The sequence below is a fragment of the Lepidochelys kempii genome, chromosome 3, assembly GCF_965140265.1.
Source record: "Lepidochelys kempii isolate rLepKem1 chromosome 3, rLepKem1.hap2, whole genome shotgun sequence".
NCBI lineage: Eukaryota > Metazoa > Chordata > Testudines > Cheloniidae > Lepidochelys > Lepidochelys kempii.
In genome coordinates this window covers 7,975,948-9,129,380 of record NC_133258.1, presented here as the reverse complement: position 1 = coordinate 9,129,380, position 1,153,433 = coordinate 7,975,948, and the positions used below count along the sequence as shown (strand labels likewise).

At 43.9% G+C, this 1,153,433-nt stretch overlaps 6 protein-coding genes across 23 annotated transcripts; 3 read left to right on the top strand and 3 right to left on the bottom strand.

The window, feature by feature from the left end:
- The first annotated feature begins 21,035 nt into the window (after positions 1-21,035).
- PINX1 (PIN2 (TERF1) interacting telomerase inhibitor 1) lies at positions 21,036-104,769 on the top strand. Of its 4 annotated transcripts, XM_073335670.1 has the most exons (8): positions 21,097-21,113; positions 23,463-23,515; positions 28,036-28,145; positions 31,040-31,132; positions 31,896-31,974; positions 35,986-36,075; positions 37,604-37,677; positions 102,201-104,769. In XM_073335670.1, the coding sequence occupies exons 3-8, from the start codon at positions 28,113-28,115 to the stop codon at positions 102,810-102,812; spliced, it is 981 nt and encodes a 326-aa protein (XP_073191771.1). In that variant the 5' UTR covers positions 21,097-21,113; positions 23,463-23,515; positions 28,036-28,112; the 3' UTR covers positions 102,813-104,769. The 4 variants fall into 4 exon arrangements, with proteins under 4 accessions (XP_073191768.1, XP_073191767.1, XP_073191771.1 ...); XM_073335667.1 differs by lacking the exon at positions 23,463-23,515 and having other exon boundaries at positions 21,036-21,113; positions 31,896-31,965; XM_073335666.1 differs by lacking the exon at positions 23,463-23,515 and having other exon boundaries at positions 21,036-21,113.
- A 6,897-nt stretch (positions 104,770-111,666) lies between these two features.
- On the top strand, positions 111,667-115,771 carry SOX7 (SRY-box transcription factor 7). The gene is made up of 2 exons (XM_073335665.1): positions 111,667-111,927; positions 113,162-115,771. Exons 1-2 carry the CDS (start codon positions 111,705-111,707, stop codon positions 114,058-114,060), a joined length of 1,122 nt encoding a protein of 373 aa, XP_073191766.1. The 5' UTR covers positions 111,667-111,704; the 3' UTR covers positions 114,061-115,771.
- A 14,921-nt stretch (positions 115,772-130,692) lies between these two features.
- On the bottom strand, positions 130,693-165,247 carry C3H8orf74 (chromosome 3 C8orf74 homolog). Its single transcript, XM_073335345.1, has 4 exons — positions 165,200-165,247; positions 163,078-163,270; positions 142,748-143,148; positions 130,693-130,914 (listed from the first exon to the last, which is right to left on the bottom strand). The coding sequence occupies exons 1-4, from the start codon at positions 165,245-165,247 to the stop codon at positions 130,693-130,695; spliced, it is 864 nt and encodes a 287-aa protein (XP_073191446.1).
- A 67,387-nt stretch (positions 165,248-232,634) lies between these two features.
- On the bottom strand, positions 232,635-328,090 carry PRSS55 (serine protease 55). Of its 3 annotated transcripts, none has more exons than XM_073335653.1 (4): positions 326,334-328,090; positions 319,394-319,536; positions 277,622-277,738; positions 232,635-234,433 (listed from the first exon to the last, which is right to left on the bottom strand). In XM_073335653.1, exons 1-3 carry the CDS (start codon positions 326,707-326,709, stop codon positions 277,643-277,645), a joined length of 615 nt encoding a protein of 204 aa, XP_073191754.1. In that variant the 5' UTR covers positions 326,710-328,090; the 3' UTR covers positions 232,635-234,433; positions 277,622-277,642. The 3 variants fall into 3 exon arrangements, with proteins under 3 accessions (XP_073191754.1, XP_073191755.1, XP_073191753.1); XM_073335654.1 differs by lacking the exon at positions 232,635-234,433 and adding an exon at positions 275,378-275,547; XM_073335652.1 differs by lacking the exons at positions 232,635-234,433; positions 277,622-277,738 and adding an exon at positions 308,836-309,628.
- A 4,292-nt stretch (positions 328,091-332,382) lies between these two features.
- On the bottom strand, positions 332,383-781,550 carry MSRA (methionine sulfoxide reductase A). Of its 9 annotated transcripts, XM_073335659.1 has the most exons (7): positions 670,905-671,057; positions 669,428-669,528; positions 586,661-586,729; positions 547,474-547,593; positions 504,393-504,497; positions 470,118-470,224; positions 332,383-335,671 (listed from the first exon to the last, which is right to left on the bottom strand). In XM_073335659.1, the coding sequence occupies exons 3-7, from the start codon at positions 586,671-586,673 to the stop codon at positions 335,507-335,509; spliced, it is 510 nt and encodes a 169-aa protein (XP_073191760.1). In that variant the 5' UTR covers positions 586,674-586,729; positions 669,428-669,528; positions 670,905-671,057; the 3' UTR covers positions 332,383-335,506. The 9 variants fall into 9 exon arrangements, with proteins under 9 accessions (XP_073191760.1, XP_073191757.1, XP_073191761.1 ...); XM_073335656.1 differs by lacking the exons at positions 669,428-669,528; positions 670,905-671,057 and adding an exon at positions 781,334-781,550; XM_073335660.1 differs by lacking the exons at positions 669,428-669,528; positions 670,905-671,057 and adding an exon at positions 742,323-743,372.
- Positions 781,551-944,388: 162,838 nt separating this feature from the next.
- Positions 944,389-1,151,526, top strand: KIF13B (kinesin family member 13B). Of its 5 annotated transcripts, none has more exons than XM_073335648.1 (40): positions 944,389-944,512; positions 953,182-953,275; positions 1,016,030-1,016,042; positions 1,016,739-1,016,799; positions 1,021,948-1,022,040; positions 1,022,738-1,022,918; positions 1,023,410-1,023,497; positions 1,025,032-1,025,166; positions 1,029,732-1,029,844; positions 1,040,928-1,041,039; positions 1,051,267-1,051,479; positions 1,054,740-1,054,850; positions 1,059,839-1,059,973; positions 1,062,519-1,062,649; positions 1,063,950-1,064,036; positions 1,066,051-1,066,241; positions 1,067,011-1,067,221; positions 1,069,299-1,069,461; positions 1,073,672-1,073,818; positions 1,077,096-1,077,245; positions 1,077,844-1,077,972; positions 1,082,370-1,082,540; positions 1,085,909-1,086,066; positions 1,087,815-1,087,947; positions 1,089,337-1,089,483; positions 1,092,218-1,092,247; positions 1,093,781-1,093,880; positions 1,094,266-1,094,392; positions 1,096,019-1,096,074; positions 1,098,192-1,098,316; positions 1,104,943-1,105,119; positions 1,107,334-1,107,426; positions 1,109,508-1,109,660; positions 1,110,733-1,110,810; positions 1,111,515-1,111,568; positions 1,121,304-1,121,418; positions 1,122,543-1,122,676; positions 1,140,928-1,140,990; positions 1,144,247-1,145,297; positions 1,149,052-1,151,525. In XM_073335648.1, the coding sequence occupies exons 1-40, from the start codon at positions 944,458-944,460 to the stop codon at positions 1,149,339-1,149,341; spliced, it is 5,868 nt and encodes a 1,955-aa protein (XP_073191749.1). In that variant the 5' UTR covers positions 944,389-944,457; the 3' UTR covers positions 1,149,342-1,151,525. The 5 variants fall into 5 exon arrangements, with proteins under 5 accessions (XP_073191749.1, XP_073191748.1, XP_073191751.1 ...); XM_073335647.1 differs by having other exon boundaries at positions 1,121,304-1,121,436; XM_073335650.1 differs by lacking the exon at positions 1,110,733-1,110,810 and having other exon boundaries at positions 1,121,304-1,121,436.
- Positions 1,151,527-1,153,433: the final 1,907 nt, after the last annotated feature.

Sequence of the window (1,153,433 nt, the reverse complement as noted above, 5' to 3'; positions counted from 1 at the left end):
GTGATCCTTCACCAAGGAGATAAACGAATGCTGTGTTTGTGTCATGAAAAGAGGGTCGCAGCCAGCAAGGCTGAAAAGCTCCACAACAATTTTCGGTGTGCAATGCTCTACAAGACATGAGAGTACCTGGTTAATTAAGTCAAGGCTCTACAATACATGTTATTATTTTGTTTTACATGTAATCTTTTGTTTCCAGTACTTCTACCTGGTATTACCTGAAGGATCTCTACACTTTGTTAAATAACCTTATACTTGATTTAACTATAAGCCTGTCTCGGTGCTGTGTGTTAAGCAGAGTGGTGATCTGAGGTGGAACTGGTAACTGGAGTGCACTGTTTCTTTGGAAGCAGCAAACTGTAAATGCTCTGAGTGTCCAGAGGACATGGGGCTGGACGCTCCACGAATACACTCGGGAGGCTCGAGGGTTGTGGTGTGCCAATCGCTAACCTGTAGAGTAACAGCAGAGCCTGCGAGCCCTAAAGGGCAGTGCTTATGTTGCCCATGGCTGGTGGAGTTGGGGACCCTGACCCATGGCAGGCACTAACCAGGCTTCCTCATGCTAAGGGCAGGTGGATACCCTCACGTAGCATAACCCTGGGACCCCCAGAGAGCATCATCCCTATTCATGCTGGAGATCTTTAGCAGATGTTCTTGAATCCTGACTTGCACTTTGGCTACTAGGTTCCATCTTTCTCCCAGCTGCTTAGAGAACAGCAGCAAAGTCCAATTAACAAGCTCCATGGCTGTTTCTTAACACTACCGACTTTTGCAGCTCCAGTGTTGACAGCAACAGTAGCAGCTCTAGTGCAGACAGGTGCCAGCATTTTTACCACTGGGTAATCGTGCCCTGCTCAGAGAAAGACTAAATGACATGGCAGAAAATACACCAGCAGTCCCGAGCACCTCATCTACACAAGAGCTCCCACTGGTGTTACACCAGAGTAGACAAGGCCACTGCAATGGTCTGCTGACTTGCAGTACATTATACAGCTACAAGATGTTTGTGTGTGCTGTACAGAGTTTAAAACAGGGTGTGGTCCCTGGTAAACAACACAGACAAAGCTGGAACCTGAGTTATAGGGAAGCCTGTAGTGTCAACCCCCGCGGCTGAAAGGTGGACCGTGCATTCAGCCCCCTCCACTAAAAATCTTAAACTAAAATTATTATTCAAACGGCAGCCCACCGGGAAGGCAAAAAAATAAATAAAAAAGTATATTTTATTCCCCCTCTTGGCCCTGTGCCTAACCGGTACTGCTGTTTCAGGCACTGTACTCATGAATACCTGGCTGGCACTGGCCCAAAGTGCAGTAAACGCAATGTCGTTCTCAAAAAACCTTATTCTCAGAGGCTGAGGCAGCAGCTCTGGCCTTTTCCTTAGTTAGTATTCCTGGGCTTGTGGCGCATAATTATCACGCAATAAAGCACCTTGCCTGCACAGTAGCAAAAGCCATTAATTTAACCTCAACCGTCCTGGCCCAACTCTCACATAAGTTAAAAAAAGTATGTCAAAGTATGCTACAAAACAAGCTGGCTGTAAATTATTTGCTTCTACGCCATGGTCACCTATGCCAAAAGTTCGCAGGCATGTGTTGCTTTAATATAACAAATGCAGGGCCATTCGTAAAAACTAATTTACAACGCCTACAGCAGCTGGCAAAAAGCATTCATCAGCAATCTAAAAAAAATTGGCTAGGCTCTTTATTTTCTGGTTGGGGCCTTTCCCCGTGGCTAAGTGGGTTGTTTAGCCTATTATTTAAGTTTTTTTCCCTGTATTAATCATGTTATATTTACTGTGTTATATGTAGTCCTGTATAAAAATGCTTATTTTGCATAGCTTTAAAAATTTTAATTTTATGCATAGCCCGCTAATAAATAAATAAAAATAAAAAAACGCAAGCAACAAAAATAAATATTCTCAGAAAAAAAGAATTGTTGGAGACCCCAGGGCATGGCCACTAGTTAAGTCAAGGGGATGGAAGGCCATAAGGGTCGAGGAAGTCTCCCTGCTGAAGGCCTAAGGGCTTCTTATCAACCCCCCTTAATAGAACTCAGGCCTGGCTGGTTTGAGTAAGCTCTTTTGCTCTTAAAACAATGTTGCAGTTGTAGATAATGCCTCATAGTATAAGGTTTGCTGACGCCAAGTTAAAAATAACAAAAAAAAAATACAGCTACAAGGCCAAACAAAAATGTGCTAGTTATTTAAGTTGCTAAAAATGCTTATTAAAAGTTGCAAAAAATAAACATTGTTATAACCCATATAAAAAAAGCAAAATATTTGTACAAAGCTTTAATTAGCTAATATATAGTGCAATAACATTAAAAAATATAAAAGTGTGTGTAATAACCTGCTCTGGTGTGCAAAATTTAAAATGTCTCTCCCTGCACCTTTCTTTAAAATTCCAAATAAACTTTTCTGCTTCTCCACCCCATTGTGTTTATTGGGTAACGCATACCTGGCAACAAACCCCTGCTGTTGTTTTGCCTCTGGGCACTGGGTGCCAGCAACACTGTAGTAATGGCTGTTTCTTTAATAAATGTCTCCTGTTTAAAGGACTAGGATTCCATATATCAGGACAGCCAGGCATTGAGCACTTCAGAGTCTGTTAATGTCACTTCCCTCCCTGCTCTCTCTGCACTGCTCTTTTCCCCGCTGCCTAGCTTGGAGTGTGCTTTGGAGGGTGCAAAAATGTCAGGTTGTTACTCAGATCTGCTGTGGAGTGGAGGAGCTGAAGATGGATTAGCACCTACACAGCAGTGTTGGTAAGTTGTATTGACGTGCACTGGGCTCAGCCAGCCCCTGGCACTCACTAACCAATGTAACTAGCGAGATACATGGGACAAAGTGACATTTGGTTATGAGAGAAAGAAAGAGCAGTTAGCAATTAAAGAGCTAATGAGTCTGTGCTGATTATTTTTAGCGCTCTTTTATTAGCTCAAACATTCCCAAGATGACAGTATTGGGTCAGTCATTTTTACAGCTTAAAGGGCAGCTATACTCTGAAAAGTGGGTTCCCCTATTTCTGCCCTTTCAAAGGCCTCTGAATCTAATTTGCTTTGCTTACAAAGCCGAAGTCAAGCTCTGCGTAGGATGTGAAATTCCAGCTCTTCCTCTATCAGCCTCACAAGTAACACAGATTCTGCAAAGGGAACTTAGCAGACTTTCATGGAGGTGGGGGAGGGGGAATAAAACAGACCGTAATTGAGCACATTCAAATGTGCAGACCCATTTGCTTTTTGATAAACAATCTCTCGTTTATTGCTGTTGGGTTTTGACTAGTGCTGTGCAAGTAATTTGTAATGAATAATTTATCCAACATATTTCAAACCTTTTCCTCCTCATAGAATATATGGGAACAGAGCATGATTTGCACAGACACCTTTGGGATTCAAAATGATTTGATTTTTTTGGGATGAACTCTCGTTTGTCTCTGAGGATGGATCATGAACGATTCTTTGCAAGCATGTGATATTCTTTTTGTGTTGAGTAGTTGTGCTTGATGAGGTATTGGTCATCTGGTATTGTCTCTGTTCCCTGATTGGATAAGCAGGCCAGCACTTGTGAAAACTCTGGCATGTGCAAATGCAACATTTGGTTTTGTTAAATGCTTGCGTACGTGACTTTGGATTGAACACTATTCTCTCACTTCTAATTTGACTGAAGTGAGTGAGTGTTTAAGAGAGTTAAATAGGATTCATAAAACAGAAAATAGCACAAAGGTGCTCTGTGGATAAGACACTGGACTGGACCTAAGAGATCTGGGTTCAGCTCCAGCTCTGCTCGAAGCTTCCTGCCTGGCTTTGGGTAAATCACTACATCTGCATGTCTTGGTTTCCCCATCTGTAAAATAATGATACTCACTTCTTCTACATCCTTCATCTGCTTTATCTATTTAGATTATAAACCCTTCAGAGCAGGGACTGTTCTTACAATGTACAGCGCCTGTTGTGCTAATAAGAACATAAGAGCTGCCATACTAGGTCAGACCAATGGTCCATCTATCTCAGTATCCTGTCTCTGGGCGTGGCCAGTACCAGAGCTGCAGGGGGAGGGTACAGAAAAAGGCAATTTTGAAGAGATCCATCCCTCTTCCTCTCCCAGCTTCCAGCAGTTAGAGATTTAAGGTCACCCTGAGCATGGGGTTACATCCTGACCATCTTGGCTAATAGCCATTGATGGACCTATCCTCCATTAACTTATCTGATTCTTTTTTGAATCCGGTTACACTTTTGGCCTTCACAGCATCCGATGGCAGTGAGTTCCATAGGTTAATTGTATGTCGTATGAAAAAGTATTTTGTCATGTTTGTATTATACCTGCTGCCTTTTAATTTCATTGGGTGAGCCCTGGTTTTTCTATTGTGAGAAAGAGTAAATAAACAAAAGGGTAAATCAGGTAATACAAATACTACCTTGTTTTAGTCCTGCCTTCTCTGCTGTCTTTTTTGCCCAAGTTCCCTCTAGTGTCCTCAGTAACCTATTGCATTTACTCAGTCGTTAGTTGGCAGCAAATGCACCAAATTCTCATTGCTTTGAATGTGTCACTTTGCCTCATCTGCCCCCCGTAGCTGTTCTTTGGAGCCTTTTGTCTCCTCACTGTGGGTAGCTCAGTTTGACATTTTTGCTCCACAGATCAGATATTGTTAATCTTGCTCCATGCCTAGTGGTTGATTCTATGCCTCTTCCATAGCTGCTGTACTAACTCTCCTTTATACCAGAGCTCACCTTTAATCTTCTTGTTCTGTCTAATCATTGTTCTAAATCAAACCTGTCTTTTCATTTTAAAGTCTGGAGGCAACTTGTGTCCTCAGTGCTTCCGTCACACCTCTCCCGGGTTTCACTTGATAAGCACTTTCTGACTGGCCTCAGGCGATCACTCCGCACAGAAACTGAATTGGCTCATGAACGCCCTGTTACTTAGCCAGGATTCAGATCCTATTTCCTCTCTGGTTCTCTCCAATTTGGCTAAGCCTATGGCCTTTTCATTTTTGAACTTCCAGAACTAAATCCCCGTAAGAGTTTACCTCCTGTGTTTGAGGGGGATCACAGGAATCCCAGGAGGTGTAGTCACACATTGTAGTCTGCAGAGAGAGAGAGAGAGAGAGAGAGAGAGAGAGCGGCATGGGCTAGAGGTCTGAGCATAGGCCAGGGAGCCAGGAACTTGAGGTCCTAATTGTATTACTGTGGTGATTCTTTAGCATCTTTGCCCTATTTTTCTCACCTGTAAAAGGCAGATGATAAAACTTATTTGCAGGGATATTGTAGGGAGCTTTGAGAATGAAAAGTGCTATACAGTATATCAGTCACCTGGTACAAGCGTGAGGTTAAAGTGGGCTTTCATTATACTGCCTTATTTGAGTGAGTCATCAACTTTTTGAAGAACTCTTCTCCAGACTGGAAACTCTCCAGAGTTCTCAGCTCAGTGGTGATTTTTGTTGTTTGAAAGTTTGAGGAAAATGCCTCAACCATTTGCGTATGTGTGTGTGCCTGTATGTGTTGAGAGGAGGAGATGTAATTTTCCAGCATTTTTAAAAAAAAAAAATTATTTTGCTCCACAGTAACCTAATATCAACTGAGCCTATAATTAATGTTTATAAAATTATAAACTTTTTACAGGTTTCAGAGTAGCAGCCGTATTAGTCTGTATTCGCAAAAAGAAAAGGAGGACTTGTGGCACCTTAGAGACTAACGAATTTATTTGAGCATAAGCTTTCGTGAGCTACAGCTCACTTCATCGGATGCATGCAGTGGAAAATACAGTGGGGAGATTTATATTCATAGAGAACGTGAAACGATGGGTGTTACCATACACACTGTAAGGAGAGTGATCACTTAAGGTGAGCTATTACCAGCAGGAGAGTGGGGGGGGGGCATTTTGTAGTGATAATCAAGGTGGGCCATTTCCAGCAGTTGACAAGAACGTCTGAAGAACAGTGGGGGGGTGGGGCGGGAAATAAACATGGGGAAATAGTTTTACTTTGTGTAATGACCCATCCACTCCCAGTCTCTATTCAAGCCTAAGTTAATTGTATACAGTTTGCAAATTAATTCCAATCAGCAGTCTCTTGTTGGAGTCTGTTTTTGAAGTTTTTTTGTTGAAGAATTGCAACTTTTAGGTCTGTAATCAAGTGACCAAAGAGATTGAAGTGTTCTCCAACTAGTTTTTGAATGTTATAATTCTTAGAATCATAGAATATCAGGGTTGGAAGGGACCTCAGGAGGTCATCTAGTCCAACCCCCTGCTCAAAGCAGGACCAATCCCCAATTAAATCATCCCAGCCAGGGCTTTGTCAAGCCTGACCTTAAAAACCTCTAAGGAAGGAGATTCTACCACCTCCCTAGGTAACGCATTCCAGTGTTTCACCACCCTCCTAGTGAAAAAGTTTTTCCTTATATCCAACCTAAACCTCCCTCACTGCAACTTGAGACAATTACTCCTTGTCCTGTCATCTTCTACCACTGAGAATAGTCTAGAACCATCCTCTTTGGAACCACCTCTCAGGTAGTTGAAAGCAGCTATCAAATCCCCCCTCATTCTTCTCTTCTGCAGACTAAACAATCCCAGTTCCCTCAGCCTCTCCTCATAAGTCATGTGTTCCAGCCCCCTAATCATTTTTGTTGCCCTTCGCTGGACTCTCTCCAGTTTTTCCACATCCTTCTGGTAGTGTGGGGCCCAAAACTGGACACAGTACTCCAGATGAGGTCTCACCAATGTTGAATAGAGGGGAACGATCACGTCCCTCGATCTGCTGGCTATGCCCCTACTTATACATCCCAAAATGTCATTGGCCTTCTTGGCAACAAGGGCACACTGTTGACTCATATCCAGCTTCTCGTCCACTGTCACCCCTAGGTCCTTTTCCGCAGAACTGCTGCCGAGCCATTCAGTCCCTAGTCTGTAGCGGTGCATGAGGTTCTTCCGTCCTAAGTGCAGGACTCTGCACTTGTCCTTGTTCAACCTCATCAGATTTCTTTTGGCCCAATCCTCCAATTTGTCTAGGTCCCTCTGTATCCTATCCCTACCTGCCACCTAATCTACCACTCCTCCTAGTTTAGTATCATCTGCAAATTTGCTGAGAGTGCAATCCACACCATCCTCCAGATCATTTATGAAGATATTGAACAAAACTGGCCCCAGGACCGACCCTTGGGGCGCTACACTTGATGCTGGCTGCCATCTAGACATGGAGCCATTGATCACTACCCGTTGAGCCCGACAATCTAGCCAACTTTCTACCCACCTTATAGTCCATTCATCCAGCCCATACTTTTTTAACTTGCTGACAAGAATACTGTGGGAGACCGTGTCAAAAGCTTTGCTAAAGTCAAGAAACAATACATCCACTGCTTTCCCTTCATCCACAGAACCAGTAATCTCATCATAGAAGACGATTAGATTAGTCAGGCATGACCTTCCCTTGGTGAATCCATGCTGACTGTTCCTGATCACTTTCCTCTCGTGTAAGTGCTTCAGGATTGATTCCTTGAGGACCTGCTCCATGATTTTTCCGGGGACTGAGGTGAGGCTGACTGGCCTGTAGTTCCCAGGATCCTCCTTCTTCCCTTTTTTAAAGATGGGCACTACATTAGCCTTTTTCCAGTTGTCCAGGACTTCCCCCGATTGCCATGAGTTTTCAAAGATAATGGCCAATGGCTGTGCAATCACAGCCGCCAACTCCTTTAGCACTCTCGGATGCAACGCATCCGGCCCCATAGACTTGTGCACGTCCAACTTTTCTAAATAGTCCGAACCACTTCTTTCTCCACAGAGGGCTGGCCACTTACTCCCCATGCTGTGTTGTCCAGCGCAGCAGTCTGGGAGCTGACCAGAGGCAAAAAAAGCATTGAGTACATTAGCTTTTTTCACATCCTCTGTCATTAGGTTGCCTCCCTCATTCAGTAAGGGGCCCACAATTTCCTTGGCTTTCTTCTTGTTGCCAACATACCTTCTTGTTACTCTTGACATCTCTTGCTAGCTGCAGCTCCAGGTGCGATTTGGCCCTCCTGATTTCATTCCTACATGCCCGAGCAACATTTTTATACTCTGCCCTCGTTATCTGTCCAATCTTCCACTTCTTGTAAGCTTCTTTTTTATGTTTAAGATCCGCAAGGATTTCACTGTTAAGCCAAGCTGGTCGCCTGCCATATTTACTATTCTTTCTACACATCGGGATGGTTTGTCCCTGTAACCTCAATAGGGATTCTTTGAAATACAGCCAGCTCTCCTGGACTCCTTTCCCCCTCATGTTATTCTCCCAGGGGATCCTACCCATCAGTTCCCCGAGGGAGTCGAAGTCTGCTTTCCTGAAGTCCAGGGTCCGTATTCTGCTGCTTACCTTTCTTCCCTGTGTCAGGATCCTGAACTCGACCAACTCATGGTCACTGCCTCCCAGGTTCCCATCCACTTTTGCTTCCCCTACTAATTCTTCCCGGTCTTCTTGACGTCTGATTTGTGTCCATTTATTCTTTTACGTAGAGACTGTCCAGTTTGACCAATGTACATGGCAGAGGGGCATTGCTGGCACATGATGGCATATATCACATTGGTGGATGTGCAGGTGAACGAGCCTCTGATAGTGTGGCTGATGTGATTAGGTCCTATGTTGGTGTCCCCTGAATAGATATGTGGACACAGTTGGCAACGGGCTTTGTTGCAAGGATAGGTTCCTGGATTAGTGGTTCTGTTGTGTGGTGTGTGGTTGCTGGTGAGTATTTGCTTCAGGTTGGGGGGCTGTCTGTAAGCAAGGACTGGCCTGTCTCCCAAGATCTGTGAGAGTGATGGGTCGTCCTTCAGGATAGGTTGTAGATCCTTGATGATGCGTTGGAGGGGTTTTAGTTGGGGGCTGAAGGTGATGGCTAGTGGCATTCTGTTATTTTCTTTGTTGGGCCTGTCCTGTAGTAGGTGACTTCTGGGTACTCTTCTGGTTCTGTCAGTCTGTTTCTTCACTTCAGCAGGTGGGTATTGTAGTTGTAAGAATGCTTGATAGAGATCTTGTAGGTGTTTGTCTCTGTCTGAGGGGTTGAAGAAAATGCGGTTGTATCGTAGAGCTTGGCTGTCGACAATGGATCGTGTGGTGTGGTCTGGATGAAAGCAGGAGGCATGTAGGTAGGAATAGTGGTCAGTAGGTTTCCAGTATAGGGTGGTGTTTATGTGACCATCGCTTATTAGCACCATAGTGTCCAGGAAGTGGATCTCTTGTGTGGACTGGTCCAGGCTGAGATTGACGGTGGGATGGAAATTGTTGAAATCATGGTGGAATTCCTCAAGGGCTTCTTTGCCATGGGTCCAGATGATGAAGATGTCATCAGTGTAGCGCAAGTAAAGTAGGGGCATTAGGGGACGAGAGCTGAGGAAGCATTGTTCTAAGTCAGCCATAAAAATGTTGGCATACTGTGGGGCCATGCGGGTACCCATAGCAGTGCCGCTGATTTGAAGTTATACATTGTCCCCAAATGTGAAATAGTTATGGGTAAGGACAAAGTCACAAAGTTCAGCCACCAGGTTTGCCGTGACATTATCAGGGATACTGTTCCTGACAGCTTGTAGCTCATCTTTGTGTGGAATGTTGGTGTAGAGGGCTTCTACATCCATAGTGGCCAGGATGGTGTTTTCAGGAAGATCACTGATGGATTGTAGTTTCCTCAGGAAGTCAGTGGTGTCTCGAAGATAGGTGGGAGTGCTGGTAACATAGGGCCTGAGGAGGGAGTCTACATAGCCAGACAATCCTGCTGTCAGGGTGCCAATGCCTGAGATGATGGGGTGCCCAGGATTTCCAGGTTTCTGGGTCTTGGGTAGCAGATAGAATATCCCAGGTCGGGGTTCCAGGGGTGTGTCTGTGCAGATTTGTTCTTGTGCTTTTTCAGGGAGTTTCTTGAGCAAATGGTGTAGTTTCTTTTGGTAACCCTCAGTGGGATCACAGGGTAATGGCTTGTAGAAAGTGGTGTTGGAGAGCTGCCTAGCAGCCTCTTGTTCATATTCCGACCTATTCATGATGATGACAGCACCTCCTTTGTCAGCCTTTTTGATTATGATGTCAGAGTTGTTTCTGAGGCTGTGGATGGCATTGTGTTCTGCACAGCTGAGGTTATGGGGCAAGTGATGCTGCTTTTCCACAATTTCAGCCCGTGCACGTCAGCGGAAGCACTCTATGTAGAAGTCCAGTCTGTTGTTTCGACCTTCAGGAGGAGTCCACCCAGAATCCTTCTTTTTGTAGTCTTGGTAGGAAGGTCTCTGTGGGTTAGTATGTTGTTCAGAGGTGTGTTGGAAATATTCCTTGCATCGGAGACGTCAAAAATAGGATTCTAGGTCACCACAGAACTGTATCATGTTTGTGGGGGTGGAGGGGCAGAAGGAGAGGCCCTGAGATAGGACAGATTCTTCTGCTGGGCTAAGAGTATAGTTGGCTAGATTAATAATATTGCTGGGTGGGTTAAGGGAACTACTGTTGTGGCCCCTTGTGGCATGTAGTAGTTTAGATAGTTTAGTGTCCTTTTTCTTTTGTAGAGAAGCAAAGTGTGTGTTGTAAATGGCTTGTCTAGTTTTTGTAAAGTCCGGCCGCAAGGAAGTTACACAAATCAGACGTCAAGAATTGTAACATTCAAAAACAAGTTGGAGAACACTTCAATCTCTTTGGTCACTTGATTACAGACCTAAAAGTTGCAACTCTTCAACAAAAAAACTTCAAAAACAGACTCCAACGAGAGACTGCTGAATTGGAATTAATTTGGAAACTGGATACAATTAACTTAGGCTTGAATAGAGACTGGGAGTGAATGGGTCACTACACAAAGTAAAACTATTTCCCCACATTTATTCCCCCCCCGTTCCTCAGACGTCCCCGCCTTCCCGACTCTCCTGCTGGTAATAGCTCACCTTTAGTGATCACCCTTCTTACAGTGTGTACGGTAACACCCATTGTTTCATGTTCTCTATGTATATAAATCTCCCCACTGTATTTTCCACTGAACGCATCCGATGAAGTGAGCTGTAGCTCACGAAAGCTCATGCTCAAATAAATTGGTTAGTCTCTAAGGTACCACAAGTACTCCTTTTCTTTTTGCGAAGATAGACTAACACGGCTGTTACTCTGAAACCTTTCTTAGGGTTGTGTAATACCACCACCTACAGATTTTATCTGATATTACATTGACCCTCTAAAGAGAAGAGACATTAATGTCAGGCCTCTCCCAATACAGAAATGAAAACTAAATTTGACTGGAGTTAAATGGCTCACGTAAGAAATGAACAATTAGAATAGGAGGGTGAAAAAACTGTCTGTATTAAAAAGACACTTTGGTTAAAAACATAAAGAAAACTGTTCTGTATTAAAAAGACGACTTTGGTTAAACACATAAAGATTTAGGAGCATATTCTTAGCACATTAACAGAACTCGTGTTCTGGCATCCTCTAAAGAAACAAGGGGTTTAAGTGCCATGAATGCAGAGGAATTATTTAGGGAGTGTAATGGGGACAATAGCTAGGATGAATTGGATGAAATTTAGAAAGAGAAGACTTCCCAGCAGTGCTACCTACTAGGCTGTTGAACAGTCTCACAGGGAAAGGGATAGAAGCTGTATTGCTTAAGACTTTTAAAATGAGATTGGACAAAGTACTAGGAAGCAGATCCTCAGAGGTTTTCAGGCATCTAACTCCCACTGAAATCAGTGAGAGTTAGACATCTAAACATCTGTGAGGATGTGGGCCTATTTATTAAAAAAAACAAGCCTGTATTGGCTCCTAGAAGATGGACTGTCTACACTGCATTTTCGTCAGTAAAACTTTTGTCGCTCGGGGTGTGAAAAAACACGGCCCTGACCAACAAAAGTTTTACTGATGAATAGCGCCGGTGTGGACAGCGCTTTGTCGGAGAAGATGCTCTCCCGCCAACAAAGCCACCGCCCCTTACTGGGGTGGTTTTATTTTGTTGGCAGCAGCTCTCCTGCCCGCCAAGAGTGGTGACACTCCCTGCCTTATAGCTGCAAGACCTGCTGTAAACTGTGCAGTGTAGACAGAGCCTAAGTCTTCTTAACCTTGTACATCATCACTCACTAGTCTCCCCCATGATCCCTTATAGCCCAGACTATGTTGTGCCCTGCCCCAAGGCTGCTCTGTGATTGCAAACGGGCGGGGATGAGAGATGGGTCCGGGAGAAAATCTCTCCTCTAAGATGTGCCCCACGTTGTGGGAAGATCCCAGCCCCACCCCGCAGGGCGGTCAAGCCCCACCGGGGTGCAACGTGCTAATATAGTGCTGCCAGGCCACCCTGGGACACTGATGCAGGCGGACATTCACGCGTGGGGCAAGGTCCCTGTGGGGCACCCCCACGCGAGCGCACTTGGATACAGAAGATGGCGCCGGACATCACGCGGCGCGGATTCTCCGCCAGCGGCTCTGGCTCCAGCGTCACCTAGTGTCATAAATATAAAGGGAAGGTAAACACCTTTAAATCCCTCCTGGCCAGAGGAAAAACCCTTTCACCTGTAAAGGGCTAAGAAGCTAAAGGTAACCTCGCTGGCCCCTGACCAAAATGACCAATGGGGAGACAAGATACTTTCAAAGCTGGAGCTGGGGGAGAAACAAAGGTTCTCTCTGTCTGGGTGATGCTTTTGCTGGAAACAGAGCAGGAATGGAGTCTTAGATCTTAGTAAGTAATCTAGCTAGAGATGCGTTAGAGTCTGTTTTGTTTAAATGGCTGATAAAATAGCTGTGCTGAATGGAACGTATATTCCTGTTTTTGTGTCTTTTTGTAACTTAACGTTTTGCCTAGAGGGATTCTCTATGTTTTGAATCTGATTACCCTGCAAGGTATTTACCATCCTGATTTTACAGAGGTGATTCTTTTACTTTTTCTTCAATTAAAATTCTTCTTTTAAGAACCTGATTGCTTTTTCATTGTTCTTAAGATCCAAGGGTTTGGGTCTGTGTTCACCTCTGCAAATTGCTGAGGATTTCTATCAAGCCTTCCCCAGGAAAGGGGGTGTAGGGTTTGGGGAGGATTTTGGGGGGGAAAGACGTTTCCAAGCAGGCTCTTTCCTGGTTATATATCTGTTAGACACTTGGTGGTGGCAGCAATAAAGTCCAAGGGAAAAAGGAAAATAGTTTGTATCTTGGGGAAGTTTTAACCTAAGCTGGTAAAAATAAGCTTAGGGGGTTTTCATGCAGGTCCCCACATCTGTACGCTAGAGTTCAGAGTGGGAAAGGAACCTTGACATGGTGGCAGAACGGTGGGATTAACTTGAAATCATTTTGAGATCAATTTGAGATTTTTTTAACCATAAGCACAGATTTTAAAAGGAAATATTTTTTTTCCTTTGGGCTGCTGGAAAGTAGGTTTTAAGCTGAAAGCAATTAGAGTTTTTTTTTTCTTTGTCTCTGCTTGGGGGCCAGAGCAGAGACAAAAGGGAATTGTCTTTTGTGAGCTGGAGTTTTCTCTACCTAAAGGCAGTGTAGTTAACCTGCAGGGAAATTCACAAGTCTTCACAGACCTGAAGAAGTTTTTTTTACCTAAGAGCAACTAGAGGGGTTTTCTGTCTATTTGCCTGGAGACAAAGGTGTTAGGTTTTTTTTTTTAAGGATTTTTCTGTAGGCTGACCATCACTATCAGAGAACATAGGTATCCGGACAGCACAGCAAAATTTTACAAGCCAAGTTTTTTTGTTTGTTTTATTTCTAACTCTCAGGTGTAAAGTTAGTTAAAAACAGAGAGGCAAACATGACAGAGCCCAAAACAGAAACAGCCAAAGAGGCTGCCCACGGGTGAGCTATGGAGGCAAAGGAAAAAGAAATGGAGGAACAGGAAAAAGCCCAAGAGGCTGCCCACATGAGAGCTATGGAGGCAAGGGACAAAGAACTGGAGGAGAAGGAAAAAGAGAGGAAGCATGCACTGGAGATGGAGAAGGCAAAGGCTCAGTAGAATATACCAACAAACCCTAGCAATCCTTCTCCAGGTACCACTTACCATCCCAGAAAGTTCCCCACCTACAAGGCAGGCGATGATACCGAGGCCTTCTTAGAAAACTTCGAAAGGGCCTGCCTTGAGTGCAGCATCTCTACAGACCAATACATGGTAGAGCTGAGGCCGCAGCTCAGTGGACCCTTAGCTGAGGTGGGGGCTGAAATGCCTAAGGAACACATGAACCAGTATGAACTGTTTAAAACCAAGGCGAGAGTCACAATGGGGCTAACACCTGAGCATTCCCATCGGCAGTTCAGAGCCCTAAGGTGGAAACCAGTGTCATTTACCCGACATGCCTACCACATTGTGAAACATTGGGATGCCTGGATATCAGGAGCAAGTGTTAAATCTCCAGAAGAGTTGCCCTTCCTAATGCAAATGGAGCAGTTCTTAGAGGGTGTTCCTGAGGAAATAGAAAGATACATCCTAGATGGGAAGCCCAAAACTGTAAACGAGGCGGGGGAGATTGGAGCAAAATGGTAGGAGGTGGCAGAGAAGAAAAAAACTGGTCGCGGTTGGAGCGGATACCAGAAGGGACAACCTCAGACCACACCCTACTACCAGGGGCAGCCCAAAACCCCAACTACCCCCCAAGGAACCCTCCAGAAACCTTACCGTCCCGCCACACTGTTCTCCAGCAACCCACCTCACCCCAGTGACCTGTCAGCTGGACGATGTTTTAAATGTAACGAGCTGGGGCATGTAAAGGCCAACTGCCCCAAGAACCCCAACAGATTACAGTTCATTACAGTGGAATCACACCAGAGGTCCTCAGGCCCAGATACCTCCCAGATACCCTCGGAGCGGAGGGAAACTGTGAGTGTGGGCGGGAAGAAGGTCACCGTGTGGAGGGACACCGGAGCACAAGTGTCGGCTATCCATGCTTCCTTAGTGGACCCCAATTTAATCGACCCAGACATCCAAGTGACGATTCAATCCTTCAAGTCCAACACTTTCAATTTGCCTACAGCCAAGTTGCCTGTCCAGTACAAGGGCTGGTCAGGAACGTGGACTTTTGCAGTCTATGATGATTATCCCATCCCCATGCTGTTGGGGGAAGACTTGGCCAATCATGTGAAGCTAGCCAAGAGGGTGGGAATGGTCACCCGCAGCCGGGCTAAGCAAGCCGTCATGCCTACCTCTGTTCCGGAAACTTCTACCAGGACCCGGTCAGAGGTGATGGACCTTGACCCCAGGCCAATGTCTGCAACAGCAGTAGTGGATCCGGTCCCAGAGACCCAGACAGAGCCAGTCCCAGAACAGGAACCAGCGGAACAACCAGCACCAGACCCATTGCCGACACTGAATCCAGTACTTGCAACCCCAACACCAGAGTGTCCCACCAAACCTGAACTGGCAGCAGCCGATAACCCTACCCCAGAGGCTTAGCCGGAGCCTGAACCCCAACATAGTGCACCATCGGAGAGTGGTGCACAGTCAACGGAAACAGCCCCATCCCCTACATCACTTCCAGAGGGACCAACCCAAGGTCCACAATCCAATGAGGAACTGATGTCTCCAGCATCAAGGGAACAATTTGAGACCAAACAGGAAGCAGATGAAAGCCTCCAGAGAGCTTGGACGGCGGCACGGAGCAACCCACCACCTCTCAGCTCTTCTAATCGATCCAGGTTTGTTGTAGAAACAGGACTTTTATACAAGGAAACTCTTTCTGGTGGACACCAGGAAGACTGGCATCCTCAGAGACAGTTGGTAGTTCCAACTAAGTACCAGGTCAAGCTCTTGAGCTTAGCCCACGATCATCTTAGTGGCCCTGCTGGGGTGAACAGGACCAAAGACCGTTTGGGGGGGTCATTCCACTGGGAGGGAATGGGCAAGGATGTTTCTACCTATGTCCGGTCTTGTTAGGTATGCCAAAAAGTGGGAAAACCCCAAGACCAGGTCAAAGCCCCTCTCCAGCCACTCCCCATCATTGAAGTTCCATTTCAGTGAGTAGCTATGGATATTCTGGGTCCTTTTCCGAAAAAGACACCCAGAGGAAAGCAGTGCATACTGACTTTCATGGATTTTGCCACCCGATGGCCAGAAGCAGTAGCTCTAAGCAACTCTAGGGCTAAAAGGGTGTGCCAGGCACTAGCAGACATTTTGGCCAGGGTAGGTTGGCGCTCCGACATCCTCACAGATGCAGGAACTAATTTCCTGGCAGGAACTATGGAAAGCCTTTGGGAAGCTCATGGGGTAAATCACTTGGTTGCCACTCCTTACCACCATCAAACAAATGGCATCGTGGAGAAGTTTAATGGAACTTTGGGGGCCATGATACGTAAATTCGTAAATGAGCACTCCAATGATTGGGACCTAGCGTTGCAGCAGTTGCTCTTTGCCTACAGAGCTGTACCATATCCCAGTTTAGGGTTTTCACCATTTGAACTTGTATATGGCCACAAGGTTAAGGGGCCATTACAGTTGGTGAAGCAGCAATGGGAGGGGTTTACACCTTCTCCAGGAACTAACATTCTGGACTTTGTAACCAACCTACAAAACACCCTCTGAACCTCTTTAGCCCTTGCTAAAAAAAACCTACAGGATGCTCAAAAAGAGCAAAAAGCCTGGTATGATAAACATGCCAGAGAGCGTTCCTTCAAAGTAGGGGACCAAGTCATGGTCTTAAAGGCGCTCCAGGCCCATAAAATAGAAGCATCGTGGGAAGGGCCATTCATGGTCAGGAGCATCTGGGAGCTGTTAATTATCTCATAGCATTCCCCACCTCAAACCGAAAGCCTAAGGTGTACCATATTAATTCTCTAAAGCCCTTTTATTCCAGAGAATTAAAGGTTTGTCAGTTTACAGCCCAGGGAGGAGAGGACGCTGAGTGGCCTGAAGGTGTCCACTATGAAGGGAAAAGTGCTGGTGGCGTGGAAGAGGTGAACCTCTCCATGACCCTTGGGAGTATGCAGCGACAGCAGATCAAGGGGCTGTGTACTAGCTACTCACCGATGTTCTCAGCCACTCCAGGACTAACTGAACGGGCATACCACTCCATTGACACAGGTAATGCTCACCCAATTAAAGTCCAACCTTACCGGGTGTCTCCTCAAGCTAATACTGCTATAGAACGGGAGATCCAGGATATGTTACAGATGGGTGTAATCCGCCCCTCTGGAAGTGCATGGGCATCTCCAGTGGTTCTAGTTCCCAAACCAGATGGGGAGATACGATTTTGCGTGGACTACTGTAAGCTAAATGCTGTAACTCGCCTAGAGAACTATCCAATGCCACGCACAGATGAACTATTAGAGAAACTGGGATGGGCCCAGTTCATCTCTATCTTGGACTTAACCAAGGGGTACTGGCAGGTACTGCTAGATGAATCCGCCAAGGAAAGGTCAGCCTTCACCACCCATGTCGGGCTGTATGAATTTAATGTACTCCCTTTCGGCCTCGGAATGCACCCGCCACCTTCCAAAGACCTGTAGATGGTCTCCTAGCGGGATTAGGAGAATATGCAGTCGCCTACCTTGACGATGTGGCCATATTTTCAGATTCCTGGGCAGAACACCTGGAACATCTACAAAAAGTCTTTGAGCGCATAAGGGAGGCAGGACTAACTATTAAGGCTAAGAAGTGTCAAATAGGCCTAAACAGAGTGACTTACCTTGGACACCAAGCGGGTCAAGGAGCTATCAACCCCCTACAGGCCAAAGTGGATGCTATACAAAAGTGGCCTGTCCCAAAGTCAAAGAAACAGGTCCAATCCTTCTTAGGCTTGGCCGGATATTGCAGGCGATTTGTACCACAATACAGCCAAATCGCCGCCCCACTGACAGACCTAACCAAAAAGAAACAGCCAAATGCCATTCAGTGGACCGAAGAGTGTCCGAAGGCCTTTAACCAGTTTAAAGCGACACTCATGTCTGATCCTGTACTAAGGGCCCCAGACTTTGACAAACCATTCCTAGTAATCACAGATGCTTCTGAGCGTGGTGTGGGAGCAGTTTTAATGCAGGAAGGATCGGATCAAGAATTCCACCCTGTAGTGTTTCTCAGCAAGAAGCTGTCTGAGAGGGAAAGCAACTGGTCAGTCAGTGGAAAAGAATGTTACGCCATTGTCTACGCTCTGGAAAAGCTATGCCCATATGTCTGGGGACGGCGTTTCCACCTGCAAACAGACCATGCTGCACTAGAGAGGCTTCATACTGCCACGGAAATAACAAAAAATTTATTTGGTGGAGTTTAGCTCTCCAAGATTTTGATTTCGACATCCAACACATCTCAGGATCTTCTAACAAAGTGGCTGATGCACTCTCCCGTGAAAGTTTCCCGGAATCAACTGGTTAAAATCGTCCTTGAGATGTGGAAAATATTGTTGGTAGTATATTTAGAGGTACATGTGTCTTATTAACTCTGTTTTCCCCTAGAGCTCCAGGAAGAAATCACAGCCAGCGTTTCACCCTATCTGTAATTTGGGTGGCGTGTCATAAATATAAAGGGAAAGGTAAACATCTTTAAATCCCTCCTGGCCGGAGGAAAAACCCTTTCACCTGTAAAGGGTCAAGAAGCTAGGATAACCTCGCTGGCACCTGACCAAAATGACCAATGAGGAGACAAGATACTTTCAAAGCTGGAGCTGTGGGAGGGAGAAACAAAGGTTCTCTCTGTCTGTGTGATGTTTTTGCCGGGAACAGAAAAGGAATGGAGTCTTAGACCTTAGTAAGTAATCTAGCTAGAGATGCGTTAGAGTCTGTTTTGTTTAAATGGCTGATAAAATAAGGTGTGCTAAATGGAATGTAGATTCCTGTTTTTATGTCTTTTTGTAACTTAAGGTTTTGCCTAGAGGGATTCTCTGTTTTAAATCTGATTACCCTGTAAGGTATTTACCATCCTGATTTTACAGAGGTGATTCTTTTACTTTTTCTTCAATTAAAATTCTTCTTATAAGAACCTGATTGCTTTTTCATTATTCTTAAAAAAAGAAAAGGAGTACTTGTGGCACATTAGAGACTAACCAATTTATTTGAGCATAAGCTTTCGTGAGCTACAGCTCACTTCATCAGATGCATACTGTGGAAAGTGTAGAAGATCTTTTTATACACACAAAGCATGAAAAAATACCTCCCCCCACCCCACTCTCCTGCTGGTAATAGCTTATCTAAAGTGATCACTCTCCTTAAGTTGGGCCATTTCCAGCACAAATCCAGGTCCCCCCCCGCCCCTTTGGTAATAGCTTATCTAAAGTGACCACTCTCCTTACAATGTGTATGATAATCAAGGTGGGCCATTTCCAGCACAAATCCAGGGTTTAACAAGAACATCTGGGGGGGGGGGTAGGAAAAAACAAGGGGAAATAGGTTACCTTGCATAATGACTTAGCCACTCCCAGTCTCTATTCAAGCCTAAGTTAATTGTATCCAATTTCCAAATGAATTCCAATTCAGCAGTCTCTCGCTGGAGTCTGGATTTGAAGCTTTTTTGTTGTAATATAGCAACTTTCATGTCTGTAATCGCGTGACCAGAGAGATTGAAGTGTTCTCCAACTGGTTTATGAATGTTATAATTCTTGACATCTGATTTGTGTCCATTTATTCTTTTATGTAGAGACTGTCCAGCTTGACCAATGTACATGGCAGGGGGCATTGCTGGCACATGATGACATATATCACATTGGTGGATGTGCAGGTGAACGAGCCTCTGATAGTGTGGCTGATGTTATTAGGCCCTGTGATGGTGTCCCCTGAATAGATATGTGGGCACAGTTGGCAACGGGCTTTGTTGCAAGGATAGGTTCCTGGGTTAGTGGTTCTGTTGTGTGGTATGTGGTTGCTGGTGAGTATTTGCTTCAGGTTGGGGGGCTGTCTGTAGGCAAGGACTGGCCTGTCTCCCAAGATTTGTGAGAGTGTTGGGTCATCCTTCAGGATAGGTTGTAGATCCTTGATGATGCGTTGGAGGGGTTTTAGTTGGGGGCTGAAGGTGACAGCTAGTGGCGTTCTGTTATTTTCTTTGTTAGGCCTGTCCTGTAGTAGGTGACTTCTGGGAACTTTTCTGGCTCTATCAATCTGTTTCTTCACTTCCGCAGGTGGGTATTGTAGTTGTAAGAATGCTTGATAGAGATCTTGTAGGTGTTTGTCTCTGTCTGAGGGGTTGGAGCAGAGAGAAAACCTGGATTTGTGCTGGAAATGGCCCAACTTGATTATCATACACATTGTAAGGAGAGTGATCACTTTAGATAAGCTATTACCAGCAGGAGAGTGGGGTGGGGGGAGGTATTTTTTCATGCTTTGTGTGTATAAAAAGATCTTCTACACTTTCCACAGTATGCATCCGATGAAGTGAGCTGTAGCTACTGTTACTCTGAAACTTTTCATTATTCTTAAGATCGAAGGGTTTCGGTCTGTGTTCACCTATGCAAATTGGTGAGGATTTTTATCAAGCCTTCCCCAGGAAAGGGGGTGTAGGTTTGGGGAGGATTCTGGGGGGAAAGATGTTTCCAAGTGGGCTCTTTCCTGGTTATATATCTGTTAGACGCTTGGTGTTGGCAGCAATAAAGTCCAAGGGGAAAAAGGAAACTAGTTTGTACCTTGGGGAAGTTTTAACCTAAGCTGGTAAAAATAAACTTAGGGGTTTTTTTTTTCATGCAGGTCCCCACATCTGTACCCTAGAGTTCGGAGTGGGGAAGGAACCTTGACCTAGCAACCAGCGGAGGTGGCCTGAGGACAGCGAGTCACGGGGCCGGGCGAGCGCGCATCACGGCGGCCCGCCACGCGCCCCACACGGCACTGGGCCCAGTGGGCTCCTCCCTCGTCCGCGCGAGGCGCTGTGGGTGTGAGGGCGGGGTAGCCCCCCTCAGAAGCCCCCTAGATCCAGGCAGGATCCATTTGAGAGCCCCACCCGGGCAGCCCCATTCACAGCGCCAGGGCTGCCCGGCAGTTGCCCGTGTAGCTTCCACGCAGAACCGGGGGTGGGTGAGCGTTTTAATCGCATTGGGTTTCTCCTACGTCCCTAACACGCCCCGCTTCCCCCTTGGAAAAGCGCCTTGTTTTGACTCGCCTTCCCTTTTAAGTCAGGCACATCTTCGGGCGCCCTATTCTGCGCCCAAGAGAAAGAGGGCCCCATTCTCCCCAGATGGCGGCGCCGGCCGGGGAACGTAGGGCTCTGCGCGCCGGTAGCTTAGAAGGCCCCAAAGATGGCGATGCTGGCGGAGCGTGAGTAGCGGGGCTGTGGAGGGGGTTAGAGCCGGCAAGTCGGGTGAAGGGAGAAACCATTATGTGTCTGGGAAGGGGGAGCTACCACGGTCTACGCAGGAGGGGTGCGGGGGGACACCAAAAGCGATGAGGCGGTGGAAGACACCACCAGGGATGTTGGGGGGGGGGAAGGGGAGCGTGTCCCTGATGAAAGGGTGGACTCGATGGAAGGAGCTATTCTGAGGGGTAGGGAGATACCACTGTTCGGGGGGTGGGGGCGCCCCGCCAGGCTGCGTTATGTCTCCTCTGGAACCCTGGCTCCTTGCCCCGCCCAGGGCGCTTGGGGGCCCTGGCACAGCGGTGGGGAGGCTGGGAGGGGCCCCTGGGTGCTACCAAAGCGGTGGGTCGGGGGGGGGGAGGAACGAACCTGCCTAGTTCCAGGCATTGGGGGAGCGAGTGGGGAGGTGCCTGGACCTCGTGGGGCCCCTATGGGGGTCCTGCCTGCTGGGCCCCTCTGTGGGCCTTTGGGCAGGGTGAGCACTGGCCCCCAGCCCCTCTGTGGGCAGGGGCGCTGGGCGGGGCCCCAAGCTGTGTTGTTGGGCCCCCATGAGGTTGATTCCCACACCAGCGTCCCTTCTCTCCCCCTCTACTGCCCTCACTAAAAGAGCCACCTGTCAGAGGGGAAAACGCTTCTCATCATGGCCTGTGGTGCGTGCTCCGACACTGCTCTATGGTGTGAGCACGCACATGGACGCAGTGGTGAAACACAGCCGTCTCTGGCGAGGAAGGGTGGCAACTGTGTAACGGTTCACAGCAATTTAGGACAGGAAATGAATGCTGCCTTATACCCAGTGATGGCGAGAGGGATTTTCTGTAGTTGGAACAAAACTTCATAGTATCTAAGTGAGAGAGTACCCTGACTGTATGAAGATTTATACATATGTATAAAGACAAGAACATACTTGAAATAACCCTGCTGAACTCAACGAGATTTGTGCTTAATGTTAAACATTAGTATTATAGCACTTTTGCATAAGGAGGGCATTCGTTCTTGTGTGAGAGGCTTTTTTTAATTGAGTGTGAGGTAAACTGTTACCACAAATTGATTATTTAATGCCGCTGGGTGATGGAATCAAGTTCAAGGTCTCAGTACTTATCTTCAAAGCACTCAAGGGCATGGGCCCAGGATACGGAGAAGATCAACTAAAGTTCCAAGATGAAGACTGTGATCAGCAACTTTGGTCTTCTGCTGCAATGGAAATCTCAAAGGCTATGTCTATATGTGTCTTTCAGAGGTATTCCCCTCTACCCTCCCCCCCCCCCAAGAAAAAAACAAAAGTTTTGCCGCAACAAGTGCCAGTCCTGCTGACGATACGAACGCCAGTCATTGGAGGTAGAAGTATTTTGTTGGCAGGAGAGCCGACAAACAGCGTCTATACTGCATAACTTTTAGCAGCATGGGTGTGGCGATACAGACATGTCACTAAAAGCTGTGTAGTGTAGACATCGCCTAAGAGAGAGGCTCATCTCTGCAGGAGACAGAACTTTCTTGAGGGCTGGTCCAAGACAGGAATGAACTCCCCCAGGAACAAAGGATCATCACAGTCCTTTCTACCTTCCTCTTCCAAGGAGCGATGGTCTAAAGCTGCAGTGGGGGAGGTCTAGGTTGGATATTAGGAAAAATCATTTCACTAGGAGGATGGTGAAGCACTGGAATGGGTTACCTAGGGAGGTGGTGGAATCTCCATCTTCGAGGTTTTTAAGGCCCAGCTTGACAAAGCCTGTCTGGGATGATTTAGTTGGGGTTGGCCCTGCTTTGAGCAGGGGATTGGACTAGATGACCTCCTAATGTCTCTTCCAACCCTGATCTTCTATGATTCCAAGTGCAAAATGTATTTCTCTGAATCTCCCTTCTCTAACATATATAGCAGTGTGTGTATCAGAAATATATAACACCTAAAACTAAACATTTCATTGTATACTCTCATCCCCTGGGGAGAGGATGAAAGAACAAACACATGACAGATGTTAGTCACATTGCATAATGTGCCATTCAGAAGTGCTTAGATACTAAGTTGATGAGGATACTGTAAGAAACTGTTGATAAATTGTATAGCCATTTGCTTGACCACGCTTCAGTTGGTTATGAAGTATATTCAAGAGACTAGCCAGCATGTATTGGTTAACAGAATATATAAAATAGTTTTTAATGCCGTTAGATGGTTATTGAAAGTTTAATTATTTATTGGGACACTCAAAGCTTTTGAATTCTTTTTTTCTTTTAATGTCAAATATAAATAATATGTTTCTGCAGGACTGGGGCCAGAATATGTAATGAAACTTAAGATTTTTTTTTTTTTAATTTGAGAGACATACCTCTGAGTTGATTTGAAGAAAGCTGTACACAGAGAGCACAATTACATGTAAGTCCCCATCAGCATGGTTATTCAGAATTGTGCAGTATCCAATGTACAATAATTAAAAATTTAGTGCTGTGTTAACGTTTATCCTTGCATGTGCAGGGAAGCACTGAAATACTTCTTTAAAGGATAAATCTAATTACGTAGGGTTTGCCAGAACTCTGTATGTGTGACTAGCTTGTGGTAATTGTGAAGGCAGATTATGCACATGCATTTTTGTGTGTGCAGTTCTGGACAACTTCAATCACTGTATTATCAATATTTAGTCCAAAAGAGAGGAGGAGAACTATTTCTTATCCATGCACATAGCTAAAACTCTTGTCCAAGCTCTCATTCTCTTGGTTCTCAATTACTGCAACGTCCTTCTCTCTGGACTTGACAAAAGCAATCTTGCCATGCTTTTATCTATTCAAAATGCTGCTGTAAAGATCATTTTCCTAGCCTGTTGTTTTAAGCATGGCACACCTCTCTTTGCATCCCTCCACTGGCTCCCCCTCCTCCTACCTGTCATCTCTCATATCAAGATGTCAGCTCTTGCATCCTGTCAGCTCATGATGCTCTCCTCCCTCACCCACTTATTACATTTTCAAACTAAGATCGTTTGCTTTCTCACAGGATGCCCCTCACGCTCGGCAGGTGCTTCCCATAACAATTGAAAAGCCATCTCGTTCTCCTTTTGCAAAACCCTCCTCAAAACTCTCCTGTACCATGATGCGTAAAAAAAAAAAATTGACAATGGTCAGGGTGCTGATGTGCAGAGTATACCACCTATCATACGGTACAATATTGTCTTGTTGTTTCCTTGTACTGCCCTGTCAGTCTGTAGCCATCTGTTGTCTCCTGTCTACTTAGATTGTAAGCTCTTTGTGGCAGGGACTGTTTTGGCTTGTACAGCACCTAACACAACAAGGTCTGGTCCATGATTGGAGCTCCTAGCTATTACGGTAATTCAAAAAGAATAATCTAAAACAAGAGACTATAGATGGGAGGGCAAGGAAAGGATGCCTAGAACATCTGTAGATGGTTTTTAGCCATCTCCTAGTGCAGTTTAGCAGCTGGAGACAAGGAAAAGAGCCAGTAGCACATCACCAACCAGCTCTCTGCCCATAATTATTGAGTGCTCCATGGACCACAGTTTCAGAACTTCTAGTTCAGCTTCACGTCCAGGGCTGCAGTTGGGCAAAAAGTGTGCAGGAACTGATCCATTGCAAACTGCATGGAGCGGGAGTTAGTGGAATAGCAAAAGGTGTCTGAGTGAATGAAGTTTTTCTCCACTGGATGGTGCTGCTTACCCAGGATATCAGTAGTACCTCTATAATGTAATTCTCCAGGGGCAGTTTGGTACAGCGGACTAGTGTTGGAACTGAATCACTTTTAGCTTGCAGGATGATAGGTAGTTTACTTCTTCATTTTGGAAAGATTACAGTGAACAGACATCTCTAACAAAGAGAATTGTTCTTTCCAAATCTCATTTGGAGGAGAAGGGATGGCTGCAGCACAGAGGTTGGAGTTCTGGCTTTGCCACACGTTTCTTGTTGATTTTAACTAAGTCACTTCACTTCTCTGTTCTTGAGTTTCCTGATCTGCAAAATAGGACTAACACATCTGTCTGTCTTAGGGAAATGTGAAGATTAATACCCTGTCTGGAAAGTGATTTGAGATCCTGCAATTGAAGGTGCTAGGAAAGGAAAAAGTATTACCAATTTCAACTTTGAGAAATTACTCTACTAAGTCTTGTAACCAGGGGTCTCTGGGGAGGATGAACTGAAAAGCATCTTAGATATATGTGGCAGCTTTACAGCTGGGTGAGATGTATCAAATTTAATTCTCCTGGTTTTGTTAAGCCACTATCCTGAGTAATAGTTACAATAGACAGAAAATGAGGGTTCTTCAGATGTTATAGCTGGTAGGAAGTGCTGAACAAGTGGGATTATAGTGATTTAAGGAAGGTGAAAGGAGAGCAATGAAGAAGAGACTTCAGGCTAAAGGGGTAGAGGAAAAGGCACCGTGTAAGGCATGGAATTGGAAAGGAGACATTAGTGTACTTGAAACCTTCCGTATGTGTGTGACTGTGTCCTCTTGAATTGATCCTCGTGTGCTGCACTGGTTGACTCTGAAATGAACAACCTTCTGTGGCTTAAAGGGACAGTGGCCAAGATTTTCAAATGTTGTGAGATTCAGTGTTTGGTTGCTCAGTTTGATTTTCAGTGGACTGGTGATCATTATTTTTTGAAATCAGTTTTCTTTGAGGTGTGTTGAGTTGGTTGCCCAAAATCACTAGTCAGCTTTGTAAATCTTGGCCAACATCCACATAACTCCTTTTGGCTGAGATTTTCAAATTAGCCTAAGGAGGTTAAGTGCCCAGTTCCCGTTGAAGATTTGTGGGAGTGTTGGGCACTTGGCATATTTTAGGCCCTTTTGATCATCGCGACCACTTTGTGTTTATATATAAACACAAACAATCCCTATGTTATTGGTATGACTATAGATTATCAGCACTAACAGAGCTCTAGACTTTTCTCCCTGTATGCTCTATTCACTTCTTGAATTTTTACTCAGCTTGGATAATGAAAACAGGCTGGTCAGTTTCACTTATGAAAAAGCATACCGAAAGTCATATAGAGATCTCTCTGGAAACTGTACAGTTTTCCAGAGAATGAGATCCTTTCTACTGGTATTTAACCATCTGATGGAATTTGGGGGTATTCCATCAGCAGGGTATAATTTCCTCTTAAATCCAATAGGACTTTTCTTGAGGGTGGTTTTTCTGTACAGCGCAGTTACTAGTGCTTCTAATGCTGCTGGGGAACGTTAAAGCTAATGTTAAACACAATTTTGTAACTTTTTTCATCACTGTGTTTTGTGATTTTTTTTTTTTTGAAGTCAGAGTGGGTTTTTATTAAAAGAAACAGAACAGGGGCTGAAACCAAATTGTGTTCCTGTAATCTTGTTCCAATTTTCCAAAGGTGCATTTAGAGGACTGATGGTCTTGTAGTTAAAGCATGGAATTGTGACTCAGGGGAATTGGGTTCAATTCCTGGCTCAGCCATAGAATTTTTATGATCTTGAGCAAGCCATTTATCTCTCTATGCCTCCATATGTAAAATGAGGGTAGTAATACTTCCTTTTTCTGTTTAGGCCAGGGGTGGGCACACTTTTTGGCCCAAGGGCCACATCTGGGTATGGCAATTGTATGGTGGGCCATGAATGCTCACAAAATTGGGGGTTGGGGTATGGGAGGGGGTGAGAGCTCTGGGGTGGGGCTGGGGATGAGGGTGCAGCAGGGAGCTCCGGACTGGGACCAAGGGGTTTGGAGGGCAGGAGCGGGATCAGGGCTGGGGCAGGGGGTTGGCATGTGGGAGGGGGTCAGAGGTGCAGGCTCTGGGTGGCGCTTACCTCAAGCACCTCCCAGAAGCAGCAGCAGCATGTCCTGCCTCTGGCTCCTACGCGGAGGCGCAGCCAGGCAGCTCTGCGCGCTGCCCCGCCTTCAGGCGCCATTCCTGCCAGTGGGGGCTGTGGAGGCAGTGTGCAGAGCCCCTTGGCTGCCCCTATGTGTAGGAGCCAGAGGTGGGAGGACATGCCGCTGCTTCCAGGAGCCACACGGAGCGGGGCAAGCCCCCGACCCCACTCCCCGGCTGGAGCGCCAGAGTGAGGCAAGCCCTGGACCCTGGTCCCCGGCGGGAGCTCGAGGACTGGATTAAAATGTCTGACAGGCCGGATGCAGCCCCCAAGCCGTAGTTTGCCCACCCCTGGTTTAGGCCCTGATCCTGCAAACAGTTATGCACATGTTTAACTTTGTTATGCTAACTTTACTTTACTTCGTTGATTTCAATGGAACTACTAACAGTAGTAAAGTTAAGGATATGCATAATTGTTTGTAGGATTGTAAGCTCTTCAAAGCAGAGGATCTTTCTTACTGTGTCTGATCACAAAGTGGCCTTGATCCTCATTTTGAGACTCTAGATGGTGTAACTGTAATACAAATAATAATGTCATCTGAGGTCTCAGATAAATTAGCCATTCTCTGTGTAGACCTTGAAAGCTTTCATCACATTGGTGCTTGTTCTGTACTCGTTTGAATAAGTAGACATCTGTGACTGGTTATATTTAATTTTTTTTAATTAAAGCAGTGGTTAGATCCACTATAACCTGACATTCAGGGAGGAAAGATGGTCCAGTGGTTAGGGCACCACCCTAGAACTTGGGAGACCTGCATTCGAGTCCCTGCTCTGCCATAGACTTCCTGTGTGACCTTGGGCAAGTCTCTTAGTCTCTATGTGCTTCAATTCCCTGTTACAATGGGGCTAATAGCACTTCCCTACTTCAATGTATTTCTCTTCATAACACTTCTGTGAAGATTGAGATGCTGAGATACTGTGGTATTAGGACTGTATAAATACCATAATAGTCTGTTATAGATTCTGTTTGGAGGGAAAATAATGTCTTGACTTTTTTTTAATTGCATTATCAGCTTCTGTAATATTAAATAGAGCATAATTTATTCCCCTCCCCCCCCACTGTAGCCCGTAAAAAGCAGAAGTGGTCTGTGGATCCTAGAAACAGCGCCTGGAGTAAAGATGAATCCAAATTTGGCCAGAAGATGTTGGAAAAAATGGGATGGTCCAAAGGAAAGGTATGGTCTGAAGGGAAGTAAGTGGTCTTGCAGAAAAGCAAACTCTCAGCTATTCCAGAATTTGAAATACTGAGAGAGATCTGGATACAGGAATTACAGGCAGCTCTTAGGCCTAGAGCAGGGGTCGGCAACCTGCGGCACACATGCCAAAGGCGGCACGCAAGCTGATTTTTAGTGGCACTCTCCTGCCAGCCAGGGTCCCGGCAGCTGGCCCCGCTCAGCCCGCTGCCGGCCTGGATGGATGGAACCCTGGGCCGGCAGCGGGCTGAGCGGGGCCGGCGACGGGGACCCCAGGCCGGCAGCAGAATGAGCGAGGCCGGCGGCCAGGACCCCAGACCGGCAGTGCGTGCAGCAGACAGAACCCCAGACTGGCAGCGCGATGAGCCGCTCAGCCCACTGCCAGTCTGGGGTTTCGTCCGTCAGCCCCTGACAGCTGGGGTCCTGGCTGCCGGCACCACTCAGCCCGCTGCCAGTCTGAGGTTCCATCGGGGGGCTCTGTAAATGTAAAATTTATTACTGGCACGCGAAACCTTAAATTAATGAAGACTTGGCACAGTACTTCTCAAAGGTTGCCGACCCCCTGGTCTAGAGTTTATAGGGCTATATCCTTTTTAGTAGGTACTTTACTGTTACTCCCCTTCTTGCTGACTTCTGGATCTCTCCTGCTGTCCTGTTTCCTTTTTTCCTTTTCTGCTCTCTTTGATAAGGAGATGGGTGACCCCAATTCAGAACTGCAGGAGCTACAGATGTGCCTCCCAAATTCTGACAGCTGCCTGGGGTGTAAGATAGAGCAGCTTCAGGAGCTGCTTTAACTTTTGGCAACTTTTAATGGCCCCTTATGATCTGCTCTTCCACCCAGAATAGCCAGAGTGTAGCATCAAGCCACATCTCTTCCCACCCCAGCATGCTCCTATGGTGGAGAGCTGTGGATGGAGGCCTGTGATCTTAGGATGACAGATATATTCCCTGTTGGCCAATAAAGACATCTCTGCTGCCTCTTTAGAGTGGCTCAGCTTCTATAGAAACTCCACAGAGCCCAGAATTGAGGCCTGTGTCTCTTCAGCATTTCCAGGTGATAGTTACCTGACTAAACGCAAAAGAGAATGGTCTTCATTGTTTTTTAAAGGCATCTTTCATCTCTGGTATTTCTCTTCAACCATTTAATAAAGAATAATAGTTGTGGCTTTCTTGAGTTTAGGAGACTCCCAGAACTTATGGTGAAAGAGAAGAGGTACTCCTGAGTGTCTCACAATAACTGTGTTGACTTGGGAAAGTTGCTTAAAGAAAAGGTAGCCTAAATAGGTTTTTAACTGGCTCTAATTTTGCATTTAGTTGCTGGAGCAGAATTTCATATACAAACAGTGAAAGGTAGGGCCTGATCCCAAACCCATGGACATCAATGAGTCCATTGGCTTCGATAGGTTTTCTAACTGTGATTGATTAACTTCTTGATTTGTAAGCACAAATACGTATTTATTAGTGCTTTTAATGTACTGTGAAAATAAGTATGAAAGCCATGGGATTTTAAAACTGAGATTGAAAGGATGCTGTCAAACATTCTGCTCACACTGGATAAAATCATGCTGGCAACAACCAAACACAACTGTTGCCTTAACTAAAGTGGACAGAGATTTTTTCCTAAGTGTCCTAAAACCATGCTATAGGCCCTGCCTACACTGGAATTACAGCTGAAGTCAGGAGGATCTGTTACAACACAGTCCCAATAGATGGGGCAATAGACCTGGTATGTGATAGTGAGAGGAATCTGGCTAGCATCATTTTTAAAACAAAATTCACTGTCTGCTGGGCCCATGCTAGCAACAGTCATGTTTAAATATGGGTTATTGCTGCATAAAACAGGTTTTCAACCATAGGCCTCATCTACACTATTCCCAAATACTGTGATGTGGCCCACCAGTGTTCTTATGTGACTTCTCCTTATTTGTGTGGCTAGGAAAAAATAAATAGGGTAGAGAATGAGGTCTTGTCTTTGATAGGTACCTTGGCTAAAACATGGTAACCTAGTATGGGCTTAGCATGTTTGGTTTTCCTGCCACTTGGGCAAGAAAAATACATATTGGGCCCCAAACATATTTTCTTACTGAATTTAAATACTGTTAGTTTGTAGTAGGGACAAAGCCAAGATCTGAAGTCCAAACTTGCCCCAACACTCTTCATGAACAAGCAAAGAAAATGGGTCCTGCTGAGTTCCAGTTTGGGTCAATTACATTTTTATTTGCCTCAATCTAACCTCTCTCTGCAAGTTCAGTTGGGTGTGTTATTCTTTGTTTCCTGCTGGCAGTTTTTTAAGTACAACAATTACATCTTCCACCCCTGAGGTGGATGTATTTCCGTGGTGAGAGAAGCATTCCCAATGTGTGCTCTCTCTTTCTATGTGCAAAGTTTTAAAGCACTGCAGGATCACCTGGAAATGTAAGGTGCTGTCCGGATTAATCATGAACAACTCAGTGATATTATTTGTTTCAGAGTAGCAGCTGTGTTAGTCTGTATTCGCAAAAAGAAAAGGAGTACTTGTGGCACCTTAAAGACTAACCAATTTATTTGAGCATAAGCTTTCGATGAAGTGAGCTGTAGCTCACAAAAGCTTATGCTCAGGTAAATTGGTTAGTGTCTAAGGTGCCATAAGTACTCCTTTTCAGTGATATTACTGCTTTGGTGTTTTGAGGGGCACATAAACAGTAAGTTAAAAATACACAAATTCTCTGTGTTGCTTATAGCATTTGACTGAATTAAATTGTAGACAAGAAAATAAATAATAATATAAGTTGTCTTGTTTGTATTTCAAAAACAAATGGACTTTCTATATGATACCTATATTTATCTTTAATGTCACTCCTGAAAAACGCTTACAATTTGCCTTATGTTCTCATTAGGGTCTTGGGGTTCAGGAACAAGGGAGCACAGAGCACATCAAGGTTCAAGTGAAAAACAACACACTTGGTTTAGGAGCAGCCATAAACTATGAGGTGAGTACTAGTTAGCGTTACTGCCAACACAGGTAAGAATGTGTTGATTGTTGACAGCCCCTTTATGTAATGGGAAGTGAGTGAAATCTATCATCAAGTTTGTATGGTGTCAGGATAATGATGAACATCTCACAGAAGAGAGAAACCAGCTTAAATGCAGCATTGGTACAGTTATGTCCTGTTGGGGTTTTTTGGGAGGATGTTGGAGTGGGGAGGCTGTGGTGAATAATGGGGAGTAGGCGGCTCAGAGATGCCACTTCCCACAGACAACTGAAATGTTTGTTTACTGGTAGATATCCCTTTGTCTCCATTTACTAGACCTGGTTTCATGCCTTCCTGTCATTCTGCTCCCTATTCCTGGAACAGTCCCTATTTCCCGTTGGCAGTCATGGGTTTGCACAGAATGTGGGATCGAGCCCTAAAGGCGCTGTCTGAGTCAACATCTGAACTGACTTTGTGTGTTCTCATCTTTTGTGCTGCAGGAAAATTATGTTAGCATTTCCTGCCTGTAGCTGAAAACAACTTGCCCAGACTGGGGCATGACAGAGCCAACAACAACTCAGTATTGTTTGAAGACTTTTTCAAACGCAACTCGTAGGCACTTGGAGCGAACTTAACAAGCTGTAGTTAGTGTTTCTACCCATGAAACTTTAGGGATTGCTAGTTACTCTTTGGTGTGTAGAACCAGAGGATGTACAGTGGGACTCTGATAGACCTTTTGATGGGATCTTTTGCCTCTTATTTGCTTGGGTGCTATTTACAGGACAACTGGATTGCTCATCAAGATGACTTCAACCAACTTCTGGCTGAACTGAATAATTGCCATGGGCAAGGTGAGTCAGGTATGTTAATACTTTGCTATATTGGAAGTTTCACTGAGAATTTCCTTTATTTTTCATTTCTTAAAAGGCAAATTAAGGCCCGGTCCTGTGGGCTGGTAATACTTCTTGCATGATGCTCATCCCCCTTCAACTCTCATTAAAATGAATGGGAACAGAGGGCTCACTGCCACGCAGAACCAAGATGTTAAGTTTGATGAGGATGTGTATGAATTACATTTAAATTCCATAGATGGTAATGGGCTTTGAATCAGGCCCTTGTTAGGGCTCTTCAAAAGAAAAGGCAGACGGCTGTGTTCCCTTTATCCAGTGAGATATGCAGAAGCAGCAGCTGTCCACTGAAAAACAGCCTGAGGCAGTTCAAAGGCGTGTGACACAAACATCCTCCAAAAAAAGAAAAGGAGGACTTGTGGCACCTTAGAGACTAAGAAATTTATTTGAGCATAAGCTTTCATGAGCTACAGCTCACTTCATTGATGAAGTGAACTGTAGCTCATGAAAGCTTATGCTCAAATAGATTTGTTAGTCTCTAAGGTGCCACAAGTCCTCCTGTTCTTTTTGCGGATACGGACTAACACGGCTGCTACTCTGAAATATTCTCCATTGCCACATTTTACCTCCTCAGCCTCATTGATGAAGAATTGTGTCTGGGTTTTTACCTAGTGGCAGTTTCTTCAGCGCTTCACTTTTCCTGCCCTTGAGAAACTACTGTTTGCATGAGCTGGGGTCAAAACCTACCTCCTCTTTAAATACTGTGATTTAGTTGGGCAAAAGGGCAGGACATGCAGAAGCAGGAAACTTGTCAAAAATTTCCAAAAGAGCTAAATCTCTCAGTCTCAGAAAGTACTTGGGCCTGGTCTATGCACATGCTGGTTTAAATAATAGGAACAAACTAAACTGATATAAGTGAGGTGTAAAACCGTGCAAGCATCCACATAGTGCTGCATAAGTTTAACTAACTCCATCTAACATCATGCCTTTACTTAAACTGGGTCAATTTTTATGTGCCGACAGGCCCTTGGGCTGCAGGTCTGCAACCGTTAGCTCCCTGGTGGAGCCCCATTAGAGTCAGCGGGGTTCTGCCTGGGTGCAACATCTGGCCACAAATTATCAGTGGCAGTATGTTGGCCTTAGTGAGTTTATTCAGAATATTCAGAGCAAACTGTAGTTGCTAATGAGTTAATCCTAAAAATGACAGCAAGAGTGTGGAGTTATTTTTGGAGTTACGAGGAAGATTAAAATCAGTTTTTACAGTGGAGAAACTACAACCTCCCCTTAATAAGCCGCACACCTACAGGGCTGCAACTGAAATCCTGGTCCTTAAGCTCTAAGGGACAGATTTTTAAAGGTACACCTCTACCCCGATGTAACGCGAGCCGATATAACACAAATTCAGATATAACACGGTAAAGCAGCGCTCCGGGGTGGGCGGGGCTGCACGCTTCAGTGGATCAAAGCAAGTTCGATATAACACGGTTTCACCTATAACACAGTAAGATTTTTTGGCTCCCGAGGACAGCGTTATAGAATCCTAGAATATCAGGGTTGGAAGGGACCTCAGGAGATCATCTAGTCCAACCCCCTGCTCAAAGCAGGACCAATCCCCAATTTTTGCCCCAGGTCCCTAAATGGCCCCCTTAAGGATTGAACTCACAACCCTGGGTTATATCGGCATAGAGGTGTATGTAGGTGTCTAAAGATCTAGAGAGGTGCCCTGGTCATTTTCAAAGTGCCTAGTTCCTAACTCCCATTGGATTTTGGTGCCTTTGAAGATCCCACTGGGCACCTATCTGCATTTTCAGGAATCTAAATACAATTAAAAATCTGATCCTAAAATCCTGCTGAGCTAAAGGAAGATCAGTTAGCTGTAACTCGTGGGAAGACCCTGATGGTCTTTGTAAGTTGATTCCATCCATTACGTGCTTTCAAAGGTGGGCAAATGTCACTAACCCCATTTTTACACATATGAAAACTGAGGATCAGAGAGGCTTAAATGACTTGTCCAAGGACACACAGTGAGTCAGTGGCAGAGCCAGATTCATTGAAGGAAGCTGTCCTGGTTCCCGGTCCTGTGCTGTATCCCCTAGGTAGACCATTGTGACCTCTCCAAAGTCCTATGCTGTATTAAGTTTGAAGACCCTTGATCTTGAAAGATATTTATACTTGGCTCACCCCCATGGTATCTGAGCACCCATTTCATTGCTCAGTAGTCACAAAAAGTGAATAGGATATGGACATAAATACAGCCAAAGCAAATTGTTTTTAAAATTGGGGTGAATATTTCTGCAGCATCTGCCCAGCCCAAATACTAAGTCTCAGTAGTCAGCAGAGGAGATGATGATGCATCTTTCCAGTGAAAGCTCCATAGATAAAATTTCTGATGTTGGATACTGAAGTTCCACCTTACAGCCACAAGAGGGTGCTGGTGTCACTCTTGCTGGAAGTGTGAGATTGCGATTGACGCTCCACTGAGAATTTGTACTGTTTTATGTTCCCTCTGGATTAGACAGCAGTGGAATCACAAGTGCCTGATCCTTGGTTGGGATGCTACTATTGTGATGCTCAGTTTCCACACAAAATGTGTCTTTAAGGGCTTTCAACTCTGTTTGCAGCAAATTCTTTCTAACCTCAGATTTGCTAGATGTAGGAGTAACCAGTTCCCCTCGTTACAGATTTTCAGTTTAAATGCAGTAGGGACCGGATGGATCGGAGTGATCATGGGCTATTAGCTTTTCCCCCCTAGGTTGATGGTTTAACTCCAGCTTAGTCATTCTGAGTTCCAGACAGTTCCACTGTACTAGTCCATGGAGGGTAATGGGTTTGCACAGGTTCACTGAGGATCTAATTTTGTCTGCAGATCCTTGATTACAGGTGAGGGTGCATGAGAATGAAGGAGCCCAGCTTGGCTATTGGTACCCAGGTTGAGTCTGCAGGCCTAGCAGTTAGAAAATACATCTTAACTTGGAAACTGATGATGATTATTTGTATTGTGGTAGCACATAGGAGCCCTAGTCGAGGACCAGGACCACACTATTAGGTGCTGTGCGAACACAGGACACAAAGCTGTGAAGAGCTTACAATCTAAGCGTAAGATGAGATAACAGATGGGTACAGACAGATGGGGGAGCACCAGGAAGCAATGAGATGATATTGATCAGCATGATAGGCAGTGGTCTCTGCACATCTGCAGCCTAACTGTTATCAGGGCTTTTTTTTTTAAGAATCCCAGCATAGGAGTTGGGGGTGGACAACGAGGTAGCTTGTGGATGTTTATGGGGAATTCCTCTGAAGCCTGTGGGGCAGCATGGGAGAAGGCATGACGCTGCTTGTTTGAAAATTGAATAAGTGGACGATGAAGGCTGGCACGATGGGCCGATCGGAGGTGAGCATCAGCATCTTGATGCTGAATGAGAGATGGTGGGTAGCATGGGGATTGACCATGAAGAGCCTTGTAAGGGAAGAGAAGCAGCCTATGAGTGATTGCGTTAGAAAAGTGAGAGTCGCTGAGAGATGATCACAGAACCTCACAATGCTGTTTCCAGCCACTTTTCATGGTTGTACCCTAACTTAGTCACTCCTGTATATCAGTGTGTTTGTCATCAAGAATTCCTTTTAGGTTAATTGGTATGGTGGGCAACAAATGATGATAATAGACTCTATCTAAGGGTTGTACATACGGACAGTGTAGAGGACTTAGAACAATGGCCCGCCAACCTGATTGTTTGTAGGCACTGTTGCAATATAAATGTTTAGTAACAAGACACTGTCCCTGCTCTGAAGAACTTGCATCTTTTTACAAATTACATTTATAACGAGTAGGGGTAAAATAATAGCTGGGAAGTGGGGTAATAAGATCGTATGGTAACGTATCTTGAACAACACTTACCATGCTCCTTCGATGTTGTGGTGTGACTGGTTGTTGGGACACGGTCCTAAATTGAGGCGTTAAATGTACTGACATTTGAGTTTAGTGGTTAACATTTGTTTAATGGAAATGTAACCTTTGTGTTTTAGAGCCCTCTAGCGAACAGAAGAAGACATTCAGTCTTGAAGAGAAATCCAGATCCTCCAGGAAACGTGTTCATTATATGAAGTTTGCAAAAGGTAAGGGGCACTTCGTTGTTCTTTCTTGAACTTCAGGGTTATAAATATCTATGTACCAGGATGACACATGCCCTCTGACTTACATTTGTCATTAGAAACATCCATGTGGCAACCAGCTTTCAATTATAATACAGCCTTCCTGCTTTATTTGGCAGGTTTTGTTGGCTTTAGGCTAGTATTCTTGAATAATTCAATCATTGTCTATAGGAAGCTGCTATTAATAAGGAAGGGTGACTATTTTGAATGGTATAAAATTAAAAACACAATGGTCCATGTGTTGAAAGAACTCACAAGAAGTTGTTGCATGGACATCTGCACAGCTATATCCTGTGCAATCTTGATAGCCCCTCTTAGTGGTCATGTGGATAAGATCAGTGATAAGCTTAAACTTGATTGCAATAAGAGGAAAGCCCTGTTACCAGGTCTTCTCTCTATCATTGATCATTGGCCTAGGTCACCCAAATAATTAAATTTAACTCCTGAAGTTTTGATTTTTTTTTTTTCTTCTTAATAACTGAATGCGTCAGCCATCCTCTGCTTCTGGCTTTTCTTTAATCCTATTTGCCTCTCAGTTCTCTATGTGTATGTAAGTAAATAAAAATGTCATTGGAATGGATTCTACCCATACATACTATTTTCCACTAATGGGTACTTTGTTAAAATATAATCCCCAATACAATGTTGTGTTACGCTAGTGAATGCATCACATAAAATAGCGGCAGTTGACTTCTTAATGGGGGCCAAATTGTAGTACTAGGGCTCCACCAAAGGCTGCAGCTAACTTTTGGTGGCATCTCAAGATGTCACATCACTCCTCCTTTCTTTCCCTTCCTCTGCTTTGTCTACCACTCCTGTATTCAGACAGCGTAGTATTCAGATAGGGATAAAGCTTATTGCAGGGTCTGAAGCATCACTCCCCTGCCCTTGAAAACATTTTAGAGACCCGCGGGCTGGGGCAATCTGGTACTTTCCAGAGGTAGAAGTTTAGCTCTTCATAAGCCAGGGTTAAACCCTCCCCGGCAGAGTGGGCTACACTGTATCCAGAGAAGACGACTTAATGCTGTTAGAGGCAAGGATATCCACCCAGAGTTCGAGGAGACATGCTTGTTCACTGAACTCGCTCTGTGTGTAAGGGGACACAGACCAGGTCTCCCTCTAGCATGGTGCAGCCTTCTCCACCCTGCTGCATTCTGTCAGCAGCATGACAATCGAGACAGAGGGAGGGGGGCGGGGCCATGACCCTACCCCTTCCCTGGCCCCTTTGCGATGGCGTGAAGGAGTGCAGAGAGACCTTTTTTATGTTTGTCTGAGGACAGGCACTACAGCGGGCTTCTTGTGCCCACTTGCTGCCTCATCCCTACCCATTCCTCCCCCTGCAAAAGGGCCAAGGACAATCAACGTTTAGGGCCAGCTTAACATGTTGTCCCTGTCTCCCCACCCCCTAAGGCTTCTGGAATCCCACTGTTCACTTTTGATACTGTCCAAATGAATAATGGCTGCATTTCTTTGCTTCTCCCCCACCCTCCAGGAAAGGATCTCTCTTCCCGCAGCGAAGATGACCTGTCCTGCATTTTTGGGAAACGACAGAGTACAAAAACTGAGGTAAGTCATATGAATGTAGGACGGGAAGGGATCTCCTGGGTCATCAAGTCCAATCCCCTGCTATCACAGACAAACCTGTCATACAGTCTTGTTCATAAACTTACCAAGTTCCATCTCAAAACTAGTTAGGGCAGTAGTGAGCAACCTGCGGACCATCAGGGTAGTCCATTGGCGGGCCGCCAGACAGTTTGTTTACATTTGCATGGCCGCTCCCAGCTCCCAGTGGCTGCGGTTCGCTGTTCCCGGCCAATGGGAGCTGCAGGAAGTGCCGTCCGGAGCGTCTTTCTTGATTCTGGGTTCAATAGTGTAAACTATTCCTCTTCTTTTAACATTTTTCCCTTTAAAGAAACCTATGCACATATCCAAATGCCTTGATGCAAGTGAGATTATTACGTACTCTTCGAGAGCAATGGCCTTTCCGGTCCTTAAAGCCCCCATTCTGTCCCCAATAAAGCTCTGAATGGAAGGGCAAGCTTTTAACTGTTGGTGAAAAGAATGAGTTTAGTCGATGTTTTAATGATTTACTGCGGACATGGCGTAACTTCTCTAAAAATCAGTCAGTATTAAGAATTTTGTTTTTCCTTTTACACTCTTATTTGCAGTGTAGAATGCATAGTAGCTATCTTTTGTTGTTTGAGTTGCAGATTACATACATATTGTAAATATAAAGTACAATATTTAGCAAAAACTGACCAAACTCAGCAAAACAGTAAATTGTTCCTATGTTTCCACAAGAGAGCTGAATATTTACAAATCCTAAACCCAAGGAGCTGTTTTAATGTCACCTGAAATATGGTGACTTGTTTTCCACTTTCGTTGTTCAGTATGCACAGGCACAAATCTGCTATTGCGTATCTCCCAGGGACTCTTCGTTCCTTCAGGAAGGTAAAATATGATGTCCAAATTGACACTTATAGACTCACCGATGTGAGTTCTGTAGGTCACAGCTAGGTTTGCACTTAACACTTCAGTAGCGTTTTGCTGTTAGGAGGAGGGTGTCTGTCTTATGAATATGCAGAGTGATTCCCTTGTGCAGGAACGTGACTAGTGCAACCAGGCAAGTGTTTTGGCAATACTGGTGATCACTAGTGTGCACACAGAGAAGGGACAAAAGAACATGCCACAGGAATTATAGTGCTAACCCTGTGGGCACTCTGAAGTCGGTTGTGGTTAGAGGGAAGGCTGGAGCCTGTGTTTGAACTGAGAGGATTTCTTGAATATCATATGTGATGGAGCTAGAATATGCAGAGCCTTGTGCCAGCTCCAATCAAAAATATTTTAAAGCTGTTTTACAGCTTCATGAGAAGCCAGTGACAGGGGGCTTGGCAATAGTGTGCCAGGAGATCCTGTCTCGGGTGAGTGTTGTAACAGTAAAGATCTGTAGGCTGTCAAAACTACAGCACCTCCATGAGATTGCAGGGTGTAACCCAAGCTACGATACACTGCCTTGCTGTTCTCCTAGGTAGCTTTACAATTTTTTTTGTTTTTAAATAAATGAAACTTTGGCAGGGAGAGAAAATGGGTATCCGCTCTGCTTCTTATGATAAGAATTCCCCAAACTGCAAGAATAGAGCTACCATTAACTGGAATAACTGAGGCTAGAAGAGACTTAAAACCAAGAACCTTGTCTTGTCTGCAACTATGAGTCATAATCCAGACCTTCATTTTACAAGCCACATCATTTTCACTTGACGGACAACAGTTTGGGGAGACTCCATCAGCCACAATACAGCTGGTCTTAATTTACAGCAGTTTTGAAATTAGCTTTTGGACTTCAAGTCCATAGCAGCCACCAGCAGCCTACGATATCATATGCTTTCAGTAGCTGAGCCCCCTTGATTAACTTCTCCTATTAGCTGTATGGTCATGGGCCCTGTTGCTGAGGTGGTGCCTCCTGATAGCTCAAGGTGTAGCACAACTTGTGGGGACTTATAGTCTTTTTATAGGTTTCAGAAAAAAGAAAAGGAGTACTTGTGGCACCTTAGAGACTAACCAATTTATTTGACATGAGCTTTCGTGAGCTACAGCTCACTTCATCGGACGCATCATAGTTTTTATAGTCTTCATCTCATCATTAAATGTAAGGAACTCAGGGATCACATTTTGCCCAAACAGAGTTATCCAAACAGTGATCTCACTGTAGAATCGTAGAGCTGGAAGGGACGCTGGGAAGTCATCAAGTCCAGCCCCTTGTGCTGTGGTGGGACCAAGTAAGCCTAGACCATCCCTGACAGGTGTTTGTCCAACCTGTTCTTAGAACCTCCAGTGATGGGAATGCCACAACCTCCTTTGGAAGTGTATTCCAGAGTTTAACTACCCTCATCGTTAGAAAGTTTTTCCTAATAACCTAAATCTCCCTTACTGCAGAATAAGCCCATTACTTCTTGTTCTACCTTCAGTAGACATGGAAAGCAATTGATCACAGTCCTTTTTGTAACCTATTTGAAGATAATCACGTTCCCCCTCAGTCGTCTTTTTTCAAGACTTCATGTGCTTAGTTTTTTGTTTTTTTTTGTTTTTTAAGCCATTCCTCATAGGTCAGGTTTTCTAAACCTTTTATTTTTGTTGCTCTCCTCTGGACTCTCTCCAATTTGTCCTAAAGTGCGACACCCAGAATGAGACACAGTAGTGTAGCTGAGGCCTCACCAGTGCTGAGTCAAGTGGGACCTCCCATGTCTTATTCACAACACTGCTGTTAATACACCCCACAATGATATTAGCCTTTTTCACAGCTGCATCCGATTGACTCATATTCAATGTCTGATCCACTACAAGCCCCAGATCCTTTTAGTCAGTTCTGCCATCTAGCCAGTTATCCCCCATTTTGTAGTTGTGCATTTGATTTTTCCTGCCTAAATGAAGTACTTTGCACTAGTCTTTATTGAATTTCATCTTGTTGAATCCAGACTACTTCTCCAATTTGTCAAGGTTGTTTTGAATTCTAATCTTGTCCTCCAAAATGTTTGCAGCCACTTCCAGTTTTGTATTATCTGAAGATTTTATAACATATTCTCCACTTCATTATCCAAGTCATTAATGAAAATATTGAGTAGTACCAAACCTAAGACTGATCCCTGCAGGACCCACTAGATATGTCCTCCCAATTTGACAGTGAACCATTGATAACTATTCTTTGAGTACAGTCTTTCAACCAATTGTGCCACCCACCTTATAGTAATTTCATCTAAACCACATTTCCCTAGTTTGGTTATGAGAATGTCATGTGGGACTGTGTCAAAAGCCTTACTAAAATCAAGATATATCACATCTGTTGCTTCCCCCCTATCCATTAGGTGAGTAACCCTGTCAGAGAAGGAAATTAGGTTGCTTTGGCATTATATGTTCTTGACAAATACCATGCTGGCTATACCTTATAACCCTATTATCCTCTAAGTGCCTACAAACTGATTTAATAATTTGTTAGTGTCTTTCCAAGTATTGAAGTTAGGCTGGCAAGTCTATAATTCCCCAGGTCCTCTTTGTTCTCCTTTTTAAAGAGTAGGTACTATGTTTGCCTGTTTCCGGTCTTCTGGGACCTCACCTGTGCTCCAGGAGTTCTCAAAGATAATTGCTAATGGTTCCAAGACTCCTTCAGCGAGTTCGTTAAGTATCCTAGGATGAATTTCATCAGGCCCTGTCAACTTAGATACATCTAGCTTACCTAAATATACTTTTCCTATTTTAACTTGCATTCCTTTCACCTTGTTGTTAATATTTTGTATCTGGTCACCATTAACTTTTTCAGTGAAAACTGAGGCAAAACGGGCATTATTAAATACCTCAGCTTTCTTGATGTCCTCATTTATTGGATATGCTTCCCCACTAAGTAGAAGACTATGCTTTCCTTCGTCTTTCTCTTGCTCCTAATGTATTTAAAAAAATTCTTATTGCCATTTATTTTGTGCCTTAACCTTTCTGATTTTGTCCCTACATGCCTATGCAATTCTTTTGTACTTCTCCTTAGCAATTTGTCCATGTTTCCACTTTTTGTAGGCTTCCTTTTTGATTTCTCAGGTCATTAAAGAGCTCCTGGTGGAGTCACATTGGCCTTTTACTATATTTCTATCTTTCCTTCACATCGCAATAGTTTGCAGTGAAGTCTTTGGCAGTTTCTCAAGGAGACAATATTAATTACCTGGTGACACTAAATGGCACCCGAACCAAAAGCCCAGTTACCGCAGGGCAGGGGGAGACACTGGGTCATTAACCCGCACCAGCACCTGCTCAGCTGGGGCCGCCTGCTACCTGCAGGCAGCCTCCTTGAGATGAGCCAGCAAGTGACGGGAGCATGGGGGGAGATGAGCGACCGACGGGAGCGAGGCCTTGCGGGGAAGAGGTGGAGCACGTGCAGGGTCTCAGAAATCTACCAGCAATTAGAAAGGTAGCAACCCTAGGAGTGGAAGCACTATAGAAATGCATTCAGACATAGGCATGTTTTTATTCTTATAAAAACGTGATGGCTAATGGCTTTGATGTGGCACTGAACTGTGGGGTGCAGGTATTCCTGGCTAGATTTCTATGCTGAAATAGTGGCAGAGGTAGGGCAACTTGGCATGGTGGTATCGCCCCCTGTATCCCCTCTGAAGCTGCTGGTCCGCCACAGGTAGACCCAGCCAATAGTAGCGCAGCTGCTTCTTAAGCCATTCTAGCCACAGTGCAAAAGCCCTCCCTTCTCTCTGGATCCCAGACATCTGTGTTGTTTAGAGGGCGAACAGTATAAAAACTGCCCTGCTCAGCCCCTCAAGTAAAGGGGGACTTGTAGCATGGAACTTCACAGACTTTTCCTACTCCTCTTTTGTCTCCTACATTGGATTTTCCATAGAAGGGGGGAATCTGGCTTGATATTAAATTAATTGATCAGTTGACCCTTTTAAATGGTATTTGTTACGTTTATTTGTGGTCTGTGCTGCAATTCCTGGACACTGGGCTTTTCCCTGACGTGGCAAAGAGAGAGCACTGCATATGCTGTAATTCTCTTGGACAGTAGTTTATATCACTTCCTGTTCAGAGAGAGTGTAGGAAGAGTCCTGGTGTCCATCAGAACCCTGGGATGCGCTTTCAGACAGTGGTAGTCTGTGGTCCCTTGCCTTTTCATTACAGTTTCAACCTTCAGCAGTTACATGCTGTCATCCCTGCTCGGGACAAGTCAGGACAGGTGGATTTAGGTGCTAGAACTATTGCTACCAAGGAGTCGTATTGGCTTCTAAAGTCTTATTGTAACCACACTTTTTGTATAGTGGTAATGCGCCTTGTATTGTTCCTGCATTCTCAAACCACGTGTACTTGAGAGAGATCCCTTTCAAGGATCTGGTAATAGAATGTCTAATATTTTGCCTCTAGTTCATAGAATCCAACTCAGGTCACTGAGTCACCAAAACTCCTTCTCTACGTGTAATAGCTGTTTGGTGGTCTGTGTGAGGTGGTTTCAGTCCATTTCCTGCTGGACAATTGTCCATATCACACAACCTCGAAAGAAAGCAGGGACTGTGTTAACCAGGACACTAAATTCCCTTCTTATTCCGAGAGATGGTCCCACCAGCCCAGAGTCAAGAGACGCAGAGGCGCTTACGTTGCAGCTGCCTGTTATGTACCTGTCCTTGGATAAATCTTCAGTCTTTTTCTCTCTCGGAGATCGCAACGAGTAGTTGTGGGCAAATTGCTTTTTCCTGAAAAGTTCTCAGGTATGGGTGCCATGGGGTGCTAGTCTGTAACCTTTCCCACTGTACCTGAGTCTGGGCCATTAGGAGGATTAGGTTATTAAGGAGGTGTGGGGGGTGTCATCAGTATGTTGATACATACCAGCTGTGTATCTCTTGTCCTGCTCTCCTGATGCAGTTCAGCACCTCAGCCAGTAAGATTGAGTTATGGGTCAGAGCGACCTGGCTGAAGCTCAGCGTAGCCAAGACTGAGATATGGTGGGCGGTGGGAAGCAGCTAGAGGAGATGGTGGAGATAATATTCGTCCCACTGAGGAAGTACATCCACCATTAGTCACTAGTGTTTGCAGTTTAGGGGTGGTTTCAGCTCCCAGCTGCTGCTTGATGATCACATTACAGCACTAAGGCAGTCAGCTTTTTACCACCTGCAACTGGCTAGGAGGCTGTGACCTTTCCTTTCAAATGTCGTCCGTCTGTGACACTGTTATCAGAGCTTTTGTCACCTGAAGATTAGACTATTGTAGCACATTCTGCTTGGAACTGCACCTTAAAACCATTCAGAGACTGAAGCTGACCCACAATGACGTGGCTCACTTACTGAGCAGGACATATCACTGGAAGCGTGTGACCACTGAGCTCTGGGATTTGTATTGGCTGCCAATTAGGCTGCGCGTGCAGTTTAGGATGTTGGTTATACCCTATAAAGCCCTGAATGGTCTGAGGCTACCTGCCTGAGGGACCACCTCTCTCCCTACCTCATTCTGCCTCATCTGCAGTCAGCAGAGATGCACAAGCTGGATTCCCCTCTTCATGAAAGAGATGGGTGGCTGGTAGTGCGTTCTCTGTGAAGGCTCTTGCTCCCCAGTCCCAAGTAGCCTGAACCTAGCCACTTTTCAGGCAAGCTGAAAAAGACCACATCAGGTTGGATAGGGTTTTTAGAGAGGGCTATGGGTTTGTTCCCCATACCCATGAAGGGGTGGAAAGGAGTTTTGGTAGGTGTCTGGCCAGCTGAGATCTTGTTAAAGTGATTACGTCAATGCTGCTGAGATTTCATTGTATGTATTGATGATGCAAGGGTACCCAAAGTCTTTGATAGGCGTCTTTTTAAAATAATTTTAAATCTAAAATAAATGTTTCCTTCATGATAGATCGTGTGGCCAAACAAAGCCTTTTTAATAAACTACAGAGGGACCTCTGGAACCGTCTCCCTTAAAGTGAAAACAATGGCTGAGCTTTGGAGCTCACCTAAATTGGAAACGTCTGCAGTTTTCTCAGGGAGACAATGAGTGATCGAAAATATTGAATTGTAATTATGGCGCTCTCCCGAGACCCACGGTGGGGACCTGCTTGCAGGGCAGTGCCTGCCAGGCTTCACCCCCAACCCCCTTTAATTTTCTCACTCGCTTAGGAGCTGGGGAGACAGAAAAACAAATTCCATTAGTTCCTATCTGGTTGAACTTCCTGGAACCCCCACTGTTTTTTTTTTTTTTCTTCTCAGAATTTCCTTCCTCCATCCAGCTGTGTTTCCTGATGGAGCCTTATCACAGGAGAAAATACTCCTGAGTGAGACTGAGGATTTGGGAATGAGTTAGACGGTCCCAGCTCATTAGCTGAACAACATGATTCTGGCACTGACTAATTTTGGGGTTTGCGGGAGAAGCCCTGATTTGCTGGGATGCTTCTAAGAAGTCAGATTCCTGCACAGAAAACTTGAGTGTTTTAAGCCTATCTCCTCTGAGGCCATCTGATCAGTAAACAGCTTCCTTAAATTTATAGTAACATGGATGTTGTCATGCATGAGTTCCCCTAAATGGCCAAAGACTAGTTGCCCATTTACCTCCAGGTTTGGTGTGATCACTTTCCGGTTCATCATCCGGAATTTCAGTCTTCCTCCCCATTGCTGTCTCACTTTTTATCAGGAAATAGGGTTCTGACACATTCTCCAGAGTTTCCTCAATTGATTTGCATTTCCCAGCAGTTATCAAAGATCTCATTGCCTAGTGGTTAGAATCCAGAACTTGAAAATTTGCCTAATGCTGGCTCTGCCATTGTCGCACTGTGAGGCTGTAGGCAAACCACTTCCTCCCTCTGTGCCCTGGTTTTCCCCTTTGTGAAATGTGAATGCTGATACTTACCTGACATAGGGTATGTGAGGCTTAACTAATGTGTTCTTAGACTAGTCACAACTTCTCTCTGCATCTGTTTTTCCATCTGTAAAATGGAGCTAATATGTATGTCACGGGGTGGTATCAGGATTCATTAGCTATGTTTTTCAAAGCTTTGTCTGTGGACATTAAGTGTTGCATAAGACAGAAGTTGGTTATGAGATAAGAATTACTGATAGTTTATTTGAGCTTGGCAAGATCACAGCTGGCACAGGGTGTTCAGAATGGGAATGCGCAATACAAAAAGGACATTGAAAAACTGGAGAGAGTCCAAAATGAGCTTAGTAAAATGGCTAAAGGGTTAGAAGGCATGTCCTAGAAGGAGGGAGTGGAGGAATTGGATATGCTCATCTTAGAAAAGAGGTAGAAGGAGACTGCCACAATGTCTATAAATATCTGGGTGTGGGGGAGTAATAAAGGAAAAGGAAAGGCTTCTTCTATTCAGGGTGGTCAAAATCTGGGAATAGAACAGGGAGCAGGCGCTTACAGTTAGGAAAAGGAAGACACATGCCAGATCTTCTGCAAGCTTCCTAATGGCAATGTCAGTGGAATAATCTTCTAAGGGAAATCCAAGCCCCTATAGTAAATATAGTCAAGAAAAACTGGATTTAACATGTCAGGGGTGGGGAATTATAAATTGGTTTATTTGAAATACCTCACAAAAATGTGATGGCTTCTACAGCATTGTCTTCCTCCTTAACTCTCTGGTGGTCTCTAATATGTATTGCATTTATTCTCTCCTGCTGTATTTATTTGATATTAGATGTATAATATCCCCATTTTCGAGGGTGAGGAGCTGTGACCCAGAGGTTGTGACTTGGCCCACAGAGGGAATTGATCAGAAGTGGGATTAAAATTTAGGACTTCATGGCTCTCGGACCTATGCTCAGAGTCTGTTTGTCTCATATACACGTCAGCCCTTCATGTTTACAGTTAAAGAACGTTTAATGCATTCTACATTGTTGACGGGTAAATATTATTAAACATTGCATTAAAAGCAATGAATCTCTCAGTAAGGGAAGTAAATGAGAATAAATAGTCCTGTAATGAAGAGTTAGATATTGGAATGGATGGTTAAATACTGAACTATTTCTATTGTAAACCCTGACCAAACACTCCAGTAACAACATAGTCACCGTTCAGCCTCCGCTCACAGCTTCTGTTTTTTGTGATGGCTGCTCCTTGCAATTTGTACATCAGTGATGGTTATTCATTTGTACCGTATCTTCAAAAATCAATAGTTTTGTAGGTGGGGGGAAAGAAAATGCTTGATCACTTATGGTAAACTCTGGTAAGTGATTGAAATTCACTCTATCAGTAGCCGTGGGAAATTGCATTGTGCTGTTATATAAGAGATCCAAACTTTGAAGATGGTGATTTGTAGGAACCCCTTCCTGGGAGCTGTTAATTTTTGTCTGCCTTGACCATCATGGTTTACTCAGTACAGATGATTGGTGTGTGTGCCTATCTGTATAATTTGAGAAATTGAATGTTGTGTAATTGGGCTAAGGGGCAGCTCTAACTCCCATTAAAAGGCAATGTAACTCTCATTGACTTCAGTGGGAGCGGGCCATGTTTCCAGAGGCATAGGCATAAAGGGAAAGAGTGAATATTGTACAATCAGTCTTAAGTTCTGCATTTCCTGCCTTTTGACCATTTGAATGAATTACCTTAATGTTTCTTCTGAAAGAGAAGAGTTTTTGTGAATGTATTGTATTAAATCTGTGGACTCAGGCTACACTGCAAACTATGGCCTGTGAAACTTCAGAGACAAAAGCCCCTTCATCAGCTGTTCGTGTAGGGCTTTGACCCACACTTGAGCACTTTGCCACTTGAGCAATTCTGCTTCCACCCAGTAGAGGGCAAGTGGTACATACAACTACTAGCTAACTCATTAAAATATAAATAAAGCGCCCAGTTCATCACAGCCTTGCACCTTGTGTACTCATTACACCAGTACAAAGCACTACTGGTAGCATTTTGCACCCATTTTGTGCTGGCGTATCTGATGGCCAGCTGCAGAGCTCATTACACCATCAGGCCCCGTGATGTTAATCGGGGTTCTGTTTGGTGCTTCTCAGTACCGGGCACGTTATTTCTGCAGCAATGGTAAACATTCCTTTATCTGGAATGGTATCTTAGCTCCTCTTTCCTTTTATCAAGAGAACTGCTATGTATTGATGTTCCGTTGCCTATTCTGTAAGCACCCTGTTAATCAACTGAGGATAAATTATTGCTGTTCGGAAATCAGCAGATAAAGACATCTCCCAGTCTCAAGGAACCAGTGCTTTTTCTTTTCTCTTCATTGGTGAAGAGTCTTGCCTCTATCTGTTCATTCCTTGGGGGTTTAGTTAGGGACTGGAGTGAAACTGGGGGGAGCTCTTTTGATTTATCTTCTCTCCTTCCCTTTTGGTCACTTCGATAGGCTAAAAGAGCCGAGTTGGCTTTAATGTGTCGCTGTTAGAGACCAAGCATTAGCAGGAATAAACCATCATGCCTCACAGTGAAAAATGTCCTCTGATTGGCTAATTAATCAGTCAAAGGGGAATGACATGGCTCTTGGCTTGAGGGACTCTGCTGCAGAAGTAAACAGGCCTGTTGATAAATGGTTTGCCCACAAATTCATATATCAAGAAAACTTAGTCATTTTTTAACTATACTCTGTGAAAACTACACTGCATTTTTTTGGGAGGTAAGTTTTTTGCTGGTGCTGCTTTTTGAAGAGTGCTTTTTAGGTTTGGGTGGTGAAACATTTTAAAGGGAGAGTCCCAGATGTAACCATCTGCTGCACTTATCACTCATATCTGCTTTCTAAAGTGCAAAAGCCTCCCGCCCGTTAAGCAATCTCAAGAACATAAATCCTTGCCATGGATTGGTAGTGAAGCTAGGTAGTATATCAGGTTGGAAAGGTTTGTGGCTTTCACGTTTATGTACATTTCAAGAGTTTAACAGGCGATATCATCACTGAATGAACAATACTTTACTCCATGATCAGGCCCAGTGGCATCAGTGGAAGAACCCATGGGGTAAAGTGCCCAAAATAATTAAGGCTTGACTCTGCCACCCATACACTACATAGGCTCTTCCTACGCAAATAGTCTCATTGATTTCCCAGCGGGACTGTTTCCAGAGTGAGGTACTACCCGCTGTGCGAAAAGGTGACAGAACTGGACCCTTAGCATTTGCAAGTTGATGCGATATGGTGTAAAAATAATGTGATTCAGATCACTCCACACAGGAGGAAAGGGTAAATCCAGGTTGGAGCAGTGCAGCCATGTAAAGAGCCATAAAAACAAGCACATTAGAAAAGATTTAATTGTTGAATTTGTCACGTAAACCAAGAGATGTCAATTCCTAGTTGGCAGTTGTAGAGTTTTTAAACTATGAGAGAGCTGTAGCCTTCATATAGGAATTTTGGATTGGAGCATGGAGAACTTAATTAGCCTTGACTTTGTCTTGTGAAACCCATTTCTGACACAGCCCTTATTACGGCCATTACAATTTTGTCACAAAATTGTGTTTTTCTAACTAGTCTTTTAAAAAACATTTGGCCGATTTCAGACATTCTTTTTAGAAAATTGGTCTGCTGGACGGGAAGTAAAGTGATGAGAAAAGTTCGTTGAAATTTTAATCTACTCCTCACAGAATTTGGATATCATACTAGGATATAATTACACCTTTTGCTATAAGTATAGAGTCCTAGGTCCCTTTTGATGTACAGCCAGAATAGCAGGCTCCTTCATTCCCCCACCTGCTGACTGCCCCTGGATTGATAGAGTACACTGCACTCTGCTATCCGCACGTGACATAGTACAGAGCATTGGTTTTCAAACTGGGGTGCACCCACGTGTGGGGAGATGAGGAGGTTATCAGGGAGGCACAAGTAGGGCTGCAGCTGGCTGGGGCAGGGCAGCAGGGAGAGAAATTATGTGGATGGTGGAGTGTTTTGGTTTGGCAGGTTTTTTTAATATGTGCGCATAGTGTATTTGTGTTAGAGAAGGCTGGTTGCAGTGTGCTTTGTCCTTGGAGCAGAAGGTGCTGAGATTTGTGGTAGCTAGTTCCTGCAGGAGTTCATTCCACACTCTCAGACAGGCCCCGAAGAAAGCACTCTCTCCTGCACAGGGGAGCTTTACTGTTATGGTAGAAAGTTCTGTGGTGCCTGAGGAGCAGAGGTGTTAGTCACAGTCTTCTTCTGGAGTTTTTGGCTCTTTTAGATACCCTCAGAGGCCTGGACTTACGTCTACACTGCAATTAAAAACCCATGGCTGGCCTGTGTCATCTGTCTCGGGTTCATGGGACTCGGGCTGTGGGGCTGTTTAATTGTAGTGTAGACACTTGCCCAGGCTCTCGGACCCAACCAGGTGGGAAGGTCCCAGAGCTCAGGCTCCAGCCCAAGCCTGGAAGTCTACACAGCAATCAAACAACCCCGCAGTCCGAGCCTGCAAGACAAAGTCGGCTGGCCCGGGCCAGCCGCGGGTGTCTAGTTGCTGTTTAGACATACCCATAATAGGAAAATGACAGAAGCCTTGAACTTGACTCAATATATTCGTTGGATAGCCACTGTAGAGAGCAGAGCACAGGTGTGATATGCTCATGGTAGCCCATCTTGCTGTGGAGATATTCTGCAGTGTCCTAGACTAGTTGGAGTTTCCAAACAGCTGACGGTTAAATGTCTAGGTATATCACATTGGTGTGGGCCAGCCAGGAGATGACAGAGACCTGTATAACAGAGGCTGGGTCATAGTCCACCGGTGTGGGATGGAATCTCCTAGCCATCTGGTGATGATAGAAAGTGTTATACCAGCATTCTGGAGTGTTAGAACTTAGTGTCAGTGAACACTCATAACCTACGTGTTGAAATGACCCATGTTGGGTGTGCACAACCCTTTTGTTCTCTGGGCTTGAATTTCCTCCCTTTCAGCTATTTTACGCTTCAGTGGAGTTACCGTGATTTACACCTATAAAAGAGAGAGAGCAAAACATGGGGACAGCTACATGAACTGTAATGATGGGGCATGCTTAAAATGGTTCCTGGAACTGAAATGCCCAGGACCAACAACAGGGCAAGTCTCAGTTCAGGTCCTTGAATTGTGGAACCTGGGCACTTTGGTAGTCTGCCAGAGGTGGCAAGTTGCAGATTATGGTACAAGGCTCACTTGCTCAGCAACCAGTCCATGCTCTTTATTTTCTGTTAGGCATTTCTAACAACATTCATAGTATCTGCCTCCAGCACGTTAATAAATTATTCATCCCAACAGCCATATATTATACCCATTCTGAAGGTGTGGAAACTGAGGCAGAGAGCTGTTAAGACCAACACTTTGAAAAGTATGTACAGGGAATCCCTGGTATGTGTCGGGGTTGCATCCGTGAGAAGGGAGATGGATACTGGGGAATTTTTCCCCATAAGAAATAATAGCCCACCCCGCCTCTTCCTGCCCCCCCACTCCCTTCCCACCCAGTTCTGCCCCCATCTTTGCGCGCACCCCATCCCTGCTCCTCCCTCCACCCCACCCTCAGGGCCTCCTGCACACCAGGGAACAGCTGTTTCGCGACGTGCAGGAGGCACTGGGAGGGAAGGGGGCGGAGTTGATTAGTGGGGTCGGCAGCCCCAGACATGATTGCACCCCATCCCAGCGCCTCCCCACAGAAAGCACACACAGAAGTAAGCACTCACAGAAAAGCCATGCACAAGGTGAAGCAACAGATATGTCGGTCCCGATCCGCATGAATCGGAACACATTCCCCTATTGATGAGCGCTGACTACATTAAATGACAGATAAGGGGGAGACCTATACCGGGGACCCCCTATACTAATTTTGGGTGCCCAACTTGAGATATTTAGGGCCTGAATTTTCAGTGGTGTTTGGTCCCTGCAGCTTCCATTGACTTATCTGAGTTATGGGTGTCCAGCACCCTGAAAACCAACCCTAAGTGTTTCAGGTTGCACAGCCAAAATCAGTGGACAAATGGTTAGGTACCTCACCTGAGCTCTGACTCAATATGTAGTAGACCCAAGAACAAAACCCATATTTCCTGACTCCCAGTTGTGTGCTGTAACCAGCTTATACTGAAGGGGATTGTACGGAGACCTGGTCAGAAAATGCTTTTTGTTCCCAGGAAAAAAAATTACCAAACTGAGTTTTCATTTGAAATTTTTCTGAAAGCTGAAAATTTGTTACTGTTCAGTACAAGTTTGTCACCCAAAACTTGAAGCTATTTCAGTTTTCTGATGAAAACACCCATTTTTTGTTGAAAACAGAAGTTTCCATTTTGATGAGTCAGCTTTTCTTTGGAGAGAAAAGTTGGAACAAATCTTTTTGATTAGCTCTGGCTTGTAATTTGAAGCACCCATTGGCATGACTCATATATTTGTTTGAATTCGTTTATTTTAAACCTGATGCACAGATGCCAGGGAAACGGGCACAGGATAAGTAATAAGTGGAAGAAGCGTTTCCTTGGCTTTGAATTCCCCCACTTCCACATTTGTGCAGCAGCCTGTTATTTTTAAGTACTAATTGGCTTTACAAGGCTGTCTTACACTGCATACCACTGCACAAAAGCAACTGGAACATTCGTTGCACCTTACCCATGTTACCCAGTGTGCTAGATATTTTGCTGAACAGCAATGGATGCAAAAATTCTCCCAAAAGTTATGCCAATGTAATTAAACACTCAGTGAAGAGGGAAGTAGGAAGTGCAGGAGAAAACAGCAAAGGGTGAATTCCACATTGACACACAGGCCAGAATAAGCGCAGGTTAGTTTTTATTCTATTATTATAGCGTTAAAGTGGAAGCTATTTCATTCAACTACAGTAGAACCTCAGAGTTATGAACACCTTGGGAATGGAGAATGTTTGTAACTCTAAAATGTTCATGTTCCGTTGTAAACTTTTGAAAGAACAACCATAATGAAATATTCATTATGATTGTTCTTTCAAAAGTTTACAGCTGAACATTGACTTTAATACAGCTTTCCAACTTTACTACGCAGAAGGAAAATGCTGCTTTTAACTATCTTAATTTAAATGAAACAAGCACAGAAACAGTTTCTTTACCTTGTCAAATCCTTTTTTAAACTTTCCCTTTATATTTTTAGTAGTTTACATTTAACACTTTACTGTATTTGTGGTGTGTGTGTGTGAGCTGTCTGATTGCATATTTCCATTTCCAAATGAGGTATGTGATTGACTGGTCAGTTCATAACTCTGAGGTTCTACTGTAATGAAATAATTCTCAAGCTAAGATCCTGCGATGCTTGAACATAAGAACAGCCATACTGGATCAGACCAAAGGTCCATCTAGCCCAGTATCCTGTCTTCTGACAGTGGCCAATGCCAGGTGCTTCGGAGGGAATGAACAGAACAGGTAATCATCAAGTGATCCATCCTTTGTCGCTCAGCTCCTGGAAAACAGAAGCTGGGGCACCTTGGCTTGGCTAATAGCCATTGAGGGACCTATCCTGCATGAATTGATCTAGTTCTTTTTTTGAACCCTGTTATAGTCATGGCCTTCACAACATCATCTGGTGCAAAGAGTTCCACAGGTTGACTGTGTTGTGTGAAGAAATATGGCCTTTTGTTTGTTTTTAAACCTGCTGCCTGTTAATGTTGTTTGGTGACCCCTAATTCTTGTGTTTATGAGAAGGCGTAAATAATACTTCCTTATTTACTTTCTCCACACCAGTCATGATTTTGTAGACCTCTTATCATATTCCCCCTTAGTCGTTTTTTTTTCCTTCTAAGATGAAAAGTCCCAGTCTTATTAATCTCTCCTCATATGGAAGCTGTTCCATCGCCCTTTACAGTCTCGGCACTTCTCAGGATCAAGTCCTTAATTTAAAAAAAAAAAGAAAAAAAATTAGCTGTTCCCTATCACGAATCTCATTCTGTCCTATTACTGTAGTAGTACAAACCAAATGCTGTTCTTAGAAGACCATCACATCATAGCATTTTTGTATAAATCCTGCTTTTGTTGCTACATGATTGAAATCTGGGGCACCAATAAAATAAAATACTCGGCTGTTGGGTTGTGGAGCTCTGACATTTGCTTGTATCTAAAAATGCCTTTTCTGTTGTACTGCTTTCTGAACGTTCTGTAGGGAGCAATCCTACGCTTGCACAGGAAAGGACTAGGTGACAAAATTTCCATCTGTAATATTTGTGATTGTACTAATGATTAAAATTGTAGGTTAGTTATTGATTTACATTGGATACTTAAAGCTGTAGGATCATAAGTGTAGAGCCAATTGTAGAGGTGGTGACATACAGTGGTGTAAGCTCACATGTCAACAAGTGACCATAAGGAAGTGGATAGTTCTCTGAAGACGTCCACGCAGTGCGCAGCGGCAGTCAAAAAAGCAAATGGGATGTTAGGAATCATTTAAAAAAAAGGGATAGAGAATAAGATGGAGAATATCTTATTGCCCTTATATAAATCCATGGTATGCCCACATCTTGAACACTGTGTACAGATGTGGTCTCAAAAAAGATATACTGGCATTAGAAAAGGTTCAGAGAAGGGCAACTAAAATGATTAGGGGTTTGGAACGGGTCCCATATGAGGAGAGATTAAAGAGGCTAGGATTTTTCAGCTTGGAAAAGAGGGGATTAAGGGGGGATATGATAGAGGTCTATAAAATCATGAGTGGTGTAGAGAAAGTGAATAAGGAAAAGTTATTTACTTGTTCCCATAATATAAGAACTACGGGCCACCAAATGAAATTAATGGGCAGCAGGTTTAAAACAAATAAAAGGAAGTTCTTCTTCACACAGCGCACAGTCAACCTGTGGAACTCCTTGCCTGAGGAGGTTGCGAAGGCTAGGACTATAACAGGGTTTAAAAGGATAAATGGATAAACTGGATAAATTCATGGAGGTTAAGTCCATTAATGGCTATTAGCCAGGATGGGTAAGGAATGGTGTCCCTAGCCTCTGTTTGTCAGAGGGTGGAGATGGATGGCAGGAGAGAGATCACTGATCATTACCTGTTAAGTTCACTCCCTCTGGGGTACCTAGCATTGGCCACTGTCAGTAGACAGGATACTGGGCTGGATGGACCTTTGGTCTGATCCAGTATGGCCATTCTTATGTTCTTATGTATGCCAAGAAGCGAGAAAAAGCCAAGATGCCCCTACTTTAACTTACTCCTTCTTACACCTTCTGTTAGTTGCTGCTCTTTCTATGCCTGTCTTCTTGTCCTATCCTGTCTGCATCCATCTGTTGCCTCAAGTCTTAGGCTTAGATTGAAAGCTCCTTGGGCCAGGGACTCTCTTCTTGTTCCGTGTTTGTACAGCACCTAGCACCGTGGGGTTGTGGGGCAAGATTATGTCTCCAAGGCGCTACAATAATATAATGTGCATGTTTATTTACTAACAGCGGCTGGTGCTGGAGAACTAAAAAGCTGTCTGAAGTATGCTTTATGTATGTGCATATTTATCTTCTGAATTTTATAGCCATAGTGCCTGTAAACTCAATGCAGTGGGTTTAGGATATCCTGACTTAATTAGACTTTCTGAAATTCCTGAAGCATGACTGTCTCCAACTTGCCTGAAATACTTGCCGAAGCAAAGCTGTTTACATATTATTAGGATGGGGAGGGACAAGAGGAGGGAATGTGCTCCAGAGCATTAAATTGCACATATGGGGTGGGGAGGGGAAGGGGAGGCGGGGAGAGGATTGGGGCGAGGAATGGGGTGTTACTCTAATTAGATCTTTGAGCCTCAGAAAGCTGAGGTCAAATAACAAGTGAAGAGGTATCTACCTGCTGGAGTGTTTGTATAATCGGTTGCTTCTGGTTAAGTGAAGTAGCAGCCCTTGTTTTGACAGTTAGTACTTAATGCATCATTTGGGCTGCTGATTCCCTGACATCTGTTCATTACAGCAGACCTCCTCCAAGCAGGTCTTGCAGACCGAAATACCTCTTTTTTTCCCGCTCCCCCCTTTAATAAGCCTCGTGTTTCTAAGTTACCAAATGGCGAAAGAATGTTGCATGTAGTAATTGTAGTGGATCTTATCCAAAGGCTCAGAATATACTCCATGGGTTTTTTGAAGGGGTTGGTTTATATTTTTCTCCCTTGTTTTAGGATGTCCATCAATAGCCATCATTTGTTGGCCAGCGTCTCCCCTCCAAAAAAAACACACTCCACAAACCAACCCTGAGGCTTCTGACTTTAACATTTGCCACTAGGAAAAACACAGTTTGTCACACTTGGCAACTAGCCTTGCAAAAACACTCATACAATAAAGGGCTTTATGCCGAGCCCTAGCCTGTGCTTGCTTTCTGGGGATGCTCCAGGATAGTGGTGACCGTCACCTTCCATGAATGACCCTGCTCCCCTTCTTTATTAACTTAACGGATCTGGCTCTGGATGTGGGGAGCTCATGATATGCTCTGTGAAAAGGTGACCCAGCGGCCATGTTCCCCCTCTGCTCCCAGATGCAATGTGCCTGTGTCAAGTACATTGCTTCCCAGAGCTCCATCTCAAACAGTGTGCCATCCCCTCATCTAGGGTCTGGTTTTTAATAGGCCATCAAGCCTAAAACATACTGTAGACGCACCATGAGCTTTTGCAGACATTGCTCAAGCCACTGAATAGAACTAAAGTCTTTATCTGTCATCTGTCTCTGTCATAGAATATCAGGGTTGGAAGGGACCCCAGAAGGTCATCTAGTCCAACCCCCTGCTCAAAGCAGGACCAATTCCCAGTTAAATCATCCCAGCCAGGGCTTTGTCAAGCCTGACCTTAAAAACCTCTAAGGAAGGAGATTCTACCACCTCCCTAGGTAACGCATTCCAGTATTTCACCACCCTCTTAGTGAAAAAGTTTTTCCTAATATCCAATCTAAACCTCCCCCACTGCAACTTGAGACCATTACTCCTCGTTCTGTCATCTACTACCGTTGAGAACAGTCTAGAGCCATCCTCTTTGGAACCCCCTTTCAGGTAGTTGAAAGCAGCTATCAAATCCCCCCTCATTCTTCTCTTCCGTAGACTAAACAATCCCAGCTCCCTCAGCCTCTCCTCATAACTCATGTGTTCCAGTCCCCTAATCATTTTTATTGCCCTTCGCTGGACTCTCTCCAATTTATCTGTCTCTCACCTCTATCTAAAATATGTGCTACTGGGGCACCTGGCACTGGCCACTGTTGGAAGACAGGATACTGGGCTAGATGGGCCTCTGATCTGACCCACTATGGCTGTTCTTATGTTCTCTTGGATCTTCATCAACCCATTCTTCAATGAGAGTTAGCAGCCATTAGTAATACAATGGCATAAACTGTTCTTCATTTGTATCTTAGGAGTTTTCTTGTCTGTTGGTTTGAGCCAAACTGCTGCGCTGGAGAGTATGGCCCAGCATAGGTGTGCTAGGCAAAGAGAGTGAACAGGGGAGTGTCACTAAGGTTATATCTTGGCCTGTGGAACCCTTATTACTGGTGCTGGTGGCTGAGGCTATGTCTACATTTAAAATGCTACAGCAGCCCAGCAGGAGCACTTCTGTGTAGCCACTTGCTGCAGCAACGGGAAGGGTTCTCCCATCGCTCTAGGTATTCCACCTCCCCTAGAGAATTCTTCTGTTGACCTAGCGCTGTCTGCACCAGGAAGTAGGTTGGCTTAACTACATATGAGGGATGTGGTTTTTTCATACCCCTAGGAGATATAGGTGTGTCAGTGTAATCTAGGTGAGCCTTGAGAGGGGAAAGCATCCAGCTTGACTGTCAGATCCCAGGGTGAGTTTGCAGGGCTGGCAGCTAGGAAAAATCATCTTTTAAACTGAGCGTACCTCCTCTGGATATGGAGATATGGAGTTATGAACTTGTGATATGGAGTTTGAACTTGTGAACTGGAAAAACACTTTTTGCCAATTAATATACAGTCCGGTGGAAATTTGCTAGTAGCCAGAAGAGCAAAAGAATGCTGCTTCTGTCTGTCCCCAACATTGAACTCACTGAGGATGGGCACTGAGGTATTCTTTTAGGGGAACCTTTCCCTTTGGAATTTGATCCCTGTTAAATTCCCTAATGCCAGAGCACCTTTAGGACGGATGTTGTGCCAGATCCATCCATTCAACTTTCCATTTTATCCTTCTGGGAGAATTTCTTGTTGTGTTGCTGATGGTTGAATAAAGATGGTTGCTCTGTTAATTGGATGAGTATTATCAGTGGGAGTGGTCTGGTTTTATCTTGTGATATTTTTCTTCCATTCTATACTGGTGCTTAGATGTGCTGTATGGTGGTGATAGGTTTATTACACAATTGCTAATACACAAATGATCACTCTACTTAAAATGGACAGGTGTTGAGAATGGACATAGACCAACATGACTCTTTGAAAAGGTCCATCTGGAAACAAATTGTTCTGTAAAGTAGCTTCACTTTCTGACTTTATCTGGTGAAAGATGATCCTTTCCCATCCAATTGTAATGCTGACTATTTCCACAATTGTATCTAATAAAATTGCCTGTGTGTAGGAGATCCAGGTAGTAGCCTTGCTTAAGACTGTGGTTTTATAATGTCCAGTAATTTATGAGTATTGTAGCCTAGTGTGTTTTCTCAGAATTGGTGCCCGGTGGTTGTTTAGGAGGGCATATTATTCACTTTTGTCTAAAGCCTTGGAAAAGCATGACATATTCATTTGAAAATCGTACCAGCTCCTTTATCACTGCCAGTCATCTTCAGCAGCGCTACATTCCTTGGTTTGACATGAAGGAGGGGGCTTGCCCTGAATAAATACAGTAGATAAATGGTCTTTCTGTTCCTCAGAAGAATTGGGCCACTTCTCAAAGCTGGTGCCAGAAATATGGTAGCAGAGCGGCATGCTTAAAGTTAATTGCACCAACTTTTTAGTTAAAAGTGTAACTGGCTTGTCAGTTTTGAATTTATATTTTCACAGTTCAGTAGGGAGTGATAATAGGGAGGCTTTGATGTAGTTTGCTGCTGTTTGCTTTGTGCCTTAAGCTCCAAAGATTAGTTGTTAGTCTCTAAGGTGCCACAAGTACTCCCTTTCTTTTTAAAGAATGTTTGAAGCATTTAAAAAAAAAAAAAAGACTTTTAAAACTCACTGGCCAAAAGTGCGTGGTGTACTTGTTTGTGGTGTTTAAACAATCCGTGGTTACCTAGGGCTTCACAGTAGGCCCTGTGCTGCACGCCATGGCCACTCCGAATGTCACAAGACAGCAGAGAGAGAATATTGATCCTCATGCTCCTCGAGCTCAAAGCCCTGCCACGTAAATTAAAGGAGCCTCTTAAGTGTAGTGCCTCTGATAGACAACGGAGCGGTTCTGATTCCATCCAGCAGAGGGCAATAGAGTGTGCGCATGCACACCTTTCTACACAAACACTTGCAGACATGTGCAATATCAAAAGTATGTAGCGTTCTGAAAATAGGACTGTAAAGTAATTATACAGTAGTTAGATAATTAGTAACTGCTAATGAAAATGAGATTTTTAGTCTTACTTAAAATATCTGATTATATAGTAATACTTGGCACATAATTGGTACTTTCAATCAATGTTTCAGATATATTCAGACCCTAAGGCCTGGTGTAGCTACAGTTTTTGTACTGGTGTAACTATTTCAGTTAGGGGGCTGATATTTTTTAAACCAAAATAATTATACTGGTATAACCCCCTAATCTACCCACCCCACTTCCACCCTTATGTGGAGAGAGTTATACTGACATAAAAGTGCCTTATACCAATACAGTTTATTCCCTTCCCGTATAATAAGAAGCTCTGTGGTATAAACACCTTTATACTGGTTCAGCTGCATCCACAGTAGGCAGTTGTACTACATAAGTATACCAGCATAGTTAAATGGTACAACGTTTGTGTGTAGACAACACCTAACTAAGCCTCACAACTCTCCTGTGAGATAGGTTGTAATCTCGTTGTAAATGGAAACTTTTAAATAGAAATAACTGTAACCCTTCCTTCCTAGAAGTAATAGCTTTGATTCCTTCTTTTGTAGGAGAAATAGCTTGATTATTTTGTTTGCATAGTTATCTGGGGTGTGTGAATAAATTACTGGGGGGAAGTCAAAGGAATAAGTGTTGTGTGTAGTTCTGAACCGATTAGTTCCGTGCTTGTTCTTCCATCCTGCAGCAGTCAGTTCCATAGGGCTCCTCTATTGTGGAGGAAGGGGGTCTCTAAAGAAGCCAGGGCTAATCCCATGGCAGCTGTTGAAAATCAAGACAGAGACCTGGAACTGGATTGTGTATTCAGTGGGGAGCCAGTGCGTAAAGAGCAATTCACTGGGCTGATGTTTTCATCATGGCCTGTCTTGCCATGCATTAATTCTAGGAGTTCTTCACGGATTATGTGGCTGTATATCTAAATATGAGTTGTAAATAATCGAGCCTGGTGGTCACAAACGTGAATTGCCATGGCCATATCTGTATCCAACAGGAAAGTTTGTGTTGGCCAATTGCAGTGCAAATAGGCACTTCTTATTGCTGTAGCTATTTGAGCATCCAGTAGCTTTGAAGAGTCTGAAAGGAATGAGGCTACAGGCTGATTTTAACATTTGAGTGGGGAGTGACTTTCTTTTTTGCAATCGCTACTGATGTAGATTTCAGCAGCTAGCCCATGTGATATGTCCTGGGTAATAACTGCTCTCCTTAGAAAAGTAATTGGTTTTGTTTTAAAATGTTTTGGGTTTTATCCATTCTAAGCCTGATGCTGGAGGATTTAAAAGGTGGTTGTCCTTTTCAGTAGAAGAGTTTGTTTTCACATTGAGTCTCCTAACAAGAAAGGATCACTTACTCCAAAAGAGATGCAGTGTCTACCTGTAAGAATCATTTCTGCTCTAATTGGAAGAACGTATATAGGAAGATGCCCAAAATTTCAACACAATCGGCATTTATGTGTTTTGATATTTGAATACTGTGCATGCTGTCTTCATAGCTCTGTTATTCTGGCAGCATAACACTAATTCAAAATTTGCAGTTGAAAAGAAGTCACAGGCTGGTATACATTTTTCATGTTATGTTTATTAAAGTATACATGACCCTCAAGAGTGTGCAGGGTTCTAAAGTGTATTTCATAAGTCCTGCCTCACAAGAACGGCATTTAAATTTTTTTTAAGCAGAAGTGATGGAAAGATTGTGAATTAAACATTTGTGGTGTTTTGCACGAGTATATTATGTACAGTAGCACTTCAGCCACATAAGACTTTCCTTAGGCCCACTTTGTTCTGCTGACATTCTCAATATTTGTAGACACTTATCCAGAGACATTATTACTGGGGAGGGTATCCTGCAAGTGACATTTAGATATGCTCTTAATTGAGTTACACATTTACACTTGCATAAGTTCGGGATCACATACCCCAGTAAGTAAAGATTGGGATCAAATGATTGATGTGTAAGTAGACTATACACTAAAACACTATGGGCTTAAGTGGAGCAGCCTGTATTGCTAGAGAACATCCACTCTTCCAGACAATGTCAAAGTGCATGTAACACATAGAAAGCAGTCTTAGAATCATAGACTTTAAGGGCAGAAGGGACCATTATGATCGTCTAGTCTGACCTCCTGCACAACGCAGGCCACAGAATCTCTCACACCCACTCCTGTAACAAACCCTAACCTATGTCTGAGCTACTGAAGTCCTCTGTCATAAATAAAGGGAAGGGTAAACCCCTTTGAAATCCCTCCTGGCCAGGGGAAAGCTCCTCTCACCTGTAAAGGGTTAAGAAGCTAAAGGTAACCTCGCTGGCACCTGACCAAAATGACCAATGAGGAGACAAGATACTTTCAAAAGCTGGGAGGAGGGAGAGAAACAAAGGGTCTGTGTGTCTGTCTATATGCTGGTTTCTGCCGGGCATAGACCAGGAATGGAGTCTTAGAACTTTTAGTAAGTAATCTAGCTAGGTATGTGTTAGATTATGATTTCTTTAAATGGCTGAGAAAGAATTGTGCTGAATAGAATAACTATTTCTGTCTGTGTATCTTTTTTGTAACTTAAGGTTTTGCCTAGAGGGGTTCTCTATGTTTTTTTTAATCTAATTACCCTGTAAGATATCTACCATCCTGATTTTACAGGGGGGATTTCTTTATTTCTATTTACTTCTATTTTTATTAAAAGTCTTCTTGTAAGAAACTGAATGCTTTTTCATTGTTCTCGGATCCAAGGGTTTGGGTCTGTGGTCACCTATGCAAATTGGTGAGGCTTTTTATCCAACATTTCCCAGGAAAGGGGGGGTGCAAGTGTTGGGAGGATTGTTCATTGTTCTTAAGATCCAAGGGTCTGGGTCTGTAGTCACCCAGGCAAATTGGTGAGGCTTTTTACCAAACCTTGTCCAGGAAGTGGGGTGCAAGGTTTTGGGAAGTATTTTGGGGGGAAAGACGCATCCAAACAGCTCTTCCCCAGTAACCAGTATTAGTTTGGTGGTGGTAGCGGCCAATCCAAGGACAACGGGTGGAATATTTTGTACCTTGGGGAAGTTTTGACCTAAGCTGGTAAAGATAAGCTTAGGAGGTTTTTCATGCAGGTCTCCAACATCTGTACCCTAGAGTTCAGAGTGGGGGGAGGAACCTTGACATCCTCAAATTGTGGTTTAAAGACTTGAAGGTTCAGAGAATCCTCCAGCAAGTGACCCGTGCCCCACGCTGTAGAGAAATGCGAAAAACCACCAGGGCCTCTGCCAATCAGCCCTGAAAGAAAATTCCTTCTCGACCCCAAATATGGCGATCAGTTAAACCTTGAGCATGTGGGCAAGACTCACCAGCCAGACACCCAGGAAAGAATTCTGTCGTAACTCGGATCCCATCCCATCACAGGCCACTGGGCATCTACCGCTAATAGTCGAAGATCAATTAATTGCCAAAATTAGGCTATCCCATCATATCTTCCCCTCCATAAATTTATCAAGCTTAGTCTTGAAGCCAGATATGTCTTCTGCCCCCACTGCTGCCCTTGGAAGGCTGTTCTTGAACTTCACTCCTCTGATGGTTAGAAACCTTCATCTAATTTCACGTCTAAACTTCCTGATGGCCAGTTTATATCCATTTGTTCTTGTGTTCACATTGGTACTGAGCTTAAATAATTCCTCTCCCTCCGTAGTATTTATCCCTCTGATATATTTCTATAGAGCAATCCTATCTCCTTTCAGCCTTTTTTTGGTTAGGCTAAACAAGCCAAGCTCTTTGAGTCTCCTTTCATAAGGAGGTTTTCCATTCCTTGGATCATCCTAGTAGCCCTTCTCTGTACCTGTTCCAGTTTGAATTCATCCTTCTTAAACATGGAAGACCAGAACTGCACACAATATTGCAGATGAGGTCTCACCAGTGCCTTATATAACAGGACTAACACCTCCTTATCTCTGCTGGAAATACCTCACCTGGTGTATCCCAAGACTGCATTAGCTTTTTTCACGGCCATATCACATTGGCGGCTCATAGTCATCCTGTGATCAACCAATGCTCTGAGGTCCTTCTCCTCTGTTACTTCCGAGTAATTAGTCCCCAGTTGATAACAAAAATTCTTGTTGTTAATCCCTAAATGTATGACCTTTGCACTTTTCATTATTAAATTTCATTTTAGTACTATTACTCCAGTTTACAAGGTCATCCAGATCTTCCTGTATGATATCCCAGTCCTTCTCTGAATTGGCAATACCTCCCAGCTTTGTGTCATCCGCAAACTTTATTAGCACATTCCCGCTTCTTGTGCCAAGGTCAGTAATAAAAAGATTGGCCACAAAACCGATCCCTGAGGAACTCCACTAGTAACCTCCCTCCAGCCTGACAGTTCACCTTTCAGTGTGACCTGTTGTAGTCTCCCCTTTAACCAGTTCCTTATCCACCTTTCAGTTTTCATATTGATCCCCATCTTTTCCAATTTAGCTAATAATTCTCCATGTGGAACCATATCAAACGCCTTACTGAAATCCAAGGTAATTTAGATAGACTGCATTTCCTTTGTCTAGAAAATCTGATACCTTCTCAAAGAAGGAGATCAGGTTGGTTTGGCACGATCTACCTTTTGTAAAACCATGTTGTATTTTGTCCCAATTACCATTGACCTCAATGTCCTTAACTACTTTCTCCTTCAGATTTTTTCCAAGACTTTGCATATTACAGATGACAAACTAACAGGCCTGTAGTTACCTGGATCACTTTTTTTTCCCTTTCTTAAAAATAGGAACTGTTAGCAATTTTCTAGTCATACGGTACAACCCCTGAGATTACAGATTCATTAAAAATTTTTGTTAATGGGTTTACAATTTCATGTGCCAGTTCCTTTAATATTCTCAGATGAAGATTATCTGGGCCCCCAGATTTAGTCCCATTAAACTGTTCCAGTTTGGTTTCTGTCTCGGATGTGGTAATATCTACCTCCTTATCGTCATTCCCATTTCTCATCCTACCATTATCCCTAAGCTCCTTATTAGCCTCATTAAAGACTGAGGCACAGTATTTGTTTAGATATTGGGCCATGCCTAGATTATCCTTAACCTCCACTCCATCCTCAGTGTTTAGTGCACCCACTTCTTTCTTTGTTTTCTTCTGATTTATATGGCTCTAGAACCTTTTACTATTGGTTTTAATTCCCTTTGCAAGTCCAACTCTACATGGCTTTTGGCCTTTCTCACTTTATCCCTACATGTTCTAACCTCAATAAGGTAGCTCTCCTTGCTAATCCCTCCCATCTTCCACCCCTTGTAGGCTTTCTCCTTTTTCTTAATCACCTCTCTGAGATGCTTGCTCATCCAGCTTGGTCTACAGCGCCTGCCTATGAATTTTTTCCCCTTCCTTGGGATGCAGGCTTCTGGTAGTTTCTGCAACTTTGACTTGAAGTAATTCCAGACCTCCTCCGCCTTTAGATCCACAAGTCCTTCAGTCCAATCCACTTCCCTAACTAATTTCCTTAATTTTTGAAAGTTAGCCTTTTTGAAATAAAAAACCCTAGTCACAGATATATTTTTGTTTACCCTTCCGTTTAGTTTGAACTGAATTAGCTCATGATCACTCAAACCAAGGTTGTCCCCTACACCATTTCTTCTAAGAGGTCCTCACTATTCACCAAAACCAAATCTAAAATGGCATCCCCTCCTGTTGGTTCAGCAACTACTTGGTGAAGGAATCCATCAGCTATCGCATCCAGGAAAATCTGAGCCCTATTATTATTACTAGCACTTGTCCTCCAATCTATATCTGGGAAGTTAGTCTCCCATGATCACACAATACTAATGGGAATTTACTTCATTAAAAACATTAAAGAGGTCTCTATCCATATCCAAATCGGATCCCAGCGGTCTATAGCACACCCCAAGCACTATCCCAGGGGAGGCTCTAGTAGCTTTCTTTCCCAATGTGATTTTTGTCCAGACAGACTCTTATCCATTTTTTCTTTCTGAGGCTGTTGTGATCTGATGGAGAGTTAGATGCCTTTATATAAAACAGTTCTGGTTTACCCTTTTAGTTAATTTGGTGCTGTTTCTATATTGCAAAGTATCCTTTATCCCAGTTCCCCTGTCCTCCCAAATTTGTAATCCCAATTTCCTTCTACCACCCCCCTCACATAACCCACTAGTCTTCCATCTAAGTCTCCCTTTTCCCTCCCTCCCCCCCCCCCCCCCCCCCCCCGCCAGTCCAGCTCTGGTCCCCTCTGCATCTGAATCAGGCAGCTGCCTCCTCCGGAGGGGTACTGAGGAGACAGGAGAGGTGGTTTACCTGGCTCTCAATTCCACTGCCTTTTCCCAGCACAGCCTGCAGCACCCAGTGCTACAATTGCACAGAAAGTTCTGCTCTGGCCTGGAATGGAGCATGAGCCGTGCAGATGGAATCTTCAGGGAATTTAGTTGGGAGGCTCCAGCAAGTCTCTACTGAGCATGTGCAGACAATGATTTTTTCCAGAGGCATATGACTTGACCAAATTCAGCTGGACTTTCACAGGGATGACAGAAGTCACGTACTGACACAAAGGCTACCCCTTGCCAAATTTCAAGTTCTTGCTCCAAAGCTTGCGGGCACTAGAGCTGCTTAAAGAAAACGTCACCAGTATTTGTTGACTTGAGCAAAATAATGTATTTTTTCCTAGCCTGCTCCTTGTAAATGGCTGAAATTTTCTAAAAATATTCAGCCTAAGGTGTGTACCAAGCAAGGAAACTTCAGCCCAAATGGTTAAAGCTTGGCAAAGTTATAAGCAACTGAAGTCAGGGTCTTATAATGGGAAATGTCAGGCAAATTTAATAATGGGCAGTGCTACCAGCCCTGCCTATTATCTGAGAGGCAGCTTTATCCAGAGGAGTGAGCTATGGGCTAGGAGTCAGAAATTCCTGAATTCTTATTTAGTCCAGTGCATAGGACAGAGGACTGGGAATCAGAACCCAGGTCCCCTATTTCCAGCTCTGCCCTGACTCAATGTGATTGTAACCAAGATGCTTTGACTGCTTGTCTCACTTTCTCAGCGCAGGAATAACAGCACTTAAGTACCTGTTTCACAGGGGCATTGCCAGACTGATATTCTAAGCATTATACAAACATTAAATTATATGTAAAGTACATCTTTGTTCTGTTTGCACTGCACTTAGCACAGTGGCATCCAGCTCCATGGCTAGGGCTCTCCACGGTTTTGGAATCATATAAATAATTATACAGATGCAAAGCACGTGGGCTAAGTGTTAAATTAGTACCCAATATCTGTGTTGTAACATATGTCTTTTGCTATAGAACAGTATTATAACTGTAGAGCATTAAAGCCAATTTCAAATGCTCTGAGCCCCTACAGCTCCCCCTGACTTTAATGGGAGCTCTGGTTGCTCAGCTCTTCTGAAAATCAGAACACTTCTATTTAGGTGCCTAAATCTGGATTTAGGCCCTCAGGTTTGACAGTGTTGGCCTTAACTATTAGGTTAAAGAAATGTCCGTTGCAATTATGCGTATTGTTCCTGGTTGGTCGTGTGTGTACAGTTCTTGCCCTATCAGAGAGGGGAATTGTGACTCTTGCAGGGAAATATTTGAGTCATTTCATCTAACATTTACAAGGGTAATTAGTGCTCAGCATGTAGCCGTGCAAAGGAAGTGCACCATCACAGGAATTTTTCTATTCCTGTTTGACTCACTTTATGATGCACTTACATTTTTGCCTTTTTTGGGTTAGTTTCCTATACAAGTACAGTCAGCTCACTGGGAGACTCAATCACAGTGAGAGATGATATAAATACCTAGGCAGAATTTCATCCTCTGAAGCTACTCTATTAATCCCTGCCATCAGGGAAGCTTCTTGTATGTGTCACCTCATGAATGATACAGGTGAGAAAGTTGAGAATAAAAGCTTTTCAACAAAGACTTTGTTTTCTGTAAAATTACAGACCTTGGGGCTAAATTTTCAGCAAGGCCTCAGTCTGGCCTCCATTTATACGTGCACTACTTTACCCACGTAACTACTGCCATGTGCCATTTTTTGTCCACTCTCATTAGCAAATGCATATAAATTATTCACACACCAACCATTATTTGTGGGCTGGTGCAGTAGTACTGCAAGGACAATTACGCATGGAAATGACTGAGCACAAGTCACACATACAAATAAGAGCCCATCTCTTGCAAGTCTGGCTTCTTAATTAAGGCAGCAATAATCTAATACTTTGCATGTGCAGTGCCTTCCCTCTGAGCCTCTCAAAGCATTTCATGGAGAGGTTTCTCTATTGCTATATGACTTCTATGAGTTAAGTATCTTTGTGTGGTTAGACGTCATCTTGAAACTGCAACGATACTTCATTTTCAATGGAGGATAAAACTAAAGGCACAAAAGAGATCTTAGACCTTGGTACTTGGCTGCCAACTGCACTAATTGCTGTAGTGTATTGGGTAAGGCATAGAATAGCATTTCCCAAACTGTGGGTACCAGGTGGGGGAGGGTGGTTATGAGATGTTGAGCCAGCAGGGAGGGGAGAAGTAAGGAGCAGGATGAGAACATTGAGGGGAGGGAGGCAGGGGCTCTGGAAGGAGCGCAGCTGGCACCTGGGTCCCACTCTGCCTACTGGGCCCTCCTATCAGAGCTTGTGATGGCTCCTCTCTGCGTCTCTGGGAACCTCGAGCCAGCAGGGAGGGATAAGGGGCCAGGGGTACTGTCATAACTATAAAGGGAAGGGTAAACACCTTTTAAAGGAAAAACCCTTTCACCTGTAAAGGGTTAAGAAGCTAAGATAACCTCGCTGGCACCTGACCAAAATGACCAATGAGGAGACAAGATACTTTCAAAGCTGGAGTGGGGGGAAACAAAGGGTTCTCTCTGTCTGTGTTTGTCTTTTGCCAGGACCAGAGCAGGAATGCAGGTCAGAACTCATGTAAAAAGTCAGTAAGTAATCTAGTTAGATATGCGTTAGATTCTGTTTTGTTTAAATGGCTGATAAAATAAGTTGTGCTGAATGGAATGGATATTCCTGTTTTTGTGTCTTTTTGTAACTTAAGGTTTAGCCTAGAGGGATTCTCTGTTTTTAATCTGATTACCCTTTAAGGTATTTATCATCCTGATTTTACAGAGGTGATTCTTTTACTTTTTCTTCAATTAAAATTCTTCTTTTAAGAACCTGATTGCATTTTCCTTGTTCTTAAGATCCAAAGGTCTGGGTCTGTGTTCACCTATGCAATTTGGCGAGGATTTTTATCAAGCCTTCCCCAGGAAAGGGGGTGTAGGGCTTGGAGGGATTTTTGGGGGAAAGACGTTTCCAAGTGGGCTCTTTCCCTGTTATATTTGTTAGACGCTTGGTGGTGGCAGCAATAAAGTCCAGGGACAAAAGGTAAAATAGTCTGTACCTTGGGGAAGTTTTAACTTAAACTGGTAAAAATAAGCTTAGGGCATTTTTCATGCAGGTCCCCACATCTGTACCCTAGAGTTCAGAGTGGAGAAGGAACCTTGACAGGTGCCATTTAGAAGGGTAGAGGAAGGCAGGGAGGCTGTTCATGATCCCATCCCAGGGGAGGGAGCAGAAGTGCACAGAGCTGGCTACTGAGAGGCTAGTTCCTGCCCCTGGCAGCAGAGTCTAAGGGCTGGCAGTGCTGAAATGACCCCCCAATCCTGGCAGGGAGCTGTGGTGCCTGGGGGAGGGATGGGGAAAGGTGAGCTGCTGCCACCACAGCTGGGGCAGAAATGCCCCATCCGGGCGCTCCTGCCCACTTTGGTTAGAGATGGCAGTTCCCTCCTAGGAACCTGGGGGTGTGAGGAGAAGGGCTGGATGTGGGACTTGGGGGAAGTGTGTGTGTGGGGGGGTCAGCAAGGCCAAAAAATCCCCCCCCCCAACATATATGAATTTCCACCACTGCCCCAGAGGGTTTTGTTAACGCATGTGAGTGCAGAGGGGGTCGCAGCATGAAACGCTGGCATAGTGGATTCAGAAGTCTATCTTATCATCTGAGTCAGTCCTCACTTTCCAAAGGTTGCTTTTTTAACTGCCACTGCACATGGAGTGGACGTTTTCAGAGAACTATCCACAATGACTCCAAGATCTCTCTTGAGTGGTAACAGCTAATTTAGAACCCATCATTTTATACGTATAGTTGGGATTATGTTTTCCAATGTGCATTACTTTGCATTTATCCACAATGAATTTCATCTGCCATTTTGTTGCCCAGTCTCAGTTTTGTGAGATCCAATTTTAACGCTTCGCAGTCTGCTTTGGACTTCACTATTTTGAGTAGTTTTTTATCGTCTGCAAATTTTGCCACCTCACTGTTTACCCCTTTTTCCAGATCATTTATGACTATGTTGAATAGGACTGGTTGGGACACCACTATTTACCTCTCTCCATTCTGAAAACTGACCATTTTTGCCTACCCTTTGTTTCCTATCATTTGAGTTACCGATCCATGAGAGGGTCTTACCTCATGTCAGCTTACTTTGCTTAAGAGTCTTTGGTTGAGGGACCTTGTCAAAGGCTTTCTGAAAATCTAAGTACACTATATCTACTGGATCCCCCTTGTCCACATGCGTGTTGACCCCCTTCAAACTACTAGAATTCTTTGATGAGGCATGATTTCCCTTTACAAACACTATGTTGACTCTCCTCCAACAAATTATGTTAATCTGTGTCTGACTATTCTGTTCTTTACTATAGTTTCAACCAGTTTGCCTGGTACTGAAGTCGGGCTTACTGGCCTATAATTATCAGGATCACCTCTGGAGCCTTTTTTAAAAATTAATATCACATTAGCTATCATCCAGTCATCTGATACAGAAGTTGATTTAAATGATAGGTTGCAAACTACAGTTAGCAGTTCTGTAATTTCAAATTAGAGTTCCTTCAGAACTCTTGGGTGGATACCATCTGGTCCTGGTGACTTATTACTGTTTAGTTTATCAATTTGTTCCGAAACCTCCTCTAATGACACCTCAAACTGGGACAGTTCCTGAGATCTGTCACCTAAAAAGAATGGCTCAGGTTTAGGAATCTCTCTCATATCCTCAGCCGTGAAGACCAAAGCAAAGAATTCATTTAGTTTCTCCGTAATGGCCTTATCGTCCTTGAGTGCTCCTTTAGGACATCAATCATCTAGTGGTCCCACTGGTTGTTTAGCAGCTTCCTGCTTTGGATGTACTTTAAAAAAAAAAAATGTCGCTATTACTTTTTGAGTCTTTGGCTAGCTGCTCTTCAGATTCTTTTTTGGCCTTCCTAATTATATATTTACCTTCACGTGCCAGAGTTTATGCTCCTTTCTGTTTTCCTCACTAGGATTTAACTTCCACTTTTGAAAGGATGCCTTTTTGTCTCTCACTGCTTCTTTTACTTTTTACTTTTGCAGCACTTTTTTGGTTCTCTTACTACGTTTTTCAATTTGGGGTATATATTTAAGTTGAGCCTCTATTATGGAGTCTTTAAAAAGTTTCCATGCAGCTTGCAGGGATTTCACTTTTGGCACTGTACCTTTTAATTTCTGTTTAACTAACTTCCTCATTTTTGTGTAGTCCCCCTTTCTGAAACTAAATGCTACAGTGTTGGGCTGCTGTGGTGTTTTCCCCACCATAGGGATGTTAAATTTAATTATATTATGGTCACTGTTACCAAGCGGTCCAGCTATATTCACCCCTTGGACCAAATCCTGTGTTCCACTTAAGACTAAATCAAGAATTGCCTCTCCTCTTCTGGGTTCCAGGACTAGCTGCTCCAAGAAGCAGTCATTTAAAATGTCAAGAAACTTTATCTCTGCATCCCGTACTGAAGTGACATGTACCCAGTCCATATGGGGATAATTGAAATCCCTCATTATAATTAAGTTTTTTATTTTTGTGGCTTCTGTAATCCCGCTGAGCATTTTGCACTCACTATCACCATCCTGGTCAGGCAGTCGGTAATATCCCTACTGCTATATTCTTATTATCCGAGCATGGAATTGCTATCCATAGAGATTCTGTGGTACAGTTTGGTTCATTTAAGATTTTTACTTGATTTGATACTACGCTTTCTTTCACATATAGTGCCCGTCCCCAACCAGAACGACTTGGTCTGTCCTTCCGATATATTTTGTACCCTGGTATTACTGTGTCCCATTGATTATCCTCATTGCACCAAGTTTCTGTGGTGTCTATTATATCAATATCCTCATTTAATACGAGGCACTCTAGTTCATCCATCTTATTATTTAGACTTCTAGCGTTTGTGTATAAACACTTTTTAGCTGTCTGCCATTACATGATGTAATTGAATGGGTCTCTTTCATTTGACTGTTTCTCCCATCCTTGCTTGAAGATTTCACAGTAGATAAGTATTTTCATGAAGAGTTAACACGGAAAGAGAAGGATTTGTGTCTTGGAGAGCTGTTTAAGGTGGACCTGATGAGCCTACATCTGATTAGGCAGTCTTCCCATGAGACTGTCTTTAGGAAGGTGCAGAGTTGCATGTTGGCATGCATTGACATATCTTGATTAATTCCACAAAAGATATGCAAGCTGTTCCATCCAGTTCTTGAGAGAATGAGAGGCACATGTTAGCTTGCCATCACCCTGTTTTGGTGTCAGAACGTCTGCCTGTTGGCATTGTTATTTGTAGCCAAGGGAAATCACCTGATATCACTTGGAAATGTCTGAAAATCTGGACTGCTTGAGTTGGGCACTCGGTGGGTGAATTTGCCAGATGTGAGGTTTTGCCCATTGGCAGCATCGTCCAGATAGACAAAAATGACTTGATTTTTAGTTTTAGTGCTGTGGTCTGAGGGGGGAGCAGCAGAAAGAAACCAGCCAGAGGCTCCAGCTGATAGGAGCAGCTGCAGCAACAGCCAAAGCAGGGACTGCTGCACTGGAGGGAGGGAGGAAGTAATGTGGATGGGGCCCAGATAGGACAACCCTTTCCCTCAGACCTGTGCAGGGGAGACACCCCTCCCAACGTGCACACACAGGCACCAGGACCTACATGGTTTGGTGTCTGTCTCTCTCCTCTGTCCCCCCTCCCCCGGTGTTGGGGGCAGAAAGGAGCCAAGTGGTAGAAGCAGCCAAAGTGGGGATCTTTGGACATTTTAAAGCGCTTTCTACAGTTTTAACTGGACTTTCTCCGCCCTGTGCAGATTGACTGTTTGTGCCACTCACCCTCCCACTCACCCTCCCTCAGTCTGTTTACCTCAGCTTCACACCTGCACCACTTACTTTCTTCTCCCATGCCTGTCCCCCTCTCCTTCCCTTCACTCTTCTTTCCGTTGAACTTATTGCCTCTGGACTAAACCCACCAAAAGTAAATACCTTAAATAAATCCTGGCACTAACACAGTGTTTGCCACCATCACACTGTTTGCTCTGCTCGGGTGTTCTCTCCCTTTCCCCACCCTGTGTCTGTCTTGTCTTGTCTAATGAGCTCTTGGAACAAGGAATGTCTGCTTCCGTGTTTGTACAGCATCTGACACAATGGAGCCTCGTTCTTGGTTGGTTCTAGGCACTACCATAATAAACATGATGAATACTAATGTGATTTAGTAAATCCTTGAAATGCACTTCTACAGATGAAGCAGAGACAATTCCAAGTGCTACTGACCAAGTTAAACATCTGTTTCTTTTTCTGATGTAAGTTTGCAATTGCCAGTCGTATCTGAAGGCAGAGCAAAAAGAAGAGTCTCTTATGACATGGCTTCTGTAAGAGAAGAGATCTTGGTGTTTTAGAGTCCAAGTTATTCACTGTATGTTCTGTGAATCATAAGCAATAAAGTAAGAATATCTTCAGTCCTTCTCATAGAAGAGGATTACAGAAGGTCATACCGTTTTAAATGGAGGCTTTTGCACACTGGTGTCTAGATAAATCCACATCCTTTATCTGTATCAGGCACACTTTATACAATCTCTGATGGTTTTATTTTGGTGGGCAGTATATTTTACCTCCCCTATGTAGGAGAGAGTACAGTACAGTTTTCTGAGAGATTTATCCTGGCCATGATGATCCTAGTTAAAATTTTTTTAGTTATTTAGACCATTTTCATTTTTGCATATCTCCTTATATGGACATTTTTCTGGTAATAGAACCAATGAGATTCTAGCACTGAGCATTGCTCTGTACTCATTGTAGAATCCTTCTCCCGCTGATTTTTGGCTTTCTCCATAGTTAAGAAACCAAAGTGCCGCTCAGACAAGTTAATTTTCCAGAGGTCCTGTAGTCCTTATCTGAAGTAGACAAAACCTTGTAGGAAGTTGATTCAGAGTTTTGTTTCTTCAGACACCACCACAGAAAATGGGGCTTTGCCAAACAGAACCCCACTGAAATGGTAGTTCTTTCATTTTTCATTGTTGTTGTTCTTTGTCAAGACTATCTCGCTGTTATCAAACGAGAGCTCACTTAACCAAAACAGCAGCAGTAACAATATCCAGTCTCGGATCAGTTTTTGCCTCCTGAGATTTTCATGAGTTTATTTTGCCGCTCTTGAGAGGCAAATGCTTTTACAACCAATCCTGCCTTTGATTATTGCAGCTATGTGGAGGTACTAAATTTGGCCTTGCTTTATTTTTTGAGGACTTCCTGAGCTAGTCAAATCTTCCTTTCTTTCCTGTTCTCTCTGATATCTAGGGATACACACACACATACAGACACATTGTCTGTTCTATAAAATCAGTAACTTTTGTAAAAAAAAAAAATCTAATTTCAATTAATTGAGATTTTGTTCTGGAGGAACAGTGGAGACTTCATCATCTGTGTGTTTATATTGGTGCCCTTCTCCATAGTATCTGTGTATCATGCAGAAAGAGGGCTTATATTTTAGTAATTGACAAGATTGTGAGATGGTGATGGATGTTTATCTCGCCACAAGAAGCTTATCTTTAGACCTGTGCTGCTTTGCAAGTCTGGTATCTGAGACATGTATTTCTGCCTCTAAAGAGTCTGTGTGCACTCTTCCTGAAGTGAATTTAAAATACAAAAAAAAAATTCTATGGAACATTGGTGAAAATCTACCTATTCTCTAAACAGGACTTTTAAATTTTCAAACTCTTGTAAGGGGTTGGATTTGTTGTTTTAAAATTTGGCAACACTGAAAATTTACCTGTCGGATATGGCAAAGTGATTTAATAGTAATAGTAATTTAGCCTTTTTCTAAAATCTTAACATGCTTTACGAATATCAATGAATTAAGCCTGCACATATCACAGAGATAGGGAAGTTTTATCCCCGTTTTTTAGATGAGGAAACCGAGATTAAGGGTAAAATTCTCAAAAGTGCCTAAATGCACTTTTCTAAAATGACTTAGGAGCTTTACGGGCTTGTTTACATGAGAGAGTTTTACCAGTTATAATTACAGTTTGTGGTTTTGGAAGGGGATTACTTCTAAGCCAGAAAAGATACTCGTGCTGAAATGTGTGTGTCCACATAGGGAGTTATATCCGTATGGGCTTGTCTACACTTGAAAGGCTACTGTGACACACCTGCAGCTGTACTGCTATCACATTTCAGTGTAGACACTCACTACAGTGATAGGAGGGGTTTTCCTGTTGCCATAGTTAATCCACCTGCCCGAGAGGCAGTATCTAGGTTGACAAAAGAATTCTGTATACACTGGGGATTAGGTCATTTTAGCTATGTCACTCTGGGGTGTGGATTTTTCACACCCCTGAGTGATGTAGCTGGACTGACTTTTTTTGATTGGAGACTTGACCTAAAATTATTATTTTACACTGGTTTAACTTTCCCATGTAGACAAGCCCTTAGTCTGGTTGCCTTTCAGTGAGATATATAGGGCTTGTCTACATGGAGACATCCGGGAAAATTAATCTGAATTAACTAAAGGTGTGAAATGAAAGTGGATTAGTTAAACTGCATTAAACCCCTTTGTGAACACCTTTTTCAGAGTTAAAGTGGCCTTAATTTGATTTAGCTCAATTAAGTTCCAAAGTGAATTAAACTAAACTGAATTAAAGCCCTTTAATTCTCATTAACAGTGTCCATACAGGGATTTAATGAGGTTTAATTAATACACTTCATATTCACCCCTTAAATTAATCCAAGTTAACCATGCTGGCTGTCCCCATGTAGACAAGCCCTTAGTCTCCCAAATCCCATTTTCAAAAGTAACTAAGGGTTTGTCTACATGGAGATGCTCAGAAAAATTAATCCAAATTAACCAAACGTGTGACTTGAAAATGGGTTAGTTAAACCTCATTTAAATTCTTGTGTGGCCTCAATTTTGTTTGTTGTAAAAACTAAGTTGAATTAAGGCTACTGAATGAGAGTGACCACACAGTGCTTTAATGCAGTTTAACTAATCCACTTTCATTTTACAACTTTAGTTACTTTGAATTAATTTTCCTGAGCGTCCCCATGTAGACAAACTCTCAGGCCCTTCGGATAAAATTTTCAAAAGCACCAAAGTGACTTGTCAGTGGTCACACAGGAAGTCTGTGGCAGAACTGGGACTAGAATCCAAGTATCCTGAATCATAAAGCCATCCATCCATCTCCTTAGGTTCAAACTTCCTTTGCTGTTGTGGTCACTTGCATGATTTGGCAACCCTTACAATACTGAGATCATCCACAGTGTCTAGTGATATTCCGTGGGTTGTATTGTTTCCATTTGACAGCTTTTATGATGAACTACCTAATGTTTGTACAACACTTTAAACACGTAAAGCACTATATAGCCACTAAATTGTTATGAAGTTGTAATGCTCCCTTTTGACTAAATAGGGCTGGACTTGGGTGTCTGCCAAAGGGACTTGTTAGACAGTTGGCAGCTATCACAGTGATGTATCCAAGGGGCAGGGATGTGATGTAGGAGCAGTGGCTGGCTTTCTAAAATATGTTTTGTGGCAATGCGTGAGTACCTGCGTGGATACTACATAGGGAGTGGAGCCATGATAGTGTTAATTATTAGTAGGAATGTTTTTTTTGTATACATTGTATAATAGTGTGTGTGGCACTTCCCAGAGACATTGAAGATGTGGTCCCTTTCTTGAGGCATTTAGAATCTAAATCTTATCATAGACAAGCCACTTCCGAAGGATGATGAGCCGTAGTCCATCCTATGGAGTTGGTACTCTAGTTAAAAATGACACATCAGGTCAGCCTTGTGCTAAGAATCAGTGCAATGTCCTGCCACATGGGGCATGTCACCCTCCAAAAATATGACCGTAATATTGTAAAATCCTGCTGTAATTTTAATATAAACTTTTTTTGAAGATTTAGAACCATTCAGTTTATTTTGTACAAATTAGGTATGGGGGTGAATTTATTTTCCCAGAGTTTGAACCTATTCTAACCGTGGTTCAAAACTCCGATATTATTGAGATTGCATTCCACTTTATAAGAGCCAGGTATCATTATTATTATTAATTTATTTGTTTACATTTCATCTGTAGATCTCAGAATGCTTGACAAGGAATAATGCTAGCTCAGTTTTACAGGTGGGGAAATTTAGGCACACAGAGATTAAATGACTTGCCCCCACTCACCCAGCATATCAGTGGTACTTCTGGAGTAGAACCCAAGTCTCCTGATTTGCAGCCCGATGCCCTGCCCACTGGACCATTGTGAAACACTTAGGAGACACAGAGAAGAAAGGGACAGCTGTAATATAATGTGAGAAAGGCAGCAGCAAAAGAAGAGAATAAAAAGGAAGCAGAGAGGTGTGTGTGAGAGAGAAGTTCTAATTAAAAAATATCAATACCATATATAGGGCATTCGAGTGTGCACTGGAGGTGGGAGGGGGCACTTCTTTCTTTAATATAATACAGACTGCCATTTAGCTACTAAGAATTTTTTTTAATGCTGACTCATCCTTGGAGTGGGAGGGGTTGAGATGGGCTTAAATTGGGGGAAGGGGAGGTTCAAACTCCAACTAATTTTTGCCAACCTCAAAACATATTTTGAGAGATTCATGAAACTTCCACCTGCAATAGGTTCAGCCAGGCTTTGTACAAACTGTTATGAGAAATGTTAGTCTCTTTATTTTTCTTTTCTTGTCTTACTTGAGCTAGTTGCGTTTTACTGCCAGTCTTGGTGGTGTCTGTGCTGGAGAGTAGCAGGAAAAGCTGATAAGGCCATAGGACAGAAATCTTTGTGCTTATCTCACTGCAGCACATGGAGTTGAGAGTGCATCCTTTTCCTGTCCTAGGACAGGAGACATAAACTGACCATCTCCTGACAGCAGTGACTTCAAACGGAGCTGTAACATCTACAGGGTATGAATCTTCTCTCGACTTCAGAGGCCAGCTAGGTGAAAGTGGGTCACCGCTTGTTTAGAAAGCGGTTTTTGTGCCAGCGAAAAGTTCTGATAACTGCTGGGTCAGTAGACAACTTTGTATATATTATTTGAAAAGTATAAATTCAGCACAACTCTTGATTGTTTGTTTAGACTTTTACCAGGAGATGAATTAAGCAGAAAGGAGTTGACTTTTTTTTTTCAGCCAGGCAATTCTGCTAAAATAACAATTGAACTACAAAGTTTGGATCCAAGTTCAGATCAGAACTTTCCCCAAGTTATGGGGAATATTTGGACAGGGAGTTTTTGTCCCCATCTCTGAATAAAAGGACATGTGGCTGATTTAACCACTGTCTTTACTAGAAATATAAATATAATAGAATATATATTATATAAATATAATAGAAATATAAATGAATTGATGGATCCAGTTAAAAGTTGTAATGTAAATGGGACTGTGTCCCTGAAATCAGGACTGTCCAGGGTTTTAACTTGGTTACAGGGACTTAGATACAGAGCCCATGGTACTTAACTATTAGCCAGGCTGTAACCAGGATCTCTTATGGTTGTAGTATACTAATTGACTCGGGAATGATGTGTGTACAGTTATGAATGGTAGAGAACCTATAAGTATATGAGCAGAGCTCACCCTGGTTATTCCCTGTACATTTTGGTTACACTTCTTTTCCCCTTCTCATCCTCCCCACCCCACAAACCATCACCAACACTGCAACACATACATACTGGGCACAAGGGCTGAACATGCAGCTTTCCTTAAGACCAACTTGAAAGAGAGGGTGCAGGCCAATGCTTGAAGCACTGAACTGGGAATCAGAACTTCTGGGTTCTGCTCCCAACTCTACCACTGATTTTGGGCAAATCCTTTTATCACTTCCTGTGCCTCAATTTTCTCATCTGTAAAATAGCCTTAATATCTATTTCTCCATAGTGGTGTGGAGCTTACTGCATGAGATCAAAGTATTTCTGTTCTAATTAACTGGCTGGCAGGTGGGCACCCATACAGTGGCTGCAGTCTGAAGTCTACCATGTAGATCAAGCATGTCAGGTGAGCATGGCGCCTGTTTTCCAATTACGCAAAGATCTCAATTCTAATGGTTGCTATGCAGGCTACCTATGTTTGACAGCTGTGTAGTGTGTTGCCACCTCAACCATGGGTGCAGCCTTATTTATAGTATTATTTGAACTTTAATTTATTGCTATGTTATTGGCTGGCATACCTTGCAGAAAAGTGAGTCTCATAATACGTTTCACACACTGGCAGTGAGATCTCACCAATGCCGAAGCAGTAGCATATGATCTCATCATTCCCCTTTGTTTCAGTACCCGATGCAGAACGGTGCCCTCTAATTTTTCTTTATAGAATCATAGAATCATAGAATATCAGGGTTGGAAGGGACCCCAGAAGGTCATCTAGTCCAACCCCCTGCTCAAAGCAGGACCAATTCCCAGTTAAATCATCCCAGCCAGGGCTTTGTCAAGCCTGACCTTAAAAACCTCTAAGGAAGGAGATTCTACCACCTCCCTAGGTAACGCATTCCAGTGTTTCACCACCCTCTTAGTGAAAAAGTTTTTTCTAATATCCAATCTAAACCTCCCCCACTGCAACTTGAGACCATTACTCCTCGTTCTGTCATCTGCTACCATTGAGAACAGTCTAGAGCCATCCTCTTTGGAACCCCCTTTCAGGTAGTTGAAAGCAGCTATCAAATCCCCCCTCATTCTTCTCTTCTGCAGACTAAACAATCCCAGCTCCCTCAGCCTCTCCTCATAACTCATGTGTTCCAGTCCCCTAATCATTTTTGTTGCCCTTCGCTGGACTCTCTCCAATTTATCCACATCCTTCTTGAAGTGTGGGGCCCAAAACTGGACACAGTACTCCAGATGAGGCCTCACCAATGTCGAATAGAGGGGAACGATCACGTCCCTCGATCTGCTCGCTATGCCCCTACTTATACATCCCAAAATGCCATTGGCCTTCTTGGCAACAAGGGCACACTGCTGACTCATATCCAGCTTCTCGTCCACTGTCACCCCTAGGTCCTTTTCTGCAGAACTGCTGCCTAGCCATTCGGTCCCTAGTCTGTAGCTGTGCATTGGGTTCTTCCGTCCTAAGTGCAGGACCCTGCACTTATCCTTATTGAACCTCATCAGATTCCTTTTGGCCCAATCTTCCAATTGGTCTAGGTCCTTCTGTATCCTATCCCTCCCCTCCAGCTTATCTACCACTCCTCCCAGTTTAGTATCATCCGCAAATTTGCTGAGAGTGCAATCCACACCATCCTCCAGATCATTTATGAAGATATTGAATAAAACCGGCCCCAGGACCGACCCTTGGGGCACTCCACTTGATACCGGCTGCCAACTAGACATGGAGCCATTGATCACTACCCGTTGAGCCCGACAATTTAGCCAGCTTTCTACCTACCTTATAGTGCATTCATCCAGCCCATACTTCCTTAACTTGCTGACAAGAATACTATGGGAGACCGTGTCAAAAGCTTTGCTAAAGTCAAGAAACAATACATCCACTGCTTTCCCTTCATCCACAGAACCAGTAATCTCATCATAAAAGGCGATTAGATTAGTCAGGCATGACCTTCCCTTGGTGAATCCATGCTGGCTGTTCCTGATCACTTTCCTCTCATGCAAGTGCTTCAGGATTGATTCTTTGAGGACCTGCTCCATGATTTTTCCAGGGACTGAGGTGAGGCTGACTGGCCTGTAGTTCCCAGGATCTTCCTTCTTCCCTTTTTTAAAGATTGGCACTACATTAGCCTTTTTCCAGTCATCCGGGACTTCCCCGGTTCGCCACGAGTTTTCAAAGATAATGGCCAGTGGCTCTGCAATCACAGCCGCCAATTCCTTCAGCACTCTCGGATGCAACTCGTCCGGCCCCATGGACTTGTGCACGTCCAGCTTTTCTAAATAGTCCCTAACCGCCTCTATCTCCACAGAGGGCTGGCCATCTCTTCCGCATCTTTCTTTCGTTCGTTCTTTTTTTTTTTACCATGACTCCTAATAATGTGTGTGAGCAGTATGAATTATTAGCAGAGTCTCCAAGCCACTCAGACTCAGCCTGGAGTTTGAGGTTTGCTGCATTCCTGAATCTCGACCTATGCTCAAAAAATTTGTCAGAGACTGACTTTGACTGAAAAGCCAGCAAACTTTATTCCCCACTTCATCAGCTACCCCCTCACTTCTAGGAAACCCCGAGATGCTCTCCTGAGTGTATCTAAGTTCAGGAGTGTTCCCAAGGCCTTTAAATAATGAGGAGTGGAGATGGGCTCCCCTTTGAATTCTGAGTTGATCAAATTGTAGTTTGAATCTTCTGGTTCATTTCCAATCCCCATGAACCAGACACGAACTGCACTCTGCAGGGCTGGCTCATCTGTCTCCTCCTGTCTCTGGTGAATAGCAGATTGTGTCATCTGCTCATCCAGCTTCATTAACAATGCAAAACCTTTCGTTTTAGTATTTAATGATCATCTTGGAGATTTGTTTATGGAACGCTTTCCTTTCCCACTTTTATATTGAATCTCAGGGATGCAGAATATTACTGAATTAGTTTTAGCTCTGATTTAAGATGCAGGACTAGTAGATGCCAGAAATAACAGTCTGCTTCCAAAGATGTTGTAGACTTGAGACTAGAGTAGACTAAACTTGCTGTGATGACCACGTTCCTTCTATCTTTCCCCACCTCCTCTCTTTTCTGTTTAATTTAGGGATGGGCCCAAACCAAAACCCAGCATCTGAAAATTCCTGAAGGCAAGGCTTCATAATTGAGCTCCAAGTATCAACGTACACAAATATAGCAATGTTCACGTTCATCCCCTTCGAGAGCTTTGAGTTGTGAATTCAGATCCTGACTCAGTGTTGGGTGGGGGAGTTGGAGATTGGGTTACGGCCAAAATGGGTTATTTAAGGGAGGAGAGTTTTAACATCACTCAATTTGATGTAGATACAGAGGCAACCATAATGTACAAAGCATGGACTAGTAATTAGAGCACAAGACTGGGAACCAGAAACTCTGGGGGCTAGTCTCCATTCCTGCCACTGAGGGTATGTCTACACTGCAGTTAAACACCTGTACCTGGCCCATGCCAGCTGACTTGAACTGACTTGGGCTGAGGGGCTGTTTAATTGCTGTCTAAACATTCAGGCTCCAGCTACAACCTGAGCTCTGGGATGCTACCATCTCACGGGGTCCTAGAGCCCAGGCTTCCTCCTGAGCCCAAATGTCTACATTGCAATTAAACAGCCCCTTAATCTGAGCCCCATGAGTCCATGTCAGCTAGCATGGGCCAGCTGTGGGTTTTTAATTGCAGTTTAGACATACCCAGTGTGGCTGACCTTGGGCATGTTCATCAGTTTCTTCATCTGTAAAATGCGATCACATTTTCCTACTGCACAACAATGTTGTGAGACTTATTAATGCTTGTAAAGTGCCTTGCGGTCCTCTGATAAAAGGTGATACATAAGAGGCAAATTAGTTACTTGTTTGTTAATTTTATTTAGATGTTCATAATTTTTGTGTGCAAGATGTTAAAGAAAACTTGGCATTCTCTTTCTAGTCTTAGCTAAGAATCCCGTGGCCATTATTCAGCAGTTGAAAGTACATATGTCCTCTCACGGGGAGACAGCTTGACCCAGAATTATAATTTATAGACAGTTTGATTTGATTTGGCTTCCATCCCAAAGGACATAGTGCCTTAGTTTCGATAATTTCTGAAGTATGTTCCTCAGCTTGGGGAGATTGTCATTTATCTTTCAAACAACTTGGGCACCAGCAGTATGTTATGAACCATTGTTACATGAGTCACGGCAGCTTTTCCGTGCCTCTGGACATTTTAGAAAAGCGGGAAGTCAACTCCTCTGTCTCCCACCCCCTCTTAGAGACTGAGTGTTGTTGGGAAATTCCTTGGTTAGTTCAGGAGTCATTGCTATAGAAAATGGCCTTTTAAACGTGTTTGTATTGGCTTTTCTAACTGGCTGGCAATACAAGCATCTGACTAGGCATAAAAACAGTATCTGCCATCTGATGTTAACATTGGCAGCTTGTAACTATTGCAGTAAAATTAACTCTGGTGGAGGAGTTTTTCAAAGGTGCAGATGTACCAAATCTGAATATTTTTTTTAAACTCTTTAATTAGATTTCAAAATCCCTCCCTCTCCATTTCCAAGATGCCACTCACCCTGGCATCTGGGTACCAGGATGTAAGGTGGCATAGAACAATTATTTAAAAGCACCATTATGTTGGTTTCTTTAATCAATTAGTAAGTAGCTTTTAACACTTGGTAGCTCCAAAAAGACCTAAAACCGTGTTTTAAGAACTGGGCATGCAGCAAATTTTGTGGTCATTAATGGAGGACTCAGGCAATTGAGAGCAGGATTTCTGTTTGTTGGGGGAATGTGGTGGGAGGTTTCAGTTGTATTGATCTCATGATTGGTGATTAAATGAGTGGTAGGGTGGGAAGAATAGCCCTGCTGCTTTGGGTACTTACTCCTCCTTCGACATTATTATCGTTCTAAATGTGCATCAGGGACTCCCAGAGCTGTGGGTGGGCATCACGGTGCAGAGTTCATTCTAACTGAAATTTAAATGATAAAAGTGTTTTGAACAGTTAAAACAATTAAATGCTGCAGATGTGCACAACGGATACAGCCAGTTAGACAGAACAAGGTTTGAATCTGTATAATTTACAGTCTGTTCTAGAGAGACCAGACACAGCAAGCCATAGAAATTGTTTGGTTTTGCCATCTTTGTTGTTGATTTATTTGTAGTGTACCAAAGCTACTACTAGGTCTGAAGTTAAAGGTGTCTACCATGAAGAGCTCATAATCTAAAAACGCTACAGTGTAGCTCTTGGAAGATGCGCAGTCAAATTTTCTTCCTGTTGAATCAGTTTCTTCAATAAAATCTCTGCAATCTAGTCACTCCCATCTTTCTAGGACTCACTTTTTTCCCCCTTATCCTTCAGCGTTAAATTCCAGGGTGAGTTTTCATTCTGCTCGGAACGTGTTACAGTGTAACCTCTTGAAAGGGAGCGAATCCCTTCTCGCACTGGAAGTAATTCAGGTTGCCTTGGTGTTGCAGTAGCAGCATTGTTGTATGACTAAAGCTGTGACATGGGAAGACCCTGGTCTGGAAGGAAATTTTGAGAATGGATTTTAGGTGGTGTAATGTCAGTTTTAATGTGACCCATTTGCTGCATTTGTAACATGGATGGAAGCATCTGTAGGTACAGCATTTTTATTCGGAATAAAACCTAACAATTGCCCCGATTTACAGTGAGACATTGACCTTGTAGTAGTTAGTACTGCTTAAGGTTCAGTACTATAAACTTCACTTGAACACCAAGCAAATACCTGCCTTTTAGCAAAGACCTTCTTCACAGGGAAGAGATGGAATATCCCTGGGAAGCCAGTACAATGGTGATACAAATCTACATTACTAGTAAGCAGGGACAGTGTGACTAATTTTGCCAGCTGATAAATTTGGACTCCTTTTATCTACACTACAGAAATAAGTTTGTTTTGTACCTGTGTCCATGTCAATACAAGGGCCCTAATTGGAGTCCTGTTAATACTGTGTATCCCATTTTAGATTGCAAAGACATCTCTGTTATTTCAGGGCCAGGTGAGCTACCTGTGAGGGATGACGGGCCTTAAACCCAGGTCCTCAGGTCACCAGGCAGTTCTCAGACTGTGGCTGCCACCAGGCAGCTCACCCGAACCACTGGAGAAGGGGGCTAGCAAAGCTCTAGCTCACAAAGGGCCCCGCCCACAAAACTCCTGACTGGAGGGAGGAGTTCAGCTTCTCTGATTGGCTGGGACACACTACTTAAGCCAGAAAGAAACCCAGGAAGTTGTCCAAGCAACTAGGTAAATCCCTGGCTGGCAGCTGCTACAGATCCTGCCTACTTGACTGACTCCTGAACCCTGCCTTCCTGCCTGTTCTTCCTAATCCCAGGCCCCCATTTGTTCCTGGTTCTTGCTTTCCTGCCTCACTTCATCTCCCTGCTCCTATGCCCTACCCCAGAACTGACTCCGGCTTCGACTCCTGACTGTCTCCAGCTCTGACCTTTGGCTTGGCACCGGACTCTGACCCCTGGCTCCAGACTCTAACCATTAGGCTTGACCGCCCTTGCCCCAGTCCATACAGTGCCTGATTATGTTCTGAAATCTTACAATTCTAATTCTAAAATTATTTTTTCTGTACATTTCCAAAAGGGCTTTTAAAAAAATGGGTTACCATCCACATTATCATTTTTCAGATAAGAAATTCTGAGATGCAGAGAGAAGATATGACTTGGCCAAGGTCACACAGCTTGAAGAAGCTTATGTTTCTTGGTGTGAGCACTTATATTGCATAGAGCAATGTATCTGGTTTCTTTTTTCTTCTTTTTTAAGTCAGAGGTGCCGTTTGGCTTTCAAAGTATCCAGGACCTTAAATTCCATGCAAAATGATTTCTTTGAAAGGTCAGGAGCCCCACCCTGCAGCTTTTCTTGTGGCATTAAGTATGGGGTAATTGAAGGAGGAAATAAAAATGAGCTGGCACTGCTGAATCACTGCAGAGATCTAAATCTAAATGAATTGTCAGGTGTGTGGGCAAAGCACAACTCAGGAGATTTACACTGTCGTAGCTGACAGGGTGGGGCAAGGATGGCATGAGAGAGCTTCTACTATAAAGGAGGAGGGAGAGTAGGAAAGTTGACTGAAAGGATGGTAAAATGAAAGTAAAAATAGCTTTTAGTGGTGGTCTGGCTAATGAATCTAGACCTGGAAGGATATTGATAAATTGGAGAAGGTTCAGGGAAGAGCCTCAAGAATGATTAAAGAATTTGAAAATATGTCTTAGAGTGAAAGAACTTAGTCTATTTAGCTTAACAAAGAAAAAGTTAAGGGGTGACTTGATTACAGGCTGTAAGTGTCTATGTGGGGAACAGGTATTTGATAATGAGCTCTTCAGCGTAGCAGAGAAAGGTATAAGAGGATCCAATGACTGGAAGCTGAATCTAGACACATTCAGACTGGAAAGAAGGTGTAAATCTTTCGTGGTGAGAGTAACCATTAGAACAATTTACCAAGGGTTGTGGTGGATTCTCTATCCCTGATAATTTTAAAATCAAGATTGGATGTCTTTCTGAAAGACCTGCTCTAGGAATTATTTTGGGGGAAGTTCTATGGCCTGGTGTTAGACAGGAGGGTCAAACTAGATGATTACAGTGTTCCATTCTGGCCCTGGAATCTACAAATCTATGGTAAAAACTAGAGTAGTCAAGTGATTAAAAAAATTAATTGCGTGGTTAATTGCACTGTTAATAATAGAATACTATTTATTTAAATATTTGTAGATGTTTTCTACGTTTTCAAATATATCGATTTCAATTATAATACAGAATACAAAGTGTCCAGTGATCACTTTATATTATTTTTGATTATCATTATTTATACTGTAAAAAACAAAATAAATAGTATTTTCAATTCACCTCATACAGGTACTGTAGTGCAATTTCTTTATCATGAAAGCTGAATTTACAAATTTAGAATTATGTCCAAAAAAACCCTGCATTCAAAAATAAAACAATCTAAAATTTTAGAGCCTACAGGCCCACACAGTCCCATTTCTTGTTCAGCCAATCGCTCAGACAAACAAGTTTGTTTAAATTTGCAGGAGATAATGCTGCCCACTTCTTGTTCACAGTGTCACCTGAAAGCGAGAACCGGTGTTCTCATGGCACTGTTGTAGCCGGCGTCGCAAGGTATTTACATGCCAGATATGCTAAACATTCATATGCCCCTTCATGCTTCGGCCACCATTCCAGGGGACATGTTTCCATGCTGATGACATTCATTTTAAAAAAAATGCATTAATTAAATTTGTGACTGAACTTCTTGGGGAAGAATTATATGTCTCTGGCTCTGTTTTACCCGCATTCTGCCATATATTTCATGTTATAGTAGTCTCAGATGATGACTGAGCACATCTTGTTCGTTTTAAGAACACTTTCGCTGCAGATTTGACAATATGTGATTGCAGAGCCATTGGCCATTATCTTTGAAAACTCGTGGCGAACCGGGGAAGTCCCGGATGACTGGAAAAAGGCTAATGTAGTGCCAATCTTTTAAAAAGGGAAGGAGGAGGATCCAGGGAACTACAGGCCAGTCAGCCTCACCTCAGTCCCTGGAAAAATCATGGAGCAGGTCCTCAAAGAATCAATCCTGAAGCACTTGCATGAGAGGAAAGTGATCAGGAACAGCCAGCATGGATTCACCAAGGGAAGGTCATGCCTGACTAATCTAATCGCCTTCTATGATGAGATTACTGGTTCTGTGGATGAAGGGAAAGCAGTGGATGTATTGTTTCTTGACTTTAGCAAAGCTTTTGACACGGTCTCCCACAGTATTCTTGTCAGCAAGTTAAGGAGGTATGGGCTGGATGAATGCACTATAAGGTGGGTAGAAAGCTGGCTAGATTGTCGGGCTCAATGGGTAGTGATCAACGGCTCCATGTCTAGTTGGCAGCCGGTATCAAGTGGAGTGCCCCAAGGGTTGGTCCTGGGGCCGGTTTTGTTCAATATCTTCATAAATGATCTGGAGGATGGTGTGGATTGCACTCTCAGCAAATTTGCGGATGATACTAAACTGGGAGGAGTGGTAGATACGCTGGAGGGGAGGGATAGGATACAGAAGGACCTAGACAAATTGGAGGATTGGGCCAAAAGAAATCTGATGAGGTTCAATAAGGATAAGTGCAGGGTCCTGCACTTAGGATGGAAGAATCCAATGCACCGCTACAGACTAGGGACCGAATGGCTAGGCAGCAGTTCTGCGGAAAAGGACCTAGGGGTGACAGCGGACGAGAAGCTGGATATGAGTCAGCAGTGTGCCCTTGTTACCAAGAAGGCCAATGGCATTTTGGGATGTATAAGTAGGGGCATAGCGAGCAGATCGAGGGACGTGATCGTTCCCCTCTATTCAACATTGGTGAGGCCTCATCTGGAGTACTGTGTCCAGTTTTGGGCCCCACACTACAAGAAGGATGTGGATAAATTGGAGAGAGTCCAGCGAAGGGCAACAAAAATGATTAGGGGTCTAGAACACATGAGTTATGAGGAGAGGCTGAGGGAGCTGGGATTGTTTAGCCTACAGAAGAGAAGAATGAGGGGGGATTTGATAGCTGCTTTCAACTACCTGAAAGGGGGTTCCAAAGAGGATGGCTCTAGACTGTTCTCAATGGTAGCAGATGACAGAACGAGGAGTAATGGTCTCAAGTTGCAGTGGGGGAGGTTTAGATTGGATATTAGGAAAAACTTTTTCACTAAAAGGGTGGTGAAACACTGGAATGCGTTACCTAGGGAGGTGGTAGAATCTCCTTCCTTAGAGGTTTTTAAGGTCAGGCTTGACAAAGCCCTGGCTGGGATGATTTAACTGGGAATTGGTCCTGCTTCGAGCAGGGGGTTGGACTAGATGACCTTCTGGGGTCCCTTCCAACCCTGATATTCTATGATTCTGTGATATGCAAAGAAGGTACCAATGTGAGATTTCTAAAGCACTCGACCCAAGGTTTAAGAATCTGAATTGCCTTCCAAAATCTGAGAGGGATGAGGTGTCTTACAGAAGTCTTAAAAGAGCAACACTCCGAAGTAGAAACTACAGTACCAAACCACCAAAAAAGAAAATCAGCCTTCTGCTAGTGGCATCTGAGTCAGATGATGAAAATGAACATTCATCAGTCCGCACTGCTTTGGATTGTTATCGAGCAGAACTCATCAGCATGGACGCGTGTCCTCTGGAATGGTGGTTGAAGCATGAAGGGACATATGAATCTTTAGCATATCTGGCATATAAATACCTTGCGCCGCCGGCTACAACAATGTCATGAGAACACCGGTTCTCACTTTGTAAACAAGAAGTGGGCAGCATTATCTCCTGTAAATGTAAACAAACTTGTTTGTCTGAGCGATTGGCTGAACAAGGAGTAGGACTGAGTGGACTTGTAGGCTCTAAAGTTTTGCATTGTTTTTGAGTGCAGTTATGTAACAAAAAATCTATACATTTGTAAGTTGCACTGTCACAATAGAGATTGCACTACAGTACTTGTATGAGGTGAATTGAAAAATACTGTTTCTTTTGTTTATCATTTTTACAGTGCAAGTATTTGTAATAAAAAATAATATAAAGTGAGCAGTGTGCACTTTCTATTCTGTGTTGTAATTGAAATCTATATATTTGCAAATGTAGAAAACATCCAAAAATATTTAATTTCATTTGGTATTCTGTTTAACATTGTGATTAAAACTGCGATTAATCACGATTAATTTTTTAAATCACAATTGATTTTTTTTGAGTTAATCGTGTGAGTTAACTGTGATTAATCAACAGCCCTAATAAAAGCCCTTAATGTTGAGACTGGTAAGCTCCTCAGGGCAGGGTCAGTTTCCTTTTGCAGTGTTGCCAACCCCAACTGTTCAAAAATCATGAGATTGGCTTTAAAAGAATGAGATTATGTAAAAATAATAGATTTGTATCTGTCTTCTGCCTTTTGAGCCTTTAGCGCACATGGGGCCACATTTTGAAGCTTTCTCCACAGTCACAAGGGCTAGAAACTTACTTTTTCTTTAAGAATGAAGGCTGAAATCACATATCCACTCGACTCTAGGAGCTGGGACTTTAAGAAAAACCACAATTATGAGACTCATGATAAAATCATGAGAGTTGGCAACACTGCTTCTGTGAGTTCTCCACAATGCTAGCCACCCTGCTAGTGCTCAACATACAATAAAAAATGGTAGCTGTTTCTCACTAGCATCTGCTCTTCGGTCAGATCCTGCTTCTCTGTGAACTAGCTGGCTAGGCCGAATTACAGGGAGTCAAGTAAATTACTCAGTCTCTTATTGGAGAGTTAGCACCTTGACATATCCTGGCTCCCGTGTTTTTGCTCTAACTTGAGAACAAAGCTTCACCGATTCTTGACAGCTTCTACAGTTACATTGTTTCTTAACCACAGACGATAAAGCACTTGTGACAGATGAGATATTGGTTTTTCCTCCTGTTTCATCATGTCCTCACTCATAGAATCATAGAATATCAGGGTTGGAAGGGACCTCAGGAGGTCATCTAGTCCAACCCCCCTGCTCAAAGCAGGACCAATCCCCAACTAAATTACTCCTGACGTCTCCCTTCAAATCTTCACATCTTCCCTCGTGCTGCTGCTTATTCCTGAAACCGTTTAAGGACCTTACCAAGAGACATTGGATCATCCATACTGGTGTGCTTACATGGCACTTCTGCGTGTTGTAACTTGTATTGTTCTGTACCCACTCGTGGCTTTAGCTTGTGAGCTCTGTGCGGCAGGGATTACACTCTTTGTGAGGCACATTGGCTAGCTGTGCTCATGTGCATCTTAGTGCACTATATAAATTATAGTAATAAAATCCCAGTAGATCAATAAATCTATTTGGATTTATAGGCATTGGCATTTCCTCATCCTCTTCTGATCACTGTTACTAAATATATCTGCATTGCCATATGCCTTTGCAGACTTTAAAAAAAATGTAGAGTTTATCATTTTGAATTAGGTGAACTCTGGGAATGACAGTACCAAAGGGAAGTGAGGACTGGGGTAACTGCGAAGAAGGTACTAACCAAAACTTGTGTGAAGTGTTGCAGTTTTGAGAATAAGGCATGAGGAAGTGGAGCAGTTGTCAGCTGTCAAAAGTGAGCCCCTAGAAATGAATTTTGAAGTGGGTATTGAAGGCAGAAAGTGAGGACGCTTCGCCTTCTGGAAGAAGAAGGCTACCCTTGGCCTAAGGGCAGCCTGAAAAAAATTTTGAGGACTGCAAATAGGAGAGACCAAATGGATGAAATTCTGTGGTCTGTGCTATGTGGGAGATCAGATTTAAATGACTGTAATTGTCTCTTCTGTCTTTAAAATCTATGAGGATTGGACACAAGGGTGGAGGTTGGTAGAGACAGAGGTAGAAAAACAGGTAGGGGAAGAGTACAGGTATTTGATGCTGAAATAGCGAGCTGGTGAAGGGACTGAAGGTGTGATTTGCCAAATGGTGGGTGAGGCTGTTGCACAGATTGAAGTAGAAGGAAGTAAGAGCTGAGGAGGCTAGAAAGGAGAAGGGTACAATAATCTAGGTGAGAGAGAAGCAAGGAGAGAGCCAGGTTTTCAGCAATGGTGAGGGAAAAGGAGACTTTATGCTCTAATGAAGGACAGTGGAAGGCAACAAAAATGCTTAGGGGGCTGGGGCACATGACTTACGAGGAGAGGCTGAGGGAACTGGGGTTATTTAGTCTGCAGAAGAGGAAAGTGAGGGGGCACTTGATAGCAGCCTTCAACTACCTGAAGGCCAGCGTTCTGCCTGTGGGACAGATGTCAACCCTTATCCATGAATCCCATCATCTTTCCTATCGGGGAATGACCCATGGAAACTATAGGTCTCAGCGTGCCAAGCTCCATCTTGCTCAGAGTGGGAAGGCTGCTCAGATCAAACTGGAGCATGGTTCATTAAGAGCTGTGATCTCTAAAGACCATCCCACCTCCCTCCTTGCTAATGTCCATAGCTGTAACCTCCTCTTGGCAAGTTGGCCATGCAGTTGACGGCTGGGAAAAGTCTGACATTGACCCTGGTTCAGGCTGTCACTAGAGAGCACTAGAAGCTGTTATTTCGAGGCAAGAACTACTGTCACCAGATCTGTAATCAGTACTGCAGTTTGCATTCCATTCCATCCCCCCACTGTCCCACTTTCTCTGAAACACCCAGCCCCTGAAATAATCTTCCTCCTAGTGTAATCCCTGAACAGACTGCCTCTTCCTTCCACTGCTCGCCCTAGGCACGCTCACCCTGGGCACACACTTTTTCTCCCTTACTCCGCTCTCTGCACCCTTCTCTCTACCTCCTCAATTCCCAGTTTCATGCCTTACTTCCCCTTCCTCTCCCCCCTGGCAGGGTCTAAACTCCTCTTTCTCAGCCTGACTGGGATTAAGTGGAAACACCGCACGGCTGCTTTGGGTCATGACTCCCAATCTCTCTCCTTTCAATACCATGGAGAGAGGCAGCACTAGAGGGAGTGGGAGCCATGCTCGGGAGCAACCAAGGAACCAGTGAGGCGGCTTCACTTTATCCCTAAAAGGCTGAAGAACTGGGAGGAGATATTCTATGGTAAGAGGGCTGGGAAGGGTTTTTTCCCTCCTCCCAGAGCGGGAGGTTTGGAGTCCTTTCTTTCAGGTCCAACAGCAGTTAGTTTGGCAGCCATTCACTAATGCCAAGTGTTCAGCATGGGCAGGACCTAGACCCTTGTGCACAGAGGTACTGGCCAGGTAGAGTTATTCCACACTACGAAGTATGTGGTCTCTGCAGAAAAGGTGTGACAATACTGTGCATTTCTGCCCCACATCTGTTGTTGTTTGTTGATTGATAATTTATAGTGCCCATACGTGTGCTGATTGCTTCAGAGAAAACAGATCCGTCCCTCAGAGAGCTTACAATCCAAGGGATTGTCATGACATGTGAGGGTATAACGTACACAAGGGACGGAGTAAGGTAGGACACTGGTTAAGTGGTGGTTCAGCTGTGCATACATAAGTCTTGTTTTGTTTTGTTTTTTTAAAGTTTAAAGTGGTCACGTTTTGTAGGTGCTGGTGTGGAAACGTGTCTTTTGGAGGGATCAGAATCCTGTGAGGCCCGTGATTTGGTTGTCATTTTGGAAGGGTGCCCCAGGTATAAGGGGAAGCTTGCAGAAGGCGTGGAAACATTTATGAAAGAAGGCAAGAGGTGTCCCAGCTGATCTCTCTGGCAGAGTGCTTGGGATGGTCACCAGGAGACCGGGTCAGAAATGTAGACAGAGGATGTGTGATCTAAGTCCTTGAAAGCAAGAACAAGAAGATCACGTACAAAATGAATTCCAGCTCACAAGTGAATTTCCCAGGCCACACAGCATGTCTTTGTCAGAGCTGGGCCTGGAACCCTTTCTGCACTCGAACCCTTTCTGAAGACTCACTTCATCCAGGAGGCCCCCAACTGCGCCAAAAAAAAAAAAAAAAGTAAGAATGCGTATGATTGTTTGGTATATACACTCAGTTCTCTGCACTCCCAGCACATCTTGTCTTTCTGTACCTCCTAGACTACAAACTCTCCTGGGTGGGGAGTACTTTGTGTTTCTGTTGCTTGCCCTGTCTGAGCACCTTGCTGCTCTCCTGATTGGCAGTCCTGTGCTGTAACCACAAGGATAGCCTTCTTGGCACCGTGCAAAGGAGAGGAACTAGTTAGCGATGATGGCTTGTTAAGCAGATATGTGACTAAAAGGTGACACAGACTTTCTTAACAGCTCCTCTGCTACCACTCACTGAAAAACAGGAAATGTCTGTATCCCCAGTGCAAGGGCTCTGACTTGATTCTAGTTATATGGATCAGCTCTGAAGCTAATTACCCCCTTACGGAGTAATTTCAACTGTGTATTTTCCTTCATAGAAAGACATTTTAAGGAAAAACCACTAGAGAATCAGGCAATACTGTTTTTATAATCCTCCAAGGAACTTTAATTCCTGATTTTACGTGACCAAAGAGGTACAAGTAAAGGTTCCCATAGGTCCATATTATTTTCAGATTTCAAAATACATGTGTTTTCCTCATCCTTTAGAAACCAAGCCCTGCTGCTGACACGGCTTCCTCTGCTAATCTTGGCCAGAAATCTTTTCCGTCTTTTGGGTATTTTCAAGTGCATTACGGCATCATTCCTCCCAACTGCTTATCTCAACAGAATCTCCCCATGCCCCCATCCTCTGATATCCTTGCTTGTGATTTGGCTACCCGAGTGCACTGCCGTGTGTCCCATCCAGTCCATGTAACTGGTGCCGTATCTGACCGTAGGGAGCAGACAGAAATCCTTCTCTTCAACCAACAGTTGAAGAGGGTTTGGTGTTCTAGAGTCTGACTAAAAGGATTAACAGTTATGTTGAAAACAGACACATTCCAGGTGCAGCTGAACAGTATCTGCAGAATCACATGCAGGTAACACAATTGCCCCTAGAAGCAGGGTCTGTTCTCAGTGCATCTTTAATTCCATGGGGGGATAAAGCGACATTATTGCAAACTTAAACATCAGGAAATGAAAAAGCTGAGGCTGCCTTATAATTCTGCCACTGTGGTATGGTCATCTTTAATTGTATAGTCACATATTTCCTAAATAATATATCCTCTGGTTTATCTGCAACACAAATTTGTGTGAACCTGCAGTACTATGTGTGCCAGTTAAACAGTTCCTGTAAGTCATTTATATGATAAGGACACAGACTTGGAGAAAACTCTACAGGTGAAATATTACAGCATAGTGAAAATGTATGCTTGGACTGTATAAGATAATTGTATGCTGTTCAAGGCAGGGGCCATGTCTTTCTATGCCTTTGTACAGCACATGTAACAATGAGATCTTTCATTCTGATTGGAGTCTCTGCATGCTACTGCAATACGAGTAATAAAGAATTCAGGGCTGTCTAGCCCTGACTAGAAGGCTATACTGTAGCATTGAAAATTAGCATTGTAGCATTGAAGCATTGAAAATTGAGCTTACTGAGCTAAGGCTGCATGCTCATCCTTAACCCGGATATCTTTGGAACACTCAACCTTGCCAACTTAAGGCTGCATAAATGTAAGGTCTTGGTATTTACATAATACTTTCTACTTCTTCCCTTGGAGGATCTCAAAGCACTTTGCAAACATTTAATTAATGAAAAACTTACAACTCCCTTGTGAGTCAGTTAAGGATTTTTAGACCCGTTTTACAGCTGGATAGCCTGAAGCACAGATTGAGTAAGTGACTTCTTGTTCAAGACTGCACTGTGAGTCGATAGCAGAGCTAGGAATGGCGCATGGGAGACCTCGCCCTCCCTGTCCTGTGCTCTGATTACCAGACCATATTTCCTCTATTGTTATGCAAGGCGAGAACACACTGATTAGGACTTCTAAATAAGTCCCTTGGAAGAGGGAAGATGAGGTCACTGTTTGGATCTCTGTATTGTACGAGTAGAGGAATCCAAAGGGAAATATCTTCCTTAGCCTTGTTTATTAAATCTAACACACAGCTGTAATTTACAAGGAAATGAATAGGAAGAGGAATTTTGTGACCTCAGCTGTGAAGGTACAGTGGATTGGGATGTCACCAGAATGTGTAGGTGTCTTGCTTTCCTTTTCATAGCTTGGTTATTACTGTATGCAGTGCATTAATTTACCCTCTTTTTCTCTCTCCTTATACCCCAAACATTTTCCCCGTCATGTTATGTTACATGTTATCTCCTCCCACTGTGTTCACCTTTGGGTTTACATATCCTGCCCTGCTAGGCCACGATTTGCCTGCTACCAGTGTTCGTTTACACTGCAATACGTGCAGTTCTACTCTGAAAAGTGGTTCTATAAGAACAGCACTATGAGGTTCCATAAGAACTTTCTATGACACCATATCACGTTTGCTAAGTAAATATTCAAAAAATGTTTGTCCTAACTGCCAGTGCTGTTGGCCCAGCCTGAAAGTAAAGCGTGTCCTTTGTGGCTCTTATATCACCAGTAATTAAAATCTTTCTGGCCAAATTTTTATCTGGTGCACCTGTGCAACTCTGGAATCTTCAAATTCTCCCATGAGTTACGTCTGTGTTCAGTGGTGTTGAACAGGTGTAACTGAAGGCAAAATTTGGCTGTGCACTTGGAGTTTACTTACATTTCTATTATGAAGCATGAGCCAGATTAGAATCCAGCTCAGTCTCTGAGAGCTGTGTATGCTTTTTAGGACTGAGAAGAGTGATCAGCAATAAAAATGTATTATTTCTAAAATAAGAAAATAGAATTCTGGATACATAGGATTCACATTGTTGAGTAAGATGGCATCTTCCTGGTTTTAACTGAAACCCCATTTGAATTTAAAGAGAAATAAAAGCTGAAATTGTCTGTTTTCTGAGATCTTTGGCACAAGCTCTTGGCAGAAAGTTTAACACCCTTTTAACTGAAGTGCCTCATTTCTGAATTCAGGAGGAAAAAAGACTTAATAAATACAACAGCATATATACGATAAACGTGCAGGAGAGTGTCTAATGTCTTGGAATCCACATTTTGGACTGTTACTTAAAAACAAAGTAATTTTAGATTTATACAGTGAGACTTTTTATAATGAAGTGCTCTTTTGTTTTCTTGTCTAAAAACTGCTGTATAAGCAGGGAGTCGCTATAATAGGCAAAGACCTCTCTGGAAAAGATCCCTCGCCTTGTACACCGTAGCAGTCGTGGCAGCACCTCTTGTCACCCTCTCCATTTGCAGAGCTGAAGCAATTCTAGCAAAACTGGTTCCTCTCACTCCTGGCAGGAAACAGCTGCATCAAGGCTGGAAGTCTCAGATTCCTCCTTTCCCCTTCTTCTATAGGTTACTCCCGAACCCCTGTCCTTGTCTGCTTAGTCAGAACAGAGGGGTGGGAGAAGGAGATGATGCCTGTGGAATACAACATTTAGCATCTAACTGGTGGATAACACATTTTCTAAGGTGTCTAGCACAGTAGAATCTGCTTATAGTAAAGCTATAGTGGTTACAGTAACCAGAATGAACGTCCTTTTCAGACATGCTGCCACCATTCAGGATTCTAATTCTGCTTCACAATAAATGGAATTTTCACGCTTGAAGTTTACTTGTAAGTGGGTTCTACAGTTTAGGATTAATGTACATATGCCATTACATCCTGCTTTGATTAATGTACATATGCCATTACATCCTGCTTCGGTCCTGCTTTGAGCAGGGGGTTGGACTAGATGACCTTCTGAGGTCCCTTCCAACCCTGATATTCTATGATTCTATGATCCTTGTAATGTAACATGAGGGTCCAAGAGGAAGTGAAGGAGAACAATGAATAGCAGAAAAGGAACAAAATATTAGGGAAAGAAAACACTGAAAGTTTGAGATCTTTCTTCTGGATAATAGGGTCTGTGGTATTCATGTGGATGGAATATATGGACCAAAGATGTTAGCATAACCCAGTTACTGTCTAACAGTAAATAGTGTTAAACATGGGAGAACTGGCTACAGAACTATGGGAACAGTTTTTAAAAAATATTGTGCTTAAACTAAAAACACCACTGTGCATTACTTGCTGTGTTGTCTGATTGGTCCCAATCCTGCAAACAATTATGCACATGCCTAGCTCAAGTGTCTGCAGTCTAAACCCCTGATCCTACAAGCCGCTCAGAGCAGAGACCTTGTCATCTTTAAGGTCTATAAAGTGCCATGCACATCTGTTTATTTGCTGTGCTTCTTTACATCAGCGTTGGACCTGGGGTCGAAAGACACTAGGCAGCCATGAGCTTTTTCTTGCCTGCCAAGTTTTACTCCCTCTAGGGGAGGGGTACAAACTCATCTCTGCAATGAGGACCTAAAGTAGCAGTCATGAAACCAGATTCTATAAATCTGATTGGTACAGTTCCTCAAGAAGGAAATCACTTCTCCACTCTGACAGAGCAAAGATTCAGGAGGTAGGATTCATAGGTTTTTAAGGCCAGAAGGAATCATGTAATCTGACGTCCTGTAACACAGACCACAGATATACTCAGTAATTTCTGCACCAATCCCAATTTCTGTTATTTAGGAGATCATCTATTAAAAATAGGGCTGCCAAGCAATTAAAAAAATTAATTGCAATTAATTGCGTGATTAAAAAATTAACCATGCTCTTAAACAATAATAGAATATCATTTATTTAAATATTTGTGGATCCCAACAAGTGCGGACTGATGCGTGTTCATTTTCATCATCTGAGTCAGATGCCACCAGCATAAGGTTGATTTTCTTTTTTGGTGGTTTGGGTTCTGTAGTTTCCCCATCAGTGCTGCTCTTTTAAGACTTCTGAAAGCATGCTCCACACCTCGTCCCTCTCAGATTTTTAACGGTACTTCAGATTCTTAAATCTTGGGTTGGGTGCTGTAAGTATCTTTTGAAATTTCACATTGGTACCTTCTTTGCATTCTGTCAAATCTGCAATGAAAATGTTCTTTAAAAGAACAATGTGATGGGTCATCATCTGAGATTACTTTAACACGAAATGTATTACAGAATGCAGATAAAACAGAGCAGGAGACGTACAATTCTCCCCCAAGGAGTTCAGTCACATTTAATTAACACATTATTTTTTTTAATGAGCGTCATCAGCATGGAAGCATGTCCTCTGCAATGGTGGCCGAAGCATGAAGGGGAATACGAATGTTTAGCATATCTGGCATGTAAATACCTTCCAATGCCTGCTATGAAAGTGCCATGCGAACGCTTGTTCTCACTTTCAGGTGACGTAAATAAGAAGCGGGCAACAATTCTCTCCTGTAAATGTAAACAAACATGTTTCTTCTAGTGATTGGCTGAACAAGAAGTAGGACTGAGTGGACTTGTAGGCACTAAAATTTTATGCTGTTTTGTGTTTGAGTGCAGTTATGTAACCAAAAAAAAAATCTACATTTGTAAGTTGCATTTTTATGATAGAGATCACAGTCTAGTACTTGTATGAGGTGAATTGAAAAATACTGTTTGTTTTGTTTATCATTTTTACAGTGCAAATATTTGTAATAAAAAAATATAAAGTGAGCATTGTCCACTTTGTATTGTGTGTTGTAATTGAAATCAATATATTTGATGTAGAAGAACATCCAAAAATATTTAATAAATGCCAATTGGTATTCTATTGTTTAACAGTGTGATTAAAACTGAGATTAATCATGATTAATTTTTTTGTTAATTGCATGTTAACTTCAATTAATCGACAGCCCTAAATAAAAATATGTTCAACCTTATTCTACTGTGCCATCCTCAGTGCCACTATACTTTTTATTCCATGCCATTCTGATAGTCATGGAAGTGACAACTCCTGTTAAGTCACATAACAGGGAAGCTGAGATGTGGGGAGATAAAGTGACTCGACCAAGGTGTCATAGTGAGTCAGTGGCAGAGGCTGAACTAGAATCCGGATTTTTCTGACTCCCGATCTTGTCTTTGAAGCATTAAGAACAGCTGTCTCTCCTGTTCAGAGTTCATGAATCTATTTGAACTCTCACAAGATCCACTGTTGCTTACATAGTAACCACTAGTTATTTTGTAGATGATTGATTTTGTTACTACCTCACTTTTCCTCCTAGAAACATGTGGGACCCAGTTTTTCTGTCTGGACTTCTGTGCTACTAACTCAGCTCTTACTCTCCTCTGCTGTTGTCAAGTTTCTGTGTCTCTTTTAACAACTGTCCCGTTCCCTACCAAAGGTGGCTGCATTTCAGCGGTGGGTGAAATATTTCCTATAAATAGTTAACTCACTTTGGGCTGAAAGGTGCTAGGTAAGTATAAGGTGACTTATGGGAAATCCTGACCCCACTGAAGTCAATTGACCTTTTGCCACTGACTTCAGGGGATCCAGGATTTCACACTATAAGGTTGTTATTCTGCTAACCTATTACTGAAATCAGCTTTGTGGTTTTTTTTAAAAAAAGTAAAAAATTTGAATATCAGTAAATGCTTAGCGCTTCAAAGTATGTTTCTTAGGATGCAAAATATTAAGTAATTCTGCATCTCACCTTTCTAGAGGTTGCAGAGAAGCCATGTGTATAGTTCTAGGATGTTTCCATGGTTTCTTAATCAGGTAAAACATAGAAGGGGAGGAGGAACATTTCTGGCACTTAACAGCCCTTCCAGATGATTTACGATTTTACATAAGCTTTCCCTAAACTGAAGGGGGCTTTTTAGGGTTGGCACCTTCTTCCCTGTCTCCATGCCCTGCTAGTTTTGTGTTCAGTGGCCCATGGTTATTAAAATTCTTATCAATACAGGAATTTCTGTGGAGTGTGCTTGTTTTCTGGGATCACAAATACCTTCTGAAGTTAACGGCTTAGCCAAAGAACAAGTTTGTGCCATATTTTTAAAAATAAATGGATACAGTTCAATTAATATTCACATTCAATTACAGTAATTAAATTGTCAGAATCAGAACTTGCCAAGGGAATTAACAAACCCTTTCCTGGTTTGCCCCAGGGTTATTGGCGCTCTGTCCCTGAGGACATTTTGTATATCAGCGAGGGCCAGTTTTGGCTAGTGTCCATTGCTGAGAACACTGGGAGACCGTTTGTCATTTTGTAGAGCAAGGTGTCAAAATCATCTTGCAGATAGATGGAAAAAGAAAGTGACCTGGTTAAATTTGCCTTACCAGGGCAGCTATTTTTGATCTGCACCAGTATTGCTTGGTAGGACTCAAATTGGAAGGTACCTTGTTAAAAAGACTGAGCTGTGCTAACAATCTAACAATTTATTTTGTGGATTCTGCCTTGTCAAACTTTTCCTGCCTCTTCCCCCATCAAATGTAGAAAAATTGTGAGGAGGTGGGGGGGGAGGAGCTTTAAATAACATTTCTTAATGACAGAGTCCTACTGTTGCATTAACTGTGCTCAAATTCCCCCTTTAAAACAAGGTGTATTCCTAGAGGAAAAAGTACCTAATTTTTTTAAGTGCCCACACAAACATTACTGGAATCTCAAGTGTAACGTTATTTTAGTTCCACTAGAATAACTCTCTTGAAAGCAGATATGAGGAAGTAGCCACTCTTGGTGCATCGCTAATGACACAAACCTGCAAATTCTTGCTCACACGGGTAAAGATTATGGACATGAGTAAAGACCTGTACCTGGAAATCCTCACTTAAAAACTTAGAAAACCCCACTCCAGCTAGCCAGTTAAATATCATACCCTAAAGAGGACTGAGACCACTCATGTATGCCACCAAACAATAACTACAATAGTTGAGATCAGTGGTTTTATATTCTCCCCATTCACTGCTGCCCTACACCCTGTGCAGCAGTTTAAATCGATGTGGCTATAAAATGCTAGCTACCATTCTGATTTGATTGCATTTTACACCCACTTTGCTCTGGTACAAGATAAGAACAGCCATACTGGGTCAGACCAACGGTCCAGCTAGCCTAGTATCCCTTCTTCTGACAATGGCCAATGCCAAGTGCTTCAGAGGGAATGAACAGAACAGGCAGTCATCCAGTGATCTATCCCCTACTGTCCACTCACAACTTCTGGCAGTCAGAGGCTATGGACACCCAGAGCATGGGGTTGCATCCATGACCATTTTGGCTAATAGCCATTGATGGACCTCTCCTCCAGGAACTTACTTAATTCTTTTTCTGAACCCCGTTATACTTTTGGCCTTCACAGCATCATCTGGCAATGAGTTCCACATGTTGACTGTGTGTTGTGTGAAGAAATACTTCAGTTTGTTTTAAATGGCTGCCTATTAATTTCTTTGGGTGGCCCCTGGTTCTCGTGTTATGTGAAGAAGTAAATAATACTTCCTTATTTACTTTGTCCACACCAGTTGTCATTTTATAGATCTATATTATATCGCCCCTTAGTTGTATCCTTTCCAAGATGAAAAATCCCAGTCTTTTTAATCTCTCCTCAGATGGAAGCTGTTCCATACCCTTAATCATATTTGTTGTCCTTCCCTGTATCTTTTCCAATTATAATATATCTTTTTTGAGATGGGGTGACCAGAACTGCCTGAAATATTCAATGTGTAGGTATGCTGTAGATTTATATAGTGGCATTATGATATTTACTGTCTTATTATCTCTCTCTTTCCTAATAATTCCCAATGTTAGGTTAGCTTTCTTGACTGCCACTGCACATTGAGTGGATGTTTTCAGAGAATTATCAACAATGACTCCAAGATCTCTTTCTTGTTTGTTTGTAAATAATGGACACCTTAACAAACTTTTTATTTTCAACCTAGTTTATTTCTATCGCTTTATGAAAAAGTTAATCCTTTTCTTAATCCCGTATGTCCATTACTCAACTCAGCGATTATTTGCTTCTTATTTTATATATATAGTCTAGACACAGTATCGCTTCTCAAACAATGCACGTGCAGAACTTCTGAGTTCAGCAGTGGTTCTTGGTGTGAAAGCCTTGCTAAATCTGGCCTATAATGGAGTTTGTTCTTTCTGATAGTTTTTCTGTGTGTATAATATATATTCTATTAAGGGAACCTTAAGGTTGCAAAGTCAAGCACTCAGAAGTTAAGAAATGCCAGAATTAAGGTTGCTTGAGCATTATTGAAAAATGTATTATTTTCCTTCAGCCTCGTTCTCAGAAACAGTGAGCCATTTTTGCTGAAATCTCCCCAGAATGTTCAGCCTGAGGCGGGCACATGGCATGGAAAATGTTAGCCTGGCAAAGTTAGAAAAAACAGAAAATGGTCCTTATAATGAGAAGTGTCAGGCAACCTTAATGAAATATCTTTAGTATGGTACTATGGTCAAATGGGAACACCTAGAGTGAAATGATATGAAACAGTTATGAAAGAACTTTTCAAATGATCACAGGTGTTAGATGAGATTTATTACCTCAATCTCCTCCTGCCAGTGCTGGAGTGCTCCCTACAACATATGTTCTAGTGCTTTAAGTATCTTCTGGGGATGTGGTTTCCACCTTTTCCCTTGGGAGACTATGCCACAGATTAATAGAGCTCACTCTATATTTTTTTCCTCACCATTTTGCATCTTGTGGAGACATATGTACCTGTGCAAAGTGGGTGTCATACACTCCTCTGATTTGGGAGCATTTAAAACATGCTTTGCATTTACATTGAGTAGGTGTAGATGACGGCATATGGAGCAAACCAATAAAGAATAACCAATAAAGGCCCCCCAAGTCTAAATTTTCCTTGCCTTAATTTTATCTTCTTATTCCTCAGTATACCCCCTTGTGTGATACCAGAATATTGGCAATGTTCACAAAAACTGTAGTATGTTCTCTCCTTTCTCTTGCCAGTTTAAGAGGGTTGGTTGGTTGGTTCCCTCTTCCCTTCACACTGCACTAATTGCTAGATCCTATTCCCACTGAAATCCATGAGACTTCTGCCATGACTTTCAGAGTAGGGTTTAGGGTTTGACCCTAGATACTTTTTCTTGTTTTCTCTCTTCAGATGTTGAAATGCAAAAAACCTTTAAATCCATATGCTGAAAATCTTTTCCCTGATCACCTTTAAATTATTTCCCCCAGGAGGACAACACCTGTGTGGATTCTCCAGAAGAGGATAGAAAAGAAGACCTTGGGATGCCCAATCCAGTGGACCATAGTAATACAGTGACCAGCACCATGACGGTGCAAGAGTATTTTGCCAAGCGCATGGCAAAACTGAAGAAATTCCAGAATGAACCAGAGAGTGAGTTAGCGGATCCTGGCACGACCACAGCTGAAGACTTAGAATCTTCACAAGGACTGAAAACCAAATCCAAAAAGAAAAAGAGTCAGAAAAATGCTGAGGCAGCAAACATGGACAGTTACGAAGAACCAAAGGTGAAACGCTCCAGAACAGCTGGCGCGTGGGAAGAAGAACTGGAGACCACAAACACTGAATACCAACCAGGGAAAAAGAAAAAGAAAGCTAAAGATCAACGCAAAGGTGAAGATGTCAGTTGTGATGGAAATTCTTATGTTTTCCCAGGGAGTGGAGAAATTTACCCTGGAACAGCTGATGGGGAAAATCTTGGTGAAGACGCCTCCGAGACAAAGCAAAAGAAACCATATAAGAAAAAACACAAAAAGCAGAAAAAAGAGGCAGCGGAGTATGTCGACGGGATGCAGAGGAAAAAGAAGAAACGTTTGCGTTAACTTAGCAGTGTCTTGGACTTCGGAACGAGTTAGACGTTGACATGTTGAATATGAAGCCTTCTGTGAATGCTAGCCAGACATCAAAATGTAGTTCATCCAATGTGTACGCTCTGTCTCTGTCAGTACTGAAACCTCAGACTCTTTAAACACAGCTCTCGTTAGCAGGGCGGGAATACATTGCCCCATCATAGGTGGGGGATGAAGCATGCTATTAACTGTTGTAGATAACAGTGCTGTGGGCTAGGCTTTCCCCAAGTCTACACAGCATGGCTTTGTGACAACAGTGCATAAATGGAGTTAGGCTCTGCTCACATAATCATCAGTTAGCCCTCCCGCACCCCTCCCACGGCCAGCAAGATCTATACTTTAGCACAATGGACCTGAATCTACTCTCACTTACACTGGTATCGTTTCACTGGTATCATTTCACACAGTTGCTAGCGTGAGAAAAGAACAGGACTGTGTTCTAGTAGTAAATGCCGACAGATCACTGCCCACTACCCCGTCCACTGACCTCTTCCCAGCCTTGCAAAAATTTAATTGTTGCAATTTTTTTATCATCCCCGTTTTCTTCTGTGCCAGTGCAGTTGCCTTCTGTGAGTCTGAGCAAGTACCACGTAGCCGTGTAAACCTTCTCATTGATTTCCTTTCGTAGCTAAAATGAATTTTGCTTCCTCTTAAAATGCCTGCTCTAATTAAAGGATTATGCCCATGTGTCAGTGCAGGAGAATGGAACGAAACAGTTCCTTTTGTTCCCTAGCCGGTAGTTAACTATTGCGGGGTAGGTATTCTGTTGTTACGGAGCTACACAGGAATTCTTTTTGGTAGCCTCGTCCGTGTAGCCTAACTTTGACTTTCAGGCCAGAACTCTGGTCTTTATGTTGACCCATTCGGTGTTCAGAATGTCACACTTGAGGAGCTTTGCATGCGGCATACCTGTGAGCAAAACAATTTAAACAAATGTAGCTGTTCGTGTGCATTGAGGGAAGGAGTTGCCATTTGTACAAGGAAAACCTAATTGAGGAGTACAATTTAGCAATTTAAATGTATTTTTAAAAATCGGCTGTACATTTTAAAATGGAGGACCGCGTGTGCTGGGACGCATGGCTCCCGCGGAGGAGTTTTGTATACAAGCGTAGATGTGGAGGACCAGATTCTGGCGCACTTACTCAGTGGTAGCATCACCACGAGATACTGGAGTAAGTGTGGCAGAATCAGGGCCTAAAGAAGCATTTGCCCTTGGACCCTTTTACAAACCCTGAGCCTGATTCTGATTTCATTTACACCAGGGAGGAACTCCATTGAAGTCAGGAGAGTTACTCTGGATTTAAATCAGTGTAACCATATAGAGCTTGGCTTTTAATATTGTTTTATTACAGCTGTGCATTTGACTCTGGGCCAGAGTCTCTTTATTTCACCACTGTAATTTGTAGCAACTCCACTGGCCTTGTCCTGACAGATAAAAAGGGAGGGTTTGTGTTTTTTTTAATGTGTTAGCGTAATGTGATTGAAAACCCCACTAAGATGCAGGCTAACAAGTATGAACCTGCATTAGCTGGCCGTGCTGTAGCCTGAGAGAAGCCTACGCTACAACACGGCCCATTAACATTGCTTCAGACCTGTTAACCTTCATCTCAATGGGCCTTTGCAATTGTATCAAGTTAACACCAATGAAAAATGCAGCCTCTTTGCCCATCCGGATGCAGCCATTTCCTGCTGAGGGATTACTCCAGATTTACATCAGTGTAACAGCAGATTTTGGACTAATCTACATTCAACGGTGTACTGTTTGGCTTTTAATCCCTGTAACATTTACTTTTCAATGCAGTGCAAATAATGGCCATCATGATGCTGCTTTGGCTGGTGCTGCTACATGGCTTTTTTTAAGCAACATGTCACTTACAGTGTGTGTGTCTACTACAGAACTCGAAATAAACTGCAGACCTGAGGCAGAAAAGTGTCGTTTTTCTTCAGTGAAAGGGGCCAGCTAAACACGCAGTGGTTTGCAGTGTGAATGTTGTAAGTGGTGTGGGTCTGCTTCTGAGCAGCAAAGCAGAGTGGCACAGGCAATTTATTGCTCCCACTAGGAGTGCTGCCTATTGAGGGCCAAAATCTGACCTTTGACCTTGATTTTTAACCCTGCATTGGCTGAGTGTTGTTGCCTTCATTGGGGATGAATTAAAACTCAGATGCTATTAAATGAATAGATTTTTTTTCCCCAATTAACTTTGATCTTTTGTTTGTTCTCTCTATTGGACTTCACTGAGTTTCTAAATGCTAACTTTTCTGGAGGCACAAAAGGCCAGATTCCAGTCTCAGTCAAAACAAGTGTAAAATCAGGAGTAGCTTCTTTTTAAGGCAATGAATTTGCAGCAGTTAAATATAATGTAACTGAGATTAAAATGAAAAGGAGTACTTGTGACACCTTAAAGACTAACCAATTTATTTGAGCATAAGCTTTCGTGAGCTACAGCTCACTTCATTGGATGCATACTGTGGAAACTGCAGCTCACTTCATCAGATGCATACTGTGGAAACTGCAGAAGACATTATATACACAGAGATATATAATGTCTTCTGCAGTTTCCACAGTATGCATCCGATGAAATGAGCTGTAGCTCACGAAAGCTTATGCTCAAATAAATTGGTTAGTCTCTAAGGTGCCACAAGTACTCCTTTTCTTTTTGCGAATACAGACTAACACGGCTGTTACTCTGAAACCTGAGATTAAAATCTGGCCCAAAGAATTTCTACTTGTTCAGGAAGAAGTGTAAATTATACACTAAATTGCGCACTAACCCAGGAAGAGTGCTTTGAGCAGGGGATTGGACAAGATGACCTCCTGAGGTCTCTTCCAACCCAGATCTTCCATGATCTATGATTCTATGAGTGTGCAATTTTACATACTAGAAAGTCCTTCAATAGCTGAAGTAAATCTGAGCTGTCACAAAGAGGAATATTTCTTTCACAATGATCCAAAAGTGAAGAAAGCCTTATGAAAAAGGCCTCCTCTCAATGGCCTCCATTTTTGCAAGTGTAGTTTTGTATTTTGCAGTTTGTTTTATAATTAACTGCTGGTGCAAATGCTCACACTTACGCCCCAATCTACCTGATCATCTGGTGCAGTTAGGTAGCTAGTAACATAGATGCGGTGTAGTGTCCCGTTGAAGTCAGCGGGGCACCATGTGGCTGCAGGATTCTGCTCCCATAGAGCTCAATGCCAGAATCAAGGAGGTAAGTATTAAAATGTGGTGATGGCTTTCCAGTCTGCTACTGATTGAACTGACATGGTCACAATGAAAAGTGCCATTTTCACATGGCCATAGTTGCCTTGATGTAACTCAGAAAGTTAAATGTTCCTACGGGGCAGGTTTAACCAATGTTTAAACAGGATGCGGGATGGAACTGATCTTACAAAGGCAATCAAAATGACAGACCAAATCAGATGCAATGTTTTCTTTCTTATGTATGCTTGAGAAGCCCCTAAAATGTGGTAGAGACACAGAGGAAGATTGCGGAAGTAATTCCAAAGCTTAGTAATATTTATTCCTTTGCATTATCGTAGCACTTAGGAGTTGCTGTCATGGACCAGGACCCCATTGTGCTAGGCACTGTACAAACCTAGATCTATGTACTTATATGACTATGGCCCTACCAATTTCATGGACATGTAAAAGATGTCGTGGACCATGAAATCCAATCTCCCAATGCTGCTGTGAGTGCTCCAGCTGGGGCTCCCAACTGCTAGTCCATGCCAGGCTGGGGTGGGACAGGACTTGTCCTTCCCTTGTACGGCCACTCTCAAGGGGGAAATCGGACCCACCTCCAGAGGTAGTGCAGAAGTGAGGGTGGTACACCCTCACTTCTGTGCTGCAGAAGCCCCGGAGCTGGTCTTAGAGCTTCCACCCCTATGGCTTCTGTCAGGATCTGAGCTCAAGGCTTCAGCCTCCCTTCCCCCCCCCCCCATGGCTTTCTGCCAGGGCTCGGGCCACCTGGGCTTGAGGCTTCAGCCCCCCACAGCTGGTGCTCAGGGCGCCCAGGCTCGGGGTGCCTGCTCCTTGCAGCTCCTGCCAGGGCTCAGGGCAACCTAGCTCGGGGCTTCCACCCCCTGTGGCTCAACTCAGGGTGCTTGGGCTCAGGGCTTTGCCCCCTGTGGTTCCTGCCTCGGCTTGGGGCGTCCATTTTTCTGGGGGCCCCCAAATTGGCTGGGGTTCCTGGGCACAATTAATCTGCCACTGGCCATGACTAGTGGCTAGGAGCCCCTGGGTGGGGCGTTCCTAGCAGCAAGGAGGAGATTGGATCCACCTCTGGGAGCTGCCTCTTGAAACTGCCTGTTGGAGCTGCCTCCGCAGCTGCTGCCTTTTGAACCCAGCTCTGAAGGCAGCACAGAAATAAGGGTGGCAATCCTGCAACCCTCCCTCTCCCCCCCCCCCCCCCACACACACACCAGCTTTGGGACCACCCACAACCCTTTTTGGGTCAGGACCCCTATAGTTACAACACCCTGAAATTTCAGGTGTAAACATCTGCAAGTATGAAATTGACCAATTTTCAAATCCCATGGATGTGAAATTGACCAGAATGGCCGGTGAATTTGGTAATAAAGTACGTTTACAGTAGTTTCTCTGGCTTAAGTCTTTAGACTTAGCGAAAATGCTCCTGCCTTTTTTACAATGTTTGGGGCAGAGGGCAGGCAGGTGTCCAAGGTCCTGCACTTGGTTTCATCCAGAAAAGGATCCGTCAATCATGCCACTCCTAAGAGGTGAGTCCCTGCAGATAAGAGCAGAGGCATTTTGGGTGCACCCTTCTAGGTCCCTGTGCATGGAGAAGTGTGAGGGCATCTCAAGTGAACTGTGCCCAACTGCACCCCACATCTATAACACCCTGCTCAAGGTTGCAGGCTCTGAGGCTTATCTGTTTGAAAGGCAGGCCAGTGGCAGGCAGTCTCTGAAATGGACTTGGAACCCTTTTGGCTACAATTCACTATCCTCTTCTGGGTGTCAAAACTGCTGGCTTAAAGTTAGAACATAAGCATGGAATACTGTCTCAAATCAATAGTCCATCTAGCCCAGTCTCCTGTCTTCTGGGAGTGGCCAGTGCAAGATGTTATAGAGGGAATGAACAGTACAGGGAAATTATCCAGTGAGCCCATCGCCTGTCATCGAGTCCCAGCTTCTAGCAGTTGGAAGTTTAGGGACACCAGAGCATGGGTTGTATCCCTGCCCATCCTGGCTAATAGCCATTGATGGGCCTATCCTCCAGGAACTTCTCTAGTTCTGATTTGAACCCAGTTATAATTTTGGCCTTCACAACATCCCCTGGCAATAAGTTCCACAGGTTGGCTGCATTGTGTGATGAAAGATTTCCTTATGTTTGCTTTAAACCTGCTACCTATTAATTTCACTGGGTGAGCCCTGGTTCTTGTGTTATGTGAAGGGACAAATAATACAATTTTGCCATACCATTTTTGATTTATACATCTCTGTCATACCCCTCCCAGTCATCACTTTTTAAAACTGAATATTCATCCTAGTCTTTTTAATCTCCCCTCATATGGAAATCGTTCTATCCCCTAATCATTTTTGTTGCCTATCATGTACGTTTTCTAATTCTAATATCTCTTTTTTAAGATGGAGTGACCAGAACTGCATGATGTATTCAAGGTGTGGGAGTACAGTGGATTTATATAGTAGCATTACGATATTTTTGTCTCATTATCTCTTTCCTAATGGTTACTGATGGCCACATATCAAAACTGAAGCATCTCAGATCAAGACCGCTGGAGCAACTGCAGTGAGCAAACTGCATCAGTGAGACCTGTGCATGTTCCCTGTCAGATTACTATTGAGGGACTAACTGCACACTCGCAATGTATGCTGTAGCCCAGGGGTTGGCAACCTTTCAGAAGTGGTGGGCCGAGAGTCTTCATTTATTCACTCTAATTGAAAGTTTTGCGTGCCATGTCATACATTTGAACGTTTTTAGAAGGTCTCTTTCTATGAGTCTTTAATATATAACTAAACTATTGTTGTATGCAAAGTAAATAAGGTTTTTTAAATGTTTAAGAAGCTTCCTTTAAAATTAAATTAAAATGCAGAGGCCCCCGGACTGGTGGCCTGGACCCGGGCAGTTGTGAGTGCCACTGAAAATCAGCTCAAACGTGCCAGAGGTTGCCTACCCCTGTTGTAGGCTGACAGTCGGGCAAATGAGTCCAAGACATATTTGAATTGAGAGTGCAATGGCTACCTGGAGTTACAGGCTGCACATGTAGGATTCCTCCACTGAAGTTTGCTGCTGCTGTCTTTCTAGACCAGGCCTCCAACACGCAGCTTAGGGGAATAACTACCTCCTTGATTATTTTTGAAAGGAATTTAAAAATCTGTCTTGACATCCAGGAAATCTCCTGTGCCTTTTAGATTGGAGAGAAGTTGCCTTCCTGTTGTGTTCTCAGATAACAGAGGCTGAGATCAAACCCACTTGTAAATAACTAGATTTAATCAGTTTCCCTTGGAAAATGTTGATGTTTCTGCGCAGTTTTAAAAGTATTTTGGTTACCGAGAGAGCCTCATCAGGGCAGTTGCTTTTGTAGGGTGTTGGAGCAACTTCCCGCAACGTTTCTCTAGCAACTCTGCCCCCAGAGTCGTCCTAATAAATTCTTCTTTTAAGAGCTCGAAATAATGTCAGATTATGTACAGAGGAGTGTTCTAGGGATCAGGAAACTGAGCCGGATCTTGGTCCCGCACAACACGTTTACATACCAGGCTTTAGATCACCGTTAATCTGGCGCGTGTCAACAGAACCGGAGACACGTGTTGGAAGTCGCTGTCAGCGGCCCACCTGTCCAAACACCCGGGTCTCGCTGGGACTCTCCGCGCAGAGCAGCCAAAGGCTCCAAGTGCCTGATTCCCTGATACTTTTACACGCCTCTATCACCCAGCTGAAGGAAATGCCTCCCCAGCTCGGGTCCTGTCCAGCTCGCTGTCTGGCAGCACAAATAGGAAATCCACCATCATTCAAACGGGAGCGGCTGAAGTGCTGTAAGTCGTGTCAGGGGGTCAGAATCATAAAGGAACCCAGGGCCTAACTAGAACCGTTTCAGTGAGGCCAGAGGTGCTGGCTTTTATTTCTTCTGACCCTGGCTAGCCCGAGAGGAGGCGAGGCTTTCAGATTCCTTTGCGGGCCGGGGGTTGGCTGCACCTCGGTCTCTAGTGCCTTTGGGGGTGGGGGGGATATTTAGACCCCCACCGTTTCTGGCTGAAACTTTCCGAACAATTCTTAAAACTCATCCCTAGTTCTCTTCTGGACAAGCAGCACCTGCTGTTGGCTCTTGGGTTATTTATTTTTTTAAGCAACACCTTTGGAGTGATGCTATTTTGACTTGACACATCCTGGATTTCCAAGCAGGCGATGTGCCAGGGTGCACATTACCAGGGGGTTTGTCAAGGAGACAAAACCTTACACCTTTAGCTTCTCTTTGGGGGGCAGCGGCTGGATTGTAGAGGGCAAATCCATGCTTCTGGAGAGAGAAGGGGGAATCTGTAGTGGGGTGTTGGGGGACCAGGGTGTGTCTTGGTTTCTTTTAGGCTTGTTGGCTTTTCCTGCCTCCCTCAGAGGCCCTTCTTTTGACGTGCTCCAAGTGTCTCGGGAAAGCAGGAGGCTGGGCTTTGCTTGGGCCATCGTGTGCCTTGGTGAGCAACAAAACCCAGGTCGCCTTCAGGGCCCCTTTGGGGGGCGTTGGCCCCTCATTCATTGTTTGCATGGTGAATCTGAGGCTCATGCAAAGTGCATAAACATCTCGGGGTAGGTCGCCCAGCAGCTTGCAAGGGCTGTTGGGCTCCGTCTAGTTAAAGGTCCCTGTAAGGCTGTCAGGTGCCTTCAGCTGGTTTCTGTTGGGCTGCGGCCCGTAGGCGTCCACACTGCAGCTCTGCGGAGATTTCCTCAGGTCTGGGGCCCACCTGACCAGTCAGAAATCAGCACTGTAAGACAAACCGCCCGCGCGGTCTAGTGGCGGGGGCTAGGGCGTGAGTGGTTTTGCATCTGATTTGCAACTGGACCTTGGTCAAGTCACGTCGCTTATTTGCGCCTCAGTTTCCCTACATTGCCAGTAAAGGGTAATGTGATTTCTCCGCTTTGCAGAGGGCCCTGAGATGCTGGAATCAGACAGAACGTGTGTGTGTTTGTTAAAACCAGGCCTTCTTTGTTTTATTCTGAATTTGCAATCAGACTAAGGCGGGAGAATTTTCGAAAGCTCAGAGTCTTCTTGTCTTCCCTCTTTCGACCAAAGCTGGCCAGCGGGGCCCAAATCGCAGCTTTCATACCCTTGCTCTCCCCTCCGTTACTTTCTTGCTGGCTGGAACAGCCAGCTGGCTGTTGAACCTGGACGCTTGTCCCCCGTCCCCAGCACCAGACTTGCCCTGTGGCTGACCCGGGGGAGCTGGATCCTTGCCCGCTTGGTTGCCGTTGTCCCCTTGGGGCAGGAGAAGGGAGCCCCGGGGCGGGCGCCCCAGCAATCCGAGGTGGGAGGAGAAGAAGAACCTGGCGGAGGGATGGGGGAGAACTGGAAGGCCGGGGGCGGGCTCCCCCTTGGGGCTGAGCCAGCCCCTCTGCGGGGGGCAGGTTGCAGGGAGAAGTTTCTCACAGGCCTCCTGGCTGGGGCGCCGGAGTTTGAAAACGAGGAGGAGCCGCAGGCACCTTCGGTGTCATTGGAGGAAGCTCCTGCGAGGAGCTCATAAATACAGAGCCCGGGCTGCAGGGTGCAGCTCGGCCGGGGGCCCCCTGGATTACGGTGCCAGAGGGGGAGGGGGGCGGCAGCCGGGGAGCCCCGGGCGCTGCAGGGGGACTCGGAGCCGGGCGGCGGGGAGCGCTAGGGGGCCAGGGGCGAAGCGGGGGGTCATGGCTTCCCTGCTGGGCTCCTACCCGTGGTCCGAGAGCCTGGATGGGGAGCTCCCGGAGGGGCTCTCCCCGCCGGCCGCGCACCGCTCCCCGGGGGAGAAGGGCTCGGAGACCCGCATCAGGAGACCCATGAACGCCTTCATGGTGTGGGCGAAGGACGAGAGGAAGCGGCTGGCGGTGCAGAACCCGGACCTGCACAACGCGGAGCTCAGCAAGATGCTCGGTGAGCCGGGGCCCCCAGGCTGCCCGCGGGGCTGGCGGCCGGGATCCGTCCCCCGATGCCCCCCGGAGAGACCGGGGTCGGAGCTGCGGGGTGGTGGGGGGGGGGGAAAGCCTCCCGCTCCTGCCCCCGGGCTCGACCCTAACCCCAGCCGCCGCTGTGACCTCCCCTGCCGGTCTGGACTCGGGGATCCAAAACAAAAGCAGGTGTTCGCCCGGCACGACACCCCGGGCAGCGCGGCGGAGCTGCCCCGCTTCTGGGCTGTGTCTCTCCGCTGTCCCTGGCTGGGGTTGGGGAACCCGGCGGGGACTCCGCTCCGCCTCTGGGGCCGGAGCAAAGCGGGTTAGAAGTCCCTGACCCGGGTTATTTTCCGGGTCGAAGTTGTCACGTTGCATTAGTTTTGCTCGCTCGTCAATCCGCCCCGTTCGTCAGACCCCGGGGAAACCGATCTTCAGGGCGATGATTGTTTGTTCCTCAAAACAAAACCAGTGATTTCTTTGGTCTTTTGCTTTTCTCCACTTTTGTGATTAGAGGGGAGGCGGGGGTGGGGGGGGATTACCCTGCCCAAATCTGGCCAAACTGACGACAGCCATTTATCGTCCCGGGTTGTTTCCAAAAGTGTAATGAACTTTTGTGAATTTGTTTTAAAAACGTCGCATCTCTACATGTGTCCAGCCCCCCCGTCTCTGTGGGGAACGGGCCGATTATTTCCATCTTTCCCCTTGGAAACTGCCACCCGGCACCTGGGCTTGTTTCCTTTTATTTCCCGTTCAGACTCTGGCACGAAATGAGTTGCCCCCCCCCCCCTCCCCAGGTGCAGGAACTTGGCTTGGTCTAATTACAAAACCAAGGGGCTTTCTCCGCAGCTTGGGCAGGGCTGCAATTTAGTTGAAGCAGGCGAGTCAGTGAGCATCTGATTAAAGAGGAAAGGGAATGCACGCCACACGTGGGGGTATCCCTCCCACTCCAACCTCTTAATATTTTGCTCTCCTGGGGAGGTCCCACTCACTAGATCTGTAGGATTCATACACTCCCCTCGACCCAGTATTTTGTGTAGGGTCGTATCCCTGTATTGAGGATTCAGTGGGTGTCTGACCACTGGTTTCTACAGGACGAGGCTCTGTTCCTGGGTCCCAGCCAGCGCTCTCTGGGTGCTTAGGGGAACAGCCCCTCCTTGCCCAGCACAGATGCCTCAGCTGTGGATTCTAAGGGGATTTTTGTTCCTTCCTGGTTGCAGGCAAGTCCTGGAAATCTCTGAGCCCTTCCCAGAAGAGACCTTACGTGGAGGAGGCGGAAAGACTGAGGGTTCAGCACATGCAAGATTACCCCAACTACAAATACCGGCCCAGGAGGAAGAAACAGGTCAAGCGGATCTGCAAGCGGGTGGATCCAGGCTTTCTGCTGGGGAACCTCTCCAGGGATCAGAACTCGGGGCCAGAGAAGCGGGCCTGCGGCAGGACAATGGGGGAAAAGGAGGGGCAGGGTGAGTACTCACCTGGCCCAGTATTGCAGAGCATCAGGGGCTACAGGGAAGCCCAGGCCAGCGGCGGCAGCACCAACATGGACACCTACCCCTACGGGTTGCCCACCCCGCCTGAGATGTCCCCTTTGGATGTGATAGACCCTGAGCAGAGCTTCTTCTCCTCCCCCTGCCCAGAGGAGCATCACCACCCCCATATGACTGGGGCCCCTTACTCTCCAGAGTACTCCACCAGCCCTCTCCAGTGTAACCACCATCCTCTTGGCCCCATGTCCATCCCTCAGCCCAGCACCTCCATGATCCCCCCAATCCCCAGCTGCCCCCCTCCTCCTCCCACCTACTACACGCCAGCCTTCCACCCCATCCACCCCCACAGCCTCCATGCCCATCTTGGTCAGCTCTCCCCACCCCCTGAACACCATGGCTTTGACAGCCTGGACCAGCTGAGCCAAGCAGAACTTCTGGGGGAGATGGACCGCAATGAGTTTGACCAGTATCTCAGCGCTCCCGGCCACTCAGACCGCAGCGGGGTGATAACCAATGGAGACGCCCAGGTGTCTCAGGTTGCAGGTGGCTCACCCTCCACAGAGACTAGCCTCATCTCCGTCCTAGCAGATGCCACTGCTACCTACTACAACAACTACCGCGTCTCCTAGGCCAGAAGGAGCAGGGCCTGAGGACTGGCCACGGACAGACCCTACAGTATTATTGGCCGTGGCTCCAGGGCCGCAACAGCTGGTGGGCACCTTGCTCCTCACCTCAGGGTTGCCAAGTCAGAACTGAAACAGCTTTGGAGCCTCCTCTCTGTCCTAGGTAATGGATTTTGCTTCTCAGACATCCACTGGCATCAATATTAAGTATCCTGCTTTAAAAGGTATTTGATATCCTGCTTCAGAAAAGGTCTGTGGTCAAGTCCCTTTTCCAAGCCAGCTGGTCACTGGCTACAGTCCTCCTACCGATTTATTTGATAAGCGTGGCGAGTCTTTGGACGATGGGTCTGATTTTTCAGTGGCACTGAGGCCCAGCTCCATAAAGGTATTTAGACTCCTAACTTCCTGGATCTGGGCCAGAGCTCCCTCAACGCCAGCTGGATCCCCTGGGGGCTGCAGAGTCTCGGCTCCTCTGAAAAGTCAACCCCTGTGTCTTGTTCTATGTAGCTCTTTGCCGTTGTGGTAGGGATGGGGGGAAAAGCAAAGATGTGGCAAATGAGTTAATGTAACCCTCTGGTCAGCGTGTGCCGCCTTCTGGGCCTGCTGGTGTGACTCTGTGACTGCCCCCTACCTACAGAACCTGGCTTGTCAAGCTGTAGTCACTCCAGTGTTCGGTAATGCAGGTTTCCAATTCCAGTCGCAGCATTGGCTAAGATGGTGGCTGTCACAACCAGCTGTTGCTGTACAGAGAGAATATGATCAGGGGATCATAAATGTCCTGTTCTCCCGTAATTACGCTATGTGAAGAGCTTTAACCAGAGAGAGCTCTGTGGCTTTCATGCATAGCTGTGTGTGTTTTCTGTTGGCCTGGTCTTGCATTCCCTGTGTACTCAACAGTTTCACGGAAGTGGCTGGGAGTTTTTGAGAGTGCACTAGCATAAGGAATGCAACTCCAGTGAAGTCACTGGACTTGCAGTCCCTAGTGCCAGCTGTGTATTTGGTCCTGTGTCTGCAAAGGCATCTAATCTAATCTGTTGCACCCACATAACCCCGCTCTGTGTCCCTTTGGCTCCTGGAACGTTTTGTGGATTTCAGTGGGAACCCTGGGAGTGTAAGGAAGGAAAGATCTGGCCCAGGGTGGAATCCTGATGTCATTTCCACACACACACACACCCGCGCCCCACCGCCCCAACCCTGAACAACTTGAGTGGGAGGTTCACAATAACTGGAACTGCAGTGCCGTGACACAGTGTGGTCTTGTGATAATGGACTGACTGCTAGCTGCTCCAGTGCGAAGGTTGCGGCTGAGCTTCTGTTTGAAGCTGAAATTTGCGCACTCCATAAAATTCAGCTTGACTTCTCTTTAAACAGAGTTTCACTGGGCTCTGATCCTGCTTTCTCTGAGTTAAATGGAACCAAGATTGGTCCCTGCCTGAGTCACTACAAGTAATTTCCCATGTACGTAGCCAGGCTAGTGGCCTTCGTAACAGCTACTCTGAAGGCCACGAACCTGAGTAATATCCCATCATGTCCCCTCGACCTGCAGCCACAGCTGGAAAGAATTTATTGTGATGAGCACTTTGGAAAAGAGGTGATACATAGCAGACACACATTTGTATCAAGCATCATTTGAAGGCAAATACTTAATGTTTAGAAATGAAATGCCCGTTCCTCTTTCCATCAGTATATTATTGCTTGTAATAAAGCTGTACATTGATTTGTATGTTCCATTATTTCCCCGTCATATTTTGTATTGCTCTTTTTTCATAAAGATGACATTTTATTTTAAATCAGTTATGTATCATGATTAATCTTAGCATTACAGTATGACATGTGGTTATGATTAGTTAGTAGCGTGGTTATGATTTTTTGGTTTCAATCCTGAGTGCGTAATTAATTGCAAATGATAATATAATTGCAAATAATTCTTTAAAAAAACCACAACTTTTAAGCTAACACTTCCCATCTCTTTTTGTGTGTGACTCTTATGCATTTTGAATGCGTGTAGATATGAGTTCGCATAAAATATTTAATTTAAATAAATATGTTTTTATACAATGACTATTTTATCATTTAGATTGCTGTAATTCTGGACAAAACTGTTCAAAGGGGAAGCATTTATTGTGCTCGATGGTGCATTGGGGTTTTTTTAATTTTCAGCCAAACTTTTCTACATCAGTTTCTTTTTTGAAATAAAAAAGGCCTGTGGCTATCTTTAAAAATTGTGTAATACTTTATCCGGGACTAATTTATGTCACAATTTGAAGTATTTTTTCCCGTCCCAATGTATCAGTGGAAATCTCTTTAAGGGACCTGATTGCGCATTCCCGCTTATCCAAAGCGCCCTTTGATATCAGAGTTTTCATAGAATCATAGAATCTCAGAGTTGGAAGGGACCTCACGAGGTCATCTAGACCAACCCCCTGCTCAAAGCAGGACCAATCCCCAGTTTTTGCCCCAGATCCCTAAATGGCCCCCTCAAGGATTGAACTCACAACCCTGGGTTTAGCAGCCCAATACTCAAAGCACTGAGCTATCCCTCCCCCCTTTGTGTAGGCAAGGATTGCAGGACCCAAGTCAGGCACAATTTGGGGGGCCCACTGAAGTTAATGGGGAGTTTACTATTGACGTGGCATAGGAGTGGACCTCAAAATATGTGGACTGTTTTGCTGAGTATAATATGAGTCTGTAGGGCATGGTTCTTATTTGCACTAAGGATACTAAACATTTACACCCCTTATGAGCCCTTCTTTACATTGCCAGAGTGAAGTAAAGGGGCCTTGGTGTAACTGAGAATCAGGATGAATAGTCTCCAAAGGTGAAGTTCTGGGTGAAATGTAACAAGTGTGGAAGAGGGAAGGTAAGAAACGCAGTGGGGTATGATAGATAGGTTTTAAATTGTAACTCTGAAACATAGTGGGTGAAGAGCTCTCCAGACAAAGCCAGGTTCCTCTCTACTCAACTGGTGTAACTGATGAGAGTTTAGCCCTTATCATGGACCTGATCCTGCAGGCCAAACCTATAGCCCATTCATGCAAAACTTTACTTGAAGCTTTGCTTTGTACGGACTTTGAAATAGGGTCCATGGACTCATATACCTCTGTAAGGCCTCTTTCTTGCCCTCAGATCCATGGGGCAGGAGCCAGTTTTCCGAGACATCTTGTAATGGGTGACTATGAATTCTGAGAGGAGTGAGTCTTAGGGGAGTCCAAACTAATCAATTTCACCAGCTTTATATGCTCCCGACCAAGCCCGAATATCTATACAACGAGGCCAGAAGGGTGACCGACACGAAGGAAAGCTACATAGAAAGCCATCGCTCACTGACACAGCCTTTTCTTTTGTTTCTGCTCCTCAGCATACACACTTCTGTGGCCATGATGCATCTGTATTGTTCAAGTGAGTTTTGATGGGTATTAGGGACACAATATACTACGCTCAAATTCTGTGCACATGGTATAGAGGGAACTATGCCAGAAGGAGCACTTTGCACATTCAAGATGTTTTGCGACCATGAGTGAATTAACCCTCACAACACTCCAGCATAGCTGATATTCCTAACCCCATTTTACGAGTTGGGAAACTGAGGCATAGAGGAATTAAGTAATTGGCCCAAGGTCAGGAGCAGAGTCAGTACTAGGTCCTACATCTCCAGACTCCTATTTCCACGCTCCAACTACAATACCAGGCTGCCTCCCAGATGACAGGGATGACTTCAACACACGAGAGCAGAAGAGCCATAAGAGGAAGTCTCCATTTATCAAATGTAGGATAGATTCCGAATTCATAGGGTAGCTTGGAAGTGAACTCAAGCTGCAAAATCCCGTTTGGATTTAGTTTTCAAATACCCCAACATTTGGGGCTTCTTTGATTCAGGAGTTCTATTCAGCTCCTGGGAAAGAGAAGGGGGTGCATGCAAAATTCAAACTGTAGAGCGAGATTTTCAAAAACAAAAGTTCCATTGACTTGCAAGGTGGCTTCTATTCCTAGGTCAGATTGGTGCTTCTGCAAATCCCACCCCACTAGCCCCATTGAAAGTCAGTGGGGTTTGTACTTCTAAGTCACCTAAATGCTTTTGAAACTCCCCCATGTAGTCTTTCAGCTGAAGTAGTGAGGGCTCATGCAATTAGATCTGGAGATTGCAGGTTTAAACATTGCGAACGGATCAAGCAGGGTTGGTTATAGTAGTACCCATACTCCAGTCAGTATTGGGCCTCACTGAGCTAGGGACAGACACAAAGCACAGAGACAGACGTGTTTCTGTCCCAAACACCTTGCAATCTGATTTGATAGTAAAGAAGCAGCCTGTTTTCTCCTCCCATCTCATAGACAGAGTCTTGTTTCCTGAACAGAGATTGTGTAATGACCACCGAGGAGCACATCACCATAGGCCTAGTTAGGAGTAGACTTGTCTAAGGAGGTAAGGCTAGCAGCGCCCCCTAAAGGCAGTCTGGATCCCTAGTAGGTGCAAGGATGCAAACTGCTCTTTTATCAAAACGAATCGGTCTCACAGCCCAGCGACGGTACAAACAACAAACGTACCAAAGCCTTGCAAGGAAATTAGAGTTTGGGGCTTGTAACAAGCCAACGAAGCTCCTATTATTCTGGCTAATCATAAGTCTCTGGGTAAGTTACAACCATTTATTACATTATTTGTATTTAATGCAGATATTGGGTCTAATTCTCTGGGCCACCCGGTTCCCATTGACATCACCTGGAGCAGTGGGTGCTCAGCATCTCAGAAAAATCACGTCCGGTGCATATTACCTATTGTTCTGAAGATGTAATGTGTTTTTTAAGCCCTCTAATCCATTTTGCAGGGCAGAAGTTCAATTAATCCTTGATTTAACTCGGCTGACTTCCGTGGTGTTATAGAAGGGATGACTTTGTCCCCACTTGTTTAAAGCAGAATCGCATGAGGAAAAGCAGCGTGAGTCACCCACACACCTTACCTGTAGCAGAGCTGGGCTGAATCAAAAACCTTGCTGCTGGGGGAACTTGGATCTGAATTCGAACAATGGGTCTGGCTCTAGAATAGACAAAACTAGCCCATTAGGCACACCCATACTTTGGGAAAATCTGCTTCTGGATCAGAACCTGGTCACTTGGGTGGTTTCAGTAGTGGAGAAATTCGTGATCAGTGCCATCAGCCTATCTCCTGACAACGTCTTAATAGCCACAGCAAAACTGAGTTCTCTGTTTTCATCCTATGTAGCTAACTCTGCAAAATCAGCTCTCTTGGGAATTTATTTTTAGATCCAGGGCTTTCATGGTGCCAGAATGGCACCCCTGAGGGCACAGTCCCCTATTTACTTGCCAAACAGGGCATGAGCAAGTGGTAGCCTCCCATTCAGTCCTCCAACAACGTTTCTCAAATCAGACCTGCAGGAACCATTTCCCCTCTTTGGGGCAGGGACTCTCGATCGCTCACTATGTGTACGTTCAGCACGTGGCAGAGTAGGGCTCCAATCTCAGATGGGGGTGACTGGAAAATAAATAAATAGCCATCGCAAGTGGTAAGGAACATACTGCCATCACTAGGTCCACTCAGTCATTGGCCTATCTGCTGCAAATACCAACAAGACCCCAGTACGAGCCTATTGTGGTGGTGGCTTTTGTGACATGGCCATCTCAGAAAGCAGCTTGTTCCACGTCGATACCCTAAGCAGGTCTGTCCTTCCCCTGCAGCAGTTGGCCACTCTCCCCAGAACGACCCAGAGTGAGGTCTCGTCTTTGCACCAGGCTGGCGACGATTCTCCATCTCCTTCTCCTAAGATGCGTCGGTCGTCTCCTCCAGGTAAGACAGGGCGGGGAGTGAAAATGAAAATGTGCCCGGGGTAATTCAAACCCAATCTCTACTGGTGTTTTTGACATAGATCCAAGGCAGGGATGGGAGGGCGGAGGCGGAGAATTGAAAAAGTCACCTATCGCCTTAGGCCGAATCCACGGGTCTCAAAGCCCACGCACAGTTTGAACCAGCAGGGCAGCAGTTTTCCATATGACATTCAAGCTGCAGTCAATATTTTTGTTGTGCAAGTTGCAATGTGAGTAATTGTGAGCAATCATGACCTCACCCTTCCCGGATAGCCCTGGAATTCAGTCCGTCTGGGAGTTAGCGTGTGTCATGTGCCTGGCCTCCCAGGAGAACCGATTTCCTTTAAATCCACAGAACAGGTGGTGATTCTTCTCAGTCACTGAGGCCAGAATTGCTGAAGCTGAATCTGTCCTAACTCAGCTACTATGGGCAAGGAGGGGCCGCCAACCCTTTTCAGTGCCTCTTTGATTGACATCTGTCCAGATCTCATTCTGCCCGAGATGTCAGAGGAGAAAAGGTTGAGTGAGAGTCAACCTAGCTATGTTACTGTCATTTATTGACTGCTGCCAGTGGGCCCAGCAGGTATGGAATGACCTCGCTCTCTTGCATCCTGTGTGTTTACTGCTGGACATGGCACAGTCCCTCCCCAAGGAGACGAGATCCTAAAGGGGGCCCCACAGTTCGGAAGCACCATATGTGGGGTTGCCTGTTGCTCGCCTGTTGCTCGTCACAGGAGGAGAAGGATTTGTAAGAGGCAACAGCAGCGTGGATAGCAAAATCAGTCAAGCCTAGGCAATGTCCCCAAGGGTGGGAGAGGCTCTCATCGGAGCAGTTCTAGGATTTGGAAAGGAAGGGTGGTCTCGTGGTCAAGGAGACCTGGGTACATATCCCAGTGCTGCCACGAACTCTCTGGGTGACCCCGGGCAAGTTACTTCACCTCTCTGTGCCTCAGTTTCCCCCGTCTATAAAATGGGGATAAGAATGATCCCTTTGTCTGTGTTATCTATTGAAGCCTGGTCTACACTGAACAAGTTTGTTGGTCAGGGGTACGAAAAAAACCCAACCCCCTGACTGGCACAGCTATGCTGACACCCCCCTCCCGCCACGTAGATGCAACTAGGTTGATAGGAGACTGCTTCTGTCAACAGGGCTAACTTCATTTGGGGTAGCGGTGCTCCCCGTCTGTTGGTGCAGGCTGCGTCTACACTGCGGGGCTGCAGCGACATAGCTGTTCCAGTACAATCTCCGTAGTGTAGACATACCCTTACACTAAGCTCTTTGGGTCAGGGATTGTCTTTTACTATGGGCACGTCTACACGGGAGTTGGAGGTGCAATTCCCAGCTGAAGTAGACTTACCTGTGCTAAAAATAGCAGTTTAGCTGCAGCTGCATGGTTGGCGGACTGGGTTAGCTGCCCCGCGTACAATCCCGCCCAGGGTCCTTAGATCTCCGAGTGCTTTGCAAGAGAGTGGGGGATATCATTGTCCCTATATTACAGGTGTGGAAACAGAGGCATAGAGAGATGAAGGGATTTGCCTAAGGCTGCACCGTGAGTCAGTGGTGGAGACCCCTGATCTTCTGATTCCCAGCCAAGGGCCCTGCTTTATTGGACTGGGTGAATGCTGTGAATACAATGAAGTGGGATTGTTTTCTCCTTTCACTCAGAGCGGAATTTTGTAGGGGGAATAAGGCGTGTAACATGAAGATCTTCTCTTGCTCCTGTTTGTGGGGCCACATCTCCCTGTCCCATACCAGCCCAGCAAGCCCTTGCTCCAGGAGCTCTCCCATTCTGGTCAATAAGAGTTTTCCCCCTGAGTTAGGACAGCAGGCTCAGGCCCTCCCTTGATTAAGAGGAGGGAATGAGACAAGCTGCTGAGTCTTTTCCTGCTAAGCGCTGCCAATGAGAGCTGCAGGGAGTGCGGGGAGGATGTGTCCAGAGCTGAGTGTTTCCTGCCTGATAACGCCGGCCCCTCCTGCCGGATGTTATGAGTCCGGGTCCTACTTCACGATTCAAGTAAAGGGCCGAGGGAAAGCCTGGCTGTTTATGTCAAGAAAAAAATAACTTCTCCCTCCATACAATTCTGCAGCTCCCAAGTTTTCCCTCGCTAGCTCCCTTTCACCTCCCCCGGTCAAAACGCTGGGAAAATGAAAACAGGCCCAAAGACACAAAGCAGGAGCTGGCTGCCAATGGGGGAAAGGCCTTAGAGCAAAGGACAGAGGCGCTCCTTGAAACGTGCAAACGGTGGGCCCCCTCCCTCATGTCTGTTATGAAGCAGAGGTCGGGCAGAACAGGAGTCTGGATCTGAATGCAATGGGCTGGACTCTGCACTCAGTTACTCTGGTATAAAACTGGAGTAACTTCACTGAAATCAGTTGAGTTACTCTGGATTGACCCCATGTTAACGGAGAGTGTGAAACAAACACCCCAATCTGATCACTCCTGAACTCACGGGTGTGAAACCCAGATGCCAATGGGAACTTTCCCAGCTACTGCAGCGTTTGCATTTGGAGTTCAGATTCTGTCGCAGAGAGAGGCTTAGGCTGCGAACGCTGATCCCAACCCACATCCAGGGCTGGAAATTGTCTTCAGGCCCATCTCTGAGATAAAGGATCTCCCTAACTAATAAGTGAGATGAGAGTGAGTGACAGAAGCATTGTGGAGGGATTGTGAGTGGGGAACATCTTTCTGGGAGGTATTAAGCAGGGGAAGCCAGCTGGTGGGTGGAAAAGGAATGGCACCCAACACAGTAGGCAAATGCCACAATTTCTCTAGAAATCTGTAAACACGAGCCCACGCTGGGACCTCTTTTTTATTTGTAATTGAGCCTTTTGTGCCGCCTCTCTCTCTCTTTGACGCTTGAGGGCTGGGCTCCAGAACAAGACAGTGCTGTGAAAAGCAGAATGACACTTCCGCCCTTCCCAGAGGGACGGTAAATGACTTTCTTCCCAGTAGGTAGCGTATACGCGGTGAAGGGCCACAGTGTCGTCGATAAAGCAGCACGTGTGGCAAAGTCCTTTATGGTGACAGTCCTTCAGGCTTCCAATCCGGATCTTGGCGTGCTTGGCAGAGGCGAGCAGTCTCCTTAACCCTACCTCACAGGCGGCGTAGCCAAGGTCACGTAACCAAGTCATTGCAGAGCTGAGGGTGGAACCCAGGCTCCTGCGTTGGCCCATGCCGCGAGCGCCGATAGGGTGAAATCCGGGCCCCGCTGGAGTCAGTGGGAGCATTGCCGTGGACTTGAGCGGAGCCTGGATTTCACCCTAAGCATTTTCAGTTGCGTAGCGCTGCACCTGGAAGCTGTAAGATCAGAACAATGATCCGGGAAGCCTGTCTTTGGTGGAGAGGTGGAACATTTCAACACACCTAAAGATAGTTCAGACCCGGACAGACTGCGAAGAGCTACAAAAGGATCTCGCAAAACTCGGTGACTGGGCAACAACATGGCCGATGAAATTTAATGTTGATAAATGCAAAGTAATGCACATTGGAAAGAATAATCCCAACTCTACATATAAAATGATGGGGTCTAAATTAGCTGTGACCACTCAAGAAAGAGATCTTGGAGTCATTGTGGAGAGTTCTCTGAAATCATCCACTCAGTGTGCAGCGGCAGTCAAAAAAGCCAACAGAATGCCGGGAATAATTAAGAAAGAGATAGATAATAGGATAGAAAATATCATGTTGCCTCTATATAAATCCATGGTGGGCCCATATCTTGAATACTGTATGAAGAGATGTGGTCGCCTCATTTCAAAAAAGATATATTGGAATTGGAAAAGGTTCAGAAAAGGGCAACAAAAATGATTAGCGGTATGGAACGACTTCCGTATGAGGAGAGATTAATAAGCCTGGGACTTTTCAGCTTGGAAAAGAAACAGCTAAGGGGGGATATGATTGAGGTCTATAAAATCATAACTGGTGTAGAGAAAGTAGATAAGGAAGTGTTGTTTACTACTTCTCATAACACAAGAACTAGGGGTCAGCAAATGAAATTAATAGGCAGCAGGTTTAAAACAAATAAAAGGATGTATTTCTTCACACAACACACAGTCAATCTGTGGAACTCCTTGCCAGAGGATGTTGTGAAGGCCAAGATCATAACGAGGTTCAAAAAAGAACTAGATAAATTCATGGAGGATAGGGTCCATCAATGGCATGGGCAGGGATGGTGTCCCTAGCCTCTGTTTGCCAGAAGCTGGGAATGAGTGACAGAAGATGGATCACTGGATGATAACCTGTTCTGTTCACTCCCTCTGGGGTATCTGGTGCTGGCCACTGTCGGAAGACAGGACACTGGGCTAGATGGACCTTTGGTCTGACCCAGTATGGCCGTTCTTATGTTCTTATCCTTACCTGGGGGGCCAGAGGTCCCCCGCCCTTGTGGGGCACAGAGAGGAGCTGGAAGAAAGGAGATGAAATGGCCTTGAAATAAGGGAGAGGGAAAGGGGCAGCTCCACAGCATTCTCCATCCTCCTTCACAGCTTGGGGGGATCTCCATGGACACCATCCCGGGCGTGGGGGAGTTCTGTGGATTTGGGAGGCCTGTGTGGCAGGCGACATGCAGCCGAACCACAGTCAAGCTGCTGGACACAGTGTTGCGGTGAAGGATCGGGGTTCTAAAAGCATCCGGACGGAGCTTTGAACTGCCTGCAGCCCATTCACCCACGCATGCCACACGCTCTTCCGCCAGCACGGCCCAGCCGCCACCTCGGAGAGACGCTCCCGGGCCCAGCGCAGCCCTGACCCGTTGTTGTTTGCTCTCGTTCGCAGGCGCCCGTGCGCCTGCCATGTCACTCAGCCCCAAGAGCTTCAGAGCTAACAAAACATCAGAAGCATTCTGTGCGCTCAGGAAGGAAACCTGCTCACGTGACAGGGTTAGTCAGATTTCTGTCCGCTCCTTCCCTAGGATCCCAGGCAGCGGGGGAGGCTGCTGACCAGAAACGTGTCTGAGACCAAACAGCAACGGGGATGGCAGATTCTGGCTTGTCTGGCTGCCTAGCTGGCTGTTGAGAGAACCCATCCAGGGCTGGCAAGGCCCCCTGGAGAGCAGCTTGGCAACGCCTCCCTTCTTAACGGGCCTGGCCCTAAAATCTGTTTTTCGCTCCCATCTTCCTGCTCTGAGATCTTAAAAAATGTGGTTACTGTTTTCCTGTGAATTTCCTGCAAATGAAAAGCGCTAGATTTACAGTCCTGCGGAGGGAAGTCCTCGTGCTAGCCACAGCTCAGGTACAATTTGGGCAGTAGCAAGACAAGCTTCCCCTTACATCCTGATCCAAAACCCATTGAGACCAATGCAGAGAGTCTCACTGACTGCAGCAGGCTTTGGATCGGGCCCCTAATGTCCCGAAGCCCATATCTGGAGGGACCAGCTCTTGGGAAGAAGAGACATTTGATCTCCATAGCCTGCTAGATCCTTCTTTTCTTGGCTGTCGTACAGTGCCAGCTGAACAGTGGCTGTTACAATGCAGATGGCTTGTCTGCCGAGAAGCGCCATGAAATCATAGAAATCATAGAATATCAGGGTTGGAAGGGACCTCAGGAGGTCATCTAGTCCAACCCCTGCTCAAAGCAGGACCGATCCCCAATTAAGTCATCCCAGCCAGGGCTTTGTCAAGCCTGACCTTAAAAACCTCCAAGGATGGAGATTCCACCACCTCCCTAGGTAACCCATTCCAGGGCTTCACCACCCTCCTAGTGAAAAAGTTTTTCCTAATATCCATCCTAAACCTCCCCCACTGCAACTTGAGACCATTACTCCTCGTTCCGTCATCTGCTACCACTGAGAACAGTCTAGAGCCATCCTTTTTGGAACCCCCTTTCAGGTAGTTGAAAGCAGCTATCAAATCCCCCCTCATTCTTCTCTTCCGTAGACTAAACATCCCCAGTTCCCTCAACCTCTCCTCATAACTCATGTGTTCCAGTCCCCTAATCATTTTTGTTGCCCTCCGCTGGACTCTTTCCAATTTTTCCACATCCTTCTTGTAGTGTGGGGCCCAAAACTGGACACAGTACTCCAGATGAGGCCTCTCCAGTGTTGAATAGAGGGGAACGATCACATCCCTCGATCTGCTGGCAATGCCCCTACTTATACATCCCAAAATGCCATTGGCCTTCTTGGCAACAAGGGCACACTGTTGACTCATATCCACCTTCTCATACACTGTAACCGCTAGGTCCTTTTCTGCAGAACTGCTGCCGAGCCATTCGGTCCCTAGTCTGTAGCGGTTCATTGGATTCTTCCGTCCTAAGTGCACTTGTCCTTGTTGAACCTCATCAGATTTCTTTTGGCCCAATCCTCCAATTTGTCTAGGTCCCTCTGTATCCTATCCCTACCCACCAGCGTATCTACCTCTCCTCCCAGTTTAGTGTCATCTGCAAACTTGCTGAGGGTGCAATCCACCCCATCCTCCAGATCATTTATGAAGATATTGAACAAAACCGGCCCCAGGACTGACCCTTGGGGCACTCCACTTGATACCGGCTGCCAACTAGACATGGAGCCATTGATCACTACCCGTTGAGCCCGACAATCTAGCCAACTTTCTATCCTCCATTCATCCAGCCCATACTTCTTTAACTTGCTGGCAAGAATACTGTGGGAGACCATGTCAAAAGCTTTGCTAAAGTCAAGGAACAACACGTCTACTGCTTTCCCTTCATCCACAGAACCAGTTATCTCGTCATAGAAGGCAATTAGATTAGTCAGGCATGACTTGGCCTTGGTGAATCCATGCTGACTGTTCCTGATCACTTTCCTCTCCTCTAAGTGCTTTAGAATTGATTCCTTGAGGAAACTGCTCCATGATTTTTCCAGGGACTGAGGTGAGGCTGACTGGCGTGTTGTTCCCAGGATCCTCCTTCTTCCCTTTTTTAAAGATGGGCACTACGTTAGCCTTTTTGCAGTCGTCCAGGACTTCCCCTGATCACCATGAGTTTTCAAAGATAATGGCCAATCCCTTCCACTGTGTGGAGTTCAGATTTGTTTCTGGTACTGATTGACAGTAGAACATTTTATCCAAATGAACAATGGAAGACGTTTGGCCTACAGCTTACAGCAAGAGTCAGGAATCCCAGCTCCGCCACTTACTGCCTGGGTGACAAAGGGCGTGTCTCCATGCCTCGGTTCACCCCACGTATGCGGCGTAGCATGATGTCTGCCTCACTGAGATCCTGGGAGGTTTGATTCGTTCATTCGTTTAAGTAATATTCTTAAAGCACTTAGAGATTCTTGGATGAAAGGTGCTGTCAAAGGGGGAAGTATTATTGTTATTCAGTGACAACAAAGCATTAAGCTAATACTTAGGGGCTATAAATACGTATCAATAACTAAGCTGGGTGGTGTGGGGTGCAGAGGGATTAAAAACATCAGAAAGCCAGGAAACAAGTCCAGGCAAAACTTAAAGAACTAAACATAAAATGTGGGAAAATAGGAAATTATAACATTATACTCAGAGATATAATTATAGGTGGCACTGGTAGCGCCACCCACAGGTGCCGACTTTCTCATTTCCCCGGGGGTGCTCAATCCCCACACGGCCCCAGGCCCTGCCCCCACTCTGCCCCTTCCCCCAAGGCCCCGCCGCCTCTTCCTGCCTGCGCTCCGCCTCCACCTCACCTCTTTCCACCCCGCTCCACTCTTCCCGCCCCGTTCCACCCCCTCCCCTGAGCATGTCCCACCTTCGCTCCGCCTCTTCCTGCCCTTGCTCCTCCCCCTCATCCCCCAGCGCCTCCTGCCTGCCTGGACAGACAGCTGATCAGCGGTGGGTGGGAGGCATGGGGGAGGGGGAGGAGCTGATTCGCAGGGCCTGCCAGCGGGTGCCAAGTTCCCACTATTTTTTTCCCGTGGGTCCTCCAGCCCCAGAGCACGCATGGAGTCAGCGCCTATGACACCACCTATTATGAAGGTTACCTGACATTTTCCATTATAAGACCCTATTTTCAATTGCTGATAATTTTGCAAAACTTTAACCATTTGGCCTGAACTTTCCCATACTGGGTATCTGCCACAGTCTGAATTTTTTGGAATGTTTCAGCCAAAGCTTGAATGGCACTCGCGCGAGTCTGTCCAGTGAGGCTGAGAGGCTCACTCCCAGCTGCAGTGTAGACATACCCTCTGTGACTCACCTCCCCGTCTATAAAATGGAGCCCGGGCTCTGAGACCCTCCCCAAGGGGTCTCAGAGCCTGGCCCTCAGCCTGAGCCTGAAATCTGCACTGCAGTTTTATAGCCCTGCAGATCAAACCCCATAAGACTGAGTCAGCTAACCCAGGCCAGTCACTGTGGGTCTTTTATTGCAGTGTAGAGACATACCCACAGGCACCGTGAAAGACAGCGATAAGGCTGCTTCCTGGGTCCTGCCTTGCAAGGGCAGGAGTAGGGGACAGGCCGGGATGTGACCTGGGGGTGTGCTGGGGCTGCAGCATGCATCACTACGCAGGTTCTGGGCAGTGCTTCAGTCCAGGACGGCTGCTGTAATGTAGACAGGCCCCCAGAGGTTTCTAAGTCACACCAGAGGCCTCTCCAGCGGCCCAGACTCAGGGAGGCACAAAGGTGTCTCGCAGCTACCAGAGTCCACATGTCCCCGTGGCTGAGTTCTGTGCTCTTTGTATGTCTGTAGCACCTCCGGGTCCCAGTCATAAGTATTGCCAACCGCGTGAGAGCAAAAAATCCCGAGTCAGCCCCTCCAACATCATGAGATTGACCCTCAAATCACGAGATTTTTCTTAAAAAGTCAAACCATGGTTTTTAATCTGTCTGTTGACTCCCCTCTGTTCCTCTGCCAAAGTCTCTGTGATCGTTGCAAAGGCAGGCCTGGTCTGCACTAGAAAATTCGGTCAGTTTAAGTATGTTGGTCGGGGTGTGAAAACTTCACACGCACCCCGAGTGGCCTAGTTAAACCAACCCAGGTCCCCATGCAGACAGCGCTAGGTCGCCAGAAGAATTCTTCCGTCAACCTGGCTGCCACTGCTTGTGGAGGTGGGTTACCTACAGCGACAGGAGCACCCCGCCCCTGGGTGTCCGCACCGACTCACTGCAGTGCCACAGTGGCAGCATTTTAAGTGAAAACTGAGGGGATGTTTAATGGCACTCAAAAATCCTCACCTCTCCCTGGCTGCTCAGATGGAGTCTCCACTTACCCTCGCCTCACCCCTGAGAATGGGAACTGCCATGCGTTTCTTATTCCTGTCTTGAGCCTGCAACAACACGTCTCTCCCTCCTGCTGCCCCAGAACGTCTCTGCTTGGGACCCAGTAGCCCCAACTTCCCCCTCGTCCCCTGCCTCCCGCAGCCCCAGGACCCTCCCTCTGCTCTAGGGACATACATGAAGGCAGGGCTCAGCGGCAGGGCAGGTCTGTGTCCTCAGCCCTGAGGCTGTTGCAGTCGCACAGAGCTCTGGCCACGTGCCCAGCCCCTCTGGTGTCATCACGACAGCTCCTCCTGTAGGCGCCAAAATCCTGTGACCTGCGATCAGTTCAGGAGAGTTGTCAATGCTGCCTTCCCCTGGCTGCTTGGAGGGGACTCTCCTTCCCCACCACAACCCCCAGGCTGCGGGAGCGGCCATTCCATCCCCTCTTCTCCCAGCCCATCACTGTCTTCTGCAAGCCCTCAGCCTCCCACATTCCCCTGCACCCCTCAGCCTCCCTCCTGCCCCCCATCCCTCTGTAGGTGCCTCCACCTCCCTCCTTCCCTCCCACATTCTCCTGCCCCCCCTCAGCCTCCCTCCTGCCCCCCCATCCTCCTGTAGATGCCTCCACCTCCCTCCTTCCCTCCCACATCTTCCTGCACCCCTCAGACTCCCTGCTGTCCCCACATCCTCCTGCAGCCTCTAAATCTGCCTCCTGCTCCCCCTCACTGTCTCATCCCCCTTTCACAGCATCTCTACTGTTTCTCACACTCCCTGTGTCCTGTCCAGGCCCCTGAACCAGAGTGTGGCAGCCATCTTCTCCGGGCCTGGCTTCAATCTCACTGAAAACAGTGGGAGATGGCAGCCAGCTCTATTAAGGGCTGCCTGCGTGTGCAGATAGGCTGTAGGTAAACAGTGCCCTTTTGCTGGCTTTAGTCCCGTTGACAGTAATTGGGGACAGTGGCCGTTTTGAATATAGGAGTATTCATACACCGGGGCCTTTCATCAGGTTTCATGAAATGGACAAAAACACCCATACTGAGTCATGGACAAGGACCCGTCATGCACCCCTAGAGGGCAGAGTTTAACAGCCCTGAGGCTTCTAGAGATTAAACAATTGACGGGAGTGAGGAATACTAATACTTTGCTCACCTTTCGTGTGAGGGTCTCAGAGTTCCTGCACTAGGTCTCATGTCACCCCTAGCGAGTGGGTATTATTATGATCCTTATCAACCCTCTTTTACAAATGGGTAAGGTGAGGCATAGCAATAGTGAGTGACTCATGCAAGGTCATGCAGCCAGGCCCAACCAGAGGCACTAGATGACCCCCAGATTGCCCGATTCCCATGCCTCAGGGAAGTCAGCGGAATAATGTCAAGGAGAGTCAGGCCATACAGTTGTTAGACGGGTCTCTTGGTCTTTATTGCCAAATTCAGAGGGCCAACGTTGCACCAGGAAGCTGTTAAGAGGACAATAAAGTTGTAGCTCCCAAAGCTATGCTCATTCCATATTAATAGCTCATCAGTCCCACTGACCCATTCCAGCCAGGGAAAGGTGAACTAACAGACCAGCATCAAGCTATGGATCGAGCGTTTAAAACCCAGGGCAGGTGATATGGTCTTCAGGACTGAAAAGCACAATCCACGGTTATTACAGGTCAGTCAGGGATTTCTGCCAAGTGCTACACCAACCTGCATCCCTCACTTCTTCTTTGTTTTCTGCTGCTGAGCTTTGGGTGACTTCTTTGCTCGTTCTTCAAGAGAGGGAGGTGGGGGATAGGGGCTAGGAGGGCTCAGGATCAGGGCCCTCTTCTGGAGTCTCAGCTCCAGGATCTCGAAGGTGGTCTGGATCTCAGTCTGCAGGATCTCATGGAGAGCTTGGATCTGGATCCCGATCACTTCTTTCACTAGGGTCTCCAAAATCTGAAGAGCAAACGGAAGAGGAGGAGGGCAGTGGTTCATTTCATCTCTCTTTTTACTACCTGTATTACATTACAAAGGGGCCATTCCCTTTGAACTGATCCTGGGCCAAGCTGGCAATGAATGAAGGAGGGGGCAGGGGGAGCAGAAAAGGTGGTGAGGTGCCTCCTGTGTAGCAGCATTACCCTTTCCCCAGCCTGGTGGAAAGCTCTTCTAGGCAGCTCGGTGAGGCTTTGGATCTGCTGCTGGAGAAGGTGCGGGCCTGGGCATGCCTGGGAGGTGGCCATTCTCCAGAGCAGCACCCTCCACTTACCACTGCAGAAATTCTCTGCATGTGTCACAGATGACTCTGAAGGCAGGTTTCCCTCTACACTCTGAAACCCCAGGGTGGGGAGGGGAGGGCAAACACATGGGCATACTGCTTCATCGAAGCCACGCTGCCAAGAAGGTTGGGGAGGGGCTCGGAGACAGCACAGAAGGACAGGGTGTTGCATTTATTGTCAGTATGACAGAGGCCTCCATGCAGATGACCCAGACCACCAGATCTCCTGAGATCTAATCAGATCTGTGGACCAACTCCCCCTCACCCCGGCTGATTCCTCAGAGAGGAGGAGCAAGACCCCCACCCCACTGAGAGCCATGAGGAAAATGTGGAGGGAGTTTCCAGTCCTATATTTGGACTGACCCATGTAAGGGACTTGCGGTGCTTAAAGAAGCAGTTAGACCTGCCTTGTTGCTTTTTTCTGGTGTTTGCATGAGTTCAAAAGGTGATTTGGGAAGCTCATTTCTGCTTTACTTGAACTTGCCAACGGAGCAGTTAGCCACCTGCACATTATTGTACATTAATTCCACGAGACAGATGGCCCAATAATAAAAGTGCCTCGTTAGAGTTTAATTAAATTTCCAAAATGATTTGCTCCTGGGCTGAGAACCTGAAGTGCAAGCTGAGGTGGGTTAATGTGCTTTCCCCCCTAAGTGTTACAAACTCTTCACAGCTGGTTATGGAATGAGACGAGAAGTGGCAGCCCAGTACATACCCTAGCCATAAAGAACCTAATTCTGCATTTTTTTGCACACCCAAGACTCCCATTGACATCAGCAGGAGTTCAGTGCTTGGGTGGGAACTGAATGCTCTTGCACCAAAAGACGTGAATGTGATGAATACAGGGTGGGATCAAGAATTAAAGTTGTGGACAAAGCCTCAGGACCATCGCCTCTATTAAAGGGTCACTCTCACGTAGTTTAGTACCCACCAGTTAAGCTTGGTTAAAAAGTGGGGTTGGGACATTCTAACACAGGGGCATTGTGTGAGGGCAGGAAAACAGGGGAGTTGACTCTGATCTCTCCAGATTCACTGTCCAAGCTCAGTAAAACGCGAACAAGCAGCATCAGTGGTGAAATGTACTTTTCTTTTAGCTTTTTCCAAATGGATTTAGTTTAGTGAGGGGTTATCGTTAATGCAGGAGAAGAGGATCTGCTTGTTTAAATACAATGAGCCCAATTCTGCAGCCTTTACTCAAGCAAAACTCCCACTGGGTACGGATCACAGACTTTGGTCCAAGGCTTTTCTCCCTTCCGTGAATACACAGGTCACTGAGGTAGGGAGCTGAGGGCAGCCTGACATAGACCCGGGAGATGCACCACTCCATGCTGAGATGACAAAGTCACTGGAAGATAAACAAACCCAAGTTCCATCACCTCAAGTGCAGACCTCATTCACTCAGCAGTGCCTGGAAAACAATCTGCATGAATATGAGTCAGTGCCACCAGAGCAAGTGGTATCTCAATCTTTTGCATCAGAGCGGATCAGGGTAATATACGTTTTGTTACCTTTGCGTTTCTTTGCTGTGTGCTTTATTTAAAAAAAGAAAACCCTACCATTGCCCCAACGTGTAGAATGCCCTCCCGAGCTCACTGGACCAGTCCCGCTTGTTACTTCTTCAGAGCACTGCACTGGAAGTCAGGTGCCCTGGTTTCTATTCCCTGCTCTGCCACTGTCCTGCTGGGTGACCTCACTTTCCCCATCTGTAAACTGGGGATAATGACCCTGCCCTCCTTTGTAAAGTGCTCTGACTGCCACTGAGGCGAAGTGCTATACAAGAGCGAGGTGAGATTATTCCCATCCTTATTAAAGCCTCTTTTCTCCTGCCAAGACATACATGGTGTTGTCAGCTGAGTAACTGTGTCATCACATCCGTAACTCACGTCCTTCTTTGCCACGTCCCGTCATCGCGCATGTTATACCCTCGCTGGGCTGTCACGTCCGTCCTTTGGGGCTGCATTCTCAAACCCTCACTCACGTTATTATCTTACTCTGTGAGCACTCCCACTGACAGTTGCAAAGGAGCTCATGCAGTGACATATTAGTCAGCAGTGGGAAAGGTGGCTTGTAGAGTTTAAGATTTCCGGGACAGGGACCTGCTCTTTGTGTGTTTTGTATGAAATGACTAACATGCTGTGGATGCCACAAAATAATAACGAGTGGGTCAATAGCATGGCTGCCCCTTTTGGACCCAAGCTGCTGGACAAAGTTTGGAGTGCAGGGGGTGTTCCAGTTGGGAGTAGAAATTGATGATCATCAGGTGTTTCTCTGAGATAGTCTTGTTGATCTACAAAGAATGCAAAGAGTCCTGTGGCTCTGAATGCAGAATGAATCAAATAAAAGGAAACAGCTTCTTTTGTTCACAGCACCAAGCTTTTCAGTCTGCACCCCGACCCGCAAACCCAAAAGGTTTCTTCCAAAGTCATCCAGACACTTACAGCTGCTCCTTCAGGCTCTCTCTCTCTCTCTCTCTCTGTTCTTGCCTGCCTCAGTGTCTTGTGTGATCTCTCTCTCCACACACACACTAGGGTGACCAGATGTCCTGATTTTATAGGCACTGTCCCGATATTTGGGGCTTTGTTTTATACAGGTGCCTATTACCCCCACCCCGTGTCCCAATTTTTCATACTTGCTGTCTGGTCACTCTAACACAGTACCCAAAACAATACTCAGCCAAAAGCTCCTGCATGAGTTGGCATACACCTTTTGCCATAGGTGGGGCTTATATTTATAGTTATGTTAATTGAAAGGTGAGCTCACATCTACAAATCTCCATACAAAACTCAGCCCATAACAAGGTTTCACCCAGCTCATAACAGTACTAACAATAAAAAGGCTGGGAGAAAGTCCCCTGTACCATGCTCTGGTCTTCCATGAGTCCTGGCTTCTCGATGTCTCTGTTTTTGGAGCAGGGAATCTAAGAACATAAGAATGGCCATACTGGGTCAGACCAAAGGTCCATCTAGCTCAGTATCCTGTCTTCTGATGGTGGCCAATGCCGGGTGCCCCAAAGGGAATGAACAGAACAGGTAAGCCTGGGGACTGATGGGAGCCAGCAGCAGGCGCCGAGTGAAGCCAGCAAATTGATTCTGTTGCTGAAACTGGTCTCAGAGGAGGCTTTTCTGCAGGAGCAGCAGTTGCACATCCTGGGGCTGTACTCAGAGGGGCTTTCTAATGTCCCTCCCCCCGAGGAACAGCCCACCGGGGAACCGGCAGTAGACACAGAAGCTGCCCCAGAGCCAAGTAAGCTTCTGGCTCCATTTTTAAGTTTATTAATATAGGAATGGGAGGGATTTCCGTTCTATGAACCAATGCGAAAGTTATTAGATGCTCCGGCTAGCAGCGTGTATCCTCTAATGTCGGATTGTATGCCGGCACCTTGGAATCCCCCTCACGTCTCACCCCACATGGAGTTCAAAATGGTGACAGAAAATGCAAACAATAAAAACGCCTTGAGAGTGAATTTTTACTGGAAAGGCACAGACTTTTGCTCAGGCATTCTTGTTTCTTAAAAATAATAACCTTATGTTTCTAAGCCTGTAAGTACACTCCTCTATAACCACTCTATGGTGTAACAAACTGCCTGGAAACAGTGAACTGTGGGTTGTGGAAATGGGTCTCATTTACAAGTCCAGTTAATTTCAGTTAAAGGTAGTCCATGCAGTCCATAGGTGACAGAATCATTTGTCCCAAATATGACTGGGTGGGGTGGGGTTGGGGGGGTGGAGCTCTGCGTGTTTGCAAGCAGTCATAACAAGATAAGCCAGGTGGAAGCTAACACAGTGTCCTGTTGAGTCCCCCATGAATTCTGACCCAATCACCAGTGCTGAAAGCTGCATACTTTTCCTATAGCAGGAACTCCGGATAGGTAGCCAATTTCAGGGAAGGGTGTATTTTCCAAGGCCACCTCAGTAGCTTACCAGCCCACTCCACTCATAGATGTGCTGTTCAGTCACTACAGATTTGAATACTTCAGTTGCATACGCTGCTGGTTTCCCACCGCAACTTGGAATAACATCTCCCTTTGTCAATCAGGCACCACAAGAACTGTTATGGCCTCCAAAATGTGGAAGGCCTGAAATGATAGAAAAGCCATTGGCAGCATAGCCTCTGACAGCACCCCCAAAACCCAAGTTGATCTGCAATTTTTTTTTAAAAGCAGATTGTATTTTTTAATTCACTATTGTCTCTGCACTTCTTCACTTTGATGTCCAGGGCTCTTCTGTGGTCTGCCGCATCCTTCTCAAAATATACTGAAGTTCAGTTTGGAACAGCAACATTTTATGCCGTTGAAATTCCACAAGGGTTTTTTTCTGTGCTCCTGTGCTGAACTATTTGAGAAAATAACCGGCTATGCCTTGTCCTATTCTAGGTCCCTCGACCTCTACAGGCTGTTGGGTCTCCACAGCTCACCCTCGCTTCATCAAAAGCCTGTGTCAATGTACCTTCATGGACCATTCCAAGGAGAAGCGTTTCTGTGTTGAACTGATGGTCACAGTTCTGGACAGGGCCTTATGGCAAGAGGAAATGCTGAGGTTGGCTGCACAAGCTTGAGGACAGGGTTTCAATATTTGGTGATATTGAACTTTTGAGAGGAGGTCCAGTACAAATAACCTTAAGAGACAATGCGGAACCATATAGGGTATATATACCTCTGAGGATTCCTATCCCATTACTTCATACAGTGGAAAGGGAGTCTAAGAGAATGGAAAGGATTAGCATAATCAAGAAAATCTCTGAACCAACAGCATGGTGTGCCCCAATGGTAAGAGTTAAAAAGAAAACATCAACCTGTGTGGATCTTAATGAAGCACAACGGTGAGAGAAAAATCTAGACTCCCAACACTGGATGATTCCCTCCCCAAAGTGAAAAGAGCTACAGTATTCTCCAACCTAGATACCTGGAGTGGATTCTGGCCAATTCCTTTAGCCAAAGAAAGTGCTAAACCGACTTCACTTATCACATCCTTTGGGAGATTCTGCTTTTGAAGATTACCTTTTGGGATTACCAGTGCTCCTGACATTTTCCAAAGAAAGATTCCAGAACTGTTAACAAACACAAATGGAGCTGTAGTTTTCATGGACGATATTCTGATATATGGCTCTTCAGTGGAAGAACACACCAAAACCCTCAGTGAAGTCCTAAGCCTAATCAGTCAGTCTGGTCTGCAGCTCAACAAGGGAAAATGTGTTTTCTGCCTACCCAAAATCAAGTTTTTGTGACAGACAATAAACAAAGAGGGAATCACTCCTAGCCATGAGAAAGTAAAAGCAATTTGAGAATTGAAAGCACCAACTACTGTACAAGAATTGAAACATATACTGCGGATGGTAAATTACCTTGGTCAATACCGACAAGACCTTTCTACAGTGACGAAACCATGGAACAAACTGGTAAAGTCCAACACATCTTGGCTATGGGAGTCAAATCAACAAATTGCTTTCAAAAAAGGTAAAATAAATTATCTCAACAGCTCCAGTTCTCAAGCACTATGATGTGAACAAGCCCACCACCGGTCAGTGCAGATACAAGCAGCAATGACCTAGGTGGTGTATTGTTCCAGCAGCATGACTCTGTGTGGAAGCCAGATGCATTTTGCTCTCGAACAGTCACAGAAGCAGAAAAACGATATGCACAGATTGAAAAGGAGTGCCTGGCAAGTGTAGGGGCAGGTGGAAAGTTTAACAGATATCTGTGTGGACTGGATTTGTTTACACTGATAACAGACCATAAACTGCTTGCAACCCTCATTATCAGAAAAGACTTGGATCAAGCACTGCTGAGATGCCAGTGTCTGTTGCTATAAGGTTAAGGCAACTTAAACCAAATTGCTAAATACATTTCTGGGAAAAATCTGGTAGTAGCAGACTCTCTGTCATGGAGCCCAGCGTCACAGTCAATTACCCATGAGCTTGAAGGTGATGTAAAGGTGTATGTGGACACATACAGACCAGTGTCAGAAAAGAGATGACTCCAGCCACAAAAAGCAACCTCAATGGACATGCAGCTTCAGGAAGTTCTAAGTTACATCGGGGCTGGCTGGCCCAAGTATCTAAAGGACACTAAGAAAGTGACAATAGACTACTTTGCAGTGCATGGACAATTAAGTGAGTCAAATGATTCATGATTAAAGGCAATTTCATTGTAATTCCAAATGATATGAGAGGAGAAATCCTAAACCTCATCCATGAAGGACATCAAGGGTTATCTAAATGCCATGAACAGGCCAACTAGTGAGTGTGGTGGCTGGGTATCAGTCCAATGAATGCATCCGAAGAAGTGAGCTGTAGCTCACGAAAGCTTATGCTCAAATAAATTTGTTAGTCTCTAAGATGCCACAAGTCCTCCTTTTCTTTTTGCAAATACAGACTAACACGGCTGCTACTCATAAAGAATAAGGTACCTGCATGTGAACATTGCAGAACTAATAGATCAACTACAACACAAAGTACCTTTAATAACAACACCTCTACCAGACAGACCTTTGAAGATACAAGCTGCAGATCTATACAAATTCAGAGGGCAACATTACCTGGTTGTTGTGAACTATTTTTGCTCACTTTGGTATTCCAGAACAACAAGTGAAGGACAATGGATCATAATTCACTGCAGCAGAATTTGTCATTCCAAATAAATGATTTTGATCATATTACTAGCATCCCACATTATCCACAAGCAAATGGAGAAGCTAGAGGTTGTACAAACAGTCAAGAAATCCTACAGCAGGAAGATCCATTCCTTGTTCTTCTAAGTTACAAATCAACACAAATAGTGGCTACTGGATATAGTCCAGCACAATTCCTGATGGGATGACAACTCAGAACTACTGCTCCAACTTTGGAAAAGAACCTATCTCCAAAGTGGCCAGACACGAGAAGAATAGCCAAAGCAGATAAAATGGCTAAAATACCTTATGAACATTTTTACAACAGATGTCACTCAGAGGACTGCCAGTCTAGAACCATGTTCATGTCAAACTGGATGGAGAAAAAAGATGGACAACTCCAGCTGTCATAAAGAAAAATAATTTAGCTCCCAGATCATATGTGATAGAGACTGACAGTGGAAAGTTCAGCATAAACAATTGAAATCTACAGTTTGTTCCTCAGGAAGAATAATCAACAGAGCAAACTCTAGAGATGGCAGATGCAGAACAAGAAGACTCAAGGATTCCAAAGCAACAACATCCAGTTGTTGCACCTAATGGACAGCCCGATGACCAAGTTATGTGTTTGGGTCATGTACTTAGAAAACCAGTACAATTCAGAGACACTTAACAATCTGATATGTACTGAATTTCAGTGATAGTGTAAAAAGAAAAGGAGGACTTGTGGCACCTTAGAGACTAACCAATTGATTTGAGCATGAGCTTTCGTGAGCTACAGCTCACTTCATCGGATGCATGCCGTGGAAACATGAGTATGGAAACACGGCATGCATCCGATGAAGTGAGCTGTAGCTCACGAAAGCTCATGCTCAAATCAATTGGTTAGTCTCTAAGGTGCCACAAGTACTCCTTTTCTTTTTGCAAAGACAGACTAACACGGCTGCTACTCTGAAACCAGTGATAGTGTAAATATCGTAAATGGTAGGAAAGTAGAACTTAAAGGGGGAGATGTAATCAAATGCCTACTGTATTAGGCTGTTCTACCATTAGGTGGCTTTGTGTGTAACATTACCTTATTTAAAGCTAACTTTAGCCATACCTGGCAGAGCATTAAAAGATCTTATGATGAATACATCTGCTGTGTATAAACAAGCTCTGCAGTACAGAAGTAAATGACACACACCATGGTCTAAGTGTCCACCACGGAGCCCTGTGCTGTAGTCCAGACACAGCTTGGATAACTCCATGGCTGCGTGGCTCATGCAATCGGGCCCTATGAGTGGCTGGGCAGAGCAACTTTGCCCCCTGCAGTTCTCCATATCGACTCCCCTCTTATGTGGATGCTTCCACCCCATTTTCCTGGCGCCAAGGGTGCAGCAAATATGGAAGGAAGGCAAAGGACAAGGGCGGGAGGGGGAGAGGAGAGACATGAAGCAGTAAGTGGTTTCTATCTTATATATGGTTTCACTGTTTGCACTTGTTCATGCACATTTTAAAAAAAGGTTTGTTGTAACACTGTGTTGGCAATGGATTAATGTACTCTTCTAATATGTGTGTCATAAATATAAAGGGAAGGGTAAACCCCTTCAAAATCCCTCCTGGCCAGAGGAAAAATCCTCTCACCTGTAAAGGGTTAAGAAGCTAAAAGTAACCTTGCCGGCACCTGACCAAAATGACCAATGAGGAGACAAGATACTTTCAAAAGCTGGGAGGAGGGAGAGAAACAAAGGGTCTGTGTCTGTCGGTATGCTGCTTTGCCGGGGATAGACCAGGAATGGAGTCTTAGAACTTTTAGTAAGTAATCTAGCTAGGTATGCGTTAGATTATGATTTCTTTAAATGGCTGAGAAAAGAATTGTGCTGAATAGAATGACTATTTCTGTCTGTGTGTCTTTTTTGTAACTTAAGGTTTTGCCTAGAGGGATTCTCTATGTTTTGAATCTAATTACTCTGTAAGGTATCTACCATCCTGATTTTACAGGGGTGATTCCTTTACTCCTATTTACTTCTATTTCTATTAAAAGTCTTCTTGTAAGAAAACTGAATGCTTTTTTCATTGTTCTCAGATCCAAGGGTTTGGGTCTGTGGTCACCTATGCAAATTGGTGAGGATTTTTACCAAACCTTTCCCAGGAAGTGGGGTGCAAGGGTTGGGAGGATTTTGGGGGGAAAGATGTGTCCAAACTAAGTTTCCCAGTAAACCCAGTTGGAGTTTGGTGGTGGCAGTGGTTATTCCAAGGACAAAAGATAAAATTAATTTGTACCTTGGGGAAGTTTTAACCTAAGCTGGTAAAAGTAAGCTTAGGAGGTTTTCATGCAGGTCCCCACATCTGTACCCTAGAATTCAGAGTGGGGGAGGAACCTTGACAATGTGTTTATAAATAAAGCCTTTTCTTTCATCAAGAAGTCGTACGGCTATCACTGCGTCACATCAGACAATGTATATTTCAAATAATAAAGGTAAACACATGGCTCATCTCTGCCTTCACAAAGATTGCGAAGAGCACAGCAAGCCACAGTAATGCACACAGCATTGATGACACTGGCATTCAAATGGGTCTGGAGACCTCTCCAATGAGATTTCAGTCTGCCAAATGCACAGACAACAACCATTCTACACCAGCTGAGCATATAATTAAATCTTCTTTTGCCAGAGCCTCTGATACCAGGATAAGTTTCATAAGCCAATGCAAAACGGAGTATGCAAGATCCCCCAGAACAAGGATGGGAATGTTGTTTTTGACAATGCCATTTGGCGGGAATAGCATCCCAGCTTGTCCGTGAATGTTGACTCCCTATTGGCAAGAAATCCTGGTATCATGAACTTTTCTAGTGCAGTCCACGTTAGCATTCATAAATCAAGTGCTGTCATCTATGAGGACCTGCTTACTAATGGAGTAGTACCCTTTGAGGTTTATGTATTCCTGTGCTCCTTGATGAGGGCAAACGATGGGCACGTGTCCCATCAGTGGTCCTGGTTTGGACACCCTATTCTCTCAAAGCCAGCAGTTGCTGCAGGAATATCTTTTATGCCGGCCACCTTGGGGTAAACCACACCCCTGGTTGCCTCAGAAACTTCCACCACTGCTTTACCTACAGTCGACTTTCCAATACCAAACTGGTTGGCCACAGACCGGTAGCAGTCAGGGGTAGCCAGCTTCCAGATGGTTATAGCGACCCACTTCTGAACTGGCAAGGCTGCCCTCATGCGGGTATCTTTATGCTGGGGGTTGGGGCAAACCACTCATAAAGCTCCAAAAAGATAGCTTTCTTCATGCAAAAGTTCTGGACCCACCACTGGTCATCCCAGGTCTGCCAGAGAATACAGTCCCACCAGTCTCTGCTTGTGGCCCTGCTCCAGAAGTGCCAGTCTATGTAGGAAGCATGAGCGTCTCTACCGAGTGTGGTGAGCAACATCACCAGTGCAAGTCAGCCATGTCTGTGTTCTCCTTCTCCTCCTGCTCCATCAGAAGGTCCGTTAGGTGCCTTCGGTAGGTCAGAAAACTCTGCCAAAACGTCCACCAGCATCTCATGGAAGCCCTGCCTGTTTCCTGAGCCAGGAGTAAAGCGCAAGCGAGACGACTTCTTCACATTGCCGGCTCTGGTGGGTGGGAGCACACAGACCAAAATGCCTGCTTGGCAGTATGTGTTGGCAGGCTGTTCAAGCTCTCTGTAAAGTGCAGGGTGGACTGCCAATTTTTATCACGTGGCACCATGGTCAAAGAGCTAGAGCGGCTAAATTTTGGGAGGATGCTAGGGAGTCTGGGATATGGATGGTTTGACTCAGGGCTGCATGCTGCAGTGTAGACACCAGAGCCCCAGGTTCAGTGTGAGTTAGAAAATTCTTAACCTAGGGTTGACAATCAGTGGAGACACTCAAGCATTGATTTCTCTAACCCAGGATCCACTGACTCAAGTCCCGCTAACCCTGGGCTTGCATTGCAGTTTAGACATACTCTAAGTGAAGCCTGACCTTGTACTGGGATAGGCAGGGTTACTTTGCAGGAGCAAGTCACGTGCCCAGCACCTCTTGCGCAGGAGTCAACTACTCAGAGGAGTAGAGGTAACTCCACTTCCCATAGTGCATTACTCAACTCTTGCTCAATCCCAACAGCTCCTGCTACGCGTCAGGTTGCAGGGGAAAGGCATGCAATGTGGGTAGACAGTAGGTGTATCAAGGCCCAACAGGAATACTCTACATGACATAGTCCCAAACCATCCGCTCTGTAACCGTTTGGGATTCCAGCTCTTACCTCACCTCCAGGCCAGGGGGAACTGTTACTATTCTTTGTTAAGATCCAGTAACATACTTGTGATAGGACCAGGGAGAGGTTGACAGGAACACGAGAAGAGACTGCCAAGAATAAGGGGCATCGTGCACTAAAGCATGAAGAGGATAACATCTATGCAGGGTTTTATAAGGTTGCCCATCAGTGTGGTATCTGGATGCCTTCCACTAATCATCCTTTATAACGGATACATTGAATCCACATGCCAAATCCGAACTCCCCCAAATTAGAGGTCTGGATTATAAAACCCCCATGCTCAGGAGGGTTTGGAGATGGGGTTTTGGTTTGCGCCCATCTCTGTCACTTGCAAAGTGCTAGAAATAAAACTTCCCAACTCATGTCAAAATACCTAAGAATCATCATAAATAGGAAGAACCTCCATGCATGTGCCACGGATTCCTGGCCACCCCAGACATGTCTCTGGGGAACACTGTCCCCGGGGCAGGTGACAATTGAGGCCACAGAAGAGGAAGTGACATGCCCAAGGTCACAAAGTGAATCAGTGGCAGAGCCAGAAGCCGAACCCAGGCCTCCTGACTTGTAGTATCCTCGCGTGTGGAGCACACTGCATCCCTTTCAGTATGAAGTGCCCATTTCTCTACAGCTACTACAGAGTTACCTGTCTGTCTAGGATCCCTGCTCGCGATTTCAGATCATCATCCGCTCTTTGCAACATGTGCTCCCTCTCCAGGTGTAGCATCTCTCGGAGGAGCAGCACGTTGGTACGGTTTTGGACCTCAGCGGCTGAGAGGGCAGCCAGCTGCTGCTGATAGCGCCAGACTTCAGCATCAACGCCTGCCACCAGCGGCGGAGGCTGCGGTGGCACACAGATTTCTAGGTGGGCAGACGCCTGTTCAACGTCTCTCCCCCGACACAGCACAAACTGGTACAGCTCGTAGTGCCTGATGAGCGTGTTATAGAAGTATTCAAACAAGACATACGGTTTGAAAGGGCTCAGCTTTGGCTCACACGCCACGAGTTTATCCTTTAGGAGACAGATGGCCTGAGAAACGGGCAAACCTGGAAAGAAACAAAATGAAAATATTTCCTAAGTAACCCCTACCAGGTTCTTGTAGCAATCAGAATGCCATTTTGGTACCATGCTGTTTAAAGGATGAGGTGATTAGCACCAACCCTTGTTTGTTTGGGGGGAAAATAAACTGATATTATCCCACACTGTTCATCTTTAACCTTGTCACGGGGGAAAGATGGGAAGCCACTGTTTCTTGAGGGCTGTTGTTTAGAAAGATGTGTTAGATCCACGTGGCTGCATTTTACAGGACATAACAGCTAGGGTTGAAGGATTATACTGAGTTTTACAAGAAGGGCTGCCACTCAGCCCGGAAGCTTACAACAAATGAAACTGTTTGACAAATGTTTTTAGCAGACAACGATCCTATTGGGATAACCCCACTCCGGTATTTTACACTGTGATGGTGTTGATATGCACTTGAATCAGCTACATGAGGGAAGGGGAATTTTTGTGACAGACGCATATAACGGCTCAAGGGCTGGTTCTGCACCTACTGATTCTGCAGTGCACACTCACACCTCTTGTTGAATTGCCTTTGTGGTCACACTGAGTGCTGCTGCTGTTGTTATTTATTACATGTGTTACCATAGTGCCTAGGAGCCCAGCCAGGGACCAGGGCCCCATTGTGCCAGGCGCTGTACAAACGCAGAACAAAAAGATGATCCCTGTGTGACGTTATTGACCTGAACTGTAACCTTATAGATCATTGTTGCAACCGAGGTCCTCTAGTTGCACAAAATCTTTTACAAAGTAGGTCAAGTAAGGTGTCTACGAGAAGGTTATGATTTGCTGTTTATGATTATGCTATCTGTATGCAGGTATAATTTTGTATTTAAAGTTATAAGTATTGGCTCTATACTGTCTGTAGTTCAAACTTGTGCTATGCTTCTGGCTGACACCCCAGACAGTTTGGCAGCAGCACTGCCTAGCCTGCTTGATGGCCCATTAAGGACCATCAGCTATACAATTGACCCATTGAGAGAAGGCAGATACACCTTGTGACTCAGCAAGGCATGAAGGGACATGCCTACTGAGAGGACTCTAAGGCTTTCAGGCAATGTGCTGGGCAGCTTATTTTTGGAACAAAGGAAGCACAGGCCACATGTCAAGAGACTATAAAAGGCAGCTGCATCTCCTCCATCTTGTCTTCAGTCCTGCTTCTTACCTTTGGAGGAACTTTGCTACATTGAAGCTCTGAACAAAGGACTGAATGACCCATCCCAGCTGTGAATGTGCTCCAGAGACTTGATTTGAACCTGCAGCTTATTCTATCACCGCTACAAGCCTGAACCAAGAACTTTGCCATTACTGTATGTAATTGATTCCATTTAACCAGTTTTAGCTCTCATCTATATTTCTTTCTTTTTATGAATAAACCTTTAGATTTTGGATTGTAAAGGATTGGCAACAGCGGGATTTGTGGGTAAGATCTGACTTGTATATTGACCTGGGTCTGGGGCTAGGTCCTTTGGGATCAGGAGAACCTTTTGTCTTTTACTGGGGTATTGGTTTTCATAACCATTCGTCCCCATAAGGAGCAGTGCCGGTGGTGATACTGGGAAACTGGAAAAAAGAAAAGGAGGACTTGTGGCACCTTAGAGACTAACCAATTTATTTGAGCATAAGCTTTCGTGAGCTACAGCTGAGCTCACGAAAGCTTATGCTCAAATAAATTGGTTAGTCTCTAAGGTGCCACAAGTACTCCTTTTCTTTTTTGCGAATACAGACTAACACGGCTGTTACTCTGAAACCTGGGAAACTGGGGTATCTGAGGGAATTGCTTGTATGATTTATGGTTAGCCAGTGGGGTAAAACTGAAGTCCTCTCTGTTTGTCTGGTTTGGCATGCCTTAATAGTAAAGGAACTCCAGCTTTAGGCTTTAACTGCCCTGCTCTAAGCAATTTGTCCTGAATTGATACTCTCAGTTGTGTCCTGCCAGAGGCCGCTTCGTTACACCCTGCCCTAGAGAGTTTACAATCTAAGTATAAGACAAGAGACAACAGAAGGAGACAGAGATATCGAGGAGGGAGAAAAAGGAAATTATGACACAATATTGGTCAGCAACATACACAGTGGTCTCTGCACACCAGTGGCCTAACTGTATAGGCCTAATATTCGTGCCAGACTGCTAATATTATATAAGATGACTACAGACTTATCTGGAGGGATCTATTTCTGTGTTTACTTGTCACAATGCTTTGGAAGTGACAATCTCTTTGAAGACTTTTTAGTTCCTCTTAGACCATTTAGACCCTGAGCCTGCTCACACCAAAATCAAAGACAAAACTCCCATCATCCTCCACTGGAGTAGGACTGGGCCCATAATACTCTTGTGACTGGATACAGAGGCTCTACCTATTTCCTGCAAGCGGTAGGGTTGCCACCCATCTGGTTTTTGGCTACTGGGTCTGGGTGCCATTTAGGGTTGACAGGTGCCCAGTTTTTGACTGGAAAGTCCAGTCGAAAAGTGGAGCTGGCAACCCTAAATGGCACCTGCACCTAAAGTCTGGTTACCATGGGGCGGGGGGAGGAGCCGAGTCATTAACCCATGCCAGCCTCTGCTCAGCCGGGGCTGTCTCCTACCTTCAGGCAGGCACCTTGAGATGATCCAGCAAATGATGGGGGATGGGGGAGAGAGGAGTGAGTGATGGGGCGGGGCCTTTGAAGGAAGAGGCAGAGAAGGGGCGGGGCCTCAGGGATCCAGTTACCAGCAATTAGAAAGGTGGCAACCCTACCAAGCAGGTAGTTAACTGCCTGATCATACCCCCTATTGGGCAGAGTAGTCAAGGCTGGAGACTAAAGGCCCAATCATCGTCTCAGAAGGAATTCAGGAAACTCTGGTAAAACCTTAAAAAAGGCAACAGTGAAACCTATAATAAGTGACCCTCTCCAGGGGCCCACTCAAATGAGATGGTTGACTGAGATTAGGCAGAATTTTTCTCACCCTGTTGAGCAATATTTTGGGCGCAGTCTCACTGGCTTAAAAGGGTGGTCTCTTCTACAGTTTCAGTTATTTGTGTTCAGAATGGGGAAAAGTCTCTGAGAAGGCTGTACCCCACAGCTAAGAACATAACAATGGCCATACTGGGTCAGACCAAAGGTCCACCCAGCCCAGTATCCTATCTACCGACAGTGGCCAATGCCAGGTACCCCAGAGGGAGTGAACCTAACAGGTAATGAATGATCAGATCATCTCTCTCCTGCCATCCATCTCCACCCTCTGACAAACAGAGGCTAGGGACACCATTCCTTTCCCATCCTGGCTAATAGCCATTAATGGACATAACCTCCATGAATTTATCCAGTTCTCTTTTAAATCCTGTTATAGTCTTCGCCTTCACAACCTGCTCAGGCAAGGAGTTCCACAGGTTGCATGTGCACTGTGTGAAGAAGAACTTCCTTTTATTTGTTTTAAACCTGCTGCCCATTAATTTCATTTGGTGGCCCCTAGTTCTTATATTATGGGAACAAGTAAATAACTTTTCCTTATTCACTTTCTCCACACCACTCATGATTTTATAGACCTCTATCATATCCCCCCTTAGTCTCCTCTTTTCCAAGCTGAAAAGTTCTAGCCTCTTTAATCTCTCCTCATATGGGACCCGTTCCAAACCCCTCATCATTTTAGTTGCTTTTTTGAAGCTTTTCTAATGCCAGCTGTTGGTGAAGGGCTGAGCTGTAACCCAGGCTGTCTGTTTCTCTTATTGTAGCCTTTGAACTCTATAAACCTTAAGAAGGGAACTTGCTGACCAAAAAAAAATCATTCATTGTTTGCAGAGCCAGATGACTCTGATCCGGCACAGCCGGGACAATGATGGTAGGTGGTTATTGAGAGGCACTGTAAAGTTAAACCCCAGCAAAATTATTAAAAAGGGAGAGATTCCACTAAACTCCTTCACTCTTCAATGAATATTATTAATGTCTTTTTTGTGGGGGTAGAGGGAATTGGCAGCAAACAAAGACAAATATTGAAATACACAATCATACAGAAGTAAATATTAAATAAAAATGCAATCCCCCAAATTACTAGAGAATTTGGGAAAAGCCATGCATTGGATGTGGTTATAAACAGAAGAGCAGAGCTGGTCAAAAAATGTCCATTGACTCTTTTCCCCAAAGAAAATGTCTTTTTGACTAAAGCTAAAGTTATCCTTTTAGTAAAAATATGTTAGGGGTTTTCATGAAACTTTTCTAGACAAATATTTTTGTTTAATTGCATCAGGAAAATCCCCACTTTCTGGCACTTTTTAACTTTTCTCCCCTTTTTCCAAGGAATAAACACAAAAAAGAGAGAGCGAGAAGGGGGAGTGTAATTTGCACACTAAAATGAAAGTTTGGGGAATTCTTAAAAATTTTTTTCAAAGTTCAAAAATTTCATATTTCACTGAAAACCCTCACACTTTCACAAACAAATATAAAATACAATTTCTTTTGATTTTTGTGTGTGTAAAATATGCTTCCCTTTTTTCAATCAGCTCTAGCGAAGGGTTTCTTAACCAAATGCTAATGCTAATAATGTGGTTCCCTCATTTTGGGGGACAGTTTATTTATAGTGTGTAAAGGAGAAATTCCACAAAAAATATAGTGTCCAATTATCAAGCTTTCTTGTCTGACAAACACCCGCCAGCCCTCAGCAGTAACATAAAAACAAATGGACTTTAGCGTTAATAGCCTGTGCTAATTCTTTATGGATCCGTTCGTACATGTGATGAAGAATATTTTTGTTATTATTACATTACCATTATGCAGAATCCCACAACACTGGCCACAGACTCAGGGGAGACTGAGTTCAATTCCTAGCTGTGCCATAGACTTGGTGTGTGACCTTGGGAAGTCACAAAATTTCTCTGTGTCTCAATTTTCAGTGTGTAAAATGGGGATGCTTCCCTGCATGAGAGATAATGAGCATACATTGAAATAATGTTGGTGAGGTGCTCGGATACTATTGTGATTAAGACCTAGCTAGCTAGTTCGTTTCTGCCAAGCTGCACTATGCATGAATCCTGGGAAGCAGTGACTGTGAAAGAAATTGGGGGGGTCATGGTGAATAATCAGCTGAACATGAGTTTACAGTGCAAAACTGTGGCCAAAATGGCTAACGCAATCCTTGGATGCATAAGCAAGGGAATCTCAATTAGGAGTAGAGAGGTTATTTTATCTCTTGTATTTAGCACCGTTCTGATTGCTACTGTAATATTGTATCCAATTCTGGTGTCCACAACTCTAGAAGGATATTGAAAAGGGTTCAGGATAGGATTCAGAGAAGAGCCACAAGAATGATTAAAGGATTGGAAAACATGCCTTATAGTGATAGACTCAAAGAGCTCAATCTATTTAGCTTAACAAAGAGAAAGTTAAGGGGTGACTTGATCACAGTTTATAAGCACCTATATGGAGAACAAATATTTGATAATGGACTCTTCAATCTAGCAGACAAAGTTATAAAAAGATCCAATGGCTGGAAGGTGAAGCTAGATAAATTCAGACTGGAAATAAAGTGAGGGCAATTAACTAATGGAACAATTTGCAAAAGGTTGGGATTGGTTCTCCAAGACAGGCAATTTTTAAATCAAGATTGGAATTTTATTATTTTTAAAGAGATGCTGTAGTTCAAACAGGAATTATTGTGGGGAAGTTCTCTGGCCTGTGTTGCACAGGAGCTCAGACTGGCTGCTCACAGTGGTCCCTTCCAGCCTTAGAATCTAAGAATAACACAAAGAGCCTGAATTTTAAGTGCTGTAACCTGGCCTTCAATTTTGTCAGTAGAATTTTGCACTCCCAAGTAACTCTTCCCACAATTTTGCACCACAAAAATATTTGTGGGTTCAAATGATTCCACCGTCAAGTCACTAAACTACCTGACTAGAGCTCCTAAATCAGTTTAATGAAAAATGTTGAAAATTCAACCTTGTCTTCCTTTTGAAGATTTTCAAACAGAATCTTTTTGTTTGTTTGTTTTACCATGTTTTTTTTTTAAAAAGGAGGACTTGTGCCACTTTAGAGAGTAACAAATTTATTTGAGCGTAAGCTTTCGTGAGCTACAGCTCACTTCATCGGGTTTTTTTGTGATTCCGCCCCCCATTTTAAAAAAAGTATTGAAAACACTATCAAAATGGTTACAGAATTTTTAGTTCTGATTTATGTTTACCAAAAAAAAGGTTTTCAGGAAAATAAAAAATTTAGTTAAGCTTTCCAAGCATGTTTTTGATCAGGGGAAAAAAGATATCAGAAAAGGTACAATATTTCACAAAAATGAAAACATTCAAGGGTTGACAATTTTTATAAACATTTTTTTTAAACGGCTTTCTTTTTAAGAAAAATTCTTTAGTTAAAAGTATTGCCAACCCTTCACCCTATACCTGACTGAGCATGCAAATCAGGTAGTTAATGGTGTAATACTGTCATTTGCACCTGTATTTAATTGTGGGAATAAATTATGCCTCAAAATTGGAGTCTGTTTCTGAAAATCAGGTCCAAAAGAAAAATTTCTGGAGAAAAAGCCCTCTAATAAATTTACAGTCTGTGCAAAGTTAACTGAAGACAATAACTACCATCAGACTAGAAGTTTGAGCCATCCTAGGCAGAAGTCATTATGGTCTGAGCAGGGGACTGGGAGTCAAGACTTCCGGGATCTATTCCTAGCTCTGCCACTAACGGTATGCCTACACTTAAAATACTACAGCAGTAACACTATAGTCCTTCAGTGCAGGCAATACCCACGCTGACGGAAGGGCTTTTCCCATCGGTGTAGGTCATCCACCTCCATGAGAGGCAGTAGCTAGGTTGACAGAAGAATTCTTCCATTGACCTAGCATAGCCTACATTGGTATGCTGCACCACTGCATCATTTTAAGGGAAGACCTGCCCTCAGTTAGCCTATCTGCAATACAAGGATGGTAATTCCTACTTTAGGGTGCTGTGAGGCTTACTTAATTAGTGCTTGTTACACTCTCTGAGATCTGGAGGGGGATGAATGCATGGCCTTATTATTTATTGGTACTTCTGTAACACCGAAAGACCCCGGTCGTCGGCGGGCAGGATAAAACCGGGGACCTTTGGAGCTTAGTGCATGAGCCTCTACCGCATGAGCTAAAAGCCAACTGCCTGTTAGCTAAGGCTGTAGAGCCGACTCATTTAACTCTCTCTCTTGAAGGGGTCTTGGTGCCACTAGATGGGACAGACCACCACACCCAGGATGTGTGTGGGATACACTTCCTCAAAGTCAACAATGACAAGTCTGAGAGTGAATGACACCATCTGAGGTAAAAGTAGGTGGAGCCCAGGGAAGTAAAGTCCTTGGGGTGAAGAGATCTGGCTCATGAGATTCACAGCCTCGCCAGCTGACTCAGGCACTGCACAGCAAGACTGTAGCCAAGCGCTTCAGGAACCTGAGGTGAGTCTGTGCTGAACTGGGGGATAGGGAGATTAAATACACCATTGGCCCAGCACTTAGAATGAGGAGTGACTGCGCGTTATTCCTTGACAAAGGTTTGAATTGCAGTGGCGATAATACCAGCAAGGGCTTTGACTGCCCAGATGCCTCATGCACCCATGAATGGGGCCATGTGCAAAATTGGCTCTCTTGATAAAATGGCCCTAATGGGAGTGTATCGACCTAGATCATTTGTGATAGTGATTATATCTGTCAAGGGAGAAGCCAAATAATGAAGAACACATCAAACACAGAAGCCCTCGGCATAGATTTCATTCCACCGCAAGCAGGGAGTGGGCAAAATGTGTATTAATATGACAGTAGCAACTAGAGAGTCCAGCGGTAACGTTAGGGGCTGCATGCATGTTGAGGCCTGCGCTATAAAACGTAGGTTGACCTAGGTATGTCGCTCAGGGGGGTAAAAAAAATCACATGCCTAAGGCTATGGCTACACAAGAGAGTTTACAGCAGCACCCACGGTGCCGTTATAAGCTCTCTAATGTAGCCGCTCTAAGCTGACGGCAGGGAGCTGTCCCATCAGCTTAACTACTATAGCCCCTGCGAGCAGCACTCGCTATGCAGCCGGAGAAGCTCTCCCGCCGGCACGGCACTGTTCACACCGGCGCTTATGTTGGTGTAGTTTTTGTCACTCAGAGGGGTGATTTATTCACTCGCCTGAGCGACATAAATTATGCCGACATAAACTGCAGGGTAGACATAGCCTAAGGCCTAGTTAGGCCAACCTAAACCCAGAATAGCAGTCTTCCATTGACCTAGCTACTCCCCTAAGGAGGTGGATTTACTACAGCTACTATGGCATGGCGGCATTCTAGCTGTGTCGCTGTAGTGCTTGTAGACAGATCCCTAATCAGTGCCATAAAGCACTCAGAATTTAAATAGACAAGACAGACAACAGGTGAGAGAAAGGAAGCATTGTTGTTATGCCCATGTTATACAGGCATAGAGGGCCTAGTTCTCATTTACACTCAGACCCCTTTACCCAGTTCTGGCAGGCAGCTGGTAACGTGACTTAAAAACCACTTTCCACTACCAAAGTGGTGTTAAATGCTCCCAGTCTAAATGAGAACCAGGCTCTGTTGGAGAGGTGTGGTCACTTGCCCAGCATCACACAGGGAGCCTGTGACAAGGTCTGGAACTTGAACCCAGATCGTTGATGCCCCGATCAGCACTTTTACCACAAGATGATCCTTCCTCTCAGAGTGACCATTATTATGACAATTATTATTATTTGTATTGCAGCAGAGTCTAGCACCACAGTCATGGGCCAGGACCCCACTGTGCAAGGTGCTGTACAAACACAGAACAAAGAGACGATCCCTGCTCCAGAGAGCTTACAATCTATGTATTCATGAAGTTGAAATAACATGTAAATCAGGCCTGTGATCTTCTTTTGGTTTCATACCAGTATAACTCCATTAACTTCAGTGGAGTTACTCCTCACTTACTTACACTGGTGTAAATGAGTTCCGAATTAGGTCCATCAACTTCAGTTAAAGAGTGGATTTAGGGTTATTTCACAAGCACATAGGGGGCTCAGTTACACCGCTGTAAATCTGGAGTAGCTAGTGGAGTTACTCTGGATTTACATGAGTGTAACTGAGAATAGACTCTGATCACATCGTTTCTGGATCAAGACCTTCAAGAAAACAGCAGGAGTGGAGAGGCCAAAGTTTTACTGTAAGGGAAGTCTATATTTAGGGCCAGGGATTAATAGCACCAAGATGCTACCGGAAAAGGAAAGCTGGATTGCAAAGAGAACGGGAGTCAGCACTGACCCTCCCAATCATCCCCCCTGCCACATCTGCCTGGGCAGTCCTGCTGCTACCAAAGTTCTCTCATTTGGACTCTCAGAATCTGGGGGAACTAGCAAGTTGTGGAGTATCAGCACCTCTCCATAGAGGATCTGGGCTATTCCAGCTGGGATATGCAAGAGTGGCAGCTCCCTACGGACACAGAGGAGAGAGCACAGCATGTCTGTCTATGAGGGGCCAAATTCGGCTGTATGTTAGGTCTGCGTTGTTCTTCTCATTAGGGCATAGACAGCTCGTGTTTAACCATGCTCTGATTTCTATTTAAATGTTCCATCACTCCAGCACAATAGCAATTACAGCCAGGCGCTGACTGCAGCCTGCTGCTACCTTAAGTCCGGTGCCCCCCCATGCACGATGGAGTCTGCCCACTGGTCTCTGCAGCCCCATCCAGCACCCGTACACCACATTAGCAACCTCTCCACACAGCACCCAGGCACATTAGTGGGTATCGGGCACCCGGGACCGGATTCTGATGTCACTTACATGGGTGTAAATCTAGAGCCACTCCAGTGAAGCCAATGGAGTTACACTGGAGTAAAACTGGAGCGAGAGGAAACCACCACCACCTCTGCCACCATCTCTTCCTCCTCCTGCGAGTAACTACTTAGGAACCTGAGTCCAGAAGATGGGCTCCTCTTCATGGATTGCAAACAGAGATAGGCACTTCCTTGCAGCCTGGACTTAGGTGCCTATCTTGGTGAGAGGGGAGCAGCTTAGGACACACCTCTGGTGTTGGCATCTCTCATCGGCTAGCAAGGTGGCTCTCTGTCTAGCATGCTGGCTTTTGTGGATCGCATTCTCAGGCTCCTCACTCTGGCCATTCATTATACAGGGAGCCTAGGTCGGTGCCTAACTCAGGCTTTGTGGATTGCATTGTTGTTCCTGTGATTAGCAAGGTGCCGTGGTGGTCAGTGCTGCAATGCCGAAGTCCCCTTGTATGTCTGGGCCCTAGTTCTAGCCATGTCCACCTGGAGAAATACATCCTTGTACAGGGAGCAACCACTGCCTGCGCAGGAGGTGTGATCTGGAGGAGAGAGGGAGCCATGCAATGCACGGCAGGCCTGGGGGCAGAGGGAGAGCTGCAGGTAAGTGGAGAGCTACGGAAAGTGTGGGGCTCTCCTGGAGAGCTGCAGGGGAGCAAGCTGCAGCCATGGTAGAAACTGGGAAGGGTAGAGGATCCTTAGAAGTTCTGAGCTCAGAACATACCACCTGATCCAAAGCCCATTGAAGTTGATGGGATTCTTTCCATGGACTTCAGTGGGCTCTGGCTCAGGCCCATACTGGGGTGGGGGATTGTAGGGGAGAGATGGTCACTGTGAAGTGGCAGCAAAGTGACACTTACAAGGTGCCAGGTGGCCAGGAGTCTGCCCTGAGGAAGCCTAGCCTGCCTTTGCAAACTGTGCCTTGGTGTAGGATGGTGTCTCTGCCCTTCTCTCTCCTGCAAACCTTCTCTCCTCGGGTTTGTGTGCACAGCCCTAACCTTTGTATATACAAGAAAACAAATAAGCCTTTGTGTTTTTCATTTCAGAGGTTAATGGGGATTTGGCTGGGATCTCAAAAGAAGGCAGCCGACATTCCCTTTCCCCTAGCTACCGCAATTGCCTCCTCTCTTGCCACCCCAGCTCTCCCCTTTTCAAAGATTCATCGATTCCCAGGCCAGAAAGGGACCATTGTGATCATCCAGTCTGACTCCCGTCTAACACAGGCCAGAGAACTGCACCAGAGTGATTCCCAAAGTATATAGTTAATAAAACATCCAATCTTGATTTATAAATGGCCAGTGATGGAGAATCCACGACGACCCTTGGTAAGTTGTTCCAGTGGTTAATTACTCTGACTGTTGAAAATGTATGCCTTATTTCCAGGCTGAATTTGGAATTTCCAGTCTAGCTCCAGCTTCCAGCCATTGGATTGTGTTACACCTTTCTCTGCTAGACCGAAGAACATATTATCAAATATTTGTTCCCCAGGTACATACTGATAGACTGTAATCAAGCCAACCCTTTGCCTTCTCTTTGTTACGCTAAATAGATTGACTTATTTGAATCTATCACTATACAGCAGGTTTTCTAACCTGTAGCGGGATGGTCACCCCGCTCCAGCCCCGAGGGGGTTAAAAACAGCTCTGGGGAAGGGCTGCCCTGGGGAGCCAGTCATGGGTGGGCTTGAGGCAGCCAATCAGGGCCCGGCTGGGCCAGTATAAGAAGGGCTCCTGGGGAGAAGGCAGAGAGTCTCACTCTAGCCTTGGAGGTGGGAAGGACCTAGCTGCCTGGGAGACAGGATACCTTAGACAGAGCAGTGCTGGGGAAGGGCAAGAGGAGCTGGGGAGCTCCAGCCTGGCAACTCCCCGAGCTGAGGCCTTGTTAAAGGCCCAAGGAGGTACTGGGGCCACAGAGGTGCAGCCCAGGGATAGGCAGAGGCAGCTGGTCCAACCCCTTTGCCAATGATGAGTGGCCATTATAGACTGCAGTTTGCCCCAGAGAAAGGGGGCTAGATGATGACTGGCAGTAGCCACTGAGGCAAGGTGAAAAGAAAAGGGTGACTTGTGTCACCTTAGAGGGCATAGGGGGTGGGGATTCCCATGGGAGGGGAGACCCAGAGTATGGGGACTACTGTGGGGCAGAATCCCAAGATAAGAGGGCACTGGGGCCTGCGGCAGACAAGACACCAGCCAACAGGGGGTGCTCCGAGGCTGGAAAAGAACTAATTCCTGGATGAACAGCAGGAGGCGCTGTGCTGGTGAGTGCTTGATCTGCTACATAACCCTTTAATAATTTTTATGGCTCTTCTCTGAACCCTCTCAAATTTATCAACACCCTTTTGGGGGATTCTCCCAATCCATCTTGTATGCTGTCTCCACAGTCTTTCCTCTTGCCAAGCACATCACATCCCATCCCTCTTCAGATCTCTCTGTTACCTTCCCAACCTTCCACTCCAAAGGTATGATCCAAAGTCCAGTGAAGGAAAGACTCCCATTGACTTCTGTGGGCTTTGGACTGGGTCTCTAGTCCTTGCCTTATGGCCATGCACAATGTAACACCTCCCTACCTCTCTGCTCTTCTCTCTTTTCACTACCCCTTAACCACTCCACTCTGCCTAAGGCTGCGTGAGGAACCAACCCTTCACTTTCTTCTCCCACTCCCATCTGCGTGCCTGAGTCCAAGAGGCCTGCTCTGCCTCTGACCCTGTTCACCGTACCTCTATCTTTTCCTTCATCCGACCCCATCCACCACACCTCCACCTTCAAATCCCCCCCAACCCTTCTTCCAGGTAGCCCATAATCCTGAATCCCCCTTGAAAGAAAAGTTAAAAAGACAATAGAAAACAGGAACAAAACATATGCAACTAACCAAACAGGCATGAAACATCATTGCTTTGCTTTTTAATGTACCATCCTTGGCCAGTAAGCTGGCTATTTAGATCAGGGCAGAGGACCCTGGGCCTGCTTCTCCACTGCCTTGCACCTTGAGCAGTCGTTTACACCTGTGCAAACTCGGCAACACTCCCATCTCAGAATTCTCCACTCACACCAGCATTTTACACCCATGTTGCCCGGCATTGGTGACCTCACAAAGGAGCAAGGCAGTGCGGAATCTTCTTGCTGTCATGCACATTGCACAATATTGGCACTGTACAAATAACAACAAATATAGTTAAGCTTTTGCAGCTAACATACTGATGGAAATGGTTTGAACAATATTTCTCAGTCACTAACACAGTCTGAGTTTATAAAAGCAGCATTTTCCATCAGTGTCAAAGTTTGGCTCCTCACTCTGAAATGAGTTGTTTGGGTTTTTTTCCACAAAGATTTAGTTCTGGAGATTAACTCCTGGTGCACTCTGGCTCTTTTGAAAGATTTCAATCTATCATTAGCTCCCCATCCATCATGCAGCAGGGCTGATTGTAAACTACACAGCATAGCTCCTTCCCCTGTGAATTGGCAGGGCAAACTGAGAATGGGTTGCTACTTTATTATAATATTCCCCACCCTGCAAAGGAAAATTTAATTTCTTTGTGATGTTTTAATTAAACTTTAAACTAATTGCTAAGAAGCAATGGATGTCTCAAATAGATTCTGTCTCATAAGGCTCGCTTGAGAATCAATATGATCCTGGGTGTTGTGTGGCAATAACTAGGACACCATTGAAAGGCAGCGAATTCTGAATGAATTACTCAAACTGGAAACTCCTTGGGGCAGGGACCATCTTTGTATGGCCTCTAGCACAATGAGGTCCTGGTCCATAACGGGGACTCGCAGGTGCTGCAGTAATACAAATAATAAAATTCACTCATGCACAGAGGAATCAGAAATGGTCTATGTAGTTCTTAAGTCCTCAGCATATGTGGGTTGCAAGCCATGCATAGGCCTGGAGCTGGTCCCTGCTCGAGGTGAATTTCACCTTCTGTGTGAAATGGTTTTGCTAGGCTGTCATTCACACTATGCTACCCCAAAAGTCCAAACCCGGGTGGCTTGCAGAACTTTCTTCAAGCCCAGAGCAAATGTGCAGAATAAACCTGTAGTGCAAACAAGTTGGCTACTATGACAATAACGGCGAGGCCTTCAAAACCAGCATTATACAAACATGACTGACCTCAAATGATGTGAACCAGTTTGATTAGCTCATAAGTAAACAGCTAGCAAACTCTGGTTGTCCCCATACTCCCTGTCACATGGGGATGTGCAGCGCACCCAGAGCTCCCACCTGCTCATTGGCGAAGGAGGCTGCTCAGCTACTTACTATGCTCCTTGGAGGTGGTATTCAGCACCCCGTGGGCCCTAAATGCCATACACCCAGAGGCATCAGCTTTACAGTCAGTCGTACAAACAGGCAATTATTTAGTGAGTTCATTAAAAACATAAACATTCTAACGCCCAACATTGCAAAGCAGGGAACGCAACGGCCATGCTTTGTAGCTGGTAAGGGGAGGAAGGGTTGTATCCTATCCAGGCATCCCCAAGGGAGCTCTGTTCTCTCTTTCATCCCAAGGCATCTGGGTGGGCTCTGATCACCTTGAACGGAGGGGAGAGGGACTATAACTGACTGGAAGGTGAGGTGAAACACCCAGGTGCCCCCTCCCCAGACCCTTACCGCTGCACTTCCCAGAATGGAAGGTAGGAAAATTGTCCCTTTGTCTGACTGTCATGTAATGACATCCTCTCGAACTATGTCACTGTGGCTTTACCACCCAGGAACACTGGAAGCTCCCTAAAAGTGCGGGGGGGCAGGGTAATGGTGCCCAGACTGTGGCCCCACCCCTATGTTGCCCTTCCCGCCAAAGTCTCGCCACTGCACCATCCCTTCCCCTGAGGGCCTGCCTCCATGCTGCCTCTTCCCTTCCCCCCTGCAAGACCCTGCCCTGCACTCGCTCCTCTCTGCCCCCCCATCACCCTTACAGCTGGTAAAAAGTGGGGGGCATGGCCCCCAGCCCCCCATTCTGGCACCCCTGTTACCATCCTTTCCTTCCTTCATCTGCTGCTCTTCATTACAGGGGCATGAAGGAGGAAGGGATCTGACACCTGCCCCTCTCAGCTTATCTTAGATCTGATTCCCCTTCTTACGTATGCTGATGTGAATCAGAAGCAACTCGACTGAAGTCAGGAGAGTAAGACTGGTATAAAATCAACATGTGAGGAGAATCTGGCCCTTTACAGCCTCCAGAGTGGGAAGTGGGGGATCACTCATCGTTTACGTGGATGAGTGTAGGACAAGCCCTAGAACTAAAAGGGATGGAATTCAACCCTGAAACCCCAGAGATAGAGAGGATTTGAGAAAGTTCAAATGAGATCCGGATCCAAACTTTGTGGCCCGAGTCCATCTCTGTTTAAATCTTGTGCTAAATAAATATGACGACACGCCTAAATGGCGTGAGCTGAATGTATTATCTTATAAGCAAACAAGGACAGTATTAGCTCTAATTTGTTTCTTGGCAGCAAAGTGGGGGCAAAAAAAAAAAAATGATGTCACCAAAATAATGCGTGTAGCAAGAGGCACCGTGCACCTTTCAGGGCAAGGTAGCTTGGCTGAAAAGCTCTGCCTGAAAGACATGCATTTGCATGTTAAAAGCAAGGTGGGCAATGGATGGGACTGACAGATGACAACAGGGCTTGATCCTGCGAAGAGCTGAATGCCCTCGGAGCACACGGACGTCCATGGCAGTTGAGGGTGCCTTTTAGGCTCAGGTTCTAGAGGTCCAAGCCGAAACCCGTTGTAACACCTCATTGTCTTGGGTGGAAGATGCATCAAGCCCTAACATGGTATTTTACATGCACTGGGGTAAATTCTCCCCTCAGCTACACCAGTGCAATGCTGGTGATCCTAGAGGGGACCCCCAGTGGGATTACACCCGTGTAAATGATGGGACCAAATGGACCATTAGCTGATTGATCTTCACTCTTCTTGTTCGGTCAATATCCCTGTTTTCCAGATGAGGACTCAGACAGGGTGACTTGCCAAAGGCCACCAGAGGGGGCCAGCACCAAATCTAGACACTTGTGTGGGAAGAAAAATAGTCAGGCAATGTTTACACTAGGGGTTTGTGCCTGTGAGGCAGGAGTAAAGACCCGCAGCGAGCTCGCTAATCAGAGGCAGTCTAACGAGTTCAGCAGGGCCCCACCTGAGCTGCTTGATTGGCTAAACCCCCGCTTGGCTGAAGGGGATCGGCAGACCTGCTCTTCAGCTCAGCAGGGCACTGGCTGCACAAAGCATTCGCCCACGGCTGCAGTAAGCCTTGCGTCTGCTTGTTCCTGGCCTCATTCTAGCCTTGGACCCTGCCTCACTCCGGTTCTGGCCCTCAGCTCTGATTCCTGGCCTCTGACTTGAGTTCTGCCTGGGGGCTCTGATTCCTGATGTCTACCTCCTGCTCTAAGTACTAGGCATGACCGTCCACGTCCCAGTCCCTGACGCAGTGCAGCGTTGGTGTAGCTAGGCATGAACAGCCCCTTTTCCAAAGTGCAGGCAAGCCCCTAAACACAGGGGTTCCTGGCTCCAACTGCTCAGCAACACCTTATTTCTGAGGGGTAGGGGGCAGATTACGGTTTCAGTATCGCTGGTGTAAAACAACGGCGACTCCAAGAGCTTTTATGGGAGTTAGACTGGTGTAAATCCGCAGTAACAGAATCTGGACCGAGATCACTTGACTAGTTTTATCTCCGCATGTGGGCCCCCTTAACCAACTCCTTCCCTGTGCCTTTTATTCTCAGAAACTAATCTCAGTGGGAGGAAAATTACAATACCTGGGAGAAGGGGCTACTGGCGATCAATGTGGCTTTGAGGAGTAGCACCATTTCTTAGAAGGAGCCCAATTCCTGTTCCAAATCCTGATGGGCCACAAAAACCTGGAGTATCTATGGGTAACTAGATGCCTTAACCAACTTCAACTTTGTGATAACTTATCACCCAGGGACAAGAAACAGGAAGCTGGATGCCCTATCCCACAAAGGTGAATATCTCAAACCTGATAGAGATGCACATGCTCAAGGTGCCCAACTTTATCCATGAGACGATCAGCAGTGGTCTGGCATCCTCCATCCACTCCCTGATGATCCGTACACAATCCAGATCTGCCAGACTCTGAATGATGTGGGTAGCCAACCTGACTCTGAGTTCCAATTACAGAATGGCCTTCTCTATCACAAGGGTTGTATTTATGTTCTGGAGGGACAACCTGGGCTTCAGGTATTGAAAATATGCTGCAATTTGCTGTTTGTGGGCCCTTTTGGTCAATTCAAGATCTGGAACGTGGTCTTGAGGAGATTTGGGTGGCTAGGCCTATAAGAGTATATACATCAAGGAGTATATACGATTCTGGAACCTCACCAATCATACCAAGAACCCACGATCAAACCCTTAGGTCTCCTCCAGCCTCTGCCCACATCCCCACAGCCTTGGTCTACTATATCAGTGGATTTCATCGTAGAACTGCCCCGCTTGTAGGGACACTCAGTAATCCTGGTTGCCATTGATGTCCTAACAAAGGTGGCACACTTCATCCCACACTGTACTTTTCCTAACACATGTGTGACGGCTCGGCTCTTCTTGGAAAATATCTATCACTGCCATAGGTTACCGCCAGACATTGTATCGGACTGGGGACACCCATTCACCTCTCAATCATAGCAGGACATTCTCAGACTCCTTGGCATCAAGTCTAGCCTAGCACCCACAGACAAATGAGAAAACAGAGAGAGACAATCAAATCTTGGAGCAGTATCTTCACTGCTTTCTAAATTTACCACTAGCACAGCTGGCTCCCCCTGCTGTGCTACGCTGAGTTCACATATAACAATGCAATCCATGCCTCAACCCAACAGAGCCCATTCTTTGCAAACTATGGATTTCACCCTCACTTCCACCCAGACCTAACTGTAAGGTCTCCAGTACTAGTTACCACGGATTTAGTGTCCCACCTACTCTGGGAGCTCAAGGAACACTTGCAGTCTGCCAGAGAAGCCTATAAACACCACGTGGACCAAGACCATGAGGCTGCCCCCAATCTGTCTGTAGGGGACCAGGTATGGCTTTCTGCTCAGAACCTTAAATGGAGTCAGCCATCTGCCAAACTAGACCACCAATTCCTGGGCCCCTTCAAGATTAAAGAATGGGTAAATCCAATTGCCTTCAGGTTATGGCTACCCTTGAAGATCCACCCTGTCTTTCACATCTCACTTTTAAAGCCCTACAAAGAAAACCCATACCCAGACCATTCCAACTTGCCACTGCCACCCAGTCTACGGACAGGAGGAGTGCTTTGTCCACCTAATCCTCAACTCTTGGAGAATTAGGGGAAAGCTCTAATACCTGGTGGACTGGGAAGGCTGTAATCTGGTTGAGCAGTCTTGGGAACCGGTAGAGAAAGTCCAGGCCCTGGCCATATTGCAAAACTTCCATCAGAAGTACCCAGAGAAACTGGGCCTTGAGGTCCCCAGGAGATGCCCTCAGGGTGTGGGGGTTAGTGTCAGGAATCGGGGCCTGCAGAGGAGCCAGTCTCCAGGCAACCTAACAAGTGCAGCTGGGCTGTAGTAGGCTGCCTGATTTGGTGGGAAGAGTCAGCAGACCGGCTCTTAAGCCCAGCAGTAGCAGTTCAGCATCTGCTCAAAACATTCACCCATGGCCGCAATAGATCCTGCACCTGCCTTATTCTAGCCCTGCTCCTGCCTCAAACCCAGCTTTGTCCCTGGCCTTGCCTCACTCCAGGTAACCTGACTCTGATCCTCAGCTCCTGTTCCTGACTTCGGACTCTGGCATCTGGCCTTTGATTCCAGCTTGACCCTGAGCTGCTATTTCTGGCTACTGGCGCTTGCTCTAGCCACTAGGCCTGACTCCTTGCTCGAACCATGAGGCAAGATCACCCATGTCCTGATCTCCAACAGTCACACAGGAGACCTGAGGTAGAGTCCTTGACTGCTAGTGGGGAATGCTCAGAAAAGTATGTATATAAAGCTGGTATGAATTCACAGCTGGGTTTGAACTTGAGCCCATAGCAGAGATCTATCCCACTTGAGCTAAAGGAGTAACTCCATTATCTTGTAGAAGCAGTAGGTTATTATCCTCCAGGCTGACCACCCACTAGAGGGAGCTGTGACAAACTGTGGGCTGCATGTGTTGAACCTTAAATGGGTGTTGCAAGAACAAAGTGTTACTTACACTTGCACACCTAGGTGTTAGAAAGTTTAAAGTGGGCGTGCTGGTGTTTTCACCAACAAATCATAGGCACACCTACATCACATGGGAAGTTTACAGGGACAGTCCTGATATTTGGGGCTTTTTCTTATATAGATGCCTATTACCCCTCACCCCCACCCCAGCCCCATTTTTAATACCTGATGTCTGGTCACCCTACATGGGAGCCTAGTTTTACCTGTAAGGCCCAGTAATGTTTGTTTGGGGGCTGTTGTGAGGGGAAGCTCATAAGTGTTTATCCAGTGCTCTCAGATCCTTGCATGGAAGGTGCTCTATACATGTGGCTGCTGTTATGACACCAAGATTCAAGTGTTCGCTTCTCACAGTCTCTAATAGAGGTAGGGCAAGGGCCTGATTTCAGCTCTTGCAAACGTGATACATATGCAGACCTCAGAGTAACAGCCGTGTTAGTCTGTATTCGCAAAAAGAAAAGGAGTACTTGTGGCACCTTAGAGACTAACCAATTTATTTGAGCATAAGCTTCCGTGAGCTACTGAGCTGTAGCTCACAAAAGCTTATGCTCAGATAAATTGGTTAGTCTCTAAGGTGCCACAAGTACTCCTTTTCTGTTTGCAGACCTGTGTCACTTGGTCTGCGGGGCTGCACTCAGACAGGTCAGCCCACAGTTAAGTGGAGCGCATCTCCTGTGTGCGTCCCCACTCACTACAAGAGCAGGGCTCTTTGCATGCCTGGACAGATCTTGAAATAATGGGCCTGATTCTGCTCTCCCTTACACTGGTGTAACTCATGCACCCTCTCCTGGAACGCTGTGTTCATGCCTCGTCATGAGGGGGCTGCATGGGGACAACTGACCCACTGACTATTAACATCCCTTCCCCCGAACAGTTAGGACTTGATTCTCTTTGCACCAGTTTTACCGCAGTGTAACACCATTGCCTTCCATGCTTCTGATTTACACTGAGGGGAGAGAGAGAGGAGAAGCTGGAGGCAGTTCCCATTGCTAGGACGCACCTTTGGTTTCGTTCAGCAGCTCTTCCGCAAGCTTTCCCGCTTCCACGACTGCAGGCCAGGAGAGCCCTTTCTCCACGGCGAACACAATGCTGCTGTAAAGACTGTCGAGCTCTATGCTGCGCCTGAGATCCCTCACGTCATCAAACTCCTCCCATCGCAGGAGCGCTCTCAGACACTGGCGCCCTTCTTCCCTCTGGCAGAGACATAAACACGAGTGACATGGGAGTGGCGGGGGATGCAGGCACTTCGCTTGCAGATGCAGCATCTTCTCCTGAACAAGAATGGGCCAGATCCTCACCTGGCTGAAGTCTGAGTAATTCCCTGGAAGCCAATGGAGTAATTCTGATTTATGCCAGCTGAGAATCTGGGCCAGCAAGTGTCTCAAAATATAGGAACCTCGGGCCAGATTCTGATCTCATGGTTGTTTTACTCCATATGGTTCGTAGCGCCTGGTTTTCCCAGGCGTGAGAGAGAGCGGAATCAGGCCCTTAAGCGTTTCCACTGGGTCCATCTCATGCAGTGTCCTGCTTGGTCTGTCATGTCTGATATCCCGCATCAGAGGGGAGCAAGCAGCTCTCAAAAAGTGACTGTGGGCTTTACTGGGCCAAGTGGGGGAGTCACAGCCACCCACCCCCATGTCTCCTCCAGACCCTTGCTTGGCCTAGCTGGGTTTTAGGTCTCAGTCTGATGCAGCTCACAGCCTCTGCTCTGTGGAGGGGTTGGAAGTGAGTAGAGCCTTGGCTCCAACCCGCATCCCTCCTGTAATAGGTCGGCTTAGCCAGCCTGGTACAGGTTTCAGAGTAACAGCCGTGTTAGTCTGTATTCGCAAAAAGAAAAGGAGGACTTGTGGCACCTTAGAGACTAACCAATTTATTAGAGCATAAGCTTTCGTGAGCTACAGCTCGTAGCTCATGAAAGCTTATGCTCTAATAAATTGGTTAGTCTCTAAGGTGCCACAAGTACTCCTTTTCTTCCAGCCTGGTACAAGCACTCTTTCAAATCTCTGTGAGGTACTTTCTCCCTGGAGTGGGGTAGTAATTGTGCCTCAGGGCGATCCCTGGGTTGGTGCAGCTTCCACCCCACTCCTTGCTCAGGAATATGTCTAAAGGTGCAATCATGGAGGCGGCAAAGTTCCTTCCTGACCTTTATAGGGTTGGCCCTGCATCATAAGAGATTTGCCTCATCACTGCAACCACCCAGCAACAGGCTGCATCCCAGTGACTTTGTGGAGTCAAATCCATGGGACCTAATTCTGCAGGGTGCTAAGTGCCCAGTGGGAGTGAAGGGCAGGATCAGTGTATTTCCTCTTGTCATCTCAGTTCTACCTGCCATAAACTGCCCTGTGGTTTGGGGCCAGGTGTACAATGGCCAGTCATAAACTGCCAACAGCTGATATAGGCCATTTCAGCAACCCTTCTAATTCCCAAATGCTTAGGAGGAGGTGCGGGCATTGTAAAGGTGTGGCAGGCAGGGATCTAACCTATTGTTCCCCTGACCCATGCCATGTGGCTGGGGTCAGTACGTGCTTACTCACTATTGCAGTGGGAACGGGGTATAAACCCTCATCTGATTCTGAAGGTGAAAAGAAGAGAAAGAGAGCAGGCCTGGGGGCCAGAAAGAGGCAGAGGGAAGGGACTGTCAGCATCACAGAGATGCCTGCTGGGTCCTATGCTGAGGTTCAGAGCTAACTCCGCCGAGCCCCAGCTATGCTGTGGCGTTAAAGACCCAGCTCCTGAGCTCAGAGAGGTAAATCTGGAGTTGCTCATCTAGTGTCAATGAGGTTATCTGGAATTTCCACCAGTCTCGGGTCAGGTGATGCACTATTCACCAAGATCTTAAAAATCTGTCTCTTTGGAGTCCTATGTTTTAGTGGGGGGGAGGGATAGCTCAGTGATTTGAGCATTGGCCTGCTAAACCCAGGGTTGTGAGTTCAATCCTTGAGAAGGGCCATTTGGGGACTGGGGCAAAAATTGGGGATTGGTCATGCTTTGAGCAGGGAGTTGGACTAGATGACCTCCTGAGGTCCCTTCCAACCCTGATATTCTATGATTGCCTAGAGTAGGATTTGACCTAATGGCTCTGACCTCTCCCTATTTCATGAATGAATGATAGCTATCTTTACCTGAAGCTGACAGACTCTCCTTACCCCCTCTGCTGATAAGGCCGCCATCCTTATCAGAACCCGTTACTAGGGGGCACAGCTTGTCTTATACAATCACAAAGGTGGCAAAGTTCCATTGCGTGGTAATGTTCTAGGAGCCAATCCAAGCCCTCCCAGCCCAGGCGGGACTCTCCCCGACAGCAGATTCCCTAGAGTTGTATCATTTGCTGTTAAATGTCCCAACTGATGGGGCTGCTATCCCCGCCCCATTGCACAGTCTAATAGATCTCACTGCCAGGAAGCTTTTCCAGTTATTGGATGCAGCCACTGAGGTTGCTAGAAAAGCAGCTTGACTGTAGTGTGGGCAGAAGTGGGCCCCTTTCTGCATAAATGGTCCTTCCCTTTGTTTCGTTCCAGGCCTCTTCCTTACAATACCCATTTGTATTTCACGGTTGTGACCGATACCTCTGCTGCCTAGCAGCTGTGCACTCCCAACCCATGGGCTCTGTTTAGCCAGAATGTACAGAGTCAGGGCCAGATTGTGATCAGTCCTCATGCAGAGCCTGAGGTGCAAGAAACCTGCCCTCCCTGCCTGGACCACTAACGGGGCTGATTGCAATAGCAGCCCTTAGGAGCAGGGGCTGCTCAGTCCCTCCTCCCACCACCAAGAAAATTGCTCGAAGGGTCAGGGCAATGGGGACATGAGGCCATAGCCCTGCCAGCCCTCTGCACTGGCTCCTGGGGCAGGGCCAGTGCACTAAGGGGAGCATCCACACACGGGAGCTCCAGGAGGGCACAATGTGCCAGGGCTTTCCCGTGAGCCAAGAGGCTCTGCACCATCCTGCACACAGGGATGGGGACAAACTGCACAGTCTAGCACTTAGCCATGTCTGTCGATTTTTCTCTTAACTGCCTCCCATTTTTTAGCCTACATCTTTCTCCTACTGAGAACTGGGCCTGGTGTTCCAGGTAGAGCATCACTGAAGGGCTAACCGCCTTCCTGACCTCTGACAGCATGACATGGCTTCCTCAACCAGCAGGGCATGTACACAAACTCCTCCTGGTGGGTGAGTCACGTTCTGCCATTGCAGCTGCACCTACTCCTCTCCCAAAATAGTAAATGCAAATGTTTGTGAGAGCAACTCAGGGATTGGTAACCACCAATCAACCAAAGAGTCAGTGGCTGGTTTATGGCCTGAAGCATGAGGGAATAATCCTGTCTCTCTCGCCCACTCATACACACGCTCCACTGTGTAGAGCTGCAGCGGGGGTTGAAAACGCATGGTCCTGGGTCATATACAGTATACTCCTGATTTTCGGAAACCCTATTGTCTGACCAGCCGCATTATCCAAATCGCTTCCTTGTCCCGCAGCATGCTGTTAATTTTGTTGATGCAGAAGCCAGACTATGATAAAACATAGTTCACTCCCCCATAGCATTATCGGCTCTGCAGAGCCAACAGGACAAATTAGTAACTTTGTCTTTACTCAGATCCTGGACCGTAAACCACCCAGGAAGACTATTATCTTCAGAAGCATGTGACGGTCACTTTACAGAGCAGAGGCCCATTAAGGATTTTTGCAGACCCCCTTCATTTGTCCAACATTTCCTCAATGGAAATGTAATGCTGACGTAGGCCATCAATGTTGTTCCCAGGGGCAGAATCTCAACAGCCCCAGGAGGGCTGGAACAATTTTTATAGTGGGGGTGCTGAAGATGGAAACCGTGTGTTTGGTGTGTGTGATTACTACCTCAAGCCAGTGGGGGCGGAAGCACCCCTCCTTCCAGCACCACTGAACAGCCCCACATCATTTAGGGTACACACATTTTTACAATCTAAATGTATTTCGAAGATTCGGCTGAGGCAAAAAGACCAGGAGTCGCTAGACTTTATGTGTAGAAAACTAGTGCAGGGAAGGGTCTGAGGCTTCTACACAAGGGAGATAAGCTGGCACACTGAGGGTTTCTGTCTGTGATAAGGGTAGATAAGAAAATCAGAACAATGCAACTCAGCAGCTGCAGTGGTGAAAAATGTCTAGAGGCAGAGACACGTGTTTTCATTTGGGGAAGAACAACATTCGTACCATTCCGGGACTGCAGCCTACCTCAGCCCCGCAGAAGGACTGAGGTTAGAGTGAGAGGGTGAGAATCTGCAGTCAAGAGGCCACACAGCAGAGTCAGAGCCAAGTGGAGCTGCTGCTTGCTTTTCGCTCCCATCTGATAAGCAAGGCAGATTGCACACCCAGACAGGTCTGAGGGAACTTGGGCAGCTGTATGAGACAAGGAATGCATTGGGATAATGCAGAGGTTCGGATAATAGAGCAGAGACCTCCTGGCTGTGGGGGAGGCCACCCCGCTGCGCCCTTCCCTGCTCTTTGCCCCTGCAGGAGTAGGGTTTTACCTGCCGTGGGCAGCACAGGGAGCCCTCTGCATCCCCGCTGTCACGGGAGGGAGGGAGCGGGGCTGTGACAGCCCAGCTGCAGAGGGCTCCTGGCTGGGGTCTCTGCTCTGCCCCATCTGCACCATACCCTTCCCCTGCACCTTGCCCCTGCAATAATGGGGAGGAGTCCCTGCACTGCCATTCCTGCCCTGGCAATTCTCTAAACTCCCTATTATTTGAATAAAACCAGAGTCCTCATCGCTAGCTGGATACTCGGGGGTACGCTGTGTGTGTTAAATTCTCCGCATGCTGGTCATTTGCTGCCACGAGTGTCCGTGTGTGTGTAAAACGGTGCCTGGTGCTTTAGGTGTTCAGGCCCTAGGTCTTCCGGCTAATCGGGATTTCCGCAGAGGTGAGCTGGGTCGCTTGGTAAACTGAGCACAGCACACCCACTGCGTTGGATACAGCTAAACGTAAATGGGTACACCTGGGAGCAAAGAACGTGGGCGGTACTTACACGAGGGGGGACTCTATCGTGGGAAGCAGCTGACCTTGAGGTCCCAGTGCGACGCTGTGGCCAAAAGAGCTAACGTAATCCTGGGATACGTAAACCGGAGCATCTTGAGTAGAAAGAGAGAGGTTATTTTCCCTCTGTATTTGGCTCTGGTGGAATCCCGGGTCCAGTTCGGGTGCCCACAATTGAAGAAGGATGTTGATAAATTGGAGAGAGTTCAGCGAAGAACCACAAAATTTACAAAAGGATTAGAAAACCTGCCTTGCAGGGATAGGCTCAAGACGCTCACTCTAGTTAGCTTAACAAAGAGAAGGTTAAGGGGTTCTTCATCACAGCTCCCTAAGTATCTACATGGCGAAAAATAACGTTTAATAATGGGCTCTTCAGTCTTGCAGAAAAAAGTGTAGCACGATGCACTCGCCGGAAGTTAGATTCAGTCTGGAAAGAAGGGGCGAATGTCTGAAAGTGAGAGTACTTAACCACTGGAACAATTTTCCATGGGTTGTGGCGGATTCTTCATCACACACAGTTTTAAAATCACGATTGGGTGTTTGTCTAAAAGGTCGCGAAAAGAAAAGGAGTACTTGTGGCACCTTACAGACTAACCAATTTATTTGAGCATAAGCTTTCGTGAGCTTAAAAGATCTACTCTAGATCTTATTGCGGGGAAGTTCTCTGACCTGTGTTAGACCGGAGTTCAGACTAGGTGATCTGAATGGTTCATTCCGGCCTTGGAATCTATGATGCATGATTGTGAGGGAGAAATTCCAAGCCTGGCAGCAGGGGCATACATTAATGCATTCAAAGCACCTGACAGGGCTTTCACACAGCCTGGGGATAGCAGTGACTCTGACATCAGATTCAGCAATAGCCCCAGCCACAGGGACGATGCTCTCTGCAAGCACTTTGCCATAGGAGAAGGCTGCTTTGCTGCTTGAAGAGTGACTTTTGTGTTGCGTGTCTCACCCTGTGCTGCTCTGGCTGGGGCCAGGTCCTGAGCTCCTAACTCAGGGACAGGTGGATTGTTCCTCAGATTGCAGGGGCCTTCTGCGCTCAATTCCTCCCCCGCACTCCACTCCCGTTCTGTGAATGCTCTGTGTGTGACTGTGTGCAGGAGAATGGATCAAAGCAGGGGGTAGCCTCCCAGCAACCCCTGCATTCTCTCACCGTTAGGACTGCATTCACTTTTCCACAAAGCCTCCCTGCTCTGCAGAATCCACGTGACAATGGCTGAGCTGGTGCACATTGCCACCAAAGCAGTGTTATTGCGTGGCCACAAGAACTGGCAACGTCTGTTTCCAGAGCCCCCTGGTTCCAGGCCAGAGCATCCCTGCTAGGAGCATGAATAATCGAGGTGGGAGTGAGGACATAGCCCCGGCTCAGCAATGAGAACTGTGTACACACTACCCCGCTGCACAGGTGTCCCTGGCCCTCCTGTGTCACCCTGCCCCAAACCTCTGTGACTCGTGTCTCACGGGGTCTGTAGAGCAGCCTTTCAGCCAGGTGCCAGGGGAAGCTATTACCAGGGGAGGACATTACTGCCCCATGCTCCCCCTCGGCCCACAGGGTTTCTGGCTTGAACTCGGAGCTGCAGAGGCAAATGTGCAGGTGGTGGTCTGCCTCGCTCCGCCTGGCCCCGGCTCGTGTGCTCTGTTCTGAGAGGGGAGATGGAACGCAAGTATAAGTAAGGAGACCTGGTGCCTGATTTTGAAACCTGTCAGCCTCACGCCGCTGAAGTCAAACCTGCTGCGGAGGTTGGAGGCAGGAGAATGAGGCCTTCAGGGTTGCTGTGCATTAGCTGCCTTCCAATAAAGGGCCAGATTCTAATCTCAGAAGCTGATCCTAGCTCCACGGTGCAGACAGCAGGGTAGCGGATTTTTTTCAAGCTGTGCAGCGATACCCTGCTGTGCATCTGCAGTCACGCTCTGGCTCTGGGTGTTGAACTGCTGAGATGAACCTGTCAAGATATGCAAGAGGGCAGCTTCCAGCAGAGATCAGATAAGCTCAGCACAGCTCCCGAGGCTGCAGTTCGCCTTTGGGCTCACCTGGGGAGCTGCTGTTCATGGAAGGGTTCCGGTCAGATTCTCAGCTGTGGTAAACGAGCTACCCTCTGCTCATCATCAGAGAGGCAAAACTTTGGCTGGGGAAGGTGTTTCAAAATCTGGCTCACGATTTCACAGCCGGCTCTTATCTCTATAACAGCCCAACCAAGACACACCTCCCCCCATCCCTGCCACTAGTCAAACCCGGCTGAGCTCTGGGTGGTTTGAAATTCAGACCTCGATCTGAGTCTTGTGGTTAGAGCGCCCCTCCATTAATGCTGGGGAAAGGTTGGCAGAACTGGGCCTGTGTAATCAAGAGAAGAGAAGGCTGAGGGGGAACACGAAAGCAGATTTCAAATATGTAAAAGATTGTTATAAAGAGGACAGCAATCAATTGTTCCATGTCCACTGACAGCAAGAATCATCTTACTCTGCAGCAATGAAGATTGAGGTTAGATATCAGGAAAATATTTCTAACTGAAGGCTAGTTAAGCACTAGCCCGGGTTACCTAGGAATGCTGTGGAATCTCCATTATTGAAGGTTTAAGAACAGGTTAGACTAACACCTGTCAGGGGTGGTCTGGGTTTACTTGGTCAGTGCGGAGGAATAGATTAGACGACCTCTTGACGTCCCTTCCAGCCCTACATTTCTATGGTTTCCATGTTTTATTTTTCCATTTATGGCACAGTTTTCAAGCGTTCCTTTTTTATTATAATCAATTATTTATTTTACAATTTACAGACTCGTAGGTCACCTTCACGCAAGACCTTCCCCCAGAAAACAAAGTCAAGATATATTCATCTACCTCTATCTGTAATAGAGGGCCCCATCGCTGTAGTATCTCAGACCTTCCCAACTATTCACAGATTTATCCTGTGTGGCAGGGCAGTGCTATTATCCCCATTTCACGGAAGGGGAACTGAGGTACAGAGAAGCGAAGCTCCTGCTTCAGCAAAGCGTGACCTGAATGGGATTGAAGCATGTGTCAAAAGTTAAGCATGTGCTTATGGGCTTTGCTGAATGGAGGCTTAAGGGACTTGCCCAAGCTCACATAAGCCTTGAACTCTGATCTCCTTGTCATTGTTAGATCTATCAAGCTGGGCAGTTTCGGTTTTAAAATAAAAATGGGTTAGAAAAAGTTGACAATCAATAATCCTTAGGGAGAGATAATGGGAGCTAGATCTCTAATTGCCCTTTGTGCCTCAGAAAATCTGGCCCTTAGCTCTTATAGAGCACTTATAGCCAATAGAATGATTACTTTAGACTAAGGGACAGTGTGTTGTCTAGGAGTTAGAGACGGGGACTGTGAGTCTGGACTTGTGGGTTCTGTACCTGGCTTTGCAAATGGTGGAATGTTGAGCCCCTCTTTCCATATATATAAAATGGGGATAATGATACCTCCTTATGGCACCAGGGGGTCGTGTGTCAACTTCCGTTAATATCTTGAAGTGCTTTGAGATCTCCAGATAGATGGGCTCCAGAGAACAGCAAAGTGCCATTAATAATAGTAATACCTAAACTATTAAAAGGTCTCTGAAGAAGGCTAGAGAAAAGGACTGGAAATCTCCACTCCAAGCAACTTGGCGTGTCATCTCCTTTTGGAAAAAAACACCAACCAAAAACAGATACTTCTGCAGCGTAAGGTAAAGCTGATTTTGTACAGCTTTAACTGACACAGCCCTCACTTCGTACAGGCTAAAACTTGAGGGATTCCCTTCTTTTCCTCATGCGGATCAGCAAGCAATCCCTCAAGAGACTTAAAGCAACACCTGCTTACAATCACACATGCCATTATCCTGAATATCATTGTACACCTGCTTCAGATTCCATGGAGTGCAGAGGGGAGAGGGATGCTGGGGAGAGAGAGAGATTCCATATAATATAGGGCAATTCAGTTTGGCCAGGAGAAAAGCAAGAGGAAATAAGACAGAGGTAGATAAAATCACAAGGGATGGAAAAGGTCATTGAGATGTTCCTGAGTATCCCAGACCATCAAACAAGAACAATGAAAAGGCAACACATAAAAGGAAAACCTCTTTTCACACAATTATCCTCATGGTCCAGGGTATCAAAGAAATGGCGGGTTGGAAGGAACCTCGAGAGGTCGTCAAGTCCAACCCCCTGCACTCAGGCAGGACCAAGTAAACCTAGACCATCCCTGGCAGGTGTTTGTCCAACCTCTTTTTATAAACCTCCAATGACGGGGATTCCACAACCTCCCTTGGAAGCTTATTCCAGAGCTTAACTGCCCTTAGAGTTAGAAAGTTTTTTCCTAATATCTACCCTAAATCTCTAAGTTAGACAAATCACTTTGGATTGATATAGTTATGCACACTGAGTAGTACCTTACTCCATGAGTAGTCCCATTGAAACCAATGGGACTACTCGCATAGGCTACAATTTCCCCTGGAGCAAAGGATTGCTCAATGTGAGTGAGGGTGAGAGAACTGGGCTTTTAGCGAACACTTTTTAATAGGACACATCTGAAAATAGTAGCATCTGCAGACACCCTAGCTAGGAAAATAACTAAAGAACCGATACTGCTCCCTGTTACAGCACTGTAAATCTAGGGTAACTCCGCTGAAGTCAGTGCAGTCACTCAAAATCACTACTGTAACTTAGAATGGACTCGGTCTTTAAGAATTATCAACTCATGCTTCAGGGCATAAACTGATCAGCTGTAGGGCAAGAAGGCATTTGCCCTTAGTATGGTATTATACATTGCACTTGGATTGTAAGCTCCTTGCAGCTAGGACTGTCTTTTTGTTCTGTGTCTGTACAGCCCCTAGCACAATGGGGTCCCGGTCCATAACTGTGGACCTAGACTCTAGTGCATTACAAATAAAAATGATTGTACGTGCCTAGCAGCTTTCCCTCGAGCATATCAACATGCTTTAAAAATTTGTTACATATTATGACTCCCATTTTATGGATGGGGAATTGGAGGTACAGTGACTTGTGTGATGTCACATGCTGAGTCAATAGCAGAGCTAGAAATAGAAACCTAATCTCCAAACTCCATCCCCCTGGGTCGCGTCCTCATTTTAATGGGGTCATCAGGGCTGGCTTAAGATTTGCTGGGGCCTAGGGCCAAAGCCGAAGCCTGAGCCCCACCGCCCGGGCCCGAAGCTGAAGCCTGAGGGCTTCAGCCCCAGCTGGTAGAGCTCAGGTTACAGGCCCCCTGTCAGGGGCAGTGGGGCTCAGGCTTTTGCTCTGGCCTCCTCACCCGGGGCGGCAGGGCTAGGGCACCTCAGGCTTCATCCCCCCTTCCTAGGGTCATGTGGTAATTTTTGTTGTCAGAAGGGAGCTATAGTGCAATGACATAGTCTGACCTCCAGCCTAACACAGGCCATAGCATAAAACATATGGCTTATTTTCATCTAGCCTACGGAAGTTTTTTCCACTGCTCATTTAATAGGAAGGAGCCAACTCTTCCTCTGGATTCAGGCTTCTGGCTCCGGCTGAGGTGAATGAGATCTGTGCATCCACGACCCAGGGAGAATGCGACTCTCAGTCTGCATCTCTTTGCAGGGTGCCATGGCGGGGGAGACCAGGTAAATGCATTCTTTCCAGGCCTTCAGTGCAACATTGCCCCAGTAAAATGCATCCATGTGAACAGCAAGACAAACAGTCTTCACAACCTCATTATCTGTGCTGCAGATGGTGCCCAGTCCTAAGCCTCTTTGTGCTCATCCTAATCCAATTCACAGTGGCCACACAGGTGACCATAGCCCATTTATTCTGTGTCTGCAGAGAAGCGGTTCCCAGGGTGAGATGAGAAGGCTGCCCAAGGGAAGAGATGTAAAGATTTAGGAACCAATGCCAGGGCCTTTTTCCGGCTCTCTGGACATCCACCAGTTGATGGGAAAGTGCTTCATTAGCACACAAAAGAAGAGGGAAGGATCTTTATCTTGACCTTCGATTTTCTATGCCAGGGCTCAGGAGGGACGGGCACTTCTCTGGATTATTGGCCTGAGCAAAGCGATGTTCCTGGATTGCTTTCGGCGGGGTAAGTTGAGGAAGATATAGATATATATATATATATATATATCTTTTTTTACTCTTAAGGCATATGCCTTTCCAACTGTGGAGGCCCAAATGTAAGGCTGAGTGTGGGACATGGAGCCAAAAGGGGAGACACATTCGAAAGGCAATAATGCAGGAAGCTGGAATGGATGCAAGATCAATGTCAGTCTCGGTCCTGTTTTTCAGTAGCTTGATTGTCCTCCCTTTGGACGCCCATCATTTACAGTAATAAAAGCGAGGCGATGATGGGGTCGCATGGGGCAAGCACGAACTTGCTTTTCAAATGAGGGCCGTGCCTCTGAGGGGAAGACGCTTGAGACGAATGATAGATTGGGCCAGAAGTATTACTGATGAATGTCTTTTGAGCTGTTTAGGGTCTTCAAGTGGGAAGATTTCCAAAGATTTGATCCAAAGCCCATTGAAATCAGTGGGCATCTTTGCCATTGAAATCCATGTGCTTTGGGCCACAATGCCCTAGTGAGGCATTTCAGATGCAAAGAGTTTTCCTGTTCACCTGCCACTGGGTTGAACTTTCCTGATCTAACCTGTCACAGCTGGTTGAAATCACAGGTGACATTCAGGGACAGAAGCAGATTAAGAGCAGATCAACCAGATAAGCTGATATGGGCTCCCATGCACTGAGGGAGGTGCCCAGTGCTCCCAACTGGTCCTATCTGTTTTTAATAGCATTCCCCTCCTTGATTAGATTGGCTGATCTTGGGATCCCTGCTGTCAAGTCAGTGTCTGATGGCCCACGGAGCATGTGCCTTTTTCACCAGCACCCCTTACATTACCTACAGAGGCTGAACCGGGCCTTCTGCTTGAAAGGGGTCTCTGTGTGATCTGACCAGACCTCAGAACCTTTTTCAGTCGCGACCCTCAACTCCCATCCCTGCCTCTAACTGGAAGCAAGTCTGTAGATTTTTGGCCTGTCCAAGCCACAGGTCATTAATTCGTCCCTGCACCTGGGTGACTTATCATGGAAAATGGATTAATTATTTGGACTGAACATAGACTCAGAGAATAACCAAATGTAAAGCCAGAAGGGGCCATGATCCACATTTCAGAGTTATGAACAACCTCCATTCCCAAGGTGTTTTGTAACTCTGAGGTTCCACCGTACTTATTTATTATTAGCATTTATCATCATCATCATCATTCTTTATATAGTGCCCAAAATGCATTAGGTGCTTTTCAGGGCAAAGAAAAGGTCATGATATGGTCCTTCCTCCACCTCCTGGTTTTCCTTGTTGTATTGGGCTGCCCTTTGATCCATTGTATCCGTGGGAACTCTTTATTGTTTTTTAATTATGTTTTATTCTGTTGTGAAGAGCCCTGAGATGCTTGGCCAAGTGGATGCACTTTATAAATACCATAATTAGTAGTATTTGTGCCTACAAAATGTGTTCACACCCCCTTTGCCCACACGCATGTTGAAAATGGGAAAACTGCACGTGTGAATTAGCAATTCTGTGCGGGTCTGTTCTGAGGGCACAGATGTTCATACACGCAGGTGCAATTTAGGCATTTATATTTGAAAAGGTGGCCCACTCCATTCCCCTGTTAATGCAAAAGTGTTCCCTCTGCTCTTGCATCCAGTCTATTCTCCACTCTTGCATCCAGTTTAATTGTATATGACCCACTTCATTTGGTGGATTATCCCAGTCCAAATGGCCTCAATTTCCCTTCACTCACCAATACATCATTGTTCCCTATCGTGCATTTAGCAGTTTTCTATCCAATCTAATTTTAAATGTGCCAAGTGATGCGTCTTCCATCTTTTTCCATCGAGCCGCCACTGGCACTTTTTAATACTTGCAGACTATTTTAGTTTCTCTTACACACTGGTAGGCCACGTAATGTATATTTAGTTCTTTTACTCTTTCTCATATGTACAACACCTTCATCTCCAATATGTCTCTCAAAGTCTTTCTGGCTTGCAGATAGCCTCCACTGTATGCAATATTCTAAGGCCTTGACCTTGCAAAGCACCTAAGTACACGCATCAGTTTACTCACATGAACATTTCCATTGCTGCCCGTGAGCAAAGCTACATGCATACTTCAGTGGCCTAAGTATACAGATGGAGCATAGCAAATAACTCTGTGCAAAATAGTCGGGGGAGGAGGGTTCAGAAAAAAACCCATTTGAAACCATGCGTGTATGTAGAAAATTGGCGATTTTGTGTGAGGCCATATTGCCAAGTGAAGAAGACACTGGGTTGAGACCTGGGAGACAGGAGCACTGGCTTGCGGGGTGGCCTTGGACAAATCACTTCACCCTCCTACTTTTATCAGTCCTGTCTATTTAGACTGCAAACTCTTTGGGGTCGGGACTGTCACTCATTATGGCAAATGCAGCACCTAGCACAATGGGCCCCCAATCTCAGCGGGAACCCCTAAGCAGCACTGTCATACAAATAAGTAAATAATAACGCTATATAAAAGGGCATCTTGCTCAACAGCGGTACTACATGGCTTTGTATTTTTGCCTTATGTCTCAGCAAACAAATTGTCAGCTAACTTCCCACAGCAGAATCTCCACTGGGGTGATCATGTAAGTGGCAGAGAGATTGTGGCTTGTGTTTCAGATCCCAGGCTGAGTGATAGAAAAAGAATCTCCTGGTGTATAAACTGAGAAAAAATTGATCTAGAAGTCTTTGGAAAAAATTAATACCTAATTTTACAGTCACCTTTTGGACTACAGTTGCACTTCAAAATTGCAAAATATCATGACTATAACAGATAGCAGCTGGTAGAGCTGAATCAATATTTTGTAACAAATAATTTAGTTGGTTAATTTGCCTTTCACCCCCCCACCCCCCATGGAACCTTCACGAACACATCACAATTGTCTGGAATTTGTTATTTGAAATGACGTGATTGAAAACATTTGCAAATTTCATTTATTCCGTGGCCAGACCTGAAATCTAAAAATCATGCTGGGCTGGTTAGTTGCGATCGGTCACAGGCCTCCTGTGATAGCGTTCCTGCTCCCTGACAGCACGAACGTAACTCATACCACCAGGATTTTGGTGTGAAATCCTGTGGAAAATGAATTCCGAATTGCTTTTTACGAGTACCTGTGCAATCTTGACATTCACATTCTGCAACGATTCATGCTAGTAGAAATGAGCGTTCATGCAAAGTGAATACAAATGGTTTGCAAATGCAGCTTGAAGCCAATTCATTTAAAAATTTGAACAAATGTTCCTCCATATTTTTGCTGTATTCTTCCAGCTGCATTAGTCACTGCAAGCTTGTGTGTTTACTTCCTAGACTCATAGACAGTATATTATTTTAAGCCTTTCCAATTGCACCCAAAGCCTCTTAATAACTAATCTCAATTTTTTTTTTGCCCATCTGCCTTTGAAGTGGGTATAGGGAAAAGGGGGCAGTGGTCAAACCTGAATTCAGGTCAGGATCAAGTATCGGCTGGGGATTGGGGCCGAGGAAGATCCCTGAGATGAGCTCAGTGTTATTCAAGCTTCATGCTGGCTTCTATGTATGTTTTTTGGAAGAAGTGGGTTTTGAGGACAGGTTTACGGCAGAGAGAGGCTGCATGGTGCACTGGGTTATGGAGGACTATCTATCCACTTAAGTTTTTACAAGGTTACCCACAAACATGATATCTGAGCACCTTCCATTAACAATTCAGGCACATGAGAGGAGGTGTGGAATCAGCTAGTGTACATTAAAGAGTGCTGGCCAAGTACAGAACACATACAGGGAAGCAAGGGGCAACTAGAGATGAGGTGGAAGCCTGGACAGAGCTGTACATGGTGCTGGATGTGAACATGACATGGAAAGAGATCAGACTCAAGGAAGAGGGGTGCCTCTGATCTGGTGGCAGGCAGGGGATATAATTTTAGTGGCAGAATTTTCAATAGGAGTGAGGGGAGTACTATGGAAACTTGGGGGAACACAGAAAAAGTTTGCAGTAGTTGAGTCAAGATCCTCAAACACTGATCAGGATTTTATCAATAACAGATGGAGAGAGGAAGGAATAGATCTTGGAAAGATTATAGCGGAGGAACCAGTAGGAGCAATGACCCACATGTGTGAGTTCGGGGAGAAGGACAGAGAGGAGATGAATATGACACCAGGATAATGAACTTGGGTTGAATACAAGGAGGGTGGGCTGATTATTCACAATGGAAGAGGGTAAGTTTGTGGCGGGAAGATGTCCAAGCAATCTTCTCTGAGATCCTTCTGTCCTGTGAATGAAGGAAGACAGAAGGCAGAAGATTCTGGAAGTGAACCTCTGGCTAGGTAAGTGGTGTAGAGTAGAGGGTTTGGGTGTTGCAGAACACAGGTCCATTCTCTATTGAGAGAGGGGGCTGTATAGTTTAAATGGCCTCTGTAGGAGGGGAACCACTCTCCTTGGGGACAGGCTGGTTAGAGTAGTCAGGGGGGCAATAACTAATAACAAAAAGGAAAGGTAAAAAGAGGAAGGATATGAGTATTCAGCACAGAATCAAGATGTTAAGAACAAAATTAATCAAGGAACCAAAGGATATGAAGAGAAGAAATTCTTGAATTGCCTATACACCAATGCTAGGAGTCTGGGTAACAAACAAGAGGAATTGGAATTGCTCGTTCATGAGCATACATGTAATACAGTACTGAAATATGGTGGAATGGTTCACACAATTGGAATGTTAACATCAACGGTTATAACCTATTTAAGAAGGATCAACTGGCCAAAGGGGAGGAGGATTAGCACTCTGTCAAAAATGGCATTACCTGCTTCAGAGTCACCAATAACTAGGAGAAAATGATCTGGAATGTGTATGGATCAATGTCCTAATAGATAAAGCATAAGATAAGGTATTAGTTGGTGTCTGCAACAGAGCACAAAATCACACTAGGGAACAGAATGACCACTGCCATACACACATACTATAGTGTGTAGGAAAAAAAGCTGTGTGAGTGACATATGCTGGATGTCTCATGCTGCTAGAATTACATCATCCTTGGAATTTCTAAATATTATAGATGACAATTCCCTAACTAATGAAGTGTTGAAACCAACACGGGGGAATTCTATGTTAGATCTTGACAGCTAAAGAGGAACAGATCAATGGTAGATTAGGTACAAGTGCTCATGACTTGATCACATTTATAATGTGCAAAGAGAACAATATTCAAACCGGTAATACATATGCAAGGAATTGTAGAAAACTGATTAGGGAAGCAAAGGGATATGAGGAGAAATCTATGGCCAGCAGAGTTAAGGCTAATAGCAGTTTTTAAAGTATATTAGGAACAAAAATAATCCTAATAATTATATTGGTCCATTACTAGATGAAAAGGGTAAAATTATCAATTATAACGCATAAAAGGAAAAGGGTGATAGTGAATAATCAGCTGAACATGAGCTCCCAGTGCAATGCTGTGGTCAAAAGGGCTAATGAGGTCCTTGGATGTTGATAAATTGGAGAGGGTTCAGAGAAGAGCCAGGAGAATGATTAAAGGATTAGAAAACATGCTTTATAGTGAGCTCAATCTAAGCTGACTATCTAATCAGTCAGCTTAACAAAGAGAAGGTTAAGTGTTGACTTGATCACAGGCTATAAGTAACTACATGGGAAACAAATATTTAATAATGAGCTCTTCAGTCTAGCAGAGATAGATATAATATGACCCAATGGTTGGAAGTTGAAACTAGTTAAATTCAGACTGGAAATAAGGAGTAAATTTTTAACAATGAGGGTAATTAATCATTAATCAATGGAACCATTTACGAAGACTCATGATGGATTCTCCATCACTGACAATTTTAAAATCAAGATTGGATGTTTCTTTAAAAGATCTGCTCTCGGAGTCATAGGAGGTCAGACTAAATGATCACAGGTTCCTTTTTGTCTTGGAATCTATTAAAATACAAAAACTATTTTTTCAGTCACATATGTATAATTTACTTATGAAATACAAACCTGAGAGAAACTGGAGAGCGATTTGGTGGTTGCTGTGACATTCTCTAGGGCATTAGAGTGAGCCACGTCCAGAGGTAGACATCGTATACATCAATTTGAGGGAAACACTTTATCTGGTCTCAGGCGAAATGTGGACTGTGATTGCCAGAGCCACAGCTCAGGATGAGAGTCTGTGGAAAGTGAAAAGAAAAGGAGGACTTGTGGCACCTTAGAGACTAACCAATTTATTTGAGCATAAGCTTTCGTGAGCTACAGCTCACTTCATCGGATGCATACTGTGGAAACTGCAGAAGACATTTTATACACAGAGATATATAATGTCTTCTGCAGTTTCCACAGTATGCATCCAGTGAAGTGAGCTGTAGCTCATGAAAGCTTATGCTCAAATAAATTGGTTAGTCTCTAAGGTGCCACAAGTACTCCTTTTCTTTTTGCGAATACAGACTAACACGGCTGTTACTCTGAAACCTGTGGAAAGTGAGTAAGGTTTCAGGACATCATGTTCTCAGCCCCTATCACTAATTCAGGAAGAAGCTCAGAGCCCTAGATGGGATTTTGTTTAAAGACACCAGCATGGTGATCCTTAAAAGTATTACAGAAAAACATGTTAAAAAGGACATGTGAAGGCCATTTAGGGATTGAAAAGTCTACAGGAAGGGCTAGAGATGTATTATACTGGCCTCAAATGAACAGCAACATTGAGGCAGCTGTCAAGGTTTGTTGCATTTGCCATACATACAGGCCAGGTCAAACAAAAGAACCCATGCTGTTGGCACAGGAAAAGTAGGCATAGATTTGTTTACAGGGAAAAAAATGTACTCAGTCTAGACTATTATTCTCACTTCCCTGAGATAGCTTTACTGGCAGATACTACCACTAAACGGGTGATTGTATATGACAAGTCTATTTTTGCTATACATGGTATATCTGACATAGCAATGTTTGACAATAAGCCGCAATTTAGTAGACAAGCAGTTTGCAATGAAGCTTTGGTTTAGACATGTAACCACTAGTCCCCATTATCCCCAGTCCTGCAGGCGGGTGGGAAATGATGTTAAAATAATAAAGCACCTGCTTAAAAAGGTTACAGAGTCCAACTCTGATCCATATTTACTGTTGCTAAATTACAGGTTGGCACCAATGCAATATGGTTTGTCACCTGCAGACAATCTGTTTAACAGAAAACTGAGAACTAATGTACCTGTAATGGTGGGAGCTGATGTCAGAGGAACTGGGGATGTGCAAATGCATAAAGAGAGAAATATAGCTAAACAAAAAAGCAATATGATTTGGGAGTCCCAGGAGATGCCACCACTTCATGACCATGATGCAGCATGCACCTATGACGGAAATCAGTGGTGGCAAAGAGCGCTGATGTCATGTGAGTTTGCCCACAGTTTACTAGGTGGCCATCCCAGACAGATACAAGCTGAGGAAGAATAGGGGACCCCTTCTCCAACTTCCAGAAGGGAGGGAGATAAGGGGCACCGAGTCTGCCATTTTGCTTGAGAAGGTCTCAGTTAGGCAACAACTGCAACAGGTCAAGACAACCAAGCCCCAGGACACAACACTGCCAGAACAAATGGACTTGCAGTCTCCTAACAGTAGTATTCATATTTCAAGGGAAATCTGCAAGTCCAAGTGACAGCAGAGGGCACCTCAGGGATTAATTGAACACTGCTAATGAGCTTAGTTAGTAGTTTGGCTATAAATTGGCCATAAGTTTTTGGAAGGTGTGTTATATCAGAGTTATATCATTGTTCTTTAAGCGTTATTAAGTTATGGCTGGGAAAGGAAGATGTGGGAAGTGATCGAGCAGATCGAGGGAAGTGATTATTCCCCTCTATTTGGCACTGGTGAGACCACACCTGGAGTACTGCGTCCAGTTTTGGTCCCTCCACTACAGAAGGGATGTGGACAAATTGGAGACAGTCCAGTGGAGGGCAATGAAAATGATTAGGGGGCTGGGGCACATGACTTACAAGGAGAAGCTGAGGGAACTGAGGTTATTTAGTCTGCAGAAGAGAAGAGTGAGGGGGGATTTGATAGCAGCCTTCAACTACCTGAAGGGGGATTCCAAAGAGGATAGAGCTCGGCTGTTCTCAGTGGTGGCAGATGACAGAACAAGAAGCAATGGTCTCAAGTTGCAGTGGGGGAGGTCTAGGTTGGATATTAGGAAAAACCTTTTCACTAGGAGGGCGGTGAAGCACTGGAATGGGTTCCCTAGGCAGGTAGTAGAATCTCCATCCTTAGAGGTTTTTAAGGCCCAGCTTGACAAAGCCTGGCTGGGTTGATTTAGTTGGTGTTGATCCTACTTTGAGCAGGGGATTGGACTAGACGACCTCCTGAGGTCCCTTCCAACCCTGCTATTCTATGATTTGATGTGGCATTGGGAACTGGACCTTTAAGTCCGGGGGAGGATCACTGCAAAAGCCTATGTGCTGTTACACAGAGGCAGTTGGAATTTCATCACTGGGTACAGAGAATCTCTGTCAAGCACCCAGGTCCCAGAGTGGTCAGTGGACACCACACCAATTCTCAAAACACAAAAGGAGTCTACATACTATACTTTGTAAAGTAATGGAACAAAAAGTTCACTGAACAGCTGTAGGGTAATGGAATTATGAGCATTAAGCAATACTGCTTTAATAAGCAATAAATCTTTCCAGACACACTTGCTCGCGTCTTTTGTTTTTGAATTAAAAGATCAGCAAACAAGGGGAGCTCAAAAGATGTAATTTTTGTGGATTTTAAAGCATTTTGACTGTGTTTTATGAAATCTGGATTGAAAAATTAATTCAAAAGTCTTGGATAGGAATGCTGTCATGTGGATTCAAAACAGCCCAAAAGGCCACGAACAAAGGACATTGAGATAGTCGAGAGAGCCCTGAGCTGCAAAGCTTAGATTCAGATTTGGGTCCAAACATCTTCAGAGTTCAGGTTGTTTATTTCCAGTGGCTTGGTCCAGGCTCATCTTCCAACAGCTGGTCCATGAATATTCCCTTTAAAACACTGCCCCAAGCCCAGAGGTCAAATATATACCTTTCACACAGATGTCTCCTGATAGAGACCATTGTAAAATTGCCTAAATTTCCTCATGTGCATAGGCGCTGACTCTGTGGGTGCTCCAGGGCTTAAGTACCCAAGGAAAAGAATTAGCAGGTGCTTAGCACCCACCAGCAGCCAGCTTCCCCCTACCTCCAGCGCCTCCCACCCGCCATGGATCAGCTGTTCCATGGTGTACAGGAGGCACTAGGAGGGAGGGGAAGGAGCAAGCCTGGGGCTGGGGGCAGAAAGAGGCGGGGTGGGAAGAGGCGGGGCGGGGGTGCGGCCTTAGGGAAAAAGGATGAAGTAGGGGCAGGGGCCAAGTGAAGGTGGGAAGAGGTGGGGTAGGGTGGGGGTTTTGGGGAAGGGGTGAAGTGTGGGCTGGGCCTGGGGCAGAGGCAGGGAGTCGAGCACCCACGGGTAGAGAGGAAGTCGGTGCATATGATCATGTGGCTTAATCCCCACCACCTGCAAGACTAGGGGATGCACCCAATTAGATGTAAGAACATAAAAACGGCCATACTGGGTCAGACCAATGGTCCATCTAGCCCAGTATCCTGTATTCCATCAGCGGCCAGTGCCAGATGCTTCAGAGTGAATGAACAGAACAAGGCAATTATCAGGTGATCTATTTCCTGTTGTCCAGTCCCAACTCCTCTCAGTTAGCAGGTTAGAGACACCCAGAGGATATGGTTATGTCCCTGACCATCTAGGCTGATAGCCATTGATGGACCTATCCTCCATGAACTTATCTAATTCCTTTTTGAATCCCATTATAGTTTTGGTCTTCACAACATCCTCTGGCAAGGAGTTCCACAGGTTGACTGTTCATTGTGTGAAGATGTACTGCCTTCTGTTTTTTTTTAAACCTGCTGCCTATTAATTTCATTGGGTGACCCCTGATTCTTTGTCATGCTTTGCACTTGAGGAGGTGAGTAGCTAATTGGCTCCTGGCCACAGGAGGTAGAGCTAAGCCGTAATAAATAGATTGAAGGAGCTTAGTTGAGGGGGAGATGACAGAGGAGACAGGTCTCTCTGGCTGAGAAAAGTCCAGGATTAGGATACACAGCTAGTGACAATGGAGGCAGTGCAGACTCCTGCAAGCGAAGCCTTGAGATAGGGTTTGCAAGTGGAGAAGAAAAGACTTCAGTTAGCCCAAGAGGGCAGAAGAACTATGCAGTTTTATCTGGACTTTTGTTTGGACTTGTTTATGATACCCCAGAAGGGGTCTGAACTCAGGTGACTTGGCCAGATTGCTGTGCCCCAGAACACCTGGGGCCAGAGGCTGGCAGCCGGCAGGTGGTGCTGGAGCTGAAGATAGCAGCAACACCCCACACTGACACACGGGGGGTGTTCCGAGGGAGCGTGAGCCTGGCCACACTACTGTTAATGTTCTGTTTTCCCAGTGTGTACCTGTCTATACTTCATCTCAGTTAAACACGTGAACAGCTCAGCCAGGTCAGACGAAAGCATGTAATATCCCAGCTCCTGTCCCTTATCTAAGCATTGCGAAGAAACGTTTGTGACTGTGTGACAAGTAACCTCCCAGGGCTATGGCTACCCCAGATATGCTCCTTTACAGCAATAGGGAATGATTTCTGTGTGCAGAGTTTCAGGAGTTTCTTTTCCTGCTCTGGCCCTAGGGCACCAGAGAGGAAGTGCAGCAAACTGTGCGGTTTCAGGGGTGATTTGAGGAGGGGATGGGAAGTCGGCCTTGCCTGAGTACTGGGGCTGCCCATCAAATTCTGCGGTGTGTGTTGCCTTCTGGAGTAACAGTGAACCAAAGAGAAGGGAGATGGGAGGCTACTGGGGGAGGGAGGGAACACAGAAAGAGAGTAGGTGAGGGGAGTATCCAGGGGAAGCCAGTGTGGAGGGAGTGTGGGGTTCAGGCAGAGAGGGGGCAGTCAGCAGTGAGGGAATCAGAGTCAAGTGGAGAGGGAATGGTCAGCGGCGAGGGAATTGGGGTCAGGTGGAGAGGGGGTGGCTAGAGGTGCAGGAATTGGAGTCTAGTGGAGAAGAAGTGAGGGACTCGGGGTTGGGCAGAGACGGGGTGGTCAGCGGTGAGGGAATCGGAGTCAAGTGAAGAACGTGTGGAGGAAGTTTGGGGTTCAGGCAGAGAGGGGGTGGATCGTGATGAGGGAATAGGGATCAGTTGGAGAGGGAATGGTTAGAGGTGAGGGACTTGGGGTCAGGCAGAGAGGGGGCAGTGAGTGATGAAGGTATCGGGGTAGGGCAGACGGTGAATGAGGAAAGTGCCAGGGGAAGCCAGAGGGGAAAGACATCAAGAATCAGTGCAGGTTGAAGGAGGATCAATATGGGTGTCGAGAGCCAACAAGGAAGGAGGAGCCGGAACTGTTGGTGTTCCTCTGCCACTAGGTGCTCCGGTGGGAGCATGCCCAATCTGAGTTAGACAAACCCAGAACATGATGGTAAGAGGTGAAGGAATCCAGAGGTTGGGGAAGAGGGATGGGGGTTAAAACACATGCAAGTAACATGAGTTGTATTACACAATGAGTGAACCTGATAAGTTCTCCAGCAGGGGACAGGGTGAGGGCAGCTGTGGAAAGCCAGAGGGAAGAATTTGGGGAGAGATATGAAGGAGGACGAATGGGACACACAGAGGGGAATGGGACTGTGGGACATGTGGGAGGAGAATGATGGAGCTGATGAGTGAGAGGAGATTAGAGGTGAGAGGTTGGCACAGCTTAGGGCCCTTTGTAGTGAGGCCGAGCACTTTTAACTGGGTCTGGAGAGAAATAGGGAACCAGAGACTCCATGTGGCCAGAGGGCTGGGAGAGGAGGGTTGTTGTAGTTGCCATGTGTTGCCTAGATAGAAGAAGTGAGAGGCAGGGAGGTCAGAGAGGAGGAGGATGTGGTTACCCAGGGCAGACTGAACCGTGAGGCTCCTATTAATGCTAATGGGATAGGAGCCGTTGGCTGACTTCTGTGTGCAAATTCCTTTGGCCCGATGAGGGTTGTTTGCACACTGTCCACTTTGATTGGTCTAGGTTCTGCACTCACTTGCCCAGCTGTGGGATTGGTCAGCTAAGATGCGCACTATTGTTCAACCCCCTCATTGGGTTACCTGGCCTTTACAGACAGGAGTTCGGACCAGCAGAGCTGTTCAGAGAAAGGTGATTCCATGTCCCAGAGGATTTCAATATTCAGGTTCAATATTCTCTGCGAAAGGCAATGGGGCCTCAAGGCTCTGGAGCACTAGATTCTGGAAGCCCTGGGACTCCGATCCTGGAGCAGTCCACTGGACTTGCTGCCCAGTATCAATCGACCTTTGAAGTCTGGGCCCCGCAGCAGTCTGCCAGGTTGGCTACTGGGGTTCCCGATGGGTGAGTTGGCAGGAAACCGGGCAGGGTTCTGAAGGAAACCTGCCTGGCTGGCAGGGTTCTGGTTGTATTTTTGTGAAATTGCCCCATCTCTGTGAAACATTCCGATTTTGCTGAGTAGGCAAATTCAGATGAAACAATGTTTGCTCTGAATTTTTCAGCTGAACGTCTTAGTGAAGCTTTGATTCTCTCCAGGAGAGGCTGATAGCACATCTTCAGAGGAGAGCAAGATCCAGGAGATAGCAAGCCTAGGGAATCTAGCTAGGATATTTAAAATCTTTTCATCTGAGCCAGGGTTTCTGTATTGTCCTAGTGATGCGGATACATTCACGTACCCTTGTTTGTCCCATGTGATTAGTACCAGGTCTCTGGCCTGGGGTTTTGGGAATAACACAGTCCCTGCCATGCTGTATAGTGTCCCTGCCAATATATAGCAATATTTTATATATCTCCCATACCCGCCTTACACAAATATGCATGAGCCCGTAGAAGAAAAGAGCAGTGCAAAATCGCTTGCACAAATATTCACAGAAAAGTGAATAAGAAGAGGTGGGAATGTGGCTGTATAGAACTGTGAACTCGCAAAGCGTTGATGGATAATTGCAGCACTTGGCAAAGGTCCAGCCCTCACAATGCTGTCATTAAAAGAAGCAGCAGCAGTTGTGGTCCAAAGTCAATAGTGCTTTTCATTCAAGGCTTCCAAAGCACTTCATAAAATGTACACGCCAATTTATTTACAAACAACTAGAGATGGGTCTGAACCAACACTGAATCTAAACACTCCTGAACTTTGGGAGTTCAAAAGCCAGATGTATATGTTGCTGTTTCAGCCCATTACAAACAAGTGTATAATAAGGGACGCTTCATATATTGCGGAAATGCAGTCACCTCTTGGGTGGTACACAGTATCTGGTTAGCAGTACACAACAGCCTTTACCCTACACTATAATTTAAGCCCATGATTTATTATCAAGGGTCAACACTGTGATTGTCGATCTAAATTGGAGCCCATGGTCTGTATTAGGGGTACATGAACCCCTGTTCCTCACAACACACACATGCCTCACTGGCATGGTGGATGCTCTATTTACAGTATATAACATATTTTTATTATTATATTTCTCTCCCCCCACCGCTTTTCCTCTCCTCACAGTCTCTGCTAAGCAGAAAGTAAACCCCACAACTATGGATTCTGAATCAAAGTCTAGAACCCAGGATATCTTCGTGGGTTTAGATTTAGGCAAAATGAGCTGACCCACTCTGAGGCTCCGGACCTGTAACCAGACCTGTGTGGGTGAATGGTTGCACCCTGGAAAACCAGTGACGTCAATAGGACTCAACATGGGCACAGGGCTTCACCCACATAGATCCGATTTCAGCATCAGGGCTTGAGTTTGCAAAAATCATGATTCCTGGGCGGTGTGCTGTGTTTATTTTAAAACAAGGTTCCAGTTTATGGTTTAAGTTGATAAACAGGTCATACAACTAACCCAGTGCCACTTTCGACAGACCTAGTGTTTTAAAAACAGTAAGCATTGAAAAATAACCAATTTCAGCTCTTTTGTCATTTCAGGCGGGCGGGTTTCTGTTCTGCGGGATTATGCCCTCAGATTTATTGCTGAGGAGTTAGATAATACATCTAGAGCTGGAGGGAGGAGATTTGCAGTCTACAGCGAGGTCTTCAGCAACTGTAAAGCCATGAGACTCTGCTGATTTACATGAGCAGAGGATCTGGCTCTCTAGCTTTTGTGTGTTTAAGTGCAAGAGAATTCTTTGAGAACTTGCAGCTGGGCGGAAAATCTGGACTAACATGATTGAAGATGAATTTGTTTTAAATGAATGGATAAAATCCAAAATATCTGAGAAGCAAATATAAAGAAAACTTAGTATGAAAGAATTCTGAAAGAATACGGTCTTATCATCTAGCACCTATCTGACTTTTATAAATGAATCCGTAACTTTTGGGGGAATTAATTCAGTGATCAATAACGTGAGGACCTAACAGAATGATAGTGGTTAGCAATGGAAACGTCCAATTTGATCACAGAATCTGTTCCCCACTCCATAAGGGGAGGATTTAGTTTCCCAATAAGGGACATATCATATTAAACTGATACCACACTAGCTCTTAGCCACAAGACTGATCTGAACCAGGCATAGTACAGGCAGGCATTGCGTAAGCTTCCCTCACACAACACTGCTAAGACATCTCACTACCCCTTAAAGCGTTAAATTCTGCCAAGTAGAGATTGTCTGTTGTACTGACATGCTCATGCTCAAATAAATTGGTTAGTCTCTAAGGTGCCACAAGTACTCCTTTTCTTTTTGTTGTACTGTGGTTTTACAGTGAGAAAGCACACCTACACAATGGTGGTGGGTACCAATATAAGAATCTGGGTGGATGGGTAGATAGGAATGTCCACAGAGGATGATGTATGAGCAAACTCCATGCCTACTTGTGCATGTGACCTAGTCTCGGATGTAACCCAGAGCTGGCCTCAACTGTAAGGAAAGGATGGGGGATGGGGCATAACCAAGGCATGCATTGCCTCCCCACTCTGCCCCAGTGCTGTAGGGGTGGGGAAGGTCTAATGATGAGATAATTCCTTCCTCTTAGGTCCCACTACCAGAGAGGGACATAGTTGATCTTTGAATTTAATAGGCTGTGGCGTATTGTAATGTGTGTGTGTGTAGCTTGTTACTTTCTATGGGTGGTACATGGACATTATATAAACCCTGCTTCGAGTGCCATCTAATTTATAGATTCATAGATTCCAAGGCCAGAAGGGACCACTGTGATAATCTAGTCTGACCTCCTGTATAACCAAGGCCAAAGAAGTTCCCCAAATAATTCCTAGAGCAGAGCTGTTAGAAAAACATCCAGTCTTGATTTTAAAATTGTCAGCGATGGAGAATCCACCACATTGAGAATCCCTTGGCACATTGTTCCAAAGGTTAATTACTTTCATTGTTAAAAATTTTCACCTAATGCAGATTCTTGTTTAGCTCAAGTGGTAGAATGTTTTCAAAGCGGAAGGTCTTGAGGTATATCCCCAGTGCATGTGTGTGGTCAGCTGATGACCAAGATGACCAGCTGTGTCCATTATAATATTCCTATTTGATTCCAAGTCTCTGAGAATTTTAACTTCACATGCCTGGCACTCGTGTCATAGAATCATAGAATCATAGAATCATAGAATATAAGGGTTGGAAGGGACCCCTGAAGGTCATCTAGTCCAACCCCCTGCTCAAAGCAGGACCAATTCCCAGTTAAATCATCCCAGCCAGGGCTTTGCCAAGCCTGACCTTAAAAACCTCTAAGGAAGGAGATTCTACCACCTCCCTAGGTAACGCATTCCAGTGTTTCACCACCCTCTTAGTGAAAAAGTTTTTCCTAATATCCAATCTAAACCTCCCCCACTGCAACTTGAGACCATTACTCCTCGTTCTGTCATCTGCTACCATTGAGAACAGTCTAGAGCCATCCTCTTTGGAACCCCCTTTCAGGTAGTTGAAAGCAGCTATCAAATCCCCCCTCATTCTTCTCTTCTGCAGGCTAAACAATCCCAGCTCCCTCAGCCTCTCCTCATAACTCATGTGTTCCAGTCCCCTAATCATTTTTGTTGCCCTTCGCTGGACTCTCTCCAATTTATCCACATCCTTCTTGAAGTGTGGGGCCCAAAACTGGACACAGTACTCCAGATGAGGCCTCACCAATGTCGAATAGAGGGGAACGATCACGTCCCTCGATCTGCTCGCTATGCCCCTACTTATACATCCCAAAATGCCATTGGCCTTCTTGGCAACAAGGGCACACTGCTGACTCATATCCAGCTTCTCGTCCACTGTCACCCCTAGGTCCTTTTCCGCAGAACTGCTGCCTAGCCATTCGGTCCCTAGTCTGTAGCTGTGCATTGGGTTCTTCCGTCCTAAGTGCAGGACCCTGCACTTATCCTTATTGAACCTCATCAGATTCCTTTTGGCCCAATCTTCCAATTGGTCCAGGTCCTTCTGTATCCTATCCCTCCCCTCCAGCGTATCTACCACTCCTCCCAGTTTAGTATCATCCGCAAATTTGCTGAGAGTGCAATCCACACCATCCTCCAGATCATTTATGAAGATATTGAATAAAACCGGCCCCAGGACCGACCCTTGGGGCACTCCACTTGATACCGGCTGCCAACTAGACATGGAGCCATTGATCACTACCCGTTGAGCCCGACAATCTAGCCAGCTTTCTACCCACCTTATAGTGCATTCATCCAGCCCATACTTCCTTAACTTGGTGACAAGAATACTATGGGAGACCGTGTCAAAAGCTTTGCTAAAGTCAAGAAACAATACATCCACTGCTTTCCCTTCATCCACAGAACCAGTAATCTCATCATAAAAGGTGATTAGATTAGTCAGGCATGACCTTCCCTTGGTGAATCCATGCTGGCTGTTCCTGATCACTTTCCTCTCATGCAAGTGCTTCAGGATTGATTCTTTGAGGACCTGCTCCATGATTTTTCCAGGAACTGAGGTGAGGCTGACTGGCCTGTAGTTCCCAGGATCTTCCTTCTTCCCTTTTTTAAAGATTGGCACTACATTAGCCTTTTTCCAGTCATCCGGGACTTCCCCGGTTCGCCACGAGTTTTCAAAGATAATGGCCAGTGGCTCTGCAATCACAGCCGCCAATTCCTTCAGCACTCTCGGATGCAACTCGTCCGGCCCCATGGACTTGTGCATGTCCAGCTTTTCTAAATAGTCCCTAACCGCCTCTATCTCCACAGAGGGCTGGCCATCTCTTCCGCATTTTGTGATGCCCAGCGCAGCAGTCTGAGAGCTGACCTTGTTAGTGAAAACAGAGGCAAAAAAAGCATTGAGTACATTAGCTTTTTCCACATCCTCTGTCACTAGGTTGCCTCCCTCATTCAGTAAGGGGCCCACACATTCCTTGGCTTTCTTCTTGTTGCCAACATACCTGAAGAAACCCTTCTTGTTACTCTTGACATCTCTGGCTAGCTGCAGCTCCAGGTGCGATTTGGCCCTCCTGATAACATTCCTACATGCCCGAGCAATATTTTTATACTCTTCCCTGGTCATATGTCCAACCTTCCACTTCTTGTAAGCTTCTTTTTTATGTTTAAGATCCGCTAGGATTTCACCATTAAGCCAAGTTGGTCGCCTGCCATATTTACTATTCTTTCGACTCATCGGGATGGTTTGTCAGCTGTGCTTCCATATTCACCCAGTCAGAGAACACAATCTATACCATGTGACTTATCTGCAAATCACTACAAACCCATCTTAGACAACAAATGTTGAATATTTCGAGAGAGCATTCAAACAAAGTTTGTCAAACAATATTAAATAATGAATAGACTGGAAAATTTGTGATTTTCCTGTTTATATGCTGGGGTAGAAAAGGATGACACATTTGTCATTGTTATTAATGAAAAATTATAATCCAACACTTGTAAATTGTAGTAAATCAAATGTTGTACTTACAAAGTAGAGCTGGTCAAAATTTTTCAAGTTAAATTTTTTTTTTCACCCAAAAATCCAGTTTTGTCTCTATCTAAATGTTTCACATAAACAGTTCAAGTTTGGCAATTTTTCAATGAAAAAATTGTGAAATAAAATGAAATAGACATTTTACTTTGGTATCATTTCAAATTCTACATTTTGTTTTGCTTTGTTTTTCAAAAACCAAAGCAAAACAACAATTTGAAATCAAAGTAAAACGACAAAAAATTAATTTCCAACTTTTTTGTCCAAAAAAAGCCCAAAATCTTCCGTGAAAATTTTCAAATGAAATCCATTTTTTTTTGCAAAAATAAAATTGGATTAGTCAATCGGCTTTGTTTGAAACGTTGACAGAAATCATAAAACTGTGATTCTATGTGAAAAAAAATGACTATGTAACAATGGCACCTCCTAGTACCTAGGTGGAAAAGAGATATTGGATAGTAGATGATTCTTTAATCTAACAGAAAAAAGTGTAAGAAGATTTAAAGTTTGGAAGCTGAAGCTAGACAAATTCAAACTGGAAATAAGGCATAACGTTTACCCGTGAAGGTAATTAATCCTTGGAACACCTTATCTAGGAAGGTGATGGTTTCTCGCTTGCTTAAAGTGTTGAAATCATGAGCGGATGCCTTTCGATAGGATATACTGTAGCTCAAACAGAAGTACAGGCTTTATGCAGAAATTGCTGAGTGAGGTTCTATGACCTGTGTTATGCAGGAGGTCAGAATAGCTGCTCATAACAGTCCCTTCTGAATTTAAAATCTGTTAATAAATTCAACAGATCTGCTCCCTGTGTGTCTTCAGAGACATACTTACTCTAGTCACAGTAAAAGGGGTTTTTACTCCTGTAGCCTGATAGAGCCAATGCAGCTACTGGACATTGAGCTGGATTCTATTCTTCCTTGTGCAACACCAACAGAGGAGATGCTAAAGAAGCAGGGAAACTTTAGAGTCAGTCAGAGATGGGGTGAAGGAGCAGAGGTGGAACTCACATGGTGGAGGCAAGGACAGAAAAGAGAGAGTGTCTGCCCAGAGGGTGTCAACTTTAATTTTGAAAAAAATTGGTGAGATCCTTGGATAAGAAGAACAGGAGGACGCGTGGAACCTTAGGGACTAACAAATTTATTTGAGCATGAGCTTTCATGAGCTACAGCTCACTTCTCCTTTTCTTTTTGCAGATACAGACTAACACGGCTGCTACTCTGAAACTTGGATAAGAAGGAGGCTGCAGGGGAGGAGGAGGGGCTAGGGACAGCTGGAGGAAGAGCAAGACTTGACAGGGCTTAGAAGCACAAGACTTCCCCTGGAGAGAGTTCTGCCTTCACAACTGGAACATGAACAGGGGCAGGCTAGTCCCACAAGAGTGAAATGCAGCATTAAGGACAGGAAGGGTGTACAGAAAGGCAGGGTAGTCTAGTGGTTAGGACACTAACCTGGCACTTGGGAGATCCAAATTCAAGGCCTTGCATTGCCACAGACTTCTTATAGAACGTTGGTCTCTCTGTGGCTTAGTACCCCATCTCTAAGACAGGGATTCTAGCTCAGTCCTAACTCACAGCAGCGTTGTCAGGGTAAATACCTGAAAGACTTGGGGGTGTCCAGATGCTGTGGTGACTGGGGGCCACATAAGTACCCAAGATAGTTAGACTGCTCTCCATGCTGGGTGAGACATACAACAAGTCAGTGCCCTGGAGAGTTTACAGTCTAAAGGCATGAACAGGTATACTAGAGAACACACAGTGATGTATGGTCAGTGTGTGATGTATGGTTCTTACTATTATTTTCTTTGTATTGTAGTAACACCCATAGGCACCAGTCCGAGATTGGGACCTTGTTGTGCTAGATGCTGTATACACACATGCTACAAAAAAGTCCCTGACCCAGTCTAATGCCCTGGACTTACAACTGACTGACTGCATGTAGGAGTAGCATCCACCTCCAGGCAGCCGACTGCAGGATCAGAGCCGATGTGCATGATGAGAGACAACAGCTAGATCCCACAAACAGACAGGAGAGCACAAGTACCAGTGAGACGGCCATGGTTACTGTAACACATGGTAGTCACGGCAGCTCAGCTCCTCCCTATTGCAGATGGAATGATTCACAGCACTGGTAGGGTGTATAAGAAGAGAGGGAAGAGAGAATACACCCTACAATCCTTGGGAGGCTCTGCCTGCCCCAGGGGGTTGTATGGGAAAAGGCACAGAGTGGGGTATGGCGGAATGGGAAGAGGGAAGCTGGGGCACAGTGTAGGGATGGGGGGATGCAACTTGCAGGGGTGGAGGTTCTGGGGGGATTGTTAGTTGTTCTAGGGTTTTGCAAAACTCACTTGAATTCAGACATTCAAACTCCAGTTTTATTACCAAGGTGATTCCACCGAAAAACGTAACTGTCGAACAACAAAGCAGGCACCAGAGGGAGAGGAAAGAGGAAGACAGTGAAGAGAAGAACCAGAGAGAGATGTTTGCAGGAGCTTTTATGTTTATTAACAGGGACCCAATTTCGAACCTGCTTGCACATTGTGGGGCTGAAAGTCTAATTCTAACATTACTGGGTCCATATAAGACTGAGGATAATCTGTGGGGGAAAAGGAGGATGAGGAGGAATATAGAGCAGAGAGTGAACCAATGGGGTGAGGGGGAGAAATGCTGAGAGATTATTTGTGGGGTGGGGGGAAGGATCAAAGAAAAGTCTAATGGACAAATACATCTAGTTTTTATACAGTACCATATAAAAGACACTCGTGCCAGTCTAGCATTTGGGGGCTGGTTCACCTGTCCATAACATATAGCACAGGTGTTACAACAGGGACAAACTTGGCTCTAAATCATTAAGTATGCCTACTGTTATATGATTCAGGAAAGTTAGATTGAGCGCCACGTGTCTTTATGCAATAGGAAAGCATTGCTTCTTCGGGCCTGATTCTGCTCTCTTTTACTCTGGTGCAAATCAAGAGTAACTCCATTGAAATCAATAGGATGTCCTGCAGTGTAACCGGGTGTAAGTGAAAGAAGAATCAGAAAATGTGTGTCTAAAGCCCTGTTGGATTTGAGAACCTTCTCTAAGAGATTAGGTAGCTTTGCTTTCTATCCTTAGCAACACAGTCCTGATTAACCCTCAGAGCTGTGGTCAGTCATTTTGAGGACACTTTGATTGACAGCCTATACCTGCTATTGCTTTTCACTGCGTTGAGCAGTGGTTCAGGTGTCAGATTTTTTAAAATCTCTTGGATGTTTTGTAAAGGAAAAGTCATCTCGATCAAGAACCATGTGGCAGTTTGGTGTAAGTACAGACACATGCATTGACGGTGCTTTGTGTTATTTTTCTACAACATTTTGTAACTGGGCTAGGATGCCATTATGTTGTCTAGCTCACACGTTTGATACAACCCAAGTCTAACCCTGGACCTTGAAACAAATGTTTCCACCATTCTCCCTTTGGGACCTAGTTAAAATTTAAACCAAACTGAGACTTTCCTGGGTTTTGTGGAAGGGTTTTTCATAGTGTGGGCCATTTCTCTATAGACAGACTTTCTTATGTACCACCTGCAGGTGTGTGGACCACCTATGGTCCCATTCGCCACTGTATGGACCATTTCTTGTTCCATTTGCAATCACTTAACATCCCTGTACAATTGCTTACATGGAGAAGTAATATAAGGAAAATATTTCATGTAACTTTAGCTCTTATTTAATATGATTTAGCAGCTAGAAACAAGGCAAGCCAGCCATATCTAACCAAACAAATTTCCATGAACCACCTACAAATTCTTTGTGGTCTCCTGGTGGCCCATAGATCTCAGTCTGGGAAGCTCTGGGTTACAAGATTATCTGCAAAGTATGCCAGCCAGTATCTGAAAGCTATGAGAAGGGATTTATGGGCAGAAGGAGAGGGACATACTTTTGAATGCCACTGAAACACATAGGAATGGGACAGCTTTATGAAGGGATAGAGTGGTGGATAGATCTTCATTGAACAAGAAAAGAAATGAACTGAAAAGAAAAGAAAAATCACCTGTCCTTCTCTAGCAAGGAGAGGTGATACATAAGTGAAAAAGCTGGAACTCTTGCAATCCGAGTCAATGTGAAGAGCATCAAAGAGCGGATTAAAAAATGTATCAAAATAATAATCTTTCAAATGGTGCCAAAGTTCATTTTTCACTTATTTTAGGCCAAACCATCATTTACAGAAATGGTAGATCTAATGTACTATCAGTGTGCAGATATTTAATTACAGCAGTAAAAAGAAAAAAATACTTGGGATCCAAAAAGATGTAAAATGGAGCAAATCACATTATTTATTGAGGCCCAAATGTTACACCCATTGAAGGCGATGACAAAATCCCCACTGGCTTTACTGGTAGCAGAATTGGGTGACCACTAAATTTTGAGTTGAATAATTATTTTCTTGAAATTAGAAGTAGCTGTGAAATACTACAAATAATTGTATAATCATGTGTATGAACTGAAGTAGACATGTACTTAGAGAGATGGTTATTACCTTCCTAGGGAATTTATGGCAAGTAAAAGCAGTTCTTTTTTTTTAAGAGTAATTCAGACAGAGTTCCCGTCTTCTGAGAATGTAATGTGGAAGATCAAATGGGTGCTAGTCCTGGACACCATGCCTTACCTGGAAGCAACCAGAGTCTCTTTCTTTGCTGATCACTTTCACATTGTGATCTCTGGTAATTTACAGTGCCTCCACCCATGCAATCATACTTAAAGCCTCCATAGACTTTGCATGTAGTTTTAGTGCTTTGTTGAGCATGTATGAACAGTACTATGGAGATTATTAGGCTGGCAAAGTATCATTTTTGGAGTCTTGATTCCTGTTTAATTGAAGGGGCTTTTGTAGTTTAAGCTCTTACTCAAATGACAATGTGGGATTTCCTGTCTGTCTATCTGTCTGTTTGTCTAGGCATTCATCTCACATTCATCACCACAGTATTTGAGCAGGTATAAATGACATTGAGATAAATCTTTTCAGTTCACAAGTCAAAAAGGATAGTTTTTCTAATGGCCGAGGTAATTCCATGTGGGACTTGAATATTTTCGGTAAACAGAAAGTAGCTGACAATTTAATGTAAGAAGCACAAGAAAGAATAAGAACCCAGCTTGCAGTCTTCTAGGTCTGTGCCTCCACAAATTGACAGCAGTAAAAATGGAGGCCTAGATTCTCAAGGTTGGGTACCTAAAGTTAGGCTCCTTACTCCATATCTAGGCATCTAAATAGGGAGCTGAGCACCCAGAAGCTCCTATACAAGTCGGACATACTTTTCTGATGACAACTATATTTTTAGAGCCACATTCTAATTTCACCACTGTACAGAGTTGCCAGCTATCACACTTCTATTGCAAGTCTCACTATATTTTTAAAGCCCCAGCTCATGGAGACGTGGGATCACATGAGAATCTCAGCTTCCTTTTTAAAAAAATGTAAATTTTTAGCTTGCTCAGTTTTGGAGAAAAGCTTGAAAACATGAATGGGAAAGGGTCAAAAACCAAAAGGCAAATAAAATGTAAGCCAGTCTCATGATTCTGGGGGGGGCTCACGCATAATTTTTGAATGGTTGGGTTTGGCACCACTGACTCCACTCCCAGTGTCTTCAGTGCAGTTGCTCTAGTGTAATTGTGACCGGAATTTGTTCACCAGTTATTAAAGGCTTGTAGTTACATTTGCAGCTACCTAATCTCATGTTTATTTGAGCCAGTTAGTTTGCAATGGTATGATACCAGGGTCCAAATTCTGCTCTCTTTTACACCCATATGGAAAGTATGGTTGCCCATGTGCAACAGAGAGCAAAATGTGGGCCTATGACTTGTCAGCTGTCGATTCTGTGTGACACAGTCCAAACTGTGCTGTGTTTGTGCTTCTGTTGCAGGTACCTTTAAGTGTGGGGAATGACTCAGGCACCTGCGGATTACCTGACCACCTCCAGTCCCTACAACTATGACCAGCCCCTTCCTGCCGTGGGTCGGACAAATTCCATCACGCAGGTTCCTCCGACCAAGAAAATAACCTTCTTCAAAAGCGGAGACCCTCAGTTCGGGGGAGTCAAGATGGCCATTAACCCGCGCAGCTTCAAGAGCTTCAATGCCCTCATGGATGACCTCTCCCACAGGGTCCCTCTGCCGTTCGGGGTGAGGACCATCACCACTCCACGGGGGATACACTGCATCAGCACCCTGGACCAGCTAGAGGACGGAGGGTGCTACCTCTGCTCTGACAAGAAATATGTCAAGCCCTTTAGCATCGGCACAGGCCAGAGGGTAGGCCCTCAGTGGAATGGCCGCCCGGTGAGTGCCCTGAAGAGAGGAGGGCAGGAAGGTAGGCGTGAAGACCATTCCAGGCCTTTCTCCCAGCAAGGCCCCAAAATACTCAAGAAAATCACTCTGGTTAAGAACGGGGACACTGGTGTCCGGCGCTCGATTATCCTGAATCACAGGAACGCCCGGAGCTTCAAAACTCTCCTGGATGAGATTTCCGAGCTCTTGCAATTCACGGTGAAGAAGCTCTACACTGTTGATGGGAAGAAGGTGAGTCTGTGTGATACATGGTGCTTGCCATTTGTTCCTAATGAGTATTAACTCCTCGCTCCCCTTTATGCCCTACAAGGCAAATCCTCTGGCCCGAGAGAAGACTCAGAATGCAGCAAAGCCAGTTCTGCTGCCTGGGAGATGGTCAGGACCCCCTGTGGGCGGTGGAGCTCAGTCAGCCTCCATGTAGAAGGGGTTTTGTGGGGATGAGGTTGAGGTGGGCCTGGAGGGAAGTGGCCTATGCGTACTTCCCATGAAGCACTTGGTGTGGGGGAAGGATTCCAGACAGTCAGACCCGGAGCAGCTCACCTGCGTAAACTCCATTGTTTTGGGCGTTGCACTGGGGAGAGGATTTGGTCCAGGGACAGCAGTACTAGTCCAATCTCTGACTACAGAAACAAGGGGTTCTTCAGCGGGCGCCCTGGGCCAAACTAATCCTCCACTGGAATCGGGGGCCTGCCTTCAGCTGTTAGAGAGCTTCAAGTTCCCTTTCTCAGGAATGGCCATGCAAGGGTTCCTATTTGAGTCAATAGTTCTGCACGTCCAGACAGGCTGGTGCAAAAGAGAAACGCTGGTAAGAGATTGGCGCTGGCTGGCTTTTAGAGTTTCCTGCCATAGAAGATTATTGACTTGGACCACTTCTGACACGGTGTAAAATTATAGGCAGTAAGGGCTCAGTTGTACCAGATAGGCACAGTCCTGGAGAAGGGGTGGTGTGGAGCTGCAGCACCCCTGTGGGAACACCAGGAGGCATTGTGATTCAGGGAGGTCTAGTGGTTCCCCAAGCTCCCCGAAGTGCAATGGGAGCAGTTTCCCGACACCACCTACTATGAGAGCGCAGCATGCTTCCCGTTGTGCATAGGGACAGCTCTGCTGGCCAGTGCAGCATCAAGGCAGGGCCATGGCGTGGGGGTGGGCAGGGACTATGACTGTGCCTAGTTACTGTATTAGGGGCACAGGAGGGGAAGCTTCTTATGTCTTCCCATCCTTGTGCGCCCACACTGTACCCTGGCCTTAAGCTTGTGCCATGGGCGTGACTGGGACTTCAGCAGAACAAGATGGGCTTTAGATAACACGGTGGTGGGAGTAACAGAAAACTTTAAGGTAGAGAGAGAGAAATCTGTGCTGGGGATGTGATGAAAGGCCTGTCGTGTGTGATCTCCAGAACTCTTTACATGTACAACTCCTTCCTTTTTTCTTCCCCAGAATGATTCCTCAGCTGCCCTGAGGATCCTCTTATTTTCTCTCTTCTCCCCGATTTTGGCTTGAACTCCCCTTCCCCTTTGCAAGCCCCCACATGTCAGTCACCCCTCTCCCCCGCCCAGGACTAAATCGAACTTCCCCTTGAGTTCATGGGTGCAGATCCCTAATATCAGCTGGACACCCTGCATCTGTGGCACATGAAGAATTTATCCCCTCAGGAGGCAAACTTCCTTCTGCTACAGACCTCCCAGCCCTGCTGATCTAGGGAATAAGAGAACAGCGGGCTGAAACCCTAGCCTCGGTCTCGCACCGTCTAGAGGACTGACACTCAGCCACCAGGCAAATCCAAGTAACGTTTCAGACTCCCATCAGTGTCTGCATGAACAGCTGGGTAGCAATATCTTTAAGAACCTGACAGTCCCACAGAAACGAGATCATTCAGTCGCTATGGATGGAGTCATCTTCCATTGGGCAGCTCATGAGCCAGTGTGGGATCCCAGATACACAGAGCACGAGCTGTGGGCAGGACTATGCAGACTGTGCACAGTGTAATCAGAAACCATGCAAAACTCAACCCCTTTCATGTTTCATTACAAACTCTGAGCTGCCGCACCAATGGAAGATTCTCCAAGGTTCATGGATCAGCCTGGGCCAGTCTGTGTTTTAGGGTCACAGCTCGATCAGCCGACTTGTGCTTGGAGGATTTTTGTGCTGAACCTCACAATGGAGCTGACTGGGGCGGGGTGGGAACTGAAAGTGAAGATATTTGCACAGCTCCCTGCAGCAACAGTGGCTGAATTTCAGGTAGTTCCAGCTGCAGCACTCGCTTACAAAGAGACTGATTTTGCATCAAAGCCCATGGCAAACATCCAATAGATTTCAGTGGTATCGGTTCAGGCTCACAGTGGGATAAGCTAAAGACAGAGTAAGCGTACCCCCTCTCTACAGGTCTTTCCCACTCACTTGATAATTTGATCTACTCAGTTACAACAGAATTTGACCCAGAAGTTTTCACTGAATCTTCTCAGTCTCTGATTCAGTTTTGTTTGCTTTATTGGCATGACAAAGACCAGAAAGGTTGGAAAGTTAACAGCGCACACAGAAATCTGGACTGTGTTCCCTCTTCAGCTGGCTGGCTGGCTGAGTAGTGCATGCCTGTCTGAAAGCAGAATCTGGCTCCTTTCTAGGACAGGTTTCCAAGTGGGAAGGAGGTTTTATATTGTCATTTCCAACATGATGACACCATCTGGTGAGGCTGTTTCTGACATTGCTTTCCTTTCTCCCACAGATAGCCTTTTTCTTCCTTGCTATTTCATCACCAGTCCTGCACATGCTGATGGCAAAGTGCAACAGTCGACACCATGAGCAAGCCAGCAGTGGCTTTCCTATGCTCACTGGGGTTCTCTTTCTGAGGCAGCCAAGAGGCAAAGTGCCCCAATGCAATCTCAGAGCTTGAATAGTCATAGAGATGGGGGCAGAGATAGGAGTGGCAGTGTTATCCGTTTGGAGACAGAGCTAAATTACTAAAGTTACAGCCAGCTTCTGATCCCAGTTACACCAGTGTGATTCATTGCAGTTACTTGGGATTGACACTGGTGTAACTGGGATCAGAAGCTGGTCCTATGTATTAATTATTATTATTATAGTGATTGCTGGAAATGACTACTATTATTAAAGTTGCACATGTTTGCATTAACACCTCCTGTTTGAATTTATTCATAACTAGCCTGAGGAATTCACCTTTTGGACTGATATTCTGCTTGGTTGGATTTTGCCCAGCAGTGACTTTTCTTTTCTCAAAAAACTCTTGCTCTAGGCTGGTTTGTTTTAATAACCCTTGTTTTCTCTTCACTTGCATTGACTCGGCTTTGCCCTGAGTTTTCACCCCAAAGAGGGAGAAGTGCCAGAGATTCCATGAAGTCCACTAAGGACATAGACATTGCTATGTCTTTTACATAGAAGGCGCTCAGACACTGTGGCGAGGAACAGCAGTATAAGATTCTAAGACAGGTAGAATTGGCTGTAGGGCCTGATCCGTTTGTGATAACAACTGTGTCTATTGAAACCACGGTGGCTGCTAATTTTTACAGCTGCACTTGCTTTTATTGTTCTCTTGTCTTCCATTCCTACACCCCCCACCCCTTTGTCTGTGTACTCCCTGTTGCATATCGTCAAATATCCTTCTTCCTGAGCTATCTGGCCCAGGGACTGTCTTTGTGTTGTTTGTACAGTGTCTAGTACAATGAGGCCCTGATCTCTTTGGGAGTCCTTAGGTCCTACCGTACTACAAATAATTGAGCATAATGATGCAAAGCTCATTGCAGTTGATGGAAATTTTAGCTGGGAGGTCCTGATTCTGATCTCACTCATACCACTGTTACTCAGGAGCAACCCCAATGGAATCAGTACACCTGATTTTAAACCAAGGTAACGAGAATGATTCCAGTAGAGTTACTCCTGATTTTACACCAGTGTGAGAGCAAAGGTGATCATAAGACCCTGTACCCTTCTGGCCATTGGAGTCAGGAGCAGACCTGTAATCTGTGCAGCAATCAGATTGGACAGTGGGTGGGGAAAAAACACAGGTGAAAGCTTAGCCCCACTGAAGCCTGGATTTCACCTCCTGACACGAACAGTGATTTGGTTTTATTTTGTCAGTTTCTAAATCACAAGTCAGTTCCATGAACTGATTTAACCAGAGATGGCTTTTGAGGTTGATTTGTTTGTTTTTAGCTTTAAAACAGCAGCCAGGTTCTCAGTGGGTATCTAGCTCTTTCCACAGCAACATCACTACCCCGTTTGGCACCAGCCGGTGATCTGGACCAACACCTTTTCCCTGCATCCAGTGGGAGAGCTACTCACTGGATAAATGGATTGCCAAAGAAACTTCTATTTGTGCCTCTGTGTGCAATGAATTGACACCAGGCATGGTTGGTTGGTTGGTTTGTTTGTTTAAAGTGTCACAGGCGTTTACAGGTTTGCCACCGTTGAACATATCATGCCGACTCGAGGTCTGGGGATGCCTGAGGTTAGGACATTGGGATGCTTTGTTATAATCCGGATCTCTCCTAGCTCTCATTGGGGACTTCAGGTCTGGATTTAAAAAGAGCTCTGTATGCTGCTGCAGAAGGGAGTCACGGAAACTAGAGGTGGGAAAAGAACTAATAGGTCATCGTCTCCCTCCCTGTCCAGTGGATCTAAATGACTGAAGCTAAGAGGCTTTCATCTCTGTGGGAGGCTATTCTACATTATAAGAGATCTCACTGGCCCACATCTTTTCTCTCTCTCTCCTGCTTTGAATCTACACACAGAAGACTCTCTACATGCTTAGATCTCCATTGCATATACATGCAGGATACGGGTAATGCGCTGACAGGCACTGTTCCAGCAGCTAGAGCCCACTGAAATACAGAAGACCCCCCCTCCCCCGCCACACCACACCCCCTTCTTCTCAGCCACACCCCATGCACAGCAGACCTGGAGGGAGGGTGGCATTGGAGCAAGCCGCCACAGCTGAACAGCAAAGGAGGATTACTCTAATGAGGAGCAATCCTCCAGGGTCCAGCTCAGCTGGCTTTAGGGCTGTTTTGCGCCACAGCAGAAGTGGAAAGCCGCGGCCGCATGGCTGTGGCTCTGACCTCAAAGCTCCTGATTCTAAAGCTTGTGTTGTAATCCCAGGGCCGGGATTTCCCAAAATCTCTTCCTTGGAATCGAATACCCTTGTATAATTGTATTCTATGAGCTCGTTACCTGCTCTAGTGAAGAATTCAAGTAGCTTATGGGCACTGGTACCAAGCTCCCCTATTACTTATCAGCTTCTCAAGCAAGAGTAATAACCGATACCAAGAACCAGTAACCTTGGAACAATTTACCCAGGGACACGGAAAAGTCTCCTGCATTTGGAGTCTGTAAATCAAGACTGGGTGTCTTTCTACAAGAAACACTCAAGTTCAACCACAACTTATTGCGCTGGATGCAGGAATCCCTGGGTGATGTCCCATATGGCCTGTGCTATGCTGGAGATTCGGCTAGATGATAGCCCCTTTTGGCCTTAAAATCCATTGGAATTGGAACTGAATACAGATTTTAAAACTCATGAGGCCAAATTCAGAATATTTCTATTTAACTTTCAGCTTTGCTTTTGGCGAATGTTCTCCTGCAAGGGTTATGTCAAGTTCTTCTCTCATCCCTCTCTGTTCCTCCCGTCTCTTCTGCAAGGAAAGCCAGAGAAAAAGAGAAATAATTGGTCCATCACTTGCACTGCTAGTTGAATCTTTAAGACAAGTTTTTAGCTTACTTGCTGGGTAAATTTCACAGTCTTCCCATTCAAAAAGGCTCTAAGAGTCACAATCCGTTCTTAGCTGCTAGATTGAGATAAACCCACAAAGCAGATGTCCTGGTTTTGTTGCCTCTTGCTGTTCAGCTAGAACATCTTTTTATGGGTCCTCTGCACCTCAGTTTATCTATTTGTAAAATGGGCATAATATTTCCTACATGTCTTGCAGAGATGCTGTGAGGATTAATTCTTTAATGTTTGTAAAACTAGCAGAGCTCATTGGATGAACGGCTCAACAGAAGAAGATCTTAGATACCAAAGTGAAAGGCACCTTATAAAGTCCTAAGGACCAGATTTTGTTATGGTTACTTACATTGAGTAGTGCCTTACTAAATGAGTAATCCTACTCATTTCACTGGGGCTATCATACAACCACATACAACTCAGCATGTGGCCCTTACATCAGGAGTGTAAAGAATTACCTAGATTATACACTCTTTAGGCCAGAGGCTGTTACTTTGTTGTCTGTTCTTACAGTGCCTGGTACAATGGGGCACTGGTCCGTGACTGGAGCTCCTAGAGGCTACCCAAATACAATTATTAATAAATAATAATGAAAATATCAGAGCTATGCCAAAGGTGTAGGATTTCAGTCCTTGTGCCAGTATTCTCTTTGGTTTCATTCGGAATGGGTTTGCAGTCTCCCCACCCTACTTTGTTTCACATTGACCAGGTATGAATGATTCCCAATTGGGCCAGATCCTCAGCTGGTGTAAACTGGCACTGCGCTATTGACATGCAGTGAGCTCTGCCATTTTACACTCGTGCATCTGGGTCATAATCTCAACACAAATCATCACACTGACGCAGAATTTTATCTGATTTCATGACAAATTTCTGATGAATCCAAACGGTCACACAAAAGGATTGTAAACACCAGTGAAACTTTCCATGAACCTGATCTATACAGAAACCCAAATCCAGGTGTGTTTCATGCCATCTGGGGATTCCCTGTGAGCATTTTGCCCAGGGTCTCTTCAAGCTGTAGTTTAAGTGACACAAACTGGACTTCTAGGCCCAGATCTACAAACTTCCATTGATTGCAGTGGCTGTCAGGAGCCTAAATACCTTTGTGGATCTGGCCCTTCCTGCTTTCTGATTTAACATGCAGTTTCTTAGCTGCTCTTAATTGTCATAAATTGAAATCAATGCAGCTATGACAATTTATACCAGCTGAGAATCTGCCCAACAGTGAGCAGGGCTCATTCTCAGGCCAGCGAATTCTCACAACTCAGTAGTTCACAAGTAATCCTATTGGACCAAGGGAAACCACTAGGTTTTGCTGTGTGAACATTCATGTGCCAAAACAATATTTTTCCTGAATATTTATTAATTTAATCCATATCTTAAAAATAACTTTAGACTGGCAAACATGGTGCTTTTCATTTATTTTTTTTTATGATGCAAAGAATGGCAAAATTCTACCCCCTGATGGAAAAGCTGTGAATTTACAGGAAAAAGAAATTCTACATTTCTGCAGGGATACTGTACTGGATTTGTCTGAGGGTTTTTTGGCAGACAAGGCTGCTTTTTTATGGAGACATAAGAGCTTTCCAAGTGTTGAAAACTGCCTTTCATTTTTATGAAAAAAAATTGGAAACGAAAAGAGAGAACGTTTGGCTTTTTCATCAAGTCACATATTCACTCACTAGTGAAATATATATACACACCCACTGATAAGTATAAGTAGGGGCATAGCGAGCAGATCGAGGGACGTGATCGTTCCCCTCTATTCGACATTGGTGAGGCCTCATCTGGAGTACTGTGTCCAGTTTTGGGCCCCACACTTCAAGAAGGATGTGGATAAATTGGAGAGAGTCCAGCGAAGGGCAACAAAAATGATTAGGGGACTGGAACACATGAGTTATGAGGAGAGGCTGAGGGAGCTGGGATTGTTTAGTCTGCAGAAGAGAAGAATGAGGGGGGATTTGATAGCTGCTTTCAACTACCTGAAAGGGGGTTCCAAAGAGGATGGCTCTAGACTGTTCTCAATGGTAGCAGATGACAGAACGAGGAGTAATGGTCTCAAGTTGCAGTGGGGGAGGTTTAGATTGGATATTAGGAAAAACTTTTTCACTAAGAGGGTGGTGAAACACTGGAATGCGTTACCTAGGGAGGTGGTAGAATCTCCTTCCTTAGAGGTTTTTAAGGTCAGGCTTGACAAAGCCCTGGCTGGGATTATTTAACTGGGAATTGGTCCTGCTTTGAGCAGGGGGTTGGACTAGATGACCTTCTGGGGTCCCTTCCAACCCTGATATTCTATGATTCTATGATTCTATGATCTGATACCATGGGATTTTGCTGCAGTTTAGTTAGAGGTAGGGTCTGATTTTCCTCTGACTTACATCTTTTTACACCAGTATAACTCAGCTGACTTCAGCTCCTGTACTGCTGCCAACTCTTAGGATTTTATTGCAAATCTTGCAGTGGTTGGGGTCAAATCCTGTCCTCACCGAAGTGAAAGGCAAAACTCCCATTTACTTCAGTGGAGACAGGATGTCACCCTTGGGGTTTTTCTTAGAGTCCCAGTTCTTAGAATCAGATGATTGTGTGAGAATCTCAGCTTCCTTTATTTTAATGGCGTTTGTAGGCATTGTGGTTGCAGAGAAACGCCTGAAAACATGAACCAAGTGCCACCTAAAGGCTCAGAAACCAGAAGGCAAATAAAAAGAACTAAAAATGTATTTGAAAAATGCATGTGATTTTTTTTTAAGCTAATCTCATGATATTTTTTTATGGGTGAGAGGAGCTGATTCATGATTTTTGAATGCTCAGTGTTGGAAATACTCCTGATTTACCCCAATGTGAGAGACGCTGAGCCGACTTGGGCCCTGAATTCTCACTGCAGAATCTTTACTCTTGGCAGTTAACAGCTGGTTAGAAAGTGGAGAACATTTTTCACAAAAGAAGTCTCCTTTTGCTGTCAAAATCTCCACATTTTTAAATAAAACTTCCGACCGTTTCTCTTGTGGATTCATGATTCCAGGGGCAGCTGGTAGGGCTGGCAGGCAAAAAGAAAGATCTTTTTACTTTTAAATGTAGCAGACTTGATCTGGAGCCACTAAGGGCCCAATCCAACTTCCATTGTTTTCAGTGGAAAATGAATGGTCCCCTTGAGAGACAAGGAACATGGAGCCCTATGATGCCATTCCAATAGTCTCCTCAGAGTAGAACCACACTTTCACCCTTTGCTTCCCTCCTCCTCCCTCACTTTATCCTGTTCACCTGTTTCTCAAGAACTGACCTGTTTTTCCTGTATTCCTCTCGCCAGCTCTTTCCTTTAGGTCCTTCTGTCCTGCTCAGAAGCTCAGCTTCTCCTGTTCTTCTTGCGGATACAGACTAACACGGCTGCTACTCTGAATCCTGTGTCCCAGGTGTTGTTTCTCAACAGTCACAGAACCCCAGGGCCGCAATGTTCCTTCTGGAGTCTTTGAAAGGGGCATCGCCCTAAACAATCTTTGGGGCCCAATTCACAGGGGTGAGTAGGTGTAATTTACACAGGGGACAAGAGGGTGAGGTTATAGCGGGAAAAGCAGCCAACAGCCTAGATAGGTGGGAAGTTAAGATCTCTGCTCCTGATTGGCTAGGAAATGCAAATATCCAATTGTTTTCCATTGCCCCCTCTCATCCATTCACTTGTCTGTCACATGCCTTGTCTTTTAGCTTGTAAGTTAGTTGGGGCAGGGACTGTCATTTTCTATATGTCTGCACAGCGCTGAGCATGACTGGGCTCAACCTGGTTGGCTAGCACAATATAAATATTAAATGAGAGTAATAGCCGTGTAGGATAAAGCAGCCCCCTGTTCTGTTCTACGTAGGCTTACAATGCCCGCATCACATTAAGCAAGATGACTAACATCTTGCCTGTGTGGTTTATTCTGCCTCTTAACCTCCCTGCAGGGGGGAAATCGTGTAGGCAGTGGAGTTGGGTATTTTTAGTAGGGCTTTTGTCTCTTAAAATGTACACACTGCTACGTGTTTATGTTAGAGAAGGCAAGGTCCAGAAATGTACCTTATCATCTTGTTATTTCACCTTCTGATCCACCCCTGTTGGCTGCATTCCCTGCTACAACCCCATCCTTTTATCCCTCTATATGTGAGCCCAGGACCCATTTTTGCATCGCTTCTCAATGTAGCCCTCTCTCTTCCAACACTCTTTAGCTGTCTTTTGCCAAGCAGGCGAAAAGCAACTAATGTTACTTATATTGTACCCCTCGGCCGAAATAGACATCATTTTGTTTTCTGGTGGCTTCTGAATACACTTTCTGCATCATCCCTCTGAACCCAGCCACGTCTCTGTGCCCATTGGACTCCACTTTTCAAATTGGTTAGGTTTTGTCCTTCTGCTCACTAATCGATGGCAAGTATATTATTAATTCTATTATAGTAACACGTAGAGGCCCTAGCTGAGATCAGGGCCCCATTGTGCTAGGCGCTGTACAGACACATAGTAAGAGACAGTCCATGCCCCAATCTAAGTCAACAAGGCAGGTATAGAGTGGGGGAAAGGAAGTGTTGTTATCCTCGTTTTGCTGATGGGGAGCCAAGTGAATTGCCTCAGGTCACAAAGAGAGTCTGACGCAGTCAATAACTGAAACTAGATCTCTGAGTCTCAGTCCAGAGCCTTACTCACAAGGCCATCCTTCTCTATAAACCTGATCCAAAGCCTTTTGAAGTCAATGGGAATCTTTTCACTGATTTCAGGGGGATTCGGATCACGTCCTCGATTGAGATTTCCACACCTTGCTTCATTGTTCAGTGTTGTTTGATGTGTTTTTTTTTTATGTGAACATATTTCAGCCCATAGGTTACTCTGCAAACTGCTCCCTGTAAGTATTGCTTCCTGCATTTACTCTTTGAAATTCAAGCTGTTCGTGTTGGAAACATGCCTGCCAGTGAACGCATTAGGGTCTCCGAATTATCGCTTCCGCCAAGAAAAATGTGAAGGTTTTCACCATCACTTTCCTCCCAAGTTGTTCATTTCCCTCCCATTCCTTTCATTTTACTCCCAATTGCCCATGTACATGGGATTAGCACAGTTTAGTGCTTACCAGCTAGGACTGGGATTGGAGAGTCAGCCAGTCTGGATTCCACTCCTGATTGGGCCACTGACTCATGCTGTGACTCTCCGCAAGTTGCTTAACCAATCAGACGGGAATAATATGGGGACTGTGAGGTCTAACTCATTCAGATTTGTAAAGCCTCTCTGAGATCCTGGAATGGAAGGCTCTATGGAAGTGCAATCTGGGCTCTCTTCCAAGACACTTTTGCAGCTGTGAGGAACGTGGTCTAGTGTGACAGGTAATCGTTTCCATGGGAGGTGAGATGGTCACCTAAATGGTACTCCTGACTCCTGTTGAGCAGTTTCCTTTCATGCTCAGAGCCAGAAATGATCACAGCATCTCACAGATGGTTAAAGAAGAAAACCGCAGGGTGGGGAACGTTGTGCTGACCAATAAATACCAATCATTTTATTTCATATATAGCATCTTCTGAAAAAGTGAGGCTTTCATGTAGGGTGGGTGGGATAGAGGGCAAGGTAGTGGCTGTGAAATCCCTTTCCTCTCTTTGCTGATGAAGCATAAAGCACCCTTCACAATAGCTGATGTCTCCAGGAAAATAACAGCCCCTCTTACAACAAAGTGACAATCCAATGAAATAATATCAACCTCTGCTGTAAAGTCCCAGGGCTTCACTGGCTGCATAAAAGCTTTGAAGTGGCATGAAGAGAAGATTTCTATTTTGCTGTAATGATGCCCACTCAGTGAAACTACTCACGTGAGTAAGAGTTCCAGGATCAGCCTGCTATGTTATGTTTCTGGCTTATGTCATACCAATGTTCTGTTATATCTGATATTATACAGCTGCGGGTGATAATTAATACTGTATAATCATAAAATGTCAGAAATGGAAAAAATTTGCAGTTTAAATTCATCTAGTCAGTGTGGCCTAATGGACAAAGTGCTGCCCTGAGATTCAGAAGCTCTAAGTTCTATTCCGAGCTCTGCCACTGGCCTGCTGGGTGACCTTGGATAAGTCACTTCGCCTCCCTGTGCCTCAGTTTTCCCTTCTGTAAAATGGAGCTAAAGATACTAACCCTTTGTAAAGCACTTTGAGATCAGCTGATGAAAATACTACTTAGTCCATGTCATGGAAGTTGAGTAGGATTGTGGTCTATAGACAATTTTTCAGTTCTTTGTGAAACCTAGGTTTAAATGTTTCAAGGATCAGAGCTTTCTCCATGGCGTATGGGAGACTGTTCCCCAACCTCACTGTTTGCCTCCTGATATTCAGCCTAATGCTACCTTTCCTTAATTTGATTCCACCAGTCCTAGTTGTATCACCCTGAACCATTCCTTTCTTTCTTTGGTGTTTTCATCCTTTAGAAATGTTTATACAGTAGTTACTGTGCCTCCTTTTAGCCAATTTAGTTTTGTTTTATATAAAAGTCTTTCCTTATAAACCAGTTCCTCAAGCACTTTAATCAATTCCGATGTTTACCCCCCTAAAATTTGCCTATGAAAACTATATGGTAGATGTCATCTCACAAGAGCCATGTACAGAGGGTCTATCACCTGACTGATGTCTCATATCAAGTCAATGGGACTGCTCATGTAAATAAAGATTACAGAACCAGGCCCATAATTTTAATGTGGAAGTTTTAGTTACAGACAGTGGGGTTGATGTCAGTGGGGCCAGGATATCACCCATAGAGTTCAGTGCAGTCAGTGGACACTTGCATGAGTGAGGGTTGCCAGAGTGGGCCTGCCATTTTAATTTTTCATCCCTGTGAAACAAAAAGGAAAGCATAAGAAGCAATGTATGGGTTTCATTCTGCAACATGCTGAGTGTGTTCAGAAGGTGCTGAGTGCAGGATTAGGTCCTCTATTTTGAAGCTAATTTAGTACTGGTGAAAGAGGCCATATTGATGGCCCTGGGGAATGGCGTCCTGTTTTCCTGAGTAGCAATATTGTATGCCACATTATTAATAGGATGGGTTATTTGCAAAGAAGTGGGGGAAATATTTTGCTGCGGCTGATGGAGCTGAGTTGTTGGTTTAGTCCTGGAGATCTGTGTTCTGCAGATGGAATGGGAGAGTTTGGGACAATATAAATGTGATCAAATGACTTTTGAAAACCCTTTCGTGCAGCAGCTGTCTCTGCAAATACGTGCAACACTTAAAGGAACATCAGGTGAATTTACTAGTGATCAATGAAAAGAGATGGTGCTTATATAGAAATACAGAGCTAAAAAGCTGCTGATGCTTTATATGCTATGTTATAGACATTTTATTTTAAATAACAAAGTGGCCATAAGCATATTCTTTAAGAAAGAATTCTGATCATGCAGCATGAGCCAGGTCCTCAGCTAATATAAATTGGTTTAGCTCCATTGATTACTAAAGCTATGCATATTTACGCCAATAGAGAAGATAGCTCCATATATTTTCTGCATTCAGTATGCCACAGTGATGCATGTGGTATAAATGCTTAGATAAATATATAATTACAGCTGAGAGAAAAATCCTGAATAAAACTAAAGGAGTACTTGTGGCACCTTAGAGACTAACCAATTTATTTGAGCATAAGCTTTTGTGAGCTACAGCTCACTTCATTGGATGCATACTGTGGAAAGTGTAGAAGATCTTTTTATATACACACAAAGCATGAAAAAATACCTCCTCCCACCCCACTCTCCTGCTGCTAATAGCTTATCTAAAGTGATCACTCTCCTTACAATGTGTATGATAATCAACTTGGGCCATTTCCAGCACAAATCCAGGTTTTCTCACTCCTCCCCCCCCACACACAAACCCAAATTTGTGAGAGTGATGGGTCGTCCTTCAGGATAGGTTGTAGATCCTTAATAATGCGTTGGAGGGGTTTTAGTTGGGGGCTGAAGGTGACGGCTAGTGGCGTTCTGTTATTTTCTTTGTTAGGCCTGTCCTGTAGCAGGTGACTTCTGGGAACTCTTCTGGCTCTATCAATCTGTTTCTTCACTTCCGCAGGTGGGTATTGTAGTTGTAAGAATGCTTGATAGAGATCTTGTAGGTGTTTGTCTCTGTCTGAGGGGTTGGAGCAAATGTGGTTGTATCGCAGAGCTTGGCTGTAGACGATGGATCGTGTGGTGTGGTCAGGGTGAAAGCTGGAGGCATGTAGGTAGGAATAGCGGTCAGTAGGTTTTCGGTATAGGGTGGTGTTTATGTGACCATCGTTTATTAGCACTGTAGTGTCCAGGAAGTGGATCTCTTGTGTAGACTGGACCAGGCTGAGGTTGATGGTGGGATGGAAATTGTTGAAATCATGGTGGAATTCCTCAAGGGCTTCTTTTCCATGGGTCCAGATGATGAAGATGTCATCAATGTAGCGCAAGTAGAGTAGGGGCATTAGGGGACGAGAGCTGAGGAAGCGTTCTTCTAAGTCAGCCATAAAAATGTTGGCATACTGTGGGGCCATGTGAGTACCCATAGCAGTGCCGCTGATTTGAAGGTATACATTGTCCCCAAATGTAAAATAGTTATGGTTAAGGACAAAGTCACAAAAGCAAATACTCACCAGCAACCACACACCACACAACAGAACCACTAACCCAGGAACCTATCCTTGCAACAAAGCCCGTTGCCAACTGTGCCCACATATCTATTCAGGGGACACCATCACAGGGCCTAATAACATCAGCCACACTATCAGAGGCTTGTTCACCTGCACATCCACCAATGTGATATATGCCATCATGTGCCAGCAATGCCCCTCTGCCATGTACATTGGTCAAACTGGACAGTCTCTACGTAAAAGAATAAATGGACACAAATCAGATGTCAAGAATTATAACATCCATAAACCAGTCGGAGAACACTTCAATCTCTCTGGTCACGCGATTACAGACATAAAAGTTGCGATATTACAACAAAAAAACTTCAAATCCAGACTCCAGCAAGAAACTGTTGAATTGGAATTCATTTGCAAATTGGATACAATTAACTTAGGCTTGAATAGAGACTGGGAGTGGCTAAGTCATTATGCAAGGTAACCTATTTCCCCTTGTTTTTTCCTACCCCCCCCTCAGACATTCTTGTTAAATCCTGTATTTGTGCTGGAAATGGCCCATCTTGATTATCATACACATTGTAAGGAGAGTGATCACTTTAGATAAGCTATTAGCAGCAGGAGAGTGGGGTGGGAGGAGGTATTTTTTCATGCTTTGTGTGTATATAAAAAGATCTTCTACACTTTCCACAGTATGCATCCAATGAAGTGAGCTGTAGCTCACAAAAGCTTATGCTCAAATAAATTGGTTAGTCTCTAAGGTGCCACAAGTACTCCTGTTCTTTTTGCGAATACAGACTAACACGGCTGTTACTCTGAAACCTGAATAAAACTATTTTTCATCCCCCCAAAATGGCCTTTTTTTAAAAAAATGAAAATTACCACAAAAAATAATTTTCCAAATTTTCTGGTTTTGTTGTTGCTAATGAAATCTGAAAAAAAAATGTCTGTGAGGGGGTTTGGTTTTGGTTTATAGTTTATTGATTTTTCCCTCTCTTTCCTCACTTTCTTTCCTTTCCAGTGGCAAAATGTGGGGAGGGGGAAGAGAAAGAAAGAGCAGTAATCTATGAAAAAGAGATCATTTTTTAAACTGAAATTTTTTGATAAAAATGTTGCTCCCTCCTAAAAATTGCTCCTTTTTGAAAATTGGGGATTGAAAATGGCTAGGACTTTTTGAAATTATGCACAAAAGTACCTTTATCGTTATTGATAGCCTAGAAAGACAGAAATACAAACCAGATAGGGCGATATATAGATAGATTGATCTTTCTGGGTTGGTTCCTTCTTGTATTTTCTCTTAATGAAAAAAAATTGCACAGAAGCAAGATCTTTCTTGTTTTGTACTTAGCCAAAGTGCTGCTTAGATTGTAAACGTTATAGGCCAGATTCTCTCTCTCTCTCTCTCTCTGTTATATGTTTGTAAAACACCTGGTACAGTGGGGCTGGGGCCTCTAGGTGCTACAGCACTACATATGATAATTAATAATAATAATTAGTAGATCATCAACTTCTATTGCTTATTCTCCATCCGCCCCGCTATATGTCTGTCTAATCTGTCTAGCTAGTACTTATACGGTGCCAGCACCCCAGGGCTTGAGCTCCTCACGATCTTTAATGTATTTAGCCACACAACCCTCCAGGATACTGCCTAATGAGGACAGTGATGTCAAGGGGGCAGGATGTACCAGTCTTCACTTAGGCAAAATTCACACTGAGCCAAATCCTAAAATCTTGCTCTATGCTGCCAGGCCCTGAGTGTTGCCAATTCTTGTCACAAGCCTTGAGATATCTGGTGGTTTTCTTCAAGCTTCAGCTCCTGGCCAGAGGACCAGCAGCTGCCTGGTGAACATGTGAAATCCCAGCTGGGCTGCACAGGTTCCTGACAGCACTACTGACATAGCAGGGTCATAAGAGATGTTGGCCACTTGGCACTAGCAGCCCTTAACCCAGGCAGCGTCCCCCTGGAAATTACTGAGCATTTTACCTCAGGGCCTGGTTCTACAGCCCTTGCTCTTTGAGTAGCATTTACTCATGCAAGCAGTCCCATGAGTATGGGGCTGCAGAATCAGGATCTGAACAAGGATTCAGGATTTGTCAGGGAGCAGCAGCAGACTGAATTCTTACAAAGGCCCCTGTTCCATCAAGCCCTGCACACAGTAGGGGCCAGATTCTTTCACCCTTTACTCCACTGATTTCACTGGGGCCATTTGCAGAGTAGGGTGCACCCAACAGTGAGCAAGGGTGGCAGAACCTGGCCCTAGGAAAATTGTCAGTCACTGTTGGTGCAGCTCAATCGATGGGAAATATAATGCAGCCTGGACTTGGGATTTCTTTTAGTGCTATGTCATCTCCATCATTTGAAATCCTTAAATCAAGATTGAATGTCTTTCTGAAAGATATGCTCTAGCTTAACCAGAAGATATTTGCTTGATGCATGTTATATTCATGGCACACAGACAGAAAAGCGAGACGTACAAAATACTCTTTCTGTACAGTTGCAATGTAAGAGAGCTTTATTTCTCAAAATCTAGAACCTTAACTCACAAGAACCAAAAACACACATTCAGAGAAAGCAGGCTGTTTACCAACTCACCCAACTTTGCTCTAGGCTGGCTTTTTGCAGACAGGCTGCTGAAAGACCCACCAGATCACACAATTTCCCTACAGGAAGCAGGACCAGGAAAATTTAAAGGCGTAGTGTATAATTTTTACGCAGTTTTCAATACACCACAATGCAGGATTCACTGGGTGAAATTCTCTGGCCTGTAATATGCAGAAGGTCAGACTAGATCATGGACTAGATCAAGCCAAAAAAGGGGATGGCGGGGAAACAGGTTAATAAATATTTAGTTTAGTTAAATGCATCCAAGTCAGCAGGGCCTGATGAAATTCATCCCAGGGTACTTGAGGAACCAGCTGAAGCAATCCTGGAGCTATTGGTGATTATCTTTGAAAGCCCATAGAGGAAGTCTTTGGTCCCAGAGGGCTGGAGAAGGGCTAACACAGTATCTATCTTTAAAAGGAGGAACAAAGAGGACCCAGGGAATTATAGACCAGTCAGACTAACTATGATACCTGGAAAGATACTGGAACAAATTATTAAACAATAGATTTGTAAGGACCTACAGGATAATAGGGGTATCTGGTATCACCAGCATGCATTTATCAAGAAGAAATCATGCCAGATCAACCTAATTTCATAGAATCATAGAATCATAGAATATCAGGGTTGGAAGGGACCCCAGAAGGTCATCTAGTCCAACCCCCTGCTCGAAGCAGGACCAATTCCCAGTTAAATCATCCCAGCCAAGGCTTTGTCAAGCCTGACCTTAAAAACCTCTAAGGAAGGAGATTCTACCACCTCCCTAGGTAACACATTACAGTGTTTCACCACCCTCATAGTGAAAAAGTTTTTCCTAATATCCAATCTAAACCTCCCCCACTGCAACTTGAGACCATTACTCCTCGTTCTGTCATCTGCTACCATTGAGAACAGTCTAGAGCCATCCTCTTTGGAACCCCCTTTCAGGTAGTTGAAAGCAGCTATCAAATCCCCCCTCATTCTTCTCTTCTGCAGACTAAACAATCCCAGCTCCCTCAGCCTCTCCTCATAAGTCATGTGTTCCAGTCCCCTAATCATTTTTATTGCCCTCCGCTGGACTCTTTCCAATTTTTCCACATCCTTCTTGTAGTGTGGGGCCCAAAACTGGACACAGTACTCCAGATGAGGCCTCACCAATGTCGAATAGAGGGGAACGATCACGTCCCTCGATCTGCTCGCTATGCCTCTACTTATACATCCCAAAATGCCATTGGCCTTCTTGGCAACAAGGGCACACTGCTGACTCATATCCAGCTTCTCGTCCACTGTCACCCCTAGGTCCTTCTCTGCAGAACTGCTGCCTAGCCATTCGGTCCCTAGTCTGTAGCGGTGCATTGGATTCTTCCGTCCTAAGTGCAGGACTCTCTGCACTTGTCCTTGTTGAACCTCAGATTTCTTTTGGCCCAATCCTCCAATTTGTCTAGGTCCCTCTGTATCCTATCCCTACCCTCCAGCGTATCTACCACTTCTCCCAGTTTAGTGTCATCTGCAAACTTGCTGAGGGTGCAATCCACCCCATCCTCCAGATCATTAATGAAGATATTGAACAAAACCGGCCCCAGGACCGACCCTTGGGGCACTCCGCTAGATACCGGCTGCCAACTAGACATGGAGCCATTGATCACTACCCGTTGAGCCTGACAATCTAGCCAGCTTTCTACCCACCTTATAGTGCATTGATCCAGCCCATACTTCCTTAACTTGCTGACAAGAATACTGTGGGAGACCGTGTCAAAAGCTTTGCTAAAGTCAAGAAACAATACATCCACTGCTTTCCCTTCATCCACAGAACCAGTAATCTCATCATAAAAGGCGATTAGATTAGTCAGGCATGACCTTCCCTTGGTGAATCCATGCTGGCTGTTCCTGATCACTTTCCTCTCATGCAAGTGCTTCAGGATTGATTCTTTGAGGACCTGCTCCATGATTTTTCCAGGGACTGAGGTGAGGCTGACTGGCCTGTAGTTCCCAGGATCCTTCTTCTTCCCTTTTTTAAAGATTGGCACTACATTAGCCTTTTTCCAGTCATCCAGGACTTCCCCCGTTCGCCACGAGTTTTCAAAGATAATGGCCAATGGCTCTGCAATCACAGCCGCCAATTCCTTCAGCACTCTTGGATGCAACTCGCCCGGCCCCATGGACTTGTGCACGTCCAGCTTTTCTAAATAGTCCCTAACCACCTCAATCTCCACAGAGGGCTGGCCATCTCTTCCCCATTTTGTGATGCCCAGCGCAGCAGTCTGGGAGCTGACCTTGTTAGTGAAGACAGAGGCAAAAAAAGCATTGAGTACATTAGCTTTTTCCACATCCTCTGTCACTAGGTTGCCTCCCTCATTCAGTAAGGGGCCCACACTTTCCTTGGCTTTCTTCTTGTTTCCAACATACCTGAAGAAACCCTTCTTGTTACTCTTGACATCTCTTGCTAGCTGCAGCTCCAGGTGCAATTTGGCCCTCCTGATATCATTCCTACATGCCCGAGCAATATTTTTATACTCTTCCCTGGTCATATGTCCAACCTTCCACTTCTTGTAAGCTTCTTTTTTATGTTTAAGATTCGCTAGGATTTCACCGTTAAGCCAAGCTGGTCGCCTGCCATATTTACTATTCTTTCGACTCATCGGGATGGTTTGTCCCTGTAACCTCAACAGGGATTCCTTGAAATACAGCCAGCTCTCCTGGACTCCTTTCCCCTTCATGTTAGTCCCCCAGGGGATCCTGGCCATCCGTTCCCTGAGGGAGTCCTGAAGTCCAGGGTCCGTATCCTGCTGCTTACCTTTCTTCCCTGCGTCAGGATCCTGAACTCAACCAACTCATGGTCACTGCCTCCCAGATTCCCATCCACTTTTGCTTCCCCCACTAATTCTACCCGATTTGTGAGCAGCAGGTCAAGAAAAGCGCCCCCCTAGTTGGCTCCTCTAGCACTTGCGCCAGGAAATTGTCCCCTACGCTTTCCAAAAACTTCCTGGATTGTCTATGCACTGCTGTATTGCTCTCCCAGCAGATATCAGGAAAATTAAAGTCACCCATGAGAATCAGGGCATGCGATCTAGTAGCTTCCGTGAGCTGCCGGAAGAAAGCCTCATCTACCTCATCCCCCTGGTCTGGTGGTCTATAGCAGACTCCCACCACTACATCACTCTTGTTGCACACACTTCTAAACTTAATCCAGAGACACTCAGGTTTTTCTACAGTTTCGTACCGGAGCTCTGAGCAGTCATACTGCTCCCTTACATACACTGCTACTCCCCCACCTTTTCTGCCCTGCCTGTCCTTCCTGAACAGTTTATAACCATCCATGACAGTACTCCAGTCATGTGAGTTATCCCACCAAGTCTCTTTTATTCCAATCACGTCATAGTTCCTTGACATCACCAGGACCTCCAGTTCTCCCTGCTTGTTTCCAAGGCTTTGTGCATTCGTATATAAGCACTTGAGATAACCTGTTGATCGCCCCTCATTCCCAGTATGAGGCAGGAGCCCTCCCCTCACAGACATTCCTGCCTGTGCTTCCTCCCGGTATCCCGCTTTCCCACTTACCTCAGGGCTTTGGTCTCCTTTCCCCGGTGAACCTAGTTTAAAGCCCTCCTCACTAGGTTAGCCAGCCTGCTGGCAAAGATGCTCTTCCCTCTCTTCGTAAGATGGAGCCCGTCTCTGCCCAGCACTCCTCCTTCATGGAACACCGTCCCATGGTCAAAGAATCCAAAGCCTTCTCTCCGACACCACCTGCGTAGCCATTCATTGACTTTGACGATTCGACAGTCCCTACCCAGGCCTTTTTCTTCCACGGGAAGGATGGACGAGAACACCACTTGCGCCTCCAACTCCTTTATCCTTCTTCCCAGAGCCACGTAGTCCGCAGTGATCCACTCAAGGTCATTCTTGGCAGTATTATTGGTGCCCACGTGGAGAAGCAGGAAGGGGTAGCGATCCGAGGGCTTGATGAGTCTCGGCAGTCTCTCCGTCACATCGCGAATCCTAGCCCCTGGCAAGCAGCAGACTTCTCGGTTTTCCCGGTCAGGGCGGCAGATAGATGACTCAGTCCCCCGGAGGAGAGAGTCCCCGACCACCACCACCCGCCTTCTCCTCTTGGGAGCGGTGGTCGTGGAACCCCCAACCTCAGGACATCGCATCTCATGCCTTCCAACCAGCGGAGTCTCCTTCTGCTTTCTCGCCCCATACGTATCATCTGGTCCACTCTCCGCAACGGTACCTGTGGAGAGAACATGAAAGCGGTTAGTTACCTGTGTCTGTGTTACTGGAACCCGGACATTCCGCTTACCTCTTCTGGAGGTCACATGTTGCCAAGCTTCTTCACTGGCCTCTTGGCTCCTCTGTGCAACCTGCTCTATATCCTTAGAGCTTTGTGCCCCTAGAAGCATATCCTGAGTTTTGTCCAGAAAATCCTCAGTTTCTCGTATGCAGCGCAGGGTTGTTATCTGTTGCTCCAGACCTTCAATCTTCTCTTCCAATATGGAGACCAGCTTGCACTTTGTACAGACAAAGTCGCTTCTGTCCTGTGGAAGAAAGACAAACATGGCACATCCAGTGCAGGTCACAACAGCTGAACCACCCCCTTCCATATCACCTTCCTACTATGAGCTTCCTCAGAGCAGTTTGCAAGAGGTAAGCCTCACTGGGCTCACTCCAGGCGAACTCCCAGGCAAACTCCTGCTGTGAGCTGCTCTGCTGTCCCCCGCTGCTCAGCTGGTTCTCCACCGCTCAGCTGGTTCGCAAAGCTCTGGCTATTTTTAAACAGCCAGGCTTCCCTGACACAAACAAACGGACACCCTAATGCCCGCCCCCTGCAGGCTAGCAGCCAATCAGACACTCACTCAGGCTTTCCTTCTTTGACATGGGTTACTGGCCTAGTGGATAGCAGGGAATCAGTAGATGTGATGTAGCTTGATTTTAGTAAGTCTTTTGACACAGTCCCATGAGACATTCTCATACGCAAACTAGGGAAATGTGGTTGAGGGGGTGCACAAGTGGTTGAAAGGCCATATTCAAAGAGTAGTTTTCAGTGGTTCTCTGTCAAACTGGGAGAGCGTATCTAGTGGGGGGGGGGGTCCCACAGGTGTTAGTCCATGGTCTGGTACTATTTAGTATTTTCATTAATGACTTGGAGTGGAGCGTAAGCTCATAAATGGGATGAAGTGGAGAGTATGCTTATGGAGTAGACAACAGGCCTATAAAATTTGAAGATGACCCCAAGCTTGGAGGGGTTGCAAGCACTCTGGGGGACAGGATTAGAATTCAAAATGACCTTGACAAATTGGAGAATTGGAGAATCCCTCCTGGGCTTAAAATCTACAAATGCTACTCTGAGCCCCCAGCTACCTTAGTGCTCCTGCCACTGGCTGAAATACAGCAGAAATGGGTTACAGGTCTTAATTTTCCTCACGGGGGTGAGGCCTCACAGAACAACCTTTATCTCAAATGAGGGTGGCACGTGTGAAAGGCTTGTAGGACAGGGCCCGAAGTTCCTGTTTGCCTTTGGCTCTCCCTTATAATACAAAAATAAACTAGAGAAAGCATATACCAGGGGTGGCCAACCTGAGCCTGATAAGGAGCCAGAATTTACCAATGTACATTGCCAAAGAGCCACAGTAATACGTCAGCAGCCCCCCTATCAGTCCCCCTGCCCCAGCTCCCAGCGCCTCCTGCCCCCTGGCAGTCCCACTGATCAGCGCCTCCTCATCCTTCCCCACACCTCCCGATCAGCTGTTTCGTGGCGTGCAGGAGGCTCGGAGGAGGAGGCGCGAGGACACGGCAGGCTCAGGGGAGGGGGCTGGAAGGGGTGGAGCGGGGGCAGAGCCAGGGGTTGAGCCGTGAACACCCCCCCAGCACATTGGAAAGTTGGTGTCTGTAGCTCCAGCCCCGGAGCTGGTGCCTATCCAAGGAGCCGCATGTTAACTTCTGAAGAGCCGCATGGGACTGTGGAACCGCAGGTTGGCCACCCCCGGCATATACCCAGGATTGCTTGTAAATGGACTATTTTATAGTTTGAGGTCTCTATGACCTTATCAGCTACCTCATTTCCCTCACACCCTGGCTTGCTTGTTTGTCTCATTCACCTGTTATGTCTTGTCTTTTAGATGATAAGCTCTTCAATGCAGGGATTGAGTTATATGTTTGTACAGTACTTGGCACAAAGGGGCCCAGCCAGGCTGAGGCCTTTACGTGTTCGATAATAATCTAAATCAATAATGAATAAGCACTGCATCAGAATGAGATGCAGATCCATTCCCTGGTAGACGTATTAGTATTAATGTTTCTAACAATACTCAAAATGTCTCCTGTCTGTTTTGCAATACTGTTTCTTTGCGATGGGACCCAGAGCAAGTCAGCTATCTATCCTTAAAGGAAACTGGGACACCCTTATGGGGAAGTATTTTTTCCACAGCAGGGTTTCACTATAGCAGGAAAGGGCCTCCCTGGCAAGAGAACTTGACACCCCAGGTTTAATGTCATGGCCTAACTTCACCCCGTGTGGTTGCAGCAAGGTGTGGGAGCAGCAGCGGCTTTGTATGTGCAACTAGCCGGGGACAAACAAGCACAGTGTTAGCATGGGTTACATGTGGGAGGATGGGGATCCCCTTTCTGGGAAGACACAACATCACACCCAGCAAAGAGCAGGTCTCGTGAGGTCCACTCCTCCTTGTTCCCATCTGAGAGCAGCTGCAGTTAGACTGCGGGACAGGGCGTGTGGTGTATTGAAACTGTTAAAATGATAATTGTTAAATTCCTCAGGGTGGTTTCCTGGTCCTGCTTGCAGACTAGTGGGCTCTGTAGGGAAGCGTGTGATCTGATCTTTCAGCAGTCAGTCTGCTAAGAGCCAGCCTTGAGCAAGGTGGGGTGAGTTTGCCTTAGGGAGCAGCTTGCTTTGTCTCTCTCTGGTTTTGGTGCTTGTGGGTTAAGGTTCTGGATTTTAAGAAATAAAGTAGAGTTCCAGTACCAGTATTTTATGTTTTTTGTCTAATTTCTTTGTTTGTAAGAGGGAGGTAGCAGCTTTTCTTCTCTCTTTCATTCATCTAGCGCAGAGGAGGAAGAGGAGAGGATCATGGTCCCGGAATGCAGCATTTAGCAGAGCTCCAGCAGGTGATAGCTGCCACACTGCAAAGGAATTAGCAGTGTGGAATCCAATTAAAGCTGCACTCCACTGATAAGTTTGTACTCTAAGGGTATGTCTACACTGCAATCACAGGGATGACTGCAGCTCATGTGGGCATACCCCACACTAGCTAAAAGTAGCAGAGGAAACCATGGCAGCATGGGCTTCAATGCAGGTTGTCCACCTGGGTATGTGCTCGGGTTGCTAGTCTGCACTGAATCCCACGCCACAGCATCTTCATGGCTATTTTTAGCTGTGTTAACCAGATCAAAGCTAGCGGGGCTGGGGGGTGCTTGCTTGAGCTTCAATCACACCTCCCATTGTAGTGTAGACATACCCTAAATGGAGAAGAAAGTCAGTTGGAGTGCCCTGAAATGACTGGAGGCTCTTACTCACCCCTGCTAGAAGTCCTATCATTACAAGTGATGATAAGTGGGTTCCATTATATCCTACCTGGTTCTGGGTCTGAAAGATGGAACAAAGCTGACAGAATCATAGAAATGTCAGGCTGGATGGGTTCTCAAAAGGTCAGGATCAAGTAAACCTAGACCATCCCTGACTGTTTGCTGTTAGCTGTTTGTCTAAGCTGGTCTTAAAAGCCTCCAGTGACAAGGATTCCACAGCCTCCCTGGGTAACCTGTGCCACCGCTTAACTAGCTTTATAGTCAGAAAATTTTTCCTAATATCTAACCTGAATCTCCCTTGCGGTAAACTGAGCTGATTCCTTCCTGTCCTCTCCTCGGTGGACATGGAGAACAATTGATCGCCATCCTCTTTATAACCGGTTACCTATTTGACGACTCTTCTGGCCCACAAGCATGTTGTGACTCAGCAGACGTTTTCTTCCCTCCAGATCGACAGCATGCCGGCTCTGCTCCACTGCCCCAGCGTACTGGTGTGTGTAGGCCGGGAACCGTTTAAACCATTAGTGATGGAGAATTCGAGGAAGCACTCTGCCGAGAAGCTCCCTGGCCTGGCTTCCCAATCCAGTGACAACAACATCAGTGGAAACAACGGGAGTAAGAAAGATGGTGAGCTGCGTTGTCCCAGACAGCTCGCTGCAGGGCTGTCAGTCAGTCCATACCTGTCCCTCTGGACATCTAGAATTCTGAAGATTATACACACATGTTGTAATGGTCTAACGTGCATGGTCAATGCATGCGCATCACTTTATTTGCATAATTTAACCACTCTCAAATATTTCCACTTTCCCCTTGTTCTCTCTGGCTTCTTCCTTTTGAATTTTCCCCTGCCCCCCTTCCTCTGTTTCCTTTCCACATGCCCTCTCTCTGCCTAACTTCCCCGCCCCCGCATCTCTGCCCCCTCTCTTCCCTTCTTGAACTTCCTCCTTTCCTGCTTCTGTCTCCCCAAAACCCCTGTTTCCCCACATATCCCCTGCCCCCAACTCCTTCTGTTACTTGTCAGTATTTTCCATTTGCCTTCACTGGGAGCTGTGGCTGAAAATCCGGCCACTTCATTAGGTGTCTAATTTGAGGCACTCGCTTATGCTAGCTTTGGGTTCAACCTCTCTGACTCCCATTTCCTTATCTGTGAAATGGGGGAACGATACTTGACAGGCTTTGTATCACCTTTTTGAGGCTTAGGGTTTGTCTACACTGCTGTGCAGTTCGGACTCTGGGGGGTGAGAATAGCAGTGCGCAGCTAAGTGCTCCCCCGTGTGGATGCTGCAGGTGCAAACGGAAAAGTTTCCTAGTTCACGTTAACATAGTTCTCTTCAAACAGGATTATATTAATGTGAACTAGGAACCTTTTAATTCATATCTGCAGTGTCTACACAGGGAGTTACACTGCAGCACTGTGGTGCGCATTGCTGTTTACAACCCCATAGTCCTCCCTGCAGGGCATAGTCTTAGTTAGCTAATATCACCAGAGCACTTTGGCAAAGAGGCCAAAACAAGGGACTGAAAGAAGGGGTCAATTAAAGTGCGTATGTAAGGTTGGATTGGAACTACTTTGTGTCACCAAATCATAGAATTCAAGGCCAGAAGTGACCGGGAGATCTTCTAGTCTGACTTCGTGTGTATCACAGGCCATGAAGCTCTACCTAGCCACCGCCACACCGAGCCCAACAACCAGAATTAGACCAAAGTATTACAGTTCTCAGGAGACTAAACAATTGTGTATCACAGACAGAGAATGGGTGTGACCAAAGTGCACCAATGCTGAGGGCACTGAATGAATTGAGTGAGATATACCCTCCTTCTTGGGCATAGGCGCTGACACCGTGGGTCTCCAGGCCTGGAGCACCCATGGAAAAAAATTAGTGGGTGCTTAACACCCACCGGCAGCCAGGTCCCCCACCCCCAGCGCCTCCTGCCTGCCAGGGGCCCCACCGATCAACTCCTCCTCCTCTCTCCCAGTACCTCCTGCCGACCGCAATCAGCTGTTCCGCGACATGCAGGAGGCTCTGAGGGGAGGGGGAGGAGCGGGGATGAGGTGCGCTCGGGGGAGTGGGGGAATGTGGCAGGAAGAGGCGGGGCAGGGCCAGAGTGGGGGGCGGAAAGAGGCGGGGTGGAGCCTTGGGGGAAGGGGTGGAGTGGGGGTGGGGCCTAGGGCTGAGGGGCGGTTGAACACCCACGGGGAAAGGAGGAAGCCGGTGCCTGTATTCTTAGGTGTGTTTCCTGATTCATCCTTCTTTTCTGGGCCTTTCGTACATATTCGGCACTCGATCAGACCTCTTACATCCACTTGTACCTTCATGCCGATATGCAATTAACACCAACATACACATCTTCATTTTGACCCCATTAATCCTGATAAGCATTATTATTATTCAAAGTAATGTACCCATAGGGTGCACCCTCCAATGTGTGCTCTGCCCTACGTACATTTGTCAGCATTCAGGTGGATCAGCAAATAATACAGAATAATTGTCCGGTACCCAGACATTTGTCTAAAGGCTTGGGCAGTTCCTCAATGCAGGTACCCTTAGGCTGAATAAGGAAGCAAACATATTTAGGGAAATGCATATTAGAAATTAAACAAAATGGGGGACAATCATTGTGGGACATGCTCTTTTCTGCTTCATGGGATAGAACAGAAGGCATTACCAAAACATTTGTAATTTAAATTAGACTTAAAAAGAAAAGCTAAAGAATAGAAAAAAGAAAAGGAGTACTTGTGGCACCTTAGAGACTAACCAATTTATTTGAGCATGAGCTTTCGTGAGCTACAGCTCACTTCATCTTTTTCTCAATTCCAGTGAACTTTGGACTGAAAGCCAAAAAAAGCGTCATCCACCCAAGATCGGCTTCAAGCAACAGGTCAATGAGATTTTCCTTATCGTCAGGAAAGTCCTACGCAAATGGTCTCAACACATCCCTGGAGAATGGTGCTCCTTTCCCAAACAACTGTCCACATGAAAAAGCTGGGGACCTGGCCCACTCCTTAGTCAACGATGACATTGAAAAACGAGTGCACATGAACAAGGATGGCAGCTTGTCCGTCGAGATGAAAGTTCGCTTTCGTTTGCTGAATGATGAGACTCTTCAGTGGTCCACGCAGATCAAGAAGTCCAATTTGATGAGTAAGCCGCCCTGTAAAGAGTCAGGGGTGGAGGAAGACAATGGAGTGGACCCCATGCAGAAAATGAACCTAGAAGTCAGCTCAGAGGCGGAAGATTCATTATATCCCTGTGATGCTGATTCCTACATCTCAAAATTCGATGAGTCAGAATCTGAGGAAACTCATTGCCACAGCTGTGGCAAGGAGCACCAGGACTATGACATTTGGAAGAATCCCATGCATGCTTCCCAGAAAGAGGAGCCTGATATAAGAAAAACTTGGCACACACGGTCTTCATGCTCCAGCACATCTTCCTGTAGGCGGGTAGTCCGCAAAAAGATGACCTCCGTGGAAAGCATCCACACCACATCCAGTGAAGAATATTCTGAGCACATCGTGCAGGAGTCATCATGCTATTCAGAGACTATAGAAAACAGGGTGGAGTACTGTAATATTAAAAAGTGTAACTATCGAAGCGCTTTGTCTACAGCTGCCTCCAATGGAGAAGAGTCACAGAAATACACCCGAATGAACGCTAGCAGTAGCCAAAAAGCATCTTCATTCGGACCAGTCTCCCATTCAAGCTGTGAAAACAACCTGGATACTGAAGAAGCTCTTGATGAAGCCGAGGTCAGTAAGACCGATTCACAGAACGAGGATGAAAACTGCATGGAAGTTTCTTCAGTGAAGTGTTCAAAGGAGGAAATGGATGAAATTGAAGGCAGCAGGGTTGGAAGTAGCTTGTCCAGGTCATCTCTGCACTCCAGACAAAGTAAGACGAGTATGTGTGAGGAAACGAGTAGTATGGCAAGGACCATATCATCCTGCAGTTTGAAAAAGGCAGAAGAAGAAGATATAACTGCATGCTCAAGTTCTGCCCATAGTGTCTACAGCAGATCTAGCAAGTACAGCATGCCAAGAGCAAAGAGTGACCAGGACAAACATTCTGACAATGATCCAGTGATCTCTTCCTTTTCCAGTGAGTCCTGCCCTAAGAAAGATGCTGAAGAGAAGGAAGCAAAACAAGAAGACCACGAAGATAATGAAGTTGGTTCAGTATCAGCACAAATGGTGCCCACGGAATCACTCAAAGATGACTTCAGCGAATGTGAAAGATGTTCAACAGAAGGCTCTTCACATTCCAAAGCTTGTGATGGGAATAGCAGGAGGAGTGACAGAGATGAAATACTTGTGTGCAATGCCTCCTGTTCTTCCAGGACATCAAAGAGAAGCAAGCACAGTAAGATTCATCTGGATGCAGGTTCTGAAATGTCCATGTCATCACTTGGATCAGCTTCTAAGAAAAAGAAGAAAAATTCTCTCCACACAGAAGTTTCAAGACCAAACAGCAAGGCATCTAACTACTCCAAAAGTTCCTGTGAAATCAACAAAAAATCTCTTGGGAACCACACATCTCATTCAGACTCTCTTCCTTCAAGCACATCATCTATGAATGAAGCAGCTGCACCTCCCATTAATAACGAGGACCAAAGCACAAGCAGCACCTATAAGTGCTACAGTAAGTCTTCAAAAGGCACCAAACAGGGAAACCAATCAGAAGAGAGCAGAAAGATGTCATCCCCTTCCTCAAGTTTGTCAGATTCTAATGGAAATGATGGAGAGGGAAAAGTCAAAGTTAGTTCTGAGACCCCAAGCTCAAGACATGGAAGCATGTCAGAGTCTTTATGCTCAAAATGTGATCAGACCACTGAGGCTGGGAATGGATATCCCCCAAGTTCAAGTTCAAGAGTCTCTTCTTACTCAGACATGCAGGGCAAATGTGCAGAGACAGAGTTGTCCAGAATAAGCAATGATGGCTGTTCACAATCCAGTGTGTCACGATCATCCAAAGCCAGGAGGAAAAAAATTAAGAATCTTCATGCTGAGGTGGAAAATTCTAGCAGAGCATCGGCATCAGAGGTTGCCTCAATGTACAGTTTGCACTGCCCAGCCCCACCAAAAGGTAAGCCAAGCAGCAAAAAAATACGACTGGCGGTGTTTAAGAATTCCTCCAGCACCAGTGCATGCACTGAGTCAATGCTGACTGAGGACAAAGAGCAGAAAGAAGTAGTCGACTCTTCCAGACCAACTTCGTCAGGGTCTAAATCAGCAGAAACTAATACAATGAAAGCAGCAGAAAATAACTCAGATGACAAGCAAAAAAAGGATGGTGCTTCTTGCGAAGAGAAATTACAAGAGGCCAGTGCACCAGAGGAAGATGATCGTGATTTAGCACCTTCTGCCCTGCCAAATACATCTCCAGATGAAGTTGTCCAGGAGTGGCTAAGCAAAATTCCTCAAGAGACATTGCTTATGAAATATGAAATGGAGGGTGATGGGGAAGAGGAATGTGCAGAGACAACCACTGAAATATCAAACTGTGAAAATAATCAAGAAATCTCAGAACAGGAAACTGCTGAGAAAGAGGATGCAGGGGAAGGTGAAAACAGTGTAGAGGAGGAAATGGAAAAAGAGGCAGCTGAAGCCAATGCTGCTAATGAGGAGGCAGAAGAATGCCCCAAAGAGGAGAAGACTTCTGAGGTGACATCAGAAGGAGCTGAAGCCAGTCATGCAGAATGCAGCCAGTCTGTTGAGACCTCAAGCCAAAATAATAACAAAAAGGACTTGCCAAGCACTATCCAGACTTCGGTGCAGATAATGAAGGCATTGCTCAGTTCAAAACAAGAAGCAAAATTTGACCGGTCAAACAGTTTGCCTGAAGTGTCCCCCACCATGGGGAGGAAGCTCAGTAACTCTGCCAATATTCTGATCACTTGTCTTGCCAGTCTACAGCTCCTTGATGAAGAGCCATTAGGTCCATCAGATAAGCCAAAATGCTTGAATAAGCCTAGATATACAGAACTGCTCAACATTTTTCAGGCCCTGTGGTTTGGATGCACAGTGGAAAAAGGCGGTCCGAGTTCAGGTCAACCAGGCAGTGACCAGACAAAGATGAGCTCAGGCTTTAAAGCCCAGAACTCAACATACAAAGACTTCACTCCAATGTCATCTTCTGGGGTTGACGTCAGTAGTGGTTCTGGTGACTCAGGAGAGGGAAGTGTGGCCAGTGCCAGAGATTGTACCTTATTGCCCCAGAAGACAGTTAAGTCCAAATCAGCTGAACAGGGGACAAGTTTAGCGAATGAACCTGAACTGAGTGAGACCGAAGGACAGAGTAAAGAAGGAGAACAGTGTTCTCAGCCTTTAACATCCTGCTCAAAGTCCAAAGAGGAAGAAGAAGCAGATTCTACCAGAGCGGACTCTTCAGAGCGGGGAGCTGAAGCAGACCACAATAAAGATGATCAGGGTAGTAACTGTGAAAATGGCGAAGGGGGTGAAAATGAAGTGGAAGAAAATAGCAAATTAGATGAAAATGAGGGCCAAGCTGAAGCTGAAAATGAAATACCTCCAGAAGCAAATACTGATGAGGCAACTGAGCAACCAAGCAACATTGCTGAAATTGATGCAAATGCTGATGATACCAATGGTGAGAAAGAAGCTGAATCCAATTTGGAAGAGGAGATAGGGGAGGGTTCTCCCAGTGATCAGGAAGCCGAAGTCAAGGCCATCCCAGAAACCAGTGTGAACACATACTCCATCGCCCAGCAAAAATCAGTCGATCCCAACCCAGTCTGGGTGCTGAGGCTGCTAAAGAAAATCGAGAAGGAGTTCATGACTCACTATGTCAGTGCCATGAATGAGTTCAAGATCAGGTGGAACTTAGAGAACAATGAACTGCTGGACAAAATGATATCAGAGCTGAAGGACGAAGTGAGTAAAAGAATACAAAAGAGCATAGAAAAGGAGCTAAGGAAGATCAAAAGCAGAGCAGGGCAGAGGACTCCAAGGCCTCCAGATGAAACACTCAGGCGTGAGTCAACAATCCAGACAGAGCAGAGAAGACAACGGTTGCAGATCATGCGCAATAGGTCTCTCTTTAATGACAGAAATATGACCCAGAGTAAGCAACCGGGGACAACAGACTTATCATTTGAAATGGGCGAGGAAAATTTTGGTCTCAGTACAGCTCTTGGTGATGATGTTAGTGAACAACCAAGTGAAGAAGAATACTGCCCCTGTGATACCTGCATAATGAAGAAAATGGCTTCTAAGCCTATAAGAAACCTGGTGGTGGCAGCCGATGCCCCGATTGTGAGGGCATTTGACTTAAAGCAAATCCTGAGGGCAAATGAAACTGAAAACAAGATGGTGGACTGTGCCTCAGAAGCAGTTCAGGACAGCGAGGTGATTCCCAATGAGCACATGCAAGAGGCAGAAGAGGAGACCAACCCAAACGAGGAGGACGGTGAATATGAACCTGACCACCCTGAGCAGGAACTGAATGCCGATGAAGAGAAAGAGCCAGAACAACATGAAACTGATGAGCAAGGAGAACAGGAAGTGAATGAAGATAAAACAGCAGCCCCTGCTGAGGGAGATGAAATTTCAGATAATCAAAACTGTGAGGTGGTCATGGAGGATGAGGAGAAAGAAGCAGAGGAGGAGGAGGAAAAAGTAGTGGAGGAGGAAACAAAGAAGGAAGAGGGGGAAGAGGAAGAGGAAGTGAAACAGGAAGAGGGGGAAGAGGAAGAGAAAGAGGGGGATGAGGAAGAGGAAGTGAAACACGAAGAGGGGGAAGAGGAAGTGAAAGAGGGGGATGAGGAAGAGGAAGTGAAACAGGAAGAGGGGGATGAGGAAGTGAAACAGGAAGAGGGGGATGAGGAAGTGAAACAGGAAGAGGAGGAAGAGGAAGTGAAACAGGAAGAGGAGGAAGAGGAAGTGAAACAGGAAGAGGGGGAAGAGGAAGTGAAAGAGGGGGCTGAGGAAGAGGAAATGAAACAGGAAGAGGGGGCTGAGGAAGAGGAAGTGAAACAGGAAGAGGGGGCTGAGGAAGTGAAAGAGGGGAATGAGGAAGAGGAAGTGAAACAGGAAGAGGGGGATGGCAAAGTGGAAGAGGAGGAGAAAGAAGAAGAAGAAGATGAAACACAAAATGAAGATCAGGAAAGTGAGAAAGAGCCCAAAGCTGAAGAGGAGACTGAGGGCAGAGTGGAGGAGGCCATGGGCGAGGCTGACAGGGACGATAACAAAGAGAATGGATCTGAATGTGAAGAGAATGCTAAAGTCTCTGATGCTGTTGAAAACTCAGAAGAAGCAGCCATGGGCAGAAAAGAAGAAGCTGAACAAGAGTCCCAGGACGATGCTGGGGATGAGGCTGTGGAAGAAGCAAGCCCAGAGGTGGAATGTGAGGCATGTTCAGAAGCACCAGCAGCCGAGGAGGAAAATGAAAGTGAAGGAGATACTGAGTGTGCACAGAATGGTGATGAGGCAGCAGAAGCAGCCAATGATGAACCTAAGCAAGATAACGATGAAGATAGAGATGCAAGGAACAGCGAGGTTCCTGAGATGGCCTCTGATGCGAGAGGAGACCAAGACTGCAGCAAAGGGCCAGAGACTCTGACCAAAGCAGCCGCCTTCTCCTGTAACTCTTCCATGGGAAACTGTTCGCAGCAATCCCAAAAAGGGTCAGAGGATGGAAGTGAAGGAGAGTGCAGAGATGATGGGAATCCGAATGAGGATCCTGACAGGGAGGCTAACAGTGATGGAGGCAGCAAGCCTGCAAAGATGTATCCTGACAGCGAGGAGGAAGATGAAGAGGAGGACAGACCATCCTCATGCACCAGTCCTGTAGATGGAGAGAAGAATGGTGCTGATGGCGCTGACCCCCAAAACAATGAAGACACCAATAATGGCCAGAAGACTAAAAAGAAGACTGAAAATGCCGATGAGATTGACCAAGACGACTTGGACTTTTAGAGCTGCTAATCAAAGACTGGGCTTTTTTTAATATTACTTTTGTTACGTATTCCAGTATTACCAATGAGTCAGTCCACCCTAACGGGCATGTCTATTAACTGAGTTAAACATGTAACCTTCTGTTGGAATCCTGTAAGTGAAATGCGTAAAATCAAGGTTGCTCACTCTCATTTCTAGAGGGCTGATCAATGCGTTCAGTAGACTGAGGAGGTTTAAGAGAAACGTGGGTTTGGGGAGCTGCTGTCATGTGTGCATTTCCCTCTTATTCCAACTCTTTAGCTTGCCCTGGTATTTTCTTCTTGGGTAGTCTGTGTCTCAGCTGGGCTTCGTCGTGATTGACTTCAGGATGCCTTGATGTATTGCACGTAATCCTTTTGCAAATGCTGATAAACTGTGGGACCCTGACACCATCTGGATCATTTGCCAAAGTCTGCTCAGAGCCCGCATAAATGTCCATTCCTTATTCCTACTAAGATGTTCTCCAGTATAGGGCATGATGCTGCGAGATGTGGAGTGATCTTAGTTCCCATTGACCTTTCAATGAAGCACGTAATGCCTTGCAGGATCAGTTTAGTAGAGCCAAGTTCTACCCAGCCATCCATTTCTACTGCACTCATCGTCCTCGTATCTAAGCACTTTACCCTGATATAAGGTCCCTCATACAATATTCTAAGAGGCACCGTGCTTCTGAAATCAAAAGCAGTTGCAATTACTTAGTACCACTCAGTATTTGTTCTATAATTTATTTCCCCAGTATAACTGATCAAATTCATCTTTAAAGTGTAAAAGATTTGCCCAGTGCCACTAAAACTCCTTACCAACTAAGGAGTGTGAAATAGTCACAACAGAAGCTGGAACTTTTCAAAACAAGCTTGAGCCGAGGTCCTGTTTTGGGGAAATTGTTACGAATTATTCCAGTTAGGATATGTACAGTTCGTTTCTAGGCTGAGGCAACCAAATAAAGACAAACTGCAGAGTGTCTCAAAGTTTGTAGGTTTATTACGCTCGAGCGTGGTACCACTCTGTTAAGCAGAACGGGACCCCGATTACAGGTTACACAAAGATTATATACTGTTGGCAAAACATCCTGCCTGTGTGCCTTGGGGGGCCTAAACCAATAAACAGGCCTTCTCCTTATCTATCACCAATCCCCTGCAGCCACCTTCCCCCTGCAAAAATGCTGAATTAGCAGCTATTTCAGGCACATCGGCTGGTTCCTATCTCCTTTGTTTCCCTTATCTTGAAACTGTCCAGCTGTCCACCCTGAAGGATCCTCCCTTGGTACGTGATGTGCTCGCTTCTAGTTAATGGCCGAGAGGAAACCCAAAATGGAGTCACATTTGCGAACTAGGTTGATTTTTCCTAACAGTCCCTCCTTTTCTTATGTACATCAGTAAACTATATCGGGGCCGAATAACCTCGATGCAAGATTAAAATTTGATGGCAGCACATACTACAGCATTGTAGGTGTACAAAAAGTAATACAAAAACAGAAACAGCCATTAGAATGAGGTACAAAATACGACTTCCCCAAGCCCCCAAGTCTGGCAGCCAGGAGGTGAGCCAGCTCCAGGCCTCATGGAATCCGGTACTGGTGTCGTCAAGGGTGACACGGTGAAGCGAGGTGGCCTGCTGCATAAGGGTGTGGATATCGGTTTCCACCCTGCGGTGTTGATTCACAAACACAAAACAGCTTGAGTTAGCAAGAGCACAAACCCCCCACCCTGGTTTGCAAGGAGATAGTCTAAGGCTAAGCGGTTCTGCAGTGTGGTCTGAGATAACTGAGTCACCTCAATTTGAAGGGTAGACAAGGCGTCTGCGGTGGCATTTGCCATTAATTCTAAGGCTGCAGAAATATTAACTATAGCCTTTTCCAATTCACTCACCCCCACCCAGGGCAAAAACCAATGAACAAAGGAGTGAAAGCCTGTAGGCCGTTCAGAGAGAGGATTTAATGGGACATTTCGTTGGTTCCTCCATACCACGCTCCGAATTTCTCCCTGGGCCAGGGTCTGGTGTACTGTAACAGCGGGTACTAAGGTGCATTTACCACACCAACCTGCCGGGAGGACCTTATAAGCCGTGTGGTTGCACAACCAGAACCAGCCTGATCCCTCAGGGACCGGTCACCGTACCCTGGAATACTTGGGGGGACTTGCCGCACCAGAGCTAATGCGGGTGGTATCATTGCACCCTACAAAGTTACCCACAAAAACTGTATTTTCGAAATTCTTATGTCGTGACATACATAAAGCATAACTACCCTGGGCCACCATATCAATAGACCAAGTTTGGATTTTAACATTCCAGTTAAATGGAGTGTCTGTCCATAATCCGGCCAGGCGGGTTTGGTTGAGAGGGATAGGCACCCCTACCAACGGGATTCCCTGACCTACGTACGTGGGGGTATGAATACAGACCCAACACCGCATTTGGTTAACCCTCTGTGCTATAGCAGGGGTTAAATCCAGGAAGCTGTTGCCTTCCCATCTGTGTACCGAACTCGAGAATAGAGAGGGGATTCCACAGGCCACCCATACCAGTATTTGCATCCTCCTGTGTAACACACACAAAACAGGACAACAAATATAAGTCCAAGTAACAAGAAAACAAGAAATCCTGATGGAGTTTCGAGATCCCAATAGTTGGGGAGTTCAGCTCAGGGACTGCCAGTGGTGTTCATTCGTGGGGCGGCTCGTCAGACAGCTCGTCGGGCCCAGGCGGGGGTCCCTGCGCCAACTTAGCGTAGCTGTGATGGATCCAGGAACTTCTACCTGCAACTTTTAAAGCAGAATAAGTACATAACAGAACCTGGTATGGCCCCTCCCATCGGAGTTCCAAGGGGTCTGTATGGGGGAATTTTTTTATCACCACCCAATCCCCTGGTTTGAAGGGATGAACCTGTAACCCCAATGGCGTGGTTTGAAACAATTGACCCGCAGACTGGTTGTTATTGAGCTCTATTTGTAATCTGGCTTCATACCTAGCCAAGGTCTCATCTCCATCCAAAAGGCTAGTGTGAGCGGGAACACAGGTTCCCGGAACGAAAGCCGGCCTCCCAAACAATACCTCAAATGGGGACAAGCCCAGAGGCATGCGTGGGGCCTGCCTCATGTGCCACAGGACTATGGGCAAAACCTCTGGCCACTTCAGTCCAGTCTCTTTGCAAAACTTTGCTACCATCATCATCAGGGTTCGATTCATGCACTCCACCTGCCCTGCTGACTGGGGGTGATAAGGGGTGTGGAGTTGTCGCACAATACCCAGGCACTGGTACAGCTCCTCTAAAATCTTTGCAGTGAAGTGTGATCCTCGGTCTGAGTCGATGACTTCAGGGACTCCAAATCTGGGCACAATGTCTTTCAGTAGAAATTTTACCACAGATCTGGCATCTGCTTTTCTGGTTGGTACTGCTTCAGGCCATCCGGAAATTTGATCCACTATTACAAGGAGGTGGTGAAACCCCGAGCTTTTAGGCATTTCTGCATAGTCCATCTGTAATCGCTGAAATGGGAAGTTAGCCCAAGGTCTCCCCCCGTAGTGTTGGCATTGAGCCGAGACCGAGCAGAGAAGGCCAGGTAAGTAGAGCAGGAGCCAAGAACTCGTTTCACCGCCGGATAGACATGAGGCGCTGCCCAACATTTAAGAATAGCAGCTGCAGTGGCCTGAATGCCGGCATGTCCCAAAGAATGAAAATAGTGGGCGGCCGAGAGCAGATAGTGATGGGGGAGAATAGCTTTGTTCCCGATTCGCCAAACCTTATTGATGCCTTCAGAACCTTCCCAATGTTTCCAGTCCTGGAGCTTGTCAGGCGGCACATCAGCATACAAGTGCGTCCAGTCCATTGGCGGGAAGGACGCATCCAAAAGAAGAGTTGCTGACACCGGGAGGGGCTGAAGGGCAGCAGTCTTTGCGGCTGCATCAGCCAAAGCATTACCTTGAGAGACAGGATTCTCAGACTGCTGGTGAGCATAACAGTGGACAACAGCCAGTTCGAGAGGACCTTGAATGGCACCCAAAAGTGCAGAGATTAAAGGGCCGTTTGCAATCTTAGTGCCTGAGGAGGTTAGAAACCCTCACTGTTTCCAGAGCTGGCCCGTAGCATGGCAAACCCCGAAGGCATATCTAGAGTCTGTATAAATGGTAACAGATTTCCCAACAGACAACAAGCAAGCCCTAGTAAGAGCGTGCAATTCCGCGCCCTGAGCACTAAAGGAAGGTGGAAGGGGGGCTGCTTCTACATCGGTTGTCTGAGTAGTGACGGAACAGCCGGATACCCGCTGGCCCTCCAAATAGAGGGAGGATCCATCGGTAAAAAGGGACAGGTCCGGGTTTTTCAGAGGAAGGTCGCGTAAATCCGGGTGAGGCTTACCGCTCTCAACGATGACGTCCATACATACATGGTGAGGCGTGCCATCCTCCGGAAGGGGTGTCAGTGTAGCAGGGTTGAGGATGTTGCAGCGCAAAGGGTGATGTTGTCAGCGGCCAGCAGAATCAGCTCGTATTTGTGGGCCCGCTGCGGAGACAGCACCTGCATTGTATGCTGTTTTAAGAGAACCTCAACCTCGTGGGGGACCAAGACAGTCAAAGGGTGCCCCAGAACAATAGGGCGTGACCGTTCCACCATAAGGGCCGCAGCGGCAATGGACCGCACGCAGGAGACTGATTCCCGAATGACAGGGTCTAATTGTATGGAATAGTAAGCTATGCGGTGTGGGCGATCCCCTAGGTACTGCAATAGGACACCGCTGGCCACTCCCCGCTGCGCGTGCCTGAAGAGAAAAAATGGTTTACTGTAATCCGGGAGTCCCAAGGCGGGTGCAGAGATCAGGGCTTTCTTTGTGGATGTGAAAGCGGCTTCCATCTCCAGGGTCCAGAGAACAGGATCGGGGTTAGAAGTTGTGGTGGCCTGGACTAACGGTTTCACCAATTCCCCGAAGGCCACTATCCAGGGTCGGCAGAACCCCGCAGCACCCAGGAAAGCCCACAACTGCTTTTTTGTAGTCGGGCGTGGGTAATCCTGGATTGCTTGCACCCTATCAGGGGAGAGTAAACGCTCTCCAGGCCGAATCACAAAACCTAAATAGATCACCTGGGTTCGGCACACCTTCAGCTCGGATGGAGATGCACAGTGGCCCTTATTAGCTAATGCAGTAAGCAGAGTAACAGAATCAGCTAAACATGCATTATAATCAGAGCTAGCAATCAACAAATCATCCACATATTGGACTAGAACAGAGATGCTAGGCAAAACAATGTCTTTCAAATCATCGACTAGAATTCGGGAAAAAATAGTGGGGGAGCCTGAGAACCCTTGGGGGAGGCGCATCCAAGTTAGCTGCTGACCCCCCGCAAGTGAACGCAAACAGATACTGGGAGTCGGGGTGCAAAGGAATACTGAAAAATGCAGCACACAAGTCTACAACTGTGAAACAAGTAGCCGACTGGGGAATCAGTGTCAGGATAGTACTCGGATCAGGGACCACTGGGTGGGGGGTTATAACATAACTATTTATTGCACGCAGATCTTGAACGAACCGATAAACTGGGCGCCCATCTGGGCCCAGTTTTGGCTTTTTCATAGGAAGGACAGGAGTATTACAAGGAGAACTGCACGGAACCAAGACCTCCTGAGTTAAGTAGCTAGAGATAAGAAGGGAAATACCTTCCTCCGCCTCCTTCGGCAAGGGATATTGTTTTACGGAGGGAGGCGGCCCATCCCTCACCTACAGATTGACTGGAGCGGCTGATTTAAGGAGGCCCACATCGGTGGAACTCACGCTACACAAATTGGGTGGAATGCTGGACAATTCTGTGGGGAGATCGGGAATCGGGGTAACTGAGACCATAAGAGAAGCAACTGCTGAGTCTGGGACGGACATGCGAAGCCTGTCGGGGGCACAATATATGTGGGCTCCCAGCTTTTTAAGCACGTCCCGCCCAAGAAGGTTAGCGGGGCCTTCTGGCATGACAACAAATCTATGTGACAACTTTAAAGAACCCAGCTCCACAGGGATGGGGCAGGATAGGGGAGCCAGGCACGGGTTGCCCTCAACACCCTGCACCCAGACCTTGGTAAAAGAAAGAGAGCCCGGAACAAAAGTTAAAGTGGAAAGGGTGGCTCCGGTATCCACCAAAAAGGGCACAAACCGTTCCCCAATTTTCAAGTAAATTTGCGACTGCAATCCAAGATCCCATTCCAACTCTCCCACGGCTCCCAAAATCTCCGCCTCTAGTCACTGGGGATTAGCGAAGTCCTGGGGAGCGTTAGGGGGAAAGGAAAAACCAGTCTCCGGCTGATCCTGCCAAGGAGCCCCTCATGGAAGCAGGGGGCATTCCCTCTTCCAGTGCCCCGGTTGCTTACAATAATTACAGTTCCCATTCCTTGTCCCACCCCAGCCTCCTCCCCGTCCTGTTCCGCGTCCGCGTCCCCTCCCTCTTGTATTCCTGTGTCCCTGCCATTGCTGAGTCCCCAAGGAAACCTGCAGTGCGGCTGCCAACATACTTATTTCCTCCTTCTTTTGCTAACGTTTTTCCTTAGCTTTCTCCTCGTCTCTACCATTAAACACAAAAGTGGCCAGGCGAACTACTTCGCTTAGGAGTTTCCCTGGCCAATCGGCAACATGTTTAGTTAAATACTTCTTTATGTCCGGCGCCGCTCGATCGACAAAGTGAGAGACCATCATCGTGCAGCTAACCTCGGCTTCTGGCTCCACCCCTCCCCCATACATTCTAACCTGCTTAAACAAGCGGGCCAAAAATGCAGACGGATGCTCATTTAGGTCTTGCTAGCATTCTAATTTTTGACCAATTTGCCGTCTTACTACCCGCCCTATGGATGCTCTCCAGGAGCCATTCCCAGGCAGCTGAGAGGCGGGCCCAGCCATCGAGGTCATTAGGATTCCAACCTGGATCAGCTTCGGGCCAATGGGTGCGATTCTCAGCGTTCCCTGTCCAACGCCGATTAGTGTCTAGAATAGAATACCTCTCATCAGGGGTAAATAGGGTTTGCAAAATAGCCTGGACGTCTGCCCAGTTGGGGTTAAATGCTGTAAAGACTGAACGGATAGTCTGTGGGACTCTTTCCGGATCGTTGCGCAACCTCGGCATCTGTGACTGCCAGGTTACCAGGTCCCCAGGGCCAAAAGGGTGGTGGACCGTGATAGTAGTGACACGGTCAGTGCCCGTCGCAACGGGCTGTTGTATCAGGGGTGCTTGAAGCGCAACAGGGGGTAGGGTTAGAGACGGGTATAGAGGGGCAACAGGAGCAGGAGTAGGGGGAAGAGATGGAGGAGGGAAAGCAGCATAGGGCGGAGCGGAACCCGCAAGCGGCATGCAAACCTTAGATCTGGTACCAGAGCCCGAAGTCGAGGGGTGCCCCTTATCTCGGGTATATGCCCAATTATCCTATACATACCAATAATCCATTTGAGCTGGATGCTTGTCCTCCAGCTGTTGTCTCAGGCAGGTTAATTCATCCTGCCCAAAAGTTCCGTCGGGTGGCCATCCAAAGGGCGTCTGAATAGTCAGCGCTGGCATTTGACTTTACACAAAATTACAGCTCTCCTTTTACCTAACCCATGGGTGCCAGAAATATTTTTCCAATTCTTGAGAATCTCAGCCAAAGGGGTTCCCCTGCTCACGCTCTGCCCAGAGCCCATTCTAGGGCTACCAAAAGAATGCCTAATGTGCCACCTTATCGCCTAAGCGACAGCCCACACTCCCATTCCTCCGAGTTCTCAAAGGTGAACTCACCCGGTGCCGGCTGAAGTTGTCCGAGGGAAGGAGTGTGGCTTCACTTACAAGGGCGAGCCTAGAGTCCCATCTGGGTCGCCAAAACTGTTACGAATTATTCCAGTTAGGACACGTACAGTTTGTTTCTAAGCTGAGGCAACCAAATAAAGACAGATTGCAGAGTATCTCAAAGTTTGTAGGTTTATTGATGTAAGCAGAGTCAGGATGAGCTCTACCCTGACATCTGGTGGCGAGTCATGGTGGGTTGTGGAAAAGAACTCTAGGGGCTGATCTCATTTGCATAGGCACACCCACCCTGCCTAGATGGTCACTTTGGCTGCTGTAGGAGCCCCAGTTTCTCTGTTATCGGGGCAGGAATAAACTGTTATTATCCTGATTATGTGAATCAAGGACAGTGGAACTGTACTTGGCCTTTTGTTATGATGGAGGGACTCACTATCAACTAATCAGCACTCGCTAGGCAAGGGTCATGGGTTCCAACTCCCAGTGAATGGAGAGCAGGTGAGGACAGGTATTAATATTTGGTGATATGGGCTTGCTGGTGGGGGTATTACAGACTAATTGCACTTCCTCCTCTCTCCATTGTAGAATATCAGAGCTAATTTTGATTCTATTAGGAGTCTAGTTACAGACTGCTGAGCTGAATTCACTTTGGGCTAATGGTGCACCAGCACTGAGGCTCCCCTACTACAAACTGAAATCACAAAAGAGCTAAACTTACTAAGAGCTGAAATCACTGCGTGTTGTGTTAAGTAGTGGGGGAGCCTGAAGATATATGGCGGAGCAGTTTGTGGGACGGCAAGCAGAGCGGCTGGTGGAGCAGAGCAGTTTGTTGGATGTCTGGAGCAGCTCATGGGGAGGTGGGGCAATCAGCTTTAGACCACGTAAGGGGCCCTAAACACCCCCAATCTCCACCCAGGTTGGGAGGTAAAACTCTGCAGATAAACTTTTGAACTCTGGGGCTGCCCTGACCAGGGACAGAGACTTTTGGGTCGTTGGACTTTTGGGACTTTGGGTTGCTGGACTCAAGAACCAAAGGGAAAGGACATGCCCCAATTTGCTTGGGGTGGGTTTTTTGCTCATGAGTTGTATTATGAATCCTGTTGGTGGTGTTTCCCCAACATAATGCCACATTGTTTCTCTCTGTTATTAAAAGGCTTTTTTGCTACACTCAGACTCTGTGCTTGCGAGAGGGGAAGTATCGCCTCTTGGAGGCGCCCAGCGGGGGTGGTATATAGTTGTCCCAGGTCACTGGGTGGGGGCTCGAGCCGGTTGTGCATTGTGTTATTGGAATGGAACCCCTAGATACTGAACCCGGCCCTTGTTGCTGCCAACTCTGACAGGCAGAAGGGTTACATTATGCTCGAGCGTGGTGCCGCTCTGTTAAGCAGAACGGGACCCCGATTACAGGTTACACAAAGATTATATACTGTTGGCAAAACATCCTGCCTGTGTGCCTCGGGGGGCCTAAACCAATAAACAGGCCTTCTCCTTATCTAGTACCAATCCCCTGCAGCCACCTTCCCCCTGCAAAAACGCTGAATTAGCAGCTATTTCAGGTTTCAGAGTAGCAGCCGTGTGAGTCTGTATTCGCAAAAAGAAAAGGAGGACTTGTGGCACCTTAGAGACTAACCAATTTATTTTCCACTTTTATGCATCCAATGAAGTGAGCTGTAGCTCATGAAAGCTTATGCTCAAATAAATTGGTTAGTCTCTAAGGTGCCACAAGTCCTCCTTTTCTTTTTGCAACTATTTCAGGCATGTTGGCTGGTTCCTGTCTCCTTTGTTTCCCTTACCTTGAAACTGTCCAGCTGTCCACCCTGAAGGATCCTCCCTTGGTACGTGATGTGCTCGCTTCTAGTTAATGGCCGAGAGGAAACCCAAAATGGAGTCACATATGCGAACTAGGTTGATTTCCCCTAACAAAATATAGCTAAATTTCACACTTCTTTTCTTGTCGGTGGGGCGATTTTGAAATAGAAACAGAACCATTTCCAAGAGGAGGTGACATTGCCTCAGCATGATTTGAAAATATCAATTTTTACACGTCTTTGGGATACACAAAACCATTTTACCAAAATTCACAGAAAAAAGAAAAATTGGTAAAGTGTGAAAATGCCTTACACAAAATGGATAAAATGTGTGTAGGCAATTTTCTGCAGCTATCTACAAACCACAATAAAATAAGGCCTCAAAGCATCACGTTCAAGATTATTTTCTAAATCAGATACAATTAATTGACTTCAGCACATGCTTAAAGCTGACCCTGTGCATAAGTGCTTTACTGAATCTGGGCTTAAAAATGTAGAAAAATCAGATAACCCAACCCTCCCCTGTCCCAAAAACAGACTTGCATTTTATAAGAACCCAGTATTACAACAGATGGTCTAAGTTCTTACATCTCAAGTGAATATGGGCCTTGGTCTATGGGGTAAATTACACTCCTGTGCAAGGGTCTATGCATGACAAGTTTATTTAGAGGGCCTAAGTATGAATGAAGTGGTGCATATATGTCATGCTGGGACTCTGCACAGATGTGACTTGCACCCTACATGAATATTGATTAACTGCCGCATGGTACGAAGTCAAGTTTGAGGTTACATGTCACCAGCAGAAAACACTGGCATGTTGGAACTATGTTGTGACTGCAAAGGTCATGAAATCCAATGCATGGATCTTCCAGGGTCCAAGACTGCACTGTCCCCATTTCTGCTGAGAACTGACGAACACCGCAGTAACTTTATTCACCGAGGTCATCTCTTTGTAGTTAGTGGGACTATCACATCAGTCATTCACAAGCACGTCTGCTGGCTCGGGCCCAGAGTTTCAAGTCTCAGACTGAGCAAGAGAACTTAAGATAAATAGAGAAGGCTTAGCCTGTACGCTCTCACTTCTACAAGCAGGTTAAAGAAGCACAAAAAGACAGGCATGAGCAATGTCTAGCTATTCCTTCCAGAACTCCTACTTCCCCTTTCCAGATCCTTCAGCCTGCTGCCAATGATCCTGATCCAGCAAGGCACTTAAGCATGTGCTTAACTTTAAGCACATGACTAGTCCCATTAACTACTCACATGGTTAAAGTTAGGCATGCGTTTAAGTGCCTTGCACAGCTGGAGCCAGCAAGCTTGCTTTCTGGGTCAGAGACAAACAGCACATCTCATCGGTCATTTTTCTTACTACTGTGGTGTCCTATGACACACCAACTTTATGATTGTGAATTAACCCCTTGTAACTAGGTAGACAAAAGCAGACATCACATAGCCAGCCAGGAGAACATCCTTCATTACAGACAGCTGGGAGAACTTCCTATTAGAGGTGTATTTTTTAAAATGTAACCGTAAAACCACAAAAATTGGCAGGGGGACATGGGATGACAAAATTATTTTTAACTTGTATTTACATTGATGTCAACTTTGTCCCTATGAAAGAGAAAACCTGCACAGATATTTGAATTCTGCACTGTTTGTATATCATCGTAATGCCTAAAGCGTGCACATCCACCCACGTAAGAGCCCAATCCTGTTATGGCAAACTCACACAAACAACCCTGTCAACTTCAGTGGGGCTATTTCCATGAGGAAGTGTTCCAGGATTGGACCCAGAGACTTATGTTGTTGAACCAGATCTTTTTCACTGATTCCCACTCCGGTCTTCTCTCCCTCAAGAGCCCTGAGTTTTTGTGAACGGAAAAAGGATACATTGTGATTATGTTTCTCACCCTTGCTATGCTACAAAAGTTTACATTTCCCTTTGGCTGATATGAATCACTTGCATGTTAAATCTTGCCACTGCCCTCTCCTTTTGCCACAGGGACGCATGCTAATGGCAGATAAAAAGCCCTCACATTCTTGCTGGCTGGGAAGATAACGCATGTCAGCACCCCAGTGGGGATTATAGCTGCTCGCTTTTAGTGCGGAGTTGAGGCTGAGGAATTATGAACAATATGGTATTTCCACAGTTGTGTCAAATGTGTCTGGCTGTACATAGTTGGGTGGTTTTCTTTGCAAGCAGGACAAATTGTCTTTGAACGTTGTTTGGGTTTTTTTAAAAAAAGACTATGTAGTAAAGGGTTAAGTGAAATGATGAAGCATGTGATGGAAAATGAGATCGCAAACCACTGAAATAAAACAAAACTGCTTTCTAACTCTTGGGGTCTTCTCCAGATGTGTGCCCATCACAAACCAGTCTCACACGGGGAGCACAGTGATCACACTTGCCTGGTGGTTCCTTTCTCACACAGTGCTCTGTGCAGCTCTGGTCCTTTACATTCCCAGCTGCCTTGCAGGAAGGGAGGGTTCTGTTGTTATTACAGGACCTTATAGTTAGCCAATGGGATTCTGCAGAAGCTGGGAATGGGTGACGGGTTGGATCACTGGATGATTACCTGTCTGGTCATTCCCTCTGAAGCACCTGGAATTGGCCACTATTGGAAGACAAGATACTGGGCTAGATGGACCATTGGTCTGACCCAGTGTGGCCATTCTTATGGTCAGAGCTGGTTCTGCACATTGCACGACTTCTTTAACTTTTCTTGAGTTAAACAGTCACTGGATCAGTGACATTCAGACTGAGGCTTGGGAGCTGCAAGTGGCTCTTTAGTGCGTCTCCTGTGGCTCTTTGCTGCACACGACATTGAAACCCTGTGATTGAATTATTAACCACTCTTTTAGGGAATGTTGATTGCTAATTTGGCTCCTGGACCACTGAGGTCTGAGTATCACTGTGCTGGCTGTACACAAAATGGCTTGATGGCAGATGTTGTAAAGCCCTCTAGCTACCCTGAGGTTAGGGCGGTGGAGGTAATGGGATAACACAGCTGCCTTGTTACCCAGAGGTGTCCCCACACTACCCAGCTCTCCAGGGCACACTGTATACCAGGCACCTGGAGATGATATTTCCTTCAGTGTCAGTCCCAGAAAGTACAGGACTGCAGCTTTCCCCAGCAGCGACACCAATGGAAGTGGGCTTACTGCATCTGCCACTCAGCGCCTCTGACAAGGCGTATACTCCTGCAAAGGGGCACCCCGGCTAGCTGAGAGGAAGGATGGTCCCGTGGCTGGGGTCGTCATTTGGGACCTGCCCCCCCCGGGTACGAGTCCCTGCCCTGTCATAGAATTCCTGTATGACCTTGGGCTTGGGCTTGCTGTGTCTCACTTCCACATCTGTATAATGATAAATGATGAAGGATTCTGACGATAAATCCGTGCAAGGCTGTGAGGTACTTAGCTACTCCAGGGAGGCAAGCTTATAAGTAGAGCCTGGTGACAGTCTTTATCTTGTATACATTTTTGTTTTATTTTTTCAGGAATTGTGTGTGATTTTTATCCATTTTACCCAGAAAGCCTGGGGTGGGGGTGGGGAGGGAAGCAAGATTGCGTTCTGCCCCTGGGATTGGGGGATTGGGGGCGGGGGGCAGCGGCAGGCCTGGCTGGGAGAGAGATCAGGTCTTGTCCCCAAGGGGGAGAAGGGAGGCCCTGGGGGAGTTGGGTCCTGCCCCCTGGAGGGGGTTGAGTCTTGCCCTGAGGGTGTGGGGGTTGGAAGGCCCTGGGCGGGTTGCAGCCATGGCTTCTGTTCCATGGGACTGGGTCCAACTCCCTGCTCTGGATATTGCAACCTGGCACATGGGGCCACAGAAGAGCTCAGGTTTGGCCTGGCTGCCCCCCCTCATGAATTTGAGTGCGTGGACGCTGTTCAGTCAAATTTGGCCCTGCGGTGCCCCTGGGTCAGGATGGAAGGGGTGGGGGCGGCCAAACCCGAGCAGTGCTGTGACCCTGTGTACAGGTTGCAATGCCCAGGGCAGGGAGCTGGGCCCAGCCCTGAAGGACAGGAGCCACAGGATCCATGGCGGCGAGTGGGTTTTTCATTTTATTTCACATTTGCAAACAAACACAGGGCTCTACTTACAAGTGCTACAGCCAGGAGCGATAATTCTCAGAGGGAGGCGGAGAGGCGATGGGGCCGCACTGCTGTCACACACAAGGATCATGTTTTCACAGTACATAGCACAGTTCATAGTTGAGCCCTGGATAGATGTAATTGCCAGGATCCCTTCTCTTTCCTTTGTCACACATTGCTAATACACTTATTTTTTCCTCCCATCATTGGAATCACCCTAGTTTTCCATGAGTCCTCAGAAATAATTATGAGTGGTCCACTAAGTTTGTTTGCTAATTCCCTTAATAGTCAAGGGCACGTTGTACGGAGAGGCTGATTTGCATATGTTCCTATTCATACAGGAATGATTTCTGGGAAGTTCTCTGGCCTGTGTTGTAGAGATCAGATAGATGATCGCAGTGGCCAATTGATTTTGGTTGTGGGTTTTTTTTTTAAATCCCTGTTTAAAACGCAAAGGACCAATTCCTGCCCGCTGGCTGCAGGGTCTGGCCCAGCTGAAGTGGTGCAATACGGCTGCAGAAAAGGGAGGGATGGGTAGGAGCTGGGGTTTCTGCTCCAAGTACCCAGGGGAGCTGTGCTGCACAGGGTCTCTCCAACACCCTGCACACAAGGGCAGGGAGCAGGCCAGCTGTAGGTAGATCACTGACTAGGTTGCTCCACAGGCCAGACCCACGTGCAACTGAGCCACAAAAGCCAGCAAGGCTACAGCTTTGTTGCCTCTTCAGCTGTGCTGGACAGGCTGGGGGTTAAGGCGTTCGCCTGGGCAACGGGAGACCTGTGTCCAATGCTCTGGTGTCTCACAGCCTTCTTGTGTGCTCCTGGGCAAGTCATGTAGGCCCATAAGATCCAGGGTATTTAGGTGCCTAATTCCCATAGATTTCAATGGGTGTTAGGCACCTGGATACCTCTGGGGACCTGGGCCTTAGAGAATATGCAATGGGAGAATAAACTAGGATGTGGGGATCAGGTTTAGAGCACACACAGGGGCGTGGGCCTAAATTAGCCAAGACACTGTGAGATCTTGCTTAACGCTTTATCAATAAGACTACCCTTGTATTAGAACAGCCTTGAAACTCACCAATACCGTCCATCTTCAGCCGAACCATTTGACAAACATTTCCCCCGATGTTCACCCGCCGTAAATGGAGGCCAAGCGTCTTTGCTTCTCTTGCAAGAGCCACCGACTTGGCAGCTCCCTGCTTCATTTTACGTACTGGGGGCCAAACCCTGCTCTCAATTGCACTGCACACAACTGGAGTCACTCCAGCAGAGTCACGCTGGATTTTCACCAGGGAAATGGACAGCCAACCTCAGGGATCTGAGAGGGGAGCATAAGTCTTAGTGGAAGCAAGTAGAAGTCAAGCTCCTAAATCACTTATATGCTTCTGGAGCTGAAAATTCCTAGTGATTTTAGTGCAGGGAGAGGGGGGCTTGCCGCGGTCAGAAGGGCAGAGCTGGGTCTGTTACGCTTGCAGGAGAAATATGTACGTGAACGAAGAGCTTGTCAGGTTAAAAAATCCCTTTTGTTTAATTTTGAAAAGGCAGGGATTAGTAATGTGACAGCTCCCCCTGTGGTCTGGGAAGGGGGTAAACTGGAGGGGATGGCTTGGTTTGCTAATCCTCATGTTTCAAACCCTGGGAGTCCGTAGAACCCCAAATCCAGTGAAGTGCTGGAAGCGGCTCCCGGGAGACCCTGGTTCAAATCCCACCACCAGACTAAAGTGAGAGGGACTGAGGTTTCCCTGCTAAAGACAGCAGTCCCACTGCCCCCCCCCCGCCCCCAGTTACTGCTGAATCTGCCCCTGCCAGAGACTATTGTTTATGCATCGAGCTCAGCCACACATGGCTGAGGACCAACTTACATTGCTTTATGAACAGATCAGATTGTACTGAATGGCAGGGACATCCCAAAATACCACCTGGAGGAGGACACCCCTTGTTCCATAACATCTTCCTCATGCCCCATTGTTTCTGCAGGATTCACATCACTAGTGCTGTCTAAAACAAATATCTGACGCACGCATGAAGAGAATGGGCTGGCAACGGGCGGGGGGGTGGGGGATCCCTGCACAAACAAGTCTGTGCTTTTGTGGAAAAGATGTGCCCAGGCAGGCATAGGATCTTTATCATCTTCCATAGCAGTTGCCTACACTGACCCACACTGACTTAATTACACCGGACGTCTCTTGTGACTGCCAACTAACCGTGGAAAGGTTCCCGCTCTAATCTCATCAGCTTCACCTTCCCATGACATCTCTTGAGCAGAGACAGAGGACTGGGGATCTCTGGCAACATCTTTGAGCCACAGCTGGCAGCATCTGGGGACAAGCCATCAGGCGTACTGTTTGGAGGAGGGGAGGGCAGAGCAGATACTAGAAATGAACCAATAAACCACAAGGCTGCATCTTCTCCATCCCTGGTCTCCCTCTTCTTTCTCCTGCCTCTCTTCTCATCTGTTGATCCTGGTGAAGATTTCCTATCCCGACCAACCCAGCAAGTGCTGCATGTTCTTTTTGCTCACCCTCCCTACCAGCTAACCACAGGTCATCCACCAGCATGTGCAAGGAGCAGTGCACGGAGCCTGGAGCTGGGGTCAGGGCGGGGAGTGGACGTGACGGATTCGTCTCTTCTGGGACTGACCACGCCAGCCAATCCAAGCCTGGGGCCTGGGCGGGGGGGCAGAAGTGACAGATTTGTCTCTTCCGGCACCGACCGCACCGGCCAATCACACCAGCCCACGGGGGCCCCCAAAGTTCAGGGCTCGGAGTGGTTGCCCCGATTCGCCCTACCCAAGGGACAGCTCTGCATACAGCCGTCCCTGGAAGAGTATGTTTACTTCTGGATGCCGTCTCTCCAGACAGCTATGTGAAAACGATGAAGGGCCTGGACAGGGATGTAGTCGAAAGAGAGAACCTGAGACATGAGGCCTGGTATAAGGGGCTTGCTGTAAGGCCTAAGGCCTGAACTAAAGTCAGGCGCTGCGGCTATAAAGCAAAGTTAGCAAGAGTCAAGCTCTGAGCAAAAGTTCTATATTATATATGTTACAAAGCAGATGCCTGCTTGCAGGTTCACGGCTCAATACATGAACTTGGCAAGACCAGGGCTGATGTTGCAAAAACACAAACACTCCTAGGCACCAAATATTCACATAAACACATTCCAGAAGGGTAGCACCACAACACCCCGATACAAGGTTATGGTGTAAACACACTCCCCGAAGATGATACAGGGTCACACTGATCTTTCCTAAGGATAAGAGCAGGATTATTGGGTAGAGATGGTTTGATTGGACCAACAGCTACAAGGAAAAGGGCTACATGTAACTTCTTGCATCAGTGTATAAAAGAGGGGGGTCACAGAGCGGGTGTCTTTGTCTGGCCAGGGTGGGGGAGCAGAGGGTCCGGCTGCTCACTGAGCCAAGTCATTGTCACAGGCCTACATGTTTCACTGTACCTGTGTCACGTACACGCAGCCAACAACTGACAACAGCGGGTAACTTATGAGGAAAGATTCGAAGAGCAAAGTAGAACTGAGGGTGGCTAAGAGACAACCAACCTGCTGGCCCTATTCTGCTCTTCTGTTTGCCCATTTAGTGCCATTGACAGCAGGAGCATTACTCCTGATTTAGAGCCGCGTGAGCTCAGTAGCCAGCCCATTAAACCTATAAAGCTTCACAGGGAGTAAAGACCTAGGATGGGAATACTTTGAGTGGGTTTGTTGTGGGGATAGGAATGTGAGGAAGCTGACTGGGATCCTAGGGGAAAATTTGTGCCAAGGAAACGGATGATGTTGTAGAATAGTTTCCCAGGGGAGCCCCCATCAGTTGGGCTATTGAACGCTAACCTTGTAAATGTACAAGAGGGAACCAGCCGGCATTGACTGGGAGACAGACCAGATGACTCCCTAGGTCTCTATGCATAGAGCGGTAACAGCTTTCTGGACCTGGAAGCTAATTCCATGAGCATGGCTAGACAACAAGCAATACTGTCAACAAGGCTAGATGAAAACGATCCTTCTGCCTTGAAAACACTGAAAAACTAACAATCCTATTGGTAGAAGGGTGGAGGTGGGGTAGGCAGACAAGGATTTTAAAGAAACTAGTTTTAGCTGAGGATGTTTTGGAGGGATGTAGAGGGGAGATACCGTCTGTCCCCATCCATACTAGAGTTGGAGCCAGGCTGGTGGCAACAGAACCGTGGCCACCGATGGCAGAGCTCTAGAATGGTTTTATTGAATCAGTGCAGACAGGGATTGTTTGCTTCTGAAAAAAACACCTTATAAAACCAGGCTGTTCACTACAGCTGTACATGCATGAACAGCGCCTCGCCCAACGTAATCCCTGTGAATCTCCAACTGAGGCCTCTCGGTGCTTCTGCAGTACAAACAGGGTCAAGGAGGTGTGGTCTCCTAAATCCTTTCTACTGCCTCTATGTGGAAGACGCTCAGATTCTGTGGCGATGGGCAGTGGCCAAAAACCCTGAGATGGTAGAAGAGGGCCAGTGTTGGGCAAAGGTCACCTGGAACGCTGAGTTCTTGTCCCGGGGCACCACAGCCTGCTGCCCCACCCCATGCCCCAGCATGACTCTGGCCTGACGACCCCTTTAAGGGTATGACTGCACTGCAGGTGGGAGCGGTAACGTCCAGGTTGGGCCGACCTACACTCACTAGCTCTTCTCAAGCGAGCAAACTAAAAATAGCAGTATCTCTGAAGTGGTGTATATAAACCACTCCTCCAGGCAGACAGTGCTCGAGCCAGAGAACCCTGCTCTAGAAAAGACAGAGTCCATCGGAAGTTGCACTGCCTTTCACAGATCACCACCGAAATTGGTGGCGTAAGAGCTCCAGTGCCCTTTGGCAGTTAAAGGGTGAACCCTTCCTGTGGCAATGAAGCAGTGAATTCAAAGGAGCCCTTAGGAGCTGGGCATTATGCACATGGCAAAAGCAAGAAAGTCATCATCATCATCATAAAGAGAGGCTGCACTAATTGCCTCCCAGGAGGGGGAATCCACATGCAGGGCTTGCTATTGGTGGATTTCACCGTTCCCTGGAGACCCAGACTGTCATCCCCTGGAATAACCCATGCGCATGAAGATACATAATAAGGGTAAAGCAAAAAAATCTTCTCTCATCAGGTGGAAAGAAGAAACGTCATGTCTGACCCACAGCCGGGCAAACCCCAGCAGGTTCCGTCCCTGGGGAAGCCACGGACACATCATTTTGCTTTCTGTCTATGCGGGTCTGCAATCCCTGACATTTTGCATTGAGTTTAGGAGTTAGAATCCAAAAAGCTGCTGAGACACCTGGCCGAAACTGGTGCGTTTTCAGTTTTCTTGGTGACTACAATGTTGTGGTCCTTTAAAACCTTTGTTATCTCCCATTGGACCTGATCCAAAGTCTACTGAAATCAAAGGAAAGATTCCCAGTGGCTTTGGATCAAGCCCTATCTGCGGTATTTCCTGGTATGTTCATCTCCATTTTTACTACACAGGGCACTGAGAATAAACCAGATTCTGAGTTTAACTAACTGCAAATACCTGTGCAAAGGCAGATGATTGGGATACCCTTATTCATACTCTGAGCAGCATTACAGTAACAGCTAAAGGCTCTAATGAGCTCAGGCCCCATTCTCTTAAGCACAGAACAAACACATCATAAGAATCGGCCCCCAGCTCCAAAGAGCTTCCAGTCTGCACAGACAAGGGCTTGAACAGGTGAAATGACTTGCCCAAGGTCACACATGAGGTCAGTGGTATTCCCTAGAAGGGGGAGCAATAGCTCAGTGGTTTGAGCATTGGCCTGCTAAACCCACGACTGTGAGCTCAATCCTTGAGGGGGCCATTTAGGGATCTGGGGCAAAAATTGGGGATCGGTCCTGCTTTGAGCAGGGGGTTGGACTAGCTGACCTTCTGAGGTCCCGTCCAACCCTGATATTCTATGAATGCAGATCTCCTGCTTCCTAGTCACTGGACCACACTGCCTTGCCAGGAGTAATACCTTACTCATGTGACCCTAGACAATTCAGATGGGAAATAAGGTGGAAATTTTTAATGGTGAGAGTAATGAGCCACTGGGACAATTTACCAAGGGGCGTGATGGATTTTCCATCACTGCAATTTTTAAATCAGGATAGGATGTTTGTCTAAAAGCGCTGCTCTAGGAATTATTTTGGGGCAGTTCTCTGATCTGTGTTATTCAGGAGGTCAGATTAGGGGAGCCCATTAGCCCCTTGTGGTCTTAGCTGCTATGAAGCTGCTCCATAACTCGGTCCATTAACGTCAGAAAGACCACTCGTGATGTGAGGTAGGAGTTGGCTGCCTATCTATCTGTGAAGAGCTGGGCCCAAACATCTCACCAGCTAGCCCTTCATGATCTAATAAGGCAACTGTCAATATTTCAACATCATTTCCCTCATACTGTGGTGATAGCATATTAGGCCTGCTAGACGTAGCTCGGGAGACAGACAAACAGGCACGTTGCAAAAGGGCCCATCTGAGAGGGTTTAGACTGGGAACCGTCAGCTGATCCCATCGCTCATGAAACCATTGTGCACTTTTGCAGACATTTTAAAGAACCCACAGTGAGTTTGGAATAAAACTGCCACTGAGCCAGGGGCTGTAGATTCAGATTTCATTGCAAACACCCCACTTACTAATTACATTATTATCAATAAACATTTATCATGAAGCATGGTGGGAGCACACAGAGGTGAACCAGGCTGGGGCCCCACTGTGCTGAGTGTTGCAAAGACATTTAGGAAATGCCAGCCCCTGTCCCAATGAGCTTACAATAAAAAAACAAGACATCATAATAGCTAGCTGTTACATAGCGCTGTTCATCAGCAGATCTGAATGCACTTTATAGTGGAGGTCAGTATTGTTATTCCCATTTTACAGGTAGGAAAACTGAGTCACAGGATGGTGCAGTGACTACACAGTTGCTGGCTCCAACAGACAGCACTGTAAATGAACCATGTCAATTAGATATGGACGAGACCACTGTAGGATCTTCCAGTCCATCTGAAATGCATCTGAGAGTCTATTCTTCTCTGGTCTACTTTTACATCTCCCAAGCGAGATCGGTCCCATTGTCTCACTTATTTGTAATTCAAGAGTGCTGTCTAAGTTTTGCTTGGCTGTCCATGCTTGTGTTCAAAGTACAGCAGGTTGGGAAAGAAAGCCCAGATTTATAAAGCTGAAAAATATTATATAAAGAAAAAGAAAGAAAGAGCAATGCAGAGAAATGCAAATAGGCAGCCAGAAGTAGCTGGGGATCAGCTGTAATGGGAAGGTTTCAGTTTGATATATAGTGTCACAGCTATTATTAATGGTCTGCTGGTTTTTACCTTTAAAACTTTGGCTGGATTATTTATTATGTCACCCCAGTGTACAGATGATCTATGGAAGGGGCAATAATATTTGTTCTTGGCCTCTTGGATTTACTGGGTTTTTACAGACTTTAATTAGGTTTAATTCTGCCCTCCCAACACATAGAAAGAGTGTGTGAATGCACATACATACCCACACACGCATATACCCCACGATTAAATGACAAAACATAAAGTAGAAAAAACAGTTTTAAAAAAATCGTCACATTTTAAAACCCTTTTCACCATAACGAGCAGCTCTGCTGATGGACTTTGCATATTATGGATGGGTCAGAAGGTTTGTTTTCATTTGCAAATGATCAAGAACTCAGGAAATCCAATAGGAGAAGAAACTCCACCAGAACCATGGAGTTGGGATCTTCCCGTTAAATTTGTTGTATTTTCCAAAATCTACAGATTTCATCTGAAAAAGTGTCAAGCCTCTGTGGTTGCCAAGGTAAGAGCCACCTCCTTGAGGTAAATGGATGGAGGAGCTGCTTCTGGGTTCAGGACACAGACTATTCAGTCCTTGCCTCACCGTGTGTTCCTTCCATGTCCCTACACTCCAATCCTTTGGCTCTTTCTACTCTCTTTGCAAGCTTGCAGCTGAATTCCCAGATCCGTTGCAGCCCACTACATTCCCGGACTCCATCCTCAATCCCTTAATGCTGCCCTTCCAACTTTCTAAACTGACGCCTCAATGCCCCCTGCCCACGCTTTGCCAACTCGCGCTGATTTCCCCAGTCAGGGATGATGGAGAAAAGAAAAGCAAGCTCAAACAACAGACCAAAATCTTCCTCTCTCAGTTACACCTGTGACTGAGACCTAGGTGACGTCGGTTCAAGTCTCCAGCTCTGCTGCTGCTTTGCTGCGTTACCTTGGGCAAGTCATTTCCCGCTCTGTGCCTCAGTATCCCCTTCTGTAAAATGGGGGATAATGATAAAAGACCTCCTTTGTAAAATGCTTGGAAATCCACTAGTAAGAGCTAGGTGTTACTACTGTTTTCCCATACGTTCTGCATTATGATTCTGCATTGGCAACGCAAGTGATTTGTAACCACGGAAAGTGGGGTAACACTGACATGGGCAGGGAAACAGCTTGCTTGGGCCTACAGAAAGGGATGACAGTGATGAAGGAGGGCAGGCATGAGAGAGGATGATGCTGACCTCCCACTGCCAACGCTGAGACCGCATCTAGATTGATCTTCAGTGGAACTATGCTATGGCAGAGACACTTGGCTCCCCTGGGCCCACTGCCCAGTGTGGGACATAACAGCCGTGGGGGAGCTGCGTGCGTGTCTGCATGCTGGGTCCAGTGTTGGACGGACTCCGCGGCAGGACACTGGGGAGCCCTCCAAGCAGTGATGGTCAAGACACTGGGCTCCCCTCACCCACATACAGACTGAGACCCTCCTCTACTTCAGCCCCTTCCCCACCCCAACTCTCACACCTGCTTACCTCTTGGCTCCCCCCATGCCCCGATCAACTCCCACCCCTCTGCAAACCATGCAGCAGCTCTGTGAGGCGCTGGTGAATGGCTGTATAGATGGGGATCAGGGTGAGTAGGGATATGTAGGAGTTGGGCGGGGGTTTTGGATTGGAAGGGGAGCTTTGCTCGGATGAGTCATTTGGGACTCCTCTCACCACTTCTAGTCCCCACTTTACCCTCCATCATCCTTATGCACAACCCATATTCCCTTGTGATCCCACCCTCCACAGCCTCACTCAGGCTCCCTGCCTCCCTTGCAGGCCCACACACCTCCCGTGGCTCCTTACCCCCGCCACCTCCCTAGAATTTCCACAGGATCGACTGGCACAGCCCTGCCCCATCCGAGCCCCAACGGGAATCCTCGTCACTCGCATCCCCCACACTGCCCTATAGCCTCACACTCCTCAGCACACAAGGGTGGACGTGGCAGAGTGTCCAGCAAATTTCTCCTCCTGCCTCCCCAAGCGGGCTGGGGAATTCCACCAACCAGAAGATCCCTCACGAGCTGCATGGGGCACTTGTGGACGCCAGAGCCACCCACCTGCAAGCCCTGTGGCTCTGCACTGGGTCTTGGCTCATCCCCTTCAGCTCCTTGACAGCATGGCCCTGCAGGAAGTGTCCCACCAACCACCGCCTCAGGAACCCAGGGACTCCATGACCAGCCTTATTTTACCTACTAAATCCCCCAGGGTTTTGGGGGGTAGCAATGCCTTGGAGAGTGGCTACCCCTTTGACTCCATCCCCTATGGCCTGGCTTGCCCCTTTGCAGAGCACAAAGCTGGACACCTGCAGGACCCACAGGCAGAGGGCGTTCTGAAGGCTCCAGGGAGGGATACAGTTTTGTGGGGGAAGCTCTCTATTGAGGTATGTAGCTAGTCCACATCACAATAACACCCCCTGAGGGGATGATATAGACCTACAGTAGCTCAAGCTTCTTTCTGTGCATGTGTGCACTCGTACCCAGAGGCGGAGAGATGGCTTGTCTACAGTAGGATCCCGGGGGTGCGACTGCAACTCAGGTAGCCATCCCCAAGCCAGCATTATTCGAGCTAGTTGGGGCCCAGATCAGCAAAGCCGTGGCAATGCAGGCTCCAGCATGGGCTAGCTGCCCAAGTCATTACCCAGCAGCCTGGGGGGCAAGGGGGGGGGACTGCACAGCCTGCACTGCCGGTCGTGTGGCTATGGCTTAAGACAGCTAGATTAAAACTAGTTGGGCTACTGTCAAGGTTCCTTCCCCACTCTGAACTCTAGGGTACAGATGTGGGGACCTGCATGAAAACCTCCTAAGCTTATTTTTACCAGCTTAGCTTAAAACTTTCCCAAGGTACAAACTATTTTACCCTTTGCCCTTGGACTTCCACTGCCACCACCAAACTTTATCTGGGTTCCTGAGAAAACGTTGTTTGGAAACGTCTTTCACCCCAAAATCCTCCCAACCCTTGCACCCCACTTCCTGGGGAAGGTGTGGTAAAAATCCTCACCAATTTGCATTGGTGACCATAGACCCAAACCCTTGGATCTTAGAACAATGAAAAAGCATTCAGTTTTCTTACAAGAAGACTTTTAATAGAAGTAAAAAAGAATCACCTCTGTAAAATCAGAATGGTAAATACCTTACAGGGTAATTAGATTCAAAACATAGAGAATCCCTCTAGGCAAAACCTTAAGTTACAAAAAAGACACACAGACAGGAATATTCGTTCTATTCAGCATAGCTATTTTCTCAGCCATTTAAAGAAATCATAATCTAACACATACCTAGCTAGATTACTTACTAAGTTCTAAGACTCCATTCCTGTTCTGTCCCCGACAAAAGCATCACACAGACAGACACAGACCCTTTTTTTTTTCCCCTCCTCCCAGCTTTTGAAAGTATCTTGTCTCCTCATTGGTCATTTTGGTCAGGTGCCAGGGAGGTTACCTTCAGCTTCTTAACCCTTTACAGGTGAAAGGATTTTTCCTCTGGCCAGGAGGGATTTTAAAGGTGATTACCCTTCCCTTTATATTTATGACAGCCACAATTGCAAGGCGATACCTTCAGAGGGGAATAAAGACACAATGGCTACTACTGCAAAAAAGAAATAAATAATGATAAATAATAATAATAATAAAGGAACATTTGTACTTTTTCAAACAGGCAAAGGAATACCTGTGAATAACGGCGATACCCCCAAACCCCCAACATTCCCACTGAGAAACCCACAAGGGTTGCTGATAGAAAGGTTCGCAGCACGGTGAGAATACAACAGCCCTCTGCTCAAAGCAGCCACTTGCAACATGCCATGTCAGCATTAAAAGGTTAAACAAACGCCTCGACTGACTTTAAAGAAAAAAAAACCGCGGCCCTGTTTTATTAGTTGTAAAACAATCTTTTTCTCTTCATCATGAATCATTATTAATAAAATACCAATAGCTGGGGGCCTGCAGCGAAATGTGTTATGGGAATTCTGTTCTATTGCTTTTACTGGCCAAAAGGCCAAAGCCAAAAGCACCCTGGCATCATTTTTCAGTTTCATCTGTTGATGCACCAATTGGGATGATAGAACACCCTCCATAACCTGTCTGTCCTGGGAGAATCTGTGTTTACTCAGTACCCTGTCAAGGTGAGAAGTCCAAAATCCCATGGCAGGTCTTGATGGATCATCTATGCTAGATTTCATACATCTCCTGCTTCAGGAGGGGACCTGACACAAATAATTGGTGTCACCGCTGCTGGTGCGATGCCAAATGATGCCCGACGCTGGTCCGATGCGGACAAAACAGTTCAGAATAAGCTGCTCAGCTGGTTTGCCCCGATCAGGTGGGGAAAGCTGCTGGAGAAGGCACAGGAGATCATCGTGATAAGGCTATGGGGATAAATTCTGCCCTGGGGGGCTTAAACTCAGCTGCCACTTTGGACAATGGATGATTTCAGCATCGTGTGAGGACTGAGTAGGATGACACAGAACACAGCAGAGCCTGGGCTTCAGGCACAACGATGAAGAGGTAGGTCAGGGCCGAGCTGTGGAGGGCTTTGAAGGTGAGGAGGAGAAGCTGGAGCTTTATGCAGAGGAAGAGGATTGGGACCAAAGCACCCGGTGGCCCTCTCGGGGTTGCTATTTCTGAATGCAGGGTGCTGTATATCCCTGCATGGAAGTCATTCACCCCACTGAGGTAACCTTGTCCCTGGCACCCCTCCGCCTTGTCCTAATAATGTTCTCCTCCCCCTCCTCCTTTAGGGCATGTCTACATTGCACCCTAAACCCGGGCTCTGACACAGGGCGAAGCCCAAGCCCATTCGATCCACACACAAATGAGTCTGACTTGGGTCAGCAAACCCTCAGGACCCAGATCCTAGGCTCCTACTACTCAGCTGAGATTCGGGTCCAAGCCTGGTCATTCTGCAGTGCAGATGCAGCTCAAGCCACAGAGGTGGTCTGCGTAATGCAGTACAGATGTGCTAGCACGGGTGTGAGGCCCAGATCCAGCAAGTGTAAACCCAGGTTTACAATGCAGTGTGGACACTCAAGCACAGGCTTGGAAACACTGATAAGCACGGGTCCCAGACTTGGGTTTACAATGCAGTGTAGACATACCCTCAGACTCACTTCAGCTAAGATACCTGCAGGACACTGACTTAATAATGGCTAAGCAGGTAGCATGCTACCCTGGGTACACAGCTAGTCCATGCAAAAATATGCTTCTCTCATGGTTAATTACTTCATTACAGTAGTCCTGGGCAGCGGGTAAACTCCCCCTTCAGGGAGGCTAGCCTTCCAGCCCCGCCCCATTTGCCCGAGCCGCCCTTCTCCATCCCCCCATGGCCAGAGGAGCCCAGGGCCACGCGCCCTAGCCACCCCAGGCCACCAGCCCCAGCGTTGGGCCGCCAGTCCCAGCTGCTGACCCCAGTGCCAGGCCGGCCCAGGTTGCCCAGCCCCTGGTGGGCCTGAGCTCCTGGCCACTGGCTAGAGCTAAGCCCCCCACTAGCTTCAGGGAAGGGAGGGAGGCAGGTGGGATCCGGGGGCAGAACATGGGCGGGGCCACAGCCTGGGTCAGCAGAGGCTTAGCCTGCCCCGGCCTTTGATACCCAGCACCCATGACAGGGCCAACTTTCTGACCGAACAAAACCAAACACCCTTGCCCCACCCCTTCTCTGAGATCCTGCCCCATCCACAGCATCCCCCCTCCCTCACCCACTCGCTCATTTTCACCGGGCTGGGAAGGGCCCCTTTTCGACTGGGTGTTCGGTTGAAAACTGGACACCTGGCAACCCTAACCAACAGGCCCCAAAAGAGATCAGGGCCCTATTGGGCCAGCTGCCCTACAGACACATAACTAGACACATTCTCTGCCTTCCAGGGCTTACATCTAAATAGGCAAGTCAAAAGGGAGGAGAGAGAAAGCATTAGCAAAAATAAGTGACTTTCCCAAGATGAGTCTCTGGCTGAGTCAAGAATTGAACCCAGAGCTCCTAAATCCTATTCCAACAGCTTAACCCCAGCACCCTCAATCCCCATGCTGCCACTGGCATATTTTATTCATCACTTTTATCTGGTCATTAACCAGCATTGAGCATTTCAGGGCAGAGACTGTCTTTACTCCAGGTCTGTCCAACACCCAACACAACAGGGCCCCATCCTTGCCTGGGCCCTCTGTGCTATTGGACCACAAGAATAAGGAAGGCTGGAGCACCCAGGAGGGAAGCTGGTCTGACATATGGGTTTGGACAGTACAGCTAAGCCTAGGAGTTTGCAGGGTTTTGAACCTGCTAAAATAGATTATGATGTGAGAAAGTTAGTGATGAATTTGGTTTACACACTAATTCGTCAGCTGCCCACACTCTCCACCTCAGCCAGTAGCACGGTCATTGTCATACAGCCAGCGACTGCCCTGCCAACAGGAACTTTAAGTTACTGTAAAAAAACAAAACAAAAACAGACCCTCCCAAAACCCCCAAAGGGCTCAATTCTCCTCTCACTTGTACTGGTGTGAATCAGGAATACCTCCACGGAAAGCCAGGGAGTTATGCTGGTGTCATGTGATTCAGAATCTGACCCAAAGGTCTCGGGCCCAGAGAGTCAGCTGATAACTACACCCATGTTTCTGTACTTGGAAACCTGGACATGGTGACACATGAATAGTGGGAGGGTATTTTACATGTCCCCAGAGCTTTCAAAGGCTGTTTAATTGTCCTTCATCTATACCACTTTTCCTTTGCTGTATTGTTAACGTTATCGACAATTCCCATGCACTATCCCCCTGCGCAGGAAAATAATTCAGCGCCTGGCACTGGACTCGTATCCTGTCTGAAACGGCTTCAATTGAACAATTAGCTCTGCCCCACACATGGCTGTTCTGGGAAGGAAGCTGGGGGCAATTGGACAATTGATAGGGGAAGCATCAGCCACGCTCGGTGAAATTGTTAGCTGTTGGCAGATTTGTTGTGCACTTCGGACTTCAAGGAACAAGTGTGCATTGGACTCCCTCTGCTGGTTCTATGACAAATGCCGATGTACAGACTCTGTATGGGACACTGCAAAGCAAAAGACAGGCCCTGTCATCGTGACAATGCAAATAACCCAGTGGGAGCCAAATACAGTAGATCTAGGATCTGACTCCACCTGCATGGGATGGACAAGGGAAGGAGAGGGGCAGCTGAAGAACCCCCTACCCATGGTGCTGCTGCAAAAGGGCAGCCCCACTCCCACCATTTGTGCTGTCAGTTCAGCAGCTGAGTTGTTAACCCATCACGTCACCTGACAGGGCGTGAGGTGAGGGGATAGCTCTGGCCCTGCTTCTGTACCAGGTGGCAAACCAGGAGGGGGAACAAATGTGACATCTGTGAAGGGCTGTCACAGCTGCTGTTCCTTCATATGCTCCTGCAACAGCCTGTGAGGTAGGGAAGTAGTTTTACACATGGAGAAACTGAGGCACAACATGTCCTCAGAGAATGGAGCCCTGATGCCAGCATATGAGAAACTCCTATTGATAGTGGTGAATAGAGCTCCAGGAACGCTGACTCCCAGCATCTCTCTTCCCCATTTGGCCAGCGTTACGGTGGCGGGGGGAAGGGTGTCTACAGCTACACAGTCTGAGCACAGGGCCCAGAGATGGGGCCCTATTTTGGAGGGGTCCTGCTCTGTGCAGGGGTCCAATCATCACTTTCCATGTACCTTATTCTGGGTAAATTACATGAAAGGAATCCATGCTTGTAAAACTAAACTGGCTCTTTCCTAAGAGAGCTATTTATGGAGGTGCTAGCTTTCCAGCCATGTGCATTCAAACTGAGTTCATGGCCCCCCTCCAGACTCTTCCCTCCTACAATCTGTGCTCCTCCCTGCACATTCCACGCTGGTTGCTACAGCTTTCCTTTTAACCAATTTTTATTGTCTTTCGTGCCAGCAGTTGCTGACTTGCTGGGGCCACAGGTTACTAGTACCTAGCCCACCCTCGCAACATGACCTTTACCACCAGCCAGTTGTGGCCTCAGACCTTACAGACCAGCACACTTGAAGGACTTTGCACCAGTCTTCTTTTTGTTTGTGTTAGGACTCTTGCTTCCACCCTACTTCTGCCCCCGCAAGCCTGAATTCGCTGGCACATGCCAGTTCCTGGTGTTTCGTTTCTGTGCAGACATAGCCGGTGTTGCTCATATACCTTGTTTCCTTCTGACCCTCTTACATCAGGCCAGCTGATGGCAGAGGCTCTTTCTAAGTCCTCCTGGTCCTGACCTTGGCCCTGCCTGTTCAGGTATGCCAGCCATCTGCCACTACTCCACATGTCTCTTCAGTTCCTCTCCACTGCTGTCCTGAGTCAGCGGTGTCCCATGCAGCTTGGATCATTGCCATTTGACGTGGCTTTGTGCAGCTTCTGGATGGACAGCCCCCAACCTGGCCATCTGTGTGTAGTGGCCTCAGGTCCTTGGCGCTTCTGTTGTAGCAGGCTGCCTGCTTTTAGCTTGGCATTCGCCTGACAACTCTCCATTATTCCTCCGTTGTGCTGCAGCAGACTACCCTCATGGGAAGCAGAGTCTTGGTTCTCCAACCCACTAGCCTGTGCTAGGCTACCCTCTATTCCCTACAGGATTGTATCGTGATGGTGTAACATTGCCAGGTAGGGATCCCTTCGTGGCCGTTTTGCCTTTGGCATCAGTTTCTTGGCTGTCTTTACTGCCCACTCTGCCTTCCCATTGCTTTGTGGGTACCCAGGGGAAAGACATCTTCTACTCCAATTCTCATTTGGTACTGAATTGTTTGAATTCTGCTGCAGTGTTCGATGATGCGTCAGGTACGTCCTCACTTGCAAAACGCGCCTCCGGTTCTTGCCTTAGCTGCCTCCAGAGAATCCACCTCCCAGAAACAGGAGCAGCACTCTACTGTGACCACATAGCTCTTGGCATTAAAAGCTAACAGGTCTGTTTGCAGCCTTTTCCCAGGGCGGGGCTGGCTGTAGAATCTCCTTCTGTTGTCAATTTCACATTGTCCCATGGGTGCTCAACTGGGCCTTCATGCCTGGCCAGGAGATATACCCTCCCTGGCTCGTCTCAGCAAGACCTCTCTCCCCAGCTGTGAATGGTGTATCCATCTCAAAATATCAGCTCCCAATTGGCTGGGATTACTGCCTTGAAACAAGATCCCATCTTGCACACAGCTCCTTTCTCACCTGGGAGTAGGGGGAAAACATCCTGTTCCACTTGTCTCTTAGGATCTAGCCAACCCTGGCGTAGGAATCGTTTTATTTCCTGTAGCACCCCATCCTTTTGTGGAATTGCCTGGCGCCTCCCATCACAGGCACTGTAGTCTGTCTACATGCTATCTGTGTGGAAGGTGTCTGGGAGGTACGCCCGGTACAGGTGTAGCTGCCACCAGTAGTGACTTTCCTAGCTGCACCTGACCCACACATCAAAGTGCTGCAGTCTCAGTATCATGCATTTTAGTCACCTGGGTGCACACAGCAGCTTCTTCATGATGCTTTCTAATGGCTTGTGCTCAGACTGCACATCCACCTTGTGCCCAGAGCTGCTGGAATGTTCCACCCCAGAGATCACGGCCCATAGCTCCCTTTCTAGCTGAGCACATCCCCTTTCAGGGTCTACTGGCACATTCTTTGGGCTGCTGGCTTCACACCAGTGCGGCACCTAGGCCTCCTGAGGCATCCCACTATCGCTCTATCTACTCCACTGGGGCGTTGCACTTCAGGACCAGTGCCTCGCTTATGATTTTCTGTACTTTTTCAAACACCAATTCTTGGATCTCTCCCCATTCCCAGGCTGCATCTTTGTGTGGTAACTGTCTCAAGGGTAAACAAGTTTCGGATAGGTGGGTGCAAAAATCTGGAAGGGTAGTTGGCCATCCTTCCAAATCATTGGACCTCGTCAAGCCCTTTGGTCTTGACATTTCCTTAATGGCTCTCAGTTTCTGTCTGGAATCCTTTAGAAGTCAACAGATGTCCAATATAGGGAACTTCAGTTCTTCTCAGCTTGTCTGCATTCAGCCTAATATTCTACACACAGCCCCTGTTTAGGAGTTGTCTCAGCGGGGTATCATCATCATGGGTTGTCATCTCCTTCTACAGTAAGAAGGTCATCAACTACAATCTTGGTTTCTGGGAGTCCCTCTAGTTCCCAGGTCAGCTAATACTGGAAAACCTTGGGGCCAGGCCAATGCCCATAGGCATTAATGCCCTACTATACCTGCCAAAAGATGTGGCAATGGCTGTCAAGGTGGCTTGATGGCTCATCTAGCTTGCTATGCTAGAAGCCGTTCTTGACAATGAACGAGCAATGAATATTTTTGCCCTGGACAGATCAGGTAGTAGATCCTCAATTGTTGGTAACAAGTAGTGACTTCTTTACCATGCTGCGTCAAGTGGTTTTGGATCAATGCAGATCCTCCGTTTACTAGTTTCTCTCACCACTACTAAACTGCTGATCACTCTGTGCTAGTTTCAAACAGGTGTGATGATGCCTCTTCGTTTCAGGCTGGACAGTTCCTTCTCCAACGGCTTCACCAGAGCTAACGGAACTCTGCATTTTGGTAACCACTTGGACTGCACGCTGGGGTCCGTTACTGTTAGAATGCTCCTGGATAGGGCCCACAATGGCTATTCTCCCTCCTATTTCACAATGAGGATAATGGTGGTGCTATACCGCGATCAAATCCATGGCTTGCACTGCCCTGCTGCCCGGCAGTGGGTGCTATTCCTGTCTGTCGTCCACTATAGACTCCAGGCAATGACATCTTGTTTCAGGTCTCAGAATGATTTTACTGTTCATCACCAGCACTTGGCCTCATTTCTCTAGTCTAATACTGCTGCTTCCTAATGTTGCTAGGATTACATGCAGCTGGCTCCACAATCCAGTGGGAATCAAACAGGTTGTGGACCAGATGAATGGCTGGCAGACTTCTTCTGCAGTGTGGATACATTGAGAATCGTGGGATCCGCCCCTTCAATGAAAGTCTCTGCATCCTCATCACTGCATGTATTTGTGCTTTTTTCCTCCTAAGGTGGCTGCAGCATTGAGACATAAATTAGTTTTGTTTCTCCCATCCCTTGCACCCCTGCCCATAGACTAACCATTTTTATTTGGGGGTTCTTTGCTGTTTTCCAGAGTGTATTCACTGGATCACGGTGCCTGCATTCTCAGTCAGTCTCTGGTCTGCTTCCTGGGTTCCTTTAGCTTGACACTGTGTAATTGTTCTGCACTAGTGACTGTCATTGTTTTGATCCTGTCTCTGGACAGTTCAGCTACCCTTGCTATTTGGGAGCATTTCTCTGGCCTTAGTTATGTTTCTATCCATGATCTGTCCTGTAAGCTGAAAGCACAGGTCCCACAAATGATTCTGCCTCTACTTTGTCTACAGAGTTACATATGGATGCCAAAGTTCTCAGCTCTGTAATGTAATTATCCATTCCCTCTTCTCTTTATTCATTTTGGGGTGACGGGGTGGGGGTGGGGGGGGAAGACGGGACTTGTTCTCTCTCCAGAGTCTCATGCTGTCTAGGGTCACAATATTCAAACACCTGTATCAGCTGCTCTAGTTTTCAGGCATTATTTTTGGCTACAGTGTCTCACTCACTTCTTGTCCTCACCCACCGACCCCAATCAGATGGAAAAAATAAAGGTAAAGTTTTTCTTACTAGCTTGCCCCTGATGGCCAGCTCTGTATACAGAATCAATTCTTGCTTCCACGCTGGTGTGGAGTATTTTGTCTGGAAATCCAGCATTCCTGGTGGGCTGAGTCCCTCCATGCTGCCTGTTTGCTGTTTCTAGGTGTTCTTTTGTTTGCTTATTAATCATACTCTGTTCCTTGGTGTGTGTCTCACCAGACTGCCCACTATGACCATGTTTCATGTGCTGAGTAATAACATGAAAGGACACATACTTGTATGACAGAGTGCTGGGCAACAGCACTGTATCGCCAATTAAATCATCCCAGAGTCAATTGGACTGGCAAAACTGTGCCTATTTAGCAGATTAGAATGGGCTGGGGAGAGTTAAAGCACAAATTAGCCTGTTAGCTCCAGGAGTAGAAGATGACACAGGAAGGCAGTGAAGAGGGAAGAGAGCCAGAGTGAGGCAGGCTTTGAGAGACAGAGCAGACAGCTCAGAGAGCGATATCTTTTCCCTCTCCTATACTTGGCCTGAATGGCTGAGGAATAATAGGTTAGAGTAGATATGGTATGCCACAAATCCATAAGGGTGACTGGGGAAACACTGTAAATAAGCCACACATGATGTTTATTGCAGACAGTCTCCAAGGGTCTGTGGGTGCAGAGGAAGACAGGAGCAGAGGGGTCCCCTGTCACAGCTTGTAAAACTAGACTGGTCTTTCTTAAGAAAACTATTTACAGAGGAAAGGAGTACTTGTGGCACCTTAGAGACTAACCAATTTATTTGAGCATGAGCTTTCGTGAGCTACAGCTCACTTCATCGGATGCATACTGTAGAAAGTGTAGAAGATCTTTTTATATACACACAAAGCATGAAAAAATACCTCCTCCCACCCCACTGTCCTGCTGGTAATAGCTTATCTAAAGTGATTATCAAGTTGGGCCATTTCCAGCACAAATCCAGGTTCTCTCACCCCCCACCCCCATACACACACACAAACTCACTCTCCTGCTGGTAATAGCTCATCCAAACTGACCACTCTCCAAGTTTAAATCCAAGTTAAACCAGAACATCTGGGGGGGGGGGGTGTAGGAAAAAACAAGAGGAAATAGGTTACCTTGCATAATGACTTAGCCACTACAAGTCTCTATTTAAGCCTAAATTAATAGTATCCAATTTGCAAATGAATTCCAATTCAGCAGTTTGCTTCAGGTTGCGGGGCTGTCTGTAGGCAAGGACTGGCCTGTCTCCCAAGATTTGTGAGAGTGTTGGGTCATCCTTTAGGATAGGTTGTAGGTCCTTAATAATGCATTGGAGGGGTTTTAGTTGGGGGCTGAAGGTGAACAAAGAAAACAACAGAACACCACTAGCCGTCACCTTCAGCCCCCAACTAAAACCCCTCCAATGCATTATTAAGGATCTACAACCTATCCTGAAGGACGACCCATCACTCTCACAAATCTTGGGAGACAGGCCAGTCCTTGCCTACAGACAGCCCCGCAACCTGAAGCAAATACTCACCAACAACCACACACCACACAACAGAACCACTAACCCAGGAACTTATCCTTGTAACAAAGCCCGTTGCCAATTGTGCCCACATATCTATTCAGGGGACACCATCACAGGGCCTAATAACATCAGCCACACTATCAGAGACTCGTTCACCTGCACATCCACCAATGTGATATATGCCATCATGTGCCAGCAATGCCCCTCTGCCATGTACATTGGTCAAACTGGACAGTCTCTACGTAAAAGAATAAATGGACACAAATCAGATGTCAAGAATTATAACATTCATAAACCAGTCGGAGAACACTTCAATCTCTCTGGTCACGCAATCACAGACATGAAGGTCGCTATCTTAAAACAAAAAAACTTCAAATCCAGACTCCAGCGAGAAACTGCTGAATTGGAATTCATTTGCAAATTGGATACTATTAATTTAGGCTTAAATAGAGACTGGGAGTGGCTAAATCATTATGCAAGGTAGCCTATTTCCTCTTGTTTTTTCCTACCCCCCCCCCCCCCAGATGTTCTGGTTTAACTTGGATTTAAACTTGGAGAGTGGTCAGTTTGGATGAGCTATTACCAGCAGGAGAGTGAGTTTGTGTGTGTATAGGGGTGGGGGGGATGTGAGAAAACCTGGATTTGTGCTGGAAATGGCCCACCTTAATTATGCACATTGTAGGGAGAATGGTCACTTTGGATGAGCTATTACCAGCAGGATAGTGAGTTTGTGTGTGTGGTTTTTGGGAGGGGAGTGAGGGGGTAAGAGAACCTGGATTTGTGCAGGAAATGGCCCAACTTTATTATCATGCACATTGTGTAAAGAGTTGTCACTTTGGATGGGCTATCACCAGCAGGAGAGTGAATTTGTGTGGGGGGGTGGAGGGTGAGAAAACCTGGATTTGTGCTGGAAATGGCCCACCTGATGATCACTTTAGATAAGCTATTACCAGCAGGACAGTGGGGTGGGAGGAGGTATTTTTTCATATTCTCTGTGTATAAATAAAGTCTGCTGCAGTTTCCATGGCATGCATCCGATGAAGTGAGCTGTAGCTCACGCAAGCTCATGCTCAAATAAATTGGTTCGTCTCTAAGGTGCCACAAGTACTCCTTTTCTTTTTGCGAATACAGACTAACACGGCTGTTACTCTGAAACCTGTATTTACAGAGGTGCTTCAACTGCAGCTAGAATTCCAGCCATATGCATAGAGACTGAGCTCCTGGTGCCTCCTCTAAAAACTCTACCCTCCTGAAACCTCTGCTCCTCTCTCCAAGTTCCATGCAGGTTGCTATTATCACCGCCTGTAATAACAGCTTGCAGGAGGGAGCAGAAAGGAGGGTCTCTATCTGGCCTGCAATGCCAACAGATCTCAGCCTCACAAGAAGGGGTGAGATCAGATATAAGGAGAGTGGGTCTCAGGAGTTTTGAGGTTTTCAGAGATATGTAATTCTCAAGGGCTTTTAAGACTAAAGTCTCTTAGGTTAAGAAATTCCTATGCTAAGCCTGTGTTCCTTACTCTCCTGCTATGTTATTCTTGATGGAGTTAAATTATTAGCCCAGACAGCCCGCAGTCATGGTGGAACTATGGGGGGCAGGAGCAAATGACCAGGGGGTCTGAGACACTGATTTGGGGGACTAGAGCAGTGGTATCCCCTGTCCCAAGGAAAGGCACCAACAAGAGGTCTGAGCCTGGCAGTTTGCCCTAGACACCCAGAGTCAGAAACAATGATTAGACTCTGCCCTGACCCAACTGGCTTGAAAGTACATGGAACCCAGTGACTGGGTCCCCTTGCAACAAAGTGGTGTCTGTACAGTGGGGTATTAGGCCAGGTTATAACAATGAGCATCTTCAACTTCAGCTGAGGTCAGTGGGAGCTCAATGCCTCTGAAAAATAAGTGTGTCTGGTTAGGCAACCAAAAGGGAAGGCACCCCAGATCAGTGGATGCTTATGAAAAAGTGTTAATATTTAGTTTTGATGTTGGGAAGTATCTAAACTTGACAGGAGGACAGCTGTATTTCCTGTATCTTAGGCCAAGAGACAACATGCACACGTGTAGCAAGTTTGTGTATCTATACAGAATTTTGCCTTACAAGGAACAAAAGCAACTTGAGTCAAGGGAAGTCACCCAACCAATGCAGTGTGTTTAGATTTTTGCTTTGGAAAATATTGTGCACATGGGAGTTCCTTAATATGGCAAGACAGCCAGCAGCTTCCTGTTATGAAAACAGTCAATCTATGCTCTACACATGATAAACAATACAGATAAAGATCTGCTGTAATCGACACAATAGCAAATAGCCCTATCAATGGGGAGCGTTAGACATGAAATAACCCCTGACAAACTGAATACCATGAACTGTCTCACAAGGTTTATTTAATATTTAAGATCAATAATCTCTCCCCTTCACACACACACTTTCCAAAGGTAAAACTAATCAATGTCAGATAATACTGAAACTGCATGGAGTAGGATCCAAGCTTGAAGCTCTCTTCTTAGTTATAAGTAGGCCTGGAAGGATTACATTTATTGGTAAATGTCAACACACTTCAATTTCACTGTACAGCCACAAAGCAACAAAAAATATTTCTATTGATAATTAAAGTTTACAGATTAGCAGCATTTTTCTTATGTTGCCTGAGATCTTAGAGTTTGACTTAAGGAAATTTACTTTGCATATTTTGACATATGATAGGACAATTTGTGTTTTACTGGTTAAGATTTAACTTTCTGAATCTCAAAATCTATGGTCATTACATAATTCTGACCCCACCCACCCCTCTTAATTTCCCACAATTATGAAAATTTAAAAGGATAAGAATAGAAACTCATAATTATGCATAACTGAAAATAGATAAAAATAAAAAATGCTTAAACAAACATCCATATAATCTGTTGAAATGATATAAAAATTGAATTCTGCCAAGCCTAGTTATAACTTAGTGAGACAAAATTAAATCATGAAATAGGGAAATTGTAAATAAACCTCTCCCTTGCCATTTATGGTCCACCCGCCCTTTCAAGACAACAGCTGTTGAACTCATCCAGTCTGTCCCCAAATTAACCTTTTCTATCTGAATTAGACTTTAGAAGCAAAAACAGAAGAGACTGGAATTTTTTCCCCTTCCCTGACCTTGCTAATGCAAGTTCTTTGCAGCTGTGGATGCCTTTTATTACATGTGCACACAGTGCCTAGCACAAGAGGGCTCTGATCCCTGAAGGGGACCTCCTGGTGTGAATGTAACACAACAAATAATATCAAGAAGAATTCACCACAGGAGGAGACCTGTTGAAAGATGTAGCTCTGCTCTGAAAAGCAACTAGAAGAGGGTCAACACAGGGCTCCCTGTTTATTGACTCCCAGCTACTCCACAGCAAACGTGCTCTGTTTATAAGTTTAAAAGATTGTTTTTCCCCCTAACTGCCAGCCCATAAGCCTCTACCATGAGGTCTGGGAGTTGAGCTGGGTCCTTTCCTTCTCACACTTCACAACAACATCCCTGCAGGTCAGGTTCTGCCCTCAGCGATGACTGAGCCACCTGCCATCATATTCTGCCCTCTGTGAGGCTTCCACCATCCCACGGCCTTCAAGCCCTCCCAACTCCTTTTGCTCTCCTGAATTTTGCTCTGAGTTTGGGGGGTTTTGCACTGTCAAATGGGAACTTGGGAGAAAGCACACATATTCTTAACTGGAATGGCTCAAGCGCCATTGCATCATCTCTCTTCACCATCTCCCCACGTTCCAACAAGTCCCAGACCTCCTCGCTACCTTGAACTAGATTCTAGAGCAGCGAGGACAGATGCATGGGCTTGCTTCCAGTGCCTGTGGGATACAATCAGTGAGCAAGATACTCTGATTTCTAGTTTTTGCCTTCAACCAGAGGGCAAGCTTCCCCACATCCTCTGGGGAAGGTGGTCTTCAAAGGGAGCGTGGATGCCATTCTACAGCACAGGAGAGTCTAAAGGCTCCTCTGAGCACAGCCTGCTCCACACTATTCTAAGGAAAACTGGTCTGGTTTCAGATTGACCCCAACTCTCCCTGAGACTTACCGAAAGGTTCACTGCACTTTGACTAAAACTTCACACACCTGGCTGCAGAGCGCTCCTGTGTTCCCCACAGTAGGGTTCACACTGCATTACACATTTCAGTATCTACGAGATGCTCTAAAACAAAGCCAGTGTCCATTCTTGAAATAATGGAAAGGGCAAAGACAGGCCCAGATGGGCTCAAACCAAAACCCTGGACCCAAAGTCTCAAATATTTGAAATCTCTATCCTGATCCAAAGTTTTCAGCTCAAGCCCATGTCCAGATAGAAAACTGCAGGCTAGTTCCAGTCTACGAAAACTGGATTGAAGAGCTGTTCAGCGAGATCCAGCAGAGAAACTTCACACACTAAGCACATCTCTGGGAGCAAGGAGGATAGTGGATGCAGTTACCCTGCAATAAAAAGCTCTACAACAGCAAGTCTTGGGGCCTGGGCCAACTGACTTGGGCTTGAACAGCTCATGCTACAGGGCTAAAAATCGTGTAGGCATTCCCGCTCGGGCTCGGAGACCCACCCCCCTCACCAGGTGCACTGCTGTTTTTACCCCCATAGGGCAAGTCTCATGAGCTCAAGTCTGTAGACCCAGGCTCAGAGACTTGCTGCCACAGGGTTTTCATTTTGCAGCATAGACATACCCACTATGGAAAAGGAGGCGTGAAGCCAGACAGCAGCTGGGTGGAGGAAGCATCAAGGCACAGCGAGGAGTCAGTCATCTCTGTTGGAGTCACACTGCAACGTGACCTCTTGCAGATAGAGCGAGGAACACCCTTGCAATGTATTATCACTTCTCACTTAGACCCATGTAAACGCCAGCACTCTGCACATTCATGAATTGTAAGTGCAGGCTAAATGAATGATAATCATACATGAAACGCTGCTTACGAAACACTTGGTAATGGCTAAACTACTGGCCTGCTGCCCATTACACTAAGCCATACCATCCATCAGAGGTACTTATATACCCCTCATTAGTGTAGTACCTGAGCACCTCATAACCTTTAAATGCATTAATCTTCACAATACCCCTCTGAGGTAGGGGAGTGCTGTTATCTGCATTTTACAGATGGGAAACTGAGGCAGAGTGACTACGACCTAGACTGTCAAAGGACCATAGTTTGTTCTGGGCTCAGAGTTCATAGAATATGAGGGTTGGAAGAGACCTCAGGAGGTCATCTGGTCCAACTCCCTGCTCAAAGCAGGATCAACACCAACTAAGTCATCCCAGCCAGGGCTTTGTCAAGCCTGGCCTTAAAAACCTCTAAGGATGAAGATTCCACCACCTCCCTAGGTAACCCATTCCAGGGCTTCACCACCCTCCTAGTGAAATAGTTTTCCCTAATATCCAACCTAGACCTCCCCCACTGCAACTTGAGACCATTGCTCCTTGTTGTCATCTGCCACCACTGAGAACAGCTGAGCTCCAGCCTCTTTGGATGTTGCATCCTCTTTGGAGTTGCAATGCCTGACTGATTTAGGAGCCTAAGTCTCATTTCAAAATGAGATTTAGGCACCTAGGATCCTAAATCCCATTGACAGTGATAAAGTACCTAAATCCCCTTTGAAAATAGACAGACTCCTAAACCAGGTAGGCATTGCAATGCTGAGCACAGCAACAGCCACATCTCTTTAAAAATCTGGGCCTTCGTGACTCTGTCCCAGGCTAGTGTCCTACCAATCACTGAACAATCCTTCCTCTCCAAATATTAACTCTTCCTAACTAGAACCATCTCACTATTACCTTGTGCTTCCCACTCTCCCTTGGGCACATCCACTCGCAGTCTTTCACTGTAGAGTTAAGGTGAAAGCTCCCTGGGCAGGGACTGCCTTTTCATCAAATGCCTGTGCAGAAGCTTGCATAAGGGGGCAGGAATTCCAGACTGCAGCCTCTGGGCACCGTACAATACACCGTCACAGTACAAATAAATCATAATTTGCATATTAAAATGTCTCTGTTAAAGTCAGTGTAGAGCTGTCAGGTACAACTGGCCCTTCCTGTGCTTTGTCTGCGTGGATATTTTCCACTTACTTGGAGGGTAAAACAGCAGCTGTTTCTCCATCAATGCCCCGCTGGGTAGAATCATAGAACAACAGAGTTGGAAGAGACCTCAGGAGGTCATCTGGTCCAACTCCCTGCTCAAAGCAGGACCAATCCCAACTAAATCATCCCAGCCAGGGCTTTGTCAAGCCTGGCCTTAAAAACCTCTAAGGATGAAGATTCCACCACCTCCCTAGGTAACCCATTCCAGGGCTTCACCACCCTCCTAGTGAAATAGTTTTCCCTAATATCCAACCTAAACCTCCCTCACTGCAACTTGAGACCATTACTCCTTGTCCTGTCATCTGCTATCACTGAGAATAGTCTAGATCCATCCTCTTTGGATCCACCTTTCAGGTAGTTAAAAGCAGCTATCAAATCCTCCCTCATTCTTCTCTTCCGTAGACTAAGCAATCCCAGTTCCCTCAGCCTCTCCTCATAACTCATGTGTTCCAGTCCCCTAATCTTTTTTGTTGCCCTTCGCTGGACTCTCTCCAATTTATCCACATCCTTCTTGAAGTGTGGGGCCCAAAACTGGACACAGTACTCCAGATTTGGCCTCACCAATGTCAAATAGAGGGGAACGATCACATCCCTCAATCTGCTAGCAATGCCCTTACTTATACACCCCAAAATGCCATTAGCCTTCTTGGCAACAAGGGCACACTGCTGACTCATATTCAGCTTCTCGTCCACTGTCACCCCTAGGTCCTTCTCTGCAGAACTGCTGCCTAGCCATTCGGTCCCTAGTCTGTAGCGGTGCATTGGATTCTTCTGTCCTAAGTGCAGGACTCTGCACTTGTCCTTGTTGAACCTCAGATTTCTTTTGGTCCAATCCTCCAATTTGTCTAGGTCCCTCTGTATCCTATCCCTACCCTCCAGCGTATCTACCACTTCTCCCAGTTTAGTGTCATCTGCAAACTTGCTGAGGGTGCAATCCACCCCATCCTCCAGATCATTAATGAAGATATTGAACAAAACCGGCCCCAGGACCAACCCTTGGGGCATTCCGCTAGATACTGGCTGCCAACTAGACATGGAGCCATTGATCACTTACCCGTTGAGCCCGACAATTTAGCCAACTTTCTACCCACCTTGTAGTGCATCCATCCAGCCCATACTTCTTTAACTTGCTGACAAGAATACTATGGGAGACTGTATCAAAAGCTTTGCTAAAGTCGAGAAACAATACATCCACCGCTTTCCCCTCATCCACAGAACCAGTTCTCTCATCATAGAAGGCAATTAGATTAGTCAGGCATGACTTCCCCTTGGTGAATCCATGCTGGCTGTTCCTGATCACTTTCTTCTCGTCAAGTGCTTCAGAATTGATTCCTTGAGGACATGCTCCATGATTTTTCCAGGGACTGAGGCGAGGCTGACTGGCCTGTAGTTCCCAGGATCATCCTTCTTCCCTTTTTTAAAGATGGGCACAACATTAGCCTTTTTCCAATCTCCCGGGACTTCCCCCAATCGCCATGAGTTTTCAGAGATAATGGCCAATGGCTCTGCAATCACATCCGCCAATTCCTTTAGCACTCTTGGATGCAACGCATCTGGCCCCATGGACTTGTGCACGTCCAGTTTTTCTAACTAGAAATAGTTTTTCTAAATAGGGTAGAGCAGCAGGGTGTATATTCAACTATGCTCTGTTAGTTTAGATTAGTACAAGATGTTAGGGAGCACCTATCCAGGGCTCTAGGTGCCTCTGCTATCTATTAACAGCGGTACTAAATATGGCAGCCACTTCAAAAACCCAGCAGGGAAAAGAAAAACCCACTCCAGTCTTGTTGCACAAACCCCAGCTGTCAGCACACACTTCCATCCCCAAAACATTGAGGAAAGAAGTGAGTTGGGGGGTTTTGATTGTGTGCACGCGCATGTGCGTACAGGGCAATTTGCCAGGACACTGTCGTCTTCAGGGGGAGGCAGCCATCTTGTGCTTCACTTCAGCGTGGGCTGTCAGACACACGTGCGCATGCTGGGACGCTGCTTTTCTTTCTTGTTTTGGTCTCTTCATCTAAAATAAAGGCCATTCAGACTTTCTGTGTAGGGAGCAACATCACAATAAGGAGATGAGGAAGAACCCCAAGTCCAGTGGAAACTGGAAGGGAAAGTTAGGAACCAGAGTGTAGTCACCTAAATAGGAATTATTTAACCAGGATTAACAGACTTGTTCTTGCAAAAAGTGGCATGGGATCTCTAGAAGCCCCATGTGATTATTCACAATTATTATTTGTATTGTGATAGCACCTAGGAGCCCAATCCTGGATCAGGACCCCATTGCACTAGGTGCTGTACAAAACCAGAACAGATGATCCCTCTCCTGAAGAGCTTGCAGTCTAAGTATAAGACAAGATACAACAACCCAGGCAGGGGAGCAGCAAGTAACGATGAGCCAATGCGTATTGGCATGAGATGCTGTGGTCATAGCACCCACAGCTGCCAAGATTTTTGTAGGCATAATGTCAGGTGAGACTTAAGGAAGCATTTGAAGGAGGACCATGAAGTAGCTTTGTGGCTGTTTATGTGGAGCTCCTACCATGCCTAAGGGGGAGGATGGGAGAAAGCACAAAGCATGTTTATGTCCCTGGTTCTCCACTGCACTGCACCTGTGTAGACATTTACACCTTGTAGCAGGGTGGTGACTCACCCCTGCGGCGCCTCCTGCTGATCATCCAGGGAATTAGCGTTTCCAGCCTCCGGAGTGCCCTCTGCAGGCTAGTGTTCTGCTTGCTGCTGGGCCCCAAGTCCCTCCTGGACCCCGGTGCCTCTTTCACGCCAGGGTACTGCCCCCTGGCCAGTACCCCCACAGATCTGGGTCTCCCCACCTTGGGGAACCCCTCACCTTCTATCCCCACCTCGCCTCAGTCTTTGGCTACTGCCAGTCACCATCTAGCCCCTGCTCCCTGGGCGGACTGCAGTATAATTGGTAATCTACTGCTTCTGCCTACCCTTGGGCTGCCCTTTGCAACCCCAGTACCCTTTTCCTAGGCCTTCATCAAGGCCTGCAGCCTGGGGGTTTCTCAGGCTGGAGCTTCTCTGGCCTTTCCCCAGCCCTGCTCCACTTTATGTAAACCTGCTCAGCTCCCAGCAGTCAGGCCCCTCCCTCTCAACATCTAGAGAGGGACTGTGTCCTCCTGGCCCACTGCCCTCTTATAAAGGCCAGCTGGGCCCCGATTGTGGCATGGCTGCAGCTGTTTCCCCAGTCAGCTGAGGCTTGCTGCTTTCCCTAGCAGCAGGCGCCCTCTCCCAGGGCGGGCTGGGAGCTGAAGGGCAGGAGCAGGTGACCACCCCATTACACACCTGTTCACAATCGGGTCAAATTCTACCATTCTAACTGGGGAGTGTTTGACACCTAGTTTGCACCAGTGTAAATGACCAGGCAGAACAAATATTTTGGCCCAAATGTGGCCCATGATGCAAATATTTAAGATATAATACAAGTCAAAATATAAGCTCTCCATGGTTTTTTTTTTTTTTTTTTTTTTTAAATAGAGAGAGCGCGTGCATATATTAGATAAGCAAACTCAGAGCCCTCCCAGTGTATTCAGGGTCATTCTCCAGATGAGCCCTTCGCAATCCTGCAGTTGAGCAGAGGAACACTGGGTTTCTCTCTTCGCCCACCTGGGCGGCTCTAGTTACTTTGAAAATGGAAAGACTGCCATGGACTTCAGTGGGGATCAGAGCAGGTGGATGCAAAGCCTATATGAGGATACACAATAGGAGTTTTTTCTATTTCCTTCAGGGCACTTTGAATTAGCATAGATCACGCTGATTATTTGTCAAAAGTAACCTACAGCTGAGGTGGTTTAGGAGCTCTGCTTACCTTCTTTTCTGGTCATTTATTGAAAGGGAGCTTTTGTTAAAGCATGGACAGGATTCACCCTCATGTTCCCCAGCACAATCCGAGAGAGAGCGAGACACAGGGAGAAAACAAAAAACCACCAAAAACCCTTCAAACAATTGCAACACTTTGCAAATAATTCACCGGGGAATAAAGTTTAAAAATAAAGTTCTGTTGTCCAGGGCTTTTATAAGCTCCGGTTATATTCTCTGGCATATAACTCAAAAGCACAATAGGTTCTCTCATTGTGAAGGAGTGTGAAGTACCACAAAAGGAAAGAGGAAACCCCTAATGTAGTCCTGAATAGACCTGTGAAAAAGGATAATAAAAGTTGTCCTGGATTTCCTTCAGCAGCAGGTGCTTCCTTTGGTGTTTCTATTCATTCATACTTCGGACAGATAGAGGCTGCCAATTTTTTTTTTTTTGAAGGCCTAGAGTTCAGCTGATGTGAGAAAAGGTGACTGTTAAAATGGCGGCTCCCCACCACTGCTGTCAGTGACTGCATGAGCACAGGCTCTGCAGGCTTTTGATCTGGATGGGAGCTTCCCAGTACTCGGGGGTGTCTGGGACCCAAAGTTCTCATTTCAGGCGTACTTCCCCTTTCTAACGAACCTCTACTCTAGCCTCAGGAGCAAGACTGCTGCCCGTCTCCCATTCATGTCTCATTCTACATTCCAGTGTAGCTTGGACCATGGTTGGAAGGCTGAGGTTTGGAGTCACCCAGCCTCAGAGTACAGAGTTGCGTAGGAGACATTTGGCACTGACCAGTGCAGTCCAGGTCTTAGTCTGCAAAACCCAGATAATTTAGGTAACTTGCCACACAGGTTCCTATCTGACAAGAAGGGGGAATATGCTGCTCTGTAATTAAACTTCCATGGCCACAAGGAGGATCAGTGGGACTCTTACTGGAATGTTTTGCCATCAACTCAGACTTCACACAGCCAAACTTAAAGTCCTCGTCTTCCCTCCCAATCCCTTCCCACAGCCTTATTCTTTATCACCATTCCTTCCATCACTGGTTTTTTTGAATCCCTAATTCCTGTTCTGTCACCCTCACATCATCTCTAAATCCTGTTCTCTCTCCAGTCTTCTTTGAAAGCTCTTGTCCAGGACTCCCCTCTTGCCTACTGTAACTGCCTCCTCATCGCTCTACTCCCATCCATACAAAGGCTGCCACTATGCTCATCTTCCTTGCTGTGACCAGGTTGTCTTTTCTTTGACTACCTCCATTGGCTCCCTGTCTTCCAATGCATCAGGCTCAAGCTTATCAACTTCAATACCTTTCATAACTGTGTCTCCTGCCTTATTCTTCCCTGTTTCTTTTCATCCCCCACCCCTCACTCCACAAATGAGGTCAGCCTTAATGGCCCTTCTGTCAGCTTTTCCCCACAAATATCCTTATGTTTTGTTCCTTGTCACCCCCTATGCATGCAGCTCATTCACAAGTTCACCAAACTCTCTGCATTCGAGTCCCTCCTGAAGGCCAAATTAGGCCATGATACTAATGGGAATCTAGTTGACCAATGACGACAAGTCTGAGGAGTCATTGGCAATAGTTTATATACTCCATTTAAATAATAATTACTCTTGACTTCCCATAGTAAGGCCACTCACCACCTTGACCACTTGGCCCTCCCCCTTCCCCTATGTTGGTCTGTCTTTAGAGGAGAGTACTTTGGGGGTAGGGATCACCCTCTCTTTTCTGGTTGGAAAGAGCTTAACATGTTGTGGATGCTGTCGAAAATAAATCTACTAATAGATTCTAAAGCAAGAAAGGACTATTATGATCCTCTAGTCTGACTTCCTGACTAGCACAGGCCAGAGAATTTCACCCAGTAATCCCTAAACCAAGCTACAGTGTATATTTTAAATGGCCATCCAATCTTGACTTAAAGACTTTGGGTTCCACTGTAGAGTGAATCCAGCACCTACCTTGGCAAGCTGATCCAATGGTTAATGACTCAATTCTCTCGAAGGGAGTCTGTAGTAGCTAAGGTGGAGCTCCTCTTGGGAAGATTTTTGGAAGCCAGGAAACGGAGGGAAACACAGCTTGAAAAGAAATAAGATGAAATCAGCCAAAACCCTGATAACATTCAGCATATAAAGTCATTTGCTGCAAAAAGTGTCAGTTCACCTATGGCAGGTGGGTCTGTCTGTTCAAGGGGAGTAGGCAATATTTGCAGAGTATGGCCTGGGGACAAAGTGGGTACATATTCCCCTTGCCATAAGCACCTCTTCATCAGATCTGTCCCTAAACCACCTCACCAGCTTGTTCTTGTGTCAATGGCACAGAAATGGTAGGAGCACATTCTGAGTCCAAAGCCACTGACAAACTCTCAGAAACAACTATCTGCCTTTGTAGCCTCCAACACACAATTTTCAGACCATAGTAATGATCCCACTGGGAGTCTTCCCCCGCCCCGAGTAAGAACGCCAATATTTGGCCCATTATTCAAGGAATGGTGTGCACACATCACGGAAAGAACATATTCCCATTGCCAAGTGCAGTTGACTTACAGGAGTGCAGTGCCATTGACATCAACGTTGGGGTACACCAGTACTGAATTTAGCCCTTTCTTCATGGTTTTAAATACCATTAGTGGATGAGGTCCTGAGGTTTTCCTGAGTCAGGACTGAATTTAAACTGGGTGAAGACCTCAGGCCGGTGTCAGGAGAAGTTACCTGCTGAAAAGAATCAGGTCAAATCTTCCTAAAAAGCTAGCAACTTAGGCAGCTGGTATGCTGTTCCTTTTACTGAGGAAGATAATTAGGACTGGTTCACTGTTTATTTTCTCCTTCCCCCAGTTTGTTTCTTCCATCGGCTGTTGTCTCATCTTAAATATAGATTTGATTTGGAGCATGGACTGTCTTGTTATTATATGTGCATACAGTGCCTAACACACTGGGCCCTGGATCCCTGGTTGGAATCTGTAGGGATTATCAGGATAGAAATAGTAGTGTGTAAAATAAGGTGCATCCTATAATTTTATCTGGAAAAGTCCTCTTTGGTCACCTAGTTCATTCCCAGGGTCCACTGAAGGATGGTTTGCTACAATACAATCAGTCTCCAGCACTTTGCCCAATCTAGTTTTAGAGGATGCACATGAGGATGTTTCTATCACTTCCTCCTGGAGATTCTTCCTAACGGTGAGGTCTTTGAGGCTGTGGCAGAGTCCCCAGATATTGAGCCTAAATTGTCCTTTGCTCCTTGTTGCACCTTTTGAGGATCATGCCTTCTCTCCAGTTGTTGGTGCTGCGCCCTTGAAAAACTTGGCCCTGAGCAATTTTGAAAAATCTGGCCCTAAATCTTGGCCATATCTACTCCAGATACAACTCCACTGCTGTCAAATGGGTTACAGGGATGAATTGGGACTATTTAGTTCTTTTAATCATTTCTCAGTTTATGAGCATCTTTCTGATACTGAGACACCCAGAACTGCACCAAGTATTTCAGGAACAATCTCACACAGACAGGGTCTACTGCCTTCCTACCCCCGACTCATCTGAATTGTGGTTCACACAGATATTGTGAGGTAACCTGGGTTATTCTGAAGTTTAGGTAGATGAGGCTGTATTGTATTTTCCAACCCTAAGACAGTAGTAGTAACCAAGGATCAAATATACTATACTAGGAATTTTAATACAGAACCAACATAACCTACAACTAAATTTCCTCATTCACTTTCAGTGATAGACCAATAAAGGTTTTTAATATATTCAAATAATGAGCTTTCAGATCAACCCTTCTCTCCCCATTTTTATTTATTTATTTAGGCCAGTTTTCCTCTGACAGTTTCAGTGCAGAGAAAGTTCTCCAGGGACTATAGTTCTTTCCCATTTTTATCAGAACCACCAAGGAAACCCAGATGCAATCCATTTATAGCAAGGAGAGGGAAAGCTAGTGCAAGCTATTCCTGGGTTTGGTGCCTGTAACTGGATTAATTTACATAGGTTGTTGGTGCAAGAGCATGCTGGACCTGCTAACACTTTGGCAACTGAATTAAGGATTTGTACAGTGTGTTGGGGGAGGGTGTTCGTTTTATGCCTATGATAACTGGTCATCAAGCTGTAGATTTCAGTTTTATCCGTTACATTTATTTGCAAAGCATGTTCTGACACTTTCATCTGAGTTTTCCTCCCTCTTACAGTTCAGTTGGGAGAATTCTCTTTTGCTTAATGCAGGAAAAGGTGTGAAACCACATTAATTAGCTCCTCCATCTCTAAATATACTATTTAACTCCCCAGTACTAAGTTCAGGGAAAGGAGTCAAGGGAAAAGTCAATTTAAAAAAATAGCTAAAAATCCATTCTTTTTAAAAAACAATTGAATTGTAAAAAATGGTTATATTGGCTAACCAATAACAGGAAACTCTGTACATAATCTCTCTGCACTGGTAAGAGGAAAATAAATTAGTTAAGCCCCAACTGAGCTCAAGGCCCCATTGTGCCAGGTGCTGTATTATTTGTATTTCTGTAGCACTTAGGGACTGTAGTCACAGATCATGTCTCCATAGTGCTAGGCACTGTGCAAACAGAGTAAAAGACTCCTGATCTAAGAAGCTCACTGTCTAAATAAAGTAGTATTTATCTCAACTGAGGCACAGAAAGATTAAAATGACTGCCCCCAGCTCTCACACAGGAAATCTGTGGCAGAGCCAGAAATTGAGCCCAGTTCCCCTGAGCCCCATGCCTTAACCATTCTACATCTTCAGCCACAAAGCACACCTTTCACACAGTGGACCTTATTCAGTCAGCTGCATCATAGTCTGACATTATATGGTCTGTTTTAGATTGAAAAAATATAAATACACAGTGGGAAATTTACTTAAACTTCAAATATAGCAGGACTTTAAACATCTTCCACTTGTTTCAGCCTTTTTAAAAAAAAAAATACATAAAGACCTTTCTGCAAGAAAGGAAAAATAAAGCCACCCTTCCAATCCATGTGCTAGTCAAACTGCACAATGTGACAATGTTCTAGCAGACCAGCATGAGTACAAAACGCTGAGCAGATTATCCCTCTCAAAAGGTGTTGCTGAAAGATATTCACCCTGTCTGCTGCAGAGCTAATCATTCTCAATTAGAAGCCAGCTGCAATAAGCGTAGCATGCTGGGAAACCCTCTGCTTCTCTGCACAGCTCCTGACTTATCCGTCTCTGTATCAACCCAGAGGAGGGAGAAAGGAAGCTGGTGAGAACCTAACGTCCTTGACTGTACTGCTTCCGCCCATGGCAAACGCAGTGAGAGGATGATGTGTCAGGGGAAAGGTCTCATGCTGTTTTCTAGGAAGAGAGATGATAACCTACCACACTCAGACTGACTTAGACACACAAAGCCACATACACACAGGGCTTGACTGTCCTGTCACTTTCACCAGCTTAAATCAGGAGTAAACCCTCTTTAAGTCAGTGGAGCTACCAAAGGTAAAAATCAGGGCCCTGTTTACTTCAGGGGCATTGCTCCGGATTTCCACCCACATAGATCAAAGCGGAAAACTCAGGCCACTCACACACCACCTCCCTCTTATACACTTATGCAGAGGGCCCAATTCACTGGTGCTGTGTGGCTATGCTGGCCAAGGGGGCACAGGGCAGGCAGAAGGACCTTGCAGCGAATATCCCTGGTGCAGGAAACCACAGTGCCAAGGGCAGAGCTAGTTCTACGAGGATTCTTCCAGGGAGGGCATGGAAGAGAGTAGAAGCATGTCTAGGGCAGGTAGGGGGCATGATTACACATGCAGGGCCAACCTGTGTGGATTCTGCACCCATGTAGTTGCCTATAGGGGCCATTTTAACAAGGGCATAAATTGGGCTAGGCTTAAGCTTGCCAACTTTCTAATGGCACAAAACAGAACACCCTAGCCCCGCCCCTTCCCCAAGGCCCCACCCCCTGCTCACTACATTCCCTCTCCCCTCACTCACTTTCACTGGGCTGGGGTAGAGGCTTGGGGTGCAGGGCGGGGGTGTTGGCTGCAGCTGGGCATGCCGGCTCTGAGGTGGGACCAGGGATGAGGTGTTTGGGGTGCAGGGGGGTGTGGGCTCTGGGGTGGGGCTGTGGATGAGGGGTTTGAGGTGCAGGAGGGGGCTCCAGGTCTGGAGGGACCCAGGGCTGGGGTGCAGGAGGGGGTGTGGGCTCTGGGGTGGGTCTCAGGGCTGGGAGCAGGGTTGGGGTGCAGGCTTAGCTCAGGTGGCTCCTGGGTCAGTGGTGCAGCAGGGCTAAGGCAGGCTGCCGGTCCTGACACCATGTTGCATGTGCCCCAAAAGCGGCCAGAAGGTCCAACGCTAGTAGGTGGGGCAGCGCGTGGAGCCCTGTGACCCCTTCCCACCCCCACCTAGGAGCTGGGCCTACTGGCCGCTTCTGGGGTGCAGGGCGGTGCCACGACAGGTAGGGACTAGCCTGCCTTAGCAGTGCTGACGGGACCTTTAACAGTCTGGTTGGCGGTGCTGACCAGAGCCGCCAGAGTCCCGTTCAAAAACTGGACACCTGGTCACCCTAGCCGGGCCTCAGGGATGGCCTTGCCTGCTCCAGGGGATGATCTGGCCCCTGGCAGGCAACCCCTGAATAGGGGAAGGGCAAGTCACCTGAGTAAGCCTCCCCAAGCCCAGTACCTATACCTGGTCTGACACACACACACACCCCCCCACCCCTACTTCCAGGGCCCAATACCCAGACACCGCAGACAACTGCCCAGTTCCTTTCCACCCCCCGCACGCACACATGCTGCCAGCAGCAGCGCAGGTAGAAAGAGGTACAATCAAGGGACCAGAATGCCCCTGGGGGGGGGGGGGAGAGAAGTCCCAGCAGCCTGGGAAGAAAGGAAGCTGATCCCAAGCTCTGGCTGCTGGGAGTTCTTTCCCAAGGTGGGGGATTCGGGTCCCTTGATTGTTTATCCCTGGATTGCAAAGCCCCAGCGAGGCAGGTTGTTGTTGGTTGCCAAGAGGTGATATTTGTTCTGACACATATGAGAAAGCCGGGCCATCCGTGCAGATGTTGCCCAGGGAAGCTGAGGTTCCCACACCGAATAGGAAACAGGGCCTCACAAAGCCTGGACTGGGAGCAAGGAAGTGGCAGTGGGGCTGGATTTGCAGTGGCAGGCTATCCAGGGATGAAGGGAGAAGAGAAGCCGGGCCCTGGTGGGGGGGGGGGGCGGGGGAAGAGGGGGGAAATCTATTCTTAGAGAAAAAGGGGGGGCAGAGGGGGATTTTATTGTGAGACCTTGTTTACACTGAGAACTGAATGAATCAAATGACCTTGTTTATTGTCAGCCATCTGAATGGACGGCAGAGGGAGAGGGAGGGGTAGTATGGGGAGGCGAGGGGGGGGTCCTCTTTATATTATTGTTAATTTGGCCATTCACAGACTTTTTCCCAGCACACACACGGTGTGTATTGTTGCCAAGATGAAAGAATAAAAGGTGAAACTCTATTCCTTCCTCTCTTTGCCTCCGCAGTATTCTCCAGATCCCCAGACAGACATCTATTATGATTTCTTAAGTGCCAATCCACACAGTCCCATGCAAGACACAGTGATTCTGCTCTCATTTAATCCACTTGTTTGGATTTTTAAACCCCAGAGACTTCAGTGGAGTGGCTCCCAGTTGCCAGCAGAGATAGTCACTAATAGATTGGGGCCACACAGTTTCCTCATCTGGTCTGAAAGTTAGCACAGTGACCCCTAACTCTGTGGTAGGATGTGGGTTCATTGCTATCAGGGAAGACAGACCCCCTTGGCCAAGATTTTCATGTGATGACAAATTTGGGGTGCGTAACTTGAAGCATTTTAAGACGGCCTGATGCTCAGAACAAGCTGAGCACCTGCCCTTTGAGAATGAGGCACTTTTAAGGTGATCCAGGTTTGGGGCCCCGCCCATCATTATAGAACATCTTGGCCCTCGGTCCTAACCATCACTAAGGGTTCTGCATGGTAGTTTCTCATCCAAGGACTGAAAAGGTTAATGCGGTTTAGCTTTACAAAACCAAACAACTTCATTGTCTGAGTTAGCAGACAGGTTACCATTACCATGCAGGGACTGTTGTTCTGATTTAGGTCTCACAGAGCCTGGGATGTGCATGAGGAAGGGGCAGTGAATTAAGTAAGTTAACATAAGCTTCCCCACCCTTTAAGAAAATCCTTATCTGCTTTGGACAGGTTGAGCCAGGAGTGAGGTTTCCCAGCTCTCTTCCCTGCATGGCCCTCAAGTACTGATCACAAGGGCACAGCTCAGTTTCTAATGGGAGTCAGCCCCAGGTGTGACTCACGCAGGAACTCATGACCTCCTGTCTCTCCCTGGAGCCAGTCTCTTGCTGTCTCTGGTTGAATGGCTCAAAGGCATTTCAATTTCGGTAGCATTATGTTCCCAATTCTCAGTGGGAATTAGACCATCTCAGTGAGTGTCACACCTGACTGGATGCAAGACAACCTAGTCTACTTGTGGTCTTACTTAGGGTGACCACATTTCCCTATGTGGAAGGCACCTAGTAAAATTACTCATATTCAAGTGAGTTCAGCTGCAATCAATCCATCAGAACTATGCAGTACAAATGTTCAAATTAACATTAAGTTGACTGAGCCCCTGTTAAAAAGAAATACTGTGTAGCTGGATTCTTTTTATTTACCTTCTTATCTGTAAGGCTTTAGGGTTCACATGGGGAGGGGCGACAACCACATAGATGCCTACTCCCTCCCCCCCCCCCCACACGGGGAGAGGTCACACACACACTCCTGTACACCTCTCACATGGGGGAAGGGGCGTGACTGACTGTTCTGACCCTCCCTTCCCAGTGCCCTCCACGCTTGGCTGGGCCCCCGGGATGGACTCGCCTCTCCTGGTACCATGTCTTCCAGAGGCAACATGTGCGGGGGGGGGGGGAGGGGAAATGCAGGGTCACATGATTCCCCCTTGCCAGATTTCTGCCAGGGTTCACACCACAACGTGGCCAGCAACATCCTTTCAGCACTGTGCAGGAGTGAAGGGACAGGAGCTGCTTCCAGCCGCAGGGGAGGAGGAGGTGAGGAAGGGATGACCTGGCCCATGTCTTTGCAGAGCTCATCTCTCCTCCCCCTATCCCTTCCTGAACACACAGTGTCGAAAGACAGGTAACACCTCCAGGCTGCTGCTGGCCACGACATAACCCATCCGCCTCTGGCTACAGCATGGGCAGGAAGGGGTTAAGCTTTAAGGATGCACTGTGCACCAGGGAACCTGCCTGCAGGGGCTTCCGTGAACCTGGCCAGAGAGGTGGCTCAGCAGGGGAGGGTACCCTGGGATGGAGCAGCCTCCTGCTCCCTGGGGACAGGACCTGGGGAGGGGGAGAGGTAGGTGAAGAGGGTGCTAAGCCCCTGCCCCAGGGGCTGCTGTGGAGCCTGCAGGTTCAGGGTGTGAACAGGCTGGAAAAAAAAATAGCTTCCCCTTCCTACTCCAGAAGTTAGCTGAGGGGTGGAGAGGCTTCCCCATGCCAGTGCTATGAAGGGCTTTGGCACATGCCAGGCTCAGCTCCCCCTGGCCAGCACCCTGGGCTGGTGGGTCTTGGGCTTTCCCAGGGCACCAGCCCAGCCAGAGGCAGTGGGGGAAGGAAGGAGCCTGCCAGCCAGGCTGCTGGTGAGCTGAGTGCTCTGACCAGGGGCTGGTTCTCCACACACTGCTGGGAGCAGGATGTGTCCTGCCGGGGGGATAGGGAGAAGGCGACGGGGCAAAGCAGGGAGAGGACAGCGAGAGGGGGGAGCATGTAAAGGGCCAATGGGTGGGCAGCAGAGGTGACAAGTAACCAGCCACTGCCGGCCCACACCTCACCAGCCATTGCAGCGCGCAGCCCATGTCAGCCAAAAAACAGGGTGGAGTCCTGCTGGCCAAGAGCCAGCATGCAATGGGGGCTGTGCTGCTGGACCAGCAGCCATCCCTGTGCGCTGTATCTTCGCCCAACCACCAGCCTTACGCACCCACCCCCATTGCTGGCCACTGGACCTCCCTGCTCACCCCTGTTGGGCAAATAGTCCCATATTCTCTGTCTTACCCCTGCCCCCCTCCTACCCCCCCATCCGTACCAGCAGGTCCTGCTGCTGGCTGGATCCCTGTTTGCCAGCCACCTGGCCAACAGGGATCCAGCCAGCAGCAGGACCTGCTGGTACAGATGGGGGGGGGGGTAGGAGGGGGGCGGGGGTAAGACAGAGAATATGGGACTATTTGCCTGTTTTGAAGAAAAGCTGGGACACCTGCAGGAGGGCTTAAATAAGGGACAGTGTTTAAAAATGGGACATCTGGTCACCCTATGCTGACTCCAGCGGCCTTCCTCACATTCCCATGCATCTTTCACTCCATGAAGGAGTTTTTCCTAACCAGCAACATTGGTGCCATTGGAGTGGCTTTAGTTGAAGCAGGAACTGTGGGATTTTGATTCAGAAGCCAGACATCACCAATGGACTCCGTTTGGCTTTGCCTGACTCCTTTCCCAGTTCAGAGGGGCTGGCTTGAAAAGGCCACTCTTGGCTCTTTTCTAGCATTATGCTTGCAATGAAACAACATCTACTTGTATTGCTCCCATCACCTTACTCGGAGTTGCTCCCAGGTATTCATGGCTTTCTCCTCTCATCACAACTGTGAAGTAGGGAAGTACTTCTCCCCATTTTACAAATGGGGAAACTGAGGCAGTAGGCTTTTAAGTGACTTGCCCACAGCATAGAATCACTGGAAATTAAACCCAAATTTTCAGAGTCCCAGTCTAGTGCCTCAGCCACAAGAGCATACTTTCTATGTAATTGTTAATTTAGCCAAGCTAATATAGAATTATGCTGTTTAGTCCTGTAATGTTGCTAACTGAGGGTTAATACTTAAGTAACTGTTGGTGGTTATCAGTCAGATTCAGAGCTGTTGTGTTCCAAGTACCATTTGATGAAGTATCTTTTTGTTTACTCTTGGTTTCATATTGATTGAACTGTTCTCTGTATAATGAGGAATAGTTTGACTAAAAAAGGTTTTGTAGAACTTTAGTGCCAATTAAACATGCCAGCCTGACACCTGTGGAGACTGAGGGTCTCTTGGCAGAGACAGCAAGCTTCCCTACTAACCTGAAAACAGGATACTGAGCTGCAAACAATGGGAGCCGGACCACATGAGAATGCACAAAACATCAGGCATGTTGAGGGGAGCAGGATGGTACAGAACTGGGAGAGAGAGGGAAATGTCACTCTTCTGTCCTTGTTTCTCTCAGAGGCTGTAGCTGGACAGATACCATCGCTCACCACAACTGATCTCCAACCACCTAGTATTTATCCTCCCATTCCTGAGGAAGGCAGCTGAGAATCGCTCTCAGGTCATGTCCAGCTCCACCAAGGTGGAATCAGAATCCTGAACCCCTTTCAGTCAGGCTTCAGGCCAGGGTGGGAACAGCGATAATGCTCTTGGCCCTGATGGGGGAACTCCTTGTGGCCATGGACAAGGGCTGTATGTCCATGCTCATGACTGGACCTCTCCCCCGGATCTGACACATCTGACCATGGACTCCTGCCATCCCTCCTCAGAGATGGAGCAAGCACTAGATGAGATGGGTTCAGCTGTTGCTGTCAGACCCAACCCAGGGAGACAATCACCTGCTTCTCCTCTTCCAGAGCTCCTGCCTGTAGAGTCCCACAGAGATTCATCCTCCTGCCAAGACTGCTACAGTCTCCATGTGGAGCCACCAGGGGAGATTGTGAGAAGACATGGAGGGGACACTCAGCTCCACAGCACCTGCCCATCAGATGCAAGTGACATCATCTCACAGCTGAGGTCAGCAACTGGATCAAGAGCAGCAGGTTGAAGCCTAAGGAGATGTGTGGTGGGGGTGCCCCTTGGTGGTAGTTCATGCCAAACTCCCACCCCTGGCCTTGGGATGGAGACCCCTCCTTGTTGCCCTTGGGTAGGCAGGGATTCACCCAGAAATCACCCCACCACTGTAATCAGCAACAGTCATGTCCATCAGCGCCAAGCAGACCCTCAGTCACAGAGGTGGGGCCTCCTTCTGTCTGATCCTCACAGTCACTGTGGTGCAGGCTCATCAGGGCCCCAGGCTCAGGCTGCTCCCTCAGCCCAGGCCACAGCCCAGAGCTTGGACACCTGGCCTGCTAGCACCCTTCAGCAGCAGCTGTCACTGCACAGGTGCACTCTCAGCAGCCCATACAACTGCAGTTCCTTGCAGGAGAGCTCACAGCAGGAAGTATGAGCAGGATTTCCTGCCTGCTCTCTCTAGCCCACTGGAGCTCTGTGAGGTTGGATTCTCCTGTTTGAGCAAATCCCACCAGTCAGGGCTCCCTGGGAGTGGGGGGCTCTGTAATAATACAGAAATGTTACATAGACACTTCCATCACTAGATCTCAAAGCACTTCACAATCTTTAATGTATTTATCCTCACCATGCCGCTGGGAGGCAGGGTAGTGCTGTTTATAGATGGGGAACTGAGGCACGGGATGGCTAAGTGACTTGCCCAAGGTCACAGGAAGGTTGTGGCAGAGAAAGGACTTTAACATGGGCCTCTCACATGCTAGTGTCCTAACCACTGGCCCATCCTTCCACCTGCAGTTCACAAGACAATTGTGCCCTGTCTTGGTGGATTTGGACTTGGCTGTGGTGATCATTCGTGACCTCTGGCTCTTATTACTGCACATTATTGGGCTTGACTGTGTTTGCTTCAGGAAAAAAGGAAGTATAATTCCCTCCCTGCAGGACTTGCTGGGTGGAATCCCCTCACCTGTGCTGTGCAGGTGCTCAGACTAGGCAACCATCATGAGCCCTTCAGGCCTTAGCATATAGGACTCTATTCCTGCAAATATAGGAATGCAACTGCCAACCTTAATAAAATAAAAAGCTACATCTGGTTCAGATCACTGCAGCAGCACATCTGCTCTGCCCCAGAGCTCACATCACCCCCGTGCTCTGCTCTCTGCACTGGCTCTGCATAGAATACTGGGTCACATTCAAGGTTTTGGTTCTCATCTTCTTTGTCATACATGGGATTGGACCAGCAGGTTCCCCAAAGAACCACCATAGCTCTATTCCACTGTCAGCCTCCAGAGTCAAATTCCCCTGTGCAGGAGGCAGAGCTTCCTCAGCAGCCAGCTGACAAACCTGGGACTTGCTCCTGGGAGGCCTTGGGATGACACAAACCTCAGCACCTCCACAGCAAAATGGAAACCCACCCCTATGACACAGTCTTGGGAACCCCATGTCAGAGGTTAAACAAATCCAGAAAGGGGAAGAAAAAAAAATGCATAAAACCAGGTCAAAAATGAAATCCTCTGCTGCCCAGAGAAAAAGAACCCTATGCCTCTGGGGGGATGCTCAGATACCTTGGAGGCCATGGAAAAGCCCAAGGAGATGTATCAAGAATATCAGGTTGCACGGAGAAAGGCTCAAATTGCCCTCCCAAAAGTACAATACCTAGGGTTTCACTTACAGCAAGAAAAGCACCAGCTTTCAAACAAACAAAAAAAAAAGCTATGTGTCAGGTCCCTACCCCAAGCACTCGTAAACGGCTCAGGGCCTTTCTGGGTATGGCGGGCTTTTGCAGAATATAAATCCCAAAGTTTAAACTATGGCTAAACTGTTATATAACAGTGTCAAACAAATCACAACCCCTTTCACTGGTCCCCAAAAGCCAACAAGGCATTTAAAAATCTTTAAAAAAAAAGCTAATAAAAGCTCCAGCGCTGGGTCTGCCGAATCTCTAAGCCATTTCAATTGTATATACATGAACAAAAAGGGGTGGCCCTGAAAGTGCTAACCCAGTTGTTGGGGACCTGGAAAACATCCTGTGGCTTATTTTTCTAAACAACCTAACCAGGCTGCAAAGGGTTGGCCGGCATGTTTACGGGCGGCCACGGCTACTGCCCTAGTACTTAAAAAAGCCAAAAAGCTAACATTGGGAGGAGTCATGCAAGTGTATACCCCCCATATGGTCCAAGCACTGCTGGACACCAAGGGTGGCCTCTGGCCCACCCAGGCTCAGATAGCTCGGTATCAGGCTAAGCTGTTCGAGAACCCCGAGGTCACCCTGCAGTCTTGCCCCACCCTTAACCCAGCCACCCTCCTGTCAGAAAGAGGTACAAAAACACAACTGTTTAAAGATCATAAATGCCCAATACTCCAGCCGCCAAGACTTAAAGAATCAGCTGCTCCCAAATGCAAATTATAAGTGGTTCACTAATGGTAGCAGCATTGTCATAAATGGGCAAAGAAGGGCGGGTTATGCTGTCGTGACCCTCCATGATACTGTAAAGGCCGAGGGGTTGCCCACTGGGACCTCTGCCCAGCTGGTTGAGCTAGTAGCCCTGACCAGTGTGCTCAAACTGTTAAAAAAAAAAAAAGCGGGTCAACATTTTTACCAATTCAAAATATGCTTTTAGAGTGTTACATGCCCATGCTGGCCTGTAAAAGCCAAGAAAAATGCTAACGGCCCAAGATATCACCAATCTCCGCTGACAAGGCCACCAGTGGTGCTAGTTGTGATTTAGATGCTTGCCCACTGGGTAATGGAGCCAAACCCCTGAACTCATTTCACAAAGGCACCCCTCAACCTGCCCCATTGCACTAAGCCCTGTACAAACAGAGACAGAGACAGTCTCTGCCCGTAAGAATTTACGGTCTAAATGGGGTAAGCAATTTCTGCTATAACCTTGGTTTCAAGATTCTGCACTTGTCCATAATGAAAGTGAGGGGGTCACCAACTGTGGGTGGAATGCAGGGTACTTTGACCCTCATATAAAGGACACTTGAGATGTGTGCACTAAACCATCACTTGCTAGATTGAACTGGTGAATTAAAGAAGAAAAGACCTCTAACCCCAATAGCAAGTTGCTGAGCCACCTATTCTCAGACTACATAGATCTCACAAAAGGTATCATATCAAACTCCGTTGCAATAAGCTTAGTTATGTTGAATGGAAGTGAGCAGCTAGACAATAAAGCACAAAAGAAGGAAACTCTGCCATCTAGAGGTCATATTCCTCAATTACAAACATTAATTAAAAGGGACACTGTCAGGTGGTTTGCCCTACATTTATGTATTAAAAAATAAGCGTTTACAAGATGTAAGGCCAACAACAATTAAAAAAATCAAATAGACATTTTTTAAAAAGACAAAACAAACAATCCTGGCAACGAGTCTAACCGGAATGTTGTACTGTGGAACCAACAAATAAGAACCTGAGAGAGAAACAGACAAGTCTGTTTTCATTTTCCAGGCAGAGAAGTGAGATATTTTAAGATGCTTTCAGTTTGAAGAGAAATGCACACTAGAATTGTATTATCTCCGGCCACATTTTTAAGGGTTCAGAACCTACAACTGGGGGCCAGAGTTTGAAAAGAATTCAGCTCCCATTTAAACACCTAAATGAGGGCCAGACTTAGCAAAGTGTTGGTGCACCCCACATCTCCTATTGTGGCATACGATGGCCAGTGTCTCAAAACAGCTCAGCAGCCAATGGGCCTGTGTGGCATCTATGGCCTGCACTAGGCACAAGAGGTCTCTAAGGTGCCACAAGTACTCTTGTTCTTTGTGGATACAGACTAACATGGCTACTACTCTGAAAAAAGATCAAACTGCATGATAATGGTCCCTTCTACCCTTAAAAAAAACCACTATGAAAGTAGGAGCCTAGCACTGTTGAATGTCTGGATTCAGTTGTGATTGCTGAGCCCTTCTGAAAAGCAACCTTATTGAGTTAGGGACTTGTGCTCTTAATGAAGATGGAACTGTCATCCTGTAGATCGCGATACAATGCAAAGGATTCCTTTTGTATGTCATACTAAAGGCCACTAACAAAACAAAGTTTCAGCAAGCACTTATATGGACACATGCCACATTGCTCATAAAAATCTCTGGCTGGAATGTGTCTAGCCATGTAACCAGTGCATCAAAAGCTACTGCATGTCATCCTCCTCCCATATCCTATGGACACTAGAGCAGGAATGGTAGATAGGACATTTAGGCCACATACCAGCCAGCACACTATGGTCTTTAATGCTTTACCCAGCATAATTTTAAAAATCTCAGGTGATGGAGTTTCTAGTGTTGCCAGTCTAATAACTTTCCTCCTTAGAAAGCTTCTTCCCGATATACAATTTGAAGTTACTTGTTCTCAAGGGATGAAATGGCTTTTCATTTTTTTAAAAAAGAAACTGCAATTTGAAGTTAGATCATCCATCTGCTCGGAGAGCAGATTTTCAAGAGCACTTTGGCATCAGATTTTCAAGTGTTCAGCACCCATAATACATGGCTAAAAATCAATAGCTCCCAAAACTGGTAAAAAATTATCAGGGCTGTCATGATGTTCACACATGGCTATCGCAGTTGTCTTGAAAGAAAAAGAAATCACTCCAGGCACTGGCATTTGTGCTTCACTGGCTGTTAAAAAAGGGTTACAAATGCTTTCTAGCAAGGCCCTTAGCAAAGCTTCTCTGGTCCGAGAGCTGCTAGAATGAGCTCTGGGTCAGAGCTAACAGAAAATACATGAGGGACCAAATGACAGATTTAATGGCTGATCACTTTTTTGCTCTGGTGGATCAGGGTTAATAGCTGATGCCACCTGAGAGCAGAGTATCTGAACTTTCAAGTGGTATAAAGGATTCCACAAGAGGCACTTGATACATCCCTGTATAGTAAGCAATGCTGCTTGCTGCTGCAGCAACCAAGTTATTGGCACCTGTAACCATTCTGCCAGATACAGAGGCCAGCAACAGAAGCCAGGTTCAGTCAATCTAGGGGACCTCTTCTAAATGGAATGAAACATGGCTTGAGCCTCCTCTCAGAGCTGCACTCCCAGGTCTGGCACTAGGAAACCACAAAGCAACCTTGCAACCTCCCCCAGTTACCTTTCCAGTTCAGGAATCCCCTGGAATGTGAAGTCATTCAAGCCCTTTCTTCGGTAGAACACAGCAAGTGGATATTTACAGAATAAAAATCAGCAAAATCCAACTAAGGTACATGGGTAGGGCCTTGAGTGCCAGGTTTATATAATTTTTGGTGGTGCTGAGAATGGGTCCAAGCAGAGCTGTCCTGTCTGTAGGGCTGACCGGGGCAACTGCCCCAGGCACCGTGCTTTGGAGGCCCCAGGCTTCAGGGGGATGCAGGGTCCAGGGTGGCCTGGAGGGTTAGCAGGGGCCTGCAACCGGCAGCAGCAAGCAACCTGGCCCCAGCCTGCCCTGCTCTGCCCCACCGGCATCGCTCGAGGGAGGGGGCAAAAGCCAGAAAGGAGCAGGTCAGAGGCTTGTGGGGGGGCAGGGGCTGGGTTGCTTGCTGCTGCTGGTACTGGACCCCTCTGCTAGCCCCCTAAAGCGCAGGGCCCAGGGTGGTTGCCCTGGTCCTTCCTAGGACCAGGACGACTGATTAAATATAAGCCCAAACATTGGAGCCAGGCCCATATTCCTGCATACTGGTGGAGAAAGGACCCCACTGGGCCATATCATTTGCTGCCTATGGGTAAGGCCCACTATACAAACTCCATCCCACCTACAACTCACTCATAACCCTGATTAGATCAAGTGGTGGTCAAGTGGATGGCGGGAGGCAGCTCTCCCAACCTGGGTGCTTTAGTCTAGAGTCCAGCAGCAGTAGATCCCGCTCCTCTTCACTAGGGCAGTCTTGCAGAGTCACTAGTGTGGCAAAAGAACATCTCACAGGGTTCCAAAGTTCTGGGTAGGAAACCCAGTTCTTAGCATAGCCCAACACAAAACCTGAATCTCTGAACAGAACCCCCTTGTCTCCCAGATAGAGACTATGGAAGGATTCTGTCTCCTTGAGTTTTGGGCCACTCACTACCTTTTAGAACAGGGTGACCCACTTTTCGCCAGGCTTTAACTTTCATAGCTCTTCCCCCTTTATATACATAGGGGTGTAGGACTGGAGGGGACCTCGAGAGGTCTTCTAGTCCAGTCCCCTGCACTCTTATGTAAGATTTCAGATAATCTCCAAACAATACACCATGAAGCACTGAGCAGAAGTGTACAGGGATGAAATTACAATATGTAAATTAAGCCTGCCAGAGCTAGCTTTTCCCCTTTCTTCCACAGGGGAAAGTAAAGAGGTCTATCCCTCCAAGCCTTCTTGCTCTGGGGCCTTACACAGTATTAGCCTTTTTTCAGTTTCACTGTCTCTCCTGTATTGACAAGGCTTTTTTATGCCACAACACTCTAGCATGTGAGTGCCAGACAAACACTGATGGGGTTTATCTTCACAGCAGGACTCTAAGATCAGGTCTACACTATAAACTTACATCGGTAAAACTATGTTGCTCAGAGGTGTGAAAAATCCACATGCCTGAGTGACAGAGTTATACCAACCTAAGCCCTGGTTTAGACAGTACTCTGATGGGAGGGTTTCTCCCCTCGACCTAGCAACCACATCTCATAGAAGTGGATTAACTATGCCAACGGGAGAAGCTCTCACATTGCCATAGGTAACATCCTCACTGAAGGGCTACAGAGGCACAGCTGCATTGGTGTAGCATTTTGAGTGTAGACCTGCCCACAAATAAAGCAGACTTGTTTTCCCCATTTTACAGACTGGGAAGTAAAGCACAGAGAGATCAAGGCCCATCCAGGAAAGTACTTAAGGATATGGATAACTGAGCATATGAGGGGTCTCTTTAGCAAGTCAGTGGGACTATTGTGTTTAAAGCTATACATGTTTAAGTGCTTTGCTGGACCAAGGCCTTAGGCTTGGTCTATAGTCCCAACTTAAGTCAGTATAACAGTCACTCAGAGGGGTGGAAAATCCACCTTCCCAAGAGACCTAGTTATATGGACCTAACCCCCAGTGTAGACAGCTCGAGGTCAACAGGAGGGCTTCTCCCATTAACATAACCTCTTGGAGGGATGCAGTACCTACACGGATGTAAGCAGCTCTCCTGTTGGCTTGGTAGCCTCTTCACTACGTGCTACAGCAGCACCGGTGCAGCACTGAAAGTGTAGATAAGCCCTTAGTTACTTGCCCAAGGGCTTGCCCAGAGGCAGTAAGAGAGCCTAGATCTCCAGAGTCCCATTCCAGAGTTACAAGTAAAGCAAAGCTCCCACATATTTAATATTTATAGAAAGGCCCAAAGTGGAGCATCTGCCATACCAGGAATCAGAAGAACAAACCTGATTCTGTTCTCATTGGCAAGGGTTTTATAGTGCTGTGACCACACTGACTTCAGTGGAGGTACTCTGGGTTCACACCAGTATAAGAGAAAAGAGAATCAGACCTAGTGTTCCATCAGGTGGTCACTTACGGAATTGCTGCTGCAGCAGCAGGTAGCAAATTGCCCCTTGCAGAAGCTTCTTGCCAGCTGACCATTCTAATCACCACCTTGTGGCTAATCCAACTCCCCAGAGTTGCTTGAGCAGCTACGATGAGTGTTTAGAGGTTTCCACACAGAGAACATCAAAATGTATGGAGCTGACTTTCACTTGACTGAGGGAAGCTGCCTGCGCAGTCTTCAGCTGTGATAGAATAGCTGCAGCCCTCTCTGCTACATCCCCTGACCTACAGCTGCAGGTCTGAAAGGTTTCCCAGGGCTGCCACTCACTTACTGGTCCTTTAATATCCTGGGGCTGAGCTTCTCCAGAGTGTACTAGTTTCTCTAGTTACCCAACTGGACTGTCAGGCTGCTATGTTTCTAACGAAACGAGGAACACGCGTGACTCTGCCGCCATTAATGTTGGACTGAGAAAATACTGATGAAGTATAAACATTTGACAATTGAATCATAAAAGATTGTTCTTGCCACTAAAGTAGTTTTTATTGTCTGTAACCCTCAATGTGACCAGGAGTGTTTGGTTCATCCCAGCATGAGACAGGCAAACTAGATAAGTTCATGGAGGATAGGTCCATCAATGGCTATTAGCCAGCAAGGGCAGGGATGGTGTCCCTAGCCTCTGTTTGCCAGAAGCTGGCAATGGGTGATAGGGGATGGATCACTTGATGATTACCTGTTCGGTTCATTCCCCCGGGGCACCTGGCATTGGCCACTGTCAGAGGACAGGATACTGGGCTAGATGGACCTCTGGTCCGACCCAGTATGGCCGTTCTGATGTTCTAGGTGAGAGCAGTGCTGTGCGGCTAATGGGAGCAAAAGCTGTTGAAGCACAAACAATGGGCTCACAGGCAAATTCTTGCCTTTGGATGTGTACCGCCTCGTTGTGCAAGAAGCCAGCTGCAGAGGAGAAAGGGAGAACTAACTGAGTTGCAGTGGATTGTGTGTGAGGTCTGCAAAACGTCTGTACTGTGCTCACCGCAAGGGTGAAGGGAACAAAGTTGCTGGAGTAGACTGGTAGTTCATCCCCACCCCATTCATCCATACTCCTCTCATTGACTGGGCATTGCAGGGGTCCTTGCAGTTGGGTCCAACTGCATCGTCTATTATTTGCGATGTACTACTCAGGCATGGCAGGGGCGGCAGCAGCATCAAGGAGCCCTGCACCAATGGGACCAGTAAGAATGCCTGCTTTGAAAACTTGTATTCCTTCCAACTCCATGCAGCAAAAGGGTGGGCTCCGGTTGATAAGTGGAGCCCTTTGGCTTCCTTCTGCCAAGTGCATGAAGCATCATTTGCCTTTGCCAAAAGTACTCTTTATATAGCACCAGAGCCAGCCTGCGCTCCTCTAATGTGTGATTAAAGCCCATGTTCCTGCTAAGGAGATGTCGTCATGGTGATACACAAGCGCTATTCTTAGCTCCTCAGGGCTGCTAAGTCAAGTTGGCTGCATCTAAAGTTCTGTTTCTTCCTCTCAACTACTATTCTTTGGGGAAACTTGGACACGGGAGGGGGCACAAAAGGATGACCTCTTTTTGGCAGAGGGAATTTGCTGTAGAGACTAAGTTAGTCAACAGCTTGGGGCAGGGGGAGAAGGACTGTGTCAGCTACAGAGGCCCAGAGACCCTTAAAACTAGCATGAGAAGAGCAGCCTGGTTTTTCTCCTTTTTCTGTTAATGCATGGGGTTTCTTATGCCTTCCTCTGAAGCAGCAGGTGCTGGCTGCTGTCAGAGACAGTATGGAACAAGCGTCAGATCCAGTCTAGCAGTGCCTGTGTTCCTTTCAATATCACACAATAGGAAAGCAGCTGACCATTAATAACCTTAATTGGGAGGAACAATGCATCAACAGTAGTGATGATGCACGGTCAGGAAAGGCACCAGCCTATATTTCCATTGGAACATATGGGTATGGGACTTAGGGTTGCCAACCCTCCTGGTTTTGCTGGGAATCTCCTACAGGCTACTGAAGCCAAAACCAGGAGATTTTAGGATTCTAAAATTCCAGCAGCACAGCCGGGCTAAGGCAGGCTCCCTACCTGCCCTGGCCCTGCACTACTCCTGGAAGCGGTCGGACCATCTCTGCTGCCCCTGGGGGAAGGAGAGGGTCTCCATGTGCTGCCCCCACCCCAAGTGCCGACTCTGCAGCTCCTATTGGCCGGGATCTGTGGCCAATGGGAACTGCAGGGGCAGCGTGCGAAGATCACTGCCATCCCCTGCAGGGGTCAGAGACGTCCCGGCTGCTTCTGGGAGTGGTGCAGGGCCAGGGCAGGCAGGGAGCCTGAGGCAAGCACCTCCTGGCCAGAGCCTGCACCCCAACCTGCTACCCCATCACGGAGCCCCCTCCTGTACCCAAACTCCCTCCTAGAGCCCACACCCCTCAACCTCTCCTGCACACCAACCCCGTGCCTCTGCCCTGAGCCTCCTCCAGCACCTAAACTCCCTCCCACAGCTTGCACCTCAGGCTCAGCCCAGAGCCTCCTTCCATACTCAACCCCTTGGCCCCAGCCTAGAGCCCGCACCCCGACTCCCTGCCCCAGCCCAGTGAAAGTGAGTGAGGGTGGGGGGGAGAGCAAGCGATGAAGGGAGGGGAGTGAATGACAGGGGACAGATCACTAGATGATTGCCTGTTCTGTTCATTCCCTCTGAAGACAGGATACTGGGCAGATGGACCATTGGTCTGATCCAGTATAGCTGTTCTTATGTTCCCACTGGCCACTCCTTTCCTTGAAGCCACAACTTCCTCAGCCTTTCTACCATCCCCTTTAGCCACTCCAGCTGCTGCACTGTTTTTTGCATGTCCTGCAGTCAGTGCGGATGCTGCTGCTCCAGACAGTGCTAGTTCTGAATTAGTTTTCAACTTGATAGCTTGTGACCCAAGGCAATTAGTGAACCAAGGAAACCAGAGAACACACAGGCCAAGACCCCAGGGTGCCCACCACGGCACTGTTAGCCCAGGCTTCCATCAGAAGCCTTGCATACAAAAAACTTCCATTCTGTCAGGGTCCCAGTCTATCAGGCCTACCTCTCCAGCAGCTTTCTTTAGCCTGCTTTAACGTTTAGAGCCTTCCTAATTTCCCAGAAGGCCTGCAGCTAGCCAGAGTGTAAAAAGCAGCCTCCCTCTCTAAAGTTACTCTCCAGCCAGCCTCTTTCTGGTTTCCTCTTCCCCTTCCCAGCTGATCAGTGTGGTTCTAGTCCAACAGCAAAGAGTTGCCAGTCCTCTGCTCTAACCACCACAATATGCAGCTGGCTCCTAGCCCATATGGGAGCAGGCATTAAGGATGGAATGGGGGTGCCATTCAGACCCCTAAGGGTAGCCCCTGGATGTCCCAGTCAAGATCAAGGGCCTATTGTATTAGGTGCTGTACAAACACAGACAGACAAAACACAGGAGAAAGGGAATTATTATTATCACCATTTAACAGATGGAGAACTGAAGCACAGAGAGGCTAAGTGCCAGATTGTGACAAACACCGCCGCGATACCCACCCTCCTGATAAGGATTTTCTTATGTAAGCTGTCCCAGAGACTTCAGTGGGAGTGCTCATGTGAGGAACTGCTCACCAGTGGGAGTAAGAGACTGAGAATCTAGCTGTAAGAGATTTGCCTAAGATCATGCTGGTAGTCCATGGCAGAGATAGAAATTGAACTCAGACCTCCTGAGTTGGGGTGTCGTTCCCTGACCACAAAACCATCTGTTCCTCTGCCCACTTTGTGCCCCACCCTAGAGACATCTGCGCTGGCTTGCTTTTGCTTAAGTTGTGCATAATGTCCACAGAGAAGTTTCAGAAACAGCACCAATTTTTAAATTCTTGAGAGAGACATGATTTTTACGATCCAGTTGCATCCTGAAGTTCAGAATCTACTAGAGATGCCAAATGTAATACATTCCACTGCAACCACCACCTACTAAATCACTCAGTCAAAGTCCCAGCAGGCTGAAGAGCTCTCGAAACAAATGCGTCACGCAGCAGAGAGAGAGCACAATTGCTAGAGCAGAAGATGCCAGTAAACACAGCCCTCTACCAAGGAACAGTGCTTCACTTAGTCACATTAATGGCTGGTACCATTAAAACAAAGAAAACAAGATATTCAGCCTGAGGAATTCCCCCATGCAGGATGCTGTCAAGCAAAATGCTATGGGCTGAATAATTGTGCAAACCGTAACAACATTGGTGGTACTGTACACCAATGTTAGAGTAATGGAGAAGCATGGGCTAGTGGATACTGGCCAGAATGTTGATTAAGGACTGTAGCTGGGTGACTATCCCACTCCTGCCCTGAAGGGATTAAAGCATGGGAGAGGGCTGTGAATGGGAAAAGCAGGCTGATTGGGAAAGCAGCCACAGCTGTGGCCAGCTTAATCAGGGTCCAGCTGGCCCTTGTAAGAGGGCTGTGGGCCAGAAGGGAGGAGACACTTGCTCTAGCTTCCTAGAGAAGGACCTGGCTGCCTGGGAAGCTAAGAAGGGTACCTAGGGTGGAGCAGTGCTGGGGAAGGGCAGAGGGAGCTGGGAAGCTCCAGCCTAGCAACACCCCAGGCTGCAGGCCTAGTGAAAGGCCAATGAAAGGGTACTGGGGCTGCAGAGGGGCAGCCCAGAGATAGGCAGAGGCAGTTGGTCCAACCCCCCTTGCCAATGATGAGTGGTTCATAGTCTGCAGTCTGCCCCAGGGAGTGGGGACTAGATGGTGACTAGCAGTGGCCACTGAGGCAAGGCGGGAGGGGTAGAGGGTTGGGGGATCCCCTGGGTGGGGAGACTTGGATTGTGGGTTACTGCAGGGGCAGAACCCTGATGGAGGAGGGCACCAGGGTCTGGGAGAGACAGAGGGGCCAGCGGCAGGCGAGACACCGGCCTGCAGAGGGCGCTCCTGGCCGGAAGAGCTAATTCCCAGGACGACCGACAGGAGGCACCTCACTGGCAAGTCATTGCCCTGCGACAAGGGCCTTTCAGATTCTCCCCCCAGCTCTGCTACAGATTTACTGAACAGTCTTAGGCAAGTCACTTAAGCGCTGCCTGCTTCAATTGAAAAATGCTAATGCTTTTTTCACAGTGGTGTTTTGAGACTTACTTTGTAACAAATACACAAATTCGGACAAAGCATCTTTGTGATTTCTACTGCACTGCCCTTCATAACGAACACATTATCCTGCTGCAAATCGCTGTTTAAGACTCTACTTTGACATGATGCCACCATAAAATTTGACAACACTTCAGCTGCTGGTGTGCAGAGACCATTGCCGATCATGCTGACCAATACTAGCTCACTGTTTACTTGTATTCCCCTCTGTCTGTGTGTATCAATCTACTGGCTCATGGTTCAATTGTAGATTGAAAGCTCCTTGGGACAGGGACTGTCTTTTGTTCTGTTTGAAAGAGCCTAGCACAATGGGATTCTGGTCTATGACTAGGGGTCTTAAGTGCCATATTATTGCAAATGAATAATTTATAATTGTTACAAACTGGTTTGCAACTGTCATCCATAAGGCTCTGTGCAAATTATCAGTCTTAGGGCTAGCCAAAAAATTTCAAATGAAACATTTTCCTCATTGTACAAGGGGGTTTGGTCAAAAATGTTTTGCTTTTGAAAGCTCCATTTGGTGAAATTGTCAATCAAGAAAATCTTAAACATTTAGACAGTTCTGAAGCCAACTTTTTCAGGCATTTTTAATTTTAATAAAAATGTGGCTATTTAATCATTTTTCCCCAATTCAGCCAAAAAACTAATGTTGCAAGAGTGGAATTTCTCCTGGGAGGCCCATTTTGTTTTCCAATGAGTTCTAATTAATATAGATTAGATTTCATGCTTTTGGTTGCAAGGGGGCACTTGTAGGAGCTGTTTATCCCGAAATGTATCATTGCACAACTAATTATAAAAGACATATTGAGCATTTTTGGAGCCTCAGGAATCTATCCATTCTAGGTTATTAGAGTAGAACGGCCAGTTGTCTGATCTATGGCAAACCTTTCATTCTCATTTGGGCCTCCCCCTTTCTGCCAAGCTAGCACTAAGCATGAGGCAGATACCAGAAACTAGACTAAAAACTATCAATCTTGCAACAGGCATCATCAGTCTGGGTCCTCATTCAAATTAGCATTCTGGAAGCCTCCCTGTCCAGATAGCAGTCTTCTGAGCTGCTTCCAATGGTACTAGCCTCCCTACAGCATGGCAGTGATGTAACTAGACAACCATGACTTATATTATCCTCTCCCAGGAAAGAATGAAGGTGTGCTCAAAGCAACAGCGCAGAACACTGGAATCAGAGCGGCATGACTTGAGGATGACCATGACCATCGTTACAATAAGGACAGCCACCAAGAGAAGTGTTAACGGAAGCCAAGCCACTTCTGTGCCAGAAGGCAAAGCCAACACACTTGTGCAGTGAAGAATGCCAGGGAAATGCACAGACGCTCCTTACTATTGTGTCTCAGGAAAGATTTATGAATGTGCTTAGCTAGGAATGCCTATCTTCCAAATTATGCTCGGTCCCATGACTGGATCGCCTCCAGATTTCATCCCATCCTCCTAAGACAATCTTGCCGAGAGACGGGCTGTGATAGTGAGCACTCACCTCTCCTGAGCTCCTCCTGGCAGGTGTGTGTGAACCTTCACTCTCTCTGCTCATGGTGCCCCCGCCATCGGCAATTCCCTCATCAGGCGAGTCTTCAGTGGCTCAGCTCTCCAGCCGAGTCACACACAGTCAACATGAGCCAGCAAACAAGGTCCAACAGAGCTTGACCCCTGTGTCGTTGGTAACGTCTGCAGCCCTGTCTCTGAGCTCAGTTCTCAGCCCCTCTTGGGCTAGCTTTAGGTCTGTCCCTGCCGTGGTTTAGAGCCATGCCCCCAGAGCTTCCTCCCTGGAGACTCTCTGTCCTCAGCGAGTCTCACTGACCCTGTTTAAACGCAAGCCCAGTGGTTCTCAAACTTTTTGTATTGGTGACCCCTTTCACACAGCAGGCCTCTGAGTGCAACCCTACCCCCTAGGCCTAGCAGGGCTGACAGTGCCCGCTCTGACTCCTGACAGCTCACAATCCCCACATAACCACCTTGTGACCCCTTGAGGGGTCATGACCCCCAATTTGAGAACCCCTGTTCTAGCCCTTTTCCTGGGCTTTTAGTACTGAGTCTTATCCCCTTTTTCAGGCTTTGACAGCTTCCCCAGCAACTGGTGGGGGGACCCAGGCTCACTCACTACTCTGGATCCCAACCCAGGGACCCTACAAACAGGAAGCCACATGCTGCTTCCTTTAATAGTTACTACTGCTGCTATTTCCTGGACCACTTCCCACATAGTCCCTGTCACTCCACCCTTACCTCAGGGTGGAAGTTCTCTGTTGACCAGGTCTCCCACAGGCCACTTCACCTGGAGACTCTCACAGTCTTCCTCACCCTTCCGGTCCCAGCCAGCAACTGACCTGGGTACGCCCTGCACCTCCTTTTAACTGAGCCTGCTGCATTCTGATTGGCTGCTTCCCCGCAGCCTTTCTAGGCATGCCTGGAAGACCCAACTTCACTGCTCCTTCTCTGGGGCGGGGTGTGGTAGGACAGCGAAGTCTCCAGCGGGGAGCCTCAAAGGACCCAATACACCCCGTCACACTGGCATTCTTCATATTGCCGTGCATTGTTAAATATCTACTGCCCTCTGTCCCGGAAATGGCTTGGCTTCAGTCAGCATTTCTATTTGGTCAATACATCTGGATGATCATCTCAAGAGAAGTGAATGTCTGGCGATGATTCGCGTGCTTAAAGGTGGGTAAACTGAGGCACTGAGCTGCTAAATGACTTGCCCATAAGGTCACTCGGCAAGTCAGCAGGAGACACAGGAATAGAATTTCTCTAGATCTAACCACTAGACAACACTCCTTCTCATTTTGACCTTGGAATATAAATAAAATACATAAAAATAAAGGGCTGCCCTATTAGTTTTAATATATGACCATGTGTCACTTATGATTCAATGACAATATTCTCGCAAACTGATGGGTTTAAAGAGGGTTGGGGCGGGGGAGGCATTTTCCTGCTGGAAAAGAATAAGTGCTCTGATATTTGCACCTGCTGAAATAAAATGTCTACGCTGTGTTAAATCAGCATAGTTCTTTTGTTTTATTTGAAAGTACAATGGGAAGATGCTGTTTGAAGAAACAGACCGAGCGTGCCGTGGGCTGGCTTTGTGTCTGTGAGGCAGATTAGCACTCAGAGGAACAGAGAGCTATCTGGGAGGGAGGGGGAATTGGAAAAAGACATTTGTACGCAGTCAGGGAAAGAACAGGAGTGTTTCAGTATTTGTTTAAGTGGCTAAGGGCCCAAGCCTGCCAGCGCTGAACGCTTGCAGTGACTATTGCAGGAGGCACTCAGTGTTTCATCCTGCTCAGATCCTGAGGCAGGGTCGGATTGTGTCCTGTCCCTGTGTGGATGTGCAGGGCAGGGAAGATGACAACAAGAGGTCTCCCCTCCCCACTCCATTCCCTGCACAAGGACAGGGTACAATCACAGCCGCATGCTCTGTCCTAGAACCCCCAGAGCGCAGGCTACCCAGAATGGGGTAGGGAGGAGGTGGGGCCAAACTCCTCTCCCAGTCTGCACTGGCCCACAAAGCTGACCAGATGTGGATAGCCACAGGCGAATTGCCATAGCGGGTCAGGCCATTGGTCCATCCATCCAGTATTGCCATCTCTGGCAGTGTCCATGACCAGCTGCTTCAGAGGTAGGTGGAAGAAACACCACAATGGACAATTCACTTACCTGTAAGGGAGGCTTCTTCTTAACACCTGGAAATTTATGGGCTGGTTAATCCTTGAAGCACGAGAATTTACATCACTAACAGAAACCTATTACTCCAGCTAACATAATTGTGGCTATTCTCATTACCCACAGAGATGTCCAATCCTTTTTGGAATCATATTAAGTTCTTGGTCTCAATGATATCTTGTGGCGATGAGTTCCATAGGCTAATTATATGATCCGCAAAACAGTATTTTCTTGTCTTTGTTTTTATTTTGTTGCCTTTCAGTTTCATTGCATGTCCTCTTGTTTTTATATTATGAGAAGGAATATAGAGCAGGGCCTGGTTTACCTTCTCTATACTATTAATTATCTTGTATGCCTCTATCAAGTCACTTATTTGTCTCTTCTCTAATCTAAACAGTACCATTCCTTTCTAATGGATGTCTCCCCAATCCTCTAAACCATTCTCGGCACATGTCTCTAAATCCTCTGTTTCTGCCATCCACTTTCAGGGATGGGGTGATCAGGATTGAACTTGGTTCCTAGATGGCATGATAATAGAATCATCAAACCATAGGGTTAGAAGGGACCACCAGGGTCATCTAGTCTAACCTCCTCCCACGATGCAGGATTTGTTGTGTCTAAACCAGGGGTAGGCAACCTATGGCATGCATGCCAAAGGCACACACGAGCTGATTTTCAGTGACACTCACACTACCCGGGTCCTGGCCACCGGTCCGGGGGGCTCTGCATTTTAATTTTAAATGAAGCTTCTTAAACTCTTTAAAAACCTTATTTACTTTACATACAACAATAGTTTAGTTATATATTATAGACTTATAGAAAGAGACCTTCTAAAAATGTTAATGTGTTACTGGCACGCAAAACCTTAAATTAGAGTGAATAGATGAAGACTCAGCCCACCACTTCTGAAAGGTTGCCGACCCCTGGTCTGAACCATCCCAGACAGTTGGCTCCAGACTCCTTTTGAAAATCTCCAGTGAAGGAGCTTCCACAACCCCTCCAGGCAGTCTGTTCCATTGTCCTACTGGTCTTACCGTTAGGAAGTTTTTCCTGAGATTTAATCTAAGTCTGCTATGCTGTAGTTTGACCCCATTGCCTCTTGTCCTGCCCCCTGCGGCAAGAGAGAACAACATCCTTCCATCTTTTTTGTGGCAGCCTTTCAAATATCTGAAGACCACTATCATATCTCCCTTAATCTCCTCTTTTCCAAACTAAACATACCCAGTTCCTTCAGCCTTTGCTCACACGGCTTGCATTCCATCCCTTTGATCCTCTTTGTCACTCACCTCTGGGTCCTTTCCAGTTTCTCTAGATCCTGTCTATGCATTGGTGACCAAAACTGGACACAGTACTCCAGCTGAGGCCTCACCAGCACTGAGCAGAGCAGCTCTATCACTTCCCATGGCTTGCACGCTGTGCCACTGTTATGCAACCCAAAATTGCATTTGCTTTTTTCACAACAGCATCACATTGTTGACTCATGTTGAGGTTGTGATGCACCACATCTCCTGGAACTTCTCAGCAGAGCTGCTGCTAAGTCAATTTTCCCCCAGTCAGGATTCGTGCAGTTGGTTTTTCTTCCCTAAGCAAAGCACCCGACATTTGTCTTTGTTGAATTTCATTTCTACAATTTATCAAGAACCCTCTGAATTTTAGCTCCATCCTCCAAAGTATTGGCAACCACCCACCCCAACCTTTTGCCATCTGCAAACTGGATCAGTGCGCTCTCTATACCTACCTCCAGGTCAGTAATAAAGATGTTAAAAAACACTGGACCCAGAACAGATTCCTGGGGAACCCCACTTGAGATCCCCCTCCAATCCAACAGCATTCCATTAATAGTTACTCTTTGTTTGCAGTTGTTTAATCAATTATGTATCCACTTAATGGTATTCTCTCAAGCCTGCATTTCTCCAGCTTATTTATCAGAATGAAATAGAGGACTGTGTCGAAAGCCTTGCTAAAGTACAGGTATATTATGTCCCCCTCTATCTCCCTATCCACGAAATCAGTTACCCTGTCAAAGAAGGGTAATAACGGCAGGATTGTTCTCCATCCCATTCCTTAGGTACCCTAACTTTCAGGACCGACCGCACCAGCCAATTGCACTGGCCTGCAGGGCCCCCCCAAAGCACGGGGCCCCAAGCAATCACCCCGATGCACTGTCCCCTAGGGACAGCTCTGCCTGTGTGGGCAACACATGATCTGGCTCTTGGCATGCAACCCTGGTAAACATGGGTCCAAACCAAAACGCTGGGTCTGACTCTCCCTCCTCCGCAGACTTTGAATCTACTTAGAACTAAGTGTGCTGGTAGCACTGTGGAGTGATTTCATTGGCCATCTTAATATTTCACCTGCAGTGACCAAGAAAGAAAAATCAGCATTTGCTAACATTTTAGAGCTGGTCAGGAAAAACCAATTTCAAAGGGAACATCCCTTCGACCCAAACCGTGATGAGAACTCAAAATCTTGAACAATTGTGTGGAGTGGAAATTCTGAAACATTACGTCAGAAACATCAAACTGACCTTATCAAAACGTTTCAGTTTGATAATGCCAACATACAATAATATGTATGCAGAAGATTATAATCTATAGATAGCAATATTACAGGTATTAATCTGATACTAAAATTAATTAGAAGGCAAAACGTTTTAAAAGAATGAAACAGAGTCAAAATGAAATACTCCATTTCTATTTCAAATCAGTAAAAAAAAGAAAAAAAATCCATGGAACATTTTTTGACAACATTGCGTTTTCCCATGGAACTTTTCTGTCGCAATTTTTTCAATCAGTTCTACTTACCACCCAGAGCTATCTGAGATACCCCTGGTATTCCCTGCTCTAACCATAAGGGAAATCTGTGGTAACTCAGCCATATCTGTTGGTAATGGTGAGCCCTGTGATATCATAGACTGAGAAAAGACACCACGACTTACTACTTAAAAAGCCATTTTCATCTGTGGAGTTTAACATGCATTGCCAAGGGGATGAGTATTATCATCTCCACTTTACAAATAGGGAAACCAAGGCACGGGGAGTTGATGTGACTTTCCCAAGGTCTCTCGATGACTTGGCATCAAAGCCGGGATTAGAACCTTGATTTGCTGTTTCCAAAGGTCCTGCTCTAAACACTGGCTCATACTGCTTTACATCCTTCATTGTTCTTATAGTCTCATAGAATTGTAGATGTTAGAGATGGAAAGATCTACAAGGTTAGCCAATGTCTCCCTGTAAACTCAGGATTCTTCCATGCAGCGTGCTATAGATTAGCACTTTATGGAACCTCTCCATAGCAATGACACAAGTGATAAACCTTCCATCATTTCCCTTGGGGAAACAATTCCACAGCTGATTAGACTGCAGCATTAGGAAACATTGCTTGACAGCCAACCATTGCTACAGCTTCTATAATTGGCTGATATATTATTAATGGGAGGCAAAATAAATACAGGTATTAATGCTAGTGGACATCATCGCGTACAAATAGCTGTTAGAGTAATGTGTTCCCCTTGTTTTTAGTGTCTATTAGTCTTTTTATAGAGTGTTACAAGGCCCTTGTGAATCCATTAGCCAGCCAGCCATGTGAAATTAATGTAGAGCAATTTTCATAAGCGTTACTCAGTACTAATAATAATTAGGCATTATTTTCCCTGCAGATGACACACAAAATAAAGTCTGACTCTTATGTCAAGATGGGTTTGCATTAGCTTAAGGTGGATGAATTAATTCTCATTTACAAGGCTGCTCTGCTAGCTAGCCAGAAAGCACCCAGGTAATTAAAACCAATTTGCTTCCCACAATCCTACTGCAGAGTTTTATCATTGCTGTAAGTCCTTGGGCTTTTATTGTGTTGCACAGGGTGGGATATTGAACAGCCATTACTGCATGACTAAGCATTCTCTTTCAAGACAGCTCAAGAGAATCTAAGAAAGGTCTCAAAATTGAAAGGACCAGAAATCATTTGGCAACATGCCTAGTTGAGAGGTAAGGGACAGATTGTGTGAGGGTTCTGAATGCCTCCGGTCATGTGCTGATTTAACCCACACACCTCTAGGGTGTGGTGTTCTGTACCGTCTAGTGGCACCGAGACACAAGAGAGAGGTCATGCAGTAGAGACTCATGCACTAAGCTCCAGAGATCTTAAATTCAATCCTGCCTGATGATGACCGTGGTCTGTCAGTTTACACTGAGCACCTTTAACTCTCATTTGTTTCGCTGAGCGAATGTAAATGCGCTCAGGAGAGATCCCTTAATATAAATAAAATGCTATTCACTTTTGCCTTCCTTTGTGCTATGATCTGTTTACTTGAAGTAGTTTATTCAGCCACTAGATGTCTCTCTGTGCTGCACAGAATTCCCAACACGGTGTAATCCCTGGTAAACAAAGGAGACAAAGCTAGAATTCAAGCTTTGTTGTTTGAGCTCTTTCTTTGAACCTGCAGTTAGTAACTATCTTTTTTTTTAAAAAAAATACCTCCTGTTTAGAAGGACTGTGTATCGATATTAGCACTTTGTCTAATTACCGTAACGGATGCCTTCTTTATACGGTGACTAATGGGCAAATCGCAGAAGGTTCTCTGCTACCTTAATTTTTTCTGGTTTCAGAGTAACAGCCGTGTTAGTCTGTATTCGCAAAAAGAAAAGGAGGACTTGTGGCACCTTAGAGACTAACCAATTTATTTGAGCATGAGCTTTCGTGAGCTACATCGGGTATGCATACATCGGGTATGCATCCGATGAAGTGAGCTGTAGCTCACGAAAGCTCATGCTCAAATAAATTGGTTAGTCTCTAAGGTGCCACAAGTACTCCTTTTAATTTTTTCTGTAGCACCTTGTCCCAACTAAGCCCAACATTCAAAAGCAATGACAGTGGTTAGTCATAGGCCAAATTTGAAATTTCAAAGCATCTTCAGTGGCTGCAATTGAAAGACTATTTACCAGGAACTTTTCCTGCAATGATATCTCAGATACCCCTGTATTTCCTGGAACTGTACTTAGACTAGGAAATAACTGCTTGTTTCTGATGCAACTGTTTGGGAAGTGCTGACTTTTGAAAGGGTCAGGACTTCTGTTTTCCAGATTTTCTATGTTTATTGATTTAGTTTCTGACGGTCTCTCTGCTGTATCTCTAATTCATCATCCATCACATTGGCATTAGCTCATATCATTAACATGGAGCTTCACTGGATGATCCCACACAAAAGCATATTGGTAACTAGTAATTCTCAGCTCCTCCGTACTCCCTGTCTGACCTTAAGCAAGTAACTTAGCCTCCTGATGCCTCAGTTCCACACCAGGGCTGTAGTGAGGATAAATCCATTAAAGATTATAAAGGCAGGGGGAGGCGGAGGGATAACTCAGTGGTTTGAGCTTTGGCCTGCTAAACCCAGGGTTGTGAGCTCAATCCTTGAGGGGGCCATTTAGGGATCTGGGGCAAAAATTCAGGATTGGTCCTGCTTTGAGCAGGGGGGTTGAACTAGGTGACCTCCTGAGGTCTCTTCCAACCCTGATATTCTAAGTGCTTTGAGATCTACTGATGAAGTGTCTCTGTAAGCGATAGGTGTTGTTATGAAGATTTCTATAAAGGAGAGGAGAATCAGGATGGTGAAACTGATTTTTAGTATGATTTGAAAATCATCACGAGCAAAATAGTAAAATAGAAAAACAAAAGGAGCGAAGAAGCAGGAGATGCAGGCTGCTTCCTAGCGCCGGAGCGAAGCCGCTTTGAAATTGTGATGTTATCCAGCCCTTCGGGGATAAAAGGCTTCCCTTCCCTGGCTGTCTCTGCCTGGATCCACTCCAAGTAGTTGAAAATGAAGGTGTACATTCCGGGATGCTGTTTTTCCCCGCAGCCTTCTCCCCCGCTGACTATGCCAAGTGCGAACCACTTCATGACGTCTCCATAGGTGCAAACCAAAGGTCCCCCGTGGTCTCCCTAGGGGTTACAAAGAGAGCACAAGGGGATGATGAACAGCATCTTTTACAGCAGCTGGATCCCAGAGTTAAGCCAGGGCTGGGCCTGAATGGGGAAAATCAAACACAGAGCCCTTCCGAGGGTGAACATTTCACAGAGCAGGCCCACCTCTGTGAGATCCCCCTGGAGCAATTCAGCAGGGATGGTGCTTTCTCAGTGTAAGATCAGGATGCTGGTCAAGGATCATGGGCAGTAGCAATGCAAGTTACCGCCACACCACCCCATCAATGTGCTTTAACCTTAAAAGACAACCTCTAGGAGAGAGGGAGAGAGAGAGAGAGAGAGGGTAGCTCAGTGTATGGGAGAGACCATTCAATGCTTGGCCCTTCCACAGAGACTACTAATGCAGCCAGAGGCAGATTAAGGTTTTGTGGGGCCCTGGGCCAGAGCAAGTGGGGGGCCCCTCCCCACCCCTTCTGCCTGGGTGTGGTTCTGCCCCTTCCACCTGTGGACCCACCCAAGGCCCCACCCCATTCTTACCCTTCTCCCTGTGGCCCCCACCCCTGTTCTACCCACGGTCCTGCCCCATTCCACCCCCACTGGTGCCAGGCAACCCATTTGCTCCTTTCTGCCCCCCTCCTCACTGTGGCCCCAAGACTGAAGAAACTCTGTCTCCCACCACCACCACCACCACGGTCCCAGGGCTGCAGCGGGGAGTGAGAGCTCCCCTAGCCCCGAGGCCGTGGCAGGGAGCAAGAGCTCCTCCAGTCCCGGGGCCACAGCGGGGGTCTGGGCCCTGGGGCTTCCCGCACCCCACCCACCCAGCGCTCCTTCCCCCGCCCTGCTTGCCCAGCGTTTCTGCTGGGGGGCAAGTTGGGGTGCCCATTTTTATGCCCCTCCCAATTGTCCGGGGCCCCTGGGTAGGGGCCCAGTCGGCCCATTGGCTAATCCACCACTGAAGGAGGGGGCCAGCTAGGTGCCAGTCATGGCTGGTGGGGGTGGGGGTTGAGATGACATTTCAGCAGCTCATTAGCAAACTATGAACAATCAATCCCATCAAACCTTTCTGTAACCCACCGAAGGGCACGGAGACCAAGCTCCCATTTACAGAGGAGACCAGCTGATGCACACAAACCTCCACCCTGCATTACTGCCACACTGAAAAGGCAGGTGCCTGCATTTGCTGATGTGGCTTGAAAGAGAATGATTTGTTGAGTTTCCTGTGTGATCTATAAGTACAAATGTAGCCAGGCCCCCCTGTGTAAGAGAGAGGGAACCAACATGCTGTACTGATCAAAAAGCACTCGGGAAGCTACAGCCTCTCTCTTGTAAATTTCAGACGACTTCATTTCAGTCTAAGTGCTTTCAAGGCGGTGCTGTAAATATTCCAGACGTATCTCTCTCACCAGGCCCCACCATTTTACTTTCTTGTCTCCAATAATTGATGTGGCATGTAAGGCATGCCATCTAAACACGTTTCCAGAGCAAAGCGAAGGCTTTCCTGGGCAGTGCTGTCTCTCACTTTCATCCCTGTTTGAAAAGTGTCTCTGACGTCGGCACATGCGGCCTCCTCCATCCATGCAGCTCCCCAGAACCGCTGCCTTGGATTCACTAATGAGCAAGGAAATGGGCTTGCGGCTCCCACCGAAATCTATAGCAGAGATCCTTTTGGCTTCAACCGACGCAGCGTTCAGGCCCACAGGGTGTTCATATATATATTTTTTTCCTGGTGCCTTTTAACTGCCGGGAAAAATACTGCTAAATGCGGAGTCAATGTTGCATAAACTCATCATGAGTATAATTTATTAACATTCATTTGCAGTAGCACTTTGGAGCCTCAGTCACGGACCAGGCTCCCATCTGAGCTGGGCTCTACACAAACACAGAAGCCAAAGACGGACCTTGTCCCCATTTGAACCCTATAGGTCAATGGGTCATACTGATGCTCTCCTTGCAAAGACCTCTGACTCACGCACTCTAACTAGCCATAGGCACAACATCCCATTTGAACTTACCTCTCTCAGGCCCACACTCTTTGAAATCAATGGGTACTTCGCTGGCGACTTCAGCAGACGCAGGATCAGGCCCCACATGCCTTATTCTGTAGCAATGAGGCTGCATGTCATGCATCCTACTGCAGTATGAAAAACAAAGCTCCTAGTGTGGGTGTAATTTACAAGCTGCTGTATATTCTCAGAGGCTGCCTGCTAACAATGGCTTACGCTTATGAAGGGTTTTTTACAAGAGAGCATCAGAATGGCTTGACACAGCTTAGGGGGGTAGGTCCCTCTTTTATAGCTGGGGAAACAGAAGCAGAGAAGTGATCTGGTTTATACAAACTAGTGGGTCAATGGCAGCATGGGGAATAAAACCCAGGAATCCAATATTCAAAGCTCTAGCTCACACAGTCAAGGCTGCAGCTCGTCAGGTTTTCATTTTATACAGTCGCTCTTTCCCCCCACAAGCCCAGTTAACGATGGTGCACGTTTGTCTCTTCCTTTGCACTGTCCGGTGTGTAGCGTGCATTCAGTCGGGGCTTAGGCAAGGAGAGACAGGCACCTGAAAAGCTGCAGTTGGAGAAAGCTAGGCAATGCCCTGCAAACTCACTGGACGGATGCAGATCCATTTTGCCTTACCTCCTTCCTGCAAATCCTACCTCTAATCCCTTTCCCAGTGGAAGAGCCTCAAGGTACCAGATTTTGAAGGCATCTAGGCACCTAAGATGCAGATAGGGACCCAGCAGGATTTTCAAAAGGCCTAAATGCCTACGGTTCCAAGACCCTCCACCTCGGGGCTTTTGAAAATCCCACTAGGCACCTATCGGCCTCTTTAGGTGCCTAAATCCCTTTAAACATCTGTCCCAAGGTGCACCATTCTTATGGGTGTGAGAAGCACAGAGTTCTGCTGAGCAGAACACTGTCCCCAAACCAGGCTCACTGCAACAGGACTAATTCCACCAGCATTTTTCGTGACATCTCTGACCATACCAAACCCAGCTCCATGGGAACTTTCAGCTTCCAGCCTGCTGTGGAGTAACGTCGGTCAGCAATACACACCAGGCATTTGCTGCTGCTAATTAGTTAAAGCATCCAGTCCCAGGGCACTGAGTTAGCTAAAAATAGCCTCTTTGCTTCAAGTGCTCTGCATTCCAGCTTAGGGACGGGTAAAAACAACCACATTAAATCAGATCTCATGCTTAATTCATGCACTCCGTGTGAATCCTCCCATTCGAAAAGGAGATGGGGATGGCATAGTTGTTGGTAAATAATTTTGAGTTTTGGCAGAAACGGCCCTTAAAAAAGGCACCTTACTTCTTGGAGGCATCCAACTATTATCTCCTTTGTCCAGTGAGGTCAATGGGCTTCCATGAGACCCCAAGTCACATTCCCCCTTATTTTTATTTATGCCGGCAACATTGTAATTTATCCAAAGAAACACATTCAGACGTCTTTTTAGGTGGGAGAACAACCCACTTGCTGCTTATTGGGTGAATACACAGCCTTTGCAAGTCATAGCTGGTTTCATTTCTGGGTTGGTCTACACATCGACTCAGACCGGCATGTGAACCGATAACATTTGCCATTGGCGGGGAGGGAGGTAAAGGCTTTTGTGAATGGATGACTGTCACAAATAATTTTGTTTCTGAATGCATCATCTCTAGGGAAAGTTGTGGGGAGGGGAAATCGAACCCGCCACACAAATGATATTTTGTAACATGTGGGCAGGAAGGATTGATCTAGTGGTTACGGCACTAGCCTGGGGCTCATGCGATTGGGGTTCCCAGCTCAGCCACAAGCTCCCTTTGACAGCCTGGACAAGTTGCTTCATCTACCATGTGCCTGAATTCCCCATCTATACAATGGGGATAATAGCACTGCTCTGCTCACAGGGATGTTGTAAGGACAAAATCCATTAGTGACCACAAGGTGCTCAGAGGCAGTGCTTAATTTGTGCCAGGGCTTGCCAGGGCTGAGCCCCGGCACCTCTAGGCTTGGCACTTCTGGGTGTGCTGCATCAGTTATGAATGTAAAAACATTGCTTGAGTCCCGGCAACTAATTGCTTGAATCCCAATACCTCTTTCATTATAAAGTAAGCACTGCTCAGATGCTACAGTGATGAAGATCGTGTAAGCTCCTAGACTAGATTTCACAGAGAACATTTGGAGAAAGAGCTCATCTTTGAGTGCTTTAGTATCTAACAGTGAAAAGGGCTATGTAAGTGCTTGAGAGTAGCTAGATTCCAAGGCCAGAGGGATCGTTTCAATCATCTAGTCTGACCTGCATAACATGCCTCTTATCTGACTTCCCCGAATTAATTCCTGTTTGAACAAGAGCAGATCTTTCAGAACAAACCTCCAGCCTTGATTTGAAAATTTCCAATGATGGAGAATCCACCACAACCCTTAGTAAGTTGTTCCACTGGTTAATTACCCTCACGGTTAAAAATTTGTGCCTTATTCCCAGTCTGAATTTGTCTAGCTTCAACTTCCAGCCATTGATTCTTGTTATATCTTTGTCTGCAAGACTGAAGAGCCCTCTATTATCAGATTTCTGTTCCCCATGTTGATAGTTGTAGACTGTGATCAAGTTGCCCCTTAATCTTCTCTTAGATAAATTAAATAGATTGTTCTCCTTGAGTCTTCCACGATGAGACATGTTTTCCAATCCCTTTATCTTTCTTGTAGCTTTTCTCTGAACCTCTTCAGTTTTTCAATAGGTATCATTATCATCGGTCATTTGCAGATTTGTTATTTAATGAATATTCCCTCTTTCACAAGGCTTTCTGTTCCATTTATGTGCCAGCTCAGTTTGACGCAAAGTGTTGTGGATCTTTGCCACTTGTGTGAGGGATTAGCACGCATGACCACCAAGACACAAAGCAGGAATGTTAGCGTTAGACCACCAAGCCACTGAACCGTGTGCTTGGGTTGAGAGGGCAGATTAGACTTCATGGACTGCTCAGATCTGGGCCTCCCTGCTGAGATTGCCAACAGCTGGCCATCTGTGATGATGTTGTTTGGTGAGCTTGCATTCATCACTAGGGTATCTGACTGCCTGGTCCCGGGGAACTGGAGTGAGACCCACCACTTCACATAGACTAGCCACGAGATGGGAACAATGTTTGTTATTATTATTTGTATTTCAGTAGTGTGTAACGGCCCCAATGTGCTAGGCACTGTAGAGTCAGTCCCTGCCCCCCGACACCTTACACCATAAATCACCAATATAGGAATATTACCCCCATTTACAGATGGCGAACTAAGGTACAGAGTGGTTTGCCCAGAGTCACACTTGGAGTCAAACAGTGTTGTCCTGTGTCCCAATCCAATGCCTTATCCATAAGATCATCGTTCCTTCAGTTATGATCTGAATAAGATTTTAACTGACGTCAAAGTAAACAGCTCTCTGTTCCATTTGCCAAAGCACTGGTCTATCCAGCTCCTCTCGTTTCCAGAAACCTTCCAAAATAAAACTGGGATATTTCCCAAATCTTCAATGAGGGATAAATCCATCAACAATTATTAGCCAGGATGGTCAGGGACACGACCCTATGCTCTGGGTGTCCCTAAGCCTCTGAGTGCCAGAAGCTGGGACTGGATGACAGGGGATGGATCACTCGACAATTGCTTTGTTCTGGTCATTCCCTCTGAAGCACCTGGCACTGTCCACTGTTGGAAGACAGGATACTGGGCTAGATGGACCACTGGTCTGACCCAGTATGGCCATTCTTATGTTCTTATGCTCACTAAATAAGCAAGGAGTTTAGCAAGCATTTTCCTGTGAGTTAAAGCCCTTAAAGACTTTAATTACTGCTAATGCCTTTCATAGAATCATAGAAGATTAGAGTTGGAAGAGACCTCAGGAGGTCATCTAGTCCAACCCCCTGCTCCAAGCAGGACCAACACCAACTAAATCATCCTGGCCAGGGCTTTGTCAAGCTGGGCCTTAAAAACCTCTAAGGATGCAGATTCCACCACCTCCGTAGGTAACACATTCCAGTGCTTCACTACCCTCCTAGTGAAGTAGTTTTTCCTAATATCCAACCTAGACCTCCCCCACTGTAACTTGAGACCATTGCTCCTTGTTCTGTCATCTGCCACCACTGAGAACAGCCAAGCTCCATCCTCTTTGGAAACCCCTTTCAGGTAGTTGAAGGCTGCTATCAAATCCCCCCTCACTCTTCTCTTCTGCAGACTAAATAACCTCAGTTCCCTCAGCCTCTCCTCGTAACTCATGTGCCCCAGCCCCCTAATCATTTTCTTTGCTTCAGAATCTAACAAAGGGTGCTTAAGAAAACAAGGAACTAAACCCAATATGTGATTCAGGGGTCATGGGAGAAAAGGAGCACATATGAACTATACAGGAAATCTGTACAGCCTGTTCTGAAGTGTATGTGTACCTTGATCAGCCTAGTATTTACGGCTAAATAGAGCCAGTCAACTACCGATTCTATTAGCATTCATTCAAAGCCATTCTGTAGACGTCTAAAGAACCTTTAAGTAGCTGGCGTTCAATAGATTTGTTTAATTGAATTGATTTTTTTAAAGGTAAAAAGAGCTGGGACATTCACTACTGAATATTCCTTGGAATATTATAGAGACACCATCAATAACCCACAAAATAGTTATGCTTCTGTCACAGTATAACAGATGAGATTCTCTATAGTTTGCCCCAACAAAACCTGTTACAGTCACATACACTTTCTAGCAGTCCAGCATTCGCGGAGGCCCCCTCCTTAAAACGTCCACATTCATGACAGTGATGACTAGTAACAAATCGGCCTGTGATGCACAAGTACTATTATGTTGTAACACAAGATGGAGAGCCAGGGTGGTACACACTTGGGATTATCCATCCAGGGGGGAGCAGTGGCATACAACATCTGGGGAGGCAGACAGAGAAGTGTACCATTTCCTGTGCTGCACCTATGTGGCTATGTTATGTCAGCAGTAGGTATATCCAGACCTGAACATCCCCAATGTGGAGGTGTTTGGATCCAGGATTTTGGTTCCAGACCATCTCTAAATGAGACAGATTAGAGTGCTTCCCTACGGTGCACCTGGACAGCACTCAGAACCCTTTCATGACACTGAGAATGCGTCCATGAAATAACATCCTTTCCCCTCCTCCTTGCTCTAAGTTTACTAGGTCCCATCCGTACTGGGGCTCAAAGAATAAAAACAGGTTTAAACACAAATTCCAGACTAATGAATTCCTACCCCTGTTTGAATACAGGCCAATCCATGTTACTGCGGTCCTGCTGTCCGCGTCCTGGTTTAGGTTCTTTCTAGAGTGGAGTAGAGAAAGGCAATTCCATTTGGCAGAAGATTTCGATATTTCAAAATTTTCCACAAAAGAGAATGGAGCCTTGCCTCTGAGGCACTCTGCCTCATGGGCTGCCCTGGAGCCAGGGACCTTAGAAGCCCTGGGAACCCAAGGTGCAGAGAAGCCATGAGTCTAGGGTCCGGGGTTCCCAGAGATTCCAGGCTCTCATCTCCCCACTAGCTTACCAGCCAGACAGGCCAGTTGGCAGGAAAACTTCATCGAAACTGAACCACCTCTGCAAAACATTTCATTTTGGACAAATTGGCAAATTACAATTTAAAAGCATTTCATCGGATTTTTTGCCACCAGCTCTAGTTCCTCGCCTAGGATTTTCCCACAATTTCAAGCTACAACACATTTCTCCCTGGCCAAGCCATATTAATAACTTGCCAAGCTTGTGCTGAAGATGGACAGTAGCTGGAACATTGGGCTCATGTTAATCTCAAGACTCCTGGCATTTCACACACATGAGGGTGGTGAAGCACTGCAATGGGTTACCTAGGGAGGTGGTGGAATCTCCTTCCTTAGATATTTTTAAGATCAGGCTTGACAAAGCCCTGGCTGGGATGATTTAGTTGGGGATTGGTCCTGCTTTGAGCAGGGGGTTGGACTAGATGACCTCCTGAGGTCCCTTCCAATCCTGCTATTCTATGATTCTATGATTCAGGGCATGGGGAACGTTTTCTTGTACTTCTGTTCAGTTCCACATTACTTCCTCATTTCTCACTGTACTCTAGCGTGTTATAGATCAAAATAAAGACCCAGTCAACTTTTTGGCTACATGAGATTCATTATGCTGGTACGGATAGTCTAGCTGTTGCAATAGCATAAATCAAACGTGCAATTTATGGCAAGAATAGACAAGGGCATTATTTAATTATATTAATGCTACTCCATGGCAGTTTTCTTTTTAAAAATTTGAAAGGAATTTCATGTAGGTGAAAGCTGACAGATTAATAGCTCTGGAAACTGCAGTTCTCTGTCTCTCCAAAGACTGATTCCTCAAAGCAAAGCTGAGCCATGCGACTCTTTCAATGTGACTCAGTCCTGAGCTGGAAGCATTGCTTCTACGGATGGCAGAGTCGTCCAGTCTCCAAGGCTCCTTCAGCCTTGATACCTCAAACTGGGATAGCCATCAAGAGGGCGGGGGAGGCTGTCTACTTGCTGCCAGTTCTGCTGGTGTTTCTGTGGTGTCAAAGCCTTGTGTGCTCGGAGCTGGACCGACCTCCCAGTTAGGGTTGCCAGTTAGGGTTGCTAAGGGTTGCTGATATTCAGCCTGAACTCTCCTTTATTGAATTTCTTCCCGTTTCTTCTGCTCTTACCCTCCTTCCCCCCTCCCTCCCCTCCGTGGACAAACCTGACCAATCCCCAGCACTTGTGGGGGTTTATACACACGTACGTCTTCTGCAGCATTGACCATAGGAGAGGGAGAGACATTCTCCATTTGTTACCACTGGTGCAGAAGCCAATTCTCCACTCACGCCTCATACGCTGGTTTTCTGTATCACAATAAGAGACCGTCATGTCCTGTCTATGGGAACTGGACTGTGGCCGGGTCTCCACTGCCAAATTTAGACTTGCTCAGAAACCAACAAGAAGAAAAAAACAACACCTCTCCTTGGCCGACTTAGCTACGCCACCAAAGCTCCCGACGTAGACGCAGCTATGCCGACCCAAGAATACTTTTGTCAGCAAAGCTAACCTTGTTCAGGCAGGTTGTGTAGATATGCCAGGAGGAGAACTCCTTCTGCCAGCATATGCTGCCTCTACACTAGGGGCTCTGCTGGCATATAGATACACTGGCATACTAACAGGGCCTGAGACCACCACACTCCTTGTCACATCAGTCGCCATCCAGCCAGCAGATAGTAACAACTCTTGGTCTGTACCTACTTTTGGTTTGAGCCAGCTGCTTTGCTACAACAGGCTCCATCTCACCTTCCCAGTCCCCTGAGCTGTCCAAGCTACTCCTCCCCATGTAATATATAGTTCTGGGAAGGGGTAGTCTGAGATCATCTCATTTTTTCCTCCTTTTGGTTCTCCATGCCCCTTCCAACACCCTGCATCAAGTTCACCTGTCTTTTTAGCTGAGGAGGATGAAAACAGCTCCATGAGTTCTGCTCCTGGAGTGACAGATGGGGGGTTACTTACGAGCAATGCAAGGTGCAGTGTCCTCCGTGGAACTGAGCAGGCTGTTTCCACAGCACTGCGAGCACCTGCTCACCCAGGGAGCCCCGCACCCTGCTGTCCTCTTCAATATCCCTTTTTAACGAGGCAACAAGATATTCTGCCAGTTCCTTGGCTGCACTCTTTGGATTTTCATGCCCTGAACACATGCGGTGAAACATTAGCAACCCCAGGGAGCTGCGGAAGGGATCAATGTTCATTCCCATAGCAAATCAGCTTCCATTGTGATTTCTTTCTGCTGACGTCAGCAGCACAGTGGCCTGCTTACTTTACCTGGCAGGCATCCTTCCCTCCTTCCGCGGAGCCAGCACACAGTGTGTTCTCCGTTAGCTCTGGGACCCACTCGGAGCACTGCTTCTTGCTGATCAGCTTCATCTCCATTTTCTTTAGCCTCTTGGTTAATGTCGTCTTGTCCCCTAGCCGGAGAAAGGGAGGAGAGAGAGAGAGTGTGTAGGAGTTATGGGTGGTTAAGGAACAATCTAAAACCATATAATTCACATATCTGGAGTCGGATCAGAGCCATGGCATATCAACCCTCAGGCTAAACTGTGGGTCTCCAACCCCAGCCCTGCAGTGGGGGTGCAGAGGCAATCACTGCAGCAGAAGTCCCTGGAGGTGATAAGCACCCAGATGAGCAGCCCCTTCTATGCCCTTTAACAAGCAGCAGTGTACAGGAGGGTTATCTAGATAGCACTGCTCTGAAGAGGAAGCAAGGGCTATAAGTACCAATTAGAAAATAAAAGCAACGCAGGGAGCAGAACAGGCAATCGGGGGGCAAATGAATGCCTAGCAAATCTCCATTGACTTAGAAGAATAGTGAATTCAGCCCAGTAGGTTACTCAGCTGCAAAATTACTGAATTTAGAGCTCCCGACAACTGCAAGCCTCTTTGACCTCCAGCTGAGAGGGACAGGCGAGGTCCCTACCCAAGAAACTGTAACTGCAAAGCATGACAGTCCTGGAGAGTGAAGTCCCCTCTTTGTGTGTTTCACGTGTGGGAATGCAATCCAGACCGGTGAGGGGTTGTGTCACCACCTGCCCTGTAACCCTCACAAACCTTTACTGCTGTAACTCACTGCCTGGGATGCTCCCAGCCAGCCTCCCAGCATGCAGGTCACACCCTGAGTGTCTGTGTGTAGACAGCCCTGGTTCAGCAGCTCTGACTCCAGCAGCCTGTCTACAGCCCCACTTTGACTTCCACCAGCCTGGGTTACAACCAGCAAGGTGACCCCAACACACTGCAAGTCCTGAATTTACCCCAAACCTTGTGCTCTGCAATGTCCAGCCTGCTCCTGGACAGGTCAGGGAAATAGTATGGTTCATTTGTTCATTTAAAGACACAAAAACACATCACAGCTTATTAACTTAACTGGGGTGAATACACCCTTTTCCTTAAACACCACACTAAGCTGGTTTGTAGTAAAATAAAACACAATACATTAAGTGATGCTAAATAAAAGGAATCAAGTTAGAAAGGGTTACAAGCAAATACAAGTGAAAACAAGCATCTTAAAGGCTACGTCTTGATCTAGGAAGTTACAAGTAGTTTCTTTCACCAATCTTCCTTCTTCCCAGCCAGGGCTGACTTTCCCTCAGTCAGGACCTTCCACAAGAATACATGACGCTGGCTTCCCTTGTCTTCCTAGGTGAAAGATCTTTGCCTAAGCAGGTTTCTCACCTATATTCAGTTCCAGAGTTTTCAACCCTTCCCCCCTTGGTGTAAGGATCCATCTTTCTCGACTTGCAAGAGCTCTCTGTTCCCTTGATGGATGCCAAAGGTGGTTTCTGTCCTCCCTTATATCTCCCAAAGTTCAATGCCTTGCTGCAGGAGGCAGGAAGCTCTCCTGTGTGCTCAGCTTGCTGTGTCCACTGGGAAGCTGGCCTCATGCTGTTCTTCCCATGCTGTGGGCTTCCCCTGCATGTAAACGGGGCTTCCATTGTTTTGATTCTGCCATGCTTAATTCACACAGGAGACAGGTAAATAGCTGCCCCCCTCCTGTCTGGGTGAGAATTGCTCCTTCCTTGGTTTGACCACACACTATCAAAAATAGTATCAGTGAGTATTCATAATTCCTCACATAGTGTTAATATGTACATTTCACAGTGATATTAATCACCAGTGTGTCATTAGCTTGCTGAAAAGATCTCACTCTATATATACACCCTGATAAGACAGTAATATTTTATACAATCAGTTGCTTATCACTTGAGGTTCAGCCTGTTCTGTCTTTGTAGCTCAGAGAAAGAGTCTCTTCCCTGCTGGGGTGTAGTCATGCTGTCTCTTCTCCACACTCCTTAGCTTGATGGGTCTGTTTCTGCTCTTTCTATGTAAATTGAGGTAAATACACATTTCTTGGTAGGACAGACCCGTGTAACAACACCCCCGACACACCTTGTTTGCACACACTTTTTAGTTCTAGTTCCAGGAGCTATTCATAACTCTCAGTACCCCCTGCATGCAGACATCACACAAGAATAGTAATGATCAGTGAGCTATTCATTTTCAAATATAACTCACAAAGCCTAGTGTGTACAAAGATTGTTACAATAGTGTGTAGGGTGTGAATACAGGGATGCGTAGAGTGAAATTCACTCATGTGTAGAGGGTGCAGCACAAGCCTTAAGGCCCACAGGTGTGAATTTCACCCTTTCATTATGAAACAGGGAGGACAGCTTCCCCAAGCCACCCTTCCAATGTTTCCCAGCCCTGAGGATCTCTGGGGAGCTGACATTTCACTCTCTGTTGTCAATTCAGTCTAGGGATTCTTGGGTGAAACCACAAACCAATGGCACTTGTGCTTTGCCTTATTAGTAGATAATTTAAAATTCTGCTTGTCTTTTTTTTTAGGAACACCAATTTTTCCTGTTTTTGCTGGAGAACGTCTTGGAGGACCAGTGACCTGGAACAGGAGATTTCTCACCACTCGGTGGAAAGGATAGAAATGCTGAACTTTTTACAAAGATCCTTTCTTGTTCTTTGTCTTCTTCTTTAGTTATTTGTAGTGCCTTGGAGCCCCAGTTGTGGGCCAGGACCACACTGTGCTAGGCACTGTACAAACACAGAACAAATTGACTGTCCCTGCCTCGAGGAACTTACAAGCCAAGTATAAGAGACAACAGATTGTATTGCACTTGAGTTAAACAGGGATGAAGGAGAAACAAACCAAAATCCATCCTCTTCTACAAAGACGTTTGAGGCCAAGCTTTTATAAGTGCTCATTATTGTTAGTGACTGTAAGGCTAATTTGAGAAGAGCAGGAGTAAGCACATGATCCTGTGGCAGGGTCTATTGAGGCTGTCTAGATGTTGGCAGGGAGGGTGTTGAACTTCTGCCTCTGATCTGAAGGAAAACCACAACTGCCTTTTCTGAGACTAGGGATCTCCAGAGTAACAGGCCTGGGCCAGCTGCGGTAACGACATAACCCTAGAAAAAACGGGTGATGGTTGGGTAGAATCCTGTGGCTGGCTGCGAACTGGCCATGAGGAAATTCTGGTGTGGAAAGGCTGAAACAAGCCACAGTTCAACTCTGGACTTAGGCTGAGAAAAGCCTCTTTTGGCCTTTAGAGGGCCAGTACCCTCTTTTCTTCTTTGTGATGTTCTGCAATGAATTGCACTTGACTGGTTGCTAAGCCCCAGCTCAGCATCTAGAATCTATTGTTGGACTCACCATGGGGCTAAGTGGCAGGTCACAGAATCACAAAATAGCAAAGTAAATTGAATGGTCAATATGTTCTCTGAACAAGAGACGATCAAGGTCTAGACATCAGCCCTGCTTGTCCTTTGGTGCCTTTGCGGCATCTCCAAGACCTTGAAGGACTCATCACCTTTTTCTCTTACTAAGTGGCAAATAGACTTGAAATCCATGTTAGCAAACTGGTCGTTTCCCTTTTCAAAAAGAAACCAGAAAGTGTTTGCATGCACCAAATTCCTATGGAGCCATGAAAAGGCCTGAAATATTCATGGCTACAAGAAAAGTACATTCCTTTAAACCACATTCCCCTTCAGAACCCATCAGGAGCAAAGGAAGAGAAAGGCCCTTTGAAGGTGTCACAGTGGGAGGCATGTCAGCTGTAAGGGACTCACGCAGGGCAGGAGACACGTGCCCCTCCTAATTAGCCCTTCCCACGTGCATGCTGGGAGATCTCATAAGTACCTGGTTAAAGTTAAAGCTAGGCCCAAAATTGGCCCTCAGGCTGTGAATCCCTCCTCCCCTCCCCACACAACACATGGACTCAGTGTTGCCGAGGGGCAGTGTGTAGCCCTGAATTTGACCTGGGAGATGTTTCTGCCTGTGCGGTGGATTGTGTATGATGGAAGGGTCTGATTCAGCTCTCACTGATGGTGTGGTAAATCAGAGCTGAAGTCAATGGAGTGACACCAGTGTTAAACCAGACTGAGGAGAGAATTTTGCTGGGGGTCACCACTATACTTCGGCCATTAGATGCAAAGTGGCTACAAGGCTCCCCAGTGAATGCTTCTTGGCACTGAACACCCCCACCCTCAACCTTGTGCCACTTCCCAGTGCAGGGGGCTGTTTGTGTGGTAGGCTGGTGGTGGAGTGGAGGTGGGGTGAGGATGGAGAGGCTGCTGGGGCAGTTGGAGCTGCCCCATGCTGATCCCCTGCTGCTGAAAGCCTCAGAGAGGCTATAGCAGAGGGAAGCACAATGAGGGCACCCCCTAAAGCTGCCGTAGTTTGCACTGGGGGTGATCCAGACCCCACGGTCCCTGAACAGAGGAGATCACCCCCCTTGAGTCCCTGTGCAGTGAGGAACCTGGGTCTCTTTAGGTCATAACATGGCCCTGATCACAGCTCAGCATCTACAGTGCTTCTTCCAAGACAAACCTTGCCTCCCTGTGGGAGGGGTGGGCAAAGTGGTTTGACACCAGCCTTGTGTCCTTCTGATTCCGGGCTGATCTTGGGGCCAAAATAGCTCCTGGCATAATTTCCGCTTCCAAGGGACTCTCCAAAGTTACACCAGCTTCCCCAGGCTGACCTATAGGTGGCAGTACATTGGCAGCACCCAAAGTGCTGGGCACTAGGAGTTGTCCCCAGGAGTTGTCCCTAGGCCATTGTAACTTCAGCTTCTTCATGGACCCCAGGGTGAGCTCAGCGTCCGTATGGGAGCTCAGCTAACCCGGCATTTTGCCAGCCAGGCTGTACAGAGGCTGACTAGCACCCAACTAGGAGAAATGAGGCTGAAAACACTGCCCCTCTCTGGCCATTTTGCGAAGCAGCTTATTAAAGACTCGCTGCTGAGGAAACACGTGTACACAAGAACAAAACATTGAGGAAGCCCCTATGCCCAGAAACAACAACTGAATAACCCCCAGGGAAATCACCCCTTCTATTTACTACTTTCTGGGAACCAACTCCCAGAAAACCCCCCCATGTGCCCAACATTCGTCTGCTCCCATGCTCGGCCTTTCTGCTTGTACACTGCTGTTACCACAAGTAAAATAGGATCATATGGTTTATGGGGGCAAAAGGGATAGCAAGGAAAATACAGCCCCTCTACTACACAAAGAGGGAGTTCAGAGAGAAGACGTGGCTGAGACAATAGGCTCAAGTAGAGTGTGGGGCTGTTATACACCCTGGGTTGTTGGTACCATCCTACCCAAATGGTCTCCTTTCTTGAGAAAGTCTCAAATATTTACTCATGATCTCTCTTCAGCACTGTTTAGCTGAGCTAGGAATACTGGGCCAAATTCAGTCCTGGTGTGGATTCTCTTACTTCAGTGGGATTTCACCAGAGAGTAAACTGGGCCATTTCACAGTTTTATCCTGTCCGCCTGTGACATAGTGGGGATTTTCCCTTGTTACATTGTATGTGAGACTATGTGAGTCTTACTGGTTTGCATGAATGCGGTGCATGCCTCAGTTTCCCTGTGTATTGCACCAATGTCTAGGTGGTGGGAATAAGGGTGTGTGACTTTTGCAGGGGCTGCTCCAGCTGCCTGCATGGATGCTATGGCCACCCCTTCATAACCTGAGACCCAGGAGGGGGATGCAACCAGGTGACTCTTGGCCTGGGAAGCAAGGCAGAGGCCGGAGGAGTAGTAAGAGCAGGGCAGGGGCCAGGCAGCTGGAAGCAAGTCAGTCTCGGCTGGCTTGGGGCACAGGGGGAGGACTAGAGCCTTGGCTCTGGGCTCCCCTCCCCCTCAAGATGGACTTGGTGAAAGTCACTGACTTCTGCGCTAACAAGTTCCGCCCTACGCTGTGTTCCTGTTGACTAAAAAACCTTCTGTTTTACCGGCTGGCTGAGAGTCACATCTGACTGCGGAGTTGGGGCGCAGGACTCCCTGGCTTCTCCAGGAGCCCAGCCTGGGCAGACTTGCTGCGGGAAGCACACGGTGTGGAAGGGGATGCTGAATGCTCCGAGGTCAGATCCAGGAAGGTCGAAGCTGTGTAAGCTTCTTGCCCTGGAGACGGTATGTTTAGAGAGAAGAGGCTCCCGCCGAGTGCTGGCTGGCTTCGTATGGAGTAGTTCCAGAGCACTGCCCCAGTGACTCCGTGACACCGCCTAAATCGGGCCCTCCAGCTGAAGAGGAGCGAAGAGGCTGGAATCCACGGGAACAATCAGCCGGTGAACATATTTTCACCCAGGATGGTCCTAGCTCTCAACTCCCATTCATTATGAACCACAGCTCACAATTTAGGCCCAGATTTACCTGCATCTCAGCCAAATCTGTTGTGTGTCTAGCTTTTGGGACTGAAAATTGGGGCCTTCGTGGTCTCCAGTTGGAACTATCTTTTCAAGGTGTGAGGTGTCTCATGTTGGAGGCGGGGAGGGGGCTGCCTCAGACTGAGGGGAGCTGCTGTATGTGAAGGAACCTGGGTGTCATAAATTGGGGAGGGGGCTGCTCTTTGTAAGGGTCAGGCTGGGTGCCTAGCACCTTTCACCTTCATCTCCTCCCTCCCCCACTCCTCCTGACACACCTACCTTGCTATCTCCAGCAGAAGGGAGAGCAGGCTGCCATCACAGCCTCCCTCCCAAACTTACAGGGCCTGTGGGTGCCCACTAGGTCATGTATATTTGGTTTGGGCCTTGCCCCACTGAGAGGAATGGCAGCTGCAGGCTTGCTGAAACCCTAGCTTCTTGCCTGGGCTATATATACCCCTCCCCTGTTTTGCTGTAGGGGGGTTATTTTAAAGTAAGTGAATGCAGACTTCATTGGCAAATAGCCCCCTACCGCCCGCCCCACAGTACAGTACCTGCAACCGGGGCTCCCCAACCAGCAACCCAGCAGCCCTTCCATGTCTGAAGGTCACGAATGAAGGGCAAGCAGATGGGCAGTTTCTGTTCACTGAACTCTATCGGTGAGTCGAGCAGGATCAAGGCTACGTCGTTGTCCATGTTCGCGCTATCGAAGTGCTCATGCAGAATCAGCCTGTCCAGCTTTTTCTTCTCTACTTGTTGGCTTTCCAAGTCGGCTGCCCCAAAGGCTATGTAAAGATCTGGTGGACTTAGTAACGAAATGGAGTCAAAGCGTGAACAAGGGGAGCAAAGTCCTTCTGCAAAGGTGGGGGGGACCCTCCTTCGGAGAGGGAGCTCAGAGCATGCTGCACATCGCAGGGTTGGGATAGCCATAGAGGCCGTGGGTGGAAACCCAACCTCATCACTAGCGCTGGCAGCATTGCAAAACCATTTTCACAAAAGGCTGGATTCTGCCTCCCTCCCTCACAGGGAGTAGCACCTTATTCCAGGCGGAGCCAGACTGATTTCTTTGGAAGTACTTGTGGAGAAAGGGGGTAATTCACCCTTGTTCGAAAATGGGCTTAGTTTTGCTCAAAATGTTTCCGGTTCTGTCACTAGATGTGTATCGTCTGGCCCCCATCACCTCTCAATCTGTAATAGATTTATCCTCACAACACCCCGGTGAGGACAGGACGTGCTGGCATCCCCAGAACATAGATGGGTAAACAAGGCACAGAGCGACTAAGGGGCAGGCCTTGTGCTCATTGACTGTAGTACAGCAGGGCCAAGTATTCAGTGACTTACTCAAGGTCCCAGAGGAAGTTGTGGCAGAAAAGGGAAATAAACCTCAGTCTCCCAAGTCCCAGGTTAGCACCTAACCATTGGACCATCCATTTTCCTGACCTACTGTATGAACTTAGGCCAGGAGCACCCCCTTTTTTATGCCTCTATTTCCCTCCTACCCTTTGTTTTGTCCATCTGGTTGGACGTACTTCAGGGCAAGGACTATCTCTCACTATCTTTGTGCAGCGCCTAGCACACTCCTAATCCGTGTGCAGTTATTTGCATCTTTTTTGAACCATTTTTGAGTAAACACCATTGTTCTGGTTTTTGTTGGTGCAAGAGCAGAGCCATGTTTGATTTCTCACCAAAGGGCAAAGACACTTCCATTGGGAAGGCCTCCTAACTTTCGTGCAAAGTTTTTGCCCAGGACCGCACATCATGCACCTCGTGTGGGAGTCAGGCAGGCTGCAGGAAGACAGCAGAGCTAATAGTGAAAACAGGGGGTTGGGAGCAAGGAGGTCTACAGGTAGCTCTACCACCGATTTCCTTTATGACCTCGGGCCAGTTCCTGAATGTCCCTTTCCCTACCTGTAAACTGAGAGTGATAGTTGGCTCGTAAAGTGCCTTGAGATCCTTGGATGGAAGGGGCTTTACAAGCACAAAGGGCTATTGAGGAGCACTGTTACTCTAACAGGGGTGATGGGATTTGCGGTGGGTGGAGCTAAAGCACACTAGCTCGTCCTATTGGCAAGAGTTGATAATGAAAAAAGTAGGGATGCGCACAGGGCCACCACTCAGCCGCTTCACTGGTATTTGAGGCCAGGGTACTTGGGTTTCTCCGAATCCCACCCTGGTGTCTTTTTCTCCTCCCTGTTTGGATAAGGTGAGACGCACCAAGAGACCTGCTTCTTCCTCCTCCCAGAAGACGAGAGGCGGCTGGTTGAGGCAGACTCTTCATCGCTGGCCTCCAAAGTGGGGCTGGGAAATGTGTCCTCACCAGACCAGATCAGGGGACAAGGGAGAGGATGGATTCTTCTCTCCCCTCCACTTCCTTTATATGAAACGTCCCTGACCCCTGAAATGCCACCCGCTGGCTAATGCGCTCACTGCAATCTCCCTTGCTTTTGATGGAGGGAGGGGGTGTAATTTACACCATCCTATTATTATTACCTAGCGTGATACGTTGCAGGAAAGGGGTGAATCTGGCCTAATAATAGTTGCCCTCTTAGAGCAGCCAGAAGGTAAGGATGCTCACCCAGAGTAGCAAAGGCTTCATGGTTGATTAACATGAGGTCAGCGTGGTCAGAGATGTGGTCTGATTGTGCAGTGAGGCTCTTCTCCATTCCTACATCATGGAGCTGGAGGGGGGTGAAGGCCGGAGGTGTGGAAAGTTTCTATGTGGCATAAACTTATTTCCTTGTCTGTCCCTAGCTAATGTGGCTGACTCACCTTATTTGAGGACTGCTCCCTGCCTGGTGTTGCCTCTACACAACAGCTGCAATGAGAAGGATTCCCTGTCCCCCCAGTCCCCCAGTACTCACAGTTCATTTGTGAAACAATGTGCCGCGGATAAAATCCACCAGCTGCTTATAATTGACCCGCTGCAAAAATGCTTCTCTTTGGTCTGGATGCTCACTTGCCAGGGGAACTCACTGGACGTGGCACCCATGCCTCCTACGGTCTTTGACTTTTTCAGCGTGGATGGTTTGTAAGAGGGTCTGAGGCCACATTCTAAAAACAAAAGGCAGTGTACTCTGTGTGTGTGTGTGGCTGGATACAGGTCACTTAAAATCACCCTGCAAAACAGATACAACCACCCGCGGGGCCCCATTCTATGGTCACACCCGTTCTACACTGTTGTCTCTCTCTTGGCCTCAGTGGAGTTTTTCCTGACTTACATCATGTAAGAGGGCATAAAGCCCAGGGTTTATCTTCTGCAGTGACGCACCTAACTTGGAGGGGACAGAATCACTTTGGGTCTTTAGAGGTGGGCACAAGAAACAACCTTTGGATCGGGATTTCAAGCACCCCAAAGTTAAAAGCAGTAAGGAAGAGGATTTGGATCCTGGGGTTTGATTCAGCCTTTCTAAAGAGACAGGATATTTGCAATGGTGTGAATAATGCCAATACTATGCATTCTGTATTGGGCTCGCTCTCCTTTACCAGACTGCAGTGCTTGGATTGATGTTCGCCTGGCTAATAAAAGGAATAAAAGAGAACGGTGTTGTCCTGGTTGTGCCCCGAGGGGTCCCCCTTCTGCTGATAACCTGTCTACTGCAATCATTCTTGGGGCTGAACGCTCACACGTTCACCTAGATATAAACCCTCACCTTGAGGTGGGTAATTGGTTAAAGTAACTCACAGCTATACATACGATTACACATAGTTTAAAAAACACCCTGAACTCTCCCCCCCCCCAAAAAAAAGTCAGTTGTCTTCAAATGCTATTACAGGGGTGGCCAACCTGAGCCTGAGAAGGAGCCAGAATATACCAGTGTGCATTGCCAAAGAGCCACAGTAATACCTCAGCAGCTCCCCACTTGCCCCCAGTGTCTCCCACCCGCCAGCAACACCGCCGATCAGCACCTAACCCTCCATCCCTGCGCCTCCCATCCGCCGTGATCAGCTGTTTTGTGGTGTGCAGGAGGCTGGGGGGTGGGGCGGAGGAGCAAGGGCGCAGCAGACTCAGGGGAAGGGGCTGGGGCCTTGGGGGAAATAGTGGAGTGGGGCTGGGGCCTAGGGCAGAGCCGGGGGTTGAGCCGTGAGCAGCCCCAGGCACATGGGAAAGTTGGCACCTGTAGCTCCAATCCCGGAGTCGATGCCTAGACAACGAGCCGCACATTAACCTCCGAAGAACCGGATGCAGCTCCAGAGCCACAGGTTGGCCACCCCTGGGCTATAAAGTAAGACTTCGGACCCAGTGGCCTTTCCTTCGCTGTCTCATTGTGCCTATGGAAATTGCTCAGTTATTGCACCTATTAGGGCTGTGAACACAGATGTCCTAGACTGCACACAAGCAGCTGAAATGCTGTTTCTGGTTGAGGCTGGAGAATGACACTAACGCACTGACAGCCTACAAGGCAGTGCCTAATTCTCCGCTCACTCACGCTGGGGCAAAGCAGACGGAGTTATAACACGAGGGCAGAACCAGGCTCCCACTGAGGACAGTGCTCAGGGTTTATAATCCACCTACCTGTATGTGTGCTCCTCATTAGGGCAGTTAGAAGCCAGAGGGTAAGGAACAGCATTTTAATCCCATTCTAACTTGATGCTCCTTGTTCATGATCAAAGAGGCGAGGCTGCGGCAGATACCGAGGGGCAACCTCCCCACACCATATTCTAGCTAAAGGCAACAATTCCCTCTGCCTAGAGGTGACCACAATATTCCTCATCATCTGCATGTGACCTCACACAATCTATTCACTTGAGGTGACATCACAATGGGATGCCTGTCTGGGGGGAATCGAAGGAGTTTTCAGCAGGGCCAAGGACAGCTAGACCTGAGCTATAGGGTTGGCAACCAGGTGGGAAATTTCCCAAGTCTCATAGTTGGTTCAGCCCATGATAGGGATGGAACAGCTTGGAAATTCGCTTCTGGGTTCTGATCTCAGTTCCAGCTAGGTCTTGGTGTGTTTGACTCCTTTGCTCCGGTTCAGGTCCAGCTCTAGTAATGGGTGCTGTAGTTTTTCCTCATTCCTGTACCATTTTGTCTCTCTGTGTAAGTTCCCAGCTCTGCCTTCCCTGCAACAGTTTTTTTCTTTGCCCATGAGAGGAGCTGATTCATTCTTTCAAACCTCAGAAGGACTTTCTCTTCCCTCTCTACACCTTCCATATCGTCTTTGTGGGAAGTGGAAACTCGTTGCGAAGGTAAGTGCTGTCAAAGAGAAATGTGGCTGTGGGCGATGTCCAAACAGCTGACCGTCTTCCCCTTGGTGAACTTCAGGCTAAACACAGCTTATATGGCCAAAGCCATCCCTAATGTCACTCCACTGAGCTGAGTTCAGTGAAGTTCCACCAGTAAAGAAATTAGCCCAATTTCCATCTTGCACCTTCAACAACAGCTGGAAAGTTGCAGGGCCAAAATTCACCTCGGGGGTAATTCCACATTGAATTCAGTGGAGCTCAATATTTTTGGGTCAGATCCTAGCTTGTGTAACTTCAATGGAAATATGCTGATTTACATCATCTGGAGAATCTGACCCCTTATTTCTATCACAGCAGCCCCCAAGGGCCCCAACTCAGATCAGAGCTGAGCCCTGCCATGCTCCGAGTTGGACAATCACATATGGAGACATTGTCCCAGCCCCAAAGAGATTACAGTCTAATTTGAAACAGGGTGAAAAGAGTAGGAGGAAAGCGAGGAGGGAGGACGGGGTACCAGTGTTAAGAGTGTCTGACGACATGGGCTAACAATGAGCAAGGCTCCAAATCATGTAAATGGTTTTTGTTTTTTACTCTTGAGGATCAAAAATGAAATCATTGCCCCCAGTAAAGAAATTTGCATCTCAACATGACATGGATCAGAGAATCAGAACCTGGTTCTCCTCTTGCACACAGGTGCAGACCAGGAGTCATTCCACTGACTTTATGGAGTTACACTGGGGTAAAAGACAAAGAATCAGAAAGGAAAATCAGAACTTTCATTGTCCTCTCCCCTTTGCTTCCATTTCACCCCATGCCCAGAAAATCAGAGAAAAGTGCCAGTTTCCTTGACAGTGAACAACAAAACAATTCAATGGTGTGATATTTAACAAAATGCAGTCTGTTACTATAGCAACTGGAAATTCCAAGCGGGATGCTGGAGCATATGGGAGCATCTCCAGAAAGAGCTGCACATTACAATCATACCAGGAACAGTCTCTTTTACGCCCCCGCCCCAGCATAAATGCGATGACAAACAAAAGAAATTTCCTCTTGCTTTTGAAACTGGACTGGGATGAGCACAGAACCAGGAGGAAGGAGTTCCTGGGTGCTGATTCCAGTTGTGGCACAGACTCTCCCTGTGGGACCTTGGGCAAATCACTTCTCTCTGTGCCCTAAATCCCCATCCCCTTCTTTCTCTCACCCTAGATCTCTCCTGTCTATTTAGATTGCAAACTCATCAGGGCTGGGACTGTCTCTTACTATGTATTTGTACAGCACAAGAGGGTTCCAGGCACCTAGGTGCTATTGTGGTATCAAAAAGGTCAGTAATAATTATTTTACAATTCATTAGCTTTTAAAGCCAACCTGAAATCTACTCCACTGTACAAACATACACAAGAACACAGATGGAACACCAGGTTTTTTTCATTAGCGCGTTGCAGCCTTTTATTATATTTGCGACATTTTTCAGATCTAACCTGTCATATATTTCAGTTCACAAAACACCCGTGATGTGCTCTATCATAGTGCAGGAAGCCAAGCAGAATCTTTTTGTATTTACACACTTTTTGGCCCAGTAGGAAAAAAATACTTTTTTTTTTTAACTAAAATTGTTTCAGGAAATGGGCACTCCAGGTAATAATGTATATTGCTGTGAACGTGGAACTGTGAGAGATTAAATTCCCCACCCCACCAAAGACATCAAAGCGCAGCTACTATTGTTAAAATAACCCCTAGAATACTTTCTAGAAATCAAAGTTCTGCATTTTCATGCTGAAACCTATCAAGTTCATCAGATCAAGACAACAAACATTAACATGAGTTACAAAAAGCAGCTGGTAGTCCAGGCACACCCCCTATTTACTCTGGCCCTGGCTGGGATGATTTAGTTGGGATAGGTCCTGCTCTGGGCAGGGGGTTGGACTAGATGGCCTCCAGAGGTCCCTTCCAACTCTGTTATTCTGTGATTCTATACTCCTATTACAATACACTGGGCCAAACTTCCGAAAATCTTTCTCCTGAAATTAACAACCGCAAGATTGCATGTATACTTATTTAAGTGCACAAATTGGGCAACTGCATTTCCAGCCATGGCATGAGGCGCAATTTCAGAAACAACTTTGACCTTTCGCAAATGTGAAATCAAGGAACGCCACGCACTCAATGTACAAAATGCTGTTCCTTCATTGGTGCACAAATTTTGGTGTAATAGTGCTGCATTAGTGTAGTATACTCGGTGATGCTCTGTACCTTGGAGGAACACCCTGCACCCCCATGGACATCTTTATAAAATGACTGTGTGGTATCCAATGCCAAGTTTGTCCTGTTGGGTGTCTTCAGAAGGCTCGTGATGCACTGAATATTGTTGTTATAGTGATGTTATGGTAATTGTTACAGTAATGTTATAGTGAGGTTTATAATTACATGTATATAGTTATGAGGCTGAAAATGTATCCTCATGGCTTAAAGCAAGCCCATGCAAAAACTCTCCAAGAACAGAGGAGCAGTTCACACCTCATCAGGGCATGGATGGGACAAACCCAGCCCAGCCTCACAGGAACAATGGACGCTGGCTTAGGCAGCAACAAAAGAATCTGTTAGACCCTTGAGGGAGTCACCCCTTTCCTTTGGTCAGTTTGGGACTGCGATGAGGTAATGCTTACCTGACTCTGAAAGGGTGGGAGGGTGGGGGCAAAACCAAGCGGAAAGAAAGGACATGATAAAAGGGAGAGACATTTTGCCATGCTCTCTCTCTCTTCCACCTATATCTACAGACACCACCACCATCAAGTGACTGAAGAGCTGATCAAAGGGGAGAGCCTGGCTGAAGAGTAGCCAGCCTGTGGTGAGAAGCATCTAAGTCTGTAAGGACATTGAAAGTGTTAAGATCAGCTTAGAATGCATTTTGTTTTTATTTCATTTGACCAAATCTGACCTGTTATGCTTTGATTTATAATCACTTAAATCTACCTTTATAGTTAATAAACCTGTTTGTTTATTCTACCTGAAGCAGTGCATTTGGTTTACAGTGTGTCAGAGACTCCCCTGGGGAGAACAAGCCTGGTACATATCAATTTCTTTGCTAAATTGATGAAGCGGGTATAACTGGACACTGCAAGACAGAGGTTCCCAGGGTGGTGTCTGGGCCCGGAGGTATTGGCTAGTGTCATTCGCTTGTAAGTAGCTGGGAGCAGCTGACATGCCAGAGGCTGTGCGTGAACGGGCCGGGAGTGGGGGTTCTCACAGCAGAGCAGGGTAGGGCTGGCTTCCAGAGTCAAGGATTGGAGAGGCCTAGCAGATCACTGGTCCAGATAACACCAGAGGGGAACGTCACATACTCCTGTTTGATTTCTGTGCCACTGAGCAATGCAGAATTTGGGCAGAATTAATGTTCTCCGCACAATTTTATTTTTGTCACACAGAATTTGTGATTTCCACCAAAATGCTTCCTTTTTCCAGTTTTGCATGTTTAAAATGTATTAGTTATGTACACATGTAACGTCTTCTATGTGTATTGTAAGGCTTTTGGGTCATACTACTGTAGCGGGAGGGGGTTAGTGAACTAGCGGAGTTTAGTTGTAGTACAGTGGGTGGTTAGCCTGGGGAAGGGAGACTGAGGGTAGAGTGTGTTTGTCTTCACACGCACATGAGCACTCTTCACTTAAACTCCACTCCACATGCATCTGACACTAGTGGTGCTGCCCCCCCCTTATACTCCCTGCCAGCCTGAACCTGCCCTCCTTCGCTCCCACATCCCCCCAGCGCTCCCGCCTGTACCTGGAGGGGGGGCGTGCATACTACCTCTGGAGATGAAGGGGTGTTGTCTGGCAAACTATGTACGTGACCCAACCCACACAAACACAAACCCCCACGCCCCGTACGTAAAAACACACTCGCCCTGACACCCACATTCTACCCTAGGTCTCCCTTCCCCATGCTAACCACCCACTACTCTGCAACTAAACTCTGCTAGCTCACTAACCCCCTCCTGCTACAGTGGTGTGACCCAAAAATCTTACAATACCCATAGAAGCTTGAACTTGGACAAGACATGACAGACAGACAGACACAAAACTGTCCCTAAGGATGCTAACGCCCGCTTTGGCCAGGTGGTTACAATAATTTGTGTAACATACATTTGTATAATGACTCTTTTTAAATTAAATATATAATTTCACTGAACCAGAATATAACTGTCAACAAAGATACATCAAGTTCTTTATTAATATGCCTAGTAAGGAATCAATTTGTCAAAAAACATTTCCTGAATCTTTTTGTTGTCTGTATTGTTACAGACATACTTGCTGGCAGGTATTTTGAAATAAATTACCAAAATAATTGGAACGGGCGTGATTATATTGTGTTCTTTTGACAACTAAAATATGCAGAATTTTGCAGAACTGTAAAATATTGTGCAAAGAATTTTTAGTTTTTTGGCAAAGAATTTCCCAGGGAGTAATCATCAGATAACACGTCAAGTTGCTTTACTTTATGTTTCTAGCAGAAACATAATACAATGTTGGTGCAGTAGTGCGTGCACAGATTATTTTTTAATACTAACAGGACAGGATACCCCAGTGCCCCCAAGTCCACAATAGCCACGGGGGTTCTTGCTTAGATACTGTTGATGGTAATCTTCAGCATAATAAAACTCCGGAGCCTCACGGATTTCTGTTGTGATTGTGTCAAAACCACTCTCTGTCAATACCTGTCAAGACACGGTACAGAATTCCATTAGAGGTTTGTTTGTGTCTGTGTGAGAAATAAACCTGATGATAAACCAACATTAGGAAATCTTATTCAAGAGATGCCCTAGACTTTTACAGTTGCTTGTACAACAGTTACAGAACAGCCTTGATTTTACCACGTAGATTAGAAAGACATCCTGCTTCATCTGTGCTTTTATATTATTTGGGCAGCAGACACTCGAGGCATCAGAGTGTGTCTGTGCACGGAGCAGTGTGCGTGTTTTAGCTTACTTCTAACTGGTTACATTTTGAATGGGATGTTCTTGTTTATTAAGTTTTGAGGAGGGGAGGGAGGAGCACCTATGAATCTTAGGGTATGCCTATGCTGCAAATAAACACCCACAACTGGCCCATGTCAGCTGACTCATGGGGCTTGGGCTATGGGGCTGCTTAATTGAGGTGTAGATGTTCGGTCTTGGGCTGGAGCCTGGGCTCTGGGACTCTCCCCTACACCGATTTATATGCAACAAATTAGTGTGTTTTAGAAATCCCCCTAGTGCACACTGTTGCACCACGTAGAGATGCCTGTGAGCTCTGATTAGTTCTATCGACAATAAGAAAAGGAGGACTTGTGGCACCTTAGAGACTAACCAATTTATTTGAGCATGAGCTTTCGACGAGAGCTCATGCTCAAATAAATTGGTTAGTCTCTAAGGTGCCACAAGTCCTCCTTTTCTTTTTGTGAATACAGACTAACACGGCTGTTACTCTGAAATCTATCGACAATGAATTCCTTACGGTGGAGCTACAGTCCTGGGGTGAAATCCTGGCTAGAAGTCTGCTCGGGCCTAATTTCAAAGTCCAACCTGAACCCAGCTAGAACACAGCCAATCTGAAGCCGACCCGAGCCCTGGCATGTCGGCTTGTCCTCAGACCTGACCCAAACCGGACACTTGTAGTCAAATCTCTTTGGGTTGGGTTGGGTTGCCAAGGTCTAGCCACCATCCCGGACACCATTTTCTTTACTTTGTTTCCGCCACATTGCTGCTGAGGCTAATTACTGCCCAAGCTTGGGCCGGCTGGCTGGCCGTTCCCTGGTCCAGCCCAGCACCTGTGCACCAGTTTCCTGGGACCGCTCCTCCTGAATCTGTGTCAGCGTCACCGAGAGAGCCTCGATCCTTGGCCTCTGCGTAGTGGGGCTCCGTGCGCCCCATGTCGACGATCCGCCGCCTGCCAGTGGAGTTGTTGCAGCGATGGCTGGCTGCCTTGCTCCTGCTGCCGCCCGCCACGCTGCATGTGCTGTGGAGTGAGCAGCACCGCGATGCATCGGCACGCTCACTCTGCAGCGCACAGCGCCCTCTGGTGGTGGCATCTGGCTGGTCACAGTCACCGCTGTGCCCAGCTGATCAGACACTATCTGATCCTGAGAGCGAGTGCCAGGTTTTTTTCACACCCGACCCAACCCTGTAGTTGGGTCCCGTTGTGTCACAAGGCTCTCACCCTAGCCTCACTGAAGTCCAGAGGAATTCTGCTACTGACTTCAATGAGACCTGGATTTCACCTCTGGTGTCTTAACGTACCATCTGTCCTGCTGAAAAGCAGCCTCTCTATAAGAATGTTCAGTCGTTCAAATAAATTCACCCCACAGGGGTTGAAAGTTCTTGCAGGAAAGGAGGAATTTTAGGGTTGCAGTACTGTAGGATAGCACTGATTTTCAACAAACTGACAAAAATGTGTCTATTTCAAAGCATTTTACAAAAGGTAATCAAGCATCATTACCCCTGTTTTACAGCAGGAGAAGCTGAGGCATTGAAACAGTCTGGCACCGTTTTGTAAAAAAGTGGTCACTGATTTAGAGTGTCTTAATTCGCAGGTGCCAAACTTGACTAGAGTCCACTCGCAGTCAATAGGAGCAATGGACACCCAGCACCTCAGCGAATGAACTGCGCCTTTCAGGATTGAGCCTCGAAGCCTGAGCCAAAGAAGTCACTGTTCTCTATTGATATAAAAATCTGAAGGTGGCTGAAAATACATTTGGAAACCTCTTAAAGGTGGAAATACCTGCAGGTATGGCACTATTCTGGATAACACCGTTAACTCTGAGGTATTGTTCGCTGGCAAATAAAATGGCCATCAAGACAATTACTTTGACTAATGTGGAAAATACAGAGATGGCCCCCAGAGATTTGAAGACCACGCTCTAAAAAAAGTTAAGAGCCACATTTGGGTTCCATTCACAGAGCCTCTGGAGTTTCTTCTCCCAAGGCACATAATTCCATTAGGATCAGAAAGATATTTCAAGGCAAATTGTGTACATCTGGACAAGAAGATTTGCCAAAGCCCAGGCCAATGGCAATGGTGCACAGTTCGCAGATCAGGGAGGTGGGTGTAGGAGTGGATATTTTAAATTAGACTTGGAATTCTTCAGGACTGAGCCCCAAAATGAACGTGAAATCCCTCAAAGTCTCCTAAAAGCTGAAAGTTTTTCTTTTTAATATTAAGCTGCCATGCAGTTTTAACTATCACATTTTTCTTTTCTAAGGAAATCGACAAGTGCTGACACTTTGGACCCAATTCTCCTCTGATTCAGGGCTTTATTGTACGCTCATTGAAGTCAATAGCAAAGCTCCAATTGACTTTAATGGTGCAGGATAAGGACCTTAAACTGGTGTAGCACAGGAGTAACTTTGTGGAGGCAAATGGAGTTACACCAGTATAAGACAAGTGTGACAGCAGAATCAAGCCCGAGAACAATGTATGGCCAAGCACTTATCTTATCAGACAAACATGTACTAAGCCTCACAACACTGACAACAAAACTGATAAAAGGAAATTCTTTTTCAAAGACAGCACTAAGGCCAAGGTCTCAGCAGGATTCAATAAGAGGACAGGCCTGTTAGAAAGATAAGAATATAAGAACGGCCATACTGGGTCAGATCAATGGTCCATCTAGCCCAGTATCCTGTCATCCGACAGAGGCCTGAGCCAGATGCTTCAGAGGGAATGAACAGAACAGGTAATCATCAAGTGATTTATCCCATCGCCCATTCCCAACTTCTGGCAAACAGATGATAGGGACATTTCGGAGCATGGTTTTGCATTCATTGGTGGACCTATCCTCTATGAACTTCAGCTCTTTTTTGAACCCTTTTATAGTCCTGGCCTTCACAACATCCTCTGGCAAAGAGTTCCATAGGTTGACTGTGTGTTGTATGAAGAAATACTTCCTTTTGCTTGTTTTAAACCTGCTGCCTATTAATTTCATTTGGTGACCCCTAGTTCTTGTGTTATAAGAAAGAGTAAATAACACTTCCTTATCTACTTTCTCCACACCAGTCATGATTTTATAGATCTCTATCATGTCCCCCCTTAGTCATCTCTTTTCCAGGTTGAAAAGTCCTGGTCTTATTAAGCTCTCCTCATATATACTGTTCTATACTCCTAACCATTTCCCCCCCTTTTCTGTATCTTTTCCAAGTCCAATATATCTTTTTTGAGATGGGGCGACCACATCTTCATGCAGTATTCAAGATATGGGTGTACCATGGGTTTATATAAATGCAATATGATATTTTCTGTCTTATTATCTATCCCTTTCCTAATGATTCCCAACATTCTGTTCACTTTTTTCACTGCTGCTGCACATTGAGTGGGTGTTTTCAGAGAACTAGCCACAATGACTCCCAAGATCTTTTTCCTGAGTGGTAACAGTTAATTTAGACCCCATCATTTTATACTTATAGTTGGGATTATGTTTTCCAATGTGCATTACTTTGCATTCATCAACACTGAATTTCATCTGCCATTTTGTTGCCCAATCACCAAGTTTTGTGAGATCACTTTGTAACTCTGTGCAGTCTGCTTTGGACTTAACTACCATTTTGTACCCTCTGCAAATTTTGCCACCTCACTGTTTACCCCTAGAGTTATAATAGTAAAGCTTCAAAATAGAACAGAGAGTTTTGGAAGGAATACAAACCCCTCCTGCTCCAGGCATGAGCCAACATCTATCTAGTGGGGTTGGGAGGAAATTTTCCCTGGGGAAAAGTTATGCCGTAATTACCCACTGCAGGGTTTCCAGCTCTTACCTCTGAAGCAACTTGTCCTGGCTACTGTCAGAGACAAGACATTAGGCTGAATGACACCCTGGCAGTTTTGTATGTGCATGGGTATATTACTACTAAACCCCTCTTACAGATGGTAAAATGCGGCACGGAGTCAGGTCAGACAGAGTAACATGCCTGAGATCCCAGAAGAAGTCGGTGGCAGACGTGGCACTAGAACTCAGGAATCCCAATTCCCAATTCTAAAATCTAAATACAGGGGAATTAGGAGGAGCCTGGAGGATAATCCTAGCTAACCTGCTAACTCAATGTGAGGTCCTGGGCAAGTCCCATCATTGCCTTTTGCTTCAGTCAATGTATGTTGGAATACTGGAGGGCTAAAAGGCAAGTTCTCACTGGGAACTGGATGCTGCATCTTAACTGTGCTTTCCTAGGCAAGAACATTTCAAACACGGAAAATGGGTACTCTCTGGGGAAGCAGAAAAACAAATCTGTCAGAATTGTGAGTGAACAGTAGAGAAAGCTGAATGTATATTTCCCCACAGAGCCTGCAATGAGTAACTCGCAGAGTCTGCGTCACACAGCTGAGGAATCAAGCATAATGCACTTTAGAAAGCATTGTTTTGTTTAGTTTCTTGCACTGAGGTGTTCCGAAGAAAGAATTTTTAAAACTGTCTCCACTCCAGAAAGCCTGGCACAAACATTGATCATCATCATGATTATTAATTCATCTAGCACTGTAAATGTATGTGGTACTTCATTACTTCCTGTCTCAGTCAATGGATATACCAGGACTGTATGTAACTATTCTTGTAGCAGATTTCTATCTGGGACGTTTCCATCAATCGCCTAATTTTGTCCATTAGAAAAATCCATCCTGTTCAATATCCTACCACAAGAGGGCATGAGCATCATTTTCCCTTTTTAAAATTACTAACAGGCTATTAAAAGTGGAATAATGCGGAAACTGAGGATCATTCATTACATGGCAACTTCGGTCATTAGTGAAAGATACCAGCACTGTTGTCAGAAATATGAGACATTTTATATTTCTGCACCCTGCCAAACTTTACCTTAAATGGTTTGCTTTCAAACTGTGCAAACATTTCCCTAAGACATACAGTGTTGGTACAGAAACAGCAACGTCACAAGGAAAGATGTGTGGGCTCCTGGAGCCAGATCTTTAGCTGGTGTAAATCAGTGGAGTTCCACCAACTTCACTGCACCCAGTACAGCTACAGTCCAATCAAGATTCTGCTCTAACAGGCTCCCAGAGGGACACTGTGGCCAAAAGGGGTAATGAGATCCTTGAATGTGGTAACAGGGAAATATCAAGTAGGAGTAGAGACGTTAAAGTACCTCTGTATTTGGCACTGATATGACTGCTATTGGAATACTGTGTCCAGTTCTGGTGGCCACAATTAAAGAAGGATGTTGGAAAACTGCAGAGGGTTCAGAGAAGAACCATAAGAATGATTAGAGGATTGGAAAACATGCCTTAGAGTGAAAGACGCAAGGACCTCAATCTATTTAGCCTGTCAAAGAGAAAGTTAATGGGTAACTTGCACACAGTCTATAAGTACTTACACAGGGAATAGAAATTTGATAATACAAGGCTCTTCTATCTAGCTGACAAAGGTGTAAAAAGACCCAGTGGCTGGAAGTGAAACTGGACAGGTTTAGACTAGAAATGAGGGTACACATTTTTACCAGCGGGGGTAATTATTAACAACTGGAACAACTTACAAAGGACTGTGGTGGACTCTCCATCACTGAACATTATAAAATCAAGATTTGATGTTCGTCTAAGAGATATGCTCTAGTTCAGGGATCGGCAACCTTTGGCACACGGCCCGTCAGGGAAATCCGCTGGTGGGCCAGGACGGTTTGTTTACCTGCAGCGTCCGCAGGTTCGGCTGATCACAGCTCCCACTGGCCGCAGTTCGCCATTCCAGGCCAATGGGGTGAACCATGGCCAGTGGGAGCTGCGATCGGCCAAACCTGCGGATGCTGCAGGTAAACAAACCGTCCTGGCCCGCCAGCGGATTTGCTTGACGGGCTGCATGCCAAAGGTTGCCGATCCCTGCTCTAGTTCAAACAGAAACTAATTCAAGCAACTCCTAGTGCCTGTGTGTTATGCAGAAGGTCTGACAAGGTAATCACATTGTTTTTTTCAAGACTTATAATCAATTAATCCACCCATATACCCCAGGGTCACTAGCAGATTCTACTGGAGAAAGGTCCAAACTAAACCCTGGATCCAAATACCCGTATGCTGGCCAGTGCCACCTCAAAAGTGGGTGATGGTGGCCAGGGAGGGGGCATGGTGGAGTAGCCAAGGGTTGCACTGATTCAGTGCATCTCCTCAGCAGCCTCTGCCAGCCAGGCTCTTATGGAGACCTCTTCAGTTTGATTCGGAGGCAGGCCGATGGCGGAAACACGGCCTGCCTTTCTCCGAAAGCTCTTGTATTGCTGCACGCCGGGAGGCCATTCCTCCCTGTTGTGACAGACTATACATGTGGCCATCACACTTTACCCTTCTTGTGTGAAGACTGCAAGAGCTGTGGCAATACTGGTATTTGTTATAATGAACTAGAGAAAGGGTTCCATCTGAAGGCCGTGACAAAACCCCAAATGCCTGTGGTTTCGGTGAAAGCTTTCCCTTTGTTTTATATTTGCAGTTCCTTTTGATTTTTCTCCTCCTTTTTGTTTACCTTTCCAGGGCCCTACTGCTACTGCTTGTGGAGGAGTTCCTATAATCCCATTTGTACCAAGAACTAAATTCCAGCAGCACTATGCAATCCTCTGGTAGTGTTGCCACCTCTGACTTTTCCAGCTTGCAGGACATTAAGGGGCATCCCAATAATGTACAGAGTCTACACAAGGACATCATTCGGTTATGAACTTGCCTTACAGCTTGTTGACTTGGCCTTACAATATGGGTGGACAACATAATGGCATGCAAATGACACACCACACCAGTCTGTCCCTCTGGACAAAGATTCAGAAGCAGTGTTCCTGTTCAGAGTCCTGTTATTCTTGGGTGGTATGTCCTTATCAGTTTGAATGTACAGCGCAGTGACATTGAATGAGCTAAGCCAATCAAAACAGAGGGTAGTTCTACAGTTACTCCCAAACTGTAGTTTTCAGTAATAACTATATCGTATGCAACGTTGCTACACTTTGATTTGCTACTGCCCTCTCAAGTGACAATATGCCCACAATTAACATGGTGGCTTCACCTTCTCTCAAGTACAGAAAAGGTAGTTCCAAGGAGGAGAGAGAAAAAATGTTCTTCTTAACCTCTGAGGATCGGACAAGAAGCAATGGGCTTAAATTGCAACAAGGGCGGTTTAGGTTGGACTTTAGGAAAAACTTCCTGACTGTCAGGGTAGTTAAGTACTGGAATAAATTGCCTAGGGAGATTGCGGAATCTCCATCACTGAAGATTTTTAAGAACAGGTCAGACAAACACCTGCCAGGGATGGTCTAGAGCAGTGCTACTCAAAGTGGTGGTCCGCGAGCCATCGGCTACCAGTCTGCACGCACATTGGGAGAAAAAATTGCCGGTCCCCCACATCAGATAGCTTGAGAAGCAGTGGTCTAGATAATTAGTCCTGCCATGAGTGCAGGGGACTGGACTAAATGACTTCTCGAGGTCCCTTCTAGTCCTATGATTCTATGATTCTTGTAGCCAGATGATTTTATTTAGCCAAACGGTGTCAAAATATTTAATCATTTGACATTTCAGCATCAGCACAACAAATTAAAGGTGCTTGTTTACATTTGGATGGGAGTGCTTAATTTTTGGAAAGTGCTTTGAGAAGTTTAGATGAAATATTACGCTAAAGTGAAAAGTATTATCGCCTCGTACCCTCAAAATAATTTTAAAGCATATGAAAGGAATGAGGCAGGATCCTGCCAACCTCTGTAATAAGCCTGGTGGCTATATCTTGGCTAAATAAATGGAAGTTTAGAGGTTGAGGCCACTTTAAAAATGTGTCAACAAAAAGCTTTAAAAATGATTCTATTAAAGCCTTTTCATTTTCCGAGCAGAGGCATTAATAAAGTCAGCAGAGTATTAATTGGTTTCAAGCATTTTGCGGCTTTTAATAAAAATGGCATCAGTGTGCATATGATTCAGTGCACACATTAAAAGCAGACGTACTGCATGTGCTCAGGGCACTGTACGAATCTAACTTGTGTGTTTTGATGAGTTAATCTAAACCATTTCTGATAGAGCAGGCTCCAGGCCTTTGTCTTACTGCTGCTGAAAATACTGAGAAATATCTTTACTCAGAAAATACCTTGTACTTCCACAGCACTGTTTATCCTTGATGTAGAACACGAAGGGCTTGTCTACACTTACAGCACTGCAGCTGCTGCAGTGCTTAGTAAAGACGCTACCGATGCTGATGGGAGAATGTAGGTACTCCACTTCCCCAAGAGGCAGTAGCTAGAAGCCCTTCTGTCAACACAGCGCTGTCTACACCAGGTGTTCGGTTGTATAACTGCATTGCTCAGGGGTGTGGATTTTCCACACCCCCGGGTGACAGAGTTATACCAACATGAGTTCGTAGTGTAGACCAGGGCTAAGGAATGAAACCTCACAATGCTCCTCTGAGTGTTCTAGCAAACCAGTGGCTGTTTAGGAACTTCAAGGTTATCACCTTTTTGTATGCCGGGGTTACTTAAAACTCCGTATCAACAGCAGAACTCAGGTCTTTCCATTCCAAAGCACAAGCCCCTACACGGAGAGCTAAAGGAGAATCGCCATTGGTAGAATAGAATCATAGAATCTTAGAAGATCAGGGCTGGAAGAGACCTCAGGAGGTCATCTAGTCCAACCCCCTGCTCAAAGCAGGACCAATCCCCAACTAAATCATCCCAGCCAGGGCTTTGTGTGCTTCGTGCACTGGGCCTATGACAAAGAGTTGGGCAGTTCTGATTCTCATCAGTAAGAGAGCACACATACAGGCTGGCCACCTGATTACAGTGTTATCGCTCCCATTTGATACAATTGGCATACATTAGTCATTGGTGGAGCTGGGAATAGAACTCAGAAAACCAGACAACCCTTCTCATGCTGTAACCGACAGGCAATGCTCTCCCCCACTTAGAAGCTGAGGAAATTTACGTGATTAACATGAGTCATAAAACATGTACAGTTAAGAAGCAATGGCTTTATTTCCTCCTTTCAGCAGCTAAGGCATCATTTAGATGTAATACTGCAGTAAGTCAAGGCAATCTGTATTACAATACATTCGGAACAGTTGCCTACAACTGGATAGTCTGCTTCAGTGATGTGAGGTGTTATACTATTATTCTCGTTACATATCAAGATTCTGACTGCTGGTTTAGGGCCTTGCCTTTTCCATCTTGCTTGTTGATGGTAAAATACATCGTTGGCTTTTCCCATTGGGTTATTGTCAGGGATGGAGAGGTTACTCACCTTGTGCTGTAACTGAAGTTTCTTCGAGAAGTCTGTCCTTGTGGGTTCTCCACTTCAGGTGAACCTGTGCCCTGTGCCTTTGATTGGAGATTTTTGGTAGCAGTTCCCATTTGGCCTGCAGATTCGCCCTACGCATCCTCATGTACCACATCCAGATTATATGGGGCTGTGTGGGAAGACTGCCCTCAGTTCCTTCTCCACTGCAAAGCCCCGCAACGGAGACTCTGAAGCAGAAAGGAAGGAAGGCAGGTAACCATGCACCCAGAGGGACACACATCTTGAAGAACTCCAGTTACTGCTCAAGGTGATAGGTTTCAGAGTGGTAGCCGTGTTAGTCTGTATCAGCAAAAAAAACCGAGGAGTACTTGTGGCACCTTAGAGACTAACAAATTTATTTGGGCATAAGCTTTCGTGGGCTAAAACCCACTTCATCGGATGCATGCAGTGGAAAATACAGTAGGAAGATCTGTATACGCAGAGAACATGAAACAACGGGTGTTGCCATACCAACTGTAACGAGACCAATTAATTAAGGTGGGCTATTATCAGCTGGAGAAAAAAAAACCTTTCGTAGTGATAATCAGGGTGGCCCATTTCAAACAGTTAACAAGAAGGTGTGAGTAACAGTGTGTGGGGGGAATTAGCATGGGGAAATAGTTTTTACTTTATGTAATGACCCATCCACTCCCAGTCTTCATTCAAGCCTAATTTAATGGTGTCCAGTTTGCAAATTAATTCCAATTCTGCAGTTTCTCATCGGAGTCTGTTTTTGAAGTTTTTTTGTTGGAGAACTGCAACTTTTAGTCTGAAATTGAGTGACCAGGGAGGGTGAAGTGTTCTCCGACTGGTTTTTGAATGTTATAATTCTTGATGTCTGATTTGTGTCCGTTTATTCTTTTGAGTAACCACTGCTTCTTCTTCAAACAGTGTCCCGATGGGTGTTTCATTTCAGGTGACTCCCGAGTAGTACCCCCTAAGGCACAGGTGGGCAAACTATGGCCCGCGGACCACATCCGGCCTGCGGGACCCTCCTGCCCGGCCCCTGAGCTCCTGGCCCGAGGGGCTAGCCCCCGGCCCCTCCCCCACTGTTCTCCCTCCGCCTCAGCCGCAGCTCACTGCACCACCGGTGCAATGCTCTGGGCAGCGAGCTCCTGGGGGCAGCACAGCGGCAGAGCCTGGCCTGACCCGGTGCTCTGGGCTGCGCGGTGCGTGGCTGGCTCCAGCCTGGCAGCACGGCTATAGCACCTCCAGCCTCCGGTGCTCCAGGCAACGCGGTAAGGTGGCAGGGAGCGGTGGGAAGGGGGGGTTGGATAGAGGGCAGGGGAGTTCGGGGTGGTGGTCAAGGGGTGGGAGTGTGGATGGGGTAGGGGCGGTCAGAGGGCAGGGAACAGGGGGGTTGAATGGGGGCAGGGGTCCCAGGGGGGGCAGTCAGGGGCAGGGGTTCAGGGGCGGTCAGGGAGAAGGGGCGGTTGGATGGGGCAGAGGTCCCAGGGGGGCAGTCAGGAATGAGAGGAGGGGTTGGATGGGGCAGCAGGGGGCAGTCAGGGGCGGGGGTTCCGGAGGCAGTCAGGGGACAGGAAGGAGAGGAGGGGTTGGATGGGGTGGCGGGGGGCAGTCAGGGGTGGGGGATCGGGGTGGGTCAGGGGACAGGGAAGTGGGTGGGTGGATGGGGCAGGGGTCCCAGGGGGGCCGGCAGGGAACAGGGGGGTTTGGATGGGGCAGGAGTCTGGGGGCCAGAAGCGGGGGGTGGTGGATAGGAGGTGGGTTCTGGGCCACACCCTGCTCTCCTAACCGGCCCTCCATACAATTTCCAAAACCCGATGCGGCCCTCAGGCCAAAAAGTTTGCCCACCCCTGCCCTAAGGAGATGGCAGTTTTGGCGCAGAGTCCAATACGGAAGAGACAACTGCATTGCCCAAAGCCACATCTGATCTTTCAGCTGGCACCAAGACATAACGATTACAAAAGGTATGCCCTGAGGCCAATGTTGCCACTCTACAGAGGTCTGCAATTGACACACCTGTAAGCCAGGCTGTAGAAGAAAAAAATGCTCTAGTGGAACATGCTATCACTCTTAAAGGGGGTTGAAGCTGAGTTCAGTCACAGCAGATCCTAATACATCCAGAGATGTACTTTGATAACCTCTGTTTCAAAATAACCGAACCCTGGTTTCTGTCCGTAATGGATTCAGATAGTCTTGGAGATCTTTTAAAAGGTTTGGCCCTGTCTAGGTAAAAAGCTAATGCTCTCCTGACATCCAGAGTATGGAACATGGCTTTTTGACTGGTGCAATGTGGTTTTGGATGAATGGTTTGATGAATATGAAATTCCAAGGATATCTTAGGTAAAAATCTTTGATGGGCCTGCAGAGAGACTCTCTCTCTGGTAAATACAGTAAACGAGGAGTCCGCCATCAAAGCCCCCAGTTCTCCAACCCTTTGGGCAGAAGTTATAGCTACTAAGAAGGCTGTCTTCATTTGTAGATCTAACAGAGAACATGTAGCTAGTGGCTCAAAGGGATGCTTCATAAGGCAATTAAGAACTAGGTTCAGGTCCCAGCTAGAAGCAGGGTCTTTGATTTGTGGTAGAGATTTTGAAAAACCTCTTAGGAATCTTTCCATCACTAAGTGAGAGTGAAAACCCCCGTGTGTGTGCATGTGAAAGGCTGTTATTATTGCTAATTGAACCCCAATGGAGTTCATAGAAAAACATGAAGTAGAGAACAGGCACAGTTGTAGACTCCGGGTCAGGTCGAAGGTGGTTGAGAGAAGGAACTGAGGGCAGTTTGCCTGTGTGGTCCCCTATAGCCTTAGTATGGGGAACAAGGATGTGTGGGGTGAATGGGCAATCCAAATGGGCACTGCTACCAAAAATCTCTGATCAAAGACACAGGTGCACCTGAAGTGGAGCACCCACAGGGACACTACTCGAAGAACTCTCTGTGATGTTGCAGAAGGGGCTGAAAACCTATTTACTCGGTGAAACCTGCACTCAAAATGATATGGGTGACTTCATCTTGGAAAGTTCTCTGACCTGTGTTATACAGGAGGTCAGACTAGATATTCCCAATAGTCCCTTAGAATCATAGAATATCAGAGTTGGAAGGGAGCTCAGGAGGTCATCTAGTCCAACCCCCTGCTCAAAGCAGGACCAACCCCCAATTAAATCATCCCAGCCAGGGCTTTGTCAAGCCTGACCTTAAAAACCTCAAAGGAAGGCGATTCCACCACCTCCCTAGGTAATCCATTCCAGCGCTTCACCACCCTCCTAGTGAAAAAGTTTTTCCTAATATCCGACCTAAACCTCCCCCACTGCAACTTGAGACCATTACTCCTCGTTCTGTCATCTGCTGCCACTGAGAACAGTCTAGATCCATCCTCTTTGGAACCCCCTTTCAGGTAGTTGAAAGCAGCTATCAAATCCCACCTCATTCTTCTCTTCTGCAGACTAAATAATCCCAGTTCCCTCAGCCTCTCCTCATAAGTGATGTGCTCCAGCCCCCTAATCATTTTTGTTGCCCTCCGCTGGACTCTTTCCAATTTTTCCACATCCTTCTTGTAGTGTGGGGCCCAAAACTGGACACAATACTCCAGATGAGGCCTCACCAATGCCGAATAGAGGGGAATGATCACGTCCCTCAATCTGCTGGCAATGCTCCTACTTATACAGCCCAAAATGCCGTTAGCCTTCGTGGCAACAAGGTCACACTGTTGACTCATATCCAGCTTCTCGTCCACTGTAACCCCTAAGTCCTTTTCTGCAGAACTGCTGCCTAGCCATTCGGTCCCTAGTCTGTAGTCGTGCATGGGATTCTTCCGTCCTAAGTGCAGGACGTTGTACTTGTCCTTGTTGAACCTCATCCGATTTATTTTGGCCCAATCCTTCAATTTTCCTAGGTCCCTCTGTATCCTATCCCTACCCTCCAGCGCATCTACCACTTTTCCCAAACTTGCTGAGGGTGCAATCCACACCATCCTCCAGATCATTAATGAAGATATTGAACAAAACTGACCCCAGGACCGACCCCTGGGGCACTCCACTTGATACCGGCTGCCAACCAGACATGGAGCCATTGATCACTACCCATTGAGTCCGATGATCTAGCCAGCTTTCTATCCACCTTATAGTCCATTCATCCAGCCCATACTTCTTTAACCTTCTGGCCTTGGAATCTATGGATCGATGAAAGGCAGGTCATGCAGTTGTCCCTGACATACTTAGAGGGCAGCATGAACCTGCAAATTGAAACACGGAAGTGAAGGCCAGAAACTGCAGAATTCTAACCCCAGCTCTCATGCTGAATCACCAGCTGGCTTTAGACAAGCCATTTCAATTCTTTGTCTGTTTACCCTTCTATACAATGGGAATAATAATACTGACCTACCTCACATGGGTGTTGTGAAGATTAGTTAGCTAATCAGGACTTTGGAGTGCTATATAACTGTTCATCCTTCCAGACAAGCCGTACATTCTCCTAGCCTACTTTACAGTATGCTTCCTGCCAGCGTGGGCAGGACAGAAGGAGCCTGGTAATAGTTAATTATACTGGGCCAAATCCAGCAGAGTTCACACAGGTGCACATGTATCTCTGAGGGCAAAATTTGGCCAGCTGATTTTATGACTGACTTTGATCCTTGCTGTGACAGACATGGAGCTGATATGTAATAATTTTATGAACACTGTCTATGACATGATCAGCAAGGGAAAGTTATAGTATAATGAACTATTGGAACTCCCTGTAGGACTGTACTGCTCCAACTTCATTGGGAGCTGTGGGAAGAGCAATCAGGAAAGCAACGCAATAGATCTAGATAAGGACACCCCAGCAGACACTCTAAAGAAAATGGGGCAAGCGATGCTAGCTTCAGGAATCCTGTCTCTAGTCTCTAACAAGCTGCAAGCCATATTTTGCAAAGTGGGGGGCCTGGAGATCAAAAGACTACTCAAGTGTTAAAAAAGGCTTTCTCACAGATTACCTCTGGAATTGACCCAGAGGGATAAGAATTGCACAGTCTGGACATAAGGCAGACCAGCTGAGGTAAATAAGGGGATTGCAACCTAAGGCCTGGTCTGAGAGTGGGAGAATCGTGAGATTCCACCCTGAGGTGGCGGCTAGATGTCTGAGAGCTAGAGGGGGTGCTCTCGGAGAGATCAGAGGTGCAGTTAGTCTAGTAACTGGGACACTTGCTAGTACTGTATCTCCAAACATGCTTCTCCAGGTCTGCCAGCAACAATCTACCCTGCAAGATCAAACTGAACTGACAGAATGTATATACCAGACAGACTGCACAGCATAGCACTGGGAGAAAAGCAACAGTAATTTGTTCTACCTTGTGCTGTCTTACCACGCATGTCCGGCACTGGCTGTGAAGGACAGTCTGCCTGTTGTCAGTGGCGCACTGATCCTATAAAAATGCCCAGAGCAGGAAGCCATATTCTGGTCTCAGTCACACCAATATAATTCTGGAGTAACTCTACTGCCTTTTGTACTGTTACTGCTGATGTAGACTGGGGTAGCAAAACAGAATCTGACCCAGTCTTTATCGGTTTGACCCCCAGAAGAATTTTCTAAACACTCCATCCTGCCTTCTTCTTGAGGGAAAGTGGATGAACAAGAGGGATGACACTAGGGGGCAGTTAGGAGATATGCAATGATAACATTAACAAAGATAAAAGATATTTTGCTTGACCAGTGTCTGGGAACTAATTAGGTATTGAAGGAGCCATTGAGAGAGATGGAAATTCTGTTTGTCTAGCCAACTTTAACCCAGCCAAACAGCATTTTACAGTACATCCTGCATGGATAATTTATGATGGCTAAGAAAAGATATGGCCAGTTCTGACTTTTAGCAATCTAAAACTAAAATCTATTCAGTGGTTTTAAGCAGCAGACTGCTCTTTGCAGATCACTCTTCCCTTACACTAATGTTCCTGAAATGAAAGTCAGTGAGGTCTAGAGACGAAGAAGCTGGTGGTTGCTAGTTGCTCACATCTGAGACCTGGCCATTCATTTACTATGTGACCGTAGGTAATTCATATAACCTCTCTGTGTATCAGTTTCTTCATCAGTAAGACAGGGATGATAATATTGATCTCTCTCGCAGGGGTGTTGAGAGGATAGATTTATTAATGTTTATAACACACTTACAGGACCTGATTGTGATCTGACGCTAGTTCTACACTCGTGTAGTTTCACTGGGGGCATTGCAAGACTGGCTCACGTGGTCACAGTTACCAATTGGCTTTGGCGTGCCCTCTCCTCAGTAGATGGAGATAGAATGGCGGAAATGCCAAAGACAAGTGGCGCTGTGATCTAGCACGCAGGGTTACAATGCTTGGAGTGAAGAGCCGGGCCCAGCCCCGTGGGGCAGGAGCCTCTGCTGCAGGGTGAGCTTGCTCTCCAGCCCCCCTGCCACCCCACCCCCCAGCCCTGGGCCTCCCTTTCTCACTGGGGTAGGCTTGGTTTCCAGGTCCCCTTCCTACTGGGGCCTCCCTTCCTCATTCGGGTGAGCTCACTCTCCAGTCTTCCTTCCACCCTCCAGGATTCCAGTCAGGGCTCCTCCTTCTCACGGCCTTGGTACCAGCAAGGATGCAACCCCCATGCTCAGGGTGACCTTAAAGCTGACTACCAGAAGCTGGGGGTGGAAGACCAGGGTGGATCACTACCTAATTGCCCTGTTCTGTACACTTCCCGTGAAGCTGTGGAGACAGGATACTGGGCAAGATGGTGTATGATCTGACCCAGCATGGCAGCTCTTATATTCTTATGAGAGCATCAAGAGAGAGTCTCCTGGCTCCCAGTTCCTGTGCCTCTGCCTGCCGGGAGCAGCAATTTCAGGGGAAGTCCTGCTAAGCCCCTTCAGCCCTGGGCTGGAGCATGTTCAAAGCAGACAGAATCTAAGGAGAACTGCCTGCCAAATCCAGCTCCCTGGAAAATTGGTCTCCCCACCATTCATGGAATATGTTGACTTTTCCACAGAATGTTCTGGATTCTAAATGGTGCCTCATGGGCATTGCTGTTTGGTGCCTTAAGCTCACATTCTCCTTTCTGAGCCAGGCAGTCTAGTCCCGCTATCCCTCTCATGATGCATCACTCTCTCTCCTCTTGGTGAGGTGAAGGGCGTTCCTGGCCATGGAGTGTCACGGCAGTTGTATTTTCACCAGCAAATTTTTGACCTGTCCTAAAGCCAAACACTAAGAGGTGCATACTGAGATTTTCAGAGGCTCATAAAGGGATGGCAAAAGGCGCGTGCCAGGGTGACTCCCCTGCCAAACTTAAAGTTGCTGCTCCAAAGTATGGAGGTACTAGAGCTTCTCTGTACGATTTTTTTTAACGTGGTCAAGACAACGTATTTTCCCCTAACCTCACTCTGGGAAATGGCTTAAACCATTTTTTTTCTGCAATTGTCCAAGATGGAGAGAGTTTTTCTGATTAAACCCCTATTTGTTAGGTGCTGGACATTGTATTCCAAAGAGGGTTGGTTTTTTATCTGTCCCTCTTCCACTCTGGTGGAAAAGTGGGGGAGGGGCAGAGGGGTAAGAAAAAAATCCCATTTCCCATATTTTCTGCATGTATATACAAAGCCAATGAAAACTTGAGTATATGCACCCCTACTATCCATGTAAGAGCAAGACTGAAACTTGTCCCACCTGCCCACATAGCAAGGGAATATTGCCCCAAAGTGCATCGCCAGTCTGAGAGTATGGTGGAAAAGGAAAGGACAGATGATCTGGGAGCACTACTCCCCCTCTCTCATGCAGATGGGCATGGAGTGGGGAATGGGTGAAGCCTTTACTCCACCCCCAGAATGCACTAGCCAGCATAGATGAGTCAGCATGGAGGAGGCAGTAATCTGCTATTAGCACGGACTAGTAGTAGATTACTTCCTGCCCTGCCCTCCAGCAAGGAGCAAAACAGGGAAGGAATTGTGACTCTCCATTATGCACTGTCCCTACTCAGGGATAGATGCAGACCACGATATAGGTCATTGTGTTTCAGAGGAGATGTAATACCAAGATCCTCAGCACTTGTTGCCACTAGATCCCGCAACATCCCGCAACATCTGTCACAAATGTGAAGCTCTAGTGTCCTTGTTCAGTTGCAACTCTGCTAATTATGTCCTGCTTAATGACATTCCCTACGTAGCTCGAAATTGATACACAATTTTTCTTCACTTCCTAACCCATTGTGGAGCATTGTTGTGTGCTGCCAAACAGCTGGTGCATTTCACACTAGAGGAGACTGTGTTTCAGTAGTGGGTTAAGTGATTTCTGTCCATGTATCGGGCCAAATTCTGCCTCCATCTACACCAGTTTAAATGCCCTGTAACTCCATTGATGTCTGTGGAATGACACTGGAATTTTACCAGTGTAACTGAGATCAGAATCAGGTTCATAGCTTTAAAGCACTTTGGGATCCTTCATGACAATCGATCATATATTTATATAGTATAGCAAACAGTTATAATTGTTGGAATTATATTTAAAGTAGTAGCTAGGAATTATCACTTTGCACTCTGCCAAGTGTTGAAAAGTCAACAGATAATGGCTAGACCATTTTTTAAAATCAGAGAACTGAGAGATCCCAGCTACTAAAAGTAGAAGTGGCTAGAATAATGTATCCAGTAAGCAGAAAATGTGTTAGAAGAGTAAAATTCTACAGTGTTTTGGCTTCTGGCTTCATAAGGTAGTGAGTATAAGATAGTGTGAAATAAAAAGAAGCCTTTGTTGTTTACATCTGAAATTTAAAAGCGACACTGTGTGAATAAACAAAGGATGTTCCATGAAACGCTGTGTCAGTGATATACTCTCTCAGTGTGAGTTCCAGAAACTGCATGGTAAATAGATGCTTTGCTTTCTAGTTTTAGGAAAGAAGAGGCTAAACTTTTAAGCCTGCCTCCCAGAAGCTCTCTCATTTACCCAGATCTTCAGGTTTTCGGTGCACTTTCAAGTGGTGGAAAAAAAAGAGCTCGATGAGACTGGAGAGGTCTGGATTGTTCAAGAGTTTACTTTCAGGTTGGTTAAGCTCCTTAGTAATGATAAGCAGCCATACTGTGATCTTGGATACCTGCATTATGACACTGCTATTCCTGACCTTAAACTGTTCAGCTGTCCCCTCAGTAACTGGATGACAGAAACCCATCTCTCTCTCTCTCATAAAGAGACAGCTGAAACTGAGATTTTTGCAGGAGAATGCAGCATGACAGTGTGTAAAGTGAAAGAACCCAAGACAATGATATCTTAAGCCCATTAAGCAAGATGCTTAAAACACATGCCTAACTTTAAGCTTTAATTTTAACACATGAGTAGTCCCGTTGATTTCAGTGGGACTACCCATGTGATTAAAGATAGGCATTTGTTAAGGCATCTTCACTCCTAACATAGAACCTTTCATCTCAAAGGGTCTCAAAACATTTTACAGAGCAGGTCCCGAATCCTGATTTCAGTTGCATCAGGACAGACACTGTGTAATTGCCAGTTAAGGGATTTGTTCTGAATTTACACTGGTGTATCTGAGATCCAACTCTGTCTCTATGGGACAAATTCCCCACTGGCATAAGTGCATCCAACTTCATTGACTTCAGTGGAGTTGTGCCCATTTATGTCTTTGGATGAATTTGGACCTGTGGAAACAGAGGAGACTTCCCAGGGCCCCATTGTGCTAGGTGCTGTATAAAAATAAGCTAAGAGACTATCCCTGCCCTGAAGTGCTAACACTCCAAACAGACAAGACAGACAAAGGGTTAAGGGGGAAGGGATATAACTGGACTCAGAGAGAAGACTGCCACCTACTGAATCCAACACTGCTTATTGTAGCATCCTGGGTTTTCCTTGGGCAGACTCTTATCCAAATACAACTTTGGTTGAAAACTGCTTCACATACGAGAGCTGAGATCAGGTTATTGGTGTGAAATTAACCCACCTAACATTTGGCAATGGAATGGGAATTTGGTAGCAGAGTTCCTTCCAAACCCTTTCATTACCTGTGCCACAGTCTGTTACGGACCGTCAGAAGAGCACAGCTGTACAACATTTTGGGTACATCTACATGGGGATGAAAGCCCCAGGACACAACCGCAGCTGGCCCGGGGTAGCTTGACTTGGGCTTACGGGGCTCGGGCCCTGGGGCTAAAATTTGCTTGCATAGATATTTTGGCTCAGGCTGGAGCCTGAGCTTTGGGATCCTCTCACCTCACAAGGTCCCAGAGCTCGGGCTCCAGCTGAGCCCAGACGTTTTCTACACAGCAACTTTTCAGCCCCGGGAGCCCAAGTCCCGCAAGCCCATCTTAGCTGACCTGGGCCTGCTGCAAATTTTTTAGCCTCGTATAGAGATATCCGTATAGCCAGCTCTCACAATCCAGTTTTGCCTGAGTGTGCACTGTGGAATACGGGCCTTAGTTTTAATAACTCGGCATTTACAATGTGTGTCAATGCCCTAGACCAGCAGTTCTCAACCAGGGGTCTGGGGCCCTTTATGGTGGCTGTGAGCAGGTTTCAGGGGGTCCACCAAAGTAAAGCAGAGAGCAGGGGCCGGAGTTAGACTCACTGGGGCCCAGGGCAGAAAGCCAAAGCCCGAGCAATTTAGCTTTGCAGGGCTCCCTGTGGTGTGGCCCTGGGCAATTGCTCTGCTTGGTACCCCCTAAGGCCAGCCCTAGCTTTTAATCAACTGAAAAACAGTTGTTGTGGCACAGGGGGGGGGGCTCAGAAGGAAAAAGGTCGAGAACCTCTGCCCTAGACAATCTAAAATGTTTGGCTTGTTTTTTTCAAAATCGAATGTCCACTTGCTTTGAGTGATCTAGTAAAGCTGGTGGCTTCCGGAGCCCAGAGCCCAAAACATCAATGATACTTCTGGAATTCAAGATGACTGAATTGCACTATGAATGGTGTCCTCAAAAGCACAATTATTAACTGTTCACTTTGCAAATTCAGTTCATTTCAACAACCCAAGCTTCAGCTGCTTCTCCCCACACCCAGTTTTTTTCCTTCCGAAACAATTTTGAAAACTGGTTCCTTGTAGAAATCCTTTACTAGAGGGGATGGAAAAATCCATACAGCAATACTGCCAGCTTCAGAAACATAGTTATTTGTTCATACCATCTTCCAGCTGCCAAAAATGCAGGGAAGAGCCTACAGTACCACACAGGGAGGAATGCAAATAAAAATATAGAGTAGGGAAACAGTGGAAGTCCTAGATGGACTCAGCTCCTAGGTGTTCAATTAGAACTAGATACCCTTACTTTAGCAATGCTCAAATGGTTTCTGAACAGTGCCTTCATCAGGACTGCAAAGAGCTACACAACTCCTTATGCTCCATCTATACACCCATATACTATTCATATATTTCTTTCACAAGCTAGCCCCATGTTTATTTAGGATGTTCAAAAGACACCAGCCACCACAGAACCTAGATGCAAAATGCTCTCACCACAAGCACTTTCCATATACTTAGTTTCAATGCTTTGAGTGAAGGTAGACAATAGTGGTCAGCTTTCGACAAGTTAATTTTGTAATAATCTTTGAGAATACAAGGCCATTTTAGACTTTAGGAGTCAAATTCCACTCTCACAGTATAAATCCACGGGCATCAGTCGAGTTACGCTGGGTTTATGCTGGTATACATGAGAGGCAAATTTGGCCCTTAGCTAAACAAAAAGGCAAATTGAATGTGGTTGGCCTAGATGCCAGACAGAGAAAGAAAAGAAAGTGTAGGGAATGCAGTTTATATTTTAGAAAGAACCTGGCATTTGCAACATATCTTCTTCCTGCCAGCTACGGAACAGCAGTGACTTGGCAACATTTACAGAGCCAGATGTCATCCTCATCTGGTTGTCTTGGCTCCGGTTGTTTATTTGAAATGAACAGCAAAACAGAGTGAGTGTGGGGTCTTCCTGGTGCTACTCACGTGAGAAGAAATAGCGCTAGCAAAGATCTTTTGGTCAATGCCTTAATCTTCTGAACCTTGCATCAGTTTGCATTGTCTTGTCAAAGTTTATGAAACTCACCAGGCAAAATCCACAGGATGAAATCAAGGTTAACAGGAGAAGAATTTAAAAAAGGAAATAAGGATTTGTTTGACAGCTGTCTCTCTTCAGGTGAGGAGTACGGAATAAGATGATCCCTAGCACATTCCACTGCAGGCACTTTGAACGCCGTTAGCTATCTGGAATGCTGAATAAATGTATTGGCTGCAGTTGTAGTTGTAATTTATTTGCTCAATCATGTTGCTACTTCTTGCTTCAACTGTTTCATTAACTAGTTAATTCGTGTCATGCAATATGAAACTGATGGCAAGGAGAAAAGCACCGAGTCAAACATTACACCGGTAGATCTCAACATTGCCATGCAGAATGGTGCTGTGTTTCTAGTGTAAAGCTACTAACAGTTATTAAGGATGCGCAGGTTAATATGGAGTTATGCAGTCAAGCATAATGCATTCCTACAACCGGATGTTCCTTAAGATGCAGTTAAGGAGTTGAATTCATGGGCAAGTGTTTGCCAGGTTTTTGATGTGGCAGCTAAGTCATAAATGCCTTTAGACCCAGGGAACAACAAACAACAAAAGAATCGTTCTGTTTAGGACCCCGTGTGACTGACCTTGTATCAGAAGTAGAATTACTTTGCAACCAAAAGCCTGATAGCGTGTGTGTATGTTTGTATACACATCAATATGTGTGATAAGAAGGCTGCTTTGTGGAGGAACCTGCCAACAAACCCATTTTTGTCACCATCTGCTATGAAGAGAGCAAGCACCTGTTAGGAGCAGCTGCTGAATGCAGAATGTAGGTAAGAGAAAAATCAGTTTTGTTCGCGAGTTGGCCTGCTGCAGGTAGCACATGGCTCACACCAACAGGAATGCCAACTGTTCCTTTTTAAGCTTGTCCTAATTAGGAAATGGATAGGGTTATGAAATCTCAAAACTGTTCATTTAGGTTATTACAGGAAGTTTAGAGAGAAACAAGGGTGCCCCCCTCCTCCTCTTCACACACCTCCCCAGTGTCAGATTCAGTTGTCACTTTTGGAAAGCAGAGATGTGGGGAAAGCTAACAGAGCATTCAAACCCTTTCACACGTCGAACTGCACCTCTCCCCAGCCCAGCAGAATTCATCAGTGCTGTCCCTCCGAGGAAGAGCTGTGTAAACAACCCCCGCTCTCGCCTTTCACTTACGAAACAACAGTTTCTATTTTGCTGCTTCTATAGGTTCTGTTCACTATGGCTTATCTGTGGATCCTACTGGGAAAAACAAACACACAACTAGTTCTGAAGAGAGTGTGTGTGTTCGTTATCATCACTGCCATGTGCACCAGGGCAAAAATGCCAACTTCATGCTGTGCAATCATTTCCGCAAGAGAAGAGGTTGATGTGGGGGCATTTAAAAACTGGGCTGGACAAAAGCAGTAAAGAATATATTGTCCTGCTATTATGGCATCACAGACACAGAATGAGAGGGGAAACAGAGAAGTGTAGAGATTTGCTCAAGATCACACAGTAAATCAGAGGCTGTGAGGAAGAGAACCCAGATTTCCTAAATCCCAGTCCAATACCCAATCCAATAGACCATGCTGCCTTTCTAAGCGTGCCCTCTGTTACAGAATAGAAGAAAGGTCAAAGCATGAGTGTTCAGGTTCTTATATCAGGCCCACCACACTGGTTTCTCAATCTCGAATGGGTCAGTGGACGAGCTGCTCTTCTAGTTTTTTCCCACCTCTGTCTCCTTGAATCTTGTGTCCACGGAGAGTTCTCACATGGTTTTCTTCAGCAGCATGATGTAGTCGTTGTGCTCCTGCAGCCACCCCTATTGTCTCACATGTCACACCTGGCATAACTGAGATAAAGTTACCTTCTTCCAAGTATTTAGGCAACTGTTTGTCCTCTGAGTTGGAGCCTGTTTATGTGATGGGAATCTGGGATTTGAAAATTGACAAACGCACAACTGTTTTTCATAATCACCTTTATAACACAATACCTAATAACAGGAGACTCTAGCCCAGGAATCATGATTCTGACAAAGATTGGGCGGGGGGGGGGGGGGGTCATGGTGAATAATCAGCTGAACATGAACTCCCAGTGTGACATTGGGGCCAAAAGGGACCCTTACATGCATAAACAGGGGGATCCCGAGTTGGAGCAGAGAGGTCATTTACCTCTGTACTTGGCCCTGGTGCAACTGCTGTTGGAATACCATGTCCCATTCTGGTGTCCACAATTCAAGAAGGATGTTGAGAAATTGAAGATGGCTCAGAGAAGAGCCACTTGAATTATTAAGGGATTAGAAAACCTGCCATATAGTGATAGCCTTCTCTTTGATAAGCTAAATAGATTAAGCTCCCAGAGCCTAAGGGGTGATTAATCACAGTTTGTAAGTACCGACATGGGGAACACATATTAGATAATGGGCTCTTCAATCTACAGAGAAAGGTGTAACATGATTCAATGGCTGGATGTTGAAGCTAGGCACATTTTTAACAGTGAGAGTAATTAACCATTGGAACAATTTACCGAGGGCCGCGTTAGATTCTACATCACTGGCAATTTTAAAATCAAGATTGGATGTTTTTCAACAAGATCTGCTCTAAGAATTGTTTTGGGGAAGTTCTCTGGCCTGTGTTATACAGGGGTCAGACTAGATGACTACAACAGTCCCCCCTGGCCTTCTAATATATGAATTAATTGTTTGGGGAAGGCAGAACAACATTACAAGGAGCTTCCTTCTCAGTTTTGTAAAAAGCTGGCATCTGCTGCTATGTAAGAGCAGTGGATGAACTGAAATTATTTTCCTTTGTGCTGGAATGATTTGTTACAGAAACGGCAAGGTGATGCTCAAGACTATTCATTAAATGCGTGTGTGTGTGTGGGGGGGGGGGTACTTTTGGCCCAGGCTTTTCCCATTGCTCCAGTTTCTCTTTCTCCTCCCTTCCCTGCTTCCTCTTGTTCTCCTGTGGTCTCCACTTTTGGTTCCTTCCCAACCCCCTCTCCTCCTTTTGCTCATCTATGCCTCCTCCCACTCCTATTGCTCTCCTGTCTAACAAAGGCAAGGACAGGATGATTTGGCTCACACCAAGTACTTTTAAAATAGCACACAGTTCAGATACAGACTGGTGTTTTTCTTAAAGTTTAGGATAAAATTGCTCTGAGTGCAATAGCATGCTCCAGGTGAACATGCATCAGGAAATACGCACACATTCCTGTTATGTTAGACTCGAGGCATACACCCAAAGCCAACTGATGTGTTTTAGAGGCTTAAACCTCAATTGCACCTTAACTACACCTATAATACACCTCAGCTGGATCAGGATTACTGGTAGTAAGGCAGGAACATGAAAGAACACAGTTTGAATCATAGATCTCAGGCGGAGTATTCAGGAATGGCAGAAAAATAACATCTCATTTGCTTGTAAGGTGAGTAAATTTGATTGGGAGTCAGTTAGACAAATATGGAACCCCACAAAGTCATTCTTAACTGAGTGACTTCTCAGAGCAGAACCACACCGGAACCCGTCTAGTTTATAACAAATACCTTTGGTCAAGAAACATTTTTTTAAATGCAGAGTTGTCTCTAGATTTAGGCCTCCTGGGGCATACTTAATGAGCTTTGAATTCACTCCGGCTTTGTAGAGGCTTGGCAGTAATACATGGGAACTGAATGGGGTCCATCAATGCTGAATGCTTTTTCATTTGGAATTTAAATGCGTAAACTGGGCGGATCGGTTATATTCCCATGAGAAACGAGGCAAGGCAAGACGAGGCAAGAGCTATGGCCTGCAGATTCAGTGATGCAAAAACATTCAAGGACAGCACAAGCTAATTAATGTTACCCTTTGCCCTCTAAATTAGCTATATATTTCTCTAAGTGCTTCCTCTCCACTCCTAGGTGGAGGGCAAGGCAGAGCTGTTTGACAGGCATCAAGGCAGGAGCACATACAGCTGAAACAGTGGTCCCTGACTTCCTTTTTGGGCAACAAAGTCAGTTTGCCCAGCTAAGGCGGGCGGTGCCCTCTGCCTCTCATTTAGTTTTGTAGAACTCTACCCCACAATGGAGCCTGGCCTGTCAGTCAGGAGACTGAGGTTTGGAATAGTCCCATATTTACCAAACAGCGGGTCCGGAGTCACCAGTGGGTTGCGGGAAGGATCGAGGGGGTCACCTGTCACTGCCCCTTCAGCACTGCCTGGGGCAGGCACCTGCCCCGTTAGCTCCGCCCACTGCCTCTCATTTCCCCTGGGCAGGGGCAGCAGGCAGCAGCTTGGGACGTGCAGTCCGGGCAGAAGCAGCAGCACAGAGGATATTGGCTGGAGCCAGTAGTGGACAGTCAGCAGCCCGGCAACAACCAAAGGGGTCAGCTGGGGCTGCAGGAGTAGAAGGGCTGGGAGAGTGAGAGCAAGGGGACTGGGGGGAGCCAAGCAGGTGGGTTGGGAAGGGGAGGAGAGGAGAGGAGCTAGCAGGGGTGCTTGCCTCATCTTGATGCAGTGGAAGACAGGCCCCCTTGATGGGAGGGGGATCTGTGTTGTTTTGGAGGTCTGTTTCAGTTAGATCCCCCTAAAGCACAAAAGGGTCTTTGAGAGGCCAGTTCTCTCCCAGGACAGCCAGATCTGGAGGGTTGTTCTGTGTGTCCTTTGGTTGTGTTGTGGCCTGTCTGCCACTCTCACTTGAAGGAGTGATGAGCTCAAACTACAGGGGTGGAGCAGAAGCCCTGTTAGAGCTCTCTATCCACAGGAGGGGCAGGGCTGTGACAGTGAGAGCAAGGGGGTTGGGGGGAGCCAAGCAGGGGGCTTGGGGCTGGGCCACACTGAGGAGGGGAGGAGAGGGAGAATAGGGATCTGGAAGACCCCCACTTTAACTGGTACGTCACAGGCCTGTATGACAGCCCCCTAGAAAGCAACATATCTTCTTTACAGGTTCTCTCCTACTGTAATGTATATGCACATGTGCAACGTGTGCGTGCATATGTATATATGTAATGATGGGTCCCCCAAAAAGAGAAAATGAAGTTGGGTGGGTTGCCTAAGTAAACAGTTTGGGCACTCCTGGAATAGTCCATCCTCCATCCTGGGTTACACAGAGCCTGCGAAGGAGAGGCTGCAGGTAGCAGAGGTGTACCGATGTCCAGCATGCCAGTTCATCAGGGTAGGAATCTAATGTACCAGTCTCAGAGCCTTGGAAACCTGGTACTGGGAATACACTCCCAGGAGCAGAAACCACAACCCTGTGAGCATTGGAAATATGGGCCAAATTCATCCTTGATGGAAGCCCAGAAAGTCAATGGAGTTACATCAGGGATGAATTCTGCCCGATGGATATTAAAATATGTTTTAATATTTTTTTAGCCTCCCTCCCTCCATGTACAGAGCAGAAAGCATTTTTACTACTGGGAACAGATCACTTTTTGATACAATACGGTGGAAAATCCTAACTAATGCTTTTTCTTTTTTTTTTTAATTCCAGCTGAATTGAAAAATCCTCACACATGCTGTTACAGTTTAGGGACTGCTGGCATCTCTGCCTCTGAGAGGAAGAAGAGCAGTGAGCTGAATGTTCTGCAGCTGAGAGCGGCTTGTTGGAAGCGGCATGCCTGAGCAGATGGCAGAATGATTACTGACACTAAATGTTATAGTCTTCTTTTTTAAAAAAAAAACCCTTCAATTCTAACAACGGGAGAAAAAATAATTACAAAGAGTACAGGAAAGTAGCTTGATTTTAAAAACAGGGTGTGCATCTTGTTCATTTCTGATACCTAATGGTGGGGGGGAAATTAACACTCGCTGAGTCTGTTAGAGAAAAATTTAACAGCAGGCACATTGTATTAGAGAGTTTAACAATGTTATTGTTCTTCCAGAGCTAATTATTCACGGTGAGTTGGTGTATACTACATGCTTTCACTCAACATTAAAAATGAAATGCAGAAGAGAAAAAGGATCCCAGCTCTACATATTGTATCCAGCAGTGTCCGCCTATTAATAGACAATGGGCCAGACTGTGAAACCCTCACTCATACTGGGTATTGTTTTACTTCATGTGGAGTCCCATCATTTCAATGGGACTATTCCCAGAGTAACGTACTTGGCGTGACCAAAGGTATCAAAATCTGGCCCTATGTGATCTGCACAAAAAGTCCTGCCCATGGTCTTGCCTGGCCTACACAAGAGCAGATTGCTTGTGCCTTTCTTCTGCTGGGGAACAAGTCACCTGGAAAAGGGGGTGGGAGGAGAAGGAGGAGGGACCATCATCCAAACCAGTGTCTACACCAATACATAGGGCAGGCTCGGCACACTAAGGTGACCAATCTGTGCAGTCCTTATGGCTGCTGGAGAGTACCAATCTCTGTGTGTGCTGAGCAGCCCCAAATAGGAAGTGTCCAGAGGAATAATACCGCTGGGTGGTCCCCTGTGGGTGGGTATCATTCTACAACCCACCTCCTACATAGGGGTTGACTTTGCAACATTAATAATGTTCTTTTAATGTATTTGTGTGTGTAATTTCCTAGCTTTTTAAAAAGCAAACTGAACAAACAGATATTCCATCTTGAGGCATCATATTGACACGCACATGCCTCATGAGCGGGGTTGGAACCTTTAGATCCACCACACTGACCTCTGCCCCTGGCACTAACAGGACAACCACTAGGAACAGTAGGTTGTCATCCTTTATGTGTTACCTGCACTAGAGGCGGATGAGACACAAACTTTGCCAGTAGGTTTCACAGATAGTTGTTGACATCAGAGGAATGGTGAGACTCGGGAATCTTAGGTTCCATACCAGACTCTGGAGGGCAGGATGCTCCAGTGCTCACAGATCATCTGCCTGCTCCCTGCAAGCTTGACCCCTTCTGTCTCATTCCTTCCAACTTCTCCTTGGCCCCGTCTTCCCTCTTCTCTATCCCTAGTTCATCATTCCAGCCTAAGTTCTCCCTGCCTACTGTTGTGATAATTGGGCCTACATATTTACCCTAATTGTGAGTTCAAATGTAAAAAGCGAGTGAGAGTTCATAAGATGTCACAATATCCTTTGATAACAAATATAGGTTGGGAAAGGTACAAAAGGGAGACAGGAGGACTGAATGAGTCCAAACAAAAAGGCCTCCTGATAGAACTCAAAGATCAGGCCTGGTAAATAAGAACAGTCTCAGACTGAAAAATCAATTAACCTAAATTGGTGTGTGGATATTAGACCAAATTGGTGGACAAAATAATGAAGGGATGGGCTATTCCATCCATCACTCCCTTTGGGGACCCTCAAAGAAAGAAACAATGGGGGAGAAATTTGGCAACTGGAGTGAGCTTCTCTATCACAGCTGACACCCCCACTCTCTCCTCAGATGCCAGACCTTCTTTGTCCCAGTCCTGAAAGATTTCCTGACCAGACTGGGCTAGAGAAAGGGACCCAGACAACATCGCCACCTCTAACTCCCCTCCACTGGCTCCTTGTCTCAGCCCTGCCAATACCCGTTCTCTACTGACACATCAGCTCCTCATCAGGTCTGTCTCCCCGATTCCCAGGCTGTTCCAAGTCCCCTTGTTCACCCAGTCTCAGTCACCTCATCCCACCTGACCTCAGTGTTCCCCTCCCACATTGCCAACTACCTCCCAGTCCTGCGTCCCCTGTTCCTCACTGCCTACCAGTCCTCATCTCTTCCCCAGGAACCTATCCTTGCAAAAGGATACCAGTCTCTTCTTCCCCCATTCAGATCCAAATCCCCATCTCCCTGTGCAACCAACCCCAGGCTCCACTTCCTCCTCTTAGCTCCCAGTTCCAGTGGCCGCAAACAACTCCCAGTCACAGTTTCTCTCTTCCTGCCCCCCCCCCCCCGCTCCACCCCTGCAGTCCCAGTCTCACAAGGCTCCTTGTACTGATCTGCTCCTTTCCTTCCTCCTGGTCTGGCTTTTGTGCTCTCTGCATTCAGGTCAGGCAGCTCCCTCTTCCATGTTGCCTGGGTGCCAACAGGGTGGTTCATTGAGAGCACAGGAGACAGGCATAGAATCATAGAATATCAGGGTTGGAAGGGACCCCAGAAGGTCATCTAGTCCAACCCCCTGCTCGAAGCAGGACCAATTCCCAGTTAAATCATCCCAGCCAGGGCTTTGTCAAGCCTGACCTTAAAAACTTCTAAGGAAGGAGATTCTACCACCTCCCTAGGTAAAGCATTCCAGTGTTTCACCACCCTCTTAGTGAAAAAGTTTTTCCTAATATCCAATCTAAACCTCCCCCACTGCAACTTGAACCTAAACCTCACAAGGCAGGCGGGACCCAGCCCCTCTCCAGCCCAGAGATAGGTGCTGTACCGAGGGGTGCTGGGGGTGCAGCAGCACCCCCTGGTTTGAAGTGGTTTCCATCAGGGTTTACAGTTTTGTTCAATGGCTTTCAGCACCCCCACTATAAAAATTGTCCCAGCGCCTATTGCTCAGAGCAGGCACGAGCTGAAACTGCAGGGTAGCCGGGGAATGAAGCATGATCAGTTGCTCTGTGGAGGCGGCACATGTGCAGTCTGGTCACATGTACGAGGCGTGAGGGGACAGAGCATGCCTACTTGCTCTGTAGAGAGAGTGCATGCGCAGTCTGGTGAGCACGAGAGGGAGTGTGGTTATGTGTTGGACCATGCCCAGGGTGGACGGAATCTTTGGAGATTTTAGCTGCAAAATTCTTAGAAGTCTCTTCTGAGCATGTGCAAACCTAGAGTTTTTGAAGGTTTATATAAAGTGGCCAGACTTGGAGGGATTTTCACAAGAACAGCTCAAGACTCATCCCTGACACAAAGGCCACCCCCGCTGCCAAATTTCAAGTTCCTGCTCCAAAGCCTGGGGGTACTTGATCTTCTCAAAGAAAAGGCTGTCAGTATTTTTTTAACATTGCAAAACGACGTATTTTTCTCTAGCTTTGTTCTCAGAAGCAGCTGAACTGTTTTGGTTGAAGCTTTTAAACAGTGAAATTTACCCGGAGGCAGACACCCAGCATGGAAAATTTCAGCCCAAATGGTTAAAGTTTGGTAAAGTTATAAGCAACAGAAAAATAACCTTATACTGGGAAGTGCCAGGCACCCTTAATAATAGGCAGTGCTACCAGCCTTGCCTACAACATATGAGTTGGAAGTAGCCTCAGGGAAGCTTACACTGCAATTAAAACAGCCACCGCTGGCCCATGTCAGTTGATTCAGTCTCAGAGGGCTCAGGCTCCAGGTCTGCAAAATGGTGGTGTAAACATTCGGGCTTGGGCTAGAAGCCGAGGCTGGGTCCCCACGAGTGGGGAGGGTCCAGAGCCCAGGCTCCAGTCCAAGCCCAAATGTCTGCACCATCATTTTACAACCCTGCAGCCTGAGCCCCACAAGCCTGAGACAGCTGACATAGGCCAGCCCCAGGTGTTTAATTGCAGTGTAGACATAGACTCAGGGGCAGGTATAGTACCTGAGAGTATCTGCCAGGTTTTATAGTTTCACAATCACACTAATTTTTTTAAACGCTTTTCACTCCCACATTGCTACGTGAAACACCCCCACAAAATACAGGAAACTGACTGAGGGTATGTCTACACTGCATTTTCAAATCTGTGGCAGCGAGTCTGACTTAGACTCGTATTATGGCGCTAAAAAACAACAGCATGGACATGCAGACTCAGGCTTTGAGGCCTGGGGAGGAGGGCGGGATTCTGAGCCCAAGCTCTTGCGCAAGCCACAACATCTACACTGCTGTTTTTAACACAGTAGGGTGAGCCTGAGTCTATAGACCTGAGCTCTGAGACTCACTGCTGTGGGCTACAAATGCAGTGTAAAGACACCCTGAGCCTACAGGGGAAACTGGTTATACACAAAGTGCTGCCCAATGCACAAAATAAAGAAACTGGGAAAACCAGATAAAAAAATTCTCCAGTTTCAGACTAACACAGCTGCTACTCTGAAACTCTTCAATTCTAATGATCTTCGGTGCCATTTGTATCAATAGCATGTGAAATTTCAGACAGAAGGGTGAATTTTATGTCCATCGTTCCATAGATTCATAGATATTAAGGTCTGAAGGGATCATTATGATCATCTAGTCTGACCTCCTGCACAACGCAGGCCACAGAATCTCACCCACCCACTCCTGCGAAAAACCTCTCACCTATGTCTGAGCTACTGAAGTCCTCAAATCGTGGTTTAAAAACTTCAAGGAGCAGAGAATCCTCCAGCAAGTGACCCGTGCCCCATGCTACAGAGGAAGGCGAAAAACCTCCAGGGCCTCTTCCAATCTGCCCTGGAGGAAAATTCCTTCCCGACCCCAAATATGGCAATCAGCTAAACCCTGAGCGTGTGGGCAAGACTCACCAGCCAGATACCCAGGAAAGAATTCTCTGTAGTAACTCAGATCCCACCCCATCTAACATCCCATCACAGACCATTGGGCCTATTTACCTTGAATATTTAAAGATTAATTAATTGCCAAAATCATGTTATCCCATCATACCATCTCCTCCATAAACTTATCGAGTTTAATCTTAAAGCCGGATAGGTCTTTTGCCCCCACTGCTTCCCTTGGAAGGCTATTCCAAAACTTCATTCCTCGGATGGTTAGAAACCTTCGTCTAATTTCAAGTCTAAACTTCCCAATGACCAGTTTATATCCATTTGTTCTTGTGTCCACATTGGTACTGAATTTAAATAATTCCTCTCCCTCTCCGGTATTTATCCCTCTGGTATATTTATAGAGAGCAATCATATCTCCCCTCAACCTTCTTTTAGTTAGGCTAAACAAGCCAAGCTCCTTGAGTCTCCTTTCATAAGACAGGTTTTCCATTCCTCGGATCATCCTAGTAGCCCTTCTCTGTACCTGTTCCAGTTTGAATTCATCCTTCTTAAACATGGGAGACCAGAACTGCACACAGCATTCCAGGTGAGGTCTCACCAGTGCCTTGTATAACGGTACTAAAACCTCCTTATCTCTACAGGAAATACCTCGCCTGATGCATCCCAAGACAGCATTAGCTTTTTTCACAGCCATATCACATTGTCAGCTCATAGTATTCCTATGATCAACCAATAGTCAAAGGTATTGCTCCTCCTCCATTACTTCTAATTGATGTATCCCCAGCTTATAACTAAAATTCTTGTTATTAATCCCTAAATGCATAACCTTACACTTCTCACTATTAAATTTCATCCTATTACTATTACTCTAGTTTACAAGGTCATCCAAATCTTCCTGTATGATATCCCGGTCTCTCTCTAAATTAGCAATACCTCCCAGCTTTGTATCATCTGCAAACTTATTAGCACTCTCCCACTTTTTGTGCCGAGGTTCCATATAATCTACGTAAGCTAGGAAAAGTTATTGTTTTTTGTAGTTAAAGGATTCAGATGATTTCCACAATTTTCTGCTACCTGACCTCAAGAAAGTTTGTTCTTTGAGGGTCAGAGGTTCTAAACCCGCAGTCCCTGAACTGAAGCAAGGAGGAAAGAAGGAAAGAATAGGAGAGCTTCTATTAAGTGAAAAGAAAAGGAGTACTTGGGGCACCTTAGAGACTAACAAATTTTCTTTTTGTATGATGTCCGTCTGTTTGCATTTGGAAAGGAAGATGATGTCTGTCTGTATCTGTATGAGTTTTTTCATGAAGTTGATAGATTTCCACTCCATACGGCTAAATTCAGTGCCTTGCATAATGACAGGTTTCAGAGTAGCAGCCGTGTTAGTCTGTATCCGCAAAAAGAAAAGGAGAACTTGTGGCACCTTAGAGACTACTCCTTTTCTTTTTGCAAATACAGACTAACTCGGCTGCTACTCTGAAATCTATTAAGTGAGTATCTTTTTAGTAAATGTTGGTGATGTAGAGAAAAGATAACTCAGCATAGCCAGTGGTAAGAACAGAGGAGGATCCACATCAGCAAAATGTTTTCTCTATAAGCCTTGTGCCCTTAAAGTTTAACGAATGGTCAAGATCTGCAATCCTCTCAAAGATTTTTGACAGCCATGAAACTCTTTGGCCGAAGTCATATAGGAATTCTGAAGTCAAATCCTTAACAGTAATAAAAGAATCAGATTTTAATTTCATCTGTAATAATTGAGCCTTTGAGGTGGTATTTTTGTCTATAATCAAAGCTCTTATCACTCGATAGCATCCACAGAAGAAAAAAGAGAGGAGTAATTGAAATGTTACATCTTCATTCAGAGACTCCACCACTTAACAAGCAAAAATAAAATGAAGGGTGCAAAGAATATCAACATTGGACTATTAGATGAATAGTTCTCTCCTTGAGATACAGGCACTTGTATCAAGGACATATATCATCAATAATGACAACAGGCAGCCTTTGTCTCTGCAATTTCACTGGATTCAGAGCCTGTTACTTAAATTGTAATAACATAAATGAAGGCTGATAGATACTAGTCCTTGTAGTTAGGAGATACTAGCCTCTGAGATCAAAGGCGGAGGATCATACTGTATGTAAGCAGAGTCAGGATGAGCTCCACCCTGACATCTGGTGGTAAGGTGTGGCAAGTTGTGGAAAAGAACTTCAGGGGCCGATTTCATTTGCATAGGCACACCCACCCTGCCTAGAATGAGGCCATAGCTGCCCAAATGGTCACTTTGGCTGCTGTGGGATCCCCAGTGTCTCTGTTATTGGGGCAAGAAGAATAAATTGTTATTACCCTGATTATGGGAATTGTGCTTGGAACTGTACTTGGCCTTTTGCTATGATGGAGGGACTCACCATCAACTAAGTAGCACTCGCTAGGCAAGGGACATGAGTTCCAAAACTCTGTGAATGGAGAGAGACAGGAATTAGTACTTGGTGGCATGGGCCTCTTGATGAGGGCCTTACATGCTAATTGCACTTCCTCCGCTGTAGAATATCAGAGCTAATCCTGATTCCATGAGGAGTCTAGTTACAGGCTGCTGAGCTGAATTCACTTTGGGCTAATGGTGCACTAGCACTGAGGCTCCCTTACTACAAGCTGAATTCACCTAAGCGCTGAAATCACTGAGCGTTGTGTTAAATAGTGGGGGAGCCTGAAGATATATTGTGGAGCAGTTTGCTGGAGTGCCTTGTGGACAGGCTGGTAGAGCAGTTCATAGGACGGCGGGAGCTGCTTGTGGGACGCAGAGCAGTTCGTGGGACGGCGGGAGCTGTGGGGCAGTCAGCTTCAGAGCATGTAAGGTGCCCCTTACCTCTTCCCCCCGCCCCCCCCGATCTTCACCCAGGTTGGGAGGTAAAGCTCTGCAGATAAACTTTTGAACTCTGGGGCTGCCCTGACCAGGGACAGAGACTTCTGGGTCATTGGACTTTTGGGACTTTGGGTGATTTGGGGTTGCTGGACTCAAGAACCAAAGAGAAAGGACACGACCCAATTTGCTTGGGGTGGGTTTTTGCTCATGGGTTGTGTTATGAATCCTGTTGGTGGTGTATCCCCAACATAATGCCACATTGTTTCTCTCTATTATTAAAAGGCTTTTTGCCACACTCAGACTCTGTGCTTGCGAGAGGGGAAGTATTGCCTCTTGGAGGCGCCCAGCGGAGGTGGTATATATTTGTCCCAGGTCACTGGATGGGGGCTCGAGCCAGTTTTGCATTGTGTTATTGGAATGGATCCCCTAGATATTGAACCTGGCCCTTGTTGCTGCCAACTCTGATGGGCAGAAGGGTTACATGTATAATAAACAATAGCATTACATATGTATTGTATTGAAAAGTAAATATCCCTCTACAAACCATGGTCACACATACACACAGAGCTTGAACCCGGCTTTCGCACTCCCATGTACTACATCAATTTGACTTGAACAAAAACACTTGCGAGATGCCACTTTTAACTTAAGTTACTCGGGAAAAGGATACATTTTGGTTTGTTTTTTTCCTTGTTGTTTCAGATAATCGATGACACTCGTCTTTAAAATAAACAGTGTAGAGACAGATGTCATGGAAAGAGTTTAATTTTACCTCTAAAAGAAAAGGAGTACTTTTGGCATCTTAGAGACTAACCAATTTATTTGAGCATAAGCTTTCGTGAGCTACAGCTCACTTCATCGGATGCATAAAACCTCTGTTATCAAGTACTTTAACATTTCTCAGTGAACATGGAAAGTAAAAACAGTAAAAGTTCAGTGGAATGTGGAGTTGGTTTTATTTGATTTGGAGAATGTGTGTTTTTAGGGTAATTTCCACATTCATTGTCCTTCCCAAGGTCACCAGAATATTCACTGTGCATGAATGGACCTGGTCTCATGTAGATCCTATGGGATCCTGAAGTTGGGGCACTAACCCTGTGGCCTGTTACCACTGTGGGATCCTGCCTCTTCCTTGGCATCTGGCCCACAGATATTAACTATCCAGCATACAAGAGCTTTGTCCTAATTACAGGCTATACTGAACCATGGCTTTCATTGAAATCAGTGGGAAGTTCTGCTTAGAAATCCACGGCATGACGTGGAGCTACATTTTTGATAATTTAAAAAAAAAAAGAGAAAGGATTTACCTTCACTGTTTTTCTTCTCCATACAATGTACTACGAGTATTTCATCTGTCTCTTTGCAAAGAACTCTGAGATACCTTGGGTCTGACAGAGGCTATGTAAATCCAAGTTTTATTCTAACCTGAACTCTAAGAAATACAATTATCAGGGAGTAGCCATGTTAGTCTGTATCCACAAAAAAAATGAGGAGTCCGGTGGTTAGTCTTTAAGAAGCCACTGGACTCCTCATTTTTTTAAGAAATATAATATTTGTTGAGTTTGACACACCTGCTTACCTGGACATTTGGGTAGATTTTCTTGGTGGAGCTGGGTCAGGAATTGTCTGGTGCTAACCGAGGGGAAACGTCATCTATAGATCTAACATCCAAACAACTCTCCTAGTCACAAAATATCATCGATTACCAAGTTTGAGTCATTTTCAACCCACAGTGAGTGCACATAGTTCTAACAGATAATTTAGATAATGCAAACAAAAAATAAATAAATAATCAGTTGCATAGCACAAAATCTGTGTCTAATAATGATTAGTCAAAATCCAGATTAAAAAAAAATCAATAGAACTGCCTCTGCTATTGGGTTGCTGTGCAAAATTGTGCACTTACAGCTGACCCAAATCCTACTGAAGTCAATCAGAATTTGTCAATTGACTGCAATGGGAGTTTGGCTCAGGCTCATAGTTCTTCTGTGCCTCAGTTTATCCATTTGTAAAATGGGGATATAGCTACTTACTGTACCTACCTGATAGAGACACTGTAAGGTGTAAGAGAGGTAACATATGGACATTGTTCAACACAGTGAATGTCATGGTGTTCCACCACTTGGAAATGTCTCCTTAGATTGCTGAACAATCGGAAATGCAGACAACCCAGTTTCTCTGCCAGACTGAGTGACCTTGTCCATGCTAAATTCCTATTTACTCCATTTATGGTACTCATTATGGCACTCTTTTGGTAGAGTCTGCAATTCAGAGTGTTTGGGATTTTAAGAAGGGGGTAATCCTGTTTAATCCACAGCAATAATTTTTAAGCAGCAGCCATAGAATCTCCTCTTTTTCGCTGGCTCTTTTGAGACCTTAAAGAAGCTGTTCATTTATAGCAAAAGTTTTGCAGTTCACCTTTAACTAGTTCGTGCTTGTGAAACGCACCAAGAGCCTGGAATGAAAGGTACTATATAAAGCCTTATTTAATTTCACATTGGCCTACTCTATCTGATGGAATTCCGCTACCATCAACAGATTACAGCTGCCCCACCTCCCGGCTCCGCCCCTCAGAAAAGATCAATTGAGGAAAAATGGCCATGACGAGAAAGAAGGAGAGACTGATTAAATATTTAAAGTGTTACTGTAAATGAATAAGATGCACAAGCCAGTTCAGTAATGAGCTTCCCTCTAAGCCACTGGAAATTTACAGTAATGCTGCACTTGACTCCTTCAGGTCTCTCCCACATGCCAGCAAAACTCCCTCTGGTTGCCAACCAGCCACAATGCATAATGCATGTGTATGTGCTAGGCATTTAGCTACCGCACGTTCCATGCAATAAAATATCCATGGGCCCAAAATAACAAAATGCTCCTTTCCTAATGGTCAGAAAAGTCCCGGGAGAAGTTTGGTTCTTGGCATGACTTATAGCAACAAGATCACCACATTAAGTTAAAGGATTCCATTAAATATAGTTCAGTAAAAATAAATATGGTAAAACATTTCTTGTGTGGGTAACTCGCCTCCCACCTTCTCCCAAGGAGGAAGGAAAAGAGAGGAAGACAGATATAGGAACCAGCACTATCCAGTTTTTACTATATTTTTCCAGTGAACTGTAATAGAGGGCCTATCACTTGTGGGTCTCTGTTATAGATCTCATATACTGTACATAAAGTTTTTCTCTCTGACTCGTAGTGTGGCTATCTTTACAGTTTTTCTCTATAGTCTATATTCCGCACTTGCAAGACCTTCAGAGTTTCCACAGAGATGTCTGTGGAAGTCCCACCCATGGTACACATACAGAATTAATAAAACCCAGCTCATGTATGGTACTTTTTCATCAGTAGATGCCAAAGCTCTTTACAAAGGAGGTCAGTATTATCCCTGTCTTAGAATCATAGAATTATAGAATATCAGGGTTGGAAGGGACCTCAGGAGGTCATCTAGTCCAACCCCCTGCTCAAAGCAGAACCGATCCCCAATTAAATCATATATTAAGTCTTATATTTTGGGAAACTGAAGCACAAAGAGGTGAAATGCCTTGCCCCCAGTCGTGCAGCAGGCTGAATTGGGAATAGAACCCAAGTCTCTCGAGTCCCAGCCCACTGCTCTATCCACTACACCACAAGAGAATTAACTACTACAGCCTGGAGAGCAGATTGGATTCTGTATACAAAAGTAGAATTTCAGTGAATTAACCAAAATTTCAGGAATTTCCTATTATTATTGTGCTGAACCCTGAAGTCCCAACTCGGAAGAATGTCCTTAGGCTTCAGTAGGAGATTGCCTTTATAAAGACTGAGTGAAAACTGAAAAACCACCTCACAATTTGCCACATTAGTATTTACATTGAAAGTTCCTTATTTAAGGATGGATCTCACATGTTAGTGAGCATCTCCTTCAACAAGCGGAGTTCCTGCAACTCCCTGGAGTCTATACTCTCTTTCTACTCCATCTATGACAGTTGTGCTGAGTAAAAACAGAGCAAGGGCTTCTAGATTTGGCCCACTGGTTTCAGTCGGAGTTAAAGGCACTCAGCAGCTGGCAGGAAGGTGCTCAGCATCTTGCTTCGTAGGTTCCTTGGAACAGGGCAGGACCGGCTCTAGGCACCAGCAAAGCAAGCATGTGCTTGGGGTGGCACAATTCCAGGGGCGGCGTTCCGGCCACCCCTTTTTTTTTCCCCTTTGCTTGGGCAATTGCGCTCTCAGTTGCGCTCTTGGAGCGGCAAATATTTTGCTTGGGGCAGCAAAAAACCTAGAGCCGGCCCTGGAACGGGGTCTATATCTCTGGTACATCTACATCAGTTGCTATCACCAGTGAAGTTGAAAAAATGTTAGCAACAAATGGGTATATTTCCCTAAGGCAGCCAAGCCTGTTGTGCCCTCTTTTCCTATTACCGTGTGGGCATGAAAAATAAAGCACTCATTGGTAGAAGTAAAACATATTTTGCTTTAACTCTGACATGCATAAGGAACTTTTTTTTCCCATTTGCAGCAGTTCAGAGAGCTCTTCAATGTGATAAATTCTGCTAATCTACATCATCTATGGTATGTGTCTGCCATCCACCAGATGAAAAGACTGCTAGTCAAAAGGAAAACTGCACTATGTCCTGCATGAAATGTCAGCTGGGGATGGGAGAAGGTAATGTAGTGGCAAATATTCGATCTAACTCTGCATCAAAAAAAAATCATATTTATAAACAGAGGAATGGAGACTATTTTAATGGAACTGCACTTGTGAGAGCGACATTGGCCTACTCACCTGTAATTACCTTGAGAATGTTGGTGTATCTTTTGGCATTGTCCGTGTCAACAAGACATTCTATACATCTTTTTTTTAGCAAGGGGTATAAGTTAGCTTGCATCACTATTTAGATTTTTAATGAACAACAAGTCCATGTGTCAAACTGATAATATAATAGGATACTAGTTATTCAACATACTATATTTAGAATTTATACTTAGTGAAGCATCAGAATATCAGTATTCAACTTTGAGAATGCTAGGAGCGTTTCTGAATTTTTTTGTAAAATACAAAGAAAAAGTTGTTGGCGGCAGCAATAAGGTCCAGGGACAAAAGGTAAAATAGTTTGTACCTTGGGGAAGTTTTAACCTAAGCTGGTAAAAATAAGTGTAGGGTTTTTTTTTCATGTAGGTCCCCACATCTGTACCCTAGAGTTCAGAGTGGGGAAGGAACCTTGACATGGTGGCAGAGCGGTGGGATTAACTTGAAATCATTTTGAGATCAATTTGAGATTTTTTGAACCAGAAGCACAGATTTTAAAAAAGGAATTTTTTTTTTCCTTTGGGCTGCTGGGAAGCAGGTTTTAAGCTGAAAGCAGTTAGAGTTTTTCTTTTGTCTCTGCTTGGACGCCAGCTGGTCAGGAACGTGGACTTTTGCAGTCTATGATGATTATCCCATCCCCACGCTGTTGGGGGACGACTTGGCCAATCATGTGAAGCTAGCCAAGAGGGCGGGAATGGTCACCTGCAGCCAGGCTAAGCAAGCCTAGCTCTGTTCTGGAAACTTCTACCAGGACCTGGTCAGAGGTGATGGACCCGGACCCCATGCCAACATCTGCAACAGCAGTAGTGGATCCAGTCCCAGAGACCCAGACAGAGCCAGTCCCAGAACCAGAACCAGCAGAACAACCAGCACCAGACCCATTGCCAACACTGAATGCAGTACTTGCAACCCCAAAACCAGAGGGCCCCACCGAACCTGAACCAGCAGCAGCCGATAACCCTACACAAGAGACTCAGCAGGAGCCTGAAACCCAACATAGTGCACGAACAGAGAGCAGTTCACAGTCAACGGAAACAGCCCCATGACCTACATCGCTTCCAGAGGGATCAAGGCCTAGGTCCACAATCCAATGAGGAACTGACACAGGAAGACTGGCATCCTGGGAGACAGTTGGTAGTTCCAACTAAGTACCAGGTCAAGCTCTTGAGCTTAGCCCACGATCATCCTAGTGGCCATGCTGGGGTGAACAGGACCAAAAACCGTTTGGGGAGGTCATTCCACTGGGAGGGAATGGGCAAGGATGTTTCTACCTAAGTCCGGTCTTGTGAGGTATGCCAAAGAGTGGGAAAACCCCAAGACCAGGTCAAAGCCCCTCTCCAGCCACTCCCCATCATTGAAGTTCCATTTCAGCGAGTAGCTGTGGATATTCTGGGTCCTTTTCCGAAAAAGACACCCAGAGGAAAGCAGTGCATACTGACTTTCATGGATTTTGCCACCCAATGGCCAGAAGCAGTAGCTCTAAGCAACACCAGGGCTAAAAGTGTGTGCCAGGCACTAGCAGACATTTTTGCCAGGGTAGGTTGGCCCTCCGACATCCTCACAGATGCAGGAACTAATTTCCTGGCAGGACCTATGGAAAGCCTTTGGGAAGCTCATAGCCTTTGGGTGAATCACTTGGTTGCCACCCCTTACCATCATCAAACAAATGGCCTGGTGGAGAAATTTAATGGGACTTTGGGGGCTATGATACATAAATTCGTAAATGAGCACTCCAATGGTTGGGACCTAGCGTTGCAGCAGTTGCTCTTTGCCTACAGAGCTGTACCACATCCCAGTTTAGGGTTTTCACCATTTGAACTTGTATATGGCTGTGAGGTTAAGGGGCCATTACGGTTGGTGAAGCAGCAATGGGAGGGGTTTACACCTTCTCCAGGAACAAACATTCTGGACTTTGTAACCAACCTACAAAACACCCTCTGAACCTCTTTAGCCCTTGCTAAAGAAAACTTACAGGATGCTCAAAAAGAGCAAAAAGCCTGGTATGATAAACATGCCTGAGAGCGTTCCTTCAGAGTAGGGGACCAGGTCATGGTCTTAAAGGCGCTCCAGGCCCATAAAATGGAAGCGTCGTGGGAAGGGCCATTCACGGTCCAGGAGCGCCTGGGAGCTGTTAATCATCTTATAGCATTCCCCACCTCCAACCGAAAGCCTAAGGTGTACCATATTAATTCTCTAAAGCCCTTTTATTCCAGAGACTTAAAGGTTTGTCAGTTTACAGCCCAGGGAGGAGATGACGCTGAGTGGCCTGAAGGTGTCTACTATGAAGGGAAAAGTGCTGGTGGTGTGGAAGAGGTGAACCTCTCCATGACCCTTGGGCGTATGCAGCGACAGCAGATCAAGGAACTGTGCACTAGCTACGCGCCGAAGTTCTCAGCCACCCCAGGTCTGACTGAATGGGCATACCACTCCATTGACACAGGTAATGCTCACCCAATTAAGGTCCAACCTTACCGGTGTCTCCTCAAGCTAAAACTGCTATAGAACGGGAGATCCAGGATATGCTACAGATGGGGGTAATCTGCCCCTCTGGCCGTGCATGGACATCTCCAGTGGTTCTAGTTCCCAAACCAGATGGGGAGATACGTTTTTGCGTGGACTACCATAAGCTAAATGCTGTAACTCACCCAGAGAACTATCCAGTGCCATGCACAGATGAACTATTAAAGAAACTGGGAGGGGCCCAGTTCATCTCTACCTTGGACTTAACCAAGGGGTACTGGCAGATACCGCTAGATGAATCTGCCAAGGAAAGGTCAGCCTTCACCACACATCTCGGGCTGTATGAATTTAATGTACTCCCTTTTGGGCTGCGGAATGCACCCGCCACCTTCCAAAGACTTGTAGATGGTGTCCTAGCAGGATTGGGAGTATATGCAGTCGCCTACCTTGATGATGTGGCCATATTTTCGGATTCCTAGGCAGAACACCTGGAACATCTACAAAAAGTCTTCGAGCGCATAAGGGAGGCAGGACTAACTGTTAAGGCTAAGAAGTGTCAAATAGGCCTAAACAGAGTGACTTATCTTGGACACCAGGTGGGTCAAGAACTATCAACCCCTTATAGGCCAAAGTGGATGCTATCCAAAAGTGGCCTGTTCCAAAGTCAAAGAAACTGGTCCAATCCTTCTTAGGCTTGGCCAGATATTACAGGCAATTTGTACCACAATACGGCCAAATGGCCGCCCCACTGACAGACCTAACCAAAAAGAAACAGCCAAATGCCGTTCAGTGGACCGAAGAGTGTCAGAAGGCCTTTAACCAGCTTAAAGCAACACTCACGTCTGACCCTGTGCTAAGGGCCCCAGACTTTGACAAACCGTTCCTAGTAACCACAGATGCATCTGAGCGTGGCGTGGGAGCAATTTTAATGCAGGAAGGACCGGATCAAGAATTCCACCCTGTAGTGTTTCTCAGCAAGAAGCTGTCTGAGAGGGAAAGCAACTGGTCAGTCAGTGAAAAAGAATGTTATGCCATTGTCTACACTCTGGAAAAGCTATGCCCATACGTTTGGGGATGGCGTTTCCACCTGCAAACCGACCATGCTGCACTACAGTGACTTCATACCGCCACGGGAAATAACAAAAAACTTATTCGGTGGAGTTTAGCTCTCCAAGATTTTGATTTCGACATCCAACACATCTCAGGAGCATCTAACAAAGTGGCTGATGCACTCTCCAGTGAAAGTTTCCCAGAATCAACTGGTTAAAATCGTCCTTGAGATGTGGAAAATATTGTTAGTATTTATATACTTGGTAGTATATTTATAGGTGCATGTGTCTTATTAACTCTGTTTTCTCCTAGAGCTCCAGGAAGAAATCCCAGCCAGCGTTTCACCCTATCTGTGATTTGGGGGGCATGTCATAAATATAAAGGGAAGGGTAAACACCTTTAAATCCCTTCTGGCCAGAGGAAAAACCCTTTCACCTGTAAAGGGTTAAGAAGCTAAGACAACCTTGCTGGCACCTGACCAAAAGGACCAATAAGAAGACAAGATACTTTCAAAGCTGGAGGGGGTGAACACAAAGTGTTCTCTCTGTCTGTGTGTTGTTTTTGCCGGGACCAGAGCAGGAATGTAGGTCAGAACTCCTGTAAAAAGTCAGTAAGCAATCTAATTAGATATGTGTTAGATTCTGTTTTGTTTAAATGGCTGATAAAATAAGTTGTGCTGAATGGAATGTATATTCCTGTTTTTGTGTCTTTTTGTAACTTAAGGTTTAGCCTAGAGGGATTCTCTGTGTTTTGAATCTGATTACCCTGTAAGGTATTTACCATCCTGATTTTACAGAGGTGATTCTTTTACTTTTTCTTTAATTAAAATTCTTCTTTTAAGAACCTGATTACTTTTTCATTGTTCTTAAGATCCAAGGGTTTGGGTCTGTGTTCACTTATGCAAGTTGGTGAGGATTTTTATCAAGCCTTCCCCAGGAAAGGGGGTGTAGGGCTTGGGGGGATTTTGGGGGGGAAAGATGTTTCCAAGTGGGCTCTTTCCCTGTTATATATTTGTTAGACGCTTGTTGGTGGCAGCAATAAGGTCCAGGGACAAAAGGTAAAATAGTTTGTACCTTGGGGAAGTTTTAACCTAAGCTGGTAACAATAAGTGTAGAGGTTTTTTCATGCAGGTCCCCACATCTGTACCCTAGAGTTCAGAGTGGGGAAGGAACCTTGACAGCCTCCCTCAAAGAGCTATCTTTAACTTATCAGGATCAAATTTAACTCTAGTAGTATCCATCTTTTTCTTGGAGTTTAACTTTAATATGAGAATATTAAATATTAATTCAGACTCATTACCCCTCAAGGAAATGAATCATCCCCATTTTACAGATGGATAAATGGAGTCAGAGGCCCATATCCTGTTATTTAAGCAGAACTCTCCATTGAAATTAATGGGGAGTTCAATGTAAAAAGAGTGTCTGGCACGCTACCATGCAGAGAAACTAAGGGTCCGTTTCACCTCATTCTCACACCACTGTAAATCAGCAGTAAGTCCTGTGAAGTGAAGTGAGTTACTCTGGTGTAAAATAGGTGTGAGGGGAAAACCCATGCCCATGTATCTTGTACAAGGAGCAATTCAGTGGCAGAGCTCGTTATAGAACCTAGAAGCCCGGTCTCCCAGTCTTCACACTTACAGCACACTTCTTCCCCCAAAAGGTTACTTCACATGGTGGCTTTTCTGCCTTACTACATGCGTAAGTTGCAAATAGCCCTTCAGGCTGTTGAATTCTCTCTCCCCCTCCCTCCTTCTTTTGTCAAGAAACTAACCATGGCAGATGACAATTTGCTGGCATATGGAGAGTGACCAAAAAATAACAACCTGCCTTTTAAAGAGGGTATTACTTTGTTTTTTAAAATGCAAGGAGGTCATCATCATTGCCATGAAGCTGTTGCCTCATCCTGTAATGATGCAATTGCTGCCTCAGTTTCTCTACCTCTCAGCTGGGTGGTTTACTTCGCTTTCCATGTAGCGCTCTTCTCCAGCTGAAGATAGTGTAGCCTTCCTGCCAAACTTGAAAATCGCCCCAAGAACAAAAAGTGAAAGCCAAACAAAAACCAGTCCTTTGCCCTCCAGTCTGGGAACATGTGTAATTCTGTGGGCAAGTTAATCATAGAAAGGTAAGGGAGCTGTCACTTGGTTTGTAAAAATATACAGGATCATCATTTCAATGGTGTCACCCTATCTGGTGCGGGAGGGGGCACTCGCTGCCCCCTGGCTCCCAGCTCCAACTCCTCCGGTTGGTGGAAATTTTGGTAATACAAATGTTGTCTGGAAAGGGGTCAGGTTGGGTATCATGCAAAAGCCCTTTCTCCCATGAACACAATGGTACCATACATGCTAACCTGGAACAATTATGTAGATGTAGTCAAGAAAATGCTTAAAGATCTATTTTTATTACACTTTAACACAGGCATGTCAAACATGCAGCCCTCACAAAGTTAAATTGTGGCCTTTGATTGACAGTACTATGTTATCAGTTACTATTCAGAACACGATACCTGACTAATTTTTTTAACGTTACAGACTACTATAAATAGAAAGAGTGCTTCAAGTGTTCCTGAAATCTGGGGGATTTTGCACCGTGACAGTACAGGGCAAAAGTTGTGATGCATTATAGAAGCACACACCCAAACACTCATTGCCATTCAAAATGCTACCTACAAATACTTGTGTGTTGAAATCATTTCCCAAAAGCTATAGGACTTGCAAGTCCAGTTCCACAGATTCCATGTACATTCCGCTCTCTTGCTCATGATGGACAGCGGCAATGTCACAGAATGGATCAAGCAATTCCATGAGGTTGAATTGATGACAAAGCCAACTTTCAGGATAGTGCAGTGATAGATTAAGCTGTTTGAGTCTTTGCTGCTCTTTATCTGGTCCATCATGACTGCTAATTGGAATCTGCACCTTGCAGCACTGGACGACTCTGAAATTCTTTTTTGCTTTAGATTTACCTCACTCAAATAAGAGGTGTAGAAAAGTCTGACCTTGCCATATGGGAGGAATTCTGAAAAAGAAATATGGATTGTTAAAAGGTCGTCACAGGTTCCTTCTGTGCACTTGGTTCAGATGAAGCCCCAGAAACCCCAAAACAGAACAATGAAAGTTGTTGGGGTTTGCTGGGCATAACACAGCATCCAAATGCTCTTTCCTAGTTTTTCCTGACTGTCCGAGAACTCCATCGAAGTTCAAAAAAACATGAAGGAGGTTGGGATGAATTCCCCAGAAGTAACCAAGCACCATCTAAACTTGTCATAAATATAAAGGGAAGGGTAAACACCTTTAAATCCCTCCTGGCCAGAGGAAAAACCCTTTCACCTGTAAAGGGTTAAGAAGCTAGGATAACCTCGCTGGCACCTGACCGAAAGGACCAATGAGGAGACAAGATACTTTCAAAGCTGGAGGGGGGTGGAGAAACAAAGGTCCTCTCTGTCTGTGTGTTGCTTTGCCAGGACCAGAGCAGGAATGCAGGTCAGAACTCCTGTAAAGAGCTAATAAGCAATCTAGTTAGATTCTGTTTTGTTTAAATGACTGACAAAATAGGTTGTGCTGAATGGAATGTATATTCCTGGTTTTGTGTCTTTTTGTATCTTAAGGTTTTGCCTAGAGGGATTCTCTATGTTTTGAATCTGATTACCCTGTAAGGTATTTACCATCCTGATTTTACAGAGGTGATTCTTTTACTTTTTCTTTAATTAAAATTCTTCTTTTAAGAACCTGATTGCTTTCTCATTGTTCTTAAGATCCAAGGGTTTGGCTCTGTGTTCACTTATGCAAATTGGTGAGGATTTTTATCAAGCCTTCCCCAGGAAAGGGGGTGTAGGGTTTGGGGGGATTTTTTTTGGGGGGGGGATTTTTTGGGGGGGAAGATGTTTCCAAGCAGGCTCTTTCCCTGTTATATATTTGTTAGAAGCTTGGTGGTGGCAGCAATAAAGTCCAAGGGGAAAAGGTAAAATAGTTTGTATCTTGGGGAAGTTTTAACCTAAGCTGGTAAAAATAAGCTTAGGGGGTTTTTCATGCAGGTCCCCACATCTGTACCCTAGAGTTCAGAGTGGGGAAGGAACCTTGACAGAACTAATTAGATGTTGTTAAATGCCAACAAGGGGCAATTTTAAAGCTACAGGATGAGCTTACTGTCACTGGCAACTCATTCACATATGATGGCCCAGAGTACATTAGTATCATGATGAAAGCAGTCTTCAGTGATCACACAGCTAAAGGTTCTATTGAATGGATACTTGGGTCATGACTTGTATGATGCCTTGAGGACCCAAAGAATTATCCAAAGCTCTGTCAATCTATGGGTTCCAGTCATGAAGAACAGTGTCAACCTGTGCTCGAATACAAAGAAGAGTAAGAATCTGAGTGATGGTGACAAGGACAATTACAGAGCGAACTGCAGACAGTTCATTGTTTGCTCATCTCCTGGTCTTATTCAGATCTCAGCAGGATTCTGGTCTATGTGAGACTTTGGGAAAGTTTGAGTTCTCCGTGGTACCACGATCGATATTCAAATGCACCAGAACAATGCATATGTGCCAGATGAAAGGCAAACGAATATACATCTTGTATGGTATTTCCAAGCCAGCACCTATGACAACATGACCGATACCTTATGCTAGTAGAGGCCTTTCAGTACAGCTATCATAGGTGCTATGGTTAAGGTACAAGCTCTCAATAAACAAGAAACTTCATACCTGCCAAGATTTGGCGGATCAATTCATTATGAGGCTAGAGAAAAAATACTGAACTATGACAAAGTCTACCACGTGTTTGCCACATATGCATAGGAATCAATTAAAAATATTACCAGAAAGAAGAGACTCCATGGTATTGCACCTGTCCAATACAAAATCACTGATTCCATGAACATCTCCAATGTCACAACAAAGACACTACTGTCTCATACTCACACAAAGGACAAGTGAACTGCATACCTTGCAGGAAAAATGCTCCAGCATGTGAAGAATTGCTCAAAGAATTTTGTTGTCTTATGGCGTAATGAAGTTTCTGCCTTGCGCTGTTCAGTGAAGTTTCTTCGTAGTTCCCAGGAGGAGGCTGACACTAAAATTATTTTACATGCCATCAGTGCTGCAGAGCAAGGGTTCTCAAACTTCATTGCACCGTGACCCGCTTCTGGCAACAAAAAATTACTACATGACCCTGGGATGGGGGGCTGAAGCCTGAGCTTGCCTTAGCCCCGCACGGGAGGGCCAAAGCCCTCTGTCCTCAGGAACAAGGTCAGCTCCCAGACTACTACACTGGACAACACAGCATGGGGAGGAGGTGACCAGCCCTCTGTGGAGAAAGAAGTTGTTTGGGACTATTTAGAAAAGCTGGACGAGCCCAAGTCCATGGGGCCGGATGCGCTGCATCCGAGAGTGCTAAAGGAGTTGGCGGATGTGATTGCAAAGCCATTGGCCATTATCTTTGAAAACTCATGGCGACCGGGAGAGGTCCCGGATGACTGGAAAAAGGCTAATGTAGTGCCCATCTTTAAAAAAGGGAAGAAGGAGGACCCGGGGAATTACAGGCCAGCCAGCCTCACCTCAGTCCCTGGAAAAATCATGGAGCAGGCCCTCAAGGAATCAATTCTGAAGCACTTAGAGGAGAGAAAAGTAATCAGGAACAGTCAGCATGGATTCACCAAGGGCAAGTCATGCAAGACTAATCTAATTGCCTTGTATGATGAGACAACCGGCTCTGTGGATGAGGGGAAAGCAGTGGACGTGGTATTCCTTGACTTTAGCAAAGACTTTTGACACAGTCTCCCATAGTATTCTTGCCAGCAAGTTAAGGAAATATGGGCTGGATGAATGGACTATAACGTGGACAGAAAGCTGGCTAGATTGTCAGGCTCAACGGGTAGCGATCAATGGCTCCATGTCTAGTTGACAGCCGGTATCAAGCAGAGTGCCCCAAGGGTCGGTCCTGGGGCTGGTTTTGTTCAATATCTTCATTAATGATCTGGAGGATGGCATGGATTGCACCTTCAGCAAGTTTGCAGATGACATTAAACTGGGAGGAGAGGTAGATACACTGGAGGGTAGGGATAGGATACAGAGGGACCTAGACAAATTGGAGGATTGGGCCAAAAGAAATCTGATGAGATTCAACAAGGACAAGTGCAGAGTCCTGCACTTAGGACAGAAGAATCCCATGCATGGCTACAGACTAGGGACTGAATGACTAGGCAACAGTTCTGCAGAAAAGGACCTAGGGGCTACAGTGGACGAGAAGCTGGATATGAGTCAACAGTGTGCCCTTGTTGCCAATAAGGCTAACGGCATTTTGGGCTGCATAAGTAGTGGCACTGCCAGCAGATGGAGGGACGTGATCATTCCCCTCTATTAGACATTGGTGAGGCCTCATCTGGAGTACTGTGTCCAGTTTTGGGCCCCACACTACAAGAAGGATGTGGAAAAACTGGAAATCGTCCAGCGGAGGGCAACAAAAATGATTAGGGGACTGGAACACATGACTTATGAGGAGAGGCTGAGGGAACTGGGATTGTTTAGTCTGCAGAAGAGAAGAATGAAGGGCGATTTGATAGCTGCTTTCAGCTACCTGAAATGGGGTTCCAAAGAGGATGGATCTAGACTGTTCTCAGTGGTAGCAGATGACAGAACAAGGAGTAATGGTCTCAAGTTGCAGTGGGGGAGGTTTAGGTTGGATATTAGGAAAAACTTTTTCACTAGGAGGGTGGTGAAACACTGGAATGCGTTACCTAGGGAGGTGGTAGAATCTTCTTCCTTTGAGGTTTTTAAGGTCAGGCTTGACAAAGCCCTGGCTGGGATGATTTAGTTGGGGATTGGTCCTGCTTTGAGCAGGGGGTTGGACTAGATGACCTCCTGCGGTCCCTTCCAACCCTGATATTCTATGATTCGATGAAAGCCAAATCCCAAGCTTCACTGCCCTGGGTGGGGGAAACAAAGCCTGAACCTCACTGCCCCCCGGGGGGGATGGGCTGGGGGACACACCAGAGTTGAAGCTCCAGGGCTTCAGCCCCAGGTGGGGGGCCTGTAACCTGAGCCCTGCCACCAGGGCCAAAGCCCTCGGACGCTTTGGCTTCAGCCCTGGGCCACAGAAACTCTAATGCCAGCCCTGGTGACCCCATTAAAACTGGGTTGCGACCCACTTTGGGGTCCCGACCCACAGTTTGAGAACAGCGGCCGCAGAACATTGGTGCTACTTGACTCTGGATTTTCACACAAGAGACACTTGTTCTAGTGCTCACTATGAGATACTACCCAAGACTTCCACAAGATTCTGTTTTTGTGTTTCTGCTGCTGCAGAGCAGAGTCATTTTATATCCCTCAGAGACATGTTCCTATCACTCAGACCATTAGAATCCACCACACTGCCAGCTCTCCACGCTCTTTCAGGAAGCGACATTACGGGAAGGTTGACAGGAAAGACCAAATTATCTTACTGAATGCAATTTAGTTTAATTCACTTTAAAATAAACCAAATTAAGGCCACTTTAATTCGGAATGAGTGTGTCCACACAGGGGTTTAATGCAGTTTAACTAGTCAACTAAAGGTGTGAATTTAAAGTGAATTCAGACGAATTTTCCAGAGCACCCTTTGTAGACAAGCCCTAAGAGTTCCAGGTGTTCTGGGTCCCTCAGATAATTGTGGTTGCACTGCACACATCCCAAGAAACACACATGCATGCTATGTCAGACCTGGTTTACACTAGGAAATTAGGTCCGTATACAGTGGTCAGAGGTGTGAAGAATCCAGATCTGAGTGATGCAGTTAGACCAACCCAACCCCTCGTGTAGACAGTGCTTTCTACAGAGGGTATGGCCTCTTGCACAGGTGGAGTACCTACAGTGACAGGAGAACCCTTCCCAAGGGTGTTGGTAATGTCTTCACTGAAATGCTACAGCAGCTGTGTTGCTGTGGCCTTTTAAGACAAGCCCTCAGTCTTTAAGTGCGTTACAAGTAACCTTCTACAGCACTTCCAAACATTCATAGCATTGCTGCTGGAGATTAAATAAACCCCTGGGAGCATCAAGGTCATTTGTCCAGGAAGCTCCTTCCACACTATGATGCAAAGCAAGGACTGCAAACTAGGACTACTTACTTGCAGCCTGGGAGGTTTCAGAGTACGACTATTTTTGAGTTATCCCTCCAAAAAATAAAAGTAATTGTTAATTATCTTAGCATTACACTCTCTGTGTTGACATGAGTGTAAGATTTAAACTGTTTTTCAGCTTCAGTCTATAGCAGTAGCTACCAGCACAACAACTATAGTAATCTGAAGGTACCATAGTGTTCTCTTGGATCTAAGTGTCTGTGTACTCATACTTTCTTCTCTGAGGCCCAACAGTGTTCTCTGTGTGACTCCCTTTCTACTGGTGTGTTATATGGCTCCCAGGGTGAGGCCTCTGAGTTGCCTTCATAGCTCAGTTAGATTTGTCTTTTCCCTTGAGACAAATCCATTAGACCCTCTGCAGACATGCTTCCAAGGGCATATAAAGACCTACCCATTCAATGCTCATCATCTGTTTCTTTTCAGTCTAATAAGGTCCAGACCTATTAGTATTAACAAATCCTAGCTCTAAAGAACATGGAGGATGGTGAATCTGAATCCACAGACAATACAACTGTCAGAGAACTGAAATTATAAGTAAGCACTTTCCCTTTCAACAACAGCACATATGCATAATGTGCCTCACTCTAGGAGATTAATAAGCCAGAGGGATGTGTCTATCAGATTCAATATTAAGTAACAGTATAAAGCACTTAGCTGGCAATAAAATATAGGTACTACATGAAAAAACAGTTCCCTTTGGAAATACTGTATATAAGGGCTGTCAAGCGATTAAAAAAAATTAATCACGATTAATCACACAATTAATTTTGCTGTTAAACAATAATAGAATATAATTTATTCAAATATTTTGGATGTTTTCTACATTTTCAAATATATTGACTTCAATTACAACACAAAATACAAAGTATACAGTGCTCACTTTATATTTATTTATTACAAATCTTTGCACTGCAAAAAACAAAAGAAATAGTCTTTATCGTTAAAGTTGAACTTACAAATGTAGATTTATGTACAAAAAAACCTGCATTAAAAATAAAACAATGTAAAATTTTAGAACCTACAAGTCCACGCAGTCCTACTTCAGCCAGTTGCTCAGACAAACAAGTTTGGTTACAATTTGCAGGAGATAATGCTGCCCGCTTCTTGTTTATAATGTCACCTGAAAGTGAGAACAGGTGTTCGGATGGCACTTTTGTAGCCGGTGTCACAAGTTATTTATGTGCTAGATGCGCTAAAGATTCACATGTCCCTTCATGCTCCAGCCACCATTCCAGAGAACACGTGTCCATGCCAATGACGGGTTCTGCTCAATAACTATCCAAAGTAGAGCGGACCGACATATGTTCATTTTCATCATCTGAGTCAGATGCCACCAGCAGAAGGTTAATTTTCTTTTTTGGTGGTTCAGGTTCTGTAGTTTCCACATTTGAGTGTTGCTCTTTTAAGACTTCTGAAAGCATGCTCCACACCTCGTCCCTCAGATTTTGGAAGACACTTCAGATTCTTAAACCTTGGGTCGAGTGCTGTAGCTATGTTTAGAAATCTCACATTGGTGCCTTCTTTGCATTTTGTCATATCTGCTGTGAAAGTGTTCTTAAAACAAACATGTGCAGGGTCATCATCTGAGACTGTTATAACATGAAATATATGGTAGAATGCAGGTAAAACAGAACAGGAGACATACAATTCTCCCCCAAGGAGTTCAGTCACAAATTTAATTAACGCATTATTTTTTTAACGAGCATCATCAGCATAGAAGCATGTCTTCTAGAATGGTGACCAGAGCATGAAGGGGCATATGGATGTTTAGCATACCTGGCACATAAATACCTTGCAACACCGGCTACAAAAGTGCCATACGAACGCCTGCTCTCACTTTCAGGTGACATTGTAAATAAGAAGTAGGCAGCAGTATCTCCCATAAATATAAACAAACTTGTTTGTCTTAGCAATTGCCTGAACAAGAAGTAGTACCAAGTGGACTTGTAGGCTCTAAAGTTTTATATTGTTTTGTTTTTGAATGCAGTTATGTAATAAAAATAAATCTACATTTGTAAGTTACACTTTCACGATAAAGAGATTGCACTACAGTACGTGCATGAGGTGAATAGAAAAATACTATTTCTTTTGTTTATCATTTTTACAGTGCAAATATTTGTAATAAAAATAATATAAAGTGAGCAATGTACACTTTGTATATGATGGTGTAATAGAAATCAATAGATTTGAAAATGTAGAAAAACATCCAAAAATATTTAATACATTTCAATTGGTATCTCTCTCTCTCTCTCTAGGTTTAGGGACACCAGAGCACGGGGTTGCATCTCCGATTCTCTTGGCGAATAGCTATTGATGGACCTATCCTCCATGAACTCATCTTATTCTTTTTGAACCCAGTTCTATTTTTGGCCTTCTTAACATCCCATGACAGGTTGACTGTGCGTCATGAAGAGGAAGATAGAGAGGAAAGTATGGATCATAATGTATGCACCTCTCCACATATGTGGCAAAGAGAACACCTGAATGGCCCAAATCCCATGGAAGGGTTAGGGAGCTTCACAGAGGGGGAAGGCAGTTGAATGGTCTACATACCACTATGTAGACACTTCTTTCCCCTCAGTGCACAATACAACATAGACTTGAAAAACAGAAGCACTCAGATACCATGGGAATGGGCAGCAGAATAAAACCCAAAGATGAAATAAAGCCTCACTTCAGTGTCTCCAGTAAAGTAGGAGACAGCAGTCCAGGCGCTGCTGATCTGTCCTCCCATTCAATGCATCTGAAGGGGAGAACTCAGCTCTAAAGCAGAGATGTGAAGAAAGAGCAGGCTGTTCACATGTTAAAAAATAAACCTTTAAAATACAGTTATTTTATTTCTGACCCACCCTCAATAACGTCAAATAAAAATTCCAGGACAGATGGGAACGTAACATTTTCCCTACAGGCTCAGACCACAGACCCACCAAGTACAGCATCCTGCTCCTTGCAATGGCTAATAGCCTTTGCTTTGGAAGACAATTAAATAAAAGACAAACCAACTCTGAATACACCTAGTCAGTGACGTCTACTGCACATGGGGAAAAATTACCAAACACTGCTAATTTGTAAACGGCTTGTTTTTTTGCATAAGAGGCCTGATCCTGTAAATCTTTATGCACAAGCTCCCCCCATAGGAGCTAATCAGGTAAGGAAGGTTTTGCATGATCTCAAAGACCTTGTGTTCATATTGTACAGAAGTGTGATCCTGCAGCCCTTGCCTTGTGAGTATTTCTACTGGCAACACAAAAAGAAGTTCTGCTAATTTGGGATAAATCCACAGTTATTAACAGAGGACCAAAACCAGCTTCCTTATTCCTCCAGTTTGTCAAGCCTGCTCTCTGGGATAATGCAGAGGAAGGCACAGCCTGCATGTCTTCCCCCTCTCCTACCCACCACACGCCTACATGCAGGGCTAAGAGTATAACTGGCTTGCATGCAGGGGAAAGAGTAGAGTAAGTTCACTGAACTCCCCCCATGTACCAGTTCCCAGGCTAGTCATAAACTGGACCTTAATATTAATAAAGCACATTGACAGCACTGGAAGGAAGGTGACAGAGATAGAGCTGAGTGAAAAACTGGGTGGGAGGTGGTGGTGGTACCCAGCTTAGAACTTTTAGTCTAATGGTTAAGGCACTCACCTGGGATGGGGGGACCCAGTTTCAAGTACTCAAATCACTACTCTGGAGAAGAGATTTTAATGCCAGACTCCCTGCTCCCAGGTGAGCCCTAAATGGGCTAAAAGTTGCGGGGGGGATGACTCTCCATGTGGGGCGGGTCTCCTTCCATCTCTCCTGTTGAAGCTGTTTCACTTTGTACAAAATGCATGAATCGTCATTGGGCCAGTGGGAGAGAAAATGACTCTATAGCCAGGGGTTAGGGTGCTCACGGGGTGGGGAAAAACCCAAGCTCAAGGCCCTTCTCTAATGAATATTTAATTATTTATACAAAATAAAACAGTTTCAACAGGAGAGACCTCAACCCCAGAATTGCCGATAGTCTGGTGATTAGTGTACTCACCTTACTGCTCTGGAGTAGGGATTCAAATGTGAGTCTCCCGGGTCCCAGGTGAATAGACCAGTCTAAATGTTAAAGGGTGACACTACCATCACCTCCTTTCCTAACTCCCCCTTTTTGTGGCACTAACATGATTTTTTTTTCCATGGGCTGAAGTTTTCCACAAATACACAAATCATTCCGGGTCAACTGAAGCTGCATTTTTAGGTGAATAAAGTAACGATCCAAAAATTTCACCCAACTCTAGACAGAGAAGTGCTAAGTATCTTGTATTTGTTATTATATAAAGTACTAAATGATGAGGCTCACTAGCTGCAGGTGAGAACTCCTTGGTAGATGATTATGGCACGGAAGCTATGTAGGCTTGCGATGGATGAAGTACTTCTCAATCTTTAATGAAAGAGACAGAAAGCCAATCCATCCGCAAATTGGAAGAGGAAAGAACGATATGGTCTTGGCAATCCCAGTGGGAATGCAGCAAATCGAAATGCCAGAGTGTTATAGGTAATCAGCTTTAGCGTTCCTCAGAAAGGTTCCTTAAAGTCCTAGACACTTGAACACATTTTACAGCTTTTTGGAAGGAGGGCTCATCCATAGCATATGCACAAAAATGTCTACCTACCTCTTGTGTGCCTCAGTTACAATATTTTGAGATGCTAATTTGTGCTGCATTCACAGTTGTTTTAGACCAGTGTTTCCCAAACTTGGGACACCGCTTGTTCAGGGAAAGCCCCTGGCGGGCCGGGCCGGTTTGTTTACCAGCTGCGTCCGCAGGTTCGGCCACGGTTCGGTTCGGCCACAGTTCGGTTCGGCCACTGGCCACGGTTCACCGCTCCAGGCCAATGGGGGCTGTGGCGGCGAACCGCGATCCGCCGAACCTGCAGACGTGGCAGGTAAACAAACCAGCCCGGCCCGCCAGGGGCTTTCCCTGAACAAGCGGTGTCCCAAGTTTGTAAAACCCTGTTTTAGACGTGTTAATGCAATTATATACCGACAAAAACCCTTCCATTAATAGATCATTAAAACAAATCAATTAAAGAATGGCAGCCTTAACTCAACCCATTGTATCTGAGAATTTCAGCACACATGGTATATCAGACAACTCATTTTGCTGATAAAGAACTAGACTACGGTACAGTTGCTATTAGGCACAAAGGTGAAGTCATCATTTTGTTTTATGATTAAGCATATTGCATTTTGTAATATTCAGTACCACACATGAATATCATTAGCTACAAATCTTTATCTACAAATTGAGTTTTTCGTACAGATATGGAATTAGCTGTCCACTTTTCATGTAACAATAGGTGCAGAAAAAGATTTCTAAGGACATTACTCACTTTGCTTCACAGCGGGCCTGAAGTCAGAGGGAGTCTAGGACTGTGATAAATGAAGGGTGGCGGGGTAGCTCCCTTTTATGGACATCCAGCCAGCCAGTTAGCTATAAAATCTCTGTTAGTAGCTGTTCTCTACTTGCTTTACCTGTAAAGGGTTAAAAAGTCCATAGGTAAAAGGAAGGGAGTGATCACCTGACCAAAAGAGTCAATGGGAAGGATAGAACTTTTTAAAATTGAAACAAGACTCCCCTTTTGTCTGTCTGTGTTGTTCTCCCAGAGAGCTGGGCCAGGGCCGGAACTATGCTGTAAGAGCTTGTGCCAGGTATGAAAAATCATCAGATCATACCTAGAAACTACTCATTTGAAACCCCAGATATGTAAGTAGATCAGGGAATGTCTAGGAAGACGCGAGTAGGTTTATCTCTTATTTCTTTAAGCTTTGTGGACTCCTCTGTGCTAATCCCAGGTGCTTTTGTTTTGCTTGTAACCTTTAAGCTGGACCTCAAAAGAGCTATTCTTGGTGCTTAATCCTTGTAATTGTTTTTTTTTAATCTAGAAAAAAGCCTAAATTTCAGAAGTATTTTCTTTATTTTGTTTTTAATAAAATTTACCTTTTTTAAGAACTGGACTGGATTTTTGTGTCCGAAGAGGTTTGTGCATATGTTGTTTAATTAGCTGGTGGCTGATTTTCTTTGTTTTCTTTCTCAGCTCTTTCCCGGAGGGGGTGAGTGAAAGGGCTTGACGGTACCCCACAGGTAGGAATTCCCAAGTGTGCCTTCCTGGGTTCTCAAAGGGGTTTTTTGCACTTGGGTGGTGGCAGCATCTACCCATCCAAGGTCAGAGAGACGCTGTAACCTTGGGAGTTAAAACAAGCCTTGAGTGGCCAGTATTAATTTTTAGAATCCTTGCGGGCCCCCACCTTCTGCACTAGACGTACCAGAGTGGGGAATCAGCCTTGACAGGGACTAACCTCAATGGGAACAAAACTATTCCCTACAATAATTCCAGTTGGAGAATCTGTAACTAAAGTAGACAGAGCAAATAGGACTCTGAGTTCTTTCACCTCTAGTTCTCTTTCAATTAGGTAACTGAAGAATAAACTGGGTCAAGAAAACACCTGCCTCACCAACTTGTGCTGAACTTGAAGGTGTCATCAGGCATTACTTCCATTCCAGCTACTTATCACTTCCTTCTCTTAAGCACCAGACCTTGTCAAAAGTACGGGTTATTTTTTGTAAATTATAAATGAACAAGACTGTTCCACTGGTGCTAGGAATGTCTGACAACATCTGGAGGGCCAGGGTGAGGTCAAAAGCAGTTTGAAATTCAGAATATTATTCCCCAAAAGAAAAGGCTACTGCACATTCTTTACAATTTTTAGAACCCTTAGGCATGAGATGGATTTTGCTTCAGTTAAGGTGACTTGTCATATGCCTGATTTTAAACAAGTGCAGATATGTGCAGAACATTAACTCCATTTTGGTGTGCTTTCAATGAGTTTCAAACCACGTTGACAACACAACATGTTATATACAGGATTATTATTTGTATAGCGTCATGGGTGTGCAAGTCCATCACAGAGCAATAATGAAGGACAGGTCCCTGCCCCAAGAAGCCTACTGTCTAAACTAGGCACAATGCAGCAAGAGATGGGAATCACAAAGGGTGGTGAAAGAAGTATGAGAGAATGTGGGAAATAGCAATCGAGGCATCAAGCATTCTCAATGATTATTTTAAAAACTCAGCCAAACAAAAACACCATGTACAGTAGCAATGTTTGATCTTATGGGGCATGATGGGGAAAAAGTTACTGACCCCATCAAAACAATATTCCTCAAGCAATATCCCTCTCCCCAAAACCCAACATAAAAAGATGAACCTCACAGCACGTCCTGAAAGGCAGTAAAGGGGAATGCTCCGTCCGCAAAAACCTTCCTTTTAAGTTAAGGGAGCTCCACTCAAAATCCTCCACTGACCTCCACTGTGACAGCAAGGCACAGACAGAAAGGTGTCCTTTTGCGTGGGCAAGTCCCAGGCCATTTAGCTAATCAATATCTAATAGCAGCAGAGATCCTTGAATGAACCAAATCTGAAGTAACAACAGTCTATTGTTCACTGTCTAACACAGGAGTATTTTCACATCTGGCATTATCCAGAGCATAGACTCGAGCATCCACACAAAGGTTTGATTTCTGTTTCCATTTCATACGAAACATTTCTTTTCCCATTTATTCAGAGTACAAAGCACAGCAATTACCCACTCCAACCGCAACCAAAATAAAATTCATGCTAATTCACATCATCAAGGCAATTCTTCTAATAATAAGTTTACAGCAAGGAACTATTACAAGACATCCTCACACCTTGGGGCAATCACAGCCTTTGTATTCACTAATACCCACATTTCATGCAAACATGTAGGGGTCCAATACAAGCTTCTGTTGGGTTTTTCTGATATGTTAATGCATGGAACATCCAGGATGTTACAGATAATGTTATCTCCATCCTTCTGGGTCCTGCTTATTCCAAGGTTTTCCTATAATATCTTCAGACAAATGAAATGTTATGACCAGAAAGGAGGAAGGTGAGATTAAAGCAGTTTAGAGCCTTGGCTATTGCTGTGCATATAGCTATGAAATTGTTGGGGCTCTCATTTCTGCATGTTTCACCTTTCAATTTCTATGGAGTCTATCTGCTCGTCTGCTGTGAGGCTCTCCATTTTGGAGACCACTTTCAGTTCAAGATGGCTGCTTTCACGGTGCGCACACATGTACTGTGCTCTCCCATGGAGACTTAATACTTGTCCTTTCTTGTTGAGTTCTTTTTCTTTAATCTAAAATAAAAGTCCTTCATACTGAAATTTGCTCTTTGTATCTGGACAGACATAACAGCTATGTAAGGCGCTCAACCAGAAGTTACAGGCTTGATTCAGGAATGACATAGTGAATTTCTAGGGGTTGTGTCTTGTATTAGGACAGACTAGCTGATTATAAAGATCCCTTCTGACCTTCAAATCTAGGGACTTATAAAGAACTTGTTGGTTTCCTTGCTGGTCTTTTTCATTAATGAGAACAAGAAAACACAGTTTTCCACAGAAGCCGGTGATGGCATTTATGAAATCAAAATTGAGTAAAACTTTATATGCCCTTCTTTACTTTTTGTAACCATTTTAAAACCCCGCACTGTAGTGAGCATCACAACGTTTACAGTCAGATCTGCACAGCTCTTAAAGCTTCCAGCCTGTGCTGCACTAAACCCTAATATATTTTACTGCACTGCAGGTGCAATTTGAAAAAAAAACACAGGGTGATTCAAAACACATATCCAGTGATGCAGCTTAACAGTCTTAAGAGGGAGACTCAGAGTATGAAGTTTCAAAATAGCTTCTTGATTCATTAGGAACAACAGAAAGGTTGACGCATTCCCACATCTCCTTCCACCCATAGATTCATTATAGACAGAAGAGAGATGCACGCTCAGTAGAACTGAATTCCTCCCCCCGCCACCCACCCCCACTACTCTCCATCAGGCCCCTGAGTAGATTTTATCTGTAACTTTAGCAACAATCTGAATTATTGTATAGTTTGACAGGGTGATTTATTGTAGCTTGTTGAATTTCTCTCAGAGCATCCCTAGCAGATGATCTTATGATAAAGAGGAAAAGAATAAAGATGTAACCATTGTACACGACAAAAGCTCATTATTAGAGATCACAAAAATAAAATGCTGATTTGGGACAGATAATGACGACATCTCATGCTGTAGACATACAAGAAACAGAAAAATAGGTGACTGAAGAGATTGTCCATGCAGTCATAATAATTCACTGTGCTAAGTAATCATTTGCAGGCACATCAGTGGAACTATGAAAAGTCACACGCTGTGCCATAACTGCTGATTAAACTAGATTTAAGCAGGAAGAAATAGCTTGCCATATTGTAAAGAAATTTTAAAAAAAAAAACATCCTTGATGATGTAGAAAATGCTGACTGCATGTATTCTTACATGTGTCTGTATTGTCATTCTAGCCTCTTCTCAGGTTGTACTGAGCAGGCTTGTGAAGGGACAGCATATGTGAATGTCTTCTTACATTGGGCAGCTGTGACAATTCAAGCTAATATTAATGAACAACAGGATTTTCAATACAAGATAAAAATGTATTGTGCTTTTCATGGAAATGCATCCAGAGGGGCTTCACCAAAAAAAACAAAAAAACCACCCACGCAAAACATAACACAAGAGTGCCAAAAATGTATTTAGCAAGAAAGAATAAGTTTGGAGGAAAAGGTAAGACCTGAGCTTAGATCCAAATGGGTCAATTTATTCAGTATTTCAGACATTGGTATGAGAGAAAGTTCCATCTTTAGCTCTAAGACCCGGTACAGAGTACGATGCCCTTGATATTATGACCCTGCCAGATATCTGAAACAAGCCTGAATCTATCATTTATGAAAACCCACAACATTACATAGCCTCCTAAGAAGAACCACTTTAAAAACTGTAAAGCAGGAGAGTGGTAAGGTGACCTGAAATGCCTTCTTTTGTCAACTTTTTCGTTTTCTTTTCTATTTTCCGAGCCAACAGCAAGTTCAAGTGAAAAAGAAAAACCCCACACTTTAACTGAACCACAAAGATGTGCATATGCCTGAAGAGAAAAGTTCACCATTGTGTAGCAGGCTACCACAAGGTGATGCAACACTGAAGTCCCACGTAAAGCCCCCAACATAAAAGGTTATTCCAAGGAGGAGGGAGAAAATTTTTTTTCTTCTTACCTCCGAGGATTGGACAAGAAGCAAGGAGCTTAAATTGCAGCATGGGAGGTTTAGGTTGGACATTAGGAAAAACTTGCTAACTGTCAGGGTGGTTAAGCACTAGAACAAATGACGTAGGGAGGTTGTGGAATCTCCATTGTTAGAGATTTGTAAGAGCAGGTTAGACAAACATCTGTCAGGGATGGTCCAGATAATACTTAGTCCTGCCATGAGTGCAGGGGACAGGAGTAGATGACCTCTTGAGGTCCCTTCCAGTCCTATGATTCTATGAACAAGGTCTACATACTTCAGATCACTATGGGATGAAGTGGGACTTCAGTGTGCACAAAGCTTGTTGTGGGCTTGACCCTAAGACCCCCTTTATGCCAAATGGCAAAAAGCGCATCCAACACACTGTTAGAATATTCAGCCAAGCAGTGTCTTTTAAGGCATCATACAAAAACTGGTAACACATTGGTCATGAATATTATTGTGTGATGTATGAACAGTTAGAGTGTAAATAATTATGTTTGTGTGGGGACCAAGCAATCGGAACAGAGAGGATAAACACATTTGTCACTGATGAAGGAATGTTGTTTCACTTGTTTGTGTGTGTCTCCAATGTAAATCGAGCAAGGTGAGACCAGAGACATTGGAAGTACATTTACATACAAGGAAAACAAAGCGATTAAGCCAATCGAAAAGAAAATTGACCAGAGAATGAGGAAGACAGTATACCGTCTATATCCCTGTAGGGGAGAGTTACTGTGTCTGAGTTTACTTCTCAAAGAGTACATTTCATGGACCATAAAAAGAAGGGGAGAGAATCACTTTGGGGGCAGAGGGGACAGCATCATCTAATTTGATGAACATTGGATCCTCTTGCAAGAAGGGCTGGAGATGTTAATGGCTTGACATAAGTAAGAATGCTGAATAGACAAAGACTGTAGCTTGCTAAAGTTAAGTCTTAGACTTAGGTTTTTGTATGTAACCATTTTCTGCTTTTGTTATCTCTGCTTACTAACATATTTCTGTTCTTTGTTCATAAATTTATTTTTAGTTTTACTGTAAACCATCTCAGTGCTGTTATATTGAATTAAATAAAAGAGTCCTCTGTTAAACCAACTGACTGGTGTGCACACTCTCCTTGGAGGAAGCAAACTTAATATTTTCCGTGAGCATCCAGGGGGAAGGACTGGACACTGCAGGACATGTGTCTGGGGAACTCAGGAACTGGGGTTCACTGATTGTTACCTGCCAGACAAGGTAAAGACTGGCAAAGTCATTGTATGTATTTCATGAGTTTAACCTGCTTGTGAAGCAGACAGACTGGTGTGGCAGGAAGCTGACACAGCCTAATTCCCAGCAAAGCTCACTCTTGCTAAGGCAGAGGGGTAATACAGTGACTTACAGTTCTGGGCTGCCCCGAGGAGAGCATCACAGGGCTTAAGTGACACATAACCCTTGTGTTGGCCTCCTACACCGGGATTAATTCAATCCAAGGCGAGCAACTGCATGATCGTGTTGTTGTAATCCCCATTTTTCCTCTGCCCATGCCCTCATTGTGTCATGTCTAAAATGCAGGTTATAAAATCTTTGGGGTAGGGACCACGTCCTTCTATGTCTTCTTTGAAGCACCCGGCATGTTTTTGGCCACTGCTTGTAATAAAATGATGGTTTTTTATGATGATGATGGTTATCACGATGTGAAGATGCCTCAACATCTTATATGATGCAAAAGTTGTTTGTCAGATGGAATAATATAGAAACTAGAAGTGATCCAGTGAGGGATCTGGATCCTAATCAGGGTTAAAATGGTGGTTGGGTTTGGATTTGAGACTAAGTCAAAGTTATTTTTTGCACTAATGCACACGTATGTCAGAAACAGAAAGACAGACGATGAGCTTGATTCTCCACAACACAAATTTGTTGGTCGTGTAGCTTCATTATAGTCAGTGCGATTGCACTGGTGTAAAATGTAATGTGATGGAGTCAGAATGTAGGACCAGAATGTTAATAGTGCATGACTATGGTCATCTCACCCATATACATAAGTGCAGATTACAATTATAGGGAAGGCCAAATCCTGCAAACTTTCCTTAGGCATAGTAACCATTGCAATCAATCAATAGGAATTTTTCAGAGCAAGTGCTGCAGGGGTGCGATCAGGTGCACAGATCAAAAAGAAACCTGTTTTGTTGTCCACGTACAGTGCGCTAGCTCCAATGCACAAAACCTACCTCACCTGGTACACGTTATTCTTCAGAGGAGAACCCACTGTTGTCAGCCATCGAGAGAGAAAGAGAGCACGCAGGCCATTACACTTCTAGGAGAGTGCAGGAAAACGAACCCTGATATCCTAAACAAGGACTTCCATCTAATGCTATAGGTGACACTGCAGATACTTGAGTGAAAAGCACATTGCAGTATTCTAAGGTTAATTTCTTTTTCTCAAATCACAGAACTTACAAAGCAGAAACTTACAAAACTATTTCTTTTACTGCATGAGCAACCTCAAAAGGAAAGAAACTAATCAAGGGTTTGGAGTCAGAGGCATTTTTTACTCACTGCCCAGAGAGGTATTGTAAGATACTGTAACAGGGATGTAGGAGAATTTTTTTGCTCTGGATGAAGCAAATAATTGTTAAAAGTTTTTTTAAATGCTGAATTTAATACAGGATAGTCCACCTCATTTTCTTCTCCTACCTTTTACCTTCATTTCCCTAGGACATTTTACACCAGAATGGGTCTTTCAGCTAGACCTGGAGTTTGTGTACTACTGTACTACTACTGTGTGAATCTAAGATAACACAACACCAAAAGTACCTGGTGTTCCTGGAATTTATGTAGTCCACCCATCCCATGAAGTAGAACAGCCATCTACCCACTGGCTTCTGCCCTGTCTGCCAAGCAGAGTGGGCATACCCTAAACCAGACTTAGCTGCTTTGCAGAATTCCCCCATCCTGTGGCTGGACTCTTGGCTGTGACTCACATGCACACTGCTGCAGTCAAAGCTCCAGCTGGGATCCTGATGGTTTGTAATCCTCCGTTCTACCAAGTAAGACTCTCTTTGGCTGAACCAGATGGATACCAGAATACCACTTTGGTATTCGTGACCATTTTTGTGAAAATGGTTTACCAGCATGTGGTGACTATGTTAAACTTAATTAAAGCCTCTGAGTGCAAAGCAGCATTCTTTCTAACCTCGCTGTAATGCAGAAGCATCCTGAAAATATCTGGTGGTATACGTGACTTATGATGACTTTGTTTTCTCCATACTGAACCTTTACATTTCTACAGTACTTGCCTGTTAGTTGTGCACGCTTACATTTTTCAGGCAAAGTTGATGTAGCATGCTACAGGTAAAACACCCAAACACAGCATGCTGACTCTCCTGGGGACTTTACTTTTGTTCTTCTTTGTTCCTTGTTTCCCTTACCCTAAAACAGAAGTCATTCCAACTAAAAAGTCTATGGCTGCTCTTGTACCTGTAAAAAACATGTTTGACTCAGAAATACAAGAACACACAGTACACAGCACCTGCATCTCGCCAAGATGCTAATATTCTTAGGTCTTCCCCCTTCTTAGCTTTGTGTAATTTGGTGCCTAATCATTTTTTAGTAGAAACTCAACCAAAAGATCTTAATAACAAAATGTGTGCCTGAATAAAAATACCAATACCCTCTTCCCTGCAAAAAATGATTAATGAAAAAGCCAGAAGGAACTGTTGTCCTCTAATGAGTTAGTTCATTAATAAGGTAATACATTCTCACAAAGTTCTCTCAGGGCTTATGAGAGATGGGGAGATGTCACTAGAGGGACCGAAAGGATCTTGTGCTCAGTGAGTAAAACAGTGTTTCTTGCTTTAGGCACCTGCTGGACTGTAGAAGAAATATATTTCAAAGTGGGTTTCAAATCATCTTCAGGTTTGGGATAAAGAAAGTTGCCCATTCTTTATGTAATAAACATGCAGAATAATCACACTGGGCCAAACACTAGCTTTGCACCAGTAAACATCACTTGTTTCAGTGGAGTTACTCCTGATTCACACTGATTGATGTCAGATCAGAATTAGGCCCACTGTTCTTCCCTTATGGTCACACAGAAATGGAACATGAAGAATTATTCAGAAAAACTTTCTTACTGTACTTGCATCTGCTTATCAAAGGGTTCTCTATAGTGACCATTACCATAGTATACAAGCATTAAACCTGGTTGAAATATTTGTTTAAAACTATTTTTAAATTACAAAAAGGGTACCTTTTCCAAAAATGGAAACTTTTGTGAAAAGCCTTCAGTTCTAAGGATATTTTTTCAGTTTTTCCAAAGAAATTTTGTAATTTCATTTCTAGGGGAGGGATTTGTTGATCTCTTCCCTCCCCTCCCCCTTTTCCCACTGTATACAATAGAATGAACAATGTCCAGAGTTGTTTTGTTGTTTTTCCTTCCTTTTTCCATTTTCTCTCTTTAAAACAAAACAAACAAACAAACAAAAACCCAGTTGTTTTTGCTATTCTAATTTTTCAAAATGTCCACACATTTTGAAAAATGACAGAGTGGCAAAAAGAATTATGATGCTGACCTTGGCTCCTTATAATTTTTCGAAAATTGAGGATATTTCAAAAAGTTAGAAAGTAGAAAAGAAAAAAAAAGAAAAAAAAAATGTGGGCAAAACCTTAGACACTGTCATTCTATTACATTCAGTGGCAAAAAGGAAAAAAAGGGTGTGGGGGAAAAGGGGAAAATGAAAGCCCCCATATTTGAATTTTTTGGGAAAAGCGTTTAATGGAAATGGTTCCACTACAGAAAGAAAATAACTTATAAATGTCAATATTTCAGCAAAATTGTTTTTTTCCTTTTTTCAAGCAGCTTTGCTAAACACTGATGTGACTATAAACCTCTTTGCCACATTTTCTATACTGAATTGACCCAGATATCTTAATCGCCCCAGTTTCTGGTTGTTTGTTTCACTTTAAACGATGTAGTCATCATGAGAGGTGAACGCACCAGTAATGGTTGCCCGACTTTTTCGCAGAAAAGCTATAGCAGAGACAGTGGGGAAGCTACCCCACATTCTCTTCCCAATGTGCCTCAACCCTGACCTGGAGGGGCCATCTCAAGAAAGCCACAGTTGCATTGGTGATTGCTGAGACACATCTCACACCTTACCACTAAGGACTGACCATTGGGTTATAGGCTGTGGATGTGCGCTGGGAAATATCTGCCAAGATTTACAGAACAGAAGCCAAGTTAATGCTTATCAATGTGTGATTTTTGTGTATAATTTATTCTCATTTTTCAAGAAAATGCTGTAGAGAGCAACATGTTCCCTGACTTCTCCCTCTCATGCACAGCTAGACACACACACTGCATGCTTCCTCATCCTACATACAAGTGTCAATATAGGTGTGGTCCCTCACACAATTTGTTTGCAATTCCTAATCTGTGGTTCCATTTGCAGAGCAGGGGAAAACAGGGGGCCATGGTACTTACTGTGCAATTACCTCACCCTTTTGGGATACTTACCATGTGATTAAGTGGTGACCAGTTGAAGTCTGGATTCATGCTATATTTATCAACTGAAGTAGTGTTAAAAGCATTTTAATATTTCCCCTATATTTCAACTGAAATAAAAATTACATCATTTGTCGCTACCAGTAAGAGAAATGTGCAGCTCCTCATACATGCCAACAATCACTATTCACAAGGCAAGGATTGAACAAATGGAAGAAAGGTGAAATTTATAGTAGTGAATATAAATCAGAAGCTAGAAATTGTAGAAAATTGATAAGAGAAGCAAGGGCATATGAGGAGAAATCTATGGCCAGCAGAGTTAAGGACAATAAAAAGGAATTTTTAAAAGTAAATTAGGAACAAAAACGTCTGAACAATGGTATTGGACCATACAAAATGGAAATGGTAGAAATATCAATAATAATTCAGAAAAGGTAGAGGTGTCCAATAAATATTTCTGTTCTGTATCTCGTGGAAAACCAGATGAAGTAGTTATATCATATGATACCACTCTTGTCATTTCACTTGTATCTCAGGAGGATGTTAAACAGCAGTTATTAAAGTTAGACTTTTTAAATCAGCAGGACCAGAGAAAATGCAGCCAAGAGTTTTAAAAGAGCTGGCTGAGGAGTTCACTGGACTATTAATGTCTATTTTTTTATAAGTTTTGGAACACTGGGAAAGTTCCTGAAGACTGGACAAAAGCTAATGTTGTGCCAGTATTTTAAGGGGGTAAATGGGATGACTGAGGTAAATATAGGCCTATCAGTCTGAATTCAATCCTAGGCAAGATAATGGAGCAGCTGATATGACACTCAATTAATAAAGAATTAAAGGAGGGCAATGTAATTAATGCAAATCAACATGGGTTTACGGCAAATAGATCACGTGAAACACAATCTTTGATGAGATTACGTTTGGTTGATAAAGCTAATAGTGTTGATGTAACATACTTTGACTTGGTACTGCACAACTTTTTGATTAAAAACTAGACTGATATAAAATTAACATCACACTTTAAATAGATTAAAAACTGGCCACCTGACAGATCTAAAAATACAATTGTAAATGGGGAATCATCAAATGGATGTGTTTCTAGTGGTATTCTGAAGGAATCAGTTCTTGGCCCTGTGCTATTTAACATTTTTATCAATGACTTGGACGAAAACATAAAATCATCACTAATAAACTTTCCAGATGACACAAAAATTGGAAGAGTTGTAAATAATGAAGAGGACAGGTCTGGATCACTTGGTAAACTGGGGTTAAGCAAAAAATATACATTTTAATATGGCTAAATGTAAATGTATACATTTAGGAACAAAGAATATAGGCCATACATACAGGAAGGGGTAGTCTATCCTGGGAAGCAATGACTCTGAAAGAGATTTGGAGGTTGTGTGGATAATCAGCTGAACATGAGCTCTCAGTCTGATGCTGTGGCTCAAAGAGCTAATGTGATCCTGGATGCATAAACAGGAGAATCTTGAGTAGGAGTAGAGAGATTATTTTACCTATGTATTTGGCACTGGTGCAATTACTGCTGAAATAATGTTTCTTGTTCTGGTGCCCACAATTCAAGAGGGATGTTGACAAATTGGAGCAGGTTCAGAGAAGAGCCACAAGAATGATTAAAGGATTAGAAAATATGCCTTATAGTGACAGACTCGAGGAGCTCCATCTATTTATTTTAACAAAGAGATGAGTAAGGGGTGACTTGATTAGAATCTATATACATATTACATGGAGAACAAATATTTAGTAATGAGCTCTTCAGCCTAGCAGAGAAAGGTATAACCGGATCTAATAACTGGAATTTGAAGCTATACAAATTCAGATCTGAAATAAGGCCTACATTTTTAACAGAGAAGGTAATTAACATTGGAACAATTTACCAAGAGATGGCAATTTTAAGATTAAGATTGTAGGTTTTTCTAAAGGATCTGCTCTCGGAATTATTTTGGGAAAGTTCTATGGCCTGTGTTATGTCAGCAATCAGATTAGATTATCACAATGGTCCCTTCTGGCCTTGGAATCTATCAATGTATTTGTTATGATATACACCATGTGCAACCCTACAACATCAGTGGCAATGCAAGTCAAGGTGGATTTTAGCCCACAGACTTCATTTTTGGAGCAAGAATTATGTATTTTCTGAACCCAGTCCCCTGTACAGATTGCATCGTGTTCAATGCCTCTCAAGAGAGAGCTAAAGATGCATCCCTTCTTCCTCTCTAAAACATCCCTCTCAATACATGAGCACTGTATGAGGACATGGCAGTGATATCCATTTCTGAGGCTATGTCTACACTACTGCCAGATCAATTCTCTGGCGATGGATGCACCAGGGGTTGATTTAGTGGGTCTAGTGAAGACCCACTAAATCAACAGAAGAGCATTCTCTGGTCGATCCCGGTACTCCACCAGGAATGAGAAGAGTAAGGTAAGTTGACAGGAGAGTTGTCTCCCGTTGACCCAGGGCAGTGTGTACACCGCAGTAAGTCAACCTAAGCTACGTTGACTCCAGCTACGTTATTCACATAGCTGGAATTGTGTAACTTAGGTTGACTTACTGCCGTAGTGTAGACATAGCCTGAAATGCTGTTTAGGATCAAAAAGGGAAGCAGTTTTTCACCAGCTGTGAAAATGGACTCAGAGAAAGTTGTAGCACTGAGCTCCATGAGGTACGGTGTGTGGGCTGTTGTCACATGACAACAGTAAAGAATCATGGAGTTACTTTCTCCTAACACTGAACAAAGAAGTTTATTAGAATAAATTGAACTGTATTATTCCTAAAGCAATTGTGTCACTCACTGCTTTTCCCACACACTTCTTTCCCTGGTTTCACACTATCCTCTCAAGGGTGAGAAATGTATAGCTTCACAGATCTCCCAATTGAGACCTACTTCTCCTTTATTACACAACTATCACATTCTGGGGTGCAAACTAGACCAGTAAGGGGTTGTGTCACCATCTGCCCTGCAACCTTGGGAGCCTCACAATGCTTTGCTGCTGTAGCTCTCAACCTGGGCCCCTCACAAGCAGCCAAACAGCATGCAGGTCACACCTTGTGTGGCTGACAGGCTGCAGATCTACAGAGACACTCATCAGTCACACTCTGGCTTCCACCAGCTTTGGCTACTCCCTGCAGGGTGACCCCAATACACTCCTACTCAAGAATTTCCCCCCAAAACTGTGTGTTCTGTACTGTCCAGCCCACTCCTGGGGAGTCCAGATATATTAGGGCTGTTGCACCTCTAAGGGGATCGATATACAACAGTTTGCTGCCCTCACTGGAGTTACTCATGCAGTTCACCACACTGGATTGGTTTTGATTAAAGAATAAAACTAGTTTAATTAACTACAAGGAGATAGGTTTTAAGTCAGTACAAGTATAAGCCATTAAACATGAAGATAAAACATTTCCTAGTACTAAAACATTACAAACTAGACATGGTTCAAGATGAATTACCTTACCACATGTTTCCAGTAACATTGCTGACCAAATTGTCAGGCCAGCATCTGCTCCCAAAGTCCAATGGCTATTTCTTTAGTCTTCTTAGGTGAAAGAGACAGAGAAGGATAGGAGAGATAACTTGGCCTGCTTTTGCCCCTCACTTTTGTAGCTGAGTCACCCTTTGAAATGCATTTTCCTGAGGGTTACCCCTAGATAAAGTTCATTCCTGCTGTGAGGATAGAGACAAGGAGTTTGGTGGTGAAAGAGGCTCCATGGTGTTGTTAGCTAAGATGCAGATCTGTTTGTTCCTGCCCCCACCCCCCATTCCTTGCCAAAGAATGGCAGGCAATTGTCTTTGAGAAACAGGTTTACTCACTCCCCAGACTTGTCTGGTGAACATACTTCAGTCATGATTTCAGCTTATGTTCATAACTTTACATATGATGTTGCTACATACATTTCACCATGATATTATGAAGCATTAGTTTTCAAATGATACCTTACAAGGCATATTTTGTACAAAAATTATTACAGTGTGTGGGGGGTGTGAATACAGGGATGCACACAACAACCCAGCCTCTTGTTCGTAAAACGCTTAGCAACAGGATGTTGTCTAGCACTCCCATCTGATGGACCACTGTGCTGTTGTAATGATCTCAATTCAATTCAGGCAGAAATGCACACTACTCCTATTAACTTCTGAGTTGAATTGTGACAGGGCTGAATTTGGTCCTAAGTTTTCTGATGTGCATAGACACTGCGATAGTGGAAGACAGAGCAGGGAAAGAGATTCTAGCTCATCAAGTTCAATCCCTTGTACCAATTGCAGGTTTAGCCTCTAAATTTTTCCTTTGAGGGTCTTATATAAATCTTTTAAGGAATCTTTTATTGACAGTGCCTTAGTAACCTCACTGCCCCTTTGTCTAAATGTAACCTCAGTAATCTCACCATTCTTTTGTGCAAGTATATATCTATTTTGGTCTTATAATTGAATATAAAGGGCTTGGATTAATGCAGATATTTTTTCTACCACATAAAATGAAAGAATCCATTTAATTCAGGATAGGAATGCTCTCCCTTATCATTTCACTCCTTTGCAGCACTTTTCTTAAGCATGATAGAAGGTGGACTGTACTTTTAGCCATGACTGGTTCTTTTATGAATTAACTGGGGTCTAACACTGAGCACAGTATATGTTTACTTAGTTTGTCTTTTTCCTTAAAAAGGTGGGTTTGGAGTTCAGCCCATGGGCTACTTCAGTGTTTCTTGGATTCCCATGATTCCTATCTATTTCATTGTTACCACAGAGATATATAGGAGATGTGTGGGTTTGACAACTTACATCACAAGCATTTGTGTTTATTTGTATTTGTATTATTCTTGTTTTTTTCATAAAGTTTAAGGCCAGAAGGAACTATTAGATCATCAAGTCCAACCTCTTGTACATCACAGGCCATTACATTTTACCCAGGTACCCCTACACTGAGCCCTTTAGTTAGACTAACACATTTCAGTCCTCCGGAGATTAAACCGTACGCCTCAGGAGAGACCAAGCGATCACTTCATTTTTGGAGCAATGCCGGAGGCCCCTGCCATGGCAGGGACATGATTAGGTGAGATATGTCCAAATGACCTATTCCATGCTGAAGAGGAAGCCAAAAAACACTTCCAAGGGCCCTGAAAATCTGAACCGGGGAAATATTCCTCCCCATCGCCAAATCTGTTTATTAGCATGAATGACCCTGAGCATGTGGGCAAGACACATCAGCCAGGCTTCTTGAAAAAGGAGTCACTCGAGCACCTCACAGCACTGATCCACCCCATCCTTTGTCCTGAGTCCAGCGGTGGCAATCACTGATGCTTCAGAGGAAGTAAAAAGAAAAATCAAATCAAAAGTCCCCCAGAACACATCTAGTCAATGGTGCCACAGGGAAAAAAAACCCTTCCTGACCGCTGCCTGTGACCGGCTGAAGCCTCAATCGTGAGATTTCGTTATAGTCACGGTCTTAGTGCAGAGCTGCAGTTGTTATGAACTTCTGAAGGAAAAGGCAGGCAATCCCATTCTCCCCAGGTCCCATGCATCAGAACCAGTTATGGGACTGAAAAAAACCTGACCGCTGGGCTTCTGATGGTATTTTTACCCCTGAAGGATGGAAATATCATGAAAACACTGAATCTTACATTATTTCAGCCCCATAAATGTTTCCCTAAAGCAAGAAAATGAGAATACTCTGAAAATAAAGCACACATTTGGGTTTGTCTTGTTTTACACAAATACCAAGAGATCTGGGTCCCTATGGAACCTGAATGCACAGCTTGAGAAAGAAGAAGCCACAGAAAGCCTAGATCGTTTAAGCGGCCAGAAGAGAGTAATTTTGGATGTGAGATAGTCTGTACTGCTCCTCCCGCCTCTGTAGTAACGTTACATAATGTCTGGAATACTCAGCTTTTCCCTGCTCACCTGAGAATATCACAGTGCCTTTGGCAAAGATTAATGAATTAGATAATGACAACAGATTTCAAGAGTTGCACCTGTTAACGGTAACTGCAAATCACAGCACAAAGTCTAATGCTACATGATTGGATTTTCTAAAAGGAATAACGATTGCAATGGTTTCTGTAGGAATACAAGAATAGATGGGTTTCAAGATGCAAGAAAAATCTTACTGACTTCCTCTGCATTCTGGATATGTTTTCCTGCTCAAATTGTAGAAACAAAGCTGCCAGGTGAAGGGACTTCAGAGAATCTGATCTTCCCTCTGTGAGAAGAGGAGATCTGGCACTAGTGCCAACAGGAAGCATGACTGGAGGTTTTGCAGCGAGATGAAGGGCATGTCTATATGATGATTTACTGTCTGGCAAGCTGGGGTTTAAATCTACAGTGCTCCAGCGTGCCACACACTAACTCTCCATGTGGACCCTGCTGCTGCTCAGTGAGAGTTCCCTAGTGCACCTTGTGTACAGCTGTTCGGGTGGTATTAAGCCCAAAGAACTGTCAGCAGTCTGATGCTAGCTGTAGCTGAATTATCGTTATTAGTTGTTAGGATATCTATTTGATAGCAAACAACAGAATGTGTTTCTTAATTTTGGTAGGCTTATAATTTATCTCTTGACCAGTAGGTGAGTCATGCAAGTTAAATTCAAATAACTAATCTCTTCTGACACTACCATTAGCTCGTATTTTATCTACAGTTAACTGTTGCAGTCATGAAAGGTGTGTACATCTGAGATGTAGAGTTTACCATACCCAAGATATTCAAAGCATTCTATACGCATTAATCAAATCTCACCCAGACCCATATGACATACGTGGATAAAGTGAGGCTCAGAGTTTAAGTGACTCATTGCAGAGTGGCAAAGCAGTCCTGATTCCCTGTCCCCTACTTTAATCTCGAGACCAAAATCCTATAGGCATTAAGTAGATTCCATTTGCAGGACTAAAATAACAATGTTACTGTTTTAATACAAGATCAGGTAGAGAGCAGAGAAGGGGGAAAAAAGTTACCTCTCAAACTTTTTCCTTCGGTGTTTCTCTTCTAGGCACATTTGGTATTTGTTTTTAATTCTGGCCAATGTTCAGTTCTAAAAGCCCGATGCACAGAGTTACTTTATATTCCGAAGGCGTTATTTTAAGATGAAACAATGTAAATTCTGATTTGGGTGGCAGATGGCTGGCAGTGCACTGTTTGGCAAACCAACTGGTATGGTATGTTAGAAAGTCAGAGCAGCAGGTAGTACAGCTCAATTTGAAACGACCACAGATGCTAGGAAAGGAGCGGGGGAGGGGCACAAGCTGGTCAGGAAATTAAGAACAGTAGTCAGAGCTCAAAGGGAAAAAAGAAAGATTGTAATTAGCTGAAAAGTTTTTCTTCTTCCAATCAGCACTTTTTGGATGCAAGTTCTCCGAGAACTTAGAAGGCCTGTTAAAACTGACTTAACTTAAAACAATTTGTTTGCCTTTAAAATTGCCCCTTGGATGGTACAATTGTCCATGTGGCCTGCACTGGACCGATACTTCAAAGGTATAACAGTTAGATAGAGATTGAAATTTACCCTTGTGAAGAGGGCTAGCTCAAAGCCTATGCACCACTTCAGTCCCTTTTTGAGGGATGAATTTCATCCTCAGTCACTAAGCAGGGAAAGGCTTAGAGTAGAAATGGGCCCAAGCTAAAATTCTAGACACAAAACCCCTAAAAGTATATAGAAGTTGGAATTAAATCTTGATGTCGTGGCTTACTTCCATCTCTTTAATGTGGCAGATGAAATCACCAGAGTCAAAACACTTCAGACCTTGGATATGGATCCAAATTTTCCCACTCATGCCCATCTCCAGCTGGAAGTCTCTCTCCCCTGATATTTATGAAATCGTTAATAAAATACCAACTAAGCCCATTCCAACAAAATGTGTTTTAATGAAGCCAAATGCAGTTATACATCTAGGAACAATGAATACAGGCCACACCTACAGAAAGGGGGACTGTATCCTGGGAAGCAGTGCCTCTTAAAAGGAGCTATGAGTCATAGTGGACCACCCACTCCACATGATCTCCTTGTGAGAAGCTGTGGTAAAAAGGTTAATACAACCCTTAGATGTAAAACAGGGGAGCAGTTGGCAGGAGCAGTAGGGAGGTGATTTTTAGCTCTGTTTATGGCATTGGTGAGAGCAGAAGAGAAGGTTATTCACCTTGTGCAGTAACAGGTTCTTTGAAATGATGCCTCATCTAGTACACACACTCCCAGACCCTGTCAGTTCCTTCTCTACCATGGAGTGTTCAGCTCATACTGCGAAGTAGAGGGGAGGAGGGTGGGTAGTGGAGCACCCACAGAGACACACATCTCAAGAACCTCAGTTACTGTACAAGGTAACTTTCTCTTTTTCTTCAAGTGCTGTCCCTCTGGATTTTCCACTTCAGGTGAATGTAGAACAGTGCCCTCATAAGGATGGAAGGGACTTTGGAGTTGAGCTCGTTGTGGAGGCTAGTACAGTGAGGCCTACTCTTATGTCTGAACTTGAACCGAGAGTAATTGTGTAGTGGTTCGTGAGTGTGTGTTCAGAGGCCCAGGTGGCCGCCCTGCAGATGTCTAGGATGGGCACATTGTGTAGGAATGCTATGGAGGTAGATAAAGCTCTTGTTGAGTGGGTTCTGATGCCCAGAGGGGCTTCAGTGTTGTGTAGCGAACAGCACATATAGATACAGCTGGATATCCGTTAGATAATCTTTGCGTAGATATGGCAGAGCCCTTCAATCATTTTGCTGTTGACACACAAAGTAGAGGTGATTTTCAGAAGGGCTTCGTTCTGTCCAGATAAAATGCTAAGGCTTGGCGCACATCCATTGTGTGCAGGGCCACCTCTTGAGCACTAGTGTGTGGTTTGGGATGAAATGTAGGTAAGTGAATCGGTTGGTTGAGGTGGAACGAAGACGGTATTTTGGGCATAAATTTAGGATGTGTTCTAAGTGTCACTTTATCTTTGAATAATATTGTGTATGGGGAGTGAGCCATGAGAGCTGACTCTTCGTGCCAATGTAATGGCGACCAGGAATGCCACTTTCATAGATAAGGGAAGTAATGAGCATGCGGCTAAGGGTTTGAATAGAGCTCTGGTTAGGCTTCTGAGCATGAGATTTAAGTCTCATGCTGGTGTGGGTTCTCAGATGTCTGGGTACATGTTCTGTATGCCCGTTAGAAATTGCTTAGTGATGGAAAGCTGTGCTGGCAGCGAGATGAATTCTAAGCGAGCTCATAGCATGCCCTGAGTTCTTTAGGGATAATAAATATTCCAGAATTAGTAGAAGCAGTGTCTGGCTTGCAGATATTTGTTTGTTCTGGTACCACAGGAAGAATCTTTTCCATTTTTGGAGGTAAGTACGCATGTTGTGTTTCCTGCTGTTTATTAATACTTGTTTTACTTGTTCTGAGCAGGTTAGTTTGTCGCAGAGGAGCCATGAAGGACCCATGCGTGTCAGGTAAGGGAACCAAGTCTGACTGGGCCATGTCAGTACTATGAGTACTATTTTGGCCCTGTTGGTTCGTATTTTGAGTATTACTCTGGAGATTAGAGGTATCGGTGGGAATGTGTATAGAAGAGGAGTGTTCCATTTGATAAGAAAAGCATCTCCTAGGGTTCGTGCTCCCAGTCTTGCTCATAAGCAAAACTTTGGGCATTTTTAGTTTACTAATGCCACAAACAGATCTATGTGTGGGGATCCCCACATGTGAAATATGCATTGCATTATTTCGTTGTTCATTTCCCATTCATGCTGTTGGGAAAACTGTCTGCTTAAAGTGTCCACCATTATGTTCAGTATGTATGCTGTATGTTCAGAGGTTTGCTGCTGTAATAGTGATGTTGTATTTTATGCACCAGTTCCATAGTTTTAAGGCCTCTGTGCATCAGGAGTGGGAACATGCCCCACCCTATTGGTTTATATAGAACATACATACAATGTTGCCCATCAGGACCCTTATCGTTTTGCCTCGTATAATAGGGAGGAAATGTAGGCATGCTTTGCGGACTGCGCATAATTCAAACAGGTTGATGTGTAAATGTGTTTCTGTGGGAGACCACTTGCCTTGGATTGTATGTTGGTTTAGGTGAGCTCCCCATCCAATCAGTGAGGCATCTGTTGTGATTTGTATGGATGGTGGATCCTGTTGAAACTGGATGCCTGAACAAATGTTGATTGAGTTTGTCCAGCATTGTAGTGAATGTAGAACCTCTGGGGTTGGTGTGAGTTTTGTTTAGGCTGTGCTTTTGTGGAATATGTACGAGCTCAGCCATCCTTGAAGACAGTGCATGTGAAATCTGGCGTGTTTTACAACAAGTGGGGATATAAAGGTGGCCACAAGAGTTGTAGGCAGGTGCGTGCAGACACCCATGGGCTGTCTGAGACCACCGATATGAGGGAGGTCATTGCTGTGAATCGGGGCATCGGTAGTGATGCTTTGGCCTCCACTGAGTCCAGGTGCTCTCCTATGAAGTCCAATTGTTGTACTGGAGTTAGGGTAGATTTGTTTTCGTTGATTTGCAGCCTTAGGGAGTGAAAAAGAGAGATGGTTTGTCAAGTAATGTGTACTGTTTCTGGCAGGGTAGGGCCTTTTAGCAGGCAATCCTCTAAGTATGGGAATATCAATATTCCCTGTCTGTGCAAATGAGCAGCTACCACCGCTAGGATTTTGGTAAAGACTCGTGGAGCCATTGACAGTCTGAATGGCAGTACTCTGTATTGGAAGTGATCTTGTCCCGCTGTGAATTGTAGGAATCGTCTGTGAGTGGGATGGATGGTAATGTGAAAATATGCATCTTGTAGGTTGAGGGCTGGGAACTTATCCCCCTCTTCCAGCACAGGGATGACAGAGTTCAGTGTGACCATTTTGAATCTGTGGGTACGGACAAATTTGTTGAGTTTTCTGAGATCTAGTATGGGTCTCCAACCTCTGTTTTTCTTTTGTGTCAGGAAATAATGGGAATAAAATCCCTTCCCTCTGTGTTGTGTTGGACCTTGTGACTCCATGGCCCCTAATTGTAGAAGGTGATGTACTTCTTGTCTCAATAGGTGCTCGTTAGAAGGGTCCCAGAAGAGAGACAGGGAAGGGGGGTGGGTAAATGGGATGGAGGTAAAGGGGATAGTATAAGAACCTGTTTGAATGATCTCTAAAACCCAGTGGTCCATGGTGATAGAGGTCCACATATAGTAAGATGGTCAAAGCAGATGACCAAAGATTTGGATTGTTCATTCCATTGGTTGGGGGCAGTCGGTCAGACCCTCGGCCAATGTTTCAAAATTGCGGCTTGTTTGGTGGTGCTTGGGACGTCGCAGTGTGAGATTGGTTAGGGCGATGTCTCTGTGGTCTGTGCCTTTGTCATATGGACTCTGCTGGCATTGCGATGTGCTGTCTCTGTTACAATTGTAAGACTGGTATCTGCGTCTCCTGTTAGGGTGTGCGTAGATTCCTAGGATCCCCAGTGTGGCTCTAGAGTCCTTCATGGAATGGAGGACCTCATCCGTCTTAGTGTCCTCTACTTTGGTCTGGAGTTCCCTTGGGATACCAGATGAGTGTAACCAGGATGCTCTGTGCATGATGATGGCTTTCGCGGTCATGCATGCTGCTGTGTCCACCATGTCAAGGGATGCCTGGAGTGCTAGCAATAAGTTGTCCCTCATCGACGATGGCACAGAATTGGTCTCTTTTTCCTCTCTGCAAATTCCTGGATGAAATCATTCATTTTTGTATAATTGTCATGGTCATAGTTAGCGAGTAATGCTGTGTGATTTGCCATGCAGAATTGAAGGGTCGCATAAGAGTAAACTTTTCACTACAGGAGGTCTAGTCTCTTCCAATCCTTGTCTTGTGGCATGGATTTGAATTGAGGTTGTTTGCCCAGTTGGTTGACCGCATCCATCACTAAGAAGTTAGATAGTGGGTAAGAAAAAAGGAAGTCCATGCCTTTATTTGGCACATAGTATTTCCTGTCTGCATGCTTATTGGTTGGAGGGATGGTGGCAGGTGTTTACCACACCGTTTCTGCAGGTTTCATCAGAGCATCATTTATAGGCAAAGCTATTTTGTCGTGGACGAAGTACATAGGATCTTGAGGAGTTGGTGTTGTGTCTGTGGCACCTCCTCAAGAGGAATATTTTGGCTCCGTGCCATCCACTGGAATGATTCTTGAAAGTGTTTGAAGTCATCCATAGTAGTAGGAGTTGGGGGCATTACTGCCTCGTCAGTCCACGGAGGATGCACCTGAGGAGTCCCTTGTCACGGGTTGTCCGGAGTCTGATGTAGGAGTGAGGGATTTCTCCATTGGAATAAGTTTCAGTTGAAGATCCCTATCTCTCCTTGCTCTAGCTTTGAGATTGTTGGAGTGAGCGCACTTCTGTGGTATGTGCGACTCACCTAAGCATCAGACACATAAGGAGTGGCCATCAGAAATTGATATTGCATCCTTACATGAAGTACATCTTTTAACATCTGGGGAGCCAGGAATATTGAAAGCGTTCCTTCTGGTGGGAAAAAAAAACGGTGGCTGGGAAAACAAAAGGGGTATTTTTGGTTTTGTTTTTTTAAATGGCTATTTAACTAAGTTTAACTAACGCTAACTATAACTATACTAATAAAAGTAACAAATTACTGATAACTAAGATATCTAACATAATCTAATTTTATTTGAAGGTTTTTAGAGACACCGCTAATGGACTCTGCTCAAGTTGAGGATGGTTGAGAAGGAACTGAAAGGGTCGGAACGTGCATGGGCTAGATGAGGCACTAATGGCACCGCGAGACTTCTACTGCGCATGCGTGCTCTGACAAGACACTGCGACCGAAAATCTCCGATCAACAGCGCAGGGATGAACCAACACCTGAAGTGGAGCACCCACAGGGACAGCACTCAAAGAAGAACGGCAATATTGCATACTGAGCTGGTGCCCACATTTTTAAAAGGATGCCAAAAAAAATTGGAGAGGCTGCAGAAAAGAGGAAGAAAAATGATGCAAGGCTTGGAGAAAACCTTTCGTTACGTGACTTAAAGAGCTGTTTAGTTTATCAAAAAGAAGATTGGGAGGGGACTTGATCAGAGTGCTTAAGTATCTTCATGGGGACAAAACACCAGGTACTAAAGAGCTTTATAATTCAGTGGAGAAAGGCATAACAAGAACCAAAGGCTGGAAGTTGACAGTTAAACTTAGAAATTAGGCACATATTGGTAACAGTGAGTGTAATTAACCATTGGAACAAATTACCAAGGGAAGTGGTGAATTCTCCATCTCTTGTTGTCTTTGAATCAAGACTGGATGTCTTTGGGGAACATATGCTTTAACCAAACACAGACACAAGCTATAGGGCTCAATAGAGGGGTAAGTGGGTGAAACTGAATGGGCTGTGATATACAGAAGATAAGACTAGATGATCTAATGATCCCTTCTGGCCTTAATCTGTACGTATCTATGAGACACAGCCTCTCATTAAACATCTCAGTGGATAACCATGTGGGAGTTCTGGGTCTGGAGGCCAAGTTTGGGGTTTTCATGCAGCACGTCAGAAAGGGCAGGGTGAATGAAGAAACAAAGGGGTAGTCCATTACCTGGAGATATAGATATTAGGTTGCAAACTGCTTCATAACATTATAAAATCCATAGGGCTATTGACTTTTAAATCAAGTACTGATTAAAGAAATATGCTATATTACTGTTGCAAATAACTAGTCTGATATGTGGGAGGTCTGAAACAAGCTTCGTGGATCACCAGAAAGTATCTTCCCCCTGCCCCGCTTTATGATTTTTACTGATGGTAAAATGTGACAGCCTGATAATCCTGAAAATCAATGCTGTCTATTCAGTCCCCGCACCGCACAAAACACAACATGGCAAGCAGCTGTGCAGTCTTCTCCACACTGGCAGCCAATATGCCTCACCCCTAGTTGGAGAGACCCCCCTCCTAGAAATATGAAGGTGGTTCAGTCTCTACAACCCATTCGTTCCTGGCATCTCTTGCTGGCACTGTGAAGAAGAATACCAATTAGTGCCAACAGTAGCAATGTTTTTGGTATGTGGACACTGGTCATAAGAATACAGGATTTGCTAACCTGCATCACACCATTGCTTATCAAGACCCATACCCTACATCTGTCAGCAACAATGCTTTACAGAATAAAAAAAACCAAACAATTGATAACTCATCTAGGCATTTTTATGATAGGTAAAGAGATGTTTGGGGGAGGGGAGAAGAGATTCTTTCTTTACTAATATGTCATACTGAGATATTCTCAACAATCAAGTGACCTGAGTTTATTCACACTAGGAATTACCCCAGAGACTTCCAACTCATTTCACATAGCCTACCAGACAGATTTTAGAGGGCAATGATTTTTTATCTCTATTGACCTGATCCCTATTGGAACAAGTGACCTAGAGGTGACTCATCTCTCTTTACCAACCCCAGGAGTAATCCAGGACCCAAAATCTCATTTTAATAGCCCATTGGACTATTAACTACTAAACCTTTGGTTTGTTCACTCCTGGACGAACTGCACAATAACATTCTGGTTCTTTGCCTCTTGAAAAATCTCATAAATACAGCCTATGCCTAGACTGTTGCCTTATCTTTTAAAAATGCAGCTAGTAATATCATGCAGCTTTAGAGAGAACTTTAATTAGTGAAATCTCATGCTTTTCACACCATCCCCTTCATTAGAAGAAAATGAAAAAAAAGCTCTGTAGCTGAAAAAGAGTTGAAGGAAAACATACACAATAGTCACAGCTCAGCAATATTATCTTAACTCTTCAAAGAGCAATACTTTCCAGCTGGCCACAAAAAGAATGCTCAGGTGGATTCATGTTTATAGATTGGTATGTCTGAAATCTCCAAAAGATTACAATAGGACTTGTGTGTTTTTAAAACCGCCGTACTCGGCGCTGGTTAAACCTCAGCTGGTATCACTCTACCCAGTACTGGCTAGGCCTCAACTGGAGTACCATGTCCAATTTTGGTCACCAATATATAGAAAGGATGTGGAGAAACTGGACAGTTCCCAGAGGCGAGCAACAAAGATGATCAAATGGATGGAATGCAAGCCATGTGAGCAAAGGCTGAAGGAACTGGGTATGTTTAGTTTGGAAAAGAGGAGATTAAGGGGGGATATGATAGCGGTTTTCACATACCTGAAAGGCTGCCATAAAAAAAGGTGGAGAAAAAGTTGTTCTCTTTTGCCACAGAGGGCAGAACAAGAGGCAATGGGGTCAAACTCCAGCATAGCGTATTTAGATTAAATCTTAGGAAAAACTTCTTAATGGTAAAGACAATGGAACAGACTGACTCAGGAGGTTGTGGAAGCTCCTTCACTGGAGGTTCTCAAAAGGAGCCTGGATAGCACCTGTCTGGATTGGTTTAGACACAACAAATCCAGCATCTTGGCAAGAGGTTAGAGGAGATGACCCTTGCGGTCCCTTCTAACCCTATGATTCTATGTAATTCAAATATGCCAAGCAGCGTATGAATAATTATTCCAGTTAAAAGGGTAAAATGAATACAATGTAGGGCTGGGGTTCTCCAACTTTATTACATGGACCTCATCTTAACAGCAAGATTGTCTCACGGGCCATCTCTTCTCCCATTAACCTTCACGTAGACCACCTTCCCTCTGTTCCTGATAATATAACATCTACAGCAATTACTTACATGGAAAAGTAATAGGAAAATATTTAGTTATTTAGTAGCTGGAAACGAGGACAACTAGTAAGAAAAAAAACAGCCAACTTTCCGAGGACTACCAGCTAGTGGTCCATGGACCACAGTTTGTGAACCTGTGATATAGACAATAAACCAAATTCTGCTCTAATATGCCTCAGAGTGAATCCAGAGTACCTTTGCTGACACACTCTGATTTAACTGTGGGCAGAATACAGTATGTCCCAGTGTCTTCAATGACAGCTTTGCCTGAATAATAAGGGAGTAAGAAATTCAGGATTTTGTGGAATGTATACCGTACAATATAAGCAACATATATATAAGACATAAGCATTTTTATAAAACAGGCATTATAAAAATAAATTATTTGATGTAGGTTCCCCAGTACTGCAAGTACAGTACTTCATGTAGTCACGCAGGTTGGAAATCAGGCTTATTGTTATTATTAAAGGAAATTTGTTCTCATCTGTTAATTTGTTTTATCCGCTGACAGCACAGGTGGATATGCAGTGCACACATAGAGATTGGAGGCAGTCTACAAGCTGAAAACAAGACAGCCTGAAGCACAAGTCATAACACATCTGGATTGTGTGGCCATATGATCTCTTGTAAGGCTTAGTCTGGGTCCAGATTTGAACATCTGGAGTATAATGCAACAATTAACAAGGGAAAAGCAAAACTTAACTACTGACTTGTGACGATGCAATGTGCTGATGAGAGACTTTGATGGAGCTCAGGAATATTGCAAAGGGAAAACATACGTTCATGAAGAGACGTTCAATTTTTTGACTGAATTCCATAATATCCTGAAGAAACTGCAGAATATCAGAAATGTTACCATTCACGGGGCCAATATGCACATTGTGCTTGCACCTCCATTTCTCCAGTCTCAGCATAAACCCTCATAATGGAGAGCTTTCTAGGCGGCTAGGTGCCCTGTCCAAATATCCCATTCTTTTTAAGGCATTCCTGTCAAAAGACATGTACTTGGGTTCTGTGATGCTGGATTCATAGAATCATAGAATATCAGAGTTGGAAGGGACCTCAGGAGGTCATCTAGTCCAACCCCCTGCTCAAAGCAGGACCAGTCCCCAGTGTTTGCCCCAGATCCCTAAATGGCCCCCTCAAGGATTGAACTCACAACCCTGGGTTTAGCAGGCCAATGCTCAAACCACTGAGCTATCCCTCCCCCCCAAAACACATTGTGGATTGTGGTGAAGGAAAGGACACTGGACCAAAAGACCGTGACTTGATCCCAGAGAGAGAGAGAGAGAGAGAGAGGGCAATACACAGCAAGCTTGGCAAAAAAATAAATACCATGCACATCTTGGCCAGTTTGGGGCTGAAAGAACCAATCAGATCTGACCTTCTGAGGGTCTCTTGATAGTTGGAATATGTCGGGGGAATGTGTAAAGAAACCCTTCAGACAGAGTATCGACTGCCTGGGCTCTTGGGTAATATATATCATCCTTACCTCATGATTTCCTACAGAGGCAAACAGGCAGCGGCACTAGTTGTGGGGGGAGGGAACCCTTCCCCGCTCAAGGTTTTTGCGCTTGCTCAAAGTTCCATAGGCTGCAGAGCCGGGGCTGCCATGTCCTGACCACTTTTTCACAGCAGTCTTGAACTAAATCAGTATGACTCCTGCTGTAGCGGTCTGGAGCGTTGCTCCAGCTGTGTGGTCTCAGTATCACTGAAATTTGACCGAGCTGCCCCTCTGTACAGACAGAGTGGTAGCTGGGCCAAATTTCAGTGAGCGGCATTGCAACCTAGACACACCCCTGGAACCCCGACCTGGGGTATTCTATCTGCTACCCAAGATCCATAAACCTGAAAATCCTGGACGCCCCATCATCTCAGGCATTGGCACCCTGACAGCAGGATTGTCTGGCTATGTAGACTCCCTCCTCGGGCCCTACGCTACCAGCACTCCCAGCTATCTTTGAGACCCCACTGACTTCCTGAGGAAATTACAATCCATCAGTGATCTTCCTGAAAATACCATCCTGGCCACTATGGATGTAGAAGCCCCCGTACAGCAACATTCCACACAAAGATGGACTACAAGGCGTCAGGAACAGTATCCCCGATAATGTCATGGCAAACCTCGTGGCTGAACTTTGTGACTTTGTCCTCACCCATAACTATTTCACATTTCGGGACAATGTATACCTTCATATCAGCAGCACTGCTATGGGTACCCGCATGGCCCCACAGTATACCAACATTTTTATGGCTGACTTAGAACAACGCTTCCTCAGCTCTCGTCCCCTAATGCCCCTACTCTACTTACGCTATATTGATGACATCTTCATCCTCTAGACCCATGGAAAAGAAGCCCTTGAGGAATTCCACCATGATTTCAACAATTTCCATCCCACCATCAACTCAGCCTGGACCAGTCCACACAAGAGATCCACTTCCTGGACACTACGGTGCTAATAAGCAATGGTCAGATAAACACAACCCTAAACCAGAAACCTACTGACTGCTATGCCTACCTACATGCCTCCAGCTTTCATCCAGACCACACCACATGATCCATTGTCTACAGCCAAGCTCTACGATGCAACCACATTTGCTCCAACCCCTCAGACAGAGACAAACACCTACAAGATCTCTATCAAGCATTCTTACAACTACAATACCCACCTGCTGAAGTGAAGAAACAGATTGACAGAGCCAGAAGAGTACCCAGAAGTCACCTACTACAGGACAGGCCCAACAAAGAAAATAACAGAACGCCACTAGCGATCACCTTCAGCCCCCAACTAAAACCTCTCCAATGCATCATCAAGGATCTACAACCTATCCTGAAGGACGACCCATCACTCTCACAGATCTTGGGAGACAGGCCAGTCCTTGCTTACAGAACCCCCCCCCCAACCTGAAGCAAATACCAGCAACCGCACACCACACAACAGAACCACTAACCCAGGAGCTATCCTTGCAACAAAGCCTGATGCCAACTCTGTCCACATATTTATTCAAGTGACACTATCATAGGGACCTAATCACATTAGCCACACCATCAGGGGCTCATTCACCTGCACATCTACCAATGTGATATATGCCATCATGTGCCAGCAATGCCCCTCTGCCATGTACATTGGCCAAACTGGATCGTCTCTATGCAAAAGAATAAATGGACACAAATCTGACATCAGGAATCATAACATTCAAAAACCAGTAAGAGAACACTTCATTCTCTTTGGTCACTCGATTACAGATCTAAAAGTTGTAATTCTTCAACAAAAAAACTTCAAAAACAGGCTCCAACCAGAGACTGCTGAATTGGAATTAATTTGCAAACTGGATACAATTAACGTAGGCTTGAATAAAGACTGGGAGTGGACAGGTCATTACACAAAGTAAAACTATTTCCCCATGTTTATTCCACACACGCACACCGCCCCCCGCCCACTGTTCCTCAGATGTTCTTGTCAACTGCTGGAAATGGCCCACCTTGATCATCACTACAAAAGGTCCCCCCCACCCCCGCTCTCCTGCTGGTAATAGCTCACCTTAAGTGATCACTCTCGTTACAGTATGTATGGTAACACCCATTGTTTCATGTTCTCTATGTATATAAATCTCCCCACTGTATTTTCCACTGCATGCATCCGATGAAGTGAGCTATAGCTCACGAAAGCTTATGCTCAAATAAATTTGTTAGTCTCTAAGGTGCCACAAGTACTCCTTTTCTTTTTCGTTAGTAAAGAGTTCTGATTCTATTGTGGGCTACTGGAAGAAATTGAAGTCATATGGATGAATATAATAAGAATGCTTTTAAAAACATGGATCTGAAACAGCTGAAAGGTTATTCGTTTATAAACTGGACTCTCTTCTCAGTAGCTATGTCAGTCCTATGGCTAGTAGCTACACTCATAATGCTGTCACTAGCAACATGAAATCTCCATTCACCTGAGTGGGATTCAGCATGTCTGTGCAAGCCATGGAGATATTATGATATGAAAAAGAAATGCAACAATTTCAGTGTAAATCTGCAGAGACATTATCACATTGTACCATACACAATGAAATTGCTGGTCAGCACAGATCTAGTAAGGTGATGTTAAGATGCCCAGGGTGATGCTGAGCTGACATGAAGTGAACATAATACAAGTGTATGGAGATCACATTCTGATTGCCAGAAAAAGGCAAGATTATGTCAGCATAAATCTATAGTAAACAGGATGAACATGCAAGAGCCTAATTTAATAACAATGAACTAAAGTCTGTCACACAACCTCAAGAAAAACATAAGTTTGAAAAACAGGAAATTTGTAGCTTCTAACAGTTAAAACAATATTCTCAAAATCATAAGAACTGGAAAAATTTAAACTATATCTATCCACAGTAGAACACTATCAAAGGAAATGATAAGTTAATCAGATCTCTGGGTTCGGGGGGGAAATAAATCCATATATTGTACACTTTTTTTTTTATAGACTACAGGGCAATATTGACAATGTGAGAATAGTTTGGGAAAAGGAAATTAACTAATATATCTCTCCAGAGGACTGGAAAGATATAATGCTAAATCACTATGAATAGTACAAGTTCTTCCTCACTGAGAGAATATCAATGGAAAATTATGATTAGATATTTCTGCACACTAGTCTTGCAAAACAAAGCAGACACAAAATTCATAATCAAATTCTGGAGGGAAAGTCATGTCCCAAGTTCAAAGACTTTTGGTCTGGTGTCAGGAAATCAAAGTAAGAGTTATTTCAGTAACCTCTAGCCCTTAATAACCCTATTATTATGGTGTTAAGGAAGTGTCCTGAATAACTGAAATTAAACAGAGACAGATACTTACACACCTTGTGAATGAAGACAATAAATTGTTTCACTGCTATGGTTACCAAACCAAATACCCTCTATATGAATGTGGTTAATAAGAATAAAGGAATGAAGAGAAATGGAATGACTTACTCCCTCTATTAGTGTATTGAGGAAAGATGAAGCAAATGGGACCAACAGCTTAAAAAACAATTAATTGATAGAACTTGTCTAATAATACTGTGCACACTGATTGTAACCTATAACCTGTACCTTGTACGCATAGCTGTATTCTCTTTGCTTTTAAATCTGTGGTCTTCTTTATTACTGTATATGTAAGAAACAAGCTCATACCACCAATAATTCTATTTACCTTTGATTTAAAATATTAGCAGATAAATCATAGAATCATAGAATATCAGGGTTGGAAGGGACCTCAGGAGGTCATCTAGTCCAACCCCCTGCTCAAAGCAGAACCAATCCCCAATTAAATCATCCCAGCCAGGGCTTTGTCAAGCCTGACCTTAAAAACTTCTGAGGAAGGAGATTCTACCACCTCCCTAGGTAATGCATTCCAGTGTTTCACCACCCTCCTAGTGAAGAAGTTTTTCCTAATATCCAACCTAAACCTCCCCCACTGCAACTTGAGACCATTACTCCTTGTCCTGTCCTCTTCTACCACTGAGAATAGTCTAGAATCATCCTCTTTGGAACCACCTCTCAGGTAGTTGAAAGCAGCTATCAAATCCTCCCTCATTCTTCTCTTCTGCAGACTAAACAATCCCAGTTCCCTCAGCCTCTCCTCATAAGTCATGTGTTCCAGACCCCTAATCATTTTTGTTGCCCTTCGCTGGACTCTCTCCAATTTTTCCACATCCTTCTTGTAGTGTGGGGCCCAAAACTGGACATGGTACTCCAGATGAGGCCTCACCAATGTCGAATAGAGGGGAACGATCACGTCCCTCGATCTGCTGGCAATGCCCCTACTTATACATCCCAAAATGCCATTGGCCTTCTTGGCAACAAGGGCACACTGTTGACTCATATCCAGCTTCTCGTCCACTGTCAGGTCCTTTTCCGCAGAACTGCTGCCGAGCCATTCGGTCCCTAGTCTGTAGCGGTGCATTGGATTCTTCCGTCCTAAGTGCAGGACCCTGCACTTATCCTTGTTGAACCTCATCAGATTTCTTTTGGCCCAATCCTCCAATTTGTCTAAGTCCCTCTGTATCCTATCCCTACCTGCCACCATATCTACCACTCCTCCTAGCTTAGTATCATCCGCAAATTTGCTGAGAGTGCAATCCACACCATCCACACCATAAAATTAAACATCAACAGCAATCTACGTTTGGATGATGTTATGATTAAAATATATTCTAGCCTGGCAACTCCTCCAAACTGCAGGGCTCCCTTGGTGTAGAACTAGGGCAGTTTTGCCCTGGAAGGCAAGGGCCATATGCACAGGGACTATATAGGGGGTGCTGACCACCAGTATGGAGTGGAGCTCCACAAGAGACATGTAGAGGAAGAAGTGGGGAGGGGCAGGGCATAGACACTCCAGAGCTGGAAATAAGTAAGGGGTGGAGGGTATGTAAAGGCTCACAGGGCCTACATCAGCCACTGGACTGGAATAGATGCTGAGGAGTGGCTTTACAGCCACTCTACAAGCCTAGGTGTGGTTCTTTTCGCCTCCCACACATTGAGCCAGCACCCTATTGGGATACTTGGGCCAAGTGATTGGCAGAAGATGTGCCCAGATGATGGGCAGAGACAGCAGGTGAGGCGTACGATTAGCAAATGCCAATCTCACATGTTTGTGAATTGCCTGAGGGTCACGTAATCTTTCAGAAGTGATTTTTGATACCCTCTCGGTGGCATTGGGTGGAAGCTTCTGTTCTTAATACCTGCATTTCTTCATTTATCATAACTGCAGGCAACAGCTAAATCCCACCTGGCATTTCAGTTCTGCACTATTCCTCACCAGGTCACTGAGGTGATCGAAAAATATAATAGTCAAGAGAACATCCAACAGAAACACGTGCACCACAAGTCCCAGTGCCTGGAAATGGACTAGTAGGGATCTTGATAGACTACATTCTTCCTTTACAAAGGGTTCAAACAAGGCATTGTTTAAACAGGCTATCTGACTGAAAACAAGAAAGCCAATAGCAGACTATAAATCTCTCTTTTCCGTCATTTCAGTCAATAGTATAATTCTAATCAATCATATGGAAATAGTTCTGCTAGCTAGCAGAAATGGGATCCAGTGTCTATGTTAGTGCTCTGTTCTCGAGTCCCATAAAAGGAAAGAAGCAGTCACAGTCTCATGGTCCCTTCTGAGACCCTTTTTCAATCCCCTAAATGCACCCTTTGAAGTGACAGCCCTGCGCCTACACATCTCTTGGGATGGGACCCTGTGATCCAGCCATGCTCCGAGTCTCCAGGTTACGACTCCCTAGTTGCCAACTGTGATACCCAACAGGCCCAACGGGCTTGGCACGTCCAAGAGATTCTCTTTGGGAGCCTCTGGACAGTAACGGTCTGCAGTGACACAGAAGCAGCTTCTCTCAAACAAACTATGATTTATTTTGCCGCTAGATACACAGCACTCAGAGAAATGAATTTAAAATAACAGAGGCCAATGTACACAGTGTCTTACCTACACTTGGCATAGGTGCGCATGATTTAGTCTTGGTGTTCCCCTGTTCTCCTGGGGTGCCAGCTCAACCATGCTTGCTGCAGACCCCTGACTCTCAGCCAGTCTCTGTGTCAGCCTGCAGCAGCTTACAAGCCTTTGCACTTTCCCTCTCTGTCTTCTTCTTCAGCTATCCCTAGATGCTAGGGGATTCGTTGGTGGGTGTTTAAGTGGCTGAGGAGCCCAATTCATGCTCTGTAGGACAATTCCCTCTCTGTAGGACAGATCTTTTAACAGATCGGTGTCTTTTGATCTCCCTCTTCTCAGCTGGGGGCAAAACAGCCCTGTCACCAGCCTTGGAGTTAAGGACTTCCTCTTCATGGCTCTAAACATGGCTATTGTGTTTGAATGGCTCCTTGTCGAGGCCATTGTTTTACCTTTCCTGCCTGGTTTCTTAAACAACCCCTTTTGCTCTACCTGAGCATTCAAGGAGGGTAATCACACAGATACATGAAGGGGCACCTGATATTTATAAAAATATACACAGGGGTTCTTCAGCTGTTTTAAATATCTAATTCCCCAACTGTTGGTGTTAAGGAAGCAGTGGTTTTGTAACCTACTGACTCTTCTGTCTGGCTCCTCAAGCTCAAGGAACATAAATTCCACCCAAGAGCTGTAAACATCAAACTTCAGTAGACCTTATTATGTTCAAACCTGCTGCCCTTAATCTGGGGGTGCATTCATACTCTGCAAGGGTGCACTGCAATTCAACAATGCACCGAACTGGGTTCACACAAGCCTCAGAGCTATTCAAAATTCAGCTATTAAAAATGGTGGAGACAAAATCCTGGGCAAAGCTAAACTTCTGGCCAGAGACATTGGGATGACACAGTGAAGTAAGATGTACAAAAAGAAAGATTAATCCACATGACAGTCTGCTACAGCCTCCTGAATGCAAAGCCAAAGAAATTCAATGCAACGGTTTTTAAAACAGCCCCTGTCATATTAATGCACAGCCAAATGTTTACCCCCTTTTTATACTTTGTATCTGTGTGTACTTGGAAGTAGTTAAATAGGAACCTATCTGATTAATTAGGATTAGAGAGTCCAGCGGAGGGCAACGAAAATGATTAGGGGGCTGGGACACATGACTTACGAGGAGAGGCTGAGGGAACTGGGGTTATTTAGTCTGCAGAAGAGAAGAGTGAGGGGGGATTTGATAGCAGCCTTCAACTACCTGAAAGGGGTTTCCAAAGAGGATGGAGCTCGGCTGTTCTCAGTGGTGGCAGATGACAGAACATGGAGCAATGATCTCAAGTTGCAGTGGGGGAGGTCTAGGTTGGATATTAGGAAAAACTATTTCACTAGGAGGGTGGTGAAGTACTGGAATGGGTTACCTAGGGAGGTGGTGGAGTCTCCTTCCTTAGAGGTTTTTAAGGCCCGGCTTGACAAAGCCCTTGCTGGGATGATTTAGTGGGTGTTGGTCCTGCTTGGAGCAGGGGGTTGGACAAGATGACCTCCTAAGGTCTCTTCCAACCCTAATCTTTTATGAGTCTATGATTTGCTTGCAATGCTTTTTTGGCTGAGAAAAAAAAATTGATTCCTTACCTAATGTAACCGGAATTCTCCAAATACAGTGCCTCCAAAAATGCACCGTTTGGGGATCATAGGCTAGTGCCAAGTAGACCCAGATGGGTGACAAGCATTTCAAACAGTAATGTGCCCACATGCCTTGGTGAGAGTACACCACAATGCTGAGGTCACATTGATAAGCATGTTGGTCAAGGGAGCCATGCTGGCTCGAACCCATCTGATATTTTGTGGTAGCACTTCCTGATTTTCAATGGGACTTTGGATCTGAAGCGACCACAGTGCTTTTGCAAATTTTATCCCCAGTTTAAAAAAGACACAACAGAATAGGCAGATGAGACTTAGAGGTGGAGAGGGGAAAGAAGCAGTAACAATAATGATAGGGTGCTTCAGCACAGAATAAACTCCCTTGCCATTGTTCTCTTGTACAGAATAAAATTTCTGAAGGAAGGTTGGGAGAGGAGGAAGGCAGTGTGGCTCTACAGAAATAACCTGGTTTTATTCATCATAACTATAACCCCAGAGGTCTCTGGTTCTGAAGACTAGAAACCAGTAAACCTTTCTTCTGAAAGAGCAAGGCTGAAAAATAAATCTAACAAAAACAAACCAAGAGAGGAAAAAACCCACCACAGATATCAAAAGTCTGAAACCACCTTTAACAACAATATCGGATGGGAATGACGAATCATCTTTCCTGTCTATAGGAAAATAAGGAATTAGAGCCTGAAGCTCACATGCCCACCTTGCTCAAGTGATCGTGAAAACATATTCCTCTTTCTAGGAGAGTAAGTGGAAAGAATTCCAGGAGCAGCTGAAAGGAAGGAACAACACATTTACGGAGGACTTTGTTAAGATACCAGTGCCTTGCACTGAAGAGGCAACTGGAAGGTAAACTTGGTTTCACAAGGGGGATGAGTGAGTAGTTATTTTCCCTCCACAGGCAGAATCAAAGCAGAGGTGAGCTTTCAAAGATGCCCTTCATAAAACCACATTTAATAAGAGAGCAGAACAACTGGAGCCATGCAGGAAATGGAGAGAGACAGCGCAGGGACTCAGTCAATTTGATGAGAAGGCTCAAAGAGAGGAGGAAAGGGAGCAAGGGGTTTGAAGAGCCAGCATTGCTGTTTCTTTGTATTAACAGGGTCCAGTCAAAGGAGTCATTTTAAAGAGCTGCTAAACTACTGGGAATTTTTTAAAAAGATTCTGTTAAGCACAATTCTGTCTGCATTTCAGATTTCCTGATTCTCTTCTCATACATGTCAAAGTAACCAGCACTACAGAAAAAGCTATGCTAAATGGATTCTATAGTAATAAGGATATTGGCATGGAAACATGATCTTTGCTCCTCAGAGTTTGTCTATTCCTGCTTCTTACATAATTACAGACGTCTGTTCATGGGAGCACAACTGACTGCAGGAGAATTGATTGGGCCTGATTCTCCTCATGTTTAGTTCAGTGGAATTACTTCTGGGTTTCCATGGGCACCATTTATTATTAATTATTATTAATAATTGTATTATAGTAGTGGCCCAGAGGCCCCAATCAGGATAGCATCAAACTGTTCTAGTGCTGTTTAAACACACAGGCAGATTAGGGTTACCACTACCAGGCATCCAGTTTTTTTACTGGAATGTCCAGTCGCAAAGGAACCCTGGCAGCTCTGGTCAGCACCACTGACAGGGCCGTTAGAAGTCTGGTCAGTGGCACAGCGGGGCTAAGGCAGGCTTCCTGCCTGCCTTGGCTCCGCGCGGCTCCTGGAAGTGGCCAGTATGTCTGGCTCCTAGGCGCAGGGGCAGCCAGGGGGGCTCCGCGCACTGCCCCAGCCCTGAGCAGCGGCTCCACAGCTCCCATTGGCCAGGAACCATGGCCACTGGAAGCTCTGGGGGCAGCGCCTGCAGCGAGGGCAGTGCATATAGTCCCCTGGCCCCTGTGCCTAGGAGCCAGAGGGACATGCTGGCCGCTTCCTGGGAGTCGCCTGAGGTAAGCGCCGCCCGGAGTCCGCACCCAAACCCTCTGCCCCAGCCCTGAGCCACCTCCTGCACCCCAAACCCCTGCCTCAGGTCAGAACCCCCTCCTGCACCCTATCTCCCTCCCAGAGCCCACACCCCTCAACCCAACTCCCTGCCCCAGCCCTGAGACCCCTCCTGCACTCCAAATCCCTCGGCCCCAGCCCAGAGCCCCCTTCTGCACCCCAAACCCCCCATCCCCAGCCCAGAGCCCGCACCCCCAGCCAGAGCCCTCACCTTCTCCTGCACCCTAATCCCCAGCCCCAGCCTGGAGCCCTCTCCTGCACCATGAACCCCTCATTTCTGACTCCACCCCTGATTCTGCACCCCCAGCTGGAGCCCTCACCACTCCTACACCCCGACCCCCAGCCCCAGCCCGGTAAAAGTGAGTGAAGGTGGGGGAGAGCAGCGACAGAGGGAGGGGGGATGGAGTGAGTGGGTGTGGGGCCTCGGGAAGGGGCTGGGGCTTGGGGAAGGGGCAGGGCAGGAGTGTTTGGTTTTGTGTGATTAGAAAGTTGGCAGCCCTAAGGCAGATATGGTTCCTGGCCTGACAAGCTCAAAATCTAATCTGAAATGAGATGCAACCAAAGAGTGTGACAAATGGAAGGGAGAATTATCATAATGAAGATAAGATAACCTAACAGTTATACAGGATAGCTACTGTACAGCTTGATTGTTCTAAGTCATAGAATCATAGAATATCAGGGTTGGAAGAGACCTTAGGGGGTCATCTCGTCCAACCCCCTGCTCCAAGCAGGACCAACACCCACTAAATCATCCCAGCAAGGGCTTTGTCAAGCCAGGCCTTAAAAACCTCTAAGGAAGGAGACTCCACCACCTCCCTAGGTAATCCATTCCAGTGCTTCACCACCCTCCTAGTGAAATAGTTTTCCCTAATATCCAACCTAGACCTCCCCCACTGCAACTTGAGACCATTGCTCCTTGTTCTGTCATCTGCCACCACTGAGAACAGCCGAGCTCCATCCTCTTTGGAACCCCCTTTCAGGTAGTTGAAGGCTGCTATCAAATCCCCCCTCACTCTTCTCTTCTGCAGACTAAATAACCCCAGTTCCCTCAGCCTCTCCTCGTAAGTCATGTGTTCCAGTCCCCTAATCATTTTTGTTGCCCTCCGCTGGACTCTTTCCAATTTTTCCACATCCTTCTTGTAGTGTGGGGCCCAAAACTGGACACAGTACTCCAGATGAGGTCTCACCAGTGTCCAATAGAGGGGAAAGATCACGTCCCTCCATCTGCTGGCAATGCCCCTACTTATACATCCCAAAATGCCATTGGTCTTCTTGGCAACAAGGGCACACTGTTGACTCATATCCAGATTCTTGTCCACTGTAACCTCTAAGTCCTTTTCTGCAGAACTGCTGCTGAGCCATTCGGTCCCTAGTCTGTAGCGGTGCATTGGATTCTTCCATCCTAAGTGCAGGACTCTGCAATTGTCCTTGTTGAACCTCATCAGATTTCTTTTGGCCCAATCCTCCAATTTATCTAGGTCCCTCTGTATCCTATCCCTACCCTCCAGCGTATCTACCTCTCCTCCCAGTTCAATGTCATCTGCAAACTTGCTGAGGGTGCAATCCACCCCATCCTCCAGATCATTTATGAAGATATTGAACAAAACCGGCCCCAGGACCGACCCTTGGGGCACTCCACTTGATACCGGCTGCCAACTAGACATGGAGCCATTGATCACGACCCGTTGAGCCCGACAATCTAGCCAGCTTTCTATCCACATTATAGTCCATTCATCCAGCCCATATTTCTTCAACTTGCTGGCAAGAATACTGTGGGAGACAGTGTCAAAAGCTTTGCTAAAGTCAAGGAACAACACGTCCACCGCTTTCCCCTCATCCACAGAACCAGTTATCTCGTCATAGAAGGCAATTAGATTAGTCAGGCATGACTTGCCCATGGTGAATCCATGCTGACTGTTCCTGATCATTTTCCTCTCCTCTAAGTGCTTCAGAATTAATTCCTTGAGGATCTGCTCCATGATTTTTCCCGGGACTGAGGTGAGGCTGACTGGCCTGTAGTTCCCAGGATCCTCCTTCTTCCCTTTTTTAAAGATGGGCACTACATTAGCCTTTTTCCAGTTGTCCGGGACTTCCCCCGATCGCCATGAGTTTTCAAAGATAATGGCCAATAGCTCTGCAATCACATCCGCCAACTCCTTTAGCGCTCTCGGATGCATCGCATCCGGCCCCATGGACTTGTGCACATCCAGCTTTTCTAAATAGTCCCTGAAATCATCTGAAATCTTTTAAAATACATACATATATAAAATGAGAGGTTTCAGAGTGGTAGCCGTGGTAGTCTGTATCAGCAGACTAGCAGGTAGTGAGTAACAGGCGGGGGAAAAATTAGCATTGGGAAATAGTTTTTACTTTGTGTAATGACCCATCCACTCTGTCTTTATTCAAGCCTAATTTAATGGTGTCCAGTTTGCAAATTAATTCCAATTCTGCAGTTTTTCGTTGGAGTCTGTTCTTGAAGTTTTTTGTTGGAGAATTGTGACTTTTAGGTCTGAAATTGAGTGACCAGGGTGGTTGACGTGTTCGCCGACTGGTTTTTGCATGTTATAATTCTTGATGTCTGATTTGTGTCCATTTATTCTTTTGCGTAGGGATTGTCCAATTTGGCCAATGTACAGGCCAGAGGGGCATTGCTGGCACATGATGGCATATATCACGTTGGTAGATGTGCAGGTGAATGAGCCTCTTATGGTGTGGCTGATGTGATTAGGTCCTATGATGGTGTCCCTTGAATAGATGTGTGGACAGAGTTAGCATCAGGCTTTGTTGCAAGGATAGATTCCTGGGTTAGTGGTTCTGTTGTGTGGTTGCTGGTGAGTATTTGCTTCAGGTTGGGGGGCTGTCTGTAAGAGAGAGGACTGGCCTGTCTCCCAAGATCTGTGAGAGTGAGGGATCGTCCTTCAGGGTAGGTTGTAGATCCTTGATGTTGCACTGGAGAGGTTTTAGTTGGGGGCTGAAAGTGATGGCTAGTGGCATTTCCCCATGCTAATTTTTTCCCCTACTGTTACTCACACCTTCTTGTCAACAGTTTGCAATGGGCCATCCTGATTATCACTACAAACGGTTTTTTTTCTCCTGCTGATAATAGCCCACCTTAATTAGTCGGTCTTGTTACAGTTGGTATGGCAACACCCATTTTTTCATATTCTCTGTGTATATATATCTTCCTACTGTACTTTCCACTGCATGCATCCGATGAAGTGGGTTTTAGCCCATGAAAGCTTATGCCCAAATAAATTTGTTAGTCTCTAAGGTGCCACAAGTACTCCTCGGTTTTATATAAAATGAGCTATACTTGGCTGCCACACTAGCTATCATTGTTTTCTGTAGAAATCATAGCAGAAGTGGGCCTTGAGGAGTTGAAGGTAGAGGCCTAACAAATGAATTCAGGAAGGATATTCCCTGTAGAAGGAGCAGTGTGAAGAAACCGTGGAGATGTTTGTGTGAGAAGCAGACAAATAGTCGCTGCAGGCTGGTGAGTGAGAAAAGATTTCGGATGCATCAGCAGGAGCAGGTGGACTCACACAAAAATATTTTCATGGAGAGAATATTCATGAAGAGAGATGAAGATCTACAGGCAGGATTGTTTCTAGCCCTGATTCAGGAAAGTTTTAAGTAAGTGCTTCTAAATAGAAACTTAATTCCCTTTAACGCCAATGGAGCTTAAACACATATTTAATTTGTTTGCTGACCCTGGCCTCTAAGCAAAATGATTTTTTTTTAAGTTTTCCAAAAGACGTCAATGGGTCTTTAACGTCTTTGCACCATTTTCTGATCCCATTGCACCAATGCCAATACTAACTCTGTTCAATTACATCAGTGTAAATCCAGGGGAATTGAGATCAGAACCTAGCTGGTTAGATTTATCTTTCTGAATTTGCATGTGTATGTCGGTACTGTCAACCTGCATTATTTGAAAACTGACAGAAATCAAATATTATTTAGTCATCATATTCATAAAATAGAGGTGATACCATGTAAAATTACTTCTATGGGAGATGAGTGTCTGGAACGTTACTCAGATGGTCACTGACGAGATTGCAATGTGGTTTTGCAGTAGAGCTGCACTAAATCCTCAAATATACTGCACGGCAGAGTTAATGGGGGGCAGGGGGGAGATATAGTCAACTCCTCTCTTCTCCCTCTTGCCTCCCACCAAACATTGGGTCTGGCGGTTACTCTGATCCCTGGAGTTTGATGCATGTTTGATTCACAGACTGCAACATGTCTGCACCAGATGGCCCTGAGTTAATGAACACAAACTCATCACTTTTACTCACCAGGGAAATGTGCAGCTCAATCTGATTTGTACTCGACAACTAAAAATATTTCAGTATTTTTTGTGAGCATTTTAGTTACAAAATGGCACTTGAGGAAAGCATTAAAAGAACACAGTCTACCTGATAAATGTACTTCAACAAATTAAGAACAGTGCCTCAGAGCCTTTCCCACCTCTTCTCAGAGCTAAAGTTAACACCTTATCAAACCTTAAATTACGAAGCCAGTGTATAACCAGAACTACAAAACCTGGGGCCTGCTAATGCTTCCACTGAGCAAGTGGCAGAACTTCCACTGACTTCAGTGGAAGCAGGATCGGGCTTCTAGTTAGTTATTATTACAGTGGGAAGATTCCGGAAAACTTAACTTTTAAACATGTCTGGGCCAGATCCTCAGCTGTGTACAACAGTGTAAATCCACTGAAATAATTGGCCCTATGCTTATTTATGGCAGCTAAGGATCTGCCCCATATAGGTGTATGTATTTGGTTGAAGCAGCACAAAGGTTTAATTATGGGAGGATGAACAATCGAATTTTACTAAACCACAATGTATGGAATTTTATTCTCCAGGAATAAACCAGAAGTATTAGCTAAAACTAAAATCACCAAATCACAACCCAAAAGGGACTTAATTGCTCGGCAAAACAGCTCCTTGGAGGCAGAGAGGACAACAGATCTGGGAAGAGGATTCTGAAAATACAGCATGACCCATGTCCTCAGAATTTAGTGAAAGCTTGATTTCACTGTTGTCAGAATGTTGCTTGGGTGGGCTTTAAAAAAAAACAACAAACCCACACTAAAACCAAATGTAATACTGGCCTTTGCATGCAACTTCCTGATTACTCAAAAAGACTACCCATGCTTGAGTGTGATACACAGTACACCCTCATGAGACTCAGCTCTAAAGCAGCTGTACACAGTTAGCTGGAACCATACAAGACAGATCACATATTAGGGTAAATGCTCAATACGACTAGATGCTCCGTTCATGGTATGGTTCATATAAATTTTTGCTGTTGCTTCTCAATTATTGAAATGAAGTTTCTACCCAGGGTTCCAAGATCACAGTGAAGAAAACAGGTCAAAAACACCACAAAAGGAAGTAGCACAGCTAAATATGACTTTACATCAGACTTAGAGAGGTGGCACCAGCAAAGGCAGGTCATATAAGAATTAAGTCCCAGATGCCACTGACATAGTAGATGAATCAGGGCTGGGCATCTGGGTCTTGCTGCTGCCAAAGTCGCACCAGCAATTGGCACCTCCCAAACCAATATACTGTAGGCAGAACACATTTTACATTACTTCTATCAGCCAGACACAGTGCCAGAAGAGTATTTTTATAAAATGACTTACCTTCCATACTAATATTCCCAAACGAAGTATGTGCAGAAAACATACTGCTTAACTTCATTTCTATAACGGTCCATTTACCTTTGGAATTATGCTGCTAGTGTTGATCCTGCCAACTATCTCTACACATTGTTAGCATATATATTAGGTATAGGTATTACGGCAAAATATATAAGGCAAATTAATAGGTATTACGGGCACAGAATTAATATGATATATATATGATGTGCTGGAAAGTAACGCTAATGGAATGGTATTATGCTTTTCCCACAAAGCTGTTCACTCATGTCAAGATGTACATACACCTCAGTACCCTGCAAAGCTAAGGTCAGCTTTGGCACTGGAAAATACGAAATGTATCAAAAGACAATCTGCCCTGGTACAAGGTTGGTACCTTCACGGGCTGATCATACTTGGAACAAAACAAAAGCTAAGAAAAGGTACATGACTGGTACGAACTGGTGGGTTAGAACTCAGGGACATATAGAAAGCCCTATAACTTGTAAACAGATTTAGTACATACAGAGGTGGTTCTGAATGCATATTTTGAAGCACACCTTCTATGTAAGGTGAACTGGTGCTGAGAGAGTCGCTTCCCAAGAAGATTGGTATGGTATTAACTCTTTCCTTTTGCTATTGTACTACTTTGTCTTTAGACAATAAATTGGCTAAGCTTGGTTATTTGATCTCGAACATTTTTAATATTGAACAGCACGTGTAGTCACTCAATTGGTTCTACTTTTAGCAATAACATGTTTCAGAATTACAATACAGATATTAATTTTCTGTCAAGTGAGTGTTGATATAGAAACTCTAGATACAAAAACCATTGTGTAGAGTGGCCTATTCCAATTAAGAGCTACTATAAAAGCTACAGCAGAACTGTTGAACCCTGATACACCAATGCTGTCCTCTAGATAATGGATGGGGAAAATTAACCTGAGTGAGAAGTGGATTGGAGAACTGCATCGTGCTCCTGCAGGGGACAGGTTCATCTGATCTAACTGCTATATCATCAGTAATTAGTCTCTGTTTCCTAGGCTTTATACAGTCTGCAATTCAATTAGCCAACTTCTTTCTTTTTCCCTGGCTCTTCATTTTGCTGTACATATGCTAAATAAGTCTGAATACACAAAAATATTTTAATAGACGTTTAGTTCAGTTAATAGTCCATGTACAGAATGCAAGAGATCAAACACTGTCGGTTTATTATATTTCTACTACATTGTGAAACATATTTTACATATAGAAAAGGAGTACCTGTGGCACCTTACAGACGAACAAGTACTCCTTTTCTTTTTGTGGATACAGACTAACACAGCTGCTACTCTGAAACCTGTCATATTTTACATATATGTGCTTCGCTTTTTATTAAACAAATACCTGAAAGCCTTGAAGGTTTTATGTTAATTCTCCCAGGCTAGGCAGAGTTGGGAGAGGATCAGTTCTTACACAGGAGACTTCCAAGGAATACTTAGGTGCTGTAGGAAGGGGTGTTGTTGATCAGTAGATGACAAGTTTCCTTAAGACTCAGTAAGACTGGTATATCCCATATACCAGTGGGATACGAGGGGGGAACTATGGTGCTGGTGGTGCAATATTAGATCCCATGGCACTGGACAAATACCTCAGGTAATTGAATTCCCCCAGTAGTTTCAACTGGATACGATATCGGTCTTCACTAAACTATTACGTAATATTACTATGTGCTATCAAACAGCTGTTGGGTTTCACCTCAAAGATGATTGCAGCTCAGTAATGGGTGAAGTGATTCTTAGATATAGTTGTCATACTGTAAAGCATTTAAAATCCTTCAGGATGAAACACACTAACATTTTGTTAATACATACATTATTATTAATCGTGACAGAGACAAGGTAGGTGAGGTAATATCTTTTATTGGGCCAATATGATATTACCTCACCTGCCTTACCTCTCGCATATCCTGTGACCAACATGGCTACAACAACACTACAAACAACTCGTGATTAATCATGTTCATTGCGGTAGTGCCTAATGAACAACCACAAATGGGGACCCATTGTGCTGGATGCTGCACAAATGCAGAGCAGAGGATGGTCCCTGCCCCCAAAGAATGTATGATCTCAATAGCCTAGACAGTCACAGGGTGGGGAACAGGACAGAACATGCAAGCAAAGTGTACAATGTGATGGCAGCAAATGTCATGTTAGTGCCACAATTTTTTTTTTTGGAGGGGGGGATTACTGAGGAGGGGATCAGCTAAATGGAAAGAAAAGGTAGGGGGAGAGGCAGGATGACAGGGCAAGTGTTGAGTGAAGCTGAGATAAAGAGACTATGAGGATGGGGGAGGGGGAGCAAACAGCTAAGCTGCACAGGGCACAGGAAATCCAGGCAAAACTGTAGAAAGTTCTTGGAATGTCTGAAGGTGCCGACTTTGGCTGCTTCCGCAGCTGCTGCTCCTTCCAGCTGGAGTCTCTATCTGCCTGTCTCCTCTTTGCAGTTTTCCCCCAAAACCACTTGGTGGGATTGAGCGTGGGATGGGGTGTGCTCCCCACACTGGCCCTGGGAGAGCTGAATTAGGCCAGATGGGCCCAATCAGCCAATTAAGCTGCAAACAGGGGAGATATGGTTTTAAACCTTTGAACCTCATTGTAAGATTGTATTGTGTTAGCAAGCAGCTTTGCAACACTACCTATGCCATTAACTCACATGGAAATATTTTGGACAGTCTCGATTGCGTCTATCATGCAAGTACTGTATAATATACAGACACTGTAAGGAACATTTGAGAAAGGATGGCCTTTTGGTTAACGCAATAAGACTTAATAAGACTAGTTCTGCCACAGATGTACTGACTCGGACAACTCATTTAGGGCTATATTCACAAAGGGTCTTTGGCACTGACACAAGAGAGTCCTGTTCTCACCTGTTACGGAGCATTACTGTAATACAAATAGGGATACCAAAAAAAAAAAAAAAAAAGAGAGAGAGAGAGAGAGAGATCTTTTTAAACAACGAATGTTGGAAAAAGTTTTTAATCTTATGACGATACCATGGCTTGTCTTGCTCTCATGACACTGCTGCTTGTTCATTGCTTCACCTCGTATCTGACAGCACACTGAAAGCAAAGCATCATGCTCTAATTCCCATATTCCATCAGACTGCTAATCTAGTTGGAGAAATAGAAACACAATGGCAGTTTGCCATGAGAGACCGGTCAGATAATTTACAATTAAGGAGATGGTGAAAGTGGAACTTGGGGTGGAAATCTGCTTTGTTTAAAGCCGTTAAGGGGAGGCAGGGTCAAAACAGAACTTAAAATGGAAAACTAGCTACAACCTTCACTATGCAGTCATTCCTATTTATACACAGACCTAATATTTGAAAAGCTATAAACAACTGGAGCTCCAATCGAATCATGCCACCAACATGCACTCATTCTAGAAATGTTGGAATTCAGACCCATTTAAGCATATGGTTGGCTGCAGCAGCAGCTATCAGAAGTGTGTTTTAATCTTCAAGCACAAGCTTTCTGATTTGCAAACAATTCCAAACCCACATCGCTTGTAACCGAGTATAAACAATACATATGCTACGGATTTGATCAGGGACACAAGGCCATCTATCACACTAGACAAGACAACAGACTAGGGGAAGTCATACCTTCCTTTCACCTAATGCTCAAAATTGTTATTGTCAAAATAATTGGGGGGAAATGTGCATATTTCTTTAATGCTGGGGATTGGGAAGGAAAATGCTCAGTAACTCAAAGAAAGCTGCTTTTGTTTTACTTCTGCAAAGCTAATAAATAAATCCTTTTAATTGGCTTGAACCTAAAAGGTCTGCTGTCTGTGCAGAAGATATGCCCTAGGCTTACTGCAGTTTTGATAGTGATGGTTAGGAAGGTACTATGGGTTAACTCTTGCCTCTAAGAGCCATTTAGAGCTTGGTTCAATGGAGCTGCGGAGCACCTACAGCTACCGTGGGCCACAACGGGAGCTGAGAGTGGCCAGCACCTCAGAGGAGGCATTCAAGATGCAGCTTAAAGCCCAAACATTGTCAAAACAAAGCAGTTTAGTTTTTAAAAAAGCATCATGCCATTCATCTAATGCCAATGAAAACAGATTTGAATAACTAAAAGTTAGGGGTGGGCTGTGTTCACGTTGGGCAAGACCGCTGTGAGGCATAGCCTTGCTCCCTGGGTGGGCTACCCACATCTTGGGTCACAGCATGGAAGGGCGGAAGGTCATCCATGGAGAGGCTAGTTCCCCTCCCAGGCAGGTGAGCAGGAGTGGTGGCCAGGGGTGAGAAATATGTAAAGCCAAGCTCCATCCCCCTATGCTCTTGCCAACAGAGCCAAGACAATGTGGAGAGGGCAACCAAGAAAGGAACTGGGACCCCTCTATCTAATTTCCTTGCTCTGGGGAACCCCTCTAGTTTACACTGAAATGGCATGGTAGGTGAGCCTCTCAATTTTAGGTTTTATGGTAGCAATGGTGTTTTTGGAAATGAACTCAAAGTGCACCTATCTAAGCCTGCATGGAAATAATATTCCAGCTTTGAATTTTGTTTTTCTCTAGTTTTATGAGGGTGGTTCTGTCTTTTGCAGCTGTGTAATCAGCAAACCAGCAACAACTAATGTAAAACTGACCTACCAATGTGGCAGCAAAAGCATTTGATACAGATTGATTGGTACAGCTGCCCTTTCTCTCTTTACTCACAATCATGCTAAAGTTAAGAAACCAGGAGAACAAATAATATCGTAGTCTGTGCCTGCACTGTTAAAAGTAGACATTCAGTGTTTTCCATGCATAATTTATCCCCCCTGTACTTCCAGTCAAGGTCTCTCTACTTTGCAAGTGTAAAGTGACAGTTCTTGCAGATTTGGGAAATAATCTCTTACGCCTGTTGCCAGCTAGAAGATACCATTTGGCAAGTGTTACCATAGTCCAGAGCATCAGGGTTCAACAAGAATACAATTTTTTGTTTGGTCAAAAGCTTACCTGAATTATAAGGTCATTTTTAAAAATATCATGTTGAAAGCTCTTTCTCTAGAAATATCATATTTTCCTAAACACTTGTCTCGTTTTCCTATGTTCTTCAGCATCTGCTTGTTCCTCAGACCTCTCCTTTGGATCTGTATTCTTTCTCTGGATTTTTTTTTTAACATTCTTTTTATTATTTATTAACTCTAACTTTTTTCTCCAGCCATCTTTCATTGGTAAACTCATGTCATGTCAAATAAACTTAATTTCCCTTTCTAACCAGGTCTTTTCCCACCTGTCTGGGGTCTCTCACTATATCTGGCCAGTTTCTCTCTCTCCCTCTCCCCTCCAACCCCCACTTTTCCAGCTACTAAATTCATTCTGCCTATCCCCACCTCAATATCCTGTCTACCTAATTTAGCTCTCTACTTTTAAGTCTTGCATCAGAAGCGCACAGACTAATGCTGTCATAACAAAGAGAGGCAGAGTATGTAGGCCCACTTACATAGTGATTTAGCAGGAAGCAGGGCATCTTGTTGCATACTAATGATGATTTAATAATGTTACCATAACACCCTTGTGATTTTGTTAACAGTATGCAGATTCTGAATAACCATGGAATGCAATTTGTGTACACATGATGAGTTAAGATAATGGGTAAATGTACAACTCCACCAAACAAGTTTGCCATAAACAATATTCCTGACACTAGAGTCTTTTCTCTTTGTTTTATTTAGTTGTTTTCTCAGCTCCCTTTCATACTACTGTCCTTTTATTTCTATGCTTCCATTAAATAACCCTTCCTTTTTGCATGCTTCAGTTATTCCAATTAAAGATATTTTACTACCAGTATATTTAATATTTACATTTTGAGATGCTACGTATGCATCTCTAGATAACTGCTCTATAATTAAAATACACTGTCAAGGTTGGTAGGTTTAAAATTTGGCCTTGTTTTCATATCTGCTTGCAAAGATGCTCAGGCATTTCTCTGTGTTTGTTTTTGTTTCCCCAGAACCAATGGTTTGGGGCCCAATCCTGCAATACTTACTGACGTGAGTAAACCCGTTATGTTCAGTAAGTACTACTTGCTTGAGTAAAGGTTACAGAATTTGCTGTTAATGGTGTTTTTATGTACAATAAACAGCCTAACCCTAATCATGAGTATCCCTGCAATAACATAACAGTAACTAATAAATCCTCCCATAGCAAACCAGTGCCTGCATATGAAAGAATGTGTGTGTGTGGGGGGGAAATAAACTTTTGTAAGAAAAGAAATTGCTGCTTCAGGTTTCCAAGGGGGAGTATAAAAAATTAGACTTGGGGGGAGGGATAGCTCAGTGGTTTGAGCATTGGCCTAACAAACCCAGGGTTGTGAGTTCAATCCTTGAGGGGGCCATTTAGGGATCGGGGCAAAAATTGGGGATTGGTCCTGCTTTGAGCAGGGGGTTGGACTAGATGACCTCCTGAGGTCCCTTCCAACTCTGATATTCTATGACTTAATAAAGATTACCAGAACTAGGGAATAAACATTGACAGCATCTTCCTTTTACCTGGAAACTTGAAATATTGGATTAAGTGTATTGATTTTTCTATTTGCTGCTTTGATGGGGATTTAATTGAAGAGCTCTGTAACACGGCTTCACTGAAGTTTATCCATACAGGATGTTCTGTAGCAGGATTGTGAAAAATCGAAAGGGCTTCTTCTGGTTGGCTGGAAGAGATGGTGACAAGGTATTTTTCACCCATTTTACAATCTAGCTGTTTATAATCATCTCTTGAAAGCTGAAATCTTTTTCAACCCATTTACTGCATGTGGACAGACACTGGTTGGTTGTGGCAAGTAGCTCATAATGAAAGCAAGGCTGCTGGCAATGGATATGATTTTGTGTGTTTCAAACACATCTCGAGAGTCTCATGAGCTCTGAAAACAGATCTAAAAAATGCATCCGATGAAGTGAGCTGTAGCTCATGAAAGCTTATGCTCAAATAAATTTGTTAGTCTCTAAGGTGCCACAAGTCCTCCTTTTCTTTTTGCGAATACAGACTAACACAGCTGCTACTCTGAAACCTGTCATTATGCAAGGCACTGAATTTAGCCGTATGGAGTGGAAATCTATCAACTTCACGAAAAAACTCATACAGATATAGACAGACATCATCTTCCTTTCCAAATGCAAACAGATGGACATCATACCAAAAGGACTGAAGGTAAAGGAATGCATCCGATGAAGTGAGCTGTAGCTCACAAAAGCTTATGCTCAAATAAATTTGTTAGTCTCTAAGGTGCCACAAGTACTCCTTTTCCCTTTTAGATCTAAAAAAGGAGATAACACTATGGGCCTCCGAACCAGAATGACTGCTTCCCCTTAACTCTCTTCGTTAGCTTAATTTTAACTTCTTTGATATCTTGCAATATTTCCAGCCTTTAGGAAATCTTAAGAGCCTGAGTTCCAGCTCCTTTAGTATGCTTTATTGTTTCTAAATCACAGAAGGGAGAGTTAAAAAGGATGAGAAGAGATGGAGCAGAGAAATTGGGTAGTACAGCTTAGAGTCCTGGGGATATCTTTCCATCTGCCAATGGATAAGAGTGGAACGTCCTGCACTCAGGGCTGTATTTCCAACTAGGCACAATAGGTACATGCCTAGGGGCACCTGTGTTCTAGGGGCACCTTACCTCTCTAAAACTGTGTGCAACACGAAGGTCACCTATAGGTAGTGCTGAAGATGCTGTGCCTAGGGGTCCATAAGGTATAAATCTGGCCCTGCCTACACTACCCTTTGCCCTAGTTCTGATTTTAAATACCACTAAGGAGCTTTAACAGTGTCCCTGAATTAATTTGCCAATAGCCTTGTATTAATTTGCCAGTTGCCCTGTATTAACTTTTTGCTGTCAAAGATGATCCCTGTATCTGGCAGTGGTCAAGAATGTGGGGTTCCCCCCCACTCCATCTGCACGTGTCAAGAACCTTCCAACCTTTCTTTTCAGATGCACAATTCTAATCACAATTCTGGAAGTCTTTATCACCTTGGGATTGAATTAGTGCAATGTGCTCTGTTTGGGATTATACAAGACAATTCAGAAACTTCAGCTAGGGTAGACTGTACCTGCCCATTTAGAAAATGGTACATCAACATATCTGTGCTGTATTGTCTGCACTGGCTTCCTACTGATTTTATGCAAAATTTAGAAGTCCCATTTTGATCTATAAAACCTTAAATGGAATGGGTGATGGCTACCTGAGAAACCACATCTCTTTTGATGTAGTATGGCAGCAGATGATCATGTAATCAGCTGCAGAGCTGACCTAAAAGCCTCTCAGTTTAAATGAGAGGAGACTAGTGCTAATATGTTTTGAGGAAAGGATCCTTGATTCTCATCTCATCAGACCTTCTCTTGGTCTGACAACATCCAGATTTGTTGGCCGACAGGACAAGGGCCTGTTTTCACAAGGTCTCTCTTAATTTCCAATGCAACAAACTTTTCAAGACATGTTTAACTTTAAGCACAGGGTAATCCAATTTATTTCAATTGGTGGATATTTTATCTACAAATGTTTGCATGTATTTTTCTAAGAGATATACAACTTCTAGATCTAAATAGGTACTCTAATTTTATTTCCCATTTAATAAAACTATATATGTTGTTTTATTAAATGGGAAATAAAATTAGCAGTGTGTATATATATAAATAAATACATACACACACACACACACGAGACAACAACCTCAGTTAGAGATGCCACCTTTTGAAGTTTGTTCCCCAGGTCAAAGCTGTCTGCATCACAATATCATGATGTAAGGTCTTAAAGTCCACAACGTAATATGACATCCTGAAAATGAACTGCATCAAATTGAAAAATTGTAATAGCACAAATGTCATCATACGACAGGATGTTCCGACACGACAACACTTTGCCTGCCAGATATTAATTTTGGGGACAGTAAACACTGGACACGGTTCAGAGGAAATCCCAAAGCCCAGATAAAGTCGTGGGACGGCTGGCAATCCTAGCTTTGTGCTCAAAAAATGTAATATAATTAGGGATGTCAATCAATCACAATTAACTGATGCAATTAAGTGCGATTAAAAATATTAATTGTGATTAATCACACTGTTAAACAACAGAATACCAATTCAAATGTATTAAATATTTTTGGATGTTTTTCCTACATTTTCAAATACATTGATTTCTATTACAACACAGAATACAAAGTGTACAGTGCTCACTTTATATTATTTTTGATTACAAATATTTGCTCTGTAAAAATGATAAAAAAAGAATAGTATTTTTCAATTCACCTCATACAAGTTCTGTACTGCAATCTCTTTATTGTGAAAATTTAACTTACAAATGTAGATTTTTTTCTATTACATAACTGCACTCAAAAACAAAACAATGTAAAACTTTAGAGACTACAAGTCCACTCAGTCCTATCCTACTTCCTGTTCAGCCAATTGCTAAGACAAACAAGTTTGTTTACATTTACGGGAGATACTGCTGACTGCTTCATATTTACAATGGCACCTGAAAGTGAGAACAGGTGTTCGCATGGCACTTTTGTAGCTGGTGTTGCAAGGTATTTATGTGCCAGATATGCTAAACATTCACATGCCCCTTCATGCTCCAGCCACCATTCCAGAGGACATGCTTCCATGCAGATGATGCTTGTTAAAAAAATAATGCGTTAATTAAATTTGTGACTGAACTCCTTGGGGGAGAATTGTATGTCTCCTGTTCTGTTTTACCTACATTCTGCCATATATTTCATGTTATAGCAGTCTGAGATGATGACTCAGCTCATATTCATTTTAAGAACACTTTCACAGCAGATCTGACAAAACGCAAAGAAGGTACCAATGTGAGATTTCTAAGGATAGATACAACACTCGCCCCAAGGTTCAAGAATCTGAAGTGCCTTCCAAAATCTGAGAGGGACGAGGTGTGGAGCATGCTTTCCGATGTCTTAAAAGAGCAACACTCTGATGCAGAAACTACAGAACCCGAACCACCAAAAATCAACCTTCTGCTGGTGGCATCTGACTCAGATGATGAAAATGAACATGCATCGGTCCGCTCTGCTTTGGATAGTTATCGAGCAGAACCTGTCATCAGCATGGACGTATGTCTTCTGGAATGGTGGTTGAAGCACGAAGGGACATATGAATCTTTAGCGCATCTGCACGTAAATATCTTGCGACGCCGGCTACAACAGTGCCATGCAAATGCCTGTTCTCATTTTCAGGTGACATTGTAAACCAGACATGGGCAGGATTATCTCCTGCAAATTGTAACCAAACTTTTTTGTCTCAGTGACTGGCTGAAGTAGGACTGAGTGGACTTGTAGGTTCTAAAGTTTTACATTGTTTTAATTTTGAATGCAATTTTTTTGTACATAATTCTACATTTGTAAGTTCAACTTTCATGATAAAGAGATTGCACTGAAGTACTTGTATTAGGTGAAATGAAATATACTATTTCTTTTGTTTTATACAGTGCAAATATTTGTAATAAAAAATAAATATAAAGTGAGCACTGTACACTTTGTATTCTGTGTTGTAATTGAAATCAATATATTTGAAAATGTAGAAAACATGAAAAAATATTTAAATAAATGATATTCTATTATTGTTTAACAGTGTGATTAATCATGCGATTAATCACGATTAATTTTTTTTAATTGCTTGACAGCCCTAAATATAACTAATAGTATTCAAAAATCTGACCATAGTTCCAGCTAGGTCTCCATATCTGACCAGGCTGCATGATGCAGTGGTTACCCACGCTGCTTACTGATCAGATGAAATACAGGATGGTATTTTATGGAAGACTGGTAACTTAGCAGAAAGTATGAACAAGGAGTGTTTCGTGCTTCGTTTCTAATTCTGCTGAACAGTTCCTTGGTCCTTGTTCAGACGCATCCCTAAAATTGGAAATGGGGATTTGTACAACAGACAAAAGAAGAACATTTACTGCTACAGTGTTACGCCCTGATAAGGCAGTCGATAGAGTTGATCCAATTATTCTTTGTGAACAATTTACCCAATAAAATTAGCCCTTTCTTCTGTTCATGAATTATTCATAAACAGATCTTTTTTTTCCCTACAAATGTGTTTTAGCTGCATTTATTCAACAGATAATTTGTGTGAACAAGTTTCAATCTCTGATTTGTTAGCAAACTGGATGGTTGCTATGACTATTTCATATTCCTGCCATATGACTGGTTGCCTAAATCACATGGTATTGTTTCTATTTTCTAATTGGATGACCTAAGTTTTATTTGCAAGAATATTAGCAAATTCTTTTCATGTGCCCAACACCACCAGTCAATGACCTGTGTCTACACTGACTGAAATTTTACTTGTGTTTGATTGGATTTGTTTCTCAGCTTTTGGGGACTCTCTCTCTGTCTCTTATATCCTAAGTGATCCAATGTTGTTAATGTACATGACGTGGATCAAAATGGGAATAGAAATGATAAAAGATGTGAAGCACTGACAGATGTGTCAGTCCATATTTAGTAAAGAGAAGAAAGCCATCAAACAATGTGATTACTGTGCAAAGAGAGATGCATTAAACCTTCTCTCTGTTCTTCATTGCTTCTCATTAATATGATTAGGCTCTTACAGTTCTGTGGTCAGTATAACAGATATTCATAGGTAACTTTAGTTAATGCTGAAGCATTTTTATGGCAACGGTGACAGCCAGTCACCTGCAATTTTCCTGGCTGTCACCTGTATGACTCTAATGATCCTAGCTCTTCACAATTCTATAAACAATCAAATCATTCTCTGGACACAAAATTACAAAATTCACTGTCAATAACGGAAAGACACAAAGTGGATGTAATGTAGGGTCCAAGACATTGTGTGTAGAGGAGCAGACTTATGGGTTTCTTTTTCCACTGAATTTATAAATGCATTGAAAAAGCATACCACAAGATGGATCATGATGACATAACGTACCTTGTGAAGGAATGTGCTACCCCTTTAAGGGACAGCCTGGCCTGTAATCAGGGAGGCCCTGCCTGCCCTAGGGCTGGCTTATTTAAACAGGAAGCTGAGCAAGACAGAGGAGAATAGAAGCCATGCAAGCTGAAGTAGGTGATGGTTTCTTTCTCAGGCTTCTGAAGACCAGCCTAACCAGGAAAAAAACCCTATGTTTTGTGGATTTTACATCTGGGAACTCCAAGCCTGGGTCCTGAGGCAAGGATCTTTCAAACTGATCCTTATAATTGCTCCTGGCCTGAAACATTATTAAAAGGAGACGTGCTGTTTTGTTAGTGTGTGTGTGGGCTTCTTCTTGCCCAAGGCTGTTAAAGGAAACCTACTGCTGCTCCAGTTGGGGGAAAGTATGGGGCAAACCAGTAGCACCACACCTTTACACACCCCTTCTGAAATAATACAAATGGGGTTAGATAGGTCAAACTTCATAAGAAAAATACTTGTACTTATCATTTGAGAATCTCAAACCATTTCAAATATTCATTCAGTAAGCTTCACAATACCCTTGCGTAGGTTTTATTAAGAATCTCAACCATTTTACAGATAGGTGAACCAAGGCACAGAGAAGTTATGTGAATTAACTAAGATTACAGTGGAAGAGAAACAGAAGTTTAGGTTCACTTCACTCCTGCCCTAACCACTAGATACAAGCCCTCAAGAGTAGAGATATCATTCCAATACCTAGTAGGCTTTGCTGAGATCACAAAACCAATTCACAGTTTGGTACTATTGGGAGTCTATGTTCAAGAAAGCCTAGTTCAAAAGATTTCAAGAAAAATAAGTACGTCAGAGAAATCACAGGGTCCCAGAAATGTACAGCTGGAATGGATCTTAAGAGGTCATCTAGTCCATTCCTCTGTACCAAGGCAATCCATCTGCCCACGCTCAGGCAGAATTAAGTATACCTAGAACATCCCTGACATGTGTTTGTTGGACGTTTAAGAACAGGTTAGACAACAGGTTTCCTGTTCTTTAACCTCCCTCCTTAACGGGGCATTGTAATAGGGTATCAGGTTCTAGGATATTATCTAGAGATACAGAACTCTCCTGCTATCTGACCCTGGTGTCAGTTTCAGGAGCCCCACATAGATCTGTAATTTAAATCACACCTTCAGCAAGACCAGAGAAGTCCTAGTAGTTCTATCCCAGGACGTAAAAGGGATTGAGGCAGAGGGAACTAGAGACAGAGAGGGTTCCTGCAAAAAGCAACTCTAGAGATAGCCCAACACAGGAGCAAAGTCTGCCAAGAAGGTTATGTTTATTATTATTTAACTTAATAAAGGAAACCTCAGGAAAGGGATAATTTTGGACCCACTCCAGCATGTGCATAAATGTGTTAGGAGCATGGTGGGAATGCCACCTGCTTACAGGCATGCATTTTATACTCACAATAAAGAATGATTTTATCAATGTCTTTTCTTTTTAGGCTGGAATCCAAGTTACCAAGCTAGGAATTGGGAAGGGTGAGAAAACACTTGGTATGATTTTTATACAATTATATTAAATAGCAGGCACTAATAAACATTTCAAAGCTTTTTAAGGAGAAGACTTTCCCCACACCCCAATGTGCTACCTGGTAATCTTTCTCGTATTTTGTTTCCTGCTGTCAGCATAAAACATGAAGTATTGGCAGGCATACAACAGGCTAGGTGATAAAATTGTAACACTGACATCACAACCCAACCTGCTCCTCACAGTCACCGAGAAAGGAATCCAGCATTTTAGGTTTGCAATGCTAGCTATGTTTTGTCTTTGATTTGTTTTTCCTTTCTGTCCATTAACTTCCAACAGGACTTTTTGAGTCAATGGGCAGAATTTTGGAGCTCTTGAGACCCTGTACAATACCATAGTCTCATTTGAAAAAGAGAGAGAAAGCTGGTGGTGTTCGTGTTCAATTTTTGTGCCACTAACTAAATCTTAGCATTGGAATATTTTAAATGGGTTATTTTAATTGAGCAAATTAAATTCATGATGGCTTCTTCTGAATAACGACTTAAATGTAAAATACCATTGCTACATGCTAATCTCATGTTTATATTATTGTCTTTATACATTGGCCAATAAACATACTATAGACTGATCAATCCACATTGCCATTGGTAACAACAGAATTCTGCACAAAGGAGAGGGCAGCATGTTGGCCAGCCAACTTGCCAACCAACTGGACCATAAAACTGTGTATTGTACATGCAGCATAGAAAAAAAGTAACAATATTTACAGAGTCTATCTAGAACAGGCACATACTTATCAGGTTAACATAGATCACAATCATGAATTAAAGAAAAACATGCTTTACTATTAATTATTACTGTTAAATATTTGTACTGAGTGTGGAGTCTGGAGCCTGCAATCAGGGAGCAGGGCCACCGTGTGCTAGGCATTCTACAAATATATAATGAAAAGCCAGCCCTGCCCAAAAAGTTTGGAATCTAACCTATGTAAATCTTAAATCTATATGTTTTTGTAACCACACCTCAGAACATTTTGGTCTTTAGCCTTTTCTCATGCCCACACTGACCACAGCCAGTTTATTAGCAGCCCCTATTGTCGAGGGGATTGCAAACACTTTTTTGATCAAGTGCTCAGCTATAACCTCTCTCCTGACTCATCCTCTTCTATGATCAGGGTATAGGTTCCTTTTCTCCAGAGTGGAACAACAGTGATTGCTACCATAAAGGACCTGATAGTACAAAGTATTGAGTGCTCTTAATTTCCAGTGAAGTCAACAAGAGAGGTGGGCATCAATACCTAAAAGCAACTAACAATGAAGTGGATTTGAGACCTCTCAGAATGTGACAGTCCCTCTCGGGACTGGGCCCTAACCAGCTACAAAACAATTCCAGTGAATTTGTTTAAAATAAAAATATTGCAAAATAAAAGCTGCAGAATATAACCATAGCTGGATAAAAACACGATGGAAAATGCAGCTAGCTAGCTCCAAACTCTTAGCTACAAAATACTGACTACATAAGCTGAAAAAAAGTACATTATGACATTATAAAATTTTATGGAAATGCAATGCACTATTTCTCTTAATGGAAGAAAAAAATCAAGCTTTTGGAGAACACAACAAAACAAGTTGGTTTGTTCATCAACAAGAGAAAGACCAAATATATGGCTATCAGTATTCCAAATGCAACCATCAGAGTAACCATCAGAGAGACACTAGAAAAAGTAAGTCATTTTACTTATCTGGGAAGCGTGATCTGCTATCATGGTGACACCATGCTACCTGTCAAGTAATGAATATCAAAAGCAGCAAACAACTTTATAAGCTTGCAAAGATTTGGAATAGTAGCACGAACATCACTGATACAAACATATGAATTTTTAACACTGGCATCATGTCTGTCCTACTCTGCAGAGCACAGTCATGGAAATCCACAACAGCAATTGATAAAAAGATCACAATTGTTTGGAAAGAAGATGATACGAATACGAAGATTTTCAGAGTCCACTGAAGAAAAAGTTTATTACTACATCCAAAATTCTAAGTAGAGCATACCAACGTCACACATCAAACATGGCAAAAAGACAATGCTGAACATATATTAAGGATGCCACCAACACAACTTCCACATGGAGTGATAAAATGGATACCAAAAGAGAAAAACAGGGTGATTTAGACAAACGTTATGTAGAATAATAGCGATAGAAGCCAAATCCCTCAACATGACACTTGGAAGCTTGAACAGACCAGCACAAGATTGAAATAAATGGTGAAAACTGGTGGATGCCCTATGCTCCCAAGAGCATGGAAGGACAAAGACAAAGAAAAGATTTAAAGGGACAGAAGGAAGACGAAAAACAGGGAATGAACTGGACTCATCCACGCATGCACTGCAAAAAAACAGCCCTCATTTATCTAAACTACATCCAATACAGGGCCCACCGTCACACACCAAGAACCTAGTCTCCAAAAGGAATGCTAAACCATAACCATGTATATGATCGCTGAGACTTTGGTGAAGGAAGGGGACATATAAGCCGCTAGCTATATTAGACACAGGATATGCAAGTGATATTAATCAATGGTGACCACTCCTCTCATATTTTCCAAGCTTATATTAATTTTACCAGGGTGATCCTGTGTCCTGCAAGACTAACTTGCTGAATATGAACTTTTCCAAATAATTCCCAGGCCCTTGGAATATCACCCCATTATGACACTGCTTCAGAAGATTGTGAAATGTTATGCAACATGCAATGCATCACAGCTAGATGTGGAGATGTAAATAGTGATATTGCAATGTAAATGTCAGTGCATATGAGTTTGTCCCAAAGGAGAAACTCAAACCATTTTATTACTCTATTAGTCAAAGAATAACAAATTAATTAACAAGAAAAAGTTCTCGTTATACTTTTTATTTGACTGACTAAAAATAAGATGAGCTAGCTGAGAATCAGGACATTTTCATTTGGAAGTGGAGAAACCAGAACGAGGAACAGCCCCAGATATTGTGGCAGGATGTTAATTCAGGCCTCATAATGAAATTCAGAGATAGAACAGATCAAAGGAGGACTGTCTTTACAGTAAAAATCCAGTACAGGTGTAGTTTCTGAAATGGAATGATCCTCTCCTGTTTTTAAAGTGACATGGTAATTCTAATGACAAATTGTGTTATAAATAGACTTGAATTATAATATCGTAAATCCGGCACATGTATTTTCTGTTTGAATGGCAGAAGCAAAAGACCATTTGCTACCAAATTTGCAGCGGAAACAACACAAAAGAAAATATGGAGTGAAGTTCAACAAAACACACAATCTGCCACTCTTCTCGCTTTCCACTTGATTATTGTCCTTCATCCACATCACACTTGAGGATAAAGCTAATGACATTGACCTTGAGGTCCTCCCACTGACACCCTAGCAGTGTACGCAGCTGGCAGTTAGAGTGACCTTCTGAACTCTACCCCTTTTGACATACTCCATTAATGTATCCTGGACTAAGAGCTGATTGAAAACAGTGGCAGTCAGGCACTACGCACATGACCCCTGACACTGCAGGCCTTTTCTTCCTCCTCACAGGCGGCAGCCAATAGGCGCGCTCCCTTGGTTGGCTACCATAGTAACCAAACTGCTGCTCTGCAGCATACGGAACAGATGTCACATGCACCAAGATGAATGCGATGGAGGGAGGGGGCGGATAGGAGAGGAGGAGGGAAGAGAGGCATCACACATTCAGAATTAAATGTTCCCACCAGAGGGAGTGAGTCATTTTTAAAGTGCAAAGCTGTATTTTTTTTTTAAGTTCTAAACACACACACACATATAAAGGCGTGTGCTTTCATCTCTTTTGCACAGGTGCTTGAGTTCCAGAAGCTCTCGCCACAGAATGAAAGCTATGATTTTCCTCTAAAGTCTAACTGAATGCCTGATCTATTTCAGAAATCCAAGCCAGCATTCTGCCCGCATTTCACAAATGCCCTCTAAAGCATTTTTTCTCTCCCCTTCCCTCCCCCCCCGCTCTCCTTCCAGGATATTACAGCAATTCAGTACTGCATTAAGTTAAACTATATTACATAGGCATTTTATGGCAAAATTGCACCCAATTTTAAGATTATCAAGAAACCATATTTCATTTTGAGAGCTATAAAGAAAATAACTGACATGGGGTTGTGTTTGGTTGTCCCCAACCTTACCATTAAAAATTAGTCTATCCTGGGGGGTAATTTTTAAATACATTCATAATGGAGCTGGATTGTTATTAATGTGAACGCTTGAACAACACAAGAATTATTCCCCCCTTGTCCTAGCCCCAGGGAGTGTGCTATAAATAATGAATCCACCATATTTAAAATATGTTCTTGACAAATATTTCCAAAGATTACCTTTCTCTGAAATTAACAAGTAAATCTATGCTCCTTATATTTGCAAAATAAGGACTGGATCCCATTGACTGCAATGAGGCTTCACATGTAGTCTATCTCTGATCACTCCTAAGGGCCAATCCTGCAAAGTGCTGAGTGCCCTTGACTTCTACTGATGTCAGTGGGGCTGAGGATGCTCAGTACCTTGCAGGATTAAGCTCTTCGTGATCACGGTCAGAGGTTTTTTACAAAAGTCCTGATCCTGCATCTGAATCCACACAGGAAAGGGATTTGTCTTTGCCGATCCAACTACAGGATCTGGCCCACAGATTAAACTAGAACACTCAGATAAATGGAAAAAAAATTTTGCTATCCCCTCCCTTGTTTGGAATGTGTGATGAATTCACAATTGTATAGAGCAACAGCAGCGAATTTTGCTTTATAATTATTTTTAAAAATGCTGCATATGTTCGTAGTTCATATATTATTAGATTGTAGGCTATTATACCCAAGTATACAGCATGAAATACATTTGATAAACCATGTTTACACACACACACACACCCTCCCCCCTCTTCCATAGTGAAAGAAGAAAAAGAATACAGGAATGAAAATTTAACTTTAATCCTTTATCGTCTTCCTCACTCACATGCAGCAATAGAATCATTTAGCTTTATTTCATGGTTAAGCAGTGCTCCAGGTCATTCAGAGAGGCTGAGAAATAAATCAACTTTAGCAAAGTAAAATGACAAAGAAAACTGGATTCTTTGCACTATGCACAGAGATGACTACTGTATTTAACTGTATTGAAGGCACATTACAAGACCACTAGAGGGCAATAAAATAAACAAGGTTTTGCCTTGGTCACCACACTAAATTCACTACGGTGGCCCACGAAAGCTTATGCTCTAATAAATTGGTTAGTCTCTAAGGTGCCACAAGTACTCCTGTTCTTTCTGCGGATACAGCCTAACACGGCTGCTCCTCTGAAACCTGTACTTCGAGTATATAAATCTATTACGGCAGTTTTTCCCTCCTTGCTATATTAAAATGCCATGTAATAATGTGGAAATCTATTTGCTATGACTGTTAATACATAAAGTAGCTATTTGTGTATTTTATATATATAATGACAAGAAGTTTGGAGGAAAAAAATCACCCAAGATACAATTAACCAATTGAAACAATAAAGAAATTATTTCACAAAGATTAACATGAGATAACCAATGTTAAGTGTGTGCATATATATTTTAGATGGGGCTAAAAGTCCCACCTATTCAAGTTGTCTGACACTTCTAATTATAAGACCCTGCATTCAGTTGCTCATAACTTTGTCAAAACTTGAACCATTTGGGTTGAAATTTTCCATGCCAAGTGCCAGCCTCAAGTTGATTTTTTATTTTAGCAAAAATGATTTAGCTGTTTCTGAGACTAGGGGAATATACATTGTTTTGTCCATATTAAAAAGTTTTTGTACCCGTTCTTTGAAGAGCTCTAGCCCCCTCCTCCCCTGCCTTGGAGCAGGGATTTGAAATTAGGCAGGGGGGTGACTTTTGTGTCAAGGATGTGCCACTCTGCCCAAATTTGGCCAAGTTGTGTGGCTTTCAAAAACTGAAGTTTGCACATGCTCAGCAGAGACTTCTTAGATTTTAGCAGCTAAACTCCTCAAGGATTCCAGCCACACTGAGCAAGCTTGAGACGAGGAACCTGGGATAGGGAGAATGGGACTGGAAGCTGGCAGAGAGGGATTAGGAGTCACGGTGTGGTAGAGCTGGAACTGGCTAGACAAGGAGACTGGGAGACAGGTAGGACACTGGGACAGGAAACTTGATCTGCAACCAGAGGATACTGTGACTGGCTGAGCAGAGAGACTGGAAGCCGAGGAGAGAAATGATGTGAGGATGGGACTGGGAGTTGTAGGTGGGGGAGACACTAAGAGAGATAGGGACCTAGGAGAGTAGACTTGGACTAAGAATCATTGAGGCAGTTAGGAGGAGGTGAAAGCGCAGGAGAGGGAAGGGATTTAGTTAGGTAAGTTGACTGCACTGAAGAACTCAAGGATCTGAATGTGGAGGAGTTACTTAAAGTCAAAGTTGCAGAAACTATCTGGAGCCTGCATTCCAAGCAAGGGGAAAAAATTCATAGGGAAGGGTTGCAGACCAAACTGGACGAACAATCATCTCAAACAGGTTATTAAGAGAAAGCAGAAAGGCTATCAGGAATGGAAAAAGGAATGGATCAGCAGGAAAACCTACCTCTTGAGATCATAAAGTGTAGGGAAAGAGTGAGAACCACCGAAAGCCAACCAGAGCTGGACCTTGCAAAGGAAATTAAAATCAGTAATAAAAGGTTCTTTAGCCATGTAAGTAAAAAGAAAACAAGAAAAGAAGAGGTGGGACCTCCAAGTGTTGAGAACAGGGTGGACATTAAAGATAATCTAGGTATGGCCAATGTCCAAACAAATACTTTGCCTCAGTTTTGTTACATCCTAGAACAGCAATCCCCAGAACAAAACAAAAATGAAGCAAGACACGCGGGCAGATTGTCAATCAAAACATATACTAACCATGAGCCAGTTAGGACAGCAATAGCCCAAACAGCAGGTATGTAGCAGCAGGCCCTGAGTAGCTGCACATACCCCATACTATGCATGTGTAACACTGACAGACCCCTGTCGTCAGCAGGCAGGATCAAACCTGGGATCTCTGGAGCCAAATGCATGACCTCTACTGCATGAGCTAAAAGCCATATGTTAGCAAAGGCTGTAAAGCAGACTCATGAATCTCTCTTCTCTCTAAGTGGTCTCAGTGCCACTAGATGGGACAGAGCACCACACACAGGAGGTGTGTGGGTTACACATGCACACACACGCTGAGTTCAGGGAGCAGGAACCACGAAACAAACAGGAAGAGGGAGCAGGAATCAGGAAGGGATATGCACACACACTAGTCATCACAATTTCCTTCTTTTCTACCCAAAAGTTCAGGAGTGCCTTGCGGGAGCAGTAGGTTATAGCTCTGATTCAGCACAGAGAGTGGATGCAAAACTTCCTCAACTGGCCAAATGACATCGTCATAAGCAGAAAGTTTCCTCTTTCTCTCTATCCTTCTTTCAGTAGGCAGTAGATTTTGCTCATTATCAACACATTCTCCATGTTCTAAATGCACCCTCCATGCTCTGTACCTTGCAACCCACAAGATCATGTCCCAAGTATCAAAAACACTTACAGACCCTCATCTTTTGTCCAGGATAGAATGCATGGAGTCTTGCATGAATACCTTTGTTGAAACTTGCATACTTCCTAGTCTCATTAGTCATGTTTAAGGATGATGAAGTGATAGGATGAACTTTTTCCAACAGCATAAACAATTTGGTCCTCATAGGTCAGCTGAAGAGCCATCAGAACAGGGTTTCTCCAGTACTTTCATGAGGTGTATTCTGAATAGCATATAAAGCATGACTCAAGCAATAGGGAAGGTTGTATCGCAACGTTCTTCCAGTATGCGAGGTACACACTTCTTAAAAGCCCCATGCAATTTCTTCACTATCTCATTTCCTTGTGGATGGTACACAGCAGATTTATAATGTAGTGTATCAATATTTGTCAGAAAGCCTTCAAACTTTTTGATACAGACGATGTCCCATTATTAGAAACAAGGCTCTCTGGTAGGCCAAACCCTGCAATTAAAGTCGTTCGGCAAGAAATGAGCTCCTTTGAGGTGCCTTGTGAAATTATGAATGCAAAGGGGTACCATGAGTAGTGGTCTATATCAGTCAACAGTGTGTAACCACACAGTGCAGTTGAGGGGTTTCCAAGGGACTACTGGTTTCCAAGGCCAGAAGAGCACTAGTTCTATGCACTGTAGAGGCTGAGTATGCCTTTACACAATAGTCAATGTTTGGGTGCAGCCCTGGCCACCAAACATAACTACACAGAAGTTCCTTCACTGTCTTAACTCCCAAATGTCCTTCATGAGCCACATCCAAGACTGCTTGTCACACTGCTGCTGGGACTGTCACCAGGGCTCCTCTGCATACGATATGTCAAATAGCACGTCTTCACCATGAGCATGGAACAAATTTTGTAGAATGTAGACAGTGTTCTCTTAAGGACTGAGTCTATCCGATCTGCTTGTACTATCACCTTGCACAGTTCAGATCTTGAAGAGTGGTGTCAGTGGTTTGCCTCAAGTTAACTAGCATAACTTTCAGTAAAAAGCATATGGTGCATTCTGCCATTTCTGCATTTGAGGGTGCCAACCCAGCAGAATTTCTTGAAAGAGCATCGGCAAGCAAATTATGTCTTCCTTTGAGATGTACCAAATTAAAGTCCTTCTGTTACAACTGAATAATCCACTGCTGTAGGTCAATAGCCTTGCAACAGAGGCCCAGAATAGGCAAATGATCAGTTTCTAAGGTAAAAATGTCCTCCCACTAAGTATACTTTGAAGTATACAATATCAAAATCCATCACCAATGACTAGCTCAGTCCAGGAATATTTTGCTTCCATTGGGATAAGAGTATAGTATACACATATAACCGGCCATCCCTCCTGGAGCGGAACTTCTTCCTGATCCTCTTTGCATACATCAGTGTGAATCACTACAGGCATGCTTGGATCAAAATAAACACGAGATTGGATCTATCAGAGAGCTTGACACAGGGTTTCAATAGTCTGTTTTCTTTCTTTATTCCAAACCAACTGTCCCTGGCCCTGGGTTAAATCCCACAGCAGCTTGGCAAAGGTACTAAAATGGGGCAGCGCATGGTCACCTGTGTATTGAGCTGGGCCAGTGACTGAATGTAAACTGCTATGATCAGTGGGTAATAGTAGCAAAGCATAAGCCTGTATCAGTTCACGTGTCAGTTTCACACCATCAGCTGATGGACAATGTCCTAGAAACTCTACAGCATCTTTTGCAAAACTGCACTTGGCCACATTCAACCTTATGCCATTCAACTTTATGTTGGAGCAGGGTTAGCACCTGGTCTAGAATAGTATTATTTTCAGGAAGAGTCTTTGCAAAGATGAGAATATCATCCAAATAGCAATATGCACCCTGGATATTATCAAGGAGCTGAAAGGCCACTCTCTGAATTACTTCAGGGGCAAAGACTAAAGCAAAAGGGAGCTATTGATCGTGGATACCTCCCCAATGGCATGCTGAAAGTCAATAACAGCTGCAAACTGTCAGCAACAAATATTTGCCAGTAACTGGATTGGTGATCCAACACAGAGAAAATCCAGGATCCACATACCCGGCATGTTACCTCATTGAAGACTGGCAATTGAAACTGCTTGTCTTTCACATGTTTATTGAGTGGCCTAAAATCTGCACACAGTCCGAATGTCACCAACTCCAATCCACAGGCCCTTCTATCTTCTGAACAATAACATTATCTCTCAGGCACTGCAGTTCTCCTCAAGATCTTGTCCATAATTGCACAAGGGGTATGATCTATGGGCGGTGCAAAAGGCTTGACGTTCAAATCCAATCACAGAATGTATGCATATCCCATGGACAGAACACCATCACCATTAAATCAATCATGCTGTCTCTGAATGATACATTGGGTATCCCCTTCTATTCTAGGCAACATAACTGCACCGGAGGTATCCTACATGAGTTCATGCATAATACCACGCTGTAAGCACAGATCATAGGATAATAATGGAACAGCATTTGCAGCAGTGTCTTTAACAGTGTAGAACTTTCTAGTCAAGGCTATGCCTTTGTAGAGCACAGAGCACACAACTTCACTCACACTCTGCAAAGCACACAAATTCCAAGCCTTTAAAACAACTGCAGTCAGACAAATGTCCAGACTGTGAACTTAACCAGAGGGGAGAACATTGACTTCAGCACCAGTATCCACCATGCACTTCAGCCGGGTACCATTAGCAAATATGTCAGGCGACCAGCTTGTCTTAACAGAGAAATCTTCTGTGAGCTTAAACACAAAAAGGAAGCTTATAAGAAGTGGAAACTTGGACAGATGACTAGGGAGAAGTATAAAGATATTACTCTAGCATGCAGGAGTTTAATCAGGAAGACCAAGCACAATTGGAGTTGCAACTAGCAAAGGATGTGAAGGGTAACAAGAAGGGTTTCTACAGGTATGTTAGCAACAAGAAGATGATCAGGGAAAGTGTGGGACCCTTACTGAATGGGGGAGGCAATCTAGAGACAGATGATATGGAAAAAGCTGAAGTACTCAATACTTTTTTTGCCTTGGTCTTCACAGACAAGGTCAGCTCCCAGGCTGCTGCACTGGGCAGCAAGTATGGAGAGGAGGTGAGAAGCCCTCAGTGGTGAAAGAACAGGTTAAGGACTATTTAGAAAAGCTGGACATACACAAGTCCCTGGGGCTGGATCTAATGCATCCAAGGGTGCTGAGGGTGTAGGCTGATGTGATTGCAGAGCCATTGGCCATTATCTTTGAAAACTCAGGGGGATTGGGGGAGGTCCTCGAAGATTGGAAGAAGGCAAATATAGTGCCCATCTTTAAAAAAGGGAAGGAGGAGAATCCAGGGAAATATAGACCGGTCAGCCTCACCTCAGTCCCTGGAAAAATCATGGAGCAGGTCCTCAAGGAAACCATTTTGAAGCACTTGGAGGAGAGGAAGGTGATCAGGAACAACAGCATGGACTCACCAATGGGAAGTCATGCCTGACCAATCTGATTGTGGATATGGGTAAAGCGGTGGACGTGATATATCTTGATTTTAGCAAAGCTTTTGATATGGTCTCCCACAGTATCTTTGCCAGCAAGTTAAAAAAGTATGGATTGGATGAATGGACTATAAGGTGGATAGAAAGCTGGCTAGATCGTCGGGCTCAACAGGTAGTGATCAAAGGCTTGAGGTCTAGTTGGCAGCCGATATCAAGTGGAGTGCCCCAAGGGTCTGTCCTTTGAAAAGGCAAACAAGTTCTCCTGCTTTTTCAGCTCTCAATTAGTTTCTTTACTTTAAATAAACTAGTCATTGAACTGAACTAGTTGAACAAACTGAAATGAAGAAAATATTCTCTCTGCACCTGCAGAAAAAGCCACCACTACCAAAGCTGGCTTAGCATTTTAGCAAACTGGCTCCAGGTGCTTAGCCTGTGACTTCCAACAGTTCAGTGGTTTGACTTGCTTTAAAACTTGGCAGCAAATATGCACTGCTTAATATTATTTTCATTATTAAATTTCAACGACTGTAGTAGGTTATAGCAAGTGTAGGCCTTAACATAGCTTGTCAATTTCAAACTTAACTTTAAATAGGTTTATTTTAAAAAATATTTATTTTAAAAAATAAACCTCTTCTTAATTTAAATATTTAAAAAATCAGATTTTTTTAAAAAGTATCATTTATTTTCTCTGGAGGTTGGAACCATTAGAGCAAAGAGAAAGTCTTGGGGGAAAATGGGACAGAAAGCAGGAGAACAAAATTAGAGGGAGATACAAAGACAGAGAAGAATTGATTTTGCTACATACTCACAATAGAAAGCTGTAAATTTACGATGAGTCCTGATTCCTGCCCAATCGCATTGTTACATATGACTTCAGGTACCAGTAAACTATTGGCTGGTATGTCACTATTCAGCTTGGAGCCCAGAAATATACAACATAATTACTAGCTACAGTTCTAGAGCACCAGAGACTCCAGGCAGTAGGAGCTATTGCAGACAGCAGCCAAAGCCAGGACTTTCGGGCATTCAGAGATCTTTCTACATTTTGACCGGACTTTCTCTGCCCTGTGCTGATTGGCTGTTTGTGTCAACCCTCTCTCTCCTCCTCCTTCACAATCCCTTTACCTGAGTTTCTCTCCACATCTGCACCTCTTACCCTCTTCGCCCCAGCCTGTCCCCCCTCTCCCTGTCCTTTCCATTTAGCTTAACCCCTCCCCCACAAAGATCATGGTCCCATTGTTCATTCTGCTGGTGTGTTATACCCGTTCCCCACTCCATGTCTGCCTTGTCTACTTAGAACGTAAGCTCCTTAGGGCAGGGAGTGTCTCCTACTCCAGTGGTCCTCAACCTTCCCAGACTACTCTACCCCTTTCAGGAGTCTGATTTGTCTTGGTACCCCAAGTTTCACTTCACTTAAAAACTACTGGCTTACAAAATCAGACATAAAAATACTAAAAAGTGTCACAGCACACTATGACTGAAAAATTCCTGACTTTCTCATTTTTACCATATCATTATAAAATAAATCGATTGGAATATAAATATTGTACTTACGTTTCAATGTATGGTATATAGAGCAGTATAAACAAGTCATTGTATGAAATTTTAGTTTGTACTGCCTTCGCTAGTGCTTTTAATAAAGCCTATTGTAAAACTAGGCAAATATCTAGATGAGCTGATGTACCCCCTGGAAGACCTCTGCATACCCCCAGAGGTACATATACCCCTGGTTGAGAACCACTGTCCTACTCTATGTTTGTACCATGCTTTGCACTCATTCTTGGTTGATCCTTAGGCACTACCATACTAAAGTAAACATGATTAATAAACAATACTCATGAAGTGGATGTGGACACTGCATCCCAGCCTAACTCTGAGACTCAGACACAAATTAACCTTGCTGGTTTGAAATTCGTGCTCTCTTTGGTGCTGGTTTTATACATTTTTTACTCCATCAGTGAAAAACAGGCAGCTGTCAAACTTCACATTGCTCTTCTGGGTACTCTTTTTCCCTCCCTCTTTCTCCTTTTTTGGTTTATATTTTTTAAATAACGATTTCCCCACATATTACACTGTATATTAAAGACTGCACATACCAGAATGATCCCATGGACGTAAAAGAGAAAACTTCTACGGTGATCTACACTATCACACAAACCATGACCAGTACTGAGGTAGATGGACAAATGTTAGAGCAAAGATTGGAGATTTTGACTATGGGCCTGATCCTGCAAAGTGCTGAGCACATTTAAGAGTTGGCAATGCTGACCACCTCCCAGAAAGCATTTAGCATCTACCAGGATCAAACCATATGGGTCCAACTCTGAATTTCCTGTGTGCCCGAAACTCCCACTGAACTTACTAGAAGTTTTGGGCATGCAACGAATGCAGAACCAGATGTTTTGGTTTTATATTTTAAGGCTGGGTAAATAATGGAACAAATTCCATGGGCAGTTGCTTGATTTTTTTGTGCACGGTTTGTGCCCCATTTTTGTCACAAACACAAAAACTGAGGTTTGGACAATAAACACCTGTTTGAATAACAATGTAGCATTAGGAATAAACAAACTAGTTTGGATCGAGTAAGAGTTGTTCTGAACAGGGTGACCAGATGTCCCGATTTTATAGGGACAGTCCTGATTTTGGGGTCTTTTTCTTATATAGGCTCCTATTACGCCCCATCCCCGTCCCGATTTTTCACACTTGCTGTCTGGTCACCCTAGTTCTGCAGTTTCACCATCAAGCACATTCACATATGTTTAAACAATTGAAAAAACCCAAAACTTCGGTTTCATTTTTTAGCATTGCTGCATTTGAGGCTTCTCCCAGGCTAAAAAAGCTTTAAAAAAAAAAAAAAAAAAAAGAGTAGAAATGGCAGGAGGTCCACCAGAAAATGCCTCTTGGGAAGAATTCTTCCACATGTCCTCATCTCATCCCTAACAAGGCAGGCTATGATTTAAAAGCCACTGTACTTATACAATAATAAAATTTAACTTTTTTAAATGGAAAAAGAGGGCAGCTAAATCCTCAGATCCTGTCTTACTTTTTACTTTACTCCAGTAATGGGAGTTTGCTTGAATCAGGTTTTGGGTAAGGAGTCAAGGTTTTGAAGATTTAACCCAAATTGAATTAAATAAAAGCGAGTTATAAGATCCTAAGTTGTTGTAACCCTTACCTTTCTTTATCTCAGACTCCTCTATTTTCTCTCATCGCCACTAGTTATATAATGCTGAACTTAAACAAAGCTCACTGGGAGTAGGAACTGTGTCTATCTGTAAAGCACCATGCTCACTTATGGCACTCTGTAAACAATCATGAATTCAATTATTGAATTTATGTTCGTGGCATTTAATATGCTTATGAAAATTGTAAACTCTGATATAACAAATGTATAACCAAGGGAAGGAAATCTAAAATAATCAACTAGAAGCGAATCAGGATGGTCCACATGACTGGCCTAGCACTACAGAACACATGGTTTGACAGATTACATATGAGGGGCATCTAGTTTCTGTCAATGTTAATGCATGTCTTAATGCTCATAATTTCACTCCCGGGGTCAATCATGGAACTTTAACTTGAAGACTAACTTAATAATCATCTGCCTAAAATGTATAAAAGCACGACGTTTGTATAATGGAGTTGGAATCTTTTCATAAGTTGAAATGTGTAAAGAGCAAGGGAGGAATAAAGTTCCATCAGAAACACATATTCTTAAGGTAAGTTTATTTGATATTTACATTCATTTATACAAGGTCTAGTTTCTAAAAATGGTTTAATGCTCTGTTCAAGTGTTAGCTTGATGCAGTGGCTGGGGACATGTTCACAATGCAATAAAATTAAAAGGCATCTTTGCCAACCTCAGTGACCTTCAACCTAAGCGGATGATTGCAAAAAGAGAAGGTACGGTTTAATATTCTTCATAATCACTAGTCCAAATGCATAACAATAATGGGATATAAAAGTGACTGAATACTCACAAAGGGCTAAGTAAAGGGCCTGGCCCTTAGGTAGATGCACAGTGTGTGTACCTGGGGGAAGGGCCAAACAGCAATCTCCCTATGTGCAGCCTGCCTGAGAGCAAGCAACATTTGCAGTCTGCAGTCAGTGGAACAGAATCCATATGCAATGCATGCTGCACCCAATCCAGGGATGTAGCAACTCTACCTGTGTTCCAGTAAGCTCTGAGAAGCATTTTGATGACTTCCAATGCTCTTCCTGGACCTCCATATTGTCCTCAGTGCCTTTAAGGTACAACTGACCCTACTGTTTAAGCCTGGTTTCAGAGTAAAATCAACTTTATAGTAATAAAAAAAGTTTTTTCCCCACATGTGAGATCCTACAGTGTAGTGATGTAGGGAAGCTTATTAAGAAGTGTAAATCAGATGGATGATGACTGTAGTGCATTTTGTGAGCAATGAAGATACATGTGATATCCTTAATGAAGCTCACGTAGCTGCTGGTCATGTGATGACGAAATGCCAAAATAATTGGTGAAAAAATATACATCTCACAAGGAAGTCTGGAAGTTGTCAAATTCTTGTGGATAGAATTTCAGCATAGATGAAACCAACAAAGCACAAGTGTGGTCTTATTCAGCCAGGATTAGTCATCTCACGGACATGTTTATCTTATTGCTATGAAGTCAATTCCAGGAGACTCATACAAATGCATCATGATATGCCAGGTTCATCCAATTAAAGGTTTTATCCTGCTCCCACAGTCATGTAGAAGTGCAACTAGGAGTGCTATACCAGTTGCTAGTTATCTTTTTACTGGAAGGCGACCATATATTCTGGAAGTGACAATGAAGCCAAGTTTTCTGCTGGTCAGGGTAATATGAGAAGAATTAAGGATTGTTCATTGTAAGCCTTGTCATCCACAGACTCAAATATCTGTGGAATGCACAAACATAGCTATAAAGGAGATATTTATATCAAAGATAAATGGCAAAATAAAATAAAAAAAGCAGCATTTGGGGGATCAAGTTCACTCATTTTCACAAAACTATTTTTGAACGTTGAGTAACCACCGCTGTTCACTTCAGTATTGATGCAAAGATGGGACAAATATTTTCATCTCTGATACTTGAACTTCTGAAGAGGAGTTATCAGATGCTTATGCAACTACTGAAATTTAGAAGCCTTATTAAAAACAATCTTCTACATCCTAAGAAACCTGTAAACAGCCACCTTCTGCCAAGACCAACGTGAACAACCTTCTCCCAGTCACAATACATGATTTGAATCTTTAGAAGACTGTCTGTGTGAAATGATACTCATCAATAATCTCCCTCTAGCTGTCAATGATTTATCACATATAACTGCTCTGAGTAGAAGAAGTGTAAAACCAACTGGTGTAAATTCTTCCAAAAGAAGCAGGAAGACAACCAATGTCACTCAAGCTTCAGTTGCTCCAATAGACAGGTAGTGATACCAAACAACAGGGCATCTGCTCTAATTGATTGATGGATGCCCTCCTATGCTGAATAGGAGAGTATATAAGAAAACATAAAATTCATCCCTGGTGTAATTCTATTAGCTCTTATGGAATTACACCAAGGATGAATTTGGTCCAGTATATTCTTTTTGCTGTTTAATTCAATGAGAAATTTTAGACATTTCATTAAATGCTTGGTCTTCAGCTCTAGCCATCTGTCAAAATACTCAAAAACATTAGGCATTTGATGAAATGCCAAGTGAAGTGATAATTTGATCAATGAAAGTTTCAATCATTTACATGAATGGCTGGTTTGAGAATACCTTAAAATCAAATTTCACCCTAGTCTTCTTTCTTTCATGGAATCCTAGCTATTATGATGGCAGGTGGGGGGTGGGAACACTTACAATGTCATTTAGTCCATCCTCCAGCTAGGGTAGGATGTTTTTCTTCAGTACATCTTTTCTAATGCTTTGCATGTCTACTGTAGTTTTAAGCCTCTCCAGCGATGAAGTTTCAACCACTTTCCTCCAGAGACTGATCTATAGACTAATAGCTCTGGCCATTAGGAAGGTTTTCCCTGATATTCATTCTAAATGTTCATTTGTTTAATTTAATTCCATTACTCCTGGTTATACCGTTGTTTGGTTTTATCTTCTCAGATCAACTTATTGGCTAAGTCACTGAAACCTACATCAGTTTAGGGAGCATATTACATACATAAAGTAACCCCAGCATGTCTTCCACTGTTCTTTTGCAATTAACTTCAGTGGATTCCTGGAAGCCTGCAAACCTGATGCGTGCAGCCTGATTGAACCTAGTAAGATTGCAATCTTGAGGAAAAAAAATCTCTCTCTCCCCACCCTAATTCTGCATCTGGATTATTGCCTAGATAATTCATTTGACAACCAGATCCAAACTCGCAACTGTCTTGAAAATTAAATAACCTTAGGTTCAACTGTATTAAAAAAAACCCAAACACCTCAGCTTCAGACAAAATGGATTGAAGAGCTAACTCACAGCACATTCATCAAGCTCTGGCCCCCATTTTCTGTTTTTATAATTACACTTACACCTTTGTTACAATTCACTAACAGTGGAACTGTATTATAATACATATTACCATTCACTGACTACCACTGTATGCACTCAATTTCAAAAACAGTCAAAGATGCTTGGCCCCACTACTTATTAATTCCTGGTTGCTGTATTGCCATTTCTCAGCTGTTAAACAGCTGCATGAATCAGCAACAAATGTCACAGCTTAAAATAGATGTGTATATGAGGGACGCTCAGGTTCAACGCACAACCTCATTCTTGCCCCCTGGACTAGTCAAATGTAGACATGTTGCGTACTTAGCATGCTCAAGTTCTGGGAGGAGATCTTCATACTAGTGGACACTGTTGAGCAGACTATTAAGCAGAGACTTTGAAGGGCACAGAAGAGCACACTTCTGCAGCTACTGTGTCTTCTGTGCCTTGGAAGGATAATGATTCTGTGCCACCTTATAGGAAGTGTGTGTAATTTGAAATGTTGGGTTCTTCGGGACTCGGACAGGGATGCAGAAGGCCTACAGGAAAAATATAGTCTTCTCCCACTTTAAAGCCGGTGTTTTTCAGCATTAAGATAGCAAAATGATGCATAACTTTACTGTTTCACAGGGATAAGAATTGTCATTCACAGGTGTAGCAGTCCCTCTTAAACAGGAGCCTGTCTCTAATGCCTCCACCAGCTGCTTTAGAGAAGTATAAGAAACCTCATAGTAGTTGTTGTGGGACATCCCATACTTAAAGGAAGTTTCTTCCTAACTCCCATGAGTTAATGGTTGCCTTACGTCATGAAGCAGGAGGATTTCTATCCCCAATAAAACCAAAAAAATTTCCTTCAGTGTAACAACATATACAAGATAACATAATGTATACTTGATCCTACATCAGCACAGGCGGCTGGACTAGATAACCGCCCAAGGTCCCATCCAGCCCTACATTTCTACAATTCTGTGGCTCCCTGAAACAATACACTGTTAATTCTTTTCAAGGTCTCAGCTGGAAAAAAAAAAAAGACAAAAAAAAGGACAGCTAACTGGCCTAAGAACATGTTCCATTATGCAGGGAGATAACAAACAAGACAACTTGGCTTTAATTTAATTACAGTGCCAGCAAATCATGGGTACCACTCACACATATATTGTTGGTACTATACGTTTAGTGTAGTGCAGGATGTGGGGTGCGTCAATGCAGACCTTGGAAAACCAAGCAGTATGCTACACGTAAATGCCCTTTATCTGACTTGATAACGTTTATGGAGATCCATCTGACATAGGCAAAAGTGGCTCAAGCATTGTTGCGCATCTATTGTTCGTAGAACATGAATGTATAAGGAAGTTTACTGTATATATTTACCTTAAAAATAATGCAATGCAAATCAAAGGGAAAAAAGGTTGCTACAAAATATCGGAATGGGTCACGGCTCTCTGAACGACAAGAGATTTACCATAACTACAGTGCAACTGTAGGTGATGTGGCAGGCGCTCTGGTAACTGCAGTACATGTTTGTTGAGTAGCAGAGTAATTGACTGAATAGTCCCCTTTTTTAAAGTCACCTTCCCAGTTCAGAAACAAACTATGAAGGATATCAGTTTCATATCTGTGCCTAATTATATTAACACCTGTCAAGGTTCCTCCCCCACTCTGAACTCTAGGGTAAGGATGTGGGGACCTGCATGAAAAACCTCCTAAGCTTATCTTTACCAGCTTAGGTCAAAACTTCCCCAAGGTACAAAATATTCCACCCTTTGTCCTTGGATTGGCCGCTACCACCACCAAACTAATACTGGTTACTGGGGAAGAGCTGTTTGGACACGTCTTCCCCCCAAAATATTTCCCAAAACCTTGCACCCCACTTCCTGGACAAGGTTGGTAAAAAGCCTCACCAATTTGCCTAGGTGACTACAGACCCAGACCCTTGGATCTTAAGAACAATGAAAAAGCATTCAGTTTTCTTACAAGAAGACTTTTAATAAAAATAGAAGTAAATAGAAATAAAGAAATCCCCCCTGTAAAATCAGGATGGTAGATACCTTAGAGGGTAATTAGATTCAAAACATAGAGAACCCCTCCAGGCAAAACCTTAAGTTACAAAAAAGATACACAGACAGAAATAGTTATTCTATTCAGCACAGTTCTTTTCTCAGCCATTTAAAGAAATCATAATCTAACACGTACCTAGCTAGATTACTTACTAAAAGTTCTAAGACTCCTGGTCTATCCCCGGCAAAGACAGAATATAGACAGACACACAGACCCTTTGTTTCTCTCCCTCCTCCCAGCTTTTGAAAGTATCTCATCTCCTCATTGGTCATTTTGGTCAGGTGCCAGCGAGGTTACCTTTAGCTTCTTAACCCTTTACAGGTGAGAGGACTTTTCCTCTGGCCAGGAGGGATTTCAAAGGGATTTATGACAACACCCTAATTAGACTGATTTTTATAAACTGTGCCATTAGGAAATTCTACTATAGAGATGTCAGTTCACATAGCATTATGTTATATTGTTTCGTATCGGGATCTTGGTTTCAGATTAGTATCCGTTTGGTGAGACTCACAGCTTTGGGAGAGCAAACAGAAAGTTGTAAGACTCATACTGTGATATGGCTCCACTGCTGTGAGCAGAAGAGAAAAGAAAGCAAGTTGGAAAAGGCCTGGGTCCAAAGTAACAATAAGTAGCATGAAGTTCTGTAAGGTATAGATGAAGAATGAAACTTCAGCAGCCACTTTGTCCACAGAGAGAGAACCTCAAGCGGCTTCAGAGCTATACTTACGTGGGTGCCACTATTACAAAAATATAGAAGCAATTGTACACAATTTGCATGCACAGTTACTAAGGTGCTAGCAGCCATTTGGAAATTGGTTATTTGAATGTTCAAAGCAGTGATTTTCATATCAGACCATGGCAATTGCATATGCAAAGTAGTCAATTGTATGCATAATTTTGGGCACAAAATTAGTATATGCAGAGTTACAAAAATCAGACCCACTACATATAGCTCAATAGCTACAGCCTCCCATTCAGACTAGCATATACTTCTGATTTGTCTTTTATTCCTTAATACTTCAGCTCCCTACTGTATTTATACTAAATATTCTTGAAGGACTTCTGTCCTTCTATTTTATCTACCAGCACCTCTAAAACACCTATCACCATAATACCTAAGTACTAGTTCTCCAATATTCTTGTTCTTTAACATAATCATCCTCTAGTGAGTGCCCTGTGTAAGTGACATGATCTTTCTTCCTGGAGGGGAGATGCGAAAGGTGCCATTCTCTTAGCACCACTTGCTAGCTAATCTGCAATTGCATTATGTCCTAACTGCTTAATAGCAGATTACTCCATAATTGCCCATTACAGGAATTTAGACACCCTCCTCTGCAGCCTCTGGTTCTGGTCACTATCAAACACCAGATATTATACTGGCTAGACGTCTAGGCTGATCTGGTAGCAATTCCTGTGTTCCTACATCACAAGAAGCTGTATGTTCTAGACAGAGATGTTGAGTGATGTTCTAAATGCTGTCACAGTGGAGAAATACTGTATGGAGGAAAACTGGAGAGAGAGAAACCTAAAACATTAATATCATTCTACAGTGATATCTTGTACCATTAATTGCAACACTTGGATTGTGAACTTAGCTTTCATAGTAGGACACCATTTAGGTCAACTGTTCAAAAGGACACATACACAGTCAACATTTTTCCAAAAAAAAAAAAAAAATCTGGATCTTGAAAGAAAAAGATTGTCAGACCCTTCGTAGCTTTTTCTAAGATATAATAATTCTGCTGCCTTTTGTCGATCTGAGTCCTATAGGATCTCTTATGATAGGCAAAGCCAGAACCCAAATGTCATTAATTCATATGGGAACGTTCACTGGAGCTGCTGAAGTTGAAAGAGTCTATAGTCTTTCTCTCTACCTCTCACATTAAACAAATCGTGTGTTGTCTAATGTCAACACAGAGCATCTCCCTAAGTCGTACGATAGACTGTAAGTCTCCCTCAAGTCATACCTGATCTAAGCAGGTATGGAATAGACTGCTGAGTACACTACAGATACATTTTAAAGATTGAAAAACACATAATTAGAGATGACCCTGAGAGGCAGAGTTCTAATCTGGATCCAAACTAACCCAAATTCCATGAGTACTTGGATTTGAGATTTGCTTTGAACCATTACAGGAATAGGGGCCAACTGCAAAGTTGAGATTTGGACAGCCCTATGGTCCCTGGGTTTTGTTTTGGCACATCCACATAGTCTGTATTTTAAGACTAAAACATTGATATTTTCTACCAGAACAAGTAGCTAAACAATTCAGCACAAAGCCACCAAGATGATTCACAAAAACTTTTATAACAATTCAAACTTAAACCTTAAAATCAACACAACATCCAGTGAATAGTGAAAGGAACAATACACAGCAAACACACAGAACATGAGCTCACCTTCTGTGCTCATTCCCAATTTCCCTTCACCTTTGACCATGCACAGGCTAATTCCACACCCTATTCAATATTACCTTTTGATAATCCTCTTTAGATCTCAGAGCAGCTTCCATCTGTTCCTGAGAGAACGTGTAGATGGCTGAGCGATACTGTGTGCCAAAGTCATTACCTTGCCGCATTCCTGGGGAGAGAGGAAGCACACTGAGCCATTAGGATCATGCTTCTTATCTAATAGGATTGCAGTGTAAAGATTCAATAGACCTAATTTTAACAGATTCCATGCATCTGGACTAGCTGATTCTCTATTTCTCCACAGTCTTTTGTGGGCCTATACAATTGGTATTTTTAGCAAGTCCATTCCTTTCTTGCTTAAATAGACATGAAGTGATTCTATTTTGATATCTCCATTTAAATGGGATGTACATTAAATATAAGCATATTATGTTTTGGTAAATCACATAAGCAGTCAAATACAGATGTAAAGCCTTAAAAACATCACTGAGCTAGGGACATATTATGTGCTTAGTTCATTTTACTGCAATCAAGATACTCCTAAAAAACTTATTTTGCATCACGCAAACAACTCAAAGCTTTTTTGTTTTGACAAGTGCTCAAAAATTTCCCTCAAATGAAGGATTAAATTTTGCTGAGGAAAAAGTTTACAATGCACTGGAAGAGGCTGGCAACCCCACCCTGTAACTGGGTGATGATCCTGGTTTAAAAAATGTTGATCATCTTGTAAAAAAACGTTCAGTGTATTTTGCTGAGTCATAGCTACAGCCCGCTCATTGCCTTACCCGGAAGTAAGGGAGATGGGAATGACCCTTGAGAGAGGAAGAATCTAGTATGTGGGCTGAGCAAACCCTTGAGGTGGAATCCTGTAAGGAGCGAAGCCTGGCGAGAAGGCTTGGCTGGATTTTGTGCTGTTTCATATTGAATTCCTTTTGGGAATAAAACCAAGCACTCAGCATCTTATCGCTCAAATCGCCATTAATTGGGACCTGACTGAAAGACAGGCAGTTGGAAGAGGGCATCAATTAACTGAGCGGAGATACATCTGAGGGGCTAATTGGGTGGAAGTAACCTCCCCTCCCCCAGCAGCTGGGACTATATAAACAGACAAGAAGGAAGTGCTTGGAAGGAGAGTAGGAAGCCTGAAGGGAGAAAGGAGTAGCAAGCCTGGCAACTGTACCCTTCTCCCAGTGCAAGTGGGGGAAGCTGGCTCCTAATTGTAAATAGGATGTAAATAATGCTCTAGGCTGTGGCCTGCTGAAGGGATATAACAAAGCACAGTGGTGTTTCATGAGACCTGGAGTTGTGGTGGTTAGTTACTGATGCTGGAAAGGCCTAGTATTTAAGATTTTGTATTAGAGCAAGTAGGGAAAGGCACAAACACCAAGGTATTCAAGAGGTCTCCACAGTAAGAGTACCTTTGCAACGTACATGCATTAATTTGACAAAGAATATCGGCAAAGTAAAGGACACTTAATGCTAATATAAGACCAAATCCCAGTGGTAGATAGTCAATAGCTTCAAGGATTTGGCCTTCAGAGGCTCAATCCTGTAAATGTGTACATACACAAACAATTTTATTCAGTGGAATAGTCCCTTTACTCTTTCACACGAGTAGCCCATTCCATGGGGCTAGTTGTGTGAGTAGAGTGACTCATATACATGTTTGCAGGATCAAGGTTAGCTTCTGTCTCCTAAATTTAAAAATAATGGGCTGAATCCTAATATCCTTTCATAGAATCATAGGACTGGAAGGGACCTCGAAAGGTCTTCTAGTCCAGTCTCCTGCACTCAAGGCCGGACTACGTATTATCTTCTAGACCATCCCTGGCAGGTGTTTGTCTAACCTGCTTTTAAAAATCTCCAATGACAGAGATTCCACAACCTCCCTAGGCAAGTTATTCCAGTGCTTAATCACCTTGACAGGAAGTTTTTCCTAATGTCCAACCTAAACACCCTTGCTGCAATTTAAGCCCACTGCTTCTTGTCCTATCCTCAGAGGTTAAAGAGAACAATTTTTCTTTCTCCTCCTTGTAACAACCATTTATGTACTTGAAAACTGTTATCATGTTCCACCATCAGTCTTCTCTTTGCCAGACTAAACAAACCCAATCTTCCCACATAGATCATGTTTCCTAGACCTTTAATAATTTTTTTTGCCCTTATCTGAACTGTCTCCAATTTGTCCACATCTTTCCTGAAATGTGGCACCCAGAATTCTAGTTGAGATCTAAATAACACAGAGCAGAGCGGAAGAATTACTTTTATTGTCTTACTTACAACACTCCTGCTAATACATCTCAGATTGATGTTTGGTTTTTTGCAACGGTATTACACTGTTGACTCATAGTTAGTCACTTATCACCTCCAGATCCCTCCAGTCATAGTTAGTCACTGTCACCTCCAGTCACTATCACTAGTTACACTATCACCTCCAGATCCCTTTCTACAGTATTCCTTCCTTAGCAGTCCTTTCCCAGTGTGTAGGTGTAGCAACGGATTGTTCCTTCCTAAGAGGACTACTTTGCATTTCTCCTTATTAAAGTTCATCCCATTTACTTCAGACCATTTCTCCAGTTTGTCCAGATTATTTTGAATTTTAATCCTATCTTCCAAAGTACTTGAAACCTCTCCCATCTTGGTATTGTCCACAAACTTTATAAATGTACTCTCTATTCCAGTGATTCTCCAACTGTGGGTCGGGACCCTGATGTGAGTCGTGGCCCAGTTTTAATGGGGTGGCCAGGGCTGGCATTAGATTTGCTGGGGCCAGGGCTGAAGCCCAAGCCCCACCACCTGGGGCCAAAGCCCGAGCTCCACTGCCAAGGGCCAAAGCTCAAGACCAAGCCCCGCCGCCTGAGGACAAAGCCTGAGCCCCACTGCCAAGGGCCAAAGCTCAAGACCAAGCCCCGCTGCCTGCTGCTGAAGCTTGAAGGCTTCAGCCCTCGGTGGCAGGACTCAGGTTACAGGCCCAACGCCTGGGGCTGAAACCCTTGGGTTTTGGTTCTGATCCCCCTGATCCTCAGAGCAGTGAGGTTCGGGCTTTGGCTCTCCTGCCCAGGGCGGCAGGACTCGAGCTTCAGCTTTGGCCCTCCCGCCCAGGGCAGTGGGACTCAGGTGGGCTCAGTCTTCGATCCCCGCTCCTCGGGTCTTGTAGTAATTTTTGTGTCAGAAGGGGGTCACAGTGCAAGGAAGTTTGAGAACCCCTGCTCTATGTGATTGTCTAAATCATTGAAGAAGATATTGAACAGAACCAGAACTAATCCTTGTGGGACCCGACTTGATATGTCCTTCTAGCTTAACTGTGAACCACTGATGATTACTCTCTGGGAATGGTTTTCCAACAAGTTTTGCACCCACCTCATTGTAGCTCCATCTAGGTTGCATTTCCCTAGTTTGTTTATGAGACGGTCACATGGGACAGTATCAAAAGCCTTACTAAACTCAAGATATACCACACATCTACCGCTTTCCCCCATCCACAAGGCTTGTCACCCTGTCAAAGAAAGCTGTCAGGTTGGTTTGACACAATTTGTTCTTGAGAAATTCATGCTGACTGTTACTTATCACCTTATTATCTTTGAGGTGCCTGCAAATGTATTGCTTAATTATTTGCTCCATTATTTTTCCAGGTACTGTGCACTGAAGTTAAGCTGACTGGTCTGTAATTCCCCAGGTTGTCCTTATTCCCCTTTTTATAGATGGGCACAATATTTGCCCTTTTCCAGTCTCTGGAATCTCACACATTTTCCATGACTTTTTGAAGATAATCACTAATGGCTCAGCTGTCTCCTCAGTCATCTCCTTGAGTATTCTAGGATGCATTTCATCAGGCCCTGATGACTTGAAAACATCTAACTTGTCTAAGTAATTTTTAATTTGTTCTTTCCCTATTTTAGCCTCTGATCCTACCTCATTCTCACTGGCATTCATTAAGTGAGAGGTCCAATTGCTATTAAACATTCTGGTGAAAACTGAAACAAAAGTCACTTAGCACTTCTGCCATTTCCTCATTTTCTGTTATTTCCCCCCTCCTCATTTTCTCAGTCCTTACTCAGTAAAATCTGAATAAAGACTTAAGGATTTGACCTAATACAAATTACTACTTATAATTAATTATTAATAAACTACAATAAGGCTGTTCATCATATATTAAAATATATTCCCATTTTAACTCCCTTATTCCTGCTAAGAAGCAGAACAAAATCTTTAAAAAGCAGTACAATTACAAATATCAGATACAGTCTGGCTAAAATATTTCACAAACTAACAGAGGTAGTGCCATTTTAAAGGCTGCCTCTGGGTGGTGACAGCAAGTATAAAGGCAAAGGCTTGAAAAAAGTCATGTTTTCAGTTTTTGTTTTTTAAGTGGTGGGGGGAAACTGATATAATTATAGTCTTCATAGACTGCTTAATAGTATATTCTGATAGATAGTGCATATGTTGCTCAGTTAATTGGCAAAGTTATGTGTGTGAGGATGTTTTAAAAATACGGTGCTGATGAAAGTGGCAACGGTTCAACTCAGGCATAGCACAGATACATGCTGGGCAAGTTTCCTCATGCAGCCAGCTTTGCCAATATAACTAATTCCCATGTGACACTCAGATAAAGAAGTCAGCACTATACAAAAATCAGTGCAACCCATGTAAAAATGGATTCAAAACTGGCTAAGTGATAGATCACAAACAATTAATATAAATGGGGAATTGTCATCCAATGGAGTTGTTTCTAGAGGCATCAACAGGGATATGTTCTTGACTCAGTGCTATTCAATAACTTTATCAATGATCTACAAGAAAATAAAATCACTGGTCAAATTTGCAGGTAACACAATAATTTGTGTAGTGGTAAATACTTATGGGACTGGTCAGTTATACCATCTAACCTGGTTTGCTTGGAAGTGGGGGCTCATTTGAACAACATACATTTTAACACAGTCTAATGCAAGGTCATATATCTAGGAGGAAAAAGAATGTAGGTCAAACTTATAAGATAGGGAACTGTGACCTAGAAAGCAAAAGGACTTAAGGGATCATTGAACATGAGCACTGAATGCATCCGATGAAGTGAGCTGTAGCTCACGAAAACTTATGCTCAAATAAATTTGTTAGTCTCTACGGTGCCACAAGTCCTCCTTTTCTTTTTGCAGTTAGGTACTGTAACTAAGAAGGCAAATGAGCTCCCTGAATGTATAAATAGGGTAATATTAATGAGGGTGGTGTTATAAACTACTTATACAACTTTAGTGAGACCATTACTAGTTATACCACGTTCTGTTCAGGCATTCACATTTCAGAAAGGATGTTCAAATTTGGAAAGTGTTCAGAAAAGAGCTACAAAAATAATTCGAGGACTAAAAGACATGCTTTATTGTGAGAGACTGAAGAAGCTCAATCAATTGAGTTGATCAAAGAGAAGGTTAAGAAATGTCTTGATCACAGTCTACAAGTACCTGCATGGGGAAGAGATTTCTGATAGCAAACAGGTCTTTAATCTAGCAGAAAAGGGCATAGAAAGATCCAGTGGTTGAAAGCTGAAGCTAGACAAATTCAGATGACAAATAAGGCATACATTTTAACAGTGGGGCTAATTAACCTCTGGCACAACCTACCTATGGATATGGTGTGTTTTCCATTACCTGAAGTCTTTAAATCAAGACAGAGTGTCTTCCTAAACATATACCATAGTTCAAACAGAAGTTATGGGCTTGATGCAGAAATTATTGGATGAGGGGTTTTGGTTTGTATTGTGCAGAAGGTCAGAGTAGGTGACCACAATGGTCCCTCCTCACCTTGAAATCTATGAACTCAGCTTGCCTTGTACCGCCACCTGCTAGCACAGACAAGGGCCTCTCCTGAACAGGAATTGTCAGTCATACTAGTAGCTTTGTAATGTGACCAATTACCCACTAAGTTCTAGACAAGTTATTTTCTCCTGTAAGTTAAATAGATTTGTACCTAGGTCTCCAGAGGTGAAAAGCTAATGCATTAGTGTAGCAGGGTGGACACCCAATTGGGCCCAGAGGGGTTTAAGATAGCCCTGGGAGAGGGCTGGGGCAGGGGAAGAGCTGGGCTGATTGGCAGAGCAGCTGTAGCTGGGGGCCACGCCCCAAACAGACCCAGCGGGCCTTATAAAAGCCAGGAGCAGAAGAGCACTCTCTTGGTAGCTCTGAGAGGGACGGAGCTGGCTGTAGAGACCCAAATAGAGGATCTAGTTTGGAGTAGGGCTGGGGAAAGGCCAAGGGAGCTCTGGCCTAGGGAAGACCCAGACTACAGGCCTGGGGTGGCCTATTAGGTACAGGGGTTGCAGGGGCAGCCATGGGTAGGCAGAGGCAGCAGGTCCAAACCCAACCTTGCCTGTGATGAGTGGCTCATACTGCAATCTGCCCCAGGGTGTGGGGGCTAGCTGGTGACTGGCAGGAGCCTATGACTGAGGCGAGGTAGGGATAGTGGGTGGGGGATTCCCCTGGGAGCGGAAGACCTAGAACTGTGGGGTACTGCTAGGGGGCAGCACCCAGTGAAAGGGGCACTGAGCTCCTGGGAGGGATATGGGAGCCAGCAGCAAGGTGAGACACTGGCCTGAAGAGGGTGCTCTTGAGGCTGGAATGCTAATTCCCTGAGACGACCAGCAGGAGGTGCTGCTGGTGAGTCTGTGCTGTTACAATTAGCCAACTGTGCCCTGTAGATGACCTAATTCTAAGGTATAACACAGATTCTGTGTAGAGATCCATATATCTCTCACGGGTTGCTGCTGATATTGTTATTTCTAATGTATTTTATATGTGCAACCTTTGTTGTCAAGGGAGCATCACTGATTTTTAAAGCCCTTTGGCAACTATTACTTGTTGAAATGCATTAATTCACTGTGTAACAAACAAGGCAAGAAATTCAATTTACTAAACAACTGCTGTAGGATGATTGAGCTTAATAATCCTGTCTTTGCTTAAGAGAAGATATACTAAATCAAAAAATAATGTGAAATGTGCTATTTAAGTATACCACAATGTCATCTGTGGTTAACTCTGCTCTCTTTTCTGAGCAGAGTCTTAATTGCTTTGTCCATTATGACATTACAGCTCTCACTCTTTCTGTCAACATAATAATATACTGTGTATATGTAAGACTAATTGTTGATATTTTTGAATTCATATCTGAGATCTAATAGAAATGCTAACACTATTGGAAGAGACTTTGTCCTGGTAATTCCAAAGCAGGTCTTATTTTAGCTTTTTTTAACTCTCTGCCATTGATTCTAGCAAAACCAATGCTTTATACATGTGACATTTAAAATGAAGTTTTGGTTAAGGTAATCACAACCTGAACATAAGTCAACAATGCGAAAAAAAACGAATACCATTCCAGGGTGTATTAACAGAAGTGTCATATTTAAGACACGGGAGGTAATTGTTCTACTTGGCACTGGTAAGGCCTCGGTGTGAATACTATGGCCAATTTTGGGCACCGCATTTTAGGAAAGATATGGACAAATTGGGGAGAGTTCAGAGGAGAGCAACAACAATGATAAAAGGTTCAGAAAACATGACCCATGAGGAAAGGTTTTAAAAAGCTGCGTATGTTCAATCTTGAGAAAAGCAGACTGAGGGGAAAAAAGTCTTCCTCTTTATAATAGACCTTAACATATTTCAAAGTGATTGATTGTTCTCCATATCCACTGAAGATAGGACAAGAAATAATGGTCTTAATCTACAGCAAGAGATTTAGATTAGATATTAAGTAAAAGAGCATAAACCAACCAAATCATTGAAAATCATTGTACCACTTGTGCCTTTTCCTTATTTTAGTGGCTGACCATACAAATAGAACTTCTTTCATCTATCTGAAACATGTCATAGAACAAACTGTCAGAGGGGTAGCCATGTTAGTCTGTATCCACAAAAACAATGAGGAGTCTGGTGGCACTTTAAAGACTAACAGATTTATTTGGGCATAAGCTTTTGTGGGTAAAAAACCACTTCAGATGCATGGAGTGAAAATTACAGATACAAGCATAAATACACTGGCACATGAGGAGAAGTTGCCTTACAAATGGAGAACCAGTGATGACCAGGCCAATTCAATCACGGGGGATGTGGTCCACTCCCAATAACTGAGGAGGAGGTGTCCAAAACAAATCAGTGTTCTTTGACTGGATGGAATTTTATACTATATCTGAGATGAATACTCTCCAAAACTCATCTGTATGATAGGTTAATGCTTCAAAAATCATTTTAGATTCTTCCTGGCTTCAGAGAAACCATATAGCCCATAATACCTAATTGCCTTCTCTGATAACTGGCTCTGTGGACGAGGGGAAAGCAGTGGACGTGTTATTCCTTGACTTTAGCAAAGCTTTTGACACAGTCTCCCACAGTATTCTTGCCAGCAAGTTAAAGAAGTATGGGCTGGATGAACAGACTATAAGGTGGATAGAAAGCTGGCTAGATTGTCAGGCTCAACGGGTAGTGATCAATGGCTCCATGTCTAGTTGGCAGCTGGTATCAAGTGGAGTGCCCCAAGGGTCGGTTCTCGGGCTGGTTTTGTTCAATATCTTCATTAATGATCTGGAGGATGGTGTGGACTGCACCCTCAGCAAGTTTACAGATGACACTAAACTGGGAGGAGAGGTAGATACCTGGAGGGTAGGGATAGGATACAGAGGGACCTAGACAAATTGGAGGATTGGGCCAAAGAAATCTGATGAGGTTCAAGAAGGACAAGTGCAGAGTCCTGCACTTGGGATGGAAGAATCCCATGCACTGCTACAGGCTGGGGACTGAGTGGCTAGGAAGCAGTTCTTCAGAAAAGGACCTGGGGTTATGGTGGACGAGATGCTGGATATGAGTCAACAGCGTGCCCTTGTTGCCAAGAAGGCCAATGGCATTTTGGGCTGTATAAGTAGGAGCATTGCCAGCAGATCGTGGGACATGATCGTTCCCTTCTATTCGGCATTGATGAGACCTCATCTGGAGTACTGTGTCCAGTTTTGGGCCCCACACTACAAGAAGGATGTGGAAAAAATGGTGAGAGCCCAGCAGACGGCAACAAAAATTATTAGGGTGGCTGGAGCACATGACTTATGAGGAGAGGCTGAAGGAACTAGGATTGTTTAGTCTGCAGAAGAGAAGAATGAGGGGGGATTTGATAGCTGCTTTCAGCTACCTGAAAGGGAGTTCCAAAGACAATGGATCTAGACTGTTCTCAGTGGTATCAGGTGATAGAACAAGGAGTAATGGTCTCAAGTTGCAGTGGGGGAGGTTTAGGTTGGATATTAAGAGAAACTTTTTCACTAGGAGGGTGGTGAAGCACTGGAATGGGTTACCTAGGGAGGTGGTAGCATCTCTTTTGAGGTTTTTAAGGTCAGGCTTGACAAAGCCCTGGCTAGGATGATTTAGTTGGGGATTAGGTCCCACTTTGAGCAGGGGGTTGGACTAGATAACCTCCTGAGGTCCTTTCCAACCCTGATAATCTATGATAAATGGATACTATTTTGCGGTCCCATTTTCACAGGAAAATGAACACAACTTGATATTTTGGGATCTACTGGAGGGGAAAAAAATTAATAGCTATTGGCTGTAACAGACTGCATGTTATGTTTCATTTTCCTTAGAAATCTTCTAGAAACTCATCTTTGAGAATTATGCCTCTGGCAAGGTTTTCTTCACCTGTGGCAAACTGTAAGAAAAAAATCTTCACCAAATAAAAACGCTCTATAAATGGCATGCTGATCTGAGATTCTGCAGAAATCTGTCCCCCAGAACTGAACACTTAGATAACCCTGATTCACTGGCTGAATCTTGTATCAGAGCAAAATATGATGCATCTCTTAAAGGAGGTTGTCTTCTCCCCAACCACTCCCTGTCCCTGATATATTATCCCTACTTATAAACAGCTCTGCTTTGTGCTTTGGGTATCTGGAGTTTGCGTTTGCGCGCACACACTTGGGTATATACATTTGGCCTGTGGATCTGATTATACTCTGGATAACTAAGCCAAAGAAAATAAAGTATTCTGAAGTTGAAGGGCCAGATCCTCAGCTCATGTAAATCACATAGTTCCATCTAAATCAATGGAGCTATGCTGATTTACACCAGCTAACGATCTGGTTTGAAACTTCCAAAATGAAAAATGGTTATCCAAGAAATATTTTTTTACTGTAAAGTGCCTACCACAATGGGGCCCTGACTCTAATCAGGGCCATTGGCCACTATCCTGATAAAATACAAATAATGATAAAGACCAGCACCTAGATATCATAGCTCACTGCGCCTGCGATCCTGCAATTGGATTTACCCAGAGGCATGCCCAAGGGCATCCAGTTGCAGGATCTAGACCTGAAAAAAAACCACAGGCAGACAGATGAGTACATACTCAAAACTGCGTTTCATTCTGAGATACGTTACTGGTTCCTGTCCTGTTCCCCATTTGAAAAATGGAGAATTTCTTTAAAATCAGCAAAATCTAAGTGCAACAACTCTACAAGGATAAGACAGAGCAGGCTTTTTTATTGGCCAAACCAAGGTTTTCTTTCAAGAGTCAAGCTGTATCTTGTGATTTGGAAGAAATACTCCTACACCACTCCTTATCGTCTTCCCATAAAGGAAAATCTAACGGCACCGTTCTTCACTACTTCAATTCTCAAAGGATCCCCAGTGTAATGGAGACAAATGACTAAGGTCTGTGACTCTCTTCAGTGCAGCTCAGTGAAACTTTAAAGGGTAGTTCATAGCTCTTATTTTCATTATGAAATTTTCTGATTTATAGTTTTCTGGAGCGGTCACTTATTGCCTTATATGCACAGAAAACTGATATATCGATTGGTCATTTTCCCTTCCCGAATCAATACCTGCTGAGTTAAGACTAATAAAATTCCTTCCTGCAGCTCATCATATAATTTTAGCAAGAATCATTTGCACCATGTCACCCATGACTTGATGTCATCACTCACTATAATTACATCTACACAGTTTAAAAGTTGCCAAGGGAAACTAAAACTCTAAAGGAGGAAAATGGTAACAGGAAGAGAGTTGGGTTACAATGTGGGACTGAGGGTTCCTGATGTATCCTCCCTGCAACCCAGAACCTAGGAGTCCATGAAACACAAAGTAGCCTCATCAGTGTGTTACAGTACATTTAATGAGCTGGCACGCATTTACACTAGATTCTCACACAGTTAGTACTATACAAGGAGTACCAAGCTTTTAATTCATGTGTCTTTCAGTGTCAAAGAAGATGTAGGACCAGAGTTTAGGAGCTGAAATATGATGGAAGAGAAACAAATAATTCAATTTCAGCCTCATGATTGCACAGGCTGAGGGGATTCCCTATCTGAGGGCATAATTCTCCACTTCCTTGCCCAGTCTGTAGTCATTTACATGTGTAAAGGGAGAGCAGTGCAGGTGTAGAATGTTACCAAATCAGAATTGTCCAATCACACCAGGAGAGTATGTGTTTTACACCCACTTTGCACTCAGATAAATGACTACACAAGGTGTAAAGCACTGGAGAATTGGGCCCTTAAATTCTTCCACTTAGCACTGCAGTAGCGCTAGCTATTTAACTACACTAACCTCTCATGGTGGAGAGTTCAAATTACTACATTTATTTGCTTATTTTAGAAAGTAAATGCTCAGTTGTTTTGAACAGTTTATTTAATTCAGCCACTCCGATAACCTCGAGAAGCAACGTTCTTGCATGAATGCTGTGTAGATTCTTGATCAAGCCTTAAGATTTCTTGGCTCCTGATGAAATATTAAAGCAAAATCACTGGGGCCTGAGATTGCCAACTGACTATGTAAATTAATGTTCCTGATGAGTCAGTGCGGTGCTCACTGTACAGAACACCAATAGCCACTTTTAATATAGGGAAGCTTGTTAAATTAACCCTTTGCACAAAGCCACAGACACGTCCATAAGGGAAGATGGAGGCAAGGCAGAACATGTACCCTTCATGTTTGCTCTTCCCTCTTGTGTGCGGAGACTAGGAGGAAGTGATCCAGGGAGGCAGCTGCATAGCACTCCATGGTTCAGGAGTTAGGGCATTGGATTGGAACCTATTGGAGAGGGTGGGCCTGAGTTCCTCTACATACCCTGATGGAGCTGGAGAGGAAAAGTCTATCCCTGACACCAGAGACCCAGGACATGGAAGATCCCAGAGTCCTGACTCTGCAACTTTGGCTGCATGAAGTCTGAAGCCCCTTGCTCAACAGTGGAACTAGCCTTTGGTGGAATCTTTATGCACTCTGGAAGGGTTGGACAGAACTTATGGCCCAACCAGAGGGTCAAGTCACAGAAGGGGACAGACCACTGAATGGCAGGGATGGTGTCAACAGAGGGCGACAAGCCAAAAGAGTACTTTCTACTCCTTTGTTTCTCCATTATGTGGCATGGACCCCTTCACAGGCAGGTAAACTATGAAGTGAATGAGCTGTACTGGGGGGGAGCTTTGAAGAGGGCTTTGCTGGGAAAAAGTTTAATTGGTTATATTTTCTCTGATTGCTATTTACTTTTTGGTTTTGCCTATATTGAGTATACTAGGGAAATGGGGTCTAGATGAAATTCCTATAATGTGGGTGCACAACTGGTTGAAAGACCATACTCAGAGTAGTTATCAATTGTTTGCTGTCAAACTGAGAGGATGTATATAATGAGGTCCCACTGGGTCAGTCCTGGGTTGGGTTCTAGTCAATATTTTCATTAATGCCTCGGATAATGGAGTGAAAAGTTCGCTTATAAAATATGCAGCTGACACCAAGCTTCAAGGCATTGCAAGTACTTTGAGAGACAGGATTAGAATTCAAACTGACCTTGATAAATTGGAGAATTGATCTGAATTCAGTAAGATGAAAGTCAACAAAGATGAGTGCAAAGTACTTCACTTATGAAGGAAAAATCAAATGTACAACTGCAAAATGGGGAATAGGCTAGGTGGTAGCACTGCTAAGAAGGATCTGAGGGTTATAGTGGATCACAAATTGAAGGAGTCAACAATATGATGCAGTTGTGAAGAAGGCTAATAATGTTTTAGGGTGTATTAACTGGAGTGTCGTAGGTAAGACATGGGAGGGAATTGTCCCACTCTAGTCAGCACTGGTGAGGTCTCACTTAGAGTACTGTATCCAACTCTGAATGCCTCTTTAGGAAAGATGTGGACAAATTGGAGAGAATCCAGAGGACAGTGGACAAATTGGAGAGAATCCAGAGGACAGCGACAATAAAAAGATTTAGAAAATCTATGTGGAAAGGTGTTTTTTAAAAATGTGGCACGTTTGATCTTGAGACAAGACAATTGAGCAGGGATGGCTGCTATTAAGAGGATGGTGATCAATTGTTCTCCATTTTCACTGAAAGTGGGAAAAGAAGTAATGGGCTTAATCTACAGTAAGGGAGATTTAGGTTAGATATTAGCAAAATCTTTCTAACTATAAGGATAGTTAAGCTCTGGAATAGGCTTTCAAAGGAGGTTGTAAAATCCCCATCATTGGAGGTTTTTAAGAACAAGTTAGACACCTGTCAGGTTTACTGCCTCAGCACAGGGGGCTGGACTTGATGACTTCTGAAGGTTCCTTCTGGCCCTAGGATTCTATGATTTCATCATTGTCTTTAGTTCATTTGTTGATAAATGTTGCCATCAGCTTTGAGGGTTTTAGTTTTAATGTTGCTATGGAACAAGCAATGGCAGATATTGTGTATGATGCACTTTTTTCACCTGAACTTGCCATTGGAAACTCTGACAGGACAAATCTGTGATACAACCAGCAAAATATTGGAAAAGTAGTAGGAAGGAGCCTCGTGGTGTACCCGTGCACTGTTTAATGAAGTGTAGGAACTCTGGAGCTCAGGATGCAGTGGAAGCATCAGCTGCAATTCACGATGTTGCTGGAGTGGTGAGTGATGTGGTAATACTCTGTGGTTGGTTAGCTAAAAAAACTGCCCCTACAGTCTGCAAAACAAGAGGACCAGGATCATCTACATGTTTCTAACGGACATAAGGAAAAACTGGACATTACTGATTCTTCGACAGCAAGGGAATTTGTCCAAAAATGTAGTCCATTGTTTCACTTTTGGAAGTGCTTAGTTAGAATTTCAGAGCATTAGTGCAATATTATGTACAATTACTAAATGTTTTTGCACAGTTTTTACTTTTAGTGCTGTATCAATATAAACTCTTGAAATATCAGCCTGAATGACTGCACATAATTTGATATGGTAAAACAAATGCAAATTTACAAGCCACTCTACATATAACCTCCTTGTAAGCCTTTATGGTGTAAGGATGTTCATTGCTATTCCAAACAACTGTACCTTCAAACACCTTCTCTGTGAGCTTGTTTGGCACAGGATTGGTTATCACTACAGCAAAGGCTAACTTTGATGCAATTTCCTTGTAAGCTGGCACAGTCCCATGTAGGTCTCATACACCCTTCACATGCACATCCCTAGAGTCCCTCCTTGTGGGCTGGTACAAGGCTAGATTGTACACAGTTGGGATTTTGTAAAATTACTGACAGTGACTTTGTGAAACTGAAGATACAGAATGGGATTTTCAGTATTGGTCTAACTCTGTCCCCATTGAAATCAGAGGCTTACCACTGACCACACTGGAAGCAGAATTAGGCCAGCACTGAATGCTTTTGAAAATCCCATCTATTAGTTGTTTTTAAACTCCAATAATGGATCATTTAGTCTAGAATGCAGCATTTTAGGAGAACTGTTTAGTTCTTAAAATGTAGGACTCATTTTTCTTTATGGTAGGTTTTAAACCTAATCTAGAAAACTGGCCCTTCTGCCACCTCTCCCCCAACTTTTAATCTGTAGTTACCAATATGATTACTAAAATGCAAGAGGAGGTGGGGGGCAGGGAGAGGCACAGTACTACAGGTATCTCTCCTTGGCTATTACCTAAGTATTGGACCTTCACTGCACAAAGCCAGCCCTGCCTTGTATGTCAAGGACTGTGTGAGTTTTCCCAACCCCTCCACCTGCACCAAGCTCTGCACTGGATTTGGGGCAAGGAGAATCAGCAGGGACCAATGGAAAGTAATCCTTCCCCAATCCCAGAATGACAGCAATGGAGGCTGCAGCTCTGATGTTCAATGATCATTCAAAGCATAAGGTGCTTGAAAGCAATCTACTTTGTTCTGTAACCAGTTGCAGGGAGGGTGGAACTTTGCTGTGAATGGGGGAGTGAGAGTAGTTACTGAAATAGGACAAGTGGGTAGGGTAGCATGCTTCAGGCTGTGAAGGGAGGTTCTGACAGTTCCTACCTAATCCTGGGCTGAGGTAGGTACTCAGCAACTCTGGGTCCCGCTCTCACTTCTGCACCCACCACCCTACCACGCGAATAAAAGTTTTATGCAGGGGCAGAGCCCCCACAATATATCCATTGTGGGGGTGCTAGCCCCCACTGCCTACCCCTCCCCATTTCCACCACCCTGACTGGTTCCAATTCACTGTGTATAACATGAGCTTCTGCTACACCCCATGCAGGCTCTCCATCTGGGAAGCTCAGCTTTGAAAGGTATAGTCCCCAGTCAACAGCCGTTGTATATGTGGGTCGTGAATGGGAACAAGATGAGTGCCCCCATGAAGCCATGTAGTGTTGAATCCACACTATCTTAACTCTTCTGGCATATCCAGGCCCCCCTTTCCATTGTCCGCAATGCAGGGATATGCTGGGAGCCTCCTAGAGCCATGGGTCCACTGCACATAAGTGATGTCCCCCTGTACGAGCTCTAGAAGCTTGTTTCCTTCATGACTGCACAGCAGAGGGAAGAACTTTGTCCCAACAAAGGAGATGGGGGTGGGGGCTTTGTTTTAGGTATGTGAGGAGTGTCTGAGTAGCTGCTGGTGGGGTTTGTATTATTATTTTAAGTAGCTCAGTTTCCTTAAGAAGAGGTGCTATTCTCCAGCTGATGCTCTCCGCTTAGGCTGCTGGAATTAATTTCCACTGAAAAAATACCTTATGTTTAAACATTCTATGGCTGCTAAGGTGGAATGCATTGAATTGCTTCTTAAGACAGTAAAAATATCTGATCATAAAACTGGGAAGACTGAACGGAGACTTTCTTTGAAGAGTTCTCCACTTCTGCTTTATTATGTATTAATTCACATAGATAGAACATTGCTTAAGTGTATTTTTGCACTCTTTGACCTTTGCGTGAAGTGTATGAATATATTTGAGCCCACAGAAATCTACTGGTTAGTCATTCACAAGATTGGCAGAGCATGCCTATTGAACATTTCTGGCAGGCAGGATTTCACAATCCCCTTTTAAATCCTAATTCATAATGCCTTTCATCCAGGAGTAGACTGAATAGAATGATGAATAAATAAAAGGGGTCATCTATACTGGTATCTAAACTTGTGGCCTCTACGCAGAGTGGAATGAACTATTTTAAAAGTAGATGTTAATGCAGCCACACCACCTTGAACTATGAGCCTATCGGAGAGTGACAGCTAAACAGGGATGGGTAGGGAGATTATTGGGATGAGACCTCTAATTATGAGTCCTCAAATGATCTGGGAAAAGGGGTAAACAGTGAGGTGGCAAAATTTGCAGATGATATGAAACTACTCAAGATAAGTCCCAGGCAGACTGCGAAGAGCTACAAAAGGATCTCACAAAACTAGGTGACTGGGCAACAAAATGGCAGATGAAATTCAATGTTAAAGGCAAAGTAATGCACATTGGAAAACACAATCCCAGCTATACATATAAAATGATGGGGGTCATCTATACTGGTATCTAAACCTGTGGCCTCTAAATTAGCTGTTACCATTCAGGAAAGAGATCTTGCAGTCATTGTGGCTAGTTCTCTGAAAACATCCCCTCAATGTGCAGCAGCAGTCAAAAAAGTGAACCGAATGTTGGGAATCATTAAGAAAGGGATAGATAATAAGACAGAAAATATCCTATTGCCTCTCTGTAAATCCATGGTATGCCCACATCTTGAATACTGAGCGCAGATGTGGTCACCCCATCTCAAAAAAGATATACTGGAACTGGAAAGGTACAGCAAAGGGCAACAAATTATTAGGGGCATGGAATGGCTGCCATATGAGGAGAGATTAATAAGACTGGGACTTTTCAGATTGGAGAAGAGATGAATAAGGGTGGGATATGATAGAGGTCTATAAAATCATGACTGGTGTGGAGAAAGTAAATAAGGAAATGTTGTTTACTCCTTCTCATAACACAAGAACTAGTGGTCACCAAATGAAATTAATAGGCAGCAGGCTTGAAACAAACAAGACACCATTTCTCCACACAACACAGTCAACTTGTGGAACTCTTTGTCAGAGGATCTTGTGAAGGCCAAGACTATAACAGGGTTCAAAAAAGAACTAGATAAATTCATGGAGGAAAGATCAATGGTGGTTAGCCAGGATGGGCAGGAATGGTGTCCCTAGCCTTTGTTTGCCAAAAGCTGGGAATGGGCGACAGGATGGATCACTTGATGATTACCTGCTCTGCTCATTCCCTCTGAGGCACCTGGCATTGGTCACTGTTGGAAGACAGGATACTGGGCTAGATGGACCTTTGGTCTGACCCAGGATGGCCGTTCTTATGACTAACGTAGAAGTAGTATTGATGTACAATTAGGTGGCACTCTGGTCCCTAAGTCAGTAGTAAACCAATGCCCTAGCACAGTGCCAGGGGTACTGTGCTGCTTTCAGATGTAATCTAAAAACTGAAATCTTAATGTTTTGCATTGCAGTTTTCATAAGAGTAAGGGTTTTAGCCCAGGTTCCCTTGCCAAGTTTCAACTTGGGTAATTACATTATTTCTACCTATATTCCTGATGAAGTTCAATTTAATAAGTACAGTGTTATCCATTCTTATTCTAATCCATTCTTGCTGTGCCTAGCATTTGTATTTCATCTCTTCCCCCACCACAGAAGTGTAAAGTGACCCCTATGTATAATTCATGTATTAGCTTATAAAGTGCTTGAGATACTTCAGAATGAAAGGTGCTATATAAATGCAAAACTTAGTAATATGAACTTTCAACTATAAAATCACTGGTAATTACACTAATCTATGGTCCAGTGTAAATGGAGTTACTTTGTATTTATTTTGAACTTACTTTGAATTCATAACTCTGTAGATGGGTCCAAATGAACCCTGTAGGCATTCTAAAATCCTCAATGAAGACCGCACATTCAAAATATCCTTTAGTGCGTCTTTTACCAGAAAGGACCAATGACATGTAATTTCAGATGTCTAGTCGGCTGAGATGTAATTCTGAAATCTTATCACATCAGGCCCCACATCTTTGCTCCTCCAATAATGCCAGTCTCACCCACCAGCCTGCCTCTCAACTGTCCCTCGCTTGAGGCAGGTTACTACTATCTATTATTTGTATTACAGTAGCACCTAAAGATCTCAAACGTTGGGGCCCCATTTACTAGGGATCGTAGAAACATTTAGTGAGAGACATTCCCTGCCCCAAACAGTTTACAGTCTAAAGAGACAAGACAGACAAAGGGAGAGAGGAGAAATCAAGACACTTTCCATCTCTGTGCCTTGCTTAAAGTCACAGAGCAGGTCAATGGTAGAGCCAGGAGCAGAACCTTGGTTCCCTGTCTCTCAGTATAGTGCCCTAGCAACTAGACCAGCTGCCCTCCTGTGCTCCCAAAGTTAACTACATTCACCTAAATTTGGTGTTCCTGAAATTGGGGGTTACAGAGAGAGTTAATTACAGTAAAGGAAGGAGTCCCACAGCATTTAAGTTTCCTGCACTAATAATTTTTGTGTCCCTGTGACGGGGTATCTGCCTCACACTGGCCTATAAAGGGTTAATGGAGCCCTAGGGAGTCTGTGCAGAAAGCAGCCCATGGGAGAGGGGTGGCAAGGAGCAGCCCAGCTGGGTTAGGCTGGCCTATGTAAGGGCTGCAGAGCTGCTTCAGTTCCTCCCTGGAGCTTGAGGAGGGAGGACTGGCTGCTTTGCAGCCTGAAGGCAGCAAGTCACCCTGGACAGAGCAGTGCTGCAAGTAGAGACCTGGGGAGTTAAAGGCAGCTCCTGATGGGCCACAGGGACCTGCAAGCTGAGGCCCTGAAGCAAGAACAAAGAGGGTGCTGGGGCTGTGGGGAAGAGGCCCAGGGGTATCCACTGAGGATTTTGAGGGGATGCAGCAGGTTGGGGCCAGCTACCGGGTTCCTGGGCCAGGACCCAGAATAGTGGACAGGCCCAGGTCCCCCACCCCATTGCCACTGAGGAAGCCAAATAATTTCCTGCCATTGCCACTGAAGGAAGTGGCTGGACAGCAGACTGCAGTTAGCCCAGCAGGGGGAAGAATAGAGCATGACACAGCTGGAGGGCTGTGTGATTAAGAGGATTTGTGGTCTTTGGAGCGACACGGAACCAGGAGCAGAGGTAAGTGGGTGAGACATCACCAGAAGAGGGGGCAGAGCTAATTCCCAAGACAGCCGGTAGGAGGTGACACAGTGGTGAGTCCCATCCTGTCACAGTCCTTCATTATAGATCTTTCTCACACATTGTTAAGAGAGGCCAAACTGGGTCACACCAAAGGTCCATCTAGCCCAGTATCCTGTCTTCTGACAGTGGCCAGTGCCAAGTGCCCCAGAGGAAATGAACAAAACAGGGCAATTATTGAGTGAGCCATCCCCTGTCATCCAGTCCCAGCTTCTAGCAGTCAGAGGCTTAGCAACACCCAGAGCTTGGTGTCTTCCATTTGGGCCTTGGCAAGTTGAGAGGTGTAACTGTCATTTTCTATGCTTCTCATACTATCTTTATGCTTATGCCTGGAATGTCTTCACTGAACTAGTGTTCCACCCACCCCCTCACCTTCATATACCTTCTGCAGACCAGCTCTACTGTGATACCTACAAGAAATCAGCCAACTGATCAGGTATGGGATATAATTTAAAAATGTAGTGCTCAGAGCTAGCCTATGAGACCATGCAAACTTGTTACTGGTACCTTTCTCCTGCCTCTTCCCTCTCTTATTGTTTGTCTTGTCTAGAATTAGACAGGAACTGTGTCTAGGTGTGTGTTAACACAATGGGCCCAGCCCTGATTTGATCCATTAGGTGCTCCTGTAATAATTAATAATGAGTTGTCATTTGCCTTTAGTTGAAGATAAACTCTTGAGCCACTGCTCTGAAACAAGACAAGTACTCCCTTAAAAAATGCTAGGGAAAATTGCAGGTAGGGGTAAAGGTCATTTTGTTGAAAATATTCTTGTTTATAAGAGTCAGCAGCTTTGACCTCTTGTACCTAATTATACACAAAAACAAAGATTAAAAGCTTACTAACAATTACTGTAAATTATGATTAATGGTGCCATGCCTCATTGCTTCAGATTTCTAGACCCAAGTACAGTTAATTCACAAGTGAGTTGTCTGAGGAATCAGAGTAACAGCCGTGTTAGTCTGTATTCGCAAAAAGAAAAGTAGTACTTGTGGCACCTTAGAGACTAACCAATTTATTTGAGCATAAGCTTTCGTGAGCTACAGCTCACTTCATCAGATGCATACTGTGGAAACTACAGAAGATCTTTTTATACACACAAAGCATGAAAAAATACCTCTCCCCCACCCCACTCTCCTGCTGGTAATAGCTTATCCAATCAAGGTGGGCCACCTCCAGCACAAATCCAGGGTTTAACAAGAACGTCTGGGGGGCGGGGGGAAATAGGTTACCTTGCATAATGACTTAGCCAGTCCCAGTCTCTATAGAGTGGCTACAATTAACTTAGGTTACCTTGCATAATGACTTAGCCACTTCCAGTCTCTATTCAAGCCTAAGTTAATTGTAGCCACTCTATAGAGACTGGGACTGGCTAAGTCATTATGCAAGGTAACCTATTTCCTCTTGTTTTTCCTCCCCCCCCCCCCCGACGTTCTTGTTAAACCCTGGATTTGTGCTGGAGGTGGCCCACCTTGATTATTATGCACATTGTAAGGAGAGTGATCACTTTGGATAAGCTATTACCAGCAGGAGAGTGGGGTGGGGGGAGGTATTTTTTTCATGCTTTGTGTGTATAAAAAGATCTTCTGCAGTTTCCACAGTATGCATCCGATGAAGTGAGCTGTAGCTCACGAAAGCTTATGCTCAAATAAATTGGTTAGTCTCTAAGGTGCCACAAGTACTTCTTTTCTTTTTGTCTGAGGAAGAAAAGGATGTCCAGGATTTTCCTGTAACTTTGTCTAATGCTGTGGATTATGAGCAGCCCATCCAAAAATGCTACAAGGAAAGACTTATTTTAGGTTCTTATCTCTAGTTCTACACACATAGGGCCAAATCCAGCTATCATTATTTACTCAACACCCATTGACTCCATGAAAGCTACTGAAGACAATTGGGCATTAAAAAGCCCAGATTTGCCTTTGGAGACTAAAACAATAAGCCTGAACAATGTAGATGTTCCCCGTCTTCTCCCTGCGCACAGCATTGCAGGAATTTAATAAACAAGCCCAAATGACCCTGGCGTCACTTGTGATAGAACAAAGGCATTTTCCATGCACTAGTTCTCAGTGCTTATGGAAATCCTAAACAAAGAACAATTCCTCCAGGTGAGTAGCAGGTGCATGCTATCCCGCAATGTTGGAGTCACAGCATCATCTTCCATCGATGACCATGATGGATGCCCAGATTTTTCTCTTCTCCAGGGCTGCATTTTGCTCATTCTGGAGATACGAACAGATAAAGCTAACTGTCAGCAGCCCAGGAAGATTGGATAACACGTCATTGTCACATATAAAATAAATAAACTACAATGGCTTAAAAAGCAAAAAGAAATCACAACCCACTTGGACTTTTGCCCTTGAGCCAGAATTGATTCAGCACAGCTTACTTTATAATGCAAACTATCCAGCCATCTTATCAACCACTGTGCTTGCTAACACTCTACTTCATTAAAAAGATGCAGAGTCAAATATCAGCTTCTTGCTGTGATATGAAGAAAAACAGCCCCTGAACTGGAAATATAGGTCAGAAAAAGTCTAATTTATTTAAATAGAGTCTAATATGCAAATTACACCATGACAGCTGAAATTCATGAGGCAGGAAAAACAATCAAGTATTTACTTTTTGTGGTATATTCAGGGTTTGAGAGAATAGGAGTGGGAAGAAAAGCACATAATTCAGGCATGCTGGGATAAGCATCTCAGTTCGCTTTGGAAACAAAGTTGGATTCTCAAAGTCATGCAGGAACTCGGCATCAAAGAGCAGCTACTCCCTGTCCAATCCCCACTGATAAAGAATATGCTTGCTACTTTGCAACAATGTCAGGAAAATAAATACCTCCTGGATCTGTGATCTCTTCTCCAGGACGTGATAATGATGTACAGAAGACTACAAGACAGGTTGGCTGTGGGGTTTGCCAGTCACCAGCTAATGGCCGCATATCACCGCAATTTAATTGCCAGGGGAAGGAGCTAGAGGAGCATGGAGACAGCAGGAAAACTTGTGTATGTTTTAAGATTCATAAGCTTTGCATCTTGGTAGTCCCCAAGATCTCCAGGCAGTGCTGGAAGTAATGACAATGGCTCCCTCCTGCCCGCAGTCTGTCATTCCTGAAGGTAAGCTGGGAAGGACCACTAGGTTTAAAGGCAGGTTTCACAGTGGTAGCCATGTTAGTCTGTATCAGCAAAAACAATGAGGAGTCGTTGGGCTCTAAGGTGCCACAAGAAATTTATTTGGGCATAAGCTTTCATGGGCTAAAACCCACCAAATAAATTTTAGTCTCTAAGGTTCCACAAGAACTCCTCACTGTTTTCAGGTTTAAAAAGTGGCACGTCTGAGGAGACCTAAGCTCCCCTTCTGCGGTACTTTTAAACCTGAAGGAAAGCCTACATTTCTGAACAAGGATTGTAGGACTCTATCTTATGTTCTGAATATACCATAAAAAGTAAATACTTGATAGTTTTTCCTTCCTCGTGAATTTCAGCTGTCATGGCCTAACTTGCATATTAGGTTTTTTTAATTTAAATAGGGTCTTACAGTGTATAGTGATCATCTGCATTCTTGTTTGCTTTTCATAACAGTCTTTTGGCATCTCGTGTTTTCACAGACTCCAGGAATCCCGCCAGTGAATGCATTGTGGTAGGACCACTTCCATTATACCTAAACCATCCCTAATAGGTGCTCTCCTCTCAACTTCCTAGCTAGTTATCCTCTGTTTTATATCTGTACTGCTGATTATTCATCCTTACATGAACCAATACTTGTTTCTTTATTGTATCTCTTCATATTGATTTCAGCTCATTTCTCTAATTTCTCCACACTGTTGTATTTTATTCCTATCCTCGAAAAGCCTCCCAGCTTTGTGTTTACCAGAGATTTAATTAGCCTACTCACCATTCCATCCTTCAAGTCATTAATGAAACTATTGAATAGTATTGGACCAAGAACGGACCCCTAAGGAGTCAGAATTTCTATTTTGAATAATGTTCAATATATCTGGTGACAATAGCTTTTGCTTCTTTGCTGCTTTTTTTTGTTTTTGTTTTTTGTTTTACACCTTGTAATGCTGGAAGCATCAGAGTCTCACAATAACACTTGAAATACAAGACAAAGGTGCTAGATGCTTTCACCTGGAGAGTTGCCAGACTCAGTGTAAGGTATAGAGGAAACAAAAGCACAGAAATGTGGAAAAAAATATCAGAATTGGTTACATTTTATATAGTTTAAAGATTATTTTTCCCTGTCCTTAAAATCCTAAATGAAATTGTAGGTCTGTAGCAGAATACATAATGCTGGTTTAGGGTCATTTTTAGCATTTTATATGTGTACAGCTGTTCTTCCACTGGTATATGTAAACACATCTGCTCATTAGCAATACAATGTAATTTCTAGTGTCTAATTCTAATTATTTGCAAATGATAGATTCCATATGCAGTGTCTAAAAAAAGTACAGGCCTTCAAAACTGGTGGCAAATAAATATGTACTATACCCTGCAAATTAAATGGGTCAGCACACTGAAGACCAGATATTAATCTGCAGAATTGATGTATCAGCATTGGGGCTTGATGCCAAACAGTTTGGAGGATCACAGAGAGGAGAAATGGTTTGTAGGTCTACTAATGACTCTGACAAATACAGGAGGTTAAACCTCTGCCACGTCCTGATAATTGTGACATACACCTCTACCCCAACAGAACGCTGTCCTCGGGAGTAAAAAAATATTACCGCATTATAGGTGAAATCGCTTTATATCAAACTTGCTTAGATTCACTGGAGTGTGCAGCCTCCCCCCCCCCCCCCCCCGGAGCGCTGCTTTAGCACGTTATATCCAAATTCGTGCTATATTGCGTCGTGTTATATTGGGGTAGAGGTGTACAGTGCATTTTACATGGACAGTCTTTGGACCATGATAGACTCCTCTCATGTCAACCCCATTTCCCCAAGGGTTTGGGGAACTTGAAGACTAGTTTTGGCTGCATACAAACAATGACAAAGTTATCTGACTATGTAAAGTATGATATCTGGCTCCCTGAATATAAGTGAGGCTTGGGGACATAGACACTAGTGGTCTAAAAAGACTAAGTGCTTTAGACCGTTGTGACAGAATGGCATCTTCATAGAAAAAGTACAGAGAAGAATCTGACCTATGAGCTTTACGAGGCTAAAATGACAATCCCTTAGTGCATGCTAGAAGGGGATATACCTAAAGTAAGACAAATGAAGCATTAGGTTAATTAAATTGACTTAAAGCCACTTTAATTTTGAATGTGTGCCCACATAGGGGTTTAATGCAGTTTAACTTGTGAATTTTGAATTCACACCTTTAGTTAGTTTTCTGAGTGTCCCTATACGGACAAGCCCTCATTCTCCTTTTCTTCAGCTCTTGCAGCACAGTAACTACCCCAGGCAGCTCTGAGGTTCACAAAACAACCCTTTCATGAGCGAGATCAGATTATTCCAAGGTGAGGAAAGGTTGTCCATTTGTGTATCAGAGGTAGGAACAGAGATGACAACCAAATGTCTGTAGAAATCAAAGAATTTTTGGTTTGTTCTGTTTAGTATTCCATGTGTAGTCAATAGTCTAAGACAACAGTCAAGGGCTTTATTAGGGCCCCCCCCATTTAGGAGCTGCTCAGATGGGGAATCTCTTTCAAATCATAGATGAGCTTAGCAAAATTCTATTTTCATTTTCCCCCTAATTTTGGCTTATATCAATACTTACATTGAAAAATGCTTAAATATATCAGTTTAATTTTTCACAGTTGCAGAAAATTAGGGGAGACAATAATAATTCAATGACAGATGCTGAGATTCAAAAAATTAAAGGTTGATAACTGTTAAAACACAAGCTGTCAACATCACATGTCAAAATATACAAAGTAAATATCCTTAAATCAAACTCGAAGTTCTCAAGCAGCATTTCTTCTTTTGTCTATCTGTATATTTCAATTCTCATCAATGGAAAAATTTTCATTGGTTTGTGTGTGCAGTGAAATTGACTTTTACCAATAAAAATCTAATCCAGGGGTCAGCAACCTTTAGCACGCAGCCCATCAGGGTAATCCACCGGCAGGCCACGAGACATTTTGTTGACCATCTGCTGGTGCAGCCCCTGGCAGCTACCACTGGCTGGGAATGGTGAACCGCAGTCACTGGGAGCTGCAGGTGGCCGTGGCTGCTGATGGTCAGTGTAAACAAACTGTCTTGCGGCCTGCCAGCAGATTACCTTGAGGGGCCACATGACAAAGGTTGTCGACCCCAATTTAATCCTTCCATGCCTAATAATGGAGTAAATTTGACTGATCAAAGATTCCCACTTTTCAACAGGATCTTTTAGTCTTCAGCATAACACTCATAATTAAGAATCCCAGCAATCCCAAATTAGGCTTTTGACCAGAGAAATTTAGAACCCAAGCAGAGACTCCCACCTCATTTTGGAGGCAGAAGACCCAGTAGCTTGGAAAGCAGGACTTTGTGAATATTAATATTGTACATGATGCTGAATGACAAAATTCCCAATCTTTCACCATCGCTATTGACAGCAACTTGGTACCAACTAGACCAACATTCAAAAGCCCTCTCACTTGACTAGAACCAGGGGCAACATGTAGAGAAGTTCCTGCCCTTGATTCAGGGAAGAACTACAATACTGATGTTAGAATTTGCTTGTCCTTGGATCAGAGTCATAGATAAGCCTGGTTTTCCTGTTAGGGGGAAAAATAACTAATATTTACCTCATTTTTTTGGAAAAAAGATATCAGATGGCAGCCATGACAGAGACCTTTATTGTTGGCTAGAAACTCTGCTTAAAAAGTTTGCCAACATATCATCTTTCCCTGGAAGATGAGACACTGGATCTATACAATTAGGATACTGAACTTTATGAATAGGAAACTTTCCTGACCCATCTGGCTACAAGAAAACCCTTCTCTGGTATTCTGTGTAATGTATTCCTGTAATATTCTCAATCAGAATTTAACCAGATAAAGAAGAGAAATTTGGGAGTGGATAGAGATCAAGGTAAAGAATCCTTTCTACCCACTAGCACTATTACTGCAGATGTCAGGAAAATGGTAAGTACCTGGAGGGCATGTTCTTCCCCTGCCTTACAAAATAAGGCATCTGTAAAGTACTAGGACATTGTGGCTCAAATCTTTCTAGTCAAAGACCTCAGACATCACCAGGTGTTAAAGCTATCATGTAAACTGCACCAGTCATAAACAATATTCCCTCTAAATTTGTTTACATCCATGTGCAGAATGAATTTTGTTATGTGCACCAATTATGGAGGGGATGTGTGGCGGGGGTGGGGCTAAGAGGTTCGGAGTAATGGGAGGGGGCTCAGGGTTGGAGTGCAGGGGGGTGAGAGCTCTGGCTGGGGGTGCAGGCTCTGGGGTGGGGGCAGGGATGAGGGGTTTGGAGTGTGGGAGGGGGCTCAGGGCTAGGGGCAGAGAGTTGGGGTGGGATCTAGGGGGGGCAGGAATGAAGGGTTTGGGGTGCAGGCTGTCTCAGGGCTGTGGCAGGGAAAGAGGATTCCCCTCTCACCATGGCAGCCCCGGGGCTGGGGCCAGGAGAGAGGTGCCTCTCCCCACCTGCGCAGCCCTCGATAGCCTGCTGTGCAGCCATGCAGCTTAGAGGGAACTTAGGTAAGAAACATTCCACTGCAAAAAAGTTGCAGCATCTGGAATATACCAAGCCCTCAGTGCCTCACATGTAAATTCATGTATTCATTTCTGAATATCGGTGACATCATAGCAGAATTTTCTGAAGCCTTCATAATACAGCATTAACTTCGAGCACTCAGCTGTTGACCTGCCAGTGATCTGCCACACACCATCCATCCATACCCTCTCTGGTTGTCCCGTACTGGAATGACCCTCCACCATTCCTTCCATAATAACTTTCTCCATGTTATTTCCATCTCTATGCCTAACATGAGCAAAGTACATCTGTTTTCCAACGTCCGGGTCTGCTTCTCTGCAATAATATTTCTAACATAGGCATTCCTCTTTTTCCATCAAAGAGATACCCAGGAGTCTTCACCAGAACCATATTTCAAAAGCTTCAATTTTCTTATTGTCAGCAGTATTAACTTGTCACAATTCACATCCATTAAATCGCTATGGAAAAAATTAGGCTGGTCGTCAATCACGTTTTTGTACATTTCAGGATGCTACAATTTTCCTCACTTTCTTAAGGGACACAGCTGAGTGAGCCATCCCTAGTCATCTTCTGATTTCTTTGGAATAACCTCCTTGACCGGATAATTAAATTCATCTACTGCCTCGACAGCTCTTCTAGTAATAATGGTGTCCATTTCTATCTTGGTTTTTGTTAGTCATGTTAACATACATGCATTTTGTTTTCGTTGCATTCAGGAATGGTCCATATTCCTCACTAACTGGTTTTAGAGACTCCAACCTTCATTGCATTATATCAGGGGCGGTACCAAAGAGTGTTATATCATCAACATATCTGAAGTCAGGTAAAAGGGGGTCCACCAATGGAAATCCCAGCTCCTTCCACTTTGTCAAAATCTTCCAAGGCTTGTCTCATAATTTCTGCATGTACGTTAGGCAGGTTTCAGGACCAAATACATCCCTGTCTCACATCTTGCTCAGTGGAAAACTCCTCATTGGAGCCTACTGCTGGTCGCTCTGTGGTCTATTGTTGGTTGTAGAGACTTGTAATGAGATGCTTTGGAATCCCCATGTCTGCCAGTATCCTCCAAAGGCTGCCCTGTCAGACAGTATAAAACACTCGGGAGTAGTCAATGAAGCACATGATCAATGGCTGATTTGTACTCACTGCATTTTTCAGGGATGTGATAGATATTTGCGATTTGGGCATACATGCCTTGGCGCTCTTTGAAATCAGCTTGTAGCAGTAGTTCTAATTCTATCCTTAGTTTCATGCATTCCTGGATTATATAGAGTAGAACTTTGTTCATGTGCAGTATCACAATAGTTACCACACTCTAAGTTTCCCTTCTTTGGTAAAGGCAGAAAAATTCCTTTCATCCAATCCTCCAGCCAATTTCTGGTCATTACAGATTTCCCACATAATATCAGTACTGCATTTGCCAATCACTTAACAATTTCTGTGGGCGTGATATCCATCCCTGGTGCTTTCACAGGCTTCATTTTTCACAATACTGTACCACATACCACTTCCACTTGCAGGATTGATAGCTCCAGCTCCGCACTCTTTTCTGTTGTCCTGTTGTGTTGTGGTGAGGCATACAGAATGGACCAATAATCTCTCCACCTATGTTTAATACCATCACCATCAGTAAGACTCTACCATCATGATCTGATCTTGTTTGATTGCAGGAAAATCCTTTAGGTAAGAAGTCTGACCACTGTGAATATACCTTTTTGTATTATTACTCTTTATAGTTCTCAAACGCCATACATTTTGCTCTTATATTTGCTCTGGTCTTGTCTAGTCTGCCTTGAATCTATCTGCTCAGTTCCTTATATTCTCTTACGTTTTTCCATCTCAAAGCTATTCTCCTGCACTCTGCATCACTTCTCAAACTCCTTCTCAGTTAACCATAGTGCGGAATAGCAGAATTCAACTAAATGCTTCCTTCTCATTTTGTGAGCCCAGACCATTGTTTCCCATTACTCTAAGAGAGCTTAAAGCTCCCACTTTCACATTCAAGTCACCAATTATAAGGGTGACATTTTTATTTGATGTTTTAGTGAGTTAGTAAGTGGTGCTTAGGCAAGTCATTCTTACAGCTCATCAATCACATAGTCATCAGTGGTTGAAGGGCATAAACTTGTATGATTGACATATTCCCTGGCTTCACTCAAAGGCAAATTGTAATGATTCTATCACTGATTGGATTATATCCAAGCACATACTTTGTCTCCTTGAATACGATAAGGAGAGAAAATGGGTGTGCATTTTTCTCATACCCTGAGTATTACACTGTATCCATCCAACATCATGAAATGACCCCCCTATCCTTCCAATGCAGCTCTCAGATTCCATATATTTCTATCTTACATCTTTCCAATTCTTTGATCACAAAAGTGAGGTCCCCTTCATACACATTCCTCACATTTCATGTTCCTACTCTGACTTATTTATGAAGGTTCAGGTCCTTCTTTTTCTTGATGCAAACATCAGGCACCGTTCTTCCTGAACGATTGGTACAGCACCAACATAACCACATTCTGCATGCTCTCCTCTCCAGTATAATGTGTCAACTTTTTCTGGCCTGGGGTTCTCACCATCCAGTGCCATATGTGGAATGCTTTGCCTTTGCTCTGCCATAATATATCTTCTAAGTGAGTGTGAAAATATCCTTGTTTGTACCAACTCTTAGGGAAGAATCATCTGGGCTCTTAGAGTCAAGCCTATATATACGCAGACACCCAAACTCTCAGGGAGAATAGTCATAATAGCCAGGCATTTAATGAAACACTGCTGCTATGGGTACAGTTTTATTTATAGAGGTCTTCCTTGACTCCTATCAGAGGTATGTGCAGAGAGACCGATATATGTAGCTATAAAGCGATTTTTTTGAGAATATCTGTCTGATAATGTTTGCTGCTTGCAGTTTGATGCAACCATGGGAGGGAGGGGAATACCTCTGAAACAGTTCTAGAAATTAGTTCTCTATCTGAAATCCAGAGGTGAATATGAAGTTCCACAGGTTGTTCAGATTCATAGCTAAGGCCAGAAAGAACCACCATGATCACCTAGTCTGACCTCCTGTATCATACAGGCCCTAGGACTTCCTTGAAGTAATTCTTGTTTGAACTACAGTATCTTTTAGAGAGAACATCCAATCTTAATTTTAAAATTGTCACTGAGGGGAATCAACCACAACCCTTAACAAGTTGTTCCAATGGTTAATTACCCTCACCGTAAAAAATTTGCATCTTCTTTCCAGTGTGAATTTGTCTAGCTTCAACTTCTAGCCATGGGATCTTATCTTTATCTACTAGACTGAAAAGTCCTCTATCAAATTTTCCCTGTGTAGATACTGACAGACTGAGTTCAAGTCACCCTTAACCTTGTGTTAGCACAACTGAACAGTTAAAATATCATTTCTATTCTGCAAAGAAACAAACCTTATGCACCATTAAGTATATGTGATGGATGTCTCAACCCTTCAATGTGACTTTCTTCCAAGATGGGAGGAACCTATACTTGGTTTACAGAGACCTTCTAAAATGCTGGGCCAACTGCCCCACTGGACTTCAGTGCTCTACTGGATCCAACAAAAGCTTGATAAAGCTAATGAAAGCTCCTAGGTATTTCTATTTAACCATATGGGGGGGTGTACTCTGCAATGGTTCCACCATGGAACCAGACCTGAAAATTCTCCCTCCTGGCTCGTAATCAGGAGCTAGTTACAACTAGGTCAGTAGCCCAGGGTCCAATAATGTGTTAATAAAATTCTCTTCTGAGAGGTCAGACTTACAGAACTGTAAGTCGCAAAAAGAAAAGGAGTACTTGTGGCACCTTAGAGACTAGCCAATTTATTTGAGCATAAGCTTTCATGAGCTATAGCTCACTTCATCGGATGCATCCGATGAAGTGAGCTGTAGCTCACAAAAGCTTATGCTCAAATAAATTGGCTAGTCTCTAAGGTGCTACAGGTACTCCTTTTCTTTTTGCAACTACAGACTAACACAGCTGCTACTCTGAGAACTGTAAGTATATTTATGATGTCAGATCCAGGGGATATCAGAGTGGGTCTCAATGGTCACTTATATACTGATCCAAATCTTTAGCTGTACACAAAATCTGCATCTTCTCTGTGGAGTGTTGGCAATGCATCTATTAATTCCTTGGAGAAGAAAAATGGTGTGGGTGTGTGTCTGTCTTTGACTGTAAGCGTACAGAGAAGCACTGAAGCTTACAGGCAGTTCTTTCTGGAGCATCAAACAGATCCTCTGGCACTAGAACCTGTTTGTCCTACAACTACCACCCAGCAGCAAGATCTTTGGATCCATGAAACCCCAGAATCAATAGATAGTACCCTCATATTGTCAAGAAGCTTGTGATCCAGGTGTCAGTTCTTCTCAACCTGTCAAAGCCTCAGAAGGTATCTAATCACAAACCCATCCTACATGGCTGAATTCCTGCTAGACAACTTAGCAGTTAGGGATGGTCCAGGAGGCCAAGAGATCCAGGAAACTTGCATCCTAGAGTTTTTTAAAGTAACTGTATGAGGAGCTTGCTGGACCATTAATTTAATTTTCAATAAATCTTGGATCACCTGGAAAGGTCAAGAAGACTGGAAGAAAGCTAATGCTGTGACAATATTTAAAAAGGGTAAACTGGATGACCTGGGTCCATCTGTCTGACCCACCTGTCAATCTGACCTTGACCCAGGCAAGATAATGAAGTGGCTGTTATGAGAGATGATTACTAAAGAATTAAAGGAGGGTAATATAATTAATGCTAATCAACATGGATTTACAGACAATAGATCCTATCAAACTAACTTCATCCTTTTTTGACAAGATTACAAGTTTGGCTGATAAAGGAAATAGTGTTGATGTAATATACCTAAACTTCTGTACCGCTAATATTCAGGGGTGTATTAACAGGAGTGTTTTATACATTAGACAGGGGCGGTAATTGCCCTGCTCTGCTGAGCAGTAGTGAGGCCTCAGATGAAAAACTGTTCCCACATTAAGAAAGACGTAGACAAACTGGAGGGAGTCCAAAGGAAAGCTACAAAAATGAGAAGGTTTAGAAAGCCTGTTCCGTGCAGAAAAGTTTTAAAACTGGGCATGTTTAGTATTCCCTGAGAAGACTGAAGGATGCCCTAATAAGTCTTCAAGTATGTCAAAGATTTTTATAAAGAGGATGGTGATCAATTGCTTTCCTTGTCCTCTGAAGATAGGATGAGTAATCAGCAGCAAGGAGAGTTCAGTTAGAAAATATTTCCTAATATCTAACCATAAGAATAATTAAGTACTGGAAGAAGTTACCACAGGAGGTTGTAGAATCCCTATCATTGGAGGTTTTTAAGAATAGGTTACACAAACGTGGTCTAGATAATCTCTTGAGGCCCCTTCCCGCTCTACATGTCTATGATTCTATGCACTGTGGGAAGCTGCTTCAAAATATTCAGACAGCCAGCTTGGCAGAAACCTTTTTCTCACTATCTTGAACAAAAACTGTATCTGATGTTTAAAGTTAATGCCTGTGAAAACTGCTAGACCAGAGGTTCTGAACCTTTTTCACAGCATGGGCTGCATTTACATACCACAAGCATCTTGTGAATACCACCCCTTCCACTCGCTGTTTTGTGAATCATGTTCATGCCTGTTCGTGGTCTCGTTATACCCCTGTGGCAACTACAGCAATTGCTGACAAAGGAAAGTAATTTTAGGAATTCTTTAATTGGATTTGGCTGCTGGGGGGGGGGAGTCATCACCATGTGACCAGCCATCTCTCTGTGCATCACCAGAACAGTTTGGGGAACCTCTGCTCTAGAAGAAGTTCTGTATTAATACATAAAACAGCCACCATAGACAGGGGCAGTACAAACTTTCCCACATTTCTCCATCAACCTGCCACAACCCTGACTTAAGTAGAATACTACTAGGAGTGAGACGTTAACTTAGCCTCCATGCTATTCAATCCATGAGCTCACTGATGAGACTGTCAACTAGATGGCCGACTGTTGCCAACTGCGGTGGTATTTTTTCTGTTGTAAGCTTATTCCTAATGCATTGAACGTTGGTGTGTTCCAGCCTCTATCCTGTAATGCAAAAAGAAACCTTACAATATAAGGACCTGACCCTGTGTACTCTAATTCACAGGTATAGCTCCTTCTCACACAAATAGTCCCATTTGAAGATAATGGTTCTGCACAGGGGACTACTCCTGTGAGTAGAGGTTTTTAGGATCAGCGTATAAATGAAATAGACACACATGGATCAGAAATAAAAGTTAACAGGTGACCAGAAGAAGGTTCAACCTGAAAAGGGTGCCAGTTTTTTAAACTTTTCTTTGTCTACTGTGAACTGGACTGAAACCCCAAGGAAGCAGATCTCCAAATATTCAATAGATGTCTCCCACATCTCCTGATAAAGGGACTTTTTCCCTCTTGCCTCCACTCCAGTTACTAAAGCCGAGGTCTCCAGAAGGTCATAAGAGAAGAAAACATACACCCCTCTTAAGATTGTCCTTTTTAATATTAACCAGATAGGTAAATGTAAGACAACAGTAGTGACAAGGTTGAGAAAGTAGAAATGAATTATTTTTATGTAGTATTTCAGGGCATCATATTAGAGTTGATGTTGTTTGAAACTATTCACACACACACCCTTGAAATGTTTTCTCAGTACAATTCTTCATTTCCATTTGAGCAGATATGCATAACAGCATCATGTTGCTACTTCCAAGGAGGATAAATTAAACCAAAATGCTTGAATAAGGCAAGAAGCAAATACGTTGCTGCTGGTGGTACCTCTGAGCATCCTGTCTTACTTCCTTTTGCTCATTTTCTCTAATCAGAAAAGAAACCCATAGTAATTTAAAAAGGATGAAAAATGTAAAACTTATGGAGGCTAAAGTTTCCATGCATGAATAAAATTGCCAACTCTGAAGCTGCCAAGAAATATGCTTTAATTTAGGAGACAAAAGATAGCATTAAGAAAAATCGTCATAATGAAAGGTGAAAGGATTTTCTATTGTCTAGTCCCTCTCTCTGTGGGAATTTTCTCAGCACAGACAGCTGTAACAGGGGAGGGGTATTGTGAGCTTCTATATCCTCATTCTCGCTCTCTGTCAATAAATGTCTGCAATCATATTCTTGAGCTCCCATGTGATTTCAAGGTTCATCTCTTCCATGCAGCTCAAACACTAATTATCCCAGCTGTAATTAGTAAGATAATTAAATACTGGCTCACTCATCATTCTACCTTGTGTCGGGTCATGATTCTCCCAGAAGACCTTGAGCAGTTTCTGAAATCTGATGTTTTCTGGCTGATACACTACTCGCACCGCTTCTGTATGGCCAGTTTTCCCTAAAAAGACAATACAAAACTCGACAGTATTAGTAACAATCAAGCAAGGCATATCCAAGACATGAAGCACAATATTTTTGCTTTCCAAAACACAAAAAGGTAATGTACTTGTGTTTTCACCTAACATAATTTTTAGCCCCAGCTTCCCTTACACATTCTTTTATGACAGGATCCACAGTCAGACAATTGCTAGTTTGGATAAGGCCCATAATGGACTAAACTAACTGGAAGCAAAACTGAGAGGAATAAGACCAACCGTAACATAGGAGTTCAGCAACTTTCTGAAAAATGTAAATACAAATTCTGGGTAAATATTCCTTAAAATATATGAAATGAGTGAAGTAATGAAAGCAAAAAACAAATTCCACGTGCCTGTTATACAGTATTAAACACATGGCTGCAAACGATCCTGTGTTGCCCACACCACAGAATACCAATGGGCTTCAATGAAAGGCTCTAAGTGCGTGACTGAGCACTATGAGAGCAAATGAAATGTGTGCAGGGCATTGCACACTGAAAGAGATTATTTCCTATTTTTGGCTACTTTATGTGCCCTATTGTGCAGCCCTTACACACCCAAGCTCCCACTGATTGTATTGAAAGTGCTAGCTTCACAAAGCCTGCAGAATCAGGCCAGTTAACTTCTTTTCTTATAATTATTTAATATTTATATTACCATAATGCACATACTCCTCACTCAGGATCAGGCCCCCATTGTGCGAGGTATTGTACAAGCATATACAAAGAGTTTTCAAATGAAGAAATATTTTCCTTTATTAGTGTAAACTTTCCATAAGTAAAAAAATACATATTCTATTCTTTGGCGAAATCTACATTTTCAACATCAATAAAAGGCACTGGAAATATTAACAAGGAAAAAGAACAGCCAGTTCTACATTTTGTTGGGGAGGGGCGTGCACTGCTTGAACACACAGAGCTAGACTTTGATCTCAGACACCAGTGTAAATCTAGATTAATTCAATTCACTTCAGTGGAATTGATCTGGATTTACAGCAGTGAAGCAGACAGAAGAATCTGGCCTGCTGATGGGGTTCTGAATTAGCTGCTACTGTTCTAAGTGTCATTGGGGAGGACTCTGTGAAGACATTGGCTCAATGCACAGCAGAACTGAAAAAAAGTCAAAAGGACAGAGAATACAGAAAACAGAGAAGGGAAAGGAAATGAGAAGCAACGTAAGGCAAAGGGAAGAGTACAGGTTAGACACAAGAAAAGATTTAAAATATTAGGATTAAATTTAATCTGGAAGGTAGAAAAGTAAAAAGGGATATGACAGAGGTGCACTATATACAATCATAAAAATTATAGAACCCAGTTGGATTTCACTATGTGTCCTGTCTCATAACACAACAAAGAGACACTCATTAAGATTAGTAGCAAGTAAAAGGAAATTATTTTATACATAGCATATAAACCAAGCTATCCTCCTCTGCAGGACATTAATCAGACAAATACAGTGATGGCCCAATTCCACCTTCACCAGTGCAACTCCTATTGAAAGCAATGGGAGTTACTCATATGTCTGAAGGCAGAATTTGACGTTAGGTTAAAAGAGAAGGATTAGACATTTACATGAATAAAAATAATTTGCAGTCTAACTTGGTTATAAAGTGACATGGGCCTCTCCCATAGAGTATAAACTGAGAGCTAAAGGGGGTCAGCAAGGAGATTTTCACCCTAAAGAATATCATTACATAATTGGCCACAAGCATTATGGGGGCTTTCACCTTCCTTGATGCACAAATATAGGGTCATGACACTGCCTAGACTAGAGGAGCAGACTAAATGGATGATGGTCTGTTCCAATATGGCAATTATGACTTCTCTGTGTATAGTGGCTAATAATGAAAGCTAAGGGAATAGTTGCTAACATCAACATATATTTCTTCTTTTCTTTAACTCAGTGTGAACTTTACAAAAGGGTTTTATCTCACCGACAGGAGTAAATAGCACGTCTAAGCTGACCAGTTTTATATCAGAAGACAGTCTCTCAAAGAACTTCAAAACAACAGAGTTTCCACTCTTCCTCACAACTGGAGCAGCAATTACATCTTGTCAACATACTTTCTTTGAGTTCCTAGATTAGTCAGAACAATCAACTTTCTACTTTTCCTCTGAACAAGAAAATCACTGTGTTGCTTTGAGAACTATGGTCTGACCCTCAAGGAAAAAAAACCTTGTGATGTGTGGCTACAGGACAGTGTGGGTTTTTAGAACTTAAGCATGTCTAAAACCAATATCCCTCCTCAGATGAAAAACAGGGGGATGATGTCTGTTGGCCTTCTCAGATTCACCTTTAATTTTCCTCAAAGCCTTTACACAATAAATTCTGCTCTGAACCCAGTGGATTTTCTTTCATAACATAGCATGAAAGTTACTGCTACTCACAGCATGATTAACTGCCATTCCACACTCAGAGCACTTATGGGCAAGGAGCTGAGCTGTTTCATTTCCCACTGACTTTGATGGATACCTCAGCAATGATTTTGCTATACATAAGCAGACAAGCAGGAGGCATCATGCAGGATTGGGTGCTTTGAGCTGCACTGGAAGGAGCACACAGAGCAGGTGGGGCAGGGGAATCAATGGAAACAGGGCTCCTGAGGGTATGTCTGCACTCCAACTAGGAGTGAGCCTCCAAGCCAAGGTAGACAGACTTGTATTAGTGGGGCTCAAACTATCATGCTAGAAATAGCAGTGGGATGTTGCAGCTTGGGCTGGAGCTGAGGCTCTCAAGCCTAGGGGGTCGGGGAGCTGGAAAACCCATGCTGGAAACCAAACTGGAAAGTCCATGCTGCTATTTTTAGCACGCTAGCTCGAGTAAGCAGTTCAATGTTCTCAGTTCATTTATTCCTCTTGATTAACTGGTTTTTAATAATCACCATAAGGTCTAATACTCTATTCAGAACCAAGCTTCACTTTAATTTCCAAGAGGAAGTTTTAACAAATATGAATATTTTTATAAACCTTCCCAAAAAACGCAACAAAGTTAAAATCAGTTTTAAAGTAGTTTTCTGTATCACTGAATATAATTTAATTTGGTGTTAAATGGGCAAACAGAAATCCTTTATTTATAGGAGCTATTATCTGATCCCCTACTTTCCACAGACAACTCTCCTTCAACTTCAAAATGGCTATCGGAGAACTTAGCCGTAGATTGTAAGACTTTATGATACTGTTCATGAGAGGACTGTTTGCCAATAGCTGATTGTCTGTTTAGCCTATATCCATTTGCTACTCGGAAAACATAGCCAGTGTCCAAGGATTAGCAGCAGTGTGTTCTTTCAATGGAGAGTCAAACTCTGGCAAAAAAAGCTCCATAACAGAGCAATGGAAAAAGACATCTGTATCTGTGTGACATCTCAGTGCTTCTTGTCAACTTTTCCTTTATAACAGTGTTTTGATTCTCACCTTTTTAACTATTTTTGATAACCTTTGTTTTTTTAAAAAAAGACTATGTATTAGGGTTGCCAACTTTCTATTTGCAGAAAATGGAACATCCTTGACCCACCCCCCCTGCCCTGCCCCTTCTCTGAGGTCACGCCCACACTCCTCACTCCATCCCCCTCCCTCCATCACTCGCTCTCCCCCACCCTCACTCACTCGCTCATTTTCACCAGGCTGGGGCAGGGGGTTGGGGTGTGAGAGGGGGTGAGGGCTCCGGCTGTGGGCTCTGGGATGGGGCCAGAGATGAGGGGTTTGGGGTGCAGGAGAGGACTGCAGGCTGGGGTAGGGGTGTGGGAGGAGGCAAGGGTTCCAGCTGGGGGTGGGGCTCTGTGGTGGGGCCAGGGATGAGAGGTTTGGGGTACAGGAGAGTGCTCCGGGCTGGGGCAGGGGGTTGGGGTGCGGGAGGGGGTACAGGCTCTGGGCTGGGGGTGCGGGCTCTGGGGATGAGGAGTTTGGCGTGCAGGAGAGGACTCTGGGCTGCGGCAGGGGTTTGGGAGGAGGTATGGGCTCTGGGCTGGGGCTGCAGGCTCTGGAGTAGGGCTAGGGATGAGGGGTTCAGGGTGCAGGAGGGGGATCTGGGCTGGGGAAGGCAGTTGGGATGCAGGGTACAGTAAGGGCTCCAGCTGGGGGTGACAGCTCTGGGGTGAGGCTCGGGTTTGGGGTGCAGGAGGGGGCTCAGGGCTGGGGCAGGGTGTTGGGACATGGCAGGGGGGTTGGGTTGCAGGCTCCAGGTGGCACTTATCTCAGGCGGCTTCCGGGAAGCAGTGACATCTCTCTCCGGCTTCTAGACAGAGGTGTGACCATATGCCCCTGCGCGCTGCCCACACCTGGAGGCACCGCCCCCTCAGCTCCCATTGGCAGTGGTTCCTGGCCAATGGGAGCTGCTGAGCTGACTCTGGGGGTGTGAGCAGCGCACAGAGCCCCCATGGCTGTCCCTCTGCCTAGGATCCAGAGGGAGATGCCAGCAGCTTCCCGGGAGTCACACAGAGCTGGGTAGGGAGCCTGCCTGCACCACTGATCGGACTTTTAATGTTCCAGTCAGCGGTGCTGACCGGAGACCCCAGGATCCCTTGTCAACCGGGCATTCCAGTCGAAAACCAGATACCTAGCAACCCTACTATGTATACATAGATTAGAATTGCTCTTTGTGACAACTGCATTATGGACTCAAAACGGTTATCTCATTCTGTTTTCTTATGTGCATACCCATATGAAAAACTCCCAGATTTACAACTAGCCTAATTTTTCCCTCTGTCCTAAGTAATTTCCCTTTACCGGCGGCGCTATGTGTTTGTTTTACTGACAATTCTACCCCTATTTTATATTTTTAGTATAGGAGTGTCAGAATACTGGATCAAAAACCTAAGAGCTTGAGTGGCAACGTCAATGATAGCTGAGGGTGATCAATATATCAGACCACTAGCCCCTGTATCTCAATTTCCCCCTCTGTACAGGAGGAACTTTACCTACTGCATAGCATGTTGTGAGGCTTAACTGAGAGCAAGTCCAGTCTCCCCATGCCAAGGTCAAATATGGGGAAGTGGTGCAGGGAATTTAATAAGGGGTAGGGTATTTTTTCCAATGTGATGAATTAAGAAAATTCAGTGTTCAGTTGCTACTAAAAATTGTATTGATATTTCCACCTCTGGGGTGGTCTAACATAAAACGGTCTTGCAATATAAAACACAGAGTTATGTTCCCTGGTTTATTTGCTGAAAGCTAATGCAAGTAATTCCCAAGCAAGGGAATCATACCACTAGCTTGGAATGTAGACATAGCCTTAGTTGAGCTCCTGAATAACAAACCATAGAATTTCCTGTATCAAGTTCGGAATTTCTGTTTGAGCTAGTATCTCTCTTAAAATTGCATCCATTCTTGATCTAAAGAATTCAAGTGATGCAAAATCCACCAGATCCCTAGGTAAGTTGTTCTGTGGTTAATAAACACTGCCGATTATGCCTTATTTCTAGTCTGAATTTGTCTAGCTTCAAGTTGCAGCCACTGAATCTTGTTATGTCTTTGTCTTCCAGACCAGTGTTTCTCAACCTTTTTGATAGCAGGGACTAGCTTGCTGCCTTCCAAAAAAGTCAGGGAGATCTCAGGGACCGGCACCAGTCTCCAGACCAGTCGTTAAGAAATACTAGATTAAAGGGCTCTCTATTATTAGAAAGAAAAGGAGTACTAGGGGCACCTTAGAGACTAACCAATTTATTTGAGCATAAGCTTTCGTGAGCTACAGCTCACTTCATCGGGTGCATCCAATGAAGTGAGCTGTAGCTCACAAAAGCTTATGCTCAAATAAATTGGTTAGTCTCTAAGGTGCCACTAATACTCCTTTTCTTTCTGCGAATACAGACTAACACGGCTGCTACTCTGAAACCTGTCTATTATTAGAAATATTCTCCCCACATAGGTACTTATAGACCATGATCAAGTCATCTCTTAACCTTCTCTTGGATAAACCAAATAGATCGAGCTCCCTTAGTTTTCACTGTAGGCAGATTTTCCAAACCTTGAATCATTCTTGGGACTCATTTTTTAACCTTTCCAATCTGTCAACATCCTTTTTAAAGTGTGGACGCCAGAACTGTACATAATGTTCCAGTGATCTTGTAAGTTAGACTTGCTTACATTCTTTGTTCCTACATGCATGACTTTGAATTTGGCTATTTTAAATGCACAACAAATGCATATAGCACTGTCCACAAGACACTAGAGTTTGTCAGCGTTGGCCTAATCCTGCAGCTGTTATTCAAACAAAGGTCCCACTGAAATCCATTGGAGTTTTGCTTGAATAAAGGCTGCAAGATTTGGTGCCTGCTCCACAAAAGTCAATGGTATCCAACAGACATTGCATCAGGCCTTTCATGCATATTACCAAGGAGAGATCTGTCTAAAATTTAATATTTGTTTTAGTAGAGGACTACTACATTGTGGTGTACCATGAACATTTAGCAAAATGATAAAAAGTCACCGTGACAGACTGACAATATCCTGTAATATTCTGAATGAACCTTATTGAATTAGGGTTAATAGCTTTGGGATACAACGTATTGGAAGTGCAGAGGGTTATGTACTATTGTGAGTTTGTATGGATCTTCTCGAGCAGGAAGACAAAGTTAATGCAATTTCTGGAAGGTATAAGGAAGTTCAAAAGTCTTTTTGGAACAATACTTGTGAAGTGGTTTCCTAGGAAGTACCTTGAGGTGAGGGGAATGCAACTTCTCCCCTCTGAAGCAAACCTTCTGAAGGTATGCCATGGGGAGAGAGGCCCATTAAATACTAAATAACTGCTTCTGGAAACTCCAAACCAAACACCCCTTATCTGTATAAAAGGGTGGACAAACCTTGTCATGAGTGTACTTGTTCTGAGCTGAAGCTGTGATGAACTTGTAACCACAAGGAAACCCCTAGGCTGGGGTGTTGAAAGACTGCTCTTGCCAGAACTCATGTTAGAGTTGGAATGAACTCTGGTAACCTTATTATCATGCATGTTTTTAATATATTTCTCTGTAATGCTTTTTACTAGGACTGTGAAGTGATTAAAAAAATTAATCACGATTAATCGCGTGATTAAGGGCGCTTTTAATACCATTTCTTTAAATATTTTTGGATGTTTTCTACATTTTCAAATATACAGATTTCAGTTACAACACAGGATACAAGGTGTACAGGGCTCACTTTATATTTATTTTTATTCCAAATATTTGCACTCTAAAAAACAGTAGAAATAGTATTTTTCAATTCACCTAATACAAGTACTGTCGTGCAATCTCTATCATGAAAATTGAACTTACAAATGTAGAATTATGTACACAAAAATAACTGCATTCAAAATAAAACAATGTAAAACTTTAGAGCCTACAAGTCCACTCAGTCCTACTTCTTGTTCAGACAGTCGCTCAGACAAACAAGTTTCGTTACAGTTTGCAGGAGATAATGCTGCCTGCTTCTTGTTTACAATGTCACCTAAGAGTGAGAACAGGCATTTGCATGGCTCTGTTGTAGCTGGAGTCTCAAGATATTTACGTGCCAGATGCACTAAAGATTCATATGTCCCTTCATGCTTCAACCACCATTCCAGAGGACATGTGTCCATGCTGATGATGGGTTCTGCTCAATGACGATCTAAAGCAGAGTGGACAGACATATGTTCATTTTCATCATCTGAATCAGATGCCACCAACAGAAGGTTGATTTTCTTTTTTGGTGGTTCGGGTTCTGTAATTTCCACATCTTAGTGTTGGTTCTGAAAGCATGGTCCACACCTTGTCCTTCTCAGATTTTGGACGGCACTTCAGATTCTGAAACCTTGGGTCAAGTCCTATAGCTATTTTTAGAAATCTCACATTGGTACTGTCATAAATATAAAGGGAAGGGTAAACCCCTTTGAAATCCCTCCTGGCCAGGGGAAAGCTCCTCTCACCTGTAAAGGGTTAAGAAGCTAAAGATAACCTCGCTGGCACCTGACCAAAATGACCAATGAGGAGACAAGATACTTTCAAAAGCTGGGAGGAGGGAGAGAAACAAAGGGTCTGTGTCTGTCTGTATGCTGGGTCTTTACCGGGGATAGACCAGGAATGGAGTCTTAGAACTTTTAGTAAGTAATCTAGCTAGGTATGTGTTAGATTATGATTTCTTTAAATGGCTGAGAAAAGAATTGTGCTGAATAGAATAACTATTTCTGTCTGTGTATCTTTTTTGTAACTTAAGGTTTTGCCTAGAGGGGTTCTCTATGTTTTTGAATCTAATTACCCTGTAAGATATCTACCATCCTGATTTTACAGGGGGGATTTCTTTATTTCTATTTACTTCTATTTTTATTAAAAGTCTTCTTGTAAGAAAACTGAATGCTTTTTCATTGTTCTCAGATCCAAGGGTTTGGGTCTGTGGTCACCTATGCAAATTGGTGAGGCTTTTATTCCAACATTTCCCAGGAAAGGGGGGGGGGTGCAAGTGTTGGGAGGATTGTTCATTGTTCTTAAGATCCAAGGGTCTGGGTCTGTAGTCACCTAGGCAAATTGGTGAGGCTTTTTACCAAACCTTGTCCAGGAAGTGGGGTGCAAGGTTTTGGGAAGTATTTTGGGGGGAAGGATGCGTCCAAACAGCTCTTCCCCAGTAACCAGTATTAGTTTGGTGGTGGTAGCGGCCAGTCCAAGGACAACGGGTGGAATATTTTGTACCTTGGGGAAGTTTTGACCTAAGCTGGTAAAGATAAGCTTAGGAGGTTTTTCATGCAGGTCCCCACATCTGTACCCTAGAGTTCAGAGTGGGGGAGGAACCTTGACAGGTACCTTCTTTGCATTTTGTCAGATCCTCTGTGAAAGTGTTCTTAAAACAAACATGCTGGGTCATCATTCGAGACAGCTATAACATGAAATATATGGCAGAATGAAGGTAAAACAAAGCAGGAGACATACAATTCTCCTGCAAGGAGTTCAGTCACAAATTTAATTAACGCATTATTTTTTTAACAAGCATCATCAGCACAGAAGCATGCCCTCTGGAATAGTGGCCGAAGCATGAAGGGGCATATGAATGTTCAGCATATCTGGCACGTAAATACCTTGCAACACTGGATACAAAAGTGCCATATGAATGCCTGCTCTCACTTTCAGGTGACATTGTAAATAAGAATTAGCAGTATCTCCCGTAAATGTAACCAAACTTGTTTGTCTTAGCAATTCGCTGAACAAGAAGTAGTACCAAGAGGACTTGTAGGCTCTAAAGTTTTACATTGTTTCGGTTTTGAGTGCAGTTATGTAACAAAAAAAAAATCTACATTTGTAAGTTACACTTTCACGATAAAGAGATTGCAGTACAGTACTTGTACGAGGTGAATTGAAAAATACTATTTCTTTTGTTTATCATTTTTATAGTGCATATATTTGTAATTAAAATATAAGGTGAACACTGTATACTTTGTATTCTGTGTTGTAACAGAAATCAATATATTTGAAAATGTAGAAAAGCATCCAAAATATTGAATAGATTTCAATTGGTATTCTATTGTTTAACAGTGCGATTAATTTTTTTAATTAATCATGTGCGTTAACTGCGATTAATCAACAGCCCTACTTTTTACCTTAAGAATAAGGTAGGCTTGCTTAGAAAGAGTTGTGTGGTAACTTTTATCTGTAGCAATCACGCTGTTGTCAGTCTTTAAGAGAAAGCAAGCAGCTCTGTTTAGGCAGATTGTCTTTGCTGAGAGCAACATGGTGAAGACAGGGAATGGTTCAGCCTGGACATACACTGATCAGAAGGGTCTCCACCCAAGAGAAGCAACAGCTGGGGAGCTGGAAGCCTGAGATTGGGTTCCCTTGTTGAACCACTGACGGAAATATATGTGCAGTTATCCTAAGCTATGACGTATATGGTGGACACGTGTCTAGTCTGTATATATGTATTTTACTGTAGCAGTTCTAGTAGGTTGAATATTATTACCTTTAGACTCCATTGTTTAAGCAAATATTTTAAAGGACCTAGTCTGGAAAATACATGGTATACGTGCTATCAATAAGTTTAGATTTTTAAAAAATGTTTCACTTTTAGTAATGTAATGCTCATGCCACCCATTTCTTTACTTTTTACATTTCACACATTTTTTATAACAAAACCAGAAAATTGATTTTGCTTTTTTTATAGTTTGTTCACTTTCTTCTTCTCACAATATAAACAAGGAATGAGAACATATGATTACAATATCCATAGTCAGGCTTGATTACCTAGAATATTTGGAGCTGAAGTTTGTGCCATGCGTCACTGGAAAAGTAACCTACCATAAAAAGAAAAGGAGTACTTGTGGCACCTTAGAGACTAACCAATTTATTTGAGCATGAGCTTTCGTGAGCTACAGCTCACTTCATCGGATGCATACCGTGGAAACTGCAGACATTATATACACACAGAGATCATGAAACAATACCTCCTCCCACCCCACTGTCCTGCTGGTCATGCTCAAATAAATTGATACCAGCAGGACAGTGGGGTGGGAGGAGGTATTGTTTCATGATCTCTGTGTGTATATAATGTCTGCTGCAGTTTCCACAGTATGCATCCGATGAAGTGAGCTGTAGCTCACAAAAGCTCATGCTCAAATAAATTGGTTAGTCTCTAAGGTGCCACAAGTACTCCTTTTCTTTTTGCGAAGACAGACTAACACGGCTGTTACTCTGTAACCTACCATACGTTTACAGTTAGGACTCAGCTTCAAGTTATTAACTTGATATCATGATAATTTGGCTATTCGTATTCTACCGTTCCTTGAACAGGTATCTCTACTAAAAAATTAATAAATGAGATGCTGAAATTTAATGCCAGTTTATTTAATTGTAAAATCTATAGGCATGAGCTTAAGACATCTGAGTTCAAATTCTGGCCCAGCCACAGACTTCCTGTGTGTCTCTGGGCATGTCACCTAGTCTGCATCAGGATCCTACATGTACAACGGGGAGAACGTGTCCATACCTCATAGAGGCCTTGTGAGGAAAAAAAATCCATTAATAATTGGTGAGGTGTGTAAATAATACAGTGATGAGGGCCATGTCAGTGCCTAGATATGTTGTACAAGTGCCATGTCATAACTGGCAAAATTATGTTCGGCAAATTGGGCTAAATTAATCTGCAGAGTAACTCTACCCCATTGAAATCAGTGGATTTAAATGGTACAGGTTAAATCTGGGTTGAATATGTGCTGTTTTGTTTATATCCAATCATAAATCAGCAAATCGCTGTTTCATCAAAATATTAGGTTTGTACTCTTCTTCCATATCGGTTGTTATAGTTTTGATTATACATATGTGCAGCTGTATGCATGTGCAGCAGTCCATTTCTTTCTACTTTACCCTTGACAGTGGAAATATTTTTAGACTCAGTACATAACAAGCCATTCAATCTTTTCATTTCTACTTAGAAGGAAATAAAATAGAGTTTTTACTTAAAATACCCCACTACTCAGGGAAAACAGTACAATGTTTGATTTCAAGGGCCCTGTCCTGCAGTCATGCCAGGCATGGAACTCTTTTGAAGTCAATCGGAGTAATAGATGTAGAGGGACAGCAGAAGTATGAGGAATGTGTCATGAATTCAGAACAACTTTAATTCAGATTCAGAAAGGAACAACAGGGATAAATGGATATAATGCTAGTATCTGAAGGCGTCTCTATCGAGAATTTGAAGACAGGAGATTGAAAATATTACATAGCATGAAAGATAAAAAGAAGAGGCGAGAGCAAGGTAATCCAATTTCTATGTTTTTCAGTTAGAATGCCAGAAAGTGGAGCTTTATCCTTTCGTCATTAGTGTGATTTCAACAAGAGGCTGCTATCTTGAGGAGATAACTGAACAGAATGTTAGGTGTCAGCAGACATGCCAACTCTCACAATTTGTGAGTCTGAAAACAGTGTTTCCTTTAGAACAAAATCATGTACATTTCAGTCATTACTATTTGAGACATACTGGTTGGAACCAGATGAGAATAATGATATTGGTATTAAGACAAATTCTGTTTAATGTCTACTCTGCATTTCAAAAATTTAAACCTTCTAACAGAGATATATATAATATATACATAATTATGTTGTTTGCCCAACAGATTATGATTCCACTGAAAGAAAAATGCAAAGAGTAAAATAGGCAATATGGCTTCACAAGAGAATAAAAAACAACCAGTACTGGGACAGAGATAGGAGAGGGAAACCTAGTAAAGATATACAGCTATTTAGAAGGTTTGCAGGGAAAAGATAAAGGCAACAAAAAGGCAGAATGAATCCATGCTAAACAAAGGTATTAGAGAAATAAGATGGGATTTTTAAAAGCAGTCTGTAGCAAGTGTCATTTTAAAAATGTTTATGAGATATTAAGGAAATAATGAAAATTTTGACAATTTATCTTATGACAAAAAATCAGCTAAGGGAATGCTTGGAAAAACTGAGGACATACATATCAGCATGCTTTAGTCTCTTCCATTTTAAAAAAATTCCTCCCTTAACCCCACTTGCCTCTCCAGCTACTGCCCCATTATCTCTCTCTCTCTTTCATCTCTAAGATAACTGAATATGCGGTTTATAGTCACTGGCGTCCCTCTCCTCAAATTCCATTTTAGAAATTCTCTAATCTGGGTTCCACCCCTTGTACTCCCCTGAAAATGCTCATGACACATTTTGTAATGACCTCTTCCTAGCCAACTCTCAGGAACAGTGCTCCATCCTCCTGGGCCTATCCGCCAACTTTGACACCTTCAACCATGCCCTTCTTGAAATCTTGGCCCTCCTTGGTTTCATAGAGGATCAGGGTTGGAAGGGACCTCAGGAGGTCATCTAGTCCAACCTCCTGCTCAAAGCAGGACCAATCTCCAACTAAATCATCCCTGTCAGGGCTTTGTCAAGCCTGACCTTAGAAACCTCTAAGGAAGGAGATTCCACCACCTCCCTAGGTAATCCACTCCTTTGCTTCACCACCCTCCTAGTGAAAAGGTTTTTCCTAATATCCAACTTAAACCTCTTCCACTGTAACTTGAGACCATTACTCCTTGTTCTCTCACCTGGTACCACTGAGAAAAGTCTAGATCCATCTTCTTTGAAACCCCCTTTCAGGTAGTTGAAAGCAGCTATCAAATCACCCCTCATTCTTCTCTTTTGCACACTAAATCCCAGTTCCTTCAGCCTCTCCTCATAAATCATGTGCTCCAGATCCCTAATCATTTTTGTTGCCCTCTGCTGGACACTTTCCAATTTTTCCACATCCTTCTTGTAGTGGTGAGCCCAAAACTGGACACAGTACTCCAGATGAGGTCTCACCAATGCCAAATAGAGGGGAATGATCACATCCCTCAATCTGCTGGCAATGCTCCTACTTATACAGCCCAAAATGCCGTTAGCCTTCTTGGCAACAAGGGCACACTGTTGACTCATATCCAGATTCTCGTCCACTGTAACCCCTAGGTCCTTTTCTGCAGAACTGCTGCCTAGCGATTCGGTCCCTAGTCTGTAGCAGTTCATGGGATTCCTCCATCCTAAGTGCAGGACTCTGCACCTGTCCTTGTTGAACCTCATTTGATTTCTTTTGGCCCAATCCTCTAATTTGTCTAGGTCCCTCTGCATCCTATCCACTCCTCCCAGTTTAGTGTTATCTGAAACGTGCTGAGGGTGCAATCCACGGCATCCTCCAGATCATTAATGGAGATATTGAAGAAAACTGGCCCCAGGACCGACCCTTGGGGCACTCCGCTTGATAGCGGCTGCCAACTAGACATTGAGCCATTGATCACTACCTATTGAGCCCGACAATCTAGCCAGCTTTCTAGCCACCTTATAGTCCATTCATCCAGCCCATACTTCTTTAACTTGCTGGCAAGAATACTGTGGGAGACCATATCAAAAGCTTTGCTAAAGTCAAGGAATAACATGTCCACTGCTTTCCCCTCATCCACAGAGCCTGTTATCTCATCATAGAAGGCAATTAGGTTATTCAGGCATGACTTGCCCTTGGTGAATCATGCTGATTGTTCCTGATCACTTTCCTCTCATTTAAGTGCTTCAGAATTGATTCCTTGAGGGCCTGCTCCATGATTTTTCCAGGGACTGAGGTGAGGCTGGTTGGCCTGTAGTTCCCCGGATCCTCCTCCTTCCCTTTTTTAAAGATGGGCACTACATTAGCCTTTTTCCTTAAATTAAAATAAATGGAAGGTTACATAACCCCTTCAATGCCACCTTCATGCAACTACATTCATACATTTTAAAGTTGTGGCCATGTAAATGGCTCTCTCATGGCATGGTGTATGACATCTACCCCATCCCCTGATCAAAAGTACTATTTTTGAAGACTCATGTACTAACTATGTCGCTGGAACTGTTGGAGTAGTATTTTTTAAAAATTAGACAAAAATAAAAGTTATTTTAAAAGTCAGGAAATATGAAATCTTCAAATCAAAAGCACAGAAAACTTCATGTAGTTAGGCATTTAGCTGTGAGTGGGTGGACAAAGCAGCAAGATTGCCCTTATAGCTTTAAAGCAGTGAACATGATGGATCATTAAAGAAGCCGTCAGGCAAGTCATTTAGTCGATATAAGTATTTTTTTTAAACAGTAAGGCAAGAAAGAGCCTAAGATCTAATATACAGTACAAGGTGGGAGTTAAACATGCCTGGAAGGGTGAGAAAAAGCCACTCAAATGAGGAAGGAAGGAAGGTAAGGGAGAAGGTAAGGGGTGCAGAGGGGCCACACTGCAGTTTGAATTCCTCCTGTGGGCTTCAGAAGTACATTGGAGCATGGCTCACCACATTTAGAGAAGGTGCAGCATGCAGTCCCTTTCAAGCCTCACCTGTCCAATATTATTATATATTTGTAGTACAGTAGTACCGAGATGCCCCAATCAGGATCAGGGCCCCTCTGCACAAGGCACTATACAAATACAGAAGAAGAGAAAGTTTATGTCCCAAAGAAGCTACAACCTAGTACAACTTGTCCCATGTTGAAAGCGTTAACAAGCCTAGGACCAGAATGTAAAACCACCCCCTTGCATGACTCCTGCACAGAAGACTAAATAGTGGTGAGGCTCCTTGTTTCCCTCTGCCCTTATGTAATACCCACAGACCCTGGTCAATGGCAGCTGGGATCAAAGCTGAGACCTCTAGAGTTTCATACATGAGCCTGAACTAAAACATACATCTCTCTTAATGAAGGTTGTAGCAGGTTCAGCAATCTCTAGCTGGTCTAGCTCCACTAGAGGGGGACAGAGTGCCACATCAAGCAGGCATGGGTTACATACTCTCCCTGGCTGGAGAAACATGTCCTGAGCTTCAAAGACTTCTGTCATAAATATAAAGGGAAGGGTAAACCCCTTTAAAATCCCTCCTGGCCAGAGGAAAAGTCCTCTCACCTGTAAAGGGTTAAGAAGCTAAAGGTAACCTCGCTGGCACCTGACCAAAATGACCAATGAGGAGACAAGATACTTTCAAAAGCTGGGAGGAGGGAGAGAAACAAAGGGTCTGTGTCTGTCTGTATGCTGCTTTTGCCGGGGATAGAACAGGAATGGAGTCTTAGAACTTTTAGTAAGTAATCTAGCTAGGTATGTGTTAGATTATGATTTCTTTAAATGGCTGAGAAAAGAATTGTGCTGAATAGAATGACTATTCCTGTCTGTGTGTCTTTTTTGTAACTTAAGGTTTTGCCTAGAGGGATTCTCTATGTTTTGAATCTAATTACCCTGTAAGGTAGCTACCATCCTGATTTTACAGAGGTGATTCCTTTACTTCTATTAAGAGTCTTCTTGTAAGAAAACTGAATGCTTTTTCATTGTTCTCAGATCCAAGGGTTTGGGTCGGTGGTCACCTATGCAAATTGGTGAGGATTTTTACCAAACCTTCCCCAGAAAGTGGGGTGGAAGGGTTGGGAGGATTTTGGGGGGAAAGACGTGTCCAAACTATGTTTCCCAGTAAACCCAGTTAAAGTTTGGTGGTGGCAGTGGAGATCCAGGGTCAAAGGATAAAATTAATTTTGTACCTTGGGGAAGTTTTAACCTAAGCTGGTGAAAGTAAGCTTAGGAGGTTTTCATGCAGGTCCCCACATCTGTACCCTAGAGTTCAGAGTGGGGGAGGAACCGTGACAACTTCCCAGCTGAAATCACAGATGAGCCCCCACTTGTAATGTAAGGCTGACAGACCCCTGGTCATCGGCAGCAGGGATCAAACCTGGGACTTTTGGAGCTTAATGCATGAGCCTCCATTGCCTGAGCTAAAATACATATGTCTCTTAGCCAAGGCTGTAGCAGACTCATCAATCTCTAGCTGTATAACCGTCACTAAAGGGGGACAGAGTGCCACACCAAAGAGGGATGGGTTACATATGCACCCCCACACAGGCTGGCAGTAGTCTAACCTTGAATAAGGATTTCAGTATTTCTCTATCCTGATGAGAATAAGTGAAATTATTCATTCCTAGAGACTCAGTCTACCCATAATACACCAGTTACTGATGACTTAAGAATACAATGAAAAATATGCCAGACTAGTGTCATAGGTTTCACAGAGACCATTAACCAGTGGGAACTGATCAAACACCAGCCAGTGTATTTCTACAGCTGCCTGACCCAGATTCAAGCTCAAGTTTAAAAAATAAAGGACTAGTAGATCAATCTTAATTAGCCCCTTAATAAATCTTAATCTACTTAGCCCCTTAATAAATCTTACCAGATATTTAACTTTTTTTGCAGCAAACCTTTTAGACATTATTAATTCTCACCCTATTTTTAATAAATTACTATGTCCATGTTTAAGGTCAGGAAGCCACATATAATGAATTATTGCTGATTATTAATTATGTTAAGAGACCATAAGACCAACTTGGGTTTCAGTCATACAGGGAATTAATTAAAATTGGCTTCAGTAAACAGTTTGCTATTTACATTGCCACTTACAGACACTAAAAGGATCCCTTTTTCCATTTACTACAGTTTCACTTTCCATCAGACCAATGAAAGTGTCCACATCCTATTAGGACCTACTGAACATTCATTGCATTTGACTATCCATCATTCCATATTCAACTATTTGCAAATGAAGAGTCTGAATCCAGAGGTCACTTGTATCCCATAAAAAAATCCCCCTTTACATAGCAATGTGACTAGATATGATTCTAATTCAAGTGAAACCAGTATTCTCCCACATTAACTTTGTTAGTCCTTAATAAAGCACTTTGTTATGCCCAAAAGTGTTAAGACCTAAAACCTAAAAATCTTGAAGTGAGCAAGTAAACAGCCAACTCAGTCCAAACATCAAGCTCAGGGGTCAGCAACCTTTCAGAAGTGGTGGGCCGAGTCTTCACTTATTCACTCTAATTTAAGGTTTCACGTGCCAGTCATACATTTTAACGTTTTTAGAAGGTCTCTTTCTATAAGTCTATAATATATAACTAAACTATTGTTGAATGTAAAGTAAATAAGGTTTTTAAAATGTTTAAGAAGCTTCATTTAAAATTAAATTAAAATGCAGAGCCCCCCGGGCAGTGTGAGTGCCACTGAAAATCAGCTTGCGTGCTGCGTTTGGCACGCGTGCCATAGGTTGCCTACCCCGATCTAGCTCATGCCTGTTGGTTCCTTTATTTGGCATACAACAAAACTACGCTGAGTTAATCAGACTCCAGCATAGGGGGTAGGTATAGGGTGTACCACACATCCGAAGTTACACAGAAATCTCTCCCTCTGTATACATTTACATATTTCATTGCATTACACATTTTGGAATTGGCTTGCTTACTTTGTAGAAACCAATCTCTGTCCAGCATGCTCAGTCCATGCACTGTCCATGTTCGACGTACTCTTTACCACAGCTTACATTCCAGGCTTATCTAGTCCATTGTTATCTTGTTCTTTGTAGATGGTTCCCTGGGTGTCCCCCCTTATCTTAACTAGTTTAGGCATTTTGTCTCTTAGCTCACTGACCCATTTACCTACCTCATTAAGTACAAAGTTTCTGTTTTCAGCCTGCTGATCTATTTACCTCCCTAACCCTGTCTTCCAAGAAATAAGGCCTCCCTCATTTTTACTTATTCATCTCAAGCCAGGCCTATAATGCCTAAGCCTCAATGGCATCTTTAGACTAGGTGTTCTCCTGCCTATCTCACCTCTGCGGCCCAATTCAGTCGGTGCTGTCAGAGGCTGCCTACTGGACCAGACCCTGCATAGAACTCCAGGGAAGGAATTGTTGATATTGGAACCTTTAGCTCAGCAGATAGAGCACTCATCAAGGAGATGGGAGTCTAAGTTCAAGTCCATCCTCTACTTGATGTTGAGCAGAGATGTTGAGCTCTCCCCCCCAGAGAGCCCCAACTACTGGGCCATAGAGTATTATTAGGCAGGTCTTTCTCAGTCTCTCCTAGTGACATTTTTCCAAGGTGTACAAGTAATTAAATATTCATTGGGCCAGTCAGAGAGTGAGAATAACTCTGCAACCCAGTGGTTAGGTCACTGACCTAGGAGGTGGTAAATTCTGCATCCAGTCCCACATCCTGGCTGATTTCTCCAACTGTAGGGCTAAAGGTTATAAGGGCTGTAGCGTGTTTGGTGAAGAGCGGAGCGCTCTCCCTTCAGCTTAATTACTCCACCTCAATGAAAGGCAGAAGCGATGTCATGGTGTAGACACCACTTTAAGACGATGTAACTTATATCACTCAGGGAGGGGGCTCTTTTACACCCCCTGAGCAACGTAAGTTACATTGACTTAAGTGGCAGTGTAGACATGCCCTTAGGCAGCTCCCTATTCAGTGCACTGGCTTTTATGGATCTCATTCTTAGGCACCTAACTCTCCCAATATATTATATAGGAAACCTATGTGCCTAACACAGGGATTACACTAGATGACAGGGGGCCTAAATGTTAGGCATTGCAATGCTGAGTCTAAGACCCTTTTGTGTATTGTGACAGAGTTCCTCCTCTGCCTTGGTGGGTCCTGCGCTTATTGGCGGATTTGCTTGTCTCAGAGATTCACAGCCACCCTCAGTTTAGCCACTTTTGCTAGTAGCTCAAACCTGCCATTCACTCAGCTAACCTCATCACTGGCCAGCATGAGGAAAGGGAGGAGAACAATCACCACAGTCTCTGCTGACCCAGCTAGTGGGTCGGGGGATAGGCCAGGGACCTTCCCCTCTGGTGGGACCCACAGTCCAGGTCACCTCCTCTCATTTCAAATAGGGAGTTGAGGGGGCTGGGGGGAACCCAGGCCCACCCTCTACTCGGGGTTCCAGCCCAGGGCCCTGTGGATTGCAACTGTCTACAGTACCCCTTGTGACAGCTGCGTGACACCTACAACTCCCTGGGCTACTTCCCCATGGCCTCCTCCCAACACCTTCTTTACCCTCACCCCAGGATCTTCCTCCTGAAGCCTGATCATGCTTGTACTCCTCAGTCCTCCAACAGTACACCTTCTCACTCCCTGCTCCCTTCCCTAACTGATGGGAGGTCCTTTTTAAACCAGGTGTCCTGATTAGTCTGCCTGCCATAATTGACTCTAGTATGTTCTTAATTGGTTCCAGGTGTCTTAATTAGCTCGCCTGTCTTAATTGGTTCTAGCAGGTTCTTGATTGCTCTAGTGCCTCTCCTGCTCTGGTCACTCAGGGATCAGAAAACTGTTCATCCAGTGGCCGGGACATTTGCCTTCGACCAGACTCCTGTACCCCCCTGGTCTGGGTCTGTCACAGTATCTAACCCCAGTGCTATATTGGTCAACCAAAACTTCACAAAGCAGCACACTTCATCAGATATTCCTTTCACGCTGTATTTTGTTAGTAACTTGCTATTGTCATCGCCATAATACACTATGAAAAAACTGCACTGCGGATAGTTAATATACCTTGCAGAAACAACTGGAAGAGATATTCAGGTGGGAGAAGGGACTGCAGTTTTATTGTTCTTTGGGCTGTTACTCCAGCATATAAAATATGTATACTGAGAGAAACATAATGACAACAAGATAGCACCACATAGACTAATGTGCCTAATTTACAAAGGTTCTCCATGTTTCAGCTTACAAGTTTTTCTGTTCATAAAAATGATCAAATATTGATCTTGCAGTAGCAGTGCAAAGCCTCAGTTAGGGTCAGGTCCCCATTTTGTTACATGCTGCCAAACACATATAAAGAGCATGGAAGAGCTTGCAATCTAAGGGTTTGATCCAGCACTCACTGAAGCCAATGAAACAATGCCCTTTGACTTCAGGAGGTGCTGGATCAGGCTTTAAGAACTGTAAAAGGAATCTGAAAATGGGATTCCATGTGGTAATAACTGTAATGCTGTATGAAATCTGGGGAACACTTGAGGATATTATGAATATTAATATTGTAAAATTGTAATGAGTTATGCCAGATATGCCATTTTGCAAGTATCTGCAAAAATGTCATAACTTGCCAGATACGATAATCTCATTTATGTATTTGTGTCACCTTTGTATTATGAGTTATAGATACGTATGTCTGTATTTCAAACTTGTGCTGTGCTTCTGGGTGTCACCCCCGGACAGTTTGGGCATCAGATCTGCCTAGCCTGCTTGATGCCCATTAAGGACCATCAGCTATACAACTGACCCATTGAGAGAAGGCAGATACACCTTGTGCCTCAGCAAGGCATGCAGGGGCATGCCTATGGACAGAACTCTAAGGCCTCCACGCCATGTGCTGGGCAGCTTTTTGTTTGAAACAAAGGATGCACAGACTGCATGGCAAAAGGCATCCTGCATCTTCTCCATTTTACTTCAGTCCTGCTTCTTACCTCTGTAGGAACTCTGCTACAAACTGAAGCTCTGAACAAGGACTGAATGACCCATCCACGCTGTGGATATGTTCCAGAGGGACTTTCAAGCTAGCAAACTCACCAGTACTGCTAGGAACCTGATATATGGACTTTGAAGTCTTTGTATGCACGTGACGGTTTTACCATTTAACATCTTTGTTCTTGTTCTTTCTTTTTTCTTTATAATAAACGTTTAGTTTTAGACACTAAAGGATTGGCTGGTAGCGTGGTATTTTGCGTAAGATCCAAAACTATACTGACCTAGTAATATGGCTGACCCTTTGGGGTCAGAAGAACATTTTGTATATGTGAGCAGAGTTTAAAATAACTTCTCATTGTACTGGACCTAGCTGCTGATTGGGAGCCAGAGAATTGGAATGCAATAAAGGGGCCTGTGTGATTTCTTCTTTTTTTTTTTTTTTTGGCTTCTTGATAACCAGTGTGGGGAATCAGAAGCACAGTTTGTGACTGGTTGAGGAGAATAACTTCAGTGTTACACCCCAGTCTTGGAGTATCTGCTCTCCCTTTTGCAGCCTGCCCTTACCTCGGCATTTCCAGTGAGGGCTGACAACTTCTACTCCTGAGGGAATTCTGCACCAAAAAAATAAATATTCTGCGAACAATATTTTAAAATTCTGTAAAATTCTGCATATTTTATTTGTCAAAATAACACCATATAATCACAGCATTTTCAATTATTTGCTGACAAGTATTTTGAAATAAATTACCAAAATAATTGAAAATGGTACGATTATATTCTTATTGTGTTTCTGTGTTATTTTGACAATTAAAATATGCAGAACTTTGCAGAATTTTTAATTTTTTGGTGCAGAATTCCCTTAAGAGTACCAGGGTTCTGTGTGACATAGTTTGGATGCAGGGAGCTGGGTGGGGGTCTGGGTGCAGGGTGGGAATCTGGATGCACAGGGTTTTGGTGCAGGGGGGATGGGAGGGGAGCCCAGGTGAAGGTGATTAGGGCTCAGTGGTGAGGGCAGGGACTGGGGCTTGATGGGATGGGGGGATCAGAGTGAAGCTGCTTGGGGCTCAGTGGGGTGGGAGTCCAGGTATGAGGGGTCCAGGTATGAGGGGTATCACCAGCCTCCTGATGCAGGGGGTGAGGCTCAGTAGGGTGGGGTTAGGAGTGCTCAGTAGAGGGGTTCTGGGTGTGGGGGGTTCCTGATATGGAGGGGGCTCAGTACGGATGTTCCAGGTGGGTGGGTGGGGGGAAGGGTCCCTATACAAAGAGCTGCTCCCTCTGGCCGCCCAACCCCCTTGCACCCAGACCCCCCCACACATCCCTCCCGCTGAGCCTCACCCACCTGCACCCAGACCCCCACACGCACACACAAGATGCAGAGCTTCCTGCAGCCAAGGGAAGTTTCTGGGGCTTGATCTGACCCAGCTATGGCTGCTCCGTGCAGGGGGGAGGGGGAACTCCACCCTCCCCCACACCAGCTGGGACTAACATCCCTGGATGACCAGGGATTCTTCCCCCCGCCCGCACCTGAACAGACACGTGTCCCAGGGAGGGGTGAGTGAGTACTGATGCAGCTTCTCTTTGCTTCCAAACAGAAACCATTTTCTGCAAGGAAGCAAAGGGAAACTGCAGAGGGCATTTTTCTGCTGTGCTGCGGTTATGCACAATTTCCCCAGGAGTAAACCCCACAGAGGACAATGAACTGCCCATATATGGGCCATCGCAATCTACAAAACTCCTGCTTAGCTGCCTCCTAACCCTGTAGGCGCTTAAACTCCCTCAGTGCCTACATTTTTGCAGAAAAAGGTCCCTAGGTCCATTTGGTTCTGCCTCCGATCATATCTGCCGCTACCTCACTCTAGGCACCCTGATGCCTATCACTTGTTTAAGCCCCAGAATGATCCAAAAACTGCGGTAAGATAGGTGCTCCTCCACCTAAGTTGTGTGCAGAGCACAGTTCGGTAGGTCTGATCAGAGGCCTACTCTGACCACTGGTCTATGGGATAATCTAATGCGGGGCTCCCGCAATCTCTCCTTTTGAAGTTGTTCTACTTTAGTTAAGTCATGGAATAATTAAATATTAACTGGGCCAGAGAGAGTGAGAATGACTCTGTACCCCAACAGTTAGCACTCACCTGAGAGGAAGCAGATCCCTGTTCAAATCCCTTCATCTCATGAGGCAGAGGGGGCACTTGAACCAGAGATCACTCACACCCATGGGAGTACTCTAACCCCTGAAGTAAGGAATACAAGGGAGGTCACCCTCTTCTTCCCTCGCTCCCCAAAGCTCTTGTGTGTGGAGTTAGGTGGTCTCTGAGCACACCTACAAGACTGGGCCCTGGATGCAAATTAGGTGGAAGAGCACCTATCTTCCCCCGGCTCATGGATTGCTCAAAGAGAGAGTCCACCTCCCTGCAGCCTGGACTTGAGCGCTTATCTCAGAGAGAGGAGAGGAGCTTAGGACACACTCTGCTCACTGGCATCTCCCATTGGCTAGTTTAGGCAGCTCCCGCCCACGACAGTGTCCTGAGTTTTGCGGATCACATTCTAAGGCACCTATCTCTCCCCATCCATTGTTTAAGGAGCCTACGCACCTAACTCAGGCTTTGTAGATCAGTGTTGTTCCAGAGATTTTCTAGGTAACTAAAAGATAAGCGTTGCAATGGTGAGCATCACAACATGTAAAACCCTTTGTGGATGCAGGCCTAAAGATACAGATAGGTACCTAATGGGATTCACAAAGACTCCTAAGTGGGTCATATGCCAAAATCCCATTTACTCCAATGAGAGTTATGCACTAAACCTGTTTAGGCACTTCTGTTAATCCCACTAGGTACCTATCTGTAGGTGCCTAAATATTTTGGAAAACTGATCCTCAGTGCTGCAATGACGGATTACAGAGAAACTTCTCCTCACCTTCCCCCATCCCTGCCCCTGCTGGGCTACCATCAAAACTGACCAGACTTGTCAGAATGGGAAGAAGGAGTGGCCAAGCCAGGCATGCTCTAGGGAGGTTGTTGCACCACTTTTTAGATCCAAAAATTGGTATCTGAAAGGCTATTTGGTAGAAATTGAATATTATAATTTTTAGCTTTAGAATAGGTCATCTGTTCAAATCCATGGTATGTTGCTAGTGCCCCAAACATTGTGACAGTCCATTTGGCTGTGTAGTGGTCCATGGAAAATGAGAGTTTGGGAGTTTCACTCTGTTTCTCCGGGGAAAAGCACTCACCTCATTGACACAGCATTATAAACTCATCACTTGCTAAACTCCAATGCTTATATCAAATGTTTTATTTGCTTAAAAGAGCAACTTTGTTGGGTTTTTTTAACGTGTTTTGTTTGTTCTCGGAAATGGCCACACCAAATGGTAACATGCTCACACACACACGCATGCACAGAAATATTGAGATGAGTAATGCATGATGGCCTAATTACACACCCCTGAAAAATGGAGTTTATAATATGCTGCTGATGTACCCTTGCTGGTAAGGGGCTTTATACATTTTTTATTATTATTGGGACATGAGACTCAATTATTAAAAATATGTATTACGGCTATAACACAACCAAAACAGAGCTATTTATAATACTCATAATGGTTGTAAGAGCACAATTACGTGTCTATGTAAAAAAAAAAAAAATGAAGCCCCTATGAGTTTTACCTTTTCGTAAGCCTGAAGGATCACTCCACTAGGCTCTGCACCAGCTGTTATAATTCATGAGAGAGAGACTATTTCCTTTATTACTAAAAGGGTGATGTAAATCAAATGCAGACCTTAGGAAAAAAAGACTTTCATTTATTAAGTTTACATAAAAAAATTAAGAGATGTTAATAAATACTGTGTCTATTAGCAGATCTAAATCTATCTCAAATGCCCCACAGTGAAGTCTTACATCAGTTGTTATTGAGACATTAAATGCTTTTCTTACAGGCTTAGTGCAATCAATTTAAACTTACAGTCATCTTGTACCCATATGTGCGGCTCCCATTGATGAGATGGCTATTAATAAAGGAATAGATGGCTGTGAATTAAAGCAAGCTCTACTTAATCACATTAATCCAGAGTATGTTAAAGGCTTCAATTTTCTAAATAATTTTGGGCTTAATGCCTCCAAGATGGGCAGACTGTTCTATTGATGCAGCATCTGGTCCAATTTAAACTGCATTGTGAGAGAGGAATTGTCAGGCCTTTGCAAAAATAAGGAAGACTGACAGTTTTAGGATGCACCCAAAACTGCTACAGCTGAGACAAAAGATACGGCAAGATATTGAAAAAGACCTACAACAATTAGAAGACAGCCCACTGCTCAGCAAATGCAACTCTACTGTTCAATGAATTGTATATGATTAACTTACTCTTGCTGATGGGATGAGTACTCCACACACTTAACCATTACTGTGTTTTCCAGTCATTGAACATCCAACAGCTGCTGCTGTGAAGTATATTCACTTACCCATTACTTTGGGTTACCAATTAGAGAAAATTATTTGAAAAGAAAAGAAATGGTGTAACCACTATCACCACCCTCCTATTAACCACATTTCCTGGCTTCAAACCTTTTTCCTGTCCTTCTAAAGGTCTTGGTTTTTGTTAAGTGAAAGTAAGAGTTGTACCATGAACTCCAACACCAAGGCTTATCTTGGCTCGTGGTGTCAAAATCTTGCTGCTTCCAAGGAAAGGGACACAGAAATAATGTTTTCAATAGTGTTAGGAGACTTCAGAGAACAAAATCTTTTCTAAGGGACTTGGTTGTTTTAGTACAATTCTGCAGCAGGAGGAATTTTATTTATTTATTTAGCGGCCAACCTTTACAGAGATTCTTTATTGCACTGAATATTTTAAAATCTCCCACAGGGCAAAATATAATGTTTCCTATTCTATTTCTCTTACATTTGAAGTGTCAGAATTGCTTAAAGTCTCGGGGAAAGCAATGAGCACAGGGCCAGATTCTGCTCTGTTACACAAGTGCAAGTTAGTAGTAACTCCAATGAAATCAATGCTGTTACACTGGTCGTAAGCCATTGTGTATAAGAAAAGAATCAGGTCCATATTTTTGAGGACACTGTTACATACCTGAAGAAAACTTTGTCTGAGAGCTGCTTTTAATTTCAAGGGAAGTTTTTACAGAATGTTGAAAGCTGATTTTGAATGGAGATATACCATAGTATGGACCAAACTGCCTCCCAAAACAAGCCCTACTGCAAAGAGCTGACAATGTAAGCGAGCATGAAAAGAGGCTGAGGAAGATAACACGTAAAAGGGATGAAGGCAAACAAGAAGAAATACACAGAATTAGGTTATGGGGTTGCTTGAGTGGCAGAGCGTGCATCATATTAGTCTCTAACTTTGCTTGATTGGAACTTTTTCATATAATTACATTTTTTTCAATATAATTCAAAAGAAATTAGAACATCATTTCTTGTTGGATTGGAAGAGGGATTTGAAGGAGGAAAGGAAGGCTACAAGGCACACAGAATCACACAGGCCATTCTAAGCATAGGTGGCAGCATGGGAGAAACCATGAGGGATGCTACTGAGAGAGGAGAAAAAAAAAGGGGGCCCTGAAGGAAGGGTTATCATCTCTTCTTTTGAAAGAGTTCCATCAGATCTTTGTTTTTTAACTTCCACTTGGAAAGTTATCAGAACGACGACAGTGACGCTGGTATAATGTCTCATATATAAAATGGCACCTCTAATAGGGCAGCAATCCAAGGCCCTGTTGGCTACAGTTGTGGGCCAAAGACATTGTAAAGGCCTGTGATCAATAAATTGTAAAGTAAGAGGGCTACCATCTGAGCCATACTGGCTAATCTGCATGGACGGACAAGCCATTCTTAAAAAAAATTATGATATCATTTGCATTATGGCAACACCTACAGGCCGCAGTCGGGTTCAGGCCCCCATTGTGCTAGGCATTGTAAACATAGAGAGTAAGAAATCTGAAGAGTTTGAAGTCGAAATAGACAAGACAAAGGGTGGAAGGATTACTTCTAAAAGTTTACAAAATACTATGGAAGCAACGGTTCTACCAGGTAAATTTTCCTTTTAAATTTTCCCCCCTTCACAATCCATTCTGAATATGGAAACAATTTTCTCATCCCCTCTGGGGAGAATAACTCGAGACTTGTCTACAAAGGGAAGTTAGTGCACAACAAGGTAGGGAGCAAATTTACAACACACTACTACGCTGAAAGAATTCCCCATGTGGACACTCTGACTGCTCAATAAAAGTGTCATTGTGTGCTTTAGCTTAAAACACTCTAAAGTGTATTAAAATAAACTGCCCGAGGACACTTTTAGTGTGCAGCAAGAGTGTCCACACAGGGAATTAGTGCAGATTATTCTACTGCAGAGTAGCTGGCGTGCTAAAAGTGCATACCCTAGTGTTAGGATATAGATATTCAGGCCTGTCTGTAAAGGCCTGTACTCTAAGAATTTAGGTGTATTCTTATCACTTGGCTAGTTATAGAGGTATAAAAGAAACAATCAAAATCACTGTCTGCCAGTGTAAGGTCCTTCTCTTACTGTGACAGTCTGAGGCCCTGTTCTTAGGCTAAGGCCTTTGGCTAAGCAACAGAGGCAGCTATAAGCTGGGAAGCGACCGGTCACATCCTCACATTCCAAACTAGTCACATTGAAAGAAGATGCTATTGGGCTGTTAGGAATACAATCCTGTCCTGATAGTGCCTATCACCTCCAGAGAAAGGGAAGTGCCTAGAAGATGTAAAAGGAAACTTAGTTTGATAGCATCCTGTCTGGCAAGAACTCACTTATCAATACTGGGATGTGAAATCCTTACTTCTGTATTGTTTTGTCATTATAGTTCCCACTTTGCTATTGTTTGTCTGTATAATCTCTGTCTGGTTCTGTGATTGTTTCTGTCTGCTGTATAATTAATTTTGCTGGGTGTAAACTAATGAAGGTGGTGGGATATAATTGGTTACATAATCATGTTACAATATGTTAGGATTGGTTAGTTAAATTTCAGGAAAATGATTGGTTAAGGTATAGCTAAGCAGAACTCAAGTTTTACTATATAGTCTGCAGTCAATCAGGGAGTGGGTGTGGGTGTGGGGAGGGGAAATGGGAACAGGGAATGAGGGTGGGGAAATTGGAATCATGTTTGGCGAAATGGGAACAGGGAATGGGGGTAAGGAAACTGGAATCATGTTTGGCTAAATGGGGAAATGGGAACAGGGAATGGGGGTAAGGAAATTGGAATCATGTTTGGCTAAGGGCAGGAATGGGAACAGAGACACAGGTGTAAGGCTCTGTGGTGTCAGAGCTGGGAAGGGGGACACTAAGGAAGGAAACTGGAATCATGCTTGCTGGAAGTTCACCCCAATAAACATCGAATTGTTTGCACCTTTGGACTTCGGGTATTGTTGCTCTCTGTTCATGCGAGAAGGACCAGGGAAGTAAGTGGGTGAAGGAATAAGGCCCCTAACATCTAGCTAGCTGTGCATTAACTTCCCCATACAGACAAGCCCTCGTATTCCTCATGCAAGCAAGTCTCACTGACATCAATGGGAGTTTAGTCCACGCCTGGAGGTCACGCCTTGATGCGTGTAACTTTTTCAGTAAGATCTTTCTCTCGGGAAAGCTGGAGAAATCAATAGAGCATTTATTATCCAACCTGTCAAATGCTGCAGAAATTAGGATCTTTTAAGTGACTATAGCTACAAATTGACAGCAATAGCTCATATCACTGGTATGAAATATATTTATTTCTGAGTATAATACTATGAAACTTGCCTTTTGTAAGAGACTCTGACACAGGAGCGGAACTACTCATAAGCAATTCAACTGAGTAAAGATACAAAAAGGAGGAAAGAGCCTCTAAGAGATATCAGTGCTCTTAGCTCCATCGTTCTGATGAGTTCTGCCCTTCTGTATTATATGAATACGTCATGTATATTCAAATTCCAGTTCATGATAACAATGAATCTGCCTAGATAAAACTATTATCACCCTGCAAATAAAAGCATTGGAGAAGAATTCAAGGCCATAAAGAGATAAATATGCAACAAGACACATGGTTTTATGATAAATCGCTCTGCAGCGCTTGCCTTCCGCATTTGTTGTGACATTATTCTTCATTTCTGCACCTTTTGTGGGAGATTCAAAATACTTTTACAGCAGGAGCATCTGCTGTAGCTAAAGTTATGAAAACATTTCAAAAAGTTATGGGACAGTGAAAAGAGGGATTTAAAATGGAAATGTTTGTGCTTGTTTAGTATAGAAGCTTCTGTTGCTTTTTTAAAACTTAAAATTGGAACTCATTTGTGTGAATATATGTTTACCTGCTTTAACTCTGTACATAACTATCATTTCCTTTTCCTATATAATAAATCTTTAGATAGTTTACTATAGGACTGGCTAGAAGCGTTTGTCTTTGATGTGGGATCTAAAGTGCAGTTGACCTGGATTAAGTGACTGGTCCTTTGGGCTTGGAAGTTACCTGAATAATGCTGTGATACTCGGTGTCAGGCACCATCACAAAGGTAGGCTTGCCTAGGTAACAGGACAGATCAGAGCATCCAAGAGGACTGTCTGTGGTCCATGGTTTGGTTGTTACAGTGCCTGAGGAGTTTACACTTGATACTTGATTGGTGAAATCTAAGTCTAGAACTCACGGCCAGTTTGGGGTTTGTGCCCTGCTTCTTAACAGTCTGCCCTGAGGTTGGCACTCACACTCTTGAGCCCCTACAAGACAGCTTGTATCTGTCACCAGCAGAAGTTGGTCCAATAAAAGATATTACCTCACCCACCCTGTCTCTCGCCTTTCAAACTGACATTTTACTTCTCAGGCACAGTTTGCCTATACAGAGTTACTTACACCTGTGGTGCAGTGTAAATGATGTGATAATAATTAAAAGACTGCATTTGACAGATTTAATTCTGCCCCCAATTACACTTGTCTAAGTACCATTGCATGGCTCTGAGAGGGGACAGATTATGACTACATGTTGCTTGCAGTATATGTTTTGGTCCCTTGAACTTTTCTGCCCTTTGGGGGAACTAATCTACTGAAACATGCATATGACTGGGTGTCAGGAGACTGGCTTTTATTCCTGATCCTTCCGCTGACTTCCTGAGTGACGTTGGTCAAGTCTCTTACCTTCCAAATTTTATAATACTTACTGTACACACTCTGCAAAGCACTTTGAGATCATCATATGAAGAATGCTAGATAAATACAAACTACCATTTTTCTCTTGGGTCCAGCTCTTTGGTGTGGAGGCATCAGAAGGTAAGCCCCTCTGCTGCTCTCCTGCCTTCAGACCTCTCTAGCCCTCCAGCCCAGGCTCCTTGGCTTGGGGAAGTCATCTGGCAAACCTCTCTTCCTGTTCTCCTTGCCTTCAGCCTTCCCGCAGGAAATATCTTCTGTCTCTGGCAGCTTTCATCCACCCTTCCTGACTGACTTTGGCAGCCCTGACTCACCAGGCCTTTCACCAGCTCTCTCTCCCCTCTAGAGCATAGATGCCATCTTTTAAGCCCCACTGGAATGAGCTGATGAGGGACAGTTACACTGGTCCTGCTCCCTCTTAATGGGCCACTGTGACTCTGTGTGACAGCCTCAGAAAGACCATTCTAAAGTAAAATATGAACCCATATATTAATTCACCTTGTTAATTGTATCTAGACATGCTCCACAATAATAAGGAAAATGTCACACAACTTCAACCTTTTGTTGCTAGAATCTGTATGGATACAAATTCCAGGTCATAAACATAAAATATAATAGGGTGTGCTACCAGCTTCTGGATCAGCGCAGTGATGGAGAATACTAAAGAAAATATTGCAACGTACATTCATATTATTTTTAATGTTAAAATAGAGAAGGGGAGAGGACACTGCAATATAGAACTCCACAGGTCATGGTTCTGGGGACAGATGTGCAGTTGCCTGTGATGCCCCGGGGACAGCCAGAAGAAAATCCTGAACAATCTGAGCATGCTTCCTCTTACCCCTGATATTTCTCTGAGACAACCCAACATCTCCTCATGACTGATGTGGTCACATGCTCAAGAGAAATCTAGATGAGTATGATTTTTCACCGTTTTTCATGACTGTGAGCAGATCATCTACAAGCAAGACTTATGTAGTCTGTGCCACATTCTAATCTAAAACCTGGCTGGGAATTGGGATATCTAGCATCCCGGCCTACGTGGGTATAGTTAGAGGTGGCTCTTCACTAACTTATTGCCTTGCTCAGAAATGTAAAATTAGAAACATTAATATACTCTTTATTATGCCGATACAGTACATTAGCAGAAAGTGAAACTGTATACACTTTATGGAAATGTGACATTAGAACAGAATCCCTGGAAGGCATTTCAGCCACAATTAACATTTTATATACTTTGGAAAGAAAATAAAATTAATTTATAATTTTATTGCTTCACTGAATAAACAGTGGCTAGGCCAATTGAGTAGTGGGTAGACAAAGAAAGGAAAGTTGCACCAAGTGAATATTATGAAATTTTCCATAAAGGATTTCTTATGTTTTCCCCCCACCTTCCAAAGGCCCTTAACTATGACTTTGAGATCTTCTGTTGGAAGATGCTATTGAAATACAGAGGGTCATTATATAAACAAATTCTTATCGCTAAGGCATGGTTCACTGATTTGATAGACGCTATTCTTACTCTCACATACTACTCACTCTCACGTATACTAGTATTTAGATGCCACGAAGCACCTTTAACAAAAGCCAGCACACTAAGCAAACTACAGCAAAGTCTCCTTAAAAATGTCCTCCACAAATTCAATGGCACAAAGTGTAAATGAAACCACATTGTTCCTCTTACATTTCAACTTTTCAAACAGCTTGCATTTATTTTCACTTTCTTTCTGAGCACTAAATCTGTATCTGCCTGGAAAGACTATACGGCCTGGTCTACACCTAAAACTTTCACTGACCTAACAGTGCTGTGAAATATTTTGCAACCTGAGCACCATAGTCAGGTCGACCTAACCCCCGGTGTAGAGACAGGTTGATGGAAGGATTCTTCCGTCAACCTAGCCACCACCTACAAGAGAAGTGAACTACCTACATCGATGGAAAAACACCTTCTGTTGATGTAGGAAGTGTCTACACTACAACAGCACAGCTGTAGCTGTGCCTCTGTAGTGGCTGTAATGTAGACCTGCCAAAAGTAAGAAGGAGATTCAAGCCCACATCCTCAAAGGTGAGGGTCTTGGCTTCAGTTTCTAAGTTCTATTAAACATCTAAAGAAAAACTAGAGCTATATATTTAGCTGATCCACTTCACTTTAAAGAGGGAAACTGAAACAGGAATGCATTGAGGCCACAAGGGCCCCAAAGGATCTGTATCACCTTCTCACAGGACCAAACTCTGCTCAGTTATGCCCTGAGCAACCTCCTTTGAAGTCAGGGTGTTTTAAAGTGTATAACTCAGCAGAATTTGGCCTAATACTTTCAGTTTTATAAACAAAAAAATTATAGTCTTATCAAGAAAGCTAGATAAAAAATAGAATTTTAAGCTCTTAAAAACAGATTTTTCCCATCATTTATATGAGATACATGCTACCCAGGCTCCCATTTAAAATTACTGAGAATTATTATCCTGCTGTGAATGAGATTGTGTGCAACTTGTAGACTTTCAGACATAAGCACAGGAGTGTGTATCTCGTAAAGGGGTTGGTAAAAGTTGGTTATAATGATTACACGCAGTAATTACAGTATTATCTCAATATCAGGAAGAGATAAGATGCTCCTGAAAACATTAATCATCGTCTCCACAGCACCTTAGTGTTGTGTCACCAAAGGAATTAAGATTTCAATTTGGGAAATAAGCACCTAGGAGTAGTAAAATAAAACAAATCCACTGCAACAAACAATTAATGTATGAACAGCCCAAACTGCTTATACCATCTGTTTTCCTTGCAGAAAGATGGTCTCCCAACAGCTGTAGTCCCTTCCTGTTTTTCACTCTTCCTTACCCACTATGTTCAGTGCTCCTTATTTTTTATTTTATTTTTATTTAATTTTTTGTTACGTGTCTAACATTTACTGCAAATATTTGCTACCAGCTATAGTTATTACCACCATGAGTAGCCCCATTTGAATTCAGTACAGCTACTACCTGTAGTAATCACTACTTCCAGAAGAAAGGGTTTGCAGAATTGATCCTTTAGATTGTAAATCCCTAGAGGCAAGGATTGCCTTCTGACTTGTCTGTAAAGCATTATGCACACTAATAGCCCTGTGGAAAAATAAAATAATTAATAGCAGCAATAAAGGTAATATGGAAGGTGAACTCCGAGGGACTCTCATCCCATATTCACAAATATTAACACAACCATAAAGATGCTTAAATTCCTAAAATGAGCAATCCCTTCCTCCCATACCCTGTTGTGTCAGCAGCACTGTTGGGGCCAGTAGATCCTGTCCTAGCATCCAAATCTTGAGAGACTCATGAGGGGGCAGCTCTCCAGCAAAGCATTCCATTGCAGCTACATCTGAATTGCCCTCAGAACACAAAGATTATGCCAATGTTTTTGAAAAGAGCAATGAGGAAACCCTGCCTCCACACTGGGACTATAGAGCTGCAGCCAGGAGCAAATATACCCTTTGGACAAATTTATGCCATGTCAGGACCTGAGCTGATGGTGCTCTGGTTTACCTGGCCTGAGGGTTTATCTTCAAGTCAACCTTGCCAGCTGCCACAGCAGTCCATTTCATTAAGAAGAAAGATAGCAGTCTCTGACTCCGCATTGATTACCATGCAGTGAATCAGATAACTATCAGGAACTATTACCTTCTACCCCCGATTCCTGAGTTGCTAGATCACATGGGGGCTGCCCACATATTCACTAAGCTGGGGAGGGAGGAGGCATACAACCTTGAGCAAATCAAGGAAGGGGATGAGTGAAAGACTGCCTTCCAAACATGGTATGGCTGCTACGTATGCCCTTTGGGTTGACCAATGCCCTGGTCACCTTCGAACATTTTATAAATGATGTATTCCCAGACATATTTGACCAGTACATAGTAGTCTACCCAGATGACATATTGGTCTTTTCCGACTACCCTCAACAGCATACCACTCATATCTGAAAGGTTCTGGAATGCTTATGACAGCATGGCCTTTATGCCAAGCTCAAGAAGTATTCCTTTGATCAGGTCTCCACAGAGTTCTTGCTCTTCACCTTATCCCAGAAAGGATCCAGATAGAACCATGCAAGGTCCAAGATGTCCAAGACTGGGCAAATCCCCACACAGTACATGGCCTGCAACACTTCCTGGGGTTTGCTCTTTTGTTTTTTAAATGGAAAATTCAGGATGAATTGTCAATAAACAAACTGAGCTCCTCGCTGCTCTCCGCCAGAAAAATGCCCAGTTCCATTGTTCTCCTGAGGTTCAATATACATTCAATCAGCTGAAACTCTCCTTTACTGCTGCATCCATATTGGCTATCATAACATCATGACATCGATGTCATGTAAACCTTCATTGTAGGAGCTGACAAATATACTCAATTGGGGCTGGCCTCTCCCAATGACTTGGTCCTGAACAAGTGTTACACTAATGCATTTATTGCTTGAGGTAGCTCCCCGTGCAGAGCTAAACTACGAAATACTTGATAAGGAACTCCTGATCACAAAAAAACACCTTTGTGGCATGGTGGCACTACCTGGAAGGTATTCACTGGTCATAAAAATCTGGAATATCTTTTTAGGGCAAAAGCCTTAAACAAATGGCAGCTTTGGTGGGTCCTGTTTTTCTCATGATTTGACTTCATCATCACATGTCACCCCGGATCCAAAAACAGCAAGGCTGACACCTTGTCCCACAGATATAGTACGAACCCATGAGGCCCCAGCCAGGAACCAACCCTTATTCTCAAATCTTGTAACTTTCTCAGTACAGCTTGTCACCAGGATATATTCACATAGATACACTCTGCCTCAGGATTTCTGACTAACAGACAAGCTGTTAGCAACAATTAACTGCGTGACTCCCAGGAAGGGATCATGTATATAAGGGACCATGTCTATGTTCCCCCAGAACCTGCAAGAATTGCTTTCCTGTAACTGGTTTCAGAGTAGCAGCCTATAACTGTGCCACGACTCTCCCCTAACAGGACACTTGGGGCACTTTGAGGCCCAACAATTAATATCCTGCTCCTTTTGGTGGCCAAGAATGTGCCCCATGATAAGGTCATTCATTGCTTCCTGCAATGTTTGTGCCCCTGCCAAGACACCATGCCATAAGCCCTGAGGTCTCCTCTAGCTCTTGGACACCCCCTCTCAACCCAGAGTGGCCATCACTGTAGACTTCACTGTAGAATTACAAAAGTCCAACAAATTTGCAACAATTTTGACAGTAGTGGAGCACTTTACCAAAATGGCCCACTTCATACCTTGCACAGGCCTCCCCTCCACTCAGGAGACAGCCCACCTATGGATTAGCCATATAGTTCACCTCCATGGCCTTCCAGAATGCATCACCAGGTCTCAGTTCGTGTGAGGCAATGCGCCTGTTGGAGGTCCACACATCTCTTTCCTCTGCTTACCATCCCCAGTCTAATGGCCAAAAAGAAAGGGCCAACCAAATTCTCAAAAGCATCTGCAATGATACATCACTAATCACCAGGATGACTAGTCCTCCCTTCTCCCTTACATGGAGTTTGCATACAACAATGCAGATCATGCGCCTATGGGTCGAAGCCCCCATCTTTTTATATATCAACTATGGGTTCCATCTTCAATTACTTGTGTCCTCTCCCAATCTGGCCACCTCAGACCTAGTGCAGAGGATTCATCAGGCCCAGGAAGAAGTGAAGGACCACCTGGAAAAAGCAAGAGCAGACTATAAATGGTATATGAACCAACATTGACAGCAAGGTCCCACCTACTCACTAGGACAAAATGTATGGCTCTCCATAGAGCATCTCCACATCATCAGACCTATTTGCCAGCTGAATTTTCGGTTCCTTGGCCCTTTAAAGATCCTGCAACACGTCTAGTCACTTTTGAATTGCAATCTCTGAAGATTCACCCAGTGTTTTGTGTGTCACTTTTGAAGCCCTACATGGAAAACCCTTTCCTTCACAGTACCCAGCCACCTTCTCCACCATTCCAGGTACAGGGCCAAGAGGAATACGTGGTTCACAAGATCCTGGATTTTAAGCACAAATATGGCAGACTCTGGTATCTTGTTGACTGGGAGGGGTACGATCCTGAGGAGCACATCTGGGAGCTGGCGGAAAATGTACATGGCCCCACACGCATACAAACATTCCCCGAGAATCACCCTGAAAAGCCTGGTCCCATGCCACCCTGAGAACATGCCTTAGAGGGACCATGGGTATCAAACACTGGTTCACGGGGCTCTTAGGAGTCAGTAAGTTCCAGCTGGCTCCTCAGCAGCTACAAACATCCATTGTGGATATTCTGGTTACCAATAAGCTTTCATGCTGCCCTTTATTTTTAAATGATAATATCCAAAATTCTTGTTTATTTCCTGGTGCACAGTGGTACACTGGTTGACCCTGCAGACTCTGGTCAGCAAAGGTAACTAAATAACTCTGAATATACACAGGAAGAAGCTCTTCTAAATAAAAGGTGCCATTCTTTCCATAACAGTTTTCTAGGTAAAATTTTAGCTGGTAACTGAAATTCAATGCATCCCTTTGACTTCTTTTTGCCAAGGTCCTAATATTTCAGCAGCATCTTCTATCATATGACAAGATGGTTTCTGAAGTGAAAATGTTTGTGATCCTGTTACTCTATTACTTTAGCAACTTCCTGAAAAGAGATTACAGTGAATTTCTCATGATTTTGTCTGCACATTTAGGACCATGGGACTATAATCTCAAGCCTATATAGAGATCATCTATTTCTAAAAGTGGTGTGGCTATAACAATAGATATAATGATATGGAATGCTAATATCTAATGTACTCTATAAAAGTATTAATACATGAAACCAACTTTGATCTCTTCAGTATTTTGTACTTTGATTGGTTGACCTTTACACCCTTTCTCACAGGTGAGTGAGGCTAAAAAAAAGAGGGGAGAGGTGGAATGGGTAACCAATCATGCTGAAGAATATTGAACAGATCAAGGTTGTGCAGAGCACTGATATTCTGCACAGAATCTATACGTCATTAAAATTCTTACACCCCATTCTTATAAGAGAAGCTGTAAGGAGGCCAGACAAAGGCACAACAGGAATCTATTCTCTTGACAATGACTTTCACAATAAAAGAAAATGTTCTGAACTATTCCCATTACTGTCTGAAGACTTTAATCTTCTGGACTTCAGCTTCTGTTCTTAAAATCCTTCAGGTCCCTTTAGAAGTTATTAAAAGTGAGGTTAATGCTTGTAGTTTGATTATGCATTTAAACATTTTGGAGAGTAAGACACACACTTGGAAAGATGTTGTGATGTCCCAGTTTTATTCCCAAGGAAGTGCTGGGCTTTTAAAGTCATAGCCCACAATCTCAATATTCTGATAATTTTTGGTAGAAAATTAAACTATACTGGGTAGGCGACGGGGAACACTGGGAAGAGTAAAGAGAAATCTTTCCCCATGCTGATTGTTCCTTCCTTACCAATGAGTGCGATGGGCAACCCACAGCACTGGCCTGTGACACAGATTTCCCTTTGTTGTGCCACCCACATCTGTGATCATGCTATTTACATGCAAGCATTTAAAACAAGCACCAGGTCACTGAAGCAAGCCTTTTGCATTCCCTCTCTTAAAATGAAGACATATCAACTAACAGTGAATGTGAAAGGCAACCTTGCCTCCTGTTTGATGTATAATTAAGATGAAGCTAACTTTGAAAATCACCAATTGACCAAAGGGATAGGAGGTAACAGAGCAAGAAATTAATTTTGTGTTTCTCCACCTTCTTTTCCAGCTACGGAGAAATCTTCAGGGTGACCTTTGGATGCTTAGAAACTTTAAAGGCAAGTGGAACACTTAGACATAAAAAGCACTCCCTGACACCACCTGCTATGCAAGATGCACTGGTATCCATCAATAAAATATGTACATGCTGCATTTATAAAACAATTTCACATCTGAATATTGCATGAACACTGCGCCCCACATAGATGCTTCCTTTACATCCTGTTATTAATTTTAAGGTTTACTCATTCATACAAAAGACACAGAAAAGTTTAAGACAAAGTATTGGGGGTTGCCTAGGTTATGAACAGGGATAGTTAGTACATTTCTGAATATCTCCCCATAGCCATAATAAATATGTAATAAATAAATAATAAGAATGCATATTTCCTGTGCAATGTATGATCCCTGAAGTGTATTTTTATAGAATAAAATGACCTGCTTTGATGTTCACAGGTTCCTCTTCCTGGAAGTCTGAAAAATGTTCTGTGTTTCAGAAAATGGTCGTAAGCTTCAGCTTTTATATAGTAATTGCGCCAGGTCATGAAGGACAGCAGCATCATTTTTTTCGCTTCTGACTTCAATGCCACTGGAGTTATCTGGATTTCAAAAAACGTATGACTACACTGACAAACACAGAATTGTTCTGAACAAAAATACGAGGAGAATTTCACAGTAAGGAAGAGCCTGGCCTGTGTAACGCTTGCCAAATATGCTGTCTTTGTGCATTGGTCTAATGCAGTGGTCTCCAAAGTGGGGTGCGCAAGGCGATCGATTGGGGGGCGCAGCAGGAGGAGCAAAAAAGGGGAGAGGCTGGGGGGGGCGGCCCTGAGTCCTCTGGCCCGTGTAGGAGCAGGGGCAACTGCACAACTAGCGCCCGGAAAGAAGCGGCTTTCCCCTTCAAAGCCGGCTGGAGAGAAGCTGCCCCTGCTCCTCCTGAGTCCGGCCCGTGCTCTCAGGGCTGCATTCCGAAAGGGGTTTAAGAGCTGCAGGCCAGGGCCCCCCTGTGTTCCGGGTGGCCCTGCCTGCTATGGGCGGAGGGGGGCAGCTCCCAGAATCTCGGCTCCCAGAATTGTGGCCATGGGGGTGGTGCTGCGCTGCTCGGAGCCACCTGCACACTCCCTGCACCAAACAGCAGCTGCCCCAGGTAAGTGCTCTGCACCTCCTGCCTGCCCCAGCCTCGAGCGCCCTCCCACACCCCAACTCCCTTCCAGACCCCGCACCCCCACCCTGAGCGCCTGCTGTATCACAAAGTGTTAAACCAAGATTTTCAAAAATAATAAAGCATATTCAATCACACTGCTCTCACTAAAAATATTATTATTAATAATAATTTTTAGTGAGAGTAAAAGTTTTTTTGTACCGTTAATAAATAAAAAAAATTTAAAAATATTGTTTATTTCATTATCTCATCTTTTTAATTTCTATTTTTTGTGTATGTTTTATAATTTACACAATATATTAGTACAGTAGTACATGTATATAATTTAGACATAAATAAATATACATATATTGGGGGTGCGTGCTCAAAAAATTTTTACTGATAGGGGTGTGCAATCAAAAAAGTTTGGAGACCACTGGTCTAATGCACTGAAAATAGCTCAGAATGCTTCTCCACTGCAGAATGGCTTTTCATATTTTCATCTGTACAGTAGTTACTATGAAATGTAAAAATAATTTTCTATCAGTGTATTCATAAGCTTCACAAGAGCTTGATTATCTCTAAACATCAATTTAACAAGGCAACACCATACCAATTGATAGGACGATCTGTAGAACAACAGTTTATGCTCTGTATAGCATGACACTGGTCTGACCTCTATTTCTTGCAAGCAGAAATCATGGCTCTTCCACCTTCCCACCAGCTAGAATCCAGTGAACTTTCAAAATGCCTTGGACAGAGCTCTACACAAGAACAGCTATATTGACAAATCCCTTCTAGTGTAAACAAAGCTTAAGGGTTTGAGTGGTGAGGTTTATTCTGAGGCAACAATAACTGTCACTAAATGACATTTCTGTGTTTGTTTTACAGAAAAATGATACATTCAGTGTTTTAACTATGGTTTAGAAATGGCCATTTTCCATTTTTTAAAAATCCCCACTGTTTTCCACCATGTGACAAGAGAAGGTGTGACACTCCTTCCCAAGACCTCCCCCACTTTGGGCACAATATGCTGCTCTTGCTTTCCACACAGGTGATCACTATGCAAATGGTACCATTGTGGCCTTTGTATGCAAAAGTAGGGCTAGGAGGCACAACTAATTTATAAAGTGCTCTGAGACCCTTGGGTAAAAGGCACACACACACACGTGCAAGTTAGAGTTATTGGTATTGTAATGCTCTATTTTTGCAGTGCACCTTCAAGGCATCTGAACCTGACCTATCTTTTGTTAGACCACCTCTCACCTGAGATAGCCAATTGCAGATCGGGTTCTATGGTTCCCCCCTGCCCTTTATTCCAGGAGCATACATTAATTCATTATTATGCCAAATTTATGCATGAAAAGACATGGTACATGCTCCAAAAAGCTTACAGTCAAAATCAAAGAGACAAATACAGTATACAAGTGTAACAGGGTTGGACATCCCCTGTGCGCCCCCTCGTGGCCAGGGGTGTCTGTGCAGTGCCCTGCTAATAATTTCTCTCTCAAAGGGCTCCTTACAGACTCCACATGCTCTTCCTGAGCTCAGAATACCCATCTTTGGGGTCTGGGGTTTAGTCACAGAAAATAACTCAAAATAAAACTCCAAGTCCCAAATTAAAGTCTCACAAACAAATATTTCTCTGCCTAGGGGGCTTCTGCACTCTTTCCCTTGCCTGCTCAGGGTCCCTCCTGCATTAGCAGGTTACTCCCAACCTTTCCTGGCTGTAGTGTTAGACCCAGATCCCAGGACTCTGCTGGAGCCTACTCACTCCTAGCAGTCTCTGTTCTTCTGGAGCAATACCCACACCTACTGCTTCCAGCTGCTCTTTATAGGAGAATCACCTGATCCCTCTCAAGTGGGGCTCATCTGGTACTCTGGGCTGGATTAGCCCCAGGCTCTTCAGCCCAAGGACCCTGTTACAACAGGATATTACCCTCTCTCTCTATGGAGCTATTCTGAAGCCCAGCAGGAGGACTGAAGCCAGTCTACAATGCAAGTATTCAAGAGAGCTTACACTCTCAGCATACAGGTTTCAGAATAGCAGCCACATTAGTCTGTATCCGCAAAAAGAAAAGGAGGACTTGTGGTACCTTAGAGACTAACAAATTTATTTGAGCATAAGCTTTTGTGAGCTACAGCTCACTTCATTGGATGCATTCAGTGGAAAATACCGTGGGGAGATTTATATACACAAAGAACATGAAACAATGGGTGTTACCATACACACTGTAAGGAGAGTGATCAGGTAAGGTGACCTTTACTATCGGGGGAGAGGGAAAACCTTTTGTAGTGATAATCAAGGTGGGCCATTTCCAGCGTTGACAAGAACGTGTGAGGAACGTGGGAGGTGGAAGGGGGAATAAACACGGGGAAATAGTTTTACTTTGTGTAATGACCCATCCACTCCCAGTCTTTATTCAAGCCTAAATTAATTGTATCCCGTTTGCAAATTAATTCCAATTCAACAGTCTCTCATAGGAGTCTGTTTCTGAAGTTTTTTTGTTGAAGAATTGCCACTTTTAGGTCTGTAATCAGTATACTTCACTGTCTCTCCCAGCCCATCCCCTGTTCCAGCCTCTGTTCACACCTTCCCTGGCCAGCAGCCAGCACTTAGCAACTTTAGAGGGACCCTCAAAATTCTACCATAAATCTCAGCATACCAGGACTGTGTGTGTGTGTGTTGGGATGGAGGAAATTGTAACATACTTCACTATCCAACATAAAAGGTCTGATACTCAGGGGAATTATGGTCACATTTTGTGGGCCTTTTACCAGCTAATGGTCAGGCTGTTGAAGAGAATGGACTGAAAGTGCCAGATGGCTAGAGGACTACACACAATCATAAACACTGCACATGGAGCACTGAAGTGGAGAACCAGGCCCAAGGTGTAATATAGTGGAAGTTAAGCTTTCAGAAAGGAGGTAATGGATGAGCTTGACAAATGAGAAAGACATGACTGATCCGCTGCGCTGTTTTCTTAACGTGTGATGACTCTCCTTGTGTCTGTGCTCTCCAGCTGCCTGCAGGTGCCCCAGCCTAAGGTATAGCCTGCAACTGCACAGGCATCAGTTAATGCCAAAGGTACCCTCTCCCAGTATTCTAGTTTGGCGGGGCGGGGGATTAAGTTCATTTCCACTCAGTCCTTCCTTTCAGGAACACTTTGGCTGTTAGTTGTCACTAGTGAAAGATTACCTCTGTGCCTATGTAAAAATAGCTCCCATCATTTTTGCTTTCTAGAGTAATTTCCCGTATGTGTTTCATTTCTTGCTTAATAAAGACACAACATCACTTTTCACCATCTTGCTTATTTACAGGTGGTTTCTGTTTCCTTGGGTACTCTGCAGCAATTCTCTTTGGCTGATATGACATCTACTAATTGCTAGGACTGCCAAACTTTTTCCACTATTTTATGTCATCCCTAGGTGCCCGGTAATAAACAAAAGTGGTAGAGCAGCCTCAGCAGTTGGCATGAAAAGTGTTGACAAGAGAACAAAAGCAAAGTGAAACCTCAAAGCTATCATCTACTAAAGACTGTGTAGGAGAGCAAGCCGGAAGAACTATGCCCAGCATGGGTACACTTTCAGAGCAGCACTAATCAGTGTAAAATAGCTGTAAAGGATTATGGGATTTGAATTACCGGTAAAAACAATGGAAGGTTTTTAGTTGTAGTAAGGTGGAAGGACTGGTGAGAGCATGGACAAATCCTGGAGTTTTGTTTTGGACTGGTGGGATGGTGGCTGTTGGGTGTATATAAAAGATAAAGTATTGAAAATAATTCAGGAGAGAGATTATATTTAAACTTATCACCATAAGACACCCTAGGGACAAAAAGAAAGACTGAGCTGATTCCTGACTTCTGTCAGTACTAAAGGAATGGTTTGAATTGTACATTATCGGTTTTCCAAAGAAGAAATATACGGTAGTTATAATTTCCTGAGAGCATACAGGGAAACCTAACAGACTAAAACAATGTAAACCTGTTTTTTTCATCCTTAGTGTATTTGTATGCACCCCAGCTAATTAGATACTGGGGGATGATGGTTGCTTGTAAATATCTTAGATTATATTAACATTTAGATTGGTTCAGTAGATATCAGTGTTCATTATGGATCCAACCCTGAGAGGTTCTGATCACCCTCCACTCCCATTAAAATAGATCATAATCTTGTAGGATCAGGTCCATGATCTGTGAAATCAAAGGAAACAGACATACCTGAACAAACCTCTTCATAGGTGGGATTTGGGGTACACCCTCCTGCATAACCCACTTGAGTGGAGTAGACTCCTTTCTGTGTCCAAAACTTTCTCTCTGCTCCCCAGAAACATCCCATACCTGTATAATGTGTAAAGTATACAACAAGATGTCAAGATCTAATCAATATTAAATCAATCACTTGCACATTAATTAAGACTCTCTGTACTGGAAACGACTGATGCAACTGGCACATGACAGTCAAATGTCCACCAAGATTAGCTATGGATTTACGATTCTGTACAAATCCATTCCCCTTCATGAAGCAAGCACAGACAAAACGTCTGATTCGTCTGAATATCAGCATATTATAGATAGGAAAATTTAGAATAACCTATATGATTTTCAAAGGCACACATTTTAATGACATGAATCCCCACCCACCTAAAAAAACCCATTGCTTAAATGGCAATTGTACATATTTCTGTAGCCGCATTTTCCTTTAGTTGATTAGCAAGCTGTCAAAACACATTAATTTGTATTAATGGCAAACATTTATTTAATGTTCTGCTTCCTGGCACATGCAATCTTTAAAGGTGGAAGAGTAATAATTAACTAAATTATAGATCATAGAGGATAAAAAAACTCTCAGGCTTAGTTCATTTATGCATGCAAATATCTGATGTGCATGCAAAAATCAGGTATTTGTTCACCCACATGGCCAGTTATCAAAAGAGACCAGATTGTCGGCTGATTTAAAATGGGCAAAATTCCACTGAGTTCAATGGAGCCTCATCAATGTATACCACCTGAAGAGGTTATTGAGTGAGGACCTGATTTGCACATGCACATCAATTTTTGTACTCATAATTTCAAACTGATGCATGCAATTCTACATGCCTTATTTTAAAAATATGGCCCTAAACTAATGTTATTTTCCATGGAAAGCTGCTCCCATACATTTATTAAATCCCTCCTAGGCCATTCTGAATTATGTTCATTATTTCCATGACCTATTGGGCCAGATTCTCTGCTAGTATAATCTGCGTAGTTCAATTGACTTCAATGGAGCTGCGCCAATTTGCCCCACATGCAGATCTGGCCACTTGTGCCTGTCATTGGAATGGGGTGCCTTAACTGATTGCTAATGACTGGGAACCAACATGACTAATAGTCAGGATTCTCTGAACATTTTATCTAGTTAAGAAGAATGAATTACTTATTGTTTGTGAAGCGCTCCAAAAATGAAAAGTGTCATGTAAATGCTATTATTATCTAACTAATCTATGATTACAGATGGCAATGTATTTCTTGTGTGAACTTTTGAATAGTTTTTTTTAATCTCTTCTCCTACTAAAACGCTGGAAATAAAGGGTTGTGTAACATACAATAAATTCCAATTACAGTCGGAAAACAGCGAACAGTTGTAGGTTTTGCAATGATAATACTTTTGAGATTTCAGGTTAAAAATATTACCTAAAGTTTCCATTAAAGCACAGCTAAAAGAACAAAACAGGGCCTTCCATAAAATACAAATTGTTCACAAAGGCATATCCTTCCTTTGAAACTTCAGAAATCAACTTCAAACTCAAGTAACTCATTCTGATCAACTCTTATCTTTGTTTTCAGTTGTAATGCACTAAATATACAGGCGCAATGTCACTGCCATTTTAGAATACCTGTTGTCAATTACAACCAGCCTGTTGTCCAGCGTTAATGCTACCATTATATAGTCAGCTGAGCCTGGAACTGGGAGTCTACTGGTGTGGGTTTTACACTCAGCTCTGCCTGTGATTTGCTGGCTTTTGGCAGGTGACAGGTAAATTTTCAGCACACACAAAGCGTGTGTGGACACACTTGTGCCAGTACCTTGCAGGTGCAAAAATCTACACACGTGTGCAAATTCTAACACCTGAGCACACACTTTAATAGTCCAAAACCTGCATATGCGAGTGTCAGAAGCAGCAACCACAAAATCCACAGGGACCACTCAAACACAGAGTGCATGCAAGTGCTAGACTATTTAAGAAGCATACACAAGCGTTAGCAAAGTTCAGACGCAAATACGTGTGTATACAATTTTGTGTATGCAAAAGGGAAACTGGCCTTTAAAAAAATCCAGGACTTCAGCATCCAGAATTGTCAATCTTCTAGGTGGCGTCTACTGACTTTCTTGAAGCAGTGGGCATTTACCGGGGTTGTCTATGTAGTGTCCCTCTCTGGATCTCTTGATTTGACCCTGTGGCCTGCACCGCCATCCCCAGCTTTTTCATTCTTGTTCCCCATAATCAGTTGATCTCTGAGCTCAGTGGCGTCCTCCCACATTTAAGGAGGTGGGCCTTTTGTTGTTCTAGTGCAGGGATTCTCACAGCAAAATGTTTGGTGGCCACAGACTGTAGCTACCAACTCTTGCTGGTGGCCACTCTGACAAATTTTCCTAAAATACTTAATTAACATTAGGAAAAACAATTGTAATTTATTGATGTGGGTTTTTTTTCTTTTGCAGACTCAATAATAACAATAATGTACAATTGTATTTTGGTGCCCCTGGACCTCGCTGCCTACCGCAGCCCCCCACCCATCGCCTCTGGCCCCTGCTGCCCCCTCCATCCATCTCCTCTAGTCCCCGCTGCCTACCCTGGCCTGTCACTGCCCTCCTGGGCTCCCCATCGCCCCCTGAGCCCCACTGCTTCCCCTACATTGCCCCAAGCTCCATTCCGCAGCCTCACACCCCAGGCTTATGCCACTCCTTGCCTCTTGACCACAGCACTCAGTAAGGCTGGCCTTCTTGAAGCCCTGCTGCCATGGGCTGAAGCCCAGAGCAGAAGCCCCACGGCTGGAGCAGGTGTGGGGAGGCTGAAGTCCGGAGCCGCACCACCTCAGGGGACTGAAGACCAGAGCCTGCTGTCAGAGCCCCAAGGCTGAAGTGGGGGGTGCTGAAGCCAGTCCCCGGAGTCCCATGGTTGAAGCCAAGGCGGGGTGGGGGGTAGGTTGAAGCCTGCCGCCAGAGCGTCTGGCTGAAAATGGGGGATCACTCCCTCCCCATCTCTACCCAGGAGACTATTGAGGCTGCAGGAAAAACTCCTGGTGGCCACATGCGGCCACAGTGGCCACATTTGAGAAATGCTGTAGTGAACTCTGCGCACTATCCCATGTATCAAATAGGCCAGCACCTTCACAAGCAGTAAATCCTCACACCCATGAAATCAAATAGCAAAGCCGTGTTAAATTATTTTATAGCCTATCAATACATTCAATAGCTGATATCTCTCTGCTAAAGTGTTGGCATGTTCAGGGGCGGGGGGGAAGAACTGTCATAAAGTGACATTCTACTAATAGAAGAGACATCAGCACGTGCCTGAATTGCAACATATCAAACAATGGGGATTGTGGAAATAAACAGATCTCTGCAGGGCAGTGACTTTCTCTTACTAGGTAAACTCTGAGCAGTTACTAGCGCAATGTACTCCTGATCTTAGGGCTTGTCTACGTGGCGCGCTGAAGCACTGTAGATTTATACTCCTGTTTGCCATGCACTAAATCATTGTTTATACATGTCCTGAGTGAAGGAATGTTGATGCTATTATATTAAAATTAATTGCTATTTATAATTAATTAGTCAACTGTAGATGTTTTTAATCATTTGATATCATTTTGAGGAACAGCAATACGGAAAATTGTGCCGGGAGAGAGGGAGGGAAGCACCTATAATGTAAATGTGATTGTAGAACCACTAATCTGATTTCAGCCCATCCACACAGTAACTTATTGATCCCCACACTTGATCAGTTGGGCTGCAGCATTAGAGATGGGCAGATAGCGAAGATGCGTCTGGAGTAAAAATACTGGAGAAAATATTCTACTACCCTAGAAAAGCATAGTTTGAACATTGCTGGATTTGCAGCAGAGCACGCAAGCATTAAAGATATTTGTCACTTTGTAATCACCAATTTGTAAAACATAAACAATTGTTCTAGCGATACGCTTGAATTTCGAAAGACACTTTGAAACTATACGATTTTGAACTTCACAATCAATCTGATTGAAACTTGAACCTTTTAAGGCTAGTCTACCCCTAGAAATAACATTAATCACACAGTCTGGGAATGAATGCTAATGCTTAAATTCCTTTTTCGGATTCTGTTGCCATTTTCTCAAGCTGTACGCTCAACGTTTACATCATTTGAACAACTTCTTAATTAACTCATAACCTTGTATTCAACTGAAGAGCATGTGTTTCTATGAGCAACAGGAGTCATTGGCAAGACTGTACAAAAAATTAGGGAACTCTAGTTATTTAAGAAAAACACCTTAAAGCAAGCAGTTACTCCATTAAAATGGATGAGAATCTACTAGTGTAAAAACAGAACAATGATACCTTAATTCCTCTTACCTATAATAGCTATTGAAATATTACATGTAGATTAACCAAAGATATAAACTGAACCATAGGTGTTTTATGCTGCCACACCCCCTGGCTTGAAGTGGTTTCCATCATATATAGGGTTAACAGGTTGTTTCAATGGCTCTCAGCACCCCCACTTTACAAATTGTTCCAGCCCCCTGAACTGAAAACTACAGCTTTGCAAAGAATTGATTTCTCAGTTCTCAAGTCAAACTAAAAATTGGGGAGGAAAAAAGTTTTGTATGGACCCAAAACAAAAATTCTGTTTTCACAGAAAGCATAGAACTGTGAAAAAATTAATTTGGGGCATTTTAACTGCTTTTTTATTAAAAGCAAAGGACATTCGGAAATGCCATTTACAAATGTAAATGCCATTTACACTGGAGGAGGATCTTCCCCCACTTTATAGGCCTGTGGTTAGAGTACTCGCCTGGGATGTGGGAGATGTCGGTTCAAGTCCCCAATTTGGAGCAGAGAGTTGAAGTCGCATCTCCCTCTTTACGGGTAAGTGCCCTAACTACTGGGCTATTGGGTATTCTGGTATGGCGGCTCTCTCAGGGCTTTACCGGGATCAATTTAGTGGGTCTTCAATAGATCTGATGGCAGAGCGCTCTCTGGTTGACCCCGGTACTCCAGCTTTACGATAAGAGTAAGGGAAGTCGATCGGAGAGTGTCTCCTGTCGACTCAGCACCATGAAAACACCAGGGTAAGTCGACCTAAGCTATGTGGACTCCAGCTATGTTATTTACGTACCAGGAGTAGCGTAACTTAGGTCAACTTACCCCTGTAGTGAAGACAAGTCCCTAAGGTCTCTTTTGTTGGAACTGTTCCACTTTGTATAAAGTGCTTAAATAGTCCTTAGTAAAAGGACCTGAATTTGAGTTTCCCACCATAACCCAGATGAGTGCTTTAACCATGGGGCTATAGGATATAAAAGGGAAGGTCTACTCCTGCTCCTCTGCTTTTAGGAATGGTGCCTATGTCCTATGGGGAATCTATCTGGGGAAAAAACCTGGAGGGATGAAATTATTCAGCAAATTTGTGTTGAATTCACAAATAGTTTTGGTCAACCCAAAACTCCATTTTTCAGTGAATAAACTATTTTTCCAAAACATTTTACCTAGTTCTACCGAACAAATGATAAAGTGTCTGGGAGGCATACACAGAAAGTCACTACTCGTAAAGTTCAGTCTTATTTATCCTCATAAAATGTTTCTCACTTTGTAATATTATTTTTGTTTTGTTAGAAATTCACTGTATACAAATAAAAAGCAATCAGAATTTTAGAATAATAGACTAAAAAGATCATTAAAAATTATGAAGTTTTCAAGATGTTCACATTACTGATGAAAGCATCTGCATGAACTTATTGTTGTTACTTTTGTTCTCCCTCCTGCTCTCCCATTCCCATTCCAATATTTGTTTCCATCCTTTGTCACAACAATACTCAGATCATATATAGCACTTTTCATTCACAGAGCTCAATGCACTTTAGAAAAGCAGGTAAGAGTCATTATCCTCAATTTGCAGAAGGAAAACTGAAGCATAAAGTGGTAAAGCAACTTGCCCAACGTCAAACAGCAGCAGAGCTCAGAGTAGAACCCAGGTCTCCTGACACCCAGTCCTGTGCTTAATCCACTGGATTGCTTTGTTATCTGAGCACATGCTAACTTTGGGCCCACATCTGTGAGGTGATGAGTTCTGAGGGAGCATCACATCTCATGGGATCTGGTCTTTGCATTGTATGTTCTTCAGGGCAGAAATGTTGATTTTACATGTCTGTAAAGTGGCATGCCTATTTATGGTACTATTTAAACCAGGGGTCGGCAACCTTCAGCATGCGGCCCATCAGGGTAATCTGCTGGTGGGCCGCGAGACATTTTGGCCAGGAACAATGAACCGCAGCCACTGGGAGCTGCGGGGGGCCATGCCTGCGGACAGTCAACGTAAACAAAATGTCTCGCGGCCCACCGGTGGATTACCCTGATGGGCCGTGTGCCGAAGGTTGCCGACCTCTGATCTAAACAAATCAAAATCCTCATCTGTTCTTTTAATGCCTATTCAATTTCAGTTGGGACTGATGTTTTCACTATAATATACATATGTGTAAGGTGTTTTCATTTGGGGCTTTTTACTTTCAATGCAGTTTTTCCTTTGTGTGATTTCCTCCCATGCCCTTTTCCTTTTGTTTTATCCTCCTCCAGTGAGAGCACGGTACAGTCATTTCCACCCATGCTGCCAGCATTACACACAAATGCACACACACACTATTCCCCATCCCTCCCGACAATCCAGTAAACACCAAAGCAGAAGATTCCCTTTCTCATCCTCTGGGGGATGAATGCATTATTTCTGTGACATACCAAATCTCTGCTGGCCTGCAGCATGAAATCCCTACACTATCCTCAAAGGCACTTTTCCATGGGGCAGATGAAGAAGTTTTATCAATGCTGCTAGGACATCAATGCTTCATTACGGAAGATGGAATTACAAAGGACACACATCCTGCTCATCTTGCTGTTGGCAGAGTTTAAAGGTGTAAATGTATTCAATATAGGAAGAAGGCTTTCATTTTAAAATACACATTTGGGAAGACAGGATGCACCGGTATGCTGAGGGGGGTGGCAGGCAGAGAATACTGGAATTCTCTTCCCCCTCTCCAAAACCTGCATAAGCAGCAGGGCAGGATCTATCCAAGGTTCAAGAGAGCACTAGGCAGGGGTCCAGCTCCTATAAGAACTGCCATACTCCATCAAACCAATGGTCTATCTAACCCAGAATCTTGTCTCCACCAGTCACCTATACCAGAGCTTCAGAGGACATGTACAAAACAGGGCAATTTTGAAGAAATCCACCCTTCTTCCCCTCCCAGTTTCTGTCAGTCAAAGGTTGAGGGGTGCCCCGACCATGGGGTTGCATCCCTGACCATCTTGACTAATAGCCATTGCTAGACTTATCCTCCCATTGATGGATATATCCTATGCCAGCCCGTGCAGAGAAACCCTAAGACGGAACAATTCTGCTTGCCAGCTGAAATGCTGCAGTACGCAGCCAACACTAGATGGGGGCACAGGCTGCTCCTATATAGTGTAGCTGTAAAGGGCAGCCAACAATACATCCCCAAGGTCCACCTCATGGAATCCTGCCCAGGCTAACAGGACTCCTGGAGCAGAGGATGCATCTGCCCATATCTCTGTTCCCCCTAGCAATGTTGGCCAGAGCTGAATTTGGCCCGGCATTTGAATATAATTTATTTAGTTGCTTTTACAAAATTACCCACATTTTCAAATGCCTCAGAGAACCCTAGAAATCATGCATCTGCCTTAATGTTAATTTTCTTTTTTCAGTTGGAGGGGTAAAATGAACCATGCATATATTATTTTGCATATAAATGTAATAATGCCAGATGCCTACACTGCCACCAAAATACCAACTGTACAAGATTGTTCACTTTGCCTTTAAAGACATTGTTCAGTAGTGCAGCTGGTGCAGAATGGCTATCATGGTCCACCCAACTAGTGATGTTGCTCAGTGTTGAGCTGAAGAGATCCTTATATATGTAGTGTCCTTGATTACTGGGATCTTCTTGAGTGTATGTAATTCCAGAGCTCCTGGAGTCCTGAGACCTAAATTCTAGTTTCTGTAGCCATGCTTCACTGAGAACTTGGTACACGCATCTAGGAGCAGCAGTGGAATTTAGTCTCATTATTAAAGTTTCCACTTTGTTAAACACATCCACACTTCACACAATACAGCATTTACTAGGGGCCTGAGCCTTCACCAACTGAAGTCAATGGAACCAGGATCAGATCCTACAATTCCCAAAGTCCTGTCGCAGTATGCACCAAGACCAATGTAAAAATCTGGGATCAGTCATCTAGGAGATGTCTTTTTGGTTGTTCCAAAATCGTGGTTAGGAATCTGAAAGGAATCTCCACAGGATACTGCAATCTGTAAAGCACATTGGGGAACCTTCTAAACGAAAATGCTGCATACAGAGTTAATGTTATCCACCAGGATTTCAGACAAAATTGTATTACTGATGCGCTAAGGTGGTTAACACAACGCAACCACAGAGACTACAAAATGTTCAGGACCACTGGAAAACAAACAGCTAGTAAATGGTTGGGAGAAACGTAAAAGAATAAATATGGAGCACCAGCTCAATTGCAGTAAATAAAATTCCTGATGACAGATGGCATTAAGCAGATGATCATGCTAGCTAAGTGTTAGCTATAATGCTACAATAGGGCTTGATAAATATGTTGAACAGCTTGCCTGGGGCAAGTAAAACAATGCCCTCGGCAAGAAATTTAAAATGCAGTTTGCCTAACAGAGCAACTAAAGAGGAATTTCTGGCTCATCATTTTGCCAAAATGTGTTCTGTTCACAGAGAGGTTTGTTGGCTATGTTTCTTTTTCCATAGGAGTAGCAAGAGCTTCATATTCATTTAAATTAACAAATACCCATGAAATTTAGCAGTTTACCAGTACAGCAGATGTGGAAATTTGAAGCATATATTATATGTGCAGAGTGGATTATGATGACTGGAAGATCATGAGGGGAATGTGATGATAGAGAACGTGAATATAGCTGCTGAGAAAACTGCCTTCGTTTTCACTAAGATAAATGTGCACAGTGTGCCATAAGGAGACATATGATTGTAGGAAGAGAGAACAAGAAATTACTGCAATGGAGAGTTTTCCAACAAAATAGAATAAAAAGGGATGTATTTATCTTATGATTCATAAAATGTGTTTATCCAACAAACTCTAAATTCATGTTACAAAGTTATGACCAGTATGCGACTCATTAATATTGTGACAAATCTGTGGCCCTGTAGGAACTTCACAGTTGTCACCATGGTGCACACCATAGTCATACTGAATCGCACATCGACTAGAACTCAGAACCTTCTGTTCCGAAGGCAATTCTGATCTTATCCAGTAGAGGGAAGTGACATGCACATACACACACGCCTGTGAGTTTTTTAAAATATAAATGATCTTCCTTTTCAAGAGTACTTCCTTCTCTCTACCTCAATACTGCCGCCCCACCTCTCAGGCAAAAGGCTAAATGAATAGATAAGCCTTACAGGCCAAGGTCAACAAACTCGAACTCTGATGGACCAACTGAGCGAGAAAATTCCAGAGCTGAGGATATACGACTGAGAACATGTTGTCTCTAGTTCTCAAACATTTAAAGCAAGAAACTGTTTGCAAAAGCATCTGTGCTGTTTTCAACTGTTGTAAAGGTACATGATGAAAGAGTGTACCTAGAATCCAAGCCATCAAAATGAACACCATGAATGGCACCCAGATGTGAACAGGAAGCAAATGCAACTTATAGAAAACAGGAGTAATTCAGAGTAACTAAAACAGAAACCATTTTAAGACTAGAGGGTCTGAATCATTAAGTTAGCAGAAGAAGGGAGAGCTGTGGAGAACCAAGGGTCACACAAGAACCAGAGGTCACCCAATTAAATTAATAGGTAGCAGGTTTAAAACAAGAATAAAGAAGTACTTCTTCACACCATGCACAGTCAACCTGTGGAACTCATTGCCAGGGGATATTGTGAAGGCCAAAAGTATAACTGGGCTCAGAAAAGAACCAGATAAGTACACGTAGGACAGATCCATCACATCAATGGCTATTAGCTAAGATGGTCAGGGACAAAACCCTATGCTCTGGATTTCCTTAAACCTCTGACTGCCAGAAACGGAGACTGGATGACAGAAGATGGATCACTCGATAATTGCCCTGTTCTGTTCATTCCCTCTAAACTATATAGCATTGGCCACTGTCACAAGACAGGTTTCAGAGTAGCAGCCGTGTTAGTCTGCATCCGTAAAAAGACAAGGAGTACTTGTGGCACCTTAGAGACTAACAAATTTATTAGAGCATAAGCTTTCATGAACTACAGCTCACTTCACCAGATGCATACAGTGGAAAATATAGTGGGGAGATTTTATATACACAGAGAACATGAAACAATGGCTGTTGCATACACACTGTAATGAGAGTGATCAGGTAAGGTGAGCTATTACCAGCAGGAGAGTGGAGGGGGAACCTTTTGTAGTGATAATCAAGGTGGGCCATTTCCAGCAGTTCACAAGAACAGTAGGAGGGAAAATAAACAAGGGGAAATAGTTTTACTTTGTGTAATGACACATCCACTCCCAGTCTTTATTCAAACCTAAGTTAATTGTATCCAGTTTGCAAATTAATTCCAATTCAGCAGGCTCTTGTTAAACTGTTAAAGAAGTTTTTTTGTTGAAGAATTGCAACTTTTAGGTCTGTAATCGAGTGACCAAAGAGATTGAAGTCTTCTCCAACTGGTTTTTGAATGTTATAATTCTTGACGTCTGATTTGTGTCCATTTATTTTTTTACGTAGAGACTGTCCAGTTTGGCCAATGTACGTGACAGAGGGGCATTGCTGGCACACGATGGCATATATCACATTGGTAGATGTTCAGGTGAACGAGCCTCTGATAGTGTGGCTGATGTGATTAGGCCCTATGATGGTGTCCCCTCAATAGATATGTGGACACAGTTGGCAACTGGCTTTGTTGCAAGGATAGGTTCCTGGGTTAGTGTTTTTGTTGTGTGGTTGCTGGTGAGTATTTGCTTCAGGTTGGGGGGCTGTCTGTAAGCAAGGACTGGCCTGTCTCCCAAGATCTGTGAGAGTGATGGGTCATCCTTCAGGATAGGTTGTAAATCCTTGATGATGCGTTGGAGAGGTTATAGTTGGGGGCTGAAGGTGATGGCTAGTGGAGTTCTGTTATTTTCCAATGCATCATCGCCCCCGCGCTCTCCTGCTGGTAATAGCTCACCTTTCCTGATCACTCTTGTTACAGCCCGCATGGTAACACCCATTGTTTCATGTTCTCTGTGTATATAAAATCTTCCCACTATATTTTCCACTGTTTGCATCTGATGAAGTGAGCTGTAGCTCATGAAAGCTTATGCTCTAATAAATTTGTTAGTCTCTAAGGTGCCACAAATACTCCTGTTCTTGTCACAAGACAGGATACTGAGCTAGGTGGACCATTGATCTGACCCAGTAGGGCCATTCTTATGTTCTTATGAAGGTGCCTGGATTCCTCCACCATAGCACATGCAATTATAGAGCAAGGGTGTGATCCTTAGAGAGAAGAGGAGGGTTGAAAGTACAGGGACTGTCATGAATTATCAGGTCCACACAAACATACATGGATCATAAGCTCCAGCTCCTGGTTCCCAAATGGGCACTGATAAGGGAATATGCCACAGGAGGAAGGCTGCAAAGCAGCAGTTTGGAGTTGGAGAATCAAACTTCCTTCCTCCCATAAAAACATCTAGAAGAGAAGATAATAATTTGCATTTGTCTAGCACCATTCATCTAAAAATCTCAAAGTATTTTGCAAACATTAATTAAGTCTCACAACTGTGAGTATTATTATAAATTATTATAACTATTCAACAGCTGCCAGAACCAACATACCCTCAGTTATGGAGGGAATCACTGTCAGAGCTGAGAGCAGAGCCCAAGAATCTGACTCAGAAGTGCCTGCTCTAACCATCAGACTACACCATCTCCTCTTCAGACTGCACATACCAGGTGGGTAGATACACTGGACCTTTTTGATAGAATGATACAGATTTAAAGTGCTTGCCCTCCTCTAGTTTGGCTCATTTTTATTGCGCAAGAGGTGGGTAAGTAGCAGCATCCTTCTAAAGCTAGCACCAGTAAGAAACCTGTATACAGAGTAACACTAAAAGGGAAACAAAATAAAGAGTTCGGCTTCTGGAAAGAGAGAGAAAATGTTAAAATATTAGGATTACCTTTAAAATGTCCCACCTAATAGTGCCCATTGATGATCTCGATATCTACTAGGCTGAGGATTAATCCAGCCAAGGATCGGCCTGGGTGAAGGAGAGATCAGCAATTTTTAATAGCAAACAGGAGATTGTCCTAAAAAGTGGTTTCATGTCTTATTTCGATAGCGTCTCCTCTTCTTATAAAAACTCCATTTTATTCCTTGAACTAGCATCACGTAATGAGCCTGATTCTGGTCTCTCTGACATCAGTGTATAAATTACATTTAGAAAGTATTAAATTGTTAAAAATGGGATCAGAATCAGGTCTCTGGAATTCAGATAAGAAGAGATTCTCTCTCCAATTATTATTATTATTTATATTACCATAACACCTAGGAGCCCTAGTCATTGGCCAGGACTCCATTGTGGTAAGTACTGGAGAAAAACAGAACAAAAAAATGGTCCCTGCCCCAAAGAGCTTACCAGTGTATTTAAGGGGCAATTTACATGGGTGTCTTATAAACTACAATACAGGTTTACACAAATTGTTAGAGCTGAGTTAAACAAGTGATTATCAAGAACTATCCTGTGGACAGAATATGCGTTTTAACTCTACTCAGAAAGCAAACTCACTTTCTGGATGGAGGAACTTTCTATTTTATTTTAAAAAGGCTTAAAGTATGTTTCAGACATGAAAGATGATGAAGCTAAGAAGCCATAAAAGGCTAGACTTTTGTCATGCCTGTCACTTGGGGGAGATTTTATCATTATTCTGGACTTTTAAAAAAAAAACATGATTTTTAGTGGTTGAGGAGCCGAGTGAGGGGTTGAGATGATGGGAAACAGTTGCACAAAAATTTCACTGAAAGCCACGAGTGCTTGCAAAATTAACCACTGAGTCACATGGACAGTTAAGCAGAATCAGTTCAGCGGCAACACTGCAGCCAAAAAATGATCTGACCCATGACTCAAGAGAGGAGGAGAGGCACTGTCCAAGGGGCAATAATCAGTATTTCAATGCAGAATGCTTTGGATGAACTATCAGTCCTCAGTGTCCTGTGTTTTAAGGATAGCACTGAAAGGTACCGAAAACAGTTACCTCCAGTTTTCCTTGGCCAGAAGGATGATGACTGGGATACTGCATGGGCCATGAAGGGGAATTCTGGGGGGAAAGGGAATGGTCAGGGGTTAAAGGTCACAATCTGACATCTTTAATTTTTGGCTCTTTTCTATTTCTTATAAAACAGCTGGTTGGAACAATGCAGAACAAATTTATTCTTCAAACTTATTTGATAAATACAAATAGATGCTGTGAATGAATAAAAATGATAGCTGCTCCCTTGAATATCTTTGAAGTTTCCAAAAATTGACCCAAGGCACAACCAGAGTCACTGTAGCAGAATTTCCAAGGAAAGAATCTGTACGGGGCAAGTTGTGCCACCTAGCACACAAATAACTGCAACCAAGACTCTCTTCTGCCCTACAACTCTACCACCCTGTAAGTAGGGGCTAAATTCTTAATTTGAGGGCTCTTATAGGGATGCAGAGAACCCCCAACAATACATGAGAAAAAGGGGCTGAGGAAGAGAGATGAGGTTCTACAATCAAACTGATGATTTTCTTCATTGCAAAGGATCACTTTTTTTTAGTTCAGTCATTGATTTGAGGCTTTCAAATCATTTCATGATCTTCCTTTGACCCCAGAAGTCCAACACTTCGCACCAGAGATTCATTTTTAGATCACGCTCAGTCATTTGGCATGCTTTAAGGGTCCACATCTCGAGTGGAACTGGATGTACATATTGAATATTAGATGTCATCTGGGCTGTGTAATCTTTTTGATGCCATTGAAGTTGCTTGTTTCATTTAACTAATCTCTTCAATAAAAGTGATGCCTTAGCCTTGTCTCTTGAAGATCTCCATAATTTATCAGTGACCTTAGGGCTTTTGAAACACACAGATGCAAAATAAAACATGTTCTACAACTACCAAGGCAGAGCACCACAAACATTACTTATCGTGGACAAAACAAGAAGTATTTCTTGGGCTATGCTGCAGAAAATAATATGTTACCGCAAAGAATAGAAATCCTATCTTTTCTTTCTAATTCTCTCTGAGTTAAATGAAATCTAAATTAAGTGTCACAAATACATGCATAGGAAGCAGCCTCACAGTATTTATTTTATTTATATCTTTAGATATAAATCACAATAAAAATGTCCATACAAAAAGCTCTAGGCACCCTAACAATTAATTAAACTTACAATCATAAATGATAACCACCCACCAGCAAAAAATAACCATACACAAATAATGAATTGACTCAGTGAACCCATAAATCAAAGCAGCAAACAGCTACTTTAGCTTCTCCCCTTCCCAGCCTCCACAGGCACACCCCTTCAACCCTTCTCCAATAAATCCCTGTCCAATAAATGGCTTTTACAGTGTGCCCGAAGATCAAGTTCAGACTAATTTGGACCAAGGGGGTCTGTAGTTGAAATACAGGACTTCCAAGAGTGAATTACTCATCTGTTAGTAGCCAATAGCTTTTTGGCAGCTTCTCAGTGGAAAAGGGAAAACCTCTCATGAAAAGAGAGGAATAACTCAAACAAAGAAAAGAAAAACACAGGAGAAAATTGTTATAAGAAAATTTATGCAGCAAAACAAATAGAATAGCACATATTTGAATACCATTTCTCCTATACTCACAGTGCATTCACCCACATAAAAAGTGGCATTTGACCATTTAAAAATAATAATAACCACACCAGATTTACTATAGTCTGTTAAAGAGTAAAGGCAGAATTGTTTTTCAGATTAAGAAAATCCCTAGAAACAATAGGGACTGGATGATGCAAGGAGGCTCACCTTCTATCTTGGTAATAGCCTTACCTACAGATAAACTTGACTATGTCACTGCACAAAATCTCTTTCAAACCAAATGGGATAAACTTATTTTTGTAATTGTTAATACAGCATTTTTGGTTCTTGGTACTTGTGGAACTTGTGTGGTAATGATTTATAAATTTGCTTATATTTTCTAAATAAACAGTTATTAAAATAGAGAAATATGGCAGTCCCTTGGTACCTATGTATAGTAGCCCCACACAATGGAATGCCCATTGGCACTATTTACATTCTATGGAAGTATGCTCCATAAAAGACCCCCATCACCTGGTGCAGAGGATAGTGTTGTGTGCTGGATGTCGGAACCAGTGGATCTGTAATTATTGATCCTATTGCCCTTTCAATAGCCTACCCACAACCCTGTGCTCTGCATTCCCGCCCCGTGTCTGGCACAGTGACAGAAGACAGGGGGAATCAACGTTCCCTAAGGGTAAATAGGAGTCATCTCTTTCTCGTCTCTGCACCTTTATCTTATCCCCCTGTAAGCTAAGCATCTCGATCTCTTCAATCTCTCCTGGTACAGAAATCTTTACTTGCCTCTGATCATCTTCGTTGCCGATCTGTGGACCACTCTGTTTCTGATATCTTTTTTCAGAAGGGGAGAACAGAACAGAACACAGCACTCAGTCTAAAAATTGACAGGTTTCAGAGTAACAGCCGTGTTAGTCTGTATTCACAGAAAGAAAAGGAGTACTTGTGGCACCTTAGAGACTAACCAATTTATTTGAGCATGAGCTTTCGTGAGCTACAGCTCACTTCATCGGATGCATGCCGTGATGAAGTGAGCTGTAGCTCACGAAAGCTCATGCTCAAATAAATTGGTTAGTCTCTAAGGTGCCACAAGTACTCCTTTTCTTTTAGTCTAAAAATTATTTCACACAAATTCTCAGAGATGTCAGGAACTTACGACATTTTTGTTTGGGGACCAAAATCTAGCTGAGGCCAGCACTGTCTAAACTGCTGGTGGCATTATTCTGATGCTAATTATTTTCAGATAACGAGTAGCTGTTAACCTCATGGCAGTTGGTGGGTTGTATCTGTGCCTGTGCTGAGCCAGAGTGACTGCTGAAATGGAAGGGAAATTAGCATGGCCTGGTCAGGGTGCCCCGGGTGGCTGCTTTTAACTAGATGCCTCTAGTTCATTGCTTATCATGAAAGGGGCAAAGTGCAATTCTTTCACTTTAATTTTCACAAAAAACCTCTTGCAATCGGTAGTTAATGAGGGTTATGACTCGCCCTCTAGATGCTATATCCTACATTTTCAATGCCTCACCAAGTTTTTAGCCTTGTGACTTCCAATAACCTTAATTAGTTAATGCTATTAAGAGTCACATTGCTAACTAGGATCGAGGGGTAGCCGTGAAGTGGGTATTCACCAGCGGAAGCTTATGCTCCAATACGTCTGTTAGCCTATAAGGTGCCACAGGACGCATTGCTAACTAGATTATTATAATCAGACATGGGCCTAAACCAAGAGTCCATGTACTTAGTCGCTTGATCTTATTGTTTAAATAACTAGCGGACTAAATAGAAAAGGAGAGCATGGCTCTAACTGATAAATAGGTTTCCAGCACCATTCCTGGCTTACAGTACTTATAAATGTTTGTAACTTATTAGTCACTGATAATTAAACATGCCCTTCACAAAAGTATCTGCCATATAAGAATGTTGCAGTTGCTTTTAAAATGTAATTTTAAGTATCATGTGAATAACATTATATAATATTTATATAGTACCTTCCATCCCAAAGTGCTTCACAAACTCTGTCAATACAGCATGATACCCTGAAAAGAGAGGCTATTTAACTGCAACTATAGTCCCTTAAGAGATGCCTCTCAGCGCTGGATTAGAGTATAGGCATTGTGGCCCAGAGCCACAGAGGCCTTGGTGCCTAAACCCCAGATTTAGGCTCCTAAATCTCAGTTTTAGGCTCCACTGTGATCCACAAAACCCTCTGCACCTGCCACTTAACGCTTTAGGCCCTTAAATACTCTCTGGACCCAAATTTCTGCTTTAAAAGTTCCTTAGGCACCTTAAGTTTCTGCCTCTGTATTTGTACACAGCTGCCAAGAGTGAGGCAGCAATCTCCTGCCTAAACCCCAGTGCAATCCACAAATACCTATCTTGCCTGCAGGTCCTAATCCGGAAGGCTGCCTCAGAGCACTCTTACTGGATCCAATCCCTTTCAAAATCTGACCAGTCACTGGAGCAGGGAAACTGGGTCCCCCACCACTCAGATGGGTGCCCTATCTGCCATGCTACAGAGTAATTCTCACTCTCTCCGTGGCCCAGTTACAGCTTCAAAAGGTAAGATTGAGAGAGGCCCACATTAGAATATCCCGTAGCCTGGGGGCTAGAGCACCCTCCTAAGAGAAGGGAGACCTTGGTTCAATTCCTTCTCCCCCTCCTCTTCCAGCCCCCCATCAGGCAGGGAGTGGAATTAAACCCGGTCTCCCACATCCCGTGTGAGTGCTCTAATCACTGAGCTTATAAGGTTGGCAGCTCTTCCTCCTCCAGCCATTGTTTCAGAGAGTTAGGCAGGCACCTAAGCCATTCTTGCAATGAACAGCTTAGGCACCTTAAACTGCCTGATTCCAGGAGTGGGGCTCCCGGCTGTGGATCCCAAGTGGAGATCGACACTTCCCTGCAGCCCAAACTTCAGCACCAAACTCCCTGAGAGGGGCAGGGCTTAGGTCGTACCCCTTTCATTGGCATCTCCATTGGCTAGCTTAGGCAGCTCCCAACCTGCTGAGCTGGCTTTTGTGGATACCATTCTTAGGCACCTATCTCTCCCCATTCATTGTATCAAGAACCTAGGCACCTAATCCAGGCTTTGTGGATCCCATATCATTCAAGTGATTTTCTAGGTGACTAAAAGTTAGGCGTTTCCACATTGAGTATGGCAACATCCAAAGCCCTTTGTGGATCTGGATCTATAGGCCTATGCCTCAGGCCCCAGATCATGGAGTCTTATGATAAGATCAGAATCTGTGCTGTCATATAAAAAAAATAATGTTCTAGTCCTATGGGGTATGTCTATACTAGACATTTTAACCTCAAGTTAATTGATTGCTAATTAACTCATTGTCAAGATTGGCCTGGACACTCCCTAAATACTTGCTCCAAACTAAAACTGGGCTTGGAAGCATTCCATTTTTCTCAATAAATGTTGGTAAATGTTCATTTCAACATACACACCCAAACCGACAAAAAATATTTCCATCAATAATAATAGAAATTTACAGATAGGCAAAAAAAAATGCTGTTTGAGAACTTACTAGATTTTGATTTAAAGATATTTACTTTGTATTTTTGACATATAATGTTGACAATTTGTGTTTTAACAGTTATAAATCTTTAACTTAGTAAATATCAGCATTTATTCTCATTAAATAATTATTGTCTGAATCCCTTTATTGCTTCCCCCTCTCCATAATTTCCTACATTTGTGAAAATGTAAATAGATACAAATCGGAAAGAATGACAAACACTGATATTATCCATTGAAATTATAAAAAAAAATGAAAATCGAATTCTGCCAAGCCTAACTGTAATGGCTGATCCAAGAGTGGTGCACAAACATTTAGCAATATTGTTAACCTATCCAACTATACTATCAGCCCAGCAGAAGCAGCTGTCCTATCTCGGGGCCTCTCCTTCTGCCCCTCCACCCCCACGAACATGATACAGTTCTGTGGTGACCTAGAATCCTATTTTCGACGTCTCCGACTCAAGGAATATTTCCAAAATACCTCTGAACAACATACTAATCCACAGAGGCCTCCCTACCAACACTACAGAAAGAAGGATTCTAGGTGGACTCCTCCTGAAGGTCGAAACAGCAGACTGGACTTCTACATAGACTGCTTCCGCCGACATGCACGGGCTGAAATTGTGGAAAACCAGCATCACTTGCCCCATAACCTCAGCCATGTGGAACGCAATGCCATCCACAGCCTCAGAAACAACTCTGACATCATAATCAAAAAGGCTGACAAAGGAGGTGCTGTTGTCATCATGAATAGGTCGGAATATGAACAAGAGGCTGCTCGGCAGCTCTCCAACACAAGTTTCTACAAGCCATTACCCTATGATCCCACTGAGAGTTACGAAAAGCAACTACAGCATTTGCTCAAGAAACTTCCTGAAAAAACACAAGATCAAATCCACACAGACACACCCCTGGAACCCTGACCTGGGATATTCTATCTACTACCCAAGATCCATAAACCTGGAAATCCTGGGCGCCCCATCATCTCAGGCATTGGCACCCTGACAGCAGGATTGTCTGGCTATGTAGACTCCCTCCTCAGGCCCTACGCTACCAGCACTCCCAGCTACCTTCGAGTCACCACTGACTTCCTGAGGAAACTTCAATCCATCGGTGATCTTCCTGATAACACCATCCTGGCCACTATGGATGTAGAAGCCCTCTACACCAACATTCCACACAAAGATGGACTACAAGCCGTCAAGAACACTATCCCCGATAATGTCACGGCTAACCTGGTGGCTGAACTTTGTGACTTTGTCCTTACCCATAACTATTTTACATTTGGGGACAATGTATACCTTCAGATCAGCGGCACTGCTATGGGTACCCGCATGGCCCCACAGTATGCCAACATTTTTATGGCTGATTTAGAACAACGCTTCCTCAGCTCTCGTCCCCTAATGCCCCTACTCTACTTGCGCTATATTGATGACATCTTCATCATCTGGACCCATGGAAAAGAAGCCCTTGAGGAATTCCACCATGATTTCAACAACTTCCATCACACCATCAACCTCAGCCTGGTCCAGTCCACACAAGAGATCCACTTCCTGGACACTACAGTGCTAATAAACAATGGTCACATAAACACCACCCTATACCGGAAACCTACTGACCGCTATTCCTACCTACATGCCTCCAGCTTTCACCCTGACCACACCACACGATCTATCGTCTACAGCCAAGCTCTGCGATACAACCGCATTTGCTCCAACCCCTCAGACAGAGACAAACACCTACAAGATCTCTATCAAGCTTTCTTACAACTACAATACCCACCTGCGGAAGTGAAGAAACAGATTGATAGAGCCAGAAGAGTTCCCAGAAGTTACCTACTACAGGACAGGCCTAACAAAGAAAATAACAGAACGCCACTAGCCGTCACCTTCAGCCCCCAACTAAAACCCCTCCAACGCATTATTAAGGACCTACAACCTATCCTAAAGGATGACCCAACACTCTCACAAATCTTGGGAGACAGGCCAGTCCTTGCCTACAGACAGCCCCGCAACCTGAAGCAAATACTCACCAACAACCACATACCACACAACAGAACCACTAACCCAGGAACTTATCCTTGCAACAAAGCCCGTTGCCAACTGTGCCCACATATCTATTCAGGGGACACCATCACAGGGCCTAATAACATCAGCCACACTATCAGAGGCTCGTTCACCTGCACATCCACCAATGTGATATATGCCATCATGTGCCAGCAATGCCCCTCTGCCATTTACATTGGTCAAACTGGACAGTCTCTACGTAAAAGAATAAATGGACACAAATCAGATGTCAAGAATTATAACATTCATAAACCAGTCGGAGAACACTTCAATCTCTCTGGTCACGCAATCACAGACATGAAGGTCGCTATCTTAAAACAAAAAAACTTCAAATCCAGACTCCAGCGAGAAACTGCTGAATTGGAATTCATTTGCAAATTGGATACTATTAATTTAGGCTTAAATAAAGACTGGGAGTGGCTAAGTCATTATGCAAGGTAGCCTATTTCCCCTTGTTTTTTCCTACCCCCCGCCCCAGACGTTCTGGTTAAACTTGGATTTAAAGTTGGAGAGTGTTCAGTTTGGAGGAGCTATTGCCAGCAGGAGAGTAAGTTTGTGTGTGTGTGTGTGTCCCCGGGAAAAAAAGGGGGGGGGGTGAGAAAGCCTGGATTTGTGCTGGACATGGCCCACCTTGATTATCATGCACATTGTAGGGAGAGTGGTCACTTTGGATGAGCTATTACCAGCAGGATAGTGAGTTTGTGTGTGTGTTTTTTGGAGGGGGGTGAGGGGGTGAGAGAACCTGGATTTGTGCAGGAAATGGCCCAACTTGATTATCATGCACATTGTGTAGAGAGTTGTCACTTTGGATGGGCTATTGCCAGCAGGAGAGTGAGTTTGTGTGTGGGGGGGTGGAGGGTGAGAAAACCTGGATTTGTGCTGGAAATGGCGCAACTTGATGATCACTTTAGATAAGCTATTACCAGCAGGACAGTGGGGTGGGAGGAGGTATTGTTTCATGTTCTCTGTGTGTATATAAAGTCTGCTGCAGTTTCCACGGTATGCATCCGATGAAGTGAGCTGTAGCTCACGAAAGCTCATGCTCAAATAAATTGGTTAGTCTCAAAGGTGCCACAAGTCCTCCTTTCCTTTTGGCCAACACTCTGGGTTTTATCCAGCCTCATTGCCTCTGCACATACACTTGTCTTAGGGATTTGAGGAACCTGTGCTATGAGGCTCCAGAACCTTTTGGAAAGCCATGCTCATTAGGATTTGCACAACCACTAGGTTGGTCAGAGCCTGAGGCTATGTAAGAGTGGTGCTAGCCCCAACCATCTAAATTCCTATCTGACCACATCTACTGTGGAATCAAGGAACCTCGCTGCTGACTCTTTCAGACGGATTTTGGCCCCAAACTGTCTTTTGGTACATAGTTTAACGATTAAGATAATATTAGTGTAGTTAGAGCTGACTCTTTTTCATTTTACCACTGTCCCAATGAACCCCATTAGTGGGAATATGAAGAGGAACTGCAGACACTTATGGCCAAACAGCACACTACATTATGGAGAGGGACAATTTTGATCAGTGACACCAAGGCAAATTCTGTTCTCCTGAAGGGTGCTGACAGATCTTTAATGTCCTCACGCAGTGGAATGGGCCTTGATTTTTAAGGTCTTATTCAAAAGGCTTCCACACAGTGAAATGGTTAGATTGTACTCGCTTTGTCTGCCTCAGGATAAAGGGCTGAAATGATCCTGTGGGGATTTGAACTTTGACTCTGAAGAGTCTGGCCTTTCCCAACCTGATGCTTAGACCTCTAAGGTTATGACTGCACTGCACTACATCTCAAAGGCTGGGTCAATTGACTTGGGTTTGCGCGGTTTGAGCTGTGGGGCTAAAAATAAAGGTATAGACGTACCCGCTGAGGCTGGAGCCCCTTCCCCACTCGCTGGGTTTCAGAGCCCAGGCTGCAGCCTGAGCAAGAATGTCTACACTGCTATTTTTAGCTGCTCAGCCCAAGCCCCACAAGCCTGAGTCAATTAACTCGGGCTCTAAGAATTGACGCTGCAGGCTTTTCTTTGTAGTATAGACATATCCTGACCTAAGTTGTACCATAAGACTGTAAAATACTACCTGTCCTACAGGGTGAATTCCACTGAATATCATGGAGTTCCTGCAAAAAGACGCTCCCCTTCTTGAAGGGCAGTGGGCATTTTAGGCTCCAGGATGACATACAAATATTGTAGCTAATTATAAATACATTTCAATATTTCATCCACGTTACATCTTTTTTTGCTTGCATGGCTGACTGCTACTACATAATTCACAACATAATCCTCAATAATTTTCAGTCAAGGTTCAAGCAGAAATGTGTCACACCAGGATTATATTATTTATTATTATAATGTAGGATTTAAGACAATATATTTTATCTCAAAGCCTGACATGTTGCACGCAGTTTTCTTGGCTGGCAAATAAATAACTGTGGCTGTTTCAAGATTACCTATAGGTTCAATTCAAATCAGAATTTACTGTGTTTGGTTCTTCTTATCTTATTTGAAACATTGATCATTTTCTTTCTTTTAGATTTTCATGTGTTTTTTCTTCCACACTACAGTTAAGGCACTGTCTTGCATTGAGGACAATGCAGAGCCACACTACCCAAACATCACCCCTGCCTCATTCTCCTAAAGGGTGACGTTTGCAACCCCCCCCCCTTCTAAAGCCAGGGACATGGCCCTATTGCCTCCCTACCCCTTTGCACAGGCTGCCACCAGCAGTGAACTTAATCATGTAGAATTCCTGTGCTTCTTGACTGTAAGGCTCTTAATGTGCTCTGCACCTGTGAAGGAATAGATGGCAGGGACAGTGGGGGTTCTTGACCCCGTCCCTCCCTTGAACAGTTGTGCAGGGAGTGGGCACAATTTGACCCTGAACCTCTACAGAGCTGCACATATGAGGCTCTCCTTTATGATTATTTATAGGCATTTCCACGGCACTCTTCTTAGTTTAGGGGTAAGCCACAAACACTCAGAGCCTGGTACAGACATTCAGGGACCATCCAGACTAGCCTTTACAAAGGAGTGAACTAACTCAAGTTAACTGGCGATCAATTAACTCAGGGTAAAAACTTTAATGAAAACAAGCCCTCAGCACATATTCACAGGTTATGGTGCCAGTGGCTTGCAGTGCTGCCAGCATTGTACCTCCATTTATACATGCATCGCTTTGTTTTTAAAGGAGAACTGAAGGTTTTCATTTGTAAAGGACCACATACTAGAGGAAGAGTTGCATGCACCATCCAGAAACATTGCACTCTTGCATTTCAGTTCCCCAGGTTTGTTGAATCTATTTTGGGATTCCCTTATCCCCTAATGACTTAATATAAAAATTATCAAAGCTCTCAGAAAACAGTCCCTACAAGCCGCATAACCCATTTCCACACAAAGGCTCCCAAAGTATTTTACAGACATTCCTATACAGGAATCATATCATCCATCTCTAATATGCCAGGCAGAGATTAGCAAATAGTTATCTTTAATGGTACATAAGCATTTAAGACAGAAACTAAAAAAGAAGGGAAGTTAGGTAAGCAGAATGAAATTTAATCAGCACCCCGGAGTTAATGTGCCCCATATCTTGTGTAAAGTTTTATGCCACCTTCCTATGCAACAACTAGTCAGGATTCAGTTTTACATCTCATCTGAAAAACGTGACCCTATAGGCACCTCCAGCAGCAACACTGGCCCCCAAGCACCAATCTGGGGTAGGCAAATCAGGACGATATTATCTTTCAGTTCATTCAAAAAAAATCACACCATTTATTGTATAATTTATTCAGCCAGCTACGATACCGTCTGTGCTGGAAATGGCCCTGGCATTTCAAACATTGTTTTTGTAGACCTTAATTAAAAGTATAATTATTTACCCAGAATTTTACAAAGCTTGTCAAGTTTTATACTGAAAAAATTGGCCTCTCTACCCATTTTTATAATCTCATGGAGAAACTCCACTGGATTTTAAATAGCTAAATGTTAAAAACAAAACAAAATTAACCCTACTATGGCACAAAAAGGAAGGATGATTTTCTGGCTAAATTCTGCATTTGGTAGCAGGAAAACTGGTTTCTATTCCTGGCTCTGATACAGATTTCCTATATGACCACTGGGAGTTAGGTGCTTAGATACCTTTAAATAATCTGACCCTAAGTCACTTTTGAAAATGGCACTGTGGGCTTTTAAAAATGTGACCCTTAGGGCCTGTTCCAAAGCCCAATGAAGTCAATGGAAAGATTCCCATTGACTCCAATGAGCATTCGGTTAAGATGCTGAAGCAAGATTTATTTCTTTTTTTTTTTAAGTATCCACTGATTTTGGATGCCCAACTTAGGAGACATCTAAGGACCTGATTTTCTGAGGTACTGAGCACTGATGGTTCTAACACTTCTCTCCTCCCTCCCTCCCCCCCCCCCACACACACAGTGGTGTATGAGGGTAAATCCGTTAATGTGTGAGGTGCTCAGATAATACAGAGACGAATGCTATAGAAAAGTCTAAAATTATCAGTTTTTAAATCCTGACAAGCATAAAATAAACAATGTTCTTCTATGTGAGATTCCAATTTCCCCCCAAAAACTCCACATCTTTGTTCTCCTGTGATGACTCTATTGTAAGTCAATTAACATCAGTTTGGCTAGCCACTTTAGGCATAATTCTCTTCTCACTTACACCAGTGAAAATTAGGAGTAAACACTACTGAACTCAATGGAGTAACAGCAGTGTGAGTAAGAGAATTAGCCCAATCTGTGATACATTTTTACTTTTTAGCCTCATGAAAATTCTGGCACCCTAAATTCTTCTTTAGGGTCAATATCTGCTAATGCAGACTGCTGAGCGGGGGTCCCAATCCAATGCCTGTTGAAATCAATGACACTTCTTCCACTGACATCAAGAGGTGTTGGATCAGGCTCCAAATGCATAATTATAAGGGGTTTTTTGAGGTGGCTAATATTGATTTGAAGTTGCAATCTGAGTAGATGAAAAAAATGGAATGTCGTATTTTATATACAATGCATGCTATTAAATGGACATTCACACAGAGCTAATTTTCTGCTAGCTCAGGAATTATAAAATAAAAAGAGGGCATAAACAGCCTCTGTGAGTTTCTGAAGGACACAGAACACACTGCTTCCAAAGCCTCATTACTTTTGTTTTCAGGAGCAAAAGGAAAGACATGTGATCCTTTGAAATACAAGAATGTTACAAAGACTTCTGCCAATCAAGGACAGCTTTTTCTTTGCATTAGAGATTTTATTATCCCCTTATTAATGCATAGTGTACCTAAGGAATTGTCCTTGGTAAAGACCCAGTGAAATGCAGCATTTTGTAAATATCTGGGGCCTGATTCCCCATTACTCTGCACCTTGTTCAGTCACTTTCACAGTTCATGGCAACTGCACCTGTATTCCCTCTCTATGGTCCACCCACTCTTAGGCCTCCAGCTCCCGAGCCGTAACCTCTCTTGGGCAGTGACCCGTCTTTCACCCTCCTGACCAGGGTATTTCCAGGCTAAACCGTTCCGTGCCTACATTGCGTTATTCCCCAGCAAGGCAGACCACTTAAACAGACCTGCATTTGCATTTTGCTTACTCTTTGAGAGCTTTAAATGCTGTAATTGCCACAGTTATACATTACCACATAGCTCTTTCTAAGCAAGCACATTTAGTCTTAAGGTCAAAGCGTTACAGAGAAATCATTAAAAACAATAAAAGAACCTTCACACATGCTATTAACCTTAGCAGAGTTCGCCCCAACTTCAACAAAAGCTCTGGCCAGTGACCAATCCATCAAACCCCCACCAACAAGCTTTTCTGCAGGCACAAGTTCATAACAGCTGTTAGCTCAGAACAAGCACATTGACTGGGCCAGGTCCTTCCAATCCTTCCCAAGAAGAATTGGGGCTCCCCTTGGAAAGAAGGTTTGTTGGATCAGAAAGAAGGCCCTGACTCAGTTTTAATGCAGGCTATTTAACCAAAATTCCTTTATTTGTCTGTTGGTCCCTGGAGAATGCAGTTTGAACCAGTATATGCAAGCCTCTCTCCAGGGGGTTGTAGTTCTGTGGAGATGTTACGTGAGACAATTTGCTTAACCGCACCCTCCTGCACTGTTTGTAGTTCCTGTATGACTGTGGTCCCCCTAGACATGGAATTACATACAATCCCTGGCTCACAATGATACATAAACTTAATCCAGTAGAGTTTAACTTTGTTCATTAATGTTTGTCCAAGATATTGCAGGAAATTGCCATGTCTGTCACAGTCATTGACACCAATGCAAAATAGGTATGAAATTCTACCATATCCGAATAGTAGCATTTTACACCCACTTTGCACTGGTGTCAATGATGACACAATGGAGGGCAACACAGAATCAGGTTCCTAGACTTTATTTTAAGGTTTTTATGACTACTCTAATATGACTAACCTGATATTCTTCTTTGAGAAAAGAACTGATCTTTTAGATAAGGGAAATAAGGTAGATCTAATACACTTGGACTTCAATAAAGCATTTGACATAGTACCACATGGGAAATTATTAGTTAAATTGGGTAAACTGGGAATTAGTAAGAATTGTAAGATAGGTAAGGAACTGGCTAAAGGCAAGAAGGCAATGGTGAATTATCCAGACTGGGGGACGGTATCCAGTCGAGTTCCTTAAGGATCAGTCTTGGGACCAATCTTATTTAATATTTTTACTAATGACCTTGGCACAAGGAGAAGTGTGCTAATGAAATGTGCTGATGATTCAAAGTGGGAGGCATCATCGATACAGAGGGAAATTGGAATATTATAAGGAAGAAATGGATGACCTTGAAGACTGGAGTGACAGAAATGGAATGAAATTTAATAGTACAAAGTACAAGGTCATGCACTTAGGATCTAATAATAAGAATTTCTGCTATAAACTGTGGGCTCATCAGTTGGAAGTGATAGAGGAGGAGAGAGACGAGTGGGTTGATCACAGGATGATGCTGAGCCACCAATGTAATGCAGCTGTAAAAATGGCAAATGCAATCCTAGGATGTCTCTGGCAAGGCATTTTAAGCAGAGACAAAGTATCAATGCCTTTGTACAAGGCAGTATTCATAATCTGGAATACTGTGTACTATTCTGGTCACCCATGTTCAAGGAAAATGAATTCAAACTAGAACATGTGCAGAGAAGAGCTACTAGGATGACTGGGGGAGAGAGGGCCTATCTCATAAGAAGAAAAGGAGTACTTGTGGCACCTTATAACCAATATAAATTGGTTAGTCTCTAAGGTGCCACAAGTACTCCTTTTCTTTTTGCGAATACAGACTAACACGGCTGTTCCTCTGAAACCTATCTCATAAGAGGAAATTAAGAATTTGCTGGTTCATCCTAGCAAAACAAAGGCTGAGAGGAGATATAATTGATCTCTACAAATACCTCAGGGGGGTAAATGCCAGGGAGGAAGAATCTAAAGGACAATGTTGGCACCAGAGCAAATGGGTAAAAACTGGCCATGAACAAATTCAGGCTGGAAATTAAAAGAAGGTTTCTCATTAACAGAAGAGCCGGGGCCTGACAAGAGATGCAGGAGCTGACCTGGAGTACTGTGGTGTGGCAAGGGATGTCGGGGCTGTATTTGATGTAATGTCTGGATACGGCTGAGGAACTTGGCGTTTGGACTTGTTTTCTTACAGTTTACGTGCCCAGGACTTTTGGAATAAATTAGCCCAATAAGAGCTATTGGCACTAAGAAAGACAGATGGGACTGGTCTAGGGGCCTCTGAAAGGGGGGACTGCAGTAGGCACACTTGTCGTGCTCTGGCCTGCTGGCGGAGGGCACTCCAGGCAGGGCTGACCCATGACAATTATGAGGAAGAATATGGGCACCTGGTCTGGCACAGGGAAGCGTGACATGATTTAATCCCAGGAGCGAGCCACCTCATAACAGTGTCTCACCGGCCTCAGAGGGGAACCCATGGCTTATTCCCTGAATGGCGTTTCTGCTGTTACTTTTCATAATTTTGCATTGCAACTCGTCATATCATAAACATTCTGCTAACAAGCAGCTTACGTCATTCATCAATCTGTTCAGATTTGTCTGACAACCAGCCCATATAATTTCTCTTTAAAACCTATGGGGTGGATCTGTAGGAGGAGCTCTCCCATGCCCCCTTTTGCCCCTGTCATCCCAAAACCTTTGGATATAAATTTGATATCTGGTCCTGCAACTCCCAATTCCCATCCAGTTTCTAGGGAGTGTGTGTGGTGCCCCTTTGTCCTTCAAGGTGTCGGCTGCCCTGGCAGTGGGCTGAGGTTCCCTTCCCCACACTTGGAGCATTCCAGGAAGCAACTCGGGATAAAAGGGAGAAATAAGGCAAGGCTGGCTCCCTGTGAAACAGCTCTCAACCATGCACTGCTTTTAACCGCAGAGGGGTTGGGCAAGCAGTCCCTTTGGCCTAACCACAGCTTCTTGGGGATATGGGGGAAGAGTATTGATCCCCCGACACTGAGTCCAGGTGAGCAGTAGTTCTTCCCCCACCAGGCTCAAGGTCCTTTACATTACCACACACCATCAGACAAAGTTCCCACTTCTTCCTGGCTATAGTTACCACTGTCATCTCCCAAGCAGCTGTCGCACACATTATCTGGGCATTTCGCACCTTTGGGTGGGTGCCATAGACTTGGCAGGGCATTGAAACTGCCTCACTGTCCCTGGTGTTGGCTGAACACACCGTCATCACCGTGCTCTCTGCTGCCTTTGGAGCCTGTGGTTTGGGATCTTGCCAGCCTGCAGGGTCCTAGAGCCTGAGGTTTGGGACCTTTCCAGACTGCAGGGTCCTAGAGCCTGCGCTCCAGCCCGAACCCAGAGTCTACCCAGCAATGAAACAGCCCCGCAGCCTGAGCCCCACAAGCCTGGGTCGGCTGGCCCAGGCCAGTCGTGGGTTTTTCTTTGCTATGGAGACACACCCAGAGACTTTCCCTTCAGGTCAGTATGACTCCTTGATCCCATGGAGCAGGAAGCTGTCTCACTCCCCCAGGCAGACACCCCCACCCCAGTCTCAGGTATTTGTCTGCATACACTGTGAAGGTAACTTGCTCTCAACTCTGTTTCCTCTCGGATACTGAATGGTGGGATCTACATGGTCGCTTGGGAAGCTTTTTGAAATACTTTTGCTCGGGTTTACACTTTCGCTCTTAAGTTGAAAGCCAGGAGCAGGTCTGTTAGTTTGTCTTGGTAAAGTTAGTTAGTTAGCAAGTATGCTAATGAGCAACTCAAGAAAGAGCAGCTGCTGAGCTGGTGTGGGCAGCAAGGTTTGTCTGCTGCTGGTCAGAAGAAATTGGAGCTGGTGGCCATGCTGGGCTCATGTGCCTTGAGGAAGGATGGGGCACCTGCTCCAAACCAAGGGCCAGAAGGGGTCCCTTTTCCTTCTACAGGGCATGCAGGTGACCAGTGGGATGGTTCCACAGATGGCCCAGCACATGTAGTGGCTAGGGCAAGAGGTCCAGAGCTGTGGAGGCTGGCATGGAAAAGACTGCTTGTGCAGGAGTGACAGATGGAGCTGGAGCCAGGCACCAGAGTGAGGAGACAGAGCTGAGGCAATAGAAGGTTGCTGACCAGGACAAACACAGGCAGCCTGAACAGGAGGAGAGGGCCAAGCCATGCTCTGGGAATCCAGGCAGAAGGATATAAGGATTTGCCTGATCAGGGGCTGGCAAGCAAACAGATGGGGGTATGATGGACTTCATTGCCCTGCTTGTAGCCTGAGTAAATATGAATACCAAAAAAGGTTCTCAAAAAGAAAAAGAGGACTTGTGGCACCTTAGAGACTAACAAATTTATCTGAGCATAAGCTTTCCTGAGCTACAGCTCACTTCATCAGATGCATTCAGTGGAAAAGAAGGTTCTGAGATTCTGACTGAGAGATTGTGGGAAGTTATTTTTCCTCATGTGTTATTTTGTGTAATGATGTAACAGGGTTAAACCCTCAGATCTCAGCTGTGAACCAATCAAGGCCAGCTTCAGTAGCCATGCTCACTGTCTACCCTCACTGGGGAATCTGAGTCAGTGCTGAGTGTGTCTCTGGCCAAGAGTCCTGCTCAGCTGGTGAGACACTGACACAGCTAGAAGATGCTGCGGACCAGAACTCTGCTGGGAGCAGGGATGACTGTGGCACAGTAATATGACAATTTGGGAGTTCTAGCAGTAACACTTCCGAACTGTGGATTATTTCATGAAACTATGTCATGAAGTTACTGTGTCATGGAAAGCTACATGTATGTAGATCAACCATGAGTTAGCATGGTTGTCTCATGTCTCTGCCGGGCCAGAGACAATAGGGTGATCATCACTCAACCATCGTGTGCTCAGAGTAAAACACTTTGGGACAAAAGGTTTGCTCCAGCTAGGAGAGGACACTTTCTCCAATTGTCTGAAGGGAGGGGGTGGGAGAAGGGGAAAGGTACCAAAAGACAGAAGAAAAGAAGCAGGTGACACCAGCTGGAGTCTATAAAGGAATTCACGGGGGAGAGCCATTTTGCACCAGATCAAGATGAGGGAAGCTGCTGCAAGGACAGCATATGCAAGGGGATAGAGGAGTCTGCCTGCCTGCTGGAACACAGATGAGCCCACTACCAAGGGACTAATGAAGGACTTTGTATTTAGGATGGTCAGTTCTTTCCTGTGCTTTATCTGTTACATAAATAGCAATGTGCTAGGATTGGTGCAAAGCCTTTCTTCCAGCACATGTTAAGCATTCACAACTACACATTGCCCCTGAGCGAGTTATACTGTAACCAGAAGCTGCACACCTTTGGGATGGAGTCCTGGGAGAGGAACGTGTTTAGGTACTGGGAAGCCTGAAGGGTTAGTGCTGTGCCTAAATATGCAGGGCGGGGATGGCAGACAGGCTCCAGAAGCTGCACACACAGCCTTGGGGATCCAGAACACACAGGCTTGGTTTCCACTCACAGCATTGTTAGTAGAATGGCCAGGAGGGAGCACTAGCTAGGATCTGTGATAGACTGGATCTCTGGGCCCCACCTCCACTTATCTCACCCATGTTAACTTGACATGCCCAGCCGGGTTTGATGCCTGCAAGCCCTTTTCCTTCAGGAGCCTCTCACAGAATAAAGTTTGCAGTGACAAGAAGCAGCATCTTCAAAACAAAGCATTTATTTTTCCTTGATCCAAACATATGTAGCACATGGAGCAAAGGTGTTTCACATTTCATCTTACCTGCCCCTTCATCTTTCCTTGCCAGCTTTTGTAAGCTCTGATTCACAGGGCATGTGACACTATTTCACAGAGTATGTCTCAGAAACTCCCCTCGGGATGCTATTGACTCCCCACTCAACACCCCCATCTTCTCTAGGCCAGCATCTTTAAGGTTTTAGCATCTCCTATGATCCTAGGTTTAGGTCTGGAAGCAGTGTACTTTGCTAGACTAGAGGGTGCCAGGACAGGGGTTCTTTCCCACTTAATAGCTTCCCCAAAAATCCAGTGTATTTCCTATGATAGCACCTTATCTTTGTAATGGTTTTGTTTCCTGTTGGTTTTCCCGTTATAGGCTCCTTTGATTTAATTCTCTCCTTTCAGGATAACACCACACTGGTAAACTGAGGTGCATATAAGTATAAAAAATAATACCTGTAACCCCCTTTTTCTCCACACCTCCTTCATCATAAAATTCCAAATGACATGGTATTCGGATTAGTGACAACCATGATTTTCTTATATGGCCACAGATTTGTTACACTGCTTCCAAAATTGCAAGAATATTAACATAATCATGAAAACAATTAACTTACTACATTCTTAACTTGAATATAACTTTGCAAAATACTACACAATAGGCAAAAGCTCTATACAAAGAATTAGGAGGGTAAGATCCCCTGACATTTTTCAGTTAAAGTGTGGCCACTAATTTCCAGACTGGAACTTAGAAGGGTGTTTCTAACCAGGAAAGGAGTGAGGTTCTGGAATAGCTGCCCAATCAATGTTGTGGGAGCAACAACTTAATTAATTTTGGGAGAGAGCTGGACAAATTTATTAGTGCAATTGTATGACAGAGTTGTTTGTGATAGTAAGGGACAGGGATCAGCAGCCCTTGAGATATATACCGGAAATGAGCCCATGTTTCTAAAAGCTCATGCTTCAGGGTTTTAAGCAAGTCACCTGCAGCTTTCAGGAAGGGTTTCAGAGTGACAGCCGTGTTAGTCTGTATTCGCAAAAAGAAAAGGAGTACTTGTGGCACCTTAGAGACTAACCAATTTGTTTGAGCATAAGCTTTCGTGAGTGATCACTTTAGATAAGCTATTACCAGCAGGAGAGTGGGGTAGGGGGAGAGAAAACCTTTTGTAGTGGTAAACACCCATTTTTTCATGCTTTGTATGTATAAGAACATCTTCTGTATTTTCCACAGTATGCATCCAATGAAGTGAGCTGTAGCTCACGAAAGCTTATGCTCAAATAAATTGGTTAGTCTCTAAGGTGCCACAAGTACTCCTTTTCTTTTTTCAGGAAGGGGTTTCACCCCCACCCCTCCAAGTGTATTCTGTTTGTTTGTTTTTCCTTTCCTCTCCTTCCTCTGAAGCATCAGGAATGGCCACCACTGAAGATGGGACATTGGACAGGATGGGCCAGGGTTCTAAAGTGGCATTCTCTCTTTCAGGTGCTTGGCTGCCTGGTTCTAGCTCACATGCTCATGGTCTAACTGAGCACCATCTGTAAAGTCAGGAAGGAATTTTACCTGAGGTCAGATTTGCAGTGACTTTTTTTTTTTAACTTTTTCTGAAGCATGTGGGTCTGGGTCACCTGCCAGGATTATCAGGATACAGCTCAATCACTTCCCTGCCATTGCAGGGGCCTCAGGCATTGGTGTACCTCGGCCCCCTCCTATTCTCTGATGGTGACACATGATAGGCTAGTCTCCTGAGGGCTGTAATATTTTAGTCTAGTTTCGGTTGTTGAGTTTAGTGGGCAGCTGCAGGGTGGTGTTGGTGACCTGTGACATACAGGAAATCAGACTCCATGATCTGGTGCTCCCTTCTGGCCCTAAGCTCTATGCCTGCATGATTCTATTACACTAATCCTTAGAATAAGGAAGTAACAGGCTGAGAGTTATAGTTTGAAAGCAGAGAGCGAAAAGAAATGGAAATCATGTATCTCTTTAATAAACATGCCTTTAATAAACAAGTTTCAGAGTGGCAGCTGTGCCCACGAAAGCTTATGCTCTAATGAATTTGTTAGTCTCTAAGGTGCCGCAAGTACTCCTGTTCTTTTTATTAAAAAAGGCTCCTTGCCTTCTACAATGTCTTTACAGATTAATTTCCTCCTTCCAGGTTTATAGAGAGATGAGTGTCCATTTTTACAGTGTCTTATGACTATATGACAAATTGACCATCTAGCTGCTTCACAGATGTGCTCAGTTAGGGCATCATTCACCTGCCCAAGATGTTGGAGAGTAATGAGCATTAATTCCTTCTGGAGGGATGTTCTCTCTGGCACGCTATGCTTCCAAAATATGCTTCTTGCAACATCTGGCAATTTTGCTTTAGATATTTCCTCTAAAATTTAGGTCACAGCACATGCACCTGGTACAACATTCTGAAGTCTTATGAACTCTTCAGCTACAGATTTAAATGTCTCCTGACATATAAAAGTATGGCTAAGATGTTTCTTTTGCTCAGGATGTGGATAGTAATATGTTAGAAAGCATATTTTCTACAGACCATAAAAAATAAATCTTATGGGTGAACTGTAGTTCTTGGAACTTCATTTTCTTGGTGAAAAGTGCATAATTCATCATTAATAGAGCTTTCACTTGTTATATTCACCTGACAGTAGTGATGGCCATCAGGAATGCCACTGCCTTGATCAAAAAGTACAGCAAAAATTCACTGATTCTCAGGAAGAGGTTAGAAAGTTGTGTTGAGGCAGCAATTGCTAAAGCAGAAATATGTTGTCTTAAACTCAGATCTTGGTAGTAAATAAAAGAGAAAATTTGACAAATATTTCTGGCCCCAATACAGCAATGCACTTAAACATGTGTGTAACTTTGAACAAGTGAACAGGCCCACTGAAGTTACATGTGCTTTGCTGGCTCAAGGCCTTTACTTGTAATTTTTAAAACTATAACTATATCCTCTTGCTGATTTGGGGTCCTAACATACTTTTTTTCAAATTTTTGTACCCCTTTAAATATTGTCTTTGTTCAGATATTTTTGTTAAAAATAGCCCAGTTTGTAAAGATTTTCCCCCCACAGGCAAAATGTTTCAATCATTGAAAACTTTTATTGCCAGATAAACAGGGAAATTGCTTGGACAGCAACTTAATGGAGGAGTTCTGCTCTACCATGCATGACACCTAGGTTTGATTCCCAATGCTTCATTTGCTTGAGCAGCAGGAGCTGGGAACACTTCTCCATCTCACTTCAAGTGTCATAATGATTTCATTATATGAGTCCATAGTAACCCCTGTGAGATTGTGTGCAGTAACTATGCACCTACTGTGAGTTATCATTCTAGGTGTTCTTTGATTGGTTGATGCAAGATGGGTCAACAGGTCACTAGTTGGTTAGTGTTAATGCATTTGCCACTAGTGTGCCACATTTGAAATCTAGACTCCCACAGTGGTAAAAAATAAGGAAGCATTTCCTTATTGTAATGAACAGCATGTATATCATGTAATGCAGCTGGGCCATGGTAAATAGAGTAACTGTTTTAAGTGAATTGGAATAATCTGAGGACAGCTTAATCTCTCAGATGTGATGTTCTCTCATAATGGGAAAACCTGCAGGAATAATTACAGCGCGCACACACCCTCTAAGTACCTGGATCAAAACAGGAAGTCATATCAAAGTAAATGACATAGAATCGGCATTGGCATCAGTGAGGCTGCTTCTCAGAAACTAGAGCTATATAACAAGCTGTATTACACACGTTGGGAAAAGGGTTATCTTTTGCATCTCCATGTAGACCTGACATTAAACATAATACTAGTTTACAAATAAATCTAAACATATCTGAGTAATGGGAATATTTACTGAAAGCAGGTTACACTTCTAAAATCATATGTTTACTGATACATTTCCTTTTAGATATTAATAAAGAGGTTACTTCTAGTAATTACTGTTCTTCAAGAGTTGCCTCTAAGCATTCATATTTATAGGATTTGGCACCTCTAGTGTCAAGCTGAGGAACTGTATGACAAAGCCATGTCCACTGGCGGAGTGCAAGAGTGCTGTCAGGCTAGATGACATCATTGGCTCTGTCTATATAAGGTAGCACATCCTGTCTCCGACCTACTCAGTTCCTTCTTCCTAGCCCACAGAGTCCTAAAATACAAAGAACTCCAAGGCAGAGAGAAGGCAGGTGGATACTAGGAAGACACTGATGCAACTCTCAAAGAACAAATAATTTACATGTTGGTAATCCCTCTTTCTTTTTTGAGGACTTCTGTGCGTTCCCACTTCTGGCAGATTAGCAAGGACTGTCTCCAACAGAGGATGGTGGGCAAAGATTTCTAGGCAAAAATGGACTGTAGCTTCACCTTACCAAAGTGAACATTGGATTTGGTTGTCAAGTCCAATGAATAATGCTTATCAAAAGGAAGAATTGAACTGCATGTTGCTGCTTTGAAAAACTCTACAATAGTAGAGTAGACCAGTGACGTGTTTTTAAGCCAAGTACTACTGGTTTTGGAGCTAAAATATAACAATGGTTAGAACAAGTTTTGAAAGAGAGCAGTTAAGGACACAGAGGTAAACAATAATGGTAATAAAATACAACATGATGTTACAAAAGGTAAGTCATGCCAGTCCAACCTGATCTCTTTCTTTGAGAAGATTACTGCATTTCCTTTGTCTAGAAAATCGGTTGATCTAATCCACTTGGTACTCCTGAGGGCGTTCTGCACCAAAAAATTAAAAATTCTGGGCCATTTTTTTTTAAAATTCTGCACACTATATTTTAAAATTCTGCAAGTTTTATTTGTCAATAAATAAAGGCAGAAGCTCCAGCATGGTCATGGGGAACAGAGGCTACTGGCTCCACAAAGGTGTGAGGTCACCCTGAAGCTTCCCCACCCCTCCACCCCGGGGACACAACTCAGTGATGAGGCTGCACGTGACCCTGACATAGCACAAGGCCTGGGCCTGCCCCAGAAACACCCTGGGGCCCTGCCCCTCTCTGCCAGGCACACCAGGCGTGGGGCAGGCAGGTTCAACCAGGCAGGATCCAAGTGTGGAGGGACTCAGTGTAGGGGATCCAGGTGTGCGGTGAGAGGGTTCTGTGTGGGACAGTCTTGGTGCAGGCAGCTCAGTGGAGGTCTAGGTGTGGGGGGATCTGGATACACAGAGGCTTGTTGCGGGAGTTCCAGGGGCAATGGGATTCTGCAGGGGCTTGCAGGAGACTTGCCTCACCATGACAACCTGAGTCTCTCTTGATTTTCGGTAGGACCTTGCTGATGAGTGGAATCGGAGGAAACCTGTATATCAGGCTTCCTGCCAATGGCAAGAGGAAGGCATCGGAGAAGGAGCCCGTGCCCAGACCCCCTTTGGAGCAAAATCTGTGGCACCTCCTGTTCTGGACCTAGACAAATTGGAGGATTGGGCCAAAAGAAATCTGATGAGGTTCAATAAGGATAAGTGCAGGGTCCTGCACTTAGGACGGAAGAACCCAATGCACAGCTACAGACAAGGGACCGAATGGCTAGGCAGCAGTTGTGCGGAAAAGGACCTAGGGGTGACAGTGGACGAGAAGCTGGATATGAGTCAGCAGTGTGCCCTTGTTGCCAAGAAGGCCAATGGCATTTTGGGATGTATAAGTAGGGGCATAGCCAGCAGATCGAGGGACGTGATCGTTCCCCTCTATTCGACATTGGTGAGGCCTCATCTGGAGTACTGTGTCCAGTTTTGGGCCCCACACTTCAAGAAGGATGTGGATAAATTGGAGAGAATCCAGCGAAGGGCAACAAAAATGATTAGGGGACTGGAACACATGACTTATGAGGAGAGGCTGAGGGAGCTGGGATTGTTTAGCCTGCAGAAGAGAAGAATGAGGGGGGATTTGATAGCTGCTTTCAACTACCTGAAAGGGGGTTCCAAAGAGGATGGCTCTAGACTGTTCTCAATGGTAGCAGATGACAGAACGAGGAGTAATGGTCTCAAGTTGCAGTGGGGGAGGTTTAGATTGGATATTAGGAAAAACATTTTCACTAAGAGGGTGGTGAAACACTGGAATGCGTTACCTAGGGAGGTGGTAGAATCTCCTTCCTTAGAGGTTTTTAAGGTCAGGCTTGACAAAGCCCTGGCTGGGATGATTTAACTGGGAATTGGTCCTGCTTCGAGCAGGGGGTTGGACTAGATGACCTTCTGGGGTCCCTTCCAACCCTGATATTCTATGATTCTATGATTCTGCCTGGTGGCGAACAAATCCACTTGGGGAGTTCCCCACCTCTGGAAGATCGTTCTGGCTACATGCGGGTGGAGCACCCACTCGTGGTGACAGGATGAGTCCCTGCTTAGGTGATCTGCTAGTGTGTACTTGGCACCTGGAAGGTGATCCGCTTCTAGATGAATTCTGTGGTCGATGCAGAAGTCCCAGAGATGGAGTTCCTCTTGGCAGAGGGCCGAGGATCATGCTCCCCCTTGTCTGTTGATGTAGAACACTGAAGCTATCTTGTCCATCAAGACTCTGACCATTCTGCTCGACAGGTGAGGTAGGAAGTCCGCAAGCCCTGCGCACCACCCTGAGATCTTTGACATTTATGTGTAGCGTCATTTCCTCTGGGGACTACATTTCCTGGGTCTGGAGAGTGCTGAGGTGCACTCTACAGCCAAAGTCCAAGGCGTCCGAAACCAACTTGACTGAGTGAGGAGTGCTGACAAAAGGAACTCCTTCCAGGACTTACCCAGGGTTGGTCCACCATCACAGCGAGGTAAGTATCGTCACTGGAATGGTAACAACCTTTTCCAGGTGGTCCCTTGACAGGGAGTAGACTGTCACCAGCCATTGCTGGAGCGGTCGCATCTGGAGCCTGGTGTGTGTGGCGCACCACATATGTGCACGCTGTCATGTGACCTAGGCGACGCAGGCAAACCCTGGTCATGGTCAGGGGAAACATGAAGACTTCCGCGATTGTCCAGGTAAGGATAAATATGTCCTTTCATCTGAGATGTGCTACAACTACCGGGAGGTATTTTGTGAAGACCCTTGGGGCAGTGAGAAGACCAAATGGGAGGACATAAAATTGGAAGGGTCACCTGTCAACCAATGAGAAGTCAATGGGCTTACACAGTAATAGTGACTTATTTTGTGAGTGAGTAAAGGTATCAGAATCTGTCCTTTAGGCAGAAAGGAAGGAAGAAACGAGTCAACTGAGAAAGGTATGCAAATAAACTAGATAAAACTTTCACCACAAATATTTGAGTGTAGTGGAGGTCTAGGGTCATAAATCACTTCCAGAATTTTGTATAAAGCACTGAGCTATGTCACAGGGCCTATCATACGCAAATAACTGCTACTCCGTATTTATACAAAACACTTAAAATAAAGGATTAAACATACTGTTTGTCAAACTAAGGAAAAATACTTGCAATACCCACTTTTTTGGTCATACACTTCACCAAAAACCCAACTGTTTTTTGTTGGTTATGATGATTAAAAAATGGCTATAACAGTCCAGATTGTGAAACCCTAAGGAGTGTTGCTGAAATCAAGAAGTTTGGCATGCATTCTCTCCATACAGTTTAGTGTTTTTCTTTTAGACATGATATCTTACCAAATAAAACCATCTGTGTTCCCTCTGGGAAAGGTTCCACTGTTCTGTTTCCATTGACATGGTGTTTAGCTAAAAGGCAAGAAGAAAAGAAAAGTGTAGTAAAATATCGATTGCTATGGAAACACAAATACTCTTTTCAAAATGGCTCTAGGAGAGCCTGAAATTTGAGTGGTCAATAACTATGGCACAGATGTACGTTAAGTTTTGCTTACTAATCTGTATGTCAAAAATATATCAGGTTTCAGAGTGGTAGCCGTGTTAGTCTGTATGAGCAAAAAGAACGAAGAGTACTTGTGGCACCTTAGAGACTAACAAATGTATTTGAGCATAAGCTTTCATGGGCTAAAGCCCACTTCATCGGATGCACTGATGAAATGGGTTTTCGCCCACGAAAGCTTATGCTAAAATACATTTGTTAGTCTCTAAGATGCCACAAGTACTCCTCATTCTTTTAAAAAAATATATCAATTCACCTCTCAGTGTGGGCTGTTATCCCATAAGAAGACCTGTATAACCCTAGTGATGTCTGAATTTAAGTAAGAAGGGCCTGTTTTTCCAGAGGTTCTAAACCCCACAGTTCCCTTGGACAAACTGGAGTTCCACTTCGGTTTTATATTTCGGACAACTTGTCTATTTCTAACATGACATAGAGTAAGCATTATATAAACATGAATAATCATCATCATCACAGTCACAAGTGAAGCATTCTTAAAAGTGGAATTCTGACCTGTACAGAGGACGCAGGAAAAATGTAATCTTGTATTGTTACTGCTGTTACTACCTTTTGACATGACCACACATGTGAATTTTGACTTTTTTCCATGCTGCCTATCAGTAAGCTAAATTAAAAATTCATGCATCATATTCTAATGTCACATTAATTCAATAAATATCACTTCAATAATAGGCAATGGTGTATATAGTTCATTCTGTTTCTACTTTACAGATTACCCATACTTTATACTGTTATAAGATTACTACATTATTTCCATCATTGGAAGCTATACAATGGATCAGATGTGACTACTACTTCAGTTTACTAAAGCTTAACCTGGGAGGGAGAATGCCGGGGGCCAGGAGAGGGAAAACAACAAGTCTGATTTTCACTGGCTCCATTCACTGTACAATTCAAAATCGATAGCAGTTCCACCCAAGCATTGACGTGCAATTGTTTTTAATCCTCAAATGCCTGCCACCCAATTATCTTCCACCTCCAAGCATGTCTCTGAAACTGAAACACTTTTCACACAAAAGTATATTTAGTCTCCACTGTAATCAAATTCCAACCCTTTTTCCACTCGGTTCCTAAAAGAATTGATGCACTAGACTGAATTCAACAAAACTGCACCACTTCTTTTACTGAAGCTGAAAAAGTTGCTCCACTTGAGTTTTAATTAAATTAAGTTGTCTTTTTGTATTTTCCCCACTATGTGACTGTCCATTTTATGTTCAATTTCCAATCCCTCTCTTGACAGGACAACAGCGATTCTGTGGATCTGATATTCTGTGGTAGCAGAGGGACATATGCCATCGGCTACAATTTTAGGGCTCCACAAGTGTATTAGAAGAGAGAGAGAGAGGACATAGGGAGTCCTTCCTCTGCCCCTGTGAATCTGCACACGTGTCAGGCATAACATGAGGTTTGTGGCACTGCAGAGTGTAATGTGCACTGGGAGGAGGCAGGAGCTAACATTCTCGCAATGCTAATTCATAGAGGGGGAATTTTTATGCAAGACAAGAGTCCTCTCTCCACTATCTCTGTGTGCCAGGGCGGCTGCGCTGGGCTGAAAACAGATACAGTTCCAAAACATATTCTGTATTATATCTAGTGCCTACCTCGAATACACTGCTTCCAGCATAAGGGAAAATCTACTAATTTGGACCCATATAGTTACTGTGGGATGAAACAGACTATGCTAAAGCTGAATGAAATATCTGAGCTTTAAGCAAAATGCAACATGCAAGATCTGATCCCAGAATATTCCCCAGGCCCTTCACTGATATCGGTTGTCTGACCATATACTTCCAAGAGAGTTAGTCCTGATAGCAACAGAAAGGGATCAAAGAGCACGAACCCAAGACAACGTGGCTGCTGTAGCTCTCCGTTCTGCAATCGCTTTCCAGATTGAGGTCCCACAGGACCTCGTCATATTGATTATCACGCTTTATATATAGTGTAAAACCTTACTGTGAGCAAACCAGGTTGAACTGGGGTATTATATTGTTTTAGGAATGCTCTAAAATGAATGTTTTCCATTAGCAGTCAGGTGTATTGCAGAAATAATCCCAGCTTGGGTCAAACATTTATAGACAGATGCTGAGGGGGGAAAGTCAGGATGATCTGCAACTGGAGTGAGGGAAATTATAATGTGAATTGTAGGAAAACTGAAAGCCCTGGACAATGAGGGCAGAGAGATGGTTAAATATTGGAAGTGGGTGGAGGGGTTAGCTCCACGTTAGGGTAATATAGTGGCTTACAATAAATAAGACAAGAACTGTTATTGCAAAGCGGAAGGGTGTGAGAAAAATTGGGTTTATCATGGGAAAATAGCTTCAACCTTAACAATGGAGCACCTGTGGGTTTCTCCATAGTAACTGTGCACCAGTACAGGTTAAATCCCCAGGTGTGCCAGAAAAGCACTCAGTGCCTCTGTGGAAAAGTCACATATATCCAGTTGCAGGATTGGGACCCTAGACTGCAAGCTTTTTGGAGCAGGAAGCTGCCAAGCTTTATCTGTAAAGCTCCGTGCACACCTATATTACTGTATAAATAAGGCATACACTGTAAAAATCAATACATTGCAAGATGTTGATCATAAAGTTTTTTTAAAAAATACTTTCTTTCAAAGAAGCCTGGGTGAACTCAATTCACTTCATTTATTTTTAAGATAATTTACTGTGCTGCTATTATATACAAGCCCAGCGAAAAATTAGTGCTCCATTAAATTTAAAAAAAAATCTATTAAGTTAGATTCCTGATAAAGGCATTTACTGGACCTATTAATTTAACAGAATATGTTCTCTATTGATTCAAGATTAAAGTCTTTTTTTTTTAAAGATTAAAGATTAAGAACTGTTTACTGTGGTACATCCATTCACTTGCAGCCACGAATTCTTTCGGTACTACTTCTGGCCAAATGAAAGTTACACCAAGAGCAAAATTTACAGTGCATTATGCATCACTTAAGAATGCAAAATTAAATTTAATGGATCTCAAGACTAAGATTTTCAAAAGTGACTAATGCTGTTGGGGGCCTCTGTTTGAGGCCCCCCAACCCACTGGAAATGCCTTAGACATACCTGAGTTTCAGAAAATGCTGAGCACTCACCCTTTAAAAATTGGTTTCAGAGTAACAGCCGTGTTAGTCTGTATTCGCAAAAAGAAAAGGAGTACTTGTGGCACCTTAGAGAATAACCAATTTATTTGAGCGTGAGCTTTCGTGAGCTACAGCTCACTTCATCGGATGCATACCGTGGAAACTGCAGCAGACTTTATATACACACAGAGAATATGAAACAATACCTCCTCCCACCCCACTGTCCTGCTGGTAATAGCTTATCTAAAGATAAAAAGAAAAGGAGTACTTGTGGCACCTTAGAGACTAACCAATTTATTAGAGCATAAGCTTTTGTGAGCTACAGCTCACTTCATCAGATGCATTTCCACGATATGCATCTGATGAAGTGAGCTGTAGCTCACGAAAGCTTATGCTCTAATAAATTGGTTAGTCTCTAAGGTGCCACAAGTACTCCTTTTCTTTTTGCGAATACAGACTAACACGGCTGTTACTCTGAAACTTATCTAAAGATAAGCTATCTAAATCCAGAAAACCTGGATTTGTGCTGGAAATGGCCCAACTTGATAATCACTTTAGATAAGCTATTACCAGCAGGACAGTGGGGTGGGAGGAGGTATTGTTTCATATTCTCTGTGTGTATATAAAGTCTGCTGCAGTTTCCACAGTATGCATCCGATGAAGTGAGCTGTAGCTCACGAAAGCTCATGCTCAAATAAATTGGTTAGTCTCTAAGGTGCCACAAGTACTCCTTTTCCTTTAAAAATTGTGCCCTGTATGGTGCCTCAGTAGTGCCAACCACAAACAATCATGAATCATAGAATATTAGGGTTGGAAAGACCTCAGGATGTCATCTAATCCAATCCCCTGCTCAAAGCAGGACCAACCCCAACTAAATCATCCCAGCCAGGGCTTTGTCAAGCCAGACCTTAAAAACCTCTAAGGATGGAGATTCCACCACCTCCCTAGGTAAACCATTCCAGTGCTTCACCACCCTCCTAGTGAAACAGTATTTCCTAATATCCAACCTAGATCTCCCCCCACTACAACTTGAGACCACTGCTTCTCGTTTTGTCATCTGCCACCACTGAGAACAGCCAAGTGTTAGGAGGCTTATTCCTTCACCCACTTACTTCCCTGGTCCTTCTCGCATGAACAGAGAGCAACAATACCCGAAGTCCAAAGGTGCAAACAATTCGATGTTTATTGGGGTGAACTTCCAGCAAGCATGATTCCAGTTTCCTTCCTTAGTATCCTCCTTCCCAGCTCTGACACCACAAAGCCTTACACCTGTGTCCCTGTTCCCATTCCTACCCTTAGCCAAACATGATTCCAACTTCCTTACTCCCATTCCCTGTTCCCATTTCCCCCTTTAGCAAAACATGATTCCAATTTTCTTACCCCCATTCCCTGTTCCCATCTCACACACCCACATGCCCACCCCCACCCACACCCAGTCACTTCCTCATTGACTACAGATTATATAGTAAAACTTGAGTTCTGCTTAGCTATACCTTAACCAATCATTTTCCTGAAATTTAACTAACCAATCCTAACATATTGTAACAGGATTATTTAACCAATTATATCCCACCACCTCAATTAGTTTACACCCAGCAAAATTAATTATACAGCAGACAGGAACAATCACAGAACCAGACAGATTATACAGACAAACAACAGCAAAGTGGGAACTATAATGACAAAACAATGCAGAAGTGAGGATTTCACATCCCAGCTATTGATAAGTGAGTTCTTGCCAGACAGGATGCTATCAAACTAAGTTTCCTTTTACATTTTCTAGGCACTTCCCTTTCTCTGGAGGTGATAGGGATACAATCCTGTCCTGATAGTGCCTAACAGCCCAATAGCACCTTATTTCAATGTGACTAGTTTGGAATGTGAGGATGTGACCGTTCGCTTCCCAGCTTATGGCTGCCTCTGCTGCTTAGCCAAAGGCCTGAGCCTAAGCACAGGGCCACAAACTGTCACAGTAAGAGAAGGCCCTTACACCAGCAGACAGTGATTTTGATTCTTTCTTTTATACCTCTGTCACTAGCCAAGTGATAAGAATACACCTAAATTCTTAGAGTACAGGCCTTTGCAGACAGGCCTGAATATCTATATCCTAACACCAAGCTCCATCCTCTTTGGAAACCCCCTTTGGGTAGTTGAAGGCTGCTAGCAAATCCCCCCTCACTCTTCTCTTCTGCAGTCTAAATAACCCCAGAGAAAGAGAGAGAGAGAGAGCGCTCAGGCATTCAGGAATGAAATCAGGAAGGCCAAATCACACTTGGAGTTGCAGCTAGCAAGGGATGTTAAAAGTAACAAGAGGAGTTTCTACAGGCATGTTAGCAACAAGAAGAAGGTCAAGGAAAATATGGGCCCCTTACCTAATGGGGGAGGCAACCTAGTGACAGAGGATGTGGAAAAAGCTAATGTACTCAATGCTTTTTTGCCTCTGTCATCACGAACAAAGTCAGCTCCCAGACTACTGTACTGGGCAGCACAGTATGGGGAGGAGATGATCAGCCTTCTGTGGAGAAAGAAGTGGTTCAGGACTATTTAGAAAAGCTGGACAAGTACAAGTCCATGGGGCCAGATGCACTGCATCCGAGGGTGCTAAAGGAGTTGGCGGATGTGATTGCAGAGCCATTGGCCATTATCTTTGAAAACATGGTGATTGTGGGACGTCCCAGATGATTGGGAAAAGGCTAATGTAGTGCCCATCTTTTAAAAAGGGAAGAAGGAGGATCCAGGGAACTACAGGCCAGTCAGCCTCAACTCAGTCCCTGGAAAAATCATGGAGGAGATCCTCAAGAAATCAACTGCTGCCTAGACACTCAGTCCCTAGTCTTTAGCAGGGCATGGGATTCTTCCGTCCTAAGTGCAGGACTCTGCACTTGTCCTTGTTGAACCTCATCAGATTTCTTTTGGCCCAATTCTCCAATTTGTCTAGGTCACTCTGGACCTTATCGCTACCCCCCAGCGTATCTACCTCTCCCCACAGCTTAGTGTCATCTGCGAACTTGCTGAGGATGCAATTCATCCCATCATCCAAATCATTAATAAAGATGTTGAACAAAACTGGCCCCAGGACCAACCCTGGGGCACTCTGCTTGATACCAGCTGCCAACTAGATATTGAGCCATTGATCACTACCCATTGAGCCCAATGATCTAGCCAGCTCTCTATCCACCTTATAGTCCATTTATCCAGCCCATACTTCTTTAATTTGCTGGCAAGCATACTGTGGGAGACCGGATCAAAAGCTTTGCTAAAGTCAAGGAATAACACATCCGCTGCTTTCCCCTCATCCACAGAGCCAGTTATCTCATCATAGAAGGCAATTAAGTTAGTCAGGAATGACTTGCCCTTGGTGAATCCATGCTGACTGTTCCTGATCACTTTCCTCTCCTCCAAGTTCTTCAAAATGGATTCCTTGAGGACCTGCTCCATGATTTTGCCGGGAACTGAAGTGAGGCTAAGCGGTCTGTAGTTCCCCGGGTTCTTTAACTTTGGTTTAAAATCATGAAAGCATTTTGAGTTCTTTTTATATGCCTTCTAGTGTTTGAGCCATTAGGGTACACTCAGACAATGTTTTCAAGCTTATTTCTGCAACCGTGTGGGCTAGAAACTTACTACTACTTTAAATGAAAACTAAGATTCTCACTGACCCAAATGAATCCAGTAGCTGGAGCTTTTTTTAAAAAAAAACACAGCTATTAAGATTCACAAGGTGTTGACGCTACTTACATAAAACAGAGGCAAAGAGGGATGTGTGCATAGGTTTGGTGCTGGTCCTGAGCAAATGGGTGAATTTCACCCTTTGCTAGTAAAACAGGAGCAAGGGAGACTGCCTGATTTAATAAAGCTTCCTGATCTGCAACTGGTATATTCTTTTATTTGCATTTATTTAATTCCAAATTTAATATGAGGGTCTGATTTTGTATATTTCAGGGGGGGGAAGAAAAGGAAAATGATGCAACAGGAAAGTGTCAGATTCATTCCTTCTGTGACGGCTGACAAAGTTTAGAAGAAGAGAATTATGAGCAGTCTGAAAACTGAGGTAGCAACAAAGTAACCTGTGAACTGCTTTGTGAGAAAGTGAGGCGTCCACAAAAAAGTTCCTCGTGGTATGATTGGTAACCCACTGTGAGACACACAGGCTATCAGGCCTGATCATTCCCTACTGCTATTTCATATAACACTTTTTACTGCTGTGCACCATCAATATACAGTACATAATTGAAGGGCAGTGGTGTTCTTCTGAGTCTTGTAAAAAAGAAGGTCTTCAATCTTAATTTCCAATGAAAGACTACAACCTTTAGAAAAAATGCTAGTTTGTCAGTGTAATGAGTGTAATGTTATCATTTAGTGTCTAATGACTAAAGTGTCTGAAAATGTCAGCAAAGAGAAGCCCCAAGTCAGAGGAGAAAACTAAGCAGCAAAAACAGAAAAAGGACACCAGTGCCTTTGGGTAAAATTTCAGCACCGATCACACATCAAAACTCAGTGCCAAAGAAATGAAAATAGTCTCATTTGTCATTTCTTTCTATTCAGATAATTCCTTCCTAAACCATTCAATCATCTATATTTCAGCAGCAAACAAGCTACATGCTTCTTTATCTTTTCTGCTACTTGTACTCTACTAATGTAAGCACACTGAACACAGACTGCATGATGTGTTGAATTAAATGGTGGTAACAAATACATTGTTCAAGTTTCCATGTATCCATTTGTCATATTTTCCTGAAACCAAAACTCTGTGAATACATGTTCTTCAGTTCAGTTTATTTACAGACTGAATGAGAAGAATAGCTGCAAATATTACAGGAGGCTTTAACCGCTTTAGAGTTCTGCTTCCTTGAGCTGTCTCTAAGGCTTAGAAACCATGAACAAGATTTTCAAAAATGGGTGCCTAAACTTAGACACCTGAGTAAATGACCTGATTTCCAAAGTTCTGATCAGTCCCTACTGCTATTTCATATAACAGGTTTTTTTTTCCCAGCTTCTATTCACTTCAATGAGAGCTGCAGTTGTTCGGCACTTCTGAAAATCAGGCCACTTATTTATGTGCCTACATGTGGTCTTGGAAGCTTAACTCTAGGCACCCATTTCTAAAAATCTAGGGCCACGTATGTAAGGAAAGTCAGAGAATTTAGGGAGTCAGTCTCCAATTCAGGAAACCACTTTTAAGCTTATGCTTAAACCCATCCCTACTCAGGAGAGCATTTAAGAATATGCTTAACTTTAGACATGTTCTTAATTACTGTACTTAATTACTTACTTAATTACTGTACTTAATTACTGTACTTCACTGGGACTTAAGTACTGGCGTAATTGCTCTCCTGAACAGGGATGCATTCCTGAATCCAGGACCAGAATGAGAAAAGCGGATAGCTGGAAGCAGTAGTGAAGCATCAGTGAGACAGCTGGAACCCAATGACTTGGGAACGCTTTTACATTTGGACTTGCATACGGAAAATCATTTGGAGACAGATAAAGTCATGAGGATGTGCATAAGGTTGTCAGTAAAGGATCTTAAGTGGAGCTGGAGTCTGACTCATGGAGTTTAACTCCATGATCTTACTTCTGTTTATTTTATTTTTTCTTCCCTGTTTTAACATGTGTCAATCCTAATCCACTTCATTCTTTACAAAACTTTAAGGGCCAATCCATTTTATCCTCCACACTCACACACCCTCTATCCCTCCAAGTCCCTGTTTGAGGTCACCAGCTTCCCAGCCAAAGAAGCGGAGAAAAAAACCTCTTTGAAGCTCATCAGCTGCACTATACCCGTTGGCCATAGGGTTTACTGTTGGGTGATGAGGGGCACTTATTTCCCCCAGCATCTGCAGATGTTGCCACTGCAAGGGTGCTTACTCCCACTGTCCTGAAGGATGAGCAATCAGAACCCATCAGAAAGTCCATCTGGATTATAAAACCATCAGGTCAACCCTGCAATATTATCTTCCCTTTTTCTTTTTCACTCTGTCAGGATTTTTAAGCATTTTACCTGTGGTTGCCAATAAAGTGTCAACTTTTACTAACACATGTTGCTCCACGTTATCTCAGATACCACAGATATTCCGTCCCATAAGTATAAGGAAATTCTGTAATATCTTAGCTACCATTTTATGGTAACTTGGTAAATGCTGACTTTTTAAATGGCAACTGCTATACATTAGTAATTAGGACACTCACATCCAGTGGCAGATTAGCTGCTGGGCAAACAGGACCTGTGCCCAGGGGCCCCAGTCATTTGGGGGAATCCAGAAAAATGGGCGACCCCGCACCCTGATCCACTCCTCCCGCCCAGTGCGCCTGCCAGGGAGCAGTGTCAGGGCATGGGGGCTTGCCCCGCTGCACCTGTCTGACGCTCCTGTTGGGGAATAGGGGAAGCCCCTGCGCCCCGACACCGCTCCCTGGCAGGAGCATGGGTGGGTAGGAAAGCACAGGAGGAAGGGGTGGGGAGGGGCCTCCACTTGCTCTGACCCAGGGCTTTGAGCAGGGGATTGGACTAGATGACCTCCTGAGGCCTCTTCCAACCCTGATGGGAGATAGCAATAAAATGTATGGTCAGAAAAAGTTGCCAATGCCAAAGCAAGTGTGTTTCTAGTTAGGGAAAGTAAGATTTAAAGGGTTGCTTAGACAGTTGACTTTTTTTTTTTTTTTGAGAAAGAGAGAGAGAGTGCACGCGTGCGAGAGAAAATATTTCACACACACAAGACCTTGGAAATAGGAAGTTATTTGTAAAGGTTAAATTTTCTGTGGAGAGCCTGGGATTGAATATGCACTGCTGTCATAGAGTGCTGACTCTCTGGACTTTCACCCCAGAGACTCCTACCCAAGCCGCTCACTCTCAAGGTTTCTTCCCTACAGTCATCCCTCCAGTCTGGTTCTCCCCAGGCTGGATCCTTATTCACAGTGCACTTCCAGGCCATCTGCCTGCAGGCTGGTCTTTTCATGAACCTGCCACAGAAACCTCCATCTCCCCTACCATCCATCCTCTTCAGGCCAGTCATAGCAGACAGCCTCCATCTCACAACTCTCTTCCCCAGCGGAGCTCTTCCAACCCTTTATGGAAGCCCACCCAATTCCTCTGCAGCTGGGTCTGACAATTGCCTGGGGATCAGGTGGCTCGATTCAATCAGGCTCAGCTGTGGGGGCAGCAGTAGCTGATCTGCCACAGGCAAGGCTGAACTTGACTGCCCTCAAAAGACAAGCCACCCTATGACACAGCCAAGGATTTTATTAGCTCATCTCTAGGACTACAGACATTTAAGAGATATTAAAACATTCTAAACTCAAAACAAGCAAAATGTGACAAAAGGATTTAAGTAAACATACTACAAAGCTTGTCAGATGTTTTTAAATGTCTCCAAGCTGTGATTATGGTCTGTGATGGGCAATGCTCATTGGCAGCATTACCTTGTGGCTAAGATGCTAGGTCTCTACTCGCCCCACCTCCAATGTCTGTCACTGGCCACTAACATGCCCTGTGGCCATCTGCCTTTTGGCGGGTGTTGACTTACCACTCCACTCAGGTGACCAGGTAGCCTCGTCCCCCTTTGGGGTAAGGAAGATATTTGTCCCCACACCCTCACAACCGGGGAGACAACCTTCAGTCCATTTATTGACCCCTGCTTGTGTCTAGACCCAGTCAGGGAGTTTTCACAGGCTTTAGCCTCCCCTTGCTTCCCCAAGGGGGAGTATGGAAGTGAGGGATTTGTGCTCTTCATAACAAGGGTTGCTGGTAAGAGAACCTGGGATCTCCCAATCCATTGGGCTCCAGCCCAGTTCCCCGTAAGAGGCAATAATGTCTGGCACCCAGGAGTATCTTAACGCTGCCACTCTGATGAGCCACTTCCGGCCATTTACCTCCCCACCAAAGTCGCACTGTTTGACACAAAGTGATAGAGAAGAGGAGAATAATTGAATCTTCAGTCCCTCTAGGTGCATCAGGCAGGCTCTTCCTCCAAGGGAAAGGCTTCTACAGCACTTCTTTTAGGAGCTTCTAGGGTAGGGCCCTGCTCTGTCAGCCCCTTTTCTGAGCTGTCTGGATCTCTTTTAGGCTCCACCTCCAATGGGAACATGTTCTGCAGGTGGGGTCATCCGAACCCAGAGCTGCTCTTTAACTTCTTCAGTTCCAGTGTGGAGTTTACACACCGCATCACATGGACAGATAACGTACTGCATGCAATGGCCTGTGTAAAAATGGCCTTGTCTTACTCAGCAGATCTGCTCATTGTGTGTTCTCGGAGTCAGAGTGGATAATTTTAATGACAAAAATAAATTTTATAACAGATTACACCCTTAATCCCTGCAAAGCCAGCACAGCTGCTGGACCCTGTTCCAGCTCTGCAGCACCAGAATTATTAATTAAGGACCAGAGCATCATGTCTGCATGCAGGAGGAGAAAGAGTGTCACCTCAGCTGTATTTTCCCCCTTCCCCAGACCTTGTGAGAAGCAGCTCTGTGGGTCTATGGGTGAGGAGAAGGAAAGCCAGGAGGCAGCATGGTTGAAGGGGTAGGTATTATCTGCTTCTCCCCTGACCAAGTTAGTGCTGTAAGTTTCCAGCCTGAGTTAGTGCTGCCTAAGACAGCCACGCGTCACTGCCCTCTGTTGTTCAACCACTCCTGCCTCACCCACGCTGGGAGTTCCAAAAAGACCACCGGATGAGAGTTGCTGAAAGCATGACCTTGGCCAAGGCTATCATGGGGCCAGACAGGACCACAAGAAGCAGAGTCCACATTTGGTAGTACAGAGCCTCTGTGCAGATGATTCTAGCCTCTATAGATCTGCAAGAGCTGCACAAGTATAATTTATGGCAGAATTTGGCCCACAGATTCTTTATTACTGATGATAAAGCACAAGTCACAAACAGCTTAGCTTGACTTTCACACCCAGGCTGGATTTATAGGGCTGGCAGTTAGAAAAAAAACTTAACTTGTAAAGGGAGCAAACCTGATGTAGAGTCAGAGAAATAACAAACACAGAATCCCATGATGCCATGTTTAGAATCACTTTTTCTATACAAAAATATGTTTTCTGCTTGGTGTCCCACCATAGCTGCTTTTGCCTCCAGATTCCACTGGTCATTTTTGACAGAGGGATGGAAGAACTGACCTAATGGGTCTCTTTCATATCTCATTCCTGAAGTTCTATCATTCTCCTTCCTGGGGTACACCATATTTGTTGACTCACTACCAAATAAAAATTCAGTTCAGGTATCTAATGGCAGTTCGTTTCCTATAACTTTTTTCTGGTATTATGTTATTTTACTCACAGTACGAGTCTTAACTGCTTTCAAACTACTATGATAAAGTATCATGAAAAACATTTACATTAAAAATGATGTTTAAAAATAACATTTTTCTTATTAACACTGGTCACAATAAAGGACATGATGGTAGTTGAAAATAGTTTTTGAAAATTTGTTTTAGAGTTGATGTATCACAATGTGACACACTACATTCCGTTTCATCCATTACATCAAATAACATTACTGTATACAACCTGATTGATGCTACAAAATGTGATGCATCTCAGAATAATATGTCAGTTCATAATCCAAAAACATGTGGACTCCTCAAAAAGCCAAGTTTGTTTTTAAACAAAAGCACTAGATAATTACACAAGAATTTTGTTGTGTATTTGTTACTGGGAACATTATAGATAGAATAAAGAGAAAGTAAATATATCAAAATGAAAAATCTTTACATTTTTAGAAGGGGCAGAACACAAGTAGAGCCTTATAATCAATGGTCTCAGAGTAACAGCCGTGTTAGTCTGTATTCGCAAAAAGAAAAGGAGTACTTGTGGCACCTTAGAGACTAACCAATTTATTTGAGCATGAGCTTTGAGCTGTAGCTCACGAAAGCTCATGCTCAAATTGGTTAGTCTCTAAGGTGCCACAAGTACTCCTTTTCTTATAATCAATGATATCATCTGACTGTTTCTCAATATTTATTTGGTTCCTTCCCATCCATTTTCTTACTCTAAATTCTTATTTCTTTACCATTATATCATTGAGGAGTCACAGTGGCTTCTTCTTGTTCCTTGCAGTTTTCTTTTTTGGTGGGAATTATATGCAGTTTTACCTTACTTATATTGTTTTGTAAATGCTTCAGTCTTCTACCATGCTTGTAGATTTTAATACTTCCTCTTATTCCATCCTGCTCACGAGATTACTTAATTTCTGAAAAGTATGCTCTCTTGTTGAGCATCCTCAACTCATCTTTTCCTCCATGCCACTACGTAAGTAAAGACTGTCTTCCATTTCGCATAGAACCCTCTCCCTTAAATAATTTATAAGTCCACTACCCGCTCATCATTCAAATCCCTCCAAGACCCATTTCCTCTGAGAGGACTTCAAGAAATTTGACACCTAAAAGAAAGTTCCAGGGGCAGTCAGGTTAGTATTTATTTGTTTAAAAAAATATTAGTACATATAATGAATATAAAAATGCACATTTTGTCTGCATTCATACAACCCACCTTTTGTGTATTGCCTGTTTTCTTAGGCCCATTCCCGTAAAAAGTTACTCGTGCTTAACTTTAAGCACATGAGCAGTTCTGCTGAAGTCAAGTTAAAAACATGAACAAGTGTCTGCAACATCAGAGCACCAGACTGAAAACTTTTCAGAGCAAGGATTGCATCTCCCTATGTATCTGTACAGACTCCTACCACATGAGGCCATTATCCTGAATGGTGACTATGCCCCTCCCATTATAAATAAATAATAATAAAAGATAAAGTAAAAATGATACCACAGGACAAAGTTAGCCTACCTACAGCAGCTGCTAATGCCAGATTTTGTCGCTGTGCTGCAGTCACAGAGTTCCAGTTGACATGCTGCTTACATGAGGTAAGCGCTTCAGAAGGATACGGTGTTGCCAAGTCATGTGATATGATTGTGAGTCTTGGTGTTTTTCTTAAAGACCCAGCTCCAGGGGTGCTGGAACAATTTTTATAGTGGGGGTTCTGGGAGCCATTGAACCAAACTGTAAACCCCGTATATAATGGAAACCACTTCAATCCAGGAAGTGTGCAAGCACGCCCAGTTCTAACACCTATGCCCAGCTCTTGAAGTCATGCCCACATGCTCAGGGTCTAACCGATCGCCATATTTGGGCTCGGGAAGGAATTTTCTCCGGGGTCATATTGGCTAAGACCCTGAGAGGGGTTTTGCCTTTCTCTGCAGCATGGGTGATGGGTGCCTTGCAGGTTTAATCTAGTGTAAATGGTTAATTCTCTGTAACTTTCAGAGTAACAGCTGTGTTAGTCTGTATTCGCAAAAATAAAAGGAGTACTTGTGGCACCTTAGAGACTAACCAATTAGGTTTTCTCACCCCTCCCCCCCACACACACACACAAACCCACTCTCCTGCTGGTAATAGCTTATCTAAAGTGACCACTCTCCTTACAATGTGTATGAGAATCAAGGTGGGCCATTTCCAGCACAAATCCAGGGTTTAACAAGAACGTTGGGGGGGGGGGGTAGGAAAAAACAAGAGGAAATAGGTTACCTTGCATAATGACTTAGGCTTGAATAGAGACTGGGAGTGAGAAAACCTGGATTTGTGCTGGAAATGGCCCAACTTGATTATCATACACGTTGTAAGGAGAGTGATCACTTTAGATAAGCTATTACTAGCAGGAGAGTGGGGTGGGAGGAGGTATTTTTTCATGCTTTGTGTGTATATAAAAAGATCTTCTACACTTTCCACAGTATGCATCCGATGAGGTGAGCTGTAGCTCACGAAAGCTTATGCTCAAATAAATTGGTTAGTCTCTAAGGTGCCACAAGTACTCCTTCTCTGTAACTTGAAGTCTTTAATCCATGATTTGAGGACTTCAGTAACTCAGCCAGAGGTTAGGGATCTATTATAGGAGTGGATGGGTGAGGTTCTGTGCAGGAGGTCAGACTAGAAAGATGATCACAATAGTCTCTTCCGACCTTAAAGCCTATGAGTCCAATTATGTAAGAACATCAGCTTTCATTTTAAAAAAAGTAAGTTTCTAGCCCTCATGGTTGCAAAGAAAAGCTGGGAAACGTGAATGCTAAAGACTCAAAAACCCAATAGCAAATAAAAAACACAAAATGTATTATTGTCATCTTCAACTCAGACCTCTCTCTAGGTCCTCACAACCGATCTACATTAATCTTGCCGATTCTTTCTGTATCACATTTCTGAGCTATAGCCTGTGCTATCCATTCACACAGCTAAAACTCTCATCCAAGCTCCCCTCATCTCACAACTTGATTACCAGCATCTTTTTCTCTTGCCTTCACAAATGTACTCTTGCCCTGCTCATATCCATTCAGAATGCTGCCGTCAAGATCATTCTTCTAGCCCATCACTTCGACCATGTCGCTCCTCTGTTTGCATCTCTCCACTGGCTACTGCTTCTTTATCATAGCAAACATAAGTGCCTTGTTTTCACTTGGAAGGCCCTTCATGGCCTCTCCCCACCCTACCCAACATCTCTCAGTACTGAAATGTCAACTCCCACCTCAGTCACCCACTTGTTACATTTTCAAATGAGCAACTTTCTGCTTTCTGCTGTGCTGTCCCTCAGGTTTGGGAGGAGTGCCTCATAAACATCTCCAAAGCTACTTCGTTATCCTCCTTTAAATCTTTCTGTCCAATATGGTTTAATTCAGTGGTTCTGAGCCAGGAGTACGTGTACGTGTACCCCTGGGACTACACAAAGGTTTTCTAGGAGGTACATCAACTCATCTAGAGATTTGCCTCGTTTTACAAAAGTCTACACAAAAAGCACTAGCGAAGTCAGTACAAACTAAAATTTCATACAATGAATTGTTTATGCTGCTCTATATGCTATACACTGAAATGTAAGTACAATATTTATATTCTAATTGATTTATCGTATAATTATATGTTAAAAATGAGAAAGTCAGCAATTTTTCAGTAAGAGTGTGCTGTGACACTTTTGTATTTTTATGTCTAATTTTGTTTGCAAGGAGTTTTTAAGTGAGGTGAAACTTGGGGTATGCAAGACAAATCAGACTCCTAACAGGGGTACAGTAGTCTGGAAAGGTTGAGAACCACTGGTTTAATTGTTTCCTTGTATTCCCCTGTAAATGAGTCCACTAGTTGTTAGCCACCCCCTCATGGCCAGGAGTGGTGCAGCGGCTTCTCTCCCAGCGACTTGGCCCTCCACCCATTCCAGGGTCACAACTGTCCAAACTAAAAGTTTCAACAATGTCTTAACAGAAACAAAATTCTTCCTCACCTCCCTGGGGCTATTCTTTAGCCTGTAGCTCCCTTGCTGGGCTCAATAACTCTGTGTGGGTTTGTATGCCCCCTTCCTTGGGGCTGGTAGAGGAACCCACTCGCCCCCTCTACTCTGAACTCTGGGCCATGGCCTGAACTAAGCAACTAGGTCTGCTCCTTTACCTGTGCTGCAGTTTCTCTTGGGCCACTTCCTACCCAGCCTCTTAAGTTCTCCTCTGGTTCTCTCCATCTCTTCCCTGCTCAATCAGGATCTCTCACAGGCCTCCTTGCCTGGAAAGGTTTTTTTTTACTTTCCGAGCTTCCTACCTGGCTCTCTCCAGCCCTTTCTGCAGCTAGGCTTTATCACTACTTAAGCCTGGTCCTCATTCCCCTTACTGCAGTCACCTTCTGCTTTTTAGGGGAATTTGCCTGATGCCCCTCAGGTGGGGCTCATTCTGTAATCAGGTTGGCTTAGCCCCATGCTCTCCAGCCCTCTGGATATTCCCCAGATTGTCTGTTTCCATCTGTCGTCTCTTTGTTTTACACTTAGATCGTCCACTATTTGGGCCAATCTTTGTTTTGTGTTTGTACAGCATCTAGAACAGTGGGATCCTGGCCCATGACTAGGGCTCCTAGGCACCACAGTAATACCTATAATAATAATAATAATAATGTATATTAAGCCAATCTCATGATTTTGGGGGTCTGTCTCATGACTGTTGAATGGCTTGGGGTTGGCAATACTGAGTATATTTCTCTGAATTTCCTTCTCTGCAAGAATAGGGCAGCAGGCCAGTACTGGGGGTGTATAGTGGCAACCCCATCCTTTTCCTGATACATCCCCAGAGCAGAAGCAGTATGCAGCACTGGTCATCCATGTGCTACAGACTATCCATGCAATTTCTACAGTTTGGCATATCAGAGAGTGTCAGCAGCATTCAGTCGCTGGTGTAGGAAGGGAATGCAGTTGATGTAATATAACTGAACTATAATAAAGAATTTGATCTAATGCCTTTCAAAAATCTTAGCTGAAGTCTTAATTCCAATTAACTTGACTAGGAGCACTGTCACGTGGACTGAAGAGTGGTTGGTGAACTGAGAACAAAGGTTGATGATAAAAACTGTGTAAGTGAACTGGGAGGAGATGTCCACCAGGGCATGGCAGGGCTGATTATTAACCTTAGGTTTATTTAACATCTATCTTAATTATTTCAAATAATCATTTCAAAAACACATTAATAAAAATATGCAGTTGGGAGGAAGTGTGTACACAATGAAAAATAACAAAGTTCTAGGCAGAAACTCTATAATAAAGCACAGAGACTTTTGAGACTGTAGCTCACGAAAGCTGATGCTCAAATAAATTTGTTAGTCTCTAAGGTGCCACAAGTCCTCCTGTTCTTTTTGCAGATACAGACTAACACAGCTGCTACTCTGAAACTTAGCTTTAGGAATAATACTGTTTTCCTTATTATGGAGGGACTTCCCAACCCCGATACCTCCTGGGGAGAAAATTTCCCCAAAGTGTAGAGATTATAGCTGCAGTGGGGCTGGCAGATCCTGCAGGGAAACAATCTGTACTATCCTAATGGTTGGTGCAGAGTGTGCAACCCCACATAGGCGCCGTCTCCATGGGTATGTCGGGGCTGGAGCACCCACAGGAAAAAATAGTGGGTGCTCAGCACAGGTCCTGAGGGAGAAGTCTGTGTAGATCTAAAGTTTGTGTCTCTCTCACCATCAAAAGATGGTCCAATCAAAAATATTACGTCATCCACCTTGTCTCTTTAAAAATCTGGGCCTCAATGAACAAACATTCATCAGACCTCACAATATCCCAGTCAGGTATTATTATACATATTTTAAAATTTGGCAAATTGAGGCACAGACGTGTCAAGTACCTTGCCAACGTTCAGAAAGCCACGGTGAAGCATGTCTTGTTCTAGCTCTCTTCCAACTCCTTTCCAATGGCTTAAAACATTCTGTTTATTGAACTAATAAAGCAGAATGGTGGGAATTCAGGAGTCACTTTCTATTAATGAGTTAACTTCACTCAATCATCTACAATTTCATTTTTCTAAGGACTGAAATTTTAATTTGTGTAATACTTCTATTAATTACAATGCCTAATAACAATGTCTAACTCAGACATCTGTTAAAAGTATGTAAAGTTAATTTATTGGAAAATTTCCAGCAGAGCTCAATTAAAATCTTCCCCAGTTAAGTTAATGCATGCAATTTATAATGAATATCTAAATTAGATATTGTTAATAACAACAACTAATTAAAATATAATTTAAAACATTAAAAACTTGCATTTAATATTGAAAAATATAAAATACAGAATTCTTTGCAAGATTGTAGAGCAAAAACTTTTTCAATAGGTTATTCCCATATCCTATATTGATTTAACAAAGTCCGTATTTCAGACCATTGTAATGCATTAGTGCCTAGTGAAACTATTTGTTGTACAAAATACTGCAGGCAAATATTATCATTCATTACTTAATAGATTTTTGTTGTCCTAGTTATACTTTATCTTCATAAGAAATTTTTAGTGTCTCTGTGTACTCACTTGCAGCCTTATATTTGTCAAAGTGGGTTTTGCTGTATTTAAATAATTACAGTATTTTGCAGCATATCTGCAGTCTTGTGAATTAAACAAATAAATGAAACAAACAGTGGTGTTTTCTCATCTGGTCATTGTCATCATATTATCATTGCTGAGCCTGACTGCATGTCTCCACTATGCCGATAATCTGTTTTTAAAAATGGATCTACATGAAGCCATGGAAATGAGGTACAGCACAGTAATGCTTTAGTGAAGCATTACAGTAAACCACAGTCCCTTAAAGCACAGCTGACATTTCTTTTTTCTTGTGAAGATGTCAGTAGCTTTAAGCAGGAAGCAGCATGCAGACTGTGATACAGTATCTCTCTAGTACACATTCCCCCTTGATGGCAGATTATCTGCCTGGAGGTTGCATTAGGCTTCAGTCAGCTGTCAGTCAGCAGATGAGCAGGAACGGTCCAGTGCCTCTTCGCCCTACTCCCATCTGACAGTGATAAATGATCAGGCCTAATGCTCAGCTAAGCTTGACGGGTCCAGGCCTCCCCTTACAATCTGTTACAGACTGACATCAACCTTTTTTCTTTAATATCCCCTGTCGGCACAGCAAAGCAGGATCATTGGGGTGTTAAGGTTAGGCCTATTGGCTTTTTTCTTCCAAAAAAGGGAATTACTACTTTATTCCTTTGAAGAAGCTCATAATCTGATGGGGGGAAATAAAGCAAGATGAGCACGTATGGTGTTATAAAACTGCATAGTGAACATGCCTTGGTTATCTAGCTCCCTAAAAAAACAGATACCTCTGATCAAAAGCTTCAGAAACATACATCAGCCTTACATACATCTTGTCTGAAGTACTCTCCTACTTAAGAAACAATGACAAGTTATTGCTCTTTGTTGTTGTTTGGGGTCAGGAGTGGGAAGGGGATTTTAAAAAAGACCAAAAGAGGGCAGGTTAATTAGGTTTAGGGTGACCAGATGTTCCGATTTTATAGGAACAGTGCCGATATTTGGAGCTTTTTCTTATATAGGTGTCTATTTCCCCCCCGCCTCTTGTCCCCATTTTTCATACTTGCTATCTGGTAACCCTAATTGGCTGTTAGCTTACTATAAGATTTTTTTCAGCTCAGCCTCTGTCATGTAGTTTCAGTTGCCCTTCTGCTTCTTAGTACATATATTTTTACATGCTCAGTTTGTTCTCCCTGGCAAATATATCTTGTGATTGGCCCAGGAAGTTAGGCCCTACCCATGGAACCCTTACTGAGTTGGTGAGCACTTACTCATGTGAGTAATCCTATTAACAACAATGGAACGGCATGCAGTAAGAGTTCCACAATCAAGTCTTTATTTCATATGTTGTGTTTTTTCTGTCTAATGACATATACACAAAGGGTAACATTTTCAAAAGCTCATAAGTGATTTAGGACAAGTGGAATTTACAAGAGCGCCTAAGCAGGTTAGGCATTTAACTGTCACTGAAAGTCATGGGAGTTAGACATCTAACCTGCTGAGGTGCTTTTGGAAAACCTTCTAGGTTCCTATCTGCATCTTTAGGCACACTTGTAAATCTGGCCCTTAGAAATCTAGGTCCCATTTTCAAAAACGACTTAGGCACTTAGGAGCCTAAGTCCCAAATCAAACTCCTAAGTGCCTGTGTCTCTTTTCTAAGTCATTTATACACCTTTGAAAATTTTACCCATAAACCAATTGCAGAAACTTATTAAAATGTAACTTCAAGACTTGGCTCAGCAAATTTCAAAAGTGAAACTATGTATAGTGGTCTCAACCTGGCCATAGAGAGCATTTGTCCACTTCAATAAACCACCACACAACCTGGCACAATTATATATGATTAGTACTCAACGTTCAAGAGAGGCCCGTAGACAAGATAGAATAGAATGAGTGGTGGGGGCCAGGTCGCAGGAGCAGGAGCAGAGCTGTGAAGAAAGGATGCATGACAGGTTAGGATGGATGTGCATTCATGCAGCACTTAAACAAAAATATGACAAAGCAATTTCACACAAACACAACATTAGCAAGGGTTTTGTGGGTATACTGGGTCTGAATTACAAATAGCAGCACAATTTGTGATCTGTTCACTAGGTTAATAGAAAACACTGGATTTTTCCTCCATCTAATGAAAATAGATTCCAAAGCCAGAAGGGACCATTATGATCATCTAATCTGTTGGCCTGTCACTCTTTAATCCTCAGAAAATCTGTGCTCGTAGGACAACTGGGAGTTCTATGGGCACTGCCGAAACTGCTGTTTATGGTAGGAGGCATCTGCTACCTCTCTCACTGCCTGGAGGATGAACAGGCTTCTCCCCGAAATGCCCACAATACATGATGGACTGGAGGGGAAAACAGAGGCACTGCCTGCAAAGGATGACATGTGGAACAGCTATCCAGAACCCTCAGAAGACAATGTGAGGAGTGACAAGGGCTTGGATGATGGGGCAAGGGAGCCAGTCCAAGTAATAATAAGTAATAGTAGTTGTGCACCTACATTACAGTAAGTTAATCCATACAACATTTTCCTAGTTTGCTTATGAGAATGTCATGTGGGACTGTTAAAGGTCTTACTAAAATCAAGATATATCATGACTCCTGCTCTTCCCCGCCCCCCGCCATCCACTGGGCTACTTACCCTATCAAAGAAAGAAATTCTTAGTTTGATAAGATTTGTTCTTAATACATTCATGCCGACTAGTATTTATCACCCTACTATACTCTAGGTGCTCACAAGCTGATTAATAATTTGCTCCAGTATCTTTCCAGATATCAAAGTTAAGTATGAAGTATATTTAGTTTCAACCACTTTAATTATAAAAGCCAAACATGCCAGGATGAGGTAACTTTTGGCTTTATACAAATTATGAGTTGGAGCAGGTGGAGGACTCTGGTAACTTTTGATCTCTACTGAGCTAGGGCAAATTCAAATGGGTTACCTAGAAGTGAAAGACTCTGTATACCATTACCAGCCTCCTGAACTGTCCAGTTACCCATTGTGAACAAATCTGTATTTAATGTTTCCATGTCATTCTCACATTAAGAATCTTGCAGTTTAAATAGCTATAAAAGTACTAATTATGTTTTTCCTCAACACTTTATAGCAAAATATCCCTCTAAGGAAGGTAATACTGTATCATATTGCTGTAGATCCATAACCCATTCTAGACCTAGTTTCACAATCAGTGAGGGAATAATGAAATGACAATTACTGCCTATGTGTAAGCGGGGGAATAGTCCCGCTATTGTGGGGAACTTTCCTGGCTTCTGCACTACCCCGGTGAAGTGGGCTAGCAAAAGGATCTGAGTCCTCGCTCCCACTTCCTTTACCCAGTGGCCTCCCTGCCCTTGAGGGCTCCCCTTCCACTCTCCTGTCTGGCAGAGTCCTCATAACCAACAAGGCTGGGACCAGGATTCCTGGGGGGCTTTACCCCCAACCCTGCTGTGGTCACCTAGGACAGGGGCTAGGGTGTCCCCACTCCAGGGTACGCTCTCTGCCTTGGGCACTTCTCTGACCCACTGACCATTACATACAATTTAAAGCAAGTGCAAGTTATTTAATCAACAATTAATTTTAAAAAGAATAAGGAAAAATGGGAAAGGTTAAAGGAAACACATCAACCCGCTCTGCAGCAGGGAACATCACAAACAGTGTCTCTGGAATGTCAGGGTCGCTCACAGTCCGTTCCTTGTAAATCCCAGGTCTTCTTCTCAGGGTCTGGCTGTGCTGCAGGGATGCTGTGGGTTGGACACTTGCTCTGCTGGTGGCCACTCACTCTCAGGCTCTAAGTGGTAGGACCCTTCTTTCCAGTGTCACCCCCACCCTGTCGGGGTTACGATCCAAGCCTGGTCTGCAAAACCTCTTGGCTGAGCTGTCTCCCTGTGCTGGGCCCGCTGCCTAGGGTCCGCCTCGCTCTCCCCAGCTGCTCACCGCACCCAGCTCCGCACTGCTCCAGCCCCAGCTGCACCACTCTGTCTCTGCTGCTCTGCCTCCAGCTCCCTGGGCTGCTTCTTTGGCCCCTCTGGCTCTGGTTGCTGCAGCTCTGCTCCCAGGACAGGTCTGCTCTGCAGGCTGCTTCTGTGACTCTGCTCCCAGCACTGACCTGCTTCCTGGGCTCCTTTTCTGGCCCCTCTGGCTCTGGTTGCTGCAGCTCTCCTCCCAGGACAAGTCTGCTCTCTCTGGGCTGTGCCTCTGGCTTTGGGGCTGCAGCTCTGCTCTCAGGACAGGGGCTGCTCTCTCTGGATCTGGCACAGCTCTGCATCCCAGCTCAGCTTGGACCCCTGCTTTCTCCTTAGCTCAGCGCCACTCTGTCTGACCCAGGCAATTCCAGCTCACACAGGGGACAGGATCTCCCGGGCCTCCTGACTCCCTGATTAGCCTGTCCGCCCTGTCATTCAGGCTGACCTAGAGCATTGGCCTCTCCCCATTGTTCCTGGGGGCTATCAGTCTCAGGGTCCTGATTTCCCATAGACCCTTCCCCTTTTAGTACTGGGAGCTAGCCAACCAAAACACCTCCACTGAATGTTAGTAAGGGGGCAACAGTCCCCTTACATATGCAAAACAGGGATTACTGCTGAACTATATTTGGTGTTTGATAATGGGAAACCAAAGCTGTATTTGAATATAGAAGATAACATCTGTAAGGGTATACAAGGTAGTCTGCTGTAGGTTTACTTTATGAAATTATTTTGAAGTTGCTTCTGTCGGATTTCAAGTTTCTATTTAGCAGTTAACACGTCGGGCCACCGACAGGGGTGGGGGGCAAAAGGGGCAGTTACCCCGGGGCCGGCAATTTAAAAGAGAGCCCCAGGCCCCTTTAAATCACCGCCTGAGCCCCGGGCAGCGCAGGCCAGGTAGCGCAAATGGGCCAGGGAGTGCGAATGGGCTGGCTAGGGGAAGCCACTCCGGGCCCCCGTACAGGTAAGAATTTTATATTACTTTCACGCCTGATGGCAAGTAAGGATCTCCTGAATGAAAACCTCAGAAATCTTCTCCATAGCCATTCATAGGGAGTCATAAATCTCATCCTTCACAGTCAGCATGCAGGAGCTCCCATATGGCAGAACTAATGCAAGATCTCTCACCTGTCAATCATAATAGCTTGTGCCAATTCTAAGTGAGAATTCAAGATTCCAATGGCAATCAGAGACAATAGAGTTCAAAATTTCTGATATTTACTATCACTTCTACTTCTTGCATAGAAGGTTATAAAGCATGCATTTTTATTAGGAAAAAAATAAAACAAATATGTATTCAGATCTTGTTTAATTGAATGTGTAACATATACTTGACTCAATACGTAGTTTAGGTTCCATGCTATGCTTACTTTCATATGTATACCATAATATCCATGACTACACTTGCTCCGGGGGTCTATTGGATAAATAAATATCATAACAAACCTATAGCCTGTAGTGTTTCAGGGCACACACTGCTGTACATGTTGGCCACCTGAACTTCACAGCAGCAGAGGGGATAGGACTCCTGTTCCAAAACCAAAAGCTAAAAATACTTGGAGCTAAATACAGGCCCAGCTGAAATCAATGGCAAAACTCCTATTGGCTTCATTGGGGACAGGATTTTAGTCTCCAGCTAAAGAAGAATCTTGACCTTCATCCCACATGGTACCTAATTAAGCACAAGAGACGTTCCAGTGAAGTAAATGGGACTACTCACCTACTTAAAGTTAGGCAATTGTTTAAGTCCCTTGCTGAATTGGGGCCCTTTTTAGCACTTAGTAGGACACAGCCTATTATTACACATAGCTGAGAAGTTCTGATTCTGTCCAATAGAGGGTAGTATTGTGCATACATGAACATGCACCCACACCCCCATTAATTACAAGATAGTCCCATATACATTCTTTTTAAATTAGCATATTATCTATTATAGACAGTAATGGTTCCATCTTATAAATCTGTAGGTAGGCACTTTTTCAAAAATAGGATTTCTAATTCAATCGCTTGGAGTCCCTACAATGAGTAACACTTTGTCTCAATTCTCAAGTCAGCTGTCACTGCTTTTATAAAGCACTCACAATATGCTGTAGAAGACACAAGGGAAAAAGTTGCTGTGTACATTTTTTTCAGCTAGAAGAGCTGAAAGAGTTTATGTTGTGAGGCAGAGATATTGCCTAACATCCTTCTGACCCATTCTGAAGCTGATGAGACAGATCTTGACCTAAAGTTCAAACTGTTCACGCCTGCTGTGTCGAAGTTTTTGCAAATTTATAATGAAGTTGTAAACATGAGATACAGATTATTAGGTATTTATATGCCATACAGTATGCACACCACTAGCCTATGAAACTACATGTTCTTATTACTTTTACTCACCTCCTTCTTCTTATCTTCCCTCCTATTCTTTGTTGTACTCAAGAGTTATGTCTACTCTTAAACTAGGTTGTAAGCTTTTGGGGGCAAGAACAATGTCACCCTAGGTGTTTGTAGATTACAGAGCACAACAGAACCCCAATCCCCAACTGGGGACTTTGAGATCTACTACAATACAAATAAATAATCATAATGATTATAGGCCCTTTAATAAGCATCAAGGCACTATTCAGAATTATGAACTAGGGAATCACTTCACTGGCTACTGAACTGCAGTAACTCTCTGGTGCAACATAACAATGATCGATTGTGTCTACAACACTACACAGCAGTTTAAAGACTGGAGGTAAAAGAATATCCTAGCTGAACACACAATTAATAATGACTATGAGTAGTCAGGGCTTCCGTTTTATGTCTCACCCAAAAGACAGCACCATGCCTCCTGATGTTACAATATGGTTACTGACTCAAAAGGAAGGAGATTACTATAATAATCAACACCACTTCTTATAGCTTATGTATTTTTCCCTAGAATTCTTTGTCCGAGTACTGAGCATCCTGACTCTGGTAGTTAAATACAACAAGATCTCAGCCCAAGGTGGTATGGCCACAGATATGAAGCTCAGTATTGTACCTTAAGAATAGAAATCTCTCACACCTCTGAAGGAGGATGACGACTACTGGGATACTTAGTAGTCGCTGTAGAAATTATATGAGTTTGGTGTGAATGACAAGAGTGCACCTTCCTTGACAGTAACATGAACAATTTCCTTAGCATTTTGCAATATAGCAAAGGCTGCATCAGAAAAAAATTCATTTAAATGTTTTGATAGAAAAGCCGCAAATCAGGGCATTTTCTGCATGTTACTTTCCAGAACAGTTCTCTTTTGATAACATGATTCACGTCATTAATTTTAAAAGTTTATATAACAATGTTTTAACTTACTGCAGAGAGAAATCGATAAATTCAGGTACTTTTGTTTCACACATGCTTAAAATTTCTGCATTAAACACAGATTTCCATTATTACTGATCTAATAAGTCCTATTCTCATCTGAGCTATCAGCAACTCAATAAGTAATTACCATTCACCTTAGGCTGTTCCAGTCCATTAGATCAATACTGATGACTCAGGAGAGGCAATAAATGAAGAGCACAATGCTAATAAAAGAACAGAAAATGATGTGAGAAAATGCTGTGGCTGTAACTCACACCCCTTTGCTATGTTTATGGAGAAGTGTGCAAATAATATAAAATTCATGTGATCAAATGTAAAGATTTATTTTAAGTTCAGTGGTTTAGTGGTTTAAGTTGTTCAGACTGAAATTGAAAATTGAAAAGATCTGGATGTATTACCAGTCTATACATATTATTATTTGTATTAACATTGTATTAACATGGCGTTTAGGAGCCCTAGTCATGGGTTGGAACTCCATTGTACTTTGCGCTGTACACACAAAAAAGACAGTCTTTGCCCCACAGAGCTTACAATCTAAGTATAATATGCAGCCATTGGAAAAAATAGCAATGCCTTATCTGTGCATTAATAGAATGGACATTATGGGCTCAATTTTGTTTTAGGAGCCAGAGCATTACTGGGGGGTGGGCGCTAAGCAGTAGTATAAGTTATGGGCCTGATTCAGCTTTCACCAAGACCAGTAAAAATCAAGATTTCCTCCATAGAAGTCCAAAGGGTTATACCAGTGTAAGTGTGATCAGAATCAGGCACAAGGTTGCTGTAGGAAGGACCGCAATAGGCACCTCTTAATACACTTTTTAAAAGGCTGTAGCCAGTATCCCTCCCAGCACAGGGAGTAGAGCAGGGTTATCACCTGATCCAGACATGCAATCCACTGAGAGGCTAGCTTCCCAGACCCACAACAAAATTATGTCTACCTGCAGGTTTATCAGGAAGGGGGAAAAGTAAATCATAGAATCATAGAAGATTAGGGTTGGAAGAGACCTCAGGAGGTCATCTAGTCCAACCCCGTCCTCAAAGCAGGATCAACTCCAACTAAATCATCCCAGCCAGGGCTTTGTCACGTCAGGCCTTAAAAACCTCTAAGGATGGAGATTCCACCACTTCACTAGGTGAACTAGATTCCACCACCTCCTAAAGAACTCCCTGCACCTGTTTTTCCAGCATACCTTAGTTGGAAGTTGATAATTTTGCCCTAGGAAAAGAGCAAGCTTAGTGAGTAATAGATGAAGATTGTGTGGGTATTCAGTATAACTGCATAGGTCAGGCTAAATGACAAAATAAAAAGGTTAAAATATGATAAACTTCACACAGAGCTCCAGCTACATCTCTTGGACTTCATGCCTCAGAGCACACCTGAAGCATGTGACTCAGTGATATGACCTCTGGTCTGGTCACACTTTGTTGCTTATATCAAGGAACCAAAACTACCTATCTAGTAGCCAACAATCCAGACAGAAAAGATTCAGATGATTATTGTCAGTTTGAGTAACAGCATGATAAATATTTCCAGATAAGTTTCATGTTTAAGTGAAATATCAAACTTTGTAATACATTTTCAGGGAGCTGTAACACAAAGCTTCCTTTGGAAAATGTACATTTCACTTGTGTTTGCTAAGAGGGAATACTTTTATATTTGATACCTCCAATCAAGTTAACTCGATAATTTAAGTGGAAGGAAAAGGAGTACTTGTGGCACCTTAGAGACTAACAAATTTAAGTGGAAGGAGGTGTCATTTAGCTTACTGGGCTGAGCATCTTCAAATCAAAATGACACTTCTATCAACTACGCTTACCCTAGAGTTATATTTTTTCTAGAACTGCCCAAACTATTAAAAGTGGGATATTTCTACATGGTAGTAATAATTAGAACAGGTCAGAAAATAGAAATATTTTTGGAATTTTTCAAAACGTTTTGTTTTCCATCAGAATTTCATTTTCGATAAATTTTTCTGACCAGCTCAAATAGCAAAATCCCCTGTACATTTCTGTAGCAGATTATTTCAAGTTGCTTCATAAACATTATTTAAAACTCACAAATGATGCTTGTTGAATTATTCATTGTGAATAACATTCAATGTGCACTTAGCTGTCTGTCTTCTTTGCAGATCATTCACAAGCGCAACTTATTGTAAGCCTGCAGGTTGGAAACTATCTGCACAGACAAACTCCTCTTCATTTCAGGTGGTATGCATGTGTTACAGTTTGCAAGATTAGGCCCTGTGTTAGCAGACTGGCCTTAAAACTGGGATCCTTCAATTATATATCATTATTCTCTGCGAAAAAGCAGAACTATCCATAATGATGAAAGTATTAAAACAGTGACTTTTTTTTTAAAGTTTTGACCATTCAATATTATAGGCATAGATGTTATTGCCACATATGATTAAGGTTGCCTCACACTTTTTATTATAAGAACCTATTTTCAGTTGCTTATACATGCCAAACTTTAATCACTTGGGTTGAAATTGTCTATGATGGGTATCTGCCGCAGGTGAAATGCTTTTAATAAGTTTCAGCTAAACCCATTTAGCCATTTTTCAGAACAAGCTTAGGGAAAAATACCAAGGTTTTGCCCATGTTAATTTGTTTTTTAAACCCATTCATTGATTCCAAGGCCATAAGGGACCACTGTGATCATCCTAGACTAACCTACTATATAACATAGGCCATAGAACTTCCCCAAATGAATTCCTGTGAACTAGACCATATCTTATAAAAATAATATATAATTTAGATTTTAAAATGGCCAATGTTGGAAAATTTACCACAACCTTTGGTAAATGGTTCCAATGGTTAATTACCCTCACTGTTAAAAATGTATCCCTTACTTCCAGTCTGAATTTGTCTAGCTTCAACTTCCAATGATTGGCTCTTTATACCTTTGTCTGAAGAGGTTATTATCACATATTTCTTCCCCATATAAGTACGTATAGACTGCGATCAAGTCATCACTTCACCTTCTCTTTGTCAAGCTAAATAGATAGACCCAAGGAGCTCAATCACAATAAGGTATGTTTTCATAATCCTCTAATCATTCTCATGGCTCTTCTGTGAACCCTCTCCAGTTTATCAACATCCTTCCTGAATTGTGGCCACCAGAACTGGACACAGCGGTCCAGCAGCAGTTGCACCAGCGCCAAATATAGAGGTAAAATAACGTCTCTGCTCCAGCTCAAGATTCCCATTTATGCTTCCAAGGAGCTCATTAGTCACAGTGTAGCAAGGGAGCTCACATGCATTTGTTTATCCGCCATGACCCCGGAATCTTTTTCACAGTCAATGCATCCCAGGATAGAGTCCCTCTGGCTCCTACTGGCTGCCAAGAACTGCTGCGGTACTGGGCACAGGAATAGAGAGAAGAGAGTCTTTCTTATTCGCTCAATGGTCCCACTGCTAGTGCCTAGGTAGAGGGGGAAGGATGGAGGAGCTGGGGAGATGGATGAAAGTAAAAAGAGCGGGGACCAGAGCCAAGGGGGAAAGATAGCAGAAGAGATAGAGGGAGGGAAGAGCTGGAGGGGGAAGGATAGGAGCAGAAGGGGAGGGGGCAGGAGCCATGGGAAGTGGTGGGGTTGGATAGGAGCAGAGGGGGACAGAGACAGATGGGGTCACAGGGGCAGAATAGTCTATAATACTCCCCTGCAAAACCTGGAATTGAAACCAGGAGTCCCAACTCTCTGCATTCCTCTGCTGTGAGCAAACAGACATGAAACTTACTGGCCCAGTGTGTGTCTTACCCGGCTCCAGTGACTGGTCCATATACATGAAAACAGCCTATTACTGCTACCAGTTACTTCATTAGCTCAAGTGCAGAGGTCTGTACAGTAGATTTAAAGGTCCAAACCCTGAAGTTGGGTTGCCAGTATGGTTCCACAGGATAGAATATCTGTTTGTTTTTCAGTTTATCTGGGCTTTTAATTAGAAAGCTACATCTAAAAAACTCTGGTTAAAAAACGGTTAAGGTTTCAAAGTCAAGCATGGAAAAGTTAGGAAAGGCCAGAATTAATATACCCATGCAACCTTTCATTCTGCCTCTTTGTGTGAAGGGCAGCAATATATTATTTTGTATTAAGAAGTTAAATGTTTATTGAAATATTAAATGACTAATATTTATTTAATCCACATATTTTTTTCTGCAGGATCCTGCCTCATTCAGTGCACCGGATGGGTGGTGCTCAGCGAATGAACCAGATGGGTGTCGTGAATGAGCCTGTTGTCAGTAGGACCGCTGCCTCATTTGTTGCAGAAGTTGGAAGTGAGTGAGGCGGAGGACTGCAATCAGAGGGAGTAGAGCCTCACGGCTAAGGCAGCTGAGTGCCACCCTAGAGAATTGTATTCCATTATCCCTGCCTCTGACAGAGATTTTACATGATGATAGGCAAGACACTTAAACCAAAATTTTCATAGCTCGGTACTTAATTGTATCTTCCTCATTTTCTGGGTATCTTGGGACATCTGGGACCAGATTTGCAGAAGTGCTCAGCCCTCCCAATTGCATCTGAAGCCAATTGGCGCTGTGCTTTTAACATACAAATAGGTTTGGCAGAACTCAATTTTGATTGTTTTATAATTTCAACAATTATTTTTAAGCTTATTTAAATTTTTATTGATTTAAATGTTCACAGTCACAGGAAATTATTGGAGAGTCAGACAATAAATTATTTAATGACAGCAGACATTGAGATTCAAAAAGTTAAAGCGCTACAAAAATTGTCAACATCGCATGTCAAAATATACAATATTCTTAAATCAAATTCTAGTAAGTTCTCAAGCAGCATTTTTTTAACTTTGCCTCTCTGTAAATTTGATGATTACTGATGGAAATATTTGTAGTCAGTTTCTGTGTATAGGGTAAAATCATAGAATCATAGAATATCAGGGTTGGAAGGGACCTCAGGAGGTCAACTAGTCCAACCCCCTGCTCAAAGCAGGACCAATCCCCAATTAAATCATCCCAGCCAGGGCTTTGTCAAGCCTGACCTTAAAAACTTCTAAGGAAGGAGATTCTATCACCTCCCTAGGTAACGCATTCCAGTGTTTCACCACCCTCCTAGTGAAGAAGTTTTTCCTAATATCCAACCTAAACCTCCCCCACTGCAACTTGAGACCATTACTCCTTGTCCTGTCCTCTTCTACCACTGAGAATAGTCTAAAACCATCCTCTCTAGAACCACCTCTCAGGTAGTTGAAAGCAGCTATCAAATCCCCCCTCATTCTTCTCTTCTGCAGACTAAACAATCCCAGTTCCCTCAGCCTCTCCTCATAAGTCATGTGTTCCAGACCCCTAATCATTTTTGTTGCCCTTCGCTGGACTCTCTCCAATTTATCCACATCCTTCTTGTAGTGTGGGACCCAAAACTGGACACAGTACTCCAGATGAGGCCTCACCAATGTCGAATAGAGGGGAACGATCACGTCCCTCGATCTGCTGGCTATGCCCCTACTTATACATCCCAAAATGCCACTGGCCTTCTTGGCAACAAGGACACACTGCTGACTCATATCCAGCTTCTCGTCCACTGTCACCCCTAGGTCCTTTTCCGCAGAACTGCTGCCTAGCCATTCGGTCCCTAGTCTGTAGCTGTGCATTGGGTTCTTCCGTCCTAAGTGCAGGACCCTGCACTTATCCTTATTGAACCTCATCAGATTTCTTTTGGCCCAATCCTCCAATTTGTCTAGGTGCCTCTGTATCCTATCCCTGCCCTCCAACATATCTACCACTCCTCCCAGTTTAGTATCATCCGCAAATTTGCTGAGAGTGCAATCCACACCATCCTCCAGATCATTTATGAAGATATTGAACAAAACCGGCCCCAGGACCGACCCCTGGGGCACTCCACTTGACACCGGCTGCCAACTAGACATGGAGCCATTGATCACTACCCGTTCAGCCCGACAATCTAGCCAACTTTCTACCCACCTTATAGTGCATTCATCCAGCCCATACTTCTTTAACTTGCTGACAAGAATACTGTGGGAGACCGTGTCAAAAGCTTTGCTAAAGTCAAAAACAATACATCCACTGCTTTCCCTTCATCCACAGAACCAGTAATCTCATCATAGAAGGCGATTAGATTAGTCAGGCATGACCTTCCCTTGGTGAATCCATGCTGACTGTTCCTGATCACTTTCCTCTCATGCAAGTGCTTCAGGATTGATTCTTTGAGGACCTGCTCCATGATTTTTCTGGGGACTGAGGTGAGGCTGACTGGCCTGTAGTTCCCAGGATCCTCCTTCTTCCCTTTTTTAAAGATTGGCACTACATTAGCCTTTTTCCAGTCATCCGGGACTTCCTCTGTTCGCCACGAGTTTTCAAAGATAATGGCCAATGGCTCTGCAATCACAGCCGCCAATTCCTTTAGGACTCTCGGATGCAACTCGTCCGGCCCCATGGACTTGTGCACGTCCAGCTTTTCTAAATAGTCCCTAACCACCTCTTTCTCCACAGAGGGCTGGCCATCTATTCCCCATGTTGTGATGCCCAGCGCAGCAGTCTGGGAGCTGACCTTGTTCGTGAAGACAGAGGCAAAAAAAGCATTGCTTTTTAAAATACATTAGCTTTTTCCACATCCTCTGTCACTAGGTTGCCTCCCTTATTCATTAAGGGGCCCACACTTTCCTTGGCTTTCTTCTTCAAATCGACAGTTACAGTACTTAACGTTTACCGATAAAAATCTAATCCTTCCAAGCCTACATATAAAATGCTACAAACATGCTAAATACACTGAAAAATCAAGGTCTAGGTGTCACAAGCTGGGCCCCCAAAATTACTGGACAATTTTGGCCTTGATATACATCTCTGTGCTTCAGTTTCCCAGCTATAAAATATGGATAATAATGCTACCTAACCTCAGAAGGCTGTTGCAAAGGCAAACTCATTATTGTTTGTGAAGCACCATAGAAACACCCATGAGGAAATTAATAATTTTGAATTCAGTGCAGGGTTTGGATGCTGTGTGTTAAATAAGGCCTAGGGTCACACATTGAATGAGAAGGGCAAAAAGAAATAACGAGTAAGTACCCATTCATTAAATAGCACAGAGGTCCTGTGGAAAAAACAATGTGTGATAATGTAATTAAAGCCTATATCATAATGAGTACATACAGATGGCTGAATTATGGTAACATGGGCAGCCTTAATTCTGACATTTCCTCACTCTGAGTACTTGATTTTGCAACCTTATCATTCTTTTAATGTACTTTTTGGATGTAAGCGACAAATATTTCAAGAATTCACGTAGCTATCTAAAAAGGAATAAGAACTAATTGCTGCACTTTTGCTTTAACTCTTCCTGTTTTAAAAGAAAAAAATGACATTTATTTTCTATTATATCATATGTCTTCATTCTTAAGCATTCCTATCTTTCTGTGAAGCTGCATTTTTGAATCATTCATTTTCCTTACTAAAAAGGATATTCTTAGGTCTTATCCAGACTGAGAGTTAAGGTGTGATATTAGCATGTCAGTTAGTGACACATTTTTAAAAAGTCTACTGAAGACAATTCACATTACCTTAATCACATGATAAATTGGTAGGACTGAAGTCTAGAGGAAGCCTAGGCTTTAACATCACCAGTTTTAGCATGTAGCTCAGACAGTCTTTCTAAATGTGTTAGCACGTGTTAGCTAATATGATAATATCACACCTTAAATCCTAATCTAGACCAGGCTTTACACAGGTAAAATTCCTATTCAACTGAAGTCAAATGAGCTTTCAATTTAAGCCAATGGGAGTTTTGCCTGAGTAAGGACTGCATAATCAAGTGCAAAAGTAATTATTTTAAATATTTTACCAGCACAGTTTGGTCTTGACAACACGACAGTTTTCCTAAATTATTTTCCAAAAAGAAAAAAAATATTGGCTGCACAGTTTACAGCTGCAATAAAGGCTGCCCTGATGGGGGGGCACTTGTGAAAAGGTTCAACTCTTTTTATACTGTAAATCAAATTAAGCCCTGCCAGGGGACTCATCATCCCAAGCATCTAATGAAGAAAATACATCAGGGCTGCTGCAAGTTTATTGAAGAATTCCTGCAAAAAGGAAACAACAAAACAGCCAAGAAGAACCGGGACTTAATGGGGAAACAGGTGATATTTAATTAAATAAATATACTCAGCAGTGCTCCAAGGAATGAAATTATTTGCATGCTGGACAGCCACATATTGAACCACACTGCTGAGAAAATTTATACTGCATTGCTCATTTTTTATTAGCACAAATACATACTGTACTTAGAAATTAGGTGTCAGAAAGTATGGCAATATCACATTTTCAGGAACTAATGCTGCATTAAGAGTTCCCTGAAAAATATTCCACTTTTATTAACTTGGTATTTGTTTAATTTTTGTTATTATTTTCTGTAATTACATCAAAAGAATTAGCTAAGTTAATTATTGCCACACTAATGCTGTCTTAATTACTACTATTGAAAGTAGTGTGTAAGTGAAATTTAAGCCTTATTTATTTGAAACACAAGTGAAGAATTATTTGAATAATAGAAGGGGATTTGTCTTCATTTTTTCCAGAAGATGCCTGTGAGAACAGAGGACACCACAAAGGCAGGCTATCATTCTGGTGTAGGTGCTACACTGAGAGGTGGAGGGGTTCAATGGAGAGGAGTTTGCCTCTCTATTGTATGACTATGGCTCAGATCCTGCACTTGATAGCCCATAGGTGGTCTGCTGAACATATGCAAAGCCCCACTGAAACCCAACTGCACAGTATCAGTTGCAGTTCTAAGGCCCATATTTGTTCTTATTGGTATCCATATTGTTCTCTCATAGTCCGTAACATAGGCGCTGACTCCATGGGTCCCCCAGCGCCTTCCGCTTGCCAGCAGTCCCGCCTATCAACTCCTCCCTCTCCCTCCCAGTGCCTCTCACCTGCTGTGGACCAGCTGTTCCGTGGTGTGCAGGAGGCACTAGGGAAGAGGGGGAGAAGCGAGGATGGGGCGCGCTCATGGGAGGGGGCAGAACTGGGCAGAAAGAGGGTGGAGCGGGGGCAGGATGGAGGCTTGGGTGAAAGGGTGGGGTGGGGGCAGGTCCTGGAGTGGAGCAGGGGTGGGAAGACGCAGGGCCGGGGTGGGGGCTTAGAGAAGGGGTTGGGTGGCAGTGGGGCCTGGAGCAGAGTGGGGGGTTGAGCACCCTTGGGACCTGGAGGAAGACAGCATCTGTGCTCAGTAATAAGGTGGCAGAACCTGGAACTGGGGCCTCAGAAAGGAAACAGAACATCCAGCACTGTTGGTAAGTGGGGGGAGGGGGGGCAGAGATTTTGATTTTTTTTTTTTTGTACCTGAACCATTCTTGCTGCAATTTAAGACTATTGCTTCTTGTCCTATCCTCAGAGGTTAAGGAGAACATTTTTTCTCCCTCCTCATTGAAACAACCTTTTATGTATTTGACAACTGTTATCATGTCCCCTCTCACTCTTCTCTTCTCCAGACTAAACAAACCCAAATATTTTCAATCTTCCATCATAGGTCATGTTTTCTAGACCTTTAATCATTTTTGTTGCTCTTCTCTGGACTTTCTCCAATTTGTCCACATCTTTCCTGAAATGTGGTATCCAGAACTGGACACAATACTCCAGCTCAGACCTAAACAGCGCAGAGTACAGAGGAAGCATTACTTCTCGTATCTTACTTACAACACTTTGCTAATACATCCCAGAATGATGTTTGCTTTTTTTTTTTTTTGCAAGAGTGTTACACTGTTGACTCATATTTAGCTTGTGATCCACTATGACCTCCAGATCTCTTTCCGCAGTACTCCTTCCTAGGGAGTCATTTCCCATTTTGTACCTGTGCGCACTGATTGTTCCTTTCTAAGTGGAGTACTTTGCATTTGTCCTCATTGAATTTCATCCTATTTACTTCAGACCATTTCTCCAGTTTGACCAGATCATTTTGAATTTTAATCCTATTCTCCAAAGCACTTGCAACCCCTCCCAGCTTGGTATTGTCTGCAAACGTTATACGTATACTTTCTTTGCCATTATCTAAATCATTGATGAAGATATTGAACAGAACCGGACCTAGAACTGATCCCTGCGGGATTCCGCTTGGTATGCCATTCCACCTTGACTGTGAACCACTGATAACTATTCTCTGGGAACAGTTTTCCAACAAGTTATGCACCTCCCCCCTCATAGTAGCTCCATCTAGGTTGTATTTCGCTGGTTTGTTTATGAGAAGGTCATGCGAGACAGTAACTAAAGTCAAGATATACCACATCTACCGCTGCCCCACATTCACAAGCCTTGTTACCCTGTCAAAGTTGGGGATTGGTCTTGCTTTGAGCAGGGGGTTGGACTAGATGACCTCCTGAGGTCCCTTCCAACCCTGATATTCTATGATTCTATCAGGTTGGTTTGACATGATTTCTTCCTGACAAATCCATGCTGTTACTTATTGCCTTATTATCTTCTAGGTGTCTGCAAACTGATTGCTTATTTATTTGCTCCATTAATCTTTCCAGGTATTGAAGTTAAACTGACTGGTCTGTAATTCCCTGGGTTGTCCTTATTCCCCTTTTTATAGATTGGCACTATATTTGCCCTTTTCCAGTCCTCTGGAATCTGCCCTGTCTTCCATGACTTTTCAAAGATAATTGCTAATGGCTCAGATATCTCTTCAGTCAGCTCCTTGAATAGTCTAGGATGCATTTCATCAGGCTCTGGGGATATGAAGACATCTAACCCGTCTAAGTAATTTTAGCTTGTTCTTTCCCTATTTTAGCCTCTGATCCTACCTCATTTTCACTGGCATTCACTATGTTAGACGTCCAATCGCTACTAACTTTTTTGGTGAAAACCGAAACCAAAAGTCATTTAGCACTTCTGTCATTTCCACATTTTCTGTTAACATCCCCCTTGTTTTTTACCCCTTTTATCCTTACCCAGAAACATTCGACAAGGCTGTCTCCTATTTTCACCTCAAGCTCAGTGCAAGTGTATACATTTTTAATATCTAAGGCAACCCCTTCTTCCTTTTTCCCCTGCCTGTCATATCAGCAACCAGGCATTTTCAATGCATTTAATATTTCAGGAAATCTTCAAAGATTTGTAGAAGGTCGTTTTAATCACACTTCTTCATATGCGCCTTATATAAAAGCCACTTTTTATAGTAACTCATTCGGAATGAATTACTTTATAAACCGAATAAACCAAACAATAAGTAGCATGCATGTGACATTTTTCAAATCACATGTTCAACATATTAAACATATGCTTCCTGCTTATCATCATTCATATAGTTCCTAATTTATATTAGGAAATCTGTGGCTTCTTAGGACTTCATTAGTTACTATGCTGCACACTATGGCCACTAGGAACTTCACAAAGACAACAGGGATAGAACTCTAATCCTCTTTCTCCTAATACATAAACCCATACCACTTGAGCTAAAAAAGAGTCTCCATTAGCTGCACACTACCCTATTAATGAAAAATACAAATCTAATTATTTTAGTTTTCTCATAACATTTTTGTTGTAGTTTTTGGTCTTCAGAAACTTAACTTTCATCCATCTACCTACTAGTATTTCAGCACCAAATTTATTTTTTTCATAGTTTCCAAAGCCAGAAATTTATAAACTTATGGAAAATGTCATATTTCTTAATCATGACCAGTTTTAGTCATTTACAGTTGGACAGCTGAAAGAGAAGTTGAACACACAAATATATTCTGAAGATTTCATTTGCATGCCTAAATTCATAGTAGGGCTGTCGATTAATTGCAGTTAATTCATGCAATTAACTCAAAAAAATTAACTGAAATTTAAAAAATTAATTGCAATAAATCACACTGTTAAACAAAAAGAAAAGGAGTAATTGTGGCACCTTAGAGACTAACAAATTTATTTGAGCGTAAGCTTTCGTGAGCTACAGCTCACTTCATCAGATGCATTCAGTGGAAAATACAGTGGGGAGATTTATACACATAGAGAACATGAAACAATGGGTGTTACCATACACACTGTAACCAGAGTGATCACTTAATATGAGCTATTACCAGTAGGAGAGCGGGGGGGAGGAGGGAACCTTTTGTAGTGATAATCAAGGTGGGCCATTTCCAGCAGTTGACAAGAATGTCTGAGGAACAGTAGCAGGGGCAGGGAGAATAAACATGCGGAAATAGTTTTACTTTGTGTGATGACCCATCCACTCCCAGTCTCTATTCAAGCCTAAGTTAATTGTATCCAGTTTGCAAATTAATTCCAATTTAGCAGTCTCTCGTTGGAGTCTGTTTTTGAAGTTTTTTTGTTGAAGAATTGCAACTTTTAGGTCTGTAATCCAGTGACCAGAGAGATTGAAGTGTTCTCCAACTGGTTTTTGAATGTTATAATTCTTGACATCTGATTTCTGTCCATTTATTCTTTTATGTAGAGACTGTCCAGTTTGACCAATGTACATGGCAGAGGGGCATTGCTGGCACATGATGGCCTATATCACATTGGTAGATGTGCAGGTGAACGAGCCTCTGATAGTGTGGCTGATGTGATTAGGCCCTATGATGGTGTCCCCTGAATAGATATGTGGACACAGTTGGCAACGGGCTTTGTTGCAAGGATAGGTTCCCGGGTTAGTGGTTCTATTGTGTGGTGTGTGGTTGCTGGTGAGTATTTGCTTCAGGTTTGGGGGCTGTCTGTAAGCAAGGACTGGCCTGTCTCCCAAGATCTGTGAAAGTGATGGGTCGTCCTTCAGGATAGGTTGTAGATCCTTGATGATGCGTTGGAGAGGTTTTAGTTGGGGGCTGAAGGTGAGGGCTAGTGGCGTTCTGTTATTTTCTTTGTTGGGCCTGTCCTGTAGTAGGTGACTTCTGGGTACTCTTCTGGCTCTGTCAATCTGTTTCTTTACTTCAGCAGATGGGTATTGTAGCTGTAAGAATGCTTGATAGAGATCTTGTAGGTGTTTGTCTCTGTCTGAAGGGTTGGAGAAAATGCAGTTGTATCGTAGAGCTTGGCTGTAGACAATGGATCATGTGATGTGGTCTGGATGAAAGCTGGAGGCATGTAGGTAGGAATAGCAGTCAGTAGGTTTCCGGTATAGGATGGTGTTTATGTGACCATTGCTTATTAGCACTGTAGTGTCCAGGAAGTGGATCTCTTGTGTGGACTGGTCCAGGCTGAGGTTGATGGTGAGATGGAAATTGTTGAAATCATGGTGGAATTCCTCAAGGGCTTCTTTTCCATGGGTCCAGAGGATGAAGATGTCATCAGAGTACTGCAAGTAGAGTAGGGGCATTAGGGGACGAGAACTGAGGAAGTGTTGTTCTAAGTCAGCCAAAAAAATGTTGGCATACTGTGGGGCTATGTGGGTACCCATAGCAATGCCGCTGATTTAAAGGTATACATGTCCCCAAATGTGAAATAGTTATGGGTGAGGACAAAGTCACAAAGTTCAGCCACCAGGTTTGCCGTGACATTATCGGGGATACTGTTCCTGATGTCTTGTAGTCCATCTTTGGGTGGAATGTTGGTGTAGAGGGCTTCTACATCCATAGTGGCTAGGATGGTGTTTTCAGGAAGATCACCAATGGACTGTAGTTTCCTCAGGAAGTCAGTGGTGTCTCGAAGATAGCTGGGAGTGCTGGTAGCGTAGAGCCTGAGGAGGGAGTCTACATAGCCAGACAATCCTGCTGTCAGGGTGCCAATGCCTGAGATGATGGGACGTCCAGGATTTCCTGGTTTATGGATCTCAGGTGGCAGATAGAATACCCCAGGTTGGGTTCCGGGGGTGTGTCTGTGCAGATTTGTTTTTGTGCTTTTTCAGGGAGTTTCTTGAGCAAATGGTGTAGTTTCTTTTGGTAACCCTCAGTGGGATCAGAGGATAATGGCTAGTAGAAAGTGGTGTTGGAGAGCTTCCTAGCAGCCTCTTGTTCATATTCCGACCTATTCATGAGAACGACAGCACCTCCTTTGTCAGCCTTTTTGATTATGATGTCAGAGTTGTTTCTGAGGCTATAGATGGCATTGTGTTCTGCACGGCTGAGGTAATGGGGCAAGTGATGCTGCTTTTCCACAATTTCAGTCTGTGCACGTCGGCAGAAGCACTCGATGTAGAAGTCCATTCTGTTGTTCCGACCTTCAGGAGGAGTCCACCCAGAATCCTTCTTTTTGTAGTCTTGGTAGGAAGTGGGTTTGTGGGTTAGTATGTTGTTAAGAGGTGTGTTGGAAATATTCCTTGAGTCGGAGATGTCGAATATAGGATTCTAGGTCACCACAGAACTGTATCATGTTCATGGGGGTGGAGGGGCAGAAGGAGAGGCCCTGAGATAGTACAGATTCTTCTGCTGGGCTAAGAGTATAGTTGGATAGATTAACAAAGTAAAACTATTTCCCCATGTTTATTCCCCCCCTTCATCCCTCACTGTTCCTCAGACATTCTTGTCAATTGCTGGAAATGTCCCACCTTGATTATCACTACAAAAGGTTCCCCACCACCCCCCACCCCCCGCTCTCCGGCTGGTAATAGCTCACCTTAAGTGATCACTCTGGTTACAGTATGTATGGTAACACCCATTGTTTCATGTTCTCTATGTATATAAATCTCCACACTGTATTTTCCACTGAATGCATCCGATGAAGTGAGCTGTAGCTCACAAAAGCTTATGCTCAAATAAATTTGTTAGTCTCTAAGGTGCCACAAGTACTCCTTTTCTTTTTGCGAACACAGATTAACACGACTGCTACTCTGGACACTGTTAAACAATAGAATACAAATTGAAATTTATTAAATATTTTTGTTTTTCTACCATTTCAAACATATTGATTTCTATTAAAACACAGAATACAAAGTGTACAGTGCTCACTTTACATTATTATTTTTATTACTAATATTTGCACTGTAAAAATGATAAAAGAAATAGTATTTTTCAGTTGACCTCATACAAGTACTGTAGTGCAATCTCTTTATCGTGTAAGTGTAACTTACAAATGTAGATTTTTTTGTTACATAACGGCACTCAAAAACAAAACAATGTATAACTTTAGAGCCTACAAGTCCATTCAGTCCTACTTTTCGTTCAGCAAATCGCTAAGACAAACAAGTTTGTTTACATTTACGGGAGATACTGCTGACTGCTTCTTATTTACAATGTCACTTGAAAGTGAGAACAGGCATTCACATGGCACTTTTGTAGCTGGTGTTGCAAGGTATTTACATGCCAGATATGCTAAACATTCATATGCGCCTTCATGCTTCGGCCACCATTCCAGAGGACATGCTTCCATGCGCATGATTCTTGTTAAAAAAAATGTGTTTATTAAATTTGTGACTGAACTCCTTGGGGGAGAATTGTATGTCTCCTGTTCTGTTTTACCCACCTTCTGCCATATATTTCATGTTATAGCAGTCTCAGATGATGACCCAGCACGTGGTCATTTTAAGAACACTTTCACAGCAGATTTGACAAAACACAAAGAAGGTACCAATGTGAGATATCTAAGGATAGATACAGCACTCAACCGAAGGTTTAAGAATCTGAGGTGCCTTCCAAAATGTGAGAGGGATGAGGTGGGGAGCATGCTTTCAGATTTCTTAAAAGAGAAATATGCAGATGAGGAAATTACAGAACCCAAACCACCAAAAAAGAAAATCAACCTTCTGTTGGTGGCATCTGACTCAGATGATGAAAATGAACATGCATTGGTCCACTCTGCTTTGGATTGTTATCAAGCAGAACCCGTCATCAACATGGATGCATGTCCTCTGGAATCGTGGTCTAAGCATGAAGGGACATATGAATCTTTAATGTATCTGGCACATAAATATCTTGTGATGCTGGCTACAACAGTGCCATGTGAACTTCTGCTCTCACTTTCAGGTGACATTGTAAACAAGAAGCGGGCAGCATTATCTCCTGCAAATTGTAACCAAACGTGTTTGTGTGAGTGATTGGCTGAAGTAGGACTGAGTGGACTTGTAGGCTCTAAAGTTTTACATTGTTTTATTTTTGAATGCAGTTATTTTTTGTACATAATTCTACATTTGTAAGTGAACTTTCATGATAAAGAGAATGCATTACAGTACTTGTATTAGGTGAATTGAAATATACTATATCTTTTGTTTTTTACAATGCAAATATTTGTAATCAAAAATACAAAGTGAGCACTGTACACTTCGTATTCTGTGTTGTAATTGAAATCAATATATTTGAAAATGTAGAAAAATCCAGAAATACTTAAATAAATGATATTCTATTATTGTTTAACAGTGCCATTAATCACAATTAATTTTTAATTGCGCGATTAATCGGGATTAATTTTTTTAATCGCTTGACAGCCCTAATTCATAGTTTTCTCTGTCCATTTTTCTGAGATGCCCATTTATCCACACAATACTGTGTGGATATAACAGTACCCTTTTAACATTCACTTTATCCCAAATTCCTTACATGTCAACTGGAAAATTAACATAGGAGTACTAATCAGGGTTTTTAAGCAAGCAAATAGAGACTATAATTTGACAGTTAGTCTACATGTAATATATAGTTATATTCCACAAGCTAGATGAACATCACAAAGAAGCTACAGTGGAGAGCATACTTAATTAGTCTTAGCAGAAAGAATAGGAGAAAATATCAGATAGGAATAATACATTAATAAAAATTATTACATTTACAGGCAAACACTATTAGAGTCTATATTTTCAAAAGTGCAAACCTGCTGTTCTTTTAAGTCCTATCAAATAGCATCAATGGTCAGAAATACATTCTTTTATGTAATGGCTTAATCTTTGGCATCACTATATCTGCATGAATTTCTTCAAAGAAATTATCACTCTTTAGAACTTTAGAGGACATTTAAAATGTTTATATTTCTGGTTTATTGGTAATGTTTTTGCATGTCCCTAAATTCATGATAAACCTGACTCCTACTTTGGCCTAAATTATCACTTTATCCCTCTTTCTTCTGGGATCATATTTCTTTAGACTACAGAGTCAGAAGGGAGTGAGCTGCAGTTCACAGTGCCGCTGGGACTTTTTACTACATCAATACTGCGCTACAGAAATAAATTGTTTGTACACAGAGTGAATAAAACCACTGTTATCTTTAATAGTGTTTTCAGGCAACTATCTAACAAATTGCAACTTCATGTTTCTAGTATTAATTACAGAAGGTTCCATCCTACAATGTGCTGAGCACTCTGGCCCTGATCCATTTAAGCACATCCAAGCACCTGCCTGAACGGGTGGGGAAACTTGATGGGGCCAGCAGCAAATGGGGACAGTCCCAGCAGCAAGAGAGGGAGACGCCTGCTGAGGGCACCAGTTAGCGACTCCCAACCCTTTAGTGTCTCTGGCACCCACTGGCCAGTCGGGAGGGGTACTGAGTCACAGATTCCAAGGCCAGAAGGGACCATTGTGGTCATCTAGTCTGACCTCCTGTATAACACAGGCCACAGAATTTCCCCCAAATAATTCCTAGAGCAGCTCTTTTAGAAAAACATCCAATCTTGAGTTAAAAATTGTCAACAATGCAGAATCTACCATGACCCTTGATAAATTGTTCCATTGGCTAATTACTCTCACCATTAAAAATGTACACATTGTTTCCAATCTGAATATGTCAGGCTTCAACTTCCATCCATTGGATTATGTTATACCTTTTCCTGCAAGACTGAAGAGCCCATAATTAAATATTTGTTACCCATGTAGATATTTATAGACTAATTGAGTCACCCCTTACCCTTCTCTTTGTTAAGCTAGTCTGTTAAATCTACCACTGTGATTGGCATGCATCCCCCAGCTCCAAGATTTAATCCGAATCATAGGACATATGAAGCTTTTTTCAGCTCCATTCCAGCAGCCCCCACGACCAATGCTGAACTAGGCATGGGAGTCAAACTGGCAGACTCTGCAGGTCTAACTGATCACACATTTGGAGACTAGGAAGGAGTTTTTCTGCAGTAGAGCCAATTGGCAGATGCCCAGAGCATTTTTCACCTTTTTTGCAGCCCCTTTGAGTTACACTACATTAGGTAGGAATACACTTAGTACCTAACTTAGGTACTTGGTAGAGTTGTTAATTTATCGCTACTTGAAGTGAGCTGTAGCTCATGAAAGCTCATGCTCAAATAAATTGGTTAGTCTCTAAGGTGCCACAAGTACTCCTTTTCTTTTTACTTGTATCCAGTTTCCTGTGCAGTTAAACAGCTCCCAGAGGTAAAAGACCTGGGATTCTGCTGAAGGGCTTTAGGCTCATGGGATAGGGTGAGATCTTATGGCCCACACCGGCAGAGGTCAGGTATTGTGGGTCAGGATCCCCACCCTTCTGCACCCTCTGCCCCCCTCATGGGGGGTGATGGTACAACTCAGAGTGAGCTGAGTCCCAAAGGGTAGGCTGAGGAGAAAATATCTTGAGTTATAGGTTATATGGGAGGAACCCTGTAATCGCTGCTCTGGAACTGCCAGTATAGGAGAATATGGGTGATGGGCAGGTACTGCCCCTCTCTGTGTTTAATTTTCATGTAAATTGCAGCCTGCCAATTGAAATGTATCCATTTGTCTGTCCTCACTTCACCACTGTGTCCAGACCAATGGGACGTGCTTGAAGTTAAGCTTATGCTCAAGTGCTTTACTAGACAGAGACCAAGTGCTCACTCAGCACTTTGCAAAGTTGAGTTCAGAGAACTCACAGTACACCAAATGCTTTACACGCAAGTATAAAGATGGTATCCCTGCTCCCAATTCTTCTGCAAATTGAAATAAAATACAGATTTTTAAATATTTCTGTTACTCATAAGATTAGCTTGATTTAAGCACACTGACTGGTAGATAATACATGTGTGTCCAACAGAAAAGAAAGATGTAACAATTAGAATCAAAATATTATAAGGGATAATAATAACCATCCTATAAAATTATGCTCTAAATTCATCCCTGATGTGTCTCCAGTGAAAATCAAGAGTTACACCAGAGATGAAGTTAACCTGTGTATGGTTTTGTTTTTTAAATGGATGTTGTTAGACTTCAGGTTGTAAAGCTTTTGGAAACTTCCATTTAAAAGCTTTTATGAACTGCTGTTCCAGTTTCCATAGAAACAGCAGATCATAATCTCTATGAGAATATAAAACCTTTTTCAACACGTTTGGTAGTAATTTTCAAAATGACCTCCAGATAATTAATGTGATGATTTGACCCATACTTTAACATTATTTTCTAAGAAACAAGTAGAACTGCTCCGTTAAAAATGTGAAATCATTGTTTGAGCAAAGCAAAACAGCCTTGAAACCTTGTGATCTTCTCTAAAAAGGGTTTCTATATGTGGCCTGCTCATGTTTCTGCTTCTACTAGCACATTTTCTCTAACCTTATGGAAAATTACACATATTTATGACCTTGTGTCTTTGCAAAATTAGCAGTCAGAAACCTGCCATGCTAAACCAAATAAATACTGAGTTGTCCAGTCTGTGTACATCCTATTGTAAGAATTTGAACCTCCTTCTTTCTCAAAACTTACGGACACATTTGCTTAATCCAAATGCGATACAAATACTTTTCATGCAGTTATTGGGTCTATTCTGTTCTCTCTTTGATGCTCACATGTAACTTCTATTTGTGTTAATGGGAGTTCTGTCTGCAGTGAACAGAGAGGTGAGGATTATTTTTCCTGAATGATAAGAAAATGCAGTCAGAGAAGATCTTACCTTAACCACCCTTAAGTTTATTCTAAATAAATCATTTTTGTCTCCCTCCAGCATCCACCAATCCCCACTTCTCCCTCATTCTGCTTCTAGGGACCCAGTTCAGCAATGGATTAATAATGATCCAGGCCCTGCACTCTGGAGAAAGCTTTCCCTCTGCATATGTGATTTGCCTCTCTTCACCTCTTTTACAAGCCCTTCCTCCTTCCACTTCTTTTTATGATATAATCACATCCATGAGTGGATTTACTACACTGCATTTTCTGTGGACCTTGGCCAAGATATTCAAAGATAAAGCCTAAAGTTAGGCTTCTAAATCAATATTTAATGATAATATTTCAACAATAGGAGCTTAAAGTTAAGCATCTAAATAAGTGACTTGATTTTTCAAGTGTGCTGTGCACTCTGCAGCTTCCATTAATTTCAATGGGAGCTGTTGGATGCTGAATATTTTTGAAAATCAGATCACATATTTCGGACCCTAACTTTAAGCTGGTATTGTTGAAAATCTTAGTCCTTAGTTACGTTTAACCTTAATCCATACCTTACCCAATTTCCTTTGTCAAATTTCAGGGGTTTATTGTTCTTTCTGATAATTTTTAGTACCTTAACTTATTTTCTCTTTACTTTCAGCGCTTCTTTTCCACACTCTCATTCTGTCTGTCTTTTTCTAGGGCCCCTCCTTTTAGGGCCACATCTCCTTTTCTTACTACCTGTTCCCCATTTTATGGTCTATATATCAGTCTTGGGGATCTGTTTCCCTAGTTGCCTGCTTCTGTCGTGCTTTGTTGATGTCACACAGCATGATCATTGTCCCCAAAAAAATGGATAAATGCAAACCACTTACAGGATACGTACTGCTACCTGTACCTTCATGAACACTCTTGGTGCTGTCCAAAGACCACAGGGAAAAAATGTTGTATTAGCGATGAACAACTTATACAGCTGGGATGAATTGCTGCATATAGCTATGCACATAGGAAACCTACAAGATATCAGGAAGCCTTCCGTTAAAGTGTACCTCTGTGATGCTATAGGGATACAACCTCCCTTTCACTGGGGGACTGTGGCCAGGCAGTGCAGCCCCAAGAGCAGGCAAGGGAAAGAGACATAGCCAAGACAGCCAGGGAATCTGCTAAGTCACCCAGCTGATGACTGTTGTATCAGGTCTTTTGTGGAATTTTCAGCAGAGATTAGAGCTGCCCTCCCATGGCAAAACCTAAGAGTAAGGGAGAAGGCTAATACAGAACGAAAAGAAAATTCTGATACCTTGAAAGTTGCTGCAAAATAAAATTGTCTTTCCCTAGTCAGACATACTTAACTGGCCTTACTTCTTTCAGCGCAGAATTCTATATAAAAATTGCTCCCAAAAATATGCAGCGGCTATTGAGCACATGCGTAAATGCAGCTAATGAAGCTGTTAAGGTTCCTTCCCCACTTTGAATTCTAGGCTACAAATGTGGGGATGTGCATGAAAGACCCCCTAAGCTTATTCTTACCAGCTTAGGTTAAATGCTGCCACCACCAAAGTGTCTAACAATAATAACAGGGGAAGTGCCCACTTGGAAACGTCTCCCCGCAAAAAAATATCCCCCCAAGCCCTACACCCCCTTTCCTGGGGAAGGCTGGATAAAAATCCTCACCAATTTGCATAGGTGAACATAGACCCAAACCCTTGGATCTTAAGAACAATGAAAAAGCTAAAAGCTTTTTAAAAGAGAATTTTAATTAAAGAAAAAGTAAAAGAATCACCACTGTTAAATCAGGATGGTAAATACCTTACAGGGTAATCAGATTCAAAACATAGAGAATCCCTCCAGGCTAAAACTTAAGTTACAAAAAGACTCAAAAACAGGAATATACATTACAAAAAGACTCAAAAACAGGAATATACATTCCATTCAGCACAGCTTATTTTATCAGCCATTTAAACATAATAGAATCTAACACATATTTAACTAGATTGCTTACTAATTCTTTACAGGAGTTCTGACCTGCATTCCTGCACTGGTCCCGGCAAAAACATCACACAGACAGAGAGAACCTTTGTTTCTCCTCCCCCACCTTCCCAGCTTTGAAAGTATCTTGTCTCCTCATTGGTCATTTTGGTCAGATGCCAGCAAGGTTATCTTAGCTTCTTAACCCTTTACAGGTGAAAGGGTTTTTCCTCTGGCCAGGAGGGATTTAAAGGTGGTTAGCCTTCCCTTTATATTTATGACAGAAGCCTCCAAGGATCTCTTAAAAATGCCTCTATTATCATGCCTGTCTTCTTTCACAGGGAAATGACACCCATTCTTTAGGAGGAAAGATCAGAGCTGCATTTACCACAGATAAAAAAACATGGGCTGCCTTTTCCTCCTGTACCCTACATAATCTTCTAATGTGCAACATTCTGATCTTGTTAGGAAGCTCCCAATCATTTAGAATTTTGAAGGAAATATTTGCCACATTCTTTGATCTCTTCCTATTTCACCTGAATACTCACAAACTGATAGACTTTAAGGTCAGAAGGAACCATCACGATCAGATCTAGTCCACAGGTTCTCAAACTTCATTGCACCATGATCCCCTTCTGACAACAAAAATTACTACATGACTCCAGGAGAGGGGGGCCAAAACCTGAGCCCACCCAAGTCCCACCACTCCAGGTGGGCAGGGGACAAAGCCCGAGCCCCTCCACCCTGGGTGGGGGGAGGGGCAAAGATGAAGCGCCAGGGCTTTAGTCCAGGGCAAGGGCCCTGTAACTTGAGCGTCAACACCCATAGCTGAAGCCCTTGGGCGTCAGCTTCAGCCCCAGGTGGTGGGACTCAGGCTTCAGCTTCAGCCCCAGAAAGTTTGAGGAAGTCTGAGCCAGCCCACTTTGGGGTCCCGACCCACAGTATGAGAACCACTGATCTAGTCTGACCTCCTGCACATTGCAGGCCTCAGAACCTCACCCATCCACTCCCGTAATAGACCCCTAACCTCTGGGTGAGTTACTGAATTCCTCAAATCATGATTTAAAGACTTCAAGTTAAAGAGAGTCCACCATTTACATTAGTTCAAACCTGCAAGTGACCCCCTGACCCATGCTGCTGAGGAAGGTGAAAAACCCCCAGGGCACCTGCCAATCTGACCCAGGGGAAAATTCCTTCCCAGCCCCACATATGACAATCAGTTTAAACCCTGAGCATGTGGGCAAGACCCACCAGCCAGACATCTGAGAAAGAATTCTCTGTAGTACCTCAGAGCCCTCCCCATCTAGTGTTCCATCACAGGCCATTGTCTCAATTGCTTCTTCCTAACACACTGAATATTCTGAAACAATGTTTACTCTTTCCTGGGAATCCACATCCCAGGATGGAGTAACCATAATCTAATAATTTTCTGAATCTGATAGCTCGCTATCTTCCAAAATACTTAAAAAAAATCACTGTCTTATGACATATTATCTTATGTTTCTTGGGTATCTTATATTGAAGTTTCACTTTCTTTTTTGGTTCCTGCTTCTGTGAGTCAGAAGAACTACTAATTTCTCCTAAATTTGGTTTTCTTACCATATTTAGATGTTCTTTTTATCAAGCTTTCTACGCTATGACTATCATTCTCAGGTGGAGTAAGACAGAGTCCCGATTCTAATCTTCTTTACTCCAATATTAGGGAAATCAGAATCAGGCCTGTAAGCTCCTGTATCTTCATGTCATTAATTCACAGAATGCTGCACTACTGGGCTTGAAATTCTAGCAGATGGGATAGTATTTTCAGTAATACCAGCTTCCTGGCCCAAAGTAAAAGAAGATGTGTAACTAAGACATGTGTTTGATGTAGTGAATTTGTCAGGTCTGAGAGGAGAGTTGTTTGCAAAGAACAGCGGACCCTTTGCCAAGGAGCTCCTGTCACAGAAAGGTAAGGTTCAAGCCTCAGTGTCAGCAAGTGTTCAACACATTTGTCACAGGTAGGAAGGTGATACAAAGCAAGGCAGCAGAGAACCTGTACAGCTGGAAATGGATCAACCACCCATTGCCCTATTAAATAAAGAAGCTGCAGGGCTATTGAAACTGCTGTTTTTTGAGATGAGGGTGCAGGTGTGTATTCCACTCTGGTGTTCGCATGCCCAGTGCACTGAAACCAGAAAACTCTGCCTAGCAGTACCCAGAGGGGCGGCACTCACACCATGTGGCTCCAGCACCTCCACTGCCTATCCAAGGGCATCAAAACCCCAACCCCCCTCCCTTCTTTCACACCAAATGCCATAAGCCGAGGGGATGAAGGAGTGATAGTGGAATACACATCTGCATCCTCTTCTTGAAGACCAAGTTACACTACAGGTACGTAACCATCTTTTCTTCTTCGAGTGGTTACCGATGTGTATTTCACTCAGATAACTCACATGCAGTACTTGTGGGAGGTTCGGTTCGGCATCGACTTAAACAATGGCTGTAGAACTGCCTTCCCAAAGTTTGTATTTGATGTAGACACAGTGGTAATCACATAGTGCCTGAGAAACGTAAGTATAGAAGACAAGGTAGCAACTCTGCAATTGTTCAAACATCATTGAGAAATGCTATTTATATCACTTCGCTTGGGCCCTCGTTGAATGAGCCCACAATCTCTAAGGAAGTATGCTACTTCCTATGCTGATATGATGCATGAAGCTATCCATCTGGAATTCATCTGCACAGAGACTGCCTGACCCTTCATTCAATCTGCATATGAGACAAACAAATGAGGTGATACCCCAAAAGGCTTACTTCTGCTTGACAGAACGCCAAGCATAATCTCATATCAAACTTGTGAAGTCACTGTTCATCCACATTAGAGTTCAGTGTAGGAAAGAACACCGGTAAATAATTTGGTTAAGGTGAAACTGTGAAACCACTTCCAACAAAAATTATCAATGCAGGCGTAGGGCAACTCTGTTCTTAAAAAAAAACTATATGTAAGGGGGCTCTGTCTTTAAGGCCTTTAGATTGCATACTCTCCTTGCAGATGGAAGAGCCACAAGGAAAACCATTGGCTGGCACAAAGAACAGGTTGCCAGGGGATCAAATGGAGGCCTCATAATGGCCACCAAGGCAGTATTAAGGTCCCACAAGGGAGCAGGCTCTCTCACAGGCCAGTGGAGAAGAATAACTCCTCTTACAAATCTCATCACCAGGGGTTCGAGATGGTGGATGAAATGCCAATATTACTGCTAAATGAACCCTCAATGAACTGAGTAAGAGACTAAAAGACTGAAGGTGTAATAGGTACTCCAAAACATCCTGAATACAGATGAACACTGGCTGAATTCCATGAGCATGCAACTAAACTGAAAATCAGTTTCACTTGGCAAAATAAGTCGCCCAAATACAGAGCTTCCTGCTGTCAATCAACGCTGTCAAATGGTTTCTGAACATTGTTCCTCCTCATCAACAAGCCATGCAGCATCCATGCTGTGAGATGCAGAGTGTTGAATGCTGAAGGCAAAATACTCAGCCGTGGTGCTGAATCAGTAGGTCAGGAAGAAGAGGAAGAGATATGGGAAGCCAAACAAATAGTCGGAGTAGGTCAGAGAACCAACATTGCCTCGGACAAGTGAGAGCAATAAGAATCATTTTGGCATGATCCAACTTCAGATTGAGGATTACCTGTGGAATGATTGGGATTGGAGGAAAGGCATACATCAGTGCTGATACCCAATTGAGGTAGAAGACATCAGTTAAGGAGCCTGGACTGAGATGAGCTTGAGAGCAAAATTGATGGCTCTTCTTATTGTCTCTCATTGCAAACAAACAGTACACTCCTTTAATTTACACACAGGATCCTCCACACAAATATCCCCAATGGTTGGTGAAGGAATGCTCGATGAGCTGAGTTACTACAAAAAATTCTTTCCCGGGTGTCTGGCTGGTGATCTTGCCCACATGCTCAGGATCTAACGGATCGCCATATCTGGGGTCAGAAAGGAATTTCCCCCCCATCAGATTGGCAGAGACTTGTGGAAGGTGTGGGGTTGCCTTCCTCTGCAGCCTGGGCACAGGTCACTTGCTGGTTTAAATTAGTGTAAATTGTGGATTTTCTGTAACTTGAAGTCTTAGTGGGTGGGTGAGGTTCTGTGGCCTGCAATGTGCAGGAGGTCAGACTAGATGATCATGATGGTCCCTTCTGGTCTTAAAGTCTATGAGTCTAAATGAACTCAGTCTATATGACTCATTCTCAGCTCACAGGGTAAAGCTTCTTCAGCACTGATTGTCTATATCATGTTAAAATATTTGATTTTACTTTGCAGGCTGGAGAGGTTATAGATATAATATTGATATTACAGTATGCCTAGAGGGCCTAACCAAGACTGGGGCACCACTGGGCTGAGCACTGTAAAAAAAAAAAAAAGAAAAGAAACACACACATAGCAAGAGATACTCTCTACACTGCAAAGCTTACAATGTAAATAAACAAGACAGAGAAGAGATAGGAGAAAGCATTGCTTCTTGACAGTATATTTTACAGTTTCTTGGATGCAAACATAATACAATAGCAATCTAAGTACATAAATTAATACAAAACCATAGGTAAATGACACCCAGTGAATCAGAATCCCATACATTACTTAATTACTACATATTGCAGAGCATTACATGATGTTTTTCTGAATCTTTGGAAATGAGTTAACATATCAACACATTAATTGAAATTTGGGTCACAATTAGCATGTATTAAGTTGCTGATTAGTTGTTTGCATTTAAAACATTTTAATTGGTTTGTTTCTATTGATATAATGTAATTTGTTTTTAAATGATGTCATTTAGAGGTGTGCATTTAATTATCATTGATTAGATAATCAATAGTATTGTAGCATGTGCACATAATTACTATGGTAATCTCTGAAACTCACATTTTTCAAAAAATAAGAGAGATCAACTCTCTCTCTAGTTTCTTGTGCAGCATTTACCTCTTCAACAAAAAAGTTATATGCAGGTGCCCACTGTCTCCTGCCTTGTTTTTTATTAAAGCAATCAAAATACCTTGGGTGTGATTCTCTCTCATTAACACAAGTTTCACACCAATGTATTTCTGCTGACTTTATTTGAATTAATCCTGATTTACTCCAGTGATAGTGAGAAAAGACAGGCCCACATATGCTGTAATTCTCTTCTGTTTTACTTTTTTAGTAGAAGACTGCGGTACCCCACTCACAGTGGGTAAAATCCTGTCCCTACTGAATTCAATTGTAAAACTCCTGTTGAATCCATGAGGCCAGGATTTCACCTCTTGAATACAGACTTATTTTCAAGTAGTTCCACTGACTTCAGTGGAACTAATCACAGTATAACACACTATTTAACATGAATAAAGTATTAAAATCAAATCATGGAGCAGGTCCTCAAGGAATCCATTTTGAAGCACTTGGAGGAGAGGAAGGTGATCAGGAACAGTCAACATGGATTCACCAAGGACAAGTCATGCCCAACTAATCTGATTGCCTTCTATGATGAGATAACTGGCCCTGTGGATATGGGGAAGCAGTGGACATGATATATCTTGACTTTAGCAAAGCTTTTGATACGGTCTCCCATAGTATTCTTGCCAACAAGTTAAAAAAGTATGGATTGGACAAATGGACTACAAGGTGGACAGAAAGCGGGCTAGATTGTTAGGCTCAATGGGTAGTGATCAACAGCTCAATGTCTAGTTGGCAGCCGGTATCAATCAGAGTGCCCCAGGGGTCAGTCCTGGGGCTGGTTTTGTTCAACATCTTCATTAATGATCTGGATGATGGGATGGATTGCACCCTCAGCAAGTTTACGGATGACACTAAGCTGGGGGGAGAGATAGATACGCTGGAGGGTAAGGATAGGGTCCAGAGTGACCTAGACGAATTGGAGGATTGGACCAAAAGAAATCTGATGAGGTTCAACAAAGAGAAGTGCAGAGTCCTGCACTTAGGATGGAAGAATTCCATGCACTGCTGCAGGTTGGGGACTGACTGGCTACGTGGCAGTTCTGAAGAAAAGGACCTGAGGATTACAGTGGACGAGAAGCTGGATATGAGTCAACAGGGTGCCCTTTTTTCCAAGGAGGCTAATGGAATATTGGGCTGCATTAGTAGGAGCATTGCCAGCAGATCAAAGGGAGGTGGTGGAATCTCTATCCTTAGAGGTTTGTAAGCCCTGGCTGGGATGATTTAGTTGGGGTTGGTCTTGCTTTGAGCAGGGGGTTAAACTAGATGACCTCCTGAGGTCTCTTCCAACCTAATCTTCTATGATTCTATGAACACACAGAATGATGCTACGGCCAAAAGGGCTAATGGGATCCTTGGATGAATAAACAAGGGGATCTCCAGTAGGTGCAGAGAGGTTATTTTACTTCTTTATTTGGCACTGGTGTAACCACTGCTGGAACACTGTATCCAGTTCTGGACACAATTCAAGAAGGATGTTGATAAAATGGAGAGGGTTCAGAGAAGAGCTAGGAGAATGATGAAAGGATTAGAAAACATCTCTGATAGTGATAGACTCAGAACAAAATCTGTTTGGCTTAACAAAGAGAAGGTTATGGGGTGACTTCATCAAAATTTAGAAATACTTATATGGGGAATAAATATGTGATAATGGGCTCTTCAATCTAGCAGAGAAAGGTATCACACGATCCAATGCCTGAAGTTGAAGCTAGATAAATTTAGACTGGAAATAAGGCATAAATTTTAGTTGGTGAGGGCAACTAACCATTAGAACAGTGGTTCCCAAACTTGTTCTGCCGCTTCTGCAGTGAAAGCCCCTGGCAGGCCAGGCTCGTTTGTTTACCTGCCGTGTCCGCAGGTTCAGCCGATCCCAGCTCCCAGTGGCCGCGGTTTGCTGCTCCAGGCCAATGGAAGCTGCTGGAAGCGATGTGGGCCGAGGGACGTACTGGCCGCCACTTCCAGCAGTTCCCATTGGCCTGGAGCAGAGAACCATGGCCACTGGGAGCCGTGATTGGCCGAAACTGCGGACACGGCAGGTAAACAAACCGGCCCGGCCCGCCAGGGGCTTTCCCTGCACAAGTGGCGGAACAAGATTGGGAACCACTGCATTAGAACAATTTATCAAGGGTCATGGTGGATTCTTCACCACAGGCAATTTTTCAGTCAATATTGCATATTTTTCTAAAAGAGTTGCTCTAGGAATTACTTTCAGAAAGTTCTAAGGTCTCTGTTATACAGGAGGTCAGACTAGATGATCACAATGGTACCTTCTGGCCTTGGAATATATATCTTCTATATTTTCACTTTCTCTGTATTCAATACTCTATTTGAAAGTTATTAATAAAAACTCATTTTCGATATCATTGACAAAAAGTTTCCTGAGTGTTGCGTGTTGGTATTAGAGAAAGCAGCAAAATCATTGCTTATTATTTTTATATTATAAACTTTCTAAATTGCTATTACCATAGTATCAAGGTGCAAATGACTAAGCTCAATGAAGCAGAAACATACTATACTTAGTAATTGCTAAGGTAGGTTTTGTTTAAAATTGAATTAAATAAACATACAGAATTCTTCAAAAACTTACATCAGTTTTTAGAATTTGGGGATCTTGTGTAGGATTTTTAAGATTTTATATAGATTGTTTTTAGAGTCTAACAAAACTGTTAAGCATATTTTTAATTCTTTTCTTTCCTATCATAGCCTCTTAAAAATCTGAAACTGTTTTTCCTCGCTGATTTTGTCCTTCTCTGTTTGACAAACATTGATTTTTTTCATCTGATTTTAATGAAACTGAAAATTAATGTGGATGTTTTTGTTTAATAACTTTGATTTAGATAGCGCTGTATCATGCCAAGACATCTTTGTGTACCAGCATCATCAGTGATGGGAGGCTAACTACGGGAGATTCATTTCTTAGTTGACTGATGCAGAGAAAAGAAAATATTGTGATTTTGTCAGCTTCTACAAAAATAGCATTATTGGTCCAGATTCTCTGGTATCTCTCATTCACTTGGCAGGCCTCAGGCTCAATGCAGAATCAAAGTTATGAAAGGTGTATTTTTAGAAAAAAGAAAAGGAGGACTTGTGGCACCTTAGAGACTAACAAATTTATTTGAGCATAAGCTTTTGAGAGCTACAGCTCACTTCATCGGATGCATGCCATGGAAAATACAGTGAGGAGATTTATATACACAGAGAACATGAAACAATGGCTGTTGCCATAAACACTGTAACAAGAGTGATCAGGTAATGTGAGCTATTACCAGCTGGAGAGCAGGGGGGCAAAAACCTTTTGGAGTGATAATCAAGGTGGGCCATTTCCAGTAGTTGACAAGAACGTGTGAGGAACAGTAGCAGGGGCAGGGAGAATAAACATGCGGAAATATTTTTACTTTGTGTAATGACACATCCACTCCCAGTCTTTATTCAAGCCTAAGTTAATTGTATCCAGTTTGCAAATTAATTCCAATACAGCAGTCTCTCGTTGGAGTCTGTTTTTGAAGTTTTTTTGTTGAAGAATTGCAACTTTTAGGTCTGTAATCGAGTGATCAGAGAGATTGAAGTGTTCTACAACTGGTTTTTGAATGTTATAATTCTTGACATCTGATTTGTGTCCATTTATTCTTCTACGTAGAACTGTGCAGTTAGACCAGTCTACATGGCAGAGGGGCATTGCTGACACAGTATGGCATATATCACATTGGTAGATGTGCAGGTGAACGAGCCTCTGATAGTGTGGCTGATGTGATTAGGCCCTATGATGGTGTCCCCTGAATAGATATGTGGACACAGTTGGCAACGGGCTTTGTTGCAAGGATAGGTTCCTGGGTTAGTGGTTTTGTTGCGTGGTTGCTGGTGCGTATTTGCTTCAGGTTGGGGGGCTGTCTGTAAGCAAGGACTGGCCTGTCTCCCAAGATCTGTGAGAGTGATGGGTCGTCCTTCAGGATAGATTTTAGATCCCTGATGATGCGTTGGAGAGGTTTTAGTTGGGGGCTGAAGGTGAGGGCTAGTGGCGTTCTTTTATTTTCTTTGTTGGGCCTGTCCTGTAGTAGGTAACTTCTGGGTACTCTTCTGGCTCTGTCAATCTGTTTCTTCACTTCAACAGGTGGGTACTGTAGTTGTAAGAATGCTTGATAGAGATCCTGCAGGTGTTTCTCTCTGTCTGAGGGATTGGAGCAAATGCGGTTGTATCGTAGAGCTTGGCTATAGACAATGGATCGTGTGGTGTGGTCTGGATGAAAGCTGGAGGCATGTAGGTAAGCATAGTGGTCAGTAGGTTTCTGGTATAGGGTGGTGTTTATGTGACCTTCACTTATTAGCACTGTAGTGTCCAGGAAGTGGATCTCTTGTGTGGACTGATCCAGGCTGAGGTTGATGGTGAAATGGCAATTGTTGAAATCATGGTGGAATTCCTCAAGGGCTTCTTTTCCATGGGTCCAGAGGATGAAGATGTCATCAAGTAGAGTAGGGGCGTTAGGGGACGAGAGCTGAGGAAGCGTTGTTCTAAGTCAGCCATAAAAATGTTGGCATACTGTGGGGCCATGCGGTTACCCACAGCAGTGCCGCTGATTTGAAGGTATACATTGTCCCCAAATGTGAAATAGTTATGGGTGAGGACAAAGTCACAAAGTTCAGCCACCAGGTTTGCCGTGACATTATCGGGGATAGTGTTCTTGACATCTTGTAGTCCATCTTTGTGTGGAATGTTGGTGTAGAGGGCTTCTACATCCATAGTGGCTAGGATGGTGTTTTCAGGAAGATCACGATGGATTGTAGTTTCCTCAGGAAGTCAGTGGAGTCTCGAAGTTAGCTGGGAGTGCTGGTAACGTAGTACCTGAGGAGGGAGTCTACATAGCCAGACAATCCTGCTGTCAGGGTGCCAATGCCTGAGATGATGGGACGTCCAGGATTTCCAGGTTTATGGATCTTGGGTAGCAGATAGAATATCCCAGGTCAGGGTTCCAGGGGTGTGTCTGTGCGGATTTGTTCTTGTGCTTTTTCAGGGAGTTTCTTGACCAAATGGTGTAGTTTCTTTTGGTAACCCTCAGTGGGATCAGGGGGTAATGGCTTGTAGAAAGTGGTGTTGGAGAGTTGTCTAGCAGCCTCTTGTTCATAGTCCAATCTATTCATGAGGACGACAGCACCTCCTTTGTCAGCCTTTTTGATTATGATGTCAGAGTTGTTTCTGAGGCTCTAGATGGCATTGTGTTCTCCATGGCTGAGGTTATGGGGCAAGTGATGCTGCTTTTCCACAATTTCAGCCTGTGCACATCGGCGGAAGCACTCTATATAGAAGTCCAGTCTGTTGTTCCGACCTTCAGGAGGAGTCCACCCAGAATCCTTCTTTCTGTAGTCTTGGTAGGAAGTGGGTTTGTGGGTTAGTATGTTGTTAAGAGGTGTGTTGGAAATATTCCTTGAGTCGGAGATGTCGAAAATAGGATTCTAGGTCACCACAGAACTATATCATGTATTATGGGGGTGGAGGGGCAGAAGGAGAGGCCCCGAGATAGGACAGATTCTTCTGCTGGGCGAAGGGTATAGTTGGATAGATTAACAGTATTGCTGGGTGGGTTAAGGGAACCACTGTTGTGGCCCCTTGTGGCATGTAATAGTTTAGATAGTTTAGGGTCCTTTTTCTTTGGTAGAGAAGCAAAGTGTGTGTTTTAAATGGCTTGTCTAGTTTTTGTAAAGTCCAGCCACTAGGAAGTTTGTGTGGAAGGTTGTTTTTTTATGTGAGTATCCAGTTTTGAGAGCTCATTCTTAATCTTTCCCTGTTTGCTGTAGAGGATGTTGTTCAGGTGGTTCCGCAATTTCTTTGAGAGCGTGTGGCACAAGCTGTCAGAGTAGTCTGTGTGGTATGTAGACTGTAATGGATTATTTACCTTCAGCCCTTTTGGTATGATGTCCATTTGTTTGCATTTGCAAAGGAAGATGATGTCTGTCTGTATCTGTACGAGTTTTTTCATGAAGTTGATAGATTTCCACTCCATACGGCTAAATTCAGTGCCTTGCATAATGACAGGTTTCAGAGTAGCAATTGTCTTAATCTGTATCCTCAAAAAGAAAAGGAGTACTTGTGGCACCTCAGTGGCTAACAAATTTATTTGAGCATAAGGTTTCGTGAGCTACAGCTCACTTCATCGGATGCATTCAGTGGAAAATACAGTGGGGAGATTTATATACACAGAGAACATGAAACAATGGGTGTTACCATACACACTGTAACAAGAGTGATCAGGTAAGGTGAGCTATTACGAGCAGGAGAGCGGGGCGTGGGAAAATCTTTTGAATCAAGGTGGGCCATTTCCAGCAGTTGACAAGAACATGTGAGGAACAGGAGCAGGCAGGGGAGGGATAAACATGGGGAAATAGTTTTACTTTGTGTAATGACACATCTACTCCCAGTCTTTATTCAAGCCTAAGTTAATTGTATCCAGTAGGCAAATTAATTCCAATTCAGCAGTCTCTGCTTGGAGTCTGCTGAATTGGAAAACCAAACGGAGAACACTTCAATCTCTTTGGTCACTCGATTACAGACGTAAAAGTGGCAATTCTTCAACAAAAAACTTCAAAAACAGACTCCAACGAGAGACTGCTGAATTGGAATTTTAATTTGCAAACTGGATACAATTAACTTAGGCTTGAATAAAGACTGGAAGTAGATGTGTCATTACACAAAGTAAAACTATTTCCCCATGTATATTCCCCCACCCCCCGCCCACTACTGTTCCTAACATGTTCTTGTTAACTATTGGAAATGGCCCACCTTGATTATCACTACAAAAGGTTTTTTCCCACCCCGCTCTCCTGCTGGTAATAGCTCACCTTACCTGATCACTCTTGTTACAGTGTGTATGGTAACACCCATTGTTTCATGTTCTCTGTGTATATAAATCTCCCCACTGTATTTTCCACTGCATGCATCCGATGAAGTGAGCTGTAGCTCACAAAAGCTTATGCTCAAACAAATTGGTTAGTCTCTAAGGTGCCACAAGTCCTCCTTTTCTTTTTGCGGATACAGACTAACACGGCTGCTACTCTGAAACCTGTATTTTTAGAGAAGACTTTAAACTGAAATCTGGACTGCTTGTTATCATTAAAGATTATATGAGAATGTTCCAGTATTAACCCCAGTGTTTTGGCCTCCTTTTGTGGCACTGCAAACCAAAATGGCTTAGTAGCAATTAGAGCCCCAAAAGCACTCTTTTGTGTGGTGCTGCAGGGGTCTTGTCTGTCAACTCTATTGACTATTGGCCATTGCGGAGAAATTAAATGAATTCTTTGCATCGGTCTTCACGGCTGAGGATGTGAGGGAGATTCCCAACCGGAGCCTTTCTTTTTAGGTGACAAATCTGAGGAACTGTCCCAGATTAAGGTGCCATTAGAGGAGGTTTTGCAACAAACTGATAAACTAAACAGTAATAAGTCAGCAGGGCCAGATGGTATTCACCCAAGAGTTCTGAAGGAACTCAAATGTGAAATTGCAGAACTACTAACTGTAGTCTGTAACCTATCATTTAAATCAGCTTCAGTACAAAATGACTGAAGAATAGTTAATGTCATGCCAATTTTTAAAAAGGGCTCCAGAGGTGATCCCAGCAATTACAGGTGGGTTATCCTGACTTCAGTACCGGGCAAACTGGTTGAAACTATAGAAAAGAACAAAAGTGTCAGACACATAGATGAACATAATTGGCTGGGAAGGAGTTAACATGGTTTTTGTAAAGGGAAATCATGCCTCACCAATCTATTAGAATTCTTTGTGGGGGTCAACAAGCATGTGGTCCAGAGGGATCAAGTGGATATAGTGTACTTAGATTTTCAGAATGCCTTTGACAAGGTCCCTCACCAAAGGCTCTTAAGCAAAGTAAGCCATCATGGGATAATATGGAAGGTCCTCTCATGGATTGGTAACTGGTTAAAAGATAGAAAACAAAGGGTAGAAATAAATGGTCAGTGTTAAGAATGGAAAAAGGTAAATAAGGGTGTCCCCCAGGGAAATATCATATTTCCTCTATATAAATCCATGGTGCGCCCACATCTTGAATACTGTGTGCAGATGTGGTCACCCCATCTCAAAAAAGATATATAGCAATTGGAAATGGTTCAGAAAAGGGCAACAAAAATGAGTAGGGGTACGAGATAGCTGCCATATAAGGAGAGATTAATAAGACTGGGACTTTTCAGCTTGGAAAAGAGACGACTAAGCGGGATATGATAGAGGTCTATAAAATCATGACTGGTGTACAGAAAGTAAATAAGGAAGAGTTATTTATTCCTTCTCATAAAATAAGAACTAGGGGCCACCAAATGAAATTAATAGGCAGCAGGTTTGAAACAAACAAAAGGAAGTCTTTTTTTTACACAACGCACAGTCAATCTGTGAATTCATAGATAGCAAGGTCAGACGGGACCATTATGATCATCTAGTCCGACCTCCTGCACAACACAGGCCACAGAATCTCACCCACCCACTCCTGCGATAAATCTCTCATCTATGTCTGAACTATTGAAGTCCTCAAATCATGGTTTAAAGACTTCAAGGTACAGAGAATCCTCCAGCAAGTGACCTGTGCCCCATGCTACAGAGGAAGGCGAAAAACCCCCAGGGCCTCTTCCAATCTGCCCTGGAGGAAAATTCCTTCCCGACCCCAAATATGGCGATCAGGTGAACCCTGAGCATATGGGCAAGATTCACCAGCCAGATACCCAGGAAATAATTCTCTGTAGTAACTCAGATCCCACCCCATCTAACATCCCATCACAGGCCATTGGGACTATTTACCATGAATATTTAAAGATCAATTAATTGCCAAAATCATGTTATCCCATGTTACTCCTTGCCAGAGCATGTTTTGAAGGTCAAGACTATAACAGGGTTCAAAAAAGAATTAAATTAATGGAGGATAGGTCCATCAGTGGCTATTAGCCAAGATGGGCAGGGACGGTGTCCCTAGCCTCTGTTTGCCAGAATGGGAATGGGCAACAGGGGAAGTATCACTTGATGATTACCTGTTCTGTTCATTCCCCCTGGGGCACCTGGCATAGGCCACTGTCGGAAGACAGAATACTGGGCTAGATGGATCTTTGGTCTGACCTTTGGATCAGCCTTTATGGCACATTGGAATAAATATCTATTTTTCTTGATTGGGTTGTTGTGGGGAGGGGATGGGGGGGAATGGAAGTGAGGGAGGGAGAGATTTTCAGGTTTGGAGGGCTAGGATATTTGCCAGGATGTCTTCTACCAACTTACCTGTTAGCAGGTGCAGGAACCCTGAATATAAATGGTAACTGATTCCTGCTGATTTGCTCTGACAAAAGCAGCTAAGTAACACCCCCACCCCCCGGCTATCAGAATGGCTCTCTGGGCACAGATTTCTCCACATGGGAAACACAGGGAAAGGCCACACTTGGAAATAAGCTTGCGCCAAGGTTTACAATTTAGTTCTTGATATCTGAGCTATCAATACAGCCAAACCACAGGTGAATGGTAAATTTGAGCTAAGGTGCAGAGTGGGCAATATTTAATTCTGCACCAATGGCAGGTATATGGTCTGATAACTTGTAACCCATCAAGGGTAGAAAGCAGAGCTTTATACCATTGAAAAGCGGGAATTCCCAACCTTCCAGTAACAAAAACAGTACTTGCTTTGAGACAAACATTTTTTTACATCAGATTTTATTATTCACATTTTTATGGAATGGCTGTGATTGCAGAGCCATTGGCCATTATCTTTGAAAACTCGTGGCGAACGGGGGAAGTCCCAGATGACTGGAAAAAGGCTAATGTAGTGCCAATCTTTAAAAAAGGGAAGAAGAAGGATCCTGGGAACAACAGGCCAGTCAGCCTCACCTCAGTCCCCGGAAAAATCATGAAGCAGGTCCTCAAGGAATCAATCCTGAAGCACTTACATGAGAGGAAAGTGATCAGGAACAGTCAGTATGGATTCACCAAGGGAAGGTCATGCCTGACTAATCTAATCACCTTCTATGATGAGATTACTGGTTCTGTGGATGAAGGGAAAGCAGTGGATGTATTGTTTCTTGACTTTAGCAAAGCTTTTGACACGGTCTCCCACAGTATTCTTGTCAGCAAGTTAAAGAAGTATGGGCTGGATGAATGCACTATAAGGTGGGTAGAAAGTTGGCTAGATTGTCGGGCTGAACGGGTAGTGATCAATGGCTCCATGTCTAGTTGGCAGCCGGTGTCAAGGGGAGTGCCCCAAATGATCTGGAGGATGGTGTGGATTGCACTCTCAGCAAATTTGCGGATGATACTAAACTGGGAGGAGTGGTTGATACGCTGGAGGGCAGGGATAGGATACAGAGGGACCTAGATAAATTGGAGGATTGGGCCAAAAGAAATCTGATGAGGTTCAATAAGGATAAGTGCAGGGTCCTGCACTTAGGACAGAAGAACCCAATGCACAGCTACAGACTAGGGACCGAATGGCTAGGCAGCAGTTCTGCGGAAAAGGACCTAGGGGTGACAGTGGACGAGAAGCTGGATATGAGTCAGCAGTGTGCCCTTGTTGCCAAGAAGGCCAATGGCATTTTGGGATGTATAAGTAGGGGCATAGCAAGCAGATTGAGGGACGTGATCGTTCCCCTCTATTCGACATTGGTGAGGCCTCATCTGGAGTACTGTGTCCAGTTTTGGGTCCCACACTACAAGAAGGATGTGGATAAATTGGAGAGAGTCCAGCGAAGGGCAACAAAAATGATTAGAGGTCTGGAACACATGACTTATGAGGAGAGGCTGAGGGAACTGGGATTGTTTAGTCTGCAGAAGAGAAGAATGAGAGGGGATTTGATAGCTGCTTTCAACTACCTGAAAGGGGGTTCCAGAGAGGATGGTTCTAGACTATTCTCAGTGGTAGAAGAGGACAGGACAAGGAGTAATGGTCTCAAGTTGCAGTGGGGGAAGGTTTAGGTTGGATATTAGGAAAAACTTCTTCACTAGGAGGGTGGTGAAACACTGGAATGCATTACCTAGGGAGGTGGTAGAATCTCCTTCCTTAGAAGTTTTTAAGGTCAGGCTTGACAAAGCCCTGGCTGGGATGATTTAATTGGGGATTGGTCCTGCTTTGAGCAGGGGGTTGGACTAGATAACCTCCTGAAGTCCCTTCCAACCCTGATATTCTATGATTCTATGATTCTATGTATAAAATAGGTACTTTTGGTTCACTTTTAGAAATTTTTAAATTTATTAGTTATAATTTTTCTGTTCTTCTGAGGCCTATGCAGTGAAACTCACGATAATAAGGTCGCCTGATTTTACAAGAAGAATACAATTTAAAAAAAAAATTCTCTACAGATTTTCTCTAAAATATATGTTGCATAGAGCCAATTTATGACATAGTTTAAAAGCTTCATCAGCACTTGGTTAGGATGACATGTATATCTCACTCACAGCTTTGCCATTCACAGATAATGTGACCAACCCGAACTCTTGCCAATAAAACCTTTATGCCACATTGTACCATCATGTATTCCTTACTCTCTCTCTCTCTCTCTCTCCATATTTTCTCAGCTAACCCAGTAGAACAAAATGAATACTGAATCTTTCCAAACCCTAATTTGCTTATTTTAAGAATAATAGCAGTCAAAATAATAATGTGTGTGTGTATTAACTATTTGATATGTCAAAGTTTCACTTTTTTTTTTAATTTCAACCACATTGGAGCAGAGGTTCTTACCATAGTACTCATGTGACTAACAAACCTGCCATCTTATGAGTTACTAAAAACATGTAAAGGTAGCACACTCCCAGAATACAAAATTAAAGATTTTCAAAGTAAACAGGCAATGTGTTCACATCATCAGGAATTGTAAAACAACAAAAACACAACAAGGGCACTTGCCCTACAGATTAGATGATAATAAGCATGCATCATCAGAGGACACACGTGAGCAGAAAACTGGCAGTGTGATATGAATTATGCAAAAAAGCTAGTATATTTTCAGCTATGAAACACAAATGCAGTAAGTGAACTAGATGCTTCATTAAAATGAATTAAATACACACCAATTTTCTTTTGCTGTACCTTCAGTAATTTCACAAGAACTACATTTAACCCAAATGTTTTGTGCTGTAATCTACCAACTTGTCTTCACCTTCCAGCTAATCATATACTAGAGCATAATGTATTTATTTATTTCATTGTTTGTTTTAAATGGCTGTAAACTGAAACAAACTACAGAAGCAACAAAGCCCGTTGCCAACTGTGTCCACATATCTATTCAGGGGACACCATCATAGGGCCTAATCACATCAGCCACACTATCAGAGGCTCGTTCACCTGCACATCTACCAATGTGATATATGCCATACTGTGCCAGCAATGCCCCTCTGCCATGTAGATTGGTCTAACTGGACAGTTCTACGTAAACGAATAAATGGACACAAATCAGACGTCAAGAATTATAACATTCAAAAACCAGTTGGAGAACACTTCAATCTCTTTGGTCACTGGATTACAGACCTAAAAGTTGCAATTCTTCAACAAAAAAACTTCAAAAACAGACTCCAACGAGAGACTGCTGAACTGGAATTAATTTGCAAACTGGATACAATTAACTTAGGCTTGAATAGAGACTGGGAGTGGATGGGTCATTACACAAAGTAAAACTATTTCCCCATGTTTATTCCCCCCGCCAACCCCCCACTGTTCCTCACACGTTCTTGTCAACTGCTGAAAATGGCCCACCTTGATTATCACTCCAAAAGGTTTTTTCCGCCCTGCTCTCCTGCTGGTAATAGCTCACCTTAAGTAATCACTCTCCTTACAGTGTGTATGGTAACACCCATTGTTTCATGTTCTCTCTGTATATAAATCTCCCCACTGTATTTTCCACTGCATGCATCCGATGATGTGAGCTGTATCTCACGAAACCTTATGCTCAAATAAATTTGTTAGTCTCTAAGGTGCCACAGGTCCTCCTTTTCTTTTTGAGACTACAGAAGAGTTGAGCACATTACATCATTCATTTCTGAGGGTCCCCTCTCCCTCCGCATAATCTGATTTTTGACTGAGCTAAAGCACTGAAAAATTAGACTTCATTTCAGTATGCTAATAGCAATCTATTCAAAACAATGTAATCAAGGCCTTATGTACTCCTATAATTTCATTCTTGACATAAGCCTGACAGCTATTTATTGTTGGAAGGTGTTGGAGGGGAGGTAGAGAGACAAAATTCTTGTAATTTCCCCTCCCCCAACAAACACAACAGCTTTACAGTTTAAAGCAGTATCTTTGTGAAATACACAAAATAGCAATAATCACAGGGTTTACATATGTCTTGTCTTAAGCAATCAAAGCAGAGAGTTAACAGAGACACATATTCAGATGTGCCAATCCCCAAACTGGCCACCTCTGATGAGCCAGCTGTGAGCTGCAATTGTCACATTATAATTTCGGCAAAAGGAGGGGTTGGGGGGGAAGGCATCAGGATCCACACTGGATGAACATAATTATTCACAGCAGGATGCTGCAGAATTAATTTAGCCAATCAGAATTATAGTTGGGGGCTACTGTGAACATGAAGAAAGAGAAAGAAAATCGTGAAGAAGAGATCAGAAAAATGTTGCTAACACCTTGATAATATTTTGATTATTCATCACTCAGAATATTTAGAATACAATGAAATGAAAACATAACTGTTACACAGAGGTTTTTGGCTCTAATAGGATTTGATTTGGAATTAGAGAAACTGTGAATTTTGTGGGTCAATAAGACGCCAACAGTCTGAACATCATTATCAAGGCATTGTATAATCTACAACGAGATGAATCTAAATTCTGCAGCAACATTTCGAGATTCTGCATCACTCTAGTGAAGCATATTAGAAATTCTGCAACAGCTCCATTTAAATTAAATAATGGAGTAAATATGAAAATGTATAATAAAACCAGCACAGTAGATCATGTACTTTTTTATTTTAAGTATAAATTCAATTTATTTTATGATGTCCCCACACTTTCAGTTTCCAGTCTGCCACAAATGTTTACTCTGACAACACATAATTGCATTCTAGAAGTTGTAAAGGGGAAGCTGGAGTTTTTGGCAGCAAGTGAGGGACAGTTGGAGTCTTTGGCATCTGGGGCAGTGGTTTTGGGACTGTTGGATAAACATATTGATTTGATGTTTCTTCTAAAATTGTTCAACAGTGAAAAATTTAACAATATTGACATATAAATGATCCTCATTAAGTTTCAAAGTTCGCACCCCATTGAGATGAATGGGACAGTTGGCCGTTCTCAGTGATATTATTTCAAGCTCTCTGAATACTCTTAAAGGCAACACCACATCAGTTTACAGCTGGCCCACGTTTTCAAGGTTCTCATGATAACCATGAATGCCTATGATGCTATGCTCTGGTACCAGGAGGAATTAGAAAGGAAAGCAAGAAAACCACCCCAAAAAAGTATGTTAGTTATTCAGATCCAAATGTTGTGTCCAGACTAAGTACCACAACTGGACTCTTTGGAGCACCAAGAGAGAAGAATAAGGGAGGAATCATTCCATTCCCCACCCACAACCTCTGCTATGCTACAGCCACTCTGCAGAGGATACTCCAACCTAATGACTAGAGAAGCCTCTATGGCCCTAGCATCATTCTTTTGCAGGAGGAAAGGACCACAGAATCAACACAGCATCAGAACTTCTGTCCCTATCCCTACCCTATTGCTGACACCATCTGTGCATACATAGCCACAGATTGCAGCTTTCCCTTTAAATCAAAAATATATGGAGTGATTGTACTGTAAAGCAGCAGCCTTTCCTTCCTTTCCTGAAATTTTGCAGGACCCTTGAGTTCCTATAGAAGTTAAACTTAAGCTTGTGTTCCCTGATTCTGGTAATGGTGAGTAAAATGACAGGACGGTTGGCAGGATTTTATTTCTGCCAATAATGTTTGATCTATGCCACTCTCAATGAGAACCATTACTTAATTCATAATGATATAGAGTCTTGTGATGAAAGTGGTATAACTACAAATTCTGATTAACAGTCACTGCAACAGTAAAATGGTTTCCCATAGCAACGAGACTGAAATTATACAACAAATGGCAATGCCACATCAGATAAATTATTCCATGAAACGTCCCTTTTCGGAAACCATTTGGCTTTCTACTACCTTTATATTTAAAAAGATGGGGGAGCAGGTGAAGTAATATCTTTTATTGGACCTACGTCTGTTGATGAAAGAGACAAGCTTTCAAGCTCACACAGACCTCTTCTTCAAGTCTGGGAAAGGTACTCAGTGTCACAGCTGCATACAAGGTAGAACATATTGTTTAGCATAAGGAGTTAACATGTAGTACGGGTCCATTCAAGGTGAAGTGGGCAGCTAACACATCTGTAGTCATAGGACAAAGGAGGGTTACTGGATTATATAGATTGTTGTAATGAGCCATAAATCCAGTGTCTTTACTGAGTTCATGATTTTTGGTGTATAACAAAGTTATGATTTTAAGCTCCCAGGCTCATCTTTAGAAGGTGTTGGGAAGGTTTCCTTTGAGGAGAAAAACTGAGAAGTCAGATATGGATTGATCATTTTGTGAAAGGTGTTTATCCACAAGTGATATGATGTTTTTGACTTTTATCATTTTTCTGTGTGAGTTCATCCAAAACCGTAGTAATTGTCTCGTTTCACTCACATGGGGCATTTAGTGCACTGGATGAGGTACCCCACATGTTGTGACAGGAATGTGTAGGCACCATAGATCTTGAAAGATGTGTTGTGGGGGATACTGATCACTGTGCCAGTGAAGATATGTCTGAAGGTTTTTCATCTGTGGTCATGGCAGGGTCTGGTCCTGGTGGAAATCTGTGAGGGAGTTTAGGGCACCTGTCCGGAGGATGAAAATATCATTGACGTATATCATGTATATCACTGGTTTCATCTTGCATTTGTCCAGAAATTATCTCTCAAGGTGGCCCATGGGAAGGTTAGCATGATTTGCACAAAATGTTTCCTGTTGAATGTAAAGTTGTTATGGGTGAGGATGAAATGGATGAGTTTGGCAATGTGTTTGAGGTGGATATCTGAGTGTTGTCCACTGTCTTGTAGATATTTGAGGCACGCATCAATGCCATCATCATGAGGGATGCTGGTGTATAGGGAGATGACATCTATGGTGACAAGGAGGAAAATGGTCCTTTCTCTGGTGGATGGTTTCTAAGCGTCCCAGTATTCCTTAAGTAGGAGTGCCATGGCCAGACATGATGGGACTGCCTCAGTTCCCTCGTTAGTGTATCTTGGGAAGCATGTAGAAGGTCCATGAGGAGAGTTGTGGGGGTGAGGTTGTACAGTTTCTCTCAGAGTTGTTTCAGGAAGGAGTTGATGATATCCTTAAATTCCTGGGTGAATTATGGTGTGGGGTCTTCTTTGAGTTCTTCATAGTAGGTGGTGTCAGAGAGTTGTCAGCTGGCCTCAGTGACATTATCGTCATTTTGGGGATCATGATGAGGCCCCTTTGTCTGTTGGTTTGATCACTATCTAATGATTGGATTTCCAGGACTGTACAGCAGTCCTCTTGGCAGAGGAGAGATTATGGTGGATGTGATGTTTATTAAGGAATTGATGTAATGATCAAGTGTGTGGTTTCATCCACTGTGTGACGTCCAGTCAGATGATTCTTTTCTTATGACTGTTCGGGGGAGGGGGGTGTAGCTGTGGGTGGTGTCATCTTTGTCGTGAAATAGTTCTTTGAGGTGGAATCAGTGAAAGAATTTTTCTCAGTTCTAAGATCCTGCAAGGTGGGAGGGTCCCAGAGCTCAGGCTCCAGCCTAAACCCAGAAGTCTATACAGCAATGAAACAGCCCTGCAGCATGACCCTCACAAGACCGAGTCGGCTGGCAGGTGTCTAGTTGCTATGTAGACATACCCTTAATCTCCTTGAGATAAAAAGACTTAAGACTTCACACTTGTCCAGTAAAGTTGTATGAGCTTACTGGAATGGGTCTGAGTGTGAGAGGGAAACTTGTGCACGAGAAATGCCTTTATTGTATCCCATTTTGAGGATCAGTATCTGGATCTGAAACTCCCTCGCTCCACTGTGCAAGCTTATTATTAAAAGGAATAAATCTCTCCAAAACCTTGGAACACATAAGTACTCACAGGTAGTCCAAAGGAAGTGTTCATTAGTTTAGTGAGGATCATCTTGAAAGCCATGACATAGGGTTTCAACAAAACATACTTCAATTCAAAGACCAGGATGTAGCAGAGTATTATCTTCTCTTCATTCTTCCTAATACAAATCAAGCGAGTAAACTCTATGACATTAGTAATTCAGATCAACATGGATGTGGGCTGAATCAACATAGTTCATATTAGTTTATTTGCCAGTGTATGAAAAATGTCCCTGTTGAAATCAGAAACATTTGCCCTGGGAAAGTATGTGAGTCTCATGAAATTTAGTCATGCTTCAGTCGCCTCCACTCTTGACTATTTTGCCCCTTTCTCCTATTACAAGATCCACCCTGCCTATCTCCAACCCTGGTTCACCTCCAACATCCACTTCCTCTGTTCTTGCTCTCATACTATGGAGCAACTTTGGTGGAAATCCCATCATCAGGCTGACTTCTTCCACTATGAGTTCATTCTCTACTCCTTCAGGTCTGCCATCTTCCTTGCTAAATAACTCTACTTCTAAACTTGACTGAAACTCATGCCCACCATCCCAGCTGCCTTTTCACTACCTTCGACTCACTCATTAAACCATCCATTCCTGCTTCCACTTCTCTCTCTGCACAGGATCTTGTCAATTTCTCCCAAGAGAAAAATGATTTTAAAAAACACCCTTCTCCCTCACCTTGGCTCATCTTCCCTTCTGCCTTTCCCTCCTACAACTCTCACTCCCTTCTCCCTTGTCACAGATACAAATGTTTCACATCTGTTCTCCTTTTCCAATCCCTCCACTTGCCCCAGTGATCCCATCCCATCCTATCTCCTGATCTCCCTTTTGACCACTTTCATATCCTCCCTTACTCTTCGCCTTAGCCCTCACTCTCCTCTGGCTCCTTCCCCTCACAATACAAGCATGCTTTGTCTCTCCCATCTTTAAAAAAACCTACTTTTGACCCTACTTGCCCTCAACTACTAGTACATCTCCCTTTCATCTCTAAGGACATGAAATATGTTCTCTACAATTGCTTTCAGGAGTTCATCTCCTGCAATTCCATCCTACTCCCTCTCCAACCTGGCTTCCACCTCTTGCACTCCACTGAAACCACTCTTGCCAAAGTCTCTAATGACCTCTTTCCAACTAAAACTCAAAATCAGTACTCCATCCTCATCCTTCTTGACCTGCCAGCCATCGCTGATGCTATCAAACAGCGTCATTTTGTCCTCCCTTGGCTTCTGTGGCTCTGTCATCTCCTGGTTCTCCTCCTACCTTTCTAATTGCTTCTTCAGAGGATCCTCCTCTCATCCGCCCTCCAACTTTCTGTGGGTGTTCCACAGGGCTCTGTCCTTAGTCACTGTCAGGATCCTAACAAGGGCAGTTGGGTCCAACGAGAGTCAAACCTGGGGCTGGAAGTAAATGGAGGAGTTCATAGGTTCCAGGCCAGGGTTGATATCAAGAGCCAGAGGCCGAGTTGGATTTCAGGATCTGTGTCAGGAGGTGAAGTCCAAAGCAAACTGAGTTTGAAGCCAGGAGCAGGAACAATCATAGCAGCTACAGGAGACCCACACAATTGTCTGGATGCTTCCTGGAATGCCTCTTGGGTTTATATAGGGTGGGAAGCAAATCAGGAACTGTGAGGCTGCTGCCTATCAGATCCCTTGAGGCAGGACTTCCTATAGTCTGTGTCCACTGTGTCGTGGGAGTGGAGCACAAGCTGGTTACAGGTGCTACTGGGTGGCAGCATGGAGATGTCAGATGCCTTGTAGCTCTGCAGGCTGGGATCCTAGACCTGTGGAGCCTTATAGTCCCCTTATATTCTCCCTCTACACTTGTATCTCTATGTAATCTCACCCACAAACACAAATTCAGCTACCGTCTCTATGATGACCACGCAGAGATCTCTCTCTGTCTATTTCAGACCTGTCTCCTTCTGTCCAACTAAAAATCTCAGCCTGTCTCTTACATCTCCTCATGGATGTCAAGCTGTCAGCTCCAGCTCAACATGCCTGAAAAATAGTTCCAAATTTTCCCCCCAAATCTCTCCCCACTTTTTCTTCTCTCAATCACTGTGGACAATCCTATCCTGCCTGTCACTCTGGCCTAAAACCTGGGCATCATTTTAAACTCAGACATCTAAGTCCTCACATCTAGGCTATCTCTAAATCTTGCCAATTTTTTCTGCTAACAACTCTACGATACAGCCTTTCTTATCCAATCACACAGCTAAAACTCTCATCCAAGTTCTCATTAGCTCATGTCTCAATTATTGCAACATCCTTCTCTCAGGCCTTGACTAATGCAATCTTGCCCATTCAGAAAGTTGCTTCAGAGATCACTGAATTCAATGGTACTAGGCTGATTTACACCAGCTGAGGATCTGCCTTGCCTTTCTTTTAATTTAGCCTGCCATCATACGGGTGTATCTGAGGAATGAAATACGAGTCTGAAGACCCCTGTTTACACTGAAAAGCATGCAGTATCAATGTAGATAACACCAACCTGTCTTTCATTCAGGCACATAACCTTGTGGTTATCTTCAACTCCTACCCACCCTCTCTTTTCACAGTCATTCCTTGTCCACATCTTGGTGCTCTTTCTCCAAAACATTTCTATTATCTAACCTATTCTTTATGTGACTGCTAAACCACTCAACCTGGCCCACATCATCTCCTACTTTGAATATTGTAACCCCTACTTCTCAGGCCTCTTTAATACACACATTGCTCCCTGCCAGCCCATGGAAAATACAGCTGCTGAGATAAACCTACTTGCCTATCACTATGACTATGTTATGCTCCTCTCTGAATCCGTTATTGGGTCCTCCTTTAGACATCACAACAAGCTTCCTATCCTTATCCTTAACACCCTTCACAATTCTCACCTTCCTTACCCATTAGCTCTGATGTCCTACCACTTCACTACCAGTCTTGATACCCCCATTCTTCTGCTTTTCCTATACTCTTCTTTATGTTTTCTTCCATGCTGACCCTTACATGTAGAGCTTCTCCCATTAATTGGTCCTTAAGGTTCTTTTGTGTCTTCAAATACCTTCTTAAAACCAACTTCTATCACAATGCTCACAAGCAATTAACCAACTACTAAAGGTTAGGTAAAGGGACAGCATGGGGGAAATAAAAAAAAAACCCAATCAAGAAATTCAATACATGTTTTACCCCTTATCCTTCCCCACCACCCTTTGTCTGTTGCTTGTCTTATTAGAACATATGGCCTTTTGGACAGAGATTATTTCTTCTCCGATGTATGTACAACACCCAGGTAGGACATTCTGGGTATGACAGCAATAATACCAATAAATAATAACAATTCACTTATGAGCATTCTTTTAGAGCTGACATTTGAAGAAAGAACATAAGAACGGCCATACTGGGTCAGACCAAAGGTCCATCTAGCCCACTATCCTGTCTTCTGACAGTGCCCAATGCCAGGTGTCCCAGAGGGAATTAACAGAACAGGTAATCATCAAGTGATCCATTCCTTGTCACTTTTTTCCCAGACTCTGGCAAACAGAGGCTAGGGACACCATCCCTGCCCATCCTGGCTAATAGCCATTGATGAACCTATCCTCCATGAATTTATCTAGTTCTTTTTTGGACCCTGTTATAGTCTTGGCCTTCACAACATCCTCTGGCAAAGAGTTCCACAGGTTGACTGTGCGTTGTGTGAACAAATACTTCCTTTTGTTTGTTTCAAACCTGCTGCCTATTAATTTCATTTGGTGACCCCTAGTTCTTGTGTTATGAGAAGGAGCAAATGACACTTCCTTATTTACTTTCTCCACGCTAGTCATGATTTTATAGACCTCTATCATATCCACCCTTAGTCACCTCTTTTCCATGCTGAAAAGTCCCAGTCTTATTAATCTCTCCTCATATGGCAGCCATTCCATACCCCTAATCATTTTGTTGCCCTTTTCTGTACCTTTCCAATTCCAATATATCTATTTTCTGAGATGGGGCAACCATATCTGCACACAGTATTCAAGATGTGGGCCTACCATGTATTTATATAAGGGCAATATGATATTTTCTGCCTTATTATCTATCCCTTTCTTAATGATTCCCTACATTCTGTTTGCTTTTTTGACTGCCTCTGCACATTGAATGGACGTTTTCAGAGAACTATCCACAATGACTCCAAGGTCTCTTTCTTGAGTAGTAACAGATAATTTAGATCCCATCATTTTATATGTAGAGTTGGGATTATGTTTTCCAATATGCATTACTTTGCATTTATCAATATTGAATTTCATCTGCCATTTTGTTGCCAAGTCACCCAGTTTTGAGAGATCCTTTTGTAGCTCTTCACATTCTGCCTGGGACTTAACTATCTTGAGTAGTTTATATCATCTGCAAATTTTGCCACCTCACTGTTTACCCCCTTTTCCAGATCATTTATGAATATGTTGAACAGGACTGGTCCCAGTACAGACCCCTGGGGGACACCACTATTTACCTCTCGCCATTCTGAAAACTGACCATTTATTCCTACCCTTTGTTTCCTAACTTTTAACTAGTTACCAGTCCATCAGAGGACCTTCCTTCTTATCCCATTACAGCTTACTTTGCTTAAGAGCCTTTGGTGAGGGACCTTGTCAAAGGCTTTCTAAGAAAGAAGGAAGGAAGGAAGGAAAACATACCAAAAAAATCGATTTCTAAAAAAGATACAAAGCTGTGTCTATTTGTCCACAATTTTCAGGCTATTTGCTCTGCTCAAATTTACTACAGCATTTCAATTTTTCCCCTCTATGTTGGAATTGTACAGTTGCTGCAGACAATGGCAATCACTGAAGCAAATGAAAATATTCTTCCTTGATATCTACTGTGAAAAATCACCATCAAGTTGCAAACAGTCCTTTAAAGTATTTACTTCAACATAAATCTAAATAGGAGTTATTTAGAAGTCCGATACTTTTTATATAAAAATACTAAAAATGAAAATAACAACTGTACACATTAGGCAATGTAGTGGCAATAATCTATATCCCAAGTCCCTTTTTCTAAATCTTCACCATCACCACCACCCTTAGGAAACACAAAACAGCTTTATATTTATTTATTTATTTATACTTAAACAAAAGAAAAAGAGCACCTATTCAGACACTCCTGATGCTCTTAATGCAACTTAAAATAGAACACGTCAAAAGGTCCCTTCATTATGGCTCCAAATCACTCTCTTCGCAAAATTAATAAATCTGCTATAATCATGTGTTCATGTACTTCCTGAGCAACTAATGCAACTAAATAATTGAAATCCGCAAATTACCATATTTGAAGGAGGCCAACAAGTAAAGGCTGAATTCTGCTCCCATTGAAGTCAGCACCAAAACTTACATTGACTTTGTGAGAGTAGGATTGAGACCTAATTTTTTTTAATGTAATAAACACTGTCGTCGGAGGGATTTATCCTGCTCCCTTTTAAGTCACTGGGAGTGTTTAAGTCACTGATGGACCTGGATTTCTTAAAGAAAAAAAATGTTAACAAGTTTAAACCTTATGGACTAAGAAACTAATAATTCTGAGACTTTGGGGGCAAGGCCTAAACCACAGTGAAGCAGAAGATGAGGCCAAAAGTGAATATTCATAGCTGGCAGGGTTAAAAAAAAAAAGCAGGTTACTTTACAGATATAGTTGAATATTTATGCCCAGTTGACACTTGAGAGGAGAAAGTTGACACATTTGAATGCCTATCCAACTAAAATGAGAAAATGCAATACCATACAATCACATTTTTACTCATATGTGATTATGGGATTAATAAGGAAATTGAGGATATTAGAAAAGGGGTTTTGTAACCAAATTCTCAAAATGTGCAGCATAATGTAAAACCCCCGAGGAAAATAGGAATTTCCCCTTGAAAGTGAAAAAAAATTACTTCCTAAAGATATCTTCCAGAGAAACAAAAATTAACATTCTGTGCAGAGTAGCTAAGAGCAAAGGTTAAGTATCAGTCTAATTTAATTGTTTTTTCTAATGAAAGTGAAAAAATAGTGTTCAGAACATAACAGACCTGGAATACAGATGCCTACAATGAAATAATATAATTTTTCACATATATAGAACTTGTTCATTTTGCTGCACACAATTATTTTGGTAAAATAAACAAAAAGCACAGCACAAAAAGAAAGGTGACGTAGCCACATCTCATCAGGGAAGAAAACATAACTGCACTAGGTCAGTTCACAGGAGAGTGGTACAGATCAACCATGCCCTGGTTATGGAAAGCTGCAATATTGTGTTTAAATGTACTTTTTCCTACAACTACCATGGCATAAACAGCAGAAAAACCAAAAGGTTAATATTAAAAAATTTAGATCACCATGACTAAAGAGACTGCCTGAAGATATCTAATTCATAAAAGATATTTCCCAAATAAATTCCGCTCAGGATTGTGGGAGTGAAGAATTGAGATAATCATGCACTCAACAAAACAGGGCATGCTTACTGGTAAAGGCAATGTAATTCTTACTATAAAACAAATTTGGTCTTTTATAAACATCTACATCTCCAAAAGTCATTGAAAACTGAAAGATAAAAAACCAAGAGCAGAGGGAATACTATAAAAGCAGTTGAAAGATGGAGAACATTTTCTATGCACAAGAAAGTTAAGTAGAAAATTACAGTCTCTCATTAGCAAAAGGCACAAGATAATCTTCCCAGAATTAAAACGAAATCCTATAATATGATGCACCAGAGCTACATCTTCACTTGGAGCTAGGGGCGTGATTCCCAGCCCATGTAGGCATATTCACACTAGTTCTCATCAAGCTAGCACACTAAAAATAGTAGTGTAGCCACAGTAGCAAGGGCAGTGGTGAAAGGCAGCATGGTCTAGATGCCCCAAGTACAAACCCGCCTGGACTCCATGGGTTTGGTACTCGAAGTGGCCAGGGCCTATGCTACCATGACTACACTATTTGTAGCATGCTAGCTTCCCCTCAAGTTGGGAATCACACTCTTAGCTCCAAATGTAGCCTAAATTTCATCACAGGTCACTTTTCCTCAGATTTAGTGTTACAAACCTACAAGAATTCACAACTGGTGTAAGCAAGAGCAGAATCAGACTTCTAAGAGTATGTCTACACTGAAACTAAGCCTGGATCTGTGGGACCCGGGCTCATAGACTCAGCGTTTCCCAGCCCAGGCTTGAGCATCTACACTGCATTGTGAACCTGGTACATGTAAACCTAGGTTTACAATTGCCGGACCTGGGTCTCAGAGCCTTACTAATGTGTCCATGTTGTACTACGCAGACCTTCTGACTTGGGTCTTAGGCTTGATCTGTGATCACACTGCGAAACAAGGTTTGGACCTGAGTCACAGTGGGGCTTAGGCTCTCACCCACCCCCAAATTGTGACCTAGGAGTGCTTGCTATACTGATTCAGACTAATTTGTGTATGTATACAGAAGTGGGGCTTGGGCTCAAACATGAGTCAGAGCTTAATGTGCTGTGTAGAGCCAAATCTTGAACATCAGACTCAGTATTTACTCACATCCTAATGCTCACTGAAGACCATAGGTTATTTATTATGTTAGAACTTGCAGATATAGGGCATTATTCTCTCTCTTAAATGTGTGTAAATCAAGACTAATTCCACTGAAGCTACACCAGTGTAAACCTGTGTGAGAGGAGAATTGAGCCCATCTTCTGAATATCCCACTTAGTTGCAAATTTTTTACTTCTGATAACCACATGCTTGTGATCTCACATCTCAATATATGCAATACTATCTACACTGGTCTTTAAAAATCCTCTCTTTGACCAGTCCAACAAGTCCAAAACTATGCAAACACACCTAGGACCAAATTCTGTTCTTAACTGCTTTTATTACAGCAGTAACCTATGACTTTTCTTCCTATGACAACTCATTCCTCTATTGCTGTTTCAAAATACTATGTGCTTCCTCTTCTGATCCCAAGGTCTTGGAACACTTTTTTAATTCTCTTCATATTTTGACTCTGTCATTTTAAATACCAAGTCAAAAACCTTATTCTTTTTCTCTTCTTAGTGAAAATTTCTCTGATGATCAGATGCCTCTTTTCTTCTAGTAAACACAGAGCCTGATTCATTGCTGCATTACTCCAGTTTTATGACACATCATTCCATTAAAACTCCAATGCTAAGAGGAATCTTTATATTTAGTTCAATGGAAGCTCAAACAAACCGTGATAGCATATTGTAGAAATTTTAACTTTTAGAAAGGAACTCAGTCTTTGTAGTGATATGTATCATTTAACTACTGCTATGTACAATTTCCTAGATTTGGCATTGTTGAATAGGAAATGTCTGTTTTATCGTACCCCTGCAACATGACTTCTTAACGGTGTTAGTTATAATTTTTTGTTACAGTACAGATACCAGACACACCAGTAACAATAGAAAGAAACTTTAGTCGGGCTTCTTTACACACACAAAAAGACTACCGTAAACTGATACCTTTACAGAGAATCATTGCACAACTCTTTTGTTATTGCATAAAGAAACTGACAGTGCTGATAACAGCACAAACACATATCTTGCAATGCCTTTGAAAGCTCAAAGAAAAACTGTCAGTTCCAAAAGTACCATAGAAAATCTTCCACTAGTTTTAAAAGCATGGTATCAATACACCCACAAAAATACAATAAAATGTCTTGAAAAACCTTTGAAGGCACAGAGAACTAGCAATAACAACAAAAAGAAACAATTTTTTGACTGCTTTGCAGGTGACATACACAAAATCCAATGGTGCAGAAGTCAAAATATGACAACAACTTATAGTACCATGGAGAACCCTCAGGCTGCTTGCATTAGCACAACAAAACTTTACATATATTGTAAACTTCTACTCTGTGAAGAATATGAAGTTACAAAAGGTGCCAAAACTACTGTGAAGACAATTGTGATGATGCCTTTGATGGCACAAAGAAACAAATTCTTGGCCAACATTTTTCTATCCTATTCATGTCACAGAAAATTTGTATGAGAATAGTAAAGCTATTACGTAATTGACAGAGGAAAAATCTTTTCCAGTGATTTGGATCATGTAGATTAATAGCAATAATCTCATTTATAAAGCATTCCTGTGCCCCACTCCCTTTGGTCTGAGTGCTACACTGAAATTTCAATATGATGATGAAACCACAATAGAAACCACATTTGTAAAACTACAGACAAACGGCGGAGAGTCTTAAAGAGAAAAACAAGAAAAAAGAAAGGATTCTAAATATATTGTGTTGTGCTGAACCCTCCCCTTCATTCTTAAATTAGCCAAAGTAAGTGAAAAGTATCAGGTGTCATTTTAGTCTAGAAATGTCGGGGCTAATTCTCCTCTCACATACTATACACAGATGCACATTGGCTGAGATTTTCAAAGCAGACTATGGGTTTAAGACACAGACCGGCCATTAAAATTAATGGAAGGTCTGTGTTTAAATTGACTAGACAGCTTTGAAAATATCAACCATTGACTTCATCTGAGTTACCCCGGATTTATACTACGTTTTACATCCAAAAGACTACATTAAAACAACATTTAGGTTACAAAGCCAAGCACTCAAAAGTTAGGCAATTCCAGAATTAAGATCGCTTAATGCAATCTTAATTTCCCCCCTTTGTGCAGAGGGTTTATGAAACCGTATTTAATTACTTGATCACCTACTATTTTTATTCACAGGATTCCTGACCCATTCAATGAGTGGGTAGTTATCTGATATTTATTTTTATTCTCATTCATTGTGTGGCCCCAGGCCACATTAAACATACACCATCCAAACCCTGCACTGCACACAAAATTATTAATTTCCTCATGGGCATCTCTATGGTGCTCAGCACTATATTATTTGAGTGTTTCACAAACAATAATTAATTTACCTTCACAACCCATAAAATATAAGATCCACTCCTGCTTCCCTCCCCATTCATCCCACAGCTTCTGCACCCATCTCCCTCTGCTCCTATCCAGCCCCCCCAACATCTTGTACTTGTCAGGGATCTTAAATGCTGGTCCTCAGGGTTCTTTGGCACTAGCAGGTTCCAACCTGCCATCCAGGGACCCACCAACTACTGTCAGAATATGAGCTGAACTCAGACAAAAAACCCCAGTCCTGGGAACTGATTGGCAGAATCCTGGGGGCCCTGACTGGTCCACAGCCCCTATTTAAACCGAACACAGGAACCGGGGATATAGCTGGGATCCACCCTGCTCTGGACTGCATGCCTTGTGCTTCCTGTTCTCCTGACCTGACCTGACTCTGGTTATTGATCTGTGGTTCTGCATGCAAGTTTATCTCCTGCCTCTGATCTCATGACCCTGTCTGCCTCCTGACACTTGACTCTCAGTTTGCCTTCTGGCCTTCCTTAGGCTCTGACCTCCCGGAATCTGTCTTGGCCTGAGTCCCAATACCTGCTTTGACCACTAGGTCAGACTGTCTGTGTCCCGGCTGTGACAACACTTCCCCTTCTCTGGTTACCCACCCCACCCCACCCCAACTGCTGCCCTTCCCCCTCTGCAACCATCCAAACCCCTCTGTTTTATGCATATATGCCCTCCAGCCTCAATATCATCTCTGCTCCTTTCCACCCTCCACCAACTCTTGTTCTCTCTCCATCTCCTCAAACTCTGCTGCCTCCCACAACCCCCTAGCTCCTGCCCTCCACCCCCATGTTCCTCCCCAACCTCTGACTCCTGTAATGCCTTCTTCCTCCTTTCCCCTAATTCTTGATCTCTCTCCTGCCTGAGTGCCAGCAGGGCAAGAACTGAGAGACAGTCTGCCTGCTCTGTTATGGTGCCCTGTGCCACAGTAGCCCTCAGCAGCCAGGAGCAGCAAATGCAGAGAAAGGTCTGATCACTCCCTGCATCCATGGGCTGCAACATGCTCAGGGCAGACAATCATCAGAGAAGTTAGCTGACAAACTCTATCAAGTCTCTATTGAGCATGTGCAAACTGAGAGGTTCATAAGTTGGCCACATTTGGATGTGTTTTCATAGTGATGAGAAAAGGCACGTCCCTAACACCAAGGGTAACCATCCACCCAAATTTCAAGCCCTTGCTCTAAAGCATGGACATGATAGAGCTTCTCGGCAAAATGGTTGTAAGACTTTTTTTAACATGGGCAAGGCAATATATTTTCCCTTAATTTCATTCTTAGAAACAGTTGAGTCATTTTAGCTTAAGAGATCCACTTCCTCGACACTACAGTGCAAATAAGCAATGGTCACATAAACACCAGCCTATACTGGAAAACTACTGACAGCTATACTTACCTACATGCCTCCAGCTTTCATCCAGACCACATCACACAATTCATTGTCTACAGCCAAGCTCTAAGATACAACCGCATTTGCTCCAGTCCCTCAGACAGAGACAAACACCTACAAGATCTCTATCAAGCATTCTTAAACCTGCAGTACCCACCTGGTGAAATGAAGATACAGATTGACAGAGCCAGAAGGGTACCCAGAAGTCATACAGGACAGGCCCAACAAAGAAAGTAACAGACGCCACTAGCCGTCACCTATAGACCCCAACTAAAACCTCTCCAGTGCATCACCAAGGATCTACAACCTATCCTGAAGGGCAATCCCTCAGTCTCACAGACCTTGGGAGACAGGCCAGTCCTCGCTTACAGACAGCCCCCCAACCTAAAGCAAATACTCACCAGCAACTACACACCACACAACAAAAACACTAATCCAGGAACCAAATCCCTGCAACAAACCCCGTTGCCAACTCTGTCTGCATATCTATTCAAGGGACACCATCATAGGACCTAACCACAACAGCCACACCATCATGGGCTCATTCACCTGCACATCTACCAATGTGATATATGCCATCATGTGCCAGCAATGCCCCTCTGCCATGTACATTGGCTAAACCAGACAGTCTCTAGAATAAATGGACACAAATCAGATATCAAGAATTGTAACATTCAAAAACCAGTAGGAGAACACTTCAATCTCCCTGGACACTCAACAACACACTTAAAAGTGGCAATTCTTCAACAAAAAACCTTCAAAAACAGACTCAAGAAGTTGCAGAACTGGAATTAATTTGCAAACTGGACACCATCAAATTAGGCCTGAATAAAGACTGGGAGTGGATGGGACACTACAAAAAGTAATTTTCCCTCTGCTGATACTCACACCTTCTTGTCAACTGTTGGAAATGGGCGACGTCCACCTTAATTGAATTGGCCTCGTTAGGACTGACACCTCCCCCCACATACACACACACACACACACACACACTTGGTAAGGCAACTCCCATCTTTTCATGTGCTGTAATACATATTCTGCTTACTGTATTTTTCACTCCATGCATCTGATGAAGTGGGTTTTAGCCCACAAAAGCTTATACCCAAATATATTTGTTAGTCTCTAAGGTGCCTCAAAGACTCCTCATTGTTTTTTCCCAAAAAATATTGAGCCTAGGACAGACAGTTGGTATGGAAAATTTCAGTCTGGTTAAAGAGTGGCAAAGTTATGTGATCTCAACCTCTTTGCACTGAAACTGCTGATGAGGCATTATCAGGTGAGGCTACAGTTTTAATAGGCCCTGGTTGCCACACCATTTGGACATCTCTTTTCCGAGTTGCACTTGAGGATATGGGGAGAAGCAGCAGCACCATTACCTACCATCATCAGCATCATCATGGTTGTCACAGTCACTCCATGACGGAACTGAGGAATTTACCACCACACATTTGAGCCTTTTTTACTGATCCTTGAAAGAATATCTGACCAGACAAAATGAGAAAAGGAATCAAACAATATTGCCATTTACAGGGCTGCAACACCTGAGATATACTGTTCACCTCGAGTATGTCAATTTCCATCCCCACCTTATTCCCAGCTGTTTGCTTTATGCTCAATAAGTATCTTCCTTAGGGAAGTCTTGCAAGGTTTGATTTGTGCAAGCTGGCTGAGACCAATGAAGAACAATATCCAAGCAGTAAAAATGGTGACTCCCACGAACTGCCAAGAGGAAAATCGGGTCAGCTCAGCCAAATATTCTCCAGCACCAAAGGAGTAACACTGCAGTCCAGGAACGGTTAGTTGGGTTGTGTGGCATGTGCTGCACCTGTGATCACCGAACAATTGAACTGCAAGCAACAAGTAGAAAATACATTCCAACTTGCTAATGGCTTGAAAAATATATCCAGGATCTACCAGCCCAAGGGCGAAGCACACTAGCCAGGGTGAAAAAAATATCTGTCACCCCACCAAAGCCATGACCACTGCAATTTAAAGGAATAAACCAGTTTTGTACTGTTTATTGTAAGATGCATTTATTTGTAATTGGGAAGTTGGCCCTGCATGACTTATCCTCAGTTCATAGTTGGAAGTTTTTTTCTTTGAAACTAAAAAGCCTAGAGACTCTTGTGTTAAAATAAGAGCTTAATTTCTGCAAAAGATGATGGTTCTCACCCAGGAAAACTTTCCACTCCATGTGGAAGAGTGGGTGAGTGGATTTTTCATGATGTTAGTAAGAAGAAGCGGAGCCACTTGGCTGTAGATTGTCCAACAGCTCATTACTGGAGAGCTGCACATTAGCTCTTGCATGCCAATGTTCAGGCAGCTTCCAACCTAATCTGCAGGAAAGTAATGTTTTAAAGGCTGGAATCCACTACATCAGTCTTGAAATGAGCATTCCCAAAACAGCATTTAGGGCTATCAGGGGTGTATGCACTAGAGTGGGGGTAGGCAACCTCTGGCACACGTGCCAAAGGCAGCACATGAGCTGATTTTCAGTGGCACTCACACTGCCCGGGTCTTGGCCACCAGTCCGGGGGGCTCTGCATTTTAATTTAATTTTAAATGAAGCTTCTTAAACATTTCAAAAACCTTATTTACTTTACATACAACAATAGTTTAGTTATATATTAAACACTTACAGAAAGAGACCTTCTAAAAAAGTTCAAATGTATGACTGGCACGCAAAACCTTAAATTAGAGTGAATAAATGAAGACTCGGCACACCACTTCTGAAAGTTGCCGACCCCTGCACTAGAGAATAATATTCAGCTGCAAGTAGCAGAGGGTGTTTGCTGAACTGTTGCACGGGACGCTGTCACAGACAGCCCGGGTAAAGTTCCCTCTGCTGGCCACTCACCAGGCTGCTGTGTTGGGTCCTAAAATGCTCGACCCCTGTGTTGGATCCCAACATGGTAGATTCATGTGCTTTTAAGCTTCCCTGGATCTCAGTAGGCTGTCTCTCTCCTTGACCTCTCCGGCATACTTCACTGGTATAGACTCTGTCTGCTACCTTTTCACAGAAATGAGATAATGCAGGTCAGCTGCCTCAGGGTCAGAATCAGTGTTGACCCTCCAAGTTTTCACAATAGTTTACATTCATCTTTTCCCAGAGCTCCAATCTTGTGAGCACTTTCGGTTTACAGATTAACTCTTCAGAGGCAAATGATACATAAAGCAAACAGATACACATATAGGCTTTGTAAACATTTCTAAACATAATTACTCTTTACTTAGATAGCAGGGAAGATGTATGGATTCAGTAGTAATAAAAGCCACATTCATTTCCCTGCATGGGTTTTTCTCATTACTCTGGAGCATTCTCAACATGTATCATAGAATCATAGAATATCAGGGTTGGAAGGGACCTCAGGAGGTCATCTAGTCCAACCCCCTGCTCAAAAGCAGGACCCATCCCCAATTAAATCATCCCAGCCAGGGCTTTGTCAAGCCTGACCTTAAAAACTTCTAAGGAAGGAGATTCCACCACCTCCCTAGGCAACGCATTCCAGTGTTTCACCACCCTCCTAGTAAAAAAGTTTTTCCTAATATCCAACCTAAACCTCCCCCACTGCAACTTGAGACCATTACTCCTTGTCCTGTCCTCTTCCACCACTGAGAATAGTCTAGAACCATCCTCTCTGGAACCACCTCTCAGGTAGTTGAAAGCAGCTATCAAATCCCCTCTCGTTCTTCTCTTCCGCAGACTAAACAATCCCAGTTCCCTCAGCCTCTTCTCATAAGTCATGTGTTCTAGACCCCTAATCATTTTTGTTGCCCTTCGCTGGACTCTTTCCAATTTATCCACATCCTTCTTGTAGTGTGGGATCCAAAACTGGACACAGTACTCCAGATGAGGCCTCACCAATGTCGAATAGAGGGGGACGATCACGTCCCTCGATATGCTCTCTATGCCCCTACTTATACATCCCAAAATGCCATTGGCCTTCTTGGCAACAAGGGCACACTGCTGACTCATATCCAGCTTCTCGTCCACTGTCACCCCTAGGTCCTTTTCCGCAGAACTGCTGCCTAGCCATTCGGTCCCTAGTCTGTAGCTGTGCATTGGGTTCTTCCGTCCTAAGTGCAGGACCCTGCACTTAACCTTATTGAACCTCATCAGATTTCTTTTGGCCCAATCCTCCAATTTGTCTAGGTCCCTCTGTATCCTATCCCTGCCCTCCAGGTATCTACCACTCCTCCCAGTTTAGTATCATCCGCAAATTTGCTGAGAGTGCAATCCACACCATCCTCCAGATCATTTATGAAGATATTGAACAAAACCGGCCCCAGGACCGACCCTTGGGGTACTCCACTTGACACTGGCTGCCAACTAGACATGGAGCCATTGATCACTACCCGTTCAGCCCGACAATCTAGCCAACTTTCTACCCACCTTATAGTGCAATCATCCAGCCCATACTTCTTTAACTTGCTGACAAGAATACTGTGGGAGACCGTGTCAAAAGCTTTGCTAAAGTCAAGATACAATACATCCACTGCTTTCCCTTCATCCACAGAACCAGTAATCTCATCATAGAAGGCGATTAGATTAGTCAGGCATGACCTTCCCTTGGTGAATCCATGCTGACTGTTCCTGATCACTTTCCTCTCATGTAAGTGCTTCAGGATTGATTCTTTGAGGACCTGCTCCATGATTTTTCCGGGACTGAAGTGAGGCTCACTGGCCTGTAGTTCCCAGGATCCTCCTTCTTCCTTTTTTTAAAGATTGGTACTACATTAGCCTTTTTCCAGTCATCCGGGACTTCCCCCGTTCGCCACAAGTTTTCAAAGATAATGGCCAATGGCTCTGCAATCACAGCCGCCAGTTCCTTTAGCACTCTCGGATGCAACTCGTCCGGCCCCATGGACTTGTGCACGTCCAGCTTTTCTAAATAGTCCCTAACCACCTCTTTCTCCACAGAGGGCTGACCATCTATTCCCCAGGTTGTGATGCCCAGCGCAGCAGTCTGGGAACTGACCTTGTTCGTGAAGACAGAGGCAAAAAAAGCATTGAGTACATTAGCTTTTTCCACATCCGCTATCACTAGGTTGCCTCCCTCATCCATTAAGGGGCCCACACTTTCCTTGGCTTTCTTCTTGTTGCCAACATACCTGAAGAAACCCTTCTTGTTACTCTTAACATCTCTCGCTAGCTGCAGCTCCAGGTGCGATTTGGCCCTCCTAATTTCATTCCTACATGCCCGAGCAATATTTTTATACTCTTTCCTGGTCATATGTCCAACCTTCCACTTCTTGTAAGCTTCTTTTTTATGCTTAAGATCCGCTAGGATTTCACCGTTAAGCCAAGCTGGTCGCCTGCCATATTTACTATTCTTTCGACACATCGGGATGGTTTGTCCCTGTAACCTCAACAGGGATTCCTAGAAATACAGCCAGCTCTCCTGGACTCCTTTCCCCTTCATGTTAGTCCCCCAGGGGATCCTACCCATCCGTTTCCTGAGGGAGTCGAAATCTGCTTTCCTGAAGTCCAGGGTCCGTATCCTGCTGCTTACCTTTCTTCCCTGTGTCAGGATCCTGAACTCAACCAACTCATGGTCACTGCCTCCCAGATTCCCATCCACTTTTGCTTCCCCTACTAATTCTTCCTGGTTTGTGAGCAGCAGGTCAAGAAAAGCGCCCCCCCTAGTTGGCTCCTCTAGCACTTGCACCAGGAAATTGTCCCCTACACTTTCCAAAAACTTCCTGGATTGTCTATGCACCGCTGTATTGCTCTCCCAGCAGATATCAGGAAAATTAAAGTCACCCATGAGAACCAGGGCATGCGATCTAGTAGCTTCCGCGAGCTGCCGGAAGAAAGCCTCATCCACCTCATCCCCCTGGTCCGGTGGTCTATAGCAGACTCCCACCACTACATCACTCCTGTTGCTCACACTTCTAAACTTAATCCAGAGACACTCAGGTTTTTCTGCAGTTTCGTACCGGAGCTCTGAGCAGTCATACTGCTCCCTTACATACAGTGCTACTCCCCAACCTTTGTCAGTATGTCAGTCCACTGGAAAGTCAAGGATACTCCCCTTATGCACATGGCTTCTCCTCTGAATTGTGGAATCTCTGGCTTTGATGTTGGCTGGTCACACAGTTAAACAGGATCCCTCTGCTACAAAAGCATGCTCTTCTCTATTTCTCTCTTGACCAATGCTTCCTGAGTGTCTCTATGAGTCTTCTTGACCACCCAATCTTGATAGTTTAAAGGCTAGCCTCAACACCATGGTTCTTTGTCCTCCTGTTTGGGGACTGTCTACTTTCCAAACCCTAGCCCTCTCCAGAGAAGTTGGAAATAACTGATTTCCCCTAGTATGCAGTTACTATTTTGTTCTCCTCAGGTAAAATCTATTCATGTGCTGATAGTTCGTAACAATCAGCCAATTCAGAAGTAGATATGTCAGCTGTCAAACTGTGAGGACATATGTATTTGGGTCCCACAGTGGTCTGTCCTGGGTACAGTACTAGTCAACATTTTCATTAATGACTTTGATAATGGAGTAGAAGTGTGGTTATAAAATCTGTGGATAATGCCAAGTTGGTAGGGTTGCTAGCACTTTGGAGAACAGGATTAGAATTCAAAATAACCTTGGGGAATTGGTCTGAAATCCACAAGATGAAATTCAGTAAGGACAAGTGCAAAGTACTACCCTTAGGAAGGAAAAATCAAATGCCCAACTACAAAATGGGGAATAACTGGTCAGGTGGTAGTACTGCTGAAAAGAATTTTGGGGCTATAGTGGATCAAAAATTGAACATGAGCCAACAATCTGATGCAGCTGCATAAAAGGCTAATATCATTCTAGGGTGTATTAACGGGAGTATTGTATATAAGACACAGTAGAATAATTACCTCCCCTACTCGGCACTGGTGAGGCCTCAGCTGGCATATTGCATCCAGTTTGGGTGCCCCAATTTAGGAAAGATGTGGACAAATTGGAGAAAGTCCAAAGGAGAACAATAAAAAAGTATAAGATTTAGAAAACCTGACCTATGAAAAGGATTATAAAACTGGGCATGTTTAGTGTTGAGGAAAAGACTGATTGGGGGATCTTATCATAGTCTTCAAATATGTTAAGGGCTGTTATAAAGAGGATGGTGATGAAGGTAGAACAAGAAGTAATTGGCTCAATCTAAAATAAGCAAGATTTAGGTTAGATATAAGGGAAACTTTCTAGCTATAAGGATAGCTAAGCTATGGAACAGGCTTCCAAATCAGATTGTGGAATCCCCATCACTGGAGGTTTTCAAGAACAGGTTAGATGAACGTCTGTCGGGGATGGTCCTGCTTCAGCACTGGGGGACTGGACTTAATGAACTCTTGAGGTCTCTTCCTGCCCTACTCTTCCGTGATTCTATGGTTTTATGTCCGTGCCAACGCTCTGTCTCCTTACCACAGACAGTTCATAAAATCATACTGGAATTCATAAGCTGTACATCGATTCAGATTCTCCAAATCATCACAGGTGATCAAGAACTTTCCAGCTATGCATAAAACTAGGGCCAAATGGTGCTATTTTGGCACTGACTTGCACTGGGGCTGGTCCAGAATTGCATCACCACGGCAGGAGCTCAGAGAGAGGTTGTAGGTCAAAATTGTGATTCGGGCCTTGAGAAGATTCCCTCCCTGAGCAATTGTGCACAGCACTGTGTGGAACTTGCCTGTCCATTACAATGGTACAAAGTGCTTCTGCTGCTATATTGAGTGCTCAGAGTGAGCCAGGCCATGACTCTATCCCCTCCACAATCCCTTTAGGTTGATGGAGTAATGGTCTCAAGTTGCAGTGGGGGAGGTTTAGGTTGGATATTAGGAAAAACTTTTTCACTGGGAGGGTGGCGAAACACTGGAATGCGTTACCTAGGGAGGTGGTAGAATCTCCTTCCTTAGAAGTTTTTAAGGTCAGGCTTGACAAAGCCCTGGCTGGGATGATTTAATTGGGGATTGGTCCTGCTTTGAGCAGGGGGTTGGACTAGATGACCTGCTGAGGTCCCTTCCAACCCTGATATTCTATGATTCTATGATTCTATGATGTGAAGACCCAGCAGCAACTGACATGAGTAGTGTCTGTGCTCCCTCAAACGTGAGGTACAGAAATTATTATAAAAACCCTGTGCATCGGATTGTAAACAAATAATAAAAGCAAGTGTTATGGGATCAAGCCTGATCTTACATGTGGAGGTACACACATTGCCAACTATCAGATTAAAATCAGCTACTTCAGATGTTTATGCCTTGCTGTAAGGTAGGTGATTTTAAAAGCTACACAGCAATGTACCTGCCTGTAGCTCAGGGTTGATTTTTAAATTAACTTGTCATTTTTAAAGAAACTACAAATGCTAGTTTATTCCGTTATTTTAGCATGTAGTGAATGGTGTATCAAAACAAATGTTCACTTCCTGTCTAAATAACAAAAATGATATTTTCCTATCACATAAATCTACTGCCTTATTTTTACATTGCCACTTCTCAAAATTACATGTTATGAATTATTCATGGAGTCCAATTTAATTAATTTACTTTTACTGAAGTTACATCTGATCCAGAAAGGGTTTGGTGTTTGTTTGTATTAAAGAATGTAACATATCCCACAAAAAAAAAAATTTCTTCTGTACAATTGAACACAAGACTGTGATGCATGGATGTTATTCTGTCAACAAGTGATGTTAGAGTAGAATAACACTAAGTAAGAATTATTAAAAACATAAAAGAGTTCCGTCTTTTTAAAGGCAGACAATGAGCTGGATTCAGGATGACACCTCCAAGCAGGATAATTAATGTGCAGAACGCATTCTTGTTAGGCTGGAAAAACATGCAGATAGTCCTTGGAGTTGAGAATGTTTATTTGGAAATAAGATGTGAAATTGGGCTGCGTCCCCCTTCCAAAGCCTTTTTACACTGTAAAAGTAGCACAGGAGAAACAGGAACCAAACCATTTGTCCAAGGCAGCAAGTGCAGTTCAAATGGATTTCGGAAACATACAATGGACATTTCATAAGAGAATGTCATATCCTCCTGGAGTAGTACATTTAGGAAAATATCTTTGTGGCAAGGCCTTGTTGGGGGAGAGAGAAAAGAAATATAAAAGTATAACCAAGGGACCCCAAGTTGATAAGAAGCAGGCGAAAGGATGACTAGAGGCACCTGATACCAGAGAATATCTGCAACATACAGCCCTGTCAGGTCAGGACAAGCCTGGGCCGGGGAGGGAAAGATGTGTTCTGTAGAAATGGAAGACTTTGCTTTTTCCCTCTAACTAACCCAAATGGTACCTATCTAAATTAACTTTTATAGAGTTTAAGACTATTATATTATGCAGACCATTTATTTCATTGTCTGATTTTGGCTTTATATGTTAAATAAATCTCATTTCATTGCAAGCCAGGTGGTAATGGACTGTTTGTGAATTGCACTCAGATCAGCCCGAAGAGGTGAAATACCCTTCAGCCTGTATAATAGTGTCTTTGGTGGTTTACGTGGCCTAGTGGTTAGCACACCTTGTACCCCCTCCCGGCAGGTTGATCTGACTGTCTTGGTCCTCCTCTAATCAAAGGTGCAGTGAGGCAGACAGGTAGTTCAAGTCCCTCCTGTCATGGGAGCAATGGTAGGGGAGCCTGGGCACCCACTCCATCAGGCTCTGATCCTAGGAGGCCCTAGGAGGGTCAATAGTGTCTGGCCCCCAAGATGCCTTCTGAGTTACCCTGCCTGGGTCACTTCCCAGCGCTGCTTTTCTCTGCCTGCCTTCAGTCCCAGATAAGGTGAAAAGAAAAGGTAACCCAACTGTCAGCCCTAATCGGGCTCAGCATACAGGCTGATTCCCTCAGGGAGGCTCCTCCGGCACTCTTGTCAAGAGTCTTCAGGGTAGGTCTGTCCTCCTCACCACCTTCCTCCCTTCTGAGCTGGGTTGCTCCCTTTTCAACGCCTTCACACATTTTTGAAACATGACTGTAGTTTTAAAAAGTCCATTCAAGAAATACGTCTTTGGTTTGCACTTGTAAAGATCCAGAGACCAACTATCTTATTTTAAGTCTCAGTCCCACAACTCCCATTGACTTCAATAAGCCCCTGGGCATCCAAACCTGTAGTCCTTACTCAGGCAAAATTTCCACTGAAGTTATTGGGAGTTTTGCCTGAATAGGCCCTGTAGGATTGGGCCCATGAGAGTGAAAGGAGTTGTACAGATAAATTATTGTGTGTATGAAGCAAAAGGATCTGGATCTATACAATACAGCTTTCCTTAAAAAAATTAATTAAAAAAGATCGGTAAACACTCTTTTAGAGCAGTTTTTCAACATAAAGAAGCCACATTTCAAAGAGCAATTAAGATTAGAGAAATGCTGCTTTTTAAAGATATTCCAGGACTGGATAGTATTAAAAAAATATCTTGTGGTTGGAACCCCCTGGCTTTCTGACATTCCAGATACCTTTTAAATTATTATTTTTTCTTTTAAACTTCCCTTTTATTTCTAAATATAAACCTGAACATCACCTAGAACTATGGGACACAGTAAAAAAGATTTGTTGATTTGTTTTGTCAGTCTAAAGTAGTGCACTGTGAGTATAATTGCACCAGAAAAACTCTGAGTCACGGTCAGTAAAGAGCACCTTGTCACAAATAGAAACAAAGATACTGTTATCAGCTTGCCTGAGCAGGGGGTGTCACACAAGTGAGCTCACCTAGTTTTCAACAGTCCAACCAATGTCTAACTCAGACTGGCCTGCGTCGGCCTTACACTCACACAAAGTAACTCAAAAGGTCTCTCAGTGACTTAAACGCAAAGTGTGGTCAACAATAGGCCATGACCTGGGTTATGGTAGAGGGAAGAGCAAGCCTGCCTCTCTGCCTCTACCCACTTTACCCAGAAACTGCCATTTGAGACAGGCAGCCAGCCCTTTTTATGTGACCTTCTGTGTCTTGATTGGCTACTGCCCGCTCCCAACCCTGCTAGCCACTGGAGGACCAAGTCTCACTTGTTCCATCAGTCGCTGACCCAGGGAGGCCCATTAAGCAACCCCTGAGGGCCAAACTCACTGCTCTCTTCTTAAAGGCAGCACCGTTCTGAGGCATACGTAGCATACGCAACTGTGTAGGGCACCCGAGAATTTGGGGCACCACTGGAACAGCAGGTAAGAGCGGGTCGGCCCCCGTAACCCAGCACGCACTGCAGTCTCCTTAGGCAGGAGCCGTATCCACAGAGCCAAATGTGCTGGCACATTCTGCGTGAGGGAGAGGATACGGAGGTCTCTGCGGGGAACTGTAACTCTCCGCCGCCATGCGGCAGGCCGGGTGGCTTGGTATCCTTTGTTGCCTCATCCCTCTCACCACCCTCGGGCTGTGACTGCTACTTCTTTAGTGCAAGTATAGTCCATCAGCACTACAGTCTGCTTAATTTGTTTAAACTGTTTTTAATAAAGTGCATGTGGCAAGTTTTCCAGTGCTGTAAGCTTATGTTTGTGTTGCTAAGAGCAAGTCGGGCATAGGGGCACCAGTTTAATAATACCCATAAATCCTAAGGACCGCCCTGCTTAAAAGGCTGCTTCCTGGGCCAGGGTACATCAAGACAGTGGAGTCTCTGGCAACCTCATTTGGACCCTGAGCGTTTCAGCAAGACCCAACAGTCAGACATCAGGAAAGAATTGTCTTTAGTAAGTCAGAGCCTTCCACATCTGGACTCCCATCACCAGCCATTGGAGATATTTCCTACTTGCAGTCACAGATCGCCTACATATCATTGTGGGCAGTCACATCATACCATCCCCCCCATAGATTTATCAAGCTCAATCTTGAAGCCAGATTCCTCCACCTGCCCCCGCCCCCAACTCCTGACAGAAGGGCTGCTTTGCACCTCTAGAGCAAAGCAACTGGCATACACCAGAGAACCAGAATTTTAATACTGCAATTTTTTAATACTGCAATTGTGAGAGATATTTTATTTATATTTATGGCTGTTTAAGGCACAACTTCTAAAATAGTTGCTGTGTATCTAAGATGCAGTGTAGCAGGCATCTGCCTGGTGGGTCTTGCCCAAATGCTCAGGGTCTAACTGATCGCCATATTTGGGGTCAGAAAGGAATTTTCTCCCAGGCCAGATTGGCAGAGACTCTGCGGGGGGGTTGCCTTCCTTTGTGGCATGGGGCATGAGTCACTTGCAGATTTGAACTAGTATAAATGGTGGATTCTCTGTAACTTGAAGTCTTTAAATCATGATTTGATGACTTCAGTAACTCCACCAGAGGTTAGGGGTCTGTTACAGGAGTGGCTGGGAGAGGTTCTGTGGCCTACAATGTGCAGGCGGTCAGATTAGATGATCATGATGGTCCCTTCTGGCCTTAAAGTCTGTGAGTCTGTGACATCTGGTCACAACATATGGAGAGTTCTTCAAGGGGCAGAGAGCCAATGTCATGTCAAAATGTGCCCTCCATCAAAATATATCTGTCCACCATCTTGACTTCTGGCAGAGTAATGTATGATTGCATATTCTGATGGGTTTAAGAACCGCCCTCATGATTTTCAGCCCTGGCCTCAAAGAGGGCACAGACAGCTTCAGCTGCAGTGGTCCTTACAAAATACTTGGAAATCAGGAAATTTAGAAAGTAGACAGAACTTATTTTTGCTGTTTTATTACTTACTGTAGATTAATAAACAAAAATGTGCCAGTTAAGGTTGGTCTATATGTCACATACCTAACAAAAAACCTAAAAAAACAAGGAAATGAAAAGTTAAGGCAACCCACGTTTTCCAAGATTAAGGGCTACCATTGGGTTTGTGTCCCATGCCCCTCAATATGTACCCTTCTTGGGGCAATGGTAAAAACTAATTAATGGGAATATTTTGATGGGCTCCCACTAACCAGCAAAATGTGACCTCCTCTGGATCAGGGTAAAAATGAATTATTTCCATATTTTGATGAGTTCCCCTGACTTGTCAAAGTGTGACTTCCGGGGCCATGGGCTGGACAAATTTTGATAGATTCCCCATACACTTCAAAGTGTGCATGCCTAAGTTCTGGGAATGAAAATGGGGGGAAGGCACATTTTGATAGGCTCCCCAAGTCCCTATACTTGCCAAAATGTTCCATCCTCAGGGCCAGGCATAAAATATATATGTGGGGGATACATTTTGATGGTATTCCAGTGTCCTTCAAAATGTTCCCATTGTGGCCATTGACCAGCAGTATAAATTAGAGAAGCCTTCAGGCTAGGACTATCTCACTCTTTCTCTAAGGTACATGCAGTATGTCAGCATTTTCAATTTTAGGGCATACTTTATTAAATCTTTTCCCCCTTGTCTCTTTTGTCCGTATTTCTTGCCATGCCTCAGATTTAATTAGTTCAGTTTTAATTCGATTTTTAAATTCCTGTTTACTTACTTACTTTCTCTGTCAATGTTTTCATTTTTACTTTTTCAGCCATTTTGTTTCCTGCTATCCCAACATGAACTGGGATCCATGCTATTCCAGTGTTTACTCCCATCTGTACGATTGTGTTGTTAGCAATATTTAATTAATTATATCATTTCTGCTATCTGAATTCCCATTTTGATAGCCAGATCCCAATAGTGAATTAGACAAGATGTCTATAGAGCTAGGTCGCACATCCAGCATAAAGCCAACATTATTCCTTCTAGTTTGTCTGTCATAACAGCTACAAATTTTATATTCTTATGGATTTTTTATTCCAAGTGTTGGGACACAGAATGCAGTCCCCATTCTCCCATTTTTTTCATCTTAAGACCCATCCATAAATATTTAGAAATGTTTGCCCCATTTAGCACATTTATATCAATTTGCTAAAATGAATACGTTTAGCTCTCCTCCCCTATTAATTTCATTATATAGTTCCACATTTATATTAGTGGACATGATTTTCCACCCATAATTCATTTTCACATATGTGATGCTATATGATTGAAACATGACTATTTACATAATGAATATTGCCACTGTTAGACAATTGTAACAAATCTTTTACAAAGTGTATCATGTAAGGTGTCAATGAAAAAGTTATAATTTGCTAAGCATGATTATCCTGTTTATATGCATGTATCATCAACATACATGAAGTTATGAATATGGGCTATATAGATGTGTATTTCAAATATGTTTGCTCCTGGGATAACACCCACAAGTAATGTACATCCAGTCTGGCCAGCAGATTGTGAATGAACAATTCAAGTTGATGGCCCATTAAAGAACACTTAACTCTCTCTATGGGCCATAGAAGAACCTTGTCCCTGCCCAGTGAACTTTCCTATGGACATCTTAGCCAGAATATGGGTAATAGCTGCTCCAGTGAGTTATCAAAGCATGCAAGGACATGTGACTGCTCATGTGACCCTGGACTCCATCTTGTGCCTGTAATTTTCCAGGAATAAGACTAAGAGCATTCCCTCCACATGGGAGAAAATATAAAAGACTCTGGAAGCATCTCCATTTTGCCCCTTTCCTGCACTGATCTGTGGACTATGGATTTAACACTAAAAGGAAAATTCCAACCAATTAACAGAGGAACTTCCAATCTTTTGGAAGTTACCAGGGACTTTACAAACCAGAAGTTTAGTCCATCACTACTAAAAACCTAATACAAGAACTTTGCAACAATTGTAGGTATATGATCTATTAACCCTTTTTAATTCTATTTCTGTATTTCTTATATATACATCTTTAGATTTTAGATATAAAAAGATTGGCAGCAGCATGATTATTGGCTAAATTCTGAGTTATATATTGACCTAATTATGTGGCTGATCTCTTGGGATTAGCGGACCCTATATGTGATGAAATTGGATTTCAGTAACCAGTCATCATAAAGTCTAGTGTCTGGACGGTGAAATAAGTTCTGGAATGCCTAAGGAGACTGCATTCTGACTTCTTGTTAACCAGTGTGGTGAAACATAAGTTTACTTTTGTTACTGGCTTGGTATATCTAATGGAAGAATAACCACCAGTTTGGGGTAAGTCTGCCTTATTTCTCAGCAGTTTGTCCTGAATCTGGTATTCTCAGCTGTGACCCACTGAGGCAGGGTGACATCCTGGCTATATACGCTAATTTCTTTTAGGTCTTTCTTTTCTCCTAGTTCCTTAATCCACACTTTAATCCTATTGACATGAGGCATTTTTTGGTTCCCCCCGTCCTGCATTTTGTCCACTGAATTCCCAGCATTCTTCATTTATTTGTTTTGTGTTTCCGTCTTCTCCATTTCCCATAACTTTTTCCCCAAAGGTTAAGTCCAGTAAATTTCACCAGCAACTATCTGCATTACACACAAAGGTGTCATTAGCACTGAAATAAGCCAAGTTCTCTCCTTTTTATTTCCCCTACAGGCTTGGCTGCAGATATAGCAGGGCAGAGCTAGCTGGGTCCATTGGCTCTCTTTAACCCTTTCTCTGCTGGTGTGTGGCCTTGCTGCTCCATCACAGGCAAATTCAAAACTAATTAAAGGAAATATTTGTTCACATAGTACATAATTGGACTGTGGAACTCATTGCCACAAGACAGCAATGAGTACAACAGTTTAGCAGGACGCAAAAAGGGATTAGACAGCTATATGCATAGCAAGAATATCCAGACTTATCCAGTAAATATTGAAACACAAGAGTTTTTGAAGGGATATAAATCTCGTGCTCCAGGGCATAAACCAACTTCTATCTATTAAGGATTACAATTCAATTTTCCTGAGGGTAGGATATCCCACAACTACAAGTTGCAGGAATAGGTCCTTTGTCAGTACTTTTTAAGGGCCAGAATCTGATCACCATTTTCGGCAGAAAGTCCAGATGGGGTCGTAGTTGAATTTTGTCCTTGTAGAACACTGCATATGGCAGCTCCAATATCAGGGCTTTAATCTCCGATACTCATCTCGCTGAAAGTGACCTTCCATGACAGGTGGGAAAGGGAGCAGAAGCCCATAGGCTCAAAAGCCAGGCCTGTGAGCCTAGAAAGAACCAAGTTAAGGTCCCACTATGGGACAGGAGCCCAGACCAGCAGGAAGAGCCTCTCAAGGCCTCTCAGGAATCTGACTGACATGTCACACAAGAACACCATCTGAAATTGGATTGGCGGGTGGAAAGAGGAGATAACCACAAGATGCACCCTGATGGAAGAAAGGGCCAGCCCCTGGTTCTTAAAATGAAGCAGGTAATCTAAGGTAGATTGTAAGAAGGAGCATGATGGAGAGAAGCTATGCTCAGACGCCCAGTGGGAGAACCTTGTCCACTTGGCCAGGTAAGATGCTCTAGTCGAAGGCTTCCTGCTTTCCACGAGTAATTGTGGACCTCATTAGAGCATCTCTAGAACCTCCTCCAGGTTCAAGCAGGCAGCATCCACACCGTGAGGTGGAGGGAGGTGAGGTTGGGGTGTAGGAGGCACCCATGATCTTGCAAAATCAGATCTGGTCGGTCAAGAAGGGGCCAGGGAGCAGTCGCCACCAGGTCCATCAGCATGCCGAACCAATGTTGGTGCGGCCACACTGGGTTGACCATGATGACTTGGGCCTTGTCTCTCTTGATCTTTCACAGGACTCTGCTCATGAGCAGGATCGGCAGGAACGCATACATCAGACCCCGCAACCATGACAGGAGGAAGGCATCAGAGAGAGAGTCCTTGCCCACACCCTGCAGGGACAGAACTGATGACATTTCCTGTTCTATTTGGTGGTGAACCGGTCTACTTGGGGAGTTCCCCATCTCTGGAAGAGCATTCAAGCTACCTTCAGATGGAGCAACCACTCGTGGTGAGAGGAAAAGGACCTGCTGATGTGATCTGCCAGCGTGTTCCTGACACCGGGGAGGTGACAGGCCTCCAGGAGGATCACATGCTTGATGCAGAAATCCCACAATCAGAGGGCCTCTTGACAGAGAGTCGACAAGCATGCTCCCCCTTCCCTCTTAATGTAGAACATCGATGCCATATTGTCCATCAACACTCTCACCACCTTGCCTGACGGATGCAGTAGGAAGACCCTGCAGGCCAAATGTACCACTCTGAGCTCCTTGAAGTTTATGTGCAATATCATTTCCTCTGGGGACCACATCCCTTGGGTCTATAACTCGCCTAGATGCTCTCTCCAACTGATGTCTGAAGTGTCCGATATCAGTTCGACCAAGTGGCGCGGGTTGTCGAACAGAACTCTTTCCAGGACAGCCTTGGGGTCGGTCCACCATTGCAGGGAGATAAGTGTCACCCCAGTAGGATGGTAATGACTTTGTCAAGGTGATCTATGGACTTGGAATAGACTGTCACCAGCCACTGCTGAAAGGGTCACATTTTGAGCCTTGCATGGTGGACGACATACGAACATGCTGCCATGTGGCCCAGCAAATGAAAGACATACCTGGGCTGTGGTTAGAGGGAACCCAGAGACCCCTGCAATGAGGTCCACCATGATCTGGAACCTCTCCTGTGGCAGAAAAGCTCTGGCACAGGTGGAGTCGAGCACCGCTCCGATGAACTCTATCCTCTGCACAACTTCCCTTTGGACTTGGGATCTGGAGCGACCTTTGACTAGCCAGTCATCGAGATTCAGATATATTTGAATACCCCGACATCTGAGGTAAGCTGATACCACTGACATGCAATTGGTAAACACCTTTGGCTCTGTTGCTAGGCTGAAAGGGAGGACTGAAAATTGGTAGTGGTCTGATCCCACCATGAAGTGTAGGAAGTGTCTGTGTCCTTGGAAGATCGCTACATGAAAGTATGCATCCTTCAAGTCAAGGGCAGCATACCGGTCTCCTGGATCGAGGGAGGGGATGATGGAGGCCAGGGAGATCATGCAGAACTTCAACTTCTTTAGGTATTTGTTGAGGTCTCACAGGTCCAGGATGGGTCATAGACCACCCTCGGCCTTTGGGATTAGAAAGTACCGGGAGTAGAACCCCTTGTTCCTGTACTCACAAGGAACTTCTTCCACCACTCCCAGCTGCAGCAGGCCCTTCACCTCCTGCATGAGGAGACTTTCATGAGAAGGGTCCCTAAAGAAGGACAGGGAAGGGGGGTAAAAGATGGGGTGGTGGGGTAGAAAGAAACTGGAGGGTATAGCCCTGGGCCACTATGTTGCAGATTCAATGGTCTGAAGTTATCGCGGTCCATGCAGGAAAGAAAAAAGAAAGGCAGTTGGAGAAACGTAGGGAGGATGGATACAGGGTACAGTCTGGTAGGTTACCCTTGGGCGCACCCTCAAAATGCCCACTTGCCACCCTGCATGCTGCGGGTGGCCCGTGACTGGGTAGAGGGCAGAGGTTGGTGGCTCTGGCAATGTTTGTAGCCTCTGCTCTTCTTATGAGCCATCTCCTGCCTGGTTTTGCTCCCTTGAGCCTGTGGCTGTTGCAGCTTGAAGCGCTTATGGGCCAGACCTGGGTCATAGAGCCCTAGAGTTTTCAATGTAGTACAGGAGTCCTTCAACCAGTGTAGTTTATTGTCTGTCTGCTCAGCAAACAGCACCTGGCCATCGAAAGGAAGGTCCTGTATTGACTGCTGGGCTTCCATCGATAAGTCCGAGAGAAGAAGCTCGGACGCCCTCTCCATGGAGATGGCCGAGGCCATGGTGCGGAGTCCACTGCATCCAAGGCTGCTTGAAGGGCCGCCCTGGAACTCCTTCCTGGTGTCCACGGGAAACAAATCTTCAAACTTGGCCATGGCTTGCCACATATTAAAGTCATAGCAGCCAAGGAGGGCTTTGTGGTTAGCCACCCTCAACTGGAGGCTGGAGGATGAATACATTTTGCATCATCTTTGAGTCTTTATTCTTAGGTGTAGCTCCCAGTTGGCCTTGCCTCTCCCGCTCATTAACAGCCGCTACTACCAGGGAGCTTGGGGACGGGTGGTATAAAGGTACTCATGACCCTTAGCCAGCACAAAGTACTTTCTTTCTGCCCTCTTGGAGATGCGGGGCTCTGCCACAGGGCATTTGTCATCTTTGACACCCCCTCATGCAGGGGCAGTGCCACCCTGGCCAGTGCCATCAAGCAGAGGACATCAAATAGGGAGTCCAACGGCTCCTCTAGCTTCTCCGCCTGGAGTCCCATGTTAGAGGCAACTCTTTTCAACAGCTCCTGATGAGCCTTGGCATCATCCTGAGGAACTGGGTGGGGGGGACCCGCAATCACCTCATCAGGTGAAAATGAGAAAGAAGCCGACACCATGGGGTCTGTCACATCCATTGGTGGTCCAACCAGCTGTTCCCCGGGGTCCGTGTGAGCCTGAAGGATACTCCCTTCAGGGATATCTGCCTCCAGAGAAGAGTGGGATACCAAGGCCGATAGTTTGTCCGAGGCCCCCATCACTGACCTAAGCTCTTGTGAAGGCTGGATACAGCCTCAGAGGTTCCACGGGTACCAGGCAGCCAGCCACTGGCCCTGGGACCATGGAGCAGTTGGCAGTACCACCAATGTTGATGGTGCCACTGGTCCCGGGGTTTGGCCCACCAGGAACGACTTCTGCCTGGTGCCGGAGCTCAAGGATGAGTGGTTGTTCTCAGGTGACCACGAGCAGGTGGACTGGTGACCCCGATTGCTGCGGTGCCGATTGCTGTGCCTTGATGGGGAGCTTTCTGCTCAGGATGAGTCCCCTCTGCAGGTCCTCGGAGACTGGCAGTGTTTGGCGGATTGGTGACAGCATTCCATGATCTGTGCCTCATGCTGCTCGACCAGTACCAGGATCTGGAGTGGGACCGGGAGCTGGAGTGGGTTGGTCGCCAGGAAGACCTTCTTCCCAACTGAAGGGATTCGTGTTGTGGCAGCGTGTACCAGAGAACCGATGACCAGTGATTCCGCTTCTGGGATCGACTGTGTTGGGTCCACGATCGGTGCCAAGCCAACGGTGAAGCGCTGGGCCAGTCTCGGTGGTGTTGATGCCAGGAGGGGCACACCTCTACGGGCCTGTTCCAGGTCACCAGTGAAACATGTCTCGAGCCATGTGGGCGGTGCCCTGAGTCTGGAGACCAACAAGGGCTTCGCCACGCCTGCCTCCCTGCATTCAAGGCCTGGTGGCTCTGCGTGGCCAAGCACTAGCGGGACGTCCCTAGCGAGGGGGAGCAGTACCACTGAGATGGGGACTTACAAAAAGGTACCAAGGTGGGTTTACCCTTGGATCAGGGTACCGCTGTAGCCAGTGTATGTGACATCAGTAGCGCTCGGATATCATGCACTGCTGGCAGGGCCTCAGGCACCAACAGGACCTCTAACTGACAAAGGCCCGTGTCACTGCCTGGCATTGCAGGCATGGGTCGGGGTGGGCTAGACCACTCGTCCTGAGCCGAAGGCCAACTCCTGGTTGGAGGTACTAAGCCACCCTCCTCGGGACTTGGCTCCCCTCCTGCCCTCTCCTTCCCCTTGCAGGATGTAGGAGATCTTCCTCTCCAGGTCTTCTTTTGTCGCTTGGCAGGTGCTGGAGAGAGGGATCAGTGAAATCATAGAAATCATAGAATATCAGGGTTGGAAGGGACCCCAGAAGGTCATCTAGTCCAACCCCCTGCTTGAAGCAGGACCAATTCCCAGTTAAATCATCCCAGCCAGGGCTTTGTCAAGCCTGACCTTAAAAACCTCTAAGGAAGGAGATTCTACCACCTCCCTAGGTAACGCATTCCAGTGTTTCACCACCCTCTTAGTGAAAAAGTTTTTCCTAATATCCAATCTAAACCTCCCCCACTGCAACTTGAGACCATTACTCCTCGTTCTGTCATCTGCTACCATTGAGATCAGTCTAGAGCCATCCTCTTTGGAACCCCCTTTCAGGTAGTTGAAAGCAGCTATCAAATCCCCCCTCATTCTTCTCTTCTGCAGGCTAAACAATCCCAGCTCCCTCAGCCTCTCCTCATAACTCATGTGTTCCAGACCCCTAATCATTTTTGTTGCCCTTCGCTGGACTCTCTCCAATTTATCCACATCCTTCTTGTAGTGTGGGACCCAAAACTGGACACAGTACTCCAGATGAGGCCTCACCAATGTCGAATAGAGGGGAACGATCACGTCCCTCAATCTGCTCGCTATGCCCCTACTTATACATCCCAAAATGCCATTGGCCTTCTTGGCAACAAGGGCACACTGCTGACTCATATCCAGCTTCTCGTCCACTGTCACCCCTAGGTCCTTTTCCGCACAACTGCTGCCTAGCCATTCGGTCCCTAGTCTGTAGCTGTGCATTGGGTTCTTCCGTCCTAAGTGCAGGACCCTGCACTTATCCTTATTGAACCTCATCAGATTTCTTTTGGCCCAATCCTCCAATTTGTCTAGGTCCTTCTGTATCCTATCCCTCCCCTCCAGCGTATCTACCACTCCTCCCAGTTTAGTATCATCCGCAAATTTCCAGTGCCAGTGGAATGGTCCACACCAACGCTGCGGTGCTCAGGGCAGAGTCGGACCTCGACTGCTCTGGTGCCGGAATTAGAGCCGAATCCATTAGGAGCGCTTTGAAACAGATGTCTCGCTACTTCTTTGTCCGAGGTTTGAAGGACTTGCAGATATGGCACTTGTTGCTTATATGCAACTTGTCCAGACACCTTAAACAACTGTTTTGTGTATCACGAATGGGCATTGGTTTTTTGCAGCGATCGCAGGGCTTAAAGCCTGGGGACCGGGGTATGTCCCATCCCTAGGCTAAGTCCCAGTTGGGACTAAGCAAGTAAAACACACTAACACCAAGACACTAAGGGTAACTGTTAACTATGTACAACTATTTTACAAGAAAAGTTCGTAACACTGAACAAAGCGAAAAAGGCTAGCCAAAGCAGCAAATGTTCCAGCACCGTCACTGGCAGCAAGAAAGAATTGAGAGCAGGGGGGAGCCAGCAGTGCCCTTATACTGCGGCATGTGCGCGCCACTCCAGAGGGCACCAGAGCCAGTCCCCTACAGATACCACTGAGGGAAAAGCATCCGGCACCAATGCATGTGGCGAGCACACACACCTAATATGGAATTGACATGAGCAAGCACTCGAATAAGAATTATGTGGTATTGTACTCATTCCTCCACCTCCGAGGTCCTCTCCCCTTCCAGCCTCCACCCACACACTGGCCAGTGTAACACAACCAGTACAGTATTCCTTCTTATTTATGTTATTACATTTAAATTTACACACAAAAGATTTTTATATTGAAAATGCATAAACTTCGTTGTAAAAGGAAAGCTGTAACTTTTGACACCTGAACAAAGGATACTTGGGGCTTTTGGACACCCAGGAATGTAGGGGAGTCAGTTTTGGATTTTGGCAATTGGGATGCATCTAAGGTTTTTCTTACTGGGAAAGGGATGTGTCTCTACTTTCCTTCTCCCTTTTGGGCAAGGGCAGAGGAGATTAAATTTGGAGAGATGAGAGGTTTGAACTCTTCATTCACCACCTGAGAGCAACTTGCTGTTCTACTCCATCATAGAATCATAGAATCATAGAATATCAGGGTTGGAAGGGACCCCAGAAGGTCATCTAGTCCAACCCCCTGCTCGAAGCAGGACCAGGAGCAGATCCCACTCCATCATCTGCTGTTATAGCCAAAAACAATGGAGAAGCTTAAAGTTTCTGCTAAAATGATCAGTTATATAGTTAGCCATTTTAAAGCGTTCTGTTTACATTTAAAGTAGCATTTTTAGGCTTCAGAGTTAATAACTTCTGACTTCTCAAAGCTATTGTTTTCCGCTGCCTGCAGACTTAGGCAGACATCATTGTATTAGTTACATTTGATTCACATTTTAAAATCATGCTTTGACAACTATAAGGACAAGAGCTTTATTTTTTTTAATAAAATCAAATCCTGGAGCACAATTATGCAGAAAATTAAAAAAGGACAATCATGCAGCAAATTACATGATTGTATAATTGCATTATATACAGGGCCATGATTACAACACCCCAGACAGAATAATATTATGAATTAGCATGCTCTGCTTTACACAGGACATGCTGTTCTCTGAGCTGATCATCTCTTCACGCTGTGCATGTCATGTAAGCTCCGTGATGCAACAGCATGATAGATGATTGTGCCTGTTTTGTGGGTTCAATATTCTTGTGTGTTTTTAACTGTGTGAAATTTGATGTGAGGTAACTTGGCAGAAAGACCCCCTTAGGGCTGAGAATTCATTAGCATACTAAAGCAACTTGCTCCAACAAAGATGTTAACCCAGAAGCCCATGGGAATAGGGAAGGATTCTTTCAAATGTCTCACATTGCTCCTTTTGAAGTGGAGGAAAGACTTTTGAAATGGTCATATAAACAGGAGGAATTGAAAGATTGAATCTCCTATCACTTACCCTAGTTTTGTAACAGTATAGCTCAGCTGACTTCATTGGAATTACTCTTGATTTATACCAATACATACATTAATTTACAGAGGAAGAATCAGGCTGTCTGTATTTGTATAAATGCACTTACAAGAACATAAGAATGGTCACAGTTGGTCAGACCAAAGGTCCATCTAGCCCAGTATCCTGTCTTCTGACAGTGGCCAATGCCAGGTGCCCCAGAGGGAATGAACAGAACAGGTAATCATCAAAAAGAAAAGGAGTACTTGTGGCACCTTAGAGACTAACCAATTTATTTGAGCATGAGCTTTCGTGAGCTACAGCTCACTTCATCGGATGCATACCGTGGAAACTGCAGCAGACTTTATATACACACAGAGACCATGAAACAATACCTCCTCCCACCCCACTGTCCTGCTGGTAATAGCTTATCTAAAGTGATCATCAAGTTGGGCCATTTCCAGCACAAATCCAGGTTTTCTCACCCTCCGCCCCCCCACACATAAACTCACTCTCCTGCTGGTAATAGCCCATCCAAAGTGACACTCTCTTCACAATGTGTGTGATAATCAAGGTGGGCCATTTCCTGCACAAATCCAGGTTCTCTCACTCCCTCACCCCCCTCCAAAAACCACACACACAAACTCACTCTCCTGCTGGTAATAGCTTATCCAAAGTGACCACTCTCCCTACAATGTGCATGATAATCAAGGTGGGCCACTGAAGGATGACCCAACACTCTCACAAATCTTGGGAGACAGGCCAGTCCTTGCCTACAGACAGCCCCGCAACCTGAAGCAAATACTCACCAGCAACCACATACCACATAACAGAACCACTAACCCAGGAACCTATCCTTGCAACAAAGCCCGTTGCCAACTGTGCCCACATATCTATTCAGGGGACACCATCACAGGGCCTAATAACATCAGCCACACTATCAGAGGCTCGTTCACCTGCACATCCACCAATGTGATATATGCCATCATGTGCCAGCAATGCCCCTCTGCCATTTACATTGGTCAAACTGGACAGTCTCTACGTAAAAGAATAAATGGACACAAATCAGATGTCAAGAATTATAACATTCATAAACCAGTCGGAGAACACTTCAATCTCTCTGGTCACGCAATTACAGACATGAAGGTCGCTATCTTAAAACAAAAAAACTTCAAATCCAGACTCCAGCGAGAAACTGCTGAATTGGAATTCATTTGCAAATTGGATACTATTAATTTAGGCTTAAATAGAGACTGGGAGTGGCTAAGTCATTATGCAAGGTAGCCTATTTCCCCGTTTTTTCCTACCCCCCCCCCCAACGTTCTGGTTAAACTTGGATTTAAACTTAGAGAGTGGTCAGTTTGGATGAGCTATTGCCAGCAGGAGAGTGAGTTTGTGTGTGTGTGTGTGTGTGTGTGTGTGTGTGTTTCCCGGCGGGGGGGGGAGGAGTGAGAAAGCCTGGATTTGTGCTGGAAATGGCCCACCTTGATTATCATGCACATTGTAGGGAGAGAGTGGTCACTTTGGATAAGCTATTACCAGCAGGAGAGTGAGTTTGTGTGTGTGTGTATGGGGGTGGGGGGGTGAGAAAACCTATCATGCACATTGTAGGGAGAGTGGTCACTTTGGATAAGCTATTACCAGCAGGAGAGTGAGTTTGTATGTGGGGGGGGGGGGCGGAGGGTGAGAAAACCTGGATTTGTGCTGGAAATGGCCCAACTTGATGATCACTTTAGATAAGCTAATACCAGCAGGACAGTGGGGTGGGAGGAGGTATTGTTTCATGGTCTCTGTGTGTATATAATGTCTTCTGCAGTTTCCACGGTATGCATCCGATTAAGTGAGCTGTAGCTCACGAAAGCTCATGCTCAAATAAATTGGTTAGTCTCTAAGGTGCCACAAGTACTCCTTTTCTTTTTGCGAAGACAGACTAACACGGCTGTTACTCTGAAAGGTAATCATCAAGTGATCCATCCCCTCTTGCCCATTCCCAGCTTTTGGCAAACAGAGGCTAGGGACACCATCCCTGTCCATCCTGGCTAATAGACATTGATGGACTTATCCTCCATGAATTTATCTAGTTCTTTTTTGAACCTGTTATAGTCTTGGCCTTCACAACATCCTCTGGCAGGGAATTCCACACATTGACTATGTGTTGTGTGAAAAAAATACTTCCTTTTGTTTGTTTTAAACTGCTGCCTTTTAATTTAATTTGATGACCCCTAGTTCTTGTGTTATGAGGAGTAAATAACACATCCTTACTTTCTCCACACCAGTCATGATTTTATAGACCTCTGTCATATCCCCCCATGTACTAATGACAATCATGTCCCAAAATGCTAATGAAATGTTGTCCCCTCACTCTGGGGGGCCTCACTGACAAGCAGAACAGAAGTCCTTTATGCAGAAAAATCTGCACAGAAAAAAGAAGAGTGACACTAGAAGCTCATTTAAACCACCCACCCGTAGGCTGTGAACTACAGAATGACCTATTGGAGATGGGACTCAGTGCCAGGCATGCTCTGTTGTAACAGCCTGTGAGACCATGATACTGCTACTAATATACAAGGATTACAGCTATCAAACTTTAACCTTTTAATTAAGTCTCATAGTCATAGCCCATACTAGCATGAGTTTTCATAACCTACATCTAGATGAGAAAATGTAAATGCTCTTCATTGTTTTCATGGGGGGGGGTTCTATCTAGTTCTAAAGCTGTATTTGGTTTAAGTGCAAGTTTTATTTAGTTTTTATTGTTAATGTTGAGCAGTTGAGAGAATCTGTATCAGCAAGGAAACAAGAGAAACCTGGTAGGGCTAGTTGGTCCAGAGGTATTCAAGGTCTAAGGCGGCAAATGGGGGGCTATGGTCTCTGCCCATACATATGCCACAGATAAATGACAGGTCCATATTGGCACAAAGTGAGCCCACAGACCTTAGGAATGCTGGAACATTGTTACCCACTGATTGTTATAAAAGGTCATTCAGAATACTTCTTAAACATCTTTTCCCTTTTAAATATACTCAGGCACAAGGTTTTAACATTCTGTATTTTTCATTACTTTATTGGACTAAAGTAAAATTACATTAATTGGCCATAAGAAATAGCAAGCTGAGCTCTAGATACATATACAAGTAGAAAAACTATCAACATTTAGTAAGGCACTTTCAATCCAGATGCTTATTCCCAATCACTCATAACTTTCTCAAAAATGCCTTGAGACTCAAATTTCTCAGGCTTAATCTCAGTCCAGAAGGAAATTCATTTGTAAAACTTTTTAAAACTCTATTTATCTATTATGAATGTTCAGCCCTGGAAAAGAGCAGGCTTTCTCATTTAGAGGGCTTCTTTTTCATTTCCACCTAGGCTACAAACGCTAGCTTCTCTTGGGGGTAGCATGTTAGGAGATAAGGCACTGAACTGGGAGTCAGGATACCTGAGTTATATTCCCAGCTGGGCTGCTGTGTGACTTTAGGCAAGTCATTTGATCTCTCTGTGGTTGTTTCTCCTCCCACCCTTTGTCTCTCTTGTCTATTTAGATTCTAAATTCTTCAGAACAAGCACAGTCTTGTTATCTGTTTGTACAGTGCCTAGAACAAATCCATCCCAACCAAGATTCATGACTCCAGGCTTTACTGCAATACAGATAAATAAGTGAAAATGAATAATAACAGCCAGGAAAATTTGGTGGGATTTTGGCTGGCCCAACTGATCACATTCGTCTTATAATGTTAACCCTATAAGCCTGCCACTTTTACTAGTCTGTCCTCCAGAAAATTTCAAATGGAGTTGCGGATTAGATTGTATCTCTTAGCAGATTTACATCTGTAATCGTTTGTGCTGCATGCAGTACTGCAAGGGTAATAAGTTTCATTTAATTTACCTCTCTGTTCTGTATTAATATTCAGTACAAGGAGGAAGAAAATTCTTTTGGTGGCATATAAATTAACAATTTGTTGGATGTCAATTCTTCAAAGGGCCTTCTATGTCTACCTAACGGGATTAAAACTGTGACTGTCCGATTGTTTTTCAATTATTTATGTTTGTGTTTTTCTCTATTAAAAATGTATTTGGCTTTGTGGTTTGGCAAAAAAAAAGAAAAGAAAAGAAACACAGCCTTGCCAGGGCAGGCATATCAGAGTTCAAGAATCAGATTTGAACCAAATCTAGTGGGGGCTGAGAGGTCTGTGGAGACAAATACCCATATTTTCAAAAGCAGCAATTTATTTTGAATGCTTCATTTTTGCGTGTCCTACTTGAAGAAATGAAGGTCTTAATTTTCAGAGATGCTCAGCACATTCAGCTCCCATTGACTTAATTTAGAATTGTGGGCCTCCTCTATAGGCTAGGATCCCTCATTAGACTACATCCCCATCATGCACCTGTCTCACCTTTTGCTGAGCCTGCCACCATGAGGCATCTGGAAGTCCCTGGCCATGGTGCATAAAGGGTGCTGTAGTCTGGCTGGAGAACCCAGTCCACAGAAGAGAAGGAGGCATGAATCTGTCATGGCAGCAATTCCAAATACCAATTATTCAGTTATCAACCAAAAACTTCAGTTTTGGGCTGTTTTGTTTTTTGACAAAAAGTTGACATTCTCTGCAGGAAGCAGACACTTTTCACAAAAAGCTTTATTTACTCAAAATGGTAATTTTATGTTGGAAAACTGTTTCAACAGCCACTATGATCATCAAGTTTGACCTCTTGTATAACACAAGCCAAAGAATTTCACCATTAATTTCCTCATCAACCCCATATCTTGTGGATAAGCTAGAGCATATATTTTATCTAGAAAAGCTGATAGGAAATTCTATTAATGAAGAATGGGAATATAATTAATGCCAGTCAATACATCAACATACTATTGCTGAAAATACATCAAGTCAAGCAAACATGATTTCATTCATTGATGAGATTACAAATTTGGCTGATAAACATAAAGGTGGATGAAATACACTTAGCTTTTTGTAAGGTGTTTCACGTAATACTGCACAACTTTCTAATTTTAAAAACAGCAATATCAATAAAGTACACATTAAATGGATCAAGAACTGGCTAACTGCAGATCTCAAGAAGTATTTGCCAGTAAGGAATCCTCATTGAATGGGGGCATTTCCGCCATGATCCGTAAATCCTTTGCAGTCACTGCTTTCTAGGATACAGTCCCCAATCCTGTAAGTGTGAGCCATGTGTATGTCCTGGCATTTGGCTGTACTAAAATGCATGTTGTTCAAATGACCCCAGCTTAACAAGCAATCCACATTGCTCTGTGAAACAGACCTGTCCTTATCATTATTACCACACCATCAATTTGTGTCATATGTAAACTTGACCTAAAATAATTTTATATTTTCTTTCTGAAAAAGATATTGACCAGCACTGAGCAAAAATAGATGCCTGGAGAACCCCACTAGAAACATCACCTTTGTATCATGATTTCCCATTCACAATTAGCTGTTGAGATCTATCAGCCAGGTTTTTATCCATTTAATATATGCTACACTGATTTTGAATAATGTTAATTTTTAATAAGTGTCATGCTGTGATGATTTGGGGATTCTGTCTCTACAACTTATGAGTTGTGGTTGGTATGATGAAACCATTAGGTAGTTGTAACAGGCATGGCAATTTTCTGCAGTATCTTTGTGAGACCTTATTTAATTTAGTTTAAGTATATTTGGGGTCCATTTTATTAAGTGAATGGTTTAGGTATTATTGTAGGTAACCTTTCTCTAGTGGGGAGGTGGTATGTGAACCCTGGGAAGTGTTATGACCTTCAAAGGACTGTACCAAATAGTGTAGCAGACAAAAATGTTCTTTTGGGACAATGTCAAGTCGTTTTCCTGCGGGGTCTCTAGGGGAAGGTGAATGCAGATTCCCAAGTTCTGGTTATGCAAAAATCAAGTCTTTTGAAGCTACACCCTGAGGAGGGGACTATTGTCTGTTGATAACCTGTTCCCAGAGACAAGATCAAAGTCTCAAGTTGTATAAAGAAACAGATGAATTGTCCAGCTGGTAGTTGTGGTTCTGAGCTAAGGCTGTTATGAATTTATAACCACAGAAAAAATCCTTTGTGGGATTTGAAGGACTGACTTCATAGAATCATAGAATATCAGGGTTGGAAGGGACCTCAGGAGGTCATCTAGTCCAACCCCCTGCTCAAAGCAGGACCAATCCACAACTAAATCATCCCAGACAGGGCTTTGTCAAGCCTGACCTTAAAAACTTCTAAGGAAGGAGATTCCACCACCTCCCTAGGTAACGCATTCCAGTGTTTCACCACCCTCCTAGTGAAAAAGTTTTTCCTAATATCTAACCTAAACCTCCCCCACTACAACTTGAGACCATTACTCCTCGTTCTGTCATCTGCTGCCACTGAGAACAGTCTAGATCCATCCACTTTGGAACCCCCTTTCAGGTAGTTGAAAGCAGCTATCAAATCCCCCCTCAATCTCCTCTTCCGCAGACTAAACAATCCCAGTTCCCTCAGCCTCTCCTCATAAGTCAGATGTTCCAGTCCCCTAATCATTTTTGTTGCCCCCCACTGGACATTTTCCAATTTTTCCACATCCTTCTTGTAGTGTGGGGCCCAAAACTGGACACAGTACTCCAGATGAGGCCTCACTAATGTCGAATAGAGAGGAACGATCACGTGCCTCGATCTGCTGGCAATGCCCCTACTTATACATCCCAAAATGCCATTGGCCTTCTTGGCAACAACGGCACACTGTTGACTCATATCCAGCTTCTCGTCCACTGTCACCCCTAGGTCCTTTTCCGCAGAACTGCTGCCTAGCCATTCGGTCCCTAGTCTGTAGCGGTGCATGGGATTCTTCCGTCCTAAGTGCAGGACTCTGCACTTGTCCTTGTTGAACCTCATCAGATTTCTTTTGGCCCAATCCTCTAATTTGTCTAGGGCCCTCTGTATCCTATCCCTACCCTCCAACATATCTACCTGTCCTCCCAGTTTAGTGTCATCTGCAGACTTGCTGAGGGTGCAATCCACACCATCCTCCAGATCATTAATGAAGATACTGAACAAAACCAGCCCGAGAACTGACCCTTGGGGCACTCCGCTTGATACCGGCTGCCAACTGGACATGGAGACATTGATCACACCCGTTGAGCCCGACAATCTAGCCAGCTTTCTAGCCACCTTATCGTCCATTCATCCAGCCCATACTTCTTTAACTTACTGGCAAGAATAGTGTGGGAGACCGTGTCAAAAGCTTTGCTAAAGTCAAGGAACGACACGTCCACTGCTTTCCCCTCATCCACAGAGCCAGTTATCTCATCATAGAAGGCAATTAGATTAGTAAGGCATGACTCGCCCTTGGTGAATCCATGCTGACTGTTCCTGATCACTTTCCTCTCCTCTAAGTGCTTCAGAATTGATTCCTTGAGGATCTGCTCCATGATTTTTCCAGGGGTGAGGTGAGGCTGACTGGCCTGTAGTTCCCAGGATCCTCCTTCTTCCCTTTTTTAAAGATGGGCACTACATTAGACTTCAACCAGAGCTGAGTGGTAACTCATAAATGCTGGCATTATGCTTTTCATAAGCCTTTCAAGAGAAAGCACAGCACAGACGCTGGCCTGTTTAGATGTTCTCACTTGCTGGGAATATCACAGTGTAGGTAGGGAACCGTGCAGCCTTAAAAAAACCCAGTCAGGAGAAAGAGAGATGTAGGTCTCCACCTAAGAGAGGTGATGGCTGAGAAGCTGGGAGCCTAGAGATTATGTCTTTGAGGAACCACAAAGGGGGAACACCAGTACAGTTGCCCTGAACTGGGACAGTCATCATGAAATTGCTGTATCATGGAAAGCCTCTGTATGTGTATCCATCATGTGCTCACATGGACCAGTCAACAGATATGCTGAAGGAGTTTGCTAGGAGAAGACACTGCCTCCTCTGGTCTAAGGAGAGGGGAGTTTTTGGAGCACTGGAACGTTACCAAAAGAGAGAATAAAGAAAGCCAGATGTTGGAAGGAGTGGGGGAGGTGGTGCGTAATCAGGGGATCTGACAAAGAGAAAAGGGAAGTTTGGGCAGGAGAAAGGAATGGCATGGAACAGCCAAGAACAGAGAAGGTAAGCTGGACAGAAAGTCTCAGAGGGCATGTCTACACTGCAATAAAAAAACCCAAGGCTGGCCCAGAACAGCTGCTATAAGATTAGTGTAGATGTTCGGGCTCAGGCTAGAGCCCACGCTCTGGGATCCCCCCTCCATGCAGAGTCCCTGAGCTTATGCTCCAACTTAGGCCCGAACATCTACACTGCAATTTTATATCCCTGTAGTCCAAGCCCAAGTGTGTTTTATTGCATTGTAGACATACCCCAAGAGGGAGAAGCAAACCAAGAAGTGATGCCTGATGAGGCAGGGGACACAGATGGTCCCCCAAGGACTTCCAAGCAAAGAGCAAGCTAGTGTGGGGCATGTTAGGATGTTTGTTGTGTTTTATATGACCTGTACTCTCTTGTGCTTTATCAGTTAAGTAAAAAGAGTGATGGAGTTAGAATCTGTGCAAAGTATCTGTGTGTGTTATATGCTTCACAATTATCACGTGCCTCCTGAGAGATTTAAAGAGTAACCCAGAAGGCCTTGGGTGAGTTTAATCAATGGAAGAGTCTGAAGGTCAGCACTGAGCCCAGGGTTCTAGGCAGTTAAACAACGGGTTCCAGCTCTCAGGACGGAGTGCTAGAGACAGGGTCTGCACCCTGAGAGTATGCCTAGGGACCCCAACAACTGGGGCAGTGGCTGAGTCCCTGAACAGCAGTCTAGTAAGTGGCCAACAGGGGCACATAACTGGGATATGTGACTTATGCAGTACTAAGCTAACTCCCTTGCAGACATCTAAGTATATTATTTTAACAGTTACCTTTATCAACCAAACTTACAATCTCATAAAAAAATGATATCTAATATGTTTGACAGGATCTATTTTCCAAAAGACATGCTGCTTGGCATTAATTGTGCTACCCTCCTTTCATTCTTTAACGAGTTCATCCCATATCAGCCTTTGCATTATTTTGCCTGGGTCTAATGCATCCCTTTAGCCTTTTTAAAATATTGCCTCTGTGACAGATGCCAGATTTCAGAGTAACAGCCGTGTTAGTCTGTATTCGCAAAAAGAAAAGGAGTACTTGTGGCACCTTAGAGACTAACCAATTTATTTGAGCATAAGTTTTCGTGAGCTACAGCTCACTTCATCGGATGCATACTGTGGAAACTGCAGAAAACATTATATACACATAGAGGCTGTAGCTCACGAAAGCTTATGCTCAAATAAATTGGTTAGTCTCTAAGGTGCCACAAGTACTCCTTTTCTTTTTGTGACAGATGGGGAATTGCTATATAATAATCTGTGAATACTGAGATGTAATAATATTATGAACACTGTACATAACCTAGTTATTGAATAGACTATATAGGGTGACCAGACAGCAAATGTGAAAAATCGGGACGGGGTGGGGGGAATAGGAGACTATATAAGAAAAAGACCCAAAAATTGGGACTGTCCCTTTAAAATCGGGACATCAGGTCACCCTAAGACTATATAACATACTGGGATAGTGGAATATTTATTAAATACGTATATTGCTTTAATTCAATGGGAGCTGTGGGAAGAACAAACAGGAAGGCAACACAATAGGACCCCAGATAACAACATCTCAGCACACACTTAAAAAACACTGGGGGAAGCTATTAGCTTTAAGGATCCTATCTCTAACCCGCAGTGACACAGCTGTTTGGGCAATGCTGGGAACTAACTGATCAAAGGGCTATAAACAGCAAACAAAAAAGAGACAAGTAACAGAGTCAGTCTGTATCCACAAAAACAACGAGGAGTGCGGTGGCACCTTAAAGACTAACAGATTTATTTGGCCATAAGCTTTCGTGGGTAAAAAACCCCACTTCTTCAGATGCATCTATTTTTTACCCACGAAAGCTTATGGCCAAATAAATCTGTTAAAAAAAAGACAGTGTCTGGGACGGAAGGTGATCAAAAAGACTGAACAACTTTCAGAGTGGGCTTGCTGTAAAGCAGGTGCTGGGGTGGGGGAATAGTTTGTGAGTTAAGGGAACAGACCTATGGGCCTCAGGGGTTCTATAGGAAGCTTAAACTTACCCAGGCCTGTATCTGGATGATGGGTAGATACCTGGTAAGACAGCATGTGCATATACTGATTTATTGTTTTAAGATAAGTTTTTCTCTGAAATGCTTTTGTTCTAAACAAATAATCCTCTGCTTTAAGAAGGCTCTTTGGTTGCTGAATACAGTACATGTATTACTGTCATAGCTCCTGCATGGACAGAGCTGCAGGCTATTGAAGATAAGTTAGGAACGCTGAGGTAATCACAGGGGACTGCAGCCCAGGGCCTGGTCTGAGCACGGGAGAATAATGTGATTCTACCCCAGGAGAGCAGTGACAGCTTGAAGTCTGAGATCTGAGGGGGTCAATGGTGCAGTGAGCCCAGTAACTGTAACATATTTGGTGGCCGCATGGTGGAATGGTGACAGTGATGAATCTCCAATAAGTGCCAACAGCAGTAAAAGCAAGTATTAAAGCAGGGAAAAGTGTCTCATAATCCTTTTGGGAATGTATAAGACAAGAAACATTAATTATGAGAAACTAAAAAAAAGTCGGCAGGTGGATCTATTCAGAGAGAGAGCTAAATTCTCAAAAGCTAATAAAGGCACAGCAGCTTAATTTGCTCTCTCTGTGGACCAGAAAAAAACCCTGCTGTTCCAGTGCCATGAGGAGATTCGAGAAGACTACCCATCTTGAAAGTTGGGATACCAGAAGTCAAGGGTGACAGAGGCCAGAAAAGCACCAGCAGGACTGGGAGATCTCAGGGACAACCTCCTTAAGAGGAACGGAAAAGAGGAAGCAGCAACTGGGCTCCATCCAGACTTGAGTTCACCATTTCAACAGCAGCTGGAGAGGCTGCAGACTGAGAGAAAACTGCAGTTTGAAAGAGAAAAGTTGCACTTGGAAGCCACACGACTTGCTGACCAGGAGCTAAAAAGAGCAGACCAAAGAAAAAGCAACAACATGAACTGAGATTGGAGAAAATATGCCAACAGCGTCCTGATCTGATAGGTGGGGGCAGATCTTGTATGCTTGGTTCCTCGGGTGGCAAATATTCTGAATTGTTAGAAAATAATATAGCAGCTCCCCATCCATCAGAGGCATACATTTAACTATTCAGGTTTTTAATTTTCTATAAGAACATTTTTGAGCTACCTTGAAACTTTTCAGGTTGCACCCTAAAATCAGATAAAAATGGGAATGTGTTTCTTTTATCCTTGGCTTTCCAGTATCCAGCCTTTAGATAAAAGGAACGAGGAGTACTTGTGGCACCTTAGAGACTAACAAATTCATTTGGGCATAAGCTTTCATGGGCTAAAACCCACTTCATCAGATGCATGAAGTGGAAAATACATTAGGAAGAGATATATATACACAGAGAACATGAAAAGATGGGGGTTGCCTTACCAACTCTAAGGAGACAAATCAATTAAAGTGGGCTATTATCAGCAGGAGGAAAAATCACGTTTATAGTGGTAATCAGGGTGGCCAATTTCAAACAGTTGACAAGAAGGTGTGAGTAACAATGTGGAGGGAATTAGCATGGGGAAATAGTTTTTCGTTTGTGTAAGGACCCATCCACTCCCAGTCTTTATTCAGGCCTAATTTGATGGTGTCCAGTTTGCAAATTAATTCCAGTTTTGCTGTTTCTCATTGGAGTCTGTTTTTGAAGTTTTGATGTCATTATCAATTCTCTACCAATACAAAACTGTTTTAAATGGTTTAACTTTCTGCATTTCCTCCTAATATTTTTGGCTAATTAGGGATAATTAAGCTAAAAGTAACACTAATGAGCACCCTTCCCCCTCCATCTTCTTATGACCTGTCACCATAAAAGAAAGAAACAATATTGAAAATATAGCAAGGACAATATAGTAAGGACATTTTAAATTTACATTTCTTTAAAAAATATGATGCAAATATATATAAATGTATGAAAATTTGCACTCTAATTTTGTCTGATGTTGGAAGGTTTGTAATTATATATTCTCTGCCCTTTTGGGGACTATACACCAGGTTGTTATCAAAAGAGTTGGACAGAGAAACCATTCTTTCACTGCTTAGTCCTTTAGTTATCTAACACAAATTACATAGTGCACTTCCTCACAATACTTGAATATCTAAAATATTAGCCAAGAAATGCTGTGTATCGCAAAACACAATTGAATCTTTTGCCTTAAATTTTCAGAGAGTTGCACAGGGACTTATGCACATAACTATCATTTAAGTCAATGGCAGTTTTGTAGCTAAATCCCTTTGTAAGACTTTCAAAAAGTAGGGGTTAGTGTTTACCAACTGCTACATTCATTGAACAGAAAATCTATCTCATACAGTTCACATGAGGTGGGTAAACACTGCAGTAATGCGCTCACATTGTCAAACCTCTGTTTTCCTTTTGGTTTGAATAGTACCATAAAGATGCCAGCATGCAGAGAGGAATTGTTTGACTATGAGCTAGAATAAATAATCCTCTTTCAGGATTGCTGTTTTAATAACATTTCTTTCTCAAAAAGGTTTATAAATAAGTACAAAGTAGCTTCAAGTGATTTTTCCCCACCCCCATGCACTGAATATTTTAAATCTGTAGAAGGAAAACAACACTTGAACACAATTAAAGCTGTTCCTATTAGAAAACTTAGGACAAAACTTTAAAAACCAGCCAGTTACATGACCTTTTCCTGTAAGTAAACTCAAATATAATCCCCACAGTTTAGAGAAAAGGTAGGAAAGATGAGAGGAAGGAGGACTGTGAGTGTTTTGGGAAGAGTGAGAGAGTGAGGGGATTTTGGAAGGAACGAATGATTGGGCCGAAGGTTTTATGGAAGAGGTAGGAGAGAAAAGTGATTTTGGCAGCGAGGGAGGAGTAAAGGCAGCTGCTGTCAAAGTCTTGAGAAGCATAGGCAGGGAAACAATTGAGAAAGGAGTAAACAACATCCAACAACATGTGACATTAGCCAGCATCCTGGATGCATGAGAGTCAGGGTTCAGATCAGGGTACAGCACAGCCCTAGCAGCCCTAGGGGACCTAAAAAAGGACCTCTTTATGACCAAGGACACAGTCAAGATCTTCATGTTGAAACTATTTGGACCTCTCTGCATCTTTTGAAATAGTAGACCACAGGGTTTTGCTAACTCACCTTATGAAAAGGTCAGTGGTGACCTGATACTCAACACAATTAATATTAACAACAAGAGGGAAGGAACACAAGCCAAAATAGGGAAAGGTCAAGTTAAAGAATATTTAGATAAGTTAAGTGTATTCAAGTCATCAGGGCCTGATGAAATTCATTCTAGATTACTTATGGAACTAGATGAAGCAATCTTGGAACTGCTAGTAGTTATCTTTGAGAACTCACAGAGGTCTGCTGAGGTTCCAGAAGACAGGTGAAGGGAAAACATAGCACCTGTCTTTTAAAAGAGAAATAAAAAGAGGACCCAGGGAATTATAGACCAGTCAGCCTAATTTCAATACCTGGAAAGATACTGGAACAAATTATTAATCTATCAATTAGTAAGCACCTAGAGTGTAATAGGGATATCAAATAATAGCCAACAGGTCAAGAAGAAAGCATACCAAACCAACCTAATTTCCTTCTTTGACAGGGTTACTGGCCTTGTGGATGGGGGAAACAGTAGATGTGACAAATCTTGCTTTTAACACAACTTTTGACATTATCCCACGTAACATTCTGATTAGCAAACTAGGGAAATATGGTTTAGATGGAATGACTATAATGTGGTTGCACAACTGGTTGAAAGATTGTACACAAAGACTAGTTATCAATGTTTGCTGTCAAACTGGGAGGGCATATATAGTGAGGTCTCTCACGGGTCAGTCCTAGGTCTGGTACTTTTCAATATTTTCATTAATGACTTCGATAATGGAGTGGAAAGTATACTTACAAAATTTGCAGATGACTTCAAGATGGGAGGAGTTGCAAGCACTTTGGGGGACAGGATAAGAATTCAAAACCACATTGACAAATTAGAGAATTGGTCTGAATTCAGCAAGATGAAATGAAGTAAAGACAAGAGCAAAGTGCTTCATTTAGGAAGGAAAAATCAAATGCACAACTATAAAATGAGGAATAAGTAGCAAGGTGGTAGAACTTCTGAAAAGGATCTGTGGGTTATAGTGGATCACAAACAGAATATAAGTCAACAATGTAACACAGTTGAGAAGAAGGCTAATATTATTCTCGGATGTATTAACAGGGGTGTCATATGTAACACACAGGAAGTAGTTGTCCCACTCTACTCAGCACTGGTGAGACCTCAGCTGGAACACTGTGTTCTGTTGTGGGCACCGCACTTTGGGGAGATGTGGACAAATTGGAGAAAGTCCAGAGGAGAGCAAAGAAAAAAATTTTTTAATGGTTTAGAAAACATGATCTCTGAGAAAAGGGCTGAAAAACTGGGCATGTTTAGTCTTGAGAAAAGACTAAAGACTGAAGGGGGACCTGAAAACAGTCTTCAAATATGTTAAGGGTTGTTACATTTCCCTCCATAGGCACATAGCAGAAGTGGTGTGCTGTAGTTCCTCTATAGGTGGCTGGGGCAGGATGTTGTGGGAAGCCTCCAGAGGGGGCACAGATCTCCTGTGGACTGCGAAATTGGAGGCAGGGCCACTTAGTCACAGAACCACTCGTAAAACTTCCCTTTCGACTGTTACAGCTACAGGGAATACTGTAGCTCAAACTCTCCTGAACATCCTCTGTAGATCTCCAACACAGAGACAGTTTACTCAAATGGTGTGCTAGGATCAGCTTTGGCTCCAAATCTACACATGTTGTAGTAATCTGGTTGGTAAAGGAAAAACTGATGTAACTATAGCACATATCTGGTTGCGATGGATTCAAGTGATAGTTGCTTCTGTGGTTTTGTTCACTGTGTCCTTCAGAGCCTCACTGAAACCTTGCAGTAGCTTGATTAAAAACAAAAAAAAAACCAAAACAATAAAAGCTTTAAAATACACTCCTCCTAGGTAGTAGTTCAGTGGGAGGCTCAGTGTAAAGAGCCATAAGATCATTTTCCATCCAGCAGCTATAATATGTCACTTTACACTCTTCAAAAACTACACTAAAAACCTGCTGTTGGAATTTTCTCTCATTAATTGAGCTAAATAAGTCCCTGAAAAGCCTTTGGTAAAACAGAGACTAGATTACATTAATTAATCATTTAATTTTCTTCTGATTTTTCTTCCACTGCCACAGGCAATCCTGCCTCTTCAAAGACAGCTACATTGCAAGAGCAAGAGCTACAGTTCACTAGGGCAGCATCAGAACTCAAGGAGAGTCACACGAGGTGAAAACTGGAGCCTATTTAATGGGATCATATCGCACAGCAATAATGACAGGTTTCAGAGTAGCAGCCGTGTTAGTCTGTATTCACAAAAAGAAAAGGAGTACTTGTGGCACCTTAGAAACTAACGAATTTATTTGAGCATAAGCTTTTGTGAGCTACAGCTCAGTTCATCGGATGCTGTCATAAATATAAAGGGAAGGGTAGACACCTTTAAAATCCCCCCTGGCCAGAGGAGAAACCCTTTCACCTGTAAAGGGCTAAGAAGCTAGGATAACCTCGCTGGCACCTGACCAAAATGACCAATGAAGAGACAAGATACTTTCAAAAGCTGGAGGGGGGAGAAACAAAGCCTCTCTCTCTGTCTGTGGGATGCTTTTGCTGGGGACAGAACAGGAATGGAGTCTTAGAACTTAGTAAGTAATCTAGCTAGATATGTGTTAGATTCTGATTTCTTTAAATGGCTGAGAAAATAAGCTGTGCTGAATGGAATGGATATTCCTGTTTTTGTGTCTTTTTGTAACTTAAGGTTTTGCCTACAGGGATTCTCTATGTTTTGAATCTAATTACCCTGTAAGGTATTTGCCATCCCTGATTTTACAGAGGTGATTCTTTTTACTTTTTTTTCTATTAAAATTCTTCTTTTAAGAAACTGAATGCTTTTTCATTGTTCTTAAGATCCAAGGGTTTGGGTCTGTGGTTACCTATGCAAACTGGTGAGGATTTTTATCAAACCTTCCCCAGGAAAGGGGGTGTAAGATTTGGGAGGATTTTGGGGGGAAAGACGTTTCCAAATGGACTCGTTCCCAGTAACCTGTGTTAGACGTTTGGTGGTGGCAGTGAAAATCCAAGGGCAAAAGGTAAAATAGTTTGTACTTTGGGGAAGTTTTAACCTAAGCTGGTAAAAGTAAGCTTACGAGGTTTTCATGCAGGTCCCCACATCTGTACCCTAGAGTTCAGAGTGGGGAAGGAACCTTGACAGATGCAATAATGCAGCTGGAAGTAGAATTAAAATGCACTTCTGCTGTGATTTAATTTGTGCAAAATCAAGTCATAACGAGGTCTTTTGTATTGATTTGGTTTTATTTTTAAGAAACAAAACATCTTTTGAGTCCAAGCAAGGGAAAATTGTTTATTAATCTGTTTCATGAACAATCTGCTGGGTAATAGAACATCAGAGTCCTCCATGTTTCTAAATCTCAGCTGACTCTTTTTTAAGAGAGGTGCTGAAAGTGCAGCTAGAATTCCAGCCATGTGCACACACTTGGCTTCCTTGCATATCCTCTAAACTCTTCTCTCCTGCAACCTGTATTCCATCCCCCAAGTTCCATGCATGTTGCTACATAATCTGTGTTTCACACTGAAATACATTTTTCCATTTTCGTCCTAGTTCCCACACGGGGTAAAAGTAAAGATGTGTATTTCCATATAGATAGTCATTTATTAATAATCATATTAAAATAAGAATAAAGTACTTAATATAGTGTTGTTCATTGGAGGATTTTACATATCATAAAATATCCTTGTGATGTAGTTAATATGTTATCAATTATACAAATGGGTAAACAGAGTCACAGTGCGATTTTATTTATTCGTCCAATTCTTCTCTGAGAATGCCAGCCATCTGTGACCAACTCATCTAAATCGGGAAACTGTGAAATTCAAGTGGTTTGGCTGATCACAACTGTTACCATTTCAAACAAAAAAAGAAACAGGCGCTCATGCAGTAAGGATCCAAATCGTTTAAGTCTTTAAAAAATGGGTTAAAATCAACACCTTAACATTTATCCAGAAATCAATTTGGTAGCCACTATACATCATCAAGCAAACGTGTAATGTGCCCTTTGAGTGAAACACCACTTAATAAGCAGGCAACTGCACTCTACCTTAGCATCAATTTCCACATGGTCTTTAAGGTATAGCCCCATATAAAGCTCACTGCAGTAATCAAAACTCAAGTTGATAAAAGCATGAATAAGGCATGGCAAAGTACACATCAGAAAGAGCAGCTCCCAACCTTTTTGCCAAGCACAAATGATAAAAAGCATGTCAGAATACACGCATTCAGTAATTGCAGAGTGAGCAAACATGGCAACATCCATCTGAAAATAATGATTACATCGTTTGTAAGAACATGTATGAATCCAAATAGCAAATATGCAATAAGAACAAATGTCATGCTACTCAGAACTCTTCTTCGGAACTCAAAGTACAAGTGATGTTAAAGTTCCATAATTTGTCAAATCTGCCCTTTCCTCCAACTTGCATCCTCAATACCAGTGCTCCCAGCCTCACTCCCCTGCCAGATTCCCTGTTTTTCAGAAAACTTCATGCCGAGCAATTGTGCCCAGTAGGTATTTTCCTCACTGTGGACAGGTGTCTAGTCTGTTGAAATTGCAGACATTTATGGGACATTTCTCCCCATCTGCAGAGAGTCCCAGGAAGAGAACCATGGCTAAGGACCAGACTAAAGCAGGGGTAGGCAAACTTTTTGGCCCGGGATGGCAGCAATGGGAGCTGCGAGGGCAGCGCTTGGGGCGAGAGCCCCATACAGAGCCCCCTGGCTGCCCCTACACATAGGAGCCGGAGGGGAGACATGCTGCTGCTTCCAGGAGCTGCCCGGAGTGGGGCAAACCCCTGACTCCACTCTCCAACTGGAGCACCGGAGCGGGGCAAGCCCTGGACCCTGCTCCCCGGCGGAAGCTCAAGGGCTGGATTAAAACATCTGGAGGGCCAGATGCAGCCCCCGGGACGTAGTTTGCCCACCCCTGTCCTAAAGAGAGCCTGCTAAGGTCAGCTGAGTGCCAAATCTCTCTCTCACACACACACACACACACCATGCACTTCTCTAATAATTTCACAAATCAAAGAATAGGAGTACTTGTGGCACCTTAGAGACTAACCAATTTATTTGAGCATGAGCTTTTGTGAGCTTCAGCTCACTTCATCGGATGCATACTGTGGAAACTGCAGAAGACATGTGTGTTTACCTCATTTTACCTCATTTTTTTCAAGTAGTATACAGGGTCAGCAAGGACAGCAGGGGGAAGAGATGGAAGGAGACTGAGTAAATCTGCATTTCAGCAAACACTAGGTGCGGGAGAAAGAGCATGGAGCCACTGTTTGAATAAATTTTGCTTTGAGGAGTAATCTTCAGAAAAATCCACTTCAAAGGTTCACTGGACTATCAAAGAAAGGGGCAAAAAACCCCAAGTTCTCCTAGTTGAAAGAGAGATGACAAAGGCACCGGCAGAGATCCAGACCAAGGAAAGGGTCAGTCACCATCTTGCTGGAAGACTGTTGGTAAAAAAGGTCATCTTAAACAAACCCTTGAATCAAAACTTGCTAGATTAAGTTTTAGATTTTTAGATGAGTGTTTTCACTAGTATTTGCTTGGAACCACTTTTAACTTTATCTCTTATACTTGAAATCACATAAAATACTATCTTCTGTTGTTAATAAACTTGGGTTTTTTATAATCTAAACCAATCCAGTATGGTCAAACTGAACTGTTTGGTAACTCTAGTTGAAAGCAAACTGTTGAATTTGACTCCTTACAGGGGCAACAGATCTTAAAATCTGAACTGTCCAGGAGAGGGCTGGACAATGCAGAACACACATTTTGGGGGAAATTCAGGACCAGGAGTGTGTTGGGGTCACCCTGCAAGGAGTAACTGAGACTAGTGGAGGCCAGTGTTGCTGACAGGCTGGTGGGGTCAGAGCTGCTGGACCAGGACTGCAGCTATGCACAGACATTCAGGGTGTGACTTACATGCTGGTAGACTGTTTGTGAGTGGCCCACAGGTTGGGAGCTACAACAGCAAAGCATTGTGAGACACACATGGTTGCAGGGCAAGGAGTGACACAACCTCTCACTGGTCTGGACTTCACCCTAGAATGTGACACGCACTTATAAAGAAACTCTCAAAATGGAACAATGAGCATATCACAAGCCAGTCGTGACTACCATTTCTATTTGGAAACTACCTGAGTCCAGCACAGCGCCACAGGCATGAAATATATAGAAATGTTGTGGAATGAAGAGGGTTGGATGACTAGTGATAGGCAAAGATTTATAATTAATCAACAACAATAGCAGCACACTATTTTACAAGGCAATAATCCAACCCAGTTCCCTAAGGTAAAGACTAGGGGACTGAAGGCCAAGCAGTTTATTCAAACAAAGGAACTGGATTATTGCCTCATAAAACAGCATGGCACTCTGATTATTACCTTTGTGCTACAAGCCCTTTTAAAACGATATTTCCCCATAAATGTTTAAAACTTAACAAGCAGCAGGGCAGAAAAAGGGAAAAGAGAATATGGGGGAGAAGGGAACACACTTAGTTTCTGCCACCTTCTTGAAAAATGTAAAGAGACTTTGACATTTTAAATGGAACGCTTCTTCAACCAGGTTTATTATAAGTATTAATAATAAATCCTATTAATAACTAGTGTACTCATAGTCTACACCATCTCATTCATCTCACCTTTGTTTCCTCCTCCCACTTGCAGCTTTGTCCTTTTATTGTACTATCCCCCAAACCTAGAACAGTCTCCTTCCTCCTGCTTAGCTAGAATCTTTCATAACCCTGCGAAATCTCACTTATTACATCTTTGTCATCACACTGGTGCTCCCCAGATTTCACTAACTCCCAAGAAAGGGGTGAAGCCATAGCTATCTCAGAGACTGCCTGTCTTTCAGCAGCCCATCATGCCAGCTATGATTAGTGAAATTACAGAAGCTGAAAAAATTTCTTAGGACCCAAGAATGTGGCATTTTCAGTTGAAGGCCAGCAGCTAAAAAACTTCCCATGTCCAGAGATCAAACCCTTCTTGCCATCCTTCAATGCAAAATGTAAGAGACATTTCTTTGTTCAGGCTTCCCTAGATAACAATGCCTATTCTACCCATGAGGGAAAGGTTGTAGTCATGGGGCCAAATATTGATCTCACTTACAGCCATGCAGAGGCTGTTAAAGGCAATCTGCTGTCCTAAGCAAAACTTCGCTGACTCCCTTCTACCCAGGCCCTGGGCATGCACAGATAGATCGCATCGTGCGGCGGTGGGGATGGGGACATGTCATAGCTGCGTATGCACTGACAATTCAAGAGATTACGTTTTCCCAGCATCCCCTTACCTGGTCCTTGTGCATGCACAGAGCACAGTGTGTGGCAGCAGGGAGGGGGCACAGTCATACCTGTGCAGGCACTGACATAAGAACATAAGAATAGTCACACTAGGTCAGACCAATGGTCCAGCTAGCCCCTTATCCTGTCTTCTGACTGTGGCCAGTGCCAGGTGCCCCAGAGGGAATGAACAGAACAAGCAATCATCGAGTGATCCATCCGCTGTCGTCCACTCCCAGCTTCTCGCAAACAGAGTGTAGGGTCACTCAGAGCATATCCAATGGCTAATAGCCATTGATGGACCTATCATGCATTAACTTATCTAATTCTTTTTTGAACCCAGTTATACTTTTGACCTTCAAAACATCCCCTGGCAATGAGTTCCACAGGTTGACTGTGCATTCTCTGAAAAAGTACTTACTTTTGTTCGTTTTAAACTTGCTGCATATTAATTTCATTGGGTGACCCCTTGTTCTTGTGTTATGTGAAGGGGCATATAAACTTCCTTATTCACTTTCTCCACACCAGTCATGATTTTATAGACCTCTGTCATATCCCCCCTTAGTTGCCTCTTGCCCATCTGAACAATCCCAGTCTTTCTAATCTCTTCTCATATGGAAGCTGTTCCATATCCCTATATCATTTTGTTACCCTTCTCAGTACCTTTTCCAATTCTAATATATCTTTTTTGAGATGGGGCAACCAGAGCTGAATGCAGTATTCAAGTTGTGGGCATTCATGAATGTATATAGTGGCATTATGATATTGTCTGTTTTGTTATCTATTCCTTTCCTAATGGTTCCTAACATTCTGTTAGCTTTTTCAACTGCCGCTGCACATTGAGTGGATGTTTTAAGACAACTATCTACAATGACCCCAAGATCTCTTTCTTGAGTGGTAATAGCTAATTTAGGCCCCATCCTTTTGTATGGATAATCTCAACTATGTTTTCCAACATGCATTACTTTGCATTTGGGGGAATGGATAAGTGTTCACATCGTGCTCCCCGTCAGTACCTGGCTCAGACAGCTAAGGATCCAACCAGAGGACCAAATTCGTTGATGAATCCTGGTCACATGCCACTTGAGGCATGTTGCGCATATCCTAAGAAGAAGATTACTTTGCATTTATCAACATTGAATTTCATCTGCCAGTTTATTGAGATCCCTTTGTAACTCCTCACAGTCTGTTTTGGACTTAACTATCTTGAGTAATTTTACCACCTCACTGTTTACCTCTTTTCCCAGGTCATTTACGAATATGCTGAACTGCACTGGTCCCAGTACAGTTTCCTAAGGGAACCCACCATTTATCTCTCTCCACTGTAAAAACTGACCATTTATTCCTACCCTTTGTTTCCTGTCTTTTAACCAGTTACTGATCCATGAGAGGATGTCCCCTCTTATCCCATGACAGCTTCCTTTTCTTAAGAGAGACGAGATGGGTAAGAGGTAATATATTTTATTGGACCAACTTCTGTTGGTGAGAGAGAGAAGCTTTTGAGCCAATACATAGCTCATCTTCAGGTCTGGGAAAGAAACTCCCATTATCACAGCAAAATGCAAGGTGGAACAGATTATTTAGCATAAGTATGCTAAGCATACTAAGTATATTGCAATACTGGGGATTTCTTTCCCAGACCTGAAGAAGAGCTCTGTGTGGCTCAAAAGATTGTTTCTCTCACTAATAGAAATTGGTCCAATAAAAGATATTATCTCACCCACCTTGTCTCTCTAATATCCTGGGACTGATTGGGCTACAACTACACGGCACACTTCGCTTAAGATTCTTTGGTAAGAGACCTTGTCAAAGGCCTTCTGAAAGTCCAAGTACACTATATATACTGGATCAGTACTGTCCACATGTTTGTTGATCCCCTCAAAAGAATTCTAATAGATTGATGAGGCATGATTTCTCTTTACAAAAGCCATGCTGACCTTTCTCCAACAAATCGTGTTCATCAACGTGTCTGACCATTCTTTTTTCTGTAGTTTCAGCCAATTTGCCTGGTACTGAAGTTATGCTTACCAGCCTGTAATTGCTAGGATTGCCTCTGGAGCCTTTTTAAAAATATGATGTTTGTGACCGGGGTCCCAGGGAGCCATGCTGAGATTGCTTAATTAGGGCAAACTGAAAGAATGGGGCAGACACTCCACAAAATTGGTGGTTATTCTAATATTTAGATCCACTAAGCTAACAACAAAACAGCTTCTACAATATTTTACTCATTACCCAGATGCCAAAAACACAGTTCCCTTAAAGCAACCCAGCCATGGGCTTCCCCCCAGACAGCCAAGTCAACTATGATGATGATTATTGAAAATTCTGTCCATCATATAAAAAGTCCTGCCAATCCCAAAGGATCGGACACATTACACACCAAGTTAATGAATATTTCAGATCTTACTCAAATACACGCTTACAGCCAATTCTTATTAACTAAATTAAAATTTATTTAAAAAGAAAAGAGTGAGAGTATTGGTTAAAAGATCATTATACATAGAGACATGAATATAGTTTTTAGGTCAGTTTCATAGTAGGAATGGTGAGCTCTAGAGTTGCAAAGAGTTCTTTCAGAACTAATCCATAGGTTCAGTCCAATGTTCAATATCAGGACAATCCATCATGAGATCTCATTCTTGTGCCTCAAGCTGCCCGTGATGAAGCATAAGCAGATTTGAGTTGAAAGGATCAGGTCTCAAAAGCCCTTTAAACATTTTTCGGGCATCCTCTTGACCCATACAGTCCGTGGGTGAACAATAGTGTCTTTGAAGTAACCTCCTATTTCCTAAACATCACTGGTAATTAGCTACATGGATTAATATAAGGCAATTGCCTATCTCCCACCATTTGCAGATAATTTATCACAAACTTCAAACAGAAATTAAGACAATAATAGACAGGAACTATCTGGTGTGACAGACTCAGACCAGAAGGATATAAGAGAGTAGTAGAAGGTATGTATATCAGCCTCAGAATGAGCAGGTCCCTATTTCCTGGCTAGCCAAACAAAGGCTATGGCAGGACAATCAAGACACCTGACGCCAATTAACCAGTTAAGATCGTTAGGCTGATGTGGTCACCTGACCCCAATTAACTGGCAAAGGGTCAGTTAAGGCCGTTAGGCTAATGGAGACAGCTGGAACCAATCAAGGTCTCACTCATACTGCTTAAAAGCTCTCCTTTCCAGTTCCCTCAGGGGAGCCCAGGTGAAAGGAGCTGGAGGAGGGGGAAGCATTGCTGTATCCTGAGGTAAGGGTGAAGCTAGGGAAAAGGGGACCATGGGGAAGTGTCCCAGGGAATCAAAGCAGCTTCAATGTGAAGGGAAATCCACCAACAGCTGCCACCATTAGAGTCCCCGGGCTGGAACCCGGAGTAGATGAGGGGCCTGGGTTCTCCCCCCACCCCGCAATGCTCTACAGAGATCCCCTTGAGAGGGAAAGCAGGCCTTGGTCCAGTCAGGAGGCTGAACTGTGCCTACTGAGCGCTATGGAGCAACAACGACTGTGGGGTATTTCCCCTTCCCATCTCCCATACTGGCCTGTGATGAAAGTAACTCAGTAGCTGTGACTCTTGCCACTACACTGTGAAAGGAAGGTCACACTGTGGCCTTAGTGAGTTTCTGAGGCTACTGAATCTGCCCGGAAGTGCAGGACCCACCAATACAGGCTAGGAACTTTGTCACATTAGTTACAAATTAACCTCTAAAAATACATATGTAAACACAGAAAAACACAAACATTATCTACTAATGTCTCTAAAGGTTGAATTTGGGTCATTGAGCCTGCAAGTTGCTTAACCCTTTCTGGCCCTGTTTCACAATGTCACATTAGCTATCCTCAAGTCATCTGGTACAGAGGCTGATTTAAGTGATAGGTTACATACCACACTTAAAAAGAAAAGGAGTACTTGTGGCAACTTAGAACCTAACAAATTTATTTGAGCATAAGCTTGCGTGAGCTACAGCTCACTTCATCGGCTGCATTCAGTGGAAAATACAGTGGGGAGATTTATATACATAGAGAACATGAAACAATGGGTGTTACCATACACACTGTAATGAGAGTGATCACTTAAGGTTAGCTCACCTTAAGTGATCACTCCATACAGTGTGTATGGTAACACCCATTGTTTCATGTTCTCTATGTATATAAATCTCCCCACTGTATTTTCCACTGAATGCAGCCGATGAAGTGAGCTGTAGCTCACGCAAGCTTATGCTCAAATAAATTTGTTAGGTTCTAAGTTGCCACAAGTACTCCTTTTCTTTTTTTTTTTTTGAATACAGACTCACACGGCTGCTACTCTGAAACATACCACACTTAGTAGTTCTTCAATTTCATGTTTGAGTTCCTTCAGAACTGTTGGGTGAATACCATAGAATTATCAAATCACAGAACTGGAAGAGAGCTTGAGAGGTCATCTAGTCCAGTCCCCTACACTCATGGCAGGACTAATTATCTACACTATTCCTGACAGGTGTCTAACATGCTCTTAAAAATGATGGAGATTGCACAACCTTCGTAGGCAATTTACTCTAGTGCTTAACCACCCTGACAGTTAGGAAGTTTTTCCTCATATCCAACCTAAACCTCCCTTTCTGCAATTTAAGCCCATTGTTTCTTGTCCTATCCTCAGAGGTTCAGAAAAAAGTCTTCCTCCTCCTTGTAACAACCTTTTACATACTTGAAAACTGTTATCATGTCCCCTCTCAGTCTTCTCTTTTCCAGACTAAACAAACCCAATTTTTTCAATCTCAGAGGTCATGTTTTCTAGACCTTTAACCATTTTTGTTGCTCTTCTCTGGACTCCAATTTATCCACATCTTTCATGAAATGTGGCACCTAGAACTGGACACAATACTCCAGTTGAGGCCTAATCAGAGCAGAGTAGAGCAGAAGAATTACTTCTCGTATCTTGCTTACAACACACCAAATACCAGAATGATGTTCACTTTTTTTGCAACAGCATTAGACTGTTAACGCATATTTAGCTTGCGGTCATTATGACCCCCAGATCCCTTTCTGCAGTACTCCTTCCTAGACAGTCATTTCCCATTTTGTATGTGTGCTACTGATTGTTCCTTCCTAAATGGAGTACTTTGCATTTGTCCTTATTGAATTTCATCTTATTTACTTCAGACCATTTCCCCAGTTTGTCCAGATTATTTTGAATTTTAATCCTATCCTGCAAAGCACTTGCAACCCCTCCCAGCTTGGTAGCATCTGCAAACTTTATAAGTGTACTCTGTATGCCATTATCTAAATCATTGATAAAGATATTGAACAGAACCGGACCCAGAACTGATCCCTGCAGGACCGCACTCATTATACCGTTCTAGCCTGACTGTGAACCACTGATAACTACTCACTGAGAATGGTTTTCCAACCAGTTTTGCACCCAACTTATATTAGCTCCATCTAGGTTGCATTTTTTAAAAGTTTCCATGCACTTTGCAGGCATTTCACTCTTGTGATGGTTCCTTTTAATTTCTGTTTAAATAGCTTCCTCATTTTTATGTAGTTCCCCTTTTTGAAGTTAAATGCTACTGTGGTATTTTCTCACCCACAAGGATGTTAAATTTAAGTACATTATGGTCACTATTACAAAGTAGTTCAGCTATATTCACCTCTTGGACCAGATCCTGTGTGCTCCTTTGGACTAATTGTCTCTCCCTGTGTGAGTTCCAGGACTAGTTGCTCCAAGAAACAGTCATTAATGTGTCTAGACATTTTAAATCTGCATCCCCACCTGAGGTGACATGTTCCCAGTCAGTATGGGGATAGTTGAAATCCTGCATTATTATTGAGTTTTTTTATTTTTATAGCTTCTCTAATCTCCCTGCGCATTTTATAATCACCATCATCATCCTGATCAGGTGGTTGGTAGAATATTCCTATTGCTGCACTCTTATTATTCAAGTATGGAATTTCTATCCATAGAGATCCTATGGTACAGTTTGATAATTTAAGATTTTTACGTTATTTGACTCTGCTTTCTTTCACATATAGTGCCACTCCCCCACCAACACAACCTGCTCTGTCATTCCTATATGACCTCTCAGAGACTACATTTCATAGCATTCATTATCAACTAGAATTTCACTTGTGGTTAAGCATTTTTTTTAAATTGCTTCTCCCAGAAATCAGCCACCCCTAAGCAGCTGCCATGCCGAGGAAGCTGCTGCCCTAGGCAGCTAACTAATTTCTCTATAGCTAGAGCAGCCTCCACAGCCATGTAAATCTGGAGTAATTCAATTTTTTCCAGTAGAGTTACTCCAAAATTATACTGGAGCTCAGTAGAGCTATGACAATTTAGAGCAGGTCAGAACCTGGCCCTTCATCAAGCTGCCTATGACACCCATGAGGGCTGAATGAAGCACTCCTACTGTTATCTTATACCATACTGTCAGTTGCTTTTCCTCCTACAACCGTGCCCCTCCTTTGCCTCATCATATCTTACACCGACTTACCGTCTGACATGCAGCCCACTGGTACCCTCTGCATCTCTTTATTTTTAATTATTGTGATTATTATTTATTATGTCTATTGCCATTAGCACCTACCAAGACCTAATCATGGACCATAGTCTGAACCAGTGTGGAAAGTGGGGGAGAAGGAGAGGCCTCTGTAAGAGGGGGCAGCTGCAGAGGCAGTGAATTCCTGGCTTTGATCTTGGCTTGATCTGGATTTTGTCTCCTGACTATGGCTGCCAACCCTACAGGATTGGTCTGGAGTCTCCAGGATTTAAAGATTAATCTTTAAGTAAAGGTTATGGCATGTGATGAAACCACCAGGAATACATCCAACCAAAATTGGCAACCCTACTCCTGATTTGGACCCTGAAACCTGACTTGGACTCTGACTCTTGGTATCGACCCTGGCCTGGAACCTGACTATAAACTCCTCTGCTACTCTCAGACTCAGCTTTGCCCCTGCTCTGACCATTGGCTCTGACTGCCATTTTTGGAATCCTGACACAGTAAAGTTTATTGCACTTTAGAGACTACTGCACTGAATGTTACCCAAGCAATTTCTACACAATACTTATGTTGTGAGGTGTTCTTTAATTCCCAACAAAACCGTTTTTGGTGTGAATAAATTTTGCGTGTGTGTGTACATTGGAGTGGTTATGGGTTAAAAGGGTTACAAGTGATTAGGAGTATCCTGGAGTATGGGCACCCTTGTCTCTGCCTGAGTTGTCTACGGGGAGACTGGGATAAACACCTCTGGGCTCAGTCCTCCCAGCGTGAGGTGAGTCCTGTTCACACAGAGCCAGGAGGGAACTCAAGGTGGGCAGATATCGAGGTAAAGTGAAATTGAGGTGGGGACTCACATCCTTTTGTAACTTTGTTCAGCTGGGGTACTGTTACAGGGTCAGGCCAGGTGGCTACACGAGAGTGATAGAAGGTAGATATATTAGCCCCAGATTAAGCAGATCCCTCTTCCCAGAGTAAGATAATGGGCTGTTCCACAACAATCAGGAAGTTGCTGGAACCAATTAAGGCAGGCTAATTAGGACACCTGGAGCCAATTAAGAAGCTACCAGAATCAGTTAGGACAGGCAAGCTAATCAGGGCACCTAGTTTTAAAAAGGACCTCACTTCAGTTAGTGAGGTGCGTGCAAGGAGCTGGGAGCAAAAAGCACGCAAGAAGCTGAGAGTGAGTAGGCTGCTGCTGGAGGACTGAGAAGTACAAGTGTTATCAGACGTCAGGAGGAAGGTCCAGTGGTGAGGAAAAAGAAGGTGTTGGCAGTTGTAGCTGTCACACAGCTGTCACAGGATACACTATAGACAGCTGCAATTCACAGGGCCCTGGGCTGGAACTCGGAGTAGAGGGCGGGCCTGGGTTCCCCCCATACCCCCAACTCCCTGTTTGATATAAGAGGAGTTGATCTGGACTGTGGGTCCCACCAGAGGGGAAGGTCTCTGGCCTGTCCCCCGACCCATTAGGTGGGCCAGCAGAGACTGTGGGCTCCTTTTCTGCTCCTTTTCCCCATGCTGGCCAGTGATGAGGTTAGCTGAGTGAACAGCAGGTTTGTGCCCCTAACAAAAGGAGCCAAACTGAGGACTGCCCTAAACTTCTGAGGCGAGCAAATCCACCAAAAAGCACAGAACCCACTAAGGCAGAGGAGGAACTTCGTCACAGTACATAGAGAAATTCCTGTACTATGGTGGGACAAAACTTGAAAAACAAAAACAAACACTCCCAAAGATAGATAAAGAGAGGAAGGCAGAGTGCAAAATGCAATCAAGGTGATCAGAATGAAGGTAGGCACACAGCTTCTCAGGTATGTAACTGTTGATGATCTTTTGCTACTATTAAGGATGTGGGGTGGTTACTAGATAATTCACCATGCAGCATATTGGGTTTTTTTAAAGTGTACTTGTAAAATTAAGTAAATAAGCAAGAAGTTAAAACAATAATTCTTAAGGATAAGGAATGTAGGCCACACCTACAGAATGGGGGACTATATCCTGCAAAGCAGTGGCTCTGAAAAGGACTTAGAGGTCATAGTGGACAAGCAACTCAACATCAATTCCCAGTGTGATGCTGTGGCAAAAAGGGATAATGAGATCTTTGGATGTATAAACAGGGGAGTAGTCAGTGGGAATAAGGAGGTGATTTTTACCTCTGACACCAATACTAGAATAGTGTGCCCGTATCTGGTGTTCATATTTTCAAACAAATGATGAAAAATTGGGGATGGTGCACAAAAGAGCCACAAAAATAATTTGACAGCTGGAGAAAATGCCTTACAGTCAGAGACTTAAAGAGGGTTTAGCTTATCAGAAAGAACATTGTATAAGTTCTCTTAGGGGAGAAAACACTGAGTATTAAAGGGCTCTTTAACTGGGCAGAGAAAGGCATAACAAAAATCAGCAGCTGGAAGCTGAAGCTAGACAAACTCAAATTAGATATTAGGCACAAATTTCTAACAGTGAAGGTGATTAACTATTGAAATAAGCTACCAAGGGAAGTGGTAGATTCTTCATCTCTTGATGTCTATAAATCAAGACTGGATGCCTTTCTTTAAGATATGCTATAGTCAAAAACAAGTTATTGGGGTCAACACAGGGGTAACAGGGTGACATTTAATGGCCTGTGGTGTATAAGAGGTCAGACTAGATGATCTGATGGTCTCTTCTGCCCTTAAACTCCATGAATCTATGAAAATACTATGAAATAGATGGCTTTTGCTGCATTGGCAAATCATTTAACTTTTCTGAGTTCTAATGTCTATCTATAAAATGGAGTTAAAAATACTTCACTTTTATAATGCACTTTGTGTTCTACAAAAATTTTGAGTAGTGTCACTTTCATTATTAATACCAAGGACACATCTGGAGGCAGGCAGATGTGAGGTCTTCCATAATGAGTCTGCATGACAAAGAGAAACCACTGTGACAGGAGAGAACTTAGCCCTTCATGGGCCCCTGCTGGAGGCCCTGCAGTCCTACTACACCTCACCCTAGGAAGGAGAAACGAAGGCAGGTCCTCCAGGCCTGCCAAGAGAAGCCCTGTGGAAGCAGTCAGTCAGAGCTAGGGTTGCCAACTCTGACTGAAACTATTCTGGGAGATTTTTTTCCCCAACATGATGTAATGTCATTTGAATAGGATATTTAAGAAAGAATTTTCTTAAATATCCTATTAAAATTTTCTGGATTGCTTTCAATCGTCACCGGGAGATAGATGCCAAATCCGACTCCAGGCCAATCCTGGAGGATTGGCAACCCTAATCTGAGCCCAGCAGGCTCAGCTAAAAGGAACTGTATGGCCTCAGTAGGTCAGGTCCTGGCCAGGACTGGAGGGACGAGGAAGGGTATTCCTCTCTGGCCAAAGGAGCTTGACTGGCTGTATCTACTGCACCTGGGAGAGAGAGGACCTGAGAACTTTAAACCATAAGGTAGCAGGTGGAGGTAAAGGGACCAGGTGGGAAGAGGCCCAGGGAATGTAGCAGTAACTAATAAAAGGAAGTGGTATGTAACTGCTGTTTATAAGGTCCCTGGGTTGGAATCTGGAGTATTGGGCAGGCTTGGGCTTCGCCACTGGCGACTAGTCAAATGGCCTAAGTCCTGGGAAGGAGACAAGGCTCCTTTAGAATCCCAAGAAAAGGGCATGATTTAAAGGGCCCAGAGGTGGGGCTGACGATCCTGGTGATGGCAGACAGACAGCTTGTTGAACTCTTCACTACCCCAGGAGGGGTCCAATTTTGATTGTGTGACCTAGCCAGAATGATGACCCATTGAAGACCCACCTATTGAGGTTGACAACCTATAGGGGGTGCCAGGAGTGAGAGAGAGTGCAGTACCACACCCAACCACTAGGAGGCCCTCAAGCGGTGAGTTTCCCTGTTCGGCCCATTAAGCAACTTTAAACTTTACTAATGGTACCAACTATATTTTGGTATATATTGTATACCAAATTATAATGAAAATTTACCAGCTCAGACACAAAACTTGCTTGTTCACCTGCTAGCTATGACTGATGGAAAAAAGCTATAATATTTACTCAACCCAGCTGAATGGCAAGTAGAATTTTATACAGCTGCTATACACTCAATACTTCCTAAAAAAAATCCTCTGCATTAAGATAGAGTTAAGTCTGACAGTACATATCAGTAACTTAAGTGTCAAAAAGCATTATAGGGATGTTGTAATTACAGTAAAACCTCAGAGTTATGAACATCACAGTTATGAACTGACCAGTCAACCACACACCTCCTTTGAACCAGAAGTATGCAAACAGGCAGCAGCAGAAACAAAAAAAAAAAAAAAGCAAATACAGTATAGTACTGTGTTATTTGACAAGGTAAGGAAACTGTTTCTATGCTTGCTTCATTTAAATTAAGGTGGTTAAAAGCAGCATTCTTCTGCATAGTAAAGTTTCAAAGCTATATTAAGTCAGTGTTCAGTTATAAACTTTTGAAGGAACAGCCATAACATTTTGTTCAGAGTTATGAACATTTCAGAGTTACAAACAACCTCCATTCCTAATGGCAGGTTTCAGAGTAACAGCCGTGTTAGTCTGTATTCGCAAAAAGAAAAGGAGTACTTGTGGCACCTTAGAGACTAACCAATTTATTTGAGCATAAGCTTTCGTGAGCTACAGCTCACTTCATCTTCCTGATAACACCAACCTGGCCACTATGGATGTAGAAGCCCTCTACACCAACATTCCACACAAAGATGGACTACAAACCGTCAAGAACACTATCCCCGATAATGTCACGGCTAACCTGGTGGCTGAACTTTGTGACTTTGTCCTTACCCATAACTATTTTACATTTGGGGACAATGTATACCTTCATATCAGCAGCACTGTTTACCCACATGGCCCCACAGTATGCCAACATTTTTATGGCTGACTTAGAACAACGCTTCCTCAGCTCTCGTCCCCTAATGCCCCTACTCTACTTGCGCTATATTGATGACATCTTCATCATCTGGACCCATGGAAAAGAAGCCCTTGAGGAATTTCACCATGATTTCAACAATTTCCATCCCACCATCAACCTCAGCCTGGTCCAGTCCACACAAGAGATCCACTTCCTGGACACTACAGTGCTAATAAAGGATGGTCACATAAACACCACCCTATACCAGAAACCTACTGACCGCTATTCCTACCTACATGCCTCCAGCTTTCACCCTGACCACACCACACAATCCATTGTCTACAGCCAGGCTCTGCGATACAACCACATTTGCTCCAACCACTCAGACAGAGACAAACACCTACAAGATCTCTATCAAGCATTCTTACAACTACAATACCCACCTGTGGAAGTGAAGAAACAGATTGATAGAGCCAGAAGAGTTCCCAGAAGTCACCTACTACAGGACAGGCCTAACAAAGAAAATAACAGAACGCCACTAGCTGTCACCTTCAGCCCCCAACTAAAACCCCCCCAACGCATTATTAAGGATCTACAACCTATCCTGAAGGATGACCCAACACTCTCACAAATCTTGGGAGACAGGCCAGTCCTTGCCTACAGACAGCCCTCCAACCTGAAGCAAATACTCACCAGCAACCACATACCACACAATAGAACCACTAACCCAGGAACCTATCCTTGCAACAAAGCCCGTTGCCAACTGTGCCCACATATCTATTCAGGGGACACCATCACAGGGCCTAATAACATCAGCCACACTATCAGAGGCTCATTCACCTGCACATCCACCAATGTGATATATGCCATCATGTGCCAGCAATGCCCCTCTGCCATGTACATTGGTCAAACTAGACAGTCTCTACATAAAAGAATAAATGGACACAAATCAGATGTCAAGAATTATAACATTCATAAACCAGTCGGAGAACACTTCAATCTCTCTGGTCACGCGATTACAGACATGAAAGTTGCGATATTACAACAAAAAAACTTCAAAACCAGACTCCAGCGAGAGACTGTTGAATTGGAATTCATTTGCAAATTGGATACAATTAACTTAGAATTTAATAGAGACTGGGAGTGGCTAAGTTATTATGCAAGGTAACCTATTTCCCCTTGTTTTTTCCTCCCCTCCCCCCCTCAGATGTTCTTGTTAAACCCTGGATTTGTGCTGGAAATGGCCCAACTTGATTATCATACACATTGTAAGGAGAGTGATCACTTTAGATAAGCTATTACCAGCAGGAGAGTGGGGTGGGGGGCAGAGAAAACCTTTTGTAGTGGTAAACACCCATTTTTTCATGCTTTGTGTGTATAAAAAGATCTTCTATACTTTCCACAGTATGCATCCGATGAAGTGAGCTGTAGCTCACGAAAGCTTATGCTCAAATAAATTGGTTAGTCTCTAAGGTGCCACAAGTTCTCCATTCCTAAGGTGTTCAAAACTCTGAGGTTCTATTGTGTCCCCAAACCAGGTAGCACAAACCAAAGAAAATCAAAGTAAAATTAAACTTCAAAGAAACCCAAACATGTTAAGGAACTGCACTGGTCAGGTACCTAAACAACCTTAACTCTGACCTGTAGTGAGGTTATGCAATAACCATACAAGTATGATTAATCCACTTCAGTGTGTGGTCCCACATTGGATTAATTCTTAAAGACACATTAGGATTTTTTCATATCTTCCCTTTATAGCATCACTACAGGACAGATCTTTAGATAAGGTAAAAACACTTTTTCACAGTGAACAAAAGGGCTTGACCCTGCACTATGTGAGTGTGGCGTGCAAGGGAATTTAATTCTGTATTAGTGAGCTGCTGTGCAGCCAACAAATTACTGTTCCTAGTACCAGTAGCAAGACCAATGAAGAGAGCATGTATCTAAGCACCTCACGAGTGTTGCACTTGAAAGTCACGTGTAAAACCATGTTCTCCTCAAACAGCCATTATTCAACTTGACCCTTTTTTTTTTTTACCATGTGCTTTTGAGCAAACAGGTGCACAAGGCGCTTGAGCCTTTCACTCAGTGCAAAGTCCTTTGATCACCACTGTGCTGAAATACAAAAACCTTGCAAACCCTGCTGCACACCACTCAAGTATTGGCATGATCAAGGTCAACAGAGCAGCTGTTGAAAGTCTCTAGAGTAAGTCGCTCCTTATAGACTTTTCACTAACAAAGACGCCGTCTTTTTAGCATAAGGAGGAGGTTGTGAAAAAGAAATGCCTCAACCCTGTCTGCTATTGATGATTCTGACAGTGCTAGCTCTGATGTCCTAAAATCTTCTACTCTCACATCTTCTAGCGTGGAAGGGATTGTGCAGGATTTCTGGTAAGGGACTCAACTGAGGGGTTTTTTTCATAACCTGAGAATATGGAAATCAATTTCCATTTTAAAAAGACAAAAGGTCACTAATCACCAGCACGTGTTCTAAGACACAGCTTCTTTAAAGGGGGATTCACAAAGCAAACATGGAGTTTGGAAAAGGGCCCTCTACCATTATAGGTCAGAGTAATATTTTAATAACATTTAATATTTTCCAATAACATTTTGCATAATCCATCCCACTGGGATTTAGCATGTTTGGTGACAAAAATATAGAACCTTACATAGGAGGCGGAGAAACAACATTTGCAAAACTCACGGTCTGCAAAATATAACTTACAAACAAATATATATGCAATCAGAACCACTGCTGAGAATACCTGTTATAAGAAGAGTGATTGTTAGCTATGTACAAGAATTTCTAGAGTGTGAACACTAAGGAGGGTGAAGTAATCACCATGTCTGAAAGGCAGTATGACTAGGAGCACTGGGGTGAAAGCAGGTAAATGAAAATAAATTTTAGGCAGAATATTAGGAAATATTTCCTACAGTGAGATCTGTTAGAATAGGGAATAGTTTCCCAAAGAAAATCACAGAAATCCTATCATTTGATACAATTAAAGCTAGTTTGGACAAAGTTCTCAAGAATATGTAATGAACAATGCCGCATAAGCAAATGGGATGGATTACATGATCTAATAAGTCTATTCTTTTCTAACACATTACATTATACTATAACACTGGCCTGGAATACTGAAAGAGGGATATATGAAGAATACTAAAGAGAAATATAGAATGAGGTTTCCTTTGTAGTGGATACAACAAATAGGCATTTCCCAGCAAAAAACAACTGTGGAAAATATCCTGCATACATTACATTGAAGTACACTACACTGTGAATGCCCAATATACGGACAAAATTGTTGAACAGTTCACCAAAATGGCACTATTACCCCTGTAATGCCAACAAAATCTGTTTCAGAGTAACAGCCGTGTTAGTCTGTATTCGCAAAAAGAAAAGGAGTACTTGTGGCACCTTAGAGACTAACCAATTTATTTGAGCATAAGCTTTCGTGAGCTACAGCTCACTTCATCGGATGCATACTGTGGAAACTGCAGAAGACATTATATACACAGAGACCATGGTCTCTGTGTATATAATGTCTTCTGCAGTTTCCACAGTATGCATCCGATGAAGTGAGCTGTAGCTCACGAAAGCTTATGCTCAAATAAATTGGTTAGTCTCTAAGGTGCCACAAGTACTCCTTTTCTTTTAACAAAATCTGTGTCATCTTGGATAATCTTCCACATACTGGTAGACTGAAACAGAATAAAATAGGGGCTAAGCCAGAATGTGGATTGTAGTTTTAGAAATGTTTCATGTTTTTGTTACAAACAAATAAGGAAAGTCTGTTTGATTTTTAGTACCACCCCAGTTTCCTGACTATCTATTTGAATCAGTCTCAAATCTCTCTGACCTTAGGTATATTTACCTTGAAGTTATATATGATTTGAACTCCAATGCCCCCCTCCCACCAAGTTGAACCCCACTGCTCGGGTGACTGCACAAATTACAGAGGGAATGCTCATTCGATCATCAGATGAAATAATGGACTTTAATTTGTGGCAACTCATTTCTAGTCCTTCCTGGAAGACAGATTCAATACTTATTACAGCTTATTGTCATCCTCAAGCTACTGGGGGCAGAGAGGGATCATAAGATTAAATAAGACTATGAAGGAAGATCTCTTGAACTACTTAAACAAGAACAATCCAGCATACTGGCAGACGGAGGAGTCTGCCACAGGATGTTATAGTAAAAACTGATGTCCTTCAGCTGGTACAGAATACATCCTCACTGCTCTCTTGGATGGAAAGGAAAAGAGCCAAATATCTTGGGTTGAGAAGGCAGGCTAGTTTTTCTCTGTTCTGTGTCTGTAATATGTCAAACAGGGGCTCAGAGATTTGCAGTGCCATGGCCCCTGTTTGCAGCTGGAGAGTGTTTGGTATTTTCCCCAACAGCTTCTGAAACGCTTTCTGTAAATCAGCAAGAGAAATAAATATAGCAATAATTTGATCTTCTGGTGAGGCGCTATCTGTTGGTTCTTCCAAAGGGAACTGAAATAGTTTCTCTGAAGGAGTCTCATCCTATTCCTCTGATATAAGCTGATCCTCCTGTAGATCTGCAGTATCCTGTGCTGGTGTCAGTGTCTGTGAAGAAGGCTGCATCACTGCCAGGTGAGGAATAGTCTGTAAGAGCACCGGTGCCAAGGGACAGCACAGTCAGAAAAGGTATCACAGCTGGTGCAGAGATCAGGGCTGAGGTCAGTGTTGGGGTAGTTCTCACAGCCTTCAGCAGGGCTTTCATGGAGTTTTGTAGGACCACATTACCAGTTCAAGAGAACAATGCATGATATCCTTCTATGATGTGGGAAAAGGCCTGGAGTCTGAAGACCAAGTCATAGGGCCGCCATGTTCACCTCCAAAGGAGTCAAAGGTGCTTTGAGGCAGTTCTGGATCAGAACCAGAGAAGTTGGTGCCTACACAATCAAGCAGTGGGAAAGCATGCAGTGGGGTGGCTAGTAGTTTTGATGGTGGACCCCCACTCAGACATGGAGAGAGAGAAGAGGTTACAAGGATTTGAACAAGTGAAGAGTCAACATTAGTCAATGCCAGGATGTCTGGTTCTACAGGAGCATGAAGGAGAGATGATAGTCATCCCTGGGAGCCTTCAAGGTCCTCATGGGTTGGAATGTATGAAAGATGAGGGGGTATGGAGCTTCTTCCTTTTTCTTTTCCCTGTGCCCCTCTTGTGGCGAGATGGGCTTCTTGTCTTTTCTTTTGCCCGAAGGAGTTTGTGCTGTTGAGACTGAGACATTGGTGCTGGATGACAGGTCCAGGATTGGTGCACAGGGCAACAGTGCCAAATGCAGAGTAGGTGCAGAGGTTTCTACCTCTTGCATTGGTGCCAAGCTATTGAGGTCTTAGTAAGCAGTGCCCAAATTGTCTTGAGTGACACTTTACGTTTAATTGGTGCCAGCGGTGCTGAGTGAGGGATTCGTTCAGAGTACAGAGATGAGGAGATTCCAATCTCAAGCCCATGGTAGAAAGCAGAGTTAAGGCTGGAGCAGCAGAATGCGTCATGGGACCTCTGTCAGGGAACCTCGTCACAGAGGTTGGCCTCAGTACGCTTGACATGTCTGTTGGGTATCACACTGTAGGTATTAAGAAGCCACATGAGCCTCTCCCATCTGGTGTGGAGAGTGAAGGCAAGTAAACAGTACCTTGTTTTAATAAACAGGCTTCCTCCAAGCACACGAGGCACCAGACATGAATGTCAGTCTCTGGTATAATTCCCAGACAAGAGGCAAATCTCTTGAAAGCCCTTGCTGACTTCAGGGACCAACATAGACACAATAAGGGACAAGGAAAGGGCTAGTTAACCTATTTTATACAACATTTAAAAAGAAACCTTAAGCTAGGTTAAGGGAGGGGCTAGATGAGGACAAAAAGGTGAGTTGGCAAGTTCTGTTCACTCTCTACCTCACTAGCAAACGAACTGAGGTGGTTTAAGGAGGGCACTCCCTTATATAGAGTAGGACAATGATGCCACCAATCAGCAGACAGAGCTTTTTAAAGCAGTTCTGCACCTTGATTCCATCAGTGCCATATCCTACAAGTGGAAATGTATGGAGGCCCTAGGAAAAGAAGCTTTCTTTTTCACTAATTTTTTCAAATGGAAACAAGTGGGGGTTCTCCTTTTCAACAAGAGAAGTTAGATTACTAAACATAGAGGGAAAGCACCTTCAAGCTGACAGGAAAAGATAACTGAAAAGGGTATTAGCTTAATTAACTGGGATGCTTACTTAGTAATCAGGGAACATATACTCTGCAATTCTAACCATGAAACAAAATGTGGAAAAACTGCTACAGCAAGTTGGAGAAAGTTATAGATATTGAGGGTAGTTTGACCATGGATGAGCAAAGGGAATATCCAACATCATTTTTATGATGATTTCCACAAGATTAACACTTTCAAAGCCCTAAACTATGGAGTGAATTTACTGATTAGGACAGGTCTGGTAGCACTTTGTTATATCTAAGCAAATGGGATGGCCAGCTACCTCTGATGAAAGAATTAAAGGAACATAATGCATCCTGTTCACTTTTCAATTTACCTCTTCACTAGATGCTATGCAGACTTCACACTACACCATCAATTTGTTAGATGGATTATTCACTAAATCAGGGTTTCTCAAACTTAATTGCACCGCGACCCCCTTCTGACAAGAAAAATTAGTAGACGACTCCAGGAAGGGGGGACCAAAGACTGAGCCCCTTTGCCCTGGGGAGAGGGGCCAAAACCAAAGCCTGAGACCCACCCCACCCCCGGGGAGGGGGGAAGCAAAGCCAAACTTGAGAGCTTCAGCCCTGGGTGGGTGGGGGCTGTAACCTGAGCCCCGCCACTCGGGGCTGATGCCCTGAGGCTTCGGCTCCACCTGTGTGCGGTGGGGCTTGGACTTTTGGCTTCAGCCTCAGATCCCAGCAAGTCTAACGCCAGCCCTGGCAACCCCATTAGAACAGGGTCATGACCCACTTTGGAGCCCCAACCCACAGTTTGAGAATCGCTGCACTAAATGGATGCAAGGATTATTCATTCATATACATATACACTGACATTGCGGTTAAGAACTACTGTGAGCACTTTCTCATCTGTTTATCATTTTGTTTTCCTCTTCCTCCAGCTGTACAACCAAAAAGAGAGAAAACCTTACTGCAGTGAAGCAAGAACATGTGTGGAAAATTATCAAAATACAGTTGTGGGGAAAATAATTTTAATGATCTTATTTACAGATAATCCCTGGCTGGCTCAGGTCTTCTCCAGGAAAAAAGACGTACTTCTCTTTGAAAACTGTTTTTCCTACAATATGAATGCTACCATAATCCTGTGATCGATCTTGTATACCCAGTATTTGGCAACTTGTTCATAGCTGCTTAGGTTTAAAAGAAATACTTGTGTAATTAAATATATACATGACCAGATTCAGTTTTACTATGATTCCGTTAAGCCCTCTTTACACTGCCAGAAGGGTGCAAAGTGACGGTTAATGTAATTTATTCCCATTGTAATGACGCTTTATGTTATCAGTCTCGTCTCTATAGGATATATGATTGGTTCACCCTTATCCAAATGTACTGACCTTCAGATCACTCTGCAATGTCTGTTTTCCTAAGGGAAGAGATGAATACCGAGGAGGGGTGACGGAATAGCTTTAATTTTGAATGGATGGAGAGGTTTTAGATTTAGACATTGGTACTATTTACTACTGGATTGATAACCAGCCATGGGCTAGACCTTCAGGTGATGTCATTTCACTGAAGTTAATGCAGTGTTGCCAGTTTAAGCTCTGTACAGGATCTGGCCCTGTACATGCACCCAAAGCACTGGATGAATGATTATTACTAAAATGGAAAGAAAGAAATAAAGTCTGTACCTGTTTCCATGAACCATTTGGGAATAAATATTATTTCTTCATGTTTCAGAGTAACAGCCGTGTTAGTCTGTATTCGCAAAAAGAAAAGGAGTACTTGTGGCACCTTAGAGACTAACCAATTTATTTGAGCATAAGCTTTCGTGAGCTCACGAAAGCTTGTGCTCAGATAAATTGGTTAGTCTCTAAGGTGCCACAAGTACTCCTTTTCTTATTTCTTCATGTGTTACCTGAAAACTGTCACTGAGACTATTACCACCACCTCTGAAGCTCTGCATAGCCTGCAAAACCTAATATTTTGTTTTAGTGCTTTTCTGTGCAGTGAGTGTTGGTACTTCTAATTCACGGGCCCTAATTAATGGAACTGGCAGCAAAGTGTGACAGGGTTGGGCCAGATGGCTATAGCAGAGTAATAGAAGGCAGATATATTAGCCCCAGGCTAAGTAGGTCCCTTTTCCCTGGGTAAGGTAACAGGGAAGGTTCCAGAACAATCAGTAACCTTCTGGAGACAATTAAGACAGGCTGATTAGAACACCTGCAGCCAATCAAGAAGCTGCTAGAATCAATTAAGGCAGGCTAATCAGGGCACCTGGGTTTTAAAAAGGAGCTCACTTCAGTTTGTGGTGTGCGTGTGAGGAGCTGGGAGCAAGAGGCACTAGGAGCTGACAGTGAGAACGCGGACTGTTGGAGGACTGAGGTGTACAAGCATTATCAGACACCAGGAGGAAGATCCTATGGTGAGGATAAAGAAGGTGTTGGGAGGAGGCCATGGGGAAGTAGCCCAGGGAGTTGTAGTTGACGCACAGCTGTTCCAAGAGGCACTCTAGACAGCTGCATTTCACAGGGCCTGGGCTGGAACCTGGAGTAGAGGGTGGGCCCGGGTTCCCCCCAAATCCTCCCAACTCTGGTCAAACACCGGAGGAGTCAACCTGGACTGCGAATTCAGAAAAAAGGCCAAGCTGAGGGCTGCCGTGAAGCTCCAAGGCAAGCAAATCCGCCAATAAGCGCAAGACCCACCAAGGTAGAGCAGGAACTTTGTCACAAAAGGTAAAAAGCTAATTCCACTGGATTTATTGCCAATGATGGTATGGTATAGCTTGAAAAGAAATTGGGGGAAAATCATAATGCTTGCCCCTCGCCCCTTGGGAAGACTGGATGAGACTTTTACCTGAAGTGTTAGGGAAGAGATTATGGTTTTATAAACTTGGGGAAAGAATAAAGGATATATGGCAAAACTTATATGGAATAATTAAAATGATGACAGCAATCCCAAAATATGCTATAAACAGAGGACACATCTTGCTCTGTAGCATGCTATTAAAAGGAGAAACAGTTTCTCAAGGAAAAAATTGAAAGTGTAAAGAACCTTTCACTAAGAATCTTTATTTAAAAAAAATATTAGCAGTGGAAAATGAGATGACCTCAGCAATGGCAGAATCTGGAGCAGCCACATAAGTAGAATATGTTGAGGCACTCCTCAGCACTTCCCCTGGATCCATGTAATTTTCATTACAGTATCTACTGGCGGGCTCTTTGTGGTAAAAAATCATGCAAAATGTACATAAATTGTTTTATAACTCATATTATTTTCTTACATAATCATGTTTTAAAGGAATCTCCAGGATCATACTGGAAATTTTCAGTTTTCTGTGTATCTGTCTAAATCCCATAAATGAGTCACTACAGAGTGTGTTCCCTTTCATTCATCTAAGAGATCAGAAAAGGGCAATAAAATGATTAGGGGTATGGAACAGCTTCTGTATGAGGAGATTTTAATAAGACTGGAACTTTTCAGCTTGGGAAAGAGACAACTGAAGGAGATATGATTGAGATCTATGAAATCATGACTGGTGTGAAGAAAGTAAATAAGGAAAACACGGTTACTCATCTTCTCGTAACTGTTATTCGAGATGTGTTGTTCATGTCAATTCCAATCAGGTGACTCCCAAGCCAAAGTTTTGGAGGCAGGGTCGGAGCTTAGGTATCCACTGACTGGAGCACTGCTCTGCCAAAGGCCGCGTCATCTCTGGCCTGCTAAGTGATAGCATAATGCAATGTAAAAGTATGTATTGAAGACCATGTCGCTGCTCTGCATATTTCCTGGGTGGGAACCTGCACCAGGAATGCTGCTGAAGAAGCCTGCGCCCTGGTGGAGTGCGCTGTGAGTGGAGGGGCAGGCACCTCTGCCAGGCTGTAGCACTCCCAGATGCAGGACATGATCCATGATGAAATTCATTGAGAGGAGACTGGAAGACCTTTCATCCTGTCTGCCACAGCCACAAACAGTTGAATGGACTTCCAGAACAGTTTCGTTCGCTCAATGTAAAAGACTAGTGCTCTGCGGACATCAATGAGTGAAGCCTCTGTTCCCAACTGCTTTAGTGCGACTTAGGATAGAACACTGGGTGGAAGATGTCCCGGTTGATGTGAAATTGGGAGACAACCTTCAGGAGGAAAGCTGGATGTGGCCTGAGCTGATCCTTGTCCTTATAGAACACGGTTTAGGGGGGCGCTGATGTTAGGGCCTTGAGCTCAGACACCTCCTGGCTGAGGTTATCACTACCAGAAATGCTGCCTTGTATGACAGGTAGAACAGGGAACAAGTTGCCAGTGGTTCGAAGGCGGCCCCTTCAGTCTGGAAAGGACCAGATTGAGGTCCCAGGTCAGGACCGGTTGTTGGACGTGTGGATATAGCCCATCGAGACCTTTCAGGAAACGGCTGACCACAGGATTGGCGAAGATGGACCGGCCCTCTGCACCCATTGATGGAAGGTGGAAACGGCGGCCAAGTGAACCCTTATTGACAAAACAGACAGTCCCTGCTGCTTGAGATGGAGAAGGTAGTCCAGTATAAGTGGTATAGAGGCGAGCATCAGGGACAAATGATGCTGCGCTGACCAGATTACAAATCTCTTCCACTTGGCAAGGTAGGTAGTCCTGGTGGAGAGTTTCCTACTGCCAAGGAGAACTTGTTTAACCAGGTCCGAGCAGAAGAGCTCCATTAGGTTCAGCCATGGAGCTTCCAAACTGTGAGGTGCAACAACTCGAGGTTCAGGTGCTGGAGAAGGCCATGATCCTGAGTTATTAAGTCCGGGAGGAGCAGCAAGGTGACTGGGGCTTCCACGCACATTTCCAGGAGTGATGTGTACCAGTCTCGGTGGGGCCGGGCTGGAGCTATCAATATCACTGAAGCTTGTTCCCTCTGTATCTTGAGGAGCACCTTGTGAATAAGAGGGATAGGCAGAAATGTGTATAGGAGATGGCCTCCCCATGGGAGGAGGAAAGCATCGCAATGAAGCCCGGGCTGTGATTCAGGAAGGAGCAAATTTGGCACTTCCTGTTGCGTCGTGTAGCGAAGAGGTCTACTTGGGGAACGCCCCACCATTGGAAGATGTAGTTTGCAACATCTGGGCATAGGGACCACTATTGACATGGAATGACCTGCCAACTAGTTCTGTAATTCAGGGAGGTACGATGCTTGTAGGTGTATTGAGTGTTCTACGCAAAAGTCCCACAGCCCAAGGGCTTCCTGGCACAGAGGAGAGGAATAATAATAGAATAATAGAATATCAGGGTTGGAAGGGACCTCAGGAGGTCATCTAGTCCAACCCCCTGCTCAAAGCAGGACCAATCCCCAATTTTTGCCCCAGATCCCTAAATGGCCCCCTCAAGGATTGAACTCACAACCCTGGGTTTAGCAGGCCAATGCTCAAACCATTGTTGATATAAAACATCGCCATGGTGTTGTCTGTCATAACTGATACACATCTCCCTGTCAAGTGGGCTTGGAAAGTCTGGCATGCCAGGCGCACCACTCTCAGCTCTCTGACATTGATGTGGAGAGCGAGTTCCGCCTGAGACCAGAGGCCTTGTGTTCTGAGGTCTCCCAGATGTGCTCCCCAGCCCAAGGCTGACACGTCCATCACTAGTGAGAGGGATGGCTGAGGACTGGTAAAGGGGACCCCTGCACACACTACCTGCAGATTGAGCCACCACGGGAAGTATTCGAGGACCGGGCAAGACAGAGTCATGACCCTGTCCAAACTGTCCCAAGCCAGCCAATACACTGAGGCTAGCCACTATTGGAGAGGCTGGAGTCTGAACCTGGCGTCTTGCACCACATGGGCACAAGCGGCCATGTGTCCTAAAAGTTTCAGGCAATTCCCTGTGGTGGTGGTGGGAAACTGCCTGAGACAAATGATGTCGCTGAGGGCCCGAAACATCGCTTCTGGGAGGTATTCCCTGCCCTGTGTTGAGTCCAGTACCGCCCCTATGAACTCTATCCGCTGAACACGGGACACAGTCGATTTCCCAACGTTCAGAAGAAGGCCCAGTTCATTGAACATCATTCTTATGAAGTCGACTTGTGCCTCCACTTGAGCCTTGGAGCGGTCCTTGATCAGACAATAGTCGAGGTACGGGAAAACCTGTACCTCCTGCTGCATAGGAATGTGGCCACAACTGCTATGCACTCAGTAAACACACGAGGTGCTGCTGACAGGCTGAATGGGAGGACTATGAACTGGTAATAGTTGTTGCTCACCACAAGTCTGAGGTACTTTCTGTGGAGCGGTGTACATCACTGTATGAAAGTACGCATCCTTCAAGTCGAGGGTGGCATACCAATCCCCTGGATCCAAGGAAGGGATGATGGAGGCCGAAGAGACGATATGGAACTTGAGTTTCTTCATGAACTTGTTGAGCTCTCGCAGGTCTAGGATGGGCCTGAGCCCGCCTTTGGCTTTCAGTATTAGGAAATACGAGAAATAGAAGCCCTTGCCCTTCAGCTTCTGAGGAACTTCTTCCACTGCTCTCAGCGATAGGGGCGAGTGCACCTCCTGTATGAAGAATTGCTCATGAGAAGGGTCCCTGAAGAATGACAGGGAAGGGGGGTGCAAGGGCGGGAGGGCCAAGAATTGGAGGGAGTATCCCCTTTCTACCGTGCAATGTGATACGGGACCAAGCAGGGTAGAAAGGGGATAGTCAGGACGAGAAGGTAAGGCGGGTTGGATCCAGTCCATGCACTAGTGCGCCGTCCTCAAGCACGCCTTCAAAAGGCCTGCTTCTGGCCCAAAGACAGCTTATATTGGCCAGAGCCCTGGCCTGAATATGGGTGCAATCTCTTCCTGCCGCTCTTGTTCCTCCTCCGGGAACCATCCCATCAGTTCTGAGTTGGTAGAACCACAGAGGAGGTTACGCCCTAAAGTGCTTCCACTGTGTAGGAGTATGGAGGCCCAGCGACTTGAGGATGGCTCTCAAGTCTTTTAGGCTATGTAGCCTTTTATCCGTCTTTTCAGAGAAGAGATCCAAACCCTTAAAGGGGAGGTCCTGAATAGTCTGCTGGACTTTGTACGGCAGCCCCTTCTCATGGTTACCCCCATAGCCATAACCTGAGTAGCCTCATCAGCTCCGTCCAGCGCGGCCTGCAGTGAAGCTCGGGAAACGAGCTTGCCCTCCTCCACCAGGGCCAAAAACTCAGCACAGGAGTCCTGAGGCAGCAACTCTACAATTTTAGCCATTGCCTCGCACATATTATAGCAGTACCTTCTGACAATGGATTGCTGATTAGACATGTGGAACTGCAAGCCACCAGTGGAATAGACCTTTCTCCCGAAAAGGTTGAGTCATTTCGCCTCTCAATTCTTTGGGGAGGGACCCTGGTAGCCCTGGTGCTTGCGCTGGCTGGTAGCATCCATAACCAGGGAATCTGATGGAGGGTGGGAATATAAGTGCTCGTAGCCCCTGGACAGCACAAAATAGCATCTTTCATTGCACTTAGCTGTAGGGCACAACAAGGCTGTGGTCTGCCACAAAGTTTTTGTGGTGTCTGCAATGGATTTTCTGAGAGGCCAGGCAATACGTGCAGGCCCGGAGGAGGTGAGGATATCCACCACTGGATCTGCGTCCTCCACTACCTCCTCCGCCTGAATGCCCAGGCCCTGGGCAACTCACCGCAGCAATTGCTGAAGAACCCTGTTGTCCTCCAGGGCTGGGGCTACAAAAGTGCCCGCCAGCGCCTCATCTGGAGAGAAAGAGGAAGAGACGCCCATAAGGAGTGCCTGCTCCCTTCTCTCCATGCCCAAGGAGTCCCGTGGGGCCTGCGGTTCCCGAGCTGGTGCCATGCCCTTCAGTGCTGAGAGTGTCGGTGCCAGGGATGAAGGTGCCGAGGTTGTCGATGCTTCTACCACTGGGGCTGGTGTAGCTGTGCCGGTTGGGATGGCGGCATAAGGGAGAGATGGACCTACTCCCGATCCTGCCGATGCTGACAGTACTGGAGAGGGTATGAATGTGGCTAAGGCCATCGACGTCACTCTGGAATGAGACCCTTGGCTCCGCCCTTGGCTTTGGTGAAAAGCCCAAGGTGTCCAAAAATGCCACTGTGCCAGGGGCTGCCATTGCGTGGGCCACACTGCCGGGTAAGATTGCCGGTCTCGTGTTGACCTAGACCGTCTACTCCTGCTCCTAAGAGAACGATAGGAGTCCGACTCCGAGGTCTCTGAAAAGGAGGACCACAAAGGAGCGGTACATCGAGGCACTGACAGTCCATGCCGAGGGCTCGGGGACCGATGTGGCTGCTGGATCTCTTCTGGTGCCGGGGCATGGCACACCAGGGATGGAGACCACCGGGGCATCATGGCGGGCTTTCCCTTTGACAGTGCCGGGGGAGCAACTGGTGCTGACAACCTATCCCATCTAGGTGGGGAGAACAGTGCCAGGAAATGGAGCAAGTCCTTGGCTGCCTCGAACACCTCCAGGGTTGATGGGAGGTGCAGCTCTCAACTTGGCCTCAGAGAGAAAGGATGATCTGGACTCAACCGCCCTTCCACAAGGACAGGAGTTGACATGACCATAAGGCCGAGTTAGTGTGGCCCGACTCAGGTCTCACAACAGCTGGCTCCTTGGACCTAGCCAGGGGAGAACAACCCCTCTGCGGCCTCTTCTTCTTCTGTGGCACCAGCGATTGAGACCAGTGCCTGCCTGCGGCATGTGAGCCGCAAGTGGAGCCAAGGTGGTGCCGAGAGTCCTTGGTCAAGTCCTTACGCGGCACCAATCCCTGTGCCGATGGTGCCGCAGCACTTTGTACCGAGGAGGCGGTACTCGGTGCAGGGTCCACCGACCCAGGGTCAGACTGGGAGTGGAGTGCAGTTTCCATTAGTAGGATCTTCGGGCGCCAATCCCCATCTTTTAATGTCCTGGAACAAAACCCCCTACAGATCCTACAGCGATCCTTTTGATGGCTCTTCCCCAAACTTTTCAAACATGAAGTGTGAGGATCGCAGTCTTTCCACAGACTTCACAGGCTTTGAAGCCTGGAGACCACAGCATGCCCCAGTGTTGGGAGAGCGCTGGAGGGGGAAATCCCCCCAAAGGAAACTTAAGAACTAAACCTAAGTACCTACTAACTACTTAACTAACACTAGAACTACAAAAAGACTAATGAGTAACAATATACAGACTGTCAAATGCGCTTGTCAAGACAAGAGCAAGGGGAAGTTCCAGCTAACCATCACTGGCGGAAAGAAAGAACTGAGGGGGTGGAGGGTCAGCAAGGCCCTATACTGAGCGTCATGAAGACACCACTCCAGGGGATGCCCAGACTGACCCGACAGATGCTGATCGGGGAAAAATATTCCAGCCGCCATGCACACACACACACACCTGATTGGAATTGACATGAGCAAGCACTGGAAGAAAAAGTGTTATTTACTCCTTCTCATAACACAAGAACTAGCTCAGGGGTGGGCAAACTTTTTGGCCCAAGGGCCCCACCTGCGTATGGAAATTGTATGGCGGGCCATGAATGCTCAAGAAATTGGGGGTTGGGGTTTGGGAGGGAATGAGGGCTCTGGCTGGGACTACAGGCTCTGGGATGGGGCCAGAAATGAGGAGTTCAGGGTGCAGGAGGGGGCCCCAGGCTGGGGCAAGGGGGTGGGGGAGGTGAGGGCTCCTGCTTGGGGGGACGGGCTCTGAGATGGGACTGGGTATGACAGGTTGGGAGTGCAGGAGGGTACTCCGGGCTGGGACCGAGGGGTTTGGAGGGCGATCAGGGCTGGGAGAGGGGGTTGGGGCACGAGAGGAGGTCAGGGTGCAAGCTCCGGGCGGCGCTTACCTCAAGCAGCTCCTGGAAGCAGCGGCACGTCCGCCCTCTGGCTCCTACATGGAGGCACAGCCAGGTGGCTCTTCACACTGCCCCGTCCACAGGTGCCATCCCTGCAGCTCCCATTGGCCTCGGTTCCCAGCAAAGTTGGGAGTTGCGGGGGCAGTGCTTGGAGCAGGAGCAGTGTGTGGAGCCCCGTCTGCCCCTATATGTAGGAGGTGGCGGGAGGACATGCCGCTGCTTCCGGGAGCCGCACGGAGCCACGGCACATGCAGAGCAGAGCAAGCCCCCAACCCTGCTCCCTAGCTGGAGCACCAGAGAGAGGCAAGCCCCAGATTCCGCTTCCCGACAGGAGCTCAAGGGCCGGATTTTAAAAAATGAAGAGCTGGATGTGGCCCCCGGGCCATAGTTTTCCCACCCCTAAACCAGGAGGCACCAAATGAAATCAATAGGCAGCAACTTTAAAACAATCAAAAGGAAGTATTTCTTCACACAATGCACAGTCAGTATGTGGAATTCTTTGGCAGAGGATTTTGTGAAGGCCAAGACTATAACAGGGTTCAAAAAAGAACTAGAGAAGTTCATGGAGGAGAGGTACATCAATGGCTATTAGCCAGGATGGGCAGGGATGGTGTCCCTAGCCCCTGTTTTCCAGAAGCTGGGAATGGATGACAGGAGATGGATCACTTGATGATTACCTGTTCTGTTCATTCCCTCTGGGCATCTGGCGTTGGCCACTGTCAGAAGACAGGATACTGGGCTACATGGACCTTTGGTCTGACCCAGTATGGCCGCTCTTATGTTCTTATCAGTGTGGAAATGGTACATGCATATGTAAATTTTAAAAAATCAGAATCAGGCCTTTATGGCCCAGTTCCGCTCTCATACCACTTTTACTATAGGGCAGTTCCATTGACTTCAAAGGAGTTACTCTTGGTTTAACTCGTATATATAAGTGAGATCAGATTCATGCCCTTTACAGTATAACAGGTGACCATGTTGTATGGAATATTATGAGTGTCTCTGCTTGTAATTTAATAACAGAAATCAAATCCTACTTAAACCCTAATTCCCACCTCCATCCCTTAAGAGTTTTACGTCGAGGAATTATGCAGTTCAAGATACAATATATATTGAGAAAGTCAAATTAAATACAAGCTGTTCATTTAAAATCAAGTTATTAAAAGTCATGCAACTAATAATTAAATAAGAGGTTTTAGATATCTACTACTATAGTGAAATTATACAGAAGGCTCTAAATTATAGTGTAGAATTAAAATAAAATCTAAAAGTGATGAAGCATGTCAAACTCCTAACACAATTTTAATTTTCATGCAAAACCATCAGTTTTACAAGAACAGCCATTTCCTTCTTTGTACCGCTTGTAAGTTAGGCTGATCAAGTTATGGACGTGAGGGCAGGTTGTTTGTGTTTTGTTCTTACAAGAACTTATATAAAGTATTTAGAGAGAAGTGTTTTTATATGAGACAAAATTCCCCATTTATTTTTTAAATAAAACTTAGGTAGACATAAGAAAGCTACAATGGTGCATATCTCGTTTTGAGAACACAAATGTATTTACTAAAGATCATAAAGATAAATAATGTTTTTCTAAACTACAGCAAACACTTTGAAAAGTATAACCCACCTATTAATAAACGTTAACCTTTGCAAAAATATTTTTAATGGATTGTGACAGGACCACATAATGTAAGGCCTGAGGTATCCATTTGTGAAATTGTATAAGCATTTAGAAGTTGAACAAGGTTATTCTTCTAATACTCAGCGCTTCCTCTGAAAAAACTGATAGAAGGGTTTTAAAAAAAAAAATCTTGTACAGGATATGTACCAAAAAGTTTACATTTTAAAATACAATAAATGATGAAACAGGATAATATTTGAGACTGCATACTATTTCTAAGAAATACAAGGAGAAATGTAGGTCAGTATATGATGTATGACAGTTAAACTTAAGGTGTTTCTCCAATTGTAAACTTACATGCTGAGACATCTTTGTTTCCATAATCACATCACATGTTACTGTTTGCACAGGAATGAACAATGTACTGTCTTACTACACCACAAGCAAAACAGAACTCATGCAAACATTTCCTTTCTAATGAATGTCAGTTTGTCATCTATGGCTGGACACACATTTTAATAAATATCTGTTGAGTACAACATGTTTAATAATCTATAATGACAAGGTTGTTATTTTTATAATCCCAAGAAACCAACGGATGGAAATACTTATTTAGAAGAACATTAATATACAAAGTAAAAGGGGTCCGTAAAACTTATTTTAATTTTACCAGCATCTAATTGTTGTTTATCTTTAATATCTTTTAATAAGATTCATTTGTGTAATAAATCCTTGACACAGCTTGCTATGAAACCATTTTAATGTACTAGTCAAAAACCTAAATTCTTCTATATATATACAAAATCTAATTTTCAGCATCTTAAATTCACAAGCCCGAGTGCACCTTTCAAACAAAAAGCACAGATCCTGTTAAAATCTTTCATAGAGATTGCAATGTCTAGTGCTCACATGAATGTGACTTTTGGATTTTTACTTCCCCCCAAAATATATACAAAGAAAAGGGAAAATTACTCTTATAGAATATCAGAATATGTGAATCTTACAGATTGAACAATCTTTCTTTAAAGACAGCAAAATACTTACTATAAATGAAGATGATCCATAAAAATCTATGGTTTACAGTTACTCTCTGAAACAATGCTGATTGTCAGAGTAGAAGTAGTATAATCCAACCATGTCCAGGCCTAATAGGCAATATATCAGTATTTGTTGCTATCAAATTATAAAAAGGTGTCTGTCTCACTGAAAATCCAGGTACTTTTTGAGAGAACAAACAAATGATTTTCAAGTCTTTAAATTTATTGAAATCGTAAGGGATCCCGGCTTCAGTCATCAATTAATTGTTTAATCCGATCATAAGAAAAGGACTAAATTTTTTTCACAAGTTATCAAACATAAATATTTTAACTACAAACCAAAGTTTGCTTATCCAGTGTAATCAGTTCAAATTCAATTCTCTATCATCCTCAAACCATTCCTCAATTGACAGAAGTGAATTCTTCTCCATCTCTTATCATTTCTTCCTTGTGTAGAGAATTCACTAATCTCGCACATCCTTTATTAATATACACTAAAATGTTGTAGAGCAACAACAAAATGACCATGCTCACATTTCTTGCTTGCCCTTCAGGAGTAGTCTGGGTGTCTTCAGCTTGCCCTGCTGGTCTTCAGTGTTGTCACTAATTGCTGGGAGATGTAGTTAGGACAGCATGAAGCAGCAGAAATGAATGCTGTTGCTTTAAGAGCACATTTTCTTTTACACTAAGATAAAACAACTTTGTCTCTACTCTTACTTCACTGCTGGGTCAGATGAAATCTTAAAGAAGGCTCCTTTAAAAGTTAATGTCTGTAGCATATATGAAAAAGGCTGAAATTTCCATTCTGAATGAATTCCGAAGGAGGTCAGATTTGGTTTTAAAGCAGATTTATGTTCATGACAACTTTTTTGCAAAAAATTAAAAATTATTCCTTTTATTTAGAAATTCCTTTTATAATCTTCCAAATTACTCCTGTCTCCCTTACAATTTAATCCTACATACAAAAATCAGATACCATATTTCCCATATGTATGCACAGACATTGTGAAGGCATCATTAAAAAAGGCTTTTATTTCCCTTAACACTGGTGACTGAACATCATTTAATGTACCACCACTTCCAAATAGCCCAACAGACTTAAAAGCCTTCTGAGTTTGAAAACCAGAAACTTCTGAGTTTTTCTGTACCCCAGGACGGTTTTCTTTCTTGAAGCTCAAGCCGAGAAAGCAGACAAAAGAAGCTGATTTGACTGAGCTGTGCCAAGTCTTGCCTTATTTTTCTTTCCTCAGCTCTCGCTCTCTCTCACTCTCAGCATGGCAACCTTCCCAAGCAGCCTTGGCGGCGCTCCAGCTTGTGCCAGTCTGTCTGAGTTCTTATTTCCAAAAGATGCCCTTTGCAGATCAATTAATATATTTAAAAACAGGAAACTGTAGATCAGCAACCAAATCCTGGCATCAGCAACCACTTCATCTGCCAAATCGCCTTATAGATTTCATGGTTTCTTACCTTTTCAAATGGTTATAAACATTTCTACTCAGCGATCGTGGAGTACTGGAAGCCATTCACTGTTCAGTGATAAGAAATCTGTTCTCTAAAAATGTCTGCATGCGACACATGAACAACCTGCAGTAAATCAAGATTCTTTTGAAGGAGGGTGTTTGTACATTTTCAATAAGTGCCAAATACTACTTGGGCTTTCCTTTTCTGCTACCGAGACTCATGGGAAGATTTCAAGAATGGGAGCATACAGATTTAAAATAAGACCTGTGTGCCCAAGTCACTCACTCACATTTTAACTTTCTAAAATTTCACTGTGAAAGCTAGTGGCTCTTACCAGTAGACCCATTTTTAGGAATCAGCTGAAAATTAAAATTAAATCTGTTCCCAATTGTCTACCGCAAGACAAAGAGGTTTAGCAAACTGCACACATTTCAAGATGGGAGGGAAAAGTAACTTTTTAACTTAAAACTTTAAGTTCCTGTTATAGGATTCATAAGAGAAACTACTGAGTATTCAAAAACGACAAGGAGTCCAGTGGCACCTTAAAGACTAACAGATTTATTTGGGCATAAGCCCAGTGGTTTTTTACCCACGAAAGCTTATGCCCAAATAAATCTTTTAGTCTTTAAGGTGCCATTGGACGCCTTGTTGTTTTTGTGGATACAGACTAACACAGCTACCCCCTGATACTTGAGTATTCAAAGTTCATTTGAATGGAAAATTTATCCATATATTGCAATCCTTTTTAAAATTTAACAAGTTCCATTAGGAGCTATAAACAATAGGAGTTTGTTTACTTGAGAAAATCACAGCAATAGTCTTCTCTCTCATTTATAACCTATCTGCCAAAGCAAAAAGTGAACTTTTTTTTTAAATAGGTACTTACCTTAATGAACACAGTAAATTTATGCAGAAAATATGCTTTCCTAAATGTATCAACGATGAACTATGCTCACTAGCTCAACGGATGCAACTTTCTCTTTTTCTTAAGAAAGAGCGCCAGTCTCAAGTCCTAAACATTTTGTGACCTAGTTACTTGAGAAACGTCACTCCCTATGCAATATTTCCAAAGCTGTGATTAGTGGAGGCAATTCAACAGGAGACCCTTTGGTTCAAAAAGGAAGGATTTGTTGACAGGACATTAGTCCTTCAGGCCATTCACCCTAAGGGACAAAGCAGGTTCCAAGGTTATGTCTACACTGCAGCTGGGAGTGAGCCTCACAGCCCGGGTAGACAGAGTCACGCTAGCCGAGCTCAAGCTGGCACATTGAAAATAACAATGTGGACGTTCCAGCTTGGGCTCTGAAGCCTAAGGAGGGTGGGTGGGCTTGAGAGACTGAGCTTTTGCCCAAGTCAGAACATCTATATTGCTATTTTAGCATGCTATTTTGAGCCCCTCTAGTGCAAGTCTGCCTACCTGAACTGGAAGTCTCATTTGCAACTGCAGTGCACACATGCCCTTAGTTTGCTAAAACCCAGATTTCTTTAACCTTTCAGCCATGCTGCAGAGCTCACCTCTTCTCAGAGACCTTTTGGGAGAGGGTAGGTTGATGGGCTGGTGAGAAGGATGTGGAGGACTGAGGTGGAAGTTTTACAAGGTAACCTCATGTGCAACTTTTTAGAACTTTGTACCAGATTTTTTTTATTTTTAAATTTGTGAAGCTCCAAAACAATACAGATTCATAGAATCATAGAAATGTAGGACTGGAGGGACCTCAAGAGGTCATCAAGTCTAGCATCCTGGGCTGAGGCAGGACCAAGTAAACCTAGACCTTCCCTGACAGGTGTTTGTCCAGACTTTTCTTAAAAATCTCCAATGATGGGGATTCCACAATCTCCCTTGGAAGCTTATTCCAAAACTTAACCATCCTTATGGTTAAAAAACTTCTGCTAATATCTAACCTAAATCTCCCTTGCTGCAGATTAATCCAGTTACTTCATGTTCTACCTTCAATGAACACAGAAAACAATTGATCCTCATCCTCTTTATAATAGCCTTTAACAATTGATTTTTTTAAAAATCAGGTCCCCTCTTAGGCTTCTTTTCTCAAGACTAAACATTCCAAGTTTCTTTAACCTTTCCTCTTAGGTCTGGTTTTCTTTAAATCACTATAATTTTTACATTTCTCCTCTGGATTCTCTCCACTTTGTCCACATCTTTCCTAAAGTGCGGCACCCAAAATTGGACACAATACTCCAGCTGAAGCCTCACCAGTGCTGCACAGAGTGGAACAGTTACCTCTTGTGTCTTATATACAACACTTCTGTTCATATATCCCAGAACGATATTAGCCTTTTTTACAACTGCATCACACTGAATCAAATTCAATTTATGACGCCACTATAACCCTCAGATCCTTTTCAGCAGTATTACACATCTAGCCAGTTATTCTCTATTTTGTAGTTGTGCATTTGATTTTTCCTTCCTATCGTTATTGAATTTAAACTTTGTTGATATCACATCAATCATCCAATTTGTCAAGGTCGTTTTGAATTCTAATCTTGTCCTCCAAATGCCAACAACCTCTCCCAGGTTGGTGTCACCTGCAAATTTAATAAGCATACTCTCCACTCCATTACCAAGTCACTGATGAAAATATTGAATAGTACCAGGCCCAGGACTGATCTCTGAGGAACCCCACTAGATAGGCCTTCCCAGTTTGACAGAGAACTATCGATAACTACTCTGAGTATGGTCTTTCAACCAGTTGTGAGCTCACTTTATAGTAATTTCATCTAGACCACATTTCCCTCGTTTACTTAAGAGAATGTCATATAGGACTGTCAAAAGCATTACTAAAATCAAAATCTATCACATCTACTATTTCCCCCCCATTCACTAGGCCAGTAACCCTGGCAAAGAAGGAAATTAATTTGGATTGGCATGATTTCTTCTTGACAAATCCATGCTGGCTGCTCTTAATAATCCTATCCTTCTCCACGTGCTTACAAACTGATTGTTTAATAATTTGTTCAAGTATTTTTCCAGGCATCAAAGTTAGGCTGACTGGTCTATAATTCCCTGGGTCCTCTTTGTTCCCCTTTTTAAAGATATGTACTACAGTTGCCCTTCTGCAGTCATCTGGGACCAAGCCTGTCCTCCAAGAGTTCACAAAGGTAATTGCTAATGTATTCAAGATTGCTTCAGCTACTGCCTTAAGTATCCCAGGATGAATTTCATCAGACCCTGCTGAACTGAATACATCTAACTTATCTAAATATTCTTTAACTTGTTCTTTCCTTATTGTGGCTTGTGTACCTTCCTCCTTGTATTTAATATTAATTGTGTTGAGTATCTTGTCACCATCAACCCTTCCAGTGAAGACTGAAGCAAAATAGGCATTAAACACCTCAGCCATCTTGATGTCTCTCCCTCCATTAAGTACGGGGCCTATACTTTCCTCTGTCTTTCTCCTGCTCCTAAATATTTAAAGAATATTTTCATATTGCCTTTTATGTCTCTTGCTAGGGGTAGGTCAATTGGTGTGCTGACACTTCTACTTAGTTAACTAACTGGGATTGTTTCATTCTTTATGTTATGCTCCTTGCCCACCATTTATGTCTTATCCACCAGTTCTCATCTCATTGTATGTATAGGTTGTAAGATCTTTTGGAAAGGAACTATTTTTATTGTATGTGTGTACAATGCCAAGCACAAAGATCTACTGATCTGATCCTCCAGGTGCAACCATAGTAACAAACAGCAATAACTTGAGAATGAAGCTATAAAATATAAAGAAGTAATAATTAAATACTATATAGAATCTTTTTTTAGAAACCCAAAACTCTCCAGTGGGAAAAAATAAAATTATACAGCAACTAAAACAATATGGAGGGATCAGTTTCCTGAAAATGTCTCCCAGATCTCTTGCCTTTTCTTTCATAGAAGATAAGAACATAAGAATGGCCATACTGGGTCAGACCAAAGGTCTATCCAGCCCAGTATCTTGTCTACTGACAGTGGCCAACACCAGGTACCCCAGAGGGAGTGAACCAAACAGGTAATGATCCATCCATCTCCACCCTCTGACAAACAGAGGCTAGGGACACCATTCCTTACCCATCTTGGATAATAGCCATTAATGGACATAACCTCCATGAATTTATCTCATTCTCTTTTAAACCCTGTTATAGTCCTTGCCTTCACAACCTCCTCAGGCACGGAGTTCCACAGGTTGACTGTGCGCTGTGTGAAGAAGAACTTCCTTTTATTTGTTTTAAACCTGCAGCCCATTAATTTCATTTGGTGGCCCCTACTTCTTATATTATGGGAACAAGTAAATAACTTTTCCTTATTCACTTTCTCCACACCACTCATGATTTTACATACCTCCATCATATCCCCCCCGCCCCCAGTCTCCTCTTTTCCAAGCTGAAAAGTCCCTGCCTCTTTAATCTCTCCTCATATGGGACCCGTTCCAAACCCCTAATCATTTTAGTTGCCCTTCTCTGAACCCTTTCTAATGCCAGTATATCTTTTTTGAGATGAGAAGATCACATCTGTACGCAGTATTCAAGATATGTGTGTACCATGGATTTATATAAGGGCAATAAGATATTCTCCATCTTATTCTCTATCCCTTTTTTAATGATTCCCAACATCCTGTTTCCTTTTTTGACTGTCGCTGCACACTGCGTGGACGTCTTCAGAGAACTATCCAGTATGATTCCAAGATCTCTTTCCTGATTAGTTGTAGCTAAATTAGCCCCCATCATATTGTATGTATAGTTGGGATTATTTTTTCCAATGTGCGTTACTTTACATTTATCCACATTAAATTTCATTTGCCATTTTGTTGCCCAATCACTTAGTTTTGTGAGATCTTTTTGAAGTTCTTCACAGTCTGCTTTGGTCTTAACTATCTTGAGAAGTTTAGTACCATCTTTATGTATAAGCTTTATGTTTGCAATGAAGAAATTGATAGTGCTAAAAAATTAAGTCCCTTATATATCAACAAGCCAGGCAATGTAGCTTATGAAAGCAACAGATGTTTAACTATCGGCGTTTAAAACATGTAGAGTTCAGGCCAAGATTTGAAGAGGCAATAGTAGAACTTCCCAATGCTTTTCCAAACAGCCCTCCAACAACTTTAAAATACATTTCTATCTGGAAATTTTGTACATTCTATGATTACAAATAACACCTAAGATCACTATAACTGGAACAAGTTAGAAAAATATATTTTTTCTTTCTTATTTTCACTTTCTTTACTTTGTACACTTGACAGCACTTTGAATATAGTAAGTCAGTTTTCCCCTTGCTGAAAAGGCCCTCAGAAATATCACTGGGGAGTAAAAAGATGTCATATAAAAAATTGCTAATGGAATTATTTTTTAAAAGGTCACACTGCTTAAAGGATGCTCCATTAGAAACTGTTATTTTTTTAAGTAGTCAATTTCAAAAAATTCAAACTGACAACATACTTTTCATGTGCTTGCCATACGTTAATATTTTATGGCAGAGATTAACAATTCTATGCTTTATTATGCTTTCTGAAAGCAAGGAAAAGTCCTCTAAGTGTATAACTTAGCAGAAAAATGCTTTGCTAAAATGTTAAACTATGCTCCTTGCTCTGTCAGCTTAAAGACTATCTCTGGCTTTTATGGTAATATTTTATATCCAAAGATGTATTGCTATAAATGTAATGGACCCAGTCTGCAAAAGTCACTTCTTTTTGTGTATGCACAAATTTTCACATGCAGTTTTCAAGCAACAGGTGATAACTGATTCCAGTATCCTGTGTGTACAGGGATTAATTTTTTTAAAGTGCACATGCAAAAGGAGTCGAGTTGAGGTCCTTCAAAAAATCAGGCCCAAAAGATTATTAAGTACTATATTTTGAGCTAGACAAAAAAAAGATAGGTGTGTGCCTAATGCTCACAAGCCAAACAGATTAAACTGTGCATGTGCAGACAGAGTGCTCAAGAGAGGTACTAGCTAGCCATGTCTCTTAGGACCTACAAAGCTCATGGGGATGAGTTATAGCCATTGAACCTGAGCAACACCCAGGCACTGTAAATTTGAACCCTTGACAGAAAGCTGAAAGTGAAACCTAGACATGTTGCTACAATCTGTCTCTGTCAAAGATTATTTTTATTTTATTTTAGGGAAATGAAATCTGAGTACAGCAGAAAAATTCAGAAGGCATTCAAACTTTTTTCTAAAAATAAAATAAAATAAAAAGGGAAATCCTTCCTGGGAAGGAAGGGGAAGTTAGGGGGAAGCGAAGAGGAGAGAGGTTGGAGCGGCAGCAAGAAGAAAGAGGGGACAGGTGGTATGGGAAGGGCAGAGGACAACTCAGGTCAGAGGGAGATGATAAGGATTAGAGTGAATGGAGGGACTGGACTCCGGAGGGTTGACCTGGAGGTGGCTGGCAGGGCAAAATGGAGAGGATTGTGGGCAGGGGACATCTCACCTTCTCCTCTCTCATGAGTGTGCCAGATCTGGGGGGGAACTGCCTCACGGGGGGTGTCTGAGCCCTTCTCCCTGCCCCTCCGCATGTGATCTGGGTGGCCCTGTCTCCCTAGGGGTGTCTGAGCCCCTCTCCCTGCCCCCTCATCCTGTGCATGTGCCAGGCCTTCTCCCTCTCTGCTTCCCATGTGAACCAGGATCTAGGGAAGACCTGCTCTTCTGGGTGGGGAGCTAGGAACAGGCATGCTGGGAGCGTGCACAAAGAACACACTGCTGGGGCTGGTGAGAGGAGTTGAGAACACCCACTGAGATGAATTTCAGCAGTTCACATGTCTCACTGCTATGTTTCAGGCTGTATTCTTCTCCATGGGGTGCTCTCGTTCAGTTGAGAAAATCATCTTGAGATGAGTGGACTACTTCACACCTCTCAGAGCCTCCTGTGCTTTCAGGATTGTTCTGTGCTGAGGATCTGGTTATAGCAAACCAGGTGCTGATGATTAATTTCATACAATGTTATAGTGGCACACCAGCTCTACTACAGTTAAAATTGAAAACACTTTGCTGTCTAAAGGTTGATTTTTCAAAGTGCTCTAAAATCCATCAGATTGTCTTGAAATTTGCTGTCCCTCATGGGGTGCTAGGGCTGGTGAGCCAAACATGTGGTCACTTGAACAAGAGGTTCCCAAGATACAGCCTCTCTCCAGCTTTTCTTATTAGTTCATAGATTCTATCAACTGTTTTGCACACATGTGGCTTCTAAAGTGCTGATGGTTAGTGGGACAGAAAGGAAAGGGTGAGGTGAAAATGGTGGTGGTAGGGAGCTATATGTTGCAGGGGATGATGTGGGAGGTGTGGAAAAGGAGAGAGGCACACCAGTCTTTTCTCACATGCTTCAATTATTGTAACCAATATGTCATAAAACTGTCAAATGTTTGGGACACAGATCATGTTGGAGATTTTCTCACCGGCCCTATTAGCAACTACACACACCAAACATTTCAAAGCATGACCATTATTCCCATTCCATAATAACAAAGCATGGGGGAGGAAGGGCGGAAGGGGCAGTGTGCTTACAAACTGCATAGCCACCATGTGGCCTAGTAGAGAGAATAGCAGACTGAGACTCAGAAAACCTGAGCTCTATTCCCTGCTCACCTACTGGCCTGCTGGGTGACCTTGACCAAGTCTCCTCACCTCTCTCTGTCACAGTTTCCCTCCTTAATAAAGTTCTTTGAGACCCACTGATGAGGAGCACTATGTAAGAGACAGGTATTCTCATCATTTGGCCACAATAACATCTCAACTGCCCACATACATTGTAACTACAACTGCCTAAATGACCACTAAATCATATCAAAAACATTATTTTGTTTCTGATCACTAACAAAAAACTTCATTAAGGCAAAGTTAAGGTTGCCCGGTGGCATCTCACGCTCTTCCAGGATGTCCAGTTGAGCAAAACAAGGTTTTGAAACCAGGCAATGAAGAGTTAAGATACACACCCATGCAAGCTGAACTCTGCCCTCTTTGAGCAATGCCCCAGTATGTAGGATGACCGCCTTTGTTGGAGGGAAATAAGGAGAAACCACATGAAAAATGTGGGACAGTGCTTTATTTTAAGGGATATTTTAGGGAAGTATTTCGATTAGCACATCATGTATTTTTCTCTCAAGTGTATGTTGCTACTGCCCTCAAATATACAACACCATTATCATAAGCTTCAATTTAATGTTTAAAATGGTCAAGGGGCATCCCTTAAGATAAGGGATGGGTAATCAGTGTAAGAGACAAATCAGTGAAATAAGGAATGGTCCCTTAAAATAAGGGACAGATGGTCACCCAACCAATATGTCCAAAATACACACTTGCACTCAGCCTTCACACTGTACAGAACAGGAGCTACCTACACCTGCTCTACACTCAAACACTTAGCTTATTTCACAGAAAGAACACCACAACTGCTAAATGTTACAATCCTTTCAATCTCTTTATGCTTAGGCACACAATGCCATCTAACCCTATACTTTAAATTACCCTTCATTAAACCCACAGATGACACTCAGCTCACAAGCCCGATTGCAAGAAGCTCCCTGTGCACTGCTACTGACAGTCTCCACAAAGCAGAGCTGAAATGAGGCATACTGGCTCTCTCATTCTCACTGGATTCTCTCTCTAGATTGGATTCTCTCTCTAGATTCTCGCTGGAACGTATCAAGGGACACTATGCCAGGCTGGGGAAGACGCTTAAGGACATTGAGGCTCAGCTGATCTTCAGTGGGATTCTGCCTGTTCCTAAAGAAGGGCAACAAAGGTGTGACTAGATTATGATGCTCAACAGATGGCTCAGGCACTGGTGCTATAAGGAGGGCTTTGGGATGTATGGCCACTGGGAAGCATTCATGGACAGAGGACGGTTCTTTCGGGACAGATTTCATCTGAGTAAGGAAGGAAATAGACTTCTAGGATGTAGGATGGCACAACTGAACAAGAGAGCTTTAAACTAGGAATCTGGGGGAGATGGTTGGGAGATGTCCGAGTAATCTCCATGCCGGATTTTAACATTGAGAAGGAAGAAAACGAAGTAAGAGAGGATACAGCCGTGGGTAGGAAAATGGACATAAGGAGGAAGGGTAGTGTACATACCAGTCTAATAGGTGATACTGGCGGTAGAATGTCTGTGCCTAATCGGGTAAAGAATGTGAGCGAGGCCAAACAGCAAAAATGAAGATGTTTGTTCACCAATGCGAGGAGCCTGGGTAACAAAATGGAGGAACTAGAGCTACTGATGCAGGAAGTGAAACCAGATATTCTAGGGATACAGAAACATGGTGGAATAGTCGTCATGACTGGACTACGGGTATCGAAGGGGAGGTGCTGTTTAGGAAAGACAGAAATAAAGGCAAAGGTAGTGGAGTAACATTGTATATCAATGATGAGGTAGACTGTAAAGAAATAAGAAGTGATGGAATGGATAAGACAGAGTCTGTCTGGGCAAAAATCACATTGGGGAAGAAAGCTACTAGAGCCTCCCCAGGATAATGCTTGGGGTGTGCTATGGACCGCCAGGATCCGATTTGGATATGGATAGAGACCTCTTTAATGTTTTTAATTAAGTAAATACTTATGGGAATTGTGTGATCATGGGAGACTTTAACTTCCCAGATATAGACTGGAGGACTAGTGCTTGTAATAATAATAGGGCTCAGATTTTCCTGGATGCGATAGCTGATGGATTCCTTCACCAAGTAGTTGCTGAACCAACAAGAGGGGATGCCATTTTAGATTTGGTTTTGGTGAGTAGTGAGGACCTCATAGAAGAAATGGTTGTGGGGCTCAACCTTGGTTCGAGTGATCATGAGCTAATTCAGTTCAAACTAAACGGAAGGATAAACAAAAACAGATCTGTGACTAGGGTTTTTAATTTCAAAAGGGCTAACTTAAAAAAATTACGAAAATTAGTTAGTGAAGTGGATTGGACTGAAGGACTTGTGGATCTAAAGGCGGAGGAGGCCTGGAATTACTTCAAGTCAAAGTTGCAGAAACTATCCGAAGCCTGCATCCCAAGAAAGGGGAAAAAATTCATAGGCAGGAAATGTAGACCAAGCTGGATGAGCAAGCATCTCAGAGAGGTGATTAAGAAAAAGCAGAAAGCCTACAAGGAGTGGAAGATGGGAGGGATTAGCAAGGAAAGCTACCTTATTGAGGTTAGAACATGTAGGGATAAAGTGAGAAAGGCCAAAAGCCATGTAGAGTTGGACCTTGCAAAGGGAATTAAAACTAATAGTAAAAGGTTCTATAGCCATATAAATAAGAAGAAAACAAAGAAAGAAGAAGTGGGACCGCTAAACACTGAGGATGGAGTGGAGGTTAAGGATAATCTAGGCATGGCCCACTATCTAAAGAAATACTTTGCCTCAGTCTTTAATGAGGCTAATGAGGATCTTAGGGATAATGGTAGGATGACAAATGGGAAGGAGGATATGGAGGGAGATATTACCACATCTGAGATAGAAGCCAAACTTGAACAGCTTAATGGGACTAAATCGGGGGGCCCAGATAATCTTCATCCGAGAATATTAAAGGAACTGGCACATGAAATTGCAAGCCCATTAGCAAAAATTTTTAATGAATCTGTAAACTCAGGGGTTGTACCATATGACTGGAGAATTGCTAACATAGTTCCTATTTTTAAGAAAGGAAAAAAACGTGATCCGGGTAACTACAGGCCTGTTAGCTTGACATCTGAAGTATGCAAAGTCTTGGAAAATATTTTGAAGGAGAAAGTAGTTAAGGACATTGAGGTCAATGGTAATTGGGACAAAATACAACATGGTTTTACAGAAGGTAGATCATGTCAAACCAACCTGATTTCCTTCTTTGAGAAGGTAACAGATTTTTTTGACAAAGGAAATGCAGTGGTTCTAATTTACCTCGATTTCAGTAAGGCATTTGATACAATTCCACATGAGGAATTATTAGCTAAATTGGAAAAGATGGGGATCAATATGAAAATTGAAAGGTGGATAAGGAACTGGTTAAAGGGGAGACTACAACAGATCACACTGAAAGGTGAACTGTGAGGCTGGAAGGAGGTTACTAGTGAAGTTCCTCAGGGATCGGTTTTGGGACCAATCTTATTTAATCTTTTTATTACTGATCTTGGCACAAGAAGCGGGAATGTGCTAATAAAGTTTGCAGATGACACGAAGTTGGGAGGTATTGTCAATACAGAGAAGGACCGGAATATTATACAGGAAGATCTGGATGACCTTGTAAACTGGAGTAATAGTAATAGGATGAAATTTAATAGTGAAAAGTGCAAGGTCATGAATTTAGGGATTAATAACAAGAATTTTTGTTATAAACTGAGGATGCATCATTCGGAAGTAACAGAGGAGGAGAAGGACCTCGGAGTGTCAGTTGATCACAGGATGACTATGAGCAGCCAATGTGATATGGCTGTGAAAAAAGCTAATATGGTCTTGGGGTGCATCAGGCGAGGTATTTCCAGTAGAGATAACGAGGTGTTAGTCCTGTTATATAAGGCACTGGTGAGACCTCATCTGGAATATTGTGTGTAGTTCTAGTCTCCCATGTCTAAGAAAGATGAATTCAAACTGAAACAGGTACGGAGAAGGGCTACTAGGATGATTCGAGGAATGGGAAACCTATCTTATGAAAGGAGTCTCAAAGAGCTTGGCTTGTGTAGCCTAACCAAAAGAAGGCTGAGAGGAGATATGATTGCTCTCTATAAATATATCAGAGGGATAAATACCATGGAGGGAGAAGAATTATTTAAGCTCAGTACCAATGTGGACACAAGAACAAATGGATATGAACTGGCCATTAGGAAGTTTAGACTTGAAATTAGATGAAAATTTCTAACCACCAGAGGAGTGAAGTTCTGGAACAGCCTTCCAAGGGAAACAGTGGGGGCAAAAGACATATCTGGCTTCAAGACTAAGCTTGATAAGTTTATGGAAGGAATGATATGATGGGATAGCCTAATTTTGGCAATTAATTGATTTTCGACTATTAGCGGTAGATAAGCCCAGTGGCCTGTGATGGGATGTTAGCTGGGATTGGATCGGAGTTACTACAAAGAATTCTTTCCTGGGTGTCTTTGACTGGTGAATCTTGCCCACATGCTCAGGGTTTAGCTGACAGCCATATTTGGAGTCGGGAAGGAATTTTCCTCCAGGGCAGATTGGCAGAGGCCCTGGGGGGGTTTCACCTTCTTCTGCAGCATGGGGCAGGGGTCACTTGCTGGAGGATTCTCTGCACCTTGAAGTCTTTAAACCATGATTTGAGGACTTTAGTACTCAGACATAGGTCAGGGGTTTGTTACAGAAGTGGGTGGGTGAGATTCTGTGGCCTGTATTGTGCAGGAGGTCAGACTAGACGATCATAATGGTCCCTTCTGACCTTAAAGTCTATGATTCTCATGGTACACGTCCCCTTTTCCTTTGATTACACACATGGGAATCAGAGAGAGAGGATCACACACAACTCCAGAGGGGCACAGCCCCCCTAGATCACCTCATATCACAATCACAGGTCTGCCAAGTTTCTCCAGCTAATTCCTCCACCATTCAATACAGCTAGACCTCAGATAGTGAGTGCAGCTGGAGTGCATGCAAATAATTTCCAGTGGCCACTGCCAGCTCCGGGAGGGGGTGGGGGGGCAAGATTAAGTTTGCTTTGATGTTCACCTGAACTCTTCATTTCATGGTTTTCAGATAGAGTTTTGCTAAACTCAACATTCTGGAAAGGCACGAGATACCACTGGGCAACTTGAACTCTTACTTACAAAAAACATTGTTAATAGTATATTCAAACTATTACACCAAGATCTATGGGATCCCCCTCAATCCATCTTCTTCTAGCTCTTGGCTTCTCTCTCTTTGTCCCTCTTCTGCTCCCTCTCGCCTATATTCACACACTTTTTCATATAACTCCTTTCCCCTCAGCCTTCAAACATTCTCTGATATGCCACCTGCCTTGATTACACTTGCATCTCCAATTTCTGCCCTTCTCCCTCTTCCTCTCGCCCTGCAAACTCCTTAACCATTTAGTCTATTTAATTTTTCTTGATTTCCACTCCTCTCTGAAATCCTCTGCAATTTTATTTTTGCCCCCTTCACTTCACTGAAACTGTTCTTATCAACGTCACCAGTGATCTCCTACAAGTCCAAAGACATCTTCTCTATCTTCATGCTCTTTGATCTATTCATATCTTTCAACACAACTGATCTCTCCACTGTCCTGTATCGGAACATAGGAGTTGCCATACCAGATCACACCAGTGTTTCATAAGGCCCAGTATCTTGTCTCCTCCAGTACTGAGCGTGGAGTACTGAAAAATTTGTTTAAAATTGGAAGCTCTCTTTATATATCTGGAGGTTTTCCTGGTAACGTTTGCAGGCTAGAGGGGTCCATAGGAAAGTGTGTGATCTGGGCCTACCAGCAGCCAGTCAGTAGACAGCTAGAATAAATACTTACTCCTGGAGGAATTCTTCACCACTATGCAATGCAGAAAATTGCAGAAATTAATGTTGTGTGCGCAGAATTTCCCTTTTTTCCCCACAGAAATGGACTGCAGAGATGTTGGCTGCCAGTAGGGGTCACTGGACCCATCAGAGTTCAGCTCACAAATGGAAAACAAGGCCAGTGGGAGGGAAAAGGAAGGTTCCCAGCAGTTGCAATTCCCAGCATGCTCTTAAGGAAGCGCACAGACCCTGCCAACAGCACGCAGACCCAGCATTAGGCTGTTTCTCCCTCTGGATCCCTGGGCTCTAGGAGGGTAGGATCTCTGAGGGCTTGTCTACATTACCTGCAGGATCGACGGGCAGCGATCAATCCAGCGGGGGTCGATTTATCGCATCTAGTCTAGACAGGATAAATTGACCGCCAAGCGCTCTCCCGTCGAGCATCTCCACCAGAGCAAGAGGCACAGGCAGAGTTGACGGGGGAGCATCAGCTGTCGACTCACCGCAGTGAAGACATCACGGTAAGTAGATCAACTTATTCACGTAGCTGAAGTTGCGTAACTTAGATCGATCCCCGCCCCCCCAGTGTAGAACAGGCTTGAGTTTCTGTGCCAGGGGGTGGTGGGGGCGGCACCTGGCCTCTGCGGAGTAAGGGTGGGGGAGTGAGTGTCTGGGTCAGGGGGCCCTGTGACTGGGCTCTGGAGGGGATGAGGTGAGAGTGTCTGGGCCGGGGGACACCACAGCTGGCGTCTGAGGAGGAGGGGTGTGAGTGTCTGGGCTGGGGAGGTAGCGGCTGGGCTCTGGCGGGGAGGAGTTGTGGGTGTCTGGCCCCCCAGCTCGGCTCTGTGGGGGAAGGGGCAGAGAAACAGGGTTGTCATAGGGGTTTCTTAACTCTCTGCTCCTGGGGGAAATTTTTTGTGTGCTTGTATTGTTACAAACAGTTGCTGACAGGTATTTTGAAATAAATTACAAAAATAATTGGTGTGATTATATAGTGTTATTTTGACAAATAAAATTTTCAGAATTTTAAAATATTGTGTGCAGAATTTTTAAATTTTTGGTATAGAATTTTTTTTTGCACAGAAGGTGTTGGGAGGAGGCCATAGGGAAGTAGCCCAGGGAGTTGTAGCTGTCGCACAGCTGTTCCTGGAGGCACTCTAGACAGCTACATTCCACAGGGCCCTGGGCTGGCACCTGGAATAGAGGGTGGGCCCGGGTTCCCCCCAAATCCTCCCAACTCCTGGTCAAACACAGGAGGAGTCGACCTGGACTGTGAATTCAGAAAAATGGACAAGCTGAGGGCTGCTGTGAAGCTCCAAGGCGAGCAAATCTGCCAATAAGCGCAAGACCCACCAAGGTAGAGGACGAACTTTGTCACAGAAGTTAGACAGAAATATAAAATACTCTTGCTGGAGGTTTGCAGCGTAACACTACTCTATTTCTTAGAATTCAGAAATTTAACACACAAGAACCCCCAAACAGATTGACAGAGCCAGAAAAGTACCCTACTACAGGACAGGCCCAACAAAGAAAATAACAGAACTCCACTAGCCGTCACCTTCAGTCCCCAACTAAAACCTCGCCAGCGCATCATCAAAGACCTACAACCTAGCCTGAAAAATGATCCCTCACTCTCACAGATCTTGGGAGACAGACCAGTCCTCGCTTACAGACAGCCCCCCAACCTGAAGCAAATACACTCCAGAAACCACACAACAAACCACTAACCCAGGAACTATTCTTGCAACAAATCCTAATGCCAACTCTGTCCACATATTTATTCAAGTGACACCATCATAAGACCTAATCACATTAGCCACGCCATCAGGGGCTCATTCACCTGCACATCTATCAATGTGATATATGCCATCATGTGCCAGCAATGCCCCTCTGCCATGTACATTGGCCAAGCTGGACAGTCTCTATGCAAAAGAATAAATGGACACAAATCTGACATCAGGAATCATAACATTCAAAAACCGGTAGGAGAACACTTCAACCTCCCTGGCCACTCAGTAACAGATTTAAAGGTGGCAATTTTGCAACAGAAAAGCTTCAAAAACAGACTCCAACAAGAAACTGCTGAGCTTGAATTAATATGCAAACTAGATACCTTTAACTTGGGTTTGAATAGAGACTGGGAGTGGCTGGGTCATTACACATATTGAATCTATTTCCCCAGGTTAAGTGTCCTCACACCTTTTTGTCAACTGTCTAAATGGGCCATCTTGATTATCACTACAAAAGTTTTTTTCTCCTGCTGATAATAGCTCATCTTAATTAATTAGCCTCTTACAGTTGGTATCGCTACTTCCACCTTTTCATGTTCTCTGAGATATATATATATATATATATCTTCTTACTATATGTTCCATTCTATGCATCTGATGTAGCCCACGAAAGCTTATGCTCAAATAAATTTGTTAGTCTCTAAGGTGCCACAAGTTTCTTTTTGAGGATACAGATTAACACGGCTGCTACTCTGAAACCTGTCATTAGAATATTGTGCATAAGAAGGAATTGCTACTAGAGGGAGACTGCTCTGTTTGAATCCACAGTGAAAAATGTGCCAACATTTCAAAGATAAATTTGAAATTTGTGAAAGCCAGTGGAAAATCAAACAGTGAAAAACCTATAACATAAACCTCCCAAATTTTTCTACCCAGGGAAGACAGTATGGGTGAAAATTACAGGAGAGGGATTAAGTTGCAAAATGGTGTGGTAATGCAGATATTGGGACCAGTGACATATTTTGCAGAGGTAAAAGGGGAGATAATGAAGAGGAACACTGATCAACAGTTACCAGATAAAAGCTCATTATGGTTACAGGATGCAGCACCTGAAGTTAATAAAGATTGGTTGAAGGTTTTGTTGCCCAGAAAAGGAAGAGGAGGTGGTGCAAGAAGATGATGGCCAAGACAGAGAGCACAAAAGTGCTCCCACTTGGGGTAATCCAAACCACATCAGAGAATACCAGATTCTTCAGAGAAAAATTCAAGAGTATCTTCCCTTCCTGAGCTTTTGTGACCCTGTGCTCTCCATCTCTCTCCAACTGCTCCTTCAGGGACTCCTCCCACTCTTTTCTCCCCTTATCTGTCTATGACCCTTAAGGATCTGTGTTCGGTTTCCTTTTTTGCCTTCCAATTTATCCTAATCATGGATGACCTGATCCACTCTCACGGTTTCCACTACTACCTCTATACTGATTCCTAAATCTACTTTTCCATCCCTATTTTTTTCTGTTGAATACTTACATCTCTAGCTAACTCTGACACTTCATTGCTATTTGATCTCCCGCTACCAACCCAAACTTAACACGGTGAAAACTGAATTTCGTATCTTCCTCTGCAAATACTCCATCATATATCTGTTAAAAATTCCACTATCTTCTTCACTGTCACTCAGACTCACAACTTCAGTGTCAAGTTCAATTCTGCCCTCTCCATTAGCCACCACAGCCAAAGTGTCACAAAAATCCCATATTTTCTTTCCTTCACAACGTCTTTAAAATCCTTCCTTTCTTCTGTGCATCTACTTAAAAAGCTTGCCCATTCCTGGTCATCTCTCACCTTGACTACTGGAAACTGTTCTCTCTAGCTTTTACACATTACTTCTTGATCACCTACTGTGATATACCAGGGTGCAGTCCAGACCAGTGGTGGGGCTGTGTCAGCCTTGCCTTGCAACTGGGGTAGCGTTCAATGCTCTACTGTTGTAGCTCCCAACCTGGACCACTCACAAACAGTTTGCCAGCATGCAGGTCACTCCCAGATGTGTTTCTGTAGCTGAAACCTGACAGTCACGCTATGGCAGTGACCAGCGTTAGTTAGACCTCAGGGTGACCGCAACAAACTCCCAGTCCCATATTTTCCCTCACAAATGTACGTCTTGTACTGCCCAGCCCTCTCCTGGGCAGTCCAAATATATTAAGTTCATTATTCCTTTGAAGAAATAATGCGGACACAACTTGCTACCCTAAATCGAGTTACGCAGACACTTCAACTTAAACACACTGGATTAGCAGAAACAATAAAACAAAATCTCTCTCTTTGTAGTTAATACGCTTAAGTGAGTACAAGCAATGAGGCATAAGAGTCAGAAATGGTTACAAAAAAATAAAGATAAAACTCTTTCTAGTGCATAACTTAAACTATATTAGATTTAAAGCACAGTTTTTCACTACATGCTTCCAACAGCATTACTGACCAAACTCTTCAGGTCAGGAACCCTCCTCCAGAGTCCAACAGCCACTCCTTTTGTCTTCTCAGGTGCAAAGAGTGAGACGGACAGGGAAAGGAAGGAGGGGTGGGTCTTGAGGAGTGTGTCCCTCTTTTTATAGTTACAGTCCCTTTTCGAAAAGCATTTCCAGCTGAAAATCAAGAGACAAATGGGGTCTGCTGGAGGAAGGAGACCTCATTCTGTTTCTTTGCTAAGATGCAGATCTTTTTGTTTTCTATCCCTTTTATCCTTACCCAGAGACTTTCAACATGTCTGCCTACCACTTCTATCTCAACCTTATTGCAAGTGTATACATCTTTGGTATACAAGGCAACACTTCCTCCCTTTTTTCCCTAACTGTCCTTTCTAAACTAGCTGTAATCTTCTATACCAATATGCCAGTCATAAGTCTCTGATGCCCATTATGTTTGTGATTATTCACTAGTATTTCTAGTTCTTCCTGTTTATTCCCATACCTTTTTGCATTAGCATACAGACATCTACGATGGCAATTAGATCATAGAATCATAGGATCATAGAAGATTAGGGGTGGAAGAGACCTCAGGAGGTCATCTAGTCCAACCACCTGCTCACCCAACTAAATCATCCCAACCAGGGCTTTGTCAAGCCAGGCCTTAAAAACCTCTAAGGATGGAGATTCCACCACCTCCCTCAGTGCTTCCTGAGTTTTTCCTAATATCCAACCTAAACCTCCCCCACTGCAACTTGAGACCATTGCTCCTTGTTCTGTCATCTGCCACCACTGAGAAGAGCCTAGCTCCATCCTCTTTGGAACCCCCTTCAGGTAGTTGAAGGCTGCTATCAAATCCCTACTCACTCTTCTGCAGACTAAATAAGCCCAGTTCCCTCAGCCTCTCCTCACAAGTCATGTGCCCCAGACCCCTAATCATTTTTCTTGCCCTCCGCTGGACTCTCTCCAATTGGTCCACATCCTTTCTGTAGCGGAGGGCCCAAAACTGGATGCAGTGCTCCAGATGTGGCCTCACCAGCGCCGAATAGAGGAGAATAATCACTTCCCTGATCTTCTGGCAATGCTCCTACTAATGCAGCCAAATATGCCATTAGCCTTTGTGGCAATAAGGGCACACTGTTGACTTATATCCAGCTTCTTCTCCACTGTAATCCCCACGTCCTTTTCTGCAGAACTGCTGCTTAGCCAGTCGGTCCCAGCCTGTAGCGGTGAATAGGATTCTTCCATCCTAAGTGCAGGACTCTGCACTTGTCCTTGTTGAACCTCATCAGATTTCTTTTGGCCCAACCCTCCAATTTGTCTAGGTCACTCTGGACCCTATCCCTACCCTCCAGTGTATCTACCTCTCCCCCACATCTTAGTGTCATCCACAAACTTGCTGAGGGTGCAATCCATCCCATCAATCAGATCATTAATGAAGATGTTGAACAGAACCGGCCCCAGTGCGAACCCCTGGGACACTCCGCTTCATACTGGCTGCCAACTAGACATCGAGCTGTTCATCACTACCCATTGAGCCTGATGATCTAGCCAGCTTTCTATCCACCTTATAGTCCATTCATCCAAACCATACTTTTTTTAATTGCTGGCAAGAATACTGTGGGAGACCGTATCAAAAGCTTTGCTAAAGTCAAGGTATTATCATGTCCACCGCTTTCCCCATATCCACAGCACCAGTTATCTCATCACAGAAGGCAATCAGGTTGGTCAGGCATGACTTGTCCAATGTGAATCCATGTTGACTGTTCCTGAGCACCTTACTCTCCTCCAAATGCTTCCAAATGGATTCCCTGAGGACCTGCTCCATGATTTTTCCAGGGACTGAGGTGAGATTGACCAGTCTGTATTTCCCCAGATTCTCCTTCTTCCCTTTTTTAAAGATGGGCACTATATTTGCCTTTTTCCAATCATCCAGGACCACCCCGATCACCACTAGTTTTCAAAAATAATGGCCAATGGCTCTGCAATCACATCAGCCAGCACCCTCGGATGCATTGCATCTGGCCCCATGGACTTGTGCATGTCCAGCTTTTCTAAATAGCTTTCCCCTCTATTTTCCCTCTGCCATGTCTGGCATGTTACTCATCTTTCTTCTTGTCTGCCTTGAAAAGTGCTTACGTAATACAAATCCATGAAAATAACGAATCACTTTATTTTGGATGTTTGATTATGGGACTATTGCTCAGACAGGAACATTCTCTTTATTCTTAAGAAATTATTTTACTATCCTGACATGTTTTGTCATTTGAGGTTAAGTTAAGCAGCCTCTCACCTATTATATTCCTGTTGTCAGTTCTTAGTATTCATAATAAACAGCACCCACCTATGGAACCTACTGCCCCTAATAGCTTTCCAAAGCTTGTTTGGGAGCTTGTTTTCTTGAACCATTCATTTTTGTGATTTCTTTTATTACTGGGTATAGGTCCCTTAAGTGGCAGGACAAAGTCAGCAATAGTTACTTGCTACACAAACCTGGAAACCCCGGATACCCTATCACCTCAGGCATCGGCAATCTTACAGCAGGATTATCTGGCTATTTGGACTCTCTCCTCAGACCCTACGCTACCATCACTCCTAAGTATCTTTGAGACACTGCCGACTTCCTGAGGAAACTACAATGCATTGGTGATCTTCCTGAAAACACCATCCTTGCCACCATGGACGTAGAAACTCTTTACAACAATATTTCACATGAGGATGGACTACAAGGTGTCAAGAAAAATATCCCTGATGAGGCCACAGCACACCTGGTGGCTGAGCTTTGCGACTTTGTCCTCACCCACAACCATTTCAGATTTGGGGACAACTTATACCTTCAAGTCAATGGCACTGCTATGGATACCCGCATGGCCCCATAGTATGCCAACGTTTTTATGGCTGACTTAAAACACCACTTCCTCAGCTCTCGTCCCCTAGTGCCCCTCCTCTCCTTGCGCTACACTGATGACACCCTCATCATATGGACCCACGGGAAGGAGGCCCTTGAAGAATTCCACCTGGATTTCAACAATTTCCACCCCTCCATCTACCTCAGCCTGGACCAGTCCACACAAGAGATCCACTTCCTGGACACTACATGCAAATAACTGATGGTCACATAAACACCACCCTATACCGGAAACCTACTCACCGCTATACTTACCTACATGCCTCAAGCTTCCATCCAGGGCACAACACACGATCCATTGTCTACAGCCAAGCCCTAAGATACAACTGAATTTTCTCCAATCCCTCAGACAGAGGCAAACACCAACAAGATCTTTATCAAGCATTCTTAAAACTACAATACCCACATGGGGAAGTGAGGAAACAGACTGACAGAGCAAGATGGATACCCAGAAGTCACCTACTACAGGACAGGCCCAACAAGGAAAATAACAGAACACATACAGCCCGCAGCTAAAACCTCTCCACACATCATCAGCGATCTACAACCTATCCTGGAAAACGATCCCTCACTCTCACAGACCTTGGGAGGCAGGCCAGTCATCGCACCTAGATGTCATCTAGTCATTTTTTGAGAAGGCTGAACTAGTCATGTAATACTGTTGGAAAGGATTAGCACGAGAAGTAGGAAGTTCCAATGAAAGTCCAGTTCAGATAAAAGCTGCTAAGTCTGCTGAATGCAAATCTGAACTGTCACAGCTCAAGGCTTTTAAAGTCAGCATGTCCAGACGTCAGTCAAGTGGAGTTCTCTATCCCTTAACTGCAGACAAATAGCAAGAGAGGGGCTGCTACAGAGGGAAGCAGTTGGTCCTTTCCTATGCCTTCCATCATGGGGATATATTTCAAAAACTTGTGCTCTTCTGATTTGACACCACAATGTGATGTTACAACGTAAACAACTTGACAACATGACGCCACATATGCTACATTTGACTCTCATGATCGTCAGATTTTGCTTGGCTGACTCAAACAGGGCTTGCTTGAACATGCTCAGAGGTTTTCCCTATCTGCTTGCCCAGTCCTTATTAGAACCTTTTCTGAAAATTCATTACACATCAAAATCCTTGCACTAAAGTTTAAACACAGTTGTGCTCTTAGATATCTTTCACTTTCCTACCAGTTCTTGTGGGCAAAACATAGCTACCTGAAAATATTAGTATATCAGTACCTAAAATTCACAGACTTTTGTGGCTGTTATTCAGAGAAACTTTATTATACCGTACACTTTGGGAAACATGTGTGTACCACTTGAGGTAGAATTGGCTAGGCACTGGGGAACCTATTTATAGTTAGCTTGGATTACAGCCAAACTCCACTAATAGTGAAGTGGATTGAAAGTCTCAAATTTCGTAAGTGACGATGAGAAAGGATAGCATAGAAAAAACAAAAAGAATCTAAGATACGGACTTTGCCCAAACTGGGATCATACTATGTCATTTCACGTGTGTGGAAGAAGAAGATGTTCTTCGTTATATGCTGAACAAGAGCTTTGTTTTAAAATTCAAATGACAAATGCTTCAACTTGCACCCCACATCAGACCATGAATTGCTAATCAAACAATTAGGTTTATACACATTGAATATTTTTAATTGGTTCTGCACAGGTTAATATCTCAATCCCTCATTTGCATTTCAAATTATTTTAAATGCTCTTATTACTCAAAACCAAATCTCTAATCTAAAAGCAGCCAGATACAGTATCATGCATGGGATCTAAATTCAGGTCCCAAGCAGAGTCTCCTTCATCCTATAGCAGCAGAGGATGAATTCTTTTCAGAAGCAGCATAGTTAGCCTGTGAGGAAAGGAATTGTCTGCATGGGTATTCAGTGATCCTTCTGGTCACCTGAAGAAGTGGCATCAATGGGCTCCAGAGCAACTAAATCCAACTTCCTTTCCTTACGAAACGATTTAAGGGGAAAATGACAGGGAAAATGGAGGAGAGCCATAAAGTCCTTGGGAGAATGAAGTAAAGAACTATGTCAGGTGAATTTTGAAAATAAGGTCTACAAGAAAAATCAGATGTAAAGTCACTGACTTTTCCCTTAAGACTTCTTAATATGTTTTACATAAGAAACCACATTTGGATGTTGGATTGCTTGCCAATTTCTTCTCTGTCTTGAGCCTTCCCTTTTTGTGGACAGTAATTTAGAAAGTGATAGCCTTTCATCTTCAGCAGTTCCTTAACACCTATGATATCCTGGGAGTTTCCCCTGAGAATTCTAGACTACTTTTGAGGGTCAAACCATGTTAGAAGGGCTCAAGAGCAATCTCCAGCTGGTTTAATTAGCCATTTTGGTCATGCTAGACCTCTCTAATCTCTAGTAAATTTTCAAGACTATTGACTATGGCTTGCTGCATTGGAGACTACTGATGTGTCTGAAAAATCCCTCCATTTACTTCTAGAATATGTAAATGAAGCTTTCAAATTGGATGAGGATGAGAATTGAGCAGCAACATTGAGAAATTTGAAATGCAACTTCTCCCAAGCTTCTCTCCTATATCCCATTTCGCTCAATGTATATAAAACCACTTATCAAGATCATTTCTGAATACAGTAAAGTATCATTAGCATGTTGATGAAACACAACTATACACCTCTTCCTCTCTGGATCTCAATAACTCAGTCTCCACTCTGGAGGCCTGTTCGGATGACATTGATGACTGCATGAGCCAAACATGCACAATTTTCAATTCTGGAAAGATAGAAATCTTGCTAATGGATAAAAGTCATTGTTTCAAAGGGGATTTCTTTCCCTTCGAGTGCCCACTTATTCAGGAGCCAACAGAGAAGCCAGCTTAGTTATAGGCAGCTAGCCATTTGACAGGAAAGAGCTTGTGGCACCCATAGTGCCACCAACTGCCTCACGCAGATATCTGAGATCCTGCCCCCTCCAAAACTGAGAGACACAAAGCCATTGGTTTCATGGGGCCAAAAACTAGCCTTCAGTTAACTACAGGAGGTAGGTATTATGAATAATATATGACTAATAAGAAGAAAGTACTATACTGTACTTTCAATCCTAGTGACTGTTTTACATCTTCCTGTTTGGTTTTTTAGACATATTTCTCAATGCTAAATCAGAGTTATTATTGCTACTTATTTGCATTTAAAAATTAAAATTGGAGGATAGCCTTGACATTTATAAAGTCATAAAGGCTAAAGGTACCCATCAAAGAAAGCACTGAGGGCCCAAACACCAGTTCTGGCAACCAGTAAAAAAAAAATGTAAAAAAACTGCTGACTCACTTTACTGAATGTGTGTAACCATATTATACCCACCCTATGTTCCTTACATTTGCTGACTATAAAGTGACAGACTGTGTAGAAAGCCAATTGTTAACACTATTTAGATTTTAAATGTTATTCTTTTGTTTTTGATTGAATTGCATTGCATATTAACTGCTTGTTCATCACTCTGACCACTATTACAGGGAGCATGTATACAATTAAAAGTATTTATTTATCAGCAGCTTAACTTACTTTAAAAATTGTTTGAGTGGAGTGTGTTTCAGAACAGGCTCCAGTTCCATTCACAGCCCCACACATCAGGACAGCACTGATAACTGTAATAGAAGTGAGTTTCTACAGCTGTGTACTAGATAGGAGGGGGCACCCACAAGAGAATATAAATGAAAGAAGCAAACCCAATAACCCCTGCAGACGACCTATATATTATAATGTTATCTCTGGTGCAGTTATTTTGCTCCTGATAACCTTAAAAAAGCTCTTAGTGTAGTTTGTTAAGCCATATCAGAAAATCATCCACTGATTACAGAACATGAAACACACTTTTTATTTATTTATTTTTAAATGGAAGTCCAACCTTTGGGAAACTGCAGATAACTGCAGATCCTTTCAAGATATTTTCCTCTGTGACACACAGCCATTTCATTCACAGATTAATGTTGTTTACTACATGTTTGTAAAATGCAATTCCTAATGCAAATATTAAACACATGTAGGACTCAGTCTTGCCCTGTAATTACTTGGTGTACATGAGCTGGGAAATCAGCCACTTGGGCACACACATTCTCTAGCTGATCTTCGAAGATACCCGGGGCATATTTGTATATCTATTTGTTGGGGCACAAATGTGCTTGTATTACAGAATATAAAATTTTCTTTTTCAATATTCAGTGAAAGATTATAAAGGTACATTATTTCATACTACCTTGCCTGCACTGCTCAACTGGAAAATAAGACCTCAAATTTAAAACTATGGGCCAATGCTTATGCAAGGGGTGAATTGCAACTAATAAATCTGAAACTGTATAATTGGAATAAACCTTATTATACAGTCCCCTGTTTTATACCTCATTTTAAACAAGGAATTATTCGTGCTTAGGATTTCATTCAAAGTGGAAATTTAAACGCCAGTTCCTATATACTAATAAAGGTTTGAAAAAAAATAAAAAAGGGGTTAAGAGGTGCAAACTTATCATAGCACTGTAATTCTATACATAAATAAAATAACAGATCAAGACAATAACACTTTCTTATATGCTGCAGAAAAACTTTAATATTAGCAGTTTACCATTGTTCAATATATATCTTGTGACGGGGGCTTGGAGGTTCGGGTAGCCTAGTGGTTAGTGCACCTGACTGCCAATTCCTTATCGCTTTGTCAGAGAGGAAGTGGTAGTAGTGCCTAGTTCCTGACTCCAGGATGGGAGTGTTTGGGCCTCCCCACTGTGTCTGGGCCTTTGCCTTTAAGTAGCACATGGTAAGGCGACCCAGGCCCTCTCTCTCCACCGGGTCCCAGGGCCCTGTGTGAAATAACACTGGCAGGGTCCTCCCTGCAGAGAGTCTAAGTCCACTGCCCTGGGCTACTTCCTACCTAAGTGCCCCTTCAAGACCTGCTAGTTCTTGAAGTGGGTGGTGGTTAGAGAAGACACTCTCTGGGGGCCCTAGCCACTCTGTGATCCCCTCTCAGGCTGCACCTTTTGCCTGGCTTCCTGCCAAAGGATTCTTTTTTCCAGTAGCCTGTCCACCACTCCTTGCCTGGGCTTCTGAGCTCCATTTAACACACTCCTCCAACTGAAAAGTGCTCAACAGGCCTACCTGGGCCCAGTATTGCCTTTTAACCCTTTTGGGCCAAGTGTGGGGTTTATGTACCCCATCACATACCTCATCAAGCCAAACAGGTTTTTCCAAGATACTACACAGTCCTAGACAAAACTACATGAAACCGGCATTAAGGCTGAGTACATATCTGTAACTTAATGTTAAAATTATGACAAGAAGTGTTGTAATTAATCCCAAAACCAGTATTACAAACCCAGGAAATTCAGAGTTCAGGTTAAATGGCACAGGAATCCGAACAGGGTAAGATATGGAAATGCACAGTTAACCCACTCAAAGGACCTTAACTCTGCTCTGCCGTAACACCATGCAGTGACCATACAACCAGTATTAGTGCATATATGTTTGTAGTCCCAGAGTGATTAAACTGATTTTTAAAGACACATCACTTTTATTTTATTTTATTTTTGCTCCTGTTGTCACTACAGTGCAGAGCTAATGTTTGGATCCCTTAACTGTGCATTGCCATAACTTAGCCTGTTTGAATTTCTTGAAGTTTAACCTAACTCTGAATCTCCTGGGTTTGTAATGTTTGTTATAGGGTAATTACAACATAACTGCAATGTTTTTACCCTTAAGCTGCTTCTATGTACATAACCTTAACTCCAGTTTAATACAGCTTTTACCTGTGAATTTTTTATTACACTTTTCATACATGAACATTAAACCCAAAGATAATAAAGTGGTTGAATTCCTGCTTTAAGCACAAAAAACTCAGCTCAATCTTAACCTGGGAACTGTAACCAGAATTTCCATCATATTTCTGAAAATGGTTTTGCACAATTTACTATGCAGAAACCCCGATATTGCTTCTTAGAAAGAGAAAGCACGAGATATTAATGGGATAAGTTAGGAAACAAAATACATAGAAAGATTTCTGGGGAAGAAGTGAGGGGGAAAAGGAGAGAGAAAAAATATAGGAGAGGCAGTACCAAACACAATGTACGGAGAAAGAAAGAAAGAGAAGATATGTGGGACAGAGAAAGAAAAGAGGTAACACACCTCTGAAGACAACTTAGGAAAAGTTACATTATGTGTATTACAGGAAAGAAAGAAAAGGTCAGTACAAAGCAGTAAGGAAAAGAGGATATGACAAAAGTAAGAGAGTTGTAGGTTGGTCAAATAGTATTTGAGGAATGTATGATTTGATGAATTTCCCCAGTATTCATTTAATAATCTATTCAACACATTTATGGTAGTATTCAATTAGCTGGTCAGATAATATTGCTGAATATGTTATTCAGCTAACACCAGAGAAAAATCAATGAAAAAATATACTCAATTTATATTTTTCCTGCTATTTAACCTTTCTTAGCAGTAAGTTAATTTTTTTAATACATTAAAAACACTGATGCTCTTCAGAACAAAAACTGTGTCTCCCTCTGTACTTGGATAGCGCCAAGTACATTCTGAGCAATTCCATAAATAAAATAACAACAGTTGACTGGCAACACAACAGTTAAACACAAATAGTACACAACTGCTTCATTTATTTTGGCTCCGATTCAGCATTGATTTTTTTAAAGGAACTACTCATGGGCTAAAAGTTAGGCACATGCTTAAATACCTTGCTGGATCAGGGCCTTAAATTGCAGGGAACTTAGTCTTGTTAGGGGAAGGGGGTGGAGAAACAGCTAATTTTGACCTTGACAGGTTGGTCCTTGGGCTAGAAGATGTCACACAAACTTTTCAAGCCCTGACACTGAATGCAAAGCATAGTACTAAATTGTGAGATAATGATCTGCCCTAAATAAGAGGCAGTGTGCTGTTGCTCTGTCCCAGGAGTAGCCAAAGAAGAGTGAGGGCTGGTCTATACTGAAAACGTACACTGGCATAGCTACATCTCTCAAGGGTGTGAAAAATCTACCCCCCTAATAGCTGTATATATGCCAACATAACCCCCCGTGCAGATATTGCTGGATCGATGGGAGAATTCTTCCATCAACCTAGCTATGAACTCCTGGGGAGGTGGATTAACTACAGTGACAGGAGAACGCCTCCTGTCACTGTAGTGAGTGTTTACACTGAGGTGCTACAGCAGCACAGCTGAAGATGTGCCGCTGTAGTGGCTTAAGTGTAGACATGGCCTGAATTCAGTCACAATTGTGACTAGACTGAGTCACAATCTCCCTCTCAGTACCCTGTTGTTTTGAGAAAGGAACAAACTGTTTTAGGTCTATACCTACCACCACGTATGTTGCCCAGTACCTTTTGGAGGGGTGAGACCAAAGCTATGCCCACTCCCCATCCCAACCTACCTAGAAGAAATGTACTACAACGTGGAGCCTACTTTTTCTCCTATACTGTTATCTGTGATATGGATCGCCAACACAGAGGCATAAGGACCCCTGTGCTGCCATGTTAACCAGGACACAATTTAACCTATAATGTAGTTTTCCTTTACTGTATCAGCACTTACTAGTACTTGTGTATTTGTAATAGCCCATCATCTTAACTTGTATGTTATATGTTAGGCCTGATCCTCAACTACATTACAACAGTTGTATGCACATATGATTCTAGTGAAGTCAGTGGAGTAGCTCTGGTGCTATAAACCGATGCAGTGGAGAATCAGACCCTATTATATTTAAGGCATTCCAATGAAGGAGTTGCCAAATAATGGGTGATTTATATACTATGGTCCAGATTCTCACCTAATCTACCCTTGTACAATGTCACTAACGTCAATTAAGTTACATTGGTATAACTGAAAGTATAATTGAACTCCATATGTCCTGCACTAGTTAGGCACAACAGGGCTTACGTGACAGCAAGTGGAGGCACTCAGCTTCTCCACTATAGTTTTTTGCTTTCTGAGAGTTTGTTACACTCACAGACTTACCTAAATAAATGTAGGGTCAAATTCATCACTATAACTTCTTTGAAGGCAAAATGGAGTTAAAACCATCAGCAAAATGGACCACATTCATCCCAGGTCTATTATACAGTAATATGAAATATTATCCTTTGAAATAAAAAAATCCTGTGTAAATGTAATTCCTGGGTTTACTTCTCATCCTGACAGGTTATGTTTATCAATGCAAGTGTTTGGCCCTTACGTGTTAGATACATGTCTTTCCAAAACCACTGTCACAAGCAGCTATTTAATCTTGCTTATCAAGCCACTACCTTTCACTAGAAATAATTATCCCCCTTTATTCCACAATTTGGAATAAATCTTCAGAGCAACATATATAAATAATCCTCTGAATAAAGGTCCTTTTGAAATCTTTTTTATTTTATAAAGTTAGGGTTTCTGCTTTCTGAGTCTCCTTCAAGCCTTATTTGCATTCAAGAGGCTGCCAGTTGGGTAAAGTTTCTACTCCTTAAGTAATGCTGTTTCCCAGCAACCTGCATTCTGTTGCCAGGGAGAAACCCTGTGGAGAGCTACCTCAGTTATCAGGCCCGCCACAGTCCTGAGGGGGTATGGCTTTGTGCAGGGTTGCTTCATGCCAGTGCACACATTTGAGTGTGAGAAGAATGCTAAGTAGTCTACATGAAACTCCAGAGACTGGAATGAGGGGATTGGTGGGCTTTTTGTTTGGTTGGGTTTTTTACATTTATTTTGGTTTGGTTTGGTCTTGCCAAGGACTTATTAATGAATGACTTAGCTCTTTGTGGTATGCTGTATTTAGAGGTGACAAGGAAGTGAAAGTTTTTCAGCAATGCAGAGTTACCTTGAGAGCTGCATTTGACAGCTGGTTATGCAGTTCTGCAAACAGATACTTTGTAAGTTATTGATCTATCAATGACTGTTTGTTCCTGGTTTTGATTTATTTTTTTGTCTCTTTTGCAGACGTCAAATGCAAAATTCACACAAAATTAGATTTTCATATCTTCTGCAACGTCTCCTAAAACGGAAAGGTAAGAGTTAGCTAAAGAGTCATTCCTTTTTGCCAAAGTCAGTCCAATTTTTAATAATTCTTCAGTTACATGTTTAGCCTGATAAGAATTATTTAATGTTTAGGTACACTTGCCAAAAGCAAAAAACCACAAACATAAAAATGTAAAAGGGAGAGGATGCATGACATACATATTTCTATTGCCACCACTATTTTCAAAAGAAAATATTTCATGCATAATCTTAAGAGACATTGCAACCATTCAAAAATTTCAGAAGTCACGTCTTTCAAATACTAAACAATTGCTAAAAACAAGGTGCCATAGCAAAATGTAATGTCACTTTACATCCTTTCTCATCTGGATCTCAGCATGCTTGATTAAACTATAATGAAAATGTAATAAACGTATAGAAATCAATGGATCAAAAATGCAATAAATGAGGGTCATTCTTTAAAATGAAGAGATAAGCAATTCCCTCTTCTGATGAACTGGAAAGGAAAATTGAAACTTGAGAAATACAATACACAGAGTCTATTAACTTGATATTCGTCATACCTCTGAATTGTCCCTCCTGTGGGGATATCCCTTCTTTTTTACCTATATTTAGTACAACCCCTTATAAAAATGGGGTGTCAGTTAACAATTTATTTACATGAAAATATTGAATCAAGCAACTGAAGCTATAGAAAATGTTAAAGAAATTAATTTTACTAAATCTTAAACTTCCTTCATTATTGTTTCTCTTCCATGCCTGATTCTGAAGCATAATTTCACACTGGAACCTACATTTGGGTCATGACAGGTTGCAAAGTTACAGTATGGTAATACTGAATCAGGGTGTTCATTTTTTCCATAGTCAACAGGATTTTTTTAATCATCTTAGGAAAAAAATAGCAAACATTTTTCTTTTTCCTTTTATTGCTCACATTACGAAAGACCATCAGATATATTCACAGACTTCATTCAACAGTTCCATTATAAAATCTTACTTTTTATATAATTTAGCAAATTCTCAGAATTGTTATGTTGACACATTTTACTGATGTTATGAAAAACCATTAGATTTATTCATATTTAATTCAGCAGTTCCATTACAACATCTCACTTTTTTATATTACAAATTGTCAGAATTGCTATGTTGACACATTCCCCAAACTAACAAAATGATATAAATCTTTACGCACTAGATAAGAATTAGGGGCCAGATCTACTCTACACTATGGCCTCTTTGAAGGCCCAAAACAGTAAAGCTGCCTTAAATGGGCAGCTGGAGATTCCCCTGACATGTTGGAAATTCCAAATGTCATAAAGCCAGCATATCCATCTCAACACCATACTCTCACTCTTTATAGGAAAGTATTGGAGATTTAAGGGACATGGTCAGAGTTCACTGAGCTCCAGCGTTTCCTGCCAGGGTAATGGCCCCTATGCCATTACAAGCCAGTGTAAATTAAAGCAGCCCTGAGGACTCAGGTATACTCATCTTTACATTCCTCTCTTCTCAGACGCAGTGAGCAGAGTTCTGGCCTTTATACTTCAAAACAGATAGGCAATCTTTTGGGGCAAACTGATTGCCTATTAATGCAGAAGGAAAAGACATGAAATGACCTCAGTCTAAGGAAATGAGTTGTTAAAGAAAATGATATTAAGAAAATTATGTCCTCTTAGGAATATCATTCCTCTGATATCTGATTCATTTCTAGTGATATATGTTGCTAAAACTCATTTGAACCTTCATAGCTTCTAAACATGGCATAAGGTAAATCAATGGCTCAAAAGTAGAATTAACCTTTTCAAATGTAGTGGAATTTGTTTCGTTTTTTACCCACTTGTTATAACAGATTTCCCTCTCCCATTTACTTTTCTTTTGCAGTCTCAAAATATATACTATATTAGCTTGCTGATTGGTTGAGTTTGAACTAATCTTTTTGTTGGCAACTGTAAAGGCGTTAAGTAGGGGATTTGGATATCCTGTCAGACACCCACATTTGATAACTGGGCTTTCTGCATTTTCAGCTGCAGGCTTACTTGTAGCATCTCTCTCTTGCTTTCTGATTATACTATCTACAAAGTACAAAAAGTCTCTTTCACATGAAGGGGTTGAAGAGATAATGCAAAAATTGCCAATCTTTAAATAATAGCATTAAACCAAATAAAATACTACTGACCACTTTTTACAGCTGCCAGCAAAAAAAGAAGTTATTCAAACTCAAGCAATCAACAAGCTAATGTGGTACATATTTTGAGATGGTAAAAGAAAGATTAACGGGAGAGGAAAATCTGTTATAACAAATAGGTAAAAGAGCAAAACAAATGCCACTACATTTTAACAGATTAGTTCTATTTTTGTGCCATTAATTTACCTTACAGCGTGTTCACAAGCTATGAAGGTTCAAATGACTTTCATCAACATGTATCATAGAAATTAGCCAGCTATTGGAGGAATGATATTCCTAAGAGAACATATCATTTTCTTTAAAAATTCTATATGAAATGAACCAAATCTAAGGAAATTAGTATCTTTTCCTTTCTGCATTAAAATGGAATAAATTTGTCCCAAAAGTTTAGCTACCTGTACTAATGACATCAATGGAATTTACATTGAAACACATGTGCAAAGTTCTAGCAGAAGAGGCAAAAGAGAGTAACCATGTCCAGCTTCAGTCCCAAGCCAAATTCCCACTACTTCTCCAGGGCTAGATGCTAAGGGACCTGCAAGCCAGGAATTCAATCCACAAATCTGTGGGATCTTTGTTTATAATCTGATATTGCTTAGAGCGTTCTTGGAAAGCCTCCAAATCTTGGGGCCTCCTTAGAAATTTCCCTGTGGCCCTGACCAAACTTATACCCACACGATCGGAAGCCTTTCTCAAAAAAAAAAAAAAAATCAACAAAACAATTTAATGTCATTGTCTCTTGAGTTTAGCAAATCAGATTGAGAAATTAATTCTAAGCATAATTAGAATTCAGTGAGAATTCATTTGATGCACTAAATTCATGTAACACTTCTGAAACAGCAATAAAGGGACAGTCAACTTTAAATCTAGTTAATTTAAAAAGAGTGAAAAGTAAATTCAGGTACTATGCCTATCCATGAGTCTCCCTCCCAATTTCTGTGGTCTGGAAATAACATTTTCCTTTTTTTTTAAATGCTTTTCTCTCCACTGTTGCTTCATGAAAGACTCATAGAAACAATAGAAAACTAAATAATTAATGACAATACAGAGCAGCAAAACTGCCCATACTAAGTGATGTCAAATCCACAAAGTAAACAAAAGTGGGGAGGGAGGGATGAAAAACATTGTCTCTAATTTATACCAGTGGTTCTCAGCCTTTCCAGACTATTGTACCACTTTCAGAAGTCTTATTTCTCTTGCGTACCCCAAGCTTCATCTCACTTAAAAACTACTTGCTTACAAAATCACACATAAAAATATAGAAGTGTCCCAGCACACTCCTACTGAAAAATTGCTGACTTTCTCATTTTTACCATATAATTATAAAATAAATTGACTGGAATATAAATATTGTTCTTACATTTCAGTGTATAGTATATAGAGAGCAGTATAAACAAGTCACTGTCTGCATGAAATTTTCATTTGTACTGACTTTGCTAGTGACTTTACGTAGCCTATTGTAAAACTAGGCAAATATCTAGATGAGTTCATGTTCCCCCCGGAAGACCTCTGCGTACCTCCAAGGGTACGTGGACCCCTGGTTGAGAACTACTGATTTTTACTAATCTTATATGTTACTTGTAACAATAGGTAAATATTTCTGGACAAATTTGTAATTTTTAAGTTGGTTGTGTCCCTTTAAACATTTTATTTCAAATATTTGAAAACAGGGTCAAAATGTGTTGCTGATCAGAACCGTAACTGTAAAATTATATCTTGTTACTACATACTTCTGCTCACAATGGGGTCTATTATCCTTTCAGTGAACACAGTTCATCCCCGGCGTAGTTCCATAAGGCTAGAGTCTCTGTTAAAATATGCCATCATAAATCAAGAGTATGTTCACTGGCTTCAGTGGAATTACCCCAGATTTACATCACTGTCACTAAGAGAATCTGGAACTATGGAGTTACACTAGGGATGAATTTGGCCTACTGTGTGCATATCTGGGTATTTTTATTGTTGTTATTAACTTGTATTATAGTATTGGCTAGAGACTGCCTAGAAATCGGAGAATGGATCACCATTCTTCTCTAAGATTAAAACTGGGAAATCCAGCTGCTGAAATTTAAATGTTGACAGTGAGGAAAAAGTTTTCAAATATTTTTAAATTACAACTGAATAGTTTAATAGCAAATAGAATCAGAACTGCACCACCATCCATCCTTTTTGTTAGGAAAATACTAAGGTGGTTGCCTTTACCAAAAGATGGATTTGCTGCACATGAAAGATACTAGCCTGAAAACAACAGAGACTAGAATCCTGTATATCCCTGGAACAGATTCAGACAAGCATCACTGCAAGATTCCCCAGACCATCAAGCTAATATATCTTAATCCTAAACTTTTAATCCAGTAAAATGTAGAGAATGTCCTTGCTTCAGAGATTGTTCAATTTAGTCTCCATGTCCATTTAATTCTTGGCCTCTCTAGTGAGATAGCCAAATATGTCTTGGTTGAGAGGAGATATGATTGCTCTCTATAAATATATCAGAGGGATAAATACCGGAGAGGGAGATGAATTATTTAAGATCAGTACCAATGTGGACACAAGAACAAATGGATATAAACTGGTCATTGGGAAGTTTAGACTTGAAATTAGACAAAGGTTTCTAACCATCCGAGGAGCGAAGTTTTGGAATAGCCTTCCAAGGGAAGCAGTGGGGGCAAAAGACCTATCTGGCTTTAAGATTAGACTCGATACGTTTATGGAGGAGATGGTATGATGGGATAACATGATTTTGGCAATTAATTGATCTTTAAATATTCATGGTAAATAGGCCTAATAGCCTGTGATGGGATGTTAGATGAGATGGGATCTGAGTTACTACAGAAAATTCTTTCCTAGGTATCTGGCTGGTGAATCTTGCCCATATGCTCAGGGTTTAGCTGATTGCCATATTTGGGGTCGGGAAGGAATTGGAAGAGGCCCTGGAGGTTTTTCACCTTCCTCTGTGGCATGGGGCACGGGTCACTTGCTGGAGGATTCTCTGCTCCTTGAAGTCTTTAAACCACGATTTGAGGACTTCAGTAGCTCAGACATAGGGTGAGAGGTTTTTCGCAGGAGTGGGTAGGTGAGATTCTGTGCCTGCATTGTGCAGGAGGTCAGACTAGATGATCATCATGGTCCCTTCTGATCTTAATATCTATGAAATCTATGTCCATAAACTAGTTAGATGGCTCAACAAAAGTAAAACCACAGAAATCAGTAGGATTTTTCAGCATGAACAAATCAGAATAAGTTACCGTAGGCAAAACAAAAAATATGCATAACAGAAGTTTTCCTAAATTGGGGCTCATCATGTTTGGCACCGCAATGGGAAGTTCCCTCTTTTCTTTCTCTCCAGCAGCTCCTCTCAGGACTCTTCCATTGAGCACATGCGCAAAGGAAGAAGTAAATGAAGTTGATATTAATGTCTTGATATACTACTGGCAATGAAGAAGTAGTGCCCCTGCATCCTATATCATATAAAGCCAAGTGAAATGGCTGTTTCTGTGATGCGAATCTCTCTACTAGGAACAGGACTGAGACCACAAACAAATGACTAACTAAAAATTATTTCCAGCATTACCTACCTGAACTGATCAGACTAACGGAGCAAGAGTCCTACATCCTACCATTTCAAAAAATCAAACACTAAACGTATTTATAATTGGGGTGTATGTAAGTGTGTGTATATAGTGTCAATTAAAGTATAAACCTCTAATCTACTTATATCAACATTTGATACAATATAGCAACTGAAGATGATTTAATAACTAAACTTTGGTTAGTGAGGATAGCAGAAAGCGATATTTAATTTTACTACAGGGCATGACATTACACTCTAACACATTGTAAAAATCATGTGTAAAGCACTAATTTTCAAGTATGAATTTCAGTTTCTCTACTGTAGTGAAGGAAAACAGCAAAACGTCTGCAAGTACCAAGACTGAGAAAAATTGCTTTAGGCCAAATAAATGCAAGTAGATTACCAGAAAACAGTACTTCATAGAAATTAACAAAGATTCCCATGAAAGAAGAAGGAGAAACTTCAGAAATATATAAGATATCAATTACAGTATGATGATTTCATAAGCCTGTCACAGTCTATGCAGTTTTTAAAAGAGAAAGAAATCTGAAGCAGAACTCCTTTCCTTTTGATTTCTGCATACATTATGACAAAACAGAACCAAGCTGAACATAATTAAAACATCATAGTTATCTCCAGGTCCTCGTAACTTCTGCAAACCAAACCATTTGTACATTCCTCTTGTAATATATTTTGTCACAAGAACCTTATAATAAAAATACATCCTTATATACCTGTCTGTCAGTAACTTTAGAGAAATTAATATAATATACTGTACTGAGTAAGTCTTGATCCTGCATGTTGCTAAGCTTCAACACCTTACAATATCAGGGCCTAAATTAGTAATATCCTTAAGATAAAAAGAAAAAATGTCACAGACAGGGTCAGTTCTCATCCAGTCCTCATAATGAAGGGCCACGGAGTTAAAGAAAATATGGGGTGGATTCTCACCTATTAATGAGGAAGGAGACCACTGGTGGATGAATGGGGAGAGAGAAAGAGACACTGACTGTCAAAATGTACAGAATTTACTCATCAAAAAACCAACACAACTTAGCTTACAGTAGAACCTGGTAAAATGCAACTTTCAATGAAAAATCAGCTAGTTAATAGATTGCCTTAAAATATGGAAAACAAGGCATTTTAAACTGCCAGTCATATTTTACACTCAGCTACTTCCATGCATAGAAATCTGGCCCAAGTAAACTTTATTCTAAATTTTAAAATTTAATTTGCACCTAATTTCTAATCGCATTTACCTTGTTGTAACTTTTACAGTTCCTTGTAGGTCAATGCTGTTATTAAGCACACAGGTACCCAGAATAGATTGATTTAAATCACCAAATGGAAAGCCTTGATTTAAACCATTGATTTTAATCACCAAATGGAAAGCCTTGATTTAAACCATTGATTTTAATCACCAAATGGAAAGCCTTGATTTAAACCATTGATTTTAATCACCAAATGGAAAGCCTTGATTTAAACCATTGATTTTAATCAACTTTTCCATTGGTACTTCAGTTATTTTCAAAAGAAAGGTGCATTTTCCTTGGTTGATATAACCATTAAAGCATGTTGATTTACAACCAAATAGAGCCTTTACACTAAATATGGTAAATATTTTTGATACCTAGGATACGCTATAACTATATACATTTATTTAAGCAATTACATAGCGTATTTTCAGCTTCATGTTAAGTGTGCATTTTTGTAGATAAGAAAATGAATGATATATTCCTTATTTATTAACTTTTTGTACATATTTGTGTCAAGCTGCATTAACTGTACAGTAACTGGAATTTAATTAACACACAAAATACCACATAACATTTATTTTTATTAAAAAATCCTTTCATGTTTTGAATACATAAATTTCTCTTATCAAAACATGTTTCACATGCACAACTAAATGATTTATTAAACCAAGGGATTAACCGCAGACAGTGAATTAAGCTGATTATTTCAGGACAGTCTTTCGAATATGCCTAAGTGAAAGCGACTGCCGCTTATGTTCCTCTTTGCCTAAGTCTCTTGAAAATGAGAAGGAGTCTCCTAAATTACTCAGGCTGTCCTTCAAACTTTTAAAACTAGTCGAGCTCATCCCCGGCCTCATTTTCATTCATAAACTGGAAGAGAAGGGCAAGTTTTCCTGCATTTTCAACGTCCTATCGATTTCTCAGCTTTGAATGAATTACTCCAAAGGAAGAAAAGCCCGCAGAGGAGGCTACTGCTCTCCAAGGCTGGTTTAGCACGCCAACAAACTCTGGTTCCCGCTGCTTAGCTAGTGACTTCCGCCAGTTCGGTGGTGTGACTCTCTTTAAACTCTCACCAGCGAGCACATCTTGCTTGAACGGTTCGCCACGTGCCCCGTCCCAGGGAGACCCCCTCGAGCCGCCCCTATCCCGAGCGAGGAGGCCTCGGGCGCCTGCCCCCGCGCCCCCTTTCCGCCCCACTTCTCTGAGGCGAGCCAGGGACGGGGCGCCCAACTGCGCGTGCGCGAAGGAGCGCTGCCGCCCCCCCCTCTCACCGCACTTCAAAAGGAGGGAGGGGAAGCGCTTCAGGCGCATGCGCTCCAGCGAAAGATGGCAAGGAGGAGAGCGCCCGCAGTAAGGCAGGATCAGTGCGCGTGGGCGCTTGTATAACTCAGGGAAGAGGGAGCACGGTGCGCCTGCGCTGACGCCGAGGACGGGTGGGTCAGTGCGCGCTGCGCATGCGCGAGGGTCCACGTTCCTCCTCGAGTCGCCTCTCCCCCGCCCCCCACAGAGATCGTCATCTCGGCGGGCCTGGGTGGGCTCAGTCCGGCGCCTCACCCACCAGCGCGGGGATGAGCCCGGGGACGGGAGCCGCCCTACCTGAGACCCGGATGCTCTGGCTCCGGCCGGGCAGGGCCTCCGCTCTGCTGGGCAGCCGGGAGGCCGAGTCTCCCATCGCGGAAGGCGAGCCGAGGAGAGTACGGAGGAGGCGGCGTGGCGCCACGGTCATCGCCCCCGCGAGCGTCGGGAGCCCGCGAACAGCCGGCCGGCGCGCGCGAGCCGTTGGTGGGTGGCGGGCGGGGGGGGCGCGAGAGACCCGCCTCCTGCCGGCGGCTGCGTGGCTTGCACGAGAGGCGCCGCGGTGCCCAGCTTACATAGAAGCGTTGGGTGAGCGCTGAGAGTGTGCGGCTCCCGGGCTCTGCCCGCGGCGGGGGTGTCAGCATGTTCACACCCCCCCCCCAGCTCTGCCCGCGGCTGGGGTGTGAGCACCCCCCCAAACACACACACACACACACACCCCTTCCCAGCTCTGCCCGCGGCTGGGGTGTGAGCACCCCCCCCAAACACACACACACACACACCCCTTCCCAGCTCTGCCCGCAGCTGGAGTGTCAGCACCCCCCCCAAACACACACACACACACACCCCTTCCCAGCTCTGCCCGCAGCTGGAGTGTCAGCACACACACACATCTCCCCAGGGCTCGGGTGTGAACCCACACATCCACCCCTCCCCCTGGCTCTGCCTGAGGCTGGGGTGTGAGCACCCCCCCCAAACACACACACACACACACCCCTTCCCAGCTCTGCCCGCAGCTGGAGTGTCAGCACCCCCCCCAAACACACACACACACACACCCCTTCCCAGCTCTGCCCGCAGCTGGAGTGTCAGCACACACACACATCTCCCCAGGGCTCGGGTGTGAACCCACACATCCACCCCTCCCCCTGGCTCTGCCTGAGGCTGGGGTGTGAGCACCCCCCCCAAACACACACACACACACACACCCCTTCCCAGCTCTGCCCGCAGCTGGAGTGTCAGCACACACACACATCTCCCCAGGGCTCGGGTGTGAACCCACACATCCACCCCTCCCCCTGGCTCTGCCTGAGGCTGGGGTGTCAGCACCCTGCCCCACACACACACACCCCTTCCCAGCTCTGCCTGCGGCTCGGGTGTCAGCACCCTGCCACACACACCCCGCTCCCCAGCTCTGCCTGCAGCTGGGGTGTGAGCACCCCACACACCCCCTTTTCTGGGCTCTGCCTATGCTGGGTAAGGTCGCCAACCCTCCACAGAATCATAGATTTTAAGGTCAGAAGGGACCATGATGATCATAGAATCATAGAATATCAGGGTTGGAAGGGACCTCAGGAGGTCATCTAGTCCAACCCTCTGCTCAGAGCAGGACCAATCCCCAATTAAATCATCCCAGCCAGGGCTTTGTCAAGCCTGACCTTAAAAACTTCTAAGGAAGGAGATTGTACCACCTCCCTAGGTAACGCATTCCAGTGTTTCACCACCCTCCTAGTGAAAAAGTTTTTCCTAATAGCCAACCTAAACCTCCCCCACTGCAACTTGAGATCATTACTCCTTGTCCTGTCCTCTTCTACCACTGAGAATAGTCTAGAACCATCTTCTCTGGAACCACCTCTCAGGTAGTTGAAAGCAGCTATCAAATCCCCCCTCATTCTTCTCTTCTGCAGACTAAACAATCCCAGTTCCCTCAGCCTCTCCTCATAACTCATGTGTTCCAGACCCCTAATCATTTTTGTTGCCTTTCGCTGGACTCTCTCCAATTTATCCACATCCTTCTTGTAGTGTGGGGCCCAAAACTGGACACAGTACTCCAGATGAGGCCTCACCAATGTCGAATAGAGGGGAACGATCACGTCCCTCGATCTGCTTGCTATGCCCCTACTTATACATCCCAAAATGCCATTGGCCTTCTTGGCAACAAGGGCACACTGCTGACTCATATCCAGCTTCTCGTCCACTGTCACCCCTAGGTCCTTTTCCGCAGAACTGCTGCCTAGCCATTCGGTCCCTAGTCTGTAGCTGTGCATTGGGTTCTTCTGTCCTAAGTGCAGGACCCTGCACTTACCCTTATTGAACCTCATCAGATTTCTTTTGGCCCAATCCTCCAATTTGTCTAGGTCCCTCTGTATCCTATCCCTGCCCTCCAACGTATCTACCACTCCTCCCAGTTTAGAATCATCCGCAAATTTGCTGAGTGCAATCCACACCATCCTCCAGATCATTTATGATTATCTAGTCTGACCTCCTGCACAACGCAGGCCACAGAATCTCACCCACCCACTCCTGTAACAAACCCCTGACTTATGTCTGAGCTATTGAAGTCCTCAAATCATGGTTTAAAGACTTCAAGGTGTAGAGAATCATCCAGCAATTGACCTGTGCCCCATGCTGCAGAGGAAGGTGAAAAACCCCCATTGCCTCTGCCAGTCTGCCCTGGAGGAAAATTCCTTCCCGACCCCAAATATGGCCATCAGCTAAACCCTGAACATGTGGGCAAGACTCACCAGCCAGACACCCAGGAAAGAATTCTCCATAGTAACTCAGATCCCACCTCATCTAACATCCCATCAGAGGCCATTGGGCATATCTACCGCTAATAGTCAAAGATCTGTTAATTGCCAAAATTAGGCTATCGCATCATATCATCTCCTCCCCACAGGTTTGGCCTGGAGTCTCCAGGAATTAAAGATGAATCTTTAATTAAATATTGTCATGTGATAAAACCTCCAGGAATATGTCTGACTAGAATTGGCAATCCTAGTCCTCCAACAGGTATACCCAGCCAATAAACACACACACACCCATCCCTGGGCTCTGCCTGTCCTAGGGTTGGTATACACCCACACACACACACGCACACCCTTTCCCAGGCTCTGCCTGTACTGCAACGGGTATACCCGACACACACTCCCCTCCCCAAGCTCTGCATGTCCTGGGGTGGGTATTCACACACACACATACACCCCTCCCTGGTCTCTGCCTGCCCCGGGGCAGGTATACCCACCATACAATGCACACAAACTCCCTTCCCTGGTCTCTGCCTGTCCTGGGGTGAGTATACCCAACACTGCCCCCCCACGCTTCCCTCCCGGGCTCTGCCTGCCTTGGGGCAGGTGTACCCACCTAAGTTCCCTGTAAGCTGCCCAGCAACCTATTTAGCACCTTGCAGGCACCCAGGGAACCTGCCAGGGGAGGGGTGCCCCTCCCTCAGCCCCCACCTAGCCTAGCCTCCAACCTGCCACTGCCGGGGTGCCCAGAGGGGGCCAGCCCCAGGTGCAGCTGGAGTAGCCTGGCCTCAAGCGTGGCCAGGGCAGTACAACCCAGGCCGACCCTAGCCAGAGTGACTCAGACCCAGATGCGGCCAGAGCGGCTCGGCCCCAGGGGCGGCCCTCCCCCGGCCTGGACCTGTTGGGGCTGAGCGAGGGATGCCTATTCTGCAGCCGCAGAGCTACCCCACCGCCCCCAGTCCAGGTGCTGCTGCGGGGAGAGAGAGCTGGGGGGAGTTCTCTCTCCCTGCCGTAGCCCTGGAGCACCCTCCTGCACCCCAAAGCCCTCACCCCGTGCACCCAACCCTCTGCCCTATCCCTGAGCCCCTCATCCCCAGCCCCACCCCAAAGCTCACACCCCAACTGGAGCCCTCATCCCCTGCACCCAACCCTCTGCCCCATCCCTGAGCCCCCTCCCATACTCCGAACCCTTTGGTCCCACCCCCACCACATGAATTTTGTTATGTGCACCAATATGAAGGTGATGTGTCACACATCACTGCCATATTGGTGTACACAACAAAATTAATTCTGCACATGGGTGGAAAAATTAGAGGGAACACTGATACCCACCACCCCATGCACACCCATTCCCCTCCCTGGTCTCTGCCTGTCCTGGGGCAAGTATATCCAACACCACACACACACACACTCCCCTCCCCAGGCTCTGCCTGTCCTGGAATGGGTATACCGAACCACACACAGACCTCTCCCTGGACTCTGCCCATACTGGGGTGTGAGTACCCAACCCTCCGCCATACACCGCCCTCCTCGAGGCTCTGTCTGTTCTGGGGCAGGTATACCCAACCAACTCCCCCCACAAACATACTGGCTTTGCTTGTCCATCTCCACACAGACTCCCCTCCCAGGTTCTGCCTCCACACACCCATACTTCCCTGGGCTCTGCCTACCCTGCAGTGTGATGCCTAACTGTGCCCCCAACTCTCTGCCCCTGGCTGTGCCAGCCCTGGGGTAAGAGCACCCCTCTTCCCACCGGACAGACAGCTACCTCCCCAGGCCCTGTGCATCCCTACCCCACACACCCCACCCTGAGTTCTGCCCTGGGGTCTGCATAAACCTGGGCTCTGCCTGCCCTGGAGTTTGCACACACTTACCTTATTTACATTGGGCTGATGTGCATACCCCACTTGGCTGTGTGTGCACTGGGTTATGCACACACAACTGTGGAAGCAAACCTGCTACAGCATGGAGAGTTTGTATGTGCGCTATGGTGTAACTCTTTCTTTACTGCGCTGAGATATGGACATGCACCCAGTTAGTGCTTACATCCAAACTAATTCAGTGCTTGTGCCATAACATTACATCTGCTCACAAAGTAGATGTACCAGTAGGTATTAGGGCAGCGGTCTCCTAAGTGGGGTGCGCATGTAGAACTGATCAATGAAATTGTTTTTAATTGTTCACTTTATTAATATAACTTCATAAGTCAAGTTTTATGAATGAAACTATGTTCATTCATAAAACCAGGTACCCCAATAATTGGCTAATTGAGTTTCACTTGCAATCCAATTGTTGCTTAAATCACTGAAATTTACACTGTTTCGACATTCTGCTCACGAAAGCTTATGCTCAAATAAATGTGTTAGTCTCTAAGGTGCCACAAGTACTCCTTTTCTTTTTGTGAATACAGACTAACACGGTTGCTACTCTGAAAATTGTAACTTCTGTTCACTGTTTGCCGTTCCTTACACTTGTCCATATTGTAACTCAAACTCCATTTTAACTTGTCCCAAACTCCATTTTAAAATGCTCACTCTGTTTTGTAAAAGCTTGCTGCAACCTTCATTTTTACAAAAATTTTAGTAGTTTAGTTTAGATGTGTGAATGAGGTTTGTATGGATGATGGAATCAACCTGCAGCCCCAGCCTGTCCTGATGAAATAAAGTGTAAAAACCCAATGGCTGAAGATGCAGACAACAGCCCTGACAAAGTAAGAGGAGTCCTCCCTCAAAAGAACAAAAGTACAATTGAAGAAACATCAAAGCCAGGTCCTAGGCTGAAAGTCATGTTTGCAACTGACAGGTGATCAATCACACTGAACCCAGAGGCAGCGTGATACAGGAAGACCGATAGACTCTGGATTCAAACTAAAGCCTACAAAAAGGATGGGGGAGATGGAAGACTTTGGAGGGTAACATTCTGCTGCCAACATGGAAGGGCATCAGTGCATGCCCAACAGAGACCCAGCTTTTCCTTGTGCCCGGCTTTCCTGGCCAGTTAGCCGCCACAAGCTACGAACCCAGGCCACAAACTCAAGCTACATTCAGGACTGGTAACTATACAGCAGCTGCAGAACCTGTGTGTGTGTATGAACGAACATGTGAATGTATGAAATGTTATAGCTATAACTGACTGCCTACTATGATTCTTTTTGTAGTCACAATAAATGTGACATTTTGTCTTATCCCCTTTAATAAGACCCTGCTGGTTATTTTATTGGTATAACGTGCACCCCAGGGGGTGCGCAAGGTGATCAATCGGGGGACGCAGCAGGAGGAGCGCCGCCAGAGCAAAAGGGCGGTGTGGCAGGAGGAACACCACTGGAGGGGGGAAAAAAGGAAAGAGCAGGGTGGGCCTGACTCCTCCGGCCCGTGGTGGAGCAGTGGCAGCCACGCAGCCAGCGGCCGGAAAGAAGCAGCACTTTCCCCTTCAAAGCCGGCTGGAGAGAAGCAGCGCTTTGAAGGGGAAAGCACCGCTTCTCTCCAGCCGCTGGCTGTGCGGCTGCCCCTGCTCCTCCTGAGTCTCTCCAGCCCGTGCTCGCAGGGCCGCGTTCCGAAAGGGGCTTTAGAGCTGAAGGCCAGCGCCCCCTTAGCCCATGGCCCTGAAGCTCCTAAAGCCCCTGTGTTCCGGGTGGCCCTGCCTGCCGTGGGTGGGGGTGCAGCTCCCAGAATCGTGGCTTCCAGAATCGTGACCATGGGGTTGGCGCTGTGCAGAGCCACCTGCATACCCCCTGCACCAAACAGGAGCTGCCCCAGGTAAGTGCTCTGCACCTCCTGCCTGCCCCAGCCCTGAGCACCCTCCCGCACCCCAACTCCCTCCCAGACCCCGCACCCCACCCTGAGCGCCTGCTGTATCACAAAGTGTTAAACCAAGATTTTCAAAAATAATAAAGCATATTCAATCACACTGCTCTCACTAAAAATATTAATATTTTTAATGAGAGCAAAAATGTTTTTAGTACTGATAATAAAATAAAATAAAAATTTTAAAAAATAGTGTTTATTTCATCTTTTATCACATTGTTTTCAATTTCTATTTTTTGTGTATGTTTTATTTACATAATATATTAGTATAGTAGTACATGCATATAAATATATGCATAAATATATGCATAAATATACATATATTAGGAGTGTGTGCTCAAAAAATTTTACTGATAGGGGTGCGCGGTCAAAAAAGTTTGGAGACCAACATACTAGGGGATCAGAGCACTCATCAGTATGTATTGAGTGTGTAGAGAAAACATGCATACACAGTATGCTCTGATTACATGCAGGCTAATGTTATGCAGGACTCACACGCTTTTCACACTAAAGATGAGACAACAGAGACATACAGTCTGTGAACAGGACCCATTGCATTGTGTCATTATATGTGATCAACAAATGTCCTGTTCATGAGGGGGAATAAAAAATAATTTCATAAGCCCCTATTTGGAAAGATGGTCCACAAACTATTCATAGGTCCACACAGAAGAATTCAAGGTTACATAAAGAATATTGAAAGAGTTAAAAGGACTTCTTAGAAAGATAATAAGAATGATTCAGAGCAACATTTACATGGAGGGAGATTGAAAAGGTTGGGATTGTTTACCTTAATAAAGAGCTGAATACGAGGGGACTTGATAAAAGTACATAAAATAATGACTGGTTTAGAGAAAATAGATCAGGAGCTTCTATCTCAAGAACAAGGGGACAGGCAATAAAATAGAAAGCAAATTAAAAACTAATACAAAGAAATACTTTTCCACTCACCATATAAATTGACTGGAACCCCTTGCCACATGATGTTGTTGAGGCCAATAATTTAGTAAGATTCAGAGAGGGATTGAATATTTATAGGGATATCAAGAATATCCAGAGTGAGAGTAGTTGGTGCAAAAATAATCTGGAAAAGATAAGAACCTCGTGCTTCACAATTTAAGGCAGTTGCTAACTCTTAGAAGTTCAGATGAGACCTAATGTGTGGGGGCCAGATTATTCCACATCTGTGTAATGTTGGGTTCTTGCACCTTCCTCTGAAACGTCTGGTGCAGACCATTGTTGGAGATATGATACCGTACAAGATGGAATTTGGGTTTGATTTAATCTGGCAATTCCGGTGTTCCCAAGGAGAACAATGTGCACTTTGACTCATTCACTATCAATTGTAGGCAATTCTGCCATTTCAAATTTTGTATAATTTTATTAATAATAATCATTTAGGCTGTCATATATAGCATTTCATTGAAGTGAACACAGTATAAGAACCTATAGAATTCCATAACTCATAGTAATGAACTAATGTTCTCATTCAGTCTGGTACAGTAAATAAATTACTAAATTACAGTAAATAAATTACTAGGAATCAGAAGTGCTGAATAGCAAAGCAAGAATTTCATTTAAAACATACACCCACCTAATTAAATGTTTAAATGTTTTCTCATCATTTGCCGTCTTTTCTGAGCTGACATTTCCTATCTCTTATTTGCCTTTTATTCAGTGAAGAAGCCCCTGAAGATTGGTCAGAATTTTCAAACACATTTGCCATCATGCTGATCAGCATTGTCTCTTTGTTTCCTTGTGCTCAGCCATTGGACTGTATCCATCTGTTGTCTCTGGACTTATACTTAGATTGTAAGCTCTTTGCAGCAGGAACTGTCTTTTTGTAGACATTGTAGCTATAGAATAGGTTCTTTCATCCATTCCACGGACTGAAATTTGATGGAGGGGTCTAAAAATTGTAGTTCTAAATTTAAGTATAATTTCTGGGCATAGATATCTAATTTAACTGATAGCCATAATCACGTTATCTTTTATTAATTAATAACCTTTTTCTCCCTTTTTTCTTATGATGCGCCAAACAACTTCTATGTGCTAACTTATAAAACAAATACAAATGTCCTGTACATCAGAAAAGGCCAACATACTTATACAATGCTTGGATTCCTGCATTTTTGTCATGGTATTCCGAGCACACAGATTTTTATGGTACGTATCAACAACAAGGAAATCAGTCAAGAGGAAAACGGGCTAAGGGGTAGGGATCCATCTCCTGCCTTTCATCCAGGCCACCTGTAAGGAACTTTAGTCAACCAGTTCTAAGAAACTCCCAAATTTACTTAAAATGTTCTACTGTTTGCCATCTATTGCATGTGATTCCTTCCTTCCCAGCCAGGTCTGCCAGGCCTTTTTGTCAGGGTGTTGGATTTACTTTTCCAAGGTAGTAAAATGTGATGTCTTACAACCAGTAGAGCTCAATGTCGCCATCCCCTTTGGTATAATGATAGCCTCCATGTATTTTTATATGACCCAGTATGCAGGTATCAGCTTTAAGGTTGAGTAAGTCTTTAGGATCATGCAGTGTAGTTGTACCTGTGTCAGTCCCAGGATATTAGAATGACAAGGTGGCTGAGGTAATATCAGGTCTGAAGAAGAACTCTGTGTGGCACAAAATCTTGTCGTTCTCACCAACAGAAGGTGGTTCAATAAAATATATTACCTCACCCAACTTATCTCTCCCTAGAGTCACGTTAATTCTGGTTTAATACCATCCCAGGAGCTTGAAACAATAGGGCATGGTCGAAATATACATGCACACCTCCAACACTGATCACTGGGGCAGCTTTAATTTTGTAAGTTCCTTGTGGGGACCAATGCACCCTCAAGACATTCTTTTGTTGAATGAGCTGTAATTGGTCAAGGGCTCTTTAATCTCATATTGCTCTAGTTCACTGTCGGGGTGAGATATTTATTGCCAATTCTTTGTTCCATTTTTGCCTCATTTCATCTATATTTACTCATTAGTGGGTCATTAGGAACTCATAGTGTAGCAGGCAGTCTGGGGAAATAGTACACAATTGGAAGAGTTCTATGCACGTTTTTCCAGACCAAATTCTGAGATGAGCAAGTGACAGAGTTGAATGTTGAATAGTGCAGTAATTGGTAGTTTGTATTGTAGTTGGAGAGACATAAATGATGTGATCTGGCCTTCGGTTATTTTTATATATATAAGTTTGTCTCCTTCCATTCAGTTTTTCCTTATTAATCTGGATAGCATGTTCATTTTTATAAGTTTTATTTTTCCCCAGAGTCAAAGTGGGATAGCTTTCCATTTACCCAGTTAATTTGTGATTTCTGTAGTAATTGGGTCTAAATTGATTATAACTATTTGCTTTAAATCTTTGGGGATCAGTGTTCTTAGGTATTTTAATGCCATCGACTGCATTAAAAATCCCACTGACTAAGCAAAGCCCGGTATGTGTATTAAATTAGTCCTAATGTTTGGACTTGCTTCACGTAGCCTTATATCAGGACAAAAGGCCTGAAACATGCAATGAGTTCTAATTGGGTATCAAACTATGTTAGGGTACGAATGTAGAACCAGTGCATCAGCCACATATAACATAATTTTTTGTCCTATCTAACCGTCTTAATATCCGTTACATCTTTCTAGTGCTATAAAACTGTAGTTGTATTGCTGAATTGCTGGAGATTGACTGACCCACTAGGTAAATCCAATCTAATTTACATGTACAATTTGAATAATAATTTTCCAGCCTATAAACAAGGGCTTTGGCAAGAATCTTTGCATCACAGTTTATCAGTGAAATGGGCCTGTAACTTGAGTGGTTAGTGAGATCTTTCCATGGCTTGGGTATAACAAATATAATTGCCTCTTGCACTAGGGGATTTAGGGAGCCACTTTTTTTGTCCTTGTTGAACATACAAAGGAATCTGTGGGATATATGGGATTTTTATTAAACTAAATTGGAAATTCCTCATTGTCCAGGGACTTACCACACTCCATTTCTTCCCCATTTATGTCTATTTCCCTATAGGATGAACAAGGTGTCTAAGAACTCCTTCTGGTCTTCTGAGGTGCCTGGCAAAGAAACAGTCAAGGAGTTTGTTCAAGGCCATCATAGGAACTGGTGGGAGGATCTGCTTTGTGTAATTCTAAATAAAAGAGCCAAAATTGGTTGTTATTGTCTGTGTCATGCATGTTTTTCTTTCAGCATCATGTATTAGGGTGTTTTACCTGTTGGATTTTTGTTTCAGCCTAAATGCTAGGAGTTTGCCTGCCCTCTCCTCTGACTCCCAATAATCTTGTTTAAGGTGAAACTTAACAAATTCTGTTCTTTGTATAATGTGTTTGTTTAAGTTAAATCTCATTTGTACTGGGAAATTTAGGTTGTCAGGCTTGGGTTCTTTGGCATAGTCTTGGTCTAAATTTTTTTTTTAAACAAGGGTTTCATAGCCAGATTATCTCATGTAGTGAGCAGTGATGCCTATATATATCTAACATTCACAAAAATACAACTCAAGCAATCAAAAGTTAAAAAATGGTAGAAGTAGGGTTGGCTGTGCAACCTTAATGTTGCCTCCTTGTGCATGTACATTATGATACAGTAAGCACATGTTCACGTTATTTTTTCCACAGGTCGCCTGTCTTATTCAGTGCACAGAATGGACAGTGCTCATTTAATGACCAGCATTCAGTATTTTGTTTTCTCATTCTTATCTACCACAGATCCTTCAAATCCTTCTCTGAACGCAGAATTATTAATTTCTTTGTGGCCTTTCTCTGGCGCTCATCAATATGGTAAATTACTTGTTTTCACAACACCCTTGTGAGTGATGATATCTTCCCCGTTTTACAGATGGGGAACTGGGTTGTGGCAGATGTGGAGCTGTTACATAATAATTTTACAAATACTGTGATTTAGTTGGTGGGATAGTCACTGGATAGGTATATTGGGTTGTTGGAATTTCGTGTATAAATGTGTACAATAGCACTAGATAAACAGCCTCCCAGCAAACACTTCAGGGCAATTACAAAACAATGGCTGAGCTATTTGCAGTAAAGATGATACTTCCAGACTCCAGCCAAAGATACAGCCCATTTTACTAAGGCTTGGCATCTAGAAATCAAATGGTTTAAAAGATTCTGGAGAGAAAGACTGGGAGTTGCCAATGAGCTGTTTGTTGTAGGAACAGACCGATATGGACACCAACAGAGATCCTACTGGAAGCAGTTGGGGTTTTCCCAAGCTTCAAGGAGATGGTAGACCTTAAGAAAGACAGGCATGTGTATAGGCTGTTTATTGTTTTAAAATCTCTTGCTATGAAATTATGTGGTTATAAATAAACAATGCTTTGCTTTAAGAAGGCTGTCTGGTGATTGGATGCCACTGATCATAGCTCCCATGAGCAGAACTGCAGGTACTGAACCTAAGTCAGGCTTGCTGAGGAAATTGTGGTTAGTAGGAGGGGCAGTCAGGGAGCAGTTGGATGGAGCAGAGATTCTTGGGGGGGCAGTCAGGGTATAGGGAACGGAGAGGTGTTCGATAGGTGTGGGAGTCCCGGGGGGGCCTGTCAGGGGGCAGGGGTGTGGGTAGGGGTCAGGGGAGAAGGAGTGGGGGGGTTCAATAGGGAGTGGAATCCTGGGGGCAGTTAGGGGTGGGGGGGGTCCCAGGAGGGGGCAGTCAGGGGACAAGGAGCAGGGGGGGGGTAGGATGTGTGATGGGCTCTGAGGGGGGCAATCAGGGGGCAGGAAGAGGGAGGGGGAGGGGGCCAGCTGTTTGGGGAGGCACAGCCTTCCCTAGCCGGCCCTCCATACAGTTTTGGAACCCCGATGTGGCCCTCAGGCCAAAGAGTTTGCCCACCCCTGTTCTAGAGCTTCTCAATGAAATGGTTATAAGAATTTGTAACATGGCAAAACAATGTATTTTTCCCTAATTTTGTTTTAAGAAATATATTAACCATTTCTGCTTAAACTTCCCAAAACTGTTCAACCAGAGGCAGACACCTGGCATGGAAAATTTGAGCCTGAACAGTTAAAGTTTGGCAAACTTATAAGCAACTAGGGGAAAAAATGTTACAATGAAAGTGTCAGGCAACCTTAAGTATAGATGAGGCTAGCAGAGCCACCTATAATATGTGTAGCTCATGTTACAGCTTGCCTCTAACGGACCATAGAATTATGCCTTGCATCACCAATCAGAAAGACCCATTGCCCCTCCAAAGTTAAATAGTGGCATTAACAAATTGTAAAGAGAATCTCCAGTCAAGGGGGCAAGAGAATTTTATCAGCCATAAATTCCAGCTGTTGTCAGCCCTAGAACAGAACTGAACTCCATCTGCAATTGTGGTGTATATTACCCCAGAAGAATTACAAAAATAGATACAATACAATTATCTACACCATCCATTTTCTGGGGAAGGAAGAAAAGTTTAACCAGTCACGTATTTCCCCTTGGCATTTGTGATCTAAATGAGCATTGAGACACAGATAAAGCTATATAAATTGTACAAAAAATTGAGTGACCCAGGGAAAAAAAAGCACTTGTTCTTCTCCGATGGGTATTCACTGGGTGCAGTATTGTACAATACAGCCATATAATTATTCAGTATAGTGCAGTGAATTGGGATTTACAGGGGGATGTCAAAAACAATGGGCAATATAATAGAGTCTCTACTGTACGTGTGAGGACTGTTTTATCTTGAAAAATGTAATGGGAAGTTAGACACAGTGGAAAGCAACATCAAGTATGAAGCATATACGGAGAGATGTGTTAGAGTGAAAAATTGTCAACAGAAGGTTGTAAAAAGACATATGCCCTCTCTCACAGCTCCAGAGTTAGCTGTATCTTTGACTCCTCACTCAGTCCTTCCATAAAAACCCCTTTCAAGAGACAGGCCCAGCACATGCATGTCTTCTCTCAGAGTGGCATTGTAGCGAAGCAAGGTCGAAGACTCACTGGTGCGGCGCCTCCTGCTGGTTGTCTGGGAATTAGCTCTTTCCAGCTTCAGAGCACCCTCTGCTGGCCAATGTCCTTCCTGGACCCTGTGCCCCTTTACCTTGGGGTGCTGCCCCCTGGCAGTGCCCCCACACTCTAGGTCTCCCCTCCCAGGGAAACTCCAACCCTTTAACCCCACCTTGCCACAGTGGCTACTGCCAGTCGTCATCTAGCCCGCTCTCACTGGAGCAAACTACAGTCCATAATGGCCACTCATCATCATAGAATATCAGGGTTGGAAGGGACCTCAGGAGGTCATCTAGTCCAACCCCCTGCTCAAAGCAAGACCAATCCCCAACTAAACCATCTAAGCCAGGACTTTGTCAAGCTTGACCTTAAAAATCTCTAATGAAGGAGATTCCACCACCTCCCTAGGTAACCCATTCCAGTGCTTCACCACCCTCCTCCTAGTGAAAAAGTTTTTCCTAATATCCAACCTAAACCTCCCCAACTGCAACTTGAGACCATTACTCCTTGTTCTGTCATCTGCTACCACTGAGAACAGTCTATATCAGTGGTCCCCAACCTTCCTGTGGGAATAGCAATATGCTATTCCCAGAAGACTGTGGCGGGCGCCGGACAACCGGCCTCCAAAATGCCACAGCTGAAAAGCGGCAGCAGGAAGAAGTGTCACCGCCAAAATGCTGCCAAGAAACGGTAACGCTTCTTGGCGGCATTTCGGCAGCAGGGCATCCTACAGGCACACAAAAATTTCCCAGCGGGAGCCAAGGTGCCACGTTGGGGACCCCGGTCTAGATCCATCCTCTTTGGAACCCCCCTTCAGGTAGTTGAAAGCAGCTATCAAATCCCACCTCATTCTTCTCTTCTGCAGACTAAATAATCCCAGATCCCTCAGCCTCTCCTCATAAGTCATGTGCTCCAGCCCCCTAATCATTTTTGTTGCCCTCCGCTGGACTCTTTCCAATTTTTCCACATCCTTCTTGTAGTATGGGGCCCAAAACTGGACACAGTACTCCAGATGAGACCTCGCCAATGCAGAATAGAGGGGAATGATCATGTCCCTCGATCTGCTGGCAATGCTCCTACTAATGCAGCCCAATACGCCATTAGCCTTCTTGGCAACAAGGGCACATGGGCCCCTACCCTGTAGATCCCAACAAACCCCTCACCCTTTCACTACATGCAGCCAGTCAGCTTCCAAATCGTGCCACGGAAATATTTATACACACTCACGCTTCACACCCTTCACGCCCACACCCTGGTGTCCCGCCCCGATACAAAGTGGCGGGACTTTCTGCCACCTTTGGAGGGTGAGCAACCTCGGTGGGCCAGCCTGTATTCCACCTTGGTCCCGAGGCCCGTCGGGGATATTAGTTGGCGGCTCCTTCACGGAGCTGTGAGCACAGGCGTGTTTTTGACATGGTTCACCCCCATCCCGGATACTTGCCCTTTTTGCAATGTGAGGGAAACCCTGGCGCACGTATATTTAGAGTGTGCCAGATTGCAGCCCCTTTTCCGGCTCCTCACGAATATTTTATTACGCTTTTTGGCTCCACTTTTCCCCTCACCTTTTTATCTACACACTCGCCATCCGTGGCCCCACAAAATCTCGAGATCTCCTGGTTAACCTCCTCCTAGCCCTAGCTAAAACAGCCATTTATAAAACCAGAGAGGGGAGGTTGGCTAATGAAGCGTCCTGCGATTGTAGGGCCGTTTTCCAATCCTCAGTACATTCACGTATCCGGGCAGAGTTCCTCTGGGCGGCGTCCACCGACTCCCTTGACACCTTCGAGGAGCGGTGGGCGCTGTCCGAGGTTCTCTGCTCGGTGACCCCGTCCGGTTCCCTCCATCTGACCCTTTGATTGAGGGGAAGAGCGAGAGACCCCAGCCCCAGCCATTGCCGGTGTGGATACCATCATCATTGTCACCTAGGAGGGGTCCTATAACAAGTGGGTGTAACCCCCCCCCCAACCCCAAACCGCCCACCCCGCAGCCATGCCCATCTTGTCGGGCACTCTCAGGAGAGGAATAATCGGTGACACTGGGCGTGGCACTAGGTAACTCGAGGGGGTGGAAGACCACGAGTGTCGAGGAAGCCCCCCCGCTCTAGGCCACCAGGTAACTCAGGAGGGTGGAAGACCACGAGTGTCGAGGAAGCCCCCCCCGCTCTGGACCCAGGCTAGCCTGAACACTTCTCCCTCCTGAAGGCTGCTGTCTTATACCTTCTGTTTGCTCTTGTTTTGTTGCATAGTTTTGCTTTATCCTCTTTGATGATTCTTTGTAAGTGTTACAAAAATAAAATTCTTTTCTGCTTAAAAAAACAAAACAAAACACCAAGGGCACACTGTTGACTCATATCCAGCTTCTTGTCCATGTAACCCCTCGGTCCTTTTCTGCAGAACTGCTACCTAGCCAATCGGTCCCTAGTCTGTAGCAGTGCATGGGATTCTTCCTTCCGAAGTGCACAACTTTGCACTTCTCCTTGGTTGAGCCTCACTAGATTTCTTTTGGTCCAATCCTCTAATTTGTCTAGGTCCCTCTGTATCCTATCTACCACTCCTCCCAGTTTAGTGTCATCTGCAAACTTGCTAAAGATGCAGTCCACACCATCTTCCAGATCATTAATGAAGATATTGAACAAAACAGGCCCTAGGACTGACCCCAGGGCACTCCGCTTGATACCAGCTGCCAACTAGACATGGAGCCATTGATCACTACCCGTTGAGCCCGATGATTTAGCCAGCTTTCTATCCGCCTTATAGTCCATTTATCCAGCCCATACTTCTTTAACTTGCTGACAAGAATACTGTGGGAGACCATATCAAAAGCTTTGCTAAAGTCAAGGTATATCACGCCCACCGCTTTCCCGATATCCACAGAATCGATTATAGAAGGCAATTAGGTTAGTCAGGCATGACTTGCCCTTGGTGAATCCATGCTGACTGTTCCTGATCACTTTCCTCTCCTCTATGTGCTTCAGAATTGATTCTTTGAGGACCTACTCCATGATTTTTCGAGGGACTGAGGTGAGGCTGACTGGCCCGTAGTTCCCAGGATCCTCCTTCTTCCCTTTTTAAAGATGGGCACTACATTAGCCTTTTTCCAGTCATCCGGGACCTCCCCCAATCTCCATGAGTTTTCAAAGATAATGGCCAATGGCTCTGCAATCACATCCGCCAACTCCTTTAGCACTCTCCAATGCAGTGCATCATGCCCCATGGACTTGTGCTCATCCAGCTTTTCTAAATAGTCCTAAACCACTTCTTTCTCCACAGAGGGCTGGTCACCTCCTCCCTATGCTGTGCTGCCCAGTGCAGCAGTCTGGGAACTGACCTAGTTCAGTAAGACAGAGGGAAAAAAAAAAGCATTGAGTACATTAGCTTTTTCCACATCATCTGTCTCTAGGTTGCCTCCCTCATTCAGTAAAGGGCCCACACTTTCCTTGACTTTCCTCAGCAAGGGAGTAGGACCTGCTGCCTTTGCCTATCCATGAGTGCCCCTCTGCAGCCCCCAGTACCTTTCTTGGGCCTGTAACAAGGCCTGGAGCCTGGGGAGTTGCCAGGCTGGAGCTCCCTAGCCCTATTCCACTTCAGGTACCATTTTCTTCCAGGCAGCTAGGTCCTTCTCCCTCCAAAGCTGGAGAGAGAGAGTGAGACTGATCCAGCTCCTCCCTAGGCCCTTATAACAGGGCCAGGTACAGCCTGACTGGGGCGTGGCCCAGCTGTGGCTGCTTCTCCAATCAGCCTACCCTATTGGCTCCCCAGGGCAGCCCTTTCCCAGGGCTGTTTTAACTCCTTCAGGGCCAGCAATTCACCTCACTTTTAGACTGTATCTCCTGGTTATAGCACCCCTGTTTGCCAACCTCAGCAGGTTAATACAACCATGATGGATAAAGCATATCATCTGGAAGCTTCTGATAAAATTATCAGCAGTGAAATAATTGTGTTGACATTTATATTGTAATCATTATACGTCAGAATCAGCACCCCACTGGGATTAACTGGAGAGCTCACTTCTTTCTCAAATCTATTGATTCAGCCTGTCAGGAGGATACCTTATAATTGGGTCACATTTTGGAAGATTTTCTTCAAAACCAAGAAGGTTAGATAAATAGATATTTAATGAAAGCTTAAATTCTGCAGAAAACACTGGAGATGCTCAAAATCTGCAAATAGATCCTTATTCTAAATCACAGTTCAAGAATTTCAGAGTGAGTGTTTCCCATTGCCTTACCCATAAGATAATGGTCCTCTCCTTGGACCGTTACCTTGTTGTGGTGGAGAGGCTTGTGTGTCCCAATGACCCTCAGAACTATGTTGTCCGGAGTCTTGTACTCCTAGTAGGGTCACCGTTGGTAAACAGTTCTGAGGTGAGGTTCCGGACAAAGCACAATCCAAACTTCCCAATGGCAGGACAGGTGTATTTGAGGATTTGTCCGTTCTCTAGGGATGAGGGCTGCAGCAGGATGGAGACTTACAGTTGTCTTGGACTCCCCTGCAACCAGGTCCAGGGCTCCTTCCTGTCAAGTTTTGTGAGGTTGCTGCCTGCGCACCAGCTCCCCCATCTTAAACAATTTTCACACGTAGGTCTCTGTCAAGGGTGTAACATCTCCTCTCCCGGCAGACATTGTCCTCGTATTGAGGGATAGCTGATGACCCATAAGATATTGGATGTTGGGAAATACGCTGTGTGTTGCTTAATGTGTATAATTGTATTGTTTTTCTCCGTGCTCCCCTAAGGTGCGTAGACATAAACCTGATAAAGGAGCATGGAATTCTTTGAGATGCTGTTCTCATTTAGAAGCGAAGCCACAAAATAAAAACAAGCTGGTGGAATCATTAAGAAATTCTTATGGGAAATTCTGTCAGAGGAAGATTGCAACTGCTGCATTGATCACATCCATGAGATACTCCCAGTGGTTATTCAGAACAAAACAGAGGCCTTTGGAATATGGATGTGGGCTGCCAGTATTTTGTGAATGCATTTTGCAGTCTCAAGGAAATTCTTTGGCTTTGTCAGTCAATGCTAGCTTGTATGAAATGGTGGTAAGGATTTTATCAAAACAAATGACAGTGCTGTACACACTTGCCTACTAAGGGAAATAATCATTTTAAACAGCACTGGTTTTCAATACAGGGCTGAAAATACCCTGTAATAAGTTTTCTATAAATATCCACATGTGGTGCTCAGTAGAGCCTGCTGTGCTGGTGCTGTAAAACTGAAACTGGAGTTTCATAAGGTTTAACAGCTATGGTATATTCCTGCATGGCAACAGTTACTCTTATTAGTAAAGTTTATAAGGGTATGTCTACACTATGAAATTAGGTTGAATTTATAGAAGTCGGTTTGTAGAAAGCATTTTTATACAGTTGATTGTGTGTGTCCCCACACAATGCTCTAAGTGCATGTAGTCGGCGGAGTGTGTCCACAGTACCGAGGCAACCGTCAACTTCCGGAGCGTTGCACTGTGGGTGGCTATCCCACAGTTCCCGGAGTCTCCGCCGCCCATTTGAATTCTGGGTAGAAATCCCAGTGCCTGATGGGGCTAAAACATAGTCGCAGGTGGTTCTGGGTATATATCGTCAGGCCCCCACTCCCTCCCTCCCTCTGTGAAAGCAAGGGCAGACAATCGTTTTGTGCCTTTTTTCCTGAGTTACCTGTGCAGATGCCATACCACAGCAAGCATGGATCCCGCTCAGCTCACTGTCACCGTACGTCTCCTGGGTGCTGGCAGACATGGTACTGCATTGCTACACAGCAGCAGCAACCCATTGCCTTGTGGCAGCAGACAGTACAATAGGCCTGAAAACCATCCTCATCATGTCCGAGGTGATCCTGGCCGCCTCGGTAAGCTCAGTCAGGAGTGCTTGGGCAGATATTGGTGCAGGGACTAGAGTGACTCAACCAGGTCATTCTCTTTAGTCCTGCAGGCAGTCCTATTGTACCATCTTATGATGAGCAGGCAGGAGAGGTGGATGGCTAGCAGTCCTATTGCACCATCTTCTGCCGGGCAGGCATGAGATGAGGATGGCTAGCAGTCCTTCTGCACCGTCTGCTGCCAGCCAAAGATGTAAAAGATAGATGGAGTGGATCAAAACAAGAAATAGACCAGATTTGTTTTGTATTCATTTGCTCCCCCCCTCCCTCCACGAAGTCCTGCCTGAAATACCAGAGGGAGGGATAGCTTAGTGGGTTGAGCATTGGCCTGCTAAACCCAGGGGTTTGTGTTCAATCCTTGAGGGGGCCATTCTATGTGACAGGTGTTTTTGTTTCTCCTTGATGTAAAGCCACCCCCTTTGTTGATTTTAATTCCCTGTAAGCCAACCCTGTCAGCCATGTCGTCAGTCACCCCTCCCTCCCTCAGGGCAACGGCAGACAATCCTTCCGTGCCTTTTTTCTGTGCAGACACCATACCAAGGCAAGCATGGAGGCCGCTCAGCTCACTTTGGCAATTAGGAGCACATTAAACACCACACGCATTATCCAGCAGTATATGCAGCACCAGAACCTGGCAGAGCGATACTGGGCGAGGAGGCGAGGTCAGCGCGGTCACGTGAGTGATCAGGACATGGACACAGATTTCTCTCAAAGCATGGGCCCTGCCAACGCATGCATCATGGTGCTAATGGGGCAGGTTCATGCTGTGGAACGCCGATTCTGGGCTCGGGAAACAAGCACAGACTGGTGGGACCGCATAGTGTTGCAGGTCTGGGACAATTCCCAGTGGTTGCGAGAGCAGCCCTCACAGTTGAGAAGCGAGTGGCAATAGCCCTGTGGAAGCTTGCAACGCCAGACCGGTCAGTTGGGAATCAATTTAGAGCGGGCAAATCTACTGTGGGGGCTGCTGTGATGCAAGTAGCCAACGCAATCAAAGATCTGCTGATATCAAGGGTAGTGACCCTGGGAAATGTGCAGGTCATAGTGGATGGCTTTGCTGCAATGGAATTCCCTAACTGTGGTGGGGCCATAAATGGAACCCATAACCCTATTTTGGCACCGGAGCACCAAGCCGGCGAGTACATAAACCGCAAGGGGTACTTTTCAATAGTGCTGCAAGCTCTAGTGGATCACAAGGGACGTTTCACCAACATCAATGTGGGATGGCCGGGAAAGGTACATGATGCTCGCATCTTCAGGAACTCTGGTCTGTTTCAAAAGCTGCGGGAAGGGACTTTATTCCCAGACCAGAAAATAACTGTTGGGGATGTTGAAATGCCTATAGTTATCCTTGGGGACCCAGCCTACCCCTTAATGCTATGGCTCATGAAGCCGTACACAGGCAGCCTGGATAGTAGTCAGGAGATGTTCAACTACGGGCTGAGCAAATGCAGAATGGTGGAAGAATGTGCATTTGGACATTTAAAAGCGCGCTGGCGCAGTTTACTGACTCAGTTAGACCTCAGCGAAACCAATATTCCCACTGTTATTACTGCTTGCTGTGCGCTCCACAATATCTGTGAGAGTAAGGGTGGGAGGTTGAGGCAAATCGCCTGGCGACAGCAGGGCAGTTAGAAGGGCACAGGAGGGCGCGGTGCGCATCAGAGAAGCTTTGAAAACCAGTTTCATGACTGGCCAGGCTATGGTGTGAAAGTTCTGTTTGTTTCTCCTTGATGAAACCCCACCCCTTGGTTCACTCTGCTTCCCTGTGAGCTAACCACAGTCCCCTCCACCCTTCGATCACCACTTGCAGAGGCAATAAAGTCATTGTTGTGTCACATTCATGCATTCTTTATTAATTCATCACACAAATAGGGGGATAACTGCCAAGGTAGCCTGGGAGGGGTGGTGGAGGAGGGAAAGACAAGGCCACACAGCACTTTAAAAGTTTAAAACTTTAAAACTTTTTGAATGCTAGCCTTCTGTTGCTTGGGCAATCCTCTGGGGTGGAGTGGCTGGGTGGCCGGAGGCCCCTGCACCGCGTTCTTGGGCATCTGGGTGAGGAGACTATGGAACTTGGGGAGGAGGGCGGTTGGTTACAGAGGCTGTAGTGGCGGTCTGTACTCCTGCTGCCTTTCCTGCAGCTCAACCATATGCTGGAGCGTATTAGTTTGATCCTCCAGCAGCCTCAGCATTGAATCCTGCCTCCTCTCATCATGCTGCCGCCACCTTTCAGCTTCAGCCCTCTCTTCAGCCCCCCACTTACTCTCCTCAGCCTGCCACCTCTCCTCCTGGTCATTTTGTGCTTTCCTGCACTCTGACTTCGTCTGCCTCTATGCATTTGTCTGTGCTCTGTCAGTGTGGGAGGACAGCATGAGCTCAGAGAACATTTCATCATGAGTGCATTTTTTTCACCTTCTAATCTTCACTAGCCTCTGGAAAGGAGAAGATCCTGTGATCCTTGAAACATATGCAGCTGGTGGAGAAAAAAAAAGGGACAATGGTATTAAAAAAGACACATTTTATAGAACAATGGGTACACTCTTTCACGGTAAACTTTGCTGTTAACATTACATACATAGCACAAGTGCTTTCGTTCCAAGGTCACATTTTGCCTCCCACAACCATGTGGCTAGCCCCTCACACCTCACCCCTCCCCGTGGCTAACAGCAGGGAACATTTCTGTTCAGCCACAGGCAAACAACCCAGCAAGAATGGGCACCTCTGAATGTCCCCTTAAGAAAAGCACCCTATTTCAATCAGGTGACCATGAATGATATCACTCTCCTAAGGATAACACAGAGAGATAAAGAACGGATGTTTTTTGAATGCCAGCAAACATACACTGCAATGCTTTGCTCTACAATAATTCCCGAGTATATGCTACTGGCCGGGTGTGGTAAAGTGTCCTACCATGGTGGATGGAATAAGGCTGCCCTCCCCAGAAACCTTTTGCAAAGGCTTTGGGAGTACATCCAGGAGAGCTGCAAATGCCAGGGCAAATTAATCATTAAACATGCTTGCTTTTAAACCATGTATAGTATTTTAAAAGGTACACTCACCAGAGCTCCCTTCTCCTCCTGGTGGGTCCGGGAGGCAGCCTTGGGTGGGTTCGGGGGGTACTGGCTCCAGGTCCAGGGTGAGAAACAGTTCCTGGCTGTCAGGAAAACCGGTTTCTCCCCTTGCTTGCTGTGAGCTATCTACAACTTCATCATCATCACCTTCCTCGTCCCCAAAACCTGATTCCATGTTGCCTCCATCTCCATTGAAGGAGTCAAACAACACGGCTGGGGAAGTGGTGGCTGAACCCCCTAAAATGGCATGCAGCTCATCATAGAAGCGGCATGTTTGGGGCTCTGACCCGGAGCGGCCGTTCGCCTCTCTGGTTTTCTGGTAGGCTTGCCTCAGTTCCTGGGGATGGTCAGTTTAGATGAGCTATTACCAGCAGGAGAGTGAGTTTGTGTGTGTATGGGGGTGGGGGGGATGTGAGAAAACCTTGATCTATGCAGGAAATAGCCCGACTTGATTATGTAAAGAGTTGTCACTTTGGATGGGCTAGCACCAGCAGGAGAGTGAATTTGTGTGGGGGGGTGGAGGGTGAGAAAACCTGGATTTGTGCTGGAAATGGCCCACCTGTTGATCACTTTAGATAAGCTATTACCAGCAGGACAGTGGGGTGGGAGGAGGTATTGTTTCATGATTTCTGTGTGTATATAAAGTCTGCTGCAGTTTCCACGGTAAACATCTGATGAAGTGAGCTGTAGCTCACGAAAGCTCATGCTCAAATAAATTGGTTAGTCTCTAAGGTGCCACAAGTACTCCTTTTCTTTTTGCGAATACAGACTAACACGGCTGTTCCTCTGAAATCAGTTCCTTAAGTTTCACGCGGCACTGCTTTGGGTCCCTATTATGGCCTCTGTCCTTCATGCCCTGGGAGATTTTGACAAATGTTTTGGCATTTCGAAAACTGGCACGGAGTTCTGATAGCACGGATTCCTCTCCCCATACAGTGATCAGATCCCGTACTTCCCGTTCGGTCCATGCTGGAGCTCTTTTGCGGTTCTGGAACTCCATCATGGTCACCTCGGCTGATGAGCTCTGCACTCACCTGCAGGTTGCCACGCTGGCCAAACAGGAAATTGAAATTCAAAAGTTCGCAGGCCTTTTCCTGTCTACCTGGCCAGTGCATCTGAGTTGGGAGTGCTGTCCAGAGCGGTCACAATGGAGCACTCTGGGATAGCTCCCGGAGGCCAATACCGTCTAATTGCATCCACAATACCCAAATTCAACCTGGCAAGGTCGATTTCAGTGCTAATCTCCTTGTCGGGGGTGGAGTAAGGAAATCGATTTTAAGAGCCCTTTAAGTCGAAAAAAAGGGCTTCGTCGTGTGGACGGTGCAGGGTTAAATCGATTTAACGCTGCTAAATTCAACCTCAACTCCTAGTGTAGACCAGGGCTAAGAAACACAAGTAAAGGATTGAAAGTACATGTACATAGTAATAAAGGCTCATGTTGCTTGGATTACTTGTTTGTTTACTCTATACTAGGTATTTTAATTACATTGAATAGACAATTTGCTCCACTGGGCTTGCTTCCCTACTCCCTCCTCTTCCGTCCCTCCCCACAACATCTTCCCAGGCTACAGTAGCTACCTGGTTGCCTTAGTAATAAAATTCATTTCCTTAAGCCATCTGGTGGATTTAATCTGTAATTGCAGCATGAAAGTCCATTGCTGCTACAAATAAGTGGCTTAAAATGCCTTGATGAGATGATATTTAAGAAATTAACCTGCTTTCTTGGTTCTAGCTAGAAGAAGCACTTGTGAAAGTGGGACAAAAACAATTTCTCATTAAAAGCAATGGGAACTTTTCATGTTTTGACACCAGATTTCTTACTTTGCTATAGAGTCATGCAGCAATTATTGAATGGCAACAAAAACTCTTCTGAAACTAGGACTGTAACACAAACTAACACTTCTTGGCAAAAAGCATTCATATGGCAATATATATGGATATTATAAAGTTTGCATATTTGGGATAGATGTGATACAAATGTCATCATAAAATGGATGAAGAGCATCTTACATTTAAAAAAAAAACATTGTGAAAGTCTGGAACAATGTCCAAAGGCATTTGCATCTACAAATAAGATTAAAAATCAGACAATAATAATAATTAATAATAAATAATCTCTATCTGAATATCAGTAAATGAACAGCACATATAAAATATATCTACCTGGCTACTAAGTATTCCTCATCCTGGCTGACCCTTGCTAGATTTTAATTATTTTACAATATACAGAAGACTCAGTTCCTGCCCCATGTATCTTACATTGTAAATTAGACAATGTAGTTTGTTTTTATTATAAGTTTGTATTCCTTGTTGCATTTAGGAGCCCTAGTCATGTGTGGACCAGGACCCTACTGTGGTAGACACTGTACAAACACAGAACAAAAGGACAATCCTTGCCCCAAGGAGTTTACAATCTAAGTATAAGACAAGAGGCAACAGATAGATATAGAAAGATGCAGGGTACATGGGAACAATGAGACATTATTGGTCAGCATGATTGGCAGCGGTCTCTGCACACTAGAAGCCTAACTGTTGTCATGTTATTGTAGGCCTCATGACAAAGAAGAGTTTTGAGAAGGGCTATGAAAATAGATAATGAGGTGGCTTTTCAGATGTTTGTGGGAGGTACCTCCCAAGCGTGAGGGCAGCATGGGAGAAAGCACGAAGGATCCTGTTTGGAAATCTAACAAGTGGGATGTGGAGGCTGGTGTCATGGGCTGATCAGAGGTGAGCACTGGCAGCTCAACAGCAAATGAGAAATGGTAGCTAGAGTGGGGATTGACCATGAAGCTGCTGGAAAGTGAGTACAAGCAGCTTATGTTTGATGGGCTAGAGAAGGGGGAACCAATGGAGTGATGCAAAGACAGGTGTGATATGGTCAAAGTGACCAGCTAGGGAAATTATCTTTGCAGCAGCATTATTCTGAATGGGTATGGGTCATGCAAACCTGCATTTGTCAAGGCCAGAGAAAAGAATGGTGCAGAACCACAATGGAGCCAATATAAAGAGAAAAATGGTGCAGATATTTTTTCTAAATGCATTTCTTCCCTGGTGGAGTAAAGGTGTTACGTTATGTGGCAGCTGTGTGGTTTAAGAAAGGATTCAAGTAACGAGGTGATGGCACAGGTGCTGACTCCATGGCTGCTCCGGGCTGGAGCAGCCACGGGAAAAAAATAGTGGGTGCTCAGCACCCACCAGTGGCCCTGCCGATCAGATCCTCCCACTTCCCCCAAGCGCCTTCCGCCCTCCAGTGGGCCGCACCAATCAGCTCTTCCCTCTCCCCCCTAGTGCCACCTGCCCACCAGTGATCAGCTGTTCAGCAGCATACAGGAGGCTCAGGGGTGGGAGGGGAATGGGAGGAACGGTGGCAGGAAGAGGCGGAGCAAGGGCAGGGCATCCTCTGGGAGGGGCGGAACAGGGCAGGAATGGGTCAGGGGGTGTGGAGGAAAGGGTGGAGTGGGGGTGGGGCCTAGGGCGTAGTGGGGGTTGAGCACCCCCAAGGAAACCAGAAAGGCAGCACCTCTGGATGATGGCATATAGCAAAGCAATTTGGGAGGAGTACAGACAATAGAAGGGGAGTTAGGAAGATTAAGGAGCTGCTCTGGATGCAGGAAACCAGGCCCCCTTGCCTCTGCTGGGCATGCTTCCAGTAGCAGGAGCATTCCAAAGAGAGAGCAATTCGGTGCAGCAGCTCTTGCCAGGAAGTCACTGAGAGTCCAAGCTGCTGGGACTGAGCCTCATAGGCAAGCTGCTGGAAGCCCCTCTACCACGGGAACTGAAGGTGAGTTCTCACTGTCACCAGGAGAAGGAGCTCCGGAGACAAACCGAGGAGGAAACCAGGAGGGATCCCAAGAGAGAGCTGTAACACTGATGGAAGTACAGAAACAAGGGTAGGAAGTCACCCACAGAACATGGGTAAGAGTTCTGGACCCTGGACCCTTACTGTTTTGAAGGGTTCTGGGTGGGAACCTGATGGAGTAGGATGGGCCCAGGTTCCGCTATCTCACTCCTTTGATGGTAGCCGCTAAGCAGAGTGGCCTTTGGGCTCTTGTCACTGGGCGACGCTACCACTGACTGCTGTAGAGTGGGCCTTGGACTTGCCATCAGGCAACAGAGTCAGGAGCATCATCATTAGGCGGTAGTGCCAGGCTACGGCACATGGTCAATTCCCAACACACAGTAACTGCCGTACCATGGGAGATTCTATTCTGAGCATAGGGAGATACTACAATTATTGCTGAAGATTCAACATTTGCTATCAGACTTCTTGGTCTCCACTAGTCATCTTTGTGCTACTTATCATGTTCTTATTTTTATTGGCCTGATCATCCTTTCCGCATGAAGTCAGTGGGAATTTTATCACGGATTTCAATAGAAATCAATTGAAATGGAAGTCTGGATCCTTATTTTGTATGCAGGATAAAGAGAAATGTCTTCCCCCATACTAATTAAAAAACAAAAGAAAGCAACACTAGTACAATGTGATATAAATTATTACCTGCCTTTGGGAAGTGCACCTTGTATTAGACGTCGTGTGAGTAGTACAGATCTGAGAACTACAGACTGAGGTTGAGCAGTTCTGGCAGTTACACTAAGAGAAAACACAACTATTCCTGAGATAAACCCCCCCAACATAAGTAATAACTTAATAATATACATCATGCCATCTGCTCTCAGATATGTGCAAGCTGCTTCCAAAGAAATCAATGGGAAATGCATATATTTATTTATTTATTTTTATAAAAGCATCCCAAACTCTGGGGGCCTGATATAATTTAATTTCACAAAAATTATACAAAAATCAGCTGTCCCCAGAGTAAAATAAATCCCTACAAGTAGATAAAAAACAACCACCACAGGCACCCAAACCTGTCCTCCCTCACCCTCTACAAACTCTTGGGTGATAGGCTTTGCAGAATGCTCTGAGAGTTAATAGATCCACACTCTGGCAGACCAGGAAGGAGAGTGAATTCCAAAGCTAAGGAACCCTCATGGGGAATACTCTGCTATAGCTCCCTCCTGTTTTAACAAAGCTGTTCTAGCTTGAACACCTTCATTAATCTCGGTAGTATGGCATGGGGGACAGAGATGATCTCCCAGGTAACGAGGTACCAAAACATTTAGGGCTTTAGGCTCAGCTCCTCAAAGGATTTTGATGAGGTAGGCACCTAAATGCCCTTGAGGATCTGGGCTTTAGAGATTAAAACCAACACCTTGAATTCCACTTGGAAATGTATTGGCAGCCACTGCAGATCCTTGAGTACAGGAGTGGGATTTTCAAAAGAGCCTAAGTGATCTGAAGTATAAATCCCATTGAAAGTCAATTTAGTAACTTCGCTGCCACGTTTTTCACTGGCTTCGGTTAATCTTAGTGTGTAGCCGCATGCAAAGCACATGACAGTGGTTTCTGTTGACTCTGAAATAATATCTGAAAAGTTTCAAATGTTAGGAGCTGATGTTGATAGTTCTAAAGTTCTTTCAGGTGTTCTAATGAAAGACAATGCTCTGCTCCATCACAAGACGGAGACCTTAGAGAACATTAGTAAAATGGCCAATTTGCATGTTTTGGGTTTAATTGAGGAAATCTCCAGAGGAAAATCTTGCCTTCTGCAGAAAATTGTGAAAGCTTTTCACATTCATGTATCAAGCCATGAGAAAATGTGGGATTCTTTATCAAAATAGGAGGGATGCAAATTTTCTCAGATATTACCTTGGCCACACAAGGAGGAAGGAAAACAGAAATTTCTGTTTGCAGACTGATTTCTTCTCAAGTTAGTAATGGACAGCTACCTTATTTCATATCAAATTCCATGTTATTTCTAATTGGTGAAAAGACTTCTGGTATGTACTCAATGCTTTTTTTGCCTCTGTCTTCACTAACAAGGTCAGCTCCCAGACTGCTGCGCTGGGCATCACAACATGGGGAGTAGATGGCCAGCCCTCTGTGGAGAAAGAGGTGGTTAGGGACTATTTAGAAAAGCTGGACGTGCACAAGTCCATGGGGCCGGACGAGTTGCATCCGAGAGTGCTGAAGGAATTGGCGGCTGTGATTGCAGAGCCATTGGCCATTATCTTTGAAAATTCGTCGCGAACGGGGGAAGTCCCGGATGACTGGAAAAAGGCTAATGTAGTGCCAATCTTTAAAAAAGGGAAGAAGGATGATCCTGGGAACTACAGGCCAGTCAGCCTCACCTCAGTCTCCGGAAAAATCATGGAGCAGGTCCTCAAAGAATCAATCCTGAAGCACTTACATGAGAGGAAAGTGATCAGGAACAGTCAGCATGGATTCACCAAGGGAAGGTCATGCCTGACTAATGTAATCGCCTTCTGTGATGAGATTACTGGTTCTGTGGATGAAGGGAAAGCAGTGGATGTATTGTATCTTGACTTTAGCAAAGCTTTTGACATGGTCTCCCACAGTATTCTTGTCAGCAAGTTAAAGAAGTATGGGCTGGATGAATGCACTATAAGGTGGGTAGAAAGTTGGCTAGATTGTCGGGCTCAATGGGTAGTGATCAATGGCTCCATGTCTAGTTGGCAGCCAGTGTCAAGTGGAGTGCCCCAGGGGTCGGTCCTGGGGCCAGTTTTGTTCAATATCTTCATAAATGATCTGGAGGATGGTGTGGATTGCACTCTCAGCAAATTTGCGGATGATACTAAACTAGGAGTGGTAGATACGCTGGAGGGCAGGGATAGGATACAGAGGGACCTAGACAAATTGGAGGATTGGGCCAAAAGAAATCTGATGAGGTTCAATAAGGATAAGTGCAGGGTCCTGCACTTAGGACGGAAGAACCCAATGCACAGCTACAGACTACGGACCGAATGGCTAGGCAGCAGTTCTGCGGAAAAGGACCTAGGGGTGACAGTGGACGAGAAGCTGGATATGAGTCAGCAGTGTGCCCTTGTTGCCAAGAAGGCCAATGGCATTTTGGGATGTATAAGTAGGGGCATAGCGAGCAGATCGAGGGACGTGATCGTTCCCCTCTATTTGACATTGGTGAGGCCTCATCTGGAGTACTGTGTCCAGTTTTGGGCCCCACACTTCAAGAAGGATGTGGATAAATTGGAGAGAGTCCAGCGAAGGGCAACAAAAATTATTAGGGGTCTGGAACACATGATTTATGAGGAGAGGCTGAGGGAACTGGGATTGTTTAGTCTGCAGAAGAGAAGAATGAGGGGGGATTTGATAGCTGCTTTCAACTACCTGAGAGGTGGTTCCAGAGAGGATGGTTCTAGACTATTCTCAGTGGTAGAAGAGGACAGGACAAGGAGTAATGGTCTCAAGTTGCAGTGGGGGAGGTTTAGGTTGGCTATTAGGAAAAACTTTTTCACTAGGAGGGTGGTGAAACACTGGAAAACGTTACCTAGGGAGGTGGTGGAATCTCCTTCCTTAGAAGTTTTTAAGGTCAGGCTTGACAAAGCCCTGGCTGGGATGATTTAATTGGGGATTGGTCCTGCTTTGAGCAGGGGGTTGGACTAGATGACCTCCTGAGGTCCCTTCCAACCCTGATATTCTATGATTCTATGTGGGGGGGTGCGTGATTTAACTGTGATGATACTAGACAATTTCAAATGAGAGAATTGGGAGAGCATAAAAGAGAGGAATTAGTTAACTCATTGTATTCTGATGATGAACTAATGAGGATTTTTATTATCCCAGAATTTTAATGTGTTGTTTCATAATCTATTTGTTAGGGGGGACTTCTTTGCTGCTATAACTGCTTTATTATGTTCAGAGACAAGATTGTCACTTATGTTACAAACCATGGCTAGAAATGTCATTACTTTTGGATTAAATTGTAAATGCTGTATGATTCTCTGATTGATTTTTTGGTCAAGTGTTTGGCGATTTTGAAATATGTAAATTGCTTGCTCCATTTTACATCTACCTATTTAATTCTTTTTACTGAGTCACCTAATTTTCCAAGGGCTTTATGGAAATTAGAGGGGAGGATTATAGGTTTGATACTCATTTTATATCAACAATCATTTTCTTTTCAGGCCTTAGCTTCTTCCTCTTTGAACTGTAGCTGTACAGGCATCGCTTTTGTGTTCATTGCTGAAACTGCTGTTGTGTAACGGAACAAGATGACAAAAACTATTTAAAAAGACAAAAAAGAAAATACACACTTGAGGGCCAAATTTTGCTCTGTCAGATTCTGTAGAACCACAAGGAATTTGTTTGTTCATCAAAAGAAAATGATTTAACCAATTACTCTCCCTTACATTTTTCCAGTTCTTTCATTCACATACTTAGGCATGGTTGTGCATCTCCACTGATTTCAATAAGCTGCACAAGACATAATTAAAAGCAGAATTCTACCTTGATTATCATTCAGATATGTGCGCATACGAGCAGCCATCAAGATGATGAGGTACAAAGATGATCGACAATACACAGGACCAGTTCTTCAATCTTCACTCATGCAAGTTGTCCCTATGCATACCAATAATCTATTAAACTCAGTGGGCCTGCTGCTGGGGGAGCATGGTCTTGTGGTTAAGGCAGTGAAGTGGGGCTCAGAAAGTCTGGGTTTGATTATTGTCCTTGCCACAGATTTCCTGTGCAGTTTGGGTAAGTAGCAATCTCTGTGCCTAAGTTCTGCATCTGTAAAGTGGGGATAATCATCATTCTCTACTTTGCAAGAGTGAGAAGCACTGTGAGGATAAATTATTAATCAATGTTTGTGCTCAGCTACTAAGGTGGTGAGGACCTATAAGTACTTATACAGACAGGAGTGAGCAAGGGTTAATTGTGGCATGAGTAAGTGTTGCAGGATCAGTCCCAAGCTGGTGAAAAAGAAAGATCCATTTCACTACTACTAAAGTTAGCAGGAAAAACCAATGTAGTCAGTCGCTTTTGAAGAGACATTACAAACAAAAGAAGATATAGGCTGGTAGAATGTTACAATAGTCAGAGCCAAAAGATTCTACTCATGCTCTAGAGTAGGGGTTCTCAAACGGGCGGTCATGACCTCTTAGGGGTTCTCAAGGTGGTTGTGAGCTGTCAGCTCCATGGGGCTGACAGCCACGAGCCCCCATTAAATTAAATTAAACTTCCCCATTTTTAATTTATAAGGGGGGGGTCATGCTCAGAGGCTTGCTGTGCGAAAGGAGTCACCAATACAAAAAGTTCGAAAACCACTTCTCTATATGAGGAAAGCCACGAAGAATTGGCAATGGGAAAGCTCACATGAGAAGAACAAGACTAACTTCTGTCTGACAGACTGTGTAACAATGCTATTCTGCTTCAGGACAATCATACTCACAGATAGTAGGATCCAGCTACATATAAAGCTGGAGAAAGGTAAAATGACTCTCAGGGAGAACATGAAAGATTCACTTCAGCTGCCATGAGGAAAGGATGGAATTTGGTCTCAAGCCTTGTCAAGATAGGCCAGAATGAAAGATACACACCCATGAGTACTAGACTGTGAAGTATAAAAGGAAGTTGCAGGTGTAGTAAGGGGATGACACACAGCAGCAAATTTTTGGCCTGAGGGCCACATTGGGGTTCCGAAACTGTATGGAGGGCTGGGTAGGGAAGGCTGTGCCTCCCCAAACAGCCTGGCTCCCGCCCCCTATCCAACCCCTCCCACTTCCCACCCCTTGACCGACCCCCTCAGAACCCCTGGCCATCCAACCCCCCCTGCTCCTTGTCCCCTGACTGCCCCCTCCCAGGATCCCCTGCCCCTAACTGCCCCCCAGGGACCCTACCCCCTATCCAATCCAACCTGCTCCCTGTCCCCTGACTGCCCCGAACCCTATCCATACCCCTGTCCCCTGACAGGCCCCCCTGGGACTCCCACACCTATCCAATGCCCCCATTCCCCGTCCCCTGACTGCCCCCCGGAACCCTTTGCCCCTTATCCAACCCCCCCACTCCCCGCCCCCTTACCATGCCGCTCAGAGCACCGGGACTGGCAGCCACACCACCCGGCTGGAGCCAGCCACACCGCCGCAAAGTCTAGAGCACCGGAGCAGGCTGGCAGCTCTCACAGCTGTGCTGCCTGGCAGGAGCTCGCAGCCCTGCTGCCCAGAGCGCTGCTGGCAAGGCGAGATGAGGCTGCAGGAAGGGGGGACAGGAGAGGAGCCAGGGGCTAGCCTCCCCTGCCAGGAGCTCAAGGGCCGGGCAGGACGGCCCCACGGGCTGGATGTGGCCCACAGGCCATAGTTTGCCCACCTCTGGGCTACATGATAAAGATATACAAAATCATAAATACTATGGAGAAGGTAAATCATAAGCTCCTATTTGCTCTCTTATGGAACAACTTTGAAATTTCAAATTTTTGGTGGAAATAGGTTCAGTTTTTTGACCACCTCTAAAGCAGGTATTTTGGCCAAAGGATGACTGGGAGGGGAGGGGATAACCATCTACCAGTATCTGAAGTATACAGCTACTGAGAGATGAAGCTAGTCCCATGTTTAGAGTACTAGTCTGGGACTTGAGCGATTAGGGTTCAGTTCCCTGGAAGTGGCGCAAGCCGAGAGACATACTGGCCGCCGCTTCCAGCAGCTCCCATTGCCCTGGAGCAGTGAACCCTGGCCAGTGGGAGCTGCGATCGGCCGAACCTGCGGACACAGCAGGTAAACAAACCGGCCCGGCCCGCCAGGGGCTTTCCCTGCACAAACGGTGGAACAAGTTTGGGAACCACTGCTTTAGGGTATGTCTCTATTGCAGCTGGGAGCATGATTCCCAGCAGAGGTAAACAGATACATGCTAGAATGCTTAAACATAGCAGTGTGGCCAGAGCAGCTTGGATTAGCTGCCCAAATACATACCCAGTGGATTGGGCATGGTAGTACTTTGGGTATAGACACACTGCCATTTTCAGTACGCTAGCTCAAGCAGAACTATCATGTGTCTGTCTACCCAGGCTGAGAAGTACAGTCCCAGCTACAGTGTAGACGTATCTTTATTCTCTCTGTGCTGCAGTGTGAAAAGAGGATAGTACCTCCCTCCCTCACAGCGGTGTTGAGAGTATACATTTATTAAAGATTGTAAGGCACTCAAATACTGTGGTGATGGGGGCCACATGAGTACCTCGGTTAGGAAGAGGCATTATTTGGGTTGAGCAAAGGTATAATTAGAAGCAGTGGGTTGAAAGTGAGCAGATGGAAACTAAGTCTGAATAGTAGAAAAAATCTTTGTGCTCTGGCTCCTTTATACCATTCAGACAGCACAAAGGAGCTGGAATCTGGCTGTAGCTGGCCTCATGAATACTCCCCTGGCAGAGGCAAAATTTGCTCCCCCCACCTTGGCATAGAGATCATGTTGGTGAAGGGGCAGGGATGGGAAGGATGGACCAGAGCTTGGCCCTTCCAAGTCTCCGCTGATTTATGGTCCTTTAGGGCAAGGATGATACTGTTGAAATAAGGCCTCCTGTTTCAAGGGGCCACACTGTGTCCCTGCAGCAAAGACTCCTGTAAGGATGCTGGGATGGTAGAGGCTGGAGATGGGCCATGGAGAAGGGTGATGGTGAAATTAAAGCCAGGGTGGGTGTGACCCTAGGACCCCTGTGTTCACACCCTACACACTACTGCAATAATATTTGTAAAAAGTATGCCTTGGGAGGTATCATATGAACGGTAATAACACGCTGATAATGCATGTGTTAATGTGATATGTGAAGTTGTTAATTTCCTCTGTATGATGTTACTAGAATATGTTTTAGACCAGACAGCCTAGCCTAGGTAAAGGTGATAAACAGGTCTGTCCTAGACAAAGAAATGTGCGTTTACTTCAATGTACATATTAGCAGTTATCAAAAACCATTGAGCTAAACTGGCGGGGTTTATCTTGATCCTGAACTCGAGAGACAGAGAATTAACATGGCACCTGTACCCCAGAGAGACATAAGACACTGAATCCCAAGGGTGCATTCCTAATTTGGGGATATAAGGAACAGATAGAGGCTCCATTTTTATTCTTCTCCTTAGAAGACAAAGAAACAAAGTGATTTGATTTCTGTGATGGATCCTGGCTGGTAAAAGGCTAGAAAGGAGACTTAGGGTAAGAGAAACCATTGTGAACAATGACTGTATCTTGCTAGATTAAGTTTTAGATTTTTAGATGCATGTTTTCACTTTTATTTGCTTGTAGCCATTTATACCTTTATCTCTTTTACTTGGTATCACTTAATCCCTGCTCTTTTGTTAATAAACTTCTTTGGCTTACATTATAAATCAACAGGGTTCTGTAAGCCCTGGTCTACACTAGGACTTTAGGTCGAATTTAGCAGCGTTAAATCGATGTAAACCTGCACCCGTCCACCTGATGAAGCCCTTTTTTTCGACTTAAAGGGCTCTTAAAATCAATTTCCTTACTCCACCCTGACAAGTGGATTAGCGCTTAAATCGGCCTTGCCGGGTTGAATTTGGGGTACTGTGGACACAATTCGATGGTATTGGCCTCCAGGAGCTATCCCAGAGTGCTCCATTGTGACCGCTCTGGACAGATGCACTCAACTCAGATGCACTGGCCAGGTAGACAGGAAAAGAACCGCAAACTTTTGAATCTCATTTCCTGTTTGGCCAGCGTGGCAAGCTGCAGGTGACCATGCAGAGTTCCTCAGCAGAGGTGACCATGATGGAGTCCCAGAATCGTAAAAGAGCTCCAGCATGGACTGAACGGGAGGTACGGGATCTGATCGCTGTATGGGGAGAGGAATCCATGCTATCAGAACTCCGTGCCAGTTTTTGAAATGCCAAAACCTTTGTCAAAATCTCCCAGGGCATGAAGGACAGAGGCCATAACAGGGACCCAAAGCAGTGCCGCGTGAAACCTAAGGAACTGAGGCAAGCCTACCAGAAAACCAGAGAGGCGAACGGCCGCTCCGGGTCAGAGCCCCAAACATGCCGCTTCTATGATGAGCTGCATGCCATTTTAGGGGGTTCAGCCACCACTACCCCAGCCGTGTTGTTTGACTCCTTCAATGGAGATGGAGGCAACACGGAAGCAGGTTTTGGGGATGAAGAAGATGATGATGAGATTGTAGACAGCTCACAGCAAGCAAGGGGAGAAACCGGTTTTCCTGACAGCCAGGAACTGTTTCTCACCCTGGACCTGGAGCCAGTACCCCCCGAACCCACCCAAGGCTGCCTCCTGGACCCAGGAGGCGCAGAAGGGACCTCCGGTGAGTGTACCTTTTAAAATACTATACATGGTTTAAAAGGAAGCATGTGAAAGGATTAATTTGCTCTGGCATTCGCGGCTCTCCTGGATGTACTCCCAAAGCCTTTGCAAAAGGTTTCTGGGGAGGGCAGCCTTATTGCGTCCTCCATGGTAGGACACTTTACCACTCCAGGCCAGTAGCATTTACTCGAGAATCATTGTACAACAAAGTATGTTTGCTGGCGTTCAAAAAACATCCGTTCTTTATCTCTCTGTGTTATCCTCAGGAGAGTGAGATATCATTCATGGTCACCAGGTTGAAATAGGGTGCTTTTCTTAAGGGGACACTCAGAGGTGCCCGTTCCTGCTGGGCTGTTTGCCTGTGGCTGAACAGAAATTTATGAATGCATGAATGTGAAGCAACAATGACTTTATTGACTCTGCAAGCAGTGATCGAAGGGAGGAGGGGAGGGTGGTTAGCTTACAGGGAAGTAGAGTGAACCAAGGGGTGGGGGGTTTCATCAAGGAGAAACAAACAGAACTTTCACACCATAGCCTGTCCAGTCATGAAACTGGTTTTCAAAGCTTCTCTGATGCGTACCGCGCCCTCCTGTGCTCTTCTAACCGCCCTGGTGTCTGGCTGCATGTCCAGCAGCCAGGCAATTTGCCTCAACCTCCCACCCCGCCATAAACGTCTCCCCCTTACTCTCACAGATATTGTGGAGCGCACAGCAAGCAGTAATAACAGTGGGAATATTGGTTTCGCTGAGGTCTAACTGAGTCAGTAAACTGCGCCAGCGTGCCTTTAAACGTCCAAATGCACATTCTACCACCATTCTGCACTTGCTCAGCCTGTAGCTGAACAGCTCCTGACTACTGTCCAGGCTGCCTGTGTACGGCTTCATGAGCCATAGCATTAAGGGGTAGGCTGGGTCCCCAAGGATAACTATAGGCTTTTCAACATCCCCAACAGTTATTTTCCAGTCTAGGAATAAAGTCCTTTCCTGCAGCTTTTGAAACAGACCAGAGTTCCTGAAGATGCAAGCATCATGTACCTTTCCCGGCCATCTCACGTTGATGTTAGTGAAACGTCCCTTGTGATCCACCAGAGCTTGCAGCACTATTGAAAAGTACCCCTTGCGGTTTATGTACTCGCCGGCTTAGTGCTCCGGTGCCAAGATAGGGATATGGATTCCGTCTATGGCCCCACCACAGTTAGGGAATCCCATTGCAGCAAAGCCATCCACTATGACCTGCACATTTCCCAGGGTCGCTACCCTTGATATCAGCAGATCTTTGATTGCGTTAGCTACTTGCATCACAGCAGCCTCCATAGTAGATTTGCCCACTCCAAATTGATTCCCAACTGACCAGTAGCTGTCTGGCATTGCAAGCTTCCACAGGGCTATTGCCACTCGCTTCTCAACTGTGAGGGCTGTTCTCATCTTGGTATTCATGCGCTTCAGGGCAGGGGAAAGCAAGTCACAAAATTCCATGAAAGTGCCCTTACGCATGCGAAAGTTTCGCAACCACTGGGAATCATCCCAGACCTGCAACACTATGCGGTCCCACCAGTCTGTGCTTGTTTCCCGAGCCCAGAATCCTCGTTCCACCCCATGAACCTGCCCCATTAGCACCATGATGCCCACATGGCCAGGGCCCGTGCTTTGAGAGAAGTCTGTGTCCATGTCCTCATCACTCTTGTCACTGCGCTGACGTTGCCTCCTCGCCTGGTATCGCTTTGCCAGGTTCTGCATATATTGCTGGATAATGCGTGTGGTGTTTAATGTGCTCCTAATTGCCAAAGTGAGCTGAGCAGCCTCCATGCTTGCCTTGGTATAGTGTCCGCACAGAAAAAAGGCGCGGAACGATTGTCTGCTGTTGCTCTGATGGCGGGAGGGGCTTACAGGGTTGGCTTACAGGGAATTAAAATCAACAAAGGGGGTGGCTTTACATCAAGGAGTATTTCAGGCAGGACTTCACGGAGGGTTCCAATAAGAAATGGTGCACCTAAGTAATTGTTCTTATTGGAACAAGCAGGTTGGTCTGGCCTCTGATTGATACATGGCTAGATTTACCTCGCTGCACCTTCTCTGTGAGTGACTGCAGTGTGACCTAGAGGAATGAGTCCCCTAGATGGGGGAGGGGGGGAAGCAAATGAGTACAAAACAAATCTGGTCTATTTCTTGTTTTGATCCACTCCATCTATCTTTTACATCTTTGGCTGGCAGCTCACAGTGCAGAAGGACTGCAAGCCATCCACATCTCATGGCTGCTCGGCAGAAGATGGTACAGTACGACTGCTAGCAATCCGTATCACCTGCCTGCTCACCATAAGATGGTTCAATAGGACTGACTGCAGGACTAAAGAGAATGACCTGGTCAAGTCACTCCAAATTTAATCCCTGCGCCCATGTCTGCCCAGGAACTCCTGATCGACCTCACAGAGGCGACTAGGAGCACCTCGGACATGACGATGACGGCTACCAGTCATACTGCACTGTCTGCTGCCAAAAGGCAATTAACTGCTGCTGTGTAGCAATGCAGTACCACGTCTGCCAGCACCCAGGAGACATATGGTGACGGTTACCTGAGCGGGCTCCATGCTTGCCGTGGTATAGCATCTGCACAGATAACTCAAGAAAAAAGGCGCGAAACGATTGTCTGCTGCTGCTTTCACGGAGGGAGGGAGGGAACGGGGGCCTGACGATATGTACCCAGAACCATCCACGACAATGTTTTAGCCCCATCAGGCACTGGGATCTCAACCCAGAATTCCAATGGACAGCGGAGACTGCGGGAACTGTGGGATAGCTACCCACAGTGCAGCGCTCCGGAAGTTGGCGCTTGCCTCGGTACTTGCCTCAGTGGAAGCACTCCGCCGAGTTAATGCACTTAATGCACTTAGAGCTTTTTCTGTGGGGACACACACACTCGAATATATAAAAACGATTCCTAAAATAACGACTTCTATAAATTCGACCTAATTTTGTAGTGTAGACATACCCTAAGTTCAGTAAAGTGCAGTAAAGCACTGGAGCAAGCTAACAGTGTTTAGTGAAGAATGTTTTACTGGCTCTGTGAAGGCACCAATCCTAACACTTTCTCTTTGAGGGTCCACTGAGCGGGATTAGTCCTGCAATAGGATGATTTGGGGGTGAATTCGGGGTTGGAAGGGTACTGAGGTCAGCCTATAAGGAGTAACCAGGTTGGGCAAAGTCAGGATGAGGCTTGTGGGCTGCTGGCAGGCTGTTGGGATCAGAGCTCTGGACCAAAGCTGCACAGCTACGAGACACACAGGGTTATAAGGCAGACAGTAACCAAACCCACTACTGGCCTGGATGAACCCCAAAACTTCACAGTGGGTCATGGAGAGGGGCGCTGAAGGGAGCAGACCTGGGATGGGCAGAGAGACTGGGGGTGGCAGAAGCTGGGAAGAGTTGGAAGCATTGCCACAACTAGGCATTTTAGTGCCCAGGGTGAGCAAACATATTTGTGCCCTGTAGAGGGGTTTTGCTGGGGCTTGTCCTTCTCCGGTGCGGCAGGGAACCACACCACCTTGGTACATCCGTTCAGTTGTTGATGGGGAATTAGCCTGGCTGTGGGAATCTCTCGCCGTGGCAGCATTAGAGGCAAACACAGACAGTTATTCACGCCTGGCCCGCAGTCAGCGGGCAATGGTGAGTCAAGGGCAGGTTGTCAGGCAGGAACTAAGTAAACAGTTATAATTAGCAGGCCTAGGCCCTGGGTCAGGGTGGGGCAGCAAAGAGTCAATGGCTCAGGCCCTCAGGCAGGGGCTGACCAAAGGCAGGTAAACAACAAGCCCAGGCTCTCGGCTCAGAGGGGCCTGGGAGAGGGGGAGACTGACACCCACAAGTTGGGGGGACGCAGGCCCTTCCACTCCATGGCATCCCAGCCCGGGGCCCTAGCAGCAGCCAAAGGCCCGCTGCTGAGTCAGGGGGATCTGGGCCGCAACACACTGACATCGGCTCGGAGCGTGCTGCAGCCAGACGAGGGTCGGCTGCCCCCGGGCTACTTCCGAACTCCCCCTCTGGAGGTACCTGGGTCCGGACCGTGAACTCGGGGGGGTCCAGCACCGTGGGGTCCTCTGGGTAACTGGCGAGGGGCAGGCTGGGCAGCTCCTCCGGGCTCTGGTCAGCATCGGGCGTCAGCAGGTCAGGCTAGTCGCCGGGGTCTCCCAAACAGGAGCTAGGCTGGAGGCATCTGGCCTCTCCAGCAGCTGCTCCTCAAGTGAACTCTGGGGTTGGGTTTTTATACTTCCTGTTCGGTGCCTTGACCTCTAGACACTTTTGTGTCCAGAGGGGCTTGTCCCTCTCTGGGGCGGCAGGGAATCACTCCACCTCACTACATGCCCCGTAATAGAGCCCTGCGTGAGACTATTGTTTAATCGCACTCCCATCCTTCCCCGCAGTACCCACTCGCACATTATTTGTTGAATTTTTATCCCACTCCCACTATTCTGGCAGCGGGTCCTGCGGGACCCACGGGATCCCAGCCCCGCTGCAGGGCTCTACCACCTATCATTTTTTATTTCTACCCTGTTTTTCTGCCTCCACATCCCCCCTTTGGCTTTGCTCCCTGGGCAGCTGCGCTGCTCAGGCTGCTCGCCCCACCCTGGTTACGCTCTGGATTGGAGCCTGGGAGACGGAGGCTGAGAGGGGTGGAAAGGAGAACTGCTTGGATTTGGGGCACAGGTAAAACATTCAGTGGTGTTGTGGACCCTCATGTTTGTATATGCTATGATGTGATGATAAAGTGGTGGCACTGAGTGCATTTGAGATCCAAAATATCCTTATAGAAATGTACATCTCCACAACATCATATTTGTACATTTTGCTGCAAACTCAAAGAGGGGCCCATTGCTCAGAAAAATGCCACTGAGATCCAAAAATTCTTGTTGAGAGGAAACCACAGAATCATAGAAATGTAGGGCTGGAATGGACCTGGAGAGGTCATCCAGGCCACTCCCCCATGCGGAAGCAGGACTGAGTATACCTCCACTATCCCTGACAGATGTCTGTCTAACCTGTTCTTAAAATGGTTCATTATGAATGAAAAGGACTTTGCACTGAAAACATGCAGATATCCATTCATTTGGGTTTTTATTTGTTTTCAAAGCGAAAAATAGCCATTTCCCGGAAATTTCACACAACATTGAACTTAGGGGGTGTGAAATTTTCAAAACAACACTTTGTACACTTTCCCATCAAATTCTATCAAGTACACCTTCTGAATTCCATGCAAATCTAGTTGTAGGCCAGTTATTATGGCTCTAATTCAAAATGAAGTACCACAAAATGGCAGGGAAGGTGACAACAGCAAGTTAACTTTATAGGGTATGCCACATGCTTTCGCAGAGGGTTCAAGGATTGGGTGAACTCACCTTGAGTGAGAGACGTTTGCAGACTGACTTATCGAATGAAGTTACAAAGCGTCTGGTTGATACTGTGTAAGATTTGCACAGGATTTTTTATTGTGTATCTTAGTCAAAGAATGGGAATTAGAGTCAATGGGGATTAGAAGGGACCATTAGATCATAGACTGACTCTCTGTATATCACAGGGCAGAGATGTTAACACAGTTACCTCTGTATTGAGACCATAACTTGTGTTTGTGTTGGAAAAAGCATCTCTTCCAGAAAGGCATCTAGTCTTGATTTGAGGACATCAAGAGATGGAGAATCTACCACTTCCCTTGGTAGTTTGTTTCAAGAGTTAATCATTCTCGCAGTTAAAAAATTGCACTTACTTTCTTATTTAAATTTGTCTGGCTTAAACTTCCAGCCATTGGTTCTTGTTCTACCTCTCTCCACTAGATTAAAGAGCCCTTTAGTACCCAGTATATTCTCCCCATGAAGGTACTTATACACTGTAATCAGCTCACCTCTCAGTCTTCTTTTTGATGAGCTAAACAGACTGAGCTCTTTAAGTCCCTCATTGTAAAGCATTTTCTCCAGCCCTGTCATAAATGTAAAGGGAAGGGTAAACCCCTTTAAAATCCCTCCTGGCCAGAGGAAAAATCCTCTCACCTGTAAAGGGTTAAGAAGCTAAAGGTAAACTTGCTGGCACCTGACCAAAATGACCAATGAGGAGACAAGATACTTTCAAAAGCTGGGAGGAGGGAGAGAAACAAAGGGTCTGTGTCTGTTGGTATGCTGCTTTGCCAGGGATAGAACAGGAATGGAGTCTTAGAACTTTCAGTAAGTAATCTAGCTAGGTATGCGTTGGATTATGATTTCTTTAAATGGCTGAGAAAAGAATTGTGCTGAATAGAATGACTATTTCTGTCTGTGTGTCTTTTTTGTAACTTAAGGTTTTGCCTAGAGGGATTCTCTATGTTTTGAATCTAATTACCCTGTAAGGTACCTACCATCCTGATTTTACAGGGGTGATTCCTTTACTCCTATTTACTTCTATTTCTATTAAAAGTCTTCTTGTAAGAAAACTGAATGCTTTTTCATTGTTCTCAGATCCAAGGGTTTGGGTCTATGGTCACCTATGCAAATTGGTGAGGATTTTTACCAAAGCTTTCCCAGGAAGTGGGGTGCAAGGGTTGGGAGGATTTTGAGGGGAAAGACGTGTCCAAACTACGTTTCCCAGTAAACCCAGTTAGAGTTTGGTGGTGGCAGTGGTTATTCCAAGGACAAAGGATAAAATTAATTTGTACCTTGGGGAAGTTTTAACCTAAGCTGGTAAAAGTAAGCTTAGGAGGTTTTCATGCAGGTCGCCACATCTGTACCCTAGAGTTCAGAGTGGGGGAGGAACCTTCACAAGCCCACAAATCATGTTTATGGCTCTTTTCTGCACCGTCTCCAAATTTTCAACATCCTTTTTTAAAATGTGAACACCGGAGCTATATGCAGTATTCTAGTATCAGTCTCACCAATGCCACATACAGACATAAAATCACCTCCCTACTGCTCACCACACCCTTCTTTATACATTGAAGGATCACACTTTTTGCCGCAGCATTGCACTTGGAGCTCATTTTCAGTTGCTTGTCCCCTATGACCTCTAAATCCCTTTCAGATTCACTTCTTTCCAAAATACAGTCCCCCATTCTGTAGGCCTGGTCTGCATTCCTCGTTTCGAGATGTATAACCTTGCATCTGGCTATATTAAAAAACATTTTCCTTGAATGTTTACCCAGTGAGCCAGATCACTCTGTAGTATTGCCTTGTCCTCATCATTATTTACCACTCATCTGCAATTTTTACCAGCAGAGATTATATATATACTTCCAGATCACTGATGAAAATGTTGCATAGCATCAGGCCTGGCACCAATCCCTGTGGAATCCCACTGTCCTTCTGTAGCAGTTAATATCAGTTCAAATTCATTTCTGCGCTCTCAGGGAATGCCTTACTACTAGTGATCCACTGGCCAGTTCAGCTAGGAAGAGAGAGCTTTGACAGGCTTTGAAGAGAGTCCGTTTTATCTTCTTTGGCTAGATAGCTGGTGTCTGCAAGGTGATGTTGTATTTGGGGTAATTAACACAATTCAAGCATCTGGAAATGAGAGAGGAAAAATATCAGTAAATGATAAGAGAGAGAAGTTAATTCAATAGCATCAGCAGAAAAGAGAACCTTATTCAAGGTTGAAAGATCTAATTCAGACCACTTCCAGAGAAAATCACCTTCATAACTCCCCAGAGCAATACAGTAAGCTTCTTCTTGGCTGAAGTCTTGGCCATGGCAATCCACACCTTTATCACTTATAAACAGAGCTGCTATGATTTTCTCTAACTAAGGTAACTTTTGAAGCTGCAGCTGGTCCAACATGCATCAGCCGGTCTCCTAAATGGAACAGATAGACAAATGCATGCCACAGCACTGCTCCATATTCAATAGTGAGCCCAATTCAAGGACCAGGTCATCATCTTCAGAGTCCTCAATGGATCCACTACCTTCTGACTGCCTCTCTTTCCACATCACTCTAAAATTACTCTGATCAACAGGGGTTGGTTCTCAGATGTTGGTTCTCAGGACAAAGATTATGTTAGCGGGAAACAAAGTGCAAGTCCTATTTTGAGGGCATAAGTGGGATTTAAATGGAGTTTAGATTTTGTGTTGGCCCTCTGTAGGGGGTGAATTTCACCCTTAATATGAATTGTATATTATTTGCAGTATTCAATGTTGAGTTCTTTTTATTTGACTTTTGAGCCATTGGGGTGTTCTTGCTTCATTTTCAAGTTTCTCTGCAATTTTGAGAGCCAGAAGCTTTCTACTTTTTTTAAAAAACAAAAGCTGCAGTTCTCATGCACTAGCATGATTTCAGTAGTTGGGGCTTAAAAAAAACCACTATATGTTGCAAGATACACACTAAAATCTCATGAGAACTGGCAATGCACCATTTCAGGCTGGGCTAGTTTTGCTTTTTTTTTTTATACTTTAGGGTCTAACGGCAAAATATTTTTAAAAGAAAATGAATGCAATCTATTGGTAATTGCTAATGTGATTGGGAATGTACATATAAGAATTGTAATGGTATAAACCTGAAGAAATCTAATTTCAAAAGGAAACTATCTGAATTTAGAGTGATATAGTACTAATTAATCCATTTCGAATTCCACTCTGGTTTCAAGTTTAAGAACTACTACACAGAGGACTGCCCTGGCTTCTGAGGGACAAGCCAAATGAGAGAAGTTGGGGGGGGGGGGTGCTATCAAGTTGGTACTGATATCCCAGATCATCTCCGCAATGGAGATATCTCTTTAAGTAAATTTTCTTTTAATTAATACTATTAGGTCTCATTGTAAATGTTTCTAGTTAATTGAGAGTTAAATCCATTAGGTTTTACTCAATCAAAAATCCTGTGACTGTAGTGAGGTTTTTGTGTATATCAGACCTTCAGTGATCAATGGCATAAGTCAAATCTGGTTTAGGTCACAAGTGAAATGAGTTTGGGACACTCACTGTAAAACCTGATCCAAAGCCCATTGCTGTCAATAGGAATCTTTAAATTGGCTTCAATAGACTTCTGGTCTCTAGGCTTAATACCTCTCTCTAGTGGACCTCATGGTGACCTGGCTGTGTCCTGGGGATCGTCGCATTAGGAGATGCAGAGAAGGGAAAGAAATCCTCCCCTTACAGATAGGGAAGCAGCAACACGCTGCTCCAGCCTCAGGTCCTGCGACCCTGCTGCCTGAATTACCACTCCACACAGAAAGATAAATGAGGAATCCACATAATGGTAGGTGCAGCCAACCCCCAAATCTTCACTGTAAAACAGCATCCCGGCAGGTTCCATATGCAGCAGGTATGCGGCCCCTGACTGGATTTGGAAATCCTGTCTGTCTCCTCCTGGCCTCCAAGCTGTGGAGTTCCACTGCACTCAATGCTCTCTGCTGTCAAGGAGGGGATAACAGCATTTGCCCCTTCCTGGAAACTTTCCCACCTTACAAAACCACCAGGAATGTTTGGCAGGATTAGCAGCATCTGCTGAGGACAAGGGCCATGGTTACAATGAAAGAGCTGAGGTTTACAGGCAGAGAGCTTGTCTGGCCATTGTCCATTCCATCCTGCTCTTTCGTCTGTTACTTCCATGTGCAAACAGAAATTTAAAAGGAACTAACGCCACTGGAACCATCGTATAATGGAAATAGACCCAGAATTCATGAAAAAAATTGTCTTCAAACTATCTGTCTCTTTATAAATAATGCAGCAGAGAACAATGAGATTCCTTCTGTTGAAATTAATAGATGGTGATGAATTCTACTTAATTGAACGGCATCAAGTCCTAGCCTCCTTTCTTTCTGAAGGCATGTGAAGAATTTGACCCATTAATCCATTATTATTATTCTCACTTAGGTTTGTTCCTCCCCCCACACCACTCATTCTCCATCAAGGACCATAAAAATCTGTTTAAATATTAAAACCACTTAAAATTTGAACGAGAAAAACCAATGAAACATTAAAACCTCCCCATATACACAAAACATGTATCTATAAAATAAATGCCCTTGTATAAAAATTCTGTAGTATTCTATGGTAATGACCAAAAACACTCCAGTATCAATGTTTGGGATCATGACTGTAAAATACTGTGACAGGGCTTAACCCCCATCCCCTGCAAGGCTAGTAAATGCACCCAATTAGTCACACTCCACACCTGGGGAGGTGAGCAGCTAATTGGCTCCTGGCCAAAGTGAACAGAGCTAAGCCATAGAAAGTAGACTGTAGGAACTCAGGTGGTGGGGTGGGGAGGGAAGATGGCAGAGGACACAGGTCCCTCTGGCTGAGAGCAGACAAGAGTAGAGTACTCAGACAGACAATGTGGGGAGTGTGCTACATGAATATCATGGGCTCTTGTAAGGGAAGCGTTAAGATAGGGTTTGTAAGAAGAAAAGACTTCAGTAGCCCAAGAGGGTAGAGGAACTGTTCAGTTTTGTTTGGGCTTGTTTATGATACCCCGGAAGGGGTCTGAACTTTGGTGACTTGGCTGCAGGGCTGAGCTACAGAAGACCTGGGGCCAATGGCAGGCAGCTATCAGGAGATGGTGGAGCTGAAGATAGAGGCAACCTCCTGCACTGACGCAAGGGGGTGCTCCAAGGGGGAGGGAGCCCTGCTGCAAGCGCTCATACTTTTTTATTATAAGAGCATAAACCAAAGCATAAGAAACCAGTTAGCAAAGAAGCCAAGGAGTGAACTCCCCTCTCAGTTCTAGAAACAAATTAAAACACGCAGGTGTGGAAGTGTGAGGGAACCTTGCACTAAATCATCCCATACCTGGCTCTCTTCTGCAGTTAGATAGAAAACTATAGGGCCAGGACTTGAAGTGCTCCCTTATTTGGGTCTGATTGATCCCTTCCTATTGGAGGCAGTCGGATGGGAAGAAAAATTCCACAAGGTTCTTCTCAGAGGGTGTTCTATTGGGGGCAGAGGTTTCTCTCTCACACGCACATCCCACCATAGAATTGGCAGCAATTCCACTGTGAAATCCTATGGATTCCATAAGGTCTGGACCATCCATGCAGAAGCCCTGAGCTTACCCTATGAGGTCACAGAGCTACTGGGGATGTCCACACTGCAATTTAAAATTTGTGGCTGGCCTGTGCCAGCTGACTTGGTCTTGCAGGACTCAGGTTAAAGGGCTGTTTAATTGCAGTGTAGACTTTTGGGCTCAGGCTGCAACCCAAGCTCTGGGATCCTCCCATCTTGCATGGTCTAGTGCCCAGGTTCCATATGAAGCCCAAATGTCTACACCTCAATTAAAAGCCCCTTAGCCCGAGCCCCACAAGCCTGAGTCAGCTGGCATGGGACAGCCCTGGGTTTTTAACTGCAACGTAAACATGCCGTTAACCACACACTGGATCCTGAACTACCAGGCATTCCTGAACCAGCAGCTGGACCACATTTACTGGGAGGTTCCCAAAGACAGAGAGGACTCCATACATATACAGATGCAGCATTTGGGGGATACTGCATGGCACTGCTATCCTGGCCCTTCCTCTTCTGGACCCATGTAATTCCCATGCATGGATCCTGTACTTGCAAAGAGCCCTCTGTGGGAAGAAGAGGATGGTGCCACGCATGACCTCTGGCTTGGTATGCGAATGGCCAGCTACATCTGCAAAGGGTTCCTTTGCACGTGGGTCAGAGGTGGACAGTCAGGCCCTCAGTATTTCCTGTGGCCAAACTCTCATTGACACCAGTGAGTAAAAACTGTGACCTGGATGCTGCAAAGCAATCAACCTTGGCAGAACTATACATCCCCATAGAGTCTAACTAGAGTCAGCTGGGCTCTACACAAGCATATGGGTCCACCAGCGTGGACCACTTTTCAAGGAGGGCCCTGAGCAAGGAACTCTGGATTTGGAGTTGTGGTCTCCAGGGCAACCACTTCTGCCCCTGCTAAATTCACTTTTAGAAAAATTAGCTTCTAAGAGCAGTATGTATATAATATGATTTATTTATACAGTACCCAAAGAACTGGTGTAAATCATTACTGAAGTCAATAGAACTATGCCAATTTATATCACCTGAGGATCTGGCCCCCCCTTTGTGGGGGGAGGGATAGCTCAAGGGTTTGAGCATTGGCCTGCTAAACCCAGGGTTGTGAGTTCAATCCTTGAGGGGGCTGTTTAGGGATCTGGGGCAAAAATTGGGGATTGGTGACCAGGGGGTTGGACTAGATGACCTCCTGGGGTCCCTTCCAACGCTGATATTCTATGATTCTTACTGTATCTGTGCAAATGATAAAGGAAGTGAAGTGGTGCTGAGTAGTAAGTCATAAAACATAGCTTCAGTTGCACAGATTCAGGGGGATTATGTAATTATTTTCTTAAAACTAAAAGTATTTCAAGTGTTTAATTGCCAGCACTGCATAACAATCTAGAGTAATTATATAATTAGTAAGAAATTACTGATGCTATTAGGTATTTAGAACAAGTCAAATTTAGTTCTGATTTAAAAAAAAAACAGGGAGGGACATTTTGTACATGTGTTTTTCTATATAACAATAGGGCTTATTTGCTTACTGACAACAAATTTTTCAGTAAATGAAAACATTCAAAAAACATTTGGAAAATGAGTTTGATCAAATTTGATAAAAACATCCATTACAAATGTCAAATAGAAAAATGTCAATAATGTTGAATTTTTTCCAAAAAAAATCATCTTTGGAAAAAAGGCCATTTTTGGATGAAAACCTTTGTGTGAAAAAATGTTGACCAACTCTAATGACCAGGTCACAGCTGGTTTCTGGGGGCACTTGCAGCAGCATTGGGAGCGGTGCATTATGGGCAGCTATCCCACAGAGCACCTCTTCCCATTCTGCCACTGTGGCTTGTGGGAAGGCGGTGGGGGGTGCGGGGCATTCTGAGTCCTGTCCCAATGCCCCATGATGCATCGGTTCGCATCCCAGCAATCCCTGTGCTTCCATCCACATTGGGCGCCATCTTTCAACATTTTTTGTACTGCACACTTTGTCTTCCCTTTCGGTCTGTGGGAATGGAGCCCGAACTGCTGAGGATTATGCTGACAAGTCTCACTAGCATGTCACGTTTGGCAGTCGAGTTGTTCCTTATGATCCAAAGTGACAGTGAGGGCTCCGACGATGATATCCACTCGAGTAACGCATATGACACGAGGTTGCTTGTGGCATTCATGGACATGCTCACCACTGTGGAACGCTGCTTTTGGGCTTGGGAAACAACCATTGAGTGGTGGGCTCACATCATCATGCAAGTCGAACAGCCAGAGAGCAGGGCTATTAGAGGGGCCCAGTGTGGGGCTGCAAGGATTAGGGATGCCTTGAGGGAGCAATTTGAGGCTGAAAGCCACCAGTAATGTCTGGTGCCCTGCACGGGAGTGAAGTGCAGTGGTTCCAATGTTAGTAGGAATCTGTGTTTGCTATGCTGACTTGCAGTGCCTGTTTCTTTCCTGGGCTAAGGTGTCTTTTACTTTATGCAATAATAAAGAATGTTTTCAATGCCAAAAAATCCATTTATTGAAAAGAAAATCCATTTATTGAAAAGAAACACAACTGCTTGGGAAACAAAAAGGGCAAGGGGGAACGGTACAATCACAGATTTGCATATGTCCTGTTATCATACTCAGCCTTCCTGTCCGGACTGCTGAGCAACGAGTGCTGCACTTCAGGATGGCTATACTGCATGGTGATGGAGGCTGAGTGCAGTGGGTAAGGGTCGTAGTTTTCAGGGCTGGGTGGTGAAGCTACTGGTGTTGGAGGCAGCTGGTGGCAGTAAGAACCCGGATGTTGCGGAAAGTGAGTTGGAGGTGACATGGGAGCACAAGGGAAAAATTTTTGGGACAAGGGCTGCAGGGGGCGGTTGGGCACGGTAGTGCTCCGTCTGCATGGCTACGAGTGCCTGGATCAAGTCCGCTTGGAGCTCCATTATGCTTATCAGTCAATCCGTGCTTTGCTGCCGGAGCACCGCGCTTTTGTGCCGTCGCTCCTCATTCTGCTGGTGGATCCTCCTTTCACTGTCCCACCACTCCTGCACTTTTCGATTTTCATTACTTGAATGCTTCATTACTTGAAGATATCTTGCTGCTGAGGATGACCTGGGAAGCAAAGGAGGGTCTTCTATAGCAATGCGGCTTCCGCCTTGGCCCATATGCAGCTTGCCTCTGTGCAGCAATGGTCCCTCCACCCCTCACAGCACAGTGGCACGGACAAGTTAGCCTTACTGGGACAAGGAACACAGTGGCTCTCCCGAGAAATCTGCGCAAGTGCATTGCCCAAATTCTGGATGAGACCTTTGAAAAGATCACTGAGGACGATTACCACAATGTGAGAGACCACATCAGTGCCCTATTCTGTATGTAGGCATGCATGCAGTCCTAGCCCTCCTCACTGAATAATTTCCTTCCCAAAATAAAAGCCGGTTACCCGGAACCTCCTCTGGTGTTTGTCCTTCCCCAAGCACTGGCCGCCATGACTGGCTACCTTCCTCCTGGGTTGAGAACAGCTCCTGGCTGCATGCATCTAGGGATTCCAGGTTGTCTTCCTCTGCCTCAGCACCCTCGCTCCCGCTTTCCTCCTCCCGCCTTGTTGAACTGGGCTCTGAAGTGTCCATGGTGGTCCTCGGAGCGGAGGTAGGGTCGGCCCCAAGTATTGCATCCAGCTCTTTGTAGAAACGGCAGGTCGTGGGGGCAACACCGGAGCGGCTGTTTGCCTCGCGGGCTTTGCGGTCGGCATTCCGCAGCTCCTTCACTTTAATCCTGCACTGCAGTGCGTCCTGATCATGGCCCCTTTCCAGCATGTCCATTGATATCTGCCCGAAGGTATCATAATTCCTACGGCTGAGCGCAGCTAGGACTGGACAGCTTCCTCCCCCCAAACACTGATGAGAATCATAGAATATCAGGGTTGGAAGGGACCTCAGGAGGTCATCTAGTCCAACCCCCTGCTCAAAGCACGACCAATCCCCAGTTTTTGCCCCTGATCCCTAAATGGCCCCCTCAAGGATTGAACTCACAACCCTGGGTTTAGCAGGCCAATGCTCAAACCACTGAGCTATCCCTCCCCGTACTCCATACTGGGGATCACCTGGCACGTGGAGACATGGTCACCTGGAAAGATTCGCTGAAAGCACTCCATGCCTGGCTGAACAAACAGGAACGGGATTTTCAAAATTCCCAGAGAATTTAAAGGGCGGGTCTGATGGTTGGTCACCTCAAGGCAGGGCAGTAGAGTTCAAAGTGATGACCAGAGTGGCTAGAACAGGCATTGTGGGACACTTCTGGAGGCCGATCAGAGAGCACTAACAGACCAGGGCGTCCACATTGGCGCCGTGGCACTCCAGCGGGGGCTCACAAAACGTTATTCCAAGCGCTGTAGCCATGGAGACAGAGCGCTCTACGTGCCTTGCCAGTGTGGACGGGGAGTGAGCTAGTGCACCTGGGGCTCCTTTAATGCCCTGTAACTCGCAAGTGTAGCCAAGCCCTAAGTAACTTATTTTAGAATCTTGAACAGAGCCCATGCGATATAATTGATTTGGATTTTAAAATGCCTTTGCCAGTTTCATCTGAACTACATCTTGTGGAGCTAAAACCCACAGGGAGTTGGGATGAAACCGTGGAATGGCTAAGCAACTTATTACAGGCAGCAAAGAGTATTTCTAACAGCATCCGAAGGTGTGCCTGCCTGGTGCTGGGTCAGAGAAATCAGCTGTAAAATTGATTTAATATGGTGACAATGCAAAACCAAAGTATTAAAAACAAAAGAGAGCAGGAGATATGCAATGGTTCTGTTATACAACTACATGGACTGCACAGGCTGAAAATAGCCGTATGTAAAGATTTTGGAGGGATACTGGGTTAACTTTACAAATATACTGTTCTGTGGAAAAGGGATTATAAGTTATATATATTGACATGATAGGTCAGTTTATGATCTCAGTTAAACAAATGTAGATCTGAATCACCTCCATTGACTCCAATGGAGTTACTCCGGGTGTGCTCCAGCAAAACCAAGAGCAGAATTTGTCCAATATCTCTTGTAGTTTAAAAAGCTAAGCACAATTCTAAAGGGCTTGGGTGAGAGCAGAGCAACACTGCTTTCAAACACCACTCCAAATATTCTCTCTCTGTGCAGGAACAGTACAGGGGCCTGAACCTGCAACACTGACTCACATGAGTCAAACTGGGCCAGAATCTGATCTCAGCTCCTTGAAGCAGGGTTTTATTTCACTCTTTCTTACCCATCCTCCATGCTCAGGGGACAATATCACCTACTCCACTTTGTGCTGCTCTGACTGAAAAAAGCCAGATCTTCCCCAGCTGAAAATCCCTGCAGTGTAGAAGAATCACCAGTGGGCACTGTGCCAGTGTAGCCAGCTACTATGCCCACCCCACTTCCAATGCTCCACAGAGGTTGCATTGGAGACCTATCAGAGAGAAGGTGGCCTGGAGTTTGCTGTACTCCAGCAGTCCCCAACTTGCTAATGGTCCCTTGGGAACTCTTCCTAGATGGTATAGGGAAGAGCGGTTCCTCAGCTCTCTAGTAATCCAGCCATACTCTGCTGCAGCCACAGCAGAGTATTGACTCACAAACTCTAACACACACATGCGCACACAAGGTTATCATAAAGCAATCCAGGGTGTATAGACCTTATGGAAGAAGGATGTTTTGAGGAGAGGCTAGAAAGAGGAGAGGTTTGCAGTCTGTTGGATAGCGTCCCGGAAGAGGTTCCAGGCATAGGAAGCTGAATGGAAGAAGTCACAAAGTTGAGAAGTGGAAGCCATGAAAGAACGGTTAGATGTGCAGCTTGGCCGGAGCAAAGGGGGCAAGGCAGGGAGTGAAAAGAGACGACTGCAGAGAGATAGCAGTGGGCTAAACTGGGCGAGGCTGTGAAGGCGAGGACCAAAAGCTTGAATCTGATGCTGATGGGAGGAAGCCAGTGAAGGAATTTGAAGAGGGACTGGATGTTGCCAGAGCAGCAGACAAGGTGGGCGAGCTTTGTAACTGAATGGATTGGAAGGCGTGAGGGGAGGCCAGAGAGAAGGCAGTCGCAATAGTCAAGGTAAGAAATTATCAAAGCCTGGACAAGGGTTTAGTGGTGGAGATGGAGGAATAGGGACAGATTTTGGAAATAACCTGAGTCTCAGCTGGTGCAAATTAGCATTGCTGGAGCTATGCCAGTTTACACCAGTGAGGATCTAGCCCATTGTTTCAAACAAATGATCGGATTAGTGAAAATCAAAGAGAATAAGAAACAGACCTCAGGGAGCTCCATTTCACCCAAAACTTAATGTATGCGCATATAAGGAATGGCCAATCCAGGCAAGGCTGCAGAGATAAAAGATGGTAGGTCATTCAAGAGCAAATGTCACCTCAATGGAAAACAAAGTAGTAAAATGAACAAGCCTCAGTGGGCCAAGTGGCTTTTCAGGCGGGCTCCAGAACTCATGTTCCGATAACAAAAATAAATGTATGGAAGAAATTTTTTTTTCTTTGCAGCAATAAAATCAGCATATTTGTGTCTGTGAGGCAGCTCCTTGAAATAAAGCTAGAACAACGTTTATCTCTTATCAGCACTCGGGATTTGCAATAATGAAAAGATTTGCATAACAAATGCTCTGCTGGTTGTTCCTCATTGGGGTGAAAGTATTAATTTCTCCTGCTTTCCAGTTTTATTTAATTATTTATTTTTAATACATCTGCTTTGGAGCTACAAACATAGTACTTATTTAAATACTACTTATTTAAAACACCTTCTTATGCTGCCATTTTCACATCACAGATTTTGGGTTGAAATGTAGGTCGTTTCCCCTTCCACATTCTTAATGGCTTGCCTACATTGACATTGTGTGTAAAGATAAGGGGGCTTGATTCTCTTTGTTTATGTCAGCCTTCCCCCAGTGTCACTCCACTGACTTCTGTGGAGTAACTCCTGATTTACACCAGGGGAAGTGAAAGAAGCATCTGCCCCATGGAGTCAATTAATTTTTAAGCCGATCAGGAGGTGAATATATGCACCAGTGCTGGTGAGGACTAGAGAGGAGCCCGGCTGTTGCATGAAAGCATCCTTATGTATGTCAGTCTCCTCTGCCTTTCGATCATTTATACCTGTAGTCATGCCACCTTTTGTGTGATCCCCTTACCATTTTTTGGCCCCCCTCTTGGCCCTCTCCCGAATGGCTGTGGTGCCACATCACCCCTTGCATCTATGTGTCCACGCTGATGGGGTTCACATCGGCCCCAACTCATGGCAGCCCTGCATGGAGGAAGTGCAAAGCAGCCATATTGGCCCACCCTGAGCAGACACACAGCCAGGGAAGAGAGCCTTCCCTTCTGCACTTGCCCTCCCCCCAGAACCCTGTGATTCAGGGGCCAGCCAGGGAGTGTTCTTGGGTTAGGATGGGGTGTGGCTAAACATAGAATCATAGAATCATGGAATATCAGGGTTGGAAGGGACCTCAGGAGGTCATCTAATCCAACCCCCCTGCTCAAAGCAGGACCCATCCCCAACTGATCAGTCATGGGCCCCAGCTATTCCCAGCTGCTGCAAAGTGTTGTTATTTGCATTAAAGCAACATGAGCTCTTATTTTACCAGCTCAACTCTCTTATGAAAGATTACGTGATGAACACAACAGAACACAGAGCCTGCTGTTCGCTGCCACCTGCGGCTCCTTCTCTGCCTCAGCCATCCAGGACCCTGCCTTCCAACAGAGACAGCGAAGCCTTTGCCCTGTACGACCTCCCCCCACATCCTTACAGAGAGGCAGCTGCTCCACAAGCCCATAGGGCCCTTGGTCAGTCAGGCACAATTTAGTGCAGTTTGCTCCATTGGCAAGTGGAGTTTCAGCCAGTTGTGCCCGCTGATTTCCAAGGGGAACACACCATGGAACTACATGTTCAGCAGCTGGCCCCTTCGGAGTTACCACAACACCATTCTCACGTGCATTACAGAGCATGTGATATCTTTGTGCGGAGGCTGCTGGTGGGTATTCAGTGAAGGGCAATATGTGGCAGCTCTGCTTCCCCCCACACATGTCCCATGTACCTCCCTCCACATTTGTGTGGAATCACTGCAGTTTTTCTGATTTTTCTGTTTCATTTTGGGTTAAAATATAACAGCAAACAAAGAACACATATATCTCGGCGGAGGCCAGATAGCCTGGTGTGTTACTTGTACTGTGACATTCTACATCTGAATTAAAATACAAAAAGGGGCAGCTTTCTTCATCTTAAGAAGGCAGGGAGAGTCCTGTGCATTTAAAAGGTGACGTATAGTGATAACAATCACATCATCTTCTTTCTGTTCTGCTACAAACGCCATATGCGCCTGTCCACCATGGGCAGCAGAGGAAAGCATATTGGCACTGGGTTGTGAACTATTTTGGATGCGGAAATAAGGAAAGTGTTGAAGTTGTTATAATTGTAGCACTTAGGTGGTGAATTAGCTAAATTATATTGAACAAGAACGTGAATGACTGATAGCCTAGTCAAGACAAAGGCATAGAAGAGTAAGTTTCCCTGTCGATTTCTGCCAATGCATCTCATTTCTGGCCTTTCACTTTTAGTGATCTGAGGTGTTACCAGTTTAAGTAAAGAAAAATGTTTTAATCGGGGATTTTTATCCTATGGGCACTGCTTTCAACTGTCGGCAAAGTATTTTTATACAAAACAATGGCGAATTTTGGAAAAAAGTTTGGAAAAAAGGTCCAGCACATGAATTCTGAATTATATTTGTAATTTACCATATAATCATACTTTTGCTACCAAATAGCAGCAACTGTGAATTTATCAGCCAACTGTCTCATTTTATAACCTACAACAGCTAAACTGTGTGCTGGAATTCTGAGCCATTGTTCCCTCGGAATCATTTAAGACGCATCAATGCGAGTTACTCTGGTAGACTCATTAACATTTGGATCATGAACATTGTTTCCCCAGGTAATCACATTCTATTCTAACATACCAGCGAAATCTAAGATACAGTCCCGTTCCATGTTGACCAGAAGTCAACGCATTACCCATGCAGACATTAATATGGTAAAGCAGCTGAAGAGAGGAAATTAAAAAAATATGATCATTCTTTCCAGTTCATTGTGCTGGAACGGTACCCATAGGTAAAAAAAAACAAAAACAAAAAACGATGCTTCCTTATTCATGGTATCGCCATCCATGGACAAAATGTAGAAAATTTAACAGACGCGATATTTGTTTATTTTTCTTTATTTAAAACACTCATGCATGACATCTCCCTTTTCAGGGTGATGTGCTTTTTAATTAGGCTGTGGGCTGTGGAATAAGTGCATTTGAGAAGTATCACTAAAGAAACTAAACCAGAAAGAGAAGGAATTAAAAACACGATCCCCAAATTTTCCCTCAGATGCTGGTGTGAGATTATATGAATCATCAACATTTTTTTTTTACTCTGATTAGAAGAAACTTTGCTTCCTATCCTACTGGTGAAGGGGAGTTCTGTGCAAAATAATAATTGATTTACAAGCTTTTAAATTCCACATTTAACTAACAGATTTTATTTTGTCAGAAGATGAAATTAAAGTCTAATTTAATGCAGTACACAGTCAGCATTCTAAAATATTTATCTCAGAGTGAGTGATGACTGCCTAACCATTGGAAGATGGTTAGATATTCCATTTTAATTGCGATTATTTGAGTATAAATGGGGTTATGTCCATTTTGCTTCTTTTTAACACCTGCTTTTTAGGAGCAAAAGAGAACAAGAAAAGCAGGAATTAAAAATGGATAGCAGAAGAGTCAAGATCTCAGGATTCTGCGGTCCCTGGTTTTTCATGGCCTAGATACTACAATAATGTTGCTTTATAAATGCAGTGTAGAGGTATCCTCCTTAGTCTGTATTTATGTATCGTTGAAGGTTTGATTGCTGCACTCGTAGACATACCCAAGCTAGCTCTGATCTAGCTGGCGCAAGTACCAGTAGCAGTGAAGCTATGGCAGCGTGTGCGTCAGCCTGGGCTAGCCATCCAAATAAGTCCCCAGGATCTCGAGCAGGCGTCTACTTTCTGTGCTGAAGCCTGTACTGTCACTGCTGCCCCGCTATGAGTACTTGCACTAGCCAGATTCAAGTTAGTTCAGGGGTCTCCCTGTGCTGCAGTCACCCCTCCTGGTGGCATAGGCATCTCCTTACTTGTTGTATGACCTTGGGCAAATCACTTAACTGTTCTGCTCCTCAGCTGCCTCACATATGAGAACATTATAAATACAGTTTGCCTGTCTCTTCAGAGACCTCATGACTATATAACTGTGACGCTGGCAGACCAGGTGCCAGCTCATGCCAAGGCCCCTTGGTCTCACTGAACACCCACAAATGCATAGCTGGAAACCAGGCTGGCTCACCTGTGTGTGAGCACTGTTAAAAGAGACATTGAGTTTATAAGAATGTGCTTAGTGTTTAGACCTTATGAAATGTTTGTAAACTACTACATGCATTAATCTTACTTATAACATCTGTATCCTATGTTACAAGATAATATTTAAGTGTTTGCTCTGTAACGATGAAAGTGTTTGCTTTGAAATTGACCCCCACCCCCACCCCAGTCAGGAGGAAAGCATTACCAAATGTGAAATACTAGTTTACCACAAGAGCTGTCATCTCCTACCCAACAAAAGAAGGCCTATAGACATCAGACAAGCTACAGTGGAACATCAATGGACAAAAGTCTTTGCTGATTGCTCCCCCCACACCCATGAACTGGAGACATGCGCATACCCTCTTCTCATCAGCTTGAACTCTGGGAGAAGGGGATAAAAATCCCTGTCAAGAAAAATTGTTATTATGCTGCTTGGAATTTGGAGCGGGTAGTATTTATAAGCGTAAGCAAGGGATCCCCAAGTTGCTAAAGGATATATAGAGCTTGCACATTACAGCAGTTTCTATTACTTTTTGAAACATAAGACTGTGTGTCTATGTCACTTGTGTGTCTATGTTTACCTGCTAGATGAGAGATCTAGGGTACAACTGACCTGGGGTAAGTGGCTGGTCTTTTGAAACTGGGAGTAACCTGAATATTATTATGATTTTTGGTGTAAGGAACCATCTAGCACATAGGCAGGCTTGCCTGGATGACAAGATAGACCAGAGTGCCCAAGGGGACAGTCTGTGATTCAGTGTTAAGGTTGTCATGGTGCTTGAGTAGTTCGCACTTGACACTTGGTGAAATCTAATTACAGAACACACAAACAGTGTGGGGTTCACGCCCTGGTTTGTGACAGTCTGCCCCGAGGCTGACATCCACGTTTGTGAGCCACTCCAGACAGCTTAACAATAACAACCTATAGTTATGTCATGGGGATAGAACTCATGATCTTCCACGCTAAAAGCCCAAGCCGCCCCCATTTCAGCTCATGAAGTAACTAATAGACAGTAGAGGTAGTAGGTGCTTCTCCTGTATGTGATCCAGTCATTAGACAGGGACATGGCTGACTTAGCCACTGTGTTACAAATAGATGCAAAGAGCCAGGATGAAAGACACTGCAGATAGAAGAATAAAGAACTGTCTTTGATTTTCTATTTCTAGATTTGGACTCCAAAGTAACAGAAATATCCCTAACTTGACATGAAGGGTCATCCAGTGATGAGGGCACTAGCCTGCAACTTGAGAGAGATAAAATATAGCCAGGGACAAATCTGGTGGAGGGTTTGTTCCTAATTTGGTACCTAGTTACTGTCATGTGACAGTAAAAAATAAATGTATAAAGTTCCTTGTTCGGTGATTTGTTGCCATTGTCACATGACATGACATCAGAAGTTGACTAATTTTGAACCAGCATCAATAAGGAGAAAAGAAAATGCCAAAACTCAACCTTCTGCAACATTTACAGGACCAGATCTTCAGCTGGCATAAAACAACATAGTTCTATCCCCTCGCCACCTATAGGCGACAATACCAGCTGAGGCAGAGAGGGATACATTATGCCTTTGAACACAAGATCTGAGTAGGACACAGTGCTGAGTTGCATTGCCCCAGGAACACACCGTGACCCACACACAAACTGTTTTCCAATCTGCCTCCCTGTTCCCCCCTGCTCCAGCCAGAAAATAATTGCCTGCAGCCCTATACCTGGTACAGATTACTTTCCCTGGTTCACAAGCTGCTAGAGCTATGAGAATAACTGATTTTTTTGGTTTGATGACAAATCCAAAATAAACCAGTTTTTAATTGTTTGAGGTTGACTCAAAACCAATTTTGTTCAAAATTTTCAGCAAATCAAGACGTTGGGGGAAAAAAATCAGGTCAAACAAAACATTTCCTTTCAATTTTGAGGGTTAACTTTTTTCAAATTTCAAAACAAAAAGTGGTTTTGAACTGAAAAATCAAAACATTTTGAAAGTGTCAGAACAAAACATTTCATTTTTTTCAGATTTTTTTTTCAGGGAGAGGGCACTTCTTCAACAAAACTAATGAAGCAAATTTGACACAAATTCACAAAGTGTTTACTTCAATGAAGATCAGTGAACAGGAGCAGCAAACAGGAGTTTTGTGAGGGAGTTCTCCAGGTGAAGGAGAAGTGACTACATGACCCATGGGATGAGTCATGTTGTTTTTGTTTGTTGTTGTGTGCTTGCAAGCTTGCTGATTGCCTGCTTGAGTGACGTTCATAGCATGTTTCAGAGTAACAGCCGTGTTAGTCTGTATTCGCAAAAAGAAAAGGAGTACATGGTCTGTTTGGGGAGCACTAGCCTGCAACTTGGGAGGCGGGTGCTAGTCCTTTTCCTAACAGCCAGTCAGTTTGGTTGCTCCCTCTGTAGGAAGGAAAGCAGCCTCTCACCCTGGCAAAGCTGTTCTCCCTGCTGCAACTAGACCTGCAACAGCTTATCCCTGATAAAAACATAAGAACAGCCATACTGGATGAGACCAAAGGTCCATTTAGCCCAGTTTCCTGTCTTCCGACAGTGGCCAATGCCAGGTGCCCCAGAGGGAAATTAACAGAACAGGTAATCATCAAGTGATCCATCCCCTGTTGCCCATTCCCAGCTGCTGGCAAACAGAGGCTAGGGACACCATCTCTGCCCATCCTGGCCATTGGTGGACCTATCCTCTATGAATTTATCTAGTTCTTTTTCGGACCCTGTTACAGTCTTGGTCTTCACAACATCCTCTGGCAAAGAGTTCCACAGGGTGACTCTGCATTGTATGAAAAAATACTTCCTTTTGTTTGTTTTAAACCTGCTTCCTATTAATTTCATTTGGTGGCCCCTAGTTCTTGTGTTATGAGATATATCCTCTCTCATATCCTCCTTCCCCCCCCACTCCTACCCCCGAGAGGGTTGTTTTTTTAAAGATCCCAGGCAGCCCTTAATTGAACCCAGGTGTCCCTAGTTGACCTCTTTTCAGCTTATAGGGAAAGGGGTGTTTATCATTCTAGGGTTAATATGTCTGCCTTTCCCCACTCTTACAGTTATCCAGACTGACTTTGTCAAAACCCATTTCTGAGCCATAAAGAAGCTAAACAGAGAGAGATGAACTATTGCTTTTCCCTCTAGGAACCAAAAATTTGTGACTACCTGACCCTGGATTTAAAGCTGTGCCCAGGTTAGAGGTACTGTATCTTTAGTCCAATACAAATCCTCCAAGCCATCCAATCCCTCCCTCGGATGTTAATCTTCCAAGAAGGAAAAGCCAGAGAAATTTAAAACAAAATTAGTTTATTACTTAAAACTGTCCTTTTGAAACTGTGGAGATGGCAGTACTGCTGGATGGCTTAGAACAGGTGTAAGCCCTCTGAAAGGTATCCTGATTTATTTCAGTAGAGCAATTTGTAGGTCTCATGCCCATAAATATGACATTGGAGGAAAGATTTAGACAACTCCAAAGACTAATCAATTTAATAAGCTTTAAGAGTTATACCTAAAGTGCCAGCTGCCAATCTGCGGGCACTTCAGCCAGCATTAGGCATTAGCATGCTTATGCCGGGTGCTCCACATTACAATTGCAAATGGACTATTCTGCTGTTTCACAACATTCACCTAGCAACAAATGAGCAGGAAAAAACATTTATATTGTAGCTTACTTGGAAAGGGATTTCATATGCATTTAACGAACAGCCCGATGCAAAAACTATATACCATGTACTATATGGGTGCACCTCTCCAGAAACTGCATTGTGTTTCTGTTTAGCCCTAAAACAGGCAGCAGCTGAAGTCAAGGCTTCAGATCACTTCCCAGTGTCCAACCTCCACCTGTGAAACTGATCGTCTGTTTGCTCTGTTTAGTTTAAGAAATAAAAATTAGAGATGAGCCTGAAGCAGAATAAAAAGACAGTCCCTGCTGTAAGGAGCTTACAGTGTAAGTAATTTTGGAAGGGATATAAACCCACTGTCTTCAGAGTATAATTATTATTATTTATTTGTACGAAAGTAGCAAGAAAGGACTCCAAACAGGTATCGTTGCTCAGCTGAGCTGGGCAGGGATTATCTTTTTAATAAATGTCTGTCGGTGCCTACTACAACCAAGCGCTGATACCTGTTTGGGGCCTTATGTGCTACTAAAGTGGAAATAAATGATGATAATATTTATTCTCTGAAGACTGAGGGTTTAGATCCCTTCCACACTTACATAGCCTTACATTTCAAGTTACAACAGAATGCAGCACGTGAACAAAAGAAGTGGCGGGAAAAGGGGGAGGAAGTGAATGAGGTAACAGTAAAACAAGCCTATTTTACTTCTCTACCTCACACGGTGTTCTGAGGATAAAAACATTACAGGTTGTGAAGCACTTTGAGATCTACTGAATAATAGCATTATGTAAGAGCTAGGTATTATCATTATTAATTATTATTATCATGACTATGAGCATTGTTTATGGCTCACCACCTGACTAGCCATTAGCTGACCTTTGGCTGAGAAGGTTAGAAGGAAACTTTTCCTTTGGGTAGGTAATTCTGTTCCTACCTAATGCGGGGTTTCTTATACCTCCCTCCAAACAGTCTGGTAGTGAGCAGTGCTGGGACCAGGATATTGGGGTCCAGTCAGGGATCGTAGTCCATACGTTCCTCAGTTAAAATGCAAAATGCAATGTAAAGCCCATCCCACCTTTAACATGTAAGTAAATATCAACCAGGTAGAATGAGGATAAATTAAACCCAAACCCCTCCAGCCCTCAGCCCAACCTCTTCCCAAAAGCTTGGTGCAGGGGAAGAGGAGAAGTAGATGGTATAATGAGGATAAACCAGCCTCTCATCTGTAAAAGAAAATCATACCTTTCCAATCTGCTAGAATTCTTTAAGGGAGTCAACAAAATAGTGGATAAAGGACAGCTGGTAGACGTGGGTTTGTTGATGCATCGCTGTTTACTATGAGCCTGTCTTCAGAAGCATCTGCTGCTGGCCACTGTGTCAGAGGAAAGATATCAGACTACATAAACCACTGGTCCGATCTGGTATTGCAGTTCACAGCCATTCGCAAATCCATTAGAGATGATTTATTATGCTATTCATTATGTGTTATGCTGGAGGTGTTGGTAGCTGCCAGCAAACCTGCCTTTGATATATGGGCCATCCCAGGTCTCATGCTAGCTGCCCTTCATTCTGGCTCAATAAAAGAATCAATTAAGCTCTCTATGGAATAAGATAGCTGAAACAATAGAAGCCACCACCCAAAGCAATGGCCACATGGAAGGTCGGTACTACAACTAAGTCGAAGAATTAGAGGAATTTCCCTGGGAACTGACTGCACATGCAGGGGCTGGGGCATACTGGAGTGTAGCTGTGTGTGTCTGTGTATGACAGAAGCAGAAAGCAACCAGAAAAGATAGGAGAAAACCAGACAGCACTGCCCGCGTGGACCTGAGAGGAAGCCGAGAGAGAGAGAGAGAGAGAGAGAGAGAGAGAGCTTCTTTTGGGCAGAGTGCTGGCTGGAAGGGCAGGCTTGGAACTCTGAGCAAGGACACTGCTTCCTTTTGTTTGGTCCTTCTGTGTTCAGGGAAACTGGACTGTTTGTCTCTCCTGGTAAATAAACAGGATTGCACCAAAGAAATACCCAACTCATATCACCAATTTCTCCTCCTCTAGAAATAACCCCTCAAGGCCCCAAATATTGGCTAACCACTTAGGCTAAAGGAGAACACTATTATTAAGGTTCAGATTTTTTCAGGGCTATTTTTAGTAAAAATCATGGACAGGTCACGCGCAATAAACAAAAATTCACGGGAGCTGTGACCTGTCCAGTGACTCTTACTAAAAATAACTGGGGTAGAGAGGGCTGGGGGGAGAGGAGAAGGAATGACAGCCCCACAGGGGGCACAGCCCCAGCTCTAGCCTTGTTGTAGCTGGTGGGAGGAGGGGGTGCACAGCCCCGGCCAAAGCCATGGGGCTGGGGTGGGTGCATAACTGCAACTCTTGCTCCAGTCTCAGCCAAAGCCATGGTGGGGAGGGGGCACACAGGCCCAGCTCGGGCACTGGCCGGAGCCACAGTGGGGGCACACAGCCCTGGCTGAAGCTACAGTGGGGCAGGGATGATGCAGAGCCCCGACTCCAGCCCAGCCTGAAGCCACGGAGGGAGTGTGGGGGGTGCAGAGCCCCAGTTTCTGCCTCAGCTGCGAGGGGGGCGCACAGCCTCAGCTCCACCCCGGCTGCTGACAGCTGAAGCCAAAGTCACGGAGTTCTGGTAAAGCCGTGGAATCCATGACTTCGGTGACCTCCGTGACTAAACCGTATCCTTAGCTATTATTACTCATGTAGCACCGTTGTGTAATGGTGTGACCCGGGCACCTCTTGGTGTGAACTGGCAGAAGGCACAGGAGGTTGCATAGGGTTTTGCTGATGGTATGTCCACACAACACAAGGCTGGAAGGGGTTAAGGTGGCCAGGAGGCCAATTACCTGCCCAGGCTGCACCTGGAGGAGGAGCCAGGGAGCAGGGAATTAATTAGACATGAGGCTCAGCTGGACAGGAAGAGAAAGAGACCTTATAAAACCTAGGAGCTGAGAGCAGAGAGGGACTGAATGGGAAACAGTCTGTAACCACACTCCCTGGGGAGAAGGGAGGTAGGTTTGGGGCTACAGTTACTCTCTGGGAGGAGGGAGTTTGGGCCTACGAACCCAGAAGAGCGGGGGAGAGCCGGTAAGGTAGGAACAGCTCTGGGGGAAAGCAGTGAGGTAGGATAGTGTTGATCTTGGCAGCAGATTGGAGGGCCCCTGAGCCATAACCTGGAGTAGAGGGCAGGCCTGGGTTCTTCTACCGGCCACTGAGAATGTTGCATAGACCAGGCAAAGGACAGTGGACTGCCTGGGATGATTTGTTCTGGAAAGAGTTTGATACCCACAGGAGGGGAAACACACTGTGACCTGGCTGGAGGTACAAGCCACCAGGAGGGAACCCTCTGAGTTACAGAGAGTGTGAGAGGACGATGGGAGAGACACTGCCAGCGGAAGGTGCAATGCTTGACCAGAGCTCATCCCCACAGTGACAAGGAGGAGGCGCTAGTAGGTGTGAGTGGACCCTGTGACAGTTTTATAGGGATCCCATCAGATATATGCATAATAGTTCACAAAAGGGTGGCATGTGAAGTCTCTGCTGAGAGCCATTAGCCCACTGGTCATCATAAGCATTGTGAGACATCAGTATGGATATTTAAAGAGCTATGTATCTATACTTAAAATTATGTTCTAACGGTTTTGGTGTTAAGGGAGGTCACCAGGAGGTGACATACCTTTTGCCTGAAAGGAACATCTCCAAGGTTACAGAATCTTATCTCCCTGTCTGGTCATTTATGTATTGTACGCCTCACAGTGGAGGCCTGTTTGCATACTGAGCCCAGGGGCCAATTGAAAGGCTGCAACATCTACAAGACAGAAAATCTACAGGAAGAAATAAAACAGCAGAGGGGGTGTTCTGCTTATGAATGAAGACAAACAATGGGACGTCTATTTCCTGGGAGGTAAAAGAACACAGTTGGTCCTTCACCTGAGACAAAAGCTGACAACACACTTTTCTCATGAAAGGAGGGTCACAACCAGGTCTGGCTGTAAAGCGCTGCAAGGATTTTGTGTGAGCCAAACTCTACAAGACAGGAGAGTGCCTTCGTAACTAAGTCTAGGCTCTAGACTGCAAGTTATGACTTTATTTTATATGTAGCCATTTGTTTCCAATGCTTCTACTTGCTGCTAGTTGTAACCTCCAGGCTTTGTTAAATAAACTTATACTGGATGTCTCTATAAATATGTTTAAGTTCTCTGTGTTAAGCAGAGCGGTGATCTGAGGAGGAACAGAGAGCTGGGGTGCATTGCTTCTCTAGAAGCAGCGAATCTATGAATAATGTAAGTCTCATGGGGAACAGGGACTGCACACTCCAGGGAGACACTCAGAAGGCTTGGTGGTTGGAGTGTGCCTATCTCTCACCTGCAGCGAGACTGCAGAGCCTTCACAGGCTAAGATGGGAGCGTTTGTGTTGCCCATGGCCAGTGCAGTTGGGAGCTGGCCCCTCGGTGGCACAAACAAGGATTCTTCATACTAAAGCAGCGGTTCCCAAACTTTTGAGGGTCGTACCTCCCTTACCCCCTGTGTGCGCCCTCCCTCCCTGGATCCGGGGCGAGGAGCGGGGCCGCAGCTTGGTGGGGGGCAGGGGTAAGGGGGCTGAGGCCACAGCGGGGGGTGGGCCTGGGGCCTCAGCCTCAGCCCCGTTACCCCTGTCCTTGCCCCCCCACCCCACCCCCAAGCTCCTCAGCCCCAGGCTGGGAATGGAGGCTGGCGCGGGGCTGGGAGAGGAGCCACGCTGAGGCTGGGGACGGGGCCAGGCACAGGACCAGGAGCCGGGAAGGCAGCCGGGGGTGGGACTGGAGCAGAGCTGCCGCACCTCCCTAGACGTTCCTCCGTGCCCGCCTAGGGGGAGCGCGCCCCACACTTTGGGCACCTCTGTACTAAGGGCGGGTGGTAGCAAGGTGTCTCACAGCCCTAGATACCCCTGATAAGTGTCACAGGTGATGCTCCTCAGGAAGATGAAGGTCGCTGTCCTGAGGAGTTTACTGTCGAGATCAATAGACTCTATCTGCCTTGCTACCATATTTAAGGTACAGTAAACAGGGCCTCAGGCGTTGGTCTTATGTTAACGCTTTGCAGGAGACAGCTCTGCTATCTTGTGCTGTGCTCTCCTCAGATCTGACAAACAAAGGCCTTCTCCACACAAGAAAGTTGCACTCCTTACCTTAAATCCATTTCTAAATTGATTTAGCTGAACCAGTGCAAACCCTTGTGTGGACACTCTTATTTCAGCATAAGTAGTTTATTTCAGTTTAGCTTAAATCACTTCGGAACTGACTCATTCTAGAATGAAATAAGCCTGGTTCAAACTGAAATAAGAGTTTGGCCTTTTGCGCCAGTTTAAATAAATTGTTTCAGAATCAGACCTTACGTTAAACCAGTGCAACTCTCTCAAGTAGGCTGGGGATGCTTCAGAAAGTGGCTGTCTTTTCTCTTATGCTTAGCATAGTGCTATCTCAAGTGGTGCTGATGATGAGGTAAAGCTGAGGTTCTGTCTAACCACATGTAATTATTAAAGGTCCTGTGGCCCTTTTTCTAAGGGAGGGATGTTTGCATTCCACCCCCTGAATTTCTCCCTGAGGAGAGGTTTAGAGATTCCTTTCCCGAGACAGAGTCTGCTCTTAACTTGAGTGAGACTCAAAAGGAGTTTGAAGCTCAACGGCAGATCCTTCCCTGGACACGGAGAGGCATGCAGCTCAGAATAATACCTGGCTGGAGAAGGAAAGGGTAGGTGTCTTTTTTTTTCTAGAAGGAGGTTTGTTGTACAGGGAGGCTCCTGCAGGGGAAAAAGAGGCACCCTGGTGAGGTCCGCAAGCAGGTGCTTATGCCTGATAAGGACAGGACGGAGTTCCTTTGCTAGACACTTAGGTTCACTCAGAATTTCTATTGGCCTCACATGTCGGAAACTAAAAAATTACTCTCTGAATTGTGTCTTCTGTCAGAAGTGTAAGAGGCTAATGGGACCTTGCAAGTCACCTTTGTAGCCATTGTCCATCATTAAATGGGTGTTTGCCAGAGTGACTGTAGCTATTGTGGGACCTGTACCAAGACCTTCCAGAAACGTAAAGAAATATATACTGGTTGTGGTGGATTCTGCCACCAGGTACCCTGAAGCCACGGCTTTATCTAATATAGAAACTGTGGCTACTCCCCTCATTTCCATTTTTAGCAGAGTAGGTTTTCCCAGGGAAATCTTGTCAAATCTGGTGTGTGTCTGTAGTTCTCAAAAAGTTACGGAAGCTATGTGGGGTGAAGCCTATAAAGGCTGCCCCCTCCCGTCATCCAGAAACTAACAGTCTGGTAGAAAGATTCAGTGAGACATTGAAGGCTATGCTGAGAATATATATTACCCAGCAAGAGATTGACTGGGACATGTTGCTCTTTAGTTGTTGTTAGCATACTGGAGTGTATCCCAAGAGTCTACGGGGGGCTTGCCCTCCTTTGATCTGCTTTACAGATAGGCAAGCCCTAGATTTAATTCGAGACTCGGGGGAGGGTAGTACAGAAGAGGTAGGACAGCCTGTAGGGGAGTATGTCACTCATTTTAAAGAGAATTTAAATGCTGTCTATAATGGACTTAGTGCGTCAGAACCTTGGAAGGAGTCAGGTGTCTCAGAAAGCTTGGTAGGACAGGCCTGCTGGAGAAAGACCTTTTGATATGGGTGATTTGGTGCTAGTGTTAATTTCAGTGAGGAATAGCAAGATGCAGGATTGTTGGGAGGGACCTTTTGAGGCAATAGAGTGAGTGAATGGAGTCCCTTATGATGTACTGAAACTCCATGGCAAGGGAGATGTGCAAACAGTACATGTAAATAGACTGAAAGCTTACCATAAAAGAAAGATGGTTGTTAATATGATTTGTTGTCCTGAGGAGGGGACGTTTACTGCCCTTTTAATAGGCTTGGTCAGGGAAAGTATGGAACAGACTTCTCTGGAGAGCACCGAGATGTGGGAGGGTTTGTATCCAACGTAAAAGCAGGAGATGTTGGCCCTCCTGAAATACCACCAGCAGGTATCTTCCAACCTGCCAGGTTTCATTTACAAAATAGTGCATTCTGTTGAAACTACAGGGCCATGCCCTGCCCCTAACAGAGCATATCATGCAAAAGGAGAAATGCAAAAACAGATTCAGGATGAAGTGCAAAGCATGCTAGGTTTGGGGGTCAAAATGCCCCTTGACATCTCCCAAAGTAATGGTACCCAAAAAGGATAAAACCATGAGGTTTTCTGTAGATTTTAGAAGGATAAACTCTATCACCCAACCTGGTCCTTACCCCACATCCCAGATAGGGGACCTCCTGCATCTGTTGGTGAGTGCAAAATTCATAAGTACTCTGGATTTGATTTGAGGATATTGGAAAATTCCCTTAGGTCAGGGATTGGCAACCTTTGGCACGCAGCTTGCAGGGTAAGCCTCCTGGCAGGCCGGGACGGTTTGTTTACCTGCCGCGTCAGCAGGTTTGGCCGATCACGGCTCCCACTGGCCGCAGTTTGCCGTCCCAGGCCAATGGGAGCTGCAGGAAGTGGCGCAGGCTAAGGAATGTGCTGGCCACCGCTTCCCGCAGCCCCCATTGGCCTGGAGCAGCAAACCGCGGCCAGTGGGAGCTGCGATCAGCCAAACCTGCGGCTGCAGCAGGTAAACAAACCGTCCCAGCCCGTCAGGGAGTTTACCCTGGTGGACTGCATGCCAAAGCTTGCCAATCCCTGCCTTAGATGCTGATGCCCAGGAAAAGTCTGCTTTCATAATGGAATCTGGCTTATATGAGTTTATGATTGTCTTTTGGATTAATTAATAGGGGGCAGGGCTACCTTTCAGAGGCTTGTCAATGAGGTGCTGCAGGGTTTACAGACCTTCTCCAGGGCCTATGTAGAGGACTTGGCTATATTTTAGTGACTCCTGGCAAGACCACTTGAACCATGTGGGAATTATATTGCTGAGGATTAGAGAAGCCAACCTCACTGTCCAAATACAAGGTGGGAGGCTACAGAGGTACCTTAGTCAGGACACAGGCTGGACAGTAGGTCCTCATACTTATAATATACAGCAGTTGTATATTATATATACAACTATATATATTTTATATATTATAAAATATAATATAAGATGTAGTGGTAGGAGTCTGCTATAGACCACCGGACCAGGGGGATGAGGTAGATGAGGCTTTCTTCCGGCAGCTCGCGGAAGCTACTAGATCGCATGCCCTGATTCTCATGGGTGACTTTAATTTTCCTGATATCTGCTGGGAGAGCAATACAGCGGTGCATAGACAATCCAGGAAGTTTTTGGAAAGCGTAGGGGACAATTTCCTGGCGCAAGTGCTAGAGGAACCAACTAGGGGGGGCGCTTTTCTTGACCTACTGCTCACAAACCGGGTAGAATTAGTGGGGGAAGCAAAAGTGGATGGGAATCTGGGAGGCAGTGACCATGAGTTGGTTGAGTTCAGGATCCTGACGCAGGGAAGAAAGGTAAGCAGCAGGATACGGACCCTGGACTTCAGGAAAGCAGACTTCGACTCCCTCAGGGAACGGATGGCCAGGATCCCCTGGGGGACTAACTTGAAGGGGAAAGGAGTCCAGGAGAGCTGGCTGTATTTCAAGGAATCCCTGTTGAGGTTACAGGGACAAACCATCCCGATGAGTCGAAAGAATAGTAAATATGGCAGGCGACCAGCTTGGCTTAATGGTGAAATCCTAGCGGATCTTAAACATAAAAAAGAAGCTTACAAGAAGTGGAAGGTTGGACATATGACCAGGGAAGAGTATAAAAATATTGCTCGGGCATGTAGGAATGATATCAGGAGGGCCAAATCGCACCTGGAGCTGCAGCTAGCCAGAGATGTCAAGAGTAACAAGAAGGGTTTCTTCAGGTATGTTGGCAACAAGAAGAAAGCCAAGGAATGTGTGGGCCCCTTACTGAATGAGGGAGGCAACCTAGTGACAGAGGATGTGGAAAAAGCTAATGTACTCAATGCTTTTTTTGCCTCTGTTTTCACTAACAAGGTCAGCTCCCAGACTGCTGCGCTGGGCATCACAAAATGGGGAAGAGATGGCCAGCCCTCTGTGGAGATAGAGGTGGTTAGGGACTATTTAGAAAAGCTGGACGTGCACAAGTCCATGGGGCCGGACGAGTTGCATCCGAGAGTGCTGAAGGAATTGGCGGCTGTGATTGCAGAGCCATTGGCCATTATCTTTGAAAACTCGTGGCGAACCGGGGAAGTCCCGGATGACTGGAAAAAGGCTAATGTAGTGCCAATCTTTAAAAAAGGGAAGAAGGAGGATCCTGGGAACTACAGGCCAGTCAGCCTCACCTCAGTCCCTGGAAAAATCATGGAGCAGGTCCTCAAAGAATCAATCCTGAAGCACTTGCATGAGAGGAAAGTGATCAGGAACAGCCAGCATGGATTCACCAAGGGAAGGTCATGCCTGACTAATCTAACTGCCTTCTATGATGAGATTACTGGTTCTGTGGATGAAGGGAAAGCAGTGGATGTATTGTTTCTTGACTTTAGCAAAGCTTTTGACACGGTCTCCCACAGTATTCTTGTCAGCAAGTTAAGGAAGTATGGGCTGGATGAATGCACTATAAGGTGGGTAGAAAGCTGGCTAGATTGTCGGGCTCAACGGGTAGTGATCAATGGCTCCATGTCTAGTTGGCAGCCGGTATCAAGTGGAGTGCCCCAAGGGTCGGTCCTGGGGCCGGTTTTATTCAATATCTTCATAAATGATCTGGAGGATGGTGTGGATTGCACTCTCAGCAAATTTGCGGATGATACTAAACTGGGAGGAGTGGTAGATACGCTGGAGGGGAGGGATAGGATACAGAAGGACCTAGACAAATTGGAGGATTGGGCCAAAAGAAATCTGATGAGGTTCAATAAGGATAAGTGCAGGGTCCTGCACTTAGGACGGAAAAACCCAATGCACAGCTACAGACTAGGGACCGAATGGCTAGGCAGCAGTTCTGCGGAAAAGGACCTAGGGGTGACAGTGGACGAGAAGCTGGATATGAGTCAGCAGTGTGCCCTTGTTGCCAAGAAGGCCAATGGCATTTTGGGATGTATAAGTAGGGGCATAGCGAGCAGATCGAGGGACGTGATCGTTCCCCTCTATTCGACATTGGTGAGGCCTCATCTGGAGTACTGTGTCCAGTTTTGGGCCCCACACTACAAGAAGGATGTGGCTAAATTGGAGAGAGTCCAGCGAAGGGCAACAAAAATGATTAGGGGACTGGAACACATGAGTTATGAGGAGAGGCTGAGGGAGCTGGGATTGTTTAGCCTGCAGAAGAGAAGAATGAGGGGGGATTTGATAGCTGCTTTCAACTACCTGAAAGGGGGTTCCAAAGAGGGTGGCTCTAGACTGTTCTCAATGGTAGCAGATGACAGAACGAGGAGTAATGGTCTCAAGTTGCAGTGGGGGAGGTTTAGATTGGATATTAGGAAAAACTTTTTCACTAAGAGGGTGGTGAAACACTGGAATGCGTTACCTAGGGAGGTGGTAGAATCTCCTTCCTTAGAGGTTTTTAAGGTCAGGCTTGACAAAGCCCTGGCTGGGATGATTTAACTGGGAATTGGTCCTGCTTTGAGCAGGGGGTTGGACTAGATGACCTTCTGGGGTCCCTTCCAACCCTGATATTCTATGATTCTATGACCTGTGGGGAACATAGGTCTCCCAACTCTGAGCCCCTACCCCCTTTGTGCTGCCTTCCTCTGTCTCTTTTATCAGACTTGGGCTGATGGGGAGCCAAGTGAATGTTTACTCCACCCAGCCCACTAGCCTGATTAGATCATTACCCCAATCAGCTTCTCCAGGGGCAATAATCAGGCTCACCCCCCTGCACTCTGTCACAAGCACCAACAAACTTCAGAGGACCAGGCCCCATCTTGCACAACTACTCCACCATCCAATACATATTGAGCATAATTTTTTGCTGCATCAGACATAGCCTGAGATCCACAGAAACATTTTTAACATATATGACCATAATATGATCTGCCACTGGGGTTATTTTAAGGGCTATGATAGTTCCCCTTCCTGCGCTTTCACAACGAACTCCAGATCAATGGAGTTCCTCTTCATGAGCAAAGTATCCATAGTGGATATGGTCCTGGGGAGTTTATGAAGCCTTTCATTCCCTATATTTTAATTCCATGCTTCTTGCTAGTAATTAACCGGCCTTTGGAAATGAAGTACTGACCTACTTAGCGTTATTTTTTCCCTCTTCATCCTCCTCCTCTTCCCATCTTTATTACCAGAGAAGTCCCTTTGGAGAATCAGTGTTTGCTTGCGGCATGTCATAAAAAGACATGTTTCCCCAGAAGCTCCTGTAGCATGCATGGTCCTGAAACTGTAACTTCAGGATGCCATATGGTCTCTTTGATAGATTTGACTGTGCACTATCCCACCTTGTAGCTTTGCTCTGCTGGGGAAGAAGACGACGGAATTAGTCAGAATCATTGGGGTGTCTGCAATCTCTGGAGCGACCGTGGAAGCATGGCTGCAGCAATATTGTGCTTGCAACATGCCATGGCAAAATATACAGAAAGTGGGAATTAGCTGCTGCTATCCTTTGGGAGAGCAGTAAAAACAAGTGTGTTATTTGGGACTGTTCCAGGGTGAATCCTGGAAATCTGCCTATTACCCTCATGAGGATGTTTCCATATCATGACATACAGTTCACATATGGGCTGGGAGACCTATCGATGAGGAGACTGGGGGAGGGAAGGATGGTGTATATGACCTTCCATGATCCCCAGCGGTGACCGCTCATGTTGGACATGTACAAAGCAGCTTTGCTTTGAGGAATCAGTGGCTGATCCATGCTCTGTTATTGTCTGTGTAACTTCAGTCCTCAGGAAGAATTGCCCATAATAATAATTTTTTTAAAAGGGGGGGGGGGGACTTTGCATGGGCTTTTAAGCAAACGAAATACAGAACATGTGTGCACAAGAGATTTCACACACATGTACAATTTCCCCTCTTAAATCTCAGATGGCTCATATGCTAGGATCTGGCACAGTGCAAAGGTATAACCTCTGTGGGTATTCAAGTGGGATACATACAACTAGGAATAATAGACTGAAATAAAACAAAGAAAACAGTAGGCAAAATTTCAGTTAAAATTTCCTAACAGAGAAGTCTTAGGCTGTGGACTAGCAATAAAAAGCCCCATTACATGATCAGTACAGACAATTTAAAACTAAGCAGGTAAGCTCGTCAGCAGACTTCTCTGCTCCTTGAAGTCTTCAAACTACAATTTGAGGACTTCAATAGCACAGATATAGGTGTGAGGTCTTTTTTAGGAGTGGTGGGTGAAATTCTGTGGCCTGCATTGTGCAGGAGGTCAGACTAGATGATCATAATGGTCCCTTCTGACCTAAATATCTATGAATCTATGAGCAGAGAGCCTGTCTCGTACTATGCATTTTTTATGGTACAGTACCTAGTACAATGGGCCCTTGATCTCAGATCGCTACAGTGATGCAAATAATAATTAAAAATAACAGCAGACACCATAAAAGAGAGCACTCCCATCATAGCTAATAAACTATTCTTGTCCAGACCATTTAAAACTCATTGTTTTGTGTTTGTTAGCTTCTACTTAACTCAGAAATGTGGCGTGAGCTCTCTTTGTTAAAGATTTGGCACACCAACCCCTCAGTGAAGGACCGAAAGAGCTGCCAGTCCATATTTCTGAACTTCCAAGATGTCTGTCTCCCCCCTGCCCTCCGCCGCCCCCCACAGGGACACAGGAAAGATAAGCCTTCACATTCCAAATATTTCTAATCTAAAAGAAAACACAGGAAAAAGTCAGACTGACTAGGCCTCAGCTGGAGTCTTGTGTCCAGTTCCGCATGTCAGGAAGGATGTGGACAAATTGGAGAAAGTCCAGAGAAGAGCAACAAAAATGATGAATGTTTCTAGAAAACATGACTTGTGAGGAAAAAATTGGGTTTGTTTAGTGTGGAGAAGAGAAGACTGAGAGGGGACATGATAACAGTTTTCAGGTACATAAAAAGGTTGTTACAAGGAGGAGGGAGAAAAATTGTTCTCCTTAACTTCTGAGGATCGGACAAGCAGCAATGGGCTTAAATTGCAGCAAAGGAGGTTTCGGTTGGACATTAGGAAAAACTTCCTGACTGTCAGAGTGGTTAAGCACTGGAATAAATTGCCAAGGGAGATTAAATTGCCATCACTGGAGATTTTTAAGAGCAGGTTGGACAAACACCTGTCAGGGATGGTCTAGATATTATTTAGTCCTGCCATGAGGGCAGGGGGCTGGACTAGATCACCTCTCAAGGTCTCTTCCTGTCCTATGATTTTGTGATCAGAAAGAAAGAAAAAAGGCACCACCCCAATTTTTTTCTTCTCCGGGCCACCTCTAAATACAAAATAGCAGATCAGCCTGTCATGGCAAGTCTGATGAAAGTTAGTGAAGGGTCTGGATTGACCAAAAAAAAAGATGATCACTGAACTCACTAATAGAAGGAAAACAAAATTCATTAGTATGTTATAATTCACAAAAATAGAAATTCCTAAAATAAAGACAGTGCCAAGATTGTGACGCAAAGCAATAAGATCAAGGAGGTGCAAATTAATACCAATATTCCTATCTCCAAATTGTCACATGTCTGATCATTGCAAGGGTGTTGGATCAGTACATGCTTGTGAACTACAATACCCATACAGCCATGGCAGAGTGTCAGCCTCCCTTAATGTTGAATTTTCCTGCATTTGCTTGAGCCATTGTCACAACAACCTTGACGTTGCTTCAACACACAGCGCTTCTTCTGTGCTAAATTGTACCATGCACATGGAATCACTTTAGCGTTTTTTTATTTTTATTTTTAAGAGCACAGCATCAGAATCACAAATACGCTGACACATGTGCTCTGCAGCCATTAAAACAGATGCTAATATAAAATATGATTTAAATTGCAAATGGGGCTGACTGTTACTAGTAAGCCACAAAAAAAATCGGCAAAGATCTGCATTCCTAAAGACTACCTTTCATTCCTAAGGGGGAAGCGAGATGTATTGAGGGGGGAAATAATCCTCCACTCAAACTGTTGCTGTTACTAGAAGGTGCTCCAATGCTGTCAGGTGTAATTCATTTCTCCACAATGGCTACACCTTTGCTTACGGAATGGGTGGTTTCCGTGATTCAGGAAAAGGACCCCATGCTGGCACTGGCAGGGATGGTGTTGATTCACCACCCCAAATAGCCCACCATGCTCTGCACTCTGCTAATTAGCGTGAGTGGATTAGCAGCTGCTCTTTGCAAGGAATGTTGACGAGCCTCATTAGCAGCCAGCAGAAGTAAAAGCCAAAGGAAGGAATTGGCTGAAAGTAGAAGAGGGCAGGAAATTTTGTCTTCTGCTCCTTCTTGGGGACTTGGTTGAAACAAGCTAGACTTTTTGAACTGAGCTGTGGCAAGCTGACTAGCTGAAGGGAAACACTGCTGTGTCTGATTTGGGTTTTAAATAGACAGGGTAATATTGACACTTCGTTTTGGTTTTGGTATTAAACCCTACCATTCAGGTGCTTAAACCCCACCAAGCCAGGCATGCAGAGTCTTTTGCCTGGGCCAGAGTTTGCTAAAACAGGAAACTGACCCTTGGGAGCAGTAGTGAAAAGCATCTTCATAGAGCAGTACCTCTGGATTGTGCCCGCGGGAGCTAGCTGAGCAGCTGCTAGGGACAGTCCCTCGGTAATGCCAGCCAGCTGATGGAATGCTGCCAGAGGGCAAAGACTTCCACTAAGTAGGGGCAGGAGACAAGGCTGGCATTTAGATCTTAGTCCAAGCAGACAGTGCCCAACCAGGAGCACCAGGAGACTCAGGGAAAGGCAAGAGCTCTCTGCAAAAGGCAGGCACGGAAGGGGGCTTGCCTAGAGTCCCCGTCCAGAACTGTGAGGCACAGCACACTGCTGGAATAGGGTGACAGCTGGGACTCAGCCACGGGAAGTTGCCAGCTTGCTTTCAAGAGTGACCTAGAGCATGAGAATTGCCATAGTGAGGGTGTCACGGTTACAGGGCCAGCTGTGCTCTAGCCCCCTTTCAGCCCCTCTTGAACTTCTCTCTCAGGTGGCAGGCCTAGCTCCCTGCAACCCGCTCAACGGGTAGAGCTCTGTGCTCCAGCTACCCTTCGACTAGCTTTCTGGGCTGCAGCCCCCAAGCTGTGTTCGCACCACAGCTGGGCCTAGTGGGTTTGGCACCCGTAAGCTCTTACTTCAGAGTCCTGTGACCAGCAAGCTGCCGGAAGTTTCTCGGGAACAGCTCCTTCGGCACAAAGCATTCTTCACTCACCTGGAGGCACACAGTGAGCAGAGCGAAGACAAAGAGTACAATCGAGCAAGGTCCCTACGCATGGGTCTAACCTACGCCTTAACCTTTCCTTGGAAGCTTTTGAAAGTTCCCCACAGCCTGGATCCTTCCCTCTCTGGACTGGGGGAAGCAGAGTGCCCTATTTCAGCTTTTGTATCGCTTTCTCTGGGCCAGAGACACCTCTCCTGCCACTGCTCCTGAGACCCCACTCAGCCCCCTTTCTTCCCCCAGTATAGTGTCTTTACGGTTTAAATATTCCCTTCTGAGCTGAGATTCAGCCGGGGCAGGCTTTGCCAGCCTGGATGGAGCCCAGCAGGGGCACTCCTCAGTTAAGAGCTTTCCCCACCCCTCCACGTTGTTCCATAAGGAGCCTTTGTACTCTGAGATATTACCTTCTCTTTGCTGTTGATTTGCCTTTTCTGCCTGTTTCCTTTAACAGCCCCTTTTGATCTCACTCCATAGCAAGTGGTCCATCATAATCAAACACACGGAGGCACAATATTTATTAAAAAAAAAAAGATATTTCCCAATGTATCAGAGGGACAATATGGGATCCTACAGAAGCAGAGATCTTGTGTTTTACCTGTAGTAGGCCTGGGCCCCAGCTGGGTGATGATTTGGGGACTCTGTATAATTTAGTTTGATTTTATGGCCTGTCTGTATCCTTATGAACATCTTTGGCTGTGTACTGCCTCATGCTCCTTGTGTGAAGGATGGAGAGGAATGACACCTGCACATCTGTTCATGAATAGGTCAATCATTAAAGACTGTCAGTATCTGAATAGATCTCTCCTGGGGAGAACAAAAGAGAAGCTGCATCTGAGGTCTGGTCTACACTGCTAGACCTATAGTTGTATAACTAGGTCGCTCAGGGGTGTGAAAAATCCACACCCCTAAGCAACGGAGTTATGAGGGCCTTGCCCTTCACCCTGGTGTAGACAGCGCTACGTCAGTGGGAGAGCTCCCCATCTTAATTAAAGCGCTCCAGCAGCACGGATGCATGGGTGCAGCTGTGCCGATGCAGCATTTTAAGCGTAGACTTGCCTGTAGATAAAGCCAGTTTTCTCCAACTTCTCTACTGGGGAGAGCAGGATTTGAAGGAAAGGAAAATCTCCAAACAGGAAAACCAACCAGGTAGAAATACTTGCCTTTAAAAACACCTGGGGATTTACAGAGACAAAGGAAGGTTGGACAGGACAGGGATGCTTTCATAGCAAAGGGGTCCTTTATGTCTCCTGGATCAGCTGAGGTCAAGGGAAGTGGGCAGGAGGAGAGGGCAGTGGGTTCCCGAGGAGAAGCCATAAAGAAAGAAGACTTGGAATCCTGAAAGGCTACTGCCCAAATCCTGAAGAACACGCCAGAGTGGTGAAAACCCTGAGACGAGGAATGGTGTTTTATTGTTTTGTCCAGATCTGCATATTTATTGTGACGTCTAAAGTAAAGTGATTGGTTTTGGAACCTTTTTGAAAGCCTGAGTGTCAAGTGCTTCAACTATCGCATATCCCTGGAGAGAGAAACGTAACCCAAAGTGCCACAAGGTTGGAGCTCTGGGAAAGGATGTGCTAAAATGACTGAAGGGGGAGGTCGGCTCTGGTACTGGGGGGCCTAAGGCAGCTAGGCCATGAAGTCCCATTTCTGTGAAGGGGGACCTGTGCCAATGAAATGTGCCAGAGCGGCCAAAGAAAGCTGGAGGCTACTCAGACCAAGGGAAGCTTAATGCACAGGGGGCCGGTGTGTCGAGACCCAAACACAGCAGGCTCAGGAGTGTCCAGCAGAAGAGCTTTAGCAGGGCCGTGACAGGCTGGGTCTGCCCTTTGAAGGAGCCCACGTTTAGTCTACGCTTCTCAGAAGAGCTGTCCAACAACCAGGCAACCATTAAATTAAATTACAAGAGCAACTTTCTCACGTCATGGACTTGGAAAATACAGGCAAAAGAACACCATGCAATGAACGAACAACCCACGTGAGAGATGTCAGCTATAACATCGCATTAGCACACCTGCAAATGTAGCATAGACATTCATGTTATCATGAGCAGTGGTCTCTAATGACTTGATGTGATCATTCGGATTTGGTTGTATTTTATACCCAGTTTACACAGGTGCCTGGCAGCGGAGGATCAGGCGCAATGTCTTTGCACACCAGGGATTTAACCAGGGTCCTCCAGAGCTAAACCATGAGCTGCAAAAGCTTGAGCTAATAAGCCACACCTTCTTAGCCTGTGGCTGCAAAAATTCTTGTCTTCTGTAGATCAGCACAGATTGGGCCCTGTAGCACCCACTCACCAGTGCGTTACACAAGGAAAGAGCAAAAAGCCAAGTATCACTGAATTTAGACAACCTGCTTCATGAAGAGACATAAGCATTAAAATTAAGGTTAATAAGGATACTGTACTTGATAAAATGTACCAGGGCTCATCTTACTGTGGTAGATGGCTCTGAGAAACTCTTTGATATACACTGAGAGCTTTTACTGTATGTGATTTTATACATTAACACTGATGTGGATAATACGCTATGCACTTCAATAAACAGGTGAAAGTACTTGCTATGCTTTAAGGGATGTTAGTGACAAATGTATTTATGTGTAAAAAGAGGCTGTTCGCAGAGATCTCATAGCATGTGTTTCTCATGAGAGGTTTTGAATGAATATTACGACTGGCTTAGAGATTTAAGTTAGCAGTAACATGAAGATGAGAACACATTGTTCAACAACCTTCAAAAGGTTAATAGGATCCTAGGTTGCAGCAAAATGGAAAGCAAACAAAAGAAATTTTTCTGTGAGTTGAGGGCACTCAGCACATTACGGGATCACATTAAAGCACATGAAAGGGACACTCACCTCAAATTTTACTCAAAGGTTAGGCTTTATAAACACAAATGTATGTATCATTGACACATTTTAAAAAAAATCTAACTACAATAAGTTTTTTAAAGAAATAGTTAAACCAAACATATTGCCAGATGTGTATCTTGTCAGTTCCTATTTTATTTTACTTTATTAATATATTAACATTTGGTGATGTGTCTGGTGTGAAGCCTATGGTAAGGGGGCCAGGAATGGGAAGATAACTGGGGGGGAAAGTGAGTTTGGAGGATGGATATGAAGGAGGCACCAGATGTGGCTCAGAACAGAACATCATGGAGGAGGAAGAGAACACATTCACCGCCCAAGGGACAGCATGAGAACTAACCTACCTCTATGAAGGAGGAGTCTGAGGTTGAGTGGCACAGAGGGACAGGGACACTGTTCCAGATATAGGACCAGTGTGGAAAAAGGGAAACAGTGAGGCATGTTGCAGAAGGCAAAATGTAAGTGGGGAGTAGTAGTAAACTAGGATTGAGAGGCCAGTGGTCTAGTAGACAGGGCACTGATGTGGGAGTTAGGAGTTCTCTTTTCACATCTGCTGTGTGCCCTTGTACAAGCACTTCAATTTTCTTTCCCCTCCCCTCTGATGTCTCTTTAGATTGTAAACTCTTTAGATCCAGTAGCGTCTCTTACTCTGAGTGTGGACAGCACCTAGCGCAAAGGGTCCTGATCTCACTTGGGGCCTCTAGTTGTATCTACTGTCATGCAAATTATTTTGTAGTCATGGATGAGATAATAAAGTGATTGGGGTCATATAAGTACACAGATAAATGGAGACAGCTGTAGAGACCCTTGAAGGTGAGAATGAGGAGTTTGAATATGATATGGAACAAGATCAGAAGCCAAGGGGAGGTTCCAAGGAGGTGGGGTGGAAACAGGTGGAGGTGCCAACACAACAGATCATTGTAATGGTAGTGTGCTGTATAGGCTTTCTGGGTGCAATGTGAGATTTGGGGAGGGCAGAGAGGAGGAGAAGGAAGCAGTAATCAAGACAAGAGACTGCTACACCTTTCTGTGGTTTTGTCTGTTAAAACTACCCAGCACCATTTGTACACAGCAAACTCGCCACCGAAATTATTCCTGGACTGGCAAATTGTATGTCATTCAGTGCCCCTCACCCAGTGTAGCTAGAAAGATGACACTTTGGCCAACATTAATAGAACAGATACTTGTCTTGAAGTCCTTATGCAATCAGTCTGTGCTCTTCTGAGTGGGAGCACATAAACAGGATGTGCAGATCCCCCATACAAAGATTTGACAGGGTAGTCATCATCAGTAGCAACCTTTCAGATGTTCTGGGGCTCATTTACCTTCCATCTAACCTTGAGACCTGTGCAGAGACAAGAGGCTGCATCTACTGGAGTTCTTATTTAGTGTTTGTATACCACAAAGTAATGTTTTCCTTAAATGTAGAGATCAAATCAGCATTGACAAAAAGTATATGCCCATCAGCTTGCATTAAGTTCTTATTAAATGTTGCAGTGTTCTAGCTAATAGCTGTAAGGACAATTCAGCCATGGAGCAATAGACACTTGGTACAAACACCCTCTGTAGTTTAGAGTAGCCTTGGGGTGGCTGTAAAGCTGCCGCAGCTGCCAACAGCCCCCACAGTACACTCTCTTCATCTATGGGGCAGAACAGTCTTTCCTCTCCCTCCCATGAGGCACTTTTATTTACCTGACTAGCAATGGGCTTTGTTGGCATTGCTCTGAGAGTTAGAAGATGGGGCTTCTAGTCCTGAGTCTGCTAATGACATGCTTGAGGCTACGCAGGTGAGGGAATGGAGAAGAAAGGGATGAATATAGACCGGGGATGTGATTCTGCAGTCTGAGAAGGTGCTTGGAGGAAACTGGGCAGATCAGGTGAGGGAATTATCCAGGGATGAGAAAAGTATGTTGGGAACAACACGAGATATACTGAAGAAAGGCTGCTGCCAGATGATGGGTGTTGTTTTTGGCATGTGGTACCCAGCTTTTTTTCAGCACCAGAATGATGCTCAAATCCTACACTGATGGGGAAGGTATAAGAACCTAAATAGAAATGATTAGACTAGAACAGAGCAGAACAAACATGATTCCTGGAAATACTGTACAACTTGGGTCTGGACAGAGGAATCCCATCCTGTCACCAGTCACTAGAAACAGCTGAGGTTCTCTCTGTTTGTTGATTCTGTGTTTTCTGAGCTTGTCAAAAAATGCTTTATATTTTCATGACTTTCAAAGGAAACAAAAAAATTTTCATTTCAATCAACTTTTTTTCATTACTTTTTTGGGTCTTTTTGACAAAATGAAAACCAGAAAGTTTTCAAAATGTATATTTGTTTTTCCTTCCCTTCCCTTTTTTCCTTTTTCCTTTTTTGAACAGGAAACTTTTTTAGTTTTCAGTTTTTCATACAAACAAACAAACAAACAAACAGAAAAATATCCACAAATGTTGTTTAGGTCAAAAAGGGTTATTCATCAAAACAATGTTTTGGTGAGAAAACTTTGACCAGCACAATCTATTTTATAGTTTATATGACAGGCTGCAAGTTGAAGCTAGAAATAAGGTGCAAATTTTGGTAATGAACCATTGGAACAGCTTACCAAGGGATGTGGGGAATTCTCCATCACTTGCAGTGTTTCAATCAAGCCTTTTAAAGACATTGCTACATGACCTCAGTCATCTTCTTGGTGGGTTAACACAAGCAGGCAAAATTTCTGGAATGATGATGCAGGCATGAGCTTAATAAGCAACAGATGTTTATTATTGGAGGACGTTTATTATTGGAGGATGATACAGAGGCTGCTCCCTCTTGCTGTTGGTGCTGCTGACCAAAATGCAGTTTGGCTTTCTCCCCCAGGCAGGAAACACACCTGTTCTGTGTGTGAGCCTAGAGAGTGACACCTAAGACAGTGCAACAGTCAGGCTTCATTCTTTTCTCCACACACAGTGTTGTCTCTCACCAAGCACTTCCTGAAAGAGGAATTCTCTTAAAGTCCCAAGACATAACCACATTATGGCATCTCTACTGGGAAGCTATGTCTACTGACAACACCCACACCCCAAACTTCCTGTGAGAGTTATTTCCTGAGTCAGGGTCCTTCCTTCCCATCGAACCCACACCATTTAGGGACAGCCTGTGGATGTGCCAAAGATACAGACCCCCCCAGTACAGTAACTCTTACAACGTGCTCAAATTCCACCCCAAGTCATTGGGTCTGATGCAGGGATTACTGAGTTAAATTTGCAGGAGATTAGATCAGAGAATCATAGTGGTCCCTTCTGAATTTAAAATCTATGGGTGAAATCCTGGCCCCATTGAAGTCAATGGCAAAGCTCCCAATGATTTAAGGGGGTGCAGAATTTCACTCTATGAATCTATTACTCTAAATAATTCAGACAGAACCCTTCAAAGAGGTGTGTCTGGTTTTGGTCGATTAAATATAAAACACCCTAACATTTAGTGTAAAGCCAGAAAGCCAATTAATCCCCCAGCTGCCTTATGCCTAGCAAAGTAAAACACTACCTAAGGCTTGCCTACACTACCCTAGCGTTGCCACGGTTAGATCATTATAAAGGGGGTTTATACCAGTATAGCCATTCTGGTACAGGAAGGGGAATTGCTATTCTGGTATAAGTCAGTTTTATAACTGCACCCACACTAAAGCTTCTGCCAGTATAAGTATTTGGCGGTTGGGGGGGGGGGTAAGGGAGGGGGGAGAATCACACCCTTAACTGAAATAGTTTACTGATAAAACTTGTAAGGATGGGCCAGGCTCAAGACACACAATTATTATGAGCAGTAAATTAAAAAGAAAAAAAAACAGCTGGTCCTGAACCAGTGCCAGTTTCTTGTTACTCTGCATCGATAATATCTCATTATGAGCTGGGTGAAACCTTGGGATTGAGAGTGATATGTTACTTGAAGGGTGAGTTCACACCTAATTGTAAGTATAAACCCTGCCTAAAACAAAAGGAGTGTGTGAACCCACCCAGGAGCTTTGGCTGAGTATTGTTTTGGGTATGTCGAGGGTGCAGAGGGAAGGCAGAACAAAAAAACCCTGAGATTATGTCTACATTACATCATTTACAGCAGCACTTCTGGGGAGAGCTCTCCCGTCGGAGTAGTTAATCCACCTCCCGGTGAGCTGGTAGCTATGTTGAGGAGAAGCTCTCTCACTGGCAGAGCGCTGTCTACACCAGCAGTTCGGATGGTATAACTAAGTCACTCAGGGGTGTGGATTGCTCTCTCTAAATACATCAGAGGGGCAAATACCGGGGAGGGAGAGGAGTTATTTAAATTAAGCACAAATGTGGATACAAGAACAAATGGATATAGACTGGCCATCAATAAGGTTGGGCTTGAAATTTGGTAAAGGTTTTTAACCATCAGAGAAGGGAAGTTCTGTAACAGCCTTCTAAGGGGAGCAGTGGGGGCAAAAAAACTAACTGGCTTCAAGACTGAGCTTGATAAGTTTATGGAGGGGATGGTATGATGGGACTGCCTACAATGACATGTGGCCCATTGGTGACTGCCAGTAGCAAATATCCCCAACGGCCAGTAATGGGACACTAGACTGGGAGGGCTCTGAGTTATTACAGAGAATTCTTTCCCAGGTGTCTGGCTGGTGGGTCTTGCTCACATGCTCAGGGTCTAAACAGATTGTCATATGTGGGGCTGGGAAGGAATTTTCCCTGGGTCAGATTGGCAGAGGCCCTGTCAGTTTTTCACCTTCCTCTGCAGGAAGGCACAGGTCACTTGCAGGTTTTACTAGTGTGAATAGTGAATTCTCTAAAAAAGAAAAGGAGTACTTGTGGCACCTTAGAGACTAGCCAATTTATTTGAGCATAAGCTTTCGTGAGCTACAGCTCACTTCTGAAGTCTTTAAACCATGATTTGAGGACTTCAGTAACTCAGCTAGAGTTTAAGGGATCTATTACAGGAGTGGGCGGGTGAGGTTCTGTGGCCTGCAATGTGCAGGAGGTCAGACTAGATGACCCCGTCTAACTCCCGACAATGGTCCCGTCTAACTCTGAAGTCTGAGTCTATGTTTGCCCCAGTGCAAGCACAAGGGGATGCATTGGATTGTACAGCACCATGGAGCTGCTCCGAAAGACCCAGAGTGGGCATGGCTGAGTGGGGTTCCTCCAGCGATTCCCTGGGGGATAGCTCTTTACAAACCTTTCTAAAGGTGTAAAAAGGTCCACTGCCTTGTGTATACCCGCAGCACAGATGGAAGTACTGTGTTTCCAGCAACTGCCACCTGGAGGTACACCCGTCCTCCAACCCAGCTCATTCTAGGGCCCAGATCCTGGAAGATATTCACACTCTAACCTCCATTGATTTCAGTGGAAGTTAGGAGCTGAAATACCTTTGAGGATGTGGGTCCAGGTGCCTTAATTTGGCCCATAACCAGCAAGTTGTACTCACAGGTACAGAAGAGTCAAATATTGTGTCTGAAATTTTAAGAAGACTGAATACATTTATAACCAGTAACATCTGTGTTTCTGTAAATGGAGGTAAGGGTAATAATCTCAATACTCCAGGGCTATTCACCGCAGGGGTCAGGAAGGAATTTTGCTGTTTCTAATATATTTGCTGCATTTTGACAGTGTTCTGTATATAATGTTTGTCAAGTGCTTTGGGGCAAAAGGTGCTCTGTAAGGGTAAAATATTATTATTACATGTTCCTACTGCTTATCTGGTAATTATATTTCAAGTTACTAACCATATAATTAGCAGTTTCCTGTCTTCATTGCTCTATAGGGGGGGAAAAAGAGAATTACTCTGTAACAACACAGTACTTTCCTTGCATTGATGTGGCCAGTGTAACAACAGTTATTACATGTGAAGGTACACAGAGTCCTGCCGTGGAGATCTCACTTGGCCACCTTGATAACCTAAGTTGCCAACAAGCCAGCTGCGCAAACCTTACATATTTGAGATATGATACATTCATACTGATTACTAAGGTTCATTACCTGTGGCTAAAATTTTAACACTACAGAACACAGCTTTGCAGATCTACAATGGACTGTATCTAACCTGGAGGCCAAGGATGAAAGGGAAAACTGGCTAAGTGGATCTATTTTACCTCCCACCTGCTAAACAAGAAGCTGATCTTAGCTGGGTTCTGGAAACTTTTGTTTCTGTTTGGGACCCTGCAGCCTTCCACACCTTTTCCTTCATGACGCACTGGATTTTCATGTTGGCCTAGAAGTAACAGATGCAGATTCCTCCCCTTCTAAACTGAACCACCATGTATCTATTCTGTTTTGAACCTTGAGTCACACCAGTCCCCATTCCCTGTGCAGTACTTGATCATGCTCTCTCTCCAGTGTTCCCAGAACGTACTGAACCTGGGACTGAGTCTGAAATGTTTCATTTACAATGTTCCCTGAAGCAGTCCAATAGTCTTTTTTTACTCTCCCAGTAAGCAGCATTTAAATATCCAGTGCATACGGGGGGGGGGGGGGGAGGATCTCACTTGTATCTCAGGTATTTTTCTGTTTACTCATGTAACCCTTCTGCCCCTCAGAGTTGGCAGCAACAAGGACCGGGTTCAGTATCTAGGGGTTCCATTCCAATAACGCAATGCAAAACCGGCTCGAGCCCCAACCCAGTGACCGGGGCAACTCTATACCACCCCAGCTGGGCGCCTCCAAGAGGCCATACTTCCCCTCTCGCAAGCACAGAGTCTGAGTGTAGCAAAAGCCTTTTAATAACAGAGAGAAACAATGTGGCATTATGTTGGGGATACACCACCAACAGGATTCCTAACACAACCCATGAGCAAAAAACCCACCCCAAGCAAATAGGGGCATGTCCTTTCCCTTTGGTTCTTGAGTCCAGCAACCCCAAATCACCCAAAGTCCCAAAAGTCCAATGACCCAAAAGTCTCTGTCCCTGGTCAGGGCAGCCCCAGAGTTCAAAAGTTTATCTACAGAGCTTTACCTCCCAACCTGCGGGGAGATGGGGGGGGGGGCATTAGACCTTACATGGTCCAAAACCAATTGCACCAAGTTTCCATGGGGCTCTGCTACACCAGCCGTCCCACAAATCACTCCACTCTGCCAGCCACCCCCATGAGCTGCTCTGCTCTGCCAGCCGTCCCACAAACTGCTCTGCAATATAGCTTCAGGCTCCCCCACTACTTAACGCAACGCTCAGTGATTTCAGCTCTTAGTCAGTTCAGCTCTTTGGTGAATTCAGCTTGTAGTAGGGGAGCCTCAGTGCTGGGGCACCATTAGCCTAAAGCGAATTCAGCTCAGCAGCCTGTAACTAGACTCCTAATAGAATCAAAATTAGCTCTGATATTCCATAGTAGAGAGAGGAGAAAGTGCAATTAGCATGTAAGGCCCTCACCAGGAGGCCCATATCACCAGGTACTAATACCTATCACCAACCTCTCTCCAGTCACTGGCAGTTGGAACCCATGACCCTTTCCTAGCAAGTGCTGATTAGTTGATGGTGAGTCCCTCCATCATAACAAAAGGCCAAGTACAGTTCCACTGTCCTTGAGTCACATAATCAGGATAATAACAGTTTATTCCTGCACCAATAACAGAGAAACTGGGGCTCCTACAGCAGCCAAAGTGACCATCTAGGCGGAGTGGGTGTGCCTATGCAAATGAGATCAGCCCCTGAAGTTCTTTTCTACAACCCACCATGACTTGCCACCAGATGTCAGGGCAGAGCTCATTCTGACTCTGCTTACACTCATTAAAACAGGATTATGGATTTTTATATCATGTTTTTCTCCCCCCTGTTATTTTGGTTTGACTCCTGATTCATGTCACTGAGATCAGGATTCCCTATAATAAGCTTCCCAAAAGTTTGGGCTTTGTGGGATCTGGGTCATAGTTCAGCCTGTGAGAGAGAGTTAAAAGTCCACTCTTTTCCCCTTCTTCATGGTACTAAGCACCTTCAACTCCCATTGGCTTCATGGGAGCTGAAGGGGCTCTGCATATCCCAGATCAAATGCACCAGCCCAGCATGGCTCTGGATTTTCCTATGCTTCAGAAGATCCAGGCTCATCTCTTATATTTGCTATCTTCAATATGCTTTACAAACAATAATTCCTTCATTCCCCCAGTACCGATCGAGATATTGATGTATTTGTATTACATCCATTTTACAAATGGGAATGCAGAAGGAGAGAGATTAAGTGACTTGTCCACATGAACAGAGTGAATCAGTATCTGAGCCCAGGGGAGTGGGGGAACCCAGGAGTCCCTGACTTCCTGTGCTGCACTCAGACCCCCTAGACCTTTTTGCTTGCTAAGTACACTCTTGTTAGTTTAGGTTTTCTCTACATCTTCTGTTAATCTTCTTTTTGTATGTTTCCTGTTATCTCTTCTAGCCTTTTTCATCTCGTTTGCTGACCTTTAATCCTATTACGAGGAACTATTTTAAAAGGTCTGTTTGCAAGTGATGCTTTAACAGCCTTTCCAAAGTTCTGCCTATTTTTACGGTTTGCTGAGGTAAGGAAGCAATCTCTCCTTCATCTCTAGCATCAGATCTTACTGCGTCTTATTCATTTCTTATTACCGGGATAAACCTTAAATCCTCAAATTCTTTCTAGTCCTTATTCACTTTTGACTCAGACAAAATACCCATTGGGCCTGCTCCTCAGAGTCCTCTTGACACTGTTCTGGTAATATGAAGGGGCTTTAAAGTGTGAGTAGATTTCTTTCATGCCCACTTTATGGCCATTTTACACAGCTAAATAGTGTAAAAGGGCTTGGTGTAAATGGGAATCAGACCCACTGACTTCAATAGGCATTTTGCCTGAGTAAAGACTTCAGGAGTTGATCCGTTGTTATATATTTGCAGTTTTACCTGCCCTGCAGCCACTAATATCCCTTATTTAGCTAAGGCCTGGTTTAAATTTGATCAAATCAAATACTGTAAACATTTAGGCAACAATCAAAGTGGACTTAGACCTTTTTTGGAGGTTCAAAAACCTTGGGTGAACTTAAAGAAAAAAAATTCCCCACCCCTGCCCTCTGGAGCCAGCTGGAAAGGGGAAATTCTAAAACGCGACCAGAAAGGCTCCCCTTGGAGTATTAGAACCACATGATAATGGAAATTTCACGAGGACGTCCTCATGGCGTGATTTACAGCCTGGCTTCCAGACCTCCGTTAAGATTCTTGTCTCTTGTTGTACAGTGTGATTGTAATCTCCTGAGTGTAGATCTGAGGGTTTGCTTCAGCCCGTTCTACAGTGACAGGCCAATTGCAAGATTCAGATTGCAAATCCAACCAGGGGTGTTTGGATCTGGGTCCCTCAGAACTTTCCAGTATTATTTTCATATCTTTGCTCTGCTGCTCTGTAATGTTCCTTTGGGACCTGATTCTGCATAGTGTTAAATACCCTCAAACCTTAAAGACATACAACCAGGGCTGAGGCTGCTCAGATCTGGTGGTGTTCAGCACCTTGCAGGACTGGGACCTTCATGTATATTCTGGTCCTTTTGTTTTTCAGACATTAAAGGTCCAGCCCCGGAAGCACCCACCAACTCCCCTTGAAGTCAAGTGACTTGCCCAAGGTTACATAGCAAGGCAGTGTCGGGAGGACAATGGTTTGGAATCCTGGTTACTTGACTCTGCCTCATGTCTAACCAACTAGATCACAACTTTATCATTGACTCCACCTGGGGACCAGGATTTCACGTAGTATTACCTTTCCCATTTGTGGGGATGGATGATGAGAATACTAACATTTACCTACCTAGCTACATGTGGCTGCCGAAAACGTAAACCCTGTTTATTTTTGGATTTTGCTTATGGTATACTATCACTGGCCCAGTTTTACAGATGGCCAGGCTACAGCACAGAAAAGTTAAGCAACTTGGCTAGGAGCCAGCATGATTTGGTGGATTAAGCATAGGGCAGGGTGTCAGGCTATCTGAGTTCTTGCCCTGCTTCTGACACTGACTTGCTATGTGACCTTGGGCGTGTCATTTAACGGCTCTGAGCCTCAGTTTTCCTGTCTGAAAAGTCAGGGAAATGTAATTTACTTTCCATGTAACACATCTGTGTTTGTAAAGAGCTGCATAAGAGCTAAGTCTTGCTTAGGTCAGGCATATCTGGAGAAAGAAATCAAGACCTCCTAGCTACCAGCCATGTGTCTTTCACATGCATTATTGTGAACAGTTTTCAGTCTCCCCCCAGAATTTCATAATAGATCAAAATTTCAAGCAGTTAGGAGTCATGTGAAATGTACTGGTGACATATTCCACAGAAATTCTCTTGAAAAAAAATTTACCAGTTTCACCCCACTCTCTGTGTAACTTAGAAAAAATAAAGCACAGACTGCCTGAATTTTCCTGGTTGTTGTTTAACTAATTACTCATTTTCAAGAAATCAAAACTAAAATACTCCCCAAATTGTCCTCCCACAATGACTAACTTTCTACCGACGCGGCTTACTTTAGCGATACCCAAAATAGCAAACTTCTAATCACATAATCCAAACAAGACAGGATTTAGCGCCTCTTGCTTTAGATTTTCTTTCTGGTCTCTCATTAGAATCAGCATTTTAACTAGTCTTCTCTCCATTAGAGTAACATTTACATTGTTAATTTTTTGTTAATGCTTATTTAGCTCAGCATGGTATGCTGCAGGGCTTTCTGAAGACTCCTCCACAACGGGAAATGAACTGTTGCTATATGAGAAATTGTTGTCAGCAAAGTTTCCTCTTGCAGTGGCACTGAAAACAGCTTCATTGCTAGTGTAGACTGCAGCGAGTGTAGGACCAATCCTTCCTGAGTGAAGACTTCCGAATTTAGCCATAAAGCTTTTTCGGGTCCTTCTGGAGGGAAAGAGCTCTTTACAGGGCCAGAAGACATGATTTGTTATACCGTGCCATTTAGAAAGAGCAAAATGAAGTGCCTTACAAATATTAAACTATCCACATTAATCTGTCATGAAAGTCTTTTTGCCAGCTGCAGAAGCAACTCTGCTTAGAGTAGGTTTTGATTATACATATATACACAACTATACCATAGCATGTGACAGGATCCTAGCATAGGTAACTAGAGTACTTCAGGGATAACAGCTCTTTATTATTTCCTTTTTCCTCCCCTTCTCCAGCTTTCTATCTGACTTCAGAAGACACCCCAGGAAAGTAGGTAGTCTAGTAAAGTAAGCATTCTATGTCTGCTAATGAGCTCATTTCCTCTCTACTCTCCAGACTGGTTTCTCCTCTCCGACCCCATCAGAGAATCCAATAAGGCCCAATCTAAAAGCTCCTTAGAGCATTTTAATTGCAAAATTGATAACATCTCATGCCAGTAAACTTGGCTCCATTAGTGAGGGAAGTGCCTTGTGTGGAAAATGAGGTCCTGGAAAGATATGATGGCCAAATGCACTTTACCACCCTGCTGGAATGGCAACACTTACTCTCTGCGTAGCTATAAATCATTTACAAAGCCATGAAACAGGACATTGACCCCATGGCCTAATTTTAGAAGGACAAGGTTATGCAAGGTCATCAAAATCAACCATAGCAATTGCTCTCTTTCCTCCTTCTTCAGAGTGCTTGTAATTTACCTTGGTATTGCCTGTTCCATGGGGGAAGCAACTGTGCCATCCTTGATTCAATGCAACTTCTGACGCCATGTAATATTTAGTAAGAACTCAGGAGTCAGGCTGCTTGGAGAGAAGACAGCACTTTTATTAATGGCATGAGCGTTCAGCTCATCTTCAGTCTCCTCAGGCTTCTGGAAATACCTCATTGGCACTGAGCATATTCAGAATTCTAGCCCAGGAATTAGCACAAGTTATTTCTAAATTATCATTGCGTCGTCTGATTGCCATAGCCATGCGCATACCAGCTGATATATAGGTAGCAAAAGCCTGCAGGGTTTCTCACAAGTTAAAATGTGTTGCCTCCTACAGAGCTCAACCCTGCAAGTTGTTGAGCATTTGAGATTCCTCATGTGCTCAAACGCCAGAGGGCTCGACACCTTGCAGAATCAAGCCCATAGTACCTATGGGTGAGGTAATATCTTTTACTGGGCCAACTTCTGTAGGTGAAATAGACACGCTTTTGAGCTCCACGGTGCTCTTCTTCAGGTCTGGGAAAGGCATGAGTGTGCCAGCAAGCTATGACCTCGTCCACCTAGTCTTTCTCATATCTTGTCACCAACACAGCTACGACAACCCTGCAAACATGTTTTAAAGTGCAGTTTTAATCAGAAAAGTGTTAATCAGAGTAAGTGAGATCAGAATCAAGCCCAATGTGTATAGATCAGCTAACAGGGACATGGCAAAATCTCCCACTCCTGCATCATGTGACAAAACTGTGAGTGTAGAATCCTTTGTATTCTCTCTGCTCTGCAGATGACACTTCTTTTTGACTGGCTGCTCTCTTGCCATCACCTGCTTCAGAAGAAAAGCTCCTAGTAAAGAATGTCAAGATACAGTCACTTTTAAATATGCAATATAATATGCCCTCACTTCTTTATAGGTTTTTTTTAAAAGTGCCGGTTCCTAAGGAGGTGCCAGCCGAGTCCTCTATCTGCTCACAGAACAGTTACAGCATGGCCATCAGTAGTACAACCTCTAGAAGGGGAAAGAGAGTTGGTTTCTCATGGCTCATTCAACCCCTGGCCTGTGGTGAGATTGACTTCAGTGGCTGGTCATTTTTGCCCTCCACAAACTGAGCTGAAATCACTAGCTTATTTCACACAGCCATGAGTCAGATATCACATCCTGAGGTTCCGTGTCTCTAGCTAGGAATGTATTTGGCACCCATTGCTGTATTATCTGAGCACCTCACAGACACTGATGGACTTATCCTCACAACACCTGCATGAGGTGCGGAAGTACCCAGTTCGACAGAACTATGCTTTCTGTTGAGCACGGTGGTCTTTACTTTTTGTCCTAATTTGCTTTACCATGTGGTTTGCATGCTGTTAAGCTGTTGTCACAGTTTAACCCAAAGGCAGCTACATTTCCACATTACTGGATGGAATGGATGGAGTGCTCAGGAGCCAGGTTTGTCAGGACATGGCTCTTTCGTGAATTGCAAGAGCATTCAGCACAGCCTGGGTCTGCTCAAGCTTCTGGAAGCATCTAGTTCATGCAGGATATGCTCCCATGCTGATATTATATTCTCTCATTTGCATAATCACTCACATATGAGTAAAGTGATACATGTATAAGCCCTGTGACCTGAAGTTCCAGAGGGAAAAGAGCTCTCTACTCCCTCTCTTAGTAAAAAGGGGAAAGTGCTGTCATAGATTTATTTGCATATGCTACCCAATTCCCACAATTCCTCTAGTGACACTGGTGGAGTCACCATAACTAGACATGAACATGGCCGGTCATGGGGTCACAGAGACGGGAAAGACCTCTGCCTGTATAGCAAAGTAGGATTCTACTCCAGGGCCTGAAGTACTTACTCTTGGTTCCCTTTTTGTAGGGACTTAACAGCAAGAGGTGATCCAGAGAACAGCAGCAGCAGAGCTAAATGGACTCCAGGGAAGTCTCACCTCCACAGCACATTAATAAAGCTGAATCACTATGCTGAGTTAGATGGTGGTACCTCTGCGTGGGACTAAGCAAGCAGCTCCTTTTGGACTGGAGGCAGGCCTGCAAAGGGATATTTGGATGCTGCTACTTGCTGCTCCAAACCCTGAATGGGTTTTGGTGGATGGGTGAGGTGGTGCAGTCAAGGTAGTATCATAGAAGATTAGGGTTGGAAGAGACCTTGGGAGGTCAGCTAGTCTAACCCCCTGCTCAAAGCAGGACCAACCCCAACTAAATCATCCCAGCCAGGGCTTTGTCAAGCCTGGCCTTAAAAACCTCTAAGGATGGAGATTCCACCATCCCCCCAGGTAACCCACTGCAGTGCTTCACCCCCTCCTAGTGAAATAGTTTTTCCTAATATCCAACCTAGACTTCCCCCACTGCAACCTGAGACCATTGCTCCTTGTTCTGTCATCTGCCATCACTGAGAACAGCCTCGCTCCATCCTCTTTGGAACCCCCTTTCAGGTAGTTGAAGGCTGCTATCAAGTTCCCCCTCATGCCTCTCTTCTGCAGACTAAATAAGCCCAGTTCCCTCAGCCTCTCCTTATAAATCATGTGCTCCAGCCCCCTAATAATTTTTGTTGCCCTCCGCTGGACTCTCTCCAATTTGTCCACATCCTTTCTGTAGTGGAGGGCCCAAAACTGGACACAGTACTCCAGATGTGGCCTCGCCAGTGCCGAATAGAGGGGAATAATCACTTCCCTCCATCTGCTGGCAATGCTTCTACTAATGCAGCCCAATATGCCATTAGTCTTCTTGGCAACAAGGGCACACTGTTGACTCATATCCAGCTTCTCATCCACTCTCATACACTGCTGCTTAGTCAGTCGGTCCCCAGCCTGTAGCAATGCATGGGATTCTTCTGTCCTAAGTGCAGGACTCTGCACTTGTCCTTGTTGAATCTCATCAGATTTCTTTCGGCCCAATCCTCCAATTTGTCTAGGTCACTCTGGACCCTATCCCACCCTCCAGCATATCTACCTCTCCCCCCAGTTTAGTGTCATCCGCAAACTTGCTGAGAGTGCAATCCACGCCATCCTCCAGACCATTAATGAAGATGTTGAACAAAACCAGCCCCAGGACTGACCCCTAGGGCACTCCTCTTGATACCGGCTGCCAACTAGACATTGAGCCGTTGATCACTACCCGTTGAGCCTGATGATCTAGCCAGCTTTCTATCCACCATTCATCCAATCCATACTTTTTAACTTGCTGGCAAGAATACTATCACCTGTGGGATATTCTCACTGGTGGAAGGGAAGGGAGTTAGACAGATTATTACCAAAGTTACCGGAAGAGGGGAAATATTTTTCTCTTTATTTGCATATATAGTCTGCTGCTGGGTTTTCCTAAATGTATGACTCTCTTCTTTTCTCCCCATGAATGATTCTTTGTTTGTACACAGTCTTGAAATGCCTGTGAATGGGGAAGTTCTACCTCCTAAGGGCACCAAGGAAGGGTGCATTTAGTTTTTCCCAATTTCTGGATAGGTGGTTGAGCTGGGTTAGTTATTTGTCAAGAGGAATCATAGTTGTATTGAACCCAGCCCTTTTAGTCACTGTTAGCCACTTGGCGGAAGGTTTACACCTACCCTTACAGAAGTGTGCATAGCTTGTATGCTAGTGTCTTGTCTGCTGGGATAAAGCCTTTCCCTATAGGTACAATCATGAGTATTTCCATTTCTTTTTAACAAAACCTGTCAGAAAAGAACAGCTGAGCATTTTGGAAAACGTTGAGAGAACATTGAGTTGAATTCTGCTATTAACTACATTGTTCATACAAACCTATCTGCTTCAGTGAGGCTGAGCAGGTATACATAGGAGAGCAAAATTTGGCTCATTGTCTCTAGAAATATTTCTACTGATTATTTCATAGTCTAGGGTGTGTAGGGATTATCCTCTAATCTCTTTTTTTTATTTTAAGGAACATTTCTCATGAAAACAGGAGCAGTTTCACTCTGGAGTTCATCTCCAGCTATTTACTCTTCACCTGAAGTCCTAACCTTCTATAATATCATGGCCATCACCATAGCAGCCAACTATGATGCTTCTAAAAGAACTATTATTATTTGTAACATTAGCTCTTAGAAACACTGTGATGGGGTCTGTCAGGCCTTCTTTGCCCTCCACTTAGGAAAACCCTACTCAGCCTTGGGCACCAAAATGACTTAGTCCTCCAGGAGCCTAGAAGGACTGGATAGAGGCAATAACCAATCAGAAGCCAGCAGGCTAGTGCAAAAGGCTTGCCTGCTTCACCTCTACGGGAGTGCTGGGTGAAGCTGGGACAGGAGCAGAACCCTGGAGCCAGCTCAGGGACTTTGTTTAAAGTGCTGTGATGTTTTGTGTTTTTTACTAGTTTAAAGGTGCAGATTCTAAGTTTGTTTGGTGATAAACCATTTAAGGACTGATACTGAGCTCACTGTTCCATCCACGCTGAAATCATGAGCGCATTGTGCTAGGTGCCTTATGTACACACAGTGAGAAATAACACCTGCCCTGAAGACCTTACAATCTAAATAAGCAAGATAGGCAAAAGGGTGGAAGGGCAAACAGAGAGATGAAGTGACTTGCCCAAAGACACACAGCAGGCCACTGGCAGAATCAGGCATAGAATCCAGGTCTCCTGAGTCCTAGTTCCATGACTTCCCTACTGGAGTACACAACCTCTAGAACTATGACTTTAGCTGAGGAATAAGCCTCAGAAATCTAGGAAGCTCCTACTCATTGAATATCCTGTTTCCTGCAAATGTCCCCCAGTCATGCAAAAAGGGCAAGAAAAATAGACCTATATTGTCCAGAAACAGATTCGTGTGAAGGGAATTCACAGCCAAATAAAAAAGTACTCAGCTTTGTTAAAGCAGTGATAAATGTCCTGGTTCTCGTTTACTCTTAGGCTGCTTTCCACTGCTGTGGTACTGTAAAGAGACCTTACAGTGGACCTAAATTATATTTACACTTACTTTAAGTGCCATTATTGTGACAGTGAGGCATAGAACAGCTTTAGTGTAAATGAGAATCAAGAACAAGGTTGTTAACAGACTTTTCACTGATAGCAGTCTTGTTAAAACACTGTGATTGTTTTTAAAAAAATCATTGGACACAATATAAATTACTTAAATCTGGAGCTAGGAGCGATACGTGCTGGCATTGTCAGGAAACGGATGCCGATTTGGTTCATATGCTTTGGAGTTGGCTCAATATAATCTGATTCTGGAAGAAGATCAATAGTAAAATTAATTATTTTATGTCATCTGACATTGTGTTTAAAGGAGAACATGCTGTTTTGGGGTTACAAGGTACCATGTGGAGACTTGATTATTCCAAAAAGTTCTGGCTGTGCAGAGCCCTGATAGCACCTAAAAGATTTATTCTTCAATATTGGAAGTCAAAATCCAGTCCAATAATAGAAGAATAGTATACAGATATAGCTGTGCTAGTATTCATGGCAAAGAATTCCTTCTGCAGTAAAAACTTATAAGTGAACAGACTTTGTAGAAATAGTGAATAAATTGGTGGGCTGGGTTATGACTTTCTTCTGGTGCCCTTTCTCCTCCCTCTTCCTTTTCTTCTTTCTGCTTTTTTTCTCCTTTCCCTCTGTTTGTCTCCTCTCTATTTGTATTGCCTTTTATATCATTTATATTTCATTTTGTGTGTAAAACCTAATATGATTGATAATTTTATCTTCTGTATGGTAACTTCAACAGTAGTGTGTGGGGTGGGAGGGGTATTATGTTTTGTTATATAAAAATTAAATTTTATAAAATGTTTAAAAGACAGGATATTCTGTGGAACTCGTCACTAAATATAACTAAAACCAAAAGCTTAGTACAGATTGGACATTTATATGAATGAAAGGTTGAAATTCACCCCATGGAAAGGAGAAGCACGCGGTCTATATGCCACGTAAGTCGTCCAAACAGGGCTTATATAGTGTATAGACTCTTTAAATTACAATGGAGCTCTAAATTCCAGCCATGCTTAACATTAAACACATGCTTAAGCGCTGTCCTGAAGAGGGATCGATTTATGCACTTACTTAAGTTCCTTCCCAAATATAAGCCTAAGCTAGTGTGGAGGAACCTTGACCAGAAGTCACAAAATCCATATTTTGAGGCCTCATGTGGGATTTAAGTGGTGTATAGACCTTGTGCTTGTCTTCTGCCCCACAGCGAATTTCACCCTGGTGAATGAATATTTGCCATCACCATCTGGTATAGCCAAGGTCTTAATCTGATGAACTGGTACCATTGCCTAGAAAATAAATTGGGAGACACTGATATAAAAGCGAATTGTAGGTTTGCAGGGTCCAAAGGTTTTTTACATTAAGGCAAGAGTGCTCCTGATAATAGAAGCAAATACTAAGTCAATTTGATTGTAAATCAGCTAAATAAACAGACCTAGGGTACTTTGTTCAGTTTGTCATTATAAGGGATGTAACATGAAATCCTGCTAAACAAATAAATGATAGAGGTATAAACCTGTTAGAAAGAATTAATGTACTTCACACCAAGGCTATGCATTTCAGCACTCTTCCCTGCACTTCCATAATTGATCACCACTGAAGTAAGCATTACCAATCATGTAAATTTAAGATTATATCATTCGATCCAACTGAATTATGTTTACATAACCCCCTTTAAGCACCTTGAGACAATAATAGCTCAGGGAAATATCCTGTTGTTAATTTTAAGATGCTTTAAGGAATCTATGCATTACAACTCCTTCTGATGGAACTTTGGCCATGCAAGATTTGTCTAATCAATTGGAGACAGTTGTATACAGATTTTCAGATTTATTTCTACTTTGAAAGAGACCCTCCGATGAAACAAATCACCTTGCTGAAAAGGTGGTTCTTGAATGATGTTGCATGTTGTGTCTGAGGATTCTATAGGTGGCATGTTTCCCCAGTTCACCAGCAGCTTTTTATCTGCTACACTCAGCATTTGAGGACTGCTGCAGCAATTAAGGAGCGGGCATGGAGAGGGGAATCAAGTTGCATCATTTCTGACTCATGCATCGTCATTTTAGATTTGACAGTCAGCAGCCACATCACAAGAAAACCGTCCTGAATCTAGAATGACTAGGTGTGTGATTTTAAGGATGGCAAGTACAGCAGCAAAACACAATGCTGGTTTGATTTTTATAAACTACATTAAAGTGAGGGTCTTCAGAGAGGGATAAAATATTCACGTACTATATTTGTTTCCCCACCAGTAAACTGCACAAAGATGACATCAAAATAGGAGGTGGAATAAGTATATGCATGATGTCTCTTCACAAACTTATTTAATTCACTAGAAGGGACACTTTTCATACAGCAGCATCTTATTTACAGTGAACCACTTCTTTATGCTTTCTGTAAACATCAGAAGCAATTTCTGATAAATTACAATCCGGGAACAGCAAACCAGCCGTATCACCTGAGCTGCTTAAATGAATTCATTATAAAATATACAGCTATTTTTCCTGTGATTTTCTTCAGATCATGTTTGGAATCATTATTCTTGTGAGTTTTCTTTTCCGGATTTTTTTTTTTTAAATCTCCTAGGAAGAAGAGGCTTCTGCAATTTTTTTTTTAACTTTATTATCCTTGACCTGGAGTGCCTTTGATTCTACTGTACGACAGTCTTTGTTATTGTATATCACTAGCAATTGTGATAACACAAACAGTCCAAACAGCAGGTAAGAGCTAGTTTAAATTCAGATCACAGATTTATCCATGTAACTGTTTGAGAAAGGAACCTGTAATTTTTCAGTGACCTCTGGGCCTCTCTTTACCGGAATGAATGCTCTCCATGAAGTAGTAGAAAAAATGAAATATTGTTTGCCGTTTTACTTGAATCTACTACTGCCTTCTTATCAAAGGGATTGTCTCCTGCTGACTGCATAGAAAACAGAGCACAAGAACTGACATTGGTCATTCAAAGTATAAAATCCTGCAGTGCTGGAAAGGTGATTTGAGATGTAACAGCAGTTAGCATATTTTCTTGTTTTCAGTTTTAGGTGCAGAAAATGACAGTGAAATAGTTTCTTTGGATTGGACCTGAATTTGTTTGAGGAGGCCTTTGCCACAGTGAAAGGTCTACTTAATGTACTGTCATACAACTCCTAAGACAATACAATGGGTAGTAATGAGAGACTTTAGATATTTGTTGGGAAAGTAACACGACAAAACACAAAATGTCCAGTGAGTTCATGGAATGTATGAGGCAACTCGAGGGAGGGTCGCCAAGGGTCAAGGGTCAAGGGTCCACAGCAATCAACTGCCCCACCCCAGGAGACGGGAAGGGGTGGGGCCAGAACCTCTTCCAGCCACACTGCCTGGGACGCTGCCCAGCGGGGCACAGCCTCCCGGCTGCCTGGGAGAGCCCCTGGCTGCTGCAGCAGCAGGCTGCCCCGCCCCAGCACCCAGGCTCAGGTTCTGGGGGCAGGAGCCGACTCGGAGCATGCCAGAGGTCAGGGAGGCTCCAACTTGCTCAGCTGCAATCACGGAAGCCAAGACCAGGCAGGAGGCACCCCAGGACTGCCACAGCCAGCCACTCTCCCAGGCAGCTGCTGCACTGCACCAGGCAACATCCGGAAGTGGCTTTGTCCTGCTCCCTGCCCGGCTCTGGCTGCCAGGAAGAGCAGCCAGGAGGGGAGCCAGTGCAGTGGGAGGACATCGCCTCCCCCCCGCCACACACACACACACAGGTAACGTGGGTTGGGGAGGGGACGGGGAGAAGACACATGGGGAGGTCACATGTCCTCCCCTTCAGCTCGGGGGGCACCAGTTGTCCAACTAATTTTGTTTCAGAAGGTGGAGGAAGTAACCAGAAATACAGTCATTTTAGACTTGAATCAGACTAACCGAGAGGAATTGGTTGGGAATCTGAAGGCTGAAGGCAATTTGGGTGAAAATCATCATGAAATGACAGATTTCATGATTCTAGGGAAAGGAAGGAGTGAGAGCAGCAGAATAAGGACAATGGACTTCAAAAAAGCCGACTTTAACAAAGTCAGAGAACTGGTAGATAAGTTCCCTTGCGGAAAAAAATTAAGGGAAAAAGATGTGCAGGAAAGCTGGCAGTTTCTCAAAGAGACAGTATTAAAGGCACATCAAACTGTCCTGTTGTAGGAAGAGGCCAATATGGCTCCATCAGGAGCTCTTTAATGGCCTGAAAATCAAAAAGGAGTCCTACAAAAAGTGGAAACGTGGACAAATTGCTGAGGAGGAGTACAAAAGACTAGCACAAGCATGTAGGGACAAAATCAGAGAGGCTAAGGCACAAAATGAGGCTTTGTCTACACGACCGCTTTTTCCGGTAAAAGTTTTGTTGGGTCGGGGGGTGTGAGGAAAAAAAAGACCTCTGCCCTATTTAAGTTGCACTGGCGAAAAGTACTGGTGTCAGCTCTCCTGCTGACATTCCTCCTGCCGCTCTCTGTGGGGGGGTTAATTATGCCAGCAGAAAAGCTCTCTCCTGCCGGCAAAGAGCAGCTACAGGGGAGACCTTACAGCGGCACAGCTATGTAGTGTAGACATAGCCTAAGTCACTCCAAGCAAGGGACATCAGACGCAATATGAAGAGGTTTTATGACTCCATTAGGAGCAAGAGAAACATGAAACATGAACGGACCCGCACCACAGGGGTCCCCATGAAGCTGAGTCGCTCAGGCTTCGGCTTCAGTCCCAGGTGGCAGGGCCCCTGGGCTTCAATCCTATGCGGTGGGGCTTTGGCTTTCTGCTCTGGGCCCCATTAAGTTTAATGCCAGCCCTGCTTGGTGGACCCCCTGAAACCTGATCGCGGCCTGCCAGAGGACCGTGGGACCCTGTTTGAAAACCACTATCCTCGGGTACTTAAGGTACTAGCTGAAGCAATCTCAGAACCATTAGCAATTATCTTTGCAGGCTCATGGAGGACGGATGAGGTCCCACAGGACTGGAAAAGGGCAAACATAGTGCCAATATTTAAAAAGGGGTACAAAAAGGACCCAAGGATTATAGACCAGTCAGTCTAACTTCAATATCTGGAAAGATACTGGAACTAATTATTAAACAATCAGTTTGTAAGTACCTAGAGAATAATAGGATTATAAGGAATAGCCAACATGGATTTGTCAAGTTAGATCATGCCAAACCAACCTAATTTCCTTCTTTGACAGTAGTGGATGTCAAAATGTAGTGGATGTAGTGGATAGGGGGAAGCTATGAACATGATGTATCCACTGATGTAGTGGATAGGGGGAAGCTATGAACATGATGTAGCTTGTTTTTAAAGGAAGGCTTTTAACACAGTCCCACATGACATTCTCATAGGCAAGCTATGGAATTGTGGTCTAGATGAAATTGCTATAAAGTGAGTGCACAACTGATTGGAAGACTGTACTCAAAAGTAGTCATCAGTGGTTCGCTGTCAAACTGGGGGAATGTATCTAGTGTGATCCCACAGTGGTCTGTCCTGAGTTCAGTCCTAGTCAATATTTTCATTAATGACTTGGATAATGGAGTATAGAGTATAATTATAAAATTTTCAGGGGACACAAAGCTGGAAGGGGTTGGTAGCACTTGGGAGGACAGGATTAGAATTGAAAAAAACCTTGACAAATTGGAGAATTTGGTCTGAAAGCAACAACGTGATAGTCAATAAAGACAAGTGCAAAGTACTACATTAGGAAGAAAAAATCAAATGCACAGATACAAAATGCGGAATAACTGGCTATGCAATAGTACTGCTGAAAAGGATCTAGGGGTTATAGTGGATCGTAAATTTTATGAGCCACGAATGTGATGCGGTTGCCAAAAAAGCTAATGTCATGCTGAGGTGTATTAATAGGAGTGTCGTATGTAAGACATGGGAGGTAATTGTTCCACTGTACTCGGCACTGGTGAGGCCTCATCTGGAGCACTGTGTCCAGTTCTGACCACCACACTTTAAAAAAGATGTGGATAAACTGGAGAGTCCAGAGGAGAGCAACAAAAACCATTAAAGTTTTCGAAAACCTGGCCTATGAGGAAAGGTTAAAAAAATTAGATATGGATAAAGACAGAGGGAGGACCTGATAACAGCCATCTAATATGTTAAGGGCTGCTATAAAGAGGACAGTGATCAATTGTTCTCCATGTCCACTGAAGATAAGAAAAGAAGTAATGGTCTTAATCTACAGCAAACCAGATTTAGGTCAGATATTAGGGAAAACTTTCTAGCTACAAGGATAGTTAAGCACTAGAATAACTCTTCAAGGGAGTCAAGTATCAGAAGGGTAGCCATGTTAGTCTGGATCTGTAAACAGCAGAGAGTCCTGTGGCACCTTATTGGCTAACAGACATACTGGAGCATAAGCTTTTGTGGGTGAATACGCACTACGTCAGATGCATGGGAGATTTCAGAGTGGTAGTCGTGTTAGTCTATATCAGCAAAAAAAACCGAGGAGTCCTTGTGGCACCTTAGAGACTAACAAATTTATTTGGGCATAAGCTTTTGTGGGCTAAAACCCACTTCATCGGTGCATGCAGTGGAAAATACAGTAGGAAGATCTATATACACAGAGAACATGAAACGATGGGTGTTGCCATACCAACGGTATGGGAGGATGTTGACTCCCCATCACTGGAGGTTTCTAAGAACAGTTTAGACAAACAGGGATGGTCTAGGTATACTTGATTCTGGCTCAGCACTGGACTAGATAACTTCTTGAGGTCCCTTCCAGCCCTAGAGTTCTATAATTTGAGACCATCCATGAAAATTCTTGAAGCCAATCTGTAGCCTGTGATTTCTGAAAACAGATAATTCTCCCATGTAAAAGGCTGGGGACCTCAGTGGTGTGATGGAGAACCATAGTGAGCAGCTTTCCTCAGCATCCATCTGTTTCCTTAGGAGACTCCTCCACGTCAGGTGTCCACAGACATTCCCATTGTTTATGACTGAACTCAGGGAATGAAAGAGCAAAGCAAACCAGTGCATAGATGATGAAAAATTGGATTCAGTGATGACAGACAGCTCCATCGGGTCTTGTCCCAGCTGTACCACAGAGCTACAGCAGAGCAAAGAATTACTTAGTCGAGCTGTTCAAGGTAGCAATAAATAGAATAGTCTGTTTCAGCCACACTTCCTCTCTGCCCATCTTGGGAAAGCTATGGGCAATATTCCATCTTCCTTGTTGATTAAAATCATTTGTAATCGATCCAATTTCCCGTCATCCAGGAAGCCAGTGTCAGCGCAAGAGGCCACAAATGCACCTGTGCTCTCACTCACTCTGCAGATGGTCAAGAGAGGCAGGCTGTGTGTAGGAACCAGGCTTATTATTCAGAAGCCCAGTGGTGAAGCACTTCTCCATTTGGGTGGGAGTTATTGGTTCCTTCTAGTTAGAGCAGAGAATTAGCTCTCCTGAAATACACCAATGTACAACCCCAAATCAAGCAACCATCTCTTGATGCTAAAGTCCTATCCAGGTTCAAACCTATCGTTTCTTGGGAAGATGATCAAGAAGGCATCTGCCAGTCAACACCAGGAACATTTGGAAAAAGTGGAAATGGTCAGTACCTTCTGATCTGGTTGCAAAACCCAACATATGCTGAATCTCTGAGCTTGTCAGATAGATGGCCTCCTTCAAGTCACAGATCCAAAACAGCTTTTCATGCTGATGTTAGATCAGTCTGCCTGCATTCAGTATCTCTAACCACAGAATGAGTGACTGTGGGGAACTGGATTGAAATAGTGGTTTTGTTCTCTCCTTTGGGGCAGATTTAAATCAGTAGGTACACCGGAAAATTATTCATCAACCCGGAGAGTTCTGCCAAATGGAGTCCCTGTGATTCCGTATTATCCCTTTGGTTGTCTGATTTACATGTGAAGCTACGCCAAGTACCAGTAAAGAGGTATGGACTGAAATACCATGAGGACATTTTTTGAATTAAAGTAGCACCAAGCAGCCCATTGTGTAAGGTGCTCTCTACATGCACATTGTAAGGGAAAGACTGGCAATCTAAATAGAAAAGAGGGGGAAGAGGAAACGGAGGTGTCGTGACTTGCTCAAGTCTATGGCAGAGTTCGCAGTAGAGCCAGAGTCTCCTGTGCCCCAATCTAGTGCCCTACCCACTGCCTCCACTCTAGATTGAGACGGCAATGTCCTCCCACTGTCCCACTGGCTGAGATCACAGACTGATGTGCAAGTCAATTAAGGCTCATATGGGATAAGACATAAGCATTAGGAATGGGGCCAATGTTCCATTTTGAGATTTTCACCTGTTCTTCGGTACCCTGGTTTACTGGTGCACTTATAAGGTTATCAACTTCAGAGTCATCTGGGGCCAGGTTTCAGCAGTGATTGAGAACGATTTCATTCGTCTCCAAAATATCTGGGAGCTGCAGCCTTTAATCCCAGATGTGGACACAGAGAGCCATGCCTTTGTAACCCCAGCGTTACATTACTGCAGCACACTTTATCTGGGATTTCCCTTCAGAAATCACCCACAGACTGCAGCTGTTGCAGAACACAAAAGTACGCCTGCTCAGGGGCCTTTACAAGAATCAGTAATGTTGTCACTCCATGACTTCTACTGTCAGCATATAGGCCAGCGAGGGTGCTTTTAGGTTTCACCACAGGTGGAATTCACCTCTATGCAGAAGGCTAATGCATGGCTTATGCAATGCTTTAAACCTACAAAATAAGGCTTAAATGGGATTTAAGTGGGGCATAGGCCTCCTGTACCCCCTTAGTTTATAAAGATCTAAATAATATAAGTCTACCTAAGGAATTGCCTATTTTCCTATGTCCTACTATGCTTATTGAGATCAGCAAGACTGGAACTGGTGACCATTCTTAGGTAAAGGACCAGAGACTGTTCCATTACACCAATATAAATTGAGAGTAACTCCACTGACTTTCTCAGAATTAGTCCTGATTTATTCCTGTATAACTGAGCTCAGAATCTGGCCTATAAACCTGAAAGAGCAGGAAGTAGTTATCTCTGCCATTCTTCATCCTAGCATCTGTTAAGGCAAGACTGAAAAATTCATATTAATTCCAATTCATATTGTTTTGTTAGTCACAATGGAATGAGACTTAAACAATTGTTCTTTTTCCAGTCCCCTTTCTGACTATGTACTGGGGCATGTTTCCATCTCTCTTTTTTGTTTTTTTAATCAGCAAATTGTTCAATTAACATGATATTTGTCATTAATTATGTGTTAATGAACTGTATAGAACTGAAGAACATTTGACTAAGGGAAAGGATAGGCTAGTGCTGGTTAAAGCAGTGGACTGAGATCAAGGAGATTAGGTTATATTCTTGGTGGATTCCCTGGGTCATCTTAGATAAGTAATTTAACATCTGTGACAAACCATTTACAACACACACTTTGCTTCTTTACAAAAGAAAAACTTTCTAAAACTTTCTAAAAACGTACTAAACTTTCTAAACTACTACATGCCACAAGGGGCCACAGCAATGGTTCCCTCAACCCACCCAGCAATATTGTTAACCTATCCAACTATACTCTCAGCCCAGCAGAAGCAGCTGTCCCATCTCGGGGGCTCTCCTTCTGCCCCTCCACCCCCACAAACATGATATAGTTCTGTGGTGACCTAGAATCCTATTTTTGACGTCTCCGACTCAAGGAATATTTCCAACATACCTCTGAACAACATGCTAATCCACAGAGACCTCCTTACCAACACTACAAAAAGAAGGATTCTAGGTGGACTCCTCCTGAAGGTCGAAACAGCAGACTGGACTTCTGCATAGAGTGCTTCCGCCGACGTGCACAGGCTGAAATTGTGGAAAAGCAGCATCACTTGCCCCATAACCTCAGCCGTGCGGAACACAATGCCATCCACAGCCTCAGAAACAACTCTGACATCATAATCAAAAAGGCTGACAAAGGAGGTGCTGTTGTCATAATGAATAGGTCGGAATATGAACAAGAGGCTGCTAGGCAGCTCTCCAACACCACTTTCTACAAGCCATTACCCTCTGATCCCACTGAGGGCTACCAAAAGAAACTACAGCATTTGCTCAAGAAACTCCCTGAAAAAGCACAAGATCAAATCCACACAGACACAACCCTGGAACCCCAACCTGGGATATTCTATCTACTACCCAAGATCCATAAACCTGGAAATCCTGGACGCCCCATCATCTCAGGCATTGGCACCCTGACAGCAGGATTGTCTGGCTATGTAGACTCCCTCCTCAGGCCCTATGCTACCATCACTCCCAGCTACCTTCGAGACACCACTGACTTCCTGAGGAAACTACAATCCATCGGTGATCTTCCTGATAACACCATCCTGGCCACTATGGATGTAGAAGCCCTCTACACCAACATTCCACGCAAAGATGGACTACAAGCCGTCAAGAACACTATCCCCAATAATGTCACGGCTAACCTGGTGGCTGAACTTTGTGACTTTGTCCTTACTCATAACTATTTTACATTTGGGGACAATGTATACCTTCAGATCAGCGGCACTGCTATGGGTACCCGCATGGCCCCACAGTATGCCAACATTTTTATGGCTGACTTAGAACAACGCTTCCTCAGCTCTCGTCCCCTAACGCCCCTACTCTACTTGCGCTATATTGATGAGATCTTCATCATCTGGACCCATGGGAAAAAAGCCCTTGAGGAATTCCACCATGATTTCAACAATTTCCATCCCACCATCAACCTCAGCCTGGTCCAGTCCACACAAGAGATCCACTTCCTGGACACTACAGTGCTAATAAACAATGGTCACATAAACACCACCCTATACCGGAAACCTACTGACCGCTATTCCTACCTACATGCCTCCAGCTTTCACCCTGACCACACCACACGATCCATCATCTACAGCCAAGCTCTACAATACAACCGCATTTGCTCCAACCCCTCAGACAGAGACAAACACCTACAAGATCTCTATCAAGCATTCTTACAACTACAATACCCACCTGCGGAAGTGAAGAAACAGATTGATAGAGCCAGAAGAGTTCCCAGAAGTCACCTACTACAGGACAGGCCTAACAAAGAAAATAACAGAACACCACTAGCCGTCACCTTCAGCCCCCAACTAAAACCCCTCCAACGCATTATTAAGGATCTACAACCTATCCTGAAGGATGACCCAACACTCTCACAAATCTTGGGAGACAGGCCAGTCCTTGCTTACAGACAGCCCCCCAACCTGAAGCAAATACTCACCAGCAACCACATACCACACAATAGAACCACTAACCCAGGAACCTATCCTTGCAACAAAGCCCGTTGCCAACTGTGCCCACATATCTATTCAGGGGACACCATCACAGGGCCTAATAACATCAGCCACACTATCAGAGGCTCGTTCACCTGCACATCCACCAATGTGATATATGCCATCATGTGCCAGCAATGCCCCTCTGCCATGTACATTGGTCAAACTGGACAGTCTCTACGTAAAAGAACAAATGGACACAAATCAGATGTCAAGAATTATAACATTCATAAACCAGTCGGAGAACACTTCAATCTCTCTGGTCACGCGATCACAGACATGAAAGTTGCGATATTACAACAAAAAAACTTCAAATCCAGACTCCAGCGAGAAACTGTTGAATTGGAATTCATTTGGAAATTGGATACAATTAACTTAGGCTTGAATAGAGACTGGGAATGGCTAAGTCATTATGCAAGGTAACCTATTTCCCCTTGTTTTTTCCTACCCCCCTCCCCCAAGACGTTTTTGTTAAACCCTGGATTTGTGCTGGAAATGGCCCACCTTGATTATCATACACATTGTAAGGAGAGTGGTCACTTTAGATAAGCTATTACCAGCAGGAGAGTGGGTTTGTGTGTATGTGTGAGAAAACCTGGATTTGTGCTGGAAATGGCCCAACTTGATTATCATACACATTGTAAGGAGAGTGATCACTTTAGATAAGCTATTACCAGCAGGACAGTGGGGTGGGAGGAGGTATTTTTTCATGCTTTGTGTGTATATAAAAAGATCTTCTATACTTTCCACAGTATGCATCCGATGAAGTGAGCTGTAGCTCACGAAAGCTTATGCTCAAATAAATTGGTTAGTCTCTAAGGTGCCACAAGTCCTCCTTTTCTATCTGAGCCTCAGTTTCACATATGCAAAATAGGGATAATTCTCCCTTCTTTACTGTGACTTAATTAACGTCTGTGAAGAAGCACTTTGAAGTCCTTGGATGGAAGATGCTAGAGATGTTTTTGAGCAGCTGCCATTCCCGTGGTCTCCCAAACACAGTCTACCTACTTCATAGAGTCCAAACTAATCTTCTCCTTGGTTTTATTAGCACAGAAATGAATAATAGTAACAACATAACATTCAGCTCAAATCTACTCCACAGGCTTATCTGCTTCTAGGGCTGCTACCCCAACTTTTCTCAGTCCACACCCTCAGTCCTGTGTTTCTAGAGATCCACATCCATCTCTCCTATAACTGGGTAGGTATTGAGCCTCTTGCCTCAGTGGGTGAACAGACCCCACTTAACCCTTTCCTAGCAGGCTAAAAGAGAGAGGAATGTTTTGTTGCCAACCCACTGGATTAGGAGGTAGGTGCTCTGAGTTCAATTCCTATCTTTGCCACAAGCTTCTTGTGTGACCTTGAGTAAACCACTTAATCGCTCTGTGCCTCAGTTTCCCACTTGTCAAATTGGTGTGATTATAATATTTCTTTTCGCCCACTGTATTTCTTTGTCTTCTCTGTTTAAAGTATTGCCAAGAGTTCAAAAATCGTGCATCGGTCCACAGAAAATCATGAGATTTTAAAAATAATAAATCGTAGGTTCTCTGTATTTGCCTTCTGGTTTTGAGCTTTTAAGGTTCACGTTCTCAAGCTTTTTTCTACAACCATGAGAGCTAGAAATGTACTTTGATTTTCACATAATCACATTACTTCAGGAACTGAGATTTTAAGGAAAAGTAGAGACTATCATGAGACTCATCATAACTTTGAGTTTTATGTAGATTAAGCTGTAAACTCTTTGGAGTGTGGACTGTCTCTTAATACGTACTGCATTTAGCACAAAAGGAGTATTTAGCTGGGAGTTCTAGGAATTACCATAATACAAATAACATTAATAACAATCAACAGCTGCTAATAGGGTGAGAGATTTCAGGCCAGACTGTTACCAATTGATTTATTTGTGTATTTATTTATTGTATTAGCCCATCTTAGAAACCAGTTCTTCCTCTATACAGAATTAACTTTTTTGAAGCATTGTCACTTTAATTTGTAAATGATATCATTGCAATATATCACTTACACTGAGTTACATGGGGTTGAACCAAATGTCAGTGTAGAGCAATGAACCATTTTTGTTATTTGTTACTGTATGGTAAGTTTATGTTGATTACTCTAAGTATCACTTTTGAAAGTTAACTAGCATTAAAGTGTTGATAATTTCCCACTTTTGCAATCATATTTGCATAGTGTACAACAGAGTTGAGGAGAAAAAATTATCTTAAGTGCTGTTTTTCATCAGCCCTGTCAGTCTCTTACTGTTTGCTTCATCTTGGTATATGGGGCATTCTGTGACAAATGGTTATGACATTTTTCATCTAAGCTTTGCATTATTATATAATAATCTTGTTCTTTCTCGTGAGTGCACACTTTACATGTAGTGGGGGAAGGGTGCAGGGATCTGTTTTACAAAAATCTTGCCTGCATTTATAAATCCTTTCCCTCCCCACCTTCACAAAACAGTAGCACCAGAAATGCTGCCGGTTTTCCTGTGGGCTCAGTCCTCCCCACATTGAAGTCAATGACAAAATTCCCAATATATCGAGTCTAATATATAAGAAGTGTGGGCCCTTTCTGTTCTGCATTCATTGTCTGTTCAGAATATTACTGAACAGAACAAATACAATTATTATCACAGGCCTGATTCTCCTTCATTTACCTCTTCAGTGAAGTCCCCCCCCGCTTTACACATAGGGTGATCAGATAGCAAGTCTGAAAAATCAGGCCTTTTTTATTTTGGAGTGGGGCCGGGGGAGGGACTGTACAGATGCACATATAAGACACAGCCCCTAATACAGGGACAGTCCCAATAATATCAGGTCATCTGGTTACCCTATTTATACCTTTATAAGTGAGAGGATAATCGCGCTTTACCGTTTTATTGCAGCAATACTTGTAAAAGATACTGAAACATTTCCTAAGCATTAACAGCCAAGAAATGAAATCCCCAGCGTTCAGAAATGCAGCATGAATAAGATATCTCCATAGCTATTTCTCCCTCAGTTACATCTCACCTTGGTTTTGTAACCAAATTTAGGATCTAAATGTACTCCTATTTATACTAGTAAATACAAGAATAATAATAATGCCTGGCATTGTGCTTTTTACTTTCAACACCCTTTTTATACATTTTCTAATTCATCCTTAGTCCTATTACTAATTAAGATTTTACTTTATCGTGTGTGTGTGTGGCGTCTTATATTTTGCAAAAACAATTGTACATGAGTTACTAATTTATAGTAAGTACCTACTTGAATTCAGAAGATTTCAAATTTGCTTCTCGGAAATATTACATTTTTGAAATGTTTGTCTTCTCTGCTAGTATTTATCTTTCTGCTTGCCTCACACTTCTCGCATGCAAGTACAGTATAGAACATGTTATGCTTTGCATTAATAACAGCCCAATAAAAACAGACAATATTCTTAGCTAACTATGTGTTGAGTTGTGTAGATCCTAATTCTACTGCATTAGCAACGAAAGAAAAGCAGATATTTTGTCCTTACTAAAAAAACACTTCTGTGATACAAATGCAAACCGACATATGGTAAAAATTGCATGCAGCTCTGCTGATTTACAGCACTCTCTTCACTCACAGATAATTCATTAAAAAATCAATTTCATACTCTGTGTGTGTATGTGTGTGTATACATATATATTTTATATTTAAAAATGTACTTTTGTAAATATCAGTCTATGAAGGTATGACATAGCTTTTCATACAGATGAGAGGGGGGAAAAAGCCTAAAATATATGGCCACCAGAAGAAAAAGCGAAGGTATCCTTAGAATTCATCCTTCAAGACAGGTCAAGATTGTGGGTTAGATAGCACAGCTTTTAAATCTACTACCTGAACCATCTGCTGTGAGTGCAAGTTGAATCTGCTTATGTGAAACACAACTATGTCGACATTTATATTGTGGTATACAGCACAAAAGGGAATAGAAAAGTGCCTGATTCAGGGCTCTCTCACTGACCACGGGAACAATGGGAGTAACTATAATGTATACTCGCGGAGATAGCAATATAAAACCTGAGGGTATCAAGGCCATTTGCATTGTAACCAGTGCAGCTTTCAAAACAAATAGCAAATTAAAAAAAAAAGATTTTTTTTTTAATTTTTACCACTGTTTCATAAAATAATGATTGAGTTGAAAACTGCAAGGAGGAAAAAATACCCCTGATGAAAAATGAATTTTGGCAACTTCAGACCACTTCAAAATATTAATAGTCAACATACATTTATAAGGGGAAGACCTGAAATCTCTCCCTTAAATCCCATACTCTCTTCTCCAAAAAAGTATGTGTTATTAGGACCAAAACGTTCAGTAACTTCCTAGTCAAAGAATGTATTTTTCCCTTTTTCTGGTATTGTTTGCTAAATGCAATGCACTGTTCACTTTGATCCACAGCTTTGAGATCTGTGCATTTCTTCCCCTCTAGGGAAATACACAAATCAATCACTGCATACAAGAGACAACATTTTTCCGCTATGCCCTTGCTACAGCAGGTGAAATATTGTTGAAAATGGCAGGAGGGGAATAAGTATGTGGAATAGGGAAAGTGCGCCATCATCTCCCTTTCAAAGGAAAATCCAGTAGTAAGAACAGATGTAAACAAAACTAGAGTGTTGCAAAAGAACATTAAGATGAAATGGCTGCTGCTCTGTTTGAAAATATTGGAAGGAATGAGAATCTCAATCTGTTCATCCTGATCTGACTCCCATTGAAGTCAATGGCAGAACTTCAAGGGGCCATGCTGGCCCAGTTTGGATGGCAATCTCAGAAGATGTTGTGCATTGCTAGCGAGGACGCACTTCTGTCACTGTTAAATCCATGTGAAATTTTCAAATTAAGTATAAACTAAACTGAAAAGTGAGAATAAAATAAATTCTAAGAGTGTCCGCATCAGGGGTTATACTGGGACAATTTAGCAGTATATTTATCCAGTATAATTATGTTGGTAAATTTTCCCATGTAGAAAAGCTCTAAGATTGAAGTCCCAGTATCCAGACTGTTACCACAGATTACAGAGCTTCTCTTCCTGTAGCTTGGACTGGAGTCAGGTAGTTTTGTGTCTATATAACTTCTTTTCCCCCCTTATTATTATTTGTAATGGCTTTGCTTCCCCCACCCCCTTACTGTGCAATTTACCTGGCTTCTGAACAAGAAAACCTTGGGGGGTTTTGTTGTTTTGTTTTTATTTTTGATTTTGGTTTTTTTTTGTTTTGTTTTGTTTTGTTTTCCCTTGCCAAAGTATATGCCTGGCTTTTTACATGGTCCCTAGAAACTCTGCAAAATTAAAATGTGAAAATTATAGGGTAAATTTTAGATTATCGTTTCCAGAAAACAGATCCTCATGTCACATTGAATCAGCCATCTGAAGGAATTAACAATTTAGTACATGATCAGTGGACACATGTTACATCAGAATAACACACTTTCTCAAAATGGTTGAAATGTTCACTGTTATGCTAATTCTTTTTACAGAATGAATCATTAATTCTAAATACAAAAGCTAGCATAGAGTATGTTGCTACAGGATATGTTTTTTTATTTTAAAACATAAATAAATCTGTTGCACTATAAAAGTGCTGGCCCCTAACTCAGAAGCCAATGGATCATAATCATCCTCTGCTAGGGATGCTATTTGTTTACAGTCCCACCTTTGGGCTTAGATCCCTTCCTCCAAGTTGCCCAGTGCATCCTGCCTTGTCTGTTTCGGTCCTTCTTTAGACTGTAAACTCTTTGGTGCTCAGATTGTCTATATTGTGTTTCTTGTGCAGCACTGAACACATTCCAGGTGCTTAACAAAAAAAAAATAAAAAATTATAATATAAGGTCTGATTCTGCACTGCTTGTACCCCAAAACTCCCAGAGACATCAGTGAGAATTCAGGACCAGACCCATAGTGAATTATTTATTTTTAGATTACCGTTTTCTGTTTATAACCTGGCCCAATCCTGCACTCCTTACTCAGGTAAAACACCCCTTGATGCCCTGTGTAAATTGTTAGCTGTAACATAATTTATAGTTCATGGGGCAAAACTATAGCATCAACTAAAGACAAGCGGATGAAACGAAAGAGAATTTACACATTGCCATTGATTTGCTTCACATTCTCAGTGAATGATTCTTCCAAAGTCATCTGCACTGTCGATACTTACAGAGCTCATCTTACTGGGTTTTGTGTGTGTTTGTGAATTGCTCATACATTATTCCAATAGGGCCCAATCCTGCCATATTCAGAGTACCCTGAGCTGCAGTTGCAGGATTGGGACATTGAATCTCATTTAGTTAGATGATTGATATTCAGAGGATACATCAGTTGTCCACAAATCATAGATCTGGCTTTGCATGTGTGTGTGTGTGTGTGTGGGAGGGGGGGTTGCTAGTGTCATTAAAAGGAGCAATTCTAAACCCATCTTAACTCACTTTGAAACCCTTCCCCATCCCACACTGTGTTAATACATAGGTCATGTATGAGCCCTCAAGGGATCGCCGGAATTAGGCTTGCAAAAGGGATGCAGCATCTTTTCAAAGAGAATCTACACAGATGTCATGCCATATGGACCAAGAGAATTCTGGCCAATTGGGTCTTTAGGAGTTTTATTGTGTAATTTCTTAATGTGTTAATATTTTGGGGCCCAGGGAGGGAATGGATCATCACTTAAGCCCCAAGGATTTATGTTTTAAAAGACCATAATGTATTTTCAAGCACATTATCAGGGTAGGCTCTAAATATCCACAGAAAATATGATATTTGAGGCAGTGGGGGAGGGGTGTTAGCTAGAAAAGTCCTTAGGGGTACATTTTAGCTATTAATTGTGTTGGTTTATAATCTGAGGCATTCCACCCAGACCTGCAAAATAGAAACAAGTAAAGCCAATGACCAGCACAGGACTCGTCATGTGAGTAAGGGCTGCAGTCAGACAACCTGTGTTCTAGACTCCAGTCAGCCTTTTGCTGACTGTTTCATTTTTGGGTGAGTCATTTGATCTCTCCGTCCTTCAGTTTCCCTACCTGTAAAATGGGAGTAATCATATTTACCTTACTGCAGTGCTGTGAGGCTTCATTCATTCATATTTGCAAAGTGCTTTGAGGGAAGGTGACCCAGAATGGCAAAGCATCATGGCTAAAAGGAGCAGAAATGGTGATTCTGGGGGGAGTTGTCTTCCTCTGCACCCATGCAAACAGTAATCTCACACACGATGTGTATATTTATTTTTAAGGCAAATAACCCATCTTTATATAAACCCAAGAGGAAACATTTATTTGATGCCAAGGAACCTATACATTATGTAGTGCCGTAGACACTCTGGGCCTGATTTTGATCCCATTTACTCCAGTGTCCATCAGGAGCAACTTCATTTAAATCAATGGAATGACACTGGTGCATAACTGTGTGAGTGCAGAATTACGCCCTTGGACATCAACTGGAGCCAGTAATGCAGTATTCTCATCACATCACTATTACTGTTGGCTTCTGATACTCAAAATCTCAGCTTGTGTAGGTGTGTTGTTCGGTGTGTTTGAATTGTGAACAGCTTAAAGCAGCCTGATGGAATTCTACTTGTAACTTTGTTTTACCAGGCAAATACTATGTCATTTGTTTCTTCCTCATCTGTCAATATGGTCAACGAGAGACAAGATGGGTGAGGTAGCATCTTTTACTGGACCAACTTCTGTTGGTGAGAGAGACAAGCTTTGGGGCATACACAGAGCTCTTCTTCAGGTCTTAACAACAACACTGGATGGGTTCTGCTCAATGGCAAATAGACTGTGTGCCTAGGCTGGTAACTTTTTGCAACCTTTATCCAAGTCTGATTACAAGTATTTTCCCAGCAAACTCTTCTGACTTATCAGGTTAGAGGAAAATGTCAGCAACTTCGGTATCATTATAATTGTATTTATTATTAATGGAAACAAAATGCCATTAACAGCCGTGAGGGAGAAGGAACCAAGAGCTGTACATGGTAACTCTGTGTGTGTAGTGTGTGTGTTCAGGATGTGCCGTGAGTTTGCGCTGGTGTAAGTGTAACCCACTGGCTACTTGCACATGCGTGTGTGTTCAAGGTGTGCAGTGCTTGCTTGCCTGTTTTCTGTAGTGTTACTGCGTGCATCTTCCAGGCCTTAACTTGAAAACAACAATCTATTTGTGCTTATGTAGCTGAAGAGGGTATGCTGGTGATTCAATGCAACACACATTTTAAATAAGTTGAATAACAGAATAACCCCTTTGATACCCTGTGAATGGTGAAGGGTTTCCGGTCTTGCTTAGAGCCTGTTTTACCCATTCTGGGTGCCACTACTGTATAAGGCAGACAAGGTTATAAACTAGAACAGTGCACACAAGAAGGATCAGTGATTCAATGTAGACACGTGTGTGTTACTTATCTCCAGTGTACATCCGGAGCTTATCGTGAGCCAAAACGTGCCCTTCTCCTTGAAATTCACCTTGAATGCAGTGAGCTGGGATATTTTTTCCCCTCCCTTCCCTGACAATTGTCAGTGGAGAAGCTGCAAAAAAAGCTAAAAAAGCCACTGCAGCCTGAATGCAGCCCTGGCAGCTGTCAGCTCTACTGCAGTGATGTCAGCTGCAAACCCCAGCCACCTCCACCACGAGCCCCCATCATGAGCAGCAATCAAACTCCTATCTGCACACACACAAAGTCACAAGAATAAGAATAATTACAGCAGCATGGCAATGAAATCAGCCATGGATGATGAGTGGAGGAGGAGGAGGAGGCTGAGCCTGAACCAAAACAAAATCCTCAACATAAAAATAAACCCAGCTCTCCACAGCTGCGTCAAACCCATCCCAATCAATAAAATCAAAAATTAATGGTGATCTGTAAGGGAAATTCTAAAGGCTCAGTGCATTCATTTGCCTCAGCCAAGGGGCTGCAAACTCCCCTCTCTCTCTCTCTCAGAGTGGGTGGCTGAGTAGGTGGGACATTGCATGTGACTTTCTTGCAAGGTGAAACTGCAGGAGAGTCAGTGAGGATGGCCTCTCCTAGGTTGCTGCTGGGGCCGAGGAGGAGGGGAGGTGGGGTGGGCTGGAGGCTCTTTCCTTCGAATCTGCTCTTTGATGTTCTCTTAGCTCCTGGTTTGAAAACCATCCTTTCCATGGACAACACCCCGGGCATAAAATAAAGAAAGGAGCGTCTCCCAGCACAGAGAGGAGGGATGCACATGGGGGCAAAGGAGTGTGAGGCGCCTGTGAGTGATGGAGGGGGCGGAGGGCTGGAGGGGGCGAGGAGGGGGGGGGTTATTATTATTTTTGATTGCGAGGATTATTTTCCTTTTGCTTTCGGTGCAGGGAGTCCGCAGATGTGTCTTTTTTGTTTGTTTGTTTTTTGGCTGAATCCTTTCGGGGGGGGGGAAACAAGTGGATCAACATCACGGAAGGAGGACAGTGAGCAAGCTCAGGGCTGGCTAAGGATAAATGGGATGACACCCCGCCCGGCTCGCCTCTTCTTTGCCTCTCCAAAGCGCCGGTCCTCGCTCCGGCTCCTCTGCGGGCAGCGCCAGGCTCTCAGTGGGTTGCTAAATGCGCGATGCAGCCTGGTGACTCCCCCCCACCCCTTAATATAGATTCTGCTTCTGTTTTGCAGCCTTTTGCCTTCCGATCCAGGCTCTTCTCCCGCCTCCCATGCATGCTAAGATGTAACCAGAGGCTGCTCTTGTTTTACCTAGGGGGAGAGTCTGCACCTTGGAGAGCATCTTTCCGTGGCGCCCTGGCTCTGGGTGGAGTGACTTTCCCCAGGCTTGCCTTAGCTTCCGTGATCTTTCCTTTTAATCTTTCTTCTTCGTGTAGATCTGTCTGGTTTTTGGAGGTGCCCGGGACTCGCTCCTGCTGCAGTTTGCTAGCTGCACACAGCCTACCCACCCATGTCTGCCCCCCACCCCCAAACAGCCAAGGGATTATGCACTCAGAGATACCTGGCTCGCCTTCTGCACCAGCCCCAGGACTGGATGGAGAAACTCAGAACACAGCCAGCCTCGTGCATCGGGGCACTGAGCGGTGTGAGGAGCTTGGGGCTTAGTTTGCGCCTCTGTGTTTGTGGATTGCATGGGCGGGGGGGGGGGGGGTTGGATGAGCTGCTGGATTAACGGCTAGGCTTGCTTAAACCTGTAAAACAAAATGCATTTGATTTGCAACAGCTCCCTCGCCCACTGAGCCGGCCAGTCCCCCTCCCACCCACCCATCCCTCTTCGGGCGCGGGCTGGAAAGAGAGGGCGAGGGGGCTCGAAAGAGGTAAAAGCTGGTCCGGGGGAGGGATGAGGGGGGTGGAACTGCTTGGCTCTCCCCCCCCCCCGGGTTTGTATAGAGGGGAGCACGGGGCTGTGTGCGGTCAGTGGGGGCGAGGGGATGGAGTGTGGGGGGTTATAGACAGGATGTAGGGGGGGATACAATCTACCCCCCCCTTTTCTTCTTCTTCTTCGCGATGGAGGAGTCTTTTGCCTTAGGGAGGTATGTAACCAGGGTGGATGCTACAGAAACTGTTTGGGTCTATTTTGTCTATTTCTCTTTCTTTCTGTTGCTCTCTCTCTCTTTCTCTCTTAATGATCTATGCTCATTATACTTGTGTGACCTTTGAAATCAAAGCCCAGTGTATTCCTAGTAAGGTGCATTGGCTGGAAAGGGATTTGGAGAGGGTGTCTGTAATGCACCCTGGCAATCTCTCTCTCTCTCCCTCCCTCCCTTCTTCCCTCCCTCCCTCCCTCTCTCTCTCTCTCTCTCTCTGCTGCATTTTGCATGAGCTATCTAGGTCATTAGCATTTTAGCGTATGCAAGACTTGACAAAGCTGATGAGAAGCCAGATGGGCCCCGCTCCTGTTTTTTTTGCACCACTTGGGACCTGAGCGAAAGGACTGACTGCAGCAGGCAAACGGGGAAGGTTTATTACTCTCACCCAGGCCCCTTTATTCCAGCACATCGGCTTTGCGGCAAAGCGCACCCAGTGCCTTGCAGAGGGTAGGTAACGGGATGACCCTGCAGCCACCGATCGCTTCCTTCTTTCCCCCTTTTTTCCCCTCTCCTTCCCTTCCTTCCCCCCCCCCCTTCCTTTTGCACGGCTGGCTGAGTGGGTGTCTGCAGCCTTGCAGCAGCCATTGCAGGGCTGTTCATTGTCTGTGTGTCTGGGGGAGCAGGGTGGGTGGGAGAAACAGGGGAAGGAAGGGTGACCCCCCCCCCGCAATTGAAAAGAGACAGAGGCTCGCCGCAAACAGGAGCAAGGAGAACAAAGACAACCATTCAAATGCATGGCATGTTATCCCATTGTCTGTGTGTGTCTCCCCGGAGCGGGGGAGGCGGTGGGTGCGAGGGAGGTAGTGTGGGGGGGTTGTTGCTTTTCTTTTTCTCTCTCTTTTTTTTATCCCCCCCCCCTTTTTTTTTTTTTTGATTCCTTCTTCCTCTTCCTTCCTCCCGAGGAAAGGCCCCTCTCTCCGTGTTCACAGCGGACCTTGATTTAAATGTCCATACAATTAAGGCACGCGGTGAATGCCAAGAACGAGGCTGAATAGCATCGATCCCAGAGCAGAGGAAAAGGCAGCTGCAGGGTGCTGCGCCAGGCTTGTGTGTGTGTGAGAGAGAGAGAGAGAGATACAGCGATTACACCGAGTCTGTCTAATCTAACCGTAATGCAATCTCTCATCTGTTCTTTGCAAATAAATTATACATCTATATGCCATAAAATATGCATATATATACATATATGTGAGCCTTACACATACGTAAAGTATATATGTCTATGTCTATCTCTATCTCCATAGCTGTTACAGATATAGATATATAGATATATGCAATACTAATAGACAGATGCAATTGTGTATTTGTACGTTACATGGGGGTTAAAAATTTGCAAATGAGTTTCCATTTCTGCAGACGAGGAGACCTTTTCTTTCAAAAAAATCAGCCCCTTGACCATGTTTCTGTGGTGTGGAGGTCTCTGTCCCTTCGCCATCATCGCTCTCTCTCTCTGACCCCCCCCCACACACACACACGCGCGCTCTTTTACTGCAGTTAGCTCTGTTGGGAAATCAAATATTCAGCTGTCACAGAGATCTGGATGTGACATGAATCTAGTTACCGTAAGGAAGAGCTGCTCAGTGCAATGCCTCCCCCCCCCCCCCCGTTTGTTTTAAATAGTTTGTTTTAAAATGTTAAATTGATCTTGATCAGGATGACTTGCTGAAAATTCAGGGGGATGGGGGAGGAGGCAGCCGGACCACTAGGGAAAGCCTTTTTCGGTGCCTGTTTTTGTATTTTCCCCTTTAATCCTTATAATGTAAATCAAAAGTGTCTGGGACAGATTTATGTCTGCAGGATCAGGCGGTGTGTAAATCTCTTGGAAGGATAAACATGTCATTTGTTTCCTTTGTATGGTAATGCTGCCCCCCCCCCACCCCAACAGCTGCCCCAGCCATGCATCCTCGCTACAAAAGGTCCCAATTACGCTCCAGAAGTGACCCATCATCTGCCTCATTATTCCCTAGCCCAGACCCAGGGAAGGAGAGGGCTGGGCGTGGGGGGAGGTGGTGTGTTTATGTGTATGAGGAGCGTGGGGGGGGGACGCAAAGCAAATGATTTACAGGATAGGAAGAAGAGGAGGCTGGAGAAGACCGGGCGAAGGCGGGTGGAGAAGAGGGATGGAGAATTGCACAGACAGAGGCGGGCGGACAGGACGCTGGAGGCCGCAGGGTCAGCAGAGTGGGTACGGAGCCTGCATGACACTTGGGTGTCAGCTAGTGAGGCCTAGCCTGGAGGGGGGGATCAAAGGGGGCGCAGACTAGAAAGGGTGTGAAGCCTGTGCGTGTGTAAATCTCTTCATCATTCAGAAGGATCCGCTCCCCTTCTATGCCCCACACAGGGGCAGCAGCAGGGAGGGGCTCCCCAGCTTTGGGGCTGTTGAAATCATTCAGACAGATAGAGGCTTTAACCCGGCTGCCCGGGTCTTACCGATCACTGGCTCGGTGGCAGCGCCGGACACCTGCAGCCTTCTCTCTAGACACCGCCAGAGCTCTGGGATCGCCAAGCGCCCTCCAGCCCCCCGCCGCCCTGCGGAGAAGGAGGCCGCTGTGAGACCCGCGAGCCCTGAGCTGGTAGGTCCAGCCCCGGGCCCAGCCCAGGGTGCAGCTGGCTGCGGGGGCAGGGCAGAAAGAGGTTCCGCCTCTGATTTGGAAGGGGCCGATCCTGTCTGGGCTGTGGCCCCAGCGGGGTCCTCCGCAGGATGCGGCGGCTGCCCCATTTCCCGTCCCACGGCCCGCTCGCGGGGGGCTGCTTGTTGGGCCCCCGGCTTCCAAACGCCCAGCTCCGGAAAGGGTTTTTCATTCGCTGTTTGTTTGTTTGTTTTTGCTGTTATTTCTCATTGCAGATGGAGGCCCCTGGACTAGCCATGTGAACGGGAGCTCTGACTCCTGTCAGCTTCTGCCTGGCTGGCGGTGCTCAAAGGCAGCGCTTTGGCATGTCACTGATTGCACATTACCTGCCCGAGTGTCTCCCCTCCCCAGTCATTAGAAGGTAATTAAACACACACTTCCAAATTATACCCAACACCTTCAAGGAAGGGCCTTGCTGGGGGAGAAGGTGTCGGTTTTCTGTTGATTACAGACAATTAACATGCATCCGATGAAGTGGGTTCTAGCCCACGAAAGCTTATGCCCAAATACATGTGTTAGTCTCTAAGGTGCCATAAGGACTCCTCCTTGTTTTTGCTGATACAGACTAACACCGCTACCCCTCTGCAACAATTCCTCTGGGTGTGGGACAGGTTTCTGCAACACAGGATCCAATTCCCCCCCCCCCTTCTCTATTAGTGGCAAGAATGCCAGGCTGGGCCCTAGGAGGAAAGGAAATAGTTCGTCTGAGCGGCAGGAAATGCACCTGTCAAAACCCTTCTCCTCGCAGGCACTGGAAGATGCTTGCTCCAGGATGGAGAGGGCTGGGCGGGTGTGTAATCGACACAAACCGGAGTGGACTTAAATTCTGGGGGAGCGCTCGATCGGAGGGGGTGTTGTATGGGGACAGGTGTATCAAACGTGTGTGTGTAGAGCCCGTTAACACACAGCCACATCCACAGCTATATACTCCGTTTATGAGGATACAATCACAGCGGGTATTTTCTGTGTTTATCGCCTTGTCTGCTCTACACACGCATTAAAGGTCTTCAAACTTCGCTTCCTTTTTTGCAACCATTTTTAAAAATCCCTCCCTTTATTTAATATGTTTTCAGTCCATGAGGTGTGTGTGTCTGTGTGTCTGTGTGGTTTTGATTTGTTTTAATCTTTTCAGCTCCCAAAAGCCGTTTGCACCTTTGGGTTTTTTTACATTTGGTTTGGTTCATTTCGGGCTGTTGTAAACCAGGCACGCCAATAAAAGCTGGTTCAGTGGTGTTCTGTATCCGTTTTCTTTGTTGCAAATAGAGACTTTTCGCCCGAGTTTCTCTTCTTTTCTTCTCTTTTTTAGTTTAAAGATGGGCCGCTGTTGGTTTGGGGAAGGGGAAGGGCTCAGGTAAGCTGCGTGAAAGGTGGAAGGAGTCAGGTTTTTATATATAAAAAAATATATTATTATTTTTTTAAGAAAACTCAAACCTAGATCGCTTTAAAAAAATCTTATCTCCCGCTTGGCTCTTTCTTTCCCAAATATTTAGGCTGGGAAGGTGATGCAGACAAAGTTCAAACCTATTTTTCATGGGGAAGGTCAAAGGACCATTGGAAGTTGATGTCAAGGTCATTGTGGTGGGATTCGCAAAAAGAAAAGGAGTTCTTGTGGCACCTTAGAGACTAACCAATTTATTTGAGCATGAGCTTTCGTGAGCTAATTAATAAACTGGTTAGTCTCCAAGGTGCCACAAGTCCTCCTTTTCTTTTTGCGAATACAGACTCACACGGCTGCTACTCTGACACCTGTGGTGGGATTCATACCAAACATTTTTGTGTTTCTTGTAGAGGCCACAAACCTACAAAAATACACACACACACCCCTTTACAGTTAACGAATTTCCTGGTACATTTGGTCTCTAGATGATTATTTTTATTTTATTTTATCGCAGTCGGTAACCTCTAGTGTGGAGGTAGAAAAGGGCACTGGGATTTAAGCTAAGCAGGGATTTCTTTCTCGCTATCGGGCTGTATTTCTGTCCAAATATTCTGGAAGAGAACGGGGACGAGCGGTCTAGCCAAGGTGTCCCGAGAATGGTACTTTATTTAGCGTATTTAAACTGCTGTTCGTTTCCCATTTATTTATTTTTTTAAAGTGCTTTATCTTTGATCGGGGAGTCTCTATCCATTTAAACGGAAAGGAAATGTCCCTCCACGTTCCTAGGGCTGCCTTTCATCCTCGCTGGGCGCGCACTTCCCCTCCCTTGGGTACCAGTTAGGACGACAGGCGCATTTCCTAGTAGCACCAAATCCTTTCTAGAAAGGCCTTTTGGGGGGGGGGGGGGGATGTTGCGTTTAAAGGTGGAGAGGGGAAGACCCGAGCGGTGCTAAGACTGGTGATGTTGCGAGCTGGGAACTTCAAACTCGCCACGGGATTTGGACCCGTGGACGAACTTGGCATTTGGAGTCCAAATTCGCCGGTGTCTTTTTTAAAAAGTTTAAAACAAAGCGAAAGAAAACGACCCCCTCCCCCTGCGCCCGAGCACTGCGGCGGGGCGTGTTTCTGTGGGTGACCAGGGCGCTGTCCTGTCCGGTCTAGTTAGGGCTAAGCCTTCAGCACCAGGTGGAAGAAAGGGAACGGGTTCCTCCCTAGATGGGACACGAACCTGGCGCGCCCGAGGAGGGTCCCTGCATGACTGGGCTAGCGGGCAGAATAACCTGTTTCCATTGCAGGGCAAAGAGACCCCAAACCTGGAGGGTGGGTTTGCCTTGGGTCACCCAGTTCCTGTGACACCGGCTTGACTCCAGGGTCAGTCCCGAGGACCACTGCAGGCTCCCGCCACCCAGACACGCCACCGGCAGCCGGGCAGCCAGGGGAGTGAGCAGCGCCCTCCGCTCCCGGCCCAGCTCCTTCTCGCCTGGCCGCTCCTCGCGCTGACCTTGCCGGGCTGCTCCCCCGGGGGGGAGCCTCGAGGCTCTGGCTGCAGTAGGGGCAGCAGCTTCGATGTGCTCCCCGCCCCTGCGGCTACACAAAGCCCCCCCCCACTGCTCCACTGACGCTCGCCCCCCCCCCCATGCATTCCCCAGAAGCCCCATTGTAAACACCCCCCCACCCCCAGGCTCCAGCACCCCAGAAAGCAAACGCTGTAAATCCCCCTCCAGTTCCCATTCCCGGGGCCTGATCCGAAGCCCGGTGAGTGAAGTCATTCCGCTGACTGCAGTGGGCTTTCGATCAGACCCACAGCCCACCTTCCTATAGCCCTCCCCAGCGCACCGCCCCATAGCCCTCCCCAGCCCCGCCCCTCCAGCCGCACAGCCCTGCTCTCTTGCAGGGAGCAGATCCCTCGGGAAAAATCATCTCAGTCCAAAATATCCCCCCCCACCAAAAAAAAATAAATCATTATCCCTCCTGAATCAACCCGCAGTAACAAAGATCCTCCCACCCCCTTTCTCGTCCCCTAAAGCTTATTCTCCTGCATGGACTGCTCCAAAGGGGGCCAAGGCTCCTAGCTAGAGAGAGACACGCATCTCTGCAGCTCCAGGACTCCTGGCTTCAGCGCTGGGGTAGGATTCATTCCTGCTGCGGCGGGGACAGGATCGGGCCCCTGAGGCTAATCCCTGCAAGGCAGGGACGCAGGACCCCCCCCCCCCCAATACACTTGTCAGGGATCTGAATCGAGGGGAGCGGTGCTGGGACTAGAATAAACCTGGCGGGGTTTAGAGACCTCCCTGACCCTGGGGATGAGCTGGACCCAGCTGCCTTTCTCTCTTTGGTGGAGGAGTAAGATATAGAAATGGGGGAGGGGGCACTAGGAGATGGGCTGGGTTGGTTTGTTTGTTTGTTTGTTTTTGTTTTTGTTGTTTTTTAACACGGGGGGAGGCGGGTCGTTGCAATTTTATTCCAAGCAGGTCAGCTTTTAACGTCCTCCCACCCACCCCATTTGATGTAAACATAAGGGTTAGAAACCTGCCAGGCTCCGGCCCCGGTTGGATTCTGTGGGAGACTTCAGCAGCTGGTGTGAAGAGTTGATGCCCCGGAACAACCTTCAGGCTCTGGACTCAAGGTCAATTTCCTCTCCCCCCTGTGGAGGGGGTGGAGTGACTGAGCCCAGGGCAGGCTGCAGCCCATGGGGGCACAGGGGGTGGAACCCATAGATAAATAGGGACCGCAGATGCAGGGGGAGAGGATAGAGGGGAAGATAGATAAGACCCAAATACACTTTCATCTACAATTTTATTTCATTTTTATTCCTTTCCACCTCCTCCGCCTGTACCCAATTTATGTTGTATTCAGAGGCCGGTTTAATGTCAAAATGATCTTCTTCTAGGCCTCAGTGGGGGTTTCCCCCAACCCTTTCCCTCATAAATCCCCACAGAGGTTTCACTGCCTTAATATCCCCATTTGAGGCTCTGTTAGTCACCTTCCAGTGAGATAGCCAATCAGGAAGGATCAATGCAGGGCCCTGGCACTGGGAGCCTCCCTTCAAGGTCAAGTTCAGGGTTCTCCTTCCTGTAGTGGGGTTTGCCCTCTTTCAGTTTATTTTTGTTTCATGTCTCTCACCCCACCAAAAACAGCCCCACCGCCCCCCGCCACAGTAAAACTGAGAGCATTCTAGGCTCCTTTTGATTAGATTTCAAGGGAAATCCTTTTGTAATACTCTGGTCACATTAATAATTTATAAATACATTAATACATTAATTCAATTAATTCAAATTTCTTAGATCTAAAAAAAGGAGAGTCCCATTTTTCTTTAGCTTTTCCTGGACAGCACCTTCATTCCAGCAGAACTCCCTGTGTGTGCAAAGCAAGACAACCCTCAGTTATACATGATTCATATTTCACTCATGTGTTGCCTCCCCGACTTCTCCCTTTCCCAGCAACCGGAATCACAAATCATCTTAAATGCTCTAAATTTAGAACTCCAGAGAGACTGTGAACAGTTGTTTTGATGATCTCATTGCTTTAAATAAAGGGGGTAAATAGAAAACCTGCAGTTCCTTCTACCACTATGGAATGTCTGCTCACCCAGGTACACCAGCACATGGCTTTACTCCTGTCCCTTTGCTTGGGCCTGTTGTAGAGAAGGTTGTTATTAAGGCACTTTGAAAAGAAAGAAACCCTGGATTTTAGCAATATTATTTCTACTGTCACCTAAATGCCCAGAGTCTAAAGAGTAGTCTTCAACTAACTCACTATCAGGAGCTGCAATTACAGATCAGAAAGACAAGGGGAATCAACAGAGCCAGGGTCTTCTGTTTGCATTTATTTGTTTATTTAAAGCCTAAAGGCCTAGATGAAAAGCTTGTATGCAAACCTCTAACCAAACTGCTTCAAGCTGGCTAAATTCTTTTTCACTGACTGAACAAGGCAAGGGTGTACGTGCAGAGAAAACATCATTTCCCACAAACAGGGCACGAGGAGGGGAAAGGTTTAGATGAGTGACTTCTCCTCTTGTCGCTTACGTTTCACCATTGGACTTCTGGAAAGAGCCTCTCGCTTTCTGCATGCTGTCTTTCTACATATTGTGCATATGTGTATGCATATGGCTATGAACATAAGAACAGCCATACTGTGTCAGACCAATGATCCATCTAGGCCAATATCCTGTGTTCCAACAGTGGCCAGTGTCAGATGTTTTAGGTGGAATGAACAGAACAGGGAAATTTTGAGTGATCCATCCTGTTGTCCAGTCCCAGCTTCTGGCAGTTGGACATTTAGGGACACCCAGAGCATGGGGTTACATCCCTGACCATCTTAGCATGCAGCTGGTGATAGACTTATCCTCCATGAATGTAGCTAATTCTTTTTTGAACCCAGTTATACTTTTGGTCTTCACAACATCCCATGTCAATGAGTTGCACCGGATGACTGTGTTTTGTGTCAAGAAGTACTTCCTTTTGTTTGTTTTAAACCTGCTGCCTATATGTACACACGTACATATACACACGAGTCCTGATTGTCCATTGCCCTGCATGTTGTGTCATCATTTACACCAGAGCAAAAGCAGTGTAAAATGCTCTGAGTTTGATTCGGTAGAATTTCACACTCCATCTGCACCAGCACAAATGATGGCAGAAGGTGGTGTGCATTCTGTAGAACTAAAATCAATCATGAACAGATTGATCTAAGTTTGTATAGACCACTTATCACCATCACATCTAAACAGATCCTGGGGAACCATAATTTTTGACACCATTCTTCCCTCAGACAAAAAATAAATATACAGTAATATACAGGCTAGTGGGGCTAATGCTTTCGCAAAACTCCCATTGACTTTCATGTGAAAAAGGACCACACAAGCAGGTCCACACTGCAGAGGGAACCATCTTGCACTGGCAGGTAGATGGTCTATGCAATTTTTTGGTGAGGAGGCCAAATAGGGACTTCTCCCTCTCCCGAAGCTATATTTCATGGTTCGCATTGTTCAGTAAATTCCCAATGCAGGAATGTATTCTTCTCCCTCTTCCATATATTTTTCTGTGATTTGTTAAATGTTTTGCAACATCCTGGTTACCTCGTTCTCCAGATTTTTTTGTGGGCCTTTAGGGTTTTCTCAAATAAATCATTGTGAACTACATGACAGAAGAAGGAATCTCTCTGATATTCATGAAGACATTTTTATAAAAAAAAATATTATTTGTTCAGGGGGGAAAAAAAATTTCTATAGCTACCGAACGGATTCTTTTATGCAGCAGCCATACTAAAGAGCTAATACCTGGCTGGATAATCTCACTGTTAATATGGATTCGCCTGGTTGAAGTTGCTCTACTGGTAATACTTTACATGGGGATGACAGAAGTAATATGTGTGTGTGTGTGTGTGTGTAATTTTCTGTGTCAATTTGTTCCACTGTGAGTGTGAACCTTAAAAGTTATTTAATTTATTACAATAACACATAAAGCCTTTTAGAGCTGCAGACTTAGAAGAGGAAATTATGCACATAGGTTAATAACCTACAGCAATCTGACTGACAACTAAAATTAGACAAACACAGCAGAGTGATATGCTAAAGACTGTCACATTATGGGGATTCAAATCCAGACTGGTGAGGGGTTGTGTCACCGCGTGCCCTGCAACCCAGGGAGCCTTACAATGCTTGGCTGCTGTAACTCTCTGCCTAGGACACTCATAGGCAGCTTACACAAGCGTGCAGGTCACACCTTGAATGGTAGACAGCCCTGGCTTAGCAGATTGGACCCCAGCAGCAGACTGACTCTCAGATGTCCACCAGCCTTGGTTACAAGGAGCCCAACACATTTTCAGTCCCAATTTCCCCCAAAAACATCCACCCTGAAGTGTCCAACCCTTTCCTGGATAGCTCAACATAATAAGGTTCAATGCTCCTGTAAAGAGGCAATATATACAGCAACTTATCATTTTAACCAGAGTTAAGGCTCACTTAAGTTAAACAGCACTGAGTTGGTTTATCATAAAAAATAAACAATTTTATTAACAAAAGAGCCTTTTATCTTTGAAAACTCATGGCGAACGGGGGAAGTCCCGGATGACTGGAAAAAGGCTAATGTAGCGCCCATCTTTAAAAAAGGGAAGAAGGAGGATCCTGGGAACTACAGGCCAGTCAGCCTCACCTCAGTCCCTGGAAAAATCATGGAGCAGGTCCTCAAGGAATCAATTCTGAAGCACTTAGAGGAGAGGAAAGTGATCAGGAACAGTCAGCATGGATTCACCAAGGGCAAGTCATGCCTGACTAATCTAATTGCCTTCTATGACGAGATAACTGGCTCTGTGGATGAAGGGAAAGCAGTGGACGTGTTGTTCCTTGACTTTAGTAAAGCTTTTGACACGGTCTCCCACAGTATTCTTGCCAGCAAGTTAAAGAAGTATGGGCTGGATGAATGGACTATAAGGTGGATAGAAAGCTGGCTAGATTGTCAGGCTCAACGGGTAGTGATCAATGGCTCCATGTCTAGTTGGCAGCCGGTATCAAGTGGAGTGCCCCAGGGGTCGGTCCTGGGGCTGGTTTTGTTCAATAGCTTCATAAATGATCTAGAGGATGGTGTGGATTGCACCCTCAGCAAGTTTGCAGATGACACTAAACTGGGAGGAGAGGTAGATATGCTGGAGGGTAGGGATAGGATACAGAGGGACCTAGACAAATTGGAGGATTGGGCCAAAAGAAATCTGACGAGGTTCAACAAAGACAAGTGCAGAGTCCTGCACTTAGGACGGAAGAATCCAATGCACCGCTACAGATTAGGGACCGAATGGCTCAGCATCAGTTCTTCAGAAAAGGACCTAGGGGTTACAGTGGACGAGAAGTTGGATATTAGTCAACAGTTTGCTCTTGTTGCCAAGAAGGCCAATGGCATTTTGGGATGTATAAGTAGGGGAATTGCCAGCAGATCAAGGGACGTGATCGTTCCCCTCTATTTGACACTGGTGAGGCCTCATCTGGAGTACTGTGTCCAGTTTTGGGCCCCACACTACAAGAAGGATGTGGAAAAATTGGAAAACGTCCAGCGGAGGGCAACAAAAATGATTAGGGGACTAGAACACATGACTTATGAGGAGAGGCTGAGGGAACTGGGGATGTTTAGTCTTCAGAAGAGAAGAATGAGGGGGGATTTGATAGCTGCTTTCAACTACCTGAAAGGGGGTTCCAAAGAGGATGGCTCTAGACTGTTCTCAGTGGTAGCAGATGACAGAACAAGGAGTAATGGTCTCAAGTTGCAGTGGGGGAGATTTAGTTTGGATATTAGGAAAAACTTTTTCACTAGGAGGGTGGTAAAACACTGGAATGCGTTACCTAGGGAGGTGGTGGAATCTCCTTCCCTAGAAGTTTTTAAGGTCAGGCTTGACAAAGCCCTGGCTGGGATGATTTAGTCAGGGATCGGTCCTGCTTTGAGCAGGGGGTAGGACTAGATGACCTCCTGAGGTCCCTTTCAACCCTGATATTCTATGATTCTATGATTAAGTGGTTCAAGTATAAGGAATGAAGACGGAAGGAATTACGAGTAAAACAAAACAAAATACGCTCCGAAGGGCTGAAACGTAACTTAACAAGCTACTATCTGGGTTCCAGGTAAAATCTTACCACATGCTCCCAGCAAGATGACTCAAAATGGCTGACCACAGCTTTGGCTAGGACCTCTTCACAGAAGAACAAAGGGCTGGCTGGCTTCCCTTGTGTCCCGAAGTGAAAGAGATCTTAGGGGCTCTCTTCCCCTTACTCTATAGTTCAGTTCCCAAAGACTCCAACCCTCCCACTTGGGTGGAAGGACCCAATTTGCTCAGCTTGCAAAAGCACTCCCCTCCTGCCTCTGTCCCATGATGGATGCCAAAGGTGGCTTCTGTCCTTCCTTGTTATATCTCCCAAAGTTCAATTACTTGCTTCAGAAAGCAGGAAGCTGTCCTGTGTGCTCAGCTTGCTGTGACCACCAGGAAGCTGGCCTCATGCTGTTCTTCCCATGCTATGGGCTTCCCATGCCCTGGCATGTAAATGGGGCTTCCATTGTTTTGATTCTGCCATGCTTAATTTACACAGGAGACAGGTAAATAGCTGCCCCTGTCCTGTCTGGGTGGGAACTGCTCCTTCCTTTGTTTGGCCACACACTTTCAAACATAGTATCAGTGAGTATTCATAATTCCTCACATAGTGTTAATAGGTACATTTCACAGTGCTATTAATCACCAGCGTGTTACAGACATTCATAAACAGAGCCCTACAGATACAAATTCATACCCACAAATGCAGATATCCGGGGATCTAAATCCGTATCCGCGGAACTGCAGGGCTCTCCCAGGAACTGCCGTGGCAAAAGGAGCAGAACGTGGGACCGCCACTCCCAGGCCTGCAGCTCCTCCGGCGAGGCTGTACTGCCCCCAGCCCTGCCAACTGCGGCGGGCACCAGGCTCGCCGGCAGCTGTCCCTGGTCGCGCTCTTGTGTTCAGGCAGCGCACACGCCCCCAGACAGGAGACGCTGCGTGGAAGGGACGGGGGCAGGGCTGTGGGCGGTACAGGCTCCTGGCAACAGCGGCCCCCCGGTCTTCTCCTTTCGCCGCTGCAGCTCCAGGGATAGCCCTGCGGTTCCACGGATACCGATTTATATCTGCGGATATCCACATCCGCGGGTATATATTTGTATCCGTTTAGGGTCCTATTAATAAAAGACCTTACATGATACACCAATAGCATATTCAATCAGTTGGTTCAATTGCTTATTATGTGAGGTGTAGGCCCCCCAGTTTCTCTTCTCTTCCGGGGTGTAGCCACACTGGGTCTTCTCCCCACCTTGTTCACTTGCTGGCTTTGCTTATCTGATATGTAAATACATTCTCATTGTCTTTCAAAGTACTCTGGAAGTAACTGCCCTTGGAGAACCACATTCCTGTGTTTTTGGTGGGGTAACTTCTGTTTAACTGGCAAACACAGCTGAAGAATTTGAAGAATTATCATTTCGGTCTGTGTCCATAACTTTTCATCATTTGATATTAATAACCAGTGAGATACTCTGAGAGAACCCGCTTCAATACAGAAATAAAACCTCCTCCAACCACTAGGGTGACCAGATAATCCGATTTTATAGGGACAGCCCCAATATTCGGGGCTTATTCTTATAAAGGCGCCTATTACCCGCACCTCCTCCCCCATCCCGATTTTTCACACTTGCTATCTGGTCACCTTACTGACCACACACCCCTTCTTGTCATCTACCACTCTACACTGGAACCCCTGTGGGGTATCATCAAACAACCACAACCCATGCCCAATGGGGACCTCCTCCTTAAAGAAATCTTTCCTGAACCGCCACTTCTGGCCTTCAAACAGCCCCCCAGCCTCTCCAAGCTCATCGTCGGAAGCAAGCTCCCCACAGACCAGCACACACCAACCCAAAATGGCATCAGACCCTGCCAGAAGAACAGATGTAATATCTGCAGCTCAGAAACATAATAAGGTTCATATCTCCCATATCTCCACTGCTACAATGATCAACACCCTCCCACAACACATCTTTCAAGATCCATGGGTGCTACACATGCTTATCACAACATGTGGCAGAGGCAACACGTGGGGGGAGTTATGGGGGAGGTTAAATGTCCCTCCAGATTGGCCTGCTGGGGGCAGGGAGGGAGAGGGGCTCTGTCTTTCTCTCCCTGTGCCACCCTCCCATCACGTTTGGCTGCTCTTCCTGGCAGCAGCGTGGGGATCGGGAGGAATCCACTTCTGCCTGAGAGCGCCTGGCTGGGAGGCAATGGCGGCCCACTCCCCGCCCGGCACCGGCTGCCAGGGACAAGTGAGCTGGATGCTCAGCCCTTGTCATGGGCAGCCAAGGCCAGGCAAGGAGCAGGCCGCAGTTGCCTCCCAGCCAGCAGGGCAGGCCGGGGGTCACTGGGCAGAGGCTACGTCGGGTGATCATGTGTCCTCCCCTTTAGATTGAACCCTCCCAGTATGGGGAGACACCAGTTGTCTATGATATGTGGTGTACCTTATCCAGTGAATTAAATACCCCCAGAACAACTACGTGGGTGAAACCAGACCATCACTATGCTCTCAGATGAGCTCACACAGGAAAATGATAAAAGACAAAAACACCCCGTCACCTGGCGGTGATCACTCTACACGTGACCTCTCAGTCCTCATCCTCAAAGGAAACCTGCACCACACTTTCAAAAGACAAGCCTGGGAACTTAAATTCATAACTTTGCTAGACACTAAAAAGCATGGCTTTAATAAAGGCTCTGGATGTATAGCTTATTACAACAATCTGTAACCCACAAATCCCCTTGCCTTCCCCATTTTGTTCTATGACTACAGGGGTATTAAAGGGTCACTTCACCTTGAATGTTCCTTTCACAATATGTGCTAACTACTCATGGTAGACAATTTGTTCCACCTTATATTTAGCGGTGACACTGAGTTCCTTTCCTAGACCTGAAGCAGAGTTCTGTGAAGCTCGAAAGCGTGACTCTCTCACCAACTGAAGTCACCCCAGTAAAAGATATTACCTCACCCACCTTGTCTCTCTAATATCGTGGGACTGATACAGCTACAGACACATGGCATATGACAGCTTTTAGATACAGATTCTAACAACCGTGTGTTGGGATACACCGGGCTGGTCAGGCCAGCTGAAACTCGCTGCTAGAAATCAGGGTGCCTCTTGCTCTCTGCCCTGGAGCTCTTCTTAATGTCACAAAGGCATATTACTAAAACTATGGCTGGGGATTTGTTCAAGATACCAGTCACTTACTTTTCCTAGTCAAATATTTATCGATGGCAGAATACTGTGGCCTATTCTATATATTTTTTGTTGCATTTCCTCCTCCCCTCCCCTAATATTTTGAGATATTACATAGCAAAGAACTAATACGGTGAAACATTACCAAGGAGAAAGCAAATGCTCTGCTCTAAAGAAAAAGCCTTTGTCAGGTTAACGAAAGATGGATAGGAACCAGGTATAAATGAATGTACAGGGCTACTACACCAGTTGTGTTTTCTTAGGTTGGTGTGAAATTCACCTGTAGTGTGGCAGTTCAGGGCAAGCCCTTCTCTGCTATTTGAGCCCTGCACACAGGCTATGAAAGGAGACTGTAGGTAGAAGCAACTATGGAGAGGTACCTGTTGGTTCATCCTCTGTGTGCCATTGAAAGCATGCCCATGCTGGCCCTACGCTGATCAGTGCAGAAGACTGCTGGGGCTATGCAGAGGGCAGACCAAGGGAGGAGCCACACGCCTGGATCCAAGAAAACACATAGAAATGTGCTTTTAACTTTAATTACATAGCAGCCTTGTTGAAGTCACATTCTTAAAATTAAGCATGTGCTTAAGTGCTTTGCTGGATTTAGGCCGTACAAGGATTCATTGGCTCCACAACCCTGCCACTGCTGGTAGGAGGAGATTTGAACTCTATTTTGGCCTTAAACTAGAATAACAAATGCAGGGGGCAGTGTAAAAAGGGCTGCATAGTGGTCTTGTGCCTTGGGCCTGAACTGCATAGATTGTACCTCCCCACCCAGCAGCATGCCACCCTTAATATTGCCCCCAGAAATAGAATATAAATACTATTGATAGCCTGGGGAAAATCTAGATCAAATTCATTAATTAATTGGTTATTTAATTAATTATTGACTGTAGTGCTCACTTAAGAGAACATTGTCAGGTTTGTCTGTCTGCCTGTCTGTCTAAGTATATATATATATATATATATATGCCCCCTACTCCTGGGGGAATTCTAGGCCACTGTGCAATGCAGAATTTTGCAGAAATTAATGTTGTGCGCGCAGAATTTCCTTTCCCCCACAGAAATGGGCTGCAGTGCTGCTAGCTGCCGATGGACTCAGCAGAGCCCAGCTTGCTCATAGAAGAGATTGCTGAGGGGAGGGAGAGGGAGCTAGAGGGTTCCTCGCAGCTGCAGTTCCCAGCATGCCTTGAGGGAATGCAGGAAGCTCTGTGCAAGCCTGGGACCAGGCATCAGGCTGTTTCTCCCTCGGGATCCCTGGTTTCAGGGGAGTGGGGGAACAGGTGTCTGGGCAAGGGGAGCCCCTGCAGTTGGGCTTTGGGGAGGAAGGGGGTAGAGAAACAGGAACTGAGTTGTCATCAAGGTTTCTTTAACTCTCTACTCCTGGGGGAAATTTTGTGTGTGTCTGTAGTGTTACAGACATACTTACTGACAGGTATTTTGAAAAAAATTACCAAAATAATTGAATTGGTGTGATTATGTAGCATTAGTTTGACAAATAGAATTTGCAGAATTTTAAAATCTTGTGCACAGAATTTTCAACTTTTTTTGGCACAGATTTTTTATCTTTTCGGTGCAGAATGCCCCCCCAGGAGTAGGCCCCCCCTTCAATTAATGTCGTAGTTGAATGCTGAATTTAAGATAATATATTTGCAAAAAGCAATGTCGCTTATTTATGCAGCAAGTTATCCCCACAGAGCCGCGGTTCTCAAATTACGGGGCGCACCTCCCTGGGGAGGCGTGGGAATGTGTCATGGGAGGTGTGAGCTGTTCGCTTCATTTATTTATTTATTTATTGTGAAGAGCTCCAGCTGTCAGACGCGGTTGGCTGGGGCCTGTACAGAAGGGTTGTGCACACCCAGGAGGTTGCAGGAGAGGGGACAAAAGGGACAGCTGGAGCCCCCTCACCTGGGACTGACATGCTGGAGTGCCAGCTCCCAAGCTTGGGCTTTCCTCCCCCACCTCTCAATCCTTCACCAGGAGGCAGCCCAGGCTTGGGCTCTCCTTCCCTCCTCTCCCACAATCCCTCACCAGGAGGTGACAGAGGGGCTCTGGCTACCAGCCCCAGGTGGCAGCAGCACTGCAGAAGTAAGGGTGGCAATGGGGGGGGGGGGGGGCTGAGTCTGCTGTGAAAAGTGACCCTTACTTCTGTGCTGCTGCTGGTACATCACTGCCTTCAGAGCTGGGCGTCTGGCCAGCAGCCGCTGCTCTCCACTCTGTCTTAAGAGCTGGGTGGTGATATATGTACTTGTGTGGGAGGGAGCGCATGAAAGAGCACAGACACAGAGAAGGGGGGGTGGGATAAAATACGTCTGAAGACCACGGCCATAGCGTATTGAAACAGAAAGAATTTTAAAAGCCACATTTAGGGATCCTACCTGAGCCTGCAAAAGGCATTTGCACCGGGGGGACATATATGACCAGACAACATCCCATTGACTTCTGTGAGACTCTGCCTGCCTGGATCCCTTTTTACTGTTGCTGTTTGTTTTCCTTCTGCCTTTTTCAAAGCTTGGACAGTGAACATAGAGACTAGTCAGAGGAGTTCCCCCACCTCTTTCAATCCTTTTGCTACCAGCTTCAAGGGCTAAATCCTGGACTGGACAGGGCACACAACTCAGTCATTCACCTAGGAATATGGCCCCTAGTTTCTAACAGATTATTCTCAAAAAGGAAAAAGAGTTATTTTTTCATTAAACACTTGAGGGGGGAAAGCCCTTGCCAGTGTCCTTTATACAAATACAGCCAGAACCAGTGTCCTGGTTTAAACATCACATTATGAGAGCTCAGAAACTTTTTGGCAGCGTCCCACTCTGCCATGTTAGGGAGGACACCAGGCCTTGAATTCGTTCCGGGAATACCAGTCAATGGGTCTGATGCTGCAGACCCTTATTAATGCAAAACTCTCATTGACCGCAAGGTCAGGCCTTGGGTCTTGGCATATCACAGAGCTGGCAGCACTAATGGAAAGGGTGTCACCTCCACCATTCTCAAAGCAACTTCTGCCGGGAGATTTACAGAGCAGCAGCACTGATGGCAGCTTGGGAGGAAAAAGTGCCAAGACATCAATTAACAGGAGGCGTGTGCGGGGGAAGCATAGCGGGCATGGAATCAACACAGGGCCACTCACTTGGATAAAATGCCTGTGGGAGAAGAGGAATTTTATTTTTTTGAAAGTCATAAAGTTTTATAATAATTTATTTGTCAGGCGTTCACCGTGTGACTGATACATTCACAAAGAGAGAACGACTCCAGTCAAAGGATTGGCTTTTAAGACATGACGGAGGAGAACTCTGAAACTGTTTGGTAAAACCTAAGAGTCCAGTCCTTGGCCTCACCCAATCCCATTTAACAAGATGTGTGTGTGTCAGTGAGTATATGTGCATGTAAAATCCAGGAGGCTGGTCACATGAGGGATCTGGAATGACAGTGCTGGTTAGCTGAGCGAACATTTGCCATCTCACTCCCAGAAACAACAGCAGTGTGTACACTGGGAGTAGGTGGTGTGACAAGGTGTATAGGCCCCATGCTGACCATGAAGATGTCAGAGGGGTTCTGAGGGCAGGACTAGGCTGCTGGAGACTGCCTAAGCTGGAGACTGCTGGAGTGACTCCTAGAGCCACAGGGGAAGATCCCACCCAGGAGCTTTTCATCCAGACCCTATGGAGAATGCAGTGAAAGCCCAGAGTAAGTTGGAGATATTTAAGATTTAAGAAGTCCCGCAAAGGGCAGGGCTAGTTGTAGGGAGCTGGGGGCCTATGCTGGAGACATCCAGTGTAATAACTGGAAATGGTCAGGTTCTCCCACCATTTGGGAGAGAAACCTCAGGGGACTCTCTTACGGGTGGATTATCACCTTAAATGACTGCTTCTTGGAGCAGCTTGTCCTGCAACCCACAAGAGGAGAGGCAATTCTTGATTTAGTCCTAAGTGGAGCACAGAATCTGGTCCAAGAGGTGAATATAGCTGGACCGCTTGGTACTAGTGACCATAATATAATCAAATTTAACATCCCTGTGGTGGGGAAAACACCACAGTGGTCCAACACTGAAGCATTTAATTTCAGAAAGGGGGACTACACAAAAATGAGGAATTTAGTTAAAAAGAAATTAAAAGGTACAGTGCCAAAAGTGAAATCCCTGCAAGCTGCATGGAAACTTTTTAAAGGCACCATAATAGAGGCTCAACTTAAATGTATACCCCAAATTAAAAAACATAGTAAGAGAACCAAAAAAGTGCCACCGTGGCTAAACAACAAAGTAAAAGAAGCAGTGAGAGACAAAAAGGCATCCTTTAAAATGTGGAAGTTAAATTCTAGTGAGGAAAATAGAAAGGAGCATAAACTCTGGCAAGTGAAGTGTAAAAATATAATTTGGAAGACCAAAAATGAATTTGAAGAACAGCTAGCCAAAGACTCAAAAAGTCATGGCAAAAATTTTTTTAATTACATTAGAAGCAGGAAGCCTGCTAAACAACCAGTGGGGCCACTGGACAATCGAGATGCTCAAGGAGCACTCAAGGATGATAAGGCCATTGCGGAGAAACTAAATGAATTCTTTGCATCAGTCTTCACAGCTGAGGATGTGAGGGAGATTCCCAAACTTGAACAATTCTTTTTAGGTGACAAATCTGAGGAACTGTCCCAGATTGAGGTGTCATTAGAGGAGGTTTTGGAACAAATTGATAAACTAAACAATAATAAGTCACTATGACCAGATGGTATTCACACAAAAGTTATGAAGGAACTCAAATGTGAAATTGCAGAACTACTAACTGTGGTTTGTAACCTATCATTTAACTCAGCTTCTGTACAAAATGACTGGAGAATAGTTAATGTCATGTCAATTTTTAAAAAGGGCTCTAGAAGTGATCCTGGCGATTACAGGCCTAATTTCGGTACCAGGCAAACTGGTTCAAACTGAAGTAAAGAACAAAATTGTCAGACACATAGATGAACATAATTTGTTGGGGAAGAGTCAACGTGGTTTTTGTAAAGGGAAATCATGTCTCACCAATCTACTAGAATTCTTGGAGGGGGTCAACAAGCATGTGGACAAGGGGGATCCAGTGGATATAGTGTACTTAGATTTTTAGAAAGACTTTGACAAGGTCCCTCACCAAAGGTTTATCTTAAGCAAAGTAAGCTGTCATGGGATAAGAGCAACGGTCCTCTCATGAATCGGTAACTGGTTAAAAGGTAGGAAACAAAGGGTAGGAATAAACGGTCCGTTTTCAGAATGGAGAGAGGTAAATACTGGTGTCCCCCCGGGATCTGTACTGGGCCCAGTCCTATTCAACATATTCATAAATGATCTGGAAAAAGGGGTAAACGGTGAGGTGGCAAAATTTGCAGATGATACAAAACTACTCAAGATAGTTAAGTCCCAAGCAGACTGCAAAGAGCTACAAAAGGATCTCTCAAAACTGGGTGGCTGGGCAACAAAATGGCAGATGAAATTCAATGTTGATAAATGCAAAGTAATGCACATTGGAAAACATAATCCCAACTATACATATAAAATGATGCAGCCTTAATTAGCTGTTACCACTCAAGAAAGAGATCTTGAAGTCATTGTGGATAGGTCTCTGAAAACATCCACTCAATGTGCAGCTGCAGGCAAAAAAGCTAACAGAATGTTGGGAATCATTAAGAAAGGGATAGATAATAAGACAGAAAATATCACATTGCTTCTATATAAATCCATGGTATGCCCACATCTTGAATACTGCGTGCAGATGTGGTCGCCCCTTCTCAAAAAAGATATATTGGAATTGGAAAAGGTTCAGAAAAGGGCAACAAAAATGATTAGGGGTATGGAACTGCTTCAATATGAGGCGAGATTAATAAGACTGGGACTTTTCAGCTTCGAAAAGAGATGACTAAGGGGGGATATTAAATCTATAAAATCAAGACTGGTGTGGAGAAAGTAAATAAGGAAGTGTTATTTATTCCTTCTCATAACACAAGAACTAGGGGTCAACAAATGAAATTAATAGGCAGCAGGTTTAAAACAAATAGAAGGAAGTCTTTTTTCACACAACGCACGGTCAATCTGTGGAACTCCTTGCCGGGGACGTTGTGAAGGCCAAGACTATAACAGGGTTCAAAAAAGAACTAGACAAGTTCATGGAGGATAGGTCCATCAATGGCTCTTAGGATGGTGTCCCTAACCTCTGTTTGCCAGAAGCTGGGAATGGGTGACAGGGGTTGGATCACTTGATGGTTACCTGTTCTGTTCATTCCCTCTGAAGTACCTGGCATTGGCCACTGTCAGAAGACAGGATACTGGGCTGGATGGACCTTTGGTCTGACCCAGTATGTCCGTTCTTATGTTCTTAATACAGTCATTTGGTACAAACAGCACAGAAGGGAAAGAACAAGAAACATCAGCTGAATGGCCATTAAAACTTTAGGGGGCTCACTTCTGTTCTTTAGCCCTTTCACATGTAGATATCCTACATGGCATAGAGGGACCCATTCTCTGCCTGTTATTCTGTCTCTCTGACATACAAGCGCCATGAGCATACAGGAACATTACAGGGTGGCTCCATTCTGGACAGACCACACTGTCCTTTTACTTATCCCTTTCTAGACTTGGCCACACAGAGCAGATGATCAAAGAAAAGTACATGATTTTCCCTCCTCTTAGTAGAGGGCACAATACGTGGTCCCCACACCATCTCTACCATTAGGATCACTTTCTCAGGATGAGTCCTTCCAGCTCCCCATGGCCTCAGCCTTCAAGGTCTAAATCCTCACATGACCTAGCTACTACCATGCCTAGATACAGTGACCGAGGGGCACTGTGTGTAAATCCCTGCAATACAGAGACAGAGATAGACCTGTTCATTGACACAGCTAACTTTGGGCCTATACCTCTAACCCTTCATCACGCAAATAGTGCCAATGGGATTACTCACAGGAGCATGAGAAGTCTGCAGGATCAGGCATATTATAACACTTCACATTGATATAGCACTTTACACCCAAGGTCTCAAATCACTCTGCCAATGTTAATTATGCCTCACATCACCCCGTGGATACAATTAAAACATCCATTTACCAGCTGGGTAACTGGGGGATGGAGAAGTTTTGTGACCTGCCTAGGGCCATGCAAAGAGGCAGTAGCACATCCAGGAATGGAACCCCAAAATCCCAGCTCCCAACAGCTCACAGACACAGGAAATAACATTCCTAAATAGAGAACCAGGTCACAGCGATGGGGTGTATAAACCCATCATGCCACAGCCACTAAGGAGGATCCAGGGAACTACAGGCCAGTCAGCCTCACCTCAGTCCCTGGAAAAATCGTGGAGCAGGTCCTCAAGGAATCCATTCTGAAGCACTTGAAGGAGAGGAAGGTGATCAGGAACAGTCAACATCGATTCACCAAGGGTAAGTCATGCCTGACCAACCTGATTGCCTTCTATGATGAGATAACTGGCTCTGTGGATGAGGGGAAAGCAGTGGACATGTTATTCCTTGACTTTAGCAAAGCTTTGATACGGTCTCCCACAGTATTCTTGCCAGCAAGTTAAAGAAGTATGGGCTGGATAAATGGACTATAAGGTGGATAGAAAGCTGGCTAGATCATCGGGCTCAACGGGTAGTGATCAATGGCTTCATGTCTAGTTGGCAGCCGGTATCAAGTGGAGTGCCCCAAGGGTTGTTCCTGGGGCCGGTTTTGTTCAATATCTTCATTAATGATCTGGAGGATGGTGTGGATTGCACCCTCAGCAAGTCTGCAGAGGACACTAAACTGGGAGGAGAGGTAGATACACTGGAGGGTAGGGATAGGATACAGAGGGACCTAGACAAATTAGAGGATTGGGCCAAAAGAAATCTGATGAGGTTCAACAAGGACAAGTGCAGAGTCCTGCACTTAGGATGGAAGAATCCCATGCATTGCTACAGGCTGGGGACCGACTGGCTAAGCAGCAGTGTATGAGCGTGGATGAGAAGCTGGATATGAGTCAACAGTGTGCCCTTGTTGCCAGGAGGCTAACAGCATTTTGGGCTGTATAAGTAGGAGCACTGCCAGCAGATCGAGGGACATGATCATTCCCTTCTATTCGGCACAGGTGAGGCCTCATCTGGAGTACTGTGTCCAGTTTTGGGCCCCACACTACAAGAAGGATGTGGAAAAATTGGAAAAAGTCCAGCGGAGGGCAACAAAAATGATTAGGGGACTGGAGCACATGATTTATAAGGAGAGGCTGAGGGAACTGGGATTATTTCGTCTGCAGAAGAGAAGAATGAGGGGGGATTTGATAGCTGCTTTAAACTACCTGAAAGGGGATTCCAAAAAGGATGGAGCTAGACTGTTCTCAGTGGTAGCAGATGACAGAACAAGGAGCAATGGTCTCAGGTTGCAGTGGGGGAAGTCTAGGTTGGATATTAGGAAAAAACTTTTTCACTAGGAGGGTGGTGAAGCCCTGGAAAAGCGTTACCTAGGGAGGTGGTGGGATCTCCTTCCTTTGAGGTTTTTAAGGTCAGGCTTGACAAAGTCCTGTCTGGGATGATTTAGTTGGGGATTGGTCCTGCTTTGAGCAGGGGGTTGGACTAGATGACCTCCTGAGGTCCCTTCCAACCCTGCTATTCTATGATTCTATGATTCTAAGGGACCATTGGGAACATCTAGTCTGACCTCCTGTATAACACAGACTGGGTATATACTGTGTATAACAGAGACTGGGTAGATACAGCCACAGCAGCCAATTGGCAGACCATCAATAGCTGGGATATTAGCCTGCAGACCCAGCAGGAAGGATGTAGAGGATTCTGTATCAGCTGCTGGCGCTGGTTGGAGGCCACTCGGGGAGCTGGAACAAAGTGCTGGAAAAAGTTGCTCTGTAAAAGCGGCTGAGGGAGCAGAGGGTAGCTGCTTAGTACAGAGTCCGAGTAGCGCTGATTCTAGGGGCAAACAGGGTCTGGCCCTGGGCAGCAGCTTACAGGACCGTCTGTTTGTTGCAGTCTTTGCTACTCTAGAAGGGTGGGGACTGTAAGTGACCCACCTCAGGGGCTGAGTCATGAGAAGGGGCAAAACCACTGCAGGCTAGAAGGCGCTGTGGGTAGGGGCCATCAGACTCAAAGAGGTTGCTGTGCCATGCCTGCCCATGACGGGGTACACTGGCTGGTGAATGACCCCTCTAAAGAGGGGTGCCCATTTGTAGTACCGCTGGGGTGGGGGAACCCCCTCTGATTGGCTATTTCCCCTACTGCCCTGCGTCTGCTCCTCTCCCATTGCACTCCCCACTACACCCGGCCTGGGAAGGAGGAGTGGGGAGGTGAAGAACCCCAGGAGCTGCAGAAGTGGGGCAGTAGGAATGATGTGGGGGCTGGGGTGCAGACTTGATATGCGGCAGAATTAATTGCTGGGTAGGGGGAGGGGCAGATGTGGGGGTGCTGCTAGATTTCCGCCCACCGCCACATTTTTTGAGACCACGTCAAGCCCCACTCAAGCACTGTTATTGGTTACTGGCCCTGGTCTATTCGAGTCTATTCCACATAGGTTTTTATGCCACACTCTTCACTGTGGTGTCTGAGTGCCTTCCAGTTGTGCAGTAAGCCACGTGGCTACACATCTGTCACATGTTGTTTGTTCTCTCATTGCCTCCCCAGAGAGAGAGACGTGTGTGCCATGGAGTGTCCTGTTTTGTTTTTTATTAAATTAATATACCTGTCACTGCATGTGTGTACTAGAGATGGCAAGGTCAAAGAAATGCACCTTGCGCTTGAAGCAGAAAGTGTTGAGATTTGTGATGGCTGTTGGTTCCTGGGGTAGGTCACTCCACAGCCTCGGACCACCTCTGGGGAAGGGTCTGTCTCCTGCATGGACAAACTTTACTGTTATCGTTGCAAGGTACATTGTGCCAGAGAAGCAAAGTTGTCAACCCCTGCTTTTATCCTCGACCTTTAGATAGTCTTTTAGGTATCCTCAGTCCACGCCATGGATTGTTCGGAAGAGAAGGGCTGAGATCTTGAACTTGATTTGAAATTCTGTGGGAAGCCAGTTTAGAGAGCAGAGGGCAGGTGTGATATGCTGCACAGAGGAAGGCATTTGCAGAGCACAACAAGTTTTCTGGTGTTATAAAACCCTGGAACTATACGACGTATTCTTGAATGCCACCTACAAACAAACACTCTAACTGTATACACAGATGCAAACAGAGCACTCTAGTAACAGCACCAAAAAGCAGCGTAGCTGGCTAAATCTGACAGTAGAAGAGAAGGTGGGTAGTTTGGGGTTTTTTTAACTTTCCCCACTCCCGGCAGAAAATTTGCTAATTTTAAAGGAAAGTTGCTAGTGCATAGATATCCATCATGCTTCCTTGTGGTCATATTGGTTTTTACTTTAAAAAAGCCAAATTGGGGCTATTGTGAACTACCAATTAAATAACTTGACTAAAAGGAGAAAGTATAAAAGACTATGGGGTGGAAAATCCTATTCAAAATTCTAATTTGAAGGCAGTTCCTCTTCTAAAGGCAAAGCATCAGATGAGGAAGAATCACGTAATTTAATCATTTATAGTATCTTTCAACACATATGCCTATTGGAACATTGCAAGGCCTGGTTATACTCTTAGCCACACTGGTATGAGTCTGGAGTAACTCCATTAAAAGTCTCTGGAGTTTCACTGGTGTAAAAGCAGTATGAGATCAGAATCAGGCCCTAAAACAATAATTCCATTTTGCAAGTCTAAAGCTATTAATCAACTAAGCTGTAACCTCCTGTAGATTACATTCTTATCAGAACCTCTTCAGTTTTGAACACAAATTTCTGTAATTTTTTACTAGAGATGATTTCAAGCTACACCTTTTACATCAGGATCCAGAGTTACAGCACCTCCTAAATTCAGGGCTCCTCAGCTCTGGACCCAAAGTTTAGACCCAGGAGTTTGGTTTAGACCCAAGTTTGACTTGATAAGGATAGCCCTTTAAAGAGTGTGGGGCCCAGGCTCCCCTCTGATGGATCAGCAACACTTCTAGCTGATCTTGATCATCTAGAAGTCAAATGGCCTGTTTAATTATTAGGCCCAGCTGGGAAGTGGTCATGAGAGGCTTACGAAAAGGGTTAAGTGAGCTGAATTTTGGAGAGGAGTTGCTGTTAGTTTGAGCTCTCTCATCACATGACTTGTCCTGATGTAGAAGGAGAGGGCTGTAGAGTGAAAGGCCTCTGAGATTCAGAAGACTGCTTTGATTGTGAGTTTTGTATTACCTTGTGAGTTTTTGTTTCAACTAATAAAAATGTGTCCTGGAAGAAAGGCCTGAAAGACTGGATGTGGTAGTGAGGCTGGGGAGACAGGCCAGCTGCCTACAACACATCAGTGAGATGCCAGGTATACTATTCTAGCTGTGTCCTGTCCTGTTCCAGAATCATGAGACAGACTTAATCTAAAGGGGGGTGTCCAGTTCTTCACTTGTGTAACTAGGAAGAGTAAATGACAATGGGTAGACTTACAAACAAGTTTAAAAGCAGGAAAACCAATGAAGTAAGGGGCTTATCTGTAGGTGTGTGTGTATGTATATGTATGTATGTATGTATAATTAAAATATATATATAAAAAAATGGGGATTAATTTTTTTAATTGCAATTAATTTTTTTGAGTTAATCGCATGAGTAAACTGTGATTAATTGACAGCCCTAATATATATTATTATTAATCGCGGTTTTAATCACACTGTTAAACAATAGCATACCAATTGAAATTTATTCAATATTTGGATGTTTTTCTCCATTTTCATATATATTCTGTGTTGTAATTGAAATCAAAGTGTATATTATTGTTTATTACATATATTTGCACTGTAAAATGATAAAAGAAATAGTATTTTTCAATTCACCTCATACAAGTACTGTAGTGCAATCTCTTTGCCGTGAAAGTGCAACTTACAAATGTAGATTTTTTTTTTTGTTGCATAACTTCACTCAAAAACAAAAACAATGTAAAACTTCAGAGCCTACAAGTCCACTCAGTCCTACTTCTTGTTCAGCCAATCGCTATGACAAATAAGTTTGTTTACATTTACAGGAGATAATGCTGCCCTCTTCTTATTTACAATGTCACCAGAAAGTGAGAACAGGCGTTCGCATGGCACTTTTGTAGTCAGCATTGCAAGGTCTTTACGTGCTAGATATGCTAAACATTCGTATGCCCCTTCATGCTTTTGCCACCATTCCAGGGGACATGCTTCCATGCTGATGATGCTTGTTTAAAAAAAATGTGTTAATTAAATTTGTGACTGAACTCCTTGGGAGAAAATTGTTTGTCCTGTGCTCTGTTTTACCCACATTCTGCCATGTATTTCATGTTATAGCAGTCTCGGATGACCCGCACATGTTCATTTTAAGAACACTTTCACTGCAGATTTGACAAAATGCAAAGAAGGTACCGATGTGAGATTTCTAAAGATAGCTACAGCACTCGACCCAGGGTTTAAAAATCTGAAGTGCCTTCAAAATCTGAGCAGGACAAGGTGTGGAACATGCTTTCACAAGTCTTAAAAGAGCAACACTCTGAGGTGGAAACTACAGAACCCGAACTGCCAAAAAAGAAAATCAACCTTCTGCTGGTGGCATCTGTCTCAAATAATTAAAATGAACATGCATCAGTCCACACTGCTTTGGACTGTTATCAAGCAGAACTCATTATCAGCATGGACACATGTCCTGTGGAATGGTGGCTGAAACATGAAAGGACATGAATCTTTAGTGCATCTGGCACGTAAATATCTTGCGATGCTGGCTTCAGCAGTGCCATGAGAACGCCTGTTCTCACTTTCAGGTGACATTGTAAACAAGAAATGGGCAGCATTGTCTCCCATAAATGTAAACAAACTTGTTTGTCTGAGTGATTGGCTGAACAAGAAGTAAGACTGAGTGGACTTGCAGGCTCTAAAATTTTACATTGTTTTATTTTTGAATGCAGTTATTTTTTGTACATAATTCTGCATTTGTAAGTTCAACTTTCATGATAAAGAGTGCACTGCAGTACTTGTATTAGATTAATTGAAAAATACTATTCTTTTGTTTTTTACAGTGCAAACACTTGTAATAAAAATAAATATATAGTGAGCACTGTACACATTGTATTCTGTTGCAATTGAAATCAATGTTTGAAAATGTAGAAAACCTCCAAAAATACACATAATAGTGTGTGTGTATAATATACTAGTGTAGATATGTTGCACCCTAGTGATACAAGGCTTGCACCCATGTAGATTATTCTGGTTTCAGACCAGTATCAGCTATATTTGTGCAAGTCCCTTTACATGCTGGTGCAGCATGCCCCCTCTAGGGGCTGCACTGGTACAGCACCAGTTTAGCTAGACCTGTATGTGCAAAAAGCAAGCTACTGAAGAGACTCCCATAAGGGACTGAAAGGCAAAACCAAACTTGCTTTGGATTTGTCCTGTAAAGTTAATTGTGTGTACGTGTTTGCAAGATTAGGCCCTCAGGGCTTGTTTGTATGGGAAACCTTTACCTGTTATATCCGTGCAGATAAACCACTAGTTATACTGGTATAACTCCCCATGTGGACACTCTTATTCTGGTATAAGAGTGGGGTTTTTTGGTTTAGATTAAACCCCTTCCAAAACAACAAACTCTACCAAAATGAGGGCGTCAAAACAGGGAGTTAAGTTGATATAACTCAGGGGTGGCCAACCTGCGGCTCCGGAGCCACATGTGCCTCTTCAGAGGTTAATGTGCAGCTCCTTGTACAGGCGCCAGCTTTCCAATGTGCTGCGGGGTGCTCACTACTCAACTCCTGGCTCGGCCCCAGCCCCTTCCCCTGAGTCTGCTGCGCCCTTGCTTCCGCCCTCCCCCGAGCCTCCTGCACATCACAAAACAGCTGATCGTGGCAGGCGGGAGGCGCAGGGATGGAGGGTTAGGTGCTGATTGGCGGTGTTGCTGGCGGGTGGGAGACGCTGGGGGCGGGGGGTGAGAGCTGACCGGGGCTGCTGATGTGTTACTGTGGCTCTTCGGCAATGCACACTGGTAAATTCTGGCTCCTTCTCAGGCTCAGGTTGGCTGCCCCTGATATAACTCATCATTGGCAACCGGGTATCCAAACTGGATTGTGGTATATGCGTAAGAGGTCTAATCAGTAGTAAACTATGTAGGCTCAAATTCACACCTGAGTTCATAATGGTTTAACTTTCCTGTATAAACAAGCCCTTAGACTGTAAACTCTTCAGGCTACAGCATAAGTGCCAACTTTTTCCCAGAGCCGGTGGGTGCTCACCCCGCCCTGACTCCACCCCTGCCTCGCCCCCATTGCAACCCCTTCCCTAAAGTCCCCACCCCAACTCTGCCCCCTCCCTGCCCCTATTGGTCTCCTTCCCCAGCCCCGCCTCGTCCCGGAGCGCGCCGCATTCCCCCTCCTCCCCACGCCCTCCCAGCACTTGCTGTTTTGCAGCGGCAAGCACTGGGAGCGAGGGGGAGAAGCAGGGACGTGGCGCGCTCAGGGGAAGAGGTGGAGCAGAGACGAGCTGGGGTGGGGGCACAGGGTGGGGAGCTGCCAGTGGGTAAAGAGTATCCACCAATTTTTCCCCACAGGGGCTCCAGCCCCAGAGCACCCACGGAGTCGGCGCCTATGGGCTAGAGTCCTTGTTTGTTGTTCCGAAAGGGGCTAATGGCTGCCAGCAGCTGTCTCAGACTATGGCTACACTCTCAGATGTAGAGAGCCGGGAGTTAAACCAGGCCTCGGAGACAGCAGCAGGGAAAGCGCTGCTGTGTGTTCACACTGGGCTCCTTGTGACTGTGGAGCACGTCCACATTAGCAGCTCTTGCAACGCCACGGAGAGCAGAGCATCGTGGTAGCCACCCCGGTGTGCAAGCGGCTACAACATGCCCTGGAGAGCTTAAAAACAGCCCAGGGCATAGCTGTGGCTGGGGCAAGCAGCCCAGGCTGGGGGGGGAGGCACAGCTGGGGCCATGCCCCAATCAGGGCCCAGCAGGCCCTTATAAGAGGGCAGTGGGCCAGGAGCAGAGAGACTCTCTCTAGCCTTTTGAGAGGGAGGGACCTGGCTGCTGCAAGCTGAGTAGGGTACCTACACTGGGGCAGGGTTGGGGGAAGGCCAGAGGATCTGGGACTCCGGCCTGGAAACCCCCCAGGCTTCAGGCCTAGTGTAAGGCCAAATACGTAGTGGGGTTGCAGGGGGCAGCCCAAGGGTAGGCGGAGACAGCAGGTCCAAACCCTCCTTGCCGGTGATAAGTGGTGATCATACTGCAGTCCACTCCAGGAAACAGGGGCTAGATGGTGACTGGCAGAGGGCGTATACTGAGGCGAGGTAGGGATAGGGGTTTGGGGGTTCCCCAGGGAGGGGAGACCCAGCGGGACTGCGGAGCACTGCAAGGGGGCAGAACCCCAAGGAAAGGGTCACTGGGGTCCGGGAGGGACATGGGGGCAAGCGGGACACTGGCCTGCAGAGGGCGCTCTGATGGCTGGTGAGCTAATTCCTGAGACCTCCAGCAGGAGGCGCAGCAGGGGTGAGTCTACATTGTTCCCTGGGCATCCTACTAGATTGCCAGCTGCTTTTCAAATGAGGGGGTAGGAAGTGTGTTGTGTGTATGTGGGGGGAGAGACAGTGTGTTTTGGGGGGCAGAGTGTCAGCATGCATCTTGTAAGTTCAGACAGTGGCAGGGGGAAGGGAAAAACCCGACATCAGCCCCCACCCCCCTACCTCTCTCTCTCACACGCACACATGCATGCACAAATGCCTGCCTCTGGAGCAACAGCAGCATTGCACAGCAATGATTTGCTTTGTGCCCCGGAGCAGAGAAGCAGCTGGCTGTCAGAAACGGAGCTTTGCAAGGGGATATCTGCATGCCTGCAGCTGAGTTTAAAACAATGACCGAAGTAGCCACTTGGCTTCAAGGGATTATGGGACTTTCCGGAGGCCAATCGCAGCGTGGTAATGCAACCCATTGTCCACACCGACACCCGGGCGTTTCAGCCAGGGTGCAGCAAGCTCTATGCTTCTCGTGGAGGTGGATTACCAGAGGCGCTCCAGCCGCGGAGTCCAGGTACTCTCCGTGTCTTGCCAGTGTGGACACCTCAGGAGTTAGGGCGCCCGGGGCTGATTTAATGCGCTCTAACTTGCAAGTGTAGCCAAGCCCTAAGGCTAGGTCTACACGATAAACTTAAATAGATATAACTAGGTTGCGCTACACCCCTAAGCAATGCAGTTACACCAACCTAACCCCCAATGTAGAAAGCGCTATGTCAACAGGGGAGCTTTCCCCTGTCAACATAGCTCCCGTCTTGCAGAGGTGGATTAACTACGCCAATGGGAGAAGCTCTCCCGTCAGCATAGGAGCATCTCCCCTGAAGCACCACAGTGGCATAGTTGTGGCACTGCACTGTGTTAAGTGTTGACCTGCTCTTAGATCCAAAGACAATCACAGACCTTGTTAAAGCCAATGGGTGGGCCGTGTACTCTTTTACGCTCGCCAGAAAGAGCACTCAAACCCCTTTATGTAGTAAAAGCAATTGCAGACCATAGGGAAGGGGGGCATGGGGCGGGGCAGGTCAGAATTAAAATGGGCCAAGAAGTTTCCCTGGTTCCAAATGCAGAGATTAGTTGCAGGCTGCGGGGCTGGGGGAGAAAAGCCAAAAGGAGGATTTGTGAGGGTGAGTGTGAGAGGGAGCAGAGAGCCTGAGCTGCTTGGGCACAGAACTTGTTAGAGTGGCAGACTTGGGGAAATTGGGTTTGAGAAACAGGGCTTCCTGTAGGGGTTTCTGATTACATCAAGAACATTGCTGATTCATAGCACTGTTTTTTTTTGGGGGGGCGGTGTTCCCCCCTCATCCTGATGGGAGCAATGCTGCAATGTCCTGAATTTTGGCTAACAGTTTAGACCAAAGGGGCAACCTTTACTTAAGTGTTCAGAAAGCACTGTGTACACGTCTATATAAATAAACCTAGTACTGTAACTTGTTTCTTCTGAAGTCCCACTGGGTATGCAATTAAGTTTGCAAAAATAAATGTCATTGAAATTTTTTATTTCTGTAGAGTCTTTCACTCTTTGTATGTATTTAATAAGATTGTAATTCTTTTTTTAACAAACATTTGGTGTAGAGGGGAGACATGCAATCAGCCTATTTAGATCGCACATTTTACCTACTATTAAATTGTTATAATGGAATAATAAGTGTGATCTTGATTGTAAGAGGTCTGTTACCCCCTAGATGGGGTGTGTCTAACTTCTACTAGAGAACCTTTTACTTTTTTTAAAGCTACCAGTTTGTCAGAATTTTTGTGTGACTCCCCCACTAGTCTGATATTACACCACAAAAGTGTGAGCTCCCCCTTCTGCCCCACAACAGCAGTGCACTCAGAAGCACAGCTAGTCTGATTTTTTCGGAGGTGCTATGTACTCTGAGCTTCTGCTGGAGTCAACAGAAAGGTGAGGGTGCTCAGCACCTCTGAAGAACAAGGGCCATGTATTCCCAAAGCTGTGCATGTCCTCCATGAAGCATGTCAGGGATACCAGGAAATAAAGAAAGGGAAGATGTGTTGGTTTCTGCTGCACTATAAAGATGGCAGCAAAGAAACTTTTTAGACATCGTCCTGTAATAATTCTCTATTGAACAATATTCAAAACAATGGGAAACTAAAAATGGAAGAGAAAAGATCTGAGATAATCTAAGGTCTGGTCCAACTCCTAACTCCCAGTTGGAGCTGGGTCAAGCCTCTAGCCCATCCCTCAAGCTGTCTTTAGGAAAATGGGAGAAGGTGGGGAAACAATTAGCTCTTTGAAATTATTTAAAAGACAAGGCCGATGATAAGGGCAGAATGAGATCCAATGGCTGGAAGCTAAAGTTAGACAAACTCAAATTGGAAATAAGGCACAATGTTTAACAGTGAGGGAAATTCATCCTTTTACCAAGGGATGTGGTGAATTCACTATCACTTGAAGTCTTCAAATCGAGATTGGATGTCTTTCTGTAAAATGTGCTTTAGCTCAACCAGAAGTTATGGGTATGAAGCAGGAATCAGTGGGTGAAATTCTATGCTGTGTTATAAAGGAGGTCGGACTAGAAACTAAATGACCATAATGGTCTCTTCTGGCCTTAGAATCTATGGATCAATTCAAATATTTTTCTGGTGCTGGGGGATTTTTTAAGCAAAATCCTAGGAACACTTGCAGATAAACATTACTGCCCAAGTTCTGCCCTCAGATACATGTGCGCCTTTCCTCATGAACTGACATAACTTGTGGGGAGGTGGTGGCAGGGACTAGATAAAGTATTTGGCACACTACAGAGAGCAATCTTGCACTAGCCAAGCACTGATGGACTAAGTAGGGGTTAGAAGCAGCTTTCAGTGAAGTCAATAGGAAAAAATCACAGTAACTTCAATGTGAATTGGATCAGATCTTTGGGAACCTATTGGTAAAGTATGAGGCCTTTCTTGTTTTTAAATATTTTTATAGCAGATTTAGTCATTCCAAAATGTCCTTTTCTAACAGATTCAAGACTTGGGATGTGTACTCTCCAACCACGTAATACTATTTGATGCTTCTGTGCGTCATCTCTTAGATCACAGACAATGGAGGCTGAATATAATTGTGGAGGAAAGCTGATTATACAGTTGCTATTGGCTTCCCAAAAACACCATCAAAGTCAAAATTTACCAAAGGAAATTCTCTTTCACACAATGGGTAATTAAACTGTGGAACTGATTGCCATAGGATTTTACTAAAACCGAGAATTCAGAGGGACTGGGAATTTACATAGTGAATACTAACAAGTGTTGGAAGGGAGATAAAACCTCATGTTTCAGATCTGAAGCTATCTTCTAACTATTAGGGGTTAGGGTAAGATTTTCAAGCAGGCGAGTGGGGGCAGATTATTCCATATGTGCTTAGTGTGGAATTCTTGCATCTTTCTTTGGAGTATCTGGTACTGGCCACTATCAGATGGACCACTCATCTGATCTAGTCTAGAAATTCCTATGTCCATCACCGGACCTGGCTCTCTGGAGCCATTCCTGCAGTACAAAAGGACAGAAAGGAAGGAGGTAAGTGCTAGACAAGTGACACTGGACAGTAGAGGCAATTCCCACTAAAACTGTGATTTACATCTTCCTGAGCCTAAATAAATATGAACTAATTGAGATTTGGGCTGAACAATATTAGAACTGGATCCCAAAGTAAATTGAAGTATAGTCGCTTGATACATACAAATCATGCAGTGCCCATATCTGCACTAAGGATGTGTTTCCTGATGACTTTTTTTCACAATACATCACATTTTTGTGCCTCTGTTTTATTTTTATTATATGAGTGTGTGTATGTATATATAATTTTCATATTTATTCCAGGAGTTAAGCACTAGAATAAATTGTCTAACCTGCTATTAAAAAATCTCCAATGATGGAGATTCCACCATCTCCCTAGACAAACACCTGTCAGGGATGGTCTAGATCAGTGATTCTCAAACTGTGGGTCAGGACCCCATTTTAACAGGGTCACCAGGGTTGGCATTAGACTTGCTGGGGCCTGAGGCCAAAGCTGAAGTCCAAGCCACACCACTCAGGGCCAGAGCCAAAGCCTGAGGTCTTAGCCCTAGATGGTGGGGCTCAGGTTACAGGCCCCCCACCTAGGGCTGAAGCCCTTGGGCTTCTGCTTTGGCCCCCTACCCTGGGCAGCTGGGCTTGGGCTTTGACCCCCATGTGGGGTGGTGAGGTTCGGGAAGGCTCAGCCTTCAGTCCCCCCTCCTGGGGTCATGTAGTAATTTTTCTTGTTAGAAAGGGGTCGCAATGCAATGAAGTTTGAGAACCCCTGGTCTAGCTATAGTTCTGCCATGAATGCAGTGGACTGGACTAGATGACTTCTTGAGGTCCCTTCCAATCCTCTGAGTCTGATTATTTATATTCGGCACATGATGGAAAGGATGATCCTGTGGTTAAGGAACAGGACAGAAAGTTTGTTTACATGAACATTTAGTTCATGACAAGCTGGGGTTTGAATCAACCCTGCACTAGCCTCCCTTGGATGAACTCTCCGGAAGCACCCTGATGTGTATTAACAGTTGGTTAATACACTTTGAGGTTCTCCTCTTTCAAAGAGGCCGAATCAAAGTACATTAACAAACTGGTAATGTGCACTGACAAGGTGGACAGGACAATTGGTCTGAGGCAGGCTCATGAGAAGGAGATTCACCGCCCTGCTTGCAGTGAACAAAATATTTGTGTAGACAAGCGGGACGTGAGTTCTATTTCCACCCCTGCTGGATATTTTCTCCATGACCCTAGGATGAGTCATTTCCAATCTGAACTTTCCACAATTCAGAGTTTTGGCTTTTCTCTGTTAATAACATATAATGAGGTGAAACTATTAAAAGGGAAAAGTCATAGAAGGGCTAGAACCAAAACTCCCCATCCATACACCTCTGAACTTTGTGACATTTTGGACCTGGATGCAGATTTAGTGTCTCAGTCCCATCTCTGAGTATCAGGAACAACATTGTAACAATAAAATGTATTTGGCTGTGGAATAGTCTCTCCAGGGAGGTGGTAGAAGCCCCATCACTTTTAAAAGAGAGACTGGAAAAGGCAATAAAAATATATATTCTAAAGAGAAATTCTGCACCAGGGGGTTGAGCCTGAAGTGGGATGGACTAATGAGGTGAAGACAAGTGAATAGATGATCTTGTGAATCTGGCATCTACCCCAGCAGCACTATTCTTTGCCTCTCTGGCTAGGTCTAGTCCTGTGCAATGATAATTAGCTCCACCAGAGGTCAGTAGCTGACTTATTTTGCTCATCCTAATGTGGTTCCTTTTTTCTTTTTGAAGGCTTTGGAAATAAAATGAGAGAGAGCCAAATCTCTCACTCTTCCCATGCCAGGGGGTCCTATTTAGGAGGAACACCCATTATTTGTTAATATTTATGCTTTCACAGTTTCTTAATGTTTAATATTACCACCCATCACCATCATGTCTGAGCACATCACTTTGTCTCTCCATAAAGGTCACCTACTACTACTCCAAAGTATTTCAATTAGACACAGCGGATTAAGCAAAATTCCCAGATGCAAACTCCACAAACTTCAGTGAGGGAGGGGATTGGGATTGGAACCCGGATCAAGATCTGAATTTCAGAGCAGGGCCATAGCTCTACAATGGGAGTTCAGATCTGGATCAGAACTAGGCTACTAATGCCTAATTCATTTCAATGGAATTTTTAAAAATGTGTTCCTGTTTCTTCACTTCCTAAATTTCTTCACTTCCACTTCCTCATCCCTAAATTTCCCCTGTTTAACACATCCAAATATTGGCAGGTATCTTATGGAATTGGTAGTATCAAGGATCAGTTACACAGGAAATGCCATGAGGGCTTTTGATTTTAGTAGCCAAGCTAAATTTAGTAGCCAAGCTAAACCTAAACTTTAGGAGATAAAGTTTCCAAGGTAGGGCTGAGATGCCAGCTTCCAGTGGCTGCGTTGCCAACTCTTGTGATGTTTAGCATGAGTCTCCTGGTGTCTGGCATCCTTCTGAAAGCTGCATCTCCTGGAGTGATGGTAGTACATGAGCATCTCAGCTATCATTTAAAAATACAAAATGAAGTGATTTCTCACCCTCATGGTTGTGGAGGAAAACTAGCAAATGTAAATCCTAAAGGCTTAAAAATCAGAAGGGAAATAAAAGGACCCAAAATGTATTGTCTTAAAGCCAGTCTCACGACTTCTGGGAGCATGACTTTGAATGCTTGGGGTTGGCAGGACTGCAGGGGGTGTCTAAACAAACTTTTTAAAATGTCCAGTTAATTTATTAACCATTAACTCAAGGTAATTAACACGTTTGTAGAGGCTGACTAATAATTTATCAATTAACTTCATGTTAAGAATTGAGCATTCTTGGGATATGTCTATACTGTAATTAAAAACCTGCAGCTGTTCCATGCCAGCTGACTGGGCTCACAGGGCTTGGACTGCAGGCTATTTAATTGCAGGGCTCACTTCCAAAGGTTTAGGCTGCAGCCCATGCTCTCGGACCCTCCCACCGCTTAGAGCCCTACAGCCTGGGCCCCAGCCTGAGCTCAGAAGTCTACGCTGAAATTAACCAGCCTCACAGCCCAAGCCTGAGTGAGCCTGAGTCACCTGGCATGGGCCAGCAATGGGTGTCTAACTGCAATGTAGACATACCCTTGGACAAGGCAAGGGGGGAACCTAGGGTTTATCACTAACACAGGGTAAAACTACCACTGTCTTGTTCACCCTGGTAATTTACCATGTGTCAGTTATCATGTTAGCTAAAACATAGTAAAAAAAAAAAAACAAAAAAAAAACCCACCCAAGTGTAGACAAGCCTAGTGAAGCCTCATATAAGTACTGGAAGTGGGAAACCCTTTCTTCATTCACGTCTAGGGGGAAAAACTCCCATTGATTTCCAGGGGGCCAGGATTTCACCCTGTGCATCCAACTTGCCTTCAGCACTTTGGAGAGTTACTTTACATGGAGTTTAGACACAGGTCCCCACACTGGGTATGTCTACACTGCAATTAAAATCCCATGGCTGGCCTATACCAGCTGACTTAGGCTTGCAGAGTTGGGCCTAATGGGCTGTTTAACAGCAGTGCAGACATTTGGGCTCAGGCTGGAGCCCAGGCTCTAGGACCCTGTAAGGTGGGCATGCATACTGGCTGTGGTCATGGGTGTAGTTTGGGTGACATGGGGGGATATTGCCCGCCCAAACTGCAAGCCTTGGCCTGGCTGGAGCTCCCCCCGCCCTCAAATATAGAAGTCAAATTACGCCTAGGACTGTGATCCCTTTGCTCTCTGCCCTTTCATAGGGAAGTGAGGAAGAGCTCACTGAAGCCAGCAGTCCCAGAGCAGAAAGGTAGTGTTTATGTTACAAGGAAGGGAGGCAAATCCGCACCTGACTTAAAAACGTTTCCCCTCTATTATTTTTGTAAATATTCCCTGCCAAACAAGGGAGCTGTCACTCTCGCCTACAGCTACAAGGAGAGCCAGTTACCCTTTCTACTCCACCAGGAAACAACCCGAAGGCAGGCAGGGTTCAAATGAGAATCACCTTTCTCTCCCTTTAGCAGTAACTTTGCCACTTAGTGTCTTCTGTTGCTGCTGTAACATCATGTGCGTAAAACAAGAGTAGATTAGTCCTCCTTTTGCTGTAAGGTTTTTGGAAGACGTTTTATTAGCTTCTTTTAAGGCAAAATAAACTACAGTATTTAAAACGGGAAAAGAAAACAGCTGGCAACAGTGAGATCTGAATTCAACCATGCTCCTCACCACCAGGTGTCGCTCTTGTCTGCAGCTGCACAGTTTGCTGCTGGCCATTTTTAAATGCTGAATTTATGAATAAATTCTGTAACTTTACCAGGTGAAGGTAACAGCTCGGTTTTAAGACTCCCCCAGGTCTGACTGTCAAACCACCAACTGTCTAAATGTCGTGGTGTTTGGATCTAGTGTTTTAATTTAGCCCATTATTTGCTATATATGTGCAACATTATTAATACAATATTTTTTATCTATTAATATAGAGGTAGCTGGAAAATTGAGATATGGATTTAGACTTTGAATTTAACATCCCCTCTAAATCCTGAAGGCTTTTGAATCCACAGTTTTACCTTGGGTCTTTCTCTATTCTGCAAAAGAAACCCTGGCTTTGGCAGGCCTCCCCTGCTCTGCTGATGTGAAACAATAATGTGATTCAGCATATAAGGCTATAAAATATGCCAGTCTTTGGTGACAAGGGAATTCGTCTCTCACAGAAAACCAAGGGAATAAATGCTGCAAGCTTTGGCATAATTCTCTAAAACTTCAGTTGTTTGAGGCTTCAATGGATGTCTTTGTGCTTTCTTCTTATGTGTCCAGAACTGCAACTTTTCCTTGACTTCCCCTCACATAATTTTCCACTAATTCTGTTTTTTACTCTCGTTCAAACATCTTTAAAGACACCACGTCCAATTTATCATCAAATGAATCAAATCAAAATTCCAAGCCTTTAACTGGAGAAAGAATAATTTCTAACAAAATCTGAGAAACCAGTTGTGTTGAATAAGAAAGCTTATCAGCAAATTGAACAGCTGATAAAAACAAAATAATTCTTGGTCCACAAAGCAGAGACATTAAATCTAACTCATAAGGCCCCCTCCTGCGAACACCTAAATGTATCAGTTACATGGGGGAATCTTAGTACATGCATATGCTCTAGTGGTAGGGCCCCATATTGCCATTCAGAAGGATGGACTTGTATTAGAAGTGAAATGACCCCAATTCTGCAATGGATCAAAAGGACCCCATTTCTGCAAAGAGTACCATCATACCAGAACCTTGGACCCATGGGGAGTCTCGCTGGCTTTAATGGGGCTCCATTTAGGTGCAGGGATCCTTAGGTGCAGGCACCCTCATGGTTCTTTTTGCAGGAGTGAGGGAGGATTTGCTAGCAGCCTTCAACTACCTGTTGGGGGCTTCCAAAGAAGATGGAGCTAGGCTGTTCTCAGTGGTGGCAGATGACAGAACAAGGAGCAATGGTCTAAAGTTGCAGTGGGGGAGGTCTAGGTTGGATATTAGGAAACACTATTTCACTAGGAGGGTGGTGAAGCACTGCAATGTGTTACCTAGGGAGGTGGTGGAATCTCCATCCTTAGAGGTTTTTAAGGCCTGGCTTGACAAAGCCCTGGCTGGGATGATTTAGTTGGGGACTGGTCCTGCTTTGAGCAGAGGGGTGGACTAGATGACCTCCTGAGGTCCCTTCCAACCCTAATCTTCTATGATTCTATGACAGGAGCCCACATATGGATTTTTGGGATTCATTCTGGATAATCATCCAAACTATAGGATGCTGTAATGCTCTGGATATACCCCCTCAAAATTCCTGATGAGGATTTTGGAATAAACAAAGAAGGGTGTTCTACAGATAATCCATCTCTGTTTTTGCTCCGAACCCTGCAAATGCTGCAACATGACTTCAGGAGTTCAGTCATTTTATTGTATTACCCATGAAATGAGAACACGATCAATAAAGCTCTGCACTACGTATTTCCCTAGAGAGTCTCAGTGCCTTGATTCTACAAACCTCCCCAAGACAGGGAACACAGGAAATGCTTCTCCAAAGCATACATGAACCTCTTGAACCTGTAAACGTGTCCAAACTGTGGCTCATGACGTTTCTAGCATATCTGCTTGGGAATCGGCCAGAAATGCTGCTACGAGCTGACTTTTTTGCGGGACTTTGGTACTTCTGCTTTGGAGAACCTGACTTCTTTTATTTCATCCACGCTGCTCTGCCCATCTCTGCTTTGAATGCTGACTGGTCCTTTTTGGGTTGCACTTGAAGCAAATACATAACAAACTTGTCGTCAAGAGATTTCAGGGCTTTAGAATTGTTTCCACTTGTTTGTCTCAGAAAGATCAATTACAGTATATTTATATTGTCATATCTCCTTTAAATCAGACTGAAGAATGAGAGGAACCTGAAGATAAATTGGCATAGTAGAAGCTAACCTCAGAGTTGATATAATTACCAGTGCACTATCCCAGGAACTGCACAGAAAGCCTATGACAATATGCACGGCATCCAGAAGTCTTATCTTATGAATGTTTTATATTCGGTCTTTTGTTCTGACTAAAGGTTTGATCCTGAAGGATGCTGAGTACCCTCTGTGGAGTGCTGAAAGCCTTTAACTCCTGCTGACGTTGAAGGAAACTGATTAAGGGTGCTCTGTAGCTGGCAGGATTGGGCCCCTCATGACGTTTAACAGTGTGTATGGCACCAACAAGATCCTCTGCTTTAACTTTCCTAAGCCTGAATGATTTATGGACAGGAACTAGGTCTATAGCATATTAATAATTGATGTTTCTCTTTTGAGATGTACTCTCACAAATGATGATGTGAGTTTAAAATAGGTCTGACTTTTTTTTTTATTATATTGCCGCTCTGGATGAGGACAGAAGGCTGCAGTGTTTTCCACTGTGCAGTAAAATATAATTCTGTCCAGTCAAAGAGGGATGCTAGTCCCTTTTCAGAATCATACAATGACTCTCTAAAAAATTAAGGCTTCTCCCTCCCTTTGAACAGATTGCTAGGATGGGTCTCAGGCAAATCTGCAGATCTTCTCACCCCCATTCAACAGGGCTAGTGTGGAAATAAAGGGGGTCCTTGGTGGAGCTTCGATTGGCTCAAAACAACCAGTGTAACTTTGTCCCTGTTAAAGCCGTGGGCCATGTCTACACTACGGTAGTGCCACTGTAGTGCCTATGGTGTGAATACTTCCACAATAGGTAACCCACTTCCTTGAGTGGCAATAGCTAGACCAACAGAACTCCCCCATGACCTAGATGCATCTGTACTGGGGGGTTAGGTTGGCTTAACTTTGGTGTTCATGGGTGTGAATTTTTCACATCCGTGAGCTAGGTAGGTAGGTTAATCTAAATTTTTAAGTGTTGACCAGGCCTTTGACAGTCCAGTCACAGTGATCAACGCAGCTTGTAATCAGGTACCATAACAAAAGCAACTGGGCTCTTTCACTTGGGTATAATAGTGTTGAAGACAGGAGCTAAGTAAATGAATGGGAGGGAAAAGTAATGTCTTCCCCTGATGCTTGTTTGTTACTTAATTACATTAGTATTTAAGGCTAACCAATTTATTTGAGCATAAGCTTTCGTGAGCTACAGCTCACTTCATCTGATGAAGTGAGCTGTAGCTCACGAAAGCTCATGCTCAAATAAATTGGTTAGTCTCTAAGGTGCCACAAGTCCTCCTAGTCTGTATTTGCAAAAAGAAAAACACGGCTGTTACTCTGAAACCTGTCATTAGTATTTAAATAGCTGGAGCTAATCCTTGAATCATTATAGTGAATAGGGTGGGGAAGGAGTATAATTCACACATTTGCTATTACTATCCTATAGTTACAGACAATTCCCTACAAAGCGAAGCTAAAAGGTTTGTCCTGGGTTATGTCTACACTGCCGTAGTGTAGACACTTCCTACATTGATGGAAGGGTTATTTTGGTCAATGCAGGTAATCTACTTCTCCAAGAGGCAGTAGCTAGGTTGATAGAAGAATTATTCCATTGACCCTAGCTGTGTCTGCACTGGGGATTAGGTCGATCTAACTATGTTGCATAGGGCACAATTTGTCATAGCCTTGAGCCATGTAGCTAGGTCAACCTAAATTTTAAGGGTGAGCCAGGCCTAGACTAGGGAAATTCTCAATGGAGTAACTACATTGATGTAACTGCACTATTATAAACCCCTAGTGCAACTGACTGTTGTACAGCATGTCTACATTAGGGAAATTTTGACAGGTGCTACTGCATCGAATCATTGGACTGAAAGGGACCTTGAGAGGTCTAGTCCAGTCCCCTGCACTCATGGCAGGACTAAGTATTATCTAGACCATCCCTGAGAGGTGTTTATCCAATCTGCTCTTAAAAATCACCAATGATGGAGAATCCACAATCTCCCTAGGCAATTTATTACAGTGCTTAACCACCCTGACCGCTAGGAAGTGTTTCCTAATGTCTAACCTAAACCTCCCTTGCTGCAGTTTTAAGCCCGTTGCTTCTTGCTTGTCCTATCCTCAGAGGTTAAGAAGAACAATTTTTCTCCCTCCTCCTTGTAACAATCTCTTATGTATCATGTCCCCTCTCAGTCTTCTCATTCCAGACTAAAGAAACCCAGTTTTTTCTATCTTCCCTCATAGGTCACGTTTTCTAGACCTTTAATAATTTTGTTGCTCTTCTCTGGATTTTCTCTAATTTGTGCACATCTTTCCTGAAATGTGGCACCCAGAACTGGACACAATATTCCAGCTGAGGCCTAATGAACGTGGAGTAGAGTGGAAGAATTACTTCTTGTGTCTTGCTTACAACACTCCTGCATAGGTAAATACAAGATGTAATTACATCTGTTCAAATTTTCCTAGTCTAGAGAAGCCCTGGTCATTAAATTTGTGAAGGTTCTTTTCAGCCGAAAGGACTAGACTCTTCACTGTCTTTAAATAAACCTGCAGAAAACAGCAAATATTACATAAGACACCATGCCCTCTATAATGTGGATTCAGTTTCTCCGAGGTTCCTGGTGATTAAGATTCTGATGTAAGATTGATTGGGAGGTTTTGCAAGTTTTAATAAAAAGTTCTGTATTCACAGGAGCTCAAATTTCAGCAAAATATCAATTAAAGTAATTCATGCATTCATTATTGTTTAGTTATACAGCATCCAAAACATAATGTTCTTTTCATAACTAATAATAAGATAGTATATTATCCTTGCCCCAAAGAGTTTACAATCTAATTTTACATATTAAATAGTGAGTAAGAGTGACAGACAATGGAAAGGAAGATGGGGGAATGAGAGACAAATTACTGTAATTAGATAACCCTGTCAATCAATTTTGGTATGTGAACATCTTGATAGTCCCTTTTAAATTTATTTAAATCAGGTCTTTAGTGTCTCACGTTGGACACCCAAATACCAAGGTACCTTGAATCACTGGCCACTTTCCCTATCTATAGAGTGGGGGTAATATTTATCTTAACCATGTCTTGAGGTTCAGAAAGTGTTTGTAAAGTATAATACTTAGCTAGAAAATACCACAGAAGTTTAAAGCATGGTCCCATTGGAGCCACTTGGGAGGGCCATTGCTCACAAATGTAGGGAGGGACCACCTGAATGGATCAGATTAGCAGTATACCCCCCGGTTCGGCAGTCTGCTATGGAAAACTGGCCATCTCTTTGTGTAGCTGTATGATTTGGTCTGATCACAGCATGCTTGGAGTTTGGGGTTCCCCTCTACAATGCAGCAAACCTGTTTAATTCTTGTTACTGTTTTTTTTCACTTCCCTGATCGGTATGACCTGCTAGCCCTGTAGAATTATTTTTGGTCTTTAAGAAAGTGAGAAAACCAGCATCTTGACCCATCTGGTCAATTTAAAGATGCCATGGCATTTTTTCCCAAGTGTGGATGTTAGTTCCAGTGTGTGTGAAATGCCAATTTGAATATTTGTATTCTGTCAAGCTATTCTTCAGGTTGGTTGGGGGGAAGTGATGTATTTTAACTTGGGGTCCCAGTCTTCAGGATGGAAAGTATGCACTTAAAGTAAATCTTATCCTGAAACCATTTGAACCTGGGTTGGATTTTGTTTTGTTTTTGAGTCTCTATCATTCTGTTACAAAGCCTTGTCCCTGACTTCTATGTTGAAGAGATAAAGTATTACAATTCTAAGAGATTTTTTTCTTCTGCCTTCCCTGCAATCTGGCCTTTCACAGAGACAGAATCCTTGTTTTGAAAAAGACTAGAAACTACAGAGCTGTTCAACCATGACATTTAAATGAGTGAGATTTCAAGGCCTTGTATGCATTGGTTCCCAAACAGGGTTTTAAAAATGGTATCTGGAAACACAGTTGAACCAGCTAATGTAGCTAGGATGTAACATTGTTAAAATCATCTTTAAATACCATTAGTGAAATGCTGGGTCTGTTTTCATTATGAAACATGTTGTGTTTGGACAGTGCGTGTCAGGGTAGTGCCCTGTCAGAATAACACAGATTGGTCTTTTTGTGAAGACAGACCTAATTCTTCTTATAACCATATTATGGAACTTTATTATAGTCCCTGGTCTTTAACATGGTCTGTAACATGGTGATAACAGAGCTTGATGCCACATAGACAATCTACAACAAACAATTAGTACATGGCCAAGGCAGTACCATGTTGTTATAATGTGTTCTCTTGATTTAGTAAATCTTGTAGTGTAGCCAGGCCCTTTGTCTCGCCCCTATCTCTAAGCAGCAGGCATATGCCAAAATATTATATATCTCCAAACTATTAATCCTCAAACTTTTACATTTCTCATATATTCTTTATATCAGTGTACTTTTTCTTGGTACATTTATATGAAGCTATTATACACCATTTATAAATCATTGGCTTCCCATGTTAAATGTTACAATAACCCCCCCCCCATCCCCATATTCCGTGTATTCGTATTTGTAAAGATTTTATGGGAAAACTCAAACTTTGCAAACCTCTCTGAAAGATTCACTGGGATATTGCTGCCCCTAGATGGAGAATTTATTTTCTAAACAAATATGACTAGTAAAAAGAGCATACAGGAAGCACTTTATAATCTATAATATGCACATTTCCTGGTGCTTGGAGGGAGTTAATATGAGGTGAAGCAGGGGAATATAGTGATATAAATAATTTATATTTTTACATTTATTATCATTTGCATTTCCATAGTGAGTAGGAGCCCTAATCATGGACGGGGACCCTATTGGGCTAAGCACTGTACAAAAACAGAACAAAAAGGCAGTCCCTGTTCTAAGGAGCTTACAATCTAAGTATAAAACAAAAGACAACCGATGGATGTAGACAGACGGAGGGAGTACAAGTAAACAATGAGACAGTATTGGTCAGCATAAGAGGTAGTGGTTTCTGCACAGCAACAGCCTAAACGTGGTCATGTTTTTGTAGGCATCACAGCAAAGAAGAGTACAGAGGAGTGATTTGAAGGTGGATGATCAGGTGACTACATACTACAGCCAGGGATCTCTAGCTTGAGGTGGGCAGTATATATTATTATTATATAGCAAAACACAGAGAGCTGGAGTGACTAGTCCGAAATCAGGTGTGCAGTCACCACCACACCACCTGGCCCTTCCAGAGCCGGGAATACCACTCGACAGCAGTTCTGACCTTCTCTTGTATCAATAACCACTAGACCATATGTGTTTTCAGAGCTGGGAACAGAACACTGTCTATTTAGGTATGTGCTAATATGGCTCTGTTCTTGTCTGAGAGCTTTGCAAGCTTTCAAAAATACAGATAAGTCAATCACTCTTTTTTTTTTTTTCATCATAGCCTGTAGGCAAAATAGTCTGACTAATTCAGAGAGGTTGCTTGTTTGTTTGAAGTGGGAGAGTTGTATGTGCGTGAACAACTAATTGAGGAGAAGATTGAAGAAATTTTGGATTAATGCAGAAAGTGGTATTGTTCTGACGTCCTGCTCCAACCAGTAGACAGTGCTCTGCCCCCAGAACTGTACTAGTATTATCCAGGTACACTGAAGAAGGATGACTTTCATTCTCCCAGGTATAGACAGGGAACTGAGATACGGAAAGGCTTGCCCAAGGTCAGTGCCAGAGCTAGGACGGGGGCATAGCTGCACGCCTCCCCTCACCACTGGAGCCCAGAGCCCACACCCCACCAAGCTGGGAATGGAACCCAGGAGTCCTGATGCCTCAGGCCCCCAGCTCCCCCCAAGGGACCCTCTCCTAGAAATGAGGCCCCGCTCTCCCTGTTGCACCACACTAGCTCAGAGCTGGGCAGCCATGACCCCCCACACCTCTCCCATGTTACCCCACCATTGCCCAGAACCCGCTGGCCAGAGGCAGCCAGAAGGCTGGGGCGCCACCTAACATGGTCCCTGCAGCCTCAAGGGACTACATGCCCCAGCATGCAACGCTCTACGCGGAGCGACAGGGACCCGGGGGACTACGCTTCCCAGCATGCATCACCCCCTCCTGACCCTCGCAGCCCGAAGGGTGGCGCGCGGCCCGCTGGGGGCTGTAGTCCCGCTCCCTCCCGCAGAGAGTCGCGACGCTCCTCCCCCCGCTATCCCCTGCCGGCAGGGTGTCCGGTGCCTGCTTGGAAGACGGAAGCCGAGGAGGAGGGAGAGTCGGAGGAGCGGCGGGATGGGAGACTCCAAAGTGAAGGTGGCGGTGCGGGTCCGTCCCATGAACAGGAGGGGTGAGTGCGGCGCAGCCCCCTGCGCGCCCGGCCCAGGGGGGAAAGGGAGAGACACCGACCCCCCCCCGCTCTGAGTGGGGAGAGACCCCGACCGACCGACCCTGCCCCTCGCTGAGGGGGAGACCCCGACCGATCCCGGACCCCCCCCCCCCGCCGCTCTGAGTGGGGAGAGACCCCGACAGACCCCGACCCCCTCCCCGCTCTGAGTGGGGAGAGACCCCGACCGACCCCGGACCCCCCCCCCCCGCTCTGAGTGGGGAGAGACCCCGACCGACCCCGGACCCCCCCCCCCGCTCTGAGTGGGGAGAGACCCCGACCGACCCCGGACCCCCCCCCCCCGCTCTGAGTGGGGAGAGACCCCGACAGACCCCGGACCCCCCCCCCGCTCTGAGTGGGGAGAGACCCCGACCGACCCCGGACCTCCCCCCCCCGCTCTGAGTGGGGAGAGACCCCGACCGACCCCGGACCTCCCCCCCCCGCTCTGAGTGGGGAGAGACCCCGACCGACCCCGGACCCCCCCCCCGCTCTGAGTGGGGAGAGACCCCGACCGACCCCGGACCTCCCCCCCCCGCTCTGAGTGGGGAGAGACCCCGACCGACCCCGCCCCCCCCCCCGCTCTGAGTGGGGAGAGACACCGACCGACCGACCCTGCCCCTCGCTGAGGGGGAGACCCCGACCGACCCCGGACCCCCCCCCACGCTCTGAGTGGGGAGAGACACCGACCGACCCCGGACCCCCCCCCGCTCTGAGTGGGGAGAGACACCGACCGACCCCGGACCCCCCCCGCTCTGAGTGGGGAGAGACCCCGACCGACCCCGGACCCCCCCCACGCTCTGAGTGGGGAGAGACACCGACCGACCGACCCTGCCCCTCGCTGAGGGGGAGACCCCGACCGACCCCGCCCCCCCCCGCTCTGAGTGGGGAGAGACCCCGGACCCCCCCCCCCCGCTCTGAGTGGGGAGAGACCCCGGACCCCCCCCCCGCTCTGAGTGGGGAGAGACACCGACCGACCCCGGACCCCCCCCCGCTCTGAGTGGGGAGAGACACCGACCGACCCCGGACCCCTCCCCCCCACGCTCTGAGTGGGGAGAGACACCGACCGACCCCGGACCCCTCCCCCCCACGCTCTGAGTGGGGAGAGACACCGACCGTCCCCCTCACACTTACACACACACACACACTAGTCCCTGAAGAGAGAGGGACACCCCCTTGCACGCCCCTCGCTGAGCAAAGCCCCGCACCAAGCCAAGCACTGTGTATGGGGGGGGGGGGAATTTACTGCCCTCCCCCCCCCCAGGGAGCCTGGCAGCAGGTAGCACCAGGGCAAGGGAGGAACAGACCCTGCTGCTGTGGAGGGTGAGTGGGGTTAAGCTGCCTCCACATAGAGTAGTTACCTCCCCCCCTTGACTAATTCATGTCCCCTCTGTAACCACCCCATATTTCTCTCCTTTATGAGTCTCATTCCTTCTAAGGTCTCCCCCTTCATAATCTTCCTCCGTCTTCTCTTCCTGTCTCCCACCTCTAGAATCCCCCACCTCTTGCACCCATTTTACAATGGGGCTCCTTCCTTGTCTCCTCACTTCCTTCCCACTCAGATTTCTTCCTTCCCTGTTTTCCCCCCTCTCATTCTCCCCCGCCCATCCGCTTTCCCTTCTCCCTTCCACCAAATGACTCCTCCCTCCGGTTGTGAGAGTGACCCAAAGTGTCCCAGACTCTATGAGGACATGAGGATAAAAGAAGCTGAAGAGGAAGTGTGAATTGACGAGGGAATTTTTAAAATACAACTTGCCTATGGGGTGTATTAATTACAGTCTGGGTATTTTTCTTTTCTTTGACTGTGATTTTTTTAAACTCAGAAAAATGCAGTTGTTGCAGCTGGTCAAGAAACAAATGTACAAAAGGAAATACAGTGTTGTTAAAAGTCAGGAAATAAATTAAGGAAAAAATATACATGTACACACAATTAGTGTCTCAATACAACACTTCTAATGCTCCTGAAACTTACTGTAATGAACAATGAGGTAATGCCAGGTTTGTGTACTGTTATGCAGTCTTAAAGTCTGACTGTCTTAGGGATCATCCTCTGGTAACACTTCAAAAGTTGTTCTTGTGTTTTTTTTTTTTTTTAATAAACCTAAAGGCAAGAGAGTGATTTTAAAAAACCTGTGTTGTAATTTGCGTTTTAATTTTCAGTAACATTAGTATGAATCTTGGGAGGTCTTTGGATGTGAAATGAGAAATAGTCTGAATTCTGTTCATGGTTATTGCTCATGATCCCTCAAAAGGAGATTTTAAAATATTATAAACCTGTTGCTGACTGACTGTAGAAGCTTAACCTTTGAAATATTCTTGACGTCTGCATGCTGTTATTGTCTTTGGACTGTAAATTCCTCAGGGTAGGAAGCTTTCTGCTGTAGATCTATAAAGTGGTATGCAAATCTATTTGTTATGCTTCTACTCATTTATACAATGCCTGGTAATAGGTTCTCTGCAGAAGAAGTACAAGGATCTCTCTGCTGAAAGGATTACCATTTTATCTATGGTACTATTGGTCCAATCCAGCTCCCATTATAGCTAATGGGAATTGGATTGGGCCCCATATAAATAACTACATCTGCCTCCTTGCAAGACAGGTTTACCACACTAACTTCTTGCTTTGCAGTGGGTGTTTGAGTAAACATTCATTGGTCCACTTATGTTACTTATTTGTTGCATCTTGTTGCAGATTGCATTCCAATACTATAAACACTTATGTGCATAATCTCATTGAGTTCTGTGGAACCACTCATATGAGTGAGGTCACCTGATGGTCTTCTGGGCAAGAACCATATCTTTGTTGTTGTGTATTTAGCAACTAACATAATGAAACCCTGAACCTTTTTGGGGTGCTACCAAAGTATCTAGTTGTTGTTGTTGTTATTATTTATTATTACTATTATTCACAGCTGTTTTCTTCAATTGAATAGAACTATGTTGGGGTCTCTTGGTTCTTTTTACTAAAGAATATTCACAAGCTCTCAATTTCATCATACAGGTTTTTGATACCAATCTGTAACTTCAAGTGAAGTGACATACATTTATTTTTATGGTAGCTAGGGTGAGTGCTGGACTTCACTTTATAAAAGCGTGTGATGTGACCTAGTTAAATGTCAACTGGACCCATAAAAACAAATAAGGGAAATCTAATGACAGACAATTTGAGCTCATAAAATTTATTTTTACACTTCTGTCTTCAAGTTTATTTTTCGTTCCAAGTAGTATTGATAGATGCGCTAAATGTGTTTGATTCATGAGACAGGTTTCAGAGTAGCAGCCATGTTAGTCTGTATCTGCAAAAAGAACAGGAGTACTTGTGGCATCTTAGCGACTAACAAATTTATTAGAGGAAAAGATCATATATAAATCCTTTCAGTTATCTAGTGATGTACCATACCTATATGTTAGTGTAGAGGGATCTTAACTATACCATACCCTTGTTCATCTTAACAATAACATTAGCTGAAAAAGATGGTTTAGTGATCTCTGCTTCAAATTTGAAGTACCTAGATTCCTTGGAACGATATGTTTAAATCTCTGTCATGTTAACTCAGACCTTCCTCTTTCCAAGGTAGATGAATTGAGTACCGCTCAGTTTGTTGAATGTAAGAAAAAGGATTCTTGTGTCAGCTTTGATATTAAGGCCTTCTTTTCAAGAGAAGGAATTTTCCTTAGGGCTTGTCTACCCTGGCAATTTACAGCGCTGCAACTTCCTCGCTCAGGGGGTGAAAAAATACCCCCCTGAGCGCAGCAAGTTTCAGCGCTGTAAAGGGCCAACGTCGACAGTGCACCAGCGCTGGAAGCCACGCTCCTTGTGGAGGTGTTTTTTTAGAGCGCTGGGAGAGCTCTCTCGCAGTGCTCTGCCACAACCACACAAGGCACGTTAAAGTGCTGCTGCGGCAGTGTGGGCTAGCCCTTAGTGTCCTTGCTGTGTATTTTCCACTATTATGCAATGTGCTGAGTGCCAACTTTCTGCTGCCCTGCACTTTGGAGGTGGTTGCATTTCCACTAGGTTATGAATATATTGTTTGTGAAATGTTCTGGATGAAAGGTACTGCAGAAATATAAATGATGTGTCTGAGAATTGAAGTTTATTATGCATGATTAATCTTTTTGTTATAGCATAGCTAGTTTCACAGATGAAGTGGTAAATGTCATATCTTGATGACAGTATGTGAAGCACAAGGATTTTACTCTCCATTATCCTCTTTAAAGTGAATGGTTAGAGTATATTAATATTAAACTCTCATAGTGTAAACAATAATAAACCTGGGGATCACTGTGGAAAACTATGCAGTGACACACAGATAAAGCATGTGGTTCTAGTTTGTTTTAGCTTGCTTAAAATATAATTGCATAACTGAGAAATGCTTATAACACCTTGGGCGTGCTGAGTATTTACTCTCAAAGAGGGACAATAATTATGATTATGGCTAAGATTATGTAACAGATATTTTCAGTAAAAATCATGGACAGGTTTCGGGAAATAAACAAAAATTCAGGGAAGCCCGTGACCTGCCCTTGATTTTTATTAAAAATATCCCTGACAAAATGGGGAGGGAGGAGGTTCCAGCTTCCAAAGGGGCTCTGGGGCCTGCCCACCCGCCACAGCTGGTCCACGGCAGGGGGGTGAGGGGGGTTGCCATCTGCAGGGGCTGGGAGCTCTGGGGTCCCTCTGCTGCCCAGCAGCTAGGAGCTGCTGGGGGCCTGCTGACAGCAGCGGTGCTGCTTGCTGACAGTTCCAGCCCTGGGCAGAAAATGTCACAGTCATCTCTGGAAGTTATAGATTCCAGGAATGCCTATGTTTGCTGTAACTTTGCTCAGATTTTTTTCTTCTTAGTTTTGTTTATTTTGAGCAGTTTTGACAGCACTTTGTATATAATCAATTGGTTTTCCCTTTGTTTGGGTCTTTCACATAGCAAAGGGAAGAAATAATGACTTTTCAGATTTTTCTGAAACAAAAGATGGCAGAGAGCATATGTGGTATCTGAAATTACTTTCAATTTAAAAAAAAACACCTAATTTTTAAGATGATGGTGCTTCTTTAAAATAATTTTTAAAAAGTCTTTTTGTGTTATAAAACTTCAAATTAAAAAACAAATGCTTTCAAAACTCTTCACATTTAATGCTGTTTAGATTACTGCATTTTTCTCAGCTTGGATAAACTTTAGTAAACAAAAACCTAACTTCTCATTTAGGTTCTCATGCAGTAGCATAATACCACAATGTACAGTTGTAAACTCTGCAGAGCCATATTAATCTGTTTTAAATTGGATAAAAGAAATTCCATTGTCATTAAAAAAAAAAAATCAGGTAAAACGTCTATTGGTCTCAAACTTTGTGAAAGCTTATTTTGAACTTTTATATTTTGGGCCACATTTGACCTGACAATGTTGCATTTTTAAATAAAAGCTTTAGTTATTTATACACTTAATACCATTTTCATGTTTCACAGTTTTCATACTTCAGCTATTCAGTATAAACCACATTAAATACACCTTTTAGTCCTTATAGCCAACAGATTTCCTAAAACTGAAATGGTTGTTTTAAGAGGCAACATAACTCCTCAGACTTGACCAACATTTTGATAAATTGCAGACGTACAAGTTTTACTTTAATATCTCACTTTTCCTTTAGAATTATCCTAAAGCAGTTCTTACAAACTATATATTAAGATCACTTTGTCTACCATTGAACTATAGCCCCCTCAGAGGTAGCTGTTTAAAAATACCCCACATAACTATGTAATAGTTCAGAAATTTCTACATATGCCTGATTTCTTGGGTCCCAGATCCAATCTATAAAATCCTCTGAAAGCTGTATCTGCCTTAGAACTGGTAAGTTAGGTGTGGACCTAAAGTTATATTTATCTACAAAATTTGAGGTGAAATTGGACATGCAGTTCCTTAATTTTCACCCTAAATAAAGAGATAGAGTTTACATAACCCTACAAGCTCTTTGAGCTAGGCACAGGGCTAAAAGCATATGGCCTGTGTGTGGGATCTCTTACAAGACTCATAAGGCTTGCCAGGGGGTTAATGCACTTAGGTGAAGCCCCACTCATGCAGCTCCTTAGGTGTTCAGGACCTGGGCTCTTCTTCTAATGATTTTAAGAAGATGAGTCTCCCCTCATGCACACCTTGGAGGAATCAAGAAAAAGGTGGGGAGAGAGGAAATGCCCACCATTTTCCTTTATGCCCCAGTTGCACAGTAGGAATTTTCAAAAAAAATTCATCATACTGACACGTATGAGTGATGAGTGCACATTATCAAACAGTTATTCACATGGCTTTGTTAAACACCTGATGCAAGTCCAAAGGTAAATTTGGGTAGGTGGCAAAGATACTTTTGATCGCTTTGGTTTTCAGAGTAGATGTCCCAATTCCCATGCTCTGCAGCTCTGAAATAGGCTTTTGTTACTCTACAGTAAATATTTTCCAAGATGATGAAACTGTGAAGTCTCAAATACTCCAAAAGTAGTCAGCTGATTACTGTATCCTGGTAGTATTCTTCTGTCTTCACTGAAACAAGTGGTTGTTGATTGTGCTTCCCCAGTTAATGCTGTATCTAGTCCCAGTAGATCTGGTAGTATTAATCAGTATTGCCAAACCCAAGCAGTCAATCAAGAGGTAGCCTTAATGCCCTTAATTTCCCCTTCCAACATAATGAATAATGTATAATTGTTTCTTGAGATCCTGTTTAACACATACCAATCTGTCTGCAGGATTTCTACATAGAGGGTGGTTTTACGGTATCTTTGTAACAATCAAAAGAGAGGGTGTATAATATGTGCTAAATCTGCTGGCACGTTTTTTTCTTCCTTTCTCCTGAGGACACGTGGTGTTGAGAAGCTATTCCATCTTGCTTACAAACTTCTGAATGTACTTCCCAAACAGATCTCTCTAAATTGCACTGAGACCCTGATCGGGTGGGGAGCCCCAGACAGGAAGCACTTCATTGCCCTTTAATCCCCTGGGTCAGAGGAGGACAATTGGCTCCAAACACAACGTTGATAGACCTACTCTTCAAGGCTGGATTGAGAATAATTCATCTTTTGTTCCACTTTGTGCTTTACACTAGAAATGTAAACATTTTTAGTAATTGTGAGGAATAAGCTGCTTATTAAAAATCTTGGAATGCAATTACTAGCCAACCAGACCAAGAAAATTTGGCGTGTCACAACTGTAGAGCATAAATATAAACTCAATTAAACTGACAGTACTGTGTGATAATGATAGGCAAGCTGATTGTCAGTACGTGGAGGAGGAAGTCAAAACTAATATTAGAAGAGCTTCGGAAATTTGCCTGGTTGAAAATCTTTCAGAACAAAACTACTTCTCTGGTCTTTACTGGTGCCTGGTGCTTTATATAATGCATTAGAAGGGAACAATTATATGGTTGGGTCACGTTAGATTAATTGGAACTAGTGCTCGCCAAACAAAATCTAGTTCTGGCACCCTTGCACCGTGGCTTTCTGTTTTGTGCTTATTCATAGGATGACAAAGACATAGGTCATTCTCACACTTACACACACACACACACAGGTTTTTTTTTAACCTTTTTGTGATCAGCTAAAAAACAAATCTATTTCCATTTTACATGTAGCCATTTATGAAATGAAAGAAACCTGCTTCTACTATGTTACTTTTGTAGTTCCCAGAAGTGTGCTAGGTGTTTCACAGAATAACTTGAAACACATGGTCCTTGCCTCAAAGAGTTTACAATCTAAATTTGAGATGTTATGCAAAGAGTGGAGGTGGGGATGAGGATTACAGTAAACATGGTTAGTCAGTTTAGGCATGAACACATCTTGGTGACTCAATTAAGGTTTTTTTTAGCATATAAAAGTGAGGATATTCTGTTCAGGTTCTTATTCAGCTTTCATCATCATAGTATCTGAGCATCTTTCAGGAGTGATTTAAGCAATATGACCAGTATCTGTCTTGAATATAGAAATAATATTATTTACTCATTTTGGGCCTTGTAAAAGTGGGTTTTCTAGATGTAGTGTCATAATATTGCTCCCATTTCACCCTATCGACAGCTCCACCTGTTAGTGAGTAGACACTTCAGTCTTGCTTCACTTCTACCAAAAACTAGTTTCAGTCCTTGAGGTGGAGAGTATTCCCACACTCTTCTAATGGTTTTATTACCTGTACCAGCTAGCCTATTACTTCCAGGGGTGTCACCCCTCTTCTCTCTAAGTGCACCTTGCTGATATTATACATGCGCACAATTATTACATAAAATGTTCCTAGTAGTTGGTCTGGAATCTGCTGGTGTCTCAGTGCTGGCAAGTGGCATGACATCTCTGTGTCACACCAGTGGATGAGTACATAACTGGAACTTGCCTCATACTAGGGCCAGCCTGCCCCCAGCTAGGTATGCAGAACTGTGACAGCAGCAAGGAGAGCCTTCAACAAAACTCAACTAGTACTTTCAGTTTGAAAAGAATAAATGCTTTTAAATCACACTAAATCAATCACAATAGACTGTCTCTGGCACTGAAGTTTAACACTAGTTCTGGTGTTTTTTTGTGTGGCTAGTGGGGAGCTTGGTGGCTAGAGGAAGTGATAGTGCATAAAATCTGGTACATTAAGAATGGCATTTGATACTTTTTTATTTCTTTATAGAGTTTGATCTGCATACAAAATGTGTGGTGGATGTGGACACAAACAAGGTTATTCTTCATCCTGTAAACACCAATCTTTCAAAAGGAGATGCCAGGTAAGACTCTTAAAATAAGAAGCAGTGGTCTAATACATTAGGTACGGACCTAGCAACTGGGAGATTTTGGTTCCAGCATATGATCTTGGGCACATTTCTTAAATTCTCCAATATAGTTACCCCCATCTTTAAAATGAGGCCAATAATGTATACCCACCTCAGTAAGGTACTCTTGAGATCTACATGTGATTCTAGAGAGAATACTTGCACACCACCCTTCCCTAACTAATATTGCAACCCATAATGCTGTTAGTTACCTTTTCATTTATTCATTTCTGTACTCCTGTGTGGGTTGTTTTAGATGTGACAGCTGATTTCAGAGCAGGGCAAAGTCTCCCTCATTTTTGGAAGAAAGAAATTTGCTCATACTTTTTCATGCAACTTTGCTTGTGTCTGGTCAGTAAGGGAAAGGACATGCAGGCATATTGGAGAGATCTATAGCTATAGTAGGTGCCTAGATATTGAGGGTATTAGATGCATTAGGAATGCTTAGCATGGAGATGACAGTTGAAGGCAGGGACTAACTTTTATGTAGAAAATGACCAAGAGACTGCAAATGTATTAACCCCTAAATGCCAAAGGTCCTGGTGATGTTTGAAAGAGGGGGAGAGTGACTGGCTTATTTCTTGTTTGCTCTCAGGAGAAGAAAGGAGAAACCGAAAACAAAGTGGGGGTGAAAGAAAGAAGGGTGAAGTGTAGAGAGAGACCAGTGAAAATGTACTGAAAACAATACAGTAAAAGAGATGACATTATCCATTATTTTAAAAAAGAGCAAAAACAGGAGTTAGGAAGTATATTGAAGCTAGGAAGGGAAGGAAAGAATAACAGGTAAGAACTGTAGTTCTTTACATTTCAAAAAACTTACTTAAAGTTGGTTGACAGTGTTAAATACAATGCATAACTACTTTTTTTTCCTTAAAATTACAGTGGTTTTGGGAGTGTAGTGGCACAGTAATTCATCCTGTTCAGAAGACTTAGTCTTTGGGCTAGAAGATGTCACGTAAACTTCTCAAGCCCTAAGTAGCATGTAGAAAAATGAGGCAAGAGGAGATTAATGAGACCCTGTGCAGACTTCCACTGATGTCAATGAAAAGGCTTCTGCTGAAGTCAGTGGAAGCTGGTTCAGGGCTTTTGTGACTTGCCCAAAGTCAAATAGGAAGTCTGGCAGAGCTAGGTATAGAACCCATATTATTTAGCTCATGATTTCAGTCCTCTGCTGTAGCCACAAGACCAACTAATTCTGTCTTGAAAGTTGTCTAAAACTGTTCATGTAAAGTCACAGGTAGTTGGTAAGGAACTTGTAGTTAAAATACCTGTTGTGGGTGGGGAATTCAGTCATGTGGTAGAAGTGCTTTCACTTCCCTGGACTGAGTCAGCTCACTAAACAATGGGCAAAGTTCAAATTTGCTAGACTATTATATTGGGATTACAAGGTGTGTATCCCCTATGAAGGGAAAACTAGCATTCCTCCCACTTCTAAGCAAATAGGCTGAAGGCGTAAGTACAAAACTGAGAACCATATAATTGGAACAAAGCCAGATGGAGGTTGGGGGTGTGGAACACAGTAGCTCATATTCATTGTGGGTTTTTTTTTATGGGTTATGTGGCCACCTCATCCCTGTCCTTTACCTGTGACACTGGCCAGTCTGATTAAAGTTCTGCATTACACATCCCTCCATCCACAAATGTCAGAAAATCTGGTACTGTTGCCAAGTCAACAGGCAAGCATCTGATGTAGTATTTTCCATTTCCCAGTTTCCACAGTCTGTGAAATATTACTTTAGGGACAAATACAGTCCTGCATAACTGAAAAGGGTAGCAGAGAGTCAGAGAAATTTGGCTGTGGTATGAGGGTTGAGGGAACATATCTCTAGCTAGCAGATTTATACCAAAACATCTGTGCTGTCCCTACATCCTACCCACACAAATTCCTCAAGGCCAGGCCCATGAGTCTGGAAAATTTCTCACTGCTATGTTCAAGTTTTAGGTAGAAGATTTCAGGCAGTAACAAAAATTCAATTGATAAGGTGTCCTAGTTTGGGATAAGGGACTGTGAAGTGAGGCTGTACATGAACAAGGCAATTTATAATTCAGTTACTAGTAACTCTTAGCCTCCTTTAAAACGGAATAAAAGGATTCCTTCTCCCCACTTGCCTTTCCCCTGCATCACAAAATAATCAACTGTAGAGTTTGGAAGGTTTGACTCCTTTTTTTTTGTTTTATTTTTTATTTTATTTTAAACATTAAACAATCCAGCAAGTCAACTGTTCCAGCTGCTTTATGGCTTTACTTACATATGACTGGATGTTCAGTGACTAATCTTTTAATGATACTCTAGATTTGCAAAGCAAAACTTCATAACTAGGAGTGTTGTTTAAAAGAAAAGTTGGAACTCCTGAGTTCTATTCCAACTCTTAATGGATATCTTGAAAACTTGGGCTTTAACATCTCTGCTTCTGTTTTTCCCCATCTGCAGGATGGATCTTGTATTTATCTATTTCATTAGAGATGGTGAAAATTAATGAATGCTAGTCAAATGATTTGAAAGCCTTAGATGAAATGTGTCTGGCTGTGTGTGTTTCTGAACAGGTTACACCTTGAAGACACTTATTACCCCTGCTAGCCTTCCTTAACCCAGGAGTGACCTTACATGGGACAGCGAAATCTAGCCAGTTACTGTATTGGGTAGCCCTTATTATGGCGGTGGCAGTAGTGTCGGTAATCTGCTCATGTAAAGTAGGTCAACTTCAAAATCTACAGAATAACCTCCAAGCTGGTTATGCTACAATATTAGCTCCAATCTTAGTTTGGTTTTGTGTGTGTTCTTCCTCCCTTTGTAAAGAAGGAAGCTATCTAACACACACACACACCCCACCCCCTCTGTTCGGTAACACTGTCTGCAAAGGCCTACCAAGAAAAACTTCTCTAAAGCTGCTGTCATAAAAATGCGTAGCTATAAATCCTTAGACGTTTGTCTTCCGTCTAACTCCTCCCATCCCCACCTCCAGACTTGCAGCACTGCAGTAGCACGGCTGCAGCACTTAGTGAATATGCTGCCTTTGCCAACAGGAGAGCTTCTCCCATCAGCATAGGGACTCCACCTTCCTGACTGGCGGTAGCTATGTCAACCGGAGAAGCCCTTCCGTTGACATAGCACGGTCTGCCCAGAGGTTGGGTTCACAGGCACTGACTTTTGTTTTTGCTGGTGGATTCCCCACCCCCACTCCATCCTGAGCCCCGTTGCCATTTGGCCTTTTCCCGTTCCTGCTCTGCCCCCTTCCCTGAGACCCCCCAAGCACCCCTGCCACTCTGTCCTCTCTGCCTTCTCCCCTGAGCGCCTCCCACTTGCTGTTCGCTCCTTTCTACCCCCTCCTGCATTAAGGGCCAATGATTGGAGGAGTGGGCAGGGAGGAGCGAACAGCTGTGGCCTCGGGGGAGGAGGTGCAGCATGGATGGGGTCCAAGGGCAAGAGGTCAAGCAGGGGCGGGGCCTCAGGGTGGAGTGCAGGCCGGGCACCCATAAAGTTGGCGCCTATGGTTATGTTGTTATAACTAGGTCACCTGAAAATCCACACCCTGGAGCAATGTAGTTATACCAAGATAAGTTCCTAGTGTAGACCAAGCCTAATTTTATCTTATGGAGCTGTTTGTGTTCTCTCTGTTGCAAAAGGTCAGAGCTCATATTTCCTCACCAACATAAAATTTTACAGTGCATTGTAAGCATTATTCAAAAGTTTATTAGTTTGTAGTTGGCATGGGGGAGGTTGTGACTTCATTTTGATAAGGGTGAACAGATAAGATCTGCATAACAACTGGGATGTCTGTAAGAACTAAGTTTTTGAATAACCCATAAATAGATTGCACTTCCTGAAGCTTCTACGGCTTCTTGATTCTAGACTTTTTTTTTGTTTAGAAAACATAGTATTTAAACAGACAGATTTTTTTTTTTTTTAAAGGCTAGAAATTAACTACTTTTGACCAGTTAGGGAAAAGGAGATAAATTACAGGGCATAATTATAATTGTGTGTAAATGATAAACCCTTGGTTAATTTGCATATTGGTCAAACCCAGGGTTATAAACAAAGAGCGATGGTTGTAAATTACAGCACTTACTAAATCAGTCCAATAGACGCCAGCATTACAAAAAATATTGGACTTTATTTTTAACCATGTGCCTTTATTAATCGCTAAAAGTAGTTTCAGATACTATGTATGTTCTTTAGTTCCAGTCCCTATTTATGGTTTTATAGTCACATTACTATTTTCAAAATCCTTCCCTTCCCCATTATTATATGACAGACTGACAAGCAAGGGACCTTCCAGGGTAAATTGTACAACTGACTATTTTATGCATTTGATAATTTTTGTATATAAACAAAAACAAACAAAAATGATATTTCAGTTATACTAATATTAGGTAAAAACTGTTCAGTTACAAGTGTCATTGATGGTGACCTTAAATATCTAACACTGCTCTGAGTAATAATAAATAAATTAAAAAAACATAAATCGTGGTTTGTTTTTTAGTGTTCAAAATGACAGCACAGTCTGTTGCTAAGGAAACTGGTTTCAGAGTAGCAGCCGTGTTAGTCTGTATTCGCAAAAAGAAAAGGAGTAGTTGTGGCACCTTAGAGACTAACCAATTTATTTGAGCATAAGCTTTCGTGAGTTACAGCCCACTTCATCAGATGCTGTAGCTCACGAAAGCTTATGCTCAAATAAAGTGGTTAGTCTCTAAGGTGCCACAAGTCCTCCTTTTCTTTTTAAGGAAACTGGGTTGTATAAAGAATTTACACAGTTTTCACTATCCCCTAAGGATTTTCAGAAAGCTGAAGATGAAATCAGCTGGCATCTTATTCAGCTCTGAGATTTTTTGCATCCTCAATATACATGTTTGGAACTCAGGAGTTACCTCTCCTTTGCTCACTTGATAAGCAGCAGCCCAACCAAATATAATCAAGAACGTTTTAGTGCCTTTATAAGATTCTTTGGCCACGCACCTTTTGCAGGTTTTTCTGAGGCAGATGTGGCAGCCTCTACAGAGACTTGAGGGGGGAGATGGCAAACAATTATGGGCTACAACCTTTTCCTGTAGAAATTCTTAACAGGCTCTACTTTGAGATCTATGGGGACATGGCAATTGGATCATTATGGCTACTGCTAACCACTTGGTAATATCCAGTGATGAGCTGCCAAAATCTTAACAACCGGTTCCCTCCTCACCCCACGAGGGGGTCGTGCCCCCCAACCCCGGGACTCCTGCCCCATCCAACCCCCCACGTTCCTTGACATGCCCCCACCCCCCCGGACCCTTGCCCCTTCCACCCCTGTCCCCTGACTGCCCCCAGAACGGGCAGAAGGGTCTCGTGGGCTACCGTAGTGGGTGCCCACCGCAGTGGGTGCCCACCCCGCCCCTAAGAGCCAGAGGGACCTGCCGGGGGGCGAGGTGGGGAGTCCCAGCGTTGCTTGCCTGGGGCAGCTCCCAGGAAGCATCCGGCAGGTCCCTCTGGCTTCTAGGGGTGAGGTAGCGTAGCTGAGGGGGAGCAAGGGGAGCGGCTGCTCCCCCCACTGATCACATCAAAAGTGGTGCCTTAGGCACTGACTCCATGGGTGCTCCGGGGCTGGAGCATCCACAGGGAGAATTTGGTGGGTGCAGAGCACCCACCAGCAGCTCTGCGCCTGGCCCCAGCTCACCTCCGCTCCGCCTCCTCCCCCTTCTCCTCCTCCTCCCCTGAACGCGCCACCCCACTCTGCTTCTCTGCCCTCCCCCCCCATTCCCCCCCCCGCGGCCTTCCCGCGAATCGGCTTCGTGCTCAGGCCCAGGGAGGCAGAGGTGAGCTTGGGCGGGGAGCGGTTCCCCTGCGCGCCCCGCCCCCTACCCCGGTTACTTGCTGCGGTGTGGGTGGCCCTCCTTGCACCCTCCGCCCCAGCTCACCTCCGCTCCGCCTCCCTGGGCCTGAGCACGAAGCCGGCGCTTGCTTCTCAGCCCTCCCAGGCTTCCTGCACAAACAGCTGATTCGTGGTGTGTGTGTGTGTGTGTGTGTGTGTGTGTGTGTGGAGAAGCACAGCGGGCGGAAGCATAACTTGGGGACGGAAGGGGAGCAGAGGTGGGCTGGGCGCAGGGCGGGGCAGGGCAGGGAGCTGCTGGTGGGTGCTCTGGAGCCACCAGATTTTCCCCATGGGTGCTCCAACCCCGGAGCACCCACGGTGTCGGTGCCTAAGGCACCACTGTTGCCCTCGCGCGACAACCGGTTCTAAAAGGGTTTCTAAATTTAACAACCGGTTCCAGTGAACTGGTGCAAACCGGCTCCAGCTCACCACTGGTAATATCCCTTAGGAGATAAATCTTATCTAGGTGAATTTGACAGGGTATTGAGAAAGCAGGACTAATTTCCATGGAGCTCAGCAAACAGCCTAGCTGTTCTAGAGCAGGGTGAACTTTTCATAGACCGCAGATTTGAATGAGTGGCTGATTTAATAAGTTTGAGATGAAACAGTAGATAATCCAGTATGCTGAACTCTTCAACTCTTTCTCTCTGTTGGGACTGATTGTTTTTTAATGAAGTTAAGAGCTCTTTGTTCCTGTTCCAGAAGAGAGGGAGATGGGGTTTTCCCCAGACCGGCTCTTCTCAGGTAATAAAGATGAGACAGTGTAAGAGGTTGATGTGTCAAAAGACACGGTGCTGGAAAATAATGATATTTGAGTTCAGAGTAATAAGTAGCATAAAACCAAGAGTTCTGAAGGGACTACAGAGTGAAGTGGCTGAACTGCTAACTAAGATATGCAATCTGTAGCACAATAATTGACTTGAACTTGTCCATAGAATAGCAGATAAAGGAAAGCTAGCTGATATATTATTATTTGGATTAAAAAAAAAAAAGGCTTTGGCAAAATCCCTTAAACTAAGTAGTGAAGGGGTGAGAAATAATTGCTGTCATAGGTTCGCTGTCAGCGAAGAGATGAGAGAGTAGGAATAAATGGTCAACTTTTTGCCATACTGAATATTGACATTGATTCATAAAAGGATTATCCATTTATATTGATGATGGGAGCCGTACACAGTTACATTAGGTAGGGTGACTTTCTTTTAGAAAGCATATCAACTTCATGATTCAGGGCATAAGCCATGACCACTTGTTTCTTGAGGTTACGCAGAAGCTTCCTTTATTGGGCAGGTTCCATAACTATTCAGTATGTGGTTTCCTGAACTTTACTCTGAAGCATCTGGTATTGACCATGGCCAGAGACTGAATATTGGACTGGATGGATCACTTGTCAGGTCTGGTTCTGCAATTTTTATGTTGCTATTTGACCGCAAGCCTGCTGGGGAAGGAGATGTTTCTGTGCCTGAAGATGAAAAGAGAATGTTACAATTTACAGCCTTTTTCTTTCCCGTTTCCTCCCTGTTGTTAGCTGTTGTTGTAGCTACTCTTGCTTGGGATGGCATCAATTCACAATTGATGTTCTGTGGGTGTAGAAACAGAACTTGTTAGTTAATTGGCTCTGTGCACATCAGTATGCTATTGAGGAATTTCTTGCCTTATGGATGAGTGTTCATATTCAGTTCTAAAGCTCCAATTGTGAGTGGAATTTATGGGTTACATATTCAATTTAGTCTTACACTAAACAAGTCTTCATACTGTGTCTTGTAATATAAAAGTATCCACTAAGGAAGATGGAATGGACAAAGCATTTATGAAAAAGTTCAAAAAAATCCTGGACTGTGACTTGTTAGCCTGTTGACAATGAGCTGAGGGGAAGCCTGCAATTCACAAGATCCATATTGGTGTACTGAGGGTCTGGAAATGGAGCTAACCAGTAACTCTAGTGAGCAAAAACAGCCTTGTGAGACTGATGTTTCCTGTATTACTAATATTGCCTGTGTAGCTTTGTTACCTGAGTGTTTGAAAACAGCATTTAACAGATGTTTTCAGTAAGATCACCTGGAGATCTTTCTTATGAAATTCCTTCATACAGACTCCTGCTGACATTTATAGATCAACTTCCTAAGGAAGCTTAAAGCTTAGCTATAAAATATTTCCTCTAATTCAGGCCTTTATCATTTAAAATTATGATTTAGCTGTTTGAGTGGTTGCACAGATTTCTGGCAAAGTCGGTTACTTTTTAAGTCAGTTATTAGTAGGACTTATTGTAGTACAAGGCGTATTAGATCTAAATTATGTAGCATGTTTCCTGATTTATGTAGTAGAGCTGAACTGTATTTTGTACTCAAAAGGGATCTTTAATTTTACTGAAATATTTCTGAAAGTGTGTGGGTCAGTGTGTGTGTGTGAGATATATAAAAAACTCAAATGCCACAGGAATTCATCAAGAGCTTGTGTGGATTCCTGAGATGCTTGGGCACTCTGCATGGCAGCTGACTGCCCATCCTGCATGGAACTTAAGCTGGGTAAGTGTGGGGACAGGCAGAGATAGAAGGATTTGAAACACTATCTTGAGGACATCAGAAGGAAGTTTCCAAGAGTATGCAACTGCCATCTAAGACTCATAAACCACACAGAAGTGGAGGTTCCACTCCTATGTGGTTTAGGAGTTGAATAACACAGGAAGGTGGCTGCCATGTGGAACACCTATCACGCATAGGAGTTGGACATTTAGGAGCTGTGCTAGAGAAGAAGGTGGCTGTTGTACAGAAAATGGTAGGTGTCTATACTAAGGAACAGGAAGGTGGCAGCAACAAGAGAATTTTTGCAGATTTGTGATATATGGATTAATGTAACATCCTGGCAAAAATGTAAATATATTCAGCCATTTGGGAGGTTAGATAACTGCATAATGTCCAGGGCCTTAAGTATTAATTTATGAAACTAGACAAATGTGGTCATCACATGACAGCCTTTGAGCTGGAGAGCTGTCTGATGTGGGACATGAAACAAGGATTCAGAAATTCCTACAGTTGTCAAATGAAACCTACTATAGTTATTTTAATGTTCTTTTTTTATTTTTAGAACAAAAAGTTGAAATGACGTGTGAATGGAATAAGAATCTTTTGGTTCTGCATTTGAAAGACAACCAGTTTGGGACTGAGAATATAATCAGGTTGTAAAATAGTTTCATACTAACTCAAGACTAAAAGTGAAAATGCAGAAACTAATCAAAAACTCTTGCTATGGAGCAAATGTAATAAAGAAAACCTGTAACTATCCCTGAAGGCTTTTGTGTGTTTAATAGGGCTATAAGAAGAAGCTGCTGTATTTTCTCAAGCAAAACATGAAATAAACTTTAAAATTTTACAATTATGTAAATGTCTAAAAGGATAAATGTTCTTCCCATCCCTCTTTCCTCCCCCCAGTCTGGCTCTTTGCTAGCCACTCTTCCCTTCATTGTGACCATCCAAATCAGAGCTATGTAAAGTTTTGTAAATTTTATACTGTGGAATATAACATGAGTGAAAACTCTTTTTAAATTAGAACAGGGTCTTGAGCATCTCCGAGCTCCCCTGTTTTCAGTGGGAGTTACAGGTGCTGAGCACCACTAAGAATGAGTCCTTGAATATGCCAGTTGTCTTCATGCAGCTTCATAGCATGTCATAAGCTATAGTCTTTGTCACTGAGACTCACAACTAAAATTGATTTTGAAGGCAGATTACAATAGGATAGGTTTGCAGTCTACAGTCAGAGATAAGACAAGTTTCTTTTTAGCCTTGTTAATCTGGCAAAATCTATAATAACCTACACTGTTTGCAAAGAAGAGAAGATAAGGTGGCATCCATATGTGAAGAGTATTGTTGTTTTGGCTGCCTTGTCTGAGAAGTGCAACCCCGACTGCATTTCAGATTTTTTTTTCTTCTTTTCCATAACATCCTGAACAGTAGTGTGTTATAAAACCACCTGTAATATGCCTGCCAACCTTAAGTTCACCTTACATAAAGGTGTTTTTGTTTTTTCAGGATATGTAATACAGCTGCAAGTTATGGAATGTCTTTTAACATTGTTGACCTACTTGCTACTGTCTTCTGCTTTCTATGGCATGGTGATGTTAGTTGTTAAGCAGCTTGCTATTCAGGCAAACATCTCTCAATAGTTGGAGAAGTTTTTTAATTGAGAAACAAGTCTACTTCTAGATGACATGCAAGAAGTGTATCATTCATAGTCCAGTCTCGGTGCAAATTGACATTAGCAGTAAAGATGAATCATCATTCGTGATTTAACAAAAAACAAGAGTCTTTATATATATGGCATATGAAAGCTAGAAAAATCATCTACATGAAAATATTGAAATGGGAGTCAGGTTTTTATGTCAACATAGCAATTTACAAAGAACTGCCCACAACTATTTTTTTTTCCTTTGGAAAAGTTAGTCTACATCAAAAGCTTGGTATACCAGGTCATGGATTTCCTTTTAAGGCTGTAAATGTAATACAGATACAGTCATCTTGGTGTCTTAGCATGTTTTAATTCGCCATTTCCTTGAATAATTTCATTTAGTTAATATCCCTGTCCTGAAGTCCAAGCAAAATGGGTGAAATTCTGGTTCCATCTGTCAGTTTGTTGCAGTGAAGGTAGGAAGTACCTTTCAAAAAATCCACATGTTTCTAAATAAGAAAAGAATTAAAATGTTCCAGCTTGATTGTGAACCACTTATAACTACTCTCTGGTAACTGTTTTCCAACCAGTTATGCACCCACCTTATAGTAGCTCCATCTAGGATATATTTCCCTGTTTCGTTTATGAGAAGGTCATGCAAGATAGTATCGAAAGTCCTACTACAGTCAAGATATACTACATCTACCGCTTCCCTCCATCCACAAGGCTTGTTACCCTGTTGAGAGTGATGGTCGCAATTCCACCCAGCCTTGGAGATACAGAGCTTCTCCTCCACTTTTGGGAGCAATTCCTCATCCCTTGTTTCAAGTTCAACATAATGGTGCTTCATCATCACTGTGGTTGGTGTGTTAAGAGCAGGGGTGGATCACTGCCTGCTACTAGAGGTAAGTAGCAGCCAGTGTCCTCCCTGTGGACAAAGTTGCATCCTCCTCCCCGGTGGTGTGACAGCAGTCCTCTCTAGGTGGATAGCTTCCTTAACCTTGGAGGCCTCTCTATGAATACTCTCAATGAATTCCTCCTGGGCACAGATGCTTATGAGCCTAGCCACCACCTCCTGTTGCTTTCCCACCTGCTTCCTGAGAGATTCCACCAGCAGACACCTCCTTTCACATTGGACAGTCTCCCCAGCTTGGCTTTCTATGAAAGGGAAATACAGGCCAGAGTATCTACAAATCCACATCTGGGTAGAGGCATCCATGGTCAGGTTCTCTGTCTGGATACAGATGCAGGTGGACGAGACAGGAGCAGCACCAGCACTGGTTATGCGGCCTTTCTTAACCATAGTGATTATATTATGTCTCCCTCCTACAGACTTCCTATCCAACTTCCCTGTTTGCTAGTTACCTTGGATCGCTTAGCCTCTGGCTTTTAATCCCTTCTCTTCTAGGTCAACCCTGCCTCCTTGTTAATCACACAGGGAGAGGGCAGTCACAAGGCTGACTGAGGATGATGAAGGGAACAAAGGCTCAAAGCATACCCAGACACTCAATCCCAACTGACACTGTGACTTAAACCAAAAAGAGAGAGAACCAAAAACCAAACAGCCAAACAAGCTCACTCACCCCAAGATTAGTACTCACAGCTTGCTCAGCAGGGAGTTGTCCTTCTCTCGCTCTCAAACTCCCCTGTGTGCTAACATGACCAATAACAGTTGTTAAAGAAGCTTTGTGCATTCTTATGGGAGTTCGTAGCTTTTTGATGAGGAAGGACTGGAGTATACATATTGAAATATTGTATATAGTCTTCTAAATATTATTCCATACCTGCTGTGGAAAGAAAAGTGCCTATGATTATTTTCTACATTGTTTGTAGTCTCATTAAGGGATATTGAGTCAGAGATGAATTTCATATATGTTAATGTGGTGGTGTCTTCATTGTCCCGAGGAATTTTAAACTCAGCACGCAATATAATTTAGAATTTGTAACTCTTAATTTGAGGTATTTGGAAGATTCCTGGGGAGGGAATAATTTTATAGCTTTCAAAAGTTAAATTGCCTCTTGAAATTAAATCTTTGATGTACTTAATTCTCCATTACATTCAGACAGCCCAAGTAAGGGTCATTGATCTGTTTCTGCTGTCACTTACACAAGTGTAAAATTGGCAGAAAACAGATTTGAGATCAGAACTAGGGGCCTTTATTTCCAAGCCTCAACTATATAGGGAAGATCTTAATTAATGAGAATCTTGAGTGGGTAAGGTACTCTTCTTGGTTTTGTTGTTCTATCTTTGTCAATGACCCTTAAGCAAAAGACAGAGGAAAAGATCATTTTCTCTCTTCCCTGCCTACATAATCCAGCATTTTATAGGTATTTTTGTTGTTTTTAGAAGCCTGTTATACAGGAATGCAGTATCTGCTGTTAGTTGTTCAAAAAGCAGCACCCTTCCCTCTGAACTGGAGTATCTGTCCTCACAGTAGAAAAACCAATAAGGTTCGCCAATTCATGGCACTCTTCTTTTTAAAGGGACACACTGCGTTTTTAAATTGATGGTTTAAAAACATACTTTACCTGCTGCAACTGAGATTATTACAACTGAAAATTTGTAATCCAGTTTTTGTCTCTTTCATGTAGTTTTATTGCCATCCCTTCAGCATGGACAATAAAAACAGATTGGCATATTAGCTTTGTTTCTTGTGCATTGAGAATTTACATACAGTACTGGGGAAATGTAAAATAACATTGTTTTGATTTTAAACATTACATGATTGAAAATCATGAACTCTCATATTAGGGCATGAACTTCTGGAAAAAAATGTAAGCATTAGCCCACAGGTGAGTGTCCCTTTGAGAAGTGGTGAGGCTGAAGGAACTAGAGCAAGCCGCAGTCTTCCCTTTTATTTATTCAGCAACAGTTCTGTATGATTCTATATATTTTTAAAAAACAAGTCACCACTGAGAGGAAGGATGGCCATCTTGGTAAATCTGGATTCAGTTCGTAGCTCTTCCACAGATTTCCTGTTTGACATTGGGGAAGTCACTTAATCTTTCGGGATGTATCTACCCTGTGGCTGGGAGTGAGACTCCCAGTGCAGGTAGACAGACTCACTCTATTGGGGCTCGAGCTAGTGTGCTAAAAATAGTGATATGGGTATTGTGGCTCAGGTTCTCAAGCCCATCCAGCCCCCTGGGTCCCAACTTGGATGGCTAGCCCAGGTCTCTGCCGGACCCACAATGTCCACGCTGCTATTTTTGGCATGCTCGTGTCAGTCTGTGTATCTGCGAGGCTCATTCCCAGCTGCATATCCTCTTTGCTTCTGTTCCCCATCTAGGAAATGGGTCTAAAGTTTTTTTTTCTCCCATTCTTTGGCTTGCCTGTTTAGATTGTAAGCTATTCAAGGCAGGAAGTATCTTAAACATTGTTGAACACCTAGCACAATGAGACCCTAACCTCATTTGGGGGCCTGTATTTGTATTATGTTAGCATCTAAATAATAATCACAGGAACTAATTTACTTAGCAGTCTTTACAGTTTCCCATCTAGTCACTTTGCTATTTGAATGCTAACAAAGGGCGCAGTAGTGTCTGTTTTGGTGTCTCTCCTCAACATGCATATGGATGGTCTCCCTGCCATGCTTCCTCTGTTTATCTTTCTGCAGAAATAGCCCTATAAAGTTTTCAGAACCATAAAGTGACCAGATTAGCAAAATGAAGAAAAAGTGGGACACCTGTCACTCACCTGTGATCATGGGTAGAAAGGATGCTAAGAGTTAGCGCTTTATAAATAAGCAAAACAAAACCCCCTTTAGTTTATATAAACTACTCTTGGGGGAATACTGTACCACTGTGCAAGCTCAGAATTAATATCCACCGCAGATTTTTCCCCCCACCTGCAGAATAATTGATTCTGACGGGGAGGCAAAGGGAAGCTGTAATTGTACATTTTGCCCACCATTGACTGATGTGGCATCAGAAGAGAGGGCAGCTGGCTCATGGGCTGGAGCAGCCAGCCATGGAGAGGGAGGGGGCAAAGGCTGCCTTTGTGATAGTTCCCTGTCCACAGGGCCAGGTGAGGAGGCACAGGATATGGGAGAGTGGGGTGGACAGAATGGGACACATGGGGCTGCTGGGGTGATCACACAGACTCGGGATGTGGGGAGCGGGGGAGGGTGCAGGGACACAAGGGGATGGGGGTGGCTGAGTGGGGGTTCAGAGTCACATAGAGACAAGGGCAGCTATGCCTGGCAGAATGGGGATTGGGGGTGCAGAGACACATGGAGATAGGCAGCTATGTCTGGCGGAGTGAAGATGCAGGGATACATGAGGGATACATGAGAAGCCTTTGCATTGCTTCCGAGGAGTGCAGGAAATACGGTTCTGTATTGTAGTTTAAATGAATTATTACTCAAAGTTTTGTACTAATACACCTAGTAGGAATCTATTGGTCAAGAAAACATTTTCTGAATCTTTTTTGTTGTCTGCATTGTTACGGACATACTTGCTGACAGGTATTTTGAAATAGATTACAAAAAATAAATGAGCCTGGAGTGATTATACTGTCATTTTGACAAATAAAATATAAAGAATTTTGCAGAATTTTAAAATATTGTGCACAGAAGTTTTAATTTTTGGCATAAATTTTTTAATTTGTTGGTGCAGATCTCCTGGCAGTAATAAACATTGATATACAGTACATCCATTATTTAAAAAATGTTTTGTAACATAAATTTCACAATAAAATTAATAACATGTAATTATTAAAAATTCAGCCTAAAATAGAGTAATCCTGTAATACAAAATAATAAATTACAATAAACTAGTCTTTCTCAACTCCCACCACTCTTCTCTCCTCCCCACTCTTCCCCTTTCCAGTCAGGGCCCTGGGGCCTCATTCTGTCCACCCCCGTTGCCCCACTCCCTGCATCCCAGGGGGAGCCTGTTCTCCATGCTGGTCCTTTTCCTCCCCTCCTGGGCTGATGCCGCCACTGCCCAGGTTCCATTCTGCTAGCCTGGATGGTGGCAGCTTTTGCCTGGAAGCGCTGCTGGAGGGAATGGGTTCTCAGGGCCTGCAGCACCTGCACTATTAGGGAGCAGTGTGGATAGCAGTTGAGCAAAAAATGGAAAATAAGGTGTTCTGTATTACGCCTTCAAACTTCTGGAGAAAGAAAGGGACTGTTCTGGGAGGACAGGATGTCTGGTTGTTCTACTGATTCACTGAAAATTATTCACTGATACAAAGGTAGCAGCCAAGAGCTGAATGCTGAATTCCATTTAGCTTGGAACTCAAACTGCCAACAGCAGATAAGCTATATTAGCTGACTCTAGAGTGGCGTCTTATGGCCTGTGCACTTTGACCCCAGTAGCAGTCGTCTGCATGGTTTCCCCCTACAGAACCTCTTGTATTTCTCCCTGCCCCTCACTCCCAAATATGAATTCCTTTGACCTTAATTTCCTAACAATAGCCACTGCAGAAGTAATACTGTTAATACTTAGCGCTCTATACAAGAGCTGTGCCAAACTGGTATGCTGTTAACTTTTCAGGTCTGTAAGGCACAGGTAGGTGTAGCACAGAACACGCACATTACTGTATGCTGAATCATAGCTGCAATACGTCATGGTAGTGCCTTGGGAGTAGGCAGAGGACAGCCCTTCATGACCCAGCCTCCACTGGTTGCAGCAGTAAATACAGTAGAGTAGTCTCATGCTAACTACTCAGATGCTTTACTTGTGAAATCAGTTGCAAGGTGAAACTGATTAGGATCACCAATAGTCTGACACATTTATTGATGTTTGTGATTTGTTGTGGAGCTCTGAAATGAGACTATTTGACTTCTTTTTGTAGGCTTTATTCTGGCTCTGTCTGTCTAATCTTATTTTTCCCCCCTTCCTCTTGTTTCCCTTATGGTACTTCACTGTTATCAGATGTTGTCACCCCCAGTCTAGAGGAATTTGCATACTAACGTGTTTCAGAGTAACAGCCTCTGTATTCGCAAAAAGAAAAGGAGGACTTGTGGCACCTTAGAGACTAACCAATTTATTTGAGCATGAGCTTTCGTGAGCTATATGTATGCATCCGATGAAGTGAGCTGTAGCTCACGAAAGCTCATGCTCAGATAAATTGGTAAGTCTCTAAGGTGCCACAAGTCCTCCTTTTCTTTTCACTGTGGAAAGTGTACACTTTCCACAGTATGCTTCCGATGAAGTGAGCTGTAGCTCACAAAAGCTTATGCTCAAATAAATTGGTTAGTCTCTAAGATGCCACAAGTACTCCTTTTCTTCATACTAACGTGGAGTTCTTAGGACTTCTGTGATAGCCAGATGTTCTGTTCACTAGAGTGGTCAGCTGGCTTCTCCCATCAGACTTTTTTTAGAACTACTTTCATGGATATAACAAGCTCACCAGTGCCAATACTAGGCATAGTAATATATATTCAACTCTAGTATTACAGCCTTTTCCTTTCCTTCCTCCCACCTCCTTCTGGTTCATCTTCAGAAGGGGAAGAAGTAAAATAGTTTTAAAGAAATATTTCATTCCCCTAAAATGTAGATTGCAGTAAGTTTTATACGCAGGTGTGCTCAGAACTGCATTTCTTTTGAACTTCAGTTTCTTTTCATTCTCCAGTTTGCCTGGAGTACACAGATATGAATGAAATTTTGGCTTGTTTGTACAATGAAGGCAGTAACCTTATTTGGAATTAAAGCCTTTGGAAAACATTGTATGTGCTAAGAAGCAGTGAGTGCCTAAGGGCTTGTCTACACTGGCACTTTACAGTGCTGCAACTTTCTCTCTCAGTAGTGTGAAAAGACACACACACACACACCCTGCCCCGAGCCCTGCAAGTTTCATGGCTGTAAAGAGCCAGTGTAGACAGCGCACCAGCGCTGGTAGCCCCTCATGGAGGTGTTGTGTTTTTCTTGTTTGTTTTTTTTTATAGTGCTGGGAGAGCTCTCTCCCAGCACTATGCCATGACTACAAAAGCCATGTTAAAGTGCTACTAGTGAAGACGAGCCCTAAGTCTAGACTGTATTTAGCATAAACACTAACTAGAGGTCACTGTATTATTGTGTCCATAATTAATGTGCTTCAAGGAACGTGTGAAACAGATTCATCTGCAAGGTGGTAAGGAAGTCAGCACCCCATGCCTCTTATGAGTTAGGCTTATTAATAAACAGATCAAAGTTCTGTATCATTTAGAAGAGATGTGAAAGAGTGAATAGTGGCCTTAAAGATGGATCTATAGAAAGCATTCCATATGTAAGGGGCAATGTCAATGAAAGCATGATGTTGAACAGAGATTAAGGTAAAGCAAAACTATTTAACTTCTAATTTAGATTACTTACAATACAGTGCTTGAGGCAGTGTTGTTGAATGGTTGAGTAGACAATTAGAAGTTAGGAATTCCTGGATTCTGTTACCACCTGTGTCTTAGACTAGCTGTGACCTCAAATTCTAAATTCTTCATTGACATGACAAGCTATAAAAGTCTTGCAAAAGTGATTACATTAACCCTGTGTTTGTCAGGCTTAATGTTTGGAAAAGGGCTGTGAGATCCTTAGTAAAAAGAGTTTTCGGGAAGCACATGCGTTATGAAAAATTAAGCTTATTTTTTATCACAAATTGGGCTTTAAGTTTTGATGTTTTAATGATTCATTTAGGGTGTTTCAGTGTCTCCAGATAAATAGCAACTAATTGCAATATAAATACTCTTACGAAGTTTTTTACTCTCTTCCTCTGTATCTGCATTCAGAGAGCTATAGAATATAATAAAAACAATTCAAAAGGACACAGTTTACTTAAATCACATTGCTATTCGAAAGGTTAAACCTAATAAGATTACTAGGAATAGCTGAAAAATTAGTTGAAAACTATGTATATTTAAAACATTCTGTTATAGTGAGTTCAGTTTCTCTCATTTAAAAAAATCCTTTATAAAATATATATTAACCCTAGACGGGAACAAAAATCCCCCATTAAAACAATTTCTAAAGTACTATAACCACCATATAAAATTTAAAACAGATAAAAACAACAGGCTGTGTATACAAGATCTTTGTCTCATTTAAAGAAAACCTATTACAGGTATATTATAGCTTGAATTTTGAGCAGCTGCAGGGTATTCTTATGTAAGTCTCTGTAGCCTTTGATGGTTTGTATATAAGCTGTAACTGCATGTTTAATATTGTGGGAAAATTATAGCAACATTGTTTCGGATTGGATTTTTGCAGATCTGGGAATCTATGTGCCTCTCTAAACTTCTGCTGTTTGAAATTATCATGAGTGGCAGACATGAAGGGAAGCCCACGAGGGTCTTAAACTAACCCCAACATGACTCTGCACAGTTGCCTGGTGGTGTCTGACCAAGAAGAGTGTTGTCACTTGGCCACATACTAAACACAAAGCAAACCTGTAATGGGTGATTACCTTTTAGCTTAATGTTGCTAACCCTTAAAAAGAAGACTGCTTGTAGCAGTTGTGAAGCAGAAAGTGGTATCTTTTTTCAAAAGGGGTTTTGTATGTGTGCACAGTATCCTGAGACTCACTCATCCTCTCCCCCTTCCTCTCCTTTCCATTGCATCTGGGTGGGATGCTGCATAAACATCGTAAAGCAGACTGTTAGAACAAAATATTGTTTGTTTCTTTACATTGCAACTGTGCATAAATTGAAATTATTCATGCTGGATTTAGCAGATAGGTGCCAGATGTTATAGGTGGCAGATGGTATTAATATTTTTGAGCCCAACTATTTTGTGCTGTAATTATTTCATACCTGCAGAAACCACTTTACCGGTGAATGAACTCAAGACAGTGATGGCTCTGAGTCAGCAAACTGGGAGTGGGAGGCTGAAAAAGTGCTATCCTTTTTAATATGAATTTGCTGGTAGCATTACTAGTGAATACATCCAGTTCCTTCCACAAGAAAAAGCCACTTTGCAAACATGGTCTGTTCCAGATTGTAAACTGGTGTGTGTGGGTTTGTTGTTGGTGATCCCTCAAGGTCGAGGATGATCTCTTTCACAGGTTTTATTTTGTATGGGTCCTTTGGTGATTGAGGAGTCTGATCCTTGAGCTGCAGGCTCATTGGCAGAAGTTGCAGGTGGTATTGGAAGTCAGGGTTTGGCCATGATTCCTGTGTGACAGTCGTCTGTCCTTTCTTTTCTGGCATTTTTCTGCGACCAGGGCAAGATGATTTCCATCAAAAATGGACGTTTCTTCTCTGACAAGTCTTTGCCAGTTATTCCTATCTTGGGCTACCATCTCCCAGTGTGTGGTGTCGATGCCACATCCCTTGATGTTTATCTTGAGGATGTCTTTAAAGTGTTTCTTTTGGGCTCCGCGTTTCCTTTCTCCTTTGGTGAGCTGAGGATACAGCAGTTGTTTTGGTAAGCATACATCAGGTATGCACACACAGTGCCCGCTCCACCTCAGCTAGTGCTGGATAATCAGGGCCACAACACTGAAGATTTTGGCCTTTGTGAGGACACTGACATTAGTGCAGCGATTCTCCCACTTTATGTTGAGGATCATCTGAAGAGAGTGCTGGTGCTTGGTGTCTCAGGTTTTTCAGGTGTTTTCTATAGGTCACCCAAGTCTCACAGCTGTAGAGGAGAGTTGGGATTACCACTGCTTTATAAACTAAAAGACTCGTATGTGTTCTGATGTTGTGATTGTTGAACACCCACCTGATGAGACAGTCTGCCAGAGACAAGGCCGGCACAGTGGATTCTGTGCTGAATCTCTATATCTGTCTGCCCTGTGAGAGATGGCTGCCAAGATAGGCAAAGTATTCTACATTTTCTAGTTCTTCTTTATTGATGTAGGTCTTCCTTGCTGGGTCTGATGATTGACCGGGAGCTGGCTGGCGGAGAACTTTTGTTTTGCCGATGTTCAGCGTTAGCCCGTGAGTTTTGTAAGCTTCAGAGAAGCAATTAAGAGCTGTTTGTAGATCCTCCTTTGTGTGTGCAACTACAGAACAATCCTCTGTGTACTGGAGTTCGATTATTGTTGCCAATATCACTTTCTTTCTGTCACGGAGATGAGAAAGGTTGAAGAGGTTGCCGTCAGTCCGATACTGGATGCCAATGCCCTGTGGTAGACAGTCTTGGGTTAACGTTTTCATAGCTGCTAACAAAATGGAAAAAAGGTGGGTGCTAGTACACAACCTTGTTTTACGCCAGTTCGGATGACAATGGGCTCAGAGGCAGAGCCACTGCACAGGATGGAGGCAGTCATCTCGTCGTGGAGTCCTCTTACAGTGATGGTAAATTTGCTTGGGCAGCCAGACGTTGACATGATTTTCCACAGAGTTAATGGCTTGCATATGTAGTATAACTATTGAATCTGGAAAGAGTTGCACAGTTTACTTTTCTGTTACAGGTGGGATAGACTCATCTGCAAATAAAATGGTGATTATTTCTCATGGACTGTTGGGAGTGTTCAGTAAATTAGATTAGCACCTGTAAATGCTTTCTCTGGAGGGGTGTAGTCCAATGGTTATAATTTATTCAGTGCCAGTTTTTAACTGTGTGTCAGTTTTTAACTGTGAAGGATCATCATTTAAAACAAAACAAAAAAATTCAACCCTTTCCTAGAGGGCCGGATTAACCTTTTGTGGGCCTGGCACCAAACATATTTGTGGGGCTCCACATGGGGACAGTGGAGCATGGCATGGGAAGGTCGATCCCCGGAGCAAGGGCAGGCCAGGGGCAATGGGACAAGGAATGGCAGGGGTGGCCCCGTTCAGCCCAGGCCAGCATGAGGGTATTGTTTACAAACCGGCAGTCATTAGACACACACTGGCCCACCAGGCCTTGTGCTGCCAGCATGCCCCTTCCCCTCGGGGGTGGGCCCATGCCATGCCACACAGCCGCCGTGCCTAACATCCCTGATTCCCTATGCCCAGTGCCCCCCCAGACCTGCCATGGCCAGTGCGCACCCCTCATAGATTCTCCCCCCTACAAATTCACAGTGTCCTTCACCCCACCACACCTGCCCAATGCCCCTCCGCCTACAGCCCCACCACAACTACACAGTACCCGCCCCAGCTACAGTGCCTCACACAGAGCCTCCCACTAGCACCCCAACACACACAGATTTCCCCAACCCCTCAGTGCTCTTCCCCACAGCCCCATCACCACAACTACACAGTGCCCCACATACCCCCCCCACTGCCTAGCACCCCAAAACACACAAACCTCCCACTCTGCCCCCCAGCGGTACTCACTGGCCCTGCTGAGGCAGCGCAGAGCAGGGATTCCCCCATCCCAGCACAGTGCTAGAGGGGTAGGACAGCTGAAGCTCAGGACCACAGAGTGGCTGCGTCTCCATCCCCCAGGGCTCTACCCAGCCCTGCCCACCTGGCGCTGGTAGTGCCCATGGCTGAGAGGAGGAGTTTCCTTGCAGGGGTGGGGTGGGGAGCTGCCGACTTCCCCAGCCTGCCGCTTCTGCAGAGCAGCAGGGAGAGGTGGGCCCCACCCCCGGGGAGCCTGAGACAGATGGTCACACAGGAGGAGTGGGCCAGGTCAGGCCAGGGCCCCTTTTGAGCGTCGGCCCGGTGCCATTGTAAACCTGGTACTGCTTTTCTACTGTAAGGCACGGTGACCTAAACTTTCCTCTTTCCCTGTTAGTTTGTGGATCCCAAGCATCAAACTACTTCCAGCAATGCTGTGTGGGTTTGTTTTTTTTCTTTTTCTTTAACTGTACTATGAAGGCTGCCATTGGGTGTTTTATGGAGGCTGGGGAAATACAGCTCACAGTTCTGCTGAGAACAGGGTTTTTATCTGGCAGATCATCTTACTGCTACCAAGGTTGGTATTAAATAAATTAGTGGCTTGGTGGTTTATAGATAGCAATAGAGTGCTCTAAGCATTTGGAATTGTGAGCTCAAATTGGTTTGTGAGGCTTTTTTCAATAGGTTTCTACTGACTCCAAACTTTTATCCTCTTGATTTGGAAAAAAAATAAAAATAAAATATTCTAGGCTTTCTGGCTGCAGAGGTAACCCTTTAAATGTAATGGAGTTGTGGAAAGTGCCGTTCAGACAATTTTCAGTAAGGCCTGGTCTACACTAGGGGCGGGGATTGATCTAAGATACGCAACTTCAGCTACAAGAATAGCGTAGCTGAAGTTGACGTATCTTAGATCGACTTAGAATCACTTACTTCGCGTCCTCGTGGCGCGGGGTCGACGGCTGCCGCTCCCCCGTCGACTCCGCTTCTGCCTCTCACCATGGTGGAGTTCCGGAGTTGACGGCAGAGCCATCAGGGATCAATTTATCGCGTCTACACTAGACACGATAAATCGATCCCTGATAGATCGATCCCTACCCGCCGATCCAGCGGATACTGTAGACGTACCCTTAGAATGTATCATTTATGCATTGTTTGTCTTAGTCATTGTGCCATATATCTGTTGACATTCAGTGCTTACAGTTTTAAACTATCAAACAACTTGCAACAGTTTGAGCCTATGCTGAAACAGCACAAACAATTCTGGGATGTGGAATCAAAGGAGAGAGAAGTGGGTGTGTGATAGTACCCACAGCTTTCTGGTGTTCATTCACTGAGTCACATCACAGTTGTAAGTCTTCGAGTTCTATTTTTAAACTCCCTGGAAGGTTTATCTTGCCTCAAAATGTTCCTGGTTCTCCAGGGAATGCAATAACCACACCGTCCCCAAACAGCCCAACTTCAATTACTTATCCTTCATATTGCTGTGGTCCAGGCACACCATGTTTCTTCTTGTGAACAAGGATCACGGCCATGACTCAATGTTCCTTTTTAGAGGCCTACTTAGGCTGAACTGTCAACCTTTCCCTCTAAGATTTCACAGATGGTAGTTCCTCTAGCAGTATGACAGGTGCTTTCCTTCACTTCCAAAGAAACTCAGCGCATTTTCCCACTTGCACAGGCCTGGGAAGAGCATGACAAGTTCATAGTTACTAGTTGGGTTTTTGTGTACATTCATTGTTAAGGCTGCGAGTTTATCATGGAAGTAAAGGAAGTCATGGATTCCGTGACTTCTGCAGTGGCCGGTGCACCTGGCAGCGACATCCCCCTCGCTCAGCTGCTAGGTGGAAGCGTGGCCAGGCAGCTTTGCATGCTTCCTCTGCCCAGAACGCTGTCTTCACAGCTCCCATTGGCCGGGAACCATGGCCAATGGGAGCTGTGGGACCGGTGCCTGCAGGCGGAGGCAGCGTGCAGAGCTGCCTGGCCATGCCTCTGCCTAGCAGCTGAATGAGGGGGGTGTCACCATTTCCTGGGAGCCCCACAGATAAGCACTGGCCAGAGCCCGCATCACCCAGTCCTGTGTCCCTACCCCCTCCCATATCCAAACTCTGCTGCTGTTGTGGGGGAGGTGCGGAGCCAGGGAGGGAGCCTGCCAGCCCTGCCAACCTCCCCCACGTCAGCACCAGCAGGGGTCCCGGGCTGTGTGCCGCCACCCACGCCCCCCTCAGCACTGGTGGAGGTCCTGGACTGCATGCCATTGCCCACGTGGCCCCCACACCCCAGCAGCCAGGCCGGCCTCCCCCAGCACCTGCGGGGCCCCTGGACAGCCCACACCCAAGTTTTATTTATTGGTATTTTTAGTAAAAGTCATGGACAGGTCGCAAGCCGTGAATTTTTGTTTACTGCCCGTGACCTGTCCGTGACTTTTACTAAAAATACCTGTGACTAAAACATAGCCTTAATCATTGTTAGTGCCACTGTATCTTGAACCTTATCATATTAAACATTACTTTTATTTATTTTGACCAAGGAGTGTGGGTGACATTCCTTGTGACAAAACAGTGAACCAACCCTGTAGCTACGGTGTGTGTATCATGAGTCACTGCCTTGGAAGAACTTATGTACTGTTTTTTTCAAGAAGGGTTAGTACAATGGATGTGGATTCATGCACTGATGCTGAATGCCCTATGCAGATGAAAAACAAGTCTTGGGTTGTGTGTGATTAACCAAGATTGCTTATTGCAATGGAAAATTTCTTTCTCAATTGCAGCTTGATATGATGGAACAGAAAGCTGAATTGGTATCAGTAGTCATGCAGGTTATTGCAAAGCATGCCAACTGAGTGTTGCTTATCTGCTGTTATTGGTCACGGAAAAGAGAATATAAATAGGAAGGTATGAAGTTGGTAAGAATGGCAAGATTATCTTCTTCTTTCCCACCTTGTCCCATTTGCTGAGTGTTACTGGTATCTTCTTATGTACCATTACCTGGGGCCTTATCAATTCCATGAAGAGGTTTTAATTCAGGATAATTGCTGCCATAATTTGGGATTCCCCAAAGGGGTTCATATGTCTTCACATATTGAAAATTATACTTTCAGTTTTCACAATAATAGGCTTCCAAAATGCACTTCTTTTTTCTAACAGTATATATGATTGTATAGCCAAATGGTTTCTAATAGGGTGTGGTAATTACGTAATGTTGGACTGATGTATGTCATCCCTCTTTTTTTAAAAGAAATGTGATTGTCTGATTTTTATCACATGCCAAACAAATTCTGTCTGACCTTTCCTCTGATCTTGAAAAATGAGATTTCTCTGCAACCTTCTCATTTCTGTATAGTAAAGAGTTGTTTGAAAGCAGGACCATTGTCAAGGCTGAAAACTGATAGTCCTCATTCTTTGCTAGGAATTTTTGTTTCTTTCTGTGACTTGGCTTTTGCAGTCGTAAACTACATTTGTTCCCATTAGCAACAGAGTTGTTGGTCATTGAACTTTAACAAAACAAAATATATTTTATAATTACTTTAGCTGGCTTATTCCTTGTTTCTTAATTCATTTATCTGATTTTATGTCAGTGTAGTGAGCTCATTACATAATGGTTGGTATGTCTGGAACAGCCTATAGTCAAATAAGCATCATTCTCTACTTACAGACAAAAGGCCTTCAGTGTTGTGCCTAGATACCATGGTGACTTGTACCTTTATACATATTTAGGTAAGTAGACTTGAGCTGTATTGTGCCCTTATGTGCATTTAAACTGTAGGCCCTTAAGGCAAGAGGGTCCATTATTTTGTGAATCATCCAACTTACTGTAAAGCATTCTGCACACCATAAAGAACTGCATGCACCTGTGGCACTATAAAGAATACAGCCAGACTAAGGAGTTAAATGGTGGGGAGAAAAAGATATATCAAGAATGAATGGCTGAGAGTTTAAAGCCAGACAAATTCAAATGGGAAGTAAAGCAAAAATTTGGAATAGTAAAGATGGAAAATACCATTGGAGCAAACTACCAAGGGGCAGGGTGGATTCTCCATCTGTTATGTCTTGAAATCAAGACTGGATGTCCTTCTGGAAGATGAATGCTTTAATGAAATGTGATGTTGGACTGAATAGAGGGGCAACCAAGTGAAATTCAGAACCCTGTGTTGTACAGCAGATCAGACTAAATGAGGGTCCCTTGTGACCTTAAAATGAGAGAGTGGGTATTCATTCATCTGGCACTTGGATATCAGCATGATGGGGGCAGTATAGTGATACATTTCAGTGGTAAAGGATATAATGATTTGATGCATTTTAGGCGATCTGGATTTGTCTTTATCTCCTGTTCTAGTAATCTCATACTACTGCTCATCACAGTAGCATCTAAGCGCTACTTATACAGGCTACTCAAATGATTGAGTTTGGTAGCTTTCTTGTAATCTCCATTTGTGTATATTCCAAAACCACTACACAGGCTGGCATGATTGTTAATGCAGGACTATTGGATTGATATGGGGAAGCTGTGAAGAATTGCACCGTGTCTATCTGCTCTAACAGTTAACTCACTGTCATGAGCTTGAAAAATATAGTCTATTTACCCTTCTACTATTACTTAATCCAGGGTGGGCAGACTTTTTGGCCTGAGGGCCGCATTGGGTTTCTGAAATTGTTATTTCAGCCAGGCATGGCTGACTTCTGCCCCATTCAACCCCCCCTGCTTCCTGTCGGGCCCCCTGGGAGCCCTGCCCCATCCACCACCACCACCACCCCGCTCTCTGTCCCCTGACCACCCCCAGACCCCCCCACCACTAACTGCCCTCCGCCACCCCATCCAACCCCTCCTCTCATTCCTGACTGCCTCCCGGGACCCCACCCCATCCAGCCTTCTCCCTGACCCCCCCCCGGACCCCCCTACCTCTAACTTCCCCCCGCCGCCCCATCCAACCCCTCTCCTTTCTGACTCTCTCCCCCCTCCCCCCCCGGGACCCCTGCCCCATGCAACCACCCCTTCTCCCTTTCTTCCTTTCTTTTGACAAACCCCAAACTTAAATCCCATTGAAATCCAAATGCTTTTGTGTCATCCTGGCCCGAGAGTACAGCCTTCATTGAAAACGCAGGTGGTGCAGTAGCACTGTTAATTACTCAGCATTTTCGGTCAAGACGACTAGCACACTTCTCAATGCAATTATTGCCTAATCAAGGGCCTCTTGTAGATTTTAATTGAATTGCTATGCACCTACATACTGTACTGATCTAAGATATTGAACACACCTAAGCAATAGACTTTACTCTTCAATGTATCTAAACTGCACTTTAAACAAATTACAGTAGTTAATCTTGAATACAGTTGCCTTTCTCTTGGTTTTCCCAAGATTTTGAAATGAAGCCCATTAAGAGCTTTGTAAAATCAGGGTTCCACTTCTACTTAGCAGGTGTGTTGTGAGGATTAATGTATGTTCAGTGTTTTGAAAACTTACTCAGCTTTTTGCATAGTGCTTTAAGATAGTAGGCTACTTTTAGGCCAGGCGTACTTCACTGTAAATTACTAGTAAGTATATGTGGTTTCCAGACTGAGGTTAACCCAGCTGGTTTACTCTACGATGAAAATGACATGCATTGTTTGTATATGGCATACAGCAATATCTGTATGTATATTTAATTGTAAATTCATTCATTGATATCTCAGATATGTACTGAGAGACTTCACACTTTAGTTGAAGGGGCTGTTTGTTGAATCTTTCACAAAGGCATCCTTTCTACCAAGTGTTTTTAAATCATTGGAGTCAAATAGGTGTTAAGCAAAAAATAATGCTTTAAATATTTTGTCTAAAAACCCAATCCTCTTTCAGTGGATAGAGCATTGGGACTCAGTTCTATTGCTGACTGCCATTGGCTTGCCTGGTGACTTTAGACAAGTCACATCACTCCTCTGTGCCTTCATTTTCCTCTCAGTAAAATGAGGATAGCTGCCTCCTTTGGTGAAATGTGTTGAGATCTATGAATGAAAGGTACTAAGAGCTAGGTGATGTACTAATTTCTAATGAACTCTTTTTTAAAAAAGAAGAAAATCTCTTTGATGTTGATGTTGACAGTCTTTCAAGCCAACTTTTATACATCCTAGTTTTAAACTCTTATCTTTCCCTTCCCCCTCTTCTGTGTGTGTGTTTTATCCCTTTTTTTTCCCGTTTCAACACTGGATACAACTGATTTTTTTTGTTTTGTTTTAATGCTGTGTTTTGTTTGGAGAAGCAATATTTTCCATTAGTCCTGTGGAACAATTAATGGAAACTTGTGTGTTTGAATTGCACAGCCCAACTTTTCCTCTGGCAGCATTCAGTCATTAAATTGCTAATGTGAAAATTAAAGTTCAAGGGGAAAAAATGAAGTCGGGGGTGAGGAGGCAGGATGACTCTGCAGCACTCATTTTACTGCCCATACTGTCGAAAACAATCATTTTCTGAACTTTTCTGTTTGGAAAAAAAAATCTGATTAATTTCCCCCCCCCCCCCCCCAATTCTTTAGAGCCTCAACTTCCAGTCTGTCACATCAACTGTGCTAGTCATGCATAAATGTTAATGTTGGATTGTCTGTTTAGGAGTAAAATACATGGCTGTTTTTCCTTTGGTTTAAAATTCGAGTGTTTACATAAGGTGCTAGATTAACATTGGAAACTTGACGTCCTCTCTCAGTGGAACCAGCAGAGCAGCAAAAGTGCTTCTTCGAGTGCTAGTCCATATACGTGCTCCATATTAGGAGACTGAACCTCCAGTACTCTTGAGTTGGAAAATTTTCCAGTCAGCAATATCTAATCAGGATGGTTCATGTGCCCTTCTTGTCCTTGTGCATATTGCATGGGTATAAAGGGCAGAATCATCCCACCACATCCAGTTCCTTCTCTACCACTTGTGGTACATGTCAGAGCAAATCTCTTTTCTCCAGTGATTACTTAGACGTTTCAAGTATTTAGGTGGGTCTTCACCACCCTTAGAGAAGAAGGGCTCTTCTCTCTCTGTGGTTGTCAGTGGTGCCAGCTGCCATGGCTGACCTAAGCATATTCCCAGTTTTTAAGAACGTCCTGTCTTGTTTGGGAGTAACAGCAAAGCTGTCTGTGTAGCCTCAGCGAAGGACATGTCCCTGAGCACTCTGAAATGTGCAAGTCCTACTCAAAACAGACTTGGTGCTTAAGGGAGGTGTGGCTGAGGGCTTTCCTTATGGAGCAGGTGATGGGGCCAGTCTCTGAACCAAGACTCTAGGTGTATAGGCCCTTGGAAGACTGAAGGCTATCGAACTGGCTGAAGAGTCCCTCAGGCGGGCACTTTCTTCATCTGGACAGCATAGAGAGAGATTTGTTTTGACCTCAAGTCCTCAAAGGAGAAAAGGTGAAAATCACCCTTTCCAGATCTGACTTTGAGGCTGCATAAGGCCACCAGACAGTCGGACATTAAAGGTACTTCAAAACTTAGAAAAAGTTCTCTGAGCACTGGATACCCACTGAGGCGGTACGGAATGTGCTACACAAACTCATTATTTTACATTCATCAGTACTGGGATGCATAGTAACTTAGCATAACTGTTCTCTGTTTACTACCTGATCAGAGACCACCTAGACAGGGTGACGTGTCTCCCCTGGCAGTCTTCCAGTCATGACTGGTTGAAGCACCTGTGCAGCGTGTGACAAAGGAAGTTCCATACAGCCCCAGTTAGCTCTCAAGTACTGTAATCACCAATGCCTCCATGTTTAGATGAGGGGCTCATGTGGGCAGCCTGGAGGCTCTGGGTCTTTGGTCCGTTACAGGAAGGTCCTCTCAAATCAATGCTCTAGAACTCAGGGCCATATACAGATCATGTGTAGCCTTCCTTCTGGACATTTGCGTCTGGTCAGTATTGGTAATATCAGATAACATGGCAGCAGTCTTTTATTTAAACATATAGGGAGGGGCCCAGTCATAGGCCTTGTGGCAAGAGGCCATCCAACTCTCGGATTTCCTCTTACAGTACGCTACTTTGTCCGCAATCCATCTCCCCATGGTGGACAATATAAAGGTAGATGGCCAGAGCAGGCATTTCTGCAACAATCATGAGTGGTTACTTCACATGGGGGACCTTCAGTACCTGTTCCAGCATTGGGAAGGCTCCCTACATGGACCTTATCATGACAGTAGAGAACAAAAAGTGTCACCGCTTCTGCTTGTGGGGAGATCCCCTGGATAGGCTCTCTTCCTGACATTTTTCTCTTCCTATGGACAGACAGCCTGTTGTGTGTGTTCCCTCCCATCTCTGCCTGCTGCCCAAGGTTCTGTGGAAGATCAAGTGTGAAAAAGCCAGAGTAATCCTCATAGCCCTGGCATGGTTGGGACAAATGTCGTTCAGGGACTACCACCAGTCTTACCACCCTTTATCTGCGATGGGGGTCTCGGCCTTACACCTGAACCTGATTTCCCTCCACCTGACACTATGAGTGCTCTCTGGTTGACGACAGTGCAGTTGGCCTTCAGGGAAATTTCCACTAGGTCCACCTCTCTAAATGGACATGGTTTACATTCTGGGTCCAACAGCATCAGGCAACCCCCATGTGTTTTGGAATACAAGAAATTATGGACTACATGTTACACCTGAAGCAGTCCAGTCTCTCATTAAACTCACCCCAGGTTCACTTTGCTGCCGTATCTCTGATTCACCCAATCCTTAAGCGATCTTAAGTCTTCTCCCACCCCATGGCAAAGAGGTTCTTGAAAAGCATCTCAAGACTGTACCCACCAGTGGGGGATCTGGCCCGAACATGGAACCTTATTCTCTCAAAGCTAATGGATGCCTCTTTCAAACCTATGGCTACATGCTCCTTACCCTACTTCGTAATGAAAGTGGGCCTTCCTCTTGGGAATCTTCTCTGTCAGGGGACTGCAGGCCCTGATGGGAGAGCCACCTTATACTGTTGTTCAGAAAGACAATCTATCCATGAGTTCGCATCCCAGATGTCTGCCCAAGTTGATGTCGAATTCCATATTAATGAAGACATCCACTGGTGTTCTTTCCCAAACATCTCATTGACAGAGCAGAGCAAAAACTCCATAATCTGGATGTATGCAGAGCCATATTGTTCAATCTGGACAGGACAAAATCCTCCTGGAAATTGACCAGGCTGTTTCTGGTTTATGCAGAAACAGTCAAAGGGTCTACATAGGGAACATCAAACTGAATTGCCCAATGAATCAGGTCCTGAGACTGGCAAGAGGGCATTTAGTTTCCTGACAGAGTGTGCACTCACTTCACCACAGCATAATCTGCCTTGTGGCCTCTCTAGCAAACCTCCCAATTCAGTGTATAATTGTACAGCAGCAACCTGTTCGTCCATCCATAACACATTCACAAAGCACTATGCGTGGGTACAGGGAGCCAGGAATGTTGTAAGATTTAGAAGATTTGTGTTGCAATTCATATTTAGAGGCTCCTTGTGCCCACCCCTGCAAAGACGACTGCAAGGGAGTCAACTACTGTGACATATGTATGAGGACCAGTGCTCAAGGAAGAAAGTGGTTACTGATCTGTACAGTAACTGCCATCCCCATTACTTTGGAGTCCTGATGTCATTGGCTTTCGTGATAGCAAAGGAACTGTGTGTGATCGGCAGGCTCTGCCTTTTATATCTTTGCCAAGTGCACGAGGAAGGGAAGGGTGCATGAGCTGCCCAATAGATACTGCTGACTAGAAAATGCTTTGGCACATGCACACTGGAAAATGCATTCACCTAATGCGTAATCAAATACATATTCCACAATGCAAAGAACATCAGTTGCTCACAGGTAACTAACCTCTTTATGCCTTCCCCACATTGCCCCAATAGTATGTCTCAACTGGAGGAAGACCACTTGCAGGTGAGTGCTAGTTTAGTGTCTACCCTTTCAGTCTTTAGTCTAGCTGTGGTGGTGGATTTCCATGATATGCGTCTTATAAGAACTGAATTGTGACCATCAACTCCAATGAACGTGGCCAGTCAATCACTGACAGGTAGGAGCTACTCTTGATCACTACCCACCTTAGATGAATGATACCTGGTGATCTTGAGGGGACATTGCTAATCTTTAAATTATCCATTCTACTCAAAATCATGGTTCAAAATGTTGCATAGGCTCTTGTTTGCCTTGCTTGCTTTTAAAGAAGCCAGATATGAAATTATGGATTAGATTTTCAGATACCAAGTGATAAATAGTAAATAAAAGAGGTTTTTAAGGCCCGGCTTGACAAAACCCTGGCTGGGATGATTTAGTTGGGCATTGGTCCTGCTCTGAGCAGGGGATTGGACTAGATGACCTCCTGAGGTCTCTTCCAACCCTCATCTACTATGATTCTATGAAATGCCATAGAAATGAGGTGTTTTAATGTGTCCTGTTGATGTAGCATTAAATGACATAACTGAACATTCAACACCTGCTGCATAGACTAGTTTAGTCAGCTGCACAGGTGAATGCTTAGGGATTTTATTAGCCACACTGTGCAGGTTACAATAATTGGACATCTTGTCTGTTTTGTCATCTTTGCTGCAGAACACTGATGGGTTTAAAGTAACATTGTCAAGTTATTAGGGCACAAAATTGACTTAACTAAAAAGCTGTCACATATTATATGCTACCTTGTTCATCTGACTATTTCCTGATGTGGCATTAAAAAAATCAATGTTCCATTTGCATGTGTGTTCTTATTTGCATGTAATTCAAACATGAAATATTCCATACATCTGGAATAGTGCAAGTGAATGGCATTATGTAGGACCTACAACAAGTTAATCATGCTTCAATAAGTGATTTGGAAACCTGAGCAATGCTTGTTCTGTACAGTCATTTTATTTTCATGGCTTTGGAATTACATGATGACTTCCACTCATGATGGAAAACATAGAAAACTATGTGAAACTGAATTTTAACAGGGGAGTAGCAACCAGTTGGTCTTAGTTCAAAATATTGCAGGTTATTCATTCTGTTTTTAAATCCTGGTATTAATCTGCCTAATTTCTAGTCTGCGGTCCTTTCTAAAAATAATTCTGTTTGCCCTTTCTTCTTTGTGTTTGATTTAAAAACCTCAATGAGCTCAGCCTGAATGGCATGGTGATTATGTGACACAATTGCTCCCTGCAATGACCTTGTCACCAAGGTTCTCCTTGATGCCCTTGTGAAGAGGCTCTCTCTTGTTAAAGGTGTGTGTATATGTGAGGAAGTGTTTGTCTTCTGTGTCACAGATGCTGTTCTTCTTTAAAGGGAAACTAATGATGTTTTGGTGGGTGAGAAGTCTTGTACTATAGATCCCCATATCGGAAGCACTTTTAATGAAAGACTGTTGGATTTTATTTTCTTCTTGAGGTCATTTTGGTGCTAAACGCTTTAGGCTTAAAACTGGGCCCACGTTCAAAGTGAAACTGACACTTCTTTAAAGCAAATCACATTCTGCTAAAGCTCAAGTTTGCTTAACTTTATTTTAAAGATCAGATGTTAAAAATTTAGTGAAGTTCCCCATATTCCCCTTTTCTCTTATGTGCTTTAACAGCCAGAACTTTATCAGCTATATTTAGTTCCTCGTCGTTGCTTGCTTTTTTGTGGAAGTCTGATAATATTTAACATGTGTTAAGTGTTTTAATCAAAGTAGAAACCAGATTGCTCCAAGACTGGAGTGGGTTGGGGCACAGAGGAGGACATGTCTTATTGCACCCGCTGTATTCTTTGATGGCCTGGGTTGCTGGGAAGCATCTGTGAGCTAGCTGCTCCTCTTGCAATATGAACATCATCCTGGAGCTCTAGATGACTTGCATTGTCTATTCTCATTGCTCACCTCTATATTAGCTTTTTTCCTTCAGACTTTCCACGGTTGTATTACCACAGATTTAGCAACATTATTAGTGTTGTAGTTGAAGCACTAGTGTGGACTCTTCTTTGTTTTTGTTGTTTTAAGTACTGTACCACGTCTTGTAACCCTTAACAGGTCTAGCTGATATAGCTACTAAAAGATATTTGTGTCCATGTTACACTAGAGTTCCACCACTCCTAGCAATGATGCTAACAATAATGGGAAATCTGAAGAAAAATGCTAGTGTAGGCAAGGATGTTTAGGTGGCCTTCAATTATATTTGCATGGTACCTTACTCTTAATTCTGTTGTCCAGAATTCTTTCCAGTAATGGTAGAACAAATGGAGAACAACATGCTGGTTTGCCAAGATCATCTCTGCAAGCTGACATAGTAGCTGAATTTCTGTCCCATAGAATACAGGGGAAAGGGAGAACCAACTGTCAGCTGTATTTCTGTTTGCCTTTTTTCTTTGTTCGTGCTTATGCTTAGAGTCATGGAATTTAAAACCAGAAGGGACCACCAAATTGTCTTGTCTGACGTCCTATATATCCAGGCCACAAACAACACCCAGCACCCACACCCTAAACCCAACACACAAAATTAGACCAAAGTGTTGCTGCCCAAAGGAGACGAGACTGTTATCTGTTACATAGAGAGACCAAGGTGCACCAATGTCTGAGGACTCTGCAATGGCAAGGAAATGGTTGAGTGAGATATACCCAGATAATCCTGGGAAGTGACCCCAACCCACACACTATGGACGAAGGCGAAATCTCCCCAACATCACTGCCAATTTGACCTGAGGGAAAATTCTTTCCCAGCCTTACATATGGTGAACAGTTAGACCCTGAGCATGTGAGCAAGGATCAGCCAGCTAAGCACCTGAGAGAGAGAATGCTCAGTGCCAACTCAGAACCCTGGCCCTCTCCGTCCAATGTCCCATCTTCTACTGTGGCCATCTCTGATGCTTCTGAGGAAGGAGACCAGGAAAAAAAACCCAGAATACATTGGGGGGTGGGAGGGAATTCTGCATGGCATACATTACTCTATCAAGCAGGACAGGGAAGCACATTTGGTGCTGTTTTGATCTCTAACTTACATCATAATGGAAGAGGGAGATCCTAATTTAGCCCAATCATCTGAGTCTGTTGCCAGTTGCATGGAAAAACTTGCACCTGTTAACAAGGACATTTGCTTTGTGGCTCAGTGCACACGGCTGACTTTTATTATTAAAATGAAACAAAACTTCTGAAGCTAGTTTATCTGATTTCATATTTCCAAGCTGTAATAAAGCAATACACTTACTCCTGGTCATACCATCTTTCCACATATTTGACTGTATGTTCTCTTGCTAAAACAGAGAAGGGCTGTGTGTGTGTGTGTCTCTCTCTCTCTCTCTGTAGGCACAGTTCTTCTAGCATCTAACTTTTTCTTTTCCTGTGGCAGTCCCAGTGCCATGCCAATCAAACTATTAGCTACAGTATATGCCAAACAGCTAGTACGTTAATTGGTAGCTCTCCTGGGTTTGTTGGTTTGTTTGTTTGTTTGAAGTGCCTGTTGTGGGCTTTTTTTTTTTTTGGTAGCTTTTTGTTGCGGGGGTTTGTTAGCTAATCCAAACACTCTTAATGAAAATTGCTCTTGCTTTGTTTTTGACAGTTCTTGTACTTTTTATAGACTGGCCAGCTGACTTTCTTCCCCTGCCAGCACATGACCCTCTTTCCTGTTTTCACAGTTAACCTCTCTTCTGAAGGAGTGAAAACTTAGATTTTTTTTTCATTTTTTAGAGAAATTTTTTCCAAAAAAATCATGAATCGTCTCATCCATCTACATGTGTATGAGTATAGTTATGATCAGAAATATGACTAGGTAAAAATTAGACCTATGAATTCAACTGTTCTTCTCCCTGTATCTGTTCAGAATTGCACCTGCTGTCTCTCCTGACAAAAATAATTTTCTTTTCTGATTCGTGCATCAACAAAATTAACTACATTCCTATTGCAAAATTTCTGACTGGCAGTGATGCAGGAGTCAGATACAGAGCATCGCTGCTTTTGAATTCCAGACTGAGTTTGTTGGACTGGCACTTACTTTGTGTGTGTGTGAGACATTTATTTTATGAACTATCAAATGTGATCCTGAGTAACCAAGACAACAAACATGGAAACTCATAATGGCATTTTTAGAGTGGCTTTTCAGAACAGAAATATATTTATGTGATTAGTGGATCATGGTTTAATATCTATGATCACAGTTCTAGCATACTACTAGCCATGCTACATGGTTGAGATGGGGTACAGACATGATTAGTCTGAAAGATTTCTGGAACTATTACCATATGGCGTGAAGCTTCTCAGCCTAGGAATATTTTCATGTGGATAGATGAGATGCAGTTTGATTCAACAAGCAGATTGACTTTTTTTTTTAAGTGGTAAGCATTGGGGTAGAGAATGCATTTTTCATAAGCTAAGAATTTTTTTTGGCCATACTTCTGCACAAGGATAATTCAAAACTGTTTTTGTTTCTAATTGAAACTTGGCAGAGATTGTCTTCAGTGCCTTTGCCATGTTTCAATTTGATTCACAATTAATAAAATTAATGCTTTCATAAGCAGTGTTCTACTCGTGTGCAATGTAATTTTTCTTTTAAATGCTTTGAGTTGCTATTTTCCAGATAAATACACATTGAAATTATTTGCTTGCAGTGCCATAGCACTGTTCTTATGTTCTTGTAGTACTTATTTAGTCACACTTTTGAATGTACAATAGTAGGTCTTTGAATATGGGATCACTTGTGAATATGCAGTCAAATAGAGCAATGAGTCACATTGAAAAGCAAGGAAATTTTAAATGGAAGACTAATTTATGTGACAGCCATTAGAAATTAAAAGTTGTGGTTTCTATAGATAGTGTAACTTGGCTCCCTCGGACATACTGTGTTTTAAGGGCTTAAATTTCAATACCATTTATATGAACGCAACATACTATGTGTACAGCCTGAGCTTGTGGAGTGAAAATATCCTCTCTACCAAGGACAGCTGGAATGAAGAAGTTATAAACTATTTAAAATAACCCTTGCGTACACATTACCAAAATTGATGGTTCTTCAACATGGATAAGCTCCTACAGCATTTGTGCTTTGAACTCTCATATTGTCAAGGAATTTATTTTTGACCCCACAAAATATTAAACAAACATCTTTGTAGTGCAAACCACATGTCACTGCAGCCAAGTAAATCAGAATAGCGAGAGAGAATGTAAATGAAGCCAGCTGACTTCTAGTACTATATATCAAGTGCTGGGGGTTACAGTGTGAAACAATGAAACTGAGGCTGGAGCTGAAATTTAGTTCAAATTTTAGATCCAAGTTCTCATTTAAATTCTCTTGAAAATCCAATTAGAGGTTTCAGGTTTCAAGGACTCATTTCCTGCAAAGAGTGATGTGCCAGAAATATAGCAAAACCCACACTGAAACGTTTGACTGCATCCTCATCCACTTAACTTCATTAAAGGCAAAAACTTACCATTGCAATTGGTCCCACTTGAAGTCTTTGATAATAGTACTCTAAAAACCTGCTTTAAGCTGCCCAGTTAGATGCGAAAGCTATTGGTAGCTATGAACAAGAGACTTCACCAAAATTAAGCATTGCAATATGGCAGCTTGATTCCTTGGCTTGTTTTTTCTTTACTTACAAAGTTCTTTACTACTGTCAGCAAAAATGAGTAGTCTCTTCAGGAAATGTTATAGTCAGTGGAGTTTTGTAAAGAGGCCATATGTGTAGTAAGTCCAAACAAAAAAGGGTGACTCTTAGAACTGTGGGGCTGGAAGGGACTTCTAGGTCACTTAGGCCATTCCCCAACCCGCTTTAAGACAGGATTAAGTGTACGTAGACCCTCTCTGACAGGTGTTTGTCTAATCTGTTCTTAAACCTCCAATGATGGTGATTCCATAACCTCCCCAAGTAGCTTGTTCCAGTGTTTAGCTATCCTTACAGTTAGAATAGATATTAAGAAACTTTCTAAATCTCCTTGGCTGCAAACTAAACTGGTTAATTTTGTCCTCAGTGAACACTGAGAAAAATTGATCACCATCCCCTTCATAACAACCTTTTATATATTTCACAACTGTCATCATGTCCCTCAGCCTTCTTTTCTCTAAACCAACCATGCTCAATTCTTTCAACCTTTTTTGGTAGGTTTTTCTAAACATTTTATCACTTTTGTTGCTGTCCTTTGGACTCTCCAGTTTATCCATGTTCTTCTTAGTGTGATGCCCAAAACTGACACAATGCTCCAGCTGAGGCCTCACCAGTTCCAAGTAAAATGGAACTGTTACATCCCATTTCTTCTTTGACACTCCAGTTAGTACACCCTAGATAACGTTTGCCTTTTTCGCAACAGCATAACACTGACTCTCATTCAATTTGTGATCCACTATAATCCCTAAATCCTTTTCTGCAATACTGCTGCCCAGCCATCTATTCCCATTTTGCATTTGTGCATGTGATTTTTTCTTAAGTGAAGTACCTTACATTTCACTGAATTACATCTTGTTGATTTCAGACCATTTCTCCAATTTGTCAAAGTCCTTTTGAATTCTGATCCTGTCCTCCAAAGTGCTTGCAACCCCTCCCAGCTTGGTGTCATCTGCAAATGTTATAAGCATACTCTCTACTCCAGCAGCTAAGTCATTAATGAAAATATTGACTAGTTACAGACCCAGGATGCCACTTGATATGTCCTTCCAGTTTGATAGTAAATTATTGATAGCTACACTTTGAGTATGGTCTTTTAACCAGTTGAGCACCCACCTTATTATAATTTCATCTAGACTGTATTTTTCTAGTTTGTGAGAATGTCCTGGGGATTGTTACAAGCCTTAGTAAAATCAAGCTATCATGTCTACTGCTTCCCACTAGGGCAGTTACTCTGTCAAAGAAGAAATTTATTTTTTCCTCTGATTAACAAATGATTCTTCATTTTGCACAGTAAATTTGTTTTACAAAACAACCCCCCTCATTAAACATATGTTTAATAGGCACAGGGGCTAGTTCAGATGGCCTGTGCATGTTTGTATTGGGAAATAAACTATGTCTCGAGAAAGGAGTACAAATGCATAACTTAGACCTATATATACTGGTTTCTGTTTTTACATCTTGTTAAAATTGATTTGTGGTTGGCAAACATGTGAAACGTGAGGTCTAGGATACTTCAGTGAAGGGTCAGTTTATGGTCCACTTATAAATCCTTTGAAAAGAAGTGTTTTGTAACTGAAACAGCACTACATGTAATCATGTTTAATTTGATCACATAGTGCTGTTCATGATTAAGTTATTTGTGGGCACTGGTGTTGAAATAGTTCTGTGATTTGAGCATCTACAATGTAATCAGCACTCTACAAGCTCAAATATTTGGTATCGCAGATGATCTTTCAAAGGGATCATTGAAGGACTTTTAATTTTTTTAAAGGAGGGATTTGAAAAGAGAAGGTGTTGTGATGTGTAGGAGGTAGTTCGATGTGTAAGGAGCAGCATAAAATGTGAAGGTGTTATTTTGGGAAGGAGGCTTGAGAGGAGTATAGAGAGAAGAGTTGGAGTAGGAAGAAATGAAGAGTTGACAGCTACTGTGTATTCATCAGTAACTGACCCTGTGACCCATAGGCACTTAAAATCTGTTGTTGTGAAAGGCTATGCTGCTTGAACTGCTGGGGTTGTCCTTAACTCCTCTTGAAAAAGTGTTAATGACCTACCTCTACCAGAGACTTACAAGAAGGTGTTGGTGTAACTTCTCAATAAAATACCATTTCTCTAGCAGTCTAGCACCTGTTCTCTCTCAGTACTGCTCAGTAAACATTTGGTATAAAATTTATAAATGAACATTTTAGTGAGAGACTCAAATCTTCAACTTTCTAGCTGCGTGGCGAGTATACCAGCAACTGTGCCCTCTGAGTTCTTTCACAGTGGGCTGGTATTGTACCCTGCTTGCGAACTGTTAAAGAACAAGATTGTCTACCCCATGATGGAGAGGCGCAGAGTCAGCAACAAGGAATACACCATTGGCTGAAGCCCTGATGGTGTTTGGCAGGAAAGAGAATGGGATTTCATTTGACAGTTTGTTTAGACGAAATGGGTACACATCACCTTGCTAAATAGCTGAAACCTCCTGCCAGAGTTGTAACGTATCCTGGCTGATCAATTATTTCTCTGCTATGGGCAGTAGTCTCCAGAAGACTGGTGTCATATTCTGCCAAAATTTATCATTGCCAGCTCAAGTTTGCCATTCGGGATATCCAATGTACTTTAGAACTGAAGTCATTTGTGGCCAGATACTCTTTACCTTGTCTACCTTACAGCTTCTGCAGTTGCTACCACTAGTTGAATTGCACTTGTATAGAAACATGCTTCCCAATTTTTATAGTATGGACAAGGCCCTAAATAGTTATGTAGTGTTCTTAGTTGGCTGCATTTCTGTGTGTGTGGATGTGGCGGGGGGAGGTTGTATGTAAGAGTGTACAAAGAGCTTTGCAATAAGAGGTACAATATAAAACACAAGATTATCAAAATGAAGCTTTCTCCATTAAATGTTTTAAGTCTGTCTTATTACTTATTTCCCACATGAGGGCTTTCGGTGGAGTACAATGGACATAAGAGTGTAGATGAGAACTATAGTGCTTCAAAATACTAAAGTTACGTAGTATGCTATTTTGAGTTGAGTATTTAAAAAAAAAATTATTCAGATTTGAAAATAGCCACAATGGTTAACTGTGGCTAGAGAGAGAATAACAGACGCTACCCAAGCAAGGGTTGAAATTAGGAAATTACTTGATTTTAAGGCTACAAGAAAAGGCCAAGGTGGGATGGTGGTAAGTAAATCATTTATTCGTGTCTGAATATCTGTGACCTCAAAGCAGAATTTTCAAAGCCTTTGTGATCCATCCCTAACTTTGAGCAGTCATCAGCTGAGCTTCCAGTGATCTGCCCTACATCAGCCATCCATTTTCTTGCTGGTTGTCCCCTATTACAATGACCCTTCACCATTCCTCCCATAATAACTTTCTCAAGGTTATTTCCCTCTCTATGCTTAATGTGACCAAAATATGTTCGTTTGCACCCAGTTGATTTCTGATTAGAGAGTCTGATCTTCACCAGCACCACATTTCAAAAGCTTCAGTTTTCTTCTTGTCAGCAGCATTAACTTCCCATGATTGACATCCATAAATAGGTTTTGAAAAAATTAAGCTTTTTACCAGTCGCACTGTTGCACATTTCAAGATGCCACGTTTTTTCCATGCATTTTTAAGGAAGACCATACCTAAGTGAGCCATCCCTAGTCGTCTTCCCATTTCTTTGGAACAGCCTCCTTGGTTGGATATGTGTGCTCCCAGATAATTGAATTAATCTACCATCTCACCAGCTTGTCCATTAATTGTGATGTCCACCTTCATTCTGTTTGTTAGTCATGTAAAAAACGAATGTGTATTTTGTTTTTGTTGCATTTGGGAGTAGTTCATATTCCTCACTAATTGTTTTTACAGACTTCAGCGTTTATTATATTGCTTAATGGTTGTACCAAAGAGCATCATGTCATCAGCATATTTGAGGTCAGTGAAAAGGTGTTCACCAAGGGAAATCCTAGCTCCTTCCTCTTTGTCAAAACCTTCCAAAGCATTTGTCATAATCAATTCAGTGTATAATTTAAGGAGGTATGGGAACAAAATACACGCTTGTCTCACACCCTGCCCAGTGGAAAACACTTCACTGATGCCTACTGCTGTTTGCACTGTGGTCTGTTGTTGTTGGTAGAGACTTGCAATGAGTTCAGTGAGATTCTTAGAAATCCACATGTCTGCCAGTATCCTCCAAAGATGGCTGTGTCAGACCATGTCACATGCTTTTGAGAAGTCAAAGAAGCACATGCTCAAAGGGTGATTTATAGTCTGCATTTTTCAATTTGATTCATATTTGGAATTTGGTCACGTATGCCTCAGCACTCTGTGAAACCAGGTTGTGGTGGTAGTTCTTCTTCTGTACTTCATTTCATGTGATTCTGGATTATGTAGAGCGAAAATTTTGATCTCATGCAATTTCAGGGAGGTGGCATGATAATTGTTATGCCCTTCTTTGGTAAGTGGGGATGGGGAATTCCTTCATCCAGTCCTTCAGCCGTTTTCTAGTTATCCATACATTGTTACCACTTAGATCAATACTTCACTCACCAATCATTTTCAGCAATTCTGGAGACACATCATCTACACCTGGTGCTTTGCCAGTCTCCATTTTCATAATATCACACACCTCTTACTCTTGCAGGATTGATAGCTCTGGCTTTGTGCTCTTTTCTGTCGTCCTGTATTATGAGTAGCTGTTGTGAGGCATACAGATTGGTAGAGTAATCTTTTCATCTGCATTTAATATCACCCTCAGTGAAGACTCTGCTATCATGATCTTTTATGTTATTTGGTAAGAAGTGTGACCACTGTGAACATACTTTTCTATTATTTCTCTTTATAATGTCTCAAGTTCCATACATTTTGTTCTTCCATTTTTGCTCTTGTCTCATTTAGTCTGCCTTTGAATCTGTCTGCTCAGTTCCTTATATTCTCTTATATCCTTTCCTCTCCAAGTCGTTCTCTTGCACTCAGCATCATTTTTTTGACAGCTTAAGTGACTTCTCATTTAACCATAGTGTGGTCCAATATCAACTTTTTAGAATGTGTGCTTTGGAGGTTGTGAGCATGATATTGTTCATTTTCTTCCAAGGTTTGTTGGGAGAGAAAATGAGGAAGTCTCTCTTATCCGAAGAGTCAGCAAAGCGTGTGCTCGGATAATCCGATCAGTAGCAGAGTCAGTACAGTTCGTCTTTGAGTAAGGGCAGTCAGTATGTCAGTCATACAGGATTATGTTCCCTAGGACAGCAGCTGGTGACATGACCCTGAGTTCTATGAATGTCTTGAAGAGGCGCTCACTAAAACACTAAGTTTAAAAATATCACCCTTGTAACTGGGGACTTGAATGTGAAAGTTGAGGCTGTAAATTCTCATAAAGTAATGGGAAACAAAGGTCTAGGTTCCAAAATGAGGAAGGCATTTAGTTGAATTCTGCTACTGTAATTACTTGGTCATTGCAAATACCATTTTGACCCAACATCCTAGACATTTATACATATGGAGGCATGACAAAGAACCAAATAGACTAGGTAATGATATGGCAATGCTAGGGGTGAAGTGTCCAGTGGGCAAAAACTTTTTCCTAGGTGCGGACTGTGGGTCAGTACTCATGGACCATTGGTTTGTCCTAGTATGCCTGTTCTTATCTCAGACCATTAGCTGTTGGCCTCAAACATAAAATTAAAACTTAAAAAGATATGACATTTGACTGGTCAAATGCTTTTGGACTTGTTCAGAATCAAAAAAAATTGTGTGACTTCTGCCCAGAATGAGTTTGAGGGATTGGCACCGGTAAAAGATGAGCAACTAAACTTGGAGGTGAGAAGGGGGACTGCACCTCATTTAAGCAAAAATGTGAACTGCTTTTGAAATGTGGAAGAAGTTGACATTCTCCGAAGACACAGAAACAAATGCTGAACATACAAGCAATGCAGCAGTCCTGTATTTAACAAATATGATAACATTTTAATAATGCTACTGTGTCGGTCCATTACGATGTGCTGATAAGCCTCTTTTGGTACTACTGTTATTAAAAATCCATTTGATCGAAGCTTTATTCCCATCTGTCCCTGAATCTGGATCTGCGTACTTTCTCAATTTCTCTCCTTTGCCCCAACAGTTGGTTTACCATCAAAACAAGCTCTCAAAGTAGTCAGAGCACCTTCATGTAATTCTGTAGTTTTTAGCAGGCATCTTTAAATACATTGGCTAACACAATGTGGCATTGATTTGGCCTGTGCAGAGTGCTGGCTCAGCAACATAGAGCTGAGGCAGCAGATGGGAGTAGAAATGTGGCAGTAAAGGTTCATCAGTAATTTATATAAATACATATAATTTTTCTTTGCTGTTCAGTAAATAGGTCAGTGAAATAGTGAATAGTGAAATTCCAGTACAAAGAATTATTATGGAATAAAAAAAGTATAGACTGGGTGTCAATTTGTGTAGAATGCAATCTGTTCCTTTCCTCTCTTGTGGCAGAACTGTGATCATGGGGGTCTGATCCTGCAACCCTTGTTCATCCAAATAGTTCTCCTTCAGGTAATGGGACTACTTGCGTAAATAAAGTCTGGCAGTGATGGGCCTTTAAGGAGGACCTGAACCTTTTGTGAAGAATGAGGAGATGGAGCAGTAGTTGCCAAATGCCCTAAATTACAAGCGATAACAGATAACTATCAACATTACTTTTTAATACTCTCTGCATTCAGCACATAACCCTAATTTAATCAGACAACTTCCTGGGTCACTTTTAATATTCTAATTCACTGAGGTGAGTGGGGAAAGTTGCCAATATTTTCAGGATTATACACTTGAAAAACCAAACCTATTTAGAGAAGGAACAAAACAGTAAGACACCTTTCATTATGGAAATAAACATATTCTCTAATCCCATTTCAGCCCATTATATGGGTTTTGGGCCACATCCAGGTTTTTTTAAAGTGCAGCTCTTTTAAGGTGTGTCTTGAAGAGCTGCTGAATTCAAGTAATTTCTTATTTAATAGTAGTACAACTGCACTGTGATTTTTAAAAAAAACAACAACAAAACCTCCCAAAGTTCCTCTGGCATCGGTGAGAATACATAGAAACTGCAACTTTTCCACTTATCACTGTGATCAGGATGTGTACCTTTGTGCTAGAGTAAGGAAATTCAAAATGATTATTGAACCACTGAGGCAACGGAAGTTATTTTTATCTTGATGAGTAGCATTTCTCATCCATAACTTTACCTCTGTTATGCATTTTTTCCTGTTCAAGTAATTTAAACCACATAGTTTGTTTTCCAATGCTGTGTTTTTTAAATATTTGAGCTTCTGATTTAAAACCTATAAAAGCATACAATTGCAACACAAAGGCTTCTAGACCATCCCTTTATTCTGCCTAATTCTGCAGTTCTGGTGTGTCTCTTTGATCCTGCAAGATACAGAGCATTTTCTAATTCCATTGGGAATTGAGGAGGCTCAGCATCTCACAGCATTGGGTCCCTTGGCTACATACCATTTCATTTCTGCTTGTGAGTTATGCATATCAGTGTGTGAAATGGATTACCATTTCCCTTTTCTGCCCTAGGCAAATATGAGCAAGACAAAGTGGGTGAGGTAATGTCTTTTATTAGACCAACTTCTATTGATGGAAGGGACAAGCTTTCAGGCTCCACAGAGCTATTCTTTGGGTCTGGAGAAGGAAAATAGGCTAAAGCGTTGTGGCTTGTGTAGTCGTGACAGAGTGCTGGGAGAGAGCTCTCCCAGCGCTCCCTTAAAAAAAGGGGCGTAGCTACGAGCCCTGGGAGTGCGGCTCCCAGCGCTGATGCGCTGTCTACACTGGCGCTTTACAGTGCTGAAACTTGCTGCGCACAGGGAGGGAGAAAATTGCAGCGCTGTAAAGTGCCAGTGTAGACCAGCCCTAGAATGTCCAAGCTAAATACAAGGTGGGGCAGATGGTTAAGTTTAAGGTGTTCACACCTGTTGTGGGACATCACTTAATTTTAAGCTGACAGTTGACACCTCTGCAGTCTTAGGACAATGGCCGGTTAGGCTGCAGCTGTGCTGCTGTAGCTCTTAAGTGTAGACACTCATGACAGCAACGGGAGGGTTTCTTCCATCACTGAAGTTAATCCACCTCCCTGAGGGGTGATAGCTAGGTCAATGGAAGAATTCTTACATCTACCTAGCACTGTCTACACTGGAGTTTAGTTTGGCATAGCTATGTTTCTGAGGGGGATGGATTTTCCACTTGCCTGGGAGATGTAGCTATGCCAGTGTAAGTTTTCAATGTAGACCAGCCCTTAGTAGTTGTAATGGGCCATAAGAAGTTCATGGTTTTTAGTGTCCAGCAGAGTTATGAATTTTAAGCACACAGACTTGTCTTTTTTGAAGGTGGGCAGGTTTCCTTTGAGGATGAGTACTGAGAGGTCAGATATGGAGTGAGTGCTTGTAAAAAGTTTCACTCACGGGCGATAGGGTAATTTTTTTCTCGAATGGACTCACACAGGGAAAAGTTGGAGGTTTTTTGAGCCCTTCAAGTACCAGTAAAATTGCACATGCATTCTTTATTGTAGCATGCATAGACAGGCTCTGTGTAGTAATATGCACATGAAGTTCATGTTCTTAAATTACCTCATTTCTGGAGGGATAGGTTGTTGAAACAAGAGCAAGCAGTAGGCACCATTATTGATAAATGTCATATTGAATACAGGATCCATAGCACAGTGCAAATGATGGATTCTGTATTATAGTAGCTAACATCTAAAATTGTTGTTTTGGAGCAGCGGGAGGAAATGGAGTCTGTATCTGAAAATGGGTAATCTGTTTCAAATAATTGAACCCAAATTAATGTTTAGATATTTGCAGGGACAGGTTTTTTTCTTCTAAGCTCTGAAGTCTGCTATACTAGTGCTTCTCAAACTTATTTGATCACACCCCCCTTCTTTGTGTTTGTAGTAGTTTATGCATCCCCCTTCTCCCACACAAGTACATATACCGATATATGCGGTGGCGATGCTTCACTTGAATCAGTTTCAGCTTCTTTGTTTTTCACTTGGTGTCAAGGTTCCTTCCCCACTCTGAACTCTAGGGTACAGATGTGGGGACCTGCATGAAAGACCCCTAAGCTTATTCTTACCAGCTTAGGTTAAAAACTTCCCCAAGGTACAAACTTTGCCTTGTCCTTGAACAGTATGCTGCCACCACCAAGTGTTTTAAACAAAGAACAGAGAAAGAGACCACTTGGAGATGTCTTCCCCCAAAATATCCCCCCAAGCCCTAAACACCCCCTTTCCTGGGAAGGCTTGAAAATAACCAATTTGTTACAAAATCATCAAAGACCCAAACCCCTGGATCTTGGAACAATGGAAAAATCAGTCAGGTTCTTAAAAGAAAGATTTTATTTAAAAAAAAAAAAAAAGGTAAAAATCATCTTTGTAAAATCAGGATGGAAAATACTTGACAGGGTATTCAGATTCAAAACATAGAGGATCCCTCTCTGGGCAAAACCTTAAAGTTACAAAAAACAGGAATAAACCTCCCTCTTAACACAGGGAAAATTCACATAAAACAAAAGATAAACTAATCCGCCTTGCCTGGCTTACCTATACTGGTTGCAATATTGGAGACTTGGGTTAGGATGGGTTGGAGAAATGGATTTCTCCAGTCTCAGTCCCAAGAGAGAACAAACACGTAAACAAAGAGCACAAAATAAAAGCCTTCCTTCCCCCAAGATTTGAAAGTATCTTGTCCCCTTATTGGTCCTTTGGGTCAGGTGCCAGGCAGGTTAGCTGAGCTTCTTAACCCTTCACAGGTAACAGGATGTTGCCTCTGGCCAGGAGGGATTTTATAGCACTGTATACAGAAAGGTGGTTACCCTTCCCTTTATATTTATGACACTTGGGTTTTTTTCTGTTGCACTATTGAGCCAACGATCCATTGTAATAAGAGCAACAGCAAAACTGCATTTGTGATCCACGCTCACAATTAAATGTGCACACCACATTGTAGCGAATGGATTAAAGTACAGATGGCAATGACTTTGTATAATGCTATGCAAACTTAACAGAAATCACTCAGAATGCACAGCACCATCTGAGGACCTGATATTTCTGGAGGAATCAACTTTGCTAGTTATTCACTGTGGTGAGTAAATTGTGTGCAGTAAGTTCCCCCGCCCCCAAAAGCTTCTCACAAATCCCCCCACCCCCAAAAAACCTCTGTGCTCTACTACCGTTGTATGTACCGTTAAATTCTTGTGAGCCTGCCAAACTTTGCACCCACCTCCACCACCAACCACTCCTACCTGCTCACAACTCCTTCCTTTCTCTGTCTCCCACGCTTCATTTGCCAACGTGGCTTCTTTAAGGGGCTTACCCTCACTCTTAAGCAGACCAGCTTGATTTGAGGGGCAGCTGGCCCTTTGCAATTCCTACCTGAAGAATGATCTTGGGCTTAAAAGTATGCAATTTGAAGTTAAGGGTTCTGGGTTATATTCCTGGCTGTGCCACACAGTTTATTTTTTAGATAGTATTTTCAGGGCCAAATCCTGCTTGCCTTTTGAGGGTGTCATATCTAATTTCAGTGGATCAACTTATGTGGGTAAGGTGAGAAGGATTTGGCGCCCACTCTGATGCCATAGTCATGGCATCAGAATTGTTTACCTGCTCAAATGAATCATGCTAGTTACAAAATAGATTTCTGTGTTACAAGATGTCGTAAATATCTTGGTAATCAGCGATGAAGGGAAAATAAAAACAGAAACCGCATCGCACTTAAAAGTGAATTTAATGCACTTGCAGGTTGGGGTAAGCACATTTAAAAAACTTTATATTTGGAGGGTAAAGGTACTTATTAAATGGCGTCTGCTTTTTAAAATGCAAAATAGTTTGCCACAAGTCTCTCAATGTTACTAGATGAGTGTGTTTGTGTTCTCTTGGGTTGTAGAGTCCTTAGTGTAGTTTCTAGAATAACTTCCGATGAATGCCTACTTCATTTGAGAATGAAAAGGTTATGGTCTGCTTAATAAACTTCGTGCATGTGCTAGCAGTTTTCTTTTCACTTTCTTTTGAATGGCTGTTGCTCTTTATCCTGGACTATTTTTCTCATTTCTTTGAAGTGAATTGGTGCTCAAACTGATTTCTCTTTCTAGTGTCACTATAGTGTATTTTAAGGGAGGAAAATACAGAGAGAAGTTAAGAAACCTCTTCCCCCCCCCCCAAAAAAAAACCAAAAAACAACCAAACAAAAACTGTTTCAGCTAATGTGGTTTCAATGTGAAAGGGTATAATGTAAAGTGTTCTCAAAAACTATTATCAAGACAGTTAAAATGGGAAACCGTTTTAAAAATGGTTTCCTCACACACTCTCTCCTTTGTATTGTGTTTATAGGGCTTAATTAAAATAAATCAGTCATGGGATAAGAGGGAAGGTGCTCTCATGGATTGGTAACTGGTTAAAAGATAGGAAACAAAGGGTGGGAATAAATGGTCAGGTTTCAGAATGGAGAGAGGTAAATAGTGGTGTCCCCCAGGGGTCTGTACTGGGCCCAGTCCTATTCAACATATTCATAAACTATCTGGAAAAAGGGGTAAACAGTGAGGTGGCAAAATTTGCAGACGGTACAAAACTACTCAAGATAGTTAAGTCCCAGGCAGACTGCAAAGAGCTACAAAAGAATCTCTCAAAACTGGATGACTGGGCAACAAAATGGCAGATGAAATTAAATACTGATAGTGCAAAGTAATGCACATTGGAAAACATAATCCCAACTATACATATAAAATGATGCTGCCTTAATTAGCTGTTACTACTTAAGAAAGAGATCTTGGAGTGATTGTGGATAGTTCTCTGAAAACATCCACTCAGTGTGCAGTGGCAGTCCAAAAAGCTAACAGAATGTTGGGAATCATTAAGAAAGGGATAGATAATAAGACAGAAAATATTATATTGCCTCTGAATAAATCCATGGTACGCCCGCATCTTGAATACTGAGTGCAGATATGGTCGCCCCATATCAAAAAAGATATATTGGAATTGGAAAAGGTTCAGAAATGGGCAACAAAAATGATTGGGGGATGGAATGTCTGCCATATGAGGAGAGATTAATAAAACTGGGACTTTTCAGCTTGGAAAAGAGACAACTGAGGGGGTATATGATAGAGGTCTGTAAAATCGTGACAGGTGTGGAGAAAGTAAATCAGGAAGTGTTATTTGCTCCTTCTCATAACACAAGAAATTAATAGGCAACAGGTTTAAAACAAACAAAAGGAAGTCTTTTTTCACACAACACACAGTTAACCTGTGGAACTCTTATTGCCAGAGGATGTTGTGAAGGCCAAGACTATAACAGGGTTCAAAAAAGAACTAGATAAATTCATGGAGGATAAGTCCATCAATGGCTATTAGCCAGGATGGGTAGGGTGTCCCTAGCCTCTGTTTGCCAGAAGCTGGGAATAGGCAACTTAGGATAGATCACTTTTTATGATTACCTGTTCTGTTTATTCGCTCTGGGGCACCTGGCATTGGCCACTGTCGGAAGACCGGATACTGGGGTAGATGGACCTTTGGTCTGACCCAGTATGGCCGTTCCTGTGTAATTGGCCTGAACTAGACTAACCTGGCTGTTGCTTCTAAATTCCAACTGATCATGGAGCACTTCCCTCTGCTACTTCACCCACCAGTAAGTTCTCCTTAAAGCTTCACAGCCATAGTGGGAGCGGGAGGAAGGGTGCAGGGAAGCATTGTGCAAACAGTTAAAGGGGTCTTCATTAGGAAAATTGCAGTCTGAATTCATCTGGCAGTAGCAATGGTGGAAGTGGTGGTGTAGCTCTGGCTTGGGTGTCTCCTACCACTGCCCTTTTTAGTGGTTTAAAAGCTCTTGAATCTGGTCTGTGTTCCAGCTCCAGTAGTGGAGTTGCCTTGGTGATGAACTTATGAGCCTGTTTTCTCAGTATAGACTTTGCTCAACTGGAACGTCGTTCTATAACTGGGATGTGAAAGTCAGAGTAACATTCAGAGGAAGGTTACAGAGCAGTCCTGAGCCTTCAGTTGAATTTAGACTTTAATTTTAACAAACAATTTAACAGGTTTCATACACAGAATCCAAAGTTACTGTAACTTCCTAACCAAAAATCTAAATTTATCACTAGTGTAAAGCACTGTAGTCAGTTGACTTGCTTGAAGTTACACAAAGGATGCACTTAGCCTCTGGTAACTATAGCAGTGAAGGGGCGGGGGGGGGGGAAGATGTTTGATAAACAAAAGTGTGAAAGGTGTTTACTGTTCACATTTTAAAATAATTTTCTACTAGAATTGCTCATGTACAAACCATAGGGGTTTTGGAAGTCTGTCTCCTATAAAACGTAGCCCTCACTCTTTCTGTACTAGTTGAAGAAGTGATGCTTCAATAGTTCATGCACGGAGGAAGTGCAACCCACACCTCTGCTGGATGTGGTGCTCTGTCCCATGTAGTGGCACTGAAACTACTTTTAGAGATTAATGAGTCTGCTACAGCCCTAGCTAACAGCCATGTGGCTTTTAGCTCATGCAGCAGAGGCTCATGCACTGAATGCACTAAGCTCCAGAGGCCCCAGGTTCAATTCTGCCCATTGATGACCGGGGTCTGTTGGTGTTACAGAAGCATGGCCTGTTGGTGAAAACAGGATCTTAAGTTGGGAGACCTGGATTTTTTTTCTGGTTCTGCTGTTAATTCCTCGTGACCTGCGGAAAGTGAGAGGTAGAGGTTGAGTTCCCCAGTTTGTAAAATGAGGATACAGCCTGGTGTGATGTTTCCTGGGGGTATCTAGGCTTCTGAGGCACCTCGGTACCACCTGGCCTTGGAGTGAGGAAGCCTTGTCTGTGTCTGCCATGGGTCAGCTCCCCAATTCCACTGGCAACACAAATGCTCCCCTTTCAGCCTACGCAGGCTCTGCTGTCCCTCTGGAGGTTAGTGATAGGCATGCTCAAACCTCTGAGCGTCCCTCTGGAATGTCTAGCCCCTATACCACTAGACACTCACAGTATTCATAGATTCACTGCTCCCAAAGAAACAGTACACCCCAGCTTACTAGATATGGCTCAGTTCACTGCTTTGCTTAACTCTTAGCACTTAAGAGCAGTTGACAGTGAAAGCAAATGAAAGTTTATTTAACAAAATATAGAAATTCAAGTGAGAGCAAGCAGAAATACTGGAAACGGTTACATATAAAATAAAGTCAAAACATGCATTTTAGAACCCAGCCTTAACTAATTATTGTCCTGTCTTATGGGGAAGCTCACCTAAAATCCTTCCAGCATATTACAGCCAGGCTTCCATTTATGAGACAAGCCATGCTTTCAGCTTGCCTCCTCTGTGGAAAAGTTTCAGGGTGCTTTCCTATAATCCGTTATATTCCCAGGTTTCTTCTTTACTTGGAAACAGGATGCCCCCTACTGGCTATTTTTCCTGAGTGCCTCTTTGTCTGTTTTGCAGCTCAGACTGTAGATAGGCCTCCATTGTGAAGAGGATAACAAGTACATGATCAGCCAGATACATGATGGATAAGCATCTTTTCCATCTTACTTCACTGGAGTGTGTTTATCAGCTTCTGGTGACCTGCCGTAACTCACATTCTTTAAGAACATGATTATCAGTACAGTTACATAATTCCTTAAACATTATCTGTACATACATTTCTCAGTTTTTATGATGACCAGTGGATTCTTGGCTCTTTGAAGAGACCTCACATGCCACCCTTTGGTAAATTTAATATGCATATATCTGACCCAGGGGATTCCTGCAAAATTCTGTGACACCCTGTGCCCTCTGCCAAGAAGGTCCTGAGTCACACCTGGTTCTTAAGTCCTTTTTTTTTTTTTAATTCAAATGAAGAGTGTTCTATAAATGTATTTTACTAGGAAATAATCCAGGAAAGACAAAGTAATGCACAGGAAAGACATTAAGCACTATATTCTGATGTCAAAAGCAAACAAAAATACCATTTGCTGTCTTAGGAGGAAGGGGTAAAGGCATAAAACAAGTTCTTTTAAAGCAGTGTCAGTGGGTGCAGGCTTCTGATGTTGAACAGTGAAAGAAGTAAAAACATGTTGACTGACTTCGTGACCTGCCAATCCTTCCTTCCATTCTTATGTGTCATGTCCTCCTCCTTTCTGATTTGGCAATGAATGAAAAACCTTGACACTGCCTTGCTTAGGCCTGGGTTATGCATTATTGTGTACCAGTATAACTATTTTGTTTAATGTGAATGTTTTTAATGGAACTAGGTATACTGGTACAACTGCTAGCATGAATAGTTATATTGGTATAAATGTGCTATATAACAATATAATTTATTCCCCTTCCTTTACATGAATAAGTTATATTGGTATAAGCATCTTTATACTTGTATAACTGTCCACACTAGGAGGGTTGTACCACTTTAACTATACTGGTATAGTCAGTGGTATAACTTGTGTGTGTAGACAAAGCCTTATTTTTCCTTCTTAATGATTTTTCAGTGATGGTTCTTGTGGTCTACTTTTTTTTGGTACTGTTCTGCTATTTAGGCCTATGTGCCAGTGTGGCTTTTGTACATGGTTAAATGATTGTTTAATGTAAACCAATTGCTTTATATTTTAGTGAGCAGTTATACAATTACATTACAGATAACTCTGGGCTAAATCCTGTATAGTAAGGAATATTTTTTTCCCAAGATACCATTACTTCACCAGTATTGGGCTCTCTAACCCATTGTTTTGAACTAAATTTTATGCTGATTTAATGTATTGTGCACTAAGGAACTATAGTAGTTGGTGGTATATTGAGAGATTGTCAGATTCCTCCAGCATTTCCCTTTTGTTCTCATCCCCACAAAAGTCTTGTTCTGTTGCTTTTGGAGCTGATCATTGCAGCTGCTGGGTTGGCTAAAGAACATCACTTTTGAGTAAAGTAATCTTTGCAATTGTCCCAGAGGCAGAGTACACTGTTTGTGCCAAGACCCAGGCCTGGGACCTTTTCATTGCCATGTGCAGCGCTGTCTACATGTGAGATTTTTCATACGTGTTTTTAAAAAATGTTAGTCACATCAACACTTATGGAAATTTGGGATAATTCACAATAAAACTGTAAGTTTGGATTGGTTGTTCAATACTGGGTGCTCTGAGCAGTGGCTCTCAACCTTTCCAGATGACTATACCCCTTTCAGGAGTCTGATTTTGTCTTGTGTACCCCCAAGGTTCACCTCAATTAAAAACTGCTTGCTTACAAAATCAAACATAAAAATACAAAAGTGTCACAGCACACTGTTACTAACAAGTTGTTTACTTTCTCATTTTTACCATTTAATTATAAATCAATTGGAATATAAATATTATATTTACATTTCAATATAGTATATAGAGCAGTATAAACAAGTCATTGTCTGTATGAACATTTAGTTTGTACTGACTTTGCTAGTGTTTTTTATGTAGCCTGTTGTAAAAATAGGCAAATATCCAGATTAGTTAACGAACCCCTGGGGTATGCATACCTCTGGTTGAGAACCGCTGCTCTGAGGCATAGCAGTACACCAACATCTAAATGTCTACTGACTAAAGGATAACATTTTAATCCTTTTGTCATAACACGATCTTTATGGGATACTCCAAGAGCTCAAATGTGATGAGGGACTAAGCAGATTACACCATACTGAGACTAATAACTCAGACAATTAATCTTCAACCAGATAATACTAAAAGCCCACAAAACTGTTCTTCTACATCTGACTTTGAAAAATGAACTAGCAGAAATTAGTCCTCAGTAGAAACTAAGTAACTTCAAATTATGCTTGGAATGTGTTGCATCTCTGAAGGAATTTAAGTAACAGTGATTTCTTTTGTTTTTGCTAGCTAGACAATTTTAGGATTTGAACTGCATATAAGCTTTCACATTTACTCTGTTTTTTTTTGTCTTGAAGAGCATACTTAGTTCTAAAAAGGAAAACTTTGCCAAGCTTATGGGGGAAAAAAAAATTCTCCAAACATCTTCAGTTTTAACATGAAGAGATATGTAGATGGAAGCTTTATAAAGTGATACCCGTGGGAGGGAGTGTTGTCTAGGGCAGTGCTACTCAAAGTGGTGGTCCGTGGACCGGCACCGGTCCGCGGACCCATCAGCTGCCTGTCTGCATGCATATAGGAAAAAAAAAATGCCGGTCCCCCACATCAGATAGCTTGAGAAGCACTGGTCTAGGGTACTGATAGCCAGAATTCTGTAATGCTGTTGTGCCTTAGGTTTCTCTTTTTATAAACTGTCCTCCTCCTTATATGTAGGTAAACTAACAACCCCTTTGAAGCACTTCGCAATCCTCTGAAATGTGCTATAGAAATAAGTTGTTAAGTGTGGTGGGCTACAGAAACCTAAAGTAAGCAGAGTTTCCGTAGTGGACGCTTCCTATCTCAGGCATATCTTGCTGCAATTAGATGCAGCACTAGTTGTATACCTTTTAGTACCATCAAGAAACAAGAGGAAAAATCATCTTAATGAAATCCTCTTATATATGCTAGGCATAGCAAAATATCTTCTGTTAGCCAATATATTTTCTTGGGGTAAATGGTTTTGAAAGATTTTGAGAAACAGTTTAACCTGGTCTGTTGCTTGCTTTCCACTTAAACCTGAAATAGAGTCTGCAGCTGGTATCTAGACAGTGAAGTTTCAATGTGAGAATGTATCCTCTGTCTGTTGGGACTTCTAAACATTGTGTACATTTTTTTCTGAACGCCTTCATCTGTTGATTACTCAGAGTAAGAAAGGGCAAAGTGAACTCAATCTTGGTACCAGATGGACCTGATAAAAAGATCTGCTTCAGATGGAGTACAGCCAGCTCATTTATCTCAAGCTGGTGCGAGGCCTTCTCTTATACGACTGTGGCTGCATCCTGGTCCAACACAGCTCAAGCTATCTGCATAGTTATTGATTGGGCATTGCTGGGGATGTTCAATAGGCTCCTGGATAGCTTACCTGCTTCTCATAAGTGGAAAGCCTCTGTAGTATATTACAGGGTGTGGGCTGATGGTGAAATACAAACTTAAAACCCACAAGTCCATTGTCACACCCCTCAGTGAAGTACCTGCAAAAAACAGTTCAGTAAAGCTTTGCCACTAACTTTGTTCTAAAGCTGTAGGATTCATGTCTTAATGTCAATAGAAGAAAAACTGATATGAACCAAGCTGCATTAATCCTTTAGTATTTGGATTTCTGTAGGGCTGACCCTAAGCTTCTCCCCCATACTGCCCAAGAAAACCTCTTTGGCCAGTGGCCAATCCTGAAATTCACCTTTCAAGCTGAAATGCTTCTTAGGTCCACAGGAGATCCTTTTCCTTCACCTTTGGACCCACAGTCCCTCAATCTGGCCTTTACTTAGTCGTTCCCTCCCTTATAATCCTAGGATAGCTCTGCTTGCTGTCCTTTCCTGGAAGGTAGCATTCCCAATTTCCTTTTCACTGGCTTTGCGGGTTAATGATCTGGATGATGGGATGAATTGCACCCTCAGCAGGTTTGTGGATGACATGAAGGTGGGCGGAGAGGTGGATACGCTGGAGGGTAGGAATAGGGTCCAGATTGACCTAGACAAATGGGAGGATTGGACCAAAAGAAATCTGATGTGGTTCAACAAGGACAAGTGCAGAGTCCTGCGCTTAGAATGGAAGAATCCCATGCACTGCTACCGGCTGGGGATCGACTGTCTAAGCGGTAGCTCTGCAGAGAAGGATGTGGGGATTACAGTGGAGGAGAAGCTGGATATGAGTCACAGTGTGCCCTTGTTGCCAAGAAGGCTAACGGCATATTGGGCTGGATTGGTAAGAGCATTGCCAGCAGATCGTGGGAAGTGATTTTTCTCCTCTATTCGGCACTCGTGAGGCCACATCTGGAGTATTGCATCCAGTTTTGGGCCCCCCACTACAGAAAGAATGTGGACAAATTGGAGAGAGTTCAGCGTAGGGCAACGAAAATGCTTAGGGGGGCTGGGGCACATGACTTATAAGGAGAGGCTGAGAGAACTGGGCTTATTTTAGTCTTCAGAAGAGAAGAGTGAGGGGGGATTTGCTAGCAGCTTTCAACTACCTGAAATGGGGTTCCAAAGAGGATGGAGCGAGGCTGTTCTTGGAGGCAGATGACAGAACAAGGAGCAATGGTCTCAAGTTGCAATGGGGGAGGTCTAGGTTGGATGTTAGGAAAAAGTATTTCACTAGGAGCATGGTGAAGCACTGGAATGGGCTACCTAGGCAGGTGGTGGAATCTCCATCCTTCGAGGTTATTAAGGCCCGGCTTGACAAAGCCCTGTCAGGGATGATTTAGTTGGGGATTGGTCCTGCTTTGAACAGGGGCTTGGACTAGAAGACCTCCTGAGGTCTCTTTCCACCCTAATCTTCTATGATTAATGGCCTTTGCTGTGCCTTTTTTTCTAACCTTCTATCAAGATAAGGTGGACCTATGTACCTGACTTAATTTTCTGCTCAAAGTAGTTATCCACAGATCCAAAGACTTACAGGAAGACCAACCCGCTGTTTGGGAATGCAAAGCAAAAGTCAGCGGCATCTAAATTCATGCTGAAGACTGAGACCGCCCTGCCCAATGAAAATCAACTCATTCCACAAAAGCTTTTTTTTTTTTTTTTTGCTGAAAAATTTAGCCTGATACAGATTTGGCTTTGTGGCATTTATGCAAGTAGTCAGAATCCCTTTTCTTGCCCTGGAGCACCACACAACTTATTTTCTGTCCTCCTAGGTATAACTGTTTATAGGGTGTTCTGTTGACAGAGACTACTGAGAGCCTCCACATGATTGAAAAGGGGTCCTCCTTGTAGAAAGTAAGAGAACAGGCTAATATTAACCAGGTTCTGACATACTTCTCTTGGGATAGCAAAGGTGGATTAGGTGTTGGAAAGATTGGTAGTAGGAATTTCTTGTGATTTATGGGGGCTTTTTCTCCATTTTGTGTTTGTCATCTGATTTGCTTTCCACCTTCCCACTCTCCCCATCTTGACTCATTAATTGTTACTGTAGCTTAACTTTGTAACAACTTTTACAAATTGCCTGAATGACTAAATGCTCTGATACCATACATTCAAGCACTTCCATACCTGGGTGTCACTAAGCAGCAGCAACAGATTGGAAACTGAGCCACTTGTAGTCTGAATGTTGCATTCAGCACTGGTTTAGGAAGTGGCCAAAAGAAAAGAAAAGGAATGTGATTTTAAGATGTTGCCAAAATGAGCAAAAATAACTTTTAAAATGTCACTGCTGATGTCACGTTAAGTAGGTTTAAACATTAAACATGATTTAATTTTCTGAGATCAGTGATTTTAATGAATGGGAATAAGAAATGCAGGAATCTAATCTCATAGGCATATACTCTGACCCCCAATGTTGGAAACTAGAGTCTCTTTTGATTTGATACTTAGTATGCTAAATATTTGTGTAACCTGCCTTCTCTCATTTCTAGTGAGAATAGGTGCATGTGGGTCAAGAATCATGAATGGTGCAAGGGTTTTAGGTTCAAAATAAATGATTACTCAGGGCTGCATATCTTTTGTCATTCTCAAACACCATACAGATTCCCCTACCTACAGTAAATGAAACTAGTAATAAACACAACTGTCTGGTATACAGTATATTTACATTAACAGAAGCGTCTATGGAGTTGCTAGGATTTAGTTAATTAAGCATATCTAGAATTTCTGTAGCATATTCCCCTAGCTGTAGCATATTCACCCTAAAGTCACTCTGATGCAGAGCAGTTACTAATACCTAAAAGTAAATGTGAAAAAAACCCTCTGCTTATCAATTTGAGACAACCTGGACTATCTAAGGTACATTTCACAGTTGTATGTGTAAGCACAACAGCACCTGATCACCACTCCGTTGCACAAAAGTTCTGAATCCCACTGCATTGAAGTTGATAATCTGTGGATTCAGGTTTTTTTGCTCACCATGTGGTCCTCATGACAGTGCGCGCCAACCTCAGGTTATGCAAGTGATTCAACCCACCCAATGCAGGAAGACAAAACTCTTTTGTCTTTATTCACTGCAGAGCTAGCCTGTGTGATTGGCGCCTGGAGAATCCCCATAGCAAAGTCCTACCATGTTACTATATCCTTGCTGTTTCTGCTCTTGGCTGTGAGAGTCTGGAGGCATAGCCAATGGTTTTGTGCTGAGACACTGCAGGTTTTTTCCCCAGTCAATTGTGTCAGTTGCAGGAGAACTTGTCAGTCCTCCCAGGAGGAACTGTGGGAAGGGCATTGGAGGACTGTCAGCACCAGAGTGATTTTTGTTTTGTTTTGCTTTGTTTTTTTGTTTTGCTTGTCTCTTCACTGCAAAATATCTGGTTCCAGCCATAGCTGAAGTGGAGCTTATGCTCTAACCTATAACCCCCAGCTGGATAAGCTAGCCCAGGCTTAATGCACTCCAAACCTGGATCGGATGTTTTCTATGTGGATGGTAGTGGGGAGGGAGAGAGGGATTGGTTGGGGGAGGTTGTGCTAAAATCTACTCTGAAACGAGTTAACATTGTAATGTAGGCCTATCCTTGCATATACTTCAACAATATTCAGAGTAGCAGCCATGTTAGTCTGTACCACTGTTCCTCATACGTTCTTGTCAACTGCTGGAAACAGCCCACCTTGATTATCACTACAAAAGGTGTGTCCCTTCCCTGTCGTGTCTCCCCCCCCCCCCCTTGCTGGTAATAGCTCACCTTACCTGATCACTCTCGTTACAGTTTCATGTTCTCTGTGTATATAAATCTCCTCGCTGTATTTTCCACTGCATGCATCCGATGAAGTGAACTGTAGCTCACGAAAGCTTATGCTCAAATAAATTGGTTAATCTCTATGGTGCCACAAGTACTCCTTTTCTTTCAACAACATTGCAACTGATACTATCTACAAATTTAGCTGTGAAACTTGTTTGACCACTCTTATGTCTCTTCCTGCTCAGCTGCATGTGTACTCTGCTACTGCAGCATTGGGTATCTTAAAGCTACACACCACAAACAAATATTTAATTTAAAACCGATATAGAGAGCAAGCATTTATAGTTGTATAGGTTTCTCTGTGGTAGATTGTAGTGTGACACAGTATAATGCAAGAATTCAAAACCAGCTTGTAAATGAATAGGCTACTTAAAATAGTTAATTAAGAGTCTTATAATTGGAACCATCGTTGAAGGAGCAAATAAGAGCTCCAGTTATGAAGACAGTCTTGGAGGGAGGATAGGTAATTCAGTGAGTGTACAATTAAAGTTGGAGTGCCCAGCTACAGGAAAGCATGGTAACATGCACAGAGGGGTATATAAAACTAAAAACGTGGTCTTTTTTTTTTTTTTTTAAATTTCAGGGAAATAATTCCATGAGTTCTGGTAACTCCATAAACAGCTCAAACTGTGCTCTAGAGCAGCGACTCTCAACATTTCCAGACTACTGTACCCTTTCAAGAATCTGATTTGTCTTGCATACTCCCAAGTTTTACCTCATTTAAAATCTATTTGCTTACAAAATCAGACATAGAAATATAACTGTCACAGCACACTATTACTGAAAAATTGGTTACTTTCTCATTTTTACCATATAATTATAAAATACATCAATTGGAATATAAATATTGTACTTACATTTCAGTGTATAGCATATAGAGCAGTATAGACAAGTCATTGACTTTATGAAATTTTAGTTTGTACTGACTTGGCTACTGCTTTTTACGTAGCCTGTTGTAAAACTAGGCAAATATCTAGATGAGTTGATGTACCCCCTGGAAGACTTCTACATACCCCTGGAGGTACATATACCCCTGGTTGAGAAACACTGCTCTAGAGATCTGAAGTCCACAGAGCCGTGGCTAAAATTATAGCTCCAAACTTCGGTGTCTCTTCTAGATGTCTTTGTATACTTTGAATGCAGTATACTATGTTCCTATGAGCCATTCTCAATAGGTAGTGTTCTTTATGTGCTTTGTTCTTTGATTTAGGTCTTCTCTTTATGTACAGCCAGATTAACAGTAATTGAGGCTACAAACATTACAGGATATAATGTGCGTATGCATATCTCTGAAGAGAACAAGGTGCTTATTTAGTATCAGGCCTTTAGTCTGTATTAAGCTTGCTGTTTTATGCAGCCTAGTGTAATCCCTCTTCTGAAAACTACAGATGTGATGTATGACTTTTGAGATTATGTCCTTATTGCTACTTTAATCCAAACACTGAATAATATGTGCTCCAGCAAGGCCTGAAAGTTTTTAAGTACCACGTGATAACATAATCCTGCCTTGAAATTCAAGACAGGATAAAACAAACATAAATGCGTCTGGGTTTACAGTAGAGTTATTTCTTCTAATAAATTCAAACTCAGTGTTCAGATTTGCAAAGAAAGTGAGAATTTTTGGATGGCACCCTTTAGAAATACCATTATGCCTTTAGTGTAAATAAGAGTTCATACAAAAGCCTATGAGAAGCCTCCAGTGAAACAGCATAAACATTTTAGAGGCCAGAGAGCCAGCTGAAATGTAAATGTACTTTGTTTACTTTTGAACGTTCCAAAATCTGAGGAGAGGATTGCTCCCCGTCCTTTTATGCCCTCTCTCTAGTCTTGAATCAGTTTGTCCTATGTCAGGCTCCCCTATCTCTGACCAATTGAAGAGTGATATAGGGTGACAAGTGCCACTATCTCCCCGTGAGTCTGATCATGCTGCCAGTGATGAACTCTGTATCCAAGCTTTGATTTTTTGTTTGGCAGACAAACTGTTACTGCTCTCTTGTGTTATTATCTTGCTTTTGGTACATATTCTGCTGTAGCAAGAGTAAGTAACTCTCTTGACTTGAACATGTGCCAGCCTGCCAGAAGGGTCACGCTCTAACTCTGCTCCTGACCCAAGGCTGCTGTCATTGCTGTTTGATCGGAACAAATGCTAATATTTGATCTGAACCAGAGCCAGATAGAAAAGTTTTTCTCCATGATGGACTGATAAGCAAACCTTCATTCTTTGAGACAGACCCAGTGGCACGAAAATAACCATGAATATAAATCAGCTTCACAGCCTTAATTGACCAGTAAAAAATTATTTCTTATTCTCATCTCATTACCCTTCCCTTCCCTGCCAAAAGAAATAAATTTGATGTGTCAGAACAGATTTCTGATTTCATTTGTAAGGTTCTGGAGAGGAGGAGGCTGGCTGTTTCCAAAGCTGTGTATTTTCTATATTTCTCAAGTCTTCTGCATGATGGGTTGGGTTGAGGGGGATCGGGGGGAGAGATTGCTTACATTGATGCCAGTCTACATATTTACATTTTTTTAATCTGATGTTCTCATTTTTTACTGTATTCAATAATATGGTATGATCTTTTCTGAATTGACCAACCTTCCTGAAAACATTTATACCGTCTTTTCTCCCCTGGAGAAAAGTGCCAAGAAAGTCACTCTGGATCTTGCTGTTGTGTATAAAACCCTTAACCTAGATCTGAGACACTCGGGAGAGTGCTCCTTTTCTCCACTCACTCTTTCAAGGCAACCTAGATTGACTAGGTTGTCAGTGTAATCTTGAGACTTACTGTAGATCAGAACTGGGTATGGGTAAAAGCTACCTTTTGGTTCATGGACAGAGACTGTGTCTATACTTAAACCTGTACAGCACTTCAGTGTAGATGCTCACTACAGTGATGGGAGGGGTTCTCCTGTCACCATAGTTAATCCACCTCCCTGAGAGGCAGTAGCTAGGTTGACAGAAGATTTCTTCTGTCAACCTAGTGCTGTCTACGTTATGGGATATGTCAAAATAGCTACATCTTTCGGGGGATGATTTTTCACACACTTGAGAGACATAGCTATGCCAATATATGTTTTCAGTGTAGACTAGTCCAGAGTCTGTGCAATTCCTCTTTAGTCAGTCTGCTAGACTTCATTTGCAACTATTTTAAGGGCTCACTACAAGGCACTTCTGTTTGGGTATTTATGAAAAACATGTCAGACCGTGAAATAAGTCCTTCCCTATGAAATCTGATCTCCCTGTGCTTCTGGGAGCACCCCAGCTGGGGGCTCCTAGCTGCTAGTCTGGGCTGGGCTGAGGTGGGACTTGTTCTTCCCCTGCACTGCCTCTCTTGGTGGGGAGATCAGACCTACCTCCAGAGGCAGCACAGAAGTGAGGGTGGTAGACCCTCACTTCTGTGCTGCAGCAGCCCTGGAGTTGGGCTTGAGGTTTCTGCCCCCCCACCGCCACCCCACAGCTCTGGCTGGTCACGGGGCTTCTGCCCCCTGCAGCTCCCGGAGCGCCCATGGTCTAATCCACCACTGGCTGAGGCTAGCAGCTAGGAGCCCTTGGCTGGGGTGCTCACAGCAACACAGGCAGATCAGCTTCACATCCATCTCTGGGAGCCTCCTCCTGCTGCAGGAACCTTCGGGGCTGCTGCACAGCTGTGAAGGTACCACAGAAGTGAGGTGGCAAACCCATGACCCCCTACAACAGCTTTGTGATGCCCCCCTCCCACCTTCCCGATCACCTTTTGAGTGGATCCCCCTGGTTACAACAGCTGAAATAGTGAAACTGACCAATTTTAAAACCCTCTGGCTGTGAAATTGACCAAAATGGACCATGAATTTGGTAGGGTTCTACTAGTGACCATATTCTTCCCCTCCCTATTTGTACTATCATAGTGCCTAATAGTCCTAGTTATTGACCAGCACCCTATTGTTGTAGGTATGTCCTGAGAGACTTTTGCCCAGTTTTGTTGGTATGGTTGGCTCCTTTGAGAATTAAACTAAGCTTAATTTGAATTTTTTTTTAAAAGTTAGGTTACTATGGAAAATATCCTAGATACTGCTTTTGGAAAGGGTGCTTCATAAGCTTTAGTTCCTATATTGGAAAGTGATTTTGAACTTGAAGCTGAAAGGGGAGTTATGGAGAAAGTTGAGTTTTCTAGTTAACATGTAATCTTCAATTTCATATTTAATGGGTTGTATTTCTTTCTCAGATCTGAGATCCCTATAATTAACTGTATTTTTGTCTTTGTTTTTTCTTACACATGCCCATTCTCATTTGTCCCCTGATGATGATTCCTCTGGGAACTGCAGGAGCCAGCCAAAGGTAAGTTTTTGATTACACTTTCAACCAGTGTTTTGAAAAGTTATGGTATATCAATTGTTCAGCCTTCAAATATCCAAATATTTACTATTTTTTTAAAAAGTGCAGTTGTTCGGCTGCTGTTTATCAAAAGAAAAACAAAAAAAATCCAAACTACACATTCCTCAAAGAATCTCCTTGCTGCAGAAGACCGTTGCACACGTCTAGCCAAAAAATGATTCTCAGAAACAAATGAGAACATAGTTGCATATTAAGCATTGAGGACTGTGAATGAATAGACTGTTTGTTTGTTTTTTAAAGCATTTTCTGGTATCTGCATTAGAGCAAACTCATTGCTGCTGACTTATGTTCCCTTCATATTTTGCATTTTATATGCAGATGGGTCTTATCTCCTCGTCCCACCTTTAAAAATTTAGTTTATTGGCATGTTTATATCGTCATTACTTATTGTTTTAAACAGCTTGTAAATGGGACTGATAAAATAAACCATATAAAATTACAGTAAAGTAAATCAGCTTGAATTTGTTTAAGCACAAAAATATAAAACAAATAAAGGTGTCTTGTGGAGGATGGTTAGAATGGCAGCAGAGGCATATATATCAGCTAACCACCTATATCGCTAACAAAATAAGGATGCCTTTTTTGCTTTGATTTGACTATAGTTTTTATAAGATGTCCTGTTGGTTTGTTTTGTTACAGGTGTTTGCTTATGATCACTGTTTCTGGTCTTTGGATGAATCTGTAAAAGAAAAATATGCAGGTAATATTTACTGTAGTCTTGTGATACTTTAGAAATGTGAGCAACAAGAGTGATGTAGTGGTGGGAGTCTGCTATAGACCACCGGACCAGGGGGATGAGGTGGATGAGGCTTTCTTCCGGCAGCTCACGGAAGCTACTAGATCGCACCCTGGATCTCATGGGTGACTTTAATTTTCCTGATATCTGCTGGGAGAGCAATACAGCGGTGCATAGACAATCCAGGAAGTTTTTGGAAAGCGTAGGGGACAATTTCCTGGTGCAAGTACTAGAGGAGCCAACTGGGGGGGAGCTTTTCTTGACCTGCTGCTCACAAACCGGGAAGAATTAGTGGGGGAAGCAAAAGTGGATGGGAATCTGGGAGGCAGTGACCATGAGTTGGTTGAGTTCAGGATCCTGACACAGGGAAGAAAGGTAAGCAGCAGGATACGGACCCTGGACTTCAGGAAAGCAGACTTCGACTCCCTCAGGGAACGGATGGGTAGGATCCCCTGGGGGACTAACATGAAGGGGAAAGGAGTCCAGGAGAGCTGGCTGTATTTCAAGGAATCCCTGTTGAGGTTACAGGGACAAACCATCCCAATGTGTCGAAAGAATAGTAAATATGGCAGGCGACCAGCTTGGCTTAATGGTGAAATGAGGGGGGATTTAATAGCTGCTTTAAACTACCTGAAAGGGGGTTCCAAAGAGGATGGATCTAGACTGTTCTCAGTGGTTGCAGATGACGGAACAAGGAGCAATGGTCTCAAGTTGCAGTGGGGTTGGTTTAGGTTGGATATTAGGAGAAACTTTTTCACTAGGAGGGTGGTGAAGCACTGGAATAAGTTACCTAGGGAGGTGGTGGAATCTCCTTCTTTTGAGGTTTTTAAGGTCAAGCTTGACAAAGGCCCTGTCTGGGATGATTTAGTTGAGGATTGGACCTGCTTTGAGCAGGGGGTTGGACTAGATGACCTCCTGAGGTCCCTTCCAACCCTGATATTCTATGATTCTATGATTGCACTCTGTTTACGTGACAGCTATGAAAAAGAAAGTATCTAACTTCTGTTCCCAGACAGATAATGGAGCAAATAATTAAGAAATCAATTTGGAAACACCTAGAAGATAATGAGGTGATAAGGAACAGTCAGCATGGATTTGTCAAGAACAAATTGTTTCAAACCAACCTGATAGATTTCTTTGACAGGGTGACAAGCCTTGTGGATGGGGGGAAGCAGTAGATGTGGTATATCTTGACTTTAGTAAGTCTTTTGATACTGTCTCGCATGACCTCATAAACAAACTAGGGAAATACAACGTAGATGGAGCTATTATAATGTGGGTGCATAACTGGTGGGAAAATCATTCCCAGAGAGTAGTTATCATTGATTCACAGTCATGCTGGAAGGGCATAATGAGTGGGGTCCCTCAGGGGTCGGTTCTGAGTCATGTTCTGTTCAATATCTTCATCGATGATTTAGATAATGGCATAGAGAGTACACTTATAAAGTTTGCGGACGATAGCGTTCTGGGAGGGGTTGCAAGTGCTTTGGAGGATAAGATTATAATTTAAAAATGATCTGGACAAACTGGAGAATGTTCTGGAGTAAATAGGATGAAATTCAATGAGGACAAATGCAAAGTACTCCACTTAGGAAGGAACAATCAGTTGCACACCTACAAAATGGGAAATAACTGCATAGGAAGGAGTACTGTGGAAAGGAATCTGGGGGTCATAGTGGATCACAAGCTAAATATGAGTCAACAGTGTAATACTGTTGCAAAAAAAGCAAACCTCATTCTGGGATGTATTAGCAGGAATATTGTAAGCAAGACACAAGTAATTCTTCCGCTCTACTCTGCGCTGATTAGGCCTCGACTGGAGTATTGTGTCCAGTTCTGGGCGCCACATTTCAAGAAAGATGTGGACAAATTGGAGGAAGTCCAGAGAAGAGCAACAAAAATGATTAAAGGTCTAGAAAACATGACCTATTGAGGGAAGATTGAAAAAATTGGATTTGTGTAGTCCAGAGAAGAGAAGACTGAGAGGGGACATGATAACAGTTTTCAAGTACATAAAAGTTTGTTACCATGAGGAGGGAGAAAAATTGTTGTTCTTAACCTCTGAGGTTAGGACAAGAAGCAATGGGCTTAAATTGCAACAAGGGTGGTTTAGGTTGGACATTAGGAAAAACTCCCTGACTGTCAGGGTAGTTAAGCACTGGAATAAATTGCGTAGGGAGGTTGTGGAATCTCCATCATTGGTGATTTTTAAGAGAAGGTTGGACAAACACCTGTCAGGAGTGGTCTACATAATTCATAGTCCATCCTTGCATGCAGGGGACTGGACTAAATGACCTCTCAAGGTCCCTTCCAGTTCTGTGATTCTATGATAATTACAATCCTTTATTTGGTAAAGGGCAAAGACCATATGGCATGGAAAACCTTTTCTCTATGTGGTTGCTCATTGTCAAGAGAGTAAGCAAAGTCTTAAAACTGCTACCTTAATCCTTCCTTCTTTGTAGTCAAACATAATGTTTAGAGTAGTAGCAGCCAATAAACATGCATTACAATCTATATACAGTATAGGTAATTGATTAATGTAACTAATTTGCCATTTTGATTCACACAGATATCTCCATTAAAATACTTAATCCAGACATATGAATTAAAATATTTCTATTCCTATTTCTACACATAATTTGAGAATCAATGCCAAGTTCACCTTTGTGGTAAAGCTTGCCACCACTCAGCCCAGTTCAGCAACACATGAGTAATTTCACTGTAGTACCTTTCAGAATTGTGGCCTTATTCTTTAGTGGTTTAGGTTGCAGTGGTTTAAAGAGTCCAGTCCTGCTTCCACTGAAGTCAATGTGAGTTTTATTGATTTGAATAGGAGCAAGACTGGGCCTTGTACACCCAAAAATAGGCCCTGATCCTACAGATCAGTGCTGTACGTGAAGAAAAGTCTTAGATGCTTTTGAAAATGTTACCCATAGTCTGTCATGTTTTCTCTGGATTAAAGGTTTGAAAACGTGGCCCCATCCTGCTGTCCGTAGTCAGGCAAAATTCCTATTAACTTCAAATGGAATTTTGTGTGTGTAAGATTGAAGAGCGGGCCTTAAATTTATAGCAGTACAGTATAACTAAGTTCTACTTTGGTCATTGGGTGAAAGAAATTTTACAGGGAAGGGAAAACTTTTTGAGAGAAGAGTTCTGAATATTTGATGTATGATTTAAAGTATCTTGCCATCTGCCTATGTGTTACATAATTATCAGAATGACACATTCTTTGACAGGTTAACAAGACTTGTGGATGGGGGAAGCAGTAGATGGGATACATCTTGAATTTAGTAAGGTTTTTGATACTGTCTCATAGGACCGTCTCATAAACAAACTAGGGCAGTATAACATAGATGAACCTACTATAAGGTGGGTGGACAACTGATAGCAAAACCGTACTCGAGTAGTTCCTCAATGGGTTCATATTAAGGCTAGAAGGGCATATCGAGTGGGGGGCATCTCAGGGATCTGTCCTGATTCCAGTTCTATTCAATATCTTCCAAAATTATTGGATAATGGCATCGAGAGTACACTTACAAAGTTTTCACACAATACCAAGCAGGAAGGGATTGCAAATATTTTGGAGGACAGGATTAGAATTCAAAATGGATCTTGACAAACTGGAGAAATGGTCTGAAATAGGGTGAAATTCTGTAAGGACAAATTCAATTGGGACACATGCAAAGTACTGCACGTATGAAGGAAGAATCAGTTTGCACAAGTACAAAATGGGAAATGACTGCTTAGGAAGGAGGATTGCAGAAAAGGATATGGGAGCTATAGTGGATCGCAAACTAAATATGAGTCATCAGCATAATACTGTTATAAAAACTTATAATTCTGGAATGTATTATCAGTAGTGTTATAAGCAAGACGCAAGAATTCTTTCACACTACTCAGCACTGACAAGGCTTCAGCTAGAGCATTGTGTCCCATTCTGGGCACCACATTTTGGGAAAGATTTGGAGAAAGTCCAAAGGAGAGCAACAAAAATGATTGAAGGTCTAGAAAACATGACCTATGAGGAAAAATTGAAAAAATTGAGCTTGTTTAGTCTGGAGAAGAGACAACTGAGGGGGGACATAACAGTCTTCAAGTACGTAAAAGGCTGTTATAAACAAGAAGGTGATAAGTTGTTCTCCTTAACCACTGATGGCAGGACAAGAAGTAATGAGCTTAAATTGCAGCAAGGGAGATTTAGGTTAGATATTAGGAAAAATTTCCTAACTGTAAGGGTAATTAAGCACTGGAATGAGCTACCTGGGAAGGTTGTGGAATATCCATCACTGGAGGGTTTTTTAACAGGTTAGACAAAACACCTCATGCGGTGGTCTGAGTAATACTTTGCTCTACCTCAGTGCAGAACACTGAATTAGATGACTTTATCGAGGTCCCTTCCAGTCCTACATTTCTATGATTCTGTGATTCACTGTACGACTGCTTTAAACAAAATCTAATTGACAAACTTTCCTCCACTCTAGCGGGAAAAGATGCAAACAAAACTTTTAAGGGTGGCTAGGTTTACATGTACTATTACAGTAGAAAAACTATCCTAAAGTTTGCTGATCCACATGCCTTATACTGTAATTCTCTCCAACATAATTGTAGTCTCTTCTCTGCAAAGATTTAATAACAAAGTGATATGGTGGCAAAGTCTATTACTATATTTTCACTTATTTTACAGAGTACTGTAAAGTACACTTACTAGTAGACCATAAAGTATTACCTTATTTAAAATTAAACTACAATTATCAAAATAAATGAATAAGGTACATTTTGTGAGTCTTCCTTTGTTTTGCTAATGCACAAAATTCTGTGATTGTCAATAGATGGTAGTTGAGTGTTCACAGAAAAAACAGATACAGAACCAGTTTCTAGCTTAATTTACAGGAATATAAATCTGGAGTAATACCATAGACTTCAGGGTAATTGTTCCAGATTTTATATCCATTGTCCCTCTCTCAAACCCCTTACTCTCTAATTGAGATACATTATGAAAGATTTACATCTTTCAGACAGTTAGTTCTTTTTGTCTGATTTGGAGTCTGAAGGGCATGACTGTAAAAGCAGTTATCTTTTTTCCCTGAATGTCAGATTTTATTTTATTTTTAGGTCAAGATGTTGTTTTCAAGTGCCTTGGAGAGAATATTCTTCAGAATGCCTTTGAGGGCTACAACGCATGTATCTTTGCCTATGGACAGACTGGTAAGTCATTGCAGAGTGTAAAAAGTGCTGTTGATGAGAAACGTGTAGTGACAGAAATAATTGTTCTGTGGCTAGCTTTGTGGCATTGCTAGGGTTTTTCCAAATACAGCAATGTAGATAAGGTGTGGGTTTTTTTCTGTTTGTTTTTAATACTTGTTAGAGGGCTGAGGTGAGAAGGCATTTTGGAATAACATTGCTAATTTCTGGTGCCCTGCTACCCTGCTTTCCCACACTGTAGATAAGTGTCTCCTGAATATTCTGTGATCATGACCGTCCTTGGGTTTGTTGCATCTTTAATATTCTGTAATGGAAGATCCCTGACTTGGCATTTAGGTAGTCATTGCTCATCATTTTTTAATTTGATAAACAAAGATGGCTTGGGTTGTTTAATTGGCTAACTTGCACTGTGTAGGTATGAAACTCAGGTAGGCATTAAATTGATGTACATGATAAGGCTGATAAGTGCTTTCAATCAATTTACATAGCTTGGCGTTTCCTTTTCAGCTTGATTTAATAAGTAGGCTGCCCTTCTTACTCTGTCCTTTAATTGGTGTCTTGGTTCCTTTACATACAGAAAATTGTGTTTAAAGATAATTGTGAAAAGTTCCAAACCATTCTTTGCCCTTTACTTCCCCCTTATTCCCATCACCCCAAAAAATCTGTTGTAAAAGCACTAACACTAGTTTCAAATGCACAGGGTCTGGAAAATCTTACACAATGATGGGTACAGCCGACAAGCCTGGATTAATCCCAAGACTCTGCAGTGGTCTCTTTGAAAGAGCACAGAAAGAGGAAAACGAAGAACAGAGTTTCAAAGTGGAAGTGTCCTACATGGAGATTTACAATGAGAAAGTTAGAGATCTCCTTGACCCCAAAGGGTAAGCAGTACACACACACAGGATGCTTGACCACGAACAATGTAACATGATCTTGTTTCTATGAGCGAAGGCTGTCTCCCTACCTTGCCCTAATGGACTCCCTATTAGGCATCCTATCAGGGTTCAAGACTTATCCCTGTTATGGGATAGTGTTGTCTTCCAGACTGCCCCCTCCACCCCGCACAAATAGCTGCTTTATTGTTATTTAAAGGCCCAATATGTGCCAAACACTTAGTCTCATGCTCAAATTGATTTTCATGAAGTGAGGAACAGGAAATTGCCAGCACTGTATGTATAGACAGGTGGGTTTTTTCTCTAGCGCACTATAACACTAAACCATTCCTGCTTTGAACGGTAGCTATGGGGTCTTGTCATCTTGTGTAGTGCTTTGAATGGTAAGTTGATAAAAATTTGTGGTTTCACTAAAAACCTTATTGTACTTGGATGGCTGCCCCTTTGTAAGTACAAATCTTTTTTTTTTTTTTAAACAGAAGCCGTCAGTCATTAAAAGTTAGAGAGCACAACGTCTTTGGTCCTTATGTAGATGGACTTTCTAAACTGGCTGTCGCCAGCTACAAGGTAAGGGACAATTTTAGGGACGGAATAGGTCTTGAAACTGGTAATTCTTATAGTCACTGCTCAAGTGGTTGTTTATAGTAGTGAGATTATTTTTATATTATGTTTTGGTAATTAAGGGATTAAGAGAGGATGTGCTTAAAGAAATCCTTTATGAAAGTCTTAAACATGTGAGTACCACTCTTACCACCTAAGATTGAAGAAGGGGGGAAAAAAAAAGGGGGAAATGGAAGATTTACAAGGCTGGTTTAATAGTTCTTCCTTGCTGCAACCTTAACTCATAGTCGTAGTAACCCAGGCTATACAAACAGTTTGGACATGTAACAGATTCACAAGGAAGGTTGGTGCATTGCCTTCACTGGAGAAAATAAAGAGCAGATACCCTGCTATGTGCTTTGAGGCTTGGTTAGGTCATTTCATCTCTCTGTGGCTCCATTTCCTCAAATGGGAACAAAGGATTAACTAGTTAGTATTTGTAAAGCACTTAAAATCCTTGGATGGAATGTACTAAATAAATGAAGAGTATTATTAATGATCATGTAGCAACCCTATGTTCAACCTAAGTAATTCAGATTCTAAGGATTGTGCAGCACAGTGTCTTCGTGAAGCTATTTGATATGCTGTCAGAAGAGCTAGTAATTATAAGATGGAATTCCAAAACTCTTATGCCTCTAAGCAGACCCACTTGCAATACAGAGGTTGGTTTATGAGTCCTGTTACGAGCACCCTGTTATTTCTTGCAGTCCTTACTACTAGTTTCTATAAATAAAATTATTTCACGTACATTTTCCGTACACACTACACAGCAGTCTTGCAAAATTCCACACATTCAGCGCAGGAAAACATTGTGTTTTTGTTTTGCTTTTTCCTTCCCCAGGATCATCCTGCTAAAGGTTGGGTGAATAAATTTTGTGACTGGGGCAGTAAGGACCATTTTCAAAATTGATGTACAATATGCAGCTCCTATGCCTCAGGGTCTCTCTGAAGCCACTGATGAATTATGGCATTCTAGGACTTCCCAAGCTTTTGTCCAGGAGAGAAACCTCATAGCCTGTTCTGTTGATTGTTTTGCTTTTATAAAATTTGAGGTTCTGTAAATTAAAATGCATGTTAATGAAAAGCTCTAACTACTGAGTGAGCTAAAGTGCTGCAGTATTTCACAAATGAAATGCCATTCTACTTTGTTCATTGCAGTAAATTAATGTTTTGTTCAGGCAGCCAACCAATAAAAAGGAATATGGTATCCCTCACCATGAAATCCAAATAAAGTTAACGGACAACGTACATATAGTTATGTTGTTTAAATTGAATTATGCTCAGTGATTGTTTACTGCTTACTCTTTAACTTAAAATAGCACAATATTGTGCTATTTTATCTTTAGAGACTTAAAAAAAATCAAACCCAGGGAGAAACTTGTGTCTATTTTACATTTAACAAAATTTTATTTTTACTATCTGTTGAAGTAGTTTAGTGAAAGCAATGTTTGTGCAGATAGTGCCTAGTACATATTATTAAAGGCCTTATGATTTTATTTAGGACATAGAGTCTTTGATGTCAGAGGGTAACAAATCTCGAACAGTGGCTGCAACCAACATGAATGAAGAGAGCAGTCGGTCACATGCAGTCTTCAAGATCATCCTCACACACACACTGTATGATGTACAATCAGGGGTAAGTAATAGCAGGAGATTTGCAGGTAGAGATTTTAACCTCTGATGTCTAATCCAAGCTACAGATTCTAATCATGGCTTTTATAATATGTTTAAATAGACTGCTGTGCTTGTGTACATATGTAATGAAGCTAGGTTTTTTTAGATGTTTTGATGGACATGTAAGACTGAAATCTGGCTTTTGAAATGCAGTAATATAAGGATGCAAGCCCAAAACTGCAGTAGATTTAATGAGGATTCCTCAATCCTAATATCTGAAGCAATAAAACATGTGTTTTAAAATAAGAGTTTGTAATATAGATTTGGGGGCTAGATGGAAAGTAAAATGTCTGCAAAACTGACTCATTATCCTCCAGATCCCTCCGTAAAGCACCCCTTTGGTATGATGCCTATAAAAAGCTTGACAGTGGTCAGCTGCTGATGTGCTGAAACCAGTGTCTATCGCACTGACCAATATTGTCTGTTTTCTTGTACTCCCCTATTAGTCAGTCTGTATCCATCTGTTGCCTCTTTTCTTATATTTAAATTGTAATCTCTTCGGGGCACAGACTGTTGTTTTGTGCTGTATTTGTACAGCACCTAGCACAGTGGGGTCCTGTTCAATGACTGGGGCTCCTAAGCACTACAGTAATACTAGTGTAATAATAGCGTCTGGGGGTGGGAAACTGAAGTATTGGAAGAGTGTTTGAATATAAAATTGGCTTTGTTCTTTACGAGCAAATATTTGATGGAACATTTTGTGGTGGTACACTTCAGAATGAAAAAACCTTTGTGCACGTATGAAGATTTCAGGTTGTAACTTTTTCATGGACTACTTCCAAATATCAGAGAGGTAGCCATGTTAGTCTGGATCTATAAAAGCGGCAAAGAGTCCTGAGGCACCTTATACACTAAAAGACGTATTGGAGCATAAGATTTTGTGGGTGAATACCCACTTCATCAGATGCATGTAGTGGAAATTTCCGGAGGCAGGTATAAATATGCAAGCATATATTTCCAAAAGTATGTTTGCTGAAAATGTTATAAAGATTTCACTTTCTCAGTCAGGAGTACTTTCTTTCCTTTAATTTTGTTTTACCTTTTATTGATGAGAAACATATTTACTTTTCCTTAACCTCTACAACCTAGCAGTGATGGCGTAACAAATTTAACTTGAAAATACAAAAATTTGAGAGGTTTCAGAGTAGCAGCTGTGTTAGACTGTATTTGCAAAAAGAAAAGGAGTACTTGTGGCACCTTAGAGACTAACCAATTTATTTGAGCATAAGCTTTCGTGAGCTACAGCTCACTTCATCGGAGAACTTCTGAAGACAAACTTAAACCAGTTTGGTTAATCTTATTAAGCTAAATTTGTCTTTTTCCTGTTAGCTATGTGCTGAGCCTGTGGCCCTTCTAAAGGCAAAGCTAACCTAACTAATCAGGTAACCAGTCTTAAGCTTCACAACTCCTTTTGTCTCATTAGTTCCCAGCAGTCAGTAAAATAATCAGATGTAGGAATATAGAGCATACTGATCAAATTTTCAGGTAACACAAAGCTGGAGGTGAGGGGTTTGCAAACACTTCAGATGATGGAGCAAAAGTTCAAAGGGATCTTGATAAATGGGAGAGCTGGGCTATAGACAACAAAATGAAATTCAATGAAGACAAATGTAAGGTGCTACACTTAAGTAAGAAAAAACAAATGCACAAATACAGAATGAGGGATAACTAGCCTGGCAGCTGCACTGCTGAGAAGTATCTGGGAGTTGTGGTGGATCAGAACTTCAACATGAGTCAACATGCTGCAAAAATAAATAAATAAATAAATAAATGCAATTTTGGGTTGCATTAACAGGCATAGCATGCAAGTCACAGGAGGTGATATGATAGTACTGCTGAGTAGACCTCAGCTGTACTAATGTGCCCAATTTTGATCATCGCTATATAGAAAGGATGTAGAGAAACTGGATAGGATCCAGAGGTGGACAACAAAGACAGAATGCAAGATATCTGAGCAAAGGCTGAAGGAACTGGGTAGGCTTAGTTTGGAAAAGAGGAGATTAAGGGAGGACATGATAGTGATCTTCAAATACCTAAAAAGCTGCCATAAAAAAGATGGAGAAAAGTTGTTCTCTCTTCCCCAGAGGGCAGGACAAGAGGCAGTGGGTTCAAACTTCAGCCTAGCAGTTTTAGATTAAAGCTCAGGAAAAACTTCCTAACTATAAGAACAGCAGGACAATGGAACAAACTGCCTGGTGAAGTTGTGGAAGTGCCTTCACTGGAGATTTTCAAGAAGAGGCTGGATAGCCATCTGTCGTGGTTGGTTTAGACACAAAAAGTCCTGCATCTCGGCAGGGGGTTAGACTAGGTGACCCTTTTGGTCCCTTCTGATCCTATGGTTCTATGAGTTTGATTCTATGAAAAGTGAACAATGTAATGCCAGCTGAGCATCCAGCATCATTGATCAAATTCTCCCCTCACTTTGAGGAGAGTGTGGAAAAACAAATTATACTGAATGTAGAATTGACATAAAGCATTTAGCTTAAATGAGTTTTATTCTTTGATTTTACACACCCCCAGTTTGCGTTCCCTCTCCCCGAATGTGGGAGTGGGAGGGGTCTAGGAGTGATGGATACAAGGCAGGAAATAGGTATTTTCCACTTGTGCTCTGTTTGAAGCCCCCATGGCTGAACGAGGAAGAACCAAAAAAAAAAAAAAAAAACCAACAAAAACTACTAATCACATTCTGTAGTTTTTTGTTCATTAAGCTATTTTGGGTTTTAAATAAGGGTTTTGTCCCTCTCAGCTCCACTGCTTTTGTCTGATTTCCTCGATGAAATTTGAATTCTGGGCACATTTTATCAGTTTGTTGTGGAAATATGTCACAGATTCAGTGTTATGACGCCACTCCTGTATCTAATATGGGTTCTGAAATGTGTGTGTTCACATCACCTGCATAATTTAGTAAGATTTTGTCTGTCTTATATTTGCTGAATATTGAATGCCTAAAAGTGGTATTCATCTGAATAGATGATAGATACAGTAGTTTTACCCACAAAGTGCTCTCCGACTCCTGTTCTCCATTTCTTTATTTTTGTCTCCTTGCATCCCTAATCTTTTTCTTATTGTCTAACCCTTTTCTCTTTCTTTAACTCCCCCTCACCCACCATGCTATATTTCTCTTTCAGTTCTCCCTCCCCGCCTCAGCCTCCAGATCACTCTCTTTGCTATGTCAACACTCCCTATAATGCTGTACTTTTCATGTAGTTTTCATGTAGTTTTTCTGTTGCTACATTGCATTTCTGGTTTCTTTGATGCTTCTGGTTAGGCTTGGCCCAAGATAGTTGTTTTGCTTTCCTCTTTCCCTTCTTGTCCTCCAGTGACCACCCTGCTGACTATGCAGCTATATGAATTTCTGGAACACGGGCTTCTGGCCTGGCTTTTTTTCTGCTGTCTTTGGGTTCTGAAATTAGATGATCCAACATACTGTGCTATGAGATGGAAGTGCAGTATGCTTTGAGACAAAGTAACATTTTCAAAAGTACCTGTATCCCAGTGAAAAAAATCAGTCCCATTGATTTTTTTTTTATGAGACATAGGTACTTTTGAAAATTTAATTGTACTCTTAGCACTTACATACTACAGTGATGGGAGCTACGGCAAAGCTTAAGATACTTATTAATTTAAGGGAAGTCCAAATCCCAAGTTGAATGTTTGAAAAATTGATTTTTGGTCCAGCTATAACTTGCAAGAGTGATAAGAATTTATGATAAAACTTTTATTGGGTTAAAGTCTACAATATGATGAGGGTTGAAAGTTTTTTAATCCTTTTCTTCAAGGAGAAGGTCTTTGGAAGGGATGTGGGAAACCTTCCCTGTCATCTTAGTATTTTTGTAAATATCTGCCCTTCATAAAATGTGGAATTATAACATACTTCCTGCTTTGCTCATTCTTATTTTCAGAATGATGCAGTCTGAGCACAGGACTTAGGTCAGCCTATACATGTCTCTCAAGGGTATGATTTTTTCACACCTCTGAGTGCCATAGCTAAGTCATCCTACGTTTTAAGTATACAGCAGGCCTGAGATTGGCATTCAGGAGTCCCTGACTCCCACTGTGGCTTTGGACAAACAGCTGATCCCTATTTTCAAAATGAGAAAACTAAGTTAGAGATGTTGCCCCTGATTAGATTGAGCGTCCTGATCTGTGGCTCCTAGTCCACTGTCTCCCTCCATTGGTTCCCTCCTCCCACTCTTCTTGCTTTATACCTGTCTGATACTGGCTGCGTTCCTCCCTTCCAGTACTTAGGTGTCTAGCTACAGATCTTGGAGTGCTTGGTGCATCCCACATTACCACTTTTGAGGCAGAAACTAAAGTAATAGAAGGATTATTTTTTGATTCAAAGCGCTATGTTTAAATGTTCAGTTCTTGTTATAATATTTATTTTAAAATGTGTTTGATAAAAGGTCCGAAGTAAGGAATACAACCTGCGTTCTTATTTGAAAACGTGGCAAACTGTGAAACTTAACTGGAAATTTTAGTGAGTAAAATCTTTTAACAGTAACTTTTCTCTTGTCCGTTCCTCAGACATCGGGTGAGAAAGTGGGCAAACTGAGTCTGGTGGACTTAGCAGGCAGTGAAAGGGCAACTAAGACTGGTGCTGCAGGTGACAGGCTGAAGGAAGGAAGCAACATTAACAAGTAAGGCTTTTAGTGATTTTTCTGACTGCTATTTTGTTAAAATAGGCCATAAAGGAAAGCTACACCAAACTTCTAATGCACTGTTTAATTAATAAGATTTCTGCAAGGTACTTGTAACCAATTCAGGCTTTTCTGAGGTTGTTTTGTATTTGAATGTTATTTCTATAGAAATTCTTAAGTGATCTGTGCACATTTTAAGAATTTAAGATGTGTTTTATGTTGGCTTATGCTCCCTGCAACAGTTATGTATGTAATTTGTGTTGCAAGGACACGATTATAAAGGCTGAAAACTTTTTATCTTGTGAGTTTCTCACATAGAAAATTGATACATTGCTAAGCAATGTAGCTTGTGTTGGAAGAGAATATTAGTGGAAATGCCACTGGCTAATGTTTTTGTCATAGCTGCTTTTTGGAAAAGCAGGGTCTTGCCTTACATCTGACACTCCTGCACTTGCAGTTATCTTCATGAATAGAGACTAATAATTATGAGAAATTGATGTGTACAAAAGGGGGACTAGATGGAGACCACCAAACTAAATTTCATTTGTCTGAAGTGGTGTTGGATGGGCAAGGGCTGTTACTGCTTTAGGTATTTGTTACACTGAAGCTATAGGTACCAATTAGATCAATATTAGTTCTGTGAAACTGAGATAAAGTTACACTACTTAAATGACAATGATTGGAAGGCTTTTGTTCTTCTCTGAGTGATTGCACATGCATGCCACTCTTGGTGTGTGCGTGCCGTGAGCACAATTGGCAGAAATTTCCCCCTCAGCAGTACCCATCAGACCAGCTCAAGTGTCCTCTGCTGCTGCACACCACCACATGCAGGTATAAAAGGCAAAGCCCCTCCTGGCTCCCCTCAGTTCCTTCTTGCAGCCCAGGACAGTTGTTAGAATTTGGTCTTGCTTTAGCAAGTTCTCTGTGTGTTTTTCTTGTATATAGTTACCTAGTTACATAGTTCTTAGTGTTAGTTAGTGATAGATATGTTTGTTTAGTATCCGTTAGTTTTTTCTCAGTTCCCCAATTTTGGGGTTCTGTTTGTCAGTACCAAGGAATGCCTCGGTCCCAGGTTTCAAGCCCTGTCTTTCTTGCTCAAAGCCGAAGCCTGCGAGCAAGCTGCGCTCTAGTTGTTCAAAGTGTTTCGGTGAGACTCACCTTAGGGATCTGTGCCAGATTGGCAAGGACTTCAAGCCAAGAACCAAAAGAGATGGAGAAGCCAAGCTGAAGTTTCTTTTAATGGAGGCTGCTCTGAGCCCACCTTCACAGTCTTCTTGGTCAGAGAGCGAACTGTGTGGCATGTGTGAGCGGTACACTGCCATTGCTGACTGAGTCCTGGCACCACTCATCCTTGCGGGTGCCCAGGAAGAAGCAGAAGTCTTCCAAAGACATTGCTGGGAGAGGCAGATCTCCAATCCCTAAGTCTGTCAAGAATGGGGGCAAAGTGTCGAATAGAGTTCAATCAAAATTGAAGCACTCCTCCACTCACTCTTTGGATAAAATGGCACAGTTGATTCAGGCACTGAAGCAGACAACATTGAGTCCAGGGCCCAAAGCGGCACATTTATCATCTGCGGCACCATCTTTGTCTCTTGTGTATTGGTCAGTGACTATTCCAATACCATCCATGCCAGAGGCATTTGCAGCTGCAAGGAACTTGCTGAGCTTATTAGCGCTGCTGTCCCCAGTGGGGCAGGAGATCTCTCTTACAGTATAGGTAGACTGTTCAGCATCAACCTCCTCGTTGCAGCACTCGGTATCAAATCAACCTCCCATGTCCCTGAGTCATCATCTGTCTGTACCATCCAGAGGGAAGCCAGTAGTGATGGCTTCTCTCTGTTCTTCTCTGGACTTTTGGCACCAGTCTCCAGTGCCAACTGAAATGGCCCCTCCATGGTCAGGAGATGCCGATTCTTCTTTCTTGGATGTTGGCTCTCATGTCTCTCAGCCACAGTGTGTGTCTCACCGCTTCTCTCCCATACTTTACCAGCCCGGGGTCTTGCGAGATTCTGCGACTGGTGCTGGCATGGACATGTAGCCAGAAAGATATTGGAGTCCAAGGCCTTTTGTAGCCATTCTGGAACCCATGAGCATTCCTTCCTATTTACAGATCCTCTGTGTCATTCATGTTCAGTTTCCTCAAGTAGATGTGGGGAGTCATCTCATCAAGTCCAGCCTGTTCCTGAGCAGGAAAAAGGTATTCAAAGGAGGATACTGTGGAACAACTATCAGAGGAGGCCCAGCCTCAACCTGTGCTAGTTTCCTCTTCTCCACTCCCTCTTCCCCCCCTCCATTAAGTAGTTCCTCGGGTGTGTCCTCACCCCCTCCTGATGACTACAAGGTTCTCCAAGAGATCTTTAAAAGGTGGCCTTAGCCTTGGACATTCAAGTAGAAGAGATTAAGGAGTTTTCTCACTGCATCATTGACATTGTGGCCCCAGCAGTGCCATCTGAGTTGGCACTATCAATTGATAAGGTGATTTTAGCGTCCATCAAGACTCTGGAACATAAGAATGGCAATACTAGGTCAGACCAGTGGTCCAACTAGCCCAGTATCCTGTCTTCCGACAGTGGCCAATGCCAGGTGCTTCAGAGGGAATGAACAGAACAGGTAATCAAGTAATCCATCCACTGTCGCCCATTCCCAGCTTCTGGCAAACAGAGACTAGGGACACCATCCCTGCCCATCCTGACTAAATAGCCATTAGTGGACCTATCCTCCATGAACTTACGTAGTTCTTTTTTGAACCCTGTTATAGTCCTGGCCTTCACATCATCCTCTGGCAAAGAGTTCCACAGATTGACTGTGTGTTGTGTGAAGAAATACTTACTTTTGTTTGTTTTAAACTTACTGTCTATTAATTTCATTTGGTGGCCCCTAGTTCTTGTGTTATGAGAAGGAGCAAATAATGCTTCCTGATTTACTTTCTCCACACCAGTCATGATTTTAAAGACCTCTATCCCCCCTTAGTCGTCTCTTTCCTAACTGAAAAGTCCCAGTCTTATTAATCTCTCCTCATATGGAAGTTGTTCCATATGCCTAATAATTTTTATTGCCCTTTTCTGAACCTTTTCCAATTCTAATATATCTTTTTTTGAGATGGGGCAACCACATCTGCATGCCGAATTCAAGATGTGGGCATGCCATGGGTTTATATAGAGGCAATATGATATTTTCTGTCTTATTAGCTATCCCTTTCTTAATGATTGCCAACATTCTGTTAGCTTTTTGGACTGCCGCTGCACATTGAATGGATGTTTTCAGAGAACTATCCACAATGATTCCAAGATCTTTTTCTTTCATGGTAACAGCTAATTTAGACCCCATCATTGTGGCTGTGGCAACTTTCTCCTCATTCCATCCCACATCAAAACAAGTGGGAAGGAGCTTAGCTATTATGTTCTCTCACAAGGCTTTAAACATTTTTATTCCTACCCTGTTCTGGGATCACTCATTGTCTCGGCTGCCAAAGAGAGGGAAGTCCAGGGGCCACAGGCGGCTATCTCTAAGCCAAAGGGTGCCAAAAAGCTGGACTCGATTGGTAGAAAAATTTATTCTGTGGCAAGGGTACAGCTTAGAATTGCCAACCAGCAGGCCTTATTGGGCAATATAACTTTAACATCTGAGATGTTGTCCTGAAATTTAAGGACAAGCTGTCTGAGGACACTAAACAGGAGTTCCTTTCATAGGTGGATGAAGGGAAGTTAGTGGCAAAAATGTTGCTTCAGGCTGGTTTGGATGTTACTAATTTGGCTGCTAAACCATGGCTTGTGCCACAGCCATGCTCATGGTTACAGTCTTCAGGGCTCCAGGAAGCTCAGCAGGATCATCCCTGTTTTCAGCTCAGACGGATGGTATACTTCACAGTTTAAAGGACTCCAGGGCAACTCTGAAGTCATTGGGCATGTATACACTTGCCGCTTTGAGAAAGCACCGTTGTCCTCAGCAGTCCCACAAATACCCATTCTTACACTTCACCAGGACCTATTGAGGGAAAAAAGTAGGAATTATAGGTGCAGGCCAACTTCTTCCCCTCCAGTTCCTCCTGGTCCCTCTAGGTGCCTTGGGGGTACTAAGCAACCATTTTGATGATTGAATCGAGGATGCCAGATCACTGCCCATGATTCTAGTTTCTCCTTCCCCTTTGTTTGCAAACCATCTCTCCTATTTTTTAGTGCATGGTCCCAAATTACTTCAGACGAATGGGTCTTATGTACCATGGAAGTAGGGTACACTCTTCAGTTTGTTTCTTTCTGTGTTCATATTCAGGGACCACTCTCACGAGGTGCTCGTCCTTCAGGAGGTTCAAACTGTCATCTGGGTGAGAGCCATAGAAGAGGTTTCTCAGTGTCACAGAGGAACTGGGATTTATTCCTGCTATTTTACAATACTGAAAGCAAAGGGACATCTCAGGCCAATTTTAGAACCACATCAGCTCAACAGATACCTAAAAAAGATAATTTTTTATTGTGTCACTAGCTTCCATTTCCCCCTCCCTATATCCTGGAGACTGCTATGCTACCCTCGACTTAAATGTTCCCTGTTTTCATGTGAAGATTTATCAAGACTATAGGAAGTATGTCAGATTCTTGGTAAACCAGTTCACAGTGCTGTCTTTCGGCCTGTTGGCAGCTCCCTGGATTTTCACAAAATGTATGGGACTGGTAGCTGCCTTCCTGAGAAAGTTAGGAGTATATATCTATCCCTATCTGGACTACGGGCTTGCGAGAGGCCATTTCGAGATTCAGGTACTGTAGCTCTTGTCCAGTCACATTGTAAGGCACTGGGACTGTTGATCAACTCAGAAAAGTCTGTCCTCTCACCCGTTCAGAGGATAGAGTTTATATGGGCTGTACTGGACGCGTGCGCACCAACCAAGAGTTGAATGGATATGTGCAACACGTCTCCAAGAACAGCAGTTACAGAACAGATAAGTAAGCTGCTTCTTCGAGTAGTGTCCCTATGGATGCTCCACAGTAGGTGTGCCTGCGTCCCTGCACTGTTGATCAGACAACTTTGGTAGCCATCTGTCCCACCCATGCATGCACTGCTCCTCACCTGCCAGGAATCTAGCCACCATGTGTGAGCAATCCCTCCTTAACAGCTCCTGGCAAGAGACGGAGCTTCAGCAGTCCATTCACTGATATTTAACTTCCTTTAGATTTGCTAATTTTAGCTTCCCTTGAAGCTTTTTTTCTTTACTTCATTTGTATTTTTGTTTGGCTGTGCCTAAAAAAGAAGAAAAGGTTTTCTTCTCACCAACCCTAGTGGGGGTGACACCCCCCCTCCCCCCCCGCCCCCCGACAAGGGTATGCCCAGCTCCAAAAAGTGTGTCTATCCCAGTGACTGACGGACACTCACAGTGCATTCGCTGCCTGGGAGAAAAGAACATTCCACAAAAGTATGTCTTGTGCCAGCAGCTGAAAGCCCAGGTCCAGAAAAGACAGAGTTTATTCTCAAACTCCTGCTCATGGAGTCAGTCTTTCAACCCCGGAGTCCCTACAGGAACTCTCATCGCAACCCCCTACGTCGAAGGGAGGTGAGCCTAGAGAGATGAGCCTCTAGGAGAAGGTCTGTGAGTCCTTGTAGTGAGCCCTGATGGAGCTGAAAACTATCTCCGGCTCCATCGGTATCATTGGTATCAACAGCACCAAACCATCTAAAACTGGTACCCAGGGCACACGTGGTACTGAATGACAGAGGAAATTGGACTGCCCAAAGACCCAATGGGCATGGGCAAAGAAACATCAGTACTGCAGGGACATGAAAAACATAGACGTTCCACCCCGGGGAAGGCTCCATGGGTACGGATATCAGCACCGGTACTGACTCCGGTGCATCTGGCATCAATAAACTTTGAGGCCAAGTCCGCATCTCCAACTCTATCGGTGCAAGCCTCTCTGCACTGACAACTACCTACAGTACTGACGTCATCTGCACCACTGGATTTCTGGTGTGCAACAGATCTTTCGATGTCCAACACACCTGACTCACCCCTACTCAGTATCGGGGCCCCAGTACCAAGTTTTCGCAGAGCCCTGGACTCACAGACATCTCCCTGCCATGCTCTGCCTTTCTCATTGTCAGAGTCAGAAAATGAGCAAGAAAACTTGGGTTCCAGCTGCTCTTCTCACCTGCCATATGGGGTTCAATTTTACTGTGAGCATCAGGCATATCATCCACCTGATCTACAGCCTCCCTGGTTTGGTCAGCCATGGTACCAACCACTGGGCCCGTACTCACCACAATGGCCACACTGGGACCCTTGGCAGGCTCAGAGACAGCAAGCCTCCCATGCCTCTAGCATGGCATATCAGCAAACAAGGAGACACCCTCCTTCTGCTGTGGTTTTGAGGGCTTCTGAACCCCAAGAACAGGCAGGAGAGGAGATTGAGGCTGAGGTGGAGGAAGAAGTCCCTCCTCAAGCCCACTTCTCATCATCGTCACCAGACAAGACGGTGATCCCCTCTGCCATCAATGGCTGATTTCACATTATTCCAGGACCTGGCACAGAGGGTGGCAGAAGCCCTACAAATACCCTTGCAGGAGATGACCGAATCTTACCACAAGCTGGTGGACATTTTGTATTCCTCCACCTCCAATTAGTGAGGCATTCCTGGACCCTGCTAAAGTCATATAGCAGAACCCTGCATCTGTCCAGCCAATATGCAAGCGTGTCGACAAAAAGTATTACGTGCCAGCAAAGAACACAGAATTTCTCTCTTCCCACCCGCCTCCTAATTCCATCACTTTGGATGCAGTTAACTGTAGGGGCTGCCAGCAGCAGTTCAGATCCACCCCTTATAACCAGGACTGGAAATGTTTGGATCTGTTCTGCAGGAAGGCATATTCATCAGCCACTCTCCAGTTCTGTGTAGCAAATTACCAAGTCTTATTGGCAAAGTATGACTACCAAAACTGCACAAAATTCCAGTTCCTTTATTGAGCAACTGCCTGATTCTCGCAAAGAACAATTCAAGGCCATAGTCAATGAGGGCCAACTGTTGGCTAAAATGTCCCTCCAATCCATGCAAGATGCAGTTGACACAGGGGCACACTTGATTTCTGTGGCCATTTTGATGAGACAGGCTTTGTGGTTTTACTTGTCCGGCTTTCCTGAAGCGGTCCAAACTACGGTGGAACGACCTTGCTTTTGAAGGGACAAAGTTATTTGCTGAGAAGACGATGCATCCCTTCACATGTTGAAGGATTCTAGGGCAACTCTTTGGTCCCTTGGGATCTATACTCCTGCCTACAAAAGAAAATACAGCCCTCAGCCACTGGTTAAGCCCAGCTCATCACAATACACATATCCGTACTGATTACAGAGCTCTTACGAGCTGCAGAGAAAGTAGCCTAAGTTCCTCAGGCGAAAACAGTCAGGATCTCAATCAACTTCCTCTCTGTTCTCCACCTCAAAATGGCAGTTTTGACAGGTTGGTTGAGGTGCCTATAGAACATTCTGCTCACCATCTCACACTGGAAAACCCCACACATCCCTTCAGAGACCATCTTATCCCGTTCTGCAGCACCTGGGAAAAGATAACCTCTGACAAGTGGGTGTTGGAGATCATTCAGAGTAGATACGCTATCCATTTCTCCTTCCCCCCCCTCCCAAACTTCCCCTTCCCTCTCCAGGAGCCCTTCTCATGAGAGTCTGCTGTGTCAGGAGGTAAGCCATCACCCCAGCGTAGGAGTCATAGAGCCTGTGCCCACACATCTAACAGGCAAAGGCTTCTACTCTTGCTACTTCCTAATTCTGAAGAAAAAGGAAGGTTGGAGACCCATACTGGACCTCAGAGTACTCAACAAATTATCAAGGTGAAGAAGTTCAAGATGGTCACCCTATCGACGATTATTCCAGTGCTAGAGAAAGGAGATTGGTTCTTGGCCCTTGACCTCCAAGATGTGTATTTCCACATTTCTATCATACCGAGTCACAGTTCTTACCACTGCCAGTACAGAATACCCTGCAGCAGAATACCTCTCATTTCCCCCCCCCCCCCCTCCTCCCCCGGGTATTCTCCAAGGTCCTCTCAGTAGTGGCGGCCTATTACGCACTCAGGGCATCATGATGTATCCTTACCTGGACAGCTTCCTTCTCAGGGCATGTTCTTTCACCAAAGCCCAGCGAATCACCCAAACTACACTGAATCTGTTCCAGAATCCGGGCATACAAATTAATGCACAAAAACGGATATTAACACTGGTGCAAAGACTAGAAGTCATAGGTGCTGACCTCAACTGCATCCAAGCGAAAGCACTCCTCCCACATCACAGATTCCTCAATCTCTCCATGCTGGTAAAGACAGTATAATCCAGCCTCCAGATCTTGGCCAATCACTGCCTTCAGCTTTTAGGGCATATGGCCGTGGGCACATCAGTCATAGCTCATGCCTGACTGCATAAGATGCCTCCAAACTGATGCCTCAGTTTGGTTTACAGGCCAAATGGAGACAGCATAGACAAATTATCATCAATGCCCACCAAGGTTAAACAATTCTTTGGCTGGTGGAAAGACCTGGTGAACGTATGTATGGGAGTCCCATTTGTTCAGCCTCCTCCATTGTTACTCCTGACCACCGAAGCATTTGGATATTAGGAAAAACTTTTTTCACTAGGAGTGTGGTGGAATCTCCTTCCTTTTGAGGTTTTTAAGGTCAGGATTGACAAAGCCCTGGCTTGGATGATTTAGTTGGGGATTGGTCCTGCTTTGAGCAGGGGGTTGGACAAGATGACCTCCTGACGTCCCGTCCAACCCTGATATTCTATGATTCTATGGTCCCTCATAGGATGGGGTACACATTTCAATGATCTCATGGTGCACGGCAAATGATCTTTATCTGAGAAACACCTTCTCATCAATCTGCTCAAACTCAGAGCGGTCAGCAATGCGTGTGCTCATTTTCTCCCCCTGATCAAAGACACGCACACAAAAGTCATGACAGACAATGTGGCCTACATGTATTACATAAACCGTCAGGGAGGTGCCAGATCACACTCCCTGTGTATGGAAGCACTGAAGTTATGTAACTGGTGCATTTCCCACATGGTCTTAATATTAGCAGCCTACCTGCTGGGAATACACAACACTACAGCAGACAACCTCAGTCACAAGTTCTCACTCATCCATGAATGGGAAGTAGATTTGATGGTCCTGCATAACATATTCCAACAATGGGGGACTATGACAGTAGATCTGTTTGCTACTTATCAGAATAAGAAATGCCCTCAGTACTGCTCCAGAGCTGGGATCAGATGACACTGCTTGGGGGACACTCCTCCTCCTCCTATGGGACAAGGGTCTTCTTTACACCTTTCCCCATTTCCTCTAATTCTGAAAGTCCTGTTGAAAGTGAAAAGAGAGAAACAAGCATACTGATTGCTCCCATCTGGCCCAGGCAGATGTGGTACTCTTATGTGTTGCAGTTGCCACTATCTCCACAGATGACTCTTCCAATCACTCTGTTCCTGCTATTGCAGAACAAGGGTCGCACCCCCCATTCCAACCTGTAGATGCTGTGACTCAAAGCCTGACTCCTTCATAGTTCCATCACATAGAGTCATTTTTCTCTGAGGAAGTACGGGAGGTGCTCTTACACAATAGGAAAGGAGCTACTCGTTGTACCTACCTGCAAAAGTGGAAAAGATTTCAAATCTGGTGTCAACCTAAAGGCGTCACCCCGAATGCAGCCACCCTACTGATAGTCCTGGACTACCTGTTGCCTCTCAAGAAATCAGGTCTCTCTATCAGCTCACTAAAGGTTCACCTAGCAGCAATTGCAACCTTCCATCAACAGGTAGAAGGATACTCTATCTTTTCTCATCCAACCACAAAGAGATTTCTCAAAGGCATAGCAAAACTCTTTCCCCAACCTAGACTTCCCACTCCTCAGTGTACTCTCAACCTAGTGTTAAAAGGACTGACTAGACCACCATTTGAACCCATGGCCACTTCTTTGTCTACTCACCTTTCAATGAAAACAGCATTCCTGATCGCCATTACCTCAGCAAGCGGGATAGGGGGGGATAGCAGCCCTGGTAGCACATCCCCTCCTCAGGGTGGTGTTCTCCAACAAAGTCACTCTTCGTCCACATCCAAAGTTCACTCCCAAGCTAACTTGCACGTTTCATATAAACCTGCCTGTTCAACTTCCAACCTTCTATCCTAAACCTCTTTAGGATAATAGGGAAACCATCCTCCATATGCTTAACGTGAGGAGGCCCTTGGTCTTCTATTTGGACAGGACAAGAGCATTTAGAAAATCTCTGAGACACTTTCTCTCTGGTGCAAATAGATCGAAAGGTGTAGCGATTTCAGTTCAAGGACTCTCCAAATGGGTCTCGAACTATATCAAGCTCTATTACCAGATGTGTAATGTAATACCCCTGTCTTCAATATGCACACACTCTACAAGATCAGTCACCTCTTCTGTCGCCTTCTCCAAAGGTATCCCTATCTCAGAAATCTGCAGAGCAACTACCTGGGGATCTGCACACACCCTTTGCAGAGCATTATGCTATCCTCATGGATTCAGCTGCAGATGCCAGATTCGATGCCTCAGTGCTGTCATCCATAATAGACTCAACTCTGAAACCCCAGCCTTCAGTAGTGGACACTGCTCGGGATGCACCCATAGGGACACTACTCAAAGCAGTGGAGCACCCATAGGGACACTACTCAAAGAAGAAGTTACTCACCTTGTGCAGTAGCAATGGTTCTTCAAGATGTGTGTCCCTGTGGGTGCTCCATGACCCACCCTCCTCCCCTCTACTTTGGAGTTCTGGTAATTGACTCTGCAGTAGAGAAGGAGCTAAGGAGGGATTTTCCATGCATACTGGCTAACCTCATGGCAGACGAGGAACAGTGCATGCACGAGCAGGGTGGACTGCTACCAAAGTTCTCCAATCGACAGCGCAGGGATGCAGATACACCCACAGGGGGACACATCTTGAAGAACCATAGTTACTGCACAAGGTGAGTAACTTTTTCAATTTATTTGGGCATCTATCACATTTAAAAGGGCTTTTTGAATTACAGATCCCTTCACTTGTTCATGGGTTGGTTACTTTCTCCATGCAGGTCCCTTACAACTCTTGGGCTGGTTATTTCTGCTCTAGCAGATCAGGCTGCTGGCAAGAACAAGAACAAATTTGTTCCATATCGTGATTCTGTGCTCACTTGGTTACTTAAAGTAAGTGAACTTCTCATACATCTTTGGAGTGGGTGGCATGAGGAGAGAGAGAGAGAATTTTTCCTTCGTAATGTGTAAAATATGATTATTCCATCATCTAACCTTAGTTTTATATGCAGCAGTCTTATCTTTGAAGAATTAGAAGGGTATTAGCCGTTAGTGTCTCCACAGGATAAATTCTATCTCCCCTGCTTATTGGTAATAACCCTGTGATGGCCAAAAGTATAGGGCATATTTCTGAAGTGATCTAATAAATATTTCGGTCCAGCTTTTTGAGTCAACTCACTAACAGCTACACTCAGAACTCTGGGGCTAATTTAACATGGGCCATCTCCTTATGACCTAAGTTTACCCAACGTCATCGGTGACATGATTAACTTCAGAGATTTTGGATAAGATGTTTAGCCCTTTGCGTCAACTAGGCAGGGGTGTATTCACAAAACATATTCCAGTCTGCAGTCCAGTTGCAGTCATATTCTCATGCTCATGTGAAATGAGCAGTTATGGAGTCAGTTTCTGTACTGCAAATAATTCTGATTTGAAGGTTACTGTTGCAAAAAGAAACTGTATCTAGGAGGACTTCAAATGAAGCTCATTGACATCTAAATGATTTTGTTTTGCTCCTGCTGCCTCCTTTTATATATAGTGGTTATAAAAGGATGGTAAGCTGCAGTTAACCAAAAAGAGAGAAGTTTGGGCAGTGACTGTGACACACTTAAGGAAAACTTAAGGAAGATCCTGTTTTCTCCTGGTCTTTGAATATGCTACTTTTAGAGCAAAAGTATGTGTGGTTGCTTTCATATCTAAAGCCAAAGAGGCAATTGCTTTCCTTATAGTGAGATGGCTTTTCCTTCCATTGGTACAGATTGAGTGACTGACAGGCAGATTGGCTAGGTTTTAAAATAATTGCATTATAGAGGTGCAGACCCAGTAGGGCATCAGTATCCCATAATGTTTAATTTTTTTTTCTGATTTTCCACATCAAAATTGTGAAGTTCAAAATGTTTCTCTCAGACTTAGTTATGAATCTTGGCAAGTTGGTATCTCTTCCTTCCTTACCTTTGTCCTATGCTTCCTTGCTATCAAGAGGCAATTATGATATTTATTGGTATAAAGAAATAAGCTGGAAAAGAAACAGATTTCTTCAGACCCACAAACGTTTATGTTGGCTCTATTACCTGGTGATTGCTAAAGCTAGATCCTTTTTTAGACTGCACCCAGCCTAACCACCCGCACATAATCCCTAGGTGATCTCTTTAAACATAATGTGATATGAATTCTCCATTCCCATAGTTTATTTGCAAGTGTTAATAAATAAAAAGTGAACAGTAAGATATAGAGGTATTTAAAATGTTTAAACTTTTTCCTATAATGAAATTTGGAAAAAAACAAACAGAACACACACCTCCCCCGGCCCTCAATAGTTGACCTTCATTGCAGTTCATTGCATCTTAGGCTAGATACAGTAGTGAAATAAAAGATCAACTGATATAGCCTCTTAGCACTATGAGACTTGATTTTCCCAGTGGTTACCTTTAACAAACCTTCCCACAATATTGTTTTGTAATAGTTAACATTGGGAAATTCAGTTAACAAGTTAACCTTGTAGATACTAAGATTTTAAACATCACATACTACAGTGATGAAGCTGTATAAAAGCTTCAATAGAATAGCAGAAGTGATCATTTTATTTTTCTTATATAGTAAATCTTTTTTTCACAATGCTGCCACACATAACACTTCCTATCTATGCTAAAATATAGCCTTGCCTTTATATTCACTGTCTTGAAGTTTGTTGAAACAAATGTACTTCGCTTCTCTGCAATGTTGTAATCAGCTATGCTTGGTTTGTTTCAGTTTACTGCAGTAGTGAGACCTATACATGTGTAACTGAATCTGAGGAAGCAGAAATGGAAAGCTGTTCAGAGGCTTTCCCATGTTGTTAGAATTAGTTATGCTGATCCTTTTCTAACATAATCCAGCAAATAGGTTGAGATTCATGTTTAGCACCTGCCCGATACATTATAGCAAAGATGGCAATCGCATGCGTAGTAAGGGCTGAAGCTCAGAAACAGAAATAGACTTTTGTTATGCCTTCCTCCAAGCAGCTCATTTCCTTTGTCCTGTTCATGTTCAGCCAGGTTAAAATCCTAACAAAGGCTTAATTTCAAAAACAGGCTCATTTAAGTGAAACTCAAGGGTGAAATTTTTAACTAATACCTAGTGAAAAAGATAATTTGATTGCATTTTAAAGAAAGGTCAAACTAAAAATTCATCAATTAAAGATGTCCAAGCTTGTTTTTAAAGTCTGAGCATTTGGGGATTGTTATTGTACAATGTGCCACTCCTTTTCAATGTGGTGCAGGAGAGAGAATGTATTCTAGGATACTAGGGAATAATCTATATTTTAGAACAGTGGTTTTCAACCTATTTTCATTTGCGGACCCCTAAAACATTTTGAATGGAGGTGTAGATCCCTTTGGAAATCTTAGACATAGTCTGTGGACCACAGGTTGAAAGCCACTGTTTTAGACCAAATTTTAATAACCATTGACATAATCAAGACTTTGTATTGCAAGATGGGCCATCTACTAGCTTTACTAATGTATGTTGCTTCTATCCCCTTTCCATCTATTTTCCTGTCCTGGTCTTTTTATCTTAGATTCTAAACTCTTCAGAGCAGGGACCATGCTCTTTTATCTTCGGAAAGCACCTTGTCCATTGTGGACACTACTGGAAACAAACTTTAATAACAATGCCAGTTGCAGCTTCTGGGTTCTGTACCCTGTTGTGTGACCTTGGGCAAGTCCATTCAGTATTTCTGTTCCCATCTTCCCCATTGTAAAACAGGTATAACGACAATTATTTATGTCACAGGAATGTTGTGAATCTCCGAACCCAGCTCAGAATCTGGCCCTTCAGGTTTATAACTTACTTGAAGATCCTTGGATGACAGATACTAGGGGCACAATTCTGTTCACATTGAAGCCATTAGGAGCCGCACCAGAATCATAGAATCTCAGGGTTGGAAGGGACCTCAGGAGGTCATCTAGTCCAACCCCCTGCTCAAAGCAGGACCAATCCCCAACTAAATGCAAGTGAGAACTTGGTCAAAAATAATAACCAATCTTCTTACCAACTTATCAGGCTTCTGATGTATTTTATCAATTATACATTCTCTTTATTCTGCCTTCTGTGTGGGTGTTCTGCAGTTTGAGGCACATTAAAAAGAAAAAATATAGAAAAAATGTAGGAACTGAGAACAGTGATCGCCTCGTAAACTATTTTCTTGTTCTAGGTGTTGGTTAGGAAAGTAATGTCTAAATTTCACATTCCAATAGTGTTCTCACAATAATTTTAGTGCCAACACATAGTTGGCTGGTTTTAGTCTTTTTTTCTTAGTTATTTCCATTCTGTTCTTGTCTCTGACATACTAAGCCCCCCACCCATTGCAGATTTACTCTTTTTCATTATGAGAGTCTAGCTTAGTCTCCATTCACCCTTCCCACTGTGCAATAAAGGAACCAGTGCCGTTGCACAACAGAGAATTATATATAAAAATAAATTGGATGCCCTGGAGCTGGGCCTGAACAGTCAACACAGTAATGGAGGGACCATTAAAAAATTAATAATGGACAGGTTATGAACCATGGTGGCGTATCACTAATAGCATGGCCCAGCCTCCTATGGAGAAGAGTTCCAATTTAGCAGTTTTATTATAAACTCTGCTTTCAAGCTAATTGATGCAATGGAAGTTCTCAAAGTGTAAACTAGGGACACTTTCCGTGGATTCTAAAAAGGGCCTGATTTTGGACATACTGTATATACAAACCTGGGATCGTTTGCCAATTGCTTCACATTTTTGAAAGTATTTCGGAGAGGAGAAAAAGTCCCTGGCTCAAGAAAAAACACCACATTGAAGAGGGCAAGTTCACACTGGATCCCATATAGTCTTCAATGGCTGCGATGTGAGTACATTGCTATTTTATTTGGAGTGGGCCCTGCAAGACAGTTATTTGCAGACATGTAGGGATGGGACTATATTATGCAGGCAAAGAGTATATTCCCATAAGCCAATGGTATTTATTCTGTGAATTTAAACATGTTGAGGATTGTTATGGAAAGCTTCAATGCGTTCTCCTGAATGAAATGATTAGACAAATAGTTTTAATGATGCCCAGTGGCAATCTTTGACCTACATTTAATGGATTATTTAAGATTAGAGCTCGTTGGAAATTTTCCATTAGAATGATTTTCTGATAGGAAAATAAAGTTTCCACAAAATTGAAATTGACCATGGGAAAATTAAAATGAAATATTTCATTTCAGATCAGTTCCACCCAAATTGAATATTTAGTTTTTTTAACAGATCCAAAATATTAGATTTCTGACCAGTTCAAGAGAACATTAGACTGCATTTCTCTATCAGGGCATTGCCTTATGGGAATTGTAGTTCAGGCCCCCATTCTATTGTATGGGCCTGGCTCTTGAAGGACATCATCTCCTGTTTAAGTGTACAGTGCTCACTTTGTATTTATTTTTTATTACAAATATTTGCACTGCAAAAAACAAAAGAAATAGTATTTTTCAATTCACCTAATACAAGTACTGTAGTGCAATCTCTTTTTCATGAAAGTTGAACTTGCAAATGTAGAATTATGTACAAAAATAACTGCATTCAAAAACAAAGCAATGTAAAACTTTAGAGCCTACAAGTCCACTCAGTCCTACTTCTTGTTTAGCCAATCGCTCAGAAAAACAAGTTTGGTTGCAATTTGCAGGAAATAATGCTGCCTGCTTCTTGTTTACAATGTCACCTGAAAGGGAGAACAGGCGTTTGCATGGCACTGTTGTAACCACTGTCACAAGATATTTATGTGCCAAATGCGCTAAAGATTCATATGTCCCTTCATGCTTCAGCCACCATTCCAGAGGACATGTGTCCATGCTGATGATAATGATCCAAAGCAGAGCGGACCGACGTATGTTCATTTTCATCATCTGAGTCAGATGCCACCAGCAGAAGGTTGATTTTCTTTTTTGGTCATTCAAGTTCTGTAGTTTCCGCATCGGAGTGTTGCTCTTTTAAGATTTCTGAAAGCATGCTCCACACCTCGTCCCTCAGATTTTGGAAGGCAATTCAGATTCTTAAACCTTGGGTCGAGTGCTGTAGCTATTTTTAGAAATCTCACATTGGTACCTTCTTTGCGTTTTGTCAAATCTGCTGTGAAAAGTGTTCTTAAAACAAACATGTGCTGGGTCATCATTCAAGACAGCTATAACATGAAATATGTGGCAGAATGCAAGTAAAACAGAACAGGAGACATACAATTCTCCCCCAAGGAGTTCAGTCACAAGTTTAATTAACACATTATTTTTTTAACGAGCATAATTAGCATGGAAGTATGTCCTCTGGAATGGTGGCCGAAGCATGAAGGGGCATATGAATGTTTAGCATATCTGGCACATAAATACCTTACAGCTCTGGCTACAGAAGTGCCATACGAATGCCTGCTCTCACTTCCAGGTGACATTGTAAATAAGAAGCAGGCAGCAGTATCTCCCGTAAATGTAAACAAACTTGTTTGTCTTAGCAATTGGCTGAACAAGAAGTAGGACTGAATGGACTTGTAGGCTCTAAAGTTTTACATAGTCTTGTTTTTGAGTGCAGTTATGTAACAACAACAAAAATCTACATTTGTAAGTTATGCTTTCACAATAAAGAGATTGCACTACAGTACTTGCATGAGGTGAATTGAAAAATACTATTTTTTATAATTTTTGCAATACAAATATTTGTAATAAAAAATAAAAAGTGAGCACTGTACACATTCTATTCTGTGTTGTAATAGAAATCAAAATGTTTGAAAATGTAGAAAAAATCCAAAAAATTTAATTTCAATTAGTATTCTATTGTTTAACAGTGCGATTAATCACGATTAAATTTTTTAATTGTGATTAACTCAAAAAAATTACTCATGAGTTAACTGCGATTTATCGACAGCCCTAGATAAAACCTCTGTAGAGATTCATCACCTTCAGCCCTTCAGTGAAGATGAATTGAGTTCACAATAAACAAACTTATATCTCCAGTGATCCTTGAGTAAAATCCAGGAAGATCTATTTCTAACTTTAAAAATCAAGCAGAAAAATATGTAAATAAATCTTTCATAACCTCTGTATAAATCTCAATGAAAAAAAACAAGACACATTTAAAAAAAAAAACTTTGCTAGTCACCTTTCAAAACAGATGGCCTAATTTTCAGAATTATTGAGCAAATCACTAAAGTCAGTGGAAACTAGAGGTGCTCTGTGCGTTCAGAAACTGGACCACAAAATTCTATCTCCAAAGAATGTGTTGGAAGCCGAATTCTTAATAAAGTAAAGGTGAAGAAGCGCAGAATTTTTTTTTCTGCTTTCTTGAGTGAGATGCCATATATATATATATATATATATATATATATATATATATTTTTTTTTAAAGTGATTTCTGAGGACAACATAAAGCTTGGGGCTAACGTCTGATAGTAAAAGATTCTGATTAGATGGCTCGGTTAAACCTATTACATAAAGCGACAAAATGGTTAGTAATGACCAAACCTACATATTTAAATAATTATGTGAAATAATTAGCATGATGGTGAACGTAAACCACTGCTAATTAGCTGTATGGCCAGAAATAGAGCTGAGCGAAAAATTGTATTCTTGTCTTGCTGAACCAAAAAAAAATTTGTTTTGGGTTAAAGAAAACAGGACCAGAACTGAATGTTTTTTCTGTGTTTCACTTTTCAGATGTTTCACCTTTTATTTAAAAATAACAACATTTCAAAATGAAACACCGTTTTAAATGAAAAGTTGAAACATTTCATTTCAAAATGGCCAAAATGAACCATTTAAACTTCAATTCTCCCCACCCCATAATTTTTGGCCAAAACTATTTGCTGAATTTGACCCAAATTATTATTATTATTTTTTTTTTTGGTGCAGAAAAAAGCATTTTTTTCAAGGCTAATTTACTATTTGCTGAAAATTTTTTGCCCAGTTCTAGCCTGCAGCTATAAAATAAACTCATTTGAAATATGATTTCACTGCAGAGGTAACTCTTACTTGGATGCTGCCCCTTAACACACCCCTTCTATCCATGCACGGAAATCTGTCACCTGAGTTTGGTACTTTAAACCTGGGCTAGTTGGTGTGGCTGGGGCTATGAGTTAGAGCTCGGGTGTAGCTTTTACTCTGATTGGTAGCTCACTCACTTCGCAGTGAGGACACAGGCTAAATCACTCAAGTGCTGATAATCCTCCAGTGGCTTCCTATGTTACGCGGGGTTCTTTCAACCCAAAGCTATTGGTAACTTTTACTTTGTGCGAGGTGGTGTCAGGAAATAAATCAGGGGAGACACGACCTTCCGACTGATAGATTGCTGGCACAAACAGGACAACACAAGAGTGCTTTCACTTAAAGCTAAACTTTACTTAGTCTCAAGCACTTACACATGTCCGCAACAGGTTACTAAAACACCCCCAACCCTTGATAATTACCAAAGCTGAGTGTGGGTCTCGAGTGGCACAGAGGCAGCCCATCTGCCAGTGGGGAACACAAGATGCATCCAGAGGGAGAGTCCAGTCCAGAAGAGTCCCACTACCTCAAACTTTTCCCCCTTATTTATACATTAGTAATAGAATGACATGTCCCTTAAAGAAAACTTGTTAAGCAAGCAGTTCCAATGGTCAAGCAAGAGGCTTCCTTCTGATTATTGATTAACCAGGGGTGGGTTTTTCCCAGAGTTTGCAGCCTTGAGACCCCAATAGACATTCCTGGGGCACATCCTGCTCTTCTAAGATGCCTGTATCAGCAACTTCAACACAATCCTTATCAGGAAGGACGCGGGGTCAAGCTGTGCTTTCTGTGGCACTCAGAACCCCCTCCCTTCCTGCCTTGGTCAAGCTGAGTTTGCTACATGGCCACTTCACGGCCTGCTGGCTTGGCTGCTTTTAGCAATAAGCCATAATGGTTTCAGGCACTTTACTGGTTTGCTGACATCTCCCTGTATACCTACGGTTCCCCAGTGTGCCCAGAAAGGGCAGAGAAATTCTCTGATTTAGTGAGTCGTGTTCATATGTAAAGTGTGTAGTAAACTGGAAGAAAGCCTGAGCAGTTAAAACCAGCAAAATGGCCACTGAATCCTCAAAACCATTTAATTTAATAACTGGCCCATAAACTGATTGTAGGTGGTGTGATATTACATGTAACTTAGTGCTGCACCTGCCATGTTGGTTACATTTGCACTAAGGCAGGGATTGTCAACCTGAGGATCAAGACCACCCTGTCCTTCCCATCTTGCAGGGTAAGAGAGGAGCCCCAATATGTAAAAAGGGTCACAGTATGGAATACATGAAGAACTACTGCATTAAAAGACTTTTCCCCTTTGGCTCAGAGAATATGGATACATGACCTCAATAACGGTAGCTCCTAGATGGGATTATCTTTATGGCACCTTTTAAAGTGATATCCACTTCTTGAGGAACGCCTTCATTTTTCTTTTGTGGCATGATTTTCCTTTTTGGAAGATCTATTCCTGTTGTGTTAAACAGTTTAGATTTCATTCTGAGTGTAGCAAATTCAAGCTACAACTTGCTGTATGTAAAACAAAAATATCCAAAAACTTATAAACCTTTGTATGACAAATTGGTCAAGTACAATATCTTTGATCTGTTTTTTTTTTGTTTTTAAACAGATAGCATCAAGCTATTTACCTTCTAGGACAAATATTTTGTTTGGTATTTGTACAAATCATTCTGTATTGAACAAGCATTTATTATTAGCCCGGTCTCCAATTTGCTGATTAAAATGATGCACAGTAATATACTGTTTTCTTTCTGGTGTAACTTTTGTTGCAAATGTGTTATAGCTGTCTGCTTCTGCACCCTATGTGGGCTCATCATAGACGTGCTTGTTAGAGAAGGACACCCCACCAATGAGTTTAACTAGAACACAGAGCTAAGGTCAGGAAAGCCGACACAAGAATGTATAAATTACATCATCCCCTGCCTGTTGCATCATATCCATTGACTCAAAGATTAATTCCTGTGGATGGCAGGAGATGCAACTGCTGGTTTGCTTCACTGGACTTCTCCCAGTGGTAGGAAGCAGCTTTAGACACTAGAACAGGTTTGAAAACCAGTTCTTGCTCCATTGGCTTATGCTTCATTTAGAGCTGGGTTCCATTAGTCTCTTATGAGCTCTCTTCCCTTTCTCTCTCCCCAAAAATGGAGTTATAGCCATTTTGTGCCACTGCAACATGTTTCCTGCCTCAAGGGACCTCTACCAGAGCTTGCTGATTTAAACAACTACTGAATGTAACCTACAAAATACATAGATTGAGTGAGGTCCTACATTTCTGTCTTAAATAGTCCCTGACAATCATCCCTGGCATGTACTTGCTGATGTGAGGTTGCCAGATACTTTAGAATTACTTTTTTTAAATCTACACTCAGTATTTGTGAAAGTTGCCAGACTATTTGAGAACATGAAATGGTAGACGGATCTCACTAAAACAATAAAAGCCCCTCAGATGAGTGGAGGCCACTGATACCCCGAGATGAACTTGACAGCTCTGAAGATTAGTCTTCTGTATCAATCATAGAACAAATACAGCATAGGGAACAACAATGCAACGTTCCCTCACCCTTGGTCAGGAGGGACTACATCTAGGGAGAAGAAAGTAGTTTAGCCTAAATGATACAGTCCTTGGTCAATCTGTTTAGATGGACAATGATGCTGTCAGCAATTACAGGCCTGACTTTTTAGAACCCTCAATCAGATTGGCTTAATCTACCTGAAAGATGGGGTGTCTCTCTCCCTCCTGCCCTCTCTTGTTTCACTCTTCAACACTGAAACTCTGGACCAGTGATGAAGGCTCATGATTGCAGGAAAGAGAACCTTCTCAAGTGGCTTCTTTTCCTGGAGGAGGCACTCAGATATTATAGAGATAGGTACCAATAGAAGACCTAAGGAGGCCATCAACCCAGTATACATAGGCCACCCAATAGCCTTCAGATGCAAACAGCTTTTAGTTACTACCTACATGGACTGGATTTGAACTGGTGGGCTTGGGGTAAAAAGCTCTCTCATTACCAGTCCCCTCCTTTATTCTTCAGTGCTCTTTTTTTAAAAACAAATGAACAAAAAACCCTGCCTTAATTTCTTTCCTTTGCTCTCCTGCAGGACAGCCTTGGTGGTAATAGCAAGACTGCCATGGTGGCAACAGTCAGCCCAGCAGCAGATAACTATGATGAGACCCTTTCCACATTGAGATATGCAGACCGGGCCAAGAACATAGTTAACCATGCCGTGGTGAATGAAGACCCCAATGCCCGCATCATCCGAGAACTCCGAGAGGAGGTGGAGAAGCTCAGAGAACAGCTCACCAAAGCAGAGGTACAATATACTAGCTGTTCACAGCTCCTTTGTGTGTCCTACTTCATGCTGCTGCAATCCTATGAAGACACTTGTTGGATATTTTGTCTGGGCTTGAAGATAAACATCAGTAAGGCAATACTAGACGGTATCTATGGGGAAAATCAACATCAACTTTCTTCACCTCAGCTTTCTTCCTCTCCCCGTTTTTCTCTTATCCATATGAGGCTGCTGAGTGTTGACTAGTGGGGGTGGTAATGTGAGAGGCAAGCTTCCCTTGGAATGTTTCATTGAGTGGTCACATTGTAGTGTCCAAGCTTAGGCAGAGATCAAGCAGGGAGAAAGACATACAGATGGAACACGGGACACAGACATTTGAAAGTCTGTGCTTGCTATTGGGAGGGCTTTATCTAACTGCCCAGGAATACAGCAGAATTACAACACTTTCTTCAAGATGTAAATATATTCACATGTCTTCTGTTTACCTTACAACTTTCAAAATCATTTAACAATATTTATTATGAATATATCCCGTATTTCAGGTATTGAAGACAAGATATTTGTGATTTATTTGTGCCTCAAACTGAATGGAAGCATGCAGGAGCATGATCTAATGGTTAGAGAACAAGGCTAGGAGTCAGGGTAGTTTTGGGTTCTCTTCCCAGAACCGCTAAAGAAGGTGCTGTGATTATGGCCCCGGCCAAGTTATTTAATCTGTGTCTGTTTCTCATTCTGGAAAATTGGGATACTACTACTTCCATCAGAGGAGTGTTATGAGGCTCAATGGCTGAGATTTTCAAAAGTGTTTGATTTTTTTTTTCATGTTTTAGTTTTGGGTTTAGTGCACAAATAATGGAAGCCAGCTCTCTAAAACAATGTAATATAAGTGATCATTCCTTTCCTGTGTGTTAAATCCTACCCCCACCATCATCTCAATGGAATTGACATAAAATACAAAAATGGTACACCGCTTATAGCTAAAAGTCTGCACTGTAAAGATCATAAGCTGTATTTGTAGCCTCTCTTCCTCTCCAGCTTATTGCATTTGTATATGACCTATTTATCTTCATAAAATAATTGCTTGCACATATTTCTAAAAAAAAAAAAAAATGAACAAAATGTTTAGTGACCCATATGGACAGTCGCAGAATTACATTCTGAAGTTCACTTCTAAGTTTAGACCTTACAGTGTATTTTTTTCTTTTGGTGTCGGTGTCCCTCACTTTCTCTCTCAAATAGCTGTAAGCAGAACAATATCTGACACTTTCATTTTTTACTGGACAAATAAGATTTATTCCTCTCTTTTGATCTTTTTATTTTATCTATACTAGTTGAGTCAAGTTAGCCTAACTCTTCTGGAACTAATTCCAAAAGGTGGTACTGTGTCCACACTAAGTCCACCAACATTTCTGTGCTGATCTTGGAAACTAAACAATCAACTAATCCAGACTCTCTGGGGATGCGCCTGCTTTTTTACATTCTGGTTTTGGTCCTGTATATCTGAGAGCTTTGTATTTTGTAGTTATAACTATGCAATGTTGTGTAACCTGGGTGTCAAAATAAGGTAGTTAATGCTTAGCACTAACTTTATATATCTCATGTACATGCGCTAATCAAACCGCAACCAAAAAATCCTCCCTGTGTAGTAGGTATAATTGATCTCCATGCTGATGAAGAAGCAGACACAGATGTTAAGTGATTTGTCTAAGATCATATGAAATAACCAAAGCAGATTTAGAACTTGAAAATAACTTATTTCCAACTTTGTGCTTTTCTCACTAGATCCCATTGCCTTTGCTTAATCAATACTTTATTGGAATTAGGCATATTAGGCCTTTGTTCTAGAGACTGCACTGGCTTCCCTTTCCTTCATGGATACAATCCGTGCTATTGGTTATGAGCTATGAATTTCTTGTGATTTAGATACGTAAAAGGCCTTTCTGCAGGTTTTATCTGTACAATTGATCTGCTGAGATGCTCCAGCTGTCAGTCCCTAGACTTGTATATTGGGGGCTGGGGAAATTCCAGTAAAGGGGAGGAACCTATACTCCTAGCTCTTGCTTCTGCTCTTGGTCAAAGAGATCTGGAGTCTGTTCAGGGCATGCAGTGAAGTCTGTGTGCTTCTTGAGGACATTATGGTTGTGGGGTTAGGGAGTTGGTCCAATGAGGAGCTATGTTTCACAGAATCGTAGAAATGAAGGGTCAGAAGTGACCTCACCTAGTCCAGACCCCTCTGCTGACGCAGGACTAAGTATACCTAAGCATCCCTGACAGGTGCTTGTCTAGTCTGTTCTTAAAAACCTCCAATGATGGGAATTCCACAATCTTGCTTGGAAACCTATGCTAGTGCTTAATTATCCTTATAGTAGAAAGCTTTCCCTAATATCTAACCTGAATCTCCCTTGCTTGCATTGATTGACGTTGTGTAAACACCTAGTGGTTGACAGTATTTTCATTTTGTAAATGGAAATGATACACAAATAAGCATAAATTATTATAACAAATCTACTTCCTATCGAAGATAGTATAATAAGAATACCCCAGTACTAGTATTGGTGGACATTACATATGATACAGAAACATCAGCCCCATACCAATCTCAAGGGGAAAATATCTATCCACTTGGCTCTTAGAGTAAGCATGAGACTGAGTCATGAAGGCCAACAAACTTAATGAATTGACAAGGGGATAAAATTCCAGTGTTAAGCATTCTGTTAGGATCACCATGTCTCCAGCTTTGCAAAATACAAACAGGAATGTTTCAGCTGTCTGAGTGATCCATGTGAAAAAAAGTGATCTCTTAGGAGCCAAACCCAGGACATGCAAAAATAAATCTCTGCAATAATGACCATACAATAATCATTGGGACCCTAACTGCCCTTTTGTGGGAAAAATTACTGAGAAAGTGATAGCAGGCCAACCCCAGCATTTCTGACAATCTCTCTGATTCTTTTAGATACCAGCCAGTGAAGCTTCACAATTGAATATGGCAACAAGATGGGCTTAGTCTATAGTTGATCTCTTCTTGGCAATGGAAAGAATTCTTGTAATTGATTTACATTAGGGCAGATAAACTCTCTCTTTTGAGGGTCTGTATTTGGAACTAGCAGTACACGAGAGAAGTGGTGGTGATAAGTGATTTGGTTAAATGTGTCGAGGAAGATGAATTCTTTCTGCGGTAGGAGTGGGGGTTAAGTTTCCTTTATTGACCTGTCGAGTTGATGTGTCTAATCTAAGGTGTTAATATCAAGGAATTCAATGTCTTGTTTTTTCATTTGCAGGCTATGAAATCACCAGAACTAAAGGATCGGTTGGAGGAATCAGAGAAATTGATCCAGGAAATGACTGTCACCTGGGAAGAGAAATTAAGAAAAACAGAGGAGATAGCACAGGTTTGCATTTTCTTTGATTTTGGCAGTTAGGGAGAAAATCTTATTACTTACTTCCTTTGTTTATCCCTTCGTAATAGTTGTCAGGATAGCCCTTCACGTTTATGGGTAAGTAGGTCAAGTTCATTGCCCTTTTAAAGGGCTTTTGCTTAATTCCTGGGATAGCAGGTTACATCAGAGATTACTGCTCTGGGGACAATAGTAAACCTTCAGACTCTATGTAAATTGAGAGATTGCTTTAAAAAAATCCATGGATGGAGAGGATTAGAGGGATTTTATACCTTTCAGACAGTGAAATTGTTGACTGTGATTAAAGGTGGAGTGTGAGTGCATTCAATACAGAGTTATGTGCTGAATACCTCAGAAAACAAAGTTAAGGAGTATTCAGAATATTAAAAAATAATTGAACTTGCCTTTTTTTCTTTTTGTAACTTCAAAATCCCTCTATATGCTCAATGCCGCTCTTATCCCTGATGTTTAGAGCATTCAGCACATAACAGCAGACAATAAAGTTGAAAGTTTGTGCAGTTCACCAAGACTCTTTCCAGCCTTACCAAACAAATGTTGATGTAAGCACTTGCACTGAAAAACCTATTGAAAGCTGATGTAGAAAGCATATTAAATAGTGAGAAAATATAACCCTGTGGTACAAAAAAGTGCTTTTGTAGGTGACATAATCAGAAACAAGGTTAGCTTGTTGGCCTCAGACCTCTTGAAAGAAATGTTATTTACCTTTTTTTCTTTCTGCTCCTAAATTCTTGACCTGTTATAACATGTTTACATGGCTAAGATCTTCAAGAGCCTTATCATAGTTTCTGAAAAAAAAGTGAAATGTTGGCAGTGAAAGGATAAGAACTAGGGCTTGTGTAATGCTAAGTTTAAAAGGTTTAATTGTTAAGATGTGTCAAATGGAGTGATTTATTTTTGGTCTTGTGGCTTATATCCAACCTGCATTTTAGAGTGGGGGAAAATGTAAATGTGCAAAACCTCACTTCCATATCAAACCTTTTACTGACTATCTTGGTTCGTTAAAGATGAATACTTTTGCTTTTGCTGCATCAGGTTTTAAAATAGTAAAGTCTTAAGGGGTTTTTTTTTTCCCTAATGCTGTCTGATGGTAAAACCATGTTTTTAACTGCTGGAATTCTTTTGTAAAATGGTGTGTTTTTTGTTTTGTTTTTGTTTGGCTCTATTTTTATTAGAAAAAAGTGCTAGTTTATCGGGTTCTTTAATACAAACTTTACATCTTCACCTACTGTAATATTTCTTCCACACCAGGAAGCATTAATAACATAAATATACACCTCGAAGAACAGAGATGATTCAATACAATAGAACTTTGAAGAATCCACATTGTCCTTTCCAGGAGCATGAGGGAAGGAAATATTAAAAATGCCCAATATCGGATACAAAAGCACGGGGTTGAAAAGAAAAGCAGCGAGCTTTGGTGATGAGGAAAAAACATTATCAAAGCATTATGGGGAATTAAATGACAATTCTCTCAAAATTTTAGAAGCATACATTAGGGAAAGCACAAGTTATAAAAATTACTTAGACAAGTTAGATGTCTTCAAGTCACCAGATTCTGCTGTAATATATCCTAGAATGTTCAAGGAGCTGACTGAGGAGATATCTGAGACATTAGCAATTATCTTTGAAAAGTCATGGAAGATTGGAGAGATTCCAGAAGACTGGAAAAGGGCAAATATAGTGCCCATCTATAAAAAGGGGAATAAGGACAACCCGGGGAATTACAGACCAGTCAGCTTGACTTCAGTACCCGGAAAGATAAGGGAGCAAATAATTAAGCAATCAGTTTGCGAACACCTGGAAGATAATAAGGTGATAAGTAACAGTCAGCATGGATTTGTCAAGAACAAATTGTGTCAAACCAACATATCTTTCCTTGACAGGGTAACAAGCTTTGTTGATAGCGGGGAAGCGGTAGATGTGATATATCTTGACTTCAGTAAGGCTTTTGATATTGTCTCACATGACCTTCTCATAAACAAACTAGGTAAATGCAACCTAGATGGAGCTACTACAAGGTGGGTGCATAACTAGTTGGAAAACTATTCCCAGAGAGTAGTTATCAGTGGTTCACAATCAAGATGGAAGGGCATATCAAGTGGGGTCCTTCAGGGATCAGTTCTGGATCCAGTTCTGTTCAATATCTTCATCAATGATTTAGAAAATAGCACAGAAACTACACATATGAAGTTTGTGGATGATACTAAGCTGGGAGGGGTTACAAGTGCTTTGGAGAATAGGATTAATATTCAAAATGATCTGGAGAAATGGTCTGAAGTAAATAGGATGAAATTTAACAAGGACAAATGCAAAGTACTCTACTTAAGAAGGAACAATCAGTTGCACACCTACAAAATGGGAAATGACTGCCTAGGAAGGAGTATTGTGGAAAGGGATCTGGGGCTCACAGTGGATCATAAGCTAAATATGAGTCAACCGTGTAACACTGATGCAAAAAAACACACATTCTGGGATGTATTAGCAGGAGTGTTGTAAGCAAGACACAAGAAGTAATTCTTCTGCACTGATTAGACCTCAGCTGGAGTATTGTGTCCAGTTCTGGGTGCCACATTTCAGGAAAGATGTGGACAAATTGGAGAAAGTCCAGAGAAGAGCAACAAAAATGATTAAAGGTCTAGCAAACATGACCTATGAGGGAAGATTGAAAAAAATTGGGGTTGTTTAGTCTGGAGAAGAGAAGACTGAGAGGGGACATGACAGTTTTCAAGTACATAAAAGGTTGTTCCAAGGAGGGAGAAAAATGGTCCTCCTTAACCCCTGAGGAACGGATAAAAAGCAACGGGCTTAAATTGCAGCAAGAGAGGTTTAGACTGGACATTAGGAAAAACTTCTGAACTGTCAGGGTAGTTAAACACTGGAATAAATTGCCTAGGGAGGTTGTGGAATCTCAGTCATTAGAAGTTTTTAAGGGCAGGTTAGACAAACACCTGACAGAGATGGTCTAGATAATACTTCATCCAGCCTTGAGGGCTGGGGACTAGACTAGATGACTTCATGACGTCCCTTCTGATCCTATGATTCTATGATTGCTGTTTGGTATACTGCTGAAGCTTTTAATTTAATTTTTTTCCTTGGGCCTATGCACTTAAATTTTTTGCATAATACAGAAACTCTGTCTCTTGTACTTTTTTTTTTTTTTTTTTTAATAGAAAATCTCTCGTGATTCAGACCAGGAATCAACTCTTTCTTTGGCCTATGGGTCCTGTGTCTACCAATAGGTTATAGAAAACAACAGCCTTGAGTTTATGGCCTGGGACTGAGTGAAATAGCGATTTTAATCATGGTTCTGCCGTGGACTTCTTGTGCAAGTCGCTTAACCATTTTGTTTCTCAATTTTCCCTCTGTTTAAAAAAAAAAAAAAAAAAGCAGGGGGATTACTTCTTTTGTTCACATGAGGCAAGACTATAACAGGGTTCTAAAAAGAACTAGATAAGTTCATGGAGGATAGGTCCATCAATGGCTATTAGCCAGGATGGGCAGGGATGGTGTCCCTAGCCTCTGTTTGCCGGAAGCTGGGAATGGGTGACGGGATAGATCACTTGATCATTACCTGTTCTGTTCATTCCCTCTAGGGCACCTGGCATTGGCCATTGTTGGAAGACAGGATACTGGGCTGGATGGATCTTTGGTCTGATCCAGTATGGCCGTGCTTACGTTCTTATGAGCATTGTGAGACAACCCTGGGGAATTGCATGAATTCTCTCCTTTGGAATCCTAGCTTTAGTAGATGATGGACCCTCACCCGAGCATCAGTTTGTTCTGCTGAAAAGCTTTACATTTAGTTTTTGAGACTTTCCACTGCACTTTTCAGTGTAGCTCTGTTTAATTTCTGAGCTAGGTGGTATTATTAACCAAACTGTGGTCATTCTGTTAGGAAAGGATGGTAAGATAGAAAGATATCTGTCCACTACAAAGTCAAAAATGTTTGGGTGAAGAGTGGAATACTGGGAAAAAAACTTTTAACATTTCCCTGTAAAAGATGTACGCTTTTAATAAAGTACTGGTTTTAATAAAGTACTGGTTGGGGGGGAGGGATAGCTCAGTGGTTTGAGTATTGGCCTGCTAAACCCAGGGTTGTGAGTTCAATCCTTGAGGGGGCCATTTAGGGATCTGGGGCAAAAATTGAGGATTGGTCCTGCTTTGAGCAGGGGGTTGGACAAGATGATCTCCTGAGGTCCCTTCCAACTCTGATATTCTATGATTCTATGGTTTGTTGTTGAACTCTTAAGAAGTCAGTTGATGAGAATAATATGCCATCTTAAATGCTTCTAAAAAGAAAAGGAGTACTTGTGGCACCTTAGAGACTAACAAATTCATTAGAGCATAAGCTTTCGTGAGCTACAGCTCACTTCATGAGCTGTAGCTCACAAAAGCTTATGCTCTAATGAATTTGTTAGTCTCTAAGGTTCCACAAGTACTCCTTTTCCTTTTACGGATACAGACTAACACGGCTGCTACTCTGAAACCTGTTAAATGCTACTGTTCTTGTTTAGCAGGAAATCTTTCCTGCATTATTTAAATAGAATTTCAAATTTTTTGGTGTTCAGTTTCTATGGGACAAAGATGAACAGTTTGACTTGGCAAGGATTTGGCTGAATTTGTTGCCTCCTAGCTAAGAATGGGAAACAAAAGGCTGTAGAGGTGGCTTTGTGTTGCTGTTTCATTATTTCAAGGAGGCTATAGTGAAGCCCATGCAGATCTACAATGTGATCCTCACAACTATACTTGTCTTTCGCTAGCAAGATATAACCCTCTGAGACTATAGGGTTCCAACATGCACTGGCAAGAGGCCCATCAGAAATAGTTTCCTGGATGCCTTTAATTCAATAAGTTGCTGCTTATTATATTGGTTTGATTTCTTAGCAGGTAGTAATGTATACTGTAATATATCTGTTTCTTATACATCTTAAACATTAATATTTTGGCGGTTTCTCTTACAGGAGCGGCAGAAACAACTGGAAAGTCTTGGCATATCTCTTCAGTCTTCTGGAATCAAAGTTGGGGATAACAAGTGCTTCCTTGTTAATTTGAATGCAGATCCTGCTCTCAATGAACTTCTGGTCTACTACTTAAAGGTGAAATAACACTTTGTTTCAACATGTTTAAGTGGATAATTTAACCCTGTGGAAATGCATATGGGTAGAGAGTTCCTTATGAGAAACAGACTACAGAGGCATTGTTTAGTGTCCAGTGGTTAGCAAAAATGGCCCAAATACAGCTTTTTTTAAATTGCAGGTCATCTTTACTGTTACAGAGAACCAGAAAGCAATGTAAATGTGTCATAGTAGCATTTTGTATCCTTAGAAATTTTCCTTTTTGCAAGCAGTTGTCTGGCCTTTACAGCTCTTGTTATGTAGCTTTACTCAGAAAAGTGATTATGCAAAACTTGGGGCATCTTACTAAATCAGTTTGCTTCTCCATGTATGTTCACAGTTATATCTACTGACTTCTAAAATTAGTTTTTTACTTCTGTTACCACTGCAGAATCAATATGGCTCTGGGGAGAGGGCTGGGTTCTATTCCAGCTCATCTATTCTGGTGAAGTGCAACTTCTGATGGTAGAATTCCATATTATTGGTGTTGGGTGCAAAAGAACGAACCCAGCTTAAGTCTGGACTAGTTTGTAAATTGAGCAGGTTTGGTCTGGAGGCAGAGTGGCAAATGGAATCTATGCTGCAGTTTTAAGTCACTTTTCAGAGTAGAGCAGCAATTTAATGTTAAGTTCAAGTGCCAAAGTTCTCACATTGTTGGTTGTTAATGATTTCCCTCCCACTGAAGTGGAGTAATTTGTCTTGGGGCAGCCACATGATTAGCATTTGGGCTAAAAGTGGTTTTATGCTGCCTCTCTTAGGAGATGTATGTTGTCTTCTTTTTAGATCAGTCATTGTATATCACAGAGCAAACCGCTACCCAAAGAATTAAAACAAAAGAAAAAACCCTTATTCATCACTGCCCCTTATAACCATTAATAAACAACAAAAGAGCTGATTCAGGATTTTTGGAGAGGAGTCAAAGCATTTCCAGGCATCTTGTATGTAGGTGTCTGGATTCTGATTCATACGGCTAAGTCAGCCTCAACTCTGACAGCTATTGAGACTGTGGTGATTTCTTTGTTGCTTAATGTGAATACATAACAAGAATACATTAATGACAAAGCACATTCAGAAGGATGATCTCAGTCCCTGTGCAAAATGCACTCATTGTTATGTGGTGTAGGATGGGGAAACTAGTAAAAATAATACTCAATGTTTTTGGAATTCCCTTTCAGATAGAACCAGAACTATCTATCTTAGAGTTGTGGTTTGCTTCTCACTACTGTTTATAGTCACTAAAAATCAAATTTAGCAGCTATGTCCTGCTCGACGACTCCCACTTTGGGGTGAAAAGTTATTTTTTAGATTTTTTTTTTTTTTAAATTTCAGATTGATTTGTTTCAGACTTTCTTTTTGGGTGATTTTGGATTTCTGAGTAGAATGGGGTTTCAGTTTTGTGTCATTGTTGTGGAGAAAAGGCTTTTTCAAAGAGGAAGGTTTTTTGCAGGTTTTCCTGAAGATGATCAGAGTGTGGATCCACCGAATCTCAGAGCCAGCTCCCTTTTGTCAGTCTAGCAGTCCTCTTCAGCCTCTTTTGTGCTGAAACATCTGAGCTCTGCAAGAGCTGGGCAGCACTGTCTAGAGCTCCCTTTGGTTGGTGGAGAGCTCTATTCTAGGTGTAAAAGAGAAGCTGTGCCCAATTGTTCTGGGTATTCTACATGTCGACTAGTGCCACATACAACTTGCGGCACATTGTAAGTGGTCTGTTATGCTACCAGTATCTGTTCTTAACTAGTAGTCCCTTGTTAGCCTCTTACCACTGCTACTGTCACTTCTTTACATTGAAGGTACATCTACGTGCTGCCAAAAGAAGCATGCAGTGAGAGTACACACCCCTGTAGCTACCCTAGCAAGGACATAAATAACGTTGTAGCTGGCGAGGCATGGCTTAGGCAAGTAAAGGAACACCTGAAGGATGGGGATATTTATGTAAGTAGGGGAAGACTCTGGCAGCGGGGCAGGGTTCTCCCAGATCCCTGTTCCTGGAGCCTTTCCCTGCAACAGGAAAAAGCTCTGGCCGGGGAGGGGGATGGCGGCAGCAGGGAAAGAGTGAGCCATTCCTGTCTGGCTTTCCACTGCCAGAGCCTTTCCCGGGCACATGTAGTTACACACTGTAGTGTGGATGCAGCTTGCTTTCCACTGCAGCATTTGGCTACACGTATGCTACACGCTGCTGCTGGTGTGTAGTGTAGATGTAGCTCAGCATAGCACTTCTCAATTGCTAAAGGATTCCGAAGTGTGGGCCTTTTTCACTCTTTGCCGTGAAGGTCTAGGTCAATCTAAAATTTATTATTACAAATGTCACTTATAAATCAGTTCAGTTTCATTTCTCTGATTGCTTCTAGTCCTAATGTCTCCTTCCCCTTTTTTAAAGATTACTATAAGTAGCTTTCAAAACTTCAGTAATTAAGGGAGTAGGCATTCCGAAGGGTAGGAGGTAAGGGTGCGAGGTGTGCACTCACTATAGAGTAATCAGAAGGAAATGTCTGCTACCTGTTACTAACATCTGAATTGGATTCTTCCACAGGAGCACACGTTAATAGGGTCAGATGACTCCCAAGATATCCAGTTATGTGGAATGGGAATTCTTCCTGAACACTGTGTGATAGAAATACCCTCAGAAGGACAGGTTATGCTAACACCTCAGAAAAATACTCGGTAATGTTACAAAATATTGTAAAGTCAGCCCCATACCTTTAATTTTAGCAAATACGTTAGGGTGAATGGTGCCTGAAGATGATTTCTAAATAAGCTTCTTCACTTCATCTCAAGATAAAATGCTACTTGGCTTCTGTTTAGATTTTAATAATGAGCTTGCTGTGTTCCCCCTGAACAGCTCTGTCAGTGCATCTCATTCCTAATATATAGCATCCTTGCTCTTCCAGTTCTGGGTCTTATTGGATTAGATTTCAAACAGAATATCTGGGGTACGTGTGTCTTTTTTCTTAATGATGATACAGAAGTAAATTATAGTTTCAGCAAACACGTGCTAATTTATTTGCACATGTCTAAATTTAGCTGTGAGTGTCAACATATGAACTAATCTTCTATAAAAACTGTTCATATGTTATGTCAGGGGGCAATGGCGCCCGCCGGGGCAATTGACACCGCGCTGCCAAAATGCAGCTGAGAAGCTTTGCCATTTCTCAGCGGCATTTCGGCGGCGAGGCTTCTTTCCGCTGCCGCTTCTCGGTGGCATTTCGGCGGCAGAGTGTTTGGCACCCGCCACAGTCTGTTGGGAATAGGAATGTGCTATTCCCACAGAAAGATTGGGGACCACTGTGCTATGTTATCCGATTAAGTAATGGTACTTGGAAAGTAAATGCTACATTCCAACAAACCACAAAATTCCATGCACGTTTGGGGTTTCTAACAAAAGCTTAATGTTCCATATAATGTGGTGATGAACACATAATGGGCATGAAATTCCTGTACTTTATCGAGGTTCTGTATGTGCAGGCCTAGGAGCTTGGTCTATTTTAGAAATAAACAGTATAAAAGTGTAGTTTTTACCAGTATGAACCATAAAACTGGAGTTGATGATGTCTCCAGTAAACCATGCATATAGCCAAGATCTCCAACTTTTTCTTTACATGGTGTACATTTGTTCTCCCTGTATTTCTAAACAAAGTAAAAATAGCTGTGTTTCCTTCCAATGGGCTATATTCAAAGCCATACACTTTTTTTAGGCCCAATAGATTTGTTTTCAATAATGCTCTTCAAGTACAGTTTGTGTTTAAAAAATACTAAATATTATGGAGCTTAAATGAGAGTTTAAATCAGTTCAGAAATTGGTGAACCAGTGCTAAGTTACAGGACACATGCTTGCTTATTAATTTGTAATCCTCAAACCTGCTTTCCTCCCCCAAACTAACTGAGAGAATGAAACAAACTATTCTAAAAAACAGAACCTATCTGGATGTATTTGTATTAGGTTTTCTTCTTCTTTTCCTCACAGAACATTTGTAAATGGTTCTGCTGTTGTGGGTCCTACGCAGCTACACCATGGAGACAGAATACTGTGGGGAAACAACCACTTCTTCAGGTATAGAAGGTCTTAATCCAGTTATGACCTTGAGCCAGTTTTGCTTTAGCTTTTAGCACAAAGAATAATTTTGGGCCTCTACCCGAGCTCTCAAGATGCAGATGGATCATATGCTGCCCGTTCTATGGGTTTGTAGAGGCAATGCTGGCTAGAGGATGTTTTTGAATGCCCATTGTCATAGCCTCTGCGCACAGTCTTGGCTTGGTTGTAATGTGCTGAGGATGATTTTAATTTATGTATTTCCAGGAGGTTGTGGCCCATTTTGTTGTGGACTATACTACCATCATTAACACCTTTGTCACCTCCAGATTAGATTACTACAGTGCACTGTATTTGGGGCTACAGTTCACATTTTTCTGAAAGCTGATGTTGGTGTGGAATTCTGAAGCATCCTTGGTAAACAGTATGTCTCATTGTGAGCATATTACGCTTATCTGCAGTGTCTGCCTCTTGGTTTCTGGAATGGAGTTTAACGTGATTGATTTATAATTTCCTAAGTGACATGGGACTTACCTACCCGAAAGACCACCATGCTCCCTGGCATACTGCTACAGTTCTGATCATTGGAGACCCTCAGAATGGAGTTCCCTCTGTTTAAAAAAAGAAAAGTGATGACTGCTGGCAAGTGTTCTCTGGGAAGGGCCTCTCATCTTTGTAACTCGCTTTCCACCCTTGGTCTGAAATCGCCCAAATCTTTTGACCTCTAGGGCATGCTATAAAACCTAATTATTCTCCTTCCCTTTTGGAAAGAGGGAGGCTTGTGAAGGAGGAAGAAGAGGGGAATAACTTCAATGTCACCAGGCAGTTTGTTGATTAATGCGTGAGAGGGTTGATGAAATTCATGGAGTTGTAAATTATATCTGTATTGTTAAATGCTGTCAGAGGTGCCTAGGGGCATAGATAATCAGTGGATTATCAGATGAATACAGACTCCCAGTATGACACTGTGGCCAAAAGAGCTAATGTGATCCTGGATACATAAATAAGGAAATCTAGAGCAGGAGTAGAGAGATTATATTACTTCTGTATATGCACTGGTGTAACTGCTGTTGGAATACTGTGTCCAGTTCTGGTGCCCACACTTCAAGAAGGGTGTTGATAAATTGGAAAGGGTTCAGAGAAGAGCCATGAGAATAATTAAAGGATTAGAAAACATGCCTTATATAGTTATAGACTCAAGGAGCTCAGTCTATTTAGCTAAGAAAGACAGGGTTAAGGAGTGACTTGATTACAGTCTGTAAGTATTTACATAGGGAACAAATATTTAATAATGGACTCAACAATCTAGCAGAGAAAGGTGTAACATGGATTTTTTTTTTAAAAGGTATGCTCTCAGAATTGTTATGGGAAAATTCTCTGGCCTGTGTTCTACAGAAGGTTAGTCTAGAGCAGGGGTTCCCAAAAGTGGTTCGCGGCTTGTTTGGGGTAAGCCCCTGGCGGGCCACAAGACACTTTGTTTACCTGAGCGTCCAGTTCACCATTCCCGGCCAATGGGAGCTGCGGAAGCGGCGTGGACCGGGCCACCGCTTGCCACAGCCCCCATTGGCCAGGAACGCCGAACCGCGGCTACTGGGAACTGCAAGCGGCCGTCTCTGTGGACGCTCAGGTAAACGAAGCATCTCGCAGCCCACCAGGGGCTTACCCTGAACAAGCCGCTAACCAAGTTTGGGAACCCCAGGTCTAGAGGATAACAATGGTCGCTTCTGGCTTTAGAATCTATGAATAGATAGGTGTCCATCTGGTATAAATAGCTGTATCTGAAGGAGAGGAGAGAAGGGCAGTTGTACTTCCAGTCTGATATAGTGGTCCCGGTTAGGATGCTTTGAAACCTTTATTTTGACTCTACTGAGGAGGGCACCACCTTCATCCACACAATATTTTAAAAGGAAAATCTGTGGGTTGTGGGGACTTGCCTTCATTTTAAGAATCCTCTAAAAGCAAGTTTTATTACAGAGGCAGGGGATAAAAATTGTTTGTTTGTTAGACATTGTTTTTTCTTTTCTTTTTTTTAAAGATTGAGTTTGCCAAAAAAGAAAAAGAAAGTAGAGCAGGAGGATGAAGAGCAAGACAACTCTCTGGGGTGCAGCAACAGTGTCGAGCAGCTAGATATAGATGGAGACAATTCCAGTGAAGTATCCAGTGAAATGAACTTCAGCTATGAATATGCCCAAATGGAAGTTATCATGAAGGCACTCAGTGGCAATGGTAAGAGGCAGCAGATATATTAGAATACAAGCAGGGAATAGGATTACATCCTGAGTACCTTGTAACCCAGGAATCATTTTCCTTTCTAGCTTCCTACTGAATACACTTTCTTCTCTTAGTCACTTTACCCTTGAAGGGAAAAAAACCCTACAAAACTTGTTAGAATTCACAGTTTCTGTTCAGGCGAGACCCAGAACTAGAACATTGGGGATATCATGGTCTAGCATTGAGGTGTTTGGGCAGAGCTTTGTACTCTCTGATCCTGCAACTGACTCTGAAGTCAAGTTTTTTGGTTTCAGTAGCCTTATATAGCTGCCAAAGGTGTCCCACTTTGCAAAGGTGAGGGGAATTGATTCAACCTGACCTTGTCCATCTCTAACTTCCATTAGGTCACCTACCTATCCCTCTCTGATTTCTAATGCTAAACTATAGAACAAAATAACAATTGGTTTTGTATACTTTGACAAAATGTAATAGTTCATCTCTTCTAGTTATTTTTAATCTTTAGAGTACACTTCATCCATTGATCTGAGGGCTTTACAAAGGCAGAAAACTAGCAGTATCCCTATTTTATAGATGAGGACTGAGCCATAGAAAAGTGGTAACTTGTTCAAGATCATGAGATAAACTCATGGAATACAATCCAGGTCCCCTTAGTCCCAAACTCTGTGCCCTGTTCACTGGATCAGTGCTTCCCTCTAATAGCTCTGCACTCAGTGAGTGTCCAAATACTTCAATACTAGCTTCTTTATTTTCAACACCGGTTTAGACCCGATGCAGTCAATCTTGCAGAGCGTGGAACAGCAGTACGAAGAGGAGAAGCAATCCGCACTGGAGCGGCAGCGGCTAATGTACGAGCACGAACTAGAGCAGTTGCGAAGGCGGTTGTCTCCAGAGAAACAACACTTCCGCAGCATGGACAGGTTCTCCTCCCACTCACCCAGTGCTCAGCAGCGCTTACGCCAGTGGGCGGAAGAGAGGTGGGTGATGAGAATATACAGCATTTCTCAAGCAGTGGTGATCAGCCTTGCAGTCTTCTAATGCCAGCGAAGTCTCTTATAGATTTAAGATGCATTTGACTACAACGCATGTCCTTGGCTCCCAAGAAGAGCCCTGCAGAGAAGCAACAATGTTGTGGGGATGCCATCAGCCAAGAGGAAATGTCAGTGTAAAGATTATCAGACCATGCATTTTGTTCTAACAAGTCCTAGAAAATAAAGGTGGAAAAAAACTATTTTGTCACCTTATCTAGTCATTCAGGAATACTATCTACAGTGTATTCTCAAATGGCTCATCCATTTTAATTTGAAGTGAAGAATGGGAGATTGGGGGAAGTTTATGGACTCCTCTATAAACTATAGCACAGGGGTGGACTGATTCTCTGAGCCGCATAGGATAATCTTCAGAAATTTGAGAGCCGGGCACACCTGCTGGGGCTTGAGTCCCGGGGTCATGCCTGCTGGGGCTCAGCTTCAACCCTGCGGTGGGGCTAGGGGCTTCTGTCCCTCAGGGGAGGTGGGTACCGGGGCTTCTGCTCTGCGGGAGGTGCCTGCCCAGGCTCGGGGCTTCTGCTGTGCAGGGAGCAGGGGCTTGGGGCTTCAGCTCTGTGGAGAGCACCTGCCAGGGCTTGGGGCTTCGCAGCTGAAGTCCCAAGCCCCGACAGGCACTTCCTGTGGGGTTGAAGTCCCAAGTTCTGGCAGGAACCTCCCGCAGGGCTGAAGCCCCCCACCCCCCCACCCCCGTTTCCCCGGCACAGGGCAGAAGCTCTGAGCTCCTCCCACCCAGACTGGAGATTGGGGAAGAGGGGCATGGAGAGCTCTGCAAGCTGCACTTTAACTGTAAAAGAGCTGCATGCAGCTCACGAGCCATGGTTTGACCATCCCTGCTATAACAACAGTATCCAAAGATTGTCCCCCATGGAAGCAACACCTTCTTTCAGAGGCTGCAAACCTACTCTTATAGCCACTGCATTTCTTCCACTCATGTTCATCTATATGACCTGAGCAGTCCTAGGATGGGGAATAGAATAGCACTAAATGAAGGGAGGATTGTCCCACAGTCCCTACAAGACTGTGGGAGTTGGTCGCTGGCTCTAGTGGAGTAATTCATTTGGGTCCATAAGAGGGATCCTCCTTCCGCTTCTTAGAAAATCCCAGTGAAGGTGCTCAGGACTTCTGCCTCCTGTCATAACAGAATCACTGACAGTGTTTCTGGCAGTAACAGCAGCCTTATGGTGAAAGTGATGCTTTGCCTAAAGCAGAGGGTTAGGCAGAAGACACACACACCCCCACACACACCCCCACACACACCCACCCACACACCCACCCACCCACCCACCCCTGTTAACTTACACTGCCAAAGAAACATTTTTTGAAAAAATAAGTATTGAAATGAAGGCTGGAGCATTTCATCTCTAGATCACAGGTTCAAATCCAGCCCAGATCAGTTGTGACCATCTCATAATAATTTGGTGGCTTGTGTAGAAGGAATTTGGTGTCAGCATAGATCCCTGTGAAGAGGTCTCCGTATCACAGTAGGCACTAACTGATACACTCTTCTCGGAGAACAAATATTGACTGGATCATGGAGACTGAATTATCCTTTCATCTTAATGCAGTTCTTCCACTTCTGGGGTGGGAAAGGTGCGGAATAGCTCACACAGGTGCTGCCTGTTCTATGGATAAGGGGGAGGTCTTTGGGTCTTTGGACTTGGCAGCCTGGCAACTTTTGTATTCAATGAATTCATAGGTTTCAGAGCCCACGAAAGCTTATGTCCAAATAAATTTGTTAGTCTCTAAGGTGCTACAAGGAATCCTTGTTGTTTTTACTAAATTCTTAAAAATTTCAAATATCTTTTTTCAAAAAGACCAAGTTGGCATTTAGCTAATCTTTCTATTTTAAAATCAGTTACTTTGGATATTGATTCCTATGAATGCCCTACCTACCTGGCAGTGATCAGCCTTACGGTCCTGTGTGTTCTACTAGAAGTCTAGTTAGAAGTTTCCTCACTAAAACAATTTATTGGTTGTCCTCTTTTTCTTTCCCCCCCTTTAAAAGAGAAGAAATGTTGAACCACAGCCTGAGGAAGCTGAGAGAGCAAATTGTTAAAGCTAATTTGTGTGTGAGAGAAGCCAGTTTCATCTCAGAGGAATTGGACAAGAGCACGGAGTATCAGGTCACTCTGCAGATCCCAGCTTCAAGCCTTAATGCTAACAGAAAGGTGAGGCAGCAGCTCACTGAGCTTAATCATTGTTCAATAAAAGGTTGCCTCGTGGCGCACTTCACATTGTGATCCAATGGCTCTAATGATTCAGATAATTTGCCCCATGTTCACACTTGTGAATGGTGATGTTGGAAGAGCATGTAGCATGTTTGTTGTATCTGATTACATGAAAGTATGGAAATATGCTAGTTTATGGAAATGTGATGTGATGCGATGCAAGTTCTCTCAACTAGAACAAAATTCACCCTCATGTTGCCTGGTGCTAAAATTCCATTTTGCCTAAAAAAATAGTATTTCATAATGCATTAGTTTAAAATCAGTTTCTACAGCAATAATGCCAGAGTTTAAAAACACCAAGGATAAACTTTTAAAAACAATGAAACATGCTCTTAAGTTTGCCTGCTAACCATGGTCATTTGACCCAACTGCCAGTAATATGGGAGTCCCTCCATGTTAATCCCATTACGTTGTGATCACCTGATATAGTGGCCATAAAAGTAGCATTTCCTTTTTGTGGCTGTTCATTAAAGGGCTTCACTGTGCGGTTACATTTCACGTAAGATGACAAAAGCCAAGAAAGCCAAAGGTATAATTTAAAATTTCAATTTATACCTCTTGCTGCTTCATATTTTGCTATTTCATACTTGCCATCATTATTATTCTCTGTAGGGTAAATCATATCTCTCTCATGTACTTATCTGGCCCCCATCACCATAATATCTGAGCAACTCAGAATCTTTAACATACTTACCACAACATCCCTGTGAAGTAGGGAAGTTCTGTTATCCCCATTTTATAGATTGGTAAGTGAGGCACAGAGAGACTTAAGTGACTTGTCTAAGGTCACACAGAAGCATGTGTCAGAGCAGGGAATTGAACCCTGGTTTCCCATGTCCCAGGCTAGTGTCTTAATCATGGAACTATGCACACTTATGTTGACCAGATCATAAGAATTTAGGACAACAAGAGTCCAGTAAAGGATACGTTTCGACCGACACTTGGAATTTTTATTAGTCACTTCAGAACTCAGCCTTATATACGTAGAGTTTTTTGTCTATAAAGGTAATCTTTCAATAGGCTTAAAAATACGAAGGAAACATTAATTTCTTTTTTATTGTTAACAGCTAGACTTTGTATTGCACGTTACTGAAAAAATGTGACCACTCCTCCCAGGGAATTGTGGTATAATAAAATATGAACTGTCCTTGTAATGGTGGAATTTTTACACCAAGCATGTACACAAGAGAAGCACTGAAAAGAGCATGGGTATTGAGAAATTTGCTTACTCTTCTTAACATACTCAGAGGAGGACAGCTTCCCAGCCAGCAAGCCATGTGGTAGAAAAGAATAGCCCGATCCTCACTAATTATATAGGTGTAATAATGAATAAGTAATGTAGATATTTTACAAAAGAATAGCACAAGCATGTAGGAACAAAATGAGAGAGGCTAAGGCACAAATTGAGTTACATGTTGCAATGGACGTAAAAGGCAAGAAGAAGAGGCTTTATAAGTACGTTAAGAACAAGAGAAAGACTATGAAAATGTAGGTCCCCAACTTAGTGGAGAAGGAAAGCCAATAACTGATCAAGAAGGCTGAGGTGTTTAATGCGCATTTTGCTTCAGTTTTCACTAAAAAGGTTAATGGTAACCAGATACTCAACCCAAGTATTATATTAACAACTATATATTAACAACAAGGGGGAAGGAGTATAAACCAAAATAGGGAGAGAACAGGTTAAAGAATATTTAGATAAGCTAGATGTAGTCAAGTTGGCCGTTCCTGATTAAGTTTATTCTAGGGTACTTAAGGTTCTAGCTGAAGCAATCTCAGAACTGTTAGCAGTGATCTTCAAGAATGGATGGAACAGTGAGGTCTCAGAGGACTGGAGAAGGGCAAATGTAATATCTATCTAAGAAAAGTGGAACAAAGAGGACCCTGGGAAATTATCCACCAGTCAGCCTAACTTTGATACCTGGACCTTAATAAATCATTAAACAGTTTGTAAGCACTAAATGATAATAGTGTTATAAGGAATAGCTAACATGGATTTGTCAAGAACAATTCATGCCAAACCAACCTAATTTCCTTCTTTGACATTGTTACTTGCCTGGTGGATAGCGGGGAAGCAACAGACGTGATGTATCTTGATTTGAGTAGGGCATTTGACACAGTCCCACATGGCAGTCTCATAAGCAAACTAGGGAAATATGGTCGAGATGAAATTCCTATAGGGCAGGAGCACAACTGTCTGAAAGACTGTGCTCAGATTATTTATCAATCGTGTGTTGTCAAACTGGGAGAGTTTATCTAGTGAGGTCTCCCAGGAGCCGTTCCTAGGTCCAGTACTAGTCAATATTTTCATCAATGGCTTGGATAATGTAAAAAGTATGCTTATAAAATTTGCAAGCTGGATGGGGTTACAAGCACTTTTGGAGAACAGGATTAGAATGGAACATGACTGTCACAAATTGAAGAATTGGTCTGAAATCAACAAGATGAAATTCAATAAAGACAAGTACAAAGTTTTTCACTTAAGAAGGAAAAGTCAAATACACATCTACAAAATGGGGAATAACTGGCTACGTGGTAAGGATTGGGGGGTTATAGTGGATCACAAATTGAATATGAGTCAACAGTGTGGTGCAGTTGCAAAAAAGGCTAGTATTATTCTGGGTTGTATTAACAAGAGTGTTGTATGTAAGATCCAGGAGGCAATTGTCCTGTTCTGCTCGACATTGGTAAGCCTCAGATGGAGTGCTGTGTCCAGTTCGAGTGCCAGACTTCAGCAAAGATGTGGGAAATTGGAGAGGGAGTCCAAAGGAGAGCAACAAAAAAGATAAAAGGTTTAGAAAACCTGTGAGGAAAGGTTAAAAAAAACCTAGGTATGTTTAGACTTGATGAAGATGGTGGGAGGAGATGGACCTGATAAGTCTTCAAATATGTTAAGGGCTGCTATAAAGAGAACTATGATCAGTTTTCCATGTCCACTAAAGATAGGACAAGAAGTAATCTGCTTAATTGCAACAAGGGAGATGCAGGTTCGATATTATGAAAAACTTACAAACCATAAGGGTAGTTAAGTTCTGGAATAGGCTTCCAAGTGAGGTTGTGGAATCCCTGTCATTGGAGGTTTTTAAGAACAGGTTAGAACAGTGGTTCTCAAACATATTTGATTGCACCCCGCTTCTTTGTGTCTGTTGTAGTTTGCGCCCCCCTCCCGCCACACAGGTACAAATACAGTTAAAAAAGAAATCAACATGCAACTCTCACTACATATTAAAAACAGTAAGGCAGGCATTGATTCAAACAGAGCCAACTATCCATTGAAATAAGAGCAAAAGCAAAACTGTGATTGTGCTCAGTGCTTACAATTAAATGTGCACACTGCGTCGTAGCAAATGGATTAACGTACAGATGGCAATGACTTTGTATAATGCTGTGAAAGTTTAACAGAAATTTATCAAAATCCACAGCACCATCTAGAGTCAAATGTACAGCGCCATCTGAGGACCCGATATGTCTGGAGGAATCAGCTTTGCTAGTAATTCATTGCTGTGGGTAAAATGTGCGCAGTAAGGTTGTTTGTTCCCCCTAAAGCGTCTCTCTCTCTCTCACACTCACACACACACGGTGGGGGAATCTGCCCCTCATTTTGAGAACCTCTGGGTTAGAACACCTGTTAGGGATGGTCTAGGTTTGCTTGGTCCTGCCTCAGGACAGGTGGCGGGACTTCATAACTTCGCAAGGGACCTTTCAGCCCTACATTTTTATGATTCTGTGTTAAACATGTTATTGTAATTTTGCCTTAATAAAAAGTTATGAGGAAATAAATAAAAGGAAGGAAATGATTATGCAACTGCATGAGTTTGGACACTGTAGATGGTAATAAACTTACTTTGAATTTGCAGCCCCTTTCATTTGAGGCTCTTCATGAAATGCTTAAATATTCATCCTTGCAACACTTTTGTAAAGGAAGGGATCTATGAAGATCTCTGCCATTGTTGTTGGGATAAATATGGCAGTTTAACAGGACATGGCCATGCTATGTTGACAGTTGGACTTGGATTATACTATTCCAAATTTGGCTGCTTAAACTAGATATTTTTTTTAAATCAAAAAGTTACTTTCTGTTTAACTGTGTGCCAGTTGTCATGACATGGATTCCTTACTCAGGCCGTCTTCTCTAATGGTTTTATTTCTGCAGCGAGGTGCAGTTCTTAGTGAGCCTGCTATTCAGGTGAGAAGGAAAGGGAAAGGCAAACAGATCTGGTCACTGGAGAAATTGGAAAACCGGCTGATAGATATGAGGGATCTTTATCAAGAGTGGCAGGAGTGCGAGGAGGACGACCCAGTAAGTACAAATGGGGGGGAGAGACCAGTAATGTGGTGATAATGTTATGTTTAAAAAAAAAAAAAAGGGGAAACTATTGGGTGTAAGGAGGGTTGGCAAAAAGTTGCCACTTATCTTGAAACCTTTGCTTATTTCTAGTACTGAACAGAGACTCTGAAAGTTCTTTAATATTTCGTTAACCTGCTGTATCTTATCAATTTCATATTTCTTTCCACTTGTGATTTGACAGTGGATCCTAGAAGAACTAGGATTACAAGGAGAGAAGCTAAGTAGAGAGAACAAGAGTTGTGCTCCTGGTCAACTTTTGAATAGTGTGAATTTAAAATGGTTAATATAACCTGGCTGAAGATAGGCCCCAAATTTATCTTACTGTAAGCCCTGGTCTATACTACAAAATTACTTTGATATAACTACATTGCTCAGGGGTGTGAATAATCCACACCACTGAACAAGATAGTTATACCAATCCTATGCGTCGGTGTAGACAGCACTATGTCAGTGGGCACATAGCTACCGTCTTTCGTGGAGTTGGAATTATTAAGCCTACGGGAGACCTCTCTCCCATCAACTTAGAGCGTCTTCACCTGAAGCAGTACAGCAGCACAGCTGCAGATTTGGACTGTAGACTTGCCCTGACAGTTACCGTGGTGGTTCGGATCACTCTGCTCAATTTTAATTTCTTGCCTATGTCAGACACTCTAGAGGAGGGTTTCAGAGTAGCAGCCGTGTAAGTCTGTATCCGCAAAAAGGAAAGGAGTACTTGTGGCACCTTAGAGACTAACAAATTTATTTGAGCGTAAGCTTTCGTGAGCTACAGCTCACTTCATTGGATGCAGTATAAGGCATGTGGATCAGCAAACTATAGGATAGTTTTTTCTACTGTAATAGTACGTATAAACCTAGCCATCCTTAAAAGTTTTGTTTGCCTCTTTTCCCGCTAGAGTGGAAGAAAGTTTGTCAATTAGATTTTGTTTAAAGCAGTAGTACAGTGGGGAGATTTTATATACACAGAAAACATGAAACAATGCGTGTTACCATACACACTGTAATGAGAGTGATCAGGTAAGGTGAGCTGTTACCAGCAGGAGTCAGCGTTTACAGGCCTAAATTGTGGGAAAGCAGCATCAATTGCCCCATAACCTCAGCCGTACAGAACATAATGCCATCCACAGCCTCAGAAACATCTCTGACACCATAATCAAAAAGGCTGACAAAGGAGGTGCTGTCGTCATCATGAATAAGTCGGAATATGAACAAGAGGCTGCTAGGCAGCTCTCCAACACCACATTCCTCAAGCCATTACCCTCTGATCCCACTGAGGGTTACCAGAAGAAACTACACCATCTGCTCAAGAAACTCCCTGAAAAAGCACAAGAACAAACCCCACAGACACACCCCTAGAACCCCAAGCAGGGGTATTCTATCTGCTCCCCAAGATCCATAAACCTGGAGATGCTGGACGCCCCATCATCTCAGGCATTGGCACCCTGACAGCAGGATTGTCTGGCTATGTAGACTTCCCTCCTCAGGCCCTACGCTACCAGCACTCCTAGCTATCTTTGAGACACCACTGACTTCCTGAGGAAACTACAGTCCGTCAGTGATCTTCCTGAAAACACCGTTCTAGCCACTATGGATGTAGAAGCCCTCTACACCAACATTCCATACAGAGATGGACTACAAGCCGTCAGGAACAGTATGCCAACATTTTTATGGCTGACTTAGAACAACGCTTCCTCAGCTCTCGTCCCCTGATGCCCCTACTCTACTTGCGCTACACTGATGACATCTTCCATCATCTGGACCCATGGAAAAGAAGCCCTTGAGGAATTCCACCATGATTTCAACAATTTCCATCCCACCATCAACCTCAGCCTGGACCAATCCACACAAGAGATCCACTTCCTGGACACTACGGTGCTACTAAGTGATGGCCGCAAAACCACAGCCCTACACCGGAAACCTACTGACGGCTATACTTACCTACATGCCTCCAGCTGTCATCCAGACCAGACCACACGGTCCATTGTCTACAGCCAAGCTCTACAATACAACCGCATTTGCTCCAACCCCTCAGACAGAGACAAACACCTACAAGATCTCTATGAAGCATTCTTACAACTACAATAGCCACAGGCTGAAGTGAAGAAACAGATTGACAGAGCCAGAACATTACCCAGAAGTCACCTACTACACAACAGGCCCAACAAAGAAAATAACAGAATGCCACTAGCCATCACCTTCAGCCCCCAACTAAAACCTCTCCAGTGCATCATCAAGGATCTACAACCTATCCTGAAGGATGACCCATCACTCTCACAGATCTTGGGAGACAGGCCAGTCCTTGCCTACAGACAGCCCCCCAACCTGAAGCAAATACCAGCAACCACACAACAGAACCACTAACCCAGGAACCTATCCTTGCAACGAAGGCCATTGCCAACTGTGTCCACATATCTATTGAGGGGATACCATCATAGGGCCTAATCACATCAACTACACTATCAGAGGCTCGTTCACCTGCACATCTACCTATGTGATATATGCCATCATGTGCCAGCAATGCCCCTCTGCCATGTACATTGGCCAAACCGGACAGTCTCTATGTAAAAGAATAAATGGACACAAATCAGACGTCAAGAATTATAACATTCAAAAACCAGTTGGAGAACACTTCAGTCTCTCTGGTCACTCGATTACAGACCTAAAAGTGGCAATTCTTCAACAGAAAAACTTCAAGAACAGACTCCGAGAGACTGCTGAATTGGAATTAATTTGCAAACTGGACACCATTAAATTAGGCTTGAATAAAGACTGGGAGTGGATGTGTCATTACGCAAAGTAAAACTATTTCCCCATGTTTATTTCCCCCATCCCCCCTACTGTTCCTCACATGTTCTTGTCAACTGCTGGAAATGGCCTACCTTGATTATCACTACAAAAGTTTTTTTTTTTTCTCTCCTGCTGGTAGTAGCTCACCTTACCTGATCACTCTCGTTACAGTGTGTATGGTAACACCCATTGTTTCATGTTCTCTGTGTATATAAAATCTCTCCACTGTATTTTCCACTGAATGCATCCGATGAAGTGAGCTGTAGCTCACGAAAGCTTATGCTCAAATAAATTTGTTAGTCTCTAAGGTGCCACAAGTACTCCTTTCCTTTTTACTATAGAGGAAGAGAACAAAAACCTGTGAAACCTCGCCAGTTCATCAGTGCTGTGAAAATGACATTATATTATCAACTTAGTTTTTACATTATTTTGAATTTGATTCAAGTTAACTAGGTCTTACTTCAGACGAGCTGATCCATTCTATGATGAACAAGAAAACCATAGTCTCATCGGAGTGGCCAATGTTTTTCTTGAGTCCCTGTTTTATGATGTGAAGCTGCAGTATGCTGTTCCTATCATCAATCAGAAGGGAGAGGTTTGTCGTTCCTGTACATCATAATTTTTAGCTGTTTAATGGAAGTCATTAGGGCTTTTCAGTATTGTACTAAAGGTGCTCCCCAGCCACTGGTACATGTTACTAATGATATTTCAGGATCGAGTGGCTAGTCCTTTACCTTCTCCCTCCTCCCTCTGGTATCTTAATGATGCACCTGTGTGTTACTTGGGCAGCTACAAACCCCAGTCTCATAATAATGATGGATATGAAGTCAAGTAAGCTCCAGTTCCAGGTAGAGCAGTCAAAAATGAATGGGAGGCAATTGGGTACAGCCAAAGTAATACCTTGCTAATGGTAATGCTCAGAGGTCCCAAATGGGATTGAGGCTCCACTGTGGTAGGTTCTGTACAAGCTCATAAGAAGACTGTCCTTTCCGCAAAGAGCTTGCAGTCTAAAACAAGATAAGTGAATGGGACAAAACAATAGAAGGGAAGCAGAGGAGGGAAGAAGAGGTCCCATAGTGACAGATTAGGTATTCTCATAACATAGCAGTGCATTAGCATAGCTACCTGAAAAGGTTTGAAACCATTGTTTGGTGACATCTGATAATCTTTCCCACCTACCTTTTTTTCATTAGGTGTCAGGTCGTCTTCATGTTGAAGTTGTGCGAGTGAGTGGAGCGATTGGGGAGAGAATTGTAGGAGGTGATGATTGCACAGACTGTTCAAGAGAGAACGACATACAGGAGAACAAACTAGTTTGTATGGTGAGTTCTAGACGCATTCAATAAACGCTATTGTCACATCCTCAATACTGAGCCAACTTCTTCCTTTCTGTTACTACCCAAGTGTAAAAAACGTGATTAAATGTTTGTGGTGCATTAGCTTCCATGTTAGTGATAAATTACACTGTATCTCCTTTTGTTTACCACCTATGTTCAGTTATACTATCATTATCTTAGCTTGTGAATTGTTCAGTTTATACAGCCTATTTGAAAGCATCTTGGTGTTTCAAGATTTAAAGAAAACAAATAGCTATGAATGCTCAGTGCTGTGTGCAGTGTAGTATGCTGGTTGTATTTTTCATGAGCTTGCTTAATGCCCTGGGGTTCATAATTGGCTCTGAAATATCTGTCAAAGAATTTCATTTTCTGAATGGTGGATATAATGCAAGAAGACTGAATCTTGTGATCCTTTGGTCCCATAATGACATTTATTAAAAATCAAAACAAAAATCTCAAGATTTACCCTCAAACATTTTTATCACCCTTATTTGGGGCCATAATAAAACCAAATGTGGAGTCCTTTTCTTAGTAAATAATTCTTTTATTCAACCAAAAAAAAGATTTTGAGTCTAATAACCCTGATTTCTTGCATGTATATATGGGAAAGGTGTGGGAGGAGGGAACCTGTTCTCTTGTGCATGGTCGAGGTGGGATGGGAGGGAAAGCATGTTGGATGCCCAGCAGAGGGAGCTAAGTATGCAACAGCTCTATATGGTGTGTGTGTGCAAATGGAAGGCACTGGTGGCCACTAGCATGTCATGATACATGCAGATTACATGATCCAGAAATTAGGAAGTTACAATTATCTAGAGAATCCTAATTCAGTTGAACTTGGTTCTACTAGTAAAAAGGGAAACTTGCTTTGCAAAATATTACAACCTGTTTAAAAAAATGGATTGTACATTTAGAATAGAATATGACTCTGAAGATAAGGTTCCACTGGGCCTTGGTAAAACATGCAAAACAGTTCATAGAATATCATAGAATAGAATATCAGGGTTGGAAGGGACCTCAAGAGGTCTAGTCCAACCCCCTGCTCCAAGCAAGACAAATCCCCAACTAAATCATCCCAGCCAGGGCTCTGTCAAGCCTGATCTTAAAAACTCCTAAGGAAGGAGATTCCACCACCTCCCTAGGTAACCCATTCCAGTGCTTCACCACCCTCCTAGTAAAAAAGTTTTTCCTAATATCCAACCTAAACCTCCCCCACTGCAAGTTCAAGAGAGGTGGCAGTTTCTCAAAGACACATTATTAGGGACACAAGAGCAAACTATCCCACTGCGTAGGAAAGAAAGAAAGTATGGCAAGAGACCACCCTGGCTCAACCAGGAGATCATTAATGATCTGAAACTCAAAAAAGAACCCTATAAAAAGTAGAAACTAGGTCAAATTACAAAGAATGAAAAAAACAAATAAGTTTGTAGGGACAAAATTAGAAAGGCTAAGGCACAAAACGAGACTAAACTAGCTAGTGACATAAAGGGTAACAAGAAAACATTCTACAAATACATTAGAAGCAAGAGGAAGTCCAAGGACAGAGTAGTTCCGTTACTTAGTGAAGGGGGAAAAACAATAACAGAAAATGTGGAAATGGCAGAAGTGTTAAATGACTTTTTTGTTTCAGTTTTCACCAAGAAAGTTAGTAGCAGTTGGACATCTAACATAGTGAATGCCAGTGAAAGTGAGGTAGGATCAGAGGCTAAAATAGGGAAAGAAAAAGTTAACAATTACTTAGTCAAGTTAGAGGTCTTCAAATCACCAGGATGTGATGAAATACATCTTAGAATACTCAAGGAGCTGACTGAGGGAGGTATGTGAGCCATTAGCAATTATCTTCAAAAAGTCATGGAAGCGGGGGAGATTCCGGAGGATTGGAAAACGGTAAATATAGTGCCCAGCAAAAAAAGGGGAATAAGGACAACCCGGGGAATTACAGACCAATCAGCATAACTTCAGTACCCGGAAAGATAAGGGAGCAAATAATTAAGTTATCAATTTGCAAATACCTGGAGGATAATAAGGTGATAAATAACAGTCAGCATGGATTTGTCAAGAACAATCAAACCAACCTGATAGCTTTCTTTGACAGGGTAACAAGCCTTGTGAATAGGGGAGAAGCTGTAGATGTGGTATATCTTGACTTTAGTAAGGCTTTTGATACTGTCTCACATGACCTTCTCATAAACAAACTAGTGAAATACAACCTAGATGGGGCTACTATAAGGTGGGTGCATAGCTGGTTGGAAAATGGTTCCCAGAGAGTAGTTATCAGTGGTTCACAGTCATGCTGGAAGTGCATAACAAGAGGAGTCCCTCAGGGATCAGTTCTGGGTCCAGTTTTGTTCAATATCTTCATCAGTGATTTAGATAATGGCATAGAGAATACAGTTATAAAGTTTGCGGACAAGCTGGGAGGGGTTGCAAGTGCTTTGGAGGATAGGATTATAATTCAAAATGATCAGGACAAACTGGAGAAATGGTCTGAACTAAATAGGATGAAATTCAATAAGGACAAACATAAAGTACTCCACTTAGGAAAGAACAATCAGTTGCACACCTACAAAATGGGACATGACTGCCAAGGAAGTAGTACTGCAGAAAGGAATCTGGGGATCATAGCAGATCACAAGCTAAATATAAGTCAACAGTGTAACACTATTGCAAGAAAGCAAACGTCATTCTGGGATGTATTAGCAGGCATGTAAGCAAGGCACAAGAAGTAATTCTTCCATCCTCCCTCACGCTGATCAGGCCTCAACTGGAGTATTGTGTCTAGAAATCATGACCTATGAGGGAAGATTGGAAAAAATTGGGTTTGTTTAATCTGGAGAAGAGAAGACTGAGAGGGGACATCATAACAGTTTTCAAGCACATAAAAGGTTGTTACAAGGAGGAAGGGGAAAAATTGTTCTCCTTAACCTCTGATGATAGGTCAAGAAGCAATGGTCTTAAATTGCAGCAAGGGTGATTTAGGCTGGACATTAGGGAAAAACTTCCGAACTGTCAGGGTAGTTAAGCACTGGAATAAATTGCCTAGGAAGGTTGTGGAATCTGAGTCATTAGAGATTTTTAAGGGCAGGTTAGACAAACACCTGACAGGGATGGTCTAGATCAGAGGCGGGCAAACTACAGCCCGTGGGACCATGCTGCCCGGCCCTTGAGCTCCCGTCCCCTCCCGCACACCCTCAGTTTGCCTTGCCGCCAGCGCTCTGGGCGGCAGGGCTGCGAGCTCCTGCCGGGCAGTGAGGCTGCAAGAGCCCCTGGTGTAGTGTATTAAATTGCTCCCCGAAAGAATGTGCTACTTATGGTGTACTACTTAAGGCTGCCAGTCCTGGTGCTCTGAGCAGCATGGTAAAGGAAAGGAGGTCCTGAAGGGCAGTCAGGGGACAGGGAGCAGGGGGCGCTTGGATAGGCATGGGAGTCCTGGGGGGCCTGTCAGCAAGCTGGGGTGTGGATAGGCTTTGGGACAGTCAGGGGACAGGGAGCAGGGGGGGTTGGATAGGGGGTGGGGTCCTGAGGTGGCAGTTAAGGGCGGGGGCTCCTGAGAGGGAGTAGTCAGGGGACAAGGCGCAGGGAGGGTTGGATGGGGCGGGGTTTCTGAGGGGGTCAGTCCAGGGGCGGGAAGTGGGAGGGGGCGGATAGGGGGTGGGGACGGGGACCAGGCTGTTTAGGGAGGCACAGCCTTCCCTACCCAGCCCTCCATACAGTTTTGGAACCCCGATGTGGCCCTCAGGCCAAAAAGTTTGCCCACCCTTGGTCTAGATAATACTTAGTGCTGCCTTCAGTGCAGGCCACTGGACCAGGTGACCTCTCGAGGTCCTTTCCAGTCCTGTGATTATGTGAGTTCTTGGGTGGGCACGGCTTTTCACTTCATGCTCTTCCTAGCATCCTACAAGCAGTTGTGCTGGAATAATTTGTATTGTAGGGATGCTGAGAGCCATTGAACCAAACTATAAACCATGTATATATGGAAAACATTTCAAGCCAGGGGGTGCGGCAGAACCCCCAGCAGCCCTAGTTCTAGCACCTATACCTACAAATAGGGCAAGAATTACTTTAGCAGGGTGTTTGTAGAACAAAGGAAGTTTTCAGAAAACCTATGACCTTCTTTTTTACTCCCAAAAGTTAGTTGTTCAATGACACCTAGTGGTGACTTCCAGCTGGTTCAGCCAAAGCATTTTATCTACAAATATTTCAAGGCAGACTAGTCTTCTTTTATCAAGACATTTGTGTTAAAGTAACTGTTTAATAATTTTTAGCCTCCCAGTTGAGCAAGATGTTCTTTTAACAAACTGACTTTCTTTTGTGTTATGCTTGACTGTTTCCATTAAAATTGTTTACTGATTTAAAACATGCTTTTCTCTTTTTCCTTCCTCTAGATTAAAATACTTCAGGCTACCGGTTTGCCTCAGCATCTTTCCAACTTTGTGTTCTGCAAATACACTTTCTGGGATCAGCTGGAGCCAGTTACAGTTGCCCCTGAGATGGACCCCTCTTTATCTCCCATCAGCAAGGAGCCACAGTGTATGGTTGTCTTCGATCACTGCAATGTAATTTTTGTTTTATTTATGATTGCAATTGCAGACAGGCAAAGCAAGATAGTTAAATTAGTCTGCCATTGGTCTAGTCAGTTTCTTTACTAAACTTTGAATCATTACAGTAGAACCTCTTAGTTAGGAACACCTCAGGAATGGAGGTTGTTTGTAACTCTGAAACGTTCGTAACTCTGAACAAAACATTAGGGTTGTTCTTTCAAAAGGTTACAGCTGAACATTGACTTAATACAGCTTTGAAACTTTATTATGCAGAAGAAAAATGCTGCTTTTAACCATCTTAATTTAAGTGAAACAAGCACAAGAACAGTTTTTTCACCTTGTCAAATAATTTTTAAGCGTTCCCTTTATTTTTTTAGTACTTTACATTTAACACATTACTGGACTGTGTTTGCTTTTTTTTTCCTCTCTGCTGCTGCCTGATTGCGTACTTCTGGTTCCAAATGAGGTGTGTGACAGATCGTTTAGTTCCTAACTCTGAGATTATACTATATGGTCATTTATAGTAACTTAATACAGTCACTGAATTTGTAGTCTTTTACCTGCAAGCTGTTTTTATAAGCACCGTTTACTCTACCAAAAACATCACATAGAACAATAAAATGAACTAATAATAAAGGAAAATAGAAGAGACTGTATGAGAGGTGTGCAAGAGATCAGACTAGATGATTATGATGGTCTCTTCTGGCTTTAATGTCTGAAAGTTTGTGTTTGAGTTTGCCTGTCTGGAATGAGTTCAGGCCTCTTCAATTCAGGGTGTCTTCAATTCCCATCCTGGCCCTTCCACTGATTTACTGTGGCACTGGGCAAGTTACTTAACTTCTCTTAGTTTCCTTGTCTGTAACATGGAAGGATTTTGTGAGGACTGGTTAACATTTGTAAAGTGGTTTGAGGAAGGATGTTCTTTTGGTTTACGGCACTGGACTGAGATTTGGGCGTTTTGAGTTCAATTCTCAGCTCTGCCACTGACTCCCTCTGTCAGTTTGGGAAATTGGTTCTCAACCTATTTACCATTGTGGGCCGCATTAATGTGTTACCTGGGCCGCAGGTTGAGAACCACAACACGCCTTCCCAACTCCCCCCTTCTCCCCCACCTCCCCCGACCGCAATGCCCAGCACCTCCTGCCCAGAGACCCCTCCACAGAATAGGGCCAGGAGCAGAGCCCTGGTCAGGGGGCCAGGTGGCAGCTCCAACCCTGGACCCAGCTGTGAGGTAGGGCAGCCAGGCGGCAGCCCAGAGCCAGCAGCCGTGGACCCTTGCCATGTGGGGCTGGCCAGCGACCCTGACCCTGCTGCAAGGGCCTTGCAGCCTTTAGCACACCGCTAGTCCGCAGCTGTGTGCTGATTGGGCCGCATGCAGGCCATGGGTTGAGAACCGCTAGGTAAGTCAGATCATTTCTCTGCCTGGCTTCTGCATCTGAAAAATAGGGGTAATAACACTTCCTTTCTCACACCTTCTTTGTCTTATTAATTTAGATTTTAAGCTCTTGGGGTCAGGGACTGGTTTACTACATGTACATGTAGCATCTAGTACAATAGGCTTCAACCTCTTCTGTAGGTTCTAGGTGCTTCAGTAGGTGCTACTATATACAAATAGTTTGACCGGGGAAAGCACTAGAGAAGTGCCAAGTATTCATTTTTACCATATGCAGAAACTGAATGCAATTTGCAGGTAGAAGTCGGTACAAAAATCAGGACACATCAGCCTAGTGCTTCTGAGTGGAGAACCTTAAATGCCAGTGTCAAAAGCCTTTGATTTATGCAAAAAAAGCAGTCAGTGAAATAATAGACTTAGATGAATGGGATTATGTAGCTTGCCTGATCTAGAGTTCAACTTATATAGTGTATCAAACTAGTTAAGTCGTCAAACTGGGAAAGAGCCCTCTTGTACTAAGTGCTTTGCCATAAATATGTCCATTGATGAGCTCCTTTGTGAGAAGAGAGTAGCATGCAGAGTGAAAGCAAAAAGTCACCTCCAAAAGCATGTGTAGAATGGGGGGTTATTAATTTAGAAGGAATCTATGAGCGCAAAGAATTAAAGGTGTTAACATGACCCTGTAACTGTCCAACAGTAAACAGTTTTAAATGAGTTTTGGGGTTTGGTATACAGAGACCGCAGCCTACTTAATACATTGGCAAACACATAATTAAAAATCTTTTTAACCTTTTATTGAAGGTACAGTGGGAAAAAAAGGGGAAACGGTTAAAGCATTTGAAATGTTAAGTATTAAATAAGGCTTTCATCTTAACATCTCTTGTTCGCTGTCCGTTTAGTTGGAGAGAGTTCTCAAATAACCCCCACCAAGTTTTGTAAGGCTCTTAGTTGGTAACTGTCCTTTTCAGGGAAAAGAGAAGTTATTTGAGATGTCATTGCTGTTAAAATCCAATCCTGTTTCCTAAAAGACCAAACAAGACAGCAGACACATGCAAGGAGAAGAACAGCAAAGATAGAAAATGCAACTTCTGCCTCACTTGCAACCTCTCTGCTGGAAAAACATAGACACAGCACACGATCTTATCAGCCACTCTGAGACCTGGCAATCTTGTATCAGCACTAGGCTATTTAGGGCATTGCATTTAGCTGCCTTTCTGGTAACGGGCTTACAGCAAAGTATACAGTTTTGGCCAGCTAAGCCAGACTCTTATTAGACAAAAGAAAGAGAGAGGAAAAAGAAGTAATAAGGTAGAGAAGTAAAAGAATACATTGAGAGGGAGGAGACAAAATCTCATATTCCATGTGGTGTTTGGGATGTAGTTGGACCTGGTGGGTATGGCAGTGTCATCTGGATCCCTCTCTGGCCCAGACTGGTCAAGACATCTTTCAGGATTAGGATGACGAAGGCACAGAGGTATCACTCTGGACCCTAGGGCCCCGGGAAACAGAGTGAGCATCAGTTGTGGTGATGAAGCTTGCTCCTTCCCCTTCTCTTCTCTTTCAGTCAGCCAGCATTGCAGTAGTTAGCTTTGCCTTCCAGCCTCTTTTTGAGGCCCCTGAAGGTACTGATGGGTGGAACAGCCTATCCCCTCATTATTTTTGTTCACCAATTGGGCCTAATTTCTAACGCAACAGTTTTGGTCTATTGACTTCTGGTTGCACACTTTTCTTGCTTACAAGTCGGGACCTTAGCACGGTCCTTGATTTATATCAGTAGGCTGTTTTGTTTGGACTAATGCAGTGTTTCTGTTGCCCTTATGCACCTTTCCCCATCAACATTTATTGTTGAAGGTTATTGTGACGTTTTGTGAACTTTCACTCACTTTTCACAGTTGAGTTCAACATTAGGGTAAATTGGTAGGTCCAATTATCACAATAGTTAACAACGTACTCTTTTTAATGTTTAACTAGTTTTGTCATTTCCACATAGGAGTTTTCTGTAAATATTTCTGAAGACTTCATGGAGCATCTTTCTGAAGGGGCTTTGGCAATTGAAGTGTATGGACACAAGCAAAGCGATCCTCGCAAAAACTCAGCCGTGTGGGATTTGGGAATAATTCAAGCCAAAACACGAAGCCTTCGTGACAGGTAACTGCAAGGAGCAAACTCCTCCCACACGGTTTAAAATCCAGCCTCCCGGGCCCAATTTTTCTGGATTCTAGAGTGGGTTGGGGACCAGCAGTCAAATCCTGGGTTGAGTAGAAATGAATCTGCTGTTCGGATCTTTGTAACCCTCTGTGCTCACTGCAAAACCATCACGCAGGTTGGTAATGTAGGTAAAAATTATTGATAAATGCTCATTCATATTGTTTTGATTTAAAAGAAGAAAAACCTGAGGAATAAGACTGGATAATGTCCATATTATTTAGGCAACATCATAAATGTATGTATGGTTCTTTACAAAGAAACAAACGATAGTGGGGCTGATTTAACTGTAACTCTGAAATCAATGGACGGGAGAATTTCTTTGGTTACCTACCAACGTATTGGAGATCAGTCCATGTCATGAAGCGTTTACGATCTAAGGACCTGCTCCCGCTTTCATTGGAGACAACTCTGGTTTTGCCATTGACTTTAGTGGGAACAGAATAGGACTGTACGTTAAGACATGACGTGGGAAGGCAACAAACACTGGGAAAAATAAGGAGAAGGGAGACCCGACATGGGGGTTACAAAATTTCCTACTTCCAAAATTCAAGTTGATGAGATGAGCCCTTTTGCACATTGCCCTGTTCTTGATTTTTAATGGGGCAATTAACAAAGCCTTTGTAAGCTGGCCCATTTAGTTTTGATAGGTGTTCTTGATGGACAAGAGACCATCCCTCCTGATTAGGTTCACGATTTCAAAGCAAACTTTTTTTTAGTTACAAAGCAAAAACTTAAATATTACCTTATAGCATGTGATTAAGAAATTTTAAATGAGGTGAATGTATGCTGCAATTTCCAAGCATGTCATTTCATAAAGTCTAAACCAGTGGTTCTCAACCTATTTACCACTGTGGGCCACATATGCTGCTCTCTGTGTGTTATGTGGGCTGCATCCGCATCCATATATATATTATTTGTATGGCCCTGAGGATGTCATATGGGCCGCAGCTGCGTGCCGATTGGGCCACGAGTTGAGAACCGTTGGTCTAAACACCTGGTTATAAATCCAGTACCCATCTTTACTAACACTCAGGTGAACCAAAATGGTTTCCAGCAATGAATTTGTCAGTGCTGGCCTGAGGCCTAGAGCCTTGGCAAGAGCTGGAACCTGATCTGCCAGTGTCACACATGGGTCTTGCAGAATAAGTTTGTTCTTTTCAGTTTAGGGCTTTCAAAGAAGGAAGGAATAATTTTATAGGCTTTGTGGAAGAAGTGCATTTTAGGGGTAAACTTGAGGGAAGAGAGGATGTTAGTGATGGAGAAAGTGAGGATGGGTGCCACATGAAACCAGAATATCCTTAATTCTGCCCTTGGTAATGCTGGTTCAACTGCACTGAAGTCAGTGGGATTAGATGGGTATAACAGAGAGTAGAATTTGACCTTGATGTTTAATTGGCACTCGTTCTGATATGAAACTAGTATGAAGAGGTCTTGTGTCTACAAAAGTAGAGGGCAAAATGTCATCACTAGTTGTTAGCTCAGAAGTAGCAACGGGTAACTAAAAACCTTTTCCTGGCATAAATGACACTTGATGAAAAGTATTTCCCCTTCCCCTGCCTGTGATCTTTGCAAATACTGAGCAGAGTCATGTAGCTTGGCTCAGCAATTTTAAAAAAAAAAAAAAAAAACGCAAGAGAGAAGAGGGGGGGAAAAGTAAATTGTGAAATGGTATTTGGCATGTTTTCCAGATGGAGTGAGGTAACCCGAAAAGTGGAGCTCTGGGTTCAGATTCTGGAACTTAATGAGAATGGGGAGTACTGTCCAGTTGAGGTGATTCCTGCCAAGGACGTAAACACTGGTGGCATCTTTCAGCTCAGACAGGTAAGATGGCAGCTGCAGGAGTCATAGAATCATAGAAGGTTAGGGTTGGAAGGGACCTCAGGAGGTCATCTAGTCCAACCCCCTGCTTGAAGCAGGACCAATCCCCAATTTTTGCCCCAGATCCCTAAATGGCCCCCTCAAGGATTGAACTCACATCCCTGGGTTTAGCAGGTCAATGCTCAAACCACTGAGCTATCCCTCCCCCCATCATCTGTGAAAGGAGACCGGCTTTAACATTCTGAAGGAGCAGGGAATCTTGTATGTTGTACAGGTTCATAGAGTTTTAATAGTGGTCTTATGACAAAGGAACCATCAAGCTTAGGCCCAGTATTCGATCAGCTTTAAAGCAGTTACAGTCTAGAGGGAAATACATTGGATACCTTTTATATTTTGAGGTCCTCTATTATCCATCAAACAGGCACAGTGTGGGTAACAGCAGCAGAAACTTTCTCCACACTCTTCTGCCAGTGTGCTTCAGCCCTTACCTGGAGGGAACCACAGATGCTGGAGGATAGGTCATTCTCTATTGTTTGCTTAGTGTTTTGGCCACTGTGCTGAGACTGTCAACTGAGGAACCAGTTGATGGGTTATTGTTTAAAGATATGGAAACTGGACTGGATCAAATGCTCAAATCAAACTCCTCTCTCACAGGATGTAGAACAGCCATCAGAAAACAATTTTTAGTTACTATCAGCCCAGGCAGAACTTGATCGAAAACCTGATGCCAAAGTTCCCATTATCTTACTGCTAATCCTCTTAGCCAGCTACTCCCCTGTTCTCTGGTTCCTGCACATTTAATATTTTAAAATATAGTCCACTGGTCAGAGAACTCTATAAAATTAGTATCTGTTAAATACACACTATACCTCCTGCACTCCCAAACTACTATGATTTCCGATTCTGCGGAGTGTACAGCAGGAGCTGCCTAGCAAACACTGTTCCTAGAGCTTTGCTGACAACATCAGTGGTGAGGATTTACAACCAGGGAAGCCAGTCCCACAAAAAGTTAATTTCAGCTTCAGTAACATTTGCCAAATTACGTTCTCTCCCCTCAAGTGTACAAAGTCAAAACAGATCAGGGGGAAATCCTATGTTCAGTGTGTTTGAGTATTTTTGTTAAACTGTGTCCTTTGAAAAGTTTTCATCAACAGCAAATCGTGGGCTCAGTGAATGTCCCACACTTTCTTGTGGATTTAGACCTTGCAGTAGAAGTGGTAGTTCTACCTAACCAATGTCATGTCTCACATGAGAGCTTGCAGTACCACTTTCTATGTGTTGAACAATCACCAGATTCAAATTTACTATATATAAAGCCACCACCAGTAGAGGTCTCTGACACTAAGTTTTCACAGTTCAAGACTTAGTTCTTCAAATTGTTCCCTTGTGAAGGGGCAGTCACGGCGAATCCAGGCTGAAGTGAAGTCTGTGCAGGAATCTGGGACCTTGCCTCTAATGGAAGAAGCCCTACTATCTGTTGGAGTTGGCTGTGCTCAAATAAGGCATGTCAAGTCACAAAAAGTTCATGAGACTCATCAGGTAAGTTCCTGTCTCATTAAGAGATCTTTAACAGGAAGAAAAAATGATCATTCAAAGACGTGCGGATGCACCTGGAAAGCTGTGGAAAGCTCTTTTTGGACAAATTCACTTCTGGAGCAACTCCACGGGCTGTAAATTACCTTACTCTGTGTGAAACAGTGACTTCTAAACACTGTTTTGACAATACTCTTTCAGTGAATATGGGTGGGTGAATCCAGATTCTGACTTTCTCTAGGAAATGCTACCAAAAAACCTTTCCTCTTTGCCAAGGACTTCCACCATAATAGGAATGAGACTTGCAACACTAACACACACTTTTGCTTTACCCCCTTCCTCCTCTTTATTTTAAAATAACCCTACTAAATGAATAAAAACATAACCCCTTTTCAAGAAGAGTGTTTATACACCCTGTCACAGGGTGGCACAAAGAAAAGGAGGACTTGTGGCACCTTAGAGACTAACCAATTTATTTGAGCATAAGCTTTCGTGAGCTACAGCTCACTTCATCGGATGCTTCCCCTTGTCCCTATGTCCCGTGCTTGGGCTGGCCAAAGAAAGGGTCTCAGACGCCTCTTGCAGGTGCTTCACCCGTGTTCTTTTATTTACAGTGGCTGTACAGTCCCAATTCCCCCAACACCTGTCCCCACTCCGACCCCTCACTGGGTCCTCTAGCCTTTGAGGCTTGTGTCAGTCCGCAGACACAGTGCCTCAACCCTCCTACCTTCCTGCCTGGCTTGCCCCATTCCTGAGCTCTTCCCTGGGTTTATATGCCTTCCCAGTCATCAACCCAGCTGGTTCCACTAGGCTCAGCAGATCACACTGAGCCTGCTCTCATTAGGGCCTGCAGCTGGGCTCTCTGCTAAGGGTCCTGGCCTATACACCCGGCCACCCTACAGGGAAGCCAGCTCTTTAGCAGGGCACCCAAAGGTTTTATACCTCTGCCCTGCGACATACCCCAAAAAGGTAGAAAAGCCAGACACTCAATGAAGTCTGCTAGGAACTTTGGTTTTGATAATTGATTTTACTTGGAAGACAGTTGGATACAACAACCATGGGCAGCAGTATCAAACCCTAAGAAATTATAATGTATCAATGGGGATTGTACTTAAATAATGGCTAATTTGATTTTGGAAAAGTTTAAAATTAAAGGAGCAAAACTTCAGTTACTTATTTTGAGTTTTAGGAGAGCAGAGATGTATGTTGCTTTTGCCTTTTAAAATCACCCTAACGCCCCTTGTCATCAGTTGGAAGTTCAGTGTGGGTGGGAATGAATGAATGGGCTTGTGACATAGCAGCTGCCTCAGTTTCCCCACTTTGGTTGAATGTCTCTTCACAGTGGTCCTCCAGCTCCCAGCAATGTTGGTTGACTTCATGCTTCAGCTAAACTTTACTGCAGGAGAGTCTTCTTTCACTTCTTTGTCCCATAACTAAACTGAGCAGGCTCCCAAATCTATCTCAAAGCTCAACACTGGGGCGACAGCTAACAAGGTAGAGGTGGTCTGAGCCCAACTCCCTTAAAAAGCCACTCCATCCTGTGACCAGGCCTTAAAGCTTTTAGTTTTACAATTTTTTTGAAAGCTATAATCCACAAAATTAAATAACCTTTTTTTATTAAAGTGACATAACCATCTACTTTAAACTTCTGGGTTCTTGGTCTACATATCTGCAACTCTAGTTTATTTATCTTTCATGTGTATCAAATTTTCTAAAGACCTTGAAACTAAGAAAACGTATGCCTTTTTAATTTTAACGTTCACTTACATAAAATTTGCTTTTGTTACTTAACTCATCACTGGAGTTCCCCATTATCCCTTAAGTAGCTAGATAAATATTTACGCAGTGAGACTGTAAGTATAGGAATGAATTTCCAAAAAATTTTTGGAAATCCTTTGCTTTTTTTTCTTTTTCTTCATTCAGTGAATGGTGCTTTGTGTCTCACTCCTGATTGCCATCGTGATGATACTTTCTAGCAAGGGGCCCAGTTTGATGTAGGTCATTTTGATGAAAGGTTCTGTGTCCCATCAGAAAGGACTGAAAATCAAAGTGTCAGAGCTTTTGTGGGGTGACTGCTACTGTGACTTTTGTTTTAACTTTTTGGTTTTAGAATGGGTTTAATATGTTAACATTTTCCCCCACTAAATGGCTTGCCTTTAAAGCTACCTTAAAACTAACCTTTTGTCAAACTTTGGTTTCCCATGCTTGCTATAACAATTCCTACCTCTTACTAAAAAGGCAGTAGGTTCTCTCTTTAGTCCTATCATGTATCCATCAGAATGGATAGATTGCAAGTGCCTTTTCACTGTAATTATTCGTTCTTATTTAAACCACTCAAGTGTTTTAACAGTCATTTCTTGGCAATTAGATGTAGTGATTAGAATCCTTTATTAGTGGAGTTTTCCTTTAATTGTTATATAAGCTATGAAAATACATTCCAGTTGTTTATACTAAGTGATATAAATCCTCAATTACAATACCCTTCCAAACAAGATTTATAATGGAAAAGTAAGTAGTGAGTGCAAGTGGCGCTGCTATTCACTATTAAAACTGTAAAGCTGGTCTACCAGCTTCTGTCCCCAGTGTACTACATTGCTGGACATTTTAATCAGAATTACACATACAGATGGTAATATTTTAACCATAAATATTGCTTTTGCATGTAATGTATTTTCTAGTATAAAAGCATATATGAATGACTTTGATTGTTTGTTTGTTTGTTTGGGTTTTTTTTGCCTAGGAAGGAGAGGATGATATGGACAGTTATCAGGTAAATACAACAACATTTATCTTACTTCAAATATTTATATTTGTAGATCAGATTGCCTGGTCTAATTTTCAATATTAGATAGACATCCAACATTGTACATCCCACTATATGAGGCATGAATATCTAAAATGTCACTGTCCCGAAGACTGTAAAATCTCACACACATTTTTACACTATATAATATCTGACCCAGAATTAAGAGGCATTTTTCTCTCTGAAAGAATGGGACACATTAATGTATGTTTCCTGAACAAGGCATAGTTACTTTCATTTTATCTATTTTCTGACATGCTTACCCTCTGTATCTACAGCCAGTGGGTTAGGGTTGGCTGTGCTCAGAGCAGTCATAGGTATAATGTTTAAGATGCATAGAAACAAAATATTTCACACTATTTTATGTTATGAACATGGTTTGTATTGGACTTGGGAATAAAATATTGGCTAGTGATCAAAACGGTCCTACTACTCAGGACAGGGATTCTATTCCTAGGACCACCACTCACTGTGACTTTGAGCTAGGTATTTAATATCTGGTTTGACTTCCCCCCTGTAAAATGGGGATATTTTTTTTAACTTCACAGAGTTGTTGGTGTGGTATAATATTTATGATACATTGTCATTAAAAGTACACAGGAGTACTTTTCAAAAAACATCTGATGCTCATTGTTGCTGTTACCAGTAGCATAAGCATATAAGGATAACAACAAGAGATCCTGTGTTTAATTTTCTTTTTGGAGGGCTGGAGAGGGTTCTAGGTGCATTTCTACAAGACTATAGATGTTCAAAACCATGCAGGTTACGGTTTGCTTCAGTCCTTTTCTCTTGATTGATTAAATGCCTAACGAAGGAGAAGAAATGTGTTAGGGAAGTCTTTGGGGGGTGGTACAATAATAGGATGAAATTAGGCAAGGGGGAATTCACGTGGAATGTCAGGAACAATATCTTACCAAAAATAGCATGGCCCCAATCCGGCATTATCCTCTATGCTACAGCCCACCCATAATGCAGGATTGAATCCTTAGACTGGAACTCTGTAAGACAAGGACTGGTTCTTACTATGTGTTTGTAAAGCACTTAGGATTAGAGCCCCCATCTGTGCTGATTGTCGTTTCCAGGCCCTGCCGCAATATTAGTGTTAACAATAAAGTAAGGCTGTGGGACAGTCTAAATCCTGTAAATTTCTTATTTCCACGTTTTTGTTGCCTAAATGAGTAGTAGGGAATATAAGATAACTGGAGAGACAGACTTGCCAGATCAAGTCAAGACTTGCAAGGGTGGGGCATAGTCCAGTCAGTGGATGTGACTGAATGTGAGGAACAATTCTGTAATAAAGGAGAATAATGGGTAAACTAGATGACTTAATGGAGATCTCTTCCATATATCATTTCTATAGTTATCAGAGCACTAATTCAGGGGGAAAAGTGGCCAAAAATAAAAAGTATGAGCAGATGGATTGAAAGCTACTTATGTTTTCAAATGGGAAACATTGGTTTTCTTGGATCAGTACTTACACAACTTGCTTCATTTACATAGGACAGGGATTTGGAGAGACTGCGTCGGAAATGGCTGAACGTATTGACAAAACGTCAGGAATACCTAGATCAACAGCTGCAAAAACTCGTCAGCAAACCTGGTAGGTGAAACATTATTGGAATGGGAGGGGTGAGGGTGTATATCGGTTTTTTTGGTAATGTGTGTGAAATTAAGTAGCAAGGGGAAGGAATAACTGAATCTCTGAAATCGTCCGTTTGGGGAGAATAATGAGAATAAGATTCTGACATGCACTCAAGTCACAAATAGAGAGCTCTATAGAGAAAATCTGTGTATACTTACAGAGTAATAGGTGTTTTTATTGAAACTGCCAGCAGGGTGACTAGATGAGATGTTTTTTGTTTTGTTTTTTTTTATTAAAGTCAGTAGGCCATTAACCTGTGGGTTGAGGCCACCAATACGTATCACGAAAGCTGCAATGGAAAAAATGCTGCCTGTCATTCTGACGGACTGTCCTACTTTTCCAGATAAAACAGAAGATGATGCAGATCGGGAGGCACAACTGTTAGAGATGAGGCTCACTCTTACTGAAGAAAGGAATGCTGTAATGGTTCCTTCTGCTGGCAGTGGGATCCCTGGAGCTCCAGCAGAGTGGTATGAATGTTACTATATGCCACAGTGGATATAAAAATGATGGGCAGCCTGTTCCTGGCTTAGATTGCTGCCATTTTCTGCGTCACCAAATGTGGGTTATGTACATCATATGACAAAAGTGGTTAAATTAGGAGTGTTAGTATGAATTAATTTCTTGGTCTCAATAATTGAAACCCAGAAACACTCCTTAGTAAATGATACTGTTATTGACCAAAATGTAATTATAAAACCTTTGGGGAAAAAAATTCATATTTACCATTGCACTTAGCATTTAAAAAAAACAATTAGCTAATATGTTAATTATGTCGTTCCTTCACTTAAAAGGCTGCTCAGTCATATTAAAACTCCAGGAGCAGTGTGCTTCTTGCTTAAGCACAGAGTCTGTTTAGTCAGCAGGTGTTGCACATAATTTTCTAAATATTAAAAACAATAAATTACACTGGACTGAGATTGCCATACTATAGCAGCTGTAGGTAACAACTGCAGTAAAGGATGCAAAACAGTTTCTATTCTAAGCCCCCGTATTCACTTGCTTCTAACTTGGGCTGAAGTTTTCTGTGCTTGGTCTCTACCCAAAGGTAAGCTTTTGGAGGAAAAGCTGATCAGCATTTGAGTTGTTTGGAGAGGGAGCATGGCTGTGAAGAAGGGGACACGATATATTGTGCAGAGTGTGAGAGAACCTCTAACCACACTTGCTGACTAGATCCTGTTTGTTTGGCTTTTAAGTTGAACTTTGTTAAAACCAATGCTTTTGAACCACAGGAAAGTCCTCACTTCTTACTGAGGACTTCTTGTATGCCATCTTTTGAGTTAAAAAGCTGTGAATATTTGAAAACTCCATATTGAGCATGCACAGCAGAAAACAGTGTAGTTGTAAGATACATACTTCAGAAGAAATGTATTGTGAATGCATGTGCATCTAGGAAATGTGCAAAGGGTGATTCAAACAACTTACTAACTTTTTCTAATTTTTTTTTCTTACAAAGTCTTTCTAAAATGTGTTATAAATATAGGAAATTAAAGGGATAATATAGAATAAAGCATTAAGGTTGCACCGTTAAATCACAACATATCAGGAAATTTGAAAGTTAAAATGTAAACAGCAGTGTTAATTTGGACATGTTGCACATATGTACTACTTCCTATTCCTATTTTTCTTTTTGGGTGTTTAACAACCAGCATAATAGTTGTGCAATGTGGGAGAGTTAACCTTGCTTTTGGAACCTTAATATTTGCATTTCTTGACTTTTTGTGACTAACAGTCCAACCTTCAGTTGCATTACTAATGCAGAGGTTTTTGCATTAATATGTGTACATGTCAGTGTAAATAAAGAAACTTTAAATTTGCTAATAGGAGTTTAGAGGCAAGAAAACATTTCTGAAAGCAGAGGTCAAATGTAAGAATTTAGTGGGAACTAGTGTAAAAGAAGTACCAATTTAGTTTGAGTCCCTCTATACCTGCAGGAGTAAATTAAAATAAAGCCATTTGCCAAGGTTATCACTGGCTTGACCTACAATCGCAGCTGTTCAGAATGTATTATATTGTTGGCTTGTATCATAAGGTACATGTGCTGGATAAATCTGCTTCAGTTTAAATGCCACCGTTGTCAATATCTTATATTTTAGGACTCCAGTGCCTGGTATGGAAACCCATATTCCAGTTGTTTTCCTTGACTTAAATGGTAAGAGAGGACAGAGAGCATTTGAAACAAACTTTGTCTAGCCAATAACATTATAGGAACTAAGAAGCAAACTAATAAAAAGAACGAATTCTTTGAGTGGCAGGTTTATTAATGTGAAAAGACTATTCGAACTACATTTATTTCATCCAACTATATTGTTTAATGCTCCAGAATACACAGCAATTACATACAGAATGAACAATACATTTTTATACTCCCTATGTTTGGTAGACCTTAAATAAGTGAAAAGACAGGAAGAAGGGAGATATAAAATAACAAAGGGAATAAAACTTAGAAGCTAACAATAAAAGCCAGTTGTAAATGCGGAATAATCATTCAAAAAGAATGGTTCTAGTGGAGTCCCACAGATCGTTGTTCTTGGCCAGTGCTCTTTAATATCTTTATCAAAGATCTGGAAAAAAAATGCTGAAAAAGTTTGCATATGACACAAATGAGTGGAATGGTAAGTGAGAATGTGTGTGTTATGCAGAGTGATCTTTGTCTCTTGGTATACTGGGCTCACTTGCCTTTTAATACATCCAGATACAAGGTCATACATATAGGGACAAGGAATGCAGGCCACACCTACGGAATGGGGGACTGTATCCTGGAAAGGAGAGACTCTGAACAGGACTTAAAGGTCCTAGTGGATAACCAGTGGAACGTGAGCTACTAGTGTGATGATGTGGCTAAGAGGAGTTAACATTGTCCTTGGATGTATAAGCATCACTAAGAGTACAGAGGTGGTGTTATCTCTATATACAGCATTGCTGTGACCATTAGTGTGACACTGTGTCCAGTTGGGGTGTCCACACGTTACAAAAATTTGGTGTTATCCTTTTTAAGGGTTCAGAAGAGAGTTACAAGAATGATTCTGGGAAAACTTCCTTATAGCGAGAGACTTCAGAAGCTCAGACTCTTAGCTTGCCAGGGCAAATGTTAGGAAGTTACTTGATCATGGTCTGTAGGTACATGGCAAGATTTCTGATTGTAGAGAGCCCTTTTAATTTAGCTGCAAAGGTAGAAAAAGATCCAGTGTCTAGAAGCTGAAGCTTGATAAACTCAAGACTATAAATATGGCACAGGATTTTCTTTTGTTTACAGTGAGAGGAATTAACCATTGTAACCACTTACCAAGGACTTAGTGGATTCTCTATCATGTGAAGTTTTAAAATCAACATTGGATGTCTTTCTAAAAGATGTATGGTCTAGGTCAACCAGAAGTTATGGGGCTTGATACAGGAATTATTGGATGAAATTATCTGGCCTTTGGTATGCAGAAGGTCAGACTGGATGATCATAATTGTCCTTTCTAGCCTGAAACTAGATGAAAATAAAATTGTGCTGGGATTTCGAAGGGAGTGGGGCACATAACTCTTAGGTTTCTTTGAAAATTCCAGCCTAGATGAATAGTAAACTCAAGGAATTTCCAAGGTGAGAAGTTTCTGATAAGGGATGTAAAGAGGGAGGGAGATAAACTGTTTCATATATAAAATATCACTGAATTAATATAAGCGTGCTTTGATATTGGCACTGGTAAGTACTAGAATGACTACCTAAACTGAGGCCTTGCTCACATGACCACAGGTCGGTGACTGACCACACATAGCTCAACCAGAATTGTGTTTGAGAGCAGTTTTCCAACCTACGTTGGCTGTTAGCACAAGGAACACATTGTTTTTTAAATTGTTCCAGATGAAACTGCTTTAGTTTCCTTGCCCTAGATAGCCCATACTGAAGTTCTAAGCAAGGGTGTGACACAATCTGTAACCACATTAGCTGTTAAATTGTAACTGATTTTCTGTGACCAAGTCTGTAATGATTTCAAACATTGCTACAAGTCCCAGGGTACGAAGGACCTCATATAGCACGCTTCATACCAAAGGCTTCCAAAGCACAAGCACACTCCCTGTACAATGCAACACAACAGTTTCAGGCAAGGTAAAAAGGATACCCTATTGAAGTGAAACTATGGTGGAATTTTACATAGGCAGAAAGTAATTGTCCAAACTGGCATTTGGCCAGTACACAAGAATTAATGTCACTACTCTTGTGCTGTTTTGAATGGAGTACAGTTCTTGTTTCTTTTAACATTTTTGAGTCTTCTGTGCTCCTAGCGGATGACTTTAGCTCTCAAGATAACCTTGATGACCCAGAACCTGGTGGATGGGATGCTACTCTCACTGGGGAAGAGGAAGAGGAATTCTTTGAATTGCAGATTGTAAAATACTATGAGAGTGAGGTAAGCAAAAGAACAGCCCAGAATGCTTAAGATCAGGAGTCTTCTCATCTTATTAACCTCTTCTTAACAGGGCTTGTCTACACAGGGAGTTATTCCAGAATAACTATTCCACTTCCAAAGTGGATTAAGATAATTCACAACAAGGCACTCTTTTATTCTAAATAAAAGCATTCACACATGGAGTTAATCTTTTTTTAATTCATACCTTATCTATTTCTGGATTACCTTTCATGTGTAGGCAAACTCTTACCTAGACATCACAGGAGTGCATCTAGACTGACACATTAAGTATACAGCTCTTGTACTTTCTAAGGCTGATTGTTTTTAGAATTGTTCTCTAGGAATGGAATTTTATTATATTCCCCCCAAAAAACTACATTAAAGTGGAGTTGCAGTTGTTTAGGTGCCTTAACGGTGCATTTCCATTTCTTAGCATGTTTTGATTTATTTTCAGTATAACCTTAACTCTGAATTTCCTGGTTTTGTAATGCTTGGTTTTGGGATAATCCAACATTCCTGTAAATTTCTTTTTTTAACCTTTAAGTTACTGGTACTTACTCCAAACTTTAACTCCAACTTAACACAGTTGTTTTTGTCTGGGAATTTCCTCAGACTTCTAAAATTATTAAAATTTTTCTGCATGCACTCTAAACAAGAAACCCAAAGAGAGTGCTACCATGTGATATTTCTAATTATTTGAAGATATGTAGTATCAACTTTCCATAATTTTATTTTTATTTTATGAGCAGGGAAATTCCTTTTCCCCTCTCAAGCCTAATAGGATTTCTGTATTTTACCAAATATTTTTAACACTGTTCAGGCAAAATATTTCTCAGCTGTCAAGCAAAAAAAAAAAGAAAAGGGGGGGGGGTGTCTTTAAGTGAAGTATACTGAAATTTGTCTTCCAAAGACTCACATTGTAATCAGCTCTGCTCTTTCTGGAGTGTCTTCATAAGAGCAAAATGGAATGATCCTGTCCTCTTAAAAGTTATAGTCAAAAATCTAGGAGATTGGTAGTTCTTTTTCAAAGGGAAATGTCCTTGTGTTTAAAAAAGTCTCAGTTCTTCTTTGGGTGCTGATCCCTATGTGTGTTCAACACTTGGGTGCACATGTCCCTGAGTCCATAAATTCTAACAAGCAATGTCGGTTGGCCTGCACATGAGCATTAATTCTCCTTTTGCTCCAGACCAAGGGCATAAGAGGAAGTATTGACCAACACCTCTCCAGTTCCTTCTTACCCATCGCATGCCCTGACTCAGAATTCCTGTGTCCACAGATTTCTCCAACTTTTCTATTTCGTAGCCTGTAAATAATTTTATAGTAGTTTAGTTAGTTAGTATAGCTTGTTCTTTCCCCATACCAGAGATGCTCTACCCAAGATCCGAGGCTATGCCCAGAGCTTCAGGGTTCAAGAACTGTCTCTTGCCCTCACTCCTTCTCCACAAATCACAAATATCACAAATACTGTCTCTATTGCTTGGATAAGATGCACATTCCAGCAAAGTGCAGCATCTGTTGCTCATTTCCACCGCAACCACGTGAAGCTCATGACCTTCACTTAAGGAAACACCTTATGAAGAAGACGATGAGACCTCACTCTGATCCAGGCCACGGAGACACCCCCACACGCTGTACATTGGCTCCATCAGATGAGTAGTGCCCCCAACGTAATCTTAGAAGCAGAGTCTGCAAATGCTAAGCCCAAGGGCTCTTCTTCCACAGCTTCCCATAAGAGTAGGGGGCACTCTCACAGTTGCAAGGACAGATCCCTGTCGAGGTGTGTCCATAAGATATCCCTCCCAAAGGCCGTCCAGGCTGGGTGAGCCTTCGTTCGTGGATCCTATAGATCCAGGATTTTGGAGGACACAGTGTGCAAGAAAAAGGATCTGTTGCTGGCTCTGGCTTTGAAACACGAGGACTGACGTCTGCTGGTTCTGCCCAGAAGTGCTGGACCTGACTCTTCATTGGTACCAGCCCTCCCTTCAGAGGACAACCCAACTACAATTTCCCGGGACACGTCCGAACCATCGGTCCTGATCACTGGAACACCCAAAATGCCAGGACAACCAGACACCTACACGACACCAGAGGATATATTCCTCCCTTACCCTCAGCCTCCTCTCTCCAGCCCAGTCCTCCAAAGGGAAATTGCCACACTGGAGGACAAAACTGCTTTAGCACCACAAGAATCATCCCTTCTCTAACCCATGGGCAGGAGCATCCACCCTCATATACTTTCCACCTCACCAATGAGGAGAGAGCAGTTATCAGACTCAGGTGAGTAAGGCACCCCAGCCAGTCCATCTCCTCCTAGAGTTCTGAGCCCTGATAGAGAGTCGAGGAGATCTGGATGTTATCCGGTGCTATGAGGTCTCTCCCATCTGATTGATCCCTCCTTTTGGCTTTATTGGGGCCCATGGAAACTCTGTGGCAGACACCCCAGATCCGTCCAAGAGTCATACAACACCTCTCCTCGGCACCCACCAGATCTGTCACAGTTCAAGGAGGAGGAGGATATTGATTCGGATCTGCCAGCACCAATGGGAATCTCATCTGAGCTCCAGCTGAAGCTGTCACTCCATCCTCACCATCTCCACTGGACGACCATAGGCATACCAGGAGCTACTGCAGAGGATAACCAATGGCCTCCAGATACCACTGGAGGAGATCCATGACTTCCAGTACTATCTCCTGGATATTCGGTAGGCTGCAGGTCCAAGCAAGATGGCACTCTCAGTTAATGAGGCTATCATGGAGCCAGCCAGAGTGGTCTGGCATACCTCTACCTCATGAGTCCCCATGCCTAAAAGGACTGAGAGATGTGATTTTGTCCTTGCCAAAAAAGCTGTATGTCTTTTCTCCCACCCAGCACCCAAATCCCTGGTGGTACATTAAGCCACAAAGAGAGTTACAAGATCCCAAGACCACTCCAGCTCACAAGGGCTCGAAGAGGTTGGACATTCTGGAGGAAAAAAGGTTCATACCATGAACTGTCAGGCCTTGTTAGCAAAATATGATTTTAACAATTACTCTAGCCTGGCTGACTTTAAGGACAAGCTTCCCCCTGAGGACAGAGGCCAATTTCAGTCCTGGATAGAGGAGGGCAAGTTGTTGGCAAAGGCATTTCTTCTGGCTCCAGTGGATACTGCATTCAGAGTCTTGGCCACTGACACAGTTGTAAAGCATGAGTCTTTGCTACACTCTTCAACAAAGCGGTCCAGAACACCATACAGGACCTGCCTTTTGACAGGCCAAATTTGTTTAATGGAAAGCAGATGAGTCCCTACACTTGCTGAAAGACTCACGGTCAACTCTACGCCTCATGGGAATTTACACCCCAGCCCTGAGGAGACAACACCAGAGGCAGATGTATAGGCCAAGGCCAACCTCTCCACAGACATTATACCACCCACATCCACCCATAAACATCAGGCTTCAGAGGCATCAATTTTCAGCTACCATATATCTGCCTATTCTCAGCCACCCACTAAGGGCTACCTTTGACACCTCCGGTGATATCCTTCACTGCTCTTGATGCCACTTACCTCTACCCGCGTTATCTTTGGGGGCCACCTCTCACTTTTCACCCACAATTGGGACTCTATCACGACTGAGAATTGGGTCCTAGAATTCGTCCATTAAGGATATTCCACAGAGGTTTTCTCTCTCTCCCTCCCCACAAATCCCCTTCAGGGACCACTCTCATGAGGTGATTCTTAAACAGGAGGTGGACTCCCCCCTCCAACAAGGGGCAATAGAATGAGTGCCATTTCAGTATCAAGGAAGTTCCTTTGATTTCTAGTGGATCAGGAACGTTTCCAGTTCATAGTCCTTCCCTTAAGACTAGCAACAGCAAAGGAGTATTCATGAAGGTCTTCTCTGTGGTTGCAGCCCAAATGAGATGTCAGGGTACACAGTTTTCCCATATCTTGATAACTAGCTCTTAGTAGGTGGCCCCAGTAGAGGCAGTATTGACCGACACCCGGCGACTTTGTTCCTGCTCCATCGTCTAGCAGGATGGATGTCTGCAAAGAAAGAAAAGACCATTTTAACACCCACACAACAATAAAGTTTGTCAGAGCAGTCCTCCCCACAGAAAGATTTCAGTTTATGAGCAATCTGATAGCACAGATTACTTGCAGACCAAGGACTATGGTCAAAGTATGCCTTTCTCTTCTAGACACGTGGTCTTGTGCACTTATGTGACACCATTCACCAGACTTCATCTACAATGCCTACAGGCCTGGCTTTGGTCAGTTTACTCACCAGATGAGGATCACATCAACACCAGAGTGGCCATTCCCACCAGGGTCATCACCTGTCTTACCTGGTGGTTGAATCCAGAACCAGTGAAAGTAGAAATCCCCTTCAGTGCTCCTGCCCCAATGTCACTTTTCTAACGGATTCATCCCTTATGGGTTGGAATGCTCACATGAACAACCACACCATAAAAGGTACCTGGACCCCACAAGAGGCCAGACTGCACATCAATCTACTGGAACTGAGGGCAGTCTGCTAAAACTGCTTATACATTTACTTCTATATCAGAGTAACATCAGACAACAGCAACATGGTCTGTTACATAAACAAATAGGGCAAAGCAAGATCTCTTCCTAGAAGCAGTCAGGCTTTGGTTTGGTGCATCAGAAACTACACCACCATCCAAGCCACATACCTTCCAAGTGCTCATAACTCGTTAGCAGACAGGCTGAGCAAACAGTTCTCTGCAGACCCTGTGTGGGGAACACCTCAGTTGGGATGCAAAGGGATCCCAAAGAACAGGAAATTTCCCCCGTACTGCTCCAGAGGAGCTATGAGTCACAGCTCCCAGGGCAATGATCTCCTGTTGTCATGGACAGAAGAACTTACGTATGCCTTTCCTCCTATTCCCCTGCTACCACAGGTCTTGAGAAAGATCCATCACAACAGTGCTTGTAGCACCTAACTGGCACAGACAGTTTTGGTTCTCAGAACTCCTGAGAATTTCAGTCCCACCTCCTATCAGGATCCACACCTTTTCAGATCTTCTTACTCAGGAAGAAGGCAGAATCGAATACCGCAATCCAGAGCCACTCCGCCTGGTGTTTGGATGGGCATCAAAACTAGAATGTTTTTGCTCAGCACCCATCCAAGATATCAAAGTAAGAATGCTACCTAGCTAAATGGAGATTATTCTCTACCTTGGCTCAGCATAATCAGCCTTCTCCCAGCTTTCTAGATGTCCCAGTTGTTTTAGATTCTCCTATTTTTAAAAAAAATACCCTCAGGTCTTTCCATTAGTTCACTGCAGGTTCATCTTGCAGTGATCAGTGTCTTCCTTCCTCCAGTAGCTGGACATTCCATTTTCACTCACCCAATGACAGTGAGATTCATGAAAGGGCTAGTCAGGATTTTTCTGCTAGTGGTCAAACCTACACCTCAGTGGGGCCACAATCTTGTCCTGTCTATGCTCACCAAACCTCCATTAGAACCCTTGGCAACATGCCCTATGTCCTACTTGTCCCTGAAAGTGGGATTTTTAGTTGCTGTTTCCTCACTCAAAAGATTGCGCAAGATGGGAATCCTTATGGCAGACCCACCCTATACTGTTTCTCACAAGGAAAAAGGTCTCCTTTCACCCCCATCCTAAATTCCTCCCCAGTTATTTCTGAATTCCATGTCAACCAGACTATCCATGTATCTGTTTTTTTCCTGAAACTCCATGCCTCTGCTGAAGAGAGCCGCTTTCATTCCCTCAAAGTCAGACATGCCTTGACATTCTACCTGAAAAGGACCAGACCTATCAGAAGATCACCAAGGCTATTTCTCATCATAGCAGAAAGGTTGCAAGGACAAGCTCTATCCTCTCAGAGAATGTAAGTGGATTTCTGGGGGAATCAAGTTCTACCAATTAACACACATCCCTCCACCTGATGGGGTAAGGGCACAATCCATGAGAGCACAAGTTGCTGCTACAGCATCCCTGCAGGAAGTACCGATACTGGACATATGTAGAATGGCTACCTGGAGTTCCATTCACACACATACAAAACATTTTGTACGCTAGTTCAAGCAGATGCAACAGTGGGAACTGCAGTAATTTAAGCATCTTTGCTGCTAGCATCCTCGCACCCTCCTCAGTCTGAATGCTGCTAGTCAGTCATCCAGGTGTGGAGCAAGCATAGGGACCAGCACTCAAAGAAGTGGAGGTCATTTACCTGTAACTGGATGTTCTTTGAGATGTGTGGTCCATATCTATATTCCCCTCCATCCTACCACCCCTCAGTCCCCTTTTCTTCGGATCCTGCTGGATTCACAGTAAGAAGAACTGGACAGGTGTCAGCCCACACTGCCTCTTATGCCCTGGGTCAACGGACACTGCTTGTTAGAATTTATGGACTCAAGTGCATGATGTGCATGCTCATCTACATGTGGAATACAGCTAGGGATCACAGATCCCAAAGAATTTCCACTTACAGGTAAGTAACCTCCATTTTTAAACTCAAATATCTTTGTTGGGAGACTATATTGATTGTAAAATGACCTCTTATTAAAACAGACATTTGGTTTTTTCCACTTCTAGGTGAACTAGAAATTTTTTGAGTTAAAATTTATGTATTAGAGGAGATGCTTTCTTTCCTTTGCAGGTGAAAGTAGAAGCCTCCTGGGATTCCACAGTCCATAACTGCATTCAGCTCAGTAAAGGATCAGCAACAGATGAAAGAGTTTTCCTTATTGTGAGAGTGACTGTCCAGCTCAGCCATCCTGCAGAAATGCAGCTAGTGCTACGCAAACGTGTCTGTGTTAATGTCTACGGGAGACAGGTACATCTTTTAAAACCCTCCAGTGAGTTTTGACTCCCTGTCAAAGTGATGAGAGACCTGAGGCAAAGAGCTTTTGACTTGCTCTACACCAGAGTTCAGTAATTCCTGGTCCCCAGTCCTGTGCTCAGACTCCTAGTCTGTGCTTCACTTCACTGCAGCATTTTAACACTGGTGTACCCCTTGTTTTGGTGGATTTGATAGGTTGCCAACATCGGGTTGAGATGGAGGTGCGTATTTTTAAATATTTTATGGGAGCTGTGTGTTTGTAATTCTGAGACATGACAAGTGTCCCTTGAAGAAAAATGAAATTAACAGTGGCCTTCTAAAAAGAGTCTTTAAACTAACTCTTAGGCAGAAGCATTACAGAACAAAAAGAAAAGTGTCCAGTTCTTCTCTTGATGTAGTTTTTCTTTGGCTGGATACATTTGTTTGACATGTTGAAGTGATCTGGGTCCATTTTGTAGAAGCTTTGAAGATACCAAAATAATTTATACATTAATCTTCAGTTCCACTTCCTCACAAGTCCTGCTGGGGACTAGACTTGGAGAATCAAGAAGGTGGGATACTGTGTTTCACCCATCCTCAGCAGCTTCAGCTCTTTACTTTGGTACACTGTCATAAAGAAGCATCAGAAATAGCAACAACCAGCTGCTGTTTTGATTCCTTGTGTTTACTTAACACCGATTTGCTCTGTCCTGTGTGGGAATAACGAGGTGCTTCAAGTTGCTAGTAGTCTGTGTGATAATTTCAGTGTCTTGGAAGATTATTTGATTTTTTTTTCTCATGGCTTTTGTATGATGCTGCTAAATACTGGAGAGAACTTTTGTTTCAACATCATTAGTATTAATATGGTGAATAGTCTCTCTAATCCCAATCATTTAACATTGGGTAGAGTTTAGTAGGTGTTTCCTCATGGGCCAGGAGCTTGTGTTTTGTAGATTAGTGAAATTCGTCTCATTTGCCTATGGATCCTAAGTGAAACCTGCATTATGTTTTCCCCATCAGTAACATTGACTGCATCTGTTTCTAGAAACTGACCTCTCTTCCAGTCTGAGACATTTAGGGGTATGCTAGCAGCAGTTGTGGCTCACGTTGCTGTCTGTGGCTTCTCAGAACGAAAGTCCCTCTTGACCTTTTATTTTCTCCATTTGGCCTGTTGTGCCATGATGGAAGGTGCGGGGGGAGGAATAAATGGGAGGCAGGAGCTCAATGAATGGTCCCATTGAGGGAATGATCCCTGAAAATCTTCATTCCTTGATGAAGATGGTGGGAGGAGGGAGAATTCTGCTCAATGCTGCCCCGAAATTTGGCTTTCTATGCCAGCGTCCATATCCGATAAGGTGGGGGTGCTGAGCTGCTCCTCTGTTGGCATTACTGGAGGCAGAGTCTGAAGCGAGGCCAGAAGGGGTATGGCCAAGCTCCAGGCAGAGCCCTGTGGACACAACTGAGCTGCTGATAGTATTTGGAGGAAGAGAGGCACAGCACTAAATATTTGACAAGGTGCGAAGCCTTTCCCAGAAAGGAAACAGTTAGGCAAATTTTCCATTATCTAAAACTGGGGGGAACCCATTTCACAGAAATCATTTGCAGGCTCCATTTATCATAAAGATTGTATTGAGTCGCCATCAATGCCGATTTCCTCTGCAAGCTGAGTCTATTTGACAACACAAAAATTCAGCCTTCTCACTAGGTTTTTTTAATCCCCAGCGATAACTTTTCCAGGCTGTTCAGACTCAGCAGCATCTTTCAATGACTCATCTCTGCATTAATTCAAGAATCCAGTTCTTAACCCTGCGCGGTGCCAAGTCAGCATAAACAATGACAATGCCCTCTTAAATCATTCTTCATAACGATCTCTTTGGTCAAGAATTTAATGTCTTTACTTGTCAATATTCAAGAAAAGTCACCCTGGGGTCTCCCCAAAAAAGAAAAAATAATCATCTCAAACCAGTCAATCCTTTGTTTTCTAGTTAAGAGGTCACTTTGCTGTGTAGAAAGATAATCCCCTTTTTACATCTGTAATGAAGACAGAAGTAACTGATTTTGTCTTTATTTGGACTAAAGTCCTTTGAATGCTGCCTGCTTGTTTTGTCTGTTCTGTTGTTTGCCATATACAAACATTTGCTTTTGTTGAAAATGTTATTTTAAAACACCTTTTTTTTTTTTTTTTTAACTGAAACAACCATTTTTTCCCCTTTCCTTCTTCCTCTATAGGGTTTTGCACAGAGCTTCCTAAGAAGAATGTCTCACCGAAGTTCCATTCCTGGCTGTGGAGTCACCTTTGAGATAGTCTCTAATATTCCAGAGGTGAATAACTAGGAATTGAAAATGCCTGAAACTGTCAAAGGGACACCAACTTCTTGAAATCTCACATCTGGTTGAATATTCATTGCCTATTGTTGCTACAAGTAATAACTAAGATTCCTAGAACAGACAGAGATTAGACAAACTGTTTTTTTTGCACGTTGTGCATTTTGCAGCAATCTGCATTGTCTACCGTGTTTAGTCAGTTTTCCCTCGTCATTTGAGTGGGTCTTTCATACAGCAATGGGGAAGAGAAATATTTTAAGAAATCTTGTCCTGGGACTCGGGAGCAGGTTTAGTACCGGACTACTTTTAATTTTTTTTTTAAATAGAATCTAAATTTCAAGTGGAGGCTGTCCCTTAATAAATAATGCCTTGCTTTAACCCTTCGAGCACTGAGCCTCATCATACTTTCCTTCATTGCCTCCACTCTTGCCTTTGTTTGATCAAAACAGATGCCCAGTAACAGCCTCCAAGAAAGCACTGCGAGAGACAGACACACCTCCCACCCAAAGCATGTCTGAAGCTGTAGTCTCTGTTTTGTCAACTTTCTTAGTTTTATTTCCCTTCATATGGTAGCTTAGTATGTTGTAGGGAGCAGGCAAAGACCCAAATGTGGCTGGCTTTAGTGCTATAAAATATCTGAAGACAGACAATTTACTCCTGGGGGAATTCTGCGCATAATATATAAAAATTCTGCATATTTTACTTGTCAAAATAACATAATATAATCATGCCAGTTTCAATTATTTTGGTAATTTATTTCAAAATACCTGTCAGCAAGCATGTCTGTAACAGTACAGAAAACAAAAAAGATTAAGGAAATGTTTTTGACAAATAGATTCCTTACTAGGCATATTAGTACAGAACTTTTAGTAATAATTCATTTAAACTACAGTATAGAACCGTATTTCCCGCACCCCTCAGAAGCAGAGCAAAGGCTTGGGAGAGTCACGGGTAATGGAGGAGCTAAGGGAGAGGGAAGTAATTACTGGGAGGGAGCCTGGGGGTGAACCTGGAGGGTTGTGAGTTGTGGCTGGGAGAAGTATGCAACAGGTTTTTTGAGGGGGAGGGATTGTTAGGGAGTTGGGGAGCTTTTCCCATGCAGACCCTGGCTGACCTCAACCTCTCCCATTTAATCAGGCACATCTGTCCCAGTCCCCATTTGGCCCTGCACCCCAACTTTCTCCTATCCCCATGTGGCCCTGCACCCTCGCTCAGCCAGGCATGGCTGCCCCATCCCCATGTGGCAGTGCACTCCCCATCCTCTTGTCCCCATGTGGCCCTGCACCCCCCACTCCCACTCAGTGTTGTCACCCAACTAGCTCCTGTGTCCCCGCCCCAGTTTGCCATTCCCCTCCCCCCCAGCTAGCCCTTCTGGACTCCAGTCTGTGTGACCCGTCCCCTCCCCCAGCAGCTCTGGGTGCCCTGCTCTGTTCCTCCCCCATTCCATGCCTCCTCACCTGGCCTCTGCCCCCTCCCTCTCCATGGCTGGCTGCTCCAGCATGTGAGCCAGCTGCCCTCTTCTGACGCCACATTAGCCCCTGGCTAGCGAAAGGTATAACTGCAGCATGACCCCTCTTGTGGCTTCCCTTCACCTCCTCGAGTCCCCGTCAGAATCAATTATTCTGAGGGGGGGGTGGGGAATCTATGGGAGACGTTAATGCTGCACTTGCACAGTGGTGCAAAATACCCCCAAGAATAGTATTTACATTGCTTGATGGTGATATCTCCCCATGAAACTCTGCTGACAAGGAAAGAGAACCATAACCAGCCTTTACAGCTGAAGGGTTGTACTCATCAAAAACAATAGAAGCACCCATCTAGCTTCTATGCTGCAGGAGCTCCTAAAAAGTCTTTGTTAGGGATTCCTGCATGTACTGTAGAAGTAGATTAATTTCTTATCTAATTTAGGGGAAGATTCAATGTTGAATCAACATCATCCATTTTTTCAAAGCCTTCGTATGGTCTGTACAGGAAAGACGTGTTGTTTTTTGGTTGGTTGGCTGGCTGTATTTTTGGGGGGTTTTTTTAATTGGAAATATTTCCTTTAAACAAGGCAGCCTTTCTTTCCTTCTTCCCAGGATGCTCAGGGAGCTGAGGAGCGGGAGGCACTAGCAAGGATGGCAGCTAATGTTGAAAACACAGCTTCAGCTGACTCAGAAGCCTATATTGAAAAGTACCTGCGAAGTGTGCTGGCAGTGGAGAACATTCTCACCCTGGATCGTCTTCGCCAGGTGTCTTTTTTTTTTATTATTATTTTTTCCAATGCCAGAGTTGACATCAGTAAATATACTGACTGAGAACACTGTTGTGATAGAAATCTTTTTATCAGTGCATGCAATGGCTTAATAAACAAGAGGGCCACTTCAGTATATGCCTCAGCTCTTCAGCGTGTCCTGACACAGACTTAGAAGGAAGCAAGTGCATGATGGTAGCTCTTTCACATACTTGTTACTCCTTCGAAATTGTATGCAGTACAGGTAGGATTGAAGGCTTGATATCAAGGGCACTGTCCATTCTGGGTTTCTCTGTGTGTTTTGAAACACACTGTGCACTGCCAGAATTGTATTTCAAAAAAGATAGTTGTGTGTGGAGTTGGCTTTAAAATTAAACCCAGAGTTTCAGAAAGCAAGTTTTCTGAAGTCATTAGCAACTTGTGTCATCTTGTACATGCTATGCATTGGCGTAACCAAGCCTGTTCTATCAATAAGTGAGACACTGATTAGGTTAATCGTAAGTATTGTAACTTGATCTGTTTACCAGGAAAAACACAGGAGAGGGACACATTTATGGAAAATTGTATTTCTGGGTATAAATTATGCAAGCAAGAGAGAGAAAGTTATCCAAAACAAATCTGAGCATGTGCTTGCCCCCTATAAATTAACAATAAAGTGTGCTGCACTCTTAAGTATTGAAAGGAAGTTCTCTGTCAAATATAATTACTTTAAAGAATTAAAATAGGAGCTCAGCTAGGAAAAGGAGTCTCACTGTTCACATCTGTTACAGATATAGCCCTCTCATAGATGCAGGGCTATAGATGCTCAGTGACCTTCTAAAGATTATGTAAAATTCTAGCCATACCACTGAGCAAACAGTTACTAGTGGACCAAACTTGCCCGCTCCCTGTAGACTTCCTACTATCAGCATACTATATGAGACATTAAAGATTAAATTGTGAAGTCTCCTTTCTTCTATGGTGCATTAGGGCTGTATTGAAATATTTTCATGTATATGCAAAACCACACTTCGATCACAGTGTAGATGCTTGTAAAGTGTTTCTGTCCTGATGTCTTGACTGGTCTGCAGGAGGTTGCGGTGAAAGAGCAGTTAACGGGGAAAGGAAAACTTAACAGGAGGAGTCTGAGCTCTCCCAACGTCAATCGGGTAAGCGTGCCACAGTTGCGTCAATAGCTCCATGAGGAGGGCAGACCGTACAACACACAGGGCCCTAAGCTATCCAGGTGGGAGAATAAAACGATGAGTTGCCTCTGGTCTCATCCCCCAATTGCACCCTTCCTTGGTGGTGGGGGAGGTAAGCCAGCATGTGAATTCCTGAGCAGAGACAAAACCCACAAATTTCCATATCCTGATCACATAGGCTAGCATTCTAAACACCCACACCTATTCAGGCCATGTAAAAAGAGCCATGTGAAATGTACTTCTGTACACACTACTCTTTTTTGAAACACTGAAGGTATTTCATCCAATTATCAAGTTAATATTTTCAACTCTTTGTCTGAAGATCTCAAGGCACATTACAAATACCAGTACTAATGAATTAAGCCTCATACATATTTTCTGTAGAAATTATAGTTTCTGTTTAACACCTGAAGGAACTGGGGCAGAGATTTTGACCTGACCAAGATCACACAGGAAATCTGTGGCAGAGCTAGAGAGACAACCTAAGGGTCCAATCAGTAGAAGTTCTGCCATAAACTTCGGTGAGGACAGCATTTCACCCTAAACTCAGTTTTGTGCTATAACTGCAAGACCATCTTTCCTGCTCTTATGTATTTTCAAGACACATTTATAAGAGGTACTTAACATTTTGCAGAAACTAATGTATGTGTTCACTTCAACCATTTCAGATATCTGGAAGCCGTCAAGATTTAGCTCCCCTGTACAACCTTGGCAGTCAGAAGGTAAACGTTTAAAGCAATTTGTGGCCTTTGAAGACGAGATCAGGGAGAATCTCTTCTTCCTTTTTGTGGTGTGTGGCCCCAGAATCAACCCCATCACTGACCATAAAAAAAATATCATCAGGACATGGTTAAAAAGTAATCTCGATTTAAAGATCAAATAATTACTTTGAGAGACTTCTCAAGGCCTAGATAGACGACAGGGCCTTCCTATGACCTGCACAGTTTGTGTGTGTGCATAAATATGTATTCATATGGAGAATAGGGAGTGAGAAAGGAGTTTTAATGCATAATGCAATGGTATGAAGAAATTGAGTTTTCATATATGGTCTAATGTAGATAGTTAAATTTCTGTTCCATGTAGGAAATGCTAAAACATCTGCAAGTAATTAATTGCTTATAACCACATCCATAGAAATGTCCCACAGTTTCTCATTAAAATACTGTACTTCATTTAAGCATTGAGAGAAAAATTCATTATCTGAATTTTCAGTGATACTGCACATGGCATGCTTCAGAGTCCAAAGGTCCCAGCAGATGTAACTAATGCATTAGGTCCACCTAATGAGTGCGATAAAATTATTATCCCACTATAGTTACTATATTGTTCTTACTTTAAATGCCTTTGCTTTAAAATATTTCTGCTTTGAAAATACAGCCATTGTGCCTCATTTACATAAGAACGGCCATCCTGGTCTCTCTAGTGCCAAATGCCCAGTACTTCAGAGGGAATGAACTGAACATGACAATTATCGAGTGATCCATCCCCTGTCATCCACTCCCAGAGCATGGGGTTGCATCTCTGACCATCTTAGCTAATAGCCATTGATGGACCTGTTCTCCATGAATTTATCTACTTCTTTTTTGAACCTAGTTTTGGCCTTCACAGCATCTCCTGGCAACAAATTCCACAGTTTAACTGTGTGTTATGCCTTTTGTTTCTTTTAAACCTGCCACCTATTAATTTCATTGGGTGACCCCTAGTTCTTGTGTTATGAGAAGTAATAAATAACGCTCTCCATACCATTCATGATTTTATAGACCTCTATCATATCCCTGCCTTAGTCATCTCTTTTCCAAGCTGAAAATTCCCAGTCTTTTTAATCTCTCCTCATACAGAAGCTGTTCCATATCCTTAATCATTTTTGTTGACCTTCTCTGTACCTTTTCCAATTCTAATATATCTCTTTTGAAATGGGGTGACCGTAACTGTTGACATTGCACTCCATATGATTTTATGAAAATATGCTAATAAGTGTGAATATAATGTAACTGGAATATGCTTCATGCAAAAGATCTCTTGTAAGGTACCATTACAAAGCTTATAATCCACTGAGTGTGGTCATCCAATTTGTATAAATTTATCATTCTTGTATCTGAAACTAGAAATATGAAATATAACTCTGAGGTCCTGTTGTAATTATGCAAAGTGTGGGCCATTAATGGTGGTTTGGAATCTTGATGGCTCCTATCAACTAGGACAATTGGTTGTAAATAGATCTGTTTACTTGCAAGCCTTCCTGTGAGTCAGGCCAGGAAAAATGAAGGCTTGGGGTCTCCCAGGATATGTGACCATGTCACCTAATACTGGAATCCATCTTAAACCTGGTGCTTTCCCATCCCTCCTTCTAAATGGAAAACCCAGAGAGACAAAAGATTCCTGCCTTGTGCCAAAGCTAGATAAGGGGGTGGAAGAACAAAGTGGGCAGTCATGAAAAATCCCCTAGCTACCATCTGAGCTGAAACAAAGACTGTACTAGGGGAAAAGATTGGGCCCAGACTAGGAAGGAGTGCAGTCTGTAAAAGAAATGTATTGGAACATAGCTGAGGGTGAGATTTTATCTGTAATCAGTTTCTAATGTATTAGGCTTAGACTTGCGTGTTTTAGTTTTATTTTGCTTGGTAACTTATTGTTCTGTCTGTTATTACTTGGAACCACTTAAATCCTACTTTTTATACTTAATAAAAATCACTTTTTGCTTATTAATTAACCTAGGTGGCAGTATTAATACCTGTGGGAGCAAACAGCTGTGCATATCTCTCTATCAGTGTATAGAGGGCGGACAATTTATGAGTTTACCCTGTATAAGCTTTATACAGAGTAAAACGGATTCATTTGATGTTTGCATCCCATTGGGAACTGGGTGTCTGGGTGCTAGAGACAGGAACACTTCTTAAGCTGTTTTCAGTTAAGTCTACAGCTTTGGGGGCACATGGTTCAGACTCTGGGTCTGTGTTGGAGCAGACCGGCATGTCTGGCTCAACAAGACAGGGTACTGGAGTCCCACGCTGGCAGGGAAGACTGGCTCAGAGGTAGTCTCAGTACATCAGGTGGCAGTCCCTAGGGGGTTTCTGTGACCGAACCCATCACAAATGTGCAGAATTCATGGTGTGGGCATTCCATGAATTTATATAGTGGCATTAGGATATTTATTGTCTTATTATGTATCCCTTTCCTAATGGTTCCTAACATCCTGTTTGACTGCTACTTTACATTGAGCAAACCATGACTCCAAGATCTTTCTTCAGTGGTAACAGCTAATTTAGATCCCCTAATTTTGTATGTGTAGTTAGGATTATGTTTTCCAGTGTGCTTTACTTTGCATTTATCAATATTATTTTCATGGGCCATTTTGTTGTCTAGTCACCCAGTTTTGAGAGTTCTCTTTGTACAGTAACTGTTTGCTGTCTGTTTTGGACTTAACTATCTTGAGTAATTGTGTATTGTCTGCAAATTTTGCCACCTCACTGTTTACCCCTTTTTCCAGCTCATTTATGAATATGTTGAACAGCACAAGTCCCAGGACAGATCTTTGGGGGACCCCGCCATTTATCTCTCTCCTTTGTAACCTTTTATTCCTACCTTTTGTTTCCTGTCTTTTAACCACTTACTGATCTGTGAGAGGATTTTCTATCTTATCCCATGACTGCTTACTTTGCTTAAGAGTTTTTGGTGAGGGACTTTGTCAAAGTCCTTCTGAAAAGTCCAAGTGCGGTATATCCGCTGACTCACCCTTTCCCACATGTTTGTTGACCCACTCAAAGAATTCCGATAGATTGGGGAGGCATGATTTCCCTTTACAAAAGCCATCTTGACTCTTCCCCAACAAATCATGTTCATCTATGTTTCATGCTACACTGAAGCCAATGAGTAACTCCATCGAAAACAACGGTGTTGTACCAACCTGAAACTGTTGTAACTGAGAGGCAACTTAGCTATCGGACACATCTTTTTTTCTTACATTGTCACAAAGCTCCAGCTGTTCAGGTGCAGCTGTTCCATAGTTCTGTAGAAATGTGTAACTTGTGGCATGTTGAAGTGATCCACAGGCCTCCTCTTACTAGTTAAAACTAACTAGATGGACATGAAACAAGCAAATGTGTTACAGTCCTGGATTGGCAGCTGGGCAGTGAATTAGAAGACGTCACAGGTCTTTTCTACATCTAACCTCTGTGATTCTGTAAGGTTTCCATGGAATAGTCTGTCATTGTTAGTGTCCAGGTGGCTCGCTCTCCCCAACCCTCACTCACCTTCACTGGGCTGGGGCAGGGGCTTGGGGTGCAGGACGGGGTGAGGGCTCTGGGCTGGGGTTTGCAGGCTCTGGGCTGGGGTTAGGGATGAGGGGTTTGAGGTGAAGAAGGGGGATTCAGCTTGTGGGGAGGTGCTCAGGGCTGGGGCAGGGGTTTGGGTGCGAGGGTGTATGAGGGCTCTGGGCTGGGGTGGTGGGCTCTGGGCTGGGCCCAGGGATGAGGGCTTTGGGATGCAGTGGGGGGGGCTCAGGGCTGGGGCGGGGGGTTGGGGTGCAGGAGGGGTCTAAGGGCAGGCGGTTGGGGCTCGGGGTTGGGGCACGGGCTTACCTGGGGCAGCTCCTGGTCAGCGGGGGTAGGGGGATGGGCTAAGGCAGGCTGCCTGCCTGTCCTGACACTGTGTTGTGCATGCCCCAGAAGCAGCCAGCAGATCAGATGCTAGAAAAGATGGGTGGGCAAGAGGCTCTGCGTGCTGCTCTGGCCTGCTGCAGGCACCACCCCCTCAGCTCCCAGCCAATGGGAGTGCAAAGCCGGTGCTTGTGGCGGGGGCAGCGCATGGAGCCCCATGGCCCTCCCACCAAGGAGCCGGACCTGCTGGCCGCTTCCAGGGTGCAGCGTGGAGCCAGGACAGGCAGGGACTAGCCTGCCTGAGCACCGCCGACCGGACCTTTAACAGCCCAGTTGGCTATGCTGACCGGAGCCTCCAGGATCCCTTTTCGACCGGGTGTTCCAGTCAAATACCAGACACCTGGTCACCCTAGATGGGGCGTTACACCCTAGAAATGGTAGGAGATTCTCTTGCAGCCACCAAAACAGTCCCTCTGGAAATATTCTAACCAGGAGCCAGAATGGTCTTACAGCAAGAGTTGGCTCTTCATTTCTTTGCACATAGGTGGGTGGCAGCACTTCAGAGTAAGAGATGGGGAAAATCCTTTGCCAGGAGTGTGTGTGTAGTGGCGCTTTTTAGAAATCCATTCAAAATGAGCTGTGCATATCGACGTCGCAGGCATGTACAGGTTTTTACAATGGGCAGCTTCTGAAGAGTTAACCCACCATCACCCCTTTGACAGAGACCTTTATTTAAAATCATTATGAGGACTCACTTGTGGGCTTTAATTTTTTTTTAACGCTGCATTGTAGAATTAAACCATCCAGTTGGGACAGGGAGGAGGGAGACATTACTGTCCTAACTCAAAAGACAATAGTTACTCCAGCTTTATACTCTGGTAACTGAGCTGCATTTGGTCCTATCTCTGTCTTTGAGTTATATCTGCTTGCTTTAGAGAGGACAAGCCAATTTTTTACTACAGAGCTGATATGGTTTTTGGGGGGAGAGAGGAATTCTATTATATCATTACAAGTGCCAGATGAGTTACGATTTAGAATCTTTCACTGGTAATATAAGATACAGCAGGATTTTTAGATCCCACGTCACTTGCACTGGCTGTTAACTGTGGGATTTTTTGGAAATTGTAAATTGAGCAAATTGGATACAGAGTCAATGAGAGGGGCTAAATATGGAGTCTGATCCATTTACAGTCATTCCTCTGACTACAACCACACAGTGATGACATTCTTTACAAGTAGGCCCTAAAATATGTTGTTAATGATATCCATTCTATCCTGGTCATGTCTGTCTCCCTTTGAAATCTATGGGGAGCTGCAGCCCATGTTGTATCTCAAAGCCATGTGGGAAGGCAGGGCCACTTGAGCTTAAACCCCAATTGGCACTAGTGATATTTCTCTAAGTTGTATCAAAGTAGATCAGTGCAAATTAGTGCACTCTCCTATTTATTACAGCAGACAGGGATAGGAATGGGGCCAAGGCAATATTTAAGAACAGTGACTGGGCTTGGATAGATGAGACACGAAGGCTTTCATTCCTGTGGTTTAGTGGCAGCATTTTAACAGCCTGCCAACTGGGAAAAAATAGTTGAGGTTGGTGAAACCTAGAGAACACTTTTAGGAAATAACCCATAATATTTGCTGTAAGACTCCTGTGCACCTTGGGGCTGACTCCAAATCAGCTTCTTAAAATTCTTCCTGGAGGATAGAGTGCTAGATTGTCAAGGACCAGCAGAAAAGAAAGAAAGCACTGGGAAAACATTCCAGAAATCAGTGAGACATTTTAGAAACAACCTTGTATCAAAACATGGCAGGGAACATGTGCTTTTCCAGTGGCTATTTTTGATTTGCTAAATTAAGTCCATTGACTTTGGTGTTCAGTCATTTGGCAGTGACCATATACTGTGTACATGGAACTACAGCTCCTTCAGACAAAGGACTTATAAGCACTTTTCCCTTCCCCTGCCACCCTTCTTGGTGGAACCTAAAGTTTCATGGCCCTGAGTCTAACCAATTGGCATTAGTTATAAATTTAGACGTTTCAGTCAGTAAATGTACAAAACAAGCGAGAGCCATATCTAATAAACATACGTGAAACTTGGGAACTGCATCAAGTTTATATATAACACATTCTTGCATTTTTTCTGTCCATGGTACAAATCTCTAAATAGCTCTTGGTCACTGAACAAGTTTATATTCATATTGCATAGGTCTTTTCCCTTCCATTGACAGTTGACCATTCTTTCCCCCCTCCTCTTACCTCTGTACTCTTTGGGGAATATTATTTGGTCCCTTGGGTTCTGTTATCCACTCTATAGTGATCTGTTCTGTTGGCAGTACACCTCTTCACTCTATGACCGTTAGAGTAGCTCCAATTGCCACTGCAATATCTCCTCTTGGATGGCCTGCTGGCATCTCAAAGTCGATGGGTCTTAGTCATCCTGATGAATCTTGCCTGTTGTCCAAAACTGGGAGGATCTTTCCTCTCTCTTTTTCCATGTGCTCAATGCTGAGAACTACTGTTCTTCAAATACTTGTACACATGGATGCCATTCTAGGAGCATGTGCCTCCCCATGATCCTGTGGGCATAAAGGATGGAATGGGCCCAAATGCCTCTCAGTTTCTTCTTATCGCCTATGGCAGTAAAACAGAACTTGTGTCCACCTGCTACCCTTTAGCACTTTTCTGTTAGTTAGAAGCAGTTTAGTTCTTAACATTTCACTTTATTTAGCCCGTTGGCAAAATAGTAGAAATAGTTGTTAGGGGGCTTATTCCTTCACCCACTTACTTCCCTGGTCCTTCTCGCATGAACAGAGAGCAACAATACCCAAAGTCCAAAGGTGCAAACAATTCAATGTTTATTGGGGTGAACTTCCAGCAAGCATGATTCCAGTTTCCTTCCTTAGTGTCCCCCTTCCCAACTCTGACACCACGGAGCCTTACACCTGTGTCCCTGTTCCCATTCCTGCCCTTAGCCAAACATGATTCTAATTTCCCCACTCCCATTCCCTGTTCCCATTTCCCCCTTTAGCAAAACATGATTCCAGTTTCCCCACCCCCATTCCCTGTTCCCATTTCCCCCTTCACACCCACCCACCCACCCACTCACTTCCTGATTGACTGCAGACTATATAGTAAAACTTGAGTTCTGCTTAGCTATACCTTAACCAATCATTTTCCTGAAATGTAACTAACCAATCCTAACCTATTGTAACATGATTATGTAACCAATTATATCCCACCACTTTAATTAGTTTACACCCAGCAAAATTAATTATAGAGATTATACAGACAAACAATAGCAAAGTGGGAACTATAATGACAAAACAATACAGAAGTGAGGACTTCACATCCCAGTATTGATAAGTGAGTTCTTGCCAGACAGGATGCTATCAAACTAAGTTTCCTTTTACATCTTCTAGGCACTTCCCTTTCTCTGGAGGTGATAGGCATTATCAGGACAGGAGTGTATTCCTAGCAGCCCAATAGCACCTTCTTTCAATGTGACTAGTTTGGAATGTGAGGATGTGACCGGTCGCTTCCCAGCTTATGGCTGCCTCTGTTGCTTAGTCAAAGGCCTTAGCCTAAGCTCAGGGCCTCAGACTGTCACAGTAAGAGAAGGACCTTTCACTGGCAGACAGTGATTTTGATTCTTTCTTTTATACCTCTAACTAGCCAAGTGATAAGAATACACCTGAATTCTTAAAGTACAGGCCTTTGCAGACAGGCCTGAATATCTATATCCTAACACTAGGGTTTTAGAAAATCTGAGACTCCTCAGTACTGAAGCATCGACCTTATAGCTGTGGCACGGTTTCCAGGCTTTAAGTCCTGCCCTTCCTATGAGGCAGCAATGCCCCTGTATGAGGGGCATTCTCAAGGCCTCTTTTGCCTTGGAGAAGACCCCATTCCTGACAAGTGCTCCATCTGTAGAACTTTCTCCAAATGGATCCAGAAAGCCCGAGTCACTTGGCTGAAATTATTTCTATTGGAGCGATCAATGAAGGGCACTTTTGACTCAGAGAATCATGAGTTGAAAGATGATTCAGCAATTCATAAACTGCATTTGGCCAGTGCTCTGATAAGCTATCCATGGTACCTAAGTCTCCATAGCTACCAAAAGGCCTCAGACTTTGTCTAGAGGTAGCAAATGATCAGTACAGACCTCCGGGGATCAGTCAGTTGCTCCTGCTGACTGGCAGAAAGGAGCACTATCCTAAGACCCAAACGTAGCATCAATCACTTTTCCTGGTACCATCAAAGCACAGTTCCTTTTTCAAAGCCTGACCTACAACCTGGATCAGTTCTACTGCCTGACGCATGCTCTTCAGCACTGGCACCATGGCAATTGAGCTCCGTCACCGACCTTTCTATATTGGTACCAGCTACCTCATTACCATTTGCACTGATGATGTTCTCACTGGTGTGAGAGATGAGACCCTCACAGGCCCTGATCTCTACAGTACCCCTTTCTTCAGAACCGCCTTTTTCAGTACTGTCTGTATTTACAACTTCTAGAGACCTAGCTATTATGCCTGAACTAAAATCTCCTAAATTAGCTCCACCATCTCACATTAAATCATGATCTGCTAGGGCCCAAGCAACCTCACTGGCATACTTGAGGAATATTTCTGTTTCAGAAATTTGCAGGGCTGCCAATTAGAGACTCAGTACATATTATTGTTCAGCACTACTTGTTAGTTACAGCTACTGGATCTGGTGTCCAGTTTGGTAAAGCGGTCCTGAAATCTTTATTTAAGTAGACTCCAAGCTCCAACCTCCTTAGGGTGATAAACCCTAGCTAATCACCTAGGGTGGGATTTGTGTGGACAAAAACTTGAAAAAAGAATGGTCACTTATGGTAACCATGGATGTTTGAGATGTTGTATTCACGTGGATTCCACAACCTGTCCTCCCTTCCCACTACTGTGGAGTCTTTTAGCTTTGGGGTTCTGTATTCGCAAAGGAACGGAAGCAGTTGGGCCTGCTCCACCTTTTATGCCCGGGGGTGGGGGGGTACAAAAGTCTGTGGTGTGCAGACATCATATCAACGGATGCTGCAGGCCAAAGTGCACATAGGGTGCATGCAAGCCTAAATGGGATCCAAGTGAACAAAACTTCTCTAAGAACACTTACTGTACAGCAAGTAATTTTTCCTCTTCAACTTCTTCCTTCCTTTAGTGCAGGCCCTCTCTAGATCCCACCACTTAATATCTCCACATTTCATCCCTATCTGCAATGCTAAAACACTAGCCCATTCTCTAATTACTTCTCTCCTTGACTGCTGGGTATCTGCCATAATCCAGTTTCTTTTTCTTCCATCTCTCTTCCTTCCAAGTGTATAGAACACAACAAGCAAAGTCATCTTCGTTTCTTCCTGATCTTATCTCCTTTCATACTACTTGAACCTATACACTAGCTTTCCTTCAGCCCAAAGAGCAAGGCTGTCCACATCCATCTGTTCTCATTATATTCTGCTCTCCCTCCCTTTCATGCAAACTTCAATCTTGAATTCTACTTTAGAAGGCCACGAAGTCTTCCTTGATTTTTGGGTTAGAAGGTGCCAGTATGATCATCTAGTCAGACCATGCATAATTATAGAATTTAACTCAGTGATTCTTGCAATTAGTACTCAGTGGTTGTAAGCGGACAAAGGAGTCTGCCAGTGTCAATGGGAGCTGATGATGCCCAGCACCTTGTGGGATTGAGCATTCAATTCAACTGAAAACATTTTGGGGCATGGGTTCTGTCCTTAATTTTGCACATTCTACGTACTGCAAAGCATTGTATATGCTGGCATGCTGTATAAGTATTAGCAGAATCTCCACAAAACTTTTGAAAATATAAACTTACTTTTCTTCTAGGGTCGATGGGAGAGCCAGCAAGATATATCCAAAATTTCAACACATTCTGGTGGGATGACCCCGTCTCGTACATCTTTGTCAGGCTCTACTCAGCAAACCCATTCTAATGATCCAGGTAACAGCTTTCCCAAAGGTAAATTGGCTATGGTAAAAGTTTAAAGTGAAATATTCTATTTGGAACTTCAGGAGAAAAGGGGGTGGAGGTAGTCCCCTGGATATACAGTTAGAATTTAAAAAAAGAGAAAAAAAAAAGAATGCTTATTGAGTTCTACTGTTGTGCTCTGTACTGTGCAAACATGCATTAAGCATCAGTAAGAACTTAACATTCACTGTCCTGAGTATCTGCTCTACCCGTTGTCTTTCTTTACTTTGATATGAGGAAACCACAGCTCTGCAAACCCTGGCTGGTATGATGAGTGTTTAATGGTGCCCACTGTTTGTGAAGACACAGTCCTTGCCTCCAGAAGCTGAAATTCTTAAATAACAGACAAAGAAATTCAGAAACATAATAATACACCATATGTTGCAAGTAAAATTTGCAAAGGCTGCAAAGCTACCAACGTATTAGAAAATAACAAAGAGCAGATCGGGGTGGATATTTTGCATATAGAGCTCAATGTATAACGGAAGAGTGCAGTGATAAAGTCTGTTTTATGTACTAGTTATAACTAGTGTTTTTCTCAAGGGGGATGAGAACAGAGTGACAACAGTAGAGTAAAGGAACAGGTATGAGCTGGGAGAGCTCTATGACCCTGCTTATGTACCAATGCAGTCAAAATTACTTACTTCTAATCCATGTAGCTATTTCTAGGGTGTGATTTAGTAATCAAGTTTACCTTTTTAAAGTTTTGCAGTTGTATAGTAATATTTTATCATCTGTGTTGCTTGTTTCTGGATTTTAAAATTCTACTACTGCAACTCTTAAAGCATTTAGTGTTTCCGAATCCATGTGTGTATCTTAAGCCTTGGCATCCTATGTGAGAGCGGGAGCTCTTATCCCTGTTTGACAGAAGGGCAAACTGAGCCTCAGAGAGTTTGTCTCTTGCCCAAGATCACACATTAATTCAGTGGAAGAGCTGGGAATAGGAACAGGAGTCCTGACTACTAGTCCTTTGTTGCTCTGACCTCTAGTCAACTCCCTCCCTAGTGCTGATTACAACATTAGAAGGTTCATAGGTTTTCTATTGTGAAAGAATCACAGCTGTTGATTACACTTTTTTAAAAAAACTTTGTTGACAGGACTCAGTAGCCTGGCTGCCTCCTACCTGAATCCAGTAAAATCCTTCGTGCCTCAGATGCCAAAGCTGCTTAAGTCTCTCTTTCCTGCTAGAGATGAGAAAAAGAGCAGGCAGACCTCTCCTCTTGCCCAGCAGGTAAAGAAATATATATATACGCACCCACACACAACAATATTGGTGAGCACTGTTATAATGACTTGCTGGCAGAAAGCTGTTTTGTATGTTGCTGTAGGCAAACCAAGCTTTTAGTCATAGTAAAAGCTTATATGATACATTTCCCCTCCACTCTATCCAGAGATAGTGGAGAGCTGTTTTAACTTATTGGTACTCTCAGCCCACTTGGCTTTTTAAAAGTGCCAAGTGTGCTACTAATGTGATTTATGGTAATACCACTTGCAGCAACAATAGTAAAATTTATGAAGTGCACTTAGTGTTGTTTGTATATTGCCAAGTGGAAAATGTAATTCTATTTTTAATTCCTGATTTCATTTCCCATCACCCACCCTTTAGCACCTTTTCCCTCTGACTCGCGCAATGCACTTGGAGCAGTAGTTTTTATTTCTATCCCCGTCTATTCCGCATGCCAGAGAAGCACCTCATCTTTTTCATATGCTGTGTAAGTCTCCACCTGTTCCAGATTCAGCCCTTGTGCTCCAGGTAGCAATGAATGCATAGTTAAATATCAGAAAACACTATCCTTTATTTTAGAGAGACATTTATAGCATAATAGAAGTGCTCAGATACCCCAGTGATGGGCACAGCACAGGGACATGAATGTGAGAGAATATTATTTCTGACTATTAAAAATAAATAAATTGGCTAATGCATAAATAGCAATGTACAGAGTTTCTAACATTTGGTTATATTGGAAAGCAACCCAAGGTTTTCCAAGACTATTGGATCAATATAATGAAATGAAATGATAAAATTAATACAAGCTTAATACTTTTAGTTTTCTTAATGTAACAAGTCAGCTGCATTACAAACTCAGGTCACCTACTGTCCATAAGAAACATACATATATTCTTCATTGCTCTGTCAGTAAATGAACTGAGCTTCCTAATCCCCATTGGGAACAGCAATACATAGAAGAAAAAGCAGTAATTGAAGCAGAGCTATAGAGCTAGCTTCCTCCTGTATGGCACCAAAAGATAAATATCAACTGTTGGAGTGTGACTTGTTTTTTAAAACATAAATGATATTGTAACTTCACATGATCTTACTTGCACTTCATTTATAATGGGCCTGATATAAACATGGACTCATGGGTTAAATGCAGGCCGAAGGAATGTAAACAAAGGGTATTAGTGATAAATGACAATGTATTGAGCAGGAGGTGCTACAGGGGTCAGTGTCAATTGTTCAGCTTTAAGCCCTTTTTAATCTGGCAGAGGCGTATGGTAAATTTGCCAACTCCTGCAGATGTTACTGAAGTGGGAGGTGATGCACATTCCACTGAAGACTAAAACACAATAAAAAAGATGTGGCCAGGGAAGAAATGATACTGAACCTAGAAAAATACCAGCTGGTGCACCTTGAGGTACAGTGGCAGGACAAAACTCTCTGACCTCCAATGGCAAGGAAGATAATGGAAATGGTGTCATGCCAGCGATGGTAGCAAATGGCCAACTAGAAAATATTGCTGCCAAAAAAAAAAAAAAAGCCAATGTGAAATTCCGGTGGCACTTGCAAAGGAATTTCATCACTTAAGAGGGAATTGATGGGCTTCCTTCTGGTACAGAGTGCACCTTGAATATTGCGCGCCATGAGCAGGGTGCCCTTTAGGTGCCATATAAATACCCAATTATCAGAAAGCAATCAACAAATTGGAGGGAATTAGAGAAGAGCAACAAAAATGACTAGAAGGCTGGAGGGATTGATTTACGAGGGAAGAGTAAAATATCTAAATTGGTTTGGCTTCACGAAAGGAAAAATAACAGGTAGAAATGTGACACGTCTACAAGCATTTGAATGCAAATAATGAAGAGGGAGACTGATTGCTTAGAGTTCAGGGGGATATAACTAGAAGAAGAGGGATGAAATTAAGCAACGGGAAACTTTAGAAATTTTTGTTGATACTAATTGAAAAGTAAGATCTATTAGATAATAGAGTCTAATAGATTATGAAAGGAAGTAGTGGAAGGCCTTATCTCAAAAATACACATCAGTCCACAGACATTAACAAGAAATAGTTTTCAGTTACTTGGACAAGTGACAGCATGTACCTTTGTGACACAATATGCCACGTTATGCATTGGTGTTTCCAGGGTTGGCTCAGGATGGTTTATACGCTGGACAAACACAACCTGAACAAGCTGGTGTCAGTCCCTTATCAGGTATGAGACTCTCCCAACTTGTGGAAAGACCTACACAATGTTTGTGCAGGTGTTCCATTCATCCAAGTCTTCCCAACCATCACCATAATGACAGATGTGACTCTGGCAGGTTGGGAAGGGCATTTAGGGATCCATACCATTCAGGGCACAGTTACATATCAACCTCCTGGAGGTGAAGGCAGTAAGGAATGCCTGTATCCACTTCCTGCCATTAGTCAGCAACAGATCCACAAAAATCATGACAATGTAGCCTGCATGTTCTATATCAGCTGGCAGGGGAAATGAGATACTCTTCTCTTTGTGCTGAAGCAATGAGGCTATGGAACTGGTATATAGCCAACCACATCCTAATTTCAGCAGCCTACTTCCTGGGCATACAAAACATGTAGGCCAATGACCTCAGCAGGCACTTCTTCCAGGACTATGAATCGGAGTTGGACTCCAAGATTCTCAATCACATTTTTGTGAGTTGGGGCATTCCAAAAGTGCATCTCTTTGCCACAACTACGAACAGGAAGCACAAACTATTTTGCTTGAAAGGGGGTTTGGGCCCTCACTCACTGGGAGATGCTTTCCTCATTTGTGGATGAGAGGCCTTCTGTATGCATTTCTTCCAATGGCCCTGAGATTGAAAGTGGTAAACAAGATCAAGCAAGACAAAGCCAAGATCATAGTAATAGTTCGAACATGACCCAGACAACCCTGGTACTCTTTCTGGTTTGTCCAGCTATGAGTCTTTCATCCATTTCCAACCTTCCCCCCCAAGATAACAGTAGACTCTGTCCCAACCTGGGAATTCTTCGCCTCCAGGCTTGGTTAATGGATTGTTCGCAGGAATAGAGATTTCCTGTTCTGCAGAGGTATAGCAGATATTAAATAGTAGGAAAAGATCTATGCATCATACTTACTTGCAGAAATGGAAAAGATTTCACCACTGGTGTGATCAGTGACATCTATTGTCCGTTCATTCTTCACTTTCTGCAGCCTTTGAGTATCTGCTGGAATTCGTCAGAATTATCTATGAGTTCTGTCAGGGTTCGCTTGGTGGCTCTCAGTCTTTCATTCCCCAATTGAGGGATTCACAGTGTTTGTTCATTCACCATGACAAAATTCATTATGGGATTGAGGAACCTTTATCCTTACGTTAGAGAACCCACTCCTATATGGGATTTAAATTTCATACTCAAATGTCTTATGAAATCCCCTTTCAAATCTATTCTCTTCTTCACCTATCCATGAAAATGGCTTTCTTGGTGGCCATCACTTCTGCTTGAAGAGTTGGGGAAATGGGGTCTTTATTAGTGGATCCTCTCTTTACAGTGTCCTTGAAAGGTAGTCTCATCACATTCACATCCTAAACTTCTACCTAAGGTATTGTTTGAATTTCATATCAATCAAGTCATCCATCTCCCAGTTTTCTTCCTGAAACCACACCAGAGCAGGGAGGATGCTGCCTTCCATACCCTAGGCATCAGGGGGTGTTGGCCTTTTATTTGAACAGAACCAGATCATTTAAAAAGTCTCCAAGATGTGTCAATAGCTGACAGGTCCAAATGTCCACAGTCTCCATCTAGAAACTTGCCAGATGGATTTCTGGGTCTATTATTTCTTCCTATGCATATGCCTGTTTATCTCTTCTTAGAGTATTAGCCCATTCCATGAGGTCTCTCTCTACCTCTCTGACATGGTTCCCATTGTTGAGATCTTCAAGGCTGCAATTTGGTCTTCAGTACATACATTTTCCAAGTACCACACAGTGGTTCATTCTTCCAGACCAAATGCTGTCTTTGGGAATGCAGTCTTCTCTTCAGTATTGGACTCAACTCCGAAGCTACCTCCTCCTGTTGAGGATACTGCTCTGAAGTCAGTTGAAGTGGGGGCACTTCTCAAAGGAGGAGAGGTTACTCACCCTGTGCAATAATTGGAGTTCTTCAAGATGAGTGTCCCTCCATTTGGCATTGGAGTTTTCTCTACAGGACTCTTTGAGGGCAGTCTGCCCGTACAGCCCTATATGTCCTTGGTGCAGAACACCAGGGTGTGTAGTGCACATGTGCGGGCCAAACAGCCACTGCGACCAAAAATCTCCGATCAAAGGTGCATGGGGCATAAGCCTGTTTGAAGTGGAGCACCCATCTCAAACTCCACCTACTGCACAAGGTGAGTACCTCTCCTTCACCATGACTAAGCAGTTCTCAGAGAGTGGGCAAGTGTATGTTCCCAAATTTAAACATATTTTCTTTTGGTGAAGCCATAACTTGAAAAGCTCGAATACTAATCTACAGCAAAAACCAAAGGTTTTGAGTACTTGTTCTGAAAATTATCAAAAATTTTCAACAGTAGATTCTTATTTCCTCCATATACTTTTGCTTAAGTAGGCATCTGCCTTAAAGTAAGATACGTTTTTGTATGTGTTTCCTTAGCAAGATGGTCTCTTCCAGTTCCATTTTTTGTTTGTAATCAATTGCTGTCTGGGTTCCAGAAATGCAAAGACATTACAGTGAAGCTGGTGGCAGTTGTCAAAATTGCTGTCTTTGACCTTCTGATGCAAGTTTAGTAACTAATCTGGAGAATAATGAACCGCAATTAATGAAACCTGCTCTCGTATTCAAGTGTGTTTCTCAGACAGCACATAAAATAATTGAAAGAACTTCCTGCTCTCTAATTAGTTAGATTGAATTAATTTGGCATAATAGGATTCTTCGTGTAACTAGCAGATCAGCTTCCGATGAAGCTGTTTATATACCTAAAAGATTGGCTGCTGATGAAGCTGTTTATATACTTTTAAGTTAGAAAATACACATTCTTTCTGACTAATCTGGTGCCTTTAAATTAATTGCCAGTATTTCGTTAATAAAAAGCAGCTATATTCTTTAACCATTTGTGATTATTTGACTCGTTCTGTACTTTCCATTGTTCGTTCTTAAAACAAGTTAGTGATGCCACATGCAGAATTTGTTTTTTTCCATTCTTCTTGTTGATGGGGAGAATTAATTATTTTAAATTCCATGTGTGGAGGAGGGAAGGGTGGGGGTTGAATCTTTCTAGTTTCTAGCTATATATTTGCTTAATTATATTAGGTGCGTGTAGTTGAAGCTTTATTTCTTTATTAGCATATTGTTGATTCCATAGTCTGAGCAAGACAGATTTATTCTTCACATTGTGACCATTTTGGTCTGTCTGAACTGCTCATGTAGTGGCATTTTAAGATATCACTGTGTGTTGGTATTTACAATGTACATATCAAAGTGCAGTCCATACCTTTTCAGAGTCATTGCAGTGGCAAAAGCAGACTCCTCAGGCCGGTGTGAACTTATTCAACGGTTTTAAAATATTTCTGAAGATTCATTTTTTCCCTCTCCAGATACTAATATGAGGGGAGCCACAGAAGTATCTGAGTGCCTAGGTGAATAGATTTTGTTAGCATATTGCTGAAATGAAACGTATTTTTGTGTCACAGCTCCCTTACAGAAGAATCTCTTGTCTGAGTTTCTGTATTCTAATGTCATAATTCATTGCTGTCTGGTTGTGTTCCAGAAATGCAGCGATATGGCACAGGAGAAGAGGGCAGCTAACAAAATTGTTGTCTTTGACCTTCTGACACAGGTTTAGTAACTAATGTAGAAAATAATGAAACCCACCCAGATAAGCAAACGGCTTTCTTTGGCATACATACAATTATTTATGTAGTGCCATAGATGTGCATGATTCTTAGCATGATTGAAAGGACTTCTGTCCCCTAATCAAATATAAATAATTTGGGATCATAAAATCCTTTTTTTAAACATATGTCTAAAAGGCTTTTTTAAAGGTTTGAATAATCATTTGTGTGCTTTAATCAGCGTGGCTCAACAGATCCTTCATGGCCAACTGAGCTAATATGCATCTAATTCTTGTTGACTGAGTTGTTAAGGCATCAGTTTCTTGCCAAATTCAGCTTCCCATATCATCCTTTTAAATACAGTTGTAATGAGAATGATTATGTAAAGCTAATTTTTAAAGCAAACTAGTGAAACTCAGAAAATCTGAAATTTTTAAAAATCTTGTTACAAATTAACCTTTTAATCTTTCTGCTTGGAATTAGGAATGAAATAAATTAACTGAACAAGCAACAATATATATTTAATTTTGCACTAAATACAATGTGTGTGTAGCTCATGAAAGTAAATCTTAGGTTCTCAAACTGACAAATTTACATTTAATGAAATTATTATTGGATGTTATACCCAAGTAAAGAATTTTTCAGCAGCTTTTTTGAAATGGCTGTTTGACTGTAGTGCTGTCAGACTGACAATCCTTGCAGCTGAAGTCCATCCCCATCTTCAGAGAAGGCGCAGCATGGGCAACAGCAGTGGAAACTCCCTGATTAATGCCCTGCTAGTGTGCTTTAACCATGACCTCAAGGGACAACTTCTAAATTGGAGGGTAATTCTAGGATCCCTGGCCCAATCAGTCCTTGCCCTCTCTTTTGATACAGTGAATGGGCAAACAAGTGCCTATTATGGTGGAGGTTTTTGTGATATGATCACCTGCCTACTGGGATCTGGTATTCTCAGTCCAACTCATTTCACATAGGTCTACAAACCTTGCAGAATCAAGCCCCAGATTAATAGTAAGATCTGGAGCACTCCAGCGAAGCATATAAGTATGTGTTTAACAGGTCTACTTGTGTGCTTAACTTTAACTTCAGTGGGACTAATCACATGCTTAAAACTAAGCATTTTAGGATTTAATCCAGTGACCTAGAGTTGAAAAGCTCTGTTTTTCATTACCAGTCCCCCAAGCCATCCTATCTCCTTTCAAGCAACTTTTTAAAGAAGTGACTTAATATTTCTTTTTATCACTGTAAGTCTCTTAATTAGAATTCATATGATTTTTAAATTTCTGAACTAGAGAACTATTTAACAGGACACGTATAGTAGACTTTTCTAGGTCACAATATAGTGATTGGCTACACAGTTGTGAAGTCTCCAAATGTCCTACACAATTATTTATATTTTTAACATGAATAACTCTTTTTTATAAAATCTAAAACAAATTGTGTTTAGCAACTCTTACTGGGTAGCTATTACCAAACTGGGTTCTTTGACATTCTCTTTCGGTCAAGGTTTGTCAATTCATTGTAGATCATATGCCAGAAATTATCTCTATGGGAGGCCTGAATGAATAGACCAAGGGCCATATTCTGACTCTCAAATGTATGTGCAGCCACTGTTTACTTTAGTGGGAACTCTTCTCAAGCATTTGAATACGGAATGTGGCTCTGGATGCAGAGACCTATATTTCATCCAGTGCATGTCTTCTCATAAACACAAGTTGTTATAACAAATTGCATTAATACTTATCATTTCCCCCCAACTAACTTGACTACGGTTCATAACAAATATTTGTTTTAATACCTTTACTACCCGATGAGAGTAAAAAGTATCTTACCAATCCGTTTCCTACCAACAGCAAAGTTGGTTAAGTGCCACTTTTGATAATTGCTTTTTTGCTCCATACTTTAAAAAAAAGTTGTCTGGCAAAGGTATCTTAAGAGTTTTTGTGTGTGTCATACTTTCAGGAGGAGAATGGTATTTTAGCAGTTGATGAGGAATGATAAAACTGTTGTATTTCTTTTGTTTGATATCAACAGGGCTTTTAAATTTTATGGATTTACATGCTGTAAAGACTGAAGGTTTTTGATAAAATACAGGAAAGTGTGGGGTTTTCTATTTTTTTGAAGGCCAGGTGAATAATGCTAAAAATAAAAAGAAAAGGAGTACTTGTGGCACCTTAGAGACTAACAGATTTATTTGAGCGTAAGCTTTTGTGAGCTACAGCTCACTTCATCGGATGCATTCAGTGAAAAATACAGTGGGGAGATTTATATACACAGAGAACATGAAACAATGGGTGTTACCATACACACTGTAATGAGTGGTCAGGTAAGGTGAGCTATTACCTGCAGGAGAGCGGGGGGGGTGGGGGAGAGAACACCTTTTGTAGTGATAATCAAGGTGGGCCATTTCCAGCAGTTGACAAGAACGTGTGAGGGACAGTGTGGCGGGGGGTTGGGGGGGAGGAGAGATAAATATGGGGAAATAGTTTTACTTTGTGTAATGACCCGTCCACTCCCAGTCTTTATTCAAGCCTAAGTTAATTGTATCCAGTTTGCAAATTAATTTCAATTCAGCAGTCTCTCGTTGGAGTCTGTTTTTGAAGTTTTTTGTTGAAGAATTGCCAATTTTAGGTCTGTAATCGAGTGACCAAAGAGATGAAGTGTTCTCCAACTGGTTTTTGAATGTTATAATTCTTGACATCTAATTTTTGTCCATTTATTCTTTTACGTAGAGACTGTCCAGTTTGGCCATTGTACATGGCAGAGGGGCTTTGCTGGCACATGATGGCATATATCACGTTGGTAGATGTGCAGGTGAACGAGCCTCTCATAGCGTGGCTGATGTCATTGGGCCCTATGATGGTGTCCCCTGAATAGATATGTGGACACAGTTGGCAACGGGCTTTGTTGCAAGGATAGGTTCTTGTGTTCTGTTGTGTGGTGTGTGATTGCTGGTGAGCATTTGCTTCAGGTTGGGGGGCTGTCTGTAAGCAAGGACTGGCCTGTCTCCCAAGATCTGTGAGAGTGATGGGTCATCCTTCAGGATAGGTTATAGATCCTTGATGATACGTTGGAGAGGTTTTAGTTGGTGGCTGAAGGTGATGGCTGTTATTGTCTTTGTTGGTCCTGTCCTGTAGTAGGTGACTTCTGGGTACTCTTCTGGCTCTGTCAATCTGTTTCTTCACTTCCGCAGGTGGGTATTGTAGTTGTAAGAATGCTTGATAGAGATCTTGTAGGTGTTTGTCTCTGTCTGAGGGGTTGGAGCAAATGCGGTTGTATCGTAGAGCTTGGCTGTAGACGATGGATCATGTGGTGTGGTCTGGATGAAAGCTGGAGGCATGTAGGTAGGCATAGCAGTCAGTAGGTTTCCGGTTTAGGGTGGTGTTTATGTGACCATCGCTTATTAGCACCGTAGTGTCCGGGAAGTGGATCTCTTGTGTGGACTGGTCCAGGCTGAGGTTGATGGTGGGATGGAAATTGTCGAAATCGTGGTGGAATTCCTCAAGGGCTTCTTTTCCATGGGTCCAGATGATGAAGATGTCATCAATGTAGTGCAAGTAGAGTAGGGGCGTTAGGGGACGAGAGCTGAGGAAGCGTTGTTCTAAGTCAGCCATAAAAATGTTGGCATACTGTGGGGCCATGCGGGTACCCATAGCAGTGCCACTGATTTGAAGGTATACATTGTCCCCCAAATGTGAAATAGTTATGGGTGAGGACAAAGTCACAAAGTTCAGCCACCAGGTTTGCCGTGACATTATCGGGGACGGCGTCATGTTCATGACGGCTTGTCGTCCATCTTTGTGTGGAATGTTGTTGTAGAGGGCTTCTACATCCATAGTGGCCAGGATGGTGTTTTTAGGAAGATCACCGATGGATTGTAGTTTCCTCAGGAAGTCAATGGTGTCTCGAAGATAGCTGGGAGTGCTGGTAGCGTAGGGCCTGAGGAGGGAGTCTACATAGCCAGACAATCCTGCTGTCAGGATGCCAATGCCTGAGATGATGGGGTGTCCAGGATTTCCAGGTTTATGGATCTTGGGTAGCAGATAGAATACCCCTGGTTGGGGTTCCAGGGGTGTGTCTGTGCAGATTTGTTCTTGTACTTTTTCAGGGAGTTTCTTGAGCAAATGGTGTAGTTTCTTTTGGTAGCCCTCAGTGGGATCAGAGGGTAATGGCTTGTAGAAAGTGGTGTTGGAGAGCTGCCTAGCAGCCTCTTGTTCATATTCCGACCTATTCATGATGACGACAGCACCTCCTTTGTCAGCCTTTTTGATTAAGATGTCAGAGTTGTTTCTGAGGCTGTGGATGGCATTGTGTTCTGCACGGCTAAGGTTATGGGGCAAGTGATGCTGCTTTTCCACAATTTCAGCCCGTGCACGTTGGCGGAAGCACTCTGTCAGAGGCTCAGTCAGCTGCACATCTACCAATGTGATCTATGCCATCATGTGCCAGCAATGCCCCTCTGCCATGTACATTGGCCAAACTGGACAGTCTCTACGTAAAAGAATAAATGGACACAAATCAGACGTCAAGAATTATAACATTCAAAAACCAGTCGGAGAACAGTTCAATCTCTTTGGTCACTCAATTACAGACCTAAAAGTGGCAATTCTTCAACAAAAAAACTTCAAAAACACACTCCAGCGAGAGACTGCTGAATTGGAATTAATTTGCAAACTGGATACAGTTAACTTAGGCTTGAATAAAGACTGAGAGTGGATAGGTCATTACACAAAGTAAAACTATTTCCCCATATTTATCTCTCCCCCCGCCCTCCCCCCAGTGTTCCTCAGACGTTCTTGTCAGCTGCTGAAAATGACCCACCTTGATTATCACTACAAAAGGTTCCCCACCCTCCCCCCAGCTCTCCTGCTGACAATAGCTCACCTTACCTGATCACCCTCATTACAGTGTGTATTGTAACACCCATTGTTTCATGTTCTCTGTATATATAAATCTCCCCACTGTATTTTCCACTGAATGCATCCGATGAAGTGAGCTGTAGCTCACGAAAGCTTATGCTCAATAAATTTGTTAGTCTTTAAGGTGCCACAAGTACTCCTTTTTCTTTTTGCGGATACAGACTAACACGGCTGCTATGCTAAAAATAAAAGAACTGAAAAATGTCAAAATAAGAAAACTATTTAAGATCATTTTGATCACTTCTATAGCATTTTTTTATCCATAGATCTCAAAGCACTTTCCAAACGAGGATATTGTAACATCTGTATTTTACAGATGGGGAAACTGAGGCAGAGGTTGTGACACATGGTGTCACTGCCAGAGTTGAGAATGGAGTGCCTAAGTCTAAATGACATGCTCTGTCTGTTGGAACACGCTGCCTCTCCAAGACCCTAAATCACTAACAATACTTGTGTAGACTTATAATTATAACTCTTGGTGGTAAGGACTATGCTCTAGTAAATACTTGAAAGGTTGAGCCAGGAATGACGAGGGAAAAATAATGTCATTCTCCCTAGCTGCTCCTGCTTCAGATGCCACTCATAGTAGATTGTAAGGAGTAGAGATGTTACATATGATTACTAATCTTTTGATGGGTTCCCCAGTCTTGGTTTCCCCTCAGAGAGGTTCAGATGCAAACAGTCTCCAACAGAGGGAGGAGCAGTTGCCATTAAAGCCAGGGAGGGGCTACCTGGCCTTGTTGGATCATATTAAAGAAGTTCTGTATTAAAATCACAAATGAGTTTGATTCCCCAGAGTTTAAATTCCAGGGTATTACTAATTAAGAGGTCTCTTGGTTTTTGGTACTGTTTCTCTCCCTCTATGTGTGAAACTTGCAAGCTGCTAATTGTGTTAGTACATTCTAAGACAGAGTCTGTTCTCAAAGCAATTCACAGAGAGAGAGACTCAAAGCAATACTCTAACAACAGAAACAGCACCCAGAGACTCCCCGCCCTTTTGTTGTATTAACAATTGTGATTAAAATAGAGATAGAGGATGTATGTGGATGGATGCTTGGTGTGGATAATAACTGAATGATCAGGGAGGTGCCAGCCTAAGAATCCAGTGTCCATCGGCTGAAGAAGGCGTCAAGTGGAAATAATCAGAGGATCCCCACCCGGAGGGCAGACTGGAATCCACCCAACAGCCTCAAGAATGGGAGAACCAAAGAACAAGATAACATCTTGGAGCCGTCAGGAATGTGCTATCTGCTGATTGATTCAGCAACAGCATGATGAAGCAATTCCCATAGACTGGCATAGGAAGAAATTCCTATAAAAATAGACTCTAAAAAGTGAGAACTTTGGGGTCTGATTCTGCAAACCAACTTCCAGGAGCATCAGATGAGCATCTGACAAGGCCCTGCTCCCTCCTCATGTCCAGGCCACCTGGCCAGTGACTTGGCATGAGCAACTCTAAGGCTGGTAACTATGATAACAACCTTGCAGAACCTGTGTGTGTGTGTGTGTTTGTATGAATGAATGTGTGAATAAATATGAGATTGAATGGAATGTTATAGCTATAACTAACTGCTTACTATGATTCTTTCTGTATCCACAATAAATGTGGTATTTTGCCTTTTTCCCTTTAATAAGATCCTGCTGGTTTTTATTTTATTGGTACAACAGCCTCACACCAATCAGAACAGACCAGGCCCTGCTGCTGTAGAGGAGACCAAGCTTGTTTGGGGGTGGAGAAGGTTAGGTGCCCTGCTGGGCTCTGCCGGATTGGGTCCTCCTTGGTGAGGCTCAGACGCCTTCCTGGGATTTACTCCTTGGCCTTTTAGTTCCAGGGATCAGGTTGGTGGGTGGAGAGGTGATACTCTCCTAAATGCCACCTTATTTATGACACCAAAATTAGCCATTGCTCACCATAAAAGGTGCAGATCTTATGCATAATTTAAAGATAGTCCCTTTCCTTTTTAATGTGCTTTGATCAGAAGTGAAATATTTAACAATGACAACAATTAAATAATCATTACTTCATAGAGATGAATGGGAGTAGTTCACACTTCTTCGAGTGATGATCCCTATTGTATTCCACTGAGGGTTTACACATTGCACCATGCGTTCAAAGCTGGAGATTTTTCAAGTAGCAGTGTCCATTAGTCCGCACACGTGCCCTTGCTTTGCCTTATGGTTTCATCCAAGGTGAGAAAGGGCGGGGTGGACCAACCATGTCACCAGTTCCTTCTAATCGACGCATGGTCCTGACCCGGACCATCAATGTTCTCTTGTGTGTGACGCACCTTTTAAAGAGAGTTTAGTTGTATATAGTTTTACTAGTGCTATGCTGTTTTACTGTTTTAATAGTTATTTGGAGTAGAATTAGGACTTTGGGGGATCTGTTTCCGGGTAAACACCCAACACACACACACGGTTACTGGACTATGCCAAAGACCCTAGGCTTTAAAATCTCTGCCTCCTGCCCGTGTTCTTCTTTGGTCAGCGATAAACATCAATGCTGCTTGGGAGAAGCTCACATTTCATCCAGGTGAAGTATCAGCCAATCCTTCCCGAGCCATACCTGAGATGGGCAGGCTCTCCGCCTCAAGAAGCATCTCATGGAAGTCGCCATAAGACCTCATTTGGACCCAGGCTGGGAACTCCCCCATACATCACCTGATAACAGCCAGGATTAACGCTGCTGGCTATGGAGACTGAGTCTGGCTCTGTCAGTGCCAACACTATGGACCCCATGTCGGGGCCTAGTCTGGAGGTAAGGAAGCAGGCATGTAAACATGGCAGTAAGTCTTCCTCCAAACCAAAGAAATGGGATGCTTCCTCCGCAAGCACCAGCCATGGGGAAGCAGCGCACTCCAAGATGCATAAATACGACAAGAATCTGCACAAACCAGCAGATCTATCAGCACCAGGTAACGAGCCCAACACACCGTCAATGTAGGCCCACCCTTAAGGTATGGGATCCGCCCACCCCAGGAAAGTCCACCACTCTGGTGCCAATTCCCACTATAGAAAGAGTACCATTAACGCCAGGGAAATCGGGAAGGGCTCCAGAGCCCCAGGAACTGCTGTGGTAGAGCCAAGATCTCCATGCCTTCTGCTACCATCCACCTCTAGGGAGGCCAGATCTCCCACCCAGGACATGCTGCAGTCAAAACACCCTTCACCATGTCCTCCAATGGTCTACATTGGGGTGGGCAAACTTTTTGGCCCGAGGGCCACATCTGGGTATGGAAATCGTATGGCGGGACATGAATGCTCAAGAAATTGGGGGCTGAGGTCAGAAATGAGGAATTCAGGGTGCAGGAAGGGGCTCCAGGCTGGGGCAAGGGGGTGGGGCTGTGTATAAGGGGTTGGGGGTGCAGGAGGGAGCTCCAGTCTGGGACCGAGGGGTTCTGAGGGTGGGAGGAGAGATCAGGGCTGGGGTTGTGGGTTGAGGCACATGAGGGGGGTCGGGGTGCAGGCTCTGGGCAGTGCTTACCTCAAGGAGCTCCTGGAAGCAGCGGCATGTTCTCCCCCCTCACCCCCCCCGGCTCCTACATGGAGGCACGGCCAGGCGGCTGTGCACGCTGCACCGTCCCTGCAGCTCCCATTGCCCTTGGTTCCAAGCCAATGGGAGCTGCAGGGGTGGCGCTTGGGGCAGGGGCAGCATGCAGAGCCCCCTGGCTGCCCCTACATGTAGGAGCAGGAGCGGGGATATGCCAGTGCTTCTGGGAGCTGAACAGAGCCATGGCATGAGCAGAGCAGGGCAAACCCCCAACCCCTCTCCCTGGCTGGAGCACCGGAGCAGGGCAAGCCCTGGACCTCACTCCCCGGCGGGTGCTCAAGGTCCAGATTAAAATGTCTGATACGTCGGATGCAGCCCCCAGGCCGTAGTTTGCCCACCCCTGGTCTACATGCTTCCACTGGCTTCAACAGTACTGCCGATGGAACCAGTGTCTGAATTTTTGTACTCGGGGGATTCGGATGAAGTGCAGGGGCTACCCATCCCTTACTGCCACTATGAGTACCCGAAGAAGTGGTCTACATTGTGGCAATATCCTCCTCTCCAACCACAGAGGAGCTGCTGATTTCCTATGCCCTGGGGCCTGACGCAGCACCCTCCGGATCTGTCATGCTGGCCTCTTTTCTGGACTCTGGCCCCAGTACCCACCCTCAGAACTCACCCGTTCCATGAGGGAGACTTCTGTCTCCCTGTCTAGAGTGCCCTCAAGAAGACACTCCAAGCCAATCACGGAGGAGGAACCACTGAGTCCGGTTCCAGCAGCACAGCTGAAGCAGGACTGTTTTTTGTCGTCTGCACCAGATGTTGCAGACACTTTCGCTTCCCTCTCACCCCAGATGACTTTCAGCAGTTCCAAGATCTCCTGCGGAGGGTGGTGGGTGAACTTCACATCCCCCTGGAGGAGGTACAAGACACACAACATCAACTCCTGTGCATCCCTCACTCATCGGTACTAGGTTGCTCTGCCAGTCAACAATGCCGTCCTCCAACCAGCTCAAACAGTTTGGCATGCTCCGGCCACATGCACACCTACCCCCAAAGGGGCAGAAAAGAAATACTATGTACCAGCTAAGGGGTCTGAGTTTCTTTTTTCACTCCCCACCCCAGTTCCCTTGTGGTACAGGCTGCGACGGATCGGTCCAAACAGCAGTACCCACGCTCCACTCCAGCTGATTGGACCTTCTGGAATACAAAGTCTTCTCCTCAGCTTGCCTCCAGTTCAGGATTTTGAATTATCAAGCATTGCTTGCCAAATACAACTTCCTGAACTACAGCAAACTGGAGGACTTTGCTGAAAAACTGCCACAACAAGATCGGGTCCAGTTCCCTCCTCAAGGACCACTCTGACAACAGCATCCTCACCTTAAAGGTAAACTCCTTTCTACAAAGAGGGGAGATAGAGCAGGTTCCTCCGGATTATCAAGGAATGGGGTTCTATTCAACTTACTTCCTAATACCAAAAAGAAGGGTGGATAGAAAGCAATCCTGGATCTCCGTTGTCTCAATTGGTTCATCTTCAAATCCAAGTTTCATATGGTCACCTTAGCAGCCATCATTCTGTCATCAGAAGAAGGCATGGGGTTTACGGCTTTCGATATGCGGAACACTTGTTTTCACATAGACGTTGATCTGACCCACAGATGGTTCCTGAGGTTCACAGTAGGCCCTTAGCATTTTCAGTACAGGGTCCTGCCATTTGGACTTACCATTCACCAAACTTTTCACTGTTATGATGACCCATCTGAGGCATTATGGGATCTTTGTATTCCCATGTCTTGACAACTAGCTCGTAGCAGTGCAATCCAGAGACGAAACCCAGATCTCGACCTCTATGTTGCTCAGACTCTGATCCTCCCTTGGAGTCAGCATAAATGTCAAAGTCCCTGGACTTTAGGGGCCTCCATCAACTCAGTCACAGCACACACTTACCTACCAAGGGACAGATTCTAGACTCTGCAGGAACTCGTTGCCTGCATAGCCAACAGTCCTTCTGTCCCAGCCAGGATTTGCCTATCCCTCCTTGGCCACATGGCCTCATGCACATGCCTCATCACCTTCACCTTCGCTGCCTCCAGATGTGGCTTCAGAGGGTTTACTCACTCATGCGACATGCCATGAACCTTATGCTGACCGTTTCCCCCCGAGGTACTCATCCCTCCAGTGGTAGATGGACCCACGACAAGTCTGTGTGGGAATCCCCTTTCTCCCATCCTCCCCGGACAGAATGATCATCACTGACTCGTCCCTGGAACAGTGGAAGAGCGCACATAGGAAACCACAGGGCAGTTGAACATAGACCCCACAGGAATCCAGGATGCACATCAACATTCTGGACCTCCCAGTTCTAAGGAAGGTGTTCCAAGCATTTCTCCCTTCCAGCTGTTCTCATTATATTCTTATCATGTAGGACAATGCTATTGGGGCTTTTAGAGCACTGGATGAGGTGCAGGCCACCCAATACCCCAGGAGAACCTGCTTCAATACAGAAATAAAATCCCCTCTGACTACGAACCTCTAGTTGTCACCTACCACCCCACCCTGGAACCCATATCATCAAACTACTACAAACCACACTCAGTGGGGACCCCATCCTGAAATCTTTCCTGAGCCTCTTCTGGCCTTCAAACGACCCCCCAACCTCTCCAAGCTCATCATCAGAAGCAAGCTCCCCACGGACCAGGACACACCAAGTCAAAGCAGCACCAGACCCTGATAGAACAACAGATGCAAAACCTGCAGACTTATTTCCACTGCTACAATGACCAACACCCCCCAGAATACATGTTTCAAGATCCATGTATCCTGCACGTGGTGTACCTCATCCAGTGCACAAAATGCCCCCAATAGCAGCTATGTGGGGGAAAACAAACAATCACTACGCTCTCGAATGAACTCACAGGAAAATAAGAAAAACACCACATCACCTGTAGGTGAATGCTTTTCACAGAGTGATTTCTCTGTATCTGACCCTATGAGTCCTGTGCAACACTTTCAAAAGATGAGCTTGGGAGCTTCAATTCATTACTCTGCTGGACAGTACAAATCATGGACTGAACAGAGATACTGGATTTATGGCTTATTACAACAATCTGTAACCCATTAACAACCCCCTTCAACTGGCTCCTCCCACCCTCCTTTCCTCCCTATGACTGGAGGGATGTTAACAGGCTACTTCACCTTGAATGGACCCTTGAAATATGTGTTAACTACTTGTGCTAAACAATCTGTTCAAATCTCATATTTAGCAGTGACATTTTGTTAGTTTCCCAGACCTGAAGGAGAGCTCTGTGTAAGCTCGAAAGCTTCTCTCTCTCTCTCTCTCTCTCTCTCCACCCAACAGAAGTTGGTCCAATAAAAGATATAACCTCACCCACTTTGCACATATTTTTCAGTTTAGCATCCTGCATGTTGTAAGCTGTGGTGCCTCTTTTCAAAAGGAACTGCTGGGTATGTAGTTTCTTACGGACTGAGATAGAGCACGTAGTGTTGAAAATCTTGTAAGACTCATGTTGTAGACGGGGAGAACATTTTGGCAGGGGAGTAGGTAGGTTGAAATCTCTATTGAATTTCAGCCGTTTCTAATAGCAAATCTGTCTGCTTGTTCAGTGATGTCAGCTGAAGTAGCATAGGCAACTCCTCTGCCTTTTACTTCCTACCTTGAGATGTTCAATGGTCAGTCTGGCAGAGAAACAGCTGTTTAGTGGCCAAACCACAAAAATCTTTTTTATTTACACTTTAAAACCTTGCCCTGTGTAGTTCTCGCTGTTGCATGTGTGTGGAAATGCAGGGACGTTCTCATTACCTGGGTTAAGACAACATTCGTTTGTCCCCTCATGGTATAGTGTGGGTCTTCAGAGTCCAATTTAAAAAAAACAAAAACAAAGCTCAGTTTGTCTGTCACTAAAGACTATTTGTTATTCCAGAATTTTAAATACATATTTTAAAGGTTTCCTCTTTAATTAAACCAGTTCAGCAATATTTAATCCTTTAAGTGAATAATGCTGGGTTTTTTTTCACCCCTGCAGCCTGTCCCACGAATTATGGTTCAGTCTGCCAGCATTGATGCCCATGCCTCAAAGTTAAAACAGGTAGGCACGCTATATGGTCCACAATATCCTACGGCTGGAAACTAATGGAAACAGCAGCAGTGCTGTATGCAAAGGCTACTGCTGGCATCGTTACTTCAAACCTCTTCCATTTTTATTGTTACTTCACTTAGATAATTAACTGTAATGTAGGTTGGAATGGTTTTTTATGTCCCGCTAAATTCTCCTCTTATATTGCTTGTTACACTTTTATATTTGAAAGCCTTGCTAATCATATAGGGTGACCAGATCGCAAGAGTGAAATATCAGGACACATTGGGCGAGCAGTGTTTTGGGGGGGAGAGACAGACACAGGTGCCCAGCCCCGACCGGAGCCAGAGGCACACTAGTCCGCCTGGCCCTGTGCTACCAGCATGCCCCTTCTTGTTGGGGGTGGGCCCATGCTGTGCCACACAGCTCCCTTGCCCAGCGCCCCCCGGATCCACTATGCCCAGAGCCCTCCTACAACCCTTCCACCACAAATGCACAGTGCTGTGCACACACACACCCTGCCCAGCACCCCACACAGAACCCCCCACTCGCTAGTTTCCCAATGCACACATTCCCCTCCCTTCCTTCCTCCCTCCCAGTGCCCTTCCCCACAGCCCCACCACCACAACTACACAATGCCCCACACAGACCCCCAGTGCCCTGACACACACAGATCTCCCCCACTGCCCAGCACCCCCCAACAGGCCCCCACTGCCTAGCACCCCAAAACACACAAACTTCCCCCACTGCCCAGTGCCCTCCACACCCTCACAGCCCAGCACCCCCCACACACCTCCCAGACACTCCCCATCATACCCTCCCAGGTGGGGAGTCCTGGCGGTGCTTACCTGGGGCGGCTCCCGTCCCCGGAAGCATCTGGCAGGTCCCTCTTTCTCCTAGGGTCCGGGAGGGGGGAGGCACAGAGGGCTCTCTGCCCACTCCCGGCACCTGCAAGCCCCGCCCCTGCAGCACACGGTGCTCCTGGTGGCGGGCGGGCACCGGGAGCTGCCCCAGGAAGCGGTGAGCAGCGGTGGCACAGCTGTGATGCCACAGCTGCGGTCCAGAGCGTCCCGATATCGGGACAAAGGGCGTCCCGACCAATGGAAGGTCAGGATGTGGGACACGTCCCCTAAATCAGGATTGTCCTGATAAAATCAGGATGTTTGGTCACCATATAATCATATGATTGCATTAGCAGGTAAGTATCTAAAGTTTAGCTGCCTGCTGCTTTGAAAGGCAAATTGCTGGGCTGGGGTGCTTTCTATAAACCGAATGTATCTCTTATTCTGAGCGTTCAGCTTGATTCTCAGTTTTACATTTCATTCTAATTCATGAAATCAACATGAAAAAGACTAGCACTAACCTGCAGAGAAAACACTCTTATGATCTCCCACAGTTCAGCAGAATTTCAACCTTATGAGTAGCAAATCAGTTTTCTCCTATTGTGCTTATATTGTCTTAATAAAATGTGTGTTAAAGCTTATATAAAAGGGAAAACCCAAGAAAAGGATAGAGCATCTACATGTACAGCACCCTTCCCCATAAAAGAACTAAAAATATATTTTAATTGACCATAACGTTTTCAGAAACTTTTCTGTAGTACATTTCACTCAGCAGTAGAAGGCTAGCCTTTGAGTCTGAAGCACCAGTAATTCAATCAAATTCTGCTTTCTCTAAATGCCACTTATGTTTCTGTTAGAACAGCCTCCTCAAGGGAGAGTGAAAGTCCCATCACTTGGGACATTTAAAACTAGATTGGGCAAAGCACTAGAAAATATCTTGAAAAGAAATAAAAAGAAAAAAGGTGGGTGAGACAACATCATAGGCCTCTAGGTTATGAAAGGAATTTTTTAAAAATCTTGGCTTGCACTTTGGAAAAAAAAAATTGCTCACAGAGACCTAGCTGTTATGCTCAGGCAGCATATGGCATATATCTCATCTTTTGTCAGAACCCCCTTTCCCTATGGCACACCTTGATGGATGATTGATGGATCATGCCCATCACAACATGTGGTATACCTTATCCAGTCCACTAAATGCCCCAAAGCAACTATGTGGGTGAAACTAGACAATCACTATGCTCTTGAATGAAATGGAAAATGATAAAAGGCAAAAACAACATATCACCTGTGGTGAACACTTAGGTCAGCTATAGAGTAATCTATCAGCCCTCATCCTGAAAGGAAACCTGCACAACACTTTCAAAAGAGGAGCTTCATTACTCTGCTAGATAGTACAAATCATGGACTGAACACAGACACTGTATTTATGGCTTATTAGAAAAATCTGTAATCCAGTAACCCTCTTTTTGTCCTGTGACTGCAGAGGTATTAATGGGCCACTGTACCTTGAATAGTCCCTTACAACATGTGCTAACTACTTATGCTAAACAATGTGTTTCACTTTGTATTTTGCTGCGATGCTGGGGGTACCTGTCCCAGACCTGAAGAAGAGCTTTTTTGGCTCCAGAGCTTGTCTCTCACCCACAGAAGTTGGTCTAATAAAAGATATTGCATCACCCACTTTGTCTATCTAAATCTGAAAACTCAAGGTAACTTTCCACTCCAGTGGATACTAATTTAGAACAGAAAACAAAAATAAACACCGGTGAGTTAGTAAATAGAATATGTACAAGTTTGCCTTCTTCATGCCGCACCCCTCCCCCCCCCCCAAAAAAAAAAAAATTTAAAGACATCCTAATCTTTTAGAGTACATTTGTTGGCAAAAGTTATTGATCCATCATATATCGTAAACTGTACAGCCAAGAAATACGTCACTAAAATGGGCTGTTAATCTCAGTGGTGCAGTTAATTTCATACTCTGAAAGTATGTGGCGGTGGCAGAATTGAGAGGGGAATGGCATTTGGAAACGGGGATATAAATGACAGTTTACTTAAAAATGCATGATTTATCAATCCTGAGTTAAGCCAAATAACTGTAAGAGACTTATAGATCATGGCTGTTTCATATTTCAAATCTTGACATTCAAAAGGCAAATGACCATTCCTGTGATATAAATAATCTTTCAATAAATATTGGGGAATATATTTTCTTTGCTGGACGCTATTTTTTTATTAATGGAAGAAATGCACTGATAATTCCACCAGGTTTGTAAAACTGGCTATAAATCAACAAGCACCTGGCCAGCTCTGCAAATGTGCAGGGATTTGGATAAACCTGAGGTTTAGATAGTTCCAGAAGGCCATATGTCAGCATTATCAGCCCAGATGTTTTGAATACCATAACCCCATACTTGTCATCTTTTCAGATTAACCAAGAAGCGGGGAAAGAACCATTTGAAATGGCCAGGCAATCTACAGAGGCAGAAAAGAACCAAGAAAAGATGCCCAAAGTGCCTTCACAGCAGCATACCGCAGACATTCAGGCACAGGACTCTCAAGAGGGGCCTCCAAGTCCCCTGAGTGAAGCCTCAAGTGGTTACTTTTCTCACAGTGTTTCAACAGCGACACTGTCTGAAGCACTTGCTGCAGGGAACGAAGCGATTGTTCAGACAGGTAGTCAAACATCTACAGTGAGCGACATCTCCCCACCTACCCCAGCTGTTCAGATAACTTCTGCTACTAAAATTTCAATGCAGACAGAGTGCACTTCAGAGGGCTACCCTGCTGTTAAAAGAGATAATCTAGCTGCTTCTGACCTCAGCGCTGCCCATGTGAGACCTAAGGACAGCAGCGATGTGAATGGTAATGAGCATCTAAAGTCCAAGTCCTTTGTCTCCCCTGTGACTCAGAGCGAAGAACTAGATGTTGCCTCTATAGCCATTGATGCGAAAAGCTACGTTTCTACCTCCATCCCAAAGAAGGAGCTGCTGACAAAACAGTTAATGGCTTCAACAACTGGAGAGTCAGTGGGACAAGCTGCCAGGAAAAAGGACCACACAAAGTCCGCTGCTGCTTCAGAATCGAAAGCTTCCAAATCACAGCTTCAGCCTGACCTCTTGTCCCAGCCCAGCACTACAGCCTCTCCATTCAAAATCCAAAAAGTCAGGACATCTGAGCTCAAGTCTTTTACATGTATGCTGGGGGGAGATTCTGGGTGCCCTTCAAGCACAGAGGAAGAGAAGGAGAGAGAAAAGAACCAGGTGACTGCACAAGGGTTGAGCCATAATGGTGAGGAGACAGCTGATGAAAAACTGGAAGCGGCTTCTGATTCTGAAGATGCCAATGAAATCCCAGAATGGCTAAAAGAGGGAGAATATGTCATTGTCGGCATAAATAAGACAGGCACAATTAGATATGTTGGCCCAACTGACTTTCAAGAGGGAACATGGGTTGGTGTGGAACTTGATTTGCCTTCAGGTAAGATATGCTTTGTGGCAGGTTGCAATGTGATAAATACTAAACAGCTCTTGATATCCATTCATAACAGGCAGATTACGTACGACACCTGGGTGGACTCATGATCAGGGAAAATGTTTTAGGCTATGTAGATTAGATGTTCAAGAAAACAGTCTTACCTTGATTACTGGAACCTCCCTCAGTCTGTCCCTAACTAACATGTGTTTGCCCAGAGTGCCCCGCCAATGTAGACTGTCTCTGCTCTCACCACATAGTCCCGCTTGGTAGGGGGCTTATTCCTTCACCCACTTACTTCCCTGGTCCTCCTCGCATGAACAGAGAGCAACAATACCCGAAGTCCAAAGGTGCAAACAATTCAATGTTTATTGGGGTGAACTTCCAGCAAGCATGATTCCAGTTTCCTTTCTTAGTATCCTTCCCAGCTCTGACACCACAGAGCCTTATGCCTGTGTCCCTGTTCCCATTCCTACCCTTAGCCAAACATGATTCCAACTTCCTTACTCCCATTCCCTGTTCCCATTTCCCCCTTTAGCAAAACATGATTCCAATTTTCTTACCCCCATTCCCTGTTCCCATCTCCCTCACCCACATGCCCACGCCCCTATTTCCTGATTGACTGCAGACTATATAGTAAAACTTGAGTTCTGCTTTGCTATACCTTAACCAATCATTTTCCTGAAATTTAACTAACTAATCCTAACATATTGTAACATGATTATGTAACCAATTATATCCCACCACCTTAATTAGTTTACACCCAGCAAAATTAATTATACAGCAGACAGGAACAATCACAGAACCAGACAGAGATTATACAGACAAACAATAGCAAAGTGGGAACTATAATGACAAGACAATACAGAAGTGAGGATTTCACATCCCAGCTATTGATAAGTGAGTTCTTGCCAGACAGGATGCTATCAAACTAAGTTTCCTTTTACATTTTCTAGGCATTTCCCTTTCTCTGGAGGTGATGGGAATACAATCCTATCCTGATAGTGCCTGACAGCCCAATAGCACCTTATTTCAATGTGACTAGTTTGGAATGTGAGGATGTGACCAGTCGCTTCCCAGCTTATGGCTGCCTCTGCTGCTTAGCCAAAGGCCTTAGCCTAAGAACAGGGCCTCAGACTGTCACAGTAAGAGAAGGCCCTTACGCTGGCAGACAGTGGTTTTGATTCTTTCTTTTATACCTCTATAATTAGCCAAGTGATAAGAATACACCTAAATTCTTAAAGTACAGGCCTTTGTAGACAGGCCTGAATATCGATATCCTAACACCGCTCCTCAATAATTTATTGGTTTCTTGTGTCCTGATGAATCATTAAAACTGCTAATCCTCACCTTCGCCTGCAAAGCCCAATACTAACAATCTACAAGTATATAAACTTATAAACCCCAAGGAAAGAAGAATTTTCTAGGGAGGCCCAGAGTGGGTGAAACAGGAATCATGGGATGCAAATGAGCAAAGAAAAATTTGGACTAAATAGAAGATGAGATGTACATTAAACTGGATAATCTCTCTCAAGCTGTTTAAAACTGGACCACAAAAGCACACAATTATATAAAAAGCATGGAGTAATCATGCACCGAGGACCAGGGAGTAGACTCGATCATTTAATGGGGGAAGAAGAGGGGTGTTCAATTTCCAATCTGTACAAGTGCCGGTCAGTCGGGAGTAACAATGTCTGACCTCCAGAGATGCTGCTGGTGATGCAAGCTTCTCTGTGAAGAAGAAAAGATGCTGCTCCTGCTGGAGGCCTGTTAATATTTGTAGGTCTCAAGCAGTTCTCAGTGTGTTGAGGATGTGGAACAGAGAAATGGTGGCCCCAGCGTGAGCGGTCTGAAAAAAATGAGATAAAGATACAAGATAGGGGAATGGCAAGATAGGGGAATTCTACGCCAAGGCCCCAAACGTTTAGAATTTGCTTCCTTCTCCACTCCATAACAGTTCCATTATTAGCCTTCAAGGTGCACCTGTTTCCCTTTGCCCAAGAGGAGATGGATGTTGACTAGGGTGAGTGATGCTGATCCAGTCTATCTAGGTATTAAAAGGGGTCAATATTTATTGTCATTGGGTTAACTTGACCACCATGTTTGTTTAGTCTAATTTTTTGAAGTTTACTAAGGGCACCGCATGGGTGCTCTTTCTATAGATTGTAAACATACAAATAAACGTGCAGAATTGGTGTTACCAGTAGGCCACCTCCACCTCTGTCCTGTTTGATCTCTCCTTGCAAATTACCCACTTCCATCTTTTGCCAGTCATGGGAATTGTGGACCCTGACCATGCCTTTGTCCAGGAAGAGTGGAGTATCTAGGTTCCAGAACTTTATCCCCCATGTGGTTACCACCTTGGTGCCTTTCTCCTATGAGAGGAGACTGGGTGACGCTACCCTCTCTCGTCTCACAAGACACACAGCAGGTCTTTCAATAAAACAATGCTTACTTAAAAAGAAGAGGATTTCAAATAAAATATTTGTCTCAACATACCTGGATTCATGCTTGGTAAAAACTAAATTAGATAAGGCATTCTCGGCTTAAGTTTTACAGAAAAGAGACACACAGCTTACATGTCCCAGAGAGCAATCTATGGTTCTGACTTCTGTCAGTTATGAGAGTCCATGTGCCCCTGTTTATAAATTTTTTTTTCCAGCTTCAATACCAAATGCTAGGGAGTTAACTTATTTCCCCTGCTCCCAATCAGTCTCTCATCTTCTTGAAGCTCTTGTACATTCACACATGGCTGGTGATTGTCTGCCTGACTGTCAGGGGAGAAGATTGTTTAGATTGCCCTATCCCCTGTATGTGGGGGAAATTTCATCTCATGTCTCCCATCTGTTGGAGTATAGTTTATTTCTAAAGTAGATTCACCTCTCTGTTATAAAATTTAATTTAAGAAATAGAAACAGAGGTTCGTATCTTGTCACAGTAAACCGTGGATTGAGCAGAATGCTATATCCTCCACTTCAAGGGATTTCAGCACCCACAGCACAGGTACCCACCAGTGGCAAAGTGGTCTGGCACTAGAGTGCTTAGGATGAGGGGAAACTGTCAAGACAAAAGGGTGAAGCATGTGCTATGTAAGGATGCTTCTGATGATCAATGATAGTTCTTGGCAAATGGAACCTATGGGTTTACAAAGATAATAGTGATTTGTCCAGGTTTCTAGAACAGAGCATTTTGGAGCTACATTGCAGTGATCTGTGTAGTGGACAGATTGAAATGGAGAGGGTGGATATGGCACCAGCAATAATAAAATGAAATCGCCTGATGTTTAGAGGTGCTAAGGTAGGGTACCTACAGCTCCCTTTGACTTCCGTCTATCCTGAAAATCAGGCCACAACACAAAGTTTTTTTCCTCCTCCCAGATCTGTTTTATTTGTCACTGGATTATGATTGTGCTTCTGCACAGAATATTTAAACATCTGGTAAGTTTAAAGAATTCCTTTCAATAGATGGTGGAAGGTAGAAAAAGGCTAATGGGCCCATTCAGTTTCATACTGATTATCTCCAGAAAATTGACACCCGGCATTCATTTCTACCTGATTTCATGAGTTTTGTGTGTTGGCTCATAACTCGGTTTTATCGGGTGTCCCATGGACTGAAGGTCAATTTATGGAATCCTTTCTGATCACTGCTACAATGACATACAGATGACTCCAGTGATTCTTTAAAATGAGGAGTGGTCATAAGTAAATATATCCACAAGGGCAAAATTCCTTTTGTAGCATCTTTCTTTTTCTTGTTAAAGGTAAGAATGATGGCTCCATTGGGGGAAGGCAGTACTTCAAATGCAACCCAGGCTATGGGCTCCTCGTGAAACCAAACAGAGTGAAAAAAGCCACTGGAGCAGCAAGACGGCGGAGCGCTGGGCTTAGGTTGCAAGGGGGAGCTACACCCGAGAACCGGAAGAACAACAATTTCTCAGGCTCAGCTTCCAACCTGACATCACTGACAGCCCTTGCCAAAATGGAAGGATCTGCTCTCCGACCCGAGAAGATCCAGAAGAATGCGGAGAATAGGAAATCTTGGGCTAACTGAAAGAGGCGTACAGACCCCACAAGCTGATTCGAAAATCGCTTGTGAAGCTGTTGCCAAAGTGGATGTGCTTGCAACATTAAACCAACCTGGTAAACTTAGCTCTGGCAAACACTAAAGGAGGGGTTTTTCCTCTACTTTTGTTGCTGATATGTTAAATCTTTGCCTTGTCATGGTGATGGATCGGTGTGTTTAGGCTCCTGACACAAATTGGGACACTTCATTGTGTGGCTTATTTCAAATAGTGAAGGTTGTGGGTGGGGGTTTAATGGTGCTGCTTTTAAGTCATTCACAGAATGAACGGCCAGATCAGTTGTTCAAAGTATTTTATGAGTTTCCAGCAGCTGCGAAAAATTAACTGGACCAATTTTCCCAACCCACAACATCTATACTTCCTTAAACATGGTTGGCCATTCTGTAAACATCAAAATGCAGCATGCAAGGCTCCATCCTTGCATGAGCTGTGTCTGTATCAGGCAATAATGAGAAATGGATACAGTTATAAAGAAGAAAGAAGTTGTTATATTTAGAAGGAAACAGAACAAAAATAATCAACTTGGTTACATGACCTGGAATGAGTGCCTATCTTGAATAATGTTTGTGTCTTTCTACTCTTATTGAAATCAATGGGATTCCACCCAATCAGTGACTTTTGATCACTGTTTTTTAAAGGCATATTCAAATTTAGTTAACCCACTAAATAGATTATAGTTATTATTTTAACAGGACACAGAATCTGTTCACCTTCCTTTCCTCCCTGGACACACTGTGGAATATTGCTCTCCTTGTTTCTTTAGTTTGTCTTCAGGATTTTTGCAAAGATATCAGCGGTCTCTAAAGTGCTACAGAATTTATAACAGCTTTTTCCAGTTCTGTCTGTACTGTCTGTTGGTGACGTACTCACAAAGAGAGATGTGGCATCATGCACAACCTTCACTGGCATTTGCATTTTACCAGATTTCATAAAGTGAAGGCTTGTTGTTCCCACACTGAAATGATCCAGTTGTATTTATTTTTATTTATTGTGTTAAGAAATATTAAATACTTGCGCTTCACAATCGCCCACTGCCTGCCATTGCACATAGGCGCTCTATTTAGCGTCATACTGAATAGCCTCCCCTTTGGAAAGGCTCCTGCCTAGCCAGCAAAACCCTCTTGAGATTGCTCCTAAAATCACTTTATTGGAAGGATTGCACATTCTTCCTCAAAACTAACATTTTTCTGGAGGGTGGAAGAACTGGCCTGGCTTTTGTTGTTTTTAAATTTGATTTTATCTTTGGTGACCTTCGCTAGTTTTTAATTTCCTGTGGCATATGTAGATATTTTCTAACAAATTACGTAAAGAAAAAAATAAGACTTAATTGTACCGTATATACAGAGCTTCTTATACCTTGGTTAGTAAACATTGGGGGACTAGAAATGTTGAGCAGTAGATGTTTATAATCTATGTGAGGAACATTCAGGATGCTAAATTAATGGTCAAAACTTAATATGTATCCATCCTCTGCCCATGCTGCACAGGTGTGTCTAAGTGCCTTAGCCATCTGGTTCAGGTATCCAAGGGAAAGATACATTGTCATCAAAGTAAACTTTAAAGGAGGTAGGGATGCTTAGTGAAGGAGATAATTATGCTGATTGACTGTAATTAATATCAATTTATGCAGAAGGAGTAAAAGTTAAAATAGAAACTAATCAGTAGTTGGAATAAAATTTGGAATGGGACAGAATACCGCATTCTAAATACTGCCAAGCATTAGTACATTCCTATCAGCATTGTATAGTTCTGCTCTTTTCTAAGTTTTTGTAAAGTAATTTAAATGTACAGGCAGGTTTGTAAGATTTTCGTAAATGTACAACTTTTCTCTTCCCCTGCACAAAGCTGCAACACGGGTTGTCAGAGAGGGGTTGGCCACCCACTATACTAGTCTTGGAAGGCTTTTTATATTTCTCTCCTTTCAAGCCTCAAAACATGGGGAAATTAGCAACAAAGACTGGAGAAGCTAAATCCTGAATTTAATTTTAGGAATAATTCTTTTTCATAAACATGCTACCTGCAACAACAGAATTTATTTTATTAAGCAGTTTTATAATACTCTGCAATGAGATACTACACACTAACCAATAAAAACAACGAGGAGTACTTAATTTATTTGGGCATAAGCTTTCGTGGACTAAAACCCACTTCATCAGATGCATGGAGTGGAAAATACAGTAGGCAGGTATATATACACAGTACAGGAAAAGATGGGAGTTGCCTTACCAAGTGGGGGGTCAGTGCTAACGAGATAATTCAATTAAAGTGGAAGTGGGCTCTTCTCAACAGTAGAATACCAAGGGAGGAAAAATCACTTTTGTAGTGGTAATGAGGCCAATGTAATCAGGGTGGCCCATTTCAGACAGTTGACAAGAAGTTGTGAGTAACAGTAGGGGGAAATTAGTTTTTGTAATTACCCATCCACTTCCAGTCTTTATTCTGTCCTAATTTGATGGTGTCCAGTTTGCACTTCGGTGATATATGCCATCATGTGCCAGCAATGCCCCTCTGCCATGTACATTGGCCAGACCAGACAGTCTCTACGCAAAAGAATAAATGGACACAAATCAGACGTCAAGAATTATAACGTTCAAAAACCAGTCGGAGAACACTTCAATCTCCCTGGACACTCAATAACAGACTTAAAAGTGGCAATTCTTCAACAAAAAAACTTCAAAAACAGACTCCCATGAGAAACTGCAGAACTGGAATTAATTTGCAAACTGGACATGATCAAATTAGGCCTGAATAAAGACTGGGAGTGGATGGGTCACTACAAAAACTAATTTCCCCATACTAATTTCCCCATTCACACCTTCTTGTCAACTGTTTGAAATGGGCCACCCTGATTACTTTGGTCTCATTACCACTACAAAAGTGATTTTTCCTTCCTGGGTATTCTACTGTCGAGAAGAGCCCACTTCCACTTTAATTGCATTGTCTCATTAGTACTGACCCCCCCACTTGGTAAAGCAACTCCCATCTTTTCCTGTACTGTGTATATATACCTGCCTACTGTATTTTCCACTCCATGCATCTGATAAAGTGGGTTTTAGCCCACAAAAGCTTATGCCCAAATAAATTTGTTAGTCTCTAAGGTGCCACAAGTACTCCTCGTTGTTTTTGCTGATACAGACTAACACGGCTACCACTCTGAAACCTACACTAACTAATGTAACTTCTCATAATACTGCCTGGCATTATAAAACTTCTCTACAATCATTTTTTCCAAATGAGCTTCACTTTTATTCTTCCAATATGGGTACAGATGGCTGGCTAATGTGAAGCATCCTCTTGACTTCGCTTTTATTAATCTCACCATTTCATTTTTTGATTTTGGGAAAATCCTAACTTGTCCTTCTTATTGGTCCCTTATTTGGAGCATACAGTGTTGTGAATGATAGAGCCATGTTTTCTGTTAATCCCTATGCCCCCCCTTTTCTCTTGCACCATCATATATTACCTGCAGGGTCTGTCTTCGTGAAAAGTGTATATGTTAAATGATTGATCTTCGTAGATTTGATCCAGTGCTTTCACTAGTATTTGGGGACCAAGCAAAGGGGAGCTGGATTAATATTTCATTATTTATTTTACCTAGTATGCATTCCTTTTTGGCCATGTTCACATTGTGATTTTGTAAACACTTCAGCCGATGAGTAAAGGATCAGGGTCTAGGGTGGAAACTCTGCCACCCACTAGAGCTTTGGCCTGGTTACCTAACCTGTATAAACAGGATATTTTTTCCTAATCATGTTATGAAACCATGCTACAAAATGTCAGTAGGGTTATACAATAGCATAATTTGGCTAACAAGAAAGAAATCATGCTAGCACAGTGTGCTTTAAACATAGCTGTTGCTAGCATATATTCAGCCTACTTTGGACAAGGCCTTACACCAGTTTTAGGAATGCACGGAGAGCTCTCCTCAGTAATTCATCTTGAATAAGGAAGCTGTGTTTTAGTGATGGACCATCTCAGACTTCAGTAGATGGTTAGTATGAAATCCTGGCTCCATTGAAGTCAATAGTAAAACATCCTTTGACTTCAATGGAACCAGGATT

Coding starts and splice junctions, on each gene's coding strand:
- PINX1 (XM_073335666.1), top strand. Junction 31,975..35,985: donor CCATGGGCAAGGTGAGTCAG/GTATGTTAATAC, acceptor TTTGTGTTTTAG/AGCCCTCTAGCGAACAGAAG. Junction 36,076..37,603: donor TTATATGAAGTTTGCAAAAG/GTAAGGGGCACT, acceptor CCCACCCTCCAG/GAAAGGATCTCTCTTCCCGC.
- SOX7 (XM_073335665.1), top strand. CDS start 111,705: ATGGCTTCCCTGCTGGGCTCCTACCCGTGGTCCGAGAGCCTGGATGGG. Junction 111,928..113,161: donor GGAGCTCAGCAAGATGCTCG/GTGAGCCGGGGC, acceptor TCCTGGTTGCAG/GCAAGTCCTGGAAATCTCTG.
- C3H8orf74 (XM_073335345.1), bottom strand. CDS start 165,247: ATGGCGGCCTTATCAGCAGAGGGGGTAAGGAGAGTCTGTCAGCTTCAG. Junction 143,149..163,077: donor GCTGCTGAACGAAACCAAAG/GTGCGTCCTAGC, acceptor GTTTCTTTCCAG/GTTTGCCCGTTTCTCAGGCC. Junction 130,915..142,747: donor CAGGGATCCTAGACAGACAG/GTAACTCTGTAG, acceptor TTTGCTCTTCAG/ATTTTGGAGACCCTAGTGAA.
- PRSS55 (XM_073335652.1), bottom strand. CDS start 326,709: ATGGCTATCCCAACCCTGCGATGTGCAGCATGCTCTGAGCTCCCTCTC. Junction 319,537..326,333: donor TTGGGGAGCCCCGGTTGCAG/GTACTGTACTGT, acceptor TTCTCCGGCTAG/GGGACAAGACGACATTAACC. Junction 309,629..319,393: donor GAGGGAAGGATGCCTGCCAG/GTAAAGTAAGCA, acceptor TGTAACCCCTAG/GGAGACCACGGGGGACCTTT.
- MSRA (XM_073335656.1), bottom strand. CDS start 781,463: ATGACCGTGGCGCCACGCCGCCTCCTCCGTACTCTCCTCGGCTCGCCT. Junction 586,730..781,333: donor CCAGAGCATCCGGGTCTCAG/GTAGGGCGGCTC, acceptor CTTGCCTTTTAG/CTAAACACCATGTCAATGGA. Junction 504,498..547,473: donor CTATGAAGAGGTTTGTTCAG/GTATGTCTGTTT, acceptor TTGTCTTTTTAG/GGAAAACTGGCCATACAGAA.
- KIF13B (XM_073335647.1), top strand. CDS start 944,458: ATGGGAGACTCCAAAGTGAAGGTGGCGGTGCGGGTCCGTCCCATGAAC. Junction 944,513..953,181: donor CCGTCCCATGAACAGGAGGG/GTGAGTGCGGCG, acceptor ATTTCTTTATAG/AGTTTGATCTGCATACAAAA. Junction 1,077,973..1,082,369: donor AGAACAAACTAGTTTGTATG/GTGAGTTCTAGA, acceptor TCCTTCCTCTAG/ATTAAAATACTTCAGGCTAC.